Genomic DNA, 1,153,433 nt, shown 5'->3' on the forward strand with positions numbered 1-1,153,433 from the left:
CTTTGGCCCAGGGCGCGATCCTGGAGACCCGGGATCGAGTCCCACGTCGGGCTCCCGGTGCATGGAGCCTGCTTTTCCCTCTGCCTCTGTCTCTGCCTCTCTCTCTCTCTCTCTCTGTGACTATCATAAATAAATAAAAATTTAAAAAAAAAATAAAAGTTGCAGCACTGATGTCCGCATTCATTTGCAGGGACATCTTGCCTTTTACTTTAGTTGCCATTTCAGCATTTTGGTTTGGTTTTGTCTTGTGTTTTCCTTTTATACTTAATTCCTCTCATTTCAAAGACTTCAGAAATGCAATAAAAATTGTTTTATGCAGGAGCTATTATTTTCAGGCAAGAAGACCTTTCAGATATCTAATCTAACACACTGCTAGTAGTGGATGTCTTTTACTCTGGGTTTATAGCTATGCTCCTAAAAGCTCCGCTTGCCAAAAGTTGAGATTCCCAGATAAATGGAGCATGGCCTAAATTATTTTAAACATAAAACATCAGAGTTTGAAGGTTTACCTTAGACTCTCTCGTTCAAAATGGGTCCTATATTAGGACTGATTTGTTTAACAGACTGGCAGCTTATGCTAATGAGATCATATGATTCAGTTCGGTTTGCTCTGCCAACAGGGTGCATATAGATGTTACCCCTGCTGAAAAGGTTACTCAAAATATCACTTATTGAATGATGAATTAGTGACATAATCTCATGAAGAAAGGCTAACAATAATCAGCGTCACAAATACTTAGCAAATATGGCTGAATTACTAAAGTTTTACTATAACTTTATTTATTGTAGAGAGACTCCTCAAGTGGATGTTGCCATTGTTGGCCAGCTATCATAAGCTTGGAATTCTGATATTTATTATTTTATGATTTATCTTTTTGAGGACAAATCTTATCTATCCATATAACTCATTCATTGAATATCACTGCGTTTTTTTCCCACAAAACTGAAAATTATGGTAAACAGCTAATGGGTCAGGTTTTGTGAATAAAAAACAACATAATTTGTAAAGAGAGGACTTTACAAGCCCATATTGGCATTAAGTACAGGAACTATTTAGGAAATATTCTGATGAAAACATTAGTTTGGCAAGATAATGAATTATAGCCTATTTGAAAAATGATCACATAATCCTGAAAATGTGTCAAAATTAGGGTTTTCTGGCCATATTTAAGTAAATTATGTTCTGAAGCTCAGAGCTTATGTGTAACAATGGCGGCTCAGACATGAATAACAGTTACAGTGGAAACTAGGAAAATGCCCTGACCCACCTCCACCTCCTACAGAACTAGGTAATCAATACTTTGAGTAAATAAACTCCATCCAACTATCAGAATGATATTGAATTGTGCTATGCAGTAAGTACTGTATGTACAGGAGCTTTTACTATTATTGCTGAAAGCATGGGTGCTACCCATAGAATACTGGTATAAAGGAATGAGCTGATTCAGGCAAAGATCAATAAAGCACAATTGTGCAAATTTGAAGCTAATATCCACGATGAATCAGTCGGTTTTCACGTCTCTTCTCAGCTCTGCATGAAGCACTCTCTAGAACTTCCTCCCAGCAGTGTTTCCAAGGAAAGAGTAAATTCATTCACCCTAATTTAAACACATACATTATATACCCTGTGCACATTTCAACCAGTTTCAGTTCAAAAGACTGGATATTCACACTAGATAAATCAAAATTAGAACATACTAATTGAAGCATGTTTCAATACTTGCCCATTTTGCATTTAGAAACCAATAGTGAACCAAAGATGTACTTAACTATTATTTATAATTACTGAGTTCTGAATTTGTGTGTGTATCAATATTTCAAAGATTAGCTCCAAAAGTCTAACACAAAGGGATGGTGATTCAACCTTTTAGCAATTTAAATCTATATCCAAGGCTTAATATTCATGCAGAAGTCTAGTAAGTTCTTTGAAATCTTGACATTTCTAAAAATTGTATTTCCATGGACTATATATTTAAACTTCAAATAGATTTGTGATGGGCAATTCATGACATTTACTTGCACTTAAAAATTCATGCTCAATATTTCAATACCAGAAACCAGCATCCATCCTTTTGACAGCAAAATGCAAAATACAAGAAAAACTGATCACCTTAATTTTTTTAAAGCAAAGTAAGGCAAGTTTTATTTAAAAAACCTCGAGACTAGTGAAGAAAAAAGGTGCCTGAAAAGTAAGAAAAGACTGTGAAATTTTTCCTCTCAACTTATACTTGATTCTCTTTGTTGTTTTCTTGGTTTGAAAAATAAGAGAACACATCTAAATATATCTGGAGAATTTAGCTCACTTCTTAAAAGAGAAAGAACTAACACATTATGTGATCAATAAAATATTTTCTTTTTCAAATTCCTTTTGAATCTTTATTCTATCAAAAGCTGGAATGAAAGAAAGAATGATGAAAACCTCATCTTCTTATGATTTGTGACAATAGCCAGTCATCAAAGGATAGTTTTTCAAACAGTATCGTTAAGGACACGATTAATAACAGCATGTAAGAGAATCCATATCATTCACTTACAAAATCCTCAGTCTAAGTCAAGACTACAAACTATTTTAGTTGTCTATGTAGACATTTCCCAGTGAAAAATATACTCTGACAACAAAATTCTACAACGAACTTTGGTAGAAGGCTTTCTGATTCCATTAGGATCAATCAAAAGTCCCTTCCTGTACTTGAACTTTCACTAACTCTGCTGTGTTAGAAGCCACTTTAAGGATGTAAGAATGAAGCTGTAATTAAGGTTTCCTAATAGGCATGCGACAAGAATAGAAAGCAAGAATAAAATGATCCACTTCAAAAAAGGAATATGGTTATAGAGGAAGTAAATGTTTAAAATATTGTGCAAGTGTTTTACAGTGACTGTTACACCCAAGGCCATGTATTTTCATTATTACTATCTTTCTGTATGTTATTCAAAAACATTTAAGTGCATTTGAATAGGTGTTCTTTGTGTATTTGTCAGTAAGTAGCTTTTTGTCACTTGCTTCTTGCATAATAAAACATGCTTATAAAGAGTTTCATTACCTATTCAGTGTAAATCTATATCCCTCAATATGTAAGAACTGCGTGTATTTGGATTTTAAGTAAGAGCAAATTGCACTACATGCTTTGAGGGGAAACAATTTTTAAGTGACTTAAAAGAACATTTCCTTATCTAATAATACCAAAGTCTTCTTTATGTCTCTCTGTCCATCCTATAATGAAGCAACAACCAAGAATATAACTGTAGATTTAAAATAAAATGAAGCAAAAAGAAAGCAAAAAAGATAGGCTGCTAGTGACAAGACCGTCTCCCCTCATGCCAGTAAAGTTCTAGCTGTGAGCATGCTCAGACACATGGGAGGTACCGAAGTTACTATATCAGAACTCCTTCTGAGGTATAAGGAGGATACATCTAATACTTCAATTGCTGTAAACCTATTGTTATTTTTCTGGTATTAAACATCTCTTCAGCCTCAGACTGATTGCAATGTTCCCTCTACTTCATTTCATCGTCCTGATAGATGTCAAAGGTAAGGCTACTACTTTCTCCCTTAAATGACTGCAATTCCAAAGAAGAGAAAACAGAATATTTCTATTTAGTTCCAGCATATTTATAGTAGACTCAATGCAGTTTTTGAGTAACAGACATCCAGTTTACACTGTCATTGTCATGATCATTAATTGCTTATAGTCCCATCCTAGCAATTTCTGGAAAGCAACAGATTTTTCATAGAAACTTGTTTTTATATGTTATTAAAATTATGGATAAAAACATCTTTAAAAATAATGTTGAATATGTCAATTATAATGAAGAAAATATTTTTAGTATTTGTAATGGAAGTATGACAAATTAATAAATTAAAATTTTGCCTTATGAAATTTCAACCTGTTAAAATAGCTTCATAAAATGTATGTAATTGTTAGTAATATGTTTCTTTGTTAACATAGTTAAACTGGGAAATGCAAAAAAAAAAAAATAGGCACGGACGAATCTAAAAATCAGAAGCTCTCCCTAAGGGCACACCTATATAAATTAAAATCATTGAAATGTACAAAAGTATACCTATGTAGATAATTCTCTTTACTGTTCTTAATTTATAAACATCTTTATTTCAGCCAAACTGCTAATTTTCAAGATAGCGGCATTTTTCTTGTAAAGTTAAGGGAAAAAATAGTCTTCGCTCAGTAAAGAAAAATATAGATTTGTACACTTGTATCTATATATCATACCCAAGGCATGTTGGATTTATTATTATTACTCAAAATATATCTGTTTAAGTTCATTGTCTTTCTTAAAGAATTTTTATAAACACCCGAGAATAAAAGAATCTGAAAATATTTTTATTCTCTATGGCACTTGTTTTAGGTTATTTAAGATTCTCAATTTTCATTAAATGAATTCAGCTGAATATTTTAATCTTGAAATAAAAGGCAATATTTGTGAGCAGTTATTTACAAACTTCTAACAAATAAAATATTTTTAAGTATTAAATTTTACTTTGAATTTGAAATACTAAAATTTTGTTTCAAAGTATTATTCTAATATACTTAACTTGATTTTTATTTTGTATTCTAATCCATTTTACATGAAAACGTAAGTTATCATTTAAGTGCAATCTTACGCGTTTCTTAAAAAGAAAGAATATATAAACTCACTTGACATGAAATACAGTTGTAGAAAGCAGTCCATTTCTTTGATTTAAAGTCTTTCTTCAGTTCATATCCTATGCACATTTGTAATATTCAATTTAATATGATTTTTAAGAATAGAAGGTAAGAAAGTAGATTCTCGGATCAAAAACACTTTGTAGAGGTCATCTGTACCCTTAATTCTTAACTGTACAGGATGCAACTATAGTTAACCAATTTTTAGTACTGCTTTTGCTTGTGGTATGTATTTAATTGATTTTGAAAAGCAAAATCTTTAGGAGACAAAAAACATCTATTCACGAAATAACCTTTTTCGACTGACCACAATGTAATGGTATTCTTTGAACTAAAAAAAAAGGAGGAAAGAAATTTTAAACAGAAGATTTTCGTTTTTTATTTCTAAGTAAATGCCGTAGACCCACAGTACTAACCTGATAAATTTTCCAATTGTAATTCCCTGGAAGTTTTAGTTTTCTGATTTTACATTACTTTTGATTGCTAATTTAACCCTTTATATTTAAACTTATTTAGTTTCAAAGTTAGACATATTAATGCTTTGGTATCTTACTCCTATTAATAAAAATAATGATCATTTGCTATGTAATTAGTGAAAACTTTTTTCACAGTTAAATTGATAGAGTTAAAGCAGTTAGGCTATAATAAAGAAAAGTCGTTCAAAATTATGTAAGAGCACAGATTGCTTTTTAAGTTTACATAAATATTTGTGATAGATTCTTAGGTTAGAGCTAAATAAAAGGAAAAGGTAGACATTATGCTATTATCTTTTCTCTTCTGGCTATCATCACCCTTGGGTCCCTAAGGGGTGAATGATATTGACTAATGTAAGCTACAGACATTATCCAATTAGTAAGGATAACATATCTTCGTATAACTTTGTACATGTATTTTATCATCGGTTTATTCACTGGGTATCCTTGTTAACCAGCCTCAAGTCACCTCCTCCCAACAAAAGTTTTGGTGGACTAATCATGGACAATACCACAAACCAAAAATATGGGTTTCTATGGGAAATTAAAAGCACGAAGTGCCCAGAATGCTACTTGGTAACTACCAGTTACTACTTAAATAATTTGGTAACCTTCAAAAAATGGAGTCAATGGAACATTGCCTGAACAATATTTTGAAGTGAGCAGTGTTTGACTGCCCCCTAGTGGACAAGTTTAAAGCTCAGCTTGGATGCTTTTTGTAAGTGATGTCACTTCTAATTGGTTACTGTGACTTGAGAAAAGGTTTTCCAACTCAATTTTAATTTCACACAATGGCATCATGATGCTGGTAGCTGTGAAAATCAATTATACTGCAGGCCAGTCATACCGAGAGGCTAACGCAGCACCACTAATGAAAAAGAAACTCACCTGCTTGAGGGCTGAGAGAAGCCTACTGTGAGGGAAGAGGGAAAATACTAGAAACCCAGAAAGGAAACTTATTTGAGATGTGTTCTCTCTAAAGGTAAAGACACCCTGCGACAGACGTTTATTCATTTGTTCATCTTATTGTAAATAAATATGACCAGATATCTTAAGAGTTTTAAGGACTTTTACTTGAACTAACAAAATTGGCTGTCAACTCACCTGGATTTTAGAGACAAAACTGGTATGCTTTCAAATAAGCTAGTAATGACAAATGGTACACTTTTATCCTAGAAAATTGTGGCCTGAATAAAATTCAGTTAACTAAGAATAGTTTTTATGTACATAATTACATGATGATAAATTCACAGTATATATGTATGTACATATATATATATACACACATACACATGGTTTTTAAGAACCCAAAAGTGGCTTGCTTTACTTGTTTGGTAAATATATAACGTAACATTCATCAGGGAAAAAAAAATAATGTGCTTGTTTTACATGAGAAGTAGTAGTGGAATTATCTGAAAATAAAAAATATCTACCTGTCTTCTATGCTTTATTCACACACAACAGTTTCTCACCAGTCATTGAGTAGGTATGGAAAAAAATGAAATTTGCAGTAATTTCACTGGTGTTAAATACTTCAGAAAAGTGTCTTAGAGTCAAAATAAAATGATTTGATTTAATGTTCCTATGATTAAATAAACTTTTGAACATCGTAAGAGTAGAAAGGAGTTGCAATTGAGGGACTGGCTTTATTAATAAACACTTTTAAAAGAGGTTCACTGTGATTGATAAAATGGTAGACCTCTTTTCTTAAGCTGCTCTTCCTTTCCGCTGTTCTTCTGGCATCTGTTCTTACTTCTGTTCTTCTCCTGGGCATTCCCCCACCCATCCCCATGGGTGCTCCTCTCTTAGATTCTCCCCCTACCACATCTACCCTCTCTTCTCACTTCTGGATGCATCTGTCTCAGATGCCCGCCTGGCCTCTTGTACTGCCCTATGTTCATCTCACCCCCTCACTGTGGGCTCTCTTCCAGGTTTCCTAGCCTCTGAAACATCCTCTCTCTCATCTTTCTGCCTCCACTTTTCAACTCTCTTGCTCTTTGAGCCCTTACCCTCTCCAGCTCAAGCTTCACGCTTTTCACATCTCATGCTCCCTAATTCCCACACCTACTCCACTTTGTTGTTAACATCCTCCCGGTCATTTCCCCTTGGGATCCATCTGCCCTCCTATTTCCTCCTTCCTCAAGCGTGCCTCACCTCTAATCACCTCCTGGTGTTCTGGAGCTTCCTCTCCAGGTCTTCATGTGTCTGCATTGTTGCCCTTTGGGGCCCAGGCCTCCTTTCTGTAATTTGTGGCTAGCCCCGTGGCTCCTGGCCTGGTCAGCAGTCATCATTTCTGTTGTTCAGCTTGCTAGAACACATATCCAAACACAAGCAACCTGGTACTCTATCTCGTTACAGCTTCAACTCCAACTTGGCTAATTTTGTGGATGGGTCCATGGTGATTTCTGGACAATTCTGAAATCCAGAAAGCTCTGAAAACAGAGTTTGAACTCTTTTGCCTACAAAAAATAATTAGGATTGACTAGAAGCCATTTAGAGCCTTCACTTATAAATTTAATGTAAATTTTCACACACTGTGATATAGATAAATTTGATTATGTGATTTTTGTCCCACACCCACTAGACAATGTTATGTCATTTATAGCATACACATCACATTAACTTTCTAGAATAAAACATTTTGAATTCTGAAATACATTTCTTTTAAAGTGTACTAGCCATCACCCTGTTCAGAGTACCAACAGTGTCCTGTGCCATATTATTCTCCCCAGTGCCATATGACTATTTTCTTTGCCTGGGGAAGTTCTGTTTTGCTAGAATAAGTGTTTGATGAGAGAAAGATGGACAGAGAGACAGAGAGAGAGATGATTTTAACCAATTCTCTTTTTTGTAATTCTACTTTATTTTTTACTCAATCTGTTCAGATTCTTTAAAAAAAATGTTGGTGATGATATTTTCCATTCCAGTAATTCCAACTGTATTTAAATCTGTCTGTTCTGGTTTCATAAACTTCCATTCCTACCTCTTGATATTATTCCTTCCATTATTTCTTTGAGAATTTTGATCATACAGATTTAAACTATTTTTTAAAGCACTATTGTCCGATTACCTAGGTACGAATTCTCCCTTTTCTGGAGCCCTGGACATTCTCATAAAGTGGGAGGGACTTTCCTTCTGCACACCTCTTCCTATGAGGGATCCCATAATTGCCTCAACATAGCCCACTGAAGTGTTCAAATCTGAGCTGTAGCTGATGTTCAAATCTTGGGGATTTTACCAGTTCCAAATCTCATGTTCAGTTTGCAAAGCACCACTGCTGCTTTCACTGCTGGCATGGGCTGGGCAATATCCAATTCACAACCTCTGGTGGCTGCGCAGAGCCATTTCATCCCCCACTCACCATCAGGGGCTCAGTCCTAGCACTTGCGTCTTGTAGGTCCATGTACCTGCTGGCCAGCCTTGTTCAATCCCTTTCACAAAGGGCTTGGAGCCCACTCAGCCCAAATGCTCATCCAGTTTCAGCTCCCTGTCCACCTAGGAGGCTAGCTCCTCTCATACCAGTGTGTTTTTCTCTATTCATGTTCTGTGGAGAAGTGTCTCTTTTATAAGCTTAATGTTTTAATGAAGAAACATAGTATCAATTTTTTGTGTGTCTATGGAAAACTGTATTGTGGGGAGCATATCCAGAACTTGCTCACAACAGATCATCTTGATGCAGAGGCTCAGAAAAGAAGGTAATTTTCATTCTTCAGATTTTGTCCTATCAGAAATTGGACCCTGGGGGGCATATACACCAGAGATTTAGAGTAGTAAAGTGACGTGCCATACAAATGTAAGGGGTTTGGGAGGGGAGGAAGCAGGGTGGCAAGGATGCTAGATTTAGGGTTAGCAGAACTGTCTTCAAGTCACTGCCTTGCCCTTTTCTAGCCGTTTGGTCTTCAGCATATTAAATAATTACCTGGGGATCCCTGGGTGGCGCAGCGGTTTAGCGCCTGCCTTTGGCCCAGGGCGCCATCCTGGAGACCCAGGATCGAGTCCCACGTCGGGCTCCCGGTGCATGGAGCCTGCTTCTCTCTCTGCCTCTCTCTCTCTCTCTCTCTGACTATCATAAATAAATAAAAATTAAAAAATAAATAAATAAATAAACAAACAAATAAATAAATAATTGCCTCTTAGCCTCAGTCATAATATTGGTAGAATTGCTGGGTTTCTAAGAACCACTTGTGATGATGTTAAGGGAATAGATTCTAGCACTCCACCCTCAAGTAGATTCCATAGGTCTAGGCTGGGGCACAGGACTCTGCACATTATCGAAGCAAACCAGGTGATCTGATAAGCTGTCCTATGGATGATCACACCTCTGGAAACACTGGTATTACAGTTAGCACATCAAAATATAAGTTGACTTTTTTCCTAGAAGAGATGCTAATTCCTTGCTATATTCTTTGTGCATATGAGGATGCTAATTGGGTTCACTGCATTATTTAACATATTAATTCTACATGAATTTTCTTTAATTTTGAGCACTGTAAGAACAAATTAAATTTAGCAAGGGAATAGCTGAACCTATATTGTCTAATGATCAATATACAGCCTCTTAATAGGTAGTATGATCTAAAAAAGTATAATTACTATGCACATTTAACTGTAAGGTAGTCGCAATGTTAATTACCCCTCCCTTTTTTGGAAAGAAACAAAAAACCTATGACAAAATGGCTAGGGAGGCATCTCTTCTGATGTAGAGTGAGATCCTTTTTTTTTTTTTTAATGGTCACCTGGTTTTCATTACCCACTTTTTTGCTTGATTATGGTCCAGCCAGTGGACACTAGAACTAGTCATTTCCCAGTAGCAGGACAAGAGTGCTAATTCAGACACTGCCTTCATTCCTCTTCCCTCCCTTACCCTCCCCTCCTCTCTTCCTCCTCCTGCCCACCTCTCTGTCTCTTTCTTATTTACACTTTCGTCTGAGATTTTCAGGCTCAACCATACAGGCTAGAAATAGTGTATCTATTATTGTAGGTATTTCTACTTTTAACTTACTTTCATGTAAATTCATGAAATATAAGAAATTCAAAGATAGTGATTTACTTCCATTCTTCGTTTGAGGGCCACTGCAAAAATATTCCCTCAAAAGCCTTAAATTCTGTTTGAAAGTGAGATAAGAGAGTCTTTAGGTAAACTTACTTAGAGTCAGGAAAGGGATAATATTCCATGCTTAGTGTTGGTGAAAAATTCTGTTCCCTTGTTCAGAAACCATTCCTTTCTGGCTGTTTCCTACTTCCTACTTACAAATACCACTCTAACTATAACTAATGCTAAAATTATCTGCTTGGAAAAACAAGTTGCCCTTACTAAGAGCACAGGGTTTTGCAAAGGTGGTGTGATTTTTATCCAATGTATGAATGAATTGCAAGAGTTTTGTAAAGAGCAAAGCATGAGGAAATTACTTGTGCTATAACCTGATTCCCAGACACAGAGCATATACTATAATAAGCCACTGTGGGCCACCTTACCCCATCCTAAATAGAATCTACTTGGAATTAGGAGAGACCTAACCACCTCTCCTCTTCCATGGTGGGTAACTCAAAGCAAAACTGCCAACATAAAAAAACTAAAGCATTGATATTAGAAACATTAAAAAAGAGAAATGCACATAAAGCTCCCATATGCACCTCACCCACGTTGACGTCATATCTGGCACATGATCACTCAAGTTGGGCTTATTCTTCTGACATGGATTATCAGGTAGTACCTGTGTGCTCCCCACTTCCACATACAGGAATTTAGGTATGTATAGTCCCATTATGGAAATAGTATTGCTCTCCCTGAAAATGTTAATTAAGTTTAGATAACAATTTTGAGGCATATAGTATGTGCTAAAAACTTAAAACTTTGCTAGGCATTTGGAGAATCAAAATTGATACAATAGGTTTCCTTCCATCAGTATGGCACAGTACTCTATGGGAAAAAATATCTGTAATAATATGCCATAAATACTACAATAGAGATATGTGTAAGATGTTTTGTTTTGGAAGAAAAAAAGAGAAAGTTCATAGTTTGGAGAGATTTTGGAGGTAATTAGTAAAGTTCTCACAGAAATAACTTTTGAAATGGGTATAAAGAATGATGAAGTGAGGGGCACCTGGGTGGTTCAGTGGTTGAGCATCTGCCATGATCTCGGGTTCCTAGGATTGAGTCCCACATCGGGGTCCTCGTGGGGAGCCTGCTTCTCCCTCTACCTGTGTCTCTGCCTCACTTTGTGTGTCTCTCATGAATGAATAAATAAAATCTTAAAAAAAAAGAATGATGAAGTGAAAAGGGAGAAAAATGACATTTTGGATGTAGAGAACAGCACAAGATGAAGCCTCAAAACCTTATTACCATAGAAGTAGGGCTGCCAGGAGCCTGTTCCTGACAGAGTATGCAACAATTATAAAAAGTAGAGGAGAAGTATCCACTGCCTATGTTTGATTGGAAATGCATTTGAATGACTTAGTTTGTTCATTTCCAATACTTTATTACATGCCATTGATAAACATACCGCAATTTTTATCTATTTTATTTTTCAAAGACATCTGGGTTGTTTCCAGTTTGAGTCTGTAATGAAGAATGCTTCTGTGAATATTCTTGCCTGAGTTTCTTGGTACACAAAGGAACGCATTTCTATGGGCACATGCCTAGAAGTGAAACTGCTGACTCATCAGGTTTTCGAGGCTTGTGTTTAGCGGATGACCAACGGTTTCCCAAAGCAGTTGCTCCAAGAAACACCCCACCAGTGCATGAGAGTCTTCATAATCTCACATCCTTGCCAAATAGTGTAGTATTGGTAGTTTTTAAAATTATAGCCATACTGGTAATCTGTAGTGATATCTCATTGTAGTTCTAATCTGCATTTCCCTGCATACTAACTAGATTTAATACTTTTTCAATGTTTTTGGCCATTTGTGTATCCACTTTTGCGATATGTATCTGTTTAGTTTCTTGCCCATATTCTATTTACTGTTCATCTTTTCCTCATTAATTTGTAGATCCTCCTTCTCCCCTTCTCCCCCCCCCACACACATCCATACACTGACATACACTCACACACCCACACACATAAATTCCAGTTACAAACTTTCTGAAACATCCTCTACTCTGTAGCTTGCCTTTATACTTAATGGTATCTTTTTTCATTTTTTTCAACAGAAGTTGTTAATTTTAATATAGTCTAATTCAGCTCTTTTACTTTATGATAAATGCTTTTGTTTGTTTTCTGCTTTTGGGTTTTTTCCTTAAAATCTCTATCCTAAAGTCATAAAGGCGTTTCTCTTATTATCTTCCAGGAAGTCTCTTGGTTTACCTTTAATATTTAAATATAATCTACCTAGAAGTACCTGCCCCCACAACTGCTCTGCAGTGCCACTTGGTCATAAATCAAATGTTCACATTTGTCTGTCTTCTTCTGAACTTTCTATTCCGTTCAATTTGTCTATTGTTCATCTGTTTCCTCCAGTATTACACTGCATAAATTATTGTACCACTATAATAAGTCTTAGTTTACAGATAAGTTTTCTTGCCTTTTCTCCTTCCAGACTGACCTAGTTCTTCTTACACTTCTAGAAATATATGCCTTTTATTTATTTTTAAGATATTTATTATTTATTTATTTATTCATGAGAGACAAAGAGAGAGAGGCAGAGACATAGGTATAGGGAGAACCAGGGTATCTCCAGGGAGCCCAATGCTGGACTCCATCCCAAGACCCTCGGATCGTGACCTGAGCCAAAGGTAGACACTCAACCACTGAGCCACCCAGGCATTCCAAAATATATGCCTTTTAGAAACAACTTATCCATTTCAATACACACATACATACACACTCCTGGATGTTTATTATAATTTTTTGAAACTGTAGATCAATTGGGGGAAGAATCAGCATCTTTAAAATATTAAGTCTCCATTTATTTAAGTCTTTAATGTCACTAATAACTTTATATACTTTATATAAATGTCTTACAGATTTTTGTTAGACTTCTTCCTAAATATATAACACTGTTGATGCTATAATAAAAAGTATTTTTTAAACATTTCATTATCTAAATGTTTGTTGCTGACATACAGAACTGATATTGATTTTCAGAAACCATCCTAAATTCACTAATACCAATTTTTTTGTTTTTTTATTTTCACAATCATTCATAAATAATGCCAGTTTTATTTATTCTCTTTCAATATTTAAACCACTGATTTACTTGCCTTGTCTCACTACATTTGCTAATCCTCCCAATATCATGTTGAATAGATGTGGTAATAGTGGACATTGCTGTCCTGTTCCCAACCTCAAAAGTAAAGCCTTCAAAAATCCACTATTAAGTATATTATATACTCTCCATTTTTACAGATATATTTTATTAAATCAAGTAAGTTACCTTCTATTTTTAGTTTGCATAGTTGTTTCAAAGCCAGAACTTGATAGATCCATCTCTGGAGCCCTTGTCATAAGCAAAGTTAATGACGAGTGACAGACTGAGCAAAAATATTTGTGAGTTATAGACCAGAGGGCTAAACTCTCTAAAGAATTCTGGTAACATTGCCAGATTTGATTTTCTCACACATAGTTCCAAACACTATGTTCTAGGCCACTGATGTCAGGAATCAAAGTTTTACCAGTCCAAGAGCATAAATAAGTTAGTTTTTTTCCATAAAGCTAAGTGTATTTATTTTAAAGGATTGTCTTTTTTTCCTGTGGATATCTTTCGTGTAATTTTTAATGATACAATGTTATTTTTCTAATAAATCATTATTATAATATTTAGTAATTTAGGGTTTTAAAATTTTATCTTATTGGACAAACTAAAATATTAGTAACTTGCTGCAGGTCCATCTTAATTCTTTATTTGATGGTCTCAGAAATCTTTGACTATATGTCTATCAGTGATCTTTAGAGTACTGACAAAGAAAAAAGGAGCCAATGCATTAAGGCGATATGGGGAAGAGGACCTTTAGGGAATATGGAGGAGGATATAAACCAGGGCAGTGAGACACCACAAAGCCAAAGGAAAAAAAGGTTTCAGCCTGGGGCTGTAGTTGGCTATGTCAAATGATACAGAGAGTTGAGTAGGATGAAGACGATAAAATACCTACTGTGTCTAGTAACAAAGAGGACATTAATGATTCCAATGGGAGACTTTCAGCAGAGCAGCAAGGCCAAGACCAATGCTGTGGGTGGAAGACAGAAAGATTGTTGAGAAGTGGATTCTTCTCCACTTGTATGATTTTTCTGAGAACTTCAATTTTGAAGAGAGACATGGGTCTCAGTTCTACTGTAGATATAGTAGGATTTGGGTTCACAGATGGCTTGGTTTGTTTGTTTGCTTATTTGTTTGTTTGTTTTGAAGATGAGAGTTGGTTGAATAAGATTAACATTAATTTAAAATCTAGCAGAGAGACAGGGATATTAAAATAAGGAGACAAAGATAATAATTAACAGAGAGAGATTCTGAGAACATGAAGGTGAGTGGAATATAGAACATAGATGGACTTCAGCATGGGCAGGGAAAGAGAACTTTGTCTTCTGTGCATCATAAAGGAAGCACTCAGGGCCTCAGCCTAAGACTGTGGGGCTTCTATGTGAAGCTTAACACCAGCTGTCTATGTGAATGGTGCCCCATGCTTGCATTAGGTACACCTGCCCGGGCACATGCAGCAGTCTTGTACATATGTAAATCTGTAAGTCAATGGAACTAGAATTTGGGAGAATCACCATCAAGAGTAAGAATAGTCAGTGAAAGTCCCTTGACACAGAGCAGTCAACAAATTGGGAGTGAATTTGAAGAGCAAGAGAAGGGAAAAGGGAGCCACCTTTTCTCCTTTCCACATTTCCCATGCTAAGTTTCCATCAGGTTTCACTCTTAAAAGCATTCCTTCTATGTTCCTCTTCCCTTGGTCTGCCACAGTGATCATTCTCCAAATTCCTTGCTTAGGCAGCTTTTAAGAAGAAGATAGTCTCTCAAACTCATGCAGAACAAGATAGGTATTTAAATACTAAAGACTATATTTTAACTTAAAAGAATTCATCCCTAAAGGTGAAATTTAAGCAGTTTATTGGTGAGTAGCAGAGATATTTTTAGAAGAGAAGGCATCCTGGTGCTTTTATATCCCTTATAACCCTTCAAGGGCCATGGCATTCAGTTCCATGATCCACACAAATGCACCCAGTCGAGGGAAATGTGGGGCTGAGATCTGTCCCTGCTGATGATGATATTGGCAAATTGAAGTTTCCTTTTTTTCTAAATTAAATCAACATGTATATTGAGCCTATACTGTCTTCCACCTAGTATGTCATCATTACCCCAAATCCATTTGTTCAAACTTTGTACAATTATCTCCAGAAGGAGATGGGGTGATAGTTTCTGCAGAACATCTGTGAATAGGATCCTGAGGGACTTTCACTAGCCTGAGATGACTAGTTTGTCCTAGAAGAGCATGGCAGATGTTGGGTGCTTAGAGAAATTCATTTAAGGTAGCAATCTGTGAAATGAGAAGGAGGCTGGTAAATGTATGAATAAACTCGATCTGAATCCTATACATACTGATCGATACTGTCAGGGAAGGGAGGACCAAACAGAGGTATAAAAGTATAAGATTTCCAGTTTAAAAAATAAACAAGAGACTAATCTCTCTCCACCCACCTTAACACAAAAAATTTTTTAGGAAGATTTTACTAATTAAACAAACAAATCATCCATCCCGCAAAGGTGGGCTTTTATGATGCTCATACTCTTTCTATAGGAGGGTTTCCAGAAGGTGGATTCAGTGAATGAGCTGGATTCACCTTTGCTTTGCATCGTGAATGGAGTTGCATTCAGACATCCTAGCACCTGAGCTTCAGGTGAGACTAGGCATTGTCTAACCTGTTGACCTAGCACATAGAAGGCACTCAGTTAACATTTCTGCATGTTAAATAAATGCTTCTTCTGGTGCTGCTCTTTAGAGTAAAGAGTGGCTGGCTCTTTAGTCAATGACAGAGGCTTCATCTGCATCTGAATTGAACTCCACTAGGAGTGGTGCATTCTGGGAAATGGCCTCATTAGCCAGTGTCCTCTATGTCTCCCTCTGGGACTATAGAGCTGTCATCTCTGGCATTACTGTGGAGAGAATCTCAGCCAGAACACCAGGTTGGGGCGAAAAGGGCTTTCTTCACCTTCATGCAGGACTAGTGGTGGCAAAGAATCAGAGAAAACAAAGAGGGACTCGCACATCTCCATGGATTCTTAAACTGAGGACCTAAAAATGTATTTTCACCTGTTGTTTCCCAGTAACACGAGAAAGGTGTTGGCAGGCAGCAAAAAATGTTCTTGGGCAGCAGTCCAGTTGGCCTCAAAAGGCTATCAAGGAGGCATTTAAAAAGCTCTTTGCACAGACATGTTCAGAATATTGACCAGGAGAGAGAAGAAGCCCTCACTGAGCAATTTTCTCTCACATGTTCAAACCTCCCCTCAGCTGTGTGTTTGGCAGGGATCCCATAGAAATCGCAGCAGAAGCTATCAAGATAGCTTTTATGTAGACATCCTCCATTTTAATAATCCCCAAGTTTCAATAAAAACTATCTCTTTCCACTTCTACAGATGGCAGGAAGACTAGACAGCAGAATATGCTTTCTACAGACAGCTACTGATTCTTTTTCAGTATGTACCAAATACAGAAGGAATTCTTAACTACTTTTAAGTTATATAATGACAGAAAAAATAATAAATGGAGTACTTAGAAAACTAAACAATATTTTGTTATTAAAAATATATAAGCGTGCAAGTTTGGAAAGTTAAAATCTTGAAAAGAGCTCTTTCTTCAGTTCTTTTCATTCCTAAATGACCCATTAGTCAATTCATTCATTAAAAATATTATTGAGCTCCAAATGAGTACCAGGAGCTTGGACAATAGGGATTTAGGATACAGAGAGCAAGGGGTAGGGAATAAATTTCATTTATTTATTTTCCTTCCACATAAAATTTATACCTTGAGGATGTCTTCAGGAAAATGTCATTCTTGAGTGCAAATGGGAAATTATGAGAAATGCAGTTGATAAGTTCTGTTTGCACATGGTCAGTCTTTCCCTTCTCCTTCCCTCACTGTAACTTGCTAGATGTATTCCATTTCTCTTCCAGGGACAAAGAAATAAAGTTGATCCCTCTTGTCTGTGACAATTAATTACTTCTCTTGCTTTGAATCTGCACTTGTGAGATGGGTATTTAATTGGGCCCAGCCTTCAAAGAACTCAAGGTTATCATCATGGTAAACCCCACAAGGGAACACAATATATTACCTTCAAAATATCTTAGACACAGACTTAGCTTTCTATTTTAAAATTGTCTTTACTCAAATGGTTAATCATTTCTTCTAGATCATTAAGAAAATATTATTATTATGAGGTTGTAAGGGCATTTTCATTGCTTTTTTATCATTTACAATCCCGTTAGCTTCGAAAGTGAGTTGAGGCTGCTTAAAATAGAAACGATATATGTCGCATAGCTTTTCAAATAGAAAAACATGAAGAAGTAGGGGAAGCTTTATTATAGTCCCTGTTACTTGTCTCTTAGAAGTCATATAAAAAATCCTGCAATGCTAAGGCACAGCAAGCTTTTGTTCTACATTAGAATTTCCTTCTGAAAGTCCTATTTTCCTGCCCTATGTTGAAATTGCCCTCATACTAACATTAACTGAGGATTTATCATGGGCCAGGCACTATCCAGTACTTCACAAGCATTAGCTTGTCTAGTTCCTGAACATATCATATAGAGTGTATTACCTGAACTTCATTTTAAATACAAGGAAACTAAGTTTGGAGCTTAAGTAGCTTGCTTGAAGTCTAGTGAATTGCAGAGAGAATTCCAATCCAGGCAGGTCTGATGGTCTCCAGAGTACTTCATCACTAGTGAATATTTATAAATAATGGGTCATATGCCATTTGTGGATCATGAGGTCAACTTATTGGCTTGTGATCAAGTGAATAAGATAGAATAATAATGATCAGAGTATGTCCCACAAAGTAAAAGGCAAGTTATATTCCAAGAAATTTTGTTTTCAGTGTATGTCTGTTTTTATGCTGGATTGTGATATAAAATATATGTCTGTGAGTTGCTATCATAAAAAATTTCAAAGCTGCTGCACTAAGATATATTGACTCTCAGTCATTCATGTTCCAAATACAGGAGAACTGCTGGTTTTTTAAATAAATCTGCCCTCTACAGAAATGTTTACAAGAAAGAAGAGAGTTAAAAATCTATGACTCAGTATGACTCTCCCTATGTGAATAGGCTTAACAAACTAACTCCCAGAACTGTGCAGTAGAATTTTCCTAAAATAGTCAGACCTGACTGGTCTTATGTCAAGTTGCTAATAGTAAATCACTCATCTACCACTACAGCAATAACAGAACTAATATTTTGTGCTTTGGTAAGAACAAAAATCTAATGGGTAGAAAAGCATCCAAGGGCCATCTTCTCCATCAAAGGAAGGTATAGCAGATGGAGCAGCAGCAGCTTCTGGAATAGAGTGTGCATTGGTCTGTCCAGCCATCCCCAAGAAAGACCAGCTCTCGAGTGTGTGTGGGTGTTCATTATTTTTTAAAAGGAAGTGAAAATTAGACAAATTGAGTATAAACAATTCAAAATATAATGTGTTTTCTAAGATGTTAAACTATTCTCTACGAACTTCCCGCCTACAAAAGACAATTTAGTTTTCATTATCCTCTTTCCCCATACAAATATTTGAATCATCCCCTGATCTCAGAGGTCCACTGATAACTACTGTGTTATAAAGATATTAATTAAAGCAGGAAGCTGCACTTCAAGGGGTGTCAGTCCTCTGTGAGGACGAATTCAAACTAGTCTTATTCAGGGAACATAGGAGAAGACAAGAGATGAATAGTGGCTAGGTTGAATGAAAAAATGAAGAAAGGATTATAACTAACTTTGATAAAATTACTCTGTGGATAGGATGACCAAAAACATTCCAGAAATTTATATGTAAGAGACATTCTTTGAGTTGTGAAAGCATACTTTCCAGAAAATAAAGAGGTGTTTTCCGCAAATACCCTAGTAAAATTGCGGAAGTCACGTATGTATTTTTAAAGGAATGTAAGGTGAAACTGCACATAAATTGACCAAAAGGGAGCCATGCAACACACTCATGCATGACTATCATTCATTTTCACTAATCGAAGGGAGCGAGGAGTGTTAGCAAGGTGCTCCTAATCATGCCACTGAAGGTTGGCATCATGGCCAGGGGTTCCCTTGGGTTGGTGATAAGATGTTTTTTAACATAGCAGAAGGATAGAGAACAAATCTTCTGTGACTTTCCAAATCAATTAGTTCATTTAACTTCCTTACACCTGAAATACAAAGGACAGTATCACCCATACATAAACTAGTTGAAGGATAACTGAGATAAACCACTTGTGCAAATGGCCTGGGGCACAGTAAGCTCAATGAGTGTTAGATGCTATTACTTACTATTATTTCTCCTTATTCAAATGTGGCTCTAGATTTTTTCTAATTCACACTAAAACTGTCCTTTTGCATATATATTTTTATTATGTCACCTCAAATTCTTCTCATAAAAGAGTAATAAGTAAATAAATCCACCTATTTAATTCTGTTAGCTCATGGCTCTACCTTTGTATTTCCAACAGTGGACAGACAACCCTTTGATTTCACATCAAAGTAAGACAATTACTTTGGTTTTGTTTACTATTGCCTTCCTGAAATTAGTTCAAAATGAACCTTGATCCCATTGTTGGTATAGCTGGTGTTAGGCATGACCATGATTGTTTAGAATGTCATAATTAAGAATATTATTCAAAGAAATTGTGCACTATGAATAATGCCAGACAAACTCAACTCACAGGGTTCCTGTGAAAATTAAAAGGGATGCCATGAAAAGAGTTTGTCCATATTAACACTTTCTATTACATGAGATTTGTGTCCCCTCTTTCACACAGATTTTTCGCTGACCGAGGGTAGTACAATCACTCCTTTGTGCCAAAAAGGATACTTTCCCTGTGGGAATCTTACCAAGTGCTTACCCCGTGCTTTTCACTGTGATGGCGTGGATGACTGCGGGAATGGGGCTGATGAGGACAACTGTGGTGAGTCTCCTGCTCAGTTCCAGATGTGCACCTCCCCTGTGAACAGCCTCAAACTGCGTGGACCAAATAATAATTGTCATGAAAGGGAAGAGAGTAATTGTTATTCTATAAGGAATCCTATTGTAACACGGATAATTGCTCCCCAATTTATTTGTGATGATGACCAGAATTGTCACAGGTAGAGGTTGTGTGAATCAGAAATACAAAACTGATAAAAATAGAAATCATATTTTGAAATCTACTTGGATGTCCATATTCTAGTTTTTAAATGTCTTCCTATGACTACTTTTTTTTTGGCTTGGTAATTTAATTTAGTTCAGCTGCAAGAATACCCATAAAGTGTGAATGGGCTCTGCCTAGAGAATTGATTGGTTGAGCAGACCTCTGCTGAATGCCCACAATGTGCCAGGTGCTATTCAACTCACCTGGACAGAGCAGGCTCAAGGGAGAGAAGGTCCTACCCTCATGAAGTTCACTTGGACCTGTGAACAAGGAAGACAATAAATCTGTACATAAATAAACCAGATGTATTTAAATATTAAGATTTATTTAAATACTAAAGATTTCAGAGTGATAAGTGTCATAAAGAATAGAAAACAAAATAATGAAATAGAAAATGACCTGAAAGGAAGACTATTTTAAAGATGCAACCAGAGAAAACATCTCTGAGATGCTAACATTTGAATTGAGAACCAAACCATGAAAGGTTATGAAGGAACAGAGCTGCAGACAAAACAGCAAGTGCAAAGACCCTGAGGTTCAATGAAACATGAAAATGTGCTTGTGGGTTGGAAAAGCCAGTATGGCTTGAGCAGAGTGAACAAGGGTATAGGGGGTGAAGCATAGGCCAGATCACCAAAAGTCTTACAGGCCATTTCAGACATGTATGTTGGGAAAATATTTTTACTTGAAGAAGTTAATGCCAGGTTAACATGTCTAGTCAATGAGTGAGTAGACACTAGAACCCAGATTTCCTGAATCCGAGAGAATCCTGTGTGTTTTCTACCACACAGAGCTGCCATTTTTTGGTACTGCCCAACTAGCAATCAAAGTGAGACAGCATTGTCCAAGAATGCCAGGCATCTGTCTCTAGAATCTGCTTTCCTGCCCCTGAGTATTCATGCATGGGTCCCCCTCATGGAAACTTCTGCCTTCACATCCTGTGAATCATTCATGCTTATCCTTAGGATGCAGTACAGGTCCCCTTCTCCCCTGAGAAGCTTGGCTTCCCTGGCCCCACTTCCCCACCCTGAACCTCTCCCACCAGTCTAAGATAAACACCTTATCTCTCTGTTGCCATAGCATCCTGCCTGTAGCTGTATGGTCGTACTAAGGACTGCTTTGCCTTCCACTGTACTTCTTTCACTAGACGTGAACTTCTTGAAAAGAGTTCTTCTTTTTGTGTTATTGGTCTTGGTGTCACCAGAGCCTAAGACAGTAGAGTATACAGTAGGTGCTCAATCATGGCTCAGTAATGAGGGCAGCTGTCTGGATGGCAATGGGCAAGTCAATCAAATTCTTGGCATTACCTTCTCACTGCATGGGAATCAGGGACCCTGCATGTTTATCTACCTCATGAGGATGTTCTGAATGCAAATTAAAAATAATTCATGTGAAGGCATCAAATAGAATCATTTTAAAAACCATTGTGGGTATTAATAAGAAATAGAAACAAATTAAAGGTTTCAGGGATCAAAGGGCACCTGTGGGCAACTATTTAAATTTACTTTTCTATTTGTATGAACTTCAGTATCATACATTGTAATACGTATCTTGCCATTTTAATGGCATATATTAATGTAATGATACTTCAAAATCAGACCTCCTTTTCAAAAAGAGTAAAATTTTCTTACAGAAAAAGGAGAAGGAAATTTAGCAAATAAGCACGTTATATCCTCTGACAAATTGAGAAAATATTATTCCAACTATAGGACTAGATAATCTTTATTAAAAGGAACTTTGCTTTTGCTTTATTAAGGGCAGGTGACACATATTTTATTAGTCATTACATCTATCAAGTACGTATCTACATATACATATGCAGCAGTGTGCATATGACAAAACAATTCAGATTGTATTTTCTTCTGAGGACTTCAAAATTAAGATGAAACATTTAAACTGTCAGCCTTAGAAACAAGTAATATTTTTCAAGATGGATATATGTATGTAAAACAATTATCTATTTCCATTATGCATTTTCTGATACATACATTTGAAATATTTATAACCGCAAAAAAGGGAAAAAATCTAGATCTTTGCCTAGCTTTTTCTCCCTTACCATCAATGTTATCATTCAATTACTTAAAGAAATTTTAATTGATTTCATTATCAAATTTTTATACTTTTGTTTTGTAATTTGATATTTGATTTATAGAATAACTGACCCATATTCATCACCATTTCACAGGAGACACTAGTGGATGGGCGACTATATTTGGCACAGTCCATGGAAATGCTAATAATGTGGCATTAACACAGGAGTGCTGTAAGTGGTATTGATTCAAAGACTCAGTATCAGCTTTGCGAGCAACATGATTTGTGGTGCATGGATTTATATGGGTAGGGTGATAAATTCCCTTTAGAATTTCAATTTCAGTTCAATGTATTTCAGTGGTCAATTGATCTGTTGTCTGCCATGGGACTGAAGAGTTGGAAGAAAACAGCATACTCCATTTATGTATTAGCTTGTGATTGCAAGAATATAGAGATATTGAATAATTATGACAAATAATAAAGATCTTTTTCCCTTTCATTAATTTATTCAATAAAGATATTGAGTACCAACTACTTTCCAGCCCCCATGTTAAAGACTGATAATGATAAGCAAAATGTGGCCTCAACTCACAAATACTACACACTGTAGCAGGAAAGACAAATCCTCATGGAAGCAGGGATGGTACAATACAATGCTAAGCTGAAGGATGATGTTTGCTCAAGGGAATGTGGAAGCCCATTGGAAGAAATGAAGGCTGTGCCAGGGGTGGGGAAAGATCCACAGAGAAAATGACTTTGAGATGGACCTAGAAAGTCCTGGGTGAGGGAAGAGGAGAAGATAACAGGATGAGCAGGAGAGTAAGATCTTCAAAACACTGGGATAGGAAGGTGCAGAGCACCTCCCAATTGCCTTTCCCAGTGGCTCTGAGTGCATGAGGCAGAAGAGCTGGAGCTGGACCTAGAAGATGAGGCCCACAAAGGGTTTTGGGGGCACACTTTGGACATTGGCCTCTATGCTGTAGGTAGAATCATGTCTTTATCTATACCTATATTACATACATGTATATAATGTATACGTAGACATAATTAGGTAGGTACATGTGCAATTATATACAAATACTATTATGAACATATATAATGCATATATATTAAACACTATATTAGCATTATATTATGCACTTTATAATACCAGTTTATAATTACCACTTATATGCTTTATATCACATATAAAAATTAGAAATTAAAAAGATTAAAAATAAATATAACTGAAAGTTCTAATATTTTCTTCCTGAACTACAATAGGTCATCTTGTACACATCCCCATTATGGAGATCACTGCTGTACACAGTGGGCAACCACCAAAATTGTGGGCTTGTTTTCTTTTAATGAAGAGGAAGAAGCACATGATAAGAAGTGTTGGTGAGACTGGTTCTTCCACCAGAATTATAGCGAATGGATGAGAATAGTAGTTCTCAACCAATTGTCTGGAGACATTTGAGTTGTCATCACTTGTGGGTTGCTACTGGCATCTAGTGTGCAGAGGACAAGGATGCTGTTGAGCATCCTACCCTGAACAGGACAGCCCACCACAATGGAAAATGAGCTGACCCAAATGTCAACTTGCCAAGTTTGAGGAGAGAGACTGGTGAAAGAGATACTGATCATAATGTTTCCTACAATACTTCAAAATAATACTCAGAATCTGAGCTCAGAAAATATTAATGGGAAAAGTGAGACAGAGAGATGCAGGAAGCATTTCTGAAGAAGAATCCAGAGCTTGAGGGTATGATTGACTTGCAAGAGAGGGATCTATGTTCACATTGTTAGCTTAGGCAATAGGTCCAGCTTGGACTACATGGAATTCTTTATTGGTAAATAAGAATTTCAAACCCCAGGTCTTCAATCTTATAATGTAACCACTATTTTTAATGTCAATAAGCATTGAAGTAAGCATTTTGAACTTATCTTTAAGATCTAAAGTTATCTTTATCTTATCTTTATAAGCATAAACTTATAAACAACATAGAATATTTTCCAGAGCTTTATACACTACAATGCATCTTTTGAATTAAGCAGGTACTCAATTAGCAAAATTCAGTGAAACTGATTTTTTAAAAGTTTGGATAAAAGTGATTTAAAGGAAGCAATTAGAAAGAACATATAAAGACTTAAATAAGTAATAGTAAATACAAAAATTGGAAAACAATTCTCATATTCTTAGCTCCATCAAAACAAATAATTACAGGATCGGGGCAAAATCAAGTGTTTCATAAATATTGCTTCTCTCTCTCTCTCTCTTCTCTCTCTCTCTCACACACACACATACATACATACACACACACACACACACACAGATTGTCCCATGGGTCAACTTGGCCTGGTTTCTCCAAAGATTTCTCACTCCTTTTATATACCATTATCTTAATAATTATGTAAATTTCTTCCCAGTAAATTTTCTGAAGTTTTTTCTTCTTCTGAATATTTCCAACAGATGGATCTTTGGTTTTCCCACCTTTATAGCTTCTCTACAATTTTTATCTTCCACTATAACTTGAGAGTAATGAAAAACAAAGAATCAAAAAGAAGGAATCTGACTTGGTTGATTTCAATCAGGCCAATGGATGCTACAGCAGAACCTTCATCTCTCTCTTCTCCCAGCTCTAGAAGTTTGAAAGATGAAAAGAATGAAATTTCATTTTAATCAACAAGAATTTATTGAGCAACCTCTTTGTGTCATTCAATCCAATTAAATTGACTCAATTTGACCCATTACAGATTTACTCCATCATACTCATGTTTTCATTGAGGGGAACTTAATCTTGCTCCACTAGAGGCTTTTGTGCCATTTATACCTTTCTGTGGTTTCTTTCTAATCACTTATTAAGTGCCTCTGAAATGACCACTGGAAGCTAGAACTGAGATGAAACACATTAGTGTCTATTTGACTAGGTGAGAATTTTTTTTTTTGCTTTTATTATGGGCCTGAATTAGTGCACCAAAGATGTAAATGTTATACATTCAATGAAGAGAGAACAATGTTATTTATTAGAGATAAAGTCACAATGAAAGAAAGGTGTTTTTTCCCCAGTGAAATACTACTCTTGTGCTCCCTAGTTCTAAATCAGTATCCACAACCCTGTGACTGCAAAGGAACTGAATTGGAATGTATAAATGCTGACTTAAGGGCTGTACCAGTGATTTCCAGCAATACGACACTATTGTGAGTAGAATTCACATCTTGATGATATTTGCCTGTACAGTCATATGGAAACCATGTGGTCTAATCTAACCTTCCCTTGTTCTGTTTTATGTTACTTGTATATTAGCAAAATAATAGAAGTTCCCTTTAAACTGCCAGTCATCAGAGAATTCCTCATGCTTCTTCTCCAGGGAAAACAGATTTAAACACTGAGTGTTAGATTAGCCTGGATATCATTTAGCTCACAAAAGTCTGTGATCTGGAGTGTTTATTTCCAGTTACTTTCCGGCTTACTGTTTTTACTAAACTGCCAGTACTGGACAACTAAAATGAAAAAAAAAAAAAAAAAAGGAAGAGCACTAACTTATTCTATCTCATTTTAAATGGTGGTAATTGTCCAAGATTGCAAAGATATAAAAGATCTATGAAGCTGGCTAGCTGTATCATCACTGTGCAAGTTTTCCTGTACTTGGCAAAAGTGTTTTGAGAGCCTCAAGATCTCATTCATTGGAGTATGAATGAGTTGATTAGGATTTTCCATTGGTTTGTGTGGGGTTTTTTTGTTTTGTTTTGTTTGTGGTATTTTGTTAAATTACCCAGACAGGAAAGATGTTAAATCACCACAGACATTCCAGTCTATGATACTAACCACTCAAACTTGTCAAATGTTTGCAAAGTGCTTTAATTTGGCCTCATGGACTTCTCATCTCACATGAGGAAGTTCTCAGTTACTACAGCCATTTTCAAATGTGTATTAAGTAGCATGGAGTAGCATTAAATATCCTGTTTCCAAGTATACACTTTCTAGGGAAAACTTTGGTTGGTCATTAAACCCATAATGAAGTCTGCTTTACCTGTTATTTCAGGTCTCTTAAGAAAAACAAAATTCACAGTCTTCCAGATAAAGTTTTCACCAAATACACACAGCTTAAACAGATGTAAGTAGCTATTAAGTATTTTTATGAAGAAAGCCTTATGAAAACAAAATCCTGTTTTATTTAAGATGCCTTTTATCTTTAAGTAAAATGAAATATAAACTTGATAAACTTTATCATGAAATTTATTTTCCAAATGTAACTAAGATTAGGAAATTGAGCTTTGAAAACTAGTATATTATCTTTCCATTTCATAATTTAAAGTAGCTGAATTGGGGGCACCTGAGTGGCTCAGTCGGTTAAGCATCCACCTTTGGCTCAAATCATGAGCCCTGCTTGGAGTCCCACATCAGGCTCCTGGCTCAGCTTCTCCCTCTCCCCCTTGCTCTTGCTCTCTCTCTCCCTCGCTCTCTCTCTTTCAAATAAATAAATAAAAATTTAAAAAATTATTTAAAGTAGCTGAATTGATTTTATTTAAATTATTTTTAGAGAACTAAATTGAAGTTGAGATCAGGTATCTCAATAAGAAAACACGTAGTTCCATGTTATTTTCCAAGATCATTCTGGAAAATGACCTTGTAGATTCAGAGGCACTAGATGAACTTTTTTTAATTTAAAGAGGAATGTTAGTAAAGAATGATCAGATCATTTAAAACACATAATGATAGAATACAGACTATCTCCCAGGATAATAGGAACAAAATCATAATCTTAGTGAAATCAGTTATATTAGCATATTTGAGGAAAGAAAATATTAATAAATAGGGCATAGTCGGCAGTGAAGATATAGTAGTCAGTGAGAAACAAAGCACCAAGATGCTTCCAGTATCTTCCAAGAAAGAAAACCAGGATCTGGGAAATGTAATCCCCATAGACATCTCTACTGGGGACAACAGGGATGGATTGTTAATTTCCACCATAAATTTGCATGAACTATTTTTTGATGGAGATTACCTTTGCTTTGATTCCCTGCTCACCAAACAACATTATGATGACTTCCTTAACTTACAAAATTATTCATACTGAGGTATTTGGTCAGTTATCTTGGAAAGGGTATAAGAACATTCTTATTGGTGAAATTAGATACCTCTTCTTTAAATAAAGAAATTGAGAATATTCAACCTCTTGTGAATTTGGTTACTGTATGTCAGTTCCTCCGAGCCTAGTCACTCTGGGATATTGAAGAGATCAATTCTCTATACTTGCCAAGACAATCATTAGACTAGATTTAAAAATTAACAAGGTAATGTTGTAAGGCCCCTTGGCAGTACAGTCATATTATTTTATCCTTCAGTCTTCAGCACAGAAAGTTTCTAGAAATGTAAAATATGTTAAAATGTAGAATGTAAACATATTAAAAGGAATAAAAATAACCTAATCTTTTGCTGATCTTGGAGAGACATATTTGGTTTGAAATGCCATCTATAATTCTATGCTGTTTATGAATTTAGGTATAGATTTTCTCATACAAGAAAAGAAGTCACTGAAGGAAGTCCATTAGTGAAGTGGAATCTTATGTGAACATAGATAATCATGCCTTGGTTTGATGATAGCCTTTGTAAATATCATCTTATATCTCTGTGAATACCATCCTGGAGCATGTGATCACGTTGACATCGTCACAAGGGAGTCACTCTGCACTGACTCTGGGTTTCCAGATTCCTCTAGAGAGGAAATCCTAACTATATTGCTGTTAATCTTACTGGAAATTCTTAGAATCACCACATGTTCATTCTATGAATCAATATTGTGCTTGCACTGCCTGAATAATGCTCAAGAGAGGAAAAATAACACCATTGGAAAGGAAAGGAAAGGGGCTCATGTTGTAGAGTACCTGTTTCAATTCTATTATCTAGAATCATTGAAACTTCATGAATTTTTAATTAAATTTTATTATTATTTCTGGGGCAACTAAAGTCTGCAGTGGTTAAATGATTTAACTAAGATCTACAACCAAGAAGTGGAAGAGCCAGAATTAGAGTGCCTATCTTCTGATGCCCAATCTAGTATTTACTTTATAATAATCCGGAACTAAAGATGGAAAGAAATCATTCTAGCATCAGACTAAATAGTGACCTATCCCATGCAGAACTCCCTTTTCTACAATTTGTCCTCTAATTTGGGACAAGTTGACTGGGGAAGGCAGAGAGATCACCGGAAGATCAAGCAAAGAAGAGTTAAATTTCAACTACTCAGACCAAGTCTTTTTGTGGACCATTAATCTATGTCAATATTTATCTCTTGTAGCATCAGCTAGCCCACCTAAGGGAAGAATATGGGATCACTACTTTTGATAATTCAGGCCCCAATATTTCCTAGTGAAATAAAATAGGAACTAACCTTAGTTGCCCAGAGCAGCTGGAAAATTCTTCAAGTAAATGTTCACTTCTACTTCATCTGAGAAAACCTAGATGCCACATCATCACCCAGCAGAGGCTCTCCTGATGCAAGCTGCTCTTTGATGCTTTCTAGGCAGGTTGATTCTCCTAGAGACCCAGAGAAAAGAGATAAAGAGACTCTCCTCAATAAACACTAAGTATCTATTATATGCAAAGTACAGCACAATTCCTTGAACACACTCAATCAGCCCTCCACATAACTTTTGGATATTTAAAGCTGGCTGTTTCACTCTTCATGTTCTGCAAGTCTCTTTGAGCAGAATTCTCCCCCAAAATGACTTCGTTTCATATCTGATCTTCATTCTGGTCACACTAATCTGTGCGTGTTCACCTACATTTGCCTTGCATACAGTATCTAGAATAAATGTAATACTATTACTGTGACATGACCAGAGCAAGGCAGGAGAAAGCTAGCAATATTTCCTTTCTAAATTATATGCTCTAAGCTTATATTTGCTTTTCTGGTGGCTACTTAGTGATCATACCTCTACAATTCCCAATCCCGTGCCATAGGTATGTCTGTTAAGTGATGGCTATTCAATCCTGCATTTGTGCACTTGGCATTTGAGAGCTCATTGTGGGTTGATAAATTTTTCCCTATTCAGTTTCATCCTGTTAGAATAAGCTTTTCTTATCAGACTGTGAAGAACTTTTTGGAAAATTCAGCATATTCACTATTCCTCCCAACAGTCTGTCATCTGAAAATTAGATGAACCGCCTTTACCCAAATTATGAAGTAAAATTTTGAAGAAGACAGTGACAAATACTCTTTCCTAAGCCCTTCATCTCCATCCTTCAAATAATGTGCATTGTTCTTTATTTTGTCCATTAAAACATCATAAAACCATTTGATCAATGCCTGGTAGACGTAAAAGCAATGCCAGCCACAGGTTTGTGTTGGACTGATCAGTTTTTCAAAGAAGAAAATCAAGCTGGTCTGACACACCCTGAGTCTCATGTAGCACCCAGTTCACTTTCTCTTTGAGGTATTAACAGCTGGTATCCTAAATAGCATGTTCTGTGATCTTGCCTTGAACCAACATCAAGCTTATCCTTCTATGCGCTGAGATATAGCCTAAGAGAGCACTGAATCTAACTTTGAGTGAGTCTGTGGTCTACAAAGCTTTAAATATTCAGTGAACTGAGGTCATTTAGGTATCCTGAAAAATGAATTCATAAATCAAAATGAAATTTTAATTGCCAGATAAATAAATATTGTTTTCAACTTATCTGAATGCTTTCACTCTTGACCAGTTTACTCATTTTAATAATCTTTTAAAATGTCAAGACTTTCTAACGTTGGGGGAAGAAATTTAAGATGAACTTTCAGAGAAATAAAATATAATTTAGAACACTGACTAAAATACTTTATCACCACTACAATGAAAATCAACAGCAATTCCCCTCCCCATTGTAACATAAACCTTATATAAATTAGAAATTCCTTCTTAAACATGGCTTTTGTTCAAGGCAATCATTGGCAACAAAATGTAGCTCAAGGAGTTGCCTGGCTCATCAATACAAAATGTTGCATTAAAAAATAGCCTATAAACATGCATATCATTAAAGCATTTATTTGCTTTAGTTTCAGGTACATAAATTCCTGGCGTTTCTGCTTGAAAAGTCCTGACAGCTGAAACAGCAGGAATTCATGAACCAGTAAGTTATTCTTAGAAAAGCCATTCAATATAAAGTATATTAAATGGGCTCATATCTCAGCTCTGTATGAAAAGAGGACACCACTTGCCAAATTGTCATGTTTCCAGATTTCCCCCCAATATTCACCAAGTTTCTATTCTGTAAAGAAGAAAGCAGATACCTCAAGATCAAGCCTAAGCTTGATCTAACTAGCCTAAGTCTGAAACAGAGGACTTGGGACTCCAGTTCTCTGTAGGGTGCCAGGAAGTTGAAGCCAAATCAGAAGACTAGAGGCTCTTCATTATTTAAGGAGTTGGAGTCTTAACTTGTGTCAGGGAAGGCAAATAAGCTATACATGTCCAGTGAGTCATACAGATTGAAAGCACAAAGTCAAATTCACAATCTATGACTGCCTATCTCTTCAAGATTGACAATGTGTAGGTAAAATGTATATTGCATTTTTGAATTCATTATTGTGAATAAAATATAAATAGCACAAGTTAGGTAGTAAATCTTATATTTAAGAGGAACTTCAATATACCTATATTCTTTTCTATTTTCATTTACTATTGTAACATAATTCACTATGTCAGCTTACATTACATCACTCAAGGGCTCTGAAATGCTAAAAGATATATCTATATAGATATTGATCTATATGGATTCATTCTATTCATAGCAGAACTTTAAAACCCGAAGCACAATTTATGCTGCAGTGGGAAGCATCTCCTCACAGACATGGTGCAGGAGGAGAAGGGTTGGAAAGGCATGAGGTCTCAGCGGGTTTCAAGTCTACTTTGTAGGGTTGAAATTGATGCTTTGTGCATCTATGGAGACAATGCATGTGCTCTGTCATACCAACATTTTCCACTTGGTGGTACACAGAGAAAATGACAATATTTGTTTAGCACTTAGGGTAATAGATGGATTAACAGATAACTGGGAGCTGATCTCGGCTTTGCCTAGCTACCTGAATGACTAAGGGCTTCAATATGCTGGCACACCTATAATGCCTTCAGGACTCAAAGCTGGGAAGCTTTGCTAGGGAATAGTTATGGTATAATAAAATTCAGAGTACAGTCAGATGCCAAAGGAGCACATGTTCTAGGAATAGTTTCCCAGTGAAGTATCATAGCATTAAGAAAGTGTTGTGTAAGATTTTAGGAACCACATCAAATAAAAATAAGAGCTAGGGAAGTCATTCAAAAGACTATGTAGTCATTAATTACTATTATTTTAGCAAACATTTCCTGTTCCTAAATACCTTTAGATAATATGAATTCAAGGCTAACCTCCCATTGTATAATAAGCACAGGAAATGGAAATTATTTTCTTAGTTACTCCCAACAGTGCTGTTATTGAATAATACTATATTGCTAAATCGCTTCAGTTAAGTAAATCAAGAGCTGTGTGTTGAAGTTAATGTACTAGCCCAGGTCAACTACTTATGCCATTTGTGACCTTGAGCACCTTGCTAACTCCCTTTGTACTTCTTCACTCTGCATTTCAAAATAGAAAAGAATAAGACTTGCCCTCTCCTTTTTCAATGGGAATAGAATGAAGAGAAATGGGGAATTAAAGCTGGAACTCTGTGCTGAAAGAATAAAGCTCAACAGTGAGAGACTGGCTAGTCTCCCATAGGGAGCATCTCCTGCAAGTCAGAATAAGAAAACTGCAAAACAAGACCACTTCCCTCCTCAAACTCATCACACATGAGCTCAGCGGTGCACACCGGAGATGCCCGAATCTCACTGCATAAGTGCTAGTGGGACAGAAGTACTGGTTAGGTTCACAGCCATCTGTCATGGGCAATGCCTCTACTGCCCAACATAAGAATAAGACTTGGGACTTTACAAGTCAGTTTTACAAACTCTCTTTAGATGAAGAAAGTGGAGACCACATTCAACGACTTGATAAAATACCTAAACCATAATCACATGACTCTTCTATCTTATTCCTACCAGATTTCTTCAGCATAATTGTATTACACACATATCCAGGAAAGCATTTTTTGGATTACATAATCTGCAAATATTGTGAGTAACTTCTTTATGATTATGAGTACAATTTTAAGTACAGATTAAAAGGGTAGAATGGTCCTTTTTGAAGGCTTGACTTGGCTATAGTGAAATGGGAGGAATTGGTTATCATGAAGTACTTAGTTATTATGCTAAAAGAATTATTAAAAGATTTCTAGTTTTACCAGAAGACAGTTATAAAGTTTCTCTTAAACCCTGTCTCCTCAAATTTGGATCACTTCCACAATATTTTAGCTTTTTTTTTTTCTAACCCTTGCTAACTTACCTGTATATTTTCTTAAAATGCTAGTCTCCTAAGGATCTGACCAAAAAAGACAAAAGCAAAACCAAAATAAAACAAGAAGCAAACAAACAAAGAAACAAACAAACCTATTCTTACACTCTTAACAAAATATAACCTTCTAACACATTACTTTGGGCCATTTTACTGGTCCTGGTACTGTTGTTGCACACATTAGGCTTGTGGTTATCTGTATCTTCTGGTTGTTCCTTGACCTCTCCCCATCTTCCTATCCAATTGGGTGCTTTCAGAAACAGATGTCCATACTCCATAATCATCAGCAGCTCATATTCTAATTATATGTGACTAAAATGGAGTATTGAGTTTGCCTAATTGACTTGTTCATGCTATTTATAGATATCTTAGCCACAACTGCATTACAACTCTCAGACCCGGAGTATTCAAAGACTTACATCAGCTAACTTGGCTGTAAGTATTCTAGCTTTTCCTTTCCCCGCAAAAGATCAGTCTTGATGATATACATCAATGCTTATAGTTTCCATCTATTTATGTATCTTGTTTATTATATTAATTTTTCTGACACATAATCTGGAGCATTTTAACCAAGCAATTCAGATAATGGCATGCCAAATGGTAGTTGTGTTCAAAGAAATAGGTGCCATGCTTTCTCAGGTAGTTTTCGGAGTCCATCCAGTGGACTTGCATATTTTGGGATGTTTAGCAGCATCTGTGGTCTCTACCCCACTAGATGCTGGTAGTATTGGTTCTCAGAGTTGTGACAACCAAAAATGTCTTAAAACATTCCCAGATGTTCCCTGGGGAAAGCTGTTCTCCGTTAAAAACCACTGTCCTAGAAAGTAAGTTAAGGATTTTTTTTTTATTTCCAGAATATTCATTAAAAAGTCTGAAAATATGGTAGCTTGTGGTGTTTCATCACTGTCCAGGCTGAGCTACCATCTCCATACTGAGGGGTCTTACATCAGATATTTGTGTTTTCATCAGAAAAATGAACATTGGGCAGTTAGGAGGCTCTATATGTCAGTTTCCCCATTTTCTGCAGATTGGCCTGGCCTCATGGAAAAAGCCAGAACTTTTACTTCATCTAGATCCTGTGTATGCCGTGATCCTATGCTTAATATTTCAGGAAACTTTTTTAATCTTCCTAAGCAGCTTTTTTTCTCATCAGTAAACTACAATCATGGATCCTTTCTAAGAGCATTATTGATAGAATTATATAAACTGCCACATGTAGAGCACCTGGCCTATAATGGGCACTCAATATCACTCCCTTCTTCAAATCTTACCCTCAGGGACCTCTGAGAGTAAGAGGAAATGGCACCTGGCTTCAAAGGCACAAGAAAACAGAAGGCATATTTCCCTTTAGTCTATTTCTTTCTAGGAAAATACCATATATAATTAGAAACATGACTTGAATATATGAATATTTTCATTCTTTCACCTTCAAAGCTTCTAATGAGTTTGTTTGTACAGACCTTATTAAATGCATCATTTAAGCAACATAAGAACAAAGAACCATTTGTGATTTCCTAAGTTTTTCATCACCTACTCTTCATTCAATCAGTAGGTCAAAGCATTCACTGAGCCCTATTCAGCCAACTAATAATTCAGCTTGTGCTGGATCCAAGTACCCAGAGGTGAATGGTGTGACTTGGGTCCTTAAGTCCAGCGGGAGGTGGATTCAGGCAGAGATAACAATGAGGACAGACCTCATAAGGGCTGAGAAAGGGGTTTTGGGAATGTGGAGAAAAGAGCCAGGGTGAAGGAAAGGCTGCCAGGGAAGAGGATGGGGGCCAAGTGTGGATGGGCAGGAAGGAGAATAGCAGGTGTTGGGAGAGACAAGATTGTCATGGGCCTCTTACTGTTTCTTGGTTTTATTTCACAAATGTCTCTAACATTGGAAATGTTTGTGATATGGTTTTTTCAGAATTCTAGATGACAATCCAATAACCAGAATTTCACAGCAGTTGTTTACTGGATTAAAGTCCTTGTTTTTCCTGTAAGTGTTCATCTACCTTTCAATACATCTGTCTATAAATTGCAATGACATCTAACACCAGATTCCAAGAAGAGCTTTAAAAAAACTCCAGCCTGCCAACACATTTATTAGTCAAAATCTTTCCTCTATATCCAGCCACAGTTACTGTTGTGACTTCCTGGCCACAACTCATGGTGTATGTTAAGCCTACTGGTTGATTGCATTTTGATCTCCTTTAATTTCCTTTAATCCTAAGGCATGTTTTACTTTCAGTGGTTAACCAAAGATAGTATTCATTTTTATCTCCTAACTACATTTAAATCTATCAGAAGCTCCCGGGAGTTCAGCTCCAAATACATTTTTAACAGAGGGAAATGTGCCTTTGCCTAGTGAGAGTCACTAAAAATTCTAAAATCTTTGTCCTACCGACAGAGCTGTTCTCATAATTACATTCTTGCTGTTTATTAATACACTGGAATGATTTATCAGCAGGGGATTATTATGTTTCTTTATAGGTGATCGTATAGCATCATTATTTTTCCATTTGTCAAAAGGGACCACAATATCATAAATTAATCGTACAGCTTAACATGCTGATGGGTTGTTTCCTTTCCCCTGGTGCCCCTTGCTATCACTTCTTAGATTTAATGCAGTTTCCAATGCGGCCCTTTAATACTGAAAATGATTAATGTTTCTCTTAAGAAAAAACTTTGGATGTAGGATTCTAGAAATGATTGCAAATTTGAAGTTTACAAGGAAAATTACCATGAACTTCAAAATTATTGCTCAATAAATACTTTTGTTTCATCTCATAAAATTAAACTGTATAATATTTATTCCCAGGTTGTATATCGTACTTTTGTGTTCATAGTTTCCTTGACATCTGCTCCCTTATCTGTGCCATACACATAGCTAGAGACCATTTTGAAGAGGTAGTTATGTCTATATTCTTCACCCTGCTGTGTTGATTTTAGCATGCAAGTTTCCAAATTGTGGAAATAGTAAAAATGCTGTTCTTAAAGTGGCATCTCATTTTGTTTCTAATTAGCATCTTCTTTGTGTAAAGGTCTATGGTTAATAACTACTTAGAAGCTCTTCCCAAACAGATGTGTGCACAAATGCCTCGACTCAACTGGATGTGAGTATGCATTTAGGAGCTCATTTGTTCTTCATCCAGATGGAGGAAGCTAGACCTGAAGTTAATTCATGATTACATATAAAGCCCATTGGCGATCTTCTTTCCAAAGCCCAAATCCAATTATTTTCTTTCCTGGTTGAAAAGAGAATTCCCATGGATTTGCAGTTCAGATTCACACTTGCCCCTTGATCACCCGAGTCCCACCACTTTCTATTTCTTCCTCGATCTAGTCTACTATCCTCCTCCTCCACACATGCCTTCCTTCCACATGCTCTAAACAGCTGTAATCAATTCCCTGGGCACATATTATTCCCTTGATTTGAAAAGTTTCTCTCCCTTATTCTTTTGGTTAGCTCCACCATTTCGTTCAAAAGTCAACCTAAACATCCCCTCTAGAAAGCCATCCCTGACACGCCAGCCTATTTCACTGACAGCCTCTGTGCCTCCTTTACACTAGGGACAGACTTTCACCATGCCACCTGGTCCCTACTCTGCACACCTGTCTTGGTATCACTATCATAGAACTGTGGGCTTATTTATGTGTCCCCTACCATTCTGTAAATTCTATAAGAGCAGAAACCCACCTTGGGATTTATATCTTAGCATTTGTCCAGTGACCAGTACATAACTGCTCAACAAACCCTTGTTAAATGAATGTTCTACACCATTTCCACTCCTTGTTAGCTCTTAACCAACACTTGTTTAAAACACGTAGTTAATTTGTTTCATGGCTTCGCTACCACTACTCACCATCCCCTGCCACCTTTACCTTCATGGTCTCTCGAGACAGAGAGTATTGTCACATGCAGTGAGCTCTTACCCTGTAAAATGCTGATGGTACTGTCCCCCAGAAGCCTTCTCATTGTCATGTTAGGGGACTCAATACTCATAAGATGATAAAATTTTATTACCTCAGCTTTTAATCCTTTCTGAGCTAGTCTTACAATTACTTGCTACAAGTACTAGATGCCCTTGTGTTTGTTTACTGACTATTTATTTATTTATTATTTATATACCTGTTACGAAAAGACTTTTGATGCAGTAATGGTCTCATGTAAATGTGCCACTACTAAAAGGGAAATAAATAATGATCTGAAAAACATGAGAATAAAATTTGTCAAGAACAGGTGAAAAAAAAAACAACTTAGAGAACACATGAGCACATCCTCACAATGGGAAGCAAATAGGAAAGAATGAAGGTAGCAGAAAAAGGGCAGGGCCCCGGTCCTGCCCCCCAAAATGGACATCAGCAGCCAGGAGGAGATCAGGAACCAGCGTCAGAGTCCTGGGTTCTGGCATATTCATGGCCATTTGAGGCTTCCTCAAACAATAGGGAAAAATGTAGACACTCAATGAAAATATATCATTAGTGAGATTGAAAAAGGGTGTTTAAACCAAGAGGACAGAGAACTGAGAGGTCAGACCCCAAAAAACCCTTAAAGGCAGAAAACACTGTGCCCTGGCCAGGCTTCTCCTCCCTCACTTGCCATCAGTAAGGCTATACTCTCAACTCCTTACTGTTATTTTGTGAAACGTAAGAACATTTCTTCCCATTTCATTTAACAATATTTAGGCTTTTAAGAGGGTACAGTGTTTATTATCTTAATCACAATATTTTAAGGCTGAAAAAATATCAAATTCTTACAAGACCACTTGGATGGCTACAAAGTAGATTTAAAAGGAAATGACAAAAGGATTGGTGATTTTAGTGTTAATGTGCAAAATGTTCAGAGGCAGCAAAATAGCTATTGTCTTATATGGGGAAGATTGTAGGAAGCAGACTATAAAAAGAAGTTAGGAGTCTTGGCAGGAATGTCACCTCTTTCTCATTTATTGGAGCTGCTGGAAGTGGTAATATCAGAGGGCTCCTGAGAGGGGTTCCCTGATTGGGTGGGATGCCAGTCTGAATGTCATAATTCCGCCAGTGTTTCTCCGGTGTCAGCACACATCACAAACAACATGAAGACTCTCTAAGACCTCAGTCCCTCTTACCATGATGTGAATGGAGCTAGAGAGTATCACACTAAATGAAATTAATCAGCCAGAGAGGGACAAATACCATATGATCTCACTCATATGTAGAATTTAAGAAACAAAACAAATGAGCAAATGAAAAAAAGAGAGACAGAGAGAGAAGCCAAGAAACAGACTCTTAACTATAGAGAACAAACTGATGGTTACCAGAGGAGAGCTAGGTGGGTGGATGGATGAAATAGATGATGAGGATTAAGGAGGGTGCTTGTGATGAGCACCAGGTGTTGTATGAAAGTGTTGACTCACTATATTGCACACCTGAAACTAATATAACACTGTATGTTAACTATACTAGAATTTTTTTTAAAAAAGACCACAGTCCTAGAGTAGGACTGGGGTGGAACCTGAGAATCTGCATGTCTACGAAGTTCCCAGGTGATGCTGAGGGCTGTCCCAGCCACACTGGAGCAGCGCTACACTCAGCAGCAGCATCTCAGAGGCATGGTAGAAAGATTGGTCATTTCATTTCTGGGTTTCGGCATCAAAACAAACAAACAAACAAACAAACAAACAAACAGCAGTATTTTGCTGTCGCTTTCCATCATGCAGATGGATACATATCCTGACTCTGGCATTCAGTATCTGAAAAATAATTTTGCCTGAGTTTTTCCTTCAGCAAAATAGAGATGAAAATATCTACCTGATGTCAGCGGAACATAAGAATATAAGGATCTATGATGCCATGGTTTAGTGTCTAGGCTTTAGATACAAACAAATCTGGGTTAGAAGGTCCATTCACCATTTACCAGCTGTGTGACCATAAATTAAGTGAATTCCCAAGAGCCTCACATTTCTCATATGTTAAATGGTGGGGTGGGGAGGGGATAATAGCAACTTTGCAGGAGTGCTGTTATGCACTCAGAACAGTACCTGACACCATAAAAGTTTGATAAATGGTAGTTACCGCTATTACGGTGGCAATAGAATCATAATTAGTAGCATGGCATCTAGCACAGAGAGACACTCACGAAATGTTGGTCTGCCCTGTCCCTCAATTTTATTAAGTTCTAACATTAATTGGAAGGAGGAAAGAAGCATAGCATTAATTATATTACTAACTGTGATTATTAGGAAGAAAGCACAAAAATTGAAATGAGGTAAAAACTAAAATTCAGAAATGTTTTATCAACAAAAAGTGACTATAGACATGCGATTTGTGCAGACATTGAAAGTATTTTTCCTCCTGCCTTTTAGGGATTTGGAAGGCAATGGAATAAAATATCTTACGAATTCCTCCTTTCTGTCATGCAATTCACTCACAGTGCTGTAAGTATACAATGGGAATCGGTAAACGAAGGGAAACCAATAGATTTGGAAGTCAAAAGAAAACACTGATAAGGAATTTTAAAGTAGTGTTTCATTTACAGCCTCGATCTGAAACTGCAGTCCTAGGAAATGCACACATGAATTTATTGATTTTGATGGTGGGACCCAGCCTTCAATTTAGCTGCCCAGCATTTAGGTCTCCAGCTCTCTCCTTGCTGAGGGCAATCATTACTTCCATGCATCCTTTCTGCTGAGCTGGTATCTAACCCAGTGATCACCAAGGAAATGAGATAATGTGTGTGAAAATGGTTAGCTATACAACAATTAGTTGTTACTGCCTGACGGTTATCCCTTGATGTCCCTCTCTCTCTCTCTGGAGAAAACAATAATAATTTTATTCATAAGGGAAGGATATCCAATACATTCTGATTTGCCAAAGATTCTGCCTGCTGATTCTGATTGCTGATTATGTTAAGGGAGGTAGGGTATGCACATGGATTGGCTATGGCACATTTGCGCTAGTAAAAACACAAGAATTTTCCTTTGGTTTTAACCATAGTTTTCCACATATAGTAAGCAGTTAGTAATGTTTGATGATTGCACACATGGTTGGAAAAGAAAAATTGGAGTATATTCATTTGTAGTAGCCTAACCACTGTTTTTCAACAATCTAAGAGATAAGGTTATTACCAGGCTACATATTTATCAATCAGATTGCAGACTAGCATATTTAATGAGAAAAGAGGGACTATCCTATTCAGGATATGCAATGAGTTTATTCCTTTTCTCATGGATAATGAGAGAGAATACTGGTAAACTAAACAAATTCCATTGACATCTATTTTTATAGCCCATGTAGCTCTTGAATCACTGTCACACTCATGATTGATTCCATTTAACACCTCAGTAAGACAGTTAGCTGCAAACCCCTCTTCTTACTGTATGTCTTGGAGAATTCCATTTCTAGACAAAGGAAATGTAAAACCACTGTCTTCCTGTCCCACTCTCTGCCACCAAATTTAAAATCCATTTGCAGCCCGGGTACCCTATGGGGTTGCTTCAAACTTTGTTCTTTCTGGCCTTTTCCTAAGGAATGTGCCTTACACATGTATCCTCTCAAAGTCTACTCTAATTAATTAATGGGATCCAAATTTGACATTACATTTGTGTATATTGGGAAATGAACATTTTCTGAAATAATCAGAGTCCAAACAAAATGCAGCTTCATAGATCACACTCAGCACCTCAAATTACCTATAGCAGCATTTCTTGGAGAGAATCCATGGATTTCCTTGGTGAGAAACTCCTGCCTTACATTCCACACCAGAACACGCTTCACTTTGGATTTCAAAGGAGATCTTATGGAATTACCCCCGGATCAGTGGCATCTCCCAATGAGAACTGGTTCTTACAGCAGACACAAACCAACAGTGCTGACTCTCACCATGTCTTACAGGTTTCTGCCTAGAAATCAAATTGATTTTGTTCCAGAGAAGACATTTTCTTCATTAAAAAATTTAGGAGAACTGTAAGTAGCATTGTCTACTAGGAAAATAGGATTACTTCTTCCGAGATTATAAATTTAAGTGACTAGGGAGGCTGCTTTTTCACCAGTGGCAATCAAATTCTGCAGACTCCTGGATATTCCAAATCAATTAAGAAAACCAACATTATCCTAAAGTCAAAAGCAAATTAAAATCAAGCAGTGGGCTTAATATGGATTTAGCCTACTCTAATTTTCTTTGCCTATTTTCTTTGGGTGATTTCATATGTGCATGTGTGTGTTTTGGAGATGAGTTTTCCAGAGCTCCTTAAACTCAAGGATCATTATCTCTAATGGCTGGAGTATAGTTAATTTTCAATAAATGCTTGCTAAATGAATGACTGACTGAAATCATATTAATCATGACTGAACAATGGAACAAAGATGATTATTATCCCTTGAGAAATTATGAACTTCTAGAATCGATGAAGCAAATATAAATGTCTAGAATGATTGGGTTTATTGAATAATATTCAGAGAGCCCATGTAACTTTTTCTGTTCAAATATATGTTTTGTAGAGGTAGAACTTTTAAAAGCATCTATCTTGCTATTAGTTCATTGCTACCCACATAATTTTGTATTACTGGAAATTAAAACTAAATCTGTTATATCACAAATAGTGGTGACTTGGGTACAGAACTCCTCTTTCTCCGAAGGAGCCAAAAAATGGAAATTAATTTTTAATTAATCTCTCCCTCATTTTTTACACCTTGCTTCAAAATCCAGAAAGGACTGGGGAAAATAACTCGGAGTAATTTGACAACTAATTCATTAATATTTAAGATAGTTTGATTGAATTTATAAATATCACAAACCAAATCCACATATATTTACTAAGTGCCTAGTATGTGCAAGATACTGCATTAGAACTAAAAATATTGTCATTCTATGGCAAAAAGTGAAAGGTAGCTCCCTCAGAATTGCTTGCTCATTCCTCATGAGGGCATTCCTAATGAGACTTTAGAGGGTTAATAAGGATTTGGGTTACAGGATAGAGCAGGTGAGCAGTCTAGGACAAACAGGAGCATGTTTTAGGTACAAAGTTAAGGAAACAGTAATACAGAGTCCATATTTTTAAAAATATTCCAATCCTTTTATCCTACACTTAGGCAGAGCCACACACACTCCCACCCCCCAGCTTCTTCCGCTGAACCTACCATCTTAGTGGTATCGGCACCCTTCCTGGCAGCCAGGCTCAAAGCCTCCTCCTTTCCCCTCCAACCCTCATTACACTTCCTGTCTTACCAGACTATGAGCCTAGCCCACGCCCTCCTTAAGCCCTCATCAGCTTTCAGGTGGTCCAGGATCAAAGCCTCCTGCCTGGTCTCCATTGTTTGGCTTTCCAACCTTTCATGTTTTTGACAGAACTATCACCCCCTAACTCAGAGCATAGTATGCCTCTGTTCTGCTTCATATTCTCACTCCTTGTTGTTGGCTTTCAATGCTAATGTTCAAAAGAATCACAAGGGATACTGACTTTAAATGCATGTACCAGGCTCCCTCCCAGATTCTGAAGTGATAGTTCTGGAGCAGACACCAGGAATGTGCTCTTTTTTTAGCATCCTCTTTGGTTCTGATGCCTGGACTATGCTCTGGGAAGTATTGCCTTGGAATGTATTCATGGCCTTCCGTTTTGTATCCATGCTCATTTACAGGATCACTTCCTTTACATCTCCTCCTACTTTCCATCCTCTACCCACACTGGACCGTTTGCAAACTCCAGATGTCATTGAATTTCAAGTTTTTTTTTGTTTCACTGATCCTGCTTAACCCTCACCTGAAAAGCTGTTCTTCTTTTATACCACCTATGAAAATCATAAAGCTTTGTTCAAACAGTTCCTAATCTCCAACTCCTTCCTCTATTTTTTACCAGTGCATCTATAATAGCATTTGCTTCATTCCTTTATTTTATAATCTAGTTGTTTATTCTAACTGTAAGCTTCTTTAGAAAAAGACCTGTCTTAGTTATTTGTAACTCCCACAAATCCATCAGCAGCCTCCAAAGCATCAAAAAATAGAAAAGATCTTTTGTTTGAGTCTTAAGCAATTGCATGTGTTTTACTTTTGAACATTTTTCCCTTCAGAAGGATATTTTGGTTAAAGACTCCTCATTCCTTCTGATCTGAGCAAATCCTTTTCTGCATTCTGTAGAAACACTTCCCTATGATTCTTTGTGGATTGGCCAGGCCTATTATATTTCATTCTAAATTTTTAATTCCTTTTAAAGAATAGTACCATATCAAAATAGACTCAAAATGGTGTGAACTTACCCATTCAAGATTATCTGGGCAGATAATATTTGGCAATACTATCTTAGATGGAATGCAGAATAAGTAGAAGACATAGGTCTTTGCCTCAGAAAGCTTGCATTACAGTTGGATAAACAAGATATCATATACTTCAACCAAGTAGGAATCACAGAAATAATGAATGATCAAAGTGTACAGAGTGTACCTGAAACAGAAGAAATTAATCAAACTAGACATTGAAACTGAGTTAAGAATGTATTGGAGAGGGACTGAGAGGAAATTCCAGACAGGAACTGGATGAGCAAAATGTCACATGTCTGAAAGTGATGGAAAACATACCCATTTGGCTGATTCACACAGCCTTGTTTTGTAACAGGTTATCAGGTTGGTTAAGCTGGATCATATTTTTTGTTACATCAATCAGGATGATGATAATTGTGAAGAGTAATAAACATGTCATTTATTTCCAATGTAATTGCACTGAGTTTTCACTGCCATCAACAGGGACCTGTCTAGCAATATGATAATGGAGCTACCACCCGAAATTTTTAAAGACCTGAAGCTTCTACAAAAACTGTAAGTTTTTCTTCCCACCATCATCAGATTTAAATGGTAGCATCTTGAGCTTCCAAAAATAATAACATCCTGATGCTTCTTTCCTCCCTCTTTCTAATGGTACAAAAGGAATCTGTCGTCCAATCCTCTTTTGTATCTCCACAAGAACCAGTTTGAAAGTCTTAAACAACTTCAGTCTCTGTAAGTCAAACATAACAGTATGTCGATTATCATTTTAGTGGATATACTTTACTAAAAACCACCTTTATTTTTAAATGGGAATTTTATACACAGAGGGCTTTTTATTTAAGCATGTATCATCAGACAGTTGTGAATATCACTGTTATCATCAAGTATATACTGAATGACAACAAAACCATTCAATATGTTGTAAAGACCATTTCTGTGTTTGAAGCTGCATTACTGGTTAACTTGGAAAAATCTCACCTTGCAATCTTTTCAAAGAATTAAATTCTCAGTAGTTTGGTTACTGAACAGGTGGTAAAAAAAAATTGTGCAAGACTTACCTGCTTTTTTATTTTCCCTTTGCTACAACAATCTACTTGATACTGGTTTATAATACATGCTTTTTATATTTCTATCAGTAAAGGAAAAAAATTATCTCATCAATATGAATACTTGGGCACTTAATGTTTTCAGTATTTTAAAATTTCAAATGTATTGAGTTTAAATAGTGTCTAGAACTCTACCAGTTTTTCTTTGAATTTCCTCATTCCTTTCCCAGAAATAGTCATTGTTGTTTCATGTTTGTTGTTTGTTTTTACACAGAGGGCATACACATTCCCAGATCACAGCGTAAAAGTTAATTCCAAAGACTGATCCTTAACATGACCTTTTCCTATTGCTAAATAGTTTTCTTTGGGAAATTAAGGCCAAATTTAGATTCTCTTTCAACAAGTGTTAGTGAGAACCCACTGATGAAAAAGACTTGGTTTCTGTTCTTAAGAAACAAGAATATAAAAACCCAAAAACATATATACATGTATATATGTAACATATATAATAAGACATAATATAACATATATAATAAGATATATAAAATATATCTGTAACATATATAAAGATATTCATCCTTTTTAATGGCTGAGTAATATTCCATTGCATATATAGACCACATCTTCTTTATCCATTCATCTGTCAAAGGACATTGGAACTCCTTCCACAGTTTGACCATTGTGGACATTGCTGCTATGAACATTGGGGTGCAGGTGTCCCGGCACTTCACTACATCTGTATCTTTAGGGTAAATATCTAATAGTGCAGTTGCTCTATTTTTAACTTTTTGAGGAACCTCGGCACTGTTTTCCGGAGTGGCTGCACCAGTTCACATTCCCACCAACAGTGTAAGAGGGTTCCCCCTTCTCCACATCCTCTCCAATATTTGTTGTTTCTTGTCTTGTTAATTTTTGCCATTCTCACTGGTGTGAGATGATATCCTATTGTGGATTTGATTTGTATTTCCCTGATGGCAAATGATGCGGAAAATTTTCTCATGCGCTTGTGTGTCCTGTGTATGTCTTCTTTGGTGAAATTTATGTTCATATGTTCTTCCCATTTCATGATTGGATTGTTTGTTTCTTGGGTGTTGAGGTTCATAAGTTTTTTATAGATCTTGGATACTAGTCCTTTATCTGATACATCATTTGCAAATATCTTCTCCCATTCTGTAGGTTGTCTTTTAGTTTTGTTGACTGTTTCTCTTGCTGTACAGAAGCTTTTTATCCTGATTAAGTCACAATAGTTCATTGTTGCTTTTATTTCCTTTGCCTTTGTAGATGTATCTTGCGAGAACTTACTGTGCCCAAGTTCAAAAAAGTGTTGCCTGTATTCTCCTCTAGGATTTTGATGGATTCTTGTCTTGCATTTAGATCTTTCATCCATTTTGAATTTATCTTTGTGTATGGTGTAAGAGAATGGTCTAGTTTCATTCTTCTGCACGTGGCTGTCCAATTTTCCCAACACCATTTATTGAAGAGACTGTCCTTTTTCCAGTGGATATTCTTTCCTGATTTGTTGAATATTAGTTTACCATAGAGTTGAGCGGACATTTCTGGGTTCTCCATTGATCTATGTGTCTGTTTTTGTGCCAGTACCACACTGTCTTGATGATCACAGCTTTGTATTACAGCTTGAAATCCAGCATTGTGTTGCCGCTTGGCATTGTTTTCCTTTTTCAATATTCCTCTGGCTATTTGGGCTCTTTCTGATTCCATACAAATCTTAAGATTATTTGTTCCAACCCTGTGATGAAAGTCTATGGTATTTTGATAGGGATTGCATTGAATGTGTGAATTGCCCTGGGTAGCAGAGACAATTTCACAATGTTTATTCTTCCAATCCATGAGCATGGAATGTTTTCCCATCTCTTTGTGTCTTCCTCAATTTCTTTCAGAAATGTTCTGTAGTTTTTAGAGTATAGATCCTTTATCTCTTTGGTTAGATTTATTCCTAGGTATCTTATGCTTTTGTGTGCAATTGTAAATGGGATTGATTCCTTAATTTCTATTTCTTCAGTCTCGTTATTGTATAGAAATGCCACTGACTTCTGGGCATTGATTTTGTATCCTGCCACATTGCTGAATTGCTGTATGAGTTCTATCAATCTTGGGATGGAGTATTTGGGGTTTTCTATGCACAATATCATGTCATCTGTGAAGAGGGAGAGTTTGACTTCTTCTTTTTCAATTCGAATGCCTTTTATTTCTTTTTGTTGTCTGATTACTGAGGCGAGGACTTCTAGTACTATGTTGAATAACAGTGGTGAGAGTGGACATCCCTCTCATGTTCCTGATCTTAGGAGAAAGTTTCTCAGTTTCTCCACATTGAGAATATTTGCTGTGGGCTTTTCATAAATGGCTTTTAAGATATTGAGGAATGTTCCTTCTATCTCTACACTTTGAAGGGTTTTAATCGGAATGGATGGTGTATTTTATCAAATGCTTTCTCTGCCTCTATTGAGAGGATCATATGGTTCTTGTTTTTTCTCTTGTTGATATGATCTATCACATTGATTGTTTTATGAGTGTTGAACCAACCTTGCATCCTGGGGATAAATCTCACTTGGTCATGGTGAATAATACTCTTAATATACTGCTGGATCCTATTGGCTAGTATCTTGTTGAGAATTTTTGCATCTTTGTTCATTATGGATATTTGTTTATAATTCTTTTTTGGTGGAGTCTTTGTCTGGTTTTGGAATCAAGATAATGCTGGCCTCATAAAACAAGTTTGGAAGTATTCTGTCCCATTCTATCCTTCAAAACCACTTTAGTAGAATGGGTAGTATTTCTCTTTAAATGTTTGATAGAATTCCCCTGGGAAGCCATCTGGCCATAGACTTTTGTGTCTTGGGAGGTTTTTGATGACTGCTTCAATTTCCTCACTGGTTATTGGCCTGTTCAGGTTTTCTATTTCTTCCTGTTCCAGTTTTGGTAATTTGTGGTTTTCCAGAAATGCATCCATTTTTTCTAGAATGCTTAATATGTTGGCATATAGTTGCTCATAATCCGTTTTTTAAATCATTTGTATTTCCTTGGTATTGGTTGTGATCTCTCCTCTTTCATTTCTTTTTGATAAGGCTGGCTAGGGATTTATCTATCTTATTAATTCTTTCAAAGAACCAGATCCTGGTTTTGTTGATCTGTTCTACAGTTCCCCTGGTCTCTATTTCATTGAGTTCTGATCGAATCTTTATTAACTCTCTTCTTATGCTTGGTGTAAGTTTTATTTATTGTTCTTTCTCCAATTCCTTTAGGTGTGAGTTTAGCTTGTATATTTGAAAGTTTTTTTCCAATTTTTTGAGGGTGGCTTGTATCATGATGTATTTCCCTCTTAGGACTGCTTTTGCTGTATGCCAAAGATTTTGAATGGTTGTATCTTCATTTTCATCAGTTTCCATCAATCTTTTTAATCATTCTCTAATTTCTTGGTTGACACATTGATCTTTTAGTAGGATGCTCTTTAACCTCCACGTGTTTCAGTTTCTTTCAAATTTCTTCTTGTGATTGAGTTCTAGTTTCAAAGCATTGTGGTCTGAAAATATGCAGGGAACAATCTCAATCTTTTGATATCAGTTGAGACCTGATTTGTGACCCAGCATGTGGTCTATTCTGAAGAAAGTTCTATGTACACTTGATAAGAATGTGTTGCATTCTGATGGAAAGTTCTGTATATATCTGTGAAATCCATCTGGTCAAGTGTATTATTTAAGGTCCTTGTTTCTTTGATGATGTTCTGCTTAGAATATCTGTCATTTGCAGAAAGTACCATGTTGAGGTTTCCTCCCATTAATGTCTTATTATCTAAGTATCTCTTTACTTTGGTTATTAATTGATTGATATACTTGGCAGCTCCCTCTTTAGGGGCATACATATTCATGATTGGTAGGTTTTCTTGTTGGATGGACCCTTTAAGTATGATATAGTGTCCCTCTTCATATCTTACTACAGTCTTTGGGATAAACTTAAATTTATCTGATATGAGGATTGCTACCCTAGCTTTCTTTTGAGGACCATTTGAATGGTAAATGGTTCTCCACCCCTTCATTTTCAGGCTGGAGGTGTCCTTAGGTCTAAAATGAGTCTCTTGTAGACAGCAAATAGATGGGTCTTGCTTTTTTTATCCAGTCCGATACCCTGTCTTTTGATGGGATCATTTAGCCCATTCACATTCAGAATAACTATTGAAAGATATGAATTTAGTGTCATCATATTACCTATTCAATCCCTGTTTTGTGGATTGTGTCTTTGGGCTCTCTCTTTCTATAGGGTTCCCCCTTAATATTTCTGGAGAGCTGGTTTGGTGGTCACATATTCTTTCAGTTTCTACACGTCCTGGAAGCTCTTTATCCCTCCTTCTATTCTGAATGACAGCCTTGCTGGATAAGGTATTCTTGGCTGCATGTTCTTCTCATTTAGTACCCTGTATATATCATGCCAGCCCTTTCTGGCCTGCCAGGTCTCTGTGGAGAGATCTGCTGTTAGTCTTATATTTTCCTCCATGTAAGTTAAGAATCTCTTGTCTTGAGCTGCTTTATGAATTTTCTCTTTATCTTTGAAATTTACAAGTTTCACTATTAAATGTCGAGGGGTTGAACAGTTTTTATTGATTTTGGGGGGTCCTGTCTATCTCTTGGATCTGAATGCCTGTTTCCTTCCCCAGATTTGGGAAGTTCTCTCAGCTATGGTTTGTTCAAATATACTTTGTGGTCCTCTCTCTCTCTCAGTCTCTTCCAATCATATTCTTCTTTCTCAAGCTATCATTTATTTCCCTAAGCCTCTCCTCACGGGCTCTTAATTGTTTTTCTCTTTTTTCCTCAGCTTCCTTCCTTACCATCAACTTGTCTTCTTTGTCACTCACTCTCTCTACCACCTCATTAACCCTAGTGGTTAGAGCATCCATTTTGGATTGCATCTGATATAACCTATTTTTATTCTCAGCCTGATTAGATCTCAATTCTGCAGTAGTCTCTAGAGTCCTTTATGCTTTCTTCCAGAGCCACCAGTAGCTTTATAATTGTACTTCTGAATTGAATTGCTGACATTATATTTAAATCCAAATTCTGTAACTCTATGGCAGGTAATACTGTTTCTGGTTCTTTCTTTTGTGGTGAATTCTTCCTTCTAGTCATTTTGTCCAGTGCAGAGTGGCTGTATGAATGGGCTGAGTCAAAAATATCAACCACAACCTAAGTAAAATACACCCTAGATGATTTGAAGAGGTCAGAGACCAGAAAATAAAAGAAAAAAGAACAGAACAAAATAAAATAAAAGGACCATTAAAATGAGAAACAAATTTTAAAACAAAGTAGTAAAAATAAAAAGCCAAAAACCAAAAACAAAGAAGAAAAAAGAGAAAGGGGAAAAAAAGTAAAGAAAAGTGGAAAAAGAAAAAGGGGGGATGGTGGTGGTAAGGAAGCAATGGAGAGAGAATGTAGTCTACTTGAGGGTTTCTGGTTGGTGATTCTCTTGATTCTGAGTATATTTTGTTCTGTATGTTAGAAGATGCTCAATCTCAAATTTATATAAACCAGCAATACTTGTAGAAAGCCCCAACATTGACCCCCAAAACAAACAAGATCAAAGAGGGGACAGAATGAGAAGGAAGAGAGAATATAATCTCACAGAATTAATCAACATGGTGTTCCACTTGGTTCTGGGTGTATGTATGTTGGTAGTATTTCAGAAGGCACTAACTTCCACCATTGTATTTCAGAAGGCACTAACTTCCACCATTGTAAAACAAAATGAGGCAGAAAAAACAAAGAACAAAAACCCATATCTCATATATCTACCAAAATTAAATTGAACACATTGAAGGGAATCCAGAAGTGAAAAATATATCTAAGACAGCTAATTGTAGAAATATGAAAGTCAAAAAGGAAAAAAAAACTTAAAAATGAAGAACTGGTAAAATATTGTAGTTAAGGTGGGAAAAGAGAAAAAAATACTGAAATTTCTTGTCTGATATAAAAATGAGTCATAATGGGAAAAGAAAAAAGAAGAACAAAGGACCCTCTAGTTCTATATACTATTTTCCCTCAGTCCTGGAGCTTTCCAGCACTGCTTGGTCAATGAACTTGCTCTTCCCCTGTTCTTCCAGCAGTTCTTCTGGGGGAGGGGTATGCTGTGCTGATTCTCAGATGTCTGTCCCTGGGCAGAGAAGCCCCACCCCTTACCAGGTGCCAGGCTCAGTGGGAGCTGTTTTTCCTGTGAGGCCTTTGTTTACTAGCAGCCCTGCCTCACCCCCGCACAAAGTGAAACAAGGAGGAAAAAACAATGACAGTGGCCAGATTTCCAACTCTGGAGTCGAGCTCCCAACGAGTAACTAACCGCAGTCTCCCAGTCCACACTGGCCTAGATGCTCCAGGGAGCAGGCCCGGGTGCACTGATCTGCACAGTTTGCTGGGCACCCAGCAGCAGTAGAGTTCTTGCTTTCCCGTGCCCTCCCTGCTTCCACCTGTCCCAGGGGAAATGCAGAATTGCTGGCTTTGTCTGCTTGAGTGCCCTGGGATTCAGGGCCCTGTACCACTGGACCCACGCTCCCAGAGAATGCCTCTCCCAGTGGGAATGGAGCACAGCCACCTCTGTCCGGAACTGGACCACCTAACCAATTGGTTTCTCTCAAATGCCCCGAGGGCTGCAGCACTCCAGTCCTTTACCCATATCGGACCCTGGTTTGCAGTGAGATTCCCCCTTGGTGCCCCTCCTCTTATAATGATTCCAGGAATCTTGAGGCTTCATTGCCCCTCCTATGATTCTGCCCGATTTCCCTGCTAAGCTCTTTTCCACGAGGGAAAAGTCCAACATGGATTTTTAAAGTTCCCACTTCTCCAAGTTGGGCTTTTGTGCCCCGGAGGCTTTCACCGCTCCACTCTAGCCTGGCTACTGGCGGCTCCCCTCTACTAATTTATTCTTTTTTTATTTTTTATTTTTCTCTTTCCTACCTTGTTAGAAGAGAAATCTTTCTCTCTGTAGTGTTTCAGCTGTTATCTCTTTAAATCTCAGGTCAAATTCATAGGTGTTCAGGATGTTTTGAACGTAAGTTTGTGGGACCAGATGAGTTGAGGATCCCTACTCTTTTGGCATCTTTAAGAAACAACTTTATTTGAAAACAAGTTCTCACAAAACCTACTTCAGTCATGTTCTCAGGTTGAAAATATCATTTCCTGTCTGAAACCCCCCAACTCACATGGCATGGTCTATAAAATCAAACTACAGAGCCAATTTTACGATCACACAAATCATTGCTGTCATTTTTAAATCAAAGAAATGCATTAAAATGTTCTGCATATAAAATGACAAAATCAGCTCCAACTTCCAGAAATCTTAAAGAAAAATGGTGATCTTCTAAGGTAGTTTACCATAAGATTTTCATCCTAATTTGAATTGGTAACAAGACTTTGAAGCATGGTATTTAGGATATGACAAAATACCATTACTAAAAAGTTAAGCCCTGAAAAAATGAAACCTATTATGCATATTTTCCAGAGACCTGGAAAGGATAGAGATTCCAAATATAAACACACGGATGTTTCAACCCATGATGAATCTTTCTCACATGTATGTATGTATGTAAGAATGGAGAAGTAAGCATGGTGAAATATTGCCGATGTTCTAGTGTAAACTGTCTAATGTATCACTGCAATGTGTTTTTATGCAAGAAAAGTCTTTTTATTGAGAACTTTTTAATTTTGTCACCTTTGGTCCCTGTTCAAATAGAGTTCAATATTATGATGTGCCGACATGAATGACACTTCTCTCTGGAAACACGCTGTTTATCCAATTGAGGCCCAATAAGAGATCAGGGTACCACACATTACACAAGATGAAGTCACTGGCTAAGTGGTACTCAGGAGACCTGGAAACATTAATTCACCTCACATGAGTGAGCAGTCGGCTGCTCTAAGATTTGAGCCCTTAGGAAGAAAGGTGCTATATAAATTCCAGGTGTTGTTACTGTTACTAAGTGCACTACAAAATGGAGGTAATTAATCTTTATAGTAGTTTTTGATGTCACTTTAATATATTTGGCTAAAGTGCACTGTGTAAGTTGTGTTAATATATGTGTTTATGACATGATCATTTCTTTATCAACTGTGTAATCTATGTGTTCATGATTTCAAAAATTAACCCTTGTTATCCATAACAATAGGGAGGATTCGGTGTAAGATTACAAGTTGGGTGCAGCAAGTGGATGAAATGGTTGGTGTAAAGATGCTTTTTCGGGAGAACATTTTGTTTATGTCTTTGCAGTAGGTGTGATAGTTCCTAAAAGACAAGTATTTGATGCATATCCACATGGTTTTCATAATTTCTCTTTCTGTGGCACCAATAGAAAATATTCCTATTTAATATTTAATGAGGCTAAATATTTAGTGAGGCTATATAATTTCCTTGCTGCAAGTAGAATACGAGGTCCTTTTAGAATAGAGAAATTCAACCTTTTTAGAACCTGATGAAGAAGCTGCCACTTAAAATATGAACCTCGGGCTGAGGTTAAGAAGGACCTAACAATTGATAGAAAATGTGTTACATTAGTTATTTCCCTACTAAGTGACCTGCTTATTCTTTACCTTCCTTGTCCACCATTTATTGAAACCTCTCCACCTCATAACCCCCAGCCCTTCCACCTGCCAACCAGTGCCATGGTCACAGCAGTAGGAGAGGTTGAATGACCAAGAGAGACCCTAGCTTTGTCTATCTGAAGACAGTGGACCTAATGGAAACTTAAAGGAACTAAGAGGTCAGGTCAAGTGTGTGCCAAGGACTCCAGGCAAAGAGAAGATAAAAATGGAATTATACATCAAGTTCCTTTAATAGGATAGATGATTTCAGGAAGCTAGACTGTAAGTTACTTGAGGGCAGGAGCATTTCTCTACTTGACAAATCCAGCACGAAATTATCCATCATTTATTTACTCATTTAGGAAGTATTTTTGAGTACTTCCCATGTGTCAGGCACTGTTCTAGATCTGAGATCACAGGATGAACAGGAGACAGAAGTGTCTACCTCATAGAGCTTCCATTTAGCTTGGGGAAACAGAAAGTGAACAAATAAATAATGAATAAACACTGTGAAGAAAAGTATAGCAATATGAAGGGACAGACAGAGGTCACAGATGGCTCCTAGAAGGGAGAAGTGACATCTGAGCAGGCCTGAATGGAGGGAGGGACCAGGCCTGGCAATATCTGAGGGAAGAATCTTCCAGGCAGAGGGAATAGCAAAAGCACTGCCCTGAGAAGAGAGGTGAGCCTGACTTGTTTGAGAAATGGAATAAAGCCAATATTCCTGAGTGGCATGAACAAGGAAGGGAAGGTGAGGTGGATCTAGGCAGCCAATCAATCCCAGTGGCTTTGAGGTCCCAGCAAAGTAAGACTTGGTTTAACTTGCTAGTCTCAAAACTGAATAGGGAGATGGCAAAAAAGGATTAGACAAAGAGAAATGAGCTAAAAGAGGTAGTACAAGAGAACAAAAATGAAATAAGTTTCACGGGGAGATAAAAACCGTAAATTCACAGGTTTGAGGAATGGCAATAAGCCAAATGATCTCCGAATACAAATACGTCAAGCATCCACACATCTAGATCATAAATAAATACATTGATCACAAGCAAACCTATATTTGCCTGTAGAAATTGTTTAAGCCCTTGTAGGCCCTGGTAAGAAATCTGCTTCTTCTCCTAGCTCCTGGGAGACTGAGTTTTCCTAGTATCAGAGACCCTCCCTTCCTGCCAGGGTCAGGGAAAAGGAGGCTGGCTAAGTGAGTATACTTAAAAAGAAGTCCAAGACAGGGGTGTTTTCAGTGAGCTACCCTATGTCCTTTACATCCCAAACCCAAGCCCCTAAATGTTTGCTGCAGATCAGTATAACAATGACAATTTACTTTTTATAATGCCTTAGAGAATAATCCAATGGGATGAGGAAAAAATGGAGTTCTGGAGACTTCACATTCTCATTTCCTCCCCTGATTCATCTCAGTCAAGCCACAAAATTTCTACATCCGTCAGGTTCTTTATCTTTCCAAGAAGAACATTGTCTAGAGTAATATAATATTTAATGAAGAATTTTATAATTGCAAAATCACTACTAAACAAAAATAAACAGACCTAGTGACATTGCCTACCTGACAGAGCAGCAGCTCTTTTATAGGACGGCAACTGTAGTTTCTCTGTCATTGCTGTAAAGTGACTCTTTTTTTCCCTTTGAATTTAGTTATTTCAAAAACTTTCGATACTGCTCGTATGCTCCCCATGTCCGCATATGTATGCCCTTGACTGACGGCATTTCTTCATTTGAGGACCTCTTGGCTAACAATATCCTCAGAATATTTGTCTGGGTTATAGCTTTCATAACCTGCTTTGGAAATCTTTTTGTCATTGGCATGAGATCTTTCATTAAAGCTGAAAATACAACTCACGCTACATCCATCAAAATCCTTTGTTGTAAGTATGTTTCCTATCTAAATGGGTTTAGGATGTCTTCTGTGACCTGTGCACTAGATTCATACTGGTCTTCAACAATGGCACTTAACATAAATGGTGAGGTGGGCAATTTTTGTTCTAAGTATGAAGTACTGTTCTCTTTGGCTCTCTGTTTTAGATTGAATGAATTTGCAGTAATCCAGAACCCACCGATTGGGGTTTTATATTGGAAATGGGGTAACAGGGGGCCAGCCAGTGAATCAACAGAGAGATTATGGAAGACAGGTTGTGGGTTATAAACTAAGTTCTAACCTTCAGTTACAATAGCACCCATATTCCTCAAGCCCAGGAAATTATTCTTTTTATTGACTATGCAAGTAATACTTGTTTACTGTTTAAAAAATAGATTCCCCATAAATAATAGTGAAAGGGAATAGAGGGGAAGGGAGAAGAAATGGGTAGGAAATATCAGAAAGGGAGACAGAACATGGAAGACTCCTAACTCTGGGAAACGAACTAGGGGTGGTGGAAGGGGAGGAGGGAGGGGGGTGGCGTGCACTGAGGGGGGCACTTGACAGGATGAGCACTGGGTGTTATTCTGTATGTTGGCAAATTGAACACCAATAAAAAATTTATTATTCAAAAAAATAGATTCCCCCACAAAAAATACTCCCCCACACATCACCACTGTTTTTAAATTATAAAACAAAGACCCAGTATGGTACTTTAGAATTAGGACAACTTTCGTGAACTCCATTGGCTTCTAGAGACTGCTGTAGGTGTTTGTATTAGTTCATTTAATACAGGATGGAAGAGGAAGACCTAATTAGAAAACCAAAACAGAGATGTTTGGGAACCACCAACAGACACTGTATTGATTCTTTAACAGGTGCAGACTGCCTGATGGGTGTTTATTTGTTCTTCATTGGCTTTTTTGATATAAAATACCGAGGGCAGTATCAGAAGTATGCGCTGCTGTGGATGGAGAGTTTACAGTGCCGTCTCATTGGGTTCCTGGCCATGTTGTCTACTGAAGTGTCCGTCCTGCTGCTGACATACTTGACTTTGGAGAAATTCCTGGCCATTGTCTTTCCCTTCAGTAACATTCGTCCTGGAAAATGGCAGACCATGGTCATCCTCATTTGCATCTGGATTGTGGGATTTTTAATAGCTGTGATTCCATTTTGGAAGGAGGATTATTTTGGCAATTTTTATGGAAAAAATGGTGTATGTTTTCCACTTTTTTATGACCAAACAGAAGACATTGGAAGCAAAGGGTATTCTCTTGGAATTTTTCTAGGTAATTTATATTTTGTGTTTTCTGGGCCAATATAATCCTGATAGAAATACCATAAATTTCAGCAAAGGTGTATTTGTCCATTTCAAGAAGTAAATGATTATTCTTCAGACTGTGTCCTTTTTTAAAGAAAAGTTCTTACTGAGTATTTATAGTTTTTATTAAACTTTTATTGTAGAGATTCAGTACGGGAAACAAAACCATCCCATCAGAATCCCTGGATGATCTCTTATTATCTGTGAGACCCCTGGATTTTCACATTGTGATTATGAGCTGGAGAAATTCTAGTTTAGGCCATGGCCTGGGACACTATCTGAACTCATTTTTTTTTACAATCTAGATATGAGTTAAGTAAATAAGAATAATACAATTCTGGGAACCCACTAGCAGGAGATTATCAGAATGGAAATAGCAGGAAAGTTGCCTTTGGTAAATGCAACTCTAAAGCCGACAATGTAAGAGTGCTTAATAAAAGTATTTGCTTTTCAATTTTCTTAATCCCCTAATTTTTTAGAACAGAAGATCTACTTTCTCGCTAAAAAAAAAAAAAAAAAAAAGAATGAGAAGTTTAGTTCTCTAAGTTTGAAAAAAAACTTTTGTTATTGTCTAATAGGTATCCTTCCTGCTTAATCTTTAGATGATTTCCATGTCATTTCTTTAACTAGGGCAGCTTTATCTTTTTAATTACCTCCTCTCACCTTTTCCCCCCTCATCTAAGTGGTCAGTAAGCTCTATCATCCTTTCTTTTTCAAAGAATTTTTTTTTCATCAAAAAATGCCCCTGCCTTCTATTTCTTCCAGTCTGTACTTACTATCACCTTCATTTAAAGCCTCCCTATCTCAACCCTTAAGGGCTTATAAATAAGGGTTTAGTACATTGGACCTTACTAGTCTTTTGTCTCAAAGGCTTTCTCTCTCCTATTTATCTGTTCACTACCTGAGTATCGAAAAGACTGTGTTTGCCTCTGCTCCAAGACCTTCAATGACTCCCAGCTACTGCCATTGTCAAGTGTAAATCACTTAAAACACATCACAAAATGGGTCTAACCACCAGTCCCAGCTATCTATCTAATCCTTCTCTTCTGAGAAATATACTTTCTTAGCACCATTTTAATAATACTCTTCACATACTGTCCTGTTCTATAGCTATTTTTTCATGGATATTGTAAGCTGTTTCTAGCATAGATGCACTTTATAGAGATGCTCACACACACACACACACACACACACATACTACATTACATTCACTGATTCATCAAGGATTTATTAAACAGGCATTATTTTGAGCCCTGGAGATATAACAGATCAGCCCTCACAGACCTGCCACTAGAAAGGGAGATAAAGGCAAGTAAACACATTCTTACAACACAGACTCACAAATGCCATAAAGGAGGAGTACTGAATGTTCTAGAGCTCCAATCTGAGCAGGAGGGAAGCCTTTCCAGTAGAAATGAATCCAAATCCTTAGGCCCTAAGATTAAGGAGGTATTAGCTAAGTGAAATCTATTCCAGGAAAAGACATGGAAGTAGAGGCCCACAGCCAAGGAACAGGCCCAGATGCGGGGCCAATGAGTTAGGTGTGTCTGGATCTTAAAGTTAAAGGGGGCAAGGTAGGCTAAAATGGGTTTGGCACCTGTGATGTATTCCAGATAGACAAAAGGATACACATACACACACATATCTCATCATCATCTATATATATGTGAATAACCTATGAGGGAAGGAGTCCTAAATTCCTTTCTTCTCTTTAAAGAGTATAAGAGGGGATCCCTGGGTGGCTCAGCGGTTTAGTGCCTGCCTTCAGTCCAGGGCATAATGCTGGAGTTCCGGGATCAAGTCCCACATCAGGCTCCCTGCATGGAGCCTGCTTCTCCCTCCGCCTGTGTCTCTGCCTCTCTCTCCCTCTCTCTGTGTATCTCATGAATAAATAAATAAAATCTTTTTAAAAAATAAATAAATAAATAAAGAGTATAAGAGTACACTATTTTTAAATGAATTCTTTATTTTAGAATGGAATTAGATTTAAAGAGAAGTTGCAAGAATACTACAGTTTCCATATGCCCCTCTCCCACTATCTCCAATTGCTAACTTCTCATGGTTAATCCCGATGGTGCTTTCAGAACACACACTTTTGATCCATTCAAGCCTGTTTTCATAATTTGCACCAGAGGATCATTTTTAACAATCATTTTCTTTTATTCTGAACTGAAGTTTCTGACAAGAGGCTTAACATAAACCAATTTTATAAAATTCTAATGTACAGCTTTATTATATGAGATTTTGTGGAATGTGAAATGTTTTGGATAAAAACAGCAGAACACTAGGACTTTATAGAATTTTACCCAAGATCTGACCCTTTTTACATATAATCTAGATTCAGAAGAACATTTTTTTAAACAACTTTGAAACTGTATGCATATTTTATGTTCACAATGAAGAATAAAATCATTACTCTTAGGATTTTTATTATAGACATAATATAACAAAGTGACTAAGAACTCAAAATTATAAGATGGTAATGTTAAGTGAGAATCATCTAAACATATTTGACCCTACGAAAATAATTCATATCATTGAATTTTTTATTTTTTCTTATTTCTTTTTTTTCTAAAACAAGGCTAAAGTGTTCTGAATTATAGTTTAAATTCCTGTTAGTTATCTAAAAAATGAATTTTCATTTTATGTATGATTTTTACTTAGGACCAAAAAAAAAGTGAGAAATGTTTCTGAGGCTATTATCTTCTTGATATTCCAAGGATGTCTTGTTCATATTTATAAGATAAAGAAATGAGGTCATGTTTATTTTTTGAGATGTACATATGATTACAGTAATCCCTTAAGATCTGAATTTGCAGAGAGCAAAAAATGAAAAGAGCTTTTTTTCTGGCTTTAAAAAAAGCTAAAATCCACCTCATGATACACCTAGATCTGAATTTCAGAGCTCTGTAACTCTTCATAAAGAGTTTGTGTATTTCAAATATCTTTTTGATCTGACAAACCCAATTCCATTAGCTTATTCCAGCTTCAAGTCTTAGAGTCAGGGTTTTTAGCTGATTACCACCGAGCTTATACAAAAGAATGCTTCTTGGAAGTACAGCATAAGGGGCACCATAGTGAGCATCTATGTAACACAATATTTTTATTGTCGATTTATACACCTGAGATGTTAAGAGCTGTGCTTTTCCCAACAGGTGTGAACTTGCTGGCTTTTCTCATCATTGTGTTTTCCTATACTATTATGTTCTGTTCCATTAAAAAAACTGCCTTGCAGACTTCGGAAGTGAGGAATCCCATTGGAAGAGAGGTGGCCGTTGCAAATCGTTTCTTTTTTATAGTGTTCTCTGATGCCATCTGCTGGATTCCTGTATTTGTAATTAAAATTCTCTCCCTCTTCCGGGTGGAAATACCAGGTCAGTCCCTTCTATTATTCCCAAGTGCACTGTGTCATTCTACACCCCTTGATGAGGTCAGAATACGATGCCTTACATACAGTAAATTCTCTGTCAATACCTATGACTTTGGTACAAACAGCTATTATTTTCCTCAATATTTTATGATCTATTTTTTTAAATATAGCCCATTATTTAATAGCCCTTTATATTTAATAGTCATTTTTAAACAGTTTTTTATGATCTATATTCTAAGACAGAAACTGATCAGTGGTTCAATCCAGATAAGGATGTTCAGAAAACAGGAGCTAGAAATAAATCTAAGATTTAGTGTCTTATTTCTACCTGAGCTAGATAGTGGGTCTTAACCAAGAGTACACATAAAAATAAAAATATACATGCCCAGGTCTCACTCTGGGCTTCTAGATTTAATCTATACGGGCAAAGGGCTACACGCTGCTTTTTGGAAAATTTCCTCATGTGATTCTGAGACACACACCCCTGATTAAGAACCACCAGTCTGTTTCATGGTCCTTGAGCTGTGGTTGTCACACTAGGCTCCACTCTGCAAAATGTCAGATAGTCTGTGGAAGTCCTTCACCCAAAAGGCCAGGTTTCTCACATATACCCTTACTTCAACCAGAGGAAAAAACCTTTCATGAGTTAGGATTTCACTTGAATCTCTTTCTAGGACCTAGGAAGGGAACCCCCAGGGCTTTGGCCCAACTCTCAGTGAAATAGACTTTCTATTTGGGGAGTTCATCCAGGGCAGGAATTGTGTCTTATTCATCTTGGCACCCCATGGTCACGCATGGGCTTGGCACTTCGGAAGCACTTATAAAAGCGTGAATCTTCAAATAACAAACAGCTGTAACAGTTTATGTCCCTCTGGCTTGTGCACAAAGTCATGGAGGGCCTTATCAAATGCCTCACTGCAAAATGACACACAACATCCACAGCTTCCCCTTCACCTGTCAGTTTTGCCTGATAGCAAGGCAGAGATGTTCTCTAGAGCCATGTAAGGTGTGAAAGTACAGATTAAGAGAGAGATCAGGGCTGACTACTTAGGAACTTCTCCTGGGCAGTGAGAACAGAGGCTGTGCACTGAATGTGCATGCCATTGCCCAGGGATCGGGGAGAGCGAAGGTGGACGTGAGGAGCAGAGTTCATGAAGATGGGGAACTTGATTAATTGTCCAGTCTACTAAGCTTCCTGGATAGCTCAAGTTTTACAGCCTTACATTCCAAATTCAACAGGACTGAAATGTCCTTTGGCCACCATTGCTCAGGGAATAAAGTCAAATATTGGGATCAGTATTAGAAATGTTTACCTCCCACCCAGCCCTCATGCATTCTGTGATCCAGGCCCATTAGAATTATTGGGATTTTTTTCTTCTGCACCTTTTTGATGTTTTGCCTTTGTTGAAGTTATTCCTTCCACCCGGATTGTATCTTCAACCTGTAAGACTCTAGCTTACTAAATACCCCTTCTCATCCTTCACAATTCTACCCAAATACTCCTTCTCCCATGGTATCATTCCAGACTTCTCTCCAAACCATTCCCATCCAACCCAGTTGTTCAAATGTCTGTTACATTTTGTTCACACTTCACTTATTAGCCTCATGTGAACTGCCTTCCATCAGTGTTATTTTTGAATACATTCATTTCTCCCTTCAGATGATAAGCTTCAGGATGATAGGGACCATGTCTTATTCATCTTTCCACAGTGCTTTTCACATAATGTTATTTAATAAATGCTTCTTCAATGAAAGATGCTGAGCTGGTCCAAGTGTGGTGGAACAGGGTGAGAAAGGGATGATCCCATCAACTTCCCCAACTTCTCTTTTCATGCCTTTTGATGTCCTTCACCTCCTCAGCACTTGCTTCTTTTGGATGTGGGAGGAGGCAGCCTTGTGTGGTGGAAGAAAAACCAAGTGAGGCAGCAGTCCTGGGTTTCTGTCCTGACCCCCACCCCACCCCCAACTGACCAGTTGAGGAAACATAGGGAGGTCACCTCACCTCACCTCACTGAGATGATTTTCATACGGCCTCTCACATTCCTTCCTGTTTTCATATTCTGTGAGTTTGTCAACTCCTTGAGGCTTTTTCTCTCTGTATTACTCTGCTTGAACTGCCATAACAGAGTAACACAAATTGGGTGACTAAAGCAACAGAAATTTATTTTTCACTGTTCTAAAGGGCTGGAAGTCCAGAATTAAACGTCAAATTTCTGCCGTGGCCTCTCTCCTTGGCCTGCAGATTGTCACTTTATCACTATGTTTTCACATGGTCTTTTCCTCTGTACATGTTCCCATAGTATCTCTCATATATGAAAGTTTCCTTCTTCTTATGAGCACACCCGTTAAATTGGAATAAAGTCCACTCTAATGGCCTTATTTTAATTTAATGACATCTTTAAAGGCTGTCTCCAAATAGTCACATTCTGAGGTCCTTGGGTTTAGGACTTCAATGTATCGATTTGAGGGGATACAATTCAGCCCAGAACACTGTCCGATTTAGATTCAAGAGAGGTCTGGTGATCCAGGGTATCTGAGAGCCACAGCAGTAATCATCAGCCTTGGAAAGCCTTCGACATTTCAGTTCATGGTGAGAGGGAAACTGGAATAGGAAAAAAAAAAGCCTTGTGAAAATATTCTTACATCAATCTCTCTGCACATTTATAGCTCAATACTTTGAGGTTTGTCTTGAATTAGTCAATGGACCAAAGAGAGTAGCTTTGATCATTTTTTGCTAAGCTCCTTCTTATTTGCCCGGCTTCCCGTGTGTTGTAGGAAATGCTGCACTCACTAACCTAAGCCTGTCATGTCCCCACTCTCCAAGAACTCAGGAGTGTGCTCCACCATGGCATGTCATTGATAGTATTTGTGGTCAGCCTGAAAGAGAAGCCAGCATTAGCTTTCCTTTTTCAGAACTCACCTGCTGACCTTAAATTAGTGTGAGTCGCTTTGAGACTAAATGGGAAATCTCATTCCTGGTCACAATTTCCTTTGGGGACATAACAGACAAAAAGCAACTTAATTTGTTCTGTTTTTCTTTGTTTTTTTTTTCAATCATGCACTGTCCATATTGTCTAATTTTTAAAAATTAAATACAAGTAATATAGTAATATGAAACTTTAATAAATCTAAGATATGCTAAATATAGATATTTTTCTTCCATATTCTTTCCAGTTCAAAAAAATAAATAAGGACAAGAAAGAGAAGATGGGATGGGAAAAGAGGAAGGCAAACATAGAAAAAAAGGAGAAGGGAGAGATAACAGGAAAGGAGGAAAGAGAGGAGGAAAGGTCAGAATAAGCAGTTAGGAGAAATGGAAAAGAAAGAGAAGAACAGAAAGGATGGAAGGAACAAAGCAGGGCAAAGAAGAACAAGTAAAGATGTCTAAAGGATAAGAAAACTGTGAGGGTGGGGAGGGGAAAGAAGGTGACAAAGGAGAGTGACAAGGAATATATCCCTGGCCTGACACCATCCAGCTCTTCACCTGAGCTGGGAGTTCTTTGCATTTTTGGAGATGTGGGAAGAGGCAGCATAGTGTGGTGGGGTCGGAAAATCACAAGTATTAGTGCTGAAGAGGGACGTCAGCAGAGCCGCCGACTCTGACCCAGCCCCCTGACTTCGATCAAGTAAGTTATCATCAGCCCCTTTCACAGACAGGGTAGTTGAGGTCCAGGGAGCCTAGGTGATTTGCCTACAGTCACGTAGCTAAGTGTCTGACCCTAAGAGCAGGGTGTGTATAAGGAGGAAAACACACTTCATCCTAGCCAAGTGCATGGTGTATTCGGAAAGGACACTATCATCACAAATTTCTCCTCACAAAGGACTTTTGTGACATCTTTCCCTTAATATTCTAATTAGCATCTGTAAGGCTTCACACAAAAGGGTTGATTAAGTTGGAAGATGTATTCTCATTTGCTCTTTACATCTTCAGCCTCCACTTTGGATATGATGTTTGGATTATGGGGGTGGGGAGCAATAAGGCCTTCAGGAATGGAGTTAAGAACAAAGTCAGATCTGATCCTGGACCAGACATTTCCTGAACCCTGATCTATTAATTAAGAAGTATTTCCTCATTTTCTTACTTAACTTTCAAGAAAAGCAATAAGGACAAAAAAAAAAAAAAAAACAAACATTACATGTCAACTTATATCTATGAAGTGTTTTTTATATATTTCCTCTCATTTGACCTTACAATAACCTACCAAGCAGTTACTGAAATTCAGAAAAGGTAGGGTGTTGGATTCATAGTTCCTATGCTCTTCCCACAGAGAGATTTTCAATAAGGTGAAAGAAAACTTAAGGGAACTAGGTAGCCCTCCCCAAATAGCATTAATTACAAAGTGTTATGTGTTATTTGTGTCTGTTTAAAATTTCTACTTCATGAAATTTTCCACGCTTCATTTCCCCCTCCAGGCACAATCACCTCCTGGATAGTCATTTTTTTCCTTCCAGTAAACAGTGCCTTGAACCCAATCCTCTACACTCTCACAACCAGCTTTTTCAAGGACAAGTTGAAACAGCTGCTGCACAAACATTGGAGGAAATCTATTTTCAAAACTAAAAAAAAGAGTCTCTCCACATCCATTGTGTGGACAGATGACTCCTCTTCACTTAAACTTGGGGCTTTGAACAAAATAACCCTCGGGGACAGTATAGTGAAACCAATTTCCTAGTAATGGTTTTGGAACCCTGGACTTTCAGTGGGCTGCCTCTAGGAAAAGCACAGCATTTGGAAGATGACATCTGCAATGCTTTTCATCTCCACCAACAGCAAACCTTTCTGCACAGATAGCACAGCAGAATGACTTCTGGTATTCCAATGGCAGCTGTACTATTTATCAACTGTGCCAAGAACAGTAACTATGGGTTCTTCTCACACCTTATGTTCCTGAAATGCACTAGTGAATCCACATATAGTCGGCTGATGTGCAGTTGGTCTGTAGCTAGTCAACACTACCAACCTACCAAGAAACCCCCACACATTGGCACTGCATTGTCTGCTTTTAAGTTGAGTTGCACTGTCCACAAATAAAAACATTCATTACGTCTAATCCCAGTGTGGCTATAATAACAGAAGCCTAGCATCTCTTTCCTTGCTCTTTCAATGTCAAATGAAATCATCAGCATCCTGCTGTACTGATGGCGAAGGATTTCTGAGATGTTCACCTGCCTCAAGCCCAGCCTTCCAGAGGCCAGTGGAGTAGAAACTTTAAAAGCAGATCTTCACACAAGGCTATCACATCCAACATGGGAGCAGAGAGTCACACTGACAAAGACTAGCACCATTTGCCTTGTTGGCTGCTGTCTAATTTCAGAAGAGCTGATATCTCAAACAAGATGTTTTTCTTTACATTGCCCAGACCATGAAGAAAAATTGGGCACCCCGCTGCCAAAATGATATTTTAATATCTATTATAATTTCTTTAGAGCAGTATCCCTATTGCCAGAACATTTTAGAGCACACAGGTGAGAGGTATTAAAGAGGTATTAAAGGGGATTTAAGAATAGGGGATGATTTGCTTACTCAGAAAAATTCCCACCATTTTTAATAAAAAGGCCAGTAAGTTTGGATTTGATTTCTGAAAATGAAAAGTACCTGTGAAGGCCTGGACATGTTGTTGTCATGAAAGTTTATATGTGAAAAAAATCAGGTAAATAAAATTGTATTTTGCATTTGTCCATATATTACTTTATGTTTAACAAAGACTACAGAGTGTTTATTGGCTATTACCATGTTTCTCCTGATACTACGAAACACAGCACCTCAGTTAACAAGACACATCTTACATTTTTCTCTTCCCCCATTTTCTAAAGCATGAGGCAGTAACTGTCTTCACTGCTTGCTTCATTCTGAGTTCCTTTCATGAGTAGAATGTAAGAAGCTGACTGAGAACTCCAGATGACCTATTATGTGCTTTTATCCAGTAGCATCCAAGAAAGAATCTTAGAGTCCAGAATGTCATAGCAGTTCTGGTAATTTACCTGTTATTGCTTAATAGTGACCAAAACCATTATGTTTTAAACAGGTGAAATGTTTGTTGTTGTTGTTGTTGTTTGCATCAGTGAAATCTTTCCATCAGGATTCTACAAATAATTTTCCTCCCCATTAGGTGGGCTGCCCTCAGTTTCAAACTTTCTTCCATTTTGTTTCTTCATTGTGATAAGTTACTTCCCAACTTGTTTCCCGGGTTTGCTGACATTTTACTAAATGTCTTTTGCTAGTCTTCGATCATCAGATGATTTATTTCCTAATATATTTCCCAACATCAGGAACGTAAATAAAGAATAGAACACTGAGCCCAAGGTATTTTGATCTGAGCACAAATGCATGTCTCCCATTCTTGAAAAGCATCAAGCATGGCCCACACACCAAGCATCTGGGAACTGTGTTTGTGAATGTCTGCACTTTTGCTGTTATGTAATGGACATGAGAAGCACAGCATCAAGTGTGTTAGGGAAGTTGGCAACATATTTCGTAGAAAAATTAAAACTATGTATTGGTCAGCAGCATGCTAACAGCATGCTATAAAATTGAATTCTAATAGCTTAGTAATCTACACTCTTATTCTGTACTGTTATATAAATAGAAACCTGTAAGAAATATGTGTGATTTAGCAAATAAATCTAAAAGATTTATTTTCTGGATTGAGTAAGGTCTTTTGCATTAGGTTAGACTTGTTTCTAAATCCAAAATTTCTGATTGGTTATAAAAATACCACCTCTGTTCTTGAACCACTTCCCATGACAATATAAATAGCAATTAAGCATGACTTGAGAATGTAAGAAGCTGTAGACTAGGCCATCTCTGAGTAGGAAATAATGAAGGCAAATTACCCGCTCCACATCCCCATCATGTGTCTGTGTATTACTAATGTCCAGTAATGAAATTAAAAAGATATTCTAAAGAATCAATATGGAGCCTCAAATGAGTATACAAAAAGAGGGTACATGATTTATCTGTGTTAGACATAGCTAAGCTTACTTACATCACTGTGTTTTGTTCTTAAGTCTTATTTGTAACCAAAATTAAAATAGTTTATGTCAATTGCATTTGCTGGGATGGCCCTAAAGAGGAGGGGATTTAAGTGGGATTATACATAGCTAAGCTTTAGCTACAGGTAGCATTATTACTGTCACCCATCCCACCATGGACCCCAACTCTGCATCTCCATCTACCTGGTTTCCATAGCATATCATGAAGCCACAAAAGCAGTCCATCACCCCAGTGTTTGTTTCTTTTCTTTTTTTTTTATAAATTAATTTTTATTGGTGTTCAATTTACCAACATACAGAATAACACCCAGTGCTCATCCCGTCAAGTGTCCCCCTCCGTGCCCGTCACCCATTCACCCCCACCCCCCGCCCTCCTCCCTTTCCACCACCCCTAGTTCATTTCCCAGAGTTAGAAGTCTTTATGTTCTGTGTCCCTTTCTGATATCTCCCACACATTTCTTCTCCCTTCCCTTATATTCCCCTTCACTATTATTCATATTCCCCAAATGAGTGAGAACATACACTGTTTGTCCTTCTCCGATTGACTTACTTCACTCAGCATAATACCCTCCAGTTCCATCCACGTTGAAGCAAATGGTGGGTATTTGTCGTTTCTAATGGCTGAGTAATATTCCATTGTATACATAGATGGCGGAAGAGTAGGGTCCCCAAATCACCTGTCCCCAACAAATTACCTAGATAACCTTCAAAGCATCCTGAAAATCTACGAATTCGGCCTGAGATTTAAAGAGAGACCAGCTAGAATGCTACAGTGAGAGGAGTTCGCGCTTCTATCAAGGTAGGAAGACGGGGAAAAAGAAATAAAGAAACAAAAGGCCTCCGAGGGGGAGGGGCCCCGCGAGGAGCCGGACTGAGGCCGGGGCGAGTGTCCCCAGGACAGGAGAGCCCCGTCCCGGAGGAGCAGGAGCTGCACCAACCTTCCTGGGCGGGCGGAAAGGGGCTCGCAGGGAGTTGGAGCAGGATCCAGTGTTTGTTTCTTAAGGGTGACTCTGGTACCAGATCAAGTCAGTATTTGGTAATTTGCTGCATATATACTCATGCTACCTTGTCAAGAATCTATTTCACCCAATGTGATTCTTCACTCTGCTTTACCATCCTCAGATTTGTAAGCAATGCAAAGATTCAGAGAATCTACATGATAAAAATGAAAAATGGTAAAGTGTCACAATCATATGCTCCTTATCATTTTATAAATGATCCAACGGAGGTCTGAAGGAAATGGATCTTCCAAAATTAACAACAAATACATGTAAAACATATTTCTCTTTAATTTTTTTAGTGTAACAGTGTAACATAAATGGGCATATGGTCCTACTTAACAAAGAGCCTAAGGCAATTTTATCAAGAAACAAAGCATTGCAGATAAATATTTGTATTTTCTTATTTCCTGAATAAAGAAAAGAAAGACTGATTGCAAAGTTTCTCCTTATATTTATGTGTCAATTGATATCCTGCTTTTGATAGATAGAAGATACATATTTAATAAAGATAATATTTATTATTGAACCAGTAATATAAAATGTAATTAGAGTATTCTTTTAAATGGCTTTGTAGTAGGAGAGCTCAAAGTCCTTGGGGAATACTTCTTAAAGCCTTGTAAGCTGACTGAAACCTATTAGTCAATGTATTTTATTAGAATAGTCTTCAGAAAAAAATAAAAAATAAAAAATAAAAAAAAAGAATAGTCTTCAGGATATTCTCCACATGACACATATGGAAGAAATTAATTATGAATAAAGAAATTGCAAATAATAAGGCTAAGTGACAAAATTTCAGATATAAGAATGGATACCTTATGCCCTCTAAACAGCCTGGCTCTAGTTCATGATGACACCTCTTATCTCTAGGACCTGAACAAGCATAACTATTTTGAGTTATAAACTCACAACTATTTTGCTATAGGAAGAAATTATTTCTGGATTGCCTGGGAACCAATAGAACTTTCGCCTGTTTACTGATTCTCTGAATTCATAGTGCTAGGGTATTTGATTCAGTAATGATTTTGTAATAGAAAATATATACTTTCCTGCTACAGACAATACACCTTTAGGTGAAAGAAGTACAGAGTCAAAGTCAGGGGACTGGTACCATAATTCCAGGTCAGTCATCAACTACTTATAACATCTCAGACAAGTGCCTTTAAATCTCTTCAATTCTCTATAACTGAGTTTCCTGAGGATCATATCACAAAATGGATGTCCTGTCCCATTTCTGGGAAGATCTACAATGTGGATTAAACCACTTGCCGAAGGTCCATGTGTCTTAAAAATCAAAAAGTTTAGATAAAGTTCAAGAATCATCCAACTTTCAGTTTCCCCGAGATAATACAAGTTCTCAGAAAGCATCGGTCACCAATGTTCAGAAATCCACTTCTTCCAGTGGAGGTTTACAGTGTCCCCATTCTATTTTGGAAAGAATACTGAGGCAAAGCCTCAGACAACGAAGTTTTCCTAAAATGTTAAAGATTATAATAGTACAGCAGTAAGTACAATTGAAAAATTAGGTGACCCCTTGTTAGCAAAATATCGGAATGCAGACAGTGGTGTAATTAACAAGCAACCATTTTAACTAACTACAAGTCATAAACTGGTCTCTTCACATAGATGTTTAAATAGCTCTATTGTCACCTACATTATTCTGGAAAACACAATGCACAAGCATGTCGAACACTTCTGACTCGGTATTTTCCTAGGAAAATTGTTGTTAGGGTAAAGATACAACAACATATATAATTTCCCCACACACACATTATTCTTGACCCAGCATTGATCTCTGCCTCAATCCTTGCTCCATCAGCCGTGAAATCCATCCCCTGTATCATTAATGTCTACTCTCTGCTGGGCCTTTCTGCTCAGCTCACAATGCTCCAATTTCTCATATCTAAGAAGACAGTCCCACACCCTCCTTTAGCATCTGTTTATTCTCTTTATAGCTAAACATTTAGAAAGGATGGCCAACTCCTTGTCATCAGTGCTTTGACCTCTCAGCAACTGAATGCCTCCACCCTCACCACTCCACAGAGGCTCTTCTCCTGGAGATCTTCATAACAACTCAATGGACAGTTTCCTTTCTTTAACTGTTTCATCTCTCTAAAGAATTTGTCATTGACTGCTACTTTCTCCTTCAAATTCCTCTCTTGGAATGAAGGACATCACTCTCCTGTTGTACACTACTTCACTGGCTCTTCCTGCTCATATCTTTATGAGTTTCCTCTTCTTCCATTTTTCCCATAAACTTATAAATAAGTTTATGGACTTTTACTCTTGGCTTCCTGTTTCTTTAACCTCCATAAGTCCCTCCCAAGCTTCAACCCCTCTACGGCTGTCATAGCTAAGTAAATTAATTTTTAAAACTCACTTAAAAATAATTATAAGTAGAAGGAGCTTATTTTGATATCTCTTATTAACTCTTGACATATATTTTTTAGTGTTCTCCACCATACAAACTTGTTGAAATTTCTCTTTTTTAAAGATTTATTTGTTTATTCATGAGAGACACAGAGAGAGAGTCAGAGACATAGACAGAGGGAGAAGCAGGCTCTGGTGCAGGATTCAATCCCTGGACTCCGGGATCATGACCTGAGCCAAAGGCAGATGCTCAACCTCTGAGCTAGCTAGGCATCCCACTTGTTGAAATGTCAAACTTCCCTGCTGAGAATCAGTATTCTCTCAAAATCATCCAAAAGTGATGCATTTTTACATGTTTAACAAATGGATTCAAAACTTACAAAATCATTTGTTTGGAATGTTTTTAATAGAAAATCCCATAAGTTTAAATTACATAAGTGGCCCAGGATGGAGAGAGGAGATGAAGATTCTGGTGACTCTCTATATAAATTTCCTCTCAATTCCTTCATTTTCAATCCAAGACCCAAGCTTACATAAACTTCTTACTTTTTCTTTATTTTTATTAGACCAGGTCAGAATGTGCAGACATGTCCATCAAAAGTATAAGATCCAGAAACGGATCTTGAGGAAAAGTTTTACACACATTACTGAAGAATTACTGGATGGGGTGGGGTAGGAACCCCAGATCACATGATAGCCATTGTAAAGAGTGATTTACCTTTCCTATTTTTATGTAGCTGGCAGTAGCATTAGAGATCAAGGACTGTATCATTCTGCTGCTTAGTAAACAGCAAATCCTTTTGTCTTGGTTTTCCGCTCTTTAGTGGCTTATATTATCCCTTAAAAATGATTGGTTCCTGGGGCACCTGACTGGCTCAGTTGGCAACTTTTGATCCTGGGATCGTAAGTTTGAGCCCCATGTTGGATATAGAAATTACTTGAAGATAAAAGCCTTAAAAAATGCTTGGTTCCTCATTTACTTTGAATTTTTCATTTCTACTATTTTATATTATTGCTCAGAAAAAGAGAAGCCTCAAGGTTTTGTCCTGAATAGGGGCTAACTCTTAGCCCACCAGGTGCTAAGTTTGATTTAAAGACTCACAATTGTGTCTTTCCAGTCATAACCCAATGACCACTGTTGATCATGGCCATCTTTACAGTACTGCCATGTCCTTTGTCAGTCAATAAGAAAACAGTTGGACATAATATAGTATTCTAAAATAATACGGTTTTTAAGGAAGTGAATCACTTCAGGAAGTATACATCTAAATTTCCATTGCCATTCATTTATCCAGTCAGCAAACAGGCCTCGTGCCACTACCTGGAGCTGCCATAGTGCTGTCTAACATGGCCATCTTCAAAGGCAGGTAATTCACACTCCAATAAAACAGGCTCAGCAAGACAACCAGGGACTTCTTTAGAGTTGCCTTCAGAAAGTATGTCCCACATGTGTACTAGTCTTATCACTTTTATCCACAGGCCGTTCCTCTTTATTGCAATATCTTTTTCTTTCTAATTTTCTTCCTTTTTTCCCTCTTTCAAACTTTTCTGCTGACATTTAATGTTATTTTTCTCTTGGTTTCTCACTACAAATACATACACACCCCTCATTATCTTTCTCTAAATCTGCTTCTTTGCCTCCTTGTTTCTCTGTCCTGACTCTTTCTTTGGCTGTCTGTTTGTTTCTCTCTCTCCTCAGTAGGCAGTGTTTGGAGAGAGTATAAGGCCAGAGGGAGGCCAAAAATGAGACAGACTCTTCTGTTGAACACATCAGGAAGTAGACTGATTGATTAGGTCCATTTTTATGTTTTCAGCCAATTGTAAGTGCCCTAAGTCAATGGCAGGGGGTCTAACCATCTGACCACTATCATATAGCAACAAATAATACTAGGAACACCTTGTACTGGAGCAGTGCTTTACTGGCTGCCAAATGCTTTCACACAGTCTTTAATTTGCTGGAGGTCAAGCATTATTTATTCACAAGTATAGGATTTTACAGACATGTATGTACGTACAAACACCTCATAATATTGAAATTAATCTATTTGGCAATCTCACCTACTTGGAACATAACTAAGTTAAAAGAATAAACCCATAAATTTTTTTAAACCCATAAATTTTTAAAGGCCTTTAAAGGAACTCAAGACAAAACAGTTGTTCCAGACTTGTAGATTAAAGCTCAGAAGTAGTGGTGCATAAGTAAAAGCACAGAGCATCTCATTTGAGGTGTTCATTCATTCACAAATATTTATCAGGTGCTATTATGCCAGGCAATATTCTAGGTAACAGAAATCAGCAGTGAACACATGGACCCAAAAGTAGCACCTGTTTTAATGAATCTTACTTTCTTGGGGGTTGGCAGGTAAGGAGAGGAGAAATATTAATAGAGGAAAATCTGTAGCATACTAGAGGGAGAGAAATTCTACAGGAAAAAAAAAAACAAATAAATCAGGAAAGTAAATGAGTTATAGCCAGAGAGGAGAAATGAGTAAATAGCAAATGCCACCATTTCTTTTCAGTTTATTTGTCTTTAAAATGAGGAAGATAATAACTATCTCACAAAATTACTGAAAGATGTAAATTAACGCATACATATTCCTACGCATATCCTGGAATGTGTTACTCAACAAATAATAGATTCATCTTAATCTCATAAATTACTAATCTCGGAGATCTTTATATGTTCAGAATCCATTTTCTTATAATTCACTTATAACTTTAGCAAGATTTATTTTCTTATTTCTAAATTCAGAGAAGATTGTAAGTATATATGTGTGTGTGTATGTATATATGAGTATATGAGTGCGTATGAGTGTGTGACTTGGATATCCATGTGTATTTTCACTACAAATTTAGACTTCCTGTGATCTATGCACCCCAAAGCCAAGATTTTTACCTAAAAAATCATTCTAGGAGGACGATAAGTAACCCTGAGATAAGAGAAGCAAAAACACATTTCTCTAGAACATCTGTCCCCAACTCAATCCTCACAAATTATCTCCGGAATCTTAGATTCTTACACAAGCCTTTATAGAAGTTCTACAGGAAATGTCTCACAAATGATGAGCTCATAATCCAAAACTAATAAACCATGAGGAAACAACCCATCATAAATGGGAGTTGACAAACCAACAAAACTAAACTTAAGGTAATAGATTATCTGACAAAATTTATAAAACAAATTTTTAAAAAATCACTCAAGAAATTAGGAAATTGAAACCATAAAATGTATAAGATCCTATGAAATGTATAGTCAAAAACAGAACTTCTTGAATGAAAAATGTACTCATTACAACTAGAAGCTCCCTGGATAGTATAAAGATCAGATTACGTACAGCTAAGAGAAAACAATTGAACTAGAAGTTAAACATGAGGAAAGCACAGAAAATGGAGACAGAGGGATTTTAAAAATATATAAATTATGATCAAGACTTAGGGGTCACAAAGGATAGTGCAAGAAAGTCCAATGCACATTTAAAAAGGAGTCCCCAGTTCTGGAGATCTAATGTACAACATGGTCATTCTAGTTACTACTGTATTGAATAACTTGAAATCTGCTAAGAGACTAGATCTTAAGTGTTTTCACCAACAAAATAACCTAAAAAAGTAACTATGTGAGGTAATGGACGGTTTAATTAATTTGATTGCCATGATAATTTCACAATGCATACAATATAAAATTGCCATATTGTACATTTTTAAAATATACTATTTTATTTGTCAATTATACATGAGTAAACCTGGAGTAAATTTTTTTTAAATAAAGAAAAGGAGTCTCAGAACAGAACAGAACAGAAAGGATGGAAGAGAAGCACTACTCCAACAAATGATGGCTCAGATGACAAACGACATATGAAAAGGTGCTCCACATCATATATCATCAGGGAAATGAAATTAAAGAAACAATGAAATATCACTACACTGCTAGTAGAATGGCCAAAATCTGAACTACTGACAACACCAAATGCTGACTAGGATGTGGCACAACAAGAACCCTCATTCATTACCGATGGGACTGCAAAATGATATAGCCACTTTGGAAGACAATTTGGCAGTTTCTAACAAAACTAAACAGACTCTTACCACATGATCCAGCAATTGTGCTCCTTGGTATTTTACCCAAAGGAACTGAAAACTTAAGTCCACACAAAAACCTGCACATGGATGTCTATAGTAGATCTATTAATAATTGCCAAACCTTGGAAGCAACTAAAATGTGCTTTTGTAAGTAAAAGGATAAATAAGCCATGGTGCGCCCAGACAATGGAATATTATTTAGCACTAAAGAGAAATAAGCTATAGAGCCATGAAAAGACATGAAGGAAACTTAAGCACATATTTTCAAGTGAAAGAAGCCAGTGTGAGAAAGCTACACACAGTATGATTCCAACTATATGACATTCTCAAAAAGGCAAAACTATGAAGGTAGTGAAAAGATCAGGGTACAGGGGCAAGGAACAAGAAAGATGAATATAGGTGGAGTACAAAGAATTTTTAAGGCAGCACTCTTAATACTATACTGATGAATACATGTCATTATTCATTTGTCTAAACCAATTTAATATACAACACCAAGAGTGAACCATGAAGTATACTATAGACATTGGGTGATCATGATATGCCACTCTAGGTTCATCAACTATAATAAAGGTGCCACTCTGGTGGGGGAGGTGTGAATGGGAGACCATTCATGAATGGAATCAGTGGGTATGTGGGAAATCAATGTACCTTCCTTTCAATTTTGCTATCGACCTTAAATTGCTTTTTAAAAAATGAAATCTTAACCTAAAAAAAAAATTTCCTCAAAAAATGAGTTTATAGACTTGGAAATATCCTTATAACTCATGTAAATTACAAATATATATTATTTGGAAATTGATAGGAATAAGCCAAATAAGCCAAAAAAAAATTTAATGGACCAAAGATTTGAACCAACGATTTATAGAAGAAAACCAAATGGTCAATAAATATAAAACAAAACAAAAACAAAACAAAAAACAAATTTGCACCATTAATCAGATAATATAAATTAGGGATCCCTGGGTGGCGCAGCGGTTTGGCGCTTGCCTTTGGCCCAGGGCGCGATTCTGGAGACCCGGGATCAAATCCCACGTCGGGCTCCCGGTGCATGGAGCCTGCTTCTCCCTCTACCTATGTCTCTGCCTCTCTCTCTCTCTCTCACTGTGTGACTATCATAAATAAAAAAAAAAAAAAAGATAATATAAATTAACACAAAAACGAAATACTGTCTTACACCATTAGATTAGTAAAGGTAAACTGAATTTTCAAAGTTGTAGTAAAGAATAAATCTTTTGCATTTCTGGGTGGGAGTACAAATTATCACAATCATTTTTGAAAACGATTCGACACTAGTACAGTTGAATGTGTCCATAATAGTAATAGGCTTTCCCTATTGGATACATCTCATATACCTCCCCAAATTCTCCTGTACCATCTGTGCCAATTCAGTTGGTATCACTACAACCAGCTCCACATATGTCTATGAAGTCCTACTGCCTGGTACTGGTCAGCCAGACACCAAAGTCCCTGACTCTTCCCATCACTTAGCACTCAGAAAGAAGCATTGGGCTACAGAGGGGTGAGAATTGGGGAGGGGGAAGTAGAATCTGGCTTGTCTGGCAGCTGTTAAAGAGGCCAGGTAATGTAATCTGAAAGGGCAGGGTGCTTTACTTCCCTTGGATGAACTTTCTTCATAGGAGAGAGAAGAGAAATAGGAGCCAACAAATCAATCTCTTTTCCTCCTCTTATGGACTGTTCCTAGGACTAGTATAGCCTATCCAGAGACAGTTCATGTGGCCACGTGGGCCCATCTGCCTGGCCACCAGCTGTATCTCTCTCTCTCTCTCTCTTTTTTTTTTTTTTTTTGTATGGTGAAAAAAATTTATATTTAGATTTATAGCCAGCTGGGCTCCGTTTAGATGATCCCAGTTTTGTTGGCAACATCCAAAGCAGCATAGTCATAGCAGAGTCGAACATATGCTTTCTTCTCTCCAACAGGCCTGATCAAGGTGTTGACCCTTGGCCACATCAATGTCATAGAGCTTCTTCACAGCCTGTTTGATCTGGTGCTTGTTGGCCTTGACATCCACAATGGACACAAGTGTGTTGTTGTCTTCTATTTTCTTCATGGCTGACTCAGTAGTTAAGGGGAACTTGATGATGGCATAGGGATCAAGCTGGTTTCCCCCGGGAGCGCTCTTTCGAGGATATTTGGGCTGCCTTCGGAGACGCAGGGTCTTGGGTCGTCAGAATGTAGGTGACGTGCGGATCTTCTTCTTCTTTTTTTTTTTTTTTTTGTGACTGTGCTGCCTTTCAGCACCGCTTTCTTAGCTTTCAAAGCCTTTGCTTTGGCTTCGGCTTTGGGAGGGGCAGGGGCTTCCTTCTTCTCCTTTGGTGCCATCTTCGTGAAAGGGATTTCCCAGGCTTGTTTCCACGGGCTTATAGAGCGGAGTCTCCACCAGCCCTATCTCTTTTGGCTTCTTGTGAAGCAGCGGCATTCACACAAGCCTTGCACTTAATTCTCATCTTTCTCTGCCTTGATTCTTACTTACCTCAGCTTCACTGCCCTAGGCCCGGCTTCCTAATAATGCATTAGCACCTAAGCCTTGCTTCAGGCACTGATTTTTAAGACATCATACAAACCAACAATCCAACTACTAGATGTTCACCCTAGAGAAATCCTTGCATTTGTGCACAGAGAGATGAATACAAAGATGTTCAATGCCTTACTGTTTGTAACAGCACAAAAGTGGAAACATCCTAAGTTTCATACAATAGAAAGATGGATAAATAAACTATGGTTTATTCAAATAATCAATGATCAATGAGATTAAAATTATCTCATGTGTCAAAATAGAGAAATGTCAAAGACATAATGTTGAATGAAAAAGACAATTATGATAGATTGCACCTACTATATCATCTATACAAAATTTTGAAATGCACAAAACAATATATACTATATATTCAACATGTGGAGATGTCTCTTCTAATTTTAAGAAAGGACTTACCTCTGGGAAAGATGAAAGAAAAAAAATTAATGTGTCTTTAATAGTTTTTCTGAAAAATCTAAAAAGATCTGAAGCAAATATAACTGATGTGATTATTGGTTTATTTTGGCCAGTGTATCCATGATTAACTGTTATACTAATTCATAAACTTTTGTGGTCCCATCACCTTCTGGAATTATAAGTGCAAATGGATTAAGCCCTCATCCTACATATCACAGCATAGAATGTCCAGAAGTCTCTTCAAGGTTTCTTTGAATTTTCAGAAAATTTACAATTGGCTAATTTAGTTCCTATCCTGTATTTTTCCCTTTCCCCTGATGCCCAGGTCTGAGATTCCTCTGATCTTAAACACCTGGGTCACGGGTTTTATTCTGCTCACAATGTGGTGTGCCACCAACATACTAGGGATGCTGTCACAGGGGCTGTATTATCCCATCGCTTCCTACATCATTACCAACACAATACAAATACACTACTACTGTTAATAGATTTGTATTGATAGTTAACAATAACGACTATGGATTACAGTTCAGTAAAATATTTAAAATATGTTCTAAAAACTCATTCAAACATTTTAATCTCTACATCTAGGCCTACATTGTTTCCATTTTCTGGGGCTTTTCTGTTACACACACACACACACACACACACATACACACACACACTTATGTACATTATCCCTACTCTGTCAACCTCCTAACCCCAAAATCCTGTTAATCCTTTCTGTAACATAGTTTTTTTCTTTACACTCTGCCTGAAACTAAGGTTCAAGCCTACCGTTGCTTATCCAGAATACTAATCTACATTGCTAAACACACACACACACAAAACCCTCTATTCAAGGTTTTGACCCTGTAGCTGCACCCAACAGAAGGAAAATCTTTGAAATTATAGGTTTTCCTTCAGCATGACCAAATTTTATGAAAGATAGTTTTACCCTATAAGACCTTCTGAAAACAGAAGGAAACAGTATGAAAATTCACTTTCCTTTGGTCCAGAATAAATCTGCAAGAGTGGTGAACCTCCTCCAGCCCCCTGTTCACAGTTTACCTGGCAGCCTGCACACATAAACAAATGCTAGAAGCCCTATGATCTGAGGCCATTTAGTAAAGGGACACATAATTCCCATATATCTTAGTTGACACTGAGGAAATTTTTGTTTTTGATCCAGTATTAGAATGAATGTCCATAATAACGATGCCTTATATACATACAGCTCTCCATAATTTACAAGGAAATTTTACACAAAAAAACAGCTTAAGAAATACTTGAGATCATACAAATTATTTTCAGCAGAACTGAAATTAAAACCCAGTTCCCTTGACTCCTAATACAATGCCTTTTCACACTGTATCTAGCCCTGACACTAAGAAAGGATTAGATTAATATCAGGGTACTATAAAAAAGATAAAGCAAAAAGAGATATAAAAAATGTTAGAAAGAGTTCACTTCAAAGTTTGGATTTGATGGGTAAATGGTTGTCTAGAATAATGCCTAATACAGAGCTGACGCTTAATAACTGCAGAATGGATAAATGGAATATGTATATCCTTTGTTTCCTGAAATCAGAATCTAGTTATCTAGAATAATCTGTGTTTTAGATGGCTGAAGTGGTGTTATGCAGGACATAAGAAGGTGTAGATTATTAAAAAATAAGAACACATACCCAGATATATAAAAACCCTACCTAAAGGAAAACACTGAGACCCATTTAAGGTCTTTTCACAACTTTATTAGCTACCGAATAGAGTATCTTTTATGTATTCTTATTGTAACCAGACCTCTTAAAAGAGAGAGCCTATCTGACATCCTTCTTCCCAGTGCTAAGAACAAATGAGACAAGGCAAAAAAACATAGATAATAGGAAGCAAAGTAAAATCCTTGACTTTGATTCACGCGATAGATTTTGCTCAGAGATTGGGACACATCAGAGAACAGACCTTGGTTCCAGAATCAGGAGAGACTTCCCAGTAACTGAGCAAACAGCAGAGTTTTGTTTGGCAAAATTTGCTTCAGAGGGTAAGAGGAGAGAGGGGATTCAAAGAGAAAGTTGAGTATCCCACTCCAAATCCCTGATGCAACTACTACAGTCAGATTGAAGCTCCCTGGAAAATTTAGAACACTAACCAAAATATAAGGAGAGAAGTGCCAGAATGTTATGAAGTTCACCTGCAAAGCACATACAGGCATACAGAAGACAAAAGGGACCTCTGAATGGGTTCTCGGTCTATATTCATGAAAAGCTTATACAGTGCCGCCAGATACTGAATTTGTATGGTCTTATTGAGTTTAAAACTTGCAAAGTATTCAAACATCTTGTGATAAAATAACATGAATACAAGAACAAAATTCCATTAACTCAAGGCAATTTTGAGTCAGTAGATATTGAGGATCATTTAAGAATTAACATTTTAGAGTAGCCTCTAGCAGAGTCTTTGTCTGGTTTTGGACAAAGAACCCACTAAAAAGGAGAATATATCAGGCCAATATCCCTGATGAACATGGATGCAAAAATTTTCAGCAAGATATTATCAAATCGAATCCAACAGTACATTTAAAAAATTATTCACGACAATCAAGAGGAATTTATTACTGAGCTGCAGGGGTGGTTCAATATTTGTAAATCAATCAATGTGATATACCACATTAATAGAAGAAAGGATAAGAACCACATGATCCTCTCAACAGCTGCAGAAAAAGCATTTGACAAAATACAACATCCATTCTTGATAAAAATTCTCAAAAAAGTAGGGATAGATGGAACATACCTCAATATCAAAAGACTATATACGAAAGACCCACAATTAATATCCACAATGGGAAAAACTGAGAGCTTTTCCTTTATGGTCAGGAACAAGACAGGAATGTCCACATGTTATTATTTAGCATAGTACTAGAAGTCCTAACTTCAGCAATCAGACAACAAAAAGGAATAAAAGGCATCCAAATCGGCAAAGAAGTCAAACTTTCACTATTCACAGATGACATGATACTCTATGAAGGAAACCTGAAAGACACCACCAAAAAATTACTAGAACTGCTACACAAATTCAGCAAGTTTCAGGATATAAAATCAATGTACAGAAATCTGTTGCATTTCTATACACCAATAATGAAGCAGCAGAAAGAGAAATCAAGGAATTAATCACATTTACAAAAACAATACGATACTTAGAATCAACATAACTAAACAGGTAAAATATCTGTACTCTGAAAACTATAGAACATTTATGAAAGAAATTAAAGATGACACAAGAAATGGAAAAACATCCCATGCTCATGGATTAGAAAATAAATATTGTCAAAATGTCTATACTACCCAAAGTAATCTATGCATTGAATGCAATCCCTATCAAAATACCATGAGCATTATTCACAGAGCTAAAACAAACAATTCCAAAATTTTCAAGGAACCACAGAAGACCCCAAATAGCCAAAGCAATTTTTAAAAAGAAAAATAAAGCTGGAGGTATCGTGATTCTGGACTTCAAGCTATGTTACAAAGCTGTAGTGATCAAGACAATATGGTACTGGCACAAAAACACACACATAGATCAGTGGAACAGAATAGAAAGTCCAGAAATCAACCCACAACTATATGGTCAACTAATCTTTAACAAAGCAGGAAAGAATATCTAATGGAAAAAAAAGTCTCTTCAGCAAATAGTGTTGGGAAAACTGGACAGCAACATGCAGGAGAATGAAACTGGACCACCTTCTCCTACCATACCCCAAAATAAATACAAAATGGATGAAAAATCTAAATGTGAAATAGGAAACCATCTAAATCCTAGAGGAGAACACAGGCAGCAAACTCTTTGACCTCATCTGCAGGAATTTCTTACTAGACACATACCCAAAGGCAAGGAAAACAAAAGCAAACATGAACTATTGGTACTTCATCAAGATAAAAAGCTACTGCACAGCAAAGGAAACAATCAACAAAACTAAAAGGTAGCTGATGAAATGGGAGAAGGTATTTGCAAATGACAACTGATAAAGGGTTAGTATCCAAAGTCTATAAAGTTGTCAAACTCAACACAAAAAAAACAAATAATCAAGTTAAGAAATGAGCAGAAGACATGAACAAATATTTTTCCAAAGAAGACATACAGATAGCTAACAGACACATGAAAAGATGCTCAATATCACTTACCATCAGGAAAATACAAATTGAAATCATTATGAAATACCACCTTACACCTGTCGGAATGGCCAAAGTTAACAAGACAGGAAAAAACATGTCAGTGAGGATATGGAGAAAGCGGAATCCTCTAGCGCCTTTGGTGGTCATGCCAACTGGTGCAGCCACTCTGGAAAACAGTATGGAGGTTCTTCAAAAGTTAAAAATAGAACTGTGCAATGATCCAGTAATTGTACTACTAGATGTTTAGCCAAAGGATACAAAAATACTGATTCAAAGGGGCCTTCAGCCTGATGTTTATAGCAGCATTATCAACAATAGCCAAACTATACAGATGTTCATCACAGATGAATGGATACAGATATGGTACATATATACAATGGAATATTGCTCAACCATCAAAAGGAATGAAATCTTGCCATTTGCAATGAGGTGGATGGAGCTAGAGTGTATTATGTTAAGTGAAATAAGTCAGAGAAAGACATATAGCATATAATTTCATTCATATGCAGAATTTAAGAAACAGATGAACATAAGAGAAGGGAGAAAGAGAGGAAAGCAAAACACACGAGACTCTAAACTATAAAACTATAAAGAACAAACTGAGGGTTGCTGGAGGACAGAGGGTGAGGGATGGGCTCAATGGGTGATGGGTATTAAGAAGGACACTTGCTGTGATGAGCACTGGTTATTTTATTTTATGTAAGTAATGAATCACTAAATTCTACTCCTGAAACCAATACCATACTATATGTTAGCTATCTAGAATTTAAATAAAAAATTGAAGAAAAAAAAAGAATAGCTTCTAGTAGAGGAGGTAATGTCCTTCCTTTGTGAGGGTGGATGAGGGAAGTAATGTATAGCTTTCCTAGACTTCTTTAGTGGCTAACTGGCTTCACCTGGGAGCTCTACTCTCCAGCTCTGTAAGCCCTAACTCAATGCTGGGGCCCAAGGGGCTGGCTGCCAAGTGAACTGTGGTGCTGGGAAAGCCACAAACAGGATGGAACTGGAGGGTATTATGCTGAGTGAAGTAAGTCAATCAGAGAAGGACAAACATTATATGTTCTCATTCATTTGGGGAATATGAATAATAGTGAAAGGGTATAAAAGGGAAGGGAGAAGAAGTGTGTGGGAAATATCAGAAAGGGAAACAGAACATAAAGACTCCTAACCCTGGGAAATGAACTAGGGGTGGTGGAAGGGGAGGAGGGCGGAGGGTGGGGGTGAATGGGTGACGGGCACTGAGGGGGGCACTTGACAGGGTGAGCACTGGGTGTTATTCTGTATGTTGGCAAATTGAGCACCAATGAAAAATAAATTTATTATAAAAAAAAGGAAAGCCACAAACAGGTGATTCATTTTTTTTCTTTGTAACAATGTAATTAGTATCACACAAGCTAAATTACGGCAATATTGAAGGGAATAGAAATTTAAAAAATTAAAATTACTCATAATCTCACTATTTTAATATAATGACTCTCTTCACTTATTCACTCATTTCTTATTCACTTATTACTGTAACTTATTATATAAATAAATATGTTTCTGTCATTGTAAAACCAGCATACAGTACACATGATTATATAATACTATTTTCCTTTTCCTGGATTGCAAAATGTTTTGGTTGCACAATTTTCATACTTGTTATTTTTCTATACAGAGATGCATGATTTTCCACTGATATATTAATCCTAATTGACCTAACTACTTCCCTGCTGTGAAACATTTTGGGTCTTTTCCAACTTTGCCCATTCATTCATAAAGCATGAAACACTTCTATGTGCCAACCATTGTGCAAACTTTAGGGACAAAAAGATAAGAAACAAAGAAATATGAAATAGTCTCTCCCCTTGAGAAGTGCAGGGTGAAAGAGATGTGCTCACTAAAAGGGACTCAAACCCAATGCAAGGAGTGCAATGAAATGGTCAGAAGTCAAAAAGATTTTAGGAGTCTAATCAAGACTGATTAGATTAGCGTTTCCCAAAACGCTTAGGAAGGGACATAAATAATTTTTAAAGGGGGTTTGCACAGTCAAGTAGAGTTTAGGAGAGATAGAATAAAACAAAGTCAAATGTGGGGTTTAAAGTCTGTGTTCCTAAAGAGCTAGTGTGGTCATGAATTTCTGGGAGTGGATGTGGTCTACTATAACATCTCCTACATTCATCTATCTCAGGATCCTTTGCAAGGGAACCGTTAGACAGAGGGCTTACTACTTAGAAACTGAGAAAAGCTGCTCTGGTACATACTCTAAGCAGGTGTCCAAACAGACTAAATTAATAAACACATCACCCCAGAGTCTGAGTCTGCCAATTTCACCCACAGCATTATCCTTGACAATTTTATAAATTAAATCGGTGTCAAATGTACCTCAGTACCGAATTGATTTGCTGCTAATGCTTCCTAAATGTTGAAATTACTTGCTAGATCCCTCCTAGCCATGAATGGATATTGTGATGGTTAATTTTATGTGTCACCTTGACTGGTCATTGGGTGTTCATATTAAACATTATTTCTGGGCATCCCTGGTAGCTCAGTGGTTTAGCATTGCCTTCAGCCCTGGGCAAGATCCTGGAAACCTGGGATCGAGTCCCGGAGTCCCGCGTCGGGCTCCCTGCGTGGAGCCTGCTTCTCCCTCTGCTTGTGTCTCTGTCCCTCTGTGTGTGTGTGTGTGTGTGTGTGTGTGTGTCTCATGAATAAATAAATAAAAATCTTTAAAAAAAAATTTCCAAGTCTTTCTGTGAGGGTGTTCCCAGATGAGATTAGCATTTGAATTAGTGGGTTCAGTAATGTAGATTGCCCTTTTATTGTGGGTGGGCATCAATCAATCCATTGAGGGCCTGAATAGAACATAAGGTGGAGGAAAGAGGAATTCAACCCATTTTTTCTTGCCTTTCTATTTGAGCTGAGACATCTCATTTTATCTTCTAACTTGAGACTGGGATTTACAGCAACTCTTCTTCTGATTCTCAGTCCTTTTGACTCAGACTGAAGTATACCACTAGTTCTCCTGAATCTCCAGCTTGCAGTCAGCAAATCATGAAACTTCTCAGCCTCCATTTTACATAAATATATATATTGGTTCTATTTCTTTGGAGAATCCTGACTAATATAGATACTGTTATGTGTTGAGTTTTGTCCTTCCAAAGATATGTTGAAGCCCTAAACCCTACTACCTGTGAATGTTTTATCTGAAAATAGGGTCTTTGCAGGTGTAAAATCAAGTTAAAATGAGATCATTAGGGTGAATCCTTAATCCAATGATTGGAGTCCGTATAAAGAGAGGGAAATTTGGACACAGACACAAAAGGATGACAACCATGTGAAGAAAAGGCTGAGATTGGAGTTATCCTGCCAAAGCTAAGGAACACCTGTGTTTACTAGAAGTTGAAAGAGACAAGGATCCCAGGGACTTTTGGAGGGAGCATGACCCTACAACATCTTGGTTGCAGACTTATAGCCTCCACAACTGTAGGAAAATAGATTTCTGTTGGTTGAAGCCCTCCTACTTTGTAGTAATTTGATATAGCAGCCACAGGAAACTTATACAGCCCCCACACCACTAATGCTGGGAAATACTGGAGAAAAGGGGAGGCTAACTTTGGTTCCATTAGCCTCTCTAGCCTGTTTTACACCATGGGTCATTAGGCTATGGCTGCCTCCTCTCAAAACCCCACAGGTGCCCACTGTCTCTTCCCCTTCTGCCCTATGAAGACCTCTCAGGAAACTATCTGGAATTTATTCACACTGGTTATAAATTACTACCCATAAAGCTGAAATTATTACTATTGCAAAGGCCATTTATACTGGGTTCTGAGGTGACATAACTGTGGTAACCTTAAAAAAAAAAAAAGGTTCCAGTTATTTTACCAGCCAAAAACTGAACTTATTCAGGAGTAACAGAGAAATACAATTTCTCACAAGCAAGCTACAGCAAACCATAAGCAAGTCCAGAAAACAGAGAAAACACTCTTCTAGAAGAAAGTTGGGAGTTAAGAGGGCTGTTATAAACAAAAAGCTCATTGGAGTAAACAAGGAGGTCAAAATATAGTGGCTTTTCACTGGCTGAGTTGTGGCAGTTTCTCATTGGCTGGACTGTTGCTGGAGGAGGAGGAAAGCCTTACTTTCTCTTGTTGGGATGGTAAAGTACTAATCCACCTACAAGGTCCCTCTCTTTCTATTGGGTCTGCATTTGTTGAGAGGTTGTAGAGCACGAAAAGCTCCCTGCAGGCCTTCCAACTCCATTCTAAATGAGGCTTCCTTTTATTCATTTTCTCAGTTGCAAACTGAAAGTTAAGGGGCTGGAACCGAACTGCCTGGATTGAAATCCTTGGCTCTACCAGTTCTTACTTAGCTCTTTGAGCTCTGCCAAGTCTCTTGAACCTTATTGTGCCTGTTCTCTCACCCCTTCTAGTTTGACAGTTTGAAGTTAAAGGAACTGATATATTTCAACACATAGAATAGTGTCTGGAATATAAAAATGTCTCAAAAAACACATTAGTTGTTGGTTTATTACCAAATAAAGACTGCCTCAGGTTCATTTACCAGAAATGTTTTTTTTGGTTGGGTTTAAGTGGTATGGCCAGAATGAGAACACAACAATCTAAGAAGAATAAATCTTGATTTTCTTTCTGAATCTGACACAGATAGACTATAAAATAAATCAACCTCTCCACCTATGACAAGAATTCCATAGGAATGTGATAGAGGTGTAACATTGTAGGAAGAGGGCTGCTTAAGAGCCAAGAAACCAAAGTTTTGGTTTTTGCCCTACTTTTAAATTGTTGTATGAACATTGTACCTTTTTTGAAAATTAGGATGTTGGGTGGTATGTTATTCAAGTTGCCCTATAGTTCTCCCTGCCTATGTTGTAAGATTGTTACTATAACAGAGGTGTGTTAAGCACTAGAAAAGAAAGGTACTATGTTAATTTATTGCCAAATACACATTTTGGAAAGGACCCCAAATCTTTGGTTAGGGTAGAATTTATACCTCAAGAATATTAAAAAGTAACAACACAGAAGTCAGTTGTCAATTGCGTTCAGAGACAATTATTATCTCTGAAAGTTTCATCTTAAAATGAAACTAAAATAGAGAAAGAAAGCCTCTGTAATTTTGAAAGCGGTGGCTAAGTCACAAAAAGTGAATGTCAGTACAGGTTTTTTTGTCATAACCCCTTTATGTCACACCACACATGAATCATTCCAAGAGGAAAAATCCCGGACAGATTATAATTAGCAAACATGGCAGATGCTAATTGGTGGCATGCAGTCAAATCACTTTCCATCAGTTTATGTAAGGTTGATTTTCCTTTACCCTTAAAGACAGATTTAAAACTTCCAGGTAGGACCTTGCTACTCAGTGTGGTTAGAGGAGCAGCAGCATTAGCAGTAGCTGGGAATCTAATAAAAATGCAGGATCAAAGTCCCACCTCAGACCTACAGAAGCACAACCTGCAGTTTCTGAGCTCCCCAGGTGACTGACAAGTGCACTAGGTCTGAGGAGCAGAAGGGCACACTAATAATGGGATCAGGACTTGTGCTCTTGGCAACGGACTTATGTTGAGCATAAAGCCTTCTCTTCTACCTCTTCTTTTTTTCTTTTAAGATTTTATTCATTTATTCATGAGAGACACAGAGACAAGCAGAGACACAGGCAGAGGGAGAAGCAGGTCCCATGCAGGGACCCCAATGTGGGACTTGATCCTGGGACTCCAAGATGACTCCCTGGGCCGAAGGCAGGCACCAAACCACTGAACCACCCAAGGATCCCTCTACCTCTTCTTTAACACCTGTGTAAGGCTTAGCCCTTTTCTTTTGGAATGTAAACAAGCAAAACTAAGATGAAAATGGTGAGATTTTCTAAATGTGGTCTAGAGTTTTTGTTGATGTATATGGCCACTAGTAGCAAACATTCTTTACAGCTTCTAATGAAGTTAAGGTCACTACAGATTTTTTTTTCCCTGCAGGGGGAAGTTAAGCAGAATGAGTCACAACTGCACCTCCTATTTGTTCTCCGTGGTGGCTGGACAGATGTGCTACCCATCTGCCCACATGACCCTTTTAGGAAGGTCTTGTTGCTCCAGCTGCTGTGAATGAGTCACCAGCCTTCAGCTGTCAGCCCCTTCAAGAACCACTTCATCTCCAGAACCACTGGCCAAAGGCTTGCTTTCCCAAGGGCAGCTGGCATTAAGAATTGATTGAGGTGTACTGGCCATTTCAGCCAAGTACATTTCCATGCATGACAGCTCTGATGAGTTACCTCAGATCCAGTGCTCCCCATGGCATTAGCCAAGGCTGTTGGTCCTGCATCCAGCTCACTTCTCCCTCTGCCTTATCTGCTTCTTCCTAATCCCTTCTACAGGTATGGATCCTGAGGGTACTCCCTAATAAAGACCCTTGAACACTATAATGTCTGAGGGTCTACTTTTTTGAGATACCAATCTGTAACATACCATGAAGGAAATATGAGATTGCAAGAATGTTGGGTAGAAATATAACATAAATCTCACACTGGGCATCAAAAGATCTGGTTCAAGTTCCAGATACGCCACAGAGAATCAGTGTGATCCTGAATAAGATTCGTACTGTCTTTGAACTTCAACTGTTTATAAGACATGAATAATTCCTTCCCACCTTTCTCAAAGGGTAATTATCATGAAAACTTAATGACAAGATAATATATGTCTAGGGAAAGCACTCTGCAGAGTGTAAGACATTAGATAATTGGTTATTATTCAATAGATTCTGGAGGTTTTTGTTTCTTTGTTCGGTAAGTCCATCCTTCTCAACATTAAGCCATTCAGATCACTCTAGAATAATGCTCTTCTGGATTATTCTCACATCTGGCTGGAACTAATTCTTTAAGGCTCATAAGAGATGTCGAAAATCAAAAACTCTGAGTGAATATCAATGTACTCCACAAAATTTATAACAAACATTTCTAATAAAATAATTTATCACCCTGGACCACAAGCTGGAAAAAAAAAAGCCTGTTGTCTTGGGTATAAAGGAAGGACAAGAGGGATTTGAAGATAGATACTTGGGGATGGATATAAAGGAGATATGCTGGCCCTAAGTCCTGTTAATGTATAAGAAGTCATAGTAAAGTGGTTTTATGGGGTGGGGGACATACTGCTAATGTTGCAGCCCATCTTGACCAGAGAACTTTCTTAATAATCCTTGGCTCATTTTTTTTTCTTTTCTCGTAAAATTCCTTCATAATAATTAGGAGATTCATTTAAAAGATAGTAAGCAGCTCAATTGGAAATCAAAAGACATTTCAACTTGTGATGGAAAGAGAAACTGATAATTTGGGATGACAGCTCTTCAGTGAAAAGTATCAATGGGAGCCTGCCTCACTGAGAGGTTATGCCTACTGCCTCTGATCACAATGTCCTGTCCTCAGCTGGTATGACAAAGGTGTCCAATGAACAACATCCACCACTACAGATTGTCTCATTGCAAACATTTCATTTTTCTCTCTCCCATTCTCTCTCTCTTTTTTCAGAGAAAGTCTCAGGTTAAGGTAACAATTCACTTACAAAGGGGTGCTACAAAAGAAAAATTAGGAAATATAATGAAAGCCTTTGCCTCTCTACAACCTTCAGCAATCTTCAGAGATCTTTGAGTTCCTTATTTCGATTCACTGAAAAATACATTATTAATTAAAAATTAAAACACTTTCCCTTTGCTAAGGCAAATATCTTTCTTTTAACTCTTTTCCAGCATAAGAAAAAAGTATATCATATTTAAAACCTAACTGTTGGAAGTGGATCTGCTCCATCAAAGCCAGTGAACAAGAGTGAGTAAATTATTCTGATTTTTCCTCAAAATATTAATAAATGATTAATAGAGAAGGTGAGGGTCAGTTTGATCAAAAGTAGAATAAAGCTTAGGCTAAACTGAAAGAAAAATGAAAAAAAGCAAAGCTGGTTTGAGTGTCTCTTCTTTTCTCCTCTCTGTTTATCTCCGTTTTCTCTCTCCCTTAGAATCCACCAAGCTCTGTGAAGATTTCCACCTGTTGCAATCCTCTGGCCTCCCAAACTCCTTATCTTAACTTGGTCATCCTTCACTCACCATCTTTATGTTGCCTCTATCCGCCAACCGAAAGCATGTCCCCCTTCCCCACTCAGAACTCCAATAATTGGTGGCTTCTCATGCCCTCAGGTTTTAAGGACTAACTAATGAATCCAGAGGCTTCTTGAGTAGTACAGAAGGAGGATGGGTAGGGCTACTCCCACAAACATGTGGCATGTGTATATTAATAATAATCCCCTGGACTAAAATGGGCCGTGAGAACCATTTTGCTACTATGATTCTAATGGCAGAGATTTCTCAATTGACAGTTAAGGAGAACCAGACTCCAGCTGACTGGGGGAGCAGAGATAACTGCCACGAAATGACCACCTTCACCCCAATCCGAGAAGTTCTTCCCAGCTCTAATCTTTTGATGTAGAGGCCCTCTACCTGGTAGTTCATTCCTTTAAAGTTCTGGGAATGTCGATAACATCTAGCCAAAAGCCTTTTTGATTACTTTAATTCCCATTAGTCTGGTAGTATACTTGGCTTTAGAACAGAGAGGATTTCAGTGTCTGTCAATGATGATGTCCTCTGATCTGGCAGTTCTGAAGGATAAATGTGCCAAAGTGAGAAAATTAAAGGAGCAGTGCCCTACACATGAGAACAATTACGTGCTAAAGTACCAAGTACCACCCACAAGATAAGCAGCAAGTGTAAGTACACAAATACATGCACAATATTTTAGCTTTTATGTATTAAAAAATCATAAAGATTTTATTTTATTTTTTTTTCATAAAGATTTTAAATGTCCCCAGTTTATGCAACAGAGTCATTCTGCGTTTCCTGGGGGAATGTAATGTAAAGAGTACATTACCAAAGTATTTGGGAGGCTGATCAGCAGTATCCTGTGAGAAGCATAACTCCTATTTGAAAGAGGTGAGAAAGAGCAGAAACTGAGTGAAGGAGACTCAAGAGATGAGGTAATGGTCTAAGAGTGAAGGGGGACATATGAGGAAGCCACAACCCTAAATGGGAAAGCAGCAGTGAGGAGTTCAACAAATACCACTACTAACAACACGCCCATCATTCACTTCTTGGGTCCATATGCAAACCCAGAGCTCTGGATCTCAGGACACCCAAAGCACAAAGGCCTACATGAGCAAGCCTCTTGTTTTGTTCTTAAGAATTGGCAAATATAAGGCCACATCACTGATGTTCCCCCCAAAGTCTTGACCATAAACAATGACTAAAAGGAACATTCACTCATTCCATGAAATGAATGAGGTGGAAAATGAGAAGATAGAGATTGGGGAGACAGAGTTCACCAACTTCCACATATTCCAGAATGGTCTTTAGGTTTGCCTCCTACTTGGATATAACATATAAATGTGGTTCAAAGAGATATATTTTTCCCTTGCTAACATGCACATAGCTGTTTTCATATGATTAATGTCAGGTATATGTTTTAAATCTGGCCAGTTCTTGTTTGGGGACTTTTGTTGTTGTTATTTTTCTTTAACATTGTATTCTTTTACCACCCTCTCCCTATTTCTCAGCCCCTGGCAACCACTATTCTACACCGTTTCTATGAGTTTGACTTCTTCTTTTTTAAGATTCCATATATAAGTAATATTATACAATACGTTGTCTTTTCTGGCTTATTTTACTTAGCATTATGCCTTCAAGGTCTATCCATGTTCTTGCAAATACAGAATTTCCTTTTTCCTCATGGCTGAATAATATTCCATTGTATACATACACTACATCTTCTTTATCCATTTATCTAATGATGGACACTTATGTTGTTTCCATGTTTTGGCTATTATGAATAATGCTGAAGTGAACATGGAAGTGCAGATATCTCTTTGCTGTCTTGTTTTCATTTTGTTTGGATACATACCTAGAAGTGGAATTGCTGGATTATATGGTAGTTCCATTTTTAATTTTTTGAGGGGGCTCTAAAGTGTTCTCCATAACGACTGCATCAATTTACACTCTCACCAACAGTGTGCAAGTGTTCTCTTTTCTCCACATTCTTGCCAGTACTTACTATCTCTTCTTCTCTTTTTTATGACAGCCATTCTAACAGATGTGAGAGGCAATATCTCATTCTGGTTTTAATTTGCATTTCCCTGATAATTAGTGATGTTGAGCACCTTTTCATATACATAGTGGCCATTCATATATCTTCTTTGGGAAAAAATCTATTCAGTTCCTCTGCCCAATTTTAATTGGATTGTTTGCTTTTTCCCTATTGAGTTGAATGAGTATATATTTTGACTATTAGTCCCTTATCAGATATGTGATTTTTAAATATTTTCCCTGATTCCATAGGTTGCCTTTTAATTTGTTGATGATTTTTCTTTGCTGTGCAGAGCTTCTTTGTTTAACATAGTTCCACTTGTTTCACTTTTCTTACTTCTGCTTTTGGTATCAAATTGAAAAAAAAATTATTGCCAAAACCAATGACGAAAAGCTTATTCCCTATGTTTTCTTCTAGACTAGTTTTTGTCAAATTAGGTCAATTTTATTATCATGGACTTCATTGCTAAAGAACTTGTTCATTGAATTGTCACTCCATAAAGAATGCAACATCAAAAAAATAAGTCAGAGAAAGACAAATACCATATGATCTCACTCACATGTGAAACCAAAAAAAAAAAAAAAGAGCAAAAGGAAAAGAGAGGCTGAGTATTTATCTCTTATCTGAGTATTTATTTTCCAATTAAGAAACAGCATTTTCAGGAAAAATTCAATTCTGTCAATGCGCCCAATGAGTATTATAATATAAAGCTAAATTGTTGATTTATTCTCTTTCCTGATAACTGAGATAGAAAAAATTAATTTCTTAGATGGTAAAGTAGGAATATTTCCATGTATTTATCTATTAGTCAAATAACTTAAATCCAAGTGTATAATGTGATACATATCTGGCATTAAATTGTTTTTAAAATTAAGTACATTATTTCTCCAATCCATCAGCAATTACCGAATGCCACAAAGATGTCTGTCATTGTGTTTGTAAGCATAACTATGTTTCTGAAATATAATTTAAAAATCAATACCTAAAAGTACTTTAAATGCATAGTTGGGCATTATTCATCCTAGAGACCTGCACATCTCATTTGCTAGAAAAATCAAAGGCGTGCTCTGTCAAAATAAAAACTGTATTCTCAATTCTGTCTGTATGATTTGATTGTGCAGGAATAATACTTAGATTTAATCAACTTAGAGGATGAACTAAATGCTGAAAGACTATTAACCCTGAGCAGTTTAGCCATAGATTTTCTTTTTTTTAAATAATTTATTTATTTATTCATGACACAGAGGCTCCCGGTGGGGATCCTGATGCAGAACTCAATTCCAGGACCTTGGGATCATGACCTGAGCCAAACGCAAATGTTCAAACACTGAGCCACCCAGGTGCCCCTAGCCATAGATTTTCTATAGTTAAATTTTGTCTTAGTAACATGTAAGTAACTATGAGCAATATTGACTAACAAAGAAATGAATAAAGTAAAAATTCAGTTTCTTTTATCTTAGTATTTCTTTAAAAATGTGGGAAAAAAGCAGTTATATTATTCATGAGTTCAATATTATTATCCCCTAATTATATAATACTTAATTCATCTTCATAATGTATATAATAAGACAAATGATCTTGTAGGGATTAAACAAGTGAAAAATCACTAAATAACAAAGCAATAAAATTTATAACAAATATAATTTTTGATTGTTTTAAGGCCTTTAGGAATTTTCAGATATTGAAAGAGCAAACAGATATAAATATATTTTGCTTTAGATGAGGTTTGCAACTTTTCTTTCTGTGTCTATTTTTAGGGAAATTAAAACTTTTTTGGAAAAATTACTCTATAATTATATATTACTCTAAGATTTAAAATTTTATGCTCTGATATGTAAATAGATTATAAACAGCTAATATATTAATTTGGTTCATACACATCAGGCTACAGTTGACTTCCTATTCATTACAATTTCATTTTTTTTTAAGATTTTTTTATTTATGAGAGACACAGAAAGAGGAAGAGACACAGACAGAGGGAGAAGCAGGCTCCATGCAGGGAGCCTGGTGCAGGACCGGATCTCGGGCCTCCAGGATCACACCCTGGACCAAAGGCAGGCGTGCTAAACCGCTGAGCCACCAGAAGTCCCTACAATTTCATTTTAAGTTGAGTTTGAAATTGATTTTTTCTTAAGCAAAGGGATCAATTGAGAATTTCATTTTTATTTAGAACAACTAATTGTTTAACATGTCCAAATTCATTAAAGCTATACTCTTTGGCACTTCAAAATCTATAATTTGAGTATATTTTCAACATTTGCCTGAAAATTACACACTTGTAATTTGAGTAGGTATTTAATTGTGACCTCAAATTGGAAGCTGTACTATAAAATACTTAGAGCCCTTGCTAGGTATTGGTTTAAAAAGCAATTACAGAAACATACCTGCTAGAAATACAATATCTAGAGAAAATAGATGATGAAACACAAACATACATCTCTCTCTCACAAGAAATGCACAAAGTTCCATATCTTTTGTGTGCAAGAAAGAAGCTGAGACTAATGCTACCAAAGGGCGCTAAAAAAAACCCTAGACTCACATACCTAGAGACTTTCAACACCTACATCCCAACCCACTTGGGAATTCTCACTCTCCTTGTTCATTTACATCCCTCAAACTGCACTTTACCCTCTGTCTTTAAGGTAGCTGTTGAGTCGAGATTAACCTGATTCACTTCACTGAATAGTTAAGAGAAAAGCATGCTATTCTGGTTCTTTTCACACTGTGCACACATATGGAGATGACACTATGACACTGCCCTGATTTCCCCCTCTCCAGGGCTTAGCTGCTGGTCAATCTCACATGAGTGCCCTAGGCTGTCTAGCCAACAAGTATATATCCTATTTTATCAGCAGAGCTCCAGGGTTTGGTCTACTTATTTTTAACATTCCTGAGGATTAATTTCTGTCAGCTCTTGTAACTCAGTGAGTCCTAGTTCTAAATCATGCTGAAGGCTGTGGGTGCAGAGCACAAGGCCTCAGGAACCTACCTAGAGCTGAAAACACTGCACTTGCTTTTTACAGTATAACATTTGTATGGTTCTTCCAGCAGTCACATATCTTTTGACCTGATAAAAGCAGAACAGTGTTAGCTAGAAATGAGAACTAAATAAAAAAAAAACTAGCTAAGATGATTTAAATCTACCAGAAAATACTTCACTCTGACACCAAACTTGACCTGGGATAATGCTGCATTTATTGCATTTACTGTTAATGTTGGAGTTCTTCTGGTTTTATTTCATCATTAGAATGACATCCTTTGAGAGAAGAAAAGAAATTACTATCATATTAAGTGGTCCAAGATAACCTGGCAAGAGTAGTTCTTTAAGGGACACCTGGGTGGCTCAGTTGGTTGAAGGCTTAAACTCTTGATTTCAGCTCAGGTCATGATCTCAGGGTCTTGAGATCAAGCCACATGCTGTGCTGAGGGTGGAGTGTGCTTAAGATCCTTTCTCTTCCTCTGCCCCTTCCCTCTTCATATGCCCCCTGTCTCCACAGGATTGCCCATGCTCTCTCCCTTTCTCTCTTCTTAAAAAAAAAGTGTACTTCTATCTTTATTTTTTTTTTAACTTTACTTAAAAAAAAAGATTTATTTATTTATGATAGACATAGAGAGAGAGAGGCAGAGACACGGGAGGAGGGAGAATCAGGCTCCATGCCGGGAGCCCGACGTGGGACTCAATCCCAGGACTCCAGGATCTCGCCCTGGGCCAAAGGCAGGCACTAAAGCGCTGAGCCACCCAGGGATCTCCAGTGTACTTCTTTAAAGGCAGAAATATGGCAGGAATTCTAGTCTTTAGCTTGCCTTCCATTTGCTCACCTACATACTTACATTATTTCCAGACCTCTATCCCATTCTCATATTCCTTGTGGCTGACCCTGTATCTGCTTGGCAAATTTACTTACAGGTGTTCTGCAAATTCAAATTCCCACAAAAACAAAATAAATCAGCAATAGAAAAAGGAATCCAATTTATATCTTTTCAAATCACCCTTCTTGTCCATATATCTTATAAAAAGAACATTTTTCATTCATATATTCACATATTGAAAGGAGGAATAAGATATGCTTTTTTCAAATATGTCATAATTTATAAAAATGGTTTTTAAAAAATGGTTTTAAAAATTGGGGTCAGTGAAATATCCTTAGATTTCAGTGAGAACTAGACTCTTCCTAGAAATGTGGACACATTTATATGAAATTTTAAATATAAAATTTTTTGGAGTTGATAACCACCTATAACCCTTCTATAAAACACATGGATGGACTGAATGTTTCTTTCACCTCAAGATTCATATATTCAATCCTTACCCCCCAAAGTGAGGTTATTTGGAGGTGAGGCTTTGGGAGATAATTAGAGTTACATTAGATCATGAAAGTGGGGGCTTTAGTGGCTTTATAAGAAATAGAGGAAAGATATCTCTCTTTCTGTTTCCACTCCCTTCATATGCATACATGTAGAAAAGCCATGTGAGGACAGAACAAGAAGGCGGCCATCTTCAAGGAACCAGGAACCAAACTGGCCAGCACCATGATCTTGGACTCTCCAACCTCTAGAACTATGAGAAATAAATTTCTGTAGTTCAAGAAACACAATGTAAGCTGTTTTGTTATGCCAGTGAGTAGTAGACTGATATAACCCATGTTAAAGATATCCACTAGGTTATTACTTTTCATTGTCAATATTACAGATTCTACCACAGAAGAACCTCAAGATTATTGCTAGATGATGATGGCATTATTGTCATTTATTTTGAAACTTTCTGAAATTCCTAATAAAAACAGATGGAGTGTATGGTTAGCAAAACTGAAAACCCATGGACAACATTTATAATGAAACATCTGTGCAGCAAGAGGCAGAGGGGAGCAATAGGATATCTGACAGGGCCAAGAAAAGAAAATCCCAACATAATCAAAAAGTACTCACCAGAACGTGTGGTAGGCCAACCTGAGAACATTCAGTGAAACTGGGGGGGGGTGGGGGTTCTTCCCACTCCAGTAGCTACTGAGTACAAGGAGTGCACTGTAAAGAAGTCTGAAGGGGCTAGAACAATCTCAAAACTGACCAGCCAGGGCTCCCAAGGAGATACTGCCGAGAGGAAAATCAGATAAGCAGAGTAACAGGAGATATAAAAAGAGAGTCAGTCCAGAGAAGTGGGAGAGAGGAACAGTGCCAGAAAATATTATAAATAAAGTTGTTAATTTATAACACTTCAAGGAAAGAATAAGAGAGGGAGCTTTGTAAAGTTAGAAAGATTTCCTGAACTCTATTTCCTTCTAACAATTCAAGAAAACTAATTTCACATAAAAATGTGCATCAGAGAAATACTGGGGTAAAATTCAATGCAAGGTTACTGTAAAGAAAAAAAGGAAAAAGGAGTAAGTAATATCAGTACAGACAATGAAAGCATGTCAGAAAGATATGGTTCCAGATCAAACCCAAACTATAAACTATTATTTTAGGACAAGCTAAAATACTAGGATAGTAATGCAAGAACAATAAAAATAAAAATTAGAAAAATTCAGAATAAAATGACAGAACTGAGGAAGGAATTAGAAATTACATAAAGGTAATTTCAGAAATAAACACTAAACTAAAAGGAATTCAAGAACAAATAAACATAATAGGTAATGCTTAAAATTTAAGTAACTTGAACTCCAGAATAAAATGAAAGTGATATAAAAAAATAATTGAGAGATAAAGACAAACTTTGAAGTTAGGCAAAGAATATACAACATAGATAATAGGAGTCTCTGGTCAAGGATAAGTTGGGAGGAAGTATAGTGAGGGGACAGAAGAATAGAACAAACTCTAAAGACTGTTATTTATGCAAACTTTCCAGAAATTAATTTTTAAAAAGATTTGAAACTATAAATTAAGAGCATACTTGGTACCTGAGAGTGTAGACCAAGAATGGCCAACTTTGAGACCTATCCTAGTAAAATTACTAGACAAAGGAGACAGAAAAAAATATCCTTGGGCATCTATACAAAAAAGAACAGATGACTCACAAGAGAGTAAAAATTAGGTTGCCATCAAATTTCTCAGAATTTCTGCTGTATGCCAGAAGAAAATAGAGAAACATGTTTAAAGTACTCAAGGAAAAAGATTTGAGCCAAGGATTTTATATCCAGCAAAACTGATTTTCAGGTAGAAACAGCATAGAAAAATGTTACCAACATGCAAGATATCAGGGAACATTATTCTGTGAGCTCTTCCCAAAGAATCTGTGAAAGAATGAGGTTAAGAAAACTAAAATGACTGGAGAGACATTGTCATATGACTGGTTGTGAACATTGAATATTTAGTTTCTTTTGGGGCTAAGACTAAATGATGTCTGCAAGAGAGAAAGTAGAGTATGTGGGGATCATATACTTTATCGATGTAGATATAGGACCTGTAAATAATTTGAAGGAACATTGGGGAAAGCATATGGAAACCTATTCTAACTGCTCTCAGTAATCCTACTGGAGTAATACCATTAGTAGCATTATTCTCGGTATCAGCAGTACTAATAATACTGTTAGTGATACTATCTGTAATATGAGTAGTACTAATAATACTATTAGTAGTATTATTCTTTTGTGTGTGTTTATAAAGAAAACAAATGAATAATTAGGGGAAGTTGTAATTCTAATTTCCTCTCTGTTGGTCCTTGAGAACCAGAATTCTCAGTGTGTAAGAAAGATATATTTTTAATATGGAATAATTTGAGTAAAAGTCCTTTACTATTTTTTCAGTATGATATGCATAAGAAATTGATATTTATAATGTATATATTATTCTATATGTAATATGTACAATATATATCATTCTAACTCTGTGTACTGAAAATCTCTAGAAACAATAATTAACCCAATAACAATGAAAATTTCATTGTTTTCATTGAACAAGAATGACTTGTTCATTCTTGAACAAGACTGTACAAGTCTTCAAATATTTGTTCCAAATACAAACAAATATTGTTTGTACAGTCTTCAAATATTTGTTCCAAAAGAAACTAGATGAGCTTGGAGCATGTTGTAATATTAAAAAAAAAAAAAAGGATCAAGGAACATATCCAAGATCAATACATCTTCTTATAAGGACTCAGAAACCAATTTTAAAGGCTCACCTTGGTCAAAGATGGCATGGTTTGGACTTCAATAATAAAAATTGCAATGAATTGAAACCTATTGTGTAATAAAAAATTAACCCTACCCCAAAAGAGATCTGGTCTTTGCTCTCAGCTCCTGGATGGTGATCTATAGGCCTTTGAAATGCCCTACCTGATACATGTGTCTTTATTTATCTGGGAGCCTTGGTCCACACAAGATAGTCTAATAATGTGATTTATGATTGGGGCTTTGGGCCAGGCAGTATCGGCTCTACCTCCGGAGGGGCTGGATGCTAAGGTCAGCTTTGCAGGTCTATGTGAACAAGCCCCAATAATAAATCCAGACACCAAAGCTCTGGTAAGTTTCTCTGATTGGCTATACTTTGCATATTGTCACATACTGTTGTTGAGAGGAGTTCGCAGTGTCCAGGACTCCAGTAGGAGAGGACATATAGCAGATCTATTCATGGAACTCTCCTGAATTCTGGCCCAGACAATCCCCTATCTGATTTTAATCTAGATCCTTTCATGGTATGAGTTCATACCATAGCTATGAGTTCAATTTAAGTAAGGTTATTCTTCCAGCTACAAATTCAAGTATTTGTCTTATACACATTTCTTCTCTTTGTATAGGAGTATATCATAAGAGACTAAGCAAATATCTTATTGAAGTTCACATTTTTTATTAGGCTATAATCTAAGCTTCTATAATATGGAGACTGAAAACTTCAGTGGCTGAAATAAAATGAATTTATTTCTAATACATGGTGTGGAGAGGACTAAGTGGCTTTTCTTCAGGAAGTCATTGAGGGACCCAGAGACTCTCCGTGGTATTGTTGCACCATCCCCTGCATGTTGTTCTCACTACCTGGATGAAGTGTCCCCACCACTACTGTCTACAGGAAATGGAAGGGAAGCCGTTGGGGGATGGGACACATCACTCTTCCTCATATCCCATTGATCGGGGAGGAGCTAGTCATGTGGCCACATCCAGCCACTCTGGAGTCCCAACGAAGTTGCCATGCTTCCAACTATAACTCGGGGGTTTTTCTAGGGAAAAATAAGATGCGAAAACAGATACTGGGGGATAATTAGTATTAGTCTGATACATTTCTGACCTATTATTGTAACCTGGGGAAATCCAGAGGGTTAATTTGACATGATTTGTTCTTCAATAATCTCTGCTGGATTCTAGTAGTCCTTACTTTCAACTAGGCGCCCATATCTAGACTTTGAAAAACCTGATCTAGACCCTCACTCAGAATCCTGATCAAGCTAATCAGTCTTCCTTTGCACAAAATATCTTCTTCTACTTAGGAAATTGGATTTAAATTCACTCTTTTCCCATCTTCCTGACACACTTTCCCTCCTTGGGATTCTTCAAAAACTAACACCTTGGTAATTTCTTTCTAAGTTACTCCTACTGCCATGAAATATAATTCTTACAAGCCAAGAGACAGAAAAAAAAATAAAGGAAAGAAATGGAACCATTTCAAATAGTATAGTAAGTAAGCAAAAGAGGTAAGAAATAAAAAAGGATTATTAAGATTCATTTCTACAGGAAAGTTTAGCTACATTAAGAAAATTCATCAAGTAGTTATTAAAAAGATAGAAATGATTTCAGTGTCAGTCTCCTTTATACATGCATTCATCGGATTTTCTTTTTTTTCTTTTTTCTTTTGTTTTCTTTTCTTTTTTATCATTTGAAGGCACCTAGAATTATAAACATCAGCTTTTCTGAATAATCACTATGAAGCTTTCCAAAAGAAAAGGAAGGGGTTTACTCCTAAATTTTTGGGTATCTTCCCAGTTAAATGTCAAAACAGTAGCTTCCTTTGGGATAACTATTCTTTATTCTACTGAAGAGCCTTTTTAGTGGTTTGTTCTGAATAATTACATATCATGCTTGACTTTACTTTCACATAATGTGAAAATTTTTATTTTCTTGTTCTCTATGGTAACAGCTAAGTTACTTCAAGCCTGTTTCTTTTCTCTCTCAAATATGTATCTATTTTCCTGGAGGTAGAAGTGGAGAGTCAGTAAATACACAAAGGCAGAGAAACTATATGCAGTTTTGATAAACAGAAACTTCTATCCCCTCCACGCCTCATCCACAAGTCACCTTTCTCTTTTCTGAAACTACATACATATGCACACCCTGAGACTTCCCAGGTGCTGTTCACTTCACACAGAATGCTTCCTCCTCCTCTCATTCTGACTACTGTTCCTCACACATTCCTTATTGTCAATTCAAAATCCACCCTCATCATGATACTTTCCCTAATCAAACAGAATCAAATGTTCTTGTCTGAGCTAGGGAATAGTTTCCCATTATCAACTGTTTAGACTATTCAATTGCAGCATTATGTTTGATTTTTTAAAAAAACCTTCATAATTTTCCCATTTACACTGTCTACAGAATTATTACTTTTGTATCAGGTTGCATCAGGTTGTAATCACTATCTGCTGGTTTCCTTTTTTTTTTTTTTTGCCACTAGTTGATGCTCCTAGAACAGCAAGGAACCCCAGGGCTAGCTGACTAAAAACACCAGGACCAGGCAGACAGCTAAGTAGGGAAGTATTTTGGTTCCTCCCTCCTATCTTTGGTTGGCTTTTCACCCATAAAACAGAACCCATAAATATCCTAAGGGACAGTAGATTGCTGTCCCAATAACTCTGTCATGTGCCCTGGAGAGAAGAAAGGCTGCCTGAAAAGGCAGCAAAGCCATGGTTCTGGGGCAAGGTTGACTACGATGGCCAGCTGGGCCCATAGATTTAACAACAGTTTCTAATTCGCAAGGACTGTCTCCCACACCCTATCATGTGTAGCCCAATTAGGTTGGTCCTTTTGCTCAAATTATTTTTGTCTGAATATATTTAGAAAATTGGCATGTTCATCAGCTTTTACTTTCATCAGTAACGAATACTTATTTAGGGATCTATCTGGCTGGTGCTGATGATATTTGATAACATTCACAAAGTAGCTTGTTTATTGTCATTATCTCATTTCTTCCAACCCATAATAACTCCTTGGGGAGGGACAACATCTGTTCTTGCAAGAGAAATAGCTAAGGGCTTCTTGTTAGTTTTCTCCAGGCTTTAGACTCCTGGGAGATCAGCAACATCTCCACCCCCCCCCCCCCATTCTTTTGGATTCTCTAGATTTTTATACAGCAATTTAACAGAAAATAGTATTTTAATATTGAGCTGTTAATTAGATAACAGAATACTGTGAAAAATTAAAATGGTCCTAAAAGGAGGAATTGAAAAGAAAAAGAAACAAGGAAGATTTAGAAAAGATTTCAAAGACTTTAAAAACTACTAGTAAATTATTTCCTCAGATAAAAAATTTTATAATATTAAAATGATTCTGCTCCTAAGTACTTAGCTTATTTACTGCTAAAATATTAATGTTGTGCTTCCTTATTTTGAAACTAACTTAAATTTCAGGCATTTAGATTTAGAGTTCAATTCACAGCTTCTTAAAACGTGGAATGTGTTAATTCTGTAATGTTCTTGCAACTATGTCTCAAAGCGGTAGAATGTACATGCTATATGGGCCAATTAATATCCAAATTTCATAACGTATGTCAGCACTATAAACAATTAGTGTGAAAAATGTACATACCATATGGGCCAATTAATATCCAAATCTCATAATGAATGGCAGCATTATAAATAATTAGTGTGGAAAAAAATTATTCCCTTTTTACCAATAAAACAACATTGAACATTGAGCAAACATTCATTGAGGGGCTACTGGGTCCCAGGCTCTGAGGCTGGGAAGAGGGTGGAAAAGGAGGTAGAAGAAGATGGATGAGGCCACACACATGGGGAAGGGCAGTAAGGAAATTAACGAAACCCAGTACCTGCTTTACAAAAGGCATTCACAATCCCATGAGAAATGGAAAGAAAGGTAGAGGAAAGGAAAGTGCTGTTGGTATGCTGACAATTGTATACTTGACAATATAAATAGGTGGCCTCCAATTCTCCAGTTACAGAGCCACTCTTTTATAAATCCTGAATCCAGGATTTTCCTGCAACTGAGGAGCTAAGGGGATCAGTTAGCTATGTTGTTTGTTTGTTGTTTCCCCTTAGGACCTATAATATTCCTACTTCCCAATCAAAAAGCAGATCAACTCCAAGTGTAAAAACAGGTTTCATTTGCTGTGGCTTACAAAGTTTTTTTAGCTCAAGAGTTCTTTGCACTTCTGAGGAAGCTTCACAACTCACAAGGCTGATAATGTAAAGAACATGGGACTCATAGCCTGGAAATGGAGTTCCATCCAGCTCCAACATTTAGAAGCCATAAGGACTTGAGCGCATCCGCTCAATTTCCCTAGCTTCAGAGGAAAGAAATGCACAAAGCTCTTTTGTACTATGAAGGTAGAAATGAAGGTTAGTTGATAGATACTCTTGCTCCCTGTGATAAGGTAATGAAACTAGGTTTATATCAAGACCATTCATCAAAATCACACATATACCAGGAATAGGAAGAACAAAGAGGAACTCAATTTTCACTTTTTAATTAGACTGTCCCTCTTCTTTTCTTTTCCTAAAGTATAATCAAACTTTCTTTTATATGTGGTAAGCACAAACATATGATGCCAGAGATTATACTTTGACATTGAACAAATATAATTTGGAAGTAGAAAGAAAGTTTCATAATTCCTTTCTCCTTAGATTTGAAATTCAACACCTGAGGCTGTCCCTCTTCAACTGAGCTCCCATCCACAGTGAAACTGTCCTGTGACAGTCCAGCTTCACTTTCTGTCACACCCAGCACATCAGCCATTGCTAACATACAACATGTATACCCCAGCCCCTCCATGACTGCCTAAAGGTCCTTCCGTTGGTCTTAGTATTCTAAACCTGGCAGTCTGGCTACCTTCTTTGTAGTAACATTTACCTTATTGTACTAAAATGAGTGTCCCCTCAAAAGGCTGGGAGCTCCTTGCACACAGAGATCATGCATTATTAATCTTTGTACTACTCACAGAGTACCTGGTAAAGATAGACGTGGTTTACTGAATGAATGAATGAATGAATGAGTGCATGTATATAAACCGTAATTTTTGCCCACAAAGAACAGAATTGTGACACACTACAACTATGTACTCATGTAGGTTAACCCAGAGCACTATTACTCTCAATATATTTTGTAACGGCCTTATTGAGATACAATTCAGATTTGTATCACAAAGTTCAGTTGGTCGAATTGTACAAATCAGTAGCTTTTAGGACACTCAGAGTCGTGCATCACCGCTATCAAATGGCGTAACATTGTCATTACCCTAAAAAAAAAAAAAAAATCCCCCCCATTAGCAGTCATTCCCTGTTCCCCAACCCCCACCTCCTGGCAGCTACCAATCTACTTTTCCGTCTCCGAGGCCTAAGTAACTTCTTGCTACACAATATACACGCCATCAACTATCAGAATGCATCCCTCGCACCGCCGAAAAGAAAGAAAACCCGAGGCAGCTTTGATTCTCTATAGAGGTACAGCATCAACCTCCTTGCTCTGCGACCTTGGACAAGTTGTCGAACTGGATCTTGTTTCTTCCTAAGATGAAGAAGTTTCGCCGCGTGCGAGGGCACCTTCAGGTTAAAAAATAAACCAGCAACCCCCCGCCCCCCCCCGAAAAAAAGCCAAAAGAAACCCTCAGGCTCTGGTCCCGTCCTCCGCCCTCGGTAGCCTTTCCTGGGCTTTCTTAATAAATGTTTTTCTATCATTAAGACTTCACAGCAGAACTGCTGCAGCCCGCCGCCCCCGCCGCCCCGGGCCCCACAGAAGATGCTTCCTCCGCTTCCTCTAGACCGTCCCGTGGCTTCTGGGCGGCCGCGGAGAGCCGAGCCGCAGAGCCCGGGAGGGAGGCTCGGCGCGCCGGCCCCGCAGGAAGCCTCGCCCAGCCCGGACCCCGCCCTCCCGCTCCGGCTCCCGCTCCCGCTCCCGCGCCCGCGGCGCCCCCGGAGGGAGCCACCGCCGCGCGCGCCCCCGGCGGGGCGGGGCGCGGCGCGCGGGGGCGGAGCCAGCCACGGGCGCAGCCAATCGCGGCGGCGGCGCGTCCCGGGGGTCCGCGGCTCGCCGGGCGCGCGGGGGGCGGGGCTCCGCTTGACAGTGGCGGTCGCCGGGCGGCGGAGCCGGGGCGCCGCGAGCGGAGCGCGGCTCAGGGAGCGCGAGCGGCGCAGGCGGCGGCGGCGGCGGCGGCGCCCGGTCCCCGCCGGCTCGGGCTCTGGGCGCGGCCAAGTAGCTTCCCGCGGCGGCGGCGGCGGGCGATGCTGCGGGTCTCCCCAGGCGCCGGTGTCCTGGCCTCTTCCTAAAGGTACTCAGCCTCGCTCGCCCCTTCGTCCGGGGCACCGCTGCGCCCGGCCAGCGGCTTTGTGAGCTCCAGGCTCCCCGGAGCGGGTGGGTGGGGCTGGGCGGGGCCGCGCCGCCTGGGCTGCTTCCCCCGTGAGGAAGAGGGTGGGGGCAGAGGGAAGCAGGGTGCGGGGGGAGGAGGGCTGTCTCCGGGCAGCAGCTGGCTGCATCCCCGTCCTCCATCCTCCTCCTATCTCCATGTGGTTAGAAAGAGGTTTTGTTGCAGGACAAAGTTTGATGCTAAGACTTGAGGAGCCAGGCTCGGGGGTCCCAGAGGCCCGCCCCTTTAAAGAGAGTCGAGGCAGCCTGTGTTCTGAACATGGGCATGCAGAAACCCAGGCCACTTTCTAACCCAAGCAGCATTCCTGACACAGGCCGTTTCTTGAGGGAATTCCTCTGTGGGAATCCCCCTTAGGGAGGGGCTTCGGATACAGGGCATCCAGACCCCCCCCGGCCCCCCCCCCACATACATTATGGCTTTTGCTTGAAAACAGTGCAGCAGGTGATCGGCCGGCCCCCATGTTCTTCCTTCCCTAGAATGGGTGCAACCAGTATCTATACTCTAAGAGCTTTAAAAATTTAAGTCAGCCTTCTAATTAAAGATCCCCAAGCACCAATGTGTCCAAGGTGCCAATGATTTCTTCTGTCAAATCTTGAATAGTTTCTTACTACCATATGCTACCAATCAGCTTTCTTTGAGTGCTGGGCGGGTGCTGTGGAGCACAGGAAAGGGAGGAGAAGTTGTAGCCCGGCTCTTAGGGTGGGAGGTGGGAGGTGGGAACAAAGAATACAGAACACGTCTACCCACTTGAAGATGGGAGAAAGTTTTAACCTTCAAAATAAGGTAGCTTACCTGGGGATTTTTGCTTTACAAAACTTCCTCCAATGCAGAGAAATCATTAGAGTGAGACTGAGTTTTTCACAAGATTGCGGGAACAGGCCTATTTTAAAGTAGCTCACGTGGCTATCCCTTTGACTTAAAATTTGCAGATTTCAATAAATACATGTAGATTCTGTTTAGGTCTAATAAACATTTCTGATCATACTTGTGGATTATCAAGCTTACTTTATTCATTTCTAACTAAGACATATTCATACTATAAAACAACTACATAATACCAATTTATGGGCCCTGGAGACACCATAGTCAAGGACCCTTGACCAGACATCCTGTTCTGGTCCATAAGATTTACTCGACACCAGGAACATAACTCCTGTAAGAGCATTTATATTATAAAGAGAAAGAAACTTCCTTAGTGGTGACACAGTAGTGTCCAAATACTGAGCACATACTATGTGCCAGATATATCACTAAGTTTTTACATATATTGTTACTTTAAATCTCATAGTCTACCTGTTTCAGGGACTAAGGAGATATATAATTTTCCCAAGATTATGTGTCAAGTCAATGATAGAGGTGGGATTTGAACCTGGATCTATTTGATTCCCTGCCCATGCTCCTTACCACTACTGTATGCTATCTCCCAGCCCCTCCTGAAATAGACTTGCCATATTATAATGTAGTAGGAAATACTGTGTCTACTGGCCTCTTGGATTCAAGTCCTTTATAGACTGTTTCTCCCTCCAGGAACTCAACACTATGCCTGTGCCCAGCAAGTATTCCCTTCACCAAAGGGCAACATGAAGAACTCCCCAGATTCCCCCTTAAGCCTCACTCCCCAGCATGTATATCAGATATCTCCAGACATATAAACTCCTTGTCCTTTCAGAGAAGTGGGTTCTGGAAGACAAGTAGACAAGTGTTTCCCTCACTGCCACTTAACGAGCAATCTCTACCCTCTCAGTCATCCAAGTCTGTTTTAGCTCTGCACATATAAGTACACACCACCAGTTGGCAGCAATACATCCCCTGCAGTGTTCACACTGGCACACTCATCTTCCTGTACCAACTGTCAGAGAATTCCTGACACAGGCCAGCCTATTTAAAAGGAAAAACTGAAACAAGGTTGCTTGCTGGGGACAGTGGTATTAGTCCAGAGAATTCTTGGATTTTCCACTGCTGACCAGAAAGGGAATTAACATAGGGTCCTAGGAGCAGGAAGTAGGCCTTCCCCATAGTGTGAAATGCCATGTACATGGTGTAGCCCATTAGCAACACTATTGAAGATAATGTGTTCACTGTATAGAAACCCATTTACCTGTTACCTTGGTGATGGGTGTGGCCACACACCTGTTTATGATTTGATTACTCACTTTTACACTAACACAGTTGTCACTGGCTGAATGGTATCAAAAACTGATGTCACACTTGTGACACAGTGAGCTTTGAAGCTGTGCCTAAAAAATTGTGTGTGTTATAATCGACAGCCATTGTTTTATCATTTCTCCTCCCTAGGGGTGTGTGTGTGTGTGTTTTCTGTCTCCCTTGGTATAGTTTTCAACTCTCTCTGGTTCCAAAATAATTCGAAGTACCAAGCCTAAAGAGAAATAGATGCATTTTTGAGCTCAGGCCATATGCTGCCTGGAAACATATCCTTGTAGTTGGCATTTTACTCATGTTACTCTAGTGCTAAGAACCTCAAAGTCCCGTATGCACGCTTTGGGATTTCAAATGGACTCTCCTGTCTAATTATTTCACTCCTTACCCTACAGCAGTTGGAAGGTTTGAGTTTAGAATACAGCCCCAGCACCTCCCCTCTAAATTCTCTAAACTGCCAAAAACTGGAGCAGCACTAATTAAAGTTGGGAAAGTAGAACATGAGGTTTGCTCATTGTCACACTCTTGGATGAGAATGGGAAATGTACCAAAAACGCTGGGGATAAGGAGATATGTAGACTTCTTTTTTTTAAGATTTTATTTATTCATGAGAGACAGAGAGAGAGAGAGAGAGAGAGAGAGAGAGAGAGAGAGAGGCAGAGGGAGAAGCAGGCTCCATGCAGGCAGCCTGACGTGGGACCCAATGTGGGACTCGATCCTGATCCCGGGTCTCCAGGATCACCCCCTGGGCTGAAGGCGGAGCTAAACCGCTGAGCCACCCGGGCTGCCCAAGATGTAGACTTCTTTAAAATGACTGGTGATCTACAAAAGTACACCAAATTGATACCACAGAGTGCACCTAAAGTTGGGTTTGTACAGATACTTTATTGACTTAAAACTGTCCATTATCAACAAACTTCTACTTTGTATTCTATTCTATTTATAAAACTTCTCATTAACTAGCTATCTATTTTTGTTTCCATATTTCATCAAAACTAAAATGTCAGTGCTTATAAGATATAGCATTATTTTTATGTTATATAAGAAGAAAGACAAAATACTGCCAATTATATTATAATACACATGCCACCATGACACTGTGTGAATCAGTCACACTACTTTCTCATTGTTTTCAATCTTCCATCTCTTCCATGGGTTTTGATTCTTTTTCCTGTTTGTTGCTTCATTAGTGTTGCTTCCCTAAGCAATGTGTGATAGGTAATGGGTTTGCATATATCTTGGTAACAAACTGTAACAGATTCCTCTTCTGTGTCTTTCTTTTTTCAATCTGGTAAAGTATTTGGATCTTGCTTTGCAAGGTAATATGGAAATGCCAAACAAAGACAAATGTTTCCCTTAGTAATATAACATTTATGTCCCACTGCTCTGTTTCTGTGCTGTGGTGCATACACAATAACATCTTCTTTCAGTGCCAAATCATAGTGGAATCTTTCTAAAAAACCGTTTAAGTGGCAATTAAACAGAACACATGTAGTGCCAACAATGCCCATAATTTAGAAGTGATAACAAAATGAATAGCTGTGACCAAATTTATGCATGTGCAGAGAAATGACGATGGTTCTGTGACTACTGCCAAGTTATCAGCAGTTTTAAGATACCATCAATATTAAGACATCCCATTTCAGAGATGCTAAAATGTGAAAAAAAAAAAACCAAATCAATGAAATATGCTAATCTGTGCCTATCTAATTTTATTGACCCTATTGATTCATTGTGCAAGGACTTTTTCTGTATTGTTCTCTACTATATGCTAGCCACTTAAGGATAGTCCATGACACAGTTAATCTGCTCAATAAATAAATGTCCATAGAATAAGTGAATGAATATCCTCCCATGGAAGGCATGGAGACACATCAAGTAGTTCTATACTCTCCTGCTGGTTAGGAAATGTGTTCTTAAAATTATGACATTGACAGAAATGTCAGACATAGAAAAAAGGTATAGACCAGCATTAAGTCCTTAATTTTATTTACAGATCCCTATTCAAAATATGTTTTGCCATTACAAAAACTAGTCTAGGATGGAAGAAATTCCATTATAGCTTTCATTAATCTTTGATCACTGAAAGAATTTATAACAACATAATACCTTGATTCTTTCATAGAATCCCAAATCATAAATTGCTTGAATTTTATGCTTTGTTCAATTTCTTGTACTTGTCCTACTAGATATTTGCCAGAAACCAGAATTAATAGGTACATGCTTTTCTTTCAGTAGACTCCTCTGAAACAGAAATTCAGTGGTGGTGACCTTGTCCTTGTACATCTCTGAGAGAATATATATGTTTGTATACATGCACACACTTTAAGGCCTTGTCTTACAGTCTACTTTTGTAACCCACCAAAAAGGCCATCTCGACATTTTGACAAAGAAAAAGATGAAAAGAAAGAAGGAAAACCTTGCCAGGCAATACAGCCCTCCTTCTGTCATTGTTTCCGCTTCCTTATTGCTAGACCACTCATGGGCTTCTGATATACATTCAGTCTGCTTGCTTAGGGAAGAATAAATAGTGTGTGTCTTCCCCCATGTACAGGTAAAGCAGTGTGTGCTGTGAAGAGACCTGGCAAATAGATCAGAGCTTTCTCTTTCATATGATAAAAAATAATTATTAATTCAGTCTTTTTGGTTGTACACTAAATGGACTTATGTATAATTACTTTTATTAAGCATTATTAACATGCAGCCAGACCTTAAAAGTTTTATTTGTTTAGAGAGCTTGCACATGCTTTCATGTGAGTGGAGAAGGGGCAGAGGGAGAGAGAGAATCTTAAACGGAGTGTGGAGCTGACCCCAGGTCTTGAACTCCGGACCCTGAGATTATGACATGAGTTGATATCAAGAGTCAGGTGCTTAACTGACTGAGCCACCCACACTCCCCAATGACAAAAATAATTTAAACTTATTTTTACCGAACACACAGGGTGGGATGAAAGAAAAACAGAATAATCTTAGCTGCCAATTCTATGATTATGTGGGATGTTTTAATTAGGTATGGTAAGACATGCAGGCATGGAAATGACTCTCATAAAGGAAGGAATTTATTGTGCTCACAGATCCCTAGAAGCAGGAGGCACATACGTCATGCAGGGCCACATGGAGGTGGAGGGAGTAAGGGGTGAATGTAGGCAAGAGAAGAAACAGGGGAGCCAGGGCCCAGTTTAGGACTGAGTAATTTCAAAGAGCTTGGGGCACAGAGCCTGTCCCTAGTTGTCTGGTACCTGGCCCTGGGGTGATGAGGGCAGGTGGACAGCAGCACTGAGTGTGAGGGTCTGAGTATGGGCTCTAGATTGATTGGTTTGCATATGAAAGGCATATTGGAAGGCAAATTATTTATCCCTAGAAATTAGCTCACCCTGTGAGGGGCAGTGCCTGCTGGGTCATGAAGACCCCAAGAAGTTGAAACATCAGAATACTGAAAATATGTCGTAGTTAATATATAGAAATTTTAAAAATAGTCCATTAATGAATTAGCCCCATATACACATGGAGTATTTAGCCAAATGTGCATGAATGCCTTGCTCGGGATCTGACACATGGTACTCACCCAGTAAACATTAATTACATCTGAGTTGTGGTACCAGATGGTCCAGCCATGCTCACAGTCAGCCTTTGCTGCATATTGCCATCAGGTGCACAGTGTTCATCTTGAGAAAAATAAAAAAATAAGGAACCACACTGCATAAAGGATCCCCAAATGAAAGATGAACCACTCAGGATGAAGAGAAGGCAAAACTGTTAAATTATTAAAAACATAAATCAACTCTTAAGCAAATACATCTTTAAGATCTTAAAATCTATAAGGTAATTATATGTTTGGGGTAATTCCTTATTCACCGTGGATTTGGAATATTAGAAAAAGTCAGGAAACATGAAAATTTCAGGAAACTTATAGAAAGCTTGTTTCTGTGTAAAATTTGGAGTTGCAAAGGGAATTGTGTATTGTAAATGTCATGCTCAGGAGTACACTTGTAAACGTGAGTTACTCAAAGTAGAATCAAACATACTATTAGTGTGGAGACACAGGTCTAGGCATAGAGTATTTAAAATATACCTGTGCTTTACTGATGCTTGATGGAGGATAGCGATGAGTGGGATGGACGTGGGGTTAGACTCAAGACATTACTTTTTTTAAAAAAGTGTTATTGAAGTATAGTTGACACACAGTGTTACATTAGTTTTAGGTGTGCAGGTAGTGATTTGACAAATATATACATTATGCTATGCTTACCACAATGTAGCTACCATCTGTCACCATTTAACACTATTAGATTATATTCCCTCTGCTGTACCTTTCATTCCTGTGACTTATTCTTTTCCACAACTGGAAGCCTTTACCTCCCACTCCCCATCACCCATTTTTGCCCATTTTCCTGCTCCCCTCTCCTCTGGCAACCATTAGTTTGTTCTCTATATTTATGGGTCTGTTTCTGGTTTTTGTTTGTTTTGTTTTTTAGATTTCACAAAGAAGTGAAATCACATGGTATTTGTCTTTCTCTGGCTTATTTCATTTAGCATAATGCCCTCTAGGTCCATCCATGCTGTAGAAGATGGAAAGATCTCATTCCTTCTTATGGCTGAATTGTGTGTATGCGTGTGTATATGTGTGTGTATTTCACATCTTCTTTGTTCATCTCAATGAACACTTGAGTTACTTCAATATTAAAAATATGCTTTTTATGATAAATGGCAAGAATGCAGGAAGGTAGAAGTGTTAGGGCTCACAGTAAGTAGATGAGTTGTTGCAGTGGTCAAACTCGTGATTTCTCTTTCTGTGGTTGATTAATAATCGTAATGTCTTTAAAGTCCAGTGACTTTTCCTTAGAATCTTGACCATGCATGTTAAGAAATAATAATGAATACGTAAGTGGGAGGTCCATGTAATAATAGAAGAGTAATTTCTTCTTATTGCCTTCTGCTTACAATTCTTTCCATTTGGGAGCAGCCCGGGTGGCTCAGTGGTTTAGCGCCACCTTCAGCCCAGGGCCTGGATCCTGGAGACCTGGGATCAAGTCCCATGTCAGGCTTCCTGCATGGAGCCTGCTTCTCCCTCTGCCTGTGTCTCTGCCTCTCTCTCTTTCTGTGTCTCATGAATAAATAAATAAAATCTTTAAAAAAAAAAAACAATTCTTTCCATTTGTAGCTCTTGTACACATCTACTTTGCATTGTGTAAGAGCTTATCTATGTTGATGGAAATTGTAGGGATGTTTTCTCTGGAGCACAGCTGCTACCCCATTGTGTTTCCAAACTGACATCATAACTCTTTTATTAAAGTAACAGTATTAGCCTAAACTGGACAATGAAAGATTTTCTGCCTGGTTTATGTTGCTGACCTAGATTTGATGTTGGCCAGGACAATCCTTGGGTTTATCCACACCAGTGAAGAAATATCTCTTAACCTAATATATGTCTTGAAATCCAGGCTTTTATGTGCTTTTGAACTCTTAATTTCATACACAATTTAGACCCATATGAAAATGGAGTATTCAGTCAAATGAGATAATGTGCAGAAGCATTTGAATTGTCAAAATAAAAAAAACGTGATGAACAATTATATCTACATGAGTGCTGCATGTTGCTTTCAATGTCAGTGATACTCATGAGTCCTTTGCTTTCTGGAGCCCTTTTCTTTGTGTTGATGCATATAAGTGAGACCCTGTAGGGGGAGGGGGAGGTGAGAGGGAGCAGCCTTCCTGGATCTGTTCTAAAGTATTTGCATTCTATTTTAGTTTTAACCTTTATGAATTTGAATTGCATTCTTTTGGTGGTGGAGTGGAAAGAGGCATATCCTTGCTTATCTTTTCAGCCCTAGAGCTTAGAAAAGTACCTATAAATAAATAATAGGAACCTATTAGATATTTGCTGATTTAAAATATATTGTTTGGTTGACATGGGAATTCCTACTCTTCTTTGACACAAAGATTCTTACTAATAATGAAATAAAAGTCTCACATAATATTTGATAATTTGATAGTTAAATTATCAACACTGAAGTATCAAAAACGTCAAAACTGAAATTTTAACAAATAGAAGTCATCAAGATAAACTTGGCTTAACAAATTAAAAAATTTGTTAAAATGGGGGCACCTGGGTAGTTCAGTCAGTTAAGCATCCCACTCTTAATTTTAGCTCAGATCATGATCTCAGGGTATTGAGAGTGAGCCCCATGTTGGACTCCATGCTAGGTGTGGAACCTATTTAAGATTCTCCTTCTCTCTCTCTGATCTTCCCTCCCTAAAAAAAAAATCTATTACAAATGATCATTATTAAAATTCTATGATATGGGACTGAAAAGTAGAGAGACACAAAATGTATAGAAATTCTAGATTTTGATTTAGATTACCTAGGGAACTTAATGTAAGACACACAAATAAGCAATACAACTTTGAAGGAAAGGTCAATTACTTAGTGAAGTTTGCTAGAACAAAAGAATAACAGTTTGAAGAAGAGAAAACAGTAAGAAAAAGAATAACATATTTTGGTTATAATCAAATACAGGTTTCCTCTGCTATCAAAAGTAGAGCGTTCCTGTGAAGCCTTTTGTAAGCCAAGAGGGTGTAAAGTGAAAAAGCAATTACCATTTTGTAAAAGTGAAAATCTTCTTCATATTTCTTTTGGTTAGTGAAAACAAGTACTAACATTGGTCTTTTGTAAAAGGTAAGTGGTGTAAAGCAAACTTTCAGATAGCAGAGGAAACCTGTATTGTAATAAATTTCAGATAAGCCATAGTATTGAATGTTGGAGAAAAAAAAGAAATACCATGTAATAGATATTTGTCCAAACCTATAGAGCATACAACACCAAGAGTGACCCATAACATAAACTGTAGACTTTAGGTGATTATGATGTGTCCATATTGGTCATCAGTTATAACAAATGCCCCACTCTGATGGAGGACGTTGATAATGGGGGAGCCCCATACATGTGTAAGGGGGCAGGGGCATATGAGAAATCTTTGTACCTTTACCTCTGTTTTGCTGTGAATCTAAAACTGCTCTAAAAAATGCAATCTCAATATAAAAGAGAAGAAAAGGAAAGGGAGAAAAGGAAGGAAAGGAGAGAGGGAAGGAGAAAGGAAGGGAGGGAAAATAAGCAAAGTAATGTATTATGCCAGGTGTGAAGGCCATGAAGATTTTTCTAAATGTTCATGTCATCATGACAGATGCAGGGACGCTTGGGTAGCTCAGTGGTTGAGCATCTGCCTTTGGCTCAGGGCAGGATCCTGGATCCTGGGATGGAGTTGTGCATGGGGCTCTCTACAGGGAGCTTGTTTCTCCCTCTGCCTATGTCTCTGTCTCTCTCTCTGTGTCTCTCATGAATAAATACAATCTTAAAAAAATAAAAACAAAACAACAAACAAAAGACAAATGCATTGGGATATAAAAAAGTGAAAAGCATTTAAATAAGGAAATATAATAAAATAATTCTAAAAGGTAAAATGACAGGATGAGAAAGAACATGGGTAATAAAAACTTATCCAAAATATGTAAGACTGGCTCAATTGGAAGAGCATGTACTCTTGTTCTCTGGGTCAAGCCCCATGTTGGGAGTGGAGAGTACATAAATAGAGAAATTAAATAAATAAATAATACATACATAAATACATAAATAAATATAAACTTAAAAAATAAAATATGTAACAAGTTGATGTGAATATGGGATATGTGGTATGACTACTCAGATTCTGGTGCATAAGGTGTTGAGGAAGATGAGCAGACATTTTGGACACTGAAATACAGATGTTAGATCATCACATGATAACATCCAGAGCATAAAACACACAGATTAATTGCTGCCGCTTAAATAGGTGTAGTTTGTCCTTTGACAAAAATCAAAAGTGATTTGGAAAGTTGGAAGTCTGTGTCTGTTGACTTCTTTTTTATTTGTCGAACAACAAAACAAAAATAATGATAATCTTTGAACCACCCTAAAGAAATTAGATCATAGGGACTTTATTCAGAAACCACTTGCGATAGAATTACATATCAGGATTTTCTTTTTTTTTTTTTTAAGATTTTATTTATTCATGAGAGACCCAGAGAGAGAGAGAGAGAGAGAGGCAGAGACACAGGCAGAGGGAGAAGCAGGCTCCATGCAGGGAACCTGACGTGGGACTCGATCCTGGGTCTCCAGGATCACGCCCTGGGCTGAAGGCGGTGCTAAACCACTGAGCCACCCAGGCTGCCCCATATCAGGATTTTCGTCTTTTACTTAGATGTTTTTCCAAGCAATATAAACAAATCCAGCAAAAGGATTTTTTTTTAAAACAAAAGGAGAACTTTAATAAGCTTTTACGGCACTGCAATTACAGGAATATTAACCCATAACATGCAATAGAAATGATGATGCCTTCTGGACATATTTGACAGATAAACCTGACGTTACAGTTAATAGCAACATATTCTACTGAAGAAAACAAATGCAACTTAGTTCAGCTTTCAGGTTAGAAAATGTATGTTTTTACTGTAATCTCGATTAGCATTTAGAAAGTTTAGTTTTCCTTTTCTAACCTCTAAGAGACAGTTATGATTTTTTAATGCAATCATAGTATGCAACCGCTTTCACATTGGACACTCAACAGTATGGACACTCAACAGACTCTAATAGGAGTATCTCCACCATAGTTTTATCTCTTAAAAGCACACTTATCCGAAACAGCATGTAAGATTTTGCAATTTGATCACGCTTATCCCAAACAGTACTTAAAGTTTTTAAATTTGGTCTCAATCCTCATAAAATATTCACTTCATCATTATTTTTCTTAACTCTATAGAAACTGCAGGTGAAAATTCTGCCTCTGTGAGTACTGAGAATGGGGAATAATTTTCTTGACTATGAAATGATCAGAATAAAAGTTGGAAGTCTTTTGAACAGTGGCTACAGTATATTGGATATGTTTTTGGAATAGGAAGAGCTTTGACACAGCCTGACCTGGACTTGCTATCCCCTCTTCCACAGAATGAGAAGTGAATCAACACCTGTTGAAGACTGTGGCTAGTGCCAAGCCGATGGCATTACAGTCTCTCCTTACTTCATTTCACCCCCATAGCAGTCCCCTGTGTAATAGACCCAGTTATCATCTCTATTTTACAGGTTAGGAAACTGAAGATCAAAGAGGTTAGATATTTTTACTTAATGTCACCCTGATAGCAAGTGAAGAAGTTGAGAGAAGAACTCAGTGTTTGACCCCAGAATCATACATTTAAGCACCTCCATAATACTCCCAGCATATAAGCTTGACATTCCTCAGCCTTAGCTTCCTTGTCTATAAAATGAAGCCACTGATTTCTACTGGGCAACTTTGTTGTGAGTTTGCAAGAGAATATATATAAAATATCTAGTGCACTAGTGGCCTGATACAGAGTAGTTGTCTATTGTTATTGCTACTTTTGTTGCTTTTGGAAATGACTGTAATGTGAAGCCAAGTGAAAATCCTATTTTTGTCTCTCAAATTTAGCCCGGTCATGTCTATTGCTATGGCATCCATTCTATCAAGCTGTTCACCATCGTATAGCTATAGAAACTTCCTTGCTGGCATCCATAATCCACTCTAGAACATCCTCTTCTCCAAAACCAATCTTTGCTACCTCACATGGAGTGTCTAGATGACTAGAAAGCAGCAGAAGTGGAAACAAACACTTTAAAGTGGGGGTGCTGACCAGCATTACTCTGCAGGAATTCTCTGCACCCACTCAGCAAAACAGTGGAATTAAATCCATCAAAAGTAGAACATATCCACTCAACACTCTTGATGCCAAGAATTGGGGAATTCTTACCTTCATTTGCTATTTTTTTTTAAGTCCTGGATATTTTATCTTCTCAAGTAAGAAGAAAACCATTGGCAACCCTAAGTTTACTCTTGAAGCAATGACTAGGGTACATTTAATTAAAGATTCCATGAGTTTGTAAGTAGTTAGCAGGTCTTTAACATTCTTGTAAATATACATAAACCACATCTTCTTTATCCATTCATCTTTCGATGGACACCAAGGCTCCTTCCACAGTTTGGCTATTGTGGACATTGCTGCTATAAACATCGGGGTGCAGGTGTCCTGGCGTTTCATTGCATCTGTATCTTTGGGGTAAATCCCCAACAGTGCAATTGCTGGGTCGTAGGGCAGGTCTATTTTTAACTGTTTGAGGAACCTCCACACAGTTTTCCAGAGTGCCATTAGAAATGACAAATACCCACCATTTGCTTCAATGTGGATGGAACTAGAGGGTATTATGCTGAGTGAAATAAGTCAATCAGAGAAGGACAAACATTATATGTTCTCATTTATTTGGGGAATATAAATAATAGTGAAAGGGAATAGAAGGGAAGGGAGAAGAAATGTGTGGGAAATATCAGAAAGGGAGACAGAACATAAAGACTCCTAACTCTGGGAAACGGAACTAGGGGTGGTGGAAGGGGAGGAGGGCGGGGGGTGGGGGTGAATGGGTGACGGGCACTGATGGGGGCACTTGACGGAATGAGCACTGGGTGTTATTCTGTATGTTGGCAAACTGAACACCAATAAAAAATAAATTTATTATTAAAAAAAACATTCTTGTAAATATATTGTAGTAACTGAAATTTACATTGCATTCCTCCTGACTTTCCTTGAAGAGGTCTGGAGCATCCACTTAGGAGTTTTTAGTAATCAATTATGAAATTGCTTGTTTATTCTCATAGGTTCAAGACCTTGACTATGTGACTCCTGATTAATATGTTAAAAATATTGTAATGTATCTAAGATGCATTAAATACATTTTAATATGAATATGTTATGAAAATATTTTTATCACACAAAGAATGTGTTCAGTGTTGGAAAATTTAAAGATTTAGTTAAGCAAACAGAAGAATATAAAAGCCATCCATAATCCTGCCTCCTAAGTGTGATCATTGTCTGCATTTTGCATGTTCTCTCCCACATTTCCATCTTTTCACACATATTGTGCACAAAAAATGGAATCATTTAATAAACTGTTTTATAAGTTGCTTTTGTCAAACACAATTTATCCCAAGTATTTCTACATGATAGTAAATCATTACATAGCTTTTTAGACAAACTACAAGTTATCAGACCTAGGTCCTTGTGTTTTGAGACTCTAGAAAAGCCTCCCCTTAGCCCCAAGGCTGAGGACTACGTCTTTCTCTACAAGACATACCCCTATCTTGAGTTTTAGCGTAGCCCAAGTTCGGTTTCACTTCCAAAGTGAGAGCTCTGCATCTGGACTCCTACCTCTGCCTGGTATTGCTACTCTCGTTATCATGAGCTTCTCACTATTTTCATCATCTAAGAAGGGGTGTCAGAGTCATCCTGGTGATTCTGACATGGAAATACAAATGAGCTTTTTCTGCTTTGCATCCTCTGACAGATGAATGTCAGGAGACACACAACCCTGCCAACTGGCCTCTTAAAACCAAGCCCATCTGCCGATCAAAAGCTGCCATTCAGAACGCTGACACCCTCCCCATCTTACGATTTTAATTTCTATAACTGGCTCTCAATTACTGCTTCTCCTGGGAGCTGAGATGCCAACGATAATAGAACCCCACAGATAATAACCAAACTTTATGATAGTTTAAATCTCCTCCCCATCCATCTTTCAGCCAGATCTGCTCACAAATGGCCTGATTTGAGTTTCTCCTCCTTTTATTTTTTCTGATTAGTTCCTGATCCAGAGCCTAATGAGCAATGAGGTAGACAAAATTTGATTGCCAGAGAGATAAGCAGAACCCAGCCTGTCTTTATGTTCCTATAGTTTGAGGATATCAGTCTTTGAAACTTTCAGTGTCTTCACTGTGAAGAGCACTAAGTAGGGTGTTTTGTACTAGTAGAATCAGGTGCTTACTGTCCCTTCTTGGTTCTTTATCCAAATATTTTGCCCAAAAGCATATAAATTGCTTTTTTCTATCTGGATTCTGCAAAAGCCCCTTAAAACTCTTCAAACAAGTTCCAACTAATTGATGTTCATTTTTTTTTAATACTAACTTAAGCTCTTCTTTCCTCAGTCTGCCCTCTTATCTCCACCCTCCCACAAAATAAATATATATATATATGTGTGTGTTACATATATGTCGAATACATATAGACAAACATTTTGAAAAATGAATCGAGGCACCATTCTGTAACCTCATATATTTGTGTTCTTTTACCTTCTCCACCAAGGGGTCCTGAGCCTTGAAGTTGTCAGTAGCTGAGAGTGTAGCTCCAGGCATGCCAGTACCCTTTCCCCCCTGACCAGTGCGAGGCACCTGCCTTACTTCTTTAGCCCTCTCTCCTCCAATGTGAAGTCTTCTTTCAGCATTTCCATTTCTCTTCTGCCCTTCCTTTCCTTTTGTACAATGTCTTTTTCTATTTCCCTGACATCATTGTGCTCAACAAGGACATGTGATACATCTACAAGAACAAATTTTAAGACTGTGATATTTCCTGTGACCATTATGGCTGTTAAAGTCTCCTGAAACAGCACATTACCTGTTTATAAGATTTTCTTTCTTAAAGGAAGTCATCAGGCATTTGGCTTTCAAGGCATTCTTGGAGCTAGTTGAGTTGGATAACTGGAAGAAAGGGTTATTATTGCCTTCTGGTTACATCATAGATGCTGAGAAGGGCCATTTTGATTTAGACATTGTAGAACACTTACTTCTGAGCACATTCTCCCCATCTTTGCTTTATAAGTGGCTTAGTCCTTAGCACTAGTAGTGATTCAGGCCCTGTGGGACCACTCCAGCCTATTTGAATAAGCTATCAATAATATTAAAAGCCTTCCCAGACACTGATGTTTGCCAGCACTTACAGGCTAGTACAAATTGGATGAGTGCCTTTTGGGTGTTTTCAGCTTCTCCTCAGTGTTTGTTAAACAGTTGAGACATTTGTCAGAAATGTCAATTGGACACAAGCACATTATAGTATGTGCTTTTAATTGTATTTTTACTGCAACTTGATTCAGTAGAATCAAGTAGAACTTGATTTCTTGTTGGACATGTCCTTAGCACCGGAAAGAAATACTGGAAGCGTTGAATAGAAATTGTATGTGAATTATCCCCATTAAGTAGAAGACAGTCATAGCTGGCACAGTCTCTGGACTGGCTGCAAGGACTGTTGATTAGGAGACAGAGAGGAGGAGCCCAGGGTCTGTGCCCTCCTCTCATCTCCTGCTTGACAGTGTCCCAGGCCCGCTGGCCCAGCCAAGGGCCAGCACCAGCTGGAACCTGGATTAGACAAACAATTCAAAGTTAAGGAGGGACCTGAGAAAAATGACGGAGGCACTATTGACTTCATTTGTATTCTGGATGAGATTCAGAACATCAATGATTTCTCCCTTGAAATTTGTGTGAAACATGGGCAACATGTACCCTTTCTTTTTTCTTTCCCTTTTCCCCCTCTTTTTTGGAAGAGAGGCTATAGCTTTGATCAAGTTCTTACAGGAATCTATGGCCAAAACGTGGTTAAGAACGACAGTTCTAGTTTTTCTCCCCTGTTTGTAATAGCCTCTTCTTTGCTGACTTTAAGTTTTATTCAAGTTGTTCTGAAAGAAAAGAAGTTTGAGATGTTCTAAACCTCCCAGATTCATCATCTATGGCTGGGAAAGGGGATGCTTTTAAAGCCAAACCCATATCTTCCTGAGTACCCAGTGAATCCAAGAAATTACAGAATCAGGGGATGGTGCTCTGATGAGGCTGAGCAGTATGGAGGGTGATACCATCCGCTACCAATGTGGCCTGACAGCTGGAGAGATGCTGGATGGCACAGCTAAGTGAGCAAACTGGGCTGCCATCTCAGTAAATGGGTTCTGTGAATAGATCTTTATTATTTGGGCTCAAGTGGGCCTAATTTCCACAGCTTTGTCTATAGCCCTAAACAGCTGAAGGTCCAAATACAGCTTCAGAATCCTAAATTTTAAAATATAGCCTACTAACACAGTACATTTGAAAATGTAAGAGTTTTTGAATCATAAGTGTAGCAAGAATTAATGATACTCCTTTTGTTTTCCATTCAGAATAGGAAAACAATATGTGAATTTTTTTTATTTTTGAAACAAGTTTTCTAGTAATATTTTAATATTGGTATTATCATCAGTATTGTAGAGAATGCTCAATCTTATTTTAAAACGGAGACTCAGACTAACCTTTATTTTGCCCTGATTGACTAAATTCCCCTCTGATAGTTCCCCTTTGAACTATCAGGTCTGCTCGTGAGTTTTATCTGTGAACTTGAGTGCAGTTTCTGGATTTTTGTGGTTGGATTTACTTTTTTGCCAAACTTTTGCGAGGTGGTCTCTGTTTTACTTGAACATCCATTAGGTAAGAGGATATGCTTTACTGAAAGAAGATCTTCACTGAGGATTAACCAGCCAAAGCAGAAGAAAGTGATGACAGACTGATGTTAATCTCATTATCCTATAGTTGATTCTAAAGCATTACTCCTTAAGTGCCAAATAGATACCTCTGTTGACAAATAGAATGCTTCATTTGGCATCAGCAGTAGCTTGGTGTATCTTTTTTGGAGGGTGTATGCAAAGTCTGTCACTTACTACTTCACAGTTACAATAAACCTCATGCATCTATCATTATGGGGGAACATGTTCTAAACATGTTAGTTTTTCAAATAATTCAATATCATTTTGTTGAGAGCCTCTAAACCAAGACTCTCACTTCTGTTTTCTGAGACAGAGAGTACTGAAGTTAACTTCCTCTTTTCTGGATTGCTTGGGCCATCTCTCTGAACATGTCTTTTACCTTCTGGGGCTTAAACCTGTGTATGTGGGATGATTTGTCCATTAAGCTAAGTTACCCCAAATGTTTGTGCTTTCTGACATTTTGCTATGATTTTTATGGACCTTTTCTGTCACGTGTTGTCAAAATAACTTTCCATGCCTGTCAGAGTATTTAATATACAACTATTCCCTACAGTTACAGGAATTGTTCCATTCCTTTCTTATGTTACAAAAAACACTTTAAAAATGTTATTCCTTCAGAAAGAGTAAGAGGGTTGGACGGACAACATTTAATTCAGGACAATGATGTTTATTGGTTTTAATTATTCTCAAAATGGACTTAGGTTAAAGAATAGCTTCTCGTTCATTATAATGGGGCAGGTAAAAATCTAAAATATGCCTTACAATTGTTAGATTTTGAACTCTTCTGAAACTATAAGCACAAAGTCTCTTATCCAGCTTCACCTGAAGTCAGTCTACTAATTACATCTTGACCAAAAATTTTGCCTTAATTTATATTGCATAAAGTGTATTGTAAATAACATGAATGATAAGATAATGCAAATAAAACAACCTAAAAGGGAAATAGAATGGGAGCTTTGGAGAGCTAACATCATTATGCATAGAAATGTAACTTTTCAATAAATATAGAGAGATTTAAATATATTTAGAGTTCTGTGTCTACCAGATTTAAGGTACTGGCTACACAATAAATGGCTTGATGACATTTTTCCTAGTGCAAATATCATCTTTCCTAGTACATGCTTAACAATAAAAACTTGTATTTATTTTCTATTAATTCATTCTTTTGTGGAATGTAGTCAATACCTCCATTATTCATTACACTTCCCAATTCTTACTTATTTCACAATGCTTTCTTCAGCATTATAAATAGATACATTTTAGTCTATAAAAATTAAACTTCTGCAGTTTGCTTGCTTAAGACTTCTATACAGTTTGGAGATATTGGCTGTAAATAGTTTAATTAGATGCTATGTAATAAGATAAAAATATATTTAAGTTATAAAGAAAAGTCTGGTCACTGCACCAACTTCTTGTTTCATTCTAGAGCACCATTAAAGTTCCGTTTTTTTTTTCCTTTTCATTCCACACTAGTATCATTCATAATCCTTTTTGTCCACCTAGAGATATGGTGACTGATCAACAAATCGACAAAACTGATTATTCTGCATGTGTAAACCAGATAATTTAGGCCCTCAAACCGTTCTCCACCAGAAATATTTAGTTGCTTTGCTCTAATAGCGAAATTCATAGCATAGTTATAAATCATCTTATTAGATTTTTTTCATGGAACAAAAGTTTTGTTTTCCTATTAAATGATCAGTCTATTGTATTCCAACAGAAAGAGGTATAATCACCCAATACTGTCTCAGTTCACTTTCCTTGTTTACCAAAATAACACATCTACCCACCTCCCTCACAATGAACCTGCTCTTGGGTTTACTGGGTGAAATCTTTGTCCAATGGGTGAGGAGAAGCAGACCCTCCAGACAATGGTCAACAGCACAAGTATTTGACTTAGGGGCTGGCTTTAAAGCCAGTTGAGCAATATGGATACGGCAGTATGGACAAATCTAGATTTGTTCTTGATTGCCACCTTTCTCTAGAGTGTGACCCTTGGATTTAGAAGGTGTGATGAACAGCAACAAAAAGATAGGAAATCATACTGCTAAACAGAACCCTTCTTCTGGGCAGTAATAACCCAAGTTGAACAACTCCAAGCCATTTCTCCTACGCGTGGTAACTAATCTCAACTCCAGCACCTGGACCAGGACCCAGCACATAGTAGGTGCTTAGTTTTTCATCTTAAAATGAGAATAATAATGCCTATTTCATAGGTTTGCTGTGAGGGAAAATCAGGAGAATATTTAAAGTGCTCAGAACTCTGCCCAACACATAATAAGCTCTTATTATAAAAATGAAACCAGAAACTCAGAACTAATTTAAGTATGTCTTATTGTAGGCAGTTTGGTCTCTCAGCCTGGGATCATGATGGAAGACAGGGAAGCCCTGGTTTAATATTTTTAAACTGTCTCTGAACTCTAATGAATGCCTTTATGTTCCTTAAGGTCTGAGCATTTTTAAAAACAAACGTCATTCAGAAAAAAATTGAAAGCAACAGCAAGATTTCTACATTGCAGATGGCCTGGAGGCAAAACTCCTTCTACATACCACTGCCATATTCAGGAAAGTTCATTCAGACGTCTGGTTGAAATCTCTCTAACATGTCAGAACCTGACTGACCTTGTGGACCTATTGCCAGGCCACAGCTTTTCCTGGGAGGACAACCTGTCTTCCCTCTGGGGCTGAGTGTAAAACCATGAGGCTCTAGGTTTGAAAATTAGAGCCTCATCCCAGTGCTGTTTAGCTGGTCCAGGTGGGAGCCTCAGTGATCTAACTAAGCCATTTAGATGAAATGAAAGATCAGGAAGTCAGAGAAAGAACGTGAGTTATGCGACTCCTCCAGCATGGTTAGCATTGGTCACGGAAGGGAAAATTACCTAAGGAAGATGTAATCAGCCAGATCATGCTGGCTTATCAACATCAGACCATGTTTCTGCATTTCTAATTCAATTATCTGGAAACCTATATAATTAAAATAAAAAGCATCCATGCTTTATGTCTTGATAGGAAAAAAAAAAGAAATATTAATGTTACTTTAGAAAATGACCTAGGGACCTGGGTGGCTCAGTGGTTGAGCGTCTGCCTTTGGCCCAGGGTGTGATCCTGGGGTCTGGGATCGAGTCCCACATCGAGCTCCTTACAAGGAGCCTGCTTCTCCCTCAGCCTAAGTCTCTGTCTCTTTCACTGTCTCTCATGAATTTAAATAAAAATCTTAAAAAAAAAAAAAAGAAAATGATCTGACTCTACGCAGGAAATGATCTCTTCTCACTCGCATTTTGCATTCCAGCCTAAAACAACCCTGTCCATAGCTCTATAATTAGAAATATAATAGTCAAAGCCAGGCTCTAGGAAAAATGTCCGATTCATTTTCTCCACCCCCACATGTACTATATTTGGTTTATTTTCTTCTTGCTCAATGAAGAAATTTTGTTTAAGTATGAGTGTCAGTAAATATAAAACTAGATAAATCACCAAGTTTATCATTTGGTGTATATTCTATTTTTATACCAGTTAATTGTGTTTGGGGACATAAGGCACAGGAAAGGCTTCCCTATACTATGCATATAGTAACTTTTCAGCCCATAGAAGTGTGTTGCATTTTGAATCCATGTGACAAGTAAGTACTTCTACCCTATATATCTGAAAGGAGGACACCCAATGTGTTACCTGTACACAAAAATGTGTCTCAAAAACTGACATAAGGATTAAAAATTGGTTTTCTGTTTAGACCTACATCAAATCCTAAGATATTTGGAAGTTAACTGGTATAAAATAACATCCTATTTCCTAGAAATAATTTAAAAGGCCCAGAGGTGGTGGTGGTTGTTTTTTAAGATTTTATTTATTTATTCATGAGACACACACACATACACAGAGAAAGAGGCAGAGACATAGGCAGAGGGAGACGCAGGCTCCATGCAGGAAGCCTGATGTGGGATTCAATCCTGGAACTCCAGGATCATGCCCTGGGCCGAAGGGAGGCGCTAAACCGCTGAGCCACCCAGGGATCCCCAGGCCCAAAGGTTTATACTCTTTTTCAAATAACTTTTATTAGGCACTTGCCCACAAGCATGCTATGGCCTGGTACGTGAACTTGATATTACAATATTGCAGCCATTTGCTTTCTAAGACTACAGTGGATCAAAGACAACTTTTATGCTGATGTGTAATTCTAGAAGTGTAAGGTTCCCTGGCCGTTTAGGGCCACACTTTCAGAACCTGCTCCTGTCCTAGACTCTACTCAGCTCTCCACTGGCACACACCAGATAAGCTCAGAAGTCAACTCGTCAGACCACAGGTGTTAGGTGCGTACCATTGCCTAATGGAGGCAAGAGATGAAACAAGAAAAATATGAGATAAAACTCCGACATATGAATAACTCAAGGTCTTTGAAGAGAAGAAATAAACATATGAGAAACAATTAATGAACAAACTATATTAAATTAAGTGTGAGGTTCAAAGTTTTTTTCCTATTATTACAGAATCAGTCAGGAGGAAATGAACTTACATAGAGCTGATTTTGTTAGACATAAGGAAGGTCAAGCTTCCCTGTGAGTTAGATACATATTGATTTGACAGCAAGACCTGAACTTGGTGCCTCTTAGTACTGATTGGTGGTTTCAGTAGCTGCAGTGCAGGACTGTAAGGTAGACATCCTTGAACTACCCTAAGTTATGTACTTGATCCTGTGTGAATTTAGACAAGACTGTTTGACATCACAGAGAAGCTGTACTCCATCTGACATAAGGCCAAGTAACCTATATATAATAGGTAACCTTTTTAAAAAAAACAATTACGTGATAAGCAAAAAGTTTGGCCTATAATCCTAGGAGTGGTTTGGGGAAGAGGGAAAGAGAGAAACTAGTTTATTTGCAGGTCATCCTTCTCAGGAAAAAAATTGTGCCGATTGTGGCTTGGTTTATTTGTTTAATTGTGGTAAGAGCACTTAAATGAGATATACCTCTTTTAACAAAAATTTAAGTATACTATACACTATTGTTGACTATAGGTACAATGTTATATCGAAGATCTCTAGAAATTATTTATCTTCCTTAACTGAAACTTTATGCCAGTTGATTAGTTGGTCCCCATTTCCTCCTCTCCCAGCCCCTGGCAACTACTACCCCAGTCTTTGATTCTATGAATTTGACTATTTTATATATGGCGTATAAGTGGAATCATGCAGTATTTGTCATTCTGTGATTGGTTTATTTCTTTTAGCATAATGCCCTCAAGGTTCATCCGTGCTGTCAACATGTTGTAGAATTTCCTTCTTTTTAAAAGGTGAATAATATTCCATTTTATGTATGCATCAGATTTCCTTTATCCATTTATCTGTTAGAGGACACTTAATTTGCTTCCATATTTGGCTTTTGTGAATAGTTCTGTAATGAACGTAGGAGTGCTAATATCCCTTCAAGATCTTGATTTCAGTTCTTTAAGAAAATATCCCAAAATGAGATTGCTGGGTCATATGGTACTTTTAATTTTTTCATAAAATTCCATGCTGTTTTTCATAGCAGTTACATCATTTTGCATTCCCATCAACAAGACACAAGTGTTCCAATTTCTCCACATCCTTGCCAACACTTGTCTCATTTTTTTGATGATAGGTATTTTGACAGGTTGTGGTTCTGATTTGCATTTTCTTGATGATCAGTGACATTGAACATTTTTTCATATACCGGTTTGCCATTTGTATGTCCTTCAAATCCATAGTCCATTTTTAAAGAATTGTAGGAGTTCCTTAGTATTTTAGAGATTAGCCCATAATCAGAACTATGGTTTGCAAATATTTTCTCCCATTTTGTTGTTTCCTTTTTATTCCAATTGCTTCCTTTGCTGTGAAGAAGTTTTTTAGTTTGATGTAGTCCCACTTGTTTTTTTTCTTGTTACCTGTGCTTTTGATGTCCTAGCCATAAAATAATTGCCAAGACCAATGTCATGAAGCTTTTCCTGTGTGTTATTTTAGGATTTTTTATAGTTTTGGGTCTTATATTTAAGTCTGACAGAGTAAGATAAGGGCCCAATTCCTTTTTTTTTTTCCTCAACACTATTGGTTGAGGTAACTATTTTTTGTATATTTTTGTGTATTCTTGACACCCTTATAAAGCATTAGTTGATCATATGCATGGATTTATTTTTGAGCTCTCTATTCTGTGTCCTTGGCCTATACATCTGTCTTTATGTCAGTACCATTCTGTTTTGATTACTGTAGCTTTGTAATATATTTTGGAATCTGAGAAGTGTGATGCCTTCACTTTATTTTTAAGATTGATTTGGCTAGTCCTGTAACTTTGTAGTTCTATAGAATTATAGAACTTTTTTCCCCCATTTCTTCAAAAAATGCCACTGGGATTTTGACAGGGATTGCATGGAATTTATTAGATCACTTTGGATATATATATGGTTTTTATAGGTTGGAGTATCTTCCTTCCATTCCTAGTTTGTTGAGACTTTGCATCATGAAAAGATACTGAATTTTGTCAGATTCTCTTTTTTGCATTTATTGAAATAATCACATGATTTTTATCTTTTATTCAATTAATGTGTTGTATCACATTGACACGTTGATTATCATACATTGAACAATCTTTCTATTATAGGGATAAATGTCATTTGGTTGTGGTGTGATCCTTTCAATGTGCTGTTAGCTTCAGTTTACTAGTATTTTGTTGAAGATTTTTGCATCTATGTTCACCAGAGATATTGGATATAGTTTTCTTTTCTTGTGGTGTCTTTGGCTTTCATATCAGGGTAATATTGGCCTTATGAGTTTGGAAGTGTTCTCTCTTACTCCATTTTTGGAAGAGCTTGAGAAAGATTGGCATTAATTCTTTTTTAAATGTTTGGTGGAATTAACCAGTGAACCATTGAATCCTGGGCTTTTCTTTATTGGGCGATTTTGATTACTGATTCAGTCTCTATACTAATTATAAGTATGTTCAGTCTTTTTATTTCTTTATGATTTAGTCTTGGAAGATCATATATTTCTAGGAATTTATCCATTTCTTCTAGGTTATCCAGTTAATATATAATTGTTCACAGATCTTTTTTACTTCTGTGGCACCAGTTGTAATGACTCCTTCTTCATTCCTGATTTTATTTGGGTTTTCTTTTTATCTTAGACTAACAATGAATTTATCAATTTTGTTCTATCTTTTCTTTTTTCTTTTTCTTTTTTTTATAATAAATTTATTTTTTATTGGTGTTTAATTTGCCAACATACAGAATAATACCCAGTGCTCATCCCGTCCAGTGCCCCCCTCAGTGCCTGTCACCCTGTTCTATCTTTTCAAAAAACTTACTGAAAAACTCACAAATATGTGAAAATTAAATGACACACTTTTCAACAGCCATTGGATCAAAGAAAAAAATCAAAAAAGGACATTAGAAAATACCTCAAGACAAATGTAAAATACAGCAAAAACAGAACTAAGAGAGAAATGTATTGCCATAAATACATATGATAAAAAACAAGAAAGATCTCAAATAGAATAACCTAAATTTAAACCTCAAGGAGCTAGAAAAAGTAGAACAAACTAAGCCCAAAGTCAGCAAAGGAAAAGAAATAATGAAGATTAGGACAGAAATAAATGAAATAGAAAATTAAAAGACAATAGAAAAAAATCAAAACTAAGGTTTTTTGTTTTTTTTTAAAGATTTTATTTATTTATTCATGAGAGACACAGAGAGAGGCAGAGACACAGACAGAGGAGAAGCAGGCTCCATGCAGGGAGCCCAATGTGGGACTCGATCCCAGGACTCCAGGATTATGCCCTGGGCCGAAGGCAGGCACCAAACCGCTGAGCCACCCAGGGATCCCCAAAACTAAGGTTTTTTTTTAAAGATTTTATTCATTTATTTGAGAGAGAGTGAGAGGGAGCACGCACAAGCAGGAAGACCAGCAGAGGGAGAGGGAGGCCAATTCAGGGCTCAATCCCAGGACTCTGGGATCATGACCTGAGCTGAAGGCAGACACTTAACTAAGCCACCCAGGTGCTCCAAGAGTTGTTTTTTTTATTGTAGTTTATCTTAACTTCAAAATTAAGAAAGAAATGTGCCGATAGTCAACTGAATTGAAGCAGGGATCTAGAACCACGTGATTTGGGGGCAGAAATATGTTTATGCAAGGATGAAATGTGTATCAGTGTACTTGCAAGAATGCTTTACCCTACCTCTTAATTTAGGAATATAGAAAATGTTCATCTTGGAACCTCTTTAAGAGATGTTTCAAGTTACCAGTGACTACCAGTGCCTGTCAGCGACTGCCAGGAGAAAGCAGAGCAGACTAATCACACTATATTAAACTTATGGTCTACTTGCTATAGAATTATTTTGTCAGCAGGCTGCTAGATTTCACCTATAGATATTTAGCGTTCACTAATTCTTTGCCAGAGTGTACCCTGTAATGATGCTAGGAATCTGATTTCTTGCTTTGATTCACCTTTTTTCCTTGTCTAAGGTGCTTTTCAGTGAGACAATAACCTAACACACTGAGTTCAGTGTAAACAGGAAATCTGGCAGCAATAACTGGACCAAGACCTAGTTTTGCAAAGCCAAGTTTTAATGAGCAATTTGGAAAGTAATTAATCAAGAGGTCACTATCCTCAGAAAATGGGGTGAGTGTACCCCACAATGACTTGATGCCTTCCTTGGCTGCCTGAGGTGACAGTTTTTATGGACCTTCTCTCCTTATGAACAGTAGCCTCTCTAAGTAACCTGCCATTACTAGGATCTAATGGTGAAAGTTGTGAACTCTTGAGTCCACTATTTTAGCCTTGAAAAACTGCATATCATGAATCATTGATGACCCATCAGTGGTTGAGAAAATCAATTTAGTGATTCAAAACCAGCTAGTTTTTAAAAATTAAATAGGATAGAATAGAAATACCAAAAGGTATCATGTAAGGTTAAGTATTTTGAAAGAGAATTTTCATATACATGTTAAGTATATGTATACCTATGTTGGTTCTAAATTGCAGCATAATATGTATTCTAACTATGGATCTTCATTAGAAATCTCAAGAGTCATTATTTTATATAATATTTTTTGAAATATTTTTTATTACATTTTACATAGAGAGATACATGAGAGTTTATTTCTTTATGTTTAGGAAAAATAACTTCTCTATGGAAATAAATGAATTTCTGTCTGTCTTCAGATAAAAGAAATGAATATGCTTATATGATCCTCTGAAAAAATCACATTAGGTATAAGCTGTTTGATATTTTACACTATGAATTTAAGTATCCTGAAATATTTCAAAGCTATATTTATAACTATAGTTTTGTTGTACATACCATTACAGTGTATGGAGATCAGTGATGATAATGCAAATAATTTAAACATTTTAAACAGCATCTCAAAATTTAGAGTCCTGACAGCACAAAAGTAAAATAAGATCTAATCAAAGCACAAACAAAACAAGTGTACAGATTCTTCCATGCAGTAGAGAACACAACTAGAATATTTCAAGGCTATCACTAGCTAGCATTCCTTTTTCATGAGTTGTCATAGAAATCCTATAAAGCCCTGTTACTTTTAGTATTTGAGTATTTTTCACCCCTAAACATGTAAGCCTTAGACAGTTCAAATTTCCCTAATAAATCACAGAGTGTATTTACTAATAAACTCAATATTACAAAATGGATATTGTCCATTGAGGCCACGCTTTCCAGGGTTGAGAGCAAAGAAGCCCTTTCAAGGAGGTAGCAGTCTCCTTTGTTAATCACTTGGTAAGCCCTAACTATGAGGATCCAAATATAATTCAGGCACTTAAAGAGCTCAGAGTTGGATAGTAAAACAGATGTGGTTGCAAGTATTAGGAGAACACTAATACAACTGCACACAGTTCAGTGGTGACTCAAAGAAGGGAGTTGTCAGTTACACTGGGGTGGGGAGGTGCTCTTACAGGCCCCCTCATTACCACAGTGAGCAGCAGAACATGTTAACAATGGCCTTCTGCATGTGGAACACAGTACTCAGGAGGTGGATTACACATCAAGATGGGCCAGTCGGAAAGCAGACCAGGGAGCTGCCCACATTAAGCCCACATCACCCCAGGCCTGTATACGCATGGCCCTATCTGAGCTGAGGTCACATCTCAGCCATAAGCATACCTATATTCATACCATTTCTGTTCCTATAAGGATGGCTTAGAAGGTCTGTCCCTGGTCTACTGAGATTGAGAATATGTTTATCTTCTATAAAATAGGCAGCAGTTGCTGAAGCAAGCAAGTGAAAGGTAAACTCCTACCCTAATGGTGAACATCACCAGTAAAACAGAAATTGGATCAATCAAATTAACCATGGAAGGGAATAGAGAGAGAATCCTGGGAAGGAGCATGACTTTGGGTCAAATCACAGATGATTCATAAGTGAAGAATAAATGAAAGCTTTGAACTAAAAATGAGAAAGTCAACTTGATGCAAAAGGGGGAACATTATGATAAACAATTCAAGTGAGTGAAATGGAAACTGATTTATTAGAGATGAAGAAACAGCTGGAAGTTCAGCAGTCCCATCTGGGGAAAAGAAGAGGAAGTTAACCTATTCTAAGTGACTCTTCTATTCCCAGTGATAGTAATATCAAAAGGGAAGGAAAGGAAGCAACAAAAGATAAAATATTGACAACAACAACAAAACCCCCTAATCTATGGAGTCTTCAACCCATACGTGGTCTAAAAATAAACTAAAAGGCAACAGATTGCTCTTCCAAGCCATACCAGTATCTCTGTATGCCCAGATAACCTTTTTCATGGGTTAGGAAAAGGTATCAAATCTAAAAACCAACCAATCAACCAAACAAACAAGAAACCCCCCACCCCACCCCAAAATCTAGAGATTCAAAGGCAAGGGCTTGGATTATTCAAACCTAAAATGGAAAGAGAGAACAGAAATGTTGTACTTGAGATAAGAAAAGGGATAGTGATCAGAACATGGACATGTCTGGTAATGGAAGCAGATGGGCCAGTGAGGCAGGATCCTTGAATTCAGGCCTTGCTGCTGCTCCAGTCCAAGCTGTATGGTCCTGAGGAGGGGGCTACCCAGTGTGTTTCTGCTTTCTTACTGTTAAAGTAAGAAGAATGGAATAGATGGGTTCTAAGATCCTTGCCATACTTAAAGAATGTAAAGAATAGAAGAATATAAAGTGAATCCAGTTCTCATAGTAAATTCAAAGTGAATTCACCACTCAGGAAGTAAGAATCAGGTTTCTATTACTTGGTCATTTACTTATTTTCTTTTTTTAGACTATTAACCCACTCTTGATTGATCTAGTTCACACAAAATGGGATCCCTGGGTGGCTCAGCGGTTTGGTACCTGCATTTGACCCAGGGCGTGATCTTGGAGTCCTGGGATCGAGTCCCACTTCGGGCTCCCTGCAGGGAGCATGCTTCTCCCTCTGCCTGTGTCTCTGCCTGTGTGTCTGCCTTTCTCTGTCTCTCATGAATAAATTTTAAAAAATCTTTAAAGAAAAAACACAAACACGAAAAGCGAGAAACCTGTTTGATTCCTTCCTAAACACCTTCCTGGAATGTCATATTGTCTTCATAAAACTTATCTTCCAATTTCAACAAAAATATCCATATTTTGAATCATTACAGGCCATGATGTCCAAAGTGTGTACATATTCTGTCAGTTTTGCTCCTTCTTGCCTAGCTGCTTCTTGAGATGCTAGAGCACTGGGTTTACTGAGCTCTGTGTTGTGCTACCCTCTTTGGAATATACTAGCCAATGGCTTTAAATAGTATCTCTTTAAAGTTGCATTGTGCTGGGTGGGGGAAATGGGCGAAGGTGGCCAAAAGATACAAACTTCCAGTTATAAAATATATAGGTTTTGGTAATGTAGCATACAGCAGAGTGATGATAATTAACAATTCTGTATTATGGATTTGCAAGTTGCTGAGAGAGTAGATCTTAAAAGTTCTCATCACAGGGGAAAAGATGTTTTGGCTATGTGAGGTAATAGATGTTAACTAATTTCCCAGTATATACATATGTCAAATCATTATGTTGTACACCTTCAACTTATACAATGTCATATGTTAATTATATCTCAATAAAAATGGGGAAAAATCTAAATTCTAATGGCATTGTGCAGTAGAATACAGCTAGATAGCTTCAGTTACATTATAAATATCAAATAAAAATCTTGAGGCACAAATTGTCTTGATTCTACTGCAGGGTCAAGTGCCTTTTCCTTTTGTTTAGTGTAATTAGACAGTACCACACATAATAAAAAGAAGAATAGAAAAGTCATTTCAGTATCACTAGGGTGCTAATGCAACCTTAAGGGCTCAGAAAAGTAGGACCCTTTTCTTTTGTATAGATTCTGAAAGAATGACACATTAATTAAGAATGCTGTTGAGCCTTCCATGAAAATACACCTTCAATGAGATTGAACAAGAGCCTCTGTGGTCAGAGGGGCAAATCAATGAGAGTAGAATTAGAAAAAGATGCTAGAAGAGAGTCAGATAACAGGACTGAGCTGCACCACAGAGAACATCCTGCTAAGTTTTAGACAACAATCTTGGTCAAGTTACATTTGAATTGTTGATTAGCCACCACTTAGAAGATGCCGCAGAGATAACAGACAGTTAAGATTCCACAGTATGAAGAGATGGAGGTGGACAGTCGGATCAGGGACCCACATAGACTGGATGATAGAAGTTGAGTACGGGTCATCAATAAAAAGGGAGAGGAGGAGGGTAGTGGTGGAATCTTTTTTTTTTTTTAATTAACACATAGAAGGAAAAAACAAAGTGTTTAGGGCTATGTCTACACTAAACTTGCAAGCTAAGTTGAAGGATCGAGAATATCTAGGGTTCACTGCCATCCAACACCCTGGAAGTCCCCAAGAAGTTTTTGAAGCGGATGCTCCGTCTGCATTCCAGGTAGGATATTTTGTGGTGGGTCCTTTTAATTTGTATCTTGATTCTTTTGTAGGATATCCACCAGGGTGGATTCTGATACTTCTTTGGATCTTGAAACCATTGAATTCTCCAGGGAACTGAAATATGAGTTTTCTAATGCGTTTAACCTTATGCATGATCTATCATGAAACTGCAGTTGGAAAGATTATCAGGAAATCCTGGGAAAGGCAGTGTCTTTGAGAAGATTCCAGGAGGGAGAATCAAGGATGAGAAAAGTCTCAGCTAGAAAAGTCTACCCCAAGTTGGGGATGAGCATAAAGGGAAAATAGAGGCAATTCGCATTGTTCATAAGTAGCCAAATACTGACTTTAATCAAAACAAAAAAAAAAGAGAGAAAATTTTATTTAAAAATTCAGTAGAGCACCAGGGGAAAAATTAATGATTAGCACAGCGTACATCAGAAGTTTCTGTTAAAGGGGAATTTTGAAAAAAGATATTAGGCAAGAGTAGTCATTTGGGTGAAAAGAGGCTTTTATGAAAATTAGCTTAAGAAAGTGACATTCCTAATTGATGACATGGAAGATAGTAAAACATTTCCTGAACTTTGTTGTCATTTTAATTACTCTGTATCCTCTGAGATATGTCAGGGCATCAGTGATTTTGCAACATTCCTTATCTGTCCAGGTAGAAAATTGTAGATGTACACATATATGTGTGTGCATTACACAATAGAGCAGACACATAAATCTGTACTTTTAGTTCAGTTTTGAGATTAGCCTGGATTCCTTCTCATTAACAGAATTTAATGTGTATTAAATGACAGCTAATGGATTATGTCCTAATCCTTGGGATTTGAATGCAAGTGTTTTATTTTCTTCTTTTTTCTCCACAAATAAATTGTTGTGTCAGTTTTAAAAACTTCTGCTGTAATGACATACTTGCAAAATTCGATATGTTGGCAGAGTGAAAACCCAGTTGAAATTTTAACTTTGAAACAGACTCATTTTTCCTTTGCCAGTATAGAGAATCTACAGGGACCTTTTGTTGCCAGACAAATGGAAAATTCCTATTTTGGGGCTCAACCCTGACTATTTTTAAATAGTTTTCAGTCATTACTTCATCTAAGGCATAGCTTTTGATCCACGGCTCAAAGGATTAAACAAAATTCTGGATTTCAAGTGAAAGGTCAACAAATGCCACACACGCCTATGTGGAAAAGGCCAAGTCATGTGGTTCATTAACGCTGGTGCATCTGAGACACATGTGCAGGACTGGCTATTCATTTTAAGTTTCTTGATACATATTTTCTTAAACTCATTTTAACAGTTGTTTGATTTATTAGGATATTATAAGGATTATCCACATTCCATTTGATAACTTATTTGCATTGAGTTCTCCATGCTAAATAAAGCATGGATATGGCTAAGACACAATTTTCAAAGCATAATGTGTCAAATCATGACCATGATTGATGCTTGGACATATTTCCAAATATACCCATACCCTTAGCTTAAGTGTAGTTTAACTGCCTGCAGATTGAATAACAAATGGAATTGAGATGCAGTGGAAACTTGAAGCTCAGTCAGATAAAGAACACTATCATTTCCCTCAAATGTGGATCAGAGTGGAAGAGGAATCTGGAATCCTGATGTGATGATAGCTACCCCTGAAACGTGATCCTCCCGGCCATAAAGAGACCTATTCATGTGTATGCACAATATTTAAATATATCTTTTTAGAAATGATTGTGGTATATATGTGCATATATAAACACACATATAGCATAGATCGTAAGTGTGGGTATATATGCAACAATTATATACATGTATTACATAGCCTTTCCAAATATATGTATGGAATATATAGAGACAAAGCAAGTCTCATGAGTGCATATGTGTGTATGTGTATGTGTATTCCATAGGTGGATGTATGCATGCACATATATGACTTCTCTCTAGACACAGACTTCTCTCTAATAAAAGTATATTTAAAGATATATCCCAGATGGCTAAAAATCCTTCTCAAATTGTTTGCCTGCTTTTCAAGTACATTTCTGAGCAACAGAAGTTGTAAATGCCCCTGGGCTCTTATAGCATATAGATGAGAGTCAGTTCTAGGTAGATAATGAGCTTTATTGATTAAAATAGAGTTTTGCTTTGTCTTTTTCTCTTTTAGAAAAATGAAGTCAATGGGGAGTTTTTCTGGTAGTTTTCTTTTTGTTTGGCTTTTTTTTTTTGTATGTTAATCTAATTGTTGATCTCAGGTCTATGAGCCTTAGGGGGTTAGACACCATCCTAGAACCCCATGACCTGCTCTCCTGAAATTAGGTCTAACTTTGAAATGTAATTTCTGTAGGAGCCCATGGTTCAAGTTGGAGGTGGGTTCTTTTGTTTGTTTGTTTTTTTTCAAAGATTTTATTTATTTATTCATGAGAGAGACAGAGAGAGAGAGAGAGAGAGGCAGAGACACAGGCAGAGGGAGAAGCAAGCCCCATGCAAGGAGCCCAAAGTGGGACTCAATCCTGGGACTCCAAGATCATTCCCTGGGCCAAAGGCAGGCACTAAACCACTGAGCCACCCCGGGATCCCCCAAGTTGGAGGTGTTTTGAACTAAATTTGGAACTTTCAGATTATCATGGAATTTAAATTTATTTGATGAGAAAAACAGCAGCTATGGATATATCTTATTTTAAAAACCAAGAGCAAAGATTCTCTTGTGTTTGTGCTATCAGCCTCATGTTTCAGAAGAGTTGGCTCTTCTCATACAGAAATGCAATGCTTCCTTCTCAATTTCAAATTCAGTGGGTCTTTGGATTCTTAGAGGTGTCTAAAATATTTCTCATTCCCATTTCGTGAGACATAAACATTATTCTTATTTAAGTGCACAGGGAGGCTTAGCATAGTTCCTGCCACGTGCAAGGCACTGTTGCTATTTTTATCAAGATTGTTGTGTTAATTGTGATCCCTTTCAAGCCTTTCTTTAACCTATGAGAGAAACCTGACTGCCCCTGTGAAATGTCAGAGAATAAATAAATAGGCAGGCGATTATGCAGAAACAGAAGCTACCTTGGCATAATTACACTCTAGCATATATGTTTAAAAAACAACTCGAGGGGTACCTGGGTGGCTCAGTCATTTAAGTGTCTGCTTTTGGCTTAGGTCCTGGGATAGAGCCCCTGAGTAGGGCTCTCTGCTCAGTGGGGAGTCTGCTTCTCCCTCTCCCTCTGCCCGCACCCCTGCTTCTGCTCTCTCCCTCTTGAATAAATAAATAAAATATTAAAAACAACAACAACTCAAGAGGTGGAAAGTTGAAGCATTTTTAAAGATGTCTGGGGACTTGTTAGCGTTGTATGCCCTACCACACCATTTTCATTACACACTTCTATCTAGGAAGAATGGTAGAGTTTTATGATTACCAAGATTTCCCCAAACCTGTGAAAGCTGATGAGTTGTATTTTCTCTCCCTCTACTGGATGAGACTTCTGCTAATAGCTAGGCCTCATTGGCTCTGTCCCAGAATTTCATCTATCCTTTTACCCATTTTATAAAGCCTGTCCTTTTGTGTCCCATGACCCAAATAGAAACAACTCCAGTGAGAGCTTCACATATGGTGGAATGAGTCACTGGTGTGTACACTGGGAATTGACTTTTTTGTCATGTGCTTGCTCGATACTCAGACCTGTATAAAGTGTAGAAATTGTTTATGGAAAAGAGGGAGCACAAAAAAGGAGACAAAGAAAGATAAACTTCTATAGTGCTCTATTGAAGTTGGATACTATTCCTGGGAATTTCTCTGCAAGTTACATGTGTAAAAAAGAGTGGGAGATTATGCACTAACCAGATCAATTACATTCATCTAAATATACAGATTGGAAAGTGCATCCCAAAATATAGCCTTGCTTCAGAGTTGTGTTTTCCTTGTTTGGTTGTTCCTAAATTGATCCAAAATTTCCTCAATCCTTCTCTTTCCTTTGAGCGTTAAGTGAATGTCATCAGGAAGCATATGCTTCAGCTTAATATCTATGTATTTTACGCATCTCAAATTAGAATCTCACTTAATTTTAATCCATCTTATTTTCTAAGAAAAGAATAGTAGCTTAAGTGGTTGTCTTTGTCAAAAAAATTAGAATAATTTCCTCGTTCTTAGTTGAGAGTCCTTTGTCCCACACCTGTTGGAAATTAAGCCACTCACTTACTTAATTGTTAGAAGACTTTTAAAAAGTAATTTATCCACTAAGATTCTAGACTATGGCCCCTATGAAATGCTAAGTATGATAGCAGTCTTTAAGCTTTTTGCAAAAAGAGCTGTAGAAAGTGTTTATGTAAATAGATTAGATTTCATTTTAAAGTGCATTGTGACATAAACAAATATGAACAATTTATTTTGTAACTTCCCAAGTACCTTAGGTGAATAAAAATAGTACCTGTGATATCTTAGTACCTTACTTTCCATACAGGCATTGTGCTGTTTCTCTGAAAACAACATACCAGTAAGTTTAAGATGGTGAAATGAAATATGTATGAGAAAAGTATATGCACTACATTAATCTGGGCTGAACTCATTATGCTCTGGGGAATTAATGTATTACTGAGATAGAAACTTCCTGGTAATGTAGCAAATATTTAGGAACCTTGTTGAACTGATGTGCCAACATGATCATTGCCCAGTTCAGTTCAAATGGTAAGTTTGCCTCAGTCAGTGAGCGAAATTTATATTTTGTTGCCTTGGTGATGATGATGGTTTTATTTCAAAGCAGTCCTCTGTTAGCTGAAATGTCCTTGGAGTCAGATTCTTCTCTTGCTGTCACAGTAAAGTGAGGTGGGAAGAGAAGCCTGTGTGCAATAGGATATAGTCTCTCAATGCAGCGCAATGCTTTGCAAGTGACTTTTCCTGGCTCAGGAGCTATGTGAATGTTGTTCAGAGCAGCCTGATTTCAGCAGTTAGAGGAAAAGATGTAAGCATTTTCATATTTTCACTCTTTACAATTTGCTTTATTAGGAAAGCATGCTCTCAGTTTTCCATCACATACTGTATCACATCTCATTTTCCAAGAGGACACTATCCTGAAACTGAAAAACAAATAAGATTTGTGCTAATTCTAAATCATAGATGGCCCAGTTTATCCACCCTTATGTTTGAAAAATGAACAAAGCTAAATGCCTTGCATGTTTTGCTACTCACAGATAGATTCTTCCTATGTCCTGAGAGCTTGCAGTCGCATCTTGCATTGAAATACATGACAAAAAGAGTTGAGTGCAGAAAACAAAACCATAAAACAAGAAAAGAAAGTAGAGATGGAAGTGAATCTTAGTTTGGGAAAAGTCTATTAAGATATAATAATTGCAAAAGAAAAGTTGATAAATTTAACTACAATTTCTACATATCAAAAACATGATAAAATGTAAGTAACACAATATTTTCTTAATGATAGAGGGTCAATATGTAGATAAATGTCTCTAATCAATCATAAAAAAACTTTACCAATACAGTAATTGACAAGGGAAATGATTTTTCTCCACAAAAAAAAAATTAAGTGGCTAATAGGCATAAAAAAAGTTATTCTCTTTAGTAACTAAAGAATTGCATATTAAAAGGAGATAAAGACTGTTTCTACTTATCAGCAATATTTTTATAAGATATTCTTAGTATTGGCGCTCGTATATCAGGGAGAGGAATATAAGTGGATGTATCCTTTCTGGAAAGTTACTTAGCAGTACATCCTATAAGCTTTAAATGTGATCATACACATTGACTCAGAATCTGTCCTAAGGACATAATTAGAAATACCAATAAGGATATATAAGGATATTCACTGCAGCATTGTTAGTAGTGGTGAAAAATTGGAGGTAACCCAAATAAATAACAACAGGGAATTATTTACATAAATTATGGTTCATCAATGATATTAATGCTGACATTAAAAATCAGGAGTCCAAAGAATATTGATTAAAATGTTCAGTGTGTGTTGTGCACAGTTATATAATATGTAATTTTGTAAACGTGTGCAATTGATAGACTATTGCAGGTAGTAATATGGACCATGGCAAATCTATATGTATGCATTGAAAACGGATTAAATGAAAATCAGCAATATGTTAGAAACTGTTATCTCTGGATGGCCAGATTACAAATAATTTCAATGTCAATTTTCTTTATGACTCTTCTTCCTGTTCTAACTTTCCTACAATAAAAATATATCATTTCTGTAAATGGAAAAAAGTTTTTAAAAATAATTGCTAGGGGTGTCTGGGTGACTTAGTCAATTAAGCATCTGCCTTGGGCTCTGGTCATGATCCTGGGATGGAACCCCACATGGGGCTCCCTGCTCAGCAGGGGGGTCTGCTTCTCCCTCTTGCTCTACCACTACCCCAGGCTCCTGCTTGTGCTCTCTCTCTCCCGCTCTCTCTCAAATAAATAAAAATCTTTTCAAAAAATGGAACTGCTACCAAAACAGATTTACTATGAAGAAAATACTTCATCTTTCTTCATAAACTCTTCCCTGGTGCCATTACACCCTTCATAGTTAAAGACTCCAGCTTGTCTCCCATAGCCATCAAATTACCAAATACTGTAAAATTTTAATCCTGCATTCTTCCTAGACCCAGCCCTTCCTTTCCACTACAGTTTGGTTTAGGTCTTCATTATTGTTCCTGGACTCTCTACTGCCCTGGGTTTTAAATCCTGATCCCAGAATGGCATCCACCATACTTAGTGATGTGCCTCTAACCTGATTTTCTCAAGTTAATACTCAGACACACCTAAACAAGTCAAACAGGCTGTTCCCTCATGCAGCTATGCTTTCACATCTCTATGATGTTCCTTCGACTAGCAATAAACTTTCTTCAGTCCTTCATTCGATAGACATTTACCGAGCAATTTTCAAGTGCCAGGTAATTGGGTACACAAAAATGAATTAATCACAGCCTCTGTCTTAAAAGGGCTCTCAGTCAACTTTGGGAAACAGATGAATATACAACTAGTTGTATTTTGTATAATAAGTACTAGTTATGTTAAAAATGTTACCCAGTGATGGAAGTGGAATTTGAACCCAGGTCGACCTGCCTCCAAAGCCATTTTGCTTTAAGGTAAGGAGAAAGAAAAGTGATTGCTGTGGTTTGATATGGCTGGCACCTGGGTGTATGTTGGAGAGGAACAGACATGAGGCTACAGAATGTCTCTGTATGGCATGCTGAGAACCTAAAAGCTAATCCTATTTATAACTGAAATAATAATTAATAACTAATAACTCAGTTCCATGCCCTGTTTTAAGTGCCTTGCACATACTAAATCCTCACAAGGATGTTATGATATAAAACAACTGTATCTTTCTATAGATAAACTGAGGCACAGAAAGATTGAGTGATTTGCACAATGTCATATGATAGCTATCTGGGTTCAGAGTCTGAGATCTACCGTCCTTTAATAATTTATGTGCTTGGTTGTCTTATCTCTGCAAATAGATTGTAAGCCATAAGAGGTCAGAGACTGTCATAGGCACTTCTGTATCCCTGGTATAACTCTATGCATAGACAACAGTAAACACGAATTTAATTAAATTAAACAAAGAGCCTTCAAAATCCCCTGTGAAGTACTCCTACTTGCTTTGAGAACTATCCAGACCCTATGGTTTTGGGTGAAAGTGGAGAAAAAGAATGTTTCTGCTTATTTCACCATCCCACCTCAACATCGTTTTGTCCTTCAGCAGCACATAACACATCCATGTTGGCTGAATTCACACTGTGTAGTCTCTGTCTTGCAGAGCCAGGGCCTCCTCAAGTTGGAAGCTACCACCTTGTTGAACCTCCCACTAGTTTTAAACTGTAACTTGATTGAAAGACACTTAGAACACAATTCCAGAATATGAGAGGCGCTAGCTTTTTAAATTCACTTGTTCTAAGCCTGTAGCTTTTGGGGGGAGAGAATGAGCCCTGCTGGTTCAGATTCCAGCATAATAGAGTCATAATGTGTAAGCTTAAAGGGAATGCTATGCAAATGAACCTTGTTTCCTGTTTGAGCCAAAGACAAGTAGTATGCCTATAGGGAGTCTTCTATTTTACGTTATCGGATTTGGTTGGCTCACCTGTGCAGCCACAAGAGGAATGTCACTGAAGACTCGCATGCCTGTGTAGGCACAAAGGATATAATACGTGAAGCCTTTTCTCTTCCCCCCGCCCCCTCACCCTCACTCACACATGCAGGAGGAGAGCTGCCATGAGGTCATGTAAGGACACACAGTACTTCTCATTCCAGCCATAGCATCGCATTTGCTTTAACGGAGCAGAGCGGGAGGGTGGAGGGGAGAGATGGGAAGAGCGGCATCACATGTTCACCCTCTCATATCTTGGCTTTTTTCATGGTTTTCCCTGTCACAGTCCTACCCCATCCTCAAAAACCAAAATCATCTTTGGCCTTTGAGGCCAGGTGCAACAGGGCCTCTTTTATAACAGTGATGACAACTAATATTAATTGAACACATTTACCAGGTGCCAGACTCTAGTTCTATCATGAATCAGCACCTATAACTTTTCAGCGACACATTCACCTTTCCTATCTGCATTTATCAACTGCAGAAATTGAGGCTTGGAGAAGTTTACTGAGTTGCCCAGGATGGAAGAGCCATGACTCACTCAGATCCACACTGTGTTACTCCAAAGCCCAGGCTTTTAGTCTTTGTTGGCCATAAAACTTTGGCCTCCAAATTCTCCCCGCTTCCACTTCTGGCTAGAAAATTTTTATCCTTATGCTCACAGTACTTTATTCATGTTCCTTTTATGGGATTTACCAGTGTTAACATCCTATGATCATTATTTATGTAAAGTGTCCACTTTTCCCATTAAACTGAGGGCATGGAGGCCAAGTCCATTTCTTATTCCTTAGCATATTTTCCTTGGTACCCAATGTCTTGTGCAGCACCCAGTGGCAAGAAGGAAGGTTATTTCTGATAAGATTTGACCTTTCTGAGTACAGCACCTTGACAGGAATTTGGGAATCTATACAACTATGTGTAGGACTGCTTCAGCTCATATTTCCTAAAGAAAAGTAAAGAGTTAGCTGGGGAAGCTTGAATCATGATTTTCCTCACAAAAATATGGAGACCATGCTTAAGAATCTACTGTGATGGAAAACATTGCATTCTTAAAAAAATTATCTTCTTCCTGTTACTGGTAGCTCTGAACATTAAATTTTTCCCCCATTAGGTGAAAATGTACCTAAGTATATGATTGCAAGTGGAAAAATAGGGTATTGGCAGTTTTTCCATTTTTGTTTGTGTGTGAATTTTTAATAAAAATTCTGGGACATAAAACATTAACGCAAGTCAAAATGTGTCAGTGAACACATTTCAGCAATTCAACTTTATAACAATCATAAATAAATCTGTTAAATTTTTCTGGACAGTGGCAGCATCTGGATTTTTTTTTTATGATAGTCACGGGGGGGGGGTGGCAGAGACATAGGCAGAGGGAGAAGCAGGCTCCATGCACCGGGAGCCCGACGTGGGATTTGATCCTGGGTCTCCAGGATCACGCCCTGGGCCAAAGGCAGGCGCTAAACCGCTGTGCCACCCAGGGATCCCAGCATCTGGATTTTTTAAAAACAAGTGAATTTCTTATTGATGACAAAAAAACAAAAAACAACAATAAAAAAAAAAACAGGCAAATCATAACACCATAGTCCACCTTACAGTGCTTTTCCCATAATATCCCGAGTTCCTTGCTGTGCTGGCACTGTTCAGAAGTTATTAGCATCCCAGTCTGCTCAGAACCTCTTGTATATGGTTCAGATTTGCTGATCCTTTTCTGTGCATTTCATTTGTTTAGTGACAGTTGAAGCATCCTTGTATCCTCAGTGGCAGGCTGCAGAGATACCCCCATCTCACGATGCTTCAAATTTAGACTTTAAATGATCTAGTCATCATTAGCTGTACTTTGAAGTTCTCCTATCATATAAATTTATTCACATAGTTTCAAACATTCTGGGAAATACCTGCTGTAGCTATTTACTATGCCAGGAATGCTCACTTCTCCCTTCCTGCTTGCCTGCCTCTCTGTCTCCTTCTCTGTCATCTTGCTTCTTGGGCTTACAAACAATAAGAGTCTTTAGTTCACACCCTAATCAGTTTTTGGCAGAAGAGACTGGTTTTGAGGGTGAGCCCAACTCTATCATACCTCCCAAGCTCCACCCTTAAACATCTTTCTGGATGCATCATTAAAATTTTTTATGTTTTTCTCTTTAACCTTTTCATAATCATCAGTTTCTAAGCTATACTAGCACAGCATTCCGTTCATAATTATACTTAAATATTTATTGACAAATGAACCAGTGTGGGGAAAGAAAGGGAAGAAAGAAACTAGTGTGTCCAGGTTCACTTGTACAAGCAGTGTCATCCCTTCTCCAAGTACAGCGCTGGACAGGATGTGCAGTCATAGCACCACCACTATTACCCATCTTTGATGATTTGAATAAATCATGAAGGAGCTTACAGTTGTCCTGAGGTCAGTTTTGAAGTCTTTACTGCCTGCTGTGGAGCAAAGTGCACAGCCCAGATGTTGCTGCCACCACCTGACTCCCTCCATCTGCGTAGAGTTCTAGCAAATCCATGATGTTGCACTTGCACCTGTGGCGGAGAGCCCCATACTATTTCTTCAAAAGGAAACAAATATTGTTCTATCTGTGTTATACTTGTTTCAGAAGCTAGAGACAATAAAGTCTCCAAAGCCAGGCTTCTTGTACCTCTTGAATGACAAATTCTTGCTCTTGCTGCCATGATGTAAGGGAACTGAATACCCTGGCATTCCCATGAAGGTGGGTTTGTGGTTTTGGCTGAGCTACTCAACACTGCAGGTTCTGCTGTTCCAGAACAGCAGTATGGTCTTACCATTAGCTGAAGTTCAAAGACACAAAAAAGTGGTGCAGTGGAGCCATTGCTAACTCCCAGTGGCAACTTGTGTTGCCACAAGTCCAAGTCCTGCTGGTTCACCGAAGCTGTAGTGGTTCCTCAGGGGGCAAGAATAGATGCGCCTTCCCTCAGAGTTACACTCTGTCCTGAAAGCTCCAGTGGCACAGCTATCTTGTTTCACTCACACAACCTGAGATCATCACCCTGATGGAACCAACTGCCACCATCTGCCTTGGGTCAGATTCTAGAATAAGTCACTTCATGGATATAGACCAATACCCCATCAGTGTCCAGTGCGTAGTGGAGAGGCAGTTCTACTGGTTCCATCTCTTCCTACCTTCTAGCACTTCTTCTCTCACGCACCTTTGTTCTTTTTTCCATATAGTCTCTGTCAAGGTACTGTCACCAGACAAATGTTAATAACTGAATCTGAAGGGGAAGTAACTTGGGTTCAGCTCCCTTTATTCCCAAAAGACCTCTCAGCTTCCAAGGAAACTAGTGGGTGCCATGAGATACATGGGAGAAAATATCCTCTGGACCTCACTTAGGGAAATGAAGCTCCAGATGTAGGCAGGTATAGGAAGGACTGCAGCTCATCCACCCACCTGCAGCATCTGAACCTGCCTTGGTTTTACCCAGATATGCAGTCATATAAATAATTATCTCATTGCCTGTAAATAGAAGAGGGAATCTTACGGTAATTAGTGCCACAAGTTTCTTCCAGGTAGGTTAACTTTCATTTCTCTTCATCTCTTTTAATTTAGAAATTTGTTATAGATAAAACTTTATAAGTAACTATTTGTAGAAAAGTGTATTTCTCTATGTATATAAAAGTTTTAACATATAAAACTTTTCTGAAGAATGAACATTGCCATGATCGAATATAGGTCTACGTGTATGAGCTTGTGTGTGTGTGTGTGTGTGTGTGTTTGTATACAGATCACTCCTTTACATGCATCCTGTGTTTCCTGGGGCTCCATGTGAAAAGCATGTCTCATCATGGGCTGCAGCCAAGTAAAGGTTGAAAGTTGCTGCTCAGGCAGGCCTCCACCCCCACCCCTGTTGAGCCGCTTCCAACACAGCAGCCTTGGCTCCCTTTGGAAGTGGCTCTTGCCACTTCCATATGCTTTTTTCTTTCCTCAAGGCCAAATCATACATTCCTGGTTGGTTGTGCCGTGTTTGAACCTTGTAGATCTCTGTTTTGTTTTGTTTTGTTTGGGGTGTTTTTTTGCAAGATGGCCAAGGAGGGAAATCAGGAATAGCGATAAGCAGATAGTAGATAAATGGCACTTCATTGCTCCTGCTGGAATGATTCCTATTGCTGTTTAAAAATGTTGTTTGGTCTAATGTAGTATTTCTACTATTCAAAAGGCCTGCCTGTGCCAGTATAATGCATGCCTGTGCTTTGATGCATTAGCCCAGCCTGAGTAAGATTGTAGGGCCAAATCTTTTGCAGATATCCATCTGCCTACGTATTCATTGAGGCAAGTCAACATGGAGAGCCCTTTAAAATGCTTAGGAATGTTGCAGTGTCCATTTTAGCTGCTTAATTCTTCATGTAGGGGCTCAGTGGACACAGCAGTTCAGAGCACAAGTGAACAAGCCATGGAATGTGTGTAAAATGAGCAAACTATTAAGCCCCCACTAAGCACTGGGCACTCAAGCCTCTGACCCTGCCATCAGCTGCTACTGGCATGCACAAATGAAAGGCTACCAGGGCCTCCTGTTAGATGCCAACCCTCATTTCAGTGCCGAGAGCATTTGGAAAACATCACTATCAGATACAGCAATTCATTTCCTTAGCACACAGCTTGGAGTTAAAAGGAGATTAAATGCAAAGAAGCACAACTGTGCAGGTTTCCAGACCTTTCTTTTGTACATAAATATTAATTGGTACTTCATATAAAAACTGTATAGCTCCGTAATGCATTGTGATCATGGTAGGACTTTGGGTGGGGATGAGCATTGTTAATTCTGCATCTGCTCATCTTTGGTTACTCAACATATTTCTAGCCCCAGGATGATAGTGTAAGAAACCAGAGCAGTTCAACAGGTAGAAGCAGGTGAAGACAAATCTCCTTTTGACCTGGATTTCTTGTCAGGTCTCCTGATCCGCTCAAAATATCAAAGGAAAGCACTACATTCTTAAAGACACTTTCCATACCTTTGCTCATGGAATAAAACAAAACTCTACTTAGCTGGGGGTGGGAGGAGGTACAGGCTTTATGTTTTTAATGCATCAAAAGTACTGCTTGTTGATCTAAAGCTAGGAGTTGAGATGAAAACATCTCCAAAGTCAGTCAGTGTAAGAGGGGCTGATTCTATACAGTTGGGTGAGGCAACAGGGGTGAGTCCTGTGCTCAGCCACTAACCTCTGTGACACACCATTTCTGCATATGTAACGTGGCTTCCAAAGCAGCTGGGAGTATACATGAGATACACAGAACTGCTCTGAACACAGAACACTACTTTTTTATTGCCTTTTTATTGCCTAATTAACAGTATCACGTAAGCCACATTAATTAACATAAAATCTACCTACTTCTTCCACCTCTTGTAACATGCTTCTCTGTGATGAGTAGGGAACATGGAACGTTGGCTTGTATGTTGTCAGGCCCATCACTGGCTCGTTGGGAGACTTCACAGTCCCTGTCACAGAGGAACAGCCTGTAAATTAGCTTTTCTAAACTTAGGCACACATCAATTATTCAGCAGCCTGGCTCTTCTTGTGCATTATCTTAAAGAATTCACCATGGCAACATTGCACCTCGTTTCTAAATCTTAATCTGAAACTGATACCGTAATATTAGGTTACTGCAGCTTTACCTTATTCTATATGTCAGGATTCTGAACTTGTCTTTTCTTTTTCTTTCTTCCTTTATTTACGTGAAACTTTCTGTGAAGGTTAAAAAACCAAGGCTGTTACTTCCTACTTTTCAGTATCAATTATGAGATCATTCTTAGGATGTATCAGTCATTTAGCTCTTGAGAGACACTATATAAGCAAGAATTTCTGCTTAGATTTTTTTTATATACTACCTTGTTTGCAGTGTTGAATGAAATAGTTTAAAATGTGTTTACTGCTCTTTTCAGATTAGTGCAATTCAAAATTACCCATATCACTTACTACTGTTCATTGCCTAAGGAGAAAAATGCCTTTATCGTTTCTACTATTTTTATTATGTAAAACATTATCTATAATATTAAGTCCGTGATTGCCAGAAAAAATAATATAGAGGAATTCATCCTCTATAATGCTTTTCTTTTATAATAAAAAAAATTTTCTTTTCTTCTTTTTTTTTTTTTTTACTATGAGTACAAGCAAAGAACACAAAACCATGTCGAGGCAGGAACCACATAATGTCATTAATCGGCTGTCTTGACAGGATAACCAATTATCCTCTTGAGTGCCTCACATAAAAGAACTGATAGTTCCTGGAGAGAGTGTAGCCAGCTCAGAAAAGAAACAGAGATTACAATTATAATGTTAATAGTCTTAATAAGCATGTGTACATTATCTTTGGGATGGAATAGTACCCCTCGGTTCCTGCTGAGCAGTGGGTTTGTACTGAAGGACTTTCACTTTGTAATCATGAAAATTATATTGGAGATGATTTCTCATGAGAAAAATAACATTCTCAGAGAGATGTCAGAACATCACAATCAGACACCCTCTGTATTTATCAGATGGGCCCAGGAGTGCTGCCGATCAGTAAGATTGCTGCAAATCACAGAACAGGAACACATGAACCCGTGCAGCCCCCGCAGGGCACAGGAAATGAGCTATAGTAAGGAGCTTTTGCAGTCTGCATGATCTGGTATCCCAGTTAGTGACATTTTAAAGAACAAATTAAGCTTAAGCAAATCAAGGATCCAGTGAAGGAGATTAATAATACCACCATTAAATACCATAGAACATTTTGCCCATAGTCTGTCATTACAGCAAATATATTCTAAAACATCATCAGTGCCTTATTATGGTATTATAGGACATTTGCACTTTGCCCTTGGAGAGAGAATGTTGTATTAAGCAAAATAGTTGGAAACATTTCCACTTAAATTTTTATTAAGACTATTTTTTTCAAGTTTTATTTCAATGCTAGTTAACAACCAGTATGATATTAGTTTCAGGTGAAGAATTTAGTGATTCATCACTTATATACAACATCTGGTGCTCAACACAAGAGACTTTTTTTTTGGAGTAGTTTTAGGTTCACAGCAAAATTGAGAAGGCTCACAGATTTCCATATACCCCTACCCTCACACTTGCTTAGCCTCCCCCATTATCAAAATCCCCATTTCTACTTATTTTCATGAATGGGTGTTATTTTGCACAATATTTGCCTATCCAAATCTTTCTAATTTTTGTTAGATTTTTCATGTTAAGAAATATCCATAAAAAAAGAAATATCCATATGTTTAATAAGCTTTCTCTTTGGCATCTACTGTAAGTGAGGGCAAGGGATATTGATTCCAGCATAGTGCTCATTACATAGAAGACTCTTAATATTTAGTAAATAATTGGACAGAATATGAAACAAATACATCCTTGAGAAACCTGACAAACTCATAATTTCCTAGCTGGGTCAGAATGGAGGAGAAAGACATATGGATTTAAAAATCACAAAGAAGGGATCCCTGGGTGGCGCAGCGGTTTGGCGCCTGCCTTTGGCCCAGGGCGCGATCCTGGAGACCCAGGATCGAATCCCACGTCGGGCTCCCGGTGCATGGAGCCTGCTTCTCCCTCTGCCTGTGTCTCTGCCTCTCTCTCTCATTCTGTGTGACTATCATAAATAAAAAAAAAAAATAAAAAAAAAATCACAAAGAAGTGGAGTTTACAGTTACAACAGACATCAGAATGTACTTATAAAAGTGAGTGGCAAATGAAAACATCTCCAAAAGTTATTGAAGTCAAGAGATACCATGTTTTCTCGGTATTTACGTCATCAAAAGTTCACTTCCAGGGGCACACAAAGCTATAACAAATTATGTTTGTAGGAAAAACATTAAAATGAGGTATGTTAAATGTGGTTTTCCCAGGAACAACAATAGAACAAGAATTTGCATTTTTATCCAAGGTCTTAATACCCAATATTTTTCAAATAATGGACACAAGCACCGTATCTAATCAATCAGTTAGCCCCTATAGTTTATGTACCTTTTTACTATACAGATGAAGCTTCCTACCATATGAAATTATACTACTATGATATGGTTTTATGTTTGGTTCCCACCTTTATCATCCTTTTTTTTTTCCACCTTTATCATTCTTGGTATATTTACTGCAATTACTTAAAGGGTCAATAATTCATGGGGTGGTAGGATTGAGTTTAAGTAATGATATATGCCTCTGTAAGTGGGGTTTCGGAAATAGGATTTTTTATGACTTGTTTGAGAAATTCATATAGAGTATACTGTATTTTCCCCACTCATTCTCAATTTTAATTGTTCTAGAGCAGACATACAGATTAGAACCCTAGTAAATCTTTCAGTATTTGGAGACAAAGCCTTTCTATTAGTGGGAATGAGGGGACACCTCATCTATAGCAACTGTTCTACTTGAACTCCAGCAAAATGTGTAACCCAATCAATACAACTTCTTATTCCAATTTTATTATTTATGCTTTATTTGCAACAGCATTACTTCCTAGTGTTTTGCTGGTTTTGTTGCAAATACCTAATATAATAATTTAAACAGGTCTGGTTTCAATTGAATCCCAGCTTACTGACTATAACTTTGCACAGTTTACATCTCAAAAACCCAGTGTTCCTGTCTGTAAAATGCAAATAATAAGATTTTGTGGGGAATAAAGGAATGAATTAATCCTCATGATATGCATAGCAGTGTCTGCACATGGTATGTGCTTCATAAATGTTAGCAACAGGCCTTGCTAAAGTCCTGTTGCCACATAGTCTACAGCCTGCATGGCTCTCTGTAGCAGCCCTGGTTGTTTGTTATCATCATATCTGTGGGGAAAAGTGTTCTGAGTTCAAAATACCAGACTCACCTACAGAGTTAGATTGTGACCTTATTTTAAGTTGGAATTTTAATAGAAGGCTAATAAGGATCAGGAATGTTCAGGGGTGAGTGGGGGAGACGTCTCTGAGCTGGAGCCATCAGAAATATATTCTCAAAGATTTAGTGCTTAAAAAACGGGCTGGATGAAGGGATGTTCAAGTTAGGGAGGATGTTTTGTGCTTACTCAAGTAAAAGTTTAAAGGGGGTTCAGTGCCAAGCTTGAAGAGAAAGTGCCTTCATGTAATTTCAATGGAAAGAAAATCAGAAGATAACCAGCCTTTTAGAATTACAAGTGACAGGCTTACTGTGAAGAGAGCCCAAGACCTTTCATTCAGAAAGTCTTTTTCAATCCGAGTGCACACATCTGAAATGACACTGTTAACTGGACGAGGCCTCCCAACAGCCCCTGGTCCTTGACCTCAGACCCCTACGGGCTGTAGAAGCTTCACTCTGGGTCTCTGACAGTTGTGGCAAGAACATTGCTCCTGCCACAGGAGGAGGCAGGGCTGGCTGGGCTCACTCAATAGCTCTGGGAGTAAGAACTTTTTTCCCACCCTCAAAACAGGACTCCACCCTCAGAATAAAGCAGACTTCATAGCTGCATAACTAAGTGGCCCCGTGGGATTTCTGGGAGCTAAAAACCGCAGCAGAGCTTTCTCCTGACTGTGCAAGTCTCTGAAACAAGAAAAAGAGATCAGTTTAGACCACAAGCTTTGACCTTGTGAATTGAAGGAGAATGGTATAAATAAAGAAACATAAAGTAGAAAAAAACTCATAACGAGCAGAAAAATTATAGACTTTATTTAACCCATTGGAGCCTAAGATCAGAAATTACTTTTTAAAAATATCCCAAAAACTAATATAAGAGAGTTTAAATCTCTACTTGGCTGTTGTTACTTTTATTCATTTTCTGTGTAATTCATATGATTAGGAGCTGGTAAGAATTGTATTGCTATTTTGATGTCTATGCCCATTTACAGCTTGCTAGTACAGACAGTACAGAATGCCCTGCATACCCTACTCTGATGTATCAGCTTCCTGAGGCTGATAAAACAAATCACCACAAATTCACTGGCTTATAGCAACACAGCTCTAAAATGGGTCTGCATGGCTGCATTCCTTCTGGAGAATCTAGGATAAAATCCTTTCTTTGCCTTTTCCAGCTGCAAGAGACTGCATTTCTTGGCTGACAGTCCTGGACACTCTGACCTCTACTTCCATGGTCACATCTCCCTCCTACTCTAACCTTCCTGTCTCCTTCTTATAAGGACTCTTGTGATTATATGGCCCACCCAGACGATTCAAGATATTCTCCCTGTCGCAAGAATTTTGACTTAATCCCATCTGCAAAGTCTATTTTGCCAAGCAACATAACATATCCACAGGTTCCTGGGATCAGGATGTGGGAATCTCTGAGGGGCCACCCCTCAGCTTATCACCGTGAAGTTCTGGAGCTTGGACCAACATCCTAGACTAAAGTCAGTCAGTGGAAGGAATGGAAAATGTTGCAAGTGGAGGTGGTTATGCAAGGCCAGTTTGTTCCTGTACAGAATTGTATAGTTTACTGCATTTTATATGTGAAGGATGAGTGTATTCAAGTAGTATACTCAGAAAGAGGGACTTCCCTTAACATCCTGTAAATATTTTAGTGTGTGGTCCAGAGCATCTTTATCATTATTCTGTAGCATTTGCTCTATTAGCCAGGGTAACTGAAAGCTCTCTGCTCGATGGGTGCCACCATAAACTCCAGGCACACCACATTCCAGTCAGCTCATTTCCTCTGGGTGTTACAGTGTGTCTTTGCCTTGTATTTAGCATATAAATTGGTTGTCAACCCTGTACCAGCACAGTGACATGAACCCGCATATTAGCACATCCTTTAAAGTACAGCAGTGTTTCTCTGGCTTCCTTGGTGGCTTGTGGTAGCAACAGGGTGCAGAAAGCCACAGGGAGAAAGTTCATGGGAGATGGCTGCCCAGGACTTGGGGCAGAGTCAGCAGTGGCATCCCTGCTGCAGAGAAGGTCCTCGGGAAGTTGATGGGTGACAGTACCATGTGCTGACTGTGCCTGAAGGAGAGGAGGTTGGAAGTCAGTTACTGAGGCAGAGTTCCTGTGTTGAGGCAGATGGAAGGCTCACTGCCGAAGCTTTGTATCCTGGGGTGTGAAGTCAAGGGCTTAAGGGTGAGGGTACCTGCTAAACTTGAAAGCTGAAAGATTGGGAATTGCTTCATGATACTTAGCACAGATGCCGTCTGCAGCTTCTTGGAGGCCGTAGGGGCTCACGTTCTCCTCCCACTGGAAGCCAGAAGTATGTGTGCCAGGCCAGAACTCCACAACTGACCGCTCACCACCTCTGCCCAACCACATGAGCAGTGGGGAGAACCAAGCTGCTCATGGCCTCCTTTCTCAGTGGGCAGCGAGAAAACAACTCGTGTCATGCCACATGCTAAAATTCATATTTATTCTTTACTAATGTGCCAGACACTACCATTGGCCCTTTACATGACTTACATTATTTAATCCTCAGAATTACTTTCTGAAGGTGCTCCTATTATTTTATAGACAATGAGTCCAGAATGATTCAGTAATTTGCCCAAGGGCAAACAGCTAGTGAGTGGTGAAGTTTCCACAGAACATGGCAGTGAGACACTGAAGCCTTCTCTCTGCCCTCTACTGCTCCCCACCGAGATAGAGTGCTGAATGCTCTGAAGGAAAGATCTTTAAGAAAACTTGAATGATAAAGCAAACAGTTAAGAGGGCTTTCCATATATGAATTCATTTAATCTTTGGAAAACCCCTGAGTTAGGTCCTGTTGTTGTCAGTGAAGAAACACAAGCCTGGGAGGGGTTCAGTAGCTTGCCCACACTCACACAAGTAGCAAGTAGTGCAACTGGGATTCCAAGCCAGGCAGCCTGCCTCTGTTACCTTGAAACAGAAAACAGCTTGCCACTGAGATACAAAGATAACACCCAGTTTATAGATGTTGGAACCAAATGATGGAATTTATTAAGATTATGAAAAAAAAAGATTATGGAAGGTACTGTAATTGGTACCACACAGAAACTTGGGTCCAAGAAAAATGAAATTTCCTTCCTTTCCCCAGGGAGTTTGCAGCCCCAGCTAGATGACTTGGATGCAGCCAATTATAAACTCAGATGACTTTGGGAGCTCAGATGGCAGTATGACAAGAGGGAAAGGGGGTTCTGGGTTCTGGCCTACCTTCTGAAAAGGGGATGCTGCCACATAACACAGTACAGCCTCTCCTCTTCTCATTCCATTACCTGCACATGTTATAGCATGTCTGTGCTCAGGATGTTGGGTTACACCACTTCCTGTAGGAGGATGCTGAAGGCCATGAGGGTGCTGGCTTAAACTGTAAATGAAGCAAATAATGAGGAATGGGAAAAATAATGCAAATATCAGTTCTAGTGGCATTTTAAATTCTTAATATTCTGGACTGGCACATTAGTTAACAGACATGAGGAGGGAAGTGCCCCAGACATAGGGACCCATGAATAACCATGCAGGGAAGCAGACAGGACGGCGACCAGACTGATCAGAGGGACTGAACCAAAGAGGCAGTGAAATGAATGATGGGAAATAAATTTAGATGGACAATAATAGTAAGTTCCTTAGAGGCCTTTAACAAAAGGAATAAGAAATCATTATTAACTAAAGAGAATTAATTTAATATAATAAAGATTCTCTGCGACCCTGACTTTGGGGTTTACCTTTTTGTTTAAGAGAGCCTCAGACTTAATGAAATTCTGTAATAAACAAGTTATGGTTAGCTTTGATTGTATTTTTAATTTATAATAACCAGACACGGGACTTGTGGCCCACAAAGGGATTCATCTCAGAGAAGGGATATATTTTTTTCCTACTGCTGCTAAAATAAAAAACCACACAAACTTTGTGGCTTAAAACAACACAAATTTATTTTTGTACAGTTCTGTAGATCAGAAGTCTGACATGGATCTCATTTAGCTAAGCTCAAGGATATAATTCCTTTCTGGACACTCTAGGGGAGAATCTGTTTTCTCGCCTCTTCTACCTCCTAGATGCTGACAGCTTTCCTTGGCTTCTGGCTCTTTACTTGGACTTCAAAGCCAACCTGAGTCCTTCTTACGCTGCCATCTCTTGTTCTCTCTTTTTTTTTTTCTTGTTCTCTTTTGTAATCACATCTTCTCTTCCTTTCTCTTTCCATATCTGGATGCTGAGTCTTGCAATTATGCCATTCTCTTCCCAAATTATGTTACCAGTGGAGTGGCTGCATTTCACCTAAAGAGCTGTAGGTGAGGGTATAGTGATAAAATGAAGAGGCACAGTTGGCAGCCAGCAGCCTGGAGAGAGAAGCATAGGCAGGTGTGGGCAATATTGAAAGGAAAAGGAGAAACAGGATGGAGCACCAAAAGTATGTCCTGCTGAGTCTGAATTTTTTATGTTAGCAAAGATTGTGCTTATTAAATAAATGAGGTTTAAATGCTTCTAGAAAGTATGCATTGTATTATTTAGAGGAAGTGATTCATGATAAAAATCATAAGGAAGGGGCACCTGGGTGGCTCAGTTAGTTAAGCATCTGCCTTGGGCTCAGGTCATGATCTCTGGGTCCTAGGATGGAGCCCCCAAGACAGGCTCCCTGCCCAGCAGAGAGTCTGCTTCTTCCCTCCCTCTGTCCTTCCCTACCCACTCATGCTCTCTCTCCATCTCTCTCTCTCTCTTTCAAAGAAATAAATAAAATATTAAAAATCATAAAGAGGAACATATATTTGTTAACCTACATGGTGTCAATACAGTAGTTTTGTAAAGACTTCTCAGAAAAATATGAATTCCCTTTGACTTCTAGAAATTATCATTCTCGTATTTATTTCCCATCTATCTCTGGCACTCCACATTACAACTCTGTGAGAATATAAATAATTGACCTGTATCGAACAGAAACATGATTCTGGCAGCAAAACAGATTTCCATAAAAATCAAGTAGACCAAAAAAAAAAAAAGTAAATAAATAAGAGGCAGATTTTATTACATTTATTTTTGTTCATTTCCTTAGTTTGTCCTGATTTATTTTAAAACCCTGGTCGCATGGGGCCAGAATTTATATTTATTGTTAAATAAACATATCCATTAGACTTGAGTCCGTATAAAGAAAATAATGCTAATCTTGTTACCAGTGATATTTTAAAATCTTAATATTCTGGATTGGCTTAGTGGCCTCAGGGTGTTCTTTTTCAGGCTTTGCACTCAAATATAATTGACAGGTCTTCACTTTTTTCACTTTCTGTTTCCCTCAAACCTTGAAAGAGTGCCTTGCCTTGTAGGACATTATTTTCATCCCCTTCTGTTCTTTAACTCCATCATTGTCTTTATGCCTTAGCCATATGTGAGTCTAGTCTTCCTCAAATAAGTAACTCCTGGCTCAATGAATAGAGAAATCAAGCAGAACTTCACCCTTGTGGTAAATCCTTGGCCTAATTTTTATACCAAGTCTCTTTTAAAATTCCATAACTCCTTTAATTAGGCACATAAGTTAAATTCTTTTATTTTAAGATTTTATTTATTTATTAATGAGAAACCTGGAAACATAGGCAGAGGGAGAAGCAAGCTCCCTGTAGGGAGCCTGGTGCAGCACTCGATCCCAGGCCCCCAGGATCACGACCCGAGCCAAAGGCAGACACTCAACCACTGAGCCACCCAGGTGCCTCCAAGTTAAATTCTAAATCTCAGCAAGCAGTATCAAAGGCCCATAGTAATATGCTTTTCAAAGTAAAGTATTGCCATTGCCTTACACATTTTGGTAAAAAAGCATTAATATTTCCTTTGTTTCAGCCTCCACCATCAGGAGCTATAATGCTAAAAAATTACAGGAAGATGACTGGGATTTGGTTAGTAGTTAAAGAAGGCAAATCTGCTCAGAATCTCAAAGATATGAAGCAAACTATTTAAGCTGTAGGTATTATAGACTGGTTTTAACTCATGTGCCTGTCTGACAGTGTTTGAAGTACCTTGAGGAGAATTTCAGGTCTGTGATCAATTAATAATGCCTGCCTGACACAGAATTTGGTAATAAAAATATATATGCCATGTATTTTCCATCCTTGCTGAATCTAGATAAAGTAACACAGTTTTTTTTTTCCCTCCCTCTCTCCCTTCCTTCCTTCCATCCTTCCTGCCTTCCTGCCTTCTGGCAGAATGTCCTAGCAGGATAAACTTGGGCTTTGGAATCAGATCTATCTGGATCCAAATTTCACTGTACCTTTATCTAGTTGTATGACCCTGGGAAAGCTAGTTAACACTTCTGTGATCTATGAAATAAGTATCAAACTACCTGTACAACATGGTTGCTAGAATTATTCATCAGAATAATACATGTAAGCACCTGGGCCCTAATAGAATCTTCATAAATGATAGCTCACATAGCTACTTCCTATTTCCTGTTTTATCTCTGCTCACCCACTATTCTTCCAAGATAGTCTTCATCAGGCCATGGGCAGATAGAGAGAGAGAGAGAGAGATAGGGATCTTAAGCTAAGCCAATCACATTATATTCCTTCCAAGCCACAGTCATTGATTCAGGGAAAAGTTTATGGATCAAATCATATCAAACCAAGGCCTTCCTGGGGAATTTGTGAACTTAAGCTGGGGAAGGAGATTTTTTTTTCCTCTGTTGGCTTGTGCTCCCAGAGCTATAGGTTCTTCACCACATGACAAAGCCTATCTATGCTGGAGAGAATGAAGTCAATGTGCAACATCTGAGTGTCTAGTGCCAGTGACTGGGGCTCCTGGAGCAGCCCAGGATTGTCGCCTCTCAAAGCCTGGGTATTTAGTCATCGTGCCCATTGATTTATTTAGCTCTGTCCCTCCCCCCACACACACATACTCCATACCTGACTACAGACCCTTTAACTTTAAACTAGATCCAGACCCAAAACAGTTCTGGCTAATATGTAATTATTATTATGCCTATTTTTAAAGAAGTTTGATTTCTACAGATCTATCACTTAATTTTTTTAAAGATTTTATTTATTCATGAGAGACACAGAGAGAAAAGCAGAGACATAGCAGAGGGAGAAGCAGGCTCCATGCAGGGAGCCTGATGCGGGACTCGATCCCAGAACTCCAGGATCACACCCTGGGCCGAAGGCAGGCACTCAACTGCTGAGCCACCCAGGCATCCCTATCACTTAATTCTTTACCACTCCTTCTCTCTTGACATTTTTCCTGTTTTCATAGAGCAAAGAAGCCTCAAAATCCAAATGAGGTGGTCTTCAAAGGCTTTGCTTATAAGCATGGAGCTATAAATATTTACTTGATGATTACATATTGGGAAAATTTGTTTTTTACAGGGGCATAAGTAGATAAAATTTATTTCCTAAAATAGGCATTATTGAGTAATCTGTTAGAAAAAGTTGCTAGTACCATCTCGTGCAAATAGCCACAGTCATTACTCTAGAACCTCTTTGGGCAAGTTAGCTTTGCACAATGAAGACTTCCGTCCATCTCATGGGCTGTGCCTACAGTGTGTTGGTCACACACAGAGGGGGTCTGGGAGCCATGAGGGACCTCAGCCAAAGGCATCCTCCCAAAGGAAACTGGGAGCAGAAGGTATGCCATTCTGAGCCCGCAGTAATTGATCTGTCACCTCATCCCTCCCACTCATGGTTAGTCTTCCAGAAATGTTTGCTTGAGGGGTGCCTGGGTAACTCAGTCAGTTAAGCATCTGACTTTGGCTCAAGTCATGGCCCTGGAGTCCTGGGACCGGACTCTGAGTCAGGCTCCCTGCTCAGCGGGGAGACTGCTTCTCCCTCTTCCTATGCTGCACCCCCTACTTGTGCTCTCTTTCAAATAAATAAATAAAATCTTAAAAAAAAAAAAAAGAAATGTTTGCTTAATGGATTGAAGCGCCAAAAAGAGAGAGAGAGAGAGAGAGAGAGAGAGAGAGAGAGAGAGAGAAACAGCCCATTCAGCTAATGTATCTTTTCCCTGAATCTCACCTAACAATTGTCCCTCCCTATCTTTAGGCTTTTTACGTCCAAAAGTATCCTCCTTTCCACACTCAAAATTGTTCTCAGCTCTTTGTAGAAATTTCACTTCACCTTGGTATTCATTGCAAATAAAGGAAGATGATTTTCCCTAAGTTATGTAGAAAAATGAGATTCATTGCTTTCAACTTATTACTCACACACATATAAAAATGACCCTTGCCCTTAAGAAATTCCATGTATTATTTTAGAAACTCATTCCCATGAAATGGTTGGAAAGTCACATATGTACAGAATTTCATAATTAGGAGAACTGAAGAGGTAGCCAAGTAAAGTCCTTTTTATTTTTCATTTTTCCTCCCCACAGTGCTAAGCGTGAGTAGAGCAAACATTTGCTCATTAATGTGCACTTTAACTAAATGTCTATATAATCCTAATAATCTGTTGTACCAATTCGGCTTTTTTTGATTTGTAGCTGTTTCATCTTGGTTGTTTTTTACATCTTATTCTTTTAAATGCTTCATGAACCAAATCTGAATTCTGCTTTTCTAATTCTCTTGGCTCTTACATGTACATTAAACACTTAGTTGATACTTGATCACTGAATAGGGAATAACAGAGAAAGTAATGTCTTTCAGACACTGATAGTCCGGTGGGAAACACGGGATAAACTCAAAGAGGTCTATAATTTTCCAAAGAGCATTCAAATGAATAATTGAACAAGCCTCCACTTTAAAGCTGAACTAGACTGCATTAGGCAGACTGGAATCGCTGTGCCCCCAAATACATGGAGAAATAAAATGTGTAGTATTAGCATAGTAGTCACGTCCACTTCTGGTCAGCCGTATGTCCTGGTTAATACAGAATCTCAGAACTGTGGAGCTGTAAGCCTCTTTAATCCAAGCCCTGCATTTTGCAGATGAGAGAACACTGACGTACAGAGAGAAATGACCTTCCCAGCACCACACAGTTAACTGCTGGAGAGCCTTCTAGCTCCTGTTTGCTATTTTTGCAAACAAGCAGGATAAAATTAATCTATCAAGAATCTTTTTACATAGTTTATTTTCTTGAGGCAGCAGACCTAAGCTATGGTAGAAGAAAACAGAGTCAGAATCAGAGGAAGTCTGAGAATCCAAGCATCCTCTCTTAATGATTATGTGACCTCTTCAGCCTCTGGGCCTTGGTTTTCTCATCTGTGGTAGGGGTGGCAGTCACCTCACCAAGTGAATTTGAGTATCAAATGAAAATACTTTGTGTGTGTGTGGGAAATACTTTGTGAATCATCGAGCTCCACGTAAACGGGAGATGTTATGATTCTTGTTGGGATTTTGTCTTCCTTCAAGTCCTATGTTATAAATACTAGTTATGTGGAATTTTTAGTACTAGAGAATGTCATTAGAGGAAATGCAGGATACTCTTGATTTTATTCCACATTTACTCAGTGATGTGACTTTCAAATAGGATAAAAGGCTGCTTTTAGAGTAAGCTTTCCAAAGAAATGTGAATTTAAAAAATGACTCCTTAACCCTGGCAATAAAGAAAAACTTTGGAAAATATCCTGATTAGTGTCTTAGCCAGGTGTCCCATATTTTAAAAATTATTTCCTACAAGAACAACTCTATGAAATCACTTTTATTTTTCCATCTCCAACAAGTTTTCATCTCTTTCTTAGGTTCATGCTCAAATTTGGCAACTCTGTGCAAATAGCGATTAAGGTAAAGAGAGATCTTGGTTCCTCTTTCTCACCTCTGAAAAATGGAGAATAGACGCATTAGCTGCTGTTTGCAAGAGCTAGATGAGGCCCCTGAGGACATAAGCTGCAGTGGAGAGATTTAAATTGTCACAAAAACAGTTAAGTCATGACTGAGCTATCTCAGAGCAGAGTAGGAAAGTCTGCTTGTCTTCTTTTTTTTGTCCTTGACTAAATACTTTTTTTTAAAACTTGAGGTATAATTGATATATAACTTCATATTAGTTTCAAGTGTACAGGATTCATAGTTACATAATGGCCACAATAAGCCTCGTTAATATCCACCACCACACATAAACACAATGTTTTCTTGTAATGAGAACTTTTCAGGTTTACTGTCTTAGCAACTCCCAAATATATAATACAATATTGCTGACCATAGTCACCATGCTGTACTGACATTCCCCGGGGCTTATTTATTTTATAAATGGAACTTTGTACCTTTTTATCCCCTTCCTTTCATCTATGTCCCCTTGTGTTCAGAGGACAGAAAGTGAGTTACAAGCAGCAACTCAATTCAATGGCTCTACAAGTGGACATTTCCCTGGCTTTGAATGTGGAGATGATCCAATACCTAAAGACAATCTCTAAGTAAAAATAGAAAGAATAACAATTTTGGGGTATGATGCACAAGTCCCTTTGCCATTAGGGCAATTGACTTGCAAGTCTACACAAAGTTGACCCTGTTTTTCTACAGTAAAATGGGGACCATGTATCATTTGAACTATTGAAACCTAGATATAATCACTAAACTTTATTTTAGTCAATGATTTCAAGCTTATTTTCAGAAAAATGTTTTCTACTAAGGGCAGACATTTATTGATTTTAATTTTACCTCTTTTTCTGCATTGAATACCCCTGATTTTGACTGACATGATAAAGTAGGAAAGAATGAGAAAAGTAATGGATATTGCTAAAGCCAGTTTCCAGTATACATGTTACAACATGTGTTTATAGGGTTGGAAATATTTAGGTGCATGTTTAGGGGATTTGGTTATAGAAATAAAATATGAGCTACAAATAGTGAAAAGCTGCTTCATATAACTTGAAGAGGTATGAAGTTTATGAAGCACTGTGGGGTATATTCACTGTGTTTGACTCTAATTTCAGTTGCTCTGTTTTTGTGCAGACATCCTCTTCCATTCAACCTAGTGATGAACCCCCGGTCACCCTTCTATCCATATCTTACTAAGACACCTGGTAGTAGCTAACTACATTGACTGACACATTTTTTTTTTCACTTGTTCTCTGAACACCATACTCTCCTGATTTTCTTGCACTTCACTGGCTGCTTATACTTTTTTGCTGGCTCCTCCTCCTTTGCCCAACCACTGATGTTAGTGTCCCAAGATCCTGGATTCCAAGCCCTTTGTTCTTCATTATCTACCCTCTCTGAGGTCATCCTCAATCCCATATGTTGGTAATAACCAAACTATATCTCTAGTATTCACATCTCCCCAAAATATTTAACTCATATTCTACATGCCTTCCCTGGGTAGTTTGGGAGGCATTTCAGACTCAGTATGATGAAAATAAAGTTTGGTTTTCTATCACATACTTGTTCCTCCCTCTCTTTTCCCATTTCAGTAGAAAACAAACATGATCATCTAACATCAAGACAAATATTCTTGAGCTTGTCTTTGATTATTTTCGTACCTTCACCTTCAGTCCATACTGTCAACCTTGCCTCCAGAGCAGATCCCAATCATCCACTCCTTCTCGTTTTCATTATCGGCATCCTCTCCAGACCACCATTATCTCTGACCCTAACCTCTTAAGCCTGTCTCCCAAATGTCTCTCCACTCCCATTTGTGTCTCCTTTTAGCAGCCATGGTGATCTTTTATAGGCAAGAATAATATTGGGGCACGTGGGTGGCTCAGTCAGTTAAGTGTCCAAATCTTGATTTTGGCTCAGGTCATGAATTTAGAGTTGTGAGATTGAGCCCCGCACTGGGCTTCACACTCAGAGGGAGTCTGCTTGTGATTTTTTCTGTCCTTCTCCCTCTGCCCTTCTTCCCTCTGTCTCCAATATAAATAAGTTTTTTAAAAAATAAAAACGTGAATAATATTTATGTCACCTTCCTCCCCCTATTATAATTCCCAATGGCAACCCATCTCACCTGCCATGAAATCAGGCTGTGCTCTGGTTTACTGAGCCCCCACCCAATCTGGGCACTGCCTAGTTCTCCATCATTTTATAGCTCTCTTTGCTCTTTTATGCCCCAACTTTACTGGCTTACTTTTAATTTCTCTAATGTTCCTGATATGGGCTATGATAGAGCCTTTGCAGATGCTCTTTCTGGGCTGAAGGCTCTTATCCCTTATTTCAGAGTAGCTGGATCCTTCTTTACATTCATATCTCAGCCTAATTCACCTCCTCAGAGATGCTACCCATGACACCAGTCTAAAGTAGTCACTGTCATGCTGCACCCAGGTGGCTCAGTGCTTGATTTTGGCTCAGGTCATGATCTCAGGGTTCTGAGTTTGAGCCCCAAGTCAGGCTCCATGCTCAGCATACAGCTGCTTCAGATTCTCTGTCTCCCTCTCCTCCTGTTCCTCCCTCCACTTGCACTTACACTCCACTTGCACTTCCTCTCTCTCTCAAATAAATACATAAAATCTTTATTTTTTTAAAGATTTTATTTATTCATGACACAGAGAGAGAGAGGCTCAGACATAGGTAGAGGAAGAAGCATGTGAGATTTGATCCCTGGATTCCAGGATCACACCATGAGCCAAAGGCAGATGTTCAACCACTGAGCCACCCAAGTGTCCCTACATAAAATCTTTAAAAGAAAGTCACTGTCATGTCCCTCTGCTTCAGCTTTCTCCTATGTATTCATTACTCTCTGACATCTTTATTAATTTTTGTTCTTTAGTCTTTAGCGAATAAGGCCTTGATAGTCTCATTACACCACAAAAACTTGAGTCCTTGGAACAGTACATATAACAGGTGCTCAGAAAACATATTTTAAAAAAATTAGTGAACAAATTTAACCTTTAGGACAATCTATTAAGTGGAAAATTGGTGACATTTTCTGCTTTATTTCTTGGCGTGGTCTCAGCTGATCTAACTAAATTCCTAAGGACTCGTCAACAAAATAGAATAATAATAATATTATATATAATAATAAATAAAATAAAAACTCACAGTCATTTGGCCAGTTCAGTTCGCTGGAACCTCTTCCTGAGACGAGACCCTTATGACATAACCATGACCTCTAGATTCTCATTCATTTGAGGAGACTGTGGCTATAAATGTCAGGTAGTTTGCAAAAATGGAAAGCTTCGAATACTAAGAACTTCTCTAGGGATATCTCAATTAGTTCCTCATTTTTCCCTCCTTTTTCCTGATCAGGATGAGCTGAAAAGTACAGCAGGCAGAATCCTGGAACATTCTCACTCAGAATTTACCACAGCACATGTTCTCACCTGTGTGGCTAGAGCTCCTATCTGAACCTAAGTTAGTCTGACTCTCAGCTAAGCCACACCCTTTCCCTAAGATTTCCAAGGCAGAGCCCATTGACCCATTTAGCGATCCAAGGGTAAGGAACTTCATATTTGTTTGTCATTAAAGCACTATTTATGACATTCTAATCACATGGCTCTCTTAAGACTGTAATTATAGAGTTTTTGTATGAAAAGAATATAAACACTTCTTGTTTATCATTTTGAGATTTAGTATTGAAAGTACTGAAAATTGTTTCATTTCATATTAAAAATAGTTTTCTCTGGCCCTTAGCCAGTTCCCCATTCTTCCTTTCTCATTTCACAATTGCAGAATGCTACTGGTGTAGTTTCCTTCTGTTTTGAGCCCCACCCTCCTGTTGCTAAGCAGATGAACTGGATGTATTAATTGTCAATTACTCAGCTGTGACAATGAAAAAGACAGGCAGACAGTAGCCTGAAATGAGGACAGCTACTTCTAGCGCTTGGGATTTAGGATTAGGTGAGGAAGAGAGTCAAAAGGCAGTAGGTGAAGTGAGCATAAATTAAAGTTTGATTTATAGTTACCAACAGGGAGAATTTGGAAACAGGACAAAATACCCCTCCCTATGCCCTCATTTTCTTAACATATATTTTCAGAAAGACCTAAGCAAGCACATTCTCCTTTAAGAACTTTTATTAATTGAAGTGAATCTTTTCCCTCCATTATAAAAGTAATTTCCTATCATGACCAGACCAAATGAAAAAAAAAAAAGAGTAATTATAGAAGGAAAAAAAATGACAATTTCACTACTGTAATACAAACCCTGTTAGCACTTGTGTATATTTATTTCAGAGGTTTGTACTCACTGTATTAGATTGATTTGTTTGTGTACTTATGTCTCATTATAACTCACATACTTTACCCTTAGTTTTAGAGTATTTATTGAGTAGCAGTTACTAATTTACCACTTCAGGTTAGGTTGACTCCAAACTCTGAAGTTATTTCTAAATCTGTATGTATTGAAGAAGCATATTTGTATTTCCTCCACACACAAAAAAAGTGTCTGACATCTCTTTTGGTGATAAATCTTCACTCATCTCATTTATGCAACTTCTTTTTAATAAAGCAGTTTTAATATGGCAAGTATCACCAAACATTCAGCTCTCATCAGATCACCTAATGATCTGTGACTTCCTGTGCAAATTTTCCACAAAACAAGCACTGAATAGGATTATGAAGATTTCCTTTGGGGGCCCTACAGACTCTACTCACCTGTATGACTCTTCTAAGTACAATGCCAGCTTTGGCTCCCCAAAGAGAACTAAACCCTATGTATGGGCATAATTAGCATACAGTCAGGTTGTAAGATCCCCTATTTGGTTTTCTTAGATGAGACATTCCCCTGCAGACACATTAGTGGCTTCCCAAAGAGCTCCTTTGCAAATAGCTACAGAAACAGCAAATAATGAACTCAAAAAGGTGTGCATGAATAGGGCACCAGAGGGTGCTAGAGTGATGTTACAATGTGCTTCTGCTTTTCCCTTGGCTCTGCTGTTAAAAAGTAAAATGCAGCTTTTTACATAATGCACTACCTTGTCTCGAACACATATATTGGAAGTTATGCAACATAGCTTTATGATGCGAGTCAGACATTTGTTACTATTTATCATTCTCATCAATGTTTTTTCAGAAGCTTGTCTTTTTTTTCCCATGCCGAATTTAAGAAAAGCATTTTTAAGGCTCTTCTTAGCTATGTTTTTTTAAGGAAGGCACATTCTTATTCTTTCAAGATTGCATCTTTTCTCTCTCCCAGGAAACAGTCCCATGTGTTAAAATGTTCAGTAATTCTCGTGTGCTAGATATTAAAGAAATGAATTATTTCCAAACCTGTTTTTAGAATCACAGGATGTGGCTATTTGATCTGTGTATGCCTCCTGCCTAATTTAAGCTAAAACATGCATGCATGAGATAAAGTAGAAGTGCTGAAAAAATAAAAGAATGGGTAGTGAGAAAGATTATACTGGCATTTATTCATAAACAGACATTATAGTTTAACCAGAAGGTTTTTCTTTTGCAATGTTAAGCTTTTAAAAATCTAAATAAAGTATTTTTGTTCAATATAATTCAATTTAAAAGTACATATTTAGTGCCTAATATTTGTGTCTATGTACCTAGAATTATCTTCTAAATCATCCCTACCCTTAATGACTTGGCAGTTTACTTGAAGAAATGAAGGATTTTCTTGTCAAGGAGTTGTCATATGATGAAAATAATCCAAGAGATAAATAATACATAGCAAACATACAATATTTTGCAAGTGTGTATCAGATGAAATACTGTGTGTTTAAAGGCTGTTGATACTACAGGACTGGAGTGTTAGGGGGAGACATCTGGACTCCTAGACTCGGGGAACTGGTTAGGCTGGAAGATTAGGCAGGATTTAGTTGGGCAGAGTGCAGGCAGAGCTGAGTAACAGCCTGGCCAGAAGGGGGAGCAGGCAAGAACGCAAACACAGCAATATACCAGTCATCTCTTCATTCTTCCCCAGAGAGGTCCCAATCCGAAATTATAAATGTCACTTATTTTTATGTTATTTCTTTGTTTTTAATGTTGTGGGTTGGAGGTTTTTTGTTGTTTTTAGTTTGGGTTTTGTTTTAAAGCTTTTTCTGTTTATTGTTGTGGTGGTTCTTTTACTAGAGGAGGGAAAAAAAAAAAGCCCAGCTGTCATTAAAATGGCAAATCATTCTCCATCACCCCGTACTGGCAATATTTTTCCTGGCCTTCCACAGCTCTGTTGTGGCTAGATCAAGGGGCTTCTGTACTGTCCCACACTACAGCTGTGCTGCCTCAGGAGGATCAGGTGCTGGGGCTGGTGTTCTCATAGCCCTTCAAGCAGGTGGACTCAAGGCTGTGTCCTAAACCACCTGGAATTGTGTCATCTCCCACTAGGGACTGAATTCCTTAAGGTAGAATGAGAGCCTGCCTTCATCTTGGTAGTTCTAATGCTCAATGCATATTAGGAACTCGAAAACTATTTCTTTTATGATAAAAAACATATCATTTTATTAGTATAAGAGCAGTATAAATGCATTATGGAAAACTAGATAATACACAGAGCAAAAATATTTTTTGAAAAACACCATGTTGTCAGTTTCCTGTTAACACCTTAGTATCTATCCTTCCAAGCTTTTTTCTGTACTTAGCTGTATTAATCTATCTGTCCAGCTAGGGATTTTTATGAGATTATGCTATTACATTATTTTGTAATACACACTATTATATAGTCTATGTTTTATTCATTTAATGATCTCCACATTTTCACATAAATAAGTATTGATCTCTGTATGATGGTTCAATGAACTTATGCCATAAAAAGCTTTCTTGGGAATATTTGTTAAAATTCAGATTCCTAGGGCCTAGCTTGGATCTGCAGATTCTAAACCTCTGACTCTGGAATTTATACTTTACCAAATGTCTAAATGCCCATCCCTGTTCTATAGCATCTTTACAGGAGATGGGGAGACAGGACAGATTTCTGCTGTAGAGATACATTGCAATTTATTTAATCAGTCTCAAAGGGTTCATTTTTCATTATGATGAGCCAGGTGATAAACATCATAAACAGCAGTAAGTGATTAGCATGACAAGTTGAGATTATACACATTCTAAATCTCTGTAAATGTCAACAGGTTTAGTTAAGTGCTAGTCTAAACAAATTTTAAATCTGTGCTCAATATTGATAGAGGGGATCTTTAGTATGACTGCAAAACCATAGGACAGATTACCACGAAATGCACTGAACTAAAACTACTGTAATAACCTCCCTTTTCTTTTTTCTTTTCTTTCTTTTCTTTTCACTCTTCTCTTCTCCTCCCCTCCCTCCCCTCCCCTTCCCTGCCCTCCCCTTCCCTCCCCCCTTTCCTTTCCCTTCCCTTCCCCTCCCCTTCCTCTCCACCCCTCCTCTCCCTTCCTCTCTCCCCCTCTCTCCTTCCCTCCCCTTTCCTTCCCTTTCCTCCCTCTCTCTTCTTCCTTCTTTCTCCCTTCTTTCATTCATGGGCCACTAAGCCATAAATCTATGTGGGAGTGGGAAGCCAGATGACTCAGGCCATCATATTTGGGGCTCTTGCCTCTGTGTTATGTGGACATATTGGCCAACTCTGAATCCTTTTGATGTCTGCTGACAGATTCTTTCTTGATACCACTTAACACCACTAAAAGTTGTAATCAGACAACTCTGCCCAACCCTTATTATTTCATCCAAATGTGTGTTGATATACAGTAGTTGGTCCAATTCTCCAAGTTCTTAGCTGCCCCAGGGGAAAAGTCTGCTTGGGATGTTTTTCATATCTATTTTTTTTCCTTTCAGTTATCTTTTGTAGTTCCCCTAGTTCCATGATGTAATGCCAGTGGAATTAAACTTGAGCATGAAGTAATTAATTACATGGAGTTTCAATTATAATTACTAATTAATCCACACCTACCTGAATGACACCTGGTGGCAGTGAGTTTCAGTGCTATGAAGGACAGATGGTAAGGCTCCATTTGGCCTGTCATGTAGGAGATCCAGGTAATTAGGTTAAAAAAATGTTTTTTCTGGGGAGCCTGGGTGGCTCAGTTGGTTAAGTGTCTGACTCTTGATCTCAGCTCAGGCCTTGATATCAGGATAATGAATAAATAAAAATATAAAAATCTTTTTCATAGACCTCAGATAGGCCACAGTTGGCCAAAAGGCTGTGTATGAACCCCTACACACCATTAGGTTGATAATTTTTAATTTCTTAAACATAATATTACTGATTTTGTTTCTTCACAATCTGTTTATTTGTTTATTAAATATTTATTGAGCCCTAAGTGCAGACACCAAGCTAGGCACTGAGATTCAATAGTGAACAGAGAGACACAGTTCCTACCCTCACCCACCCTTGTGGAGTTTATAGTCTAAGGAATTGAAGACAAAAATACAAGCAATTCCTACAAATACAATCAGAGAATTAACCTAGACTTGGTGTGTCAGGAAAGGCTTCGCTTATAAGTGATGTCCAAGCAAATCTAAAGGACAACTAGGAACTGATGATAGAGCATAAGATACCTAGAGTGCAAGGAGATGTGTCCCTGAGACGCCATGCCACATTCAAGGAACCCAAAGAAGTCCACTCTGGCTGGACATGGGGCTTGACTAGGGCTGAAGCTGAATAGGTAAAGCAGGCCTTCTTACCCAGGTCCTTAGAATCCCTGGTAAAGAATATGTACTTATTATAAGACCAAATGGGAAGCCACTGAAGGTTTTTAAGAAGGGTGTTTAATCGGATTTGTGTTTTAAAGAGATAATTCTGGCGGATGTAGAAGGAATGAGTTGAAAAGGAACAACACAAGAAGCGGCAAGGAAATCAGATGATGCCCTCCTGCAGTTGCCCAGCCGACAGATGCTGCTGATTCTTTAAAGGAAGGAGTCCTTGATTGTTTATATTCATCAAGTATGATTATTTAGTTTATTATATTATACTTGGCCTGTAATCTTGGACTTGGCTTATACTATTCCTAGCGGGAGCCAGGTACTGTTCTGTTAAGTAGTCTCTGCCCTTTTGAAGCTCACATCAAGTAAGGAGAGACAGATAATCACCACCTTCTTAGAATTAATACAATAACAGTATTATTCACAATTCTCAGAAGGGGGAAACAACTATAAATGTGTGTTGATAGATGAATTGAGAAACCAAATGTGATGAACACATACAATTAAATATTATTCAGCCTTAAAAAGCTATGCAATCTAGACCCATGCTATACAGCATGGACAAACCTTGAGGTTATGCTGAGGGAAACAAGCCAGACACTAAAGGACCAATACTGTATAATTTCACTTATATGAGGTTTCTACAGTAGTCAGATTCAGAGAGACAGAAAGAATAGAGGTCACCAGGAGCTGAGGGTTGGGGCACATGGAGAATTCATGTTTAACAAGTACAGATGTTTTGTTTGAGAAAATGAGAAAGTTCTTGAAATGGGTGGTAGTGATGGTTGCTCAATACTCTAAATGATTTAATACCCCAGAATTCTACACTTAAACATGGTTAAAATGGTAAATTTTATTATGTATATTTGACCACAACCTAGAAACAAAAACAAAAACAACAAACTCATTCCCCCCCATAGCCAAACATTCTGTGAAGCTATACGGTAAAGAAATGCAAGAAAGAGTGGCTAAAAATTATGTTTCAGGTTGTTTTTTTCTGGGCAAAAATTAATAATAATAATAATAATAATAATAGTACAGATGTTATAAATTATATGAAGTAATGAACCAGATGACACAGTGGAGAGCAACTTTCAGGGCAATGGTTGGGCTCTTTGTTTTGGTGGCCAGAGAGGACATCTGAAGAAGTGACATGTAAGGGGCACCTGGGTAGCTCAGCCAGTTAAGTGTCTGCCTTCGGCTCAGGTCATGGTCCCAGGGTCCTGGGATCAAGCCCCACATAGGGCTCCCTGCTCAGCAGGAGACCTGCTTTTTGTACTCTCTCTCTGTCAAATAAATTATATATATATAAAGTGACATTTAAGCTGATACCTGCAAGAAAGACTTAGCCATGCAGGATGCTGCTGAAGGAACCTACTAGCAGAGAGAATAATAGGGACAAAGGCCCCAAAGTTCTGAGGTCTTGGCAGACAGAATATAGGGCAGTGGGGCTGGAGGAATAGAGAATAAGTGGTAGGAAGTCAAGTCAGAGAATGAGATGGGAACTAGATTCCCCACAAGTCACGGAAGGGAGGTGAGTTCTACTCTACCTGCTGTAGGAGGCACCAGTTCTTAAGCAGAGCAGAGGTATGATCAGGTTCTTATAACAAAAAGAAAAAAAAAAAGAGTGCGAGAGGTGGGGCAGGGGGAGCTGTGGGCAGGTTGTCAGCCTCAGCCAAGGTGAGAGAGGACTGAGAAACAGAGGGGGATAGATTTGTGCAGAGTTAAAACTACAGGATTTAAGGAGCTTCTGGATTGAACATGTGGAGGTTCTGGAGGGTGGTGTGACCAGAGAGGCACAGAACTCTGTGCCCTTCTTCCCCATACCTTGCCCAGAGAATCTCTTCCATCTGGCTGCTCCTGGGTTGTAGTCTATATAATAAACCAGTAATGGTAAGTAAGATGCAAAACTACAACAACAACAACAAAAGAAAAAAGTGAAGAAAAAAACAAAGGCAGAGTCTACAGGACTAGTGACGATGCCATCTCCAGTCTGGGCTTCGAGGAAGTGTGGGCACCAGCTTGGTCTAGTTGTTAAAGGCCTGTGTTCACACTATCGAGGCCTGGGTTCTGTTTCTTTTCAGAGAAGTAATATTTGGAAACAAATGTGTAGCAAAGGGTAAGAGCATTGGTACTGGGGTCAGGGAAACTTAGGTTTCAGTAAGTACCACTTACTAACTGTGGGAAAGATACTTAACCTGCAAGTCTCTGAAAAGGTGGCTTATAATAGAAAACCTGGGTGGAATAGACTCCTAAAAATGACTGATGCTCTTTGCTTCTGGGAACCCCACGTCACCAGCCTTAGCAGAGGAAAATCATGTGCTCAAAAGTCAGCAATACAAGGTTTGCTCTGAAATATCAGACAGATCCTAGAAGATGTCCTAATTCCTCCACTTCCCTTAAAAATTTGAAAAAGAAAAAAAGGATGAACCTGCTCTGCTGCCTGTGGCTAAGTCTAGGGAAGCTAGTGAACCCAGACTGCCAGACAACGTGCAAACGCCAAAGCTTTCTGGCAACAACCAACAGTGTTAAGTCATGGGCGAATGGGGAGGAAGTGAGGAGGAGCTCATTGACAAGAATAACAAAAGCTAAAATACATGTAGGAACAAATCTAAAAGACATCCTTTAAAAAAAAGAAAAAAAGATTTTATTTATTTATTCATGAGAAACACAGAGAGAGAGTCAGAGACACAGGCAGAGGGAGAAGGCCCCTTGAGGGAAGCCCAATGCAGGACTTGATTACAGGACCCCGGGATCATGCCCTGAGCCGAAGGCAGACACTCAACCACTGAGCCACCCAGGTGCCCCTCTAAAAGACATCCTGATGGAGAAAATTACAAAACATTACCAAAGAAAATTAAATAAGATGCAAATCAAAGGAGAGGTGGGTCACATTCTTATATGGTAAGATTTAGTATCAAAGTCAGTTTTTACCAAATTGAGTTTAAAACTCAACAACATTCCAATCAAACTCTCAGTAGGTTTTGTGTGGATGAGTGGGAGTTGGGAATTTTACAAGCTGATCCTAAAATTCATATGGAAAGCACAAAAGAACAAAAATACCTAGGACATATTTGAAGAAGAGCTATCTGGAGAAATTGGCTCTATCAGATGGTAAAACTAATTTTAAAGCCATATTGATTTAGTCAAAGTAGTATTGGTGCAGGGATAGAAACACAGACCAAAGTAGAGACTCCAGAAACAAAGTCATGCATATGTAGAAGACTAGTGCCATAGCACTAGATATTGACATAGCAGATCAACTAGGGGGAATTTTAGATAGATATTTACCTCAGAACACATACAGAAATTAATTCCAGATGAATTAAAAATCTAAATGTGAATTATAACAAAAATAAGAAAAATATAAAAATCTTCTATCATGGAAGGATTTTTCAGTCAGGATACAGAAAACACATCATGGTTGATAAGTCTGACTATATTAAAATTAAGTCTGTCCAACATGAAGTGCTATAAATGAATTAAAATAAGCCATGCAATGGAAAAATATATTTATGTTGGATATAAATGATAATTAGTATCCAGAGTATATTTTTAAATTATAAATCAATAAGATATAGAAATATAACCTAATATAAAACTGGGTAAAGAAAGTGAACATAAAATAGAAGAAATTTAATTGGGTATGAAAGGAAGCTCAGCCTCTCTAGTTATGAGAGTGTAATACATAGGCCTTACAGCAGATACCCGTGCAATTGCTCAAAACGTTGTGACATTTGTGGTAGGTCAGGCTCACAGCCTTTAGGAGTTCACAGGGTAATACTGTGATTTTAAGGTGGGTGCCAAATTGATGCCTAATTCTTTCAACTTTGCCAAAGCTTAGAAGGTCAGCAGCCAGGGTTATGTGGAATTTAGGTCTTAAGCCAAACCACACAGTGTTTGGAAGAAAGAATTCAGATAAAGACTTGTGAGACAGTAAGGCTCAAGGCTACAGGTATGAACAACCCAGGGAGTGTCACAGCTAGTAGACAGGGAGAGACACAAGAAGATATGAGCTGAAATTTATGCCAAGTCAATTCTAATGCCCATTAAGTTTTGGGCAAGTGAAGGCTGAACCAAAGGCAAGCCGAGCCCCACGGCAAAGGCAGTGACTCAGAAAATGATCTAGTACAAACTTCTGGCCACCTGGCCAGTTGGCCACCTCTGTCGTTGTTGCAGAGCTTTCTTAGTTTTAATGAGTCAATGGTGTCTCTTGAGCAAAACTAATCACTCAAAGTCAGAATTGGCAAACTCATCCTCCTAGTGTGTGGGTTTGTGGGTTATGCTGTCTGCTCATTCAACACATAATGATTGACTGCCTCACATGTACCAGACACTGTTTCTGGTCCTTGGGATACATCAGCGAACAAAGTAAACAAAGATCCTGCCCTCCTAGAGTTACATTCTACTGTAGGGGGTTGTTATAAATAATCAAAATAAATTAGCAAATTATTTATCTCAGGCCCCACCCCAGACCAACTGAAAGAAGAATCTGTATTTTAACCAGTTCCGCTAGTGATTTATATGCACATAAACGTTTGACAAGCACCATGAGTCTAGGAATCATTGGCTTTTCCATTTGTAATTCCACATCCCATTGATTGCAGTTCATTTGGCTTTATGCCAAATCGACGCCTTACTGTGTTCTTGGTAACAGACAGTTATGACATTTTTTGGTGGTAGTGATAGGAAATAGTTCTTGTGAGTAGATATTATTGGCAACACTTACCAAGTCATTCTGAATTTGGGACTGCTTTCTTTGCTATACATGTGCCTATTTCTTATACTGAGCAACTAGTAGCTATAATTAAGGCAACTTTAATGGCAGTAAGTGGTTTTGTTGTTTTACACACCTTGCTATTCTGGACCAATTTATTTTAGTTCTGGTATGTTCAGTTATACCAAAAACTATTGTCTCCTCTGCTAAATAAAGACAATCTCACTATTTTCTTCGTTTTAACACAAAGGGGTAGTAGACAGGCAGTGAGAACAGAAGATGAACAGTCAGAATTGCCTGAAGTGCTTTCTGATCCATACTTCAGCTTCCAACATTGCCACTTCCAGAAGGTTCTCTGTATGTCTCTCTGCCAATACAAAAATACCTATTCTCTGATATCCAGCTCCAAGTTGGTATTTCCCATTAATATTTTCCTGCTCATCCCAAATGAAGTAATTAACTTTTACTTTCAATTCGTATAGCATCTGCTGCGATTGTCTCTGTGACTCATTTTGAAACTAATCATATATTGACTTATGACAGCTCTTCCACAGTTGCTTTGAATTGTCCTTCACATCTTATAAACTGTCACTGAAGCCTTGGAATGTTGTTTACATTCTCATACTTTTACACCATATTTTCCAGTATAGACTTTAGATTCCTTAAGGATAGGAACTATGCTGTATGTATTTTAATGCACTTAATGCATTGCCTCAATAAATTCATGTTGATTTTAGTGTGTATTTGTTCTATGGGTAAAGATTTTTCTTTTAGGTCAAGAATTAGTATATAAATTATAAAATTTAGTGCTGACATCACGCAGACATTTCCATTTGCTGTTGGAATGAAGCTTTAAGTAATATATTAAGAGTTGGAGCTGAACCATATTTAGCTTGGAAGGACATTTCCCAGGCTGCTAAGTAGAACTTTTTGATGATACACTGGTTTGCTCCCAGTGTGTAAGACGACAGACACTGGGTTACAGTTTGAAGAGCAAGATAAAGGGCCTTCACCATTAGGAAACAAACAGGAAAGAAATTTCGGATTCAAATTGAACACCTTTAATTTTTAATATTGTGTTCCTTGTGTAATGCTATAACCAAACATTTGAAAGAAAACTATAACCCAAGTCCGAACAGCATTGCCATAAAAGCAGAGAGAATATGAAAAGCATACAGTACAGAGGCTTTTTGTTTCTTTTTTTTCTATAGCAGAGTGAAGAGCAGTTCCATACTGAATGTAACAGTTCTCAAAAAAAAAATGGTACAAATCACTACACTATGTTGAGTCAGTTTATTCCTAACTCTTCAGTTTACCCATGAAGAGGAGATTGAGTAAGAACTCAGAAATTGAGAGATTATACCAAAGCTAAGATAAAGGATTACCATCCTCCTGCTTTCTTTTTTTTCTTCAAAAGATGCACATTCTTACCAAATCCTTTTTACTCTTTCCAAAGATTTCCTCTTTATAGTGATGAAATAAAAAGTGGGGTATTCTATTCTTCAATTTATTTTTAATAGTTCAGCACATCATTCTGTGCTACACTGTGCCAACTGAAATCTTGCTGGACACTGAACAACCAAGCTTCTGAGGTGAGCTGAAGTAGCCTACAGAACTGAATTTTTGGAAGATGGAAAAAGAAAAAAACAAGGCAAATCTAAACACCAAAAGCTTATTTCCAAAAACACAGAGGCTCATTCTATTCCATGACTTTTTCAGGATTGTTTATTAACTGCAAAGTTTCCTATTCTAAAAATATATCCCCAGCTCATCTAAACCAGAGTAAACGGTAACCAATCTTTTTATGAATTTGAACTATAAAAGAGGAACACTCCTACTCAAATTTTCAGAAATCTGGTTGACTCCATTTCCCAAACTCAATCCTATCTAGAGATAGAGAATGCATCTGGAGAGAATGACAAGTGTCCAAGAAGGATATTGTCACACCTAACCCAATCTTTGTGATCCTACAGTTCCTTCTCAGAATGAGTTTGTTTTTCCTTTCATTTACCTGTTGGGTTCTTCAAATCCTAGATGTATTTATCCTCAACTGAGTATAGGTTAAAAGGTGAAAAAGATGACTCTTGGTATGAAAAGCATACAGAGCATTTTGTAAGATGTTTACTATGACCTTAACATCTGTGAGTATAGGGGATCCCTGGGTGGCTCAGCAGTTTAGCACCTGCCTTCGGCCCAGGGCATAATCCTGGAGTCCCATGATCGAGTCCCACATTGGTCTCCCTGCATGGAGCCTACTTCTCCCTCTATTTCTGTCTCTCTCTCTCTCTCTCTCTCTCTCTCTCTGTCTCTCATGAATAAATAAATAAAAAAATCTGTGAGTATAAAAATTAGTGGTCATATTAAAGCTGGCTTCATACTTTTAGCATAAACTCTTATGTGGATCAATTTTTTTTTAAATCTAAGTCACTGATTATTTGACTTCGGTAGCATCAGTTGTCTCTGAAGTATCAAATCATGGCTCACATATTACATTAAGAAATTTTGCAAAAATTGAACTGACTTTAGAGAAGATCGTTATTCAGTTACAAGATACTTAAGCCACTTGTTTATGGCAAAAGGTTTTTAAAAAATGGACAGGTTTTGCAGTCTGTTTAGAAGAGAGAAGAGGTAGGAAGAATGGATTTTAAATACCTTCAGGATTAATATCTTTCTACATTAAATGATCTTTAAATATTTTCATTGCCCTCTATTCTCCTAGAATTTAAAGAATCAAGTAATTTGACTTTCTTAACAATACAAGCAACACTAACTTGGGTGCTTTGAGTCACAGCCATTTGGGTAGTAGGACATCTTTCCGCTGAACATAAGGAAAGTAGGAAAATAGGATTGAAGAAAGTAATTATTCAAAAGACCATTTATTAGAAAACACATTTTCAAGACCAAGAATCAATCTTCTCTCCACTACTGTCTATTATTAAATGCAGGGATCAAAGAAGATAATTTCTTTTCAAAGATTTTATTTTATTTTTTTATTTGAGAGAGAGAAAAAGCATGAGCCTGGGTAGGGGAGGAGGAGCAGAGTGAAGGGGCAGATGGAGAGGGAGAAATAGACTCCCCATTGAGCAGGGAGTCCACCAAAACAAGCAGCAAAGCTGAATCTGAGAACCCCTGAGATCATGACCTTAGCTGAAGGCAGACACTTAACCCACTGAGCCACCCAGGTGCCACCCAAAGAGTTTCAACTCAACCAGCTGGCATGATTATGGTTCGGGTTCTGACATTATTCCAAGTCAGCTCACATTACTGCCTTCATTTACTAAATACTTATTAGGTACTCTTTTAGAGCAAGCACTGTGCTGTACCACAGTGTGTTAAGACAGACACAATCCCTGCCCTCATGCAGCTTAGTTTGGTGGAATGTTCTTTTGGATGCCCTCTTAGTTTTAAGGGCAGGATGCCCAGTGATTCTACAAAGCATTATTTTTGACTCCTTGAAAATCCCCTTTAAAAAGCTCTTCTTCCTTGAATTCCAAGATATTATTGTCTTTAGGTGTTCTCTTATTTTAGTCACTGCTCTTTTACTTTCTTTTTCATTTAAGTGTTACTATTATTGGATTCACACTAGCCTTGCTTACTATTCCAAATGCTCTTTTTTGAGCAATTGTCTATTTTCTTCGGATTGAGCTATTACCGAGATGCCATAGACTGGTGATTCCTAACTGTCCCCAGTGCTGGCCCTCCTGAGCTCCAAACTCCCCATCCGTGGTTCCTGAATATTCCACATCCTGTCTCTCAGGTACCTCAGAATCAACATAACCTAAGCTGGACTCAGCCTGTGTTTTCCCAAATTGTTGGTACCTCCTGTCTTAATAACATTACCATCTCTCAAACGCGAAATCTTGGGGTCATCCCTGACTCCTTCCTTTCCCGTGTGGCTTTCCCCAAGCCTGACATTTATTTTTATTTTTTTTAAGATTTTATTTATTTATTCACAAGAGACACAGAGAGAGGCAGAGACATAGGCAGACGGAGGAGAAGCAGGGTCCATGCATGGAGCCCGATATGGGACTCGATTCTGGGACTCCGGGATCACGCCCTGAGGCGAAGGCTGACGCTCAACCACTGAGCCACTCAGGCGTCCTAAGCCTGCCATTTAGTTCTCTATATCCTAATTGTAAAATCTCTCTCTGTTCAGGTCTCTACATTCATATTGTCCTTGTCCCAATCTCAGCAACATCAGCTACACGCTATCTTGCAGCTGTTCCCCTGCACCCAGCCTTCCTCTAAGGCCTCCCACCATTCTGTGGCACAATACAAAGAGCACAGGTGTGGAAATGGGGGAGCTCTGAATTAGAATCCCACAGGATTGTTGTAAGAATTCTGGCCCATAATAGTTTCTTCCCCTCTTACCACCTATTTCTCCTTGTTTTTATTAAAGTTCTCTTTCTAAAATAGTGATATAGTCATTTCATTCTATTTTTGAAATTTTCTCCATTACCTTATGTCTTATACTTTAATATGTGTTGCATACATATGCACACATATTCACACATCTTTTTTTTTACTAAAGCAGGATCATATAAAATGTAATATTTTATAAACTATTTCATTGAACAGATACTTATTAGATACCTACTGTGAGCTAGGATCCTTGAAAGATATATATATATGTAGGAACCAGTCTCTGTGCCCTGCCTCAACCCCCCAATGGCTGGCCTCTATTCATGGTCTGTGCACACTACACCTTCATACCTGAAGCAGGCACCAAGAAATATTTCCATGTTTCTTCCCTTGACTTTTCTGATACCTCAGAAGCTCACTTTGCTTACACATAAGCACATCCCAGAGGCAGGCCTTATTCAGTGGTGATGTGAGCTAATTGATAAAGTAGACAAATGTCCCAGTCCCCTGTTTTTCATTAGGACAACTGGCAGGCACTCTTACAAGGTTCCTCATTAGGTTCACAGCAGGATCGAGTAGTTGCCCAGACTTAACTGCTCAACAATCATCCTTTATTGGTATTTCTTTCTTCTCTGTCTCACTGTTTCTCACGCATTCTCTCCTGTACCCTTGGACCATCTCCCAAATAAAACTCCTGCACCCAAGTCTTTGTCTCTCATGCCCTGCTTTCAGAGAAACCCAAACTGGGACATCATTAGGCAGCTACAGATATAATTAAATTGTGATGCCTGACAAGGATGAATACAAGATACTGTGAAGGTATCTGATCAGGAAAAGCTTAGGGAAAGTATATGCTGAGAACTAATGAATAATTGTGAGTTGGTCAGGGGAAAGGGAAGTCTGTGGACATCATTCCAGATCAATAAATGTATATATCATTATTAATGTCGGTGTAGTCTTCTATTATATGTGTGCCCATTTGGGGCACCCTTCCCAACAATGGAAAATATCATTTTTATTCTTTTATAACTCAATCAGTAAAAAAAAATCTCACTGTTATCTCATTTGCATTTCTGTGATCATTAGTAAGGTTGAAGTTTTTTCCATATATTTATTGGCTGTTATTCATTCATCTCTGAATTAATTACTTGTTCATGACCTTAGCTTACTTCTCTGTGGAGTTTATACATAACTCTTAAAATATGTACATAGTCAAGTCTACTACCTCTTTTTTTATACTTTCTGTCCTCATTCCATACTTTGAAAATCTTTCTCTACACCATGATTAACTTTCCTTACTAATTTGAGATTTCAACTTTATCATATTCTGAATTCTTACTTGTATCTGCTTCTGCTTTCTATTTTATCTTACTATTCCTCCTGATTACTTATGCTACCACGTTTTTTTTAATTATTGTGGTTTCCAAACGTATTTTCATGTTCAGGAGTATACACCACTCATTATATATATAATTCATATTATACTGAATGTACATATAACATATATGTAGTTGTAACTTTTCATGTTGATATGATTACAAACTTAGAGAAGGGTTGGAAGAACGTTATGAGGAACTCTCCTTTACCTTTTACTCAGAATTACCGATTATTTACCTTTTGTTCTATTTGCTTTATCCTTCATATTATTCTTTCTCTTCCTCCCTATTTTCCTGTATACGTACACCACACACACACACACACACACACACACACTCACACACCTTTTTTTCAAGGTATTTGAGAATTAGTTGCAGATACAACTGCAGTGCAGATACCCTAAATATTTCAATGTATATTTCATAAGGCCAAAGATATTTTTGTATATTTCTACAGTACACTTATCTAATTAGGAAAATTTAACATTATCTCACCACAGTCCATATTCAAGTTTTGTCGATTGCCCTGATAATGTCCTTTATAGGTATTTATACCAATACCAGCACCATCCTCTTCCTTCTCCCACTTACCCGCCACTCTTCTGCCCCCAGAAGTCCAGGATTCGATCCAGAATTACATAGTACATACATAGTTGTTTTGTTAGTGTCTTTTATTGCAGAGCAAGACATCCTCATTCTCTTTTTGATCTCCATGTTTTTTTTTTAGAGACTGCAGGCCAATTGTGGAATGCTCCCAACTGAAGTTTCTCTGATGTTTCTTCATGATTAAATTCAAGTTACTCATTTTTTTTTTTGGCAGGAAATCATAGTAGCAATATTGTGTCCTTCTCATGTCATATCAAACATGTCAGTTTGTGCCAGTACAGGAGAATGTTAGCTCTGATCATTGATTAAGTTAGTGTCATCCAGATTTCTCTGATTAGTTTAGAATCGTTTTGTATGTTCCATAGAAATCTTTTTCTTATTGTAAATTCACCTGATTTATAGATTAATTTGGGAAAAAAATCAGTGTTTTCTTTATTCTTACAGCCTGCTGCTTTTTGGTCCCTCAGCAACATTTTGTAATATTTTTTCTTTTTATGGGTTCCACAAATTTCTTGTTTAGTCTTAGGTTTTTAATATCTCTGACTATAGTGGAAACCAAGTTTCTCTTTTCTTTCTATTTTCTTTTCTTTGCTTTTCTTTCTTTCTTTCTTTCTTTTTTTTTTTTCCTGCTAGGTAGGAAATCAGTTGATCTTTGTATATTTGTGTAACTGCTTTGCCTATCTCTGGTAGCTTTTATAGTTTTTCATGGTTCTTTTATATTTTATAGAAATAATGCAAACAGTGATGTTTGTCTCCTGGGATTGAATTCAGAGTCTATCAGTTTTTAGCTTGTATATTAACACTCTGTGGCCTCAGTTTCTTCATCTGTAAAATGGATATGGAAATACTTTATATCACTACTATGAATGGTATATGCAATAATGCATACAAACCTCTTATTTAGCAAGCTATTTTATGTAAGCTAGTTGTAGAAATTATAATAAGCTAATCTTAGAAGTCATGGCATAAATCCTGTACTTGTCTTTATTTTTATTATGAATTGGGTCTTTGTAGAAAATTTGTATCTCAATGCATTATTGCTAATAATACATGGGAAAACAGTGATTTTTTTCCTATATTATTATGGCAATGAGCTTTCTTACTAAAATTATTAATTCTGAAGATTTTTCAGTAATGGGTTTTACAAGTATAAATTCATATAATCTGCAAAAAATGCAGCTAGTTCTATTTTGTTTTATTACATTAGTCAGAATTCATAGGTAAAATTGTTAGATACTATCAATTTCTGATTTTTTGGAGAATACCTATAAGGGTTTCACCATTTTCTGTAAGATGTTGGCTAGTTTTAGATTATAATTTTATTTTATTAATCTTATAATCTTACCAAAGTATAATTTCTGTGATCATAAAGTGAATTTTATTAAGTGATTGAAATGAGCATGTGTTTTCCACTTGAGATAATGGATTGAAGTAATTAATTATTAACAAATTTTCTAAGCTTGAACTCTTTTTGCATTACTGAAATAAAGTCTATTTGGTTATAATCTTCTTTACACTCCCTTGATTTCCTAATATTTTATTAAGATTCCTGCATCTATATATCCCTAAGTGATATCAGATTTGATTTCTACTTTGCTTACTTGTTTGTTTTGAGCACTGTATTTTTCTGCTATTTTTAAATATGTGAATTTTATTAAACAAATTGTAATTTTTTCCATCTTTTTCTGTTCTCCAGAATGATTTGAGTAAGATAGAAATATACATTCTTTAACATTTGCTTATTAAAAAAAATCGGTGGTAGCGGCTTTGGGGAAATGGGGTTTTATGTTTTAGTCATTGCTACAATTTCTTTCATGATTATCAGCACACTGGGATGTCCAGATTTTTGGGGGGCTGCTTTGGTAATGGCTTCCCATTGAGATTGTCTATTTCTTGCAGATTTTAAAATTTGTTAACACAGAGTGTCTACATTGCCTTTCATCATACATTTCCCTTTTTATTCCTAAAGTAATATATTTATACTTTCTCCCAAGTTTAAGCTTTACCTTTGGCAGAAGTTTGGATCTTTTTTTTTTTTTAATCTCCAGTTCTTAGATTCATCAGTTCTACAGGGTTTTAATGCATAACTTTCTGGTTTTATATATCTTCTAAATCTTTCCATCCCATCTTCTTTAGATTTATGTTATTTCTGTCATCTTAAGTCATATATTTAACTTATTTCTTTTAATTTGTTTCAATTTAGTAATGGCAATCTTAGTTCAAAATTTATTCATTATATGGGGTGCCTGGGTGGTTCAGTCGGCTAAGACCCCAGGGTCCTGGGATCGAGGCCCAAATCAGGCTCTCTGCTCAGTGGGGAGCTGCTTTCTCCCTCACCCTCTGCCTGTGGCTCTGACTACTTGTGTGTGCACTTTCTCTTTCTGTCAAACAAATAAATAAAATCTTTAAAAAAAATTTTTTTTTCATTGTGTCCTATAGAGTCACATATGTTTGGAGCTTGTGGGGATTATCAAAACCATATCATTCAAACTCTGTTTTCCATACTGGGACAGTGAACAGCTTAAAGCCTTGTTTCACAGGTAGCTAGCTAGTTGCTTAAAAGTAAGTATCAAACAATTTTCCTGACCCTTTTTTCCACAGCTCCACTCCACCTGACTTCTTAACCAAAAAGACATGTGAATGAAGTAAAGTAAGATCATTTCTAGGGGGAATGTGCCCTGTCTGCCATTACAACTTGGGAAACTTCTCTCAAATGGCCAGAACTTAAAATAGCCAGCTAAGTGCTTTTGGAGTACCCTTTTTTTCTTTCTCTGGGACAGAGGTTAGTTTGTGTTGACACAAGTTCAATAAATAAACCTTCTATTTATTCAGGCAGAGTGCAGGGCCTGTAGAGGGCAGCTGTGGGTCTAGAGTCTCAAATCTGAGGAGCCAGAGCCGCACCTGTTGGAAAGGAGGAACACATTCCTTCCACTGCCCAGCTCCTAACCAGACCTCCCAGGTTAGAGAATTTCATTCTTCCCACTCATTTTCCCAGTCTGGACCCCGCCCCAGGCACTGCATGTGCCATCGTTCCATTATGACCTGATCACAGTTTTACCCCCAAAGCCACATTGGAAAAGGATTGCCATCACCTTGCCTTATAGTTCTCCTAGCAGAGCCACTGAGGTTAGATGGGGCGGGTGGTGGGGTGGTGGGAGAGGAGGGCAAATGGAATGAAACCAGTTCAGTGAATAAGCAATGCAGCCTGCGTGTGACAGTGCCCTTTCTACCTTTGTCCTCTCGAGTCTCCAACTTGTGTTAGTGAAAGTTGGAGTGGGAGGGGGGCAGGAAAAAGGAACAGTGTAAACATGGATTCAAAACTGAGTTTTTCTTCCTTTTTTACTTACTTAAATATTTGTATGTAACACGTATTGATGACCTCTTGAGATACAAAAAGATGGACTTGTGTCTATGTACATATCTGTAGACAGATGGATATATGCATGCACGTGTGTTTTCTACATGTAGAGTCTGAAACCCAGTGAATCTGGTGGTGAAGTACCTTATGTAAAGTGGCAAATGCCTTTGTCATGGAAATAATTTCCCCCTTCTTCAAAGTGTCTGTTTTGCCTGGGTTTTCTTACATTTTATAAAAATATCATTTTATTACAAAATGATGTTCAGTATGTGTTCTTATTTCTATTTCTTATATTGCATGAAGATAAGGGGAATTTTGCTCTTGTTACCTGGAATTACCTGTAAAATTCAATGCAGCTCACAAGGATTCTGAGACAACCCTGTTTATTATGGGCCAACTCCATCCCAGGTCTTATACCCAGGGGTTTTCATGAGAATTATCTTGTTTACTCTTCTACCACTACCTCCTGTGTAGCTGATGCTATCATTCTTGCTTTAAAGATGAAGACACAGAAGCTCAGAGAGGTTAACTTACCCTGAGTCACACAGTTAATAAATGCTAGAATCTAAAATCAGACCCAGATTTCCCTTTTTTTTAAGGTTTTATTTATTTATTTATTCATTCATGAGAGAGACAGAGCGAGAGAGTCAGAGACATAGGCAGAGGGAGAAGCAGGCTCCATGCAGGGAGCCTGATGTGGGACTCGATCCCAAGGCCCCAAGATCACGACCTGAGCCAAAGGCAGACGCTCAACCGCTGAGCCATCCAGGCTTCCCCAGACGCAGATTTCCTGATTTCAAGTTCAAAATCTTTCACCTGTTTGCCAGGCCAAAGCAATGCCATACTATATGGTAAATTCCTTAGGGTCTAGGAGAATGCCTTACCTTCATACAGTGTGTTTTCAGCTGTCTCCCAGAATATAATATGCTTTGTGGCTTGTAATCCTTCATTGATTTTAATTTTTAGCAAAGCATTATATATGCATTATTTGAGAAGTCAGATAACACTATTAAGACTTTTAAAAGCTAGCCATCCCCTGACCCACCCCATATAATATAGTGAGTTTTTTGGTCTACACTTATTCTATGCAATTTGATTTAGTGTTTGTAAGAGGAAGGAGTAAGAAGTTGACTTTACTTAATAACTACTATGCCCCAGGCAGTGTGAGCTGCACTTTCCATAGAGTGCCTTATTCAGTCCTCAGAAAGACTCTAATGTATCCTGGGACTCTAGCCCTAAACTACTTCCACCTCACTCAGCTGCCTCCTGGTGCTGTGAGAAATGCATTTATTATCAAGTGTCAAGGACATTAAGATGTTTTATAGCCCTCGTGAAAGTTCAGCTGGTTTTTAGAAGTTCATTCCTCTAGTAGTAAGTTGCTTAGTTACTAATAAGTCAAAAATGAGACTAAAGCAATTTCCATCAGCAATTTTTTGAACCAAATCTAGATACTCATTCCTACTCTCTTCCTTCTGAAAGCTGATATATGTTTTGAAACTTTATTTGAATTTTTGTACTTTCTCAGAAGTACACAAGTCAGAAGTCGTATGGAATTTTAAGGAAATGTTCTTAATTTTGCTTCTAAAATATTGCACTGTACTCTGATAATCCTATGAACTCGTGAACAGGCAGTATGGTCTGCTGCATTTGTAAAACTCAGTGCAAACACTGGCTCGTTTGTTAACCCAAATTATGTTTACTATTGTTTTTTTATATTCATTTTTCTATTTCAATTCTTCATTAAATGCATCTGATGGAACTTTCATGTCTTCCTGTCCCCTGCTTTTTCTTATTCAAGGTATATTCTGACTTCTTCATAGGAGCCAGCCAGACAACTAATCTGGCCAGGTAGCCTTATTCTCCTTGGTTCAAACTCTGTGTTCCTTGAGCTCAGGAACTCTGTCCAGTTCTTTAAATCCCATTTCCTACCCCAGACTTAAATTTCTGATAGGTGAAGGAGCTCAATAAATAACTGTTGCACTCCATGTGTGTAGCAGCTGTATGCCCCTGGTGGACATCCTGTTTATACCTCCAGGAACCCCATTGTGTGTTCAGGGGTGAATGTTTCCAGAGGGGACTGAGGTTCACAGGAAGGCACAATCACTGTGGCAGGCAATAGAGCTGTGGGCTACACAATCCAACCTGTCTGCCCCTTCTGCTAGCTACAGAAAGCCTTGCTCTCTTGCCTCATAAAGTCCTGCCCCTGCCCTGGATATGGGGTTGTTGTCATTGCCCAAATGGATTATGTATCATTTAGAATCCAGAAATGTACATTAAGTGGAATTAGCACTGGAATTCCCTCTCTTCTTCCTCTTTTGTTGTATAACTAAAAAATAAAAAGTGGCTTTCTGGTGATTAATTTTGCCCTCACTCATTTTGAAACTTAACCAAAGCAGTTGTTAAGAGTCATGTTTGAGCCATTTGTGAATCAAGAAAACCCACCCTATAAGGTTAGAGTAAGTGTTCAGGCCTTATCCTTCCATAGTAGCCCTTTACCTAAATATTTCAGTTTGTGTGAACTCTTATTATTTTTTCTTTGTATAACCTCCTTTCTTCTGCTAATGTCAACTAGTTAGGTATTTGTGTTTAAGTATATGAATATAACTCCTACAGCCCCAAACTGCTTTTGGAAGTTGCAGGAACTCAGAAGACAGAGTTGTCCTCATATACACATGCTCCCTGCTCAGAGTCCCAGGAGCCCCGCTTTCTGTAGATGTGTACATGCCCGGGGCAAGGCATTGGTGGTTCCACTGGTGGAGTCAAAAGGATGAGCCTCCAGTTCTGCAACCTAGCAAACATTTACTGAGCACTTACTGTATGCCAATCACTGTGCTCGGCACTGGGGATACAGAGATGAGTAAGCAATGAGTTCTATTCCAGCAAGGGGGACTATACATACACAGATCATTATAAAACAGTGTAGGAAAGTCAGTGGTAGATAGTTATACAGAGTGAAGTAGGAGCCCCAAGGCGCAATTAACTCAGCTGGCAAAAGCCAGGAGTGTTTTCTTAATGGAGCCTGGGAACTGGGAGCAGAGGGTGGGGGTGGTTCAGGGCAGGGAGTGAGGGAAAGGAATTAAGGGGTGAGGAGAAAAATAAGATAAGGACTCCAGAAGGAGGTGGCACCATGAATTCAGGTACTTACCTGAGAAATGGCTGGGCATGGGGAGTGTTCAGGGCACTAACTACATTTGAGCATTGCTGAGGCAGCAAGTGCAAAGGAGGTAATTGTTAGGAGAAGCCTGTAAAGAAGCACACTGGCACTGGTCATGGAGGACATGCTTTATCTTCCCAGGGTACTGCAGTGGATCTACCATTGCCTTTCTGCCTGCAGATGTAGGGAGGCATTAAAACAATGTAAGCAGAAGAATGACCTCGCCATTTGCCTTTTAGATGAGGTCATGGACACCAGCATTTAGGGTATGTTTGAGCAGCAGAGTACCAAAGTCAGAGAGAAAGCTATTGGAGAATCTAGGCAAGAGTTAATGGAGATGTGCACCAGGGCAAGCGTGACAGGAATAGAAGACACAATAAATTCAAGGCAGTCAAAATTGGCATCACTTGGTAAACAGTAAACACACAGAGTGGTGGTGAGAGGAGGGCATTTAGAATGAGTCCCAAGTTAGAAACTTAAGTGGTCAAGAAAATGCAGAAGGGGGTAGCAATTTAGGGATCATGCTGATTTCAATTCCAGATGTGTCATGTTTTGAGTGGTCCCAAATATCCACATGGAAATACCCACGAGCCCAAATCTGAGATGCTAGCAGCGATTGGGGAATTACGAATATCTGAAAAGCATACAGCCATTTGTTGAGAATGAGAACACAGAGTTAATTAAATTTTATCCCTCAATTAATAATACCTATCTAAAAATCCCGGCCTGTTAGACTTCTAAAGATACAGATGTATGCACTCATAAATGTATATGCATGCTCACACACTCTTCTCCACCCCCTGCTACAGATTAGAAAACTAATGATTATTCATGAAGCGTTGCATCAGAAGAGACATTTTCAAGGAATGTAGAAAAAATAACATAAACCCCAAACCACGCCCCTACTCCAAAAAAAGAGCAGTGCATGTAGAAAATTACAGCTTTGAATCCATGTCAAGGAAGAGTGTTTGACAGCTGCAGGATATGAGAAGGTTCAAATGACTAACTTGTTTGGTTGGAGGGAAAAGAATGTTCACAAGAAGTCACGAGAGAACCTGTCCTAGCCTCTATCAAATAAAGTCACCATTAATACTTCCCCGTCCCACTCACTCTAACAATATTTGCTTACCGAGCCTTTCTTTTTCCCTCTAGTAAGTATGAAACTACAAAATCCTGCTTATATTAAGATCTGGGCATTCGCTACCTTCATTTGGATGTTTCAAAGTGGAAGTTCCATTGTAGACATTTGCTAGAGAAAAGAAGCTTTATGTATATATCTGTTTAGTATGATATATATTGCTCTCCAGAATGACAACTCTAACAGTTCTGGGAACACTTGTATCAAGTGATCTAAAAAATTGTATATCTTGGGGTTCCTCTCCTGGAATGGCAGAGGAATGAACATTTTTAACTGTTGGTAAATATTTTATTTTCAAGTCTGAATCACACTGAAAATTCCATGCTAGATTTCCTAAACTCTAAAATTTTCCAGAATTCTTAAATATTTTATTTATTTCTCAATGTAGAAAAGGGGACTTAGAAAAACCACAGGTATAGACCTAGCCTTTCAGATCAATAGTAAGTAAAAGGAAAGGCCTGATGAAAAACAAAGACATATAAAAGCTCAGGCTGAGGTAGTGGTTCATCTTTGAGAATTTCAGAGGATTGTGGAAAAATGAGAACCCACAAAATAGCTTTTGTTCAATTACCAGTCAGACTTCTGCATCTGTGTCAAGACCACACTGAAACCACAAGCAATCCTAGGTGGAAAAAAACTGACCTTCCTAATACATAACGTTTTATGAACTTGGTATGATAGCTAATCCTTTGTAGAAGAACTTGTTCAACAACAAGAAAAATACAGAGTAATTACCTATTTAGTGAAAACATTGTTGACTTTTGGTTACTTTCTGGCTACATTGAGGACTGTCTGTAGAAAAATATAAATAATATTTGGACTTTGCTTGCCCCTCTTCAGGTGTTGGCATGTGCAGGAAGAGAAAAAATTCATTTCTTTAGTTGCCTGTATAAATTACAAAGATGATTTATTTGGCTTGTATTGGATTCCTGAGCTGAATACATATTATTTGAAATTAATTTTCTCTGGTCCACCTTCTTTAGCACAGGTAAACGGAGTTGATTTTGTGTTGGTCACAGAGCACTGAGGCCTGTCCTGTTTGCAGGGGAGGAGGTGCCTGGAAGACGTGGAGGAATTTAAGATATGTCATAAAGTTTGTTCCGGGTTTTCCTACCATGACCTGCCACGGTGTCCAAAGTCGCCATTAACAAACAGCTTTTTGCTAAAGCAGCACTTCCCAAACCTTTTTTGTAGGGCATTAGGGCTGAAGGGTAGTAGTTTTCACATAGGAAAAAAAAAAAAGGGAAAGACAGTTTGTATCTGAGTAAGTTCAGAAAATGCCAGTTCACAACAAAATTAAGTTGAATTGGTTCTTTGCAGCAAGATTCAAGAGCCTTCAGCATGGTCCCTTGTGCAGTGAAGCTCCAAGAGAAGGTGATTGCAGAATTTCCTAGACATTTCTCACCTGGGTCCCCCTGCATAAACTAGGATTTCCACAGATCTCTGTTTAAAATGATAGGTTTCAGCATTGACTGGAAAAGTTCTGTGAAAGTAACTATATGTCCCAGAGAAGAGGGTTCAACCAGAAGCCTCAACTGGTATACAGTTTTGTTTCTTTGTCTTTTATAGTGTTTTTTGAAATCCTGAAGCCAACATTGACAACTCAGGATATTTCAACATAAAAATTAGGGTTTCAAAGTTCTCTTTAAAAATCAGAGAATAGGGATCCCTGGGTGGCGCAGCGGTTTGGCGCCTGCCTTTGGCCCAGGGCGCGATCCTGGAGACCCGGGATCGAATCCCACGTCAGGCTCCTGGTGTATGGAGCCTGCTTCTCCCTCTGCCTGTGTCTCTGCCTCTCTCTCTCTCTCTGTATGACTATTGTAAATAAATAAAAAAAAAAAAATTTAAAAAAAAAAAAAAAAAAATCAGAGAATATACAAATCTGAGCCTTTGGTCCTCCACAAACACAATCTACTGTGGCTTGAGTAGCCACTGCCCTTTCAGAGAGATGTCCACCCTGGATTTTCACTGTGTACAGCAGTCCCATTTTCTTACACCAGGAGAGCCTCACTCATTCACCACACTGGTGTGACTCTGGAAATACTTCACTGGCCCCTCCTAGCCACGTGGTAATAGTCACTGAATAGGCTCCTTTGGTTCACTGAGAACAGACTCTGAGGATGAACGAGGTGAGTGGTAGATGGCAGGACAAAGCCTGGAATCTGAAACCAAATGTGCCAAAGTGTTGATAGTGGTTATCTAGACAGATGAGGCTATAACATTTTTTCTGCTTCCTTTTATTTACTTTTATGGTGCTCTCTGCCTGTTAGATTAGTCTTCTTAGTTATGATACCTAAATCTGTATTGTACAGGCTTTTTGCTTAGTATCAGTTTCTGAGAAACTGTTGTTTTACTCTTGTGTATTTAACAAGCAAGATATTAAGATATTTTAAAACTACTCATCATATAAGGCTAAATTGGCATTTAAATGGTTGCAAGTTATAAAGTTTTGCCATTTACTATACCTGAATTTGCACAGAATTGAGCCAGCTCAGTGTATAAAATGGCTAGGATGTTTAGAATGCTTTTCATTATATGTGTGGTATCACCTCAACAATCAGGGCACTGTTAGATCCAGCTTCAAAGCCATTGAAGGTTTCATGCTGCCACTTAGATCTGAAAGGTTCAGATAGGATAGTCTGAAGAAGATCAGCAGCATTGGGAACTACGGAAGAAGCTTCAGACCAGCTCATTTCATCCAGCCCTGTGGTGTCTAGGAAGGCTGTACCTACGCCAGCTAAGATAACTGATGTTTATCCTGAACATGACGTTCTTTGACCTAAAAGATTCCACAGTTTTTCTTGGTAGCTTGTAAGGAAAATTTCTCTTAAGAAATGCCTTCTCTTTTCATTTACTCATTTACTCATTCGTTTGCTCTGTAACATTTATTGTGCACTCTAAAAGTGAATGTTACCTGGGAAAGTCAATGTGGACATTCTTTCAGGCATTCTAGGAGTTTTATCATGTATAAAATAAAAAGCTAAAGACATAATTCAGGATAAAATTTATTTTATTTTATTTATTCATGAGAGAAAAAAGAGAGGGGGGGGCAGAGACACAAGCAGACTCCATGCTGGGAGCCCGACGTGGGACTCGATCCCGGGTCTCCAGGACCACATCCTGGGCTGAAGGCGGTGCTAAACCGCTGAGCCACCTGGGCTGCCAGGATAAAAAAAATTCTCAAGTGAAAAAGACTCCCATAACTCTTGGGTGCATCTGTGTCTTCTACTCACTCCTGATGTTGATGATGGAATCAGAAGAAATGTTGCTTTTATTGACTTTATTACCTGAAGTCCAGAGCATTTCTGAATCCTTGTCAAATGTACTGTTGGAAGGCATAACTTTGCTTTTTTAAAAATAAGTTTTATTGAGTTTTAATTAATATATAAATTGCTCATATTTAAAGTATACAGTTTGATTAGTTTTGATGTATAAATACACCTGTGAATCCACCCCCTGCAACATTTTATTGTGCCCCCTGGTCATCCCTCCTTCCCATCTCTCCACACCTATCACTAGACAACACCAGTCTACTCTGTATCACTATAAATTAGCTTATATTTCCTAGAATTTTGTACAAACGGAATCATATGGTATGCAATGCTCTTTGGTCTGACTTCTTTCACTCAGCATGATTATTTTGAGATTCATCCATGTTGCAACATGCATCCATAATCTTTTTTTTTCTTGATAAATAGTATTATATTGTATAGATATACCATGGTTTATCCATTTGCTTGTTGATGGACATTTGTTTTTAATATTTAGCTATTAGAAGTAAACTACTATGAATATTAGTGTACAAGTCCTTGTATGAACACATGCCTTTATTTCTTTTGGCTAAGTACCTAGGAGTGGAATGGCTAGATCATATGACATGGATATGTTTAGATTTTTAGAAACTGCCAAATTTTTTCTAAAATTATTTTACTATTTTATATTCCTACCAATAGTGTATGCAAATTCTAGTTTCTCCAAATTCTACTGAATGCTGATATGGCCAATCTTTTAAAATTTAGCCATTCTACTAGGTAGGCAATAGAATGTCAGTTCATTCTTTAATTTACATTTTTTAAATGATGATGATGCAGAACACACTTTCATGTACTTATTTGCCATCTATGTTTTGGGGAAGTACCTGTTGATCTATTTTGCCCATTTTTAAATGCGTTGTTTGTTTTCTTTTTTTAAAAAAGAATTATTTATTTAAGAGAGAGAATGTATGTGAGTGCATGAGTGGGGGAGGGGCAGAAAGGGAAGGAGAGAGAGAATCCCAAGGAGACTCCCTGCTGAGCACAGAGCATGATACAGTGCTGGATCTCACAACCCTAAGATCATGATTTGAGCCGAAATCAAGAGCTGGACACTTGACTGACTGAGGCACCCAGGTGCGCCAAGTTATTTTTTTACTTATTAACTTTCCTCACATGTTCTAGATACAGGTTCTTTACCAAATAAATGTCTTCCAAATATTTTCTCCTGTCCTATGACTTATCTTTGCATTCTCTCTACAGTCTCTTTCAAAGAGCAGAGATATTAATTTTGCTGAAGTCTGATTTATTAATTTTTTTAAGGATCAGTGGTTTTCTCCTATGTTTTCTTCTAGCAAATTTATGACATAAGAGTTTATGTTTAGGTCTGTGGTCCATTTTGAGGTAGTTTTTGCATATGGTGTGAGATAGAGATCAAAGTTTTTATTTTAACATATGGGCATCTAATTGTTCTATCACTATTTATTGAAGAACTATCCTTTCTCCCCTGAATTATCTTTGCATCTTTGTCAAAAAGACAGCTGTCCATTTATATGTGGCTCTACATCTAGACTTCCTGTTCTGTTCCACTGATACTTCTATCTTCATGTCATATTCTCTTGACTATTGTAGCTTTATATTGTTTTGAAATTGGTAGTATTAATCCTTTGATTTTTTTTCTTTTTTAAAGTTGTTTTTGACTATTCTTGATTCTTTACATTCTCATATGAATCTTCCTATCAGCTTGTCAATTGCTTTTTTTTTTTTTCAGGTTGTCAATTTCTACCAAAACAAAAGCATGGTAGGATTTTGATTGTGATTGTACTGAATGTATAGATTAATTTGGAAAGAATTGATATCTGAGTAATATTAAGTCTTTCTGACCCATGAATATGATTTATCTCTCCATTTATATAGGTTTTTGTAATTTCTCTTAGCAATATATTTTAATGTATATGTCTGTCACATCTTTTGTCAGATTTTCCCCTAAATAATCAATATTTTATGGTATTATCTATTTAAATTTTATTTTTCACTTTTCATCACTAATATAGAAATACAATTGCTTTTAATACATTTATCTTATATCCTGCAACCTGCTGAACTTACTTATTATTTCTGGTAACTTTTTTGTAGATTCTCTTTTCTACATAGATGCTCATTTATCTGCAAATACAGTTTTACATCTTTCTTTTCAATTTAGATGGCTTTTACTTATTTTTCTTACCCAATTTCACTAGATAGGACCTCCAGTACAATGTTAAATTGAGAATGGATATTCAGTCTTTCCTCATTAAGTAGGTTCTTTATAGATTTTTTAATATATGTCCTTGATTAGGTTGACAAAGTCTCCTTCTGTTTTTACTTTGCTGAATGTCTTCATCAGGAATATCACCCCCTAATCAGATGAATATTATAAAAGTGGTATTATAATGATAATGATACCACTTCATTTTCTAGAATAGTAATGGTATTTATGTGAATACATGTAATTCTTCAACTTGCTGTTATTTATTATCTATTTTGCATAAAACATCTTTCACCTAAGGATATGAATCATTAGTTAATGCATACAAGGCAATACTGAAATAAGCAAAAATTACTTTCTTTAGATCAGATAACCAAGATATCAGGCAGGACATTAAATAGCTTAGTCCTGGTGAACAATGATTTGTTTGTCTGAAACCAAAATTTACAAATTTAGATGTTTAGGTCAAGGAATCTTATTTGAATAAGAAAAAAGTTAAAAGAAATGTTTGAATACTATCCTTTATGCTCTCCCCCAAAGTCTAAACATGTGGGAGAAAGAAAGGCTGGATCTAAGAACCAAAACCAGCAAAAGGAAATCTCATGGAGGCAACATAACAGACCTATGATGCATTTCAGCAAGTCAGTAGACTAGGTCCAGAATTGGTGAGATCTCTTTCATAGCAAGTCATGTGTTGAAATACGGGGATTTGGGTTGGTCAGACCATTAGAGAGTAAGGAAATATGGCTGCTATAAAAGCTAAAATAACCCTGTGTTGCTTTACAAGATGCATGGTGTTTGGATCAACGTTAGAATTAGTCTTATGATTCACCAGACTGGTCGGCACATCAGAGGTTTTCTGTCTAATTCTTAGTGACATTTTTAAGAGGGAAATGGGCTACCCAGAAGTAGCTTGCCAAGCTATAAAAGGTCAAAAGACTTTATCAAAGGTGGAATGCTCGAGGAACTAAGATTAGAAGTGGCCAAGCTGGTTGGGATTCTGAAGCAATGGCTCAGGAAAAAAGATAATGAATCCTACCATTGGGTAGTGACAGCAGAAGTACAGAAGAGAACACAGATGAAAAGATATTTAAGAGATAACATGACATCATATGGGCAGAGTAATTCCAGGGTTTATAGCTTGAGTCCCTGGGTAAATGATGATGCCACTTTAGTAAGATCAGAAACTCAGGAGCTACAGGCTGGAGGGGGGGCAGTTTTGTACATGTTGAGTTCCCGCCAAGAAATGTTTGGCATGCAGTTGAATATACAGATCTAGAACACTATGCCGAAGTTTGGGATGATTGTGGGTTTAAACATCATGGTACAGAGATGAAAGTTGCCTTGAGAGGTGAGAATGGTGGCGCCACTAATCCTCCTGCCATCTCAATTACAACAGTCACTTGCCAACTTTGTTTTAGCAACCACATTTCTGAGATTAAACTACCTAGTATTTGGACAAGAGTGTTCAAAAGCTTTATTCTTTTATGAATACAAATTGCAGTTAAATCTCTTAAACAGAAGAATAAGAATAAGGACCATCCGTCCTTCCTCTCATAGACCATGTGGATGTGTCTGGAAGTAGTATAGAGAGGGAGATTTGTTTATGTGGTGCCTTCTCACCAAAGAGCTCCACAACAAGCCCAGAAAAATGTGTCCTTAAGCCCTACCTTAATTTGAGAAAAAGGCAGGCAGTTACACTGGCATTTTGCTGAGACTTGCAAAATGGAACAAGGAGGAATGCAAGTATAAATGAAGCTAGATTTCAAGCCAGTAAGAACTGATTCTAGAGCTTATTTAAAAAGGTTCAGTTTGTATGACATTAAAAACTTGTGTATGAGTCTGCTTCAGCAAATCCCTGTATCACAGATTCTGGAGTACAAAAAGATGATTAAGGAGAAGGATTACTTACTGGAGCCAGTTTTGTTTTTTTTTTCAAATGTCTTTTCACATTTTGTTAGGAATTACTAAATTGTTTGAAAAGGTTGGACCAGTTTTTCAATACAGGTTTTGTTAAAGCAGGTGTCTTCCATATGTCTAATTGGTGATGGTGTTTAAAAAAATGCATAATAAAAAAAACAAAAACAAAAACAAATGTATAATAATGCTAACTTTTGGGTTTTCCTTCAGTCTCCTATTGTCTAGCATTGCCCTATCTTGTTTTTCTAATGTCTGTGCTTTTGTATGTGTAATGCACTGGTGTGAGTAAGGGACTGCTATATTTGCTGTTTTATGGACATTTGGTTATGGCACATCTTAGTGCCTTTGTACAGGTTTCCCCCAATCTGGTTTGTGACCTCGCTCCTCCTCTGAAAACCCTTCCCTTCCCATCTCCCTCTCCATTGGGAAGAGTCGACAGAGTAGTTTTTTTATGTCACCTATGCACAGAGTGGTCACTCTGTACTGAAATAACTGGTTTGTTATAGTTTTGCTTCCTTCCTAGATTGAGAAATTTTTGAGAGCAGCCATTGGACTTGGCATAGTGCCAGACACATAATAGATGCTCATTAAATGGGCTTGCCAAAGAGAAGGATCGAGAGAAGAAGGGAACAAAATAGACTTTTAAGAAATCCCTGAAGAATCGGAGCAGAAAGGATCTGAGACATAGGAGATAATGCAGTGGAAGCCAAGGGAGCAGTTTTATTTTTATTATTTTATTTTATTATATTATTTTTTTTTTAGAGAGAGGGAGAGAAGGGGGTAAAGAAAGGGAGAGAGGGAGAGAGAGAGTCTCAAGAAGGCTCCACACCTAGAGCAGAGCCCGAAACAGGGCTGGATCCCATGACCCTGAGATCATGACCTGAATTGAAATCAAGAGTCAGATGCACAACTAATTGAACCACCCAGAAGGAGCAAGAAATTTTAAGAGGGAAAGGCTGGTCATTAGTTTTAAGTGTTATCAAGAACCAATGAAATAAGTATTGAATATCTTCAGAGCATTTTTTAGGAACTGAGAAAAGATTTCTTCAGGCATAATCACATCTTAGATAATACTTCAGGTATTGTTATGAACACCACACAAAGATGTGTTGGCAAAAGAGGTGGCCAGTGACTTCTTGGAGAGATGCAGTGAAGTTGCTTGACTTGGTGATATGCATCATTCTTATGTGCTGTACAATTATTTTTTACTGGTGGCAAACCCCCTGGATAATGGGCCCTCTCAGTTTAAAAACTGAATGAAAGTTCAAAAACAAGAAAAATCTGTAGAATATTCAGTACAGCAGAGTCAGATCAAGATCTGGAAACTGATTTGGTGAATCCTAACAGGCCTAAAATCTTCCTGATGGGTCATTTCTTTGGAAGGTGATGATGAGAAAGATGGTTAGTTGTAAGATTACACAATTCTAAACCTGCAGCTTCTTCACCAGAAAGCAAAATAATTCAGTAACACTATTTAAAACCTACCAAACTTCCCAAAGAAACCATGGCTGCAAAGTGAGGAAATGTCTTTCAATGGAATATTTGAACATTCTAAGACAAGGAAGATAATACCTTACCAGAAAGAATAAAAGGTTCTTGAGATGGAAACATCATTTAATATAAAAGATACAACTTCTGGAAGGATAAGATACTAGAATAATTAAAAAAATATTAATATACTGGATTTTTCCAGAGAATGGAGACCTTTAAAACAATGTTATTACAAAGTGTAGGAATAGAGAATATATATTATATATTTTAAATTACTTAATTATGCTATAAATTTTGAGATTCATCTCATCCCAGTGCCCAATATCATCATTTTTTGGCTGCCTTAAAAAAAAAGAAGGAAAAAGAAAAGAAATTCCACCTTTGGCTATTACTATGAAGCGAGAGGAGGGGTGGACTTAACATTACAATCTCTGAATGTTCTCATGTAGACCAAACCAAGCTACATTTTCTGTGGTTGATTATCATGCATGTTGGCAGCCAATTTAAATATTTTGAAAAGAAAGTTTACTTTTTTCATGTTCACAGATTTAATGCTACTTTTAAATAAATATTGTCCTTTGTTTTCACTGCCCTAAAATGTTAATAATAGCAGATTCGAGCTGTTCTCACTTTTCTCTTGAAGGAAATAGAATCATATCTGTTTATATTCCCTATGAGGGGAGAACAAGTTGGGCAGGAAAGGGATTAATTTGAACATGTCAGGAACGCTCCAGCCCCCTCTTATATCATTTGATTTTTAGAGAATCAGGGGATTAGGGATACCTCCATCATAAGGTAGGGGTTTTTTCCCTAATTATAACTTAAATCTCAGGAAAATACAATACTTTAATTAAGTGCATTATAATTTGAAAAGCCGGAACATGCGTACTTTATTATTAAAGCAAAACTCAGAATTCTTCTGCTCCTTCTGACTTTTTATCTCATAAACCTTACAGACCTACTGACAGCCAATTACGAGGGCTAAGCCAGGGTAGGCCAATTGGACCACTCCTCAATCATATAGTTGATGCAAAAGGAATCTGCTTAAAACCAAGAATCATTTTAGGAAGATAGAGAAAAGACTTTCCAATTCCTTTTAGATTTCAGATAACATTTAATAAAGCCGCATGATTTTGCAGTGTAAAGCACGGACTCGAACAGAAGCATTGGAGTCAGATAAAACCTGTGCTTAATGAAGTCTTAGCTTCCCCAATTCCTAGACATTTGATTCAGTGCCTCAGTTCACTCATCATGGGGTGATTAAGAAGAATCAATGAGATAATGTATATCGAAGGCTTAAGCAAAGAACCTCGCTGGTACTAGCATGCAATAAAGGACAGCTATTATTATACTGCATTTCAGATGCGTCTGTACTTAACTCTATGCTTCCAGCCAGCCCCTTAAAGACAAAGGCAAAATTATATGTGCACACCATGCAGCTGTACCTGTTGCGCGCTGTGTGCAATAACACCCTTTCTCAGAGACTCCATTTCGCCTCACATGCACTCTTCGTTAGGCTCATGATAATACCGCAAATTAGGAAAGAGTAGTCACTGAATAGCTAAAAATTTTAATGGCAGGAAGTTAGGAAAGAATAGTCGCTAAAGAGCTCAAACTGCTGCTTGTCTATTGCTGTATTTCTCCCTGTTACTATCCAATATTTGTGCCCTGAGACTCTACCTTGCTGTGTATTTGAAACTGAAATGCTGGTCTTGAGGCTTTGGAAAATGGTTTTTTTGTTTTGTTTTGTTTTTGTTTTTGTTTTTTTATTAAATCATTATCTCAAAGTTTAAAAATACCTTTTACTTCTTCCCTAGGGGGGAAAAAAAGTGTAGTTCCATTAAGCTGAGGGAGATTCAAGCAGTCTCATGGGCTTTTAAACAGTTTTGTACAAACCACTCATTGTTTTGAAGTTAATGATACATTTCAGCCTGATAAAGTAGTTCTAAGTACTGTGAGGCAGGTCGTATAGGTGTTTCTGAGAATTAGTAAAATAACCTAATAATCTAATATGTAAATACAATTGCCAGGTTATAATTATATGTGTAATTGCTGGATTATAATGGCACCCCTGATCTGGACATCACTGTTTAAAAAAAAATGCTTTTCTCTTTAGAAAATCTGTTGTGGTTTGAAGACCTGTTGTCAAAAGGGCATAAGTAGAGAGAGAAACTTCTCTTAGTATGGAGGTGTATCCTTAACTAGGTAAAGACACCCAAAATCCAAATTCTAACAAATAGTAAAACCTACTTGGCATCTAGGAAACCAAAGAAAAAACAACCCTGAAATCCTCTATAATGTTATGAATCTACTGATTCCTAGCCCTGGGAAGTGAAAAGGAAGATCTTATCTTCTTTATCTTTCGACCCCCATGCAGCCAGACAGAACAGAAGAGAGGTGTGTATGTGGGAGGAGGTAGTGAGGGACGACAGGGGAGATAGACGACATAGAGGACACAGTCCTGGAGCATGGCTGGAAAGGATAAATCAGAAAGTTATGATTTCTCCACAGTCAATTAAAGAAAAGAGCGCAGAACATTTCCACATAAATGGAGCAAGGGGGAAGGGAACAAAGGACGCAAAAAAGCAAATTCCAGAAGAGATAGAAAGAAAATATGTAAGAGTTCAAGCTGGAATCTAGCAAATGCTGGTTTTTCTCAGACCACCAAACCAGCTGACCATTTTAGTTGAAAGCAAGGCAGAGACATGCAAGGATAACATTTACTTTTTATTTGATGAGTGGAGGCCATCATCACTTCTACAGTCATAGTTTGTTTGCTAGACCTCTGACTTTGCAGCCAGACTGCAGAACTTTTAAAGAAGCCATCTGCCAGGTAGAGCACAGGATGGAAGGGCGGGTCGGGGAGCAGTGCTGGGTTCCCGGCACTGCTGCTCTGCTCCATACACACCCACAGCGGGTTCCTTCCTGATCATCACCAACCATCTCTCATCTCCTTGTTGCAGCCAACTTCCACTTGGCCGCCTGCCTAACAAGGAATTTCATAAAGACGGATGTTTGTTCTGTGTATGTGGTTCGAAACAAAAGGGTACGAGAGAATGTAAAAATGTTTTCCCAAAACTTAAAAAAAAAAAAAATCTGTAAGAGTTTGAGAAGCAGTAAGAAAAATAAGACTTGTGATCTGCATGGGTAATTATTTTTAAGTAATAAGTCATGTTTACTTTATGGCATTGGACCAACAGAAATTCCACACAGCCACCTTCACACCACTTTTTATGACCATCTACAGGAGCATGCACTGGTGTGCCGACGTCTGCTCAAATTCCCCGCTCTTCTACACCTAATGATTTTTTGGATCTCTCCTCCCCTGTGCTATTAACTGTTGAAAGGAGGGGCTACTTAGTAATTCTACACCTGTTCACATCCACGCCTTCAACTTGCTAAGCTTCCCAAACAAGTGCAGGGTAAAACAAGAGAACATCTGAATCTGGGGCTGAGGCGGCAGGGACTGCTGCAGGCTTGGGGTTTGGCTTTTTGGATTTTTGTTAAGAGTCTTGAATGTATGTCCTACGATGGCAGTTGATGACAGCAATTTATATTCCAGAACGAAGAACAAACTAAATTCGTCTCAAAATGATTATAAATCATCAAGACGGAGTAGTCTGCCACCTGAACTACTCATAGGAAATGACATTAGAGGAAGACTTCAAAGAAACTTGAAAAATTTGGAACCTATTCACCTGAGGCGCCCGAAAAAGAGACCGTCCATATTTCCAGGTAGGAATTGTTGAAGTTTATGCCTGCCAGTAGAAAAAAAGGACTGTATTTCATTTGTTATGATCAGATGTGTTATATTTAAAATTAACTTGGGACGTTTGAGATCTTAAAGTAGCCAGATAAATATGTTTGAATGTAAAAAATAAAAGTGATTTCCTCAGTCTGAAAGCACCCTCATCTTCTTCCTTTTCTTTCCTTTGTTTATTGTAACATCTTCAAGGATCTGTAGGTTGGCAGCTATTTTATTATTTGTCAGTTGCGGCCGGATCAAGGAACTGCTTTGCTTGCAATCTGGAAGAATTCCATGCTGCATTTCATTCTCTGGCGTATTTTCTTTATTTTGCAAGATTATTGGATTGTTGAGTGAGGCTGATGTTTGTGTGCACCAGAAATTAACACCATTAAATACTCAAATGCATGCTTCAAATTCCTGTCTTGCATCAGAGCCTAAAACCATTTGTAGTAAAGGGCTCAATTAAACAATGTAGATGGTGAACTGTAGTACTGCACAGAAGACCCATGGATTTCAGTCTTGATTAAGGGACTCTGATTTCTGCTTCAGGTGTCCATGCCTGGATATTACAGATGTGTAGACCAGATGAGATGCCTATCACAGTGACCCCTGACTGAGGTATCACTGGAGAGTGATCCCTGAGAATCATGTAGTCGACTGGATTTCAGTCCTATTTGCATTGGACTTTCCTGGAGAAACCAGTAGTGGCCTTTTTGTCGTGATTGATTTATTGGAGTCTTTACGGAGGATAGATTAGACCCAACTGCCAAGGACCAAACCTCTGATGATAGAAAACAAAAAAATAATTCAATCAGGTTTTACTTCATAAAAATGGATTTGACTTGCCAATCAGCTGAGTCATGATCCTGCTTGAAGAAATAGCTAGGAGATGATTTAGTATGGGGACTCAAGGCCACCAGTTGAAAATTACATTTCCTAAGGAAGCTCTTGTTTTCATGAATTTCTTCTTGGTTCAGCGATGGGGCTCTTCATCTTTTTTCTCTGCTGCAGAAAAAAGAGAAGCCCAGACTAGAATGGGTCAGAGGTGCAAGTTTGTGAGTGTGTTGTAGTGCAAAGGAAGGGACAATGTGAAAGATGCTGTAAGGAGGAGCACTCAAGTGTCTGATGTGTCTAGAAAAACAGCTACTTTCTGCCTGTTCTCTTTGATCTGAAGGCAACAAAGAACCCAGGCAGGCCTTATTATCCTGAAGCAGCATGGCAGAGAGCACTTTGTGTTGAGTTGGTTTGCTAGCACTTCTTCAGGAACATTCTCCCAGAGCTGTTCTTCACCTTCAGCTTTTTTTCTCTCTTCCTTTATTCTTTGATTTAACATCACCCACATCCATTTACGTTATGATGCATACTGCCTTCCTCTATTACCACCAGCCCAGCCCCATACTTCTTGAAGGCTTCTCCTTCTTTCCCAGGGCACCTTACCTCCTTTTGCCGTGATTCCCATGTGTCTTCTCTTTCTGTAAGGTCATCTCATTCTGGGCTGTCAGTTACAGCTGCAGCTGTGGTAAGATCTCTTACCTTGGACCTCACACAAGTTATCCTTTCTGAGATCTCGAATTGTCATGATTCACAACAGAGTAGCGTTCTGAAAAGGGCACTACACATAGGGGAGCTGAATTCTAGTCTAGTCTGTGTCCCCAGTGGCTGTCTGTTCTCTGAGCCACCCCACTGACCCCGTGGCCTTCAGGTCGGTTCTTAGTTTCTGCCTCCATTTCCCTCCTTGGGGAACGTGGCAGGAGATGGGCTTCTCATCCTTCCAACTGACAGATGAAAGAGCCTCCTAGGCCAAATTTTGGACAATATTGGCTACTTGATTTCTAAATTCCTCTTTAATCAAACCATGACTCCACTGTCATACAGGCTATACTAACTTCTTTTTGCAGTGGATAACTGTACATCCCACCAAAACTCCTAAGCATCTCTTGAAAACAGAAACGTATAAGGATTGTGATAACTACTGCCATCTTCTACTGCTGTGCAGCCATAACGAGCAGATATGATGTATGTTGGGATCTGAGAGTCAGAGAAACTAAGATGCATCTCAGAATTAACCACTGGCAAAACCAGGCCTCAGATCTGGGTATTTTGATTCCAGTGTTGAAGCTGTTTCTGCCCAATTACACTGCACTCTGTTGTCAACTGTTGTTGCCATTTGTCTGATGAGATTCAAGATTGGAATACATGTCAGCATTCCACTATGCATTTACTCTGACCCTTATGAATGCACAGATGTATATACCCTCCATTTCTAGTCCCATGTGTTCAGCCCTGTGCTACAATGGTTGACTGATTAGTTGATCAATTCATCCATTCATTCATGAAATATTTTTATAGTCCTTACACTGTGTTAGGGATTGACCTTCAAGAATCTAACTATATATTACCCTTCTCTTCTGTGGCCCACTTCTCCTCTAAGGGCCATCTCACACTGCAGAGAGTCATCCACCCAAGATGCAAGTCTGGTTGTTTCATTCCCTTCATTAGAATTCTTCAGTGGTTATCACTATTCTTAGGATAAAGTCCAAAGTCCTTAATATGAAGTATAAGAGACTGCATAATCTGGCCACAGCTTATCTCCTCAGTCTCTCTCTTGGCACACCTTCCCTTTGTATTTCAACCAACACAGCCAATTTCCGACCCCTGTGGCCCATCATGTTTCCTCTTCTAGAATACCCTATCTGCATAGTTTCACCTAATTCCCACCCTGGCTTTAGGTGTCAGTTTAACATGCCTTCTAGGAAGTTTTCCTGCTCTCCATCTGGTTGGTCCACTCTGTGTCCTTCTCCTTCTCATAACGCCTGGACTTTTACCTAGCACAGCACTTATCACATCGTATTGTAATTGTCTGTTTACTTGTCTGTATCTTCTACTAGCCAATGAACCATGGGTCATATCAGTCTCAATCACCACTGTATCCTAGTACCTATCACAATGCCTGGCACATACTATGTGCTCAATAAATATTGATTCAGTGGATTCAAAATGCACTGAACTGAATTAGCTCTTGGCATACCTGGCTTTCTCTGTCTTCTTCCAGACTCTCTTCATGCCATTCTTCCTTACCCCCCACCCCCACTTCCCACTCACACAGTCTTACATTCCTATTATGCCCTTTGTTTCATTCTCCACCTGGGCTTCAAGGCCCAGTTAAAATCTTCTATCTTCTGCAATCAGCTGCTTTTCTTCCTCTGACCTCTTTGATTTCTCCTTTATGCTTACCATTTCCTTGCCCTCAGTACTGCATAATGCAGAAAAAAATGAGTTTTTCCTGGCACTGTGTTCAGTTGTCTTAGGTTGGGAATGGATTCAGTGGTCACTTTGTAACTTAGTGGCAGCTGTTAAATTTTTGTTTGTATAAAAACTCTTTGAAAATAGGGACTGGGGGCACCTGGGTGGCTCAGTGGTTGAATGTCTGCCTTTGGGGTCCTGGGATTGAGTCCCGCACCAGGCTACCTACAGGGAGCCTGCTTTTCCCTCTGTCTGTGTCTCTCATGAGTAAATAAATTAAATATTTAAAAAATAAAAATAAAATAGAGACTGTGTCTCCTATGACCTTGCATGATCCACTTGTCCAGGAGAGGGAATTGCACATATTAGGTGGTTATTCAACATCTGGTGGTTAATTAACTACTTCGCTATGAAACGGGGTCTGTCCTGTAGGGCCTAAGTCTAGCTCCAGGAAAGCACTAGTTGGCAGATAGAAACTATCCCAGGGGATGTTCTATATACTGACTTTCATCATTTTAAGAACTCCTGGTGAGGGAAAACTGCAGGTATCCCTTGTCTCAGTGTGTAATTCATTCAGTGAAACATGTATTAGGATTCTACAAAGGAACTATTCTAGATCTTGAGGAGAGAGCAGAAAATCCTGGTTTCTGGTCTAGGCAGATGTGAAAGAATTTTCCCAGCTGGGTGCCTTGCACATCACACCACTCAGTAAGTGCCTCTGGAATAAAGAGACTCAGAGCACTGAATCTTTAAAAGGAAAGCCAATATATTTTAAGATCATATTTACACAAAAACATTCAATACTAACCACTCTTCTTCCCTTAAAGAAGCCTCAACAATAGAATGCTAGCTAGAGCTGAAGTTCTGCAGTTTCACTGGATTCTCACCAGGCCCAGTGTCAGGAGTGAATGTCTCTAACAAGCCCCAGCCTGGGCTCCCCCTCCTCCTAAAAAAACTCCAGCAGCTCCATAGCACAGTGAAAGAAAGGGAAGAGAGAAAAGTGGTCCTAATATATACTATACCTATAAGCATGTCAGATTAAAATAAGCATCTGAGCCTGCTCCTGGAAGCCAGTGCAGCTCAGGTGCCAGGTGTAATGGGCTGTTCACTTAGCACTCTTAAGCAAACAAGTTGGTTCATATAATCAGCTAGTTCTTAAAATATCTTACTGATTTTTACAATCATCTGTTCTGAAAAGCAAGCACTCATCTGCTTAGAGGAAACAGGCAGCTCAGCATACTTCCTTGTTGCTTAGAGGACAAGTGTGCTGAGGACTGCTCTCGGCCAGAGGAGTAGGGAACTCTGGCCAGCACTCACAAGGCAGATACACCAGCTCATCTGGATTCTCGTTTTTAGCTCTACTCCACTGCAAAGGCATGTTTCCTTCAAATATCCACAATCTACAAAAACAAAAACAAAAACAAAAAAACCTCCTCCAAAATCATATTCATTTTATAACTAAGTAGATTTTGAACATTTCTAAAGTAAAACTGCTTGCTGCGCATAGGTTTCTACTGGAAACACAGGTTAGCCATTAGAACAATGGCACCTAGATGTGCTCCAGCTTCACTTAGGGTGGCCAGAAGGAGACTGTGAGGATGGATAGTTTGATTCAGGTTCCCTACTTGTCATAGGCCTAGCAAAAGACCCTGTAATTAAGCATGCTTCCTTGGGCACCTGGGTGGCTCAGTTGGTTAAGCATCTGCCTTTGGCTTAGGTCATGATCCTGGGGTCCTGGGATAGAGCCCATATCCAGCTCCCTGCTCAGCAGGGAGTTTGCTTCTCTCTCTCTCTCTGGCCCTCCCGCCTGCTCATGCTCTCTCTCTCACTCTCTCAAATGAATAAAATCTTTAACAACAACAAAAAGCATGCCTCTTCAAGAATTGTGTTCTCTGTTAGAGGTCTATCACTCTAAAACCCTGCTGAATAGTGCATTTGGTGACATTTCAGCAGGGCCTTCAGGGGAGGGGCCTCCTTAGATATTTGCTATAAAAAATTGCATCCTGGGATCATGTGCCATTGTCATCCGCTGCGAATAGGTTCAGCGGCTCCACTTGGTAATGATGGGAGCTATATTAATACACTCTGGTATTCCCCACAACACCCACCAGCAGGCTTTGCATATGATAAGTGCATAAGAGGTGGTGAAATAGCCAGCTGTGAAAGACGTGCGAGAATAAAATGTGTCACAACCACTCTGTAAGCCACACCCCTTCTCATCTGGTCCTGTAACTTCCTCCAGTAGCTCCTTCCAGAGCTGGTTGTTTTCAGGGGCCAAAGCAAGAGTTTGAACTTCTATGTTAGCCAAAGAATTTCACATAGTAAATATCTGCCTCACTGCTGGGTTCAAGTCCTGATTCTCCCTCTTACTAAATGACTAGTCACTTGATCTCTCAGAACCTATATCCTTCTCTGAAATGAGAATGAAAACACCAGTTTCACAGCTTGCGTGGAACTCCAATGAGATAATGCATTACTATAAAATGATATTCAACTGCAATTGCTGGTGGGCTCTTATTCTTTAGTGGTAGTAAAGGTTTTGTTTTTCATAATTAGTGTTTTCTCCTATTACTAGGTGAATAATAGGTACGATTGTAACACTTTTGCAAATCTTTTTTTTCTTTAAGATTTTATTTATTTATTCATGAGAGACACAGAGAGACAGATGCAGAAACATAGGAAGAGAGAGGAAAAGCAGGCTCCATGCAGGGAGCCCGATGTGGGACTCCATCCCGGGACTCCAGGATCATGCCCTGAGCTGAAGGCAGATGCTCAACCACTGAGCCACCCAGGCATCCCCCACTTTTGCAAATCTTCGTGGTTGGCAAGTTCTTCAAAGTTGTTGTTAATCAGACCCTCTGCTAAAGTAAATCCTAAATAGGTCAATAGGTCTATACTAGTAGTAGAACTATTAATTTTAAATTTCTCATTAAAAGAGCAGGATATGGGAACTCTTCTTTGTGATTTAGTATCCATAGATTTTCTCACCATGAATCATTAAACTTGAGAGTTCTGTCCTGTAAAGCTTCTGAAAATTGTTTGATATTAGAAACATCAATGTCTGTGTTTTATTTTTTTTATTTTTTTTTATTTTTTTTTAACTTTTATTTATTTATGATAGTCACAGAGAGAGAGAGAGAGAGAGAGAGAGAGAGAGAGGGGCAGAGACACAGGCAGAGGGAGGAGCAGGCTCCATGCACCGGGAGCCCGACGTGGGATTCGATCCAGGGTCTCCAGAATCGCGCCCTGGGCCAAAGGCAGGCGCCAAACCGCTGCGCCACCCAGGGATCCCCCAATGTCTGTGTTTTCTACACTTATGTGTAGCTTTGTGGTCTTGTGGTCTTTAATATGTTTTCCTAATTTTGCCTGTGTAAGGCCTTGCTTTTGGAAACTCAGACCCTAAGCTTTTTTTTTTTTTTTTAACTAAAACTTGGAATAAGAAGATAATTGGTTTGCACTTGTGATTTTAAAAAATTGAAATTCCATGTGAGATTGTAAGTGAATTCATGACTTGAAATTAATCTTTTTAAATATTAGTGTTTAGACTTCAAAATCTTTTGAATGTTAGCATTTAATGTTTTGACTTAAAGTATTTAACAATATTTATGGAATTTCTTATTAAAAACTACTGATGCAACAGAAACAGTCTGTTTACTTAAATAATCAAATTTATTTATTGGATAAGTCTATTCAAAGGGATGAAGTTTTGTTCTTGTTTTCTAAAAAGAAACAAACAAAAAGCTCTAATGAGATTATTAGTGGCAAAGTAGTTACTTTTAAGGAAAACAAAAATGCTGAGGCTGTAATGTTTGTATACATGATTAATAAGCAAGGGGAAATATGTTTCACCTTTATGCAGGGACCGATAGTAAGCTCAGCATAAGCAGAAGGCATTAGATTTATACCTCCACTTCAGGCTTTTCTCCCTGTCATAAAAAAGAATTAAAAAAAAATACAGGTTTCTGAATTCAGAACTTACTATATAAATATATGGAAAAGTGGCTTAAACATTTCTTTTCTATCTTTTTTTTTCTTAAGATTTTATTTATTTATTCCTGAGAGACAGAGAGAGAGGCAGAGACATAGGCAGAGGGAGAAGAAGCAGGCTCAATGCAAGGAGCCTGATATGGGACTAGATCCTGGGACTCTGGGATCACGCCCTGAGCCAAAGGCAGATGCTCAACCACTGAGCCATCCAGGTGTCCCAACATTTCTATTCTAAAAGCAATTCCTCTCCATTTGTTGATCTACAGTAAATGTGTGACTACAGATTTAAGAGCCCATACACTTTTCCCTATCTTTAAATAATGCTATAAATATGTATTCACATTAAGACTAATTAAAAGATTACATATTTATATAGTTTCCAGTGGTTATTTTTAAGCATTTTTATCTGTCTGCATAAATAATGTACTTTCAACAATGATTTAGAATGGAAATGGTCTTGCAGGTAGTCAGTTACATGAGAAACCACCATACCCCCCGTTCTTTTGCTCCAAATACTTTGGGACTATCTAACTATCTAAAAGATCTTTCCCTTCAAAGTTTAGTTAAGATACCTCCAAGTTTATTTCAAGATCTAGAAAGATATAAACTTGGGAGAAGAGGGTAACAAAATGAAATAAAACAGGTAGTTATTTTCTTCTGGGATGCATGTACAAACTCATTCAAGACGGTCAGGGTATTTTTCAGTCACAATTTTAAAACCTTTCCATCCCAAGTGGGTTATGAGTTTAAGTTTTTCTGTGCTGAGGAGTTGATGTACCTCCAGATATCCTGGAAACATGAGAGGTACATCTAAATGAACCTCTGAACATCCCAGCATCCAGAGCCCAGAGCCATGAGGATGGTCATTAGATCAGACTCACTGATGATGCTTCTCTGCTATCAAATACCACACTTCTCTCCTCTGACCCTGACACTTGAGAAGACTAAAGTTAGCTTAATGGATAGTTAATGCTAGATGGCATATTTTAGGGTGATTATGGGGAAGAGAGATACCATTTCAAGAAACATTCCTTAGTTTTAAATACTGAAATAGGTACCAAGGGTAACTGGAAGATATACATGAGAAAGACTACAACATCTGTTCAACAAAAATCTAAACTCTCTTGCTAAGTGAATATCTGTTAGGTGCAAAACACTGTCCCAGGAATGGATGATGGTTAAGACATTGATATACAGTAATTTGTTCTCCAACTTAAGTGGAGTGCATTAATTTGGGCACTGAAGCTTCTCTGGCAACCAATATTGAGCCTCTCTGTTGCACCAGCTGATGGCCATACTGACACCATGTCATCTGGCACAGAAGCTACAGGAAAGTCCCAGGGGCACCTTAATTCTTCTTCTCCTCTTCCTCCTCCTCCTCCTTAGAGTTTCTTTGCTTGGGCTTTGTTCCTTTTTGTAATTTATGCCTCTTTTCTGAGCCCTCTAAAAAACAGAGTGGGAAATTTTCCTAAGGTGAATGTCTGTCCCTGGGGCTCAACTCAGCAAGAGGCCCAGTCCTTTGAGATATATTCTGACTCCTATATAACTAAGGGAATATCAACATCAATTTAGGGCAGAGTGCAGTAGTCCAGAGTACCCATCTCCAGGTCCTAACGCCTGCTCAGAATCATAAGATAAAACACTAGGACTCTTTCTGCCACCTCCTGACCATTTATTAAAAGTGATAACAGTGTGTTATGGACTGAAAGTTTGTGCCCATCCCCAAATTCATATATTGAAGCCATAATCCCCAGTTGATGGTATTTGGAGATGAAGCTTTGGGAGGCAGTTAGGCCATGAAGAGTGAAGCCTCTTATGAACATTATTCGTGCCCTTATGAGAAGAGATGCAAGAGAGATGACCACTCAACTATATGAGGACACAGCAAGAAGACAGCCATCTACAAACCAAGAAGAAGGCCCTCACTAGACATCAAATCAGCCAGCACTTTGACCTTAGACTTCCAAGTCTCCAGAACTTTGAGAAATAATGTTTGTTGTCTAAGCTACTTAGTCTATAGTAATTTGTTACAGCAGCCTAAACTGGCCAACCCTCAAAGCTTGCTAGAGGCAGCCAATGGATGAATGAGAAACATTTAAGCCCTTAAAATAAAAAGCTTATTAAAAATACAAGTAATATTATAAAATACACAGAAACATCCAATGAGTTAAAGTTAATATCATACATGATGCTTTTTGCTGCACAGAAATTACATTATTCAGAAAGAGGGTAAACTACACCTACTGTACTTATTTTCTTTCATTATGGAGTCACATGTATCTTCTCAAAAAATATTGCCAAATATAATTATTTTTAACAACAATGTCACACACTACTACATAAGTAGTTAAATAGGAGGCAATGCATTTTTGGAAAATTGTAAACATCCCAGTTATGGCCTTGCATTTTGTCTTAATTTCTGCTAAATTAGGGCTTTTTTGTTTCAGATATACCCATACTGTTCAGTCAGTCCTTCTTTAACCAAAAATAGAAGACTAAAATCTGTATGCTTAACCAAGCTTACCTAATATCTATAATGATAGAAGCCATTTTATTGGCAATAAATCAGCTTCTGATTCTTACACCAAACACCCACACACACAAAAACATGGATGGGCAGGAAGAAAGGAAATGGTCTGGGATGAAATTCTTCATAGACAGTGCAAAATGAAAAACACAAAATCTATATCAAGAGGGTGATGGTAGCAGATGTAGGGGATATAAAAGAAATCCACCAGGAATTTGTCTAACATGTTCAGGAGAGGGCACTTACAAAGAAAAATAAAAAGGCAAAAAGAAAATAATGTGACAACCATGTATACAGTCACCTCCCACAGCTGGGAGTAGGTGAAGTGGTTTTTATTTTGAAACTTTAACTGCTATGGACAGGGCAAGATGACTTACAGGTATAAAAGTGGGTTTGGTGTTGCCTTTGGGTTGTAGGGAAGCTCCCTAAATGTTAGCTAGATGGTTAAAAGGGAGAGTAGCAGGAGTGTCATCATTGTTTATTTGGTAAGTAATGGTTCCCTCTTTAGAAGGTTTTTTTTTAAAGTTTCTAAACACTGAAAATAGTGATGAGTTAACACAGGATTGAATTAGGTGAGCTGAGCTAGGGAGAATGGAAGTTTACTGTTTAGTCCTTTCCCCAAAACAACTACAAAGATTATAAGCCAATGACCCAACCACTGCTTCTGCGGGATTTATGGGATCAGAAGGGGGAGAAGGTGGAGGAGGAAGAGAGAGAAAGAAGCCTCCAAAGAGTTGATTGCCTTCTCCTTTTTGTTACTCTCCTCCTTGAAAGGCTCCCTACCTCAGTCTGTATATTATAGCTTCAAAAACAATATTAGGAACTAACTTAATTGTATTTGGGCAGCAGAGGTACAAATTACTACTATATGAAATTTTGATGTTCAGATAAAGTCCAGCATTGCATGCTGCTTTCATTACATTTGAAAATACAATGTGTACTTCAATAAAAAAAGAAAATACAGTGTGTAGGGATAGGTGAAAAATCTACTCAAAAATCCACCACATTCTTTTAGAAGCTATAGTAGCGTGGCATAGTTTTGGTTTTGCTTCTTTAGAGTGTGGTCATTTAAGATGAACAAACACTATAAAATAGATTAATATGTAAAAGTTGTGCACAAAGTACAGATTAATCAGCTTACTGGAATTCTACCCTTAACCTGGAAGGTCCATAAACCCCTAATTTCTCATACTCTACAATTATCATCTTAAGGTACCATATTGCTAGATGATACTCATTCCTGAATGAGTGATGTGCAACATCTATTTAAATGTGGCATAATAAGCTATTGCATATTTGAGGAATTAAAATAAGTTATAAAATTTCTGGACACCTGGGTGGCATTCAATTCTTGATTTCAGCTCAGGTCATGATTTCAGGGTGGTGAGATGGAGCCCCTTGTCTGTCAGGCTCCATGCTGGGTGTGGAGCTTAAGATTATCTCTCTCCCTCTCCCTCTGCCCACTCCTGTCTACCCCACACCCCAGCTTGTGTGTGTACACACTCTTTAAAAAAAGAAAAACAGTTATAAAATTTGAAAGGCAATGAATCTCATTCAAAGTTACAACACTCCTCCAGTCAACTTTTAAGGTATATAATTCATTGAGAAACATATCTCACTTTAAAAAATTTTTATTTCATTATTGGGAAAATAGGGAGAAGTGCACCCCTTTTTAAGTTAGAGGAGTTCCTCAAGCCTGCATCTTGCCAACTCCAGGCATCAATGAGCTAGTTATCATTCTTATTTTAACCAGTGATAGGACCTCTTAAAAACCTATGATAGGGAATCCCTGGGTGACTCAACAGTTTGGCACCTGCCATTGGCCCAGGGCATGGTCCTGGAGTCCCGGGATCGAGTCCCACATTGGGCTCCCTGCATGGAGCCTGCTTCTCCCTCTGCCTGTGTCTCTGCTCTCTCTCTCCTCTGCGTCTTTCATGAATAAGTAAATAAATTCTTAAAAAAGAAAAAAAACCTGTGATATTTCCTCAAAAGTTTAATTCCCTCCTAATTATTAACCTACTGATACCTTTGAGTCCAGAGGATTTACTATTTTCTCAGAGCTCAGGCCAAAAGTACTTGGTGGTTGTGCTGTTGAAGAATCTAGACAAGAAAGTAGTTCATTTGGTAGTAAAAAAAAAATCAGAGAATCATGGAATTTTGGACCTGAAAGAAATCTTAGAATCTAATTTAATGCACTCATTTTACAGATGAAGAAATAACAGACCTACACAGACAGCTTACACTGAGGGTCTCTTGCTTCCCAGTCTAATCTTCATGATATCACCACAGGAACCTAGATGAAGAACCTCTGGGGTCATTTTTTTATGAATAGAGAGAGTGAGGAGAAAGTGACACTCACAACTTTCCTTTCTGGAGACGAGCAAATCATGCACAAACCTGTTTATTCAACTCCATATGTCCACCATTTTTTACACTGTGATGGCTCCTGGGGTGGGTGGACAGGCAAGGTTGGAAGTTCTAAAAAGTCCATGTCGCTCTCAGTTGGTAAGACTCAACTGGGATGGGGGTGACCCTAATTTCGTGCATGGCATCATGATCTCAGCAGGTTTTATCTTTTATTCTGTCTTCCAGATGTTAAAAAAGTTTCTTTGACAAACACAATCAAGTGAGTGAGGAAATTTCAGTTTAAGGTAACTTTAGTTCAAGGAAGCACATAGGAAATGTGATTCTCCTGGGGCAGGGGGAACCTGGATCCTATATAAACATTTCCTTTTTGGGAGAGAGGATCAAGGAGTGTGTTCCTTTTGAAAGGGAAAGGTCTCCTAAATTTCCATTGCCCTGATGAACTGAGATTTGCTACTATTACTTTATGACACCGAGGAAACTGAGACATATGGAATTTAGATTATTTATTCAGCACAAATGACTTTAATATTAGATGCTCCTGTTATTTTTAAGATTTTTTTATTTGCTCATTTTAGAGAGAGAGAATGAGAGAAAGCACTTGCACATGAGCAGGGGGGAGGGACAGGAGGAGAGGGAGAAGCAGACTCCCCGCTGAGCAGGGAGCCCAGTGTGGGACTCAATCCCAGGACCCTGAGATCATGATCTGAGCCAAAGGCAGATACTTAACCGACTGAGCCACCCATGCACCTGCCCCTTATCTTAAAAAGCTTTTTCAGCCACCCCTGTCACATGAGACTTTTTTTCAATTCCTACTCTATTGGTATTCTTCAACCTCTAGTCATCTTAATGGCTTTTTTCTCCCCTCTATCCTTTCAAATTCCTTTCTACCACCATATCCCCAGAATTTTATTCTCTTTTTCTGTTAAACAAAGCAATTCTGATCTTTCCAGCTCTTACTCCTAAACTCTTCTTCAGGCCTATCTTTACATATCCAAAACCAATCAAGTTCCTCATCAAAATCCAAGGGTCTTTTGAAACTATTTCCTTTAAGCCTGTGGTCTGCCCAGGAGTACATGAGAATGGTCTACAAATCTTATTTAAATTTAGATGCTGGTTCATCAGTTTGGGATTGGCTTAGGGACACTTCTTTTAATAGCCATGAATTGATTCTGATAGACCTTCAGCTCATTCTTTGAGAAAATCTGTAGTCTAATAAGATTCATTTTCTATAGGAGACAGTTGGAGTCTAGATAGCAGGAGTTTTATAGAGAGAACTTTTATTCTGAAAAAAAAAAAAAGTCCTGGAAAGACCCCACTGTGATTAAACATCTCCCCATCATTCTATTGCTCAGCCTATCCTATGGTATAAACCAAAGATCACTCTTGTTAGAAGCTCTGTCAGTTAAAACTTTGGTAGACTCATTAGCGGGGGATAAGACTCATATTTCCTATCTCAAGAGGATTTCTCTTGTCAGAAAAATGTTTGTATTCACTTGAACAGGCTCAGTGACCCATGTGTAGCTAAGTCACATAGAGGACAAAGCTTGCTCTGGGACAACTCAGGGGACTTTGCTGACCATCTTCCAGTGGCATTTTATAGAAGACAATCTTAAAGGATTGGGAAGGAAGACACTTGGAGTTTGAAGTTCCACACTATTTTATATTTTTAATACCCAGAGTAGTTTGCAGTAAGTTCATATTCACTTAGGCAGCATTATTCACGAAGGGTACCTTTGTTTTCAACTCCGTTTACATTATAGTTGTGTCCCTTTTAAAAGACAATTTATTTTATTTTTTTAATAATAAATTTATTTTTTATTGGTGTTCAATTTACCAACATATAGAATAACACCCAGTGCTCATTCCGTCAGGTGTCCCCCTCAGTGCCCGTCACCCATTCACCCCCACCCCTCACCCTCCTCCCCTTCCATCACCCCTAGTTCGTTTCCCAGAGTTAGGAGTCTTTATGTTCTGTCTCCCTTTCTGATATTTCCCACACATTTCTTCTCCCTTCTCTTATATTCCCTTTCACTATTATTTATATTCCCCAAATGAATGAGAACATACAATGTTTGTCCTTCTCCGATTGACTTACTTCACTCAGCATAATACCCTCCAGTTCCATCCACGTTGAAGCAAATGGTGGGTATTTGTAATTTCTAATGGCTGAGGAATATTCCATTGTATACATAAACCACATCTTCTTTATCCATTCATCTTTCGATGGACACCGAGGCTCCTTCCACAGTTTGGCTTTTGTGGACATTGCTGCTATAAACATTGGGGTGCAGGTGTCCCGGCATTTCATTGCATCTGAATCTTTGGGGTAAATCCCCAACAGTGCAATTGCTGGGTCGTAGGGCAGGTCTATTTTTAACTCTTTGAGGAACCTCCACACAGTTTTCCAGAGTGGCTGCACCAGTTCACATTCCCACCAACAGTGCAAGAGGGTTCCCTTTTCTCCGCATCCTCTCCAACATTTGTGGTTTCCTGCCTTGTTAATGTTCCCCATTCTCACTGGTGTGAGGTGGTATCTCATTGTGGTTTTGCTTTGTATTTCCCTGATGGCAAGTGATACAGAACATTTTCTCATGTGCCTGTTGGCCATGTCTATGTCTTCCTCTGTGAGATTTCTCCTCATGTCTTTTGCCCATTTCATGATTGGATTGTTTGTTTCTTTGGTGTTGAGTTTAATAAGTTCTTTATAGATCTTGGAAACTAGCCCTTTATCTGATACGTCATTTGCAAATATCTTCTCCCATTCTGTAGGTTGTCTTTGAGTTTTGTTGACTGTATCCTTTGCTGTGCAAAAGCTTCTTATCTTGATGAAGTCCCAATAGTTCATTTTTGCTTTTGTTTCTAAAAGACAATTTAAATACAAAAATCAGAAACTGAGCCGAGAGTCATGTAAATTGTGTTATGAATTAATAAATTCTCTTATAATGCACTTTAAATAATTTGTTTTACAAAAAAATGTGGTACACACTTCTTAGAAAGATATCAACTCTATTGTGTAAAGAAATATATATGTATCTAATTATTCTAATGAATTTTCTTTTTCCATGCTTCTGTCATTTTTTTAACCTTTATTTTTAGCTCTTTGAATAGAAGAGCTAAATTTTCAATTTTTTTATTGCCCTGAAACATTTACCCAATGATTTTGCCCATAGTAGGTGCTCAGGAAAATGCTTATGTGCCACTCAGAACTGTGCCATACTTTCCCCTCCTCCATTGGCAGTATGTGAACTTAGGTAAGTAATTTAGCCACCTCTGTTCCCTAAAACATTCCCTGTAAAATGGGATAAAAATAGGAGCCACTGTTAAGAATCTCCACTATTTTAGGACCCATAAAATAGGCCATCTCTCGTGAACCCCTTGCTTTCAGGATCGAGTATACACTCTGGAGTGTGGCCCAGGAGCCCTCCTACTCCAGCCTCTGCTCAGATGAAAGGCTTCATGCCTCCCCTGGCCCTTCCACATGCTGCTTCAGCCCCACTGGCTACTGGGTGCTCTTCGGCCCTGCTGGCCTTTCACTGGTGCAGGTCTACACACAGCCCTCCTCCTCTTCTCTCTGTCATATTCTATTTCAGGGCTGAGCTGAAAGGTCACCTTATCACTCAAGCTGTCCTTACAATCCCACCCCCAGATCATTTAGTTGTCTCCCCTCTTGTCCCCTGGATTTTGCACCTTGTGTATTACAGTATTCCATTCTGTACATGTCTGTTCTTATCACCACCCTATCTGCCCAGGCTCCAAGCCTTTTGAAGGTGGAAACTATGTTACCCATGAATGAATGAATGAATGAATGAATGTTTTGCCTGGTTTGTCTATGCTATCAATAACAAGGGCAGAGCTGAATGATTTCCTAAGAAGTAATAGTCTATTTTTGTATTCCTTCCCTCTTGAAAGTGGTTTCCTGTCTCTAAATCTCTTATCACCTGGACTCCTGTTATTTTACTCTTGCCTTGATATATCCCAGTTTGACAAGAATTTTTGCTTATATTATTAGCTACTTTAAATCCTTCATGGATTTAATTAAGTGATGAGTGTAATACAATAACCTCTGAGCAATATCTGAGGTTTTCTTCCAAGGAAATTAATTAATTAATTAAAAAATAGTTTTCCTTCAAGGGCAGCCTAATTTTGCCACTTCTCTTTCCCCACTTAACTGTATCCTGGGTAAAGCCGACATCAGCTCTTCATGTATCCATCCAGTTGCCTAGTGGCTCTGAATCATGGTTCTTTATTAATTTGTTTTGTTTTGGCATACATAATTGGCTACAATTACTTGACAGTTTCCCCTTGACTAATATAGATCTACAAACTCAAAACTGTCATGCCCTTCACTTTGGTATCATTCCTTATGCTGCAATAGCAGGGAATATAATGGTGTTTTGTGCAAACAATACAGAAGAGAGAAGTAGAAAGAAAAGACACTCAGCAAAAGGAGATCATTATAAACTTGTCAGAAAATAAAAGTGAATTTCCTAAAATTATCAGTATAGGAACAAGTATATGCAACTTTTGCCTTAATAATTGGGTATAAAGTCTTATTCCTAGGAAAGCTAGCTGAAATGATGGTTCTTTGATGTATAGAATGAATTGTTTACCTGATGAAGCAACAGAACACACACCTCAGGAATAACCAGCTTTACAACTGACAGTAGACTCCTTAGGGCAAAGACTTTATGTGTTTGGCACAATTACACTTATTGTACACCAGTGCTATATAAATATTTAATAGCAGTTCCTCCCACACCTATTCCTGGCAGGTCCAGCCTTCCTGACTTGTCATGTCCATAATCAAATATGTATTTCCACATTAATCATGTGAGGTGTGGTGCCACTTTTAGGTTGGTTTCTCTGGGATGGTGCCACCATCTCTAGGTTTGGAGTGTGCACTAGATGACTAGGATATACATAATTAACTATGAATATCAAACACTACTCTCTTTTTCTCCTTGCTTTAAAAAAATCTCTTCATTTTTAGAGATTAGTGACTTACAGAGTGAGCTAGATTTTCTCCTAAAGGTAAAGCAGCCACCATTTTTGAGCTTGCATTAAGACCTGGGCTTCATCATCCAGGCTGTATAACTAACTATAACTATAACTTGACTTTGGGCAGCTCACTTTGCCTCTCGGTGGGCGGGGGGGAGGTCAGTCAGCTTGCTTGTCTGAAAGAGATACTCATGGGCTATTCACAAATGTTATTTCTGGTTTCAAATTTCTACAGTACTGCCTATTTCCAGATGTAGTATTTGTGCATGTTTAAAACAAATAGGTTCTCTTGTAAGTTTACCTTTCTACTGAATTTGAAAAAGGTGCTATCCCTTACTTGATCTGTTGTCTGATTTTTTTTTCCTTAAGACAAATTTACCTAATATTAATTACACAGAAGGGAGTCAGATTTAAATAGATTTTAAAAGAGTAACAAAATTTAAAGTAATCAGAAAAAAACAAAATCTACTGGCTCTGGGCAACAAAGGTCTACTAATTGTGTGATGGTGTGAATTCTGTCCCTTGGTTTCTTTATCAGTAAATTTGGAATCTTGTCTTTCTGATTACCAAAAAACAAGAAAGGAGGTGAAGACAATTACGGTCCATTGCAGTTAATAGTACTTTCCATTGGAAGCTTTCCATGTAAAGACTTCCAGTTTCCTGACCACGGGAGAGCCTTCATCTTTGTTCACACTTTCTCTTTCAACTGTTCTCTTGACTTTTGCCCACATTTTCTCATGTCTGGAGCTACTATCATTGTTCATGCAAAATGTTATTTGTTATTGTTGCAACGACCCTAATCAGCCCACAGAACTATTTAATCTATTGTTTCCATTAACAGCTTCTTCCAAAGACCCAAGTTTATCTGCCAAAAGTGTAGTTGTTAAGGCTCCATAAAAATGCTGTGCAAACCCTTTTACTCACCTAGTCTTCCTCTCCTATCTGGGAATTCCCAGTCTGCAGAAGTTTTGTTTGTGTACACTCAGGTTTCCATGGGCGACTCAGGTAAACTGGAAAATTCTTTGGCCCAGGTCAAGATCAAGATCATTTCTACCTGTAGTCACTTTTACTTTCATGAAGTTTAAATAATGGTTCAGGGAAGCGAACCCCAATTAGGTTTTTACCTCAGGAACATGGTGAACTCTGGTTCAACTAAATCTTCACAGTTAGATAACCTTCAACACCTAACTGTAACTTTTGTGCTTTCCATTGCAATGATTTACACCAATGTTAGTTTCACATTTAAATTACTATTATTATATATTATTGTGTGTATACACCCAGAAGCATTGGCACTGTTTTTAAGTTCAATATGTCTTACTTATCTTTCTGAATGCCTTTAAAAATGTATACTTCCCCCAAATACTACTTTTGGTCTTTCTCTCATTGACTAGGATTACCTTGCCTAGTTCGATTTTCATTCATATATTAGTAGATCTCATTATATTTATTGTTATGATTATTTTTCCACATTTATCCTTCCCGCTAATGGCTGTTATTCATAGAAAACTCATACACAGGATCATTCATTCATTCTCTCACTCACTCATTCATTCTGTAAATGCTATTTGAGTTTCTACTACTTGGCAGGCAGTGGACTATTATTACTTGCTCATAAGTATTGAAGTCTCCTGATACTATTATAGAGCCATCTATTCCTCCCTTCAATTCTATCAATATTTGCTTCATATTTTTAGGAGCTCTAATGTTTGGTACATATATTATTCTATCTTTTTGGTGAATTAAGATTCTTAACATTATATAATATCCTTCTTTGTCTCTTATAAAAGTTTTTGACTCAAAATTTATTTTGTCTATTAGTATGTCACCCCTACTCTCTTTTAGTTATTATTGAATGAAATATATTTTTCCATCCTTTCACTTTCACCTAAATTATATCTTTAGACCCTTAGATCCAAAGTCTCTCATAGACAGCATATAGTTGGATCCTGTTTTTTAAATCTGTTACACCAGTCTATGTCTTTTGAGTGAAAAGTTCAATCCATTTACATTTAAAGCAGTTATTTATAGGTAAGGGCTTACTATTGCCTGTTATTTTCTTATTTTTTTTCTGTAGGTCTTATGGATTTTTGTTCTCATTTCCTTCCTTACTGTCTTCATTTGTGTTTAGTTTATTTTTTTTGCAGTGGCCAGTATATATCCTATGGATATTTTCTTTGTAGTCACCATGGAGATTACATAAACTATCCTAATGTTTTAGCAACATATCTGAAACTGATAATAACTTCAGTTGTATATAGAAACTCTACTTATTTACATCTCTGCTCTACCCCTCAGTTTACATTATTAATGTCACAGATTATATTTTTATTTATTGTGTACCCATTAACATGGATTTTTATTCTTTATGCTTTGTCTTTTAAATCCTGTAAAAGAAAGAACAGTGGAGTTACAAACCAAAACTACAGAATTCATATTTTTACATTTGTCCATATATTGATCTTTACCAGAAAATTTACATATTCATATTGTTTCAAGTTACTGTCAAGTGTCCTTTTGTTTCAACTTTAAGGACTCCATTAGTATTTCTCATAGGACAGGGCTAGTGTTAACTCTCTCAACTTTTTTTAAATCCAGGAATATCTTAATTTCTCTATCAATTTTGAAGAATAGTTAGTCAGATTAGCATTCTCAGTTGACAGTTTTTCCTTTCAGTCCTTTAAATATATCATCCCATTGTCTTCTAGCCTGCAAAGTTTCTGTTGACAAATACACTAAGAATCTTATTGAAGATCCCTTGTACATGACAAGTCACTTTTATCTTGCTGCTTTCAAAATTCTCTCTTTGTCTTTGACTTTCTCCAGTTTGATTATAATGTGTCTTAGCGTGTATCTCTTTGTGTTTATCCTGCTTAGAGTTTGTTAAGATTCTTGTATGTGTGTATCTGTGGCCTTCCTCAAAGTTGGGATATTTTTACCATTGTTTCTTCAAATCAATTTTCTGTCCCTTTCTCCTTCTCTTCTGCTTCTGGGACTCTCAAATGCATATATTGATGTGTTTGATAGTATCTCAGAAATCCCTTCACTTTTCTTTATTCTTGTTTCTTTTTGTTTCTCAGATTTAATAATTTCAAATGACCCATCTTAAAGTTTTCTGCTCCTTTTTCTGCCTGTTTAAATCTGTTCTTGAACCCCCTCTAGTGAATTTTTCAATTCAGTTATTATTTTATTCAACTTTATAATTTTAGTTTGGTTCTTTTTTATGATTTTGATCTCTTTGTTGATAACCTCATTTTATTCATGAATTGTTTTCTCGGATTTGTTTAGTTGTCTGGCTGTATTGTCCTTTATTTTATTGAGCATACTTACGAAAAACATTTTAAAATCTTTGTTAGGTACAAAGCTTGTATTTCCTTGGAGTCAGTTTCTGGAGATTTATTTTGTTCCTTTGAATAGGCCATGTTTACCTTTTTCCTTGTGTGTCCTGTGATCTTTTGTTGACAATTAGGCATTTTAAGAACCCATCTTCTCACCAATTGCAGTAAACTGCCTCTGTACAGAGTAAGACACTGGTTAGCCTGACATAAAGGCTCAAGGCCTCTCAGCATTTTTCTGGAGATATATCTTCCCTAGGCCTGTGCATGTACTTTTTCTTATCCAACTCACTTGTAATGTACAACTGCTTTTAAATCTCTTAATTTTTCCTTGAGTTTTATCCCTGCTCCTTCTCAGGACCTTAGATATCCTATTGCATTCCTCCACCTGAAACCTCTTGCCCCCAGGTGTCCAAGGATCTGCAGTCCCTTGAAGCTCTAACAGGGCATTGTGCCACCCCAGCTTCAGCAGCCTCCAACCTGATAATCAAAATATGCCCCCATTCCTATCATTCTCTTAGTTAGACCAGACAGAAACCAGTCCCTCCAACAACCCAGAATGTTGCAAGCAAGTTCCACTGTTTCCTTCTGTCCTGAGGGAGGGACCAGGAATTGGGTGGCATCCTCCTGACCACGTCATGCTGTACCAGGGAGGGCAAGGGCAAGCAAAAATGACACGAAATCTCCTGTTGTTTTGAGTGTGACCTTTTCTTGGCTAGGCATTCACTTGGTTGCTACAGCTTCTTAATTAGTTTCTAGAGTTCCCACAATGCTACTTTGATCCATATATTGTTGTTCATTTGGTACTTTCCGTGGGAGAACACGGCTTGGAGCTTCCTAGTCTGTCATCTTACTGACATCACCCTTGCTCATAAGTAACTCATAATCCAGACACAGAATATGAATGACATACATTTTTGTAGTTTAGAAAAAATAACTCTTAAGATTACATATCCTTGTATAAAAGAAAATAAACTTCAGAACCAGAGAAACCATTAGAAACCTGTGTACTAGACTAGGTGAGAAATGGTAAGAGCCTGAACTAAAACAGGTGTACATTCAAGATCTATCTGGAGATGTGTCTCTAAGACTCAGTAGCCTCCTGGAAGTACTGGCCAAGGATGGAGGAGACATGGAATCAAAAATAGACTAGTAGATTCCAGTAACTGTGATTTTGGCTTAGTTTCTTAGCCATTCTGAATTTCATTTCCTCATCTATAAATAGAGTGGTTCTGAAGTTTAAAAGAGATAACACATGTCAGTGCCTAATATATAGTAGGCAACTACTAAGTATTTCTTTTTTCTCATTCTCCATCTCTACCCAGTATTAGTAGATTATGCAGCTTAATAATAAATGGTGATACTACCAACTGAATAGGAAAAGTGTAAGCCAATCTTTTAAATCTCTGCGTCTTTTGTAGTTGTTGTTTTTAACTCCTACTCTTAAGCAATAATATATATTAGGCAAGTTCTATATAAGGAAGAGTTTACATTTATATTTATCTTTATCAAACAAGCTGTCCTGGGATCCCTGGGTGGCACAGCGGTTTGGCACCTGCCTTTGGCCCGGGGTGTGATCCTGGAGACCCCGGATCGAATCCCACGTCGGGCTCCCAGTGCATGGAGCCTGCTTCTCCCTCTGCCTGTGTCTCTGCCTCTCTCTCTCTCTCTCTCTCTGTGACTATCATAAATTCATAAATAAATAAAAATTAAAAAAAACAAGCTGTCCTAAGTTTCCTAAAATTAATATCTGATTATCAGAATATTCCCCTAAAATGAAGCAGGAAGGAAGATCACTTTAGCACATTGGTTGTTTCCAGATTATTCCATATATTTGGAGCAAAGCAGTAAAAATAATTTGTCTCCTGCATCTTTAGCCAATGCTTTGTTACCAACTCTGAGGCTTTTTAAAAATCCTAATGAGAATTTTCTCCAAATGATTCTAATTTGACAGATTTACAGCCATGCAGATATATGTGTACATTCATGATGACAATTTGAATATTATGTTTAAAGATTATGAAAGGAAAAAAAATCAGCTTACTCTCTCTCTTCCTTAAGGTTCTGACCTTTTTATAAAATTGTTTCTATAAGCCAAGATCCAAATGGCTATCAATACTAGAAAATGTAGGTTTTCATGCAACTACTATTCATATAGACTATATATCTAGCTTAACAAGTCATAATGTAGTGGCTTATAATGGATGTAAAGAATAATTTTAATGCCTATTCTTGAGATATTTTAGAATCAAGTTGATGTGTCTACCCCCTGATACATAACAATGTAGTTATGATTTATGCATCAAATATAAAAGATGGTATTTATGTGTCCAGATATACCATTCTGATGGGAGAAAACTCTATTGGCTTATAAAACATGAAAGCTGAGAAGTTGGGAAAATCCAGGCATCTAGCTAGGGAGTGATGTAAGCAGTTAGTACAATGTACCCCTGGGTTCTTTTCTACAAGTCATAGACTTTCCCATACTACCAAGAAATGGAATTTTCCAGTCCTGGATTTGATTAATTATATTGTATATTTTGAATTATTTTCAAGAAAAACTAAAGCTATAAAAATATTAAATAGCAGCATCTAATTATTTTCTCTTCATCCTGTTGCTGTGGTACATTGCTGCATGTGATCTCTTATCTAGTAAAGTAGCCAAATATGTTAGCAAAATGTTACCTTCACAGAGAAAGAAAGAATCACATTTTTTTTTATATTGAAAATGATGAGGGGTGCCTGGGTGGCTCAGTTGGTTGAGCATTGGACTCTTGATTTTGGCTCAGATCATGATCTCAGGGTTGTGTAGTAGAGCCCCACATTGAGCTCCAAGCTGGGTGCAGAGTCTGCTTGTCCCTCTCCCTCTGCTCCTCCCCCTACTTACAATCACGCTCACGTGTGCACACTTTCTCTCTCAAATGGGTATCTCTCTCACGTGGATAAATAAGTAAAATATTTTTTAAAAAGACAATTATGAAACACTGACAGATTTATTATAATTCATTGTAACACACAGAAATGTGTTTTTGTTTAGCAAAGTCCTGATGGCTGGAAAGATAATTGTTCTGGACATGTCTTTTTATATTTTAACATGTTATACTGTGTTATTCACAGACTTTATTCAAGTACATCGTAGGGCTACATTTCTCAGAGATTACACATGGACATGCACAGACACAGATAGTAGTTTTGTCTCATAAAGCCTTATCACTTGAAACTCATAGCTCAGATGATAAGGTTGCCCCATGGAGTCCTGATGTAATTGAGGCAGGTGCCCATCAAGGTAACTGCTGGCTTCCCAGACTCATTCCTATAAGCCAGGTATACTGAATTCCAAGCAGTTACTGAAACCTGCACACTGTTTTCTTTACCAACTACACCTCCTACGCCACCATTCATGCACCTTCCCTCACCTCCATGCTGTCCCCACTTGCTGAAAGAGACTTCATCCTTCCCTGCTCTATCAATGCCTTGTTTGTCCTATAATTTTCAGCCTCTTTCAAAACTCAGTAAACATTAAACACTTCTGGAAAGCTGCATTCACATTCATGCTGAGTTGGGTCCCTTTCTAAGTACTCTTTAGAGCCCTTTGCAAACCTTGGTTATGATGTTCTAGTCATTTCTCTCACCCATTAGATAGTGAGTTTCTTGAGGATAAAAAAACACCTAATTTATTTATTTTTATTAAAATACCTATAAAAATAAATAAAAATACCTATAATACTCCCTGGCACTAGGCAGGACTCAGCAAATGTGTGTTTAATGAGTGAAGTGGACAAGTAAATGAATGATTTCAACCTGGTCTGTAAATGGAATATTGACATAGGTGATGGGGATTAAAGACTGGGTTTATCATGATGAGCCCTGAATACTGTATAGGATTGTTGGATCACTATTTGTACACCTGAAACTATTATAACACTGTAAGTTAACCATACTGGAATTAAAATTAAAAACTTTAAAAAATTAAAATATTAAAAAAAGAGAAGCCTTGCCCATAAGATTGTAATGGCATGGAGCAATATAGTAATAAAAATACTACTATTAAAAAAAAGTGTGATGTGGGGAATTTGCTAAAGAAACCTATATTCAGCATTACCATTGCTCAAAATATCATCTGCAAGAGAGGTTCTGATGTTAAAGGATGGAACATGGGAAGATTGTGATAGAGTCCATGATTTCTAAAGAAAGGCAAAACTGTTGTGATTATTTAAGGTGGGGAGTGTTTGGGATACCTTTATGAATGACAAATGCAGTATTTTCTTGGAAAACAAATCTCTTCTCTGCCTTATGCTTGTGTGGTATACCTAGAAGGGCAATCTTTAGTTGCCCAGAATAAAAACTAATCATCTTTAAAAAAAATGGAATATTGACACAAGGATCATAGCTAACTCTTACCAAGTTCCTTTCATGTACCAGGTATAGCTTTGGTCTTTTTTGAAGCATTTGCTCATCTAATCATCTTAAAGACTCTGTGATAGAGATATCTTTATTTTCTCCATTCTATATATGAGGAATTAAGACACTGAGAGTTTGAATAATAAGATCATACCATGCACACAGATTCAACCTTAGATTTGTTGAGCCATTTACACTCAGTCTATACTTGAAGTTATATGGCTACTAATCATAAAAATGTATCACAATTGTCCATGCTAAAAGAATAGCTCCAAGCCTTTCTTTTACTATGTTATTTTTACTAATAGAAAAAAGAAAAACAAATCGCCTAAAATCCTCAACACAAATCTGTGAATATTTTCAATTTTTTTCATTAAGAAAATGTTTTTAAGTCCTATATATATATAATTGTTATCTTAACACTATATTATATTTATATTTATGTTACTACCTTGTCTTTATAACCATAATGGTTAATGGTGTGATGATAGTATTCTAGGTGAGTTGATATCCTTAACCAATTACCTACTCTTGGACATTTGTTTCTCTCTAACAATACTGTGGTGAAAGTATCTGTATATATTGGGGATTTCCTTTGACTTTTCCTGAGCTTTTCAGAAAGAGAAATTCAGCACAAAAGCCACAGCAGTTATTTAACAGCAAAATAATCAAGGGGCTCAGGCATTCAGCACTACTTCTGTGGTTTCTAGAGGCCATGGACATCGGAGAAAAGACTAGCTATGATAGGGTTCTTGTCCTGACCCTCATTAACTGGGTAATCTGCCCTATGGGGGAAATGCCCCATATTCAACAACTCAGAGGGCAGTCAGAGGAAGAACCCCTAGTCCATACCACTTTAGAATACAAAATACAATCTGGTGAAATTTGGCATCTCTTATGGCTACACAAGAAGGTCAGGTGGAAATTGTCAAGACAGGGCCATGTACATCATGTGAGGTCTGTGAAAGGAGGAAGTAGCCCTAAACTAAAATTTTCTTGAATTCTTTAATGGTCCTCAGGGAAATTTAATGCTGAAAAATTTTAGGAATTTAAAAAACAAACAAACAAAAAGTGCCAGCTGGTGTCACTGATGTCTGTTTTCTGGCACAGGTAACTACAGAACCATTGAACATCTATCTAGATTCTTGAGACTGGTCAGAGAGGAGACTGTTGCTTATGTGATGATAAGGATCATTTCTATTATTGTAGTTTATGTGCAAGCACTTAGCATATTACTTGACACATAATAGGTGCTGAATTTGTGAAGCCATAGTGGAGTAGAGAGCATATGTGCTTTGAAATCAGAAAGATTTGGGTTTGTGGGGTGCCTGGGCAGCTCACTCAGTTGAGCGTCTGACTCTTGGTTTCGGCTCAGGGCATGATCTCAGGGTCATGAGACTAAGCCCTGCATTAGGCTCCATGCTTAAGAGAGAGTCTTCTTGAGATTCTCTCTCTCCCTCTGCCCCACCTTCCCCTTCTCCAAAATACATAAATCTTTTTTTAAAAAAGAAAGAAAGAAAGATTTGGGTTTGAAACTTGTATCTATCACTTACTGCCTGTCTGGCCTTGGGTAAGTGACTTCACCTCTCAGAGCTTTAGAACCATCATGGAAAACAAGGACAATCTGATTTACCTTGCCTGGTGATTTGTACATTGTTTGGATGTGTAATGATTAGTAGGAGGTCATCACATGGGAAAATCCAAAGATTGCCTATGGCAGAACAACGTCTTGGGTAAGAGAAAGTAAATAGGTAAGAGGAAGGGAGAGAAGTGTTCAGGAATATAACTTTATCCCAAAGTGAGAGAACTGAAGGAAAAATACAATAAAGTATGTCAGGAATTCACCAGAAATATAATAGAAAGTGAAAGAACCAGCATTTCTAATCCTTATAAAACTGACTAGGTATTTCCCACTTGTTGGCATCTTAATCCCTGGTATGGGTAATCTCATTTTTTAAAAATTTGCCTTCTTTTTTACTTCTAGGTATGTTATAACTTAAATAAGAGACAGATTTTATAGCATAGGGACACTGTAGTATTGTCTTTAATAGATCCTGCCCCTTTCTAGAACATCATAAAATTTATTTTGGAACTCTCATTTGGTCTGCAAAGTGCTTCCTAGAAATTTCCTTAGAAGATTAAGTTAACGTAAAATAGAAAGTACAATTTGATAGGAATTTTAGAATCCTATTTATTTTTAGGGATAGTATATTTCATTTAGACGTGATATGTGGGTGTGTGTGTGGGTGGGTGGGTCGGTGGGTGTACTTTGGTCAAATAATGTTACATAGTGCAGATACTGGGTAAGGACTCTTTAAAAGCAAAAACTAAAAGACAGCCATAGAAACAGCACTCTGAGCTCTTCCCATGGGGATCTTCTCAAAGGCTCCTCCTTATTCTCCTGTTGTTTCATACTTGAGGATAGCTGGCAATGCTGGGCCTCCTGTAGAGAATTTTTTTCTGATTTTTAAAGAATTCTTCCATCTATTTAAACAGCACTCCAACCTTATAAAGTGAACATTGGTTAAGAAAAAAAAAAACCTATCAGCTTCTACACAGACTTCCAAGATCTTCATTGTCATCAGATCAGGATACCAACTTCTTTGGCTCTCCCAAGAATGGATGTGCCTTTCTCTTTAACTCGTAACATATATTTTCTTTGATTTATTTGTGGTTTATATAGCATTCAGGTTTTTTTTTCTCTTAAATTAAAAAATAATTATGAAGCACTTTGTCAAAAAAAGAATAAAAAATAATATAGATACCTATGCATCCACTTTCAAAACAAGTAATAATAATTTAAGAAATTAAACCTTTCATATATAAATCTTCCTAGACTTACAATGCAGTTACATCCCGATAAACCTGTTATAAGTTGAAAATATCATAAGTCAAACATGCATTTGATACATTACTGAACATCAAATCCTAACCTAGCTACCTTAAAACATGCTCAGAACACTTTACCTTGGCCTATGGTTGGACAGAATCATCTAACACAACTCTTGTTTTATAAGAATGTTGAATATCTCATATAATTGATTGACTACTGTACTGAGAGTGATAAACAGAATGGTTGTAGTTATATTGGTTATATTTGCAAGTGCCTGGCTGACTGGAAGCTGTGGCTGCTGCCTAGCATCATCAGAGAATATTGCACCTCCTATCCAAATTAGAATTTCAATGCATGGTTTCTATTGAATGCCTGTCACCTTTGCACCATCATAAGGTAAAAAAATTCTTAAGTTGAGTCATCATAAGTTGGGTACCATCTGTGCACTGAGACATCCTTCTCCATCCTTTCCCCATCTGTCCCTCCCAAAAGTTAGCAATGGATTCCTGACGTTGATGTGCTTCATTCCTATGAGGCATTGTAGTAGGTTTGTGACATATGTATGTATCCACAAGAATACATCTTGTCATAAGCCCTTATTTCCTGTCTCCACACTGGTCTTAGAGCTCCTCACACTCCCAGCTTGTCAAGACCACCCGCTGTTCCCCAACAGTATCTTGTGGTTTCACCCTAGTGTTTACTTCGTGGCTTCATTTTCAGAGACCATTTTCTTGCAGTAATCCTTTTATGTCTGTGGGAATGTTCTGATGGGACTCTGCCTAAGACCATGTTTGGTATGAGCACTTATCAGGACCCCTATCTACAGTCATGGATCGCCCAGGTCTCAGTTTGCCCAGGTGTGTCACCTCATAAGTGTAAGATTCTGTGATTGTTAGGAACTGTAATGTGAGATGCCAAGTACTTAGGACCTTGACAAAAGAGTTTTTATAAAAATATTAACTCAGTGTTGCATAACACTGCATAAAAAATTTTTATAGCAATTTTGTTATAAAACAACCTTCATTGCTTCTTTTGTTAAGAATGCTTCCCAAAGTGACCATAGGTATTTTCTAAAAGTCGACACATAGGACCCTAACGTAAAGTATTTGTTTAATAAGGGAAAATGTTGCTTTTAGCAAATAGCCTCAAAACCTTGCATTCTTTTTCTTAATAATGGCTGTTTTGTGTTTCTTTCTTAACAAAGCTTCTTTTGCCCTTATCTATTCCTTGGTCAAGACCACTGCCAAATTTTTGGTTATTTGTAACTTACTTTGTAGGTTACTTTGAGGGAGATGAATCTGACCACTTACTGGAAGGATAAAACTAGAAATCCTAGTTAAGTCAAATTTCACCCGAAACATTCTGTTCTAACAGAGTCATTTTTCCTTTTAGAAAACCTGGCATGGGACTCTGTCCCCAGGGCCAGGTTTCACCTGTGCCTTCCAATGCCTCTAATGCTTTGCTACATCTACTTGTTATCTGCTTAAAGGCCAGGAAACCTAAGGAATATAATGGGCTTTTAGCCAAACTGAGGACTAACACTGAGTAATTTACAATTCTTCCTGATTAAATGTCTTTGTGAAATTGGTGGAGATAACACGTACCTTGAGCTCCCCCGCCCAGAGCCCCATACCAGTGCATAATCATGCTGTCATCAGTGCCAGCTTCCCCTGGGAGTTGCATAATGTGTGATTTACACGTAGGGCACTCTGGACCCTCCCCCCCCCCCGACAATGCCACCAGTGCCACTGCCAACTCCCTATTGCTCACACTAAGGATTGTACTGAGTTCTGAACCATGACTACAGCTTCTTTCATTTAAAAAAATGGAACTGCATATTTGTATTTCCCCATTCTAAAATGCTTTGAAATGCATTATGGGATAAACCTAATCTTAGGAAGGCATTTTGATGGAAAATAAAGAACCTATTGAAAGGGGAGTGTGATGGGATAACCCTGACAAGTGATTCTGGAAGTTTATGGAAACCTTGAGGTAGAAGTCTATCAGTCTTGAGAGGGTGGGGGACAGGTGAACCTTCAAGGTCCTTGCCAAGCAGAAGATGTAATTGAGCTACTTTTTTGGAGTCTGTCCCGGTAAAGTGTTGAACTGACATCCAAACCAAACAACAGGATCCTGGGCTGCCTCAAAATGCCATCATATGACTATGATATAGGTTATGATACAGATGCTGTGGTCCACAGTTTTCTTTATTTGGAGCTTTGTGGAGATTGGGTGTGGTAACCTCATGAATTCTTCATCTCTAAAGAGCCTGTACACAGAAGATACCTTTCCAAATGTAGCGGGTGGTAACTTTGTTTCCATTAGTACAGGTACAAATGCCCACCTGATTTCCATAGACACACTATTTTCACCTTATTAATTTATACTGGGTATTAAGTAACCTGTTCCTCTGTTCCCTGGAAGCCATTTTGTTTCCTTGGGATTAATTTCTTCATGTCTTTACTGATATGAAATTTCATATCAGTAAAATTGAATGTTCAATACCAATATGAATTTTTTAACCTCTCTGATATAATTTAACTATCAGGAGTATCTATCACTGATGTTTTAACCTTTCAATTATGCCACTGACCTATTTCTAGATCCAGCTACATTTATGTATTCATTCAACAAACATTAAGAATCTCTGATGTTCCAAGCCCTATACAAGGCAGAGACTGAAATTGCAAAATAGGGACAAGAAGATAGTCCCTAGTAATAATCACAACTCTATAAGCATTACTCCAGTAGAGGTCAATGTGTCATGGGACCATACAGGAAGCAGCTCTATTAAAACTTTAAAAACTTAAAAATTATGTTCCTAAAATAGAATCTCAAATCTCCTGATCCTTAAATTTACTATTGCATATTCTTTTTTTTAAAAGATTTTATTTATTTATTCATGAGACACACACACACACACGCACACACAGGCAGAGGGAGAAGCAGGGTCCACGCAGGGAGCTGGACATGGGACTCGATCCCTGGTCCCCAGGATCAGGCCCTGGACTGAAGGCAGCGCTAAACCACTGAGCCACCTGGGCTGCCCACTTTTGCATATTTTGATGTAGTTATTTACTTGTTTCTGTGTTATTAAATAATTTCATTCTTCCTTATAATCTAGTTAGTCACTGATATATACTCACTACTTCTCTATCCTCCATCTATTTTCTTCAAAAAATGATACTTTCATTTATTTCTCTTTTCTCAAATGGATATCATAAGGAAAATATCAAGAATTCAGCTACATTTGGAAACAACTCCACAAAGAAAAGTTGCTCTTTTAGACATAGTAGTTTCTAGTAAAGACAGTAACAATCACAGATAAAGATACAATAGTTAACCAATTACATTTTGAGTTGGTTTACTCAAATATATTTATGTTCTTTTTTTTCTAAGATTTCATTTATTTATTCATGAGAGACACAGAGAGAGAGGCAGAGACACAGAGAGAGGGAGAAACAGGCTCCTTGCAGGGAGCCCAATGTGGGACTTGATCCCCGGACCCAGAATCACGCCCTGAGCCAAAGGCAGATGCTCAACCACTGAGCCACCCAGACATCCCTATATTTATGTTCTTAATGACGTACTGTGGAGGTATCTGTATGCATAGTTATTGGGGATATTCTGAAGATGTGAGATGTGTTTAGAGTGTAGCTAGAAGTCAATAGGTTGTGAGTTTTTGAAGAGGAAAACGGATGTATGGTACAGAATGGCAATTCAATGGCATATTTTTGTGGAAAAAAGATAATCTCTGCTTACATAGTAAAAATAGGGAAGTGCTTAAATTCAAACAAACCAATATCTATTGATGAAAAGGAATAATTGAACATTAATGTGTTTATTGATAGTTAAGCATAGTATAGAATTAGTTAGAGTCAAACAGCTTAACCAGGGGCACCTGGGTTGCTCAGTGGTTGAGCATCTGCCTTTGGCTCAGGTCATGATCCCAGGGTCCTGGGATTGAGTCCCACATCCATACTCCCCTCAGGGAACCTGCTTCTCCCTTTACCTATGTCTCTGCCTCTCTCTCCCTGTGTCTTTCATGAGTAAATAAATAAAATCTTAAAAAAAAAAAAACAGCTTAACCAAAGTAAAAGAAGAAATTTTAAGATAGACAACATGGTGCCTGTAATATAAATTATACAGAAAAATGGAATATATAAACTGAAGACAATAATAAAATCATGCATTTGAAGGAATAATGCAATAAAAGCCATGCATTAGAAGGAAGGTGGGTGGTGGCCTCAATTATTTTTTCTTCCAATTCAAGAATACCCTCATAATACCTTCAATACATCTGTTGGATTGTTATGGGATTCTTTTAACTCTTTTGGAGATTTTCAGAGAAAAAGAGTTTCCTACTTTGAGATCAGTCCATTCCATTAGTGAGCAACTCTAATTGCTAGAACCTTTACCTCATACTTTAAACAAATGCAACCACCTATACCATCTACCTCATTCTGTGCTGTGAAGACACATGAAATAAGTCCAGTCTTTCTTCATTGTGACAACACTTTGCTCATACTTAAAGAAAATGCCCATGGTCCTCTAAGTTTCTCTTCTTAACCTAAATATCTCCCAAAATCAAATTATTCTCCATTGGAGCTTATTCTCATACTTTTCAATATTCTGGGCCTCAGTTTATCAAGGTCCCCTTTAAAATATGCAGCAACACCTCCTGATGTGGTCTGAGCCCTGGCAGAATGACAGGTGGGCTCTTTATTCATCCAGCTCAAGATTATATTTCTTTTTGAAAGGTAGTCCTATCATGTTATTGTTTAGAAAAAGAGTTTATTTAGTACTGGGGCACCTGGGTAGCTCAGTTGGTTAAATGTCTGACTCTTTGATTTTGACTCAGGTCATGATCTTGGAGTCCTGGAATCAAGCTTCATATTGGGCTCCATGCTCAGTGGGGAGTCGGCTTGGGATTTTTTCTTCCTGTTATGTACCCTCCCCCTGCAATCTCTCACTCTCAAATAAATAAATAAATCCTTTTAAAAAAAAAAAAAGTTTAGTACTTTCATTCCCGACCTTCTGAGCTTTGGGTATTTCTATTCTGTGTTTGGGTTTGTTTGTTTGTTTTTTAAATTCAGAAACACTAATTGAGCACCATGCTGTTTTAGGCACAATGTTGGGCCCTGAGGACAAAAGATGAGTAAGGCTCTAGCTGAAGGATTTTATGATATTCTAGTGGGAGTGACAAACACATAAAAAATAGAGAATTAACTGCCTGGGGAAACTGGTAACAGCTAATCATTCATTAAACCAATAAATATTTACTGAGAACCTTCTATGTGTATGGCACATAATAGATATTCATTTGTAGATTCAGCAGCCCCTTAAGTATGGTACCAGGCTGGCGTATTTCTAGGTTATCTATGAAAGTTTAATGTACTTTTTTGTGAACTCCATTACTACATTTTCTTAAATTTTTAATCCAGTGATGTGAGAATAGGTCAATGTAGGAAATAACTATTGGTTCCTAAATGATTACTAATTTCTTTTTAAGCACTTAAAAACTACTTGTTTTATAATTTGCTCTGTAATTTGGACATAAAAGAAAGTCCATGTTATAGTCTCACAGCTTCTAAACTATACTTTTCTTCCTCTTTCTTTGGAGTTGACTACTTCTTACCATCGTTGTTCTTTCTCCAAGACTAAAAATCTGTCAGTTGTGATCACACTGACAGATTTTTCAGAAAGCTCATTTATGATTTATCTAAGTCTGAAGATTTGAACTCAGAGTGTCTGAGTGTTCTCTTATTCTCTCTTACTTACACTGGGTTTTTATTCCCTTGAACTCATGTTTGTTATAATTTAAAAATAAGGATCACTGATTGAGAGGACAGACACAAAGTGCTTGTGAAGAATTCAGTACTTTGACCACAGTCCTGAATCCATTCCTCCTTCATTCAGTGGGTATTTATGAGTGCAAGCAGCATTCCAGATGCTGGCCGAGGATATACCTTGGAGCAAACATCCTTAGCTCAACAAATTGTTCCTTTGGGTCCTTAATTGTGGTTCATCCTGGACTTCTAGCCTTCCTGCCCAAATGCACAGATTTGTGCCTCATTAGTGTTATTTCTTCATCAAGCTTTTATATATCTGCTTCTGAAATTCTTGTTCCCTAGAGAGATTGCATGGCTACCACATAAGTACCTTTGTATGTCTCTGTTTTTACTTCTCATGAGGATCATTTGGGACACGGGTTCAGAACATTTTATTTTTTTAAGCTGTATTCCCTTTAAACTCTCTGGGTGAAAATAATACTCATATTTTCTTTGAGATAGTAATAAAGGATAAGAAAAGAATATTGAACAACTTCAGGCAAATATTTGGGGAGAAGCATTACAGGTTTCATGTGGGAAAGAACAGGCCATGGTCTGGTAACAGCAATTGGTTGAAGCTAGTCAATATATGACAAGGTGTCGTAAGTGACCTTACATTTTGATAGCTCCCTATCACAAATATGCTTGATTTTTTGTTTTAGTGCTTATGTTTTCTGTGAGTTATTTAATATAAAACACATCCATTATATAAAACACAGATGTAAAAACTATACAGTGCAAAGCCTCCCTTCCTTCCCTGTATTATCCTATCTATCCAGTCCTTACCCTCTTTACATTACCACAATTACTGATTTCTTTATACATATACAAGTAAATATAAATATAGATTATTGTACCTCTCTTTAACACAAAAGGTAGATTTTGTGAAGCTGGCTTCCTGACTTGCTTTCTAACACTTCATATATCTTGGAAATTTTTTCAAATCAGTATGGGGAGAGGTCTTTGTGGTTGCTTAAAGAATATTCCACTGGTATATGTACTATTATTTGCTTACCTACTACCCCATTGATGGGTATTTATGTTGCTTCCAACACTTTGCTATGATAAATACTGCTCCAGTGAATAAACAAATATAAGCCAGTGTATCTGTAGAACCAATTTCCAAAAGTGGAATTACATGTAATTATAGTTTGGCTAGAAGCTGCCATATTAACCTCCATTGGGATATGTATCAATTTATACTCCTGCTAGTAATGTATGACAGTCCTATTTTGCCATAATCTCACCAACAGAATGTATTGTCTAAATTAATTATTACAGCTTATTATGCATTCATAACTCTCCCAAAATTTTAAAAATTTCTCTGATGCCTTTAGCTATGACGTTTTTCATATCCTAGTGGGGAGCACAGCACTGCTTACCTTATTTTCTCTAATTTCAGAGCATGAAGTGCCCATTCTCATATTCTAGGCCTTGATCTCATCCCCCAAAATCAATCAGGACTTGGTTCCCAAGTCATGCTCTTGCCCTTCTGAATCTTCTGCATGTCACTTTCTATTTCTTCCCCTATGCCCATGAGCATACTCCTACTAACATTATTGAAAATAAATAAATGGGAAAACCCTCTCTGGGCCCCTGTTTTCCTATGGCAGCAGTTTTCCGGGTTTCGTGTATTAGTAAACTTTGAGAGTCCTTCTGGTATGAAGACATCTAGAGAATTGTTTTATGATGTAAAATAATGTACATGAATTCTTACTCTGCTCTTGTAAGTGGTAAGTTGGATCTGATCCTGTCCTATTCTTTGTCACAAAAGAATCCCCAACCTAGAGCCCCAGCATAGATGTCTACACAGTTCTAATCCTGTTTATCCAATTGCCTGAAAGACATGGGTCCTCATAGTCCTATTATCTCAAAGCCAAAGTGCTCAAAAATGAGCCCAGCTTCCCATCCACCCTGGCATATCTCCTTGCCCTCTCTCTCAGTTGGTGGCATCACTATGCACCTAATCATCCAAACTTGAAATGGAGTAGTCCTTGAATCATCTCTCTCCCTCCCCCACCAAATCTAACCAATGGCTTCCCATCACCTCCCAAATATTAACGGACTCTGCACCCCCTACCATCACTAAGCTGGTTTAGATCCTCATCATTTCGTATCTGACCTTTTAACTCATCCCTGCCTGCATTTTTGTCTCCCTTAATTCATCCTTTACCAGCTGTGTTCCCTGGCGTGAAAATCTCAGTCACCCTCTTAACCCTTCACGTATCTACCACCTACAGGATAAAAAACTAAACTCCCTGTTGGCAAAGGTCTGTTTCCTCCATCTCTCCAGTCTCTTCTTTTGCCACTTCTTGCTCCCTAATTTTTTTATTCCAGTTACTTCCAGTTCCTACCATTCTCCATGCCACGTCTCCTCTCAATGTCTGTAAAAGCCTTTAGATATTGAGCACTTCTTATGTGCCACATACTGAGCTATACATGTAATACACACTACCTTAACTGGAATGCCTTCTTTGTCCTCATTGCCCTTCTCTAAGTTACATGTGGCTCCCTGTGGCTACCTCTATCACTACAACTCTTACCATACTACCCAAACCACATATGTAAGTTTAAAATTTTTAATAGCCACAATAAAGAAGAAAAAAAAAAAACCTGGCAAGTTGATTTAATATTTTCTATTTAATCCAACATATCCAATATGTTACCATTTTGACATGTAATCAATGTAAAAATTACTATTGAAGTACTTTATATTCTTTTTTTGTGTGCTAAATCTTTGAAATCTGATGCATCTTTCATACAGCACAACTCAAGGTTCAATACCCACTTGGGACTAGTGGCTATAGTATTGGATTAGTACAGATTTAGGCTGTGACCCAATGAGGACATAAACCATTATTTTGTGTCCCTGTCACAAAGCTCAATGCCTAGCATTTGGTAGATAATAAATGTGGAAGTAGGCAAGTGGAAAGAAGCATTCTGCAAGTCACCATGCATATGTAACAAGGAGCATCTTTATTAAGGTGTTTTTTTTTTCTTTTGCATTTCCTGATGTTTAGCCTATCTCTATTCTGCAAGCATATTTATTTCTAGAAGGTTAGGTTGGTTGCAGTAGAAATACAAAGTAAAAGAAGGAATCAGTATTTGGCTTTCTGATATCCAAAGTCAAGCTCTTTCTTTTATTTCTTTTTTAGAGAAATAAAAGGGATGTTTTAGGATTGTTTTTTTGTTTTGTTTTGTTTTTGGTTTTTTTGTTTGTTTTTTAGCTCTCATTGATTTATCAAAATTTAGATGTTGCAGACTATCAAATAAAATCTGCTTATAATTCAACATGTCCAAGAAAGGTCTTACTGTCTGCCTGTCCTCACTGGAAATAAAAGGAATTTTGTATGTAGTGCATGTAACTATGTATAATCTATTTAGGATACAATAAGAAATTAGCAAAAGAAATATCACTATTCAAGGTGATCAAGTGATTTTAATGAAACTGAGACCTGGCTATGTAGCATTTAGATAAAAGATATTATGCCCCAGGGTAAAGAACAAAAGATAAGAATAATAGAATGCACTAATTTATTCTAAGTTTCTATCCATTTACACAAAAGGTTCTTTAAAATGTGGATTCTTTCTCCACCTTTGACCCCATTCAAAATGTTCTAACACTGAAACAATGTTGCAAGATAACAAACATAAAAGAATGTTAGGGAGGAAGAGTAGAGCTCAGCCTTTACTGAGTGGAGACAAAGGGCTGATTTGTTGCTCTTTTAGTTATTAGAAAAGATCATTAAGGCCAAGTGGGATGCACATGGTTAAAGAGGACACACCTGAACAAACAGGTATTGAATTTAAAGAATGCCTTCAAGTCTCTTCTGGGCTACGTTCCCAAGGCAGACTCAGAAGGTACTTGCTGTGCCAGATACCTACTAATCTTTCCCCTGGGAAGGAAACATTTTCTCCATGACTATATGAGGTGTCTCTTGAAAGTTCCAAGTCTAATTTTTTTTCTGTATGCTTATTGGTACAGTGCTAAGTTTTGAATAATTAAAAGAGTAATGTTTGATGGTGGAATGGAAACTGTCCTAATGGTCCCATATGCAGGAAAGACTTCACAGACATTTCAGTGTCCCTATAACAAGAAATTGATGTCAGCCTCTAGATTCAGGTTGACAGTTCCTGGGACAGAATGTATATTCAGGTGAATTAGAAGATGTAATATGAAATGTCATCTGCAAAATAAAAAAAACTGAACACTTAAATTTTTGTTTTCAGGAGAAAAGCTAAGAAGCTTCCAATCAAAAATACAAAAAAAAAAAAAAAAAGAGAGAGAGAGAGAGATGCTTGGATAGTGTCCTGGAATAAACCACTGAGGCTCCTTTTGTCTTCCCATAGAATTTAATTATTTTGTATTTATGGAATGTATAAAATATGCTGAGTGCTGTGTCCTCCATTATTTTACCCCAGGCATTTAACAGAATGTCAACTTTCCATGTAGGGGACCTGCCAATTGCACACACTCTCTACCTACTCCATGGCACGTTGAGGTCACCATCTTCCCATTATGTGCTCCTTCCTCTAATGAAGCTTCCAGTATCCCTTTCAAACACCTGTGTTCTCTGTATTCTTTCCCTATCAAGTGTCCTCCAGAAATGGTCTGAAGTTTTACATAAAACTAATAGAGCAAAATTTCATCAAAGACCTGAACAACTGAGGCTTGTGTATGTGTGTCTGTTTTTCATATAACAAGGTCTTGCTGTCTGTCTTATTTATGGGGTGAGGAGGATGAATTAACTGAGGAGGAAGAATTAAAATTTATCAAGAACACTACTTGTACTTTCTAAGATTAAAAATAAAATAGGGTGGGTTTTTTGGGGGGGTGGGGATGGAGGCCTAAATGCTGGACCTTCTTCCTAATGAGCTGTCAGAAAGGAATGGAAGTAATCTTTTGGTCTGAGTGGAGGGTGGGGTGGAAATACATGCAGAGCCGTGTGATTGATTCTTTGGGGCAGGAAGGGAACAGAATTGCAGGTTCTGGGAGAGGTAGATGCCCAAGGTGGTGCTTGAATCCATCTCAGTGAGACAGGTCCTCAGAAGAATTGGGCCCCCTATAGCCAAGCACTGGCGCTTCAACCTCAGAGTCTGAGCAAGGGTAATCTGAGATCAAGCAAAGGGGGTGGAGTCCCTGTGGGGAACTTCACTTCCAAATTTCCCACCATTTGAGGCAGAAAGGGGGGCAGGAGAGACTTGACCTCCACATGGAAGAGCAGCATCAGACAGCCAAAGGGGTTCCAACCCCAACAGCAGTGTGTGGGGCAATAGAAGGGTCAGAAGACTTAGTGGGATTTGTTCACTTGAAAATGGTTTGTTTTATGCTTGTGAATTTCATTGCACTTAAAAAAAAGAAAAGGTTTATTGGTGAGGACTTAACTGTTCTCTGAAACTAGAAGTGTGGCAATCCTCTTGTTCGAGTGGTCAAAGCCTCAAGGGATTCTCAAATGATCCAAGGAAAGAGGAAGGAACACTAGAGACCAATAAGAGCAGGAACAGACAGACGCTGGTACTGGCTCTGATTTAGTTGGAGAAAATAAAGAAGTTTGGTATCACTTGACCCTCAAGGGTTGTGGAGCAATGCATATCCATTATGCTCTAAACAATATTGATGGCTTTCCACTGCCTACAGAAATAAAAAAGCTAAAAGAGTTTTAATGGCATTCCAGACTCTATGTGAAGCTCCAAATCCTTCCTAGTCTCCTGTCCTATCATCTTCCAGCTACCCTGGTTCCATAGCTGGTCCCTGATGTCATTTCTGTTTGGATATCTCTGTTAGATGACCGTTTGGGATTTTTAATGGGTTCCACATGAGGGGAAGAGCCTTCGAAGAACAGACCTGTTTATTAATTGTTCATCTGTTACCTTTCTAATCTCCCCATTTCTTCTTTACCCTCAACCCCTCAACCTGTGTCTTCCTACACCATATAAATATTTGATATCTCAGTAAAAAAAAAAATCTCACTTTTCATCTTGTCAATCACTTAGCCATTTCTTGGCCTGGTATATTTATTCATTTACCCAGGAAATATTCAACAAATACACCAGGCACTATGCTTTGTCCTAGGAATCCAAAGAGAAATAGAGCATGGACCCAGAAAAGCCCTGAAATTCTAAGAGAAATGGAGTGGAAGTTTCCCCCCCAAAAAGAAGGTTTGCCTCTAATTGCAGTTATTTGATTTAATTGGTGCTTATTTACATCTCTTTAGAAGGGTTTCAAGAGTACAAATGACTTAAGGATGTTTTGAAGACTTGTATTTATTTCATTGATCCCATCTTTGCTTAAAATATTGAACAATTCAAAAGAATTCTGTCAGCCATTGTGGTACCTTATGCCTTTTTAGTAACTACCATAGCTAAAAGGCCACAGACTCTGAAGCAGGACCACTCAAAATCCCCTTTTCCAGCCCACTGCATCTTTGATTAAGAAACGTGCAAAGCCTAAAACAGCACGTCATGGGAGAGATGATTTGGCCAAAATAAGACATTAAACAGCGTATGGGTAATACCTGAGAAAATCTGGATATAAGCATGTAAACATACTGATTTTTCTCTTCCAACATAGGTGCCAAAGGAGGGAAAACAATGTGTTGGACCGTATCCAATTAGGATAAAAACTATAGGAGGTGGATGAAGCCTACAACTTTGATTTCTGAAAGAGATTAAGTCTGGGTGGGCAAAGGTGATGGCGTCCCAAAGGAAGGAGGTGGTGGGACATCTGGGGAGGTGCTGAGCCATTCTCCAGTCACATATGAGTGGTCTTCTCTTAGCTAAATTATATTTGTTTTGAAAAATAATAATAAAATATGTCACTTTAAATTCTGTGATTTCTATGCTTGATTTCACTTGTTTTTTTTTTTTTTTTCAAGCTATGCTCTTTCCTATAGAGATGTTTAATATGCTTGTCACGGGAAGGAAATATTTTCTTTTAGGTTCATTACCTGGACAATGGTAAATAGATGATGTGGAAACTTACCTAACATGAGAAAGTAAATTCTGGAATGTAAATTACCTTCTGTCTGTAGCATTCTGTTTGTGACTTAATTATTGTCTATTTTTACTGATTTTCCTAGCCCCTAGAGTTTATGGGAAAGAATTTCATCATCTCAGACTTACCTCCAACCAGGAAAAAAAAAAAAAAAACTTTTTTCTGATGCCATGCAGTCTGCTGCTCCATAAGGTATATAGAGCTCTGAGTCTCTGGCTTGGTAGTGTCCAGAACTGAGAGTTGTCCACACTAGAAGGTCAGTCAGTCAGAGGGTAGGGCTGAGTTTGGGAGGGGAGCAGAGTGTCGAGTAGACTCTTTGGAATACAGTGGAGCTTTATTCCAGAGAAATCAGAGAGCAAAGGGCTATGCCTGCCAGCAGACATTCTCCCCAGAAAACATTAAGAAACATAGATCTCGGTTAACTAGGATTCTCTGCAGTTCCCTGAGCTCTTGACAGCATATCCTTTCACCTCAACCCTAGTGCCCCAGTCATGGTTTCCACTCCCTCATGATGCACCTTTATCCACTGAACTCTCTGCTCCTCCTCTGCTCTCCTCCCCTAGGCTGGTATCATTTATCAAGCAGAAAAATCTCTATCTATAAATAGGCATCCAAAGCTCTTTCTGCAGAGCAATTTTCATGGCCTTTTGAGCAAGACAAAGCAAGACCTATTTGGAGCTGTGGGTTACGGCAGTAGTTCCGAGATTTTTAAAAATTTCTTGGACCAGTTAAATGTTTAGAAAATTAAAAGCATTTACAAAGAGTCTATTTACTTTTTAGTTTTCTAAGTAAGAATATATATATTTAAAACTACCTTAAACTAGTTTCTGCTGTTGTATCAGTTTGCTACATAAGAAACACCCCCAAATTCAGGCGCTTATGACAGCATGCATTTATTATTGTCATGCTTTGGGATTCCTCTTATCTGGACCTGCTTGCCTGGGGCTGGATGGGCCACGATGTCTCAATCACAGGTCTGGGCTCTGGGTGTAGCAGCTGAGACAGATAGGGTCTCTCTCCATGTGGTCTTTAATCCCAAGTGGCCAGCCAGGGCACGTTCACGTGGTGGTTGAAGGGTTTTCAGCAGCAAGAGAGAAAACCCCAGTGCACAAGTCCTGTTGCCCACATCAAGTCATTGAGGCAAGTCGGGATTCAAGAGGTGGAGAAATAGATTCCTCCTCTTGGAGGAGCTACTAAGTCCCATCACAAAGGGACAAACAAACAAGAAGAAATTTATGAACATTTAGGCTGGAACCTACTACCATTATAATTATTTCATTTTTAAAAAAAGAGCATCTTACCAAAAAAATAGAATGAAAAGTTTCTCAAATGTAAAATATTTAGCTTTATGAAAAAACTCACTACGTTATCCTATTATTATTACTACTCCTGCCACCATGTACTTCATTCTGTCAGCATTCTTCTAGAGAACAATGTCTAGATATGCAATATTAGGAAACTGAATCTAGCAGCATGAGAAACTGGTGGTGAAACTAGAGGCAGCAAAGCCAGCTAAGAATCCAGAGAGAAGATACTGAGAGTGAAGGAGGTGAGTGGGCACTGCAATAAGGGAGCAGGGAAGTATGATAACTAGCTTAAGGTAGGATTTAGCATCAGGTGAGGATGGTGGTGTGTGTGTGTGTGTGTGTGTGTGTGTGTGTGTGTGTGTGTGTGTATGAGAGAGAGAGAGAGAGAGAACATGGAGTCCTAATTCTGTAGATTCCACTTTGGGATAACCCCAAAATTTTATAATCATCTGTGTTAGTTTCCTATTATTGTATGACAAGTTGCCATCAACTTAGCAATTTATTTTTTATTGATTTTTTAAAGATTTATTTATTTGAGAGAGAGAGAGAGAAAGATTACATGAGAGAACATGGGGGAGGGACAGAGGGAGAGGGAGAATGCCAAACAGACTCTCCCAGAGTGTGGAGCCTACATGGAGCTTGATCTTATGACCCTGAGATCACAACCTGAGCCAAACCAAGAGTACGATGCTCAACCAACTGCACCACACAGGCACCCCACCCCTCCCAATTTGGTAATTGAAAACATCTACTTATTATCTCACAGTTTCCTTGGGAGAGGAGTGAGATATGGGTCAATGCTTGATTTTTACTCAAAGTCTCTCATAGGCCAAAATGAAGGTTTTGGCTGAGCTGGGCTCTTACCTGGACGTACCTGGGACAAATCCACTTTCAGGTTCATTCATGTTGTTGGAAGAATCCAGGTCCTTGCAGTTGTAGAACTGAGATCCCTGAGTCCTTGTGGGCTTTTCCTTTTCAGATGGTCCATTCTATTCTCAAGCTAGCAATGGCTCATTGAAGCACGTTGTGCTTCCAATCTTTTGCTTCCTTCTTCTGCCACCAATCTGAAGAAGCTTTCTACTTCATAGGGCTTGTGCCCACTTGGGTAATCTTCCTATTTTAATGTCATTTCTGCCAGATACCATGACATTACATAGCATGATCCTGGGAGTGATAGCCCAGCATGTTCATGGGTTCTGGGGTTTAGAGACAGATAGCTTTGAGCAGAAATTTTAGAAATTCTGCCTACAACATGTCTTTTGGAAGAAACAAGTGACATAATTAAGGAGTTCTTTTTTCATGAAAACATAATTTTATCATGAAATCACCATCACCTCACAGGATTATTGTTAGATGTATATTATGTAAGCATAAAAATGCATTGCAAATATAAAGACTTGGAATGAGCACATATTCACAGATTTGGACTTTGAAATCTACCTCCACTCCTCACAAGCTGGATGATCTTAAACTGCTCAATGGCATCCAATAACCATCTCTCTCTTCTTGGGGGTTTTATTACTGGCTGCCACTAGGTGTCACTGCAACAGCTGGGAAGAAGAGTAGCTCCCTGTGACTGTTTTCTGTCCTCTGGGATTGATTTGGATTGAAATCTGTGCACCCCCTGTGTTGTGGATTCCAGAATGCGAAGCTCCTCCTCCCTGAGAGATTCAGAAGCATGGAGCGATCTTGAAGAATCAAACTATTCCGAAGGTGTGAACCACATATTTGCTTAGGGGTAGGATCTTATTTTCAGTGCAGTTGGGGGTGGGGTTGTAGAAAGGTGGGGTGCCTCTGTCATGCTTTGCACCTCCTTCACCAAAATTCTTTGGCCCAGTTCATTTTGGTAGGGAAGTGAAGTGTCTTCTTGCTTTACCAGCCTCAGCAGTGTGGCTTGGCACCATTGAGAAAGGAGTGGATGAGATAAGCCTAAATGAAAGTCAAAACCCTAAATAAAAGTGTAGGGTTCAAGCTGCAGGAGTGAGATTCTTTGCTGTGAAGGCCTATGTCAAACTTGGCTCACAGGCCCTGGACCATGTTCCTAGTTGTTCTTCAGTGAGTCAAACAAATGGACTTTAGATACGTGTTGGAGCCCAGGCTACCAGATCAGGAACGTGGCACAAGGGGCTGAGCCAGTGCAGGAGATTTGTGTCCAGGCCTACCTACCAGGTGGCTAATAGAAGACAGCTAACTTTCAAAAGAGAACTCTTGCCAATGAAGAGCTCTCTCCGGTGGGATATAGTGTGAATGCTTAGAAGATGGCATTTCTAAATTTATGCTTATTATATGTTATGGTGACATGAACTACAATGAGAGGAATGCGTGTTCATATATGCTTTATTCGCACTGGACCTTAATTATCAAACTTCTCTAGAAGTAACTGCCTGTATCTATACAAACCAATGCCACTAAGGAAAATATAGACTTCACAAGTTAAAAGGTATATTTTATTAATTCATATAATCTCTGTATGGAGATTACTGATATTTCAGCAACTTAATGGTATGTGGAATGTTTCAGTATTTAAAAAAATACAGAAAAATGTAGAAGATGAATCATACATGATTTTTTTCTTACCAATGTATTATGAGAAAGTCAATCTTGAGACTTATTCCCAGAAGCTGGAGTCTGCAACCTTTTGTGACTTTCTTAAAAGGGCATTACAATAGGAAGAAATAACAGGAAAACAAATGAGTTTTGTTTTGTTAAAAAAAAAATCTACCTGAGCAGATAATGTAATGATTAGATCAGATAGCCAAGGGCTGCAGAAAATGTAAAGACAAGCAAGTGTCCTCCACCAGGAGGGGACCCTCCCTCTGCAAACTTGTTCCCTGGTCAGGAAGCATTTTTTTTTAAGATTTTATTTATTATTCATGAGAGACACGCTGAGACACAGGCAGAGAGAGAAGCAGGCTCCATGCAGGGAGCCCAATGTGGGACTCGATCCCAGGACCCCAGGATCACGCCCTGAGCCAAAGGCAGATGCTCAACCACTGAGGCACCCCGGCATCCCCAGGACCTGTTTCTTGAGTGAGGACCTATCTGTCCTTGCCTGTGAGTTTCAGCTCGCATCTAGAACATAAATGCATGAAGCAGTGTAAAATCCTGTCATCTGTGCAGATGCCCATACCTTTTTAACAATATTTATAATGAGATCCTGTTTCCTGTTTTGGCTCTGCCATTGACAGTCCTGAGTTGGTTTATTTTTTTATATTAGAAGTGTATTTGGTGATGAGAGGGCTTTCTAGTACTTGCAAAGAGGAATAATAGTGATGGATGAGATTTTCAGGTTTTTACTGTGTATTAATAGGATTTTCAGGGACGCCTAGGTGGCTCAGTGGTTGAGTGTCTGCCTTTGGCTCAGGGTATGATCCCAGGATCCTGGGATCAAATCCGCATCAGGCTCCTGCATAGGGCCTGCTTCTCCCTCTGCCTATGTCTCTGCCTCTCTCTGTGTGTGTTTCATGAATAAATAAAATCTTTAAAAGTATGTGTGTGTGTGTGTGTGTGTGTATGTAGTGTAGGTATATTATATATAAAATCCTCGTAGTGACCCTTTTAGATATGCTATTATTGTTACCTCACTTTACAGAAAACTGAGGCACAGGGCGTTTAGTGATTTTTCCCAGTCACATTGCTAGGATGTAACAGAGCATGATTCATAGTCATGCAGGCGTAGGGACCAGACTCTATCCTCTGGGGCATCTCGCCACCACCACCATGCTCCCCAGGAGGCATGTGCTCCCCTGGGTCTGTGCTTGGAGCCCGTCGTATCCCCAGGGACAGTCTGATGGGAGCATGTCACAGGAAAGTCACCAGCCCTTTAAATATGTGAATGCACTTTCACCTTTGTGGCCACCTTTCTAAAGGAGGAACTGGTTTTTCAGAGCTCCGCTTTCCTACTTTGTAAAATGAATATAATTTTTTCTCTGCTTAAAACATTTAAAGGCTGTGAATCTTGAACAAGATAATATATAGTCATGCATGTGTTAAACCACAATACATTATCTCATACCAGGTATTATTGTAAATATCTCTTATGATGTGGCTTTAATAAATAGATGAGGCCATTTTGTGATAAATAATTACTTTCAGATTCTTTTTAAAATATCTAGATTGTATTTCTCTTCCTGACAGGTATTTTGTGAATTTTATGTTTCCTTTGAAAAGGGAGAAGTAGGGGGCTTTCTCAATGGTCTCTTAAGATAGCATTTAATGTGAGAATCTCTACTCCTGAGGCTGTGCTGACATCCTCATTCAACCTAGTATATGAGAGCATTTTAAGATAAATTCTTAATCATGCAAAATAGATTATTTTAAGAGCAGAAGCCAGGGGGAAATATGTTTCCTGGCCTTCACCGATTGCCTTATTTGTGCATGACAAAAGCTCTCCCCTGTAGGTTGCTTTGTTTCCCAGAATATTTTAGAATGTGAGTTACATAGTTATAAGAATGCTGTAAGAACACAGTAAGCCAAATCTTGTGGCCTGAACATCAGCAGGTGTCATGTCAGGGCCAGAACCGAGTGGCCTAGTTGCATAGATTAAGTTTGCTGAGTGACTTCACCTGGCAGCAACAGGAGGCATCAAGTGTCACTTCAGAAATGGACAGTGGACCAGGAGGCTCTCCACTTAAAAGCAGCCCAAATCAATGCAGTAAAAAAAGATTTAAAAATGCCAACCTATTAGGATGGGTCAGCTTTCTTACAGTCAGACGAACCTTTAAAAAAAAGGAAAAGTTAAATCGTCTTTCCAAAAAGACATCATTTTCTACCCCAAAAACCAGTTAGAGTTAGATTTATGTACAAAATGTATGCTTAGCCAGTAACATATTAAAAAAACATTTTTGTGAATTAGCATTTTTCTTTTTTCTCAATAAAATAATTTTTGAGCTATAGCTTTTGTTCAGATCATAATTTGCCAGATTTTATGGCCAAACTAATGTGATTTTATTTAGCCCTATTGAAGTGCCATGAATTTCAGTGTGGCTCAGTTTCCGCTTAAACTTTCCTATGATAACATAAAAAATTGTTTTTGATAACATAAAATATTAATCCAAAAATCCAAAATCATGTACCCTCAAGTAATTAACAGATCATTTGTTAAAACAAAGAGTTTTCTGTTTGGAATGCATAGGATCTCTTCTGTACTTACTGTAAAATTGTTTTAAACATAAAATTGCAGGGGATCCCTGGGTGGCACAGCGGTTTGGCGCCCGCCTTTGGCCCAGGGCGCGATCCTGGAGACCCAGGATCGAATCCCACGTCGGGCTCCCGGTGCATGGAGCCTGCTTCTCCCTCTGCCTATGTCTCTGCCTCTCTCTCTCTCTCTCTATCTCTATCTCTATCTCTATCTCTATCTCTATCTCTCTCTGTGTGTGTGACTATCATAAATAAATTTTAAAAAAATTAAAAATAAACTTAAAATTGCAGAACTGCCCAAAATGAGTCTGTATTAGAGTTACTTCCTGAATATATGTATATACGACTCTAATTCTGATATTCATGTAAAAGCGGTCAGCTCAATTATAGCATTCATGTAAATATTCCCCATGTCACCTTTCCCTCTCAGTGAATCAGTCCCTTTGCTGCTTATGCCTTGTCCTTCCTCTATCTCTGTGTTTCAGGATATATCACTTCTCTAATTGAACCATCTGCCTGGCGGCCCCCAGTGAACATCCCCTGGAAATCACATGAAACACACATAGTTTCTCTATGAAATTCGGCATGTTTAGCATCAGGGTATTCCTAGCGTGCAAGAAACTGCATATAGTGTTTGCATGTTTAGTTTTGTTATAAACACTGAAGGGCAAGGGCCTATTTTATTCCTCTTTGGAGTCCCATTTTTTAATAAATATGTCTTGACAGTATAAATTATTATATTATTATATCTTCTTACTTTTTTTAAAGATTTTTATTTATCTACTAATGAGAGACACACACAGAGAGAGAGGCAGACACAGGCAGAGGGAGAAGCAGGCTCCATGCAGGGAGCCCGATGTAGGACTCGACCCCAGGTCCCCAGGATCATACCCTGGGCTGAAGGCAGCGCTAAACCGCTGAGCCACCAGGGCTGCCCTCTTCTTACTTTTTGACTCCTCTTCTTGATTTTCATTCCTCTCAGTTTAACAGTTTAAAATTTCTCTCTCCTCATACGGGTCTACCTTTCTTCTTCCTTAAATCCACCCCAGTGCCACTCACTGCAGGAAGAACTCAGAGATCAAGTGGGATATGCTAAAAATTCCCATGATGCGGAAGCACAGCTGACTATAGGAATCTCCTTCATGGTATGCAAAGATAAAAGGGAAACAACTCAAAAGAGGAATTTCACCTCCTAATGTTGGGAATTTTGTCTTTAAATTTCCTAAAGAAATTAGAACTAGTGATTTTCAGCCTATTAGATCCAACTCTCCTATTTATTTATTTATTTATTTATTTATTTATTTATTTATTTATTTATAGAATCTTTATTTTTTTGTTAGTTATAGCAGTAGAATCTAATGATTCATCAGTTGCATATAACACTCAGTGCTCATTACATCAAGTGTCCTCCTTAATGCTCATCACCCAATTATCTCATCCCCCCACCCACTACACCTCCAGCAACCCTTAGTTTGTTTCCTAGAATTAAGAGTCTCTTATGGTTTGCCTTCCTCTTTGTTTTCATCTTATTTCATTACTCCAACTCTCCTTTTTATAACAAATATTGTCACATCTCTTTTACTATCCTTAAATGAAACTCAGAGATGATACAACTCATTTATCTGTATAGCTTTTTAAAAAATCTATATTTAAATGCCTATGTCTATATCTTATATCTGTAATGTAAAAGAGAAAGAGGAAGTAATAAGGTGGAGTAAAACAATAAAGACAGCCTATCCCCAAGGTCATCATTGTCCATTTGGAGAGATGGGCTGCATGTCTAGAACCAATAATAGTTTAGGCTAATAATCAAGTAGTAGTCCAACAGCTCATAGGACAGGAGGGCTTGACTACCATCTGAAGTAGTGGATAGAATTGGAAGTGATGAAGAAGACCACAATTTAGGCAAAGGGAGAATGTGGCAAAGGTTTGGAGGTGGCAGGGACCATGACAGGTGTAGGCAGGAGGCATCAGGGGAGTGGCCAGGGTAAAGGCAGGGAGAGGGCAGCGGTATTGGTGATGGTGGGTAGAAAGAGAAATTGCATGTTGGGGAAAAATGTAAAGAAAGTTGGTTGACAGAGTAGAGACGAAACTGAATATTTAGTTTTGACCAGAATTACTTTAAAAGGCTCAATGTTAACTATATATGCATCTTTTTTTTTTTTAAAGTTGTATTATTTGGGAGAGAGAGAGCAGAAGGCAGGGGCAGAGGAAGAAGCAGACTCCTTACAGAACAAGAAGCCTGGCATGGGGCTTGATCCGAGGACCCTAAGATCATGTCCTGAGTTGAAGGCAGACACTTAATCTACTGAGGAACTCAAGCCCCCCTGTATGTTATATCTTGAAAAAACATTCCCCTTAGTGGTCAGATTTTGAAATGAATGCTTAGTAGTCAGTAGAATAAGAAAAGAGAGAATGTTAACTTTTGTTGTTATTTCATTTTATTATAGTTTATTTTTTGAATTGCCTTCATTCAGACAACTTATGTTTAAGGAGATTAGAACACAAAGTTAGAGGAAGGCTGTGTGCTGAGCTATGCCTGGTTTAAAATCAAAAGTCACTTATAGGGTAGCCCAGGTGGCTCTCAGCGGTTTAGCGCCGCCTTCAGCCCAGGGTGTGATCCTGGAGACCTGGGATCAAGTCCCATGTTGGGCTCCCTGCGTGGAGCCTGCTTTTCGCTCTGCCTGTGCTCTGCCTCTCTCTCTCTCTCTCCCTCTCTGTGTGTATGTGTGTGTGTCTCATGAATAAATAAATGAAATCTTAAAAAAAGTCACTTATAGCTCTCCCACCTTAGGCAGTAACTTACCACCTGATGAACCTCAGTTTTCCATCTTTAAAATAGGGGCAATACCTCAGTCATAAACACACACACAGGTCTTTGGATTAAACGTAATAGCATGTAAAATAGCCATTATGTGGTACATAAAAGGTACTTAATAATTATTGGGTCTCTCATTAGATTAAACTAAGATAATCCACCCCTTTAAAGTTAGGTGCAATCTGTGTTCAGTCATGGAACTACTTAAGTTCATAAAAATTCCATCTCATCAGCAAAGCAAATATTTACTATCTGAGTGCCCTTGGATTCTCTAAACTTCAGTTTCTTCGTCTATAAAATAGGGATAATATACCAAACTCATAGAGTTATTACAAGAATTAAGATAATGCATGAAAAGTACCTAGCACATAACAATCTTTAAAAAAATACTATCATTCGCATAGTCTATTAATATCATTATGATGCCCTATTACATGCTATACACATATACTGTCTCTATCTTTGTTACAGTCCTAAGTGGTATTTCAGCTTTATTGAGGTATAATTGACATGCAAAATTGTAAGATAGTTAAAGTGTGCATTGTGGTGATTCGATATACATATTCTTTGTAAAAGGGTTCCTCTATCTAGTTAATTAATACATCCAGTATGTATGTATTTATATATTTATTAATGTTCCTATTTTTATATGAGCTGGAGCCTGAAGAATGGGGAAATCAGATGACTTGCTCAGGGTCACCAATAACATGCCAAGATTACCCTTTCCTTCAAACCCCCACTTAAAAAATGATTCATAGAACAGTTTCCAAACCACTGAAAAGAATAGCAAACATTTACTGAGATCTTAGAGCTTCAAGTAACCTTTTATATGGTAGTCCTGCCCAGGACAAGCCCTGCTTTCCCAATGATGAAGATGGAACAGAGAACCCGATTCTCAGCAGCTCCTTTTTGTCATCAGTGCATTTCTCCCAATACCGTCATGCTGACATAGGGGCTGTGGGAGTGGGCTGGGAAATCTGACTAGTAGAATTTATTCAACACAGTACTAATCACTGCTACCTGGGATTGTAAACATGTTCAACTTACTGCTGTCTATTCACAGTGTTGTTTTTTAACATGGTTGTGAATCAGTGTTAATCCTTTCTTTGGTTCCATTTAGAGTGTTAATATTCCTTATGATAATAAATACTTTGGAGGTACAGCTAGAATATAAACAAACATGAAAGCATAGGTACTACAAACCTAGACATATGTTGGGTGGTAGAAGTTGCCATCTTGGCTGCATATGTAGTATTGCTCTTGGCACTTGGCAGACTTCTAGCAAGTTGGAAATGAAGTTTATGGGAGCAGGCAAATGTTAAACATCTGCCAAAATCAATTATGAAACAAAACTCTTATTGACTGAAAATGTTTGTGCTTTTCAATTACCTGAACATCACGATGCTCACCTCAGTTTTCTGAGCTATGCAAAAGTTTAAAATTTTAAAATCGAGGTTTTAGGACTCAGATTCTTCAATGGAGTGGAAGTAGGAGGATGTCCTGTCCTCCTACTCTTTTGTTTTCAGGGACATGTCTATTTTTCAAAATCTCTGTAAAATTGTCTGATTTTTTTAAAACTTGAATCCTGTCATTGAAAGTATACAGGCTCATCTGTTAGAGCAGTGTCCGTGCCAAAAGAACCTTTGGAACAACAGCAAAATTCATGAGATTCTTGTGAGTTTCACTCTGTTCTTTGAATGCTGGCTTCTTAAAAGATCTATGGGCAGCCACAGGCACAGCCAGAATTAGCACAGCCAGAATTCACCATCTGCCACTGCTCTTGGGAGGAGAAGAAGATGATAATTTTTAATATTATTAATTATTCTTCATTAGACATTTATTAAGATTCCACAGTCTTCTGCTGTTGGAGCTCAGGCTCTAAATTAAACAGATTTAAGAAACAGATATGTCTATCTACCTTTTAAAAAAAAGGGCTGACTTTCAGAAAAATATAGTAAACTATACTTAAAATTTGTGTTTTTATCTTGTATTGGAAGATACAATGGGTGAATAATGCCTTCAGGATGAGGAAATGTAGAACATAAGCTGTCTGGTCCTTATAGTTTGACTAGAATGTATATATGGAGACAGATATTTAAAGGTGGACCTTTATTATAAGGAGTACCAGTATTTCATTCATCAACAGTAGAATCAGATTAATAACATTTCAGCTTTGAAAAACAACAGTGAAGTAGCCTGACCCTGCGTCCTCTGCAAGAAACTTCTCAATAATATCCTTATAGAGGCTGTGTCGGGCTTCTGTTCCAGGAAACTCAGTACCTCCAGTGGAATTCATTCACTTGGCATATTTACTGAGCACCTACTATATGCCTGTCTGATCAGAGCTTACTTTTAGCCAGAGGAGTCAACCAGTCAACAAGAAAGTCAATAAACAAGTAAATTATATATTGGAAGAAAACATACAGGAAAACTTTCTGACCAAAAGGGACATCCCAAACTGGAATGAATTAGTTTTCCTGTATGTTTTCTTCCATGCAATAATTGCTCAGGTATTTGAAGAATGTGTTCACTGCCCTCTTAATTCACCTCACTTTTAAATTATACACTCGCAGTTAGTTAAGCAGTTACTTATATGTGTTAGTTTGCTAGGGCTGCCATAATGAAGGGCCACAGACCAGCAGAAGTTGGCTCAGAGTTCTGAAGGCTAGAAGTCCAAGATCAAGGGGTGGGCAAGGTTGGCTTCTTTAACTCCTCTCACCTTGGCTTGCAGTTGGCTGTCTTCTGTCTTCACATCATCTTTTCTCTCTATGCATCTGTGTCCTAATCAGAACACCAGTCATATATGATTAGGACACCAGTGACCCCATTTTAACTTCATTAGCTCCTTAAAGACCCTACTCCCAATACAGTGCCATTCTGAGGTATTGGGCATGAGGACTTCAACACAGGAATGAGGGGTGCATAATTCAGCCCATAAGATATATCCTCCTAGATTGGAACACTCTGAAGCAGGCAGGTGACCCCACAGAAAGAATCAGGCCAATGGTCACAAGCCATATTCTAGGCATCTATATATTATCTTTCATAGCCTCAGCTTTGCTAACTGGCATGGAGTTTGCCATCAAAGAGAAATGCTAGACCTTTAAGTGACTCATTTTTCAGTCACATTTTCCTCCATCTTTCATTCAATTGTTCATTCAAGAAATGTGTCCTGAGCACCTGCTGGGTTGCAAGTGCTGCCCTCACCCAGGGACCAGCAGACATCCCTACCTTCTCTGAGGTTTGAGTTATACCCATGCAGCCTTTGATAAACAAGTGAACAAACAAATATCTATTTATAAATTGGTACGTGCTATGAAGTAAATGAACATGTAAGAGAAGCACCCTACTTTTGGTCATTCTAGAGGGTGGCCAAATTACAGAGATTTTGCATTAACCTTGAAAGAAAATATTACATGTTAGATTTGGCCCATATTCCTTGCTCTAGTCATTTCCAGGAGAGATCCTAGCCATCGTTTATTATATATGTGCCCCATTCCCAGTTCACTTTATTCTCCCAGTGTGATGGGTATGATACCTCCAGCTTCATCCAAATCATTAATCAAAATGCTTAAAAAATCAGAATGGTACTGCCATGGTCAGAGAACTAGAAATAATATCCTTAGCTACTCATAGCTAAAGATCTAGCCATCATACAGAAAGCGGGACTCTAATTAGAAATACTAACAAGAGTCAAGCTGCCCACTGCCAAGTTTTCTATCACTAGTCTGAGCCTTATACATTCCTCTGCTTGTGCCACATTTATCACAAAAGGCCTTTCGAGTTGTCTGCCTGATGACTTGAAAGGTCAAGTCCACTTAAAGAGTTTCACTTATAACATGGGGAAATGAAATTGTTCTCAATCTAAGCGGAAAGAACACCATTCGCGAAACAAAATGTCTGTGTTTTTCTAGTGCCACAGCTCAAAGGTGATACCCAGCAGCTTCTTCTAAATGGACCTGACCGACCCTGGCAGGCTCACTCCAGAAGCCTGAGATGACATGGGTCCAAGCTCTGGGGTCCTCTCTCTTCTTCCCTTAGGCATCCTTGGCTTTAACTACCAGTTCTGCACTTGCTGCCCAGGTCCCACTTGGTGTCTCCTTCCTCCCCACCCAGTTATAGTTCCCATGTTTGTCCTGAGTCATCACTCCTGGTATTTTGGTAAAAGGCACTCCAGATCTCCTGGCTGTCAGTCTATCAAACTGGCTTTCTTTCTGGTCAGTGTAGGGAGAGTTCAATCAAATTTGGAGCACTGGAGATTGAGCAATGCATCCAGCAGGCACATCAACTGAGCCCATCACAGGACTACCAACCCCAAGGTGATGTCATCTTCACATCTGTGGCAGCACACTGACAATAGTAGAGAAAATGAAATTCTTTCAGAAACAGTCAAACCTGACCTTTAATTTAGCATGGACCATAGCTTGTCAAGATTCACGAGCAGAGAGGTCCTGCTGTGAGCATTTGTTGATGTAGATATATTATTTGACGTGTTGTGTTTGTGTATTGATTTGGCACATTATATTCCACATTATACATAGAGTAAGTTAAATTGTGACAAAATTCATTCATTTACTCATTCAGTCAGTCTTCCATGAGCATCTGTCTTGTTGCACCTAGCATTGTTCTGGGTACTAGGACTGGAGTAGGGAATAAAACGGATATAATCCCTGCCCTCTCAGATCTTATATGCTTGTGGGTTTGGGAGACCCACTATGAGCATGTAAATACATATTATTCAGAAAGTAAAACATGCTTCGAATAAGATAAAGCGAAAAAGGAAGATACAGAGACGGGAATGAAATCTTACTTTGTGTGTAATACTCAGGGCAGATCTTGCTGACAGGCAGAGACCTGTAGAAAGAGAAGCAGTAAACCATGTGGACATCTTGGGAGAAAGAGTTGAGGCAGAAGGAAGAGCAAGTGCAAAGGCCCTGGGTTTGGCCTGTTTGAGGAACAGCAAAGAGGCCTCTGTGGCTGGAGTGGAGCTAGTGCTTCTGCATTGCTGGTGCTTCAAAAAGTATAACAGAATCAGATTGATGCTTCACTAGACTTGCCCTGTGTTGTTATTGCTGCTGTGTTTATCATTAACTGAAAGTACATGAGAAAAGAATAGTTTGATTCTACTAAGTCTGTGTTCTTAAATGGCTGAGAAGTTAGTTCCAGTGTGTGTGTGTATATTATGTATATACGCATATATACATGTTTAATGAAACTAGAAGCGCAGCTGAGACATACATTTTTTAAAATTTTTATTTATTCATTTGAGAGAGAGAGAGAGGGAGAGAGCATGAGCAGGGGGAGGGGCAGAGCTAGAAGCAGACTCCCCGCTGAGCAGGGAACCACACATGGGGCTCTATCCCAGGACCTTGAGATCAGGACCTGAGCCAAAGGCAGCCACTCAACAGACTGAGCCACCAAGGTGCCCCAAAATATACATTTTTATGTTGAAAAGTGAGAGTGTGAAGTTCGCCATCCACTTGATTTAAAAAACCCTTGGTAGTCTACTATGCAGTCTGTTATTAGCAATCAGTCCTACAGATGCTATTCTTTTCATCCTCCAAATAAAACACAGGAATTGAGGAAGGGCCAGAGTAGTTTGAAATTTAAGAACTCTGATGCTTTACAAGTTTCCTCACACCTGTGTTTATCGCAGAAGCAATCCTATTGGTGGCAGACAATTTAATAGGCAAAGCATGGCGTTAGGTTATTTCCTGAGGCCAGTCTTCTTTCTCAGCACAGCGGGCCTTATCTGAGCTCCTGGTAGCCCATCTCTGGGCATTATGCATCCTGAGGAATGTTGGGAATTTTTTCAGTTACAAAGCAAACACTTATGCTTCTAGGTGTTCCCATGTATCAGGTTCTAAGAGGCCACCTGTGTCGGGAGCAGAGTGTGTGAAGGTGATGTTGTGCCGGGCAAGCCTGGCTCAGTTTGTCCAGCTGGAGTGGTTCCAACATCCCAGTGGGGCCATGGCTGTCCGCCAACCTGCCAGTGACCTCAGAGAACACCAGAACACTGGAGGTACAGAAGAGCAGGTGAATAAAGCTATAACCGCTTCATAGTTAGATTCTGAAATGTCACCGGCATAACTACAATTGGTCTTGAGAGGAAAGTTTGCAAATATAAGAACAGCATTTGGACTGATTCTTTGGCCATAAGCATTTTATTTAAATGCTTCAGCTTCTGCAAGTGTGAAATTCATAGACTTGGTGGACCTTCAGGTGATGTGAAAGTGTGTTAACTTGTTGGTCCCTTCATGGAAAAGAAAGTCACGGTGAGTTATGTGGTGCTCTTTTTTGGCTGGAGCTGCTTGTCTGTGAATGATCAGCTAGCCAAGTGTGCTCGAGTAAAATTAAGTCTTGTCATTGACAGGTGTTTGCAGAGCATTCGAAGATTTCATGAATCACATTCTTCATCTGCCCTGTGCTTGCTAAGGGTTGAGCCTGTGACATTTAAGGAAAGTTTGTGGTAATGGCAGAAGATTTCAAAATTAACTCCAGAGTTTAGATCTATCTGTATGATTGGCTGTTAATGAAAACAAACTATCCTATACTGTCATGAGATTTTTTCATCTTTGGTTTGTATCAAATAATAAATTGTTCTTCCTTCTGTTGTTTCTGTAGAGTTCCATAGGCAATCACTTGACAGATGTACAGCAAAAGAATACATTTTATGCATTTAATGTATTGAGGATGATGTTATTATATCCATTACTTGTGGGCTCACCCACAAAAATAAAGCTCAGCTAGCACGTTTTTGAATCTTTTATGTTCCAGGCACCGTGCTAGGTGCTGGTGATTCAGCAATAAGGGGTGCGTCCTTCCATTGCCATCAAGGAGCTCTCAGTTTAGTGGGAGGCAGACAAGTCACCTAATAATTACATGACCATGTAGTGTGTGCTACTGGAGCCAGATGGGGAGCATTTTACTGTCAGAGCCTCTCAGGAGAATGTGTGAGGCTTCCAGTGGGGAAAGTGGGAAGAACAAGCAGGATACATGGTGCAGAGCATAACAGCATGGGGCTGCATGATGTTTGTGGGATTTGCAGATAGTTCCCCATGACTGAAGCAGGTGTTGCATGAAGTTGGAGAAATAGGAAAGGATCTAGGATGACCACCAAAGGTTGAGCTCTGTCCCCAAAGTGATAGGAACTACTGAACAATCCAGCCACAGTATACAGAAGCAAAAGGGCATGAGATTTAGTCCACCCCAGTTCTCTTGCTAGTGGAGACCTTGGGGTGATTCCTTTGGAGCTTAGGCTTGACTTTTCCATCTACATAAGGAGTAAATTTGGCTGGATAGCTTCTAAGACCTACCCACCTTTCCAGGTCCTCTGGACTTGGATTCTGTCTTTAAAGCTTCTTTTTGTTTTCCCTTCCCCATACTTTTCATGCTTTGCCTCTCTTATATGTGCAGCTTCTGCAGTTTCCAGGTCCATAGGCCACTGCTAGAAAAGAGCCCCATCTACACCTGACCTGGTCAGAGATGGTGTTAGGGGAGCAAAAATATCAAACACTGAGAACAGAGAGACTCTCCTACCAGCTTACTTTCCCCTTGACTTTTCACCTCCCTTTGCTGTCAGCTTGCTCTCTCTCTCTCATACTTCTCTTGGCCAAATGACCCGAAGCAGGCAGAGTAAAGTCACTAATGTGTTTAGGCTCCCTGCCATTGGTTAGAATCCTTCATTTATCCAAATAGCTGTGCATTCAGAAATTATGTGCTGAGTGCCTACTGTGTGCTTGCCTTGCCTAGTGTCCTAAGACACAAGGAGCAAAATGGTGAACACGATAAATGTAGACTCTGCCCCAATGGAAATGATAGTCCAAAGAGGGAGAAAAGCATATAAAAAAACATGATTGCATAAATGCATAACTGCATATGATAAGTTAAGACAAGTAAAAGTAGCTGTGAGGAATTTTAACAGTGGGTCTGGAATTAGACCAGGATATTAAGGGAAGGCTTCTCTGAAGATGTGCTATCTGGACTGATGGAAGGACAGCAGGACTTAGCCAAGGCAAAAGAATGGAGAGGAGTCTGTGGCCAGTTGGAGCAGCACCACTCACCTTGACCTGGAGGAGGGCAAGGTAGCGAGAAAATTCGAAGAGGGGAGGCAGGGCTCACCATGCAAGAGAATCAAGAGATTATGAGGTCATGAAAGCAAAGAAAGGAGTTTCAAGAAGAAGCGTGTGGTTTTGCAGTATCCAATATACAGATATGCCATTTTTGTTAAGGACTAAGAAGTGCCCACTGGCTCACTGGGGGCTGTTGGTCACCTTAACAGGAGTGTGGCCACAGGAGACCGACTAGACTGGACTAACAGGGAAATGGGAAGAGGTTGCATGAAGGGCAGGTGGGTTGAAACACTAGGCTGTGATTGAGAATTCAGGAAGCTAAGAAGAAATTGGAAGGAATGAGCAATATAAGGAAGGTTTTGTTTTATTGTTTGCTTTTCAGATGAGAGGTATTAAATGCTTTTATAAAGACTGGAATGATCTCAGAAAGAAAAAGGTTGAGATACAAGAGGCTGAGGGAGTGAGGTCCCAAGGCAAGGAGGAGAGATGGGGTGAGAATAGGCATTTCCTCCAATCTAATGGGGCAGGAAGGTGGTCTTAGGGATTTGGTGGCAGAAAAATGGGAGCGTTCATATAAGGCAAAGTCTCCCCAGAGAATGAGATGGATGGAAGGAAGAGGGAAGGCTGCAGAGCCTGGGAGCACAGCCGCCCTGAGACAGCCTGGGGGCGTGGCCAGGCTCCACATACCTGCTGCCAGGGTTTTCTTTTCTGCTCAACCCCCACCCCATCGATCCCACGGGATTCCTGTAAGTATGTAAGAAGTGTATTTCTTGATTTTATTTCCAATGCCAAATCACACCACCTCCTATAATTTCCTATACATCCTGAATATTTAGACCTGGCAGCAGTATATTTTGCTGGTAATTTTTCCTCACTGTTTTATTTCTAATTAATCCTGTGATCCTTCCCTCCATGTTCTTTCTCTTTTTTATTACCCTTTGAGTTGCTTATACCCTTTGGCTTCCTAATTTGAAAAGCACATGACTCTGTGCCTGTCTTTTCTGATTGGTTTTTTGTAACTACATGCCACACTTCAGTCTACTTTGCATTTCATTTTTACAAAACACGTTATGAAGTTGGAATCTTTCACGTAAGCTGGCTTGCATGCTGGTGGACGGTGTCTGTCTTTCTGTCTGTCTCTCTCCAGTCAGGCAATATTTGTGGCAATAACTGGAATGTCTGCTAGATCTTTCCTTTCTTTCTCTCTTCCCATCCTGTTATGTACCTGGTACTCACCAGTTCCTTGATGCTTTGGCTTCCTGGCTTTGTGTTACGTTGTTCCTGCTGCATGTTCTATGGTTGTACCCTCCAAATCCATGTCTCTTTGCTCCAGACACCCACAGTCTTTATGTTTCTTCCATTGACAGTCTGAAGCAGGGGAGCTCCCTTGGAGATACAAGTCCTCTTGTTTGGGATTCATAAGTCCATACCAAGTATCCTTAGAAATAAAGAAGGATGAGGAAGGAAACTAATATTTGGTGCATTCCTTATGCTATCTTGTATTAATCCTTATGCTGCTGTTGGGGCTGCTAGTCCCAGTTTAAAGACCGATAAATGAATCCCAGAGAGACTTCTTGAGAAATATTTCAGAACTAGGACTGAAACCATCCTTCTTCCCTGCCTAAAAGCTCAAAGTGGTTGCAGGTTATCACTGTGCATCATTTGGACACTCAAGAGGTGGACACCCCAGATTAGGGTGTGGGCCTTGACTTGCTTCAGGTATTGAACTATTTTTCATGTGAGGGTGGCTGTTTTGGCAATCAGGCCTCTCTAGTCCTTGAGTCCAGACGGAAGGCACATTCACCACTAGGTGGGGATGTAGCAGCACCACAAGTAGACACCAGGCAAATGAAAAGTAGACCTAATGAGAAGCCTTCTAGAGCTAGGGCATTCAAACTTTTTTTTTTCTTCTTTCAGTAATTTATTGAAGTGACATCCACATAACATAAAATTAACCATTTAAAGTGACATACAGCACATTTAATATGCTCACAATGTTGTACAACCACCACCTCTGCGGCATTTAATATGCTCACAATGTTGTACAACCACCACCTCTACTTCCAAGCCATTTCTCTCACTCCAAAGTAAAATCCTCAGCCATTAACCAGGTTCATTCCATTCCCTTCTCTCTGTACCCCTGGCAACAGTCAATCTTCATTCTGTTGCTATGGATTTACTATCCTGGCTATTTCTTATACATCGAATCATACTATACTATATGCAGCCTTCTATGTCTGACTCCTTTCACTTAGCATGATGTTTTCAAGGTTTGTCCATGGAGCATGGATCAGTAAGTATTTCATTCCTTCCTCTGGCTGAATATTCCATTGTGGGGCTCCACAATTTGTTTATTCATTCATCCATCAATGGACATTTGGGCTCTTTACACCTTTTGGCCACAATGAATAGTGCTTCTATGAACATGGATGCACATGTATTCATTTGAGACCTTGTTTTCAATTCCTTAGGGTATATGACAAGAGTGGAATCGTGGGATCCTGTGGTAATTCTATGTTTAACTTTTTAAGAAACTGCCAAACTTTTCCATAGCAGCTGAACCATTTTACATCCCCACCACCAAAGTATAAGATTGTGAAACTTTTCTGAGCATGACTCACAATAAGAAGTACACTTTACATCAGAACCCAGCATTCACATATGTGTATATATTCATATAATACATATGTATGTATGAATATATCTTATATAAACAAAGTTATATGAAACCATACTCACCCCTGTTACTATATGATGCACTCTGAGGTGTTCCTTCCTGGTCTATTTTATTAGAAACATATGCTGATTTTTTTTTAATTTTTTTTTAATTTTTATTTATTTAGGATAGTCACAGAGAGAGAGAGAGAGAGAGAGAGAGAGAGAGAGGCAGAGACATAGGCAGAGGGAGAAGCAGGCTCCATGCACCAGGAGCCCGACGTGGGATTCGATCCCGGGTCTCCAGGATTGCGCCCTGGGCCAAAGGCAGGCGCCAAACCACTGCGCCACCCAGGGATCCCCATATGCTGATTTTGATACACCAAATGAGTTCCATACCTCAAAGCAAAGTGAAATCTTAAAAATCAAAGTAGCTGTGAAGATCAGAGTACCATTTTAAGTGTACATAATAATATAACCTATCTCTTTTCCATTTGGATAGTCAAAGAATTTAGGATATCATTCATCAACTTATCAATACATGTAAGTTTTGAGAAGGGGAGATTATTGAAACCATGAGGATGACATTTTACATATTCTCAAACATGGCCAATTTAGATCACACACAAATGCGAGTTGTATTGCATGCACTTGTTGGAGTGTGAGGAATGTAATTAGCTGAGGGTCTATAGTCCAGCAACAAATTATTTGGTGAGTAGCTTCTGGGAAAAACCTTGTGATACACATTATCATTTATTGAACACCCCAACTGAGTAGAGTAAGCTACCAAAGAGCATCATAGTAGAGCAAGGGGTAGAAGAAGAGAAAGAAGTAGAATCAAGAGAAGGGAGGGGGGAAGCATAAGAAGCTTCTACAATGTGTAGCAATTATTTATGACCATCTTCAAGAATCACCTGAAACTGAGCTCTCCTGGAAGGAGTGGTGTGTGGGAGGAATAGAGATCGGTGGTGAGAACACATGCTCTCAAGCAAATCCATGGGTAGGATTCCGGGTATCCAAGGACTAAGATGGGAAAAAATTACATTTTGCTTCTCATTAACCTCTAACTGAAATTTACTCTTTTCTTCAAGTACTAATATAGGCAACAAAAATAGTATTAGCAATCTTTGACTTCACTACCAATTGAAATTACAGGGTTTTTTCATCACATTACAGTTGCTTTAGGTGGATTTCAATATTGTTTGGTTTTTTTTATTGAAAAATTATTATCGTTAGGCTTACCTCTAGGTTATGTTCTTTAATGTGTTATTAAAGAAATATGTCTCTATAATACCACAGTTTTATGGTTTTTAAAATAATTTGATAACTGTATTTCAAAATAACTGGTTTCCATTGTAATCTCATGCATTTATCTCATTCACGTTCTGAGAAGAAGCCTGTTGGATTTGCCAGACAGCCAAGCTCCAAAGTAGTTAAGAACCTCCTAGAGGTTCCCATTAGCCACATGTGCCTATTGAGCCATGGAATGTGGCTGTCCAAATTGAAATGTGCTGTAAAACAATACACTAGATTTCAAATATTTAGTACCAAAAAAGTATTAAGTGTCCCACTAATTTTATACATATTACATATTGAAGTGATCATATTTGGGGTATATTAGGTTAAATAAAATATATTTATTTTTCACCTGCTTTAATTTTCACCTGTTTCACCTGTTTCTAATATGTACATTATAAATGTACATATTAGAAAATTTTAAATTGCATGTGTTGCTTGTGTTTTGTTTCTATTGGACATGCTTGGCCTAGCATCAGATCTGAGTTCCAATCTTGGCTCTCTCATATAACCAGCAATTATCTTCATTATCATTGTTATCATTACTCTGCCATATCCTAGCTGTCAGGTCCCCATAAATTTCAATGTCCTCATCTGTATGAGTAGATACAAAGGAGAGAGTATTACTATGTTCATTCCAGATTTAGCCTTCTTGCTAATACATTTCTTACTATCAGAAATGTCCTGAAATCTTATCCAAAAGTTCAAAAGAAGGTCCACATCCATGTACCCTTTCCTTACTTTTCTGCTGGGTTGAGGGTTTTTAATGAACATAAAATTTAAATTATATTTGTGGAAATAATATATAAAGATGAGGAAATAAGAATTTATAGACAGTAAATCTAAAAAAATATATAAAGGATAGGAAAAAAAACTCTCTTGAAGAGCAAAGAAGATGGAAAATAAATCTTGAGGTAGGGTGGAGTAGTATGCAGGACTACAGTTGCCACCCATCCTGTATTTATCCAGAGACCTAAGTGGCATTTGGATAAGGCACAAGCAAACCACCAGCACATTCCTGGAGTTTACAAATGGCCACGTAAATAGCAGGACAACCCTAGTACGTCCCTATTCCCAAAGCTAAAGTCCAGCAGGCTTCCACAATAGCTGGAAAGTGATGATGTATTTCTTTAACAGGGAAGAGCTGAGAGGGGACCTCTTGTCCTTTTGGGTGATCCTTATACTTCTGGAGCCCCTGAGCAGCCTAATATGGGCACCTTGGGGATACAAAGCCCTTTTATCTGCAGAATCTCCTTTTGAGATCATGAAATAACCTTCCTTTTGAGATCATGAAATAACCTTCTGTAAATAGCAGATCATACAGTATCACCTAGACTCTATAAATGAGAAAGGAATAGCTTGAACTCAGGAGTGGAACACTGAGCCCAATACCTGGTGTAATGAGGGCTGGCATGAGCTTGGGTCTCTCCAAAACTAATCGGAATTATGACCCTCCACCTCTATTTCCCTGGGATGCTCAAAGTGACCTCACCTACCCTGACCATCTGCAAAGATCATTATTCTTTCTCTGGCTCCTTAGCTGAGCCATGCAATTGGAACTGCTCTCCCCACCAGCCTGTTAAACTGTTCCTTCTCATCATTCAGACAGTTTCTAGCAGCCCCACCCTCCTACACAAAGCCCTGCCTGTCTGGTCAAAATAGGGTGGTGATTTCTCCACCCTTTCTAAAAACATGCCTGGCAAGACTTTCTCTATCCTCCAGAATTTACTCGGGCCTTCAGAGTGACATTTTCTACCACATTTTAACTGTGCTTGTGGGTGGAGAAGGTGATGTACGTATTTTTCCACGTCACTGTTGCCGAGCTCCTCTAAAGGCAGGATCAGAGGGTCTGAACCACACAGCTTCATGAATAGATGGTCACTTTGAAGGTTTAATCAGTGATGCTCAGTGAGGTAGACATTTCTTTTTAAAACAGAGGAGGTGAGTGGGGAGATGGGGAACTAGGTAATGGGTATTAAGGAGGGCACGTGATGTGATGACCACTGGGTGTTATACACACCTGATGAATTATAGAAAACTACATCTGAAACAAATGTACTGTTGGCTAATTGAATTTAAATTAAGAAATAATTTAAAAAACAGAGCTTTAGTTTTGAGTGAAGGGCTGTTATATGTATCTTTAATTCCATAGCTCAACTCTTCATCTCAATGACAATGACCTGGTTTTCAACTATGGTTTAGCCCTGGTTTCTAGGTCTTGGCCAGCTGTAGACTGTGCATCAGTTCTCCTCTACACCAAAGCACATTGGTACTGCCTTATTAACTTCACAGAAGACAACTCAATCATTTTCACATTGATTTATCTCTTTCTAATTCCCAATTACTCTTTGATCCCATGTCAGCTGCTCCTCCTAGTCAGCCAGTGTGTGCTTTATATGAGATCCTTTTGATACTAGCTTTATCAAAACAGAATTGAGAAGGTGAATCTCTTGCCAAAAAATTCCAGTAACATATGCCAAGGACTGATATCAAATAATTTATTACGCAGTGTACTTTCCCTGAGCCGGAGTCCCTCCCAATAATATGGAAAATCAAAGGCTGTCCTGCCCTAGGAGATGAGGCCATCTGGTGATTAGAAGCAGCGTTCCTCATTTAGTAGAAAGTATCAGGGTCAGAATAAGGAGCAGGAGAAAGCATTTCTTGACTCCCAGTCCATCAGACTTTGTGGGTTGGTAACTGCAAACATGTGATCATACCTAAAAGAAAGATTTAGTAAAAAATATTTACTATGTATAAAGTTTAAGTAGCAAGTGTATTAAAAAAACTAATCAAAATTTCCAATTTTTCCCAATTTCATTGACCTTAAAGTTCTAGATTTCAAAACTATAAACATTAAATGGTACCTTTGAGGAAAAGTTGATCTGCCTCTTATGACTTAAAACCAAATATTTACTTCTGTGTATGAAATTGGGAACATTGGTGGGAATATTTGTTCTTACCCTAAAATTAGATAGTTCATTTTTTAAAAATATTTATTTATTTATTTATTTATTTATTTATTTATTTATTTATTTATATTTATGAGAGAGAGAGAGAGAGAGAGAGAGAGAGGCAGAGACATAGGCAGAGGGAGAAACAGGCTCCCTGCAAGGAGCCCGATGCAGGACTCGATCCCCAGATCCCAAGATCAAACCCAGAGCCGAAGGTAGACATTCAACCACTGACCCACTCAGGGTCCCTAGGTACTTAATTTTTAATCACTTAATAATGGAATGTCTTGCCATAGCCAAAACATTTAAATGCAACTACAAGAATGTATCTTTTTTTTTGATTGTTAAATTATCATTTTTATAGGGAAAAACTATTTTCTTTTTTTTTAAATATTTTTTTTTTTAATGTATGAGGGACACATAGAGAAAGAGGCAGAGACACAGGCAGAGGGAGAAGCAGGTTCCATGCAGGGAGCCTGATGTGGAACTCGATCCCGGGACTGTAGGATCATGCCCAGAGCCCAAGGCAGACCCCCAACCGCTGAGCCACCCAAGTGTCCCAAAAAACTATTTTTTTAATTAGCAACCAGTGTTTCGGAAGAGTGGTGATTAACAGGATTGTTTTTTATCCTAAGTATTATCAATCTGTGCATTTTTGGTAAATAATTATGTGCAAAGCAAATGCCATATTTTTACTTCTTCAGAAAGGACTTAATATTTTATAATCATGAATTAATTGTTGACTCCTACTGCAGTTCTTGATATTAGGCCTTTTTGTATCCAGTGTGAATAATTTCTCTGGTTGCTGGTGGCATTTGAAAACAGGGTAATAAAGTTTTCAGCACCGTTGTGTGCTTTCACAATAAAAGGCTGTGGAAGAAACCCGTATTCTCTCTTTACATACAGCCTAAATACAGTATTAAATACTACTTGTGCCTTGTGCCAAGATTGAGATCAAATCTTTATATTTGTATGTATGAAATATGTATGAACCACATCTCCTGGTTTGGCTCTAGGTTAATATCCAAATATGCAGGCCCTACCTCGAGAAGTCAATAAGAAATGTAAATCAAGTAAATATAGAGCCTATAGTAAGCTCATCAGAACCTCCTTTCACCTTTACCCTAGGCACCAAAAGTTTAGATACATTAAAACATTAAATAAATGTGCACAAGTTTAGGCTTTCTTTACTTTCACAAATCTTCAGTCTTACCCTGGCAGCCAGCAGGGGGTGCTGGAGATGGGAGCCCTCTGATGAACAGTCTCTGTCCGCCTCTGACTTTGGAGTTAAGGAAGCATTTTGTGCTGGGTATTCTGGGTTCATTGCTAGCTCTGATTTGCCACTCCACAGTTGTCACCTGGCTTTGTGCTCATTTAATCCTCATAACAGAACCCATGAGATAAACATTATTTTACAGATAAAATAAGATTAGATGTTCAGTGGCCAAGCAACATAACTTCTACATGGGAGAGCAGGGCTTTGGTTCTGTCATACTATATTGTGGCCCTTCTAATCAATATCTGTGGAACATTTGCTCTTGAAGTAACAATTCAAGAGCAAATATTGGGAACATTAAAGTGTTGGGAAAGAGGCCCAATTTTCGTTTCACCAGTTATGATAATGCTTGGAGTAGACACCTGAGTTAACAGACACCCTAGTCCCAATTCATTGAAACGATGTATCAGTGCCACTTTTTGAGACATGCCTTGCAGGAGCCAGCAAATGACCCTTTGCTGGTGTTTGTCCATACAGGTCCTCTGAAATACAGCCTAGAAGTATTTCAACATTCAAGTGCTCAATTTATGTTAATTCCCGTACCCTATGATAAACTTGTAACACACCCTAGGTGACTATGGGCTTATGGAGGGGGCCTTCCTTGTGCTGAGAGGCAAGGAGGATGGACTTCAAGCTTGACCCTGCTCCTCACTGCCATATCTCACTGCCATCTAATGCCTTTTACTATTTAAATCCTTCTAGGGCTTCCCATTAGTTAGACTGACATTGGATTCCTTTGTCATGGCTCACAGTTCCTTATAAAACTCCTTTGCAAAGGAGGTGAGGGGGGAAGAAAAATGGATTCTGCTGCTAATTTTTAATGAAAACAATTTTAAGAGATACGATTTTCCTTGTTTGCGTCTGAATCTGTGCAACAACAAGCCATGCTTTAATGAAGTCTGGGGCATTCAGAAAATTTAAATGTATTTCAGTTCCTTTGAAAAAAATTATTTGTACTGAATAGTAATGGACTAAGCGTTTTCAAAATTTGCAGGATCTATTTTTGTGAAGATTTGTGTGTGTGGGTTGGATTTTTTAAGGGAATGATTATTGAGTTTTCTGTTTACGAAATGAACATTATGTGGCATCACTTCGTATTTTTTTCTCTGCTGGTTTTTAGCACAAGATAGATCAACCCAAATGATATATATAAAATATATCAAAAAGGTTTTTGATTCATCTTGATACTTTATCTCTAAAGGACCTCATCCTGCATGAAGAGAAACAAAGCTCTTTCTCCATAATTGTCATCATTGAACTCAGGTGATGCTTAATTTAACTTGGAACCATTCTTATTAAGCAACAATACATAATTATAGGAATAGAATATATTTAATGCTTTTTTTTAGAAATTTAAACTGAGCAAAAATTGATAAAGCAGTTTTTCTTACAAAGTGATTTTCCTTTGTTTCCTCAGGATGCTAGGAAAACATTTCTCTTCTGCCTAATACATTCTATGCATGAATGTACATGTCACTCTGACAATAATTACACATGTGGGCCCACGTGCAGCCATCCACAGGGAAAGGGGGCGGATTCCAACCCTAACCCAATCAACTCAATCAGACTCTTTAAAACCATTATGAGATGGCTCTTGATGTTGGCAAGCATCCAAATTGTTTGCCTAGCTTTGTTGTCACATTTTTTTTTGAATACCACACGTTTTAGTCTCAAAAAAAATTGTCAGATATGCTAGGAAAGAAAAATTAAATATAAATTAAAACCTAAACCGATTGCACTTCTGTTGTACATTTTTCCCCCACAGGCAACAGATAGCACTAGGCATGCATGACACGTCTGTTCATTTAGTGGCTCACTCTGCGGTTTTTTTTTTTTTTTTGCATAAGAACTTAGTGTGTGCTAGGGACTGTGACAGATACACAACTGAGAAACACATGGCTCTTCTGAAGAGAGAGTATAGAGTAGGAATTCATGCAGGATGGCTAAATGCCACAGACTGTGATGTACAATCCATGCACCTTTTACCACCTTCATCCCACTGTACTACTCAGCAAGCTAAGACACAGGTTGGCCTCTGCCTTCTTGGAATACTGTTTTCTTAGTTCCTACTGCACCACCCAGGCTACCACCAGTCCATTCACTATATGGATCACAATTAGGTGCCCTTTCCTGAGTATTGGGCAGATGGTGTAGCACACACCAGGGTGGACACAGCCCATTTTCACCCCTTTACAACTTAGAGAGTAGAGTTCAGGCCAGCTTGCCACTCTCACTCACCCTGGGTCTGGCGTCCTTCTACAGACCACAACCTGTACAACAAATCAAAATAATGTGAAAAATAACAGCCTTCTTCTCTAGATTCCTTTGGGGTGGGGCAAGGCCCCAGGGAACACTTTCTTCTCCAGGCTGGAGCCCAACAGGAAGGCAGTAAGCAGTCCTGGAGAGCCAATGAGGCCCAAAGCACTACTATTATGTAGTGATAACAAGGGTCTTAGCATCTCTTCCTGAATTTTGGATAAGAAGGTTGATAACCCTGATTCTTGCCTTGCTTATGATAATAAATAAATAACTCACTCCAGTTCTAAAATTTACTAGACCTAAATTTTGCCAGCTCTATGACCTTAACCTTATTCTGTACCTCTTTAAGCCTCCATTTTCTCATCTGTGAAATGGGACTCTTAATAATACTTCATAGGTTGGGGGTAAGGTTTAAATATGATAAGATAGGTATTTTCAAACATAGTATTAATGTTGAATAAATGTAGGTGATGTTATTATCATGTCTCAGGTCACTTTCTGACTTTTTTTCCCCACTCTTGGATACCACTTCCTGAGGACCTTTCAGCTTTCCTCTATTACTGCTACTTTTCTCTGAGCCTCCAACAACTATGCCTAATCCCTTGTTTAAAGATTCATTATATGGTTGCCTAAGATTATTAAGGAAAGGCTCCTCGTTCCTCTTAAATGATATCTGAAGTCTCATAACAAGCCAGAAACAAATTCAAATTTTATTTTGTATTTTAGGTCCCTCTGTTCAGGTGCCTGTTCTGACTACATTTTTTTAAATAAGTGTCCCCACCCCTGCCAGAGAGGAGACAAAAAGATAAATGTTTTATCCCAGCTTGCAGCAGGTGTCATTTCTATTTGATTTGTAGGCCTTTCAACAAAACAAAAGGCCTTTTCTGTTCTTTTACAATATATGCTCTCTTTAAAGGTACTCAAATGAGGAGGGAAAAAAAAGCACACATGATCAAGATTTCTGATTCTAACGGTCAGAAACTGGGCTCTTAGTTACTGATTCCCTCTTCACAGGGAAAATGAGATGCCATTAAAAACATTCTTTTCTCAATAGCATTTAAAATTTTATAATCATTTCCTCTTGAAGTATATGTGAGTGGCATTCTTAGACAATTAATATTTTTATAGTAGGATTGAAAACTTTGAAAAGCCAGTTAGGATCTCTTTTATAAGGTGGACCAAGATAATCCTTGTATGCTTGAGTAATGATATATAATAGCATGCTTGCTTATTGCAGCTGTTTGAAATGTCTCCAACTTGCTAGCCCCAAATTGTTTCTATTGGTGTCCAAAAATGATATGGATATGACCTTCCAGGTCATACCAGTGGTACAACCATGTGTATAACTTCCAAAGTTCGATTCTGGTGTCACTAAGGGTTCATCAGAAATATCAATATAGCTAAAGCTTAATTGTTTCCTATATGCAAACCACTATGCCGAGCACTTTATTCATAATGTCATCTAATCTTTCCAACAACTGAAGTCGGCACCATCATTATCCCCCTTTTCCAGGTGAGGGAACTGAGATTTAGTGAGATTAATAGCTTGCCCCAGGTCTCCTAGCTAGTAAGGTCTGGAGCCAGGTAGGAATCTGGGGCCTGTCTAGAGAGACTTTGTGCTCATTAAATCCAGGGCACGATGCAACCTCCCCATTCATTCATTACCATGGGGAGGCCTCAGAAAGTTGGGTATGGATGTTAGTTTTTGTTTTTGGATGTGTTATTGTTTTGAGGTAAAACCTTCAGGTGCTGTTTTACTTGGAATCCATACATTCAAAGTACAGGGGACAAAACATAATTAGCTTATCAACTCTAACGTGTGAAAATGAAAAGGAAGTCCATCTGATAAGAGACTTCGCTGGAATGAAGCACTATTATGAGTAGAGCTGGAAACCTTAGTGGCTGAGGGCTTGGCTTTTGTGTAAGTGTAGGAGCTTGAAAAGCTTATATTGATGGTGCCTTGGGGGCATTTCAGGACATGGTACTAGTTCTCTTCAGTGCTCAATTTTATTTATTTATTTTTTATTTATGATAGTCACACACACACACACAGAGAGAGAGAGAGAGGCAGAGACATAGGCAGAGGGAGAAGCAGGCTCCATGCACCGGGAGCCCGACGTGGGATTCGATCCCGGGTCTCCAGGATCACGCCCTGGGCCAAAGGCAGGCGCCAAACCGATGTGCCACCCAGGGATCCCCAGTGCTCAATTTTAAAAATTCTTCATCTTAAAGTTATATTGTACTCTTCCCATGTCTTAAAAGCACTGTTAGTCTAAAAAGTCCTATTTGTGTGTTGACTGGAACGGAGTTGCCCAACATTTTTTATGTTCAATAATTATTAATATGGCTTTATTCATTGCCTTGGAAAATATTAATCAGAAATGTGCTGGAAAGGGAGAACTATTCTGTGGTGCATGAGACGGCTGGCCAAATCCCATCTACCCAAAGGCAGCCAGTCAGAATTAAAATGCATTTATTTAATCCCCTGGCCAAGCTATACGATAACACAAAATGAAGCTAACCAAAATCAGGACACCTGATAGCAAGATTTCATGAACTAAAAAAGCCATTGTACAGCAAGGAATCTAATGCCTTTGCTTCTTATCCTTCTAATACAAATAAATAAGCTTCACTGGCCTGGACGATTCTTAGAAATGATAGGTTTGAGAAACAGGTCTGTCCTGGAGCCTGACATTCGGTAAACAAGCGGACTGAACATCCATCCCCTTCAGACACCCACGTTACTGGTGGGGTGCCTCGTCGAAACGACAAGCCTTTCTAGGAGGGAGAAGCACAAAGTGCAAGGGAAAGAAAAAGCCTAGCTTTCGTACTGCAACAAGGCTGACAGATGGGGCTTTTAAAAAACGTCACTGCAACCAGATCCAGGGGTGCAGCTTTGCTTGCTGCAGCGCCATGCAGTTGTGTATATTTCAGGGACAGACACAAGGGGAAGTAGCAGGCAGTGCTCACGCGCGGGCTGCTCCCTGGAAGCATTTCTGGAGAGAGAGGAGCCACAGAAGCTGGGAAATTCCTCCTCCTCCGGCTGAGCCCGGGGCTGAGTGGTGGCTCAGGTTGAGACCGTGGGCAGGGGCAGGGGGCGGCGCTCCCAGCCCATCCCTCAGCCCGGCGGAGAGCTGTGTGGGCTGAGCTGTCTGCACCGTGTCAGGGAGGCCAGCCAGGAAACCCGCCCTCCCGAGGGAAAACGGATCACAGTTCAGGTGGGGACTTCCTCGGTAGCGTACCTGGCTGGAGCAGAGCATGTGGGCGGCCGGCGGCAGGCGGCTCTGGTTATGGCAGCCCAGAAATGAAAGCAGCGGCCGCCGCCGCCTCTGAGGGCTGCAGGCAGATCAGCACCCAGCAAATAAGAAGCAAGTCCTGGACCCCGAGGAGGAGGAGGAGGAGGAGAAGGAGGAGGAGGTGGTGGTGGTGGTGGTGGTGGTGGAGGAGGAGGAGGAGCGGCCGAGCATCTCTCTCCTGCTCCTTGGTGTCCTTTAAATGAGGACTCCCTGCCGGAGCCGGAGGTGGATCTGCAGAGCCTTCCTTTCCGCGGCTGACCCCCGCTTACATCACTGACCTGTGACAGGCACATCTCCACGCCCGGTACCTGCTCCGCCAGCGGCTCCCAGTACAGTCCCGGGAGCCTCTTTGTATACCGCCGGCATGGCCAGCCAGCAGGACTCCGGCTTCTTTGAGATCAGTATCAAATATTTACTGAAATCCTGGAGTAATAGTGAGTAATAGAAAATAACCTTTTTTGTTTGTTTGCTGGGTGTTGCGTAAGGTTCGAGAAATAAAATCTCAACTGGAGGCATAAGCTGGTGAGCAGGGAAGTTTTTTTGGTTCGGTCTGCTATGAAAATCAAAATGTCAGAGACTGACCTAGCTTTCCTTAAGTGCAAAGGCTGCAGTGGAATCACAGTAGATTTTGTTTGATTAAATTTTCAAGTGAGATGGCCCTTCAGACTCTGGCAGGGCTCAGGATGGGGCATTCTAGGCTGCACTTTCTGCCTTAATGTTTATTTGGTAAGGGTTTATCTAAGTATTTTGTGAAGTGTCGTTTAATCGAAGGGGTGTGGCAGGGTTTCAGAGTAGTTCATAATTGTTTTATTAGGGTATTGTCTGCAGAAAAAAAGTACTTTATAGTCCAAAACCTGGAGTCATCTCTTTTGTATATAGAGGCATTTGCAGGATTTTTTTTTTAAATCTCTCCCTTGTCCATGTGGATGATGTTCAGAATACTATGTAATATTTGGATTTGTGAAAATCCTGATGTGTTATAGTCCGAACTAACAACAAGCTTTGCTGAAATATAAACAAGGTTCTGACCCAGATCATTTATTAGGATATCAGAATGTTATGGCTTCTGAAGTTCCATTACTGACCTACTTAAAGATTTTAGCAATAACATATTTCAAAAGGACAGCCTCTAAGGCATCATGGAGCTGGAATCAAATTAAAATGAGGCCTTCAGGTGATCAGTGATGTCTGTGTTTTCTGAATAGTTCAAAAACAAAGTCTTCTCTATTTCTCCATCAGCCTTTGTGCTTGCTCTGGATAAAGACCTGCAGGTATTACAGATCCTTAATTGTTTGAAATTTTAAAAAATCTTCCAAGAAAAATTCTGATGCTGTATTACATGCATGCTAATTAACCAACCTGTGCTCAAAGAGCTGACAATTAATTATCCCCTACCCAGATGACCTGTGGCCAAGATTGTTCTTATGTAAACAGAACCTGGGCAGGAGAACCTGTGCCATAATTGCTTTAAGAAAAGAGCCAGAGTGCCTTCAGCCTTAAGGTATTCAGGGATATGTATCTCTAAATGATATCCAAAGAAACCATTTTTTCCCCAGGTAATTTTGCACCACTGTATACATGATGAGGCTTGTCTGAAGCTGTTTTTCTACAAGTGGGAAGCCATTTGGGAGTCATACTGTCACCCAAGTAGCATTCCTTTATTTGTTGTAGTCATAATTCATTTATCTTGGATCCATTATTTGTATAATACTTCACACTCAAGGATGAATCTTCCTTTGTTTATCCATTCTTTGATAAATGAAAGGGATCTGACACCCAGAGTTCTTAATGGAGCAGTTTTCCAATAACTGGAAGGACTCACTGTGAGTTTGACAATAGTATATGGTTTTGAATCCTCATTTTTAGTACACCAAGGCCAGATGATTTCCTATCAATTTTTGTCATTGTCTCATTAGAGAGAAAATTATGTGTGACAATACTGAGGCCAGTGGGATTTCTTTTAACATCTTTCTCCCCTTGTCAATTTTCAAATTACTCTAGACAAAGTGTGCATTCTCTCCACCTTTCCTAACGCACCCCCACCCCTACACACACACACACACACACACACACACACACACAGAGGCACGCTCACTCTCTCACATCAGGAAATGGTTCAAAATGACTGTTCATATCTACTTTGAGAGTATCCGGGACACAATTTTGATTTCTTTCAATTCATTCAGCAGATATTTCTTCAACATCTACTATGTCAGGCTGTGAGGCTACAAAGGGGAATAAGATACCATACCTGCCCTCTCTCTTCATTTCTTCATTACAGGAGAGTGAACTTGGTGATTCTATTTAGCGTTCCTTTGGAAGTCAGAATGCTTTTCAGTCCTTTCTGGAAAGAGGAAGAGGAAATATACTTTATGCTTCATGTTCTTTAAGCTTATTGCAACACTAACTTGTTTATAACCTAGCTTAGCTCTCGGTTTTACATATTGTCAGTAGCAAAGAGAGAAAGGAGTTTGTGTGTAGAAAACAGTAGCCTTGGGGCTTTGACCTACTCAGTGTAACCTGGCTGAGAGGCTGCATCATGGAGCCTGCAGCCCATCGGCCAGCATCATAGGTTTGAGAGGCCAGGATGCCTGCCCACATACCTGAGTAGAGAACTAGGCTCCTAATTATATAGTGGCGCTTATTTATAAAAGTACGACAATTAAAAAGCAGTAAAAAACTGTGTAACTATGGCTGACTGCTTAACAAGGTGGTAGTAAGAAGAGAGAGGATTCCAAGAGCATGCCCGTTAAGATTTCCATTCATTTTTTTAAAACGGCACATTGTGGAGGAAATGTAATTTCGTGTATATCTGTCTCCTCTGAAGAATTAACAAGTCAATTAAATCAGTCATTGCCTGGTGAGATGTGTTAGCTTTTTATGCACTGTTCCTTTTGACAGTCTTCTTCATTGACATGCCCACTCTGTCAGGCTGCCCTTTCATTTTAATGGAGTTGGGAATTAAAATGGCCTTGATGTCTGGAAATAAAATGTCCTTTGTAGACCTAGCTGGGGGAGGCTTTCCTTAGTCCCTGGGACCCCCCCCCCTTAAGTCCTGTGCTCCTTCCCCAGTCATATCTAGACTTTCCCACAGCCATTTAGTGATTCTCACAGCTGCTCCCTTTGGGGGTCACAGCCATAGCTTCCACAGGCCTTTCTCAGATTAACCTGGAGTTAATCTGGTGGTCTCCCTGGAGTGTCAAGGTCCCCCTGATGCAGAGGGGGCTTCTGAAGAGGCTTCTGCCAGCATTTCAAAGTCCATACCACTTCTCCCTCTTGCCCCTGAGTCTGTGACTACCATTCAAGACCCTCTTGGGACTCCTCATTGGGCCTCTCTCTCTGTTCTTCTGCTCCAGCCAGATTTATTTATTATTTATTTATTTATTTTTCCAGCCATATTTAATCGGCTCATCCCTCTTGTGCATTTTACCAACTTGTGCCCTACTCTGTGCCTATACACACGCCAGCCCCCTGATCTGGCATGCCCTCTGCTAGAATACACAAGTTGCAGGACCAGATAGGCTTGGTTCAGGTCTCTATCTCCTGCACTTGCGTTGGCCTTTGACAATTAGTTAACTTCTCTCTGCTTCATTTTTCTCCTCAGTAAAATGGAAGCAAAAATAACAAATGCATCACAGAAGTAAATGGGGTATTTAAGAATTAAAGCACTTAGAATAATATCTAGCACATCATAAACATTCAATAAATGTTAAAATAATATGAATGTATTCCAAGACTCCCCTCATTTCTCAACCCACTTAAAATCAGGGTCAGGCCCCTTTTCTTCCTAGTATTGACATTATTTGTGGATTATTCTATGAGTAGTCAACACTTGATACACCCCTGGAGAAGGGGAACTGTGTGAATATGCCAGAAATTGTTGCTTACTTTGAGCCATTTCTTTTCTAGATTTGTTACCATTATTTCCTTTTCTACTTCAGCTATTATTAGAATATTCCTACCTTCCCTAAGTAAATACCTGGGGCAGCGCAGGAGATGTCCTGGCAATGTCCTCAGTGGCAGGAAGTCCTCTTGGCCTTTCAGATTTGCTACAAAGTTTGGAGCAGATAGTTCCAAGCTACTTCAGAGGAAAGAAAGGTGTGCTTTTTATTGATGTATAGAGCTAGTAGTGTAGGGGCTCTCCCAACCATCTGAAACCTCTCACTGGCATTCCTTGGCCCTGGTGTCCAAACGAACACAGGGCCCTATGAACACAGGTATATTCCAAACATATTCAACATCTTGATCTTTCCAGTGCAGTTTGTCTTTCTTACATTTGTCAATTCTTGCTACTCCAGAGAGGGGAACATTTGAATGCTTGTTAACTCTTTCAGGTAACAAGAATTCCATTGACAAATAAACTGGTCTGGGAAACTGAGTAAGCCCTTTGCCTGTCCTGGAAGGGCTGCTGTGCACTGTGAAATGTCTAATGTTGCTATCAAGAAACATCAGTTGGGAGAATTGGATGTGGCATTTTTCAGATATATCATAGTGGCCTAAGTTATGGTGACGAAGGACAATATTTCTGTCCAATGTAGAAATGCTGGTTAGTGTCAGGTTAGCCCTGGAGCAGAGAAAGATCAAATGCACATGGGGATGGGAAACACCATTGACTGAGTACAGGGCAGCACTTACTGATCCCTGTTAATGTGGTCAGTGTAGCTCAAAGACCCTACAAGAAAAGCTTAAGAGAAACCTAAAAAAAAAAAAAAAAAAGGAAAAAAAAAAGAAAAAGAAACCTCAAAGTGTTAGTTTTAAGTTCTTTGCAGAGCTGATTTGAAGAAGCGGAAAACTGAAGTTAACCAAGTTACCTGAACCAGCAGAGCAGTACTGCTGGAGTGCAAGCATGCTTCCCTTTGAGCTCTGAAATAGTAGGAAGCACCCAGGGCCAAGCAGGCACTCTGGGGAGATTACTCACATTCCTGTCACTCACGTGTCTGACTGTGTGTGCGCTTGCTCAGGTCGTGGTCACTGCTGCTAAAGTAGCTTAAAGTCCTAATGAGAAATAAAACCCCAAATCAACATCTACTCCAAGTAGAAGGAGCCTGTTCCTGGGTTTGTGATGAAGATACATAACAAGCTTGTTTTCTTGTTTGTTTTGTGTGTTGTTTTTTTGTCATTGTTAAAATGCTTGAACAATTTTAGAATAACAGAAACTGTCACATTGAGTGGGGGCCCACTCCCTGTCAAATGCTATGCTTGGTAATTTATATGTAGGGCAACCACATCATTATTTGTGCAACTGGACACTTTGGAGAGTGAAAGTTAATAATTATACTGGGACTGCCACAGGTGAAGGAGGCCATATGACCATTGTGTTTATTATCTTCACTCTTTCCAAAACCCTGCAAGTTTATGTTATTATCCACACTTTACAGATGAAAAAAAAAATGAGTTGAGAAAGTGATTTGCTAAAAGTCAGGATGCTGGTAAACTGCCATAAATCTTTCCCCCAATCCACTTGATAATCACATTTTTAAAAATTATCCATAGGATGATCAAAAGGATCAAGAACATTGAAGATCTTAGTACTTTATAGATAGTTGCTTTCTTCTTGGCCGGTGACACTGCCGACCCTTAGCCCACTTCCTCCCTGTGCACCCCTGAGGCTTGGGTGTGTGTGAGTGTTTCTCTCTCTCTCTCTCCTCCCACCTTCTATTAAAAGTCCTTTTGAAAGGTAAATACCCTGGACTAAAATCATTATATGTTCATTTGAATCTGATCTGAAACCTCACAAAATATACCTACTTGATGCCATCTGGGTATCTCAGACCTCAGAAGCTCAACTTGGGGGGGAATTAAGCCTTATCATCCTAAACCAGGAACACAAAGAGGAAGCTAGTTTATTCATAATCTTCCTCCCTCCACCCACTTCCCCCAAGAACCAGTGCTGAAGAGCACCATCTCCTTAGCACAGGCCTGTTTGAAAAACCTAAATATTGACGTCTTCACCGTTACTATTACAAATAATAAAGTTTGTTCACTATGGTCGTTTGATTGAACATACAACACACACATAAAAGATCATAGTAAAAAGCTACATTTGTTAGGAGTGTTTCATGTTGATTTTTTCCCTCCTTTTATAACTACATATAAATATATAATTTAAATGGATTTGGTAAAAAGGTGCTAATAAGCTTTACCTCTTTTAGAATGGTCATTTACTTACTATGCTGAGGTTTCTCTGATATGTTGTATCTCTGTTTAGGAAACAGTGGCAAATTCCTCATCATCTTTGGCAGTGAGGACACAGAGAATATCTCCAGGACTGATGGAAATCTGTAATTCAGTTATCTCAGTTCACCTGATAGCACCAATTTGGGCCACCACAAAACCTTCTACAAGGCTGGCAGCACAAAATGATTTGATTTCAACTTCTTTGCCTACTGCTGCTTGGTGAAGGTGCCAACAAGAACTGAAATAGGCAGACTTGCAAACAGTGGTAGGCAAGGAGAGATGACCTGGACATTTTTTTTTTAACCTGGATACTTTTACAATCTAGGAACAGCCCAGAATATTTGAAAAAGTTGCCAGCATTCAGATGTTTCAACTAAACATTCAGATGATATAACATGAAATATTCCCTTTATTTAAAAGACCTCTGTTTCAAAACATTTTAATACCTATGACTCTTTAGTTCACTTCTGGATACAGTTCAAGGGATTGAATGGGTTATATATGTCTTGACCATCTTATTAGTAATGTCTATATTTATAAGCTTCATGTGGTAGTCAACATGATAGGGCTTGGATGTGAGTTTGGGCTGAGAAATGACATTTTCCTGAGTTGGGACTATTCTATGGATTGTCAGTCCCATACACAAGCCTCTTGTGCATGTTCTTTGCTGGTACTGAATCTTAAATTTATTTAGTGCCTTGTGGTTTGCCCAGCACCTTTAAAAACATTACCTCATTTGATGAATGAGATGCATTGATTATGAATAAACTACCTTCCTCTTAAATGTCCCTGGTTTGGGATGATAAGGCTTAATTCCCCCCAAATTGAGCTTCTGAGGTCTGAGATACCCAGATGGCATCAAGTAGGTATATTTTGTGAGGTTTCAAATCAGATTCAAGTGAACAAATAATGATTTCAGTTCAGGGTCTTTACCTTTGAATACGACCTTACAAAAAAAAAAGCAATATATATTGGCATCTATTACTTAAAATACACAGAGGGAGTCTGTTTACAAAATATACATATTATGATTTTCTGGATTTACTTGTACCCTACCATTTCTTAGTCATCTTTTTTAAGCACTCAGACAGGCCTAATTTTCTACAGTGTGATACCTTCTGAGAATCAGCCCCTGTTTGCACACAATCCAGTGCAGAAGATTTAGCAAGCAACGATTCCTGGAAAGGTGAATGGCATTTGTGAGTAAGAAAGTGCACAGCTTTATCTCATCTTTTTTCTTACTAATCTCTGTCATTTGATGGATTCCTTTCATCATATTCATTTAAATATCTCTCCACTATAGAACTGTTGGCTACACAAGTAAAAAAAAATGTTCTCTTCTTTGAGTTGAAAAGTATCTCTCAGGCTTGAAGGAGCAATAAAAATAGCTTTTTCCATAAGAACATCTTTACTTTTCGATACTGGGTTATATTAAAAAACTTACTATCTTAGCATCAGCTTTTCTTGGTGGTTGCTTAAATTCCTTGCCACTCAACAGTGTAAGGGAAGCAAGACAGACACTATTCAGGACTTCTTTTTGAGCACTGTACACCAGACACACTGCTTGGGGAGCTTCAGAACTGAATCAGACCTAGACCTGGATCCTTCCATCAGGGATCTCAGAGCTGACCTTCTTTCCTGGTTAGTTTCAGAATTCAGAAGTATTAATGCAAAAGAATTCAGAAATATTAATGTAGAAAAAAGTACCTAATGGTATTTCATAGACAGTATATGCCCTAAAGAATCTTATTTGGGAGAGTATGTTCCATAGATTCTGTTGAGTTTAACTTTATGGATTAATACTTCCATGGCATCAGGCGAGTGTTGGAAACCTGGTGTTTGCAGGCAAATTCCTATAAGAACACTCTTCCTAGCAGGATAGAGAAAGGAGAGAAAAGGAGATGTAAATTATTTAGCCTGAGACACTTGACTAGATGTCAGTTTTGGGAGCAGCAAGTGTTTCAGATAGGCATTCTTTACATTAGAAAACTGTGAAGACAACTTCCATGTTTATCAGAATTTTGATCTGGGACTAATTTAAAGCTAGTCATTCTTCATTTTGAGTCGTCCTCTCACCCTTCAGAACATTGAGAGTGAAGAGAAGGGTGTGTGTGTGACAATTCTGTATTTCTGTAAGGTTCACGATCCTACCTCTGGATCCTATGGTTACATACACTTTTCTTCTTTCTCACAGAACATACAAGCACAGGCATTTAAATATTAGTCACTCCAGCTGCTAAGCAGCGAGAGTCTTTATTCTGCCAGCATATCAGACTCTATAATGAGTCTGATTTTGGTTTAATTCCTTTCTACTGTGTAGTCGTTTGATGAGCTGCAGATGGAAATTTAAGCCAAAGCCATACATTTCAGCTAATACTTTTTATGCTGCTGTAAGAATTTGTTGTCATGTCGATTTAAGGGAGTTGAAATCTTTTTCAAGAAGGCATTCAGATCTATTTTAAGAGCATTTATCAGTTCTAATTTGATATACAACTCTGACTGCCTCTGCTGTTCTTAATCAATTGCAAAGTGCAAAGTAGTTTAGCAGTGGAAGACAGCTTTGAAATTTCCAGAATTTCTCAGCTAATGCCACAAACACAACATCATGGAAATTTAATTTTATATTTGAAAATATAAAATTAAATTTCCATTAAAATTTTTTGCCTGATTTTAAGAGACAGTAGGCCGACTTCTTTGAATTCAGACTTAAACAGGTAAATATGTATTTTGGCAGCCTTGGAAAGGATAGGGTATTAGATTAACTAGGGAGAAACTTTTGTAAAATTCCATTCAAATGCTATATTTATGTAGGAAGGATCTGGCAAATCAAGAAAATTGTTTATTACATCAGAGTCAAATCAATAGCATATTTCAATTCTTTAAACACAAGATTAAGTTTTTCTTCCATTTTTCTGTTATTTTTCTGTGTGTGACCTTGATTTGCCTCCTTTCCCCACTTCCTTATGTGAAAGGAACAAATGTGACACCTTGTCTCTGCCTGTTTAATGTGAAGGGTTTTGAAGGCCTCCACTGAAAAATGAGGTTTGTGTAAACATCATAATATGTGTCCATTATTTCTCCTGTGCCATGAAAGCCAAACTGAAGGAGGTTGAGTTGTACATTAATGAACTTGACTGATAAGTAGAGACTGCATCTTGGGCTTTCTAAGCTTGATCAGTTCCTTGGACTAGTCTACTTTTAAGTACTCTGAATAAGCAATAGGTGTCATACTACACAGCCTGTCAGGTTCTCTCTATTGTTTTTGTTTTGTTTTGTTTTGTCTTGTTTTGTTTTTACATTAAGTGACTGTGTATCTAACTCAGTGGAATTGAATGGAGTTGTCTCCAATCTGAAGTACTGGCATTCTTGATCAAGAGACAAGCATTTTCTTTCGACATGGTGTGATGTGATGCTTATAGAAGTTGCTGGCATTCTAGAAGCTTTTAGCATGTGGTCATACAGTCAAAGGATACTCTCTTAGCTTTGGGTAGATATTATGTTTCAGTTAAGCCATGTTGAAAATAAAGAAAAGGTCATAAGGATGCAAGATAGTATTTAAAAATGTGTCTGAAGCACTGGTTTGTTATACCATCCACCTATACTCTATGCCTGCAACTAGGTAGAAAACTTGTGACAGCTTTAAAGAGTTTTACAGCTAAAAAAGTTGCTCTGACTGAGTAGATCACCTACAACTTTAGCAAATTATAAGCAGTTAGTTTAAAATTTACAAATTTGAACACCAATTAGAAGACAAATTTCAGTCTTTCTCTAAAAAAACAAAACTCAGCTTCTCAATTTTCAGTTTTTGAAAACCACATTTTTAGTGAATCTCCCCTAAAAATGAGGCCTTGCTATCTTGCTATTGAATGACAACATGGTCTTAGCTCTAGTATCACTTGTACTATTTCAACATTCCAAAATTAAACTTCTATCTTTCTAATGGGTATTTTAGCTTCCTTAGGGAGTTTAGAGAGAAGTCTAGCCCTGCATTGGGCCACACTGGGTGCCTTATTTCACTTCTCTGATGGTATGTTGGGTGGCCCTGAGTCCTGTTCTCATCTTTTCTTCCAGAGTGAGAGTTCAGGACAACCTCTTCTCTATTTTATTTGACTGAATACAGTTCCAAGAAAATAGGAAAGTAAGAGAAATTTAGTATTCCCTATTGATTTTTGTGTCCTATTTACTAACAAACCCTCAGTCCTTATCATTATGGGAAAGCTAATCCTACCTTATGCCATTTGAGATATCGATTTTGAAGGTGTTTGAGAACCTGGTCATTTTCAACTGAAAAAAAATTTAACAATGCTAAATACTTGAACTTTAAGAAAGGTCGAAATTACGACTGAGAATTTGTTTTCATTCTCTCTAAAAATTCTCTCTCTAAAATTCTGTCACATTTTAAATACCCAAAAATCTATTTCAACTTTAACTTAGATTCTTTCTTTCTCTTGTTAGCCATTTTGTTGGTCACTTCAGTGCTTATTGTCATTTTCCTAGAGGGACAAAGGAGTTGAAATTTGAATTATTGCCTTTTGAAATTAGCCAACTATTCCACTTAAAAAAAGAAAAGAAACATAAATTAGAAATGATAGAGTAGGACTCTGATCAGTGACTTTCATTCTAAATCCTAAATCCCTCTCATTACTAATCATAGTACAGTAATATTCCTACTATTCACAGATAAAACAGTGTGGTTAATACATGGAACTTTTTCTTGCCGTCTAGTAATTTGAAATGTATGTCATTTTAGGGGGCTTTTGCCATAAATACTACAATAACTTCATAATGGCTGAAAAATAAAGACTTTTAATTTACTTGCCTAACCTACAGTCTGGAGATGGGAGGTTGTAGGTGGATTCAGAAGCTCAAAGACTCAGACCATCCAATCTTTACACTTGTCACTGCATGATCACAGATGGCCACCTCAGTTCCAGACATCTTTGCTTTACTTAAGAGTCAGGAAGGGAGGCAGCCCTGGTGGCTCAGCGGTTTAGCGCCGCCTTCAGCCCAGGGTGTGATCCTGGAGACCCGGGATCAAGTCCCACGTGGGGCTCCCGGCATGGAGCCTGTTTCTCCCTCAGCCTGTGTCTCTGCCTCTCTCCCTCTCTGATGAATAAATAAATAAAACTTAAAAAAAAAAAAAAAGAGTCAGGGAGGGGGGATCCCTGGGTGGCTCAGCAGTTTGGCGCCTGCCTTTGGCCCAGGGCGCGATCCTTGAGTCCCGGGATGGAGGCCTGCATCGGGCTCCTGGCATGGAGCCTGCTTTTCCCTCTGCCTGTGTCTCTGTCTCTCTGTCTCTCTCTGTGTGTGTGTGTGTGTGTGTGTGTGTGTGTGTGTCTATCATAAATAAATAAATAAATCTTTAAAAAAGAAGAGTCAGGAAGGGAGGGAGTCCAGGTTAGGTCTTTCTTCTGGCAAAAAAGGAGAAAATTTTGCCAAAAACCCCAGCAAACTTTCTCTTGCATTCCTGATTGGAGTTGGATGATACACTGGCAAAGTTGAATAAAATTACCACGTTGGCTTAGACAAACTATGATGCATGCCCTTGGACTGGGGCAGGTCCACTTTCTATAGGTCAAGAAACTTCAACCTGCTACTTGAACAAAATAGAGATTCTTACCAAGGAAGAAGGGTAGGCAACAATAGGAACTGCCATAAAATATAAGCCATGCAACGGTAGATGACTATTAATAACTCCCCACCTTTTGTTACAAAACATTACATTAAGCGTAGTAATAATAGCTGATATTTATAAGCCCTTACGAAGTGTCAAGTGCTGTATTAAATGCTTTACTTGCATCATTTCCTCTAATCTTCACCATGACTCTATTTTACACATACCACATGTAAGTGACAGAGCCAGGAATCAGACCTAGAGTCTAGGGTAAACACTAAACTATGCTGCCTCTCATCATTCTTTGCAAGATCAAGAGATTGATTAATAGTAGGTGAAATTGATGAAATTCCAGTAGGAGTAGAAGGATATTGACATATAGTCCCTACTAAGTTACCACAGTAATATAACATCAAAAAGCAATGGCAAAGAGTTTTGAAAGTTCTCAAATAAAAATTCTGTATCTCTCTGCCTCTAGTTTCAGAAAAAAAGGAACATTCCTTGATGTTTTTCTTAAGCCCATTCAATAAGAAATTGAGTCTGTTTTTGTTTTTTTTTTAGGCAAATTACAAAAAAGAACATTACTAGGTCAAAAAGCTGATCCCTTCAAGATTGTACCTAATTGTCTGTTGAAAGAGAAAGAAAACAGGAATATATTAGGTTTATTGAAATCTGTCATTATATTAAACTGAGCAAATACAGTATTAATTTGTCTGAATGCCATCCAATAGCAGTAGAAGAAATATCCTTAACTTTGTCATTACCCCCGTACCCCCAAAAATGACCAAAATGTTTTCCTGTTTTCAGAGATTTAGAAATATCAGTATTTTCCAATGAGGTTTAGATTTCGGTCTCATTGTTCATATTCAGCTATTAATCCAAAAGGGCTTTATTGACTCACTTTACTACCTCCCCATAGTACCCTTCAGGTAAGTCTTAGAATAGTCTAATAAGAGTAGCTAGCATTTATGGAAAACTACTGAGTTTCAGCCACTCTTCTAAGCCCTATCTCATTTAAACTTTATCAGATCCTACTGAGGCAAATACCATTATATAGGTGAGAAACTAATGAATGAGCAGATAAATGAATGACTTTCCTAGGGAAAGTGCATCATTAAGTGTTGGCACCTTCTTTCAAATTGACTGGTGGCTTCAGAGTTTCTATTCTTATTGGCTGCCCAGCAGGAGCCTTTCCCACCTCCCTCCTGAGCTCATCTTCCCCAGCATGTCTGAAAGAGGCAGGTGCTCACTTCTTCTCAGCCTTCAGCACAAGCTTGCAACTGTGATTCAAGTTGCTGGGGGAATTTCTGGAACGTATTTTTCTTCCTGAATACAGTAGAAAGGCATCTTTTGCTATTCTGATTGACCCACTGCTTTCAGCCTTTGGACACAGTTTGTGTAGACAGCAGAAAAAAAAAATTGAGTTCAAATACCCTAAGATGACTTTTAGCTGAACAATGAGCCAAGTTCCTGCTTTTAAGGAAAGATTGTTTAGTGAAGGAGACCGACATAAATCGATAATTACAATAAAATATGACCAGTAATCAACCCCTGAAAGATGAATTGTATGTTATAAGTAAGGTGACTGGTTTATATATAAATATTACTCATTGACCCTTGAGGCCAGATCTTCCCTACTACTTTCCTATATTGCTGATAGTTATCTCCAAAGCTGAATCTTTTCTCACCAGCCTGGTGAAGCTGTGACTTTATCTCTCTCCTCCAGGTCCCTTATTCTGCTCAGCTTCCTCATTGTAAATGCCAGATTTCATGATCAATTAGTCCCAGGCAAGAAACTGGTGTCCTTTTCAGCCCTTCTTTGTTGTTCATTGAAGACATTGTTAAAACTTGTCATGCCTCCTTTCCCAAATGACGCTTCCCACATCTGGATCTCTGTCACCATCACTTCTGCCAACGCCTGGTTTCAGGTGTTCATCACGTGGAGCATCCCATCTGGAGCACCCACAACTCCTCCTTTCTTGCCTCTCTGCTGCCAACCGCCTTTCCAGGACAGTCTGGTCCTTCCCACAGCTTTGAGCACTGATCTTACCTTTGCTTTTGTAATGGTGTGTTGGCATTGAGAGTGAGATTCCCTATCCAGGGATCAGTGATGTTGATAGTTGCAAGCACACTGAATAATTAAATTGTCATTATGAACTGAGAGTGATTATCTGAATTCATTTTATAGACCATCTATATCCAAACCATTTGTTTTTTGTGATCTTGGGAGTTCTATGGAATGAAAAAATGGACCCGGTACCTGACTGACAGTCTGTAATCAGGGTCATGGGCCAGGAGTGGAGTGAGAGTATTGTTGTCATGCTAGAATATATTATTCTGTACACTTTTAAGCTAGTGAGATATGAAGAGCCTGGACTTGATAGGCATGACGCAGAAATTAGGAAAGTTTGCCTAGACTTAAGAAAAAGACCAAAAGTTGGATATAATTATCTGGTAAAGGTTGCTCAGGCAGAGGATCTAACTCGTCATGAAGTGTACACACTCTAGTAAGGGAAGGCCCACTCATCAATTCTCAAGTGTCCCTTATCCACAAAATAACAGCCATCAAACTGGTGCAATGAGCTCATTAAATATCATATTGTTCTGCCAGACAAGGCTGTTGTTTTAGGGAGTGACTAAGAGACTGTCACTTCTTGGGCCAGGAGAATGAAAATGCTCTTTGGGAAAAAGATAGAGATAAATTGTTGATACTGTCCCTCGGACATCCCTCCCCATTTCAGTCTGCATCTTACTGGGCTATTTTAGATTGAAAGAGGACTGCACGCTGATTTATTCAGCTCAGTGTTTTCATAAAGTTTCTGCTATTGACCTATAGAAGGGAAAAAAGGTTAGAATTTTCTTTGCAGGCAGTGTTAAATTAATGTCAAAGATCTATCCATGCCCAGTGGTGCTGGGGCTGGCAGAGTCATGTAAGCTCAGCACTTGAGTGCAAGTGTTTGTCTCCTCCATTTTAACCAAGAAATGGTTGGAAAGTGAACCAACTCTGGAAGAGTCAGGCAGAAGTGTCATCCCATTTGGGTTATTTGCTTTTTATTTTTCCTTGCTGAAAACAGAAGTGAATCACACTCTTCACTGAGCCATGCCGCAGAGGGAAATGATGCAACACTGGTCACGTGGCACAAAGAAAAAAGGCCCATTATGCAAACCTAGCTTTTTATTGTGTTCTGGCCTAAGGAGAGTTTAAATACCCACACTGGGAAGCAACACAGGGCTGTGGTTCTTAAATGTGAAGCCTCTACATGGAGGAGCCATGATTGACTGTTTGTCTCTTCTTTATTCTTCTGCCTTTTTGACCGCAGGATTCACTAATTTTTTATTATAATATAAAACAGGAAAAGAATGTATTTAAGCTTGTTTTATTTCCTTTCTCCATATGATTTGGGATGTTTATAAACATATGATTTGCCTTGACCACTTTCTTACTACGTGACCTTATGGAAATTACTTAATATGATCCCCTAAAAAGGTATTATCTAGCATACAGGTCTTTATAAATAAATAGTATGTATATGTATCTACCCACATAGCCATAACAATTAAATGAGTTTATGTTTATAAAGTGTTTAGTATACAGCCTCACTTGCAGTCACTTAATAAATGGTAGCCATTACTATTATTAATTTACCTATTTCATGCTTGTCTAAATTCCTCTATGAGTGAATGCTTTTATCTCGTCCTCTCGATGCCAAGACAGAATGACCAGGACCTAAAGAGTCCTGAAGTTCTTTCTGACATCTTCTTGGCTTGGCAGTCTGATCTTTACTGCTTCATTTAGTAGACGCTTTGGTAAAGAGGTATGTTTTTGGAACTTCAGGGAATGCACCATCTGAAGACTTTCAAGGTAAAATACCTTTCTTTCAAATCAGAGTTGTGTAGAGTGACTGATAACATAGCAAGGTATTCGTATATGTTACAGTTGCAGCATTTTCTGTATTACATGAATTAAACGTCAAGGATATGTTTTTTTGGACCTGAGCCAAACTCCCCTCCCAAGTATGATGAATTCAAATGTCTCCTTTGGAGTGAGGTTTTCTCTTACTGCCCCACTTCCCCTATGCTTTCCGCACACTTCCATTGTTGCAACAGTAACATTGTTGCATAACGGTGCTTTTTTGGTCTGGGTACCCCCCCCCCAAAACTGGGTAAAAATCAATCATTTTGTCATTGTCAGATTCCCCAGCACATTTCAGGGCACATTAGCTGTTAATAAACTGTTCAATGTTTAACAGACTGGATAAAATGACCTGAAAAAGCATGGGAGGTTTAGAGCCAAACTTAGCTAGCTCTTATCCCACTAGTAGATCAATCTCTAGCAAGCAATACCAAATGTTTTGTATTTCAGAGTCTTTTATTTCAAACAGGAACTTAACATCTATGCTTGGCTGTAAAGTCCTTTTCCTTCGGTGACCCTCACCTATTTTCTTTGAGTAAATTCAACAAGGTCATTTGCACCATTACATTCACAGAACTCTGAGATATGTCCATGAAAATGAAAATGAAGTTAGAGTGAAATAATTTTTTATTTATGTAGTGATCAGCCAACTTGAGAGAATATTTCTGTTAGATTGTTTTTATTTTTGCCTTATTTTTAAAAGAATTTTTGTTGAAGTATAGTTGACACACAATGTCACATTGGTTTCAGGTATACAACATAGTGATTCAAGAACTCTCTACATTATGCTGTGCTCACCATAAGAACATCTCCCATCTGTCACCACACAACGTTATTACAATACCACTGACTGTATTCCCTATGCTGTGCCTTTCATCCTCGTGATTTGTTCATTCCACAGCTGTGTAACTGTATCTCCCACTCTTCACCCATTTTGTGCGTCCCCCTCTTTTTGTTTTTGTTTTAAATCTGTTAATCCTGTCAAAGATTGCTCTCTGTAAAAATAATAACAAATACTAATATTTGCCCAAATGTCATTTAAGGTATAAGAATTTAATCTAACTTTGCTTTTAAACCTACCAGCCACTTTCGCCAAATAAGAAGGAGATCATTCTTTGTGAAATCTACTTAGTTAATGTAATTTTTACTGATCAAGGACTTTTCTTATGACGGAACTGCTGCTGTTTCATATTTATTTGGAGAAACTGATTGCCTTATGAGAAAAAAAAGTCTTGAACCCAAAGATTTTCTCACAATTTTATCATGAGATGGATGTACTCAAAACATCAGCCTAAATTGGACTGGAAGTCTCTGAGAGGGAATGAGCAGTCTTCTCTTTCCTTCTTGTAATTAATTAAAGGCCTCCTTGTGTAGGGCGCCATGGTAGATAGAACGCACTGTATTCGGCAGGTCCCACTCTTTCCTTCCATGAGCTTTATGGTCAAGCACCTCCTGCTTTGATGAAAGAGGAGATATAAGGAAGTTGTAGACAGAACAAAAATGCTGATTAAATAGGTGTTCTACTTGTGCCAGCTGTTGTGCCTGAATTTAGGGAGACTGACATACAGAATCATCAAGAGGAGGAAGTGATTCATCATTTTAAGTGGGAGAGAAGAGACTAGGAATAGTTCCAATAGTCTGTGACATTTGACCTTGAAGCATGCTACAGAGAAGAAGAGGGAAGGGGCAGAGGGAAGAATGTGAGCAAATGCAGGGAGGTGTGGATGTGGCCAGTTCAGGCAGTGACTGCTGGATCCCGGGGTCCCTGACAGATAGTGATAGACATAGGTCAAGTCGTGTCAGCTCATGAGGAACGTTGAAAGACCTACTGAAGGGTCCCGGCTTCATCTGGAAAGTATTGGGCAGTCTCCACTGATTTTCTAGGCAGGGAGCAACATGGTGGGATTGCAGCACATTCTTGGAGCCTTAACTAAAAATGGAGGTGGAGAGAGTCACTTCAGAGATAACCCAGGGAAGAGCTGACAAGGATCTCAAGATGGTGGAAGAGGTGTTGGAGAGGAGAGAGCAGTTTTAAATGATTTGTTGGAGGTGGAATCACCAGGATTTGTTTTCTACCCTCGATCCAGTATGTGCTCTATTAAGCATGTACAAAACACATATGATTAAATAGCTCATGCAAGCTGCTGAAAGAGAAAGAGACAGGAACAATTACCTGAGGAACAGTGTTTTGAAATTATACGTTGAATAGAAACTGTGGTCTTTAAATAGAATATTTGTGTTGAGCATAAAAAGGGATGGTAGAGTTCTCTCTCGACAATACTCGTTTGATTTACTGCACCGAGATAGTACAGAAGGGTTTTGCAGCTGCTGTGTCTAGCCTCTGAGGAATTTGTTTCATAGTTATTCCCAGGTTACAGATTGACAGGTTTTGGTTTGGTTTTGTTTTTTAATAAAATATACAATTTAGATGACCAAATGACCTTGGATCACTTGAATGTATGGAGCAGCATCTAATGAATGCCTCACAGCTCACTGGAATCCCTTGGGATGGCATTGGGGTGTCAGTTCATCTAAGTTGTCTAAGTTTGTACGTACAGAAGTCTCCTAGGAATGTGTACTCTGATTGTCACAGGAAACCAATGAACCATGAAGGGTCCTGACATTGGCACTTCTTAAGAAATGAGGTTCAAGATGATCTCTCTTAGCTGCCTTGTACTGTACTCATAGCCACACGTGGTTTGCTCCCATGTGACAGACAATTATCAATTGTTTCATTTTTCCCTCACTGTCTAGGGAGAGCAGTGAGCTTTCTGGGGCCATGTATACCCACATAAATTCTTCTAGGAGGAAATTTCTTCCAGTCCTAGGCAACTTGATGATGACATATTTTTCTATGTTTTTATGCCAATTCAAACTCCATCCCATTAAGGCTAGTTGAATCAGATTCTGATTCCAATGCCTCCTTCCCTGCCCTTATATGACAGAACTTTTGGAAGTTGCATTGACTTTCATGGGCTGCCAGGGCATGGCAGTAGCTATTGCAGAATGCTACAGAGAACAGTTAATAAGTAATGGTATGTGGATCATCACTTAGGAAAGTAAGGCAGACATGCACCTCTAATGTGATTATAAAAATCTTCTACGGTCTTGTGTGCTCTGAATTCTCTGCATAAATATTGCAAAATAATGAACATAAAATTAATTTTTATAATTATATATCCACCACACAGTATTTCAGATTCTGAAATGAAAGCTGAAGATGGTGAAAATTATGCCATTAAAAAGCAGGCAGAGATACTGCAGGAGTCCCGGATGATGATCCCAGATTGCCATCGCAGGTTGGAAGCTGCATGTCAACAGATTCTAGAGAGGCTGCCTGAGAATGAGAATTATTCAGGTAGAGGAACCGTATAGCAATATAGTTGACATCAGAGATAATCATTCAAGCCAAAAGGTTTTGCAATAATAAAAATCCATTCATATAGTTACATATTTAAATATTTTTACCCCTTTCCAACTTGGGAGCTCAAAGTTATTGTGTCCCAGGATATAACTGAGTAAGGAAAATAACTGTTTCCCTCTTATTTGGTTAAAGGGAGGTTTTGTGACACAAGTGGAATTTTTAAAAGGTCTTTGAAAGAGAAGATGGGTCAGCATGATTGGGAGGAAAAGGAATGTCAAGTAAAGAAGAGTATAGTTCAATGTGGAAGAAGCAAGGCAAAAGAGTGGCTTGATGACTGGCCATAGCAGATGGAAGGGAATTCCAGAACTGCATGTCAGAATGAAAAGGAAACCTACTAAAAATTCATATGCACTTTTGTCAGTTTAGCTTTCTAGCTAAATACTGAGATCATTCTCCTAGCACATGAATTCCTCCTGAGTTTTCAAGTGTATATAAACTCCAAGACCACTACATGACATGCACATGATGAAATTATTCTGTAATTGTAATAGTGGTGTGCCTGTTTGCCTAAAGAGAATCTGTCTTAGGAAGTCAATCTTACACGATTTTATAGGTTTCCTTCCCATAGAAATGTGGTTTAAAAAATTAAAAATATAGGGGTGCCTGAGTGGCTCAGTGGGTCAAATGTCCACCTTTGGCTCAGGTGGTTATCTTAGGGCCTGGGGATCAAACCCCTTGTCAGGCTCCCTGCTCGACAGGGAGCCTGCTTCTCCCTCTGCTGCTCCCTCTGTTTGTGCTCTCTCACGTTCTCTTCTCTCTCAAGTAAATAAATAAAATCTTTAAAAATAAATAAATAAAATTTTAAAATTTAAAAACTTAAAGAAATCAACTAATATTCATTGAGAACCCACTGTGTGCAAAGAAATGTGAGGTACTTAACCCCAAAGAGGCAGGCAAGGTGGAAATCCAGGAGATATTTAGTGAGAATGTTGATGGCAATACAGGAACTCTTACAAATCAGTGTGTCATCTATTATAATGTAGATGATAATAGTGCTAAGGTAGTATTAAGTTGTTTAAAAATCTGCTCTCTAGTTAGTTTTATATTTTGTTGTTATATGGATTTGGGCACCATGTGGAAGCATTGAATATCTTTTATGGTGTTTTTGCTTCTCTACTTCTAGGAAGCAAACTGGTATAGTAGGAAGGGTACAAGCTTCTAAGCCAGAAAAGCTGTATTTGGGTCCTTTTCTCTAGCATTTATTAGTGTGCTATCTTGGATAGATTAATTTAATGTTCTCAGCTGTCAAGTGGGGATAAGGGTAATCATCTCTCAGCCCCACCCAGCCTGATACTTTTTGAAGTGATTGATAGATGTTTGCTTATTAAATCAATAAATCCATATTTTTATCATTTGTGAATATATCTGATTATGGGTGTTTACTAATTCATGAATATGCAACACTGTGGCTTTTCTAAATGGCTTTCCATGTTTATTCACAGAAATTGTTTCCCAGATATCTGTCTTATAAAGTAATAATTGATCTGGAGAACAGCATGTATAATAGGAAGGTAATCCAAGACGCATATGCAATTTTAGGTTTTTTAGTAGCCACATGAAACAGAGCTTTAAAACATCTGAAATTAATTTTGATAAAATATTTTACCTATTTCAATATATCTGAAATATTATCAACATGTAATCAGCATAAAATTATTAGTAGTATTTTACATTTTGAGGGGCGAATACTTTTTCAAAATCCAATGTTTATTTTGCACCACCAGCACATCTAACTGTGGACACCAAATTGGTCAAAATACTTGATTTCTACTTAGATTTCATAAAATTTATAATTAAATATAGTTTCACATATGCAATTCTTCCCAACATACCTAAATTTTTTTCAATAAGTGAATCGAGCACCAGTTTTTAAATTTTAATTTAAGCAAATTAAAATTCAGTAACTCAGTTGCTCTGGTCATGGTTGAAGTGCAATAGTTATATGTGGCTCGTATGAAACAGCACAGACAAGAAATTGTCTTGAATTGTTTTTCAATAAGATCTTGGACGTTTAGGCATTTCACCATCATAATATAAAATAAAGACACTCTATACCTGGATTTCATTTTGGGAGTTGCCTTACACTGACTGTGCTTAGTAGTGCCTTCTGACATTAACCTTGTCATTCTGCCTGCTAGATATATGAGATCTTCTTTGAATGAAAATCTAGATTAGCCTAAGGAATGTTTAGTTAGTTCTAAAATGCTGCAGGATTGCTGTTTTTTCATAATATAAGTCTGAATTTCTCATATTTGCAAATGAATAGTCTGTCTCAGGCTATGTGACTTGCCCAAGGACCCATGGCTAGTTGTATGGCAGAAACAGCCCTTAAACATGGACTTATCAATCCATGCTGCCACAGAATCTATATTTTGCTTCATTTAGGTACAAGTGGGTTCCTCCTGATGCTCTGCTTTGGACACAACATCTTACCTGAAGAAGGACCTTTTGTTGGGCCATATTTTTTGTTTCTCAAAAATATCAATAACCCAAAATACAAGGAGAACATGTTGTAAACTGAGTTGTTTCAAAGAATCCTTTTTGGGCAGTGCAAAATTATGGAAATGAAGGTGGTAGGGAAAGAGGATTCCTTAACAGTAAAAAGCTATGTGCCTTCTCTCTCCCTACTCCTTCACTGTACTTGGAAAGACAAAATTTAACTTGGCAGAAAACCAATTATAGCTCCCAAAATAGTGGTGTTCTTACTCTATACATTCCTGTGTATAAATTTCTCTTTTGGAAATTTCTCTTTGCTTCTAAATAAAACCAGTATAGATGATTCATAAGCATTGAATGGAAATGGATGGGATACTTAGCTGCGTGGGTCCCTAACATTCAGGATAGTTTGTTCTTAGACACTGTTGGATTCTATATGCTTTCTCTTTTTTTAAAGATTTTATTTATTTATTCATGAAAGACACAAAGAGAGACAGAGAGAGTCAGAGACACAGGCAGAGGGAGAAGCAGACCTCATGCAAGGAGCCTGACGCACGACTGGATCCCGGGACTCCAGGATCACGCCTTGGGCAGAAGGCAAACACTAAACTGCTGAGCCATCCAGGGATCCTTCTATATGCTTTCTTAACAAGTAGCATACAAGACTATGGGCTAATTTCCTGAGCTCCTGGCATTAACTATGTGACTAGAGTTTGCATACTTTATAGAGAAAGTTAATGTCTTCAATCAAAACTTCGAATTCAGAAGTCTTGCTTTAAAGGATGCTCTCTTTGATACAAGTAGTTATTTACTCTCATTCTGACTAGACATGCCTGAACTCCAGTCAATCGGAACTGAGCTCCCATGGTCAGGTTTATTTTCCTGGGTATTTAGATATTTTGGATGAAATTCTGAAAATCCTTCAGAAGTTTTCACCCTTTATCCTCCAGTACACATATGCACACACCCTTTTTTTCTATTCTGGGCAACTATTCAGAAATGTATTTAAGGACTATTAATGGATTCCAGGAGATTGACTCTAAACTAAATGGCATTGCCCTGCCTTTGTTGGCATAGTCATTAATTGTGTGAGTGCTTTTAAGACATTTTGCATCCATCAAGTGATCATTTGTTACATCTTGCCTTTTTATTTTCTGTATCCCATTTGCTTGAGTTGAGTGTAAATAAAAGTTAGACTTGGAGTGAGGATTTGTGTTAGTCTGTGTATAATGTACTTAGATTTGGGATTGATATCTATGTGGAGCAGAAAAGAGGAACTTGTGAGGCTAGTTTTTTTTTATTGGAATTCAATTTGCCAATATATATAGCATATCACCCAGTGCTCATCCCGTCAAGTGCCCCGCTCAATGCCCATCACCCAGTCACCCCAACCCCCTCCCTGCCCACCTCCCTTTCCACTACATGAGGCTGTTTTAAGGTAAGACACAAATTAAGGAAAGAATAAGCAAACCTTAAGATTTTTTAGGTTTACATCCTGATGTTTCATTATGTTGGAAGTTGGAAGCTTAAGGTTACCAGCTTGATAGCTCTGTTCAAACAGTTAGCTATTTTAAACTTTCTTCTGTATTCCCCTGTTAGGGAGACAGTAATAGAATACTCAATTATCATTCATTATTACACATTCATTATTACATATTCTCAGAGGCTATCAGTAGCTTCCAAACCTGGCTGTACATCAGAATCACTTATGGAGCTTTTAAAAAAAGATGGATTCTCGTCTCACCAGAGGTTGAGATTCTATTGGTCTCTTTGAGGCTCTGGAATCTGTACTTTTTTTTATAGAACTCCCCAGCTTTGGATCATTTCTGGGCTTTTGTCAGCCCCTTTCCCCTAAAATAAAAGAGTTAAATTCAAGAAACAAGATCAACACAATAGTCCTCCAAAATAGTATAATTTAAAGACTGTAGGCAGGGGAAAGATCCAGTTAGGGATTGTTATTGTAGAACAAGGGAATATTTATAAGCTGATTAATGGAAATCAAGAGAGAAACTTTTTGGAGAAAAAGCATTTAGAGTACATAAGAACATGTAATATGTAAGTTCTTTCACTTCTCATTCACGTAGAATCCCTTCTGCTTCTCCTCCCCAAGGCTGAGTTTAAGTCTACCTGGTAATTTATGCCATGGGTAATACATGGAGGCTTAAAGAGGGCCTCAATGTAGGTTGAGACAATCTGTACCCAATAAGCATAGCACACCTGTTTGGTAGAACACCACCTTAGTGGTGGCTTGCCTCCAGAGGCACCCTGTGCCAGGACATTGGTATTTTCCTAGAGGTCTTCCGGATAAACATTTTAGGCTACATTTGTTTGCAGCATATGTCTTGAGGCAATGACATGCTTGGCAAATACTACCTACTACTAGATGCCTCCTTGATAGCCACTACTTCCAGGCACAATGACACATTGTCTTTTAGAAGTTCTCTGGATCTTATTATGGTTTCTACCAGGAAAAGACTAGGCTGCAGGTGATGTTTGCTTATGGTTACTTAATTCTGGTGTTTTACTTGATTCCTACCTTAAGACAGCCTCAGAGGTTCTTTGTCTCTGAAAGATTTATTAATACAGATGAATGAGTATATTCTGTACTATGTTATCTCATGGAAAAAGAGTGAAATGGTATAATCCTTTTGGCACTGGCATCTATTGTTACCTGCCATTTTTCTGTGATAATACTTTAACACTTGTATACACTATGTTTCCAGAAAGACTAATTATTATACATATAAAATGTAACCACTTTATTACTGAAATGTTTCATTAACTATATCACAAGCTAGTTCTAAAGCCTCAGTAAGAAACACTGGATTTACAAGACCAATAATGAAAAAAAAAAAAAAAAAAAACAAGAATCATCATCAGCTTAAGTTTCTTGTCACTTGAGGGTTTTGAATGATATAGTGTTTAATGTGATCATTTTAAATGCTGGCTTTTTCCTCAGGCTGGAAAACATTTCTTGGTTGATGTCTAAAGGATATTTCTTGCTTCCCATAATAGAATAGTGTGGATTGACTTTGACATTAACGAAAATGAGTAGGCCAGTAGGCTACCTTTAATGAGAGTGGTTATATGATCTAACCTTCGTGCTAGTAAAATAGCTATCAGTCAACCAGTAGCCTAAGAACAGTCTTTCCTGAAGCAGTGAGGTAAACTAAACACACCCAGGAACTTCCTTGTAACTTCTAAGCTTGTGAAGGTAGAAGGATCGGATTTGAACTTTTATTTGCTCTTAAAAATATTTGCAGTCATGCTACCAGGCCACCCAGAAGCATAAAGGAAATTTTTATGAATATTAGATTAACTGTTAAAGTAATAATTTAATTTAGATTTGAGGGTTATTATGGAACTATCAATTAAACATGCCAGTAATCCAGTTGATTTTATTAAATTTAGATTATATTAATATAGTTTAAAATGCATGACATTTATTTAGCATCATCAGGGAACAAATGATCTCTGAGCAAACCTCTCCAAGTCATGAAGCTTAACCCTTGAAGTGCCAAAACATTTTAACTTAATAATTTTGAATAGAATTCTATTACCTTAGTATTTTCTATATTATGTCTGTGACTACAGGATGCTAACATAATTTAACCATATCTAAATGAATTCAGATCATCAGCAAGTATATTAATTATTAAAAATTCTACAGTATATGGCTACCTTTGGAGCTCTTAAAATGTTAAAGGTCAACTCTTTATACGAAATTATCTTTAACTTCCTGTCCTTCAAAAGTTTTATGTCTGCCTTTTGTTGTTCCTGATTTTTAAATTACTATCAGCCATCAGCTGACAGCTGTCACTTAAGACTTTAGGAGCCTTCACCCATCCATGATTGCTTTTAATCTAATATAATTCGAGGAGGAAATTATGATGTTAAAATAATGTCCAGCATAGGAGTAGTAAGCTCTGAGTGGAGATGAATGAGGTGAAGTAGGAACTCTTAGTATCAAAGACTGAACTTTAATAGAAGGACTTTGTGCCATCTGTTTAGACTATAAGGACACCTTTAATTATTCATTAATTCAACTTTTACTAGACTTTAGAGACTCAAAGATGAGAACAATGTGATTCATGCCCTTAGGACACTCCCCAAAGCAGTAAGTGCCTGGCTATCACAGAAGGAAAAATAGACCATGGAGGGCATCAAGTAAGATTGCAATCTCCAGAATTCAGCAGGGTTTGAATAAGTGAAATTTCTAGGTAAAAATTTTTTAAAAAGTAGATTATTTGAGGGCTGCTCTTAAACATATACAAAGACAAATATGCTAAGGTTACCACTGCTTGGAAGTTGCAATTCATTGTGTATATACATATATACATATATGTATATATACATTCCACATCTTCTTTATCTATTCTCCAGTTGATGGACATTTGGGCTCTCTCCATAGTTTGGCTATCTTGCTATTTTATTTGCAGCAATGTGGATGGAACTAGAGTGTATTATGCTTAGTGAAATAAGTCAATCAGACAAAAACAAATACCATATGATCTTATTCATATGTAGATTCTAAGAAGGAAAACAGATGAACATATGGGAAGGGGGACACGAGAAAAAGGAGAGGGAAACCAGCCATAAGAGACTCTTAATGATAGAGAACAAACTGAGGGTTGATGGAGGGAAGTGGGTAGGGGGATGGGCTAGATGGGTGATAGGTATTACAGAGGGCGCTTGTGATGAGCAATGGGTGTTATTTGTAAGTGGCGAGTCACTGAATTCTACTCCTGAAACCAAAACTGTACATTAACTAATGAATTTAAATTTAAAAAGAAAGAGAGAGAAAATAAAAAATAAAAAAAGCAGAAAAAAAGAAGTTCCAATTCATATTAAGAGAAGTACTAGAATAAAAATAAATAAATGCAGTGACCCTGGGAGTCCTACAAACCTCCATCTGAATGACCTTGGGCAATCTTATTTTTATTCCTTTCCATGAACTCTTAAAATGGAGATGTGATGCCTACCTTATAAGGTTACTGTGAGGCCCCTGTGAAATGTGAAAAGTGCCTAGCAGAGTAGCTGAATCTAGTTCAGTGCCCCATTAATACACTCTTTGCTGCCCTTTTTTTCCTCCTTACACTGCCTTCAAATGTGGTTTGGGAAGAGGTATCTGTAAAAAGAGTGAACAATAAAATGACAAATACTTCTTTTCATATTTCTATGAAGCTGCTTTAAGTCATGTACTTTTAATTGAATGACAGTCACATCATTTGGAAGGCTGGTCTAATAATAGCACCAGAGATTGGAAGCTGACAAAGTGCAAATTTTCAGTCAAGTCTTGATTCCAGTTCAGACGTGGAAAGAAGAGTTGGGAAAGAATCCTTGTTAGCAAAACACAGATACCTCCATAGGCACACCCTTGTATTGTAATTATTTGGACCCCTTTTAGTAAAACATAAACCAAATGCTGCATGTGCCCACCAGCCAACTCTTTAAAAAAGGTTACAAACCTCAAATATGTAAGACTCAGCGGTAACATGGGGTATCTTTGCTGACACCTTAGCTTGCCTGAATCACTTGAAGTCTTCATGTGGGTAACTCAGACATGATTCTCTTTCCTGTGAAAGGCTTCAGCTCATCAGGCAGTTCCCCCCACCGCGCCATTTGTAATTCCAACCTATGTTGCTAAAAAAACCTTCAATGACCCTGAGTAAATCAAGAACAGAAAATTACTTGGGTTTCATGCTCTTTGAGGCCATAGTAGTGAAGACATAGATTTTCACTGACCCTCATAGAAGTCTTCTGTCAGAAATAATGGCCACTGAAAGATCAATTAGTTACACTTTTGTTTTTAAGTTAACTTTGCACTTTCTTTCTCCGTCTCTCCACTAGTCTAAATCTGCTTTCTCTTGTAGGTGAGATACCTAATGTTCACTGATCAATACTGGCTCCTTCTTGCTCTTCTCAATTAAGTTTTTAACCAGTTGATTGAGGCTGTGCTTTAAAATAATTGAACTATGGATTTAAACCCGTCACTTTTCTTTACTAGTTGTATCAACAGATGTTCAGTGTTTTATTTCTCCTTAAGGGTGTATGGTTTCTCACTGACTTTTGGCTTCACCTGGGGATTCTCTGCTCTTGGTTTTGCCTGTAAGAATTTAAGCTGTTTAAAGCTGTTTGTACTTGTGGCCAAGAGCTCCTAGTTCCCAAAGCAACGGTTTATCACCCGCCCTGTGTTGTCTGTGCTCTTACATTTATTTCTTCAATCACAGAGCACAACAGCCTTGGCGAGGTAAATCTGTGGGGAGTGTGTGTGTTCGGTATGCATGGACTGTTTATGGTGAGCTGTGTGGGTCGGGCTCATGTTCCTGGAGTGCTTTGAGCAGCTTTACTAATCTGTCAGCATAGTATGTTCTTGTGGATAAATATAGACATACGGGCACTCTGTGAGTTGTAGGTCACTGTCTTACTGTGCAGCTAAAAATTGTCCCATCGGTATGAAGAGTCTGCCCTGGACAGAAGGCCTGTTTTAATTTGTCTTCTACTGTAGGTCTTTAGCACCTGACTAAAAATACACCTTGGGCCAAAAATAAGAGAACCCTACCTTGTGGCTGAGACACTTATGGTTCGAGTGAGCAACGGGATCATGGAATCCGTCATTATGTTTTTTTGCTTTGGAACATAGTCTCCATAGCAGTTCCAGACTGTTCGTTTGGGTTCCTTTCAAGCTCATGGAGATTACAACAGCTTGTTGGAGACGATCCTGTGTGATCAGCTTCATAAAAGGGCTTGGTAGGTATGAAAGGCTGGCAATCAGTATGGCGTGGATCATTGGTTGTTAAATGCTTAATGTAGGGAAGATTCTCCTAAAGGTTTAAATGGATGGGGATGCAGGGTGGGAGGAGAGGTGCCAATAGCATCTGCATGCAGGGATTTACTTAATAATGTCCCTTTTCAGAGGCAGGAATTATTTTTTAAGTTTCTGTTTGGGATTGCAGTATTTCAGAGGTAATTTTTGTATGTAAGTCTATAGAACAACAAGCTGTGGTGTCATGGAATTTTTCTGTGCACTGAAGTTTTCACTAAAAGATTCAGTACAACTATCTGTGCTGCAAAATTGAAATCTGTAAAAATAGCTTAGTGTGTGATTGGAAAATAGATACCACTGCATTTTATATTACAAAAGAGGTAGGATTTATAATTTATTTCTTCTAAATATTAATGCAAATACTCTTTATTTGGTGTAAAGCATTGAAATAAGCCTGAGGTAGTTTTTCCTTTGCTTTTGGCATAGCCTTCTCCAACACGTACAAATAAAATGTTTTCTTTTATCGTTTATGAATTAAAGAACAGGATACCATGGGTTAACCAATATCAAATGGGTCCAAACTGCATGCCTCTGCTTTTCCTTTATCTGAGTAATAGCCTGGTTACATTAGTTCTAGCATAACCTTGTAAGCAATATTGTATAAGAGTTCAGAAAAATTAATGAGAGGAAACTTCCATGACACAGGGTTAATTACATGCACCTTGGATATCGATGGTTTAACTTTCTTTTTAATGAAGGTAGTAAAAGTTAATTTGTAAATGGTAAAGGCACAACATCTTGCTCTAATAGAGAAGAAACATTTTGTTTATTAATGATTTGGGAGAATTCATTACTTGTTAATTATTCTGCACCATCTCTAATGAAACTATTAGATATTTACATATGATACCATTCTATTTCTAGGAAGGAAATCTCTATTAGTCATTAATTTGCTCCTATTTTGTGATTTATAAAAGTTGAGTATGTGTGTTAGGGAACTTTTTTTTCCTCTAAGAGATTTTTTTTATGTATAACAAGTATACAAATTAAATAATAGAACTTATAATTTCATGTATTTGGAAAAAATGTTGCATTATAATAGGACTTCTGTGAACTACGTATTTTTGTTGCTTATTAGCTCTGGGAGACAATACCCACCCTTACTGTGTTTCCACTGAATGGACCACTCCCATGATCCAACAGCCATCTCAATTCCTTCTTTACTCACAGTCTTTCTTGCTCACAGTATATAAACATAACTTTTTTTTAAAGATTTTATTTATTTATTCATGAGAGAGAGAGAGAGAGAGAGAGAGGCAGAGAAATAGGCAGAGGGAGAAGCAGGCTCCATGCAGGGAGCCTGACGTGGGACTCGATCCTGGGACTCCAGGACCACGCCCTGGGCTAAAGACAGGTGCTAAACCTCTGAGCCATCCAGGGATCCCTAAACATAACTTTTATAAGGGATCAGTAACAACAAGTATGTCTCTGTGAGTTCATAGACTATCACAGTCTTAGATCCTAAACTTCTGGTAGGCATGTATTAAGTGAATTTTATGTAGTCACTGTATGCCTCCATAAATATTTAAGAATCTAATGAAACCAAAATCATTTTTTATTAAATGAGCTGACATCTAAATAAACTAGTGCATATGAACCAGGCATTTAATAAGTGTTTTGATGTTGACAAAATAAAAAACTAACTAGACTACAAAGGATTTCACTTATTTGGTGAATGTATTTAACAGATGTTGAGTGAGCTTCTCCTGTATACCTTGCACTGGAAGTTCTTCCTTTAGTATAGATGTTGGAAGTGTATCTTGTATTATCATTTATATTATATAATGCATATACATAACAACTATATCATACATATATGTATATTATTGTATATGTATGTATATATATTTTCTAGTAGAATACATATTGTAATGTATATTGTAACTGTGTATGCATTTTATAATATAATATGTATTAACAAAGACATATGTAGGATTAGACTCTGTGTTAGGTCACTGCCTTCATCGTGTAATCTGAAAGAGGATCCTGCAGAGAAATAGATCCTGAAGAGAAAGGGGATCCTGCAGAGAACTTTGCTTTATGACCTTCCTTTGTCAAAATATGGCAGCTTTTGGCACTGCTCCTGGTGGCCATCCCTGCACATCCAGTCTGCACTGTCTTTACTGTCCCTTTAAGTTGGATCCCCTGTATAATGTTCCCACTAGCATAGTGGCAAAAACTCCTGTAAGGGGCAGCCCCGGTGGTGGAGCGGTTTGGCGCCGCCTGCAACCTGGGGTGTGATCCTGGAGACCCGGGATTGAGTCCCGCATCGGGCTCCCTGCATGGAGCCTCCTTCTCCCACTGTCTGTGTCTCTGCCTCTCTTTCTCTGTGTCTATGAATAAATAAATAAAATCTTTAAAAAAAAACTCCTGTAAGAATCTGTTCTTCTCTTTCCCTTGATGCCCAGCTTCAATATGATTCTAATAAAATGGCTCAGGAAGCTGGACTTGTCATTTGGGGTAGGCCTGAGTCTAATGCCCAGGTAATCGTCTGCAAGTGACTGCTATTCCCACAGCCCCTAGAGTCTTTTTTTTTTTAAGATTTTATTTATTTATCCATGAGAGACACAGAGGCAGAGACATAGGCAGAGGGAAAAGCAAGCTCCCTACCAGGAGCCTGATGTGGGACTGAATCCCGGATCCTGGGATCACACCCTGAGCTGAAGGCAGATGCTCAACCATTGAGCCACTCAGGCGTCCCACCCTAGAGTCTTTTTGACCACGACCCACAGAAAAAAACATATTTTGCATTATGACCCAAGAACACACACTCCGTATCTGTAGACACAGGCAGAGACTGAAAACAAACGTTTAATGAAATAATGCTCACTTACCCTCAGGATGTCAGCATCCTGCTATTTTCTCTTCTGTGGTTTTCTATTCTATCGCATTGAACTCATCCTGGTTAGCACCCAGTACATAGGTTTGATGACCGAGTAACGGGTCATGAGCTGCACTTTGACAAACTGCTTTAAAGATTTCATAAGCCAGGCCTTCTCAACACACCACTAGTCAAGTTCTCTACTGAAATGACATGCTGTCATCCGTGATACTATATTCTACTCCTGGACAGATTGGTGCTTTATTTGTCAGCATCTTGCTTGGTTGCAGAAATAGCTCTTTCAATAGGCTTAATGGGAGTCTTGGGTTGAATGTCAGGCTTCTCAGCTGGAGACAATTCATGACCTTATAGATTTTAATGCTTTCTTACTCCTTAATGCAACAAATATTTATTGAGTATTAAGCTAGAAGGCGAGGATATGAAAGGAATAAAACAAATTCCTTGCCCTTGCTGCACTTAAGTGCAGTGGGGAGACAGGTAGAAAACAAATATATAATGTGTCATCATATATCAACAGGAGGTCAGTGCCCTGCAGGAGGATAAAGTGGGGTAAAGGGATTACAGGGAAGTAACAGAGAGTGGCTGGCCAGAACAGTCTCTAATACAACCAGAAGAGAGTGACCCACAATCAACTGTCCCTTCTTCCCTACTTCTATGAATTCCTACAACGCCAGTGCCCAAATTCTATTCCGCCTTGACGCCTTCTCTGACTGTATCTATCATTGGTTATTTCCAGGTCCCAACTTCAATGTCACCATCCCAGAGAGTCCTGCCCTAACCCGCAGTCACAGATATGTCTCCCCCTTTCCTTCACAGCACTTTCTATTTTGTAATTATATTCTGGGTGTGTTTATTTTCTAATGCCTGCCTCCCCTGCATACTACCAGCTCCCCTAGCAACTCCCCAGCAGCTAGCACAGTGCTTAGAGTAGAGTGGGCCTTTGGTAAATATTTGCCAAAGAATAAATGAAGAAATGAAAATGAATAAGCAAAGCTAATGGATGCTCTCCTAAATTTATGTGCTCTTCCATCCTGACACTGCCTTGTGGCATCTTGAAACTGAAAATACTACACCTTTTAAAGGTCTCAGGTTGTCTTTTTAAATTTATCTGTGAATTCTTCCCAGAACTTTACAGAGTAACATACCTATCAAGGGTGAATGAAAATTTGTTATTTGGTGAAATGATTAACTGATCTCACTCATAAACTTTTGAAACCCAAATATTTCTGAAAGGACCCAAACTATATTGTGATATAGGTATGATAAAGGATGGCTCTGTAAGTGACACCATACATCCTTGCCATGTGTCATAAGTATGAACACTCTGAGACCCCTCCCACTCATCCCACACATTTATGTGGAAGGATGTAGTTGGACCTGAAATCTGAATGAACATTCACACCTCCATGATGAAACCTGGGTTAAAGATGGTGTTTGATTTTTTAATGTGTTTTTAAATTTAGTTTAGTTCCTCAATGAAATATTCCTTCATTATTGCTATTATAGGGCACTTTTTATAACTGAGCCTTATCTTTTAAAAGGTGTCTTATTATGAAATTTTTCAAAGACAAAGGGGGAAGGAATAGTATGACGCTCAACGTATCACCAGCACTCACATTCAACAGTTATCAAGATTTTGCAGGTTTGCTTCATTTATATCTTCTTTCCCTCTGTTAAAGCATTTGAATCAGACAGAGGTATTATTTCATTGAACTCCATACAATCAGTATGCATTCTAGGAAATATGGATATGTTATTACCTACCCACAGTGTTAATTTCAGCCTAACTAAATGGACCATAATTCTGACATAACCAGATCTCCAGTCCATATTCAAGGTGCTTTGATTATCATATTGAAAAATGTCTTTTAACAGTTGAGCTGCTTCAATCAAGATTCACACAAGGTGCACACATTACATTTGGTGGTTTTCTCACCATTAATCATCCTACCCATTTTTAATTCCTCCGTTGACTCGTAGAAATTAGTGCAGTTTTCTTATAAAATGTACCTAACTTTGAATGATCTCTTTGTTTCCTTAGGGTGACACTTAGCTTGTTCCTATATTCCCATTGTTTTCTTGTAAATGGGCACTAGCTACAATGTTTTGAAAACTTGACAGACATGGACATAGGGCAAGTTACAACTCCCTCTCTCAGCCACACTGCCAATGTCATTTCTGTTCCAGTGGTAGGAGCCTGAAAGCCACTCTGTCATGCAGAAATGCATAGCCAACATCACTTTTAATGGTTGGGTGTAGTAATTCAGACCAATATCCTACCACTGGTAGGGATTTTTTTTTTTTTTTTTTTTTTTTTTACTGGCAGGGAATTTTGAGGAAGTTTCTAGAGTTAATACTCTAAACATTCTTCTTAAACAGCTTAATTATTATAATATCTCACCAGGAAACCTATTTTGCATGTTTTCTTTATTGCAAAAGGGTGATATGACTGGACTTTAGGTCCATTTGTGTAAGATGCACTTACTATCTAACTTCCTGTTTCAGTAGACTCCATCCAGATTCCCATCTTCACTCTTTTTCTCATAGTAGATGCAATGATCTTTAATTTGTATTGTCCCTTAAACAGATCTTCTGTAGCCCACCTACACAACAACACCAGGTCAACATTCTTCCCAGAAACCTGCTAGCTCCCAGTTGTCCTCCAAATAGAGTCTAAACTCATTGGTTTGCCATTCAAGACCTTAATTCTAATCATAAGAATGAGAAATCTACATTTTTATAGGATTAAGAGTTTAAGTTTTTCATATATATACTTGCTCAGTGATTTCATTCACACAAGGGCTGTGTTACAGAATCAGATGTGTTCAGTTCAACAAGTATTAACTAATACAATTGTTTAATTAATTATGCCAGGCACTATGCTACATGCATGGAATAAAGACAATATGTAGTCCTGTTCATGATGATTTTACAGTTCCATAGTGAAGAGGAAGTTTGAACATGTGTGCTAAGATAGGGCTGTGTGGTAGGAGGGCGAAATGAGGGAAGGACATGGAGAGACTCTTAGCAGATGCCTCCATGCACCTGTCATGCTATTCCCTCTGCTTGAGTTGTCCCTTTCTCCTCTCTGTCATCAGAATACTACCTGTCCTTTAAGACATGGGTCAAATGCCATCTATTCCATAATATCTGGTATATAATTCTTCTTTAATGTTAACACAAGTCTTGGGTTTACAGTTAGGAATAAATATAGGCTTTCTCACGTGTCCACCTGTAGTGTAGGGAGTTGCCAGGCTCAGTAAGGTGAGTGGAGCCAGAGAAGAATTGGAAGGGTTAGGATCATTTGTAATGCTTTCTTCCATAGAAAGGATAGATGAAAGAATCCCACTAATGCATTAATTCAAGGGAAGGCAAGTGTTAATTTTTTAAATTTTGTGAGTATACTTGACACATCAACATTACACCAGTTTCAGGTATACAACATAGTAATTCAACAAGCTTATATGTTATGCTCCCCAAAAGTGGAACTCCCATCTGTCACCATATAAGCTATTACAGGGCAGCCCAGGGGGCTCAACGGTTTAGCACCGCCTTCGGCCCAGGTCATGGTCCTGGAGACCCGGGATCAAGTCCCACGTCGGGCTCCCTGCATGGAGCCTGCTTCTCCCTCTGCCTATGTCTCTACCTCTTTCTCTCCCTGTGTCTCTCATGAATAAATAAATTAAATTTAAATATATATGCTATTCTAGTTCTAGTGACTCAATTCCCTGTGCTGTGCCTTTCATCCCCATGACCTAATCACTCCAAGGCTGGAAGCTTATACCTCTCTCATTCCCCATCACCCATTTTGCCCATCCTTGTTCCCCTCTGGCAACCATCAGTTTATTCTCTGTATTTATAGGTCTGATACTGCTTTTTGTTTCCTTATTCATTTGTTTGTTTATTTAGATTCCACATGTGAGTGAAACCACATGGAGTTTGTCTTTCTCAGTTTGATTTATTTCACTTAGCAGAATAACCTCTAGGTCCATCCATGTTGTCGCAAATGGCATGATCTCATCCTTTGTGTGGCTGTGTAATATTTCATGATTATATATATATATATATTTATATTTATATAAATATTTATATTTATAAACATTTATATATATAATGTTTCCTTTATCCATTTGTCTGCAGATGGCTAGCTGTTAATTATTGTTTGAATTGTGCAAGTCTTGAATTAGTGATGTTTTATGAATTTTCAGTGGATATTTTTATATAGTCCTAGAAAACTGGTGCAGAAAGGACAAGCTGACCTGGCCTCTTTAAGAATAACAGATAAGGAAACTGAAGCCCAGTTGGTCATATGGAGCCATACTTGGACCTTTGATTCCCCTTTCATTGTTCTTCCTATGTTTTGCCTGCAGACTATTAACTTAGTTAAAGTTAATGAAGCCTATCTATAGGCAAATGGAATTAAAAGCAAGGTTATTAACTGGATTAATTAGTCCTCTTTGTTTTCCCGTTTATTTATATCAGGGGCATCAGACTATAGTCCTGGGACAGCAGCTTTGGCATAACCTGGGCTGGTTAAAAATGCAGTTTATTGAGCCCCAATTCTGATCACCACTGATTCACATTGTAAGAGTATCTTTTTCAAAGTTAACATAAGAACAAATGCAAAGCCTTGTCCAGTTGATCATCAAGTTTGACTTAATGGGTTGCAAATTAATGGGACTTTGCTACACAAAATCAGCTAAAAGAGGAAGAAATGGAAAGGAAAAGAAAATGAAAAAAGGTAAGCTGGCCAGTGAAGGACATACAAATGAGAGTTGTTCATTGGTTCCGTTGAGAAGAAGGAAAGTTGAAATTCAGGATTATCCTGTCTCTAGCAGGCTATTCGATCTCCTTTCTGTGAGAAAGGACCTTGAAAGGTCAATGTACCCTCATCTTCCTTTGCTTACTGATCTTGGCAGACATTCTTGCAGGCTCTGATGACAGTACCTACATTGAAAATTGGGAAAGATCCATGTAATTGCATCTTAGCAGATGACAGACATTTATAAAGGAAATCACTGAAGTGTTACTATCATTTCTCTAAGATAAAATACCGGAAGGCACAGGGAGAGAGGGAAAAACAAAACAAAACAAAACAGAACAGAACAGAGCAGCGACATGATGCTTCTGTTCTCTTTATTGAACTCCTTCCCTCTCTCCCGGGTATCCAGTCCTGAGAGACCAAAGACAGAAACAGAAATAGTTTGGAGAGGTCACAGACTGAACAGAAGTTCACTTGTTCCTTGTTCGAATAACAATCAATTAAGTTCATATCATCAGTATATCTAGGAAGGGGAGGTCTCTAGACCTTTCTAAGGTGTGTCAATAATCAGATTTCATGTATTTTATACGTTTTCCATTCTTAACTCTTTTTGTACTCCTTGCCCTTCCCAAAGCCCTTCTACTGGCCAAAAGATGTATTCAGGTTTGTGACAACTTGACAGGAGGGATCTCCATGGCTGGCAGTTATGTTAGCCTTTCTAGAAAATCACCAACTATATTAATTAATCTATAGGAAGTTTCATTCTCCAAGTCACAACATTTGTGTTTTATTTTTTCATTCCCTAAAGTCCAAAACCTAGGTTGCTTATCCCAGGGTCAAAGTTAGGGAACTAATTTCATTCCATCTTCATCATAAACAACTGGCTTGTTTTTAATTGGGAATCTTGCAGGAAACTCAGAATATATGTTGTCAGAGAAACATGGGATCAGATCCTGGGTCAGCCACTCTGTGACCTTAGGCAAGATACTTAATCTCTCTCAAACTGCATGGTTTTATCTATAAAAGTGAGATTGGCCTTCTAGGAGTATTTTTGAGGATTAAACACATGAATTATCCTAGAGATATCTTGTGACCCTGAAACTTGAAGGAACATAATTTAAGAACTGTAGGATTGAGAGAACAAAGTAGTGGAAGAGAAAAGAAGAATATTTTGTTAACAAAAGTGGGAGGAACTTTATACATTACCAGGATTATATAGAAATTCATTAAGAAGAACTTAACATGTCATTGATTATATTTCTCTTCCAAGGCAAAAGAAATTTCTGAATATTTTTACCTTGTATTGTCTCCTTGACTGATTTTGAAATATATAAAATAGGAATCATCCATCTCTTTCTTATGAAATATTTTTTTCTGTTGCTCAAACTAATTATTTCTTCTTATCCCAACATTTTCCATTTCTTAATAATACTCTTCAGAGGAAAATAATTCTTCCTATCACATTTGGAGGATTTTTTTCTTTTTATCCCAATTTATTTTGCATGACATTTAAAGTTTCTGGTCACTTTGAGTATTTGCAGGACCTTTTAAAATGACATTTCTTAAGCACCCTCATAAATGCATTAGTGGACAATTTATTATAGTTCTATACACAGTGTGACATGTTCTCACAGTAGCTGCGTCATTCTTGGTTTGTTATGTTTTATGAAATGTGCCTGTAATACCAGTAAACAAAATAAGTCTTACGGGAAAAGATTTGGGATTTGGGGGGAACATCAGGTCCTAAAGAGGGATCCCAGCACTTGGGTACTAACAAGGTTTGCCCTCAGAACCTATAAAAAGTATGAATCACTGAGAACTGGCAGAAAGAGTAATATATATGCAGCTATGAACAAAGAAACTAATCAATTTACTCCTGTGTTGAAAGATAGGTTACATTGATCTCTAGGAAATAAAGTTGTTTAAATGAATCTCCATTTCTAAGAGGAGTCATTACTTTGAACAGGTTAGAACCATGTAATCTCAGGGACACTTCAAAAGAAAAGGAAATCTTTTTTTTTTTTTTTTAATTTCAAATGCTCAGAGTCTGACTCTAGTTATGGAAACATCAGAAAAAGCATTGAGTGTTTTGAACAACTGGCTCTGTGCTTGTCCATCTTTATAAGGTGGAGAAAAACAGACAAAAGGTGGCCTTCTTTCCTGAGTCACATACTTTGTGAAGGAAGGCAGAGGAGCTGTTTGTCCGGGGGGCATTTGGTTTGTGCCCTTTGCTGCCTGGTTAAAGTTCTCATTCCCAACCAGAACTGACACAGAAATGGGCAGGACAAAGGGATGGGTTGGAAAAGTAGATTCTGCCCAAGCCAAATGCTTTTTGGATTTTCTTAGGTACCAGTAAGACACACAGCTTTCTTTCTTCTCCACGGTAGTTCCAAACTATATATTTGAACATTCCTCTATCCCCTCACTCTGTTTAATTATTGCTTTTTTTTTTAATATATTGCAATTTGACTACACAAATTCTAACACACAAATTGTGTGGCCCTGCCTTAGCAAACCGTAAACTCCGTGAGGTCAGGAACCATCTATTCTCTTCCCTGCTACCTTCTAGTGCCTAGAACCATGCATGAAACCTAAATACTCATTAAGTAAATATTGGTTGAAATGAAGGAGTACATGAGTAAATGAATGAATGAATGAATGAATGAATGAATGAATAAACAAGAGCCTGTAATGAGTGATGGTACTAACTTCTCTGAAAATCTGAGAAAATCAATTGTTTTCCTCACAAATAGTGCCATTTTCGCCTCTATGAAACATTCATATGAAACATTCATATGAAAAAACTCATTATGACATTAACTTTCCTCTCAGTGACATAGTAAAAATGGAGCTGAGCTTTGAGTTGTGGACATTCATATGAAAAAACTCATTATGACATTAACTTTCCTTTCAGTGACATAGTAAAAATGGAGCTGAGCTTTGAGTTGTGGGGTGTTTGTATTACTCTTGCAGTTAGGAAGTTAGTAATTCCTGGAAATGTTGGTAATTCAGGGAAAGTGTACTGAAGACTTCAGCCAGCTAAAAGTGGCCAGCCTAAAAGGCAAGTTATTAGGCAATAACACTGGGAAAAAAATAGTCATATTCGATATGGCCATTGGTTGCAGTCAGAAATATATCTAATAAAGAGGTAATGAATGGGTCATAAAAGCCAAAAAGAGACTTCGACAGATTAACAAATGGAGCCCGTTCACTATAAGAAATAGAGACTCAGGGAAAGCAGATCCTGAAGCCATCCAGCTAAACCAAAGAGAATTTGGGATAAAATAATAACATCAACAAAACCCTTTTAAGGTACAAGAATGCAATGGAGAAAAAAAAATGTAAATGAGAAAATCTAAAAAGCAAGCAAATTTCTGAAAGATTCAATAAGTAGGGCCCTGGTTAATACCTGAACATGATGCTCTTCTTCTTCAGGCCCTCCTCTCCACTCCCCACCCACAGGAACTCCAGTTTGGGTGCCTCCCTGTCATCTCTGAGCTGATGTGTGCACATGGGAAGGTGAGCTGAAGAAGAAAAGGATAGCAGATAAAAGCAGATGGAGGTGAAGCTTAAAAATGTATCCCATGCAGTAAATATAACTGAGAGAAGTTTTTAATCCAGCAAAATTAAATTGTTCCTTCAACATATATTTTTAGGTGGGGAAGGTACCAGTGACCTGTCAGGACCCTTTCATGAGCAGGGATCCCTATTTCCAGAGGCAGCCCTGCCAGGAGTGGCTGCATAGCCCAGACCCCTCCAGGTCAGGGAGGGAATCCTGTCCTGGATCCTGAAGCTTGTCCCGCTGGATGGAAAGCAGTGGAAACACTGTGATGGGGAAGAATCGATTCAAACATTAAGCCTGCATTGGCAGAGCTAGAAAGGGGCTGGATGTGTGGCTGTTCCTGAATTGGTGGTTTGTCTGTTTCCATCAAAAATAAGTTCTGTTAAAAATCAGACCTATGACCAGGGATGCCTTGGTGGCTCAATCGATTGTCTGCCTTCGGCTAGTCATATTCGTAGGGTCCTGGGATGGAGAGTCTGCTTCTCCCTCTCCCTCTGCTGCTCCCCCTGCTTGTGCTCTCTCTCTCTCTCCCATAAATAAAATACAAAAAATCTTTTTAAAAAAAGATCAGACCTATGATGAAAGAGATTTAACTCTTCAGAGCTAAATTCTTAAGCTTAGTTATAAATTCTTTATACACCAAAACCTTTTTGGTAGGCTTAGCTTTTGGAAATTTACATCACTCTTTTCCCCACCTTCTCAAATACAGAACTAGATCTCAAACTTACTGTAGCCTTTCCATGGGACTGAAGGTCTTCATCATGAATCTCAGTTGTGACAACATGCTGGATGGACATGTCACTTGCCCCCACACCTGTCAGAGTGTCTGATTCTGTGGCCCCGTGCCAATGGCTTTGTGCAACTGCATTTTTAGGTCCAGGAGACTTTATGTAGGCCATTTTTCTCCTTCTTTTGCTCTTAGAGTTTGTACCTATAGGTGTTGCATCTTTCTCTGGTAATTTTCTGTTCCCAGACTCTTGTGAACTTAAAAACTAGATAACTGACATTAATCGCATGTAGATTAAAAGCAAGCAATTGCAGCAGGAAAGTCTAACGATGTTTTTCTCATTGTCATATTCTAATGTTTGGACTAGTATGGATTTTGCGACTCAATTTTGACACCAGGGAACATGTGTTTCCTGGTTCTCAACTATACTGTCACCAAATAACTGAGTTACTGAAAGGTACTATGTCATATGTTTACTTTTGAAAGTCGTTCTGACAAAAGGCTAGAGTTTATTATGAATTAATTATGGTAGGATGAAGAGGAGCTAGTAAAACAGAGTGGATCTTGTTCAAGGACACTTATCCCATTAAATGTTACTGCATCTCCATCTGCCCAGCTGTTATGTTCGAAACAGGAATGATGGGCCCCCTCCCCTTGAATCTCCTTCATCTCTGGCAAGGGGCTCTGCTGGGCTAGAGTAGTTCCAGCTTACTAACGTTATGCAGACTTTTGCACTCACAAAGATGTCTGGCTTTGAAGTACAGGAGACTAAGGGTTTTTTTTCTGACAGCAGTGACTTGGTACTTTGGCCATTTAAATGGAATATTTGTCTGAGAGACATTCTGGTATCTGGATTTCAGCTCTCTGGTTTCAAAATGCAGTGTTGCAGGAGGACTGCCAGAGGTCACTCTTCTGAAAATCCTCTCACTGGTTATGACTTTTAGGTCCCAGAGTCTTATAATTATGGATATGATCTTGCAATTACATATTACATCAACCTGATTCATTCTGTCTTCTAGAAATGGATTAAATCCTGCGGAAAACTAAAGACAATGAAAGATTGCCCTTCACTTAGGCTTTCTCGGTTTATATTCTAATCTCCAGTCCTATGGCACAATACCCTTGATAACGTTAGGAAGATAGCTTGTGGAAACCTAATGTCCTTCTGTAAGTTGGCCTTGGGATGATTCCCACTTCCAAAAGACACCTGCCCTGGGAGACAAGCAGGTAAAGCAGAGGAGTGACCAGCACTTTGTTTTCATCAGCTGATTTTTAATATGTCTGATTGGAGTAAGTCGTGCCTTTTAGTGAACTACTTGTAGAGCCATTTAACTAATGGCTCTTGGTTGCAAATACTGCACCCTCTTCCTTTAAAGACTCTAACTACAGATTACTCTCAGAGAGCTCCCTCTCTATGAATCACTTTAAGATGTACAGAAATAAAGTAACTGTCATGTAGGTAGTTATTTAAAGAGACCTACTGAGTATTATCTGTATGATGAACTCTGTTAGACCAGGAGGTTACAGTCTTGTTGGGGAACTTTCAGGAGATACATTTAGCAGAATAGATGGTTTAGTTACAGGGCCACATCTGGGAAAAACTATGGGATAATTACTTCACTTGTCAGCTATCATCAGTGTCCATCTAAGGTAATGTCAGATGTACAACACCAAAAAGCATGAGCTAAATGTTTAAATTTTGGAATACAAACTGATTGGTGAAGAGTGGCCTGGTATGTCCGTTTTGTGGAGATGAATCTAGACATGGTTCTGAAAGGACAAGAGAATTAGATGAGCAGATAAGAGTGGTAAGGAGCAGCAGGAGAGAAAGGAGGGAGACCCAAGGGAGAACAGTGTGCTCATGGGCCAGCCAGGGAATCAGCATGACGCAGGTGCCAGGTGGAGGCTATCTATGGAAGGTTGTCAAAACCAGGTCATGTTTTTGAGGCTGGATGGTAATTAAGAGCCATTGAAAATCTTGAGCAAAAAATAAATAAATAAATAAATAAATAAATAAATAAATAAATAAATAAATAAATAAATAAAAGTGTTATAATGGAAGCAATGGGCAAGAAAGAATAGTTTGGAATGGAAAATAAATGAAATAAAGTTGGCAGAGGGGCTGCAATAATAATCAAGCCATAAGTTTCCAAGGGTCTGGACTGGGACAGAGCCCATAAGAATGGAGAAGGAATGGAATACTATACATAAGGTATACTTTATATTTATAACTTGAGAGGCCATAAAGTTTAGTGGTACCTGAGATATGGGAAGACCCTTCAGATATAAGAGACGTGCTCAACTGTATGGTAGGTTCGATGCAATAGAGAGGAAGGGGCATAGGGAAAGAGAAGGAAACAGGAGGTAGAGCCTACAACCTAACACAAGGACAGGTTTGTCATTCAATAAAATAAATATAATTTTTGCTTGGCTCCCTCAGAATTTCGCTTAGGATAGAAACAAGGAAAGAGAAGCCTTGAATTTATTTGTCATTTTTGAGAAAAGTGTTCACCTTTCCTGGATCCAGGACTGTTTTCTATTATTAATGACACACCACCATCCTGTTGATATCCAAACCAGTGTCCAAACTGGAAATTCACTTTTTTCTTCACTCTTTTCCTTAATCGCTGTATCTAGTCATCTAGAACTAGATCATCTTCCTTTAAAAAAGTCTACCTTATCATTATCCCATCCTCAGTACTTCTGATGACTCTGTCCTAAGCCGCATTTAACTCTTAATGTTTCTTTCATTGACTGTCATACCTGACCATCTCATAAGTTCTTAGGTGGAAGTAGGTGGTGGTACATGTTAGAGTTTGATATGCTGAAGTGTAGTGTAAACTGGAGATATGGGAAATTTTCATTTATGAATAAAATTCTTTTTCTCTCTCAAATTAAAATAATTGTCTGACTCTATTGCACTCTGAAAGGAGCCACTTACTGGGGACTGTGACAACTGCCTCTATTCAAGATCTAATCCAAATAGGGAATCTGCACATTTCATGAGGGATGAGAAGAGGCATCCCATCTTGAACCAAAGAGTGGCACGAGTGGAGACTTAAACCTATCTTGAATGCCATAGATGGGCCATTGCTCACTGCTTGAGCCTTTATCTTTCAGCAACAAGAGCCAGCTGGGTTTCTGAAACTTCTGGGTTCATGGAAACTTCTGGAAGCCACCACTCCCAGAGTCTTTTCCCTTGTTAGAATAAAGCACAGATAGCTGCCGGCCATTTCTGGAGAACCAGAAAAAGAAATCATTTATTTTCCATATACATTTTCTTAGTTCATTTCTCTGTGACATAAAAAAAAGAAGCAAAAACATCGTAAATGGTGTAGGATTTCTCAGTTATACTGCATGCTTACAAGGAAACTTACCTAAAGCAATGTGGTAACCAGAAGTACTTTGAGATTATCAAATGTGACATAATGCAACTTAATGTGATCAAAATAATTAAATTCTGACACCATTCCTAAGGAATAAGGCCAATTTATAACATTAAGTGCAGCATTCTTGATATAATTCATACCCTTATGTTTATGTTTTAATACGACCGATCTGGATATTTATGATGTTATTTTCAGGCAGTTAAGAACATATGTTATATTTTTCAGCTTCTCCAGTTGGCAACGGTTATATCAAGCCTCCAGTTCCACCTGTTTCTGGCACACAAAGAGAGAAAGGACCGCCAACCATGTTACCCATCAGTGTGGATCCAGACAGCAAACCAGGAGAATATGTCCTCAAGAGTTTATTTGTCAACTTTACCACTCAGGCTGAGCGCAAGATTCGCATCATTATGGCAGAACCTCTGGTGTGTATGCCACAACACCCTTTTAAATTCATCTTTACATTAAATATAGTAGATTTTACAGCTCTAAGAAAAGATGGATTGCTTTTCCCCTGATTTCCAAAGGTGTTTCTGATACTATCGGTAATTTTTTAAAAGATTATAATTAAGTTTACTGATTTAAAAAAAAAGAAATGAGTCAAAGACTTTAGAACAATCCTTGGCAAATACATTTAAGTAGCATGCTTCATTACTACATTTAAGACTAATAAGCATAATTTAACAAGAAGAAGTTTGAATCCTAGAAAAATTGTGTTCAGAGTCTCTGCTATGTATATATACTTTAGGCAAAATCTTTTGTCTGTTTTCCAAGTAAATGAGAAAAAAAATCATTCTTCAAGTGGCTGCCTGGACTTTGAGAACATATGGTCTCAGTGATCTATTGTCTGAGGAAGTTATTTGGTGAGTCATTCAGAAACACCTCTTTGTTTTCTGAAAATTGGAGGACAGGAAATTCTCGGCTCACTTACCTTTAGGTCCCTTATTAGACAGATAATGTCCTTGGACGTCAGTATCTTTCTTTGCAGATGATTCTGCTACAAAATAAGGCATGTGTTTCAACCTTATGTTAATTGCTGTAACAAGGGCTCTACAGAGTCCTGAATCTCAAAAGGACAGGCAGGAAGGAACAAAGTCCAATTGGTAGATTCAGATTACTTGTTTTCTGACCTTTGTGGGACACACACAATAAGAGAAAAGGAAAGAAATTCAGAGTGACACAGCTTTTTTCTATGAAGCTCAGCTTTGTACCTCCTGAGAGGATACTAGAGCATAAGAAGACTATGTGAGGTTGGCTTTATAGCATCAGGGCTTAAAATTATTAAATACAAAATTATTGAACCCACAACATAAGTCTTTAAAAAACACTTAATGTATGATGCTCAACATTAACTGTTAAAAATAACCTTTGTGGGGTGCCTAGGCGGCTCTTGGTTTTGGCTCAGGTCATGATCTCAGGGTTGTGAGACAGAGCCCTGTGTTGGGTTCTGTGCTCAGCATGAAGTCAGCTTGAGATTCTCTCTCTCCTTTTCCCTCCTTTAGCCCCCCTACTCTCCCTCTCTGGAAGAAAAAAAAGAAAGAAAAAGGAAAAATGACCTTTGTAAGAATCACAACTTACAATTTGGGAATCAAAATTCAAGAATATTTATTAAACATGTGGTTGCCTGAAAGTTACAAATTTTACATTTTAAAGTTTTTTAGATCAATGGAGGTCATCATCTTCATAAATTCTAGCTTCCTATTATGGAATGTTTCTTGGTTTTGTAGTTTTAATCCTTTAAATTAAACTTTAGTACAGTACCTTTTCCCCCATTTGCTCTTTTTTTTTTTTTAATTTTTTCTGCTACTCTTACTGCTCATAATAGCTAATATTCCTCAGGTACTTACTATGTGCCAGGCATTGGGCTTAATTTATTGTCTCCTATAATCTTTACTGTGACTTTAGATAGGTAGTATTTATAGCTCCATTTACAGATGGGCAATGTTGGCACAGAGAAGGCAAAGTAATTGCCTAAAGTCACACAGTGTTGATTTGAACTCAGGCTGAATGCCTTCAGAGCTCACCGTGAACCCTTTACATTCTGTTGCTAGTCTTTATGTGGTCATCCTCATGTGGAGATACCTCCTTTAATTTCTTAAAACAAACCAACACAGGGCTCCCCTATAACTTGAATTGGTCAAAAATCAAGTACCCAGATTCTCATTGTCCAAAATTGTGCTGATCCTGGGAATGTTCCTCCAAGCACCTTGAGTGCTGTTGGAGCTGCCCAGACTGCCTCCTCCGGTGGAGGATAGGAAGCCACCTTGCTCCAGAGGTCATGGGGAAATTTAAGGAGAAGAGAGTGGTCATTTCACTTCTTAACAATGACAGATTGGGCCTCTCTGAAATTGTCTGTCATGGTGAATGCCTTAAGGGACTGAGAAGTTGTACAAAAGTTGAAAGAGATGCTAACAAGCTGAGGCCCTGAAACCTTTTGAGCCATCCATCTTACCAAAATAATAGTTTATATGCCATTATTTGAGAATTTACAAAGTAAAATGGTTTGGGTTTAACTTTTTCATCTTTACTAGCCTGGAATTTATCTGTGTGGCATTTTTTTTCTTGGAGTAAACATTATGTCTGAAGAGCTAATATGTGCCACAGCGTTCTTTAATCAGAGGTAGGCATTTTTTCCCCATTTGGTGAGACAACTTAAATGTTCCCAAACAAGAAAAATTGAAAAGAAAAAATGTTAGTCCTGTTCATCAGCAAATCTTCATGGTGCACTGAGGGTGAGAATCTACTAGATGCTAAGGGCCAAGTGTTATGTTTTTAGCTCGAGAAATATATCAGTCAATTTTTAGTATTGTTGCTTTTTATAAAAGGGGACTATTTATTCGCCTTGTATTTTTTGGCAGAGATGCGATCTTCCATGCCATATCCATTTCTGGTCTGCTGGAAAATGCTTAGTATTTTTTGTCCTTGTATTTGCTTACATATGGGACAATAAATGTGAGTAGATTCTGTGGCTTGCCACTGGCTTTCAAGTAAATGTTAATGTGCATTTGGCATTTTGTTCTGTAGCCATAGCAAGAGTGTTATTTTTGATGTATGTATATATGGTTAAAGTGAATTCCAATAAATGTCCCCTACTATTTCTCTTGCTGAGTTAGGTCTATGTGAAAGACATTGAATCCTTTTTATGTAGGTTTGTATCAAATCACAAAATTGTATTCTATTATCTTTAATTAAAACTTATATGGAAATAGAAAGGGTAATTTTCAAAAAGTTGGAAATATAGGTTTATAACTTATGGCAATACTCAGTAATCTATACTTTTCAGCTTACTTTTAAAAGACTAAATTCTTGGGCAGCCCTGGTGGCGCAGCGGTTTGACACCACCTGCGGCCTGGGGTGTGATCCTGGAGACCCGGGATGGAGTCCCACATCGGGCTTCCTGCGTGGAGCCTGCTTCTCCCTCTGTCTGTGTCTCTGCCCCTCTCTCTCTGTGCCTATGGATAAATAAATAAAATCTTAAAAGACTAAATTCTTCAAAATTCCACATCAGTTAGACTGTGTGGAATCAGTTATACACAATATTAAATTAAAGTTGTATTTATGAATTTCCAATATCCAAATAGCTAACTTTGATGAAAAAAAAAAGCGCAGCAAGAGATCCCTGGGTGGCTCAGCGGTTGAGCACCCGCCTTCAACCCAGGCTGTGATCCTGGAGTCCCAGGGTCGAGTCCCACATCGGGCTCCCTGCATGGAGCTTATTTCTCCCTCTGCCTGTGTCTTTGCCTCTCTCTCTCTCTCTCTCTCTCTCTCTCTCTATATATATATATATATATATATATATATATATATATATCTCAAAGAAATAAATAAAATTAAAAAAAAGAGAGAACAAGAATAAAGATGGTCTACCAAAATAAAATTTTAGATTTTTTTTCTTTGTAAGCATCTTTCACAGGGTCAATAGTATTGTTCTTTTTGCTGAAAAGAGGGTCAGGTCATATTTATTAATATTTATGGATTAGTCAATAATTTTATTCTACTTTTATTGTTTTGTGGGGTTAGTTAATAGCATTTGCTCTTTTCTAGTCTTATCATTATTTCACCTTTCCCAAGCAAAGTGTTTTAGACAAGATAAATTGGGTCATCTGTGGCTCTTTTTATATTTTTATTTCAAATCAGAAAAAGTACAAATAGATTTTGCCTCTTGCTCTTTCCCTCTGTTTAAATTTCCTTCTTCCTAAAGTACGTTTTTTGTAGTTCTTTAAGTAAAAGTCCATGGGTGGTAAATCATTTGTTCTTGTTTATCTAAGAGGCCTTTATTTCTCACTCAGCTATCAGTGATATTTCAGCTGGGAATAGAATTCTAGTTTGACATTTATTCTCCCTCTAGACTTTTGGTGATATATTTCACAATGTTCCCACTATCATTGCTGTGGCAGAGTTTTTGGGGATTTGTCATTTCTGGATTATTGACTTTGTTCCCTGTTTGCTTTTATGGTTTTTCTCTTTGTAGTGTTCTCAGTTTCACTACACTCTGTTTGGATGTGGAGTTATTTTTATTTTCTTGTCTGACACTCTCATGCTTCTTGAATTGAGGGTTTATATCTTTCATTAATTCTGTAAAATTAATTACTTGAATATTGCCATTCCACCACTTTCCCTCTTCTTTTTCTGGTATTCCTATTAGATGTATTTTGGACCTTTTACTATATTTCATATCGTTTTTTTTACCCTTCTTTTATTATATCTACCTCTTGTCTCTTGCTACTGTATTCTGAATAATTTTTTAAAGTCCATCTTCAATTAACACTCTTGGGCTGTATCTAATCTGTTTTTTAACTTGCCCATTAAGAATTGTAATTTTGTGGGCACCTGGGTGGCTCAGCGGTTGAGTGTCTTTTGGCTCAGGTTGTGATCCCTGGGTCTTGGGCTCGAGTCCCCTCAGAGAGCCTACCTCTCCCTCTGCCTATGTCTCTGTCTCTGTCTCTCTCTCTCTCTCTCTGTGTCTCCCATGAATAACAACAACAACAAAAAAAAGGATAGATAATAAATCATTTCATAAATTATTTCGGTGGAGTTGTAGGGGGAGATTTTCACCTCTTATTTTGTATAGCTGTGTTTTTTTTTTAAATTTTTATTTATTTATGATAGTCACACACACAGAGAGAGAGAGAGGCAGAGACACAGGGAGAGGGAGAAGCAGGCTCCATGCACCGGGAGCCCGACGTGGGATTCGATCCTGGGTCTCCAGGATCGCGACCTGGGCCAAAGGCAGGCACTAAACCACTACGCCACCCAGGGATCCCTGTATAGCTGTGTTTTAAGTGGTGGGATTATTTTGCTCTGATTTTAAAGGTTAAATAATGCTTTATAAAACTTTGAGTCACATGTATGTATATAAGATCATAATATAAAATACATATTTTTATGGCAGGTGGGTGGGGGATCCAGGTTTTTTAAAGTTGAAGAAACATTATACTAGTCAATAAGTTCCTTTGAGGCAATAACTGTATCTAATTAATCTTTACCACACACACACACACACACACACACACACACACATCATGTTTCCATGTCTAGGACTCTGTTTACATACAATAGACATTAAATAGTTTTTGAATATATGAATGAGTGACTATATGATAAATGAGTGAATGGATAGATAGATGAATAGATGAAACAAACAATATAGTAGCGTAAAAGGAATGTCTTTGTAGGAAACTGTGCTTCTGAGGGTCATCTTGCCAACGTCTAAACCAATAACAATACATTGTGTTTTGTCCTTTGTACTCCTCAGCAGATGATGTCCTCAAATCTGCTGAGTACAAGAAGTACTAATTTTCAGCCTTCTGCTTTGGGGCATCTAAGGATACCTCATTATTCATTGATATGATCACCTGTTCCCTTCTTCACCTTAGCAATATGTGAAGAGGAGAGTCGGGTTGACTCTTAGCAATTGGACACAGTCTCGGAATATGTGTTCTCATTATCTATGAGTCTCTCCATTTGTATAGCATCTGTCACTGTAGTCACAGGCAATTACCTTCTCAATAAACTCTTCCAAAAACAAGACTCCAGCTTTTCAAAATCAAGAGCACCCATAATCTTGACTTTGTAGATTTAATGGACAAGAATGGATAAAGGTAAAGATAAAACAACTTTTCATTCAGTCTTACCTGAATTTAAATCTGGATTCAAACTCTCTAGTGTCATGTGCCCCTGAGCCAGTCAGTCAATCTCCCTTTTTTCTCATTTGCAAAATTGGAGTAGCAGAACCTAGAATAAAGAGTAGTTGAGAGGATTAGAGGTAATGTGTGGAGCTCCTGATGTAATCCTTAGCACCTACTAAGTGCTTAAGTTGTCGTCATCATCATCAGCATCATCATCATCATTGTCATCACTAAAGAGTTGATATCAACTAACCAAATCTGGTTTATTTCTTTGGAAGTCAGCATTTTGCAGCCTTTCTTTGTGTTTGTTCAAAAGGATTGGAAGCTTGAGCAGGGCGGTTGGATGCCTGCCAAGTTGGCCATTCACTGGTACTGTCAGATGGTTGTCCTGAATTCTGCTATGGCTATGAGACAGGCACAGCCAAAGCTGGTTTAAGCAGAGTTGGTCTGGATCCTTTAGGGACTTGTACTCTGGGAGGTGACAGAAGTAAACAAATAAAAGTATACAAGAGAAGACAGCACCTCCACTATTTCACTGTATCTCCAGAAAATACTTGAGTCTTACCCATGTATAAATTGTGAAAACCTAGGAAATGAAATCAAGGATTTGAAGTGAGTCCACACAGAATGGTTTTCAAAAGCTTTCCAAGAAGAAATGTCATGAGTTCTTGAGGTTAGGGGTCTCAAAAACAAGTAGGTACATCTCATGCCAGACCACACTGGGAAGCCAGTGGCCCAAAATGTGAAAGGCTGTATTATTCAACTAAGTAAAGCAAGTTCAGAAAATTTCAAGAATTTTCTTTTTCTCATTCATATGTTTACATTTATTGAAAGCCTCAGAGGGAAAAATATCTCATTTTCTTAAAGTTCAAACTGGTTTTCTTTTTTAGCCCCATTTTACTGAGATATAATTTATACACATATAAATGTATCATACCATATACATACAATATAATGTAACGTATTAGCTTTAGGTGAATTCATCTTAGGTGAATTAGTATTAGTTTTAGGTATATAACATATGACTTGAAATGCATATTGCTAAATGATTACCACAATAAATGTAGTAATATCTATCACCACAGTTATAAATATTTTTTCTTATGATGAGAACTTTTAAGATGTACATTCTTAGCAACTTTCAAATAGGCAATACAGTGTTGTCACTAGAGTTGCCATGCTGTACATTATATCCCCAGGACTTATTTGTGTTATAACTGGAAGATATAACTTCCAAGAATTTTCAGTCATGCTCCTGAGGTTGCCTCTTTTGTCTGCCCTCCTCCCTCTAATATGACAAAAAAAAATTGATTTTTCATTGAAGCCTTGGCACTAGCCTGTGCTTCTAAAAAGGCATTTAAATATGATTTATCATTATTTTCTTTTTGGAAAAATGTTGACAACCAGGTGCAGATTTAATTCTGATGTAATGAATACAAGCATCACTTCTCCACGTCTGGATGTAATAAGTCATGTCTTAGTGAATCCAACCTGATTTAAGCTTCTAGTGTCCTCGCAAGGAATTGCAGGAGAAACTAAATTGGGTATTGGCCTAGGGGTTTCATCTAGATCTACAGTCTATCAGCATAAAATGTCAACGAGAAGAGCAAGAAATTCTAATTTGCCAAAGACTTACCCAGAAAGCAAGTCATTTGTTCTCTACTCTAATTGAAACCTGGAAAAGGAAAAGATGAGCACATAACTTAAAAAGAAAAAAAAAAACCCACTTAGCTTTCATCCTGTCTACTAGCAGAGCCTGTGACTGAGCAAGGGGGCAGTGTTTGCCTTCCTCTCATGTCCTGGTATTTAAAAACCTGTTTGTGATGAACAGTCATGTGAAAATGAGTTTATTATTGGGATTTCTTGAACTTTGATAGCCCCTGCTCACAAAATAGTTAATGGGCTAGATACAGGCAAGAACTTCCAGATGTTATCACTGGGTTGAGCTTGGAGCACAGGTGGGGGGAGATAGACACTTATTCATAATGATGCTAACTGTGTTGTTCTGGAATGAGACTTCATAACATAACATGATCTAGCAGGTTTGCTAACATAAAACAAACAAGGCGGGGATCCCTGGGTGGCGCAGCGGTTTGGCGCCTGCCTTTGGCCCAGGGCGCGATCTTGGAGACCCGGGATCGAATCCCATGTCGGGCTCCCGATGCATGGAGCCTGCTTCTCCCTCTGCCTATGTCTCTGCCTCTCTCTCTCTCTGTGACTATCATAAATAAATAAATAAAAATTAAAAAAAAAAACAAACAAGGCAATTCTGTTTTAATATAAGACTAAAAGTAAACTAGCAGTAGCACAAAATATTTTCTTGTTGTGCAAGTCTTTGAAGAATATAGGGTGCCAGTCTCTGTTGCACCACACACCATTAAACTGTAATGAAATATGTCATGCCTGAAGACCAAACCTGTGTGAACACCAGTCATGGCCAGCTGGCACAAATGTTGAAAGGCCAAGCAATTAGCTAATGACAGCATTACTGCACACTAATGTTGTTCTAGGTTCAGGCAGTAACGTCTGTTGACAAACCTTTGTTTCTTGGCCCTGTGTCTCAGGCTTCCAGCTCCTCCTGGGTGCTGATGTCACAGGGCTGGCATCAGGACAGTTCTCCTGTTAACCCTGAAATTGAGCAGTACGTTGCATTGTAACAGTGAAATTGAGCAGGCCATTGCACTGTAATACAGCCCACCATCAGAAGATTATACATGATGAGTTGTTTTAAAAGTTTTAATGCATTCGATTGTGACTTTAACTAATCAAGGCCTTTGGCAAGTGAAATACACACCCACCCTAGCTTCCTGTCATGATTTTAGACCAGATCCAATGAGTTAACAGACCAAGGTTAGGATACAGTCTATTTGTAGTTATAAAAGAGCTTATTTTTTCACCTGTACCACATACAAAAATTGAACATTCAGCCATAATCCTGTATCTCACCTCTTTAGATGCCTGAGTTATCTGCAGACTGCTCGATATCAGAAAATGTCAGACCTTTTCATCAGGAACCTTTTTAATATTTAAGGAATTTGTGAATTAAGAAATCATGCTGTACTAATTGAAGAATAGAATTACTGCCTTTAGGGATGACTGGGTGGCTTAGTGGTTGAGTGTCGTCTGACTTTGGTTCAGGGTGGGATCCCGGGATCCTGGGATCGAATCCCGCATCAGGCTCCCTGCAGGGAACCTGCTTCTCCTTCTGCCTATGTCTCTGCTTCTGTCTCTGTGTGTGTCTTTCATGAATAAATGAAATAGTTTTTAAAAAAAAAAAAAGGAATTACTGCCTCTAATTAAGTTTGGATCTTTATATGGTAGATCTTCCTAAAACCTATTATTAGTCATGCTCATGGCCCGATAGCTATTCACAAACCTCACCATGTGATATTTCATGATGATAATTCATCGTGCACAAATTTGCAAGTTGGTGGTTTTTTGCACTGTTGTATATGCCTGTCTTCCTATTCTAACCAAATGTTACGTGTCTGTTGACTAAGGATGTGTAAATAGCAGAACACCCCCTTTAGTGCCTCTCTGCATCAAATCCTCCCTGTGGATTTTAGCCAGCTTCCCAGAAGAACAACCAGCTAGTGTTTTTAGCCACACTCCTCTCTAAATAGAGGCCTCTCTTGCTCCAGTAAATCTAATAAGGGAAATAGAAAGAAAATGAAAATAATTTCTAGATTTAATTCCCTATTGAGTGTAGTGATAGAATCAAACTAATGCTGTCCTGAAAGGAGACTAAGAAACCATTCTGGTCAGGTGGGAAATACTTATATTAAACTTGACAAAGTACTGGCTCATTGCCCAAATTACAAATAAATAACTAAAAATAGCGATTTCTTAGCAAAGCACCTCAGCCTGGCACCCCTTAGTTAATCTATGAAGGCATCCACCGGAAATCTGGAAACTCACCCTAACCAGAAACAAAATAGTTTTAGTAGTTAAAGCCAGAGATAACTGTTGAATGGTTTCATTTAGCTGCTGAATGAAGTGATCTTTCAGATGAGCTCACAAACTCACGTTTTTCTGTACACTGTTCAAATTAAAGTTTGCTTTCCTTAATATGACTATTCTTGGAATCATATAGACAAAAAGCATTTCTTTTGTGGTTCTTAAGTAGGAGTTCTCAGTGATAAAATGAAATTTAATGTACCATGATAGTAAAATTTCAGTTGAAACTTAGAACAGACAAACCATATGCAAAGTATCATGAAGTAATTAAAAAAAAATCTTAGGGCCTTTTTCCTTGAATTTCATAGTATCCAATTCAGTTTATCCATGGGTAGGGCCATAATTTTTATGTTCAGTGACTTTATGAGAAGATTATCAAAGTTTCTTCTTCTTGAGAATATAAAACCAGGGGAAGATTGTTTCTCAAGTTATTTTCAGTCTGAATCTTTTAGATTATGTGCTTTTTACTATTTATAGAGACTTCATTTTAACACAAAAGAATTTTTGAAAATATAATATATTTTAAAGTAACAGGAAAAGTTGAATATAAATAAGTTCAATAATATAATGTAGTAATAAACACTGAAGGCCCATCTGGACATTCACTATGATACAATATTTCTATGTATCTGCACAGCATTTTGCATTTTGACATTCCTGAAAGTGATTAATACAGTTTTGGGCAGCAGCAGGCTTTACTGTAGCATTACAGTATTTTTAACCAGAATTAAGTCTGAATTTCCACAGGTCATGCTAAGAATAAACATGTTTATTAAATATTTTTGATTGTTGCTGACATATATCTAGTACTCCCTGGCTTGAATAACTTTATAACATACAGTATTCCATTTGATGGTACTTCCTGATGCCTTTGGGGATTTCTACTCAATTCATAAGTTGTAATCACATAAATTGGGGGGATGGTGGGGCTGGAATGTTTAGTGAGCTTTTCCAAGATGATTCAGTCATTGAGCCTAGGAATCAATGACAACAAGAAAGTCAGATACTAAAATCTTTAAATAATGTTGATTGACCTAGAATGGATGTATTGATTTTTATTGAGATATATTAACATATTATAAAATTTACTCTTTCAAAGAGAGCAATTCAATGAGTATTCACAAGTTGTGCAGTTCTCACCACTATCTAGTTCCAGAGCATTGTCTTTAAATAGCACTTTATTTTTGTTTTAAGATTTTATTTATTTATTTGAGAGAGAGAAAAAGAGAGTTAGCAGCAAGAGAGCACAGGTGCAGGGCAGGGAGAGGGAGAAGCAGGCTCTCCCTCTCTACTTAGTAGAGAGCCTGATGCTGGGATCATGACCTGAACCAAAGGCAAAGGCTTAACCAATTGAACCACCCAGATGCCCCTTTTAATAGCACTTTAAAAGATAAGGTAGGTAAATAGATTTTGAATACTTATTTTTCTATTCTTTACCTCCAGAATTTGCCTTTTATTTTACTAGAAAACCAAACCTTTCTTTTTCTTAGCCAAAGTAATTGAATCATTTAAGTTTTGACTAAGAAGTTTTGTTTTGCTACATGAATTGGGGTGTATAATGAATTTTATATAATGATAATCATGAAGAAGTTGCTGTCTATGAAATTGCCTCTTTTAGCTCATGTAGAAAACAAAAATTCAAGATACTTATGGACTGTAGAACTTCAACAGAAATGAAAATGCTTATCTATGTGTGCCAAAATCTTCTTCCAGAATGGTGACATTTCCCTTCACTCGAGGTTTGCTATAGCTGCTGGTTCAGATGATGGCAGGTGATCAAATTCCCCTCAGAAGGAGACTTGTCTGTAGCACTGAGTGAAATGGTCTCTGCTCACCAAAGTGAGCTTCTGACCTGTCAGTAACACCCTAAGAAAGTGTGTAGCATGCACTCCTTCCTATCTGAACAGTGCTCCATACATACCAAATTGGTTAGTCAGGGTGTTCTAAATAAATCCAAACTTGCAGAGTGACACTGGGATCAATGTCTCACCTCATGAATATCAGCTCTGTGACTTCATCCATACCCACTTGCCTAAGATTTCTTGAGATTCCCAGTGGGCAGAATAACATATTATGAGCTTCTCAAAGGCAAACAGTACCATCCTCATGCTCAGGATAGACTATCTATGGCAATAGAGAGTGGGAACTAGGCAGTGACTCCCATTCCTCAAGCTAAATTATTACTGTCAGAGTTGCCTCCTGTCCTCCCTTTGATCTCCAGGAAAATAAAGTGCCATTCAGACAGATTGAGAATACTTCTTTTCATTCATCCAATGAAGAGTTTTATTTTAAATCAGCATTATAATATAGTTTGTGTACATTAAACTGCAGGGATTTTAAATCTATAGTTTGATGAATTTTGGCAACTCATACACATGTGTCTATACCACTACAACCCAGATGCAGAACATTTCTGTCATCCTGATGAATTCCCCTGTGCCCTGTGCAGATGGACCATACACCACCACCCCTGGCCTCAGGCAACTATTGATCTGTGTATAGATTTCCATTTTCTAGGACTTCATATAAATGAGGCATACAAAATGTATTCTTTTGTGTCTGATTTTCTTCATCAGCATAATGTATTTGAGATCCATTTTTTATTTTTTATTGGTCATTTGTTCATCTTCATTGCTGAGTAGAATTCCATTTAATGTACAAACCACAATGTGTTTATGTGGTCACCCTCTGATGGACATTTGGGTCAACAAATAGTTTTTGAGTACAGTTTTAACCAGCACAAGTTTTGATATCCACAGATTATGCTAACAGTGATAAGAATGTATGTTTTATAAGGTATTTTTGATAATAGCTTAGAGATGGATACATAGATAGTATTTTACAACTTCCAAATACAAGTGACTGATGCTGTGTAGACAAAAAGAAAGACAAAGAATGACTGCCATTTTTTTGCTCATCTGTCCTATTTCAGGCACATTAATCTTCACATTAACACTAGAATGTGGGTAAATATAACAGTCTGTGTTTACATACAGCCTACCGAATGCTAAGCACTGTTCTTAATACTTGAATAGTATTAACTCACCTAATCTTCATGTCAACATCATAAGGTAGTTACTCTTACTACTCTACTTCACATACAAGGAATTTAAGCAACTAGTCCGAAGTCACACTTAACAGGTGGTGGAGCAGACTGTCTCTGGACCATCTATTTCTGGGGGTCTTGCTTTTAACTGCTATATTCATGGCCTCCTTCATTTTTAGTCAGAGGAGACTTGATTTTAGTCAGGTCCAGAGGCTGGACCTGAGAGATTTAATAAGACATAACAAAGGTGATGTAGTTAGGGTTAATACCCCATTTCAAATCCTGGTTTGATTGTCCAAGCTCTGATCTACTTGGGAAATGATATGTACATGAATAATGAGGTTGAGATTGGTTGGGTACACAAGAGCTAGAGAATACCAGAAGAGCTATTGAAGAGTGCGGCTCGGCTGTCACTTCTCATAGGAGTGCTCAGGGAAAGTGTGGTGAAATAAATGAACCTTGAAGGACAAATAAGATATTTTGATGAGAGGTGATTTGGTTGGGTCTAAGAAGGGGGTGTGTGTGTGTGTGTGTGTGTGTGTGTGTGTGATATGTTAGTGGTGACAGAAGAAAATCAGAACATGACTGATTTCAAGTCTCCAAGGACAGCTCTGGGGAATATAAACATTTTAAGAGAAAGACTAGCCTATGAAGGACACAGAGAAGGGATGCCTAAAGAAGTAGGAGGAGAAAAGGTGAAGGAATGGGGTGATTCAAGTGAACAAAAGGGAGTCTCATGGCAGCTGAAAGATCTCAAAGGAAAAATGGCCACCAGATTTGTCATTTAGAAAGTCACTGGGGCTGCTAGGGAGAGTATTTTTAGTGGTGACAAAAGAGTCAGATTGCAGGTGGTTGAAGAAGGAATAGGGGAGGAAGGGGATACAGGACATATAGACCGGTCTTAGAAGAACTAAAGATGAGAATGACATAGAAAGAAAACAGTGGGATCCCTGGGTGGCGCAGCGGTTTGGCGCCTGCCTTTGGCCCAGGGCGCGATCCCGGAGATCCGGGATCAAATCCCACGTCAGGCTCCCGGTGCATGGAGCCTGCTTCTCCGTCTGCCTGTGTCTCTGCCTCTCTCTCTCTCTCTGTGACTATCATAAGTAAATAAAATAAATAAATAAATAAATAATTTTAAAAAAAAAGAAAGAAAGAAAGAAAACTGTGTATGTGGGGAAGGCAGGCACTACAATGAAAAGGTCTAAGCATGTTGATAATTGAGAGAGAGAAAGAGAACCTGCAGAAGGGGGAGGGTGACATTGGGGTGAGTGAGGAGCTGGCTGATGGAACAAGGTCCCAGAGGAGGCAGGGAAAAATCCATTCACATGCACTCAATGCCCACTTAATGGATGTAGCAGGCACCATTAGTGTGGTATATTGGAACCAAAACTATAAAAAATACCAGATGAGTGAAGGTGATATCTTATACTTCCTGGTAGCTGCCTTAGTTTCAAAAAAAAAAAAAAATACCTGTGGGAACAGCTCTTTTGTTCAATTAAAATGAAGATTAACTTTGTAGCTGAGTTTAATTGAAGTTTCCCCTCTACTGTTCAAATAATGGATTTGAACTTGGAACTGTTGGACTTGGCAAGGAAATAAGCTTCACTGAAATTTGCAAAGCCAACCACAAATAGGACAGATTGTCTTGAGAGTTTTTAGAGGTTTTGTTTTTTTTAAGTGTCAAAATAGTCTTCCAGATTTGAATCTATCTTCACATCATGGGGTACTACGCAACATGTTACTTGCTAATATCTTAACTGATTTGAGACATTCCCTGTATCATTCTCCTAATCTGAGGATTTTTTTTCATTACTTTGGGTGAACATCAGCATATATTGTTTAAGGAAATTTATTTTAATTACTGAACAGAATAAAGGGAAATATGGTTGTATCAGTTTCTGTAAACACCTTTTTTCCACAGATGTCCAAGCTGTTCCAAGTCCTGCTTATGAGTCTTATTGGAAGCCCAGTGAGGATGTCAGGGGGTGATGTCTCTTATTACCTATGGACAAACTGGGGCAGATCTCAAGATCACCCAGTCTCCCACTAAAAGTTCAACTATCTCAGCAGGAAATCAAAATGACCAGAGTAGATCTTCAGGGTGATTCAGACCCCATGGTTCCCTGATTGCCCCTCATGTAGGGAGAGTTTTTTGAGGAGAAATGATCCGGAACTCAGAACTGTGAGTTCTCAGTCTCACTCCTTATATCTGTCTCCAAAGCTGACTCAAAGCTGTGCAAATAATATCTGAAGAGAAAAATGTATCAAACATGAAGATATTTTGAATCTCATTTTTGTTTAGTTCAGGCCAAATAGGGTGCCTGCTGCTATGAACTGGTGGCTCTGAATGAAATGCTTTAGTGGCATTTCAACAATAGAGCCCACTGCTCCCTGCTCTGAAGAGCTATGGGGCAGCTGGCTACTCCCCCTCCTCATGTTCTGAAGAGAGACCCAAATTGCAGTGGTTCAGTTCTAAAAATTGTTAACTACTCAGACCAGACATGTGGATTATAAAATTTCACTACTGATAGCATCAAAACCCTGAGCTAACCATGCCAAAACATGTTCTTATAATCAAAAACACCATCATGTCAAGACTTGAGAAGTTTGGTGGGGTTTTTTTTTTTTTTTAAGTAAACCATCCCACCATTAAATTAAAAGTTTTCCTCTAAATTACATATCAAGAATTAAAATCACTGTAATAATCTTAGACTTTTCTTTTTTAAGAGAAGGGAGCAATTATTCCTTATAATGTTTTTTTCCTACTCTCTGTAATACAGGTTTCTAGTCATACTTGGAAATTTCCAGGAAGCTAAAATTAAAGCTTAAATAATGTTAGTGGGGGTGTACGTTACCATACTTGGAAATTTCCAGGAAGCTAAAATTAAAGCTTAAATAATGTTAGTGGGGGTGTACGTTACCCTGAAAAAAATGGGTAGAACTTAGTTTTGGCTCCTAAACATTATGAAAGAGGTTATATGTTTTAATATGATCTCATTCCAGTAATAATGGTGTTAAAAGGAATTTCAATAATGGTGATGGCTATCAATTATTGAGTACTCTATGTATTCATCTTTCCGTTTTGTGAGATTAGGTCTATATAATTTATCTTTATTTTACCTAAAAGTTAACTGAAGGTTACAGAGGTTAAATAAAATTCTTATGTTTGTAAAAAAAAGGGACCTATAGGATTCAAATTTCAGTCTCTGACACCAAAGCCCATGCACATCCAACTGCTAAAAATCATTAAAAGATTAAAAGAGTGTCTTAAGCAAGGTTGGTGACATATTTAACAAATTGAATAGTCTCATATTAACTCTAACGACATTGCTGGCTTACATACTTTACTGAAATATCTTTGAGGGCAAGAGTTTGGATCTTTTTTAGATGAGTGAAGTCCTACTCTATAGGACACATTTGGGATTTTTTTAAGCCATTCAACATTCAGATGTAGAAAATGATTTCTTAAATAAGCCCCTTGATTCCCACAAATAGAGCACCTTTTGATACATAAGACTTTCCTAGACTTGTCTAACTACCCATGTCCTGTCATGTATGGCCGTATTTTCTCCTCTAGATTATAGAGAGGCCAAGTGTGAAAAGACTAGAAGGGAAAATGTAGCTAGCATACACTGAAATTGTTTGGAAATTGAGGGAGAGTCAGTGGCCTTCCTCTGTCCTTTTCAGGTAGATGCAGACACAGGGAGCTTTCAGTTTGTGTTTTCTTAGGGGAAGGGAGGGGAGGTTGGAACTTCCCAAGGTGTGAGAAGCACAAACAGGGACCTTTCTCTTTTCTTATGGAAATACTTGAAGCCCTTACAGGATTCTTCAACAGAAAATCCCTCTTGGATGGGTCAGGACAGCAGTGCTCTTTGATTCAAAGGGAGCAAATTCAAAGCCCACAGTGCACACAGAGTCTTACTTCTCACGCAGCAGGCAAGATATCTGCTACCCAAATCCTATCTGTAAATGAAAAGCAATGGGGAGAGGGTCCCTTCTGCAACTCCATTAGGAAAAGATCAGTTGTTAGATAAGTGCTATTAAAATAAGTTTTAAGAAGTAGCTTAAACTATCTTGAAAGCAAGATATTGTAAAAAAAAAAAAAGTAAGCAATAACAGAAGGGATGTGTCATGTTTTTTTGTCTTTTGTTTATTTTTCTTATTGAGAATTTCAAACATTCCTAAAGTATAAAGACAGTAAAATGAACCCAACATCAACAATTATCAATTCACAGCCGATTTGTCACAAACTCCCTGCATCTCCCCTGAATCTTATTTGAAGCAAATACTAGAAACCATATTATTTCACCTCTGAATGTTTCACCAAGTATCTCTAAAAGATACTCTCTTTTCGACAAAACTGCAGTATCATCACCACACCTAAAAAATTAGCAATAACCCCTAAACTTCATCAAATAGCCAAAAAGTATTCAAATTACCAGTAGTCTCGTGAATGTCATACTTTTTTTAAAACAGATTTTTAAAATCAAGATCCAGGTAACATCCACACATTGCAATCATCTCTTTAAAAAATCAGTAGGCTCCACCCCCCCCCACCACCATTTCTCATTTTCCCCCTCACAATTTATTTATTGGAAAACAAACAAACAAAAACACTTTTCTTTCCTTCAGAGTTTCCCTTCAGTCTGGATTTTGTTAATTGCATCCCTTTGGCATAGTATAACATATTCTTCTAACTTCTGTTTCCTAAAAACTGGACATTGCCTCTAAGGCTTGGTCAGATTTAGGTTTGGTGGAGTTTTGTTTGTTTGTTTTGGTCAAGACTATTTCATAGTGTTTGCTCTCATCAGAGGGGACTTAATGTCTTGTTAGCTCTTTCTGTGCCGTTAGTAGCCACTGATGTTCAATGCCAAGTCTCCCAGTGTTTTCAGTTTGTTTAGCTCTTTGTTCAGTGTTGTCCAGTGAGCAGAGCTTCAGGGCAAGGCTGAGCCAAAAGATAAGGTCTCCTAGCTTTGGACCACTAAGAATTTTCAAAGATCTGTCACCCCAAAGTTAAGTTTTTTCGCAATGATTTAAAAACAAATAAACATCTCATTCAATTCAATTAATGAATTTTCAGTCAATAAGTAAAATTGTTATTAAATGACAAATTTTTAAAAAATTTAAAAGTACACTGTTGTAATTGGATGAACGAGACCATTATTTTTGAGCTACCTTTGTCATAGTCTATTTCTACTTGTTTTTTACCTGTTATTTATTCTGTGTTGATTTCACTTTACTACTTATTTAGTGCTCTTTGAGAACCAGGATGTCTTGAATATGCAGACCTTGGATTCCATGCAGCTTGTCTTCTGCAGAAGAACCTCAAGCAGAACTATGCCTCTGCAGTTTTTCTTAAGTTCAAGAGTCTTCCTGGTCTTCGCTTTGTATTCAGATGGCACTCTTCCGAGCTGGAGCATGTTTGCCTCCCTCCTCTCCTCTTTTCCTACCTTCTTCCCTTTCTTCTGTCTTTACTTTTTTTTTTTTTTTTTTGCTTTTTTTAAAGGTTTTATTTATTTATTCATGAGAAACAGACTGAGGGGGGGGGCAGAGACACAGGCAGAGGGAGAAGCAGGCTCCATGCAGAGAGCCTAACGTGGGACTCTATCCCAGGTCTCCAGGATCACACCCTGGGCTGAAGGCAGCACTAAACCGCTGAGCCACCCAGGCTGCCCTTTTGGCTTTTTTAAAGATTTTATTTATTTATTCATGAGAAACACAGAGAGGGAGAGGCAGAGACATAGGCAGAGGGAGAAGCAGGCTCCCTGCAGGGAACCTGATACTGGTCTCAGTCCCTGGACCCCGGATCATGCCCTGAGCTGAAGGCAGATGCTCAACAGCTGAGCCACCCAGGTGTCCCTGTTTTCTTTTTATTTAGCCAGCATGATGCTTTTTTCCCCAGGTCTACTTTTAAGCTTCCTAACACTGTGTTGATGCAAAGAAATTACTTGGGAATGGTGAAATGTGAACTTGATTCTCTGTGCCCAGAGCTATTTTTCCAAATGCATAGACCTATATTCAGTCATTTAACAAACCCTGGCAATAAGGCCCAACTATGTCCTGGGCGTGTGGGGAGAGAGACAAATTGCAACATAGTGGAAATGCTAACAAGAATAGATGAAAAGTCCCATGTGACAAATAACACGTGGCTCTATGAGGAAGAACTGAAAAAGGGCTTGATCTTGGAAGAAACATTTAAACTAAGTCTTCAAAGAATATGATGATGACAGCATATTTGTGTAAAAATAGTTAACATATCTTTACACTGTTTTCCTTACTTTGTTGAAGCATTGGACCCAACTCTTGGCTAACAAACCTGACTTTTGTGTTTAGTTACAACTTAACCATCAATGTTTCCTTCATATGTATGCAAAATAGATGTAAGCTTAAATATCATCCTCACTTCATTCCCACCTAATTAATAGTGGGAAAAAAATAACTTTTAAGCATGGGAAGTTTCAGGGTGTGGGAGGTTCATGGTCACCTTCTCCCACTGCAGCAGGATCCTGTCTTTCAGGTAGTAGTGAAAGTTCCCAAGAGATGAACTCCTGAGTTACTGCAAAAGTCTACAGATCCACAGGTGTGCCAAGCATTATCTTTTGACTGAGTAAATTACAGTCTCCCATATAGATGTATGCCTTTTTCTTTTTTTTTTAAATTTTTGTTTTTATTTATTTATGATAGTCACACACAGAGAGAGAGAGGCAGAGACACAGGCAGAGGGAGAAGCAGGCTCCATGCACCGGGAGCCCGATGTGGGATTCGATCCCGGGTCTCCAGGATCGCGCCCTGGGTCAAAGGCAGGTGCCAAACCGCTGCGCCACCCAGGGATCCCTCCTTTGTGAGGGTGTGAATGTGTGTTTTATAGTTGGGAATTCCTGAAAAATCTTTGACATTAAAAGGAGTCTTTATAAAATACATAGTGAATATCCTTAATACTACTGAATTCTGAATTGTACACTTAAAAATTGTTACAGTGGCAAATTTTACATCACGTATATTTTGCCACAATAAAAAAGTATACCAGAGATGCCTGGGTGGTTCAGTGGTGGAGCATCTGCCTGGGGCTCAGGGCATGATCCTGGGGTCCTGGGATTGAGTCCTGAATCAGGTTCCCTGTGGCAGCCTGCTCCTCCCACTGCCTGTGTCTCTGTCTCTCTCTGTGTGTCTTTCATAAATAAATAAATAAAATCTTTAAAAAATAATAAAAAAAACAAAATATCTGAAAACATATTTTAACTTATATGCAAACCAGGAGATTTTGTATTTGAAGAAACTGGATGCTGTTGGCCTAGGGCTTTTATTATTTTGGCAGATATTTAGCCATCACCAAGAAAGACTCTACTCTGTTAACTTTCAGTGTCAGAGAAACAGAGCTTCCTGTTTCTGGAGCTTGTAGTCCAGAGGGGATGGCACTTAGCTCATCCTTCATGCATGTGTAATCATATAACATGATCCTACACTGTGATGTGACTTTACACTATGGTGAGTGCTAGGAAGGGAAAAGTATACAGAGCTTTGCAGGGGGTGGTGGGTAGTCCTGGTGTTAAGACTCAGAAAAGACTTCCCCAAGGAAGTAACAGTTTGGCTGATATTTGAATAATGAATGAGTATAGACAACATTCATAAGAGGTTATTGACTACTTTTCCATTTCAGACTCTTTTCCTTAAGACAGGAACCATGTGTTCTTTAGCACCCCACCCACAGGTAGCATTAGGCACATTGAGAGCCGCTGGTTACTGTTGAGTGGAGAATAAATAAAACATTGAGTAGAAATGCTTATGCTGGATTTTTTTCCCAAGGATGTTTGTGGGACCTGGCACCACCTGTTTTCACTTCTTTAATTTTCATATTTTTAATTTAACTGCTTTTACGAAGAACTTTGGATCACATTATAACTTTTGCATATACAAGAAATGCTTCACAATTTTATTGCTAAATTTGTCTTCTTGTAACATCAACTGAATTTGGTGCTTCTTTAATTGTTCTTCTGTGTTCTCGCCTAAATTTTTGTATCCACTCTCTCACCAGTGTGTTCTAGATAGTATACTTCGAAGAGAAAATGTCTATTAGCTCTTAAGAACATAGATTTCTCTTTATTTTAGATGAAAACACATTCCGAAGCTGTGGATTTTGCAAATGAGACAGATTCATATGGCTCACAATAAAACAGTAGACACCAGACTGAGCCCACCACATGCATGCATTTCTTCAGGAACAAAGACTCTATGGAGTGGGGGTGGATTTGCCATCTGCCTTAGGTATATATTATCTTTTCAGATGGAAGAGACCAGAGAAGTGAGGTAGAGAGAGAGGGTCTATGTGATTGGCAACATGTAAATGGAGTCTTAACAGGACTTCTACATTGGCTAAAGTAAAACTTACTATTTTTTTATATATAACTTTTACATTGTTTCTCACCCTGCACCAAATTTTGAATCAGTATTAACTCTCATACCAAAAATAGAAAAGAAAAGGGACAGGTAAGGATAAACTCTTGTCCTTAAAAGGTCCTGCTGGAAAGTAGGTTAAGGCTTCCTAATGTAAACAAAGGTGTAATGATTAGAAAAAATTATTTCTGTAGACTTTTGTCACTACCCAAATTATTTCTGCAGAGATTTGGATGTGGTTTAAGTCAAATAACATGCCCCAAATTCACAAGTTACACAGTAAATGCATTACTGGTGGGGTGTCCCTCAACACCAGTCTAATAATTAGACCTTTGTTTCTAAATCTAGGGACTTGGAATAGTGTATCTCTTTCAACTTTTTATTATATGTCAAGTCCCAGGATAGCTAATAAAATTTTCATATGAATGCCATAGTTTTTTTTCTACTTTTTATTATATGTCAAGTCCAAGGATAGATAGTAACATTTTTCACATGAATTCCATAGTTTTTATTATGTAGTTTCCATTGAGAACTCTGGGCCACTTATAGCATCAGCTTTTTAAGGTTTTAGTTGAAAAGGTATATGTATAATGAATAGTAAGAATAGTGGTGTTAACTATCAAATACTTTATATATTTTTTTTAAGTGTTTTATTTATTCCTGAGAGAGAGGCAGAGATACAGGCAGAGAGAGAAGCAGGCTCTCTATGCAGTGAGCATGACGTGAGACTCGATCCCGGGTCTCCAGGATCAGGCCCTGGGCTGAAGGCGGCACTAAACCGCTGGGTCAACAGGGCTGCCCTCAAATACTTTATATTAAGATCAGAATAGCTAAGGATACTATGGCTAAAACTGGTACCTCTATCCCTCAAGGGAGAAGGAAATTAGAAAAATTGCAAGAATAATGGTATGTTTTTAATACTGTTTAAGAGCATCTAATAATTATTCTTTTTCTTTCTAGGAAAAGCCATTGACAAAATCTCTACAACGTGGAGAAGATCCCCAATTTGACCAAGTATGTAATAATAAGTTATATATATATGTGTGTGTGTATATATATATATTCATATTCTGGTTTTATGTATTATGCACATAAGGTAAGGGCTAGTTGCTCATTATTAGTATATTGATGAACTTCCTCAAAGACGATAGAAGGAAATGATCTTAGAAACTGTGTCCTTCAGCTTTTACAGTTATAGCTTAAACAGACATTCAGTGGATATCTACTGATTTGAACCAGAAAGAATAGGAATATGTTGGAATAATAAGAATAGGCCATCAATTGATTGTTCCCTAAATCTTTGTATACCAGAATTAAAGAAGCTAAGAAAAGATAAAGGAATTTCTACTCCAAAATTTAGTAAGATGCCTCTGAATAAATGATCATTGCTCTGTAATGATCAGAAAGATCTCTGCACTGGAGTTTATCATGGTTTCATCCAGCTTTTTCTGAATGCCTACTATTTGCTTGACACAACACTACAAAATATACAAGTTTTAGCTCTTCAAGATTTCACAGTATTGTGAGAAATAAATCAATAATTATAAGACAGTGTAGTAACTTGGATTCTAATAGAGAATGTGATATATGAACAAAACAATTTAAGGCAGGATAAATACAAAGAAAGTCTTTTGAAGGTGATCTGGATTAGTAAAAGGGCATCCCACTCTCAACAGCAGGTAATAAATATAGGAAATCAGGATCTGATAGATCCTGGTTCGGTAAATATTGAAAGGCCTCATGTACTTTTAAGAATGATGAGTAATAAGGCATCAGAGGAAGTGAGAAATGTTTGTGATGTTTCCTAAACTTTTGCAGTTAATGACAGAGAGGACAATACGTTCTCCAAAAACCTCACTTGGAGCCAGTGGTAGAGACAAAATATTGCTGGATGCACTATAGTCTGATCTAATATTGTGGGGGTTTTATTGTCTTATGAAGAACACAGAGAGTGCACTTTCAGCTGGGCTTTGAAATTGCCTTTCATGTAGGATCAGAAGAAAAGTTCTTGGTCTGTTAAAGTCCAGAGTTGTTCAGTCAAAAATTGTAAGGACTGGGATGCCTGTGCTGCTCAGTAGGTTAAGCCTCTGACTTTGGCTCAGGTCATGGTCACAGGGTCCTGGGATCCCACATCAGCGGACTCTGTGCTCAGCAGAGTCTGTTTCTTCTCCCTCTGCCCCTCCCCCTGCTCGTGCTCTCTCTGTCTCTCTGTCTCTCTCTCAAATAAATTTTAAAAATATTTTAAAACAAAACAAAAAACCCTGTAAGGACTGATTATAGAGATTGAATTTTGCATTTTCTGTTGTATAAGCTCCTCACTGAAGGAAACTCGGCTTGTGCTCACAGTCAGTATCTGAGGGCTGGTGTGGCGCTGGGTTCTCACTCTAGTGCTGGTAGAGCTGGCTCTTTTCTGGATTGCTGGTGAAATGGGGTATGTGCTTTATATCTCTGTGGAACAGAGCTTCTCTCATCATATTGTCCTTAGTTGTCACCTGATAGATACTAGGGCAGCAGAGATCCTGAGAGGACATTAGGAGTCATTATTTTGGAAATGGGGCAAGTTATGGCTTTCTCTTTTCCTCAAGAATGTAAATATTTATCATCTGTCATTCATAAATTTTCACTCTATTTTATATTCTCTGTATTCTATCCTGTTTCTATCCTAGATATACCTGTCCTAATATGTCACTGTTTTTTCCTCAGAAAAAAATTATTTCTCCAGCTTAATGTGTATCTCTCTATATTCTCTAGGAAAATAGTACATCTAATTTTATCGTTGCAGATAATTGCTATCCCAAATGATTTGGCTTAAACACAGTTTCCCACTTGTATTCAGCCCTCTATTTCTGCATTCAGCATTGTGGGAGAGAGATGGCCTTTGGAATTAGACAGACAAGGTTTAAATCCTGATTTTGCCACTTAATTAGCTATAATACCTTTAACCTTGTTGCACAGAATGTTGAAATGCAGAATCTCTGCCCTGCCCTAGATCTTACTGAATCAGATTCTGCAGCTTAACAGGATCCCCAGATGACCCACACACACATTAAAGCTTGAGCAACACTGCTCTGTAACACATCTCTATATATTAAAGACACTTCATGAGTGAATCAGTAGTAAGATGGACACTGAGAACTTTCAAATAAGACACATAAGATTATCCTCTCATCATTAAATCATAAATTTACACATGAACCAGGAGAGAAGGCAACCTACAACGTCTATTTCACTTTAAAGAGATAGCAAGACTCCCAGGAACCTTGACAGAAATTGATCCACCTGTGCTAGTCTACTATTATTTTACTAGCAAAATGTGAGAATTAAGGTTCCATTGGCAATGCCATGGATGTATCAAGGTCTCTTAGTCTTTTGATATTAGACATCCAAATTACATAATTCTCCTTGTTCTAATACCAAGCAGTAGGATTTTAATCTGGATTCACACAGAGGTCTGTCTATGCAAAAAGAACATGCTGGTGATACCACCTTACATGGTGTAGACTCTGTTGCTATGATCATGGGAGCAGTAGTAACAGTAGAAATAGTATTCATGTAGTACTTACCATAGGATAGACACTATGCTAAGTATCCCCTTTGAGCAGTATGCAGCCAGTCCCTGTTTAGAGAATGTTTTTTATCAGTTTCTTCCTTTTAAATATCACTGGCATGTTTGATAGACTATAGAAAGCTGAGCTTCTGCGCTTTCAGTGCCTGATCCTGAGTGGCCCTGTTTACTCCTCCACTTAACAAGCCCATGATTCATTTTTCTCTTGCTAGAAATAGAAGCAAAAAGAAATCATATAATACTTTATAAGTTATGAAGCCCCTTCTCAAGCATGATCTCAGCTGACATCATTCGCTACTTCCAAAAACCCCAAGAAGAAGCCATCATCATCATCATCATCATCATCATCATCATTTCTATATCACATTTCATGAGAATAAGACTCAGAGAGCTTACCCAACACTATATGACTAAAGCCTGAATGAGCCAAGACTGGCATTCACATGTTCGGACCATAAACCAGTGCTTTTTACTCTATAATGCTTGTATATCTAAAATCTAAGGTGGTGAGAATTTAGAGGGGAGTGTTCAACAGGGAAAGAATCTCAGATCCTGTATCAGTTAAGATTAGGTTTAGCTACAAATTACACATAAAATAACAGCAGTTTGAACAAGATAGCTTCTTTCTCTCTCACATTCAAGAAATACAAAGAAAATCAGTCTAGTATCTATATATTATTTTGTTTGCTTGTGTTTTGCTTACATTCCCAAGGTCATCTCATTGTCCAGTTTGGCCTCTAGAGCTCAGCCATTATGTCTACATTCCAGGCAACAGGAAGGAGAAACAGAAAAAGAATTATAGGGAAAAAAAATTAAAAACTAGAATGACTCAACATTGCACACACAACTTCTGCTCATATTCAGATGGCGAGATCTTAATCACATAGCCACCTATAGCTGTAGGAAAGATTGGGAAATTTTACTTTGCACAATTATTTGTCTATGTAAAAATCAGATATTTTATTGGGGTGCCTGAGTGGCTCAGTCAGTTAAGTGTCTGACTCTTGATCTCAGCTCAGGTCTTGATCTCAGGGTCATGAGTTTGAGCCCTGCATTGAGCTCCCTGCTGGGCCTGAAGCCTACTTTAAAAAAAAAAAAAATAGGTATTTTATAACCAAGGAAGAAGAATAGACTAGATATTAGGTATTACCTGTCTTTGCTAGATATCATAGTAGAGTTTTGCCAAATGCACAAAAGAATACTATTTATAGTTCTGTATACCTCTTTTTTTCACTGTGGAATATTCTTAGAATTTGTTAATTTTGCAGTCTGAATTTTAAAATATGTGTATTTAGGGGTTAAAGCTTTATGTTTCCTAATTTTTTAAAAATATTCTTTGTATATAATTAACTATTGGCTTCATATCTCTTAATTTAATCTAATTATCATCTAACCCTATATACTATAAACCTGGGGAAAAAAGTCCCATTGTTTCATAAATTACAAGATGTCTAAACAGAATTGTTTTGGTTTTTTTTTTAAGTTCAGTATTAGTGGGAGAACTAGTGATTGCCTTACACATTGGAAATCTTGGAATTTATACCCTTATTCCCAGAATTTCGTTGTTTACAAATTTCATGAGTATGAACTTAACCCATTCTTATGTATAGCACCTACTTTGTGGCAACGATGTACCAAGCATTATGCCAGCTTGTGGAAATAAAGATGAAAAAACATGGTGCCTGCACTGGGGTGGGGGTGGGACAATCTAATGGGTGAAACAAAGAAGGAGTATGATCAAACAAATTATAACCTCAGGCTGGTAAGTAAGCTCACCAAGGAAGGACCTAGTATCCTGTGAGCCCCGGGAAAGCAAGCTTTTCCCTATACTAGGGAGCCAGCAATGGTTTCAGTTCCTGCTAAGGAGAGAGAGCCATACCAGTAATGGGAATTAATAAAGCTGGAAGAGATTTCCAATAGCATTTTAAAAATGTATACTGCCAGTAATTTCTTTTAAATGCCTAATTAACTGTCAAGACTTCAAGTAAAATGAATGAAAAGTTGTCCTGATATAAAGTTCTCCATTTTAGCTAAATAAATTTAGCAAATTTATTAAAGGAATGTGTGTGTGTGTGTGTGTGTGTGTGAGTGTACATGTATACACACACAAAGCTCTGTATTGGACAAAGAGATACAAGGATGTGGTCTATGCGTTCCAGGAACTTCAGATTTGGAAGAGGATAAGGCAGGGTACAAAGAGCTCTGACGGGCCCACGTGTGTTAGAAATGCCACATGGATGGTGCAGACAGTAAACATTGTGAGATTTCAAGGAACAGAAGACACACACTTCAGGGCCAGATGGCTAGAGAAATCTTTGTAGAAGAGGACATGAATGGGTCTGTCAGCTGAGACAGAAGATGTGTATTTTTAAAAGATAATATTAAAAAAGAGGTGACATCATGACTCTCATAGAAATATAAAATGAGCACAGGTGAGAGATTTTATTTAACTCATTTTTTAAAAAGATTTTATTTATTTATTCATGAGACACACAGAGAAGAGAGGCAGAGATAGAGCCAGAGGGAGAAGCAGGCCCCATGCAGGGAGCCCGATATGGGACTCGATCCCGGGACTCCAGGATTATGACCCGAACTGAAGGCAAACATTCAACCGCTGAGCCACCCAGCTGTCCCTTTAACTCACTTTATAATGAGGAAGTTACAACCAGTTTAGAAAAGAACTCCAGAACAGATACATCTATAAGTCAGGAATGTTGAAATGAATGCATTATCAGGCAAAATGGCTTCTTCCACAGTGAGAGAATGAAGTCAATTGAACCTTCACTGGGGAGAGGGTTTTTTTTTTTTTTTCTGTCTGTAGACAAGAATCTTTGGCATGCTATCAGTAGTCTATCATATGCACAATTTTAAAATAGCTCAAAGGCATTAAAGGATGCAGAGCCCCCACAGACTCAAATTAGCTAACCCCTAGAAAGGCGAGATCTGAGTGATGCATAGTTTTCTACTGAGACACAAAATTTTCCTGCCGACTAGAAGTTTTGAGGAAGAGACCAGGAAAGAAGGGATCAGACTGTGGAAGACTTTAATGGCAGTGGGTGGATTTTAGCTCATACATACCAGGATCGGTTTCATCAAAGTAGCAACTTGATGTTAACCCTGAGGTAGCAGTGTTCATGAATAAAGACATCCTTGAAGTTTGGAGGCATTTGGGGAGTTTGGCCATTGAGAAAGATTTGAGACTAAAAGAGCCCAAACTAAAACAGAGATAATGGAACTAGAAAGAATAATTTTATGTAAAACTGTACAAGAAGAATGAATGGTTGAAAACCATGGTTTGGAACCATTTCTATTCAATCAACAAATATTGAGTGCCCAAGCATACTGGGATCTGTGTAAGGTTCCGGAGTTACAAAAGATAGAGTTCCTGCCCTTAAGGAATTCTTAATACCAGAAAGAAGACAGATATTCAAACAAATAACAGTGCCATGTGAATGCTGTAACAGAGGTCCATTTCAAATGCTATGGGAACTCAGATAAGGGAGCAGTTAAGGATGCTCGGAAGGTGGTCAGGCGCATCCCGGGAAGCAATCAGGGCCCAGTGAGATTTTTAAAGATATGTGTTATCTGCATGAAATGGGTTGGATCATGCCAGGCAGAAGGAGCTGTGTGGATAAAGAAGCTGAGCTGTGAAGAGCAGAGTACTGAGAGTGGCCTGGGCTGAAGCGGGACAGGCATACAGGAACTCATTGCTCCAGGGACATAGGAGTCACAATGTGAAGTCTGGACTCCTTTTGATAGATAAAAAAGTGCTCCAAACAGAGAAATGCTGGACTTGATGAGAGGTTATAAATCATTTTACACATATTGGATTTTTAGGGAGGGTGGAATATCTCGGGAGAAATTACTGGGGCTCATTCACTTATGTGGCTGCTCAACAGATGCTGAAAAATTAGAGACTAGAGCAAATGGGTAAAGAATATCGTAGGGAAACATAGTTTAAGATCAGGAAGTGGGATGCCAGAAGAATGCCCAGATGAAAAAGTGGCCAAAAAAGTGCAAGAAGCTTCAGAAGATGCAGCTTTCCAGGGCAGGGATGGTCCGTGATGGCAGCCATACAGAGATCCTCACAGAAAATGACAGATTAGCAGTTAGTTGCTCACTGGAAACCAGCTTTGAGAAAAACTTTTGCTGCAGTGTTATTCATTGACTCGTAGAGTGCATTTTCATAGTTGATAGATTAATATTAAATGGTTTAAGAGACTTACTTTTGCAGCTGGGTTATGCTGGCTGATTATGACTGGAAACACTTCAATTAAAAAGCAGTGTGCCCAAACAGTCATAGTACTAGTGATGAGCCCCCTAGTGATGGTCTGTGGAGGGTCCTATGAATGAAAGGCAGGGTGAGTTCCTCCTTTAACTTCAAGTGACTTTCTTCTGTTAGCAAATTTGACAGATATCCCTTTTAAATCTAAAGCCAAGGCATTTTATTTTGGATTCTCAGATGCATCAGTAGCTAACCTATGATGAGCACGGACATGGGTAGATGGTGACCAGATGCAGCTGAAATACTGTACTAACCCACTTTAAAAAGTGAAAAACAGTACTCCAAAGTAAGCCTCGCCTAAGAAAGTGTGTAATCCTCACCTGGTGAAGGAGGCACTGATGCTCACTAGATAAATTTCTACACAGAGATGAAAATTGTGGCTGTTGAATAAAGGAGTCACCAGATCTTTATCATTTCATATACCTTCCAGCTTCATGTGCTTCATTATCTATTGTCTGCCCTTGGTTTTTAAACTTTTGCTTATCTCTAATAATGACCTAAACATGCAATAAGTTATATGACACAAACAGTTGTTAGCTGTGTGATGCTTTCTATTGGAATGATTGCTATGACTTTGTTTCTTAAAACAGTCATATACAGTAAATGGAAGTCATTTCCTCTGTGTGTAGTAAAGTATGATTACTCCCCAAAGGAGCTAGGGTCAGAACAATCAGAATTAGAATCCAAATCCTTGGGCAGCCCCGGGGCGGGGGGGGGGGCGGGGGAGGCTTAGCGGTTTAGCGCCAACCTTCAGCCCAGGGTGTGATCCTGGACACCCGGAATTGAGTCCCATGTCAGGCTTCCGGCCTGGAGCCTGTTTCTCCCTCTGCCTGTGTCTCTGCCCCTCTCTCTCTCTCTCTCTCTCTCTCTGTCTCTCATGAATAAATAAATAAAATCTTAAAAAAAAAAAGAATCCAAATCCTTATTTTCACAGGTGAATTGCCTTACTGTGCCTTGGCATTGCATAAATATGTATATGGGAGGTAAGAGAAAGTATAGGGTAAGCCTGGCAATACCGCCGAATCCTGAGGAGGAGAGCAGTTCAAGGAGAACCTGAGAAAGAGTGTCATTTTGTCAGAAGGCTTGAGGGAGAATGACAGCAAAAGGCCATTAGTTGGCCAGTAGATTAGCCCTTTCTGATGTTTTATATAAAAGTTATCCGTAGTGTGGCAAGAGGAGAAATCAGGTTCCAGAGAGGAAGAAGTGAGGCAGGAAGAGGAAGCATCACCAATACTTGGCTGATTGAGAATTTGGCAGAACAATGGCAGGTCATCTGGTGGGGGAGAAGAAAGCAGAATCCAGTGAAGCCAGTGTGTGTTTTATGGAACCCTCTTGTGCTGAACGAAATATAAGAGCTTAACACACTGTGCCTTTCTGCCAATGGTTGGGTCCATTCTTCACTTATATTTGGGCTCAATGTTTTCAGACGGTTAAAGTTCCTGAGAGTCTGATGTGTACATAAGTGGGGCTCACAATAATTGGTTTTATTCCACCAACTGATTCTTGTTCCAGAATAGTAGCCATCCCAGTATCCTTTCCCAGAGTGAGCTGTTTGTTGTCTGCAGCAAACTCGAGGAGTCTGGTGCTCCCTACTTTTCTCTTAGGGAGCTAATATAGGACGGGCACTGCTTGAACACCTCAACAGTAAGCATTTGGAAGACACTGTGTTTGCATCTGCTGGAGCCAGAAAACTGTGGGAACACAAACCATGTTATCAGGGTTCTAATGGAGGCCCTTGTAGTTTGTGCTTGGATAAGAGATAGATGGGTCTTTTTCTTTTCTTTTCTTTCTTTTCTTTTTTCTTTTCTTTTCTTTTCTTTCTTTTTTCTTTTCTTTCTTTTTTTCTTTAACAATATCAACTCTGATCAGTAAAATTCTGTCAATTTCTATCACTTGTTTTGTCATTAGCTTAGCCCACGATCTTCTCAAAGTCAAAATTGTTTATGTCTGGGATTCAGTTTCAATATTTAGAAATGGAAGAGAAAAATAGAAAAAGACATTTTTGAAGGTCTGCTATATCTCTCACATGTTATAGTATCTCATTTACTGTTCATAAAAAAACCAGCAAGGTAAGTACTCTTCAGTCCCATTTCATAGCTGGAAACAGAGAGCTTCAGAGAAGTGGATATGGCCAGGCTGATACAGACAATAAGGGCAGAGCTCTAACTTGAATTCAGGACCATCTGATCTTCCCAATACACGAATGAAATTACAAAAATATGGCTTGTGAAGTATCAGTCATCACATAAGGTGTTCTGAGAACATTATTTAAGTTGCAGCTTATTTGCAATTCAGTCACATATCCTTTACTAGTATCATCTCTATAAATTCCAGATAATTTTCTCAGACATTCTAAGTAACTTTGGTTGGGGTTTTCCTCTAGATGCTAAATGTTTACATACTTTTATAGTGCCTTAGTTTCTTAATATATTAAAAATGCCAACTATAAACAGGAAACACATGATAAAATAAATCCATACATCTATAATAGAGTGAAAATAACTTTTTACCATTTTGAGTAGCAGTAGTTTTTCTGAAAAGGAAGCAGATGAAATTTTAGACCTTCAACACTGATTCTAATGCTACAACTCATCAAAATCTATTATTAATGAAAAATATAAGCAATTAGGGTAAAAAATTAACTGGCATTGCATTCATATTAGTGTCATTTAGTGTTTCTGAAATTATTCTCCAGTGGAGCACTGTGTTCTATCCAATGGACTTAGATATTAAAGTCAAATAATACAGACCTTTTCCTAATTTGCAGGAAAAACACATTTAAAGTATAGATTTATATAATTTTAAATTTTTATAATAAATTATTCTTAAGCCTTTGGTATGTCACCTCTGATTGAATGCTAGATTATCTAGCAATAGTATATGACCAAATTTTAAAAATTACATTTGAATAACTTTTTAAAAATCAGCATTTTATGGTATTACATAGACAGCACCCTGACCCCCAGGTGCTTGGCCATCTGAACTACTTTGAGAGATTAAACTGTCAATGAAGTTAGTTTAAAATTTATTCACAAAATGCATCACTCAGGACAAGTCAGCCTTTTACTGCTGTAACATATGGAATGACTCCACTGAGTAATTGTTCAAATATTTAGGTAAAGTTTCCTTCTTCACATTCAGCAAGTATAATAAAATGCCTATGAAAAATTAATGTCTTACCTACAGCATAATGGACAGTCTCTTTTAGCCTATTTATCCATAAAATGCCAAAATAAACATTAAGAAACATTTGCAAATTACATTTAGTATTCCCCTCTATCCCCCTGCAAAGAAAACACCAGTATGAAATAGTTCTGTGATTCTGGGCACTTCACCTCCTCAAGCTGCACAGTACCTAGCTCATCTATGATGGAAGAATATGATCATTTAAATGCAACAAGAACATCTTTGTAAATGGGCCTGCCCCCTTTCAACAGCAGCACAGAGCTAGAATTCATCTCACCATTGGCTCTGCTTCCTGTAAATGAAGAAGTTGAGTAACCAAGAAGCCAACTAGACCTTCCTCCCTTCCTGAGCTTTGAGGGCCAGGTCTTTGCAAATTCCACCCTTCCTTCCTGAAATCCTGGGCTCAGAAGGGCAGTAACAGAGAGATGGAAAAAACACACACATCCCCTCCTTGCTGACCTTTCATCTCTTCTAAGATGGTCTCACTATATTTGCCATGGAAAGTATGTCCAGTAGATATAATACCAAGAATGGCTTCAAGATGACTTTTTAATGGGTAGAAAAAATTATTATGGCTGAGTTTTAAAGAATGCTATTGATGTTCTCTACGGAGCAGGCGGGTTACATCTAAGTAAGTTTAAGTAGATGAACATTGTGTGCTCTACCCAGGGATAATTAGGGGGCAAACATAGGTTTATATCATCTTTATGGATCTCTTTAAATAAACTTTTTTATTTTTGAGTAGTTACAGAAAAGGTGCAAAGATAGTACAGTTATCATTTTCCCCACATCCAGTTTCCTTTATTAACATCTTACATTACCATGTATATTTGCCACAACTAAGAAACCAACATCAGTACATTATTATTCACTAATTCTATATTTGTATTTTATTTCTTTTTCCCAAATAGTCTTTTTCTGTTCCAGGAAACTGTCTAGGACACCACATTATATTTAGTCATCATGCCTCCGTAAGTCTCATTCAGACTTACACAGGTATTTTTAAACTACTTAAGTATAATAGTAGATGGTTAGGAATTTCATTACATATGCAATGTGCAGAATTAACCTATGGTGAGGAACTCTGAATCCTGATTTTTGTCCCCCTCTCGGAGGAACCCCCTTCATTTCTCAATTCAAAATATGAGATAAGATAGTGATGGTTGGAGAAGTACCCTTTCTTGTGCTGGGGTAGCTTTAGAGAGAACTAGTGAATTGCCCCCCTGACATGCCATAATTTGCTTTCCTCCCCAATTTCCCACATTGTGTGCCCGGGGACAATGGGAAAATATGTTGTGGCTGTGGATATTACAGTGTGTGGGGAGAGGGCTGTTTTTTTTTTAAATAGGTATTTTTCAATTAAAAAAAAAAACTTGGGGATCCCTGGGTTGTGCAGCGGTTTGGCACCTGCCTTTGGCCCAGGGCACGATCCTAGAGACCCGGGATCGAATCCCACGTCGGGTTCCCGGTACATGGAGCCTGCTTCTCCCTCTGCCTGTGTCTCTGCCTCTCTCTCTCTCTCTCTCTCTCTCTCTCTCTCTCTCTCTCTCTGTGACTATCATAAATAATAAATAAAAATTAAAAAAAAACTCATGGTGATTATGTTCACAAAGCAGGAAGAATGAAATAGCCTATTTATTTTTAATATTGACCCATAGCTAAAGATAATGTACAGTTTTGCATATGTCCTTATAATCATGATCATAAGGGACAGCAAGAAATAAGACTTTCAAGGAACAGAACCTGAGGAAGGACATGTTATTGTTCTGTTCAATCTTAGAGCTTCTCTTAAAGCTGACAGTGGAAAGTCCCATTGACGCGAAGCACTTCAGCTTCCATTTCTCTAGTTTCCTTTATAAAAAGAAGTTAAGCCTCTCCTGCTCAACTACAGAAACATTTTAAGTTAGGTAAGGTTTTCCATTTCTTCTGCCACCTCCCTGCTCAAGCTGTGATCATTGTGTGCCTTGAACTGTGGCAATAACCTCATTCTGTGTGTGTGTGTGTGTGTGTGTGTGTGTGTGTACTCCTAACTGATCCTATTGGCAAACCCCTTTGGTCCAGCCTACATATCACTGCTGGTTTAACCCTCCCTGACACTTCAATGGGCTTATTCTCCTTTTTGGAAATCTTTTCCATTTTCTAGAGAAGAAAGCTGAAATTCAGACTAGCATAAAGTACTTTCTATGATTTAGTTCCAACTTAAATTTTTCAACAGTTTTTTTCTTTATTCTGGTATACCAAAGTCCCTACACCAGCCAAATATTTCTTCCCTCTGTTTTCTCAAAAACTTTCATTAAGTTAATCACTATAATTATTATGAACAAATAATTATTTGCACCTTCATTACCATAGGCTTCCTGGCTTGAGTCTGTGCTTAGCTATTTTCTGGACTCTTAGCTCCTTTTTCTACCCTTGCTTTAAAAAAAAAAAAAGGCATAGGTTAAAATCCTACCTTCATTTCTCTTTAACTTCCACTTACCTCTCCCTCTAGTGATCTCCCTGTCCTGTGGACTCCTGGTTTTAAGTGCACTCTTAGTATGGGGGTATATCCCTTCCTGGTTGTGTTTTCTGTATATGCAAACTTATGTAGTGTCCACCTCAAGTTGGAATCTTACCAATTAAATGATTTTTTAAAATTATTCTTCTACTTAACATATTATGAACATTTTCATGTCATTAAATATTTTTGAACTGTGATTTTTAATGGTTTCATAGGTAATTTACATTACATTCCACATTGTATTAAGGCATTTGCACATAGTTGGACATTTAGAGTGTTGTCATTTTTTATATAATATATAATGCCCTGAACATTCTTACTTACCTCTAATTATGTATTTGAGATAAATTTCTAAGAATGGGCTTATTGAGAATGGCTTTTCTCGATTCTTGATCTGCATTTCCAAATTTCTTCCAGATGGGTTATGCCAGTTTTTTTTCACATGTCAGTAGTGTTCGAACATGCCTCTTTTATCACTGTCTCATTGGCATGAAGAGTTGTAATTTGCTTATATGAAATTTTGTGAGGGCAGCCCAGGTGGCTCAGCGGTTTAGCGCTGCCTTCAGCCCAGAATGTGGTCCTGGAGACCCGGGATCAAGTCCCACATCAGGTTCCCTGCATGGAGCCTGCTTCTGCCTCTGCCTGTGTCTCTGCCTCTGTGTGTGTGTGTGTCTCTCATGAATAAATAAATAAAATCTTTAAAAAAAAAAGAAATTTTGTGATTTTGTGTTTGTGAATAGATAGGTAAAACCTATCTCATTGTAGGTTTACATGTTCTATTTATAAGGCCTTTATCAGATGGGTGTTTGCAAGTGTTTTCTCCGGGGCCACAGCCTGTCTTTTCATCACTTTCTTAACAGTGTCTTTCTAAAAGCAGAAGCTCTTAATTTTTTTATTGAAGTATTGTTGACATACAATGTTACATTAGTTTCTAGTGTACAGCATAGTGATTCCACAAATTTAGACATTATGCTCACAAGTGTAGATGCCATCTGTCACTGTACAGCACTATTACAGTATCATAGATTATATTCCCTCTGTTGTACTTTTCATCCCCATGACTTATTCATTCCATAGCTGGAAGTCTGTGGCTCTCACTCCCTTCACCCATTTTGCTCATCCCCCTAGCTCCGCCCCTCTGGCAATCATCAGCTTGTTCTCTGTATTTGTGGGTCTGGTTCTCCTTTTTATTTGTTTTGTTTTGTCTTTCGTATTCCACATACAAGTGAAATCATAGGGTATTTGTCTTTCTCAGTCTGACTTACATTACTTAGCATAATACTCTCTAGGTCCATCCATATTGTTGCAAGTGGCAGTATTTCATTCTCTTTGATGGCTGAGTAATATTCCATTGTATATGTATATACCACATCTTCTATATCCATTCATCTATGGGTGGACACTTATTCAAGCTTCCATATCTTGGTGGCTTCATCGATTTTTTTTCCCCACCAACAGTACATGAGGGTTCCCTTTTGTACACGTCCTCACCAACACTTGTTATTTCTTATCTATTTTATTCTGGTCATTTGACACATTTAAGGTAATATTTTATAGTGGTTTTGATTTGCATTTTCTTGATGATGGTGATATTGAGCATCTTTTCATGTGTCTGTTTGCCATCTGTTTGTTCTCTTCAGAAAAAAAAAGTCTGGATCCTCTGTCCATTTTTAATTGGATTATTTTGGGGTTGAGTTGTGCAAGTTCTTAAAATATATTTTGCATATTAACTCCTTTTAAGTTATGTCACTTGCAAATATCTTCTCCCATTCAGTAGGTTGCCTTTTCATTCTGTGGATGGTTTCCTTCACTCTACAAAAGCTTTTTATTTTGGTTTAGTCTCACTAGTTTATTTTTGCTTTTGTTTCCCTTGCCTGGGGAGACATATTTAGAAAAATGTTGCTATGGCCTATGTAAGAGAAATTACTGCCTGTGTTTTCTTCTAAAAGGTTTATGTCTCATATTTAGGTATCTTTAATCTAATTTGAGTTTATTTTTGTGTGAGAAAGCATAAGAAAGTTGTCCTGTTTCATTCTTTTGCATGTAGCAGTCCAGTTTTCCCACCACCAACATCATTTATTGAAGAGACTGTCTTTTTGCCATTTTGTATTCTTACCTTCCTTGTCCTTGATTAATTGACCATTTATGCATGGTTTATTTCTGGGTTCTCTAGTCTGTTCCATTGATCTATGTATCTATTTTTGTGCCACTACCAAACTGTTTTGACTAGTAGAGATTTGTAGTTTATCTTCAAATCTGAGATTGTGAAAGCTTCAGTTTTATTCTTCTTTTTCAAGAATGCTTTGGCCACTCAGGGTCTTTTGAGGCTCCATACAAATTTTAGTATCTAGTTCTGTGAAAAATGCTGTTGGTATTTGGATAAGAGTTGCATTGAATCTATAGATTACCTTGGGTAATATGGAAGTTGTAACAATATTAATTCTTCCATTCCATGAAGATGAAATATCTTTCCTTTGTATCTTCTGCAATTTCTTTTGTCAATGTCATAATAGTTATCAGAGTTCAGGTCTTTTACTTCTTCGTTAAATTTATTCCTAGGTATTTTATTCTGTTTGGTGCAATTGTAAATGGAATTGTTTTTGTAATTTCTCATTCTGCTACTTTGTTATTAGGGTAAAGAAATGCAACTGATTTCTGTGTATTTTGTATCCTGTAACTTTACTGAATTCATTTATTGTTTCTAATAGTTTTTTGATAGACATGGCACTATATATATATTATGTCATCTGCAAATAGTGACAGCTTTATTTCTTCCCTATCAATTTGGATGCCTTTTATTTCTATTCTATTACCTGTTTGCTGTGACTAGGATTTGCAGTACTGTGTTGAAAAGTGGTAACAGTGGACATCTTTGCCTTGTTCCTGATCTTAAAGGAAAAGCTCTCAGTTTTTCTCCATTGAGTATGATGTTATCTGTATGTTTTTCATGTATGGCCTTTATTATGTTGAGGTTTGTTCCATCTAAACCCACTTTATTGAGCATTTTTATCATAAATGATGTTAATTTTGTCAAATGCTTTTTCTGCATCTATTAAGATGATCACATGACTCTTTCCTTCATTTGGTTAATGTGGTATATCATGTTGATTGATTTGTGAATATTGAACCATCCTTTCATCCCCAGAACATAAACATTTAATCAGATTGTCATGGAGGTTGCTCTTGGTATGTCACCTAAGAAATCCTTGGCTAGCCCAGAGTCACAAAGATTTTCTACTGTTTTCTTCAGAAGTTTTATAGTTTTAAGTAGGATTTTTTTAGTTAATTTTTGCACATGGCATGAGATATCAATTGGGGTTTATTTTCTGATGATAATTAATAAAAGATCACAAATCTTTCCAGCTTAAGGAAATTAAAATAACTCATCTATCAAAGATATATTTATTGTTTAAAAAAGACCAAACCAGGAGTTTGCCTTTAAGGTGATACACAGGAAATTATTGCTACTGGTCTATGTCTTGACTCTAATTTGGGGCATACCTCAGATGAGTAGATAAATTATTACTGGCAGAAAAGCATACATTATATTACCATTTAGGTTATTTGGGAGCTAGATTTATTTGTTTCAGCTAAACAACTAATGTAATTGTGTTAATACATTTATTTATACAACAAACATTTTTGAGACTTAAGGAGTACAAGGCACTGTACTTCTTGGACAGCATGGGAAAAATAATTTCTCTGTGGTCCATGAGTAACCTGTATGCAATTAACATCTGACTTCTAGAATGAAAGGAAGTTGAAGTAATTAACTTTCTTGAACCACAAAATTCTAATGTAAGGACATCGTCAGCATTAAGAGATTTGGGCCCTTAGGAATATACTAATAAAGATTATTAAAGGAAAAGATGTGATAAATAAGAAGACTTTGTGGTGACTATAGCTTGGAGTTATTTGTGAAATGAAAAGTTTCTCACTAATTGGCAGGCCACCAAAGCCTTCTTATCACCTGTTTTTCTCTGTAGGTCATCAGCTCCATGAGCTCCCTTTCTGAGTACTGCCTGCCTTCCATTCTACGTACATTATTTGACTGGTATAAAAGGCAAAATGGCATCGAGGATGAATCACATGAATACAGACCACGAACAAGCAATAAATCAAAAAGGTACATTTCTTTTGTGTAGGAATATGAGATTGGTTCATCCTTCCCCATCTCCTTTTTTTCTTTCTTTCTTTCTTTCTTTCTTTCTTTCTTTCTTTCTTTCTTTCTTTCTTTCTTCTTTCTGGAACATAAGTCAAAATGGGATTTATGCATTATCTACATCTGCCTGTCTGCACATAGATACCTGGCAGGTGCTGTGGGGGGCCCCCTGTCTAGAGTGGGAGTATTAGTCACTGCCAGTTGTCACAGGTTGAAGACATCCTCAGCCTTATTCTGACATTGGGGCATGTGTAAAGTACCCCACGTTGCCCTCCTGCCTGCTTCTTTCCTGAGCCCTGTCTCTTCCAGTGGATACTTAAAAGCAGAAGGGCTGTTGCAGGCCCTGCAGGACGCTGCCCAGTCCTTGTTAGTCACCTTCAGTGCTCAGTGTGCTGTTGTGGGGAAGAGGCTGGGGGGACATCAGTGGTAGGCCTGGGGCCACCAATTAGCGCTGTGACTTTGGACAACTCACCACCTCTGTGTGACTTGTCTTTTCAAGAGCAAAACAGGGAAGTCAGATTACACCATCTTGAACTTCGCCTGAGGCTGAGAGTTTTGTTTATTTATTTTGTGATCCCCTTCTCTTATGGATTTGAAAAGTAGAACTCACTGCTACAGAAACACTTTAGCAACTGTAAAATTTAAGATTCTTACACTGTCAAATGAGTGTGCACCCCCCAAAAGTTTATATAAATAAATATATATATAGTTCATATGTTTGAAATATAAGTAAATAGAAAAAAAAATATTTGCCCATAGTTACTTTTTTTAAAAAAGGCTATTTTAAAAGCAGACTTCTCTATATGAATTGATTATGCATTTTTAAAGGCAGTAAACTAAAATGGATCATTCAGAACATCAGATATTAACTACTTCTTGTGAGTGATTTATCTCATTTTTCTTGATACTTCAATATTATTTTAATATCCACTTTTTACTGTCATGAAATGAGTTATATTTCATCCAAACTTGTAATTTCATTTTATAATATGCTTGAATTTATGCAAGATTTAATCATTTATTTATCATTTGGGAGAGAAATTAATAACCTTTTCATATTGAATCATTTTTTTAGTTGAAGAGAGGGAATTTTTTTATTGAAATATAATTTACACATGGCACAATTCATTCTTTTAAAGTGTTTAATTCTGTAGTTTTAGTATATCCATAAGGTTGTGCAGCCATCACCACTAATTCCAGAACATTTAATCATCAAAGTTAAAATCTCAATTCTGTGTCTAAAAGTGGTTCAGACTGTATGATTAATAAATTCATGGTATCAGGTGTGATACCATTGAGTGGCTCAGTTGGTTAAGCATCTGACTTTGTCTCAGGGTCCTGGGATCCAGCCATGTCTGGCTTCTTGCTCAGTGAGGCGTCTCCTTCTCCTTCCCCTCCTGCCTCCCCCACTGCTTATGCTCTCTCTCTCTCCCTCTCAAATAAACAAATAATATCTTTAAAAAAATAAATTAACTAATTAATTAATGGCATCACTTTATTATTCTTCTAATTACATGTTAGTTTATAAACAGATATTAAACATTTCCTTGGGGAAGTGAGGAGGAATGGGACAGTTTTAGTAAGTTGAATTAAGTGGGTCTTAATTTTGTTTCTCTGTTTTGTCAGAATGTAGTTAATAAAACTAGATTTTTCATGAATTTATTTCTGTATGGATTGAAAATAATATTTTAAAAATCATGTTACTGATCATTTTCAGGAGATAAGAGTAATTGCCAAGATCAAATACAGCATCAGGACAGTGAAATTCAACTCAGCAGCATTTAATTAGCATTTGGAAGTTCAAAATAAGAATGTGTGTTTGGGTGAAAGCCAAAAGAATGAGGGTGTCTAGAACATGATGTAGGTGATAATGCGAGTTTCTGTTACTAGAAAAAAAGAAGAGGAACTTTAGAGAGAAGCATAAGCAACCAAAAACAGTCAAATGTAACATATGTGTACTAGGGTTATGATTTCTAAGATTAGTATAATATCAACATTTTGACTGCCAAATAAATTTGTCAAATACTGCTGACTCCTGGCAGTTAGACCTCAAACCAGCAATAAAGTTGAATTCATTATTGGAAAATTATAGGTCTTACTTTATTGGAAAGCATAAATTGGCTTATTAGATAAAGTAGAATCAGGGATTAAAAGTTGTTTTCCCTGCCAGGAACTATTACTTTTTCAAAGTCTTCTTGAGAGGACCCCTGTTGGCCATCCAACACAATAATTTTCTGTCTCCTGCTGCTGGCCATCTTTGAAAGTTCTCCTTCCTTTCAGTCTTCAAACTTCTTATTGACTTATTCCATAATATAATCTCTAGGTCAGACTAATGAATGTTATCTTTTTTAATTCAATTCCATGTGTTTTCCTCTCCTCTAGCTGGAAGAAGTTCTTTCCAGTTCTAGTGGGTCTTCCAGGACTTAAGATAGATGGTTTGGGCCAGTGCTCTTCCTCCCAACAAGATTGTTCACAATGATCCTGAATGAATTCCTACCCTGTCCATATATTTCTCCTTGAGAGTTACAGCTGCAACCTCCCTTGTTAATCCATTCTTCATTCACCAGCCTTCATTCGACTTGCTCAAGGTTACAGAACTTCTTGACGGGTGAATAAGATGTGACATCACTTTTGGAAGAAGTATATTATTGCTAATAGTCTATTGGGGTACCTGGGTGGCTCAGTGGTTGAGTGTCTGCCTTCGACTCAGGTTATGATCCCGGAATCCTGGGATGGAGTCCCGCATTGGGCTCCCTGCAGGGATCCTTCTTCTCCCTCTGCCTATGTCTCTGCCTTTCTCTCTTTCTCATGAAATAAATAAAATCTTAAAAAAAAAAAAAAAAAAAAAAAAAGAAAAAGGTTACAGAACTTCTCCAGAAGTTCTTTTTTAGATCTTAAATATCACTTTCCTTTCTTCTCATTCCCTTTGACTAAAGGGAAAAACATTCTGTATTTAAAATATTCTTGGGGATCCCTGGGTGGTGCAGCGGTTTGGCGCCTGCCTTTGGCCCAGGGCGCGATCCTGGAGACCCGGGATCGAATCCCACGTCAGGCTCCCGGTGCATGGAGCCTGCTTCTCCCTCTGCCTGTGTCTCTGCCTCTCTCTCTCTCTGTGTGACTATCATAAATAAATAAAATAAAATAAATATAAAAAAAAATAAAATAAAATATTCTTGAATTATTTTGAAAACACTTGCCTGACAAGCCTATATTTGGTCATCCTTTCTCATGGCTTCTCCTTAATATGCAAGTATTTTTTTTAATATGCAAGTATTGAGCAATTACATGTTCAAGACTATGCTAAATATACTATGCACTCTATCTTATTTAATACTCAAGCAGACCTTTCTGTAATTACTATTATTATTCTCATTTTGTAGATGGAGCAATTAGTGGTCAATAGAAAAAGCATCATTTTGACTCAGTACTGTTGCACACCAAAGCCAACCTTCTTAGCCACAGTTCTGTGTTGGGATCTCAGCAATCATGTTATTTGTCTTTCTTGGTTCATTTCCAAATTAGCCCTCAGTATGTTAGAGAAGCAGCAACTGAGGGTTAGGGGTGGGGATGGGAGAGGGAGTAAACTAACATTTCTGTCCTTCTGACAGTGCTAATTCTGCTCCCTACCTTTTGAGTGAGTTCAAATGACTCCACTTTGCCTCTTCTACCTCTTCTTCCACTTGCTTTATAACCATTCTGCCTCCACTGCCCCTTCACTTCTTCATTCATCAATCTCAAGTGGCAGAAGGCCAAGAGGAAAGAGGCATGGAAACAGCAACAAAAATTGTTTCTAACCTTTCTCCACCCTCTGTAGTCCTGCTGTAGCTGATAATTGTATTCTGTCCTTTTTTTTTCCCCCTACATCGTGCAGCTTCTTTTATAAGGACTTTCTTAATATCCACCTCTAGTATGGCAGCCCTGCCCTGGTCTATATCCATTCTATAAATGATAGAATTCCAGAAAGTCATCTTAGAAAAGGACATGGAGGGGCACCTGGGTGGCTCAATCTGTTAAGCATCTGCCTTTGCCTCAGGTCATGATCCTGGAGTCCTGGGATTGAGCCCCACATTGGGATTCTGTTTCGCCCTTTGCCCCTTCCCCTGCTTGTGCACTCTCTCTCTCTCTTTCAAATAAGTAAATAAAATATTTATTAAAAAAAGGAAAGAAAGAAAGAAAGAAAAGTCTATGGAATGAGGTTGTAGATTCTCAAGTAGCCACTCAAGTTGACGTTATGGAAAAGTTGAAATTTGAAGTCAAATATTCTGATCTGATGTGAGTTCCCTACACCTCACTGATTATAAAAAGCGTTAGCATATGTTTACCACTGCAGTCTTGTAATAGCAGAAGTGGTGTGCAGTCCATTGGGAATGAGCCCTCGATGTCTGATGAATTGTATCACTCTGAAAATATCTTCAATGCCACTGAATGTGAATATTTTAAATTTTACAGTGACGAACAACAGCGAGATTATTTAATGGAAAGACGGGACCTCGCCATTGATTTTATTTTTTCCTTAGTATTAATAGAAGTTTTGAAACAGGTAGGTCAGTAATTTAATGTTTCTTTTAGATAAAATTTATCTGAAAACCACTTACATTTTAAAAATCTGTTTTAAGTTGTTCATGAATTCCAAATACTGGGTCATGTGAACTATGTTTATTGATTGCTAAAGGCCATATATAGTTTCTAGAAGTACTGTTACTGATTTGATCTTTAATATTCTCTTCCAAGTTAAGAGCCATCTAATTTTTTTTTCTTTTCAGATTCCACTTCATCCTGTAATAGACAGTCTAATACATGATGTTATTAATTTGGCTTTCAAGCACTTTAAGTACAAAGAAGGGTAAAGTAATTTCTCTCCTTAGAATTTTGAAGTTTGGTACTTGACTCTAAAACAAGTGCTACGGAGGGGGACACTTGACGGGATGAGCACTGGGTGTTATTCTGTATGTTGGTAAATTGAACACCAATAAAAATTAATTTATTAAAAAAAATAAAAATAAAAATAAAAAAAATAATAAAACAAGTGCTATTTTTGGATGACTGGGGATCTCTCACTTGTCTAATCATATCTTATTTAGGTACCTTGGTCCTAACACTGGCAATATGCACATTGTGGCAGACCTGTATGCAGAAGTCATTGGAGTGTTGGCACAAGCTAAGTAAGTGAACATCAGTCCTTTACAGTAAGAACTCAAATGCCTCTTCTATTACAGCCCAGCCCTGCTCTCAGGAAGGGATTTTGTGTGAGCTTGCAGAGAACTAGGGTCCTTTTAGCTTTGGGTGCCATGTCTGTGAAATGGACTAAAAGCTCCCTCGATGCAAGTACTGAGTCTGTTTTCAATTGTTTTCTCCATAATCTTTTTTACATGGCAGTTGAGCCAGGTTCCATCAGGAGTCCATGAGTTTTTCAGACTACGACATCAAAGAAAGAAATGGACTAACCACATTACTTTTCTCTCTGCCCAAATATTCCAAACAAGTTTACCGGTTTTAGAAGTTTTGTTTTCTATATTCCATGAGTGGGCAGTTACAATATAAATCATCTGTGAATGGGAAAATTCCATTCTAGAATGTCCCTTTACTATAGACCTTATTTAATTCAGCTGAGCTAAAAATGTCCCAGACTCTGTCATGGAAACAAGTTGGGGGAAAATTCTCATTGCTAAATTTATCTGGCCCATAACACTACTTAGCAGGCTAGAACAAAGTGGTATTAGACTATTAGCAATAATATACTTCTTCCAAAAGTGATGTCACATCTTATTCACCCATCTTCATCTTATTCCACCCTGAGGCAAATCAGACAAAATCCTCAATGCCTAGGTTAGGAAAAATGAGCCAGAGACAAAATATGAATCCAGGCCAAGAGGTGAACTTAAAGTAACAGTGATGCCCTGATGCTTGTGCAATGCAGTCCTCAGAAAGTCCTCCAAGAGATGAAATTTCCTAACTTAGTAGCATGCATGGAAATATCCAGTTTATCAAAAAAAACCCAAAATTTTGTAAAAAGTACTTACTCAGCAACATCACCTAGCCAAAACAGACAAGAACTCAGGAAAACAGACCCCCAAAACTCTTCCATGTGACTTATTTACCCCAAGCAGGTTTATCTATTCATATCAATTAGGTATTTTTCTTCTAACACATAAAACATCAGTGTTAGATGGGAGAGAGGTAGATACACTGATGCCAGTGAGAAATCTCAAGCTCAAAGACTGGCAGCAACAGAGACGAAAGAGGTAGCCAAAGCATACATAAGAACTAAATAGTAGTGCTATCTGAGCCATTTGCATGAGATTGTATTGCACTTTTATTGCAGCCCATTGTCATAACTGGGGTTCCTGGGTCATCTACCAAAAAAAAACAAAGCCCAATACATCTTTTTCTATTGCAATTGAATGATAAAAGTATTGGCATTTTGAAGGGAGAAGCTCCAGTTACCTAGCAAGCTGATGTGTGTCTTACCCCATTCCTAGAAAAGATAAGAAAAATGAGTTTTGATATGTATTTGGCTGATTTGTGTCAAATCCTGAAAATCTGGACATATTCCAATGTAATTCCTTCTGTAATTTTCCCTTCTGTAATTCTCTTATACTATCATTTGGAAAATTTAATTTGCCAAAAATGGCCTTTTGTGTTTTTTTGTTTTGGTTTGGTTTTAGTTTTTGTGAATTATGCCTAACAATATCGATTACTGTAGAATGACCTTCCTTAGCAATACTGATTTTGAGTTGGCTGTGAATGAATTGAAAAACAATGTCATAACTAAGCAACATTCTAAGGTTATAGGAATCTCTGTATTAGGCTAGATTTATATGATCCACTAAGCTAGTGTTTTCCTGCCAACCATGGCTTATTTTAATTTCCATGATGTCAGTATTTGTCCCAATTCTGCAATAGTCGGGTATATGAAATGTCTCAATTTGGACGATACTCCAGTACTTTCCAGTCATAAGAGAACCCCTTGGTCAGTCCTCTTACAATAACTGCAGTAAAGTATAGTAATCACAATGATATTCTTAACCAGTCAAGTTATAGATAATCTTTACTGATAGATAGTACAATCTTTTTTTTTTTAATTTTTATTTTTTTTATTTACGATAGTCATACAGAGAGAGAGAGAGAGGCAGAGACACAGGTAGAGGGAGAAGCAGGCTCCATGCATCGGGAGCCCGACGTGGGATTCGATCCCGGGTCTCCAGGATCACGCCCTGGGCCAAAGGCAGGCGCCAAACCGCTGCGCCACCCAGGGATCCCTAGATAGTACAATCTTAAACTGGTATCATAATCCAGATTATCACCTTGCTTCCTTTTCATGAATATGCCAGGAACATTACTTTGTCATTGCCTTAGAAAAGTAGTGTTTCCTTTGTTCTCAGGCGGGGAAAGGATGTATGCTTATCTAGTACAGGGTGGTTATCTTTTTTTTTTTTTTAATGAAGAAGTAATGTAACAATTCTAATTTTAGACTTTACATCTAGCTCCCAGTAGTAATGCATATGAAATATTTTCTTCATTATGATTTTAGTTATTAACTCATAGTTTCAGTCTTTAAGTTTCAGCAAAATCACTATTTTTTATTTTACTAGCAATAATGTAATCTCTTCCTCCCATCCTTTATCATCACTGATTAAAGACTCAGCCTTTACCCGAACTCAAATGCCCAGAAATCTCTAATTTTCTAGCTGAAAAGAGCCTTTTAATTCTCCTATGCCCTACAGCCTCTTTAAGTGTATAATTCCCATAAAAGGCAATGTAAAATATGTGAAAGTGATTGGGCCTGACCATTCCACCTCCTGGAAAAATCAGCGAGATCTGAGCAAAGGGTCAGGCACTTGAGAACACAACTCACAAATAATAATAATAATAATTATTATTATTATTATTATTATTTGCATGGTTCATGGTCATTTCTGCATTGTTTTATCTTCCCAAACTGTGCAGTCTTCTTAGGGAAGTGACTTTATTTCATAACTCATGATAAACAATAATAATTATTGTTATTATTAGTTGCATGGTTCATGGTCGATTCTACATTGTTTTATCTTCCCAAACTGTACACTGTTCTTAGGGCAGTGAGTTTATTTCATAGTTCATGACAATGTAAGGAGCTGGAGTATAGTGGAAATTCCAGGTTTGAGTCTTTTTTTTGGGGGGGGGGTGAGTCTTCCTTGTCATGTTGATCTTCCAAATTTGTTTCTTCTTTTGTAAAATGGAAATGCATTCACTGCCTGAATCAGTGCATTTTTGTGAAGGTAAAAATGTAAAAAGAATATAATGTACATAAAATAGAAAACATCTTATAAATATACCTTATTGTTATTCCTAGTCCAGAGCAGGACTTCATAAACTTCAGCACATCTGAATCACCTCTAGGGTGGTTAAACAAGATTACTGGAACTCACCCCCAGAGTTTCTATTTGGTAGGTGTGGTGTAGGCCAATAATGAGAGTTTCTCACAAGTTCTCATGCAACGCTGATGCAGCTAATCTGGAGGCAACAGTTTGAGAAACCACTGGTCCAGACATAACATAGCACAGAGATTAAGCGTAGGGACTCTAGAGCCAGACATTTGACTTGAAATTCTGGCTCCTCCACTTACCAGCTGTGTGACTTTATCACATTAAGAAGTCTCAGCCTCAAGTTCCTTTTCTGTAAAAAGGGTATAATAATAGTACCTTGCTCAAGTTGTAAGGATTAAATGATCATGAAGATGAAATGTAGGGTTCAGTGAACTTTGCTTGGCATATTATAGGTGCTGGATATCTGCTTGTAGCTGTCATCATGACCGTCTTCAGCATCAGATTATTTCCTACTCCATAAGAAGTAGAAAAGAAAGATGACACTGGAATTTGGATTTTATATTTTCTGCCCCAATGCCTTCTTAGAAACCTCTCTTATTGTAAAATATATGTAACAAACATGAAGAAAAATCTGTACATTGGTTTAGAAAAATATGGTTTTGACAAATTATTACCAGATGAGCACCATGTAATCTCCTGCACCTGAGCCAAGAACAAGAAAATGGCCAGCTGTCATCAAGTCTCTGAAACCAACTTGCCAATCATTCTCCTCTTGTACTTCCTTTGCTAAATAATATCTTCATGTTTACTGTCTACGCTATTTGTCCTAAAGTGTCTACCTTGAGCTGTCAAGAGTTGTTATTTCAACCTTCCAGGATTCTGTTAGTTGGCCTTTAATTTTTATAACCATAATAATGCTCTTTAATCATGCCTTGCTTCTAATTGACCTTTTCACATATTTAGAGCCTCAGGGTGATAGTCTCAGGAAGCAAAACACAATGAGTTTTAGAATGCTTTCCTTTTTCTTTTAACCAGCCATTTCAGAAATAGTTGGGATCACTTTTATGTAAATGTTCCTCTGCCTTGGGTACTTTGCAGATTTGCTACTATTTCCATCCTCTTAGGATCTATTTTTTTTAAGATTTTATTTATTTATTCATGATAGAGAGAGAGAGAGAGAGAGAGGCAGAGACACAGGCAGAGGGAGAAGCAGGCTCCATGCCGGGAGCCCGACGCGGGACTCGATCCTGGGACTTCAGGATCGCGCCCTGTGCCAAAGGCAGATGCTAAACCGCTGAACCACCCAGGGATCCCCGGATCTATTCTTTTTTAATAATCTTATATAATAATGTTATGATTAATATTATTAATTAATATTTTACTTTAAACAATATGGATGCCTTAAATTCCTTGTGGACTGTGTCTTTTTAGTTGTAACGTCCCATGCATGTAGAAGAAGCTTATTCATCTTTTAGATTTGATTTTAATTTTTTCTTAGTAGATTTTCCTACACCTAAAAACATTTTTTTCAATGATCATTAACCTAAAACTATAAAAGAAACAACAGAAAACTTTGGAAATGGATTAGGAACATTTCTTGGCAGTATTTGCTGTCATTGTCAGAAATAGCTGGCCTGTGATATTGCTCAGAGGCTTATAATTAGAGATCCTTCAGGCTCTTGGGGTCTACAAGTGTGTTGGAAATTGCTAAGCCTGAGGAAATGGAGAATTTTGTCCTGCTCAATTTAAGAACTGGGGCATTTTGAGAGGATCTGAATAACCCTAGATCTTCTCCCTGCCTGAAGGAAATATTGAACATCTTAGAGAATAAGAGAAGAAAGGAGAAGATGGTATTCTTTACCAAATCCCCAATATCAAATCCTTACAAAATGGCAACCATGTACTTCAACTGATACAAAGGATGCCGGTCACTGTGCCCTGGCACTCCTAGATGCTGGAGGCCTCTGTTATGGTCACTTCCATAGCCATTATTTGATAAACCACTCCTGTTCTCTTCTTAGATTCCCTGCTGTAAAGAAGAAATTTATGGCAGAACTCAAAGAATTACGGTACAAAGAGCAGAGCCCATATGTTGTTCAAAGCATTATCAGCTTGATAATGGGGATGAAATTCTTTCGAATTAAGATGTATCCAGTGGAGGACTTTGAGGCCTCTCTTCAGTTTATGCAGGTAGGTAATACCTTGGGCAGGAGAACCAAGGGGCTATCATTCTGAACACCTCCTGTCATCAGAATAACTGACTTGGAATGTGAAAGCACATTCACTGGTCAGTGTGGGAGAAGTCCTACTTTTTCCTCAGAAATTCATAACGTGCTTTATAAGCAAGTAATAGAGCTGCAGGCAGATAATTTCACTTTTCAGCTTTCATATCACTTTTGAGGTAGGGTATATAGTGAAATGTCTTATTTGTTGACGTTTTTTTCCTCTTTCTACTCATCAGCTGCATATTGATCTATGAATAAAATATAGCTGACTTTCTACTTTTTATAATTGATAGCATCACGGTGGCTATTAACATTCATAGCATCAGAACTTTAAATAATGAAGATTTTTTATTCTCACTATAAAAGAGAATCAGTGTTTAAAAAATCTACCAAACCATACAGGTTTAGGTGTCAGTGATGCAGTGTTCCTCATATTATGTACTAACAAAAGAATTGTTGCTAATGTGGATTTTGCAGAGCACCTGGCTCTGTTAGAATTTATAGAGCTTTCTCTAATGCTTCCATGAACTAGATTAAGTGAGGGTCTTTATCAATGAAGAGCTTAGACATGGGGATTGTGTGCATAGGCTGTACCACTTCATACGCACTAAAACGGCTATAATAAAAAAGATAACAGCAAGTGTGGATGTAGAGAAATTGGAACCCTCGTATACTGCTGATGGGAATAGAAAATGGCATAACAACTTTGGAAAATAGTTTGTCAGTTCCTCAATGGTTAAATCTAGAATTGGTATGTAATCAGCAATTCTACTTCTAGGTATATATCCAAGAGAAATGAAAATATACATTCACACAAAAACTTGAATGCAGATGTTCATAGCAGTATTATTTGTAATAACACAAAAGTGAATACAGCCCAAATGTTGATCAACCAATGAACAAATAAACAAAGTGTGGTATATCCATATAAGGGAATATTATTTGGCCATATAAAGGAATGGAGTACTGATATACACTATAACATGAATGTACCTTGAAAATACTATGCTAAGTAAAAGAAGTCAGACACAAAAGGCCACATATTTTATGATTGCATTTATATTGAATATCTCAAATAGGCAAATCCTTAAAGACAGGAAGTGATTGTGTAGGGCTTGGAGGCAGGGAGAGTGGATAGAGAGGTTGGAAATGACTGCTAAACAGTACAGAGTTTCTTTGGAGGATAATGAAAAGGTTCTAAATTTGATTATGGTGATAAATGTACAATTGTGAATATACTAAAAGCCATTGAATTGTACACTTTGAGTGAATTGCATATATCTCAGTGAAGCTGTTTAAAAAAAAAGATGTATCACACTTTTCGGGTTTAAATTCAAGCTTCAGCACTGGGACCTTGGGAAAGTCACCCTTAACCCCTCCCAGCCTCACTTACCTTTGTGCAAAGTAGTGATAATGGCACTAGCTTTAGAAGGTGGCTCTGAGGATTCTTGGCACATGGTAAGCACTTAGTAACTGTTAATTATTTTTATCCTCTCATATGAATAATTCATGTATCCATGTATTTGAATGATGATTTGAAAGAATATTTACACACATATACAAAATAATGTATGAAAAGGACTGCAATTCTAGGAGCCATGAAGCACCATTTTGTATTAGGGAAGCCATCTCAGTGACTTTCCATGTTGGCAATGCCCTTCTTAGTATAGAATCAGTAGACTAGGAATTTTAGTGACTTTTGTTGGCACAGGTCCCAGGATTGACTGAAAGTAAGTATAATAGCTAATATAGATACTAAGATATTGCCACAAATACATGGAGCCTTGGACCCTTCCATGAAAACAATACCTAAAAAAGAGCACAGTATTTTACTACCAAAAAGGCCAGGAAGGAGAAAGGGGCTGGTGGAATTCTAAACATTAAAATTCTAAATTTACTTACAAATGATTTTCTGGGCCACCAAAAATACCCTTTCATAGATAGTAGTCCCCAGCCAAAGATATCCTTGCTTGAGGAACTGTTCTAAAGGTTTCTTGCTTTAGGTGGGGGAGGAAAACATTCCAGACTTGCTTATGAAACTATCTGAATAATAAACACACCTAAAATGTCAGAGCTAAAAAGTAAACAGCTCTGTGCCTGGGGCTGACACAGGGCCCAAAATAAGTTTAATATCTTCTGCCTCTCTTCCCATGTTTACCTTCTCTGGGGATCTGTGTTTGTGGATTAATCAAGGACCAGGGCTCCACGCACAGTAGGTGGTCAATAGAAATTTGTCAGCAATGAATGTCTGAATGGATCAATCAATAAGTCAGTGGATGAATATCTGCTTGCTAGTTGTAGATGCTTTCTCCTTTTGGCACAATTATTTGAGATAGAACGAGGAGAGTGAGAAAACCAGTTTTGCAAAATGTCATTGAGGCCATTTTGTTTGTTTATTTGTTTGTTTTGAGGCCATTTTGAATTTAAGTATAAATGCTAGAATCCAGTGATTTTCTTTAATGGATTATGGAATATTCTATGTTGGTGTGTATGATTGAATTAATAGCTGCTTCCTTTAATTTGTTTTAGTACATTTTCTGGGCACATTTCAATCTGTTCTCCCTCCTTTATGCTTTTTTCTGCTTCCTAGGAATGTGCACATTATTTCCTCGAGGTCAAAGACAAAGATATCAAGCATGCCTTGGCTGGGCTTTTTGTTGAAATTCTCGTCCCAGTTGCTGCTGTGAGTTATGTTTTTAAGAACTTCTTCAAATTGGATTAGAGAATCACCAATTTCATTAATTTGACATCAACATGTGTCTCTATTTTTTTAGGCTGTTAAAAATGAAGTAAATGTTCCCTGCCTTAGAAACTTTGTTGAAAGCCTATATGACACCACACTGGAACTTTCTTCTCGAAAGAAGCATTCGTTGGTTAGTAACTCTGAGAAAATCCAAAACACAAAACTATAGAGGATAAAATCCTTAGGCTGAAATCTATTTGAGAGTCATAAGGGTCCCTCAAATGGGAGGATTACCTGCAGCTCTCGCCCAAAAAAGGAAGTGTTTCAAAATTTGGAGCTTGCACTTAACGTTGACCATAACTGGATCACGATAATATAAGGGGATTAGACCATGTCATCTCAGATGACCCTTCTCATCCTAAGATTCTGTTCTTTATTTTCAAGACTGGATTAACTTGATTTTTGTTTTGAGTATTTTTTCCAATCTAAAAGTCAAAGTTTATAATAATAGTTTATCTTTTCGATCCCCAGAAGTCTTCACTGGTTCATTCCTATCCTTATGTTCTAAATCAAAATGGAAGCAGGCAGCAAAGGGAGTTGAGAGAGAGACAAGTCTTTTAAACTATCACAACCTTTTGCCCTTAGTGGTAAATAAGGCTCTGGTTTATTAATCGACATGACATATGAGCTATTCTTGTGATAGTATAGAGGAAGCAGGTTACTTAGCTGGCACAGTTTATGCCAGTCTTCAAAATATGAGCATAGCCACCATTATTTGAGCTATTATTGAGAGTTGCTTTGCTGGCAGTGGTGACAGATATGCTTATTTTCTACTTCTATGGTCAGTCATTGTGACTAACCACTAGAATTTTTTTTTTTTTAGATGACTGCCTAGAATTAGAGTTACACTCAATGGTAGCATAGTTCAAAGTCAGTTTAAAACCAAGTGAATAAAAAAAATTAAGTTAGTGGATTGTTAAGCACTGAATCTCATTGTGGCAATAATCTTTTGCTAATTCAGCTTAATGGATGAGCCAGTTTTATTTTTGTTTGAATCTTCACTAGCCCTAATTTTTTAGATACCATAAAGGTATATGCTATCTGGTTCAGTAGAATGGCAATGGGTTCTGCATATATATTTTTTGGGTGGCCACTCATCAGCTTTTCTATCTTCTTCAGCTACTGTGGGAAATCAGCCCAGTTAGGCAGGAAAAGCACAGTAGCACCTCTGTTTATTCACTCGTAAGCAAATTCCTCCTGTGGTTAAATTTGTCTTGGTGGAGTTTACCAATGCAATAACATTCTTTTAGGAATCTTTCTTAATTACAGGAAGATTGCATGCGAAAGAAAATATATACACCTACCTCCAAAACAAGGACAAGCTAGTAGATGTTTATGAGCAAAAACCCCAATAACATCTTTAAAATTAGTATGCCTTCCTACTTTCTTTCTTTCTGAGAGTGATCTTAAGATAATGAGTTTGTTTTTAAAATTCAAAAGTGAAGATTCTAAATCAGTGAATCAGGTTTCCACTTATTATACATGAAACTTATTATACACTTTATAATTCTAGATAATTCCACCCCCATCATCATCAGAAAGCATTTGCAAAATGCCTACCTCTGCATGGCCCCCACTGAGCCTTGTGTTATAAAGCGTCCTGTTTATTTTGGCCTACAGAGGGAGATGGATAGGTAGCAATTCCAGAGAGCATGTGTTACCTGGTTTGTTGAAATATAAATCATCTTGTGACCTCATCTTCTTTCTCCTCAGGCCCTGTACCCACTGGTGACCTGTCTTCTTTGTGTCAGTCAAAAGCAGCTGTTCCTGAACAGGTGGCATATTTTCCTCAACAACTGCTTATCCAACCTTAAAGTTAGTATTTGTCAGTTCAAAAAAGTCTTTTATAAACTAAATATGTGTCCAAGACTGACATATGTGCTTCTGAGAGTGATTCATGATGTTTACAGGGTAATTATCTGATACTCTTGAGATAATGAAAAAAATATTGAGTTCTCCTTATTAAATATAGTCAATTTTATGTTATGTTATTTATTTATTGAGGGAGAGTGAGAGAGTTTGGGGTGAGGGAGGGGCACAGGGAGAGAGGGACAGAGTTTGGGGTGAGAGAGGAGCACAGGGAGAGAGGGAGAGAGAATCTCAAGCAGACTCCCTACTGAGCACAGAGCCCAACGTGGGACTTGATCCTGTGACCCTGAGATCATGAGCTGAGCCGAAATGAAGAGTCAGACACTTAACCAACTGAGCTATCCAAGCACCCCCAAATATAGTCAATCTTAGAAGATGACTAGGGATTGGAGAAATCACTCCAAATTTGGGAAATCTTTCCTAATTAGGATCACTTTAAGGGTAAAATTAAATACCCTTGTATATGTATTAATTGTCACATTGTATCTAAATGATTTTTTTAAAGGTGGGGGGAGACCCACTTCATTGGCAGAACCAAGTGAATTGATTTCAGAAGCTCACCTGTACTTCCTGCATCCTTCCTCTGCCCCCCGCCCCCCATCTAGGAAAATATTTGAGGGAAGAAGTTCCTTTCTGTGGGAGGATTGACCCCAATCACAAAGAATACTTATTTCCTGTCAGTGTTCTTTGTAATTATTTGAAGGTATTCTCTTCAAGCCACGTGACAGTCATCAGCCCTAGGCATCCATTGAACAAGCACTGTGCAGATAGACAGCACAGGTGCTGAGTCGTGAGACAGATGAAGTAATCTTTCCTAAAACTGAGGAACCTACAGTTAAAACTACCATAATGATTAGCTTTAAAATTGGCTTTATAACTTTTAAGTGGTAAACATATTTTAAGTTTTAGTGACCTATTGATAAAAGACAACTAAATAAATCAACCCTAATGTAAGTGCAAGCAGTGTACATTTTCCAGTTGTTTCCAGTTGTGTCTTGATGTTCTTCTATGAGTTTGATATTTACTGCTTTAGAATTTTTGAAATATACATAATTATCCAATCCTGTATGTGCTTATACATGTTGCCTTATCTTTTCTGTTCTAAGACACTTTAATTTAGTGAGTGGTTAAGATTAATTATATTATTTTGGCATTTACCATAATTATATAGTAATCTACATTAGAGCTGTTTTAAGCACTGATTGTGAAATCCAAGATTAGAATCATTGATTTTCTTCAAATTGGCAATGAAATATAATAGCAATGGATATAGAATTAAGCTTTTAAGTGTTCTGAAAAACAAAAAGCTTTTTAGAGTTATCAACGATTATATAATAACCAGTCTCAGAGATTTTACTTAGGGATTTATGCATACATCTCTAACACACAGCTCAATGTCATTTTGTTGTTTGGCCCACTTTTAACTTACTCAGTTCTAGTTGAAAATATATTTGTTCATTTACATTTCACACAGGTAGAAGTGGTCATTTTGCCCAAAACAAAGAAGAGAATTAATTAAGAATGTTTACAGTGCATTGTCCTGTATATATTATGATCAGTATGTTTATGATGAATTTTAGTTAGAATTAAAATAATACTTTGCATGACGATTTATTGTTGTGGCCAAAAAACCAATTTTTTTTGTTTAAAGTATGAGCTTTTGAAACATAGTGGCATAATCTTACTTTGGAATATTATTGCTTCAAAGTTAAAATATTGGTCTTTAATCAAAACCCACCAAAAAAGACTTAATAACAGGGTTATAAATGGCCCAGTGAGAAGTGGGGCTACAAGCTGATAGTATATCACTATGCAAACATTCAGCATTAGGATTTCTATGAGAATGGCCATGGTGAGATCAGAAAGAGTGTATAGAGTTGATAGTAGAGGCTGAACCAAATTCCAGAATTCCACTGAAGTCACCCAGTAGGTATGAAGTGCCCACTGCGTAAGGTGCTAGGGAAGGTGCTGGAAGTGGGACACATAGGGGAAGTTAACTATATTAAAACTAGCTATAGAATAGAGTCTCTGTCCTTGAGGAGTTTAGCATTTCATTGGGGGATATGTAACAAAATTTCAAAATGTATGCTAGAGAGAGTGAGGGATATAAAAGTTGAGAGTAGAGTGATACCTGTGCCATTTATGGAAGTTAGAGACCCCATGAAGCATGAAAGAAATAGTTATGAGGCCAAGTTAAGTCAATGATATTTTACTTTATGGGTAATGAATTGTTGGAATTCACCACCCCAAGGCTAAAAGATATAAAAAGATCCTTGATGAGTTACAAGTGGAATAAAATGGTATTACATATATTTAGAACTAAATCCAGTAGCAGTTAAGTGAGGCCATTTTAGGGGTGTCTGGGTGGCTAAGTCGGTTAAGTTTCCAACTCTTGATTTCTGCTAGGGTTGTGGGATTGAGCCCTGCCTCCTCAGGCTTCATACTCAGCAGGGAGTCTTCTTGCAATTCTCTATTTCCCTCTCCCTCTACCCTGACCCTCCTTGCACTCTCTCTCTTTCTTTCTCTCCAAAATAAGTGAATAAATCTTTTTTTTTAAATGAGATTATTTTAAAATGTCATAAATAAACCTTCCAAACCTCCTTATGAATAGTCTGTGAGGAAAAACTGACATGGCTTCAAAAGTGTACTTTGTCTTGAATAGTGTCAGTATTTTATGGGAGTTAGAGCCAACTGTAATATTTCATAAAGACCAGCAGACCAACTCTTCCCCCTGTTTGCCTTTCCCCTTTTCCCTTCCAGCACCCTTATCCTCCTTGTCTCTCACTCCCCTACACATGCTTAAGTATAATGAACCTAGTGTTTGAACTCTACATGTTGAGCTTGGTAGCCATGTTTGATGTGTTCTACAAAGGTGAGTCATCAAGGCGGCAGCATGACATATAGCAGAATAGAAGTGTGTGTGAAAGTAAAAAATCTGCTGCTTTCAAAGTAAACCTCTCAGGTCAATGCTCATTTAACGTTAGTGCCCTAGTTTATCTTCAGAGTCAGTCTGGGAGGCAGGCTGCTTTGGTAACACAAACTTGCAGTCTTTATTTACACTTAGTTAAGTGATCAACCATATATTAGTAATATAATCTTGTAAAGTGATGGGGGGGAATTTATGGCAACTTCTTACTACAACACTGATATCTTTCAAGAACTCTTGCTTAGTGGTAACCAGTATTTTTTTCTTCTATATATTTTATGTCAGAATCTGAACATATTGAGCAATTAAGAATTGATACATTCCTTTTACATCTGCCATAATATACCTAATTCCAAAAAAAGAAAATGTTTTAAAACTTGATTTAATAGTATTTATTTATTTGTTAATCTCCATTTATTAATAGTTCTATTAATATGTAGTATATATTAAGCATTCATAATAACTATGTGCTAGTTTCTCATCCTTCAAAATGGATATAATTGGAACAATTTTTAACTTTTTAAATTTTATAATAGTGAATATAATATACCAGAAATCCAGATTATAAAAAAACAAAACAAAGCCATAAAAGAAAACTTAAAAGTTAAAAAATGTGTTTACTATGTATTAATAACAACAATAGTTCTCAGTAATTGAAGATCTGTTATGAGCCAAACCAATAGCAGGAGTTTACATATCTTGTCATGGATCATCATGACAATGTCATAAGCTCCATTGAACTCTCTTCATGCTTTCTCATGGATATTATTTATGCTTTGTTAAATATTTTGCCCCAATAGCAATACTTTATCTGAAGGCTAGGCAATACAGAATTAAAAATGATTCTCCTTTTATCTCAGTCACTTCTTGTACTAGGACTCGAATGCATTTATTTATCCAGTCAGTCAGTTGGTCAACAATTTCTTACAGGAAGTGTTTACCAGTAACTCTCCTAGGTGCTGGGAGTACGTGATGAATAAGACAGTAGCACTCTCCAACCTCTTAGACCTTGTAACTTAGTGGGGGAGACAGACAATAAGGAAGTAAGTGAATAGTTAAGAAGAAAAATTCAGATAGTGATAACTGCTGTAAATAAAATGAAGTAGGCTATGTTAACAGAGAATGATACTATTCAGGAGGAGCAAGGAAGAGAGGGTGCAAAGAAGGTCTTTTGATTTCCATTAAGAATATCAAAAATGGTGTGGTTGCCATAAATATATTTGTTGAAGCTTGTCTTTAGCACATAATATATATTTGTATGTAATAATCACAATAAAGTTTAAGTAGTACTTTTTTTAAGACTTTTCATATAATAGTAAGGTAATGATATTTTTATCTCAGTAGAGATTGAGTAATATATTAAGGATTCCACAGTCATTGATTGGTAGAATGCACTAAAATGTATGGCACCATTTATTTTAAAACAACTACTCTTCTCTTTGTAAGTATCAAAATCAAATGACATATTATTGGCTGTTTTAAGTAATTTTCTAGAAGCAATTGTTCTGCTTTACTATTAACCTCATTTCTATAAACTTAAGAAAATCTCTTTTCATCTGTTTCAGATGTGTCCAAGACATATTTCAAAGTGGGATTTATAAATTCTAAAAGCGCACATGAACCAGGTTTAAAAATTAGGAATCAGCTGACAAGGCCCTTACTTTCCATGAGTGCCTTATTTATTCAGACATTGAAGAGAAAATAATATGTATAAATTGTTGGTCTAGTAGCATTAGAAGTTATCCTGAACCTAATGTTCCTTGCACATATGTTCTTTGGGTAATATGGTCTAGTTGATGTGGAAGAGAGACCTAGAAGGTATTTGAGTATAACAAGATGAAAAGATGACTAAAATTGTTTAGCAATCTCTGTCAGTAGAGCTTTACCTTAACAATGTATCAGAATATCCAAAGAAGCCTGTTTCAAATGCAACTTCGCAAAAACTTACCTCCAGAGGTTCTGATTTCAAATGTCCAAGTGCAGTTAAGGAATCTGCATGTTCATAAGAAACCCATGTGACTTAGTGCAAATGGTCAGCTGGTGGACCTTGGGAAACATTGTTTTTTTCAGTGACCATGTCACCAGCCAAGCTGCCAATAAATTCAATTCTCCCTACTTCTTACTGAATTGCTTTAACTAAATCAAAAGCAAAAATTAATTAATTAATTAATTAATTAATTAAATTTAAAGAAGTGGGCATGGTTTTGGCCAGCTGATATGTCACGTGAAAGTGTTGGTGACCAGCACTGAGAAGAGAGGAAGGGGTACAAGGAAGACCCACTCTTTAGCCTACTAATTTCTTGAACACTTTTTTTGGGGTAACCTCACAGCCACAATATATTAATATATTATTGTTAATTAATTAACAGACAAGCAGATTACAACGGGTGAAGAGTCCTTCAATCTTGAAGTAGAGATTTTTGACAAAAATCAATGGTTTGAGACATATGCTAAAGTGTTTACATCCTGAGAATCTGTATCAAACCCTATGGTGTTAGCTGCTATTGGAATACAAAGCCATTGAGGAAGAGATCCTGTTGTCCGGTAGAGTAAAATCTAGTAGGCACCAGTAGCATATTGGAGTGGCATCCATATAATATTAAACTGCAGTAGAAAAACTAATGCTTCAAAGACACTGGAATCAGATTGTCTAGGTTCAAATTATGGCAATGCCACTCGTTAGCATTTCTGTGCCTTGATTTCTTCATCTGCACAGTAAGAACACTGACAGTTATCTACTTCAGAGGTTGTTGTGAGAATTAAAATGAGTTAGTATATGTACATCACTGATAACAATGCCTGATACAGTAAGCACCATGTTATATATGCATTCCAGTTTCTAAGAAATAGGACTTAGTCTAGAAGTCATTTCCTTATCCCCACTGTCATTTACTACCCTAATGGCTTTGAGCAAGTCATTTTGCCCCCCACAATGATGAATTCCCTCAACTGGTGTCATGGAACGTGAAAGCACTTTTGAAAAAATATCAAGACGCCATTACAAGTGTAAGATGTTTAGTAATACCATTATACCATGTAACTTTAGCTACATAACCACAGTTGCCTTTTTTAATTGAAGTATATTTGATGTACAGCATTATGTCAGTTTCAGGTGTACAACATAATGATTCAGCATTTGTATATGTTGCAAAATGATCACCACATTAAATCTAGACATCTGTCACCATACAAATTTACAAAAATTTTTTTTCTTGTGATAAGAACTTTTCTTACTTTTTAGCACCTTTCAAATTTGTAATACAAAGTTACTGACTATAGTCCCCATTACATCCCCATGACATATTTATTTTATAAGGAAGTTTGTACCTCTTGATTCCTTTCAACCATTTTACCCACCCCCACCCCTTGCCCCTCTGGCAACTACAGCCTCTTCTCTATCTATGAGTTCACTTGTTTTATTTTTTAGATTCCAGATATAAGTGAATTCATATGGTGTTTGTCTTTCTCTGTCTCACTGACTTCGCTTAGCTAATGTCCTCAAAGCTCATCCATGTTATTGCAAATGGCAAATATTCTTTCTTTGTATGGCTAAGTAATGCTTCACACCTTAATCCATTTATCTTTATCCATTTGTCCATTGATGGACACTTAGGCCGTTTCCATATATTGACTATTCCAAATAATGCTGCAAAGAACAGAGATGCATATATCTTTTTGAATTAGTGTTTTGTTTTTTTTTTCAGATAAATACCCACAAGGAATTGCTGTATCACATGGTAGTTCTATTTTTAATATCTTGAGGAACTTTCATACTGTTTTCCATAATAACGACATCAGTTTACATTCCAAACAACAGTATACAAAGATTCCTTTCTTCCACATCCTCGTCAACACTTGTTATTTCTTGTCCTTTTGATAATAGCCATTTTGACAGGTGTGAGGTGATATCATAATGTGATTTTGATTTGCAGTTCCCTGATGATGAGTAATGTTGGGCATCTCTTCATGTATCTGTTGACCATCTGTATATCTTCTTTAGAGAAATATCTATTCAGATCTTCTGCCCATTTTTTAATTTGATCATTTGTATTTTGTTATTGAGCTGTGTGAGTTCTTTAGATATTTTGGATATTAACCCCTTATCAGATATATGATTTGGAAATATCTTCTCCCATTCAGCAGGTTACCTTTTCATTTTGTTGAAGGTTTCCTTTGTTGTGCAGATGCTTTTTAGTTTGATGTTGTTCCATTTGTTTATTTATGTTTTTGTTGCCATTGCATTTGGAGTCAGATCCAAAAAAAAAAAAATACCACCAAAAGCAATGTCAAGGGCTTACTGCCTGTATTTTCTTCTAGGAGTTTTATGGTTTCTTATCTTACATTTAAGTTGTTAATTTTTAAAAAGATTTTATTTTTTTTGACACACACAGAGAGAGAGAGAGAGAGAGAGCACATGCACATAAGCAGGGAGGAGCGGGAGAGGGAAAAGCAGGCTCCCCACTGAGTAGGGAGCCTGACAACTGGGCTCATGACCTGAGCCAAAGGCAGATGCTTAACCAACTGAGCCACCCAAGTGCTCAGTTTTAAATCTAAGTCCTTTTTAAATCTATTTTGAGTTAATTTTATGTACAGTGTAAAAAATGGTCCAATTTCATTCTTTTGCATGTGGCTGTCCAGTTTTCCCAGCACCATTTATGGAAAAGACTTTTTTCTTCCATTTTCTGTTTTGTTCTCTTTTGTTGTAAGTTAATTGACCATGTGTGCTTGCATTTATTTCTATTCCCCTCTATTCCCTCTATTCCACTGATCTGTGTGTCAGATTTTATGTCAGTACCATACTGTTTTGATTACTGTGTTTTTTAACATAGTTTGAAGTCAGGGACTGTAATGCCTCCAGCTTTGTTCTTATTCAAAATTGTTTTCACTACTTGGGATTTTTTGTGGTATCATGCAAATTTTAGGATTGTTCTATTTCTGTGAAAGTGCCATTGGAATTTTGATAGAGATTGCACTGAACCTTAGATTACTTTGGGTAATTTGGAAATTTTTACAATAATAATTCTTTTAATTTATGAGCATTGAATATCTTTCCATTTATTTGTGTCTTCTTTAATTTCCTTCATCTATGTCTTATGGTTTTTAATGTACACATCTTTCACCTCCTTATGTAAATTTATTCCTAGGTGTCTTATTCTTTGTGATGAAATTGTGAATAGGATTTTTTCCTTTATTTCTCTTTCTGTTAGTTTGTGGTTAGTATATAAACATGGAACAGGTTTTTGTATATTGATCTTGTACCATGCAATTCTACTGCATTTGTTTATTCTAAGTTTTTTGGTAGAGTCTTTAGGGTTTTCTGTGTATTAATTTATGTTCTTTATAGATAATGGAAGCTTTACATTTTTCTTCCAATTTTGATGACTTGGATTTATTTTTCCTGCCTAATTGTTCTGGGTAGGACTTCAATACTATGTTGAATAAAAGTGGTGAGGGGCTGGGTTGCTCAGTGGTTGAGCGTCTGCCTTTGGCTCAGACTGTGATCCCAGGGTCCTGGGATCAAGTCCTGCATTGGGCTCCCAATAGGGAGCCTTCTTCTCCCTCTGCCTCTGTCTCTGGCTCTCTCTTTATGTCTCTCATGAATAAATTAATAAAATCTTTTTTTAAAAAAAGTGGTGAGAGTGGGCATCCTTGTCCTGTTCCTGATCTTGAGAAAGCTTTCAGTTTTTTACCATTGAGTATCATGTTCAGTGGGCTTGTGATATATGGCCACTTATTATTTTGAGGTGCATTCCCTTTATACTCAATTTGTTGTGAGTTTTTATCGTGAATGGATGTTGAATTTGTCAAATGCTTTTCTCCATCTACTGAGAAGTCATATGAGTTTTATCCCGCATTTTGTTAATGTGGTTTATCATGTCAATTGATTTGTAAATGTTGAACCATCTTTCCATCCCTGGAATAAATCCTACTTGATCATGCTGTATAAACCTTTTAATGTGCTGTTGAATTCGGTTTGCTAATATTTTGTTGAGGATTTTTGCATCTATCTTAATCAGGCATATTGGCATGTAATTTTCTCTTTTGTGTGTGTGTGTCCTTATCTGGTTTTGGTATCAAGGTAATGCTGGCCTCATAAAATGAGTTTGAGAGTATTCCCTTCTTTTCAATTTTTTGGAAGAGTTTGAGAAGGATTGGTATTAAATCTTTGAAAGTTTGGTAGAATTCACTCATGAAGCCATCTGGTCCTGGACTTCTGTTTGTTGGGAGTTTTTGATTACTGATGCAACTTCCTTACTAGTAATTGGTCTATTCAGATTTTTCTACTTATGATTCAGTTTTGGAAGATGGTATGTTTCTAGGAATTAATTTATTTCTTCTATATTTTCTAATTGATTGGCATATAATTGTTCATAATAGTCCTTTAAGATCCTTTGTTTTTTTTTTGTATCAGTTGCAATTTCTCCTATTTCCTAATTCTATTTATTTGAGTCCTCTCTTTTTTTCTTAGTCTAGCCAAAAGCTCATCAATTTTATTTATCTTTTCAAAGAGCCAGCTGTTAGTTTTATTGATCTTCTCTATTGTCTTTTTAGTCTCTATTTCATTATTTCCTTCCTTCTGATAACTTTGGGCTTTACCTGTTCTTTTTCTAGTTACTTTAGATTTAAAGTTAGATTGTTTATTTAATATTTTTCTTGTTACTTGAGATAGGCCTATATCATTATACTCTTTCCTCTTAAAACTGTTTTTGCTGTATATGGTATTTCCAATTTCATTTATCTCAAAGTATTTTTAAAATTTCCCCTTTGATTTCTTCTTTGACCCCATTGGTTATTCAGTAGTATATTGTTTAATCTCCCCCTATTTGTGATTTTTCCAATTTTCTTTTGTAATTAGTTTCTAGTTTCATACTACTATGGTTGATAAAGATGCTTGATATGACTTTAATCATCTTAAATTTATTGAGACTTCTTTTGTGGCCTAATATGTGATCTGTCCTGGCAAATGTTGCATGTGCACTTGAGTAGAATCGTGTTTTCTACTGGAGAGAATGTTCTGTATATATCTATTAAGTTCATCTAGTCTAATGTGCCATTTAAAGTCTAATATGAGATTTAAAGCCAATATTCCCTTATTGATTTTCTGTCTGGATTATCTATCCATTGATATAAGTGAAGCATTAAAGTTCCTTACTGTTACTGTGTTTTTGTCACTTTCTCCCTTTAGGTTTGTCAATATTTGCTTTATATATTTAGATGCTCCTATGCTGGGTGCATAAATATTTACAATTGTTATATTTTCTTGTTGAATTGACCACTTTGTCATTATGTAATGCCCTTCTCTCTCTTTGTTTTCAAATCTGTTTTGTCTGATATAAGTATAGCTACCCCAGCTCCCTTTTGGTTTTCATTTGCATGTATATCTTTTTCTATTCCATCAATTTCAGTCTGCATGTGTCCTATAGCTAAAGTAAATCTTTTGTAGGCAGCATATAGATGAGTCTTGTCTTTTATCCATTCAGCAGCTTTGTGTCTTCTGATGGAGCACTTAGTCCATTAACATCTAAAGTAGTTGTTACATTTATGTACTTATTTTCATTTTGTTAATTTTTTTTGTTTGTTTTTTAGTTTCTCCCTGTTCCCTCTTTTCTTGCTTTCTTGTGATTTGGTCACTTTCTCTGATGTTATGCTTAGATTCCTTTCTCATTATCTTTTGTGTATTTATTATAAGTTTTTGCTTTGTGGTCACCATGAAGCTCACATCTAACAGCCTATACATTTAACAGTCTATTTTAAGTTGATAGCAAGTTAAGCTTAAACACATTCTAAAACTATGCATTTTTATGTTTTTGATATCACATTTTACATGTCTCTGGTTTTTGTATCCCTTAACTAATGAATATATAGTTACTTTTTACTATGTCTTTTAATAATCATACTAACTTTATAATTAGTCTACTTCCTTTACTATATATTTGCCTTTACCAGTGAGATTTTTACTATCATCTGTTTTCTTATTACTAATTAGTGCCCTTTGTTTTTTAACATTCTTTTTAGGGCCAGTTGGTGGTGATGAACTCTTTTAGCTTTTGCTAAAGATAAATCTTTATCACTTTTTAAATTCTAAATGAGAATCTTGTTAAATAGAATGTTCTTGATTGGAAGTTTTTTTCCCTTTCAGCACTTTAAATATATCATGCCGTTCTCTCTTGGCCTGCACAGTTTCTGTTGAGAAATCTGCTGATAACCTTATGTTCATTGTGCATTGACCCAATGTCCCGTGTTCATAACATGTTATTTTTCTCACACAGCTTTTAAGATTCTCTCTTTTTCTTTAACTTGACATTTTAGTTATAACGTGCCTTGGTGTGGGTCTTTTGAGTTCATTTTGTTTAGAACCTTCTGGGTTTCCTGGATTTGGATACCTGTTTCATTCCCCAGATTAGGGAATTTTTTAGCCATTATTTATTTAAATAAGTCTCCTGCCCCTTTCTCTCTCTCTTCCTTCTGGAAGCCCTATAATCAGAGTATTATTCTGCTGGATGTTGTCTCAGAGGTCTCTTAAGCAATGCTTTTTTTTTTTAATTATTTTTTTTTCTTTTTGCTTTTCTGGTTGGGTGAGTTCTATTTCCCTATCTCCCAGATCACTAATTCTTTCTTCTGCTTCATCTAGTCTGCTGTTAAACCTTTCTAGTGTATTTTTCAGTTAAGTTATTATATTCTTCAGCTCTGTAACTTCTCTTTTTGTATGTTCTTATAATTTCTATCTCGTTGCTAAAAACATTCTGTGTACTTCCATTCTTTTCTTGAGTTTAGTGAACTTCTTTATGACCATTACTTTAATTCCTTATCAGACAATTTTTTTATCTTCATTTCATTAAAGTTTTTTTCCTGGGATTTTATCTTACTCTTTTGTTTGGAACATATTCCTGTGTTTCCTCATTTTGCTTGACACTCTATGTTTGTTTCTATGTGTTAGACAAAACAGCTCTCTCTCCCGCTCTTAAAAGGATAGCCTTATATAGGCAATGAATCTTATTGTTTAACATTGCCCAAGCTCTTGATTGTATCTGGAACTGTCTCTCTGGTTGTTTAAGCCTCATTAATCCCAGAAATGCAACTCTCCAGGTTACCAGAGTCTGACATTCAAGGGCATCCTCTGTGTGGGTTCTGTATGCCTGCTGGCTTTGGTAGATCGAGGAGGGCAGGGACAGGGTTATGCAGGCAACACAAGGGATGCAAGGCCACGGCAGTGGCATGGAAGATGGAGGTTATCACTGGTCAGTTAGAGTGAGAGTACAAAAATAGTACTTCCTAGTGCTGGCACCAGCAAGGTAGAAAGTGAATGTAAAAATGTCACCCACTAGTGCCTCCATCCCTGCACAGAGTCCTAACAGGTTTTTGCTCCTCTAGCAGATACCTTAATATTAGCAAATTTATCTTCTTCCCATATGGTCTAGGCTCTTCTCAAACTGCTGCTTTTGTACTGGGTCCCAGGGAGAGTGAATCTGCATACGAGCTTTTAAGGCTGTCTCTCTTTCCCTATAGCCTTATGACTCTCCTGGCTGTAAGTTCTGTTGGTTTTCAAAGTCACACATTTTGGGGGCTCATTTCTATGGTGCAGGCCCTAAGGGATAGAGTGGCTAATGTGGGGCAAAATGTCCATGCTCTTCAAGGAGGAGTTCCAATTTGTGAGTCCCCTCCCCATGGTGGGTCACCACTCTGGGGGTGGGGTTTTTGTCAAGACTGTCTACCTGTCTTCATGTGGCCTTTTTATCCTTTGTTGTAAAGTAGCTGTTCAGCTAGTATTCAAATTCTTTCCAGAGGAAATTATTCCATATATAGCTATGGATTTATTGTGTACTTACTTAGAAGGAGGTGAATTCAGGATCATTCTATGTCACTTTTCTGAACTGCCTCCTTGTATAGAGTTGTTCTATATAAAGACATCTTATGCATCAAGTTGTTCAGCTACTACGCACAGTCTGTTTTCTTTTAATTGATATTTACTAATAACCTGCTGTTTGGCAGTCATTGAGGACACAAAAATGGACAAACCAGAATTCTGGAGTTCACAGTCTGCTAAGAAATATACAAGTAAGGGGATAGAATAGCATTCTGGAAGCAGGAAGCAGAGGCACTTGGCAATCTCTCTGAGATGAAGAAATAGTGATTACAATAGTATAGGATTTAATAGAGGAGATGACACCTAACTGAATCTTGCCAGGGAGTAGAAATTTTCCAATTAAACATTTGAGGCATTTAGGAGATTGCAGAAGGAATATAATGGCATGCGGTGCATCAAGCCCAAAGTGGAGGCAGGAGACAGTAATGGGGGAGCCAGATTGCCAAAGGCCCCTCATGTACCACATCATGGAATTTGGACATTGTCCAGGAGATGATTAGAAGCCACTTAAGGATTTTAAATGTGGGGAAGTAAACAGTTATGTTCGCGATTTAAGAACGGAAGAGAGGCAAGAAAATCATTTGAGGAGGCAATCGTAGCAACCAGCAATATCACCTTGAAATGCTAAAAATCAAGTACTAGAACAGGATCCAAAGGTAAAACAAAGTAAACACATAAGTCAGCCACTTTGCTCATCAATCTCTGTGAAAACAAAAATAGATAATCTCAAGCATATTCTTAAGAGTAAAAGAACATCAGTCACAACAAGATAACCAAAAAGGGAATTGTGGGTAGGGAGACAGGAAAAAATATGTAAAATAAGTTGAAGTTAACCAGAAGACAGCAATATGAATTGTTTAAACTAGAGCTCTCTGTTAATCTCCTTAATAAAACTTAGGTGATATTTGCCTTACCCCGTCATGATTCACAATATGAAATAAGTCACATGAGAGAATTATGAATGATACACTATGCAAATATAAAATACATTTACTAATAAAAGGAAATTAACAAAGGAGTAAACATCTTCACTGGAATGGAAGAGCCCCCAAATCAGAGCATGTTAGCTGCTAGATCCTGGTAACTTGTACATAATAATAGTTACTATGGACAAGAACAGTGCTAAATATCCCATATGTATTAACTCATTTAATTCTCAACATTCTTATGAGGTAGGTAGGATTATCATCTGCAGACAGGGAAAATCAGGCCCAGAGACATTAGTTTTCCTGAGGCTGGCCATACCCCTAATAAATTGTAGCACAAGGATGGATTCAAACCCAGGCAGTGTGTGTCTAGAATCTGCTTTTAACTACCATTTAAGCACATCATAGGCATTTGCTAATTTGGAGTGATTGTGGGGAGGATAATTAGAATTCCCCCAATTTTTTAATGATGGAATATTTTAAATTCCACTTTATCAGTTTAGTAGTTAAAGTTCCTTTATGTAACCAAACATACAAATCATATATCAATGTATGCTTTAAAAAATTGGGGTCTTAGAAAAAAAAGTTTGGGTCTGTTTTTCCCTATAGCTAGAAAAGTAGTTATAACATTTATTCAAAAGAATAAACATGGAAAAAATATCTGTGAAAACCCTTTAAAAAGAAGAAAAGACCAGTGGATGATGGGAGACAGTCCATACCAGATAATAAGATACATTTATTTTATTTTTTAAGTTCTTATTTAAATTCCAGTTCATATACAGTATAATATTAGTTTCAGTATATAGTAATAAAACATATTTTAAAGCCTCAAAACTTAAAATAATGTGGTCTTAGCCCATGAATAGACAGACTAATAAAACAAATTCTAAAAACAGATATGAATGCATATAGAAATTTAGAATTTTATAATGATCACACCAAAAATGTATTCTATTTCTCCTAAATCTTAAAAAATCATTATCACCTTTTCCATAGAATTTATTTACATGAAGTCTAAAAATAAGCTTTATCTGTGGTAATATCTAAACACTTACAATTCTATAAAAATCAGTATCCAGATTATCTGCACTAAAAATAAAGCCACTAAACCAATTATGACAAGATAAATAAATGAATAAAGGAAGAGAAGTCACATAAAAGGAAAAAAAGTATGAGAAAGTTAAGAATGACATTTAAAGACTGTTCAGCAAACATTTTTTGACTTCCTGAAGAATGGCGGGAATTCTAATAGATGTCAAGGTGAACAATGACCCTTTCTTTCAGACATCTAAACAAGCCTGTATACTAGAGGTTGTATAAAGGTCAGAAGATACTCAGGACAGAACAGTTAGCTTTCGTGGGATGGGATTGAGGGCCTGGGGAGGAACCAAGGAGCCTGCACAAAAGAGGGGGACAGTCAAGTAGACTGAAGGAGAAGGGTTCACCTGCTAGAAAAAAATGATGCAGGGGGTGAGGAAACCCACTCCTGACATGTGAGTGGAATGAACACAGCCTAGTTAGACTTTCAGGAGCTTGTGGGAGGGTAGCAGGAAAGGAGGCAGAAAAGGTTAGGTTAGAGCTACATATTGACTGGTCAGTTATATACCATGCCAAGAAATGCTACCTGGATCCCATAGGCATCAGGGTAACCACCCAGTCGATGATTTTTAAATCAAGAGGAATGTAATTTGAGTAAGATGGACAGTAGGAAAAGAATCAGTTCCTTCCTCTCTGGCTTGTTATGGCCCAGAAGCCAGCAGCTCTGCCGTAGCCTCTGGTCCCTGCCTCTACTCCTTTCCCCACACTGTAGGCAGGCTCTTCCCGCAGGGACTTAGTAGCTTTTTGTCACCATCATAAGAACCATGGTCCACTTATTGAGCCTGGCATGCAGCGTCCCACATGTGACCCCTGCCTTCCTCACAGGCCTCATCAGCCACTGCCCCTTCACCTGGCCCTATGCACTGGCATATTAACTGTTCCCAGGTTCTGAGACATGACCCATATTCTTCAGCTCTCTTAGCTTCCATGTGTTCTTCCTTCCCATCCTCTATCTACACTGTTCAAAGTTTTACACTGTGCCAAGCATAGTACCTAGCCTACTGTAGCCACCCAGATGTTTGGTTGAATGAACACATGAGTAAATGAATGGAGTCAAGTTCATCTGAGTGTTCATCTGCCCTTGGAAATTTTTTCTGACCTTCCTTGAGCTTTCCATAGCTTGCCCTTCTTTCTATTCTCTAGCTCCTGTCCCTCTCAGGTTTTTTTTACTGCCTTAAGAGTTGATTGCTTACTATCCATCTCCCATCCCCCAGAGGTTGTGAACAACTTAAGGAGAGGGATTATCTTTTATCTGTATGTCCTGTACTCTAACATACTGCTGAGTACACATTCATCTCAACAAATGTTGGTTGGGTAATGAAATGGGGAGCTGGGGAGCTTGGGGAATCAAAGCAAAAAGCACATAATTAACAATAGAAAGAAGAGATTGATTCTTCTCTTAGTGCTAGAGAATACAGGTTCCCCAGGGCTGGAAGAAGAAGGCAATTTCAGGTATTCACCTTGGCAAAGGAGAGAATGACATGATTTCCTCCTGAACAACTCTGTCCTGTCCTCATGACTATTTAGAGCCCTCCTCATTGATTATTAACTCAGTGGGCACCTGAAGGCAAATAACCCATAAATCCCAGATGATGCAGGTGACTTGTAGGGGTGCTGAATTTCTTTTTTTTTTTTTAAGATTTTATTTATTTATGAGAGACACAAATAGGCAGAGACATAGGCAGAGGGAGAAGCAGGCTCCCTGCAAGGACCCTGATGGAGGACTCTATCCTAGGATTCTAGGATCATACCCTGAGCTGAAGGCAGATGCTCAACCACTAAGCCACCCAGGTGTGGGGATCTGCATTTCTAGGCATTCAGAAAAGAATAACCTCCATATATTACTATTTAACTTTTTTCCCCATTTATGCTTAATTAAATCTTAAATCTAACACTATCTTACATCCTATTTTCTATTGTAGAATAAAGACCCCAAGATGGCTCGAGTTGCACTGGAATCTCTGTACAGATTACTTTGGGTTTACATGATTCGAATTAAATGTGAAAGCAACACAGCTACTCAGAGGTAAGGAGGTGGTTTGGGTTAATGGTAACTACATCACTGAGTTAATGGTAACCATTTCTTAGCCAATGAAGAGGATGTTTTGTTTTATTGATACCTGTACTCACCAAACTAGAAACTATTCAAAGTTGACAGTTTCTAAAAGATCTAAGTGATAAGGACATTTTCAAGCTTTCCTTAGTCATTGGCTCAGCAACCCATTACAGAAATTTCAGCATGTACCAGGACCAGGAGGTTCCATGTCCAAGGCTGCATTCACCATGTTAGCAAAGCAAATGGCTATAATTTTCCAACTGTTCTTAGTTTTCCGGAAAAACTTTTCATAGGGTAATTATGCTAATGAAAAAGGAATGAAGTGGTTTGTTTTCTTTTTCTGAATTCTCTCTGATACTTAGATAAAATGAAACATCTGCCATTTTCCCTTTCAGAACTGGAGCTCAGCCAATCTTGCTTGTCTTCTCTTTTTTTCTCCCTATCTTTCAGCCGTCTTATAACCATCATCACAACACTTTTCCCCAAAGGGTCCCGTGGTGTGGTGCCAAGGGATATGCCTCTGAACATCTTTGTGAAAATCATCCAGTTCATTGCCCAGGTAATGGAGAAGCTTCTGGCAGTGGGAGTGATCTAATTGCCTTCAAGTGGCCAGTCTCCTTCCTAGGAAATACTACCAGATGAAGAGTCTAAAGTAATATCTTATGTACAAAGACTTTTCAGAATGGTTTTGTAAGTGTTTTCACACATAGTTTGGTTTTTTTGTTTTGTTTTGTTTGGGATTTTTTTTTTTTTTTTTTTTTTTTTTTTTGCTTCAAAACAGTGACATGGGTCATGGGTACATCAAGTATTTTCAGCATTTGACAAATGAGCAACTGAAAGAGTTTAAGTGACTCATCTAAGGTCGCAGAGCCTATTAGTAAAAGGGTCTCAACTTCTAGTCTCTGCTCTGGATTCTGCAAGTCAGGAGGAAGCAAAGAGACTGATGTTTCAGGGAGGAAATCAATTTGATTTTTGAAATCAGATATTGAAATTTGAAGAGTAAATAAAAATGCTTTTTTGCCCTATGAGAAAGAAGAATAAAATAGGAATATTAGCATTTGTTAAGCACTTACACTTTGCCAAGAACTTTTCTAAGAATTTTACAGGTACTAGTTTCATTAAAATCTGGGTCCAATAATAATAAACATAGTTTTTAATATTTAGTTTACTGTTTATACCCAAGATTTTTACTTTTTAAAACACTTTATGGGAAACTGTTATACCCCAACTTTGGCTTCCTTGTGATTTACGGAACAATGGGAAAAGATAATTGTTCCAGTTCAACCTCTGCCACAGCCAGCTCTATACCCTTAGCAAGTCAGAGAGCATCTTTCTTTTGTTTCTTTATAAAATGTGGATTAAATGCTTGCCCAGTGTACTTCAGAATCCTGTGTGGATAAAGGAAAATTATAGGCATGAAAATACTGTTAAGTACAATTGATACTGATATAAAGATGAAAGGTTCAGTTGTTACTTCACAGACTATTTAATATTTGATATCTCCCTGTGTGTTTGGTATAATGAGATGCTTCTGTAATATGTGTACTTAGGGAAAAGACATTACTCGCTTTGCAGGTAGATGAATTAATGTGATTTTTCTGCATGTAGTTATCATTTGGCTGAAAATATAGTTTGATTATTCTGAAATATGTTGTATAAAATTAACCTATCATATCATAGTAGCTACTGTCTCAAATTATTAGAACCTGGCATATGCTTTCTTACTTAAATAGCCATAGTATATCTTATTTATTAATTATTCATTTCACTTGCAGAATTGTCCATTATAATATGAGACAAAAGATGTGAAATGTTAGAGAATAGGATAAAATGGTCATTTTGCAGAGGTATTTTTTAAAATACATTTTAAACTGAATTTCAAGAAGTTATTAGCATTTGCAACACAAGCAGGAAGTGTTGAGACCATGAATAAGCCCCAGACATTCCAATTGTTTGGGGTTTTCATTTTTGGGCATTTGGTTTTTGTTTTTTGTTTTGTCATTAACCATTCCATGCTTTACAGGCTAATTCCACATGTTATATAATGAAAGCATCTTTACACACCACATGAAAACAGAACTTTCACCCGAGGTTCCAGGGGACATGATCTTCCTTCAGGGAATCTCTTAATGCATACAATTGAGCAGTATCTTGCTTCTTTTGGCAGCCACCTGTTTAGTGCCTAATGAAAATAGACATTTCATGTTGAATTTGTATTTTAACATCTTTGTTTTGTTTTCTCTTTTTCACTACAGGAACGTTTAGATTTTGCAATGAAAGAAATTATTTTTGATTTTCTTTGTGTGGGAAAACCAGCAAAAGCTTTCAGTCTCAATCCAGAGGTATGAATAATCATTTTATGTACTTCTAACAGGGCATGTATTGACAGAGACATACCTTTGCTTTGCAACTTTGGGGAATAGGGCAAAGGTCATTTCTCTAAAAAGTCTTCTGTTTGTTTTTGTCCATGTTATATGACTAAATAGTATAGATGATGGAATTTCATAAGTCAGATTTTGGATGAGTAGACCGGATGATGGCAGGTTGATATGCTACCATATTCTGTTCTTTTATAATAGAGTAAAGCTTGCCCAGAAAGATAATCTGCCAGTACAAGTCAGGTTGTTTTAGTCAATACATATTTAAATAGTCAGTACTTCTAACTAATTTGATGCAGATTAACAAGTTGAGTATTGGGAAGTGGTGAAACAGAGAATAAATACATGTAATAAAATACTAAAATCTAGTGGAATTGAATCATGTATGAATATATGTTTTTGTGGCAGCATCACAACTCAAGGGCCAGACAGATCATGGAAATGATGGGTATGACACAGTTGGAGTGACCTATCCAAATGAGAAGCACATTCAGTTTTAAACTTTAAAAATACTGTGGGCCAACAGAACTCTGCCTGGCAGGCTACCTTTTTGCAATCCTTTCCCTATGATATTGTAGAAAGAACACTGAACCAGAAGACAGCAGTATTGGATTTGCACTTGGCACAGGCTCTACCACTTTTATTAGCTATATGACATTTATCTCTCTAAACGTCAGCTTTTTTATTAGTAAAATGAACAAAATACTTTTCTCAATCACCTCATGGAAAAATTGTGATATTATGACATTACAGACTCTTAAACAAAAAAACAAAAACATACCATAGAAATTTTTTTTTAAAAAAAAAAGGTTCCTATATCTTCACTGTGATAGTGTCTGACTCCTTCATTCTGTCAGTAATGACAGAAGGTCAAAATCGACAGCTGGTTAGCAGTACAAGGAACCAGGTCTCCTGGTATCCTTATACCTTTTCCCACACACCCTATATTCTCTCCTTGGTGCTAAGGTTGCTATGTATCAAAGGACACCTGAAGGAGCCCCAAAATCAGAGTTTGGGAGTTTTTATCTGGTGTCTAATGATATAGCAGTCCTATGAAATAGCTGCATCCAGGGTCAGTGGGCCAAGGAGAGAAGGACAAATTCTTTGCAAATCCAGAGCATTTGGGCTAAAATGATGCCCAACACCCAATGGTAAAGAGTTTTGTCCTTCTGGGAAATTTCTCAGAATATTTTTCACTTCTCAGGAGTCATGGCTTTAACATCTTTAATAGTCCTCAGAATTTCCAAGTTATTAGTCTAAAAATAATATATTAAAAGCTACCATAATTATCACCATGTATGAAACTTACCCCTTGTTCTTCCCTCAAACCCCGCAGTCCGGGCAGCCCTGGTGGCACAGCAGTTTAACACCACCTGCAGCCCAGGGTGTGATCCTGGAGATGGGAGATCGAGTCCTATGTCGGGCTCCCTGCATGGAGCCTGCTTCTCCCTCTGCCTGTGTCTCTGCCTCTCTCTCTCTCTCTCTGTCGCTCATGAATAAATAAATAAAATCTTAAAATAAAAAAAAAAACTCCTCAGTCAGTGATTAATTAGTTAACCTGTTTGTGCAGAGCAATTGGAATTATAGGGTTTTTAATGTTAAAAATTACAAAAAAAATTACAAAAAGATACTGAATATCTTCTCCCATTTTTCTTGAGCTTATAGGGTTATGGGAGATTTTATCAGCAGTTGGTAATTAGAACTTAAAAGCATATTTATGAACCCACTCAATAGCACACACAAGGATAGTCTATAAAGCAGAAGTCACACACTTGATAAAATATGTTGTACAGCAGTTTCTCAAGGAATATATTCAATTTGTGCCTTAAGTAATATTTTAGCAATAGTATATGGAAAAAGGTCCAGAGATGGAAAGGATTCTCTTACTACAAAATCTATAGTGCACCACCACTCAACAGTTAGATAATTTCCAGTTAAATGTCTCATTTTAGTTCAGACCAAGATGGTTTCCTATAAGGCATTCTTATCATCATAAGAATTTACTCATCTGTGAAAAGTTTCTAGGTCATCCATTTGTCTCATTTTTGCCTTCACCTAAAATAACATGGACCTGGAGCCAGTCCCAGAGGCAAAAAGAAGAAATAAAATTCACATGGATTGGAAATCAAGAAATAAAACTCTTTATTTACAGACAACATGATTGCCTATGTAGAAAATACCAAAAAAATCTACAAAAAACCTATTTAACTAACATGATTTTAGAAAGTTTGGAGGATACAAGATAAATATATAGGGACACCTAGCTGGCTCAGTTAGTAGGCCATGCAACTTGATCTCAGAGTTGTAAATTCAAGCCCTATGTTGGGTGTGGAGCTTACTTAAAAAAAAAAAGATAAATATATAAAATTAATGTATTTTTATATCATGATAATAAAAAATTAGAAATTGAACAATTTGTAATAGCAATGAAAACAAAATATTTATCAATAAAGCTAACAAATTATGTGTAAGATTCATATACTGGAAACCAAAAAGTTTTGAGGAAAATCATAGACGATCAAAATAAATGGAGAGAAATACTGTTTGTGGATCAAAAGATTTAAGATTGCAAAAAGGTCAGCTGTCCCCAAATTAATCTATATATTAATCTATAATCCCAATTAAAATCCCTATTGCATTTTCTGTAGAAATCAATAAACTGATTCTAAAATTTATATGGGGGATCCCTGGGTGGCGCAGCGGTTTGGTGCCTGCCTTTGGCCCAGGGCGCGATCCTGGAGACCCGGGATCGAATCCCACGTTGGGCTCCTGGTGCATGGAGCCTGCTTCTCCCTCTGCCTATGTCTCTGCCTCTCTCTCTCTCTCTCTCACTCTCTCTGTGTGACTATCATAAATAAATAAAAATTTAAAAAAAAAATAATAAAATAAATAAATAAATAAATAAATAAATAAATAAATAAATAAATAAATAAAATTTATATGGAAAATATAAGGAACTGGAATAGCCAACATAATTTTGAAAAAGAAGAGTAAAACTGGAGGACTGGCATATCCTGGTTTCAAAAATACTGTAAAGCTGCAGTAGTATCATACTGTCAGAGGAGTGAATGTAAAGACCAATCAACAGAATAGAGAATCCATAAATAGATCCACACATATATGATCAATTTATTTTCAACAACATTTTCAAGTTATTTCAGTGGATAAAGGGTTGTCTTTTCAATGAATGGTGCTGGACCATTGGACATCCACTTGCAAAATAATGAACTTTGGCCCAGAATTTGCACAGTAAGCAAAAGTTAAGTCAAAATGAATTATAAACCTAAATGTAAAATCCAATGTTATAAACATTCTAGAATAAAATAGAAGATGAAATCTTTGTGATCTTTGGGTGGGCAAAAATTTCTTAGGATGCAAAAATCATAAAATTACAAAAGAAAAAATTGATAAACATCAACATTAAAAATGCCTGCACATTAAGAGATACCATCATTAAGATTTAGAACCACTGGGCAAAAATACTTGCAAATACATATTGAAAAAGCATTTGTATCCAGAATATGAAGAACTCTCACAACCCAACAGTAAGAAAATAAACAACCCAATTTTTTGAGTGGGCAAAATGAAGAGCCTCATCCCCAAAGATGAAATACAAATGACCAATAAACCTATGAAAAGATGTTCAACTTCATTAGTCATTAGAGAGATGCTCATTAAAACCATAGTGAGAGGCACTGAGAAGGATATGGAGCAATTGGAACTTCATACGACTTTGGTGAGAATGCAAAAGGACAATCATTTTAGAAAAGAGTTTGGCAGTTTCTTTTAAGATTAAACGTACACCTGACCGTATGATCCAACATTTCTACCTCAAGGTATTGATCCAAATAAATTAAAACTCCAAAAGCCCAAAAAGGTTTGTGTGAATATTTATAGCAGCTAGTCACTAAAAATAGGAAAGCAGTTCATGTTCAACAGCTGGTGAATGGCTAAACAAGCTGCACATCATCAGTACAGTGGAATACCATTCAGCAATGAACAGGGACAAACTACGAATTTTGCAGCATCTCAAAAACTTAATGCTAAATGAAAGAAGAAAGACACAAAAGGCTATGTACTGTTTGATTCCATTCAGAAAAAAGCAAAACAATAAGGCAGAAATTAGATAATGATTGTCAGATGCTGGGTTGGGTGACATACTGACTGTAAAGAGGCACAAGGGAACTTTTTGGGGATGATGGAAATAATTTTATATCTTGACTGTGATAGCGGTTACCTGACTATATAGATTTCTTGAAATTCAAAGAACTGTACAACTGAAAAGAGTGTGTTTTACTCTGTGTGAATTATGTTTCAATAAACTTGACATTAAAAAATAAAATGGAGGGACGCCTGGGTGGCTCATTGTTGAGCATCTGCCTTTGGCTCATGGGATCCAGGATCAAGTCCCGCATCAGGCTCCCTGTGGGAAGCCTGCTTCTCCCTCTGCCTATGTATCTGCCTCTCTCTCTCTCTGTCTTTCATGAATAAATAAATAAATCTTAAAAAAAATAAAGTGAAGATTCTAACCTACAAATATATAATTACCAACAAGAACTTTTCAGGCACTATTCCTCACCACCCTGTATGATCAGTAGGTATTATTACCCTCCTTTTATAGAAAGGAAGCTGGGACTTGGACTTGGAAAAGTTAAGTAATTTCTTAAGACCAGACAAATAATAAAAAAGAGAGATATTATACAGAACTATATAAAATACCAAAAGAAATTGTTTATAACATTAAGTTGAAAATATGTGTCCCAAACTATCCAATCTTACCTCTGCCCTTAGTGTTATCCAGAGGGAAGGAAAACTGAGAAAACTGGCCGGGGTGGTTCATAAACTGGATATGCCACTTGCAAATAATTAACGCTTGACCGTTTACGTCAATCCAGGGTTGTTCTACTGATACTGCATTTCCTACTTCCTCACCCAAAACATTGCTGTGTCTTGAGAAAAATATACAAGCGTAGAACACAGTTCATGAACTGCTAAAATAAATGAGTAAATGAATGGACTTTCATACATAGTTGAATTTTTTAAAGTTAATATTCTTTCATTCTAGAAACTGGAAAGAGAATATCACTAAAGGCTATAAAACCATAAAGTACACGTTGCATTGGTACAAATTAGCCAGAGAAATATTCACCAAATCCTGGCTGAAATATCATTATTCCTTAAGGCTTAAATAAATAGTTTTAAAATCAATAGAAGTCTATATTACTTTTTGTTATAGAATGTAATCATGTGCCACAAAATAGACAATTTAGACAAATCTGACTTACATGTACAGCTTTCCACCTGCTACTTATATGGCCCTCACCTGAAATATGGAACTAATTATACATTCCTTGCATGGCTGTTTTAAAAGTGAGAGTTAATGAGCCAAGAGAGCAATTCTGGATACATTTTAGGGACTCACTAAATTGTAACTAGATTATCATTGTTGGTAGTGATAAGTATTATTTGCTGCTGTAGGTAGTAGCCTACTTTAGAAACATTAGAAACATTGCAAAATTGCAATTGCACCAAGAAACAGCGACAGAAACTTATTACTTTAAATAATATGTATTCATATATTACTTCATGAAAATAAGGGTATAAATACATGTGATACACGTGGCTGTTAAGGAAGTACAGATGTTTTAGTACCTTCTGACCTTTTAAGACATTGCTGCAAAGCCAATATTATGCCTTACCTGAGCCCGAGGAAGATAACAATCTGGCCCAGAATGGCATTTCTTCTTATAAGCTCACGTGTTTTGATAAGTAACAAGTTCAGTGGCACTGAATTTTTAAAACTCATTATCAAACTTGCCTGTCTTTTTTTTTAAGATTTTATTTATTTAATCATGAGAGACAGAGAGAGAGAGAGAGGCAGAGACACAGGCAGAAGGAGAAGTCAAACTTGCCAGTCTTTTTGAATGGAGTCATCATCCGGCAATTCAGAGCAGGCCATTTTTGTTTTGTGATTCACATTGGAATTCCTATTGTTTTCATCAGGTCTTTGTGAATTAACATGTGTGGCATCTCTCTCTCTCCCTTCAGGGGACATATAAGTCCCTCATTTGCGTAGTTTATTTTAGTTACAGCTGCTTCAGAGGCTGGCTGCTGTGCCCTCTGAGGTGCACCAGGATTTCCCAAACAGCATGAGTATGACCATTTCAAACATCCCCTCCGAGTGGGATGAAAATCTTTCTGGTTGTTTTTTTGTGATGCACCAAGAAACAGTGACAGAAACCACAATTTTACATTCATAGGTTTGGCCTAAAGTCTTGTGCCTTTTATTTATTTTTTAAGATTTTATTTTTTTTATTTATGGGGGGGGTGTGTGCAGAGACAAAGATAGAGGGAGAAGCAGGTTCCATGCAGGGAGCCTCATGTGGGACTGGATCTCGGGTCTCCAGGATCACACCCCAGGCTGAAGGAGGCACTAAACTGCTGAGCCACGGGGGCTGCCCGTCTTGAGCCTTTTAAATTACTTGCTCATACTAATCTGGATAGCAAGCCATGCTAACTTCTCTCAAAGACTAATGGTTTAATTGAACTACAATAATTGGGTTTTTCTTTTTATCATGAGCACATTATCTCTTACAGAGAATGAACATTGGTTTACGGGCATTCTTAGTAATAGCCGATAGCTTGCAGCAGAAAGATGGTGAGCCTCCCATGCCGGTGACAGGAGCTGTTCTCCCATCAGGAAACACACTGAGAGTGAAGAAAACATATTTGAGTAAAACGCTAACTGAAGAAGAAGCCAAAATGATAGGTGGGTTTCAAAGACGTGTTAGAGCCCCTCTAATGACCAATGGATACTTACCCTTAGTGAGATGTACTGCTAAAAAAAAATTTTATAGAAGTAACTGGTGAGGCATTCCAACATTAATTGTTTTGATTGATTCATTCTGTGCTTTGTTTTACTGCCCTTTAAACTTTCTGGAACTTCCTGGTAAACATTTTGCCATTTAAATGTTAGACTTTTATCATGGTCTTTCCAAACTCCTAGTATTGATTATCTACATTTTACAGTAAATTTCTAAGCCAGCTGTATCCTTTGGTAGATTATCCTGTTTATAAAGCGACCATATAAATATTCATTTGTTAGTTCGTTCATCTTTATAGTTCCTTTCTCTTTTTTTCAGTAAAATTAGTTTAATCTATGTTTTAAACATTCCAGATCCCACACATGCCATGTTATATTGTGGGTCTAGCCTACATAGGATTATTTTCTTTTTAGTTTAGCTATCTTAACCCAAAGAGATGATTTCTTTCTTGTCAAAAACTAGAATTTCAAAACCAACCACAACCTTTGTTAAAATAATTTTGATGTCAAAGACCTGAAGGAAACTTAAGGAGACTTTTCATTTTAAAATATTTGTTTTTAAATAGACAATGCTTAAATGAGTTCAGAAAGATTTAATGAAAAAAAAGAAAAAGAAAAGAAGGATATAATCATCTGAAATAATCAATAATTATTTTATTAAAGTACGAATTTTAAATACAAAGCAATTTGCTTTTCATTTGTATTATATACGTAAAGAAATAAAATGCATATACATACATGAAATCCATAGGCTATACATATTTGTTTTCCATAGTGGGACACTGACCCTGTATAAAATGAGAGAAGTAAAAGTTCTATAGCTAAAATATATTTCCTTCATTTTAAAATTTATGATGTGAGTCATTTTTATTTTACTAAAAAAATTCACACATATATTTGAGAATAAAGTTATTACAATCCTAACCCTAAGTGAGAATTTTTATTCACACAATCAGTAATGATGGTGAATTTTCTGTAGTATCCAAAAGCATAAAAATTCAAAAGTAAGACTTTCTTTTTTATTCAACTCTTCTGGAAAATAATTCCTCTTAAGTATTAGAATTCCCATTTATAAAATTTAAATGATTATTTGGTGAGCACCCAACAAGTTCAGAACACTATGCTAACAGTTCTGTGGAAAAGGGATTGAGTTAGGATCTGCTTATTGAAGTCATTGACCCATAGATGGTTAGGATTTTACTCCTTGATGGATTTAGTCAAAGATGTCGCTATAATGCATGTTTTCTAGGCATGTCATTATATTACTCTCAAGTGCGAAAAGCTGTGGACAACATTTTAAGGCATCTTGATAAAGAAGTAGGAAGGTGTATGATGCTAACGAATGTTCAGATGCTAAATAAAGAACCTGAAGACATGATCACGTGAGTACAGTGAGAGCTAAGTTTTTAATGAAGGATTAATTACTCAAAATGTACCATCAAAGATTTTTCTCCTTTGTTCTTCCCACTTATTCTGTATTTTATTCTCCCCTTCCTAGCATCAGAGTTCTAAGAATTATTAAGGATAGTAAAAATGTATTTTGACAGTATTTGACTAACTCTAAAAATAAGGTCAAACCTGAGATTGATCTATTTTGGTTGTATCTCAAGTATCATTATGCCAGTAAGTTGGAAAATGGAGCCCAAGACTCTTTCACTGGTCCACGTTTGTCAGAAGTGGTATCTTGCTACCAAGCTCTGTCACAGCCTGTGTGCTAGAGTGACATCACCTGTTTACAGACAGTTCATCTTTATAAATTTCAAATTCACTTTTTCTAGTGACCATTTCTGAATTGTGAGAGTTAAATGTGCCTAATCATCTCTAGGCAACCATGTCATAGCAATACGGGATCTTAAAAACAAAAACAATTTATAGTTTTGAATGTAGAAATCAAATGTTCTTAGCCAAACTCTAAGATGTAGCTTTGTACGTAGAGTTCTGCAGAAGAAACTCACACAACTTGAGTTTGCTGCTTTTGATTCATTATGGCAGGAACTAGGATTAGGTTACAACTTCACATTTTAAGAAGATTCAGACTTTGTTGTTGGACTATGAATTAAATTCTATTTGGCACCTGTGGCATAATTTTCCAAAAATATAATTGGGAAAGCCTCCTTTGTTCCTCAGCATCTTCAGTTCTAAATACCACAGTTAGTCAGATATGGGAAAATTCATATCGTGGGTGTGTATTTTTATTAGAGTGGCAGCATGTGAAATATGAAGTATGGCGAAACAAAACAATACATAATAAACAATGTAAAACATACAGAATTATTTTAAATGCATTTTTAGCAGTATATAAAGTTAAAATGAAAACCCCTCCTCAGAGCTCCACTTGATATCTATGACCCTTCTTAATCCTGTGTGATCCCTTCCAGAACTTTCCCTATGTCAAAACCAAGATATGCATTTGTTGCACAAAAAATGGGATCATATAACATATATTATCCTGCAGCTTGCCATTCATTTGATTTAAGTGATCACATTGCTTTAGGTTTCACCCTAAATAACCATAAAAATTGAAATTGACCAAGATGAGTAACATTAGATGTATTGTCACCAGCTCCAGTTCTTACCTCACAAGCTGCTAGATAGCAACCTTTACCCTCATTAGTACATACTTTTTGAATATATTAAAGCAATTTTAAATTGATAATGTAGAAGATACAAGAAATGCTTTTAAAACTTCTGCATTGTAGTTGTTTCCCCTAAAAATAGTAAAGAAAGACTTTTAAAGGAAAACTATATTTTTAATCAAGAATCGTAAGATAGGGTTGGAACCAAAACAATATATTCAAAACCAAAAAAAAAAAAAAAGATACAGGTTTAAATAGAAGTGTAAACATTTTGTTTGTATTTTAACCAATACCTTAAAGGTTTTCCAAGATGCTTCATTACTTTTCCCTATTCAGTCATCTTAAGACCCCCATATAGAGCTAGAATACTTTCCTTGCTACATTTTAAGACCGATCCTCCAGTGAGAAATAACTCATTGCTACATTTCCCAAAGACAAAAAGAAACATTAAAGCAACATAAGCATTTGGGAGAAACAAATGCTTATGTACTGAGGTCCACACCATACTATTGGAAACCATCATTGGAGTTGTTACTCAGTCCTCTATTTTCCTGCATCCTTCTTGAGGTATAAACTTGAACATTAGCATTCTATGGTTGCTTCATTTCCATTCTTCATCCCTTCTGTCATACATGACAGCAAATAATAACAATATCTGTTAATAAAATGATGTTATTGGGGGATTCACTTCCTTCCTATAAAAGCCCAGAGAGGGGAGCCTGGATGACTCAGTTGTGTCTGACTCTTGATTTGGGCTCAGGTCATGATCTCAGGATTGTGTCAGACTCTGCACTCAGCAAGGAACCTGCTTGAAGTTTTCTCTCTCCCTCCCCCCGCCTCTCCCCCCACTCCTATCCCTGCTCTCACTCTCTAAAATAAATAAATGAATCTTTAATAGCCCAGAGAGCAAGGACTACAGTAATAAAAGGAAATCATGTACCCATTAGAGTTTCTAATCTAGGCTTCTTTTATCAGCTTGGAAGCCTGGCAGAATTTGCCTTACAAATTCAGGTCAACAGGGTCATCTGTTTTCCAACAAATATGAAAATAATCCCAGCTTTGCAAAACATCTGGTGAGCAAGCTAGGAGAACTATTTAAAGGACTCACCATGTTGCAAATGAAAAACTAGGAGCCATCACTCAGCTATTTGAGGATGTCACCTGAAGACTTCTCTTTCCTTCAGCAGATTAAACACCACTGTGCAATGTCTCCTTCTCCAGTCCTCATACATTCTATGCAGAAAGGACCATGGAAAAGGGAAGAAAATAATCCTACAACTTTCTGCAAAAACAGAGTTAGACAAAGTCAGGCTAAAAAGTAATGTCACAGAGCAGAATTGCTGTCTGATTATAGGGAGGGTGGATTCTGCTTGCTGCATATCTATCCTGACCACAGCTACTATCCCAAGAATATATACTACTTTACATTTTCATCATTGTATTTGTGTCCTACAATAGCACTAATTTCATGACAGTTTTATATTCTCAGAAGATTGAATTATCAGAACTTAATTAAATATGTTGTTATATTTTATCACCTAAGTTCCTTGAAGGATTTGATGGGTATTTTAGTTTTTTCATAACGGTTATTGATAAAATATGTGGTTAAGAATCAGTTACTATTTAAACAACTAAAAATCAAAATAGTTTATCAAAAATTAAGTGTTCCTTCAGATTTTACAACATAATACAGAAGACATTAATTATATTTAAGCATTTATCTTCTCAAGACAATAAAAAGAGGGAAGGAACCTCCATAGAGGTCAGGCTCATCAGTGTAATTTTAAAAATCACAATTGCACAACTATATATACATTTCAGGATTTTACTTGACATTAGAAAGACTTATTTTTGGAAACACTTAATTTTTAAAATAATGGGGACTCTAGAGTAGAAGCATAACTCACTAGGGAGAGAAGCTTCCAGATGTCATGCTTATAAGAGGCACTATTCTTTGTATATGCTAAAAATCCTATTTTTAAATGCTGAATGTAGGAATGAGTGCAATGTATGTGTTACATGCTGATGCATTTAGCATGCTAGTAAAGTCAGTGTTTTAAATGCAGTCCACAGGAACCAAACTCCGTGGAACCCAAATGAATAGCAAACTGTATGATAGAATTCTGTTGACATTGGCATTTCTCAAATCTTTGTGAATACTCTTAGAACTGACCAAGCTATAAAGATCAGAAACATTTGAGAGTAATACACAGTAAACACCACGCAGTGATTCAGAAGGCATAGATTCTAGTCTTTTGTCACATATTTGATTGATTTTTTAAAAACTTTTTATAGCCTTTGACCTGTTTGTTTTCAAATTAAAGGGGTGAGAGAAAGCCAAAAATAGATCTTTTCAGAACCTGTGTTGCTGCTATCCCTCGACTGCTTCCCGATGGGATGTCAAAACTTGAACTTATTGACTTGCTGGCTAGGTAAGTGAGAACTGCCGTGGGTGTATTTGATTAAATTGATCATAATCCTTTGTCATGATTCAAGAAAGAAAGAAAGAAAAGAAAGAAAGAAAGAAAGAAAGAAAGAAAGAAAGAAAGAAAGAAAGAAAGAAAGAAAGAAAGAAAGAAAGAAAGAAAGAAAGAAAGAAAGAAAGAAAGAAAGAAAGAAAATTGAATGATTATTAAAAACTGACAGATATTTACTCAATGAGGCATTATTGTCAGAACTACAGATAGGCAAGGAGGAATAAAAAATTTTTTTTGTTTTTGTTCCCAATGTTTTAGGGGCTTAAAATCCAATATAGAAGCAAATACATAAGCACATAAGGTAACTAACAATGTAAGGTCTGAAATTGTGCAGATTAATGGCACAAAAAGTGTGATACATGTGAGTTCAGTGGATAGGGGAATTACTGGGGACTGAGGAAGTCAGCCAATCAGTGTCTTTGGAGAAGGTGGAAGTTGAAACAGGACTCAGGAAGGAAGAGTGACATGAGCAAAGTCACAGAGGTGGGGCTGGGAAATGAGGACGTAAGTCTGCCTGGAGAAGAGTTCATTTAGGGTCTGATTCCCATTCTGATACCCACAGACCTCCAGGGGGCCAAGAAGGTACATGATGGGGGTCCTTAGCTAATTTTAGTGCTTCAGAAAGCTGCCAAAAGTCATATTTATCACCCTCCCAACATTGTCCGTGAGAATGCACCATTCAACTAGAAGAACCTCAAGTTAATTTGCTTTGAGCAAAATGAGGTCATTTTACTGAAATGTGTTGTTTTTCTCGTGTTGAAGTTCTAGTTGACAGTTACATGTGTCTTTATTTTTTTTAATTTTAATAAATTAATTTTTATTGGTGTTCAATTTACCAACATACAGAATAACACCCAGTGCTCATCCCGTCAAGTGTCCCCCAGTGCCCGTCACCCATTCACCCCCACCCCCCGCCCTCCTCCCCCTCCACCACCCCTAGTTCATTGTCTTTAATTAAAAATCAAAAGTGACATTACTTAAAAGCAATTTAGAATATGAAATCATTAGAAATATGAGGTGCATGAAGGAAATGGAATGAGGAAGAACAAAATCATCCTTAATTATTTGAATTTTTAAAAAAGAAAGAAAGGAAATTTAGAAAGCCAATGATAAGACCTAGAAATAAGACTGGAGAGGTAGATTTTCAGCTAATCTATACTATTAGCTGAGACATTTGGACCGATGGAGTTTTAAGCAAGTGAGTAATGTGATAAAAAAATATTTTAGGCTGGTTAATCTGATAATGGTGGAATAGAAGAGAGCCCAGAGAAGGATAATAAATATTAATGCTGATTGAAAAATACATTACGCATGACTTCGTTTACCCATATTTGCTAGCCCTCGGAGAGGGCTATATCCATCAATATTCAAATGAAATAACCCAAGCCCTCGTCCCACATGACTGCAGACCGCCAAGGCTGCCCCACAGCTTCAGAGTATCTCTGAGGAGCATCATGCTCCTGGTTATTGTGGTCATCATACCTTCTGCTCTGGACGGCCAGTTGAAAGTCCCATTGATCACTCCCTGAGATCAGTTAGTATCATTTGCAGCCTTCTGTCCTCCAAGCATAAACACAGCTGAACATTTCCTTCTGCCAATCATCACTGGCACAGGCTAGTGCTGGATTGTGAGGTTGACCATGACTTTGAAAACCACGGTTTCAAACCCTGTTGCTCTCTGACCAAAACCATCCAGCCTTCTAGCTGGGTTTGGTCACTGCTACCTGGACCCTCTTCTTTCCTGTAATCAGCAACCTACGTTCTGTGGATCCTTCTTTCTGCCATTCCATGTTTGGGATGTATTTTAAGAAGATGATAAAGTTTTTAAAAAATTGCAGCCTAGGCTTTTGCTGCAGCCTAACGACGAGAATGTGAGGGAAGAGAATATTCACTGGAAGTGAGGAAGGAGCAGAAAAAAGGGAAATGTAAGCCTGAGTCACAATGGGGCTTCCAGCTCTGGGTGAGAAGATCTAAAGAGGAACAAGGGGTAGATTCCCAAAGAATAAGAAACATGGTGCTTTGGGAGTGGGGGAAGCTGCAGAATAGGAGGCTAAGATACCATAATATTGAGTCTCCCAAGATGCTGGCTAAGACAGAGTAAGGAAATGTTGAGAGGCAGATGCCAGGTGTGAAGGGTACCCAGAAATGTAAGAGTGAGCAGCCCGTTGATGTGCAGGGATAGCAGTGGAGGGGGTGGGTAAATAGGAGTCAAGTGTGCACAGGGGAGAGGTTGCTGAGTAAAGAGACTAGATGTGGCCATCAGAAATTAAGAGACAGCGGACCTCTCCTCATGACCTGTGAGCCACTAGGTAACGAGAGAAAGAGAGTACCATCTGAGAGATTTGGAGGAAATGCCGAAAAATGAGAATGAAATGGAACTCTTTGGAAATCCTAAATTTTGCATCTCTGCTTTTGCCATTTTGCCAGCCATGTGATCTAGACAAATAATTTAATCAGACTTTTCTCCTTAATAAAATTGGAATAATACTGCCTATCTCCTAAGACTATTCAGAAGGCTACATGTGCACTTTCATAGATGTGCACTTTGGTTAATCCCAGGGAAAATATGTCAGCAGGGAAAAAAGCAGTTATCCATTAAATTGAAGTAGAAAGAAAGTTCCCTGATGTCAGTGAAGTTCTAATTGGTGATGGTGATGTGCACTCGGCCTTTGAAATACTAAGTTTTTTAAATGTCATGCAGTATTCAGGTACAATCTCAGATGCTATTTCTCTGTGACTCTGTGTACAAGACACTTCCTCTGGAATTACTCTGATCACCAAATCCAGTGACGCCTGGATCTGTAGACCATGGTGCCAGGCATGCAGAAGGGATTCTGTTAGACATGGTTGGAATGTCAATGCTATTTATGGTGCATCGTGTTTATTATTATGTACATTCTTACAGAGCTCAAAGCAATGGTTACTGTTTTTATGAGGGGAAAGAGTAATAACATTCTTCAGAGTTCAAGGCTTAAAAATCAAGACTGTACTTATATGGGAAGCCAATGAAGAGGCCTTTTCCATAAAACCCTCCAAAAAAAGCTGGAGGCTGTTCTCCTCAAGAGAAAGATAATGGAGTACTCGACCTACATACTGGGTCCTGTTGACCTCTCAGATCTTGAGAAGGTCAGAGAACAAAATGAAGAAATTCAACAGCAATAAATGTGGTTTTCAAGCCTATAGTTACCTTATTCCCCCATAGTCCATTCACATTTGGACTGAGTTCACTCCTGAGACAATATACAGTCTAGTCTAAGAGATATGAGACACTTTTGTTCAGATGTCTCTTGGTTACATCCATGGTATGTTGTCACTGGAGAAAATTTGCTTTTCTTTCCTTTTTTTTTTTTTTTAGATTTTATTTGAAAGAGAGAAGAGAAAGCGAGCTTGAGCAGGGGCAGAGACAGAGGGAGAGGGAGAAGCAGATTCCCCGGTGATGTGGGGCTCAATCCCAAGACCCTGGCATCATGACCTAATCTGAAGGCAGATGCTTAACTGACTGAGCCACCCAGGTGCCCCACAGTTTTCTTTATAACTGGCAAAATAAGACCAACATTCATGCCAGGTCATGCCCCCACCCCAGCTCAGTTCCTGAATAAGGAGTTTCAAGGATATATCCCACTTGACTGTCCCCAAGGCCCCTTCCTGACATTTCAGGTAACGGCTAAATATCACAGACACTCTAACTTCAGACTTCTGTTAGTATGTTTAGCAAGATAGTGTTATATGGAATGAACTGGCAAACTCCTCTGTCCAAGCTACTACATTTCTGATTTTATGTATATTGCTCAGCCCACTTCTAATGGCCAAGGATGGGGAATCTTTCTACTCAGATTTCATGGAAGTTACACAGGCGATCCTGGTATCATGGCAAGATCCCTGGGGAGGATTTCCTTCCTGCTCTCACAGAGCCCACCCTTTCCCAGTTGTCTGGGTGCTCCCGAGATTCTCCACATAGGAGGGAGCTTACTCGTGTCCTTGGCCATAGGCATCATTTTTCTCTTACTGTCCTCCCAAATGTTTCCTGCTCTGTCTGTTGACCACAGGAAGGACCTTTCCCTCAACAGTCTAGAGGCTCCTGTCCTCTGTCACTTCCCGCAGGGCTACATATGCTGTTCAGCGTCAGGCCTCCCCTTTGAACAATTTGTTGTAAGGTTGTGAGAATCAAATAATGCATATAAATCACTTCACATAGTGCCTAGAACACAGTAAGCTCTCAGCAAATGTTAGTTATTGTTTTTAGGCATCTTTACATTTGAATAACAGATTATGCCATGATGTACAATGCGTTTTCATACACATTATGTTAAGAAAGCTGGGCACATATTTATTCCTATTTCAGAGAAGGTGATTTGAACTTCAGAAAAGTAAAATAAAAAAAAATAAAAAAAAAGTAAAGTCGGTTGCTCAAATGTACAGAATTTTCCTGAAGCCAAATGGCAATGACAAATGTCATTGGTTTGAGGCAGATAAATACTTTTTATGCAGTGTCTCCTTTTAATTTGTGGCAATTTATGAGCTAAGGCATACACAATTCCATGATCTTCTGGGGTACCTGAAAAATATCTGTTGTTTACCATTTACCATTCACTTTTCGGTATATATCTGTATAGTGGAAGGTGGCTGTTTAGTTTGAGTAGCTGAGAACTATAGTCTCAACTGCATATATTACCTCAATAAACCACTTAATTACCTTAATTTTAATTTATTTTATTTTAATTGAAATGCAGTTCAGAACACTGTACATAGATGGAAGTTCATTCTTTCATACCTGCATAGAAGACATTCCAACCACTTCTGGTGAACTGTTCCAAAGGCTAGCCATCCACCTGTCAGTAGATCCCTCCTTTTGAAAACCATTGTCTCCTGGGCTTGACTTTAAAACTGTGTCTGCTGCCCTTGACGATGTTATAGGGCAGTGTGTTCCCATATCTTCCTAATACCCTTTGTTTATTCTGCCATAGTTAGAAGAGGCTGTTTCTCCTAATGGATCTTTTTCTTCTGGATATAGTTTTTGAATTTGAAGTCACTCCCTTCTGATTTGTGTACCTGCCCACAGCAAAAATCACTCAAGAGTACTAAACTGATCCCATGTTAATCCGAAGCTCATCTTTATGAAAGCATTTTCCTCTAAAAGCCATTTGTCTAATCTGACCAACCAAGAAGGTGGCCTTGCTAAATTCTGGTTATTCCCCCTTTTAACGCAAATCCTTACTTATTCAATAAGAATTTGTGGGAATAGCACATGCCCTTGTGATCACACAACTCACCCCCTCTAGATCACTGAAAACAGGGCCTCCAGAACCCTCTGCACTGGCATGTTACCATCATTTAATATTTATTGGGTACCTGTCCTTCCTGTCCTAAAGGAGGTTCATCATCTATAGAAACTTATTCTCTAAAACATTCAGGACCACAGATTGGTATAAATATAATACATAGAAATAATGAACTTAAGATGAGAAGATGACTTCAAGTGTTTTTTTTTATAAACTAGTGTTTTTTTTTTTTTAATAAACTAGTGTTTTTTAAACCTGCAAAATGACTCAATGGTGCTTATAGAGCAATGTCTCCTCCCAAATGGGTGGACTTCAGTCCCTTTCCCCAGTTGCAACTCAGATTTTGTGTGTTATGTAGTAGAGTTATACTTAAAGGTTTGGGGGGGGGGAAATAGAGCTGCCAATTGAAACACAAAGAAAGCTTGTAAATTTCTGCCATAGACAGTCCTTCATTGGAAGCCCAGGGTAAAGATCTCTACATTTTCCTTTCGCAACTGTGACCCCCATAAGAACTCTAGACTTAATGGCTAAAGTCTAACCTTAAAAAATCAGCTTAGATCTTCCTTCTCAGCATCTTTGTTGAACGTCACTTGCTTTTGGAACAGAAAATATATTTTCCCTGACTTGATATATATCTGTTCATTAGAGAGCTTTTTGCCTGGTTTATATTGTCAAATGTGGACCAATTAGTGTGCTTTATGCTTCAGAGAAGAAGAAAGGTATTTGCTTTTCAAGTTTTAAAATCATGTTTATTCAAAAACAGAGGACTATACCAGACTTGTTTAATGCAGCAAACTGGCTTAAGAGTTAGAAGTCTTGGGCTGGAATCCTGCACTTTGAGCAAGTTCCTACACCAATCTGGATCCCAGTGTTTTCTTCCCTTCGTTGAGGATAATACCTGCCCTGTTTGTGGGGGCCCCCAGTGACTCAGCCATTTTCTTCTCTGACATTGAACACCTCCAGGCTGCTGAGTGCTGGAAATTCTATCTCTTCAGTACCTTTGAATTGTCTCCCTTTCTATTTCTCCTCTGCCTTGGGTCAGCCCCCCAACTCCATTTGTTGCCTAAGTCACTGCAGTGACCTCCTAGCTTGTCTCTACCCCAAATCTGGTTGCTTCTCCAAGGCATCCTCCATATTCCTGCCTATTTTTTTTTTCGGATTTGAATCTAATCATGTTATTTCCCTTACAACTTTCAAGATACTGTTCATTTTTTTCCCCACAGAAATAGTTATCAATTACTGAGTGCTACACTCAGTGTGGTGCTACACATTGTATGCGGGTCAACTTCATGAACCTCACAAGTTTATGCAATGCAAGTACACTTATTGTCCTCATTTTCCAAATGAGGCTCTGAGACTTTAGAGCCATTGACTGACTAGCACGAGATCACATAGGTAAGTTAGTGACAGAGGCAAGACACTGATATGGGCATTCTGATTCCAGAGCACATACCCTTAACTACTTCCCCACTGTTTTGCCTCCAGGGTGGCCCACAGACACTTCCCCGAGCTGCCCCTGCTTCCTCTCCAGCACCATCTCACCCCTCATTTCTGCAAGCACCTCGCCCAATAGACATGCCATACTGAACTCCATATCTGAAGGGTTGTGTGTCTGAATTTCAGGAGAGTCTCAAAAATATTTGTTTCTTAAATAAAATGAATCCAAATGAATAAAAGAATCTATAAAACATGACATTAACTGTGATGGCTCATACCAATGTCAAGATTTAATATTACTATAGTATTCTAGGTTATGCTACCAATACCCAGTATTCTTCAGTTGACTTGAGTTTTCTCCACTTTGACACTATCTACACTTTGGTCTAGATAATTTTTTGTTGTAGGGAAGTTGTCCTGTGCATTTTAGGATGTTTAACCACATCAGTAGGTTCTACCTACTAGAGAGATGCCAGTAGCACTGTCTGAGTTGTGGCAATCAATAATGTCTCAAATATCCCTTGGTGGGACAAAACCAATTACAGACCATTGATCTGACCCTTAATTCACTGAACTTCTGGGTGAGTCCCTTAGTTTCTTTGCTTCTCAGTTTTCCTGTCCTTAAAAGTGATAGGGTGTGATACTAATTTATTCTGTAGTCAACATTGTATTAAAAAGTATTCAGATATAGCAGAATGTCAGGTAATATTTTAGATTCAATCCTGAAAGAGATAAAAGGACATTAGTGAAAAACAGGTGAAATCTCAATAAAATCTATAGTTTACTTAATAGCATTGCACCCAGGTTAATTCCTTAGCTCTGATAAAGCCACCGTGGTTGTATAAGGTGTCAACATTAGGGAAGCTGAATGAAGACTAGACCAGAGGGTGATCCATTTTTGAGACCCAAATAAAAACAGAGAGCTGTATGTGTTCCATCACAGATCTAGAAGAAAAGTTAATAAAGGCTTTTATTGTCTTTTACTCATTTCACAGGCTCTCTATTCATATGGACGATGAGCTGCGACATATTGCACAAAATTCCCTTCAGGGTTTACTTGTTGACTTCTCAGACTGGAGGGAAGATGTACTGTTTGGTTTTACCAACTTCCTACTCCGGGAAGTCAATGATATGCATCATACGCTCCTTGATTCATCCCTGAAGTTACTGCTCCAGCTGCTCACCCAATGGAAACTGGTCATACAAACTCATGGAAAAGCCTATGAACAAGCCAACAAGATCAGAAATTCAGAGGTGATTCTCGCACTCTAGACCCACAAATGTATATTCCCTAATATCATGTATGTATAAATAAGTTGCAGCTCGGAGAACCTTTGGAGTTCTTACTTCCAGCCACCTAGGAACTTTCTCCCTGATGGTGGCCCTTAATTTTTCCATCTTGTATAAATTGTGACCAAGAAACTCAGGGTTGCTATGTCATCAGGTTAGATTTGTCATCATTCAAAAGGCCATTCAGGGAATAGAAATTGCTTTTTTCAGAGAGTTATGATTATAAATCCCTAAGAACAGGTGATTATAAACATGGATATAGAGCTGGGTATGGATATGCATATCGAACTGGATGTGGACATGCATATCTAAAAGTTAGTAACCCACCAGTTTTTTTGTTGTTTTCCTAGCCCATTGATTGCATTGTCCAATATCCACAGAACAGAAAATGCAGACTTAGGATTTTTTTATTCCTTCCCACCTCAGTCCTAAATGCTAAAATTTGAAGAGCAGATTATGGAGAAGTGTCAGAGGAGGGCAGTGGTGACTTAACACTGGCAATGAGGAGATGGAGAAAGGGCCTGGCAGAGGAAGAGCACCAGTGAGAGTTTGAGGCACGTGGAGGCTCAGGGAAGTACAACAGCACTGAGGAGATGGCCAGGATCCCAGATTCTAGATCATTCCTCTTTCCTTGGATTGTACACATGCTAAAGGCTAATAGGTGGAAAAACAAGAGTTATGTGAGCTCCTCAAAGGAAAACTGAAATGGATGTGGAATCTGCCATGTTGTCCAGCTTGCTTTTATTTTAGGCTCACTTGGTTGTGGCTTGGGAACTTTCAGAACCCATCTCATAAATGTACACACACCTAGGTTAAAATCGAACTCAAGAAACAAGGAAGCAAGTGTGATTAGAAAGGAAATGTTTGAAAATTCAATTGTATGGTATCCAAAAGTCCATAGGGAATCTGAGTCAAAACAAATTAGGCCACTTCGGCTAAATTTATGGTGTAATCTCAAGTAGTATACGGATGGAAGCAATTTTGTTCTTACCAATATTAATAGCCTTTGCAAGTTAGTTCTTATCAGAGGTAGCAGATGGTTGACGGTATTCCAGAGTAACAATTAATCTAACAAAAAAAGGGTTCTATGGTATGTCATGAATAATTATGAATTTAGAGTTGTGTCTGGTTGTAAGCCATTGCAATTAATTTTAATATCATGAGGTCACACATGCTCAAAGATGCACATATGAGTAGTTTCTTCTTTCACTGTTATTTTTCTAAATATCAAATGTGTTCTTATTGCCCAACAGCTAATTGCAAATGGCTCCAGCCACAGAATCCAGTCAGAACGAGGCCCCCACTGCAGTGTTCTTCACGCTGTAGAAGGCTTTGCTCTGGTTTTACTCTGCAGTTTCCAGGTGGCCACACGCAAACTGTCCGTTTTAATACTCAAGGAAATTCGAGCTTTATTTGTTGCCCTGGGTCAGCCCGAGGTATGGATTATCCTTCTGAATTTTCTAATTCACTTCTTTCTTTGAAGTTGAGACTAAAACATGTAAATAAGGCATTGCTATTTTTATGTACTTTCATATCACACATGATGTCAAAAAATAACTTTTGATTCACCATGAGTTTTTGATTATGAAATAGCACTGTTGATCTTCAAAAGATAATTCATAAATTCTAAGAGCAATAGGAAAGACCATTCTTGATTCTCTAAGAGATGGTCCTTTGTTAAGAAGTGAAGAATTTTAAGATTAAGCTGTAGGTCATTTTCCTGAATAATGTTCAGCATACATCAAATTAAGAAGACATTATTACACTTATATTAAAGAGTGAACGTGAGAAAATAATGACTTTCATTTAAATGATCTAGGTATCAAACAGTCTGGCTAACTGAAATTTGTTTAATTTCAATAATTTTAAAATGGCATCACAAGAAAATATGTCCCCTTGAGACAGGAGAAGTAAGCCAATTATTAGACATGATCGGCCAGCTAACCTCCATGCTTGGTCAAGTGCTGTCTGCCATGTTCAGATGTTAAGGCTCATCACCTGCCAGTACAGGTGGCTGAATCAAAGTGGCCTAAGTTGATGAAAGAAGGACCAGTTCTTTATGTCACATACTTCTTTAGAAAAATGCTACTTTCCATGTTCCTGTTTTAAATCACTGAACTTGGTTTTCTGATCCACAAAATGGTCATCGTCTTTATCAAATATTTTCTAATTCATCACAGTCCTTTTCTGTTCACTTTTCCTCAGGTAGCTTTGTAATATATTTTAGGACATCTGTAGTATCTGGTAAATGGATGTCTAAGACATGCTGTATGTTGACAAACTTCCATTAAGTCTCTATGATAGGAATGATAATAATTACTAAGATTGTGTTAAGAACATTTTTCCTATGTTGCTCTCTTCCACCAACCACAACTTTGTTTTTGTATAATTTTTTTATTGAGGTATCACTTACATACAACATTATATTAGTTTCAGGGCATGACATAATAAGTCTATAGTTGTTTACACTGTGAAATGATCCCCACCATAAGTCTAGTTAACACCCATCACCATACAGAGTTATAGAACTGTTTTCTTGTAATGAAAACTTCTAAGATCTACTCTCTTAGCACCTTTAAAATATGCAGTATGGTATTATCACTGAAAGTCACCAAGCTGCATCCCTGTGGCTTATTTATTCTGTAGATGGAAATTTACTTCTTTTACCAAATAGCTATACACAACAGTATACCACAGAATACACAGGTACCAACTGTCAGTCTCCAGTGCATTTTCTTTGAAACTAAAATTCAATCACAGTCAACAATTTATCACTTATTGTAGCAGACCAGTGACTTAAGTTAGTACCATTTTTTGGTCTGGCAAGCCATATTCTTGTGGTGTTTCCATTCCTTAAAATTGATGATAACATGAACACTCCAATGGATGATGTATGGCACTGGTGTTTAAATCCTGCTATACGTGTGCAACTTTTTGAAATTCAAGTCCATGTTTTTTCAATACAACATGAAATTGGAGCTGTAACCATCTTCCACTGAAAATTGAAAGACTAAACTCAGAATCACAGGGTATTTTATCTACTGCCATTCACCATCTCGGCACTCACTTTTCTGTGAGAAAACCCTTATCACTATCTTGCAAGCTATTCTGCTTCATGTACTGAACAAGGGCAATTGGGTGGGTGGGAAGGATTCATTTCCCCATGGAGAGTAACTGCCCACCCTTTGTACAGGACGATGACAGGCCTATGATTGATGTCATGGATCAGCTAAGTTCTTCCATTCTTGAAAGTTTCATTCATGTAGCAGTTTCAGATTCGGTAAGTACACATTTGATCCTGATTCCCAATTGTTCTTCAGTGTAAGCTCTGAACCTGTCTGAAAAACAGACAAAAAAAACTATGTGGAAGAATTCTCGGGGGTTCACGTCCGATTCATAAACTGACACAACAGTGCTTGTGAAAACAAGACAAGCTTTTCATATACTAGCTTAGAAAACATTCAGATAAAGTTCAAACAAAATTTGAGCCTTAGGAATATAGATAATATTTTGCAAACTACAATTTCAAGAAGAATTGCTCAGGATTCTTTAAGAAAATTAATTATTTATCATGCCTGACATCATTATGTAACTTATACATGGTGCTTTACAGTTTACAGTGTGCTTTCACATTTTTTTTGACCCTCTTAAATACTGAAACTCAAAAATATTAAGGGGCAGGACCATAGTCACACAGACAAGTTTAGGGCCTGGGTTTGACCCTAGTTGGAGTCTGAACCTAGGACATACAAATGTGCCATACAAATACATTCTCCCTTTTTAGAGAGCATCTTGGCAACTTTCAATTTCCTGAACAAACAGAAGAGAAATTGAAACTGATATTAATTATCTGATTTTCTAAAAAATCAGTATAGTGCAGTAAGGGTACCTGGGTTAATTTCAGCTCACTAGCTAAAAAGAGGCAGTGCATGTTCGCAGTACCCACATTGCTGTTGCCCTTTGTATATTCTTGTCAAATAACTATAAATGAATATCAACATATCTGACAAATAGCTATAAAAGAAGACAAAGCTTTTTTGTGGTCTTTCTCGGAGACTGAGCACAGATTCCTACCTTTAGTGGACTTGTTCTTGCTTATGATTGTAGTAATGATGATCATTACTCAAACTGTTAAGCCAAGCAATGCAGACTTTCATAGTGATATTGCCTAGTCCTACTTCTTTTAGAACTTCAGTTTGCTTTCACATGGCATGGAAGTCTAGTTAAATTGTTTAGTATACAGATCTTAGTTGCCTGCAGGTTATATTCATGTGATTTTGGTCTGTTTATCAGAATCAAAATCTTGAGCCCAGGGTAACTAGATCAGCAATGCTGTACTTAAGAATATACAAAGGAAAGGGAGAAGTGGAATATGCCTGCTTTGTGCCAGGTGTTTCTACATTCCTCATCTCACACAATTCATCTAAAGATTAGGTGATATTAGCATTATAATTCCCAAGCCATAAATTAACATCTCCCAGACAGAAACTCTGGGATGGTCTGTGCTCTTCTCAGATCATGAGCTTTGGATGGAGGCTGTGTTGGAATCTCCTCTCTGGTTCTGAAGCTCCAGCTGTGCCCCCTTACACGCATTAACCATTGTGATCACTAGTGATGCACATTTACTCACAGGAATCTGGACACCCAACAGATAAAATGGATGGTTTTAACTGCCTGACTGTCATAAAAGCAATTGTCTCTCCTGGCACAACTGCTAGATTATTTGAAACTTGACCTTCCCTAAACTTTGATATTCTGGACTTAAAAGACAATGACACATACAAACTTATGGGAGATATAGATCAAAAAAGTTTTAGTATATGTATTTTTGTTTTGGCTTGATATCACAGGACAAGAACAAGTAGGTCTCTTACCTCAAAAATCATCAGTGAAATGCCCTTCATGAAAGGGATTGCATTTTGACATCTCCCTAAGTCAAAGGGAATGTATTCTAGTCCAGGTAAAAGTAAACATGATTATGGCTTTAAAAAGCTCAGGATGCTAATTACAGGAATAAAAACACATTTATGAATCTCAGAAGTTAATAGCTTTTAAGAATTTTAAATGGCAAATCCAGGGTCGGGTTTAATTTAACTAAGACCATATATTTTTTGACAACTATTTAATGAGCAGCTTTGGTGTACTAATGCACAGTGCTATGTGTCATTAATGAAATATGATGCATGTCCTTAAACTCTGTACTTCAGCTGCTTGCAGTCTAGCATAGGAAACAACAGTGGCTACAAACCAACGTCCTATGTGGTAGGTGTGGGAGGGGTGTTTCAGATTCAAAGCTTGGCCCATTGCAGAGGTGGTCGGAAAAAGCAGTATGGACAAAGGGGCATTTAGGCTGAGCCATGATGTGGATGTGTAATTTACAGTTCATCATCAATTCATTGCCTACTTCTTGCACCTGCAGGCAACATTACCACTGACCCACAGTGTGGATCTGCAGTGGTTGGTGGAGTGGAACGCAGTCCTGGTCAATAGCCATTACGATGTAAAGAGTCCTTCCCATGTCTGGATCTTCGCTCAGTCTGTCAAAGACCCCTGGGTCCTCTGCCTCTTCAGTTTCCTGCGGCAGGAGAACTTGCCTAAACACTGCCCCACAGCCCTCAGCTACGCCTGGCCATACGCCTTCACTCGGCTCCAGTCTATCATGCCCCTCGTAGACCCCAAGTAAGGGAAACTGTCTTCCTCTGTTTTGTTTATCATTTGCCCTCTTACATTTCCATTTTATCTAAAAGATGGGCATATTATAATCCTCTCTAGTCTTTGTATTTCCTAATACAGAAATCTGAACATTGAGTGAAAACAGGTCAAAAGTTCTTATCTAGAGCTAGTTTGTTTTTTGTTTTTAATTAATAATCCTGGATGCCTGGGTGGCTCAGTGGTTGAGCGTCTGCCTTCAGCTCAGGTCATGATCCCTGGATCCTGGGATCAGGTCCCACATTGGACTCCCCTCAGGGAGCCTGCTTCTCTCTCTGCCTGTGTCTCAGCCCATCTCTCTTTGTCTCTCAGAAATAAATAAAACCTTAAAAATAATTATAATAATAATACAGGTGATTGAGTATAGAATGTCAGACCATTACTGGTGAAAATAGTCTTAAAATTATATTCAACTTCCCATGTAGTAGAGGCATTCCTGTCCAGACGGTTCTTAACAGCATAGGCAACCCTTGGCAGACAATTGTTCAACTCTATCTGAGCACTTCCTAGGATCTTAATTTAATACATGATATTTAAAGTCCAGCACTTACTTCCACTCTTGTTTTCAACTCTGTATTTCTAGTAGCCCAATCAATGCTAAGAAAACCAGCACTGCCAGCAGCGGAGACAATTATGTTACATTATGGAGAAATTACCTTATTCTTTGTTTTGGAGTTGCAAAACCCAGCATTATGAGCCCGGGACACTTAAGAGCTTCCACTCCAGAAATAATGGCGACCACACCTGATGGTACAGTGAGCTACGATAACAAGGTGACGTGACATGCTTCAGAAGAATTATTCTGTAAGGTTTTTTTTTAGCTTGTTTGTCTAGAGTTCACAGTGCACATGGCACTGTGCCTGCCATCTGGAGTATATGGGATCAGATTTTCATCCTACACATTTCTAAATTCCATTGAGTGTTGATGTGCATAATTTATTATTCCTCCCTGACACGTGGAGAACTGAAGATAAAGAGAAGTTAAGAAACTTACTTGAGATGATAGAGGGACTTCTATTTATTAGCACCCTGAGGTTTGATTTCTGCTCTACATACCACATTTCGCTCACTCCTCACCAAGCATTTGCCTTTAAACCCTGCTTTGATTAAATGATCTTGTTAAGAATGGTTTTGTAAAAAAAAAAAAAAAAAAAAGAATGGTTTTGTAGACATAATTGTTTTTGTTTTTAAAGAAAACTGTTATAATAAAAATATTCTTTAGAATTTTTTGGTTCTGGGTAAAAAATTACATTCATTGTGCTGTTTTAAAATTTATGTCAGTCTGTTTTTTTTTTCTTTCTTTCTGAAATGATGGCAGTGCTTTGGGATGTGGTTTGGTACTTTGAAACTGTTATAATGGAATCATCATTTGATTAAAGGAAGCATCAGTTATCATGTTACCTCTTTTTCACTTTTAATCAACTTGTTTCAGGCCATAGGCACCCCATCGGTGGGAGTTCTGTTAAAGCAGTTGGTGCCTTTGATGAGACTAGAGGGCATTGAGATCACAGAGTCCTTAGTTTTAGGATTTGGAAGAACAAATTCCCTTGTTTTCAGGTACAGTAGTCTCAATGAGTTCTTCTAAATTCGTTCTGCTGCTGCTTTCATAGTTCCTATTTTTAACTCAAGTTTGAGTTTGCATGTGGGCATGTGCCTGAGGAGTTAATAGGTTTCATGCCATTTCCTTTGTGACCGCATTGTGTGTGACCTGCATGGAGCAAGCATTCCTCGCAATTGCCTTGGCTTTTCCCCTTTGATTTTATGTCTCAGATTTTATCTCGTGTGCAAGCTTATTTTATTTTAGAGAAGTATCAATGAAGATAATTCAGCATCCATCGCTAGTTAGCCAAACTTTTCAGACACTTCACTGTCAAAACAATGAGGTCTGCTCATCAGCCATTTGTGCAACAGGCTCTCAAAGGCTAAGCATTGAGAGAACTCTTTCAAGAGTCTTCTGTTACACTGGCCAATCTTTTTAGAAGGTGCTTTATCTTCCCTCATAGAACCATCGTATCTCACTTTCTGTATTCCTTACTCATTTCATGCCTTTAATCAAATAACCATTCCATCTGAGGCAGTGTCAAAGCCTTTTGAAAGGGCCATCATAAAGTGTTAGTTTGGACTGCCTCTGATGACTTCAGCTAAGCAATGAAAGCCTATAAGCTAAAGTAAAATCCTGACGTTTTTTATGTAGATAGAAAAGGGAAGGCTCCAAGTATCTGTGAGAAAAGAAAAAGAAAGATTAATGAGACATTTTAGAGGCCATTGAAAAATAATCTGCTGCATTATTCATGTGTAGAGTCAGATTTTATTTTTATTTTTATTTTTTTTTAATTTTTATTTATTTATGATAGTCACAGAGAGAGAGAGAGAGGCAGAGACACAGGCAGAGGGAGAAGCAGGCTCCATGCACCGGGAGCCCGACGTGGGATTCGATCCCGGGTCTCCAGGATCGCGCCCTGGGCGCCAAAGGCAGGCGCTAAACCGCTGCGCCACCCAGGGATCCCAGATTTTATTTTTATAAAAAGTAATTGTGAGTTCTGATACTTGAGTCCCAGTTAACCAGTGTTTTACTACTTATTGCTTAACTAGTTAAGACAACGAATCATATAGATATACTACAGGAAGATAAGAAAAACAATTCCTGGAATTACCTAACATTCTTTCCCAAGGACATAAGCTCTTGTACATCTCATCCTCTCAATATTCCTAGGGGAGGGTAAGATTATATTATTTTCTAGCCATGTGGGTCTGGAAAGCTTAAGGTCTCTGGGTATCAGTTCCTTTGCCTGTAAAATTGTTATAATAAATACAAATAAAGTGTATCTAATCAAAAAATAAAAACTGTTATAATTATAGAATCTCTCTTACAGATTTCCTGAGAGGATTAAATGTAAAAATAGATGTAGTAAATATTCAGTAAATGGTTGTTATTGGAGGAGATCATTAATATTATTTCCATTCCTTTGATGAAGAAACTCTAGTATCTGTGTTAGAGAAATCTGAAATGGAATGCAAGTTTTCTGTCCCAGCACAGGATGCCATGAAATTTACCTTCCTAACTTTGTATTTCCCTGGATGGATGATGTCTAACAGTACAAAGCATCCTGTCAGAATATTGCAAAGGTGTTCAGGCATAAAGTAGGCTGTAGACAGAATACCTAGCAGCAGGCTAGAGTTCATAATTTTGTCTTCTTGACATATTCCTAAAATATTTCCCAAAGAAGGCATATAACTAAATTAGCAGATATAAAGCTGGGAACTAGAGATATTGGGGACAGGTGAAAGATAGATAAATGGATGGATGGATGGATGGACTGATGATCAAACTTTTGTTTTTACTTCACTAGAGAAAAGATTTTGATGAAAACCTTATTATTGTAATACTTGCTATAATTTGCATTTATCACATAGTTTAAATAAAGATTTTATCTTTGAACCTCCAAAAAGACTTCATTGTAAAATCAACTATTAGTTCACGGAGCACAGATCCCAAAAGTAATGCCATGGCAATTGCATGGTCTCTTTTGCTCTAATTAGAGTGAAAATGTCATCTGTGAGGGGCTCCATTTTGTTTATCTCCATCCCCACTGCCTGTAGTAAAGTGTTTTGATTTTAATAATCACTTGCAAAATATTGTTTGTTTAGAGAAGGTTTTTTGCCATAGAGGTCTCCAGAACAGGAAATCAAAATCAAGTCAACAAATATGTATTGAACCAAAATTATGTACGTAACACTGGGATGAGAACCAATAATACAAAGCATAGGCCAATACCTAGTTCCATCTCACCATGTGACTGAGACACAGAAAGGCCAGGGCAGATTTTGAAGTCAAAAGCAAAGGGAGAAAAGCACATGATTTAGGATTGAATGGATGTATTTGGTAACAAACTCGGTGTCAGTAATAAGGATGTATTTGGTAACAAACTTGGTGTCAGTAATAAGGAATTTTAAATGCTGACGTTTTTCCTCCATAGAGAATTGGTAGAAGAACTTCATCCATTAATGAAGGAAGCTCTGGAACGAAGACCAGAGGTAAGATCTTTAATTTAAATACTTAATGCCTCAGTTTATTTGGACAATGGTATAAATTTAGATTACACTTAATGGTTTCCCCTAAAAAAAATATACAAACAGCCAACATGCTTTTAACAGTGAATCTTAATATTTTAACTTCTGTTATTTTTATTATTGTTCAGCATTTATTTAGGGTAATATGGTTCCTTTTTTAAATATTTTGTTCCAAACTCATGAAGGCAAAACAACCTCAATAGTCATATGTATGTAAAAATATTACATTCTTTTTTGCAGGAGGTTTGAGTTGATTGAATTTTGTTTTTTAGCTTATTATTTTTTACAAGGAGTTGGATGGTCACGAATAGTATTTGTTTCATCTAGCATAGGAAGAATTTTCCTCAACATTATCTTCCCTGAAGTGAACTCTGAAAAGGACAAACTTATGATGTAGCAGGATACAAAAATAAAGAATAAGATGGAAAAAGAAGCTTTCCATATAGCAGATAAGCTGCAAGAAGTAGCAGAATTTTAGCAGTGTGACTTGCAAGACCAGAACTGGTGGTATTCTTCATGTCCACTATCCCTTCCTGCTGTTTCAGGGACTTTGTCTTTCAGTAGATGCCAGGAGCACCTAGGAAATGAGGCTGTTTAGTTAGTTCTCCATGTTGCCACCTTGTAAATATTTACTGACCTACTTAGGATCTGTTTCCTTTATAGCCTGTAATAGCAAGCATTTTCTCTAAGGATTTAGAAGAAGGAAAGATGGCTTTTGTCTTTTACATTTAGGGAATTGAAAATAGCTAGATGATGCTTTTCTTTCATACAGTTTCCCAAAACAAAGTTAATATTGTTTTGCCCACATGCATAAGTGGTGTTACCTCTTTCCACACAGAACAAAAAACGCCGAGAACGGCGGGACTTGTTAAGGCTACAACTACTTCGAATTTTTGAGCTTTTGGCTGATGCGGGTGTCATAAGTGACAGGTAGGATGAAAATTCTAATGAGTTCATCTCTTCTCACCAAATTGTCCCTTTTGTCTCTCTTTCTCCCTGTATTTCTTTCTTCCTTGCTTGCTTGCTTGCTTTCTTACTTTTACATCTTTTTCAAGATGTTACCTTTAACTTTACTCAGGAAAGTCAAAAAAGGCTTCTTCTTGGTGTTTTTTTTATATTCTATTTATACTGCCCATGGGTCAAGAACAAAGTTAGCACATGAATTGACAATGAATCTTATTTTCCATGAAGCATGTACTCCTTTGACATAAAGACTAATCATCTAAAAGCTTAATCTCTTTATTATTATTATTATTATTATTATTATTATTATTATTATTATTATTCCAGCACAAATGGAGCCTTAGAACGAGATACTTTAGCTCTTGGAGCTTTGTTCTTAGAATATGTGGACCTGACCCGCATGCTTCTAGAAGCTGAAAATGACAAAGAAGTAGAAATTCTTAAAGATATCCGGGCACATTTTAGTGCAATGGTCGCCAACTTGATTCAGTGCGTTCCAGGTACAGTGATGCGTCATTTCAAAGTACCTTCCTTGCTTGAAAAACCATTTGTGTTCCTCATTGCTGTGCTTTCCTCCTTCATCCTGCTGGCCTCCATACAGGGTGGGGTCTGGGATGGGGTTGTTCATTTATTTTGAAATACTTGGGGATAGACATGAGAACAGATTGTGGTTATTCAGCGCAGAGTTGGAAAGGGAACAATAGGAATTAAATTTGGCTTTGTGCTTATTCCATTATTTTTTTAAGACTTTATTTGAGAGAGAGATAGTGAAAGAAAGAGAACATGAGCAGGGAGGCAGAGGAGAAACAGGCTCCCTGCTGAGCAGGGTGTCTGATACGGGGCTGGATCCCAGGACCTTGAGATCATGACCTGAGCTGACACTCATGACACTTAACCAACTGGGCCACCCAGGTGCCCCTATCCCATTATTTCTATTCTTTGTTTGGGTTCCCATCTGAAAATAAATCTATGCAATTTCTGTAGGAAGGAAGTAATTCAGGGGGAGCATTCACAGAGGCTTCATTTCTTCCTTCTCATTGTGCTCATCTGTGAACATCTGATCCAACCCCACAGTAGTCCTCCTTTTGACTATCCAAAGCAACACATTCTATAGAATTATATTCAGCTCAGTAAATTATATTCTTGAGAGTTGGTTTTTTTTCATAGTGCAAATGGGTATGAAACCCTTTCATCTAATAAAAGCATAAAGAATAAAAATAGCTGACCAGTTTGGTGTAAAAATTAATTACTGTAATTAAAAGTGTTAACACAATTACAAAAGGCCACAATGCAACTGGTGCTACTTTTTCATTATTTCTGTGTTGCAAAACCTTCTTCTTTCCAATCCTCCTCCTCTTGGATGACCCTAAGTTAGGATTTGAGTTGACTTCTTCAGTTAAAGTATGTTTGCTTAGAATAGAAGTCTATACATTATATTTCACAGTACTTCTAAAGACGGATAGCAGCAGTTGAGAGAACGTTTGCTATGTGAGCAGCAGTTGCGTGGGAGGTGTTGCAGTTTTCCTAGACACTGATTAGAAAGCAGTATCTGTGAGTCCACTTTTTCTTTCTGCTTCCCACTCTGGACAAGGTGCCATTGATTGCAGCATGAGGAGAGGACTATACACTTAAAGAGAAAATTAGGCTTGACTTCTTAAATACTTGTTTCATTACCTAAAGAAAACTTGAGTTAGAAATAAAATTACTCCTTTCTTCAAAATGTGTGAATCACATATAATATTGACATAAACTGTATTCACTATACTTTTCAGTCTAGTAGACTCTTAATTCTGTGTTTTTCTCTCTAGTTCACCACCGAAGATTTCTGTTTCCCCAGCAGAGCCTGAGGCATCATCTTTTCATCTTATTTAGCCAGTGGGCAGGCCCTTTCAGCATTATGTTTACTCCTCTGGATCGCTACAGTGATAGAAATCATCAGATTACAAGATACCAGTATTGTGCATTAAAGGTAGGGCATCTTTGTCTCAGGGAATGACTTGTCAGACCGATGGTCTCTCCTTAAATTAACAACCTTTCCTTAAGCTGATAACCTTGCCTTAAATAAAGTTAAAATAACTAATATGATATGATAAAATATACCTGCATATGCAACAAACACTCTCACCTATAAATACATAAGCTGATTTTTTAAATTCTAAAACATACACACAGATGGCTTGTATAAATATGTAAATATTCCAGTTGGGCTCTCTGTTTCAAAATACAAAACTTTTCCAAGCTCTTACTTTTATTGAGTGCATGAGAACACACAATTCTACTTATCTACCCTGTAAGTAACTGCCTTGTCAGTTAACTTACAACCTGAAAGATATGTATGTTACCTCAAGTGCAGAGCCTAGCAAGAGCCACATTCTCTTTTTAGGCTCCTATTTTAGAAGACTCCCAAAAATAAATTTCCACACTACTAGGACTGTTCAAATTTTTCACAAGCATGATTCCTTATAGCCTCATTACCTTGAAAAAACTGTGTATCAGCTCTGTTGTATATACTGGAAGTTTGCTGACTCTCTAGATGACTTTGCCTCAATGGAGATGATTTAAACCATGGCCCTCATAGTCATTTTGACCTACTAATTACAAAGTTAATCAAGATCACCCCTTCTCTTACATTCCCTTCCTCTCTTCCTACAAGTAATAAAAGTCTATATTCTTAATTTTTTTCTTTGACTAAGAATCATAATTATCTATTTCCATATTTTCCGTGGTTTGTCAATTTAGTACATTAGTCAAATATTTATCATCAAAGCAAAATTTGAAAAGCTATATTTACCTGACAAGCAGAACTTAATCACTTGAATTCACTGAAGGTAAATTTTAAGTCCTGTGAAATGGTAATTTTGTCATATCTTACTCTTTCATCACAAAGATTTGTTATAATCATAAAATTTTATGTCCATAGAGTTAAATTTTTATGGTTTTTAATTCTTCTTTAAAAATCCAGAATTGAGAATCGCCCTTCTTCTTGAATCTAATAAGGAATAATTTAAAATCTTGTGAAAAAACTGCTTTAGTAGATCCTCATCATTTATAAATCTGGTACTTGTGTTTCAGGAAGTCAGTTGCATGTTATTAGATCATTACAGGTTTCATTCCTGTGTTTGGTTGTTTTGTTATCAGGCAATGTCAGCAGTATTGTGCTGTGGCCCTGTGTTTGACAACGTGGGCCTTTCTCCAGATGGCTACCTGTATAAGTGGCTTGACAACATTCTGGCTTGTCAAGATTTACGAGTAAGTACTAGCCAAAAATACGTTGTTTTTAAATTTTTTTAATTTATTTATGATAGTCACACAGAGAGAATGAGAGAGGCAGAGACACAGGCAGAGGGAGAAGCAGGCTCCACGCACCGGGAGCCCGACGTGGGATTCAATTCCAGGTCTCCAGGATCGCGCCCTGGGCCAAAGGCAGGCGCTAAACCACTGTGCCACCCAGGGATCCCAAATACATTGTTTTTAAATGTCTAGGGTGTTCTGCCTTGATCAGGTTACTAAGGTGCACAAGCATTGTTCACAACATAATCTTCACACATCAGTCACAGAAGTATAGGTTTTGTGTTGCCCATCTTACACTGGTGCATCAAGATAAAAAACACAACCTATTCACAAAGTTGACCACTAACCAGCCTGAAAGCAAGTCTCCACAAAGGTCATAGGATTGAAATGATACAGACTATTTTCTCTAATCACAAGGACAATAAGCTAATAATCAATAATAAGATAATTAAGAAATGCTCTTCTAGATAACTAGTGAGTCAAAGAACAAGTAGCAATAGAAACTGAAAATTATTTTCACCTGAAGAATAACAAAAATACTATATTCTAACCTGGTGGGCTGTAAATAAAGTCTTAGAATGAAATGTATAGCCTTAAGTATATATACTAGAAAAAAAAAAGGTTGATTTTTTTTTTTTTTGGTATTCACATAATTGGTACATTAATTCAATAAACACTAAGACTTCTTTAGGCCTTCCATTTTAGGACTATTGTAGACAGCCAATTTTGAGATTTCTAGGCAATGAAAATTTAACACATGAAAGGTACTTGCCATTACTGATCATATTTCTAAAAAATGGTATTAAATTCAGGTTAGAAGTGGAGATTGTTCTGTAACTGCCCACATATATGAAGGATTCAATTGAAGCAAATGGGAGAGGATATGAATAGGATTAGACTTGAAAATAAATTTTTATACAAATTGTAGTGATAATTATGAGGAAATATCGGGGAAAAAAAGGTTGATCATTAATGACCTAAGTGTCCATCTCAAGAAGCTATAAAAAGAATAGCATATCAAACTGAAAAAAAAATAATGAAGGGAATTATGGAGATGAAAGAGAAAAAATTAATAAAGATGATCATTTAAGCCAAAAGTTAAATTTGTTAAGACTAATTAAATTAAGTCATGGCAAGTCTGATCAAGAAAGAGAGAAGACATATGTCACCAACATCAGAAATATAAAGGGGACATCCCTACAAATGGTAGATATTAAAAATAAAAGAGAACATATGAACATGTTAGTGTCAATAAACCTGAAAATTTAGATAAATGGACAGATTCCTAGAAAAACACAGCCCAAGAAGAAAAGAAAATCTGAATAGTCATCTAAGTGATAAAGAGATTTTATCTGTAATTAAATCTTCCCACAAGGAAAACTTTAGGACCAGATGTCTTTACTGATGAATTTAGCATTTAAGGAAGAAATTGCATCAATTTTATTATTATTAAAAAGATGAACAATGTCAGTGAGGAAATAGAGCAATAGGAATTCTCACACAAAGCTACAGAGGGTAGAAATCAGAATAATTACCTTGTAAAACTGATTGCATCATACTCAGATATATATTTCATAAAACATATGTCCAGTATGTACAACATCAGACACATACAAAATTGTTCAAAGCAGTGTTATGAAGTCAAAAGCTGGGAACAACCCAGATGTCCTTCAGTATAGAATGAATACATTGTGAAATAATCATTTGTCAGAATGCAACAGAGAAACTGAATGAACATAGATGACTGTCAAACATGAGTTGTATGAAAGATAACAGACACAAAATTATATGCTATATGATGCCGTTGCATAGAGTTTTAAAACAGCCCAAAGTAACCAATGGTGGTGGAAGTCAGGATAATGGTTCCTTTTGAAAAGGAGAGAGAGACAAGTGATAGGACAGTACATAAAGCTGGCTTCAGTGGTACTGGTAATCTGGTGTTCACACTGGTGTGTTCAGTTATAGTAACTCATAAGTTGTGAATTGTATACTATGTATCTTACACTTCAATATAAAGTTTCTAAAGCTAAATAAAAACTTGCTGATTTTCTTTCAAGTCAGAACTAACTTTTTAAGGAAATGTTATTTTTAAGTCCTTTGTAATAGTATCATTAGCTTTTTTATCTGCTGCTAATTACTTAAGCCTATGGGGAACTAGGCTGATGATGTTTGACCATCCAACTAGAATATTGCTTCTATCTTAGCCCATACCCTGTAGCAAAAATTAATTAATTAATTAATTAATTAATTAAGAAAAAAAAAGAGCCAGAATCTTTCCTTCTCCACCTGGTTGCACCTGGCAAAAGAAGGAAAGAGGAGACAGGAAGATGTTAACTCCCTGAAGGGAATATGGCCTCCAGGCACTAGGCTTCTCCTGGACAAATGTGACCATCCAGTATTTGACAGTAGCTTCAGGAAATGTCAGTAAAGGATCCTATTAATTCTATCTAGTATGATGATCATTTCATATGAGAGTCTCTTATCAAGGAGGATTTATTGATACTACATTTCTTTTTAAAACATTGCCAGCTAAGCTTTGTAATCAAGTTGCATAAACATAATCTGATTTTTTTTCCTCAAAGACTTGCATACATAAAGACCATCCTTGTGTATATTTAATTTTTAACAAAATACACATATTGTTCAAAAATATTTTAAATGCAATAAGAAAACACTGCCAACAAAGTCTTTGTTACCTTTTCAGAATTAAAAATCAAGAATAAGCGAACCGTATATGACAGATTTACACAGAGTCCAATTTAGTTTAGGCATACATTTCAATTTTCAGTTGCAACTTTGCATCCTCTTTAAGAAAGACTACATGGAATAAAAATTAAGATGAAGGGACACCTGGCTGACTCAGTCAGTAGAGCATGTAACTTGATCTTGGGGTTTATGAGTTGGAGCCCCACACTGGGTGTAGAGATTACTTAAAAATAAAATCGTTAAAAAATTAAAACTTTCATTTTACCCAGTTTATATTGGCCAAGCATGATTTTGTATCTTTCCCTGGAATGACCTTTCATTAAACATGAATAATTGCTTTCCTCCATGTATTCAGGTTCATCAGCTTGGCTGTGAAGTTGTCGTCTTGCTATTGGAACTTAATCCAGACCAAATTAATCTTTTTAATTGGGCGATTGACCGATGTTACACAGGTTCCTACCAGCTCGCATCTGGCTGCTTCAAAGCCATAGCAACTGTGTGTGGAAGCAGGTATGAATTCTTGCTAAGTGAAAGATATTAGTCAGTGGCAAGTACAATGAAGGTTGTTCTTCAAGATGTGAATATGAGGGCTGACTGTTTTTTGCAATTACCTGAGCAGAGTAAATTCTAAGGAAATACAAAATGGCCAATATTTCTCCAGCAGATAGACCACTCCCTGTAAGTCTGCAGCTACAATGATTTTTCTCATTCTCTGGAAGACTGATTTGTAGTTACAGCATCCATCTTTTTATTTGCCTGGAAATTCACAGAGAAAAAGGAGAACAAGATTTGAAAATGATAAAGAAGGTACATTAAAGGACTTAAAGGAATTTCTAGAAATGTTTGTGACAGGTGTGAACTGTAAATCCTTTAGCCATCCTGAGCCCAGGAAGTGGTCTAAAAATGTTACACCTATCCATTAAAAAAGAGAGAGAGAGAGTAAAAGAGGGCATCTGGGTGGCCCTGTCAGTTAAGCATCTGACTCTTGATTTCAGCTCAGGTCTAGAACTCAGGATTGTGAGTTCAAGCCTCGTGTTGGGCTTTACCTCTAGGCATGAAGCCTACTTAAAAAATGAATGAATGAATGAGTGAATGAATGAATATTATATCTCTCTTGCCCAAAACTTTAGAAAGGAAGAAAAGGAAAGAAAATGTGACCCCCTGAGTTCCATGGATATTTGTAAAACCACCCTTCCTAGTTATGGAAATTAGTCGCTCAGTGAAGTCATTCAGCACTGTAATTTATTAAGTGAAATAACTTACTATTTCACTGAAATAATTTCATAGCTAAGACGAAGGGTTAATGAAGACTGCAAAGTACATACGCTATTCCCAAGAGAGAGCTTATATATTACAAACTGAGAGAAGGCTGCTCAAGTTAATTTTTGAAAAGACTCATATAGACTATCGATTTTCTTTTCTTTTTTAATTAAATGTTACATTTTAAATAGCTATCTTGAGCTACCGGATGAAGGGAATAAAGTGAATTAGCTTTAAATTTGGACCTATTATAACCTATTCTGTTCTAAATTAATAAGAACCAAATATTAAAAGAACTCTACTTTCAATAAACCTAAAATGAACATGCTATTTCAAGAGAGAGGTTTCTCTTTAAAATTTTTATCTTTCATTTTTAAAGATAGTAGATAACATTTCACTTCTAAAGTTTACATTTTCTATAATCCTAATAGTTGAATGTGTATTACATGCTTTAATCTCTGTGAAAGTTACAGCAGATGAATATAATCTAAACTGTCTTGTTTGCCATCATTTTATTGTATGACGTTAACATTATGAAATAATAGTATACCTATAGAATATTACCAATATAGTATTTTTCTTGCAAAAATCCCTCTCTCCAGTGTTTTTATTTTCAGATATTTTGACATTTTAAAAATAAATTCATGTTTACATGACTCTTTGATTTTGAAAATGTATTTAGAATATGATTGGACCATAGATCCCTTTGACAAAAACTAAAATAATAAAATTTTCTTCTCTTCGCTGCCCTTCTCCCAGTGAACTCGACATGAACTATCCTAGTCAAATTTATTTTATTGCATGGCCATCTCATAAAATATTGTACTGCATTCCTCTGAATGAGTCTAAGTATTTTTCCTTAGGGAGCACAAATAAATGTCTATGAATTTAGCTGTATAGTCTCAATTTCAGTAAGATCTCCAGGCACAAAAATATTACATCATAAAACTCCTCACATTTATATTTTTTAAGATATCATTCTAAACAATTCTGCTTTCTTAGACAAATACTTCATATCAACTTACATTCACAACCCTCACCATTGCCTGCAGGCCAGGCAATGACATGGCCACAACCTGTCCACTAAGACAGTAGCCAGCCCTTCTGTCATTTGTTACCACAGGGCATGTTCAGAATTTAAAATTTCAGCTGTGGCTTAAATTTGCTCTCTCTCTCCCCATAAATCCTCAGTCTGAGTAGTCTAGATAAACCTCCAGATTTGTTTGAATAATTTTTGCACTTACGTTTTCAGTACTTCTTTTGAAAGCAATTCTGGTGTTTTTGCCTTTGCTTTGTTTTCCACAAGTTTACTTCTAAAAACACCAAAATACCTTATGTTATGAAATAATATGTTCCTGAAAAGTCATACCTAAACTGGGTCATATTTTAACTTTCTCAAATTATCTTACAGTAACTCCTACAAGGCATACTCTAAAGGAAAGAAACTTTCTTGTAAAGTAAAGAATCACCTCTTCCTTTTCAAATAGAAATAAGCATATGCTGGATTTATTTTTATGGAATATGACAGTTTATAACCAGACTCATTTATTAAGGAACCATTTACAATTGACTATGAAATACATAAAAAATTGAACTTTTTTTAAACGCTCTTGATTAAATTTTCTACCTTTGGTTTTAGAAGAGGAAATTAGCCATTTTTGCATAGTTCATGTATCACTTTTTGTGTTAATCAGACTTGATAATGAGTAAAAATAGTTCTCTCCATACTTTTTTTTTCTTTTATTTCTAGACCTGTGTGAGTGTATGTGTGTGTGTGTTGTGAACTTGCTGGAATCTAGTCAAAACTGAAACTGTAACTATAACTCTGATATATCTAGTGATATTGAGAGATTTGGAAGTCAGCATGGATCTTGAATAGGACCCATAGAAGTGAGGATAAAAAGAGAAAGTGATGATAGATCTGGAAATATTAATTTTAAAGAATGTTCTATAAAATATATTTGTATGTTATTAAAAGCTATTAAATGTAGCTCAATGCTATAATTTAGCACAAAAGGAAATAGCTCACCTGTCAGGCAGCATTAACTGAAATAACAATTTGACTTCTGTGTGTATTCTTATTAACTTCCCCTCAACTCCAAAATAAATAAGTACAGAACAGATAAAGAAATTGAGAAAGAGATTAAGTGAATTTTCAACATTCTAAATTAAGGTAAATAGTATGCTTTATATTAAAAGTGTAGGCCATTTCTAATTACTGGCTTAACATAATTCTCTTCACATTTAATTAAATACTTGAGAGTTCCATTGTTTTTACTCTTACCCTCCAACATACTACTATATTTAATAAGTGTTTTAGAATTATATATAAGATCAGAGTTTTAATTTATAAAGAATTTTGTTGGGTTTATTTTTGGAGGTGATTTTTGTTGCCATTGCTGTTTGTGTGTCTGTTTTGCCTTAAGCTAACTTCTTAATCAATCTTTCCTAATTTAAATCAGGTCCAGCAAACTAATATATTAAAAGTATATGTCCCACTTATTGTAAGGAAATATCGTCTATCTATTACCAAGGAAGACAAGGGAAGCTTATGATTCATGAATCCTGATCACACTCGCTCGCTGGTGATACTGATAACCTCATTTGGTTTTGTCTGTCAGCAGGAGTATTTCAAGAGAGCACAGAGTTTAGGAATCTGGGCTCAGGAAAGGTGCTGTCTTGAGTTTGAATTTAGGTCTTCCTCTAATCAAGCTATGTGCTCCTGAGCAAGTTTCTCTAAACACTTACTCATCTGTAAAATGAGAACGATAGTACAATTACATTAAGGATTAAATTAAACCCATCTTTCCTTTTAATACGGTACAGGCTAACCTCAGGAATTGCAACCATGTACAAAAATGCATGCAAGTTGTTTACTATTGTATTTTAAAACAGTGAAAAACAACCTAAAGTCCATTAATAGGTGAATGAGTAAATAAATTACAGCATTTCTAAACAAACCCTTAAAAATGGATCTGTATATCGAAGCATGAAAGATATCTGTGAAATATAAATCCAATATCTTGACCTAAGGCCTAGCCCATAGTAGGCACTCTGTAACACTCTTATTATTTAATAGCTATTAGAAGCAAGTATGATGTAATCCCCTCTGTCAACTAATGAAATCTGTTTCTCTCCAGAAGACCTCAAAGTTATCCTGAGCTTTGTCATTTCATATTCTACATAAGCCAGAGCTAGTGGTTACTTCCAAATTCTTCAAACTCTCCTCTCTTCTAGGCTAAAAAAACAAACAAACAAAAAAAAAACAAAAACAAACAAAAAAAACAAACAAAAACGTTGTTTTTTTTTTTGCTTGTTTTCTGAATTGTATCTGCCTTTCCTACTTATTTTACAATTTGATTTTTATTCCGAATGATCACAGCTGTCTTTATGTTTTACCCTTCCACTGCCTGCGTTGGATCATCTAATACTAGATGGCATAAGACTTTGTTTCTAAGCCTATTTTAAACATCTAAGTACAGATGTTTATTTGTACTCCTTCACTCATTTGAGATCTTTCTGATTTTTCACTTCTCTGGGTTTCTTTCATTTTCTGTATCTCTGTTGTTATTTCTTTCAGTATTGTTCTCCGTCAAGTTCATAGCTCAGTCCTAAGCAGTTAATTGAATGTCCTAATTACATAGTCAAGTGCATGGTCCTGCATAGGAAGGAGACTTTGTCTTCCTTTTTCCTGCCTTTAAATCCCCAATGATCCAGCATTATTTTCCAATGTTGCTTTTCTTTCTTCATGTTTTTATTTAAATTCCAATCAGTGCTCTTTTAAATAAAAATGTATATGTGTTAAATTCCCATGTTAGAGGGGTGCCTGAGTGGCTCAGTAGGTTAAGCATCTGCCTTCAGCTCAAGTGATGATCTCAGGGTCCTGGGATGGAGCCTTACATAGGGCTCCCTGCTCAGTGGGGAGTCTTCTCCCTCTCCCTTTGATCCTCTGCCTGTTCATGTGTGTGTTCTCTCTCTGTGTGTGTGTCTCTCTCTCTCAAATAAATAAATAAAATATTTCAACAACCACAAAAAAATCTCCATGTTAGAGACAGCAACATAGAGAAGATATCACTGCCACTGTGGGGCTCATGGAGCATCCTTTCTACTTTCCCAGTCCGTTCCAGCTACTTCAGCTTGTTAGAACTCCAAATTAGACTGGCTATGCAATATGCTACTGCGGACTTTCCTGAAGGCTGATAGTACTGTGGATAAGTTAATTCTTTAGAGTCTGACTTACCCAAAATGCAGTCTAGGCTCCATTATTTACATGAACTTGGGCAAGTACTTAACGTCTCTAAGCCTTTAAGCTTGTTGTGAAGATAAAATAACAAATCTGGGTAAAAGCCTTGGCAGAGTAACCAGCACAAAGTAGGCAGGGCATAACATAAATGTTATCCATCATTTCTTCATTATCCTCACCACTAGCATGTAGGAGGCTTTCCCTAATTTCTCATCTGACAAATCAACCTCATGCTTTTTTATTCATTTAAAAATAAAAGTTCTAGGAAAGTAATCATTTTGGAGCACAGTATAGCCATTTTGGAAGGCAATATGGTAAGATCTACCATAATTTTAAATGTGCCCTTTGGCCCTACATGACCTCTTCTAGAAATCCCTTCCAAAGAAGTACTTGCACATTTGGTGTTACGACAGTGAAAAACGAAGTGCCTGGGTGGCTCAGGCAGTTAAGCATCTGCCTTTGGCTCACTTCATGACCCTAGAGTCCGGGGATCAAGCCCTACCCTGGACTCCCTGCTCAGTGAGGAGTCTGCTTCTCCTTCTGCCCCTCACCCCACTCATACTCTCTATCTCTCAAACAAATAATAAAATCTTTTAAAAAACATCAACAGTGAAAGACATTGTAACAGTGAAATGAAAATAACCTTTAAATGTCTGATACTGCAGGTCAAAAGCTGGATTCCTCAGGAAACAGACTCTGGGATGGAGATTTGAGTGCTGGACATTAATTAGGGGTGCCTTTGAGATCAGTATCTGTGGGACAGGGAAGGAAGTAGGACTGGGCAGAGGAAAAGAGACCTCAACCTGTCCCAGGGGCTGCTGCTGGCTATAGGCATGACCTTGACCTAGGCCAGTTTCTTTGGCTGATGGCAATTCCCAGGGAGGGATTCATCCAGAGATCTCAGCCTTCAACACTAGTTGGAGGATTGAGTGCCTCAGTCTTGAAAGAGGGATTCAAATAGCACATCACAGCATCTACAACAAGATTGGTTATTTATGATATGACCATACTATGGAATGCTATGCAGCTGTTAAGAAACACTGGGGGTAAGCCTCATTCACTGAAAAAGCTAATCTCCACATAATACACATAGAGAGTATAATTACCTTTATATTGACAGTCCTGTGTAATGGGGAGGTGTACTTATTTATATACATACTTAGAGAAAGGTGGATGCCTCTAATGGTTGAGGGAGAGAAAGGAAGTAGGCATTTCCATAATTTATACACTTACCTACAGCCAGCACCAACTTGCCAGCACCATCTCTAGAATAGATCTTCTGGTTCTATGTGTTGCTTGGCTCTACTTTTTAAGAAGTTGTATTCATGTATTACTAGTAAGATAAAAAATTAAATTTGATTAATATAAAAAATAAGTGAAAACCATCATTTGTTATATATTTAACCAATGCTAACTATTGTCTCTTATTAAACTTACTGTAAGATGGACATAGATTCATAACAGTATTATGCCTTTCTAAAAGGGTGATTGTTCTAACAAAACAGAACTTGTTAGACAATTGTAATTATATTATAGAATCAAAAAAGGAACCCACAAGAAAACAATTTTTTCTTTTTTTCCTTTTTTTTAAATTTATTTATTCATGAGACACACACACACAGAGAGAGAGAGAGAGAGAGGCAGAGGGAGAAGCAGGCTCCATGCAGGGAGCCCGACGCGGGACTCGATCCCGGGTCGCCAGGATCAGGCCCTGGGCTAAAGGCGGCACTAAACTCCTGAGCCACCCAAGCTGCCCGAAAACAATTTTTTTCCACCTCCAACCCATCTTCTGCTTTCTGAAGTTTGCCTCAAAATAAATAGCAGTCACTCACTACTATGGACCATTCCCTAATTGTTTATCTCACCAAAAGTTTTCTATTTATGACCTTTCTTCCACTGTAAGAAAAAACATACAGTTAAGAAACAGAAATCATCTTTAAGGAGTATTATTAGCAAGAAAAGGAAATGAATTTAAGCTCCACATTCCATTTGATTACTCCTAGTCGCCACATAACCTATTTGCAGTGCTCCATTCTCCCCAGCTTCCATCCCATGCATTCAGTCACTTACCAAACCCTGCCAATTTTATCTCCTTAGTGTTTTTCAGATCTTATCCTCTCCTTTCTGTCTCTACCATTCCTGCCCTAATTCAAACCCTCATCAGCTCCCCTTTGGAGTATTAGAACAGCTCCCAATATTGAACCCCCCACAAATCCCTTCTCCACAGAGCATTCACAGTGCTTCTTCAAAAATGATGTCATTCCCTTACTCCTCTGATCTCCTTAAGTTTTAGGATGAAGTCCTTAAGCTGGTTATCTTCTGAACCCACCTATCACCCTAGTCCCATCTTTTGTTCCTTTACTAATTCTTTCATTCAGTCGGCTACACAGATATAATTTCTTTTACAGAGGAATCTTGCTGTTTCACTCTTGTAATCTTTCAAAAGGCAGTTGTCTCTGCCTAGAACACTCCCCCATGTTACCCTTTGCATGGCCTGGCCAATGTCTCCTGGTTCTGCAAATCTCAGTTTACTTCTGGTTCTGTGAATCTCAGTTTACGTCTTTCGCCCTTGTAAACCTACCCTAACACCAAGGTGGTGTAGGTGTCCCTTATCGGGATTCTGTAGCCTGCTGTAGCTACTCTCATCCTAACTAGACTGCATAGATTACTTTCCTAACTATACAGTAAGTCTCTATCAGGGGAAGACACCAGCCTTACTAACTTAGTGTCATCAGTACTGTGCAACTGTTTCTGGTATGTGTGTGTTTGTGCTTGCTACATTTAGATGGATTGAATGAAAATATTAAATCAGTGAGCTACTGCAAAATGTAGACATATTTTCTTCCGTTATTTCCATTTTTATTTGGTTTTCATTAAAAACTATTTACATTAGATAGATTTTTGTGTGCTTATTTAGCCCAGTGCAACAATATTCAGTGTTAAATGAAAGTAGAGCTATTTCTATTCTTCTCAAAAAAAAAAAAAAAAGAAAAAGAAACAGCAAAAGAATGAGGGGTGCAGTGCAATGACCAAATGGGCATGAAAATGTCATCAGTAAGTGTGACTGAGGTCGTTCACCATCTAGAATTTTGAGAGGTAATGATTTATCAAGACTACTAATCAGGCTGTCTCATAAACTATACTGTTTGTTTTTTGTGTTTTTTTGTTTTTTGTTTTAGGAACTATCCTTTCGACATAGTGACGCTGTTAAACCTTGTTCTGTTCAAGGCCTCTGACACCAACAGAGAAATTTATGAAATCTCCATGCAGCTCATGCAGGCACGTACCATTGACTTACACAGAAACTTCAGAGAAAGGGTGGTCGATACTCGGATTGTTGCTTCTTCCTGTATATCCTTGGGTGGGGAGATAGAGGAGTGAGAAAACCGTTACATAATCTTCTATAAACACAGGAACTAACTGATGCTTTACTTTTAATACTAATTAAAATATGCATTCATTAATTTGGTTACTACGAAACTTGATGAAACATAAATCCTCCTGAGACAGCTAGCTGATGTTTTTTCATATCATTTCTCACTCTCCTACCTCTCTCTAGATCCTTGAAGCAAAGCTTTTCGTATACTCAAAGAAAATAGCTGAACAGAGACCGGGCAGTATTCTCTATGGAACACATGGCCCACTGCCACCGCTCTACAGTGTGTCCCTAGCCCTCCTGTCGTGTGAACTGGCCAGGATGTACCCCGAGCTCACCCTCCCACTCTTCTCAGGTACCATGCAATGTCATGTGTGATCATTTCTGCACTAAGTCGTCTTCCCTTTGTTTTGTTTTATTTTATCTTATTTTATTTTTTTACAAGAGAAGAAATCAACATTTTTACTTATTTACTTTTCAGTAAGCTTAAATCCTTGAGGGGTACAGCATCATGTAGGTTTTGTGTCCAAGGGCCTTCACAGGAAGGTTGCTTCAGAATTTGGCTTGAACCATGCAGCTGTTTGCATGAGCAAGAGTTAGCTTTCCCAAGGTTACTCTGGTTTTGTTCTTTTTGCCTCTAGGAATCATTGTGTTGTTCTTTGTTTTGTACGCATAAGAGTATCTCTTGCCTAAATAAAATTTAGTTTCATCTCAAGCATAAACCTCTTCAATCATAAGAAGAGCTGTGTGTTCCTTCTGGTTCCAGAGACCCCTATTATAGCTAGCAAAAATGGAAAATGGCCTTGGACCACAGCCTTCCAGATATACTTGTTATTTTAGGTCCTGTTACCAGCAGGCTCCCACAGGCTTCAAGAAGGTAGAAAGAGAATGGGGAGACCAGGATCTTCCTTTTCCAAGTCTAGGATCATTTTAGAGTCAAAATTATTAATGCTAAATTTATAGATCACAGTTGCTTTGGACTGATTACATTTATGTGTAAAAGTAAATTCTGGAATATACTTAAATATAAAAAATGTGTCTATTTAAAATAGCATAACTTTATCTAAAATAAACACAGGACAAATGCAAAGATGTTTAGATTAGTCCTAGTCCTTCTACATACCTTATGTGTGTAAAATTTCCCAAATAAATTAAATATGCATGATATAACTTCTAATTCATGAAATTGCTGCAAGTTGTTTTTGGTGGTGATGGTGATGGTGTTTTGTACCTTGTATGTTGCTGCATACATAGGTTGTTGAGAGTTTCCATTTTTAGTACATTTTTAGAAGTAGTCTTTGTGAGTAATTTTTGTGAAAATCCACTTTTAAAGAATCACATTTGTCAACTAACTTCCTGCCTAAGGAACACCTTGCCAAAGGTTGCTTTTTGTCTCCCTACTTGGTCCTCTTTTTCCATCTATGTTACCAGGGCCTTAGTCCAGATCTTCATAAGTCACCTCACACACCCTTGTCCCAACATCCTCTGCCTGCAGTCCTCAATACTGCAATCCACCCACTACACAAAACCAAATATGCACAGCACTTCTCTGCTCAAACTTCTCTGCCCAGCTGTCCTAAAAATAACTGCTGATAATAACAGCTTCCATCCATTGAGTGGTATATACTAGGCATTTTATGTATACTTCATTTATCATTTGATATCTACAACCCCATCTGGTAGTAGATAGAAATGAGGTTCTGGGCTTAACATCCTGGATTCATCCCTGGCCCAGCTATTGGCTGGCTGTTTGACCTTGGACAAGTCATGGAACCTCTTATATTCCATTTCTTAATCTGTAGTAGTAACTACCTCAGAGGGTGCAAGGATTAAAATAAGCTGATAAACGCAAGCAATTACCTTAGTTCTGGCATGGAATTACCACCACCACCACGACCATCATGACTATAATCATCCTTCTTATTTTACAGATGAGATACGAAGGCTTAGTGACATTAAATAATAGGAACTCCTTCACCAATTTAAAAACAAACAAACAAGGAAACAAAAACATACACAAAAACAAAAAACTCCTCTTCCAAACTTGCTTTCTGCTATTTCATCAAAGAACCTCTACTTTCACCTCAATTGATCTTTTTTTTTAATTTTTTTGTATTTATGATAGTCACACAGAGAGAGAGAGAGGCAGAGACATAGGTAGAGGGAGAAGCAGGCTCCATGCACCGGGAGCCCGATGTAGGATTCGATCCCAGGTCTCCAGGATTGCGCCCTGGGCCAAAGGCAGGCGCTAAACCGCTGCGCCACCCAGGGATCCCTCAATTGATCTTTTATAAGCTAGGCCCTTTTGTCAGTCCTTGCTTCTGTGCATGCCCTTCCCTTTGCCAGAAATGGCCCTTCTCTCCTTCCTAACTCCAGTCTTTCTTAACACCTAACTGAAAATCTGGGGCACCAGGGTGGTTCAGTCAGTTAAGCATCTGGCTCTTGATTTCAGTTCAGGTCATGATCCTAGGGTCATGAGATCAAGCCCCACATTGGGCTCTGCACTCAGTGGAGAGTCTGCTTCAGATTCTCTCTTTCTCCCTCTCCCTCTGTGCCTTCCACCATTAAGATAAATCTTTAAAAAAAAAAAAAAAAAAAAAAAGGGCAGCCCGGGTGGCTCAGTGGTTTAGCGCCACCGTCAGCCCAGGGTGTGATCCTGGATACCCGGGATCGAGTCCCACATCAGACTCCCTGCATGGAGCCCGCTTCTCCCTCTGCCTGTGTCTTTGCCTCTCTCTCTCTCTCTCTCTCTCTCTCTCTCTTTCTCTCTGTGTGTGTGTGTGTGTCTTTCATGAATAAGTAATAAAATCTTTAAAAAAAAAAAAAAGACCTTAATCTTAAAAAAAAAAAGACCTAATTGAAAATCTGTTTCTACTATGAACACCTCTCCATCTATCTGGAAAAGAATTAGTCACATCATTGCCTCATGCCTGAAACAGTGGAGGAACTCCAGAAAAGCCTTCTTGATAAACTAGTTCTCTTCTTGGAAAACTAAAATGTATTTTTATTCACATCAACTAAGATTTGAATGCCACCTATATGCCAGTCACTGGGTCCTGGGAGCACAAACATGAATAAAACATCTGTCTCCCATCAATGGGTCATAATCTAGTGATAAAAAAAAGATGTGCAACCATATGGTTATGATACAGAGCAACAAATGCAATAAAAAGCATATTCTGTGTATGGGATAGAAGATGAGGGGATAATCAATTAGTGGGCCAGGAATATCAGGCAAGACTTTCCAGAAAAGTTAGTGCCTGAGCTGCAGTTGGAAAGAGGAGTAGAAATTTGCAAAGCAGACAAGTAATTTACATTACAGTAGGCAAGTAGATAGGTATTACAGACCAAGGAAATAGCTTGTGGGTTGACTTAGAGGTATAAAATAACATGCTGCATTTGAGAGATTATGTACTGGTCAGTTTGACTACTACAACATGCAGGGATAAGGGAAAGTTAGAGATGGTCGGTCATGGGCAGACAAATGGAAGTCAAATCTTGGAAGGCTTAGCATTGTGCCCTAAGTAGTTTGTAGGACGGTGATCTCTAGGTGCTTCTTGAAATCTCCAGAGCTCCGGGAACAGGGAGGGTGTCCAACAAACTGGGTTCTGAAAGCCACTGAATAGTTTCAAACAAGAGAGGGGGGACAAGATTGGAATGCATTTTAGAAAGACTGACTGTATGTGAAGGATGGATAAAAGAACATCCAGTCTAAAGAGGGAAGATCAGAGATGCTTGGCTGGCTCAGTTGGTTAAGCATCTGCCTTTGGCTCAGGTCATGATCCCAAGGTCCTGGGATCAAGCCCCGCATCAGGCTCCCTGCTCAGTGAGGAGCCTGCATCTCCTTCTCCCTCTGCCTACCACTCCCCCTGCTTGTGCTCTCTCTCTCTCTCTCTCTCTCTCTCTCTCTCTGCCAAATAAATGAATAAAATCTTTAAAAAAATAAAAAAAATTTAAAAAGAGAGATCAGTTGAGAAACAATGACAGTGCTCCACGGAGGAAATTATGAGGCTTGTAGGAGTAAAAAGAGGAGACCAGAGTCAAGGGCTACCATGCAGGGTATAGAGAAGGGAGTCCCTGGTATGATATCTGGGAGGTATTAGGTGATAACCCCACCTCAAGAGCCAATCCGGTGAGAAGGGGAGGCTAAGGACAAAGCAGAGATCATGAGCTCAGCTTGGGATATTGAGTGTAGGTGTTATAGAGATTTTCTAGCTCTTGTTTTCACTGGTTTTCCCACTAAAAACCCTGTGATGAGATTTTTTTTTTTTATTGCCTGTAACTTCAGATGAGTTAATTCCTTGTAAATAGCCAGGTGAGTTGCACAGGCCCCTCCCAGAGGAGCCAGAAAATGGACAGAGCAGCCCACTGACATCTTCTCTCTCTCTCTCTCTCTCTTTTTTTTTTTTTAATTTGTTTCTGGAGGAGTGCATGGGGGTTGTTTGCCTGCCTGTGGCATTTTTTTCCTCATTTCCCTTCAGAAAGACTTCTACAATCCTGGCCCTGATCTAGGTGCCTGGGATGCTTCAGACAGATATCCCCCCCACCCACTCTCACACAGCTGGACCTTAGATCTGACAGTCAAGGTGTAATAAACATCATAAATAAGCAAATCATATGATATGTTAGAAAGTAATCATTGCTTCAGAAAAGCACTACAGGGACACCTGGGTGGCTCAGCATTTGAGCGTCTGCCTTCAGCCCAGGGCATGATCCTGGAGTCCCTGAATTGAGGCCCACATCAGGCTCCCTGCATGGAGCCTGCTTCTCCCTCTGCCTGTGTCTCCGCCTCTCTCTCTCTCTCTCTCTGTGTGTCTCTCATGAGTGAATGAATAAAATCTTTTAAAAAAATTAACAACAAAAAAGAACAAAAAGGGACTACAGGTTTTTATGCCACTGCTAAAAGATGTATTTTTAATAGTGGTTGCCCCTCTGATTGGAAGGATTTATTCCCCTCCAAATTCCCGATCCTTGCTAGCAGACTTAAGATAGTTCTTCTGCCATAAAGTGCCCTGAATCCCTATGACCAGAAGTCCTTTTCTTCCACCGAACTTCTACATCACTGTTTGTTCCTTTCTGTCTCCTTTGTCACTTTCTACCTTGCCCCAGGCTTACCTGTCAACATAACTTGCTCAGAGCTTCCTTCTCAGGGATGCGAACTGAACCTTGAGTCCTTACTGGCTCCATAGTGCCTGGCACAATGGCTTGCACCCAGAAAAGTCCCCGTATGTCAAATACATAAATGTCCTATGATCTGATTATGTGTCAGGAAAGTTCATGATAGCAGTTATCACATCCATCAAGTATAGAAATTAAGTGAGTTTTGAGATTTTGAGCTATGGGGAACATCACAGCTTAACACTGATTATTGTAGCACAGCATTAAATATATTCATAGTCTTAAAAAAAATTGTAATTTTAGGAAAAGGGCCAAGTCAATTAAGGCTACTGTTTCAGGGATCTAGTGGATTATCTTGGTGTAATTCCTGGCATCTGTGTTGTTCTATTGTTTAGCAGCCAAGAGCCCTCCAAACGAGATTACATGCCACACTGGATAATAACAAGTGCATCAGACCATGCTTTCAAATTTCCCTTAGGATAAAACCGTTTCTTCTCTAGATGTTAGAAATAAAAGATTACAAGCAGCTTGGAACATATAGGTAATGCTGTGCTTTTATTTCTATAGAAAGCTTATTCAGATCATAAAATTAAATGCTGCTGGCAGTGAAACAATGCAGAAATGCTATCAGAGAGAATAATGGTGACTGAATGTCCCGTTTTACCCTTTTAATTCATTTATTTCATAAAATGAAGTGCAGCATTGAGCATGCACCTCCACATAGTTGACGGTTTTCTTTTTTTTTTTTAATTTTTATTTATTTATGATAGGCACACAGTGAGAGAGAGAGAGAGGCAGAGACACAGGCAGAGGGAGAAGCAGGCTCCATGCACCGGGAGCCCGACGTGGGATTCGATCCCGGGTCTCCAGGATCGCGCCCTGGGCCAAAGGCAGGCACCAAACCACTGCGCCACCCAGGGATCCCTAGTTGACGGTTTTCAAGTAGATACCATGAACATGAGTCCACACACTGGTCTGTTCTTCCTGGAGTTTCACTTCTGTTTTACATCTAAGAGTTTGTGGAGGACATCTGCTAAAACATTGGTATAGCAGAAAGATAATAGTCATTGTTACAATAGTCCTAACCGCTGTTTATGAAGAGCCTACTGGATAACCAGCACTGTGCTGACAATATAATATACCATATAAAGGATGCCTGGGTGGCTCAGTGGTTGAGCGTCTGCCTTTGGGTCAGGTCGTGATCCCAGGGTCTTGGGATTGAGTCCCATATCAGGCTCCTCTCAGGGAGCCTGCTTCTCCCTCTGCCTCTCTCTGGGTGTCTCTCATGAATAAATAAATAAAATCTTTAATAATAATAATAATAATATACCTTGTGATTCTATCTCTTAATCCTCACAGAAGCCCAACTAGTCCCACTCCACAGATGAGAAAACTGAGGAATAAAGAGGTTAGGTAACTAACACAGATTTCATGCAGCTGGTATGTGGAGGACCTGGGATCTAATCCCATATCCTTCTGATTCCCAGCCCCTTGTTCTGGGCCCTGTGCTGCACCTCTCCCATAGCCTTGAACCTCACCCCACTTTTACCAAGCCCCATGCTTTCCCCACTGTGCCCTCTGACGTCCCTCCCCAGGGTGCCAGATGCAAGATGCTTGAGGACAAGCCTCAGTTTTAAGATTTTGAGGCCTTGAGGAGCTGCTGTATATGAAAATGCTTTATAAACTGATGTCACTGTTTGATCTATGTTAATATCTTAGTTTATCTTGATGAGGTAACATAGGGCTCTGTGTTACTGCCATTCGCTTTAGAAGTCAGCCAGCGATTCCCCACCACACATCCGAATGGGCGTCAGATCATGCTCACCTATCTGCTGCCCTGGCTGCACAACATTGAGCTGGTGGACAGCAGGCTCCTCCTCCCAGGGTCAAGCCCCAGCAGCCCAGAGGATGACGTCAAGGATCGGGAAGGAGAAGCCACCACTTCACATGGGCTGCGAGGGAGTGGCTGGGGCTCCCCTGAAGCTACGTCACTGGTCCTGAACAACCTCATGTACATGACAGCCAAGGTAAGCTCAGAGAATACGTGCCTCACTGACATGGATCTGTCAGCCAGGAAAACCTCTGGGTTAACCAAACCCTGTGCTGCCAACTCAGGATGAATAGCACTGACCATTAAAAAATCGCATGACAAGGGCATGGGCCATGGTGATGGTTACACCACAATGTGAATTCACTTAATACCACTGAACTGTATGCTTAAAATGGCAAACTTTATGTTATGTGTACTTTACCATGATTTTTAAAGGTAATAATGAAAAGAAAAATGAGAACCCTAACATATTAAAAATCATGAGAATAAGCACATACGTTACTGATTGGTGCATTATAAATCACTGAAAATTGGCCTCTTTCTGAGGATTGGCCAAGTCTACTCCTTCTTAGGATTTTGAGATAGCAATGACCCTTATAACAAGTTTTAATCAAACATTTTGCATCCTGACATTTTCCCCACATGCTTCCTGGGCCAATGTTTATCTCATTTGTTCTAGTACGGAGATGAAGTTCCTGGCCCCGAAATGGAAAATGCTTGGAATGCGTTAGCCAACAACGAGAAATGGAGCAACAACCTGAGGATCACCTTGCAGTTCCTGATCAGCCTGTGTGGAGTTAGCAGTGACACGCTCCTCTTGCCCTACGTAAGTGTGCCTCAGACTTCAGGAGTCGGTGCTCCTGTCAGTTGTATTTGCAACAAGTCACAATATGCTCTTGGCACTGAGGAAAATGGAGATGTCAAATTTTGTCCATCACCCTAATCTCCTGTGAGCTTACCTAGATATTACATAAAAAGTTTCCTTCTGCCCTCTGGGAAGCAGGCTGCAGTGTCCTGTGACACCTCTGTCATCATCTTTCTAAGCCTTTGGATGCAGAAACTTATTATGAATTAAGGGGTAGATATTTTCCTAACAGTTACTAAAAGCTGCCTTCTGTAAACAGTAGACCCAATATGTAAGGGAAACTCAGCAAAACATTGTATTATGGCTCATAAGAATGTTTCATGGTTACATCTTGATGCTCTTAAAACAAAATAAAAATGGAGAGTATCCAAGTGTTTCTCTTCACATGTAAGTGGTAGGAGAGAAATAAGAGAGAAATCTTCCTGAGATATATGATATTTAGTGTTTGTCTTTAAAGCTAATATGATCAAGGCACCTGGCTGGCTCAGTGTTTGAGCGTCTGCCTTCTGCTCAGGTTTTGATCCTGGGGTCCTGGGATCAAGTCCCACATTAGGCTCCCCTCAAGGAACCTACTTCTCCCTCTGCCTATGTCTCTGCTTCTCTCTGCATGTCTCTCATGAATAAATAAATGAAATCTTTAAAATAAAATAAAGGCGATATGATCAATGAGACAACAGCATTTTTTTAAACCCTAACTCAATTGGCATTTGTGTGCTGTTTGATCTTCCAAGAGACTTTCTGCCTTCCTGCCTCTTTGAACCACCTAAGCCCTACTGCAGATTCCCTGCCTTAGGTTTGACTGTGAGGGCCACAGTAATTCAGAGCTTTAATTCAGAGTTGTTTTTAAAATTTAAAACCATACAAATAGCTAAATTTTTTTTTCTAGGGGAGTAGAGAAGAGCAGGGGACTGGATTCCTTATTTAAACAAAAATAACTAGCAGTTTTTCCCACGGTTTGTACAAATAAAATTCTTTCTAGATAAGGCCTTAGGTGGCAAGTTTGCAGTTTAGAGAAAATTCATGTGCCCCATAAGTTTTGTAAACCTGGCCACTAGAGAAGTTCAGGCCTTCACCAAGTGGCCCTATCAGACATGCATGTGAAGAGAGGCAAATTTTAATCCAAACACTTTGGTTCACACTAGGAAACTGCAAAGCTGAGCCACCAGGATGGCAGCTCTGAGGATGACACATTCATTGAAAGGAATAGGTTACAGTCTAGCATTCTTGTGGGCGAGGCTCTAGAAGACATCCCGTGTGTTCTGTGTTTCTTCTCAGATTAAAAAGGTGGCGATATATTTGTGCCGTAACAACACCATTCAGACCATGGAAGAGCTTCTCTTTGAGCTGCAGCAGACGGAGCCAGTAAACCCCATTGTCCAGCACTGTGACAACCCGCCCTTCTACCGCTTTGCAGCCAGCAGCAAGGCCTCTGCAGCAGCCTCTGGTAGGGGAAGGGCAGCTGGGTGGGCATCTTGTCTTGGATCTCTGGATTTTTCTTAATGGAGAGCACTGAAGGGATAAGTGTGTATGTGTGTGTTACTTTTTCTTCTTCCTGTATAAACTTTCATTTAAGAGATGGCTTTAGGGGCGCCTAGGTGGTTCAGGCAGAAGTGTCTGCCTTCAGTTCAGGTCGTGATATCAGGGTCCCAGGATCAAGTCCTCTATCAGGCTCCCTGTTCAGTGGGGAGTCTGCTTCTCCTTCTCCCTCTGCCCCTCCTCCTGCTCATGCCTGCTCTCATGCTCCCTCTTTCTCTCTCTCTCAATTAAATAAATAAAATAAAATCTTAAAAAAAAAGATAGATTCAAAATAGCTGAGATTCCTCAAGGGCATTGTTGTTTAATAAAATCATTTTAGAAGGGTGACCATCAGTCAGTGACCTGGTACTGGTAAGCCATGGAGCTTTATACTTTAGACTGATCCCTGGCAGGACATAGCAATCACTTAGGAATCTCATTTCTAGACCCTCCTTCTCGTATCTATGGAATTTTCTTGGCTAATAGTCTCCCAGGGTTAACTAAAATGCTCAATGGTATTATCACTTGCAATAAATTGGCTTCTCGGCATCATTTTATGAAATATATAGCATCCTCCTTAAGTTCCTTCCTTTTGATTTTCCTAATATTGTAACCACCTTCAAATCTCCCTCGTCTCCTGGTCTCTTATGCCCTTTGTTTGCCCTGCGCCTGCTGCCAGAACATGTTCTCACAGAGTAACAGTGGCCCAGGGATCAGAAACTCTAGGTACTTGGACTTGCTTCACTAACATTAGTTTAATAACTCCTGGACCCAGAAATACTAAAGCAGTAAGTGGCAGGGTCAGCCACTATAAATAAGCTCATTACCTAAGTGGTCAGGAAGAAGGGGATTCAAGAATGTTGTAGCCTCACTTTATAAGAGAGTTAAGGAATTTGGTTTGAGCATAACACATGTCTGGGATTCTCTCATTTCAGTGCTGTGGGCGTAGAAGTTTGTTTAGAATGTTTGAGATTGTATAGAAGATGTAAGGAATCTTTCAAACATGAGATTTTATGAGAAATCCTTCGCTGTAATTACTGGGGACCTGGGTTTAAACCCTTACCCCTACATTTTTTTCTAATCCTACCTATAGGAACCACTTCCAGCAGCAACACAGTGGTTGCTGGCCAGGACAGTTTCCCAGATGCCGAGGAGAGCAAGATACTGAAAGAATCTGATGAGAGGTTGGTACACAAATTTGGCTTAATATCCAGTATAACTTTTAGCAATATACAAAGGCATCAGTAAGAATTTGTGGTGTTTCATAAATTATACATATACAATTAAATTCTTCTTTGCTTTTAGAAACACAAAGTGACTCTGATTCTGCTCTGTATATCCCTAAAGATAATGATTTCTCCCTGAGAAAAGCCAGAGGAGAGAAAGATTAAGAGGGATGTCATTCTGGTGGCTGGATCCCACTTACTTATGCAGGGCTTACTAAAAACCACTGGTTGTTCTGTTAGAGGGCACAGACCATCTGGAATTAGAGGGAATTTCCATGTGAAATTTTCAAATCTGATTGCAGAATGATTGCTTAGAGATTGGGCAGTTGTCTGGGGGTGAGTTAAATGAAATGTCATAATTTTTATTTAATCTTTACATTGTCAATTTTGGTTAACTAACAGCACTGCCTTTTTCTGCTAAAAGAAGCCTCTATCCCCTTCACATTAGCTCTTTAATGGTATTTCTCTTGCCCCTTTACATTGCCCAGAAGCTACTCATAAGTAAAAATCTGCATCGCTGTTTCCTGTAGTTAATTGTGAAGAGCAGAGAAACAAACAAAAAGAAAGAAATAGGACTCAAATTAAAAAACAAAAAGTAGATGGGGCACCTGGGTGGCTCAGTAGTTAAGCATCTGACTCTTGATTTCGGCTCAGGTCTTGATCTCAGGATCATGAGATGGAGCCCTGCTTCCGACTTCATGCTCAGAGGGGGGTCTGCTTAAGGATGCTCTCCCTCTCCCTCTGCCCCCTCCCCCGACTTGCACAATCAATCAATAACATCTTTTAAAAAATGAAATAAAAATTAGAATGATTCTCCTAGTGTTGAAACTGCTTAGGCTGAGCATTTTCTAGTGAAAACTCCTGAGGAGCCCTTTCACTTAAGAAACTAGTGGCAAGGATGATATACTCACAAATTCATAATGGAGAAAATGCAATAGATCACATAATGAAAATGTTTCTAGATGTTTCATGACCATCCTCAGGCTTTCATCCTGTGCATGGTAATATGGCAGGGGGGCTGCAGGTGGAAGGTATCTGACATAAGAGGGACTGCCTGTGGAGTTCTGAAGGCTCATTTGCAATGCAGGCCCTTCTCAGATTCCTCAGTACATTCATTCCTGGGTTGCTGTACTGCCTTTAGGCAGATGCTCATCCACATGAGCCTTCCTTCAGGCTAAAAGCCCAAACCCAGTGGATCATGATCATAGACCTCGTCCTTTACAGATGTCTAATAAAGGCCTTTCTCTCTGAAGGCCTTTATTAGAATATAAATTTACTCTGAAATGAGTAAAGGTATTCATACTCCATATGTCAGTGACAATACAAGAATATTAACATGTTTTTAATCTGTATTTGTTAGTACCTTCTTTGGAAAACTTCCTCATGGTGAATAATCACATTATATTTCTCTAAAGATATTTCTTCTTTCTAGTTGGTGTGTAACATTCTTTATCATTTATTGTCTAGACTGAATTTTCCATCTTAATTTTATTTAGGGTAGAAAGGTGATACATGTCTATATATTAACATCTTACTACAAAGGCCCCTTTGGGACAAGAGTCCTGAGTGTCCTTCCCAAGTTTTTAGTGGTGGCTCTTGAAATTAAGTCAGTCATTTCTGTAATATCAAGACCAGAGAGCACCTCCAATAGAGGCTTTCTTGTTTAACTCTTGCTTTCCTCCTCTGTCAGTGCTGGCCATTGGAAAGCCAGTATGTACCCACACTTTTTTTATATATATGCTATATATATCTGGTTCTTTCATAATGGCTATATCTATTTACCTATAGCTTTATTGTTCATATTTATATACATATGTCATACATATATGAATATTTTATCCCAAAGGATACCATTATTCTATTGATCCTATACCCCACCTGCACTATTTCTCTAATACATTCTCTCTTTTCTATGAAAGTAGACTGCTCCTTCAGTGTAAAATACCATATGTCTCTTGAACTACTCATTACTGTTCCTTCCTTGTAGACCCTGTCAGGTTGATTTATAGGTACTTGTACACATGCTTTTCTCAACCACTAGATTTTCATTCTTGGAAAATAGAGACCATACATCTTGTATACATATTGCTATCCTTAATGATTAGCCTACTATGCTGCACATAGTCGGAATTCTTTGATGTTTATTCAGTATGTGAATGAAAATGGGAGAAATTTCACAGCCCCAGAGACAAGCTGTCCAAACACCATCTTGCCCCTCTTGCTAACCCCATTACAGAAGACAGTTACTTACTCTGTTCTTTACAGTCCTTGTAGGCAAAGAGTCTACAGATACAATTGGTTAGAAATACTGACCAGGCTTCTGTGTTACCCAACTCCTGGGGGTACTGGTCACCAAAATACATTATTGGACTCCAGAGGGCGCCATATAATTGTGCAAAAAAGCAGTCCTGATGCCATGTTTTTTGGTTAGGTTAATGGTCCTTTGATGTATTTCACTATTTAATACTATCATATCTACTAACAAAATGTTTGGATAGGTCTGGTACCATTAAAACAATGATAAAAGAATAAGAGCCAAGCTAAGGGGAGAGGAAGATAGTTGTGTCAAAAGTCTTCAAGTTCTCATTAAGGAAAACTAGTAAAAGTTAATATTAACCTAACCTTGAGTTCTTCAATAACCAAAGTAACAAAGAAGAATACAGTGAATTTCATAACTTTCAATATGTAAAAATAAATGAAAATGATTCATTGGAAGCTACTAATGGAAACTACCCTAAATTCAAAGAAGGATTTATTGTGTAGGATTTTTTATTAAACAACAAGTGAACACATTTTTTATTAAAATAGCTGTTTATAGCAGTTGGTAAAATATGCAGACCCAAACTCCGTAAGTATTTTCAGTACATCAACCCTTAATAAGTGCTTATTTGTTAAAAAAAAAAAAAATAAGTGCTTATTTGATAAATTTATAGTTCCATGAAAGGATTTTTCCTAGGGAGCAAAGCAATAAGCTTCACATGTATAAATTTCTGGTAATCTCTGTTGACACAGGGGTAGAGATTAATAATCTACAAAAAGTTGCCTAAGTATTAATTTGAGCTAAATCAGCAAGAGAAAATTTAGAGAAACATTTTGTCCTTCAAATTCCTCTGAACCCTAAACCAAAAATTATTTTCTTCAAGTCAGGAAAGCAAAGCAAAATATCAGATTTTACTCTTAAGAGGAAGTTTTTACTCCCTCAACCCCACCCAAGCTTACACTTTATTACATTATAGTTTTGATCTTCCCAGAGTAAAGAGAATAGTCTGGAAGGGGCATGCTGCTCTTGTTCATCTTGGCTTCATAACCTCTGCCTCACACCCCTTTAGATGCATCTCAAAGGAAAAGGGAATGATTGTCATCCATTCTACAATTCTTTCCTGCCTGGTCCTTCCAGAACGTGATTATAAGGCCAGCATAGACTATATGGTTCATGAGCCCTCTGTCCCATAGTAATCTCCAGATGTGGAATTCTTTCATTTCCCTGATTTTGTTCCTTGCTAAATGAGGTCTGGTCTCAAGCATACATTGTTTTTTACTTGGCATTTAATCAGCACAAGTATGATTAAAGGACATCTTCAAAAAGTGGTTAAGTTGGAATGCCTGGGTGGTTCAGCCGTTGAGTGTCCACCTTCGGCTTAGGGTGTGATCCTGGAGTCTTGGGATCGAGTCCCACATCAGGCTTCTTGTGGGGAACCTGCTTCTCCCTCTGCGTATGTCTCTGCCCCTCTCTCTGTGTGTCTCTCATAAATAAATAAAATCTTTTTAAAAAGTGATAAGTTTGTCACTTTCCTAATTTCATAAGTTCAGTCTGATATAGACAGACTGAGCAGATGTCCTAGCTGTTCTGTTTTATGGATTCACAAAGCAATAGCCCAAAAGATATGACAATAAAGCTTGAAATACAGAGTTATTAGGGAAAATAGTCTCTGTCACGGGAAAGAAAAAGTTGCTATAAACATCTAAGAGGTGAATAAAACTAAAGTTATTATAGTCTTACATTTCCATGTTCATCAAATCTAAGTCACTGATGACTCAGTGATGAACCTCAATATTCTGAGGTTATACAAGGTAGGAATCTTAATGACACATCCAGTGCTTTTTCCTAAAGCATATATTTTTCTCCATACTAGAGGACAGTTATAGCCCTGCATTCCCCAGTGTTCTAGAGGGAAATAAGTGTTGATCTGTTGTCAATTAAGGCAGAACACTTGTCAGTAATGAAGGGGAGCATACCTGCTATGGTTTGAATTTCCCAGATTTTTCTATAGAGCCTTAATTCTTTGCTTTGACTACATATATATAATGGAAGGGGCTTGCTGTTCTCATTCATCTTGGCTTCATAACCTCTGCCTCACACTGCTTTAGATGTATCTCAAGGGAAAAGAGAAGGAGTGTCATCCATTCTACAATTCTTAATTGTAGAATATATATATATATTCTATATATATATATGATGAAACCTGTTTGTATCATTTTATATAAAATAAACATAGACAACGTTTTATCATCACTTCCCCTCAACCACATCCTTGCCCTACATTGTAGGCCTTTAGATGACAAAAATACTATTGATTTGAAAGCCTTTGGTGCCCTGAAGAGGGAAGGCAAGACAACCTAGAAATTCAAGGTAGAAATATAATAACTAGTATCTTATAGTTGGATGTTTCAGTTTGGGAAAATCTTCAGATCATTTTTAAGGGAAACTGTAAAGCTGATAAAGTCCAAGATTTGTTATGAAATCATTTTTGTATATCTCCAATTGTATTTAATTTGACTTAATCAATCAGCAACTATTTATTGACCTATTGCCAGGCTACCATGTGAATCAGGGATTCAAATTGTTCAGTGAATAAAGGACTCAAATTATTCAGTGTCATTCCCATTTTCTTTCCAAACAAATGTTATTTTCTGGCTCCATTCAAGTACTACCCTTAAAATAGTTATCTTGGCAAGGCTTGAACTTGTGCTTCTGAGCAAGGGTGAGCACTGGCCCTCTCAAGGAGAACAAAATGCTTCAGGTACAATTCTTACAGTATTCCTTTAAGAAAAGCATCATTGGAACATATTGCCAGAAACTCAGCCACTAAATAGTGGTATGTGTTCATGAGCAACAGCACACATACACACATCAGTATTTCCAATGGTTGTTCTTGTATTTGAAGGTTTAGTAACGTCATCAGAGCCCACACCCGCCTAGAGTCAAGATACAGCAATAGCTCTGGAGGATCATATGATGAAGATAAAAGTAAGTACCAGCAGGTTGTTCAGATGGAATACAGGTGGTTGGGGAGTGGAAAAATGAGCATTTTGATTATTCCTGTTCTAATTACTCAGAAAAGACCTAAAGATATTAAGTAACCATGTAATCCAACTATGCAGGTGAGCATAGTTAGCACCTTAAAAATAAAAAGCCACATGGTGACAAATAAAAATTAGAAGACTTCAAACTACTGCCCAAATCTGTATGTTTATATTCTTGGCATTTTTCCTTGGTGATACAGGTGGGAAAACACTATTAAGAATTGCCCTGTTTAAAAAAAAAAAAAAAAAAAAAAGAATTGCCCTGTTAGAGGGATCCCTGGGTGGCGCAGCGGTTTGGCGCCTGCCTTTGGCCCAGGGCGCGATCCTGGAGACCCGGGATCGAATCCCACCCACATCGGGCTCCCGGTGCATGGAGCCTGCTTCTCCCTCTGCCTGTGTCTCTGCCTCTCTCTCTCTCTCTGTGACTATCATAAATAAAAATTAAAAAAAATAAAAAATAAAAAAAAGAATTGCCCTGTTAGAGAACAAATGTTGCTGTTCATTTTTTCAAACTATCTTAGGAATGGATTTGACCTTTAAGCCCTGTGAGTCAGCTTGCCCAGGGTAGGATCTGTTTTCACATTGAATCTTTCAATGGCATAGTCCTAGTAGCCGAGTGAAAACCTCACTGAACTAGGAGATAGAATTGTCACAGGAATTTCTTCATACCCTGGGAAGGTGGGAACACCAAAGAGGTCAATGCATTCATTCATTTTGTGTAAGCCTGAACAGCTTCTGTGGATACTGGGCAGGTAAAGGACATCACTTGGTCACAAGTTGCAGAAATTCTGGAACCAAAGAACACTCCCTGTGACATTTCAGTATGCTGAGGAAATCAGATAAACTATTTATCTGTCTTTTTTTTGTGGAAATTGTAAATATGATGGTATTTCATGAGTTAGGTTCATTTGTCAATGCATAGGACCTTTGTAGCTATAGCTGTTGTTCTGATTTGTTCTGTTTTATGGAAAATGTACAAAGTGGGTAAGACCTACATAGTTGTAATCACACCATATTTCAGCTGCCCTGACTCTGCTTCTTAATGGCCCTTCTTCAGCATTGAAAATACCAATTGGAAGGATGTCTAAAATCCACAAATAATTGCCATACTTTAACTTAGGTTGAGTTTCAACTATGTCCTTAAATAGCTTCTTACTAGGACCATACGTCTGAGGGATAATAAAGCTGTATTTTCTTTTCTTTCTTTGCCCCATCAGAGGACCATACCATCCAAACACTGAATGTCTGAAATCTCAGGGGTACTGACCATCAGTTTTAGATGGGACTAGATTTTACAGATGAGGAGAGTAGTCATTGAGAAATTGAGAGTTGTGGTTCAAGAAAAGCCTGGTTACAATGCAATAGTTAGTAACTCAGAATGAAGGGGGGAAAAAAGCATCATGAAAAGGTGAAGCCATCAAATCCTGACCCTCCCTCCACCCTAGAATGTGACAAACATAATAACAAAACATAATACTCTATGACTGTGGATTTTGCATCAAGAATATTGCTGTCTTTGCCAGTTGGTTCTTTTAAAGTGTGTCTCTTTGCTCTAGGTCCAGGACATAGACTTTGATAGAAATGGTATAATAAAGTAATTTTAATCATTTTGAAAATACATAAATAGTGAATTTCAGAGGATAATTATAATAAAACAAGATAATTATGTCATTATACAAACTCATATCACTGGCTTAAAGGGACAAAAAGAAAAAGTAATAGAAATATTTGTGAAGAGGAAAAAACCTATAGTGAATAGTTATGAAAGTCATAAAAAGAAGTCTAATGTTATCATCATGGCCTCTATTTCACCTAGAAATGTTGTGTGATAAATTTATTGTGCCAGCATAAACAGCATTTTAATGGCAAAAGTTTGGTACAGGATTCGAATTCACATTAAGGAGGCCACATGATGTGCTGAGCACTGGGTGTCATACACAACTGATGAATTACTGAACACTACATCTGAAACTAATGATGCACTATATGTTGGCTAATTGAATTTAAATTAAAAAAAAGAATTTGCTTTCAGTTGAGTCGTGTGTCAGTAATATCCTTTACAGGATACAGTTGTTGACCAGAGAAATTTGAGTTCATAGCATGTCTTTTGGAAACTGAGAGCTTATATTTTAAATTATTCATTATAAGAGAAAATGCAATTGAGTTACTCAAAACATATTCTCATCACTGAAAAACCCAGAGAATATATACTAAGATCATTTTTCAGGTGTTTAAGTAAGGGAATTTAACTCTGGTTGTCTGGAGGAAGTAGCACATTTAATAGGGCACAAATCCCCTTATGACTTTGGTAACTGGGTCCTCCCTGATGTATTTTTGGTTCTATCTACACAGTGGGGGAAATGGCGTATGCCATAAGAAAAGCAAAGATTGGTAGGCTCAATTCCAAAACCTTATGGCCAAGCATCTGGTGTATGTTAAGGGCAATTGTTTTCTCCCTGAATTCCTGGGAAGATCAGTAAAGATAGGAAGAATAAGAAGGAATCAGGAGAGACCTAGTGCCCCAGGGCTTCATAATCTGTGTTTACCCAGATGAAAGGACTGTGTACAGCCTCTTGAGAGTATTTTCTATTATTAAAAAAAAAAAAAAACACCTGTACTATCTTGAGTAAAATGGACAAAAAAAAAAAAAAAAAACAACCAACCAAACAAACAGGATTTAGGCCTAGATCTATAAAGATCTTCCTACCAATATTATGTAAGCCTTTTTAGAACTTATAATATCTGGATTATTCTCCAAGGCCGTATGCTGGTGTATTTAACCCTATAATAAGGATAAAACTAGTTGAGCTAGATAGCAGCTGAGTCCTAACTGTAGAAAAGCAGTTTCAGGCCAACTTATTCCTAATCCAATCACTAAAAATCCAGCACATTTTTGCTGATCAGATGTGTATCTGAGAACATCACTGAAACGAAGGTATATCCTTTCCTAACAGAAATCTCACAAGTTTATTTTTTTCTTAATTCTTTGATATTCTTCCCACTTTTGCTCTCCTTTTAAGTTTATTATAGAGCAGCTGAATACTTACAAGTGAATTTTGCAATTAGCTTATCCTAGATGGTTACTCAAAACATTAATTTGCTGAAAGTGAAACATTCCCTAGGTAATTTAATGGGAGGTCTGAGATGAAGAGCTGTCACATATACTTTACATTTTTTTCTGGGCTAAACCTGTTGTGGCCAAGGTCAATGGCCAAGAATTTATAGGGTTCCAGCTGCTCAATTTTTGGTGTGTTAGTAAGAACCAACAATTACTTTCTGAGGCAAATCCTGACCTTACCCCTGGAAACTCCCTTCTCTGACATCCTAGAAATGGGCTGTGTCCTCATGCCTGCCCTTGCTCCAAGCCCCAATCTTCACAATGGGAAGACACCCCCTCCACTGGCTCTGCTAACCATGAAGACCAGCATTCTACATAGGACCAGCAGCCTCCAATCTGTTACCTCTCACTGCCTTTTAAAAGTGCTGCCAAGAAAAACTTCATATGGTAGAAATTGCCTGAAGATGATCTAATACATCCTTCTTCTTAATACACTACAAGCTATCCCAGTATTGAGCCAGCTTGTCTGAAGCCATCTACTGGACTCATGTGGCCCCCAGTGGAACTGCTTGTCTTTGAATGCCCCTGGACTCTACTGAGAGCATTATAAGAAAGAGCTCCATGATGAGTCTGGCTAAAGGTTTATCAATTCTCTTCATCTTTTCTGAGAACCAGCTCCTGGTCTCATTGATCTGTTCTTTTTTTTTTTTTTAAGTTTCTATATTCTTTATTTCTTCTCTAACTTTATGATTTCATCTTCCTTCTCCCGGATTGGGGTTTGATCTTTTTCTAGCTCCTTCAGGCTTAAGGTTCGTTGTTTTGAAATTCGCTGCTGTGTTTACTTTAAAGATATGTTGAGGAGGTCATCCATTCAAAAAATATTTTATTCCCTGCTGCATGTCAGATACTGTTCTAGGTACTAGGGAAACCATGAACAAAATAAAGTTTCTGGGGTGGTGGAGTTTATATGAGAGTTGGAGGAGGCACTCAGAGTCAGTGAATGGGTGATCCGTGCCAGGAAGGAAAACTAAACCCTGATGAGAGGTTAGAAAATGACAGCGGGGCGGGAGGTGGGGGGGAGGCATAGGGGGAGGACTTTAAATAGAGTGGTCCCGGAAATCCTCTGAGATAAACTGATACTTGAGTAGAGACCTGTGTGAGGTGAAAGAGCCACAGGCTCTCCAGGGAAGAGCACTGCAGCCAAAGGGAATGCTAGACATGGAGGCCTTGAAGCTGGACAGTACCTCCAGTGATCACACTTGTTGTTACAAGAAAGCCAGAATGACCAGGGTGGTACAAGCAAGGAGGATGGTTGTAGGAGACAAGCCAAGATAGTAACAGCAAGAAGACCTTGAAAGGCCTTAAACGGCAGGGTGTAGAGTTTGGACTTTCATTTTGAATAGAAAAGGGAGCCAGTGGAGGGTGTCAAGCAGAGAAAAAGACATAAATAAACTTCTGTTTTTAAAGGATTGCTGTGGCTGCTCTGGAAAACAGGCTGTAGAAGGGCAAGGATGGAAGGAGGGCATAGTACGGAGGCCATTGCAGTCACCACGTGAAAGAACGTGGTGGCTTACATTGGCAGTGCTGGAGATGGTGAAAAGTGGTCTTATTCTGGATTTGTTTTGAAGGTAGCGCTCACTATTCAGTTAGTTGCCGAGTAACCTAACCTCTGTTTCCCCTCTGTAAAGTAGCAATAAGAGGCACTTATTTTTGGGCTATGAATATGTGCAATGCAGGGGCACCTGGGTGGCTCAGATGGTTGAGCATCTGACTTGATTTCAACTTAGGTTGTGATTTCAGGGTCTTGAGATCAAGCTCCATGTCAGGCTCTGAGTTCAACAGGGAGTCTGCTTGAGACTCAGTGTCTCTCTCTCTCTTCTCTCTCTTCCCCTCCTCCTTCTATCCCTCTCCCCCTCTTTGCCCCTCCCTCCTCAAATTAATCTTTAAAAAAATGATGTGCAATACATAGAGCAGTACCTGGTATAAAGGAAGTACTCTGTGTTTACTCTTTATGTTATTATTTTTATTATTACTTTTATCCTCATCATTATGATGATGATAAGTTGGATGTGAGATGTGACAGAGAAGTCAGGGATAGCTCTAAGGCTCCTGTCCTGAGCAAAATGGAAATATGGAATTACATTTTATTGCAATGGGGAAGATTGGAGTAAGACCAAGTTCTCACAGTGGTGGGGATTTACATGATTTAGTGTTTTCTTTGTGCGTCTGTATTTTCCATTGCTCTATAATGCATAATTATATATTAGATTATCAAAAAATAAAGGAACTAAAAAATCTTATCAAGTAATTCTAACCCATTGATCCTATAATTTATATTCACCCAATGGGATGGTTAGAAAGTTATTTTTATTAGCCTAAATTTTGTAAGACTCTACAAACACCAAATAGGGAAAACAATTATCATCTCTTCCTAAAAATAACACACGCTTGTCTTTCTCACCCTATAGATGACCCAATTTCTCCCTATACGGGCTGGCTGTTGACTATTACAGAGACCAAACAGCCACAGCCCCTTCCCATGCCTTGTACTGGAGGATGCTGGGCCCCTCTGGTTGACTATCTTCCAGAAACCATCACTCCCCGGGGTCCCCTCCACAGGTAAGTGGCATGTGTGGGTAGAGGAAAATGACTGCTAAACTTTGGCTGGACTTTTACTCCTATGAGAAGAGAGAAATCATTCCAGGTCCCACCAAATGAAATGAACTTTAAATCAGAGGGACCATGCACGACTTGAATTGCAGCTCTCAGCATATTTGTAGAGTTTGGTTGAATATTAACCAATGTGCAAAGCTGCCCTTGCTACATAAAATTTTTCCTTGATGCAATCTGGATATGAATATGCATTCTGTGATGATTTTTAGGCTGTAACTCTTCCTCCCTCAGCTCTTATTACCAAATGACTAGTAAGACTCCTTGTGGTATGATCAGCTCAGCCAACATTTCTTCATTTTGTGGAGTTCTGTGCTATGTCAGAAACTAAACTCCATTTCCCTGGAACAAGGGTCTTACATAATTCTTCAGCAGGGCTTACAGGTTGTATTTAACTATGACTTAATAACTTATCAATGTATTTCCATCTTTTCAGAAGTTACATTAATTTCATCATGTCATTGATTAGGTGCAATATTGCTGTTATTTTTATGACTGAGATGGTGGTGGATCACAGTGTGAGAGAAGATTGGGCTCTTCATCTACCATTATTACTTCATGCTGTCTTCTTAGGTAAGATTGGCTCTAAGAGGAATTCTAGCCAATAGGGTCAAAAACCTATAGATGTAATCCAGAGAGCTTTTCTTTTACATTTACATCCTGCTTTCCTCATTTCTGAAATATTTAGTCTCTTCCATTTTTCATTGCTTCTATGTGACATCTGCTCTGCAATTTTAGTTGATCAGCCATTGTTTAAAATTGTCCTATTACTGCACTATAGAGTGGTACCTCTCTAATGTTATAAACATACCCAAAACAGGTTGGGGCTCTTTGAGGGTCTTTGGCTAGCTGTGATTAGTTTCAAGCCATGAGACACTGTTGGTGCACAGAGAGAAACAATATAGTGCACAGCCAGCCATCACTGAGATTTTAAAGTAGCCAAATTGTAGAGAAAAAAAAAAAAAAGGGAAGGAGGAACAAGCCAGGAAGACTCAGAAGTTTAGTTACAGAAAGATGAACAAAGTTAGAATCCTTCAGTTAGCAGAGACATCCAGGGAAGACAACATCCCAGGAAGAAGGAATGCTAACCATGTCAAATGCTACTGAGAGGTCAAGAAAAGTCCATCTATCAGCATTTAATGAGAACATTTGATTTAAGGAATAAAGCATTCTATTTTTCCTAAGCCCAACTTCTTTATGTTGGTAACACAAACAATAACAAAGAAAACCGAACATTCTTTTAACATGTTCCTCCTGAGTGACTTGGAATCTTTACTATCCCTGGAATCTAAACAAGCTTAAAACTTGTTTGTACTAAGCGATTTCACTGTTTTGTTCCAGGTTTGGACCACTACCGGCCTGAAGTCTTTGAACACAGCAAAAAATTGCTTCTTCACCTCTTGATTGCCCTCTCTTGCAACAGCAATTTTCATACCATTGCTTCTGTGCTCCTACAGACTCGAGAGATGGGCGAAGCTAAGACTCTAACAGTTCAGCCAGCTTATCAACCAGAGTATCTCTACACAGGTAACAAAAGGAGTGGCAGAGAGCCTGAGACAGAATCACAAATGCAAAGATGGGGTGTTGGCAGAGCCCAAATTAACTCCCCTAGTGTGATCACCTCCCAACTTTCCAAGCAAGCAAGTAGCAGCATGATAAATATGCACCATCTCACCTGATGGTTAACTTGGTTCTCAAAATCCTTCTTCATTATTGAATACTTTCAAATGTCTTTTTCCTTATTATTATTGTTGCTACTCTCATTAAATATGTTCCTACTGATACACTGAAAATTAAGATGTCCTTTGGCCAAGAGCATCAGTCTCAAACACTGAAGGATGAGAATCCACAAAACAGTGACCTTTTCCATCACCTTGAGAGCAGGTCATTGCCAGGGTGCCAGATGTATCATTTGTGTACTTTCCAGCTTCCCTGGGGGAGTTTTCACTTTATTAAGTTACTGACTTTTCTGGAAGGCACCATGACTGGAAGTCTACTAAGAATCATTGCTATTTTGAAACCAAAATTTTCTTAGAAATGGGAACAGGAAGCATTAGCTGAATCATGTTTGAGTCAAATTCTGCTGTGTCCAGGTATTTATGAAAACTTTCCCCAAAGGGTTGACCAGTGGTTTTCATTTAGAATCGAAACATTTAATATATCCTAAAATGATAATGAATTAGCATTCCTGAATATTTTGTACATAATTTTGGCACTGGATATGGTGTGGTACTTCCTGTGTAACCATGTATTTTATTCATAATCTTGAAAAGGATGTGCCTTACACTCAGTGCTTTCTTGTCCTTTGACAGACATGAAAATATTTCTTTGGGGAAAAAAAAGATATTTCTTTGGAAAACAAATAGGAAGTCACTAAGTCTGAGACATAGGGACTACCGACCTTCATTTAAGCCCTTTATTTTAAAACAAGCTGCACGTTATTGAAAATAACCCATCAGGGCACCTGAGTGGCACAGTGGTTGAACATCTGACTCCAGCTCAGGGCATCCTTTCTACAGGGAGCCTGCTTCTCCCTCTGTCTGTGTCTCTGCCTCTCTCTCAGTGTCTCTCATGAATGAATAAATAAAATCTTAAAAAAAAAAAAAAGAAAAGAACCCATTAATAGCCAGAGACACAAAACTCTCTTTACTATAGGTGTTTAATTAAAAGAATCTGAAGACCTCTGGCTGTCCTAACTCCCCAGTATAAGGATGTATTCCATTAAGCACATGGTCTTAGACTGAGAATAGTATAATGTCCATTAAATTGTATACCTCTGAGTGCATCAGTTTTGTATTCACTATACTAACCGATGTGGCATAAAGTAAGGATTTACAAAACAAAACATACCATAGTCAAGACAGCAGATAGCTAAAATGATTGAATCTGTAGCATACATGGAATAGGCATACAAAGAGTTTAGAAAATGTCTCTTCTTCATAAACATTTATTAATAGTTATTGAACACCTGGCTTCAACTATGGTTGCTTTCAAATCCAAACTAAAAACTTGTGTGATAGAAATTATTGTCTTAATCTTATTATAATAGGAAATCAAGGTACAGAGAAGTTATATAAACTTCCTGAGGAATATGAATAATAGTGAAAGGGAATATAAGGGAAGGGAGAAGAAATGTGTGGGAAATATCAGAAAGGGAGACAGAACATAAAGACTTCTAACTCTGGGAAATGAACTAGGGGTGGTGGAGGGGGAGGAGGGCGGGGGGTGGGGGTGAATGGGTGACGGGCACTGAGGGGGACACTTGACGGGATGAGCACTGGGTGTTATTCTGTATGTTGGTAAATCGAACACCAATAAAAATTAATTTATTAAAAAAAATAAAATAAACTCCCTGAGATTGCATAGTAAATGGCAAAGATGATATTCAGGCCTAGGGCTCCTCACTCCTATTTCAGGGTATCTATCAGATACACCAGAACTATGGACTTTTTATGATTATTAAGTAGGATAAAAGAGATGGTTATGTATATACATTTTCAAACCAACAACATACCCAGAGATATAAAATGATAACTAAATATGAGGTGGGGAAAAAAACATAGTATTTGTTTATACCATATTTCTTTGATGAGATATAATTTATTAAAACATTAATATGCACATAATAGTCACAGTTTTAAACTCATTTACTCAAAATATTATGTAGAGCTCATCAATTATTAGGTGCTGGTATCCTCAAAAATGGTATCATTTTACCGATTTAAGTAGTCTAATACCCAGGAATAATTTATGAACAGTACAGTAGAATCCAGATGTATAGTGGAAATGTTTGTGGGCCTATCCACACGTGTGTGCAGGTGCACACAGATGCATGTACACATATGCACATCCACACATATGCACACATACCACTTCTTTTGTGGAAAGCATCAACTCAAACTTCAGAGTAGAAAACAGCAAATCACACTCCTATTACCAAAAACACTCTGGTTTACATGGCAGTGCAACTATTCCATAAGCAAGGAAAGAATATCAGCCTCATTTCATCATAACCACAGCCAAAATCAAATGTTTTCTCCAAAACATTTAAATAACTACACACTTCTGTTTGCTCACCTCCTAACCTCATTAAGCACCCTGCCTAGCACATTCTACCATGACTTTCTTGTCCTACCAGGTGGCTTTGACTTCCTGAGAGAGGACCAGTCATCCCCAGTGCCAGACTCGGGGCTGAGCTCCAGTTCCACGTCGTCCAGCATCAGCCTGGGGGGTAGCAGTGGGAACCTCCCTCAGATGACCCAGGAGGTAGAGGATGCAGACACAACTGCTGAAGCAGATGAGAAAGCAAACAAGCTGATTGAGTTTCTGACAACCAGGTAGTGAGGGGTCAGAACACAGGGGCCTGTTTCTGGGTTGGTCTTTTGGGGAAATGTCATCACATTTAAACCACACAGGTGGAAAAGCAAGCCCATGGTTTTAGATAAATTGTATCTGCTATAGTCTGTGTACCAGGCAGATCCTGGCAGAAGTTGTCTAAGATCCCACTGTTGGCACAGTTGATGGGCAGGAATTTTCACGTACAAAGACAACACAGCAGATGGAGGCAGGACACAGTAGTGCCCCACGGTGAGGGATGACTTTAATTGTCTGTTAGAGCTGCCAGGATCTGGGAGTTCTGAGACTTGGCAGAGAACATCACTCTGGAAACCAAATATATTAGCCACAGTCGACCCAGGAGCAGCTGCAGAGGGGATCATTGTCTGCTCATTTAATCCAGAGTCATTTATAAATGGAAGTCAGAAACAATAGGAAGCATGATAGGAAAGGAAGCCAACTGATGATCAAAATCAAGAAAGACTGAAAGCAATCCTGTTTTTTCAAGTCTTCTGGTTCTTCTGATGAACAATTTAGTTTGTAAAGCTTCAGAATTTCTAGCACCCCAAGGTCCAGTATTTGTATTAAGAAAACTATGCTTATCTTTGTATGGGGGGAGGAGTGCTATCTTTTCTCAGTGCATTAAATCCCAAAGTGTAGTCTGCATAGATGTTATCTGATACCGACATAATTTTTCTGTCTTCCACAAATGCACCAATTAGTGCAAAAAAGGAAAAAAGCATTTTCTTTCCTCAATTAATGATTCAGAGTATTCTTTGCAGTTCTCAGTTCAATATAGGATTTAATGAACAGGAAGCTTCAAAAGGGGTTGATAGTGCCTACAACCAGGGTATCTCAAAGACCTGAATGGTTTGTGGAGAATGAAAGTATGCTTACCACTCAACACTGTCAGTACCATGTGTTGAGAAGAGTGTTCTCTGAAATTCTCACATCTGACTGCATCCTGTTCTTCTTGTTGAAAACCAAGTAGCTATCAGAGGCTGTATCTTTAATTTGTTTCTACAATATTTGGCAGCCTAATGATATGCTTCTGATAAAAGCATCATCTCTGCAAATCTAAAATGTACAAATAGATTGTACAAATGTACAAATCTAAATGTACAAATAAAATTAACATTTTATTTTGACAAACATGTAGTATCTATTATGTGGAAACACTGTTCTGGTGAATTGAGAGATTTTAATTCTGTGAGTGAATTTTGTGAGGTTTTCATTTTGTGAGTAAAACATAAGAGTATGCTCTTAAGCTTTATAAGACTAAAATTTACCCCCACATTAATCAGTAAAATTTAAAAATCCATACTGCGCCTTTGGAGTTACAACTGCATACATGGTTTTAAAAATGCAAAATTATTATATTCATATAGTTATATTTTTTAACATTTTGTATGTTTTGTTTAAGGGCATTTGGTCCACTTTGGTGCCATGAAGACATCACACCCAAAAATCAAAATTCAAAGAGTGCTGAACAGCTCACTAATTTTCTACGTCATGTTGTATCAGTATTTAAAGACTCCAAATCAGGTACTTTATCCTATTTCCCCAAATGTCACTTACAACATTTTCTGTAATGGAACATATTCTTCCCATTATAACCACACATTTCATATATGTGTATGTGTCTGTCTGTGTGTGTGTGTGTGGTTCTGCATTTAGCATTGATAGCAGAAGAATATTCATAGGGGAACTTTGAGGCTTAGTTCAGATGTGCCTAACTGAATGATTGTTAATGTCACATATTCTTGCATTATATTCTATCAAATAATTCCCAAAGGTCACTGTTCTCCTTGCTTCATATACCTCATTAGAATTAAACTATGCCTTATAATATTAATTTTATTTAGAGAAGGCCATGACACAACACACATATGAAAAGATGCTCAAGGGGATCCCTGGGTGGCCCAGCGGTTTAGCGCCTACCTTTGGCCCAGGGCGCGATCCTGGAGTCCCGGGATCGAGTCCCACGTCAGGCTCATGCCATGGAACCTGCTTCTCCCTCCTCCTGTGTCTCTGCCTCTGTCTCTCTCTCTGTCTCTCTCTGTCTCTCTCTGTCTATCACGAATAAATAAATAAATCTTTAAAAAAAAAAGATGCTCAACATCACTAACCATCAGGGAAATGCAAATCAAAACCATAATGAGATATCACCTCACACCTGTCAGAATGGCTAGAATCAAAAAGACAAGAAATAACAAATGTGGGCAAGAATGTGGAGGAAAAGGTACCCTCATGTATTGTTGGTGGGAAGGTAAACTGTTGCAGCTACTGTGGAAAACAGTATGGAATTTCCTCAAAACATTAAAAATAGAAATATCAAATGATTCAGTAATTGTGCTACTGAGCATTTATCCAAAAAGAAATTGAAGAAAATGAAAACACCAATTTGAAAAGATACATGCCCTCCTGTTTATTGTAGCATTATTTGCAATAGCCAAGATATGGAAGTAATCCAAGTGTCCATCCATAGATGAATAGATAAGGAAGATGTGGTATGTATGTATGTATATAAATGTAGATATATATTCATTCCATATATATTCCATTATATATAATATACATAATAAACTTACTATATAATGGAATATTATATAGCTATAAAAAGGATGAGTGGTTTTTTTTTTTTCACCATTTATGGCAACATGAATGTACCCAGAGGATATTATGCTAAGTGAAGTTAGTCAGATTGAGGGAAAAAATCCAATATGATTTCATTCATATGTGGAATGTTAAAAAACAAAACCTGAATAAACAAACAAAAGCAAAATCAGACCTATAAATAAAGAAAACAAACTGAAGACTATGAGAGAGAAGGGAATACGGATATGGGCAAGATGGGTAAAGGGGAGCAGGAGATACAGGTTTCCAGTTATAGAAGGAATAAGTTACAGGGATAGAAGGCACAGCATAGGGAATATAGTCAATGATACTGTAATAGTGACAGATGGAAGCTCCCCTTATGGTGAGCATCACATATAGAGAAGCTGAATCACTGTGTTGTACACCTGAAACTAATGTGACTGTATGTCAAGTATACTCAAATTTAAAATTTTGCTAAAAAAAAGAACATGAGTAATAATTATTGACTGTATCAAGACTCAACTGAGAAAAAGTGAGACTTGAAAACTAGTTAAAAAACAGTATCTTGTGATCAAATGTTTTTAACTCTGAAAGTATTTGCTAATAATTCCTGTACCAATGATCATTCAGTATTCTGAACACAGTGTGATTCTTATTTACACTATCATAGCATCATGATGTTTAAGCCCTCAGCTGTATACCATTCAGATTCAGCTTGGCCTGGGCTGATTTGTGTGTGAAATCTAAATTTGATTCCCCAGCATGATGCAACAACTGTCCCTACCTTTTTCCCCCACATCAAGCTGGCCATATGAAAGATAGCTCACTGGCTTTCCCCATTGCTCTGATAATTAGCACATCTCACAATTGAAAACATTCCAGATTAGCCACATCTCTTCTCAGTATCAGAGGGTGCTTTTGAAAAAACAAAAAATACTGCTAAACTAACATGAAAAACTCATTTCAGAAAGAGGATTGACATTTCTTGTTTTGAGTTTCTCCTTTGGAATGTTTTTGGAATATTAAGACCTTTTCTATCGGTATTTCCCTCACTTAAAGTCATTTAATAATTGAAAGGAACCCAAAGGAAGAAATGTATATTGTTTGTGTGTAAGACATTAATTTGTCTAAAACTTCTGATTATATGAAGATAAGAAAAATGAGAAAACACACGAATCCCTTTACTGTGTCCTTAGAGGGTGCTGGTTTCCCCGTACAGCCCTGCTTTCTGCCATTTCCACTGTAGCACAATACATGTGTTTATGGAAACGCTGTATTAGTCAGGGTAGCATAGCTGGTATAAAACACAACCCCCAAAATTCAGAGGCTTAACACAGGAAAAGGTTACTTCTGAATCACATAATGAATCAGTGTAGTTGTTTTTCCAGTGGCCTTCCATATGGCGCTTCAAAGACTCTCCAACCTGTGGGTCTGTCACCCGCATCACCCCTGTCACTCCCGTTGCTCAGCGGCCTCTCCTCAACCCTCCTCATCTAGCCAGCCAGTGGAGGAAGAGCATGAGTGGAGAATGACTCCGGAGGAATTTCCAGCATGCCAGGCTCAAACATGGCATCCAATGCTTCTTCCCACATTCCACTGGCCAGAACTCAGACGTGAGGTCACACCTAACCTCAGGAAAGCCTGGGAAATGCAGGGTGCTGTGTGACACATCAAATAGCCTTTCTTTAAGGACATTGTCAGAGTTGTACTGGTGCTCTAGAGTCCTGCAAGGATAGTTCTAGCCCTTCAGGCCTATTGTGATTTAATTAAGTTTTTGTTAATCAACAGAGGTCCTGACCCCACACGTAATAAAATTAAGTAGGAAAATAAAATAAAGGTAACAAATTCTGTTTTAAAATATCCATTCAAAAATTGTGAACTGCCTGTATGGGTTTAATCCTGTATTTACTACCCTGAATATACACACCTAAGTCCATTTTTCAGGACTCTGTTTGCTCTGCAGGAACATTTTCTTATATAGTCTATAGGTCCCTAGGGTCAAACAGCCAGGCAGCAGCTAAGAACAATGACATTAAATTATCCCTCCTGATTCATTTTTATGTGATGATCAAATATACCACAGAGCCCTCTAGATCACAGAGATAGTCAAAATCACTATTTTCATCATGTCCTCTGACTTTGTAGTCAGATTTCCTCCTGCAGAGAGACATAGCAGAGAGTACAGATCGTGGCCCAGAACTCAATCATGCACTTTGCCTTACATTTTTATTTCCATCTGATTCAAGTGGTTTTCTGATGACTAAGATGACCTTCATGCTATTGGAAGAACCTATATTCAGACTAGAGTTTAAACGATGGCTGCCTACTTGGCAACACTTACATTTCAATATCTGCATGTTTATAGACTACTCTGAAGAGCGATGACTTTGATATGGGCTTTGGTTGTGTTTTGAGTTGACTAGATCCACTAACAGCTTTCTTCTACGTACACAAGTACTCTGAAAACTTGGTCATAACAAATTCTCTCATGAAAACTGGACTGAAAGTATTCCCTGCAAAAAGTAGTTCAGAAGAACAATGTAGAAAAAATAGCAGTGCAATAAACAAAAAGACATTTGTAAGTCGATATTATGTATCAGACACCATACTAAGCATGTTTTAAATTGTTGAATTTCCACAACTCTAGGAGATAGATACTATGATTCTCCAGTTAAAAATAAGAAAACAGGCTCATAGAGAATACGTTTCTTTCCCAGAGTCCCAAAACCCCTTGTTCAAAACCAGGACCATCTTGCTCTAAAACTTTGGATTCTTTCTACTACACTATGCCTCTTTAAGATCTATCCAAATTTGGTGGGGTTTTATTTTGTTTTATTTTAAAATGGACAATATCACCAGGAGGCAGCTCTGTGCAGGTGGCCTGATTTGCATTGATGCCCCAGGTTTGCAGAGTACCGGTTGACCTACCTGTGGCCTCTTGGTGCTTAGGTTTCCATCTGGAGCAACACCTGAGTGAAGTTGCTTTGCAGACAGCCCTTGCAAGCTCCTCGAGGCACTATGCTGGACGGTCTTTCCAGATATTCCGGGCACTCAAGCAACCTCTGTCAGCACACGCCTTGTCTGATCTTCTCTCCAGACTAGTGGAGGTGATTGGAGAACATGGAGATGAGATTCAGGTATGGAAGGAAAGACCACTGAAGTCATTCTCATTCTTGCATGTCAAAGATGAGGCCTAACAGCTTCCTTTGAGCCTTCTTTCTCTTGCCAATTATCCCAACCATTTGGGAATATACAATTTATTTTTAAAAATTTTTAGAGGTTAGCTTTTTTATATTTACAAAAAATACTTCAAGGAGCATTGTTCTAGAAATCCAGTGGATATTGTTTTCTTGAGCCAACCACTGAAAAGCCCTTGGAGACTCCTTCTTGGTGGTTTTGTTGTTGGTTTGATTTGACAGAGAACTGAGGAATTATTTGTATTGTTTTGTCTTTTTGCCACCAACCTAGGATGCACTGATGCAGTCTCCCCACCTTGAGAAGGGATCTCTGTTGTATCTCTGCAAAGCATTACCCTTCTCTGTATAGCCAGCCTTCAGTACACTGAGAAGAGCTGAAGGAAGTAATGAAGAGTTAGGTACCACAAGAAGACTCTGTAGGTAGAGCCCAAGGCCTGGGGAGCAGATTGAAAGCAAAGAACATTGCTGGCTCTGTAGCTTGGGCCAAGCCCTTCTTTCCTTTGTTTTCCATTAGAAAAGTTAATTTATCCCAAGGGACCTGAACACCTCTTAACTCTAGCCTCTTTTCCTCTTTCTGGCCGTTGGATGTGCTTTTTTCAAAATGCCACTAAGGCCCAGCCTTTCTCATATCTAAATCTCTGGTCAGACATTGCCATTCTGCATTTCAAATGCCTACCATCCCCCTCAGCAAGGAGCCATGATTGTCCCTTTAACCTTGCCCTCCCCCTGTTGGATTTCAAATGAGATTAATCTGTTCAGGACCTCATATCTAAGAAAATAAATCTTTGTGATTACCTACTTACTATTAAGCTATCTGAATTTCCTAAATGGCCCTTAAAATTTGTTTTTAGACTCAGTAAGTTCAAGTAGCAATGACTGTCTAGCACTCAATGGTATTAACATTAGACTTGAATAAAGTTTGCTTTAATTAAATTTATCTTCAGGATGTGAACAGGAGTTTTGAGCAGTACAAAATGTTATCTTTGCATGTCTGACAGGGTTATGTAATGGAAGCACTCCTTACGTTGGAAGCTGCCGTGGATAACTTGTCTGACTGCTTGAAGAACAGTGATCTCTTAACGGTATTATCTCGGTGAGAAGCAGCTTAATGACTTTTGAAATCAAATATGCTGGACTGAATATTTGAGAGATACCTGGATTTGGGCAAAGTCCAAAGGAAAAATCTAGTTTTTGATGTTTGAAAAGTTTGGTACTTTTTCTTTAGTTAAAAAAAAAGTTATGGCACACTCATATATACACGTATAAGTATTTTTAAACATCGGGAAGATAGAGGAGAAATGCTATTTCTAAAAAATAGAAATATTTTGTTTTTTCACTTTTTGTTCTATATCTCTGAGTACTTTTTCAAATTTTATATAATAGCTATCCTACTTTTTGCATTGTAGATAGAAACCAAAACTAAATATTATTTTTTGAATGAATATCTACAAAACTCATCTGAACCTGCACTATAAAAACAGCTGGAATTAATGTTGATTTTACTTGAATAAATTCCTATCTTAGATCTTTCTTTTTTATTTTTGTTCCTTTGCTCCTGCCAATGTTTAATTACCCATTTCAAATCATTCACAATTTTGTATTCTGCTTATATAATTGAGCTCATTTTGCTTGAAATTGAGTCAGTAATGTTATCATAAATCACACTGAGCCTTGTTTCATTTTTAAGTTGAGCATTTTTTATGGATAGGTAATTTTAGTATGATTCCTAACATCATTCATATTTTTCTATATAAACCTACAGATTTATCTAAGTCAGTAAGAATTTAGCAAGAATGTTGATAAAGAGTTTTATCTATTCAGCCTGAAATGGGCTTAGAGATCATTCCTTGTAGATTTTTTATAAGCATAAAAAATTTCCTTTGATGCAGTTACTAACTTTTTTCTTTCTAGATAATATCCTTTTCATTTCTGTTCTTATCGGTCAGTTAATAGAATATTAAGCTTTGTGCCTATCAGGAATATTTTATTTCTAAATTACTCCTGCCCAAAGTCAAACAAAAAAATAAATGAATGATCAGTAAACTTTACCACCAACTGCTTGCTCTCCTTTAGCTTTTCAGTAAGTGTAAGTCACTATTAGGTTTGATTGTTGCTTTGTTGGTGAAGGTTCTCATTGTTTTGTTTTTTATAACTTTAAGTTTAGGAATAGAAAATTTATTCCTGTAGGTTTAAGGGTATGGGGAAAAAATAATAGATAGGATTGTTCCAAAGAATGATTTCTCTCCCTTACTGTTTGTCAGTGAATCTTAAAAGGACTGGCACTTTACTGAAGCATGTTGGCTTTCTGTTGAAATTTTTTTTATTTTTTATGTTTATACCCAGCTCTTCATCACCAGATTTAAGCTCTAGCACTAAACTAACAGCAAGCAGAAAGAGCACAGGACAACTAAATGTAAACCCTGGGACAGCCAGTGGCAACACCACAACCACAGAACGGAGCCGGCATCAAAGAAGCTTTTCTGTGCCCAAGAAGTTTGGAGTTGTTGACCGATCCTCAGACCCACCTAGAAGTGCCACCCTGGATAGAATTCAGGCTTGTACCCAGCAAGGCCTCTCCTCAAAAACCAGAAGTTCATCTTCCTTGAAGGACAGCCTCTCGGATCCGTCACACATAAATCATCCAACGAACTTATTAGCCACCATCTTTTGGGTCACAGTGGCCTTGATGGAATCAGATTTTGAGTTTGAATACCTAATGGCCTTAAGGCTGTTGAACAGACTACTGGCTCATATGCCGCTTGATAAAGTTGAGAACCGAGAAAAACTTGAGAAACTCCAGGCACAGCTGAAGTGGTCAGACTTCTCAGGGTTGCAGCAGCTGCTGCTCAAAGGATTCACCTCCCTCACCACCACTGACCTGACCCTGCAGCTTTTCAGTTTGCTCACACCAGTATCCAAAGTATCCATGGTGGATTCATCCCAGGCCATTGGTAAGGCCAACATCACTCATTCTCCTGAAGTTCTGGAAGTGGTTGTGTTTACATTTAGTGTAATAAGATAATGGGCTTCGTACTTTCAACAATTCTGTTTAGAAATGGTTCTTTGGGAATAGTGTCATTTCTTTCAAAACTATACATAATATAAATCTTAAAATTATTTAAATTGTAGAAGACATTTTTAAAGCAATAGCGTAAAAGGGGCAGAAGCAATATATTAGTTATTTCTTTGTGCTTTACAGATGAAATTGCAGACACTGTCAATTTATTCCATTATTCTTGTACAAATAAAACATTTTTGCTCTTTTTTTCTTAATTCCTAAATCTTTTTTGTTTTCTTACCTTTTTATCACCTCTTGAAAATTCTCTTGATTTCATCATTTTGAATGAAGCCAAATCACCAGCCATATTTTTAATACCATGGCATGGGGCCCAGACTTCTTTTCATGAAGGTAGAACTTAACATGATGGTACTAAGCCATTACTTAGCATTTTAAAAAGCCTGTTTGATACATTACATGAGTGAGACTTAAATTGGTTGGCCTATGTCTTCTCATACAAGCTTTTCTTAAAATATGGTTTTTGAGAGCTTGTTTGGAGGTTCTAGCAGGGGAGCGCAGCTACTCGTATACCCTTGACCGAAGAATGGTCCTCCTCTATCAGGGATGGTCGTCCTCTTTGACCGAGCACGCAGCTTCGGGAGGGACGCACATGGAGCGGTGAGGGAGGAAGGGGACACCCGCCTAGCCAGCCAGATCAGCCGAATCAACCCTGGCGATCAATGGGGTGACAGATGTCGCAGCCAGATCGCCCTCACATCCTAAAATATGGTTTTTTATAAAAGTTTTAAACCAGAGCTTCAGTTCCTTTTAATCTGCTTTTTAAAATCTGTGCCAGTCATCCTTTTCACAGTCCATAACAATACAGTCACTGTCTCAGAATTACAGATCTACTTCAGTGCCTCCTCTGTAACTGGTGTCATTGTGGTTGTACATTTTTTTCCTGGATTTTGTGTTAGACATAGTAAAACTGTTCAAAAGACTGCTTTTGCATCACCTTAGCATAAAATCTGCAATATCCTTCCTACTGTTAACAGTTAAAATGCACCATATTCAGTATGTCCACTGCATCTTCTCTGATCCAGGATTTCCACTGAACGTGTTGTGTCTCCTGCCCCAGCTGATCCAGCATTTTGAAAATCCCAATCAGTTTTGCAAGGATATAGCTGAAAGGATTGCTCAGGTATGATTTCTGGCTCCATACTCAGGCGGATCCATACAGGCCTTCAGGAAGGTCCAATGCTAAACAGAGATTGCCCCAAAAGGGAAATGAGTTTCACAAAACCTGAAAATCATAACTGATATGGCTGGTAATTTATATCTCTGAGTAGCTAATGCACATTGTCTTGTGGCTTCATTATTGATAAGACAAGTGGAAAGAATCTGTGAAAATCTTATTAGCTAATTATTAAGATAAGCACTTCTGCAGCTTGCAAAAAAAAAAAAAAAAGTATCAATATGTTTTCCAGATTCCAGAGCAAAATTGCAGGCATATCTTATAGCAAAATTGCTAACACATCTTCCTATTCATAAGGCTATTTTATCCCTAATTTATTATCTTCTCTTAAAAGGTGTGTTTGGAAGAGAAGAACCCCAAACTTTCCAATCTTGCACACGTCATGACCCTTTATAAAACACACAGCTACACGAGGGACTGTGCCACATGGGTCAATGTGGTCTGCCGATACCTTCATGAAGCATTTGCCGACATTACCTTGAATATGGTGACCTACCTGGCCGAGGTAAGCTCTTCAATTAAGGATAAGCCTATTATAGTTTTCATGGATAAAATATTTATATGGAATGGATAATCTCTTATCTTCATTTATTGTCTATTATATATTATCATAGATGCTGTATGGAATCATCTTAAATCCTCACAACAATTCAGTGATTCAAATACTATCATAACAAAGAATCTGAGGCCAAACCAGATGAAATAATCTGCCATATATGTTTAAAGTGGCAAAGCCAGTCTTTATACCTGTCTCAAAAACTTAAATTCCTTCTTTTTCCTATGCTAATGCTTGCCAGTACATTCCAGAAATGGGGAAATTTTATCCTAATTACTCCAGGTGTTCAAATCTTACTTAAAAAATTATTATGTGTGGGCACCCCCGGTGGCGCAGCGGTTTAGCGCCGCCTGCAGCTCGGGGTCTGATCCTGGACACCTAGGATTGAGTCCCGCGTCAGGCTCCCTGCATGGAGCCTGCTTCTCCCTCTGCCTGTGTCTCTGCCTCTCAGTCTCTCTCTCTCTCTGAATAAATAAATTTTTTAAAAAAATGCTTATTAAAAAAAAGTTATTATGTGGATTGATATGTTTAATGGTTGTTTGCTCTGAACTACTTAACAAAGCATATATTTAGAAGTAAACCTTTTATCTTCATCTTTAAGTTTGTTTTTAAAAATGGAAAGGGATTTTCATCCTTATACAAGTGTGTTTCTAGTACATTCATTCCAAGGCCCTGTGTCCATTGATGCTGGAAATACACAGCATATTGGACAAGTGATGAAATGTATTCTGTGTAGCACCTCGGGCCACTCACTACCTTAATACACAAGGTCATGAAATCTATGAGAGAAATGGTCTCAAACAGCCACCTTGGTTTAGCGTGTTCACCATTGCTTTTCCTTGGGGGACATGCATGCATACCTCTCGCTAGGGCCTTTTCAGAAGTGATGAGGACAGTACATTCTAACTTTTCTTATAGTTATGTCATGAGTACAGGGTGCGGATAGGTTAGAGAATCAATTATTCTCTGCAAGGCTCCGCAAGACTGCACCCTTGTACCTGGTAGAGAGGGTCCTTGCCCCATTTATCAACACTGATAGTTGATCTTGCAGGATTTTGATTTGCAATCTGGGTCAGCAAAACATAGCTGCATTCAGACTGTCAACAGCCAAGGGTTTTTCCACACCCCATCTTTGGCACTTTAAGGAGCCCCTCTTAAATGCCACCCTGTGGCTTTGGATAATCACCTTGGTCCCATCTGTCCCCACAAGAATTACTAAGAAACCACACACATACCTCAGCTCGTAAGAAGTACCAGATAACTGACACCAGTGCCCTTGCTTACAAAGGCAGATGATGACAATTTTAAAAGTGAAGCGTAAGCTAGCAAGAAGATAAGACTTGTTCGGATCACTAGACAAAAGTTTCAAAACTACAAATGGTATGTGGCAGATACACACATACATGTTATCCAGACAAAAAAGGAAGGAAGCACCGACACACACCACAACCTGGATGAACCTTGAAAACATTATGCCAAGTGGAAGAAGCCAGATGCAAAAGGACAAATATAATAGGATTCCATTTGTACGGGATACCTAGAATAGGCAAATCTGTAGAGATAGAAAGTGGAATAGTGATCCCTAGGGGTTGGGGACAGGGAGTAATGGGAACTTAACATTTTACAGTTAACAGTCTTTGTTTGGAATGATGAACAAATCCTGAAAATAAATAGTGGTGATGGTTACACAACAGTCCGAATGCACTTCATGCCACTGAACTGTACACTTAGCAGTGGTCAGAATGGCAAATTTATGTTATATACATCTTACCACAATGAAAATAAATAAATGAGAATGGATTACCTAATTTGTCCTCTTCAGGCTTTGTCACAAACTGTCACTGAAAATCTTATTATGAACCTAACTTCCCACCAAGCATAGTACATATTAACTCCTACTTCAGGTACTCATGTATTCTTTCAGGTGTTGGCCAGGCACATACGTATAATCTTAGGTAGCTATGATCAGTATTGCCTGTCAACCTGCTCTGTTCATGTGACATTAATTCTGTGTGTGTATTTTCATATGTTGGCATAGCTCATATAGTGTCACTTTCAACAACTGTGATTCTAACAGGTTATTGTAACCCAGTGTGCTTAAACATCTCCCCTGTTGCTTATATTCATAATTTTTTTTTCTATCACAAAGGGACCTTTTATGTAGACTTCTTATCAGATAATATCCAGGTTATTTCTTCTGGTGGTGTTTTCAAAAGTAACTTATCCAGGTTGAGGGCATGGGTACATGAATGTGTTTTATGGTTCTCTACACATTTGGGTAATTGGCCTTGACAGAGATTTCCCCTATTTACAATACTGCCAGCAGTGTATAAACCTGGTTTCCCACATCCTCGCTATATTTTATTATCCTTTTTATGCCTCTTTTCAGTTTTATATTCTTATTGTTTAAAACTTTAAAATTATTCCCTTTATGTATTTCCTTTCTAAGAATAGTGTTCATTTTCCCACACAATAGATTTGCATAATTGTTCATTTCCTTGTGTTTTAACTGCTCAGTTGTTTCCTTTGGCCTCTTTTGATGTGGAATTTGAACATTTATTTGAATTATCTCTATATTTCTTTGTTTGGAACAGTAACCTTTGATCATGATGTGTGTCACATAAATGTTCTCATTAGTTTGCTTTCTTCTTTGAAAATACTGTTGATACCATAGTATATGTCCATAAAAGAAAATTTGGTAGGTACAGAGAAGTGGGGGGAAAAAACAGGAGGGGGAGATAAGAAAAATCACCCAAAATAGTTATCTAGAGAGAAATACTGGTAGCATTTTGTTCAATTTCTTTCCATTGTTATTTCCATGTAACACCCACCCATTCACTTAGACTTTGACATCATCTATTATACAGAAATTGTATATCCTTCTTCCTTCACTATTTAGTATTATCTGATATCCTTTACTGTCTTTAAAAATGTCATTCTCTTGATTATGTGGTATTTCATCAGACAATTTAGCATAATTTTTTATCCATTTCCCTAGTGTTGAACATTTATACTGCTTATAGAGCTTTCTTGTTTAGTTTTTTTTGTGGGTGTCTTACCATTAAAAATAATGCTTTGGTGAAATCTCACATATAAATCTTAGTGTCTATCTCTAGGTTTGGAAAAGTTCCTAGAAGTATAATCACTATTTCAAAAGACATAAACTGTTTTTAGTACTCTTGATGTCAATTGCCGAATTATCCAAGTTACTCCCCACCAATACTGACTGTTATCACTTGGGAAACCTTGCCAGCTTGATAACTAATAACTTGTGCCTTTTGTCTTAATTTGTAATTTTCAATAATTAGTGGTATTTGGTGCTTTCCTTTTGAGATTTATTTTGTGTGTATTCCATTTATGAATATTGTATCTATATATTCAGGTGTACTTACATTGCATTTGGTTTTTTTTAATTTTTTGAGATTTTATTTATTTATTAGAGAGAGAGTACAAGCGAGCATGAGTAGGGGACAAGGGGAGGGGCAGAGGGAGAGGGAGAGACAGGCTCCCTGCTGAGTGCTCAATCCCAGGACCCTGGGGATCATGACCCAAGCCGGAGGCAGATGCTTAACCAATTGAGCCATCCAGGTACCCTACATTACCCTTAATGATATCTTCATTTCTTTAGTGGTTAGGATTTTCCATTCCTTTCTAAGGAAAAATGCAATCATAAAGGTGTTGGGAGACACTGGTCCTTCTGTATGAAAAGGCGGGTGTCACACACCAACTGACACTGTACCTTGTCTCCCACAGCTGCTGGAGAAGGGTCTCCCCAGTATGCAGCAGCCCCTCCTCCAGGTGATCTACAGTCTCCTCAGCTACATGGACTTGTCAGTCGTCCCTGTAAAGCAGTTTAATGTGGAAGTTCTGAAGACCATTGAAAAATATGTGCAAGTGAGTATCTGGATGACTTCACTTATGAACAAGGATGTTTCCAGAGAGTCATTCTAGAAAGACTGGAGATTTGTAGCTTGTACTTGGCTGCAAAGTTATCAGGGTGCCAGGCTGCACATTCATTTATTGGCATCCTTAACCCACTGAGAGCAGTCATTTGTGGTGGTTGACCACACCCCAAGTGGTACAGTAAGAAGAAAGACAGGACAAGCTCTGGTGCATTTCTGAGCCCTCAACGGATGTGTTTCTGCCTCTTGGGGCCTACAGACTGGGTATTAAAAGCAAACACCTGGCTGGGAGGGGCCAGCAGGGTTGAATCTGTAGTGTCCTATTTCAAAGAAGGAGAAGAGAGAAGGAACTTAGGTGTGCTAGGTTGTAGGCCAGGTGTTTCCACATGCAAAGTGTTAATTCAGGGGTTAAAATGATCCCTTTAGAGTTGAGAGAAGTCAGGTTAAACAACTTGCATAAATGTGTTGAAAATACTACAAAAAAACAAATGCAGGGGTGTACTCTGTGAGTTGCAGACTTCAAGAGCAGATGCTAGATTCTATCTGGTTAAAATCATCCACAAAGCCATACAGTGTAAATTAGATATTTTTTCCCTGTTGTCACTTCAACATCACATTGCTTGCAGAAATTATTTACTGCTAAATATGATTCCAAGCCTTTTTTAGTTTCTATTTTGTGAATTGCATTTCTCCAAAAATCATTTATGCAGGTAGTAAGCATTCAGTAACACTTTCTCACTTCACGGAAGTCCTGGGAGCCAGGGGTTCGGTTCACATTTTTCTACAAATCATGTGCCCTTGATCAAAAGAAAAAAATTGTTTTACTAGGCTGCCTATTCTCACTCAGGCCTGTGGGCTATCTCTGTTATTCGATATCTTATCTTGAATGATGGCTAATTCCACATTCAAATCATGACCTCCCTTGTACAGAATTTAACAGTGAAGGAAATATGGTTTATTTCATGTGCTCTTATTCCAAAGGCTGGGTAAATAATAATAATAACTTTTATCAAGTTAACTTATCTATGCTCAGTATTTTTGTGGGAGAAGCCCAGTTGGCCTGGGATTTGTCAGGGAGACAAAGATTCCAAAACAAAGTGAGTCTTTTAGGAAAAGTAGGCCTGTAATAAGCCAATAAGGAGAGGAAGGGCATTCCAGGACAGGGAATAGCATAAGTAAAGACACAATGGCAAAGAGAGCTTGCCTAGTGTGAAGATCTCCAGGGGCAGCCTGGGGTGGGGGATATTACTCCTGTAGGCTGTGCTTAAAGAGTGTGGACTCCACCATGCCCACCAGAGGGAGCCCTTGAAGAAATTTAGGCAGGGAAGGGGCATGGTCTGAAGAGTTCTAGAAAGATCACTGTAGTTGGGGTGGGTATGCTGGACTTCAGTAGAGGCCGCAAGCCAGGAGACCAGTTGAGAGGACATTGAAATAGTCCAGGCAGAGGCCAGAGAGGATTCAGCTGATCCAGTGCCAGCAGGAATACAGAAGATGAAAAGATGGGAGCTAACCATGCCTCCCAGAGTCCTGGGTTAGATCATGAGGAAGGTATGAAGTGAGAAGAGGAGCCCAGGGAGCAAAGGAAGCAGAGGAGTCAGAAAAGTAGGAGCAAAACTAAGGAAGACTGGAAGCTGGAATCAGGGAGAGTTTTGAGAAAGAGTGAGTGGTCAATAGCATAAATGCATTGGGGATTGTTTTTGTTCAAATGGAGGAGGCACCTTATTGGCAAAAATGGTACCTTGTCATTTTAAACTTCTGTTTATTTGAATATGGACAGAATTTGCTATTTTTTTATTTGCTTATTTCCTAAATGTATCCCCTCTTACATATAAATTGTATTTTTGTGTCATTCGCCTTTTACGTAAGATAGAATTTGCAGCACTGTTTTCCATCAGGGAATTCTGACTAGTCGTGAGAAGTTTCAGGAGCTGGGTCTTACACACAACTGATGAATCACTGAACTCTACCTCTGAAACGAATAAAACACTGTATGATAATTAATTGAATTTAAATGTTTTTTTAAAAAGGTTCAGTTGCTAGCAGTAGACTCGTTTTTTGTTTTTTGTTTTTTTAATGAAATTTTTTCTGATCATTGAATGTTTTATTCCCTTCAGAGTGTTCACTGGAGAGAAGCTTTGAATATCCTGAAGCTGGTAGTGTCACGATCTGCCAGCCTCGTTTTACCTTCCTATCAGCACAGTGACCTCTCAAAGATAGAAATACATCGAGTGTGGACCAGTGCCTCTAAGGAATTACCTGGAAAAACCCTAGACTTTCACTTCGATATTTCAGAGGTATGTTATCTGTTTCTGTCAACCTTAGTAGGGAGAATTAATAGCAAAGATCACAACTAGTTGCCTGGGAAAGAGACACTTATTTTATGTTTATTTCAAACTAAGTTTTCTAAGGCCTAAATTAGGTTGTTTTTTTAAGAACACATTAAGTGTCATATTCATTAGGGCTCTCAGTTGACAGCCTCTAAAAACAGAAGTGAGCACCCGTTATTTTTTAAAGGATTTTTTTAAAAGATAACTTTAAAACAGAATGATCTTAAGCATGTTTAAAGCATGACCTTCACTCCTTCTTTACCCAACAGTGTCATGTCCTATCTTTATATCCACAACTTTGCTGTCCAAACTCCCAGCCAGACCAGCAAATGACTGAGATTGACAGGAATACAGAATCTGCCTTTACAGTTGCTTCCCCAAACCATGCTGCTTTTTAAACCAGTACAATTATCTAAGGTCTTGCCTCGAGGGAGAAGGGAGGGAGGAGGGAAGGAACCAGTGAACCAAACTAAAGAGTCAGGGAGAGAAGAGGGGGCAGAAAGTAGCCAGGTCTACCCGCTGCTGCGTGAATGGACATTTGGGAGGCCTGTACTTAGTCTAAGATGTGCAAATACTTTACTTTCCTGTCTCGTGTACCCCATACCCCATAACCTCACCAAAGCAGAAACTACTTTCTGTCCATTTTGTAACCATGGTCTGGTACAGTGTCTGGTACAAGAACGGTACTTAACAAATATTCTTCAGAACTGCTGAATGAATAAATTCACTGAAATAATAAACCAGATCTGGTTATGTGAAACTTATTTGCTCTATTAAGTAGGTTGTAGCCAGGTTGGGTTACTTCACACAACGGTCTCATTGCCCCTTCAGTACCAAGGTTGAGATACTCTTTTGCTGCCCTCGTGATTCCTGCATCTGTATTTAGTATGTATATGATATTAAGGTATCCAATCAATTATTTTTTAAATTTTTAACATTTTTTTACATTGCTGAAGGGAAAAGCTACTTTTATTCCTTGACTGAAGTCAGTTCTGTTCGAAAGGGGCACAGAAAAGAAGCAGCCAGTCGGCTGCACACCCCAGGAACCAAGCTGCTCCAGAATAAAAAGCTGGAGAACCAGATGAAGAATTTCCAACTGGTGTCTGCCACCTGGGGATAGAGGAGCAGGCCCACAAACAGGGTTCTGCAGCAAGGCTGACTACCCAGCCACCACACACCAGCATGAGAAAGGAATTCTCGGGAAATAAACTTCTAAAGTGTTGCCCAAGTACCTGGCCATGAATTCACTCATTTAAATAACTGAAAAGGGGCAGCCCCGGTGGCCCAGCGGTTTAGCGTCACCTTCGGCCCACGGGTGTGATCCTGGAGACCCAGGAGATTGAGTCCCACGTTGGGCTTCCTGCATGGAGCCTGCTTCTCTCTCTGCCTGTATCTCTGCCTCTCTCTCTCTCTCTCTCTCTCTCTCTCTCTCTCTCTCTCTGTCTCTCATGAATAAATAAATAAAATCTATAAATAAATAAATAAATAAATAAATAAATAAATAAATAAATACTGAAAAGATATAACCAATTTAAATGAGTTTTTAAATAACTGAGATTTAAAGGTTGGGAAGAAGGAAGGAACTCTGGTCTCTGGTTATAACGATAAGGAATTCTTTTAAGCTCAAATATCTGAAAACTATTTGCTTTCCTGAATGTTTTGCTTCTAATCTTTATCAGTGGTTTCTAGAGTATGTTTAAGAACAAGCAATTTGATTTGTTTTCAGCTGCTATCGAGGGTAGGAAAATGTTGAAGATGTAAAATGATTTAGAATGTGTTTGAACGTCAGGAAAATGAGCCTACTTATGACACTGAACTTGTCTAAGTTTTAATCAAATAAGCAGGGCTTGGCTGCTGCTGGGTAGAGTGCTCCCATAGTACACAGAACTATCAAACAGATAGAACATGAACTTTTGTATTCCTTTTTTTGTCAAGACACCAATCATCGGGAGGCGATACGATGAGCTACAGAACTCTTCTGGACGGGATGGGAAGCCCAGGGCCATGGCCGTTACCAGGAGCACATCCTCTACTTCATCAGGCTCCAATTCCAATGTTCTTGTTCCTGTAAGCTGGAAAAGGCCTCAGTATTCTCAGGTATAGAATTCTAGACTTCCAGGATTGGAAAGGAGTTCAGGGGGACCTATCGAGCCCAAATGCCCACGTGATAAGGGTTTCCTCCAGCACCATCCTGACGTTGCCCATATTCTGGGCATCAACACTTCAGTGATGAGGATCTCATGGCATTCCAAAGGAACCTAGTTTATCTTGGAACAGCTCATTACATTGAGTTGAAGTCTGACATTTGCTGCCTCAGCCTATTGGTCCTAGTTCTCTTAAGACTTAGATGAAATGAGACCTCTCTTACACATGGCAGCCCTTCAAATGGATAAAGAAACCCCACCCTCTCTGCCACTCATCCAAATGAGTTCTCTTTTCTCCAAACAATGCATCCTTAGTTCTCCCAACCAGTTCTACATGATAGGGCTGCACAAGAATACAGAATCTGCCTTTACAGTTGCTTCCTCAAGCCACACTGCTTTTTCAACTAGTAAAATTGTCTAAATTCTTACATTGATGGAGAGGGAAGGAAGGAGGGAAGAGATTTGCAAATGTGCTAAGGAGTCAGGAAGAAAAAAGAGGGTAGAAAGTAGTCAGATCTACCTGCTGCTCCATGAATGGACATCTGGGAGGCCTGCGCTTAGTCTAAGATGTACAAATGCTTTGCTTTCCAGTAGCCCTTCTGACTGCTGTCTCCTAGGCACACACTCCATTCATGGTGTCCATGGACAGTCTGAGGAAAATAGATTTGTGTTAGAACATAGTAGATTTAATGTAGGTATGAGGAAAGCATTTCTAATGCTGAAAGTTGTAACAGACAAGAAAAGATTATCAAGGGGAGTCATGAGTATCTGCTGAAGAACCCAGGGGCTGATTTTCACCCCCTTCCCTGGGAAAGCTTAGATCAACACTGTCCAGTAGAAACACAAAGTGTGCCTCATTTTAAACTTTCTAATGGTCACTTTAAAAAAAATTAAAAAGAAACAGGTAAAAATCATTTTAATAACATTTTATTTAACTAATATATTTCATATTATTTCCATGTGCAGCCAATATCTTGCAATTATTAATGAGATATTTTGCATTCCTTTTTCATACCAAGTCTCTGTGTATTTTACATCTCAGTTCTCACTGGCCACATTCCAGGGACCATAGTCTTATGTGGCTAATGGCTTACAGTATTGGAGCAGATTTGATCACAGGACCCCGTGATTAAAATGTGTTTGTGTGTCTCTTTTCCAGAAGAGAACAAAAGAGAAGTTGGTGCACGTCCTTTCTCTGTGTGGCCAAGAAGTAGGATTAAGCAAAAATCCATCAGTAAGTTCTGTCATGTATCATGTTTATGTTGGTACCATATCTTTTTTTACCTTTGATCTCTTTTAGCTTTAAAGAAGTCTGCTGTGAATTATAGGTATGATATCCACCATCTAGATCAAACCCATACATTATTTCTCTCCACCCTATGCTTTTTAACGTCCTTTAGTTCAGAAACAATGAATGATTTTGTTGCTCTAGTTTCTGCAAATATTTTCCTTGTTTAATATTTCTTGAATTTTTTATAAATATGCCCAGACATCCTTAAAATATGTATACATCATTCTCTCCTGCACTACCATATTTAATATACATTCCTTTGCAGTGTAATTTTGCTCTGTGTATGCATACCTCTTCCTGTGATGTCATTGTTTTACTTATGCACAATAGGGATGGAAATAATGATATATCATTATGGGGTTTTTCTCTTTTAAACATCCACTGGTGTTACAGTTAAAACAACAACATGCCATTGGGCTTTAGAATAAATGAATAATCACAGTATTAGAATTTAGCTTCTGAAGCTTTTAAATAATTTAGAAAATTCAAGTTGTCTGGGAGTCTGTTGTAGCAAAAGGAAAAAAAATCTCAGGGTCTAGTTTCACGGGGTATTTTTATTTTGTCTATATCTCAGCATCTTTGTGTCTTTGTTACCAACAAAAAAACTAAATAGCAAACTAAATAATTTCCCAAATCGATTAAGAATTAGCAAAGAGTTGTTCTGGGAAGCTGTCTTTCCAATCTCAAAATGAATCTACTAGTGTAATTCATGAGCAGGTGAAATGTTAGAGGCTCATATATATTCACTCAAGTGCAGATTAGTGTTTCATATCGTTGGGGAAATGTGCCCCAGCCAGCCAGCAGCTGAGCTCGGCTTCCACCGAAGTCACCTTTTTCATGTTATTGATCAGTTAAGGTTTGTTACTGCTCCCATGACATTACATAGCGGGGAGGGAACAAGGCAATAGTAGCAGGGGCAGAGGGAGGAAGGGGAACAAGGGCACTTTGCCTCTGCAGGGCAGCTTTCCAGAGAGGGCCATCTCCTACTGCCATTCTGGCTGGTACTTCCTGCTCAGATCCAAACTGCCTGCTTTCTGTGCTGAGGCTCTTGTAGCTACAAATGTTTATCTGGAGCATGCTACAGATAGGAGACACACCACTGACTGGGAAAAGGAGCCTCCAACTGAGGAAATCTGAATTCTAGCCCCATCTCTTATGAACTAGCTGCCTGGCTCTCGGTGCTGTTCCCCTCATAGAGCCATTTGCAATCCCTGTTCAAACTGTGTGTCATGGACCATTTTATGAGAATGTAATGCAAATCACAGGACTATTCTCAAACACTGGTAGAAAAAAAGTATACTTAAAACCTATTCGGAAAAAAAAAAAAAACCTATTCGGGATGCCTGGGGGCACAGTGGTTGAGCATCTGCCTTCAGCTCAGGTCATGGTCCCCATGTCCTGGAATCAAGTCCTGCATTGGGCTCCCCACTGGGAGCCTGCTTCTCCCTCTGCCTATGTCTGTCCCTCTCTCTCTGTGTCTCTCATGAATGAATGAATGGATGAATGAATGAATGAATGAATAAATAAATAAATAAATAAATAAAATCTTTTAAAAAATAAAAATAAAACCTATTCATTCTTTTTTACTTTTGAGAGATACTTGTTATACTAAATGCATATAAATGATTTGCTTACTTTTCAAGGAAGACCAGACAATATAATGGTTAAGAAAATCATATTGGTCACTTTATTTAATATCAGTCTGTGTGGAGTAGACCACATACTGGGTCACAAATCGGGTCTGAACCAATACCAAAAGATTGGGATCATCCCCTGCATATTCTCAGACCATAATGCCTTGAAATTAGAACTAAATCACAACAAGAAGTTTGGAGGTTCTCAAACACATGGAGGTTAAGGACCATCCTGCTAAAAGATGAAAGGGTCAACCAGGAAATTAAGGAAGAATGAAAAAGATTCATGGAAAATAGTGAGAATGAAGATACAAGCGTTCAAAATCTTTGGGATGCAGCAAAAGCAGTCCTAAGGGGGAAATACATCGCAATACAAGCATCCATTCAAAAACTGGAAGGAACTCAAATACAAAAGCTAACCTCACACATAAAGGAGCTAGAGAAAAAACAGCAAATAGATCCTACACCCAGAAGAAGAAGTTAATAAAGATTCGAGCAAACTCAACGAAATCGAGACCAGAAGAACTGTGGAACAGATCAACAGAACCAGGAGTTGGTTCTTTGAAAGAATTAATAAGATAGATAAACCATTAGCCAGCCTTATTAAAAAGAAGAGAGAGAAGACTCAAATTAATAAAATCATGAATGAGAAAGGAGAGATCACTACCAACACCAAGGAAATACAAACGATTTTAAAAACATATTATGAACAGCTCTACGCCAATAAATTAGGCAATCTAGAAGAAATGGACGCATTCCTAGAAAGCCACAAACTACCAAAACTGGAACAGGAAAAAAATAGAAAACCTGAACAGGCCAATAACCAGGGAGGAAATTGAAGCAGTCATCAAAAACCTCCCAAGACACAAAAGTCCAGGGCCAGATGGCTTCCCAGGGGAATTCTATCAAACGTTTAAAGAAGAAATCATACCTATTCTACTAAAGCTGTTTGGAAAGATAGAAAGAGATGGAGTACTTCCAAATTCGTTCTATGAGGCCAGCATCACCTTAATTCCAAAACCAGACAAAGACCCCACCAAAAAGGAGAATTACAGACCAATATCCCTGATGAACATGGATGCAAAAATTCTCAACAAGATACTAGCCAATAGGATCCAACAGTACATTAAGAAAATTATTCACCATGACCAAGTAGGATTTATCCCCGGGACACAAGGCTGGTTCAACACTTGTAAAACAATCAACGTGATTCATCATATCAGCAAGAGAAAAACCAAGAACCATATGATCCTCTCATTAGATGCTGAGAAAGCATGTGACAAAATACAGCATCCATTCCTGATCAAAACTTCAGAGTGTAGGGACAGAGGGAACATTCCTCAACATCTTAAAAGCCATCTACAAAAAGCCCACAGCAAATACCATTCTCAATGGGGAAGCACTGGGAGCCTTTCCCCTAAGATCAGGAACAAGACAGGGATGTCCACTCTCACCACTGCTATTCAACATAGTACTGGAAGTCCCAGCCTCAGCAATCAGGCAACAAAAAGACATTAAAGGCATTCAAATTGGCAAAGAAGAAGTCAAACTCTCCCTCTTTGCCGATGACATGATACTCTACATAGAAAACCCAAAAGCCTCCACCCCAAGATTGCTAGAACTCATACAGCAGTTTGGTAGCATGGCAGGATACAAAATCAATGCCCAGAAATCAGTGGCATTTCTATACACTAACAATGAGACTGAAGAAAGAGAAATTAAGGAGTCAATCCCATTTACAATTGCACCCAAAAGCATAAGATACCTAGGAATAAATCTAACCAAAGAGGTAAAGGATCTATACCCTAAAAACTATAGAACACTTCTGAAAGAAATTGAGGAAGACACAAAGAGATGGGAAAATATTCCATGCTCATGGATTGGCAGAATTAATATTGTGAAAATGTCAATGTTACCCAGGGCAATTTACACGTTCAATGCAATCCCTATCAAAATACCATGGACTTTCTTCAGAGACTTAGAACAAATTATTTTAAGATTTGTGTGGAATCAGAAAAGACCCCGAATAGCCAGGGGAATTTTAAAAAAGAAAACCATATCTGGGGGCATCACAATGCCAGATTTCAGGTTGTACTACAAAGCTGTGGTCATCAAGACAGTGTGGTACTGGCACAAAAACAGACACATAGACCAATGGAACAGAATAGAGAACCCAGAAGTGGACCCTGAACTTTATGGTCAACTAATATTCGACAAAGGAGGAAAGACGATCCACTGGAAGAAAGACAGTCTCTTCAATAAATGGTGCTGGGAAAATTGGACATCCACATGCAGAAGAATGAAACTAGACCACTCTCTTGCACCATACACAAAAATAAACTCAAAATGGATGAAAGATCTAAATGTGAGACAAGATTCCATCAAAATCCTAGAGGAGAACACAGGCAACACCCTTTTTGAACTCAGCCACAGTAACTTCTTGCAAGATACATCCACAAAGGCAAAAGAAACAAAAGCAAAAATGAACTATTGGGACTTCATCAAGATAAGAAGCTTTTGCACAGCAAAGGATACAGTCAACAAAACTAAAAGACAACCTACAGAATGGGAGATGATATTTGCAAATGACGTATCAGATAAAGGGCTAGTTTCCAAGATCTATAAAGAACTTATTAAACTCAACAGCAAAGAAACAAACAATCCAATCATGAAATGGGCAAAAGACATGAAGAGAAATCTCACAGAGGAAGACACAGACATGGCCAATATGCACATGAGAAAATGCTCTGCATCACTTGCCATCAGGCAAATACAAATCAAAACCACAATGAGATACCACCTCACACCAGTGAGAATGGGGACAATTAACAAGGCAGGAAACCACAAATGTTGGAGAGGATGTGGAGACAGGGGAACCCTCTTGCACTGTTGGTGGGAATGTGAACTGGTGCAGCCACTCTGGAAAACTGTGTGGAGGTTCCTCAAAGAGTTAAAAATAGACCTGCCCTACGACCCAGCAATTGCACTGTTGGGGATTTACCCCAAAGATACAGATGCAATGAAATGCCGGGACACTTGCACCCCGATGTTTCTAGCAGCCATGTCCACAATAGCCAAACTGTGGAAGGAGCCTCGGTGTCCATCGAAAGATGAATGGATAAAGAAGATGTGGTTTATGTATACAATGGAATATTACTCAGCCATTAGAAAAGACAAATACCCACCATTTGCTTCAGCATGGATGGAACTGGAGGGTATTATGCTGAGTGAAGAAAGTCAATCGGAGAAGGACAAACAGTGTATGTTCTCATTCATTTGGGGAATATGAATAATAGTGAAAGGGAATATAAGGGAAGGGAGAAGAAATGTGTGGGAAATATCAGAAAGGGAGACAGAACATAAAGACTCCTAACTCTGGGAAACGAACTAGGGGTGGTGGAAGGGGAGGAGGGCGGGGGATGGGGGTGAGTGGGTGACGGGCACTGAGGGGGACACTTGACGGGATGAGCACTGGGTGTTATTCTGTATGTTGGTAAATTGAACACCAATAAAAAATAAATTTATTAAAAAAATATATCAGTCTGTGTGCAGGAGAGCCTGGATAGCAAAACATTTAGGTTCATTTGAAGTTCATTTCTAGAAAGTTCTGCTAAAATGTCCCAGTGGAAAGAACCTAAATACAGAAGAGAGGTTGAAAAGATTAACATGCAAAAGATCTCAATAGGAAAAAAATGTTTTGTTCTGTTTATATCAACAGGAAAGGAATTTAAATATAAATTACAAGCACGGCTGCTCAGACACTCGTCTAATTCAAATGAGCAAGGACTATACTTTTTGGCTTCTGTTTCTTATTCTTCAGCATTTCCTGGATTATCTCTGAAATGATTAAATCCTTTACCCTCACAAGTCATTCTACAATAACATATCTTGGTATTGGTAGCCTTTAAAATATTATGTGACAGTATGTTTGTGAAATATATGTGCATGTGTACAATTTCTAACCTCAGTTCGGAAACAGTGGAAAATTTCTTGGCTGCCCTAGTTGGTCTGTGAACACAACTCAGTTGTCACACTCACACAAACACACACCCAGGTGGGATCCAGTATTCATCCATTAAGCAGCAGCAATGTGACTCGACTCCTGTGTGAACTTGCATCTTTGCAATGAGTTTAATTTGAAGGCACCTGTCCAACATAAATAATAAAAGAACATTCTAAAAATACCCACTTAAGGAATTAGGTGTGTACTGGAAATAGAGGTCCATGAAGAGCCAATTACAGTTTTTGTTGCACAAACAACCAGAGGGAGACTGGTCTCTCAGGAGAGGACTCTTGTGATTTGTAGGTGATTTTTTCATCGTGTGGGGACTTGGATCTACTTGAGCACCAGACGAGCTTGGTGTCTTCTGAGGACGGCGCCCGAGAGCAGGAGAACATGGATGACACAAACAGCGAGCAGCAGTTTAGAGTCTTTAGAGACTTCGATTTCCTAGATGTGGAGCTGGAGGATGGAGAGGTACAGTCTATTCTCTGTAAAAATAACCCACTCAGCCTTTCCTTGACTAACGAAAATGGTTTCTTTTTACCCACTAAATAATGAGGTTTTTTAAGTCTTTAATTGGAAAGCTGTAAACTTTATTTTGAATCAACTTATTCAAAGTACAGCAGCTTAACTTGGGCAAAAGTTACCACACCCTTCCTGTCTGAGTCCACAGCATAAGCTGCCAAGTTATTTCCAAATGGCAAAGATCTGACATTTAATGACCACACAAAGACTGTGTGTATGTGTGTGTGTTATGTGCAGTCCAAAGGTGAACTTAAAAAAAAATCACAAAAACAGTCATGTTCTGAGCCTGTTCTCAGGTATCTGGGTAAAATATGCTAAGCATCTAATTATTTTAAAAGCAAAATTACTCTAATTTGATTACTTCAGAGCTTGCCTGCTCCAACATGAGACAGGAGCCTAAGGGCTTCAGCATTTTTGTGATGTTTAATGAAATCATTACAACTTGAAAACAAGACATAAGACCCAGGAGAGCTCCGTGCTCTGCTCTGGGTTGGTAGCTAGGGTTCCTAGACACCTGGAGCAGCTGAATTCATGTCTCAACTGGCAAATGCAGATTCATGGATTTGAATGATAATTATGGTAAATAGGATGCTTTCAGTTATTAATCATGCTTCTGAAAACTGGAATTAGAAGGAGGGGCATCATTCTGACCCTCTCATTTCAGTAGCTCAGGGGCATGTTCCAGCTGGGGCCAAGAAGTAGGATAGTAGATAGTCTCCCCATGGAGGAAAACAAAATTGACCACTGGGAGACTGCCATATGTCAAAATGCCTGGTACTGAGCTGGCTCTGGTGTTGCTTCACATTTAACTAAACGCACTGATTTTCCCAAAGAAAAGGCTTTCTATCGGTCTTACAGTTAAAATGGAGGCCCATATTCAAAGTTTATAGGATCCCGTGATGGGTAGGCGCCTCCTGACTAACTATAAACTTGTGAGAAATGGTGCTTCCACTGCTTACCTTCCCTAAAAGGATATGATTGCAGACCAATCCTCTTATGTTGAGATAAGGCCAAGAAGTGATCTGCTTTTGTTCCTCTCAGCCATGGCCTACCCTGGATATCTGGGGAGAATTATGTCCTCAGAATGAAGAATGTTTTCTTTACCTGTTCTTTCTGTAGAAAACAAGTTTAGCAGACCCAGTCCTGAAAGAGTATAAAGGCACTGACTGTAAAGCATCTTTAAAATAAATGTCAGCTTTTCACCTTGAATTATTCTAGAACCTGTAAAAAAGTATGGCAGACTTTTCTGTTAACTTTAATAAGTGATAACAAAATTAATCACTGAATATGGTGAGGATTGTTTTTAAAAGTCTAAATCAAAATTCAACCATTTAGAATACTTTCAAAATGTCTCTGAGCCAGAGCTAAATGGAATGTCAGAAGATTACCTCCCTGATTTGGGCCGCCAATTTAATCTTTGTTTCTAGGCTAGAATTCAAACTTACCTCTTTACTCTAGAAGTTAAAGTAATGAAGGAAAAACTTGATGAAAAAAAGAGGGGCATCATTTTCCAGTCTCAGCCAAAAGGAAAAAAAAATATATTATGGGATGTGACCTAGCAGAAGTGATATAAACTAAAGAAATCAGACACAATTTCAGAACTAACAAATTTGATTTCTGTTAAAATAAAGGAAGGAAAATCTGAGGTGCTTCTCATTTGAAAATAAATATTATACTAATGTTTTTCAGAGACAATAAATAAGGAATACTTCATCTTCCTTCTAGTGTTCTATTATTATCCTAGCAGGCATGAATTACAAAAGCATAGTGATTATTTTATCTTACAGGATCAAGATTTTATAAGAAACTTAAGAGTGTGAAAATATATATTTCACCCAGATAAAATAAACTATATGAGAATGTTTTGCTTCTTCCCAGTAAGATTATAATAAGGGCTTCTAGCAAGTTTACAGAGTGGTGGAATAAAAATGCTAGAGCTTTAGGTTTAGGCAGGTCCAAGTTGGAATTTCAACTCTGCCACTGACCTCACTTCATACCCTTAAACGTGAGTGCAATTTCTCTTGGCTCCCTCATCTATTAAATGGGTAGGATAGCTGCCTATGAAGTTGATGGGGGGATTAAAGCTTCTAACATAGTGTCAGGCACATAGCAGGTGTTCCTTTGTACCGTCATTGGTGAATAATTTCAGCATGTTCTCATTCTAAGAAAGCCAAGCATATCTGGCGTCTAGAGTAAAACAATTATCAGAAAAGATGAGTTTTTTTATGTCTATTTCTTTTCATTAAATAGTCTCATAATTTGTTGACTCATATCTGTAAATGGTTTGTCTTAGAACTTTTCAGAATCTTTAAAAGATGCCATGTCCTTGCTATTAATTGCACATCAGCAGTGAACACATCATGACCACAAACACTTTAGCCTTGTGAGATGAATCAGGTGATGCCACCTTTTTTTTTCCCAGTTGATGACCATCATTCGTTTTCTCACAAATAAAAATGTAAGCATCCACCTCAAAAAAAAGTGTTGAGCACAAGTTGCCAGTCACTGAAGTGGCAAGCTATTTCAGAAATTGTATTTATGATTTCTTACCCCAGCTACACTATCCACCCCTAAGAGGATTGGAATTTCTGGTGTTTGGTACTGATTTCTCTCTTTGGGGGTTTGTGTAGATCTTTACCTTTTTCTTTTTTAATTGCATCTACTGGAGGCTATATTGTCAGCCCTGTTTATTGCTATTGTGTTAAAACTAAGATAAATGCACTTGAGTGTCTTTAATATAATCATTTTAAATAGACCTCTTATTTGTTTTTCTGTCCATTCATTCTGCTTCCAAGGAACTTCAGGTAAGATGATGCTATCTTTAACTCAGATACGCTAAGTAGATGTTTTGCATCATTGCAGATTTATAACAACATAATTGCTTTTTTCCTCCCTTCTAGCATTATGTATGCCTATTTGCGTGCATATTTACATTGAGGTGTGTGTGATACAAGAAGTATTTTTCTTTGTTATGCCAGTATGGAAAATAATTTCTAAACTATAAATACAAGATAGTTTTAAAATCTTGATACACCTAGGCTAAAAGTTGCATAAGTCTATCTCTTGAGAGAAAGTGAAGTTTTAAATATGATCTGTGGAAACACTACAATTTCTGGGAAGGCAGCTATACAACTGGTTTGGCTGTGTTGTATTAAAGGGGAAGTCAACAAGATGCATCTAACAATATACCACAAACACTTGCAATCAGATCCTTTCCAGGCATTAGGAGCTATCTCTGGCGACTATATAAAGTTTCATCCAAATGAGACCATTTCTCAAGTAAAAGGGGGTGCTGATAATAATTGCATCCAGACAACAGGCACAAACCAGGACCATCATGGGCAAACTAAGATCACCCTACTATACTTCTGTCATGTCAGACTTACTCTGAGAAAGTGTATATTTGAGAAAATATATTTTGTCACGGTATACCTATGTTCTTTCAACAGTACTTACTTGACAGAATTCTAGTATGGAAAAAATTATTTCAAATATTATTTCCAACATCTCTAGAATGTTCAATCACTAATATTTTCTCATCTCAATATAAATCCTGAGTAGTTATTTAAGTTTGATAACTGACAGATGCAGACTGTCTTGAATAATTAGCCATCTCCTAAATTTCTCACACATAGAAAATCCGACATAATCAATAAAACACTGTTTTGGCTTTTAACCTTATAGGTTGACTTTTAATAACCGCACATGTGAACTTGAGCTAGACCGTAGCACTATTGACTTTTAATAACCAAACACTTGAACTTGAGCTAGACTATAGCACTACTGCATCTAAATTCTTCAGCCACCACCAGGAAAACAGTTTCAACACCTTGCCTCTGATGGAGCTACTGAATCCTCTAGAAAGACATCCAGATATTTTTCCTGTAGGAGCAGCCTTCCCTTGCCCCTAGTTCTCATGCCTGGTTCATTCAGGTCTTCATCAGAGTGTAGTTGTATCAGTAGGAGCAGCTGTCTGTGCCCAGTGTAGCATTCCCTGACCCTAGACACCTATATTTCTCTGTAAGCTCATGGTTCTGTCTCGGGTTCAGCGTGCGAGACTTCCAGAATTTTTGCCTAAGATAATTAATCCAACCCATTCACTGATTTGGTGCAAGAGAATCAGCTTTAGGATTTATGCTTTAAATCTTTATTGATATATTTCTTCCAGCAATGTGCACATTTTTCTTCTTCTCTGTGTTCTTATTCTTTGGATCTTTTTCACTTTACACATTGCATTTTCTTTTTCTTTCCAGAACTCTTGCCTCTTCCACACTTTTTTTTTCACTGAAATAGCTATTTTAAAATGCCAACACAACAATTAACCTTTCCTACTAGGAAATAAAATATTTGATGACAATTTATCATAGTAGATGCAGATAAAAGTATAGATACAGATAAAACGGCAGATACAGTTACTCTTTATAATCAAATAGTCCAAAGAACAATTATAAACATCATACATGGGGATAAATAATGACATTAACCTTTGTATCAGATCCAGAATGTGTTTAGGTTCTTACCTATTGCCTTCTACCATGAGTAGCCAAAAAAGACTTCAGAAAAGCTAAGCATCCATTATATGAGAGATCTACTTACTGAGTTCTCACCAGAATAAGGTTTTTGTTTGTTTGTTTGTTTGTTTGTTTCAGCAAACAAACCTTCAGACAGTGTTTCAAGTGACTTCTAAATGAAAGGATCTGGGCTAGATTTTGTTCAAATTACCTATTTATATAGGTTAAAACTTGCTTATCAAGAAGCTGGATATTATTTCTCTTCCTTATTCCTGTTTTAACAGAGAGTAAAATAAAACCCAAATTACTTTCTAGGAAAGGTTTTTGTGCTGGAAAAATACACTTAATGTGAGATGGTCTATAGAGAAAGTCTGAGATACAACTTAACACTTGCATTGCCACTTAGCACAGTTCTCTGTAAATTAAAAGTTCAAGTCAGTGATAGGGTTTGGTACCAAGTCAATCATTGCTGGTCCAGGAAAGCAACTATTTTCTATGTTGGAACAATTATTTAAAGATGAGTCTAAAGCAAAAGTTAAGCCATGCTGCTCTGGCCTCTGCATAGTGCATGATCTATCAGACTTTGCCCAGCTGCTATCAAATATTCTTTTAACTCTGCATTTGATCTGCGAAAACCGCTGTAGCAGGAACAGGCTGGAATGTTTACCTAATGCTCTTCTACTTAATACCCAAAGGATGTGGAATGTGCTACAGCATAGCTCCTACTTTTCTCCTTCCAAAAACAGTACTAAACGGGCCGGGGAGGGCACACCTCTTTTGAGATTGTTTTAATATTAATGGTCTCTTTCTTACAGATTTTTAGATACTTATAGAGTGTACCAAAGTCACCTTTTAAGAAACATGATATCACCCACCAGACCCAAGAAAAGTGTGTAATCACTTCTACCTACGATTTAATATGCATTTAGGTGAAAATAGTACGCTTTACTACCTGTCACGTCATGTAAACAAAATGTTTGGAACCAAAGTAGATGAGAGCTTGAGAGTTCATAATGAAAGCATTTATTTCTAAGCTATGACTAATTGAATGTGTGAAGGTGTGAGCGCAGGAAGATTCTGGCATAAAAACCAGCTGATGGTGTGATTTCAGGGTGAGAGTATGGACAATTTCAACTGGGGAGTGCGCAGGCGTTCTCTGGATAGTTTGGACAAGTGTGACATGCAGCTTCTGGAGGAGCGCCAACTTTCAGGAAGGTCTCCCAGCCTCAATAAAATGAACCATGAGGATTCTGATGAATCCTCTGAAGAGGAGGACCTCACAACCAGCCAGATCCTGGAGCACTCCGACCTAGTAAGTAGGAACCTTCCCACCATGAGAAACAGGAGATTTATTTTTGTAATTGAAGCAGTAGCATGGTTTCCAGTTGCTGCTAGAGAAACTTTGCATAGCTGCTAACCTAAAATCTGAAATGTTAGGTGGTGTCTAACTGATTGTAACAAGCCTCTTGTCTATAGGTTGCAAATGAACCCAAATACTGGGGTTTTTTTTTTAGAAGCCTTGAACACCATCAAATCTGTTAAGGACTGGACTTTCCTCAAATAACTTTTACTAGGCTAGAATCTTTAAAAAAAAAATTCCTGAGACATCTGAAGTTTTAGGAAATATAATGAACATCTGGATGTGGTTATCTGCAAATATGAGTGTTCGTGTTTTACTAGTGTTCTGCACCCTAATGCCCTATGCCAGCTGCTGTGTTTAAGTTCTAACCAGAGTGAAATACGCACGTTAAATAATATCCATCAACCAACAACAAACTCAGACAATGGTTTGTACTCTTACGTAAAGAATAATGTGAGCCTTTTAAGAAACTCTACAGTGTCATTTGCTTTGCTTTCTCTCCAGATCATGACTCGTTCCCCTTCCGAGGAGACTAATCCCATGGAATCGCTCACCACAGCCTGTGACATGACCCCTGCTGACCCTCATTCATTCAACACCAGAATGGCTAGTTTTGATGCATCTTTGTCTGATATGAATAATCTGCAGATTTCTGAGGGCTCAAAGGTGAAGAGATTTGGGCAATTGTGGTTTTAGTTTTCTTAAAGAAAATAGTACTTCCAATTTTCTAAGAAATCTTAGGGGGCTGTAAGTGGAGGGACTATCTTTATCTTTTTCCTTTCTTAATTTTTTGAAATCATTGAATTTGTGCACCTGAGCCTATGTCCTGAAAGTTGTTTTACCCTTACAAATGAGCAGCCATCTTCTTGTTGGTTGAAAGAGATTTGATTTCAGGTCTCAGTCAAATGAGACATTTTGTGTTTTCCATAGAGCAGGAACACTGCTGATTAATGGCAAAACAAATCGGTGTAGGTCTGAGATCGCTGTGACTTGGTAACTGCTGTTCTTTGTCATGACTTTTATAAAACAATATGCTAAGTGAGGTGTGGGTGTCTGCATGTATTTGGGGAAATTTTTTCCTATGTAGGAACCAGTTATACAATTTGTACATTGATTCCATTCTGGCCTTTTGGGATACTATTGGAATTTTCAGTGTTAATCACAATATTATGCCAGATTTAAACAAAACTGTTCTAGCCAGACTGAGGAGAAAAGTAAGTAATGGATATAATTTTCTTATTTAAAAGATTAGGTATTTAAAAAGCTAACAATGTATATTTTATTTAAAGTCAATCTTATCAAAATTTCCCTAAACTATCCTAACCATAAAACTATCCACTTTCACACTGTGTTCAAATAAGTGCCCACATATATGCCATTAATATAGAATTTTATTTTCTTATATTACAAATACCAAAATAACCTACTGCTGTTGGTAGTAGGTGTCCTTTATCCTGAGTTTGCTTATGGTAGTACAAGTTTGAAAGAGAAAGTTATAATTCTTTACATGTATAAAAGTATATTCTTTCTGATATTTCTAATGAGAAAAATATATACTGGCTGTTGTGTATTCTTTTACAGTGCACTTAAAACAGATCTGAGGTCCAGGGAAATCTATGTCACTTTAAACAAAGGACAGCCAACCGAATCACAATCACTTAAAAATTTTGATGCTTGAGGAATTATTTCTAAGAGAACTTCAGTGCAAAAGGAATACAGTCAGGATTCTGAGAGTCAGCACAGTCCTTTTTTTTTAGCCAAAAAAGGTCCAGAGAGAAAACTTGTCTGAGATTAAAATGCCAGAATCCTAAGATTAAGAAATTAAATTTCATGGAAAGGACATAAATGTGCAGTTATTAGCATTTGATATTTTGATATTTCTCAGCCTTAGAATAGCCATTTTCTCAATTTTTCTATTTTGGTTGCTAAACTACATAGATTTCCAATAGAAAGCACTGCCTGAGTGGTAATATATTTATAAACTCACACAGAAATCATCTAACTTGATCAAGGAAAAGTCAAGTCTTATTTCTGAAAGGCTCTCTCTGTTTTCCACATGAGCTGGGTTTCTGCAATGTGTGATATAGCTGTGATGTTAGAGAGGGAAAATAAAGGACATTTTTTGTGAGAACTCAGCCCTCCCCTAATAGATGAAGTTTATGTACACTAATAAGTCAGACCAGTCACCGGCGGCCAGTCTCGATGGCACCACTGTAGTTTTAAAAAGCTGGAAAAAGCAGATACAGATAAGCTCTGAAACTCAGCTATTTATGAGCAATTCCTTCAAAGACATGAGATATCTTGTTTCCCTAACATATCTTTAAACACCCCTCTTAATTTCTCTATTAATCCTAGATTCAAAATACTAACTGGGTGGCCAGACAGCAACCTGTGATAATGCTCAAATTCATACATATTCCCTTTTTGCCTTGCCTTGGTTTTAAGAAAATGACTCACTGAAACGTGTCTTCCTCTCCTCTTCTGGTCTGTAACCCAGTTGACTTCCTTCCTCTCCTACAGAACAGTCAGTTCTTGAACTGATTACTCCTGGCCTACATTCAAACCCAGCCTCTTTTTCCATTGCTCTCACTGTGTCTGTCTCCTGCCCCTCACTGATCCCAGCTCTGCCTGACCTAGAGCTCTTGCATTTCACCACTCATTCTACATCTTCAGCAGTGTAAGAGCAGACTCTCTTATCCGTTATCTCCAGGGGAGGGAGGGTTCCAAGAGCAAAGCATGTATGTAAATGGGCCTTAGAGGATTTCCAGTATGGAAAGGCCTGTCAACATGGTAGGTACAGTGAACAACCATGGACCACTCATTCACCCTGCAGGTTATCTTGAGCATTTACATACCAATCACTGATGATTCTAAATTCCAGTTTCCATAGGTAAAGGAATTCTGTATCAGAAAGTTCCCTCTGGATAGGCTCACGTTAGAAGTAGGGGTCATATGGTAGAAAGAGCTCTGAATCCAGAGGCCCTCATTTATCTACTCAATGTTGGCTAAGTCCCTTTCCCACACATGAGTTTCCTATAAATGTGAGGGCTGGACCGAGGGTCTCTGTGGTTGTTTCCAAGATTAGCATTTATACTCCCATAATCCTGGGTCAGATATGGCAATTTCCTGAGAACCTCTTTGGAAACTATTGTGGACAAGATGGAAAAGAAGGTAAAGAATGAACAGTATTTTGGAGAAATCCCAAGTCCAGTTATAGAAACTGACTGGATTATAGCTGGAAAATCAATGTCCCTGATTTCTCTCACTATCAGAATTTATCTCTTTTATTTTTCCTTTAGTTTAATAGGTTTTCCCAAATCTATTCTTACATGCTGGGGGATTCTTTCCCTTTTTTCTTCCTCCAGGCTGAAGCTGTTCAGGAGGAAGAGGACACGGCCGTACATGAGGACGATCTTTCTAGTTCTGTCAATGAACTCCCAGCAACTTTCGAATGCAGTGGTAGCTTTAGCCTGGATATGACTGAGGCAGAAGAAAAAGGCAATAGAGCACTGGACCAGTTTACTCTTGCAAGGTAGAGAAGCCCCTGGTGGAAATGAGTGGTGACAGCGTACTGGGCACATTATATTGCATTCACTATTGTATCCCAAGTGCAAGGTCACATGGGCATTGCTGGGACTTCCTAATGAAGAGTCCAAATTGACTTCTGACTCCGAAGGCTCTCAGCTGGTCAGAGTCCCCCAACCTAGGCACAGGACCTTAGGTGAAACTGAAAGGGGTACTCATGTGCCTTCTAAAGCCGGAGAGTAACACAGAACAACATAAATCCTAGTAGAGTAACTCAAAAGCCAAAGAAGGGCCTGGGGACTTGGTCCAAGCCTTGCAAGCTTTGAAGATAAGCAAGACTGGCAGACTTTGCAAATGAGGAGTTCTTTATACTCTGAGTTAAAAGACAAGAACAGGAGGCTCTTTATAAGTTACATACCTACTTTTTTTTAAGTGGGTGGCTTTTCAGCTCAGTGGCTGGTATTCCTGAGACTAGTGAGATATAGCCAGAGAACACGAATAAACAAGAATAGAGAGGAATAGATAAAAACACTAATGCAGGGGCGCCAGGGTGGCTCAGTCCATTGAGTGTCTGGCTCAGATCATAGCTCAGCTCTTCATCTCAGGCTCATGAGTTCAAACCCTGCATTGGGCTCCACACTGGGCATTGAGCCCACTTAAAACAAAACAAAACACCGCTATTGCAGTGTCTAGAATAAATCACAAGTGATAAAGCTACAGATTTACTTCTGGAGAAGAAAGTCAGAATCCTAGTATCTCTCTTCTGAATGTGTAATAGAACTAGTAGCTTTTGATATGGCTAGACAAAGACCTTCTGTTATGGTGAGCAGTATCTGCCCTTGGAAGGGAAAGCTGAAAGTAATAGTGCATAGAGAAGAACCTGACCTTTCACCCATGTTCCTTATCTTTCCTTGCTTCATTCCTCAATATGTCCCTCACCTTGCTCTTCTGTCCTTTCATTTCCTTTTTTCCCTCCACCCTCCCCTCCTGGGCATTCATGCATGTGCAGTCATTAATACTCACCCCCACAAGGGGCAAGTTAAAAGATTCCAAATTTTTGTCCTAATGGTTCATAATGAAAAGTGAAAAGGAGCCAAAGTGCCAAAAGTAATGTTTATGTGTCTGGGGAATGGCCACTGGGAAAGCGAGAAGGCAGGTCCCGACTCACTATAAAGGAAGTCAGAAGGGGAGGGGTCCCAGAAATTCTAGAGGTGAAAATTCTCTCTACTAGATTCAGACAAGAATGTGGAAGATGAGGAAGAGAGATGAGTCCCCAGAGCCACCCCTGAGAGCAGAGTGGGCGGGACAGCCGGCAGGCCTAGAGCTGAGATGACCAAGTACAGAAGGGAAATGGCACCTCCTGACAGGGTTGTTTTCATCTTTCCTAGCTTCGGAGAAGGGGACAGGGGGGTTTCCCCCCCTCCCTCGCCCTTCTTCTCGGCCATCCTTGCTGCATTTCAGCCGGCAGCCTGTGATGATGCAGAGGAAGCTTGGCGCAGCCACATCAACCAGCTTATGTGCGACTCGGATGGCTCCTGTGCTGTGTATACATTTCATGTGTTCTCCTCCTTGTTTAAGGTATGGGGCTCGGGCTGAGAGGACTGCATCTCATAGGGGGGCAGCCGATTCTGGTTTCCAGAGGGGTGGTGGTTTCATTCCAGGTTTGCCCTGTTTTCTACTCCAGTTCTCCCTCAATTGCCTCTAATTTCAGTCTTTATTCCATTTAACTGTAATCTGCTCAACCTTCTCACACTCATCTTGCGAAGGCCAAGGCCCCACATGATGTAGTCTTCATTGCCGTACTGTTCACTTAGGCCATTCTGGCTTTGGTTGATGTCATGAGTCCCAGGCAAGCGTGAAACTAGACCATTGAGCCGTGTCTTCTGCCAAGCCTATCCCACATCCCATCTTTCCTCTGACACTTCCCATATCTCTTGTTTTTCTTCATTATTCTTGTTTATCCTTTCATTGTCTTTCTTCTCTCCCTACCCCCAACCCCCCGCAATGAATTCCTTAAACGTGTCAGCCATAGCTATGTGCTTCTCCTCGTAGATGCTTCTGAACACATGACAGGTCATACTTGGCTTCTCCTGGGTGAACCACAGACTGGCTAGTTAGTCTGTCCCACCTCTGTACAAATGGGAACCAGGTGCCCCTTCCTCCAGAGTGCTGCAGTACTGAGTTTGGCCAGCAGAGGGCAGGCTGGCTCTCCATCCCTCTGCCAGGCACTAGTGGCATCTTGCCCACAACTCAATGTAGCAGTTGCTGTGTGGACGCCTTCAGATTTCACTTGTTATCCCCAAACACACAACAATTACTGAACCAAAGAGAAGCAGGGGACTCAACTTCTGATGGGTGAAAAGGTTTATTCTTATGCCTGCCTGTCTGTTGGTGTGCAAATTCCTTTCAGATTCTCTATGTATCTTGCTCTGAACTTTCTCCAAATGTCATTAAATGATTGGCAGAGGTGGGAGGCAGCAAAAGAAGAGAAACACAGCTTGTTATTAAGAAACCCAAAGGTCTTCCATCAGCATTGGAGTTAACTGGCCCTGTGTACTGTATTTGAAGCAGATCCCAGCTAGAAAGTGGCAGTGCTGGGATTAATACTCAGCCAGAAAGAGAGAGGTTTTAGTAAAGTTTTACTGGCATGGAAGCATGGTTACCATAGAGTTTAAGAGAAAGTTAGCTTTAAAGAACCAGTAGGTATAGTATTCTTTTTTTTAATATCTATAAAATAGTGAAGATTTTACACTAGCCATTCACTGTAGTTTACTCTGGGTGATGAGATTATGGGTGCCTTCTCCACACACGCGCACACCCACACACACACTTCTTTTTCCTTTCTTTCAAGTTCCTATATTCCTATAATGAAAATGCCTTCCTTCCAGCATTTTTTCTAAACTTGTATTTGATAACTTCCAACACAGAATTGCCACTAATAATACAAGGGAAACATAGAAAGGGACCATGTTGTTCCCGTCTTCAGTAGACGTGAGTGATGAGCGAATGAATGGATGGACGAGGATTTTATAGGCTGAGTTCTGTTGAGTATATCATAAGGGAGGGATAGTAACTTGGCGGTATCAAGGGATGGGCCCACTCACGGGTCCATTACCATCAAGAAGAGCCATGGCAGAGGGGGAAAGGCAGGAAAGTAAAGAATTCTATTGAAAGGAGGATCGTCTGCCTTAAAAAGTTTGATTCAGGAAGCTGCAGTGTAGTTACTGTAAAAAGTCAAGTCTGCTTTTGAGCCCCATGGCCCTTTTTATGACCCATTTTTGGAGAACTATATACCAAGAGTACTAATAGCTACGGTTTCTCACATTGACTTTTACTGTGCTGTTCTCTCTCAAGTTTCCAGTTTAGTTTCAGTGAAATCTTTTAGAAAGTTGACTGAACAAACTAAGGTTGTGTCTGGAATTAACTGGGAGTGGGAGGGGTTGTGAGGCCTAAGACAGAAAGCAATTGTTTGCTGAGAGATAAGAACTCCAGAACCACTAATGTTAGGCCACACTGAAATGTTAAAACAAACCATGAGAAAGTTACCACATGAGGTAGATTTACTTGTTAAGGATTTAGGAACAAAGTAATTTATTTTTTATATTGTTCTTAAATCGATTTTAAAATAATGGTGAATGGTTAATATTTTAAGTTTGGCTATTGTAGTATTTTTTTTTCTTATTACAGCCACTATACTCTTCATGCTCAATTTTCTAGTCTTGAGCAATACTTTCCCTCTACCTAACATGGCTAACTCCCCTTTGCCCTCAGCTGTACTCCCAGTGATGTGCAAACCCTTGATTAGAGCTCACTTAAGCAAATGAAGCCTTCCTTTCTCTCTCCCTGTCACCTGTATTCTCAAGCACATTGCGGTTACATCACATGCCTGTCACATTCTATTAAAAATTACTATTGTCTCTTTCCCCCAGAGAAGCAAGTAACGGTGTCTTACTTTGATTCCCCTGCAGCTGGCACAGTTGCTAACATACAATAGGTGCTTAATAAACATAGGAAGAATGAATGGGAATCTTTTTTAGTGGAAAATCTTAAACAGACCTCTGACTTCATGCCAGTAGATCAGCAAATTGTCACATGAGCTGGGCAGTGGGGCTGGGCCCTTGCATAGGGGGCACTTTTGGGTTTGGACTTTATTTTTCCATTCATATATTTGATGAATCCCTGTGGAGCTTATCTGCAATAATAACCATACGAATGTGTACCTTTTATATCAGTTTTTAATATTACATTTAGTCTTGGGGTGCCTGAGTGGCTCAGTCAGTTAAGTGTCTGACTTTAGCTCAGGTCATGATCCCACAGTCCTGGGATCAAGCCCCACATTGGGCTGCTTGTCCCTCTGCCCCTCCTCCCACTCATGCACACTCTTTCTCTCAAATAAATCTTAAAAATATATATATAACACATGTAGCCTTAAGAACTTTCTCAATTGTTATCCAATGCTATGTGATTGAGAGCAATATTAGTCACAAAATAGGTATTAATAAAATATGCTGGAAATGAAATACATTTCAGGTATGCAGTCTATTAAGCTGTTCTTATGTCCACACCATGTCTGTTCAGTTTTCCAACATTTTCCCGTGAGTCTGAAGGCCACATTTCCCTTGTATTTAGTTGGGTTTTGGAGAGGATAGAGAAGAAGTATTTGCCAGAATAATTTGGTTCTAAAAGCGAGGAACTGATTTCTGATGGTCCAGTGTGGACATCTTTCCCAGTGTCTCAGTCATCTTATGTCCTTACTGCTGCTTCTCTGTTAGAATGTTGTCATTGTATCATACCGTGCCACCAATTACAGGATGTGTTTATATGGAAGGACAGAACTGAGTGTATATCCCCTAAATATCACCTGCCTTTATAAGAGCCTCTAAAGTTCCCTGACAGAGAGCTTCCCAGACCTCACCTTATCCTTAGATAAAATGGAAAGAATCCCAAACTCTTAGCAGACCTGAATCCTCCTCCCAGCTCTGCTGCTCAACTAGGTGTACAATGCTAAACATGGCCCTGCTAATTCCTTTCTGCTCTAACATTCAGTCAGGTTTTTTTCTTTTTCCTAACTGCACGTAAAACTAATTTAACACCACAAAGACATGTGTATGCTATGCGTTATGCCAAATTTTTCACATTTATTAAGTAAAAAATCATTAATACGCAACATAGTTGGCATTTTTCTAATATGAAGTATAAAGAACCAGCCTTCTGTTGTTTGGAGACACGCTGCTTTCCTCCCAATGGGGCAGAGAGGATTTCTCCTGGATTAGATTCCACAACTCAAAAAGATATGACATCTCTTTGAGGAAAGCCAATGCCTAGGACTGGAATTATTTTTTGGTTAAATATTGTGTTCTTTTTGTTAAAGATACTATGTGTTAGCATGATGTAATGAGCACTGGGTGTTATCCTATGTGTTGGCAAATTGAATTTAAATAAATTTTTTTAAAAAGATACTGTTTGTTGGAAGCTTAAGGGCTTAAAAATGTTCCCATTTTGGCACTGACACAGACACAATGACTCAGATTCTTCCTAATTCTGGTTTTGTCCTCAGGCAGTATAGGAGAAACTAGCTCCTAGGAAGATTTGTAGATGTGTGGAAGGAATGTGAGCTCTGGGGTCAGGCTCACCCTTCCACTGTGACTTACTAGCTGCATGACCTTAGGTAAGTCATGTCTGAACCTTGATTTCTTTACCCTGTTGTGAGGATTAAGGAGTCAACATATGCAACACTATGGGACAGAGTACAGACACCAGAGCAGACTTGCTCTCAGAGGGAGAGATTATTCCAGACCCACGTAGCATTTACTTCCACTTCTCAGAGGCTTGAATAGCACTATTTTGGTGCTCCTTCTCAAGAAGCTGTGATCTTGGGGAACAGAAGAGGGTTACATCCCATGACTTTTCCTAACTCGCATGCACTGACGTATTCTAAGTAATTTCTCACAGATGAGTGAGGAGGACTCAAGCTGCTGACCAGCTCTGAGCATCAGCAAAAAGAAAAGCACCATTTACTTAAAGATTATAGAAGCATCTACATTCTGGAAAATGACACTTTAAGAAGAAATTTTTTCCACACTAGGTGATGATTTACTTAAGACCAACACTCACTCTACTCCCTATCTCCTCCGCCTCTCCCTGAGGACCTATGCTCATTTGATATTTTTATAAAGATTACAAAATAGGTTTTTCTAGTGCCTAAGTTAAAACTTGCCCTTTAAAAATGATAATTATTCTGCCTTTCAGAATATTCAGAAAAGGTTCTGCTTCCTAACCTGTGATGCCGCCAGTTACCTTGGAGACAATCTCCGGGGAATTGGGTCCAAGTTTGTCAGCTCTTCTCAGATGCTCACCTCCTGCTCCGAATGCCCTACACTCTTTGTGGATGCTGAAACTGTGAGTACCCCCAATCCTGCTCTGGTGGCAAATGACCAGCCCAGCTTACTAAGGTGTGGAACCTCCAGGAAGCATCCTTGTGTTGTGGTTTGTCTGAAAGATACTGTTGGTATTTGCGAGCAGTGCCATGTTGTGACATGACCCCCAAAGGCCTGAGTCTGCATAGAAATGACTGTATGTTACTAGCCAAGGCCAAGTCATTTCAGAGAATCAGGAGAAAAATCCACCTTAGTACTCCCTCTGTGTCCTTGGCACCTCTCTCCAATAGCTCTGGTTTTGACAGCCATGAATAGGTGAGTAAACCTCTAGAGCTCACCTAGACTGTCCCCACAATGCCGGGTTGGCCAGACAGCTGGGTCTTCAGAGGTGATATGTACTCATTTTCCTCACTCCCAAGTCTCAAATAGAGACTGATCACCCCCTGGAGGGATTCATCCAGCCCAAACTGCAAGTAATGAGTTTGAGGGTTGATTAGAACATCCTCTGGCTGACTAAATCATGACTTTATGAATATAAAACTCTAAGCCTGCCTGATGGCTGAGCTCTTTGAGGGCTTATGCCCCCATGCATATCACAGAACCGCCTCATATGCTGAGTAATTACTGAGTTCAGAACCAATGCAGATGTGCTTTGATTTCAAAAGTCTCTGAAGAATTGGTCTTTCCAAGAACTTGGTAGTTAGCTACCTTGCAGCAAGGAATACAATAAGAGAAATCATTCTATCATAAATGATTAAAGTTCAAATTAACTATAAAATCAGTTTGAAAATCTGCTTGGAGTTCTGTTTTCACACTACTTGGAGTTTTACTATATGAAGATACTGCAGTTCATGCATAAAATGGATGTATTTAATGTGGGCTCCTACAGAACACTTGTTAAGATTTGAGTGTCTGTACCGATACAGAGAAAACTGGGTATTTTCATAGGAGATTTGGATTAGAGAGCTAGTATTCAATTGCCATTGCAGTTTATAGTAGAGCAAAATTATACATTGTACAACTCACTATAAATGAGGCACTGGTCCCCATTTTACATTATTTCTAAATATACTTCTCATTTCTAGCTCTGTAGCCATGCCTGTGTCTGGTTATGTTTCTATTTGCTTATATACAAATGATTTTCCTGTCTTTAGCTCCTTTCTTGTGGACTTCTGGACAAGCTCAAGTTCAGTGTTTTAGAACTGCAGGAATATTTGGATACCTACAACAATAGAAAAGAAGCCACTCTCTCAGTAAGTTTTTGTGTTTCTGTGCACATACATTCAGTTAAAATCAAATGAACCCCACCAGTGCGAGTCCTGGGGAGGTGTTGTGGTTAATCTATGAAGGATCTTTAGAAGAAGACAGATTTCATCTATTCCTCTGTTAGGGACTACAATTCCAATTTAATAGTGGTAGAACTGTCAACAGTATGGATTATACAGAAATTATGCCTACAAAAGAGGCTTTCAGCTTTCATTTTTTTAAAAGATTTTATTTATTCATAAGAGAGAGAGAGAGAGATTGAGAGGCAGAGACACAGGCAGAGGGAAAAGCAGGCTCCATGCAGGGAGCCTGATGTGGGACTGGATCCCGGGTCTCCAGGATCATGCCCTGGGCCAAAGGCAGGCGCTAAACTGCTGAGCCACCCAGGGATCCCCGCAGCTTTCATTTTTAACCCCATTAATTCCCCTACCCAGAACCTGGGAAACATAGGTATCTGCTTGATATATCTCCTTGTCAATGTCATTAACTTATCTGAGATCATTGTAATTAACAATTAGCAATTGTTAATTACTTCCTCCCACTGTTTGCCTCACCTGGAACTAGATGGGGTGGATCTCAGCTCTTTCTTCCTTTTAACTACTGTCAGTAGCTGCCTCTCCCTGACCCCATTGCTTCTCTTCGTCTCAACTCCTGCTCTTTACTCTCTTCTTTTTCCTTCATAGCTCTAGACTGTAAAATGTTAGAGACGGAAATGATCCAGAAACCAGACACGCAGAACCCCCCTGATTTCTGACAAGTAATTGTGTGTAATATCTGTGGGACACTTCTTATAATATGCCAAACACTATAGAAAAGGCATGAATTTTGAAATCAGATGGACGTGGGTTCAGATCACAGCTCAGCTACTTAAGGGTTAGTGACCTTGGATAAGTTACTTACCTCCTCATCTCAGATTCATCTATAAGACAGTGATAATAACTAACTTGTGGAATTGTTATAAGGATATAACAATTATAATAGTCATAGCATGTATCATTTTCTGTGTCCTATCTAGGTGTCCAACAACCTGATAAGAGCTATATTTCTTAAATTAAATCATGCAATGCTCACAACTACCTTGGAGTTGCTATTATTGTCCTTAATAGCTAGGAGGTGGAAAGTTGATATTGAACCCCAGGTCTATGAGGTTCAAAAGTCCATGCTTTTAAACACAACACAGTATTGCCTTTAAAATAGAAAGAACCTATATAACTGCCCAGTGCCTCACACACAGAAGACATTCATTATAAAATCACTTGCTTTTTGTTTGTTGTTATTGTTGCTGTTGATCTTTTTATGATCCTATCCAAGGGTGAGAGTTCTGTCTGACATGCTACTATAACAATTCCCATTGTCTTCTCTTTCTGGGGCTCTTTATTGGTCGTGGCTTTCCAGCTTTTCCATCATCAGTTAATAATAATCTTTCCTTTATACTTGGTGAACAAACCAATCTTTTGATGTCAGATATGAATTTCAGTTCTTCAGTGCTTACTGTTTTGTGCTCAGAGGTTCCTTTCCACATTTGTATTAGTTATTATCCCAGATACTTTAAGGATGGCGGAACCTCTAAATAGCTGAGCTGTTATTTTAACAGCCTTTCTTACATTAAGGTAGACCTGCCCTCATAGAAGCCACCCAATATAACAGAGAGGTAGGTGGGCCATGAGTCAGGTTGCATGGTCCATGGAATCACCCAGCCTGTGAGGAAGTATTGGTTTTCTCTCCAAATTTCAATCGTATGAAAAGTTTCTAAGTATATATGATTTTTCAAGTTTATACATAAATTAGGAATGAATGGTCTGGTGAAACCATCCTCCAGGAATGAATGAAATGCTGAAATTATATATTTAAGTGAGCATCACTGAACCCATATGAATAGATTGTTTAATCTCAAATAGTTCATCTTTAACCAGAAAAAAATACTTTCAAAAAGTTATTACAGCAAAATTTTATAGTACTGTGATTAGAAGCTTAATCAATTTTCTCTGACAGGATTGATGATAAAAATGTTCTCAGGACATCACTGATTTTACCTATGTCTGCATCTTTCTGACATTAGTGGCTTGCAAACTGTAAGGCAACATTTGCAGGAGGATCAAGAGATGGAGTAATTACCTGTCAACCAGGGGACTCGGAAGAAAAGGTAATAAAAATCTGTTAGAATGTATCTTTTTTTGTGCTCTGACACCGTGTGTTGATTTTGATCCACCCAAGAAGCACAAAGCATGAGAAAGGAAGACACACAATGGGTCACCCCATACATCCCCAAGAAGCCAATAGAGTAAGACCGATGTTCAAGCCAAGCATGACTGTGTGTTGATGGGATTTGTGGAAGGGGAGTCGTCTTTTTTGGAAAACCAGAGGTATAAAAATGATCTTTTTTGCTGGACATCATTTAACTATACTAATCATTTTCTAATAAATCTGCTCTTCATTTAGAATATAAAACCAAATTTCATTCATTCTTCACCAAATCACTGTTTTCAGTGAAAGAAATCTTTGGTAATCTTTCAGCAATTACTCTAAAACAGATTTTTTTTTCCTTCTCATTTAGAATTGCTTTAAGTACACACCTCAGACCAGCTAGCTTGTAAATGTGTGCTGTATTGTCAAGGCAATGGGGAAGACTATGAATGGATTAAAATCATTCATTCTACAGTCACGTACGAAGTGTCTCCTATGTGGTCCACGTGGTGGATATGATAATGAACAATAGATAAGCCTGCACCTTTGTGGAGGTTCCAATCTTGTCAGGGAGACAGACATTAATCAAAAATCATATAGGTGCAAATGGCACTAAGTGCTATTAAGGAAAGAACCATAAGCTACGCAAGATGGTAGCAAGGGAACCTGATCAAATGGGGAGGGCAGTTCTGAGAAGACTTCTCCATGGAAGTGCCATCTAAGTGGAGATCTCAAATATGAGCCAAGTGAAGGGAGAGTGAGGTAGCCAGTGAAGCGGAGTGAGTAGGGAGCCTGTTCAAAGGCCCTGAGGCAGTAAGGGGACATGGCCCTTTGCAAGAACTGAAGAGAGCCTGTGTGGCTGCTAGTGCAGAAAGCAACTTGGAGAAAAGTTTAAGAGTCTGGAGAAGCTAGCAGAAGCCAGACTGTATGGGGCTTGGGTGTTTATCTTCACAGCAATGGTACGCAATTGAAGTGTTTTAATGGGTGGGGATCATCAGATTTAGGCTCCCGCATTCTACTGTAAAAAAAGGCTGAAGTGTGCCAGAGTGGATTAGGGAAGTCAGGTGAGGAAGCTGCTGCCCTGTCAGGTGGAGGTGCTACCTTGGAATTACATCACCACTGCCAAAAAAAAGCATTCTGGATTCTGTACCCTTCAGAAGATGAGAAACCATCTTCCTGTGTTAGAAACAGTGCTTCACTAAGGTATAAAAACAAAACAAAAAAAAAGAGGGATTAAAATTTTCAACAGAGTACTCGTGGTTCAATTCAATCTAGTGATTATTTTGAACAAGTTCATAGTCCCAAGAGTAACTGTCCTTACTGTGGGTGAGTCCCTAGGTGAGAGCCCCTTGGTAAGTGTTAGTGAAGAAGTACAAGATTTAACAAGCAAACTACAAGGCTGACAAATATCTAGGTAGGGTTTTAACATGTGGGTAGCATTTCCACATCACTGCCCTTCTTGAGGACACATTTATATTTCACACTGTGTCTTACAGAAAACTTGCATATCCCTAAGTCATTGATCTTCCTGGGTGTGGGAAGCAAGGCAGGCAACGGCAGCCCCATTCTAGATAAGGAAACCAAGCTTGACTTCTTCAAAGCTTCATGGTTGATAGGTGACAGGCAAAAACATGGACTGGCCACAACTTCTGGAAACAAATGTACATACCAAATGGTTTATCTACATTACATTTTTTAAATATGGGTTTTATGACATCACATGAGCTGTATCCCATAAGCGTAGCAGAATGTGCCATTCAAACTACAACAGACTCTAGCCTTTCCATCAGTCCCTGTGTATGCATCTGTGATGTGCTGCCTCAGATGACTTGTGACTGATTTTCACTGAATAACCTGTCCCATGAGCATACCCCAGAAGCAATATGGCAAATATAGTATGCATTATATACGTATATATAATTTATATGTGTGTATACACACACACACGCACATACACACACACACACCAGCTATGTTACAGATTTTTTTTTGCTACCCAGTAGGACCCATGCCTTCTGATTCCAGGCCTAATCTTCCCTCCACCATTCTCCGCTATTAAAATAAATTCATTCCAGAGAAAAGTTACCAAGTTATGACTTACAATTAGCAAAAACCTAGTCCAGCTCATGGTATTATTTGTCTCATGGAATATAAAAATAGTTACCTAAACATTTACCCTCAATCATCTAATTCTTTTATATTCTCAATAATCAAGTCTCAGTCAGGAAAATGCATTAATACATTGCAGATTTTTAGGACAAGGGTTTAAAAAAATCTTATTTATTTGTTCATTTGTGTATAGCTTCCTGGTGAAATCTACACACTCAGGACTTCCAGTTAAATTATCCTATTTCCCAAACATTCCAGTTTTCAAGTATGTGTCTCTGTTGTGCTTATAGTTTATTTTTGCGGGTTTCTTTTGTTCAGTTGCTCCTCCCCGCCCCACCTGTTCCTTCTCCATGTCCCTCCACGAAAGATTCTGTTGTTTTTGCTTAACCTTTTCATTTCTTGCTGGTTTTTTCTTTTTCATTTCCTCCTCATCCCACCCTTTCTGTGCATCTATGTTGTAGTCTTGTTTCTTCTCATCCCTTTTCTTGTTTTTAGACTTCATTTCTTCACTCAAGTATCTCTACGTGGCAACTCTGTTAGCATTATAATAAAGCCTTGAGAATACAAACATGGAAAGAAGAAACTAATAGTTTTCAAGCACTGTACATATATAATCTCATTTGATCTTTTACAGCAGTCCTTGGAATGGTTTTCCCAGATAAGAAAGTTGAAGCTAAGAGGCTATCTCTCCAGGCCAGGTTCTCCCCTCTCCCAGAGGGCAAACTTACTCTAACTTAGTTTAAAGGTAAAAACATACACATAGAAAACAGCTAGAGGAGAATATCCAGCATCCGTCTAAATGTCTGTATGGTTTTAGGAACCTGCATAAAACACCCAGCAGGGCGGAGAGTGGGCTTGTTAGGAAAAGGTCAACAGAAGGCCAAATTTTGAGTCTGATGTGTCCAGCATTTTTGCAAAACCAACCTTGCTCTCTTCCCATTACTGGCATTAGCTCAGTGCATTACAATTCCCCTGCATGGCTCATGGAGACACTGATGACCAGAGAACTCAGACAATGAACAGATGTCCTGAAGAAGATGCTTTTGGCCCTTTGTATATGACAATTCTGAGGTTGAAGATGGCTTGGAAAGCAAATTGTATACCATCTTTCAGAGAGGGTGAATCAGGCAAGGCTGGGTGATTTCTTTAAATCACTGGGATACCCCGTTAAATTCTGTTAGTAGACTTTGGAAGTAATTTGGCCACTGGGCATGCAGCTTAAACCTCACATTCTCTAATTCCACCCACCTTACCTAAACCACTGCTAAATGTGAGGTCTGGCTGGGCACAGGGGGGACTGTAGAGACAAAGACAACTGTGTTCCCATCACAAATAACATTCAAGGCTAAAAATGGGCTATGAGGGCAAATGAGGGGGAAATCTTTACACAATACTAAAGATGGGCCTTGACCATGGATGATGATGTCACTCCAATGAAACAATGATCTTATGTCCAGAGTTGGCAGGTATTATTTTGCCAATTAGAGCTACCTATTTTTTTTCTCTCCCAAAGTAAAACCCAACAAGTCTTTGACCTCAGAGCACAGTTTATCCTCAAGTGATTCTCTCCAACTCTTTTGTTTAGTCAGGTTCCCTGTTTTCTGGAACACTTTGAAGTTGTCAGTTACTCTGAGCATCCTTTGCATGGAGACAAATGGAATGGGGATGAAAAGTGACCTTATGATTCACAGAATCATTGTCTGAATGTAGATTGCAGAATAACCATGCCAATGATTGTTAAACAAGTGTTTCTGTTTCAGAGAAATGTGTACTTTAGGAAAGGATTAGTACTTGGTTTACTGAACTTAGCAAAGTAAATTCCTGAGATCTTAGGTCAGTCTGCCAGAATGGAGAGAGTGTACACATAGGTGTATGGAGTCTTCCCATTCTCAAGCCCTACCTAGCGCCATCTGGTCCTTGCCACAAGCTGATTTCTGGTCATTCCAAACAGGTGGCATAAGTGAGAAGTCACTGTGGAATGGTTTGTAGAAGACAGTATAACTCCTTGCTAGGTGTGGAATATTTGTTGTCCAGTTTCTCTTTTATTCTTAACGTGAAGTTGCAGACATCAAAATAATGTAGAAAGGTTACACAGGTGATCTGGACACTTGTAACCCCATTCACAGACATGTTTTATTATGCTTGTATGATATTTTCTTAATTGGCTTGATATTTAAAAATTAAAATCACTAGCAATGGGTTTCCTGCCAAAACACAGTTGTTGTGAAAACCACCATTAAACCTGAACCAAAATGGGAAAGGAGAAGATTCCCATCAACATCATTGTCACTGGACATGTAGATTCGGAAAAGTCTATCACTACTGGTCGTGTGATCTACAAATGTGATGGGATCAACAAAAGAACTATCGAAAAATTTGAGAAGGAGGCAGCTGAGATGGGAAAGGGCTCCTTCAAGTATGCCTGTGTCTTGGATAAACTGAAGCTGAACATGAACATGGTATCACCACTGATATCTCCCTGTGGAAATTCAAGACCAGCAAGTATTGTGTGACCATCACTGATGCCCCAGGACACAAAGACTTTATCAAAAACATGATTACAGGAACATCTCAGGCTGACTGGCTGTCCTGATCATTGCTGCTGGTGTTAGTGAATTTGAAGCAGGTTTCCCCAAGAATGGGCAGACCTGTGGCATGCCCTTCTGGCTTACACACTAGGTGAAAAACAACTAATTGTTGGTGTTAACAAATTGGATTCCACTGAGCCACCCTACAGCCAGAAGAGATACAAGGAAATCGTTAAGGAATATAGCACCTACATTAAGAAAATTGGCCACAATCCCAACACAGCAGCATATGTGCCAATTTCTGGTTGGAATGGTGACAACATGCTGGAGCCAAGTGCTAACATGCCTTGATTCAAAGGATGGAAAGTCACCCATAAAAATGGGATTGCCAGTGGAACCACACTGCTTGAAGCTCCGGATTGCATTCTGCCACCAACTTGTCCACCAACTGACAAGTCCTTGCATCTGCATCTCTAGGACGTCTACAAAATTGGTGGTTATTGGTACTGTCCCTGTGGGTCACGTGGAGACTGGTGTTCTTAAACCTGGCATGGTGGTCACCTTTGCTCCAGTCAGTGTTAAAATTGAAGTGAAGTTTGTTGAAATGCACCATGAAGCTTTGAGTGAGGCTCTTCCTGGGGACAGTGTAGGCTCTACTGTCAAGAACATATGTCAAAGATGTTCATCGTGGCAATGTGACTGGTGACAGCAAAAATGACCCACCAATGGCAGCAGCCAGTTTCATGGCTCATGTCATTATCCTGAACCATCCAGGCCAAATCAATGCTGGATATGCACCTGTGCTGGATTGTCACACAGCTCACATAGCTTGCACGTTTGCTGAGCTAAGGAAGAAGATAGAGCTTCCTTCTGGAAAAAAGCTGGAAGATGGGCCCAGGTTCTTGAAATCTGGTGATGCTGCCATTGTTGATATGGTTCTCGGCAAGCCTGTGTTTGTTGAGAGTTTGACTATCCTCCTCTGGTCTGTTTTGCTGTTGGTGACATGAGACAGATGGTTGCTGTGGGTGTCATCAAAGCAGTGGACAAGAAGGCAGCTGGAGCTGGCAAGGCCAAGCAGAAGGCTAAATGAATATTATCCCCAATACCTGCCACCCCAATCTTAATCAGTGGTGGAAGAATGGTCTCAGAACTTTTTGTGTCAATTGGCAATTTAAATTTAATAGCTGGTTAATGATAACAATGCATCGTAAAACCTTCAGAAGGAAAGGAGAATGTTTTGTGGACCATTTGTCTTTGTGTGTGTGTATGGCTGTGTGTGTATAGCAGTTTTATTAGTTTTTTAAATCGGTACTTTTTAATGGAAACAACTTGACCAAAAAATCTGTCATACAATTCTGAGACACATTAAAAGTTAAATGAGAAAAAAACTTAACAAAAGTTAAAATTAAAATCGCTCACACAATACCCTCACAACAGTATGCCATTTCTGAAAAAGAAGAGCCAGCGACGTGGGGCCTGCCTTCGTACAGGGCAGCTGCGAGCTTGCCCCTCTGGTCTGCTGTCCACCATTTCCCGCTGCACATTGAATTCCTAACCCTGAAGGCAAGAGCTGGGTGCCAATCATCATGATTGGACTGCTGTTTTCCTTATAATAGAAAAATGTATCTCTGTACTTAAGGCCTCTAAATGGGGAAGCCAGATAGACAGGGCTGTATGTTTCAAGAAAAATGGCCCACCCATTAGCATCTGCTTGAGAGTGTTATTCCTTTGCCTGTGTGAGAAACATCTCCATGTATACAAGACGCAAGCAAGTGCCTGTCTGCTCAACCTGCTTACTCGGGTGTACTTTCAAGAATTCTCAGTGTATGTACAAAACAGTTTCTTAAAAACAGTGTTTCTAATACTTGGGAAGAATTTTTGAGGGAAGGCTTGTTTTAAAAGACAGGCATGATTAGTAAATGATTTAGGCTTCTGGGTGATTATAATAGCCATTCTCCTAGAATAACACACAGCATACACTGACTAGAACATAAGACAAGGAGTATGATCTGCAGAAACTGCTTTACCCATATTTTCTCAGCCTGCACAAGCGCAGGAACAAAACTATTCATGACCTAAAACAGCACTTCTGATTAAGAATTTGGGTTTCCACTTCCTGTGGAATTCATCTAGAGTGGCTACCTCTAGGTAGTTTAAGTTAACAGAAATATGGGTTGGGGAGAACCCCAGCTCCAGGTGCTTAGGATGGCACCATGAGTCTCAGCCCTGTAACTAATGAATATGGCCTACCTCCTGGGTCCTGCAGAGCTGGCCCTGGCAAAGCTGGAGCTGTTTCCATTTCACTCATTATGTTATTTTAGTTGGCACACTCCTAATTCAGCAGGTATTTCTGAGGACAGCTTGAACATTTGACTCTTCAGATTCAAGTGTAATAATTTCCATTTAGCCCTACTACATTTCATCTTATATTCAAATCATCATTCCAATTACTAGGTCTTTTTGGACACTATCCCTCTCAGTTAGGTCCTTCCCATCCCTGCATAATCAATGAACAAGAAGCCTGCAACCTCTGTTCTTATACAAATTGAACAAGACAAGTTGCAGTTTCTGCAGTTGAACTATAACCCATTAAACATCATCCTCTGAGCACTGGGTGTTATTCTGTATGTTGGTAAATTGAACACCAATAAAAATTAATTAAAAAAATAATAAATAAATAAACATCATCCTCCAAATAGAGTCAATTACTCTTGTGTAAGGAATCCTCTTCCCTGCGCTGATTAAAAGAAAGTATCTGATTAATTTAAAGTTTTCTTAAAAATAGTAAATACCTCAGGCTGTGTAATCTGTATCATAGGCTTAAAGGTATTTGTCTTTCAAAGCTTTGAAAGATATCCATGGCCAAAGTCCAAAAAAACTACTCAGCAAACATAATATAATAGTCATCAGTGTGCCAGACTCAAGTGATACTAGCAACAGGCAAGCACATACTGTTTATACCTACTTAAGAGATTAGACACATCTATGTATTATTGGGTAAGGAAGCTGCAGCATTAGGCTAGATTGTCTAAATTTGATCCCATTTAAACCAGTGGCTTTCAGAGATTAAATATGATGAAAATAATAGCTATTACAGTACATTATAGCTTCTGTCATGGTAAAAATTTCTCCGATTTTTTACCTGTCTACATCATAAGCATAGAACTCATTTCAAAGCAGCATACAGAAAAACAAGAATGGCTATGATACTGTTAATGAACAAAAATTAGATTATTCTGGGCTTTTAAGCTACCCTCTATTATCATTTCTTAATGTCTTTGTTTCTTGATATTTTTTTCTCATTCTGAGAAAACATGCCTCTAAACCCAATTTATAAATAAAGTTATATTAGCAGTACAGGAACAAGGCTTGAAGAAAATCCTTCTGACCAAATAAATTGATGACATTACCATGACATTTTCAAAAGAATCTTAAGTCACCAAAACATAAATACATTCATAAAGACTTATGAAGGGGGCAGCCCGGGTGGCTCAGCAGTTTAGCGCCGCCTTCAGCCCAGGGTGTGATCCTGGAGACCTGCCATCAAGTCCCGTGTCAGGCTCCCTGAGTGGAGCCTGCTTCTCCCTCTCCCTGTGACTCTCATGAGTGAATAAATAAAATCTTTTTAAATTTTTTAAAAAAGACTTATGAAGGGATTATTCTTAAAACTTGGATACAGAAAACAGTACAGGAGGGATAAAAGGTTTTAACATATTCCATAATACGCCCCCCACAAAGGGCATTTTTCACTATCTTTTTGGAAGTTCTAAATGCAGACAAGACCCCAGCTTGTGGCCTAGGAAGGATTCTGAGATAATAAAGATCAAGGCGGCTTGCACCAACCTACCTAAAAAGGAGCGTTTAAGAATACAGAAAACTGGTGTGCGTCAAGTTGGCCATCACCCAAGAAATACAGTTTTGTGCCTTGAGAACTGAGTGGGAGGAATTCATTGACAATGAAATTCCTCAGCACCAAGCTGAAGTCAAAAAGTCTCATTTGCCTTTACTGAACAGAGGACATTCTGCTTTAACTGATCTGATGAACTTCTTGGATTACAGCCATGTTTTGGAAAACAGAAAAATAGCAGTTTTTTCAGTACTTAAAGGTTTGGTTATAAAAACATCAAAGCATAAAGTTTCTTTTTAAGATTTTATTTATTTATTTATTCATAAGAGGCACGGGGGTGGAGGCAGAGGGAGAAGCAGGCACCATGCAGGGAGCCCGATGTGGGACTTGATCCCAGGTCTCCAGGATCACAACCTGGGCCAAAGGCAGGCGCTAAACCGCTGATCCACCGGGGCTGCCCCAGCATAAAGTTTTCTTGAAAATAGTAAATACTTCGGACTGTGTCATCTACATCACAGGCTTTCACATATTTAGCTTTGAAACCTATGAAAGATTTTTATGGCCAAGGTCCAAAAAACTACTCAAAAAGCAGAATAGTCATCAGTGTGCCCAACTCATGTGATATTAGTAACAGGTGAGGCCAGAAAGAGACCCTTGGAGGACAGGGGGAGGGATTGGGGAGGTCACTAGTGGTGAGGCTTCATGCTTGAAAATACTAATGATTTAAGAGTATGTGTGTGTACTGTACCTTATATTAAGTGTAATACATTAAACTGATAATAACCCAGATTTTTTTTTAGAAAGAGCTTTAAAAAAAAAAAAAGAAAAGAAAGAGCTTTAAAATAAGTGTTTTTTCCTATCAAGGATTAGAAACTGAATTGGAGATGTCTTTAAATATTTTGCAAATCCAGAACCAGATATATTGACCCATAATTAGGAAGGGCCAAGTTGATTTTTTTTTTAATATTCTGTCAGATTCTGATCATCTTCCCACACACCCACACTTTCCTTAAAGCCAAGTCTATGGTTCTGATACGATGACTCCAATAAATGGAAGCCATAATCGAACATCGCTCAGTTACAGCTTTATGTTATTCTAAACTACCCTCTAGTTCTAGATTATTTTTAGAAATTGAGGAAATTATTAAAAATGAAATACAAGAAAATTACTTCTCTTATCTCACACTTGAGACAAGATCCTTTGAAATGACTATATCTCACAGCCCTATGAAATATTCTTAAGGGGAAAGGCAATGTGACTCTGAAGAAAATGCCACATAGATTGTTAATTATATATGTTAATTTGGATAGTCATAGTTTAGCAGATATGAAGCCAAAGAGATTAAAGACTCCGCCTTAACTAACAGGTAGCAATAGTAATAGTTAGTTTGAGCTACAGTTCTTTCAGATTACTCAGCTGGTCTCCTCACAGTTTTACTCCTTTCACATATTATTCACAGTTAAACACTAATATCTTCAAGCAATTAAAGTTTTGACTTCTGGTCTCCCATACTGACAAAATGTAAACCAACTAATCAGAGAATCTAAATGATTACAAATTATATTTTTCAGTGACATGTTTCCCATTCAAGCTTCTTTTTAACTGGACCGCTGTGCATGTTGAATGGGTACAAGACGTGCAAACATTTATCAAGTTTGGGCAAGCAATGCTAATACTGCTGACGGTTCTGTTCTTGGAAGAGGGCCATGCTTTTCGTTGCATGCATTACACTGACCCTGTACTTTCTTTCCTTTCCTTTGTTTCCTGTGCCATGCTTGCTGTGTAGCAAATGGAATCTCTTGCAGTAAGTTAACTTTCTTTCATACTCTTTGTCCATTTTAGGCATGGACCCATAACAAATCTTATTTTTATGGTTACTGTTATATCTCTTAGCATGTTCTCCCCTTTGCATTTCATTTTATTTTATTTGGTAGACTGAGATGTGCAGGGAATTAGTAGCATTGGGGGCTGCTTTTGTCCCAATGTAAGAAACTTAAGTTACTATGAACTCTCATACTGTCTGGGATATTTTCAACAATAACCAGCCTTATCAGACACTTAACAAAGGTCACATTTTTCATAGCTACGTTTCCCCCTAAGTTGTGGAGGTAACATTATGTTTTTAAACAATACTTTATTTATCTTCAAGTCTCTGGCAGCTATCTTTTATACCAGATTTTAAAAGATTTCTATAAAGTTTTAAATGATCAAAAGAACAAAATGCTTTGCAAAAACAACCAAAGATCTAGTTTGGGTTAACTAATGAGTAGCTACTTCTTTAAACTTATGTTCAGTATCAGTATTAAGAGATCAAATAAATCTAAATCTAAATCTAGAATGGTTATTTTTCCTCCAGGGCCAGAGAAAGGACAAGAGAAAGAAAACTTCATTCTTCAGCATAGCCTTAGCATGGACTTTGGTGATTTTTAACAATAAGGATCAAAATTCTAATAAGATTCTTCTAATAAGATTATAATAATAGGATATTCTTCCTAATGCCTAACCTAAGTTCTTGTAATTTCTCTCCCTAAACTGATTTGGCAGAACAATTTTAAGTGACCTCAGTAGCTCTTAATATTGAGCTGAGTTCTTTATAGCCCATTAGCAAAAGAAAGGCCCTATTTATCCTTACTTAACCATGTTTGAAAACAGAACAGTGACATGTTTAGTTGAAGCCACATATTTAACCCACTTTCAATGGTGACTGCTGAGCCAGGATATTCTACTTGTGAAGGCTGCTCTTTTCTATCTACCACCTAGGAGCTAACTCATTCTTGGAGTAAAACAGGCAACATATAGAGGCCACTACAAGCAGATAACAGCTCAAAGAGTAGTATGATCATTGGTGTTGGAGTTAAGATTTACTTTTCCCTCCATATACACAAGCCATATAATGAAAACATTTTAAATTCAAGAGGTATCTATAGGGCTCAAGGACATTTTGTATGACTCCTTTATGTTCTTTCCATAGAAAATTTTGAATGTTCCCTTAATTTCTCCTTTTTGTAGGTATATGTGGCCCCTTTTTATCTCTGTAATTCAACAAATATTTGAGCACTGAGTAGAAGCATCGTCACTAAAACTGATACAACAACTTAGAGGATCATAGGACTGTTGTGTTTACAGATTTTGCGATGAGTGTCTGCCCTCTAAATGGCAGCCAAAATTATCACATGGAGTAACCTTCCAAATTGCTGAATTATTATATTTGACACCTAGAATTACTTAAGGTTTTGCCTTTCAAGTATACTTTTAATATTTTTTTTGCTTTTTAAAACAATGCTATCTTATAAAAAACTAAGATAACCGCAATTAAGATGACCACAGCTATAACTTGTAGATATGTTAATTGGCAAGTATAATGGAAATTTGGTAATTCACTGGGTCCCTTTACAGCTACTACTCCTAATTAGTCATCTTCCAGGAACTATTCTCTATTATACTGTGAATTTCTCACTGGTATTTATTGACTGGGTTTTGTTGTTCTGTTTCATCTGGAATATAACAGCTAGTTATGTTTCCTTGATTTAAAAAAATGTTTTTCTCCATCAAGGTTTCACTTGTTATACAAGAATGATCCTTAATAACGGTTTCTTCCCATGCACACTCTCTCTTTAGCAATTGGAACTGTGTCAGAGATTATATAAACTGCACTTCCAGCTGCTGCTGCTTTTTCAATCCTACTGTAAGCTCATCGGCCAGGTGCACGAAGTCAGCTCCATGCCAGAGGTGAGCCACACACCTCCTGACCCCAAGTCCTACCATGGAAATCATTCCTTTCCTTTTGTTCTCTCTCCCCCCATCCCATTTATAACTGTCCAAGTCATTTTATTTCCATATAATTGATGTGCTCAAACACAAGACTTATATATGTATTGTCTTTCCTTCTATCCTCATCTGGCAGTGCTAGGACTAGGTAGGGTAAAGCAAGTGACTAGCCTAGGCACAAAATTTGGAGGACCATTCTGAAAATGCCTCATTTGGCCCACTCTGATCCTGGCCTGGATTCCAGACATCCTTATTTGAAAGAGTTCCTTGTGTTATGGTTTTTCTTCTTTATATTTATTTACCTTTTCATACTTGCCCTTACATTCAGATAAGAAGGAAATATCTATATGGCATTTGATTCTCTTCAGTTCTCCTATCCTGCTTAGCATTAGGATGCTTTAATATTTTTAAAAGTAAAGTAACAGGGGTGCCTGGGTGGCTCAATTGGTTAAGTGTCTGCGTTTGGCTCAGGTCATAATCCCAGGGTCTTGGGATCCAGCCTTGGATCAGGCTCTCTGCTCAGTGGGGAGTCTGCTTCTCCCTCTGCCCCTCCCCCACCCCTGCTGGTTCTCTTTCTCTCTAAATTAAAAAAAGTAACAAACATACTACTTCCAAGTAAGCCAAAATTTTCCTAGAAGTGAAGAACTACTGTTGCAACACAGTAAGTGAAATAATGGTGGTGTACACTGGATATTATGGGAGCACAGATGTCAAGCATGTAATTCACTGGAAGTGAAGAGGATGAAATAAGAATGCTCTCTGGAGAAAATCACACCTGAGCAGATTCTTAAAGAATGAGCGTGATGAACACTGGGTGTTATACACAATTGATGAATTATTGAAAACTACATCTTAAACTAATGATGTACTTACTATATGTTATGTAATTGAATTTAAATTAAAAAAAAGGATGAGTTGAAGTTAGATGAAGTGAGGCTAGGAAGAATGTTCAATTAAGCAGCTGCAGCATGAGCATAACGTGGTAAAGAGGAGTATAAGCAGTTTATTTTTTTAATTATTTATTTTAGAAAGGGAGAGTGCACGCACAAGCAGGTCGAGGGGTAGAGGGAAAGAGAAGCAGACTACCCATGCAGCACAGAACTGCCCAGGTTCAATCTCATGACCCTGAGATCATGCCCTGAGCTGAAACCAAGAGGAGGATGCTTAACTGAGCAGTCCAGTGGTTCCCAAAAGAAGCAATACAGTATTGCTAGAATATGAAATGGAAACCAAAAAGGAGTACCAGAATCAGACACAAGAGATAGGTAAGGATTATATGATGGAAGATACTGTGCTTGGGAATGTTTTAGTTAGATTTTTAGCAGGGATGTGGAGGGTGGATTTGATGACAAGTAGGCTGGAGACAGGAGACTAGTCACGATGCTGCTGAAATAGCTCAGACAAGGATGAGGGTTTCAACCAGGACAGAAGTGCTAGGTGTGGAGAGGGGACAGAAAATGTGAGAGATTATTTAGCACAAAAGGTCAATGAAACTGAGGAATGAAGTAGGAGGAAGAGTCGAAGGCGATGTTCAGGTTGTATCTCAGATGGACCAGGTGGCATGTGGTACCACAGCTGACATGGTGATAAAGGACGACTGAGGCCATTGCATATCCATGCATGTTGCTCAGGGACTGAATCTGCCTACTAGACATGCCCAGGTTTTAATGTCATCTTGCAGGCAGTTAAATGTGAGGAGCTGAGATCAGAAGAGAAATGTGCCAGTCATCCATGACCAGCCAGGAGTCCGTGACACCATCCTAGCAAGAGTGCTAGGGTGAGGTTGGAGCCCCAGAAACCTTATGTCAGAGGAGGGGAGAGGAGGAAACACAAATGACAGCCTTACCATATTCTTCACTCGGTTTGATAAAAAGGAAATGACTGTAGTTTCTAAGTATACTTTTAAATGCCAATTTCAAGGGAGGGGTATGAAGACCTCTTCACAAGCCAGGCTTCCTCCACAGACTTACAAATTATTAGATAAAAGAACACAGTTGATACAAGTGATAGGACATGTTGTCAAGATAAAGTTTGCTATTCTAGCAAATGTTAATATGAACCTTCTAGTCCATCTCTGCTCAAAAAATAACACACATGCAAATGTAACTCCTGTCATTTCCCATATTTAAAAAGCAATACACATTTCACTTTAGAGTAATAAATTGGGATCCCTGGGTGGTGCAGCGGTTTGGCGCCTGCCTTTGGCCCAGGGCGCGATCCTGGAGATCCGGGATCGAATCCCATATCGGGCTCCCGGTGCATGGAGCCTGCTTCTCCCTCTGCCTATGTCTCTGCCTCTCTCTCTGTGACTATCTTAAATAAATAAATTTAAAAAAAATATTTTTTAAAAAAAAATTTAGAGTAATAAATTATATATCCATACCATGTGTATATACATTATGTATAATTATTTAAATCTAGTAAATTTAAAGTGAATTTTTCCTTGTTTTAAATCTAGGTAAGTTTTAAATGCTACACACACATACACACAATATATAAAACATCCCTAGCTTAAAAGCAATTAAGATATTGACTTTCAAACTTAAAAATGATATAAAATTCTCTAATCTTTTTTAATGAATCTTTTTTAATATTAAATTTAATATTATACTTGACATACAATATTTGGTTTAGGCCTATAATGTAGTGATTCAACATTTCTATACATTAGGGAATGCTACCCCAGTAACTGTAGCTACCGTATGTCATCAAAGCTATTATAGTATTATTTACTCTATATGCTGTACTTTTCATCCTATGACTTTATAACTGGAACTTTGTACCTCTTAACCCCCTTCACATCTTTCACCCATACCCCAACTTTCCTCCACTTTGGCAACTGCAAATTTATTCCCTATATTTGAATCTGATTTTCCGTTTATTACTTTTGTTTTTTAGATTCCACATATAGGTGATATTATATAATATTTGTCTTTTTCCTCCTGACATACTTCACTTAGCATTATACCCTCTAGGTCCACCCAAGTTGTCACAAAGGCAAATCTCATTCTTCTTATGGCTGTGTAATTATCCAGAGCGTGCATGTGTGTACACCACATCTTCTTTATCCATTCACCTATTAACGGATTCTTGGGTTGCTTCCATATCTTGGCTATTGTAAATAATCTTGCAATATATCTCCTCAAATTAGTGTCTTTGTTTCCTTTGGGTAAATGCCCAGTAGTGGAATAAGTGATTTCACATAGTAGTTCTATTTTTAATTTTTTGAGGGACCTCCATACTGTTGGTACATCCCCACCAACAGTGCACAAGGGCTTCCTTTCTCTACATCCTTGCCAGCCTTGTTATTTCTTGTCTTTTTTATATTAGCCATTCTGACTGGTGTGAGGTATCTCATTTCAATTTGGATTTTCCCTAACAGTGATGTTGAGCATCTTTTCATTGAACTATTGGCCATCTGTATATCTTCTTTGACAACTTGATTATAAGGTCCTCTGCCCACTTTTTTTTTATCAGATTGTATGAGTCTTTACATATTTTGGAGATTAACCCTTTATCAGATACATCATTTACAAATCTCTTCTCCCATTTAATACGTTACTTTTTCATTTTTTGATGGTTTCCTTTGCAAAAACTGAGTTTACTGCCCATGTTTTCTTTTAGGGTTTTTATGATTTCAGGTCTTACATGTAAATCTTTAATCCATTTATTTTTTTACATGGTATAAGACAGTAGTCCAATTTTTCCAACACCATTTAGTTAAATGATTTTTACTTCTCCATTATATACTTGTGCCTTGTCAATTAATTGACTATGGAAGTATGGGTTTATTTCTAGGCCCTCTCTTCTGTTCCAAGCATCTATGCATCTTTTTGTTTCTTTACCATACTGTTTTTGGTTACTATTTTAGCTTTTTAGTATAGTTTGAACTCTGGGGTTGGGATGCCTCCAGCTTTGTTGTTCTCTCTCACAATTGCTTTGGCTATTGGGGCTCTTCTGTGGCTCCACACAAATCTTGGGATTATTTGTTCCAGTTTTACGAAAAATGCCAGTGGTATTTTGACAGGAATTGCACTGAAGCTGTAGATTGCTTTGAGTAGTACTGACATTTTTTAAATATTAATCCTTCCAGTTCATTAGCATGGTATATCTTTCCATTTGTGTCATCTTCAGGGTTTTTTTGTTTGGTTGGTTTTTTTTTTTTTCATCTTCAGTTTCTTTCATCACTGTCTTATAGCTATCAGAGTGCAGATCTTTTAAGTCCTCAAGTTTATTCCTACGTATTCTATTCTTTTTTATGGAATTGTAAATAGGATTGTTTTTCTTAATTTCTCTGATAGTTCGCTATTAGTAGGGTACAGAAATGTAACAGATTTCTGTATATTGATTTTGTATCCTGAAACTTTACTGAATTCATTTATTAGCTCTAACAGTTTTTTGGTGGAGTCTTTAGAGTTTTCTATGTATAGTATCATGTCATCTGCAAATAGTAATGGTTTAATGTCCTCCTTACCAATATGGATGACTTTTCTTTTTCTTGTCTGACTGCTGGAGCTAGGACTTCCAGTTCTGTGTTGAATAAGAGTGGCAAGAGTGCCCATGCTTGGCTTGTTCCTGATCTTAGAGGAAAAGCTGAAAGCTCTTTTTTTCCTGTTGAGTGTGATATTAGCCTCAAGTATGTCACAAATGACCTCTATTATGTTGATATATATTCCTTCTATACCCAATTTATTGAGCTCTTTTGTATGAATGGATGCTGAATTTCACCAAATGCTTTAAACCTATTGAGATGATAATTTTTATCTTTCATCTTGTTAATATGGCTTATCACATTATTTTGTAGCTATTGAACCATCTCTATATCTCTAAATAAATCCCCTTGATCATGGTAAATGATCCTTTTAATATATTAATGAACTATGTTTGCTAATGTTTTGTTGACAATTTTATATTTATATTAATTAAGAATATTGGCCTTTAATCTTTTTCTGTACTGTGCTTGTCTGATTTTGATATCAGGGTAATACTAGCCTTATACAGTAGTTTGGAATCATTCCTTCCTCTTCAATTTTTGGAACACTTTGAGAAGGCTAGGTATTAAACTTTTTTTTTTTTTTTTTGCATGTTTGGTAGAAGTCACCTAAGAAGCCATCTGGTCATGAATTTTTTTATTTTGGGGAGTTTTTGGATTATTCAATTTCATGACTAGTAATTGGTCTATTCAAATTATCTATTCCTGATTCAGTCTTGAAGATTGCTTCTAGGTATTTATCCATTTCTTCTAGGTTTAGTTTGTTGGTGTATAATTTTTCATAATAGTCTATTATTGTCCTTTGTAATGTGTGCTGTCAGTTGTAAATTCTTTTACTTCTGATTTTATTCATTCAAGTCCTCTCTTTCATGATGAGTCTGGCTAAAGGTTAGTCTTTTTTTTCTTCTTTATTGTGTACTTTTTGTTTCAAGTTTTTATTTAAATTATAGATAGTGTAATACTGGTTTCAGGAGTAGAATTTAGTGATTCATCACAACAAATGCCTTCCTTAGTACCTGTCACCTATTTAGTCCATCCCCTGCCTCCCCTTCATTAACCCTCAGGTTGTTCTCTATAGTTAAGAGTCCATTATGGTTTGCCTCTCTCTTTTTTGCTTCTCTTTTCCCTATGTTCATCTGTTTCTTAAATTCCACGTGAGTGAAATCATATGGTATTTGTCTTTCTCAGACTTATTTTGTTTAAAATAATACACATGAAAAGATGATCAACATCACTCATCATCACAGAAATACAAATCAAAACCAAAACTATGATGAGAGGGATACCCGGTGGCTCAGTCAGTTGAGTATCTGACTCTTGGTTTTGGCTCAAGTCATGATCTCAGTGTTGTGGATCAAGCCTCATGTCAGGCTCCACATTCAGCGGGGAGTCTGCTGGAGATTCTCTCCTTCTCCCCATGCCCACCCCCTCATTCTTTCTTTCTCTCAAATAAATCTTAAAACACACACACACACACACACACACACACACAAAATGATGAGATACCACTTCACACTAATCAGAATGGCTAAAATTAACAACACAAGAAACGACAGGTATTGGTAAGGATGCTGAGAAAGGGAAACCCTCTTAAACTGTTGGTAGGAAAGCAAACTGGTGCAGCCACTCTGGAAAACATTGTAGAGGTTTCTCAAAAAGTTACAGGTAGAATTACTCTTTGACCCAGCAATTACACTACTAGGTCTTTACCCAAAGGATGCAAAAATACCGACGTGAAGGGACACATGCACCCCAATATAGCAGCATTACCAATAATAGCTAAATTGTGAAAGAGGCCAGATGTCCATCAACAGATGAATGGATAAAGAAGATCTGTAGTTTTTTTTTTCCTTTCAGCATTGTGCAGGCCAAAAGGAAGTGGCATGATATATTCTAAGTTTCTGCTAAGAAATCAGCTTGCAGCTTTATGAGGCTTGCCTCCAGTGTAACTAATTGCCTTCCTAATGCTGCTTTTAAGATTCTCTCTTTAATTTTTGACATTTTAAATATTATGTGAATTTCTTGGGTTCATCTTATTAGAGTCTCTCTGTACTTCCAGAACCTGGATGTCTGTCTCATTCTCCAGGTTAAGGAAGTTACTTTCTCTTTCTTTCTTTCTCTCTTCTCCTTCTGACCCCTATAATGTAAATGTTAGTAAAACTGATATTGTCTAGAGGCCCTTTAACTTATCCTCATTTTTTAAAATTCAGTTTTCTTTTTGCTGTTCAACTTGGGGGCTCTTCATTACTCTGTCTTCCAGATCACTGACCCATTCTTCTACATCTCTAATTCCCTCTGTATTTCATTTTAGTTACTGTATTCTCCAACTCTAACTGGTTCTTGTTTGTATTTTCTCTTAGTAGTTCAGGACTAATATTTCAACAAAAAGATAAAACTACTAAACTTTAGTTTCTTTATGACCATGACTTCAAAGTCTTATCTGTTTTGTTTAGTAATTTTTCTGATTTTTTATCTTGTTCTTTCATTTGGAACATACTCCCCTCTTCCCTCATTTTGTATAATTCTGTTTCTATATATTAGGTATTGAAAGTAGTAGCCTGATACAGAAGGTGTCCTGTGGAGCCTTGTAGTACATTCCCTGGTCACCAGAACCAGGCACTCCCAGGGTGTCCTTTTTGTGGGCTTTATGTGCCTTTTTTTTTTATAAACGTTTTATTGGTGTTCAATTTGTCAACATAGAGAATAACACCCAGTGCTCATCCCGTCAAGTGCCCCCCTCAGTGCCCGCCACCCAGTCACCCCCACCCCCCGCCCTCCTCCCATTCCACCACCTCTAGTTCGTTTCCCAGAGTTAGGAGTCTTTATGTTCTGTCTCCCTTTCTGATATTTCCTACCCACTTCTTCTCCCTTCCCTTCTACTCCCTTTCACTATTATTCATATTCCCCAAATGAATGAGAACGTATAATGTTTGTCCTTCTCTGATTGACTTACTTCACTCAGCATAATACCCTCCAGTTCCATCCACGTCGAAGCAAATGGTGGGTATCTGTCGTTTCTAATGGCTGAGTAATATTCCATTGTATACATAAACCACATCTTCTTTATCCAGTCATTTTTTTGATGGACACCGAGACTCCTTCCACAGTTTGGCTGTTGTGGACATTGCTGCTATAAACATGGGGGTGCAGGTGTCCCAGTGTTTCATTGCATCTGTATCTTTGGGGTAAATCCCCAGAAGTGCAATTGCTAGGTCATAGGGCAGATCTATTTTTAACTCTTTGAGGAACCTCCACACAGTTTTCTAGAGTGGCTGCACCAGTTCACATTCCCACCAACAGTGCAAGAGGGTTCCCCTTTCTCCACATCCTCTCCAACATTTGTGGTTTCCTGTCTTGTTAATTTTCCCCATTCTCACTGGTGTGAGGTGGGATCTCATTGTGGTTTTGATTTGTATTTCCCTGATGGGAGGTGATGCAGAGCATTTTCTCATGTGCATGTTGGCCATGTCTATGTCTTCCTCTCTGAGATTTCTCTTCATGTCTTTTGCCCATTTCATGATTGGATTGTTTGTTTCTTTGGTGTTGAGTTTAATAAGTTCTTTATAGATCTTGGAAACTAGCTCTTTATCTGATACGTCATTTGCAAATATCTTCTCCCATTCTGTAGGTTGTCTTTTAGTTCTGTTGACTGTATCCTTTGCTTTGCAAAAGCTTCTTATCTTGATGAAGTCTCAATAGTTCATTTTTGCTTTTGTTTCTTTTGCCTTTGTGGATGTATCTTGCAAGAAGTTACTGTGGCCAAGTTCAAAAAGGGTGTTGCCTGTGTTCTCCTCTAGGAGTTTGATGGAATCTTGTCTCACATTTAGATCTTTCATTCATTTTGAGTTTATCTTTGTGTATGGTGCAAAAGAGTGGTCTAGTTTCATTCTTCTGCATGTGGATGTCCAATCTTCCCAGCACCATTTATTGAAGAGACTGGTTTTTTTTTTCCAGTGGATAGTCCTTCCTCTTTTGTCGAATATTAGCTCACCATAAAGTTGAGGGTCCACTTCTGGATTCTCTATTCTGTTCCATTGATCTATGTGTCTGTTTTTGTGCCAGTACCACACTGTCTTGATGACCACAGCTTTGTAGTACAACCTGAAATCTGGCATTGTGATGCCCCCAGATATGGTTTTCTTTTTTAAAATTCCCCTGGCTATTCGGGGTCTTTTCTGATTCCACACAATCTTAAAATAATTTGTTCCAACTCTCTGAAGAAAGTCCATGGTATTTTGATAGGGATTGCATTAAACGTGTAAACTGCCCTGGGTAACATTGACATGTGCCTTCCTTTTGTGACTGGGCTAGGATTGTTTCAGACAGGGTGGTAAGCAAGGCTGACCCCAGCTAGGCTGGCTGAGTCACCTGGCTGCAGCTACTGCAGACCTGCTGGTGGATGGGATTAGCCCCTAGTATTCTGGCTGAGAAGCCTGCCCATCCTGGCTGGGGCTGCCTGCCACATGTGGCAGAAGGAGTATCTGCTAGGACAGGGCGAACACTGCTAGCAAACTAGTTAGAGATTGTCAGGGTTGGCTACCACCAGCATCAGGCCAGCTAGACTTAAGGAGAGGAAGGAAAATGTTGGCTGCCAAAACTTCTATTCCCAGAGAAAGCTCCTACAGACCCCTGCCTGTCTGACACATGCCCTAAAAGTCCATAAATCCTCATATATAACTCAGGTGCTTTTCATACTACTGCCTGTCTAATGAGTCTCAGAGTGATTGATATAACATGCTGGCCTTTTTTAAAAAAATTTTTTTTAATTTTTATTTATTTTATGATAGTCACACACACACAGAGAGAGAAAGAGGCAGAGACATAGGCAGAGGGAGAAGCAGGCTCCATGCACCAGGAGCCCGACGTGGGATTCGATCCGGGGTCTCCAGAATCGCGCCCTGGGTCAAAGGCAGGCGCCAAACCACTGCTCCACCCAGGGATCCATGCTGGCCTTTAAAAGCAGTCTCAGTTTACTATCAACCTCCCACTCTTCTGGAGCCTCACCGATTTTCAAAGCCAGATGTTATAGGGGCTCATCTTCCCCCCAAGGCTGATCCCCAAGACAGGGGGTGCCTGATGTGGGGCTTAATCCCCTCACTCCTCAGGAAGGACCCTCTATACCCGTGATGTCCCTTCTTCTTATGAATCGCCACACCTGGGGTTTGGTTCTTGACAATGTCTCTGCCCCTTCTGCCTCTCCTACCCTTATCAATGAGGCTTTTTTTAGGTCTTTAGCTGGGGAAGAACTGTTATGCTAGTCCTAAGGTTGTTTTCAGAGGGAGTGGCATTAGATGTAGTTGTAGCTTCGGTGCGTTCATGGGAGGAAGTGAGCTCAGGATCCTCTTACTCTGCCATTTTCCCAAGCTCTTCCTTTGATAAAGGATTACCTCAGTAAATTTTAAACCTAGTATTGGAGTAGGTACTGTATTTAATAGACATCTGTGTGAAGACAATTCTGGAGGGCTTTGGTTCTATACATGGTCCAGTGAGCTAGCTGGGAATGAGTAAAGATGAAGATGTTGGTAAATCAGCTTTCCAAAGAAAACAGACATCACCAACTTATATTACAAAGGAAAACAAACTTTTGGGCAGCCTTGGTGGCTCAGCAGTTTAGCGCCGCCTTCAGCCCAGGGCCTGATCCTGGAGACCCAGGATCAAGTCCCACATCAGGCTCCCTGCATGGAGCCTGCTTCTCCCTCTGCCTGTGTCTCTGCCTCACTCTCTCTGTCTCTCATGAATAAATAAAATCTTAAAAAAAAAAAAAAAAAACAAAGGAAAACAAACTTTTAAAAAAAATTTTTTTTAATTTTTATTTATTTATGATAGTCACACACACACACAGAGAGAGAGAGAGGCAGAGACACAGGCAGAGGGATAAGCAGGCTCCATGCACCGGGAGCCCGACGTGGGATTCGATCCCGGGTCTCCAGGATCGCGCCCTGGGCCAAAGGCAGGCGCTAAACCACTGCGCCACCCAGGGATCCCCGAAAACAAACTTTTAAATGCACATCAACTTTTTAAAACTGCTCTTGAGATCAAATTACAAAATAGTTGACTTCCATAGTATATTTTGGGGGCACTAAGAAGTGACATAGGTTCTCTTTTTAGGATTTAGCTTTGGGTATGAGTAATTTTGAGGTAAAATCTCTTACCTCAGTAACATGAATACTAACATTACCTTGATATTTTTCCTCTTCCTTAAATTATCTTTCATCTTTTCCCATGGCATACAAATGATTAGAAAAGGTTATTTTTCAAACAAGATCCATGTTCAGAATTACACTGATTAAGTATTTATGTGCCAAACTGTACTAAGCATTTTATATACGTCATCTCATCTTTAGAATTACATGTGAGGTGGGTAATGTCTTCTGTCTCACATGTGAGAAAACTGAAGCCCATCAAAGTCCATTTACTTGATTGTGGTCCCACAATGCAGTGCAGAATTGGCATTTGAACCCAGCTCTACCCAAGTCTTATGCATTTTTAACTCCAGATATGCCCTTCTACTTAAATAGAAAACATTTGAAAGGAAATGTTAACCTCTCATGTAAGGAGGGCATCCCAGCAGTTGATACAGAAAGTTACACAATGTTTTTAACCCCCTGCACATACCAATATAGTTTTATTTGTTTGATTTTAGTTTACTAGGATATTAAGCTTGTGCTTAACCAGACCTTATATAAGAAAAATTTTCTCTCCTGGGGATGCAAAATCTAGCCTACAACTAATACAGTAAAAATGATTTTCTCAACAGCTGCTAAACATGTCCAGGGAACTGAGTGACTTAAAGAAAAATCTGAAGGAGGCCACTGCAGCCATTGCAGCTGACCCTCTTTATATAGAAGGTGCATGGTCTGAGCCAACCTTCACATCCACCGAAGCAGCCATCCAGTCCATGCTAGAGTGCCTGAAGAACAATGAACTTGGAAAGGCTTTACGGCAAATCAGGGAATGCAGGTAACTGTATTTCTTTTAGAAATGGTTAAAGGAAATATATGCCTGATAGTTACTTTGTCATGGTTGGGAACTGAATCACTACAGAAGGAACATCTAGATATTTTATACACATCCTTCTCAGATCTTTACCATACCATGCCACAAATATCCCATTTCAGAACTTAGATGTTTAAAGTATAGGTGTTATTTCTGGTGTTTTGTCATCCCTAAAATGTTGAAACACTTTAAAATAAGTTGGGGTATGCTTTGAAAACTATCATTTGAATGTATCCTTTTCTCCCTACAGTTTGATAGTATATTCACATTCATTGGAACCAGAATGCTATAGCAAATAAAATTTTTATGATTATCAAGTTCTAGTCTGATATTTAGAAGCTTTAGATATTTTCATCAAAACCAATAACATTCTACTATTGGTTATGATGATATTTGCGAACCTCTGAATATACTAAAAGCCGCTGAGTTGTAGGCTTCAGATGAATTAACATATATGTGAGTTATATCTCAAAGCTAGTTTTTTTAAGTAATATTCTTATACTACAGAGGCTCATAACCTTTCAACCATGTGACCAATAATGCCTCTATAATCTATGCTATTTTTTGATTGCAGAAGCTTGTGGCCCAATGACATCTTTGGAAGCAGTTCTGATGATGAGGTCCAGACACTACTGAATATTTATTTCCGCCATCAAACTCTGGGACAAACGGGTACTTACGCGTTGGTGGGGTCCAACCAGAGCCTGACCGAAATCTGCACTAAGCTGATGGAGCTGAACATGGAGATCCGGGACATGATTCGCAGGGCCCAGAGTTACCGGGTCCTCACAGCTTTTCTTCCAGACTCCAGTGTTTCTGGCACTAGTCTCTGACAGGAGCCTCCCAGCCCCCGTGGGTTCCAAACTGGGGGTGCTGTCATGCTGGAGTGACGTCATTCTGTGTCTTTTCAGCCTTCAGAAGGCTTGGTCAGACTGTTCTCCCTCTTGTTACCTGTAGGTTTTCTAAACAGGATGACAGAACTTCCAACATGTAGCAATACTCTAAAAACCAAGGTAGCATAGAACATTCTGGGACAGACTCCATCCGTTATGCTGTGTGGCACAAAGGTGTTACCATTTTACTGAGCAGATGCAACTCACTACTGAAGAAAGTGACTTCCATTGCATACCAAAGCCGACTACACTGAATACCTTCCTTTCTAGAAACAATTTTAGATTGGCAAAAGTGCAATGTTTTCTTCACACACAAAAAAAAATTTATATCCTAAAACTTGTACATTCTTTTATTTTTCCTTTTTTTTTTCCTTTTTCCTTTTTTTGGTGGGCTGAGGAAGGGGCAGGCAGAATGAAGCTGGCCACTGAAAACTGTAAGACGGTCAAAAGCTGACAGCCTGTTTATGTGAAAAGGGAGTTGTAAGTGGACAATATACACTGTAATTTGAATACAATTACTGTATCTAAAAGGAGCTGCTATGAAGTACCTTTCTTATGTTGCTAGGCTACTGTTTCCAAAAGCCCTGAATCTCTTTGCAGGAGTCTGTGATTAGGACCCTAGCACCAAATATGGTCCAGATAGACCTTTTTGTAAGGGTCTTGGCTGCTTTTTACTAGAAGGTTGCTTATATGAGCATATTTATACTACAAAGGATGAGTGTTAATTTTAATCAACTTTGCCATTTTGTAGAAAAAAGTTAAAGAAATTCACATTATAAAATCCAAGTCTTTTCACCTGTCACGCATGCATATTTTAATATCCATTTGGATAGCCAGAAGTAGAATCATAAAGATAAACTATGAGTTGTTACTTTGTTACTCAAGAAATATCATATTTTATTTGTAACATATATGAAAAGGGCCATTCTTAGGTTTGCTCCTTAAAACTAATGCTGTCAAGTGTTAGCTGTGTGCATGTAAACCAGTTGCACATCAGAAACATATTCAAAGTTGATCTATGTAACTTATTCACTCTGTAAATACATTTAAAGTTTTTGTGATGTAATCTTGATTGATATTCTATTCAGAACTTCCTTTAGACTAAAAAAAAGACAAAATACATATCGACTATGGATTTTATTTCTGGCTTAGAAGATCTTTGCCTTGGACAGTTACAGTTTTGCATGTGCGTTGCCACAGTGATTACCCCAAGGGGCACCATTCATATAAATTCTATAATTGGCACTTGCTGGGGATGAGCAGTAAGCACAGGGACTCTGTGAAGCAGGAACTAGCTGTTACCTCTTTGGAAGTGGACACTAAGCTAAGACTGTGACCTTCAGCGAGCTCGCTCTGTAATCAACCAAAGAGAGAAATCTTAAGAGTGAAAACTCTAATTGTCAACACCTATCATTAGATTATCATCTTTAAAATTATGAAATAGACATTATAAGGAAAAATAGGAGTTTTAATTCTGTCACCAATGCTCCATCTATCTTCACCCCACATGAAAAACAGGACACAAACATGACAATCTATTACTGTCTTCCTACTCATATTTACCTAGACTAACAAATATAACTTGCTTTTCTAACATACAAAAACTAAATCTTAAGTAGTAATTTTCTTAAGTAGTAATAGCCTGTAAAATGGAGTATGAACCAGGATTTTTTATGTTACCAAAGACAAATATTAACTAATTGTAATAACTTTGCTGGGGGGGCATAATTCAAGATAGTAGCATAGGAAGATGCTGAGCTCACCTCCTCCAACGGACACAAAAATCTACAATTACATTCAGAGTAATTCCCACAGAAGGGAACATAGAAACTGGATGAACAGAGCCTTCACAAAAGGAAAAAGCACTGAGATAGGTAGAAGAGGCAGAGATATGGCCTCACTAAAGAAAACACACCTGGCACAGTGTTCCATGGTCAGGAGAGTTCTCAAAGGTATTAACTTTTCCCTGAGAAGCAAGGTATTTGAGATCAGTTTCAGGAACCCTAACCCGCACATCCTGCACAGTAGAGGTAAGTCCCCAAAACACATGACTATGAAATCCAAAAGGGAGCATATCCAAAAAAAATTATAGAACTGCAGGGAAAGGAAAGCCCATTATTAAAAAAGGCTCACGTACTCAACCCAGAAACCACTGTACAAATATCAGATTGAAAAGTACACACACCACAGGAAAAGGAGACCCACGTAATAATTTTGGAGTACCTGCCAGAGTCAGGAGACAGCTGGGGCTCTCCAAAGAGACAGAAACACTGGCAACAGCCATTTTTATTCACTCATTCTGCAACACTGATCCCAGCACTGGCAAGTACTATTCTGGAATCCTCCTTCTAGATTCCTAATACCAGGGAACATGTCCCACTGAGATCCCTGAACAACCCTGCACCTCAGCAAGTCCTTACACCCAGCCATGCTAGGCACAGCCTAATCCCATTAGTATACCTACATCAGTTGCTGCCAGATGCACAGCCAGCTGGGACGGGGGCCACTCTTGTATAGCACTACACCCACAGCAGTCTAGCATCACTGCAATAGGGGGATGTACCAGCCAACAGAGTGAACAGCCCTGGAGCACCTGAGTCAAGTGGGCAGGTGATTGCATTTCCAGGCCCCATAGGATCTCCTACATAAGGCCAGTCCTTCAAGACTAGTATACCTAGATGAACCACCTAATATATAGAAGCAGAGTTAGGCAAAATGAAGAGACAGAGAAATGTGGTTCCAAATGAAATAAAAATTAAAAAGGAAAAAGACCAAAAAAAAAAAAGGCATTCAGGAAAAGAACTGAATGAGGATAAGCAGTCTACCTGAGAGTTCAAAGTAATGGTCAATAAATATGCTTACTGAATTTAGGAGAAGAATGGATAAACACAGAACTTAAAGGGAAAATATAAGAAGGTACTAATCAGATCTGAAGACTACAATAACAAATGAAAAATACACTGAGGGAACAGATTAGATGATAGAGAAGAATGGCAATCTGGAAGACATGGTAGTGGAAATGACTCAAACTAATCAGCAAACAAAAGATTTTTTTTTGGAAATAGGGATAGTTTCACATACCTCTGGGATAATATCAAGCATACTAAGATTCATACTATAAAGGTCTCATGAGGAGAAGAGAAAAAGGAGCAGAAAACTTATTTGAAGCTATGATAGCTGAAAAATACCATAAAAAGGAAACAGACGTGCAGACCCAAGAAGCATACAGTGTCCCAAACAAGTCCAAAGACAATAATACAAATGTTAAAAATTAAACATAAGAAAATTTTGAAAGCAAGAAAAATAAGTTAGTTACATATAAAGGAACCACCATAAGACTATCAGCTTATTTTTCAGAAGAAACAAACCTTGAAGGCCAGAAGTAACAGATATGAATTATTCAAAGTGCTAAGAGGAAAAATAAGCTTAGAAAAAATGATACTCTAACCAACAAGGTTATTATTCGTAATTGAAAGGGAGATCAAGAGTTGACCATACAAATAGAGGGACCTCACAAAGAACAACAGGAAAGACATATACATGGTACTGATGGAAATCCCACACCTGATGGGATTCCTAGAAAATGCAATAGGAAGGGATAGCATTAACCCCCAACCTGAGATACAACAAAACAAAACAAAAAAGCATCAGTTTAAAGGGTAACTGGACTATAAGTGAAGGAAACTCATTTATAACCCCTAGAGTTTCTGCCTGACAGTGGGAAAACTACTGCAACTCCCTCTATGGTCCTGGGTGCTGGTGAGAATCACTATTTATGTTCCCCCTCCACCTGATAGCAAGGACAGAAGCAGGGCCCAAATGCTCTAGCCAGTTGGCCACCTCCACAAGCCTCAGACTCTTAGCCCACAACAGTTCCAGCCATCATCCCAAGGTGACCACCTGCCATAACATACTCAAGTTTTACCCATCCCACCACAGCTGCCTTTGGGTGGCACACACCCTAGTACCCCTGACCTATGCCTACTACAGCTCCAGCCATCTCACCAAGATAGTCTGGGCATGGAGCACCTCAAGGACATGCTGGTTTCTGCTCCACCAATCCCACCAGGATGCCCCTGCATACAAAGCCTCAGTGCATGCATGCCTCAGCTCTAGCCATCCTACCAGAGGATCTCTGGTGCAAAGTGCTCCAAAACCCTGACCTGCGCTTCATGAAGCTCCAGCCAGCTGGTCAAAGCCACCAGATACATGCTATTGACACAGGGGATGTTCCTACACAAGGCTACTCCTTTAATATTGAGAGCAGTGGATGTTTTGCCTAATTCAAAGAAACAAAATGAGAAGAGGAATATACTCCAAATAAAGGAACAATACGAAACTTAAAAAGAACTAAACAAAATAGAGATTAGCTACCTGACAATTCAAAGTAATGGTCATAAAAATGTTCATCAGACTTAGAGAAGAGTGGGTAAATTCAGTGAGAACTTCAACAAAGAGATAGAAAATATAACAAGATACAGAGCTGAAGAACAAAATGAAAAGAAAAACACACTAGAGAGAATCAACAGTAGATTAAATGACCTAGAAGAACAGAGCAGTAAAAAAAAAAAAGAACAGAGCAGTGATCTGGAAGAATACAGGAATACAACCAACCTGTGGAAAAAATTTTAAATGATAAGATAGGGAAGTTGGGAAGGTACCAGAGTAGGAGGATCCTGAGCTCACTTCATCTCACAGCATACCAAGGCAACAACTAAATCTATGCAATTAACTCAGATAATGACCTGAAAACTGGCATAAAAGATCTTCCACAGCTAAGTCATACAGAGAAGACCACATCAAAAAGGATAGGAGGGGCAGTCACCTGGTTAAGAATCAAAATGCCAGAGTGACTAACCATGAATGGGAAGGGCATCATAATCACTGAGAAGCAAGGGGACCAGACCCCACACTGTGCACTCCCAGCCTGGGATCCACACAAGAAAGATGAGTCCTCTGATGTCTGGGTTTGAAAATCAGCAGGGCTTAACTCCAGGACCTATAAAAGTCATTGGGGTTTAACTCCAAAAGAGCCTGAGGGTGAAAGGATACTGAGTCCCTGCCCTGGAAAAATCATCACTCTAAATAATTTGCCCTCGACACAGCACAGAAGCAATAGCTTGAAAAATGCCTGGAGTATACATGTAGATATACTAATTTAGAAAGGGTGCATGAAAAGCAGGGATCTGCAGATATCTCTGGGAACAAAAGTACTGATGGGCACCATTTTTCTTGCCTTACCCCAGCCTAGAGAGCTGAACACTTGGTGGGAGCCAGTTCTAATCATCTTTATCTACCTTGCCAACACCACATGCCCTGCACCAACACATCACTGCAAACCTGAGTCACCCAAGCCACTGAGGTTGGAAGGTGCCGCTACAAAGTGGGTCCTGTCCCTCTGCTCCTAGTAGCAGCCAGGGCCAGACCAGATCAGCACCATGTCAAACTAACTCCTGCTCTAAGGAGATAAGGAAATAACTGCACAGTAGTGTGCCTGCAGTTCCTACAGCTGGGCCTCTTAGCTGGCTGTGCAGGGAGCAAGCCCTGCCCTTCAGTATACCTAGCTATGACTGAAGCTACTTGCAGACAGCTAGTATGAGTGCTGGCCCCACCTACCAGTGAATCCAGATGGCTAAAGCCAGGCCTCTAAACAGGACAGGGAATAAAGCCTTCCCAGGGTCCCCACAGAAAGCAAAGTGAGTCATTAGAATTAGCTGAACTGAAGAGCAGCCCTACCACTAGTGTGCCCACAGCATTTTTAGCCACAAAAGGAGGGCACATGTAGACCACACAGTGGATGGACAGCTCTGGAATGCCTAGTTCTGGTGATCAGGGGATATTATGCTATAGAGCATCACAAGATCTCTCCTATTCAAGTCCACTACATTCTAGATCAGAAATAATAGCTTACCTACCTAAGAGTTAGAAAAAAGTAAGGAAACAGAGGGATACCTCTCCAGCAAAAGAACACCACAAACATCACAGCAAAAGAGCTAAATGAAATGGATATAAGCAATATGCTTGCAAGAATTCAAAGTAAAGGTCATAAAGATACTACTCACTTGAAAGATGAGCAGATGAATCAGTGAGAATTCCAACAAAGATCTAGAAAATATTAAAAAGAACCAATCAGAAGAATACAGTAACTAAAATGAAAAATACAGAAAAGGGAATCAACAGCAGATAAAAGGATACAAAAGAATGAATCAACAGCAATCTGGAAGGCAGGGTAATGGCAAACAACCAACCTGAACAGAAAAAGGAAGACTGATAATAAAAAATGATAATAGGTTAAGGCAACTCTGCATCATCATCAAGGGTAATAACATTCATATTATAGGGATCTGAGAGAGAGAAGCAGAAAAGCCTTGAAGAAATAGCTGAAAACTTCCCTAATCTGGAAGAAGAAAACAAATATCCAAGTCCAGGAAGCAGAGAAACTCTAACAATTATGATAAACCCAAGAAGGTCCAAACCAATACACAATAATTAAAATGGCAAAAAGTTATGATAGAGAATCTTAGAAGTAGGAAGAGGGAAAAAAAAACAGTTACCTACAAGGGAAACCCCACAAGGCTCACAGCTCATTTTTTACCAGATACTTGGCAAGCCAGAAGGTAGTGGCATGATATATTCAAAGTACTGAAAGGAAAAGACCTACAACAATGAATACCCTACTAGGCAAGCTTATCATTCAGAATTGAGGAGAGATGGAGTTTCCCAGATAAAAGTTAAAGTAGTTCACCACCACTCAACAAGCCCTTCAATATTGCAAATAATATCGAAGGGAATTCTTTAAGTAGAAAGAAAAGTCCATTTCTAGGGTAAGAAATTTATAAAAAAAAGTCCTAGGTAAAAGCAAGTAATTTTTAAAGATAGATTAATTACTAATTGCTTATTAATAACATAAATAGATATTTTAAAAGTAGTAAAATTATATATATAAAATTAATTAAGGATACACAAAATAAAAATATGTAAAATATGACATTATATACATAAAAACTGGAGGGAAGACTAAAAATTTAGTGCTTTCAGAATGTATTCAAACTTAGCAACAAACTTAACATAGGCTGTTATACACATGCAATGTTATATATGAATCCAATGGTAACCCCAGATAAAAAACCTATAATACCTACACAAAAAATAAAGAAAAAGGATTCAAGAGTAACACTAAAAAGGGTCATCAAAATACAAAGGAAGTCAACAAGACAGGAAAAGAGAGGAACTATGAAAAACACCAGAAAACAACAAAATGACAAAAAGTATACTTACCCATAGCTACTTTAATTGTAAATGGACTAAATGCTTCAATCAAAAGACATAGAATGAATGAATGGATAAAAAGAAAACAAGACCTATTTACATGCTGTCTGTAAGAGATTCTCTACAGACCTGAAGACACATTCAGAGCAAAAATAAAGGGATGGAAAAGATATCCCATGCAAATGGAAGCAAGAACCAAAAGCCAAAGTAGTAACTTACACCAGACAAAATAAAGCTTAAAAACAAAGACTGTAGCATTAGCCAGGGAAGGGCATTACATAATGATAAAGGGATCAATCCAACAAGATTCTATAACAATTTTAAATATCTATGTACCCAGCAAAGGAGTACCTAAATACATAAACTAAATATTAAAAAGTGTAAAGGCAGAAATTGACAGTAATACAAAAACAGTGGGAGACTTTAATAACATATTTACATCACTGGACAAATCATCCAGACAAAGTCAACAAGGAAATAGTGGCTTTGAACAACACATTAGACCAGATGAACCTAACAGATATATATAGAATGTTCCTTCCAAACAGAAGAATATGCATTTTTTTCCCAAGTGGATGTGGAATATTTTCAAGGATAGATTACATGCTAAGCCACAGAAAAAGTCTCAATAAACTTAAGAAATTTCAGGATGCCTGGGTGGCTCAGTGGTTGAGTGTCTACCTTTGGCTCAGGGTGTGATCCTGGAGTCCCAGGATCGAGTCTCACATCTGGCTCCGTGCATGGAGCCTGCTTCTCCCTCTGCCTATGCCTTTCTCTCATGAATAAATAAATAAAATCTAAAAAAAAAATTAAGAAATTTCAAATTTATATCAAGCATCTTTTCTGACTACAATATATGGGACTAGAAATGAATTACAAGGGGAAAAACTGAAAAAAAAACACTTGGAGGCTAAACAACGTGCCAATTTAAAAAATGGATCAATGAATAAATCAAAGAGGGAAAAAAAATACATGGAGACAAATGTGAATACAATTGTCCAAAATCTTTGGAATATAGCAAAAGCAGTTCTAAGAGGGAAGTTTATAGTGAAGAGGCCTACCTCAAGAAACAAGAAAGTCTCAAGTAAATCTAACCTTACGCTAAAGGAAACAAAAAAGAACAAATACAGCACCAAATACATACCAACAAATACATACATTTTTTTAAAAAGAGAGAGAGAGAATGAATGAATTATAGTAGAAATAAATAAAGCCTAGAAAAAATAGAAAAGATCAATGAAACCAAGACCTGAGTCTTTATAAAAAAAAATAAACAAAATTGATAAATCTTAGCTAGATGCATCAAGAAAGTAAGAGAACTGAAATAAATAAAATCAGAAATGAAGGAAGAGAAATAACACCACCACAAAAATACAAAAAAATAGAAGACAAACTATGAAAAATTATATGGAAACAAATTGAGCAACCTATAAAACATATTGATAAATTCCTAAAAAATATAACTTTCCAAAACAGAATCAGGAAGAAATAGCAAATTTGAACAGACCACTTACTAGTAACAAAATTGAACTGGTAGTCAAAAAACTCCTAACAAACATAAGTCCAGGACTGGATAGCTTCACAGGTGAATTCTACCAAACATTTAAAGAAAAGTGAATACCTATTCTTCTCAAACTATTCCAGAAAAAATAAAAGACAAAGGAAAACTTCCAAAGTCATTCCATGAGGATAGCATTACCCTGATACCAAAAAAGACACTATAGGCCAATATCCCTGATGAACATAGATGTAAAACTCCTAAATATATATATATAATTAAATATATATAAGTATACACATATATACATTATATAATTATATAATTAACCTATATAATTATATAGAAAACTCCAAAGAGTCCACTAAATACTACTAGAATAAATGAATTCAGCAAAGTTGCAGAATACAAAGTTAATATGCAACTATCTGTTACATTTATATACTAATAATGGAATAGCCTAAAGATAAATTAAGAAAACAATCCCATTTACAATCACACCAAAGAGAATAAATACCTAGGGTTAACTGAACCAAGGAGATAAAATACCTGTAGTCTAAAAACTATAAGACACTGATGAAAAAAACTGAAGATGACCCAAACAAATGGAAAAATAGATCATGCTCATTAACTGAAAGAATATTGTTAAAATATGCATACTACCCAAAACATTCTATAAATACAATAATCCCTATCAAAATACCAATAGCATTTTTCACAAAACTGAACAAATAATACTAAAATTGATCTGGAACCACAAAAGACCTCAAATAGTCAAAGCTATCATGGTAAAGAACAAAGCTGTAGATAGAAAAATCCCAGATTCCAAAATATAAAGTTATAGTAACAAAACCAGTATGTTACTGACCCTCCCCAAAAAAAGGCACACAGATCAATAAAACAGAGAATACACCCCAGATGTAAATCCACACTTAAATGATCAATAAATCTATGCCCAGGAGGCAAGAATATACAATGAGAAAAAGATACCCTCTTCAACAAATGATTTTGGGCAAACTGGACAGCTACATGTAAAAGAATGAAATTGAACCACTTTCTTACACAAAAATATACTCAAAATTAAGATCTAAATGTGAGACCTGAAGTCATAAAACTCCCAGAAGAAAACATAAGCAGTAAACACTTTGACATCAGCCTTAGCAACATTTTTCTAAATCGGTCTCCTCGGGCAAGGGAAACAAAAGCAAAAATAAACTAGTGAGACTAAACGAAAATAAAAAGCTCTTTCACAGTGAAGGAAATCATCAATAAAACAAAAAGACAGCCTAACTAAATGGGAGAAGATATTTGTAAATGATACATCCAAAAAAGGGTTAATATCCAAAATACATAAAGAAATTATACAACTCATACCAAAAGAGAAAAAAAAACCCAACACGTAATCCAATTTGAAAATGGGCAGAGAACATGCATATACTGTTTTTCAAAGAAATACAGATGATCAACAGTCCAATGAAAAGATGCTAAACATCACTAATCATCAGGGAAATGCAAATCAAAAACCATAATGAGACATCATCTCACACCAGTCAGAATAGCAAATGGACTTAAGTACAAAGGATAAACTGATGATTGCCAGAGGAGAGGTGGGGGCAGAGATAGGTCAAATAGACAAAGGGGATTAAGAGGTACATACTTGTATTATAAAATAAATAAACCCTGGAGGTAAAAAAGTACAATGTAGGAAATAATATCATAATAGTCAATAACATGATAATAACATTGTAGAGTGGCAGATGGTGACCTATTTATCATGATCAGCACAGAGAAATTATAGAAATGTTGAATCATTATAGTGTACACCTGAAATCAATGTAACATGATATGTCAACTATACTTTACTAATAGAAATGTTGATGATATTGTTAATGTTCTATATCTCAATAGGAATTTGGATTACATGGGTTATTTATGTAGGCCTTTCCTAAAATACAGTGAACATACACTAAAAATATGTGTGTGCATATGTACAGTACATCACATCTAAACTGTATGTCAATAGAAAAATAACTGTAAACAAACTATTGACCTAATGATTTGCATACTGAAGTATTTAGGATGAATTGTTATTGTCTGCAATTTACTTTGAAATGTTTCAAAAAACTAAAATGGAATGAAGGATGGACAGGAGAATGGATACATGACTAGACTGAAAAATCTAGTAAAATGCTAAAGATAGAGTGTATATGGTGGATATATGAGTGTTTACTGTAAAGTACTGTCAATGTTTGAATATGTTCATTAAAAAACAGTTTTAAAAAATGAGGATAGGCCTGTTATACAATATCAAGCTTATGAACTCTTGTTCTAGAGGGTCTTATTAGGAGAAGAAAGAAAGGGATAGAAAATTTATTTGAAGAAATAATAATTCAAAACCTCCCTAACCTGGGAAATCCAGGTGCAGGAAGCAGAGAGAGCCCAAACAAGATTAACCCAAGGAGATCTACCCAAGACACATAATAACTAAAATGTTCAAAAAGTAAACAAAATGAGACTCATGAAAGCAGAAAAAAACAAACTAGTTACATACAAGGGAAACCCTATATGGCTATACACTGATTTTTCAACAGAATCTTTGCAGGCCAGAAACTAGCAGCATAATATATTCAAAGTGCTGGAAGGAAAAAACCTACAATCAATAATACTCTACCTGGTGAGTTTATCATTCAGAACTGAAGGAGAGATAAAGACAAACAAAAGTTAAAAGAAGTTCATTACCTTGCAAGAAATGTTAAAGGGACATCTTTAAGTAGAAAAGAAAAAGCCATGACTAAAAGCAAGAAAATTGTGAAAGGAAAAATCTTCACTAAGAAAAGCAATTATATGGTAAGAGTTGTATGTTAATCACTTTTAAAGCTGATATGGAGATTATAAGACAGAAGAAGTGAAATCAGGGTTCTGGCCCAAGATAGTGATACAGAACACCCTGAGTTCATTTCCCTCCATAAACACATCAAATCTACACCTATATGTAAAGCAATTCTTCCTGAAGAAGACCTGAGGGCTGACTGAACAACTTCTGCACAACAAAAGATAGAGAGACCACATATAAAATGAGCAGCAAGAGAAATGGAGACATAGTAATGAAAAGAAACCCCACACAATACTGTGAATTGCAGTAGGGAGGGATAATAATGAGGGACCATGAGCAGATTCATCTAACCTGAGACACAGAAAAAAAGCCATGGTTTAAATGTATAACTCAAATATAGAAGAACCAGTTCTAGAACCCTCCTAAATGTCATGGAGAGCTGCTGGTCATCTGTCTTGGTCAGAGGGGCTGGCAAGTACCATGGTTTAATCTCCCCCTACATTGTGCTAAATTGATAGGACAAATGGGAGAAGGGTCTGGGCAACATATCTGGTCTGCCTCCTCAGGGATTCCTAGGCCCCTAGCCCTCACCAGACCCAGTCATTCCACCAAGATGGCCCCAGCACAGCACACACCAGGAAACCTCTGGTCAATATTCCCTATAGCTCCAATCATCCTGCCAAAGTGGCATAGGCACAAAGCACCCTGGAACATTCCAAGACTGCATCACTTGGGCTCCAGATGACTTGGTACCCCCAGTGCACAGTACTCCCAAATCTCCCAGCCTGTGTTGGCTCCAGACAACTCACCAGGGTAACCCATGCACAGGGAAGCCAAGGACCACTATCCAGACCCTACTTTGGCTCCAGCCACCCCACCAGTTTACCCCAGCATAGAGAGCCCCAGGACACTCTGTCCATCCCTTCAGCTCTAGATGCCCTACCAGAGCACCCTCTGTATGGAGTGCCTTAGGACCCTCAGCATGAACTCTGCCTTGACATTAGCCATCTGTTGTGTGGAATGTCCAAGACACTCTGGCTTGAACCCACCTCAGCTTCAGCTGTCCTGCCAGGGCACTCTGTGCAAAGAGCCCCAGGACTGCCTAGTCTGCCCCAACTTCAGCTTAGCCCATCCCCACAGGGCAGCCCCAGCACAGAGTGTCCCAGGAACTCCAGGCAACACCAGTAACAACCCCAGCCAGCCAACCAAAATCACCATCTCAGTCTACACAGGAGACAACCATATTACAAGACCACAGTTTTAGAGAAGTACCTGTTCCACCTAATTCATAGAAACAAAGAAAATCAAGCAAAATGAGACAGAAGAACATGCTCAAATCAAAGAACAAGACAAAACTTCAAAAAAAGAACTAAATGAGAAGGAGAAATTACTCTAGCTGATAAGAGTTATGGTCATGGTCACAAAGATGCTCACAAAACTAGGGAGAAGAGTGAAATAACTCAGAACCTCAAAGAGAAAATATAAACAAGAATCAATCAAAGTTGAAGACTACAATAACTGATGAAAATTACACTAGAGGGAATCAACAGATTTAAGAATGCAGGAAAATCAGTAACCTGAAAGACAGGGTAATGGGGAGCACCTGGGCTAAATAGCAAAAAGAAAAAAATATTTTAAAAAATGAGGATAGGCTAAAAAACTTCCTGAACAACCTCAAATGAACATTCACCATTATAGGAGTCCCAGAAGAAGGGAAGGAGGAATAGATAGAAAACATGTTTGAAGGAATAATAGCTGAAAAATTCCCAAACTTGGGGATAGAAACAGATATTCAGGCTCAGGAAGCATAGAGAGCTTGAAACAAGGTGAACCTAAGTAAATCCAAAACATCACACATACTAATTAAAATGCCAACAATTAAACTGAGACAGAGAATCTTAAAGGCAGCAAAAGCAACTAGTTACACAGGAGGAAAGTCCCATAAAGCTATGAGCTAATTTTTCAGCAGAAACTGGCAGGCCAGAAGAAAGTGACATGATAGATCAAAGAGCTCAAAGGGAAAAACCTGCAACCAAGAATACACTACCCAGCAAAATTATCATTCAGAAGTAAAAAAGAAATTAATTTCTCAGACAAATTTAAAGGAGTTCTTCATCACCACTAAATTGGCCTTCCAAGAATTCTTTAATTGGAAAAGGCCATAATCAGAAATAATAAAATTATGAAAGGACAAATTTCATAAGTAAAAGCAAACATACAATAAAGGTAGTAGAGCAATCACTTATAAAGGCAGTTATAAAAGTAGTAAAATCAGTTATATCTACAAAATTAGTTAAGGAAATCCACAAAATAAAAAAGTAACAAACAATAATATTTACATAAAACATGGAGGGTGAGGGAGTAAAAATAAAGTTCTTTTATATGAATTATAACTTAACTGACCATCAACCTAATACAGACTACTAAATACTTAGAAGTGTTTTCTGTCCAGTTTTCCCAACACTAATTTTTGAAGAAACTGTCTTTTTCCCAATGGATATTTTTTCCTCCAACTCCTAGATGGTGTTATATGTGAATCTTGTGGTAACCACAAACCAGAACCTACAACTGATACACAAAAAATAAAGGAAAACCAAGCATAACACTAAAAGTGATGAATCACAAAGAAAGGAAAAGAGAAGAACTATAAAACAACCAGAAAACATTTAATCAAATGGTAATAAGGACAGACCTATCAATAATTACTTTAAATGTAAATGATCTGAATGTTACAATTGTAAGACATAAAATTATGGAATGGATGAAAAACCAAGATCAATGTATATGCTGCCTACAAGACACTCACTTAAGACCTAAAGACAAATACAAGCTGAATATGAAGAGGTGGAAAAAGATATTGAATGCAAAAAGAAGCAGGAAAAAAGCAGTCTGGGTAGCTGTACTTGTATCAGACAAAATAGAGTTTAAAACAAAGACTGAATAGCCAAAGCAACCTTGAAAAAGAAAATCAAAGCCAGAGGCATTACCATTACAAACTTTTAAGTTATTAAAACTCTGCAGTGAGCAAACATTACAGTACTGGCATAAAAAACAGAGACATATAGTCAATGAAATTGAATAGAAAACCCCAAAATGAGTCCACAACTATATGGTCAATTAATCATCAACAAAGGAGGAAAGAGTATCCATTGGGAAAAAGACAATTTCTTCAAAAATTAATGTTAGGAAAACTGGACAGCAACATGCAAAACAATGAAACTGGACCACTGTCTTACACCAAACACAAAAATATACTCAAAATGGATTAAAGAACTAAATGTGAGACATGAAACCATCAAAATCCTAAAGGAGAACACAAGAAGTAACCTCTTTTACATTGGCCATAGCAACTTCTTTCTAGATATGTCTCCTGAGGCAAGGGAAACAAAAGCAAAAAAAACTATGGGGACTACATCAAAATAAAAAGCTTTTACACACACACACACACACACACACACACACACACAAAAGCTTTTACACAGTGAAAGAAACAATCAACAAAACTAAAAGGTGGGGATCCCTGGGTGGTGCAGCGGTTTGGCGCCTGCCTTTGGCTCAGGGCGTGATCCTGGAGACCCGGGATCGAATCCCACGTCAGGCTCCTGGTGCATGGAGCCTGCTTCTCCCTCTGCCTGTGTCTCTGCCTCTCTCTGTGTGTGTGTGTGTGTGTGTGTGTGTGTGTGTGACTATCATAAATAAATAAAAATAAAGAGAAAAAAAAACTAAAAGGTAACCTACTGAATGGGAGAACGTATTTACAAACAACATATCCAATAAAAGGTTAGTATCCAAAATGTATAAAGAAGTGATACAACTCAACACCCCCAAAAATAAATACTCCAATTAAAAAATGAGCAGAGGACATGAATAGACATTTTTTAAAAGAAGACACACAGTCAGCAGACACACAAAAAGATGCTCAACATCACTAATCGTCAGGCAAATACAACTAAAACTACAATGAGATATTATATCAACAATATTTTTAAAAAGATATATTACATCACATCTGCTAGAATAGCTAAGATCTAAAATACAAGAAACAGCAAGTGTTGGTGAGAACGTGGAGAAAAAGGAACCCTCTTGCACTGTTGATAGGAATGCAAACTGGAGCAGCCACTCTAGAAAATAGTATGGAAGTTCCTCAAAAAGTTAAAAATAGGACTACCCTATGATCTAGCAGTTACACCACTGGGTATCTACCAAAAAAAAAAAAAATACTAATTCAAAGGGTCACACATACCCAACTGTTTATAGCAGCATTATCCACAATACCCAAACTATGGAAGCAGTCCAAGTGTCCATAGACTGATGAATGAATAAAGATATAGTATATATATATAATGGAATATTATTCAGCCATAAAAAAGGATGAAATCTTGCCATTCACAATGACGTGGATAGATCTAGAGAGTACAATGCTAAGCAAAATAAGTCACTCAGAGCAAGACAAACACCATATAATTTCATGCATATGTGTAATTTAAGAAACAAATGAACAAAGGAAAAAATAGGCAAACCAAAAAACAGACTCTTACCTATAGAGAACAAACCAGAGGAGGGGGGATGGGTGAAGTGGATTAAGAGTACAGTTATTTTGATGATCACTAACATATAGAATTGTTGAATCACTATATTGTGTACCTTAAATGAACATAACACTGTATGTTTACACTGGAATTAAAATTTAAATAAAGAGGGGATTTCAATAGTACATTGTAATCTATAGTCATAAAACGTAGTGGTAGTGTTTTTTCTTAATTTTATAAAACAATAGAAATTTGCTAAAATGTGGAAATTTTCGTACTTTTCCTCTATTTCTTCACCTCCTCTTCTCTGACTGTAGGTGAGGAAAACTGTTAGGAGAAAGGTGGCTTAAAGCTACAGCCCCACCCCAGCTGAGCCTAGTAAAAATGACAGACTTATAGTCAAATCTCCCTGGGTAATGTGTTGTGCCTCTATTACTAGAGCATTTTCACCTCCCCAGGGACAGAGAGAAATGGGGAGGAGATGAGGAGTTGAGATAGCCACCCAAAAGAGAGGGTAGATATTTAACAGATTCTTTTGTAATAAAAGAAATGCCTCCTCATATCTCAGTGCTTTCTGGCACCAAAATATACACATTTTATCCACTGGCTTAAAAAAAAGCAATTTATATAGGTGCACTGTAACTTGGACTTAAACTGATTAAAATTATGGTCTCCAAATAGAGTTTTAGAAAGAGCATGTTTTAGAGACACATGCACATCTTATTCCCATTCATAGGTGAGGGCACTAAGAAAATGTGTTAGTGCAGCTGTGAATAAAGATGCTTGTAACCATTGGCCAACACACACACACACATGCATGCATGCATACATAAACATTCACAGAAGCCAGTCTTAAGTGCTTCTGGTTCCAAATCCTAACACTGATCTTTTCACTGAATTGTAGAATCATAGAAACAGGAGTACCTCCAGCTGCTTGCATCAATAGCTTAGCTTCCAAATACCTGCCTGAACATAGTGTCCACAAGTGAATTTATGCTATGTTAATTATATCTCCATAAAGCTGGTGTTTTGGGGACCTGGGTGGCTCAGTGGTTGAGTGTCTGCCTTTGATTCAGGAGGTAACCCCGGGGTTCCAGGATTGAGTTCCACATCAGGCTCCTTGCAGGGAGCCTGCTTCTCCCTCTGCCTATGTCTCTGCCTCTCTCTGTATGTATGTCTCTCATGAACAAATAACTAAAAAAAAAAAAAAAAAGGCTGAGTGTTTTAAGTTTTTGATACATTTACTTAGGATTATTAACATTTGACTACTCATGAGCTGAGTTTTTTTCCTACGTTTACTATTTATTGTGTCCACTGTGAGCTAGGCACTGTTTCAGGGGAAACTAGTTATCTTTCTATTCAAGGAAGATGTACTTGTATGTCTGTGTCAGGTGATGCTGCATGCCACAAATGAAACAAGGACAGAGAGTAACTGGGGTTTGATGCTACTTCAGAAGGGAGTCAGAGAAGCTCTTCAAATAAGGGGAGACTTGAGCAGAGGTCTCAATGAACTGAGGACACAATAAGAGTTGCCAGGAGAAAGAGCATTCCAACAAAGGGAAAAAAAATGCAAAGATCCTGAAGCAGGACCATGATCCTTTTGTTTAAGGGATGGCAAGGAAGCCGGTGACAGGAGTGAAATGAATGAAGAGGAGAGTGGTCAGAGAGGACAGCAGAAAGGGTTAGGTGAGTCAGGAAGGACTTGGTCCTTTGCTAACTGAAGCAGAAAGTCACTGGATGTTTGGGGGCAGAGCAGTGACATGCATCTGTCATAAAAGGATCATTCTGTTTGATGAAAAAGCTCTGGAAATAGACAGTGGTGATCGTTGTACAACATTGTGAATGTACTTAATGCTGCTGAATTTAGCATTTAGAAATGATCAATTTCATGTTGCATATGTTTCACCACAATAAAAGCAAATTTTTAAAAAATGATCACTGGCTGCTGTGTGCAGAAAATACACAGAAGGGCAGGAGCAGAAAGACCAGTGACAAGCACCTGGATGATATAGTCAGTTAACCATTGGACTCTAGGTTTCGGCTCAGGTGCTGATCTCAGGGTTGTGAGTTTGAGTCCTATACTGGGCTCCACACTCAGTGGGAAGTCAGCTTGAGATTCTCTTTCCCTCTTCCCCCACAAATAAATTAATCTTTAAAAAAAAACATTTTGATTCATGTTTTTATATTTATATAAGAATCATGATTTTGGGATCCCTGGGTGGTGCAACGGTTTGGCACCTGCCTTTGGCCCAGGGCGCGATCCTGGAGACCCAGGATCGAATCCCACATCGGGCTCCCGGTGCATGGAGTCTGCTTCTCCCTCTGCCTGTGTCTCTGCCTCTCTCTCTTTCTCTCTTTGTGACTATCATAAATAAATAAAAATTAAAAAAATTTAAAAAAAAGAATTATGATTTTATCATTTTGGAAATTATGCTTTAGAATTTTTATCTACTTATATAACGCAGATAGAGGTTTTTTTTTTTTTTAATATAAGGGGAGAGAAGCCCTAAGAACAACTAGTTACTAGGTTTCTAAGATGAGCAACTTGGGGGATGGTGATTCCTTTTTCTAACATGGGAGTGCCAATTGTTAAGTTATTTTCTCTTTGCTCCGAACCTGGGACTATCTGTCTCTATTCTGCTTTGTGAAGCTGATGCTTGTATTTTGCAAACCACATACCGGTTTTGACAATGGCTATATGTGAGGCTCTGACATTGCTGCTGTTGGGGAGACTGCAAAGCTGGAGGAAAAAGAAAGAAATGCCCCTTACTGTCTGCTTCCTGTTAGCATCTCTCCCCCAATGATTCTTTTTTTCATTTCCTTATTAATTAATGAGGAAATCAGAAAGAAGTGAAAACCAATTCATAATAGAATTTGACTTACAAAGATTTAGATTTTCTCCTGGACAAAATCCATTTGTATTGCTGAGAATAACATTTGCAGTGTTATAGGTAAAAAACGTTTGCAATGTTCTCAGTTTTCTACAATTTAACTTTTATCCCTACAGAGTTGTAAAATAGCCTTGTCAATCAAAGATGATCCAAACTGTACACTCATTTAGAACCAGATAAACCTTTCAGAGTCCCTAGACATTCAGCATTCCCTTGAAGGAAACCCATTAATCACTTTCATCCATGCCCAAGTCTGACAAATTTTCCAGATATATTTCATGAATTAGTAAACTGAATTAAAACTGTTACAATTAAAATATAAATACTTTGAAGGCAGAAAAACAATGTCTCTTTCCTACCTATGCCCTAGAAATGTTTAGTCAAGTGTTCTAAATATATATATAATCAAGGTATATCACAAAGTATTTGAGGTAGTACAAACTTTAGAAACTTCAAACTAGGGGCACCTGGGTGGCTCAGTAGGTTGAGCATCTGCCTTGGCTCGGTCATGATCCCAGGGTCCTGGGATGGAGTCCCGCACTGAGCTCCTTGATCAGCAGGAAGCTTGCCTACTCTCCTGCTCCCCCTGCTTATGCGCTCACTTTCTTTCTCTTTGTGTGTGTCAAATGAATAAATAAAATCTTATTCTTATTTATTTGTTTTAAAGATTTTATTTATTTATTCATGAGAGACAAAGAGAGGCAAAGAAATAGGCAGAGGGAGAAGGAGGTTCCCTGCAGGAGCCTGATGTGGGACTCGATCCTGGGAACCCAGGATCATGACCTGAGCCAAAGACAGGTGCTCGGCCACTGAGCCACCCAGGTGCCTCTGAATAAATAAAATCTTTAAAACAAAATAAAACAAAACAAAAACTTCAGACCAGCTTAAATGCACATTAGTAAATTATAAAAAAATCATGAAATACTACTACAAAATAGGAAAACCTGTGCAAGAAATTATGAGTAATTTATAGGTAAAGAATATAAAATCAGAATTGCAACCATAAATGTCCATTAAAAAAAAGCTGTCAAAAGAAAGCATGATCAACTCTGAGCTTTTCTATCAGTAACTTCCAAAGTTGAGAAAATCTCAAGGGAAAAAATATCTTAAAACAGAAAATTCCATCTACTAAACTAAATTTCCCTCTCAGAGAACTAAGAAATGATTGTCATCATCTGAATTTTATAATTGAACTAAACCCAAATCATAGAAGCATAGTTTGATGAAGAAACTGAGTCCAAAGAATTTCAGTGACTCTCCATCTTCACACAATTACTTATTCAACAACACTTGTTAACATAAAAATTATAGTTCACAATAGTCCTTATGTTACATAAAACTGAATCATAAACACAAAAGTACTTTGAGAATTACTGGACACAGTAATGAATGACTGAATTAGTAGACACAAGCACATTGAGGAAGTCCTTGATTTTTTTTAGATTGCTTCTCCCTTTGCCTATGTCTCTGCCTCCCTCTCCTTTCTCTCATGAATAAATAAAATCTTAAAAAAAAAGAAAATAATTCTTTCTTGGAACTAAGCATCTCCAATTTGCAAGAAATGTATTATTGTCAAGTTTTCACTCAATAAAGATTATTTAAAGATGTTTTAAAAACAGCTAGAAGGATGTTATAATAGTGCAGTCAATATGTAATGAACACTTGGGCTGGGGTAGTTGCAATAGAGATGATTACAAGTTGGTATATTCTGGAATATACCAGAGGGAGAGCTAATAGGACTTGATAATATGTGAAATGTGAGACTCCAAAGTTTGGCCTAGACCAATGGGAGAATAGAATTGCCATTCACTGAGATAAAGTACATGTTTGAGAGATGGAAATCGAGATTTAATTTTCAGACATATTATCTATGAGATACCTTAATTACACATCCAAGACCAGATGGTGAGCAAATGGGTGGATATGTGAGTATGTTGTTGAGAAGTCTGGACCAAAGTCACATAGATGGTATTTTAAACCCCTGAGGAAAAATTTAGAATACGCACCTGTCTTCCTTGTAAGAATCAGTGTGTAAGGAAAATGAATTTGAAACCTTAGTTGCACATTACATCGTGTAGGGAAATTTGAAAAGCCAGTTCTCAGGCTCCACTGCTCTGGAGATTGATTTAATTGGACTGAAGTGTGCTCAAATTCCAGGGCTGTTTAAGGGTTGAAATCTGTTACCGAGGTTGAAACACTGCCTTAATGATTCTCAAACCTAAGAATCACCAGGGGTGTATGACAAAAATGAAGATCCCCTCAGTGAAATCCAGAGCAGGGTCTACCAAATCAGTAATTTAACAACTATCCCATCTTGAGAAACATAATTCAAATTCATTCATTCTACAGTACATAACCAATTGTTGTTTGATGTAGGCTGTTTGTGTAATGATTCAACCTCAAATCTGTCATTATTTGGTGATTTTGTATTTGAGGTTACCGGAAGTGAGTGGCTAAAATTCACTGCAGTCTACTTACAGTTTCCCAGCAGATGCTTCCTTCTCTGTCACCACCGCTTCCAGCCCAGACCCTGATTTTAACAGTAATCTCTTGCTCTAACACTGTACACGGATTCAGGTTCCAAGAACTTTAGCCACCGACAGGAACTTCTAGAAGTTCCTGAGCCATGAGGCTGAGAATACTCCCCTTTGCTTACCTCTATTTCCAATATTTTTCTCATTTCTATTTCAAAAAGCCCAGTGACAGAAATTCATGCCACCCAAATGTTCTAGTCAGTCCTCCTCAAGCCCATCACCATCACTCACAGGAGTGGTTGTGAACCTTACCTGTACATTAGGACCATTAAGAAAACTTAAAACATTCAGAGGCACAGGCCCCACCCCAGATCCCTTAAATGAAATGCTGAGTGGAGAGATCTGCCTTAGAATTTATAAAGCTTGCCCTATGACTTTAAGTGGCAGCTGTGGTTGAGAACTGATCTAAAACGCTCCTTTTAACACCCTCACTTCACTGAATAGACTACAGCTTATTGCTAATTGCCTTCTTCTTTACCCCAACCTCTGATGCTGTTCTCAGGGACCACAAACATCCTCATGCATGACCCACACAAAAGCTTTTCCTCTTGGTTTTAGCGTTTGTACATCCAGGGGTCTTCACCCCTCTACTCTACCTTGACCACCTGATTTCACGGCTGTATCAAAACCCTACCAGCAGCTGCAAGTGTACCAGCTGCAACTCACCTTCAGCATCCTACTCAGGAATGCTTCCAGTTCCCTTTCACTCTAGCTCCCACCTGCTCTTATAATTCTTCTCCTATCACAAGTAACAATCTGTAAATCTCACTACGTTTCCCACTACCCATCCCCTGCCTTCACTCCTCTGCTGAACCAGTTTAAATTCCAAGGACTATAATCACTCCCTTGCTGACATTCTCAAACATCTTACATCTGTCTTACACAACTGGTTAAAACTAAGATCTCCACATCCCACACCTACAACAGAATCCCTTATGTGGGACATTACTAGAACACAATGGCAACCAAGCATAATTCAAACAGCACTAAGTCTCAGAATGAGCTCCCAATGCTATCTGAGAACCCTATAGTACAATTACACTTCCATGATAATGTCAAATTCCCAGGACTTTACTTCATACCTTGCTTTTCCTTTTCAGCTTCCCACCCCTCTCCCTTTCTATCTGTGTCAGCTAATGCCTTTGCTTCATAATGCATTGAGTACATAACAGAGGGTCTCATCTCTGCCCCCAATATAAACCTATCTTTAGCTCCATGTTCTAGGTGTTCCATCTTTTTACAATAAATATGGTTTCCATTCAGGCCTAATGTTCCAGATTTCAGCTCTTCTCCCTTTCCAAGGGCTTTGCTCCTGTGGGCATGTCCTCTACCAACTGTACCATCAAGTTCTCTCCATTTTTTTCCCACTAATATACAAACTTACTCAATCTCTCACCTTTCCCCCAAATGCAATTCTGGCTACCACTAATTTCTCTACTTTTTAATGGCAAAACTTCTAGCAAGTACTATCTCTATTCACTGTCTTGACTTTCTCTACTGCAGCTTCTATCCCCACCATTCCATGGAAAACTTCATTCAAGATCATCAGTAACCTTCCTGTCACCATTCCAGCAGACGTGTCTATCTGCATCGTTTTCACTTACTACAGGAATTGACTCAGTTGACCTTGAAATACTGTTTTAGCTTTACTTTTGTGACCCTCTTGACCTCCTATTTTACCTGATCTCTAATCTCTTTCTACTCAAAGTGTGATCCAGAAGACCAGCAGCATTGATAGCACATGGGAGTTTGATTGGCAGACTCAGACCCCAAACCTACTGGATCATAATCTGCAATTCATATGATCACCAGATAACTCCAGGGACATGAAAGTTTTAGAATCATTGCTCTAAATGTTGGTGTGCCCCAGAGCCAGTGCTGTGCTTTCCTTCCAGGTGGTCCCATCCAGACCCAAGGCTTTAAAAACTATGTACTTTTTTAATCTCCAAATCTCTCTCACACACACAGCTCTGATAGCCCTCCTAAATTCCAAATTCATATACTCAATAGCCTACATGACATGTCCATTTGGATGTCTCAAATATTTCAAATCTAGTATGTTGAAACCCTCTGCCACCTACATACATCTACTATAAAGCTCCACCAAAGTAAGAACAGCTCAGTTTACTGAGTCCTCACAATGCTAGTTATGATCTTCAATGCATAACATATCAGCTCATTTGGTCCTCGCCACCAACAACAGGTACATTGGCCCATACCAATGGGAGAATGGAACTACCATAACTGAGATGTGGAAAGTTAAGTAGAAGCATATCTTGTTTTGCTATGCTTCATTTTATTGCACTTTGAAGGTTTGTGGCAACTCTATGTCAAGCAAGTCTATCATCACCATTTTTCCCTAGTAGCATTTACTCACTTTGTGTCTGTGTCACATTTTAGTGATTCTCACAATATTTCTACCTTTTTAATCATTGTATTTGTTATGATCTGTGATCAGCGATCTTTCATGTTACTATCATAATTGTTTTGGGGTGCCTCAGACTGAGCTCATATAAAATGAAAAACTTAATCAGCAAATGTTGTATGTATTCTGACTGTACCACCAACCAGCCATTCCCCCATCTCTCTCCCTCTCCTCAGGCCTCCCATTGCTTGAGACATAACAATTTTGAAGTTAAGCCAGTGAATAAACCTACAATGGCCTCTCAATGTTCAAGTGAAGAGTTGTACATCTTTAAGTTCAGTGAGGAAGGCATGTCAAAAGCTGAAACAGGCCAAAAGCTAGGTCTCTTATGTCAAACAGGTAGCCAAGTTGTGAGTCCAAAGGAAGGGTTCTTGAAAGCAATGGAAAGTGCTGCTCCAGTGAACACATAAATGATAAAGTAAAATAGCCTGTTGCTGATATGGAGAAAGGTTGAGTGGTCTGGATAGAGGAAGATCAAACCAGCCACAACATTCCCTTAATCCAAAGCCTACTCCAGAGCAAGGCTCTAACTCTCTGTAATTCTATGAAAGCAGAGAGAAGGGAGGAAGCTACACAAGTTTAAAAGGAGCAGAGGTGGGTTCACAAGGTTTGAGGGAAGAAGCCATCTCCATAACACAGAAGTGCAAGGTGAAGCTATAAGCACTGGTGCAGAAGCTGCAGCAACTTATCCAGAAGATCTGCCTAAAATAATTCATGAAGGTGGCTACACTAAACAACTGATTTTCAATGTAGACAAAACAGCCTTCTTTTGGAAGGTGATGTCTTTGTGGACCTTCATGGCTAGAGAGAAGTCAATGCCTGGCTTCAAAGCTTCAAAGTTTCCTTTGTTAGAACCTAATGCAACTGGTGACTAAATTGAAAGCAATGTTCATTTATCATTCTGAAAATTCTAGGATCCTTAATTATGCTAAATCTACTCTGCCTATGCTCTATAAATGGAACAACAAAGCCTGGATAACAGCATGTTTTCATAACACGTTTCATTGAATATTTCAAACCCACTATTGAGACCTACTGCTCACAAAAAAAGACGCCTTTCAAAACATTACTGACTGACCATGTACCTGGTCACCCGAGAGCTCTAATGGACACATACAATGAGATTAATGTTCTTTTCATTCCTGTAAATATATAATTCATTCTATAGTCCATAGCTCAAGGAATATGATTTTGATATTCAAGTATTATTTAAGAAATACACTTCAAACTGCTATAGCTTTCATAGACTATGACTCTTCTGATTGGTCTGGGGAAACAAAAACTTCTGAAAAAGATTCACCATTCTAGATGCCATTAAGAACATTTGTGATTCAAGGAGTGCCTGGGTGGTTCAGTGGGTTAAGCATTCAACTCTTAATTTTGGCTCAGGTGATGATCTCAGGGTCATAGGATTAAGCCCTGTATCAGGCTCCATGCTCAGCATGGAATCTGCCCCACTCCCGCTGCTCCTTCCCCAGCCCTCGCAGACGCTCACACTCTCACTTTCTCAAATAAAATCTTTTAAAACAAACAAGAAGAACATTTGGAGCACTTGGGTGGTTCAGTCAGTTAAGCATCTGCCTTCGGCTCAGGTCAGAATTCCAGGTTCCTAAGATTGAGCCCCACATCAGACTCCCTGCTCGGCAGAGAGCCTGCTTTTCTCCTTCTCTCTTGGCTGCTCCCCCTGCTTATTATGCTCTCTCCCTTTCTCCTTCTCTGTCAAATAAATAAAAGTCTTTAGAAAAATTAAAAAAAAATTTTAAAAAGGGACATTCGTAATTCATGAGAAGATACCAAAATTACTAGGAGTTTAGAAGAAGTTGGTTCCAACCCTCATGGATGACTTAGGGAGAGTTCGAGACTTCAATGGAGGAAGAAACTGCAGATGTGGTAGAAATAATAAGAGAACTAGAATTCAAAGTGGCGTCTGAGGATGTGACTGAATTGTTATAATCTCATGATAAAACTTGGACAGATAAAGAGTTGCTTGCCATGGATGAGCAATGAAAGTGGTTTCTTGCAATGGAATCTACTCTTGGTGAAGATGTTATGAAGATGGGTGAAATGACAACAAAGAATTTAGAATATTTCACCAACTTGATAAAACAGCTGTATAGTTTGAAAAGACAGACCCCAATTTTGAAAGAATTTCCACTGTGGGTAAAAGACTATCAAACAGCATCACACATTACAGAGAAATCATTCATGAAAGGAAGAGTTAATGAGGCAAACTTCTTGTGGCCTTGAAGTAAGAATAAGTAATTGCCACAGCCACCCCAGTCAGTAGGCAAACACCACCCTGATCAGTCAGCAACCATCAACATCAAGCCAAGACCTTCCACTAGCAAAACTTACAACTTGCTGGAAGCTCAGATTATGTTTAGTATTTTTTAGTAATAGAATATTTTTGAATTAAGCATGTATATTTTTAGTAATATTGCTATTGCACACTTATTAGACCACAAAATATATAGAAAATATATAACTCTATATACAATATATAATATATAGTATACATAAATATAACTTTTATGTGTATTGAAGACCAAAAATTCACTTGACTCACTTTATTGATATACTTGCTTTATTGTAGTGGTCTGAAATTGAACCTGCAATGGCTTTAAGGTATGCCTGTAATTTGCCCACAGACATCTACCACACCCAATTTGAAGTTAGGTAGTCTGACTCCAGAATATGTTCCTAAATGTTATACCTCTCAATTTCATCTGCCCCACAGCTCAAAGTAGAAATCTAAAAGTCATTTATTTCTGCATCATCCACTTCCAATCCTGTATAATTCCAACATTACCTTGAATTGATGTACCTCTCTCCATTTCCACAGCCATCACCCTGTCGGAGCCATCATTTTGCTTGTCCATTCTCATCTCCCACCTTCCACTTTGCCTGGTCTTCCCCTGACCGAGTGAGTTTTTTAAAAGTAAGAATCTAATGTCATTGTCTTGTTGAAACTCCTTCATGGGCTGCCATATGCTTGATCATGGTCAAAGAACTTTCTGTGACCTGAGCCCTGTCCTCTCTAATTTCTGTCCCACATTAGCCTCAGGGGCCCCTATTTCTGGAACATACCAAGTATGTCACCTACCTGCTCACAGCCTTTGCTCTTGCTGTTCCCTTGAATCAAAACCATCTTTTCTCCAAGCTCTCTCCATCCTGCAGGTCTCAATCTTCATGGTCCCTCATCCCAACCACCCTACCTAAAAGCTCACTCTATGGTAGCATAGCACACTGTTTCCTTCACAGCACTTACCACATCTGGATCTGAGAAAAAAAAAATGTAGTTCAAGCCATGGAGCAAGTCCAAGTTCACATGGATTCAGATCCTGGCACTACATTATGATCTCTCTGTGGCTCCCTCTCATCTGTTAAGAAAGGGTATAGCAGTTTCTACTTAATATGGCAGCTATGATGAGTTACAATCCCTGGCACATAAGTGCTGTTGAAGCATTTGCTGTAATTATTATGTATATTTGAAGGCAAGGACCTTTTCCCCTGATCATCTCTATGTTCCCAGTGCTTAGAACACCCAGCTAATGAAAGTTTGTCAAATGACTATTGTTCCTCTTCATTTTTCCTTTCCTGTAAGTGACAGTATCTACCATTTCCCGATGCCACATGGATGTTTTTACCTTGGGATCACAATTAATGTACCTTCACAGTCTATTTTACATGCATTTATTTTATTCTATTCACATTGTACAATTGTTATACAACCTACAAAAAGTACAAAAACCTAATCCATTTTCCAATGCCAAGTCAGAGCTAAGTTACAAGGAGAATTTGGATGTCCTGTACAATTCATACTGCCTGTCACATGATGTATTTAAAGCTGTAAGTATTGCCACAGGAGAATCTCTTGTCTTTGCAGCGACCGCACAGATCCTGTCGATGAGGCCTCCTTAGATCAATATGTCTTTTCTTTTGAGGACAGGAACAACAAGACTTTGAACAGGTCTTTAGAAAACAAGGAACAGTTTGGACACTAAATAATCCAGTCAGTGCTTTAAATGGAATCCTCAAATCAAAATACTTCTCCCCACCACCATTATTCCTCATATCTTCATCCTCCTTTGAATCCTATGAGAAGTCCAGGACAAAGTTGTATAAAACCACTCATTCTGTTAAATGGCATGCATTTTTCCAGATGAAAAAGAAAAGATAGATTTATCTTAGCAGAATACTGCTAAGCCAACCAAGACTTAATGTAAGAGAAAGGTTTTAAAAGAGTTTATATATAGGGCATGCAGGTGGCTCAGTCAGTTAAGTGTCTGCCTTCAGCTCAGGTCATGATCCCAGCATCCTGTGATCAAGTCCTGCATTGGTACCCTACAGCAGGGAGCCCACTTCTCCCTCCTCCCCGCTGCTCATGCTCATGTGCTGGCTCACTCGCTCGCTTTGTCAAATAAATAGTTTATAGAGTGTCTTCACTAATGGGTTTTTACATTTGTGAGCCAGGTGGGGCTCAGGGGCACTGAATACTAAGTGATTTGATTATCTAGGCTGGAGTATTGAATATTTGAATATCACTAAAGCAGTGATTCTCAACCAATTGATTTCACAGACTAGCAGATATCTGGCAATGTCCAGAGAGGCTTCTGGTTGTCACAACTAGACAGAACGGGAATTCTAGAGAAAGCTAATGCTCTTTTCTCTCCAGACATGCCTAATCTTTACTATAAAACAATCATTATCCCATTCTGTCTTCTGGTAAATAAAAAAATCACACTCTATGGGGATCAGTATACTACCTTTGTCCACTCTCGCAACCTGCTAATCTTTAAAATCGATCATCGTTGCTCTATTTTCTGCATATGACAACTAAAAATAAGTTTCATATTTTATATTGTGGAAGCAGACATTTTAATTTTGCAAATGGAAGTCCTAATTATCATTTATGAAATGGTGTACTACGTTTATATCTTCCACTCTTTTAGTGGCCAATATGCACCCTTATAAGAAAATTCTAATACCTAATACATGGTGTTTTCTGTATGTGCTGTTCTAAGTACTTTATATAAATTCATTTAATCCTCACAAATAGGGACGCCTGGGTGGCTCAGTGGTTAAGCATCTGCCTTTGGCTCAGGGTGTGATCCTGGGGTCCTAGGATCAAGTCCCACATCAGGCTCCCTGCATGGAGCCTGCTTCTCCTTCTGCCTGTGTCTCTGCCTCTCTCTGTGTGTCTCTCATGAATAAATGAATAAAGATCTTTAAAAAAAATCCTCGCAAATACTCTTATTATGGGGTGGAGGGGAAGGATCAATTAAAAAAATTAAAAAATCAAGATTTACTCTAAAGGTAGGTTTCTGTTTCTGGCAATGGTGGACCAGGTAGTTTTTTTTTTTTTTTTATGATAGTCACACAGAGAGAGAGAGAGAGAGGCAGAGACACAGGCAGAGGGAGAAGCAGGCTCCACGCACCGAGAGCCCGACATGGGATTCGATCCCGGGTCTCCAGGATCGCGCCCTGGGCCAAAGGCAGGCGCTAAACCGCTGCGCCACCCAGGGATCCCCTGGACCAGGTAGTTTTGATCAAGCCTCCTACTTAGGATAACTAGAAAACCTGAGTTAAAAAAATAACTTTTTAAAAGAACTATTTGAAGGCACTGAAGAAATATCAAAGCATTAGAGAAAGAAACCCATAAATGGAGGTGAGCCACACATTTGGGACTATTTCCTCTCTAAAGGTCTGCCAATTCTAAAAGAGGTGAAAGAGAGTGGGAAGGAAAGTAAGTCCGAGAAGTTGATGAAGCTGAGGGATAATCTTAAACATGCCCAAAAGAGACCTGGTAAAGTTGAGGTTTTGTATTGGGACCCTGAAAGGCTACAGTTTAAGAATAAAGATGAACCAAGAATTGGCCCAGCTTTCACAGATTCTGAAGCCCAGCTTCAAAATAGCTCAATCTGATTAGAAAACAAATCTAAAATTGGGGACACCTGGGTGGCTCAGCGGTTGAGCGTCTGTCTTCGGCTCAGGGCATGATCCCGGATTCTCGAGATCAAGTCCCACATCTGGCTCTTTGCATGGAGCCTGCTTCTCCTCCTTCTGCCCGTGTCTCTGCCTCTCTTTCTGTGTCTCTCATGAATAAATAAATAAAATCTTCAAAAAAAAATCTTAAATTGTTAGTGCCCCTATCTTCCCACCAGAAGCAAACAAATCTCTCATGGAGCAAGATACTATCCTATGCCTCAAATTATCACTATAATTCTTCATATTAGATAGATAGCACTCAGTCAAAAATAACTGAGTATACGAGGAGACAGAACCACAGAAAATGAAGAGGACAGCAACAGAACCGTAGGACTTTAAGTCAATGGAGTTACCTAATACAGACTTTAATTATGCTTAATACAAAGAAACAAGACTGATATTTTTAGCAGAAAACTGGTAGTCATTTTTTGAACACACAAAAATTGTAGAATAACTGAAATCAATTCAATAGATGGGTTTAATAGTAGATTGAAAATAGCAGAGGAAAGAATTAGAGAAATGGAAGACAGTTTAGTATATGATATCCAAAGTAAAGCAAGGAGACACAAAAGCATGGGAAATCTAGAAAAGGGCATATAAGTCATAAGGGAGATGGTGAAAGGTCTAATATGAGTAACTGAAAGAAAGAGAATGGAGGAAGAATATTTTAAAAGATAATGGCTCATAATTTTCCAAAGGAGTTAAAAACCTCCAAGCTACAGATCCAAGAAACGCTATGAATCCCAAGCAAGATAAATAGAAACCACAACTAGGCAGAAAATTGAAAAACTATTGAAAACCAAAAAAGAGAGAACAATCTCAAAAGTGAGTAGATTTAAGGAGACAACGAGCGAGAGATACTACTTTGACAGAGCTGCAAAAATACTAAGAGCCAACTTTGCAAAAAACAATGAAGGTCAGACCCTTAAAGGGCAGAAAATTACTGCCAACCTAAAAAATCTATACCCAGAAAAATTATCCTTTAAAATCCAAGAGGATGTGTTACCTTCAGACCTGCACTATGGTAAATATTAAAACATGGGACACCTGGGTGGCTCAGTCAGCTAAGTGTCTGACTCTTGGTTTTGGTTCAGGTCATGATCTCAGGGTCTTGAGATCAAGACCTGTGTTGGGCTCTGTGCTTAGCAAGGAGTCTACTTGAAGATTCTCTCCCTCTGCCCTTCCCACTACTCACTCTCTCTCTCAAATAAAATAAAATATTTTAAAAATATATTAAAATGTATTCTTCAGATAAAAGGAAAGTGGCTCCAGATACAAAAAGGACCTAAAAACAGCAGAAAGGAAATATATATAGTTAAAGCTACATGAATGACTATATAAAATAATGTCTTGTGAAGTTTAAAATTAAAATATACAACAGCAGGATATAAATTAGGATGAGGTGATAAGGAGTTAGAATGTTCTAACTTCGCTGCATTGTCAAGAGAGATAATATTCACAATTTATGTAGACTTTGGTAGTCCAAGAGCCATGTTATGAGGTCTAAGGCAGACCTCATAACCAAAAGAACAATAAACAATGAATAACTACCAAAATAAAGAGATATGGAGAATTTTTACTTAAAAAAGTCAATTCAACTGGACACAAGAAAATAAAAATATATTTAAACCCAACTTATATTAAACATAAGCTAGGGCAGCCTTGGTGGCTCAGTGGTTTAGCGCCACATTCAGCCCAGGGTGTGATCCTGGAGACTCGGGATTGAGTCCCACGTCAAGCTCCCTGCATGGAGCCTGCTTCTCCCTCTGCCTGTATCTCTCTCTCTCTCTCTCTCTCTCTCATGAATAAATAAATAAAAATTTTAAAAAGATTTTTATTTATTCATAAGAGACAGAAAGAGAGAGAGAGAGAGGTAGAGACACAGGCAGAGGGAGAAGCAGGCTCCATGCAGGGAGCCCGACGTGGGACTCGATCCTGCGACCCCAGGATCACACCCTGGGCTGAAGGCAGCGCTAAACCGCTGAGCCACCCGGGCTGCCCTAAATAAATAAAATCTTTAAAAAAAATAAGCTAAATGAGAATGTCAGACTAGAAAATCTAAAGGTAAATTATTTATAAACCATTAGACTGGCTTTTTTTAGTATTTCCAAGTAGTACACAAAATATTTTTAACTAAATGATTTAGAATTTTAAAAACTCCTGACTACCAAAACCAACTATGTCACACTTCCCTGAAAAGTTTTATTTTTTTAAAGATTTTATTTATTTATTTATTCATTCATTCATTTCATGAGAGACACAGAGAGAGAGGCAGAGATATAGGCAGAGGGAGAAGCAGGCTCTATGCAGGAAGCCTGATGTGGGACTCGATTCTGGGACTCCGGGATCATGCCCTGAGCCAAAAGCAAATGCTCAACCACCGAGCCACTCAGGTGTCCCTCCCTGAAAAGTTTTAAAAGATTTCCTACAAACTGTTTTGGAGAAGATCTCATCTAATTCTGTGATTTCCTAGACACTGGAAACACCATAAAATCTGATCATAGTTTTAATGTTTACTATTTGTCTAAACTTGAGCAAGTTATTTTCTTATTGAACTTTAGCTTTCTGGTCTGTAACATGGGGATAACACATACCTCGAAGTTTAGATTACAGGAGATAATGTAAAACACTTACCCCAAAGTTTGGTATAAAGTAAAAGTTTAATATAGGCTACCTATTAAGTTACTACATCCATATGGAATTGTTGAAACACTGAAACTAATTGTACACCCAAAACCAATTTAACACTGTATGTTAAGTGGAATGAAAATAAAAACTTTAAAAAGTTGCTACATCCAAACTACAGAGTGTTTGAGAAACATATAGCCCATATATAAACATACCATATAAAACTTAAAAGAGCCCATCTTTCTCCCTTCCCTACATCTGCCAAAAATCTAGAATTTATTTTTCTAAATTATTTTAAAAATTCAAGGAATAGAAAACTTAATACTCCCATGCAAATAATAAATTCTATGAAATCCCAACATTTTGCCACAGAAGCTTCATATTTAAGAATGGCAACATTACCGACACAACAAAAGCAGTCCATATGCTTACCTGACATTGGATTGCTTCTACTCGATAAGGGTTAAAACTCTTTTGGCATTTGCAACATAGTTGTTTGAAATAAACCTAAGGAGAAATAAGTCTTTTTTTTCATACAAGATTATATGTACCTTAGACTCTTAGTTCTTAAGTAATCCATTCCCTTACTTTGTGCCTTGTTTTTGCCCAACCTCTACCCTGAGGTCTTAAACTCTTCTAATGCTATCACTTTTTCCTCATTCTTTGAACCTCATTTTCCTTACCTGTAAAAATCGAGATACTACCACTTATTTTCTATAATTCTGACAACTACTCAATAATGTAGTTTTTTACTACAGTAAAACTCTCAAATAGGAAGTAGCTATTATAATTTTACTCATTGTGTGGGCCAAACCTTTGACCTTCACCTTCTGTCCTAGTCTATGAATCTCTACTTTTTCATTTTATCATTTTCCTGTTTGAACTTTGATATATTTGTAGTTACCCATACATATTGTTTCTTAACTCTGCATTTTCTTGTGTGCATTTTCTCCATGCTTTATTTGATGAATCCTATTTATCCTCTAAAATTCTTGTGTGCATTTTCCCCCTGCTTTGCTTGATGAAATCCTATTTATCCTCTAAAATCATGATGCCTTCCCTCCAACAGGGTAATCATCCCCATCCTGTGTTATTTTTGCACCACTTCTATGGCACTGGTGCCACTATGTCTATCACCAAAATTTCATATGTGTCATTCTTATGAGAATAAATTTCTTAAGAATAAGTTCTAGATTTTGTTCTTTGCAGCCTACCATCTTGTAGTATTTTAATTAAACCCACTGTTTTTCTTCTGGCAAGAGAGGAGAGTAATTTTAGCATAGTTTTAAAATTTATTTGCCTCCAGAGCCTAGTAAATGGCTAGTATGAAAAGTCAAGTTCTCACTCAGGTCTTAGCACGCCTCCTTGCCCTCTCCTTCTATAGACCATTAGCCAGAAACGAGAAAGCAAAGGGAACTCAAACTCAACTGCTTGTTGAAGTTAATGAAATAGATCAGATGTAGACTATTGCAAAATCAAGCGTGCATGCCCAGTGAAAGGAGCTAGAAGCTGCTAAGTCCCAGCCTACTGTTTTCACATTGAAATGAATCTATAGGGACCAGAGTCTAATCAGGGAAATCTGGAAATGTCAATCGTGAAGTCTTTGCCAATCTTAATATGTTGACAACTAATTCAAATTAAGAGGGGAAAACTGCTTAACCTAAAGAAGTCTCTCCAAGGCTAACCTTTACGATAAATTTACAAAAATCTCTTATTGCTCCACCTTGTGGACAGACTATGGAAATTTCCAGAAGCTAATGCCCAAACAGGTATATTCAAAATATACCAACTAAAAAATTATACAGTTCCACTATACACAAGAACGAGAGTTCACCTAAATCATCTGAGATTTTGTTCAACAGAATTACCAAACCAAATATAACACCAGATTTAAGAGCCTCAGGAGTTCATGTGGACAGTCCAATTCAGTTCAAACATTAAGTACCTATTAAGTGCCTGGCACTAAGGATGCCAAATCAATGAGATACCGTTATAGTCATGCTCCATCAGGAAATACTCTCCTTCTATTTAACATCTGTGTCTGCCCCACTCTCCTCCCACATCCGGCTCACTTTTACTTACCTTATTAGTTCCAGAAATGCACCACACATAAGCACTCTCCCATCTGGTCTTACAATCTTTACAATGAAAATAGCCATATTTTGCTTCCAAAAACTGCAAATAAAGGGGTAAAGTCTTTTACAATCGGGGGGGGGGGAGTGAAGCCAGATGGTCTTTCCTCCTGGCTTCAGATAAAGAAACAAAAAGTATCCCTTAACCCCATTCATAGTTATTATCAAGGCAACCATGATAATTTAGCAGCTCATTTCTCGGAAACAAGAAGAATCCCAGAATAATCCTTGTCTCTCGTACTTTTCTCATGTTCTTTCAACTGCCACCAGCACAATCTCCCCGAACAAAAATCTGATCACATACTTGACTTGAAACCCCACCTATCTCATTTCCAATAGTAATGGCCACCAGACTTTCTGTTTTCACATGTTTAAAGTTGTCCCCCTATTTGACCAAAAAGTTACAAAACCTATAGGCCACGTAAAACACATTTTCAGAACTACCTCTCCATCAAGTAAAAGGAGAAAGTGAAAGACGATTTTGCTCTGTTGGCCTAGAAATGGAAAAGAGAAAGGCGGGATGAGGCTGAGACCTGAGGATAGGTAGGAGAAAGTTCACCTGGAAAGTGGGTTTCCTGAGCAGATCTGCTCCACCAACTCCCTGTGCCTGCTTACTCTTCTCTCTCCGAGGACTTGAGGCATCTTCCTCCTCCAACTCATTGTGCTGGTGAGGCTCCTCCTGCTTGTCTTCTTCTGACCTTGGCATCGGTGGTGGCTGCTGCTGCTGCTGCTGCTCACTGGCCTCAGTGGGACACAAAAGAGCCTTCCTCTCTTGGTCTTCCCCTTCCCTCTGCAGCTGAATCAGGCTCCTGCGGCCCGTGACTGGTGAATAGACTCCCCAGGCTGTCAGGGGTGCCTTGTGGCCTGCACTGCCCCAAGGGGAGCGGCTGCACAGGGTGCGAGGCCCCAGCGAGCACTGCACGGACTTGTCCACCCGTGGGCTCACTTGCACACCCACTTCCCTGGTGTTGGCCCTATAAAGCTGCAAGCTCAGACTGGGGTTCATCTGAGAGAGAATGGCCTTAAGCTGTGCCCTCTTGTAAGGGTCCATGCAGTAGTGAGAGGCATTTGCAGGCACCAGCAACCCAGGCCTGGCCAGGAAATTGGGGGGACCAGTATTTCGCCTCCAGTCAGGCTGTTCGTGTTCAGAGAGTCCAGGATGACCCAAAGGCACTGTATTCCCGTAGCCCTGGTACAAGCCATAGGGAACACGGACAAGACGCTCCATCTGCTCGCCTGGTGCCCAGGCGCAGCACAATATTCCTGGGTGGTTTCTGTCTCCTAGTTTTGCCTTCCACCTTCATCCACCCCTTCTTTTTCCTGATCAAGTTAGTACAGGTTCATTCCAAGCTTCTCCCTTTATTTCAGATTCCAGTGGGAGCTGCTGCCTATTACCCTAATTAAAGGAGGACAGGAGATCTACCTATCTAGAGGTCTAATTTCCACCTGATTCCTAATTGCTCTTCCCTATCTCTCCAATACACTCTTCCTGAATCTTTTTCAAAGCTGTTTTTTATTTCTGACTTCTTATTCACACACATGCTTTCATCAGCAAGTCCCCCGTGTATCCTATAATAACTATTTTAGAGATCTTGTTTTAAAGCATATAGTAAATCAAATACAAGTAGTAAGTTATTGAAGCAGCAAAGTAGAAGAGTATATTACGGCAGAGCTAATGAATACAAAGACCCTAGAACCACAGAAGCAAGGAGAATAGTGTTATGGGGGGGGGGGTAGGGGTGTATATAGTGTGAGAATATGTATTTCAGAGGGTCTTACTGCATGCCAACAGTTCTCATTAACTCACTCCTAGTGAGGACCCATTTCCAAAAAGGTGAAAAAAGCGAGTTGTTTTAATTTACAGGGTAAATGGAAACTGAAACACGGGCTACGTATCTGAAATCAAAGGGAACTGAATGGAAACCTGAGCCTTGTCACTAGGCGAGTTACTTAACCAGATGATTTGGTTTCCCCATCTGACAATACTAACCAATTTGCAGGATTTTTTAAATAAGATTTAATGTGATACTACTACATAGCACAAAACAGAGTAAGTCATGGACGTTCAGTAAGTGGTAACTACCACAGGCTTCAGTATCTGTGTTGGTAAGGCTCCCTGCTGCAGCTAAAGACTATGATCCAACTAACGTGACGCCTATGTAGCCACCTAGAGGCCACCCTTTTTCTAATCCAAGGCTGTTTCGCTGTTGACTGCTCCAGAGCTTCCCGGAAGCACCAAGGAAGGCCCAGGAGTAGCTCTCAGTCCACACCAGTTGAAAGTTTTCTAGGTTACACAACAAACCTGAATCAAGCTTCGTGCTAATGCCACAGACCCTTCTCCCAGGGCGACTTGGAGAGAAGACAGGCAGAGAGCCAGGTGACTGGCACCCCGAGAACGTAAAGGACGCGACGGGAGCCTGCGGAAGGTGTAGTGCCTAACACTGCAGGAGCGGGTTAAAGCGGTTCCACAGTTTTTCAAGGGGGCAAACCGGCTTCGAGGGCTCGGAAACCCGCCACCCAAGAGCAGCCCACGGACTAGAACTAACGCCCGCTGGTTCAGGTCGCATCCTGGTCCAGCCACCGAGGCAGTCGGCCGCTCTACGGGCAGAAGAAAGGTCTTTCAAAGACCCCAGGTCAGGCCGCCCGCGGCCACCCAAACGCCAGGTGGAGTAGAGAGAAGGGGGAGGAGGCGGGGAGTATACACGGTGCGCGGTGACCCCCAACAGCGCCGCGTCGAGCTGCGAAGGGCTCAGGGAGAGGAGAGCGAGCACCCCGACTCCCTCTTCACACGGTTCCAGGCCGACCGCCCAGCAGCAGAACGAGGACTCGGCTTTCGCCACACGGACGCGCCCGCCGCCCGCCTGCCCGCCCAGAACCCGACTTCCGGGAGGCGCGCACGCTGCGTGTCGCGTCATGCGTCACTGCGTGAAGCGTCGGCAGAGCGGGTTTTTGGCGCGAGGATCTGAAAGAAGGTCGGCGGAGGCGGAGGCGGAGCTGCTGGGGCTTGGCGCTCTGGGAGTCGTCCCAGCCGTGGGTCGCCGAGGAGAGGAGCCTGCGGGTCAGCTTTCCGGCCGAAGTGGCGGCGCGATTTTTGTTAGCCTTCTCCGGCCAAAAAGAGCTGCACCTCGGAAGGCGGTTAGTGTTGGCTGGGTGGAGACGCACGGGCCTGTCTTCCGCGGTGTGAGGCGGCGGGGGGCGGGGGGCGCCTCTTCTTCACAGGGTGAGGGCCGGGGCCTCCTGCCCCCACGGTCTCTGCAGCCTCTCACCCACCGGGAGAAAAGGGCCCACGGTTGGGCTCCTCAGCGAGGCAAACGCGAGCCCCGCCCCTTCCCTGGACTCCGCTTCCCCACTTCGCGCCCCGCCAGCTGCCCGGGTTTGCCCTGAGCTGCCCTAGATGTTCCCCCCCCCCCCAGCCTGAAATTTCCTTAACCGGAAATACGATGGATTACTTTAACGGACTGTTAATTTTAGAAAATGTTTCACAGCTCCTGGCACACTGTCTGCCTTGCTTAACCCCCAGGCAGTTGCTGCATTACGAAGATTTACTGATTTCGACGTCGTCAGAAGATACCTCTAATAGGAACCTGTTGCTGACCTGCGCACCCCCTAGCCACACTATTTAAATAACATTTACAGTGCTGTCCGTGAGTCACGCCTGCCGCGTTTCGAATGCTTAATGTGGCTAGTGCCACCGTACTGGACAGCGTATATATAGAATGCTCCCATGGTCGCAGTGAGTTGGATTATTGTCCCAAAACATAGGACCGAGGTACATAAACAGTGTTTATCAGCTTCTGATTTTACCTCAGTCGGTTAACCAAGACTGCGTCCCTGTAAAGTGTTATTTTGGTGTCTTTTGCAGAGTTATTTACCAAGCACTGGAGTAATATTGTAGATAAAAATGCCTATTGGATGCAAAGAGAGGCCGACACTTTTTGAAATTTTTAAGACGCGGTGCAATCAAGCAGGTATTGACAAATTTTATAGACATCGATCATTTACACTGAGAAAATGTCCTCAGAAAAATACGTAACTGTGCATGCTTGCTGAAAAGAAGCCAACATTTCACGTTTTCACTATGAACTGTTCCGTCAATGCGGTCCTAAGTCAGTTAAGAAAATGACCATTTACCATTATCCAAATGATAAGTATAGAACCTTAGGGATAATGAGGAGATTCACCTCTTGATGAGCAGTAGGAAGAACTGTTTTTAAAGCGCAGAGCTTTTAGCAAACCTTAAGCGTTGGTACTGTCACTTTATATCAGAAGTTTGACTTTTTAGTCTCCGTACTCCTTACACTCTTGAAAATGATTGAGGACTTCAAGGAGCATTTGTTTTTAAAAATGTTTATTCACTTAAAAATAACAAATCCATTCCATATTAACACAAACATTTTTTTTAACACAAACATTTTTATGAAAAATACTGTTCCCCCCCCCCCACCTTTTCCCCCGCAAAAAGAAGAGTGGCACTGTTACAATTTTGCAGTTCTCTTTAATATCCGGCTTAGTAGAAGATAGCTAGATTCTCATACCTGTTTCTGCATTTTTTTTAAGATTTTATTTCTATTTATTCATGAGAGACACAGAAAAAGGCAGAGACACAGGCAAAGGGAGAAGCAGGCTCCCTTCGAGGACGCCAGGATCATGCCTTGAGCCAAAGACAGATCCTCAATCACTGAGCCACCCAGGTGCCTCTGTTTCTGCATTTAATTTGTTCCAGTATATTGTTTTGGTAGAAGTATATAAAGAAAAGCCATCTTCACACAACAATGTAACTGAAAAAAGGAGTATTTCAGTAGTCTTCAGTTAATTGTGGGTATCTTTCTTTGATAATACACCAAAACTTGACAAGTAGTAGTTTTAAGAGTTACAGTATGGAATGGATACCATATTATGAACTTTCATTCTCTTTGTTACATTTAATTCTATTAGTCTTTCTTGCACTTTGAATAAATCTTTTATCTGTGTTGTAACATCAGGCACTGATCATTTGGAAAATGTCAGTGTTCTGAATTACACAGATATACCATATATTGACACATTGTCTTAAACTGTAAAAATTAAATTCATTAATTCACTGACCTCATCAGAAAAGTCTTAAGATTAGGAAGATGTCAAGCTTACAGAGGCAAATAAAGTTTAACAAAATTCTTTTTTTTTTTTTTTTTAAGATTTTATTTATTTCTTCATGAGAGAGTGAGAGAGGCAGAGACATAGGCAGAGGGAAAAGCAGGCTCCCTTCAGGGAACCTGATGTGATGCGGGACTTGATCCGGGAACTCCGGGATCATGTCCTAAGCCAAAGTCACACACTCAACAGCTGAGCCACCCAGGCATCTCAAAGTTTAACAAAATTCTAATTACCATTTAAAAGATCCCATTTTGGGGTGCCCAAAGGGTGGCTCAGATGGTTAAGCATCCTACTCTTGATCTCAGCTTAGGCCTTCATCTGAGTCATGAGTTCGAGCCCCACATTGGATGCTGCACTGGGTATGGAGCCTACTTTTAAATGTTTTTAAATAAAAAAGAGTCCTCATTTTATCATTGGCAACAAACTTTTTTTCTGCAGTGACAGGCTCACTTCATTTTCAAGGAAGTGCCTACCAAATTACCCAACTCAAAATGATTTGTTATTCCTTCTACTAAAAATGGCTTTTCATGAAAAAAGTGCTAATTCAGCTCCTAACTCCTCATGAGTGCTTTTTTAGACAACTGTTGTACTTAGTATACAAAAATGCTTTATGCATACTTTCCATTTTGTCACAGAGAATATTAAAAAGATGTGTTCAAGGGTTGGGCTTTATAAAACTAATTTTTCCTGCTTCATTAATGGTTTTTTAATTTAGACTGGCTTTTTAGTTTTGTTTTTGACAAGTGCATGATGTGTATACAATTATTAGCACAGTTTATTGCCACTGCCTTGACTCATGCCAAGATGTCATCAGTTTTATCCACCAGAGGTGCAAATGTCAACATTATGAAAAAGAGAAACGGTGTTTTAGTATTATGAAAATAGCTTTTACTTTATGGTCTCCTGAAATTCTCTTGGGGACCTTCCCCCTGCCCAGCCGCCGCCATAGTCCACAGACCACGCGATGAAAATCAGTACTTTAAGGGTGGATACATCAGAGTAGAGACTTTGTCTTTTTTTTTTTTTTTAACAGAGTCTTTTTATTCTATTTTATTTCTGAGTCTGCATGTTCCTGTACTTATAGATTTTTCACATCCATTTATATATAGTCTTTGTAATTAAATTGTATCTGTGGAATGCATTCTTACTATGACTTTCATCTCTGAATCATGAATATGAGAAAACTTTAGTAAAGCTAGCTAATATAGCTTGGAGCAATTACCTTGTAACTTTTGTAAACTGTTATACCTTGCTACAGATTGAAAGGAGAATAGGTTAATAATCTTGTTTAATTAATATGCTTTAACAAAAGTAATCTACAGTCAAAATGTCAAGCGTCCTTTTCTGTAGTATGATTTTTACAGACTCATGACCTTACCTGTCACTGATTAAAACCAAGGTGGGATTTTTATTTTTCTTACAGATTTAGGACCAATAAGCCTTAATTGGTTTGAAGAACTTTCTTTAGAAGCTCCACCCTATAATTCTGAACCCACAGAAGAATCTGGATATAAAATCAGCTATGAACCAAACCTATTTAAAACACCACAAAGGAAACCTTATAATCAGTTGGCTTCAACTCCAATAGTATTCAGAGAGCCAATATACCAACAATCTCCTTTAAAAGAATTAGATAAATACAGATTAGATTCAGGTAAGTAATGTGGTGCAGTAAACTAGGGAGAAACATATACCAGGAATTCAGACCAACCTATGTTAAAACTCCCAGATCTATTGTTAATTGCGTCATGTTGGTCAAATCAACTTCTTCCGCTCACTTTCCCCATTTGGAAAATGGAGATAGTGAAATATGATGAATTTGGATTAAATAAAATAGAATGGGTACTTAGTTGCGCTCCTTTTCCTCCCTCCTTTGATTAATATATTCTGCCTAGTGAGATTTGTTAAATTATGTCTTTCCTGTACCAAAAAAAGGACTTGTTTTGATGTTAATTAAATAAACTCTGTTCCTGCAGGTTATCACAGAGGACAGAAAAGGTTATTTTTAACAGTTTTCTTTAAATGTCTTTTGACTTGGTAGTAGTTTACCTGGCATATGCACCAGATAATCCAATCAATCATGTGATGAGATTATATGTTCAGTTATTCAAGTGTTTATTAGCTATTTAAGTGACATATTGTCCCTTTTTTTGGAGTATGACTCTCAAGGAGAATTGACAGTAGAAGGGGAACAGTCTTAAGATTGAATGTGGTATGTGTGAAAAGCAAAGTACAAAAAGTACAAAGGAAGTTGAGAAGAAAGAACATGAATAGGTTTGGGAGGAATTAGGGGGTGATTCATTTGAATTAAACTTTGAAGGATAGGTGAGATTCAGAAATAGAGTAATAATGTACTAGGCTGAGGGGAAAACGAGGAGGATGATGTAGTTTAAGAGAATGTTAAGTAATTCAGATTGCTTGGAATATTGCATATCTAAAAGGGACCAATAAGTTTAACCTAAGGCTAAAAAAAGCACTTAGAGCTGGGAATTGAATGCCAGACTTAAAATGAATTTATTTAATAGGTTGTTGAGCAGAAAAATCAAATGTAAATTTTATCATGCTACTACCTGCTTCAAACTTTTGATTATGTTCCTTTGCCTTCTTGATAATATCTTAACTCCTTAATATGATTTACAAGGTTCTTTATAATCTGGTCTCTTACTAACTTTCCTCATGCTGCCATAATCCCCCTCTCACCCATCTTCAATTTGCCATTCATTCATACTGAATTTCTTTTTGGAACCACCTTGCTCTGTGGCTCTTTATACATTGTTACCTCTGCCCATAAGTTAGTTACTTTTTTCCTACCTTTTTATCTACCTAACTTAGGCTCATCTTTCAGGTCTTGACTTAACTGTCTGCCTCCTAGAAGTTTTCCCTATCGCACTCCTGTTAGCTTCTAGTGGAGGAGACTTACATAAGCAATTATAGTGGAATAAATGCTATGAAAGAAGAAATTCATGGTACTAAAAAATGCACATACAAAGAGGATATAGGTAAGGGACAAAAATTTCTTGTATGTTATTGGATACCAAGTGGCATACAAAGTTTCAGTAAATTTAGAATAAATGAGTATTTGTTTTGCTTTAGGAAACCTAATAACTGGTGCACCTGGGTAGCTCAGTCAGTTAAATATCCGACTCTTGATTTCAGCTCAGGTCATGATCTCAGGGTCCTGGAATCAATCCCTGCATCAGTCTCCATGCTCAGCAGGGATTTTGCTTGAGGATTTTCTCCCTCTGCCCCTCCCCCTGCTTGCAGGTGCTTGTGTGTGTGTGCGCTCGCTCGCTCTCTCTCTCTCTCTCTGTCATAAATAAATGAATTAAAAAAAAAAAAGCAAAGCTCAACTGGCAGCAGTCTTTGGAGATGGGTTTTTCAAAATGTGATGCCTAGATCATGAGAATCTCCTAAAATGCTGAATGAAAGAGAAGGTTTCACGCCTTACTCTGAATCTACTAAATTAGAATCTCTAGAAATAGAGCCCATAAGTGCACATTTTAAACTAAACTGGTGGTTCTCATGGAAACGAAGACTGAAGACAGGGAGACCAGTTATGAGACGTGTAATGGTCCAGGTGGTAGGGGGCCAAGTGCCTGAATTAGAGTAATGGTAGTGGAGGTGGATGTGGAAGATAGGAACTGTAAGACCCCATAGTAGCCTAGACCTGGAGATTTCAAAGAATGGATCAAATCACAGGTTTAGAGCATAACTATCAATAGAGTGGTGATGTTCATAGACACTGTAAGCACTGGAGGTGAAACAGGTTTAAGAAGGGGAAAAAGCTTGAAAGAATGATAAATTGAGTTTTGGACTGCAATTTGGGACAGTAATAGGGTGTTAAGGTGATGTCCGGAAGGCTTTGGGGAGTACAAGACTGAAAGGAAGAATATAAACAGAGAAAGCTATAGGAACCAACTACCTAATTGGAAAGTGATGCAGTCATCCCATGTAGTGAGGAAATTGATTATGATGAGGCCTAGGATAGAGCCTTGAGGAATATTTAGCAGATAAAATGCAGAGCACAGAAAAGGGCATCTTTCATTCAATATTCCATGCTTATTTTGTGCCTGGCAACTTAGTAGGCATTAAGGATACGAACATGAATAGATGGCTTGACTTCTAGGAACTTAGTCTTGTATAGGCCAAAATATATAAATAAATACACTGGTATAGTATATGCTATAGTAGGAACATATACAAAGTGCTATGTTGTGGACATAGTAAAGGGAGCAGCTATCTTAATGTGCTTGGGAAAATATCCGTAAACCAGTTTAGGCTGAAACTTGAAAGACATACCTAGAATCACTGGTTTATTCTCTAATTTAACCTTTTGGAATTGGTCTATCTATAATTAGGGAAGGTTAGGAAAGAATTAATAAGGCTACTCTGGGCTTGCTGCAAAGAAATTAAATTTTTTTAAGATTATAGTACATAAATAATTCTGATTGTGCTTTCCTGAAACCTTTGGTTTTGTGTAGCTTAAATTTAGTATTAAAATCTAAGACTTAAGCTGTTTTTTAACCTACTTATTTAGTTCTAACATCTAATGTTTTAAAAAGAATTATCCCTAAAGTTTCATAGGGAAATGTGCTATTTCAGCTTCTCAGCAGTCCTTCCTTTTGCATAAAATCAACTGAATTTAATCTCACCATTATTCAGCCTATTTATGCAGTTCACAGGTTACTTGGGAAATGTTTATTTGGGTATGAACTTATTTTTGCCTGGTTCATTTTTTTACTTTTTATTTTTTACATTTAGATTTTTCGTTTGCTAAGCCGGAACTGATACTTTATTATTAACTGATGTCATATGTTTACATTAGGTTCATTCTTTATATCAGTCTGTGGATTTTGACAATTACGTAATGACATGTATCCACCATTATGGTGTCTTACAGAATAGTTTCACTGACTGAAAAATCCTTAGTGTTCCATCCGTTCACATCCTCCCCTCCCCCCCGCCCCTGACAACCACTGATCTTTTTATTGTCTATAGTCTTCTTTTCCAAAATGTCATTCAGTTGGAATCATACAGTATGTAGCTTTTTCAGACTAGCCTCTTTCATTTAGCAAGTTTCCTCTACATCATTTTGTGGTTTGATAGCTCATTTTTTTGTCTTCACTTAGCAATGTAAGTTTCCTCTACATTTTCTTGTTTGTATAGTTTTAAACATTTTGTTTATTTATCTGAGAGAAAGAGAGCATGAGTGGGTGATGGAGGGAGAGAGAAGCAGACTCCTTGCTGAGCACAGAGCTGGACAGGGGGCTTGATCCCTTCCAGGACCTCAGAAATCATGACCTGAGCCAAAGTCCCGACGCTCTACCAACTAACTCACCCAGGCACGCTATAGCTCATTTCTTTTTATCACTGAATAATGCTGTATATGGATATACCAGTTTGCTTATTCATTCACCTATTGAAGAACATCTTGGTTGCTTCTAAGTTTTAGCAGTTATGAATAAAGCTGCTATATAATATAATGTGCAGGTCTTTGTGTAGACCTAAGTTTTCAGACTCATCTGGAGAATACCAAGGATTACAACTGCTGGATTTTATGATAGAAGTAGGTTTAGTTTGGTAAGAAACTGCAAACTAAATTCCAAAGTGGCCACATCATTTTGCATTTCCTTTAGCAGTGAATGAGAGTTTTTCCTTCTCCAGGTCCTCATCAGCATTTGGTGGTGTCTTCGTTTTGGACTTTAACCATTCTATTCTAAGTGTATAGGAGTATCTCATTTTTTGGTTTACTTAACTGCAGTGTTTTTCCTAATTAAGATATTTGTTAAAGTGAATGGGAAAGAGGTGAATATTTTAAAAATACATTTAGGTACTTTTTAGTATCTTTAACTAAAAGTCCCATTATAGAAGGAGGTTGGAAAAAAAAAAAAAGAGGAGGAGGTTGGATATTTTGTAAAAGTAGGGTCTTTAATTCACATGTATATTTGGCTTATTAGTGATTATGGCCATTTCCTGTTACTTGAGAAATGAAAATATAATAGTGTTTTGTCTGTGCTGCTACAAACAGTTCTCAGTTTGGTCTTTGCCTTATTTTATTAACACAGACATGATTTATTTTTCCCAAAACTTTTCTAAGCTGGAGATCATAGGACCAATTAAACAAACTGTTGTTGTTTTTAAAGATTTTATTTATTTATTCATGAGAGACACATGGAGAGAGACACACAGGCAGAGGGAGAAGCAGGCTCCATGGAGGAAGCCTGATGAGGGACTTAATCCAGGACTCCAGGATCACGCCCTGGGCTGAAAGCAGGTGCTCAACCACTGAGCCACCCAGGCGTCCCCAAACTATTGTTTTAGAGCAATTTTTAGGATTAATAAGTGCCTTGAATGCCATATTTGTGATACAGGAAATAGCAATATTGAAAAAACTGTAAATGGCATTTGACGGAGCCACATACAGCTTTAGAAACCCTTTCTGAGCACTATTGCTTGAAGGTAAATGTGTTCAACAACAACAGATTTATTTTCTAATCATGGCTAATTCATTCAACCAGAAATTGTGGTGTGACTGTAACGTCAGGCATTGATTGCAGTTCATAAGGATACAGTGATAAATAAGACAAGATCTCTACCTCAAGGAGCTCACATTCTATTAGGGGAAGTAGGAATGGTGCATAATAAACTCTGGGAACATATGGCAGCAGCAATCACTTTATTTCATGTTAGGAACCACTAAATTTTTCCAGGGGAGGGAGTTTCAAAATGGAGGCCTGGAAGAGGATATTCCAGAACAAGAAAAATAAAGAGAAGCAGTTTGTAAAGAACTATAGTGAAAGCAGTCTTGCAGGATATGCAAGTGGTTGAAAAGTAGAGTGTTAAAGAATGTCATAGAAATTAAGTTAAATCATGAAAGTCCTTGTTACCCTGGGAGTTTTGTTTTGGTCTTTGAGCCTGATCTTGAGAATAAGATCTTGAAAGGTTTTCAGCAGAAGAGTGATATGATCAGATTTGGTACTTTAAGTAGGTTTTTAGTAAATGTCCTTTTCTTTATTCTTAATCTCCATGATACCATAGTACATGTGACTTAATTCTGTTTTGCATTTCACTTGTATGGAATTTCAGAAAATTTCTCCTGCTATATTATGAACCCTCTAAAGTTAAAGCTGTCATGAATTAAATTTCCCAAAGTGTCATACATATATTCTTAATACTTGTTAAATGGGGGCAGGGGATATCTATCCCTTGAGACATACCCTTTTGGGAGGAATCAGTAAACTGAGAAACCAGTTCAAACTGAACTTTCCATACATTCTCCTTCCCAGAATAGATGAGACTTTTTGTTTTTATGTGCTTCCAGAGATGGGGCACCTGGATGGTTCAGTCAGTTAAGTGTCTGCCTTCGGCTCAGGTCATGATCTCAGGTTCTTGAGATTAAGCTCCAAATCAGGCTCCATACTCAGCAGGGAGTCTCCTTGTCCCTCTCTCTCTCTCCCCCCTCCCCCTGCTCGTGCTCACATGCTGGCATACTCTCTCTCAAATAATAAAAATCTTAAAAAATAAAAATAAGAATAAGAATAAAAACTTCCAGAGAATGAAAATTCACAATCCAGAGCATATACATTCTCACTGTATTACTGTACTGTTTCAGGAAAGGATATTACCGATAGTAAACATAAAAGTTGTTGCACAATGAAGTCTAAAATGGATCGAGGAAATGTTACCAGCCCACCTCTAAATTCTTATCTTAGTGAAAGGTATGATGTGTGATATTAAAATATTTAAATGAAAAATTTTCCAATTTTCCTGCACGTGCTATTTGTTTTATAGAAATGCATCTAATTTTCATGCTAATATTTTGACTTAAGAACATGAAGAAGATCTTGTATTTTTAAGTAATTTTTAGGTTGAGACCTTTATTACGATAATTTTTACATTAAAAACATTTACTTTGTTTTTTTTATAATGTTGAATTTATTGGTTTTTGTTGATATAAAGTTTTTAAGTTACAAAAATGATGAAAAACAATGCCCTTGAAATAGTAGCTTAAAATAAATTATTTGTGTATTTTGAATCATTTGAGAGAATATGGTGCTTTTATAGATTCACTTTACATTATTTTTAAATTCAAAACATACAATTCCTAGAAGCTGAAATTTGTGAGTAATCTATACATTACTTTTAGTGGACATTTTAAACATAATTTAGTAGTTAATTCTTCATGAGATTTCTTTTTAAAAAGTAACAAAATATTACAAAGTAGTGTAAGTCCAATAATGTGACTGAGAGTCCTTTTTTTTTAAATAAGAAATATGTTTCTTCTTGCCATTTTTGTTATCTTTGAATAATCTGAAGGATTTGTGTCTTTTTTTTTTTTTTTCATTTTAGTCCTATTCTACGATGTACACATGTAACACCACAGAGAGAAAAGTCGGGTATGATTAGAAACAAGGCTTTTAATTTCTAGAATACTCTTAAATTTAAAAAATATATAAAACGTAGTAATTTTCTCCTCATTTTACCCACAGTGGTATGTGGAAACTTATTTCATACACCGAAGCTTATGAAGGTAAATATTTTTATTGTGTAGTAATTGAAAATTTGACAATGTCCTACCTTTGCCCATATTTATAGAAATATGTATGTACAATCTTATGTATCAGAAAATGATAAATGAAAAAATGCTCTTAATCATCAGTACATTTCTGTGAAATATTTTCTTTATTTTCAGGGTCAGACACCAAAACGCATTTCTGAAAGTCTAGGAGCTGAGGTGGATTCTGATATGTCTTGGTCAAGTTCTTTAGCCACACCACCAACCCTTAGTTCTACTGTGCTAATAGGTAATACTATCAAATGTGTATTATGTAAGATGGTAGATGATGCCGATACAGTGTCATCTGTAATGCTTCTGACAAAAAGAATATATGAAAAGATAATTATTAGATAATACTATCTTTGATAAGTGTGTTACTAGTTCAGAATAATTCTATTTAGTGTAGATTGGAACAAATCATAAGTACATTAAGTGGTGGTCTAGGAGTGGTATTTTGTAAGAGTCCATTTACATGCAAACTAGGATTTTTTAAATTATTTTTCTAGCAAAAATACATTCCAAATTTTTCTCTCTTTAGAGCTGGGAATTTTGTGTTTTTTGTTGTTGCTCAGATGAAATAACAGATAAAAGCATGTTAAAAAGTAAGAAGTATTTAACATAAAATATACCTTTAGACAGTATTTTTATCGAAATAAATGCTAAAGTCTACAAGCTTTATCTTTTAAGTCATGACCCCATAGCTCCATCTGATTTCCTAAGTCTTTATGGATAGTATCCCCTTAAAGTCCGGCTCATTGAACCACAATTTCTTAGACGTATCTATGAATGGTACTAAGGAATTGAATGTAGCTTATGCTGATTTACCTTTCTAATTACCATTCTTGAGTCCATTCATTTTGTTTCAACTGCATCATTTACTCTAGTAGTATATGTGACTTTTGATGTCTGACCAAGAAATATTTAAGTTTTTCACATTAACTTTAGTATATGGTATATAATACAGTACAGATAAATTGAAATTTTTTTTTACAGTCAGAGATGAAGTATCTGCAGCTGTATTTCCTAATGACACTACTGCTGTAAGTAAATATCATAACTTGATTATGCTGTTGTAGTTGCTTACATTTTTAGAATGCTTTGAAAAATTATTTATCGTACATTAATCATTTCTTCAATTTATGATTTATCTAAGTCTTTGAGAAAGTCTCAAAGCCTGATCTGATATGTGATTTTCTTTACTTCATATGGAGTAATGCTGTCTCTAAGTTGAATACATATGCATAGTGAGAGTTTTTATACTAGTAACTTTAAAATAAAACTTTTGCAGATTTTTAAAAGCTGTTTTTCTAACCATGATGAAAGTCTGAAGAAAAATGATCAGTTTATCCCTTGTGGTCCAGACAAAGAAAACAAAAATCAAAGGGAAGCTAAAAGTCAAAGTAAGTCCTTCTGTTTAATTGAGCTACTGCTTTTAACTGACATCATCGAAGTATTGCTTTCTTTTTTTCTTAAAGAGAAAATACATTGCTTTTCCTTTTTAATAACTGAACATACTGTATGTAGAAGCTAACTTTATTTAAGATTTTATCTATTTATTTGAGAGAGAGCACAAGCGAGAGAGCCAGAGCAGGGAGAGGGCAGAGGGAGAGGAACAAGCAGACTCCCTGCTGAGCAAGAAGCCCAAAGCAGGGCTTGATCCCAGGATTCTGATATCATGACCTGAGCCGAAGTCAGATGTTCAACTGACTAAAGCACCCAGGTGCCCTGAAGCTAACTTGATTTAAAGGAACATGTTTAATTATGGTAAGATAATACCATTCAAGATGTTATTATAGGGGCATCTGGGTGGCTTAGTCAGTTAAGCATCCAAATCTTGGTATCAGCTCAGATCATGATCTCAGGGTCCTGGGATCCAGCCCTGTGTTTGGCTCAGCCCTGTGTTTGGCTCAGAGTCTGCTACTCTCTCTCTCTCTCCTCTGCCCCTTACCCCAGCTTGTGTGTGCTCTCTCTCTCAAATAAATAAATCTTAAAAAAAAAAACTAATATGACAAAAACAAAACCTACAACTCACAACAGAGATAAGAATAATAACAAAATGTAAAGGCCTTTTTTCATTAGAAAGTAATTAGTACCAAAAGTTACCTAAATCGGATCATTGGGATATTGCATTTTTCTTAGTATGTGTGTATGTATAAATGTGTATGATTGGATAACTGTGTATGTATGTGTGTGTTTGTATGTAAAATCATATTTTACTCTGTTATTTTAGGGCCACAGATTTTTTTTTTTTTTAGATTTGTTTGTCTTAGAGAGCATTGAGGGGGTAAGGAAGAGTAGAGAGGAAGAGAGAACCCCAAGCTGACTCCCAACATGGCGCTCCATCTCAGGACCCTGAGATCATGACGAGCTGAAACTGAGAACTGGACGTTTAACTGACTGAGCCACCCAGGTGCCCTGGGCCCCAAATTTATTTGGAACATCTAATTTGATAAATCTTAGAATGTTGAATTGCGTATATATCCTAAGATTGAGTTTTAATTGTGCAGAGCTGATAAAGGTTATTAGGACCTGGAATATGAATAAAAGGCTTTGGGGACATTAGAATCAGTCTTTACCAGAAGAACAGTAGAAGGGTGGCACTCTGGCACTAAGCTAGCACTCAGGATAACCCTTTAAATACTGCCTTATGTGCTATTTAGTATATACTATTTCTATGAGAAAGGTCGTAAGAATAGTGTAAATTATAGGACTGTATTATGAAATGTTATTAATATACTTCTGTTTTAAATTTTAACAGGTTCGGGGAATTCATTTGGTAAAGTAAATAGCACCAAAGACCATTTTGTAAAGTCTACACCAAATGTCCTAGAGGATGAAGTACATGAAAAAGTTGTAGATGCTTCTGAAGAAGATAGTTTTTCATTATGTGTTCCTAAATATAAAACAAATCTACAAAAAATAAAAACTAGCAAAACTAGGAAAAATATTTTTAATGAGACAAAAACCAGTGAATGTGAAGAAGCTAAAAAGCAAATGAAAGAAAATAAACATTCATTGGTATCTGAAATGGAACCAAATGACAGTCATCCATTAGATTGGAATGTAACACATGAGAAGCCGTTTGGGAATGGAACTGACCAAATCTCCAAGGAAGTTGTACTGTCTTCAGCCTCTGGATGGTCTGACCTAACCCTCTCAAGTCTAAATGAAGCTCAGATGGAGAAAACACCTCTATTGCATACTTCTTATGACCAAAATAATTCAGAAAAAGACCTCATAATCACAGATAAAGAATGCACCAACGTCATTACTGTGGAAAATTCTTGGCCACAGATTTCAAATGTACCAAAGTATTCAGAGAAGACGTTAAATGAGGAAACAGCAGTAAATAAGATAAATGAAGGGCAGTGTCTTGAATCTCATGAAGATCCCGTTGTTTCGGTAAAGCAAGCAATATATGAAACTACTTTAATAGCTTCTCCACTTCAGGGTATCAGAAAGTCTATATTCAGGATAAGAGAATCACCTGAAGGGATGTCCAATGCAATGTTCTCAAATAATATGACTAATCCAAACTTTAAAGAACCTGAAGCCTCTGAAAGTGGATTGGAAAAACATACTATTTGCTCTCAGAAAGAGGATTCTTTATGTACAAGTTCAATTGATGATGGAAGCTGGCCAGCAACTATCAAACATACTTCTGTAGCTTTGAAGAATTTAGGTTTAATATCTAGTTTGAAAAAGAAAACAAAAAAGTTTATTTACGTTATAAATGATGAAACATCTAATCAAGGCCTGAAAACACAGAAAGACCAGGAGTCAAGACTAATTAACCTTTCGGCCCAATTTGAAGCAAATGCTTTTGAAGGACCACTGACATTTACAAATGCTGATTCAGGTACCTCTGTGTGGGGATGTGTATCTGTGTGTGTCTGTGTGAGTGAGAATAGTGCATGTAGTATTAGGGATGGTGACAAGTTCTCCTATTTGAATATGTGTGTCTCTCATCTTTCTAGTAAATATACTGCCTGCTTACCGAAAGTTTTCCTTCTGTAGCTTTTTGGTTTTTTAAGATCTCTTTTATCTTCCTTTGAGAAGATTTTAGTGGGTGGAATATCTCAGTGAATAATAGGTTTGGGGGAACTGGAGTACAGAGGAACTGTTTGAGATTTGGGTATATTTCCAGAGAAAAAATGTTTGATACTGTGTATGTCAGAATTAAAATCAATTAAACAGCTAATATGTTGTGGTGGCCCCTGATTAAATAAAATGAGATTAATAATTTTGACTGGCTAATAGGGAATTTAGAGCATTGAAAAAGTAACTCAGAGCAGTTTAATTCATTTGCCTTTATAATTGTGATTAGGTCATCTTTGAGGCCTTTCATCTGTAGAACCTGTTTTTAAAAGCTGATGCGGGGGCGGCACCTGGGTAGCTCAGTTGGTTAAGCATCTAACTTTGGCTCATGTAATGATCTCAGAGCCCTGGGATTGAGCTCTACATCAGGCTCCTCATTCAGTGGGGAATCTGATTCTCCCTCTCCCTCTGCCTCAACACTCTACTCATGATAATGTGCTCTTGCTCTCTCTCAAATAAATACATAAAATCTTTAGAAAATAAATAAAAGTTGATTTTTTTCAATATCAAAAACTGAATTAACTAAAGGAAGTGATTACTTTTCTAATTCATTTGCCTTTTTTATCTCCTATTATACCAATAGTAGCAGTGAATTTTTTCCAGTAAAACTACTTTGAATTTTACTTATGGTAGCTAGTGCTTTCTTGAACTACATACAAATTTTGATTAAATTGATACATGTTAGAAAAAAAATACTAAGTCCTATTTATTCTTTAGTTGGAAAATCTAATAACTTGAAATAGAGAATATTTAGAATTTTTTCTGTTTTAAGCCTGACCTCATTCATTTCTTACTTTTCATGTAATTCTTGCTTCAGATACTACTTTTTTTTTTTTTTTTACTTAGTGAAAAATAGTGAATGTGATTGATGGCACTTTAATTTTGTCACTTTGTGTCTTCATGCTTAGGTTTATTGCATTCTTCTTCCATCAAAAAAAACTGTTTACAGAATGATTCAGAAAAACCAGCTTTGTCTTTAACCAGCTCTTTTGGGACAATTCTGAGAAAAGTTTCCAGTAATGGAACCAGTTCTCCTAATAATAAAATAATATCTCAGGATCCTGATTATAAAGAAGCAAAAATTAATAAGAAAAAACTGGAGTCATTTATAACCACAGAAACTGATTGTCTGTCATCCCTGCAGGAAAAACACTGGGAAGATGATGCAAAAAACCAAAGAGTTTCAGATATAAAAGAAAAAGTCTTGCCTACAGTAAGTCACCCTCCTATGCCACATTCAGAAGTGGAAGGTAGTGATATTCACTTTCAGTCTCCAGAAAGCTTTTCATTTGACTGTGATAATACCAGTCTGTTAACTCCTAGCTCTAGGGATTCTCCATCAAGCCTAGTTGTGATGTCTAGAGGAAAAGAATCATATAAAATATCAGAGAAACTAAAATGTAAAAATCATGAAGCTGGTTTTGAATTAACCAAAAATATTCCCATGGAAAAGAATCAAGACATACATGTTTTAAATGCAAATTCTAAAAATGCTAAACTGTTGTCAACTGAAAAACATAGAACAGTAGCATCATCTTCAGTAAAGGTACAATTCAACCAAAATGCAAATCTCACCACAGTCCAAAAAGACCAAAAAGAAACTACTTTAATTTCAAAAATAACTGTTAATCCAAACTCTGAAGAACTTTTCCCAGATGATGAAAATAATTTTGTCTTAAAGATAACTAATGAAAGTAATACTCCTGTTTTAGGAAATACTAAGGAACTTCATGATTCAGACCTCTGTTGTGTAAGAGATTCTGTTCCTAAGAACTCTACCATGGTAGTATGTACAGACCTGGATGACAAACAAGCAGCCAAAGTGTCGATTATGAAAGATTGTGATTCATCAAGCATAGATGATCTTACAGAAAGGAACAGAAGTACCATAAAGCAACAACTAAAAATGACTCTAGATCAAGATTCAAAATCAGACATTACCTCAGATATAGTTAGGAAATCAAATGGAAACAGTGATTATATGGATAATTGGGCAAGACTGTCTGATCCAATTTCAAATCACAGTTTTGAAAATGGCTTCAAAACAGCTTCTAATAAAGAGATAAAACTCTCTGAAAACAACATTAGGAAAAGTAAAATGCTTTTCAAAGATATTGAGGAACATTATCCTACTAACTTAGCATGTCTTGAAATTGTAAATACTTCATCATTAGAAAGTCAAGAGAAACCAAGCAAATCTCATGCACTTGATCCACAGTCCATTAATATCATATCTGGGTTTGTGCAGAATAGCACATATGTTTCTGATAGTGAAAGTGGTCACACAGCTCCTCCAACTTTATCTTTAAAGCAAGATTTTGATTCAAATCATAATTTAACACCTAGTCAAAAGGCAGAAATTACAGAACTTTCTACTATTTTGGAAGAATCAGGAAGCCAGTTTGAATTTACACAGTTTAGAAAACCAAGCCACATAATACAGAAAAATCCATTTGAAATGCCTGAAAACCAGCTGACTATCTTGAATAGCACTTCTAAGGAAAGGAAAGATGATGATCTTCATCTCACAATTAATGCTCCATCTATCAGTCAGGTAGATAGCAAGAAATCTGAAGGTATAATTGGAGGTAAGCAGAAGTTTGCTTGCTTGTCAAGAACCAGCTGTAACAGAAGTGCTTCTGGCTATTCAACAGATAAAAATGAAGTGGAGTTTAGAGGCTTTTATTCTGCTCGTGGCACAAAATTGAATGTTGGTAGTGAAGCATTGCAAAAAGCTAAGAAACTGTTCAGTGACCTTGAGAATATCAATGAGGAAACTTCTGTAGAAGTAGATAGAAGTTTCTCCTCAAGCAAATATAATGATTCTGTCTCAATGATTCAGATAGAAGATTGTAATGATAAAAATTTAAATGAGAAAAATAATAAATGCCGGCTAATACTACAAAATAATATTGAAATGACTACTGACATTTTTGTTGAAGAATATACTGAAAGTTACAGGAGAAATACAGAAAATGAAGGTAACCAATGTACTGACGCCAGTAGAAATACTTGTAACTCAGAATCTGATGGCAGTGATTCAAGTAAAAATGATACAGTTTATATTCATGAAGAAGAAAATGGCTTGCACTGTATTGATCAGCACAACATAGATCTGAAATTATCTAGCCAGTTTATGAAGGAGGGGAACACTCAAATTAAAGAAGGTTTGTCAGATTTAACCTGTTTAGAAGTTATGAAAGCTGAAGAAACATTTCATATTACTATGTCAAATAAACAGCAGTTAACAGCTAATATGGGGCAAAACATAAAAGATTTTGACACTTTTTATTTATCCTTTCAGACTGCAAGCGGGAAAAATATAAGGGTCTCCAAAGAGTCATTAAATAAAGCTATAAGTCTCCTTAATCAAAAATGGACAGAAGAAGAATTAAATAACTTTTCAGATTCCTTGAATTCTGAATTACTTCCTGGCATAGATATCAAGAAAACAGACATCTCAAATCATGAGGTAATAGAAAATACTGAAAGAAAAGACAAAATAACGAAAGAAAGTGACCTAATTGGTACTGAAAATATATTACTGATCCTCCAGCAAAGACCAGAAAGTAAAATAAAAAAGATCAAAGGATCTGCTGTGTTGGCTTTTCATACAGCTAGTGGGAAAAAAATAGAAATTACAAAGGAATCTTTGGACAAAGTAAAAAATCTTTTTGAAGAAAAAGAGCAAGATAATAGTGAAATCACTAATTTTAGCCATCGAGGGGCAAAGATGTCCAAGGACAGAGAAGAATGTAAAGATGGGCGTGAATTAGCTTGTGGGACAACTGAAATAACAACTACCCCAGAGTATGAAGAAACTCACAGTTCTCTAGAGAGGAAAAAACTTGTTTCTAAAGAGATTGCAGCCTTAAGACCCAGGCTCTTAAGTGAGAATTTAGACAAACAAACTGAAAATCTTAAAATATCAGATCATGCCTCTCTGAAAGTTGAAGTACATGAAAATACAGAAAAAGAAACAGCAAAAAAGCCTACAATGTATACAAATCAATCCACTTATTCAGCCATTGAAAACTCACCTTTAACATTTTACACAGGACACGGAAGAAAAATTTCTGTGAGTGAGGCTTCACTATTTGAAGCAAAAAAATGGCTTAGAGAAGGAGAATGGGATGATCAATCAGAAAGAATAAATGCTGCCAAGGTTAACTGCTTAAAAGAATATCCTGATGATTATGTAGAAAATCCTTCATGTGGAAATAGTTCAAATAGTGCCATAACTGAAAATGACAAAAATCATCTCTCTGAAAAACAAGGCTCAACTTATTTAAGTAATAGTACCATGTCTAACAGCTATTCATACCATCCTGGCTTTTGTCATTCTAGTGAAGTGTACAATAAATCAGAATATCTTTCAAGAAGTAAAATTGGTAATTCTGGTATTGAACCAGTAATAAAGAATATTAGAGAGAGAAAAAACATTGGTTTCTCTGAAATAATGTCCCCTGGAAGAGAAGCAGACACAGACCCACAAAGTGTAAATGAAGATATTTGTGTTGAGAAACTTGCGACTAACTCTTCATGCAAAAATAAAAATACAGCCATTAAAGTGGCCATATCTGACTCAAATAATTTTAATTCAATTCAAAAATTGAATTCTGATTCAAATAATGCTGTACCTGCATACAGTACAGTAAATAGTAAAAGTGTCTTTGTTGCGCACCAGACAAAAGTGACAGAGGGGTTTACAGACAACTGCAGCATGGTAACTAAACAAAACACCAAGAGTAAATCAGACACTTGCCATGCAGAAATTGTGGCAGATTATCCTAAGGCACTGGATGATTCAGAGGATATTTTTCCTAACTCTCTGGGTGCTACAGAATGTTCACCTTCACATAAGGTTTTTGCTGACATTCAAAGTGAGCAAACTTCACAACTTAACCAAAGTATGTCTGGATTGGAGAAAGTTTCTGAAACACCACCTTGTCAGATTAATTCAAAAACTTCTGATAGATGTGAACTTCCTAGGGGGAAGCTTCCCAAGTCAGTCTCTTATACAAATGCGTGTGGGATTTTTAGCACAGCAAGTGGAAAATCTGTACAAGTATCAGATGCTGCAATACAAAAGGCAAGAGAGGTGTTTTCTAAGCTAGAAGATAGTGCTAAGCAACTCTTTCCTGAAGTATCATTTAAAGATAATGAAGAACATTCAGAAAAGTTCACAAATGAAGAAAATACTGTGATATATACCTCCCAAAATTTACTATCATCTGCTTTCTCTGGATTTAGGACAGCAAGTGGGAAACAAGTTCCAGTTTCTGAAAGTGCCTTATGCAAAGTTAAGGGAATGTTAGAAGAATTCAATCTGATCAGAACTGAAGGTTGTCTTCAGCATTCATCTACTTCTAGACAAGATGTATCAAAAATGCCTCCTCCCTCTTGTATTGGTAAGAGAACCCCAGAACACTCTAGAAACTCCAAATTGGATAAAGCCTGCAATAAAGAATTTAGATTATCAAGTAACTGTAACAATCAGAGTGGTTCTTCAGAAAATCATCACTCTATTAAAGTTTCTCCATGTCCCTCTCAATTGAAGCAAGACAAACGACAGTTGCTAGTCGGAAGCAAAGTATCACTTGTTGAGAACATTCATCCTTTGGGAAAAGAACAAGCTTTACCTAAAAATATAAAAACAGAGATTGGGAAAGCTGAAACTTTTCCTAATCTTCCTGTGAAAACAAATATAGAATTTTGTTCTACTTACTCCAAGGATCCAGAAGACTATTTTGAAACAGAAACCGTAGAGATTGCCAAAGCTTTTATGGAAGATGGTGAGCTGACAGATTCCGAACTGCTAAGTCATGCCAAACACTTTGTTTTTACATGCCAAAACACTAAGGAAATGGTTTTGTTAAATTCAAGAATTGGAAAAAGAAGAGGAGATGCACTTGTCTCAGTTGGTAAGTGTCTATTTTTTCCTTTCAGTTTGCCAGTCACTTAAATTAAGTCTTTAAAAATGTTGGAATGCTAGCTTAAAGCAATTCAGGTATTATAAGCTATATTTTGATAAACTTTTATGTATAGTTTAGGGGAATGTGATTTCACTTGATATCTCTGAATCTATACCAAGAAGCATGTTTTGAGGTTTTTTAATGTATTTTTAGAGATTATTAATGTAGTTATAATTGAGAAATTACTGTTAAAAGTTTCCCTAGAAAGCGTGAAATCTCTATCCTTATAACAGCCTGCATAATATAACTTAGTAACTGTTTTCAAATAAATATGAATATGTATATAGAGAGAACACAGAACAAAGGTTCCAACTCTGGCTCTTAAGAACTTAAAAAATAGTTTCAGTTATAGGTGCTGATTTGCCTCCTTTTTTTCATCTCTGAAGTATTCTAAAAATCAGTTATTTTTAGCAGATAGTGTTCTGGTTTTAATGCCACTTGGACTATATTCTAACTTCTCTTTTAAATGTTTATGTAACAACTTAGTTCTATTAGGTTAAATGGTGTGATTTTTTTTTTTCTGTTAGTATCTGACTGGGAGTAATCTTAAATAATTGAATCTGTTGATCAAACACAATTAAATTATATGCCATAACTAACTCTTGCTTTTAAGTGGATGATGTTAAATAACTAGCTATTTTTAAAAAACTATAGACCCATAGAATTGACTTATCACAGGTCTTGTCCAGTCTCTTATTACAGAGAAGACACTGAAGCCAGTCAGTTCACTCTTCCATTTGGTACCTTCAGTGACCCTGATGGATACAGATTTGCTTAAGTGTTATCCAGGTCACATTCCATACTAAGTTTATGTTATGGGAATAGTAGTAAATTTATGATACTTACCTTAAACTATTGCTGTGCTCTTGTGAAAATTCTCAAGTGCAGATGCTTTAAGAGATTCACAATTCTTTTATGGAAAATAATGGCTTTATTTATAGGAACCCATTTTGTTCATGTGTATTCCCAAGTGGGTTGGCCTGCTTAGGAGAAAAAAAAACCCAACTCAGACTTCTAATAAATGTTCTCAATGGCATCACTTTAATTTCTCTCACCTCTATTATATATAAGTATATAGCTTAATCAACTTCTGGTTACTTACTTGAATAGTACAGGTCCTTATTAAACAATGAAATCACTTCATAATCTAACACTTGATAAGGCCTTACATGGTCATTTTTACTTATTCTACAAATTCATTCCATTTAATAAAGCATCAAAAAGCAAAGTACCTATTATCACATATTATCTCAGTATGAGTTGAACATGCATAACTTGAATTATGATTTAATTTTACTCTTAGCTTTTGTAGAGTTTTTAAATAAGTATAACTTCTAATGTTTTAAAGTAATTTTGGTAATTTTAAAAAGTCTTTTCTTCTACTTTAATTCAAGGACCTCCATAATAAATTCCTTCTCAAGTTCAATGCAGAAAGAGTTTTACTTGAAGGAATTTTGTTTGTCCTTATTTATGGTAAACCTACAGTTACATTCAGTACCAGTTTATTTTATTAAAAAGTAGTATCTCTTTGGTAACTGGTAGCATGTTTTTATTCCCAGCCCCTATTAGATAGTGGTATTTTGAATGGCTAAAAAAAATTGATATTGAGAAATGAATCATCTTTCAAAATAGGATGGTTGCTTTTTAAATTGTAATTATTATGTATTTTTTTGCCTAATAAATTTTAAGAGTCAGTTCTTTAGTTTTAAAAAATAGGCTATAAAGCCTTTTGAAAAACAAAATTGATGTTATTTGCTTTAAAAAATGTATGAAAATTTCTTTTTAGGAGAACCCCCAATTAAAAGAAACTTGTTAAATGAATTCGACAGGATAATAAAAAATCAAGAAACATCTTTAAAAGCTTCAAAAAGCACTCCAGACGGTAAAATGTGCTTTGTATTCATATCTTTTCCCCTCTCTGTAGGTACTAGATACAGTATTTTTTAAGTTCTTTTTCTAAGCTTTTTCGGGTATGTAGATACTTGGACAAGACTTTATAGTGTGGTTTGCTAAAGATACATCTTGCTTTGTTATGCAAGCTCTTCCTTCTTAACACCTAGTATGATGTGGAGGTTCTTTGTAATTGGGAAGCATGAAATGATTATAAAATAATGACTTTTTAAAATAAAAACTATAAAAATTTAGTAAGATCTTAGTATAATAAATTAAAGCTTAGGTTCTGGAATCCAGTCACAGTTTTGACTAACCTTCATTCACCATTCCACCAAAATCACTCTTTCCTAAGTTACATGGTGATCTCCATGTTCGTAAATCCAACAGTCATTTCTGTGTTATTTGGCTCTATCCTTCAGCCACATTAGACAGTTGTTCACTCTCCTGAGACCACCACATCCTCTTGGTTCTCCTCCTGCATAGCCACTTCTCTGTTGCCTTTGCTGGCTTTTCCTTATTCATTCCTTTCTCTAAACATAGGAGTGCCCCAGGGCTCTGTCCTTAGGGCTCTTCTCTGCCTAAACTTCAGTGACTACCAAAATTATGTATGCAGGTTTAACCTGTCCTGGAACTCCAGACTTATTTATTCATTTGCTCTTGATACTTTTCTACTTACATCGCTAATGGGCATTTCCAAGTAACCACAACCAGTGCTGAACTCTTGATTCCATTCCTCTCCCAAACCCGCTCTTTCTGTTCTTTCTTTTCTTGCTGCCACTCTGCCAGTTGATACATCAAAACCTTGATGTCCTCATTTACTCTTTTGTTTCTTCATACTCCACACAAAGCCCATCAGCAGTCCTATAGGTTCTACCTTTGAAATATAACAATCTGATCATTTCTTCTCACCTTTGCCCCTACCATCTTGATCCAAGTCATGGTCATTGCTTTAACTCATCTCTCTGTTTCTGCCTCTGCCCCTCCTCCAGGCTGCCTCAACACAGCAGCTAGAATCATCCTGGTCAGATCATGCCTCTTGATTGCTTAAAATGCTCCGTGGTTTCCTATCTCATTACCATGGAATACTTAAATAAAACATGTAACTATTACTTGCTATATACTTGGTTCCTGGATTTGGAAAGGAAAAATTCAGATAGTGAGGGATAAATGTGTTAGACTGTAGAGACTTAGTTCAGAAACACATGGGATAAATCCCACAATTAAACCTTTAATAACTATATAGAGATTTCTCATCCTTTTTCATAGTTGCATAGTACTTGATCATGTGGTTGCATCAATGTATTCTAGTTTATTCAACCAATCCCATACTAATGAACTAGTTGAAGGTTTAAGAAGGCACCTGGGTGGCTCAGTTGGTTAAGTGTCCAACCCATGATTTCTGCTCAGGTAATGATTTCATGGATCATGAGGTTAAGTCCCACAACAGGCTCTGTGCACAGTGCAGTCTGCTTGAGGTTCTCTCTCTCCCTTTCCTCTGCCCCTCCCCCCACTTGTGCTCACGCTCTTTCTCACTTGCTTTCTCTCTGAAACAAATGAATCTTTAAAAAAAAAAAGTAAAAGTTGCATACTGAGAATAAAGCTAAAGTTTGGCTTGTAAACCTTCATAAGATTACATTTTAAATTTTATATTTGCATGGCAGGTAGCACATTTGAGTTCTGATTAACATCAGCTGATTAAATTTATACTGATTTCCTTTATATGTTTACACTGAGTTATTTAGAATATAGTCATCAATTTATGAGTCAAAATTTCAAGTCTATAATAACAAAGTTTTTATGTAAATGTTTATAATAATGTGTAATAAACAGGCATAAAGAATAAAATCCCCCATTAGATTGTCATTAATACATAATATAAACTATTTTTCTAGGCATCCTAAAAGACAGAAGCTTATTTATGCATCATATTTCTTTAGAGCCAATTTCCTGTGGACCCTTTCGGTAAGACATACTTAGTTTTGTTGTTGTTGCTGTTGTTTAATTCTACTAATATAGTGTAGGGAAGGTACAGTTTTTAAAAAAATAGTGGCACTAATATGCAGTATAGAAGTTAACACTTCTGTTTTAGAAAGCCTGCAAGATTAAATGTACTTTGGTAGTACTTTATAGTGCTGTTCATATTATTATCTCATTTTTCAGTTTCATAATATCTGTGGATAGTAGACAAAGATTTTATTCTAATTTTATGGATAAGAGAGCTTAAGAAAGAATAAGGAAATCACTGAAAACCAATTTCAAATATATCAAAAATATGGCATATATTAAAAATATTCTTTTATCTCTCCCCCTCTCAAAGCCCTACTCAAATTACTAAGACAATTTGTTTAACTTCTAAATCCACAAAGATAATGATCAGAGAAAAAAATAACAATTGTGAAAGCCAAAAAGCATGAAAGACTTAGAAAGTCCATAGAAAACTAAAACCTCATAGAGGAGACAATGTACCCAATTTGCCCTAAAGAATCCAAGACAGGCAAATTGGCAGCAGCATGTTCTTCTGGAGGTGAGGTAGAAAATAGAAATTAGTTGAAAATCTATTTAGGAAACATTTATATCCCTTCCCCCACTGCAGACAGTTAGCTTATCCTTTTTGTGCCAGAAGATCAGAAGGTTATTGTCTAGAAAAGGTGAAATGGAGGGATTCTGAATTGGGAAGGTGGAGATATTGAAAACAGAGATTAAGTAAAAAAATCTGTCTATCAAGTAATGAGACTCACCAGCCTCCTTCCCACATTTGTCTCCTAAATACTGGCAGCCAGACCTCTAGGCAGAAGACTGGAAGATTTTTTTTTCCTGGGAAACATGACTAGCTCAATAGAAAAGACTGCAAATACTGACAGTCACAGGTACTTGAATGAAACCTCATAGCCGGAGCACCAGGCAATGATGCCAACAATTGACAAGCCTCACCAGCACACACTTCACTCTTAAATAGGAACAGAGAATCAAGGATCACTAGTTATTGGAAGAAAGCCTCTGTGAAAGATAATACCCATAGTACAAAAACAAACAAAGGAAGTTAGAGGAAATAGACCATGCAAGGAAGTGAATGAAATTTCAAAAAAACTTACTAGTATTCTCAGGATATAGAACATATTGCATCCTTAAAATAAGAACAAGTTACTATAAAAAGAGTTCTTATAAATTAAAAAACTGTGATGACATAGATTAACTCCATAGAAGTAATAGAAGATAAAACTTATGAAACCTACAAAAATATAGAACAAAAAGAAAAGATGAACGAAGAAAGGATAATTAGAAAAGTCAGTCCTATGAGCCTAACATCTGAAAATTTGGAGTGTGAGAAAGAAGGAACAAAGGAGAAATGAGAAATTTTCAAAGAAATAATTTAAGATACTTTATCAGTACTGGAAGACAAGTTTTTTTTTATTAAAAGGGTTTTCTGAGTGACCATATGAATAAAAATGACTCATCTTAAGACGCATCCTTGGGAAATTTTAGAATGCTAAGGGCAAAGGGAAATCTTAAATTTTCCAGGGAGCAAAAAAATTAAATTTTTTGTTTCAAACAAAGTCAAGAGTCATAATGGTATAAATTCTCTCACCATTTACAATGGAAGCTAGAAGATTATGGATTCTATAATGTATACTACAGAGCAGCGCCTTTAAAATTCTGAGAGAAAATGATTTCTAGCGCAGAATCCTATCCTATGTATTTTCCAGCAAGCTACTAATGTACATGTTTTGAACTTAGAAACCCAGGTGATTTTGTTTGTTAACATTTTAAGAAACAGGTTGTAATCTTATATATAAGGTAAATGCTTATTTATCTGCATATTGCCTTAATTTACACATATGAGAAAATAAGTTTGTGCATTTAATAAGCATGCATAAATTCCTAAGTATCTAATTTATATTGTGCAGGTAGATATAAAGATAAATGTCTACCTTAGATTGTTAGTCTTGGAACCAGGCATAAAAAGAATTACTGTAATAAAAGTATTAAACTAGGTATAACAAAGTGATGCGACAGCATAGAAAAATGGCAGCTAATTATGCAGCAGAAACTTAACAGCTCTTCATACTGAATGTAAGGAATGCTTGGGCAAGGGCACTCCATACTCTGGGAAGAGTAAGAAGCTGTGTAGCTTTTCTCATAGGAGTCAGCAGGCCAGGGTGCCATTGGGACTGGAAGGAAACAAAAAAGAAATAGGGATGTTATAGACCTTTTAGTAGGAAGCTTCCTGTGTCATTTCTGATAAGTTGAAACTTGGATGGTGACTGTGGAAGTTTCTAAGAGGAGCAGCATAACAAGATTTGTGTTTTAGAAATAGACCAAAGTGAAACTGTTGCAAGGAGATTAGTAAGGAAGTAAAGGTTTCAGTTTAACACAGGTGCTAGAGCAGAGTATAATGTGTGAAAGATGATTCGAGAAGATTTGGCTAGATAGTGATTAATTGGGAGTGGTAGAGTATCTCCATTTACATTCAGTAGACATCTTGGTCATAACCTACAAAGTAAACTCTTCACAGGATTCTTAATATTTCAGAACTAGGTAGTACAAGATCAATGAAAGTAAGTTTTGGGGCAGAAGGTTTATTCATTCTTATGTACTAGATCTCCTTTCGATCATCTCTTCAGGGAAATCAGTCCAATAATTACTCCTGTCTCCTGCCTTGCTACTATCTTCTTCTTTACTGGATCAGTCCCATTAGTCAGGTATACTCTAGGTCTCCATCTAAACAAGAAATACCTTTCTTGATTCCTCTAATCTCACCAATCCATTCCCTTATCCACTTAAGGTACAACTCCTTAGAATGATCTCCATTCATATTCTCTACTTCATCTCTTCCCCTTCTCTCCTGAACTCACCTCACTCTTTGATCACTGCACACTACCCCTTGTCAAGATTACTAGTTACCCCCATATTGCTGAATCCTGTCAGCTCTCCATCCTCATTGTTAACCTAGCATTCACATAGTTAATCACTCCTGCCTTTTTAGCACTTTCTTTATTCTGGCTTCTGGGACCTGACTCTTCTCCTTCCCACTGGCTGTTCTTTCTCTTGCTGGTTCTTCCCCTAACCACTAAATGTTCAGCTCCAGATGGCTTCTTTCCCTGACCTTCCTCCTTAGTAAATATCTCATCCACTTTTGTAACTTTATATACCATCTGCTTACTGAAGGCTCCAAAATTAATATCATTAGCCTGAATTCCTTCCCTGAACAACATATGCATTCATCAAATTATCTACCTGAGGCTTTTATTTGGGTGACTAATAGACATCTCAAACTTAACAGCTTTAAAGCTGATAACCTTCCCCTAATCTGTTTTCCTGTAAAAGTCTTATCAACTCTGCTTTCAAAAAACACTCATACCATAAGATAGAATGTGTCATTTCTATTCTCAAAAACTAATCCATGACTCTCATCTCAGAGTACAAGTGGGGTGTGCTTCCCAGAGTGTACAGGTTCTCCATGACCTGGTCTTTTTGCTATCTTGCCAGTCTTACCTGCTGACTTTCCCTGCTCACTCTGTTCTACTATACTTCTGCCTAGCCTACTACTACCTAGCCCACCACATGATGTTCACTCTACCTTGCAGCACTCTTATCCCAAATACTTGCATGGCTTTATCTCCTTTCTTTAGGGCTCTGTGCAAATGTCACCTTATCAATAATGTCTTCCTCACCAACTTGTATAAAATATTATTTATTTAATTCTGCTGGATACTCCCTGTCTCCCTTACCATGCTTTTAACTTACTCTATAGCATTTCATACCAATTGACATATTTGTCTGTTTCCTTCCACTAGAATATAATCTCTGTGTTTTCATTTTGTTCCCATTATATCCTCCAGCCAAAGCAGTGTCTAGCACGCATAGTAGCGACTCATTAATTATTTGATGGCTAGGGGCTCCTGGGTGGCTCAGTTGGTTAAGCATCTAACTCTTGATCTCAGCTCAGGTCTTAAACTCACGGTCATGAGTTCAAGCCCTATGTTGGACTCCACAGTCAGTGGCTCTACATGCAGTGGAGTATGGAGCCCACTTTAAAAAAATATAAAAAATAAAAATATTTGATGGCCAGATGACTGAATAAATCCGTTCTAGAGCAATTTCAAATTCCAGGGGTTCAGGTTTGGTAAAAGAAAGTATGGGGTTTTCAACAAAATATCAAATATATGGAAAAACATGTATGTTAGGAAAGGTGATAAATTTTAGACATGTTGAGTTTGAGATGAATGTGAATCATCAAGGTAGAGGTATATGGTACTATATGAACTTCTAAGTGTAAAAATAACCTAGGGGAAAGTCAGGCATGAAGATACAGATTAATATTTTTATTGTTAGATAGATGATAATTTAAGCAATGGAAGTGACTCATATCACCCAGGAAAAAACATCTAAGGAAGAAGTCCAAGTTTAGAGATGGGAATTTTTTTAAGAGAAAGAGGAAAAACCAGCAAAAAAGAAACAGAGGGACAATAATGGTGTAGGTATTAATGGTGAGAATTTTAAGGAAAGAAGTCAACTGCCAGAGGTCAGGTGGAATGAGTTTACACATGAAGCTGTGTGTGTAGGCATTTGGGAGGTCATTAGCAACTTTGTTGAGAACAATTTCTGTAGAACCGTGGTAGAAATGAGAGTTCAATAAGCAGAAACTGAGGAAGTGAAAATAGCTAGTTTAGATTACCTGTTTGGGAAGATTGGCCATGAAGGATAGATCACAATGAGTATTGGCTTGAAGAAGAGATAAGGCTAAGAAAAAAGTGTTTCACGGATGGGCATGGCTTTCTGGCTTAATGAAAGGAGCACTAAAAAAGGTATAAATAGGAGGTAGAAAGAGAAAGGAGGGACGTGGAATAATAATTCAGAGAGTGGGACTCCTGAGGAGCCAGTTATTATGTGGGTTCAAGAATACAGGTGAGGGTGTTAGCCTGAGAAGACGACAGATATTTCTCTGGTTAGGGAGTACTGTGATAGATAGAACTAGAAGAGACAAACAGAGGATCCAGGTTTGACAGACTTCTGTTACATGAAGTAAGTGGTAAAGGCTGGAAGTCAGTGTGTGAGAAATAGTTACAGACTTGAAAAGTGTGGTATTGTTTTGGATGGCAAACATAATGAAATGCAAAACAGTTGCCAGAGGGATCCCTGGGTGGCGCAGTGGTTTGGCGCCTGCCTTTGGCCCAGGGCGCGATCCTGGAGACCCGGGATCGAATCCCACATCGGGCTCCCGGTGCATGGAGCCTGCTTCTCCCTCTGCCTGTGTCTCTGCCTCTCTCTCTCTCTCTCTGTGACTATCATAAATAAATAAAAATTAAAAAAAAATTCTAAAAAAAAAAAAAAAACAGTTGCCAGAGTAGGATTGCCATATGGCAGCTGAGATTTACAAAATATATATATATATAATATATATATATATATATATATATTCCAAAGCATTTACATATGTGTACATTTATTGGTAAATAACCAAACTTAAATATTTTCTCCTCATTGTAGCACAACTGAGGAACGGCAAGAAATACAGAATCCAAATTTCACTGCACCTGGTCAAGAATTTTTGCCTAAATCTCATTTTTATGAGCACCTGGCTTCAGAAAAATCTTCAAGTAATTTATCAGTTTCACGGCAACCATTTTGTATGGTTCCTGCCACAGGAAATGAAAAAAGGAGACACTTGATTGCTCCAGGCAAACCAGTGAAAGTCTTTGTCCCACCTTTTAAAACTAAATCACATTTTCACAGAGATGAGCAGTGCATTAGCAAGAATACTAAATTGGAAGAAAGCAAACAAAACTCCAAAGACATAGATGAACTTGGCTCTGGTGATACTGAAAAAAATATTAATGACAGTGGAATCCATCAGCTTAAGAAAAATAACTCCAATCAAGCAGCAACTATAATATTCACAAAGTATGAAAAAGAACCTTTAGGTATTGTGTAAAAATTTGTGTTGACACATTTTTGCCCTCCAGTTAGATGTTTCTCGTATTTAAATAATGCTTTGAGGATTTGACCCCTTTTATGATGATTAATAATTTCAGAACCTTTTCTAATGGCCTTTCTATTTTTCCTAAGTCCAAAGATTAGATTTAAAGTATTCTAATGTTTTTCAAAGGTAACTACTTGTGGACTTTCTTATTTAAAAAAAAAAAAAAGGAATTAGACAAACAATCTAAGACTGTTATTACTGGAATATATATTTAAAAAGCTATTTTTTTTTCAAATTTGAAATAAAAATAATATATCTATTGTATATAAGTTGAAACTATGCTTTTTCCTGAAGATTTGGAGCAAATTATCCCTGAAAATTAGAACAAATTAATATATATGGCTTTATAAAACAAAAGTTGTGCTTTTTAAGTGTTACATGGAGGTTTAATTTTTGCTAACTTATTCTTTAATAGATTTAATTACAAATCTTCAGAACGCCAGAGATATACAGGATATGCGGATTAAAAAGAAACAAAGGCAGCATATTTTTCTGCAGCCAGGTAGTCTGTATCTTGCAAAAACCTCCACTTTGCCTAGAATCTCTCTGAGAGAAGCAGTAGAAGGCCGAGTCCCCTCTGCATGTTCTCATAAACAGGTACGCTTTTGTCCACAATGCTACTAACTTTTACAGTCGAGTATAATTTCATTTTATTTTTTTAATTTTTTTTTTTTATGATAGTCACAGAGAGAGAGAGGGGCGCAGAGACATAGGCAGAGGGAGAAGCAGGTTCCATGCACTGGGAGCCCGATGTGGGATTCGATCCTGGGTCTCCAGGATCGCGCCCTGGGCCAAAGGCAGGCGCCAAACCGCTGCGCCACCCAGGGATCCCTAATTTCATTTTATTAACTAGTATCTCCAAAATGTTTTGTTCAAAGAAAGAATAGACTGGGATCCCTTTGGCCCAGGGCATAATCCTGGAGTCCTGAGATTGAGTCCCATATCGGGCTCCTTGCATGGAGCCTGATTCTCTCTCTGCCTGTGTCTCTGCCTCTCTCTGTCTCTCATGAGTAAATGAATAAAATCTTAAAAAAGAAAGAATAGACAAATATGGGAATGGATGAATGAAATCATTTTGTTTCCTAATCAACCCATAGTGATAGCCTTCCTCTCTGCTATCTTATCCTACCAAAGTGGTATGTGCTCCAAAATTGCTATTCCTCTTCCCCCTTCAAAACATACTCATTTTATTACTATAGTGCTCTCAGGTGCTAAAAGAAAATAGTTTACTTGAATTTAAAGTGTGAATAACTTATAGTCCTGAATCCATTAAGACCTAATGACATTTTTTAAAAAGGATTCTTAGGACTGCTATCTAGTTAGAACTTTAGGCAATGGAGAGGTGAACATAATATTGATAAAATTAACAGATAACATTTATTGAGTAGTTTTTATGCACTTGTCACTCTTCTAAGCCCTGTGCCTACACTGGTTGGATCTCACTTAATCTTCACAAGCATCTAAAGGAAAGGCATCATCATTTTGTCCACTGTTTGCAGATGAAAGAACAGAAGCACAGTGAGGGTTAAGTAACTATCCAATGGCACTTAACTAGTAAGTTTTCCTCTACTGGCCACAGTTCCAGAGCAAGGAATATGAGTCCAGAATCACATCTGAACAAAGGAAAAGATACTTTGGGGTGAGGCATACTGGGGTAGAAGTAGGCCAGGCTTGTGTACAAATCTGACTTCCTGAAGTCAGATCCTCTAAAATACTGATGCTTTTTACTGTTTTTCCCCTTCTGAATTTTTTAGCTTAAGAGATTTTATAAAATAGTACTTTTTTGTCCCCAGGATGACTTCCTATGGCAGCTGTAGCAGGAGGCATATGTACAAGGGGAATAAAAAGGGTGCAGCAAACTCTTGAATGTAGTAGGAGTCATTTATATTACATTAAAATGTTTAGCTTCTAGTAAGTTAAATATTTTGATGGTGAATATTTTAATATTTAAATGAAAAATTTTGGTAAATTCAATTTTGATTTATTATACTTGTGTTTATTCTGTGAAACATATGCTTTTTGTTTTTCATTTATTATTAAATTTTTCTATCATTTACTTTGTGCAGCTCTATATGTATGGTGTTTCCAAACATTGTGTAAAAATAAACAGCAAAAATGCAGAGTCTTTTCAGTTTCATGCTCAGGATTATTTTGGTAAGGAAGGCCTATGGTCTGGAGAAGGAATACAATTGGCTGATGGTGGATGGCTCATACCCTCCAATGATGGAAAGATTGGAAAAGAAGAATTTTATAGGTACTCTCTGCCAAAAGTGATTGTGTTAACTTTTCTGTATTCTACAATCTCTCTTTTTTTTTTACTTACCTCTCTAAAACTTATTAAGTTGGCTCAAAATCAAATTCTCATACAGTGAATTATTTTAAGCACATCACGGTTCACCTGACATTCTATTGTAATCATTTGAGAAGTGAATTATGGTTTGTCCATAATGTTCTTAAATTGAGACACTTTTCATATGTGTTTATAAAATAAAGTTTGATAAGAAAAGTTTAAGTGGACCTACTGTAGATACACACAAACACACATGTTATATTCTTGTATAGTTCAGTAAATATGAAATACAAATACTAGAAGCTAAGCAGAAGTATTCAAGTGTCAAATCATAATAATACCAAATAACTAATAAATTTTAATAAATTTTACTGTCCTAAAATGTCAATAACTTAGAAACTGTGAATAACCTCTTATAGTTATAATGCTTTTACAAAGATGATTTAAAATTTTTGCTAACAGAGATGAAATTACCATGCCAAGTGCTAGACATAAGAAACCTATTTTTAATGCTCTTATTTTTTTTAATTTCTATATATCTTTCCAAAATTTATAGTTTGGAGAAAGTGGGAAGACACTTTTCTTGAGACTCTTTTTAAAGATTTTATTTATTTATTAATGAAAGACACAGAGAGAGAAAGGCAGAGACATAAGCAGAGGGGGAAGCAGGCTCCAGGCAAGGAGCCTGATGTGGGACTCAGTCCTGAGATTGTAGGATCACGCCCTGAGCCAGGGGGAGGTGCTCGACCACTGAGCCACCCACGCGTCCCGAGACTTTTGTTATGTTTTTGGAATATTTTAAGACAGGAATGTTATTTACACCTGTACTTGTCTCCCATAAATATCTGCTATCAATTCTAGTTGGAAAAGTACACTAAACAGTTGTATTAAGTATGTATTATACTTGCATAGTATAGAAGTTAAGGGTAATTATCCTGTTATCAGGTGAGCATGGTTTATAATATTTATTTTTGAAGCTTAAGTTGTTTTTTGAATATTCAACATATTTATTGAGGACCTACTATGTGCCAGATAACTCTTCTAGGTACTCGGAATAACAAAAGAAAACAAAATCTCTGCCCTGATAAGTCAAACTAATGTTTTTAGAGGAGTCTGAGGTGGAGAAGGAAAGTTTTTAAAAGAAATAATTAAATTGTATAATATATTAGAAGATGATGAATACTATAAAGATAAATATGGAAAGGGCATAGGGAGAATTGGGTGAAGAAAGGTGCAGTTTTAAAATAGGCTAAGTAGTCAGGAGTCTTCCCTGAAGCCCTGACATTTGGTCAGTGTCCTGAAGGAGGGCAAGGGAATGAGTATAGAACTATGCAAGGAAAGCATCATTGACTATAAGCAGGAAGCATGCTTATTTGGGAAACAGGAAGAAAGTGAGTGTAGCGGGAGCAGAATGAGCAGAAGAGTAGAGAAATGAGCAGAATGAGCAGAGAAAGTAGAGAGATGAGATCTTACAGACCTTTGTAAGAAGCTTGGCTTTAACTCTGATTAACCATTTTTGCCCTGAGTAAGAATGTTTAAAGTAGAGGAATGACATGATCTGCCTTGTTTTTGAAAGAATAACTCTGGCTGCTGCTGAGATTAAACTGTTTGGAGGAACGATGATGGAAGCAGAGAGACCAGTTAGGAAACTGCTGAGGTTAAGTTTGTGAGATGTGGCTGCTTGGGCAAAGGAGGTAGTAGTGGAGTTGATGAAAAGCAGTTGGATTCTGGGTATAATTTGAAGGTGGCACCATCAGGATTTGCTCAAGGATTGGATGAGGAATGTAAGAGAAAAGTAGAGTAAGAATATCTCCAAAGATTGTGGTATTAGTGGCTAGAAGGGTACATTTACCATGTATGGAGAATTGAGAAGATCAAAGATAGAAGAGAAAGGGAGTGTCCAGTTGGGTTTTTGTTGTTTTTTTTTTTTTTTTTTAAGTACACAGGGCTTGAACTCACAACCCTGAGATCAAGACCTAAGCCAAGATCAAGAATTGGACACTTAACCGACTGAGCCACCCAGGTACCCCCACATGGGATATTTGAAGCTTGAGATACTAGTAGACATCCAAGGGGAGATGTTGAGTAGGCAATTGGATATGCAAGTCTGGAATTTATATGTGAAGTATATGCCAAAGAAATCATTTTCATAGTTTTCAGCATGTAGATGGAAATTAAAGTTATGAAAGAGAGACTAAGAAAGAGCAACCTGGAAGTTAGAAATAAATGTCCAAGAATGTGGTATGTTGCAAGCCAAGTGAGGACAGAGCTCAGGGAATAATGACCAGGTGTCAGTTGCTGCTGGTAAGTAAGAGGAAGACTGAGAATTAACCATGGATTTAGTGATGTAGAGGTCAATATTAGTCTTAATGAAAATAAGTCAGTAAATTAGTGGGGTGAGAAAGGCAGTATCTGAAGAAGGAAGTAGGAATAAAGGGTGTTAGTTTTGTTGTGTTTATTTAAGGAAGAAAAAAACCCTATTTTTTATACTGATGGAAATTGTTCAGTAGAAAAGAAAGAAATTGATAATGGGGAGAGAGAGGAGGCATTTCCTAGATTGAGGTTTCTGACTAGACAAGAAAGAGTGGGAACTAGTATACAAATGGCAATAGGGGGCAAAGATGAAAGGTTCAGATGCTGGTGGTGGGTTGATGGATATGAGGGTAGAAGCTTCTGGAAATTTTCTTGATTATTTGTTTCCCTAGTACTCAAAGTGGGAATGGGAAAGGAAGAAGAGATAGGGATTTGAGCAGAGAGAGGAAGATCTTTAAAAATCACTAGGACTAGAGAAGGATGTTCTTAGGTGATTTTTAAAAACAATCTCTTTTAAGAAAAATAATCTAGGGCAACCTTGGTGGCGCAGCAGTTTAGCGCCGCCTGCAGCCTGGGGCATGATCCTGGAGACCCAGGATCGAGTCCCGCGTTGGGCTCCCTGCATGGAGCCTGCTTCTCCCTCTGCCTGTGTCTCTGATCTCTCTCTCTGTCTCTAATAAATAAATAAATAAATAAAATCTTTAAAAAAAAAAGAGGAAGGAAGGAAGGAAGGAAGGAAGGAAGGAAGGAAGGAAGGAAGGAAGGAAGATAGGAAGATAATCTAGGGGTGCCTGGATCGCTCAGTCAGTTAAGCATCTGCCTTTGGCTCAGGTCATGATCCCAGGATCCTGAGATTGAGCCACACATTGGGCCCCCTGCTTAGTGAGGAATCTGCTTTCCCTTCTCCCTCTGCCCCTCCCCCAACTTGTGCTTGTACCCTCTCTTTCTCTCTCTCAAATAAATAAATAAAAGTCTTTTTTTTTTTTTTTTTAATGTTTAAAAAGAAAAATAGGGCAGCTGGGGTGGATCAGCGTTTAGCGCCGCCTTTAGCCCAGGGCCTGATCCTGGAGACCTGGGATCGAGTTCCACATCAGGCTCCCTGCATGGAGCCTGCTTCTCCCTCTGCCTGTGTCTCTGCCTCTCTCTCTCTCCCTATGTCTCTTATGAATAAATAAAATCTTTAAAAAAGAAAAAGAAAAATAATATATGATTATTTCAAATTAAAGATCTCCTTTTCCAGGTGAAGTCAGTGTTTTGACTTATATGTTAATTTTGTTAGTATATTTGATGCGTATCAAATCGTTTTCTAAATTATATTACTTATATGCTAACTCAAAAACTTACTGAATGGTCTTGTACAGTGTAGTATTTGTGCAAAGAATAGTCATGGTTATTGAATTCAGTATCATCTTATGTGGTTTTTTTATATCATTCTACCTTTATTTGTTCAGGGCTCTGTGTGACACCCCAGGTGTGGATCCAAATCGTATTTCTAGAGTTTGGGTATTTAATCACTATAGATGGATTATATGGAAATTGGCAGCCATGGAATTTGCCTTTCCTAAGGAATTTGCTAATAGGTGTCTAAGTCCAGAAAGAGTGCTTCTTCAACTAAAATACAGGCAAGTTTTATGTATTACAGTACATAATCACATACTGTAATAAGGTTTAGACTTTTGCGCTGTCTGTGGCTTCTACATCATAGAAGGTAGGTACACGAGCCAGTTGTCAGTGACCGTCGCCATCCCTCACTGCCCTCACATCCCTCACTGGTACACAGTAGTTCTTTTGTCATCCTCCAGCCTCTTTAAGAGAATTCACACATTCCTACACCTCTTACCTCACCCTCCCTTAACCTCTCAGCATGCAAGAAGAATATGGTTTACTAATTTGATCCATTATTCAGGGATTGCTAATAAACCATTTTTGTATCTGGGGAGTTTTAATATTTAATTCATATTTTAACAGTATAAAACTTACTATATTGCTAGCTACCAAATTTTAAATTCTCTAGTCTCAGTTGTTCTTCACTAGAAGTATTTAATTTTTATTCTCCATTATTCAGTGACCTTTTTACAATGAAATTCTAGACTCACAATGCCTAAAATTTGCCTTTTTCTTTTTAGATATGATGTGGAAATTGATAGAAGCAGAAGATCAGCTATAAAGAAGATAATGGAAAGGGATGACACAGCTGCAAAAACACTTGTTCTCTGTATTTCTGAAATCATTTCGTCAAGTGCAGATATATCTGAAATTTCTAGTAGTAAAACTAGTAGTGCGGGTACCAAAAAAGTGGGCACTGTTGAGCTCACAGATGGGTGGTATGCTATTAAGGCCCAGTTAGACCCTCCCCTCTTAGCTCTCATAAAGAACGGGAGATTGACTGTGGGTCAGAAGATCACTATTCATGGAGCAGAATTGGTAGGCTCTCCTGATGCCTGCACACCACTTGAAGCCCCAGAATCTCTTATGTTAAAGGTAAATTAAATTAATGCACACTTGGTAAAAATCAATCACTGATAAAGTTAAATTCTAGGGAGGTTTTATATTTTAAATTTTAAACTTACACCTATCAAAGATGCTCCATTGCTTAAAAACATACTGTTAGTCTATGTGGCAAATTTTTTAGACTGTTAAATTTTTTTTGTGCCATTTCTGGGAAACCCAGAGATATTTATTGAGCTAAAATAATCCAGGAGCAAATTTGCACTGGCTTTGATTTGGGTACCTATAGCTTTTGGTGCCGCCTTGTTCCATAGTATTGCTCTGCTTCCACTCTGATTACTCGATTAGATCTCTATTCCAGTGTAATTGGAAAATTAGGTTTAAGTGATTTTTAAATACATAATAATAAAATGTACCTTTCTATGTGGATTTAAACCTATATACAGTAGGACTTTGTCATATTGAATAGTCTATAATATTTCTATGAGAAATTAGTAATATTGCACAGTCAGAATCACCTGTGAGGTGAAACAATATACTTCTGTCATATTCTGGATCACTCTACTTCAGGAAGGCATTTAAAAAATATTTTTAAAGCAGACATGCTTTTTTCGTTAACTCTATATTGTGTTGCTTTTAGTCAAGCTGAAACAGGCTTTTATGTTGCTTAGAATATCAAAGTTGCAGTATCTTTCAATTTTTTGTTTTGTTTTTATCAAATCAGTACATGTGAATAATTTCAAAACTCATAGGCTTATGACACCTGCCTCTGCCCCTCCCCCCAAAAGCAGTCACTGTAGCCATCCTGCTTAACCTCTCTGTTCATGCTCCCCAAAGGCAACCACTTCTAATCTCTTTGGCAGTTTCTTTTGCTTCTATCACTATGTCATCTTTTCTCCTTCAGTTTTAGATGTTAACTGTTAGCTTCCTGCTATGAAAGTTGAGGAGTGAAGTCTGTATTCACTGTTCACATTATAATGATTGAAAAACATTTTTCACCACTCGGCATATAATCTACTAATTACATTTTCTTTACAACTTACTGTTTTCCCAGGAGTTAACAACTGTCTTGCTTTTTTTGTCGTTTTTTCTTTTTTAATTTTCTATATCCTTATCACCAACTCATTCCTACACAAGAGATATATAAAAATATATGTTAAAATACCTTTACTGATTTCATTTGTTTTTCTTGGAGATCACTTGGACCTCTCCCTACTCCTGCCACATTCTGAAGTGGTTACTTTCTATGTATGCTGCACAGTTACGTTTCTAGAAATCATTTTTACCTCTTTCTGTGTTGGAAGCCCTATTTTCTGGAGTTCGTATCTATATGGATTTATTCCCTAGCTCTAAGCACATACAAGCAACCTCTAGAGGCTTTTTGAGAGAGGGAGCTTGTAGCTTTTTCTTTTATCTTATTCTAAGATGGCTGAATATAGAATGTAAGATGGAAATAATTTCTTCAGAATTTTAAAGACATTTTGTCTCTTATCTTTTTGCTTCTTGTATAGTTTCTGCTAAATTCAGTGCTGCTTATTCCCAGTCCTTCACTATAATCTGTTTGTAAAAAATTTTGGAGATCGTTTGTCTGCAGTATTCTGAAATTTTACAGTACAGTACTTTGGGGTTGGCCTTTTAAAATCACTGTCTTGGGTACACAGTGGTAATCAGTCTATAAACATATGTCTTTCATTGGGTTCTAGGAAATTTTCTTTAAATAGTTCTTTGATAATTTTGCCCCCCTCCACATTTTCCTTTTCAATTTTCTTGAACTGATATTTGGGCAGTAGGCCTCTTTGATTGGTCTTCTGATTTTCTCATCTTTTCTCCTATTTTCTATTTTGTTGTCTTTTCTCCCTCTACTTTCTAGTTCTAATTTTCTAATCCCTAAAGTGAACTTGTGCCTATTAGTATAATCTTTCATTCTCTGAGGCCTTTAATACTCCCTAAATGTTTTTTTTTAATTACATCCTGTTCTTGTTTCATAGCTGCAACATCTTCTCATCTTTCTGAAGCTATCAATTAATATTTTATTTTAGTTTTTTCTGCTTGCTGCTTTTTTTTTTTCCTATAATAATCTCCTTTTTGTTTGTTTGGGTCTCTCAGGTTAGAGACTTCCTTCAACTGGTAATTGTTAGCTGTTCTTTCTTCTTCAAGAATGGGGCACTAATGAGCTAATCAGAAGCTCTATGATAGGTAGGCTTTGTCAACTTGTAGAGTGGTAAGACAGGGACTTGATTTTGTTAGGAAACCTTCAAAAACAGTGACTGTCTGAGAACTGAACAGAGTAAGAAAACTAATTGGGAGACTCATGTCTAGCATAAAGATTTTCGTTGCATTTTTGTTTTCAGTATATAGCATCTCACCCTCACTCCAGTTACTCGGGGTGCAGGATATGTGTGTTTAAGCATCTCCAGAAAGTAAATTGTCCAGGTTCTTCTTCATGTGAGAGAAGAAGGATGGTCACCTGACTACTTGGGATGGGAAATGAAATTTGAGGTCTTAATTGTCTTTCCTTTTAGTATTAGCTGCACCTCATGCTCCTTCAGAGATACCTGTTGTTTCCAAATTGTTTCCTATTGGCTCCATACAAATTTGCCAGTTGAGTCATATTATGCAGGTTATATTGGACTTTTATCATTTATAAAATGGGAATATGCCTTGGGATTGTTGTAAAGATTAAATGTTAATAGATATAAAGCACTTAACACTATCCAGGCACCAGAATAAGTGCTTTAGGAATGTCTGTTACTTTTATTAACTGTAATCATTCTCAGGCTTCTTTGTTATTTACCAGTTGTCCAATAAATTTTCAGCTTCCAAAATTTTGTTAATGCCTCATCCACTACCCTTCTCTCTTCAGTCCTTTTTGTCCCTGTAGGTCTTTTGAGGAAACCTAAGTAAATAAGTACATTTTCATCCATCATGTTTAAATTGAAGTCTCTTTTATTAATTTTCTATTAGTAATATTTACATTAAGACTATAACAGCATAAACAATTTTTGAGACTATATTTTGAAAGTGTTTTCACTTTTGTACAGTTTTTCTACTTTTTTATTTTCATGAGGCTTTTGAATGAATGAAAATGTTATGACATCTGAAGTAAAATTGAATATAAACTTACAAGTTGACTTGTTCATTATTTGTCCAGATTTCTGCTAACAGTACTCGTCCTGCTTGCTGGTATGCCAAACTTGGATTCTCTCCTGATCCTAGACCTTTCCCTCTCCCCTTGTCATCACTTTTCAGTGATGGAGGAAATGTTGGTTGTGTTGATGTAGTTGTTCAAAGAGCATACCCAATACAGGTATGATATACTCTTGAAGCTTCCTGTGTATTTCTTCCTTTTGGGACAATTAACTTGAATGATCCCTCTCTACCATGTATCTTTGTTTGACACATCATTACAGTGGATGGAGAGGACCCCATCTGGATTATGCATATTTCGCAATGAAAGAGAGGAAGAAAAGGAGGCAACAAAATATGCAGAAACCCAACAAAAGAAACTAGAAGTTTTATTCAATAAAATTCAAGCAGAATTTGAAAAGAATGATGGTAAAATGAATTGTATATTACAAGTTCTTTTTAATCTGAGAACAAGTTTCTTTGTTTTTGCTTTTGTTTTTTTAAGAGGCTTCTGATTTAACCTCTGTAATTGGGTGAATTGTCTTTATTTTGAATAATAGACTTCTCTTTCCCACTTCTGTATCTGAGTTTTTAAAATTTTTTTAAAATATTATTACATAGATATACAGATAAGCATTGAAGTGACCCCAAACTATCCCTTCTTTATTCAACACAAGAGAGCTTTTAGATATTTTCAGTTGTCTTAGACAATAAAACATTATATAAACAGCATTTTCAAAAGTCTTAAGTAAACTTCCTCTGAAGCTTCAGTACTAAAATATTTATAGTATCCTTTTTTGGTATTAGAAAAAGAATAGCAAGGGAAAAAACTGCCAAATTATTTTCCCCTAGACAAGTGCTATATGATGTCACTTATATGTGGACTACAACTAAATCAAACTCCTAAAAAAAAAAAAGTAAAATGCTGGTTACCAGTGGATGGGAGGTGGGAGGATAAAATTGATGGTGTTTAAAGGTTAAAAAAAAAAAAAAAGAAACAGTAAATAAGCTATGGTGATCCAATGCATCGTATAATGAATATAGACAATAATATTGTACTAATCTGATATAATAAATATCAGTGCAGTAGCAGTCATATTACATATATAAGTGTATCAAAGTAACACATTGTATACCTTAAATATATACAATGTTATATGTCAGATATATTCAATAAAAAGGAAAGATAAACGCTCAAAAAAATTATTTTCCCTAAGCCATTTTTCATTTTCTTTCTTCAATATCCTATATATAACTTGTGCATTTTTGGTTGTTGTAGTTAGTTTTTATGTTATTACACCTGGTACTAGATCTTGTTTTCCCTGTGGCAGCAATTTTAATAATAAAAAAAATCATAGTATTTTTTGCATAAAGGACATTAAATGTATGGGTTTTTATCTTTTTTTGCTGAAAATGTTATGTTCTGCATTTCTTCATGATTTTCAACTTCCTATTCTATATAAATCTGCAGGAAAATTGGACTCTTGATATTTGATTCACCAGCTCATGCTGTTTTCATGAGCTTCTTTGGGTACATTTTGCTTGTTTCTCTAATTTTCAGTGTTTTTAAATTTGTGTTTTAGCTAATTAGTGATGCATTTTTTCTAGAAAATATAACAAAGCAGTGTATACCATCATGTGCATTAACAAGACAGCAGATCTGTGCTCTGCAAGATGGTGCAGAGCTTTATGAAGCAGTGACAAATGCACCAGACCCAAGTGACCTGGAGGTGAGAGAGTAAGAGAACATACAGTGAGTCTTAACCATCATCCTTTATGGTGGGAAGCTGTAGTCGGTCTTCTGGCCTCCCTGGCAAATTATTTATTCTGTCTGTACCTCAGTTTCATCTTCTATAACATGCAGACAATACTAGTGCCTACCTCATTGGGTTATTGTAAGGACTAGGTGAATTCGTATATTTATCACATACAAAAATACACGTACACATACAAATTCCACTCCTCAGATACAGGGAGCATTCAAATGTCAGCCATTTATAGCATTGATGGTGGTTATGATTATTAGAGTACATTTATAAGTACGGAGTTGTCTTGACCCTAAGGAAATTTGTCACCTAAGATAAGTGAACAGCTTAAGGCACCTGAAAATATTTATGTGATGAGCTGAGTACATTAATCTCAATTTTTATATTGTCACATTGTTAAAGTGAACTCGAATTCTGTTGTATTTTATCTCTTTTTAAATGGATTCATTTACAGTGGATGAGGTTTTTTGTTTTGTTTGCTTTTTTATTCTAATGTCATTTGCCTTCATATATTAAATGATCATAGGGTTATTTTAGTGAAGAGCAGTTAAGAGCCTTGAATAATCACAGACAGATGTTGAATGATAAGAAGCAAGCACAGATCCAGTTAGAATTCAAGAAGGCTATGGAATCTGCTGAGCAAGGAGAACAAATTCTACCAAGGGATGTTACAACTGTGTGGAAGTTACGTATCATAAGCTACAGGAAAAAAGAAAAAGATTCAGGTCAGTATGTAAATTTTTTAAGTTAAAGTACTATTTATTAATAAAAATGACTTCAAATGCTAGATAAAGTTTTTTTTTTAATTTTTTAAAGTTAACATGTACAGAGGGGCAAAAATGCACTACCACTGCCCACAAAATAGTGGTATAATCCTTGAATCTCTGTTGTTAAGGTATTTATTTTATAAGAATTTTAATGCTCGTCAGTTCTTCCATTATGTCTTTCTCCTCTTTATCTAGTTACACTGAGTATCTGGCGTCCATCACCAGATTTATATTCCCTGTTAATAGAAGGAAAGAGATACAGAATCTATCATCTTGCAACATCACAATCTAAAAGTAAATCTGGAAAAGCCAACATACAGCTAACAGCAACAAAGAAAACTCAGTACCAGCAACTACCAGTACAAACTTTTCATTATAGTTTTTTAATTTTGATGAATGCTTGTTAGATCATATATTCTACATACACTGATCTTTTTTCCTTGTAGGCATCAGATGAAATCCTATCCCAAGTTTATCAGCCAAGGGAACCCCTTTACTTCAACAAACTGTTGGATCCAGACTTCCAACCACCTTGTTCTGAGGTGGACCTAATAGGATTTGTAGTTTCTGTTGTGAAAAAAATAGGTAATGTACAGTGTGTTTTTAATTGTCACTTCTTATGGATACTGTCGAAAAATATCTTTTAAAATGTCTTGGATGGTGTCTGATTGCTGAGCCAGTGAGGTGAGGGTTAGGAAGGGACTGTTGGCTTCAGCACTAGGGAGGACGTGGAACAGAAGGAGGGACACACACACAGTGAATGCCAGCATTTTAAGATCATGCTTTAAGCAAAGAAGGGAAGGGGAGCGCTCACAAGGAGAGTTGGGATCAAGAGAACGTTTTTTTTCCAATGAGAAAACTAATAGCATGCTGGTAAGAGGGTATACTGATGAAAAAGGTCCAATAACAAGGAAGAATGTTTTTAGAGGGCTAGGAGCAGGAGCAGGGGAGACCCCTACCCCAGTTTGGTTGCTGGGTGCACAAGAGGTCTGCGGGGGCAGCTGTGGCATCAGAGGAGAGCCTGGTTTCAGTGACAGGAAGCCAGGAAAGACAGCAGTTCTAGGAGCAGCTGAGGGTAGTGGAAATTTGACCAGGGAAGGTGTTCCAGAAGATAGGGAAAGGTAGGAGATGGTGTGAAAGGAGGCAGTGTACAGAGCTTTCTGGAGACAGCCCAGGGAATGCTTCCGGTCCTAGGAGCCTGGCTGCTTGTGGAGACTGATCTGAGATCACTTGTGACAGCCTTGGGGCAGATAGTGGTGAGGAGGGGAGGTACGTGTGGAGGGCCCTGTGGTTCTTGACCATATCCAAGATCGTTGTTTTCCCCTTGGTTACCAGATGGTGGCTGTACATTAGTTTCTTTCCACTATATACTGTGTGTCCCTGGAAGATACTGTCTCTGTTCTACCTTGTTTTCCCTAGCTGAGTGAGCCACCCTGTGTATTAATTTGCAATGCTGCCATAACAGAGCGCCACACACTAGGGCAACTTACACAACCAAAATGTATTGGCTTATGGTTCTGGAGAGCAGAAGCCCAAAATCAAGGCGTTGGCAGAGTTCGTTCTTTCTGAGACTGTGTGGGAGGATCTGTTCAGTGCCTTGCTCCTAGCTTCCGATGGTTTCTGGCATTCTTTGGTGTTCCTTGGCTTTAGATGTGTCACCCTAATCTCTGCTTCATCTTCATGTGGCATTCTCCCCATGTACGTGTCTGTGTCCAAATTTACCCTTTTTATAAGGACATTAAGTCAGACCCACCAAAATGACTCCATCTTGATTACATCTGCAAAAACCTTGTTTCAAAATAAGGCCACATTCACAGGTAATAGGGTTTAGGACTTGAGTTTCTGGGAAGACATAGTTGAACCCATTAACCCTGGAATGTTCACTTCCGTCGGTCAGTCCTGGTCACCTGTTTCCCCTGCGGCCATTTTCATTATTTCTGATCAGAAGAGGAAGAAGGCAAGGAAATATGGACCATTTGCTTTCCTTTAGATTTCAGGGTAATAGAATTCTCAAGTTTCCTATCATTTCACCAGTTTGGGGAAAGGGACTAAAAGCTGACCTTTTCTGTGCCTGGCCTTATACACAATCTTGTTTCTTTTCTTCATCACCAATTTTTAAATTTTACATCAGGGTATCCCTCATTTCTATTTTTTTGTGAAAATTTCTGTTTTTATTTAGTTTGATATTAAATGTTAGAGGAAGAAAATTCTGTTATAGAAAGCTTCAAAGTGCCACCTTAAGCCTAAATGAAGTACTAGTTATCTTACACCCAAATCCAATCATGATGTTTCCTGGCCTAGAATCTTCAGTGGCTCCTGTCCCTTAGAAAATGAAACCCACACTCCTTCATATGCCTGAAAAACTCTTCAGCTGCCTGCCTTAAACCACCTCCCCACACACCTCAGCTAAGCTGTGCAGCGTCATGTTCCTGATGGCCTATATATAACATTTAGCACTTCCTACCTTTAAATATGTGTTCACTTTGCTTCCAAAATGGCCTTTGTCCTCCCATCGTGAAGAATTCAAGAATGATTCTCATGTGTTAGTCAACTTCCATGCCCCCCTCCAGCCAGGTGCCTCTGCCAGGGTTAGAGCTTCTCTGCCTGGCTGCTGCAGCTTCTCATGGGTTCATCCATTTTGTCACCCATCACATCATCACATGACCCATGGTCCTGTCCCCACAGTCCTGAACCTCCTCCCCACCAATGATACTGTGATCTCTTCAAGGACAGGGACTGTGTTTTAGTTTCTTTACATCCCTACTTCTAACAAAATGGGGTGGGGTAGAAAGGAGCAGGTGAGCAGGTAATTATTGAAAACTTCAGGTCTATACAATTTCATAAAGTCCTCATAGTAACACTGTTCATTTGCTATCATCATCCCACTTTACAGATGGGGAGACTGGAGCTCAGAGAAGTTAAATAACCTGCCCCAGGTCACAGTTATGTAAAGGATCAGAACCCATACTATTAGGCTCTAATGCTTATGTGTTCTTTCTTATACTTCCTGCTGACAAAACCAAACCAAACCCATTTGAGAATTGGGCTTAACGTAGGGACTTCTAGTGTTCAGTCTGTTTTGTTACTAAATTACAAAAACTGGTATAAAGCGAATTCATTAAATGAGACCACTTCTTAGGTCAGTTTGCATGGGAAACAGACTCCAGTTTATTCGAAGATGCCATCAGAATCAGCACCTGTGAGGGAGCAGTGGCTTGCCGGGCCGTGCAGAGGGCAAGGTACCGTGCAGATGCAGCAAAGGTCCTGTGGGGACTCTGCTGATGCCACCGCCCTTCAGAGCCATGCCAGCTTGAAGTAAGGGGCCGGCCAGTCATTAGATACTTGCTTCCTCCAGACGCAGGCCCCTCACTGAGGGTGAGCCAGGAAGGAACTCAGGTGGGAGCTGTCAATAACCAGTGTGCCCTGAAAATACAGACTGGAGGACCACCCCCTGGGTCCTGAAGATGGAGGCGCCTGCACCCACATCATAACAGCACTGGAGGGGAAATTTGTGAATGTAGGTTAATAAGCTATGTGCTTTATCCTTTCAGTGAAAGTTTCTAAAAAGAATTTAAAAGGTACAGTGAATTCTTGTAAATTAAAAGCAGTCCCAGGCTATAAAGCTGCAAAATAATTCTCTTCTTTTATTTTCATGATTTTTTTCAGTGCCAACATTCTAAAAGTGTTACTTTAAAAACCTTGTCAAGTTGTTACCATTTGTACAAGATGCATGGTAATTAGAGAAATAAGTAGTTTTGGGGCAGGGGGATTGTATACAATTTGATCTAGGTATGAAACCTCTACTTAGGAAAAAATGAAGTGAGGAAACTATACTGGAAGCTTATTTTTATATTTTGCATTTTCTAAGTGTTTTTCGGTAAACATGTATTACTTTGGTAGGTGGAGGGGAAACAGGTTTTTGGGTTGGTTTGTTTTTTTTTAGAGCAAGTAGTGGGGGACACAGAGATAGAGGGAATGAGAATCTTAAGCAGAGTCCATGCTCAGCGTGGAGCCCAACTTGGGGCCTAATCTCACAACACTGAGATCATAACCTGAGCTGAAATCAAGATTCAGACACTTCTCTGACTGCCACTCGGGTGCCCCTAAAAACATAAAGAAGGGCACTTGACAGAAGGGTTGTAATCAAGTTTTGAATATATTTAGAGGTAAATTCCAAAATCAGAAAATTGAACATGCTTGGGAAACATAGTTCTCTAAAAGAATATTTAATTAAAGATTAAGATCCATTAAATAAATCTACTTACAAAATTGAAAAAACTGAACAGCCATCATTTGCAACAGGATAAACAAATAATTATCTGAGAATGGAATCCATTCCTATCATTTATAAGAGAAACATAATTCTTACAGTAATAGAGATCAGGAATTCTAAATAGTAGGACTGAATAGTTAGTGCCTCAGTCCTGTCCTGGCTTATCCAGTGGTCCCTTCCCATTTTTGGCATTGAAATTTTTTCACTTTTTATTTTGAATAATCTCAGACCTTTGGAAAAGTTGTAAAAGTAATAGACTTTCCAAATATCCCTCACCCGCTTCTCCTAATGTCAGCATCCTGCATGGCCATGGTACCATAATCAGAATCAGGCAGTTCACACTGGCATTATATTATTACCTACACTAAAGATGTAATTGAATTGGAAGTTTGTCATGCTATTTTCCTTTTTCTATTCCAGGATCCCACTTTCATTCCATCATCATTTCTCCTTACTCTCCTCTAGTCTTAACCAAGAAAAGACTGAGGAATTGTTATTCATGATCTTGACTCTCTTGAATAGACTGATCAATTATTTTGCAGCATTTCCCACATTTTGGATTTGTCTGATGTTTTCTCATGATTGGAATAAAGTTACACATTTTTGGCAAAATTACCACAGAAACAGTATTGTGCCTGTCCTACCAAGGGGCTGTTGGTGTGATTTTGCTTATTACTGGGAGTGGCAACCTCAGTTATTTGGGTAAGGTGGTATCTGCAATCTTAACCTTGGAGCAGATTCTTTCAGACTGTGCAAGTCCTATTTCACTGTAGACTTTCACCAATTAATTTTAGCATCCATCAGCTGATTTTGTTTGCAACAGTTTTTATTGTAGTATTTGCCTAATGATTTCCTTTTTTCTTTCCACATGTATTGAAAGTCATTGGAATTCTACTGTAAGAAAGAGCTGCCTCTTTTCCCCAGATTTACTTCCTTATTGATTTATATCAGTATGGACTAATGAATACGTATTTTATTCTGTAGGTTAAAATTCAATACTTGCATTATTTGGTTGCTCAGATTGTTTCAATTTTGGCCATCAGGAATTTTTTCAGGTTGACTCCTATAATTTTTTGCACACCTGTATACTTTTTGGCATCACAAGATGTTCCAGGTTCATGCTGTACATTCCTTGCCCCAGTCAAGTCAAGTCAGCTACTTCTCCGAAGAATCCTGGGTTGTTTGTTTGTTTGTTTGTTTGTTTTTGGAGAAAATGGTGCTTATAGCCAAGATCTGCTTGCTAGACTACTGATTACTACAGAGGTGCCATTGCTTTTGGCCCATTCAGATAGATAAAGCGAGCAAGTATATTTACGATTTTATTTATTCACAAGAGACACAGAGAGAGTCAGAGAGACATAGGCGGAGGGAGAAGCAGGCTCCTCACAGAGAGCCCAATGTGGGATTCAGTTCCTAGACTCTGGGATCATGCCCTGAGCCAAAGGGAGACACTCAACTATTAAGCCACCCAGGCGCCCCTCATTTCTTTTTAATTCTTATTCTCTTCTTTTTGGTGCAATCTTAAATGAGATTTTCTTAATTTTTCTTTCTGCCAGTTGGTCATTAGTGCATAGAAACACAACAGATTTCTGTGTATTAATTTTGTATCCTGCAACTTAACTGAATTCATTTATCAGTTCACATAATTTTTTGGTGGAGTCTAAGTTTTCTTTATGGTATCATATCATCTGCAAATAGTGCAGGTTTTACTTCTTCACTTTTTTTTTTTCTTCTTCTTCTTTTTTTTCCCCTCCGTCTGCTGTAGCTTGAATAAAAATTGTGAGCTAGGACTTCTAGTATTGAATAAAAGTGGTGAGAATGGGCATCCTTGACTTGTTCCTGACCTTAGGAGCAAAGCTCTCAGTTTTTCACTATTGAATATGATGTTAGATATGCATTTTTCATATATGGCCTGTATTATGTTGAGGTATATTCCCTCTTACCCTACTTCGCTGAGGATTTTTATCATGAATGGATATTGTACTTTTTCAGATCCTTTTTCTGCATCTATTGAAATGATCATATGGTTTATCCCTTTTCTTATGGATGTGATGTATCATGGTGATTGATCTGTGAATATTGAACCAATTCTGCACCCGAGAATAAATCCCACTTGATTGTGGTGAATGATTTTTTTAAATGTATTGTTAGATGCAGTTTCACAATATTTTGTTGAGTATTTTTGCATCTGTGTTCATCAGGGTAATGATGTACTCACCAAATGAATTTGGAAGTTCTCCTTTCTTTTCTATGTTTTTGGATCATTTGAGAAGAGTTATCCACTCTTATGTAAATGTTTGGTAGAACTCACCTGTGAAGCCATCTAGTCCTGGACTTTTGTTTATCATGAATTTTTTAATTACTGATTCCACTTCATTGCTGGTAATTGGTCTGTTCAAATTTTCTGTTTCTTCCTGATTCGGTTTTGGAGGGTTACATGCATTACTTCTAGGTTGTCCAGTTTGTTAGCATATAATTTTTCATAATCTTCTCATAATCCTTTGTATTTTTGTGGTGTCAGTTATTACTTGTCCTCCTTCATTTGTGATTTTGAGTCCTTTCTCTTTTTTACTTGATGAGTCTGGCTTTACTCTGGTTTATCAATTTTGTTTATCTTTTTAAAGATCTAGCTTCTGGTTTCATTGTGTTGTTTTGTTTTTATTCTCATTTATTTCTGTTCTAATCTTTATAATTTCCTTCCTTCTACTGGCTTTGGGTTTTGGTTATTCTTTTTCTATTTCCTTATGTGTAAAATTAGATTATTTATTAGGGATTTTTCTTGTTTCTTGAAGTAGGCCTGTATTGTTATAAACTTCCCTGTTAGAACAGCTTTTGCTTCATCCCAAAGATTTTGGACTGTTGTGTTTTCAGAGCTCTTCCTCATTCTTTTGTACAGCTGCATAGTATAGCATTGTATGAATGTGCCATGGTTCATCCTACTACTGTCCTATAATCTGCTTTAAACTATTTATAATTACCTACAAACAGTGCTTCAGCAAATAACCTTGTATACAATGTTTCCATGAGTCTCATTCATATGTATCTATTATTGGAAGTACATCTTCAGAATAGAGTATTAGAAGTGAAGTTGCTGGGTAGAAAGGTAAATATGTCTCACTTTGCTAGGTTCAACCAATTTTTTTCCCCAAGGATTATACAAATTTGTATTCTCACAGCAATATATGAGCATACCTGCTTCCCCATGGCCTCAGTAATAGAATATATTGTCATCATATCAGCACTAAAATTCTAGCACAATAAGCAACAGCTTATTTTGGAAATCCTGAACTGTCTCTAAATTTAGTTATTTTTATCTGTTTTTACCAGTAGCATACCAAAATAAATGAGCATATTAGAAGTTCCTTGCATTTTTTAAAATTTATCCAACATAGGTCTCTGGGGAGCAGATAGCATATTCCAATAATGACCCATGCTTATCTGCTCTGATCTGAGACCGTCTACTCAGCAGGAATAAGTGTGGTAGTATTCAGTCTTATTTAGAGAGGTCCTATCAGGAAGACCACTACCCATCAATAACTGAGGAGTTGTTAACAAATATTGGGCAGAAGGGGTCTCTCTGACAGCAAAGTAGAGATAAAGTAATTGGCCTAGTTTCATCTCCTTTATTCTTCAGGGAATGGCAAACTGAAGATTTACTTTTGTAGGACTTTAATTCCTTCTTCAGAACCAAGTTAATAAAAGACCAAGAAACTCCTGATTAAACTGGATATGGAGTATTTTGTAAGCAGGGCTGCACATTTTGGCTTTGTTGTAATTTCTGCTTTCTTGATTAACATCTCAGAGCTGAAACATTCCACATTCCCCAACAGTGGGCCAACTCAAGTTTACAATTCTGACAAAATTACCCTGCTTCTAGCTTATCCAAATCCTTTACCCCTCACTCCTATTTATTAAGCATCACACTACCCAGAAGGTACACTAGCAAATTGTGCAATTGAATAAAACCCACACTCTTCATTTAGATTCATTAGATGCAACTGTATCATATATAATAGTATCACTTTTTCTACATCTTGGTCAAATATATTTTTACATAAACTATGAAAATAAAATATATATATATAATATATATATATTATATATATATAGACGTTTGGTGTTTCATTTTGTTTTGTTTCCTTAGGTCTTGCTCCTGTAGTCTATTTGTCAGATGAATGCCATAATTTATTGGCAATAAAGTTCTGGACCGATTTTAATGAAGACATTATTAAACCTTACACATTAATTGCTGCAAGCAACCTCCAGTGGCGACCAGAAGCCAAATCAGGAATTCCTACTTTATTTGCTGGAGATTTTTCCAGGTTTTCTGCCAGTCCAAAGGAGGAGCATTTTCAAGAGACATTCCACAAAATGAAAAATACTGTTGAGGTAAAATTAATTTGTGCATTACCATGCATTTTGGCATTTTCCTATTTTGATGGTCAAATATTAAGGAAGTGGTGGCTTCTGTGAAAATTGGGTAGTTGAGATACAGCATAAGGTGAGGTTTCATCATGTGTAAAATGCTCACGAGCCTAAAGAGATGAGAGGACAACAGCTGGAGTGAGGGGAAATTGTGAGGAGGGTATTCAGGACTACAGACCATGTGAACAACAAGAATAATATGAGCCACCGATGGTTCATAGCAGTTGGTAATGTAGTTAGTTAATAACACACAGATTACAAATTTATGGGTTGTTGTTTTTCCTTAAAGATTTGTTTATTTTTCATGAGAGAGCGAGAGAGAAAGACGCAGAGACACAGGCAGAGGGAGAAGCAGGCTCCATGCAGGGAGCCAACGTGGGACTCCATCCGGGTCTCCAGGATCACACCCTGGGGCTGAAGGCAGGCACTCAACCGCTGAACCACTTAGGTGTCCCTAGATAAGTCTAAAACATAAATTTGGGGCAGCCTGGGTGGCTCAGCGGTTTAGTGCCGCCTTCAGCCCCAGGGTGTGATCCTGGAGACTGAGGATCGAGTCCCACATCAGGCTCCCTGCATGGAGCCTGCTTCTCCCTCTGCCTATGTCTCTGCCTCTCTCTTTCTCTCTCTCTCTCTCTCTGTCTCTCATGAATAAATAAATAAAATCTTTAAAAAATAAATAAACTTCATATCTAGTATTTTATAGTTTATAACTTTGATTTGAAATACTGCCAGATAGAACACTGAAACTATTTCTCTGGATAATGTACGTTTTTTATGCTTAAGTCTATATATACAGCAAGTAATGATATTAGCTACAGTTTAGAGTGCTTATTGCATGTCGGCTTTCTTCAAAGCCTGTCGCATTTAATTCTTCCACTAACCCTATGAGGTAGAAGCTTTTTTCCCATTTTTATCAATGACCAATAGAGAGGTTAAGTCATACAGCCAAGCTATTAAAAGCAGGATTCATACTTAAGCCATCTGAATATACAGCCCAAATTATTAACTACTATACAATGCTGCCTTCCAATAAAACTTTGAATTTTATAAATTACTAACTAGAAAAGAATCTTCAAGGTAAGCCTCTTTGTTTAATATTGGAAATATGCATTATTCAAGATATATAAAAATAAAATTATATTTTAAAAGCATTAGAATAGCCAGTTACTTGAAGGCAGTTTGTGTAATATTTTACCTAAAGACTCAATATACATAGTGAAGAATAACACTCTGATTTATCTGATTTCTACATTGGGAGTAAAGTTGGGGTTATATTCATTATTTGGCTCCCATGCAGAGTACATCCAGGTTTTCTCTGAGACTGTTCAAGAGCAGTTCTGAGACAACTGACTGTCATTTACATAGCATTTTTTAAGTTTTACAAAACACTCTCATGAATTAGGTTAAATCCTCTAAAATTGCTGGTATTCGACCAACTGTAATTTCTGAAACAACAGTTTTATATGGTTTAACCTACACATTGTTTCAGTGAATTCTTGGAACAGACATGAGGCGATCTCTCATTTGACTACTAACTGAAGGCTTCCATAGATGTTAGATGATTTACAGTTGTCAGGTAGGAAATGGAGCTAGAACTTGAGCCTATCTTACAGCTCCGAAACCATTGTCATGTGAAACCTTGCTTACTAAAGTAGATGATTGGAAAGATCTCTCCCATCTCTTTCCTTCCCTGACATACACACACTCCTCTCCCTCCAACAACTGTGTTGGCTTTGCATTTTTATACTGGCCATTTTTTTTTTTTGACAGTTGCTATCAAGCTTGGGGTGTGCCATTCTTTTTTTTTCTGGTCTGAACCTTTTATTTCTTTTTTAAAAAGTATTATTTTCTGAAAACATGAATATGTGTGTTTTCATTTTACAAAACAGCTTTTTCCATTTATTTTCATAGAATATTGGTATGTTTTACAATGATGCAGAAAACAAACTTGTGCGTATACTTAATGCAAATGATCCCAAGTTGTCCACCCCGGCTAAAGACTATGCTTCAGAGCCGCACACAGCTCAAATAGTCCTTGGCATAGGAAATAAATTTCTGGTAAGTTAATGTAAATTTAAGGGATTTTTATAAATATTACATAAGAAGGCAGTAATATAGTCTGCTGTATACCTAGTAAACATGATAAAATGTAATTAAACTTGACTAGAAAATGTGGTTAATTGTATGTGGCTCCTGTTAAGTATTAGCTATCTGGAAATTGTATCTTGTTCATCAAAGCCAGAACATAACATTCTTTGGGGGCAAATTTTACAAACCGGTGCTTTCATTTTTAGCATTGCAAGTACATGTGATGGGAAATACTTTGCATCTTTTTCCTCAGAGGACTATCCTATACAACCAAGGTTGTTTCGAAGCTCAGTTTGATTTAACTCTTTAGGTCACAATATATGCAGATCAAGCCATAAGGTCTGTAATACTGGCTGATGACTAATTCTAAGTAGCTAACAGCTGCTAAGTGTATCTGTAAGAACTCAATTTTCACAATGATCCAGGGGATGAAAATTATCTCCATTTTACAGAGGAGGAAACTATGGCCTAGACAGGTTGAACAATGCTTAAAGTCACAAAACCAGAAAAGTATACCTACTAGAATCTAGGTAGTCTATGCTCTTAGAGTGGTTTAAAAATGCTTTTCCTTTTTAAACTGTTAATAGAAAAGATTAATGCATAAGTTATATCCCCCTACCTCCTTTTTTATCTTTTAGTACAGTTAGTCTTCATTCTTTCTTTTCCTGTCATTTCTATATCCTTTTATGCAAAACTATTTCTTTACAAAATAAGCACAATCATATAAATGTCTCTTGCAATCATCTGACCTATGAGTCATGAGGGGAGTGAGATTGTATGTGGTATTTGTGTGCTTTAAATATTTCAAATGAGGGGTGCCTGGGTAGCTCAGTTAAGCATCTGACGCTTGGTTTTAACTCAGGTCATGATCTCAGGGTCCTGAGATTGAGCCCCATGTCAGGTTCTACACTTTGCTTGAGATTCTCTCACCCTCTCCCCTTCCCTCCCCCCTCCCCATTCTCCTCTCTCTCTAAAATAAAGAAATGAATCTTTAAAAAAATTCTAGGGGATCCCTGGGTGGCGCAGCGGTTTGGCGCCTGCCTTTGGCCCAGGGCACGATCCTGGAGACCCGGGATCGAATCCCACGTCGGGCTCCCGGTGCGTGGAGCCTGCTTCTCCCTCTGCCTGTGTCTCTGCCTCTCTCTCTCTCTCTGTGACTATCATAAAATAAAAAAATAAAAAAAAAAATTCTAACGAAAAACTAAATTGCTGATGTTTTCTACATTAATGCATAGTTATCTTGGCTGCTTTTTGTCTTTTTATTAGATGTCTTCTCCCAATAATGAGATGAATTACCAGAGTCCTTTATCACTTTGTAAGCCAAAAGAGAAGTCTGTCCCCACACCTGGAACAACCCAAATGACTTCAAAGTCTTATTATAAAGGGGAGAAAGAGATGGATGACCCAAAAAACTGCAAAAAGAGAAGAGCCTTGGACTTTTTGAGTAGAGTGCCTTTACCTCCATCTGTCAGTCCCATTTGTACATTTGTTTCTCCAGCTGCACAGAAGGCATTTCAGCCACCACGGAGTTGCGGCACCAAATATGAAACACTGATAAAGAAGAAAGAGTTGAATTCTCCACAGATGACTCCACTTAAATTTAATGACCTTTCCCTTTTGGAAAGTGATTCAATAGCAGACGAAGAACTGGCAATGATAAACACCCAAGCCCTTTTGTTGGGTTCACCAGGAGAACATCAACTTGTGTCTGTGAGTGACTCTACCAGGACTGCTCCCACGAGTTCAAAAGATTATCTTGGACTGAAAAGGCATTCTACTGCATCCGGGGTCAGAGGACCCGAGAGCCCCCAGGCCTGCACCAGGAAGCGGGAGCCCCGTGTACAGAACACAAGTGATCTGAAAAGGACATCTCTGAGACTGCAGAGGCAACAAACACAAAAATGACAATGAATTGGTGACTGACTCAGCCTTTCCAATGTGTAGAAAACACAGCCTCAACCTGTATGTCAAGATGTGCATAATGAGACAAGAAAGGCCACATCCCAAATCTCCTGTGTGCTTGTCTATCTTAGGAAACCTGGCCTATCTCTGTACTGGTCGGTGTACTTTATTTCAGTTATGTGTCTGAAAATTGTGTATTTATTAGCTAATCAAGAAAAAAAATCTCCTTTAAACTCTGATTGGATTTGATCAAGTATATTTTACAAAGTAAACACACTTTTTCTTTAAATTGTGTCCCTAATTAAATGAAAGTAGGTTTCAAAGTACTGTTATTTTGACTCCTGTAGTTCTTTTTAGGTGGCTTGGTTTTGTTTTGTTTTTCGGAGGTAACCTACTATGAACCAGTTTTCCTTAATGAACGTGTTGGTTCTCTTATAGCTGTATCCTGATCAAAAGTCAGGAGGAGTAAGGAACAAACAGCAGTGCTCTCTCTGGACCAGTTCTTTAACCTTACGTCAGCATAAGTGCAAGAAAAATAGAATCCTCAATGTGATTCCTTTTTATGATTCTAGTGTGATTGCTGAATTATTTCAATTAAAAATTCGAATGCTTTTAAATCAGATTTCATAGTTTTTTTTTAACAAAATGATCATCTGCAGCTTAAGAAAAAATCTTTCTTTCAACTTGAAGTGATGCTACCTGCTTTATTTTTTAGCCTTATTAGAGGACTCAGCAGGTACTTCCTTTAAAACTGGTTTTCTCTGACCACCATGGCAGACACTGATAGTTCAATATAAGAGGACATCCTCATTTGTTACCTTCTTATGTTTAATAGAAAAAGAGAATGCAGTTCTAACTAGAAGTTCATAACATGGAGAAGTTCTTCAATCAGATCTTTTAATATGTCTTAAATTTATATAAAATAACATGTTTTCAAATCTAATCATAAACACATTTCAAAGCCAAGAATAAATCTATTAAGAAGCAATGTCTTTCTCTCATAACTATGATCCTTGATTTTTCTCTCCTCTAAAAAGTAGCAACATAGCAGCCCATTCTGTAGCTGTTTAACTCAAATGTTGTACCAGTCTTATTACTGTGTGATTTAAGTCTTATTCATAAAACAATTTAGTCCTCACACCCCAGCCATTTTCCAAGTGACCCACTCTAGAATCTCAGGTGAACAAAAAGAATTTAAGAATTTTACCTTTTTTTTACATTCCTAGAAAACCTGCATTGCTAGTACCTCCTCCATTCTTCATTGCCATTTAGATCATGTAGAGATATCATGCACACTTCTTTTTTCTGTACATTATAAATAATATAGCAAAGCTATGTAAGCAAACTATGAAGCTTAAGTCTATGTGGACACTATCTCCTAAAAAGTGACAATGATTACAGAGTCAAGAATGTACACTGCATGATAAGGGATAAAAGGTAAAAACAATTTGTGATACTCAACTATGACTTAATGAGAGTCTATCTTGAACATAAAGCCCTATACCAGCTAAATGAACGATGCAAACGTTAACAATGCAAAACACTAAAGGTTCAAAAGATCATATATGAATCAGGAAACTTGGGAATTGAGAGAAAAAAATAGATCACTTCTAGCCGGGATAAAGCTGGCAGCATTTAATCGATTGTTTTTATGCTTCCAAACTATTTCAGGAATCATATAGGGGGAAAAAGAAGACAAATACACAGGGAAACTACTCTTTTGAGCTCTTTAAAAGCTCAAGATCTAAACCTCGGGCCACTTCATAGCAGTTACTCAGACGAGGCAAACGAAAAGCAGTAGATTTCAATAGTGTCAGGTAATGAAATGTTAAAGCAATAGTGTGTCTGTTGTGCACAGATCAAATAATTTAAGCATGTAAAATACAAAAGGTTACTTTTGTCTTCACCTTTATATTTCCTGTTTATTAAAGGAGACTGATGAATACGTTTATGGTATAGAAAACTGGTTCTTAATATGGTAGACTTCTATGGGATTTAGGTAATTTTTTTACATCGTTGAACCAAAAATGTTGAGATTCAATGACAAATCCATAGAAAGCAATACCATATATAATTTTTAATAACCATAAAAGCACCATTATATAGAACACTTAAAATAATATTTCACAGAACATTAGAAAGAAGCTGTTGGCCAACAAGAAATAAAGCATACATCCTACATGGTCTTATCATGGTCTCGCACCAAATTATTCTGATTCTAACCTGTTGAGATTTAGTTTGGAATCCTAAATTCAGTACTGGTATAAGCAGGATATTCCACAGTTGTGTAGAACTTTGTCTTAAATAATGCCATATAAAACACCAACACTGCTCATCTTACAATGAGCATGACTTTTACATACCCCTATGACTTCTATCTTGGGATGCTTAATTCCTTGCACTCCCAAACATTTGGGCAGCCAACTGATTACACACATGTCTATTTATATGCATAATTTTAAAAACTGCTCAACTCTTTGTCTTAAAAATTGGTACTTTATAAAGTCAGGCTTCTTTTATTTACACTATTAGCACAACAGCCAAAGTTAATCAGGTTAAATCCTATTCATTAAAGTTGATAGTTAAAAACCAAGATGTGATTTTAAATAATGATACTGATTTTCCTCAGTAGCTTATGTAGCTGTTAAGAAAGATCCAACAGGGACACCTGGGTGGCTCAGTGGGTTGAGTGCCTGACTCTTGATTTCAGCTCAAGTCCTATCTCAGGGTCCTGAGGTGGAGCCCCACATCAGGCTCCATGCTGAGCAAGGGGCATGCTTAGGATTCTCTCTCCCATTCCTTCTACTCCTCCCCCGCACTCTCTCTCACTGTCTCTAAAAGAAATTTTTGAAAAGAAGGATCCAACAGACATTTTTAACGACACAACACCAGAATAAAGGCATAATCTCCCAAAGTGTCTGCTTTGAAGGACAATATTCCCTTAGATGTATGCTCTCCAGCATATGCATTTTAAAGGAAAATCTATCATGACAGCCACACATCTCACATTTCTGGATACACAGATTATCAAAATAGCAAAAGCACTAACATTTTTCCTGCCTTCACTTCTCCCCCACCTATCCAACTTTCCTGATGGAGATGAATTTCCTGGAAAAATAGATTACCTCAAAGAAAGTGGTACTGAAGCTTCTATATATTGAACTTAGGTGACTGCTTATGCACTTGGGTACACTCTCAGGTTTCAGTTTCCAATTTCTGGTTTCCCTAGAGAATTCCCAGCATCAGACCATGCATATAGGATCACTTTAACAAAAGCTTGTTGAAGAGGAGTATGACTTCTCAAAAACTTTCAGGTCCAACTATTTACACTGGAATTAGAGCTCTGACAAAACCTGAACAAATAAATACCAAAATTTGCAGTAAAAACTGATTTAGGAAAATTTTGAATGCCTGTTAAGATAGGCCTCTAATATCCATGGTGACAACCGCCTCTTCTGTTAAAGGATCCCTCGTTTGTGAAGCCACCAGGAGCCCTCCGGTTGGGAAACTCTGCATAGGGATTCCAGTATCGTGTGCTGTTGGAAGGTGATGCGTTATTCCTGTCCTGGTTTCTGTTCATTCTGCTTGGTTTTTCTGCATGAAGCACACTGTGAAAGGTAACATCGTGTTCATACCGCTCTTTCATTCGGTGTATTTTTTCTCTTGGGACTCCATGAATGTTTCTTCTACAGGGGAACAGATGCAAACATTTACTTAAGGCATCATATCAAAAGGAGTCACTTGTATTTTACAAGTCCTGTGTTACTACATTGAGACGCACTCCCTCGTCTCAGAATTTAACTCATACAGAAGCATAAGGTCTTAAGGAGCTTTCAGGCTCCACTCCTGTTTTTCATGGTGCCCTGAGGCTAGCAGTTTAGCGCTTCAGAAATGCTTTGTTTCTGGAAATCTCAATTTTGTGCTTCAAGATGTAAAAGAATACCATGAGATCTTTTTATTATATATATGCCTGTTAATCATGCATATATTTATAATCAATTTGTCAGTCCTAGATACTTCTAGATGCTAATTAAGATAATCTTAAATTCAAGTGGGCATGAGAATCCACTGGGGATATAGTTTGAAATGCAATTACCAGAGATTCCCACTGTGAAATGGGGCCTGTGAAATGGGATTTCAACAACCACCTCAGGCAGTCCTGATGGGGGTTGGCCACAGACCCTCTTCAGAAACACTATCTGCTTGTAACCATAGGATGAACTAGCCTTGTTCCTAAAAAATAAATTCTGATCTCACTGGTTACTTTAAATCACTGACGTTATCAAGTAACAAAGATAGTGAAAATCAGAACTCATGCACTCAATCCACAAGTTAGTATTACTTGGACATTTATTGCTTTGTAAATTAGAAGCAGCATTTAGGCCATAAATGAACCACAGACTGTTCAACATCTAAAGATCTTTAGCCTAAATGCAAAAACACCACGGACATGTGCAATCCCATGCAGAGAAAAGTGCTTTCAAATATTCATTAATGAAGAAGCATTTTAGCAGAAAGTTTAAAGGATCAACTCCAAGCCAAGGTTTAGCACTTAGCATTATATTAGAAAACTGGCCCAAAACTAACATCTTCACATTAATAATTCCAAAGTTATCAATTTCCAAGAATTACCATTTCTGGCCTGAACACTACCATGTCCATTTCCAGCCTGAAAAGATTCTTTTGTTCGGTCTGAAATACCTGAAAATAGCAGGATACATAATGAGGAGCTAGAAAAACAAAGAAGTACCTTGCTAACTCTTGAACGTTGAATTTCCAGCGAGTGTCAGGTTCTCGGAATATAACTTCATAGTTATTTTCAAGTGCCTGATTTTTCAAAAGTACATAAAACATTGAAGACATGGTATGTATGTTTGGGAATGTTTATGCTGCCATTTAACATTTACTACAAATCTTTTCTAAAATTCCTTTGTTTCACCAGTAATCAAAGGCTTTAGTTTATCTTAGCAAGTACATTTGGTTCATTTCCATACTTAACCACTCTCAGGTTATATTATAGTTCCCAATGATAAATTTTGGTCAATTTTATCTACTATGTAGGAAAATTATAAAGGTTCTTTGGGGACCTTTTTAAAAATAGATAGCTGAACTAGTTTTAAATATCTTGTTCACAAGTATGCGAAATGAATTCAATGGCTTCTCAAAGTCCCTTATAGGATTATCATAGAGTTTCTCTGTCAAATGCCCTGTCTCATTCCTCATGCCTTGGTTAGAAAGTGAGAGTGCCACAGGAACAGAATTATGAAATAAAAGTGATTTTCTCATACTCTTTACAAACTCTTCCTGCCAAAAGGAGCTTTCCCCTCTATGCAACAGTTTGACCCAATGCACTATGCTCCATTTTCCTCAAGTTTAGAAAATGATTAGTTTCCATATAAACATCCAAATATTCTTTGCATTCATAAGTTGGCTACTACTTTTTCACCTAGAATCTGAACTCTAATCATTTATTGTGTTATAAAATACAGAATGAAAAGAGCAAAGTAAAAAGATGTCCTCTCCATTCTTGAGATGAAACCTTCTACTTAGAGAAGCATTCAAATATCATAAATGGAGAATATCTAATATCTGGGTCTTATTAATAGCTGTGGATAGCTAAAAAAGACTGTACATTCCAGATAATAAAAAAAAAGTAAAACGTCCTTCCTTAAGCCACTCTCCCACTAACTCTTGAGTTGTGCCTTAGACTATTCTTGTCCCTGTTCATTTCTCTCCCAAGTGGACTCTTGGTCCATGAGCTGAAATAACCACAGTGTTGATGTTCATTCCTTCCTACATTCATCCAAAGTCCCACAGACTAGGCCTAAGTAAACCCGATAGATGCACAGTTAAAGAAAAGCACACTGGTATATAAGCTATTTTGCCCCCAAATTAAAAGGAAGGAAGCCAGAAATAGACTGCCACAAGCCCAGTTTCAGAGATATTCACTTTACAGCTAGCCAAGTGGAGATTACGTGTGACAAAATTAGACTACTCAGCTGTCTTTTTCCTGCCCCGTGTGTCTCAGAATCTTTTCTCCTGTCTATAAACCCAATAGGAAGTAAAAACGTATTACCATAAGAGATGAAATATGTCTGAAAAAAGATCAGACAAATTTCAAAATTTAAAATATGCACATTGTTTTATTCATTTTGCTGTTCTTTCCTGTTCTAAGAGAGCTGAGTTATTATCTTTGTGTGTATATTTATATTTATATTCTAGTACCCTAATAGAGTTAGTGTTAATCCTTAATCTGGTTTTAACACCACCCCACCCCCAGAAAAAAGATTGCCCCAAAACTCTCCCCCAGCAACACTCCAGTACTGAAATCCCTGGCTTGCCAAAGACAAAACTGTCCTACTATCATCTACAATTCAGCTAGTATCATCGTCCAGCCCAGCATTTCTCTGCATGTTTCAGATCGTGCTCCTGTGCACGTATGGCTCCCCTTGGGAAAACAATCAAGACAGGAGAACTATCAAGAATTTGGACCAAGGACTATTGAAAAATGTACCCTTAGGTGATATGATGAGCATCTCAGCAAATTTCAGCCATTGAACAACAGAGAAACACTAAAATAAAACCTCTTTACCTGCTCCCTGAGAGAACTAGGATTTAATAAAGATGAGATCATGGCAGATCAGAAGAAGAGGAAAAAACAAAGGTTTCAACTTTCTCACAAAATGTCCATAACTGAAAATTCAGAATGATGCTTCTTCCTACCATGACTGCATAGGGCTTCATTTCCCAGGCGTGGAGGTTGGTATTATCAATAATAATGGGGGATATGCCATTCCTCATTGCTTTTCTGGCTGCAACACAATGTTATATAACAGTGAACAACATGCAACAATCAGAAGGGTGAGCATCCTCCGTATTTATTTTCTATTACAAAATGTCCTCATTATATAACTCAAGTGCCACATATTTCAGAACCCATTATCAATAATTTTCTTTTTCCTGAAATCTAAGGAGGTTATGCTCTGACATTCTGTTTCGGGGAGAAATGGCAGAACTTTCTATTACACTCCTAGAAAATGTATTCATTCTGCAGCAGCTACGATCTATGTGCACAATAGATTTCCCGGGAATTTTGAAAGGAATTTGTCACCTCTTTTCTGGTTCCATTCATGTGCTTCCTCCAGGAAGTCAGGATTGAACTCATAGGCACCGTCTTCCCTGAAGAAAAAATCATCCGTGCTGAAAATCAGGGCCCTGGGAAAGTCGTGTTGCAATTGTCTAGAAAGTGGGGAAATAAGAGATTGCTTTATGACTATGCACAGCCATTATAGAAATTATTTCCTACCGTCTCTAACATTTAGTGGTTTATAATAGGATAGCACGTGTTGTTGAAATTCAATTTAAGGAGAGCAATTCTTATCATCTCTAGAAGGTCCTTTGTAGGAGGCAGGAGAGAACTGAGAGGAGCTGCATGTGTGGCCCAACTCCTAAAACTCAAAAGTGTGGTCACCACATTGACTTCTGCAGCACCAAGACTGACTCCAGACGAAATTCTGGAGGCTGAGGAGGTGTGGTGACAGCCTCCTCCTAGGCACCGGGGCCTCACTGCTGTTACACAGTGGAGCACCAGTGCCTCCCCAGACTTGCCCATAGTGCCGTGCCCCCCCCCCCACGTTGTAGCCCTTCCCTTCCCCCCACTGCCTTTCACCTATCCTGGTCCCATCTCTGGAGCTCTGGGTTCTGTAGAACCCATCTGAGAAACTAGTTCTTGCTGAGGTATGAAATGTGGATAAAAGTGCTGTGTGTGTGTGTGTGTGTGTGTGTGTGTGTGTGTGTGCCACCCTATCCAGGTAACATATTTACATGTTAAATGTAACCTAAACCAAATGAAAAAAGCACACCAGGAGAAAGAAAGAGGTAGAGCCAACATTCCCCATGCCTTTGTAAACCTCTATCACACTCTTAAAACAGGAAATGTCACAGAAAAAAGGAAAACCGTCACGGAGTGCCCCCTTTAAAACAAAACAAAACAAAAAGCATATTAAACTCTGCACAAAATAACTTCAAAGGGAAGATGTTTCCACTTGAAATCCTTATTCAGACAATTTGTGGGGAGAAGATGGATATTACGGTAGGTACCTAGTTAGGGTAAATCTCTGAGCCTCCTCTCCTCATCTGTAAAAATAAAGGATGATTTCACCTATCTTGCTAGGTTATGACACTGATCTAATAACATAGGGGAACCCGGAATGCAGCACCAAAACATTCAATAGGCAAGCAGAATATATGACCAAATGGATATGCTCAGAATAAAAGGGGGGGGGGAGAAAAAAAGGAAAAAGGTTGGAGAATGACAGGAAATGTAAAGAGAAAAGCAGAGCTGTTCAACTGTTTTTGTTTGTCCTTCTCCGTGCGAAAAGCTGTCTTTAATCAGGAAAGAGCAGAATGAGCATAAGGCACCAGAGCCCAGATCATAAAAAAGCTCCCAGATTGCTCTGAAAGGTTTGGGTTTAATTCTTGACTCTTCTCTACCCAGTCATGTGACCTATCTCCCTAAGCTGTTTCCCTGACTGAAAAACACAGATAATCATCACTATCTATGAAACAGAGCTTCTAGTAAGGCTCGGATGAGATAAGATCTGGGAAAACATTTTGCAAATGGTGAGGCACTTTTATGAGTGTAAAGTACTATTATTGTATTAATAAATATAGCACATGATATCAAATTTGCCAAACTGTTTCTATGCCATAGTAGTAAAATACACTGGAGTGTGTATGTAATCTTGAAATTACTGCAAGTGGTTTAGTATGGCAGCGAATGAAAGATGAAGAAACAAAATAAAGCAGATGCCTCGATTTTCAAGAATGAGTGAGCACATTCCAGAAACAGTAAACAAACATCTCTGTCAAAATTCCTCAGAAGGCTTGATAGCATTTAAAAACAAAGCAGCATAATAGCTGATGGGCTGAGCTGTTAAACAGGGAAATTCAATGGACATAATCTTACATCTTGACTTAAACAGGAATCTGATGGCCTCTCTTGCTTGATAGCCTCATGGAAAAATGTAGATGAGAAGATAATGCATTTTAATGCCCAGAGAATATTAGATAATTATCCAATTCATTACACATTTACTGAGCATTTAATATATTGCCAAGCACTGGGTGAAGTGTTAAGGTACAAAAATAAAATAGCTGCTTTCACGGAATTTGCAGCTTAGCCAAAGAACCAGACACAGCTGACATAGCACCCACTCAAAAGAGCTGTGCAGGGGGATCCCTGGGTGGCTCAGCAGTTTAGCGCCTGCCTTCGGCCCAGGGCGTGATCCTGGGGACCCGGAATCCAGTCCCACATCGGGCTCCTTGCAGGGAGCCTGCTTCTCCCTCTGCCTGTGTCTCTGCCTCTCTCTGTGTGTCTCTCATGAATAAATGAATAAAATCTTTAAAACAAATACAGAACTGTGCAGATGAAGTTTGAAAAAACTTGGGGTCGAGAGCAAACTCTGACAAGGAAGCAGTATAAAGACAACATTTGACTCCAATCCTGAGACCGGAGAGAATTCTGCCACTGAGGGAGGGGGTTCAAAGCCCCAGAGGTAAAGCTAACACGTTAGGACTTGTTAAAGAGGAAGGAGCTCTAGGGGAAAACAAGAACAGGTTAAAAGTGGCAGATCACATTTGATGTGGTTTTCCATTCTGAGTGCTGCACAACTGGAAGAGAGATTTAGCAAGCTGGACTATGTCCAGAGAAGAGTGACCAGGTCAATGTAAGGTCTGAAAACCATGGAAACCAAGTCCAATGAGAAGAGGTCATCAAAGGGATGCGGTGTGTTTAAAGTGGGAACAGATGACAGAAGACATTGATGGTCGCTCTCCCATACCAGGAAGTCCACTGCACGGAAAGATAATGAACTGATTTCACGGAGCAGCAGTTTGGGTTGGGCTCATCGGGGCAGTGCTGCCCATCTTGCCCGGGACCGTTCCTGCAGCCACAGTCATCTGACGAGTGAGGGGCTGAATGGTCTCCGCAGGCCTCATTCATTCCCGCGGCTGCGGGCGCGGTTGGCTGGCTCTTAGTCCACATGGTCTCGCATCCTCAGGGAGGCTAACCCATGCAGTGCCTGGGTGGCTAAACTGGGAGGCTAACCTGCAGTGCCTCAGAGGGCAAGAGTACAAACTGCTAGGCCTCTACCACATTCTACTGGTCAAAGCAAGTGGCTGTGCCAGCCCCCAGTGTAAGGATAGGAAAATAAACACAGGAGAGGTGGCAAGGAAATGTGGCCACTTAGCACTCTACCACGGATACAGGAAGTGACACAAAAGAATAAAGGAGATTTGATGAAATAAATCTGCCTAGTTTCCATATATATGTCTTTGATCTAACTTTAAAGATACTCAAACCTGAAAGCCCAAATCATCGGTCCAAACTTTAACCTCGAAGGTAAACAACTATTATGATGACGCCTTAGAAAAAAATCTAAAGGCAGCACTAAAGGGTGCCTGGAGGGTGCATTGGGTTAAGTGACCGACTCTTGATTTCAGCTCAAGTCAGGATCTCAGGGTCGAGGGATCAGGCTCAGCAGGGAATCAGCTTGAGATTCTCCCTCCCTCTCCCTCCACACGCCCCCAGCTCTCTGTCTCCAATAAATAGTAGTGCTGCTCAAAGGCAGCACTAAATGTGTATTTTATATTTGTGAATATTTTACAGTGTTTAAATCACTTTTATCAATGTTATCTAGTCTAGATAATGAAAGTTGCATTCAGAGGTTAAATAATAGTGTATAACTTATTTTCCTTATATATTATTTCCACATTTCTAAGTTATACACTACATATATATATACATACACACACACACACACACACACATACTTATAATTTCCTTTGTATGCACTAAGTTAAGCAAAGTTATAGATATTGGTTCTAAGACTTTCTTCTTTTTGGTCCCAGATTTGATGTCTCTTCTAAATCTGATTTCATTTGTTTTCCTATTAAGCCTACCATTCATGGGTTTTGTTGTGGTCTTTTACCATTTTCAGAGTTGAATTTTTCTTCTCATAAACATAGCCTTCTCTGCTCTTGTTTTCCTCTTTATGGTTTATATTATCTATTGGAAGTTAATATTCCTACTCTCTAACGTTTCCTTTATTTTTAAGATGTTATTTGAGAGACAGAAAGAGAGAGTACAAGCGGGGGGGAGGAAGAAGCAGGCTCCCCACTAAGCAGGGAGCCCACCATGGGGCTTGATCTCAGTACCCTGGGGATCGTGACCAGAGCTGAAGGCAGATGCTTAACTGACTGAGCTACCTGGGGAGGCCCTTAATGTTTCCTTTTAAAAAGCTTTACAAAAAATAATAATAATAATAATAATAATATATAATCTTTACGACATGAGTATCCAAAATACGTTTTATTTCAATTCTATTTCCTTTTAGAAAACAAAGCACACATATACCCCCCCCCAAAGAAAGTACTGCCCTCCTTGATAGTAAAAATTTGCCTTAGAATAAAAGTTAAATTGTTCAGGACCACCATGGGGCTAGACCACCTGCTTATCGTTTCCTAAGAGATACCTGACTATAGCCTAACTGGTCCTCCTAACACGCAGACAAAAATGTGAGTGTTTTTGTCTTTACAGCTCTCATGGAAATTAGGGAGGCTAGGGAGAGTCAGAGGTTTGTCTGTATGATCTTCCTGAATCATCCCTTTTAAAAACTTGTTTTATCTTCAGTTGAATGTTAAATTATCACTAGCAGGTACAGTAGCATCTGGAATCTGCAGCACAATAAAAGCTCTCCTAGCTACACAGAGAACCGATTAAACAAACAAATCTTGAGATTCTCAAACAGGTGGAAGTAATAAATACCATTCCATCAGCTTCAGAAGTGATGAGGACAATGCATCAGCTCTGGCTTTCTTTATGGTGGTTAAGAGCCTCATGCATTGGGGAAATTGAGAGGATGAAAATAAGAGAAAAGAAAAAAATAGACAATTATTTCCACGTAACCATCACTTCCACAGCTCCCCCCCCCCCAATTCATTTAAAATCACTGCTGTGAGAGAAATTCAGGTACTAATCTTGATTTCACAATTTACCACTCTTCTGTGTAGTTCTTTATTTAATAACAAATACCCATGGAAACATATTTAGAGGGGCACCTGGGTGGCTCAGTGGTTGAGCATCTGCCTTTGGCTCAGGTTGTGATCCCGGGGTCCTGGGATCAAGTTCCGCGTGAGGCTCCCACAAGGAGCCTGCTTCTCCCTCTGCCTGTGTCTCTACCTCTCTGTGTCTCTTGTGAATAAATAAAATCTTTTTTTAAAAAAAGAAACATATTTAGATATCTATTAATCACTCACTCTCTGACAAAGTCCAATGTTACTACGTAATTTTGAGTTGTACCCCCAACTTTTCTATGGAAATTCCCCAACATGTAAAACAGAATAATACAATCACTCTCTATGGACTCATGACCCAGGTTCAACAATGATCACAGCCAGGGTACTTGGGCGGCCCAGTCAGTAAAGCAGCTGACTCTTGATTTCAGCTCAGGTCATGATCTCAGGGTTGTGAGAGCGAGGTCTGCATAGGGCTCCTCGCTGGGGATGGAGCCTGCTTAAGATTCTCTCTCTCCTAACTGCCCCTCCCACCTGTACACATGCTCTCTCTCTAAAAAAACAATTATCATAGCTAATTTCGTTTCATCTGTTCCATATTTCATTTTGCCAAGTGTCCTGTCAGTGTTCAGATTTCCCTGATTGTACCTGGATGCCATATCCCTTAGGTCTCATGTATTCCACTTTTCTCTCTCCTTTTTATTTTCACCTAAACTCCCCCCCCCCATAATCTTTCATATTTAGATGTTCAAACCCTTAGAAATGAGTTGAAAGAATAAATCGATCAATGTTGCTTACCCTTCATCTCCAGTCACCAGTCAACATTTGGCCTCATTTATTTTCTCTCTCCCATAGGAATTTTTGACGAATCATTCAAAAATTAACTTGCAGACATCATGACACTTTGCTCCTAAATTCCTTGTCAAGTATCTCCTATGGACAAGAACATGCTCCTACATAACTACAGTAACATGATCCCATCAAGAAAATGAACACTTATTTATAATAACTGTTAACAGAATTTTTAAATTTAACATTTTTAAATTTCCCTCATGGTCCCAATAATGTCTTTCATAAAGGTTCAAATACTGCATTTGATTTTCTGTCTCTTTGGTGTCTTTTAATCTAGAACTGTCCTCGGGCCCTCTTTGGTTTCTGTTTTTTTAAGAGTCCAGGTCAGTTGGCTTAAGAAGGCCCCACATTCTGAGTTTTTCTGATGATTTCCTCATGATTAGGTCCAGGTTACACATTTTTGGAAGGAAAGTACAGAGGTAATGTTTGTGTACTTCTGTTTGTACATAATGACAGCTTGTACTATCATGTTCAGTTTGGTCACTTGGCTGAGAGGTGGTGTCAGGCAGATCTCTCTCCATAAAGGAACACTGCTTCCCTTGTAATGTTATACAAGGTCAGTGCAGGAGGGCAGGGATGGGAAGTGGGCTGTGACATTGTGAGACCCCATATAATGATCCTGTTACTCACCGACCTTTCCCCCAATGATCTTTACATTCATTGCTGACCCTGAATCAAGTATTACATTAGTAATTGCAGAATGTTGATTCTTCTCATTATATAATTTCTTCTTTATTTACTTTGTGCATTGTCTTGTAAAGAGGAGCTTTCTTTCCCCTTCCCTTTTAATAATCTTTAACATCATTATTCTTTATGATGCCCAAATTGTCCCATATTTGGCCAGTAGATAGCCCTTCGAGTTGGCACCTATGTCTTTATCTACACAAACCTTAAAAATATTGTTTTTATTTTCTAATTAGCAAAGAAATACTTCACTGTGGAATATTTTTACACAGAAAACTTCAAAAAGGGGAGGTTTCCATATTTCCATATCTAAAAATAATTATTAACATCTTGATCTTCTTTCCAGGAGATAGAAAGATAGATAGATAGGTGAGTATATAGGTAGGTAAATAGAATTTTTTAAATCTGATGTTTTGTTACATAAAAACAAAAACATAATATGGAGCAAACCAAGTTTTCACCAAACTTATTTCCAAAGCAATTATTTCCCACTTCATGAAATATCTTGCTATGACATTATTTTTACAGATTATTACATAAATATTCACCTGGATGTATCATAATTTACTTCACCAATGCGCTATAGTTAAGCATTTACTTTGTACCAACTTCTTTGTCAGCAAGATTTTACATGTGATCATTTATTACTTTTAAAGATTTTATTTATTTATTCATGAGAGACACAGAGAGAAAGAGAGGCAGAGACACAGGCAGAGGGAGAAGCAGGCTCCCCGCCGGGAGCCCGATGGGGGACTCGATCCCAGGACTCCAGGATCATGTCCTGGGCCATAGGCAGGCGCTAAACCACTGAGCCACCCAGAGATCCCCCAGCATGTGCTGATTATTTAGAGATACTTTTTTATGAATTATATTTTTGTATCCTTGTTAATATTATCTCCTTACTGAGCATGTAAATTTCTTTTTAATTTTATGACAAAGTCTAACACAAAAGCCTAAAAAATTTTTAGAAATTTTTCTAGTCACATGTCCATCTTTTACTTTCTACTTTCTGCCTCTGATGATACATTTACAATAGTCTCTCCCATCCCAAGTTTATGTAAATATTCATCTTTGTCCTTTTAGCTTGTACTTCTCAATCATCTAATATTTTTTTATTTTGGTATTCTTGTATTGGTTAAGGATCTAACTGGATTTTTTTCCACATAAAAACCTGGTTATCCCAATCACATTAACTGAATACTTTGTCAATTCCCCATTGTTTTAAAACATTTTTCATTACATACTAAATGATAACAAATAATTAGGCCTGTTATTGGACTTTGTTTTGTTGTACTAATCTTGATGTGTAAATTCCTCATTATCTTTTTTCCAGTATTTTCTTATTTTTTAAATTATATTCAATAGTTGTGAATCTTCCCTTTATACAATTTATACCTTATTTTCTTATTTGTTTGAGGAGACATTTCTGAACAACACCACATAAAAGGATTTTTTTTTAAGTAGGCTCCACCTCCAACATGAGGCTTGAACTGATGACACCGACACCAAGAGTCACATGCTCTATGGACTGAGCCAGGCAGGTGCCCCAAGGATATTCTTTCCTAGATGTCTTTCATTCTTCCCCTGGTGGGCTAAAATTGGTTGTTCCAATAAATTTTCTTTTCAGGAGTGCAAAGCACTAAACAATGGGGTTGGCATATATTATCTCTCCTTAACCTTTATAACAATCTTATGAAGTAAATATTTTCTCTAGTTCTTAAAGAAAAACCTTCAAGAAATTAAATAATTGGTCCAAATTTACACAGCTTGGATGCTGTGCTGCCCAAATTTTACCTCGGATCTACACAGAGTCATGCTACATAGGTGTTACATACTTTGCAAGCTCTTGTGTATCTGAGAAAGACCTTCTATTGTCTTCATACATTAGCAGTTTGGCTGGTTGAGAATTACTGGATTACAGTCCCTTCCTCCAGATGTGTATAATTCAAATATGTTTCAGTTATAAATGGGCTTAATTACACTTAGCAGAAAACTCCAGTAACAGTGTCTTTTAAAAATTTATATATTACATATAAAAATACAGAGGTATGATGGACCCAGGTCAACAACAGATCCAGGTAGCTACCACCTTTCTTAGTAAGAGGCTTCCATTCCTTTATTCCTCCATTCTGTGCCTCCTGGTGGGCACAGAATGCCACTGCAGTTCCAGCTTCTACATGGTGGAAGAAGCAAGAGAGCTTTGAAAATGTAGTTTTATGGTTGGCACATTGCCGCACCCGACAAAAAGGAACTCAGGAAATTGGAGTAATTAACAGTTTTTGTACCAGTCTTACCAGTATATGTCTAAGTACTGAGTTTATCTTTTTATCACTTTCATTTAGTCTTCAATTCAGAAATATGTGCTATTGTATCTGTAATCACTTCTTCAGTTATATTTACTATGGTTTTATTTGGTTATATTTATTATCACATTTGTCTTCTAGATTACTCTTTGATTTTCTGTATTGTGATTCTATTCATCTCTATCTCTAATGGACTTTTAAAGTCCAACATTTTTTTATATTCTTTTTTAAAATAGATCTCATTTAGCTCCTTTTAAAATTCTTTTCTGCTTCTTAGTCAATCCCCTTCATATTTGACTCACTATTTTTTTTACCTCATCACATGGAGAGGAATTTTCAAGAAAAACAGTTAAATATATAGAAAAAGAAAAATAATAACAAATATCTGTATATCTACCACCTGGATGGAGCTATAGTTGTTGACATTTTTTCATATTTGTTTTGTTGGCTTAAAATTCAACCTTTCCTTAACTCTGGCATTCCCAATACCTTTACTATACCGCTCTTTTCTCTTTTCCAGAACCCTTACCACCTTCTAATATAATATACAATTTCCTTATACTTTACATCTGTTTCCCTACCTCTGGCATGAGGTATACTTTACATCTGTTTCATGAAGTCAGGATCTTTATTTTGTTCACTAATTTTTCTCAAGTACCTAGAAGACTCCCTTAAATATAGTAGGCACTCAATATTTATTGAAAGAATAAATGAAGGAAAAGTATATTTTTATATCTATTCATGCTTATATATAGAATTAGTCCATTTCTTTTAACCACTTTATGTACTCCATTATCAGCAAATATAGCTAACATTTATAAAGTGCTTACTGTGTTCCAACACTATTCAAATGGCTTTACATTTCTCATATAATGCTCAGATAGACTTGTGAGATAAGACTGTTAGTAACCCCTGTGCTAAAGATGAAGAAATTAATACCAGTGACTGTATACAAAATCAACAAACAGGACTTGGTTGCATTTCTATGTACTAACAACAAAACATCTAAAGAATAAATAAAGAAAACAATCCTGTTCAAAGTAGTACCAAAAATAATAAAGTATTTGGGAATAAATTTAACCAAGTTGGTGAAAGATATGTATATTGAAAATTATAAGATTTTGATGAAAGAAATTGACGACACAAGTGGGAAGATATTCCTTGTTCATAAATTGAATGAATTAATATTGTTAAAATGGCCATACTATCCAAAGTTATCTATAGGTTCAATACAATCTCTATCAAAATTCCAGTGACATTTTTCACAGAAATAGAAAAAACAATCCTAAATCTTCTGTGGAACCACAAAAGACCCCACCCCCAAAAGCCAAAACAGTCCTGAGAAAGAAGAAGAAAGCTGGAAGGGCACCTGGGTAGATCAGTTGGTGAAGTGTCTGCCTTCAGCTCAGGTCATAATCCCAGGGCCCTGGGATGGAGTCTTGCATCAGCCTCCCTGCTCAGGGAAGAGTCTGCTTCTTCCTCTCCCTCTGCCCCTTCCCCCACTTGTGTGCATGCTCTCTTGCTCTCTCTCTCTCTGTCAAATAAATACATAAAATCTTAAGAAAAAAAAAAGAACAAAGATGGAGGCATCATACTTCCTGATTCCAAACTATAGTACATAGTGATCAAAGTAGTATGGTACTTGCACAAAAACAGGCAGAGACTGATGGAACAGAATTGATAGCCCTGAAATAAGCCCATACATATATAGTATTCTTAGACTAGGGAACTAAGAATACTTGACAAAGAAAGGACAGTCTCTCTGATAAGTGGAGCCAGGACAAGTGGATAAGCCCATGAGAAGGATGAAACTAGACACCATCTTACACCACTCACGAAAATTAGTTCAGAATGGACTAAAGACTGACATGTAAAAACTGAAACCATAAAACCCCTAGAAGAAAACACAGGGGAAAAGCTCCTTGACATTGATCTTGGCAACAATTGTTTGGTATAGGCCACCTAAAGCACAAGCAACCAAAGCAAAAATTAATAAGGGAGACTACATCAAACTACAAAGCTCTGTTAGAGGGCCACTCAAGAGGGTTACATTGGAAGAACGTGAACTCACCTCTTCCCATAGACACCAAACCTACACTTACAGAGAGAGCAATTCCTCCTGAAGAACGGCGGGCTGACTAAACAGCTTCTGCACCACAAATGATGAGAGACCACACCGGAAGGAGAAGAGAGGTAGACACATGGTGACAATACAGAAGAGAGGTATCACTAAGGGTCCTGCATGCAGACTTGCCTGCCCTCAGCACAGTGAAAAACACGGCAGTTTAAAGGGCAACTATACTATATGTAGAGGAAGTCCATTTAGTAATGCAAGTATCTGAGACACAAGTGGGGAAATGCTGTAACTCTCTCCAATCAGAGGTACCAGTGAATGCCATTTTTTAAATTTTCCTTTTCACCATGATAGTGTGCAGTCAAGAGTCCACAAGCTCTAGCCAGACTGCTAGGGGGGCCCTTGTACACCCCAGGCCCCTGACCATAGCAGCCCCAGCTGTCCCATGAAGGCAGCCTCATCACAGCATGTTCTGGGTATCCCCCCACCCCCACCCAGCCTCTGCCCAACCCAGCTGTCCTGCCAAGGAGGTCCAGGTGCTGCATACCCCCAGCCCCCACTGGACTATGCCTCCTTTAGCTCCAGCCATCCCACCAGGGTGGCCCACACCTGCTCCAGCTTTACCTGTCCCACAAGGCAGCCCTGGCACAGCACTACACAGGACCCCTCATATGGACCACAGCCAATATAGCCACCCCACTAAGACAGCCCCACATTGATGTTCCCCAGGACACTCTGGCTCATGTCCCCGCAGGCCCTAGCCACCCTGCCATGACAGTCCTGGTGCAATGTGCCCCTCAAGTCCCTCCAGCCTACAACTGATCTAGCCAACCTGCCAGGGTGGCCACGCTCACTTGCTCCAGCTCCACACATCCTGTTAAGGCATCCCTGTGAGGTGTACCCTAGGGCCCACCAGCCTCCACCTACTTCAGCTCCAACCATCCCATCAAGGCAACACCAGTGCAGCACCCCCAGGACTTCCCAGCCCATGCTGCTTCTGCCTGCCCTACCAAGCAGCCAGGCACACATAATCTACACAGAGGACTCTCCTTCACAAAGCCATTTCTTCACGACTGTGAGAAGTAGGTGTTCACCTAATTCATAGGAACAAACACAGAAAGTCAAACAAAATGAGGAGACAGAAAAATATGTTCCAAACCAAAGAACAAGAAAAGCTCTAATGAAATGGAGATAATAGCTCACCTGACAAAAAGTTCAGAGTCATGATCACATAAGGATACTCAAAAATCAGAAGAGAAATGGAGGAACACAGTGAGAACTTTAAGAGGGTTAGAAAATATAAGAAAGAGCAGAACAGAGCTGAAGAATAAAATAACTGAAAAACACACTAAAGAGCTTCAATAGCATTTTGGATCATTGATCTGGAAGAACAGTGGAAAGCACTCAATCAGAACAGCAAAAGGAAAATGAAATTTTAGAATAAGGATAGCTTAAGGGACATCTGGGACAACATCAGGTGTACTAACATTCACATTCTAAGGGTTCCAGAAAGAGAACAGAGAGACAAAGGGGCAGAAAACTGATTTGAAGAAATAACGGCTGAAAACTTCCCTAGCCTGGGGAAGAAAACAGACATCCAGATTCAGGAAGCAAAGACCCCCAAAAAGATGAAACCAAAGAGATACACACTATGACATGACATAATGAAAATGGCAAAAGCTAAAGAGATCATCTTAAAAGCAGCAAGAGAAAAAATAGTCACATACAAGGGAGCTGCCATAAGACTACCAGCTGATTTCTCAGTACAAATTTTGCAGACCAGAAGAGAGTTGCAGGAAACAGTGTTGAAGAGGAAAAACGTATAAACAAGAATACTCTACCTGGCAAGGTGACCATTCAGAATTGAAACAGAAATAGTTCCCACAGCAGCAAAAACTAAAGGTGTTTATCACCACTAAACTGGCCTTACAAGAAATTGCATAGGCTCTTCCTTAAGTCAAAAAGAAAAGGTAATAACTAGAGGTATGGGGGGGGGGGAAACCCTCTCACTGGTAAAGGCAAATATATGGTAAAGGCCGCTTTTAAAAGCTAAAGGTTAAAAGGAAAAAATAGTATAGATTAAAAGCCAAAAATAGTAAAACCAATTATGACTATAATAAGGGAGTTAAGAGATTCATAAAATAAAAAGATGAAAACATGACATCAAAAACATAAAATGTGTGTGGGGGGACCAAAAATGTAGTGCTTTTAGATTGTGTCAGAACTTAAGTGATTAAGGACACCTGGGTGGCTCAGTGGTTGAGTGTCTGCCTTCACCTCAGGGTGTGATCCCGGGGTCCCAGGATCAAGTCCCACATCAGGCCCCCCCCTTAGGGAGCCTGCTTCTCCCTCTATGTCTCTGCCTCTCCCTCTCTCTGTCTCTCATGAATAAACAAATAAAATCTTTTTTAAAAAGTAGATTGCTATATATACAGGCCAATATATTTGAACCTCTTGATAACTAAACAAAAAACCCACAATAGAAACATAAAAAATAAAGAGAAAGGCCCCCAAACATAACACTAAAGAAAACAATCAGCAACAAGAGACCAAAAAGAAATAGAGAACACAAAAACAACCAGAAAACAAATTTTTAAATGGCAGTAAGTCCATACCTATCAATAATTACTTTAAAGGTAAATGGATTAAATGCTCTAATAAAAAGAAACAGCGTGGCTGAATGGATTAAAAAAATCTGTATGCTGCCGACAAGAGACTCACTTCAGATCCAATCACACACAGACTGAAAGTGAAGAGATGGAAAAAGGTATTCCATGCCAATGGAAAAGAAAAGAAAGTTGGAATAGCAATACTCATACCACACAAAACTAGTTTGACTGGAGGTACTTGGATGGCTCAGTTGGTTGACCATCTGACTCTTGATCTCAATTCAGGTCATGATCTCAGTGTCCTGGGATCAAGCCTCACATCAAGACCTACCTGTTATTTTTTATCTTTTTGATAATGGCCAAAGTGCCTAGTGTGAGCTGATGTCTCATTGTGGTTTTGATTTGCCTTTCCCTGATGATTAGTGCTGTTGAGCTCCTTTCCATATGACTGTTGGTCATCTGTATGTCTTCTTTAGAGAAATGTCTGTTCCTATCTTCTGCCCATTTTTAAATCGGATATTTTGAGCAGCCTGGGTGGCTCAGCGGTTTAGTACCACCTTCAGCCCAGGGCTTGATCCTGGAGACCCGGGTTCAAGTTCCACGTCGGGCTCCCTGCATGGAGCCTGCTTCTCCCTCTGCCTGTGTCTCTGCCTCTCTCTCTCTCTGTGTCTCTCATGAATAAATAAATTATTTAATTAATTAATAATAAATAAAATCTTAAAAAAAGAAAAAGATTGTAAGAAAAGACAAAGAAAAGACAATACATAATAATAAGGGAGTCAATCCAAGAAGGGGATAGAATATTTGTAGATATTTATGCACCCAACAGAGAATAAGACTTAAGTCATATCAAGCATCTTTTCTGATAACAATGGTATGAAACTAGAAATCAGTTAAGAGAAGTAGAAAAAACACAAACTCTTGGAGACTAAATAACTGCTACTAAACAACCAATGTGTCAATGGACACACCAATAAGAAAATCAAAAAGTACCTTGAGACAAAGTAAAACGGAAACACAATTTTCCAAATTTATGGGATATAGCAATAGCTGTTCTAAGAGGGATGTTCATAGTGATACAGACCTACTTCAAGAAATAAGAAAAATCCCAAATAAACAATCTAACTTTACACCTAAAGGGACTAGAAAAAAAGAAAAAACAAGGCCTAAAGTTAGTAGATGGAAGGAAATAATAAAGATCAGAGAAGAAATACAGACTTAAAAAGGACCATAGAAAAGATCAATGAAATAGCTGGTTTTTTGAAAAGACAGACAAAATCAATAATCTTTATAAAGAAAAAAGACTCATCAAGAAAAAAAAAGACCCAAATAAATAAAACAAGAAACTAAGAGAAGTTACAACTGACATCACAGAAATACAAATTATAAGAGACTACCACAAACAATTATATGCCAACAAATTGAAAAAACAGTTTTCCACTGGACAAAGAAATGGACAAAATCCTAGAAACACACAAGAAGAAAACAAATTCCTAGAAACACACAACCTTCCAAGACTGAAACATGAAAAAATAGGAAATCTTGAATAGATCAATTACAAGTAATGAAATTGATTCAGTAATTTTAGAACTCCCAAAAAACAAAAGTCCAGGACTAGAGAGCTTTACAGGTGAATTTTACTAGACATTTAAAGAAGAATTAATCCCTACCTTTCTCAAATTATTCCCCCCCCCCAAAAAAAAAAAAACTGAAGGGGAAAAAAAAGAGAAAAAAAACTGAAGGGGAAGTAACAATTCCAAACTCAATTTATGAGGCCAGCATTACCTTCATACTAAAATCAGATAAAGATACCACAAAAGAAATAAAATTTCAGGCCAATATCCTTGATGGACATAGATGCAAAGATCCTCAACAAAATATTAGCAAACCAAATTCAACATAAAGGATCAAATTGCATGATCATGTGGGATTTATTCCAGGGATGCAACGATGGCACACCACCTGCAGATCAGTCAATGTGATATATCACATTAACAAAACAAAGGATACGGGATCCCTGGGTGGCGCAGCGGTTTGGCGCCTGCCTTTGGCCCAGGGCGCGATCCTGGAGACCCGGGATCGAATCCCACGTCAGGCTCCCGGTGCATGGAACCTGCTTCTCCCTCTGTCTATGTCTCTGCCTCTCTCCCTCTCTCTCTCTCTGTGTGTGTGTGACTATCATAAATAAATAAAAAATTAAAAAAAAAACAAAGGATAAAAATCATATGAACATCTAAATAGTTGCAGAAAAAGCACTTGACAAAAATCAATGTCCATTTTTACCCTCCTGGCCACTAGGCACCATGACAGCTAGCCTGTGTAGCCCAAGGAAGGTCCTTCAGGCATTTGTCTAGATAACCCTCCTTGGGGTCCTAGCCATGAGGCCAAGAACTCAGCTGGAAGTGGAGGCCTGTATGTAGGTCCTGGAGGGAGATCATGCTGTGGGATTGTCCGGGCCCATGGAAGGAAGGGGGGTTCAGGGGAGCGGCAGGGGGAGCTTATAGCAGGAGAACCAAAATGTAGGTGGCCCTTGTCTCACTCCAGCACTTGCCCTGGGTGGTACAACACCCACTTATTAAAAACTCCCAACAAAGTGGGTATAGAAGGAATGTACCTCAAAAAAAAAAAAAAAAAAGGATGTACCTCAATCAACCTAACAGAGGCTATATATGACAAATCCACAGCTAACATCATGCTAAATGGCGAAAAGCTAAAAGCCTTTCCTCTAAGATCAGGAACAAGGTAAGGATCCCCACTCTTGCCATTTTTATTCAACACAGTACTGAAACCCCTAGCTACAGCAATCAGACAAGAAAAAGAAAAGGCTTGATTCAAATTGGTAAGGAAGAAGTAAAACTGTCATTATTTGCAGATGACATGACACTATATACAGAAAACCCTAAAGACTCCACCAAAAACCTATTAGAACTAATAAATGAATTCAGTAAAGTTCCAGAATACAAAATTAATATATATAGAACTTGGTTTGCATTTCTATATACTAATGAGCTATCAGAAAGAGAAAGGAAGAAAAAAAACTTATTTAATTAAACTGCATCCTCCCCTCCCCCCCCCCAAAAAAAAAACTGGAGATAAATTTAACGTAGTAGGTTAAAGTAGGTTTCAGTACTCTGAAAACTGTAAGAATATTTATTAGGGCGGGGCACCGGGGTGGCTAAGTTGGTTAAGCATCTGCCTTCGGCTCAGGTCACAATCCCAGGGTCCTGGGATCAAGCCCTACATCAGGCTCCTTGCTCAATGGGGTGCCCCCTTCTCCCTCTCCCTCTGCTGTTCCCCGTTTGTGCTCTCTCACTCTCTGCCAAATAAATAAACATTTTTTTAAAATATTTTATTTATTTATTCATAGAGACAGAGGGGGGGAGGGGGGCAGAGACACAGGCAGAGGGAGAAGCAGGCATCATACAGAGAGCCTGAGGTGGGACTGGATCCAGGGTCTCCAGGATCACGCCCTGGGCTGCAGGTGGCGCTAAACCGCTGCACCACCGGGGCTGCCCCAAATAAACATTTTTTAAAAAGGATATTTTTGATGAAAGAAATTGAAGATAACACAAATAAATGGAAACATATACTCACATATTGGAAGAATCAATATTGTCAAAATGTCCATACTACCCAGATTCAATGCATTCCCCATCAAAATACCAATAACATTTTTCACAGAATTAGAACAAATAATACTAAAATTTCTATGGAACAACAAAAGACCCCAAATAACCAAAGCAATCTTGAGAAAGAAAAACAATGTGGAGGTAATACGCTCCCTGATTTCAAACTGCAAGCTATAGTTATCAGGACAGTATAGTACTGGCACAAAATAGACACATAGGTCTATTTTGAAAATAGAAAGAGAGCCCAGAAATAAACCCACATTTATATGGTCCATTAACCTATAACAAAGGAGGCTAGATATACAATGGAGAAAAGACAGCCTCTTCAATAAATGGTGCTGGAAAAACTGGACAGCCATATGCAAAAGAATGAAACTGGGTCACTTTCTTACACCATACACAAAATAAACTCAAAATATCAAAATAACTCAAATACAGTTTAAAACTTGAATGTAATACCTGAAACCATAAAACTGCTAAAAGAAAATATAGGTAGTAAGCTCTTTGACATTGCTCCTAGTAATATTTTTTTGGACTAGTCTCCCAAGGCAAGGGCAACAAAAGCTAGAACAAACAAATATAATTACACCAAACTAAAAAGGTTTTGCACAGTGAAGGAAACAAAATAAGAAGGCAACCTACTGAATGGGAGAAGTTATTTTCAAGTCATACATCCAGTAAAGGGTTAATATCCAAAGTATATTAAGAACTTACACGTGGAACTCGATCCCGGGTCTCCAGGATCAGGCCCTAGGCTGAAGGTGGTGCTAAACCGCTGAGCCATCCAGGCTGCCCAAAATGTCCGATTTAAAAATGGGCAGAAGATAGGAACAGACATTTCTCTAAAGAAGACATACAGATGGCCAACAGTCATATCTAATCATCAAGGAAATGCAAATCAAAACCACAATGAGACATCAGCTCACACTAGGCAGACTGGCGATTATCAAAAAGATAAAAAAATAACAAGAGTTGATAAGGATGTGGATAAAAGGGTCCCTCATACACTGCTGGTGGGCATGTAAATTGGTGCAGCCACTATGGAAAAAAAGTATGGAGGTTCCTCAAAAAATTAAAAATAGAAGTACCATATGATCCAGCCATTCCACTTCTGGGTATTTATCTCAAGAAAACAAATACCAATTTGAAGAGATATCTGCACCCCTGTGTTCACTGCAGCATTATTTACAATACCCCAGATATGAAAGCAATCTAAGTGTGCATCAATAGATGGATAACAAAGATGTGTTGTATATATGAAATATGACTTAGCCATAAAAAGAATAAAATCTTGCCATTTTGACAACGTGGGTGGACCAGAGGGCATTATGCTAAGTGAGATAAGTCAAACAGAGAAAGACAAACACAACATGACTTCACTTATATGTGGAATCTAAAAAACAAAACACATGTTATGTGTCAATGACATTTCATTAAAGCTGGAAAAAACAAAGACTCATGAGTTGCACAGCTGGATTAAGTCCTAGACTTCCGGTCTCAGAGCTGACTATAAAATAAACAAACTACATTTATTTGTCCTTTTCTCTAGTGACATTTAGTTTGTTTGCAATTTCCCTACCATGAACAGGTTTCGGGGACCATCAGTGTGTCTATCTCCCTTTGCATTTATACAACAGTGCCTGAGGGTATATACATCAAGTAGAATAGTGATGGACTTCTTTTTTGTTTTTTGAAAGCAGAGCCGATGTTATTTAAAGTTTTTCTTCTTCCCTGCAGAAAATTCTTTTGATAGAATATATGTTCCATGAAGGCAGGAATTTTTGTTTTGTTTATTGCTCTATTTATTGCTCTATTCTGAGCAAACAGAAGAATATCAAGCACATGAGAGATATTCAATAAATATCTGCTGGATATATATATGAATGATTCTTGAATATTAGACTCCGTTGCCTTAATTATGCAAACGCCTTTTATACAGCCCCAAACTGTGTGAGGAGAATTTCTAGTTACTCATCTTTGTACATTGAGAATTTTACCCAAACCTTGGATTTACCTCCCAAAGGATTCTTCTTGGATTCCAGCACTTTCTCTGATGTTATTGGTATTCTCCTCAAGGACTTTAAACTGGGGTGGGGGGCAGGGGTGGGGGTGGGTAAGGAACAAGTTCTATGACTCAACAGCCTGAAGAGAATGGGGTGGGAGCCACAGCAGTAAATGACCTGGGACATTCTCCCCCAAGTCTGGTGTGGCTTGACCTTCTTGGCGCTGCCAAACACCGTGCCAAGGTTCAGCCTTGCCCTTGCAGAGATGGAGCTCAACCTCTGCCAGCCCCATGGACACTATCAAGCCCCAGCGGCTAAGAAGACTCCAGCGAAGAGTTCCCAGACTGTCCTACCACTCCCTCTTGCCCTTCCCCTTGCTGCCTCTGAAGTAGGGCATGTTCATCAGATCCAAAACCAGACTCAGCCCTCGAGTGCCAGTGTGGTCCCATTCCACGTTATCTGGAAGAACTTCCTTCCTCTTGCATGTGAATAGCTCCCTTCTGTAGAATCTAGCCACAGTACTGGTTTCCTCTGTTTCTATTGTTGGTCAATTCTGTGGTGCTCAGAATGGGAAAAAGAACCAGAAGCACACCTACCTCTGTGCTAACTTGTCTTCAGCTGTGTTTTCCAACATGTCATAAGTCAGTTACAGACAACAGAACAGTGGTTGAATAGGAAAACTGTCACTTTAGGCTCTTTTTTGACTGCTGCTTCTATGTGAAAGCAACTGCATCTTTGATTCTAATTTTTAAACCTCTTTTTAGTGTAACTACTGGGTGGTGGAAATGGCACATCCCATGTCTTCACGTGTAAAACACAGGAATGGTTTTCTTGTGCTCTGATGGAAGAGGACTTTGGAGGGGGTGGCTGTACCCCTTTTTTTCTCTTGTCTATTTTCTACAGCCCATTCATTGTTTTACAACTAACTCTCTTTAGGTGAATAATCTTCTGTTTGCTTTTGTGCTTACTCAAGACCCATGCCAACAACTGAGAGGACAACTGAGCAGACATCTTGTAGAAAGCTCCTGGAATTAATAAATCCAGCAAATATTTAGTGATGTAGGACTACAAGGTGCCAGAACTTCTCTCAGAAGCTGAAGAGAAAACATTTTCCCATTTCAGAACTTAAAACACATCTCATCTCACAGAGCTTACCTCCTACTAAAAGAAATAGATAATAGATAAGCATCTGTCAGGTGGTGCTAATGTAAGGGAGAAAAAAAGCCAGAGTACAGAGCAAAGAATGTTGGAAAGGCATAAGGTTAGGAAGTAGAGAAACCCCCTCTCAGACCTGCTGCTTCATCATACCCTTAAGAAGTGTGGAAAAAGAACACTGAAACCTCCTAGCTATATAATCATACCTCAACAAGATTCCCTAGTTAACTGTGAAAAGTGGATGTAGGTGTGTTTGTTCATGAACATGCCTAGTAAGGTAAGACCACTTTGTGTATTATGAAATCTGGACTCTTTGAAGCAAATGTGTAATCCTCTGATCCTAACGTCCTCACTTATAAAATGAAATTAACTGTATCGTAGAGTTATTGTAAAGATCCAATGAGCCAGCATATAAGAAGTGCCAGGCATACAGTCAGCACTTAATAAATGTGGGCTTTCTTTCCTTTCTCTCTCCCCCTTTCCCAGGCTCTTACCTTGATAAAAACAGCCTTCTCCCCCAGCCATAATGATGCAACAGAGATCCTTACAAAAGAACAATTAGAAATTAGATCAGTTTTTCCTTATTGTACTATTTCCTCAATTCATAGAGCCTTTAATCTCTTTAAACAACTTGGAGTGAAGACAATTTCTTATTGGGTTCTTCTAGAGTCTGAATGGGCCTAGAATGGTGCCATAATATAGAAAAGAGTTCACTGAAATGCCATGAGGGAGGGAAGGAACTAGATTGAATTACAAATGTCCTATCATGAGAGCCGGTGAAGAAGGGGCTTTAGACCCTCCAGAGTTGGGTGTTGATGACATCTCTCTCCAACACATCATAATCAGGATAAATATGAATACTTACTAAAAAATCTAATTGAGCACCTGGGTGGCTCAGTCAGTTAAGTGTATGCCTTTGGCTCAGGTCATGATCTCAGGGTCCTGGGATTGAGTCCCACACCGGGCTCCCTGCTCTGTGGGAGCCTGCTCCTCCCTCCTGCTTGTGGTCTCCCTCACTCTCTGTCTCAAATAAATAAATAAAATCTTCAATCAATAAATAAAATAAAAAAATCTAAGTCATCCCCTCCTATTGTCCCCAGTGGTACCACATTAATAAAGAAAATAAATTCCCTCGTGGTGTGTGTGTGTGTGTGTGTGTGTGTATATATATATATATATATATATATCAAAAGAAACATATCATCATGACAAATAATAAAATGTGGCTTGAAATCAAGGTAAACTCAGCCCCTTTAATAAAGGCCATGTACGTGTTTTGGGTTTTTTTTTTTTTTTTCATCAAATAGATCAAAACCAACCTTCCTCTTTCAGAGTCATTCCCACTAGCCTCTTCATTCCATGTAGAAGTAAAGGCTCTGGAATAGAAATAAGTCATCCCTGTGACCTTGATCAAGATGTCTAACTTCTCAGAGCTTGGTTTCTCGGGCTTGGACTACGGGAACTTCTTGTGCATGTCCTGAGATTCTTCTATGAAAACATTCTTTCCCTTTCACTTCTTCCTCTATTTCTATTGCTTCTCTAATCATAAACCACACCTGCAATACTATACCGCTCCAATTCAGCAGGGTGTTCTTCCACTATCCCAATGGCTCTGGGACCATGGTGATGGTGAATCTCCTGGATAGTTGGACAGCCTTTCTAGCAAGTAATTATAAACACACACTGCATTGTATATTCTTACTCTCTGTGAAACATTTATAAGTCCTTATTCATCCTAACCTCCAGAGAGAGGTATCGTTAAGGACTCTCCACAATGAAGAGAGGAGATTTAAAACCCACCTGAGGAAAATCATTAAAAATATAAAAGGCTAGTAGTTTCTCCAAGTAGGCCTAAGTGAATAAAGATCTGATATGTCACCTACCTGATACTTTATTTTCATATACAGAGACTTGGAATACTACAAACTTTATATTTTAACTTTACTTTGATTTACGAGAGTCCTGCTGACCAGGGGCGCTGTGGAGCACAGGATGACTTGGGATCTTAACTACTCACCATTTAGCTAACCTAACTGATCCCCTCTTCTCAACTGCTTGCCATATTTCACTGTATTCGCTTGTAAAGTATACCTTCATCCTCATCTCTGTCTTATCATTGCATTACATCAGGAAAGCATCCCCTCACTTCCTTGGAAAGCTCTAGTGCCAAAAAACGGAAAGCTGTTTCTCTTGATGGAAAATTTCATGTTATGTGGAGACATGAATAAAAGACAAGACAGCTGTCAGCAAGCACCCTTTGAGCCTAACTGAATCCATATAACAATGGTGCCAAGAGGAACTGGAATATTGCAAAGGATGCAACATGTACTAGAGTGTGGTTCTCAGACTTTGGTTGATGTGCAAAGAGTCAAAGAAATTCCAGGGTACTGACATAAAGTTGACAACATTTTTCATACATGGCCTTAAAAACAAAAGGAAAAACTACCCTCTTCTATTGTCATTTCATTTCAAATGGACAATCTATGTAGTGGAATATTATTCGGACATAAAAAGTAATGAGGTTCTAATATAGGCTACGACATAGATGAACTTTGAAAACATTAGGCCAAGTGAAATAAGCCAGACACAAAAAGACAAATACTGTATGATTCCACTTACATGAGGTATCTAGAGTAGTCAAATACGTAATGATGGAAAGTAGATCAGAGGTTACCAGGGGATGAGGAGTTATCGCTTCATGGGTAGTTTCTTGAAATAGATACTGGTGATGGTTGCACAACATCATGTAATTAATGCCACTAAATTGTACACCTAAAAAATGGTTATAATGGTTCAAAAGGGGGACATTTTCACACACACACACACACACACACACACACACACACACACACACAAACACACGGTGCAAAGCACAGAGGTAAACAGATCATCCACAGTAGCTTTCATTGATGTAAGAGGAAAGGACAGATGCAGATCCAGGTGAGTTTGTCAGTTCAGCTGTGGAAACAGATATTCCTGGATCATCTGCTGAGAGTGAAAGGGTCTTGGGGTTGGCATCCTATTTCTTCTACCAACTTGGTACTTCTTTGTGCAGGTTTTGGTGTTCCCCGTGATCTGGCCCTGAGTTTATCTAACCAACACATTCACTAATTCAAACCATCCACTTCAGCCAAGCCATTCTCCTCACCAGCTGAGTAGACCACCCAGCTGTCTCTCATCTCTATCTTCTTATTCATGTTGCTAATGCTTTCCATTGTTCAGCCACATCCTTCCCATTTTCAAGGCCAGTTCAAGAACCATTTCCACATGGAAGACATTATCTCTTCCATAGTTTTCCTACCCCCCTAATCATTCTCAGTGACTTCGCTGGCCTTGAATACCAACAGCATATAAAATGTTCTTCCTTGTTAGAACTTACCCATAGCAGTGTATTAATTATTGTTTTCCACTTACTAGTCATTTGTAGGCTCCTTCTCTTAATCTTATTTACTAAGCAAGTACTAATAGTTTTCAAGTACCCAGCAAATACTATTATTGTTGATTAGTGAATAATAATTAACAATTGTTGGTAGTTAAGTAGCCCACGCGTTCCACAGTACTTTCACACATATAATTATGGGATCATTGTTTACCACAGCCTCTTAAATCCCCACAACAAACTTATTAATGAAATATTAGCTCCATTTCAGTGAAAAAGAACCTGAGGTTTTGAAGAATCAAGTGGCTCACGCTAGTTCACATGCTAATTAACAAGTTAATAATTAATATTATATTTAATAACAATTAGAATCAATCTTGTGTATTAAGAAATTTCCTAATATATGTCCAACTGAGAATAAACATAGGAAAAAAGACTTTTTATATAGAAAATGATACATTTATTTTGTTATTTAATAAATGTTTTGTCACACAACCTGAGTCCATTTAGCCATCTTATTTCACAAAACTATTTTCAACTTTAAAAAGTTATTTTCACCTTTAAAAAGTTAACAAGTAATACATATTTGTCATGGAAAAATGAGAAAATAAGTCAGGGGGAGAAAGTCCATAATCCCACTATCTAAAGTCAACAACTACCAACAGATAGCTTTCCACACATTTGTCTCTAAGTCTATGTAGACCCCCTTTCTTTGAATAGAAAATGGAATTTTTGTGTAGAGAGATAGATAGCTTTGCTAATAGGCTTTTTAACTTAATGATGGGAATTAATATATTTGTATGTCAAATACATCTATGGTCCCATTAATGACAGCATGACTTGTAAGCTACTCCTCTATTTTTATATGTTTAAGTTGGCTCACATTTCTTCTATCATATAAAAAAGCTCTGTGATGAACATGTACTTGTCCAATTATTGCCTAAGGATGAATTCCTAAAAGTAGGACTTACAGGTCAATGATAAACTATTTTTGAATTTTTTTTTTCATGAAATAGAGGTGATAAGACAGATTTAGGGGGCATGCTAAGTTTTTAGTATTCTGTTGTACTCAAAACTTTCTTAAACCTGATAAAACTGTTTTTTAAATATTTCCAAAGAATTTAAATAGGTGGTTTCAACATCCCAGCCCCTTCAAACTATAAAAACATACAGGTAAAAAGCACAGAAATCTAACATTGATTTGGAAGACACAACATATCCTAATTTCAATAACATTTTTATTATATCTTTAATAAAATGAGAAAAGCAGGAAGAAAGATGAACCCACATTTGTAAAAACGATCTCCTCCAATTTTTAAAAACTTTTTTTTTATTTTTCTGATTCAAAAAATACATATTCGTTATAGAAAATTTGGAAAATACAGAGAATAAGGAAAATAGAATTTCCCAGAATCCAACAATACTTCAGATAGCCTTACAGTTTTACTACTTTCTCCACGTGTACTTTTTAACAATTAGCCAGTTTTCTTCTCACCTCACCCGACCCCCCAGGAAAAAGGGGAAGACAGGTCCTTGAGGGTCACGGCGGGTGACGTTCGCCGCACCACTTGATCCTGGCTGAAGGCTTCCCTTCTTGCTGAGCTGTGCCCTGTTTCCCTTCTTACTTCCCAGATTGCTACACAAGTGCACAAGCCACCATCCCCACCACCACCACCAAAGCAGGGCCAAGGCTCCTCTGCCTCCAGAACTCCCAACAGGAGAACTCACAAAGTCAACCTCCAGCTGCCTGCTTCATTTCAGAGCCAGGCTTCTCCCCAGTAACACCTTGAAGATTTATCTCCGCTGATCAACATCTGAAGCAGCAACGAATACCTCGTAAAATATATACAACATTTAAAGTTTAGCAAGTTCTCTCACACACATTTAACCTCTGCGAGAGTCTTCTGAAGTGGACAGAGCAGACATCCCCATGTAACAGAAAAGGAAACTTAGGTGCAGAGGAGCTGAGCAAAAGGCCAAAGGAAGTGAGTGGCAGAGCTTGGATTTGAAGCCATAAATTGACTCCAACGTCAGAGAGCTCTTGACCTAGCCATTACTAACAAACCATTCTTAAGACTGACAAGTAGAAATTAAGAGCCAGAGGGATCTTCAATAAATCACCTAATCTAATCCCTTCTTAGTAGCCATAGATAAGGAAAATAAGTCCCAGAGAAGCTAGGTGATTGCTGAAAGTCACCAGCTTTCGTGATGAAGAGGATCTAAAGGCACAATCTTCAGACTCCCAGGCCAGTGCTCACTCCAGTCGTCCCTAGAGAGATGTTCTTTAATAAGCTGGTCTCTCATCCGGTGTCTTCCCGTTAGCCAAATGTCAACCAGGAATTAAAATCCTAAAAGTGTAGAATGTTAGAGCCAGAAGGGACCTTAAAGACCGCCCAGGCCAACCCACTCGCTTTACAGATGAGGAATCTAAGGTTCAACATCCCACGGATTTGATGTTCAATTCTATGCACTTTTCCTTCCACTTGTCATATCACTTCCCTTTTAAGTAGTTAAAAACAAAATCTGGCCAAAGATTTTACTTCCTTCTTTGACACTCAGCGTGCCACAGGCCATGGATCAGCAAAATCAAAGTGAAACTAAATGGGACTTGAATTCAGAAGATACTCAGTTTGTAACAGATGTACCCACCAGGACTGTGTCACAAAATACCCAAGTTCTGCTGATTTCTAATCAGGCTCCCCCACTCCCCACCCTCCCTCCCTAATCAGAGAGGCCTGTTGAAATCCATGTGTTTTAGGAAAGGGTGCCAATGACCCTTTGGAAGTCACCACCCCTTTAATCTGTAAAAATGTAGCAATACTGTTTTTGCTAAAGGCTTGACTCCAACCAATCAGCCAGGAATCCTAATTAAACTGGCAGCACATCACCGGGGCTGTCACAGTTCCCTGACCCCAATGGATTCAGACCCTGCTCCCACCGTCTTTGTGTATCACCCGGATCAGCTCCTGAATGTACGCCTCCTTGATTGTTCTGTAGCAGTTCCATGGTTCTATGGCTAGCCTCACTTCTCTAATGAGATGGAAAGCTCTCTGAGGGCAAGAGGCTCCTTCTACCGCCCCTAGCTTCAAGGACCTTGAAGAAGGATACACAAAGCCATGTGCAAAACCCAGCGCAGTCACAGAGGTGTAAACAGGAAGCCAAGGAGCCCAGAGGGCGAGCACCTACCGGTGGGGAGGGGTAGCTGCTGGGCAAAGTGACAGATCCGAGTCTTAAAGGGCTAGTGGAATCAGTCGGGCAAAGGTAGGCGGGCGGCAAGCCAGGCAGGCGGGCCAGCGTCAGCAAAAGCAAGGAGAGAAACAGTTCAACGTAGCATCTAGTGCAAAGCGGGGGCTGTGGGCATCAGGCTGCAGCGGTGGGCCACAGGGAGGCGGCAGGCGACGGGCAGGCGACCAGCCCGCGTATCTCCCGCTGACCCGTGCCGGGAGCGCGGCTTACGCAACTCGCGAATTTGGGCGCCCGAGCCGAGGCTCTGCCAACGGCCTCCCGCCGCGGCCGCGCCGGCCCCTCCCCGAGCACCTGTGCACCTTCGCAGCTGCCAAAGCAAACGCGGGGCTGCTTGATTCCGCTAGATTCTCCGCGCGGGCCGCGCCCCCCGCCCCCGCCCCCTGGCCCCGCCCCCTGCCCCCGGCCCCCGCCCCCGGCCCCTGCCCCCGCCCCCGGCCCCGGCCCCGGCCCCGGCCCCCTCGGGTCTCCGCTCTGGTTTAAACGCCTGTGGACGCTCCGTGGCGGGCGCCTGCGCTAGCGAGCGGCCCGCGGTTCTCTCCGCAGTCGCCGCCGGGGCTCCTGAAGAAGACTCCCTGCGGGCCTGCGGGCCCCGGCGGGGAGGCTGGGGGGCTGCGGGCTGGGGGCTGCGGGCTGGGGGCGGCGGGCTGGGGGCGGCGACGGCTCCCTCCGCGGCTGGCCCGGGGCCCGGCTCGGCGGCCGGGCAGGGGCCGGTGCCCTCCGGGGCTCGCGCAGCGTGGAGACCGGCAGGACGGGCCGCGGCCGCGCGGGCACCGGGGGCGGCGCAGGCTCCCCCGCAGCCAGGCTCGGGCCGGGGCCGGGGCCGGGGCCGGGGCCGGGGCCGGGGCCGGGGCAGGAGCCGGGCGGACGCGGTGGCGGGGCGCGGGCCGGGGCGGCTCGGGGCCGGGGCTCGCTCGGCCGCGGTCCGCGGTTCCCGGTCCGCGCCGGCCCCAGGCCGTTGCCATTACCTGGCCAGCGTAGTTTTCCCCGAGCCCGGGAGGCCTCGCAGGAGGTAGAGGTGTTTCCTAAAGCTGTGGCGGCGCGGAGGTGTCCCACGCGGGGGCGGCGGGGCTGGCGGCCGAGGCTGCTGCTGCTGCTGCTGCTGCTGGAGGCTCAGCCTCCCAAAGGATTCAAGGAAACTCTCCTCCATGGGGTGGGGGCTGGCTGCGAGAGCCCCGGGTTCCCTTTCCTGAAGTCACGGTCTTGGCCAAAGCTGTTGTTTTTGTGGCTCTCCGGCCATGTGATAGATGGAGGGGCGGGCGCTCGGAGCCCAGCCCCTCCCTCCCTCCCGCCCGAACCGCGCTGCGTGGGAGGGGGCGTCCCCACCTGGAGAGCCCGGGGCGCCGGGAGGCCGCAGCGCGGAGAACCCGGGCGCGCCCCGCACCCCCGCCCCCCGCCCCCCTGCCCCGCTCCGCGACCCCGCTCCCCCGCCCTGCCCGGTGGGACCCTAGGACGCTTCCCTGGGCCTCCGGCCTCGGAAGTCAGGCCCTCTGCCACAGCCCTTCTCCACCCCACCCCGACTGGCCCAGACCTTGAAAGTGAAAACATTTCGGTCGACGATTAAACAACTGTGAACCGCATTCTGAATAGTAACAGTAAAGTCCATTGTCTCCCCCGGTTTATGAGCACCAATATCTGGCTAGTGTCCCGGCGGCTAACACGCTGTCCCAGGGCCTGTAACGTTTCTTTCCCTTTTTTTTTTTTTAATCCTTCTTTAGCCTGCCAAAAATATTCTTAGAAAGCTTTGTTGCCTCTACGTAACTTTAAATCTCATCATCAGAAAAATGCACCCCTTAAAACTCAGACTGATCTGGCCACAGCTGCAAAAACTAGGTCTCCTGAGAAGAACTATACTGCCCAGGTACTTGCTCTGCTGCCACCTGAAAAGATACGGCCTCTCTGGAACTCTTTCAGCTCCCCAGGGAAAGAAGCAGTCTACTGAAATCATTTATAGAGAAGTATCCAGAATGAAGTTCTAAGTTCCAGGAACTGATGAGCTCCAGTTGGTTGATCACCATAGCACTCTCCAATATTTCACACTCAAGGGTGTGATAGAGCGATCCTATTTTCTGAACCAAAATTCAAGATGCATGGACAGAAAGAGACAATATTGAAAATACCATGCTGGAAAAATCCAGCGTATATGGTGGCTTTGGCTGTAATAATTAACTGTAAAGTAAATACGTTTTGTTTCTGGCAGCTAAGGTATGAACATTTTGAAAAGGAATTGTGAAGAGAAGCAATTTCCTTCTGAAACAAAATCCAGAGATTTCACAATAAACTTTGGAAAGAAGGGCTCAAGTAGGGAGGGAGGGGTCTGTGCTGAGAATTGTACCTTCCCCCCTGGGATTCCCCTGGAGAGGTGGGGCAGGGAGATGACCTGCTCTCCCTTGAAAATCCCTTCCCAGAATCAGAGGAAGGATCTTGGCACTGCTGAGAAAACAAGAATTTCAAAGGCTTCTCTATATATTAGGGGAAAACCATAAGGAACAGATAACAGGCATGACTCATAAAAATAGTGATGCTTTAATATAGGTATCCTCTACTTCTATGTATTCTATATACTTCTTATAAGAGTTTTTGCCCACCCTCAAATTACTACCTTTTTCATTCTAGACTTGCACTGTACGATACAGGCTTTTGAATGCTTGAAATGTGGCTAGTGCAAATCGAGATTAAAATACACACACATGAAAAAAATGTAAAATATCTTAGTAATTTGTATATTGACTGTGTTGAAATAGTAGTATGTTGGTGTGTTAATACAGAATTAAAGTTAATTTCACTTGTTTCTTTTAGCTTTTCTTAATGCAGCTACTAGAAAAGTTTAAATTACATATGTGGCTGGTTTATTTCTATTAGTGCTGCATGAGACCTCCATCTATTTCTATTTCCTTCTACAGAGAAGGCCCCAGGCAATGTGGGAAACGGCATGGGGGGGTGCTAGAGATTTGGGGGTCTAGAGGTTTTGGCATATGGAGTCTGCAGTGTCTGTGGCAGATGGAACACCCTAGTAGAGGCTGAGAAATAGGAGTGTTGCTCAGAAGAGAGGTCTGAGCTAGAGACAGCTTTGGGAATCCTTTCCAGGTGAGAAGATAGATGATAGAGCAGACAGCTGAAGACGGGGCACTGGACACACCAGTATTTAAGTACTGTGTCTTTGAAGTGGAGTTGCCAAAGGAGAGTATAAGAGAATGATCAGCAAAGCAGACATAACTCTGAAACAGAGAGAGATGTATGGAGGCCCAGGGAAAAAGAGCTTCAAGGAGGAGAAGATGGTCAGTAACACCTGGAAGTGACCCTACACACTTTTCTTTCAAGCCCCGCATTTAACTAGTCGACAAACTCTGGCTGTTTTTCTGATTTAGTCCTCTAAACCACACTGTTTAAAGTTATCTGTGTTTCTGTATCCCCCCACTAGACTGTATAAGTAGGAACAGTCACCCCAAGATCTAACAACACCACCTGGGATTCAGGAGGTGCTCAGTAAGTGTATGTGGACCTGAGCCACTTTCTCAATAGATAAGTGTGAGCTTGGGATTTACTAAATATTAAGAATAAACAAAGATCGTGGTAATGTCAGCCAAAGAGTAAACTGTAAGTAAACACGTTGACGGATCAGAGATCCAGCTTGCTATTAGCTGCATTCAGATCTTTACTGTTTCTCTCTGGGTGGCAGCTTCCAGAGAGCTGGGCTACACCCAAGTCAGAGGATCCCTGCGATAACACTCCTTAGTGCCCTCATTTCATCCAACCAACTTTTCAGCTTGAGGGTTCCATTCCATGTCTCGCTCATGTGATGACCAGCACAATCTGACTTTGCTGCACTAGAAACTATTAGCATGACAGGTGTAAGGAAAATTATATAAGTAACTTTTGGCAAATGCAACCTTCAAATATTCCTCTAATCACTACTGCTTTAAAAACATGGGAAAATAAGGAGGTACACAACAAGAACTAGTGGAAACCAGGAATGTAACCCTCAAACCTACAGTTCCAAATAACTCAGGATTTAGAACGCTTATTCGTAAATCAGCCCCCGGTTTCTACCCCAGCGATACCAAGATGGCAGGAAGTCTGAAACCAAGATGGAGCTTCCAAAGCAGTTTAACCAAACGCCCTTTTAACATAGTAGAACCATTTAAAATATGTAGGCAGGACCTATCCCAATCCTCTCTAATCCTATGTCTTTTCTTTCCCTACCAAAAATTTTCTGATGTTTTTACTCAAAAATATAAATTAGTCTTATCCACATATATGCTCCTCCTGGTATATATAACTGGTATAAATGGAAAGGACTGGAAAGAAGTTTAGCTTTGCCTGCTTAGCTGTTTCTGTGGTGGACTCCGGATTGCTCTAGCACCTCCACTTGCACCTGCTGCCACAGATTCTGCACAATCTGACCAGTCAGAGATAGGACTTTGTCCCTCTCTACTAACACTGCTCCCTCCTGGCTCTTCCCTCATCCTCCCTTAGAAGCCAGATGGAAGCTGCAGGAAGCTAGAAGTTAGGGAAAGGGGGACAAGGGAAGAGAAACAATGTAGCAGGTATATGTCTACTTGGTTGAATTAACAGGACATGCACAGGACTCTGGTGGCCTGGGAGAAGTCTGCCATGTGGAACGTTCTCTGGACAAGCCTGATTTTGCTCACTGTACCCCACCTGCCTCTACCTCCCACAATCCATTCCTTATTTTTTTAGTGCCATACCCCTTCCCCAAGGTGAGGACCATATCTTCTTTTCCACAGCACCTATTTCACTAGCCACAAGGGCACTTGAGGACTATAAGCTTTAAGGAGGAAGCCTGGGAGCAGGAGAAAGTGGCCCCAGCCCATTTTTCTAAAGTTCCATCTTGGAAATTAGGGCAAGATAATAAAGATAGGGGCTGGAGTAAGCTGGAGACATTCTGGATCCCAAGTACAAGCCTGGATAGATGGTCACCTGCTTTGCATCAGTACAGCATAGAGGTGTTTCAGAACTGGTCACTACGCATACCTTACTAATTGTTAAATATTCACAATATTACCCTTGGGGAAGGCATGGCAGTGTGAATTCTATGTATTCATTAGACATCCATAAATACCGTCAGTGAAGGCCCCCTAAGAAAACAAGGATTTGCCAGATGCCAGAGTCCCCTCCACAGCTGTCTGTGCTTAGATGCTAATACTGTTGTTCTTCCCTGGAATCATCGCATCCTGGACCAAAAACAAGGCCAGTTTTACAATGGCTCTAGGAGCCTGAAGAGAAAGCAAGACTCTTGAGGAGTTCAAGCAAACACTGACGACCCTGGTCTCCATCTGGAACAGACTCACCATCTAGGAGAAAGATAGCTTTCTTCTAAAGCTATATGAAATGAGAATAAGGAAAAATATAGATCTATTTTAAATAAAGCCCTCAATTTCCAATAAAGATGGAAGATGGAACACAAATATTTAATTTCTACTCCCTCTTTGAAACCTCACTAATTTTTTTTGGGGGGGGCAGTTGTTTTGTTAATCTTTTTAAGCATAAACCATAATAAAAAAGAGAGATTCATAGCACCAAAATTTTGAAAACTGGAAAGACCAAGTGTTAATTAATTTGGCAAAAACAAACAAAAAGCCCAAACCCAAAACCCCAACCCTCTCCCCTAAAAAACCCTGAATTATAGAAAGCCATGAGTTAATATAATTTACCCTGCATAACCCCTAAATTTCAGGAACTAGAAGATCCGGGGCTGGAACTGGGGCTCTAAACAGGAAGGTCAGTTGGAAGTCTGTTTAAGAAACAAATATCCAGAGTCAGGCAGTTGCCCATCTCCTAGAGAAGCCAGGAAGGTTTATTCCCTGGAGATCAGACAGGATAGGGAGGAGTAGGAGTAAGATCAGACAGTCAGGGCTCCCTTTCTGAAAAATGGAAGGATTAAGTAAACTCCTACATGTTGGTGATAGTGAGTAATCACCCCTAATTTCTGTTTTTCAAAGATGAATTTTCACATCAGAAGTTTGTTAAATACAACTAAACTAAAACAATTTAAAAAGATGGTTACCTGTCATATGGTGGAAGTCCCACAATTGCTAATCCATATCCTTGAAGCCAGATAGATTTCAGAATTCAGAAAGAGTGTGTGTGTGTGTGTGTGTGTGTGTGTGTGTATGTGTATATATAACACCTTACATTCTGAGTGGGGGCTGGGTAGCCCGTGGTAATTAAACACATTAATATTTCTGCAATGAAATGTTATGACTGAACAGTCACACTAGGTAGGATAAAGAGTAAAACTAAGTTTTGCTGTTTGTGTCAAGTTTTGCTCACACCTTAGTTTTAATGCCAAACATTTAAGAAACAAAACAAAACAAAAACTTTTTGATTTTCAGAGCTTTTTTGGATTTTAGAATTTTAGAAATGGAATCACAGACCCATACTTGAATATAAGGCCTACCCTTCCAACCTGATGTGATTTTTAAAATAAATTACTCAAGTTTTCTGTGCCTTATTTTCTTCCATAAAACAAATTAAAGTAGGGCAAACATCTTCACAATTAGATAATAAAAAGTTCAAGTTGTTACCTCTTTTGTTGAGTTTTTTATTATTCAAATAACTAATCAAGAACAGTTGAACAGATTATCCAAACCAGTTTTGGTATCCTGTGAGTATATGGCTGACAATAATCCTTTGGGTGGGCACTGAGCACTCTTTCTTGATGGTGAGGATCTTCAACAGCACCAAGAAGACTGAAGAATTCAACTACAAACAAAACACAGGCCAAACAAGTCCACACAAAACAGTGACTTACATGGAGTCAGCTGTCAGTGTCTCAGGCTATTTCCCTATTTATGCCACTCCCCTGCATGTAGACCTTCACTCTCCCCCACAATCCCCACATCCTGCCTGGTCCCACCTCATGTGACAGACAGAGGCAGTCTCCCTGACAGTGCCTGACCTCCTGTCTTTAAATCCACACCTGGGGATCCCTGGGTGGCGCAGCGGTTTAGCGCCTGCCTTTGGCCCAGGGCGCGATCCTGGAGACCCGGGATCGAATCCCACGTCGGGCTCCCGGTGCATGGAGCCTGCTTCTCCATCTGCCTGTGTCTCTGCCTCTCTCTCTCTCTGTCTCTCTGTGACTATCGTAAATAAATTTTAAAAAAAAATTAAAAAATAAATAAATAAATAAATCCACACCTGTACTCTGTCCCATTCCCTGAGGATCCAGCTATTTACACTAGAAAGTTCATAATAAATACACTAATTCATGCAAATGTGTTACCAAGTTTGTGGAGTCAATGTGTTGCTCTCCTAGATAACACAATTTCTGTTCTGCCTGGGACATTTCAAAGACAATGCTGGCACCCAAGGGGTATTTAGAGAAGGGGAATTAACCCTTCTAAGAGCCTATTATTTTTCAGGCACTATGTTAAGTACTTTGCACAAGTTATGTCGCTAATCCTCATTTAATATTCTCTTGACAGGTTGCTATCATAAATCTTTTTTGCAGGTGAAGAAATTGAGGCTCTGAGAGGGTGTCTTGTTTAAGATCACACAGCCAGACAGCAAGAGCTACAAGATGGGAACACATCCTCATTCCAGCACTCTGCCCCACCTCTTTACCCAAGCAACAATAAAACACCCTAGCAACCAGCAGCAGGAAGAGGATCTTGAAATAGGCAGGGACTTGGGGCTCCTAGAGCCAACCACATTCTCCTATTTCCCCCCTTATACATTTCTTTTTTTTTTTTTTTTTTATTTACGATAGTCACAGAGAGAGCGAGAGGCAGAGACACAGGCAGAAGGAGAAGCAGGCTCCATGCACCGGGAGCCCGACGTGGGACTCGATCCCGGGTCTCCAGGATCGCGCCCTGGGCCAAAGGCAGGTGCCAAACCGCTGCGCCACCCAGGGATCCCCCCCTTATACATTTCTATCTACCCCTTGAGGCCCACTAATTAGTACATTATGCCAAACACAAAACAGGGAGGCATGTTCTCATCATAATTGTTAAAAAAAAAAAAAAAAACCTGTACATAGCTACAACACTCATAAAGTTCCTCCATAAGAACAGATTAATAATTAGTGGTGACTGGTCTGTAGGAGAAGGCCAAAAAGCAGTGTAGCATGAATGTGAAAGATGAATATAATAATCAAAAGTATATTCCAGAAAGTGTCCTTGACACAATATATCCAAATTTAGCAGATGGAAATGACTCGTGAATTGGCCACAGCCAAATATGTCCATGCTGGCTGCGTGCAGCTTGTATTGTACTGGTGTCACGTTGGGGCTGCCTCATGAAGGAGGGAGGGAAAACACTTCTTCCTAACTTCAGTCCTAACATAAACTCCATGAGGGCAGGACTGTTTTCACTGCTATAGCCCCCAGGTATCAAACAATGTCTGGATTGAGGCTACTCAATAAATAGTTGTTAAATGAATAAATGAATTTCTTCACCTGCTTTCTCTGGAATTCCTCTTAGCCTTTTATCCCTTCTCAGACTACATTAATCCCACATTTTCTAGTAGTCCCCCAAATCTCAAACTCTTCTCCTGTTCCTTTAGTCCTTCTCACAGCAGAACCAGGTTTAAAAGAAACAAAAACACGTTTATTGGGTATATGTATATTTCTAGCTGAAAAATGGAAACACAGAAAACTCTTAGAAATAAAATTAAAAGGAAGAAAGAAAACATATGGTAAATGCAGAGTGCATTCAATTCTTCTTATCAAAACCATGCACATATATACCAAAATCATAGCAGCTGTGTTTATTTCCTAATTTAGGCATTTGAAAAAAAAAGTGCAATGTGTTTATTTTAATGTCAGCTTGATGTCAAGTTTAAAATAGAATGTAAATCTGTCTACATGTTTTACCTCCTTTCTAAAGAATTTTTTAATATTTAAATATAACCTCTATCCCTAACTCCCAGTTTTTATCACACAACAATCTGGGGTGGAGGGGCGGGGGTGGTAATCCCTCATAAACTGTGTGTTGACAGAATGCTCTAAAATATGTTCTAACCAATAAAGTTGAGAAATAAATTTGGCAACAACAATCTAAGCTTTGTTGTTTTTCACAAAAAGATCTACATTTAAAGGAAATAGAAAATCACATGTGCAATAGCACACAGGGTTGCTATGGTAATAGACTACATTTTTTATATTTACTCTTCAATTTTGGTACATGGAGCTATTACAACCAAATAATGTCAACATCCACTTCCTTCTGATCATACAGAAGTCTCTGGAATAAGTTGTACTTACAGTTCTAGAAATTCTCATTTTTAACCAATCTTCTTCTGTCTTTTCTAGAAATTATAATTAAAATATATAAAATAATGATTAATATTTGGCATTGGGGTTAAGTTTATCATTTATCATCATTAAACTCATGTAGGAACATTCTCAAAATGGCAAAATAAACCTTATAACCACAAATGTCCACTTAAACATTTAAAATATTGGGGTTGTGGGGGCATCTGGGTGGCTCAGTTAGTTAAGCATCAGCCTTCAGCTCAGGTCATCAGGTCATGATTCTGAGGTCCTGGAATCAAGCCCCTAGTTAGACTTCCTGCTTCTCCCTCTGCCCCTCCCCACCAGCTTATGCTCATTCTCTAATGAATAAATAAAATCTTAAAAAATAAAATATTGGGGTTGGTGTATGAGTGTGTAAGTGTATGTGTGAATGTGTATGAGTGTGTGTGTGTGTGTGTGTGTGTGTGTGTGTGTTTAGGCAGCAATAAATTCTCCATGGAGATTGAAAAGAAATAAGAAGTTTAGAAAAATGTTACTTAGTTTTACTAACTGGGCACATAAAACAAATCTACTTTTCCCACAGCTGTGCTTATATGAACCATTAAGAAATACCTACTATCCTGCACTATATAATTTTATGTTACACTAAACCTTGCTTTTACCATTTATCTCACAATGTACCCCTAGCATTGCCTCTGGGAATATTCAAATAACTATCAACTAATGTCAACTCTCTCCCCATTACATTATACGGTGTGCTGCCTTCTCCAGAATTTCTATTACCTTTCTAATCTTCCCCACCAGTGTTCCTCCACCTACCTGGAAAATTAACAGCCTGTCAGAATGGTCATGTCTCTCACTATGGACCAACAGAAAATACCAATAATGAGGTGCTCCCAAGTCAAGTAAATATGAATCTAATTTGTAGCTATTACTCTATCATAGCAGGATAAGTTTGAGGGCTGGACAGAAGATGTAATGAAGAAAGGGCTCTCCTAAAATGGGCACCTGAGTAATCCACAGTAGGCCCTTATACCAGCCTACATTACAGCAAAGTTAGGGAATTAAACACAGTTTTCTCTTTGGAACTAACTGAAAGAGCATATATTAGCCACCCATCAACATACAGTCTTTCTCTAATTTAATATAAGAGATGTAGCCCTTCATACTACATTTGATGATCAGGTTTTGTCCAATTGTTTGTTGTGTTTTTGTTTTTGTTTTAAGAAATCAGTTAGAGAAGTTCTTCTTTGAAAGCCATAAAAATATACCTCTAGTGAAGTCTTCCATTGCAAATAGATCATCTTCAGTGTCTTCCAGTCAAGGGAAACCACACAGTCATCAGGCATCAAAGATTCTGTGAAAATAAAAGTGAACAAATTTCATCTCCAATGTCATACAGATTTTTTACCCTAAATGTGAAGATATGCAAACATGATATTTAGACTGACATAATGGTAAGAACCTGGTTTGGAAGATATTTCACTGATGGCTAGAGCAGGAGTTAGTTTATCTCAGGCCTTTATTAGTAAACACTATCCTGACACAATGGAAATGCTTATTTATACATGTAAAGCGATATGTATCATAGTTCAAATTTTCATTAAGTAAAAATATATATCAATAATAAATATATTATAACACACATTATATATTTGCTTCAAGTGGCATTGTCACAGGGCATAGAAATTCAGGTAGTTATCCCTTCCCGTGACAGGTAGAAACAGCACAACTATAGCAAGTTCAGTCTTACTGTAAACTATTCCTTCCACATAAGAGTGTCTGGGGAAAAATCCTCACAGATAATTAAGATGTTCACAAATAAGTCCAAACACTGATATATACATATCAGCCATATCAAATCACACAAAATATTTTTCCTATACACACATGTCCCTGGCAATAAGAGTAGTTTGGTTTCTTCAGACCTGTGTGTGGCTTTATATATAATTATAATACCTCCTAATACTAGGATTCATTTGAGCTCCCTGCTTCATTTACAAGGCCACTAGCCCTACATGCATCAAAGCTTTGCTTCTCCAACTTGGCCAAACAAATCAGTTGACAGTTTCCACTTAAGTTTTTCCTCTCCTTTTTTAAGCACCCACAATATCCAAATGTGAAATTCTTTCCCTATATATTTTTTAAGCTACATTTGTATAAGCACTGCTTATAATTCATTTTCACATTAAAGCCATCCCCCAAAAAACCATAACCCCATATTCTCTTCAACAATCCCTTAAGCACTGCTAACCTTGCTCATAGAATATTCATAAGTTTGTCATTTATATTTTCTGTGTGCAATAATTTTGTTTTGTGTTAGTCTTGCTCCCCATTTAGAAGGTAAGCTATTTGATGAATGAGGTCTATTTCCTCTGGAAAGCTTTCCAAAGCTTAATTAATGGATGCTTGATCATTACTGTTGATTATGATGGTGCATTCAAGGGAGGAGGAGGTTTAGAATCTTTTCTCACCAGTGCCTTCATGTTTTCTGATGTTAATTTAATACAGTGATTGTTAATCTTTTCAAGTCATGCACTGACACCCCCTCCCCTGCCCCAGAAAGTGATAAAATCTATTAACTTTCTCAGAAAAATGTTCAAAATGACACAAAAATTTTTGCATACATTTAGAATATGGACCTAGGACTAAGACCCCTGACCTAAAATGACTTCACTTATCTTTCAAAATTCCCTAAAGCAAATGCATTTTAATTTTTTTAATTGGTATATTTCTCCAGTGTGTCTAGGATAGCATACTGCAGCAAACAGTTTAAGAAGTGATTATTCACAGTTTACAAAAATGATAAACATAATGCTAGACCCTCAAGAGCAGGTTAATAACTGCTTGATGCCTCACCCTGAGACTTAGCCAGTCTTGGGTCTGGGATCTGGGCCCCAATTTTGCCCAGAACAGCAGAAATTTAGGAGCAATGTAAAAACCTCTGAAAGATAAGCTCTGAGAGAAGAGCAGGACCCAGAGACCCTGGTATGGGTCCTCTACTCCTGGTATGTTTAGAAAAGAAAGAATATCAAGAAGATACAGGAGAACTGTGGGGAATGGAGCTTTGACTTCTTGGCTCTTACAGTTTCTGTCCCCAAGGAAGAGGACACATTCAACTCAATTAAATCACTAACACTGCAACTGATTTACAGGTAAGGAAAAATTGGAATATGTGTTCAATTTCCTAAGACTTTTGGCATCTTAAATATATGTATTATTTAGAAGTTTACTTAGAATTTTACTCAGGATACTACAAAAACATTTTAATGTGTTTTAATAATAGGTGGATTTTTCATTTCCAAAAACAAGAGCCAGAAGGAATCTTTGTATCTTTTTCAGATAGTTTTAAAAATTCAACTTATTTCAGATATTTTTTCATCATTTAACCTTCACATTTCCACCCTCTTTACTATTCTGTTATCTATGAGCCATACTACACATGAGAAAGGAAAGGGCCATTTGCCAAACAAGGGAAATGTATAAAATAGGAAGATTAAAAAAAAAAAGGGTAACCCATCTTTATTTGTTTCATTACTGTTCGCCTGCCTCATCCTTTGTTCTTCTCAGTGTCTATTTATATAGAGAGTCCAAGGATTCTAAGTGCTCAAAGACATTTAAGACTGCTGGTCCTTGAGGTGGAGGCCGGCACATGACTGAAGATCAAGCACCATTTGCTATGGGTCCTCTACGTCTACTGCTGAAAAGTGAAGGGAGATCAATTAACTGCATGAAATCACTAATACAGGGTAGAAAAACTTCAAAAAACTACTCATATATGTTAAGATGAACTTTTTTTTTTGGAGGGAATAAACATAATTTACCCATTGGAACTCCGGGGGATCCAAAAAGCTTTACTAGTTGAAAGGCAAACACTTGTGATAATTGCAGCTCAAGGGAATCAAAGCCAGTGCTTGTTAAATCTTGGTCATCCTCAGTTTGCAAGAACTGTAAGGGCTTAGGTTCTTCCCATGTCTTCAGCCTTTTGTCGAAACTTTCACTTAAAAAGTGAAGATCAGAAGTGACCCTAAAAGAGTGGAAAGGATCAGGTTGGCTACTTAAAATTTCTGAAGAACTAAATCCTCGGTCACTTAGTTGGTTATCTACTCTTGTCTGAGACTTGAAAGTCAAAAATGATTTCTTGCTTGTAAAAGATACCATCTGAAAGCTAGCTGTATATTGTAGCACAAGAGAAGGAATAGGGTTTTTGTAAAAATATACAGAGTGGCTTAGTCTATTAAATGGCAGGTAATAAGAATAAGATTGTCTACCAACATTTAGAGGAAGATCTTTGATAATATCAAAGTAAAACCACGATGGATGATGATGATGATTCAAGGTCATAAGTTTTCGTGTATTCTCCTTTTTATGATTTATTTCTGAAATTCTATCTTTTTCTTCTTCCAAAATAATTTCTAGTCCTTTGCTTTCTGTTGACAAGCCACATGACCCTCTTTCTTTTACATTGATATATCTCTGTTCCAGTAAGTTAAAATTTGGTGCCAAATTGAAAATCCTTTTCTCTCTCCTTTTCTTATTCTTTGTTGAGTGTAAGTCACTCTTTGGGATATCCAGTTTAGGCAAGCAGATTCTAATGATACTTGTTTCACTTTCTATGAATGAATCTGTATTCTCAGTTGGAGGTGACAAATCTTCATTTTCTATCAATAGTTTCTCCTCTATCAATGTTTCTGGACAGCTCCTTGATACTGAAGTTTCTTCACAAGCAGAGATCAATGTAATCAATTGTCCCCTGCTGTCCGGAGAGACCAGCTTTTGCCATCTATCTTTCTTTGGTCTTTGTTCACATATAAACTTATGAGGTCCCTCAGGCCAGCTCCCTAAACAGGGTTGTCTCTCAGAGCCCATCCATAATTCTTCATCAGTTAGATTGTCTGGAAAAAGAGCCCAATAGTTGTTTTTAGTTGCATTTATTCCTTGTTTCTTTCTTAAATCTTTCTCTGAAGTTCTGGACCCATACTGATGGCAAAGAATTGTTTCATTTGTGAGTCTTTTATCTACTTTCTCTCTCTTCTGCATAGATAAGCAGGAGATGTCAGTGGATCCACCCTGGATGTCTGATGCCATGGGTTGCCTATTTCCAGTATGCTTTCCTATCTTCATGTAGTCATCACTTGCTACGCAGGAAAGATCCTGAGTCATTGTCAGGCAAGTAACAGAGTTTTCATTTGACATCAGTGACATATTTAGAAACAAATCATTGTTTTCTTTAGAGAGGTAATTTTTTGGTGCATTTTCCCGCTCAATTTCAGATGTAACATTTGGAAAACTCTCTTCAGGATTTATGCTTTTCCACACCTCATCTTTGTGGCCATTTACTAAATCTCTTAGTTCATCTCCCAGCCCACCAGTGAAGTCATGCACTGATTCTCTTTTGGTGTCTTCCAGGTCTTCCTCTTCACTCTGGGATGGGTCCTGATCCCCTGGTATATGGTAACTTAAGATTTCAAATGAGTTTTCTCCCATGATTTTACTATGACTGTTCTGCTTTTTATTTCTTTTTCTGTTTCTCTTCTGTTTGGTTTTGCTGAGCCTGTGCCCAGTTTTCTTCAAATCTCTTTCTCTGAAATATAAAAGAGTTAAGAACATTTATCACTTAATTATTTGTATAACACTAGCAACTAAAACATACTCTTAATGTGCAAATCACTAGTACAAGAGATTTTAAAGCATTGTGTACTTTGTAGTATAGTTTTAAAATTTTAAAAAGAGAAAAACTTTAATTCTCTCAACTAAAAATGAGTACACTTTGAGGAAGTTACAAGACATTTTCACATACTTGTTTCATAAATCAGTAACTTACAAATTACAAAGCACATTTGATGACAAACAGCAAAGTCCAGGGTTTGCAGATGCTTCTAATTGCCTACCTCGCAGTGGTTCTAAAGCAGAGGTTCTATCACTACTTAATGAGGTTTGTAAGTCTGTAGAGGCATTGTAGGTGGTCACAATGACTGGAGATGTGTTACTGGCACTTGGTACTGAGGCCAGGGGTGTTTACCTTCCTGCAATGCCAGGGACAATACCACAGTAAAAAATTATCCCACCTAAAAGAATATAGTGTTCTTTATTCCTACTATAATAGTATTTCCATTGACCACACTAAAAGTTCACAGTTCTCCTTAATTGAAGATAATCTTTTGATTCCAAAAGAAAAGAAGGGGGATTTAGAACATTATCTAATTTAGAACATAAAGATCTAGTTATCTTCTATAAGGTACAGATAGAGACATAGTAAAATGCAGTGGGGGGAAAGACAATAGACACAGCTGAGAAAAAAAAAATCCAGGATAGAGAACAGAAACAAAACAACAAACAACAAACAATTAAACAAGCAAACAAACATGGAAGCCAAAAGAAATAATGAAGGAAAAATTCAGTTGACTGGCTGGGTGTTGGACAAAGGAACTTGTTGAATCTACCCCTGTCTTCTGGTCTGGTTTATTTCATCCCATGCTGTCAGGCAATTTTCAATAGACAGGAGCCCTGAACACCTTGTTCTTTGTCACCTAATTGCTACTGCCCTTGTTTCCACATTCCTGGATGTTAGCATAGAAAGAACATTAAGGAATGCTAAATTACTGAGGAGAAGTTGTGATAGGACTTCTGTAAAAAAGATATCAAGTAAAGAATGCCAACATTGGCAGTAACTCATCATGGTCAGGAAAAGCTGATTCAGTGAAAGCTTTAGCAGAAGCCTAAGGTGCAATAAATTAATGGAACTCATACTATAGACTAGGATGTTACTCTAAAAACAAATTCCATTCTCTTTGCCCAAACATGAACCATCCTGTTGCAGGTAAAGGAGGAAAAGAATGGGTAGAGTTTATTGTTGCCTTATTTACTAAAATAAATGGTAATAGACTGAGGACTTTAAACTCATGTCAGGACTAGTGATTCTATGGAGATAAATGCACTTACTTACACTTTTAAACAGCTTTCCATGGCACAAGGAAAAGGGAGCCCTAATCCATGTAAATGGAGTTTTTTTTCTCAGCATAAGGATTATATTTATTTTTTTTATCACTACATTAGAAGTGAAAATAAACTGCAAGTTGCAAATGCATGCCACTTAATGAATATTGAACAACATATACATCCACTGTAGAACAACAGATACATCCACTGTAGAATATTGAACAACAGATACATCCACTGTAGCTTAACTTCTGGAGATGCAAGGACTACATAAACAAAGGTCATCAATGGTAAGATGACTGACAGCATCTGACAGCTAGAATGTATGTATCAATAGAAAATTTTAAAAATCGAACTACTCCTGACCTCTGAGCCAGTGAATAGGGGTGGGAAGACATCAGAAGATGCCTAAAATCTCTACACACACATAGGTTTATAAACAAACAAAAAAAAAGCCCCAAACTAAGACACTAAGCAATGCTGATATGTACGGTTCATGACAAAAATGTTAATAACTTTCTATGATATCAGGAATCATAATGCCCACAATGTGACTTTGAAAACTGACTCAAAAAAACAAACTACTGCATATTTGCTATGTATTAAAACTAGTTGCTTTACACATATTAACTCATATAATTTTCATAGCAATGATACTTGCCTTACTTCACAACAGTAAGGCAAATGCTAGTTTTATCCCCATCTCAAAAAGACAATTGAAAAAAAGAATTTAAAGAGTTTGCTCAGCTACAGCGACTGTGGAAAACAGTATGGAGTTTCCTCAAAAAATTAAGGACAGAACTATCAAATGATCCAGTAATTCCACTGCTGAGAATATTGAGAATGTATCTGAAGGATACAAAAACACTAACTCAGAAAGATATCTGCACCTCTATGTTTATAGCAGCATTATTTACAATAGCCAAAACAGAAACAACCTGAGTATCCATTGAGAGATGAATAGATAAAGAAGTGGTATATAGGGGATCCCTGGGTGGCTCAGTGGTTTAGCGCTGCTTTGGCCCAGGGAGAGATCCTGGAGTCCTGGGATTGAGTCCCTTGTCGGGCTCCCAGCATGGAGCCTGCTTCTCCTTCTGTCTGTGTCTCTGTCTCTGTCTCTGTCTCGTGTGTGTGTGTCTATCATGAATAAATAAATAAAATCTTTAAAAAAAAAGAAGTGGTATATATATATATATATATATACATCACACATCTACACATACACACACACACACACACACGGAATATTATTTCCTCACTAAAAATGAGGAAATCCTATCATTTGCAACAACATGGTTGGAACTTGAAGGCATTATGCCAAATGAAATAAGTGAGACAGAGAAAGGCAAATACTATATGATCTTACTTATATGTGACATTTAAAAAACAAAACAAAACAGGAACACCTAGGTGGCTCTGTGGTTGAGCATCTGCCTTCTGCTCTCCTTGTGATCCCAGAATCCTGGGATCAAGTCCCACATCAGGCTCACCACAGGAAGCCTGCTTTTCCTTTTGCCTATGTCTCTGCTTCTCTCTGTGTATCTCTCATGAATAAATAAAATCTTAAAAAAAAAAAAACCAACCAAACCAAACCAACAAACCAAAACCCCCAGTCACAGATAAGGAGATCAGAGTTGTAGTTACCAGATGTTGGGGCCTGGTGGAGGAAGAATTAAAGGAAGGTGGTCAAAAGGCACAAACTTCCAGTTATAAGATAAATAAGTCCTAGGGATGTAATGTACAACATGATGACTATTACTAACACTGCTGTGTGGCATACAGAGAAGTTGTGAAGACAGCAGATCCCAAGAGTTCTCATTACAAACAGGATTTTCTTTTTTTTTTAATTGCATCTATATAACATGATAAAATGCTAACTAAACCTTATTGTGGTAACCATTTAACAACATATATAAATCAAACTATACATGCTATATACCTTAAGTTTATATGATGATAGATGCCAATTATTTCTCAATAGAACTGGAAAAAGAAAAAAATTTGCCCAGTGTCACATGGCTACCGGCAGGATTCAGACTAAAGCTGTCTCTGAGAGGCCACACTCTGACCATCATGCAAAACTGCCTCTTGATTTTAAAAAAAGAGAATTTTATAAAATCACTTCCCTTCTCTTTCTTCTCTCCTTCCTTTCATCTTTGAATTGTCACATATACATAAACACAGAGATATTCAGTTGATAAGGGCTGAATCCTTCCAATGGAAATAGCAATTGGGCCTTGACTCCTATTACCACCTAGTAGTGACTATAGACTTTTCTCTTGTCCTCTCTCCTTCTGAATCAAAGCAAATAATAAACAGCAACAGAAATTGAGAGGAAATGGTGTGGAGCAGAACAATTCCCATCTCCCTAATCAGCCTTTATGTCAAGGGTCCCTATGAGTTTTAGGTAGATGGCCTAAAACTCAGATAGGCATAATGGACATAAGGGTCTTCTTCTGGAGTTAATTCATTTGTCACAGGGTAGAAGTAGTGAGAAATGATCACATTCTGGATATATTTTAAAGGAAAAGCAAGCAAGTCTTGAAAATAAATTGGATATAGAGTATTAGAAAAAGGTCAAGTATGAGCAAAAGGATTTGGGCCTATTGAAGGGACAAAATGACCATTTATTGAGACATAGAAAGAAGCCTATGAAGGGTATAGGTTTAGAGACAGGGTTGCCAAATCAGTTGGCTCAAAATTCAGTTCAGAGTTTGAACCAATAAGTTAATCTGTCCTTATAGCAGCGGTTAGAAAGTGGAGAAGATGAGGGCTTTGCCAATATACCTCAAGTGTTCTTTTGTTTGTTGAATGGATTACAATCCGATAGCTACTTAGAGAAAGAATAGTAGAAACCTGCTAATGATAAAAATTCATGTTTGTAGAGAAGTTAACATAGATCATGAAAGAATGAGATAGCTTAAAAAATAAACTATCAAAGTCTGAGAGATCAGGCCATTTATTAATGTAGTTTGCTAAAAGAGTCAGCCAAAGGAGACCCTAAGGATAGGAATTTCAACTGAAAATACAGCACAATGCCAAGAAGTATGAAAATCAAAAGGCTGACTCCACAGAGAAGTGTGCCTGCAACTTGTACTGGTTCTGTACCATGAAGCTCTCTACAGCTACCATACTTGTTCTGGTACTTGGACCAGTCCTTCTAGAAAGGAAACACAAACCAATAACTGACTTGTGAAGCACTTGGGAGAGAGGAAAAGGGATGATGATGATAATTTGACTTAGAATGTGTAGGCATGGAAGGTGGCTAATCAATAGTAGATGTATTTATAAAGTGTGGGAGGCTCATCAAACCTGTGCCAAGGCTCATTAAGCTTGATCTCATTTGTGCTGATTCATTTAGGGATGAATGGCACCATTAAAAGAAAAGAAACATGACTACATAGAAGTTAGCCATGGAGAAGAAATCAGGAGAGTTGGAGGCACAGGCTGTATCTTAGAAAAGAAAAGAGTAAGAAATGAATAGTAACACATCTCTGATTAATAATATTTTGTTTTCTAGATGATGGCTGAGAATCCAAGCTCCTGGGTAGGAATGAGTGTACCTCTTAAGAATGAGAAAAGGAGTGTTTGTTCAGAAACAAGCTAACCTGACCCAGTAAGCTGTGACTTGAAGACAGAGGTGAGAAAAATATCCAGATAAAGCCAAAACTAACTACTAGGGAAAAAAAAAAAAGTATCCTAAGTGCCTAAATTTCATGAAAATAATGAGTAAGGGGCTAAAACCGGTATTTTCCATTGCAGAGGCCAACATACTAATTCATGAAGCATGAGCAATAAAGGAAGTAAAATTCAATTAAAACACACAGATTATAAAAAAGAGCTCTCACAGCTTTTTGGAATGACTGTAGTTGAACTAATCCCAGCCTAGATCCTAGTCCTGGTTCAGTAATAACTAGTATTGGGATCTGGGCAAACCAGATCTCCCTTCTAAAATGGAGATAACATTACCTCCTTGCAGAGCTGTAAAATTTACTCATATAGATGCTCCTAAATGACCTCTACTTAACTGATATGGCAGATTTAATAATTCTCTCCATTGCCTCTGTACAATATAATGGCTGATACCAATGGTACAAAAAAATGTTCCCAACTAAATGGCTGCCTTCTAGTAAAACTACACCCTCCTACTACCATTGTTTAGGGCTATATATTTACAAGGAGACAGATGAGTTTGTTCCCAAGTCTGTTTATACTAATTGTAATTGTTACTCTAACTATGTGATTTGATTAAATACCCTGTAACATTACATCAACCAGTGGACTAAGAATACTAGAAAGTTTCTATAAAAAATAAAATTGAAGTAAGTGACTCAATAAGGAGGAGGCATTAAATAGTTGTTATCAAATGAGGTGTGAGCAGGATAACTATGAAGTTTGGCTCAAAATCATTAAAACCTATAAGTTTGTACTCAGTATGAAGATTTGAAGATTTCTTTGGGTTCTCCCTCCAAATTACATCAGTAAAAACTAGAAATTCTTGACAATACGTTGCAAGCATGGTTTATACATAAAAAATAAGCATAATCATACACTAAACAGAATTGTACATAAATATTAATGAATGGCTGTGTATATAAGCATGCATTTTAAGTTCAAATAAAATGTTTAATGTATGTATCATTTCTTAATGATTCCTTACTTCAACCAATTTTCAATGAACTAACTGCTTCTTCCAATTATCTTAAATAAAAAGACTTTTATTGTAAATAAAGCACCTAGCACAATCTCTGGCACCTGGTGAATATTTTGTAAATGACAGCTCTTATTTTTATCACAAATCAACAACAAAATCATCTTATACATTTCACTGAGGCCCTCAGTATACTATTCAAGATTAGAATGTGACAATCAGATTATCATGATTTATGCAAAAAAGAAAAGTTGAGATAGAAGAGCTGGAAAGTTCTCAAAATGTGATTTATTTAATATAATTGTACATTATTAGAAGTAGAGAAAAAATTTTAAAGTGTCCAAATATAGACAAACTGACAAACCCACCATCTATATCAGAGACTAAAACACCTTTCTCAGTAGTTGATAGAACAAGCAAACCAAAAAAAAAAAAGGATATAAGTTATAAATAGCACAATTAATAATGCCCAATAAAATACTACATTCAAAAATTAAACACATTCTTCTCAAACCATATGGAATATTTACAGAAATTAACCAGGCCATCAGGATAGCCTCTACAAATTTCAAGGCATTATTAATGTACAGTCCATATTCTTTGACAATAATACAATTAATTTTGAAATTAGTAATAAAATTTTTTTGAAATTTTAAAATGTTGAAAAATTCATAGATAGAAAAATTTGTAATGGAAATCTATAGAAATGAATAACAGTAAAAAATAACTACATATAAAAATGGCATTTGAAGGGATATTTCCCATTAAATGTTCACTGTAAAAAAAAAAAAGCTAAAATGCAAAGTTAAAAAGTTAACCAGATAATTGAAAGTTAGAAAAAGAAGAGCAGAACAAAAATCCAAAAACTAAAAGGGAAGGAATCATAAAGAATCAAAAAGATAACAAAGAAACATAAACACACCATATTCAGGACCAACAAAGTTAGAAGTTGGTTATTTGAGAAGATTAATAAAATTCATAAACCCCTGGTAAGATTAATCAAAGGGAGAAAAAAGCAATTTAGTCTTAAGGATGAAAAAGGAGGCACAAGGGATGCCTGGGTGGCTCAGTTAAAGCAACTGACTCTTGTTTTCACCTTAGTCATTGTCTCAGGGTTCTCAGGGTCATGAGATTGAGCCCTGCATTGGGCTCCATGCTGGGTGTTGAACCTGTTTGGAATTATCTCTCCCCCTTCTCTGCACCCCTGCTTACCCTCTCTTTCTCTCTCTCTCACTCAATAAAATAAAAAGAAATAAAATAAAATAAATTAGAAAAGGGAAGTGCAAATGCAGTTCCAGGAGAGAGCTTAAAAGATAAAAGGACTGTGGCATTATTTATAATAACCAAGAAATGGAAGCAGTCTACATGTTCATCAATGAATGAATGGATAAAGAAAACTGGTGTGTATGTATGTATGTGTGTGTGTGTGTGTGTGTGTGTATAATGGAATTTTACTCAGCCATAAAAAGAAGAAAATCTTGACATTTGTGACAACATGGATGGACCTTAACAGCATTATATTAAGTGAAATAAGTCAGACAGAGAAAGACATATACTGCATAATCTCCCTCATATGTGAAATCTAAAAAAAAAAAAAAAAAAAAAAAAAAAAAAAAAAAGAAAAAAAAAAGCCCATAGATAGAAGGACGTATTGATGGTTAGCAGAAGGATAAGGTGGAGGATGGATAAAATGGGCGAAGGTGGACAAAAAGTTCCATGGCAGGCAGCTGTCCCTATACTGGAGTATAGGACAATGGAAATTATCAAGTCTGAGGAATAGAAAGAAAAAAGATCAAAGAAAAATGACAGAGCCTAAGGGACTTGTTGGATACTATCAACTGGGTAAATACACACATTGTAGAAGTCCCATAGAAAGAGGGGGGGAAAGGAAGAGAGAATATTTGAAGAAATAATGGCAGAAAACTTCCCAACTTTGATGAAAGACCTGAATATTAAGATCCAAGAAGCTTGATAAACTCCAAAATGAGCTCAAAGAGGACCACAAAAAGACACACAAACTTTCAAAAGACAAAGACCAAGAAAGAATCTTAAAGGGAACAACAGGGAAGCAACTTGTCATATGCAGGGACCCTCAATAAGAATATAAGCAGATTTCTCATCAGAAACTTAACAGACCAGAATGCAGTGGGCTAATAGGTTCAAAGGGCTAATAGAAAAATATGGTTGACTCAGAATCCTATATTGGCTAAATTAGACTTCAAAAATGAGGGCAAGGGGAGCCTGGGTGGCTCAGTGAGTTAAGCATCTGCCTTTATTTTAGCTCAGGTCATTATCCCAGGGACCTGGGATTGAGCCATGCATTCAGCTCTCTACTGAGTGGGGTGTCTGCTTCTCCCTCTTCCTCTCCCCTCTCATCCATGCTCTCTCGCTTGCTTGCTTTCTCTCTCAAATAAATAGAATCTTTTTTAAAAAATGAGGGAGAAATTAAGGCATTCCCAGAAAAACAAAAGCTGAGGATTTTGTTGCCACTATACTTGCCTTGTAAGAAATGGTCAAGGGAGTTCTGCAAAGTAAAATGAAAGGACACTAGACAAAGCTTGAGGCCAGATGAAGAAAATAAAGATCTCAACAAAGGTAAATACATGGGTAATTATAAAAACTAGTATTATTGTAGTAACAAGTTGTAACTCAACTTTTTGTTTTCTATATGATTCACTAGATTAATACATTAAAAAACAATTTATTTAGAAGCTAGTATTATTACAACCATTATAAACTATGGTTTGTAACTGCACATTTTGTTTTCTACATGAGACTAATGCATTTAAAAGAATTGTTACTCTATGTCCTGGGGCACACCATGTATAAAGATGTAATTTTGATACATCAACAACCAAAAGGATTGGGGATGGAAATATAAAGGAGCAGAGTTCTTGCATGTTATTGAAGGTAGGCTGACATAAATTCAAATTAGAGTTTTATAACTTTTGAGGTTAAAATACACATAATAACCACAAAGAAATATCTATAGAATATACATGAAAGGAAATGAAAAAGGAACTTAAACATTTCACTGCAAAAAATCAACACAAAAGAAGGCAGTAAGGCAGAAAAAGATGGACAAAAATCAATTAAGGCATACAGAAAACAAATAGCAAAATGACAGAAGTCCCTCCTCATCAGTAATTATTTTAAATGTAAATGGCTTAAACTTTCCAATCAAATGATCGTGATAGAATAGAAAAAAACATATGATCCAAATACATATTGTTTACAAGAGACTCACTTTAGCTACAAAGATACAAATAGATTGAAAATGAAAAGATGGAAAAATAATCCACACAAATAGTAACCAAAAGAGAAAAAGGTATCTATACTAATATCAGACAAAATAGACTTTAAATAAAAAAAAAGATTATAAGAGAAAAAGAACATTATATATCAATAAAAGGTTCACGACAACAAGAACATATGACAATTATAAACATGCACATAATATCAGACCATCAAAATACATGAAGCAAAAATTCACAACACTGAAAGGAAAGAAACAGTTCTACAAATTTTGGGAGATTTCAACACCCTATTTTCAGTAATGAGTAGAACAACCAGATAGAAGATAAGTAAGGAAATAGAGGATTTAATATAGTAAATAAACCAACTGGACCTAACATTTATAGAACACTGTATCTAACAACAAAAGCACAAACATTCTTCTCAAGCACACATGGGGCATTTTCCAGAACAGATTATAAATTAGGCTACAAATTAGGTTTCAATATATTTTAACAGATAGATATCATACAAAATATATTCTCCTACCTCAAAGGGATAAAGTTAGAAATCAATAAAAAAAAGTAAAAATGGAAAACTGACAAATTTGTGGAAATTAAACAACACACTCTTAACTCGTAAATCAAAGAAAAATCACAAGGAAAATTAGAAAATACTTTGAATAAATGAAAATAAAATCACAATACACTAAAATGTATGGGACACAGTGAAAGCAGTAAGGGGAAAATTTTAAGTTATAAACACATTTTTTTAAAGAAAACAAAGATTCCAAATCAACAACTTAACTTTAAGACTTAAGGAACTAGAAAAAAACAAACTAAATCCAAAGCTAGCAGGAGGACAGAAACAATAAAGATCAGAATACAGACAAGTGAAATAGAGAGACAATAGAAAAAAAATTAATGAAATCACAAGTTCTTCAAAAAGATTAACAAATTGGCATATCATTAGCCTGAGGGACTAAGAGAAAAAAAGGATTCAAATTACAGAATCAGAAATGAAAATGGGGACATTACAACCAATTCTACAGAAATAAAAAGGATAATAAAAGAGTACTATGAAAAACTGTATGCCAACAGATTGGATAACCTAGATGAAATGGAAACATTCCTAGAAACACAAAACCTACCAAGACTGAATCACTAAGAAATAGAAAATCTGAATAGAACTACAACTGGTAAGGAGATTGAACCAATAATCAAAAATTCATGGGGCACCTGGGTGGCTCAGTGAGTGAAGTGTCTGCCTCCGGCTCACTCAGCTCATGATCCTGAGTTTGTGCTATTGAGCTCCGCATCGTGCTCCCTGCTCAGCAGGGAGTCGGTTTCTCCCTCTGCCTCCCTCTCCCATTTCCTGCTTTGTGCTGTCTGCTCTCTTTCAAATAAATAAAATCTTAAAGAAAAAAATCTCTGGACAAAGAAAAAATCCTGGGTCTGATGGCTTCACTGATGAATTTTATCACAAAATTTTAAAACACAAATCCCTTCTCAAAGTGTTCCCAAAAACTGAAGAGAAGACACTCTGTAATTAATCTGTGATGCCAGTATTATCCTGACACCAAAGCAAGACAAAGACACAAAAAAAGAAAACTGCAAATCAATAGGTCATATGAACATGAAAAGCAAAAACCTTTGACCAAACTCAACAGCATATTAAAAGAATTATAGAGCTGCCTGGCTGGCTCAGTCAGTAGAGTATGTACCACTTGATCTTGGGGTTGTAAATTTGAGCCCTTATGATGGGTGTAGAGATGACTTAAAAACAAAATCTTTTTAAAAAATAAATTAAATAACTAGATAGATAGACAGACAGATAGATAGATAGATTATAAACTATGACCAAGTGGAGTGATTCTTGGAATGCCAGGATGGTTCACATATGAAAATTTATCAATGTCATATACCATCAAGGAAAAAGAAACTCAGTTGATCATCTCAATAGATGCAGAAAAAGCATTTGACAAAATTTAACATTCTTTCATAATAAAAAAAAAACAAACAAGAATAGAAGGAAACTAACTCCACATAATAAAAGCCATATAAAACCCACATGAACATCATAGTCATTGTTGAAAGACTGAAAGCTTTTCCTCTATGATTAGAAACAAGGGTACTCACTTTTATCACTTCTATTCAAGACAGTATTACAAGTTATAGCCTGAGCAATTAAGCAAGAAATAAAAGGCATCTAAACTGGAAAGGAAAAAGCAAAATTATCTGTTCACTGATCATATAATCTTACATGTAGAAATTCTAAAGATTACACAAAAAATTGTTAGAGCTAATACATTCAAAAAAGTAGCAGGATAAACAAATCAATACACAATAATCAGTTGCCTTTCTATACACTAACAATGGAAAATCTGAAAAGGAAATTATAAAAAATTCCATTTACAATATCAAAGAGAGTAATATATTTAGGAACTAACCAAAGAAGTGAAAGGCTTGTCCAATGAAAACTATAAGGCATTGTTGAAAAAAAAATTAAAGAAGTCATGAATAAATGGAAACATCCCATGTTTATGAATTGAAACACTTAATATTGTTCATGTCAATACTACCCAAGTGTCCAACAGATTCACTGCAATCTTTCTCTAAATCCCAGTTACGTTTTTATAAAAATAGAAACAACTATAGTTCATATAGTCAAAAAAAACATAAGCTGAATTAAAAAACCCACAGAACAGTAGGAAATATTTGTAAATCATGTATCTGATAAGGGATTAATATACAGAACATACAGAGAACTTCCAAAACTCAACTATGACAAAACAAACAACTTGATTCAAAAATGAACAAAGGACACGAAGAGACATTTCTCCACAGAAGATATACAAGTGGCCAATAAATACATGAAAAATATTATCAATATCACTAATCATTAGGGAAATTAAAATCAAGGCTACAATGAAATACTACCTCACAGCCATTAGGATGATTATTAATAAAAACAGAAAAAACAAATGTTGGTGAGGATGTGGAGAAATTGGAACCTCTATGCATTACTGTTGGTGGGAATGTAAAACTGTGCAATCTCTATGGAAAATAGTATGGTCATTCCTCAAAATCTAAAAGTCAAATTACCATAAGGTCCAACAATTCAACTTCTGGGTATATGCCCAAAATAATTGAAAGCAGTGTCTTAAAAGATACATGAATATTTTTATAAGGAGTAGAACCCATCTATTAATATTTTTAAAAGAATCCAAATAAACAAGTAAAAGTAGAGAAAGCTCATTTGATTGAAGACTGTGGCCAAAAACCCCAGTTTCCCAGATTTCTACTACCTAATTGTAGCAGTAACTAAACTCTCGCCCCCACCGCCTTTTATTCAGGTATGACTGAAAATAAAAGTATTCTGTGGGATATCTGAAGCCTATTGCTTTTTGAGGCCATTTTCTCTCATTTTATGAAGCCTCCAACCCATTTATATTCTGACCCAAATCACTTTCTCTAATCCATTTTGTATTTTCTACCCCAAACTTATGCCAATATTCATTTATAGGTATCCAAGACTTCAGAGGATCTATAAATTCCCTGAAATTGGAGTAAAGTGTAAATATGTACATGTATGTAATTTTTATAGGAAGAGAATAGTTTCTCTAGTTTCAATGAGCTTTCATTGAATTCTTAAAGTGGTCTCTTACTCAAAAAAGGTTGATACCCTGTTTCTAGATCATTATATCATGGTTTTAATTCACACCTCAACTCATACTCATGACCACTTTTCCTGTTTTTTTTCTTTTGCATTCCTCCTTGACCATTATTCAATTTCTTCTGTAAATACATCACTCAGAGGGTGGCTGGGTGGCTCAGTCAGTTAAGCATCTGATTCTTGATTTCAGCTCAGGTCATGATCTCAGGGTCATGAGATCAAGCCCCACATCTGGCTCTGTGCTCAGCAGGGAGTCTGCTTCCTCCTTCTCCCTCTCCTTCTCCCATCCCTTTCTCTAATAAATAAATCTTTTAAAAAAAAATACATCACTCAGTCTAGCCCAGTTTCTGTAAATTTATATCCCAATGACACAGTGACCTGTATTACTGCAGCCTCTGGAGCTAAACCCAAATGTGGCCCATACTGTATTTGTTTTGTGTAATGAACTTCATAGTATAACACAGTTCAAAACTTAAATGTGGGGCAGCCCGGGTGGCCCAGCAGTTTAGCACTGCCTTCAGCCCAGGGTGTGATCCTGGAGACCTAGGATTGAGTCCCACATCAGGTTCCCTGCATGGAGCCTGCTTCTCCTTCTGCCTGTGTCTCTGCCTCTCTCTCTGTGTCTCTCATGAATAAATAAATTTAAAAAATAAAAAACTTAAAAAAAACTTAAATGTGTATGTGTGTATATATGTCAACGCAAATACATATAATTTAAACCCTCATTGGCTCTGTTGCTTGTATCTTCCAGGGTAAAGGGTATGTATACCTTTGCTGTATACCTTCAGCAATATTTACAATATTTATGGCTGGCCAAAGATACTTTGGCTTACTTTCATCTTTTTAAATTTCTTAAATATTGCATTAAAATGTCAATGAAAGTTATACAAAACTTAACCAAATGATACTCTCCAATATCCTAGAATACTGGAATCAGCCATTACCTGATTCATAATGGGTGGTGAGAAGTAATTTAGTGAATAAATGAACTCTTATGCATAGTGGGTTTAGTTGTTAAATCAGATTGTCATTAAAGTTAGATGACAAAAAAAATGCATTTATCTTTGGTATATCTGAATATATACAAAGAACTGATCGATCAGTAGGCTTTTTATATCTAGTGTGATTATAAATAGATTGCCTATAATTAGACTCTTTACTCTCATCATATTTCATATAGGTTTCCTCTTGGTAGGTAGATGAAAAAAAGACTGCTTCTACCCTGAATCCTAGAGAACAAAAGTAAAGATTATAAAACTAAACATAGTTTACATATATTTTCATGTTATTTTGTCCTCTTAAGAGCAGTTAATGTTTCATTTTGTTTTGAATACAAAATTTAAATTTCTCTTATACTAATTGCATGTCACCATATTACCTTTTATGTTGAATTTTGGTATTTGATTTTATATACTACTAGTTTGTTTGGCAAACACACACATATTTGGACTTTTATGTTTATACTGGTGTATTCTACATTCAATTACTTTTTCAAGTTCCATGAATTTTTTCTAGTTATTTCACTAAGGTGATAAACCCAAACATTGATGTTGAATGCACTAGCCATTATTTTAGCTTTACTAGATCACTTATAGCCTAGCACTAATGTTTATAAGCCAAATCAAGTTTCAAGTTGGTATACTCTCCTTCTACCCACTTCTACCCAAGGCTATATACACATATTTCATTACCAGCATTTTTACAAATGTGTTTATCTGAAGATGAGTCCTGTGAGAGCATGGAATGAGCAAAGCAAAACCATTAAAGTACTAGAAAAATAAGTCAAGTTCATATGCTATTGATGGGAAGAAGTGCCATCTTGTTTTTGAAAGAATAAACTCAAAGGAAGAACAAAGATGGCATTTGATGACTAGATTGTTTCTCTTCAGTTTATTTTAACCTAGATACTCTATAATGTCTTATTAAAATTTCATTAAAACTATGTTTCTCGCTTATAACTACTTATTAGTAGGACTCATTAGTGCATAATAATACAACTGATTTGTGGAGGATGCCCATGATTAAATTTCAGACACATCTGGTATCTAGATTGACAATACAGTGAAAGACCAGAACATACCGGGTACCCTTTATTATACTTACCTATAATGAGTGTAAAGCAGGAATGGGTAATGGTATTGCATGATAAATGTTTATTTTTGTTACTTTTATTTTGTTTATATTATTACTTTTTAAAACTTAATTTATAAAATAATAATCGCATAATTTTATGCCACAGCCTTTCTTACTAACATCCCTTAGCATTTACAGAACACATTTACAAGGTGGGATTTTTCTGTCAGGCTCAATACCAGAAGTTGTGTAAGTTGGTCTAAGTTAAATCAGTCTGAAGTATTATAAATTGCATTTAACTTCACACATATCATTTTAAAACATTTAGCCAAAAGTTTTCCATTCTTAGTAATTTTTAAAAAAGATTTTAATTTATTTATTCATGAGAGACATAGAGAGAGAAGAGAGAGAAGCAGAGACACAAACAGAGGGAAAACAGGCTCCATGCAGGAAAGCTGACGTGGGACTGGATCCTGGGTCTCTAGGATCCCGCCCTGGGCTGAAGGCGGCGCTAAACCGCTGAGCCATGGGGGCTGCCCAGTAATTTTTTCTTAAATGTTACTTTTGATTATGATCCAAAGTTGTAATTATTAAAATATACCTAGAAAATCTAGTATTACTTTAAAGTATATGAAATACTATTAAACTATGTTGGATCATTTTTACATAGATAACCTTATAATAAATTATTACCATAATGTGGCTCAGACTTTAGCTATAAAATTAAAACATAAGAAACAGAATATAGGGATGCCTGGGTGGCTCAGCTTTTGAGCATCTGCCTTTGGCTCAGGTTGTGATCCCAGGGTCTGGGTATTGAGTCCTGCATCAGGCTCCCTGCAGTGAGCCTGCTTCTCTCTCTGCCTATGTCTCTGTCTCTTTCTGTGTCTTTCATGAACAAATAAAATCTTAAAGAGAGAGAGAGAGAGAGAGAGAGAGAGAGAAACAGAATATAACAAGAATTGAGAATACTTAAAATGCAGAGACTACTTTCCTAAATGGCTGATTTTTTTTTTTTAACTGTGAAGCAAAAACTGATACAATGCTATAAAATGACATTATCCACAGGCCAATCACAAAAACATTTCATTGAAAATGTGTGGTTTGTTTTAATTCCTTTGTTCCCACTCTCCTTTGTTTCTTTTTATTTTGTTTTTGTTTTGTTTGGTTTGAAAGTGGCATAATATAATTATTATTCTTGTCAAATAAGATTAGGGTCATACTTTTTTACCCATTCAAGAAGAAATGAAAATGAGTTCCTGAAGTAAGTTAAAAAGTTGGAAAGGAAACCAACTTACACTTTAAAAGATGTTCAGAACTTCCCACAGGCCCAGCAGGCACCATCACAGTTGAATTCTATCAAGTATTTAAAAAAGAATAATATACCCACTTTTCATAACTATTTCAAAAAAATAAAACAAGAAGAAAAACACTTCTATTTATTCTATGAAGGCAGTATCATTCTAATACCAAAATCAAACACAACATCCCAAGGAAACTACAGACCAATACCTTTTATGGATATGTCTGCAAAAACCTAAAAAAGAAACATCAAAAAAATAAAAACTAGCAAACTGAATCCAGCAACATATAAAAAGAATTATAAGAAGAAAAAAAGAAGAATTATACACTACGATCAAGTGAGATGTGTCCTAGGAAGGAAGGCTGATTTAACATCCAAAAGTCGATTCTAATCATATACCATATCAATAAAGTACAAAAACCCCATGATTATTTCAATAGATGCAGATAAAACTCTACAAAATCCAAGATTCTTTAAAGACAGAAACACTTTAAAAACTAGGAACAGATGGAAACATCCTGAACTTGATATTAGACTTCTATGAATTTCTATGAAAAACCATGGCTAACATCATAGTTAATGATGAAACACTAAATGTTTTCCCCCTAAAACAAAAACAAAAACAAAAGACAAGGATGGGTGCCTGGCCAGTTCAGTCAGTAGAGCAAGTGACTCTTGATCTCAGGGTTGTGAGTTCAAGCCCCACCTTTTTAATTTAAAAAAAAGGAAGGAAAAAAATTAAAAAAAAAAGGAAGGAAGGAAGGAAGGAAGGAGGGAGGGAGGGAGGGAGGGAAGGAAGGAAGGAAGGAAGGAAGGAAGGAAGGAAGGAAGGAAGGAAGGAAAAGACAAAGATGTCTGTTCTCATCATTTTTATTCAATATAATACTAGAGGTTCTAGTCAGGGCAAATAGGAAATAAAAAGAAATTAAAAATCATCCAGATTGGAAAGAAAGAAGTAAAACTATCTCTGGTCACAGATGACATGATCTTTCTTATATAGAAAAAATCTTAAGGAATATACTAAAAACTATTAAAACTAATAAACTAGGGCAGCCCGAGTAGCTCAGCAGTTTAGCACCACTTTCAGTCCAGGGCGTGATCCCAGAGATTCAGGATTGAGTCCCACGTCAGGCTCCCTGCATGGAGCCTGCTTCTCCCTCTGCCTGTGTCTCTGCCTCTCTCTCTCTCTCTCTCTCTCTCTCTCTCTCTCTCTGTGTGTGTATCTCTATGAATAAATAAAATCTTAAAAAATAATAATAAATAAATAAAACTAATAAACTAGCTCAGCAAAAGTTTCAGGGTATGAGATCAATATGGAAAAATCAATAGTATTTCTATACATTAGCAATGTACAACCTGAAAATCAACAAAATTTTATAATATCGTCAAAAAGTAAAATATTTAGGAATAGATTTAATAAAACTATAAAATATTGTTGAAAGAAATTAAAAGAAGATGTAAGTATATGGAAAGGGATCTCATATTCATGAACCAGAAGATACAACATTGTTCAGATGGCAATGCTCCACAAATTGATCTAGGGATAGGGATTCAATGCAATCCCTATCAAAAATCCCACCTGCCTTTTTTGCAGAAATTGGCAAACTGATTCTAAAATTCATACAAAAATTCAAGGCCCCCAGAATTGCCATAGCAATCTCAAAAAAGAATAAAACTGGAGGATTCAGACTTCCTAATTTCAAAACTTGCCCCATAAAGCAATATAAATTAAAGCTGGGTGGTACTGGTAGAAGGATAAACAAACAGAGCAATGGAAGAAAATTAAAGGTTCACATATAAACTCGTGTATTTATGGCCAACTGACTTTTGTCAAGTATTTCAATGGAGAAAGACCAGCCTTTTACATAAATGTTGGAGAACTGGATATCTATATGCAAAAGAATCAAGTTGAACCCTACCTCATACCATATGCAAAATTTAACTCAAAATAAAGACCTAAATTTAAGAGCTAAAACCACAAAACCCCTATTAGAAAAGGTAGATGTAGATTTCCATCCTCTTGAATTAGACAATGGTTTTTGAGATAACAACAAAAATACACACAACCAAATAAAAAAATAAATTGGATTTCATCGAAATTTAAAGTCTGTTCTTCAAAGGATCTCAAGATGATGAAGACAATCCACAGAATGTGAGAAAATACTTATAAATTATGTATCAGATAAGAAATTTGTACCCAGAGTATAAAAAGAACTCTTAGAATGCAATAATAAAAAGACAAACCCAATTTAAAAGTGGACAAAGAACAGATCTTTCTCCAAAAAAGATATACAAATGGCCAATAAGCACTTGAAAAGATGCTCAACCTCATTAGCTATCAAAGAAATGCAAATAAGCCACACTGAAATACCATTTCATATCCACTAGAATGGCTATAATAAGAAAAGATCAACAATAACAAGAATGGGTGTGGAGAAATTGGAATTCAGAAAATTATGTACTCCTTGCTGAATTATATACTTTGTTGGCAGTAACAAAATATGAACATAAACCTTTTTTATAGTTACAACTAAAGTTATATGTCATTATTTTAATTAAAATTTTAAAAGAAAAAATATTCATATAATAAATTTGTTAATACAGTAGGAAAAAAAAGGAGGAAATACCCTTCAGAAAAATAAAGATTGGGCTTATCAAACTGCTTACAACATATTGAAGTAAAAAAAATTACTATAAAACAGCAATAATGCATCGTATCTACTATATACCCATGGGGCAGAAATTTGTTATATACATAGAATTTCATTTAATCCTACCTACAAACAACGTGTGAGGAAAGTACTATCATCTTCCTCACTTAACACATAAAGAAACTGAGACTAAGAAACTTGCCCAGGACACATAATTAATAAAAATGGGGAGTTAGACTTAAACTCAAGTCTAATTCCAAGGTCTGTGTTTTCAATCATTAGGCTACATAGCTGTCAAAATTATATATCCCAGGGACGCCTGGGTGGGTCAGTGGTTGAGCATCTGCTTTTGGCTCAGGGCATGATTCCAGGGTCCTGAGATTGAGTCCCACATCAGGCTCCCCACAGGGAGACTGCTTCTCCCTCTGCCTATGTCTCTGCCTCTCTGAATAAATAAATAAAATCTTAAAAAATATTATATACCCCCCAACTACAATAAAGATATATACTTACATATTTTAAAACATGTACATATATTCTGAAACATGGGAATGAATACACAAAATGTCAGTGGTGGTAAATTATAGGGTTTATTTTTGTGATTTTCTGTGTTCAGAACTTCCTATGTTGAGCATGTCCTGCTTTTGTAATATAAAAAATACATAAATGCATCCCTGGGATCTTCTTCAGTAAATAAATTAGGGAAAGAAAAAATATAAATATGTTAAACTTTTCTCAACATTTAAGCTTTGCCCTAGAATAATAAATATACTTGTGCAGGGGATCCCTGGGTGGCGCAGCGGTTTGGCGCTTGCCTTTGGCCCAGGGCGCGATCCTGGGACCCGGGATCGAATCCCACGTCAGGCTCCCAGTGCATGGAGCCTGCTTCTCCCTCTGCCTGTGTCTCTGCCTCTCTCTCTCTCTCTCTGTGACTATCATAAATAAATAAAAAATTTAAAAAAAATTTAAAAAAATATATACTTGTGCATTGATTGAATATAAACTTATCCCACACACAAAAATAGCCTGTGTGCAAATTAAGTTCTAGCTAATAATACCCCAAAATTATTAACACCCATCTTCTAAAAAAGCTCTTTATTACTTGATGACCTCTCTATATCCTCATCAGTTATGAATAAGACTAACTCCAATTAGAACTCTAACACAGAGTTTTGAATCAGGTTTTCCTGTTTCTATCATGGGAGCTCTTAAGATTTCACTTTGCTTTAAATGTTATTATTGCCAGTAATGATGACAAACTGCAGGTCCTCAAAGATAACATCTAACTTATTCTTAAATGTATTGACTTCATTATATCCATCCTCAAATTATTTAAAAATGTACGAAAAGACAAAGTAGCATATATTTTAAAATATATTGGATAAAAGTCACCATTTTTCTGGAAGTTAAATTCCCCAGGGGAATTAGTTAATTTCCCAATCTTCTAACACCTCTTCAAATAAATTCTCATTACTGCAGTGGGATTGCTTCAAATAGAAAAATCTTTTTACTTTCCTTTGACAAGATCACACTGCTGCATGCATAAAATTCATGATTAAAAAGGTAAATGAGTTCAATATTCTAACATATTAACTCCAGTTTTATCAATTACATTTCCTATCTTCTATTACAAATCTAGTTTAATTGCCAAGATTTGGACAGTTCTAATTCTTTTTAAATGATACTTGCAGTTCATTTTCACTGCTAAGAAATAATTTACACTGACCGTATTGCTTCACAGATACCTACTATTCACTAAGAAAAATATACAGCTAATTATAATTTATTTTGTTAAATGATCACAAAATAAATACTAAAAAACTTGGCTTGGACATTGTTGTTCAAAAATTCCCTTAATAACTTTAAACCAAGATTAGGAGAACTAAGTACTTAAATGTCACTTTCTCAGGTAAAGCCTATCCTGTCCACTGACTTTAGGCCTGCTTCTCCCTCAGCCTGTATCTCTGCCCCTCTCTCTCTCTGTGTCTCTCATGGATAAATAAATAAAATCTTTAAAATAATAAAATAAAATTGCAATCACTCCCTCGCACCCCCAACACACATCCTCTTACCCTGGGCCAGGCACTCTTTATCCTCTTTCTCCTGCTTTATTTTTCTCCTTAGCACTTATCACCTCCTAACATACGACATGATTAATTTGTCTTCTTTGAGTACTTGTGAAGTTTTGTCTGTTTTGCTCCCAGCTGACCCCCAGTACCTAGGATAGTGCCTGTGACATCAAAAGGTGCTGGTAAATGAATGCGATTTTACTACTAGGTTAACCACGGGAGCAGCTATTGCATTTATCTAAGCTTATTTGGTGACTTTTCCAAATATATGGGACATGCAATATTTAATTTTCTAATTAGAGCAAATCCTCATTTTTCACCCTGTTTACAGCAGGAAAACAATTTCTCCAGGAGCCTCAACTGAGACATACCAATGCATTCACAGTTGAAGAGAGGCTTATATCCCTAGGACAGTGGCCCAGAACCTGAAAATACAAAACAAACCCATGCAGAGAAAATTCATAGGTATAGGATTTTGTAGGGAAAGGGGGTAAGGGGCCACTTTTCTTTTTTATATTCTTTGGGTCTCACATGACTCTTCTTAGTTATTAATCATATCAGTATTCTTCCTCATTGTACTTACTATATATACTTTACACATATTATCATATTTAATCTACACAACAACCCTATGAAGTAGACACTTAAAAAACCCACCTTACAAATAGAAGACATTGAAATTTAAGTAATTTTCCCAAACGTTAGGTGGTAGAGGTCTTTGGCATTTAAAGTTTGCATTCTTAAACACTATGCAATTCTGCTCCCCAATTCAACATGACAAATTTACATGGTCATGATGAATTCATGTAAATTTCATAGATTCCAATATCCCTAATATCACCTAACTACTCATGTTACACTAAGCAGAGACCAAATACCAAGACAGAGAATTTCTGTATATTTTTCTAGTAAAAAGTTCTAGTAATTTGAAACTATTAACAATATCTTTTGATGGACTAGTCATACCAAAGAAACTTTAGACCACAAAGTAGTGAAGCCAAGAATCAAAAGGGAAACAAAACAAGCAAAAAACCCCAGAAGTTCACAACAATTTATCAGCAAAGAATTTTACTTACCAGAAGTTCTTCCTAGTTGAAATGCTCATTTATTATGGAATTTGCATATATGGAAAAAATAAATATTACATTGTGAAAAAATCTTTTTTTACAGACTCCCCCCAAAAGGCCTAATTCAGACAATTTGAAAAAGCAACAAATTAAACACTAAAGCTAAATGACTTTCTGAAAACCATGGAAGAAAAATACATGACGAAGCTTATTTATTTCTTATCCTAAGCCTGAAATGAGATATGTGATACCCATGCATGATCTCATATGCACATCACCCCTATTGCCCTAGGATTTAGCACTTTCAAATGATGCTTATTTTAAACATCCCAAACACCAAAATAAAATTTTTAAAATCATTTTTCCTACATGCATCCTGAAAGTATTTTTAGGCTCAACATGTTTTCATATCAGAAATTAGTATGACTGGGCAGCCCTAGTGGCTCAGAGGTTTAGCGCCGCCTTCAGCCCAGGGCATGGTCCTGGGGACCCGGAATCGAGTTCCACGTCGGACTTCCTGCATGGAGCCTGTTTCTCCCTCTGCCTGTGTCTCTGCCTCTCTCTCTCTCGAATAAATAAATAAATAAAATCTTTAAAAAAATTAATATGACTTAAGTGAGAATTTATTAACTTACTATGTTTGAAAAGAATATTAATATACTTTCAAATTGCAAACTTACTCTTGCTTGATAAATCCCATTAGTAGCAAGCAGTCTTAAGATGATAGCCCTGATTTGCTACAACTCCTCAAGTTCTTAACATGTTTGACACATTTGAAAGTCACAGCTGGTGTTTTAAAATAAATATAGCAACTACACATCTAAATCTTTCCAAACATGAAATTAAGAAGAAAATATCATCCCCTCTAAGAATAAACTATTTCCAAAACTGGATGGCTCATAAGAACCAAAAATTGGGGGGTTACTTTTAAGCCCATCATTTATGCAAGTAGAATTGATGGAGAGCAATAAAATGTGTGCATTTTTGAAGTTCTTATTTTCTAACACATGCAAAAAAATCATATACGACTTGGTCAACTGACATCAATAATTCTATTCACTGGAAAATGGTTGATGCCCCCAGATATTTTAAAAGTTTATCTCAATTACTGCCTTCCATGCATTGTCCCTGCAAATAAGTTACTGCACTGAGCTGTAGTTTTACCTTAAGTGACTTCAAATGTATTGGAAACTGACTTACTGGCTTTTTCAAACAGCCATAGTTCAGCTTTTTTGACTTCTATCTGTATTTGATGTGTTTTGTATCATCAAATGTTTTCAGGCTATCAAATCTAAATTTATTTTTTTTAAGATTTTATTTATTTATGAGACAGAGAGAGAGAGAGAGAGAGAGAGAGAGAGAGAGGCAGAGACACAGGCAGAGGGAGAAGCAGGCTCCATGCAGGGAGCCCGACGCAGGACTCGATCCTGGGACTCCAGGATCACGCCTTGGGCCGAAGGCAGGCGCCAAACCACTGAGCCACCCAGGGATCCCCTCAAATCTAAATTTCTTATTCTTCTCTCAGGGACTGCTCCAACTTTACCACCACCTGCTACTGCTAGATTTGTGGTAACGAAACCATTTAAATAACCTTATTAGATTTTTGTATAGAAAATGTAAATTGCCTCATAGAGATAGCTTTTAAAATAGGGATGTGGCTATACAGAGCATGTGCCATCTACTTTAGCAAATCAGAACTCTTTTCTTACTTTTGAGATTTGAGTCATGTTCCAAAGTTCCTAAGGAAATGACTACTGAATGAGTAAGCTGTTCTTGTATTTGTGATTTGTGTTTGGAGTGAAAAAACAAGATCTAGAACAAGATCAGGAACATAATAGGTCGTCAATTAATGTCTATACCTATTGCCTGCACACACGCATGTGCACTTGTGTATTTCATTTTTCTTAACACAGACACAAAAAAAAGGCCTGAAGGATGCAAGCCAAACTGTTAACTCTGTTTAGGAAGTAGAATGTGAAGGGAATTAGGAATAAAAAGGACTGTTACTTTTGCTTCATCTCTTTCTGTGTAAACTTTTTTGGTCATGCCTGAATTATCTATACGTATAATTTATATCCCGGATTGTGTATCCAAAGACAATTCAAGCACAACATATCATTTCCACACTATGTCCTTTGGATGACTGTCTTCACTGTGTACATGCCAGTCATACTTGGGAGTTCTCTCTTCTTGCCCCAAGAAATGCTCACAGGGAGCAGCTCCTGCTTGTGAAAGCTGCATAGCATGCTAACCAAAGTTTTTTCCCCTCCCTCATGTGACAGTTAAAGAGCATGGTTTTAAATCATGCTTCAGAGTACACTGGTAGATTTTTTGCTTTCCTGCTTGCAGCTCTTCCCTTTTTGATTCATGACCTATTACTTAAGTGGATCCTAAGACATAGATTACCAGTGTACTTATGACCCAGACTACATAATCTTTGTAATGGGCTGGCTGCTTTCCTGGACCTCAGCAATGACTTTACTTTTCCCTTCATGTTCCAAAGGAGAAACTGTCTAAAAAGCTCAATCTGAGGTTGTTTAAGTCTATGGCCATAAAAGCCAGACCTCTAAAAAGAAATACTTTTTCTAAGAGATAGGGCACAGCACATTTTCTGGCTCTCATCCAAGCAGCAAACAGCTTGACTTCTTGGATTCAGTTTTCACTTCTCTATACCATACATTTTTGTGTTGCACACATAGAATTGTGATTTTTGTGACATGTAGAGCTAATTTTAAGTTGTGTAAAAGTAAATGAAAACCTTACCTATATATAGTACCTTCTTGCTTTAAGTTGGCACATGACCTTGGTCTTCCTTAGGCTTTTCTCACTAGCCATTAGCCCCACAATCATTCAACAAAATAGTTTACAAAGTGTCACATAACTTCTGGTTTCCTTATGACTATCTGAAGAACCCCAGATGCTGAGCATTGCTGAATTGGGTAAGTGTCCCCAACCTACACCTAAATTATAGCAAAGTCTCTTGTGAGTGTTTCCTATTAAAATGTTAAATGTAGTTTAAAACGTGACTAAAACTGGGTTTATTTTCAATCATGCTCTTTGCCATTTTTATTACATAAATGAATAAGGAAATCAAATTTCATATAAGTGCTTAAAAATTTTCATGAATTTCTCTGGGTATCCAACTTGGCAACTGCCATGGATTCAGACTTACTGAAGAGCTATTAAGATATTACAAGCTAATATTACTCAGCATAAATACCAAAATGACTGAAAGCTAGGAATCCTAGAGGTTAGTCCTAGCACCTCCACTGAATTTAAGTGGTAAGTTATTTTACCTCTTTGGGCCTCAATTTCTTCATCTAAGAATATGAGTTTTTAGCTAGATGTCCTAAAAATCCCTTTCAGCCCAAACATCCCATTTTTTAACATATTAAAATACTCTGCCAAGTAAAACCACCAATATGTTCAGTATTTTTTTTTTAGAATCTAGAGTAAACCATAAATAGCACCTCATTAATATTTGTAGTATTTGTAAGAAAACAAAAAGGTATCTTTTCTTAAAAAAGATTTATTTTTGAGAGAGAGAGAGCATAAGTGGAAGGGGCAGAGGGAGATGGAGAGAGAAGCTCATTGAGAACTCTGCACTGAGCTGGGAGCCTGATGCAGGGCTCAATCTCACAACTGAGATTACCACTTAAGCCGAAACCAAGAGTTGTATGCTCAAAAGATTATGCCACCCAGGTGCCCCAAAAAGGTTATTTTATATTTATATGCAACATTTTCAGTTATGAACTGGGACAATAATTTATAAAAGGTCACAAAACTATAATATAATGAGAACAATGATTCTAATTTCTTGATTGTAGTATTCTATTCACTATACAATCTTTGTTGCTGTTTTGTTAGATTTACAAAGTATTATATTTTAACCCTTCTCACCCTCAATCAACCAATCTGCTCTCTAATGTACTCAAAACTACCCTGCTCAATTCCTACTTGAAGTCTCTGTTTCATTCTCTTTCTCCCTTAACTTTCATTGGAATAATTACCAGTGATACTTTATCACCTGCTTCCTAGAGACATGCCTTAGACTTCTGAATATAGTATTTGTCTCATTTTCTACATAATTTCTATTAATTTTCTAATAAATTTCAACCACACACACAGAAATATCTGTCACTACCATCTCTACATTCACCAGTATCTGCTTGGAGTTTGTACCTTTAAACAGACCCAGAACATCATAAATATCAAATGACTGAAAAGGACATCAGAGATTTTTTATACTATTTGCTTCAACAGTTTGGGACCTTCCTCTTTTGGTGGCCTTTCTCACTCACATTCCCTTCTAGGACTCCCAAGTTCTTGATCCTGGAAATCAATTTATGAAATGAGTTTTCCAGAGATTTGGCTTGAATGTCCCTTCTGCTTAGGGGCTTCCCTAAAAATATCCTTGCCTATCTGAGGTCTCCAAGACATAATAAGCTCTCTGGCCCACATGTCTGACCAGAACTTCAACCAAGTCCATTTGCTCCTATCTTCCTTCGCAAGTTTTCAGACTTGTCCTAAAACTAGCAAGCATAGAGACACTGTTAATTCAACATGTACAAGTGAGAGGCATACTCTGCTCCATGGATTCAGAAAAGAGAGGGGAGGAGGCAAATTCTAACTTCCAATCAATTCCAGCCAATAGCAGAGGTGAAGGAGGTATTATTCACCTAATTTCAGACACTCTCATCTCAAGTCTTTCTGGGAGACACCACCTATTCCAGGAAAGAATTAGAAAAAAACTGGAGAAAGTACAGTTTTCTTTACATGTAAAAACTGCCATGGATACCCAAGAGTCCATGACTCTCAGACCTCAAAGGGCTAAAATAATGTGGCCAACATGACTTGTTAAAATACTTAAATTCTTCTGTACCACTTAGCATACAGTTATCCTGGGCCCTTTCTAGTGTGCAGCCCAGCCCTTTCTGTAGGACCCCCATGGACCCACCAACAGGTTTGTGACTGGCACCACAAAGGGCCCATAGGTTTCCTCTCTAGCACAATGACCAGAATCATTATGACCATTATTGCCTGTGCAATCAATCCTCAAAAATCTTGCCTCCGAACATTGCTACTGCCTCCCTTCAGGGATGGACCACCCACATCCCCCAAAGGCAAGCCTGTTTTACATGCTTTTCCCACGCATTCTTAGGGAAACTCAAGTGGGTCTTGACAAGGAACAGATCTGGAACCAGCAATCAGCCAGCCAGATCCTGATCCTCATCCCTCTGCCAAAGCTGGCCTGGAAGACAGTGGGACATGAGATACCAGTTGCAGTACCACTGGCCTCAGCAGGCCCTTTTGGCCCCCTGACCAAAAGGCTGTTCACCATTGATTCTCTTCAGAGTTGCCTTCATGTGGTTACTTAGGGGAACTGCAACTTCCCCAGAATTTTGACTGACAGAGCCAGAAAGAGAGCAGATGCACAAGCTGGTCAACTGACCACACCATTAAATAATTTAAACATTACCTCTGCAAAAACACATATGCAATTAAGCTACCTCTGGGTAGCTTTTGACATACCTGAGACTCACTTCTGGTGAGGGAAAACAAAGACACTCATTGACGGTACCAAGGAATGGGTCATTTAGTTAACATGCCACCAGATTTCAAAAATCTGACTACATACTCAAGAGCCATCTTGTAATGACCCCCTCACTGAGAGCATATTTCCATCAATAAAGAACACTCAAATCTATCAGCTACCCTAAGAATATGTTTTTTTTTAAGATTTTATTTGTTTATTCATGAGAGACACAGAGAGAGCGGCAAAGACACAGGAAGAGGGAGAAGTGAGCTTCATGCAGGAAGCCTGCTGCGGGACTTGATCCTGGGAGTCTGGAATCATGCCCTGAACCAAAGGCAAACGACTCAACCACTGAGCCACCCAGGTGTCCCAAGTATATGGGTTCTAACCTGACAGCACCTTCTCACTATTCTTGCCCAAGACTTGACTGCCATCAGCCCAAGTTAGGGTGAGTAGGGCTAAGTAGGGGTGTGGTGAGGAGTCCATACAAATGGAAGTAGATCTGTGCTTACCACAGACAAACAAGGCCTTTTTCAAATAACTAAAAAAAAGTTCAATTGAATAACATACTTGGTGATCCCACATCTCTGGCAGATGGTTATTATATTCACTTCCAGGGTGCAGCTCAGGTCCTCCAGAATACAGAGAGAGAAACATAATACGAATTCAGGAGAATCTCATCTTCTTCTATTAAATGCTGGTGCTTTTAGTAGGAGAAGAGAAACGGAACAAGTAACACTGGCTCTACCAAGACAAGGTTAGCCTTCATGCGCAAACTATACAAAAAGGCTAATCATTCCACCATCTTTTAGTCAATTCAGAGAGACCCTCTTGCTCCAAAGCTTTTTGTTTTTTATAACCTATATATCGGACAGCTAAAATAATCCAGGTGATTTTCTGTCACATGATCTGGAAAACCAGGCAACAACAGAGGTCACTCTACTGTGTTCCACCCAAATCCTTTGTAACCCTCTGGTCACCACTGGAACTAAAACAAATAATGAGATTTTACCAACCAAAAGACTGACCAAGTTCCGGGTCACCCCGGAGTGGCTCCCCAACAGCAGAATGCTGAAGAAGAAATGGCAGAGACCACATTATCAGAATAGCCACTTGTACTTACCAATTGAGTGAGCCCCACCGCAAGTTTTATGCCTCTGTCAAACCACTGCCTTAAGAGGCTGCCTTAGGTCGTTCCACATAATCAACAAACATGACAAAATGTTTGGTGGCTTTCCAACTAACTGGTAAAATGTCCACATTTGTTTCCTTCTATTACTACTCTCACTGTGAAGTATAATCATTCCAGTGTTACTCAAAAGGATTATCCATACTGATGCCAGTCCATAAACAGTGTGCTACTAGTCCACAACTATAGAAACTGAGAGTAAGGTTTTAAAAACTTTTACAGCAATCTGGATTTTTATATCTGTTGAATTAATAAAATATTTTATTTATATTTAATTTTTTTTCTAGTAACTCACTTTACTGAGCTATCAGACTGTGATAGATTAGAAATTTTTAAAAACGAATCTTTCACCAGTTTGAAAGGTACCTATCTAAAACAAATGCAACTATATAATATTTCTCTCATGCCCATTATTTTGTCTATTCAGCAAATCCTGCCAACTCTGCTTCAACAACTCTCACCTACACCTTTACCCCATGGTTGAAGTCATGGTCATCTCTCACTTGGATTATGACAAGAGCCCTGCTTCCCTTCTTGCCTAAAACTGATTCTCAAGGCAGCAGCCAGAACTGACTTGTGTAACTCAAAACACAAGTTGTGAGTTATACTCAGAACTCTCAAATAGCTTCCCATCTCAAGGGGAGTAAAGACCTATGTTCCTCCAATAATTTATAAGGCTGATGTTATATTGTTGCTTCTTCTTTGAGTCTCTTCTACTATTTTGCCCTATGATCACTTGGCTCCAGGCAAATGGATCTCCTGCTAGTTCTTAACCACACTAAGCCCAGTCTCACCTCATCTGGGCCCTCACTTTGCAGGATCCACTGTCTGGAATGTTCTTCCCTCACTGCTGTCTTGGCTAATTCACTCTACCCAAATGTCACCTCTTCAGTTAGGCCTTATACAGGTTAAGTGGCCGCATTCCCCTATGCCCCACTCTCCCTATCCCATTTATACTGTTTCTCATTTTTCCCATAGCACTTATCTAAACCTGACCTATTGGATACTTGTTTATTGGTATAGGGTCTGCTTCTCTACACTGACTCCAGGGGGGCACAGGATTTGTCTGTTTTGTTCACTGCTGTATCTTTGTCACCTAGAACAATGCCTCCTGGCACACAGTAGGCACGCATGAAATACAGCTGAATAGATACATGCATGAATAAATGCATTACTGTTTCCTGCCTGAGCCCTTGACCACTCAGGTGGTATTGCCTACAAGCCCTTGCCAAAATCCCACTTTTAAATTAGGCTTAGGCCTCAGCTCCTCCAGGAAGACTTCCCCAAGTCTAAGTCTTCACATTTCACTGACTACCAACTCATTAACTGAGCAGTGGAAAAGCAGAAAATATTTTATTGCCTCATTACTGATTTGTATTTCCCAAACACATTCCTCCAATCAGAAAACACCATTCCATTCTCAGTAGCTACTGCTTCCACCTATTACCCTACTGCACGGAGTACTTCTGCTGCATATCTGCATAGATTGTTCCAAGAGTCATATGTCTGATGTACTTAGGAGAAACATGAAGCATTCTGATATGCACTAGGCAAGGCAATTCAAGGAAACCTTGTTTTCCTAGTTCAATTCTGTAACCTAAAATTAATCCATTTCCCACCAAGAATGATGCAGCTAACAATCAATAAAGCATGCCTCCAGCATTTCAACACCACTCATGATATCCTTGTATGCAGCCTATCTTAGTTACTAAGTTCTATTTCAGTTTCTGGTTTTGTCTTTCAGTTTACCTCATCTTTGCTTCATATTTATCTACTGAACTTATGTTTCCTCAGCATAATCTTAGTGTTTTCTCAGACTTATAGTTAAGACCCATTATGGCTCTTTTTCCTGCTGTGGGCAAGATGCTCCCACTGAGCTTCAGTTCTGGAGACCTACTATTGGCTCTGTGTGCTCAGCAAACCCAATTAACGTAGCTCCTATAAAGGGAGGAATCATATAACCAAACACATGTCTTGAACATTCCACATTATTTCCATACCACAGAATTTACTGACATCCTACTTGGGAAGTCTCAAGATTAATTAATTAAAAACTGCTTTTTCTTCTAATTTCCCTTCTCCATTCAATGCTATTTGTCCTGCTTATGAATAATGTCATTTTTCTATAAGCAAATTGTTTCTAAATACAGTAATTTTTTTTACTTCATTGTAAGAGTACAAAATAATCTGAGTCCAGAAGAATGGCAGTTTATAAATAATTTAGAATGCTATCATTTATAAAAATACAATCAGGGGCGCCTGGGTGGTGCAGTTAAGCATCCAACTCTTGATTTCAGCTCAGGTCACGATCTCAGGGTCGTGAAATGAATCCTGTGTATGGTTCCATGCTCAGCAGGGAGTCTGCTTGAGATTCTTTCCCTCACCCCACCCCCACCCACTTGTGTGTGCTCTCTCAAATAAATCTTTAAAAATAAATGAGGTACTAATTACATCTTAAAATATTACAACCTGCCTCTTACCTTCCAACTTATATCTTCTTCCTCTTTGTCTAATAAATCTTGTGACTCTTATCACTTCTCTGATTGATTGTATTATACAAATGGAAAATGAACACTCAAACTGACGTTCCCATCTTGAATAACTCATTTCATAGAAGCTCAGACTACAATTAACTGTACAGGTAAGCTGATACCATACCACGACAGGAACATTACCTGAAAGGTCATGTATGAAAAACAAGGGGAAAATTGTCTCCATGAAGACAAGGAGGAGGTTGAAAAGGCTCACTACCTTTCTAATGCTTTTTTTTTTTTTCTTCCTAATGCTTGACATTAAAACAAAACAAAATCCTTCTTCTTTTAAAGAAATATGTTTGTGTGGTCTTGCCAAGACACTACTCTGTGAAACTAGTCATACCAAATTTATCAGTAAAAATGGGAATATTAAATTGATTGGATCATACCAACAATCCATACAACACAGATGAATTGATAGTGCTGATATACATAATAGAAAGGCACATGTATCTTCAAAATTTGTTTTCAGCTGTTTTACAGCTTAACTCAAGTGCCTATACTGATGAGAAATATGAAGATCTTTGACAAATAACCTTCTTCCAGATATCTCTCAACATTTCTAACTAGTATAAAAATCAATTGGTTTTTTTTCTTCTCTGCCTATTCCTAGTATATATCAAAAGGAGGTAAAATCATCAAGAGGTAAAATAAAATCACACAATTTCAAGGCTAACAAAGAGCTATTTCAGCTGAAACTCTAACACACCCATCTCGTTTTTTCCACCCAATAACCCTATATTATAGTGAGAAAGTATTATCCTTAATTATGGGGGCAAGTTTCAGAAAGTTAAGTGGCTCGCCTAAGCTGTAGTCAGAACTGCTACTGTTATGTTCTAACTGTGCAATTTCAAAATCTGTGCTCTATACAAGTGGAGGTTTCTGTTCTTCACAACAATCCCTAGGGTTCTTGAACAATCCCTAGGTTCTTGTTCTTGAAGGAACAGTCTGAAACACAGAACTCTATCATACTGTGAACATCTCCAGTGTCAGGCAATTCATATTTCTGAATGAAATACATGCCATTTTCAGAAAGCTTTGAATTAAAAATTAAGAACCACTGATCCAAATATCCTTATTTTATACACATGAAGGAATTGCAGAAGAGAGAAGGAAATGTCTCACAAATGCTCAACTAGCTAAATGTAATAGCTGTGCATTAGTTTGGTAAGGCTATGACAAAGTACTACAGACCGGGTGGCTTAATCAACAGAAATTTATTTTCTTAGAATTCTGGAGGTTTCAAGTCTGAGACTGAAGTGTCACCAGTGTTGGTTTCTTCTAAGGCCTCCTCTCTCCTTGGCTGACAGATGGCTGTTTTCCTCCAATGTCTTCAACATGGTCTTCCTTTTGTGTCTGTGTCCTAATATCCTCTTTTTCTAAGGATACCAGTCATATTAAATTAGAACCCATCCACATGACTTTATCTTAATTACCTCTTTGAAGGCCCTATCTTCCAATAGCTACATTCTAAGGTACTGGGAGTTAGGACTTTAGCATATATATTTAGTCCTGTAACATTTTGCTTTCCGGTCCCCACAGTTCACACACAGTTCATGGCCTTCTCATACGTGAAACATATTCACTGCATTCCAACAGTTCCTAAAGTCTTAACTCATTCCAACATCAACTCTAAGTCCAATACCTCAACTAAATATCATTTAAATCAGATATGGGTGGACTTGAGTTAGGATTCATCCTGAGGCAAAATCCCTCTTTTACTGTGAATCTAGGTAAGTTATCTGCTTTCAAAATACAATGGTGGGACAGGCATAGGATAGACACTCTCATTCCAAAAGGCAAAAATCAGAAAGAGGAAAGGGGTAATGGGTCACAAACCAGTTCCAACCTAACAAGGCAAGTTGCATTAGATTTTAAGGCTAAAGAATCCCTCTTTGGCTCCATGCTTTGTCTTCCAGGTGAAGGCCCTGCCTTCTGGGCCTACAGCACTCTGATCCCACAATAACAGTGGCAGCCCTGTCATTTTCTGAACTGCCTCCAGGGCTATCCTTCTATGTTCTTGAAAAACATACATGATCACAGCCAGTTGGCTCTACCAATTGGTCTCAAGGAATCCCAGAAATCTGAGGGCCTCCCTTCATTTCAGCCTGTTTTATCCCTTTTAGTCCAAGCTGTTAAAGTTTCTGCTAGCATAATCCCATCTCTATTTCGGCTGAGGTGACTTAATGGATGGATGCCTATGTCACATGCCCGTAATCTCTTCAGCAAATGGTTGTCTAGTAGCAACTTATATATCATCTCCAGAACACATACTTTCTAACTTTGCACAATAACCATAGGCTGAGAATTTTCCACATCTTCAAGTTTGGTTCCTTTGTGCTCAACAATTCCTTCCTCAATTTCTCTCTCCTCTTGCATTTTTCTATCAACAAGGAGAAACGAGGCTGTGGATATTAACACTTTGCTTAGAATTCTCAGCTAAAGATTCGAGTTCATTATACAAGCTCTATTTCCCACAAAACACTGGAATACAATAAGGAGGAGCAAGATGGCAGAAGGAGTAGGGTTCCCAAATCACCTGTCCCCACCAAATTACCTAGATAGCCTTCAAATCATCCTGAAACTACGAATTCAGCCGGAGATTTAAAGAGAGAACAGCTGGAATGCTACAGTGAGAAGAGTTTGCGCTTCTATCAAGGTAGGAAGACGGGGGGGGGGGGGGGGGGGGCGCGAGGGGGGGAATAAAGAAACAAAAGGCATCTAAGGTGGAGGGGCCCCGCGAGGAGCCGGGCTAAGGCCGGGGCGAGTGTCCCCCAGGACAGAAAAGCTCCGTCCCAGAGAAGCAGGAGCTTCACCAATCTTCCCAGGCAGAAAGGCCAGGGCAGGGAGTTGGAGCAGGACCCCAGGAGGGCAGGGATGTTCTCAGGCTCCCAGGGGCACTAACAGACACCTGCGCCCCGGGGAGAGTGCGCCGAGCTCCCTAAAGGGCTGCAAAGCGCGCTCGGCTGGACCCGGGAGCAGCTTGAAGGGGCTCGGGCGGCATCTCTGAGGAGAGGGGGCTGCGTGGCCGGGAGCGCGAATCCAACAGCGCAGGCTCCGGAACACTGGGCGCCGGGACACAGCCCAGGATCCGGCCTCCCCCCGGGACAGGCAGAGGCCAGGAGGGCCCAGGACAGCAAGGACACTCCTGCCCAAGCTGAGCATCCAGACCCTGCAGACAGAGAGCTCTGTAGTTACTGCGGGAGCTGACTCCAGGGCTCCAGAGCTGGCCGCCGCCACTGCGGTTGTTCCTCCTGGGGCTTCACGGGGTAAACACAACCCACTGAGCCCTGCACCAGGCAGGGGGCAGAACAGCTCCCCCAAGTGCTAACACCTGAAAATCAGCACAGCAGGCCCCTCCCCCAGAAGACCAGCTAGACGGACAAGTTCCAGGGGAAGTCAAGGGACTTAAAGTATACAGAATCAGAAGAAGATACTCCCCCGTGTTCATTGTTTTGTTTTTGCTTTGTTTGCTTCCCCCACCCTTTTTTTTCCTTTCTTTCCTTTTCCTTCTCTATTTTTTCTTTTTTCTTTTTTTCCTTTTTCTTTTTCTCTTTTCTTTCCTTCTTTCTCTCCTCTCTTTTTCTCCTTTTCCCAATACAACTTGCTTTTGGCCACTCTACACTGAGCAAAATGACTAGAAGGAAAACCTCACCTCAAAAGAAAGAATCAGAAACAGTCCTCTCTCCCACAGAGTTACAAAATCTGGATTACAATTCAATGTCAGAAAGCCAATTCAGAAGCACTATTATACAGCTACTGGTGGCTCTAGAAAAAAGCATAAAGGACTCAAGAGACTTCATGACTGCAGAATTTAAATCTAATCAGGCAGAAATTAAAAATCAATTGAATGAGATGCAATCCAAACTAGAAGTCCTAACGACGAGGGTTAACGAGGTGGAATGAGTGAGTGACATGAAGACAAGTTGATGGCAAAGAGGGAAACTGAGGAAAAATGAGACACACAATTAAAAGACCATGAAGATAGATTAAGGGAAATAAATGACAGCCTGAGGAAGAAAAACCTACGTTTAATTGGGGTTCCCGAGGGGGCCGAAAGGGACAGAGGGCCAGAATATGTATTTGAACAAATCATAGCTGAAAACTTTTTCTTTTTTCTTTTTTTTTTTTGCTGAAAACTTTCCTAATCTGGAAAGGGAAACAGGCATTCAGATCCAGGAAATAGAGATCCCCCCCCCCTAAAATCAATAAAAACCATTCAACACCTTGACATTTAATAGTGAAGCTTGCAAATTCCAAAGATAAAGAGAAGATCCTTAAAGCAGCAAGAGACAAGAAATCCCTGACTTTTATGGGGAGGAGTATTAGGGTAACAGCAGACCTCTCCACAGAGACCTGGCAGGCCAGAAAGGGCTGGCAGGATATACTCAGGGTCCTAAATGAGAAGAACATGCAACCAAGAATACTTTATCCAGCAAGGCTCTCATTCAAAATGGAAGGAGAGATAAAGAGCTTCCAAGACAGGCAGGAACTGAAAGAATATGTGACCTCCAAACCAGCTCTGCAAGAAATTTTAAGGAAGACTCTTAAAATTCTCCTTTAAGAAGTTCAGTGGAACAATCCACAAAAACAAGGACTGAATAGATATCATGATGACACTAAACTCATATCTTTCAAGAGTAACTCTGAACGTGAATGGGCTTAATGACCCCATCAAAAGGCACAGGGTGTCAGACTGGATAAAAAAGCAGGACCCACCTATTTGCTGTCTACAAGAGACTCATTTTAGACAGAAGGACACCTACAGCCTGAAAATAAAACGTTGGAGAACCATTTACCATTCAAATGGTCCTCAAAAGAAAGCAGGGGTAGCCATCCTTATATCAGATAAACTAAAATTTACCCCGAAGACTGTAGTGAGAGATGAAGAGGGACACTATCTCATACTTAAAGGATCTATCCAACAAGAGGACTTAACAATCCTCAATATATATGCCCCGAATGTGGGAGCTGCCAAGTATTTAAATCAATTAATAACCAAAGTGAAGAAATACTTAGATAATAATACACTTACACTTGGTGACTTCAATCTAGCTCTTTCTACCCTCGATAGATCTTCTAAGCACAACATATCCAAAGAAACGAGAGCTTTAAATGATACACTGGACCAGATGGATTTCACAGATATCTACAGAACTTTACATCCAAACTCAACTGAATACACATTCTTCTCAAGTGCACATGGAACTTTCTCCAGAATAGACCACATACTGGGTCACAAATCGGGTCTGAACAGATACCAAAAGATTGGGATCGTCCCCTGCATATTCTCAGACCATAATGCCTTGAAATTAGAACTAAATCACAACAAGAAGTTTGGAAGGACCTCAAACACGTGGAGGTTAAGGACCATCCTGCTAAAAGATGAAAGGGTCTACCAGGAAATTAAGGAAGAATTAAAAAGATTCATGGAAACTAATGAGAATGAAGATACAACTGTTCAAAATCTTTGGGATGCAGCAAAAGCAGTCCTGAGGGGGAAATACATCGCAATACAAGCATCCATTCAAAAACTGGAAAGAACTCAAATACAAAAGCTAACCTTACACATAAAGGAGCTAGAGAAAAAACAGCAAATAGATCTTACATCCAGCAGAAGAAGAGAGTTAATCAAGATTTGAGCAGAACTCAATGAAATCAAGACCAGAAGAACTGTGGAACAGATCAACAAAACCAGGAGTTGGTTCTTCGAAAGAATTAATAAGATAGATAAACCATTAGCCAGCCTTATTAAAAAGAAGAGAGAGAAGACTCAAATTAATAAAATCATGAATGAGAAAGGAGAGATCACTACCAACACCAAGGAAATACAAACAATTTTAAAAACATATTATGAACAGCTCTACGCCAATAAATTAGGCAATCTAGAAGAAATGGACGCATTCCTGGAAAGCCACAAACTACCAAAACTGGAACAGGAAGAAATAGAAAACCTGACCAGGCCAATAACCAGGGAGGAAACTGAAGCAGTCATCAAAAACCTCCCAAGACACAAAAGTCCAGGGCCAGATGGCTTCCCAGGAGAATTCTATCAAACGTTTAAAGAAGAAACCATACCTATTCTACTAAAGCTGTTTGGAAAGATAGAAAGAGATGCAGTACTTCCAAATTCGTTCTATGAGGCCAGCATCACCTTAATTCCAAAACCAGACAAAGACCCCACCAAAAAGGAGAATTACAGACCAATATCCCTGATGAACATGGATGCAAAAATTCTCAACAAGATACTAGCCAATAGGATCCAACAGTACATTAAGAAAATTATTCACCATGACCAAGTAGGATTTATCCCTGGGACACAAGGCTGGTTCAACACTAGTAAAACAATCAATGTGATTCATCATATCAGCAAGAGAAAAACCAAGACCCATATGATCCTCTCATTAGATGCTGAGAAAGCATGTGACAAAATACAGCATCCATTCCTGATCAAAACTTCAGAGTGTAGGGACAGAGGGAACATTCCTCAACATCTTAAAAGCCATCTATGAAAAGCCCACAGCAAATATCATTCTCAATGGGGAAGCACTGGGAGCCTTTCCCCTAAGATCAGGAACAAGACAGGGATGTCCACTCTCACCACTGCTATTCAACATAGTACTGGAAGTCCTAGCCTCAGCAATCAGGCAACAAAAAGACATTAAAGGCATTCAAATTGGCAAAGAAGAAGTCAAACTCTCCCTCTTCGCCGATGACATGATACTCTACATAGAAAACCGAAAAGCGGAAAAAAAAAAAAAAAAAAAGAAGGGATCCCTGGGTGGCGCAGCGGTTTGGCGCCTGCCTTTGGCCCAGGGCGCGATCCTGGAGACCCGGGATCGAATCCCACATCGGGCTCCTGGTACATGGAGCCTGCTTCTCCCTCTGCCTATGTCTCTGCCTCTCTCTCTCTCTCTCTGTGACTATCATAAATAAATAAAAATTTAAAAAAAAAAAAAAAAAAAAAGAAAACCCAAAAGCGGGATCCCTGGGTGGCGCAGCGGTTTGGCGCCTGCCTTTGGCCCAGGGCACGATCCTGGAGACCCGGGATCGAATCCCACATCGGGCTCCCGGTGCATGGAGCCTGCTTCTCCCTCTGCCTGTGTCTCTGCCTCTCTGTCTCTGTGTGACTATCATGAATAAAAAAATTAAAAAAAAAAAAAGAAAACCCAAAAGCCTCCACCCCAAGATTGCTAGAACCCATACAGCAATTTGGTAGCATGGCAGGATACAAAATCAATGCCCAGAGATCAGTGGCATTTCTATACACTAACAATGAGACTAAAGAAAGAGAAATTAAGGAGTCAATCCCATTTACAATTGCACCCAAAAGCATAAGATACCTAGGAATAAACCTAACCTAAGAGGTAAAGGATATATACCCTAAAAACTATAGAACACTTCTGAAAGAAATTGAGGAAGACACAAAGAGATGGAAAAATATTCCATGCTCACGGATTGGCAGAATTAATATTGTGAAAATGTCAATGTTACCTAGGGCAATTTACACGTTTAATGCAATCCCTATCAAAATACCATGGACTTTCTTCAGAGTTAGAACAAATTATTTTAAGATTTGTGTGGAATCAGAAAAGACCCCGAATAGCCAGGGGATTTTAAAAAAGAAAACCATATCTGGGGGCATCACAATGCCAGATTTCAGATTGTACTACAAAGCTGTGGTCATCAAGACAGTGTGGTACTGGCACAAAAACAGACACATAGACCAATGGAACAGAATAGAGAACCCAGAAGTGGACCCTGAACTTTATGGTCAACTAATATTCGATAAAGGAGGAAAGACTATCCATTGGAAGAAAGACAAGTCTCGTCAATAAATGGTGCTGGGAAAATTGGACATCCACATGCAGAAGAATGAAACTAGACCACTCTCTTTCATCATACACAAAGATAAACTCAAAATGGATGAAAGATCTAAATGTGAGACAAGATTCCATCAAAATCCTACAGGCAACACCCTTTTTGAACTCAGCCACAGTAACTTCTTGCAAGATACATCCACGAAGGCAAAAGAAACAAAAGCAAAAATGAACTATTGGGACTTCATCAAGATAAGAAGCTTTTGCACAGCAAAGGATACAGTCAACAAAACTCAAAGACAACTTACCGAATGGGAGAAGATATTTGCAAATGATGTATCAGATAAAGGGCTAGTTTCCAAGATCTATAAAGAACTTATTAAACTCAACACCAAAGAAACAATCCAATCATGAAATGGGCAAAAGACATGAAGAGAAACCTCACAGAGGAAGACACAGACATGGCCAACACGAACATGAGAAAATGCTCTGCATCACTTGCCATCAGGGAAATACAAATTAAAACCACAATGAGATACCACCTCACACCAGTGAGAATGGGGACAATTAACAAGGCAGGAAACCACAAATGTTGGAGAGGATGTGGAGACAAGGGAACCCTCTTGCACTGTTGGTGGGAATGTGAATTGGTGCAGCCACTCTGGAAAACTGTGTGGAGGTTCCTCAAAGAGTTAAAAATAGACCTGCCCTACGACCCAGCAATTGCACTGTTGGGGATTGACCCCAAGATTCAGATGCAATGAAACACCGGGACACCTGCACCTCGATGTTTATAGCAACAATGTCCACAATAGCCAAACTGTGGAAGGAGCCTCGGTGTCCATCGAAAGATGAATGGATAAAGAAGATGTCATTTATGTATACAATGGAATATTACTCAGCCAGTAGAAACAACAAATACCCACTATTTTCCTCAACGTGGATGGAACTGGAGGGTATTATGCTGAGTGAAGTAAGTCAATCGGAGAAGGACAAACCTTGTATGTTCTCATTCATTTGGGAAATATAAATAATAGTGAAAGGGAATATAAGGGAAGGGAGAAGAAATGTGTGGGAAATATCAGAAAGGGAGACAGAACATAACTCTGGGAAACGAACTAGGGGTGGTGGAAGGGGAGGAGGGCGGGGGGTGGGGGTGAATGGGTGACAGGCACTGAGGGAGGCACTTGACGGGATGAGCACTGGGTGTTATTCTGTATGTTGGCAAATTGAACACCAATAAAAAATAAATTTATTATAAAAAAAAACACACTGGAATACAATTTAGCCAATTCTTTGCCACATTCTAACAAGATTGCTTTTCACGCATTCTCCAATAAGATTTCCGAGGCTTCACTAAAGCATCTTTCTCATTTCTACCAAGACTTTGTTCATTATCCAAAACAACAGAAACCATCTTTCTTTCACAGCCCTTACTTAGCACATTTCTGCATTCACATTTCTACCTACAATCTCCTAAGGCAACCTTGGCTTTTTCTAATATGCACCTCAAAATTCTTCAATCCTCTACCATAACCCAGCACCAAAGTCACTTCAATATTTCTAGGTAGTTATTAGAGCAGCATCCCACCTCCCAGTACCAAAATCTATGTTAGTTTGCCAGATCTACAAAGTACCACAGATTGGGTGGCTTAAACAACAGTAACTAATTTTCTCACAATTCTGGAGGTTCAAAGTCCAAAATGATGGTGTCAGCAGGGTTGATTTCTTGAAAGGTCTCTCTCCTTGGCTTTTAGATAGCGGTCTTTCTCCAGTGTCTTCACAAGGTCTCCCATTTGTGTGTGACTATCTTAATCTCTTCTTATAAGGTCACCAGTCACATTTGATTCAGGCCCAGCCACATGTAATTACTGTTAAAGGCCCTATATCCCAAAATATTCACACTCTACGTACTGGACTTCAAAAACATGAATTTTAAGCAACACAATTCAGCCCACAACAAGCTGAAGCTACTCATATTCACTTATTGTATAAATATGGAATATCACTCTTTCCTAACCACTGTCTAGCTGATGACCACGTATGTAAAGGTGAGGAAAACAGATACAATGTCTGACTCAAAATATGACTTAAAAATACGGAGGGGAAACAATCATATATAAATTAATAAAGAAAAAGTACATGAGAACATATACCATGTACTTTGGACCCCACCAACCTATGTCCAAAACTTCTCTGAAGAGCTCAAATATGAAGGATGAGTATGGAAGGGGTGTGTGCACACTGAACTTTCCAGGAAGGGAAACTGAACAGAACAGTCAAGAAAGTGAGAAGTGGCCAGTAGGGCTGTAGTACAAAAAGTAAGAATAATAGTAAAACATGAGGTTGGACAGGAAGGTAGGGATCACATCAACCAGAGTCTTAATATCACTGCACAGTTCTTGGTCTTTAGCCTAACAGCAATGGGAAGCACCTAAAAAGTTTTATACATTATATTTTTATTTTAAAGGTTCTACTTCAGCTAGGAGGGTGCTGGTAATTTCCATTTCTTGAGTAGAGTTCTGTTTACATGGATATGATCACTTTGTGAAAATACGAGCTATAATTTAAGCACCTTTCCATATGTCCATTATACTTTTAGTCTGCTTAGAATGTGCAAAGAAAGGGTTAGAACAAAGCAAGAATTGTTGTGGGGAATGTGGATACTCAATTCTCAGTAAGAGATAATTCAAAGTAGATGATAATTCAAACTAGAAAGATGGCAGTCAAAAATGGATAGATTCAAGAGACATTTAAGTAGCAAAATCCACAGACGCTGGTTGATGGATTAAATATGAAGGGGGAAAGGAAGCATCAAAGAAGACTCCCAAGTATCTGGTTTGCAGAAATGGATGGTAGACCTATTTATTATATAAGGAAATCCTAGAAATCCAGAAATAGGAGAGGTCCCTGTCCAATCTTCCAGACTTAAAAGTAGAAATATTAGGTAGGGGATCCCTGGGTGGCGCAGCGGTTTAGCGCCTGCCTTTGGCCCAGGGCGCGATCCTGGAGACCCGGGATCGAATCCCACGTCGGGCTCCCGGTGCATGGAGCCTGCTTCTCCCTCGGCCTGTGTCTCTGCCTCTCTCTCTCTCTCTCTCTCTGTGTGTGTGTGTGTGTGACTATCATAAATAAATAAAAAATTTTAAAAATAAAAAAAAAAAAAAGAAATATTAGGTAGATAAACAGGCTGAAGCTCAAACCAGGTTTTTTTTTTTTTTTTTTAAGATTTTATTTATTCATTCCTGAGAGAGAGAGAGAGAGGCAGACATAGGCAGAGGGAGAAGCAGGCTCCATGCAGGGAGCCTGAGGTGGGACTCGATCCCGGGTCTCTAGGATCACGCCCTGGGCTGAAGGCAGGCACTAAACCGCTGAGCCACCCGAGCTGCCTAGCTCAAACCAGGTCTAAGTAGAAAATACATTTATGGATCAATACTATTAATAACAAAAGCTGTGAGCACAAAATCCTTCAGCCAATATTTAATGAGCTCCTATAGGCACTGGTCTAGATTCTGTGGATACAGCTGTGAATAAAATAGTTCTCATGGGACTTACATTCTTTTCCAGGAAAACCCCAAACAAATCAGTACCAAATAAGGTAACTTCAACTACTAGTAAGTACTATGATGAAAACAAAATGTGACAACATAGTAAGAGTGACAGGTCTATTTTACTTAAGATTGAAATAATCAGGGAAGGCATCTTGGCAAAGGTGACATTTAAGGTGAGACCTGAATGTTGAAAACAATGCTAGGTAGAAAAGAGTAGGATAGCATTCTAGGAAAAGAGCTAATGCTTAAAGCAAAATCAAGCTTAGCATGTCTGAAGAACAGACAAAAAAGACCAGTATAGATGGAAGGGGAGAGTTGTGTAAGTCAGGATCAGGGAAGAAGTGGAAGGGAAGTGATGTAATTTACATTAAAAAATTTTTTTTAAATTATAGATTAGTTGCTCTGTGGATAAAATTATAGGGTGACAAAGAAAAAAGTAGGAGACTACCATGTGTGAGAAATGATGTAATCTTATGGAGAAAGCTAAGAGTAAGAAGAGAAGATGGTCTAGAACTAAAACTTAAGTAATTCTAAAAAGCAAAAACCAAGAGGAAGAGAAGGCAGCAAATGAGACTGAGAAATACTCCTAGAGATATGAACAAAAACCTTATACAGGAAAAATATACTAAGGAAAAAAGTGGTCAAGAGTCCAATGCTGAGTAGTTATAGGAGGACTGAAAAAAGCTCATCAATACAAGATCTACTTAAGATCTACTTAGAATGATAGAGGAACAAACTAAAATGGAGTGGGTTGATAGTATCAAACAGTTGAGGGGAGAATGACAATAGTCACAGTTCTTTAGAGGAGTTTGGTTGTAAAGGAGAGGTGTCAAGAAAGGCAGGCTTTAAGAGATGAGACTTGATCATGTCTGAATGTGGACAAAGATGGCAAGACTTAAGTTACAAAGAGAAGAAATAACTGACAACATATAAAAATTCCTAAGATAGTAGTATGAGGTGCAATCCAGAACACAGGAGTTTACCTTAGATTGGAGGAGGGCTACCTTCTCTACTGAAATAGAAAAGAATGGATACAAATGGAAGAGGAACTCAAGGGCAGCCCGGGTGGCTCAGTGGTTTAGCCCCGCCTTCAGCCAAGAGTGTGATCCTGGAGACCTGGGATCGAGTCCCATGTCGGGCTCCCTGCATGGAGCCTGCTTCTCCCTCTGCCTGTGTCTCTGCCTCTCTCTCTCTGTGTGTCTCTCATGAATGAATAAAATAAAAAATAAAAAAATAAAAAATAAAATAAATAAAATAAAATAAAGGGAAGAAGAACTCATATTGTCTGACTCTTACAATAATGTGTTCTTTTCACTAAAATTATGCCATGAATATGCTGGAAAGTGTTCTAAGTAGGACAACAAACTAAAGAAAAGCTAAACTGAGATTACTTAAGCTAAAGAAGGCAAACAATAACTCAATATATATTATTTTTCAAATAAAAAACAATTATATGAAGATATATATCAGTACCAGCTATTCTTTATGCTGAACAAAGATAAATGTATTCAAAATGAAAAGCGATCAAGCACTTGATTTTTTTTTTAATTAGGATCACAGTTCTTTGAAGAAGGGTTCTGAAAAATGACCACTTTAGGATAAATACTTGAAGTATTTTTCTCAGTTTTTTGGGAATTCTGCAAAATCTTAGAGCAGAAAGCAGGGAGAATAATCTTTAATTAATTGTAAAAGAAATGGATAGTCAAAAGCCTGAAGGTTGCTTTAGTTGTCCATATTCTAAGATTTAATTTCTTGATCATAAATCATGAAATAAAAGGTTCTGATGGTATTAGATATGTCAAGTTAAATGGATGAGCATTTAACTGTATACTCACCTCTAGCAAGTATCAAACCCAACTAATTCACAATCCATCTCCATGTTTCCTAATTACAAACTACCCTATAAAGTTTTAGATCAATTGTGTCCTTAATATAAAAAGGTTATTAACTGTTTTAGGGAGAAGACTGTCTACTATTCAACAAATATTTTATTGACTCTTTTTGAAGAACAAAGATCCAAAGACCCAGTAGTGACCAAGAATGACAAGAAACACCCTGTTTTGTGGCACTTAGATAATCTTTTTAAATAACTTAGGCTACTGGATTTTGAAAAGCAAAGAGAAAACAAGCAGGGAGAAATACTACTTTTGACCAGGATCATTCCAGCTTAAACAATTTCTTTCCTATCATTCCCTGGAATATTTTTAAAAATAGGGTCTTTACCTCACTAATCTTAAATTAATTCAAAATGTCTAGCCCAGACCCTATCATATTTCCTGTATATACTTCAATGTACTTATATTTGAATTAAAATGTTTTAGCCACATCTTTGCCAGTGTTACACATTGTACTAGATTCCAATAACCTCAATTCCATAATGTGCTGCTTTCTAGGTCCTGAACTATTTTAATCGATTGATGAAACTAATGCTATTTTTTTAAGAAGCCTTCTTTATTCTAATAAAAATTCTACCTCTGATTTCACATTTACAATTTTTAAAAATCATAATCTACTCTAGGGATTAAGAAAAACCAAACAAGATCCAGTCCTTCTATTTTTTAGGTTAACTAAAACAAAATAAGGCAAATATTCAACAGCAAGAATTCTTCACTCTGTACTTAAAGGTTTTCCTTGTAGAAGCTAATTAACTCAATATATTATTTATATAGTAAACTTAGTAACTGGCTCTTTTATTCTTTAATTTTGGAAAATTAAACAATGCAGAAGAAAAAGATGCTATTACAAAAGAAAGAAATGCTTAATTCTTCAGAAATTCAGAAAACTGAGGTAATATCCATAATATCTACTATTATAGCACACTTACAAAATATGTGAACATTAAAAGAAAAAAATTAAGACTACTTACACACAGTGCTGATCTATTCTGGGAAGTATTGCCTCAAAATCAGCAAAACAAACAGCTTATATAATTTAACAATCCATTTATTGAATACTACACATTTCAAAAATGAATTAAATTTAAAAATTAAAATAAATTTAAACATTAAAGCACAACAGCATATATAAAAATTCAATTGAAAAGATGTTGCTGAAATATGATTATCAATTATATCAATATATACTTTGTAGAAAACATTTAATACGAAACAGTATCTCTACTTTGTCTTGACTTTTAAAAACAGGACTCTAAATGGCCACTTACAGGTTTCTTCACTCAACGTCGTTGATAAATCAACATCCCTTCAACCCTACAAATTCAAAAGTACCATTAAAGATGCACTCAACTCTTCACTGGAAATTCTTTCCTACCTTAAGAAAAAAAAGGCTATATTGAAGATAATGTTTAAAAAGATAACTATGTTTAAAAGATAAAATGGGCTATAGTGAGAAATATGTCTGAACTAGATTTGGAATCCAGTTACATCTCTCCCCAGAGAAATTATGCTGGAGAACTTGTTTAACCTAAGTTTTTGTTTCCTCTTCTTAAAACCCTTGTAGGGCTGTTATGAAAACATGGAGCCTATTAACAGTCACAGTTACAACAGAACCTGGCATTGACAGGCATTAAATATATGGCAGCTATTAAATGAACATTATTATATTAAGGCTCGTTGCTATTAAATTCCTGCTGCTCACTGTAGCAGCATTGGACAATATGAAGCACTTGTAGAGGTTGAAGTCAAAACAAGCTATTAGCTTCCCTTCAAAACTACTCAGTTCTTTATTAAGGGTGGATTGGAGAATCATGACATAATAGTGAATTCTACACTACTGAATTCCCAACTACTACTTACCAACAAGTCTATCATGATGCTTAAGTATTATAAAATAAATTTTTCTCGAATTCATACATTCAAACACTATTTCATGTTTATGGGATTCTTAACCAATGAGTTAACACATTGTTAGAATTTTATAAATCTTTCCAAGTATTTTCATATCTAAGTTCTTACTAAACTGCAGTCAGGAAACCAACTGCAAAGCTACTAATCTATAAATGTAACGCAGTTAACTAAATAAGGTTCATAAGGAACGAGTTCAGTGAAACAGGAGGGAAAAATTTACCTCCATTTTGGTCAGCCACTTACCATCCCATCATCTTCATTAAAAATGTTATGCAGTTACAGAAGGATGGCTGAGCAGAAAATGGACACAAGAAAAAGAAAATGTGTACAGGAAAAGAAAGAAACAAGAAACATGATTTCTAATACTATTAAAGACAAAAAATAGAAAGAGAAAATAATAAATGCAGAGGAAGAACCCACAATCCCTTCCCAAAATCAAATTCCACTTTGTTATGCTAAAAAAAAAACTGAAGAATTCAGGATTATAATTAAAGAGACACTACAGAGTTGTACAACTGTAATAAGAGCTGTAAATGAACTAACCCCAAGGGTAAAACTGATTTTATATGTCCTCTGAAAATGCAAGACAAGAAAATCCAAATAAAGCATATTTCAATGGACTCAACTTCATAATTTTAAATATAAATGAACAGATTATTCTTATTTTTCTTAGTTACTAATAAATTAAAGGCAAAAGCACCTAGGTCATCTTAAAAATCTCTCAGTCTTCCCACTAATTTACAAAAAGCTCAATTAAAAATAATTGAAATATTTTTACAGGGATCCCTGGGTGGCGCAGCGGTTTGGCGCCTGCCTTTGGCCCAGGGCGCATCCTGGAGACCTGGGATCGAATCCCACGTCAGGCTCCCGGTGCATGGAGCCTGCTTCTCCCTCTGCCTATGTCTCTGCCTCTCTCTCTCTCTCTCTGTATGACTATCATAAATAATAATAATAAAAAGAAATATTTTTACAACTGGAATACATTCCCAGATAAAGTCTTCAGTTACTCACCAAAGTAGGGATAATGATTAATGCGATAGTGTCTTGCTCTAAGATTAGCAGACAAACTATTAACTATAAAATAATCCATTTTATTCGTACTTAAATTTAAGACAGCTTTGAAGTTAATAGAGCCTATACTGGGAAGTGTATTATAATATGTGGTTACTACAATTATCACACCTGGAACCCAACAGGGTTATCATCCAGAGAACAAAATCTGTTAGGAAAAAGGAGAAAGAAGAGGCTATTTCTAATCTAAATTATTATAATAAACTTCTATTAAATGCACCCAAAAGTCAAAATTTTCCAACAGACACCTTTTCCAGCTTTGGTTGAGGCTCTTTTTTCAAAAAGTTACTTATGCTTTTTCCCTTTGTTTCTATACATAATTTTACAGTGATAATGTATTAAAAATTTCCACAGGAGATATATTAAAAACTAAGCTTACAGGACACCTGGGTGGCAAGTGGTTGAGCGTCTGCCTTTGGCTCAGGGCATGATCCCAGAGTCCCGGGATCAAGTCCCACATCGGGCTTCCTGCATGCATGGAGGATGCTTTTCCTTCTGCCTATCTCTGCCTCTCTTTCTGTGTCTCTCATGAATAAATAAATAAATCTTTAAAAAAATAAAAATAAAAAATAAGCTTACAAATATATATTCTATTACAAAAATTATGCCTTTTAGTGTTGTCTAAATAAAGATATTGAATGTAAATGATAACCACTCTATTACAAGTTTTCTGAACCAAGTTGCTAACATCATCATTATAAACTTTTCAGGGTTTGCTCTGCAATGTACAACCATGCAAAAAGTGAAAATTTTTAGGCTTAAAATACTTAGCAATTTAAATCAATTGAATTAATTTTAAATGTGAAAAAAGGGATCAAAAAGACACAGGAGAAAACCACTAATTACTCCTCTTTCAGAACCTATTTCATTCAACAAACTTAATAGTACCTTTTACCTCCTATTTTAAGAAGAAATCTGATATACATATAGGGAGATCAATTATTTGAACAATATTTTAATCTTAAAAATAAAAATTGGTATGCCAATCTTAATTTTGTGAAGAGAAAGAAAACCATCACCAAAGATATTCATTAACCTCTTAATATACTCCCTCCTTCCTCTGTAAATTCACAAGAATTACAGCTAACAATTTTAATGGAAAAAATGTTTTATTTATAAATTTAAACCTATAAAATTTAACTTTATTTTTTTTTATTAAAGATTTTATTTATTCATTCACAAGAGACACAGAGAGAGGCAGAGACACAGGCAGAGGGAGAAGCAGGCTCTATGCAGGGAGCCCGATGCGGGACTTGATTCCGGGACTCCAGGATCATGCGCTGGAGGCCGAAAGCAGGCTCTAAAACGCTGAGCCACCCAGGGATCCTAAAATTTAACTTTAAAACCACTAACTCAAGCTTCTTTTTCGGCTACCACCAAATATTTATTCTGAATGTCCATTATAACAAAAACTAAACAATACTTTGTCATGATTTTGACTAGTGTTACTCTACCTAATGGGTTCCAAATGTTAAAACACACATACACACACACTCTCTCTCTCTCTCTCTTCAGCCCTAATAACAAATTCTCAGTTACTACATTCATATTAGAATATTACATAAAATTTCAAAAAAGACTAGCAAACCTATCCAATCAAGGCACTAATATATAAATAACCACATTTTTTCAACATTTCCCAAAGAGAACACTACCAATTTTCTTTATAAATACTTAAAAAAACAAGCTCAGAAAATCAGACATTTTCCCAAAACAAAAACTCAAATGTGGTCAAAATAAATATTTCATATCCTCTGAAATAATGCCCTCTTTCAAAACTTACCAATACATAAAACTAGAAAATTCTACAATCTATATTAATTAGGTAAAAAATAAACTTCAAGTACTTAAATCCACCTATTGTTCCAACAAAAGGTAACCCAATCTTTTGTAAACAATTTTACATTAAAATAGACATAAAATATTAAAAAGTTAACATTTTCTTCTGAAAAGGTGAATACTAAAAATAAAGATTATCTATCTAAAAATCAAGTTCAACTTAATAACATTAAGTTATTTTTGCTAGCAGGATTATGACATATAGAAAACTATAAATTTGCTTATCAAAAAGGAAGTGATTTTTATACCAAGCCTATGAAAAAACAACTTACATTAAGCTGTATTCTGCTTAACTAAATGCATTTTATCTTATTAAATATGACTAATGCTTCATTTATTCTTTGGGATGGAGACCAATTCAGAATGGGGCAGAGCAACAGGAAGCTATTCCACTAGGAATATAACTGGAAAAAAAAATAAATTAAAATAAAATAAACCAAACTCAAGAATATGAGAAGAAAAATTTTGATGAAATACCTCTCTAATCAGTAAATTTCTCTGATTTTTTTAAGACCTTTAAAGTCAAAGCAATGAAAAAAATAAAGTCAAAGCAATGACTTGTAACAGTGATTTTGGTATCTTTGTGTATTCATGCCTAATTGTTATTATTCAAAGAATTAAAATAAGCTAAATGGAGGAGGTATTAATTTAATATGCTTAGAGGAACTATTAATTTTTCTGTCTTTAAAAAAACAACTTTTGGGATGCCTGGGTGGCTCAGTGGTTGAGCGTCTGTCTGCCTTTGATTTAGGACATGATCCTGGGGTCCAGGATCGAGCACCACATCAGGCTCCTTGTGGGGAGCCTGCTTCTCCCTCTGCCTATGTCTCTGCCTCTCTCTGTGTGTCTCTCATGAATAAATAAATAAAACCTATTAAAAAAAAAAACTCAAAATCTTTCAGAATGTTAATTCCCTTGTCTCATTATGGATTTATACAAAAAAAAAACATCAGGAATTAGTAATGATCTCTGCATGATTAAGTACTCAGAAGTACTAAAAAATGAAATTGATCTATAATAAAATCTGGAAATTTATTTCAGACTTACTGTCTAACATGACATATTTCTTTATAATTTGTATCTTTCAAAGACATTTCTTTACCTCCTTAAAATAAATTTGGCTAATGAAGCATTAATAAAAAACTATAGATCCATAGCACTAGTACTCCCAACAGTTTTATAAAGACAAAGGAACACACAGTATATATCTAACAGTGGTTTCATCTGTCCCCAAATTGAATCCTTCTGTACTACTTTCAAAATGTGCTAATGTACATAATAAAACACTGAAAAATATAGCCCAAATACCAAGAAGTATTACTCTGAAGCAAAAGAATACATGAAAATAATGGATGAAGAAAATGTGTATATGTATAAATATATATACATTTACACACAAAACATGAGTTAGCATTTTCTTACTATATCATATTTAGTTAAGATGAACAAATACATACAAACATACGTGTTAAACAAAACAAAGTAGTATCCATCCAAATGTAAACAGCACTGAAAAGTACAAATAAATAGAAATTATACTCTTATTTCACTAAAGGCAATGTAATACAGACCTGTTGAGAGTACTGTATTTAGTTTTGAGCCTTGCACTTAGTATTACTTAAAAAGTAATATATAGATGTAGGAGAACATTTTAAAGTAAAGTTGAAAATAACAGCAAACGGTTTAAACAACATGAAGAAAGATTACTAGATTTAGGATGGGCTGGGTTGGGAGAAAGTTAACGGGCCATGAAATATTATCATGTAAAACTTTTGAAGGTAACATTTTTTAATAGCATGTAATTAGCGGAGATTTTTTTCCTTAAAAAGAGCAAATCAAAGATGAGGATGAATTACAAAATCTCTGAAATGAATTCTGTTTTTAAATTTTAAGTGACAAAACACAATCTAACAAAGAAAAGTATCCAATGAGACATATAGTTGATCTACAAAAAAACTAAAACCAGGAGAAATAAAATATACTACAACAAATCTTCTGACAATCAATACTAAGGACATGTCCAAATTATTTTTTATATTAGAATTATACAGTGTTAAATAGAGAAAAGTGATATATTATCAGAATAACCTGGAAAGCTTTTTCTAAATATGCAGTGATTTCCTTATTTATTCATTCTAGAACTGGGGAGAGTGGAGGGACAGGAGATGGTTTGAGAAGGGTGATGAATATGTACTTATTACATATTATGGATATGTATATTATGGAGAAAACCACCCAGGTGATTGATATACCTACTGCTGTATAGCATTTGATGGAGAATTTGTTTTAACTGATATGTTAATTATAGCTTAGAAATATTTTTGTCATACAGATGAATTTGCAGAAACCTAATTTTACCTATATTATAGAAAAATCAACTGAGGTGCCTATATCAAGTCAGTATTTCTTATATTTTTAAGGTAGTTAAAAAAATACTAATGTTTTATGAAAAATTAGATTTAGGTATGAGCTACAAAACTATTCAACATTACCTATGAAATAGATACAATTAGTTTAAAATTCAGTTGCAGAAAAGCTATTCTAGGTTCTACCCACTCTCTAAGGTGTTTTCAGAATAACCCAAGGGAATTACAACAAAAAATTATAAGAACATTTTAAAAACAATTTTATATAATTTTTATTTACACTTTAGGATTTAAACAACTTGCTGGTAACATCCTTTGTGAGGCAACATAAGTCTTTTTTAAAATTTGAAACTATTTAAACTTCAAGATAGGCTCACTAATTCTTTTCAAGGGCAAGCAACAAACGTGTTAGCTGAAAAGAGCCAATTTAATGATTATTTGTAACAGAGACTTGATTATGTGAGCCTAGAGAGCCTCCCCACCTCTGTCTCCCCTGTGAAGGAGGAGGTCTTTGTGTGCTTTTGTGTGGCGGTTCCACCGAATTCATTACAATAGAGATGGACATTTCGTATTCGTAACGATCCAACATCTGAGCAATCTTCTTTCGAGATACACCATGTTTATTCCTCCTACCAAAAAAAAAAAAAATAAAAGGATTTTAATTCTTTAGAATGTGCAGGCCTAGAGATTAAACTGTTTCAGAGTAACAGAGTACAGATTCTAAATTATATTTTGCAAATAAATACTAAAAGATACATCCCATTTACCTACATTTTAGATAAAAAAAAGTTATACTGGCTCTCAAAAAGTTTAATAATATTTTTAAAAGGTTTAAAGACACCATAAATCATAGCAAAATGTTAACTGATAATATCCCTCTTCCTCACATAAAACTAACTACCAATTCACTGAACCATGGAGCTAACTAACCCCTTCCCCTTAAAATAAAATTGAAGATTATGAGACAGTGTTTTGGGAATTACAGAGGAACTGAGTGGACTTCTACAATTATAAAAAACAATATAAAATATTTATCACTTTTCAAAGTTATTTTAGGACACTTCCTATTGCATTTTTAAAATTTATTATCAATTCCAAATTACTGTTAGAGACAACAACTTGGACATATTTCACAAACATAATGTTGAGTGACAGAAACTAGACACAATGAACACATTCTGTATTTATATAAAGTTTGAAAAAAATTAAACTATGGTTAGACAAAATATGTTTTAGAAAAATAAAAAACAAAAATAAAGTAAAAAGAAAAAAAAGACACATTAAAGAAAAAAAAAGACACATTAAAGAAAATAATTCCCACAAAGGAATTATTACTGGGAAAGGAATTCAAAGAACTTCTGAGGTGTTGATAATGTTCTTGTAACATGGGTACTGGTTAAATGAGTATTTGCCTTACAAGAAATTTGTTACGCTGTAAATTTATATTATATGTAATTTTCTCTGAATTTGATTATGACAACAAAAAGTGATTTTAAAATTATACTTGACCCTCAAAAAACATTTTACAATTTATTTTACCTTTGTAGTTTTCTATAACTTGACTTGGACATGGCAAAACACATAGGAACATACTTTATATTTACTGTTACAGTTCTAGATTTACTAATGCTAATTCATTTTTCCCAGAAAAGGGACACAAAGGAAATGTTTACTTTTTAAAATTACTGAGGTTTATGTTAAAGATTAGAAAAGCAAAAGGACTAGAAGACAAAAAAAAGAGGAACCTGAGGTTGAAACTGACAAAATATGACTAAATGCTCAAGTTGTTAAATTGACTTTACTTTGTAAAGTCAAATATTAAGAATACTAATACATTTCAACGGTCCGTCAAATGTTAATGAAGCCTAACTATTTCATCAATTCATTTATTCTGCATTAATCCAAACAGCTTTAGTTTTTAAATTTGTCTCTTCTACCTGAGGTGTAATAAACACACACAGAAGCAGATAATACGAGTTATTAATTTATCCATTTTACTCATGTATGAACACATAGTGTGCAAATCAGAAAGGGAAAAAGGGTAACCAAATGAATAAAAGGCAAGGGAAAAAGAAATTAGTTGAACACCATACACAGAATAACAGCTTTAAGTTGGAAGAGGGCAAGCTGAGGTGGGAGAAAAAAATGTTTTTTTTAAAAAAGGAAGTGATGGTTGCACATTTCTGTGAATATACAGTTGACCCTTGAATACAAGTTCAAACTGTGCCAGGTCCACTTACATGTGGCTTTTTCAATAAATACAGTACAGTAAAAAAGCCACATGTAAGTGGACCTAATACAGTACTGTAAATGTATTTTTTCTTCCTTGATTTTCCTAGTAACATCTTTTCTCTAGCTTACTTGATTATAAGAATACAGTACATAATACATGTAACTAAAAATAGGTGTTAATCAACTGTTTATGTTATCAGTAAGGTTTTTGGTCAACAGCAGGCTATTAGTAGTTAGGATTGGGGGGGGATCAAAAGTCATCATCAAAAATTGACTCAAAAATCCATTATTAATGGATTTTTAACTGTCCCAGGGGGTCAGCACCCCTAACTCCTGCATTAAGAGTCAACTGTACTGAAAACCATGAATTGTACACTTTTAATGCATAAATTGTATGGTACGTGAATTATTTTTCAAAGTTGTTACCAAAAGCAGAGAAGGAGAATAAAAACAAAGAAAGAAAAAGAGTCAGGAAAACCAGTGACATGAGGGGAAAGGGATAAAAGTAAACACAAATGGAAGGCCAGGGATGAAAGGAATAAAAGTCCACAATCCCTCACCACAAATTTTGAAATTAAAATAGCCTAAGAACTCAGTTTTCTGTTGATTCATATGGCAGCAAAATCTAACCAAACCTATACTCATTTGGCAGCACAATCTACTCAGAACGAAATTACATTATGCAGAATCTTTCTTATCTACTTAGAGGACTAGTAGTGATATGTCACAGGAAAAAAACAGAATATGTGATGATGACACGCTACCCCAAACTCTGCTAGGGGCATTATGATCATGTATATGCATTATATTACCTTTGTATTAAAAAACAAACAAAAACAGACCCTGAATTCTAAAACACAGATTACAAGGATCTCGGTTTATGAATCTATAGAGTATGAATCTATAGTAGTAAAGATGGTAAAGAGAGAGAAGATGACCCAGGTAAAAAGATGATGTGACCTAAAATGGGAAGAAAAGTTTGAAAGGTGATGCAGGTAAGTAGCCTACCTCAAAAACTTAGAACTTTTCCCTCAAAGTGTTCTAGATCTCTGCTAGCATTCAATAACTATGAAGCAATGTAGGAATTTACATAAGAGAAAGTAATGCACACACTTAACAAGGAAAACTTAATAAAATTGATCAAGGCAAGGTACCCCAAGAAACGTTGAATTTAAGTCAACGTTCCTCTTGACAGAAAGTGAAAACAGTCCCTATTCACAAATAGCAAACATATGACAAGCAAAAGCTAGTAAAGAAACTGTGAAAAGGAGAAGAGAAAGGAAAAAAGATAAAGATTCAAAAAATTTTTTCAAAGATAAGGATTCAAAAAAAATTTGAGTGCCTTACTTTTCTAATTCTTCAGGATCAAATTTCCACCAAGTTTCAGGTTCATGAAACTCTACTCTGTATCCTTTTCCTATGGCCTACACAAAGGAAAGGAAGAAAACAAAAACCCAGAGAATACTTCTTAAAGTAAAAAAAAGAAGTCAGATAAATAGAAGCTTCATTTAGACAGTATTTCTAAATTTGTTTGATCAGGGAAATTTTACTTTTAAATAATATGGTTTATAAAAATGTTAAGACCACATAACTGGACAATTTTGAATTACTGTCTTCAAGTCCAGGCAAAACTAACAAGATGAGCATATTTTTTAGTAAGTACCATTCCCAGTTTTTTAAAAACCAAGTTAACAAACACACCTCTTTAGAAAACAGGGACAAATGTTTATGTAATGAAGATCAAAGTAACCAAAATTTCAGAGTATGAAAAAATGGTAAGAATAAAATATTAAAACTTTCCCATATCACATATTTACCATTTCCACATATGGTTTCATTTCCCAAGCTTGTGTATTAGTGTTGTCTATTATAACTGGAGATCTCCCCTGATTGATAGCTTGTTTTGCTGAAATAAAAAATAAATTTAAAAAACAAAAACAGAAACCAGAGAACTATTAGAATAAAATATACGAAATAAAACTTATTCATTATTAAGAAATTTTCTGTATCTCTGTATTTATAACCAAAACTATGCAATCTCTTGAGTTAGTGCCATGAACAAAAAAGAGGACTCCACTAGATTACTAGATTAAAAGAGAATTAAGAGACCTAACCACAGGTAATGTGTATTTGGGGAAACAATGACATTTGGGGAAAAATATTTTGTTGAGCTACAGGTAAGGAAGCCTTGAGTCTAGAGCTAACTTTGATTTACAGGAAATACAAGAGCAAGTTACACTGAATACAGTCTGAGTATGAAAAGAGGTAAACATTTATTGACATGGAAAGATGGAAGACTGTTAACTGAAAATTGCAAATTATAACACAATATGTAAGTATACCCTTATTATGGTCAAAATATAGAGATCTGGGAAGAGAAACTAATTATTGTAAGTGGTCATCTGAGGGTAATGGTAGTATCAGCAATATATGCTTATCTATATTCTCCAATGTTCTACAATTACAAATAATGTTTCTGAAATAAGAACTTACATACCAAGTAGCTAAGGACCACAGTTCAACTGACTTTGTAAGTATTTCTTAGGACTAGCAATTCTCAAATTGGAGCCGGGATCACATAGAAATTTTCTAAACTACATCTTCCTATCCCTTTGCCCTCTCTTTCCCCACGAGGTAATAAGAATCACTGCCACAGTGAGCCACTGTTAACGACAGAGGTGTGTGTAGCCCTAAATGTAAATAGACAAGAAACATAATCAAGAACCTACAATAAAATTTAAAAGGCTGAGGCAAAAGGCAATGATATAGGAGTTTTGTTGGGACTTAAAATCAAAACACTAAGTTCTATATAATGAAAACACATATGGATGTCTAAGGGCGGGAGAGAATTCTAAGGGTTAGTTAAATTATAATGACTATGGTGGAATATATATTTGGGAGAATATGTCTTGAAATACCAAAAGCACTTTAGAATTTGGGTCATAAATAGGATATCAAGATGCTATCATCTTACAATGTTCTATCCTCAATCATAAATACTCTAAGAGACAGAATGACACCCTGGAGAGGTTTTTAATTTATAGGTGATCTAACATGAATTTAGATTCTTCTAATAACACACATGAAGCAGAGATTGCCAGAATGGTAACTGGCATTTAAAAATATTCAATAAACATCTGTTGAAAAGAAAAATTTAGTTCTAAGTATCATACTTAATAACTTGCAAAATGTCTAACAATTGTTAGTTATCATTACTATCATTACCTTGGAAAAATCTGTTATAATAAAACTAGTAGTTTATCGAAACACCATTTTTTGTTTAGCAAGTATTAACTCACATGGCATGAAATTTCAATGTAATATTCTAGACTGGTATTGCAAAGAGAAAAAAAAACACATTTCACAGTCCTCCAACAGTATAGTGACTCTATCCACTGCTTATTCATTCCACTCATCACCTACTACTATTGTCCTTAACTTTAGTCCAATAACTCCAAATATTTTTCAGAAGTGCAATACCATTATTACTTGATTTATGCAGTAATGTTCTGTGGCATAATGCTCTGTGGAGAATCCTAGAGTGTCAGAGAACCAACACTAGGAAATAATCTCAAAATCAAACTTATTTCACATTAAACATTTTACTCAAAGATACCCTGAAATTCCTTACTGTGAAAATTGACAATTAAAAAGAAAAGCATTCATCCTGTTCTTCCTGTATATACTGTACTTTAGGACAACCCTAAAGCTATTTCTTTTTTTTTTTTCCTAAAGCTATTTCTAGGTGAAATGTTCTTCATTATATAAGAATTCTAACATGGAAGGAATCTTAAACCTAGAAAATCACCATTTTGCAATGTTTAATGAAACGTCTCATTCGGGAAACAGTTCACTGTTGGATAAAACTATTACATGTAAGTTTGATAGGGAACTTGATAATGGAGAGAGTAGGCTGTCTCTTTGAAACTATTAATCAACCTTAGTATTATTAAAACTAGGACAACTAGACATATGCTTATGAAAAAAATAACTTGAAACTAACAAATCCTCCTGTCTAGAAATAAGTTCTATTTAAGGAAATAAAGGAGAAAGAAGAACAGGTTAAACAGCTACCACAAGGAAGCAAACAGACAACTAAAAAATATGGGACATTCTATAGGACAACCAACCAATTTCTACAACAAATTAATGTTATAAAGGCAAAAAGAAGGGATTAAAAAAAGGATAGATATTACTGTACTTAAAACCAAATGTACTGCCAGGATCTGTCTTGTACCCTGATTCAAAGAGAACAAGTGTAAAGACAACAGGAAATTTCATTACAAGCTGGATATTTTATGATGTCAAGGAATTGTCTTTTTTTTTTTTCTTTTTTAGGTGTGATGATGGCACTGCAGTTAAATAAGATGCTGTTAAATAAGAAAAAGGTTATTTTGAAACACATGATATGCAGTCAATGTTCAAATCACTATTCCAGAATGAGAAAATATTGACTGATGTGCTTCTAAAAAAGTATTAAGTACATTTTTTGTAGAGTAATGTCAATAGGGAAAACTTTAATATTCACAGACCTTTTATTAAGCCTTAGAAAACATCAGCATTTATTACTCTTAGGGAAATAGCTTTTGGGAATATATAACAGTATGAAGAGTTCTTTGAATTTATTCATGAGGTATAAAATAAAGGCTATCAAAATATCCTACACCTCTATTTTATCAGCTTATATTGGTACACTATTTACAGTTTAAAATATATACCTATTTAAATTCTCTAATTTGTCAATAACCTAATAAAGTAAAGCAAGTGTAACTTCTGATGAAAAAAAATTGGGTCTCAAAGCTATTTCAATGGCCTGCCAAAGTCATTCAGCTGGTAAAAGTTAAGTCAAGAATAATAACTCAAGTCCTCTGACTCCTAGTCAAATACACCATCCCAGAGACTTGGCCCAAAACAAACCTCTGTTCTGGTTCCAGTCATGGGCATCACCAAGTTGATTAACATTATACCTGTACCCATCTTGGTGGTGAAAATAGTCATCAGTGCTGAACACAATGCCATCACGACTCTGACCAAGCAGAATTCTGTTAATAAAAGAAATCACAAAGTGCCATTTATAACTATCAAAAAAATAAGCCACATAGGAAATGCTATTAAATGAATATCTGGTACTTACCTGTAAATATACTGCAAACAGAATAGTACAGGAGCTAAACCTTAAAAGTTTTCAGATTTCAAATATCACTTCACACTTAAATCTACACAATTACAACCAGGTACTTTTTTAGGTGGCATTTGTATTAAGCAGAAAATGGTGGAAGGGATTAAGAATATAAGAGTATAGTCTTGGGGGATCCCTGGGTGGCGCAGCGGTTTGGCGCCTGCCTTTGGCCCAGGGCGCGATCCTGGAGACCCGGGATTGAATCCCACATTGGGCTCCCGGTGCATGGAGCCTGCTTCTCCCTCTGCCTATGTCTCTGCCTCTCTCTCTCTCTCTCTGTGACTATCATAAATAAATAAAAAAATTAAAAAAAAAAAAGTATAGTCTTGGGATGATTCAAGAATACATACCTCCTAATACAAAGGAATAAGAAGGACTTCGACTATTAAAATAAACATCTCTCTCCTTTCCTCAGCTTATTATAAAATTGTATACAGGCATACCTCAGAGAGATTGCAGGTTCAGTTTCACACCACAAAAAACTGAGTACCACAATAAAGAGAGTCAAAATTAATTTTTGGTTTCCCAGTACATAAAAGTTATTATTAAAAAAACAATGTATACACCTTAATTCAAAAATATTTTATTGCTAAGAAATGCTAACCATCATCTAAGCTTTTAGCAAGTTGTAATCTTTTTGCTGGCAGAGGGTCTTGCCTCGATGTTGATGGATGCTGACTGATCAGGGTGGTAGTTGCTGAAGGCTGGGGTGGCTGTGGCAATTTCCTAAAATAGGACAATGAAGTTTACCCCATCCATTGGCTCTTCCTTTCGTGAACAATTTCTCTGTAACATGTGATGGTGTTTGATAACATTTTACTCACAAGAGAACTTCTTTGAAAATCAGAGTTAATCTTCTCAAACTCTGCCACGGCTTTAGCAACTAAGTTATGGAGTATTCTAAATCTTTTGTTGTCAATAATTTTTATAGTATCTTCACTAGTGGACTTCATCTCAAGAAACCACTTTCCTTGCTATCCATGAGATTGCAGCAATGCAGTCCCATCTTTGGGCCCCATTTCTAATTCTAGCTCTCTTGCTGTTTCCACCACATCCACAGATGTCTCCTCCACTGAAGACCTGAAACCTTCAAAGTCATCCATGAGTTTGGCATCAACTTCTAAACTCCTCTTCATATTAATATTGCCCTCACCCTATGAATCATAAATATTCTTAAGGGCAACTGGAATGGTGAATCCTTTCCAGAAGGTTTTCAATTTGCTTTCCCCAGATCCTTCAGAGAATCAATGTGTATGGCAGCTACAGCCTTAAATAATGTATTTCTTAAAATAAGACTTGAAAGTCAAAATTACTCCTTGATTCATGGGCTGAAAAATGAATGTTGTGGAAGCAGGCATGAAATCAACATTAATCTTGTTCAACATCTCCACCAGAGCTCTTAAAACCAGGTGCATTGTTAATGAACAGTAATATTTTGAAAGGAATCTTTTTCTCTGAGCTAAAGGTCTCAACAACGGGCTTCCAATATTCAGTAAACTGCAGTGTAAACAAATATGCTGTCATTTAGGCCTTGTTGTTCCATCTATAGAGCAAAGACCGAGTACCTTTAGCATAATTTTTAAAGGCCCTAGGATTTTCAGAATGGTAAACGAACACTACCTTCAACTGAGTCATAAACTGCCTTAGCCCAAGAAGAGTCAGCCTCTTTTGAAGCTAAAGCACTGACTTCTCTAGCTATAAAAATCCTACACAGCAACTTATTCCAGTAGAAGGCCATTTGTCTACATTGAAAATCTGTCACTTTTGTAGCTACTTTTATATATCTTAACTAGATCTTCATTAATTATCTAAGCTATATCTTGCTACAGCTTCTACTTGCTGCTTTACCTTGTACTTTTATGTTATGGAGACAGCTTCTTTTTTCCTTAAACCTCATGAACCAGCCTCTGCCAGCTTCTAACTTTTCTTTTGTAGCTTCCTCAGCTCTCTCAGCCTTCACAGAATTACACTTAGGACTCTGGATTAGGCTTTGGTTTAAGAGAATGTTGTGGCTGGTTTGATCTATTATCCAGACTATTTCAACTTTCTCCATACTAGCAAGGCAGTTTCGCTTTCTTTTCATTTGTGTGTTCACTGGAGTAGCACTTTTGATTTCCTTCAAGACCCTTTTCTTGTACTCACAACTTGGCTATCTGGCTCAAGAAGCCTATTTGGACTTCTGACATGCTTAATCCTAACTAAGCTTAATCACTTCCAGCCTGTGATTTTAAAGTGAGAGATGTGCAACTCCCCCTTTCACTTGAACACTTTGAGGCCATTGTAATTTATTGGCCTAATTTCAATATTGTTGTGTCTCAGGGAATAGAAAGGCCTGAAAACAGGAGAGAGATGGGAAAAGAGCAGGTTGGTGGAGCAGTCAGAATATACACAATGCTTATCAATTAAGCTTGCCATCTTATATGGGTGCAGCTCATGACACCCCAAAACAACAATAGTAACATCAAAGATGACTGATCACAGATCACCATAACAAATATATTAACAAAAAAGTCTGAAATATTGTAAGACTATCCAAGTGACATAAGGACACTAAGTGAGCAAATGCTGTTGGAAGAATGGAGCCAAAAGCTTGCTTGACACAGGGTTATCACAAACCTTCAATTTGTAAAAAGTGCAGTATCTATGATGTGCAATTAAACAAGTTATGTTTGTATATTTTATAGAAACTGCATATACAAAAATTTTAAAAATTTAAACATGCATTTCCACTTACAGAATTATAGTTCAAATTATTTCAAGCAAAGCAAGTGAAATTAAATGGTTGGTTGTTTGTGAAGCTAGAGTTGGATATCTTATTTAAGCCAGCATGATTTTCTCAAAATATGCCATCTAACATATTTGGCATCTTACTTGTTTATACAGATAACCTAGAATATAAAAATGCTACTATGGGCTGCCTGGATGGTTCAGTCAGTTAAGCATTCAACTCTTGATCTCAGCTCAGGTCTTGATCTCAAGGTTCTGAGTTCAAGCTTCTCATTGGAAAAAAAAAAGCTACAATATTAGCACTCCAAACCAAAGCTCAATTACCTAAAATGATTTTGATCATAATCAACCTTATGATGCCTAGTTACATTTAACAGTACCATAAAACTGTTACCATCTTTCTTAAATACCCTGTTTCATTTTTTCCATTCTATTACATTATTACCAGTGATTTTTCAAATATTAATAATACTACAAGAGTATATAGTAGCTTTTCTGTCCAAAAAATGTTTTAACCTCAAAAAAGGTGGGGGTGGGGGAGGCATGGAGACAGAGGGTAGGAACTAGCAAATCAATTTACATCATTAAACCGAGTAAACATCAGACATGAATAAATCTCTATGAAGAATATCTTAAGTATATAAATCATAGTTATAGCAAACAATTTTAGGTTAGAGACTTTTTCCTTTCAGACTGTTCATGAAGCTTTTTAAAATTCCCTGAATTATCTAAAACTATGAAGCTTTATTTTGGGGACTTACATTAAAAAAAATACTTATAATCAATTTGGATATATCTGATGCCATATTAATCACTTGAATCAAAAATAAATTACTTGGGAATATTAGTATTTTCACAATTCTTATAGTCCAATTCTATTAAAACTCTCACAAGTTAAATTAGGTATTAAAATGAACTCTCCAAACATCAAAACTTAGAACTCTGAAAAATCAAGTGTCTAATAAAAAAAAAAAAAGAGATATGGGCTCACTGGCTACTTGATTTACATTTTTTCATGTCTGTCTTTTTGAAACTTTACTGTATGACAAGCATTTTATCTACATCCCATTTAATATTCATAACACCCTTGCTTATTTGACATTTACAAATCCAGAAAAAGAAAATTATTTCAGAAATCAGGCCACCAGAGTAGAGTTACATAGATGCATGGGGGAGCCAAAACCAATGGCTTGCAATGATCCCTGCCTCCTGGTATTCACATACTTATATATAATCCCTTCCCCGAAACTGTGGGTGGGAGTCAGTGACTAGTTTCCAACTAATAGAATATGGCAGTTAATGAAATGTCACTTCTGAGACTAGATTACAGAAAAAAAAGTGGCTTGTCTTGGGCTCAGAGCTGGCTCACTTTGTTTCATCACGCTGTGAGTGGTGAGCAGTACAAGGAGCACAAAACCAAGGGAGGTCTCCAGCCTATACACAACCAGAAACGAACTGAAGCCCCCTCACCCCACTGCTCACAAGAACTAAGTCTTCACAACAACCTCAAGAGAGATCTTCCAAGCAGATCCACCCCAAAATAAACCTTCAGATCAGAACACAGCCCTAGCCAACATCTTAATCACAGCATTGTTAAAGACTCTGACCCAGAGGTCACAGCATTGTTAAAGACTTTGACCCAGAGGCACCCAGATAATTGCTTGCAGACTCCTGTCCTTCAGAAACTGTGAAATGTTTGTTGCTTTAACTCAGTTTTTAATAAGGTAATTTGTTTCACAGCCATAGATAACTAACGCAGTTCATGCTTATAAAATTCACTTAAGTAAAGAACAAGTGAATCTTGTTCTTTTTTAAAAAAAAATTTTTTTTTAAGATTTTATTTATTTATTTATGAGACACACAGAGAGAGAGGCAGAGACACAGGCAGAGGGAGAAGCAGGCTCCATGCACCGGGAGCCCGATATGGGATTCGATCCCAGGTCTCCAGGATCGCGCCCTGAGCCAAAGGCAGGCGCCAAACCGCTGTGCCACCCAGGGATCCCATCCTTCAGAGTTTAAACTGAGATCTTCTCCAAAAGCGGGGAGAAGATCTCTTTTTAAAAGAGATTTCTTTTTAAACTGTAATTGCTTATGATTGCTCCAACAAATTACCACAAATTTGGTGGTTTAAGACAATGTGCATAGTTCTGAAGGTCAGAAGTCTGAAATTAATTCCACTGGGCTAAAAATCAAGGTGTAGGTAGGCTGGCATTCCTCCTGGAAGCTCCAAAGGAGAACCTGTTTCCTTGCCAAATTTTCCAGCTTCTAAAAGTTATCTGCATATCTGGGCTTATAGTCCCTTCTTCCATCTTCAAAACCAGCAGTGTGACATCTTCTCTCCACTCTGAAAATACTTGTGTTTATCTCTGATCAACATCAACTCCCAATATTTTCCTAATATAGTAATTAAATTAGTCTGTTTCTGAAAATACATTCTCTCATTGGTGAAATCAGTATAGTAGAAGAAATGCATATTGGCCAAAATATTTTAGGTTCACCCTTTCTCCTTATATGAACAGGGTATAGCAAAATGTATAGCCCACACCCTGAGGAATGACACCCAAGGCTTGATCCCTAAATGGTCCTATGTCCAATCACTGACTTAGAGGATTCTGTTTAGCTGATACAATTACAATGGTAACAAAATTCCACATTTAGAATTTGTTGAATTCTGCCTGGGATGAACCTTTCATCAAAGTGCTGTCGATTTGTATAAAAGGACAAAGAGGGATCCCTGGGTGGCGCAGCGGTTTGGCGCCTGCCTTTGGCTCAGGGCGCGATCCTGGAGACCCGGGATCGAATCCCATGTCGGGCTCCCGGTGCATGGAGCCTGCTTCTCCCTCTGCCTACGTCTCTGCCTCTCTCTCTCTCTCTCTGTGACTATCATAAATAAATAAATTTAAAAAAAAAAAAAAAAGGACAAAGAGCTAGCACTTTCACATACCTACAAAGATGGATAAACTGTTTTGCACTAGCTTACTCATAAATACTCATAAATATTTAAAGTCTGTACTTGTGTTAGAATTTAACCTAAAACTGATTAAAATCTGTTAGCAAAGTTGTGGGTAAGCAACTTAGTAAAAACTTGGTAATGACAAATACTATATGAGTTCAGAAGGATTACAGAGGACTGAGAGGATAAACCAAAACCTCAAAAAGCAGAGGCATTTGAGAGAACCTCTGAATAAGTGAGGTCCTAAAACAATGAACGAACAAGTAAGTCTCTGCAGTGGAGGGTAGGTGCTAGTCCAAGTGCAGAAAGAAATGAAGATGGAGAGGTGGGTAAAAACTAAGGAAGAAGAGGACTTGAATACTACCCCCCAAAGAATTTGAACATTAACCTCCTGTGCTCATTACCACACAATACTAAATAATGGTACCTTTAATTTAGTGCCCCAAATGAGCCCAACTCCGATCTACCAAATCTTACTCCTTTTTTTCTTCAAAGCTCATTTTGAAAGCTAACTCCTATATAAAGCCATTCCCCACCATAGAATAAATGGCTTTCTATCCAATCCCAACCAACCAATCTTAAGTCATACAAAATGTGATGAACCTAAACAGGTACTCCTGCTTCTTTAAACAAGCTCCTGAAAGTCAGGAGTCAGGTATAGGGTCATGGATGCAACAGATATTAAAGTGAAGGCGCAGGGAATCATTACACCTCTTACATTATCATTTACACCTCTAGTCTGACCTCCTACCAGTTCTTAGAACTTCTCCCAAGTCCTTTAACCCGAACTTATCCTCTTAAGCCTCTGCTCCTTCTATGAAATGAAAATAACACAACCCACCTTATAAGATTTTTATATATGAAAGTACTCTAGACTGTAAATCATGATACAAATGGTAGTTACTACTATAGCTTGCATTCTTATACATTTGATTCCTCAAATAGGCATATTATATATCATCGAATCGCATCTATCACCTTCCACTTGTTATGTCTCCTTGAAATTCTATTTTACTACCACTACTTTATTCATCTTCAGTTTCAACATACCCCAATGTCATTTCAAATCTAATCTTTCCTTCTTAAATTTATTTTACACCCACACCTAGTCAGGTGACCCTAGCTAGGAGATTCCTATAATTTCCAAATTTCAACTATTTCTTTCCTCTGTCATTATATTCTAAATCTAGGAGACTACCCATGTTTGTGAGACTTCATTCGATTTCTATCCTTTCTAAAGAGTTGGAAGTTTCATCTTCTCTACGAAATCTTCGTTAAAATAAGAAGAATCAAGGCGCCTGGGCAGCTCAGTCAGTTTCGCATCTGCCTTGTCTCAGTTTAAGATCTCAGGGTCCCAGGATAGAGTCCCTAGAAGTCTGGCTCTCTGCTCAGCAGGGAGTCTGCTTCTTCCCTCTATGTGTGCCACCCCACAATGCTCTCTTGCTATCTCAAATAAATTTTTAAAAATATTTTAAAAATAAGAATCAAAATGCAAAGACCTAAATTTAAATTCATTTACAAAAATCACAGCTTACAATTTAGCTTGAAATGTATCCTAAGTGTAATCTTTAATTTATTGCTTCTGGAGAAACTTCTGTTTAGATTGTTTTTGCAAGTAAATATAAATTCATAAAACGGTTCTTTGGACTTTTTTTTATCCTTCCTGGAAGACACCAAACAATTTTCCTTTTCTCCTGATCTGGCATAAATCTTGAGTCATCCTACAAAAACTGTGAACAATTTGTCTTGCTTTTCTTTGTACTATTTTTCACAACTGCACAAATGAATTCAAGTGCATCAATATTCTTTTTAAAAAATGCAAACCAAAACAGGAATTTGAAACATTTTGTTATACAATAAAACATAACCAGTTCTAACTCGATTTATAACTCCGGTACTACTTACTTCACACTCCTTAAATTTAAAGAACAAAGAGAGTTCCCTCTACCAATCAAAGGTATAAACACAGCACAGTGCTAAAAACAAACTCACACCTCCTTTCCTTGGTTTATCTCATTTGCTTCTCACAATTATTCCAGAAAAATAACAATTCTCATTCTATTATCAGATAGCAAAACTTGTCCAAGGCCATAAAGTTTGAAATAAGTGGATCAAAAACCCAAATCTTCCAACCCCAAGTCCAGTTCTTCTTGGAGAGCTGACCTAAAAAGGGAAGGCCAGTACAGTTCTCAAATAGCATTTACTTAACATCACTGTCATAATTATACATGGTATATCTATTTTTAAAACTCTCAGCAGAATCTTTATATGCCAGTGCTCCTTTCCTCCGTCAGAAAACATATTTTTAAATATTCACACTGTCAGATGTCATTATCAAATGTAAACAAAGATTTTCTACTAGAAACATGGATGTATTTGTCATTGATTACTATTATCTACGATTTTTAAGTGAATTACCAAGCATTCACTTGGTATCCTTTACTCACCGAGACAACGTTGTTTTCCCAGAACCAGGCAAACCTCTTAAAAGAATAAGTAACTTCTGCAATTTATTTAACTTTTCCTCTTGAAAATGCTGGTTCATAAGCCTGCCTGTTCCATTATGCTTGTCCATAGGATTTTCCCAGCATCCTTCCCTGGTTTCATAGAAACCATTACTCACATATTCATCTTGCTCACTGTAGTCATTTGTAGAGGAATGATCTCTACCGGTATTCTCACTACAGTCAATATAGTCATTGTTCGGATCAAAAGTCAAACAATTCCAATTAATGTGACAACTATTTACATAATACTCATTTTGATGCTGAGAGCCATCTTGGACATGGAAAATATTTGATGGTGGATTTGGTGGAGCACTGAATCTTTGAAAACTTAAATGATAGTTAAAACTGGGAGGAGGAGGACCGTGGGGTACTAAAAAAGAATGCACTGATTGCCATTCAGGCCTGAAGGAAGTAAATGAATCATCACAAAATGGAGGTATTACTTGTCCATTATAAGGATATTTGCCTGGCTCGTTCCCCACGTGCTGCTGGTAACCGCAATGTGACTGAAGAACGTTACTATTATCTCTTTCCTTTCCTTCTTCAGATTTTAACAGATCATTATTATGATCCTGACAATATGTAACAAGTTTTTCCTCAGAGAGTTCAGGTTCATTATAACTGCCTTCCAAATCATCTTTTTCATTTTCAAGCTCTTCAATTTCTTTGTAAAATTGGAATAATTCATTGTCAAGTTCTGATACTTTGGAGTTGAATTTCTGTTTCTGTTCTCGTCTCCCTTTGCCATCTATACCACTGCTTGTGACTGAGTGATTTCCCCTTTCGTTACATTTCTTCTTCTCAGGAGGTTTGTAAATGGGTCCTATAAATGCTTTACTTGTGCTATATATCTCATCATCTGTGGATACCAATGCAGGACCTGGATCAATGGATTCAATAACATCTGATCTACTATTACTACACATCTCTTCATGCACAGGTTTCAGTGAGTCTGTAGCTTTGGTTTTGTCCTCCTGAGCATAACTATGTCCTCTGACATCAAGAGTGGTCACAGGGACCCAATCACTCCCAGTTTTTTCTTGGATTCTGTGAAAATTAGCACTACCATGATGGGAAAAAACATAAGCCTCTTCAGTTGACTTCAATTTTTTATAGCATGGTTCACCTGTTAGTTCTTCACCATGACCCAAGGATTTCGCTTCAATTTCACCATAAGGCATCTAAGGAGCAAATAAATCATATAACTAATAGCTAATATTTTAAATATCTAAACAAAAGTTTTTCAGAAACAAAACAGAAAAGACATTTAAATGGTAATATTTTCCCAAAATACAAAAATTACAAAGTTGTAATTTTATAACCACTATTTAAATATTGTTATAACATAATGACTTATTTAGGGGAGGGGCCTCACTGAAGGTAAGTACAAATGTTTTTTTAAAAAAAAAAAAGATCTCGGGGGGATCCCTGGGTGGCGCAGCGGTTTGGCGCCTGCCTTTGGCCCAGGGCGCGATCCTGGAGACCCGGGATCGAGTCCCACGTTGGGCTCCCGGTGCATGGGGCCTGCTTCTTCCTCTGCCTGCGTCTCTGCCTCTCTCTCTCTCTCTCGTTCTCTCTGTGTGACTATCATAAATAAATAAAATAAAAATAAAAAAATAAAAAGATCTCGGGGATCCCTGGGTGGCTCAGCGGATTAGCACCTGCCTTTGGCCCGGGGCGTTATCCTGGTGTCCCGGGATCAAGTCCTGCGTCGGGCTTCGGGTGTGGAGTCAGCTTCTCCCTTTGCCTGTGTCTCTGCCTCTCTCTGTCTATCATGAATAAATAAATAAAATCTTACAAAAAAATAAAAATAAAGACAGATCTCACCTTTAATCTAAATGATGCATTTCTGAACTCAAAGAACTTGAAGAAGTTTGGAAAACTGAATCAATAATATATATTTTGATGATATAGGTACACAACTGTGTACTAAAATGGAAAGTAAATCTTAAATCTGCCAGCCAAAGTGCCACATAACCTAACCAGTTGTGACAAATGTTTCCATAAACTGTTTAAAACCACTATATGCTTCGGAGTAAATGGATCCAGCTCCCAAACCTCAGCATCTCCTTAGTAACCAAATTTGACAGACCCTATTCCTATGAGTAGTGTACACGTGGTTTCCAAATGGGTATAGTCCATTAATTTAAAAGAAAAAAAAATAACTTCAGTTGCACTAAGTATGACTCAAATATGTCATGTTATGTTTAGAAATCCGGCAGTTCCAAATCAAAGCGTTCATGTTTTCCACATGCTTGGTCTATCTCGAAGATAAATTCTGCCTCCCTCGAAATTTCTTAAGGGCCTTCAAAATTGCAATCCCAAAGGCTGTTTCACTCAATATTTCTTCATTCTGCCCACCCTCTGGTATTCTCCAACAGGAGATAACAAGAAAGGGGCAAAAAAGACAAACTAGACAGCGATACAGGTAGGCCCACAGAAACTGAAAAAAAAAAAAAAAATACAAGTGTAAAGAACGCCATCCTATCGGAACCCCCTCCCCCACCTCCCTGCCTCCAACCACCTCTCAGGTTCTCATTTCCTCATTCGAAATATCAAAAAGAGTCTCCAGGAACAGTGAGACAGCAGCATGGCCTATACACAACCTGAGTCCGCGGGCCTCCCGACCTCCAAGGCAGGCGGCCCGGGCAAAAGTGCGTCACCCAGTTTCTTTCTCCCACGGAAACATGCTCAGGTTCTGTATAGGAATTCAACAGATCTCCTAGACTCATAGGTTCACTCTGGGTTTCCACGTTTACAAAGCTTATCAAAGGGGTGCTCTTAGCCAAGAGCAGACGAGATGCCAAAAAACCAGAAAAACGTCACCACCACTACCCCACCCTTAAGATGGGGTATTTACTCACCTTACACTACATTGACTGTAACTTCCCAATAAAATCGCAGTCTAGAAAGACACGAACATCTGAAAAGACGAAAGCAACGCGCAAACACCACCCCAAAGCAGAGAGGAACTAACCCCCAAGCCCTCAGCATCTGGGGACCTGCACCGCCGTACGCAAGATGGCTGCCACCTCGCGGTTACCCCGGCAGGAATTACAGGTTTGCGCTCGGCATTGTGGGAACTGAAGTCCAACGTTCGCCCTGGGCCTGGTAAACCTCCGCGCTCGGAGACTTGGTCTCCCAGAATCCATTGCGTGATAGACGCAGTCGCGATAACCAAGGTAAACCCTCACTAGTTCCCAGGTTTGGAGCTGGGAAGTTATTTAGAACTGTCAACTTTAGCTGGAAAAGGCAGCGACCTACTCTGCGATTCATCCGTAAAAGAAAAGAGAGTCCCTGGCACCCCAAACAGATACATAAGCCGCTCTCGGTGCATGCTTTTAAGACTTTCTAGGATACAAGGAGTCAGGCTTTTTCAAAGGGCTCTCGACATTTGGCATCACCCCAGGGATGATCATCCAAGTAGGATTTGCTGGCGTTTCTACGAAAAACCACTCAGTAATTTCAGGCTCGTGTTCTTCTGTCCCTGGAAACAATCACTACAGCAGAGCCTTAAGTACTTATGAGAAAGTTATTTCGCAGCATCACCGTGTTGTGCTTTTCGTTGAGAAACAAAGACCAATTACTGAGCTTTCCCGTTTAAAAAGTTAATTTGTGACAAGCACTTAGAATCGCAGCTGGTAAATAAAGAAGTGCTGCGTGTCTTTTAAAATAGAATTTTTTTTTAAAATAACCGAACAACTTGGCAATCCTCAGCTTAGAGCCCCTTCTCTTCCCACCTCTCCACCTCCACACCCTCTAAATCCGCTCCTTCCCCTGCAGTTTTTCCTGCCACTGCAAGTGAAACTGCTAACGTCTTCGATTTTAAATAAATCTTTCTGTTGTGTTAGTTTTTAGTTTATCAATATAACAGTTAAAATCACAGTCTGGAATATTTGCGTTTGATTATTTAATAACAGCTTTATGACCGAGAAGGCTTAGGCTTATGACCAAAGCAGACCATCCCCTTAGAAAGAAAGAATCTTCCTCAAATACAAACTCCCCCATCAACCTTTGATGTTTCCTCGTCGTTAGATCCAAGTTATGTATCCTCAGTGGAAACAACCATGTAAGGGAAGTTGTGTCTTTTTTGGAGGTTCAGGATGTCTGTTCATTATAAGGCGATATTAATCTTTACCACCTTATCAAGATGTTTTCCAGGTTCTCCACTGTTTATTTTATCCCTTGCAACTAAAAAGCAATCTTTGAAGAGGTATTTTGAGAGCACGCAAATATCTTGCGGCCAATCAAGCTCTGTATTATGGTTCAACCTCCACTGATGATCCTTGCTGCAGCCAATCTTTCAATGATGGTTACAAACTAGCTTTCCCCCACCCTAATTCCTTCAAGCCCTCCACATTTAATAGTGATGATACTACTATAAAGAAGAGTTCTCCTTATTTACTATCAGCATGAATTTAGATTTTCCTTTTTGTTCAAAAAGTCCATAAAAAAAATCCATTACTGTCTTTTGTTATTCAGGTAGTTAGTTATATTAGACTGTTTTGAAGACAGTTTTAGATTCACAGAAAAATTGGGTAGAGTACATGGTTCCCAGGGACTACGCCTTCCCAACCACACAGGTTTCCTCTATTATAAACCTCTTATTATGATGATACATTGTTACAATTAGTGAACCAAATATTGATAGTCACCTGAATTCCAGTCCATAGTTATTTAGATTTAATTTTTACCTAATCCCCTTTCTGTTCCAATATTCCTTCCAAGATACCATATTACATGTAGTTGTCATTTCTCTTTAGGCTGTTCGTGGCTATGATAGTTCTCAGACTCTGCTTGTTTTTGATGACCTTGATAATTTTGAGGAAAACTGGTCAGATATCTTGCAGCATGCTCTTCTACTGGAATTTATCTCATGATTTCCCATGATTATATTAAGGTTATAGGTTTTTGAGGAGAAGACCACAGCAATAAAGTGTAACTTTCATCACATCTTAGCAGGGGTACATACTACCAACATAATTTATGATTGTTTATGTTAAACTTGATCACCTGGTTAAAGCAGTGTTTGTCAAATTTCTCCATTGTAAAGTTACTCTTTTTCCCCCTTTCCAGGGGTCACTGTGCACAGTGCACATTTCTGGTTATTAATCTCCTCCATTAGAGTACTTATATAATTTATTTAGAATTCTTCCACATGGGATATTGTTCTCTTCTTCCCTATCCTTATTTATTTTGATGCTCAAATTATCAGATTTGATTGGCTTTCAGGGTGGCTCCCTTTGGCCTCCATGTTGAACATTTTCTTACTTTTGTGACACAATAATTTTCCAAGTTTATCTAGTACATTTGTTACTCCTATCCTGGAGTCCACAGTTTCTTCTTCTTTTTTTTTTAATTGGAGAATGGTATTTAGAAGCTAAGACCTTAGAACTAAATGTGCTTCTTGATACTGGGGTATTACTGCTTTTAGGCCCTCTCAGGAGACAGAGGTGAGGGAGAAAGGAATAGATATATATTTCCATTTAAGAAATCATCAATATTGATACTTACAATCCAATCCAATTCCTCACCATTCTGTAGTCGCCTCTATTTCATATTTATTTTTCTATTTCATATTTATATCTGCCTTCATTAACAGTGACAACCTTGTTTCCTAACAGCAATGTCTACTTATTTACCTAGTCCTGCATTGCACATAAAATAGTTTCAGAATTGTTACATTCCTATAATTACAAAAGCAAACTACTAGAAGGAGCTCATGCCTTGTTTGTAGTTCTTACCCCTAGACTGAAGGTTGAAAGTCAAAGTGCTATGTGCAAAAAATAACTTGAATTAGTTCTCTCACCCTACACTATCTATCCTACTTTGGTGGGTTTCTGTTATTTGAAATACACATCAATTCACTTGTTTATATTTCTAGTTTTAGTTTATTTTTCCTTCCATTATTGGTAATTTCATTTTACTTTTAGAATATATAAGATAAAATGCTTCCAAAAATCTAAAGCATCCAAAAAAGTATGATCAGAGAAATATCACACTCTTCTGTATTTCCTGAACCACTCCATTGTGTAGATGTAGATATACTATCGTTATTCATTTAAAATCCGATGCTGATTTAGGTAGTATCCAGCATCTTGCTACCACCCTTTTTATGTATACAATTTAATTGTATCCTTCCTGTGTTTCTTCTTGTAAAAATAAGCAGATAAATGTATGTTTCCTTCTTTCTTGTTTTTTACTCCAAAGTGAACATATCACATATACTGTTTTGCATTTTGCTTTTTTCAGTTAACCATATCTTCTGGAGAGCATTTTGCATCCATTTGCAGAGATGGTTTTCATTATTTTTTTTCTTTTTCTTTTTTTTTTTTTTTTACAGCTGTATAACACTCCATTGTGTAGATGTAGATATACATCTTAAAATCCGATGCTGATTTAGGTAGTATCCAACGTTTTGCAATTATAAATAATGCTGCAATAAGGTACCCTGTGTGTTTATATTTTAAGAGAATTATCTTTGGAGTAAGCCCCCAAAAGTGGGATTGCTAAATCAAAAGGTAAATTAATAGGTACTACATGTGGTCAAACTCTCTTCCATAGAGATCGTATCATTTTGCATACCCACCACCAATTTATGAAAGTGCCAGTTTACCTGAGCTTTTGCCAACATAATGAGTGAGAAATGGTATGTCAGTGTAGTTTTAATTTACGTTTTTCTTATTCTAAGTTAGGGAGCTTTTTGTATCTTTTCGCAGATTGTTGGCTTTGGTTCATGTTGTATTTGATTTTTTTAGTCTTTTTTTACTCAATTTAAAAATATATTTACATATTAGGGATGTTAGCCCTTTACCTGGTATATTTCTCACATAGTTTCTCCTAATTTATGTGTCTGTTCACATGTGCTTGGTTCCCCCCACCATGTAAAAAATTTTATTTTTTTGGAAAAACTCATCATGGTTTTATTACATCTGTACTTTAAGTCATAGCCAGAAAGCCTTTACAGACATGCAGGTTAAGAGGAATTTATTTTATGCTTTTTGCTAGATCTCCAATCCATTTGGAGTTTATAGTTATATATGGTATAGGAAATGAATTTCTAATTTTCGCTAACATAATTTAGGCAAGTAATCTTTACTTCAGTGTTTTGTGATACCATTCTTATCATATATTAAATGTCCACATAAGCCTGAATTGTCTATTTTATTCTATTAGGCTATCTATCCATGTACCAATACTATACTTCTAATAGTATTTTGTAGGCCTTATCCACTCCCAATAGCTCTTTTTAGTAATTTCCTAGCTATTCTTAAGTGTGTATTTTTCCATGTAAACTTTGAATTTCCCTAGCTCTAAGAAAAAGCCTTTTGGTAATTTTTAAGTTGGGATTGCACTCTATTCATAAATTAGCTTAAAGAAGAATGATATATGGATAATAATGACACATCCTAAGATTGGACATCTCTCTAAATCAATTTTTGCATCAGGAATACTTATAGTTCCTTCACATAGGTTTTGAACATTTATTAAGTTTATTCCCAAGTATTTTATCTTTTTACTTACTATTGTAAATGATACATTCTTTTTTTCTTTCTTGAGATCTTCTAACTGATTATTATTTGTGTAAGTTAAGGCTGTTATTTTTCTTTTTCTTTTTTTTAAGGCTGTTATTTTTCATATTAATTTCATATCCTGCTACTTTACTGAATTATTTTGTTGTTTGAGTTGGTTTAGTATTGACTCTTAGAGTTTAACAGGTATGATATGTCATCTGTAACAGAAGTCGTTTTTCCTCTTCTTTTTTGATTCTTATATCTCTAATTGATTTCTCTTGTCTAATTACATTGTCTAATACTTCCAGCACAATATAGAAATGAAGATAATGATCATCTTTGCCCGATTCCTAGCTTTAGTGGAAATATTTTTAATTTTTCTCCATCAGGTAAGATATGCATAAATATTTATAGTCATGTTAGAAAGTATCCATCCATTTCTATTTTCTCAAGAGTTTTAAATTAGGAATGGGTGTTGAATTTTGTTAGTGTTTTTCAGCAACTAGATGTATTAATATGACAAATTACATTAATATTGCCTAATATTAAAGCATTCTTTCATACTTGATAAAAGTCCCACTTGGTCATAATACATTATTTTCTTAGTGTAATACTGGCAGTTATTCACTGTATTTTATCTAGGATTTTTGTATTGATATTTATAAATGATGTTGGTTTGTAAATTTTTTGGTCATATTATAATTAGGTTTAGGTATCAAAGACTAGTCACTGATGGAGAAATTAAAAACAAAATAAAATAGTTGAGAGTTCTACTTTCCCAGTCTCCTTTGATCTTTCTCCAAGCATTCTTTAATAAGCCACATTTTGCTGTCCTCACATTTGATTCTTGTGGGCCTTCAACTTTTATATTAATATTTTTATGAATAAGGACTACCCGTGGAGTGCACCATCTTTGAACTTTTGTATGTAGCCACATTGTTTATGCTTAATTATTTAAAAATAAACTAAAGACAACTTACAACAGGACATAAACCAAGTCCCAGTTCCTTTGTCCTGCCTCTCCCACTTGTATTGCCCTGCTCCCAAAATGACCATAGGAGGCATTTTGTAAATAAGAATATAACACATTTGGGATCCCTGGGTGGCGCAGCGGTTTGGCGCCTGCCTTTGGCCCGGGGCGCGATCCTGGAGACCCGGGATCGAATCCCACGTCGGGCTCCCGGTGCATGGAGCCTGCTTCTCCCTCTGCCTGTGTCTCTGCCTCTCTCTCTCTCTCTCTCTCTCTCTATCATAAATAAATAAAAGTTAAAAAAAAACATTAAAAAAAAAAAAAAAAAAAAAAAGAATATAACACATTTATTTACTTATTGTGCTCAGTGCACTGTCTCTAAAAGTGACAGTGTGAGTAAATCCTAAACAGAGAAGCTATGGAGAGTGTTTTTCATTAGCAGTGATGACAGCAAGGAAGGTGGTAACAGCACTGGTATAATGAGGCCAAGGCAAGGGCCAGCTAGCTTCTCAAGTTGGCCCAGGTCTTACAATGCCCATCATTCTATCTTCTAACAAGTATGTTCTCTGGTGATAGGCATTATTTACACCCACTCATTTCTCAGTCTATCTTCACGAAAAAGCCAAACTTTACAAAGGGTATGGTGTACCAGACTTCACACAAATAAAATGATACAAAGAAATGGAAGAAGAAATAAACTATTCTTTTCAAATGAAGTCTAAGGAAGCTTTTCTTAAAACTATCTTGCCACATAAATTTTTATCCTAGTCATAAAGAAAATCTGCATTTGATACTTTTTATATCTATAATAGGAAATTTCGGGGGGCTGGGTAAAAAAAAGTTAATTTATGCAATAAAATATTTTATACTTCATGGAATATAATTAATTCCCGCAAATTTTTTTGGATTTGGACACGAAACCATTTATGTTTCTAATCAGTTGCAGAAATAACATCTTTCTTGGCTGTTTAGTGCCAAGGTCATTGGAAAGTATACCTTGTAGGCAATTTTTCAGAGCAGCTAGTCAATATATTTGCTTTTTAAAAAACTATGGAGCTTCAATAAAACCTCATATATGAATTGCAGGGTTCAGTAATTTTCCATCAGTAATGTGATTTATTGATTTTTCTCTTAAAATATTTGTAGTTATGCACTAAAATTTAGTTTTTAAAAATAATTACATTTCACTATATAAAAATGATAGTTATTGTTTTTAGAACCTACAAATTCAGAAGCTGAATTTATTTTTTAACTCAATGATTGGTAAAGACTACTGAGAGGAGAGTGATTGAAGGATGATTTAGTGGGTTTTCCTGTTTAGGATTTTGTCCTCTATTTTATTTAATAGATGCATTGTTATCACAGAAAATGTGGAAATACAGAAATGATAAAGAAGTTATATTATTTGGTGCTAGCCATAGGTACCAACTCTGACTAGATTAAGCAGAAGGAAGTTTAGGGGAAAGCTATCAGAGGATAAAGAACCCAGGATCAGCTGGGCACCCAGCATGGAAATGAATGAATAGCTGCAAGGTTTTTCAGGAGTGACTCTCTAGAAAAATTATGGCAGCAGTAATTATATCTGCAGAAAAGTTTTGTCAGCACTACAGTGAACATTGCTTGCCATCAATCTTTGACTATCTCCATATTCCTTTTAAAAAAAGATTTATTTCTTTATTTGAAAGAGAGTGAGCATGAGCAAGGGGAGGGGAGAAGGGAGAGGGAAATAATCTCAAGCAGACTCCCCGCTGGGCACAGATTTTCCCCCCACACACACCCCACTAACATAACGCTCAGTCTCAGGACCCTGAGATCATGACCTGAGCCAAAATTAAGAGGCGCTTAACAGACTGAGCCATCCAGGTGCCCCTCCATACTTTTTAAACATTAATTTAAGATTCAGAATCCTAGGAGAAACTTTTGATTATCCAAATCCTAGGTCATGTGCCTACATAGTGACTATGCCAGAATAGGGGAAATGGTAAGCCTGGCCCCTTCAACTCTCCTTGCAGCTCTACCTACCACCAAGACTATGTAGAATGTGGTATTCTCTGCCAGGTAGCTGGCTATTCCATTGGAAAGGTTGGAATTAGATATTACACAGTCAAAAAATGACCAAAATCCCTTAGGGAAATATTAAAAGTATTACACATAAGTTTACAATCCAAAGAAAAGTTAACATTTCGGTACCTCTCCCTTCAGGCTTTTTAAATGCATTTTTCTGCTCTTTACATAATTTGAATCACAGAATCAGAATACAATTTTTAAAAGTCCTATTTCTGGGATCCCTGGGTGGCGCAGTGGTTTGGCGCCTGCCTTTGGCCCGGGGCGCGATCCTGGAGATCCGGGATCGAATCCCGCGTCGGGCTTCCGGTGCATGGAGCCTGCTTCTCCCTCTGCCTGTGTCTCTGCCTCTCTCTCTCTGTGTGTGACTATCATAAATAAATAAAAATTTAAAAAAAAAATTTAAAAAAAAAAATAAATAAAAGTCCTATTTCTTTTAATTACCAACATAGCATAAGCACTTTTTTACATGATTAAAATGTTTACAGTCATTGCCAATGGTCAAATAATTACCCACAACATATGTGTAGTAATGTACTTAAATATTTCCCCTTGGCAGCCCAGGTGAGTCAGTGGTTTAGCACCACCTTCAGCCCAGGGCCTGATCCTGGGGACTCGGGATCGAGTCCCACGTCAGGCTCCCTGCAGGGAGCCTGCTTCTCCCTCTGCCTGTGTCTCTGCCTCTCTCTCTCTCTCTGTCTCTCTCTCTGTGTGTGTGTGTGTCTCATTAATAAATAAATAAAATGTCTAAAAATAAATAAATAAATAAATATTTCCTTACTGTTGGAAATTGAGATTTCTAAGGGTAAAATAATTCTATAAAACAAGAATTGCAGGGATCCCTGGGTGGCGCAGCGGTTTGGCGCCTGCCTTTGGCCCAGGGCGTGATCCTGGAGACTCGGGATCGAATCCCACGTCGGGCTCCCAGTGCATGGAGCCTGCTTCTCCCTCTGCCTATGTCTCTGCCTCTCTCTCTCTCTGTGACTATCATAAATAAATAAAAATTAAAAAAAAAAAAACAAGAATTGCAGACCAAATATTTTGATCTTATTATCCATTGACAGATGAACCAGATTCAGGGACAATTTCATAAGAATGTGTCTTAGTCCATCCAGGATACTCTAACAAATTACTAGAGGTTGGGTTGTTTAAACAATATTTGTTTCTCATGGTTCTGGAGGCTGAGAAGTCCAAGATTAGGGCGCTGGCAGATCCAGTGTCTGGTGAGGGCCTGCTTCCTGATTTGCTGACCACTGTCTTCTCATTGTATGTTCACATGGCAGATAGAGAAATCTCTCTGGTGTTCCTTCCATAAAGGCATTAATTTCATTCCTGAGGGTTCCATACTCATGACTTTAATTATCTCCCAAAGGCTCCACCTCTTAATACCATCGCATTGGAAGTTAAAATTTCCACATATGAACTATAGGAGGACACAGACATTTAGTGCATAAGTGTGCAACCAATGTGATTGCACTGGGCCCGTGATCAGAATGGCATCCTACGAAGGATTTAGTACTCTGTGATTGCCATCTTGAAATTCTTAAACATTAAATTTTTGAATTTGTGTTTTGTAAGGCAAATGGGATCTGGTACACATTTCAGAAGCTTCCTGACAGCTCCCTACCTCCAAAGGTTGGGTTCTTGGTTGGTTCTTGGGTTCCATCTCAGGACCCTTCTGCACCTGTTGAAAACTCTGTCTCCCTATTCCACAAATACTGTCTACCTGGGGTAGTGACCTGGTCACACTGAAGGGGGAAGGCCTGCATTCCACTAAAACCCTCTGACTTCAGAGGGATCTTAGGTGAGGGTGTAGAAAAAAATGAGGCTTGGTGACCCTCCAGTGTCATTTCTGGGTGAAGCAGGGTGGTAGCTGTCTCCATCCTGGGTTGGCAGCACCACAGCATGTTTGGCAGGCAGCCCAACAGGGATGAGCCTCTTGCCTATCCCTAATCTAGCTACCAAGTATGAACCAGCAAGGAAACGGAATCCTTTGCAGTTTCCTATCTGTGGCAGGATAGGGAGATGGGCCCTTGGGAAGGGGAGATTAACTTCCCTCATCCTGAGCTGGGATACAGAGCTTCATTCTGACACTGGCAGAAGAAGGAATCCAGCATGATCTTCAAGGCAAAGGGGCAGTGCACCTGGCACCTGTAAGGGCCTACACTTGCCCCATGAGTATTCCCACATCAAATGGAGCATGACATTAAATGGCAAATAAAAATCACCAGGACAGGAAAAAGTTTTATATCTTTGTACCTTTAATGATACTTTTCTGCTGCATTTTGAACATGGGATCTGCATTTTCATTTTACGTGGGGACTTGAAATTATTAGCCAGTCCTGACCAAATTCAAAATACTTTGACTCAAATTGGAGCCAGATATTCCAGATTTCTCTGATTCCTCCCACATCCCCAAATATGTGATTTATTCATCTGTGTTCATCCTCCAGTCTATGCTGAAATTGTTGCCTCCTCATACTTTCCTGACGTTTTTATTTATACTATATTTCTTTGTTATTCTCTATCACAGCATGTCCTTTAGGTTTTTTTATTGCACAAATTACAATATGTAATTATTTATTCACTTACTTATTCATTGTCTGTCTCCCCCAATGAAATGTAGTCCCCATGAGGAAAATGTCTTGGTCTGTCTTGTTTACTGCTTCATCTCTAGCAACTGGCACATTTTCTGGAACATAACAGGTATTTAATACATTTTTATTGAATGAATGAAACATAGAATTTTATTTCATCACTTACCAAGTAAGTTGACTGGAAGTGAAAAAAAAAATGACTGGAGAAGTCACAAAAAACACTAAACCTTAAAAAAAACCAGGTGACCAGAGGATTGAAAGAAGATAGACCTGGTTATGTAATTATGCCAGTCAAACCAGCAAACGTTTATGAAAGGTCTGTTCTGTTCAAATCTTGAAGTCCTGTGGTATTTCACTCTAGAGTCTTCTAATCTGGTCAGAAAGAAGGAAAATTAGCATTAAAATAGGAAATAAAAACACAATGCAGGAAGCAACACTTCTTTTTTTAAGTAAACTCTCCCCATTGTGTGGCTTGAACTCATGACCCTGAGATTAGGACTCTCTTGCTTTACATACTGAGCCAGCCAGGCACCCCATGAAGCAACATCTTTAAATTAATTTTTAAAAGGTCAATTTAGAATTCTATACCCAGTGAAATTATATTTCAAAAACAAAATCTCAGTTATAGAAGTACTGAACAAATGTATCACTGATGGTGGTGAAACAATTGGAAATCCATAATTTTTAAAAAGAAAAAACTAAGATCCATGATTTATATCATATCTAAAAATAGCACAAACTCTATTATAGGCCTTCAAAAATGCTCCAAAACACAAAACCTCTCAAAGAAAACATAGGAGAAATTATTTTTTGCCTTGGTTTGAGCAGAATTCTTAGATTCAACATCAAAAGCATAATCCATAAAAGAAAACAAGTGGTTGACAAATTATGATTGTCATGAAAGTTAAGAACTTGTGTTCTTTGAAAGGTCTATTAACAGAATAAAAAAACAAGCCATAGACTGGCACAAGATATTTGCAAATCACATATCTGCTAAGGGATATGTAGCCAGAATATAAATAATTTTCGAAATCCAAAAGTAATAAAACCCAATTTTTTTAATTGGGCAAAAGTTTGAATAGACACTTTAAGGAAGATAAATGGATGGCAAATAAGCATATGAAAAGATGCTCAACATTATCAGTCAAGAGAAAAAATAAAAAATTATTATTAACAAATAAAAATATAATAAATTAATAGTGGCAAGGATATATAGCCTCTGGAATTCTCATACATTGCTGGTGGTATAAAATGCTACCAACACTCGGAAAACAGTTTGGTAGTTCCTTCAAAGTTAAAGATCCATCACTATATGATCCGGCCATTCCAATTTAGGCATTGCCCAGAAGAAATGAAAACATATATCCAAATGAATACTTGTAGACAAATGAAAAAATGTTTATCACAACTCTATCTGGTCCAAAATTGGAAATAATGGATATTGGATATTGGAAAATACCCATTGCTAGGTCAATGGATAAATAAATTGACATGCCATACAATAGAAGACTACTCAGCAAAAAAAGGACTATTGCAAAACAAGGATGACTCTTAAAATAATAATATATAATGTTGATAAGATTAATTAATAGAATTAATATTATTTTTTGCTTGGAGTGAAAAAAGCCAGGCAAAACAGAGTACAGACAGTAAAATATGATTCCCTTCATCCAAAGTTCTAGAAATTGTAAACTAACCTATAGTGGCAAAAAGCAAAATAACATAGGGAATCAGGGGAGGGTGAGATGGGTTTGGAGTTGAAGGAGGAATAGGGGGATCGTTGGGTGGCGCAGCGGTTTAGTGCCTGCCTTTGGCCCAGGGCACAATCCTGGAGACCCGGAATCGAATCCCACATCAGGCTCCCGGTGCATGGCCTGGTTCTCCCTCTGCCTATGTCTCTGCCTCTCTCTCTGTGTGTGACTATCATAAATAAATAAAAATTAAAAAAAAAGACATCTGAAAATGTAGTGCCCCTTATTAAAAAAAAAAAGAAGAAAGAATAGGAGGAAAGGATTGCAAGGGGGCACAATACTTGGGAGTAGTGGCTATGTTTTTAAATTTGATTGTGTTTTTGCTTTCACAGGTGAATATTTCAAAACACCAAAATTGCACTCATATTTGTGCATTTTATTGTATAGCTTTTTTGATTCTGTATTAATCTTATCAACATTATATCTTCCAAAAAATTCCTTAAAATGTCCTGTTTATTTGTGGTATTCTTCCTGGTTTATATTTAGACTGGAAACATTTTAAATGAACTAGACTCTTTTTTTATTATTATTATTATTCAGCTAAGCCATCGATATTCCAACACAGGATTCCCTTCAGAAACTAAAATCTTCACCAAATGATGAAAAGAGAAGAGATAGAAAATTCTAAATATAAGCATGTCTGTAATTTAAAAACTTAAAAAGCATTAGGCTCCCAGTACTCTCTCCTATCCCACACCTTGCTGCTCTCCTGTGACTCCCTCACCAAAGTTTACCTGCCCTGTTCCATCTGGGAAGTGATTCTGTGCTGCTCTGTTTTTTCTCCTTGGTAAGATGTTACTTCACAGGTGTCATGCCTTAGACCTAAACACAAGGAGTTTTCTTCCTGTTGTTCTCACAAGGCAGTTCCTACCTTACATTAGAAAACTCTTTCAGGGGATCCCTGGGTGGCACAGCGGTTTAGCGCCTGACTTCAGCCCAGAGTGCAATCCTGGAGTCCCAGGATCAAATCCCACGTCCAGCTCCCGGTGCATGGAGCCTGCTTCTCCCTCTGCCTCTCTCTCTGTGACTATCATAAATAAATTTAAAAAAAAGCTCTTTCAGTTTCAGGAACTCCATCTTTGTTACCAGTTGATTTTGATTCCCCTCAAATTGGCTAAACGTCTCTAAAATTGAAAGAGATAAAAGACAAACTGATTGAAATGAGACTTAAAAGAACACTTTCTAAAGGTTCTCAATGATGAGATTGGGGGTATAGCTCAAATGTCATTTCAAGATCACGTACTCACACCTTCAATCTGATGGTCTCTTAGATATCTCCATCCAGCTATGCAACTGCACAACTCTGGTTTTTCTGTTTCTGTAATAGTAGTTGGTTGTGCATTGAATAATAGAACACCACAAACATGGCAACAGCAGCATGGATCTGTGGGGATAAGTGAGTGGAATTGTGAATAAATGCCATGCATCTCAGATAAAATTAACACAGCAGGATGGGTGGGAGGGGGAGATTATTCTTTATTTTAGATATGCTTAGTTTGAGGGAGTGGATTCTTCTAAAGGAGATTCCTAGTAGGCAGGTGAGAGTGTGTGGCTTAATTTCACTAAAAAATATCCAAAAAACAAAAACCCAAAATCAGAGCAGGAAATAATGTGGTTGTCAGCTGCCTAGTGCCTAATAATCAGTAAAGCCATAATTGAACAAGTTGCTTCAAGGGAAAAAATATAGAATAAGAAAAACAAGAAACTCAGAACTGGATCTTTACATTAAGAAGACTGGAAACAGCTTTATGTTCATCAATAGAAGACTAGTTAAACAATTATGGTACATTCACACAATGGAACGCTGTGTAGTAAAAAAAAAAGAAATTTTTTTCTGTACTGGAAAAGAAAAGGATAATCTTCTGTGTGCCTCTGTTTAGAGACTTAAGATCCAAAGATCTACTGCACTGTGTAAGGTAGAGAGGTACAAGTGTAGTGAAGTGCCTCAGAACCGAGCATTAGAGAGGGGACGATGGAAATTGACCCAGTTGTTGGGAGTGATGAATTCCATAGAAATGTCAAGCATGGGGCAAATGGAGAGAAGGTCATGGTGAAGAGGCAAGGATGAAGGACATTATCTAAAAGGGAGAAGACATTCACTTATGGAGGGAAGACAATCTACAGGCAGTGTCTTTTGCCTGGTGTGCTCAGAGACTGTCTCCACCCTTCCTGCTGTGAAGAATCTGGTGAACTGTCCTACAAGGTAGCACCAAGCCTGCTTAGTACTGCTTCCTCAGTATATCCACCTCTTTGCACTCACCGGGATCTTCCCACAGCCCAGCCCACAGCGCTGGGCCATTTTTCAATCCTTAGGCACCCATTAATGTTTTCTCATAATAGATTGGATTTTCATGTGAAAGTGTTCTAGCTGCCTCCTCTACTCTATGCTCATTATTCATGTAGTTTAACCTGAGAAAGTTCTTTAATATAATTTAAACTTCCTAGTAAATAGAAGATTTTAGTGTACTTGTTATAGATAGCATATTACCTAAAATTCATTGTACGTGGCAGTTTTATTTATATTTGCACAAATATTTACTAATACAGTAGCAATAAAAAATACTTTATTTCAAAAGCCTCAGCTGCCATAATCTACATTCATAAATGATGTGTTCTCAACCCAGAGAGCTTTTTAAAGTAACTAACAAATAGTGCCAAACACTCTTCTACATGCATTACATACTTCAATCATTGAATCTTCTGAACAGTCCTATGAAGTAGATGCTATTATGATCCCTATTTTACAAACCAAGAAACTGAGGCTCAGAAGGATTTTATAGCTGTAATTTGCTTAAGGTTAATGATACTAGTAAGAGGCAGAACCAGAATTTAAAACTTTGTAATCCTCCTCTGGGCCCATACTCCTAACCCTAAACTTAAAGCAGAAATGTCTTGTAGGAAATATGTAAATATATTCAACTTTAGGAGAATTTGAATGTGTTCATGTCAAGATTATTATAAAAAGTTTGTTTGACCTATTCAAGGGTGTTATAAAATGTAATTGAACTTGTAAAAAATGTACATAATATACTCATTATAGTAAGTCAAAAACACATGTATGTTAAGGAAAAGATAATCATCTCCCCACCAGCCCGCACTCCACCCAACTCCTCGGAGGTAACCAATGTTAACATGAGGGCATATCTCCCTCCACTTCATTCTCCATTTTTAAAAAAAGATTTTGTTTATTCATGAGAGACACAGAGAGGCAGAGACATAGGGAGAGGGAAAAGTAGGCTCCCCGAAGGGAGGTGGTTGAAAGACTCAATCCGGTGATGCCAGGATCATGCCCTGAGTCGAAGGCAGTTGCTTAACCACTGAGCCACCCAGGTGCCCCTCATTCTCAATGTTTATACAAATACATACACACATATGGGGGCACCTGGGTGATTCAGTCAGTTAAGTGTCTGCCTTCAGCTCAGGTCATGATCCCAGGATCCTGGGATCCAGCCCCGAGTTGGGATCCCTGTTCAGAGCCTGCTTCTCCCTCTCCATCTGCCCCTCCCTCTGCGCATGCTCTCTCTCTCTCTTTCTCTCTCTCTCTCTCTCTCTCTCCCTCCCAAATGGATAAATAAAATCTTTATAATCTTTATATGTATCAGGTTTCCTCCTTCCTTCCTTCTTTCTGCTCCTCCTTTTCACAAAATGGGATCATTCCCTTCACATGTTCTTGCACTTGCTTTTTTTTCCAGTCCTTTGCTGGGAAATATTTCACTTTGGTATTGCATTGTGCTGCTCTCTGGAAATTCCCTCTTCCAATAAGTGTTGGGCAGAAGGGACTTTGGAGAAAAATGAGTCCTAACTAATAGTCTGGGTCTGTGAGTGGGTATCTGACATGGCTAAGATGATCCTGTGGCCATTGTAGAAAGGACACTGTAACTGTTCGCAACAAAGGACACCACTGACACTGTGTTGCTGAGAAGTCTTTGGAATTGTTCCTTTGGCAATTGCATTATCCTTATAATTGTTAATAGGCAAATCCATAAAACAAAAGGCATTTCTTTTTTTAAAATTTTTATTTATTTATGATAGTCACAGAGAGAGAGAGAGAGAGAGAGAGAGAGAGAGAGGCAGAGACATAGGCAGAGGGAGAAGCAGTCTCCATGCACCGGGAGCCCGATGTGGGATTCGATTCCGGGTCTCCAGGATCGTGCCCTGGGCCAAAGGCAGGCGCCAAACCGCTGCACTACCCAGGGATCCCACAAAAGGCATTTCTGTATTTGTCTGGGAGAAATGGGTAGCTGAGGTGTCTCCCATTCTGATGCCAAGACCAGATCAGTTGTTACTGGCCAACATTACTCAGTCCTTGGCAGGGCCCAAATGAAGCCTGGGATAGCCAAAGGACAACCAAGTGGTCAGAGGTTTAATTTGTAGAAAGCTCATGGGCAAGACCAGTGACATGCATCATGGGGCCTCTTGTTAAAGAATTATTAAGAATTTCAGGATAGGATGGAACTGGAGGGTATTATGCTGAGTGAAGTAAGTCAATCGGAGAAGGACAAACAGTGTATGTTCTCACTTATTTGGGGAATATGAATAATAGTGAAGGGGAATATAAGGGAAGGGAGAAGAAATGTGTGGGAGATATCAGAAAGGGACACAGAACATAAAGACTTCTAACTCTGGGAAATGAACTAGGGGTGGTGGAAGGGGAGGAGGGCGGGGGGTGGGGGTGAATGGGTGACGGGCACGGAGGGGGACACTTGACGGGATGAGCACTGGGTGTTATTCTGTATGTTGGTAAATTGAACACCAATAAAAATTAATTTAAAAAAAAAAAAAAGAATTTCAGGATAGTGACAGCAGAGCATTAAATCAAATGCTGGCCCTTCTGAGTGTTGTCCCTAGTTCTGCTGCCCAGGTACCATGTACCTAAGCCAGTACCCTGCTTAGGGTATCCAATAGTGGGGTGGAAGGAAACTTTCATTACCTTGCCTTTTGGTCAAGTGATAAACATTTTCCATTAGATTTTTTACTTAAGGCTGATTTGTAAAATTTTTATTCTAATAACATTTAAGGAAAAGTGTGACATTTTTATTCTTCAGTGTAATTTATTATGCATCAAGGCAAAGCCCCCTCTCAAAGCATTATGTTTTATTCATTGCTAGAGATTAGAAGGGATTACATCCTGTGAGCATCAAGTGCAGTTAAACATCAGAAAGGAAACCATACCATATCCTCAAAAAAAGTGGAATCCCAAGATTTGCCAGATCTGGCAGCTACATTCCCTTATTTGGAAAAGTTAATGGAGGAACAGGACAAATTTCAAGCAAGAAATATGTTTATCATCTCTGCAGCAATATTTTTCTGGTATTTTACATAATAATATTTTAATGCCATTTTTTCCACTTAGTTTCTTTCAAAGAATCTTCTTTCTATCCAAGTGCCTAAAAATCTCTATTTGTTCTCCTACTAGGTATCTCTGTCACTATCATGATTTTCATTATGGCAAAATAAAATGATAATATTGATTGTTTAAACCATTTGTAGGTAAAAAATGCAGCTATCACTCTCATTTTTTAACTTTTGGGATCTCTTCCTTGGAGGAATAAGTCACAGAATTTTTATTAAGTCTGCCATCTAAGGGATCCCTGGGTGGCGCAGCGGTTTGGCGCCTGCCTTTGGCCCAGGGCGCGATCCTGGAGACCCAGGATCGAGTCCCACGTCGGGCTCCTGGTGCATGGAGCCTGCTTCTCCCTCTGCCTATGTCTCTGCCTCTCTCTCTCTCTCTGTGTGACTATCATAAATAAATAAAAATTTAAAAAAAAGTCTGCCATCTAAGCAATGATATATCATCTATCTCATGTAGAACAGGTCACGCATTTGAGAATGGTGAGGTCATTGCAGGCTTGGTTTTTCTGTTTTTGTTTTTTGCTTTTTTTTTTATCTTTAGAGAGAGAAAGCATGCATGTATGATGAGGGTTGTGGGGTGCAGAGGGCAGAGGGCAGAGGGGAATGGAGAAAGAGAGAACCAGATCCCCCACTGAGCCTGGAACCTATAGGGCTCACTCTCATGATCCTGAGATCATGATCCTGAGATCGTGACCTGAGCTGAAATCGAGTTGGATGCCCAACTGACTGAACCCCAGATGCACCAAGGCCATGTCAGTTTTGATGAGGCAAAACAGCTGGTACCATAGAGAATATTCTCAAAGTCCTCCATCCCTCCTTTGGAGGCCCTCATCTTTCTTTTTTATTTCTATTTTGAGCTGACATCAGCACATTTAGTAATACCCAACTTTACCTTATTATTATTTTTTTTTAGATTTTATTTATTTATTCATGAAAGACACACAGAGAGAGGCAGAGACACAGGCAGAGGGAGAAGCAGGCTGCATGCAGGGAGCCTGATGAGGAACTCAATCCCGGGACTTCAGGATCATGCCCTGGGCCGAAGGCAGGCACTAAACCGCTGAGCCACCCAGGTGTCTTTAGCTTCTTTTTTTTGATAGATAATTGCCTTCATCAGTTAGCATTGAGCACGGGTTACTTTCCCCACCCTTGCCCCATCACCTTGAAAGCAAATTTGTTTCACTTACAGATATGTACTAACAGTCACATTTAGACGTGAACACAAAAGAGTTCACAGAATCTTTTCTGTAAGCTTGTTCTTTGTTTCTTTAGTGCTCTGATCACCACCTTGCATGAAAGTTTCTTTTGAAACAGAAAGACAAATTCTGTTACTCTTCATAGTTGGCATTAGAGAACCAGAAACCCTCACTTGTGGTTGAATGCCATCCCGAAGGGAACAGACCACAGGTCTCTCTCTATGCTTATCATTTGTTCATGTACAAGTGAGCAGCATCCCCAGAATATTTTAGTCTGAATACTTTTCATCTCACCAATGAAAATCCATTTCTAACATCCTTCACGATATTTACAAGTCTATTAATTGTGAAAACTCATTTCTGACCTTAGATTGCAAAGTGGTGTTGATGGAGATATGAATAGCCAAAGCAGTGGTGGTAATACCCTCTGGAACATGGCCTTTCTGATATAAGGCTAGCTGACTCACTTCCCTTACCACATGAATGACTGATGAGAATGCTAGCTGCACCTAGAATGTAGCTTGAACACACATTTCTATCACATTGTCTATGGAAAATACTGTAAAGTATCTCATGGGCATCATAACAATCTCATAGCTATGCTTTAAAAAGAGAGTAGTCTCACTGCTTTTTCACAGTTAAACCCTGCCACAACCTTTCATCCCTCACTGTGCCATGAAAACTGCCTGCCTTAATATCTCCTGTGAGATCCTAATATCCAAATCCATGGATTCCCTTTTGTTCTTCTCCCCCTGTGGCATTTGACATTGTTGACTGTGACTCTCTTTTTGATACTTTGTCCTCCTATTTCTGTGTTCCTCTCTTTTAGTCTCCTCTTCTTTCTTCTTGTCCAATATCAAGTCTTGAAGATCTTGACCTCAGCCTTTTACTTTAATATTTGTCTCCATATTCTCTTTACATGAATTAATCCAAGTCCTAATGCTTCGACCAGTTCTTCCTTACTGAAAACTCCCTGTATCTTTATCTCTAACCTTGCTCCTGAATCCAGCCAAATATATCTTCAACATCACTATTTAGAGATCTTCCAGGCAAATCAAAAGTGCTATATTTGAATTCATCGTTACCTGTTCCCCATTACAAGGCCCATTCTTGCAAGTTTTTTTTATTCCAATTTCATGATACCACTGTCCAACTAATTCCCTAAGCCTCAAATCTGAATGTCTTGACTTTTTCCATTTGCTTACTCTCTCCATCTAATCTGTCACCTTTTAAATAGCTCTTAATTCTGTTCCCTCTTCTTTGTTACTGTGGCCACACACCTTCATCATTTCTCCCCTGAATTATTGAAATAGCTTCCTAAACAGACCATCTGCTGCTATCTATTCTTTTTTTCTATAGCCCATTCTCGACAAGGTGACAAATTATTTTCTAAAAAGTAAATCAGACCATAAAAATGGACGCCTATACAAGGGACACCTAACTCAGACTTGAAGGGTCAGAGAAAGAAACATCTCAACCCAGGTTGGTGAGAAGATTTCATCTCAAGGCAACCATTGGAATTAGTTGATAGTGGCTGTCAAGTGCCCTGGCCTTTCAAAGGACTCAAAGCCCCTCTGGGCTTAGGGAGAAATAGGAGGCTATGCCACTTAGCAGGAGCTAGATGGTTGAGGATCTTGTACTAATTCTAAGTGAGACTCCATTCTCAGGGTAGTGAGATGCCATTACATCCAGGAAGTCACTTGGTCAGATTTCCATTTTAGAATATACTCAGTGTATAGAGAAATGATAGAGGTCTGTAATGGAGGGTCATAAAACATTTTATAAGTGAGAAAATAGGGGCACCTGAGTGGCTCAGTGGTTGAGTGTCTGCCTTTGGCTCAGGGTATGATCCCAGGGTCCTGGGATTGAGTCTTTTAAAAAAAGATTTTATTTATTTATTCATGAGAGACACAGAAAGAGAGGCAGAGACACAGGCAATGGGAGAAGCAGGCTCCATGCAGGGAACCTGACATGAGACTTGGTCCCGGGTCTCCAGGAGCACATCCTGGACTGAAGACAGCACTAAACCACTGAGCCACCCGGGCTGCCCAATAAAGTCTTTTTAAAAATGACTTTTATGAATGAGAAAATATGAGGTTCAAAAAGGTTAAGTATATCTTCCAAGATCACATAGCTAGCTACTAAGTCTGAGTCCGATTGCTAGCTCAGTTTTGTTTAGCTTATGCTGTTCTGCCTATAATTATTCCTCCAGTACACAAATATCACCATGGTCATCTTTCATATTCTATAGCCATTTACATTTATTCATGCAACATATAGGAAGCCCTCTCTAGCCTAACAAACAGTTCAGAAAACAAACATAAATTATGGTTATCTTCAAGGAACTCATGGTGTAGTGGGGGATTTAGACATAAACAAATAACAAAAATACAAGGTAGAGTGAGAATAAAGTTATACTAGGCAAGGGTCATGGGGAAGATGGTTAAAGGACTGTCCAAGTCTACCCAGGCATTATGATGGGCTTCTCTGGATGGACAAAGTTGAGTCTTAAAGAGTGTCTAGGGATTTTTCTGGAGAAGAAAGGCATAAAACATTTAAAATATTTAAAGTCAAGGAGGCAAGACAGAGAACATTCCAAATAATTTGTGTACTGCCGGAGCATACATTGTGTATATTTTATTAGAAAGATAAGTTGGGGTAAGTGTCACCAAAAGCTCTGTAAAGCATACAAAGATTTTGAGGCTATGACTCGTAGGCAAGGGAAGTAGGGCAATGGCAAGATTAGCATTGCTTTATAGAGCTCTGTGAGGGTTTGGTTATAAAGAGGACAGAGCTAGAAAGAGGAGGCTCTTGCATTGATGAGGGTTGGAGGTAAATCCATAGCAGTGGGGGTCTTGGGTAAAGCAAATTGTGTATTTGAGCTTCCCCCTCATGCCTAGCCTCTGGCTCACTTATTTCTCCTTTCTACTGGCAGCAGCTGACAATTAAGCTATTTGCTGACTTAAACGTGGCCTCCTCATCACCAGCATCCCCTCTACTGCAAACTTTGCCTTTTTTAAGGAAATGCTTTTGAAATGGTATCAGTGCCTTCAGCAACCTGGTGATGCTTCCAAGTCATAAAAAGAATTGCAGTGTCCCTGCCAAGGAATCGAATGGTGAAGATTTGCCACACCATCTATGGAAGGTTACCAATTCTTGTTCTTTACCGTGTTTATAAAATACATAAAAAATACATTAAAAATTATAGCAACATGCCAACCTTAGTTTAAGAGGTTTCTTATAGAACATAAAATTACTTACCTAGAGAGTTTAATAATAATTTCCACTTATTAAGTGAATATAATATCCCAAGAATTGTATTTGGGGCTTCATATACAACACTTTGAATTATCACAACATCTCTGAAAGGTGACTGATATTATTATTTAGATTTTACAAATCACCAATTTGAGTACTTGAAAGGTTAAATAACTTGCCCAAGATTGACATTGTGGAGTTAGGATTGAAATCCACTCTCTTTACACAAACTTACAATGCCTTTCTGTGCAGACGTGTTGTGTGTGTACTTAAATACTTTAGGTAGGTTTCACCTTGAAGACTTAACTCATTTTTAATTAAGCTTCTTTATAATTTATTTCAGTCTGTCTCTAGACATTAGACTTTTCAGTAACTATTCTTTAATGAAAACAAATTATATGTTCATATGAGATATTTATTATACTTTATAATACTGTACCAAGCAAAATCTCAAACTAATTGGTGTATAAACTAAAATATCCAGTGATGTCATTACCTCTAATTTTGTTTCTATAAAACTGCATGAATTCTGGTATGCATGGGTATTCACTTGCACTGCTGGTAGAGTAAAAATTAGAACAATGTTATAGAGAGTAATTTGATAATATGTACCAAAACTTTAAAATCTGTCCACTTAAAAAAACCCTCATCATTCTGGAATATTTCAAATATATACAAAAGTGGACAGAAGAATATAATATACTGCCATGTGTCCATCACCTAACTTCAATAACTATCAACTAGGAGTCAGTCTTGATTCATATATAATCCACGTTTTTCCTCTGTCTGTATTATGTTGAATTCTAGATATCTTATCATTTTTTTCTAAAAAAATCATTTTATGTCATTGTTTTTAATTTACATTTACATTTTAACTTTACATTGAAGTGTAATATATACATAGAAATGTGCTGTTCCAGGGGCACCTGGCTGGCTCAGCCAGTAGAGTATGTGACTCTTGGGGTTGTAAGTTTGGGCCCCATGTTGGGTGTAGAGATTACTTAAAATAAAATCTTTAGAGAAAAATAAAAGAAATATGCTGATCCATTATTTACAATAGCCAAATTATGGGAGTATCCCAAGTATCCATCAATAGATGAATAGACAAGACATGATTATATATATATATATATAAATATATATAATGGAGGGGCAGCCCAGGTAGCTCAGCCATATATATAATGGACTATTATTCAGCCATAAAAAAGAATGAGCTCTAGTCATTTGCAACAACATGGATGGATCTAGCGAGAATAATGCTAAACAAAATATGTCAGAAAAAGACAAATACTATGATGATTTTACTCACATGTGGAATTTAAGAAACAAAACAAATGAACAAAGGAAAAATAAGATGACCAGCCAAGAAACAGACCCTTAACTACAGAGAACAAACAGATAGTTGCCAGAGAGAAGGTGGGTGAGGGACTGGAGGAAGGGGTGAAGGAGATTAAGAGTACACTTATCTTGACAGGCACTGAGTAATGTATAGAATTGTTGAATCACTATATTGTTTACCTGAAACCAATATAACAGTGTATGTTAACTATACTGGAATTTTAAAAAAAGAGAAATGTGCTGCTAACCAAATTTTTAAAAATAAAGATTGGGGGACACCTGGGTGGCTCAGTGGTTGAGTGCCTGCCTTTGGCTCAGGTCATGATCCCGGGGTCCTGGGATTGAGTCCCACATTAGGCTTCCTGCAGGGAGCCTGCATCTCCCTCTGCCTATGTCTCTGCTTCTCTCTCTCTGTGACTCTCATAAATAAATAAACAAAATCTTTAAAATAAAATAAAGATTGTATTTTTAAGGGAAGTTTTAGGTTCACAGCAAAATTGAGAAGCAATTACAGAGATTTCCCATATACCCTCTGCCCCTACACATGGAGAACTTCTCTCCTTATTACCATCCTCTACCAGAGTGGGACATTGGTTAAAATTATGAACCGTCATTGACACATTAAAATTACCCAAAGTCTATAGCTTTCATCAGGATTCACACTTGGTGTTGTACATTCTATGGATTTGGAAAAATGCATAATGACATATACCATTCTTAGAGTATCATAGAATATTTTCAGTATCCTAAAAATCATCTGCACCCCGACTGTTCCTCCCCAACCCTAACCACTGACATCCATTATTTTTTTTTATTGTCTCCGTAGTTTTACCCTTCACAGAGTGTTGGAATCATACAGTATAGAGCCTTTTCTGATTGGCTTCTTTCACTCACTAGTATGTTTAAGTTTCCTTCATGTCTTTTCATGACTTGATAGATGATTTCTTTTTAGTCCTGAATAATATTCCATTGTCTGGATGTACCATAGTTTCTGTATCCATTAACCTAGTGAAGGATATCTTGGTTGCTTTCAGGTTAGGGAAATTATGAATGAAGCTGCTATAAATATCTGTGTTGTTTTTTATATGTGCATAAATTTTCAACTTCTTTTGGTAAATACTAAGGAGTGTGATTGCTAGATCATACGGTAAGAATATATTCAGTTTTGTAAGAAACTGCCAAAGTGTCTTCCAAAGTAGCTATACCTATTCCATTTTTCATTCTCCCCTGCAATGTGTGTTGCTTCACTTCCTTCTTAGCATTTGGTCTTGTCAGTGTTCTGATCTTTGGCCATGCTAATAGGTGCAAATCTCATTGTTGTTTTAATTTGTGTCTCTCTGTGTTGTTTCACAAAACTAGCCCCCATACATGCAGGGCAAAGAGAGACAGAAGAGGCAGACCATTTTAGGTTTGTATGAGGCAGTTTTAATAAGCAAGTCTTGTCCTGTGTGTCCAAAAGGCAGGTAGATCTCCACATCCATCTTAAAAGTATATGTAGAGGTCATATACTGTTTAGATGGTCTCAACACCACACACCACATAACTTTCTTAAGGCTATGTCCTTGGGGTAGGTTCTAGCATGGGGAAGTCAAGTAAAATGCACATTCCAAGGACAAGGAAGGGGGTGAGGAGTCTCTGATTGTCCAGGTCCAGCCAAAAAGTCAATAGGCCATCACATTCTCTTAATGACCTCCTCAAACACCCTGATGACATATGATGTGGAGCATTTATTCATATGCTTATTTTCCATCTGTATATCTTCTGTGGTGGGGTGTCTTTGGTCTATTTTTAAGTCCAATGCTACACACCAAATTTTCACAAACTGAACACACTGGGCAACTAGTACCTAGATCAAGAAACAGAATCCTGGGACGCCTGGGTGGCTCAGGGGCTGGGCATCTGCCTTTGACTCAGGGGGTGATTCCAGAGTCTCAGGATAGAGTCCCACATTAGGCTTCCTGCATGGAGCCTGCTTCTCCCTCTGCCTATGTCTCTCTCTCTCTCTCTGTCTCTCATGAATAAATAAATAAAATCTTAAAAAAACAAACAAACAGAATCCTTCATACCAGTTAAATTTTTTTACCATTACTATTATTATTTATTAAGCCTTTACTTTTTATACTATTATTTTATTACACCTAAAAACTAAGCAATAATTCTTTACTATCATTAAATATCCAGTGTTCTAATTTCCAATGGTCTCATAAATATCATAATTATTTTTTCACATTTTGTTTTCTCGAATCAGAATCCAAGTAGGTACATGCTTGCATTTAATCAGTTAAACTCTTTTAATGCTCAAAATGTTTCCATGGCTCATTTATTTCCCCCTTGGAATTTACTTTTTTAATTTTTTTTTATAAATTAATTTTTATTGGTGTTCAATTTACCAACATACAGAATAACACCCAGTGCTCATCCCGTCAAGTGTCCCCCTCAGTGCCCGTCACCCATTCACCCCCACCCCCCGCCCTCCTCCCCCTCCACCACCCCTAGTTCATTTCCCAGAGTTAGAAGTCTTTATGTTCTGTCTCCCTTTCTGATATTTCTCACACATTTCTTCTCCCTTCCCTTATATTCCCTTTCACTATTATTCATATTCCCCAAATGAATGAGAACATACACTGTTTGTCCTTCTCCGGTTACTGTGGCCAAGTTCAAAAAGGGTGTTGCCTGAGTTCTCCTCTAGGATTTTGATGGAATCTTGTCTCACATTTAGATCTTTCATCCATTTTGAGTTTATCTTTGTGTATGGTGAAAGAGAGTGGTCCAGTTTCATTCTTCTGCATGTGGATGTCCAATTTTCCCAGCACCATTTATTGAAGAGACTGTCTTTCTTCCAGTGGATCGTCTTTCCTCCTTTATCGAATATTAGTTTACCATAAAGTTCAGGGTCCACTTCTGGGTTCTCTATTTTGTTCCATTGATCTATGTGTCTGTTTTTGTGCCAGTACCACACTGTCTTGATGACCACAGCTTTGTAGTACAACCTGAAATCTGGCATTGTGATGCCCCCAGATATGGTTTTCTTTTTTAAAATTCCCCTGGCTGTTCGGGGTCTTTTCTGATTCCACACAAATCTTAAAATAATTTGTTCTAAGTCTCTGAAGAAAGTCCATGGTATTTTGATAGGGATTGCATTATACGTGTAAATTGCCCTGGGTAACATTGACATTTTCACAATATTAATTCTGCCAATCCATGAGCATGGAATATTTTTCCATCTCTTTGTGTCTTCCTCAATTTCTTTCAGAAGTGTTCTGTAGTTTTTAGGGTATATTTTGAGAACCATTTGAATGGTAAATGGTTCTCCAACCTTTTATTTTCAGGTTGTAGGTGTCCTTCTGTCTAAAATGAGTCTCTTGTAGACAGCAAATAGATGGGTCCTGCTTTTTTATCCAGTCTGAAACCCTGCACCTTTTGATGGGGTCATTAAGCCTGTTCAGTTTAGAGTTACTACTGAAAGATATGAGTTTAGTGTCATCATGATATCTATTTAGTCCTTGTTTTTGTGGATTGTTCCACTGAACTTCTTCTTAAAGGGGAATTTTAAGAGTCCCCCTTAAAATTTCTTGCAGAGCTGGTTTGGAGGTCACATATTCTTTCAGTTCCTGCCTGTCTTGGAAGCTCTTTATCTCTCCTTCCATCTTGAATGAGAGCCTTGCTGGATAAAGTATTCTTGGTTGCATGTTCTTCTCATTTAGGACCCTGAATATATCCTGCCAGCCCTTTCTGGCCTGCCAGGTCTCTGTGGAGAGGTCTGCTGTTACCCTAATATTCCTCCCCATGAAAGTCAGGGACTTCTTGTCTCTTGCTGCTTTAAGGATTTTCTCTTTATCTTTGGAATTTGCAAGCTTCACTATTAGATGTCGAGGTGTTGAACGGTTTTTATTGATTTTAGGGGGGGATCTCTCTATTTCCTGGATCTGAATGCCTGTTTCCCTTCCCAGATTGGGAAAGTTTTCAGCTAGGATTTGTTCAAATACATATTCTGGCCCTCTGTCCCTTTCGGCGTCCTCGGGAACCCCAATTAAATGTAGGTTTTTCTTCCTTAGACTGTCATTTATTTCCCTTAATCTGTCTTCATGGTCTTTTAATTGTCTGTCTCTTTTTTCCTCAGTTTCCCTCTTTGCCATTAACTTGTCTTCTATGTCACTCACTCGTTCTTCCACCTCGTTAACCCTCGTCGTTAGGACTTCTAGTTTGGATTGCATCTCATTCAATTGATTTTTAATTTCTGCCTGATTGGATCTAAATTCTGCAGTCATGAAGTCTCGTGAGTCCTTGATGCTTTTTTCTAGAGCCACCAGTAGCTGTAGAATAGTGCTTCTGAATTGGCTTTCTGACATTGAAGTGTAATCCAGATTTTGTAACTCTGTGGGAGAGAGGGCTGTTTCTGATTCTTTCTTTTGAGGTGAGGTTTTCCTTCTAGTCATTTTTGCTCAGTGCAGAGTGGCCAAAAACAAGTTGTATTGGAACACGGGGGAGTATCACTGGTCCGTCCAGCTGGTCTTCTGGGGGAGGGGCCTGCTTGCTGATTTTCAGGTGTTAGCACTTGGGGGAGCTGCTCTGCCCCTGCCTGCTGCGGGGCTCAGCGGGGGTTGTTTACCCCGTGAGGCCCCAGGAGGAACAACCCCAGTGGCTGCGGCAGCTCTGGAAGCCTGGATTCAGCCCCCGCAGGAACTCCGGATCTCTCCGTCTGCAGGGCCTGGAGGCTCCGGGGCGGGGCCGCTGATCTGCTCAGCTCGGGGCAGGAGCGTCCTCGCTGTCCTGGGCCCTCCCGGCCTCTGCCTGTCCCGGGGGAGGCCGGATCCTGGGCTGTGTCCCGGCGCCCTGTGCTCCGGGGCCTGCGCTGTTGGATTCGCGCTCCCGCCCCGCAGCCCCCTCCGCGGAGCCGCCGCCCGAGCCCCTCCGAGCTGCTCTGGTCCCGCCGTGCGCGCTGCAGCCCTTAGGGAGCTCGGCGCACTCTCCCGGGGCGCAGGTGTCTGTTAGTGTCCCCGGGAGCCCGAGGGCATCCCCGCTCTCCTGGGTCCTGCTCCAACTCCCTGCGAGCCCCTTTCCGCCCGCCCGGGAAGGTTGGTGCAGCTCCTGCTCCTCCGGGACGGGGCTCTCCTGTCCTGGGGACACTCGCCCCGGCCTCAGCCCGGCTCCTCGCGGGGCCCCTCCCCCTCGGAGGCCTTTTGTTTCTTTATTTCTTTTTCCCCGTCTTCCTACCTGGATAGAAGCGCGGACTCTTCTCACTGTAGCGTTCCAGCTGGTCTCTCTTTACATCTCAGGCCGAATTCGTAGATTTTCAGGATGATTTGAAGGTTATCTAGGTAATTTGGTGGGGACAGGTGATTTGGGGACCCTGCTCTTCCGCCATCGTGCCCCTCCTTACTTTTTTAATTTTAATTTTTATTGAGCTATAACTGACATACAGCATTATGTTAATTTCAGATGTACAACATAATTATTTGATATTTGTTTATATTGTGAAATGATCACCACAAAAAGCCCAGTTAACATCTGTCATCATAGTGATGCCATTTTTTTCTTATAATGAGAACTTCTAAGATCTATTTTCTTAACAAATTCCAAATTTGCAATGGAGAATTATTAACTATAGTTGCAATACTATACATTATATCCCCATGATTTTTTTGTAATCAGTGGAGGTTTGCCCCATTTCACCCATCTCTCAACCGATGCCTCTGGCAATTGCCAACCTGTTCTCTGCATCTGTGAGCCTTTTTAAAAAATGATATTTGTTTTTCTCTGTCTGACTTATTATTTCACTTAGCATAATCCGACCATGTTGTAAATGGCACTATTTCCTTCTTTTTCGTGGCTGAATAATATTCCAGTGTATATATATATATGTATGTGTTTGTGTATACCAAATTATTTTTTATCCATTCATCTGTCATTAAATACTTAAGTTGTTTCCATATCTTGGCTACTGTTAATAATGCTGCAATGAAATGGGGAAGAAGATATCATTTTGAGTCAGCATTTCCATTTTTTTAGGATAAATACCCAGAAGTGGAATCAATATATAATATAATAGTTCTATTTTGAGTTTTTGAGAAAACTTCATACTATTTTTCATGGTGGTTATACTAATTTATATTTCCATCAGCAATGCACAAAGATTTCCTTTCCTCCACATCTCACCAACACTTGTTACTTCTTGTATTTGTTACTATCCACTCTAACCATGTCATCATGATTTTGATTAGAATTTCCCCGATGATTAGGGTTGTTGAACACCTTCTCATGTACTGATGGCCATCTGCATGTCTTCTTTGGAAAAATATCTATTCCGCTCCTCTGCCCATTTTTGAAAAAGATTTATTTACTTATTTTGAAAGAGAGACAGAGCACAGTGATTGAGGGAAAGAATCTCAAGCAGACTCTCACTAAGCACCAAGCCTGTCGCAGGACTCAATTTCAAGACCCTGAGATTACAACCTGAGCCAAAATCAAGAGTCAGTTGCTTAATCAATTGAGTGACCCAGGCACCCCTCCTTTGCCTATTTTTAAAATCAAATTGTTTATTTGTTTGCTATTGGGTTGTATAGATTGTTTTAGATATTAACTCCTTATCAGAGATATGATTTGCCTTTTTCTTCATTTAGTGTGTTGCCTTTTCATTTTGTTGATGGTTTCCTTTGCTGTGCAGAAATTTTTTAGTCTGATATAGTCCCACTTATTTTTGCTTTTGTTTCCTTTGCTTTTGGTGTCAACCTTCAACTTAAGTTAGAAACCCGAATATGTTTCTCTATATTTTTTTGTGAATTGGTACTTGCATCTAGAGGCTTGATCAGATTTAGGCTAGATTATTATGGCAATATTACTGCATTGGTGCTGCCATGTTCTTCCTTCAGAGAGCATCCAATGATTTGGTTGTTTTTCTGTGTGATGTTAGCAGGTGTTTATGCTCAGTGTCTGCATCTGTTATTTTCATCCAAGTTTTAAAAAATGATATTCTAATTCTATCATTCCTTCTTTATTAGCTAGATATCTTCTGCTCAAAGAAAACTATATGATTATCCACTGGCATAGTTTGTATAGACAGGTAAGATAAATGATGGATTCTTTTCCTTTATTTGCCAGATTTCAAAATAATAAGTTGGTTTGTTAGCAATCTCCTACAGTGACTAAGTGCTTTTATTTTAAAAATATATCATGAACTCATGAATTCAAATATATTTAAAATATTTATTTTATAATTCATTACTGAACTATTAAACAAATGAAGGTTTGTCAGATAAATTATGATATATAGCCATGATAGATTGGTAGTATACAGTCACTAAAAATAACAATCTAAGTATAGATTATATATAAGTATAATCTAAGTACATTTTTTAATAAAATGTAAATGTAATTATATGGATAAAATGTATTCTGGACTGACATACAACAAAATATTAAAAGTAACTTTCTATAGTGGCATGATAATGACAGATTTTTTTTTCCTTAAAGATTTATGTATTTATCTGAGAGAGACTATGTGTGTGTACATGCACACACAGGAAGAGGGGCAGAGAGAGAGAAAATTTTCAAGTGGACTCTCCGCTGAGATCAGATCCCAATTTGGTCCTGGATCCCAGGACCCATGATATCATGACCTGAGCTGAAACCAAGAGTGGGACCCTCATCCTACGGAGCCATTCAGTCTCCTCTTTCCCTTTCTTTCATTCAGATTTTATTTATTTATTCATGAGAGACAAAGAGTGAGAGACAGAGACATAGACGAGAAGCAGGCTCCAATGCAGGGAGCCCTATGTGGGACTCAATCCCCTGGAGTCAGGATCACGCCCTGGGCGGAAGGCAGTTGCTTAAATCGCTGAGCCACTCAGGTGTCCCGCCCCTTTCCCTTTTATTCTTAACTGAATTTCCAGATTTCCCCTCAATAAAGAAATTATTTACATATCAAAAAGAGACTATACCTGACCTGGTTTTATTTCAGCTGAGTTAAAAAAAAAAAAAAAATTAAAGTAACAACATTTTTCAACAGCTCCATCTGCTGGTCGTTGAGTAAAGTTAATTTTCAAATATTACCGTATTTATATTTACTATAGTCTGTAGAAGATATAGAATGGGATGCTTCTTACATATCTTAGAAGAGTGAGTATTAGAAGTCAAATTAATTTACTTGCAACAAAAAGTGATACAAACTTGGGTAGCTATAGAGTGGGCTCTTACCCAGACAAAAAGGTAGACTTGTTTGCCTAGAACAGAAACTTGACATTGAAAAATTGGTTTGTTTTTTGGGCTATCTTATACTGGAATGCTAAATGATAATTGAGTAAAATAAAAACATTGATTAGAGATTGAATATGTATTTATATGAAATATATCATATTGTATTATTTCATTCGCCTTTGCCCAAATATTCAGAGCTGCAGTCTAAACTCTCCTATGTCATTCTCAGTACTTTTCAAATGAAATTGCTCTTGGTTCCATATCTCTTTACTATCTCCTGAAATTGAATTGATGATAAATGTTTTCCTAACACAAATCTCTCTTTAGATGGTAGTGAGAGATATGATGTTTTGTATCAAACATCTCTCAATTATCTCTTTGAAACTCTTAAAAAATAAGATTTATCATTATGCTATGTAAAATCAGCTAGTCATGAAAAGATGAATACTATATGACTTCACTTGTATGAGGTAGCTAGAGTAGTCCAATTCATAGGAACAGAAAATAGAATGGGGCAAAGAGGAAAAGGGGAGTTGTTATTTAATGGGTGTACACAGTCCTAGTTCTGAAAAATGAAAAATTTCTGGAAATCTGTTTCACAACAATGTAAATAATACTTAACTCTACTGAACAGTGCACTTTAAAATAGGTAAGAGGTAAATTTTATGGTATTCTGTTTACCATAATAAAAAGGTTTATTTTGTATATAATATTACTGTTACACATTATATAATACATAATATATACATATATAATAAATTCAAAAGAACATATTGAAGCAGCCATGTACTACACTTATTCCGTTTTTTTATATTCTTATAAGTCAATCGGTATATCCATAAATTCATAGCATTTGCTGTGACTTACATTTTAAAAAGATATTTAAACATGTTTTTGAAATGGAGTGAATCGCATTGAATTACTTTGTAAATTAATTGGAAGATGATGAGATTCACTAAAAATTTCCCCCTATCTATGTATCCTTGGACAAGTCATTTAGCTATTTGGGTCTCAGCTTCTTTATGTAAAATGAATTGAAAGACGTGATCATTTCTATGCTTTATGAACTCTAAAATTCTCAAAAAATTTTCATGACATTTTCTGACACCCTTCCCTAACCAGCTCTAAAGCAATTATATCTGTAAGCAAACTGGTATATCTGTAAGCAAAATGTTAAAAAGGCATCATCAAGTAATTAAAGGTCTATTAGGTGCCTTTTATACAAGAAATTACACCTAGTTTAAGCTTATAAAAATAGAGGTCTCCTCTCTACAATGGGTGGAAGTGACATAAGCTTATAAAGAACACACTTGTTAAATATACATACGTATGTAGAATTCATATAGTATCCACACTTTGTTTGGGGAAATGATGGAGATCCTGGACAAGATTAGGGAATGTTTTATCTTAAAAAGTGAGGGGAAAATTTTCTAAGTTGTAAACAGCATAGACAGTAGACTATGGAGAGGAAAAGAAAATTAACAGGAACGATAAACCTACAGGCAAAAAAAACCATAGGGCCAAGCAGCATGGGGGTGGAAAGTGGGACAAAAGTAAAAGTATAATAAATAATAGATAATAAACAATAATAAAAGTGACTAAGTAAAGGAATCTGGTTGAAGTAAGGGTAGGCCCCCATATAGCTTCAGACTTCTCAACACTACCAGGAGCTGCCCTGGATGCCAGACAATTAATTAAAATCAAAATATAAATAAGAGGTGTGTGAGAGAGTCCTCGTTTTTATTCCATTTGGTTATCTGGCCAGATTATTCTATTACTCATTATGTCTAACAGTATGTAAAGAAGTTTATTTTGAACAAAAATATGTTTAAAGAAGCTCATGTGTTACTAGAAGTATGCTTCTGATATTAACCTCTTACAGTGAATATGGTTAGTTCTAGTGGCTAATAATATTTCTTTTTTTTTTTTAAGATTTTATTTATTTATTCATGAGAGACACAGAGAGAGGGGCAGAGACACAGGTAGAGGGAGAAGCAGGCTCCATGCAGGAAGTCCGATGCGGGACTTGATCCCAGAACTCCGGGATCACACCCTGAGCCAAAGGCAGACACTCAACCACTGAACCACCTAGGCGTCCCGCTAATAATATTTCTTAAATCTCATTTGCTTTCTTACAGAACTAAACCAATGATAGACTTGATATAAACATGAAATTTAGAGTAAGTCATTATTCTATATTAAAAACATGAACATAAAATAGCCATGAACATATATACTATATATGTGTAATACCAGGTAACTATATATATGTTTGTATATACCATAAATATACATGCACTTCAACAGATATTAACATAATTTATAACAAGCTTCAATAGTTGCAATGAACTATAGTGAAACAATGTTTGCTCTGTATTACAAGTTGTTAAAAGTAGCATTTTTGATTCCAGGGTCTATTGGCTGTGCTGTCAACAAAGGAAGCTACTTGCCACATGTGCTTACAAAGCACTTGAAATATCACTAGCAGGAACAGAGATGTTTTCTTTCTTTCTTTCTTTCTTTCTTTCTTTCTTTCTTTCTTTCTTTCTTCTTTCTTTTTTTCTTTCTATTTATTTATTCATTCATTCATTCAAGACACAGAGAGAGGTAGAGACACAGGCAGAGGGAGGAGAAGCAGGCTCCATACTGGAGCCCAATACGGGACCTGATCCCAGAACTCCAGGATTTATGTCCTGAGCCCAAGGCAGACACTCAACCACTGAGCCACCAGGTGCCCCCGGAGATGTGCTTTAAATGTAAAATTCACAATGTGAACAAAAGAATGTAAGATATCCCGTAAAATATTTTTGTATTGACTGCATGTAGAAATGACAGTATGTTGGATATGTTACATAAAATATTATTAAAATTAATACCACTGGTTTCTTTTTACTTTTTAAAATTGGAAGGTTTTGAATTGCATACATGGTCACATTGTATTTCAGTTGGACAGCATGGATTTAGAGTGTAAATAAATGCAATTTCCTCCCATTAATCAAGTGCAGGCCCGTGGATTGCACACACTGTGGAGTGCTGACTATGGGTAAGAGTGAATGGTCTTTGCTTAGGCTGTTCTGCCTTATACATTCAGAAATAGTCAGCAGCTCAGACCTCAATCACAATGGTGACCTACGCTATTCAACTCCCAGGAAACCAAGATGACTCTACCAAGTGTGTTTATTTACCCAAATGATATTTGATAACACACACATACACACATTTCTCCAAAGATCCCAGAGAGTTTTTCCAGAAAAAAAGAATTTTAGCATGATTCCTGTATAGGAGATCAGGAGCACCATTACTTATTAGGTAGCTAAAAGATGGTCTAGAATTCTTTAAGGAACAAAATGTACTTAACAACCTCTAAGACAATTGATCTCCAAGACAATGTTCAAAAGAAAACATTTTCTTCAAGAAGAAAGAAAGAAGAGAGCTGCCTTAGCTTATGTTTGCTAGCTCTAGTGTTACGAGGTAGGCAAAGGTCACCTTCCCCTAAATTTCCTTTGTGGCATCCTTAATCTTCTAGTTCTTCTTCCTGCTTGGAAATCCCAGCATCTTTCTCAGCTCTGTCTCTTTTACCTATCTCTCTCCATAGAAAAGAAAATAATCTGTTAATGTAAGGTGGCAGAAGGGTGGGCTCAGAGGTTTGCAGAAATTTCCCAGGTGATTTTGGGGTTCTTCCACTCCACTTCAGTTGAGAACCACTGCCCTGAGACCAGATCAATGTGGCATTCTTTCAGGAATATTTGTATTTTAAAAAGGGTCACAGAAGGGGCACCTGGCTGGCTTAGTTTGTAGAGCATACCACACTCATAATCTCAGGGTCTTCAGTTCACGCCCCACATTGGGGATACAGCTTACGTTTAAAAAAAAAATAAGCAAAGAAAAATTTAAAAAATGAATGGGCAAAAATAGAACAAAGTTTAAGGGGTGTCTGGCTGGCTTAGTTGGTAGAACATGTGACTCTCAATCTCAGGGTTGTGAGTTTGAGCCCCACACTGGGGGGTAGAATTTACTTAAAACAAATAAAGAGGGTCACAGAATGGGCACGATGCTTAATACAGGGAATTAATCATGAAGGGAGGAATTCTAGGCACCAGAAGCTGAGTTTTGGATGAGGGGAGAGGAGAAGAGCCCCTATGCTATCTTTCCATGATGGCCACATCATGAACAAGAGTCTGACCTCAGAGATTTGGAGATTACTTCATTTGCCTGATTGACTAATGCCTAAATATCACAAAGTTGATTTCGACCTGGCTTAGTCTCTGCTAATTGATAACTACTAGGCTAGCAGGTTACCTTTTTCAAGTAATATAACCAGGTTTCAACATGTTTTCTGGAGATCCAATGCCTTAACTCAAAGAATTAGTCTAGTGGAATTTCAGCACTGTTGTACAAGGCAGGCGGGGGTCATGTTTTCAGCTTGACTGGACTTTGCGATGTATTTCAAATTACACAGAATAAATAACAGCCTATATCTAAGTAGGGCCCAGTCTCCTCATTGTCTAATTAGCTAACACGCTTGATTATGTATGATAAATATTTTATTGCTTTTGGAATGAAATGATATATGTGAAAGTAAAACAATATTCTGATCAGACATGGCCTTTCAGAAATTGTTCTTTTTTCTTTTGACATACCCACACAGTTTCTCATAGTTCAGCATACTTCCAGTGCATTTTGAAAGTGATTCTGACTTACATTATTTTTGCAATTCACATATTTCAATAAATATAATTGCCAACACTAAGTACTATGTTTCTAGAGGAGAGTACATTCATATAGCATTCTATTTTCTTTTTTTAAACATTTACATTTTTTTTCTTTAAGAATTTATTTATTTATTCATAGACAAAGAGAGAGAGAGAGGCAGAGACACAGGCAGAGAGAGAAGCAGGCTCCATGCAGGGAGCCTGATGTGGGACTCGATCCAAGGTCTCCAGGATCACACCCCAGGCTGCAGGCGGCGCCAAACCGCTGCGCCACCGGGGCTGCCCAGCATTCTATTTTCTTTTTAACCTGGAAATTATTTTCTATCAAATCGCATTCATTGAAATTCTAGATTCTCAAGAGACAATTTTTCAGCACACATCTGCTGGCATACTTCCTGCCACATCCTGCAAGGTTTAAGTGTCCCCCAGATAGGGTAGGGTAGATAGTCAAGACTATATGATTTCTGGCTTCAGGTGTAGAGTAACACCTGAAGATTTCAGAAACCATCATCTAGTGTAGCGTTGTGAGGTTGGTCTAGAGGTGTAGCAGAGTGTAGTAGAGGAGTATTCAAAACACACTAAGGGCAATGTAGGTGTTTTTAGGGTTGTTCACATTAACCATGTGTATTCGTGCTGTCTTCCAACTTCCTAATTCCCTTAACTTCAGCTTTATAACCTACCAAAAGAAAACAAAAGGTCCAGATAACCCAAATACGAGTAATGTGATAGGCAGAATAATAGTCCCCAAAGACGTTCCTGTCACATTCCTTGGAACCTGTGAATATGTTTACATGGCAGAGGGGAATTAAGGTTGCAGATCAAATTGAGGCTGCTGATCATATGACCTTAAATGAGGTGGGTTTTCCTGGATTACTCAGGTGGGCCCAATATAATCACCAGGGGTCTTAAAAGTGAATAAGGAGGCAGAAGGCAGTCAGAGAAAGAGATGTAGCAATGGAAACAAGATCAGAGGGATGCTGCTGTTCTGACTGTATAGATGAAGGAAGTGGGACAAGAGCTAAGGAATGTGATCAACCTCTAGTAGACGGAGAGGCAAGAAAATGGATTCTTCCCTAGACTCTCCAGAGAGGGACACAGCTACGCCAACACCTTGATGCCAGTCCTCAGAACTACAGAACTGTAAGGCACTTTGTGATAATCTATTACAGCAGTAGTGGAAAACTAGTACAGCTGGTGACTGGATTTGTGGTTCTTTATAATCAAAGATAATTCTCCTAATCAAGTCTGTGTAAAATCAGCATTTTTTTTTTTTACATCATTCCCACATAATTCCTCTTTCTTGGAAGTAGGCAGCAGTCACAGCTAATTTTTGAATGGTTTATGTTCTTAACCATCTTAAATTATGCCACATCCAATTACTTTTCCCTTGATGAATTGCAGCTTTTTGTTTTAATACCAGTTTTAGATTCCAGGTTTTCTAAATAGTGGTGCTTTAAGTGAAGGTTTACATTACAAATTTCTGTAGATCTATTTGCTGTTGTATAAAACACGGTTTCTTTTGTTAGAATCTAAGCCTCTTTGAGGTGTTTTCCTGTGTGTCCTAATAGCAATTGTCAAACCAACTCTTAATACACTCCCCCAAAGCTGCAGGAGGGGTGAAGGGGGTTAGAAACCTAACTCCCGGGATCCCTGGGTGGCGCAGCGGTTTGGCGCCTGCCTTTGGCCCAGGGCGCGATCCTGGAGACCCCGGATCGAATCCCACGTCGGGCTCCCGGTGCATGGAGCCTGCTTCTCCCTCTGCCTGTGTCTCTGCCTCTCTCTCTATCTCTCTCTCTGTGACTATCATAAATAAATAAAAATTAAAAAAAAAAAAAAGAAACCTATCTCCCTCCTGCAGGGCGTCTGGTGGTGCTCAGAGGATTCCTCCCTCCAGTAAGGACAACTGTGATAACAAACGAGAGGAATGCTTTGTTCCAGGTTGAATCCCTGTGCTCCTCTTCCCACCTGCCGCTTAACCAGCTCCTCAAAATGGGAAAGCTGTGGATTAAGTAGAGACGTAATACGGCGCAGAAAAAGCCTATTCTGCGCTATTTTGAGACGACTGGGTAAGAGTCACCAAATAAAGAGCAAAGTAGTTAGTTAATTCTGATTTCATTTGCATGGCACGGCATCAGTATTCAACTTCGGTGTCTTAAAAAATACCGAAGTTTCATCCCCAAAGTTGGGGATATGTCACAATTTACACGGTTTTCCGCGAAAAGCAGAGGCAGAGAAGCACTGACAGCTGCGCGCCCCGCGGCCCCCGCGGCCCCCGCGGCCTCCGCGGCCTCAGCGGCGGCGCCCGGGCGGCTGCGCGTGCGCGCGCGGGGGCGGGGCGGAGCCGGGCGCGCGCGGGGGCGGGGCCGGCCGGGAGCCCAGCGGGCCGGCGGGCGCGCGCCCGGGGCCGTCTGGTCGGCAGGGGGCGCTGCGCCCCCACGCCGCGCACCGCCTGCCCCTGGGTGCTGTCCGCGGCGGTTCGATTGGAGCAGCCGCCGAAGAGCGCTTGGCGCCATTTTGAAGCGGAGAGGAGGAGGAACGGCCGGGCTGGCTGCGGAAGGGGAGGGGGGGAGGAGGCGATTGGATGCGGCGGCGGCGGCGGCGGAGCCCGGAGAGCAGCGGAGTGAGAGGAGTCGCGAGTCGGGAGCCCGGAGGTAGGAAACCATTCAGTTAACGGAAAGAAAAGGTCTCTCTCCTCTGCCCGCCGCGCTCCATTTTTCGGCGCCCGCCGCCGCGGCGGTGTCTGTGGCGGGGCTCAAGCGCCGCCCGTCTGCCAGCCGAGACTCGCCTCCCGGCATCGGAGGCTGCGGCGGCTGCTGCCTGGCGGCGGCCCGGGCCGGGGACAGCGGGGCGCGGGCGGGGGGCGGGGGCCGCGCTGGGGGTGGGGGTGGGGGTGGGGAGGGCCCGCGGCCGGCGCGCTCCGTCCACGCCGCGGGCTCCGTCACAGCCTCGGGAAATTAAACTTGCCGCCCTGGCCCCGGTCGGGGCGCCCGCGGCGGCGGCGGCGGCGGCGGCGGCGGGGCGCGGGCGGTGACCTTGCGCGCGGGCGGGAGGGCGGGCGGGGGTCCGCGCCCCGCAGCCCGGCCGCCGCCGCCGCCGCCGCCGCCGCCGCCGCCGCCGCCCCTGCCCCTCCCCTCCCCCCTCCCCCCGCGTCCCGGCCGGCCGGCGGCTGTTTCCCGGGCGGCAGGCGGGCGGCGCGGCGCTCCTGTTGAATCCTCCCGCTGGCGGGTTTTCCCCCTTCCGGGCGAGGGGTGGGGAGCGCGGGTCGGGGCTGAGCCCGCGGCGGCGTGGGGCCTCGGGCGCCCCCGCCGCCCCGCGGGTCCCCGCGCGCCCCGCCCCGCCCCGCCGCGCCGCGCCGCGCCGCCCGCCCGCCCGCCCGGCCTCTGCTCCGCGCCAGCGGACCCGCTGCCGGAGTGTGACATTTTTACACTGTTACTCGCCTGTCGCCGGAGATAAAGCGCGCTCACCGCGCTCTCGGAGCTGGTGCTGGGGGAACCTGAGGACCTGGCGGAGCAGCAGCTCGGCCCTGGCTGCGGGGACTCCTCCCGGGCGGCTCCTGGGCTCCGGCTCTGCTCCAGGAAGCCTCGGAGTCGGAATGACAATGGAAGAGGCGTGCAGCTGTGAATAGGGGACATATTTGCACTCTGTGTTCTTCCTGACGCTTGAAAAGTTTTTGGTCAGAAGGAAGATCTTGTATGTTGTCTGGTGCATGCGTTGAGGCTGCGCCGGGCAGAGGCACAGTTATTTGAAGGAATGAATCTGAGCCCTGAAATGCGGCGCCTCGCCCTGGGACTTGCCAGGTTGCTGCCTGCCTTCCCGGGGACGGTGGGAACTCGGGGAAGGGCTCGAAAGGGCAGTTCCCGACTCTCTGAACACACGTTTTAAGAATCCTGACCAACCCAATAAAAGGGAGCCCTTTATTTTGCTTTGAAGAATGTACTGTGAACGCTCTTTGCACACTTTGATTATGAAACGATGGACGGGCAGTGCTGTCCTGAACGACCCTACCCTTCTTAAATAGTTTCCTAGACTTTGGGATACAGCCTTTATTTCGAAGGCAGGTCAGCGGTCTTGAGTGAGTTGGGAGTCTTTCTTTCCACAGTCTTCCTGGTAAACTTTAAAAACTCAAGTGTGCCAGGACACGAGGTGAGCTGTAAATAAAGGACAATTATTTAAAACTTGAATGGATAGACATAATCATTGTTCCCAACTAACACATGTACATAAAGTTCCAAGTTAGAGCATTTTAAAAATATTAACTCACGAGGTGCTTAAGTAAGAATAGTTAAAATTACGGAAGTGTGGTATTAAGCAAAATAAAGGCTAGAAAGGACACTTCTTATCTATGCACCACATTTGTCAGATGCTAGCACTTTTAGGGACAGTAAGAGGAGCATTCCTGTAGTGTATGCAGGTCGGGTTGTGGAACAATTAATCTTGTATCACCTGGTGACAGCAGAAAACCTAATTAAAATTTATAGTGGTGAATATGTAGGTGAAAGTTTCAACGTGGGACGTCTTATGTTAAGATAGATTTATTCTCAAAAACTTAACTGTAAACGCATATTCAGTAACTTTCTTTGGAAACAGATTTACAAATTTACATATAGAAAAGATGCACTTTAGACATTCTTTGATTACTGCAGTGGCTGAAGTAGTGAATTTTTGTTGTTTAGAAAATGGCCATTTTTGCTGGTGGGTGTTACTTTAAGGTGTGAATATTTTAAACGACAGGGTACTGTTTGGATTGGCTTTTTTTTTTTTTTTTTTAAGGACTTTTGCACCCTTTCTTATTTTCTCATTTTTTTGAGATTCTTGTATTAGCTTTGTTTTCACAGCAGCTTTTGTATTTTTAATGTTGCGTTTATTCCTGTCTAGGTACGTCTGTTTTTCCCCTCACCTTTCCCAGGAATTACAGGAGAAAATGTGATGATAGTGATTCTTGTCATGAGATGTCATGAAATGTTGCTTATTTGACAGGTAGTCTGAGTTGGCTGTTGAATGAAAGTTGCTTTAATTTTTTAATTTAAAAATTGTTCTGCAGTTTTAACAGACCATAAGAGTAACATTTTGAGGACATGGCTTTATCAATAATTTGTTAAGCCTAAAATAATGTGATACCCTTGCCAGACAAGACTTGCCCTGATGAAGAATGAAATGGTAAAATACACCTAGAAATTTGTGGGTGGGCGGGGTGGGGGAAGGGGATATTTTGGGAATTTCTGTGTTTTTCTGCTTCTCCCTCTTGAATTAGGATTATCCTTTGGCTTCCTCATTGCTACTTTTTTTTTTTTGATCGTGTGTGCCGACAACAGAACTCAACAGTGATTTGGCTTGGATGACAAGTACTGTGTATAATTTAAGTTAGAAAAGAATACATTTGTGTTTCCTTTGTCAGTGTTAGCTATTAGGAAACTTAAAGCTGGTCATCAACTCACCATGTGCATGAGAAATTAGGTTCAGATTGTTATTTAATTGATTTATCCAAAGTCACAGTCCTATTTATGTGGTGGAATTGGGGTAACTCTTAGTTTCTTGTGGAAGCTTAGAATCTCTTCTTTGTGGTCTGTATTGTTTAATTCAGTACTTAAGTAATATTTAAAATTACTGCCAGGTAGTATATTATTCTTCATTACCTTCTCCTCTCTTTAAATTCATTCAGTCAATAAATAAAGTTTCAAGGTTAACCATCTGTTTCAGAGTTGGTTTTAATAATTTTATTCAGAATTCAATCTACTTAAGTTGTTTTTTTTTTTTTTTTAACGATAGTCAGAGAGAGAGGCAGAGACACAGGCAGAGGGAGAAGCAGGCTCCATGCACTGGGAGCCTGACGTGGGATTCGATCCTGGGTTTCCAGGATCGCGCCCTGGGCCAAAGGCAGGCGCTAAACCGCTGCGCCACCCAGGGATCCCTCAATCTGCTTAAGTTGTCTTAGAAGATAACCTTTTGTGTGTCTTTCTCTTGTGGAGTTGCTTGATCTCCCATTGAGCAATGTTACTTGACATGGCATTTATTTATTTTCCCGAAACTTGTAAACCAGAGTAATTTTGAGGTTAGTATTGGACTTTGTTATGTATGTATGTGTGATGAGTGTGTACTTTTTTTTTAGACTTTTAAACTCAGTTTGCTATACAAACCATTTGTCACTTCCAATTCAAATAGATATTTACAGAAAATTGTGTTTAGTTTGAGTATTCCTCAAAAACTAATTCCAAAAATTAGTATTCCCCAAATACTTAGAATGTATTTACTTTTTAAGTGTATTTAAGAAGCTGCCAAATGGTTTGCAGTTCTGACTCCTCCTTATGTGGAAGTCAGTTCTGCCTCACATTATAATGTTATGAACGTGATTATAACCATTTCCCCCATTATGTGGAAAAGATTTTTAATCCTTTCTCAGTAATTCAAAAATAGGGTAAGTTTGCTGCTTTGAGACTGTAATTGTTTTTAGTTGATGGGGGGGGTGGTGATCATGCACAGTGAGAGAATTCTGAAGACTGAACTCAGGTGAGCAAAATTTAAAGTAAATCTTAAGCCATTAATATCCATAATAGTTATTGTGTTCTAATAATTAGACATGAATAAGCAGTAATTAGAAGTACTTGGTTTAGTTGTAAAACTTATAAGTGGCTAAGGAGAGTGGAGGAAGACTGATTAAAGCAGGAAGCATCTTTAAAGGGCCATAACCTGGAAGTACTCTTCTAACCTCCCTCCCCCGTTGACAAAGAATGCTCTAACCTGATTCAGGTGAAATGAACAAATATTAAGTTTCCATATACATAGAGTACCAGAGATGATCTTGTAAAAGGACTGAGATCTTGCCCTATAGAAGTTTAGAGTAGTGATTGGCCATCTGCATCAAGGTGGTGAGAGCTGAGAAAACCAGATGGTAAGATCCTTGCCGTCTTGTTAAGTAATTCTGCAAGGGGCAAGCCTTCCTCCTCTTCAGTAACAATTGAGATTGCTCTTTTTTTATGTGGGAGAGTGAAATTAGCCAAGACTACATATACAACTGTTAGAAGAAGGGGAGGATATTATAACCATAAGCATTACCTCTCTCTAGGAGAGGAGGGTTAGGGGCCCGATAGGAAATGAGAGTTTATGGTTTTCGGGGCAGTGTAGGAAATCTTTTTCTCTTTTTTTTTTTTTTTCCAGCTAAGAGGTGTTTTAGAGTGAAGAGATTTTTTAAAGAAAAACCTCAAATATATGTCCAAAATATATTTCCAAAATATATTCTCTAGTAGCTGAAATTCCTGTCAGGCAAGTTTAATTTTAGCCAACTTTTAGATACTGAGATGAAGGAGGGGGGAATGTGTGGACAGTTGATGGTAAGAATAGTGGTTAAGGTTGTGGGAATGAGAGGACTTTAAGTAATTGTATGTTTTAAGTTAGAAGTTAATGCATGTATATGATAAAAACATTCTGATGGTACAGAAAATTAAAAGCTATTTTTCCTTTTCCACCAAAAGGCAATCCACTGTTAACAGTTTGCAGAAAGTTTACTTTTCAAAAAATTTATACGAACAGTATTGTACTGTTTATCTTTTCTAAAACTGCAGTTTACATTTTGCCTAGTTATTGTCAGAGGTGTTTTCATATTGGCACATTTAGAGTAACATAATTAAAAATGATTAGAGGGGATCCCTGGGTGGCTCAGCAGTTTAGCGCCAGCCTTCAGCGCAGGGCGTGATCCTGGAGACCCGGGATTGAGTCCCGCATCGGGCTCCCTGCACGGAGCCTGCTTCTCCCTCTGCCTGTGTCTCTGCCTCTGTCTCTCTCTCTCTCTCTCTTTCTCTTTCATGAATAAATAAATAAATAATTAAAAATGATTAGAATATTTTGTTCATCTTTTATAAGATTTTGTTGGAAGGTGCGCTTGTACACGCACAAACGGGGCTGGAAGGATCAGAGGGAGAGGAAGGAGAAGGAGGCTCCCTGCTTAGCAGGGACATGGGGCTCCATCCCAGCACATGGGGCTCCATCCCAGGACCCTGGGATCATGACTTGAGCTGAAGGCAGACACTTAATAGAGCCACCCAGGTGCCCCTAGAATATTTTGTTATATAGATATTTAATATTTTTTTCTGACTTCTTTTGAGCGATAATTAGGTTGTAATAGTTCACACTCACCTGTGGTATATGAGTATGCATGTTACATGTTCACCAACATTGGACTTTATTGTATGCTTTTTGCCAATTTGATGTGAAATTTTTATCTTGTTTTGGGTTTGCATTTCTGTGATTACAAGTGAGGGTAAACTTTTTTTCCTCGATATGCTTACTGGGCAAAGGTTACTTGTGGAACATACTTTAGATTAAGTAGCTTAATTTGCTTGCCCCCCCCCCCCCGCCCCCCCCAATCTAAAATGACCTGAGAGAGGTGCAGCTTTTAAAGAGGGATGATATCTTAGAGCCTGTGGCACCTTGAGGGGTGCATTGCTTTGACCAGAGAGACTACAGTGCTAGACTTTTAACTACCAAGTGCAACACTGGGGAATTGAAAGCCCTTAACTTGGTGTTAGCAAGATACATAAAGGCAGAAAGGGAGATTTGAGAGTCATTTATTTAGACAAATAAATTTTGTATAGGGTCGTCTCTGTCTTCTGTATGTTTCTCTTGTCTCCCTATTCCCCCCTTCGCCCCTCAACTGTCATTTCATTTTTATTTATACTGTCATTTGGTTTGCTCCTCTTCCCTGGCAGGGATGGTAGCCTTGACCTTGTTATTTCGATAGTTCCTCCAGAGATGAGGGACGCTTAGTTTTAATTATAAGGGAAACTGAATTTGCCTCAAACAAATTAAAGGGAGCACTTCTCATTTCTAACATCCTCTACATCTATTATCTGATGTTTAGTAGTACCTCTCCATAGTTCATATTTCTACTGTAGTGTCAGAGACTGAACTGTATAGAAATCTGGGGATTTTGACATGACTACATAGGTTACCTATTTAATCTCTACATATTACCCTCATCCTCAGCTTCATATTTTTGTTTTGTTTTTAACTGAAGTGAAATTTTTTCTTGTAGTCTTGGGAGGGGATTGTTTTAAAGGGCTCTTGTCTGTCCCCTTCCTCTGGCTCCTTCCCTATGTAGAGGTGATGTTGATTAACTTGATTGTGGCTATTTCTTCACAATGCATATGTATAGTATCAAAATATCAGGTTGTATACCTTAAATATATACAACTTTTGTAGGTCAGAGTGTCTCAATAAAACTGTTTTTAAAAAAAAGTTCTTGTCTGTCTCCAGTTATCATTTCACTAGTTAACATCAGATAGCTGTCCCTTTTGCATCATTACCTTCAGTCTTGACCAGTGGTTCTCAAATGTAGGGTTTAGGACACTGTCTCTCTCCCCAGTGCCGCTCACCAGAACATTGAGCAACATCTGGAGACATTTTGGCTATCATAACTGAGGGGAGAGGGGGCAGTGGTGCTACTGGCATCTAGTGGGGAGAGGTCAGGAATGATGCTAAGCATCCTACTGTGTAGGGCAGCCCTCCACAATAGTTGTTGTGCCAATATGTCAAAATAGTGCCAAGGTTGAGAAGCCCGGTCTATGTAAAACCGGTCCAGGAAGCCTGTAATTCACCGCAGCTCAGCCAAATTAGTCCTGCCCACCAACTTTGATAGAAGCCATCAAGCTATTTCATGTGTTTCATGTCTTTTGCTCAGAATGGCAAGCTTTGAAATATAAGTCTTGAGTACCTTTTTGTTTTCTTGATCTCTTTGGTAGCTTTCTTTTCAGCTTTTGACTTTCCTTTTCCTGTACCTTTATGATGTAATCTAACTGGGTAAAGTCTTTGCAGTTCTAGTTGGAGTTTGGAAGATCTCTAGCATTTTTTTATTTCAGCAGCAGTAGGAGCATATGTAGGCATTAGAGGTAATGCTTGATGAATGAAGCCCTTTCTAAGGAAGGCAGAAGAGCTTGGTTAAAAATACAGACTTAGAGTGAAGACTGCTTAGGTTTTTATTCTTTCTCCATCACTAGCTAGCTATGTCACCATGGGCAAATTACCTGATTTTATTAAGTCTTTGTTTCTTATTCTGTAAGATGAGGATAATAGCACATACCTTACATTTAAACAGCTTAATTCAGCTATAATTCACATGCACTACAATTCATTCATTGAAGGTGTACAACAATTATTTCTTCTCTAGTACATTTACAGGTTTATGCAACCATCATCACACTGATTTTAGAACACTTTTATTTGCCATGAAAGAGATAGCTGTCACTCCCTATTACTACTTGTCTCCTTGTTTTTTTTTTTTTTTTTTTTTTTTTTTTTTGCGGGGGGGATAAGCCAGACCAAATGTTTACCTGGATGCTTAAGTTGTTAAGTACGCAACAAAACACTATTTTAAGTTGGTTCAGGGATACTGTATTTGTGGCAAAAAAGCCCATTCACATCACTTTAGAAAAGGCAAAGATGGTTAATTGTTAAATGGATATTTGCATACTATACTGTGCAAGAAATTTGTGCTCAGAAATAGGTGAAATAATTTGTCAATTATGAGATGTATATTCAGGTAGGAAGAAGAAGACTGATAGTATAAAAACCAGCTATAATTACAAAATAATTTAAAATGGCAGAATACAGAGTTTTCAGAAAGGTGTAAACAAAATGTCTGAAATTGGTAATTTGATAAAAGAAAATCGATTAATCCTGTTAGGCTGAGAGTAAGGGAAGCATGAAAAACTTCTTGAAAGGGGGATTATTTTGGCCAAGTCTTAGATGTTAAAACATGAGACTTTTGACTCCTATGAAGAGCACTTTAAGAATGCTGTACTTTTTGGCATATTGGTGGTAGTATCATTATTTTTTTGCTGCTTCATGCTGCTGCCAAATAATTGCCTCTGGTAGTTAACACCTATGGTCTTTTTTGAATTTTCTAATCTGTTGTGAATTTGGGAAATTAAACGTATTAAATAAGATTTTAGTGAGAACTTTGTGAGAAAAGAATATGTTTATGTGGCCTTATTCTGTCTCTTTGAATTCATTTCACTTTTAGTTTATTTTCTGGTTTGAGTTTATAGGACAAATAATTTGTAGATAAGTTAGACTGATATAAATGTTTTCTTCTTCAAGGCTTCTACTAACTATATCCCTGACCCCCTCTTAAATTTCCTGCGATCTTTTTTTAGTGTAGTACTGTATAGGACACAATATCTCCAGTAAAATGTGTTAAAAACTGAGCAACCCTCCTCTACCCTTTAACATCCTATCTTGGTTAATAACACAGATCTCTCTCTCTCTCTTTCTCTCTCTCTGTTTTTCAATAAATTGTAAGGGATGACTAGATTTGTTATCAAGTCAGAGATGAGAGACGACTTGATCCCTCCTTCTTTACTTTTCCTGTCAAATGAGTTATCAAATCCTGTTGATTCTGATACTGCATTTTCAAAGTATTTTTCTTGAATACTGTATATGTACATTAGTACTTCAAAAGTGAAGCAGCAAAAAGAGGAAAAAAGATACGCAATCAGAAATTTCTCATCCTTCTCATCTCTTCCCATCTGTGGAGTTCTCAAATTCTTACAATAGTTTACTAATGTACTGATTTCTTCTATATCCTTTTGGGGATTTAAAAAATACAGCCATTACAAATATGTTTATCTTTAATAGCTTATGCTTTTTTAGTCGTAAGAAGCCTTTGCCTCTCCAAAAGTCATGAAAATAACTTCCTGTGTTTTCTGTTAGAAGTTTCATAGTCTTAACTTTTACATATAGGGCTATGATCCATCTTGAATCATTACGTATGATGAAATAGGGGGTTGAGGTTCATTTTTAAAAATACATTTATCAGGCAGCCCTGGTGGCTCAGCAGTTTAGCTCCGCCTTCAGCCCAGGGCCTGATCCTGGAGTCCCAGGATCAAGTCCCACATCAGGCTCCCTCCCTGCATGGAGCCTGCTTCTCCCTCTGCCTGTGTCTCTGCCTTTCTCTCTCTCTCTCTCTCTGTGTGTGTGTCTCATGAATAAATAAATAAAATATTTAAAAAAATACATTTATCCAATTCCAAATCATTGCTTGAAAAAACCCTTTCCTGCAGTGAATGGCTTTTGTGGTTTTGTTCAGAGTCCTCTGAACTTACTTGTATAGATCTATAACTGGACTCAGTTCTGTTTTATTTATCTGTTTCTTTTATGCCAGTTTCATATTGTCTCTATTACCATAAGATTTGGAGTCAAATAGTGTGAATCTTCCAATATTGTTTGCCCAACCTAGTTTCTTTGTGTTTCCATATAAATTTTAAAATCAGCCTGTTTCTGTTAAAAAAAAAGCCTTTTGGGATGTTGATTGGGATTTTGTTGCTCTAGAGATACATATAGTGGAAAAATGACCTAGAGTAATATTTCTAACATGGTTCCCCTTTATCCCTGTCTCCTGATATTTTTACCCTTTTCATAGCTACCCTTCCACATTTTACTAGGGTTGATATGTGTGACCAATAGAATATGGTAAAAATGATGGTATATCACTTCTAAAATTAGGTTTAGAAAGATACAGTGGCTTGTTACTGGTCTCTTTTTTTCTCTTTCATCGCTCATTGTAGAAGAAACCAGAAATCATATTGTGGAGAGATTCACTGTCAAGACTGTGAAAAGTCTGAGATTTTACCCAACTTGAAAGCTAACAAGTTAGCTTACTTCAGTTTCATGGATGTTAATAGAAGTGGACATGGGGCCCTTGGGTCAGAGTCGAAAGACTGTTCACTGTCACTAATGTGGTATGTAGTAGTAGCTAGGGTATCAGTGTTTTTGCACCAGTTCCTTTTTTTTTTTTTTTTAAAGATTTTATTTATTTATTCATGAGAGACAGAGAGGGAGAGAAGCAAAGACACAGGCAGAAGGAGAAGCAGGCTCCATGCAGGGAGCCCGATGTGGGATTCGATCCCGGGACTCCAGGGTCATACCCTGGGCCGAAGGCAGGCGCTAAACCGCTGAGCCACCCAGGGATCCCTTTGCACCAATTCCTTGAGCTCTATTTCCTACCTGGTAACATGAAGAGGGCCAGTTGACACCCACTTACGCAGCAGATTGTATTTCAGGAGAGGAACCCTGAACACAGGAAACCTGGATACTTTTTAATGTGTGGTAAGCATACCTGCTTTTTGTGGATGGGCTTTGTCTTCTAAGTCTGTTCTCTTTATAGATATCTCCAAAAGATAGTATAGAACAAAGGGCACTCGATTCTCAGTTGCAAGATTTGCAGAAACCCAAGACTCCCATGGGGTATTGTCTCCTAACATCTCCATGACAGAGAACTGAGGCCTTGTGCGAGTAGCCTTGAGTGTGAGCTTAGAAGATCCTCTAGTCTTCAGTTGACTGTGTACCTAGCTATTTGACTGCAGCCTCATGAGAGACCCTCAAACCAAACCCACCAGCTAAGCTGCTCCTGGATTCCTGACCTTGAGAGACTGAGATAATAAATGTTGTTTTCAGCTGCTAAGTTTTGGGGTAGTTTTTTACACAGCAATTACTAATACAGTTATATAACTTTTCTCTTATTTAGGTCATCTTTTACATATACTGTAAAGATATGTATTTATATACATACATATATCTGTATATATTGAAGATCTTTATAACAACCTTCTGAAATGGATTTTTATGTATTAATATATTAACATATCAATTATAATGTGGTAATGTTATGTTAGTGTGCCTATATGCGTACATTAAATAATATTTTAGTGTTCTTTATAGAGATTTTGCATGTTAAATTTACTCCTAAAGACTGAATGCTATTATAAATGAAAATTTTGTAAATGTCCTTTTCAGCTTTTTCCTTTATATAGAAATGTAATAGTTACCTCAAATTTGTTTAATTTAAATTCATTTAGTTCTAATAGTCTTCTTGTATATTTTTTAAGGATTTTCTTTAGAAAGACAGCCATATCATTTGTGAATAAGGCAGTTTTATTCCCTCCTTTGCTCATCTTACAAGCTTTTTCTTTGTCTTATCTTATTGCACTGTCTCACATCTTCAGTCTATTGTTAAAGAGCAAGAGAGAATGGACATCCTTGTCTTGTTCTTGATCTTAAGGGAAAAACATTGTCTTGTATCATAAAATATGTCAGCAGTAGGTTTTTTGTAGGTTAAAAAAAGTCAGATGGACAATATTTCCTTTTTTATTGAGATTTTTGTTTTTAAATTACGAAAGGGTATTGAATTTTGTCAAATGTTCGCTTTTGTTGTATTTATTGAGATTGGATTTTATTTTTTTATTGTGTCATTCTAGTGAAACATTCTTACTGAATTTTTTTTTTTTTTTTTAAGTGAAACCAATCTGGCAACCCTGGGATAACCTTGTTTGATCATGATGAATTATAGTCCATTTATCTGTTTCTGGATTTGTGTTTTGTTTTTTAGGGATTTTAGTGTCTATGTTTATGAGAAATGTGGTTTGTAATGCTTTTTGGAAGCATGGATGTGCCAGCTTTTAAAATTCTTGGAGGATTTCCTCTACTGTATTCAGAAATAGTTTTTATAAGATTGATACGTCTTTAATGTTAACTAAGCATGGAAGGGTTTTTTGGTGTGTGTGTAGAGGGAAGTTTTTGATAATATTTTGATTCTTTAGTTAATATACGGTTATACAGATTTTCTATTTTATGTTTTTCAGTTTAAGTCACCAAATCTCTTGGCATAAAGTTTATAATTTTCCATTGTGATCGTTCTGATCCTTGTAATGCCCATAGGATCTGTAGTGATCATCTTTTATTCCTAATGTTGGTAGTTTTTATTTTACTTCGTTTCTTGGTCATTCTTGCTAGGTCTTAGCAATTTTCTTTTCTTTTTTTCATTCAGTTTTTGGCTTCAGTGGTTTATATTGATTGGCTTCTGGTTTTATCTTGATAATTCCTTTACTCTTTTTTCTGTCAGCTTAATTTTTTTTCTAGCTTCTTAATGTGGGAATTCAGAAATTTAAATTTAAAATTTTCTTTTTAAATACAAGCACTTAAAGCTATAATTTCTTCTTTTTTTTATAATTTCTTCTTTAAGCATTGCTTAACTACGTATCATATGTTTATGTATTAGATTTTAGTTATCAGTTAAAAATTTCTAATTTCCTTGACTCATGGATTATTTAGGAGTGTGTTGCTCAATTTCCAGATATTTTGAGTTTTCATAAATAGCTTATAGTTGATTGCTAATATAATTCTGTTGTGGCCAGAGAACATACTCTTAAGATTTCTGTCCTGAAATTTGAGACTTAATTTATGGTGCAGCATATGGTCTCATTACAATTGAGTCAAATTGGATAATAGTGTTCATCTATATTAGGATCAGAAAATCATTTTCTGTTGGGCTTTATAGGAAGTATTTTAGGTTTTGAGAATTATAGCCTTTCTGGTAGTTATTCCCTCATTCCCTCATTATTCCCTCATTCCCTCATTATTCCCTCATTATAATGCAAAAGCGGCATGGCAATATGTAAATGAAAGGGCATGGCAATATTCTAATAAAACTTTATTTATAAAGGCAGGCAGAAGGCTATGGATCTGCTCTCATCTATATGTCTACAGATTATTTTTTATCCATTTTAACTGTTGAGAGAGGGGTACTAAAACTTCCAACTATAACTAGCTTTGTTCATTTCTTCTTGTAATTTATTCAGCTTTTGCTTCATATATTTTCTTAATGCAGTTTTTGCCTCACGCTCTCTGATATTTGGTACATTCTTATTTAGTATTGGTGTGTCTTCTGGATGAGTTGGTATTCTTAACTTTTGATAATTTTCCTTTACTGAAGTTATTTTTTGATATTGTAACCACGCCACTTTTATGTTTACTACTTACATTCATGATGTATAATTTTTTATTATACTTTTAATCTGATTTGTGTTTTTGTTTTGAAAGTGCATGTTTTATATACAGCATGTATTTAATGGGTTTTCTTTTCTTTTCTTCTTCTTTTTTTTTTTTTTTTTAAAAGACTTCATTCATTTACTCAGACACAGAGAGAGAGAGAGAAGCAGAGACACGGGAGAGGGAGGAGCAGGTTCCATGCAAGGAGCCCAATGTGGGACTTACTTGATCCTGGGAGTCTAGGATCATGCCCTGGGCAGAAGGCAGGGGCTAAACTGCTGAGCCACTCAGGGATCCCTTCTTTTCCTTTTTTAAAAGTTTTTCTTTATTGTTGTAATTTACACACAATGTTACATTAGTTTCAAATGTACAACATAGTTGTCTGGCAAGTCTACTTATGCTATACTCACTATGAGTATAGTTACCTGTCACCATATAACACTGTTACAGTACCAAAAATTACATTTTCTATGCTGTGCCTTTTATCTCTGTAATTTATTTGATCCATAACTGGAAGCCTGTATCTTCCAGTCTCCTTTACCCTTTTTGCCATATTCCCTCACCTGCCACCCCTTTGGCAACCATCAGTTCTCTGTATTTATGGATCTGTTACTGCTTTTTGTTTACTTGTTTGTTTACTTTGTGTTTTAGGTGCCACATATAAGTGAAACCGTTTGGCATTTGTCTTTCTCTGACTTATTTTACTTGGCGCCCATTTTTTTTTTTTCCATGTTTTAACAAATGGGAAGATCTCATTCTTTCATTTTTTAAACTTAACAATAGCTTTGAGTGGAGAGTTTTTGGTAATGTTATGTTTGATATTTATATAGTTGGATTTAAGTCTGTAATTTGCCATGTGTGTTATATTTTATCTGTTTTTCTTTTGTTCTTTACTGCTACTTTTTATGTTATTTATTTATTTTTTTTTTTGAAGATTTTGTTTGTGAGAGAGAGGAAGAGAGCCTGTGGGTGCATGTAGGCGGAGGAAGGGATAAAGGGAGAGGGGCAAGCAGACTTCCCAGTGAGTGGGGAGCCTGACACAGGGCGATGCCAGGACTCTGGGATCATGACCAAGCCACAGTCAGATGCTTAACTGACTGAGTCACCCAGGTGCCGCAAGTTAAATGTTTTTTAGTAGTCTATTTTAAATAGTCTATTGGGTTTTAAAGCTAAACTGCATTGTAGTTTTTTAGTAGTTGCAGTAGGGATTACAGCATTCACAATTACCTTTTACGTCTTATTTAGTATTAATATTATGCTATTTCATGTAGAATGAAAGAACCATATAAAGTGTAATTACATTTAACCTTTGTGCCATTGGTGTGTTATTTTTTTGCTTTAGCACAATGCTATTTTTGTTTTAGTCAGCCACCTTTAAAGAAATTTAGAGAAATGTAAGTTTTTTCTGTGTATCTATATTATTTCAGATTTTCCTTTTTTTTTATGTGTGCAGATCTGAGTTTCAAATCTGTTATTCTCTTCAGTTTGAAGAACTTTAACACTGCGTAATGCATAGGTTTAGCTTTCTTTTTTTTATTTTAGGTTTAGCTTTCATTTAGTTGGATGTCTTAGCTTCAAGAATATTTTTGCTTGGTATAGACTCTGTGTTTATAGTCTTTTTTAATCACTTTAAAGATGTATATTGTTTTTTTGGTTTCCAGTGTGTCTTTGATTTTCAGTAATTTGGTTTATATTTTTTCTTTTCCTTTTTTTTTTGTATTCTTAGAATATGCTGAGCTTTATTTGATTTGTCAGTTGATATTTTTCACCAGACATAAGGCATTTTAACCATTATTTAAAAATGTTTTCTATCTCATTCTCTCTTCTTGAGATTCTCATTCCTCTGTTTAATATTGTACTACAGATTTTTGAATCTGTTAACTTTTTAAAAATCTTTTTCTCTCAGTTCTTTAGATTGAATAATTTTTACTGATCTGTCTTCAAGGTCACTAACCCTTTTTACGTTGTTTCTAATATGTTTTGAAGCCTACCTGCCCCCCCGTTATTTATTTATTTATACATATATTTATTTATTAGCTCTATTGAGTTATAATTGACAAATAACATTGTGTAAGCTTAAGGTGTTGTGTAGTGTGCCATTTTGGTATTTGTATATATTGTGAAATGGTCACAATAAGGTTAGTTAACACATCTATCACCTCACATAGCTAACACTGTGTGTGTTGTGAAAATATTTGAGATTTACTCCCAGCAACTTTAAAGTACATAATACAGTATTGTTAATTGTAGTCACCATGCTGTACATTAGATTCTTAGAACTTTTTCATCTTATAACTGGAAGTTTTTACTCTAACAAAGTCTTCCCGTTTTTCCCCACACCTTAGCCCCTGTCAGCCACCAACTTACTCTCTATGGGATATATTTCACATTTCACTTATAAGTGAGACCATACAGTATCTATTTTTGATTCATTTCACTCAGCACAATGCCCTCAAGTTGCATCTGTGTTGTTGCAAATGGCAAGATATCCTTTCTCTTGACTGAATGTGTTTTCTCACATATATATAATATAGCCTTATCAATTCACCAGTTGGTAGGCACTTGGATTGTTGCTCTGTCTTGGTTAGTGTGAACAATGCTGCAGTGATTATGGGGGTGTTGGTGTTTTTACACCCATTTTAAAATAATATATCCTTCAGTTTTAGTATCTTGGTTCTTTTTTTTTTTTTTAAGTATTTCCATTTATCTGTGGAGATCTCTCATTGTGACCCTGTCCTCCATTAAGTCTTTCAACATATTTGTAGTAGCTCTAACATCCTTGTTTGTTAGTTCACTCATCTGAATTATTTTGTGGTCTTCTGTTAGCTGCTTTTTTCTACCTTTCATAATATGTCAGATTTTCCTTTTTTTCTGAATTTATGTTTTTATTCATGAGAGACAGAGATAGAGACATAGAGGGAGAAGCAGGCTCCCAATGGGGAGCCCGATGTGGGACTCGATCCCAGGACCCCAGGATCATGCCCTAAGCCGAAGGCAGACACTCAACCACTAAGCCACCCAGGTGTCCCTTTCCTGCTTATTTTTATGTCTAGAAAGTTGTAATTATAGAGTGAACAATGTGGATAATATATCATTTCTAAATTCTCCATTTTTCTTTGGTGAGTATGATTATAAATTGCTGGCTGATCATCTTGAACTTGTGGTGGCTTGGTCTTACGCTTTAAGATGGGTCTCTTGAAAGCCTGAGGTGTTTTCTAATGCCGTGTCACTTGGCTGGATTCAAACTCCAGGCTTATGTCTCTGCAGTGGGAAACAGCTGATATTGCTGCTGAATTATTTGAACTTCCCAGTCATTTTTTACTGGGTTCCTTGGAATCTTTCTTGAGCATACACAGTTCAAGGGTCCTTGAAGAATTTGAAGGAGTTTATATTAGTTTTTGAGGCTTCCCCTGTTGTGGCTCACTCTTTTACTGAATTTCCTCTGAGTTTCCAGCCACTCTGTGGCCATGAACTTGAGTAAAACTACAGCTATCTGCTTATGGTCTACTGGACTTGTGTTACTACAGACTAGTGGTGGAAAAGCTGGGAAAGGGGGAGAAGCCATATAAATTTGAACCTGGTGTACTTCTGTTCTTTCAGTGGTCAAATCTCCCAGTTTCTACCAGTTCTTAGTTGCCTTTTTTTTTTTTTTTGGCCTTCAAATCATTTTTAAAAGTATTCTATCCAGAATTAATTAATTAGTTAATTCACTCATTCATTCACTCATTCATTCTATCCAGAATTTATAATTGACATCTGTGGAAGGGTTAGTGTCACAAGTAGACAAAAGCTATCCCACTGTTATTAGAACTCTTCATAGACTAATTTTCATTCATTTCAAACTAGGCCTTAAATCCCTTGGGAAGCTCTTCGGAAGCCTGGGTGGTTCATTGGTTGAGCATCTGCCTTTGGCTCAGGATGTGATCCCAGAGTGCCAGGATTGAGTCTCACATCGGGCTCCCTGCTGGGAGCCTACTTCTCCCTCTGTCTGTCTCTGCTTCTCTTTCTGTCTCTCTCATGAATAAATAAGTAAAATCTTAAAAAATATATATATTGTTGCTCTTAACACACACCTTGTTTTATTTAGAGTTACACATTTTTAGAGTAAAGTAGAAGCTTACTATTTGTTTCAGTTACATACAGTTAGTCTGAGTAGGTAATCATGTAGTGAAGAGCCAGGAGCTAACAAATGTTTGTGAAGGCTGGTAAAAGGGACAACTATGTTTTTGCTGCTATTCCTTCACCCCATTTTTGGCAGGAACTTTTAACAGACAGCAGTTTGGGACATATGGGACCAGATAGTATTGGGGGGGGGGAGTGTCATTTTTCAACTGTCTTCCACCTTAGTATTTCTGCTATGTGGCAGAAGTACTAAAATCCAAGGGTTTCAACTGCTTCACTCTCAATTTATGTCCATGGTAGGGGTGTTAGACATGTGTTTTTCTTTAAGTGGTTAGCTAGGGACCAGCTCAGGTCCACAGGACCCTTCAGGATCATTCTATAAAAACTTGAGTTTGTGGTTCTCCCTTTTATACAGATATAAAAAAAGAAAAAAGTGTATTAAAGGGGGAACTAGGTGAGTTGGTTTAGACATGGCACTTTTTTTTTTTAAAGCTTGTATTTATTTATTCATGAGAGACACCGAGAGAGAGAGAGAGAGGCAGAGACACAGGCAGAGCGAGAAGCAGGCTCCAATGCAGGAAGCCTGATGTGGGACTTGATCCCGGGATTCTGGAATCACGCCCTGAGCCAAGGGTAGACATTCAACCACTGAGCCACCCAGGCGTCCCTACAAGGCACATCTTTTTTTTTTTTTTTTTTTACATGGCACACCTTTTAAGAGATTTGTTGCTTTATATTTTCAACATGCATCTAAGGTCAACATTAATATAGCCTAAAAACACTAATACAATAAGGTGTGCTAATTTTTAATTTTCTTGAATTTGGACAGTCTATTTTGTTTTAATGTTACTATAACTTTATAAGAATGTAGTTTTTAAAATTTGAACTTGTCCCTTTAGAAAGTAAATGCACTTCACACTTACTGTTCTTCAGGTAAATCCTAAAATGTTTTTGTTGATGGAAAGAAAGCGAGTTTCATGATAGTCTTAATATATGATATTTTACTTTTTCTTTTCAGTTGGGTGGGTGTAACATGAGTTGGAGAAAAGAAAGATGGGCACGTTCAGGCCTTAGCACAGTATTCTAATCCTAATTAACATTTTCATTTCTATCATTTAGGGTTTGGTTAGAGAAGTAAAATTACTGTAGTGGTTGGTTTTTACCAATTGCGAGAACTGGATATATACTCCTGAGAGTGGTGCTACGCTTGAAGTCAGGCGTGTTGACGTGTGTGAAGGGAAGATAGACATTAATGGAGAAGGTTAAACTGAAATGTGGAGGGGCACCTGAGTGGCTCAGTGGTTAAGCGTCTGCCTTTGGCTCAGGGCATGATCCCCGGGTCCTGGGATTGAGTCCTGCATCAGGCTCCATGTACGGAGCTTGTTTCCCTCTCTGCCTATGTCTCTGCCTTTGTCTCTCATGAATAAATAAAATCTTTAAGAAAAAAGACCCCTGAAACATGGAAAGAACGTTTGGAACTTAGAAGTAGCTAGAACCTACAACCTTGAAGTTCTGCCTTCATTGCTCTCACAACTGCTTCCAAATCTGCAACTTTGATGATGTAGATAATCTATAGTAGGGGTGGCATACCTGACCATGGAACTGCACACAACCTGCCCCAGTATAACTTGGAAAAACAAAGGAGGAGTTCCAGTAGGAGGTAGGGGAACTATGGGCGGAGTTGCTATCTCATACCAACAAAGGTGGACCCAAAGATCCATAACAGTGTGGGAAGTGCAACCTTTTGATGAAGTTCTGAATATGACTGTTGTTTAACTTTTATCTTCTGAATTTCATGGGAATGTCTTCTGAGGCCGATCTTAACTAACTGCAACCATGCAGGGAGTGAAATTTGCAACCTAGCTGAAATGTAGTTGCAACCTAGCTGAAAATGAAAAACCATCACAGTCCATTCTTTGACCCCATGGCACCTGTATACACCTCTTTTCATCATATTTAACTTGGTCATTTGTAAAACTATATGCTTTTTTAAAGTTTGTTTGTTTGTTTGTTTATTTATTTATTTGAGACGCAGAGGCAGAGACAGAAAGAGACCCAGGCCCCACGCAGGGAGCCTGATGTGGAACTCGATTCCGGGACTCCAGGATCATGCCTTGGGTTGAAGGCAGACGCCTAACCACGGAGCCACTCAGGCATCCCTCAAAACTATATTTTGGATGAACATAATGCAACTATCCTTTTCCAACTGTTAACATACAAATATTCTTAAGAGAGGAAAGAAAATGCTTTTATCTATAGTCGGGTTCATTTTTTTTCCTGCTTAAGTCACATTTTCTAGTTAATATCCTGTAACTTAAGTACTGATTCGAGATTAGCTACTATTAGATGGTTGTAAAAAGGGAGATAAAAAGTAAGTTGGCTAATATATATGCTAATTTCTTATATCAAAATAGGAAGAAATAGTAGAATGTTCATTTCTGTAACTAATTATGTGGTTGAAGTTGCGATCTATAATTGCCTTTTCTTGCTGTCATTCCACATTCTCTCTATTCTTGGCAAGTACCTCAGCTGGTTGTGGTTGCTTGCCTGGTAGGATGACTCAAGGCTTTATTCCTTGAGGGTCTGGGTCATTAGCAGTCCTGGCTGGCTAAGTGGTGTCCCAGAGGAACTCCTGCATTTGAGACATGTTTTTTTTTTTTTTTTTTAAGCTCCTCTGTGTAGTGGCAACCTAGCTTCCTCTTGATAGTAAGATCCCTCGACCCCAGTTAGTTCTGTAATCTCCTTTGTTGATTCATCGGCACGAAAAGCAATAAGTGGCTCAGTGGTGATCTCAACTTCCAGTTTAATGGAATCATTGCTGTATCTCTTGGTGGAAACAAAGATCTACCAAGGGAACTATATGGGCATAGTTGCATATAGGTGGGTAGATGATGTGATGTGTTGCAGATCAGTGAATTGGGAAGCAAAGTAAATGATTTAAGAGTAAGAATGAGTTAATAAAAGTCAGTATAGGTACATTTCAGGAAACAGTTTATCAGGATACTCTGTACCCATTATAAAAAAATACATGTAGTTTTTTTTATTAACTAACTTATGTTAGTGGAAAGGTGGTTATAGCAATGTAGTTCTAATTCTAGGTCCAATAAGCTTTTTGGATTTTTTTTTTTAACCTAAAGGAGAAAATAAGAATTATATTTAGTATTTAGAGCCTTTATAAATTTTTAATAACATGAAATAGCATAAATGACATCTCTTTTTCACAAAGGAAAATGCCATGGTAGTATTGCATGTCGTGTCTGCTCTGAAGCTGGAAGTTATATAATGTAGGTAGCAGTAAGTGGGAGGGTGAACTTGGATCCAGACGGCCTGGCTTTAAATTCCAGGTGTTCTCCTTACCATGAATTTCAATAGATTATTGCTCTGTAACCACCATATCCCCTCGCAAAAAAAAAAAAAAAAAAAAAAAATCGTTGGCTTAAAATGAGTGTATTTTATTCATGAATCTGTGGATCAGATGGATGGTTCTGATCATCTGGGCTAGATTTGGCTCATTTCATCTGGATCACTTATATATCTTTGGTCACCTGGAAGGTTGGTGGTGCTCTAGGGTGCCTTCTCACATTTCTGGTGGGTTACTGGCTCTTATGGGGTGACTGAGGTACATGTCTTTCATTATTCATCAGGCTAGTCTGGGGTTGTTCACATGGCAGGATTCTTGGAAAGGTAGTGGAAACCTGTGAGATTTCTTGAGATCTACCCTTGGAACTGGCATGTTTCTTTTGTTCTGTTTATTGGCTACGACAAATGAAGAGATCGGGTAAGATTGAAAGTGAGAAATCAACTGCCTTCTTATGGTAAGAGCCACAGGGAGTATGGATACTAGAGAGTTGGGGCCATTTTATAATCATCCTGCCATACAATGTGATCTTGCACAAATTTCTTCATCTCTCTAAATCTGTTTCCTAACCTATAAAAATGGTTAGGTGAAAAATACTTTCTGGGATGATTTTGAGGATTAGATAATTTATGTAAATTGCTTATGGTATGTCTTGATATACCAAGGATTTTTTGTTTTGTTGCTGTTGTTTTTCTTAATCTTAAAATACTTGCCTTTAAGAGCCAGTGCAACTTGTTTAAAAATGTGGACTCTGGAACTTGTCCCACTCCTTCCTAGCTCTTCAGCCTTGGGCAGATTACTTAGCTTTTTTATGCCTCACTCTTAGGAAAAGAGGTTATTTTGCAAGGTTGGTAAGGATTAAATGAACTAATACATATTAAGTGTTTAGGAACTGTGAGCACTGTTTGGATACTTGAAACGTTGCTTTTCCTTCTTCTCTTAGTACTACACTGTTGTGCCTTTAATCCAAACCTTTTAAAACGTTATTGAAAAGTTTAGTTGTGGCTGAAATTCCATTCTTTCTTTTTTAGAGCCATCTGATTTTTTAATGAAGCAGTGTTAATCTTTATGGTTAGTTTGCCAATATATTTATGGATTTTACTGATGTAAATTCATTACACAGAGACCTCTCAAGTTGGAGAAAAACTATCCCGTATCTTGTTATTTTACCTTTGTAAGCTTTTCTTGCATAATGTCATTTATTTCTACGTCTTCCGTTCTTTGTTCCCCCCACACCAACATCTGAAGTTTCCTCACACTCTTCTCTTTGATGCTTGTTACTTTTCATTTAGTCCAGGCCCCCTTCCCTTTATGCTTGTGGCTTCTGGTTTTGTGGAAGTCCTCATTTTTACTTAAATAAGTAGCCTCTTAACCAGTTTCTTAACTCCATTCTTCCATTCCATCCTCCAGGAACTGTCAAGATAATTTACGTAACAGATGTTTGATAATTTTACTTCCTTGGTTAAAATTTTTTTAAACTTCCATTGCTTTCAAGAAAAAAAATAAATGTGAGAATTCAAGGTTCTTGATGAATCTGCTTGTGCTGCCCTTTCCAATAGAATCTTTAGTTTGTAATAGAATTTCTGCATCCTAACATATATGAAGTTATTGAGGACTTTCATATATTCTCTTGTACTTTGCATGTGCTTTTAATTTCATCTGAAACCCTGTACCTTGGTTTGTTTTGTTGGCAAACTTTCAGACTGCATTTTTCAAAAGATTTAGCTCAAGTGTGATTTTTTTTCAGATGTTTCCTTATCCTTACTACACAATTCAGACTTCTTTGCTGGTCTGGTGTATGCTTTTATGATAGCATTTATCACATAGCTGTTTTTAAACATCTTTGTTTAGGTATGACTCACATTGACTTCACTGAAATGTGCAGTTCAGTGGTTTAGTATATTTACAGCGTTGTACATTCATTCCCAGTCACTTTTAGAATATTTTCATTGTTCTGAAAGGAAACCCACATCTCTTCACCAGCACTGCCTTAACATACCTATCTCCCTACAACCACTAGTCTTTTTTGTTTCTATAAATCTGTGTATTTTGTATATTTCATATTAATGGAATCATTTCATATTTGGTTCTCTGTAATTGGTGGCTTTCATGTAACAAAATGTTTTCAAAATTAATCCATGTTGTATATAACAGTATCTTAGTTTTTTTAAATTGCCAAATATTGTATGCTATATTATTCATTAGTTGGGCATTTGGGTTGTTTCCCCTTTTTAGCTATTATGAGCAGTATTATGAACATTTGGGCACAAGTTTACGTGTAGACATGTTATTATTTCTCTTGGGTATGTACTGAGGATGGAATTGCTGATCATGTAGTAACTCTGTTCTACTGTTTGGGGAAATGCTAGACTATTTTCCAAAGATGTTGCACCATTTTACATTCCCACCATCACTGTGTGAGGGTTTCAGTTTTTCTACATCCTTGCCTATATTTGTCTATCTTTTGAGTATAGCTATGCTATAGATGTGATCTGGTATCCCACTGTGTTTTTGGTTTTTTATTTTCTGATAGTTAGTGATGTTGAGCATTTTTTTATGTGTGTATTAACTATTTGTATATCTTATTTGAAAAAATATTCATATCATCTTGTCCATTTTAAAATTGGGTTGTCTTTTTATTACTAGTCTAATAGCTTTTTGTATGTATTTTGAGTACAAGTCTTGTACCAATATGTGAGTTGTTTTATTTTATTTTTTTTACATTTTCTCTCATTCTTTTGGTTGTGTCTTCACTCTTGATGTTAACCTTTTAAATACAAACTTTTTGTTTTTTGATATAAATCCCCACTTGTCCTTACTATATTTGAAATTAAGCTCAACCTCCCTCTCCTCTGTTTTGTTAGTCTTGGTACTTGAAGGGCTCCAGCATAGGCTACTGTGGCATAAAAATTATTTCAAGAAGGTATTTGAGTTCCTGAAATCTCTTAAACTGCCAAAAAGCAGAGCCTCCTCAAAGAACTCAGTCGTCATAAATTTCCTTCCCAGTAGCAGCCAGGGAAGATTGACTTTTATCCCTGGAGATGAGAAGTCTCCATACCACACCCGAAACAGACGTCAGAAAACTACCATATATTTCCCATCTCTTTTCCTAAGGGCCCATATATCCAAAAAATTTTTTTTTGTGTGTTTTCCTGTAAATACTCTTCCTCCTTTCACCTATTAAGATGGTATATAAGCCCCATATTCTAAACACCTCCTTGAGTTACATTTTTCTGTGAACTGCAGTATATACACATGTGAATAAAAATCTATTTTCTTTCTAGCTAATTTGCTGTAGCATCGTAGAAAAATCATTTTTTCTACCTATTCTAGGTTTATTAGCTGGGGTCATGCAACTTAATTAATGAAAGACAATAGTAAGAGAAAAACAAGTTCATTAACTTGTGCATTTGACATACAAATGAATATTCATTGATGAGTAACTCAAAAGGTTCATTGGAACTTGGGCTTATACAGTTTCTTAACAAAAGAGCAATACATTTTTTAGAGAGAGACAAAACAAAGGTAAAAGACTTGGAGCTTCTCTAAGGGTAGCACATTGTGGGAAATTATAAATAGGGGGACTGATGGAACCAAAGTGCTGGATAGTAAAGTTAAAACATGTTTTTAATGGAGATATAATTGACATACATTTGAAACTAATGCGATGTTATATAACATGACTTGACATTTGTATCTGTTGCAAAATGACTGCCACAGTAAATCTAATATCTGTTACCACATATAGTTATAATTTTTTTCTGAGAACTTTTAAGACTTACTCTCTTAGTTATTCAAACATATCTTGCATTATTAACTGTAACCACCATGCTGTAGACATTACGTTCCCAGGACTTAGTTATCTTATACCTGGAAGTTTGTACTTTTGACTACCTTTACCCATTTCACCCATTTACCACTATCTGCCTTTGGCAACCACCAGTCTGTTTCCTTTGTCTATGAATTGAGGTTTTTTGAGGGGTTTTTTTGGTTAAAGATTTTACCTCTCAGTGAGATGGTACAATATTTGTCTTTCTCTGACTTACTAAGCGTAATACGTTCAAGGTCCATCTATGTTGCAAATGATGAGATTTCCTTTTTATGGCTGAATGATATTCCTGTGTGTGTGTGTGTGTGTGTATACACACACACTTTATCCGTTAATAGGCATGTTACTTCCATTTCTTGGCTGTTGAAAATAATGCTGCATTGACCATGGAGATGTATATGTCTTTTGAGTTGTGTTCATTTCCTTTGGATAAATGCCAAGAAGTGGAGGGTATTGTGTGGAGGCATAAGAATTTTAAATTTTACTCATGCCCAGTTTATTTTTGTTACCATTTGAGTTTTTGGTACGTCTAAGAAACCATTGCCTGATCCACAATTGCAAAGATTTAAATATGTGGTTTCTTCTAAAGATTTTACAGTTTTAAGTCTTATATTTAGGTTTTTGGTCAATTTTGAGTTAACTTTTTGTATATTATTTGAGATACATGTGCAAATTCATTCTTTTACATATGGATAACCTACTGGTACCGTATGTTGAAAAGACTGTTCTTTCCCCATTTCATTGCTTTGGCTTTCTTGTCAAGTCATTTGATTGTAAATGTAAGGGTTTATTTGTGGACTCCCAGTTCTTTTCCACTCTGCGTATACTCATGCTAATATTACACTTAGTTACTGTAGCTTTGTATTAACTTATGAAATAGAGAAATGCCAGTTTTCCAAAAAGCTTTGCTACTCTTTAAGATTAGTTTTTGTCTATTTTGGGTTCATTGAATTTCTGTATAAATGATAGGATGAGCTTGTAAGTTTCAGGAACCTAATGTTAGCTGGCATTCACAGTGAATTTTAATACTCAATATGGCTTTTAAATAGTTATTTAATGATTTCTTATAATATATTAGGATGCCAAGTAGAAATTATATTTACTTCTCCATAGTTAGAAACATTCAGAATGGTTAAGTGAGTTGTTTATGGTCACAATTAGTGGGTCAAGCCAAAACATTTTGATTATTGACTCCAAATGTTAGCTTTTCACTCCACCTTCCAGATGATTCATCTTTTTTTCTCTTAAGGGTTTTGTTAGAGGTTTAGTGTTTAAGACTATTGTGGTTGAACATTAGTAGAGATTGATTTGGCTGAATGAGTTTGTCCCTTTTATTGACTTTTATTCTTGTATGTATAAAGTAAACGTACAAGGTCTAAGTGAATAGATTCATGAGTTTTTACAAATGAAATGTTCCCTTGTAACCAACATTCAGATCAAGAAACAGACATTAGCAACACCCCAGAACACCTTCTTTGTGCCACCTTTTGGTACTCCTCCAGGGGGCTGTTACCCAAACTTGTAACATCATACATTGGTTTTCCCTATTTTTGAATTTTAGATAAATTGACTTATACTGTGTGTAGTTTTTTGTGTGTAACTTACTTTAGTCGACATAATTTTGAGATTCATCTGTATTATGTATGAACATAGTATGTCGCGTGTTGTAGAATAAGCAGAGGTGTATGCCAGGCACTTTTATTATTGAATTGCTTCATGTGATTTTCATTGACTTATCAGTTAATCACATAATTGTTTTGTCCAAAGCTGAACTGAGATTCTTGGGATTAGAATTTTGGTACCATGATTAGAGAGATACCTGACGTATAGAGGTGAAGTAGGCTACCATGATGATTTTTTTATATGAAGCTTGTGTATTGAATCATGAGTAGGCAGCTGCTAGTGAGACTGACTGCAGTTTATTACTTTGGATCTTTTCTGTAATTTTTATCTCTTTGTAACACTTTTGTAAAGAGTGTGATAAGAAAGTATGTACCTTTAGACATTTATAGACCTGGTTACCATGGTTTAATGAAGAGAGCATGGGCTATGGGATTAAATCTAGAATTGAATTCCACCATTATCAATTACAAGTGTTACAACTTTGTGGGCTGTTGACATGTTCCTCCTGTTAATATCTAGTTATGAACGTTACATATCTCAGGATTGCTAGAAAGATGAGTAATGCAGAATTCTTTTTTTTTTTTTTTAAGATTTTATTTATTCATGAGAGACTGGCAGAGACACAGAGGGAGAAGCAGGCTCCATGCAGGGAGCCCTCTGTGAGACTGTATCTGGGGACTCTGGGACCATACCCTGAGCCAAAGGCAGATGCTCATCCACTGAGCCACCCAGGCATCCCGTAATGCAGAGTTCTTAAAAATAACATATAGTTCTTGGAAAATAGGTGCTCAGCAAGTATTAATTTTATTCTTTGATTTATGATGTGGTAGATACAATAATTTGCCAGTCAAGAAGTAGACTTGTTTTCAAAAATATTAGAGTATTTTTATAACTTCCTACATGCAAAGAATTGCTTCATTCTGTGAAATATACTGCATCTTGGGTTCTAGAAGTTTCTCAAGATCCTAAGCTAGCAATGGCAATTACTTTTTCTCCTCCTCAAAAATGTTTATATTTTAAAAACATCGTTTTGCCTTTTCAGTGTAATTTTGGCCCCTGACCTGGGTCAGCCTATAAATTAATCTCATCAATTTTAGTTTTGCATGTTTATACGAAAAATTACTTAATTTTTTATTGCAGAACATGTAGGTAATTCTTGATATTTTGTTATTATACCTGCCTTTGCATTATAAGCCCAGAATGCAATTTCCTGGTATCATGGCATGTGAAGAAAGGAAGAGTCAAGTGATTGGGATAAAAACAGAGCCAAGAGCAGAAATGGAACTATGCCGAAAACCTTCTCTACTTTGGGGTTATTTCCCAAGACAATAAACCCTTTTTGTTTTTGAAGGTAATTTTGGGGGAATTTTGTTCCTTGACAGTTCAAGAATCCAAATGGTAATTGTGACTACCCTTATCTTGTGTTTATCTAGGTGGTAATGTTCTAGTGTTTTGTAATTAAGTTTAATTATTTGCTCTTTACTCTGAAAAGCAGTTTATCATATTTAAGAACTTCTCTTCATGATTTGCTCTGAGTGGTTTAAATAAATCAGGACTAGTGAACAGTTTAATTTACATAATTTTGTGCTTTTTTCCCCCCCCTTTTATCTATTAATATAACTTACTCATTAATAGAACTTCTGATATTGCTAGTCCTTTGCAGAAAGAACTCCTTTCCAGGAAGAGAGATCTTACCCTGGTGTGACAATGAAAATCATGTGCACTTTCTCTCCTCTAAAACAAATTCCTGAACTGCGGTTGGCTAAAAGTACTGTATCCCCATCAGCTTAAATTGGTTTTATCCTAAACCATTTATTTACTCTCCTGAGGGATGGAATTATCCTTATCATTTTGGCCGGTTAGATGTTATTTAATGAAGTTACATGTTACTACCACCTCAAATTTGTTGTGGCTGCATCAGAGAGGATGTGGTAATTGTAGAGGAGGCAGCAGCGTATCCACATTGTTTTGGATATCTTGGTATTTAGGAATATGAGATAAAAAAGAGTCCGAAAATTGGAAAGGAAGAGACCAGTGTGACATACACTGCTACTGCTGTTGGTTTCTTTATGGCAGATAGAACTCATTTGTTACATGTGCTTGGGAGGGGGCTGCTGGTCCCTATTGGATACCAAGGTTTAATAAGAGTAGTTATTAAACGAACCATGACAACTTGATTTCTCTTATTAGCATCTGGTTTAATATTGCCTTTATTACCTGTTTCATTTTTTTGCTAGTTCAGTGGGTATAAAATCTTTCCTCACTGTGGTCTTAATTTGTATTTTTTCTCATTATTAAGGAGATTGGAGGCAACTTGTCAAATGTCTTTTGGGTATTCTTGTTCTTTTGTGATGCACCTGATAGTGCCTTTTTTTTTCCCCTGTTCTTTTTGTTTTTCTTCACTATTAATAAGTGTTCTTTGAAAAATTGAGTAGCAAATATTTTTGCCCACATTGAGATTGTTTTTCACAAAATACTAAAAAAGAAAAACCTTAATTTTGATGTAATATTTATCAATTTTTTCAATAGTTTATGTATTAAGGGTTTATTTATATTTATTTTGGTTTAATCTTTCTAGATTTGGGTACTAAAAAAAGTGTTCTTTTAAGCTTTTTGTCTTTAATTTCAGTTCACTGGGGATGCTTTTCTTTTCTTCCCCACCAGTAGTGGGGTAGTGATTGTCCAGGGAAAAATGAATTTCAATCCATTTTCTGAGCTTCATTTATTAAAGAGTCCATCTTTTCTGCGGCAAAACTGATTGTTATAGTCAAGTTTCCACATAAGTATGGGTTTGTTTCTAGACTTAGGTCTGTAGTATATGATTTGGTGGTTTCTCCTCACTGTAATAATAAAACATTGGCTTAATGACGATAGCCTCATATACGTTTGCTATCTGATAGGGCAAATGCCCCCACTTTATTTTTCAGGGATATTTCAGCGTTTTGTATGTCCATGTAACTTTAAAATCCATTGCTAAGATCTTTGGGTAGCTCTGTTTAATTTCTGTGTCTGTCAAATCCTTTCAGGGAAATTGACATATTTATAATACATAGTGTATTTTTATAATCATTTAGGTTTTGTATGACTAGTAAGATGTTATAATTTTTTTTACATATGTCTTAGATATATGGTTAGATTCTAAAAAGCCTCCTTATAATCTGCTTCTTGATTTTTAAATTACATTTTTACCGACTTTGGTATATGGAAATCATATTTTTTAAACTAATCTGTCTACCTTGCTAAGCTTTTACTTTCCTAATATTTTGTTCTTGAATTTCAGTATAGCCAACAATATCACCTGCAAATAATGAGACTAATTTTTTTTTAAAATCCTTATACCATTGATTTCTTTTTCTTAGTGCATTGGCTAGAATCTTCTGGTAAATATTAAAAAGTGGAAGTGATAGTGGGATCCTGTTTGTTTTTGGTTTTAGAGGGATCTATGCTTGATGTTTTTTACCATTACGAATGTTTGTTGTTGGTTTTTCGTAGATGATCTTTATCAGGTAAGCACATTTTCTTTGTGTTGTTTTTAGCACCTGGGTACTGATTTCTGCATCTATTGAGATAGTTTTCTTCTTTCAATTTGTCAATGTGGTGAATGATACTGATAGATTTTTCTGGTTATAAACGAACTTTGGCATTAAGATAACCCAGACTTGGTCATGATATAGCTGTACTGTCCGATTAGTAGTAGTTGCTAGCTACATGTGGTGCTTTAAATTAATGAAAGTTTTTTTTTTTTAAGATTTTATTTATTCATGAGAGAGACAGGCAGAGACATAGGCAGAGGGAGAAGCAGGCTCCCTGCAGGGAGGCTGATGTAGGACTCGATCCCAGGACCATGGGATCATGCCCTGAGTCGAAGGCAGGTCTCAACCACTGAGCCATCCAGGCATCCCTAAATTAATGAAAGGTAAATAAAATCCAGTTTCCCAGATAAATCAGCATTTCAAATGTTAATTGTAGTCAGTGGCTATTGAACAGTACCAAATATACATTTCCAGTTATTGTGGAAGGTTTTTTGGGCAGTGCTGTGATATAGTTGCCTTTTTAAATACATTGCTGGAGGTATTTGGCTAATCCATGTATGTATGTTTGCGTGTAAGTCTGTAATATTGGTATGCCTGGGTGGCTCAGTAGTTGAGCCTCTGCCTTCAGCTGAGGATGTGATTCCGGAACTCCTGGATCAAGTCCCGCACTGGGACTTGAGCAGGGAGTCTGCTTCTCCCTCTCTGTCTCTGCCTCTTTCTGTATGTCGCTCATGAATAAATTAATAAAATCTTTAAAAAAAATTTTAATATTGTGTGGTTTTATGTCAAAATTAAATTAGCCTTAGAAAGAGATGGAAAGTATTATCTTTATTTCTGCACTCTGGAAGAGTTTGTATAAGGTGAGAAACCTCTTAGAAAATTTGAAAGAGGGGTGCCTGGACTCAGTCGGTTAAGTGTGTCTGCCTTTGGCTTAGGTCATGATCTCAGGGTCCTGGGATCTAGCCCTGCATTGGGCTCTCTGCTCAGCGGGGAGTCAGCTTTTCCTTCTCACTCTCCCTCTGTGTTCCCTCTCAAGCTCCTCTATCTCAAATTTTCTTTTTTTAAAAGAAAATTTGAAGCCTCTCATGCCTGATGTTTCTTTGTGGAAGATTTTAGTCAGTTTCATCAATGATTGCTTATCTTTTTAGATTTCATTATTTCTTGTAGAATAAGTTTTTGTTATTCATACTTGTTTAGGAAATTATATTCTCTGAGTTTAGATTTATTGCCATAAAGCAAGAGTCTGCAAACTATTGCTTTCAGGCTGCCCTTTCCTTTTTATAAATAAGTTTTATTATAATGGAGCCATGTCCATTCATGTTGTCTGTAGTTGCTGTAGTGTAATAAATGCAGAGTTGAGTAATTAGGGAAGGCATGAGCAAAAACATTTATTGTCTAGTTCTTTAAGAAAGTTTGCCTATTTTTGGCTTTAAAGTATTCTTTATCACCTTTGCAGTACTTCCTATAATCTCAGTAGTTAAATCTCTTTTGTTATTCCTAGTGTTACTAATTTTTGTATTTTTGGTCAGTCTTGCTGGATTTACCGTATTTTGGCTGTTTTAATGTATTCTTCTAATTTCTGCTCTTTTTTCTTCTTTGCCTATTATTGGGTACATTGTTACTCTTTTCCTAGCTTTTTTAGTTTTGTACTTATTTATTTTAAGCCTTTCTTTTTTCAATATAAACATTAAAGGTTCTGTTTTCCTTTCTGTACTATTGTCCTATATTCTATCAAGTTTTATGTTGTTTTTTTGTGTCACTCAGTTATGTGTCATTTATGTACTTTTTCTAAGATGGAGATATTTATCTTTTTGTTTTCTACTAATTATTTTTAAAGATTTTATTCGTCATAAGAAACAGAGAGAGGCACGGACATAGGCAGAGGAAGAAGCAGGCTCCCTGTGGGGAGCCCTATGCAGGACTCCATCCCAGGACCCCGGGATCCTGACCTGAGCCAAAGGCAGGCACTCAACCATTGAGCCACCCAGGTGCCCCTGTTTTCTACTAATTTAATTACATTTTAGGTAGGTGTAGTGGGTAAGATTTAGATTCTTTGGAATTTTTTGAGAGACTCATTATATATCAGATTGTCCTTAGTTTTATAAATATATGTGTTTTTGATAAGATTATGTGAGGGTGCAAGGTTCAGTGATTTCACTTATCAAGCTTATTAGTTTTCTTATTTAAGCCTTCCATATCTTTATTAATTTTTGTACTGTATAATCTACCAGTAGTGGAAAAAGTATGTTAAAACTCCTGTATTGTGTTGGTGGAAAGTAATTTTATTTCTATAGTTTTATCAACTTTTACCATATTTTTATTTTATTCAATAGTTTATGTAAACTTAAAGTACTTTCCTGGTGATTTGAATCTTTTAATCATTTTGTGATGACTTTTCTTTCTTATAATTCTTTGTTTTATATATTTTTAAAGTTTTTTAAAGATTGTTTGTTTATTTATTTATTTATTTATGAATGAATGAATGAATGAATGATAGGCAGAGACACAGGAGGAGGGAGAAGCAGACTCCATGCTGGGAGCCCGACGTGGGACTCGATCCTGGGACTCCAGGACCATGCCCTGGGCCAAAGGCAGGTGCTAAACTGCTAAGCCACCCAGGGATCCCCTATATTTTTAAAGATTTTTTAAAGTTTATTCCTGAGAGGCAGAGACATAGGCAGAGGGAGAAGCAGGCCTTTTGAGGGGAGCCTGATGTTGGACTTGATCCTGGGACTCGGGGACAATGCCCTGAGCCAAAGGCCGATGCTCAACCACTGAGCCACCCAGGCGTCCCAATTCTTTGTGTTTTAAAATATGTTTAGTCTGATATGGATATAGGCATCCACTTTTTCATACTGTGCAGAAGCTTTTGAATTTGATGTAATTCCACTTGTTGATTTTTGCTTTTGTTTGTGCTTATGGTTTCATGGCCAAAAATTCATTGCCAAGACCAGTATCTGTAAGCTTTTTCTCTGCATTTTCTTCTAGGAGTTTTATGGTGTCAGGCTTTTTGTTTAAGTCTTTGATTCATTTTGGGTTAATTTTTGTGAGTGGTATGAGATAAGGGTCCATTTTATTGTTTTGCATGCATTTCTCTAATTTCCCCAGCATCATGTGTTGAAGGGACTATCCTTTCCTCAATTGGATATTCTTGGCTCCCTTATTGACTGTGTATGCCAGGTTATAATTCTGGGCTCTTCATTCTGTTTCATTGGTTGATGTGCCTGTTTTTGTGTCAGTACTATATTGTTTATTATTACTTTGTCTTTATACTATAGTTTGAAACCCTGAAGCATGATATTTTGGCTATTTGGGGTCTTCAGTGGTTTCATATAAATTTTAGATTGTTTCTTCTATTTCTGTGAAATTTGCCTTTGGTATTTTAATGGGGATTGTGTTCAATATGTAGATGGCTTTGGGGAGTATGGCAATTTTAACAGTATTAATTCTTCTAATCTATGAATACAGGGTATCTTCCTATTGTTAGGTATCTTCCTATTGTTTTCCTGTCTTGTTCAGTGTCTTTTAGTAGAGTCTTGTAATTATCATTGTATGAGTCTTTGATTTCCTTGGTTAAAAGGAGTATTTTTTTATGTTATTGTAAAGCTGATGATTTTGTTTCTTTAGTAGATGTTTCATCTTGGTATATAAGGGAGTGCACCTGAATTCTGTGTATTGATTTTGTATGGTACCATTTTATTGAAATCATAGCTTAACTTTCTCCTCTCCCTCTCCCTCTCCCTCTCCCTCTCCCTCTCCCTCTCCCTCTCCCTCTCCCTTTTTCTCTTTCTTTCTTTTTCTCTTTCTTTCTTTTTCTCTTTCTTTTTCTCTTTCCTTTCTTTTTTTTCTTTTCTTTCTTTTTTTCTTTTCTTTCTTTTTTTCTTTTCTTTCTTTTTTTTTTCTTTTCTTTCTTTCTTTCTTTCTTTCTTTGAGAGTGTGTGAGCTGGGGGATGGGCAGAGGGTGAGTGGAAGCAGACTCCCCACTGAACGTGGGAGCTGGATGCAGTACTTGATCCCATAGGACCGAGATGATGACCTGAGCTGAAACCAAGAGTTGGACACTTAACTGAGCCACCAAGGTGCCCCCATTGCTTAATTCTAAGAGTCTTTTTGGTGGATTCTTTGGGATTTTTCCATGTGTAATTGCTCTTTGAACAGTATAGGGTTTAGGGACACTAACCCCCTGTGTAATCAAAATTTTGTGTGTAATTTTGACTCCCCCAAAACTTTACTAATAGCCTGTTGTTGAGTGGAAGCCTTAATAACATAACCAGTCAATTAACACAGTTTGTATGTTTACATGTGTAATATACTGTTACTACAGTAAGGTTAGGTGTAGAAAAAAATTAATAAAACCACAAGCAATAGAAAACACATTTATAGCACTGATCTATGTTGATAAAAAGCCACAAATAAGTGGATGTGGGCAAACCTGTGTCGTTTAAGGGTCTGCAGTATAAGATCATATCATCAGCAGATAGATTGTTTTACTTCTTTCAGATTTGATTGCCTTCAAATATTTGTCTTGCACAGATGCTTTGGATAGGATTTTCAGTGTCCTATTGAGTAGGAACAGTGAGAGAGGAACATTCTTGTCTTGTTCTTGATCTTAGAGAAAAAGGAAAACACTTCAAATTTTTCTCCATTGGCTATGTTAGCTGTGGATTTGGCTTGTATGGCTGTCATTATGTTGAGTATGTCCTTTCTATACCCAGTCTGTTAAGGGGTTTTATTATGGAAGGATGTTGTGTTTTGTCAAATGCTTTTTCTGTATCTATTCAGATGATCATGGGATTTTTGTCTTTTATTTTATTGACTTGTGATACATTTATTGATATGTGTATGTTGAACTATCTTGTATCCCAGGGATACTTTACATTTGGTCATGTTTTTTTGTCTGATGTGTTCTTTTTTTTTTTTTTTTATAATTTTTTTTAATTTTTTTATTTTATTTATGATAGTCACAGAGAGAGAGAGAGAGAGAGAGAGAGAGAGAGAGGCAGAGACACAGGCAGAGGGAGAAGCAGGCTCCATGCACCGGGAGCCCGACGTGGGATTCGATCCCGGGTCTCCAGGATCGCGCCCTGGGCCAAAGGCAGGCGCCAAACCGCTGCGCCACCCAGGGATCCCCTGATGTGTTCTTGAATTCAGTTTGCTGATATCTTGTTGAGAATTTTTGTATCTATATTCAGAAGCTGTAAAGTTTTCTTGGAGTAACCTTATCTGGCTTTGGTGTCAGGGTAGTGCTGCCTTCATAGAATGAGTTTGGAAGTGTTCCCTCCTCCCTGATATATTGGAAGAGCTGGTGTTAATTCTTCTTTAAATGATAGGATTCTTTAGTGAAGCCTTCTGGTCCTCGAGTTTCCTGTTTAGGGAGTTTTTTTGATTACTTATTCAATTTTGTTACTTGGTCAGTTCAGATTTTCTTTTTCTTCCTGATTGAGTAGATTGTGTATTTCTAGAAATGTATCCATTTCTTCTGGGTTATGTAATTTGTTGGCATATAATTGTTCACAGTAATCTTTTGCAGTTTGGTTTTTATAGTATCAGCTATGATGTATTGTTTTTCATTCCTAGTTTTATTTGTAGTCTTTTTTCTTAGTCTGGCTAAAGGTTTGTCAATTTTATTTTCTTGAAGAATCAGCTCTTCGATTTTGTTGATCCTTTCCGTTGGTTTTCTTGGTCTCTATTTCATTTACTTCTGCTCTGATCATTATTTTCTTTTTTTCTACTAACTTTGGGCCTAATTTGTTCTTTTTATGATTACTTGAGGTGAAAAGCGAGGTCATTTACTTGAAGTCTAATTTCTTAATACATGCATTTATGGCTGTAAATTTTCCTCACAGCTGCTTTTATCTCATTGTACAATTTGATTAGCTGTTTTTCCATTTTCACTTGTGTCTAATTCTCTTTTGATGTCTTTGGTCCAGTGTTTGTTTAGAAGTATGTTATTCAGTTTCAACAATACTTCTAGATCTTCCTACTTTCCTCTTGTTGATTTCTAGCTTCATACCTTTGTGGTCAGAAAAGATAGTATGATTTCAGTCTTCTTAAATTTGCTTAGGGGTGCCTAGGTGACTCAGCTAAACGTCCAATTCTTGATTTCAGCTGAGGTTATGATCTCAGGATCTTGAGATTGAGCCCTACTTTGGGCTCTGTGCTCAGTGTGGAGTCTGCTTCTCCCTCTACCTCTCCTTCCCCCATCCCCCATCCCCCACCCTTGTACACATGTTTGCACTCTCTCAAATAAGGTCTTTTAAAAAAATTTTGCTCAGATTTGTTTTGTGGTCTATCGTATGTTCTGCTCTGGAGAATATTCCATGTGCACTTGAGAAGAATGTGTATTCTGCTGTTGAATGTATGTCTGTTAAGTCCATTTGTTCTTAAGGTGTTCACTTTCAGTGTTTTCTTGTTTTATTTTCTGTCTGGAAAAATCTGTCCATTGCTGATAGTAAGGTGTTGAAGTCCCTTACTCTTACTGTATTGTGTATTTGTTTCTTTTTTTTTTTTAAATTTTTATTTATTTATGATAGTCACACACAGAGAGAGAGAGAGGCAGAGACACAGGCAGAGGGAGAAGCAGGCTCCATGCACCGGGAGCCTGATGTGGGACTCGAACCCGGTCTCCAGGATCGCGCCCTGGGCCAAAGGCAGGCGCTAAACCACTGCGCCACCCAGGGATCCCTGTGTATTTGTTTCTTAAGATTTTTTTAGTATTTGCCTAATGTGTTTTGGTGGGGATGTATATTCATATTATATATTCTTGATATATTGGCCTTTTTATTGTTATATAATGACTTTGTCTCTTTTTGGCTTGAAATCTATTTTGTCTGATATAAATATGGTTATTCCTGCTTTCTTTTAGTTTCTGTTTGGAATATCATTTTCCATTCTTTCTGTTTGATGCTGTCTGTGTTAGAGCTGAGATGAATCTCTTATAAGCAGGATATAGTGGGGTCTTGTTTTTTTTTTTTTTTTTTTTAGTCCATCCAGTCACTTTGTGCCTTTTGATTCAGTTCAATCCATTTATATTTAGGCTGATTATTGATATGTAAGGATTTACAACTGCCATTTCATCTTTTGTCTTCTGGTTATTTTGCCTGTCTGCTGTTTCTTTTTTCTGCTGTTTCTACCTTTGTATGTTGGTGGTTTTCCATGATTTTTTTTCCCATGATTGTTTAGTCTTTCCCTTTTTTATTTTTGTGTCTCTGCTCTAGAAAAATCTAGTGGTAACCTTGAGATTTACATAAAATGTCTCATAGATAAAATAGGTTTTTTTTGCTGTCGATAGCATTTTGTCTTCATTTACCTATAAAGGTGTTCCATCTTTCTTTTTTTAGATTTCTGATGTCATACAGCTTTTCTTTTTATGTTGATTTTTTTTTAAAGTTGTGGAAGCTGTAGTTATTTTTAATGATCTTTTCCTTTAACCATCATGCTATAATTGTTTAATATTGTACATTAGAGTTACAATTTTCTGTTTATCATGTTAATCTCTTTTGTGTATTTACGTCTTTGTGTTTTACTTTGTAGAGCTCCTTTCAGCATTTCTCACAAGGCAGGTCCAATGGTGATGAACTCTCAGCTTTTATTTGTTGGGGAAAGCCTTTATATCGCCTTCATTTCTGAAGAATAATTTTGATGGTTAGATGTTCTTGGTTAGCAGCTTCTCTTTCAGTATTTTTTTTTTTTTTAAGATTTTATTTACTTATTAGAGGAACAGAAAGAAGGCAGAGACATAAGCAGAGGGAGAAGCAGGCTCCTCATAGGGAGCCCAATGGAACTCTCCAGGATCACGCCCTGGGCTGAAGGCAGACACTCAACTGCTGAGCCACCCAGGTGTCCTCTCTTTCGGTATTTTGAATATGTTCCACTCTCTCCCAGTCTGTAGCATGTCTGTTGAGAAATCTGCTGGTAGCCTTATAGGGGTTCTTTCATAAGTTACTGCCTTCCCCCCCCTCGGGTGACTTTAAAATTATTTTTTGTTAACTTTGATAGTTCTAATATAATGTGTCTTGGAAAAGGTGTTTTGTCTTGAGGTAAGGTCTCAGCAATTATTTCTTTAAATAGACTGCTTCCTTCTCTCTCTTTTCTCCTTTTTGGTATACCCAGAAGGAGAAATCTATGTTAACTGTCTTAATGGTGTTTGATAATTTTCATAGAGTTTTTTTTACATTTTAAGAATCTCTTCAAAAGATCCCTGGGTGAATCAGTTGGTTAAGCGTCTGCCCTTTGGCTCAGGTCATGATCCCAGGGTCTTGGGCTCGAGCCCTACATCAGGCTCCCTGCTCCTTGGGGAGCCTGCTTCTCCTTGCCCCTCTGCCTGCCACTCCCCCTGCTTGTGTGTGTACATAGTCTCTCTCTCTCTCTGTCAAAAAATAAAATCTTAAAAAAAAGAGAATGTTTTCCACCTGAGTTATTTCTGTATTGCTATTCTTGAGCTTATTTTCTCTTCCATCTGATGTGCTTTAATTTCAGTGAATTCTAATGTAATCCTTATCTCATTTATTGAATTACCTCTGGAATTCTGCTTAGTTCTTTTTTATAATTTCTTTGGTAAGATACTCCCTGTGTTCATAAACGTTTTTCCTGATACCATTGTATTGCCTGAGGTTTCTTTGAGTTCATTGAATTTCTTCATGATAGCCATTTTGAGTTCTTTATCAGTTCAATGGCAGTATTTTGTGTCTTTTTATTTTATTGCTGGAAAATTGTCTTTTTTGTGTGTGTGATATTGTACTACCATGATTTTTATAGTGTTTGATGAAAAGTGCCTCTGTTTCTTGCATTTAAGTAGTAAACATCTTATTTATGTAAAGCTTTATTTCCTTTCTTTCCAAAAGTTCAACAGGTTATAACTAGGAGCCTTCTTTTTGTTTTCCAGAAGGTAGTGCTGAAGCCAGATTTTTGGTTTCTCTTACTAGGGCTGACTTGCCATTATTTTTGGGAATATTGACATTAAACAAAAAACTGCCAGAGAATGAAAGGGTGGTGGCAGATTTAAGGGAGGTGTGTGTTTAACACTTAGGGCTTTGCTACAGTCCAGTAGGGGGCCTCCTGTGGTGGTTGGGGTCCTTAGGGGCCCATGGTGGGTCCTTTTGCCAGAATCCTGTGGTAGACAGTAGGAAATGCTTTTCTTCGGTTCTCACTGCCTTCTTCCTTTACCCTTCCTGCCCCTGAGTCACTGTGGTCTCTTCTCAAGAGAAAGCAATGGGTTTTTCCAGCTGCTGCTTGCATGGTTGAGCAGACTCCCATTGATTGCCTTCACTCTCCACCTCCTCTGCCAGAAAGGCCATGCTGGCTCATTATTGGATCAGCCACTTCCTCTGCTGCTACTCCCCTCTGCAGCCTCTTGTCCGTCTACTCTTGGGTGCCTAGATAGGTGGAGCGTTTGGGTGTCTGTTGTGCTATGCAGAGGTGCTTTTTATTGGGTTATGGATGTGTAATTAATTATAAGTTGAGGGAGAGAGAAAAAAGGAACTAGTAGTCACTACGTGATGGTGTTGAGGTCCTTCTACATTTCTTTTTTCTTTTAGGTGTGGTGGTTATAGTTTGTGTTTTCTCTTTAAAAACCAGCTGATAAAAACAAAACAGCTGATACCCTTGAAATTCTCTATTGTAATTGTTAATTTTAAGGTTTAAAAACTTGGCCCTTTTCAAAATTGACAAAAAAATCCCTTTTACTCTGATCAGTGCTTTCCTCACAATTTTCATGATTATGTTGTCCAGCATTTTACTTGTCTTTCTTATCCCAAGCAAGAGACTTGTTATTATGTACGGTACTTTGTTTGTATTTTGTTTCCAGGTTTATAATTATTTCTTAAAAAATTTCTTTTAGGACTTTGAAGCTTGGTATCATCTGATATATCTTAATTCTCCTTTAAATTTTTTGCCTCGGTTCTGTATCTTACAATTTTTTCAATTACTGATTTTTATGACTACCTGTATTTATTTATTTATTTTAATTTTGAGGATATTTGTTCTTGAGAGACACAGAGAGGCATAGATATAGGCAGAGAGAGAAATAGGCTCCCTGTGGGGAGCCCAGTGTGGGACTCAAACCCAGGACCCTAGGATCATACCTGATCTGAAGGTGGACGCTTAACCTCTGAGCCACCCAGGCATCCCTGTCTACCCATTTGTAATCCATTTTACCAGCTCGTTGAGATTTTGAAATCAGCCATTACTATCTTTGTTTTTTCTAGTTTTTCTGGTGATATTCAGAAGCTTCTTTTTGCGAGTGTATCTTGTGTTTTAGTTTTTAAAAATCTCTGATCTTGCGCAGCCTTGGTGGCTCAGCGGTTTAGCACCGCCTTCAGCCCAGGGCGTGATATTGAAGACCCAGGATCAAGTCCCGCATCAGGCTCCCGGCATGGAGCCTGCTTCTCCCTCTGCCTGTGCCTCTGCCTCTGTCTCTCTCTCTCTCTGTGTTTCTCATGATTAAATAAATTAAATCTTAAAAAAAATCTTTTATGTTTCATTCATCTTTTATAATGTTACAATTAAATTATAGTATCTGAATACAGTGGTGAATAATAACATGTTCACACATGGTGTTTGTGTCCTTAGGTGTGTGTGATCCTTCAGGATTTATATTTTGTGGAACTTAATACGTGGAAAATTTGAGAGCTCACATTGAGTTTTTTTTTTTTTTTTTTTTAACTCCAGAGAGGATTTGCTTTTGTATCTGCTAAGAAATAGGACTTGTTTATATTTTGGGAACTTTCTAGGGTCTTATATGTTTAAAGGATAACTCTTAGGTTCAGCTTGCCTCCTTGTAGCTGGCACAGAGCTGATATGGACATTTGTGTGGAAGTGAAGGCAGAGTGTAGAAATCTTACATATTTTCCTTTTTATGAACTCAACAACGTGACAGTACTTTTCTGCTGAATTTTTGGGGCTCTGTATGATATATAGTCTCTGTAGTATTGAATATGAGCGCAGCTTTTTTTTTTAAGCTTTTTATGATACATAGTCTGTATACTAATGAATAGTCTCAGTTTTTAAAGTTGTGTTAGGCTCTTCTCTACTTCTGTTGCTAATTACCTCTTCCCTCACCCTTTCCTGAAGTTGGGACTGTGGTACTTTTAAGTCCCCAGAATTTTGTTTTACTGTTGCTACTTTTCAAGTAGTGTACTTTTATTATGTATGTGAGTTTCCCCACATTTCATTCAGAGTACTAACTTAAAAATTCTTTCAAGTTTCTTTTGTACCTTTCTGTATTTTTTTATTTTACTTGGCCTATTTGCTCTGATTTTCAATTTGTGCACCTCTTTTAGACCTGAGTCTCCTGATGTGCCTTTTGATTTATTTTTATGCAGTTATAAGTGGGATTCTGAATTAGTTGTTATTGATAGTGCATGTGGGCTGCTTTAGTCGTTGTACCAATTAGGATTACTTTCTGTAGATGCGTCCTCCTGAGGGATGGGTGGCTCTAATCCTCTCTCTGTGTGGGTTATCCCTGGTATGGTAAATGAACTGAGACAGGCTTTTAAAAAGTAGGATTATTTTTAGGGTATGTGGGCTGGCAGCATACTGGTAAGGCTTGTGTCTCCCTGGAACAAGATAAATGGCTGAGAGAGCATTTGGGTCACAAAATCCCAAATGATTTATTTTGTGGTCTATGCCAACTCAAGAAAACTCCTATGAAAACTCTTTGCCCATCTTAGTTCTGTTTTGATTTCTGGCGGAGTTTCAAAATCGTAATTGCAGTGTTCTCTGAGCTGAGATTATGAATAGGAATTAGGAAATAAGTTGCTGTAGAGGTAAGAGCATGTTATTGGAAGATTCTGTTTGCTTGTTTGTTAATTATGGTGGGCCAGAGTTAGGGAACTTTCTATTTGTTTTATTCGGTCCATTTCACCCCTTTCTGTATTTGGGTGGCTTCTGGAGTTTTGGTTTTCCTTTTGACTATCAGCTTTGTCAGTGACTTTCTGATTTCTAACAGGGTTTCTTTTTCTGTGGCCATTTAATGGATTTGGGTAAGAGGAGAGATAAATATTATAATGTGGTTGACTGCTATAAAATTAGTTGTGTTGAAAAAAGATTCAAAGATGTATCCTCCTGTTTTCAGGTAGAAAAGTTCTGTCTTACCTAGAGGAAAGATTTTGTTTTTTACATTGAGCTCTAACATGCATATTCACTTTTTACTTACTGTTTTCCTTCTTTTTCCCCCACCCCTTTTTTAAAATTGTTTTTTTTTTTTAATTTTTATTTATTTATGATAGTCACAGAGGGAGAGAGAGAGAGAGGCGCAGAGACATAGGCAGAGGGAGAAGCAGGCTCCATGCACCGGAAGCCCGATGTGGGATTCGATCCTGAGTCTCCAGGATCGCGCCCTGGGCCAAAGGCAGGCGCCAAACCGCTGCGCCACCCAGGGATCCCTTAAAATTGTTTTTATTTGGTTTTTGGTATACATAATAGAGTGGAAATCTTTAGGTTTTTCTTTTCTCTTTTGTTCCTTTATTATCAAATAAGAACTTTGTTTTCTTCTTTCTCCACCTGTTTGCAGTCATTGAAAAAGGTTTTTTTTTTTTGTTTGTTTTTTTGTTTTTTTGGTTTTTTTGGATAGCTTGAAAAGTCATTGAGGTAATTTCTTAGGTTAGAGGTTTTTTTTTTTTTTTTAATCAAGTTTCAATTAGAATAGAAGATCTCATGAATTACACAAAAAAAGAATGTTATTTAGTAAGACTTTTTTTTCCCCCTTAACGCGTTTATGGATTGGGTTGTATTTCAATTCAAAATAAAGTTTGAAAGTCATTGTCCTGGCCTTAGGCTATGGATTGTAACCTGTGCCTCTCCAAAGAATCAGTTTTTCAAAGGACATCTGTGGAAGCTGAGCTGCTTAAATTGAAAGGCTGAGGCACTTTTGCCCCTTTCCCTGCAGCAGCCCTAGCTATTTGTTGAAACCTCTGGGTTCCAGTGAATGATGTTACCGGTGTGGAGGGGGTAGTCCAGACTGGTCCTAGGCTCCTCCTCCGCTACAGAGACTTCTGCTTCTTAGATATTTTGTAACTTAGAATTTGGTGGGAGATTTTGCTTGAAAGAAGGGCTTAACTGCTAAAGAGTGTTTGAAAAAGATTGTTAGATAACTAAGGCTTTGAGACTGAAATAGCCCTTGTCTTTAAATAAACATAATACACCATTTGAGTATTTTTTTGTTTAATTATTGTATTCAACCTTTAGTTTTGTTTCCTGCTTTTCTAGAATGAAATGTGATGGTCAACACCCTATCATTCTACTCATTTTTTTTTTTAATGTTTTCAGTCTTTGCAGTTTTTTAAATTTTCTTTGAACAGTTACCAGTGAAGATCTGGGAGAGATGATGTCCCCTAGTGCAACATACAAATATCTATGAAAGTATCTTGTAAATATACAGTGAGAGGTTCTCAAAAGTGTTTGGTTTGTAGTGCCCTTAGTGTTTCATCACTTCTTTTCATAGAGCTAAAAAATAATACTTAAGAGTCCTATTTCAATTTGTGAAGTATTTATGGCCCAGTAATTACACATACGCTAGAAGAAAAAAATATTTTTCATTCTTAAAAAAAGGATAGTTATTAATGGGGTGTGTTTGCCTGTTATTCATGTACAAGTCCTCAAGTCTTAGAATCATATTGGGTACTGACACTTCATTTCCTATTTCTCATTGATTTTTCATGCAGTACTTTTTAGCACATCAGCTGCACTCAAGCCAAGTTTCTCAAAGATGTGATATCTTTAGAGGGAATACAGAATGATCTAATGTTGAAATGGAATGACCTTGAGCTACTAGTTCACTTGTGTCTGACAGATCTTGAGAATTGTCATGTTTTCCTTGATAATTAAAAAAAAAAACTTAATGCCTGTGAGTTTGTTGTGGTGTTCTCAGTATTTTCATATGTCTTGGAGCACTGTTTGGTAACTGCAGTTATCGGGCTTTACAGTTTCTACAGCAATTAAGCAAACATTTTATAGAAGAGAACATGCAGCCATTTCTATAGGATAAGCTATAGGTATTTGTATTAAGGTGATCCACTGAGCTGTCTAGTTGCATCTTAAAAGACAGTCTGTTCTAAAGTTTACTTCCCATAGCCTTTTTTTTTTTTTTAAAGAACTTCATTTTCTGTGAGTTTCTTCCCTTTTTTGGAGAAGGAAACTTAGGTTTGGCAGGGATTGAAAAGAAATACCTTCTTTCAAAGTGAAAGGTAGCAAAACCATTTTTTATATTGACATTCTTAGTGTTACTTTGTTTTTCTGGAAAAATATATAAAAGAGATAAAAAATTAATTTTCGAGTAATTGAATAATTGCATCGATGGATTTGTGAATAACAGATCATACTCACCCAATGAGAGCTGAATACTAAGAATTGCTGATAACTGTTAAGTATATGATACATATACTTAAGTATATTTCAGATCTGGAAGAGATCTAAGATGGGATGAAGATGGAGGTGACGGTTGGGTCCTCTAATGGAACTCACTGGGTCATATAATTGAATTCTTCTGTATCTTTTAGGATCTTCCAGTGGGAGGTGATGGATGGATGGATGGATGGATGGATGGAAGGAAGGAAGGAAGGAAGGGGACTGATGAGAGAGATACTGTTATTTTATTCTTATTAAAGGCAGAGATGCCTTTGACAGTTCAGAATATTTGCACTCTTGGGTCCTGCCATGGTATACAATCTTGAATAAATTTTGCCTAGTCTTCATTTTAAAATTCAGTTTTGAGGCACCTGGGTGGCTTAGTGATTGAGCATCTGCCTTTGCCTCAGGTCGTGATTCCAGGGTCCTGGCATTGAGTCCTACATTGGGCTCCCTTCAGGGAGCCTGCTTCTCCCTCTGCTTATGTCTCTGTTTCTCTCTGTGTCTCTCAAGAATAAATAAATAAAATCTTTAAAAAAAAATAAAGATTCAGTTTTAAGGAAAAAACATTAATGATGGAAAGCAAAAGCTCAGAGGACAGCAGTCCATAGTAATTTGTAGGTTGTTGGCTTGTTTTTGTTCTTTAAGGATTGCTTTTAAAAATAGCTTGTTATAAGTACTTTGAAATAACACATCTATAAGAAAACTGTGTTTTATTCCAGGTTCAAATCAGTTGTATTCCATTTTTACATACTTAACAGTGGAAGTAATTTTGAGTTTTGCATTTCTCATTAATTTAGTTCTGTACATATTTTTCCATCTCTCTAGAAGGGCTTTTATTTCTGGTACATGTTGGTGGTGGTATTTATTACATTGTCATTATACCTGTATATGTGTGTGCCCACACACTTGAGGAGAATGCTTTTCTCTTCAACATTAGCGTAGATGAGGTGATGGAAGTTGCTCATTGTAATGGCTGCATAATATTCCACAGGAAGATTTACCACACTTCATTTAGCTATTTCATTGTCATTGTCAGGTTTTTTCTGTTTTGTCCTCCCCCCCCACTATAAATGGTGCTAAGATAAATATTCTTGTGCAGTTTATATTGGTGTTTTTATTCCTGTGAAATAGAATGGGAAGAAAAGGATTACAAGGTTGAAGGGAATATGTCATTAAAACTTCATAGATATTATGATATATTCCTTTTTAGAATGTCAGTAATAATTCATGTTTCCCAAAACACTGACAGATCACTGGTTTTCACGTTGTTCCTTGGGGATTTCCTTGGCAAGAAGAGTTGGGGTACGGATCACCCAGTTCACCAAGAGCAGCTCCTTTAATCTGTTTTACTATACATTGTTATAAGATTCGGGTTAGAAGAATGAGTTTCATTATTAAAATAAGTTTGAAGAATCATTGCTTTGTGTATTTAGATTTATTTCTTTTAGATTAACACCGACATTGAGATCACTTTTTGGATGCTTGTGTTTGCTCCCCATTTCTTTTTTTTCTCCCCATTTCTTAGAATTGTCTCTCCCCATTCCTGTAGAATTGAAGCATATTTTAAATAGTTTGAGTTGTACTTTGGATTGCATTGAGGGATTAAAAAAAGTAAATAAAACCCATTTCTGTTTATTCTAGGTATGTTGTAGGGTTATCCTTTATATCACTCACCAACCTACTGAGAGTTCAGTGAGGATTCAGGTGTCAGAAAAAGATTCACTTCCCCTGACCACGTTTTAAGTTTTTGGTCTTAGTCAACATTAATCTTATTAATGTAAGATTGATATTTCTGTGTGATACTCATCTTACGTTCTTTGAGGATAGTTTGTTAGGCATTTATTGGTTATGTACCATAATTACAGTGTTCCTTATTTTGCTTTTCAAATAAAAACACAAAGTTAGGTTTGCTCTTGTGGCTGTTTCTTGTCATATAACCATTTAGCTAGGGTGTACTTCCAGTTCTGTCATTCAAGAGCTTTCTGATCCTGGGTAAATCCGTCAACTTATCTTGGCCTTGGTTTCTTCATTTGTTAAATAGGGATGGTAATGATAGTTGGTTATGATTTTTCAAAAACATCTTTCAGTAAATTCAGTGGCAGGTTTTATAGGCTTTTAATGGGTTTTGTGATGAAGGGGGGGAGAAATCAAAGTGCAGCCTATTGAAATCAAATATGTAGGTGCTAGGACAGATGTGACTCAGACCTAGAGCTTTCACATATTATTTAAGCCATTTAAAAAATATGTGTGTGTATATGTGTGTGTGTGTGTGTGTGTGTGTGTGTGTATCTTTATATATAGATATATATTCATATTTTTTTGATTAAAAATTTTTTTTAAAGATTTTATTTATGAGAGACACAGAGAGGCAGAGATACAGGCAGAGGGAGAAGCAGGCTCCTGTGGGGAGGCTGATGTGGGACTCGAGCCTAGGTCCCCTGGATCACGACCTGAGCCGAAGGCAGATGCTCAACTACTGATCCACACAGGCGTCCCAGATTTTGTATTTTTTGTTGATTCAGTCTTGGAAGTGGGTATGTTTCTAGGAATTTGTGCATTGATACAATCTTACTAGTTAGTAACCCAATTAAAACATTAAAACATTCTTTAACTTTTTTGAGGCATTAGCTTTTATTATTTATTTACTTATTTACTTATTTATTTAGATTTATTTATTTATTTATTTATTCATGAGAGACACAGAGAGAGAGAGGCAGAGACATAGGCAGAGGGAGAAGCAGGCTCCATGCAGGGAACCGGATGTGGGACTCTATCCCAGGTCTCCAGGATCAGGCCCTGGGTTGAAGATGGGCCTAAACCGCTGAGCCAGCTGGGCTGCCCCAGAATCATTAGCCTTTTAGATATTCTAATTTCTGCATAATTAGCCTTTTAGATATTCTAATTTCTGCACCTTATCTCTAGAAACACATTTTTCACACTTGTAGACTTTATGTACTCATTCAGATGACTGCGTGGTTCATAGGCTTTTTAAAGCCCATTTTTATGGTTTTTCTACGTGGCACTTCTGGAGCAGTGTTCTCATTCTAGAGTGTATTTTGCTTTGTGAGGGAATTTGGCAATACCTGGAGACATTTTAGGTTTTGTGTAAAACTGGTGTTCGTGTGTGTGTTACTGGTGTCAGGTGGGCCAAGTCCAGGGATGCTGCTATCTTAGAATGCAAAGGAACACTCAGATGCCCACCCACATTAAGGAATTCTGAGCAAAAACATCAACCAATGATGTTTGGATTGAGAAGCCCTGATCTGGAAGAAGAGATGAATTGGATTTCTCTTTTAAAATTTTAAAAATTCTTCATAACCCTTGAATTCTAACTGGGCTTCATTGCTGACAGTTGGGTAGTATATTATTGTTCATCTTTGGGCCTCACTCTGGCTTGAATATTCTGCTGTTGGTTTTTGTCTGATTTATTCTCTTACTCTGTTCCAGGTTTCTGCTCAAATGTCACTTCATCCAAATGTCTCTTTGCAATCTAAAACAGCTTCTTTTGCCACTTACCCTTAATTTTCTTAACATTTTACATTACCTAACAAAAACACATATACTTGTCTTCTCACACCAACTTTTAAGTCCCAAGAAAGCAAGAATCTTTGTCTTAACTGCCGTATCCCCTATAGCTCAAACAGTGCTGGGGTATAATAGATGCTCAAATTTAATTAACTAAAAACGTGAATGGCATGAATTTACATCGTGGCAAGTTGGTGTTCCTTATTTTGGTAAAGCCTATATTTTAGAGATCAGATGTGCAGATGGTAAGGTTGAAACCTTTTGTGAAAATTAAGGGCTCTTATCTAAGTCCTCACCTGGATGTAGCATAAGCTGAGTGTATCTGAGGGCTAAGCAAGGATCAAAAAGAAATAGTTCTTTGAGTGCTTTAGAATATGAATCAAGTATTTGAGGTTGTATTCTTTACTGTTCTTCAAACTTGTTTGACCATGGGAAATATCTGAGACAGTCCTTAAAAATGGGGAATCTGAAGTCTCTCCCCATACCTGCTGAATCAGAATTTATAGAGGAGAACCCAGGACATCTTTATTAAAAATAAACAGGAAAAGGATAGTTTTTAACAGATGACACTGGAAGAACTGTATTTCTACATGCAAAAGAGTGAAGGTTGGATCCATATCTCAAACAATATACATAAATTAGTTCAAAGTGGATCAAGAGCCTAAAGAGCTAATGCCATAAGCTTTTAGAATAACACACAGCGGTAAAATTTCATGACCGTGGATTTGGCAATAAATTCTTAGCTATGATACCATCAGCAAGAGCCATAAAAGAAAAGGAATAAATTTGCCCCCATAGAAATTAAAAACTTGTGCGTTAAAAGACATTAAGAAAGGGAAAAGACATCCTTCAGAATGGGAGAAAATATTTGTAAATGATATATCAGATAAGGATTTAATGTTTAGACTGTATAAAGAATGCCTGTAACTCAGCAGCACAAAGACCATTTAAAAATTGGCAAAGGACTCAAATAAACATTTTTCCGCAAAGAATTCATAAAATCCTAAGTATATACTGAAAAAAATTGAAAGTGGGATGTTGCAGAGATACTTGTACACCTCGTTTTACAGCAGTATTGATAAAAGCTGTAAGTCGAAACAACCTAAATGGAAACAATCCATCAACAGATGAATGAATAAATTGGTATATATGTTGAGCTCTTGCTTTTTTGTCCATCATTGTATTATGCACTTAGGTATACAGCAGTGAACAGAATTGGATTCTTGTTCCATATAGTTCATAAAAGTTCAAAAGGAGATACAGACATTAAAGGATGAACACCTATAATTATGATAAATTCTTTGAAGGAAAAGTACAGGAGTGATGTTGAGAGCATGTAATAGAGATTTAATTTAGTTTGGGTAGACTCAGGAAAGCATACCTGAGGTTTGACATGTGAGACTGAAAAATCAGTGTTAGCCAGGCATGAGGAGAAGGGATGATAGGAGGAAAAAGTTTTTGAAGAGAAAGAATATTACAGACTGAGACAGATGGATCTTGATTTGGAGCCTTTAAAAAATAGAGGTGTGACAGGAGTATAGTGATTAAAGTAGTCAGGATAGTATATTTAGAACTTAACTCTAAGGACACTAGAAACCTCTTTTAAGAATTTTAAGTAAGGCAGTGATATGAAGACGTTAGTGTACCTTAGATCATTCTGGCTGCTATATGAAGAATGAATGGAGGTGGCTTAGATAAAGTTGTGGTGAAATGATGGCCAAATGAAAGTAGGTTTAATTTATATTTAGCAGGTAGCATTTACAGGACTTGGTTACTTTTAAATGTTGAAGGGGCCACTCCCCCAGTTTTCTGGGAGGAACAATTTGGATACCCTATTGCACCATATACAGAGAGAAGATAGGAGAAAGTAGGTTATTTTGGAGGGGGAAGAAGTTGGGAGATAGTTTGTTGTTTAGTTTTGGGGATTTTAAGTTCAGCATGCCTTTCTCAGTAAACCAAGTGGAAATGTTAACTAGTTGTGTAGATGGACTAGTGTTCATAAGAGATCTATTGGTAGGGTATGTGTTACTTTAAAGTCTTTAAAGTGTAGGTGTGTGTGTGTGTGTGTGTGTGTGTGTGTGTGTGTGTGTAGGTTTTAAAAAAACTTAAGGCAAAACTCTGGAGAAAAAAATATAGATTAAAAAGTGAATAAAGGTGGCTGGGTTGCTCAGTTGGTTAAGTACCCGATTGTTGATCTCAGCTCAGGTCTTGATTTCAGGGTTGTCAGTTCAAGCCCTGCGTTGAGCTCATGCTGGGCATGGAGCCTACTTAATAAAAATGAATAAAAGGGTTGGAATTGAGTTTTCATGAATTACTAATATTTAGAGACTGGGTAGAGAAGGAAACAACAAAGACCAGAGTGACCAGTAAGGTGGGAGGAAAATCAGGAAGAGGTAAAGTGGAATAGAAACCAGAGGAAAACAATGTTTCAAGGGAGGAGGATTCCATCAACTGGGTTTCATACTGCTGAGTAATTAAGTAAGGATTAGAAAAGTGTTCATTTGATTCAACAACGGGGAAGTCAGTGATGACTTTTGGTTAGCTTTCATTGCATGATGACTCACCCCAAAACATAACAGCTTAAAACAACCACCATTTATGTGGCTCCTGATTCTGCAGGTTGATAATTGAGTTTGGTTTAGCTGGGCAGTAGCTGGACAGTTCTACTCATCTGGGTCAGCTTTAGTGACCTCTTACCTGGGCTTCCTCATGAATCTACATGGTGATCACCTGCTAGTTTGCCTGGGGCTGACTTGCTCATGATGATCATGACAAGAAAAATGGGGACTCTGATTTTCCAGTAGGATAATTTCTGGGCTTGTGCACATGTTCAGTAGAGTTCCAAGAGCAGCAAGTCAGTAACCTCAAAGGCAGAAACACTAAGCTTGCCAGATGCCCTGTTGGATCAAGTCATAAGATCATTTCAGATTCAAGGATGGGAAAAACACTCCTTTTGATTGGAGGAGCAACAAAGTCACATCGCAAGGGTGTAGATAATAGAGAAGGGAAAAATCTGTTACTGTTTTTGAAGTCCACTACAATAATTATGGCAAAAGCATTATTGGCAGGTGATGGAAAAAGGATTGTTATAGTGTGAAAAGTAAATGGAAACTGAAGATGTGAAGGTAGAAAATACACTTTTTGAGAAGGTTGGCTGTGAGGATAATTTGAGAGAAGACTAGTCTAAGCAAGTGTGCTATAGTATTCCTTCCATTCAAGAACAGTATATTGGGTGCTAGAGAAGGGATCTACTAGACACTGAAGATGCTGATGCAGAGGGAAGGGGAGACAACTAGTGAAGTGAGTATTTGATACATCTGTAGATGAGATTTTGTGTACCTGTGAAGGGATTAGTTTTTTATATAAGACTAACATATTTTATAATAACAGGAGGGAATGAGAGTTGCTATAAATGTACTAGGTGGACCAGTAGATTAGTGATGGGAGACTGAGGGAAATTCCTGTTTGTTAGAGCTTCTATTTTCTCAATTGCAATTGAGGCAAATTTATTAAGAATGGGGGGTTGTGCAAGAATGTGTGCATGAGGTTTGATATGCATAGAGGAATACATAATTTTATCCCCCCACTGAATGGGACATTGATCTGATAACTGACTAGAGAAGTACCAGTCATTCAATAAATGAGAGATACTATCATTATAAATGTAAAAAATACTGTTTAAAGAGATTTAACAGTACTTTCTGTACTGTTAGTTAGAAACTGGTGCTAGTTGAGATGTTCTACGGCCTGGGGCTCTTTCTCTGTTTGAACCAGTTAAGTTTAACTTTACTCCCTTCTGTAAGATTGATGGTCTTTAAAAAGGACCTAGGCAAGAAATACATTTAACCTTTTATAAATAGACATTGCCAAAAATATGAACAGAATGAATTTGCTTTCTAAAAGGACTTCCTAAACCATTGGAAATTATTTTGTTTTACCAGAACTCAGAAAGGTAACTATTAAATACACTTAATTCAAATTAAAACAGATGAATTCAAATTGCATGGTGGCTTAGTGGTGACACTGTATATGGAAAACAGCTTTTTGTTGAATAGATGGAAAATATGTAAACGTGGCCTTAAGGTTATATACTTAGGTAAAATTAACATAATTTATTTAGTCTTTTATTCTCTTAGGAAATACTTAAAACAGCTTTTTAATTGTCTCTGGCCTAAGATAAGCCTGACTTATTCTCCCTAATGACTGTGTACTGGAAGGGTTGTCTTTATGGAGGGCACCATCTGCTGGTTATAAGAGGTACGTGTTGTGGGAAGACTGCCTTTTGCAGTTAACCAGGCTCTTCACAAATCTTTTTTCATTCGAATTCCATCTTTATCTGTGTCAAATCCCAGGAGGAAAAATATTTTTTAATAAACATGGCCAAGTAGAGATTCTAGTAGTAGTTTGATTTGATAGGTGACCCTGAGCGTGTTACATACGGGATTTTTAAGAAAAATCATGAAAATGACAGATGCCTGTCTTTATCTCTTCTTGGATCGATTAAAAAATGATTACTCCTATTGCTCTTACCCTTGCTCTTCTTTTCCATTCACTGAAAGGATCTTAAATATTTTTACTTCAGTCTTATTTCAACTTAACATTTATTTACATCTGATAATATCAGAATGAAGAATGCTGATTTCATTTTTTTTCTTCCTAGCACATCAGTATGATTTTTAAAAAATACTGATACATTTCCTTTAATTAAAGATCATTTTTATTTGAATTTATTCAGAGATTGTACAAGCTATTTACTATTAGAAAATTTTCTTGTATTTTACTTATTGATCATACTGGACATAAAAATGTAAATATAATACATAGTGCATACAGTAAAATTAACTGCTATCTGAAAGTATTTGTTTCACACTACCCTTTGAAAGGGAAATTCTGGATTATGGTTTTAGTATAAATTGGTGAAACTAAAAATGAATATATTTTAATTTTTTTTATTTTTTTTTAATTTTTTTGAATATATTTTAGAGACTAGAATTAGTACTTTGTTCTATAGTGTATGTAGTATATAAAATGGATTCTGACATTAGTTTTATATAAATTATTTTTTAAAGTATATTTTCTCACTTTTAGTGTATCTACCCTACCTTAAATGTGAATAATTGAAATTCCACAGAGATGCAATAAATTATGTCAGATAATTTCTTTGATAGTCTGTTAAACCTAAGAAGAGCAGCTATATATCACTCTTATTTTTCATTTCTGATAGCATTGAAGATCCTATTTATTTCCTAGACCCTTCCCTTCTTCCTTAGCATTGCTCTTTTTCTCTTTTTCTCCTTTATACCTTTTTTTTTTCTCTCTTATGTTGCAGTTTGGTGTTTATTCCTATTATTCTCTAGAAACTTCCTTCTTAAAAGTCACCTTGCCAAGTCCAAGGGAGTATTCTCTGAGGTCATTTTGTATGTTTCAGCAGTGCATATTTCTGAAATAATGAGCACAGTATGCCTGCCACCCCTTCACCTTCGAACATTTTTTTCTAGGTTTTTTTAAACATTTTTCTACCTTTCTGACTCTCTTCCGTTTTTCTTCCTATCCCCCTCCATGTATCAGTATAGATATTTCCTGCAAATTCAGTCTTGGTGTCTCAGCTAATCCTATACATTTTCTTAATTGATTTTGTAAACCCATAAAGCATGAGCTGTGCAGGGTCCTAAAATATTTCTGGCCTTGATTTTTTTTTTTCTGAAACTTCAGATCTACATTTTTAGTTGCCTTCTAGATGAGATTTTTTTCCCCCAAGACTTGATCTCTTTCTCTTTTTTTTTTTCTGATTTTTTCCTTAAAAATCATTCATAAATCTTTAAATCTATTTTCTTGTTTTCCCATGATTGCCTGCAGTTGGCTCCTTCTTCTCATCTGGGATGTTTGTAGGTTTCCTGCCTGGTTTTACTATACTTGATTTCTCCTCTATCTGGTTTGTAATGCCTGTTGTAGCCACCATTTCAGAATAGTTCTGGTCATTCATTCAGCAAGGATTTCCAGAATAGGCTCTGGAATGGATGCTAGCATAAAAATGATATACTATCCTTGGCTTATAGAGCTTACAGCCTAGTAAGAGAAACAGACAGAATAAGACGTTTACTAAATATATGATAAATGCTAATTATGATGTATTCAGAGTTTTTCTAGCTGTAGGGAAGGAACCTTGCTCTACTTGGAGAAGTGAGGGTGAGTTTAAACATAGACTTATAGACTTGAGACTTTAAGGTACATGGAGTTTGCTTGGTAGACAAGGGACAGTAAATATGTCCTATTCTGAAGACAGCTTGTATATATTCACAGAGGTATTTCATATCTACTTCTAGTACTTTTATTTATAAAAATTGAAGTGCATACTGAGTAAACCTGCCCCTTTGTTGGCTCTTATCTTTTCCTCCTTAACTCCCTTTACTTCCTTCCACCTTTTCCTTCAATCACACTTCTAGATCCTAAGTAACAAATTCTGAATTTTCTTCTCCTGATTTGTAACATATTTTGAACTGTTTTCTCTGTCCTTTTTTGTTCTATATATTATTGCTTCACTCCCATTCACTTATAGAAGTGGGGTTTCTTTCAGCTTATATTTTCCAAGCTTGTTATTTCTGTTAGGATAATTTTAGAATTTATTGTGATTTAATTATTTAGGGGGATTTTTAAAAATAGATTTGAGATCCATCTTAATTTTGCCCTATAGTCACTGCTAAAGAGTTATGCAAGTAACAGACACTTGACAATTTTTTTTTTTTTTTTTTTTTTTACACTATGTGGATGAGTTTATTCTACAAAGGCACCCATGTCCACATTATTTAGTTGCAGTCTGTGGTCACAATTGTGTATCATTAGGAATGATAAGCATCAGCTTTTACTTCTGTTTGGGCAAGGCAGACTTTCTTGCATTCCAGATTCTGTGGAAAACTGGGAATTTATTTACCATTTATTTACCTTCTTCTGAAATGATTTGTTCTGGGCCCTTGCTAAATATTAAATATCTTCTTTGGTCGAAGGAACACAGCTATGGACCTTGGTTCTTGCTTTTCCTAACCTGAGGTCATGTAATTGTTCTGTGTCATATTCTAAAAGTTTTTATATTTTAGGTCACTAATTTACCTGGAATTCATTTTGTGTAAGGTATGAGATAAAGGTATGATGTCATTTTTCTTCTATAGAGGTATTAAAGTGTCTCAGAACTTGAAATAATTAAAAAAAATTTTTTAACTTTATTGAACTTTACATATAACATTATTAAAAGTTAACTATTTCAGGTGTACCAAATCAGTGTTTTTTTAGGCAAATTTACTGAGATGTGTACTCATCACTGTAGTTCAGATTTAGAACATTTTCATCAGTAAGATCCCTTAGACTAGTTTACAGTTAATCTCTGAATGGATTCTCTTTAGTTTTTTTCCTCTTGACCTCTTTGCAGAGTCTAGTACTGTTGACCACTCCCTGTCTTGAAAATTGGTGTACCCCCTACTTTCTGATCCAGATAACCTGGATCTTCTACATACCTCTTTGATCATTTTCAAATTTCTTTGCAACATCTTTTTTGCCTGCCTGTTCCTTAAAAAATGGGTCTTCTTTTACCTCCCCTCACTTTACGAGATTTTACTGAATGCTCTCATCTATGCCCCTGGTTTTAACTATTACCGAGGATTCCCAAATCTGTCCCGAGCTCAGATACCTTTTGGAAATCTAAGTGCCCAACTGGCCACTGCCATCATTGTCGTCATTTTTCCTCTTCCCGCCTTGCCCTCCTCTTTTTTTCCAGCAGGTGGGGCAAAGCATTTTCCTTCCCAAAGGGTGTTTGAAAATCTTTTTTTTAAAATAGATTTATTGAACTGTAACTGATACAGAGAAAAAAACTGCATACATATTATATACAACACCTGTGATGCTATAACATACAGGCATCATTTCCAGGAAGCATAGCTTTATTTCCAAAAGTTTCCTTCTGTCCTTTTGCTTTTTTTTTTCTTTTTGTAAGAACACTTAACATGAAATCTACCCTCTTATATTCTTAAATGCACAATACTGTATTAACTGTAGGTGCTTTGTCGTATAGAAAACATTTCCAGAACTTAATCATATTGTATAACTATAACTTTATGCCCATTGAATAACAACTCTCCATTTTCTACTCTCATCTTCTGGCAGCCACTGTTCTGCTTCTATAAGCTTGACTATTTTAGATAACTCCTATAAATGGAATCATGCAAATCATGTATTTGCCCTTCTGTGACTGACATTTCACTCAGCATAATGTCTTCCAGGTCCATCCAAGTTACTGCAAATGGTAGGATATTCTTTTTTAACCCGGAATAATGTTCTATTGTATGTATAAGCCACTTTTTCTTTATCCATTCATCTATTGATGATGTGGGTTCTTTCCACATCTTGGTATTGTGAATAATACTGCAGTGAAAATGAGTGTGCAAGTACCTCTTACAGTTACGGATTTCCTTTTTTTTGTTGTTTGTTTGTTTTTTTGGATATATACCCAGGATCAGGATTACTGGATTATATGATAGTTCTATATTTATTTTTTTGAGGAACCTCCATACTGCTTCCCATAGTGGCTGTATCATTTTACATTCCCACCAACAGTGTACAAGAATTCTTTATTCTTCACATCTTTGTCAACATTTGTTTGCTTTTGTTTTTTTGATAATGGCCATTCTAATAGGAGTGAAGTGATACCTTGTTCTGATTTGCATTTCTCAATGGTGAACATGGAAAGTTGCCTTCTAAGATCAAGAACAAGACAAGGATGCCCACTCTTGCCACTTTATTGACCATGGTACTGGAAGTTAGACAATTAGAGCAATTAGACAATAAAGGCAAGAAATAAAAGGAATCCAAAATGGAAAGGAAGTATAATTTCCTGTTCATAGATCACATGATCTATATGTAGAAAACACTCTTAAAGACTCTACAAAAATTTTTTTAGACTACTCTATTAAAGTTGCAGGATACACCATCAGCATGCCAAAATCAGTTACATATTTAAATACACCAATGAACTATCTGAAAAGGAGATTACTAAAAGGATTCCATCATAATAGTATCAAAAAGAAAAAAGTTACTTACCAAGTATTGACAATACTTTGCCAAGGCCTGTATACTGAAAACTGCAATACCTTGATGAAAGAAATAAGACACAAATAGATGGAAAGATATCCAATGTTCATGGATTGGAAGACTTAATATTGTTAAAATATTAGACAGTATTTGGAACTTTTTATTTTGTTCTCTCTGATCTTTTTTTACTGATGTGCCCTGCCACTGTTTTCACATATTAAATTTTACATATAACACTCATGAAGGGTATGTTTCTAGGCTAATATTTCCCATTTATTTTTTTTTCTTTTTTTGTGTCAGTACTACATGTCTAAATTACTTTAGCTTTATAATGGGTTTTAATATTTGAGAACAAACCCATTTACAGTTTTTTTCTTCAAGTATCTTGTTATTTTTGCCCTTTTACACTTAATATAAAGTTTTAGAAAAATTTGCCATGTTTCTTTTAAAAATCAAAACCTGGGCTTAATTGAGATTTATTCACTGGGAAGGTCTGCTATCTTTGTAGTATTTGAAACAGTACACGATATGTCTTGATTTATTTAAATTTTAATTTTTATTAAATTGAGATTTATATTTATTTATATAATTTTAATTTTTATTAAATTGAGATTTATTCACTGGGAAGGTCTGCTATCTTTGTAGTATTTGAAACAGTCCACGATATGTCTTGATTTATTTAAATTTTAATTTTTATCTGTAAAGCTTTATGATTTTTTCTGTAAAAGTACATCTTTTGTTTAACTTGTAGATACTTTATTATCTTCTATGTAAATTATATTTTTAAATTTATTTGCTATCCATAGGAGTACATTGATTGGTTTCCTATTAAACCTTTTTATTTTGAAATAATTGTAGACATAAAGTTGTAAAATTAGTACATAGAATTCTGTGAACTCTTCACTCATTTTTTGCCAGTAGTGTCATATTATGTAACTTTTAGTACAATAACAAAGTTGACATTGGTATAATATTGTTAATTAGATTACTGATTTTACTCTGTTTTCTCAAGTTTCTGCACAATATTCTGTCTTTATGTAGTCTGTCTTCTGTATAGTTTGATCCTGAGTATAGATTCATATCATTACTATCATAGTCAAGACACAGAATTATAAAGGAATTCTGTAATGCTACTGGTTAGTCTCATCTCTGTACCCTGGTAACTACTCATCTGTTCTCCATATCTGTAGTTTTGTATTTTGAGAATGTTAAATTAATGAAACCATATACACATAATCTTTTGAGACTGGCTCTTTCAATAAGTGTAATGACAATAAGTTATTGCATGTATCAATCAGTCCTTTTTACTGCTGAGTAGTAGTGCATTGTGTGGATCTATCAGAGTTTGTTTAACCATTCATTCATTGAAGGGCTTTGGATTGCTTCCAGTTTTGGCCTATATGAATAAAGCTCTTACAAATATTCTTGTACAGATTTGCATGAACACAAACTAATTTCTTGGGAAAAATTCCCAGGGGTGCAATGGCTGGTTTGTATGGTAAGTACATATTCAGTATTATGACAAACTGCCAGATGATTTTCAAATATGATTGTACTATTTTACATTTCTACCACCAGTGTCTAGATTGTTTCTTCACATCCTTGCCTACAGTTGAAATTATTTCTGTTGTCTGTTTTAGCCAGTCTAATAGTATATAATGATATCTAATTGTGGCTTTATCTTTCCCTAAAGATTAATGGTGTTGAATATTTTTTCGTATGCTTATTTGCCATTTGAATTTCCTTCATATGTCTTTTTGCCCATTTTGTAATTGGATTTAGTGTGTGCATAGTATTTTTTCCCATCCTTTTGCTTTCAGTGTCTCATATCCATACTTTTTAAAAAAAATTTTAAGCTCTTTATATTGAAATTTTAAGATCTTTTTTTTTAACCCCATCATGTATATCATATATGTATAGCGTAAAGTATGTAGTATGTGCTAAGTGGTGTTGTAAGTGCTATATATGTTTACCTATAGTTTCCAATTTTTGCTTGGCTAATTTGTATTTTCATCCTGTTCTTGAAAATTATATTCATTGGATGTAAACTTTAGCTTTGCAGTTATGTTTTTCCCCTCATTGGGGATGACATTTTCCTGTCTTTTGGCTTATATTGTGCTGTTGAGAAGCCACTTATTAGTTTAAATACTGTTCCTTCCAAGGTAATACAATTACTTTAAGGTTTTGTTTGTTTTCTACAGTTCTTCTTATTTTGAGTTTAATTCTGTTTGGCTTCTTGAATTTATGGATTGATATTTTATGCTGTTCTACTCAGAAGCCTTTGCTTTCATTTTTCTTTTGATACTCCCATGAGTCATAAGGTAAACTTTTCTTCTCTGTATTCTTCTAATTTCTCTTGCACTTAACTAATTCTAATAGCTTTTTCTATTTTGCTAATAAGCTTGTCCATTGAGTTTTTAATTTCAGTTTTTGTATTTTTCATTTTTAGAAGTTCTGCTCTTTGTTCCGGTTTATTTATTCCTTGGGTTAGACTTTTATTTCTTAAAAGCATTAAATATAGTAGTTTTGTAATATGTTTGAGAATTGTAATATCTAAAGTCTTTGTGTGTCCTGTCTTGGTGCCTGGTATTTCTGCTGATTCTTGCTCATGGTATCATGTTTCCTTAGGTGTTTGATTATTTTTGACTTGGTAAAATTCATTGTCCTAGAAACCTCATGATTAGTATTCTTTGAGGGTAGAATTTTGCTTACTTTAGGTTCTTGGTGGTACTGCCAGCCAAGGGTCACTGCATTCAGGTGTTGAGGTTCTCTGGACAACTTAGGTAATGTGAATCACAGCAAATGTGCAGGACCATGGCAAAAACTAATTAGCTGTATCTATTATTATGTTGCTCTGCTTAGTTCCAAAGCAGCTTTCTCTGCTTTCCCCTGTGGCTGTTGATGGGATCATGGGCACACGTTGATTTCTGACTAATCTCTCGGTGTTACCTTTTTGGAGATGGGGTGATATTGCACATTGATGTCAGGAGGGTCTCTTATTTGATGTTCCATCTTGGTTGACAGGTTGAGATTCTGTCCCCTTTGCTTCATAAGACACCAAAACTGAACTCCAGATTTGTCAGGGTTTGCCAATGCCCTCAGGGCATAAATGAATATAATGCTCCAGTGCTCCATTTATGTCACTGGATTCCTCTATTCTCTTTTATTTGGGACAAGTAATTTGTGGTGCTTTAAAAAATGTTTATTTTGGATTTTTTTTTCTGTTATTTATACTTGTTGTAGTTGGAGAGTTAGTGCAGATAACCCAGTTTGCTACTAGTAAAAATGGAAGTGAAAATACAATAAATATAATTGAAAAAAATTGAGGAAATGCTTAATCAAATGTTTTTCATTAATAAGTGAACTACTATATATTAGGAATTAGTTATAAATTATTTGGTGATGGGACAGGTTACTTTTTATGTTTAGTATTAATTTTGTTTTTGCCTGTTTTTTGGTTTGCATCTAATAGTTTTCTTGTTTTAGGGGTAAAAATATTTCCATCATGGCTCATTCAAAGACAAGAACCAATGATGGAAAAATTACTTATCCTCCTGGTGTCAAGGAAATCTCAGATAAAATATCTAAAGAGGAGATGGTGAGACGGTTAAAGGTGAGTAAAATTTGTGTTATGTTTTATAGGACATCTGTTTAGAGTGGAGGGGCTACCTGGGGAAATCATGTAGGGCTGTATTTTGTTAGGACACCTTAAAAAAGCAAATGGAAGCTAAAAATGGCAGGGAAAGGATCAAGGAGAGTGGAAGTAGGTAAAGAAATGTAGGGTTTCCTTAGCTACTGTTAAGGGAAGAGCAACTGGAAGGGTGAAGGTTAGATTTTTCTAGGGCCTCCTAAACTTGGATATAAAGAATAAATCTGTAGTACTCTTATTAAATTCATTGTTGTCTGTATAAAGTTGTCCTTTGCCCTATATGTCATCATTTTACAAAAAATAATTTCTTTAATTAAGAAAGGAAGTTTTAAGTCTCTGTACTGAGCATTAGGCTGTATTTAACTTACCTGTAAGTTATTTTGGCTGTAGGTTAAAGAGTTTTACTTTCGGCTTCTCTCTGCTTCTGACATGCAGCAGTGAATCAAGATTGAAGGTGAATTTCCATAGATGAGGTGGTCACTGTATAGCTAGTCTCCTTATATGTGTTTGAACAATATTTTACCTTTTTTCAGAGCAGTGATGGTGCATGTGATTGTAAAATGGTTAAAAGAACAGAATGGCCAAGAAGAATGCTAAGCTGATTTATCAGCTAGTTGTTATTTTTGAGCATTTTTTTCCCTTCTGGATTGTATCTACCTAGACATTTATGTTGCTTGATATGTTATTATTTGTCTATATTTCAAGACTGGAAAATTTGCCTTATTTAATCATTGAAGACCCAGGAGCTTTGAAGCAAAGTACTGTTTTATAGCTCTTACTACATGGTTTATTTTTATTAGAAGAAGAGGACCTGAATACTCATCAATTTCACGTAAAGCATTAGTCTTACAACTTTGTGTTATAAAGTATTAGAATGTCAGATATCAGATTTTATTTTTTTTATTATTCAAAGGAAAAGATGTCTTTGAGCAGATTAAAATTAACAGTATGTGCTAGTTAGGAACTTACATATATTTTGTTAAAAATAGTGAAGCTACAAATCCTTTATATGTGACACTTTCCTTTTTCTCTGTATCTACATTCTTTTCACCTATTGATTTTTTAAGAGAAGTGAATACATTTCTTCGGATTAGTTTATATTTCAGCAGTGATAGGTAAATATCTCTGACGTTTGCTAAGAAACTAATGTTAGAAACTGTACCTATAAGTTGATTAACATTTACTGTCTTTTAGAGGTATTTTCTCAGTTATCTTCCTTAATAGATGACATATGCATGTGAAATTAATTGGGGTTTTTTGGGGGTTTTTGTTTTTTAAGAAATTAATAACACCATTTGAATTGCAGACAGTTTTGAGAGATTTTCATTTTCTAGCCCTTGAGTAAACTTTGTTGTTAGTTTTGGTGGAATGGTTTCCAGTGTTCACATTTAGTGTTTGTAGTATGTTTTCATTATTTTTGGACATTTATGCTCAGCAGTGATCTAGTTAATATACTTTTTCTTCATTTATTTTCCTAATTTATACTTACCCACTATTTTTAGCAACCTTCTTAGAGAAATATAAAAAGATTTTAATGTAAGCTAACAGTAATTTTTGATATGTACAAGTATAGGTCTGAATTTTATAAATTAAAACAATTTGCTAATATGTAAAGTGTTATTGTTTATATAATTTGTAGAGTTTCCTATAACATTCTATTCAAAATGTACTGAACCTTTTGTGATTTCTTTTTCTTTGCCTTTTTTCATGATAGGCATATGCCATCAAAGGATATATTTTAAAGTAATAAAAAAGTTAGTAGACTTGAACTTTGTATCCTTATACTAATTATAGTGCCAGACTGGAAGGATTAGTCTACTGTTGGTTCTGGCATCTGGCATAGTAGAACTGAGGATCTGCCCTGTGAGGAACACTGATTCCCAGGAAGACACTGGAGAATTTATTACTCAGAAATCTAGCTCTATAGCAGAGTAGAAATCTTTGTATTTTTCAAGGACCAAGTCATAAATATTGATGATGGCCAGCCCTACTTGTTGATTAGTATTTGCAGCACCATCTAGTGGATGCCAAATGGTCACCTTTCCATTGGTGTTTCATTTAAATGTGTGTTCCAGTCAAGTTAGGCAGTTTAAAGTTCATTTGGGGCAAGAATAATATGGGCTGAGGGTTCATAATAATACTGAAATTAGAAAAAGCTCTTTATAGAATTCAGATGGTATTGTTCCTCGGCATTTTTATTTCTGTCCTACTACTTTTATGTCAATGTTTTTGAAAAAAACCATTTCCTATAGGTTCTTTCTGTTTACTCCATACATACTATTGAGTCCTAATAAATTATCCATGTCATGTTCTCTTTTACCATAGCACAAGAAATATTTTGTTGGATGCTATTGTAGTTATTTGGGGGTAGCTTTTTAACCTTCAGGAATATATTTTCATCATCCTTTCTTAAACCTTTATTCTTTTTTATTTAACTGAATATACAAATCATGTATCTGGAGTGGTTTATGGCTTAGATGGAAAAATAAACTTTTTCTTTCCTAGTTTTTTTCTTTAGAAGTATAATAAAAGGAGTAGGTATATTATAAAAAAGGGGGTGCTCTTTTTAAGAAGGAGTAAAAGTGAGACCAGAAACGCCATTCAAGGCTAGTTCTAAACTTTTATCATGTTAGCAGGTATGATGGGTACATGATAAGTATTTCAGTCTTTAAAGAAAAATTATTATTATTTTAAAGATTTTATTTACTTATTTATTTATTTATTTATTTATTTATTTATTTATTTATTTATTTATTTATTTATTTATTTATTTATTTATTTTTGAGAGACAGAGGGGCGCAGAGACACCGGCAGAGAGAGAAGCAGGCTCTGTGTAGGTGTAGGGAGCCCGATGTGGGACTCAATCCCAGATCTCCATGATCACATCCCGGGCTGCAGGTGACTCTAAACCGCTGTGCCACCGGGGCTGCCCAGAAAAATTATTTTTAATGTAGTTTCAGAAAGATCTCGTTCTCTCAGAGACTTTCAGAGGAAAAAGGAAACTAGTGTATATTATGTATATGGAAGTTAATCTTTGCAATTAATAGTTATTTCAGATGACTGTTTATTTGGATGAAGTATTTCATTATTTCATTATTTTGTTTTTGTATAGATGGTTGTGAAAACTTTCATGGATATGGACCAGGACTCTGAAGAAGAAAAGGAGCTTTATTTAAACCTAGCTTTACATCTTGCTTCAGATTTTTTTCTCAAGCATCCTGACAAAGATGTTCGCTTACTGGTAGCCTGCTGCCTTGCTGATATTTTCAGGATTTACGCTCCTGAAGCTCCTTATACATCCCCTGATAAACTAAAGGCAAGTACTGATTTAAAGAACTTCCAAGATTGACTGATACTCTCATTTATCTTTCTAACTAAAATGGGAGTTAAAGTATTTAGATAATTTTTTTGGATTGTTAAACACAACTTCTTCTTTCTTCTTCCTTTTTTAAAGAACTCCCTCACCCCCCCATTTAGTACGTACTTTTGTAAAACAATTTTGAATCTTTAGGATAAGAAGGAGATTAGTACAGTGTATTCTATACTTTCTTTGTTATTTTTAGTTTTCTTTCAGTAACACTTGGGGATACACTTCGTTTTCCCTTTTGAACGCCCATACTAAAGACCATGTTCATTATTTAAAACATAGTAGGTAGTATAAGTCTGAATTTATACTATATGAATTCTAATTAGTTTAATGGAAGGTGTGATGTGAATTATTTGAAAGAAAATACAGTGAACAAAATTTTAATAAAAAGGTAGAAAAGACACCTACTGGGTTGAAGTAGTTCTTTTTTTTTTTTTTAATTTTTATTTATTTATGATAGTCACATAGAATGAGAGAGAGAGAGGCAGAGACACAGGCAGAGGGAGAAGCAGGCTCCATGCACCGGGAGCCCGACGTGGGATTCGATCCCGGGTCTCCAGGATCGCGCCCTGGGCCAAAGGCAGGCGCCAAACCGCTGCGCCACCCAGGGATCCCGGGTTGAAGTAGTTCTAAGTAAAGTTATATAAATGGAAAATCTTTAAAAAAAAATGAAAAAAAGAGAATAGCTTGATTAATCCAACTGTTAAGAACATGTAAAATAACTAGAGCTGTGTAAAAAGATACTGAATAAAAGCAGGTTAGAAGCCTAGAAAAACCAATAGTAATAAAAGATAATTGTGGAAATTGAGTTAGAGAAGGAGATATTAATCTCCTTAATATTAATACCAGTGTGGAGAAAATTATGGGTAATTTAGTTTTATTTTATTTAACAAGTATTGATGTTAATTATGTGTCAGGAACTGGATTTACAGTGGTGAAAAAGGGTCATATCAGGATATGATCCCTAATAATTGGGAGTGAGAAACCTCATTTGAGCAAGTCTGCCAAAATTCTAGTGTGGAATACCCAAACTGGTTTGGGCATGATTATTTTATATTTTGATTGGTAAAGAATCTCAGGATAGAGACAATATTTGTTATTTAAAGGTGGGCTTGAACTGTTAAATTTGAGAATGGTCAGAGGTTTAAGTAGGTAACATGAGGTGGTATATGCAACTGTGTACCAGGGTGTATATTGTGCTTTTTAATTATAAACCTCTAATTTGGAGATGGGCTGTGGGCTCTTCCTTACCAGTGTCTTCTTATTGACATTCTTATGAAGAGGAAGGTCTAACTGAAGAGTGCCACTACAGGTTTCTTCTACCTCTTGTGGATTTCTCAGTTTTCATAATCAGTGACCTATCTCAGGGCTTTGGAGTAGTGAAAAGCCCTCCCAAAAGAATAGTTACACATCTGTTCTATTTATAATAGGACAATTTATAAGAAGAATATTGAGGAACTGAGATTAAATTGGAGTCTTTTTGGATTATTCCATAGCTGAAAAATTTAAAGTATCTTACTTTGGTCAAAATTTTTTGGTCTTTAAATGCCTCTTTTCTTTTATTGGGGTAGTACTTAAAAATTATTCATTTCCAGGGTATTCTCTAAATATTTGTGGAGTAGTTTTCATTATTGATTAGTATAAAGTTTGTGTTTTTCTTTGTCTGCAGTAGCAGTCATAGAAAACTGACACTTTTGATCCTCATTTTCCAGTGTCAAATTATTGTTTTCATCAGAAAACCCTTTGTATATTCCTGTCTTCATATGTAGATCAGTGATCATTGGAGATGTTATAAATGGGTGACTGTTATTTGTCTCTGAGTAGTTATTATGGCACATGGTGTGTTTGGGTTTGTTTGTTTTTTTTTGTCACATTTGGAGGATTTATTCACAGAAGATGTATTTTGTACAGTACTACTATCAAAGTAACCATTTTTGAAGGATGTACTTTTCATTGTATTTTCTTTTTTTTTTTAAAGCTCAGCAATTAACTGTATGTTTTCTCTTTTAAAAATATTCTTGTTGGGGCATCTGGGTGGATTGGTTGGTTAAGCTCGTATGCCTTTGGTTCATGTGATGATCTCAGCGTCTTGGGATGGAGCTCTGCATTGGACTTCCTGCTCAGCAAGGAGTCCACTTCTTCCTCTGCACCCCACCCCTTCACTCGTGTGCTCTCTCTCTCTCTCTCTATAAATACAACCCTTATTATTTTATTGATTGATTAGCATGATTCCTTTGCACAATTAGCTTTTATAATTTTACCCTTTTCCAAAATTTTTAAAACATCATCTCCATAAAAATCCCCCTAAATGGACATTGAATCTTTCTCTGTACAGGTACAAAAGGAAGACATAGTAAAAAATCAAAAGCCAAGAGATGGAGATAGATTGAGAAATGGTGGGGAAAAAATAAGTAATTATAATGATTAGGTAGGAAGCTTGACAAGTTAATGTCTACAAGTCTTTTTAAAATTTCTTATTCTCTGTGATCCATTGTCTTTTCACCTGGTGATTTATTTTGTAATTTTAAGCTTCCTAAACTGTGTCTTTGATGGATAATTACCTTTATAGTGCTGTTCCAGCAAACCCTAATTAGCATTCATCACATTATTAGTATAACCTTTGTTAATACTGTGTAATACTAATGACATTATTAATGTAACTTTTATACTAATAATAAGATAAATTTTGATTTACTAGTTTTGGGGTCTAGTTTTTTAACCTGCTTTAAGGTAAAGTTTTTCATTTGCTAAAATCATGGTAAGTTTTTTACTGTTTTTCTGTGAAGGGTGATAAGGTATTTAGTGTTTTCGAATAAGGTTTTATATGATTAGGTGCTTTTATTTTTTATTTATTTACTTATTTTTCAAAAAAATTTATTTATTTATTTATTTATTTATTTATTTATTTATTTATTTAGTTATTTGAGAGAGAGAGAGAGAGAGGGAGGCAGAGACACAGGCAGAGGGAGAAGCAGGCTCCATGCATGGAGCCCCACATGAGACTCGATCCCAGGTCTCTAGGATCAGGCCTTGGACCGAAGGTGGCGCTAAACCACTGAACCCCCCGGGCTGCCCCTGATTAGGTGCCTTTAAAAAGTTCCAGCCAAATACAGTTTTTCCTCCCGGTTCTTTACAATTTATCATGGTAGACACATGAGTGCTGAATTAGCTTTTGGAGGTTAGTGAATATTTTCATTTAGCATTCATAATCTAAATAATACTTTGTTTCTCTTTTTTGAAGGATATATTTATGTTTATAACAAGGCAGTTGAAGGGGCTAGAAGATACAAAGAGCCCACAATTCAATAGGTATTTTTACTTACTTGAGGTAAGCAGTATATCATGAAATGACTGACATTTTAAATTGGTTTTTATGTATGTATATTTTCACTAATTAAAGTGTTTACTTTTTTCTTTTTTTGCTTATTTTTAGAACATTGCTTGGGTCAAGTCATATAACATTTGCTTTGAGTTGGAAGATAGCAATGAAATTTTTACGCAATTATACAGAACATTATTTTCAGTTATAAAGTAAGTTTATTTTACAAGGCATGTCATTTTTTTTAAATATAAAGAATTTAGAATTTATAGGTGAATATGCATAAACTGTTATGAATATTTGGAAGGCTAAGAGTTGTAACTTAACTCATTAACATTATTTTAAGAGACTTTTAAAAATGAGTATCAGTTTTGTAAGTTATACAAAAGTGTGGCCTAAGGCAATCTATAGCCAATATAAAAATATTTTTGTATTTTATATTTTTATCTTTTTATTAAATATTACTCCTTAGTTCATGTAAATAGTTTTTGTATATTTAATTTTATCTATTAGAATACAAAGCAATTTGATTTTTGAATTTAAGGTAAAACTAAAGATGATACTTGATTTAGAAACTAAAATTAGGGAATAGTAATCCAGGAAATGTAGTTTAAAAATATATTTTGGATACTATAAGATTTGGGAGAGAAGGAAGCTTTAAATAAATACATGAATTCGATTTAATTAATATTCTAGTATCATGTTTTAGGAAGTGTAGTGTTTATCAGTACCATGTTATGATTAAATCCTGTACACTGTAAATAAAATACCTGTTTTAAATTTTAGCAATGGCCACAATCAGAAAGTTCATATGCACATGGTAGACCTCATGAGTTCTATTATTTGTGAAGGTGATACAGTATCTCAGGAGCTTTTGGATACAGTTTTGGTAAATCTGGTACCTGCCCATAAGGTAAGTAGCAGTATATACTGAAATATGTCTAAAGTCGTTTAATATTAAGGTTAAGAGTTTGTGCTTATGTTCTAAATATACTTTTTCCTGCTTTAACCTTAGTTTTTGAGAATCTGTTTTATTAATATTAGTTATGTTGAATGTTAAGTTAAATATGGTGCACTTACAATTACTAATTAAATAGGTGTAGTTGATATGATAAAATATCTGTAATAACTCAGTTTTGTATAGGATATGTTTTGGGAGTGATAGCTACTTAGATGCTGTCGTATAACTTTATGTCAGGAGATGCTAAAACCAATTAGAGCCTTAAGTGAAAGACAGCAATAGTGTAGATGGAGAGGTGGGATGAAATTAAAAGAGAAGTCTCTCCTAATTTGTAGTCAAAGAATATGTTGATGATAGTATTTCTTCCCTGGGTGATATTACTCAAGATGTGTGTTTGTGTGTCTCTTTCTTTCTAACTCTCCAGGAAACAGTTGGAAACGAGTGTTTCTGTCAAAGAGAGAAAAGAGAGAGGTTAGAGAGAGGGGCCACACAGCAGTATAAAGATCTGTGCAAATTGAACACCTTTCTGGCAGGATACGATCTAAGTTTACAGATACATGACATTCACAGAAATAATGCTTCAATGAAGATGACCTCATAGTATTTCCAAACTCTTAAAGGAAATAGTTCATTAGTGCTGAAAGCCAGATACTGCAAGTAGCTTTAAAAATTCAGTTAATATGGATCCCTGGGTGGCGCAGCGGTTTGGCGCCTGCCTTTGGCCCAGGGCGTGATCCTGGAGTCCCGGGATCGAATCCCACGTCGGGCTCCCGGTGCATGGAGCCTGCTTCTCCCTCTGCCTGTGTCTCTGCTTCTCTCTCTATCTGTGTGACTATCATAAATAAATAAAAATAAAAAAAATTAAGTTAATATGTTTATTAGGTAAAAATAATGCTCTTAAAGGAATGAAAGATCACCTATGCTTAAAGAGATCAAACCCATAAAAACAAGAGTTAAAAACATGATAGCTAGATACATGAAAGGAGAAGTTTAGGGAAAAAGTAGAAATGAGAAATGGCCATTGAAATTAAGATCTCTATTGATTGTAAAAGATATTTAGAGATCTGAGAGACATAGCAGAGGAAAGTATACAGATAAAGTGAGATAAAGAACATAAAATATACTGAGACATGAAAAATAGAATGAAAAGGACCAGTATATTTAGTAGTGATTTCAGAACAGAAAATGGAGAAGAAATGTTTAAATAGAAATTTGCTTAAAATGTCCCAGAACTGATGAAAAGCCTGAATTTATGAGTTAGGTAGCAAAAGTGTCATGAAAGGAATAAATAAAAATAAATCCCAGTCCAGGAACATTCTGGAGAATTTATAGATTGCCAAACCAGAAATATCTAAAAGCACCCAGCAGGAAAAGGTGTAGACCCCTTTCACCAAGGAATAGTGATTAAACTGACTGTTCACTTCTCAGTAGCAAGGATAGATGCCAGAAGATAATGGAACTGTATTTCTGAAGTGCTATGATAAAATTATTGTGCATTTGTGTGTATATGTGTGTGTAGTTACATATTCAATTTGAGTGAAATTGACTTTAAATATTCACTTGTCAGTAGATTCCTACTGGAATGGAAATTGAATGAAAGAAGAAGAAATAATGGTTAAGAAATGCTTTAAATAACTGATGTATAAGAAAATAGTAACAATAATAATTATAACAATTATTTAAAGAGATGTTAACAAAATGATCATGAACTACTGGTTAAAAATAACATATAGGATTAAATGGCTTAATGGAGGGATGCCTGGGTGGCTTAGTGGTTGAGCGTCTGCCTTTGGCTGGGGTTGTGATCCCGGGGTCTTGGGATTGAGTCCTGCATTAGGCTCTCCATGGGGAGCCTGCTTCTCACACTGCCTTTGTCTCTGACTCTCTGTGTCTCTCATGAATAAATAAATAAGATCTAAAAAAAAAAAAAGTGGCTTAATGGAGTTAATGAGTGATCTAATCTTGGTGGTGAGCAGGATTATAGAGCTACTGATTAACTTCTAACTTGAAATATTTGTATTACATTTTTCAGAATTACAATAAAGGAAGAATTACAATAAATGTAAATGGTTTAAGTTTACTACTTAAAACAGATTGTCAGATTTGATTGAAAATAATCCAGCTGTTCAATAAGAGATAAGAACAAAATACTGTCACAAAAGATTCAGAGCTTTTAAAAGGACGGAAAAAAGATTGCCAGGAATGTTCTAACAGAAAGAAAACAGAAGCAGCTTGTACTGATATTAGATGTAATATTCTTTACTGGGTAAAGAAGGTATTTGTAGAAGGATAAAGGGTTTAATCTCAGGAAGATATTCAAACTTGCATGTACATAGGCTCAAATATATAATGTATATATATTGAAAGAATATTAAGGAGAAAGAAACTCACAATTTGGGCCATTTTAACACTTTTTCCAGTGATTGTAAATTAAGTAGATGAGCATTTTGTAAGAATATTGAAGATTTTAAAAACAGACTTACAGCAATCACAATTAATCTATCAAAAGAATAAATCATATTTACAATTATAAGATATTTAGAAGTGATAATTGATACATATTAAAACGTGGGATATGACATAAAATATTTTTTAAATCTAATTTTATTGTGTCTAATTCAAGAAGTTATAAAAATACCTGAATATACAGAATATGTAAGGAAGAAAAGAATGAAGTACAGAATTCAATGAAACAAAATATAATGACATTTCATAAAAACTCAAACCTTGCAATTTGAAAAATATTAAGCAAATCCTTGGCAAGTTGAATCAGAAAAAGGAGATGGTATCATTATACACTTTAAGAATGAAATGGGAATGGCAGACATTAAAAAGATAAAAAGATAATTCCATGAAGAATATTTTATGGTAACATTCTTGGAATTAGGTAAAAGAAATTTCTAGAAAATATAACTTCAAATTTGTCTCCAGAGAAAATCTTGAGTAACCTTTAACCAGCAAAAGAATTCTAATTGGTTTTAAATACTCTATCCATACAATGGATAAAATCTCTTCCTCCCAAACAACAATAGCAGCCATGATAAGAGCAACTACAGTAGAACACAAACCTACTACAGAAGAACTTAACCTGAATATCAGGAGATATCTACTAATCGTTTAAATAGCATCACAATCCTAATAACAAGCAAACTTTTTCAGATTATAGAAAAGGAAAAAATGTCCCACAATTCACTGTATGAGTGGAATATAATCTTCATAGGGAAACTAGACAAAACCAAGCAAGTAAGAAAAACAGACTAACTTAAAGTTATAATTACATAAATTGAACATAATAATGTTTGGAATAGTGTAAGCTAATGTTAGGAATAAGCAAATTGGCTTTATTTTAGGAATATAAGGGTGGGTTAACATGAGAAAATGTTAACAAACTAAGATATTTATGTAAATTAACAGATCAAAGAAAAAATATATAGAAAAAGATTGATAAATTTCAGTGTAATTTATGATAAAACTTCTTAGCAGATTTGAAATAGAAAGAAACTTCCTTAAAGTGATTAGGTTATGTGAGATACTAAATGGTGAAATGTTGAAGTGTTTTCTTTGAAGTTTAGGAATGCTTTTACTCAGGAAAAAGGCAACACTGTCATTTTTTTTTTAAACACTGTCATTTCTAATCAGCATTAATTAAAGGTCTTAAGTTAGTGGAATAAAGTGAGATAAATAAAAGATATAAGGACTAGAAAGAAGAAATAAACAACTTATTTGCATATAACTGCAGAAAACACAAAGCCACATACAGTTAAATTTCTAGAACAAATAAAAGTCTGCAAGATTGCTAGATGTAAGTTCAATATATGAAAAGCTGTTGGTATACTTTAATTTGTAGCTTTAACAAAGACTTGAGCTGTTTAGAATTTCACAAAAATATGCAGCTTTATGGTGAAAATCATTATAATTGACTAAAAAGTATAACGACTTAAATATACTGCATGATTTATTATATTTATGGGATGGAAGACTCAGTATCATGATGTCAGATTTCTGCATACTAATAGATAATCCAGTGAAAATAGAAGATTTGAATGTTTGTGGTTGATTTGCCAAACTGATTTTAAAATTCATATTGAAAGAGCGCCTGGTGCCTCAGTGTTTTGAGGGTCTGCCTTAGGCTCAGGGTGTGATCCCTGGGTCCTGGGATTGAGTCCCCTGTCAGTCTCCCAATGGGGAGCCAGTTTTTCCCTCTGTGTCTCTGCCTCTCTCTCTGTATCTCTCATGAGTAAATAAATAAACCTAAAAAGAAAAAAATTACACTGAAGAGCAAATGCCCAATAATAGCTAACCATTTTTGAAGAGGAATAGAAAGTGGGGACTTATTCTACCACCTGGTGTTAAGACACTGCTTCTATAAATCTTTGTAATGAGGCAGTTAATAGACAAAGGGATATATGGAAGTAATGGAGAATTTACAAATGGATGCAGAGTTATATAGAAACTTGAGAGTATGGATATTATAGGTCACTCGAGGGAATAATGTACTATTTAATGACTGGTTTTAAGACGGTTAATAACCATATGGAAGGGCAGCCCGGGTGGGCATTGGTTTAGCACTGCCTTCAGCCCAGAGTGTGGTCCTGGAGACCCGGGTCGGCCTCCCTGCATGGAGCCTGCTTATCCCTCTGCCTGTCTCTCTCTCTCTCTTTCTCTCATGGATACATAAATAAAATCTTAAAAAAAAAATAACCATATGGAAAATAATATAATTATTTTACACAATACATAAAAATAAATTACAGATGGAATAAAGATCTAAATCTGAAAAACAAATATTTAAATTTTTATTTGAAATTATAAAGCGACATCGAAATCTCATTGTGGAGGAGAATTTTTCTTTTTTTTTTTTTAAACGTTTACTTATTTATTCAAGAGAGACACACAGAGAGAGGCAGAGACATAGGCAGAGGGAGAAGCAGGCTCCATACAGGGGGCCTGATATGGGACTTGATCCCGGGACTCCAGGATCACACCCTGAGCCAAAGGCAGACACTCAACTGCTGAGCCACCCAGGTGTCTTGAAGAGAATTTCTTTAAAAAAAAAAAAAAAAAAAAAAGTAGCACAAGTCAAATAGGAAAATATTGATGTATTTGATTACATTAGTTTTTCGTCTAAAAACTTCTCTCAGGTACAGTAAACATTGTGAGAAAACAAGTACAGACCTAAGAGACGTTATACCTACAAGGAACAAAGGTTTAGTTTGTAGAATTTATAGAGAAACTCTGCAAATAGGAACAAAACAGCCCATGTGAAAAATGGCAGAGGTAGAATATAAGAAAATTATTTTTTATATGCACAGGGAAGCATGTACAAGACATACAATTTTTAATGGTCATAGTTAGGAGAATGAGTAAATAGGCTGTATTATATTATGCAGTAAAATACTAAAGAGCAGATAGAAATGAAATAATTTCATAGAAGCATCAATGTAGGTAAATCTAAGAATATGCTGAATGTGAGTTTCAAGGTATCTAACAGCGTACCTGTTTTCTGTAATGTATTTAAATCGGAATAGCAGTTCTCTTTTAGATCTTTGGCGTTGTTTCTGTCATCAGAATTTTTTTTTAAAGATTTTATTTATTTATTCATGAAAGACAGGCAGAGACATAAGCAGAGGGAGAAACAGGGAGCTGGATGTGGGACTCGATCCGGGATTCCAGGATCATGACCTGAGCCGAAGGCAGATGCTTAACCGCTGTGTCACCCAGGCATCCCATCAGAATTTCTTTCTTGTACCTTTGTATTTTCATATTTTATTGTTTGATGTTTCTTGTTTTATCTTTGACCTTATATGTGCTCTGAGATGTGCTTGAGTAAATCTGCTGTCCCAAACTCTTGTCTTTCCCCACATGTGGGCCCCCATTCCTGTTCACATTAGAACTCCATTCACTCTCTCATGATGTTTTGGTGGTTCTGGACCTGGAGTAATACAGCTTGTATTTGTACTCAGCTGAACTGATTTGACTTGGGGACTAGGTTTCCAATGACTATTTCCTTACTCCTCTTCTAATAAACATTTATTGGTCTTTTTTTTTTAATTTTTATTTATTTATGATAGACACACAGTGAGAGAGAGAGAGGCAGAGACACAGGCAGAGGGAGAAGCAGGCTTCATGCACCGGGAGCCCGACGTGGGACTCGATCCCGGGTCTCCAGGATCGCGCCCTGGGCCAAAGGCAGGCGCCAAACCACTGTGCCACCCAGGGATCCCCTTATTGGTCTTTTCTATGTGATTTACCCTATGCTATGAATGAGATAGAGAATGTAATTATCCTTTCTTGGAAGGGATGTATGATCTAAGTAGACCAGTTAGTCTTAAAAGAAGAAAAATGACTTTGCTTTTTCTTTTATTGTAATTGAGTCTTAGTTTTCTCATTTATTTACTCAGGAGTAGATTTTTGAATACAGGTAATATTTTGTTTTTCATGGTTAGAGATATATACAGATATTGTTTAATGTTTTTCAGAATTTAAACAAGCAAGCATATGATTTGGCAAAGGCTTTACTGAAGAGGACAGCTCAAGCTATTGAACCATATATTACCAATGTAAGTTTTTCTTGTAATTGGTTGTCAGAAGGATTAGCCATAATTTTAAAGATCGCTAGAAGCAAAATTTCAGCAAGTAGTACATACTTTTAAATTTTGTTCTGTTTTCATCATTAAGTAACATATTTTCTTTCTCCTTACTTAAAATTATTCTTGTTTAATATTTTATGGAAGGCTAGCACTCAGTTTGTTCATTCGTTTGCTGCTTTCACTTTGCCTGGGAACTAAAATAGCTTTTATTTTTATTAGCAAGATATCTTTGTTTCCAATGTTACAAATAGAGCTAAATGTAATTAGATAAAATATATGGAACTTTTCATTATTCAGGGAATGTACAGCTTTTTGGAGATTAAGTTGATTTGTACAAGAAATATATAAGAACTAATACCAGGGCTTTGTAAAGTTGAAGGCAAGTATGAATGGCAGCAATTTGGTGACAGTTGTCTATCTTGTTGTCCCTGGGGATAGATTTCATGTACATCAACCTTTTCTGAGAAAGAGGAAGAATTGAGATGAAATGAGCCCTTTCAGTATCATCCCAAATCTGCTTATTTATGATCGACCCATTTTATAGCTGTTTTTCAAAAGAAATTATTTTAGCCGATAGATTCACTGATAAAATGCCTATTTTGGGTTTTATTTTCTCTCAATAGTTCTGTTGAGTTGCACAACTCAAGAGGGCACCACTCCTGTGAATACATGCCATGTGAATAAATATGGAACATGGTGTTAATGTTGGCCTCTGGAATTTTTTTTAGCAGTTCTCTCTACTTACTTTCCACTTTCACCCAACTTCAAATATGTAAAGGATGTAAATCTGTCCCTTGAAAAGAAGTGAGAAACTCATTTATAATCACGTATTTAATTTTCCTGAGGTTTATTGAAGAAACATATTTCCTGTAGTATATAAAAAAATGAAGTCAATATATGAAATACATCATGAAATGATATGCTTTGAAAAAGTAACAAACTTTATAGAACACGATCTTGGTAAATCCCAGGTTTTGTTTCTGACTTATGGCCTTAAATAATTCTAAACACAAGATGACTTGGTGTCAAAGTGTATTTGATTTGTAAGGAAATTGTTTTGGAAGGTGAACTTCCAGAAGCTGGGCAATCAAATTATGTAATCTATCTTAATAGCTCCAAACTGGCAGGGAATTCTAAATAATGATTTCTGTAAGTTCTGTAAGTCTTGGGTATTAGCCAGAGTCAAATTAGTTGGATTGAGTGGGTTGAGGTTTTTTCATTATTGACCTAATAGCATTTGAAGTGAGTAGACCCAGACTTAAGCAGTCTGTGTGTGATTAATGAGCCTTCCCTTTTCTTTTGCTTCAAGTGCATCTGAATGACCATCTTCATGGCCCATTAGACATACTAGGTGAGCTCCTCCTGGTGGTCATTTATTTAAATTGGCATTACCAAGCCACATGTTTTTTTAGGGGAACACTTTTTTGATGCCTTTTTTCTGGCCAAAAAAAAGCAACTATCACTGTTTGCTTAGTATCTTTTTTGAATTGGGGAAATAAATATTTGACCGGATAATAAAAATAAAAAGTCCCAAAATAGAATTATGGTATTTATTGGAGCTAGGTGATGGTTTATTTTACTATTCTATTCTCTCAACATATGGTTATGTTTGAAAATAATTATTAATAAGAGCTAAAAAAAAAAAAGGACAAGAGAAATACTTTTAGCAATCTCAGGTGTTTACATTCCCTATCACTAGTACCTTATATTAATTGCCTGTTCTTAGTTCTTGCTTGCAGAAGTGGAGCTGCTCTCTCCATACTTTCTTGTGGTATCTTTATCAGAAGCTGGGGGATGAGAGGCACAAGATTAGGAGAATGGTCTGAGCACACTTTCAATTGTATGTTTATTCCTAGTACTTTTTCCATTGTTTTATCTCGTTTTCTTGTTCATTTGATGATTAGCTAAGAAATCATTAAGAATTGCTTTTTTCCCTCTTTTGATCCTTTATACATCTTACTTCTCTACCTCAAACTTCTATAACCACATGTAAAATTACTTTCTAGTAAACTTAATTGTCTTGTAGGATAAAAATGAATACAATATTAAAATCTCAGCTTTTTGAGACTTGTACATGTAGTAGCCATTATTCATTTGTCTTTCTAATAGAGAATTAGCAAGCAAAAATACTTTGCAGTAGGATACTGAGGTAATACCACATTTCTGTCTCTTTTGTACTTATGTCTTTTTCACTATTAGGGATATGATATAGACACATTCAAGTTTGTTTTTTATAGATAGTAATTATTACATATTTAGGACTTAAATTATTGTGGTGTTATAGGTTATTCTTTCAAAATAAAATTTGACAGTTGACAAGTTAAAAATGTGTATGTCTTTTTTAAAAAGGTCAAACTATCAGAAACAAAAAATATTTAGTAATATTTTAAGAAATTATCTGCATGGATCACTTATTGATAATTTTTTCATCGGAACTTTTTTTTTTTGAGAAAGAGACAAAGAGTGTGCACACGTGCAAGCAAGCAGGTGGGGAGGGGCAGGGAGAGAATCTTAGGCAGGCTCCACAGTGTGGGGCTCCATCTCACGAGCCTGAGATCATGGCCTGAGCCAAAATTAGAGGAGTCAGACCCTTAACCACCTAGCCACCCGGTGCCCCCTAAGAGAATGTTTTAATCACAAGTTTTAAATTGCTTAATCTTGCTAGCCTCAGCTTTTGCATCTGTAAGTTGGGGTTAATAATGCTTGGAGTGATTGTAGCAAATGTGTTTTTTAATGTGAAAACAATTTTTAAATAAAGTTGACCATTTAAACCTACGGTAGAATTTCTTGCTGACCTTTAAGTTACCCATACTGCTTTCATTAGGAGGCAATTGTTATAAAAGAATTAAATTTGTAGTGTGAAAATCGGTACCCCGTTTGTAAATAAAAGACTAGTGGTTTTTGGAAGATATACTTTAATCAACTCTCTGCCTCTTCTGCTAGGTTATAAACCGTTATGGAGAGCATAGATTGTTTTACTTATAGTATCAGTTGCATATATATTTTGGGCACCTACCCTATGTCAGAAACTATGCTAGACTCTTACTATACAGTGGAGAAGACTGACTTGGTCCTTGCCTTTTTAGAAGTGTTAAATAACTGTTATTTATGGAATTTGTAAGAAGTTAGCCCAGGGAATTTTTTTTTTTTAATTTTTTTAATTTTCAAATGTGGTTTCTCCAGACTGGTAAAGAGGATGGCATCCTCTTTACATCACATGGCAGGGAGGCCAGATTGGAAAGGATTATTGTGGTCTTGTTAAGGAAAGGTTAGATTTACTGTTTTTAAAGAGAAAATTTGTGAATGGAAACAAAGCCATTTTATTTTCAGCCTGAATGAGAATTTAACCTTTGATGTCATGAAATTAAGGTATGTACACAAGTATAACTGTATTACAGGATAAAATATAGTAAGTACCATAATGGGAAAAAAGTGTATTTGGTAGGCAGAGTGTTGATTGATAAGCTAATTGATAATATAGGTACAAATTATCTATTATTATGTATAAGGTCAATTTCATGTACAGGGTGAACTAGCCTGTAGTTTTCCACCTACTGTTAGAAAATGTTTTGATAACCTTAGTTTAACTGTGTATAAAATAATAATTTAATCGAATGATAATTAAGATTTTAGAAAATTTATTTTAGAAAATTTATTTTATCTATGGTGTTTCTATTAATGATAAGTTTATCTATGGTGTTTCTATTAATGATAAGTTTTCTTTCTCAAAAGTTTTTTAATCAGGTTCTGATGCTTGGGAAAACATCTATCAGCGATTTGTCAGAACATGTCTTTGACTTAATTTTGGAGCTCTATAATATTGATAGTCATTTGCTGCTCTCAGTTTTACCCCAACTTGAATTTAAACTAAAGGTAACTATTCTAAAAGCATTATGGTTCTGTCAGCCAGATTAGCAAAGAGCATTATTTGTGACTCTAATTTTTCTGGTAGTTTTAGCTGAATGTTATGGATGTGGTGGTGTATTATTTTTAATTATTTACATGTTTGTACCTTACTTATTTGTCAGCAGTACCAGGTATGGTACTGATAGTAGCTACTTAATTAATGATAGTAGTAGTAACTGATAGTAGCTACTTAATTAATGACAATATTTTCCTTCAGATAATTTCCAGATAATTTCCTTCAGATAATTAAATTGTAGATTGTGACTAACTTCTGAGGTCTAGTGGTACATCAAGCTTCTTTTCAAGGTACAGTTTATAATGGTTCCCAAGACTCCTTGATTAAGTCATAAAAATAGTTTAGGGTCTATTATCCACATATTGTGAAATATTTTCCCTATGTGCATATTATCTTATGCCTGTGTTGAAAGCTCCATTGCTTTTTTACATGGTTCTCTGGAATGTTTTGGTAGTGTGTTCCTATTGCTTTGACATTAAATTATACCATAAGATTAAGTTTCATTTGTAGATTTGGGTGGGGAATATTCTTTGCTCTTTCAGATTATTACAGGAAGATTAAATAAAGCTGGTTATAATTAATAATCTTTGATGAAACTTGATGTACCACCCAGATAAATTCTTAAATGATTTCTGTTGTATTTCTTATTTGTAAAAATTTTGATTTCTCCCTTTCAAAACAAGAAAATAAACCATCCATATTTGTAGTATGGATACCCAACAAAACTAGCAAATGCTTACTCTCCTTTTATTCTGAGGTGAATTTTTGGTGTATTTCTCAAATGAATCACTTGATTCACTGGCCTGCCTGCCCCATGTTTTCCCATGTAGTTAGCAATTTTGATGAGGCAGAAGGCAGTCATACTTTTATTTTTTTTTTTTGTTGGTCTGATACTCTTTAATACAAATATTGAATACCATAAGAAATATAAAAATAAGGAATAATCATCTCTGTTTCCAGCAAATTTAACATCTAGTATAGAAGAGGAAAATAATTCAGATTTAATAAGAGACCAGATATTGTAAGTATCCTAAAAGATAAACAGCGTACAATGAAACAAAGGAAACAGCTATAGAAGCATATAGAGATAGAAAGGTGCTGGGTGAATTTATGGAATACAAATAATTTTAGTTGGGAAGTGACATGAAGTAAGTTTAAATCATACCTGGCTGTACATTAGAATCTTTACCTACGGAGCCGGAGTAAACAAACAGATGTCCAGGCATTAAACCAGAGGAGTTGTTTCGATCAGAATTTTTGGCAGTAGAGTCCAGGTGGTCAGGTTTGGGGTGTTTTTTTTTTTTTTTAATTGTTATTTATTTTTTCTCCAAATTTTTATTTAAATTCTCGTTAGTTAACATAATAGTGTAATACTGATTTCAGGAGTAGAATTTAGTGATTCATCACCTACATATAATACCCAGCACTCATCCTAACAGGTGCCCTCTTTAATACTCACCACCTGTCTAGCCTATCCCTCCATTAACCCTCAGCTTGTTCTTATCATTAAGAGTTTTCTAATGGTTGTTTCTCTCTTCCCAAATGTTCATCTGTTTTATTTCCTAAATTCCATTTATGAGTGAAATCATATAGTATTTGCCTTTATCTGACTGACTTATTTCACTTAGCATTCATTACACACTCTAGCGCCATTCACATTATTACAAATGGCAAAATTTCATTCTTTTTGACGGCTGAGTAATATTCCTCTCTCTGTGTGTGTGTGTGTGTGTGTGCACGCGCACATTTAGAGGTCATTCTGATGTACCTCCAGGTTGAAAAGTATTATTTAGAGGAATAGTGTGAGAAAAGAGAAATTATGATAGAGATGAGTTAGGTCATATATATATATATTTTTTTTTAGTTAAGTCATATTATGGGAGCTCTTAATGCTAGGCTGAGGCATTGGTTTAAAATTTAAAAATTAAAAGTGTACAGTGTCATTTGAGTGTCAGTGTTTTTTTGATACAGTCACATTTTATGGTCAGGTGTAGTATTGTGGCTGGCTCAATCATTTAACGATTGTGTCATTTGTTGGAGGTACCAAAATCAGTAATAAAATTGACTTGTCTCCATGCTACCCAGAATAGAGTAAATTAAACAGAAATTAGTTTTTATGTGTGCAAGGTTTCATCATGTTGAATTCCATTATGAATCTGGTATGTGTAGGTGAGTGGATTCTCCTTTTGGGCAACATCACATATTTATTTCTATATAACCAATACAAAAATACAGAATTTTCTCTTTACTGTAGGCTTGACCTCTTCATGTCTATCTTTAAAAACCACAGTTTTTCAAGGGTCTGCATAGGTTTGATGTAGTTAGTTTTTGAATTTGACTGTGAATGAAAATAAGCTTCAATTGTAAGAGGGGCCTCTAACGTTTAATTGAACTTTGGGATGTATTATCATGTCTGAAGTACTGCTTAATGAGATGATTAGCACACTTAAGGGAGCATTTAATTTTTGCATAGTATATTGAACATTTTTATGCATACTTTTTCATCTGGAGTTCATGAAAATTTTTCTGTGGAATTGGGAGATGAGGAAAATCATGGGGAAATTATTACGAATATATCTACCTGATGGTTTTAAAGCTATTTGGTTTTGTTTTAGAGCAATGATAATGAGGAACGCCTACAAGTTGTTAAACTACTGGCAAAAATGTTTGGAGCAAAGGATTCAGAATTGGCTTCTCAAAACAAACCACTTTGGCAATGTTACTTGGGCAGGTATATGATTTTGGTGTCCTGTTTAAAAGTAATAAATGTTTATATCATTTAAAAATGCCACCTATAATATTTTCCTGAAATTATAAAAATGAAGTGTTTTATATTTTGAAGTTTTTGAGTGTTGGTACTGATTGACCATATTTAGAATTTCCCTTTTTCTAATCTTATTTTGCTCTTAGTAATTTTTGAAAAATGATATGTTTAAAAAGCTATCTCAAAGTATAATCATGAAATTAAAATGTGTTATTACATAGCAGTAATTCGACCCAACTGAAAGTAAATCATTGTGAGATGTTGTAAGGACAGGGGTATCCACAGAATGAATAAAATAAATGATATATATGTTCTTCCTCCTAATCTCTTTTGTATGTTTCTCTTTTAAAGGAAGTGATAACCTGGATTCTTTTTTTTTTTTTTAACCTGGATTCTTTATATGCTTTTAATGTCCACAAACCTGAATTTGTTTGCAAGTGTTGTTTGAGTGTTTGTATATTTCTCTTTTCTATGAGAATAGTTCATTTCATTTCATCTCTAAAGGTATCCCTGACTTTGAATATATTAAAACCACTTAAAGTGCCCTTGCTGAAACCTACCTTGACCCAGAAGATAAGGAATTTTTTTCCTCTGCTTAAATTTTTCTCAAAACAAATAATGCAGTTAGTCATACATAAATAGGATTTTAAAAACTCTTAACTCTTCTTTTTATATTGAAATATTTGTATGTTATAACCTCTTTCCATCTTAATACTAGAAATGTCAATGTTTATTTCAATTCAATCTCTTTTGGTCTTATTTTTCTAATTTGTTAAGTGGTGTATAAGCTTTTATAAATGCTAATTGTTAAATTCTTAATCTGATTTTTTTTTTAATTTATTTTTTTTTTATTTACTTATGATAGTCACAGAGAGAGAGAGAGAGAGGCAGAGACACAGGCAGAGGGAGAAGCAGGCTCCATGCACCGGGAGCCCGATGTGGGATTCGATCCCGGGTCTCCAGGATCGCGCCCCGAGCCAAAGGCAGGCGCCAAACCGCTGTGCCACCCAGGGATCCCCTTAATCTGATTTCTTATCTCTTACGTAGCTCAATAATATTTGACGAGGTGCATTAAACAAATAAGCAGATTTTAGCCCCTTGTGATTTTGAGTTTGACTTCTAGATTTTTTTCATTTAAATACAATGGAAAGTTCTTGGGTAGTAGAACAGAATACTTTATATGTTTTATATACTCTCAATTTAAAGTCCACTTTACTTTGATAAAACAAAAATATAGTAAATGTCTGTAAGTAAAAACTATACCTTTAATCAGGACTGGGATTACCTAGACCCAATTTGTAGGTTAAAATTTATGTCACATTTCCAGTACATAGTAATTTTTCCTTTCCTTTTAAAATTAACCTAAAACTGAAATTCAGATTATTATCAAATTTAAGGAGCTTTAGAATATTTTTAAAGAGGTCTTATTAAATTTATTTATAATGGTTAAATGGCTCATGTTTAGTTGAAAAATGGAAAAGTACATAGGGATGGAATACTTAGATTCAAAGCACTCTGGAAACTTTATATGAGATAATAGCCTAGATGTCACAACTTTTTTTTGAGTATACCTCATAGAGCATTTTTTCCCCTAATTCTGTGAATAATTTGGTGCTCACTTTGAAGACCTCTTTTTCCCCCCCCTCCTTTATAGTACTAATTTTCTTATAGTATTGGGTGATAGAAGATTTCGGAAGCCTTTTGATATTGCAGAATTAGACATATGAAAATATTGAGTGGCAAACTCTCACTTCACTTTGATGTTCTTGTTACTTAATAAGATTTTTTTAAAAAAATCACTGTTTTGTAGTCCTGGATGAACTAATATATATATGGGCTTTCAACATCAATGGTTTAGAGATAACTATACTTATACATCATGTGCTTTAAATGATGGAGGAACAGGTTTCCATCTATGAAATAGTTTTGCTAATAAAACAGTGAATCTGGATATGATTAAGTGTCTAGAACTGACTATCAATTTGTAAGATTTAGGAGAGAAGGGATCCTATTAATTGAAATCAGGATAATACAGATTAGCAAAATCTAAACTGGAAAAACACTACATACACAAACACAGAACAATTGCTTTACTAAATAAATTATAAGGAAAAAAAGATGGAGGAGGAATAGAAGATTAAAAGATACTTAAATGACCTATCTTTCAAAGAGTTTTAAGTATTTTAGAGGTATATACTAAGGTATTTACTTCTTCATGTAAAAATTGGCTTTGGTATTAGTGGAAATGTAATCTGATAGTTAACTGCATAGGACTTAATTTGGCATCAGTTTTAGATTCATGTGCAAGATTAAAGCATACTTTTGTGAATGCCCTACATTTAAGAAAGAATACTTTGAGGAAAGGTTTTCTTTTCAGGTACAGCTTGGGATTTATATAATGTATCTATCATCTATGTACACACATATGCTTATATAAGTAGATATATTTGAAATAATATTTATAGGAAAAATCTTGTCATTCTAATTTTTGTGCTTAAGCCAAATGTGTATTGTTTTTACATGCTCCTTAAAAGTACATAGTTCTTGCAAGAGGTTGTCCTAATTTAATAGACATTCCAAAGCATTCATAAATAAATATCAGAAGTTTGTTGAAATAATCTAGCTTCACTTTGAATTCTACATAAATTGTTTTTTTTTCTTTTAACTAGAGAAATATAAATTCAGTGTAGGTTAAACACATACCTGTTTCTCTAATTTTAAAGATCATTCTGTGCCTTTATATTTTATCAGGTTTAACGACATCCATGTACCAATCCGTCTGGAGTGTGTGAAGTTTGCTAGTCATTGTCTCATGAACCATCCTGATTTAGCAAAGGACTTAACAGGTATTATATACCCATACTAGCAAATAGATGTTCTTTGATGAAAAAAATCAGTTTTATGTATATGGGGAAAAAATCCACTCTTTTGGTTATTGTGGTGGATAAAGTCATCTTTCAATTCATCATTGGAAGTTACTTTGTGAAGCTAGAATTTTTACTCCTATGCCTTTTAGTCTAGAAGCACCTATAAAAAGCTTACCAGAAATAATAATAGTTTTTTAGTTTTAGAACATCTCTAAAGATATTTCAGGCAATTTGGATTTGAACGGGTCTTGACTTTGATGTTCTTTACTATTCTTTAATGTTTTGAGAACTTAGGTAAGAGTCATTAATTTGTAAACTAACTATGTTAAATAGGAAGTAACTTTTCTGAAATCTTTAAGTTATAAGGCATTTCAGAATTTTTTAATATTTGTAGAAATAAAGATATTCTGTATCTGAATATTGCTCCTCTATTAATTTTTTTAATTAGGAAATCATTCGGAAAAAACAGATGACTATAATAGCCACTATGTCTTCTTCAGAAATGTTAGCATTTTGCTATAATTGCTTAAGAGATTAAAAAAAAATAAATTGTAGATGTAGTTGAAATGCCTCTCATAAAGTATTCTTATTTCTGCACAGGGTAGCCACTCCACTAAATTTGGTCTGCATCCAAATTTGTTTTTCTTTCTACATCACGTGTCTTTGTCCATAAATTATATATGATATTGTTATGTGTTTTAAAAATTTTATTGAAATGGTATCATTTGAATTTGATAGAGTGGAACTTATTCCTACTATCTTATGTTTTTTATTTTCCATGCTTCTTGCTCCCTCCCCCCCCCCCATTTGCTCTTTTCTGCGTAATTGATTAATTTTCTTCTCATTTTTCCTTTTTCCCCTGTGGGTTTGGAAGTTAACATTCTCTTTCGCACTTTAACTGCAAAATTGATTAATGAAATCTATAAAATTAATCAGAATTCTAGCTTCTTTCTGAGCAATCAAGGAACATTGAAAGTTTTAACTCTGCATGTTCTCTTCCCTTTTTTTATGTTATTTGTTATTAGTTATTTGCTCTTTATAAAACTTTACCAACTTGTAAATTTTTATTTTTTATTTATTTTTTATTTTATTTTTTTAAATAGATCTAGAATTTTTTTTTTAATTTTTATTTATTTATGATAGTCACACAGAGAAAGAGAGAGAGGCAGAGACACAGGCAGAGGGAGAAGGAGGCTCCATGCACCGGGAGCCTGACATGGGATTCGATCCCAGGTCTCCAGGATCATGCCCTGGGCCAAAGGCAGGCGCCAAACCACTGCACCACCCAGGGATCCCTTAAGTGATTTTTTTAGCGGTCTTTGCTTATGATTGCTTCTTAAATCTTAATACTTCCGAGTTTCTTTGGATAAAATAATAAAGTTCTATTCTTTCATAATATTTTTGACAATAGATTGTCATAGTAATGCTTTTCAGGTTTTGTTAAGTTTCTACCAGTCAGGTTTAAACAGGTATTTCTCATTTTCATCCTTTTGGTGGGTAAGATATCCTGCCTGGAACCTTCTACCTGCCCACTCACATCTGAATTTGAACTGCATGCTCTTTGAGCTTCTGCTGTATACCATTGATCTTTAGAGGATCTGTTCTTCCCTCTTTTTCCTTCCCTCCCTCTCCTTTCCTTCTCTGTGTGTGTTTCTCCTTTCTCTTCCTTCTCTTCTTTTCCCCTGGATGTTCCTTTTACTTAACATTCTATTCCTGTGTTAATTGATGCACTAGTCTCTGAGAAAATGAGTGTTAGTATCTTAGAGAGTTTTTTTCCCTACTAAATGTTTATTTTAGCTACTTAGTTTTCTTACCTTTTACTTGTTTTTGTTTGTATTTTCCATGTTAGAGGCTTTCCTCAAATGCTTGACAATCCATAGCTCTCTGCTCATAATTAAGAGTGGGGGACTAAATAAAGAGCTGTTTAGAAAGCCCTGAATGTATAGATGGGATTGTTGACTCTGAACTTCACTTTAGGGTCATCAGGGTAGGTTGTTTGTTAGAAAACCTTTAGCTTAAATACTTTTCTTCAACTAGTCAGATTCCCCACTGAGGAGTATCCTATCAGGAGTTTAGAAGTCTAGTTGCTGGTATCTTTGGGACTCCAGTATTATTATTATTACTTTATTCTTTTTTATTATTGAGTGGTATTCTGTTGTATGAATACACAATAATTTGTTTATCCACTTTTTTGTTTGATGGGTATACGGGTTTTTGATTTGGGGCGTTTAAGATTACTGTGAATATTGTTATAAGTGTTTCTATGGATTTATGCTTTTATTTCTCTTTCTAACTACTTAAGAGTAAAATTGCTGGTCATAGGGTAGATACATGTTTAATTTTATAAGAAATGACTTAAGTTCTCCATATTAGCTATACTATTTTCCACTTGTACTAGAAATGTTGGAGAGTTCAGTTCTTCAGCATTGTCAACATTTTGTATCATAAATCTTTTTGATTACAGTCCTTCTCATAGGTCTTGCTGTTTTGTTGTGGTTTTACCTTGCATTCTCCTGATGACTAATGAGATTGAGCATTTTTTATGTGCATATTGATATTTTCTTTTGTGTAGTGTGTGTTTAAATTTAAATCCATTTTTAAAAATTGGCTTGTTTTACTTGTTGATTTGTATTAGTTCCATACATTCTGAATCTTTTTTAAAGTATTAAAAGCTTAAGTAATTTTCCCATAGTCAGAAGAACTTTAATGCAAAATTTACTGTTAGCTAAATAGATGTTTTGATTTTTTATAGCTATCTAAAATATATTTTAGATGTGAATACTTTCATCAATAACTTTTTTAGTCCTTACCATTGTTTGGAATGTTTGAATGTTTACCAAAAGATAGTATCTAGTTTCTCCTTTTTTATGAAACATTTATGTTGTTATGTTGTATGATCTCCTACTTTTCAACTTCTTGGCACATTTTAATTTTTTTTTTTCTTTAATTCCCATCACTTATTTCACCCAGCCCCTCACTCACCTCCCTTTGGTAACCATCAGTTTGTTCCCTGTATTTGAGTCTGTGTCTTGGTTTGTCTTTCTCTCTCTCTCTCTCTCTTTTTTTCCTTTGCTCATTTGTTTTCTTAAATTCCACACATGATTTCACGTAGCATTATATTCTCTGGCTTTATCCATGTTGTTGCAAATGACAAGATTTCATTTTTTTTTGTGGCTGAATAATTATATATATATATCATATATATATATATCAGCTCTTCTTTATCCATCTATTGATGGACACTTAGACTTTTTCCTTAGTTTGGCTAGTGTATATAAATAATATTAAAATAGACAGAGGTGCATGCATCCCTTTGAATTGGTGTTTTTCTGTTCTTTGGGTAAAGTACCCAGTAGTGCAATTACTGGCTTAAAGAGTAGTTCTATTTTTAATTCTCTGAGGAAACTCCGTAATGTTTTCCAGAGTGGCCGCACCAGTTTGCATTCCCACTAACAGTGCGAGAGGTTTTCCCTTTCTCCATATCCTCGTCAACACTTGTGGTTTCTTAAGTTGTTGATTTTAGCCATTCTGACAGGTGTGAGATTGATACCTCATTATAATTTTGACTTGCATTTCCCTGATGATGTGTGATGTTGAGCATCTTTTCATGTTCATTTGACTATCCATTTCTCTTCTTTGGAGAAATGTCTGTTCATGTCTCCTGTCCATTATTTAATTTGATTCTTTGAGGAGTTTTTGGTTTAGAGTTGTATCAGTTCTTTATATTTTTGGGTACTAACTCTTTATCAGATATGTCGTTTACCATTATCTTCTTCCCTTTTCTAGGTTGACTTTTAGTTTGTTGGTTCTTTTCTTTGCTGTGGAGAAGCTTTTAATTTTGACGTAATCTCAGTAGTTTATTTTTACCTTTGTTTCCCTTACGTTGAGACATATCTAGAAAAATGTTGTCATGACCAATGTTAGAGAAATTACTAACTGTACTCTCTTCAGGGATTTATGTGGTTTCAGGTCTCACATTTAAGTCTTTAATCCATTTTGAGTTTTTGTGTTTGGTGAAAGAAAGTGGTCTAGCTTCCTTCTTTTGCAACGTAGCTGTCCAGTTTTTCCAACTCGATTTGTTGAAGAAACTATCTTTTTTTCCATTGGATATTCATTTCTCCTTTGTCAAAGATCAGTCATGTAAATGTGGGTTTATTTCTGAGTTTTATGTTCCATTGATCTCTGTTTATTTTTAGGCCAAACCATACTGTTTTAATTACTGCCATTTTGGTTTTGTGGGTTTTTTCAAAATTTTTTTATTGGAGTTCAATTTTGCTAACATATAGCATAATACCCGGTGCTCATCTCGTCAAGTGCCCCACCAGTGCCCATCACCCAGTCACTCCAAACCCCTGCCCACCTCCCTTTCCACCACCCCTTGTTCATTTCCCAGAGTTAGGAGTCTCTCATGTTCTGTCACCCTCACTGATATTTCCCACTCATTTTCTCTCCTTTCCCCTGTATCCCCTTTCACTATTTTTTGCATTCCCCAAATGAATGAGACCATATAATGTTTGTCCTTCTCTGATTGATGTACTTTACTCAGCATAATACTCTCCAGTTCCATCCACGTTGAAGCAAATGGTGGTATTACTGCCATTTTGTAATATAACTTGAAGTCCAGAATTGCAATACCTCCTGTTTTTTTTTTTTTTTCTTTTTCAAGATAGCTTTGGCTAGTTGAGGTCTTTTCTGACTCATACAAATTTTAGGATTGTTTGTTTTAGTTTTGTGAAAAATGCTGTTGGTATTTTGAAAGGAATTGCTTTAAATCTGTAGATGCGGGGATCCCTGGGTAGCTCAGCGGTTTAGCACCTGCCTTTGACCCAGGGCACGATCCTGGGGTCCCGGGATCGAGTCCTGCGTCGGGCTCCCGGCATGGAGCCTGCTTCTCCCTCCTCCTGTGTCTCTGCCTCTCTCTCTCTCTCTCTCAAAAATAAATAAATAAATCTTTAAAAAAATCTGTAGATGCTTTGGATGGTATAAACATCTTAACAATATTTGTTCTAAGCACGGAATGTCTTTCCATTTCTTTGTGTCCTCTTGAATTCATCAGTGTTTTTAGTTTTCAGAGTATAGGTCTTTTACCTCTTTAAGTTTATTCTTAGATATTTTATTGCTTTTGGTGCAGTTTTAAATGGGATTGTTTCCTTAATTTCACTTTCTACTGCTTTATTATTAGTGTATAGGAATGCAACAGATTTCTATACATTGATTTTTGTTCCTATGACTTTACTGACTACATTTATCAGTTCTGTAGGTTTTTGGTGGAGTCATTAGAGTTTTCTATGTGTAGTATCATTTCATCAGATAGTGAAAGTTTTGCTTCTTCCTTATCCACTTGGATGCCTATTATTTTTGTATGTTGTCTGATTGCTGTGGCTAGGACTTCTAGTACTATTTTGAATAAAAGCTGTGGAAGTGGATATCCTTGTCTTGTACCTGATCTTGGGAGGAAAGCTCTCAGTTTTTCATCACCAGTATAATGTTGGCTGCGGGTTTTTCATATAAGGCCTTTATCTGAGGTATGTTCCTCTAGACCTACTTTGCAGAGGATTTTTATCATGAATGGATCTTGTACTTTGTCACATGATTTTTCTGCATCTGTTGAGATACGATTATTTTTAAAGATTTTTATTAATTTGAGAGAGAGAGAGAGTGGGGGGAGAGGGAAGTAGACTCCTTATGAATAGGGAGCCCACCATGGGGCTCAGTCTCAGGACCCTGGAATCATGACAGGAGCCAAAGGTAGACACTTAACCAACTGAGACCCCAGGCACCCCCGATGGTGTGATTTTTACCCTTTCTTTTATTGATATGATTTATCATGTTGTTTTGTGAATATTGAACCACCCTTCTTTCTATCCCAGAAATACTCACACTTCATTGTGATGTATGATTTTTTAAATATATTGTTGGATTCAGTTAGTACTTTGTTCAGGATTTTTGCATCTATGCTCATGAGATATACTGACCTGTAGTATTCTTTTTTTGTGATGTCTTTATCTAGTTGGTATCAGGGTAATACTGGCCTCATAGAATGAATTTGGAAGCTTTCCTTCATCTTCTATTTTTTGGGATAGTTTAAGAAGAATAGGTATTACCTCTTCTTTAAATCTTCGGTAGAATTTGCCTGTGAAGCTGTCTGGTCGTGGACTTTTATTTTTTGGGGAGCTTTTTGATTACTGATTCAATTTTATTGCTGTTAATCGATCAGTTCAAATTTTCTATTTCTTCATGCTTCAGTTTTGGTAGGTTATATGTTTCCAGGAATTTATCCATTTCTTCTAAGTTGTCCAAATTGTTGGCATATGGGTTTTCATAATATTCTGTTATAATTGTTTGTATTTCTGTGGTGTTGGTTGTTATTTCTCCTCTTTCATTAATGATTTTATTTGGGTCCTCTCTTTTTTTTCTTCTTCTTCTTCTTCTTCTTCTTTTTTTTTAATGGCTAGAGGATTATCAATTTTGTTGATTGTTTCAGAGAACCACCAACTCTTGTTTTCATTGATCTGTTCTATTGTTTTTTAGTTTCTATATCATTTATTTCTGTTCCAATCTTTATTATTTCCTTCCTTTTGCTGGGTTTGGAATTTTTCTAATTCTCTAAGGTTAGGTTGTTTATTTGAGATTTTTCTTCTTGGGGTAGGCCTGTATTGCTATAAACTGCATATTTTTTGTAGTTAGCTAAAAGATAGCTCTGGAAAATCTAGGGGTTTAATTACTTTATATGTATTTTGAACCATTCCTCATATTTCCAGCTGCATTCTTCATCTGTGCCTTTCTAATTGCTTGGTGCCTTGAATTGCTTTTCTACCTTGGAAATTGAATTTCTAAATGTTTTCCTGGCTCTTCTACCTTGGAAATTGGAAATTCTATCTTGGAATGTCATACATCTGCCACAATTCTGTTGAGAAATCTCTTTTGTATGATCTCTTCTCTTGTACTTGTCCCTTGTATTTTTTTTTTTAAGATTTTATTTATTAATTCATTAGAGATACAGAGAGAGGCAGAAACACAGGCAGAGGGAAAAGCAGGCTCCATGCAGGGAGCCCTATGTGGGTCTTGATCCCGGGACTCCAGGATCATGCCCTGGGCCGAAGGCAGGCACTAAACTACTGAGCCCCCCAGGGATCCCCAATACTTGTCCCTTTTAAAAGACATTTTCTTAGGGTTTCAGGAGTTACCTGATATTAATATATGCTAGACACACACTTTTGTCTTACGTTTCTTGACAGAGAAAACTTGTGAGATTCATCCTTGTGCCTTCAGCCACATTTTAAGGCACACAACCATATTGTGAAGAGTATTATTAGCTGCTCTGTCATGCTAACTATCGAGAATTTCTTCTTTCTCCTTTGTTTTCCTCTGCACGGTTAGGATCTGTAAGTTAATAGCTTTTGTATATACCTGTTTAATATGAATGATTTGTTTTAGGGAAATTGGGATGCATCTTAAAATCGATGATGTTGACATTGGTTTTGTCTTAGTGGCACCTAAAATAATATCTCTTGCACTTGAAATAAGTAGTAAAGTGAAAGATAAAACTCTTATGCTTATCTTGGTGGGGAAATGAACCTCAGATATATTTAACATATTCCATTTGAAATCAGTACTTAAAGTAACTTTCCTTACTGAGTTAGATAAAATAGCGTTTCAGGTTTTTTCGGCAGTACATGGTCCTTCTCGTTTTTGGAAATAGTTCCTGTGAGAGAATGCTCATGTTGAAAATACTTAATACCTGGGCAGTAGTTTTATGGGTGCTTCGTTAAACTGTCAATTAAAAAAAAACTCAATTTATTGGGTGGTAAATCCATTTACAATCATAAGCACTCTTTGGTGTGTATAGACACGGCTATACCTATTACTCTAGATCAAAACAATGAAATTTTACCATATTGGTCTTATAATACAAAGCTGAAAAATATTTTATTTATGTTTATGTTTAATTGTGTTATGTCTTCCTTAAGCCTAATATATCATTACTGAAAAGTATTAGTATTTTCTTTCTACTATCTCAGTGCCAAATCTAAACTGCCATGTTTTCTACTTTAAAGTCTTCCCCCAGCCACTCCTAATTATTAAATCTTTAATTTCTTCTATGTTCCCTTTGGCCTTAGTTCAGTTACATGGACTTGCTTTGTGGTCTTTCTTGTAATCTTATTTCTTGGTGGCTGATATATTTATTTTACTCTTTCAGAAACTTTACTCACGGTTTCCCTAGTTAAAGTCATATACTACTTAGTTCACTTATATGGTTTAGTTAATGAGGTTAAGAACTCCTTAATAACTATTACTCAGCTCTCCAATAGGGAGGGGTTTTACTACTCAGTTGCATTTAAACTACTGTATTTGACTAAAGGACTGACCTTCATTTCTATTCCTTCTCTGCTCTTAATTTTCTTGAAACCTTGAAGAACCTTCTATTTAGGTTTGTTTTATTGTGGTTTACTTTCAAAGGACTTATGCAATCTTTTAAAACATTTTAATTGTTAACGTTCCATTTTAATCGAATAAAATTTTGTCTTTCAGAGTATCTTAAAGTGAGGTCACACGATCCTGAGGAAGCTATTAGACATGATGTTATTGTGTCTATAGTTACAGCTGCTAAAAAGGATATTCTTCTGGTCAATGATCACTTACTTAATTTTGTGAGAGAGAGAACGTTAGACAAACGGGTAAGTAGGAATAATAATTAGTAGGCATTCACTTTGAATACTTGAAGCTTAACAGTATTTCATTTGAAAATACTGAGATGAAGATGTAATTAGCCCTTTTTTAGGGGGCCATTTTAATATTTAAAATAATGTTAATGAGAAGGTTTTATTTTTTTGGTTACATAAAATTTTGTTAGTATTTAAAAGTCAGATTATTTATTCTCTTCTTAAAAATGAGATGGCTCTAAATGATAGATGTTTTGCCTGGGCACTAATAAGTTACTTGTAAAGGCCTCTGACACAGCTTCTTATGTTGTTGGGTTGTTTTTTTTTTTCCCCCATATGGGTATCAGTTGATAGTCCTTTAGCTGGTTGTATTATAATTTCTGTGGAGTAGAAAATAACATGTTTTCAACTTGGAAAAGCTAAGCCTATCAGAGCAGCATGCTTTTAGGCTATTGTCTGTGACCCTAAACCTTTCTTCTTGAGTGAGCACCCACTAGCTGCACTCAGTAATCATTGGCTTCTTAAGAAAGGTACTGTGTTGTCTTATTCTTGTATTCATATTGCCTGAAGTATATTAAACAGTCAGTAAAGTGTAGAAGTAAATGTTCCCTCTCTCCTTATCCCCATCGCCTTTCCTTTGTGATAAGAGTTTTACTGGACTTACTAAGCTTGAGTAATTTTTTTAAAGAATGAAAATCATTGATGTATTTGAGGGTTAATTAGCAAAGAAGGTGAGAGGTCTGTTGGTAGTTATGGATAGCTTTGACTAGGTAAATACATTATGACATTTTAATAGTTGCTTATAAGGTTGATTGTGCTGTCTTCATTTAATGCTCTCTTTGATAATGCTGGTTGTGAGTGAAGAATAGATGGGCAGGAATTGTATAGTTTTCCCTCCAAATCTATTGAGTATTCAGAACAACTTATTTTAACTAATAAATTTAGACTTGTCCTTATTGAATATTTCATAGGGTATTAATGAAAAGGCCAAAAGGCATAGAGAAGGAAGAGGAGATTGGCCTCGTAGTAGGATAACAGCCTTCTAAGTGTTCAAGTAGTCTTTTTCTTTGTTACACTTAGAATTTGAGCCTAGTGTCTGTGTATTATTGGGGTTTCAAAAATTCACATAATTTTTGATAATCATGTTGTATTCATCATAGGGCTGCTTGGTTCATTCATATAAATATTAATTGTGTATCAAAAATAATTGAACATATTTATGTTGTTGGCAGTATTAGAATATGCTCTATCTTTAAATTCTCCTTAAAGCAGAAGTTTGGGGAATTAGAGATAAGATAGAGAATTAGAAAGTTTCTGCAAACAAATTGAATTCTTATTTTATGAGTAAGGCTTTTAAAGTATTTTATTTCAGTATGTATCAGTCAGTGGATGGATGAGGTAAGGACTGTTCTTAATCTGCTGTAAGTAATTGAAAGAAAAACCAAGGGAAGAATATCACTATGAAAGACAGACTGCAAATGAAAAAAAAAAATCTGTGCACCTTCATGAAGTTCTAAACATTACTAACATCCTTCTGATTGTGGTGCTGTTTGTGTAAAATTAAAGAATAAACCCATCCCAAGATAATTAAGCAGTATTAGATATACTATAGCAAATAGATGTTTTATGAGACTGACGCACTGCGCTGAGGCACCTGCAAAATAGGTATTTTAAAAAATAGTTTAATACATTTCTCTTCCACTTGAGCTTGATTCTCAAATACACAAAATGAACCGAGTGTCTTTACTGAGCATTTGATAAAACCAATATCATGTATCTTTAATTGAAGTATGTTTAATATACACCATCAATTAGAAGAAGCATATAAGGGATAGGTCACAATTAACTCATTCTTTGCCTTTTAAAATTTGGTAGCATACTTTCACTCACCAATTCTAAGTGACTTTATGTGATTTTGATTAACTTTTGTTTTTTAGGGGAAGGTGAAGGGTGTAAGATATTAAAACATTAAAGTTCTGTATTCATGTTGCTGTGTCTGTACCTTACATAGTAGATCTATTAAAGTGATAGTTGTGTTTTTTTCATAGTCATTATAAATTGATATCCTATAACTGAGGATTGATGAAGATATATTGTGTAAAGTAACTTAAAAACAAGAAAACAGACTTTCCTGCAATATAATGTGAGCATTTTTAAATTATAAGAAAGCACTTTTGTTTTTACTTTAAGTGGAGAGTTCGTAAGGAAGCCATGATGGGACTTGCCCAAATTTATAAGAAGTATGCTTTACAATCAGCAGCTGGAAAAGATGCTGCAAAACAGATTTCATGGATCAAAGACAAATTGCTACATATATACTACCAAAATAGTATTGATGATCGGTAAGTAGAGGACACCATATGTAAAATATATGGTGCTTTTGGTGTATTTAACTATTGTTGATCTGTTGTTTTAGGCAAGCTATTTTCTTTGTTACTTTAAAGGCTCTCGGTTTTTACTGCAAGTCAAAGGTAGTGACTAGTTTTCTTCCCACCAAAGCCATAAACGAAGCAGTAATGTATGTATAACTTTAGGGAGGGATAACAGCTTTTATGTTCCTTTTTGTATACTATTTTTAGACAGCAGTACTTAAAAGTAGAAATGTGTGTAAAAATTTAAATTTTATTTCAGAGATTATTTTTCAAATAAAATATTTTCAAATAAATGAAAATATATCCCTTGTATTATAGACATTTTAAATAAATAGTTTCTACTAAAGGATAAAAAGCCAGTTTATAATTTTATTTGAAATACACTATCTGAATATAGTCTTTGTGTTTTTCTATTGCAGTATAAGGTTAGATCTTGTATGGATCCTAACCATTTAGTAGTTAATAGATCTGTGAATCCTGCTTGTAGTCTGAATTGATTTCACTTGATTGAATTTGTTTTAAATTGTTAGATCCAAATGATCTTGCCTATTATATATCAGAATGAGAAAATTAAGAACCTTACAATTTTAAGAGTTAGAGAAACTAGAAACTCAATGTCTTAGGTTAACATTATCTAAGAAAGTTCATAGTTACTATCTTTATAAAATTGACATTTTTAGACTTTTTGAGTGTACAGCGTCATTGCATGGAGATTTGCATTATTATTATGACTAACCAAGTCTTTGTTCATGATGCTTATACAAAAACCCAGAAGAATCTTAAAAATGTCAAATGTGAATTTGTCACTTGGAAGGACCTGGTGTAGTTTCAGATAAGGAAATTGAGTTCCTCATATACACTCAAGGTCATGCAGAGGTAGTTATCTTAGCTGGATATGACTGTTGCCAGTGCATCCAATTAAATCTTTTTTCAGCCCCCCTTCTTACAGAAGGAAATTATTGATTTGGAAATCTCATCTCCACTCAGAAAGCAGAAACTTCTTTTTATATGTATTTTTTGTGTGTTTTGGAATTTTTTATACAAATTTAATACATTAAAAAAATAATTACAGTACCTTCTCTGTTTTTGTAGGTTGCTTGTTGAACGGATCTTTGCCCAATATATGGTTCCTCACAATTTGGAAACTACAGAACGGATGAAGTGCTTATATTACTTGTATGCCACACTGGATTTAAATGCTGTGAAGTATGTTTCAAATGTCCAGTTTTGTTCTTTCATCTTTTTCAGTGTACTGGATTTTATGGGGGAATAAAACACAACTATATTTTTAAATGTTAACAATTTACATAATGTAAACTTTGTTTAAATTGTCAGATACAATAAAATACTTGGCTGTTTTTTCAGAAGGTAGATTAACCAGGATTCAGAGATTAACAGGGATTTTTTTTAAGCAATTAAAAAAATATAACTGCTTGACATGGAGTCTTTCAGGATTTGATTTTTTTTTTTTCCCCTGGACATTCATATTACTGTTTCAAGAAGTATTGATGTACCCTTTTGATTGTCTTTTCCTTAAGGTGTTAAGAAGGTACATATTGAGAAAATCCTACCACCTTATTTTGACCTGATACCGATTTGAAATTTGCTGTAGGGCAGTAGGGTACATATTTTTATGCTACATAGCATCAACATAGTGTTACAGTTTGGCATTCGGGTAAGCACAGATATATTTGTATGACCATTTTTAATTCAGAAAATACTTGTGAGTGCCTGTATCTTAAGGAATTGGAATTTGGACATGGGAGAGACATTGCTAATTGAATCATACTGAGGGTTAGGAAATTGAGGCCTAGAGATTGATTTCCTCTAGGTTTTAGAAAATGTAGAATCTTTGCATTCCAGTAAATGTAGTTACAAGTGTTGGGGATTAAATGTTCAGAAATTGGAAGTCTATGGAGCTGTATATAATTTTCATTCCTACATCTGCTTAATGGGACTTTTGACTTTCCTCCCTCCATGGAAATAATTATATGTGCTATTTATATCTTTCATAGAAACATTGAAGTAAAGGTTATAGAAGGAGAAATGTAAATTCCTTATTACCTGCTGTATTTCAGGCAGAAGAGTATGTATTATCAATGGCTGCTTTTGTGCTTTAACAGCAGAATTGAGTAGTTTCAACAGAGACTGTATTGTATGGTCCACAAAGCTTAAAATATTTATTATCTGGCCTTTTATAGAAAAGCTTGCCAACCCTTCATGTAAGTGATATTTTTCTTGTCTTTCACATGAGAAACTGAATCCCAGAGGTCAGTTAATTTGCACAAAATCACACAAATTAGTAAGAGACAAAGTCAGGATTTGAATTCTATTCTGCCTGGTTCCAAAATTCATTCTTTTTCTACTGCATACAGTAAAATATGTTGCTACCATATTTAGTTGATTTTAAAACATAAGATTGTCATATACTAACACCTCTAGAATTAGAATATATCCTCATCTTCTTAGTGCAGTTGATGGCTTCTTAGAATGAATGAGATAGATGTCGTATTTGAAACAGCTTATGTGAAATCATATCTAGCCTTCTTGACTCGGCTCATCCGTCATTCATGGATAAAATAGAAGATACTCTCAAGCAAAAAATGAGAGTTCACTCATATATCCTACTTGAAATTACTAAAGAATAATAATTTCTTTTGGCAAAAAGGAAGTTAAATCCAGAAGGAAGGAATACAATGCAAAAAGTGAAAAAATTTTCAAAGACTTTTGTACCTCTAAATAATCAGTGCAATAAATCAATAACAAAATTTTCTTTACAAGGAAAGGAAGTATAGATTAAAAAGTAGGTTAGCATCTAGGCTGATACTTAGCCAGCACTTACTTCCTGGAACCGTATGTATGTTCTCTTGAGAGTCCTTGATTTCTTACACCAACCCACTCTCCCCTGTCCCTGGGCACAGTGAAATGACCTTCTGGCCCTTGTTCTTCTGCCAGCAGTTCTGATTGATTGGTGCTGTGCCTTTGTGAAAAATTTTGAATACTAGGTAGACCCTATCAGATAACAGCATGTAAGATGGTAGCTGTAATGTTCTGTGGTTCTTTTATCATAGAAGAGTGAGTGACCCTCTTCTATCATAAAGAGAAGAGTGATTGATTAATTAGGCTGTAAATTAAGTATGCAAATTAAAATTTTGAGTTGCTCTAAGAGAATAGAATTGGGATGTATAACTTCCAAACCCATAGGAACAAAAAAGAATTAATGAAAGCTTTAATATGAGAAATGGAAAATAAAATTAAAAGATAATTGTAAATGGAAAATACTAAATAGCAGTTATAAAGCTATATATATCAGGGCCGCCTTGGTGGCTCAGTCATGATCTCAGGGCTGTGAGATGGATCCCTACGACTTCCCACCCTTCTTCTGACTCTCACTGATCGTATGCTCTCTTTTCCTGTCTCTCTCTCTCAAATAAGTCTTTAAACAAAACTATAACATATGATTCATCAGTTAAATAACAAGTATGTTTGATTGAATTAAAAAGTAAAAATGCTAATCGCAAGAAATACACTGAAAAATACTGACATAGAAAAGTCTAAAGTAAATCCCAATCTGTGGACCAGTTGATTTTGCAAAAATGGTTGGTGAGTCAATAGATTTTTAACTGTTTTAAGTTAAAACACTTAAAATATTTTAATATTTTAAGCGATTTTTAAAATTTTAATCAATATTTTGGAATTGACCAACTGTAAATCTAATACTTAACAGTTTATTACTTTAGTACTTTAAATTTACATTTGTGAATTATTTCTCCAAAAGTCTTTACATTTATTGTTATGAAATATTTAATGCATACAAAGAAATCACATGAGTTTCAAACTATAGTAATTAAATAAATATTTTGTGAATCTACACCCATCTTGTGAACTCCTGTCCTTTTCATCCTCCTGTCCTCCACACAGAGGAAACTATTATCCTTAATTATGTATTTTTTATTTCCTTTTAAAAAATAGTTTTATCATGGTGGCTCAGTAAGATAAGTGGTTGAGTCCTGATTTCAGCTTAGGTCATGATCTCCGGGTCCTGGGATCGAGCCCTGTGTCGAGCTCTGAGCTCAGTGTGGAGTCTATGTACCCCTCTCCCTTTGCCCCTCCCCCTGCTCTGTTTTTTCTCTCAAATAAATAAATTCTGTAAAAAATGGTTTTATCTTAGGTATTATCCCTCAATAATATTTATTTTTGCTTATTTTTGAGCTTTATGAGAGTGGAGTAATTGTGGGTATAGTCTTTTGTGACCTCCTCCCCCGCCCCGTTTTGTTATGTTCCTCAGATTCATCCATAACATACATAGCTTGTTGGTCATTCATTTTCACTATGGTATAGAAATACATTATGTCACAATTATATCCTGTTATCTTGTCATTGGAAATTGGAGTCAGTGGAAAGAATTGGTATCCCCCCCCCCTTTTTTAACTAATACAAAAGTAGTGCCACTATGAGCAGTTTTCAATTTAGAGTACACATGCAATGGTCTCTCTAAGGTATGATTATGAATGGTTCACAAATTTGGCTGTATAATTACTTAGAGAGGTTTAAACAATACTGACAACCTGAATCTCACCTTCACAGATTCTCATTTAATTAGTCTGAAGTGTTGCTTTGGCATGGGGTTTTTAGAAAAGTTTCTATAGATTCTAATGGGCAACCAAGGTTTGGAATCACTGATACATAGCTCGGAGTAGAATTGCTGAGTGTGTACATTGTCAGCATTATAAACTAGTATCAAAATATTTTCCAATGATTATGTTCATTTGTTTTCCCACCAGTGGTTTGCAGTTTTCTGTGTTTTTATAAACATTATCAGACATCTTACTTTTTGTGAATCTTTTGGGTCTTAAATTTTGTCTCCTCTTTTTTTTTTTTTCATTTTTGTGAATAGTAGTAAGCTTGATGTTTTCCATAATGTTTCTAATATTGTCACAGTCCTCACAACTCTGTATTATAACATCTGACCTACTTTCTTTATTTACATTACCATTCTAGTCCAGAAGCCGTTTGAATTTGTAATCTCGAATTAGTTTGAAAGACACTTAAAAATGGCTGCTTGGCAGGCAGGTTCATGGTGAGAACTTGTTTGATAAGATCGATCTATCTTTCTTTCTTTCTTTCTTTCTTTCTTTCTTTCTTTCTTTCTTTCTTTCTTTCAGATCTTATTCTGTGGCCATGTTTTTTTGGGGAATACTTCCTTTATTTAAAAATTTTTGATGTGTTAGCAGTTTCGTAAGCCCCTCAGTTAACTAAATATCTTTTTTAAGATTTATTTGAAAGAGAGGAAAATGCACACATGCATGCACAAGAGAGAATTTTCAAGCAGATTCCCTGCAGATTGGGGAGGCCTACGCATAGATCTTGATCCTACAACCCTGAGATCATGACCAAACCTAAACCAAGAGTTTAATGGACTGAGCTTAACGGACTGAGCCACCTAGGTGCCCCACTAAATATCTTGATTAATGAAAAGGAGAACATAGGCAGGTTTGAGTACTCTCCGATCCTGGTATGTGTTGACACTTCCCTCAAGTTGCCTAAAACAACTGTTAGTGAGTGACAAGAGTTAGTGGTAGTTTCATGTGTTCTGGTTATAATGTCCTTCATCAGGCAGACCCTCATCTAGACCGTTTTTGTACTGCTGAGTCAGGTGGGTAGTTTGCCAGCTGGGAGTGGAATGTTAGAGGGGAGGTTCTTTTCAACTTTTGTATGGGTTTCTGATGCTACCCAAGGGTAACTTTTTTCTTTGAATTAGTGAGAAGAGTAGACAGATAGCAACTGTAAGAGTATCTGTGCTCTCACCAAATTTTTTACATTTATTTTAGTGACAGAGACCTGGAGTTTCGACTCATACCAAATTGTATTTGTCTTCCTGTTGTGGTGATATTATTTCTACTATTTTTTTTTCTTTTTAAAGGACTATTTGGGAAGACAAACACAAGGACAAATTGTCTTTGATGCTTAAGATAATTTTATTAAAGGATTTGAAGATGGTTTCCCTAAAAATATAATACAAAATCTTAGTGTTGGTCACTTTTTGACTTACACTATAGCCATAAGAGTTTATAATGAGCTTTAGAATTGCTTCAGATTTCATCTTTAAACTAATAAATAGCTGTTAGAAGTATAATAATTTCTGCTTTATTTTAAGTGAAGGCAAGTTTCAAAATCCAGGTCTGTCAGAGTTGTAATTAATGATGAAGTGTTAGGAAGCAAGAGACAATTCATTGACTTTAGAGTTCAGGAGTAATTTCACAGATGACTACTTACTCTGTTTCTTTGAAAATTATTTTAATTACATAACTCTTACTTAGCTATTAGATTTTTACAGTCCTCTGTATTCTGATCATTTTTCTTTTAATGTCTACATTCTTAAAGTGTACCAATTAAATTTTTAATGGAAATTTAATAACTTGAAAACAGTATAATTATTTTTAAATTTAACTTCTAAGATAAAATGCTTTTGCTTTGCTAGTACCATTTTGAGATGACCACTGTAAAGGAATTTAAGTGTCCAAATTTAAACTAATTTCTATAAAAATATCCAAAGGTATTCTTAAAATACAGTATTAAGGAGGAAAATGAAAAATTTTAACAATGAATTCTCTATCAAAAAAAAGGTGGTTTTATATGCTTTTGTGTACTCTATTACTGTTTTATGGCAGTGCTTCATATCTGTGATAGTGGAGGTTCAAAGTGTAGGTAATTGAAAACAATAATGAAAAGTATTTGGGTTTGCAAAATTTCCTTCTGAAATACTAAAATATGTATGATTTTGAATTCTGTAACAATATTTCAGTAACATTAACTGTTCTCATGATTTATGTATTTTTTCTTGAGTATGTATATAATCTTTTTAGATTTAAATTTCTGTTAGAAAACAAAGTATTTAAGAGTATTAAGAGGACATCAAAAATTCTGCCATATAAAAATAATCACTTATATATAATATGTAAATACACATATTTGTATAACCCAATATATATAGCATGTAAATGTCTAACTTAGATTGTATATATATGTTTATATATAATATATGGAACATATAGAATATGTTATAGTTAAATATTACATGTAATGTTTTACTTAATTTGTATAATATATATAATTTATATAATATGTGTTATTTAGTTAACTATGTGATATCTATACTTCAGACTGTAGACCTCAGTGAGTCCTTAAAAATCTAAACACATAGGGTACCTGGATGGCTCAGTTGGTTGGGCTTTCTACTCTTGGTTTTGACTCAGGTCATGATATCAGGGTCATGAATTTTTTTTTTTTTTAAGATTTATTTATTTATTCATGAGAAACACAGAAAGAGAGAGGCAGAGACATAGGCAAAGGAAGAAGCAGGTTCTTCACAGGAGCCTGATGCAGGACTCCATCCTGGATTCCAGGATCATGACCTGAGCTGAAGGCAGCTGCCCAACTGCTGAGCCACCCAGGCATCCCAGGGTCATGAAATCTTAAAAAAAAAAAAAAAAAAAAAAAAAAATCTAAACACAAACTCTACCTTTAAATAGTAAGATTTTGAAGATTAAATAAAACAAGTGAGAGATTGTTATATTTAACTTATATTAGTTTGATTTATACATATTTTAATCTTATAATGACTATATATCTGTAAGTATATAAATATGCATTTTACATAACATACATAAATGTAATATATATTATATAAAATTACATTATAAATATTTGTTTTAGGAAAAAGTATCCTCTATGAGCACTAACTCTTCTGTTTGTGGCTTTGATTCCTTTTCATCCTGTCTACTGTAGGTCCTTACCCCATCAAATATTCCTTTATTTCTCAAGTTTACAATCTCTGTAGGTAATTCCTATCCCCTAGCTTACACACATGTTGCAGTTAATGATAATTCTTCCCTATTTTTATACAAAACACAAAACTTTTTTTTTTTTGATACAGATATCCCTTCACATGTGCATACCTCTTATATTTGTCTCTTCCCTTTCTCTCCATACATCATCAGTTGCTTCCTTCTGTGAAGTTTTACCTCATCTCTGTCCTCTCTTTTGTTAATTTGAACTTAAAAGAAAAAACAATATAGGTGGAATATTCTGGAAGGATTTGTATTCTGTTTTATTATTTGAATTTATATGTTTGTGTTTGGCAGAGCATTGAATGAAATGTGGAAATGTCAAAATCTGCTCCGACATCAAGTGAAGGATTTGCTTGACTTAATTAAGCAACCCAAAGTAAGTTAAATTTAATGGAAGTTTTCCTTTGATGGTAAGTTTTGTAAAAACGTATACGTTTTAGTTACTCTTTACCATTGCTACAGTGTAGTTGAACAACTATTTCTGCGTGGAATTGTTCCATGTGAGAAGCTATGGTCTCTAATTTAGAACAAGGAAAATTTTAAGAAACTTACTGCATAGAAAAATATAAAGTTTAACTTCACTATATCAGTAAAAGATAATACCCAGTAGGAAAGAGAATATGCTTCTTTGTACTCAGAATTAAAGTTGTCCTGTAGCTTTAAAAAAACCCAAATAATAACTCAGTATCAATGAAAGCACAGAAAATAGAGTAAATTGCACTCCATCTTGCCACATCATCTATGTATAGTCTTGTGGTTTTAGGAAAATTTAATATCATGTAATTTTAATTAAGCATCTTTATATTTTTACTTATAATTAATATTACTGTAATTTTAATGTACCACTTGATTTTCATTATTACAAGTTAATGGTGGTATTCATCCAGTTGGTATATCATATGTATCATAATCATATCAATGATTCTAGGTGTTTTTCCCCCTGGAATGTTGTTTGAAATGTTGTATATAGGCCTGTAAAAGTTATAATTCATCAAAAAAGCAGTATGTGTGGTCATTTTAAATTGCATCCAAGGAAATATATAACCCACAAAAATAATAATACACTTTTTTATTTCTTTTCAATCCTTAGTGGGACCCCCCCCCCAAGAAAAAACCCCACAAAACAAAACATACACTGCATCTTCATAGAACAGAGATCAATAGAGAGGAATTGTTTCATGTAAAGGGAGGCTAACAGTAACCTCTTTGTTTATTGAGCATGATAATTTAACTTGTGATTATTGAGTATATTGAATCTGCTAGAATAGGTTTTTTTCTTATAATGGCTTAAACCTAATTTTGGTGATTTTGTTGTTTTAATATTTTCTCTGCCAAGGAGCAAAATTGGAAAACCCCATTTAAGTTAGTGTGCTTCAGCCAGTAAATATATATTTCAGTCAGTGTTTTAATTCAATAAGTGTGTTTCAGTTAATAAGCTCTGGATAAAGTGTTCCTGTTTGCTGTCTAGAGATGTATTAATTTACTTCCTTTTGGTCAAAGGTGCAGAGGTTAATTAAAAATATGAGGTGTCTTTATATGCATGTATATAAAATTATTGGAAGTCTCATAATAGCTAAGTAGTATGTTAAGTATGCAGATCATATGTTGAACAGAATGATGCGTGAGACTAAGAAAAAAGAATGTTGGTTTTTGACTCTCACTGTCCCTTTAAAATTTATTTAGTGGGAACTTCTGTTGCCTGTTGGTAATGACTTGAGAGGGTCTCATGACTTCATTCTCATGTGAAAAAACAAACTACAGTCTCAATTCAACTAAAATGTTTTCTACTTTGTGGATTTTCCTTTAAAATATCTTAAGATAATTACTGAGTTAGCCAAGTTAAGAGGGAATTCTCATTAATGTGACTTGAGGTTGAATTCTTATTGATGTGATTTTGGTTGAAGAAACCAAATGGGAGAAGATGGTACCCCAAAGTGGAGTTTTAGTGAGAGGAGAATTAATAGTCTATTATTACTCAATATTCACTTTATACCAAGAATTACAGTAGACATTATAGAGTTAAAGGTAGAAAAAATGCAAAGCTTTGTTTAACTTTTGGGTATTCATGTTTCTTACCATTTTACTAGGAAAACTCTTACTTACCAATCAGTATATGTTTTTTTTTTTTGCCTTTTTCGTTATTCAGTCTGATAAGGCTAGTTTTTATTCTTAATTAGTTCAGCATTGTAGCCCTTCTACTTTAAATAAATTGGTTTGCTTGGTGTCACTGAAAGTGACATAATTTCCAGTATTGTACTTTTGTTGATACTTTTTCTTTTTCATGAGGAGCAGCTTCTTGACAGCCCAGCAGTACCTTTTACCCTTTGAATTAAACAAAAGTCTTATAAACAGATTCTTAATCAGAAATATTATATGACTGTAAACTGATCTGTTCAAATTCTTTGAATTCCAAATATTTGGGAATTAACTCTTTTTTTTTTTTTTTTGTCTCTCACTTAGTCTTAGCAGGCTCCTGAATAGGGATGGTTTATTTGTTGCCTTCACTCCAGTGTTTTTCTAGTTAAATATATTATACAGAGTTGCTCATTGACATCGTTTTTAAAGAAATAACACTAACTTGATGCTTTGACTAAGTGGCACTCTTAGGAACATCTTTTATACCTGTGACTTTACAGACTGTTACATGGGGTACAATGTAGTGAACACATTCATTCCCTGAAATACTGTGTTGATACAGCAAGTAAGTAGCACTCTTGGAAAACTCTTTTGTACCTGTCAGCTGCATCTTTTTAAATTTTCTTTATCCAGGAAAGCCCATTACTTCATGACTATGCCTTATAATCCTCAGGCTTAAAAATTTTAGGTACACCTTAAATAAGAATTATATACTTCCCAACTTTTTGTTTGAGGTAAGCTTAAAACTTGGAAACCAGGTTATTTTGTCCCTTTTTAAAACTTGGTTGCCCTGTTCTTTCATTGCTGGAGGAAACAAAATATCTCCCTATTTCAGAAAGTTGGTATAGCAGTCTCCTTTTTTGTTTGGAGGATGACAAACGGTGAGGGGGAAGAGATGACAGCAGTGGAGCATTCACCTTTCATTCACTTTGCGGAGCTGACAGTTGTGGTCAGGGTGCGGGCCTGGGGCATTAGTAGGTTATGCTTATTTAATTTTCTGAAGGGTATAATGATTATTGTTAGGAAATTTTAATTTTGCATTTTTGTGTGTGTGTGATTTACAGACAGATGCCAGTGTCAAGGCCATATTTTCAAAAGTGATGGTTATTACAAGTAAGTCATTTCAAATATTACATTTAAAATTTAAAGTTTAATTGAAATATTTCTTTTCGATAACTTAAATGGGTTTCATGGAGTTTCATTTTAGGCTTTGATAATAAAGGAAAAGAGTAAAAGTGTTTTTGATTGATTTTATTTTTTCAATAGACAACTCAGCTTCTGCTTTTTTTTTTTTTTTCTGATTTTCATTTACTTTGCTACCCAGAATTTTTCTTTTTCTTTTTTGTGCTGGATGAGCAAGAACTAGAGAAAGGATATATTGTATAAATTTACTTGTAGGAATTCATTCGAATTATTGCATAAGCTTACTGTGAAAACTGAATCTGTACTTTGGTGTTGCTTGCTCTAATGAATCTATTTGAAGCTAATTTCGTTCTGAGCCAAAATTTAGAGTAAAGTGTATACCTAATAATTACAAAAGAGCTTCTTTGGAAAAAAAATACCAATTTGCTTTTTTGCTTTCAGTGATTTCAAATGAAATGTTATTTAATTACATTCAGCAGTAAATACAAAAGGATTATGTAGCACATCTCTCTGTTCAGCACAGAGATTGGGCAAAAGTAGCTGTTTTTGTAGGGCATTTGCTTTTCCTCCTGTCCAGAGATTACTGTGTATAGCATAGCATGTGGACAGAGGGGGGAATATCAGGAACACCTGGAGAAGCACTTCTGCTGACTTCCGTTTGGGAATAGTGAAGAGATCTGTTTTAGATGGATCTGAGATGTTAACAAATATTCCAAGGTGTGGTTGGAAGTAATGCTTAGCTACTGAAGAGAACAGTAAGCTAATTAACTGAGTTTTAGACTGATAGGAGTTTGGCATGAATAAGGCTTTAAGACTAAAATATCTTTTAGTCTTGGGCAATTAAACATAAATTAGTTTTCAGTTTCTTCAGATGACTTCAAGCAAGTGATTTTCTGCTGTTGTTTAATAACTGTCTCCTTGTTATTTAGCTGTGGATACTGTCTCTTAAAGGAGATCATCTCACATATTTTCTACTTTTTTTACCCCTGTTTTCCGAAATTCTGTTCTGAGGATGCTGGTATCCTGTAGGTGTTAATAATGTTGTTAGAAAAAAGGATTTCATGTTCAAGAATGTTTGTAGAATGCTGAGTTAAACTTTTTGTTTCCTCCCTCCCTTTTCCCTCTCCTGTCTTCTGCCATTTCATCCCCCCCCCCACCCAATCTGTTTGTTTCTTGAATGGTAGACCTTATTGGTATGATGTCTATACATTATGGAGGGACTATAAAGTGACATCTTCCAAAATTGTTTGAAGACAGTACAGTAGACTTTTTTATATCATAGACACATGAAAAGATGCAGTCAAGTATTTATAATAAGGACAATTTGTTCTTATTATCCTCAATGATTTGGCCAGGACTTAAAGTGGAATTTCAAAGTTGTATTTGAACTTGAAGACTGCACTTAGTGCACTCGTATTTTAAGATTTAGTTGAATTTCTATAACTTTTATTATAGTCTATAGATTTATAATTTCTGGTATTAGAAGTATCCTAGTCTGGTCCTCTATAACAGTTGTGAGTAGTCAAAAAAATAGATCAACATGTTACTAGCTTTCAGAAGTGTTTTGATACATGGATATATTAGGAGAGGGGTATAAAAATCATCTTTGGTTCTTTGAGGACTCCTCTTTTCTCATGCAATAATGACACATCCTATAGTAACACCTGAAGCATGTTGCTTAGCATATGTTATTGACTGATAGCATCTGTATATGAATTATCCTTGGATAGTTTAACAATTTAATGCAATACAGGAAGATAATTTCTTAAAGGTAAAACTTACTGATCTCTTGTTGTGAATTACAAGAGAACAATGTACACAATAAGCTCAAGCAGATGGTAGTAACTGGTATTATTCAGGTTGACATTAAGTGCCCTTAAATATTATAAGGGGTTATTTAGAAATAGTTCACTCTTTTCCTACAAAGATGTTCCTTCACACTGCTCTTATTTCATATTTCTAGAAGGCAGAATTATGTGAAAATTGACTATTGAAGTTGCTCTACAATTTCTAATTAAACTGAATTTGTAAATTAGGATTGGTAAAGTAATAAAAAGAATGAAAAATGTTGATCTTTTATTATTTTGGAAATTGTCTAAAGTGGTATTTTAATTGAATTTTAATTTATTTAAGGAAATTTGCCAGATCCTGGTAAGGCTCAAGATTTCATGAAGAAGTTCACACAGGTGTTAGAGGATGATGAGAAAATAAGAAAACAGTTAGAAGTACTTGTTAGTCCAACATGTTCCTGCAAACAGGCTGAAGGTTGTGTGGTAAGGACAGACATTTAGAAGAGCTCATGTTTGGGGCACCTGGGTGGCTCATTTGGTTATTATGTGTCTGACTCTTGATTTTTGGCACATGTCATGATCTCAGGGTTGTGAGATTGAGCCCCTTGTTGGGCTTCATGCGACGTGTGGAGCCTGCTTAAGATTCTCTCTCCCCCTCTCCCTCTGTCCCTCCCTATCACCCCCCCTCCCTACTTGTGCTCATTCTCTTTACTTAAAAAACCAAAAAGAGCTAATATTTGGAGAATCCCCCAAACCTTTTTTGATCCCTTTTATAAAATAATTTATATTTGTTATGCCAAATTTATAATCATTATGTAGAATGTTATTTTATATAATTTTCATTATGTCAAAATTTGACCCCTTTTATAAAATAATTTATATTCATTTATGTAAAATTTATATTCATTATGTGAAATGTCAAAAAAAAAACAATAAACTACAATCCTTTAGAGATAATTGCTTTTAATATTATGGTGTATATCTTTCAAGATAAGATCATCATATACATACAGCATTGTGTAGTTTACTTATTTTTATTAGCCTTTTATAGTATTAATAACAATGTAGCATACTACTATTTAATATATGTACCATAATTATTGAATAGTCCATTTGTGTTACACATACAGATTTTTTCTCAGCTTTTGTTTAAAGAACACTTTAGTATCTTTATAGCCAAGTAAGTTTTCACAGTCTTGATTATTTCTTGATAGATTCAATATTGGCTCCTATCATTGTTGGAAAGAAGCAAAACAAAGAAAAATATAATTATTTTGGTAGGATTTATATTCTGGGTTGCTAGTCATCTGACCATCTTTTCTTCTTGGGCAAATTAGCCATTTAAAATTTTTTTTTGTTGTAAATTGTGTGTTTTTAATCTTCTGGAATGACATTTGTCTTTATTGATTTGTTAGACATGTATGTTACTTAAGCTGCAAATAATTTCCTGTCATTTGTAGTTTGCCCTTTTATTTTGTTTGTGATGTCCTTTACATACCATAGTTTTATTTTTATCTAGCTGAGTCTATCACCAGGCTCTTGAGGTTTTGCATTTTATGTCCTTCTTACAAAACCCTATTCTATTGCAAGTCAATGAAAATATTTATGAATGTCAGTATTTCTCAATCTGTTGCCTGTGGTTTTATTCTTTTGTATTTGCTTTTATCTTTTTGCAATGTTTTTGGCATAATGTACGGTATAGGGATCTGTTTTTAGTCTGTAAAACAAGATGTTTGTTTAGTTATTTCAGCACAATATATTGAAGAATTCATCTTTTTTCCTATTGGTTGAAATGTTACCTTTCTCATATGCAAAATTTTAATTTAGTTTGCTTTTTGGATTTACTGATTTGTTTATGCCAATACCAGTATTACATGGTTTTAATTATTTTAGATTCTTAACATTTTAATGTGATATAACTTTTTAAACATATTTTTGTAATATTTTTTAAAAATCTGCCTTACAGCGTGAAATAACTAAGAAGTTGGGCAACCCCAAGCAGCCTACAAATCCTTTCCTGGAAATGATCAAATTTCTTTTGGAGAGGATAGCACCTGTGCACATAGATACTGAATCTATCAGGTATTTGTATATAAAAATATTAAAGTTTCATTACTACTCACTTATGCTTCAGTCAGTCGTTTTTAAATACCTGACATACACAAGACACTTATCTGTATAGATATTTGTATATGTATAATGGCTACACATTCGTCTATATATGTTCACATATATGTAATGTATGTAAATATATGTGTACTTGTCTGTATATATCTGTGTATACTTAATTTTTCTTGTTCATTTGGGTGAGAAAAATTTCAATTTAAGCCTAGTTTCTATCTGTTAGCAGTGTACCAGGAATTCCTCTTTTTAGTTAGCTTGCGTAATGTAAGTAAGACAAACAATTTGTAATTATACCTTCAGGGGAAGAAAATTAGGTGAATATATTGTAAAGCAGCATATGGTGCATTTTCACAGGTATTTGAAAACAAAAATGTTATTTTTAAAACAATCATCATTTCAGCTTTGATATCACCTGACTTTGACATCTTGGAAAATACTTTTCCTTTTATGACTATATTCCCTTATGTAAAATGTTCTTTTTTTTTTTTTTTTTTAACAATTTTCCAAACTATTTCAACTGGTCAAAAAAAATAAAGTGCTTACTGAATATATATATATATGTTATATATATTTATAACATTCTGATTTATTGGTTATCAGTATCTTTTAGAGATATATTAGATTCTAAATTAAATAATATCCTGTACCCAGTGAACCCTTTTTGGGGATTTCTTTTGTTTGGTAAGATGGAGGGTGTAAGCTTTTGGCCTTTGTTCCCCTGCAGCATAGGGGGACCCTGGTTTGGATACCCAGTAGTCACTTTGGATTCCTATTGCATCAGTTTTCATTTGAAGAAAGGGTTCTCTGGTTTGAAATATAAATATAAAACAAAAATCAGAACCCTCTGTATTAGTACAAGGAAGACAATCAGATGGAAACTCATTTATTAAATAAATAATCCCATGCTTTTTCTATTTAAGACAATGTAGTTAGCTATTGGCAAAGCATACTTTTTTTGCTTTTCTTTAATAACCCTCTGTCTGGTAATGGAATAAAGAGTTTTAATCAGGAGATCATATTATAGTTTCATACAGTTAATGCAAATAGTATTCAGAGGGCTGAAAGGATTTCTCTAAAGGAGTAGTATTTGACCTAAGAGGAAGAATGTTTTTACAGATTGGGAGAATGAATATTGTAGGCATGAGAGTGATATAAACCAGGTAAACTGGGTAGGAAAGGACAGGATATTTAGAAAATGATTGCCATCTATTTAAACTGTAGTACAGACAGGTGTAAAAGTGTTATGAGATAATGCTAAAAAAAAAGTAGTTGGGATCAAATTGTAAAGTATTTAAGGTCGAACTTTAGAGCTTTTACTGTATTCTTTAGTCTGTAGAGAACCGTGGATGATTAATGATGGACAGGAAGAGGGAAGTAGAATGGATAGATTGTAAAGGTGTTACATGTTTTCTGTGGATCCTGGTAGTGGGATAGAAAGGAAAGATTATATTTGAGGAAGGTTTTACTAGAATGGGTCATCTTACTGGAAATGGGGAATAAAGTTGATGAGAAGCCAGAAGTATAAGAGCTCAGATCCAAATGATGAAGCACACAGTAATATTTTGAAAAGAATAAAGGTAGCTAATGTGCTTCTTATTTGGACATGACAAACAATTTAAAAATCAAGGCAAATTGAGCTTAATGTGAAACTGAGAATTGATTTGTTCCCTGAGCATGAGATTGTCTAGAAGAAAAAAGATGAAAAGATCAGGGACAGACCTTGGAATCTTGTTTTTCAACAATAGAAAAATTATAAGAGTATAAGAACACCAGTTTACTGTAGTGTTTTGAAAGTTAAGATGGAGAAAGTTTTCACAAATAAAATATAGTATGGATAGTCAAACTGAGGACCAAAACAGGTCTTTGTCTTTATCAGTCAGTAGTTTGTATAACAATAACAAGTAGCAGCAGTTAGTCCATGTAAAGTGCCTGGGATGATTCTATATGTTTTACTTATTGATTTCTTAACCATGTGAAACAAATACTATTATTCCCCCTTTACCAGTAAGAAACAGTGACTTAAACAGATGCTGAGTATCCTCTCCATTGCTAGGAAGAGGTGAATGGCATTAAAACCCAAGAAGTCTGGCTCCAGAGCACTCTTCGTTAACCACCACACTATCTAATAGGTCTCTAGAAGGATTCCACATTTCGTTCCTACCAGCAGGCCGTGAGGGTCCAGTGCACCTAATTCTTCCTGATAGTGGCCATTAACCTTTGCAGTCCTTGACATTTCCTAAGTAAATGGTGATACTCTGTTTTTTAAAAACAATGTGTCACTAATAAAGTTGAACATTTTTTTTTGCATGTATTTCTTAGTTACTTTTTTAAAAAACTTCTAAGAGGGGTTTGGAGAATTGTTTTTTTCTTATTGATTGTAAGAATGCTCTATAAAATGAAGCTATTAACCTAGTTTGCCTTTTAAATTTGTGTAATTTACAATAAATACATAATTAAATCTGTTTCCTTTATGATTTTTGTTTTTTCCACTTAAATCTTTAGGTGGTCTGGAATTCATTTTAGTGTAAAGTAGAAGTAGATATCCATCATTTTTTTAAAAAAATAATAGCTAGTTGTATCAACTCCATTTATTGAAAAATTCTTTCCTTCCCAGTTGATTTGTTATGTTTTCATATTTTCATATTATAGCATAAATTCTTGTATGCTTTGGACTCATTGAATTTTCACTTGATTCCTTTGTCTTTTGAGGTGTTAATGAAACATTTTTATCTTGTTGAGAAAGTTCTTTCATTTTCCCCCGCCTACCTAAAATTAGTTGGCTGTTCCCAGATGGTTTTTTTTTTTTTTTTTTTTTTTTCAGTTGCTCCATAGAATGCATCTACTGAATCTTGTCCCATGCCAAGTTGTGGTCCCCTGGTACAATTAGAGATTTAGTGAAAAATGCCATTATTTGTCTGGCATATTCTACATTATTTGTCTGGCATGTTCATATCTCTATGCTCCCCTTCAAATAATCTTAGAGTTTATGCACAGATTCTGTGCATGTAAAACTTACTTTATATGTTTTAACTTATCAGTGTGAGTAGATTTTTCTCCTCTCTGTTTTTTTTTTTTTAGGTGACTTTGGCTGATATAGAAAAGCCCTACTGATTTTTTTGTGTGCTTTGTTAGTTTCACCTCACTGAACTCCTAATATTTTTTTAATAGTTTTTCAGTTGATTCTCTTTGGTTTTTCCAGGTTGATACTTTTTCTCACAGATTTTTATATGACTGACTCTTGTTTTTTTGTTACTCAGTTGTCTCTCTTTAGACATGCCCTTCCTGACTACCCTGGCTCAAGAACTTCACTTCTTTTCTTTGCTTTCTTTCTAGTCATTGTTGTTCCCTGATTATATTTTCTGTGTGTTTGTTTACTTATTTTTGGCCTTCCCTTAGTAGACTGAGAGCTTCATTCATGCTTTTTGTCATGGAAGAAAATAGTAAGTTTAATTTTGGATATGTGGTATTTTTCATTCTGTGGGACATCTGAGTTAAAAACCTTGGAGCTGCTAAAAACACAAGAGAATTGAAGTTGAAGGTTTTTATTTGGGATAGTTGGAGCTATGAGAATAGATTAATCAAGAAAAATGAGCAGAAAAGGAGAGAAAACATTCTCAAAGATGTCAGCTGCTAAGGATGATAAATTTAATAGGAACTTGCAAGAGAGACAGATACATTTTATTCTTAGCTTGATCTGACATTTGAATTCATGAAATTTTTGTAGAAACATGGAGCTGCTAAACATTTTAAGGAACATTGAATAGTTGAATTTTCCTGCATTTTAATATATATACTATGTCTCTAACCTTAATGTGTGCTACTTGTTTTTTTATAAAAAGGATACCTAAAAGTGTGAATGATTATTTTAGATAATTGGTATTGTATTTTAAATGTTTATTTTAAAATAATATAAGCTTGTTTTAAGAAGAAACTTTCAAAGTCTTTTGTTTCCTTTTTCATCTATTCTAATTTCTAGTGAAGTTCTATTATATGTCTGTTATCCAGGTATTTTTACACCTTTCAGGAATAGGCCTGTATGTTTCTACCTCTTTTAATAGTGCCTGGCACATAGTAGTATTTGGCAAATATTTTGAAAGTGCTTGATGTTGCCATTTATCCTTTATTTCACTATTTGTTCTATGTACTTGAGCAGCATTAATTTTCAGATAATTAAAAAAAATCTATTCATGTTTTGGGGCATAGATTTTCCATGGAAAATTCAGGAATGAAAGTAGTGGTAGGATTAATAAATAGCAAATCAAATACCATTTGGACTTCATTTGAATGGACAAGGGAAAATACTGTTTTTGAAAAGAAGTACCTTAAAATACCTGTTATAATTTCTTGTTTTGCAGTAATGTTTGGGAAATAGCTTTGTTAAATTTTTATGTGTTTGGATATGGTCTATATAGAAAATATAAAGGATTATTTTTATTAGACATTACTACTAAAGAATAGTTGAAAATATGACAATTTTTTTTGTCATGCTTTAGTGCTCTTATTAAGCAAGTGAATAAATCAATAGATGGAACAGCAGATGATGAAGATGAGGGTGTTCCAACTGATCAAGCCATCAGGGCAGGTCTTGAACTGCTTAAGGTAAATATGCTTGTGGTGAAATTAAGTGCCTAATTAGATAACTATTTAACATATATAGTATATATTTTTTTTATTCTTGAGATTTGCTTCTTAAATTATAGAACCTAAAGTAAAATTTTCTCAATCATTTTAGGTAATGTAGAAAATGTACATTGCTGGGGCTCCTGGGTGGCTCAGTTGGTTAAGCATGATTGATCCCCGAGTTGGGCTCTCTGCTCAGTGGGGAGACCGCTCTTTGCTCTCTCTCTGCCCCTTCTGCCTGGTTGTGCTCACTCTTGTGCTCTCTCTCTCAAATAAAATCTTAAAAAAAGAAAATGTACATTTCTTCTAACACATAAGCTAAATATTTTCAGATTTAAAGTGTATAATAGGGCCTAGTATTATTATATTAAAATAGCAGATTATAATTTGAAGTTTTTATTAGTGAGCAAAGAAGGTGTTAGCCCTACCAAACATGGAGCCAAATTCTTCCTAAAACTCCGTTTTATCTTTTATTTTGTTAGCTAAAATATACTATCACCTTTTACTTATTACAAAAATATCAGTTAATTGTTGACAACTTAGTATAAAATACAAATTAGAAAAAAGAAAATATTCATAAGTCTATTTTGTTATCCTCTAATTTTGAAAAAAAAATCACACTTTACATAGTTGAGATCAGACTGAATATATATAATTTTGTATCTTGACTATTTTCCCTTATTAAATTATAAGCATTTTTATTAGTGTTCTTTAAGACCATATGTTTAAAAGTGTCAAAAAATAGATCTGATTGATGTTTTTGGGCAAGTTTATTGCTTCCACTTCCTCATCTGTAATGGAGATAATAGCACTTACCTAACAGAGGACTAAATTAAGTCATGTACATAAGTTTCCTAGCACAGTGTCTGACTCATAGTAAAAATATAAAAAACATTACTTTTTGAAATGGTGATTAGTCTACTTTTGTGATACCTTGGTGTTCTATTTCCCTGGAGAGTTAGATTTTTCTAATTTTGTTCGTGTAATCACTACAACAATAAGTGTATCTAAGATCTCTTGCTAATGGTAATGTCTTTTTAAAAAAATACTGGAATGTAAAGAGGATGATCATTTTCAAAATTTTTGGATATTTAGTCAAATTCCTTTACAGAAAAACTATACCTGTATATAATTCTGTCAGTAGTGAGTGAAGGTGCCTATCCTATCTTCACAAATATGGAATATTGTAAATTTTAAAGAGATTTGTGATCTCTAACCTGATAAGTAAAAATAATGTTTTAATTTTTATAATTACTGCAGTGAGGTATAAATTCCATATGTTAATCATTAGCATTTTCCCTTTGGTGAACTCATTATTTTTATTCTGTGTTCATTTTCTAATGACATCTCAATTTTTTGTCTTTTTTCTGTACTTTTTAACTGAGTTTAAGTGAGTTTATTTTCTTTGCTTTTTTATAAGACATACTTGATATATAAAAAATAAAGTGTATTCTGTTATATAGAAGTTATAGAGTATAGTAAGGGAATACAGTGAAAAGTAAATAGGATGCTAACTCAAAGTATTAACAATACTGTGAAGTTCCCTGAGTAGTTTTTTCCTTGATTCACATCCCCTAGGTATAATTGTTCTGAATTTGGAGTTTATTTATCCTCTTACTGTTCTTTTAGTTTTATCATCTGTGTCTATCTATGTATTTCTAAATAACATCACTTTATTTTTGAATCTTACAAATACGGCATTATGCTTAATGTATTTTTCTATGCTTGTCTTTACATTGGATGTTTGATTCTAGCTGTTTATTTTAAGCTTAAAAATACTGTCTTGTTCAGAAGATTTTTGTTTTTGTGTTTTAACTGAAATATAACCCATCTGAAATGTATTTTGAAAGTATATACTGTGGGAGGATATATATAGGAGGATCTAATTGTATTTTCTCTAAATAGCTACATATTTTTATCAGGAGTATTTATTAAAAATGCCATCCATTTTCATTTTCTGTTTCTTCTTTATAATCTATTATACTCTATATAGTCTAAATTCTTATATGTGCTAGGACTAAAAAACTTTACTTTCTCTGTTTTGTTTCTTCTGATGTTAGTACCAGGTTGATTTGATAATTGTCACATTATGGTAGCTTTTTGATCTGTTGTTTTACCCTCTCCTCTAGATAACTTTTTAAAAAATGTTATTAGCTAGTCTCTTCTAATGACCTTTATTTAGGAGAATAGAGCTAATTTATTAAATTCTGTCTTCTTGTTGCTTTTCTCCTATTCTCATCCTCCTCCCAAAAAAAACCCAAACATTAACCAAATTAAATTAATTTTGGGTAACATTATTTTTACATGTAATTTACGTTTGAAAGAAATGACTTCATCAGATCATGTGGTCTTCCAACACTAACTAGAACCTATCTGTTACATATTTGAGTAAGTTTAGAACTTTATTTATAGTGCTCTCGTGTACTTGTTAGCATAATTATTTTTGTATTTACTTTGATTTGAATATTTCCAGTATGTAATATTTTAGATTTATATTATAAAGATGGAAAGGGTTTACAGATCATTTTTATGACTTTTTTTTTTAAGGTACTCTCATTTACACATCCCATCTCGTTTCATTCTGCTGAAACATTTGAATCTCTTCTGGCTTGTCTGAAAATGGATGATGAAAAAGTAGCAGAAGCTGCACTCCAAATTTTTAAAAACACAGGAAGCAAAATTGAAGAGGATTTCCCACACATCAGATCGTAAGTTTATTCTGATAAATATTCTGGAAAATAGAAAAATAATTTACTGCTTCTTGATTTATGTAATAGTTGGAATCTTTTAAGTTTTGAGGAAATCATGTCTAGGTTATCTTAAATTTATACCATTCAATTTAGATTCTTATTTCCTGGGGGATAGCACAGATTGGCATTTTAGAAGATGCACAAAACTGTGGAGCAAACATGGCATTTCTTTTTAATTGCCTAAATATTCTAATGAAAACAATTTTATAGTGAAACATTCTCTTGATATATCATGCATAGAATAAACAGTTCACATGAATTTAAGGTGTAGTGGGAAATTTCAAAGGAATTTCAACTGGGCTCTGCAGAGGACTCTTCACTATTCTCTGTCATTAGAGGTATTGAATTGAAGATTTTAAGAAACTGTGCTTTGTCTCAGGGAAGCTTGGAATAAACCTCCTAACAGCAGTGTATTTGTGTGTGTGTTTCAGTATTTCCAAGAATTGGAAATTGTGCTGTTACCCTTGGGATCTCTAATGCTGATTGATTATTCAAGATTCTAGATAGAATAGCTCAAAACAAGAAGTCTTTTCTATGGATCCCTGCTTTACTTCTCTATATTCACCTCCCCTCCCTATTCCTGTAGAATGTATCTGATAGTTGGTCCTCATCTTGCTATGGTCATTGGTGATTAGTTTTACTTGTATCTCATTATTTCTGGCTTAGCCACTGGTCTAGTTAGTTGTGATTAGGGAGCATGCTTCATGTTGAAGAATTGCCTATGGTCCTTTTCCTCAGAGAGAGACTGGACAAAGATAGCTCTTAAAATCTCAGGTATACTTTTTGTTACTCCTTTTGTTCAGATGAACTTAATTCTAGTAACTATTAATAAACAGGACAAAGGCATTATTTAAATGATCGTTGAAACATACCAGAAGTTCTTAATCATATTCTCTTTGACAAGAGTAAGAAACTTGATTAGAACTGAACTGACTTCTTGGAGCAGTTGTGTGGCTCCGTTGGTTAAGTGCCTGCCTTTGGCTCAGGTCATGATCCCAGGGTCCTAGATTGAGCCCCGTGTCTGGCTCCCTGTCAGTGGGGAGCTTGCTTCTCTCTCTCCCTTTGCTCTTCCCCTGCTCATGTTCTCTTTCTATCAAATAAATTTATAAAAATCTTCAAAAGGAAAAAAAAATGACTCCTTAATTTTTAAGTGGATGCAGAGCATGAATTTTCTTTTGAATGTACTGTGATTCTTCAGATCAGAGATCAAAGTTTGGAGATCAACACAAACAAAGCAGAACTATATTACTGATTGAATGCCCACTTCCTGTACTATCTCCTTTAAACCTTGTAACAGTTTAGTAAAGTGTAGAAATTATCCAAATCTTCCAAATGAGAAATGTGATACTCACTTGAGGTAAATGGGTTTGGATCATATAACTAGCAAGTAGCAAAGTGAAGATTTGAATTTAGGCCTGTTTGTCTGAATGCCTGTGGTACCGTATCTATAATGGCACAATTCCTTTCATATTTCAGGGTTTGGGGCAAGTTTTAATTTGATTTATTCACTGGAGGTTTTTATTTTTATTCTAGACTGTCTTTCCTAGTATCTTTTATATCTTAAGGAAATATTGTTAGATATATTTATAGGAGAATTACAAGAGCAAGGTTAAAAGGTGGACATTTTAGAACATGAGGGCATTTTAAAACATGCTGCTTTAATATAGAATTGAAGTACTTAAAATTATTTGATTTATACAGTGAGTATATTTCACATGTTTCTTATGAGGAAAATTAACTGATAATGAATACCTGCTGTGTGCACGCACTATTCTTGATGAAGTGGCTCATAGTTTATGTCTTCCAGGAGATAAAATATGTATGCAGATTATTTTTTAAGTTATTAAAATGGGTGAGTCGATTTTGAGGAAAAATGATAGAGTGTTTATTGTGTTTCCTTGAATTCACCAAAATAATTTTGAAGAACCAAAAGAAAAATGTATCTAAGTAGAAGCTGCCACAAACTGGACAGAATTGGTGCTAAATAAGTCATCTAGACTGAATTGAATGTGAGAACATTGACACTTAATACACATCTTCCTGACTCGGGTATAACAGAATGGATAGTAAGTGTTCTGTTATTTAGAGGAGATTGAGGTATGGGCAGGCTTTCAGAGATATAAGGAAAGCCTAATTTCTGCTGTCATAGAACTAAAGGAGAGACTTCGTGGTCACACCATTTTTCTTTGGGCTGACCTATTTTCCTTAGGAGAGGAGCAAAGCTTAGAGTTGACGTAAGGCTTAAAGTAGAATTGTGAAGCAAATGTCTTACCAACTTTATAGGTACAGAAAAAAAATTGTGTGCTTAAACCTACTAAAAAAAAAATGATCGGTATGCTGTGGTTTCTATTCTGACTCTTGTCTTTCAGGAGTCTGGATCACCCCTAGACTTAGTTTGAATGTGCCAAAACTAAGAATCCTCTTATAGCATAGGATATAGCCGTAGTCCAGGCAGAGTTAATTCTCATCACTGGTAGGGTTTCAGTAGATTTGGAGAGAAATTACACAGAGATAAAGGACTTGCTGCCGTTAGTCCCAGCTCCTTCCTCTATGCTACTTTTACTTAGCCAACTGATTGAGTTGAGAGCTGTGATGTTAATTTTTTAAGAGAGGCATCCAGGATTCAGTCATCAGGGAAATGCTATCTGTCTTTTTGTTTAAATGGCAAAGCCAGAGAATTTCTCCTATTCAAAAATGAGTTAACAGAGTACAAATAAATTAAAATGTGAAACTAAGTAGGTGTTTTAGTATTCCAATGAAAGCTGATAATCTTTATTTGGAAGAATTGAATTTTTCTAGTAAAAAAAATGTTTAAATATTCTAAACTGCCAAGGAAGTTAAGCAGAAATGATACCTGGAAAAATAAGAGAACAACAAGAAAAAACAACAAAAAATACAAAAAAGGAAGTGGAAGGAGTAAGGATAAAGAAGAACGAACATGTTTGTATTATAAAGTATAGTTTATTATAAGCAGAGTAAGGAGCAGAGTAAACAATATTGAAAATGTAGCTGTAATAGAGCATGACGAAATTGCATAGAATGTAGAAATAGTGGGCATAGAAATGAAGGCAATGAAAGAAAATCATTTGCAGATAGTGAAAAGCCCTAATTGGCTTCTGTGGAGAAAACAACAGAATAATGGAGAATGGAAAATAGTGTTTAAAAAAAATGATAATAGTAAAGTTGTTTTAGAATGAATAAAAATGTCAATCTGGAGATTAAGAGGACCCATTTTAGGAAAATATTCTGGAGGAATTTACTGAATTTTCAGGGATTACAGAAGTGATTTCACAAACATCAGTAGCAAAAGGAAATGTATTATGTGCAATGGAAAAAAGAGGTTCACTTCTTTCAACAACGTAAGATTTCTGAAGTTAATGATTCAACAGCTGGAGAGTTTTCATGGGAAAAAAGAATATAACTGAAGAATTTCCCGAGTAGCCAAATTGTGCTTAAGGACAAATGAACATTCTTTAGGACGTAAAGACTCGGGAAAGTATTAGTTACCCCTTTTATATTGTGAACTCTGTCTACCAAGTTATGTACTTTATCCCTTTACATTCAGTTTTTCTTAGGCCCCTAAATCCAACTTTTGTTTTCTTTTTGTTTGCTTATCTGAGTTGTCTTTTCTCATCATTTTACTTCAAGTATTTAAATTTTAGGTGTGTCTATATTTTAAATATTTGAAAACTTGGATTTTTTTTAAAAAGGGTGATGTAAATAAAATTGACTCAAGAAGAATGGGAGAAAACCTAATTAGGCTGTAATTATAAAAAATTGAAACAGGTATCAACTAATAAAAAGTGCCAGTAAAAGTGTGTGTTATATTATAGGAAATATTTCACATCTACAAGAAGCCAAGGATTTTGATTCTTTTTAGATGTTTAAAGCATAGACGGAAGAAAAAGCATTCAGATTACTTCTTTCATAAAGCCAGGATAGCAGGAGTGTTAAAAGTGGATAACAGATATTCCCTCAAAAGAAAAGACAGATCTTACTAATATTGCTGTAAAAATTGTAAGTAAAACTAAAGTAAGAAAAGAGTTTTACTATAGTAAAACAAAAATATAATATGGTTGAGGTACCTGGGTGGCTCAGTTGGTTGAGTCTGATTTAGGTCTTAGGTCCCTGGGATTGAGCCCTGTGTCCAGCCTCATGTAGGGCTCCACATTCAGCTGGGAATCTGCTTCTTCCTCCCCCTCTGCCCTTCCTTCCCCCTTACCAATGCTCTCTCTCACAAATACATAAATCATTTTTTTTTAATCTTAAAAAGTAGGGCACCTGGATGGCTGGCTCATTTGGGTAAGTGGCTGCCTTCAGCTTAGGTTATGATCCAGTGAGTCCCACACTGAACTCCTTCCTCAGTGGGGTGTTTGCTCTCCCTCTGCCCCTCCCACTGGCTTGTGTTTGTTTCTCTCTTCTCTCTCTAAAATAAATGAATAAAATCTTTAAAAAAATGTTACATGTTATGGTCAAATGTGGTTATTTCAGAAAAACAAGGAGGGTTGGTATTAGTAAGCCTAATCCTGTTAGTTTACTATATAGTTGAGTAAAGGGAAAAGGACACACATTGTGATAGATGCTAAAAAGGGCTTCTGATAAAAAAAAGTCTATTTATAATTAAACCTGTTAAATTGGGATAAATGCCTTTATAACATAATTTGTCTCAAACCAATAGGCATCATCATAGAGTAAACACTAGAAGTATTCCCAGTTAAAGTAGGAACAAAATGTGGAAAATACACTATCTCTGCTATGGTTTAACATTGCTTTAGAAGCATTAGCCAATATAATTATGTAAGAAAATAAAACGAGATACAAGTTTTGGAAAGGAGGAAGCAAAATTACCGTATGTAATGGAAAATCCAAGAGAATCTACTGAAAAATTACCAAAACCAAGATAGCCAAACTATGTAAAAATCCAGAGCTTTCCTTATATGTTACTAATAACCATTCTGAAAATATTGTAGTAGTGAAAACCAGAAGACCTAGTAAAATATTCAAGAAGTTTGCAACTTTATAATAGTGAGTGGAGGAGTGATAATATTTAACAAAAAAATAAGGAAAAATTAGATTACCCAGTAAATAACTGATAAAATATTTTGAAGGCAAGAATCAATGTAGATTTATCTTGATTTTTCATATATTTGAGATGAGTCCAAGATTATCAAAGATTTTAAATATATAAATAATAAAAGTATTAATAACCAGCACATTTCTGTAATTTTTTTTGGTGGGTGAAAGGATGCTAGTACCAAATCATGAAATATTGATGGATTGTATTATTAAATATCCATTTGTTGAAATACATTCCTAGAGCTTCTACTGTATATAAGTTACTAGAGTATAAAAGGTTCTTTTGAAATGAACAGACTGTGCCCTTATATTTTAGTGAGGGAAAATACCGTTTAGACGAAAGCAAATTTCATGAAATAAGTTAGAAATGCAAATGGCATGCTGGGGAAGTATTTTCAATATGTGTAACTTAGAAAAGGTTAATATCTCTAATGTATAAAGTCTCTTTACAGAAATATAATCGATTTAAGAATAGAATACTAGCAAAAGGAATGAACGGGAAATCCTCTGGTCCCTCAAATCAAGAAAAGACATTTATGCCTACTAATACTAATCAAGGCAAGTAGAAATAAAAACACTTAAGTGCTGTAACCAATGTTAGCTAGCGTTCTAATGATGCTCTCTTGACTGGATTTTAAATTGATTCAGCTTTTCTGGGTTGGTAATGTGGTAATATATACCAACTTGAAATGAATGCAGTCTTCACCCCTGCAGTTTCATTTTCAGGAACTTATCCTAGAGATAGAGAAGATACCTACCTAATGATTATGCGGGTCAGGATGCAGTCAGAAAAACAGAAACCATACCAGGTATTTTAAACATAAATAAATAAATTAGTACATAAGTTTGAAGAATGAAAGACCACAAGGTGCTTTGGTAACCCAGAGATGATGAATTGCTGGAAGCAGCTACCACCTTTGGGGCTGGAGCAACAACTGAAAAGTGATGTTAAGGACTATCCAGTGGATGGAAGAGCCCTGTCAGTATTGCCCAACCAGCTGACACAGTAGAAGTGTCCTAGCTGTTGCTGGAGGGGTGGTGTAAGTACTGCACAGAATACCTAAGGAAGCTCTGGTGTCTCTTATTGGAAGAACCTAACGGGAAACCAGCTCTTGAGGGAGTCTAGGAAATATAATTTCAGATTTACAGTGCCAGGATCTCAGACCAAATTATAGGAGGCTTAAAGCCCAGAAACACTATGTAAATAACTAGCATTAGGATGTTCATGGTTTTGTTAAGATTAAACAAAAAATCCAAAACATTTAAATGCTCATTAGTAGGAAATTGATTAGACTAGTTGTGATGTAGCTATCCACTAAAGAGCCATATGACCTTTAAAATTAGCATTTAGCAATACTTGACATAGGAGGTTCCCTCCAGCATTGTTGGTGAAAAAATATTTCCAAATACTATGTATTTTGTATCCTCATTTACTTAATATATGTATGTATGATGAGAGAAATTTTAGACCTATAGTCACCAAAATGTTAGCAGTAATTATTTCAGGGTAGTGGAATTTTGAGTTTTCCTTAGTGTTTTTTTAAATGTGTTTTTCAGTTTTGTTTGCATTTTCTGCATGTGTATCATTATTGGACAAAAACAACCTTGAATTGAAAAATCACTTTAATGGGGGAAATAAGGTATTTTTTATAATAGGAACTTATTAATAGAAAAAGCAATCAGAGGATAGTTGTTTCATTGACATTTCATTAACATCTCAGACTCTGCCTAGTACTTCAGAATCCTTGAAAGTGTTTTTTCTTTATTGTTTTGGTTTGTTTCTGTTTTTTTATTTAAATGGGTATGCAAAACATTGGATAAGCTTAAAATTTCTCATTCTGTCTTTAAAAATTCCAACCAGAATTGCTTTTTACATGTGTGTTACCTGTAATTTTCTCTTGATGACTAAGAAAAGGGATTATGGATGTTTGTATTGGCAAGTCTGATCTAGGAGAAGATATGTCTTATCCAGGGAGTTTCTGAAGTTACCAAAAGATAATATTTTTTCATTTCATAAAGAAGCTTATAAACCACAGACTATAAGGATAGTTTGGTGAGACTCTTATTTTTTATACATTTTATTATTGGAATTTTCAAACATATATAGAAGTAACTAGAATATTATAATGTACTCCCATGTATCCAACAACTAGCTTATATATGAATAACTTAAACAGTTGCTTTTAATTTATAATTCTCCTTACTCCCTATTCCACTTACATTTGAAAGCAAATGCTAGATTGTATATTTCATCTGTACATCTAAGTATCTCTAAAAGATAAGAACTCTTAAAAAATAAACATAATGCCTATATCACATAGTTAACATTAATTGCTTAATATTAATAATATCCAGTTTTCCCAAAAATGTAATTTAAAAAAATCAGATCACATTGTTATTTGTTGCTAAATCTCTTAAAGTGCCTTATTTCTTGTAGGCTCCCCTTCCAATTCTCTTTGTCACTTTGTATTTGATAAACTCTCTTGCAGAGTTTCACATACATTGATTTTTGCTATGTATGCCTTTGGCATATTTTAATGGATTCCTTATATTTACTGTAAAGCGAGATAGTTGAATGCAGAGGCCTGGTTGGATTCTAGCTCAACTTTTTTGTTATTATAGGACCACTTTATAGATGGTGGTATGCTCTTCTATCAGGAGACACATGATATCTGGTTATTTCTCTTTTTATGATGTTGGAACTGATGGATACTTAGTAATTGTGATATTCTGTCATTCTTTCTTCATTTATTAGCTGAATACTTTTATAAACAGGAATATCTTATCTATTCTCTGGTTCCCCAGCATTACATCTGTTTAGGAAAAGCACATTAAATGCTTTGGGGGTTTTTTTTGTGTGTGTTCTTGAACAGTGTTCAAAATAGTAGTTACTAGCATCTTCCAAATGTGACTAATTAACTGTTTTCCTTTAAAATATTATGCTCCGATTTATTTGTATACACACATTTACCATTTTTGTCAGTCTCCATTTTTTAGATAGACATATTTTCAACTGGTATCTTTTTCTTCTTGAATAACTTTAATATTTATTGTATACTTCTGCTTGCTGCTTGTTTTTTGTTTTTGTTTTTGTTTTAGATTTTATTTATTCATGAGAGACACAGAGAAGCAGAGACATAGGCAGAGAGAAAAGCAGGTTCCCTGCAGGGGGAGCCTGTTGCAGGACTCCATCCCAGGACCCCAGGATCATGACCTGAGCCAAAGGCAGATGCTCAACCACTGAGCCACCTAGGCATCCCCGTATAGTTTTGCTTGTAATTGATTATCTCAGGTTTTCTTTGAAAAAAAAAAAAAAAGTCTTTATTTTGCCTTCATTCTTGAAAGGTATTTTTTCTCAGAATGGAATTCTAGATTGATATTTTCACTTAGTACCGATGTCACTCCATTATTTTCTGGATTGCATAGTTTATGATGAGAAGTGTTCCTCTCTATGTTCTGTGTTTCTGTATGTAAAGTGTATTTTTTTTTTTTTGGATAGTTTTATTTATTTTTTTTGGATAGTTTTAAAACTTTTTTTCTTTATTGCTGTTTTTACCAAATTGATAATGACATGTCTTGGAATGGTTTACTTTATGTTTCTTCTGCTTGAGGCTTATTGAGATTTTGAGGACTATGGATCTATTTCCATCATATGTGGAAAAATAGTGGCTACTATGTCTTCAAATACTTTTTCTGTTCTGCTCTCCTCACTTTATTTTCTGGGACTCTGGTTGCATGTATTTTTGACTACTTGATACTGTCTTACAGGTCACTGATGCTCTGTTCTTTTTTTTTTTTTTTCTTGTTTTATTTTGCATAGTTTCTATTGCTATGTCTTCAAGTTCACTGGTGTTTTCTTCTGTAACATATAATCTACTTTTGATCCTATTGGTATATTTTTCATTGCGGGTTTTCTGTTTTTCATATTTAATAGTTCAGTTTAGGTCTTTTTTATGTATTTCATTTTTGCCCTCATCATGTTCATGTTTTCTTCTTGAACATATGGAACATGTTTATAATAGCTGTTTTAATGTCTTTTCTAAGTTTTTCACCTGTGCCATTTCTGGGCCTATTTCTGTTGATGAATTTTTTTCCTGATTATGTATTACAAGGTCTTTCTACCCTGGCTGGTGGAAACATGAATCACTAGCAGTCTTATGTGTGTTAGGGAACTTTTTGGCTTACTACTTTCCAGTGTTCTTTTCCTGGGCTCCAGTAGTTTGTTTGGTTGGGTTTTTTTCTCATGCCATGGCACACTGATCATTATTCAGTCAATCCCCTCTGAGGATCTCCAGAATTCAAGCTCTCTTGCTGTCTTTGCAGCTCTCTTCCCTGTGGTACTCTGCCCTAGAAATTAGAGCTGCCTCAAGTTCCATCTCGGTCTCCCTTAACTCCATGTGTCCACCAGGCTCTAAGTATAAGGTTACTTCTGGCTTACATGGCATTCTGGAGCCTTGCATGCAGTAAGTGAGGATAGGTGTAGGAAGAGAAGAGTCCTACACTCTTCTAGTTTGTTTCCCATCTTTTAGGGATTACAGTCATGTACTGCTTGTTGTCCAGTGTCTACAACCTTTAACATGTTTGTTTTCTGCCTGCTTAAGGTAGGAGAATGTCCCATCTCAGATACACTGTTATCATGTGAAGCAGAAGTCTTCTTAGTATAGTTTCAATTTATATCTTTTTTTGTGAAGGTAAGCGTCTTTTCATACATCACAGGTTACTTTGTATATTTACTTTTGAGGAACTTTCTGTTTTTTTATGTCCAACCCATTTGTCCATGATAATTGCTGGTCATTCTATACTTGTAGAAAGTCTTTACGTTAGGGATATTAACCCTTTCTCTGTGAAATGAAATGGAGAATTTCCCCTCAATTTGTCACTTGTCTTTTTACTATACTTTGCTGCTGGCATCTTTTGTGACACTCAGTTATTATTGTGATGAATTTCTGTATATATGATTTCTTAATACTGGAATACTGGGTTTGTATTGGGCAAGAAGGTAGATTCAGAAGTTGGTTTCACTGTGAGATAAATGTTTAAATAAATAGTTAAGCCAAGAGATCCTGCTATATTCAGTACTCATTCTAAATTTTTGTGTAGTGTAATGATACCATATCTGAATGTTCCTCCAGGTAGCTACATGACTCACTCCTTACTTCCCTTATAACTACTCAAATGTTAGTTACTTTACTTGAAAGGTTTTCTGTAACTACCCTCTTTAAAATTGTAGTACTCACACACCCCTCTCCACTCTCTATCCTGTCCTTTTTTTTCCTTATTTTCCTCCATAGCTCTTATCATAATTTGACATAACACATATTTTACTAATTTGTGTATTGTCATTTGTCTTGTTCATAATATGCTGATAGCATGAAGGCAAGCATTTGGGACTTCTAATAATGCCTGAAACAAGGTAAACAATTTGTATAGGTTTTATAATCAGATTTCCCTTTATGTAGATTGTGCTGGTATGAAGTGAAAGATGAATCAGAGCAGGAAGAGACTAAAAAACAAATAGTATAGGTCCCATTATATTGGTCGTATATATAAGGTGGCAGCAGCTTAGCTGGAGTGATAGCAGTGAGAATAAAAGAGAAAAGGCTAAAGGGAATGACATTAAGAAATGGGTTACCTTCCGTGTTTTTATTCAGAATTGTTAAGTAAAAAGGAGGAAAAAAACTTGTGTTTGGATTACATTTTTAATGTAGATGTTTATAAAACAGAATTAGAGACAGTTGAAAATGAGTTCAGGTAGATGTTTTTTTGGTCTTACGAAACATTACCTAAAAGAATACAAACTGTAAAGTATTTAGTGGAGTCTTGCTGATATTTCTGGTTTATTGTTTTTGTTTAATTTTTTTTTTATTTTTTAGAGCTTTGCTTCCTGTTTTACATCACAAATCTAAAAAAGGACCCCCCCGCCAAGCCAAATATGCCATTCATTGTATCCATGCGATATTTTCTAGTAAAGAGACCCAGTTTGCACAGATATTTGAGGTAAAAAGAAAAAAAATTGTTTGTTTCATATGTTATAGTTAAAAAACACATAATAATGATTTTATAGAATGTTCACATTTGGAGATGGATCATTTTATAATATGTTTTCAGAATTTGAATCAGTATAATCTATATTGGTGAATGGTTAAAATATGAAAATATCTGATTATTCAGATGTTTAGCACTAACTTAAATTCAGAAATCAAACAATTTATATTTTTTGAAATTATACATGTCAAATTATATATTTAGTATTAGGAAACTTTTGTTAAGTAATTATATATAAAATCATACTTATTGATAATAGGTAATAGATGTTTCTGTCAGTTTACGGGTTGAAAATTAGAGTTCTGTTTATGATACTGCTGAAGTATATGGAATTTTGTCAATACTAATCGGTACAGTATAGCCAATATGTAAAGCACAAATTTATAGTTCATATATAATCACTGACCTAATTTTATATCAAATTAAATTGTTTTTAAAATATATATTTCATATTTTTTCTACCTTTTAAATTACTATTACCCTTTCTAAGCATTGCATTCTATTTTTATTTTAATCTCTTGTAATCTGGGCTTTGTATATATTTAGCATTTTTACATAAATCCAAATTTGTAATTTTAGTTCCGGTGCCTTGAATGAAATCAGAGTGATTTGGAAATCATGCCGAAGCTAAATTACCCTAAAAACTTTGACTTGTTATCTCTGTTTTAGAAACATTTATGCTAACTTTTTCATATTTCATGTTATATGCTAAAGACCTGAACAAGGAAGAAAATTATTTGTCTTTATCAAACATCATCTTTTCTGTATATAGCAAATAATTTATTTTAAAATTTTGTGCATTTTGAGGTGGGGCTTTTTTTTTCGTCTGTTTTCGTATATCAGAATAACTTTAATGAATTCATGTTGATACAGAAATCTTTTGTTTTTCTTGATTAATCTTTCAGTTCCTTTCATTGGTGATAAGGATCGGGATAATGCTGATAATAACTTGAATTAGTAGTATGCTTTTAATTTCATTTTGATATTATATATCTGATATTTTATCTTTACCATAAGTTGTAATCCTTCTGCTATAATGTTGTATAGGTTGGTTAGCTTTCTGAGAAAAGGTTTTGTAGAGCTATCTGGCCTTCATGTGATTACTGTTAATTTACGGTCTATTAATTTTGCTTTTCCAGAAATGACCGTATTGATGACCGAAATGACCGTATTATCTTATTGTGTAAAAATATCACACTCATTATTGAAAAAAACTACATGATCATATTTTTATAACAAACAAGCTGGCATTTAGATGATTGAGGGAAGTTGTCAAGATTAGCACAAAGTAAACTCATTTAAATATATTTTTGACTAAATGAAGCCTCATATTGCCCATTGCCCTAATATGTTGGAGAAGAGCTTAATACTGTTTTTCAGGCCTAGACTCTTTGGTGTTCAGTATGGGAGGACAGCATCAACTCTATTAAAATAAAATGTCACTAAAATTTTTAATAATGTATTTACTTGCTTCCAAATCAAAAGGTACAAAACAAATAGTAAAATAGTAAATTTTCTCCTCCACCTCAGCCCTGTATCCCCAGGCACTCAGTTCTCATTCCCAGAGGTAACCAGTGTTACCAGTTTCTAATATACTTTTCTGTCACATACAAGTAACATAATACACACAGTCACATACATTTTGTCCCCTTCCCCTTCCACCAGTGATAGTATACTATAGTCACTCTTCTAATTTCTCTATTTTAAAAATTTAACATTACATTTTATGTATTCTGTATAGGTATATGAGGAGTCTCATTCTTCTGTCAGGGAAAAATGTGTATTAATGGTTGGGTTTTCTATAAGAATAATAAAAATAATTTCATTAGTTATGGTACTTAATATTTGATGCTACAGAAATCCACAAAAATGCATGTGACTCTATATGATAAAAGCTTATTTCTGGTTCCTGAGAAAAAGTCCAGTTGTGTGTTTGGATTGCATTCTAATCAGTGGTTTAGACACATAGACCTTTTTTTGACAAGTGGCTTCTCTTTAAATCCCACTGGATCCTTGGTATTAAGCCTGCCACTGAGTAAAGAGCAAGAATATGGAGAAGATACGATTCTCATACTTGCCTTAGTGGGAGCATGATGTACACTTTTCCCCCCAGTCTGTTAACCAGGACTTATTCACATATTCTCATCTAACTGCAGAGGAAGCTGCATATGTATAGCCATCTTTTTATCCAGGAAGTAGAACGGAAGTGGATATTGGTGAGCCTAGCAGTCTCTAAAATACTCATATATTGGTCATAAAATACGTTTAATATGATTCTCCATGCTGAATTTTTTTTTACCTGCTTCTAAGATATGACTTTAGCAAAACTGACAGTATTTAAACATGATGCCTTTTAGACATAATCTATAGGAATTTAAATGTAAGCTTAAGCTGCTACTTACACCATGTATATGTCTTGAAACTTTTGTAGTTTTCTTTTTTATTTGTACATGAAATATGTGAATAGTTTATTTGCATATTTATAGAGTTGAATGTATTTTCTTCTCTTCATTTTCAGCCTCTGCATAAGAGCCTAGATCCAAGCAACCTGGAACATCTCATAACACCGTTGGTTACTATTGGACATATTGCTCTCCTTGCACCTGATCAATTTGCTGCTCCTTTGAAGTCCTTGGTAGCTACTTTCATTGTGAAAGATCTTCTCATGAATGATCGGGTAATTGATATTTTTTTACACCTGTGTTCATCACATTATCTTTTGAAATTTTATGCAGCAAAGAGAGAAGTGAAATGATGGAAAGAACACTTGCATTTGGCTGCCTTCTTTTAGGTTTTTTTATCTTCTTAGCATGCTGTTATATCCATTAGAACTAAAAAAACATTGAAACATCTCTTTAGTTGAGCAGAGGCATGTAACCTGCAATGCATTCCTTGATAAATACAAAACATCACTTGGTTCTCATTCATCTTTACAGTGGGTTAATTTTTATAATGGCATCTATTTTTAAAAAATGTGAAGACTGACAAGCTACTTCACAGTATGGTTGTCATGACAATAGTTGTTTCTTTGCCTGCATACAGTAGAGAATTAAAAAGCACTGGGAGAAAACATGAGGAAAGAAATAATGATTTTGTCTCTCTCTTCAGTGTATCTTTGGGGCAGTGCTTTTGGGTTTGGGAGAACTGACCCCTTATAGTCACGTGAAGTTTTATGCGTGTGTGTATATTTATACACACACACACACACACACAACATGCATGTGCAGACACATAATGTAACCATCAGTTTTATGTCTATCATGTGTTCAGTAACTGTACTAGGCTCTTTGGAGAGTTAAAAGAAGTATAGATAAAGTTTCTCCTCTTAAAATACAGTTATAGTTCTTGTAGTATATAGCTATGTTGCTATATGTCCATCATTCTTATATTAATATACTTTAATACTATTAATACTTTTAAACTAATTTATTATAGAAAAATAGTTTGTGGGGATAATAAGGTAGTTGTATATATTAGCTCTCTAATGATTCATGGCCGTTTAACTTTAGTTGACTAAAGCTCTGTAATTTGGAGATACGTGGCTCCTGTGTTAATTACCATTGTCTTTGGTTGTGTTCTTTAGCTGTGTCCCTCACTTTTCTTCCCCTAAGTATAGTATTTCATCTGTTCTTTAGGTCATATATGCTAATCATATGTTTTAAGTTTTCTATATCCTTACTGTGTTTTGTTTTCTCTAATGAAAAAATTTTGTTGAGATTAAACAAAGTGCACACTATTTAAAGGTATGGTTCATTGAGTTACCACAAAGTTAACATTCTGAACCATCCAACAATCCAGGTAAAGAAATAGAATGTTACTAGCCCCCAAAAGCCTCTGCATCTTTTTCTTATTATTATCCCCTCCATTCTCCCTGAAGATAACCATTATCCTGTCTTCTAACACCAAAGGTTAGTTTTACCCGTTTTTGAACTTTTATAAATGGAATCATACAGAGTAAATTTTTTATATCTGGCTTCCTTTACTCAGTATTACATTTGTGAGGTAAATTCATCCTGTTGTATATAGCAGTGGTTCATTTTCACTGATGTATAGTACTCCATTGTTTGTATATACCATGTATCTGTTCTTTTGCTAGACATTTGGGTTATTTCTAGTGCTAAATGAGTATTGCTATTAATACTCTTTTACATATCCTTTTGTGCACTTATGTATGCATTTCTGTTGTGTAATTGTTTTATCTTAGTGTATGTAGAAGTTTTATTTTTTTTTTAAAGATTTATGTATTTTAGAGAGAGTGTTTCCCTGTGTACAAGTCAGGGGAGGGGGAGTCGGAGAAGGAGAGAATCTAAAGCATACTTCCTCCTGAGCAAGGAGCCCCATACAGGGCTTGATCTCACAACCCTGAGATCATGACCTGAGCTGAAAAAAAGAACCCAGACACTCAATGGACTGAGCCAACCAAGCACCCCTATATAGGTTGTTTTAGTACATCTTGCCGAATTGTTTTTCTTTCCTTAACTTTCCGTTTTTTTTTTTTTTGGCCAATTTGTTTTTCAAAATGCTTATACTAATTAACATTATTATATGTGCTGAGAGTTCTAGTTGTACCATTTCCTTGACTGTATTAAATATGCCATTTTAGCCATTATGTGAATGTGTAATGAATGAATGATATGCACTTAGACACTTTTTCATGCATGTATTGGCTGTTCTCTCTTTTTTTTTTTTAAGATTTTATTTATTTATTCATGAGAGACAGAGAGAGAGAGGCAGAGACACAGGCAGAGGGAGAAGCAGACCCCCCCTGTGGGGAGCTCTATGTGGGACTTGATCCCAGGACCTGGGGATCAGACTTTTGCCGAAGGCAGACGCTCAACCACTGAGCCACCGAGGTGACCCTTGGCTGTCCTCTTTTGTTAGTACCTGCTCAAGCCTCTTTCACATGTTGCCATTAAATTGTCAATCTTTCTTTTATTTACTCCTAAGATTTCCTTATGTATCCTGTTGGCAGTCTGTTTAGCAGATACCTTTGCCCATTTTGTAACTGTCTCTCACTCTCTTAATGGAGTTTTTAGGTAGTACTTAATTACCTTGTCTTTTTGCCTACCCCAAGGTTGTGAAAATAGTCCCTATATCATTTTCTAGAAATGTGGTAATATACAAGCCTCTAACCACATGTAGCTATTTAAATTTAAACCAAATAAAATTGTAAATGTATTCACACATTCCAAGTGCTCACTAGCCACATATTGCTAGTATTGGATAGCACAGAACATTTCTACCATCTCAGAGTTCTGTTAGACAGTGTTGCTCTAGAGGCTTTATTTAACTTTCACATTAAGCTATATAATCTACTTGGGATTGATTTTTGTATGTGGTATGAGATAAATGTCAAGATTCATTGTTTTATTTCCACCTAACTCCACACCATTTATTGAAAAGACTGTCTTCTCTGGTACTTTTTTTTAAATTGAAGTGAAATTCACATAACATAAAATTAATCATTTTAAAGTATACAATTCAGTCACATTTTAGTACATTCACAAGTTTTTGTGACCACCACCTCTATCTATTCCAGGTCATTTTCATTAAGCAGTCATACCTCATTTCCCCCTCCCCTGGGCAAGCACCAACCTCCTGTCTGTCTTAATGGATTTAACTATTCTGAATATTGTCTATAAATGGAATCATACAATATGTGACTTTTTGCATCTTTCTTCTGTCACTTAGTATAATGTTTTTGAAGTTCATCCACGTTGTATGATGTGTCAGTACTTCATTCCATTTTATGGCTGAATAATACTCTGTTGTATGTATCAATTTTTGCTTATCCATTCATTCATTGATGGACATTTGAGTTGTTTCCACCTTTTGAATATTGTGAAAAGTGCTGCTCTAATTCTATGTCTGAGTATTTGAGTACCTGTGTTCAGTTCTTTAGGTATATTCCTAGGTATATACCTTTACTGGATTATATGGTAATTCTGTGTTTAACTTTTTTTTTTTTTAAGATTTTATTTATTCATGAGAGACAGAGAGAGAGAGAGAGAGAGAGAGAAGCAGAGACACAGGCAGAGGCAGAAAGCAGGCTCCATGCAGGGAGCCTGATGTGGGACTCGATCCCGGGACTCCAGGATCACACCCTGGGCCAAAGGTGTGCTAAACCGCTGAGCCACCTAGGGATCCCCTGTGTTTAACTTTTTAAGGGACTGACAAACTGTTCCACAGAGGCTTACACCATTTTGTCATCCTACCATGTGTTATAAAAGTTCCAATTTCTCCACTTGCCAACTTACTAATTTCTGTTAATTTGATTTTAGCCAGCCCAGTGAGTGAAGTGGTATCTCATTGTTTTTGATTTGCAGTTCTCTAATGATGTTGAGCATCTTTTGATATACTTATTAGCCATTTGTATATCTTTTCTTGGAGTTAAGACTTTACAAATCCTTTGCTCTTTTTTTTAGGGTTGTGTTTTTGTTGAGTGGTAATATTTCTTTATATATTTTAAATACAAGTCTCTTGTCAGATATGTGGTTTGCAAATATTTTCTCCCATTCTTTAGGTTGTCTTAATTTTTTTATTGAGATATGATTGATGTATAACATATTATTTTGATGTGTACGACATAAAGATTCAATATATATTGTGAAATGATCCCCACAATAAGCCTAGTTCATATCCATCCCCACACAGTCACAATTTTTTTTTTCCTGTGAAAAATGTAAGATCTACTCTTTTGGCAACTTATCAAATACGCAATACAATATTACTAACTGTAGCCACCATGCTGTACTTTACATTCCATGATGTATTTATTGTAGAACTGGAAGTTTGTACGTTTTCCCAGCTACCTCTTTCCCTGGCAACTACCAGTCTATTCTCTGTATCTTTACTATTAGCCAGTCTGATAGATGTGAAGTTTAGCTCATTATGGTTTTAATTGCATTTCATTGATGATTAGTTATGTAGAACATCTTATGTGCCTGTAGGCCCTCTGTATGTCTTTGGAAAAATTGTCTATTCAAGCCCTCTGCCTGTTATTTAATCAAGTTGTGTTTTTTGCAGTTGTTATGTAAGTTCTTAATACATATTGGATATTCACTCCTTATCTGATGTATGATTTGTAAATACCTTCTCCCATTCAGTAGATTACCTTTTCTTTTTGTTGATGCTTTGCTTTGCTAAAGATTATTTGACATAGTCCATGTGTTTATTTTAGTGTTTGTTGCCCTTGTCTTGGGAGACTGTTCCAAAAAAATATTGCTAAGACTGACATCAAAGAGCTTATTGCTACCTGTAATTTTTCTAGAAGTTTTATGATTTCAGGTCTTATATGCAATCTTTTTCCCTTTTGAATTTGTTTTTGTATGTGGTGTAAGATAGTGGTCCAGTTTCATTCTTTTGCATGTAACTGTCCAGCTTTCCCAACACTTTATTAAAGAGACTGTCCTTTCCACTTTGTATATACTTGCCTCCATGCCATAGATTAATTGATTATATACATTGGTTTATATCTGGGCTCTCTATTCTGTTGAAATCTCTATCTGTTTTCATGCCAGTACCATACTGTTTTGACTACTGTGACTTTGTAGTATAGTTTGAAATCAGAGAACATGATACATCCAGCCTTGTTGTTCTTTAAGAGTGCTTCCACAGGTTTTGATACCTAGTAGCTGAAGCTCTCCAGATGCCTTTAATAATGGCTGCTGCTACTACTGCTGCTTCATCATCGTCATCATCATCTTTTTTGAAATTGTTTTGGCTATCAGCCTTTCATACTTCTATCTAAATTGTTTCATTTTGTTTTGTTTCTGTCTAAATTTTAGAATCAGCTAGTCAGTTCTCCCTAACCACTCCATCCCAACATATATACATACCTGGTGTGAATTTTGATAGGGGTGGCATTGAATTATAAATTTTAATCATCATTATTATAATATCACCTTTCACTCTAAGAGCATAGTATTATAATCCTGAGCATTCTGTTTCATGAAGATGGTATATGTCTTGGTTTTTAATTTTCTTTAATAATATTTAAATTTTTGTGTAGATGTCTTAGCTTTCTTAAGTATGTTCCTAGGCATTTTATGTTGTTTGATGCTATTATAGATAACATGATTTTTAATATTTATTTTCTAACTATTTTGTTGGCATATGGTTATGAAGTGACTTCATTTTTATATTAACTTTTATTCTAGGATCTTGTTAAAGGCAGTTTCTCATTTACTAAGAAACCTTAGTTTCTACATTTTGGGGGTTTTCTCTTTTCAGGTCATGTCATTTGTTCATAAAGACAGCTTTTTTGTTTGTAATGCTTTTTATTTCTTTTTTCTTCCTTGTCCCTGGCCAGGACCTTCAAAACAATAGAGGTGGTGATAGGGGACTTTTTTATCTTCTTCTAGTCTCAGAAGGGAAGATGGACTAATAGTACCCAATAGAGGACTTGAAAACTTCATCTAAATATGCCACTGCACTGAACCTAGTTCTGGCATACATTCTTTTCAACTTTGTCTATTATTTATAACAGTTGGTTTACATTTAATGTAAATAGTGATTTTGGCTAATTTGCCATCCGATTTTTATTTTTAGTTCTATCAGTTCTGTATTCATTGTACTTCTTTCCTTGTTTTTGATTAATTTTTTTATTTTATTTTCCCCTTTACTGACTTGTTTTTTACATTTTCCTATTCTTTTAGTAATTGTCCTAGAGGATACAACATTCTCCCTTGGCTTCTGAAGGCCAGTATCAATTGGTCTTTTTTAAACTTTTAGGACAGCAGGTTCAGTATTCTTAGGAACCTTAGTATACTTTAATTCCCTTTATTTCCTGATGATTTTGTGCTCTTGTTCACACAGGACCGTAACTTTTCTACAGTTAATGTTTATTTAGATTTACCAACATCTTTCCGCCCTTCTTTTATTTTTCGTTCCTTTTGTGTATGTGATGATGTTCTTTATACTGTAAGAATTAAAGAAGTATTTCTTTTAGTGTGGATTACTGCTAATGCAGCCTCTTGATTTTTATTTGCCTGAAAATGTCTTTATTTTGCCTACATTTTTTAAAGGATATTTTCTCCCAGCTTAGAATTCTAGACTGGTATGTTTCCTCCCCTCAGTAATTTGAAAATCTTATACCATTATCTTCCATTTTCTTACCTATTCTCTTGAAATTGGCTGGCAGTCTTGCTCCTTTGAAGGTTTTCTTTTTGTTTTGAATGCTTTTAATGTTTTCTATTTTGCATTAGTCTCCAGTTTCATGATCATGTGTCTGGGTGTGCTTTTCTTTATATTTATTCTACTTGGGACTTGTAGCTCTTCTTGAATAGTATAACTTTGATATACTGCATAAATTCTGAATAATGTTTGTTTCATAGTCTCTCTTCCTCTCAACTACGGTTCAAGTTATATACTCAAAACATAGTTTCTTTGGCTGTGATCCAGCTGTTTCACACCGTGTATTTTTCTGTTTATCATTTTTTTGTTCTGATATGCATTTGAGTTCATAATTCACCCTTCAGATTTGTATAATCCTATGGTAGGCCCATGCATTGAATTCTTAATTGCACTTACTTTATCTTACAATTTTATAATTTCCTTGTAGTTTTTAATACACCTTTTAGTTCCCTGCCAGAATTCTCTATCTTGTCATCTAATTGTTAAACTTCTATAGTTATGTTAAAGTTTGTATCAGCCTATTTCTAGACTTCCTGTGGCTTTTTTGTCTTCTGTTTCTTTTCTTTTCTTTTTTTTTTTTTGGTCAAATCTTGTCTTACATGTTATTTTTGATTGCATGGTAGACTTTGTGTATTAAAAATGTTACAGATGATTTGAGGCACTGAATGATTTTGTATTTCTTCTGGGGAGGCCTTACTTCTTCCTGACAGGGAGTTGAGCTATTGTCAGATCAATTTGGTCCAGTCAAGAATGCACTAATTCGAAGCTGAGCTTCAGGTGTTTGACAGGCTGATTCTTTTTCTGGTCACCTTTATTTGTATGTTATATCTGTTAAAGAGCCACCCAGAAGTCTAGAGTGTTTAACAGGGACTCTATTCTTTATTGGGCCCAGAATTCCAATTTTTTTCCTTCCAGCTTTGTTACAGTGATTGAGATATTGCTTAACCTGTAAGTCTCTTTCACTTTCAGAATCAGTTATCGTTTGTATGAGAAAAGCAGCCTAGGGCCAGACTCAAATCTTCATTTCTCTCCTCTTTTGAAACTTTCCCCTACAAATTCTCACTGCTCTGGTAGCTCTTTTATCACCTTCATAGTGATTTTTTTAAAAGATCTTTTATCCAGCCTTTTCATTTGTTCCAGTGGAAGATAGGTTCAAAAAAAAAAACCTAGTTAGCTCTTGTCAGGAACAGAACTTTTACCTCTTTTAACCCATTAACTTGTCGCATTTTAATGTTACATTTGATATATATGAAGGAATATTTATTTAACATTTGTGTGATTTATTTTATAATAACAGAATGAGCACTTGTGAACTGTTAGCTCATGGTTTATTACTCTCCAAACTTTTGTTTTTGTTTCTTGTCTACCTCAGGTAGCTACTATGTTGAATTAGGGTCTATTATTCTCTAACTAAAACAAAAGACTTTACTGCATATATGTCTCTGAATAACATAATACTTAGTTTTGCTTATTCTTGAGGTTTATGAGTTACACCGTATATATTCTTGGCTGACTTTTATCATTACACATTTGTTTCTTAAAATAACTCCCTTGTTTTACATCTAGCTGTACTTGATTCATTAGAATCAAGTATTCTAATACTTGATACTTGATATAATACTTGATATAATACTGTATTATATCACTGTGTGAAATTTCTTACATTTATTCTGTTAGTGGACATTTGGAATATTTCCATTTCTTTCCTCGTTGGAACAGTGCTCCTGTTCTTAGAAAGGCTTCATGATACATATGAATAAAAATATCCCCAGGTTATATTTATACAAGTGAAATTGATGAATCACAGTGTGTACACACATTTAACTTTTCATTTTATTCCCAAATTATTTGTCAAAAGCATTAAGACTTATTTTTTATTAGCAGTATATAGTACCCATTAGTGTCAGATCTTTCCATTTTTGCCCATCTAAATGTTAGAAAATAGTGCCTCATAGCTTTAATTTGCATTTCTCTGGTTACTAATCTAAGTTTTTAATGTCTAGTAACCATTCATGTTGCCTCTTTCTGAAATTCCTTTTGGGATCTTTTGCCTTTTATTCCTGAGCTTTTTGTCTTTTTCTCATAATCTTTATACACATTAATACTTTTTCAGGTATATATTGCAGTATCTTCATAAAAATGCAAAGAATTTTATTTTTGGTGTGCCTTTTGACTTTCTTTACGGTGTCCTTTCAACAAAAGTTATTAATTTTAAAGTAGCTAAATTTATCGTTCCTTTCTTTTGTAGTTAGTGCTTTTTACATCTTTAAGAAATCCTTCCCTGGGCAGCCCCTGTGGCTCAGCGGTTTGGTGCCTGCCTTCAGCTCAGGACCTGGGGGGGGATCGAGTCCCACGTTGGGCTCCCTGCATGGAGCCTGCTTCTCCCTCAGCCTGTGTCTCTGCCTCTCTCTCTCTATCTCTCATTAATAAATGAATTTTTAAAAAAAGAAAAAAATCCTTCCCTACTCTAGTGTCATAAAAAGTCTCCCATATGTTCTAAAAGTCTTGAGATTTTTTCACACTTGAAAAATTTAATCCGCTCTGCCACTCTCGCTCCGGGATCCCCGCGCCAGAGCCGCAGCAGCGCTCCCGCACCCTCCCTCGCCGGTCCTACCCGAGCCAGTCCGTGTTGCCGCAGCTGCGCAGCCCACCGCCACCCTCAGCTGCCATGTCCACCAGGTCTGTGTCCTTGTCCTCCTACCGCAGGATGTTCGGCGGCCCGGGCCCTGGGAGCCGGCCGAGCTCCACGCGGAGCTACGTGACCACGTCCGCCCGCACCTACAGCCTGGGCAGCGCGCTGCGCCCCAGCACCAGCCGCAGCCTCTACGCCTCGTCCTCGGGCGGCGCGTACGCCACGCGCTCCTCCGCGGTGCGCCTGCGGAGCAGTGTGCCCGGCACGCATCTGCTACAGGACTCGGTGGACTTCTCGCTGGCCGACGCCATCAACACCGAGTTCAAGAACACGCGCACCAACGAGAAGGTGGAGCTGCAGGAGCTGAACGACCTCTTCACCAACTACATTGACAGGGTGCGCTTCCTGGAGCAGCAGAACAAGATCCTGCTGGCCGAGCTCGAGCAGCTCAAGGGCCAGGGCACGTCGCGCCTGGGGGACCTCTACGAGTTGGAGATGCGGGAGCTGCGCTGGCAGGTGGACCAGCTCACCAATGACAAGGCCCGCGTTGAGATGGAGCGCAACAACCTGGCCAAGGACATCATGCGGCTCCTGGAGAAGTTGCAAGAGGAGATGCTTCAGAGAGAGGAAGCCGAGAGCACCCTGCTGGAGCAGTCTTTCCGTCAGGATGTTGACAGTGCTTCTTTGGCGCATCTTGACCTTGAGCGGAAAGTGGAATCCTTGCAAAAAGAGATTGCCTTTTGAAGAAACTATATGATGAGGAAATCCAGGAGCTGCAGGCCCAGATTCAGGACCAGCATGTCCAAATCGATATGGATGTTTCCAAGCCTGACCTCACAGCTGCCCTGCGTGATGTACGCCAGCAATATGAAAGCTTAGCTGCCAAGAACCTTCAGGAGGCCAAGGAATGGTACAAGTCCAAGTTAGACGACCTCTCTGAGGAACAATGATGCCCTGCGCCAGGCGAAGCAGGAGTCAAATGAGTACCGGAGACAGGTGCAGTCCCTCAACTGCGAAGTGGATGCACTCAAAGGGACTAATGAGTCTCTGGAACGCCAGATGCGTGAAATGGAAGAGAACTTTGCCGTCAAAGCTGCTAACTACCATGACACTATTGGCCGCCTGCAGGATGAGATTCAGAACATGAAGGAAGAAATGGCTCGTCACCTTCGGGAGTACCAGGACCTGCTGAATGTTAAGATGGCTCTCTACATTGAGATTGCCACCTACAGGAAGCTGCTGGAAGGCAAGGAAAGCAGGATTGCTCTGCCTCTTCCAAACTTTTCTTCCCTGTACCTGAGGGAAACCATCCTGGATTCACTCCCTCTGGTTGACACTCACTCAAAAAGAACACTTCTGATTAAGACGGTTGAAACTAGGGATGGACAGGTTATCAACGAAACGTCTCAGCATCATGATGACCTTGAGTGAAGCTTGCCCAGATGTGGTGCAGCAGTTATTACCAGCAAGAATAAAAAAAAGAAATCCGTATTTTAAAGAAACAGCTTTCAAGTGCCTTTCTGCAGTTTTTCAGGAGCGCAAGATAGATTTGGAATTAGGAGTAATCTCTAGTTCTCAATAACCAACACTCTTAAAAGATTTAGGAGAAAGTTTACAACATAATCTAGTTTATGAAGAAAACTTGTGCTAGGATACTTTTTAAAAAGTATTTTTGAATACCATTAAAACTGCTTTTTTCCAACAAGTATCTGACCAACTTGTTTCTGCTTCAATAAATCTTTGAAAAACTAAAAAGAAAAAAAAACAGAAAAATTTAATCCATCTGGAATTGATTTGATTTGTTTGGTTGTATGATGTGACTTAAGGATTTCATTTCTTCCTACTATTAGGACAAATTTCATATCAAAAGTTATTGAGTAATCTTTCATTCTTTCAGTCCTCTGCATTGTAACCACTCCTAGTGTTTATAGCCTCTGTTCTTTACCATTGCTTTGCTCTTCTACAAGATGTTTTCATTAAAGTTTTGTGATTTTCTTTGTAAAGAAAATTTAAAATTTTTTCTTGTTTAACTTTGTTAGGTACTTTGATTTTTTTTAAATTACATTTTATGTTTGTGGTTGATTTGGAGAATTATTTTATAGTTTTGATCTTATATCATCCATGTTTCTTGCTAAACATTTTCTTGTTTTTATTTCTGAAGAATGCCAGTTTTGGGGACGCCTGGGTAATGCAGTTGGTTGAGCTCCAGACTTTTGGTTTCAGCTTAGTTCATAATCTCAGTTTGTTGTGGGATCAAGTCCCTGTCAGGCTCTGCACTAGGCTGGGAGTCTGCTGGAGACTCTGTCTCCCTCTGCCCCCCGACATATGAATGCACTCGTTGTCTGTCTGTCTCTCTCTCTGCTGGAGACTCTGTCTCCCTCTGCCCCCTAACATATGAATGCACTCGTTGTCTGTCTGTCTGTCTCTCTCTCTCTTCTCAAAATAAATAAAATTTTTTAAAAGGGTGCTAGTTTTTATTTTCTAATCCTCGAATATTTTCTCTCTATATTAATTTCCTTATGTTTCTATATGTGCTTCTTACTATTTTTCATCTCAACTTTATCAGGTTTTTTTGGGAAGTGATATATTCAAGTCTTTTGTGATGGTGAAGTTTTCTATTTTACCTTTTTTTTTTAAATCACTTTTGTTTTCTTTTGATACTACTCTGCTGGTTGTCCACATGTTTATAAATTTTATATCTTATTGTGGTATAAGATTCTAAAAATACTTCAATATCCTGTGTATGCCAGTACTCCAACTAAATCCTTATTCCATTTCATGTTTTTTATCTTGACTGGTATTTTTCATCCTCTTATTTTTAGATTTTCTCTGTCATTGGTTTTGTTGCATTTGGTTTAGTTTATTATTTTTGAACCATCTGTCAGTTTTATTTATAATAACTTTTTCTATTTTTTGATAAAATGTTGATTGACTTTTCTTACGAATTAAATATTTAGAGTATCTTTGAATAATTCTTTCAAAATGGCTCATAATTTGGAAACTTTCTTTCTGTCCTAGCTTGCTAAAAATATTTTTTCTCTTGAGTACTAAAATCCTATCTTTCAGGGTACTTGGCTGCAGAAAATTCAGAACATTGTTTTTTGGCATCTAGTTTTGCAGCTGAGAAATCTGACATGAATCTGATTCTTCTTTTTTGGAAGCTTTCCCCATGGAATCTTTTGGGATCTTCTTAAATTTTTAGTTCAGAAATTTCATCAGACTGTTTCTAATGTAATTGCTTTTTCATTATTTCTACTTTTTACTTGAAGGTGTTTCTCAATTAAAGTGCTTCATAAGCTGTATATGTTTGATGAGTTTGCCTTCCAGATGCTGGGGCTACCTCTCTTGTTGCCAGAGGGTTGCCTGAGCTGCTATTTGATTTCTGTTTCCTAGGCTGCCTCTGGAAATCATTCCTGTCAGCTGGTTGTATACTGGGATCTCCAGTGTTCTAGATTGGGTGCAGCTCTTTTGTCACCTTACTTTAATTTCCTGGCTGCCACTGTAAATGCACATCTTGAAATACCTGTACTTTATCATCTCAGAATTATTCTGTGATTGTGCTGAAAAAAACTATCTTTTTTGGAGGATGTTTCCTTCTGTGCTTTTATGGAGATAAAAACCTTCTAACTCTGCTGATATTTTTACTGCATATTTTGTGTTTTTAAAAATATTCTAAAGATTCTTGCCTTCTTTTGGCCCTTTTTGCTTTCCAGCTATGCTGTTAATGTGTGCCATTTTAGTGGGATTTAGGTAGGAAGATTATTAATGCATGGTCTTTCTTACAGTCAACAGCAAGCCTTTCTAATTTATCTTCTGCTCAAGACTTTTTATATATACTTTTTTCCTTAGGAACTATGCTCTTTGGCTGTATTTTTTTTTTTAATCTTACCCCTTGCCAGCTGTCTTGAGTAATAGTAAGGAAGTATATAAAAGAGGTTAAGGCAGTTCTACCTCATACGCAGAAGGAACCAACTGCTGATGGTTGTGTAAGTGCTTTATGTGGTTGCTAGTGAAGATAATTCTTCTAACCTTTTTGAGAAATAGGTATTTTAGTCATCTGTAATGACTGTCACTGAAGGAGGTAAATATTCACTAAATTTAATTAAACATGAAAATTCTTATTTATGTTTTAAAGTCCTTCATCTTTGTTTAGCTCCCAGGAAAAAAGACAACTAAGCTTTGGGTTCCAGATGAAGAAGTTTCTCCTGAGACAATGGTCAAAGTGAGTGATATACACAGATCTATGTATTTTATTACCTTCACTAGATTGTATTATCATTAAAGTTGTGTTAAAATTTCTATTCTTGTTGTAAAGATATAGCTATTAAAATCATCTAATTTTTAATATTGTATGATATTATCTCCTGTGCTCTGAGAGTATAGGGCAATAATGAGAAACCTGAGGCCTTGTGGGCACTGCACATAATCTAATGTGAAAACAAAGACGTTTGAAACTGTCTCCATGTTTCTGCTTCTTGGTTATCAACCTTTTTATGGCAAAAGACATTGCTGGTTTTCTCATGTACATTCTTCTATTCAGTAAAGATAGTCATACAGGTTTTAATACTGTTCATCTTTTCCATGATATTTAATAAAACTTTTTATTTTGATTTAAAAGAAAGTTCAACCAATTATTCCTTGAGTTAGGAGTAATACATAAAAGATTGCTCATCACTAGTGTAGAGAGGATTGATTTACTAAAATGATTTATAGTCTCTTAATGTAGGCTTCATCTCAATTCACTATACATGGTGTGAAGGCCAGGAACAAATATATTAAATATTGTTTTTCTAGTTGTAGTTTCATATAAATCCATTTATATTGTGTATGTATGTGTGTACTGGTTTATATTTTATATTAGGAACTTTGTTATGTTATTCCAGCTTCAGATTCTAATACTGTTTCTGCAGACCTATAGTGTAGTTCGTGGAATGATGCTTGGTGCTTTTGCAGTATAAATCTGTTTTCTTAGCACTAGTGTCAAGTAGCAGTTTTATGTAGTCTGGTAACACTAGACTAGAAGGCAGGCTGCCTGTAGTTAAGCTCATGCTTAACAAATGGCCCAGGAAAAGGATCTGAAGAGTGTCTGCCACATGCCACTGTTCTTGACTCAGTCCTGAGCCATAGAACTATAAAAAAGCTAAGATATGTGAAAGAGAGGTAATATGCACGCCTTCAGAAAGGGTTGTTGGAAACACTAGAGGCAATAACAGGTTTTAAAGTGCATAAGCACTTCATAACTATAAAACATAGCACAAAAGAAAGAATATAATTTGCAGTTGGGAACTTAAGCTTTCTGACTAGGGAAGTTACCATGATTTTACTCTGGATTCTGAAGAATAGAATTTATGGTGGGGAAACATTAAAAAAAAAACAAACACCTAATCTTTAGTTAAATCATTCATTTGTCAGTTGCCTGGATAAGAGAGTAAAACATCTTTAAGACATTTAGTTGTCTTCATATATGCAAAAAAGAATGATTCTTCTTTTTTTTTTTAACTTAAAAAGCATCCATTAAAACCATTTCAGTTTTTTAAGGTTGATACAAAATTTCTTTAAAAAGTAGCAATATTGTATTTGTCCATTTGTCTTTTAAATAGATCCAGGCTATTAAAATGATGGTTCGATGGCTCCTTGGAATGAAAAATAATCACAGTAAATCAGGAACATCTACCTTAAGATTACTAACTACTATATTGCATAGTGATGGAGACTTGACAGAACAGGGAAAAATTAGGTACGTATTTATTATTTCAAAATTCTTGCATAGTATTTCAGTATCTAGTGTAATTGTTTAATGGTGCAGTTTCTTTCTAAGAAAATAATTAGTATTCCTATGTATGTGTGCATATACTTTTATTATATGCTTTTGTACACTGGTTATTTCAAAATGACAGTCATTAAAAAAATGACAGTCCTATGTCAGGGACAGGGTATTACTATTTTGTAAATATTTTAAACAATAGATGCTTGTAAATATCTCAATAGATATTTTTGAATATCTAATGTGAGAATGGTTAGTATACTAATTAATCAGTAACTGATATTTTCCATTCTTGATAATATATAAAAGAACACACTGGGTAGAAGAGAATTTACTAAATCTGTTTCCAGAAGTATAAATATATGTAAACTTTGTACTTAAATGACATAAACACATGCACTTTATTTTGTCTGGAAGATGTAATTTAGTGTGGTGATTGAAAAAAAAAATGGACTAGGACCTGGATTCAAATCCTGACACCACTTACCAGCAAGGTGACATTTAGCAAAGTACTTTAACCACCTTGTGTCTCAGTTTCTTCATTTATAAAATAGAGATAAAGATTATACTTACTTTGTCTAACTACTATGATAATTAGTCATTATTTATGTGCCTATTTAGATCTCATCTCACCTGTTTTTCTTGTTATTCTTTAATGAAATCAAATGTGTATTTGAATTCTGGAAATATATGTGAATTTGTTTGCTTTTAAAATCTTTATATAGAAATTTGGTCTTCAAAAACTTAGTTGTAAAATATTTAATTATCTTTATTTCTCCTAAATAAACTCCAATAAGAAACACAGGCATCCCTTTAGTGGTGGTTGAATGACCTCATAATAGGCACTTGGAGTATTGCTGTTGATGAACTGAAAAACAACTCTGGGACATGTAACTTCAGAACCTTATAAATGTTGTCATGCATTCAGTCAGTGTCTATATGATCCTTAGAAAGATCATTGTGGGGAGGGTCTTAAACCAATTAGATCATTGATTTTAGAAGACCAAAAATGTATCTTTTATGTCACTCTCAGTGCTATATATAACAGTAGACATATATTTGTTTTATGAATAAATTGAATAATCATCTTTTACTGTGGAAGTACATAAGGGATCCTAGTTAGGACAGTTAGGAAGTTACTAACTTTCCCTCCTTAACATCAATCCCAAATTCCTGTAATTCATCTAATAGATCACTGTCTTAGGAAGGATTGTTTTGATGTATTTATTAAGAATATACTAATCTTTGAAGTGTGTCTCATTAAGCAGAAATTTTCTTAAATTTAAAAGGAGCCTCTTGGTTTGAAAAGTTGAATTCTAACTAAAAAATATGATATTTTCCACTACACTTGCTTTCATTCTGCTTTTGTATTTAGACATTAGTTGACTGATTAACAAGTTAGGATATTTTTGTACTTAATCTGTAAGCAAACACATATCCAAAAAAAATCCGTAATGGAGGACTTTAGACCCAGTAACTAGACATACAAATAGGTTTGTTCTAAGCTTGGCTAAAAGCTGTTTTGTGTAGGATGCAAGAATTAAATGATTTTAGTATAGACTACACTCAAAAGAAGAATTTTGTAGTATTAAACAGCATCTTCCAAAGTTAAGTAAATTTCAATAGGATGTTCAGTATCACTAAATTGTCTTCCATCCTTTTTTGGGCCACAGGAATTTTTACAAAATTAGGTAAAGCAAATAAAGATGTTTTTGTGTAGACATTTAGAAATCTAATTTACATTCTTTCTTGCTTATTTTTTTAGTAAACCAGATATGTCACGTCTGAGACTTGCTGCTGGGAGTGCTATTGTGAAGCTGGCCCAAGAACCTTGTTATCATGAAATCATCACATTAGAACAGTATCAGCTCTGCGCATTAGCTATCAATGTAAGGAAGATGGCCATAACAGAATATGACTTTATATGGTCTTTGACTTTTAGGAAGAAAAAAGTCTACCATGATGTAGAGATAAAAAAAAAAAAAAAATCTTGTATTGTCTCCTTTTGGAAAGTATATGCATGAGAAATATTTCAGAGTTCTAAAATTCTGAATTGTAGGTTGCTAACACAATACATTTGATTTTTTTGTTTTATTTTTTTTTAATTTTATTTATTTATTCATGAGAGACACACAGAGAGGCAGAGAAGCAGGCAGAGGAAGAAGCAGGCTCCATGCAGGGAGCCCGACGTGGGACTCGATCCCGGGTCTCCAGGATCACGCCCTGGGCCCAAGGCAGACACTCAACCCCTGAGCCACCCGGGCGTCCCAATACATTTGATTTTTGTTATTTGTAGTAGTTCTGTTTCTACCATCACCCCTATCACTAAATTAGTGAATACTGAACCATTGCTTGAAAGGAAAATACAGGGGTGGTTTCTCCAAGCCTCTGGTCACAGCATTTTTGTCAGTCTATCAGTACATAATGTAGAGACACATTATTTAATATATAGTTGTCATTAACATTGAACTCATGACCAACAGAGCTGTAATTCGTACCTGAATGAAGCTTCACTAACAGATTTTCTCCCTAAAGCACATCATAACCTTCTTGCTTTTAAGAATGCTAAAGAGCAGTATGCTTGAGAATTATTTTAAACAAGATCACCAACAAATGCACAAAAACACAAAAATGGCATTAAATAGACTGTCAAAAAGACACTTGTTTCTAATATGAGAGCTGACACAACAGGCAAAGCATTGCTGTGTTCATCTTCAGCTCAGACGTGTCAAACAATTCAGGTTGTTGCTTTGCTCATTTACTCAACAGTAACCATGAAAGGCTTGAAGGCATTGATTTTGGGGTTACAAATAAATTTTAGTGAGTAGGTGAATTCACAAATTTGGGATGTGTAAATAATGAGGATTGAATGTATTTAGTTCTTAAATGGAAGATAAAATATACAGAAATTTATTACAAAGATATGATATAGATTAATTTCAGATTAGAAGCATTTCTTATTATTTAGGCCAGTTAAAGTTTCAAATTATTAGCAGTGATACTAATGGATTTGTACTCCGGTCTTACAGAATTCATATTGGAGTAACAGTATTTTAATTATATCACTTTGTATGATTTTTTAATTCATTATTTGGTCATTTTACACTTAATTTTCCCATTAATCTTATGTATAAGAATTTGGCATTCATTTCAGAGATTATTGTGATTTTTTTTTCTCCACCCTTCTGCTTATTTAAAAATTAGTGCTTATGTGTAACCCGTAGATAAACAATCATCTTTCTTTAATTGTAATCATTTTGTCAGTTTTTGTGTTTAAAATAGCTATTCCCTATCTTGTTTATGATTTTTTTTAGTCTTAGGCGTGTAATTCAGCTATTACACTAATCCATTTGAAAATGAGAATTTGAGGAGTCTATAATTTCCATATTTAGTTTTCCTCACTTAATTTTAGAGGTAATCGTATTTTGCAAGAAAGTGAAAGTTGTTTAAAAGGTATATACTGAATTTCTTAGAAGAAAACAACCTTTGTAATTACTTTTTTAAATTGGTAGTACTTGCAGTCTGTTATCATTTTCTTGGTCTGCTATTTCTAAGGGTATTGGTGCTACCAGTATTGAAGTGGAAATTTTTACATAAGTCAGGAAATATGTGAAAGAAATGGGCTGTGTTTGAAACTTACTGTGTATAAGGAGTATGTACAAATTGTGAAATGTCCTTTGTATGGAAAAGTATCCACACTTAAGAACTTCTAGAGATTTTCTAGCACAGTATGTGTTATATGTCACTATCTCAATCACCAAATTCCCAAGGTGGAAGCTCAAATTGCCCAAGTTTTAAAATTGCTTTGGAATTATGTGGACTGTGGAACATGTGTTCATGTTAAAAGTTAGTTACTAGCGTATTCTCACAACTTACATACACTCAGTTGCCCTCTTATGAACAAAACCTTTCCCCCTAATCCTGTTGTACTTGTAAAACCACATGACTCTTCTTTTTAAACCTCTAAACCTCAAAGAGTTATCCACATCTTTGTCTCTCTTACCCTCTTGTCTCTCATCCTCACTACTCATATTTTGGCTTCGTTTTCCTAAAAATGCTTTGTTAAAGGCCTCAAATCCAATGATCTTAGTCTTCATTATACATGTCCTTTCTGCATTATTTGACACACTCATTGCACCTTTATTTTTGAAATTCTCCTTGGTTTCTATCTCCTGATTTTTGTCATACTTCTCTGACTACATTTTTGGTTGTTCTCTTTTCCTTTAAATGTGTGTTTTCTATGTGGATATGCCCATGACCTAATTTTCCACTAACACATTCTTTTTTGGCCATTTCATGTTCTATGTAGGTAACTCTCACACTAGCAACATTAACTTTTTTCAAGGCAGAGTCTGGTCCCACTTCTAAGGTTAAACAGAAATTTCAGTGTGAAGACTAAATTCATAATCTTTCCCAAATCTATTCTTTATTAACATGTAGCACCTCAGTAAGTGTTAAATAAATCCAAATGGCATTCTTAGATTGAAAAGCATGATTTATATTTGACTATTTGCTTGACCTTGCACCTTGTTGCAAAAGTGCAGATAATCTGTCTATATTTATTATGTTTTTTCATTCATATCTTCTTAGCTGTTCTTAACACTGTAATTAATCATCATTATCTCTGACCTGGACTATTGTGAGATTTTTTTTCCTCCACTGTGGGTTAAATTTCCCTATCACAGTTGGCAGTCATATTATTCCCCCAGTCAAAAATACTTTAGGGCCTTATATTCGTAAAAGAGAAAAAATTGCATACATTTTACAACTTGGCCATTCAAGCCCTTCTAATTTGTGGATCCAAATATATACTTAAAAATCTTGTTTAACCCACTACCTTTACCCTCATGCCAATGAAGCTGAATAACTTTTTTATGTGCCTATAGTTTGCTGCCTCTGACTTTCTTCTCACCTCCCATTTCTGCATGCCCAAATCTGACCCTTTTTGCAAATCAAGGTATAAACACAACCTTCTCTACAAGACTTGCTCAGATTCTTACAGCTGGTTTCATTTTTATTCCCCATAGATTTTATCTGCAGTCCTTTGATACATACATGCCTTGTGCTTTATTTATTTATGAACTGTGGCTTATTTTTCTGATTTGAGTTGAACTCTTTAGAGGTAGTATTGTATCTCAAAGGCCTTTGTTGTATATTTGAATAGAAAATAAATCTGGAGAAATAGAAATTCGATAATACAAATCTTAGTACTATTTAATAATCACCTACATATTTTAGAATTTTTTTTTTAATTTTTTTTTTTTATTTATTTATGATAGTCACAGAGAGAGAAAGAGAGAGAGGCAGAGGCATAGGGAGAAGCAGGCTCCATGCACCCGGAGCCCGATGTGGGATTCGATCCCGGGTCTCCAGGATCGCGCCCTGGGCCAAAGGCAGGCGCCAAACCGCTGCGCCACCCAGGGATCCCATATTTTAGAATTTGAATGCAATTCATGGAAAATTTGTACTGCTGTGTGCTTGACGTTGTTCTAGGATCTGTAAATACAGAGATGACTAAGTCATAGCTACTGCTCTCAAGAACATAACCTCTTAGAGAACAGAAAATATAAATAAGTGTTGATAATACAGTGAGATACACAAAGTAATTGAATTATTTGCAAGATACTGTCAGTAGTTCTTTAGATAATTTGTACAAGAAAAGACCTCTAAAAGTGAATTTACATAAGATGCAGACTAAAATTAAATTCACATTTAGTAGTGAAAAAAAGCTTTTAATTGGAACTTTATCTTGGAGGAAACGTTTTGTAGTATTAGACACCATCTTCTTTTTCTTTATATTGAACAAAATATTAGTTACAACCGTAACCATGAGAATACTGTTTGCTTTTTTGAGAGTATATTTTTCTGTGATAAAAATCACATTACTCCATTCTGCACTTCACATTTAACTTTTATAACATAATTAAAAGGATGATCATCTTTGCAAAAAAACAAAACAAACATTTTGAAGACTTCCTCAGTTCTTAGGAACACATCTTTTAACTCTTTATGCAGATGATTCTATTTGATGTACCTGGTTGTCATCATTTTTGTCAATTTTCTCATCTTTTATTAAATTGTATCAGTTGCCCTGCACATGATTTAACAGTTCTTCTCTAACTTCACTTTAATGACTCTTTGGAATCCTACTACTTTAGTCATGATTCAGTAATTGATTTGCATTGTTAGATCCTGAATCTTGAGAAAGTTACAAAAACATGGTCTTGGTTGGGAATGTATCTGAGTAAGGGGGGAAGGATATTTGAGTGGAGATTAGTTTTTTTAATGAATGGTTTATTTGTGAATATATTTGTGATATGTTGACTTATACAATATGTAATTAATACTCTCAGATAATGAAGATTCCTCTCCTGCAAGGGAATTTTAATGCTGAGGAAGGAATGAGTTAACATTAATTTTATTTTGTTGAGTGTGAGGATAGATAATAGATAATATTTCTATGAAAGCTAGAAAACTTTTTAAAAGTGGGTATTTGGTATAATAAACTGAAGTTTATAATTTTTATATGAATTTTTAGAAAGATTTTATTTATTTTTTTGAGAGAGAGAAAGCACCAGCATGATGGAGAGGGAGAAGTGAGCTCCTCATTGAGCTGGGAGCCCAACTCGGGGCTGGATCTCAGAACCCTGAGATCATGACCTGAGCTGAAGGCAGACACTTAACCAACTGAGCGACCCAGGCGCCCCTGATCCCATTGAGCTTTGCTCTATAGTTTATTCCACAGAAGATCTGTATACCAGATATTGCGCTAGGTTTAGAGGCACCAAGGTGAATAAAGATATAGTTCTTGTCTTTAAGGAATGAGCAGTGATGGGTAAGACATATAAACCAATCATTTTAATACTGTGTAATAAATGTTGTGCTGGAGATATACAGAGTGCTAAGAGGGCATAAAGCTGGATGCCTCCTGATAAAGGCTACACAGTGATTTCTGGAAGATTTAGGAGCTGTTGTTAGAGATGAGAAGGAATTGGTTAGGAGAGTGGAGGTGGGTGGTTTAGGAAGAGGGAGTATAAGGAAACCAGGCACAGCAGGAATGAGCAGTTGATTCATTTATAGAACTAAAAGTAATTTGGTAATTCTGAAATTGATTAGTAACTCTTCCCTTCAGAGTTGTGCATTTTATTTATTTTTTTTAATTTTTATTTATTTATGGTAGTCACAGAGAGAGAGAGAGAGGCAGAGACATAGGCAGAGGGAGAAGCAGGCTCCATGCACCGGGAGCCCGACGTGGGATTCGATCCCGGGTCTCCAGGATCGCGCCCTGGGCCAAAGGCAGGCGCCAAACCGCTGCGCCACCCAGGGATCCCAGAGTTGTGCATTTTAATCTGAATAGATTTTTCAGTGTTAAAACTAAAATATATAAATTGAGCAGAGTTTTATCTTAGTGAGGAAGCTAAATAGGAGATACTAATACTATTTAATCTATTTTTAATACCTTAAATTAGGATGGATTTATATGTGTTAGTTTTATCTGTTTATATTCAGTATTTTCTAACACATGTAACTGGTAGTTATTAATTAGGGTCTAGGGTGAACACTCCAGCCTTGAAATTAACATGTCACAATATCTCAGTCTTATGAACAAAAGCAATGGTTGTGAATACATTTACTCTCCTTTACCCTTCAAATTTTGTATTTGGGGTTATTACTTTTTGCTGCCATGTGAATAATCTGTGGAATAATTATGTCTTTATAGGATGAATGCTATCAAGTAAGACAAGTGTTTGCTCAGAAACTTCACAAAGGCCTTTCCCGATTACGGCTTCCACTTGAGTATATGGCAATCTGTGCACTTTGTGCAAAAGATCCTGTAAAAGAGAGAAGAGCTCATGCTAGGCAGTGTCTGGTAAAAAATATAAATGTGAGACGAGAGTATCTGAAGCAGCATGCAGCTGTTAGTGGTAAGCATCTTATGAAAATGAAAAGTATACTTTCTAGCTATTTTCAGCTTTATAGAATATAAAATGATGTTACTGTTATTTTTATAGTCTAATTGGCAGTCAATAAAATCAAGGTTGTTACTATTTTTCAGTAACTTTTCCTTTAAAAAGGTCATTTTTAAAATATGAATACATAGGTATTTAAATATGAACCCATATCTCTATATAACTGACTAAATGGTCAAGGAAAATAAGCAATGACACTGGAAGTACTTTAAATAAAATAGTTAAACACCGATGTATGTTTATAGATTGTCTAAGTGTACTGTCTTTTTAGGTTTAAAAAAAGTATAGGTCTTTTGTCTTTCATTGTTCTCACCTAGAGCTGACATTAATATCAAATGCTTGTGTGCCTGTTTTTAATCTGCTCACTTTATCCTATCTATGTTATCAGTTTTTGTGTCTCTCTGACTTCTTTGATTTATTTTACTTTATTTTTTTAAAGATTTTATTTATCAGGATCCCTGGGTGGCGCAGCGATTTAGCGCCTGCCTTTGGCCCAGGGCGCGATCCTGGAGATCCGGGATCGAATCCCACGTGGGCTCCCGGTGCATGGAGCCTGCTTCTCCCTCTGCCTGTGTCTCTGCCTCTCTCACTCTCTCTCTCTCTCTGTGACTATCATAAGTAAATAAAAATTTTAAAAAAATAAAGATTTTATTTATTTATTCATGAGAGACACAGAGAGAGAGGCAGAGACACAGGCAAAGGGAGAAGCAGGCTCCATGCAGGGAGCCTGATGTGGGACTCATTTCCGGGTCCCCAGAATCATGCCCTGGGTCGAAGGCGGCACTAAACTGCTGAGCCACTCAGGCTGCCCCGATTTATTTAATATCATTAAAATCCATCTAGTTATCCAAGCCAGAAGTCAGGCCCTTTTTGTACCTTCATTTTTCCTCTTATTAATCACCAAGTCCTCTTAGTTCTTCTTCTAGATGTCTTGAACATCCTCCTTAACTCTCCTACCCTACTGTATTTCCCTTGGATAATTGTATATATTCCAAACACCTCTCTTTTGTATTTCTCTGCCTCAGACTTACCTCCAACTATACCACACATCACTATCAAAAATACCATTCTAAAACAACAGATTGGATCATGGCACTTCCTTGCTTGAAATCCCTGTTGGTTTTTCATTGTTCAATGAATCTAGTTGAAACTCATTAACATGGCCCTTTATAATTTATTCTAAGCCTGAATTTCAAGCTTTCACTCTATGTATAAATTTTGTGCACCTTGGGCTGTGGATTATTTGAAATTTGTGTATTCATCTTTTTCCTTAGTTGTCAACACTATTTGGAAATTACCTGTCCCTTCTAGACAAACATAAAACCAAGGAGCATGGTTTGCACCTTTTGAATCCTCTAAAATATAGTTTTGGTGTTACTGTATCAGTCCTTTCTTTCTCTCCCTTTCTCACCTTGCAGAATAAATCCTCTGGAGTCATATCCCACTTCTGCTTTTTACTGCTTGTGTTTTTGCAGGTTGCTTTAGCAATCTGAGCTTTTGTTTCCTTATTTGTAAAGTTGGTGTAATTGTGCTCATTTCTTGTGGTTATTTGGAGGATTAAAGTGTTAAATATATGTAAAGCACCTGGCATAATGCACGGTTCAGAGAAGTACTGGGTAGTTGTTAGCTATACTTACTTTAGGGCACCTTTCATATAGAACTATAGCTTCTGTCTCTACTTAACACTTTACTGTGAGGTCTTTAGTCTTACTCATCTTTGTATTTAAAATAGTATGTCCCCATAAAAATAGTAAGCCTGGAAAATAGCATTCAATAAATATTTGATACACTTTAATTTGAAATCACTGAATTTTGAAACTTGTTACTTTTTTTTCTTCTATACCTGCTTTTAAGTAAATGATATTACACAATTTTTTTTGAGCTCAGCAGTAAAGACATAAATAAAACTTTGTGCCTTATTGACACATAGTATTATATGTCAAGTTGAGCATCTGATTTAACCTTTTATTTTGGAAGTAGGAATACAAATGAAATTGTTCAGTATATGAATCCTGGTCTTTTTGACTAATCTTTATTAAAACTAAGTAGGTTTATCATTCTGACCTCTAAGGGAATATGCTGATCACAGTCAAAATAAAAAATATTTGAATTTAAACTAAAAGGTGTTTGTTTTATTACTTCATCTGTCCTAGAAATTCTGAAGTCCATTACTTTAGATCTGTTCTGTTACAGGTATCAAAGAGTATCAGTCATCCTATTTTGGCACCATATTGATAAAAAGATGTATCTTTTTCTTCTTAGCAGCTTAACAAGAAACTGTTAAATACAGGGGTGCTCATAATAACAAGAAAAATAGATCTTTCTGAGTCTTGTTTAATACATTCAAGTCACTTTTTACCACATGCATTTGAAAATGAAAATGTTTGTCTTTATAGCCTTAGCATATGGTGCATTTAGTAGACATTTCAATATTGGACATGGTGGATGAATAACGAATAAACTTGTTTATGATGTTCCTCAATACTGGATATTTCAGTATAGTTTCCGTCTAGCCATGTTGTGGTAAACTATTGGGGTGCAGGAAATATGACATCAGACAGAGTAAGATTTGGTTTTCTAACCTGGATGTTTTATTTTGTTTTATCTTTTTCAGAAAAATTATTGTCTCTTCTACCAGAATATGTTGTTCCATATACAATTCACCTATTGGCACATGACCCAGATTATGTTAAAGTACAGGATATTGAACAACTTAAAGATGTTAAAGAGTAAGACTTTTTTCATCCCATTTTAATGTTTTCTGAAAGTTTTTTCTCTTTGCTGCTGATAACGGAATCTTTATTATAATTAGTTTATTAGACTTCCTAAATTCTTAGGAGTTTAAGGTTCTTTCCTGTATTTTCTTATTTTTCTTTTTTCATACCATCTCTTCATATTTCATTTCCTATGTGATTTCCAAAACTTAATTTAGCATAATTAATTGTACTACTGTTCTATTTCTATTATTTCCTAAATTCTTAGGAGTTTAAGGTTCTTTCCTGTATTCTCTTATTTTTCTTTTTTCATACCATCTCTTCATATTTCATTTCCTATGTGATTTCCAAAACTTAATTTAGCATAATTATTGTACTACTGTTCTATTTCTCTACCTTTCTGGCATTTCTTTTCTGTTGATGCAGTCCATTAAAAGCTTCTGTTCCAGTTCTTGTCTTTTCCTACTTTCTTCTGCAATTCTAGATTTTCATGTGGGTGAATTAATTTTATTCACATAGCACTTTTTCCTTGCAGTAACTATCTTCCTCCGGAGGAAGAGAGAATGGTCTAATCTAATGATGGACCAAGCTGGTCATCAGGAACTACCTCACTTCCTACTTTACTAGCGATTTTCTAGTGCAAGTTTATGACACTTGTAATTCTTTCAAAGATTGTTGTTGAGAGGCCAAAAAACCATCTATGCCTGGGTGTGGAACAGGGAAATATAATGGTATTTAGAAAAGTCTTTGTAACACTAGAATAGTTCTTTAAGTTTGAGACCCTTAGCCCCCTTTGTACTATATAATAAAGGATGACCTTTGTGGTTTTGAATAAATGAATTTATTATACCTTAAGCTTCCTATTAAAGGAAAATAATGGTTTCTTAGTTCATTGAAATATTTTATAGTTTAAATATTTGAGGTGCCTCAAGAGAATAAAATCAAATTACTGATAACTTTCTCATGGCAAGGGAAAAGCTGTTACTCTCTTAGCACAGTTTCTGGTTTTGTTGTTTTTTAATTTTTTTAATTTTTTATTTTTTTAAAGATTTTATTTATTTATTCTTGAGAGACAGAGAGAGAGAGAGAGAGGCAGAGACACAGGCAGAGGGAGAAGCAGGCTCCATGCAGGGAGCCTGATGTGGGACTTGATCCCAGGTCTCCAGGATCAGGCCCTGGGCCAAAAGCAGGCATTAAACCACTGAGCCACCTAGGGATACCCCTGTTTTTGTTTTTTTAATAAGCAGTTCTCCCAAAATGAGTTCTGCATTAGTGATTACAACTAATGAAAACTTCTAACAACCCCTCTTTCTCAGAGAACTTTGGCTTTTGAAATACATTTATTTTTCTTCAGAATTTACTAAACATTTTTGGCTTATTTTTAAATTGCCCCAGTATAGCCATGAGTAATCTCCCCATTCTGCTAGAGAGCCACTTCAGGAGAACTTATCCTATACCTGAGATCCTTAAGGTTATTTTTCCCTTTCTAGAATGATACCTTGCTCCACATTACTCTTGTCTCCCTTGTGCCTAACTCTGTCCTGTTCTGTCCATATAGTAAAGAGACAAAGTACTTTTGGTTTTCTGTTGAATAGAGTTTTATGTAACTTAACTAATGAATGAAACATCCTTTTAATTTTTCCCTCTTTAAGCAAAGACAGTATGTATAGTTGTTAGCCATAACTTTTTCCTCTTTATTCATGAAGATTCTTAACTATTTTTTTTTTCATTTATTTACGATAGTCATACAGAGAGAGAGAGAGAGGCAGAGACACAGGCAGAGGGAGAAGCAGGCTCCATGCACCAGGAGCCTGACGTGGGATTCGATCCCGGGTCTCCAGGATCGCGCCCTGGGCCAAAGGCAGGCGCCAAACCGCTGCGCCACCCAGGGATCCCAAGATTCTTAACTATTGAGTGAGATAGTCACTTGAAAACCTTCAATCAGGACTGCATTCAGTCCTTTTTTTTTAATATTTATTTATTTATTTATGATAGCCACAGAGAGAGAGAGAGAGAGGCAGAGACACAGGCAGAGGGAGAAGCAGGCTCCATGCACCAGGAGCCCGACGTGGGATTCAATCCCGGGTCTCCAGGATCGCGCCCTGGGCCAAAGGCAGGCGCCAAACCGCTGTGCCACCCAGGGATCCCTGCATTCAGTCTTAAATTAAGTATTTGAAGCTTCACTTATCCATGGCCCAGTTATTACTTTAGACGATCTTCTCTCCCTGTCATTGCTAGGAGTTAGGATCATTTCATTCTCTTCACCATTTAAGTGTTTAACCTGCCTTTTTGGAAACATTAGTGAGATTTTGTGAAGGGATCTTATAAATTCACACCTATGTTGCTGATAAGTTGTGATATGTATGCACGACATACTTTTTTCCTCTTGATTTATAGTTGGTTTTTCCTTTTTAATAATTTCCATTTGTGGAGTTTATTATATTTAGATTATTGTATCTATATTAAACACCCAGTTTTTTCCACTTCATTTCTTTTTCTCCCTTTCCTCTTTTTAGATGTCTTTGGTTCGTTCTTGAAATATTAATGGCTAAAAATGAAAATAACAGTCATGCATTTATCAGGAAGATGGTAGAAAATATTAAACAAACAAAAGATGCCCAAGGACCAGATGATGCAAAAATGAATGAAGTATGTAATTCTTTTTAAATAATTATGATTCCATGTTGATTTAAGTATTCAAGTGTGGATATGCTACTTCCGTAGTATGTATAGACATTATCAGTCTTTTGTATTAGTACTTAATAATTACTATTAGTAATTAGAATTATTGATGTAGAATTACTAATAAGGAATTAGTAGTAATGCTGTTACTAGGAAATAAAACATTAGTTTAACTTACACTATTGTACTGAAAACTACATACAGTCGTACCTTGTCGTAATGTTCTATGCAGATAATTGCATTTTTCTTAAGTTGATTTATGGCAACCCTGCACTGAGCAAGTCTAATGGCACCATTTTCCAAAAGCATTTGCTAATTTCGTGTCTCTGTATCACATTTTGGTAATTCCTGCAATATTTCAAACTTTTTCATTGTATGTTATGGTGATCTGTGATCAGTGATCTTTGATGTTACTATGATCTTTGATGTAATTGTTTTGGGGTGCCACGAACTGCACCCATACAAGACAATAAACTTAATTGACAGATGTGTGTCCTCTGACTGCTCTACCCACCAGCTGTTTCTCCACCTCTCTACCTCTTCGCAGGCTTCCCTATTCCCTGAGACAATATTGAAATTAGGCCAATTAATAACTCTGTAGTTACCTCTTAAGTGTTCAAGTGAAAGGAAGAGTCGTATATCTTTCACTTTTAATCAAAAGCTAGTAATGAAGAAGGTTGGTAAGGAAGGCATGTGGAAGCTGAGAGAGGCTGAAAGCTAGATCTCTTGTGCCAAATTGTAAGCCAAGTTGTGCATGCGAAGGAAAAGTTTTTAAGGAAATTAAAAGTGCTGCTCCAATGGGAAGCACAAATGATAAGAAAGCGAAATAGCCTTATTTCTGATACAGATTAAGTTTGAGTGGCCTGGATAGGAGATCAAACCAATGATATCATTCCCTTAAGCCAAAGCCTACTCCAGGGCAAGGCCCTGACTCTGTAATTCTGTGAGGGCTGAGAGAAGTGAAGAAGCATAGAAGAAAGCAGAAGCTGGCAGAAGGTTGGTTCACGAGGTTTAAGGAAAGAAGCCAGTTCCATAATATAAAGTACAAGATGAAGCAGCAAGTGTGGATAAAGAAGCTTCAACAAGTTACCCAGAAGATCTAGCTGAGGTAATTAATGAAGATGGTTACTCTAAACAGCAGTTTTTCAATGTAGATAAAGCAGCCTTCTATTGGAAGAAGATGCCATTGAGTTCAATAGCTAGAGAGGATAAGTCTGTGCATTGCTTCAGATTTTCAAAGGATGGACTGACTCTTTTGTTAGGGGCTCATGCAGTTGATGACTTGAAGCTGAAGCCAGTGCTCTTATACCATTCTGAAAATCCTAGGGCCCTTATTAATTATGCTTAATTTACATTGTGTGCTCTATTAATAGAAAAACAAAGCCTGGATAACAGCACATCTGTTTAAAGCATGGTTTACTGAATTTTTAAAGCCTGTGGTTGAGATCTGCTCAGAAAGATTCCTTTCAAAATGTTACTCCTCATTGATAATGCACCTGTTTATCCAAAAGCTCTGACAGAGATATACAATGAGATTAATGCTGTTTTCAGGCCTCCTAACACAACATCCATTCTATAATCCATGGGTCAAGGAATAATTTTGATTTTCAAGTCTTAATTTTTTAAGAAATACATTTTATATAGATCATGGTTCTTCTGATAAATCTGGGTAAAGTCATTAAAAACCTGGAAAGGATTCTTCATTCTACATCCATTAAGATCAGTTGTGATTCGTGGGAAGGAGTCAAATTGTCAACATGGACTGGAATTTGAGAGAAGTTGATTCCAACCCTTCTTGTGAGTGACTTTGAGGGGTTCAAGACTTCCATGGCTGCAGTAACTACAGATGTGGTAGAAATAGGAAGAGAACTGTTCTTAAAAGATGTGACCAAATTGCTGCAATTTCATGATGAAACTTTAATGAATTAGGAGTTGCTTGTGATAGATGAGCAAAGAAAGTGGTTTCCTGAGATGGGAACTACTCCTTGTAAAGATGCTATGAAGATTGTTAAAATGACAACAAGGGGTTTAGTATATTACACAAACTTAGTTGATAAAACAGCAAATTTTGAAAGGATTGACTCCAATTTTGAAAATTCTTCTCTGGGTAAAATGCTATCAAGTGGCATCACATGCTACAGAGAAATTGTTCATGTAAGGAAGAGTCATTCAGTGCAGCAAACTTCATTATTGTCTTATTTGTTGATAAGCTATCAACAAATATCATATTTGTTGATGAGCCATCAACACTGAGGCAAGACTCTGGACCAGCAAAAAGATCGCAAGTCACTGAAAGCTCAGACGGTGTTTAGCATTTTCAGCAATGAAATTTTCTTTAATGAATGAATGAATGAATTAAAGTAGGCTCCATGCCCAGCATGTAGCCCAGTGCACTACTTGAATTCATGACCCTGAGATTAAGACTTGAGATAAAGAGTTGGATGCTCAGCCACCCAGGCACCCCTGCAATAAAATATTCTTAAATTACTTATACTATAATTACATTGTATGTTGGTTTTTAGACATAAGCAGTTGCACACTCAGTAGATTATAGCATGGTGTAAACATAACTTTTGTGTGCACTGGGAAACCAAAAAGTTCATTTGACTCACTTGGTTACAACATGGTTTTATTGTGGTAATTTAGAGCTGAATCTGCAGTATTTCTGAGGTATGCCTGTACAAAATGCATGTTCTAGAATTACTTCTAATTCACAGAGTCGAGGATGCCAACTTAAGTACCTAATTTTTTTAATACTATTGCAGAAACTGTACACTGTGTGTGATGTTGCCATGAATATCATCATGTCAAAGAGCACCACATACAGTTTGGAATCTCCTAAAGACCCAGTACTACCAGCTCGTTTTTTCACCCAACCTGACAAGGTAGTTATTTTAGATTTTGTATATATTGAAATAAAATGTATTCTCAGCACTAGGTTGTGGAAAGATTAGGAAGGATCAATATCAAAAGCTAATGTACGACTAATGTTATGGAAAACTCACCATGCATCATACTAATGTGGTTCAAGAGTAGCATATGGGCCAAACCAGAGGACACAAATAAGGGTCAGAGATTAGTTAAGGTGGTCGAGAGTTTGTGATCAGAGTTTTATGCTAGTGTGTGAGTTGAGGCAAAAATGTGGTCAAAGCATATAGATCTGTCATTATTGGCCATTGATCCAAAATGGGAAAGAGAATGCTGATAGACACAGTCTGAAGTTATAAACCTTTGATTGAGATTCATAACTGGTATTAAGAAACAAGCAGACAACAAGCACTGAAACAGGTTCAAGACCCAGGGAACGTTATAAGAATGTTCTCAAACCACTTTTACAAAACTCAAGTATTCTATGAGATACAATAGGTGTTTTCTGGAATCACTCTTAGAGGTTCATAATGCACCTAAGTCTGTTGGCTGAGAGTATGGAAACTACACTACTGTTTTTGCTTTTGTGTTTGTTTTTAAGCAAAATACCAATTAAAGTCTTACCAACGTGGAGAGATTTATAACACCCTTGTATGTAGGCTCACTCAGCTAAAAGGGACTGTTTGCTTTTAAGCATTCACCTTGTTGTGATTAAGATGATAGGAATATGTGATTGGTCTCTTCTCTGGAGGTATTGTTACAGATGTGCTTTTAGAGCTTTAACACGTTAGAGTGTGAATATGTTTTTAATACTGGAGTTGGTATAAAATTAGTTTAAGCTTATTATAGTATTTATTTTGGGGGGCGGGGAGGGACAGAGGGAGACGGAAAGAGAATCTTAAGCAGGCTCCATTCCCAGTGCAGAGCCCAATGCAGGGCTCAATGACCTGAGCTGAAATCAAGAGTCATATGTGTAACCGACTGAGCCACCCAGGTGCCCTTTGTTACAATATTTGAAATCAATGGCCAAAATTTTGTGTTTGAACTGATTATTTAAATATATATTTAAATATATATTTTATTATGTACTATAAAACAAAAGCTGATGTATGCTTTGTTGGCTTCAAACCACCTCATGTATAGTGTTTCAGTGTTCACTGACTGCAACTTTTTCCCTTGCTTGTAGAATTTCAGTAACACCAAAAATTATCTGCCTCCAGAAATGAAATCGTTTTTCACACCTGGAAAAGTACGTTTTGAATGTCATTCTAATTTTTATGTGATAGTTTATTTTAGTATGGTTATTGACATAATTATGTTATTTCTGTATTTCTTTAAAAATTGATGTATCTTAAGATAGAAAACACAATTATTAGATGTCTTCGACTTACTAGTTAGAAATAATTTTGCTTACTATATAGATGCAAGCTGAGATACATAAATTGTAGCTTATAATAAAGCCAAGCCCTACAGAGCTTGATCCTTAAGTATCTTATCCGGTTATATCAAGGTAAAAATCTTAAAGTTAAAAACATCTTCTTAATCTAATTATGTCTTTCCAAAGCAAGAGTCTGGTTATCTGTTTTTATTATTGACTACACATTTTATTCTCACTTTTTATGTAAGCTTCTTCCTTCAGATAGCTAAGAAACTTAATTGTTATGCCATCTATTTGGTTTTTCACTCTTTCAAGTAATAGTCTGTTCAAGATCCTTACTTTATTTAAGGATGGGCATATTTGTGTGTGTGATTTGTACATAAACACTTTGACAGATATTTATGGTTTTTTACATGTAAATTTCTTTTGGCTTTAATAGAAAGATATGCATTTTTCATTTCAGCCTAAAACAACCAATGTTCTAGGAGCTGTTAATAAGCCACTTTCATCGGCAGGAAAGCAATCTCAGACAAAATCATCACGAATGGAAACTGTAAGCAATGCAAGCAGCAGCTCAAATCCAAGCTCTCCTGGAAGAATAAAAGGGAGGTAAGTACCTAAGAAATGTCGTACTTTGCACTTAAGGATTCCAACAAAGCAGTGAGATCTAAAATGTGTAACCCAAAACATTTAATGTCAGTGAATGGAAATCAGTGCATACCTGAACATTCCCATTTAACATTTGTAGCCATTTACAAGTTCCTATTTATTTGCTCTCTTATTTTAGATAGGCTCTCCATCTTAGCCTTTTATATTTTAGCTTGTTGGTATAACCTGTGTTAGTAGACATAAGCTAAATGTTTAGCACTTGTAAAACTGTAAACTGTTATATTATGATATATCCATACAATGGAATACATAATTGTTAAAGTGATGAGGTATGAGCCAATATGAATTGTTTTCACAACCAATTATTGAATAAAAAAGACAATTAATAGAATAATATTATAGTATTTTCAAGTTTTTAGAAAGGATTTGTATTCACATTGGCTTTCATATGCGTAGAAAGTTTGGGGAAGAATATACAACATCTTATGGTACTCTAGAATAGGAGGGAGCTCATTTTATACTCTGGGTTGAAATTTTTTTCCCGTGTACATGCATAAACTTTAAAAAAATTGTTTTAAAATTATACTTTCAAATCATGCTCTACAGGTTTTTCTTTTTAAGAAAGAAAGGGAAAATAATTCACACTTTCACTAATTTTAACATAGGGCTTAGTACACCGTTTGTTAGCAAAACCCTGTACAGGGCTTAACTGTACTATCTTTTGTATTGTTCATAACCAATCAATAAAGAAAGGAAATATTCTAAAATGTCTTATCAATTTTCTTGTAATGAATAAATTGTCAAGTGATAAATAATATAGTAGAAATTGAACAAAAATTGCATTTATAGGTCTTGTTTTAGACTCCTGTATTAATACATATTAGTGGTTAGTGCTTAAGTGGCCCTTCACCTATATCATTTGGATATTTTCTAGTGGACGACCTCATATTCAACATGACCAGAATATTTCCAGCAACTCATTTCCTCCTAAATAACTGGTTTTTCTTGTCAAATTCCGGGTTATAATAAAAAATGATCTAATTCACCCAGTCATTTAGGCTTAATGTCTCAAAATTGGCTTTGACTTTCCCCCTTTGCTAAGATATTGCTGCGGAGCATAGTGATCTAATTTGTACTTTTATTAGATTGCCCTGATTGTTGGTGCAGAATAGAGGAACTAGAATTGAGGTTAAAAAAACAAAAACAAAAACAATTAGGAGTCAGCTAATAGTAATTCAGGGAAGGGATAAAGAGAGAGGAAGATGGTTGATAGTCAAAATTTAGGATTTACTTTGATGGTAGATCCAGATTGGCTTGCTTGATAGATTAGATGTGAATGGTTATGGAAAGGAAATAGTTAAGGATGCATCCTAGGTTTTCTGCCGGAATATTTCTATAGGTGGTGATGCCATTTACTGAGATGTAGAAGTGTCCAAATGACTGTTTTGGCTGTGTTAAAGTTAAGATGCCTATTAGAAATTCAAGTGAGGTGGGCAATTGAGTATGTGAGCCTAGAGCTCAGGGTAGCTTCTGAGCCAGAGATTGAGATTTAGGACTTAACAATGTTTAAATGGTTTTTAAAGCCAGATTAAGGATGTGATCTAGGACAGAAGACATCCTTTATACCAATAAATGAGAGCATGTGCTATTAATTCATTTATTAAGTATTTATTGAATGCTTACTTTATGACTGGCACTGGTGTAAGTGCTTCATATAAATTGCTAAGTACAATTGACAAAAGATACATGCTTACATTCTAGCAGGGGAAGTTAGTAGAGAATAAACATAATAACTTTACTATATGTGAAGGTGTTAAGAGTACAGAGAAGAAAAAGTAGAACGGGTATATGGGAGAGATAGGGGAAAGTGCAAATTAAAGTAATATAGGCCAATCCAACTTGATAACAAGAGAAGCTATAATTTACTTTATGTGCCCACTCCAAAATATAATTTTTTTAAGAAGATTTAGAAAGAAACTAAGTTTGTGATTTTAAAGTTTCCCTATTATGTTAAATTAAATATGATTCATTGCTTGTTGGTTAGGTGCTAAATGTGATAGAATAAAATGGATACTTTTTTTTGAAAGAATGAAACTTTTCCTCATAAAACTGTAAAGCTACACTAGGGAACAGAAAAAACTTTTAAGGTTATTTCATTGTAATAATAATTACAAATGTCTATATTAAAAGGCTTGATAGCTCTGAAATGGATCACAGTGAAAATGAAGATTATACAATGTCTTCACCTTTGCCAGGAAAAAAAAGTGACAAGAGAGACGACTCTGATCTTGTAAGGGTGAGATATTTGGTTTGATTTTATAATAATTATAATAATAATGACAAAAATAATTTTTACACTGAAACCAGTTAATATTACTCCCAAATTCGACATTTGATTTTCTTTTAATGGTTTTAATCACAAATTTGAGTTTATAATTCTCCTCTACCAAGAAATTTAAGCATACTGAATCTCTTGTATTTCTTATCATTCTAATAAGTGATCTCTGTAGATCTTTTAAATCAAACATGCCAGTCCCATACTCAGAACTGCTTGGGGTCTGTTGTTGTTGTTGTTGTTGTTGTTGTTGTTTTTAAAACACAGTAAGTTTAGACTTAGCATTAGAGAGGGGAAGTAGAATGAGGGGTCCTTAAAGGTTCCTCCATTTTGGATGACTTCTTGAGCCTTTCATTAACTAAACAAACTTCTAGTAAGAAAATGCAAATAGTAGGAAATGTTACAGTTTTACCTTCTTTAGTTCTTAAATTTTAATAACAATGATAACTTCTATGATAGAAACAGTTTATAAGTGTCATTTAAAGACAAAACAACCTGATAGCCTTAATAATTGAACGCATTTTGACTTCTAGTTTAGTTTTAAACACTTCTTGAATAATCACTAAGGTTCTCTGAATCAAGTTTCTTATCTGTAAAATTTGGCTACTGGCTGGTAAGGTTTATCAGAATAAATGAATTAGCCTAAGTTAATTGGTGTTGCTGCCATTTTATTATAAAGATCAATATTTTTGTTTAATAATTACTATAAAGTAAAAGTTAATGCATTTGAATCTACTCAGTAGGGGTGGAATGTTATTAATAAAAAACTTTGGTTTCGCTGAAATTTTATTGCCCTTCTTATTTTCCACTGTCCCAACATTACCTATCCCAAAAAGTTGAAATTATTTTCAGTTGTTTTCAAGTTTCTCCAGTAATTTGTTTTGCCAGATTGTTTTTCTTTCCACTTAAAATATTATAATTCTAAAATTCTTACTAAATCCTAACTATACTGTAAATTCTGATTTTTATTGGCTGTTTAAAAATTTTGCCCAGGGATCCCTGGGTGGCGCAGCGGTTTAGCGCCTGCCTTTGGCCCAGGGCGCGATCCTGGAGACCCGGGATCGAATCCCATGTCAGGCTCCCGGTGCATGGAGCCTGCTTCTCCCTCTGCCTATGTCTCTGCCTCTCTCTTTCTGTGTGACTATAATAAATAAATTTAAAAAAAAAATTAAAAAAAAAAAAGAAAAGTAAAAATTTTGCCCAAGCAGAGTTAAAAATTGATCGCTTAGCCAGAAAGGAATCCTGTTATTTGGATTTATAGAAGAGAACCTTGAATTGGAAAAGGTATTTATGTCTTCTAGTCCTACTTCTCACTTAATGCAGAAATTCCTTCATTAGTATTTATGAGAGTTGGTTACCATATGCTTGAAAATGCCATAGGTGGAGAGGTTGTAATTTTTCTCATTTTTTGGAAACATCAGCTAGGCCACCCATACCTACATACTGTCCTGCTCCCTTAATCCCACGCACATCCCCCCAAGTTTGGAAAACATGATTGTGATGAACTCTTAATGTTTTTTATCCTATAAATTCTATATCTAGTTCTACCTTTTAGAGCAATGAAGAAGAAAGTCTGTATTTCATAGAAAAGTTTTAAAATTCTGAACTTCTGAGATTGATATGTATAATTATAGTGGAGGCCTTTGGCTGGCTGCCTTTTGTATAATATTGCATCCATTTTCAGAAATACTATACTGCATTACTAAATATCAACTGAAATAGCCTCAAGGAGTTAGCATTATGAGACAAAAGTTCAATTTAAAAACTAGTAGATTAGGGACACCTGGGTAGCTCAGCGGTCAAGCGTCTGCCTTTGGCTCAGGGCGTAATCCCCGTCCCTGGATCGAATCCCACATCAGGCTCCCTGTGAGGAGCCAACTTCTCCCTCTGCCTGTGTCTTTGCCTCTCTCTCTCTGTCTCTCATAAATAAGTAAAATATTTAAAAAAAAAAAAAAACAATAAAGACCAGTAGATTATAGTGAAAAAGTACTGTCTTTGCATATGCTACCACCTTGACATGAAAATTTCACCACAAAGGAATTATTCTTCATCTATATTTATATTAATATTTTTAGTTTTATAAATAATATATTTTCCCTATTCCTTCTTCTAACCTCAGTTTTATATGTACTCTCTCTGTTCTTAAGACAATGCAGTGCAAAATAAAAAACTAGAGAATACAGTGCTTTAGTAATAAACTAAATTATTTTATAGTATTCTCAAGAAGGCAGACATTAAATTTCCTGTTTACCACCAACCTTTTCCAGGTCATAAAGGAATTGAACCACCTTATCACATTTTTGGACATCAAAGTGAATTGTAACATTTAACATTGGAGGTGATAATTTTAAATTTAGTTTTAATTGAATATTTCCCTTATCTTTGGATCTCTGAGTAATGACAATTATTAATTTATGTGCAGAACTCTAAATAAGTTAAAAACCAATCACCTATAGGTCTGTTTTTCCTGGAACGTAGGATAATTTAATGCCAAGATATCTTTTAATATGATATAGCAGATCAATATACCAAATAAGAATACTAACAAGATAATCTCAAGTCTTGTAAGGAAGACATAAATACAACTTAAAATCCATTCTTGATACATAGGAACTCTTAAGCTAATACCGGCAGGATATTTCTTTAACATGCTTAAAGTTTTATCTGTTTAAGTCAATAATCATTGATTCAGTTACTCCTCTTAAGTTATTCTTCTTAAGGCAAAATACTTGAAGCATTTTTATTAAAAATCAGCAAAACAAGCAACCTCTCATCATCACTGTTATTTAAGATTATTCTAGAATGTTTGACAAATTCAAGAATACATGAAATAGTCAAAAATACAACAATGGAAAAGAAGAGACAAATTTGTTTTTATTTTTTGTTCTCTTAGAAAAATAAGAAGCAATTGAAAAACTAAGAATTTAGCATGGTAGCCATATATGTGGATGTTTTTATGTGTATAACCAGCTTTCCTCTGGTTCTTTTTTCTTATCTCAATTATACACTTGGGGGAAAGGAGATTTGCTTCACCACAATAACGACTACAACAACAAAAATAGATAGATCTATCAATCTAAATATAACCTTAAAAAAGAAGTAGGGGGATCCTATAATGGAGAAAATATCCAAATTGAGAAATATACAAGACTTGAAGAGAAAGAAGACATGCCATGTTCTTTAATGGGAAAAACGAATAAGAAAAGATGACTGTTCTTTCTAAATGAGTCTGTATGTATTTATAAAATTCCAGTGGGATTTTAAGTCCATGTAGAAAAACAAATGAATATAAAAAAGAGGAGTAATAATATCAGCCCAGGCAGACACAAATGTATTTATGTATAATTAGTAAAATATTATGCTGCTGTTTCAATAGCCCAAAAACATTTTTTAGTTTTAAAACATAATACAAAATAAGTGATGTATTACAAGTGAGTGATTTTTTTGAAATGATTGGAATACTCTTTGGGGAGATGGAGAGGAAAAACAGTTTAGACCTTCATCTCAAATCCTGTTAAGATACGATAATGTCTAAGTCTACTTAGGCTGCTGTAACAAAATACCAGAAACCGGTGGCTTAAAAAACAGAATTTTCTCACCATTCTGAAGGTTGGGAATTCCAAGACCGAAGTTGGCTGATTGCTTCCTGGTTTGCAATGACCACCTTTTCACTGTGTCTTCACATGGTGGAGAGAGAGACAGAGAGCTGTCTCTGGTGTCTTTCCCATAAGGGACTAATTCTGTTATGAGAGCCCCACCCACCCTCCTGATCTCATCTCAACTGAAGTATCTCTCAAAGACCTCATCTTCAAGTAGCATCACATTGGTGGTGATGTGGAAACACAAATACAGAACATATGAATTTTGTGGGGACACAATTCAGTCCATAACAAATAGGAAGTAAAATTTATGTATATGCAAAGATATAGAAGAATGTAGATTAAAATATTAAGACTCCAGTATGTAAGTAGACAAAGAATATAATACCAATGACATTATTAGGAAGTTTGCAGACAGGAAACAAAATGACTAATTAAATCAGATAATTTTTGTTGTTTTCTTTACACTGATTTTTAAAAATATAAATTGGCACAAACTTTTGGAAATAAAATTTACATGTACTTAATAATGGGTTTTATACTTGTATGTGTATGGAGAGCTATAAGGGTTCATACTGTTAATTGATTTGAGAAGAATAAATTCTCTGAACGTGAATAGGCTTTTATTTTAAACTTGAATTACTGATTAAATCATTTAAATTGTTTTTGTGTTTTCTTGGTTGTACATGGGAAGAAGTATCTGATTCAGAAGTGTTTTCAAAATTTTTAATAATGAATATGTTTAACTTTTGTATCTTGCAACCTCCATTTATAAAAGTAGTTCTATTACGATGTCTGAGCATGATACATAGCATAGTTATTTTATGTCTTATATACTGTGTAGTAAAATTAGAATTACTTAAATTGACTATCAAAGCAGATCCATTATACTTTAGTAAAGTTAGCCATTGTTCTTGCATGGAACTTAATAAATAACTCTTCATTAAAATTTATAATTTAATAAAATACTAATCTTAGAATGTTTCCATTTAAGGCCCTCTAGCTTAATTAAGTAATGATAAAAATTTATTCCCTTACCCTAGATAGTTTTTTTAGTTAAAATACAAGTAAGTAGTTATGGTTCTCATATGCTTAAGAACTCTACATTTTATTTAGGCACATTTTTATGACATAAGTGGGTAACATAGTTTTTGTTTTATTTTTCAAAATGCATACTAACAATTTTAAGTTTGAAATTGTGGTTTTTATTCCTAGTCTGAATTGGACAAACCTAGAAGCCGGAAAAAAACACCTGTCACAGATTCAGAAGAGAAATTAGGTATGGATGACCTCACTAAGTTGGTACAGGAACAGAAACCTAAAGGCAGTCAGCGCGGACGGAAGAGAGGCCATACGGCTTCAGAATCAGATGAACAACAGTGGCCTGAGGAAAAGAGGCTCAAAGAAGATATATTAGAAAATGAGGATGAACAGAATAGTCCACCAAAAAAAGGTAAAAGAGGCCGACCACCTAAACCTCTTGGTGGAGGTACACCAAAGGAAGAGCCAACAATGAAAACTTCTAAAAAAGCCAAAAAAAAATCTGGACCTTCAGCACCAGAAGAAGAGGAAGAAGAAGAAAGACAAAGTGGAAACACAGAACAGAAGTCAAAGAGCAAACAGCACCGAACATCAAGGAGAGCACAACAGAGGTGAGTGCATGTAACTCTAATCTGCATATATTTAGTAACTATGTTATAAATCATAATTTGATGCTATCCACATTTGGGTCTTCCCCAAAGCAGAGCAGAATCTCCTGAAACTAGTGCAGTTGAATCCACACAATCCACACCACAGAAAGGACGAGGAAGACCATCAAAAACGCCATCACCATCACAACCAAAAAAAAATGTGTAAGTTGTAAATAATATTAAATTTCAAACCAGTTTCCAATTATTTTGCAAAAGTTCATAAATTTTCAAATATACATAGGGCTGTATTTAAAATCCCATATATTTATTCCTGTTATACTAGGTAAGATAAAATTTTTATAAACTTACCTAGGTTATTGATATCCCAACTAACTCTCTGACAATATTTGTACATTTTTACAGGTTTTAGGCAAATCTTTTTAAATGAATACCAAATAGCTTATTATTATTCCAATAGAGAGTTTATAGTACTTAAAGAAATGAGAAGATATTTTTAAATAATCACATCATACTGACCAGATTGCCTTGTCATTCCATACTATGGTTTTTCCTTAGTGTTCCTCGTCAGCAACTTAAAAAAAAAAAAGTTTTTACATTTTTGTTTTTATTCTTTGCTGTAGGAAAATAACAGGCATTATTTTCTTTTAAATTACATCCACAGAAATGATATGTAGATCTGAAGTTTTTGGTGCTTTGATTTTCTTTTCTAATCAAATTGACACATCCATATCTACATATAAATAGTTTCAGAAAGTTCACACAAACATGTTTATAAGAAGTTACAGCCTAAGATTGTTAAAGTAGCCGGAGCATCAGTCCCTAATTTGTATACTTTTTTTTTCTCAGTTACTTAAGTAGAACTAGAATAGCATGTCTTCCATTAGTCAGAAATTCTTCAGTTTTTCTGAGAGTAATCCCATTACATAATTACATCAGTGCCTTGGATTTTCAGACTTGCCAGAACACCTTTGCTCAATACTTAAGTTACCTTGGAAGTATTTCCTATTCCTGTGTATTCCACAGGAAGAGGAAAAGTGCCTGAGTGTCTAGCTACTTCATGCTCTCTTCCATTTAATTTTTTCCTCAGTAAAAAGTAAAGGTAAGTATATTTTTGTGGTAGCTTTGTGAATGTGTTTGGATTCAGTTACAGAAAATAACTGTTTTTAAACAAATACTTAAGGAATATTAAATTCTCACAATTTTATAATGAGGAAATAACAAATATCTTTTAGGCTTATAACTTTGTTTATATTTGGACATCAAAATCAAGGGCTTAAATGATTATCATATCATCTCCTAAAATGACACAAGTCCTCATACAAATATTCTAAACCACACAAGTATGTCTTTTAAAAATCAGTTCAATAGGGGATCCCTGGGTGGCACAGCGTTTTGGCGCCTGCCTTTGGCCCAGGGCGCGATCCTGGAGACCCGGGATCGAATCCCACGTCGGGCTCCCAGTGCATGGAGCCTGCTTCTCCTCTGCCTGTGTCTCTGCCTCTCTCTCTGTGTGTGACTATCATAAATAAATTTAAGAAATTTAAAAAAAAACAGTGCAATAAAAGACTCTGTATTCTGTCTTAAAAGTATCTTCCCTTCATGGGGAACCTCTTTTTTTAGAACTGGTAGAATAGCATATGTTATGATCTGCCTCTCTTGTTTTGACATTAGTGGATTTGAGAAAGATTGTATTTTCCATGTAACTCCTGTGTTTTCTTCTGCTAACTCTGAAAAATTGAATTGAATAAGAAAAATTACTTGGTTTGAGCATGGATTTAAACAGTACATACTTTAGATTATCTAAGAGAAGTGATAAGCTGTATTCTTAATTAAAAAAAAAAAAAGTTAACCTACAGAGAGTAAGGTGAAACTTGCCAGAGAGATATGGTTGTGGGAGTGTGGGCAAAATGGTTGAAGGGGAGTGGGAGATATGGGCTTCCAATGTGGGTGTGAAATAAGTCACAGGAGTAAAGAAAGGCAGACCATAGAGCATATGGTCAATGATATTGTAGTAGCATTGTACAGTGACAGATGGGAACTACACTTGTGTGGAGCATAACAATGTATAAACAAGTCAAATCACTATGTTATACAGCTGCAACTAATGTAACATTGTGTGTTAGCTGTACTCAAATAAAAAAAAAGTTTTTAATTAAAGAATATATTCAGGAGCCCCTTGGTGGCTCAGTCAATTAAGCATATGTCTGACTCAAGTCATGATGCCAGAATCCTGGGATCAAGCCCCTCACTGGGCTCTCGATTCAGCGGGGAATCTGTTTGTCCTTCTGCCCTTCCATCTCCGCTTGTGCTTGTCTTTTGCTTTCCCTCTCTCAAATAAATCTAAAAAAAGAAAGAAAAAAATATACATGCAAGTAAAAAAATATAGAGAGGGATACATTTGATTAAATGGTATCTATTACATATAATTGATTGCTTCCTGTGTTTCGGAGAGTACTAGGTGCTGGGGGATATAGTTGCACAGAATAGACATGATTCTTGTCCTCGTGGAATTTATCATCTAAATGGGCATGTAGTCATTACTTAATCACACATAAATTGGAATCCTAAATTGTGACATGTGCCCTAAGGAAAAAAATATAGGGTACTGTAAGAGAACGTAATGGGAGGGCTAGGGAATTGGGAAATTTTCTCTTTGAAAATGACAGTAGATTTCTTGAGGATAGTAGAAGTTAGGCTGATGGGGAACAGGAAGAAGAACACAATTGGAGGGAACATTGGATTTGAAAGTTCCAAAGTAGGAAAAATCTTGGCCAATTCAGAGTGTTGAAGGTAGGTAAGAATTTGCCAAATTGTTGTTGTGAGGAATTGGGGAATGGAAAGAGGAATGGACGGGTAGCCAAGGACTGTGTGCAGGGCCTTATATACTATGTTAAGGAGGTTTATGGGATTTATTTCTGTATATAGGGAGTTGTCAAGGGGTAGTGAGTGACATCAGCTGTTTTTACATTTTTAGAGAAGAGGTAAAGAGATGAGAATGGTTTGGATGTGTAGTAGCAGTAGAGGTGAAGAGAAGTGAATAGGATTTGAGATTTCATTGTAAGAATTATGGGGCCAGATAAAGAATGGTACGCTATTAAGAAGGACTCTAAATTTTCTGTTTTGGGCAGCTCACTGGATGCAGATGCCTTTTATTGAGTTGGGAAAAATAAAAGGAAGAGCAAACTTTAGTTTATATTTTAAAATCCTTTTTGGTATTGCTCTCAGTTACACGTTTTTGTTACTTGGTCAATGTTTTTAGGTGAAACTCTAGGAATAAACACTAGGATTTAGAAGAAGAAAAATATTTGTTTTATAAGGTAATAGAGGATACAAATGATAATGAGCATTTATGAAGTATTTAAAGCATTTTCTCTGAGGTAATCTATGTAAAGATCGGAATGTTCATTTTATTTTACATCTGTTTTACTCTAGCCGTGTAGGACGCTCCAAACAAGCAGCGACTAAAGAAAATGATTCAAGTGAAGAAGTAGATGTGTTTCAGGGTAGCTCTCCTGTCGATGATATTCCACAGGAAGAAACAGAGGAAGAGGAAGTTTCTACAGTAAATGTATGTGTTTATTATTAAAGTACTATGTGTGATAGTATAGAATATAGAAATAGAGTTGGTAAATATTTGGTAAGAGATATGTAGCACTTGCTGTTACTTCTAAGTATTTGTTTGCTTTTCTCCATTAATTTGTGGTGGTGTTTCATCTATCAGCTTGGATAATTAGGGAACATCCTTTATGGAATCCTGAGACTCTGAGAACAACAGATATAGCCTAGTGAAAGGGTAAATATCAAGCTGAAAGCTGAATCTAGAGAAGAACAAGTAGCTGTGTGATATTGATACTTCAGGAATTTAAATTATACCTTGATTTTTAGAGCTCTGTTTTATGTTAGACAGACTGTGGTTTATGTTTCTTAACTTTTGTCATTGAGTTTCACAGTAGAAAGTAGAAGTTAACCATATAGGATAAAACTCACACCTTTGAAATGTATAAAATGGATAACAAACATTCCTTTTTTCCTAAGATAATTTTTGTTTTTTGTTTTTTTTTTAAGTAAAGAATGGCTTTGTCTGTTAACACAAGAAATACAGTTAACACATTTAAGTAGGGACTATTGATGCTACACTAATGGTGAGTCTTTGGATCAGCAGAGTTAGCCATCTTTGTTTGAGAAACCTCTGTTCTGAGATCTAGTCCCAGAGTTGATTCCTGCCCCTCTGTGCTATTTAACATAATCACTTCTGTCTGCATCAGGATTCATTTATGTAAAAGGGTTAAGACCACAGAAAAATATGTCAACTGTGTAGTCTCCAATTTGTTGTTGGGTTTGTTTCTTAAAGCGTTTTTTTTTTTTTTAATTGTTTTAAATGTAGAAATAAGACTAAAGAGTTCAGGGATCCCTGGGTGGCGCAGCGGTTTGGCGCCTGCCTTTGGCCCAGGGCGCGATCCTGGAAACCCGGGATCGAATCCCACATCGGGCTCCCAGTGCATGGAGCCTGCTTCTCCCTCTGCCTGTATCTCTGCCCCTCTCTCTCTCTCTCTCTCTCTCTCTCTGACTATCATAAATAAATAAAAATTAAAAAAAAATTTAAAAAAAAGACTAAAGAGTTCATAGTGATTAATGTCTTCATCCAAAAAACTGCACCATAAATTAATTGAATTAATAAAATCCTATTTTGTTTCTATTCCTCTTAATAGAGGTCTTTTTTGAACTGAAGTTTTATGCTTTTATTAGTACTTGCCAGTAAATTGTAATATGTCTGAATTTAAAGATTATTTCCATGTATTTGATAATTGCTAGGATCCACATTCAATTACTGTTTTCCCAGAATGATAACTGTAAGCCTAAGTTCATAAGGATCAAATGTTTTCTTTCATCACAGAAACATTAAGTGAAAAGATACTTGGAATTGTTTTTTTTTTTTTTCTTGCTGTTGACGTTGATTTCCGTTCGTTCTTGTTTAAAATTATAAAATAGAAAAGTAAAAGTTTTCTGTTTTGCTATTGTGGGAAGGCCTGTCTGTGGACATTCAGATAGTATATAAGGTCTAAATATGTGATGGTGAGGCAGAAAGGTTTCCAGTGAAGAAAAGCAAAGAAAATCAGGAACAACTAAGAATAATGATTGGTTAAAAAATAATCACTGCTATGTCTAATATTTTAATTAAGCATCTGGTAATTTTTCTTTCAAGGTACGGCGGCGAAGTTCTAAAAGGGAAAGGCGATGAACAAATGTAATTAATAACTTTTTGTGTGAAAGCTTTGAGAAGAAGCATTTTTTGTCAAGCTTGAGGCTAAGGAAAGCCTTTGATGCACAAAGCGGGACTGCCAGAAAGTGGACAGTTGGAACTTCCTGTGATGACCTCATGTACTTGTGGTCACAGCGCTTTAGCCATACGCTTGGTGATAACATTGACTATGGAGTCTTGTGGAAGTGTGATGTGCGATGGCTATGTAGACATAAACTAAAGAAGAAACCTGTAAATATATCTTTTCTTTTTCTTTTTCTTTTTTTTATTTTTTAATGTTTCTGACTTCTAAAGTGCTTGTATAGCTTTTATCTGCGGCTTTAAACTGACAGTACCCAACTGTTTATTGGATCTATTGATTTGGAAAGAGTTTGTTAGGATAGATCTTAAGCAGTAATCTGTCAGTGTTTGTATTTGTATTCTCTGCAATTTTACTGTGAAAAAAATTTTTTCAACAAATGGTGTCATTTTCTTGATGTCATTGTTTGTTGGAGAGTTAAATGGTCTCTTTCCCTTGTGTATTTTACCTAGTGTTTACTCCTAGGCACCCTTAATCTTCAGAGGTGCTAACTTGTCTGCCATTACACCTGAATGATGCCTCCGATGGGAGGGCACCATGCGAATTGTGAAATAGTCCTGAAGTTTGATTATTTTACACCTCAGTATTGGTCTCAGAATTTTCTGGCCTTTCATGGCAATGAAAATTTTAAGAAAAGAGAGATTTAAAATATTTTAATTTTAAAGAGTGTGTTATAAAATAATGTACTGAATTCTTTATCCCATTTTATCATCATCCCTTTTCAGTTTTTATTAATCTACTGTATCAATAAAATTCTGTAATTTGAATTAGTTTTAATAGTCTAGAATGTTATTGTGTATAGATATTTCCTCTTGAACATTATGTTCAGAAAATGCAAATTATTACACTATAATATAAAATCTGATATATACACATAGAAAAGTTCCAGTTCTCCATAACAGTGTAAAGTTAATCAGAAAGAAAAAATTTTATTGGTGCAGTGTGTCTTTATAAAGCTGTTCTTGAAAGCAAGTGTTTTGTATTTTATAGTGAGTTGCATGTTTATGAAAAAGTGCTGAAAATGGGATGTGCTCTTTTCTGTAAATTCATATTTAGCATAGTATATGATAGATTGCCCCATAACATAGTTTTTCATCAAGAGTTTATTATTGTACTTTATTTTGGAGCCAAAAACTTGGTTTTTTTGGTGTGGGGGGGAGGCAGGGTGGGAGTGATATATCCAACTATCTGAGCTACTGTAGGTATCACAATCTTATAAATTTTGAATGAAATTCTACTTCGTCGAGATTTGGGGGAAGTGGAAATTTATTTGGATTTAGACCAGTTCTTTTTCTTTCCTTCATCATAATCTGCAAATTCGAGAAACAAATTGCTTAAGTCAGTATCATTTATACAGTTTTATAAACTGTATTTTGAACCAAACATAAAAGTTACTACTTAATGCTTGCCTAAATTCATTTTAGTATTTCAGGTGCTGTTCTTTTGTTTTTTCACAGTTAACATCAGAAAAGAAAATCATACCTTAACTTATTAAATTTATCACATTGACTAATGGAGCATTTTCATATAATACACCCTTATGTTTAAGGTATATTTCCAAAATTGGTTATAATAGATAGGGGATATAATAAAGAAACTACTATTTTGGAAAATGACATTTTACTATTTTCCAACGTATATCACAATTGATGTGATTATTTTTCTTTTAAAGATTTCTTCATGTTTATGAAATGGCCTTTTTTTAAAAAAATGTTTTTGAATTGTGTCTTAATCTCTCAATATTTAACTATTCTTCATTTCCAACAGTACTGACACCAGTGATTATGGGAGGCTGCTGTATACAAGGCAGCTAATGTTGGACCAAGATACATTGGTTTTTAACCGTTTCATGAGCTCAGTTCTCCCAAACACGCTGTTTGTATCTCAGCAGTACAAAGGCATGTTTTTAAATCTATAAAATAAAGAATAAGGGATAGCTTTGTATTTTTGTCATTGACTAAATTGCACCGGAAATGTTTATGGAAGTATATCTTTAAGACCATTTTATAAAACATAATGAAAAAATGATTGTGGAGGATTTTTATTTGCATGATCATAGTTAACCAAATTTCATTGCACATTAATTCTGTACATCAGTTCACAAAAAATGTTCATTGTAGATTTTGTTTAATGCCAATAAGTCTGTGGTTTTTTACAACTTGTCTGTTCACTTTTTGGGAGGATTCTGATGTAAAGTTTCCATTTTTCTGTAGAAAAATAGGTGCAATAATGATCAAAGTTTTGATGTCCTGAATCTTCATTTTAGGGGATTATTTTATTATTATGTTTAAACTTAACACTTCATGTGCTAACATTTGGAGAGCCACATACTATAACTAAAGTAAAATTAAGTATGTATACAACAGTAATTGCTAACAATGGTTAGCAAACTCTTCAGTGATAATGGTCATTTTGAAAATATGTGCTGTATAAAATTAAGAAAATATTTAACTCACTGTAACAAGTTCCATTATGAAAATCTTATGATTCTTCAGTGAGGTTATCTTGCTGCACTCTGTAGCAAGTTCATTTAATCTACATTATAATAAGATTTCTTGCTGCAGTGCAACAGGAAGCTTTTTTTCAGTGATCTCCACTGTATATGTAAATTACAAATGTGGCTGTAAAACTTGTTCCAGGTATTAAAGGTTAAATTACTTTGTGTATCTTCTTACAACTTGTAAGTTTGATTTTTAAGATTTCCTTTTGCCCACTTGAAGAATGGTCAGGAATTTAAGAATTTGTTTAACTTAGGCGTATCTCCCCTACCACATAGTATTATGTCACCATAATGAACAATTGGTATTTAGATAGATAGCCAATTTCAGACACACTTTTGGATTTTCTGTGAAGTTGAATAAACATGAAAGCTAATATGTAATTGTATTATTTTATTTATGTGACCATATATATATATATTTTTTAAATATGTTTAAATGAAGAAAGGCACGTTTAGATCTTTTATTTTGGAGCCTTTGTTGCATGAAAAAAATATTTCCCAGTAACATTCTTAGAATCTTTTTGTTTAAACTTCTCATGTAAAATTTGACTAACGGAGATTCCTAAGTATTATTTAAGTTAAAGGATTACATAACTGAGGAAAATACATGTATCCTATAAACTTTAAAAGTAAGCACTGAGAATATAAGTTGCTAGTGGTACTTTTATTCATTTGTTCAGCAAATATTTCTTGAGTGCTTACTATGTGTTACGCTAGTTACAGAGGATAAAATGTCATCTGGATAGAATAAGTCCCTTCCCTTGTGGATCTTACATCTCCACAAGGCGGGTAGGGAAATAAGGAAACAATAATTAAATATATAATGTCAGATTGTGAAAAGTGGTGAATAGGAAAGGAAAAGCAAGATAGAAATGATGGAGGAGAAGCAATTTTGTATACTTTGGAGCTATGTCTCAGCACATAAATTGTAGGGCTATTATGCCTTTATGATGAAGTTATACTTTTATAATTATAGAATGTCACTTCATATCTGTATAAATAATTCATGCCTACTTTGATATTAATACAGCCATACCAGTTTTGTTTGCATGACAAAACATTTCCTGTCCTTTTATTTTTTATATTTACCTATTTATATATATCCTTATGTTTAGAGTGTGTGTTAACATTTTGTACTTTGCACTTGTTCTTTTTATCTAGTCTTAGAATCTTTATACTTTAGCATGTTTAGACTGTTTACTTTTGGTGTAATTACTAGTATAGTAGGTTTTAAGTTTATCATCTTGCTATCTTTTTTGCCAAGTTTTTCTTTATTCCTTTACTTTCTCCTTTTCCTACCTTCTTTTGCCTCAGTAAAGTACTGTTGACCTTTGAGCAACATGGGGATTTAAAGTGCCAACCCCCACACAGTCGAAAATCCAGACAGAACTTTGGAGTTCCCTAAAACTTAATTACTGATAGTCTACTGTTGACCAGGAGCCCTACCAATAACATAGTTGATTAACACATTTTGTTTGTTGTATGTTGTATATATTAGCTGTATTCATAAATAAAGTAAGCTAGAGAAGAGAAATTGTTATTCAAGAAAATCATAAAATACTTTTACAGTACTGTACTATATCAAAAAAAGATTCCAGATCAAACTCTTGTTGTTCAAGGGTCAACTGTACTTACTACTATTTGATCTCTTCTATTGACTTTTTAGTTATACTTGATTATATGATTTTTCTGTGGTTACCCTACAGATTATAGCATCTATGTTTGGCTTATTAGTGCTTTTATGAACAATTCAAGAACTTTAAAATGATTCAGCTCTATTTGCTGCCTCCCTCTGTGCTATAGTTTTCATATATTTTGTGGTTATAAATCCCACAGTATCATTACTTTAAATAGTATTCTTTCGTATTTACATACACATTTTCTCATCTCCTTGCTGTTTTTTTTTTTTGATAGTTTTGTAGTATCATTTTAATTCCTTTCCATCAGCCCGAGGAACTTCTTTTAATATTGCTTATAGTACAGGTCTTGTGGCAGTTTTTCAAACAAATGTGGCAGCATTTGTTTGAAAGGTCTTTATCACACCTTTATTTTTGAAGAGTATTTTCTTTGGATTCAGAATTCAGGTTGGCGGTTTTGTTTATTAGGCAGTTTGAAACTTTGCTTTCCATTTTCTTCTAGTTTTCATATTTTCTGTTGCAAAGCCAATAAAAAACCTTTTTGCTCCTTGTAGGTCCTATGTTTTGGTTTTTTTTTTCCTGGCTTTTAGGATTTCCTTTTTATCTTTGTTTTCAGCAGTTTGACTATGGTAGGCCTACTTAGAATATTCATTTTATTTATCTTGCTTGAGGTTTACTGAACTCTGGAATCTGTGGATTGATGTATCAGTTTTTTTAAAATTCTTGGTCATTATCCCTTCACATATTACTTCTACTCTATTATTGCTTCTCTCTGAAATTCCAATTATAAATATGTTGTACTGTTTGTGTCTGCTCTTGTTTTCTCTCTGTGCTTCAGTTTGGATGTTTTCTATTGATGCATCTTCAGATTTGTACAGTCTTTCATTTAGCCCATCCAAATAATTAATTTCAAATGGTGGATATTTTTACTTTTAGAGTGTTCAGTTATTTATATTTAATAGATTTCATTTCTTTATTGAAAATCTCTTTACTCTTTTCCTTTTTTTCTTCTTCTTCTTCTTAATCTTGCTGGCACTCCAACATCTGAATCATCATGGATCTTAATCTATTACCTGATTTTTCTTTCTTGATTAGTCACATTCTTGATCATATTTCTTTCTCCCTGTATCTAGGACTTGTAATTTTTTTCTTTTATGCAGGACAGTGTGTCTAAAAGAACTGATAGATTGAAGTTGATGTGCTTCCCCCACCCTACCCCCACCTGCCCAGGAAAGGATTTACCTTATTTTCTGTTAGGCATTAAAGGGATTGATCACCTCAGTCCACGGAGTTGATCTTGGGGAACAGCTTTAATTAGATTCAGTCCACTTGTTTCTAAAATCTTGAGAGTTAAGACTTGTATTATGTATGACAGGCCTTTTTCTTTAGTACACCAAAACTACAGGAGATTACATTCTGCTATTCCATCCCAACCTCTCAGCAGGAAGGCCGTTTTATATAGGATAGTCAAAGAAGATTCTTTGAAAAGATGACATCTGAGCATGGACTTCCATTAAGTGAGGGATGAAGCACTATGAACACCTGGGGAGAAAAGTATGACAAGCTGAAGGAAGAGTAAGTGCAAAAGTTCTTAGGGAAGAATGAATGTTGAGTGTATCAGTAATTTCAAGAAGGCCATGTTTTTTTTAGTGAAAGTGGCCATGGGATAATGGTGTAGGAGGGGAAAGTCAAGAGGTTGCTAAGAGCCAGATCATAACTGTATGTCTCTCAGGATTTGTGTTTAGAATTTGATGGGAATCCATTATAGGACTTTGAGTAAAAGGGTGGCAAGATGTGTGCTTTATGTTGCTGTTATTGTTAATTTAAAAAAAAATGCAGTTGATCCATGAACAATGCGAGGTTAGAGGCACTGATGACACCTCCCCCCATGAAAGTTGAAAACTTGCATATGACTTTTTAGTTCCCCCAAATTTAACTATTGGCAGCCTATTGTTGACTGAAAGCCTTACTGATTATAGTCAACACTGTATTCTTACAATATAGTAAACAGAAAAAAAATATTATTAAGCAAGTCATAAAGAAGAAGAAATACATTTATTGTACTGAATGTATAGGGGAAAAATCCATGTATAAGTGGACCTACACAGTTGAAACCTGTGTTGTTCAAGGGTCAACTGTTCTTTCAACCTAACGTGCAAAAAACTGAATACATAACCTTTCCTTCCCAAATCTGGTCATCTTTGTATACCTGAAAATAGAACTAGCATTCAACTAATAATACAAATCAGAAATCTAAAAATTGCCCCTGACTTTTCTTCTCCTTACTCTTCATCTAGTCCTATTGAATTTTTCTCCTGATTGTCCCTAGAATTTTTCTGGGTTTCTTTTTGAGAGAGGGAGAGAGGCAGGGAGAGGCAGAAGGCTAGAGAGAGAATCTTAAGCAGGCTCCATGCCCAATGCGGTAGTGCCCAATGTGGGGCTCCATCTCAGAACCCTGATATCATGACCTGAGCCAAAATCAAGACTCAGCATTCAGATGACTGAGCCACTGAGATGCCCTGCATTTTTTTTAACCACTATAATCTCTTTTAAGTTCTTAATCATTTCTTTGCCTTCAAACTGATATACTTACTCTTGCCTGACCTCAAAATTCATTTTCACAGTGCAGCCAGATTAGTGAAGTACAATGATCCCATCTACCCTGTAACAAGAGCAACAACAATAATAATATAAACCCTACAACCCTTTAACAATTTGCCATTGCCTTTAGGATAATATACCCCACATCTGCATCTTTGGTCACTCCTCTCTAGCCACTCTTTATCATCTATGCCAGCTACACTATTCGTTCAGTCTCTTGCACTTAGTTGCCAGAGGTACAAGCTATTGGTGCATATAAAGCTCTATAAACATTCAACAAAAGATTAAGCATATTGTAGTATCTCTGCCCAGAGTACTCTTCCTTCTGCTATGTTTCCTACTCACACTACAAGTGAGAATTTTCCCTAAGGCAACTTTTCTCGATTTCCATGATCAGGGCAAACCTCACTGTTATGTGTCCCCCTTAGCTTACCTCTCCATAGCACTTACACAGTTGGCATTTGTATTATTTGGTTAATACCTGTTCTACTGCCTCCAGAATGCTCAACTGTTTGGAGACAGTGATGATGTATGTTTTTGTTAACTAGTTAGTGTCTAGTACTCAGCACAGTTCCTAGTGCACAGAGTAAGTCTCAAAAAATGTTTGCTGAATATTAACTTTACATTAGTAAAATTCAGATAAATTACAACAAAATTTAAGATCAAAGAACCTGATAATTTATTGTGCCAGATACCTTATTAAAATCTTTTCACAGATTATCATCTCACATAGTCCTCACTATAGTTCTATGTGTTAGTTGATGGTATGTATTCCTTTAACATGTGAGGAAAATCAGAGATTATAGTTGACCCGAGATTTCTCCTCTCCAAAGCAGTGACTAAAGATTGTATCACATCTGTTTGACTCTAAAGCCATGCTCTTTCTATACTACCTCAAATATTAATCATCAAATCAACATTGAATAAATATTAATAAATTTTAAAGTAGTGATAACACAATTCTTCAATTCGATTGGGGTTTCCTAGTCAAGAAGATGAATGTAATATTGGCCATGTTTTACTGGATATTCTGCTACCTGTTTGCCTACATTGTCTCCCATTAGGAGAAACATGTATTATCAACATTTTACAAGTAAAGAAACCTAGACTTGTCCATAGGTCACAGAGTAGAACTATTCAGAGTTGATGGTCTTAACTCTTAAACACTATTTATTTGGAGTAGAATTCAAATAACTTATTTAAACCAAAATGGCTATTTATTGAAAGCATATAAAATGCTTCAGACTGAGATCTTAGAAAGTGATGGATCAAAATGAAAATTTTATTTATTGTACATAATTTACATTCTTTTTTATTTGAGAGTGAATGTGAGTAGAGGTGGAGGGAGGAGCAGAGAATCTTAAGCAGGCTCCATGCCCAGCACAGAGCCCAACGTGGGGCTCAATCTCACAACCCTGAGATCATGACCTGAGCCAAAATCAAGAGGCTTAACCAACTGAGCCACCCAGGTACCCCCACAATTTACATTCACATTACAGCTAATGTGTTTAACTGGGTTCAGTATATAATCTGCATTATAGCTCGTGAATGCCTATAGTTTTGTATAAAATCTTGGGTGAAAAATTCCTGGAGAGCTAGTCATATTTCTAACACCTTACAGATGATGTGTGAATGGGGGTTGGGTGCATAGTAGATCTGTTCATTTGGGAACACAGAGACCCATTTGGCTGAGATGGAGAACTTTGAGTTGTGGTTGGGTAGTGAGGAGATACTTTGCACAAGTAGTATGAGAAACATTGGGTAGGGCTTTGAATTCTAAAGCCAACGGAGGGAGCTACTGATGACTTTAGAGCTACTGATGACTTTTATTCTAAAAGAATAAAAATATGAAACTATGAAGACATTTAACATGACAGCTTTCAAAGAGTATATAATACATACAGTTAAGGGACTATAAACAGGGTCCAGTTCATTGTAATATAAGAAGGTAAGCTTACTAGTTTGCTCTAAAGAGGCAATTACCTTGTCTGCAAGACTCAAACCATTCATAATGGGAAATTGTTAGAACTGAGTTCCATAGTTCCATTATTCAAATAGGCAGAGAACATTCACGTTAATTAACAGTTAAATGTCTTTATCCATTTAAAAATGTACACAGGGACTTCCTAAATACTTTCCTATAGAAAGGAGGTAGAAACAACACAGACATTGAGAGCAAAATATGGAAATCACTCTTTAGTTCACTAAATTAAGATTTCAGTCTGTTGCACTTTCTGACTCATATATACCTATTATCTTTTTATGTAAGTGGGATCATACTATACCTTTCTACAACCTTTTTTTTTCCTACAACTTTCTATTTAACATTCTCATAAGGCTATCCACACGTAAGGGTTTATCCCACCCTTTTGACAACTGCATAATACCCATTATATGGGTGTGCCATGATTTAATTAGTATTCTGTTGAGCATTTCGGTTATTTGCATTTTTCACTGTTAGAAACAATGCAGTAAATGATCATCTCTGTATATGTCTTTGTGCTAAGGTTCCAAGTTTCCTGTAATAAATAAGTTCCTATGTAGAGAATTGTGATGCTTCTTTAAATGATTAATTCTGCCCAATTGCTTTCTGAAAAGTGTGCTTTTCAGCAATTAATGTGTGCAATTAATGCTTTTTAAGTTTTGTCAGTCCAGTGGTTACATAATTATTTTGTTTTCATTTTCGTTTCTCCAATTACAAATGAAACCATTGTTGCATAGGTTTTCATTTTGATTATTTCTGTTCTATGAATTGTTCACATTCTTTACCCATTTTCCTATTTAGCTTTTTTTTTTTTCCATCGTTATCTCTAGGTAAAAGGGAGATAGGGATGGGTTATGGACAAAAAGGTACCGTTGTTTTGGGTTCACAGACAATAGTCCCCTCTTATCTGGGTTTCACTTTCTGCAGTTTCAGCTACCCACGGTCAACTGCAGTCTAGGAACAGGTGATCTTCATACTGTCAGACACTCAGTAGTAGCCTTGTGTTGTCACAGTGTCTGCCTCATTCACATCACTTCATCTCATCAAATAGGCATTTTTATCATCTCACATCATCCTAACAAGAAGAGTGAATCCAGTTCAATATTTTGAGAGAGACCACATTCACATAATTTTTATTACAATACATTGTTACAATTGTTCATTAGTAGTTGTTAATCTCTTAAAATGCTTAATCTGTAAATTAAATTATGCTATAGGTATGTATGCATTAGGGGGAAAGCATAGTGTATATCTAGGGTTCCGTCCTATCCACATCAGGCATCCTCTGGGGGTCTTAGATGTACCCCATTGTGGATACACAGGGACTGCTGTATGTGCTAAAAGTGGGCTTACCATCTTATTCTCACATTATTCTCTTATTAAATATGTGGAGGATACCTTTAGTGGGTCACTTTAAGCTTTTTAAAAAGGTATTTTCTGTCCTTTAATAGAAGTGTTTCCCCTTTGTAAGCTCAAATCTGTGGGTATTTTTCATTATGGGTTTTGTGCTTACTACAAGATTTTGAAAATACTTCCCTGTTTTCTTCTAATACATAGTTGTTGGGTTTTTTTCCATCATTTAATCCATCTGGGGACTATTTTTGTATAATATGTATGATTATGGTGTGACTTAATTTTTTCTTCAGTGCATAGTTTTTTTTTTTTAAGATTTTATTTATTTATTCATGAGAGACACAGAGAGAGAGAGAGAGGCAGAGACAGAGACACAGGCAGAGGGAGAAGCAGGCTCCATGCAGGGAGCCTGATGTGGGACTCGATCCCTGGGACTCCAGGATCACACCCTGGGCCAAAGGCAGGCGCTAAACCGCTGAGCCACCCAGGGATCCCCCATAGTTACTTTTCTTAATTTATTGTATAGTTTCTCCTCTCTCCTCGTTTGGGATGCCACAAGTAGCATGAACCAAGTCTCTTTATCTACCTGGGTCTCTTTGTCCATGCCTTTAGCTAACATCTATGTAATTACTTTACCTGTGTAACATGTTTTTATATTTGGTCTGAAAATTTCCCGTTTTCTTTCTAACATACCTTATTATTCCTGGCTGTTCTTGTTTTCTCTTATTCAAAATACCAACATCTTTACAATAATACTGAGGCTGCCCACTGAGATAGGTTTTAAACAGCCATCCCTTCAATACAATTTTATTATTTTCTTCATAAGAATCCGCTTTGCATCTTTTAAAAAATTCAAACTTTAATATCATTCAAACATTGTTGTTCTTTTATTTTCTAACTGGTTATGCTTGCTGTGTTGCTTTCAGCCACTTTGCTGAAGTTCTATTGGCTTTAACAGTTTGCAGTTAATTCTCTTGGATTTAGTAGATAACACTCGCTCCAAGTAGTTTTGTCAATATTATTTCAAATCGTTCTAATACTTACATATCATGTTTTTCTGGTCTAATTGTATTGATTGGCACCTCTAGAGCATTGTTAAATAGAAAGCATCCTGCCTTTTTCCAGTTTAAGACAGTTTCTATTTCTGTTTAATCGGGGTTATTAAATAAAATTTGGAGTGTGTGTTCAATTCCATGTTTGCATAACAGTTTGTTTTTAAAAAATATAATTATTAATGTAATAAATTATGTATACAATCATCCTTGCTTTGGTAGGATTAACCAGCTTGGCTTGGTCGTGCTACAAGTGTGCTAACATTTTACTTAATATCCTTATGTACATGTTGAGCAGCAAGGTTGGTGTATAATTTCCTTTGCTATGTTATCCTTATTTGAGTATTGGATAAGGGGTTTTGTTAGCCTTCTAGAATTAGAAAAGCTGACTGTATTTTTCTATGAAACAATTTATATAATGTAGAGTTATTTTTGATAGAGCTTACATTTAAATTGTACATGGTGCCTTTTTAAACTTTATTTTTAAAAGTTTCCAAGTTAAAAATATTTCAGACATCCAGAAAATAATACAGTAGACCCTCATGATCTCATTCTCCAAGTTTAAAAGATGTGAACACTTTATTTTTTTCAGTTTGAACTCTCCTTCCTCCCCCAATACATACACATGTTCTCTCTCTCCTCTCCCTGTGAGTGAGCAGCAAAATCTCTCAGGGATGTTTACCAATTGATGTTGCAATGTTTCTTTATTGTATTTTAAGAATAAACATTCCATAATTATGTCACAGATGCTGTGAAGTGATTGAATTTACATATGTCCCTTCATGGGAGGATATGCTCACTTTCGGTATATGTGCTATGCAAAAGCTGCATCCTTCTTTTGCTTTTATTTAATAAGAAATAAGATATTAAAAGGTATGGCTAAAGCTTATAACCTTCTTTTTTATGAAGAGGTAACTATCCTGATATTAGTGTGTATCTTTCCCATCATTGTTTTCATCATTTTATGCATATATATATATTTTAAAAATACACAAGACTATTTCATGTATTTTTAAATATTCGACGAAAAAAGTCCATCATATCTATAATTTTGAAACCTGCTATTTTTCACCCAGTATATAGCCACATCGATACCTGTTGATCTTTCCATTTTTTTCACAATATAATCTCTGAAATTGTATGCTTCTTAAATCAGTAATGTCTTAAAATTGGCAGCATTTCTTAATGACAAAATAATGATGTACCTTAAAATTGATGTCATCTAAGATTTGATTAAGTCCTGTAGTTAATTCCTCTTAATTGCTTTTGTAAAGCATTCTATTATTTGAATATACCACAGTTAATCCATTATTAAAAAAATCATTATAAAACAGTTATTTATCTTGTTGATAATCAAATATTTTGCACCTTCACTATTACAAACCAGTGCCAAAGTGAACAAACATCTTCCCTGTCTCATAAAAACAACCATTCTGAATGGAAATGCTGAATTCAATGAATACAGATATGCTATTTTTAGATATTGTCAAATTATGTTCCAAAGTAGCTGTATTACTTTATATTCCCAGCAGAGATGCATAAGAGCTTTTGCTTTCCATTTTTAGACTTGTATCCACTTGAAATTAACTTTGTGTATGCTGTGAGGGGTCTTATTTTTTACAAATGCATAGCCATTCACCTCAGCACTATTACTAAAGAGTTGATTCTTTCTCCTTTTACTTAAATGCCCTGTCACATACCAAGTGCCTTTATATAGTGACAGTGTATTAAAAACTGTATTTATCTTTAAAATATTTATGTTTTTAGGCTACCTTTTTTGTCCCATTAGTTTATGAATGTACTCCAATAACCATTATATTTCCATATTACTAAGGCATCTCTCATTAATACTCTTTAAAATTCTCTTGGCTTTTGCTTCTCACATGTCCACATGAATTTTAAAATCAGGTTGGTAAATTCTGGGAAAAGTCATTAGGATTTTTATTCAAGTTGCATTGAATTACAAAAATGTTTTTGGAGAGAATGACCATCATTTTGGTACTGAATCTTCCCATCCATAAATACAGTCAGGTGATTGATGTCTATCTATCTTTTCTATCTGTCAGTAAAGTTGTACTTAATAGTCACACAAATTATATCTTTCCTTAAAATTGCTTTTTCTAACAGTTTGTTGCTGGTAGATAAGAACACTAGTTTAATCTACCTTTACTCCTTTACCCTGAGCCCTTTGGGGCCTAGTCCAAAACAAACCTCTTTTAGGAGATGAAACTCTTACTATCTTTTTAGCCTCTTTATGGTTATTTATTTTTTTTTAATTTTTTATGGTTATTTAATACAATATTTAATACAAGTTTTTCACTTGTTCCTGAAGTGAAGTTGTAGTAACATATTTTCTTTGGAAATTGTGAATGTCTGGATTTTAAAATTTATTGGTAGAAGTTTTACACAGGCTACTTTATTTTATAAATCTTGGCAGCAGCTCTATGTATTTGTTTTATTGACTCAATAATCTTTGGCATCTCTTATTTTTCCTCTGTCACTGGATTTCTTTGAAATTTTCTAAGAACCAGCTTTCAGTTTTGCCGATGGAGCATTTTTTGTTGTTGCTTGTTACCTTTGTAATTTCTACAATGATCTTCATTTCTTCTTTCAACTATACTTGAATTTATTCTTTTCATCTCTTGGTTTTTATACTTTCTTCGTTTACCTTTAGTCTTTCTGTTTTCTAATGTAGACATTTCTAAGTACTGCTTGATTATATTCCAAGGGATTTTTTTTTGTAGTGCTCCCCTATCATTCCATTCTAAACAGCTTATAATTTTAGTTGTGATGCTTAAGCTAGGTGTTTTTTTAATTTTCTCCCAGAGGACTTTTAAAAACTTCTGAACAGGTTTGAAGGTGGGGAGGGGTGTTTTTATTTTGCTGTTTGTGATTAATTTTCATTTTAAATGTGGGCTAGGAACGTCATTTGTGTGCTTTTACTTCTTGGTCTATGTTGAGAAATTTTTCTCTGTGTGTTTTAAGTGTCTGAAAAGGTTTGTCCACAGTATTTTAGGTACCAAATTCTGTATATGAATGTGTGTTTTAGATTGAGCTTGTTTATTGGATTATTTAAACCTTGATATCTTTTTTTTTTCCCCACTGGCAAAAATAGGTTTATTTGGGAATAACACAATTGCAATTCAGGACATGCATGCTATGGCAAAACCGTAAGCAAGCCCAGTAAACTAAGGAAAGGAATTTTATTTCGTGAATAAAGTCGGGAGGGATTTTTCTGAGCGAGAGTTGAGGGTGAGGGCGGCTTCTCACGGGCGGAGTTGCCCGAGGAAGTCGCAGATCCTTACCCGTCGGGTCGGTAACTGAGGTTGAACCGCGGGGCTCCTCTTGGAGGCCGCCCGCCTTCACCTTCGCACCTGCGGTGGCTCGGTGGCCCCGCCCAAGTCCCCTCAAGCCCAAAGGTACCTCACCTGCTACTGTGGAAGCTGTGCGGTGTGGGACCTGGGCCGGCCGACCCGCGGGAACCCGTCTGGCGGAGCTGGGGGGCGCGGCAGGAGGCCGTGCGGACGGCTCCAGGCAGGGGAGGGCCAGCCGCGCGCACCCACCCGCGCCCACTCAGGCCAACTGCCCCAGGGGGCGTGCGGGGCAGAGGCCCCTCCCGCCACGGGCTCGGGAGTCCGAGGTTAGGGATCAGGGGCCAGAGCACCTGCGGCCTGGGCGGCGGGGCGCTGTCGGGGCGGGTTTCACCTCCCCACACGCACCAGGGGGCGGTGAGCTGAGGCCCCGGGGGCTCTGGGCGCCACGGGCAGGGCCGCAGGTGATTTTCAACCAACGCTGATAAACTTTTATATTTATTGTCTGGCAAACCTATTGATTTTAGAGAGAGTTTTGTTGATGTCTCCCATAAATATTTTGAATATGTCCATTTTTCTTTGTATTGGTTTTTACTTAATATATGTCAAAGTTGTGATGTTCTATGACTGATACATAGTCTTGAAGGATTGTACCATTAGAACAGTATAAAATGTTTCCCCTTCAATACTTTGCTTGAATTCTGTTTGATCTTAATTTTGCTACCTTTTTTTTTTTTGCTACCCTTTTTATTAGTACTTGATACTCCTTTTTTTCAACTTTCCTGCATCTTGTTTTACATCTGATTTTGAAATAACGCATAGCTGTCTTTATTATTTCTTTTTTTCCTCCATTTTCTCTGGAGGAATGGAATTTCTGGAATTCTTTTTCAATCTCTTGAACTTTACAAATTGTCTTCCACATCTCAGCTTTTTCCTTGCAGTATTTATCTCTAGCATGTGTCTTGGGCTATGGTTCTCCCTAAAGATTTGTTTTTACTTTCTACAACTTGTCAAAATTTCTACATTTCTTCTTCTTGCCTTATTGTGGATTGATCTGCAGTGTGTGTGTATGTGTGTGTTCTTATACTATCTGCTTTCATAAAATAGTTTCATAAAGTACTCAGTTTTCTGTCTGGATCCAGTGCAATCCCTTGATTTCAGCACTTATGTTGCATTCCTACTCGTTTATCTTTCTGTTTGGGAGACTGAAGTTTCATAAACTTGTGGTTAATCCATCATTTTTGAGCCTTCCTGAACTGCTTAAAATACAAAAAACCTTATCCTTAGCATGTCTGCGCTACAGTTACTTATCCATGAAAGTTGACAACACTTCAGTTTTTCAGAATTTCCACCCAGCCAAATTCAGAGCAACTCATTTTATGGAATTGTTATTGGAGGTCACCAGTGGCACATCCAACCCTTTCTTTTCAGTTCCCTTTTTCATGATTTCTATACATCACTTGCTTTTCAACAGTATTAGAGTAGGGGTTTTCTTCCTGTCTTTCTGAATGTCATTTTTACTGACAGTTTTTCTTCCTTCACCCGCTCCTGAATTGGCATTGTACTTTAATGGGAGAACTATCAACATTTTGCCTTCTTTCTTAAGACAAGGTTTTACTGACTTACGCACAGTAGAAATGGTACTTTTAGTATTCACTGATGGAGAAAGTTTATACATATACATGGTCATAGCAGTTAAGTAGAGCCATATCATAAATATATTTAACTTGTACTGATTTTAGAATTTATTCCCTTGGGATCATGACCTGAGCCAAAAGCAGATGCTCAACTGAGCCACCCAGGTGCCCCCACCAATGTTTTCATAGTTACCTTAAAGGCAGCATTGTTTTAATACCCTGACATGTAAATATACATCCTTTTGTGTCTTTCATAGGTTTAAGACATTGATTCTCAAATTTTAGTGTGCACTACTTTGGGTTATATATGTAAAACTATGGGAGACATGAGGATTTTCAAGGGTACTTTTGAAAATATACCTAAATTTATATGGCAGTTTTAGATTTGCCACACTCAATAAATTTTTATTCTTCTCCACATGCATTTGAATATTGCTACCTATGTGGAAAAGACAGTTCTTGAAACTTTGTGTAAATGTTGATCCATTCATTCCTTGTTTTAACTCCAGATGTAAAGGAAAGTGTAGGGAAATAGCTAATAGAGCATCATGCTCCTGGCTCTGTAGATAAAACAGATGTGTGATCTTAGGCAAGTCATTTTACAGACTATGCTTCAGTTCTTACTTCTGGAAAATGGGGCTAACCAGCATCTGAAAAAGCCTCAAAGTGTAGTCAAATAAAATAGTGTTTAAAAAAAAATCTGTAAATGATAAAGCCCTTGGTTATCAAGATTTCAGTTATCAGGATAATTACTCACTTTTGGACAAAAGAGTAATAGTTGGTTCTTAAGATACTTGTAACTGAAATAGCAAAATACATGGGGAACTGAGAGTTAATATATGTATTAGGGTATATATTTTATGTTTACTGCTTTAGGGCAGAGGTAGGAGTATCCAAACTATGTTGCCATCCTCTTACAGTATCCGCCTTTAGAAGTTTCTTAAATCCCTGAACTCTGCTTCATTGCCCAAATCGTAGTTCATCTTGCCCACTGAACCTGTTGTGGCTTTTTCCAGGGTTTTGTTTTTGTTTTTGTTTTTTGTGCTAAAAGACACATCATAAAACTTGTCATCTTAACCATTTTTAACTGCACAGTTCAGTGGTATTAAATACATTTATAGTGCACAACCATCACCACCATCAATCTCCATAACTCTTCTTGCAAAAGTGAAACTATCCCCATGAAACAATAATTCCCCATTCCTCTCTCTCCCAGCACTAGGAACTGCCATTCTCCTTTGTATGATGTAACTCCTCTAAGTACCTCATATAAGTGGAGTCATACAATATTTGTCTTTTGTGACTAACTTACTCTTAGTATAATGTCTTCAATATTTGTCCATGTTGTAGCATGTGTCAGACTTTCCTTTTTTTCCCTTAAGGCTGAATGACGCTCCACTGTATGTATGTGTGTATGTTCCACATTTTACTTGTCCATCTGTCAGTGGACACTTGAGTTGCCTTTACGTTTTACTATTGTGACTAATGCTTCTGAACATGGATGTTGTAAATATTTATTTGAGGCTCTGCTTTCCATTATTTTGGGTATATACCCAGAAGTGAAATTGCTGGATCAGGAGGTAATGCTATTTTAAAATTTTTGAGGGACCTTCATATTGTTTTCCACAGTGGCTGTGCCATTCCACATTCCTACCAACAGAACAAAAGAGTTCCAATTTCTCCACGCTACCATCCTGTTTTGATTCTTACTTATTGTATCTTGGTCTGTAATCCTATCCAAACCTGAATCTAAGACTAAGCCCTATCCCTTCTTGCTTCACCTTCTGCTTATGGCCTGTTAAACTTTAGCTTACCCTTTTAAGTGGTCCAACTTGATTAACACTGTAGAAATGCCATTGTTTTTCTGAGTACCTAAGATATGACCTTGATGGATTCTTACCCCACCTTTTAAAACCAGGAGACTCTTCTTTCTATGCCACTGCAACTGTTGAAAACAAAAGGATTGAAATAAATAGAAAATTTCATATTCAGTCAGGTAAAGAAATAGCCATAAATGTATACCACAGATTATGAAGAGTATCTGTCAAATATTTTTGGACTAAAGGTGAATTCCAAGAGCATCACGAAAGAAGGGCTCAAGAAAGAATGCTCTAAAATAGTTACCTCTCTGCAGAGTCCATTTTAAAAAACCTGTGGCAGGAGAGGCAAGATGATCATGAGGCTTGGTTAGACCCATGACAAGTACTGGAAATGAGAAATTTCATGGAATCACTACCCTTTCTGCATTTCAGCCTCCAGATGGAGAGAGAATTGATCTGAAAGTGAGAAATGGCCAAGGGGAAGCACAGCTGCACAACCCCTTGCAGTTGGTGACTCAATTCAGCCTAGAGAAACACCAGCTGGATCTCCAGAAAATCCATGACAAAGGCTTTACTGTGAGCCATTCTGATCTCTTGCTCTGCAGGAGATGATGCAAAAACTGAGTGTGGATGTACTCCCCTCCTACACCCACCCCTTGGTAAGAGTGTATTCTGAAATCCAAATTAAAGCTGTCAGCTGCTCAGATAGCCAATTTCCCTTACCATGTCCTGTATATTGTAAATAGAGGGCCTGGATAGAATTGCCATCACCGGAAGGTGACTAATGGGTAAAAAGGAACCAGCAAAACTGGATAGTCCCCACAACCCAACTGCACCCTTCCTACCCCCATATCCACCCCCTCCAAAGGAACAGAATAAGCAAAAGCCAGTCAAGAATATGTCAAAAGAATATTCAAGGAAAGCAGATGTCAGACATTCTTCATACTCAACGAAATGAAAGAACTCCGAAAAAGAGCCCAAAGAAGTGATGAGATTGTGGACATAAAAACCAGCCTGCAAATAGTTATTGATAAAAGTATGTCAGGGATCAAATATGGCAAATCTAATAGATACATGTTAAATCCTCTGTCCTTGAAATAGAATATACCTTTTCAAGCAACCCTGGATCTGTACATTCTGTAAATGTACAGAAATTAGCTATCATGCCACAAAGAATCTCAAATTCCAAAATTAAAAGTTAATTAAAACCAAAGAAATATCTAATAACTTGGAGGGTTTTTTGTTTTTTGATAGGTCAAGGGGAAAAAAAGAGGTAAATATCTAGAAAGTAACTATAATAAAAATACCACAAATCAGAGGCCATTTATGTATACCTTATGGTTGAGAATATGAACTTCACAGCCAGAACCTGATCGGTTTTTGTTTCCACTTTTATTATTAGATGTGCTTTCATCACTGCATTCTATTTGCCTGTGACCTGTGTCCCTTCTAGTCTAAGTGTGGCCTCACTGCAGCACAGATGGGACATCACAACAGGCCCCGCTCCAGACCTCTTGCTGCAACCCAACAACCCGGGGCAATTGGAATCCATGTTAACGTTTGAGAAGCATTGGTCTATGCTCTCTCTTTGTAAATCTCCCTCCTGTTTAGGTTCCAGCCTTGGGGCTATCTGCCCTACTCAGTCTTTGCTGAGCCTACAGTGATTGTTCACCTCACCCTGAATACCTGTAGCATGGTCTCAAACCAACATTAACTTTCTGGAGTGCCTGATGTGACCTGGTCACTAGAGGAAGCACTTGTACATATGTGCCACCTAATTTATTCCTCAGAACAATTCTATGAGGTATTGTTACCCCCATCTCGTAGATAAACGAACCAAGACGGAGAGTAACTCACTATGGTCAAAGAGCTGGTGTCAGCAACAGCATTTGAACTGCGATCTTTACGCTCCATATATCTTTATAGTAATAAGACTGACTAACCAGACACACTAGGTTATTTAAATCCAAGTGAATACTTCAGTGTATTAACTGTGGTGACATATCATTATTGTTTCGTATAGTACTGTAGAGGAAATTAACAATTTCAGTTATGCTGATTATAGATAAACCGCACATAGCCTGTGCCGCTTCTCTGATACTTGATGTTTTCACTTTTTAAAGATTGGACACCTTATCTATGTAATGTTTATAAAGCTTCTATAAAACAAACTTTTTAAGTTTTAAAATACCTACTAAAAAATGCCTCGGTGCTTTATACACACTAAACACACAATAAATATGTATTGAACTCTTGATTCTCACATTCCTTATGTAAAAGTAATTGTGTCCTTGTTATCCCTAACTGGATCCCTAGTAGCATACCCCAAGCTGAATTCCTGATCTTTCCACCACATCCTTCTCTAAGCCTGCTCCAGGTTGAGCTCTCCCTTTGTCAGTCCCAATTTTATGCTTCTAGTTATTCAGGCCCAATCCCTAGTCACCTTTGACTCTCTGATGCTCTCTCACATCCCTTCCAATCTGCCAGGAAACCCTGTTGACTTATAATATATACAGAATTTAAATACTTCCACTGCTGTCCTGTCTAAGCCCCATGTATTAAGTGTGCCAGAACTGCTATGACAAAGCTGATTAAACACAACTTAGCAGGACTGTTTCCTTCTGAGGGTTATGAAGGAAGGTTTTGTCTCAGGCCTTGCTCTCTTGCTTATGGATGGCTGTGTTCTCCATGTGTCTCTGTACATCGTCTTCCCTGCATGTATGTCTCCTCCATGCCTACTAATTTCCCTTTTATTAAAGTGCCAGTCATATTGGATCAAGGCCCACCCTACTAACTTCACCATAATTTAAGTACTTGGAAAGACCCTATTCTGAGATCTGGGGATTGTGACTACAATGTATTGGAGTGGGGCACACAATTCAACGCATAACACCTGGATTCTTGTGGAAGGTCCTTCCCTGGTTCTCTACTTCTCCTCTTGTCCCCTAGAGTCCATTCTCCACACAGTAGCCAGAATTATCTTTTTTAAATGAAAATGAGATCATATTTCTCCTTTTGCTTAAGATCCTTAATGCATCATCATTGGAGTGAAAGCCAAGGTCCTTACCATGGCCTATGTGCAAGGCCCTGTGATGTGCCTCCCACTGCATCTCTGCTTTCATCTCCCTCTGCTCTCTCTGTTCTCACACACTCTGCTTCAAGCCCCAGGGGCTTCCTCACAGTTCTTGCCATGCCAGACAAATTTCCATATTATACTGTTTGTACATGGTATTTCCTCTGCCTAGAATATTCTTCTTCCAGATATTGGCAAGTCTTGTCCTCATCTCCTTTAAGTATTTAAATATTTCTGACTCAATGAGGCCTTCCTTGAATTCCTTATGTAAAATTGCATCTCCCACCCCAGCATTCCTTATGGCCCTTTTACACTTTTTCTCCACCACAGTCATCACTTTCTGGTATACTAGCTTATATAGTACAGTTTTATATTTTGTTTATTGTCTGTCCTCCTCCATTTGGATATGGCTCGGTGAGATTTGTCCTCTGTTGCAATATCTACTTTCTGGTAGTCAATACATATGTACACTATGATTGAAAGACTTCCCATTTTATAAGTGTTGAAACCAAAGAACAGAGAAGTTATGGACTTTTCAAGGTTGCACGGTGAGTTGGTAGAGCTTGGATTAGAACCCAAGCAGCCTCCTGGTTCGAAGCTCTTTATACCATAACCAGACCATAAATATTTTTTTTGTCATAATGATATCACTATATATGCTAATTAAAGCTTAAAATACAGGTTTAATTTTCATCTTAAAGGCTGTCTTCTCAGCAAAGTTATTTCTATCTTAATAGCCAAGTTAGATCATTGCATTGTCAGTCTAATTGGTCCAACCCTAACCTGTAGAGCAAGTACCATTAGCTCAGTCGCCAAACACAAACTCTCTCAACTGCCTCGGTGGCTGCATCCAGACTATTGATGATACCAGTATTTATATTAAGGTAATTTTAATTTTTATCAGGTGATATATAGATATGGTTGGAAAAGTCAAATACTGTGGAAAGGCTTATGACAAAATATCCCAAACTCTCAGGATAATATATCTTTTTTTTTTTTTTTTAAGATTTATTTATTTATTTATTAGAGAGAGAGACAAGCAGAGGGAGAAGCAGACTCCATGCAGGGAGCCCGACATGGGACTCAATCCCCGGTCTCCAGGATCATGCCCTGGGCTGAAGGCGGCGCCACACTGCTAAGCCATGGGGGCTGCCCTGGATAATACATCTCCTGAATACCACCTACTTTCACTCCCCTGTACTCTCTCCAAGGCTTGTGTCTTTCTGTGTGGTGCTCATTCTGCGACTTTTCCTTCTCTTGGGTGAGATCTATTTCCTAGCTCTCGGGTCTTCTTTTTGGATTATTTCCTTATTTTGCCACAACTCATCTGTCAGTAAATTCTTTTATTTATTTATTTATTTGTTTGTTTGTTTGTTTATTTATTTATTTATTTATTTATTTATTTATTTATTATAGTCACAGAGAGAGAGAGAGAGAGGCAGAGACACAGGCAGAGGGAGAAGCAGGCTCCATGCACCGGGAGCCGGACGTGGGATTCAATCCTGGGTTTCCAGGATCGCGCCCTGGGCCAAAGGCAGGCGCCAAACCGCTGCGCCACCCAGGGATCCCATGTCAGTAAATTCTTAAGAAGGGGTTATGGAAAGTAAATTTGGTGAATACTTGCATTTCTGAAAATATATTTGTTCTTCGTTCACACTTGATTGTTACTTGTCCACAATGCCAAACCCCATGGCAATTTTCAGCGAAGCAGACAGAGGAAAAGGATACATAACTGGTGTCTATCTGCCGTAATGAGGGAGTTAGAAACTGGTGTATTTGCCTCTTTTGGTTTCTGGCTCCTCCTTCCTTGCCTGATCCCTGATCCCTAGCTTCATTTTTCCTGTGAGCTCCTCTACAGCCTTTGGAAATGTTGACCTTCCTGACCCCTGACCCTAGGCTCCATTCCCAAGCAAGCGACAGCTTTCTTCCCCTTGGCTTTCTGTTTTGTCCCTCACTGCTCCCCTCAGCTCACATGTCATCGATACTTTGATTAATTTGTCCACAGACCTTATGAAGGAGAAATCATGCTTGCAATTACAGTAATCTAATCCACAAGACAAGTACAACATAGGCCATTAATCCCTCTTTGCTTGTAAAGCTTTGTATTTCTCCTTCCCCCTACTCCAGCCTACATTTCTGCAAACAAAAAAACCCTAAAGCAAGAATATTCAAACACAGAAAGCAAATAATTTAAAAGAAAATAGTTCGCATTTGAAGAGGTTTGTTTTTTGGCAGAGGATTATTTCAAATATGGAGCTTCCTTTGCTGATTGACATGTTTAGAGACCAGTGAATAAGAGGCAGTGCTATTTAAAGTTTAGGGATATGAAGTCTGAATGAAAGACCTCCCAAACATGGTATTCCAGGGAGTGGGAACATGCGGTTTGGGCATGGATTAGAAAAGGTATCAGGGATGTTATATACAAGAGAAGACACAAAATAGCTGAATGTGAGAGGGAAAGAGGATTTCTTGGGAGAAAAGCTGTGTTGTGACCACCCATCCCTCCCTCCCCTCTTCCCCCAAACACACCAGTAGTACAGGGCTTGCTAGGCCACTGGAGCTGGTGTTGGCCTGGGGCCCAAGGCAGTGGGAGGGAGGCTGCACCTAGCATGCCTGAGAAGTGATGCCCTCCTTGCTGTGGGCCTGTCTGCTCCACAGCACGCAATCCTGGACACCAGATATGGAACCTAGTTAAGGGAATAACTTGAGGGTCACTTAAAAGAGCTCTTGTCTGAGAAAGTGGCCTGCTGGAGTCAGGATCGCTCAGCAGTAAGATTTGTGGGGGTCTCCAAGTGTTGAGGAGGGGAGGCACCCTGAAGTAGGGAAGTTCAGCAGGGGTCTGACAAACCCACTCAAGTTCCCAGGAAGGAATGAGTCTGTTAGAAGCATCTGCCCAGCCTAGAGACCTTGCCTACCATGTGTCACAAGTAAGAGCCTTCTTTCCCCAGTCTCTGTGTGCTCCTTATCCACAGCTTCAGGATTCACCATAGAGCCGTCAGTCTTCAGGCAGTGGAAGCAGTGGGAAGGAAATAAAACAATACATGCCCTTCTTAAACCCAGGCCCCCATCTATGACCAGCCCTAGCTTAGTGGGGAAGGCATGGGAGGTGACTGAAGTGTTAATTGATATATTGGGCCAAGCATTCCAGGTTGGAGTATGAGATGTATGACTTAAAGTCACCACAGCATTTCATCTATTTAGCAGTGATCACAAAGGCCATTGACTTGCCCTCATTTTCATCCAGAGGCAAGGGCAGTACCCATTGTCAAAGTCATAAGGTAGAGTAGGAGACAAAACAATAACATAAAATTGCATTTTGAATGCACCTCACTAATGATAGATTAATGTGTCAGTAATAAGCACTTTGGGAAGATTATTCTATGCCTATACCCAGAGTACTCGATTTTTTCCTCCACTGTGGTTCTTAGTAAAAACAAAGCAGGAAAGAAGCAGAGAGAAGGGCCAATCCAATGGTCTGTGTAGTGGCAGGCTGGCCAGAGAGGGAAGGGGGAATCAGAGATGGCAGGCAAGTCAGAGGTTACATGGGTTACAAAGAAAAGGTTCTTTAGTGTTTGTGGAAAGGTTTATGATACATAAACTATTATTGCAGTAGTTTGTTTTAAATTTAATTAATAGATTTTAAATGGCTTATATTCCAGTTAGAAACCAAGAGAAAATAATGTAGAATTTTAAACAGCCTACATAGAACAAGGAGAAGAACTGAGTAAGTCAGAATTTATTCATATGATAGAATAATATGCAGTCATTAAAAATCACATTTTCAAAGAATATCTGATAATGTGAAAAAAGTCCCTGATACAGACCTGCCTTGGTGGCTCAGTCGGTTAAGCATCTGACTCTTAGTTTCAGCTCCGGTTGATTTCGGAGTCATGAGTTGTGAGATCAAGCCCCAAGTTGTGCTCTGCACTGTGCATGGAGCCTGCTTGAGATTCTCTCTCTGCCTCTCCCTCTGCCCACCACCCCCGACATATACACTCTAAGAAAAAAAAAGTCCCTGATACATTATATTGAAATACTTAAAATTGCTGTTTCTGTGCTCCAAAAAATGGTTGGATATTATTTTAATATGGTTTAATCTAGAAACAAATGGGAAAAATTGTAGAATACAAACTGTTTATACGGTGTGATCCCAATTTGAAGGGAAAGGAGCTGAACAGAAACACTGAAAGCATTCTGGTTGCCTAGTACTTTATTATAGTGTCATAGACCCTCCTAGAAACCCTACAGGATCGCTATTGTTATTGTCTGCATTTTACAGTCTCAGGGGTTCTGTGTAAAAAATATGACAGATTTACAGCTTGGTTCTGACAAACCCTGGCGTCGGCACCCTGGAATGTGGGGGGCCCAGCCACAGAAGAAGGTAAGCTGACATCCTAGATTCCAGCCTTCACTCCTTGCCCTCAAGGGCCCTTTGGGTGGTGACCAAGCAGAGAGTCCTCACCTCTAGAACCCAGTCCCTGGGCGCCTCCAACTTCAGGACACTGCCAAGTTAAATCGTGACCCCTGATTCCCCTCTCCTCTCTCTCTGCTTGGCTTGCAGAGCAGTGTGGAAGGCAGTGTCCCCTTTCTGACTGGCAGGAGTGGGCACAGGAATGCAGGTTTCATGGTCTCTGTGCATCTTGAGAGGGTGCTTTTTGCTATTGCTTAGCACAGGTACCATGGAATATTATATCCTGCCACAGAGCCTTAGACAGAACTCCAGGGCACATGCATTTAGTGACCCATTAATCTTGAAAGGGCCATGAAAAAATGACAAGCCTGGATCTAAATCCAGGTCTGCTTGGTTCCCTAATCAAAACCACAAGGAGATGCCAGTTCACACTCAGTAGGATGGCTGCAATCATAAAGAGAGACGGTAATAAGTATTGATGAGGATGTGGAAAAATTGGAACCCTCAGACATTGCTGGTGGGGATGTAAAATGGTACAGCCACTTTGAAAATAGCCTGGCAGTTTCTCAAGTGGTTAAACATAGAGTTACCATATGATCCAGCAATTCCAACTTTTAGGTATATACTCAAGGGAAATAAAAACATATGTCCACACAGAAACTTGCACATGAATGATCAAAGCAGCATTTGTAATATCCCAAAAGTAGAAACAAGCCAAATATCCATCAACCGATGAATGGATAAATAAAATATGTTGTATCCATACAATGGAATATTAATTGGCAAATAAAAAAGAACTGACACATGCTACAACATGGATGAACCTTGAAAACGATTATGCTAAATAGAAAAAGACAGTCACAAAGGAACCACATGAGTCCATTTATATGAGATGTCCCATGTAGACAAATTCAGAGACATTTATAAGCTATGTAAGAAATGTGCCATATTAATGGGTAGAAAGAATCAACACAATAAAAATGTGACTTGTCACAAAATTCAAAACAACTATGATCCTAATCTCATTTGTTTTTTAAGGGAACTTAACAAATCAATTCTAAGACTTAAGCAGAAGAACACTCTTGAAGAAGATGGAAAACTTTGCTTTTGGTAGCTAGACTTATGAAGCTATGGTAATATAAGTCCCTCATGCTAAGGGCTTTAAAACTAGTAGAAAACAATATAGGACATTATCTTTATGACCTTGGAAGAGATAAGGGTTTCTTAATCAAAACATGGTATGCTGTACTCATAAAGGAAAAGATTGTTTGATCACATTAATGTTAAGAACTTCGATTCATTAAAGGACACCAAGAAGAAAGTGTGGAGTCAAGCCATGATCTGGGATATGGTAACTGCATACATATAACTGGCAAAAGATTAACATCTGGAATATAGAAAAAACTTCTGTTTATCAGTAAGAAAAAGACAACCCAATAGAAGCATGTGCAAAAACTTGAACAGGCATTTCACATAAGAGGAAACAAATGGTGAGTAAACATGTTTCACTCCTCAGTAATAAAGGCTATGCAAATCAGGACCTCAGCTAGAAATCATTTCACACCCACTAGATTGAAAACCTTAATGTTGCTAATACCAAGTTTTGGAAAGGATGTGGGACATTAACATATTGCCATTAAGAATGTAAATGAAATGTTTTGCATATCCTATGACAAAGCAATTCCACTAATATATACCCTGAAGAAATTCTTGCATGTGGTCATCATGAAATGTAACAGAATGTTCAATACAGCCATGCTCACAAAACAATGAAAATGAGTGAGCATGGATTAATCTCAGTACCAGAATGTTGAGTGAGAAAGCTGGTTTCAGAAGACTATACAGCTGATGAGACATTTTTGTGAAATTCAACAAGCAAAACTGAGCCCTATAGTGTTAGTGATACAAGATAAAACTGTATGTATGTGTAAAAACAGGGAAATGATAAATCTGACATATGAGAAACGGGTTACACCTACTGAGGCACAAGGTTGGAATAGGAAAGGAACACAGATATGATTGTGTTTCTGTTCTATTTCTTAAGCTGGCTGGTTTAATAACGGGCATTTTATTTATTATTAGTTGCATAACACATTACATAATTCTTGTTTATGTTTTAAGTGCATTAAAATAAGACATAGAGAAGAAAGTCATGGCAAATGCTTGTCCTAATTCTGAATTCAGATGTATCTCTGTGTATTTGTTGGCTTTGTGTGGTGTGTTGTGGGGGCAGCATACAAGAGTCCAGAGCTCTAGGACTACACAGCCCATCAACTCAAGAAAGAGGCAGCCAGCACATCCACCAGAGCCCTGGTTTTCAGAAGAGGGAGGCATTCTGAGTAAGGCTTTAGTTTCTCTCACTTGACTGGCTCTTGACCCAAGTCTGTGTGCTAAAGTCTGTGTTTCCTCCTGAGAGGACACAGCAACAGCTCTGTTACCTAAAACCCTACAAGTCACTGAGAGAAAAAACTGCTGTGGTTTGGAACACCTGTAACTGGATATCCCCTAAGAAGTAAAGGGAGCCATTTCCCCTTGCTTTCAGGCCTCTGAGTGCACCGTGAAGGTTCTAAGGAGGGGAAGAGATGGAAGACAGGAGGGCGCACATCCTGGGAGGTGGCCCTCATGCCTCTTCTATGAGGTCATGATTCTTGGACATGTCAGGTGCCAGCAGAACTTTCCAGTAGAGGCTCGATGCCTAGAGAACACTGTGTGAGAGTAGATCTACGTGTCCACAAGAACAAGTCAGAGTTCTTGGTGACCTTGGTGACCTCATCTGTATCCACAACCCAAAGGATATTTCTATTCAAGAGAATGGGATTTCTAAAATACTATTTCTGTTTGTTTCTTTATTGAAACATACTACAGTTATATCTCTCTGTCTCCCTCCTTCTCCTGTCTTTGCTTTCCTTCTTTCCTGTCTCCACCGATCCTGATAGGAATATTCCTAGTTGTTATTATTTGCTCTTACTGGGGCTCCTAAATATTTTCCCAGAAATAAAGGTCACAGTTTCCCAGGAAAAGTGCTACTGTGCATGGCCTTGGTTTGAATGTGACCTCCATCCCCTGGGGCTCCCTCACCTCCTCTTTGGTCTATGGAGCATGATTCACTTCTGCGCCTCATGTTCTTTTGTTTCCAGAGCTGTGATAAGAATAAGGCAATGTTAGTGTTTTAATTGTGCCCTTTCTCTGGCATTGTGCTTCTGAACTCCAAACCTTCTAAACAAATCTCTTAAGAATCTTTACATAATTATCAATGTTTTATATGTAAATGCCAAGGTTGACAAACTGCTCTGAGAAATTTAATTAAAAACCAAGTAAGCTTATTTGGAAATTGAGAAGTGACATTTTATTTCCTCCTAAATATATTTACACATAAAAGGAATATAATATAATGCCACAACCCAAGAGATACAAGCATATATCAAGTGATTTTGTGGCAAAATTTTAAGTATATCATTCCATTCAAATTATGCCAATCTCATCTCATTCAACAGTGCAAATCTCTTCATAACTAATGGTTGTCAAGCCCTAAGAGCAGTTGCTTCTGTCAAGCAATAGTCTAAATACGAAGCTTTTAAAACAGTTCTGAGATTGTTGCAACTGGGTTGTCTTATACTGTAAGGATTTACTATCTCCAATAGGCAACATAGCTTTTCGGTTAATTTTTCTTAGATCAACTTGAAATGAGAGTGCCAGATCAATTTATTAAAATTTTGAAATGGCAGTGTCACCGTTCAAACAATTATAGCAGGGTGTATAAACCTTGCATTTTGTAAGGTCAGATTTTTTTTCCATTGGAAGTCTGTAGACATCCTTAGATTTTAGCAGAAAGCAACAGCTTCATTAATTACATGAGCTCTTTGGGTCTACTTAGAATATGATTAGGTTTATGTCTACATTATATGAACATTGATTGCTGTCTAATCTCTGTGGATCTAGAGAACTAATGCTCTGACCATAAATAATACATGTGTGGTAAGAACAACTCTGATGTCAATAAGCATAATTGCTGTGAATATTTCTAATATTGAAACTTTTTGAACCTTCTAAAATCTGTTTCAATGATGCTGGTACTATGAGAGGATAGCAAGGAAAATATACCTTTCATTATAGTTCTGCCTTTTTTGGGGGATAGCTTTTTTGTGTGGTTATTTGTCAGGGTTTTTAGTCTTTGCTCCACTACTGAGTAAAGCAAACAAACAAATAAACAAACAAACAAAAAGAATCTGGAAGAAACCAAGTCAGTTCCCAGTGGGTGTGAAGCAGAATTGTAACCATCTTAGAATATAAAGTTCAAATTCAAAATAATATTGACAAGATAAATTGTTGGCAGAATAAGTACAATTATGTTTATTGGGAACAAGAGCATATTTTGGGTGAGTGAAAAGATCTTAGTTCTGGTGTCGACTTGAGATCCTGAAAAAGTTATGAAACCATTCTCAGCCTCAGTTTCCTTATGTGAGAAGTTGCTGATTAGACCTGATAGTAATGTATCTTTCCATAAAACATTATTTCTCTGAAACAAAAATGAGAAAAGGTTTATAATATTCAAACACAGAAGAATTGCTCTTCCTGATAGTACATGAAGTACCACATCCTATAAAACAAGATTGTGTGAAGAGACGTAAGCTCCAGGGCAGCTCTCTTAACCGGATGCCCACTCTTGTCCTTCATCACTCAGTGCACTTGAATCTAATGCATGAAAAATGTGTGTGAATGTCTCCAAGCATTGCTATACACTTCTAGAATTTGCATTCTTGCCATTGAGCATCCAAAGGGCAGTCAGCCATCTTGAGGAGTACAACTATTTTTATACTTTGTAGGAACCTCAAAGGACTACTTTATGATGGTAGATTACAGAGTTGCATTTTCATGTTGCTCATGATCTTGGCACAGGTTAAAGCACTATATATATTTCTGAAAATGCCTCTGTGTATCATGACTTTTCTTAAGCAGAAGAACTTTTCCTCCAACCATAACTCTTGGAATTATTTATTTGTTCACCTCACTTCTGCTACCTGGGGATGTTGGAATCTTTTCTGTCTAGATCCAGCAGCTATCTCTTGGCCCCCACTATATATAAATCCATATGTGTGTCCTGCAATGCTCCTTCTGTTTATATACATACCCCCTATGTAAAATCTCCACAAGCAAGTATAATGTTCTGGACACTTTATATTGTTGGTACTATTTATCTGGTTTGACACCACCATCTTGATGGTAATAGGAGAGTTAACTGGAGTCTTTTAATCATAAGTCTGGTTTGGGCTGCAAGAAAAAGAAAATACCCAATTCAACTGACTTAAACAAAAAAGAAAATGTATCACATAGAACAAGAAGTCTGGCTCAAGCACACAAATCAGTGTAAAGAATGGACTCGTTTATATCGCTTAACATCCTGGCTTGTCCTTATGGTTGCAAAATGGTTGCAGCAATTCTAGTCATCACATCTAGCTACGATGATGTCAGCAGAAGAAAAGGGATTTTCTGTGAGTCTCTTTTTGTTACTGAAGGTATCTTTTCCATACTGTCTCCCCCCTACCTCCTAGATTTTTGCTAGTATGACATTGACCAGAATGTATCAATGAATGCCCATGCCCTCACCAAGTACTTGGTAAGAGGAATAAAACTATCATGACTCTTACTTAATTTGTATCTTGTTTTATTTGACTAGTTGATTTATATAGATACAACAAGAGATGTTGAATAGTACATAGAAACCTTCCTTTGGTATGTAACAGAGTTAGAGCCACATGATATTAAAGTTTTGGAATTAAGTTCTGTCTGCAGGCTTTGTAAAGCCTCTAGAGTTATAAATTACTTTTATGAGTGAGAGGATTTTTACCATTGCTATCAGCATTATTTTCTTTAAGATTAATTCTTTACTATCAGTGAGGCTGGAATGTTGTAACTCATACAACAAAGTTTTTCCTAGGAGAAAACTCCAGTTTTCTCCAGTTTTTCCTAGGAGAACTTTGTTATTTCCACATGTAAAGTGTACTTGTTTCCATGATAGGCTTATCACATCTAACTGAATAGGAATTCTTGGCATAGGCAATATCCAGTTATATTCTGGTAAAAAACAGACATGTCCTCAGTAGGTAGACAAACTATATCAAGTTGTTTGATTAAATTTAAAACTTTAGGGATCCCTGGGTGGCACAGCGGTTTGGCGCCTGCCTTTGGCTCAGGGCGCGATCCTGGAGACCCGGGATCGAATCCCACATCGGGCTCCCGGTGCATGGAGCCTGCTTCTCCCTCTGCCTGTGTCTCTGCCTGCCTCTCTCTCTCTCTCTCTCTGTGACTATCATAAATAAATTAAAAAAAAAAACTTAAAAAAAAGAAAATTTAAAAATTTATAAAGTAGGAAATTTGGTCACAAAAATAAGGAACTTAATAAAATTACTTTCCATATTATTTAATCTTTGTTATCATTGTGTTGTTGACAAGACCAATCCATACGTTGCCGTAATCCAAAAAAATGTTATTTTAAAATTGTTTTGATATATTAGCTTATAGTTTTTATCTTACGAGGCAAGATTTTTCAGAAGATATTTTTCTCTTGAATTTTGACAGTTCATATGTGACAAAACACCACATTAGGAGTTCTTCGTTCCAATGTATTAGATATAACTCATTTAAAAAAAAGGTATAACTCAGTAAATTAAGGGGGAGATACTAAATTAAACATTTTTTTCTAATGTGGATCTTAAAAAAACATTAATTGTAATGGATTAGTACCGATAAGATTTTCAGGAACACATATCCACCTTCATTATAACTCACCTTTCTATTTATTGAAAATATTGAATTAGTTAATCTATTTATTAAATAAAGGTAAAAGTTGTTTGCAGTGTGTGTTTGTGTGACCGTGTGTGCACACTGAGGGAGGTGGCAATGTACTTAATGGTATCTTCTGCATCCAGAGTGGACGACAACATTTTCTGCTGCTGGTCTGATTTTCTTTTACACTCCTAGATATGTTCCCAGCAGGACCTTAATGTAGTTAAATGAGTTTCTAATGGCTAAAGGGAGAAAATGGCCTCCTGGATATCACATTATGATGCCCCTTCTGAGAAAGGAATTACAGCAAAACTTGGACCTAATTGTAAAAACATTAAACTTATAAAAGCATGAAATTGCTTCTTAGGGTGTACATGAATTAATATTCTCATCATACTGGAGATTTTTCCATATGTATAGACTCAGCAACACACAGGCTTTTGCATCACTGAGAACTGCATTGCAAAGCTGTATTGTCTGCTGAAAAAAAAAAAAGGAAAAGAAATGGAATACCCAGAATAGTTGGGCTAGTCCATGAGTGAAGGATGCTTTAAAGATTGCCTTTCTGTGGGATTCCACTCTTGTGTTCTGCCCCAAGTGGTAGCAGAACCATTTCTTGTGGACTGAGGAAACACCACCATCAACATCACCCCCCACCCTCACCCTCCCTGATGAAGTTCCACAAACTTGTGGAGCTTACCTATTTTGGTCCCCTGGTCCTGTGTGAAACCCACACTACTCCATCCAGAGGATTAGGACTATGCCAGATGGCCCAACATCATGCACACAACCATGTCCATTGCCACCTGTACCCAGCTGCAGTGTCCATTAGTTTGCACATGGACTATCTGGTGCTGCCTGCCAATATTGCTCCGTGAAGCAGCGTAAACCATCTCTAAACCCAAGACACTTCTGAGACCTGCGGTTTCTCAGCAAGTTTCACTAATGATGTGAAAAGGTGGAGGAAAAGAAGAACAAGCTCCTGCATATGTAGCAATTTTTTTACTCTTTTGATTTTAATAGGAGCAATATTTATTTTGGCCAGTAGTTTGAAAATTGCCATTAGTAGAAATGGTTCTCTAACATATGTCTACATGGATGGTAACATATTTGCTAGGAGCTCCATCTTCTTAAATATTTTAAAAAGATTTTATGTATGTATGTATTTATTTATTTGAGAAAGAGAGCTAGAGCACAAACGGGGAGCTGCAGAGGGAGAGGGAGAAGCGGGCTCCATCCCAGGGAGCCCACATGGGGCTCCATCCCAGGACTCTGGGATCAGGACCTGAGCCCAAGGCAGACAATTAACCGAATGAGCCACCCAGGCGCCCCTTGGAGCTTCATCTTCCAAAGCAGATGGAAAGTTTCTAATTTCAGGTTTCTAATTTCAGCTCTGTGATCTTGAGCATTTTTCATGGCAGTTCTATGTTATAAAATCCCATCCTTCACTCATAGACTAGCCCAAACTATTCTGGGTATTTCATTTCTTTTCCTTTTTTTTTTTTTTTCCAGCAGGGAATACTGAAAATGCAAGGTTAGGTGAGCATTTTCATCAGCTGATCAATACATACCCTTGTTTTATGTGTGTTTCTGTAAAGTGCTAAATAAAAGCACTTTATTTAATACATATCGTTGATTCATTAACATCGAAATCCTAGCAAATAGTACTATAAATCAGAGCTTATCTAACACACATGTTTCTCTGTAAAGCGAGTTCTAGGTTTCTGGTGTGTAGGAGCACTAGATAATACCGTAGCACTACATTTGGAGGCTTTTCTAAACAGTGAGATCATGGATGCAGAGAAAGGGGAACCCTCTTACACTGTTGGGAATGCAAGCTGGTGCAGCCACTCTGGAAAACAGTATGGAGGTTCCTCAAAAAGTTGAAAATAGGGGTGCCTGGATGGCTCAGTCAGTTAAATGTCTGCCTTTGGCTCAGGTCGTGATCCCAGGGTCCTGGGATTGAGCCTCGCAATATGTTCCCTGCTCAGCAGGGAGTCTGCTTCTCCTCTCTCTCTTTCTCAATCCTCTGTCTCTCATGAATGAATAAAATGTTTTTTAAAAGAGTTGAAAATGGAGCTACCCTATGACTCAGCGATTGCATTACTAAGTATTTACCCCAAAGATACAAATGTAGTGATTAGAAGGCGGACCTGCACCCAATGTTTATAGCAGCAATGTCCACAATAGCCAAACTATGGAAAGAGCCCAGATGTCCATCGACAGTTGAATGAATAAAGATGTAGAATATATATACTACTCAATGATCAAAAATAAAATAAAATAAAATCTTGCCATTTGCAATGACATGGATAGAACTAGAAGGTATTATGCTAAGTGAAATAAGTCAATCAGAGAAAGACAATTATCATATGGTCTTACTCATATGTAGAATTTAAGAAACAAAACAGAGGATCATAGGGGAAGAAAGGAAAAAATAAAATGACACAAAATCAGAGAGCGAGACAAACCGTGAGAGACTCAATCATAGGAAACAAACTGAGGGTTGCTGGAGGGCAGGGGGGTGGAGAGAGGAGGTAACTGGGTGATTAGCATTAAGGAGGGCATGTGATGTGATGGACGCTGGGTGTTACATACAACTGATGAATCACCTCTACGTCTGAAACCAATAATATATGTTAATTAATTTAATTAAATAAAACTTTTTTAAAAAAGCAATGGGAAACCTAAAAAAAATTTAAAAAGTAGTGAAGTCACCAACAAAAAGTACAAAAATGCAACAAATGTGGCACTAAATAGATAGCAGAAAGGATTTTGAACCATTAAGCTGAAATTATAAGGCAGAGCATTGTCTTGTTGGACCTCGGATGGAAGAAGCATGCCAGGCAACTCAACTTTTTCATTTCTCTGCACCTGTCCACAAGTGACCATGCAAAGTACTACAGGTTCTGATTTGGGGGCACAAATAAATATTAGCCAGTAGGTGAATTCCCCATACAAAATCCATAAAGAATGAGGACCAGCTAATTAACCTCCATGCACTTTAGTTTTCTCATCCACATATTAGAGATTACACAGGTTATTCTAGAAGATTGCTGGGAAGGTTATATGAGATGGGGAGGTTTTCATAGCACCTGGCACATTGAGGCCCTACTGTGCCTGGGTTCCTTCCCCTGTCTCTCACCCTGTGTTAGGGCACAGACTGCTCTCACTACCCTAATCCTTCCTTCCATCCATCAACACCTCCAGATTCCAGGGGTCTCTCGCTTGCGTCCTGCTAATCCAGGGCTGTCTCCTCCTTTGAGGCTCAACTTGGCCAAGAAGGTTTTCAGATAACCTGACTCCCATGCAGTTTGTACCACACCTGTTAGGTGGTAATGCTTTGCTTGAATCTGAGTTTTTGGGTCTTGTCTCCTTCTCCCTCATATACTTCTGTGTGCAGGGAACACCACTCTTGCTCTGCTGCTTTTGGCATAGGCACCAAAGCTGGGGGCTTTGAGGGTACTCCATAATTAACATATTTGAGTATATAAATGAGTAAAGAGAAGGGAAAAGAAGGGAAGAAACCCAGGGTTTTCATACTACATCATGCACTTGGCTGTTCTGTGTAGTCCAGGCTGTGAGGTCCTAGTCACTGACCTAGGTATTCAATCTGCAGCAGTGTCATGTGGTTTATGGGCCATGCATTGTGGCTCTTCACAGGGTCAGCTCCTCAGGGTGCAGACTCACCTTCTCTGGGAAACTGGCAAGGAGGAGGAGCAGCCACATGGAGGATTCAAGCTGCCATTCCTCTCACCACCACCGCACGCATGATGGAAGGTGTTTAGGATTGAAGCTTACACATATTCTATTCTCTGATCCAGGACTCCATCTGGCTAATTTCCCTTCTCTCTACTTCTCGTACCTGTGTAAACAGCTTGTTTGACATGACCCTAATAGTCTTTGATGGCTTTCTGGCTACCAGACCTAGAATCAGTCATTTCCTCAAGAAGCTCTAGCTTCTTGCAGAGAGAAAGTGTAATTTCAGGACCACAGAACGGATGGTCATTTTGTGTCGAGGCCTTTTATGTTAACAAAGGCTAAAGGAAAGGCTAAAGGAAAAAAAAATTATACATATATAATAAAATACCTCATGATTTCGTATTGATAATTCTAATTCAAATTTGAGACCATAAAATTTTTACTTTGCTGATTCTCAAAGACATAAGGAATAAGAAAATTCGTAAACACCATAATTAATTATTATTTTTTAATCCCATAATCACACATCACAGTGTCAGGATAAAAATACTAAAACCAATGTGCCTGCTGAAAAAAACTTTTGCACATGCTTCCTCCATTCTTCCCCCATTAAAAAAAAAACTAGTCATGCTATGTCTGTACTGTCAGTGCATATAGCCATCATGGACTGTAGATACTCTCTCGTTCTGAACCTTCACTGCGTCTCAACTCTACAGTTACTATATTTATTGCTCACCATCCATCTTCGGTCCCTCTGGTCATTTTGGTAATCTGAAACTCATTTTCTAGTGGATTTCCCAGGGAGGGCTCAGGGAAACAGCATTCCCCAACTTCTCAAATATTGATACCAGTGTGTCTGTGTCTTTTATACTTGAAAGCCAGTTTTGCTAGATACAAAACCAATAACTTACACTTTCTCTCCTTAAGGATCTTAAATATGCCATTCCATTTTCTTTTGAAATAAGTATTCTCTTTAAGTAGTTGATGATAATTTAATTTTCTTTTCTTATGAGTTATGTGTTCTTTTTTCTAGATGCCAAAACATCTTTCCTTCCTTCCCTCCCTCCCTCCTTCCTTCCCTCCTTCCTTTCCTCCTTCCTTCCCTCCTTCCTTCCTCTTTCCATTTCTCTCTCGTTCTTTCCTTCTTTCCCTCCAGTAATTGTATTAGGCTGTCTTTTAATCACTCTACATTGATATTCTCATGAACAGTATTGTGATCTTTCAATAGTGGTTTCAACTCTTGATTTTAGGAAAGTTTTCCTGAATTATATAGTTCTTACTATTCTGTTCTCTTGCTTTTGCTTTTTTCTTCGGAGATTTACATTATCTTCATTTTAAATCTTCAGTATTTGTTACTTGCTCTCAAACCCTTTTTACCTCTTCATTTTTTTTGTTGATTTTTTTCAGTTTTCCTCTTTTTGTCTTTTATGTCTCTTAAAGGCATTATTTCTTGTGTCTGTTCATTCTTGTGTTTCTTCTGATTCGGTCTTAATTCTGAAATTATTTTTTTAATGATACTTTCCTGAGTTCTGCAGCCTCATTTCTGAGCTTTTCTAATTTTGGTTTATGTTTCTTTCATGTGTTATATACTTTTAAAAAACATCTATCATATTGAAATCATAAACGATAGTTTTGATCTACTTTGTGGGCATGTCTTTCTACCATGCTCTAATTGTAGGGATATTATTCTGCTCTTTATTTCTTTTTTCCTTATGATAAGTTCGTATAGGATTTGACCTTGAGAATTTTCTGGTTGTCAGCTTTTATGTGGACTTGGTTTTCCTGAAACCCTAGAATGAGATAGAGTTTAAAAATGTTTTCTAACTCAGAGTGCCCACTTCTGTCATTTTTGCATAGCCTTCAAAATTTGGTGTCCTGCTTTCTGAGATGTCCTGGATCAGTTTTCTCCCTGCTTTGACCTGGACCTTTTCTTTAGAAGTATGAAATGATTTACAAATTTGCCTATCACTTTTGGACAGAGGCCATGATAATCTCTGTATTGTTCCAGTTTTAGTTTATGTGCTGCCAGAGCAAGCATAACCAGAGCCCTTTAACAGGTTTTGCTGCTCTAATAATTATTTCCACAGAAACTAATATTCAAAAAAAATTGTAGATCTGATTATATCACTTCCATCCCCACCTTAATGCCTCAGTGGCTTCCCACTGCACTTGGAATAAAACCCAAACTCCTGCCATAGCCCCACTGCTCTATGTGACCTGGCCCTCCTTTCTGCCCACATCTCATTTTCTACCTCTCTGCCCCTGCCCTAACAACCAAGCTTGTTCTGCCTCAGAGCCTTTTTACCTGCCATTCTCTTTTCTTGGAGCTCTCCCCCACCCTACCCTCCTGCTACTCCTGAGGACCTCTGCTCTCATGCACCTGACTCTTTCCCAGCCTTCAAATATCAGCTCAGATGTAACCTTGACCGAGGTGATTCTTGTCATCCGGTTTAAAGTGGCCCTGCACCCCCAGTCCAGTCACTGTTTATCACATCATTCTTTAATTTCCACCTTAGCTCTTGTCACAGTCAGAAATTATCTTAGCTTTTTCTTTACCTCTTTACAGTATGCTCCACAAGGCCAAGAATTTCATCTTCTCCTATGTGTTCACTGCTTTGCCCAGTCCTGACACACAGCTGGGGCTCAACAAATATTTACTGAAAGAATAGATAAGTCCAGCTCAGCTATCATCTATATTCTTTTAAAAATCTTCATTGACTCGCTGCCCCATCTACACATTTGCACAGCCAGTCACTTCCTGGCACATGATGACACCTTGCTTATGGCTTGTATCCATTCACTCTGATATTCATCCATCCCTTCATGGTTGTATCTGCTTCATTCTCTACTGTGAGCTGCTTGTGGAACAGACAGTGAAGGCCATTTGTCTTGTGTTCGCAGCATATAGTGAGGATGCAATACATCTTTTTTGTTTGTTTGTTTGTTTATGAGAGACACAGAGAGAGGCAGAGACATAGGCAGAGAGAGAAGCAGGCTCCCTGTAGGGAGCCCGATGCAGAACTCGAATCCAGGACCCTACGATCAAGCCCTGAGCCAAAGGCAGACACACAACCACTGAGCCACCCAGGTGCCCCTCAATAAATCTTTCTTGAATGACTGAATAGATGTTTCCTCTGGAGGGTAGAGGTGAGAGGACAGTTGGGAAGATACCCAGTGAGTAAATTGGGGGATTAGGAGAGAAAAATTTTCAAAACCTACTATCCGGGGATCCCTGGGTGGCGCAGCAGTTTGGCACCTGCCTTTGGCCCAGGGTGTGATCCTGGAGACCCGGGATCGAATCCCACGTCAGGCTCCCGGTGCATGGAGCCTGCTTCTCCCTCCGCCTGTGTCTCTGCCTCTCTCTCTCTCTCTGTGACTATCATAAGTAAAAAAAAAAATAAAAAAAAGAAACAAACAAACAAAAAAAAAACCCAAAACCTACTATCCTAGGTTAAACGTACTTTCTTCTGTAGTCCTTTATTTGATCCTCACAAAACTCTACAAACTGGGGCAGGTATTACTATTCCCATTCAGAAATGAAGACAGAAGTCTTGTGAGTTTAAGTCTGAACTTACAAAGTCAAGGGGGAGGGAACTGAAGACAAAAAAACATTTGATTCCAAACCCAATCCTTTTTGCATTAAACCAGGGTGAGTATGCCTCTAATACAGCATGGTGAGACAAGTGTTCTTCTGTGGATGATAAATGATTGAAGGTTAATCCATAGAGGAGAGCTGGCGTTGCATTAGGCCAATGCTAGAAGCATTGGAACAAGGGTATAATCTCGAAAGGGTTGTGATGGATAGGACCCATCTGGGTGTACAAAGGCTGGTGTGGATTTTTTAAAAAACAAGAGTCTGATTATCATTCTTGTCTAGAACAGAAGCTGAGAAATGAATAAAGGTGAGCATATGATGGGTCAAGGTAAGGTGGGAGGCAGGAAGGGGTTGGAAAAGAAGGCTGTGCCAAGCCAAGTGAAAGCACCTGTGGTGTGGGGACTGGGGGTTTATGGATGGCAGCAAGCTGTGTGGGATCTAAAGGGGTAATGGACAGTTGGTGGCAGAGGGTGGCTGGGAATGCCTCTGCCAAAGTGGAGAACGAAGTGACTGCCCCGAGCCAATGCTCGTCAAAGTCCATTTGGTGTCCTGACCAGGGGAACCCTCTGAAATGAGCCTTCAATGCATGCTTGTCTCTATTTCCTCTGGACTCCTTTAGTCTTTCTCTGACTTCAAACTTTCTCTTTGAACAAGCTGAAATATGGTCTAAATTGGATTCCGGGAGAAAAATACCATGAAGTTGCCACCTTCATTCTTCACTTGTTCATTCTTTCACTTGGGGCTCCTGCTGTTTTCTCTGCTGGTCCTCCTGGATGGCAGATTCAGGCCACTGAGAACCTGATGCAGAGTGTCTCTGGGGACCCCGAGAGTGTCCCAAACAGAGGCAGGCTGTCCGCTCCCATTCTTAAACAGCAGCCTCCCTGCCCCACACCCCCAGCCACCATATGGGTTAGAGATGCTTGGCCTTTGAGGCATTTTCTGCTATCCTGGATGGAAAAGGCATTTGGAAGTTGGTATGAGACCCTCTAGTCTCATCCGTCCCTGCCCAGCATCTCTGTTGCTCCCTTGTCCCACCTGTCTGCTTGGTTTCTCCATCTCTGATCACAGATGCTTAGACCTCTGCCTCCGTACCGGGTTGGTCGGGGCAAGGCATGGATGTGCTCTGGTAAAGGAGCTTGCTTTGGGAGATCACCTCACTCCAAATCCTTGCCCCATTTGCTTGCTAAAATTTCACTCATTTCCTCCAGCAAACCCTCAAAGGTACCTGTTTCATAGTTCCAGAGTCAGTCCTAACTCCTCCCCCTTCCCTCCCCCTGCCTCACTGAATGCTGGCGTGGGAATCACACCAGTAATACCCATTACCACACCTGAAAGCTATGGTCCTCAAGCCTGTCTGGAAAATGATGGCATTTCACTTATTTAATTTATAAGCTCTAAATACCAAATTTTGGGTGAAAGCAGACACTATCTCATGCTAGTCTCTAGAGTATGGACTAGAGGTAGAGAGATTGTAGCAATATAGGAAAAGTATATTGGGGGAAATGATGGATTGAGAAAATTTCATCCATGAACATGGTTCCCCTCCTCCAAATAAAGACCTGGGAATTATGAGGTTCCGGTGGCAGAGCCCCTCAGTGTGCTATGGAATGAGGCAGCATTTGAAGGAGAAGAGTGACAGGGGAGGGGATCACACGCATTGCACATGAGCTATGGATGAATGCTAGGAGCTTTACATGTCATTGCAGGTGGGCCCAGAGGACTGGAGAGGGATAAAAATAGCCACGGGGTCCTTAGGAAGCTCCATGATAGCATTTTTACCCTGGAGAAAAGCTGTAATTTGGAATGATAATAATAGCCAACATTTATGATAATGCCCACACCACGCCCAGAACTTTTTTTTTTAAATGACACTTTTGAGATAAAATTGATGTACAAAAAGCTGTATGTAATTAACATATACAACTTCAGTTTGGAGATGAGTATACACCCATGAAACAATGACTATAATCAATGCCATAAACATATCCATCACCTCCAAAAGTTTCCTCTTGCCTTCTTTGTTCATTAATTCATTCATTAATGAATGTTTTAAGTGCCTTATGTATATTAATTTATCCTTATGAGGATAGGCGTGCTTTGATCATCCCCATTTTACAGATAGGAAAACTAAGGCACAGAGAGTTAGGAGTTAATTGCCCAAGGTTAAATAGTAGAGGTGGGCTTTGCAGAGTCTGTGAGGTTTTTTTTTTTTTTTTTTTTTTTTTGAGAGAGAGAGAGAGAGAGAGAGCAGAGTGAGTGAGCACATGAGTGGGGGGCATGGGCAAAGAGAGATGGGAGCCCGACATGGGCTGGGACCATGAACTGACTGAGCCACTCAGGCACCCCAGAGTCTATGTTTTTAACTACTGCCTTACCCAGTCTTGTTGAGAACCTGCCCTACAGCATTTGCTGCTCCCCACCAGCATATAGCCTCACTCAATGTGTGTGTGTGTGTGTGTGTGTGTGTGTGTGTGAGAGAGAGAGAGAGAGAGAGAGAGAGAGAGAGAGAGAGGGATGTAAAGGGAGAGAGGGAGGGAGACAGAGGAGGAGGAAAAGAGGGAGAAAGCCAGCACGCCCACGAGCCCAGGGGTTAGTGTTCAGCTCCAGCAGCATGGAGACTCTTCCTCAATACTGTGTCCTTTCCACCCACACAGCACTCAGGAAATGTTTGTTGTCAATGAAGGAATAAACTTAGATGTATCTGAGCACAGGGCTCATGTAGCTCTTTTGTTAGCAGTTATTTTGTGGCCTTCATTATGACCCAGTTTTCTTTTTTCATTTGGGTGAAAAATGATTTTGGCATTTTAATAGCATGACTTCATTATTGATTTTTAAAATCTACCCCATCAACAAATTCCCCTTTTGGTATTTTGTCTCTCTTGATATATTTAGAAACATCTATCTTTGTAGTCTTTTTCTTCATCCTTTTGAATCTATGATGCATTTCTACAGGGGATAGTCTATGTATGCAAAGTAGCTGTATTTTTTAGTTTATTTCCTTCACACCATAATAGAGGTTAAGAATATAGCCTTTTGATAATAAAGAACTTTCTTACTATCTTTTCAATTGACGGACTAGGCAAAGAAAACACCATAATTGTGTGAAATGGTCTGATTTAGAAACCAATTATAAGGAACATAATTATCTACTAATAAAATATGCATGTAAGTCCTTGGTTTGCTGCTTCTAATGTCACTGTAGACAAATGTGTAGCTAGTAGAAACTTGCATAAAGTAAATTGAAAGCCAGCCATTTCTACATTATGTCTGAAAATCTTGTGACAACCAATATCTCAGGATCAGAAATAATATCTATTTTTTTATTTCTGCAAGTATCTCAGCATCTCTCCACATGAGTGTGTGTGTACATGTGGAGTATGTATGTGTGAGCATGTGAGTGTGTGCCCATGTCGGAGGGACGCGTGGCTCGGGAGGGATGTTTTATCATCGGAAATTAAAGTTCACAGCTCCCCCTTTATTATCAAATATCTCTGAGCTTCAAAGCCAGAACTCTAAGATTCTTATTTTTTATCATAAGGATGAAAGTGAATAAAAAGCTCTCCTGGTTCCCTTAGGAAGCACATCATTAAAAAACATCTTTGCCTACTTCAATTTCCAGAATTGTGGACAGTGGAAGAGGGGAGCTGAACACTCTGTGCTTTCTCTCAGTGTATCAACAGGGCCAGCTGTGTGCTGGGCCAGAAAACAGTAGGTTGTGCTTCTCCTTCTCCTCCTCCTCTGCAGGGCCAGGCTGGGGCAGGGTGGCCAGGTGGGGTCAGGTGGACAGCCATTCTGCTTGAGGCACTCAGAGACCCACTCCAGCTCCAGCTCAGCAAATTCTTGTCCTGAGGTAGTCAAGCTTGTGCCATTGAGAGAATGCTTTGTGCTTCCTGCCTCCTATTGCTCTGCTTCAATCTCCTCACTCCCTACTCTATTCTATCAATTCTAAAGACATGTTTTTGGGGGAATGTGTTTCCGCATCTTTGAAATCAGGTTGTGTCTCATAGTCAGGAGTTGTCATGATCTAATTGGCAGCACAGGGACATAGAGCGGTGGTGTACTTTGCCATCTCTGCTGCCTTAGGTCTGATGCGTTATCTGTCATAGCAAGTTGATGGGCTGTGCCAAGCCATCTCCCTTTCCAGCCTTGTCATCGCCAGCATTTCATGCCAGCTCTGTCCTGGAGGGTATGCTGGGAGCAGCCCGTGGTCCCCAAACATGCTGCGCATTCTTGACAGGACATCCTTACTCCTGGTCTGTCTCCGGCCTTCCATGCTTTGTCCAGCTCTGCTTGTGGAAATTGGTCTGGCTCAAAGACTCAGGCGTGATGTGGAGACTTCCCTGATGAGTCTCCCCCAGAAAATATCCCTTTCTTCCCTAAAGTCTCCATAGAGATCTGTTTGTGCTTCCTCGTGGGCATTTAGGGCCTTTCTGAAAACTGCTAGGCAAATTATCTTTCTTTCTTAATAAATTCTTATTCTTATTTTGCTTGGTATATGTAAGTAAAACATATATTTAAATCCTCAAACAGTTGCTTTCCCATGGGCAATTTGGTAAGGGATGTTTGGTGAAACTCTAATTCAGATATAGTATCTGTTATTGATTCTATGTGAAAATGTTCTTTTTCATTATTTTTTTTAGATTTTATTTATTTTTTCAAGAGAGACAGAGAGAGAGAGAGGCAGAGGCACAGGCAGAGGGAGAAGCAGGCTCCCTGTGAGACCCCAATACAGGACTCCATCCCAGGACCCCAGGATCACACCCTGAGCCAAAGGCAGACGCTCAACCACTGAGCCACCCAGGGATCCCTCTGTGAATTTTTTCTATGTAAGAATCAAAGAAATAACATGAAAATATGGGTAGTTAAGAATACTTTATTTAAAAAAATACTCTAAATGTTTTATTATTTATTTTAGAAATTTCGTATATTTTTCACATTTAAAAAAATGCAAGGAAAATAGAAATCTTTCTGAATTTTTCATCTCCCGTCTCCCATCCCTAAGCCTTTAACCTTTATAATCCTTGAGGAAGAAAGCAGGATAGGTAATGAGCCCAAATTAGGGCAGTTGGGGGGAGGTGCCCGGGTAAAAACATGGATTTGATTCTACTTAGCTAGGAGGAGTTCTTTCAGAGAGTTTTGAAATGAAGGATGCGGTAAACAATGCTTCCTGTCACAACTTAACAGAGGACCAGGACATTGCGGTTACTCAATGTAGGAAGAAGGGCACGGCCCTGAGGGCCCTCAGCATCCCCCAGCTCACACTCACAGAGCTGCTGCTGTGTGCTGGGCAGAGGACGAACACCAATGGCTTATGGCAGATGGATGCCTGGCACTGGACCTTCCATAATGTGTACCCAAAGGAGCCAGGCATTTTCCATCCTAGGTTAAAGCAATGAGAAGCAACAAAAGTTTGAATCTGAAGGAGTGGAAGGAAAGGACTACAATAAAAGTCGATAAATCAGCCATCTGGTGGCTCAGTCGGTTATGCATCTGCCTAAAGCTCCAGTCATGATCTGAGGGTGCTGGGATCAGGATTGGGCCCTGAGTCAGGCTCCCTGCTCAGTGGGGAGCCTGCTTCTCCCTCTCCCTGCCCTCCCTGCTCATGCTCTCTGTTGCGATCTTTCTCTCTCAAAAAAATTAATAAAATCTTTTTTTTTTAGTAGATAAATAAGAGTTTCAGAGAGTAAATGATTAAGTTAGGCCCCTAAAGAAATCTGCACTGACATACCATACATTGAAGAAACCCTCTAAACTATTACCAATATGTGCACCTTAGTGTGAATGAGTCTGGGATCATTTCCATCGAGCAGGTTTTAGAACAGTGGGTGTAGGGAAGGGTGCTGCTGGGGGAGGAAAGAGTGGCAGGGCAGGGAGGCTCTGGCCCCCCACCTTCCTAAGGCTGCTGCAGAAGAAGAGGCAGAGACACAGGTCTGCTCTGGTTTTCCTGTTAGCAAGGACTATCTTGGGGGCCCAGGAGGAGCTGGGATCCACCTCCAGCACCTGCTCTCTGGGGGTTCCTAGGTGTGTGAGCCACTGCCAGCCTCTGCTTGTGATCTGAACACTCCACTCACTACATGGCCTTCACAGCCACACAACTTGCAAATGCTGGGTTTGGCCTGGTCACTATTATTGCCATATTTCCACAAGCTCCACAAAGACTGATTTATGCCCTGCTAACAATACAATACACAAAGAAAGGTGGTGAATCACTGGGACGTCTGAGGAAAACTGGCTTTCTATCACTTCTCCCGAAGGCTCCGAGAGTTTTAATATCGCATGTAAGGCAAGGGAGCCTTTGTTACTTGGCAAATAGGTATTGCAGTGTGTTCTCACTCGCAGCCACTCAAGATACATCTCTGCGGGAAACTTTCAGCCCAACAAAAGCGTCGCTGGCTTACTCCGTGAGGTTTTAGCAGTGTGGAATCATTGCATTGATCTGTCTTTTCATGGTTTGTTTTGTGTCTTTTAAGTGAGAATGGGATCTACAGCTTAACTGCAAATCTTTCTCTCTCTGAAAAAAATTAATAAAATCTTTTTTTTAGTAGATAAATAAGAGTTTCAGAGAGTAAATGATTAAGTTAGGCCCCTAAAGAAATCTGTTTTTCAGAGCACAGCATGGAAACTGTCTGCAAAAGGCCTTGAGGTCCTCCATGGAAAGGTTGATTGACAATATAATTAATTTCTATTCAACTCCAAGGCCATTAAACATTTATTGAGCATTTATTATGGACCAAGAGTCACGCCTGGCAGACGAGATGCAAAGATACAAAGTGAGAAAGTATCCTTGCCCTTGAGTTTCATTCACTCATTTATTCAACAAAACCTTGTTCTGGGGGATCCCTGGGTGGCGCAGCGGTTTGGCGCCTGCCTTTGGCCCAGGGCGCGATCCTGGAGACCCGGGATCGAATCCCACATCGGGCTCCCGGTGCATGGAGCCTGCTTCTCCCTCTGCCTATGTCTGTCTCTCTCTCTCTCTCTCTGTGACTATCATAAATAAATAAAAATTAAAAAAAAAACCTTGTTCTGGGCACTGATGATACTATGATGAATTAAAACTCAAAAGGTTCCTGCCCTCATGGAGGTCACATTACAGCAGGGGCGGGAACCAAATAATATATAACAACAGCCTTAGGAAGAAAGAGAAAGCAAGTAACCACAGAGACTACATGTATCTGTCTATTTTAGATGAGTGGTCAGAAAGACTTCTCTGAAGAGATGGCTTTGGGTAGAATTCTGAATAAGTCAGGGAATGTGTGTTCTCTTGTGGAAAGAAGATACCAGATGGAGAGGAGCTGGTGCAGAGGCCCTGAAGTGGGAGCTTGTCCGGTGTGTCTGAGCAGCAGATAGAAGGCAGTGGCTGGGCTTGGTGAGCAGGGGGGAGCTGCAGGAAGTGAGGGAGGGCCAGGTCAGACCGTGCAAAAGCTTGGAGGACACTTTTGGACCTAAATTTTATGCTGTTTCATTTTTATTTTTGCAGTTTGATTTTTTTTTTTTAGCATATGGGATTGTAAAAAAGACAGACTTCTGGGGTGCCTGGGTGGCTCAGTCAGTTAAGCGTCTGCCTTTGGCTCAGGTCAGTCCTGGGGTCCTGGGATCCAGCCTCACATTGGGCTCCCTGCTCAGCAGGGAGTCTGCTTCTCCCTCTCCCTCTGCTCTTCCCCTGCTCGTGCTCTCTCTCTCTCTCAAATAAATAAATAAATAAATAAATAAATAAACACATAAATAAATACATAAAATCTTTGGAAAAAAAAAGACTTCCAACTGAAGTATAACAAAAACACAGAAACATACACAAAATCCCAAGTGTACAGACTGAATATACCTACAGAACCAGCACTCAAAATTGAGAAACAGATTTTTACCAGCATCCTACCCTCATCCCATCTCCCAGCCACCCTTTCTTCTCCACAGAGAATCATAGACTGAGTTTTGAGCTTCATAGAAGTAAAATCACACAGTATGTGCTCTTTTTTCTTTTTTTTAAAAAAGATTTTATTTATTTGATGGGATCCCTGGGTGGCACAGTGGTTTAGCGCCGGTCTTTGGCCCAGGGCGCGATCCTGGAGACCCGGGATCGAATCTCACGTCAGGCTCCCAGTGCATGGAGCCTGCTTCTCCCTCTGCCTATGTCTCTGCCTCTCTCTTTCTTTCTGTGACTGTCATAAATAAAAAAAAAAAAAAGATTTTATTTATTTGAGAGAGAGAGAGAAAGAGAGAGAGTGTGTGCACTCAAGAGACAGAGCTCAAACAGGAGGGAGCAGCAGAGACAGGGGGGAAGCAGACTCCTCATTGAGCAGGGAGCTCAACTGGGGATCCCAGGTCCCCAAGATCATGACCTGAGCTGAAGGCAGATGCTTAACAACTGAGCAACCCAGGTGCTCCAGTATGTACTCTTAATGTCTGGTTTCAGCCCTTCAATGTTGTGTTTGTGGGAGTCTTCCATGCTGTATGTGGTAATTGTTCATTCTCGTTGCTATATCATATTCCACTGTATAACTGTTCCATAGCTTATTAATCTATCCATTTGGGTTGTTTCCAGTTTGGGCTATTTCAAATCCAGCTGTCATGAGCATTCACTTATGGTGTCTTTTGGTGTAAATGTCTTGTATTTCTGTTGGAATAAGTCTAAGGATGGAATTGCTGGCTCATGGGATAAATATATGTTCACTTTCAGTAAGTAGTGTGAATTTTCCAAAGTGTTTGGATCATATTTTACTTCCACCAGCTTTTTTGAGTTCCAGTTGCTTCATATTCTTGCCAATGCTTGGAAAAGCTTGTCTTCTTGCTTGTTTGTTTCAGCTGTTTAGTTGTGTATATAGTGCTGTGCCATTGTAATTTTAATTTGCATTTTCCTGATAACTCCTGAACTTAAGCACATTTTCATTTTCATATGTTTGTGGGACATTAAGATATTTTATTTTGAGAGGTAACTATTCAAATCTTTTGCCCATTTCTTTTCCTGTTAATTGACTCTTTTTAAAAAGTTTGTAGTTCTTTATATATTCTGGACACAAATCTTTGGTCAGATATTTATATTGCGAATATCTTCTCTCGCTCTGCGTTTTGCCTTTTTATTCTCTTAATGGTGTCTTTTAGGGGGGAAAATTTTTTTAATTTAAATGTAGCTCTTCTATTGTTGTGTTTTTTTGTGTTTTAAGGAATCTTTTCCTATTCAAAGCTAATGAAGATCTTCTGTTATGTTTTTGTTTTGTATTTTCATTGTTTTATCTGTCACATTTAGATCTACAGTCCATTTGGACTTCATTTCCTTATATGATGTGAGGTAGGGATCAAGCTTCAATTTTAAACATATGGCTAGCCATTTGACTGAGCACCATTTATTGAAAAGATCATCTTTTCTTCACTAAATTTAATTTTGAGTTCAGTGAGAAGCTTCTTGAAGCCTGTTCCACAAAGGATTAGCACGATCATATCTGTTTTAAGAGTATCTGTCTGGCTGTGCTGTCAAAAAATAGATGGTGGGAGGTAGGAATGAAAGCAGGGAGCTCAGGAAAGAGGCTGTTGTAATAGGCCAGATGAGGGATGGTGGGTGCATGAAGTAGAGGGGTAGCAGTGAGGATGAAGAGATATATTTTTAAGATCTTGCTTTACAGGGCCAGCTCATGAACTGGATGTAGGGTGTGACTAAAAAGACAGAAATTAAATATGGCTCTAAAGTTTTTGGCCTGAACAATTAAGGGAATAGTAGAGAACCACTGAAGGGTATCTGAATTCTCCTATAGCCATGAAAATAATTCTTGCTGTCAGACCTGTTTCAAATCTGATTTAAAGTTTTATTTGTAAATGTGTGGAAGAAAAGTAGGTTAATTAATTCAACATTAATTTGAGCTCTTGTCTCCTTTGTCTTTCACCTACCATGAAAGAAGCTGGAAAATGAAAATACTTCCCAGCTAGCAATGGCCACATAACATAGTCCTTGTCAACAACCACTAGCAGAGATCTCCTGGAGCCCAGAGGAGAGCCTGGCACATGGTAGGTGCTGTAATATTTGTTGAGTGAAAAAATGAAAAGTATGAATGATATGATTAAAGATACAAGACCTGGAGGAGATATTTCTGGAATGACACCAATAAAAAAGAAAAAAAGAAAATGATTAAGAGCAAAAGGTGAGCAGCTGGCTTTGGCAAAATAGAAGGACAAGGTTTCTTTGAAAGCAGGTCATCAATTATCCTGATAATCACCAAGTCCAAGGAACTCTTTTGTTGTTGCTGTTGTTTTGTATACTTTTTATTGGAGTTCGATTTGCCAACATATAGCATAATACCCAGTGCTCATCCCCTTAAGTGCCCCCCTCAGTGCCTGTCACCCAGTCACCCCAACCCCTCACCCACCTCCCTCTCCACCACCCCTTGTTTGTTTCCCAGAGTTTGGTGTCTCTCATGTTCTATCACCCTCACCAATATTTCCCACTCATTTTCTCTCCTTTCCCCTTTATTCCCTTTCACTATTATTTATATTCCCCAAATGAATGAGAACATATAATGTTTGTCCTTCTCCGATTGACTTACTTCACTCAGCATAATACCCTCCAGTTCCATCCAGGTTGAAGCAAATGGTGGGTATTTGTCGTTTCTAATAGCTGAGTAATATTCCATTGTGTACATAAACCACATCTTCTTTATCCATTCATCTTTCGATGGACACCGAGGCTCCTTCCACAGTTTGCCTATTGTGGACATTGCTACTATAAACATTGGGGTGCAGGTGTCCTGCCATTTCACTGCATCTGTATCTTTGGGGTAAATCCCCAGCAGTGCAATTGCTGGGTCATAGGGCAGTTCCATTTTTAACTGAGGAACCTCCACACAGTTTTCCAGAGTGGCTGCACCAGTTCACATTCCCACCAACAGTGCAAGAGGGTTCCCCTTTCTCCACATCCTCTCCAACATTTGTGGTTTCCTGTCTTTTTAATTTTCCCCATTCTCACTGGTGTGAGGTGGGATCTCATTGTGGTTTTGATTTGTATTTCCCTGATGGCAAGTGATGCAGAGCATTTTCTCATGTGCATGTTGGCCATGTGTATGTCTTCTTTGGTGAAATTTCTGTTCATGTCTTTTGCCCATTTCATGATTGGATTGTTTGTTTCTTTGCTGTTGAGTTTAATAAGTTCTTTATAGATATTGGATACTAGCCCTTTTTCTGATAGGACATTTGCAAATATCTTCTCCAATTCTGTCTGTTGTCTTTTAGTTTTGTTGACTGTTTCTTTTGCTGTGCAGGAGCTTTTTGTCTTAAGTCCCAATAGTTCATTTTTGCTTTTGTCTCCCTTGTCTTCATAGATGTATCTTGCAAGAAGTTGCTGTGGCCAAGTTCAAAAAAGGGTGTTGCCTGTGTTCTCTTCTAGGATTTTGATGGATTCTTGCCTCACATTTAGATCTTTCATCCATTTTGGGTGTATCTTTGTGTCTGGTGTAAGAGAGTGGTCTAGTTTCATTCTTCTGCACGTGGCTGTCCAATCTTCCCAGCACCATTTATTGAAGAGACTGTCTTTTTTCCAGTGGATAGTCTTTCCTGCTTTGTCGAATATTAGTTGACCATAGAGTTCTCTTTATCTTTGGAATTTGCGAGTTTCACTATTAAATGTCAAGGTGTTGAATGGTTTTTATTGATTTTAGGGGGGGACCTCTCTATCTCCTGGATCTGAATGCCTGTCCCCCTCCCCAAATTAGGGAAGTTCTCAGCTATGATTTGTTCAAATATGCTTTCTGGTCCTCTGTCCCTCTCAGCACCCTCTGGAACCCCAATTAAATGCAGATTTTTCCTTCTGAGGCTGTCATTTATTTCCCTTGACCTTTCCTCATGGTCTTTTAATTGTTTTTATTTTCTCCTCAGCTTCCTTCCTTGCCATCAACTTGTCTTCTATGTCACTCACTCTTTCTTCTACCTCATAAACCCTAGTTGTTAGGACCTCCAGTTTGGACTGCATCTCATTTAATTGATTTTTAATTTCGGCCTGATTAGATCTAAATTCTGCAGTCATGAAGTCTCTTGAATCCTTTATGCTTTTTTCCAGAGCCACCAGTAGCTTTATAATTGTGCTTCTGAATTGGCTTTCTGACATCAAATTGTAACCCAAATTCTGTAACTCTGTGGCAGAGAGTACTGTTTCTGATTTTTTTCTTTTGTGGTGAGTTCTTCTTTCTAGTCATTTTGCTCAGTGCATAGTGGCTACAACCGATTCGTACTGGAAAACAGAAGGAAAAAAAAAAAGGAGGGTACTCTTTGGTTCTATACACTGTAAATTCCTTGACTTCCTGTGGCGCTTTCCAGCGCTGCTTGGTCCAGAATTGCTCTTCCCCTGTCCTTCCAGCTGGTCTTCTTCTTCTTCTTTTAAAGATTTTATGTATTTATTCGTGATAGACACAGAGAGAGGGAGGCAGAGACACAAGCAGAGGGAGAAGCAGGCTCCATGCAGGGAGCTGACCTGGGACTCCATCCAGAGACTCCAAGATCATGCCCTGGGCTGAAGGCCGGTGTTTAAACCGCTGAGCCACCCAGGCTGCCCTCCAGCTGGTCTTCTGTGGGAGGGACCTGCTGTGCTGAGTCTCAGGTGTGTGTACCTGGGGGAGCTGCCCTGCCCCCTGCCAGGTGCACGGCTTAGCGGGAGCTGTTTACCCGGTGCGGTCCCTGTCCCCTGGCAGCCCCGACCCTCCCAGGCACAGGGTGACACCAGGAGGAACATCACTGGCGGCAGCCAGCTCTCCAGCCCTGGAGTCAGCTCCCACAGTAACTACCGCAGCTCCCAGTCCGCACTGGCCTGGATGCTCCTGGGGGCGGGGTGGGGGGTGGCGCTGACCTGCACAGCTCAGGGTGCCCAGTGGCCGGAGCATCCTCGCTGTCCTGTGCCCTCCCCGCCTCCGCCTGTCCCAAGGGAGTGCAGGATGCTGGGCTGTGTCCCTTGGCGCCCTGGGCTCCGGGGCCTGCCGCTGGAATCGTGCTCCTGGGGCCGCGCAGCCCCCTCCAAGCGGAGCCGCCACCCGAGCTGCTCCCCAGGCTCCGCAGGCGGCGCTCCAGCCCTTTCCCACGCTCGGCCCGCGGGGTGTGGTGACCCTCTGTGACCCTGGGAGATTGGAGGATCCACTGCCCCCCTCCTGGGATCCTGCCCGAGTTCCCTGCGAGAGCCTTTCCATCTGGGAAGACTTTTAAAGCTCCTGTTGCTCTGGGACTGGGCTCTCCTGTCCTGGAAGCTCTTGCCGTCGGGTCTTAGCTCGGCTCCTCGCAGGGGCCCTTCCCCCACTGGATTCTTTTTTATTTATTTTTTTCTGCCTTCCTACCTTGTTAGAGTGCAAACTCTTCTCTCTGTAGCGTACCAGCAGTTCTCTCTTTAAATCTCAGGTCGAATTCATAGGTTTTCAGGATGATTTGAAAGTTATCTAGGTAAGTTGGGGACAGGTGACTTGGGGACCTTACTCCTCTGCCTCCTTTGTTCTTGACTTTGGCAAGTAATGTTGATTGCCTTCTCTGAATTTTCTGCTTTTATCCTCTCTTCTAGTTCTTATTTCTCTGGTCATTATTTTTTTGGAATAGCTTTATTGAGATATATTTCACATACCATACAATCTACCCATTTGATGTGCACAATACAATGATGTTTAGCCTATTCACAGATACGTGCAAACTTCAGAAAGAAACCTGTACCTCTTAGCTGTCACCTTTTTACTCCTTCTTGGAGCCCTAAGTAACTACTCAGTAAGTGCTTTTATTTTTCCTTTCCAATCTGAACCTTCTTTTTTTTCTTTCTTGCCTAAGTTACCTGGCCAGAATCACCCATGTAATGTTGAATAGAAGTGATGAAAGACAAAAATGAAATGTCTATGTCTTATTCTTGATCTTGGGTGGAAATTACCCAGTATTTCACCATTAAACACGATGCTAGCTGTAAGGTTTTTGTAGATGCTTTTTAATTGGGTTGAGGAAGTTCTTAATTCTTCCTATTCCTAATGTGTTGCCTATTTTTATCATGAAAGTATGTTGGATTTTGTCAAAAAGCATTTATTGAGGTGATCATATAGCATTTGTTTTTTATTCTACTAATATGGTCTATTATCTTAATTTATTTTTTAAGTTATTAAATCAGGGGCAGCCCAGATGGCTCAGTGGTTTAGTGCTGCCTTCAGCTCAGGGCCTGATCCTGGAGTCCCAGGATCAAGTCCCACATCAGGCTCCCTGCATGGAGCCTGCTTCTACGTCTGCCTGTGTCTCTGCCTTTCTCTCCCTCTCTCTCTCCCCCTGTGTGTGTCACATGAATAAATAAAAATCTTTAAAAAAATTAAAATAAAAATAAGATATTAAATCAATCTTCATTCCTGGGACAAATCCCATCTGGTTAATGGTGTATAAATAAATTTATATGCTGCTAGATTTGGTTTGCTGATATTTCATTGAGGATTTTGTGTCTATATTCATAAGAGATATTAGTCTATACAGTTTTCTTGTGCTGTCTTTGGTTTTGGTATGAAGGTAATACTGGCTACATATGTGAGTTTGGAAGTATTCTCTCCCCTTCTATTTTCTGGAAGAGTTATAAAAAACTGGTATAAATTCTTCAAATGTTTGGTGGAATTCAATGGTGATGCCATCAAGGCCTGTTGTAGGTAGTTTATTGATTACTAATTCAACCTCTTCACTTATTATAGGTCTACTTAGAATTTCTATTATTTTTTATGATTTTATTTATTTGTTTGTTCATGACAGACACATACAGAGAGGCAGAGACACAGGCAAAGGGAGAAGCAAGCTCCCTGCAGGGCCCTGGGATCACGACCTGAGCCAAAGGCAGACGCTCAACCACTGAGCCATTCAGGCATCCCTCTGTTGTTTTTTGTCAATTTCAGTAGCTTGTGTCTTTCTAGGAATTTGTTCATTCCATCTAAGTTATCTAACTTACTGGCACACAACTGTTCATAGTATTCTTTTATATTCTTTCTTTATTTCTATAAGGTCGGCAGTAATACCCCTTTTTATACTTCAGACTCACAATATTTTCTTGGTCAGAAATCTTATTTAAAGATTTGTTGATCTTTCCAAACAACCAGTTTTGGTTCCATTGATTTTGCTTATTATTTTTCTATTCTCTAGTTCACTGATTTCTGCTCTGATTTTTATTATTTCTTTCCTTTTGCTTGCTTTTGGTTTTGTGTGGTCCTTTTTTCCAGTTTTTAAGGTGGAAGCTCAGGTTATTGATCTGAGATTTTTCTTCTTGCTTAATATAGTTGTACATATACAGTATGAAATATAACTGTAATACCTTAGAGAAGCTAATAGGGAAGGGAGCTGCCTGAGAATCTGATCCTATTAAAAGACTGTAAATTGTGCTGCCAAAACCTGGAGTCCTCTCCTGGATGGCTCTTGGTTAGCAGTCAGCTGAATGAGCTTTCAGATTTATAAGGAAAGATCTGTAGAGAGATAAAGGCAGGGAAAGGACTCCTGGTGATAAAGTGCGAGAATCAACTTTTTCTGCCAGACACAGATGGGAAACCAGGTAGAGGGACTCTGGGGACTGACAGAGGCAAGGTGGTGCCCAGAGTGAGGCACAGGATGCAGACAAAGGCCAGCTCATAGAGGTGACAGGACCAGGGTGGAGCAGTGGGAAAGAATTCAGCAGGTGCTGAAATCCAGAGCCAAAGAAGAGTACTCATCAAAACAGAAGTTTGGAGAAGGGAGGGGACCAAGGTGATTTTTATTTAAATATTAAAACATAAATGTGACTTAGTAACACTGGTGACATCATGGGCACTTAGGCAGTTTGGCTTTGTCCACGTCTCTTTCTTCCCAGATAAGAAGTGAATCCCTTGGCTCACCTGAGGACATCACATCCAACACAATATGGGGCTTGGTTGTTGATTTAATCAACGGGTGGGATGCGAATAAGGATGGAAGAGACTGTGGAGAGAATCAAGGGGCTGGGAGTGCTGCCGCAGGCCAGACAGAGTTGAGTGATCCAGGGAGAGGATTAGATTAAGACCCAACAAAAAGAAATTCAGCTGGACTTGGATTTCCAGCAGCGATCTTCCCTGAGAGGAGAAGCGGTGCGAGCGCTGCAGATCCAGCCAGCTGGGCTGGGGGTGGCTGTGATGCAGACAAGGGGCTGGGGCCTGTACCGTCAGGGGTTTCTCTAAAGGCGGTCGCTGACAGTTCACAAGAAGTGTTGCTTGCGGGACTGTGCTGTGCTTGGATAATAGTAGGTAAAGCCGTGATGACGGGCAGCGGTCGGGAGGACCCGCGGGGCCCAGCCCTGGAGCGGCGGGCGACCCTGCTGTATTCTGGGGAAGGGCCCCCTCTGCAGAGTTTATTGCCTTCTCACGGCTGTAGCCGAATAAAGTTATGTTTGCTTACGGGAGCTGTCTTCCTTTTAAGAAAAAAAAAAAAAAAAAAAAAAAGCAACCCGGCTACGGACACGTAAGTCCGCTGAGGCTGAGCGCTGCGGAGAGGAGGCGGCCGCGGCGCTGGAGGGGGCGCAGGGCCCGGGACGCGCGCCGGCGGGTCTGCAGCCAAGTCCTGGGCGGGGATCTCGATTCCTTTCGCCCGCAGTTCCGAGGGCCCCAGTGGCCCACACGCTTCCGTGTTTGCTTACTCGTTTAGCAAAGGGACATGTCCCCAGTTTAGCGGGCTTCGCCAACTCTTTGGCTGGAGGGACTCCCAGTGGCGAGCCAACCCCGAGGGCAGGGCCAGGCTCTAAGAGCAGGCCTGTGTTTGCAGAGGGCACGTCTACGGCGGCTGCGTGTCCCGTAACACAAGCACCCCTCGGGCTTCCCTGTATTGTCACTCCTCTTTCCTCGGTGTCGCACAGCAGGCGCCGGGGAAGGGCCGCCGTGGAAGCTCGGTTTGCTCCCAGGGTCAGTCTCCGTAAGCACTGCGGCAGTGAACACGGGGGCCTGCCAGCTCTGTGTGCCTCTCATCATTTCCTCAGGACTAAGTCTTAGCTTAGAGGAGTGCTTCTCAAGGTGCAATCAAATCATCTGGGGCGGGCGGCGGCACCCCCCCCCCCGGGTGCTCCTTAAAATGCAGATTCTGATGCTCCATGTCTGGGGTGGGACCTGACGGTCTGCATATTTAGTAAGCCTCAGGTGGTGCTGATCCGCTGGTCCAGGGGCCACACTCGGAGACTTGAGGCCCTAGTGACACTCGGGGGGCCAGCCAGAGACAGGTGGGAAGTGCGGGGCGGGGGGGGGCAGAATTTCCGTGGCAGATTTACAAATGGACTTAGAACCCCTGCTTGTGATGTGGTTGACCTCCAGGGGTAGTTGTGCAAAGCTGCCACGGTTTTATCAGTTCTTATTAATGGTTTCATTTGGAGAGATTTGCCCTTCAGGTGATTCTGTGAGATGCAATCTGAAACCGAAATAAAGAAATGATTCACCAAAAGCATCATTTAGCCTGCTAAGGGAAAGAAATCATTGCTTCCATAAAGGCCTTTGTCTGCTAAGAACTAATCGATGGGAAAATCGTGAAAACATATTGCAAATATCGCCGTTATCCTCAGGCAACCTGCCATGCCTCGTGTTTCTGCTAGTTCGATGACATGGGGGAAAATTTGGTTTTCAGTAGACAGTTCCAGAGAACCGGCCAGTGCAGGGCACCATTTGGGTCCCCATGCAAACGGGACACCTGCTTTCACTCAGCAACAGGACCCAGCATGGGAGACAAACCAGAGGTGCACCAAATGTTCTGGGCCCCAAACCTGAAGAAGTGCCTTAAAACGAGACCCAGCAGACACAGACTAGCCTGATACCTGCTGGAGTCCAGTTTCCCAGGGGGAGCAGCCTCTCTCACCTTGAGGTTCCAGGGTTCTTGCCTCTCCTATGGACCACTCTAGTGCCTCTGTTGCTTAGGATCTTACAAAAAAGTTATTTGTGCATTTGCCTTAACTCCCCAGCCTGGAAGCTTCTTGGAGAATGTTAGATCTGCTTGAACTGGTAGCCTTTGTGCACGATAGACTCACAGTCTCTTCTGAGCGAATAGCCAGTGGAGGATCAAGTAGTGACCAGTCAAGGGATGAGGGCTTCCTGGAGGAGATTCACATTTCTCTTAGCTTTTGAAGAAAGTGACGATTTTGGCTTTGGTGAAATTATCCCCTTGATTTTCCTTTCCTCTGTTTTGTAGGTTGCTTATATTCCTGTTCTTATTTTATTTTACTTATTTATCTGGTTTTTATTTTCAGTGTGACTAATCTCCAGGCCCTGCTTTGCGTGTCTTATGTATCAGTATAGATACCTGTATCGACACTGTATCTACCTATATCTACACTATATCTAGCTATAGCTGTACTCTCTATGCAATATCTATCTACAGTTATATTCTTTTTTCTGATCACTTCACCCTCATCTACATTTAGATGATGCCTCCCCTCCTCCCAAGCTCCCATCAGACCTGGTGTAGCAGGGTTATTCCAGTTCACATAACTGCTTGTTGACCAACACACCTGCTAATTCCTCCCATTCTCCTTTGTCACTTTGAGTTTCAGGATGCGATTTTATTGGCAACCGGACTCTTTTTGTAATTCCTTTGTTGAACTATTGATTCATAGTATCCTTGCAGCCTTTTGCTGGATAGAACTCAGATCGTCTGTGACTTTGACCCAGTGACAGGAGGCTCACAGCTCAGGGGTTTATGTGCCATGGCATCAGAGTGGGCAGACCACATCTTTGTCCCCTCATTTGTGAGAACATTTCAGATCCAAATGCAAGTGCTGTCACCTTTGCCTGGGTCTGACTCATGAACTAATTAGTCATATCTGTGGCTAATGAAAGGCTATGGAAACAACTTGATTCATCTTCTCTCTCAAGAATCTTTTGGACCTGACTGTGTATGGAGCAAGAGGTCTGCTCTTCTACCAGCAGCTTGATGGAAATAATTATTGAGCACTTACCACAGGCTCTGAGGGCTAAAAACTGCAAGGAAGGGAAGAGGGCCAGGGACTTTCAGCTTACTTCCCTGACCTCACAGGCAGTCCCTGGGGAGCAGGAGATACCTGTTAACTTCTGACCCCAGGATGGGGCGAGGTCAGCCCTGCTTTCTTCTGTGCTTCTGGCTGTTTATGGGCAAACTAGAGCTCAACGAGGTCTCTGGGAGCAGGGCCGGAGGCAGGAGCAGAAGTCAAAGCCTTCTAGGGGCACCTGGGTGGTTCAGTTGTTCAAGCATCTGCCTTTGGCTCAGGTCATGGTCCCAGGACACTGAGATCGAGCCCTGCATTGGGCTCCCTGCTCAACGGGAGTCTGCTTTTACCTCCCCTTACTTGTGCTCTCTCACTCTCTCTCTCAAATAAATAAAAATAAAATTTTTCTTAAATTTTAAAATTTAAAATTTAAATTTTTCTTAAAAAAGAAAAAAAATCAAAGCCCTCTAAATAATCCTAAATAATGGAACAGGCAGGGAAACAGAAGAATGTCAGATTATATGGCTGTATTTATTTTTCTTAAAATTTTGATCATTTTTAATGGTTGCATTTACTGCACATTTTATCACACAAATAAGAGTGTGACTATTAGGTGAGGGCAGTGGTCAAGGATCAGCGTGGTACTTAGCACTGCCAAGTAGTACTCAGAGAGGAATAGCAGGCACTAAGCAAAAAGCACTCAGGAACCCACAATCCCAATTCAGTAGCCAGATGAAGCTTCAACTAAAGACTGTTCCTTCTAGTAAGGGAACAACCTGCTTCCTTCTTTCCCCTCTCCCTCTTCTCTTCCCCACCAAGCCTTTCTCAATTTCGGAGCTCTCCGCCCCGGGGGCAGCAGCACGGGATGTGTCCTTAGGCAATGTGTGCACGGTGTAATCGTTGCCTAACTTAGAGGGAGGGCTCCCTTGACAAATGATTTGCTTCTCAACAGTGCCTCTTATACCTCCTTTAAAAAAAGTTTCTGGAAATATAAATAAGAGCAGAGACCTTGGGAAGATCCCTTGTCATAACTCTCTTCCAGTTAAGAGACTAGTCCGTGTGTGTGTGTGTGTGTGTGTGTGTGTGTGTGTGAGAGAGAGAGAGAGAGAGAGAGAGAGAGAGAGAGAGAGAGAGAGAGAGAGGGAGAGGACACATGAGGGGGAAATGAACATTGAGTTGGTCCTTTGGGATGTTTACAACTTTATTATCACTAATACTAATGGTCAGGTTAAGCACCACAAAAGTGGCCTCTTTCTTTGCAAACCAAAAGTAGAGCAAAGATCTATCATGTTTCCTCCCCCTCTCCACCTCCCACCTGCTGCCCCACCATCTCTGTCTGTCTGTCTCTTAGCGGTGCCCAACAGCAACAGAGAATGAGAGGATGCTGACGAAGGAGGCACATACCCTGGCAAGCTTAGAACACAACTGAAATGGCTGTACCAGCTTCTCTTCCCATCTGTGAGCATCTCTTCAACAACGAGTTCCTAATTCACTGTGATCTTTAAAAACTGCCACATGACTTCAGGATTTTGCTGTGAGCAGAATCCTGGAGCCTCTAACTAGGAGGATCTAAAGAGTAAGTTAGCGGTGGAACGGGGGGGCGCAGGGAGGTGGGTTTTCAGATGCCCTTGGAGGTTGGCTGGGCTGGGACAGCATCTGTGCAGGGCTGAGCACCCCACACCTGTCCTGAGCTGCCTGCTCTCGGGGTTCAGGAGGAACTGACAGGAAAGTGGAAAAGCTACGTCTATAGTGTTATTCTTCAAATCAATCCAGATATTAACATTTGTAGGTAGGTGGAGCAGAAAAACAGTAGCGATTCCTCCCTGGACACTCTTCTGATCAATAAAACAGCAGATAAATCTAAGTCCTGGAAATATGCACTTTGCACCAAGGGAGAGAAAAATACAGCCCTTAAGTATTTTAGTTTTCCTTGAGTTAACCCTTATGCAAAGCAGTTGCTGACCTCTGCAGTGAGAGCCCACTCACCACAGAGTTCACTTTCTAATGAACCTTCCAGAGACCCTAGATTTGAATTTCAAAGAGCTTTCTGAAGAGTCCAGAGTCATATCTTTAGGTGTAGAAACTCAGAACAGAATAGGGCCTGAGGAGAATAGTTTTTCTCATCACCTGAACAAATAATTCCTTTTCGAGTTTTACTGAGACATAATTGACAAATAAACATCGTATATCTTTAAGTGTGCCATGTGATGTTTTGATATTCACATACTTGTGACACGTGTACCGCAATCAAACAGACACATCCCTCACCTCACAAAGTTACCTTTTTTTTTCTTTTTTTGGTGAGAGCAATTAAGATCTACTCGCTTAGTAAATATCAAGCACATAATAGAGTATTGTTAATTGTTTGTGCATATAATTTCTAAAATCTCCTGTGGGTCAGGGTCACAGCCAAGGTTGGACAGGGAATGAGTAGGAACAAGGGCTTGGATTACCTCATAGGAGCACGGCACTCATTAAGCTCCTGTTTTCAGAGTTTAAGGGGGGAAGGTGTGGGGATAGGGAGGCAGCCTGGGACTCAGGAGAAACAGAGAGGGAGAGACAGTGACTCATGGGTTCATCTATACCTTCATGGTCAGACCTCATGATTGAACAGGTTGAATGCGCGGGTGATGTGCTAGCCTCCGTGAGGTTTAAAGGTGCCACTGACTCAGTCCTTCCCACCTGGATTTCAGAGTCTGGCTGGGGAGCGGAGTGAGGACACCAAATCTTGGAACACACGGAATGCTGTGCTGTGATGGAAGTTTCCTAAAGTGCTCCGGGAGACCAGAAGAAGGGTAAAAAGTAACAGTATCTGGAACCAGGAGGAAGGTTTCGTGGAGGAAGAGAAACAGCAGCAAAAGCAAGAGGCACAGGAGGTGGGGAGGCAAGTTCTTGCAGAAGATGGTCACCCAAGCCTGCTCCCTCCTCTGAGCATGAAGTCAGGGGAGGCCAAGAGGAGCAGAACTCTTTTGGAATGCACCAGGGGCCCGAAATAAACTCAGGATACTATTGGTATTTGGAGATTGCCATGAACTATAAATAGAGAGTAGAAAAGATATTTAGAATATTTTCTGAATGAGGATGAAATTCATAAATGTTCCCAGCATGGAGACATGTTCCATTAGAGCTGGGGCAGGGTAGGATCCATCAAATGATGGCTTTCCTTTCACAGGGAGGCTAATAAGAGAGCCCACGCGGGCTTGCTCAGAGCTTAGTGCTCTGCAGTCACACGGCCGCATGTGAGCAGAGACTACACTGAGGACAGAAGCTGCTCTGCAATATCAGTCACTCCGTGGAGTTCACTGGCTTCTCAACAGCCTAAAAATATTTGACAACGCTTCATTAGGACTTCTACTCTTTGTATAAGAAAATCCGAAGAAAACAATTTTGGGGGTTTTCTGCATTTTCCAGAAAAAGAAATCTTTGGGTGAAAGAAGCAGATGAGGTTTCTGATTGTACTTTTTCTATGGCCTCAGTTTCTTGATCCATGCGAGGGGGAGGTGGGGCCAGTGGAGCACAGTGTTCCTTCCTGCTGAGACATTTTCTTAGTCGGAGCCTTATGCAGACCAGCAGCTGTTTGCAATTACTCAGCCAGGCAGTCAGAGGATGTTCTCTCCCCACCATGTTTCTGCATCTGCCAAGCTGAATTCTTTTTTGGGCAACATCTGTTCTTATTTCCCATGTGATGTTGTCTCAGTTGACCACAAAAATAATTACATACTTATTCTGAAGTAATCAGTTCGTTGAAATCCTTTTCAACAAGATAGCAGATTTCACTGGGAAAAGTGTCATCTCAGGAACAGAGTTCCTCTAAGGGACCACGGATTGCAGAACATACCAGTGCCCTTGTCTTCAGGAGTGGCGGGGAGAGGCAGAGATGACTGCCATTTCGGAGTCGTGTTAGACCTAAAATATCAGCCTCTTTCCCCTCCCTTGGAGCTGAACTGTGGGAGGGCTGCTCACAGACTGTGAGCCAACTCTTACATAAAGTTCATGGTAATGCAGGCAAAGGAGCAGAGGACTTTATTACAGCCAAGAGTAACACAATTACATCCATTCTATTTCCTTTGGTATCTACCTAAAAGGCATAAATGAAGCCAGTAGTTAAAAAAAAAAAAAAGAGGCAGAGTACCTGAAACAAACTCATCTCTTTTTGAGCCCTCGGACATAGCATGACTAGGGGGCTTGGATCAAGGGGTGATAATATGATAATAAGAAATTCATAATCATTTAGGGAAATGAGTGAAGTTTTGTAGGGCAGAAAATAACACAGGAAAGGCAGACCGGGTGTCAGATCTTCAATGACCTTGAATGACAGGTTGAGCCTTTGTACTACATTTTATGGCAAGTCATTGGAAGGATCTGAACATTCGGTATAATTGAATTTCACATCTTTCTTATCTCAGGCTGACCCCTCTGAAGAGAGGGACCACAGTGTACCATTTAGCCCTGGTGTACATTGTTCTGAGCTCTGCCTACTTTTCTTTTCTTCCTCAAATGATAGTCTTGCAAAAATGTTTTCCAGGAAACTGGAACTTTTTGGGTTTTGGGAGGGGGAATTGTTAAACCTTTTAAAGGCAATAATTATGGAACTTGTCTGTGTTCATGTATTCAGTTAACTAATATATTAATCCCAGCTATGTGTCAGATGCTATGCTAGGGGCTGGGGATGCAATGAATGAATCACAATCCCAGACCTCAAGGATCTTAATTGGTGAGGGAGATGCTAACATGTATGTTTATTATAATATAGTGAGACAGAAATAAGCACCCAGATCTGTGGGACTACAGAGGTTCAAAGGAAAGTCTTCTCAGAGAAGATGAAACAGGCCCTGCAGGTTAATGGATAGCTTAAGAGTTAAGTAAACAGATTAGGGCGGTGTACAGGGGCATTTCAGGTAGAGGGATCAGCTTGCCGTGCACAGTTTGGTGTTATTAGAACAGAACGCTCCAGAGAGATGGGAGCAAAAGCCAAACTGTTCAACCTGGGAACTAAGGAACCAGATGAAGTGGAAGCGGGGAGGGAACAAGCTTGATTTAATAACCACACTGGTTTCTAGAAATATGTAAAACAGGCTAATCTCCAATCCTTCAGCAAGTACCCAGAAATTCTGGACAAATTGTAGCAAAGATTCTTCTCAGTGACTGAGTAGCTGTGAGAAAAAGAAAGGACATCCTCTGGTTCTAGGAATAGAAGGAACTGAAAACAAGAACGATAAGCTCCTGTGTAGTCCTTGGGTTAGGGGAGAGCACAGAACAGGCGGTCAGCCCCTGTCACCCCAGAACTTGGATTTTAATGCCCACATGGCAACAAGACATGCTACCATAAGCTGATTAAAAGGACAGAATTGGAACCGAACCAAATCCCTCCTCCATCCACATGCTCAAGTGGCTCTACCCCCAGTGAAAGGGGACTGGGAAAACTTATGCACTGGCATAGAAAGATAGCAGAAAGCTCGTCTTTGGTTGAAAAAAGGAGACCCCCCCCCCTTTTCTCCAAATTCATAATTGCAGGGCTGTGCTTTATCTGAGTTTTGGGCAGTAAATTTATACTACCCATATGGTCCAGCAGCAGCCAAACCAAACATTTTTCATAAAAATTGTTCCCAGATTAGGGAATACAGCTAGGTCTCTTTGGAGGAATGAATGTAAACGTGTTCTGAAGGGGAGATGTACTCCCACACAGATGTAAAAGTTTGTACAGCAGAGATAACAAAAATCGGGTTGGACCCTTAAAAACCTTAGATAATTGAATGACAATATCTTAAGGATAATATAGAATGAATACATTTAAGTGATTAAATGCAAAAGGAAGGATTTAAAGTCATAAAACCAAGACCATAGGAGAACATAATTGACAGATTTGAAAGACTCCAATAGAACTTTTAGAAAAAAAATCACTGGAAAAATTTAGTGAGTGTTTTAAACAATAGAGTAGACACCACTGTATAGAGGAACAGTCAAGTGGAAAATATACCTGAAGAGCTTTCCAAGAATACAGCACAGTGAGAGATAAAGAGAAAGATATGTAAGTGATGTTAAGAAACTTGGTAGATAGAATGAGAACATACAAACTATATCTATCAAGAGTTGTCACAGGAGGGGCACCTGGGTGGCTCAATTGGTTAAGCATCTGCCTTCAGCTCATGTCATGATCCTAAGGTCCAGGGATTGAGCCCCAGGCCAGGCTCCCCGCTCAGTGGGGAGTCTGCTTCTCCCTCTGCCCCTACTCCTGTCACAGTAGAAATAGAGTAAAAAGATAAGCAATATTAGAAGAGCTGATGACTGTGAAGTTCCTTGAAATGACAAAAGTTATGAATCCTCAGTTTTAAGAAGCACAATCATTCCTAAGGGAAAATACAAATAATGCCACTTTGGGACAGATCTTTTTGAAGATTCAGGATTTTAAAGACAAGAAAAGATGTTCAAAGAAGCCAGAGGAAAAAAGATATAATACCTAAAAAGAAATAAAAATTAGAATTCTCATAGACTTCACAATACACATCAGAAGATAATGGAATTATATCTTCAAATACTGAGAATATCAACCTAGAATTCTATTTCTAATTAAATTCTCATCTAAGCATGAAGGTGAAATAGGGACATTTTTAAGTTCAAAAGTTTGAGGATTGGGGCGCCTGGATGACTCAGTGGTTGAGTGTCTGCCTTCAGCTCAGGGTGTGATCCTGGAGTCCCGGAATCGAGTTCCACATTAGGCTCCTTGCAGGGAGCCTGTTTCTCCCTCTGCCTATGTCTCTGCCTTTCTCTCTGTGTCTCTCATGAATAAATAAATAAAATCTAAAAAAAAAAAAGTTGGAGGATTTACTAGTTTTAGAGAATGAAATGCAAAAGGATGTACTTCAAGAAGGCAATGCAACCAGGAAGAAAGCAGTGAAATCATGAAGTAATAGTAAGCACAGAACCTGGTAACATGTAGGTAAGTTTAAATAAGTATTAATTGGGCAGCCCCAGTAGTGCAGTGGTTTAGCACCGCCTGCAACCTGGAATGTGATCCTGGAGACCTGGGATGGAGTCCCACATCGGGCTCCCTGCATGGAGCCTGCTTCTCCCTCCTCCTGTGTCTCTGCCTCTCTCTCTGTGTGTGTGTGTGTCTATCATAAATAAATAAATAAATAAATAAATAAATAAATAAATAAATAAATCTTTAAAAAAATTAAAAAAAATAAAAAAGAGAAAACAATATATGGCCATATAAAAGATGAAACCAAGCTAATGGCAAAAACCTCATGGTTTATAACAAATGTGTCACAATATAATGCTAAAGGAACAGTTCAGTGGGAAGATGTAAAAATTCTGAAGTTGGTACAAAAAGATGGTGTCAGAAGGTACCATTTATACCAGCATTTAATAATATGGCCTCAAAATATAGAAAGCAAAAATTGACAGAATTACAAGGAGATATCCATAACTATGGTGAAATATATCATAATAAACTTTTCCTGGCAGCTTATCAAATAGACCCCAGATTTAAAAATGATGCAATATTTTGGGGCACCTGGGTGGCTCAGTTAGTTTGAATGTCTGATTTTTGGTTTTGGCTTAGGTCATGATCTTGGGTTGTGAGATTGAGCCCTGCATGGGGCTCTGTGCTCAGCGCAGAGTCTGCTTAAGATTCTTTACCTTTCCTTCTCCTTTTGCCCCTACCCCTGGGCTCAGGCTCTCTTTCTCTAAAATAAATAAATAAAATCTTAAAAATAGGTGATGCAATATTTTAACAATGTAATTAACAAGAGTGATATAACATACATGTATAGAACTCTGTGTGCCTAGCATTAAAGAGCCTATGAGAACTCAGCTTCACCCATCCTGAAGAAAACAAAGCCTCAGTGGATGATGGTGTGTGCAGTGGAGGGATCTAGGGAGCTGAGTGAATGTGTGGAGGACAGCCCTTCAGTCAGTCTGCCCCATACCTCAGGACTGCCGTGTGAGAGAAGACTGCTTTATTCTTTAAGCGACTGTATTCTTTGGACTGTCTGCTACAACATTTTAGCATTCTACCCTAATAAACCAAAGTTCTATCAACTGTTCTTTTTAAATCTTAAAATGATTTTAGATTTCCAGAGAAAGGTAAATAATAGCACCAAGTTTCACACGCCCTTCACTCAGGTTCCCCTAATATTATCAAGTTTACAGATCTGTAATACAATGATAGAAACTAGGAAATTAACACTGATACAATACTGTTAACTAATCTGTGGACCTTATAAGAAATTCTCCCATTTTCCCATTAATATCTTTTTTTTTTTGGCCTTATAGTCAATTCCAGATTGCATTTAGCTGTGTTTTCCTATTTAAAAATTTTTTAATTCGAGTACTGTTAGCATCCAGTGTTGTACTAGTTTCAGGGGTACAATAAATATAGTGTTTCAACACTATACGTTACTGGGCACTCATTGTGAAAAGTGTATTCTTAATTCCCTTCACATTTCACCCATCCTGAATAGGTGGTGAATCCCATTCACCCACATTCCCAACCCATTTTTTACTTTTACTTCTCTCTCCCTCATGTTTTAGTGTCATACTTGACATTCTTTTATTTGGTGAATTTCTTCATTGAGTTTTGATTTTGCTGCTTTTTAAAAAAAGATTTTATTTATTTATTTGAGAGAGAGAGGGTGAGAGAGAGAGAGCATGAACAAGGGAGAGGGTCAGAAGGAGAAGCAGACCCCAGCTGAGTAGGGAGCCCCATGTGGAGCTCCATTCCAGGACCTTGGGATCATGACCTGAGCTGAAGGTAGATGCTTAACCGACTGAGCCACCCAGGCACCCAATTTTACTGTTTTTGTGCTTCTTACTTTTCTTACTCCTACTTATGGTCTGTCCTTTCTACTCAGAGTACCCTTAAACATTTCTTGAAGGGCTGGTTTAGTGGTCATTAATTCCTTAATTTTTGTTTGGGAAACTCTTTATCTCTCCTTTTCTGTCCCCTTTTCTGTCCTTTCTCTTTCTGAGATCCCTATAATGTGAATGTTATTATGCTTGATGGTGTCACTGAGTTCCCTAAGTCTATTCTCTTTTTTTTCTCTCTCCTGTTCAGCTTGACTACTTTCTCTACTCTGTCCTATAGGTTACTGATTCATTCTTTTGCTTCCTCTAGTCCACTACTTATTCCATCTTGTGTAATTCTTCATCTCTGATTGGTTCTTTTTTATGTATTTATCTCTTTGTTGAGGGTCTCGCTGAGGTCCCCCACTCTTTTCTAAAGTCCAGTGAATATCTTTATGACCATTACTTTAAATTCTCTATCATTACTTTAAGCTCTTGTCTCCATTTTGTTTAGCTCTCCTGATGTGATTTTGTCCTGTTCTTTCACTGGGGGCATGATCATCTGTCTCCTCATTTTGTCTAACTCTCTGTGACTGTTTCTATGTATTAGGAAAGTCAGCTATGTCTCCTGTGTAATGGCCTTATGAAGAAGAGATCCTGAGGGGCCTGCAATATCCCCTGTTCACCAGAACCTGGTGATTCAGGGGTGTCTCCTATGTGTGTTTTGTGTGCTCTTTTCTACAGTGGCTGAGCTGCTTTTGCTTTCAGTCCAGTCATCTACAATGGGTCTCTTTGCTGTTGGGGTAGGATTTGGTCCCTGTGTTGTTAGAGGGCGAGTCTGAGACCACCTTGGGCTTGAGCTGAGTCAGACCACATATTTGCCAGAGATGCAGTAGCATCAAACCACAAGGTACTCTCCCTGTGTTGTCCCCTGAGAAGCTTTTGTTGGTGAGCAGAGCCTACATCAGACTAGATGTCTGCACCTAACCCACAGCTTGGGTGGTTATCTTGCCTTTTCCCTGGGGAGTCACTTTGAAGTGGTGCTGGCCTCTCTTGGGGCTTCTTACACATGTCAGGACTGTTTGAGGCTATCTATTTAAGACTGGGGACTCAGTTTACTCTTGCCCTTTAACTCTCCCAGAGATGAGCCAACTGGTTTTTAAAAGTTGCAGGTGTTAAGTCCTGCTGATGAGGTTAGGCTCATTTGGTTTTCAAAGCCAGATGTTATGAGGATTCGTTTTCCTGGTGTTGGTTCCCCATACCTAAGGTGATGACTCGCCTCCCCTCTCCACACCTGCCAAGGTCTTTCCCTCCCATGGGCAGGACTGTGAGTCCAATTAGCTCTGAACCATGACTCCACCCCTCTTACTCTCCTTGATGGGGCCTTCTCATTTCTGGGTTATTTACACTGATGTGAGTGTTATCTAGTTGTATTTGTGGAATGAGTGGAGTTTAGGGTCCTCCTACTCTTCCATCTTCCCCAGAAATCTCTTGTCTTCTATTTTTGACAATTTCTCAGCCTTCCTTTGTCTTCTATGAACTTGACTCTTTTGGGTTTTTTTGCTTGTTTTAAAGATTTTATTTATTTATTCATGAGAGACACAGAGAGAGGCAGAGAGACAGGCAGAGGGAGAAGAAGGCTCCTCACAGGGATCCTGATGTGGGACTCGATCCCCTAACCCCAGAATCACACCCTGAGCCAAAGACAGATGCTAAACCACTGAACCACCCAGGCATCCCAAGTTGACTCTTTTGAAGAGTACTGGTCAATTATTTTTTAGAATATCCTTGAATTTGAAATTGTCATGATTTTCTCATGATTTAGTCATGATTAGATGGTGGTTATGAGTTTTTGAGAAGACTACAGAAATTATATTATGACCTTCTTAATGCATGATATCAGGAGGTTCATGTTGTTGACATGTCCTTTTACTGGTGATGTTAACTTGGTCACTTGGCTTAAGGTGGTATCTGCGAGTTTCCCCACTATCAGGTTACTTTTTTCCCCTTGTGATTAATAAATATCTAATAGGGAGATACATTTAGACTATGTAAATATACTGTTTCTCATCATACTTTAGCCAGAAATTTTAGCGACTATAAATAGTTTTGTTTTTTTGGGAGGAGGTCTTCCTTTTGCCTGACATCTACATGGGGTGTCCCCACTCTCCCCAGCCAAAGGGTGAGGAAACTAGCTGCTCCTCCTGGTGGGCTGGGTAAGTGGCGAGTGCAGGCAGCCCAGACCCACAGGACCTAACAGTGGATAAGAGGCTATGGTCGGGCAGACTGCATGGTCTGGGTAGGCAAAACATAAGGGGAGATCTGACCAGTGAGGAGTTATAAGCTGCTTGAGAACCAACTTTGTCCCCTTCATGGTCATAACCCAGGCTTAGCCCAATGTCTGGACATGGTAATGTTTCTTATGGGCTGAACTGTCTCTTCCCTCCAAATAGAGATGTTGAACCCTTAATCTCCAGCACCTCAGATTGCAACTGTATTTGGTGATAGGAACTTTAAAGAGGTAATTAGGTTAAAATGAGGCTGTTAGGGCAGGCCCTAATCCAATATGACTGATACCCTTATGCGAAGAGAGAATTAGGACACAGGGAGAGACACCAGGGCCTACAGGCAGAGAGGAAGACCACATGAGCACACAGCAAGAAGATGGCCAACTGGAAGTCGAGGAGAAACCAAAGCTGTTGACACCTTGATCTTGGATGTCTGGCCTCCAGAACTGTGAGGAAATAGCTTTTTGTTGTTTAAGTCACCTAGTCTGTGGTATTTTGTTATGGCAGCTCTGACAAACTAATACAGTGCTGCGTAAGTATCTTCTGGGTAGGTAACAGAATGCAAAGGCTATTGACCAGAGATGGAGAGCAAGTTTGCTAAAGTGGTGCTTCTCTGATACTTGGAACATGTGCATGTCACCTGGGCCTCTTGTTAGAATGCAGATTCTGACTCTCAGGTTCTGTGATGGGGCCTGGCAGTCTGCACATCTGACAAGCTCCCAAGAGAAGCAGCAGGTCCAAGGACCACTCTAAGTAGAAAAGCTTTGGACCGCCTTAGTGTCCTGGAGTCCTGAGGCTTGCCTTTGAATGGAATGATCTTTGGTGACTTTAGAGGAAGATGGGGAAACTTAGAGTTCACTTCAGCAATGACTGAGCACTTTCTGGATGCAAACCCCATGCTAGCCTGTGGAGTAACCCCAGGTGAGCCGATCTGCCACAGCTCCTCCAGGTGGAAGGGAAGACAGGCAAGACAGCCTGTCTAAACTGCCAGGCCCTCAATAGTCTGGGGAGAGCCAATTTTATTCCACTGCAGGTATAAAGGATGAGGCTTGCCCATCAGTCATGCAGGGCCGCTAGGAAGACAACTTTTTCATCAAAGCTTAAGAAAAACGAGATTAGTTTTTGAAAAGAGTGGGAGGCAGCTGAAAGATATTTGTTGATGTCAGTGGCCTTGGAAATTCTAAATGAGATTCTCTTTCATTTTGCTGCCCTTGCCTCCTTCTGTGGAGGCATCGTTCTTCTCCTGCACCTCTCTGTGAAGACACCTGGCTCAGGTTCACTAGGGGTGGTCAAAGTCAACTGTGCCTCCTCAGCCCCCCAACCCCGTGTGATTTTAATATACCTTTTCCTCTGCCAGCAATCAAGACTCCTTCAGGAGCTGCAGTAAGGAACACTTTCTAGTGCTCACATAAATAAGTAACCTATTCTTCACATGGCTCATTGTCCAAAGCTCTAGGAAAACAGTTTGTGATGGAAATTTGGGCACAAGCCATGGCTGAGAATTACAAAATGATGGGATTATTATTATTTATTAATCAACCTATAAATAGCCTCAAATAAAAAAAATCCAGGCGACTTGCCTGAAAGGGATGAAATTGAGGTCCATTTGATTTCTTTAGTGAAACCCACCCCTAGATCAGGAGGGGCCTGGGAGAGGGGCCCACTGGACATCCTGTGGGACAGAAGGCTTTGTGGGAGCTGGTATGGGTGGAGGCTAGAATTTCTGTAAGGAATTATTTACACAGGGGTATTGGGCTCAGGAGTTTTTTTCTTTGCTTCTTTTGTTAGAAAGGACACACACACCTGTGACTTTCACCTTTCTCCTGTTTTTTTTTTCCCCCCCGATGGCAGGAGGCCATTTTCATGGAAGCAGAGTAAGTGGGAGGCTGCTTTCTCCTCTCACTCATGCCAGAAGCCCCCACCCAGGGGTTCTAACACTGGAAATCTGAGTGTTTGCCATCCTCCCCAGCCCCGTGGCTCTTTACAGGAGCAGTGTGGGAGCAGAGTCAGCTGCCCCTGGGCATGGGCCAGGCTGTTCTCCCTGGAACCTGAGGGCCTCTCAGAGAGTCCCTCTGGCACCACAGGGAATGGAGCAGAAAAGCCTTTGTTGCTTCTGCTCTGTTTTGTTTTCCAGCTTTATTAGGTTATAACTGGCATGGAACATTATGTAAGCTTAAGGTGCACAATATGTTGATTTGATACACTTATATATTATTGCAAAATGATTAATCACCACCCTAGCATTAGCTAACACCTCCACTTCACATAACTACTATTTCTGTTTTTGCGGTGAGAATATTTATTTATTTATTTAAAAGATTTTATTTATTTATTCATGAGAAACACAGAGAGAGGGGCAGAGACACAGGCAGAAGGAGAAGCAGGCTCCAAGTAGGGAACCTGACATGGGACTCGATCCCATGGGTCTCCAGGATCACGCCCTGGGCTGAAGGCAGTGCTAAACTGCTGAGCCACCTGGGCTGCCCTGGTGAGAACATTTAAAATCTACTCTTAGCAAGTTTGAGTATATAGTATGGTATTATTAGCTATAATCCTCATATTGTACTTTAGATCTGCAGAACTTGTTAATTTAGTAACTGAAGGTCTGTACCCTTTGACTAATATCTCCTTATTTCCTCCACCCTCCAACCCTGGCGACCACCATTCCACTCTGTTTCTCTGGGTTTGGCTTTTATAGATTCCATATATGGTGATATCACATAGTATTTGTCATTCTCTGTCTGACTTGCTTCATTAAGGATAATGTCCTCTGGTGCATCCAAGTTGTCACAAATGGCAAGGTTCCCTTCTTTCTCATGGCTAATATTACTCTCTACACATTTTGAAATATTAGTCAGCCATGGGATAGAAGGCAACCCTTCCATTTGTGACGCTTGGATGCACTGAAGGGCATTGTATATATTGTATATATGGAGAGAATTTTCTTTATCCACTTATTTAATGGGGATTAATGGTTGTTTCCATACCTTGGCTGTTGTGAATAATGCTGCAATGAACATGAAAGTGCAGATATTTCTTTGAGATCCTCTGTTCATTTCCTTTGGGTGTATACCCAAAAGAGGGATTGCTGGACCATACAGTAGTTCTATTTTTAACTTTTTGAGGAAGCTTCATGTTGTGTTCCATAGTGGCTGCACCAGTTTACATCCCCATTACAGTGCACAAGGATTCCCTTTTCTCTACATCCTCCTCAACACTTGTCAACTCTCGTCTTTGTGATAGTAGCCATTCTAAAAGGAGTGAGATGATATCTCATTGTGGTTTTGATATGTAATTTCCTCATGATTAGTGATATAGAACATTTTTTCAGTGTCTGTTGGCCATCTGTGAGTATTCTTTGGAAAAATGTCTGTTCAGGTCCTCTGCCCAGGTTTTAATTGGACTATTTACTTTTTGGTGTTAAGTTATAGGAGCTCTTTATATAGTTTGGATATTAACCTTTATCAGATATATAATTTGCAAAACCTTCTCCCTTGCTGTGCAAAAGCTTTTTGGTTTGATGTGGCCCCAATTCAAATTACAATGTATATATGCTTTCAAATCTAGTTTTTGGAAAATTACAGATCTTTTCTTTTTACACAAATACACCAAACAATTCAACAAGCCAAACTGATAATGATGAAGGAAGACTAACTGTAATTTATAGTTATAAATCAAGAATAGTAGCAACTGGAAAGTCTAACCAACTGAAGACAATACCTACCATGGACCAATGGGAGAAAGTTCTTTCAGAAAATTGTGGAAATTACAAATCCTTACCCATGTACTTTTGTTGCCAAACATTGTGTGGCTGCCAGACTTCTGAAGAGAATGTCCAATGAGTGGCCTCAGTAAATTCCTGTCACATGTTAATTTTGTTTTTTAATTCTGTCTTTTGGTTTCTATATATAACTAATTTAGTAGATTACTACTGAGTAGCCATAATTTGTGGTTGAGCGACAGTGTGAGCCTACAAGTATGGAGGATAGGATTTTCATGTTTGAATCCCTTTAAGACTCATCAGATGGTCCATAGGGGACTTATTAGAAAAAAATATTGCTCTGGGGAAAGCTATAGGATGGGGTGGGAAAGATGCCATATAGTTTGGAAACAAAAGTGTGTTTTGTCTCATTGCTTTGATTTACTTTCAGTCATGATATTCAATTTGTTTTGACTGTAAAATAATATAGTAAAGTAGGGCATGAGATTATGTTTATCCAAATGGGAAAAATATTAAAAAGCTATCAAAGCACTGAGCATGTAAAATCAGTGTATGTGGACTGGTAAATGCTTCCCAAAATTTATTTATTAATAGAATCTGGTTGAATGGCAATGGATGCCCTTACTCAAGTCTCTTGCCTCAGGTCTATTGCCAGAGACTACCAGCCCCCATCCTCCCCTGCCATCCAATGACCCCTCTGAGCCTCTCTCCTACTACTCTGTTTGTAAATTACCTCTTCCCTCTGGCCATACTGGGATTCTTATTGCTCTTCAATCACCAAGACATTTTCCTGCCACAGTGCTTTTGCAATGGCTGCTCTCTCAGCCTGGAATTCTCTTCCCTCAGATACCATCATTGCTCTCTCTCTGACTTAACCAGTAGTCCTCTTTCCAAACTCATTTTCACAATAAGGTCTATCATCACCATCCTATTTAATCTGCAAACTACCCTGTATTCCCTTTTCTCTAACTCCTGAATGATTCTTTTTGTTTTTTCTTTTTAATAGGACTTATTTTCTTCTAACACATTATGTAATTTATGTAATTATTGGTTTATGATATTTATTGAGACATGAATCTATTGAGTGAGATTTTGAAGCCCTGGTCTCTAATAATATTTGTAAGATCTAGTTCCTTTTTTTTTTTTTTTTTTTGTGATGCAAGGAAGACAATTTTGAACATTGTAGACCTTTCTGATTTGGCACAAGTAACAGGCCCTCATATTGAATTTGAACTGCTTAAAAAAACACAAGTTAAATAAAACTTTTCAAGACTTCTTCCATTAACATTGTTTATCATCAGTTTTTATCCAGTTGGCTTTTAGGCGTGTACACTTGCTTACTTTTATTCCTTATCCTGGTCTGTAGAGGATGCCCCCTTCAGGGTCAAGACACCCATTCCACCAGCTGCTGGGAGTGTCAGCTGCTGAAGGCTCTCTGGACTTTCTTTCAGTTTAAAGGAAGCATCTCACCCAAAGTTATACCTCTCTCTGGGCATCCCACATCCACTGACTAGTTGAGGTGGGGTACAAAGGCCTACCCTTTGTGACTCATTTAAAGACAGCTCTGAAGGGCCAGAGCTGAGGCTTTCATTCTAGCTAGTGCTTAACCCAACTTTCCTTATCATCTAACTTGCCCTTTCAGTTGTTCTTACCACATTCCCCACTAAACTTCCTGCACAAAAATCTTCATCTCAGAGTCTATTTACCAAAAAACTCAACCCAAGACAATTAGAACTGGAAGTGGGACTTTAGAACTGGATTACAAATCAGATAGGTGGCAGTGAGGAGTCCATCTCTGGCAGATAAAGGGTTTGGAGAATTCCTGGTAAGGCTGTAGCAGGACAATTTCTGAAACTTTCACTTGTGGTGAACTAGGATGGGATACTGGTATGCTGATAGAAGGCAATGCACTGGCAGGAGCAAAATGTCATGCATTCAAGAGGTCCTGGGAAAGTAGTGACTCTAAGGACAATGGAATTGGATAACTTATTGGATGCTATCAATTAAAGAGAGACAATCAAAGGCTAGGTGGTAACTAATCACTAATTTAAAGTGATGTGGTAAAGCTAGAAGGCTTTTTTACAACATGTAAAATTTTTCTTATCTGCTTCTTTTTTATCTCCTATCACTCCATCAGCAAGAATCTATTTTAGTTTCATTGACTGTGAGAACCTGCGGGGTCTCATCCCTCCTGAGCAGCTGGAAGGAATCGAGTTGTTATGGACACACTTGGCGGGAGTTGGGTGGCAGGTGTCTTAGAAAACCAGCAAGCAAGAGAACTCGAAGCCCTCCAAACCTGGAGAGGAGGAGGCCACCACGTGCTTTCCAACATGTCACAGGGAATCCAGGCAATACTTCAAGGGAAAGGTTTAAAGGATTTTTTAAGAGAAAGTCACCTTTGATAGAGTTTGCACAAAATGTGTTGTAATGGCTGCATTCATGGAAGACCCAGCTGCATCTTAAAAAAAAAAAAAAGAAGAAGAAGAAGAAGATAAGTAGCTGGAAGGTAGAAAAAACTGAGGGTCAGGCCCAGGTATTAATTATAGGGGTTTTGGAATCTCATATAAAGTTAAACTTGGAATCTAGCAGTTCTGGTACAGCAAGGTCAAGGTCCAGGTCAGGAATTGCTGGGACCCTCAAATTTGGAATCAGGACATCTGAGTTGATGCATCTGAGGTTCTTCGGTCCCTAGATATCTCTGAACCTACTGGGCCTATAGAAGTAGCCCACTCCTCCCTGTTAAGGACTATCAACCCACCCCCAGTTTTACTTAAATATAATGAAAGGGCCTCTGCCTTAGAATACAACATGTACCTCCCTCAGGATCTGTTGCTACCCCACTCTCACCCCTCACCCCTGGGGCCAAATAATCAGTTCACAAGTGGAAGCCAAGGGAGTCCATCTGGGACTAGATCCTGATGGCAATGGATCAAGGGTGGCAGAGCAAAACTTGGAAATGGAAAATTTATTGATTAGTAGCAGTCTGATTTTCTGAGAATTTATACAGGATTTAGTATACTATCATGCTGTTCTTAGAAGCTTGAAAAAAGTGATGGCTCACACAAAGTGAAGTAGAAATGCCAGAATTCCACTGCAGACTGGGAACTTCTTCTACTCCCTAAGACCAAAAGGCTTAGAATAGCAGGCATGATAAAGTTGAGACACCATGCAAGGGTGGAAAGCCCACCAGCCCACCGTAGTCCACAGAAGGGGTATGCTTTACCAAAGAGGTAAGGAACACACTGGTGAGGGCTGCCAGCCAGACTGATGGGTGAGTCTGTTAAAATTAAAAACAAAACAAAACAAAACAGATCTTTGATAGCAATGGGGGTGATAAAATCCTGAATAATAGACTCCAGGTGGTGCAATGTTCTTTATGAGCAATAGAGTGGAATAGCTGCCTTTGGGGCATGGTGTGTAGAGAGCCACAGGAATGAGTAATGATGGAACATGGTGTCCTGCAGCAAGATAGATGGGTTTCCAGCAAGAGTATTGTTCAGTTGAAGCAAGTGGAAGAAATCAAGGATAGATTATCAGGAGACTGAAGGTACCTGCCTCAATAAAAAGTCAATTCCTTGTTCCATTTTCTCATCTGAACCAGTTTTCAGGACCAGAACCCATTGACTGAAGATCCTCAGGAGGAACAATTTTGTAACACTACAGCAAATGTATGTGGTAATGAGTTTCCCAGTCTTTCCCCAAAGGAACCTCTGTCCATTTTCTTCAGTAATTGTACCCTGGGGAAGGGGGAATAAAAGGCATTTCAAGGACTGTTGGACACAGGATCCCAGTAATTGTAATCCTGTAATCTAGTGACTGAAATATCATGCCACCCAGTTGGAGAAGGGACATATGGAGCCCAGTAGTATAAATAGAGTCCTGGCTAGGCTTTGTTTCACAGTGGTTCTACTAGGCCCAGGGACCTACCTTGTAGTCACTTTCCCATTCTTGAATGCATATTTGAACTGGACATACTTGGTAGTTGGAACAATTCCCATATCTGAGCCTAGGAGTACGTGGTAGGAGCTAATATAGTGGGAAGGTTCAGTGGAAACCTCTGAATCTGCATCCTTGCCTACAAAACAAAAATCATATTGTATCCTAGGGATCAGTGACACTTTTAAAGATTTAGGGGATGCATAGGTGGTTGTCCCCCTCATTTACATTTAGTTCACTAGTTTGCCTCCTATAAAACCAGATGGATCCTAGGAGTGGATTACTACCAATTCAGCTAAGGAGGAAGTCTAATTGCAGCTGCCCTGCTGACATCATTACTAGAATAGATTAATATGACCTCTGGTTCATGGTATATGGCCATGCATCTGGCAAGTGTGTGGTCTTCTATTCCTATTAGAAAAGAGTGCTAGAAGAAGTTTTTATTCATGTGGGACAAACAACCATATACATTTACAATCTTTCTTTAGCTTTTATGTTAACTCATTGCCCTCTGTCATATGAAAGTCTGAAGGGTCCCCGACCATCTGGAAAATCTGTAAAACTTTATATTGGTCTACTATGCTGATGGCATCATGCTAATCGAACTGATGAGCAAGAAGTGGCAAGTATGTTGGAGGCTTTGGTAAGATACCTGCACTCCAGCTGATGAAAGATAAATCTAGTTGGAGGACTACCTTCTCAATATAGCTTTAGAGGCCCCATGGTCTGAGGCAAGTTGGGATCTCTTTCCAAAATAAAGAAAAAATGATTTCTTCTTATTCCCTCCCCTAGTAAGAACATACCACAATGCTGGCTTTGCCTTTTGGGTTTATGTAGACAACATATTCCATGTTTGGACATAATGGTCAGGCTCATTTGCTGAAGAACAAGGAAAGCTACAAGTTTTGAGTGGGGGTCCAGAACAGAGAGGGCTCTATAGCAGGTCCAAGCTGGGCTATAAACTTGGCAGACCTTGCTCAATTTTGATAGAAAATGAAAAAAGGCAATTGCCATTGCCTGAGAAGGCTTGGTGACCAGAGACTCAGACAGGTTTTGATTCACTCCATCAGGTAAGTCACTAGGACAGCAGATGTGCTAATCTACAGTGAGGGAAATGTAGTATGGTTGGTAGAGGAAGGAAATGATGGATATCAGTTGAGGCCTGAAATCAGCTGCAGCCCCTGGGGCTACACTTTGTCCTATTACATTCAGACTCCTGAAGGAGCTATTCCTGGAGGGGTAAACTTACTACAAATCAAATGGATCCAAGCAGTGCAAGAGTTGGACTAGAGTGGATGCTGTAGTGTGTGTCCCAGAACCTCCTTTGGGACTGGAGAAGGATCATCTTCTCAGCTGCTAGGTGTGTTGGCTGCTGATGGCTTATAGCTGAGCCCCTCCTTGGTGGAAACCCACGTTTAATGACCAGCCAAAGTGCTGGGTGAAAGGCTAGGCCACTGGCCTTAATATGTTACATCTCTGAAAGGCTAGCCCAGCTTCAGAGCCCTCCACAGCATCAGATCGGGTCCCTTGCAACTGCATTGCCATTCAACTTCTTTCTCTGCCCAAGTCTGTGTCCTCATTCCCTCACAGGTGTTGTCCCCAAAGTCAGTCCCTGATACGCTTCCTATACATATGTATCTTTCTCAGATTCTGTTTTCTAGGTAATAAGACTGACAACACCAGGAGATCCAATATGTCATTTTATTAGATGGTAGATTTGAGGCATTTGGAGATCTGGTGATAAGTAGAGTCCTGGTCCAAGTCCATGTCCCAGTTGGTCTAGAGACTACTGCCCCAACTGTGGTCATTCTCTGGTCTCTGGGTCCCCTAAAATGGTTATATTACCAAACAGAACCTTCAGAATGATTCCCTTTCCTGTAGTTCTCTGACCCATAGGAAAGACCAAGTGTAGGCCTCTGAGATTGCCACTCCTTCCCAATTCCCCCATCTCCAGCCCAGATAATCACTCAAAAGCAAAATCTCATCCTGGTGGCTTGGCAGAAATTAGTGCCATCCTCAGAGATGTGCAGGGATGGTTGTCCAGACCATTTCTTTATGTAATTTCTTTCTCTCTGACACAGTACTGCAGTAAATTTAATCAAGTGGTAACTCCAATTATAGCTATTGTGTATAGGTTGTATCTCTACTTGAAAACACCAGTGCAGCCTCTGACACTTTGTATGTGGCTAGTGATATGGAAAATGCATGTTTTTCAATTCATTTCAAGAAGAGAGGTGCCTGGGTGGCTCAGCTGGTTAAGCGACCGACTCTTGATTTCAGCCCAGGTCATGATCTCAGGGTCCTGGGATGGAGCCCTGCATTGGGCTCCATGCTGAGTGGGAAGTTTGCATGAAGATTTCCTATCTCCCTCTCCTTAGCCCCTCTCCTTGCTCATCTATGTGCTCTCTCTCTCTCTCTCTCTCTCAAATAAATAAATAAATCTTTAAAAGAAAAGGAGATGCTGAAGCAGTTTGCATTTACCTGGAATTTACAGTCATGCCTCAGACCTGTGTTGTCTCTTATATTCTTTATTATAACATAATACAAAGGTGCCTTGATTACCTAAACATTCTTTGGAACATCAGATCTGTCCACCATGTCAGTCCATACTGTGTTGTCAATACTTTGTTGATTTAGATCTGGAAGGGCAGATGGCAAATACTTTAGATGCTCTGTTAGGACATAAATGCATCAGAAGATGGGAAATAAACCTCAAAAAATCCAAGATCCTGGAACACTGGTAAAACTTGTGAACTCCAGTTGTCTGGAGATATAGAAGATGCTTTATAGTGTTGCTATGGTAGACCAGAATGTTCTACAGTATTTCTGGCAAGCTCTGATAGGAGAATTGAAGAACAGAATCCTCAGGTTCTAAAGTGAGGCCATGCCATCTGCAGCAGAGAGCTATTCACTATTTGAGAAGCAGCCCTTGATATGCTACTGAGCCTTGGTAGACACCGAGCATTTGACATGAGACAGCAAGTGATTGGAGATTTCCATCATGTCCTGGGTATTTTCAGACTCGCCAAATCACACAGATGCGTCAGCAATCCATCATACCACAGGAATATTACATTTAGGGCATGAGTACATCTGGAAAACACAAATAAGTTATAAGAATAGATGGTCTGAAATCTTGTGCACTTATCTCTCTTATACCGGTGCCTCCCCTATGGCCTCATTGGTGCTTTCCTATGACCAGCTGATCAACAGAGAAAAAACTTGAGTCTTGTTCATAAATGGGTCAGCTAGAGATGTTGATACATTTGATATGCCGCTGCATTACAGCTCTACTCAGAGATGCCTCTGAAAGACAGTCGTAGGGGAATGGGGGACGTCTTCCCCATGAGCAGAGCTTAGAACAGCACACCTGGCATTCAACTTTGTGTAGGGAGGTGAAGTAGTCTGAGGCAAGGACATACTTGGATTAATGGGCAGTGGTGAATGACTTAGCTATTTGGTCAGTGGCTTAGGAGGAGAAAGATTGGAAGCTCAGAGACTATGAGGTCTAGAAAAGAATTATGGGTACATCTAGGGGAATATGAGGATCTTTGTGTTTACCTCAATGACCAGTTCAAGAGGCATCCTCCACACTGGCTGCCCAGAACAACCAGGTGCATAGAGTGATTCGTGCAGTGGAAATGATCCAGCCCCTCTCCTTGGTCACCCTTGTTCTCACATGATGAGGCTATGAACAAGGTAGTCATGGAGGTGGAGACTGAGGCTGTGCATAGGCCCAAGGACATGGACATCATCACAAGGTTGATCCACCTGCTGTCACTGCTGAATGTCAGAACTGTCAAGCAGCTGAGACTGATATGGAATCACCTACAAGGAGACCAACCAGCCAACATCCTGGAAGGAATACTGAGTCATACCTGCTGGAATTATTACTTATTCCAGGTATGTGTTTTCCTTTCCTGCCTTTAGTGCTTTTGCCAGCACCACTCTCTGGTTATTGTTGTGGGATATTTGTTACATCACTTCAGACCAACAGGCCCACTTTACAGGGAAGGAAAATGAAAATGGGTATAAGACCTCAAGATCCACTGGCTCTATTGTGCTGTGCATCATTCAGAAGTGACTGGCCTAATAGAACACTGGGTTGGTCTCTTAAAAGGTGCAGGGCAATTGCTAGCTTAGAGATGACACAAAGAGGTTGATACACTGTCCTGCAAGGTAGAGTAAAAACATTAAGCCAGTGACTATTACACAGTGACATTTTGCTCAGAAGTAGACAACATGGGTCTAGGAACCAAGTGGTTGTAGTAGAAATGGCTCTTTTTACCATTTTTTTCAGTAACCTACTTGGGGGAATTTGTGCTTCTAGCCCCTGTAACTGTAGGCTCAGCTGGATTTGAGTTCCTGGTCCAAGGTGAGGGACGTTCTGTCAGGGGATGCAGTAAGAGCTCTACTAAATCTAAGGTTATGGCTGCTACATGTTCACTTTGAGTTCCTCAAGTAAGCAGACCAGTAGGCAAAGTAGGAAATTCCCATACCGACAGGGGTAATTGACCTGGGTTATCTTGAGGACATTTGCTGCTCCATATCCATAACAGAGGCAAGAAAGATATGTCTGGAATTTACCGGAATGTTCCTTGGCACTTTCATCACCAAAAAATAACTATAAATGGACAATTGAAAAAGCCATAGTCTGACAAGAGCATGATGGCCAGGGACTTAGACACACTAGAGAAGAAGGTCTGAGTTTTACCTTGTTAGGGAAACAATGTAACTGGGCACACTGGCTGGGCAAGCAACTTAGATCAGTGCGTTGCCTGAAGGTGAGGAGAATCTAGAATGGATTCTAGACACAGAGATGATAAGTATCAGTTGTAGCCTTGGAACCAACTGTAGCAGAAGGGGCTATTGCTTCCTACTGCACGCTGTTTCCTTAGGAAGCTGTGAACAGTTACCACCTTGAAGAAACAGTGACCAGAGTGAACTTAAAACACAGTACAAGTGGATCTCAGTGGTGCAAGGCCAAGTGACACAGCAGATTGTGTGTACCCGGGACCCTATCATTTCAGTGTGTTCTGGGTGACTTTGAGCTCTCAGTGTCTCTGCTCTGCACTAGGGAATTTTCTTTCTTTCTTTCTTTCTTTCTTTCTTTCTTTCTTTCTTTCTTTCTTTCTTTCTTTCTTTCTTCTTTCTTTCTTTTTCTTTCTTTCTTTCTTTCTTTCTTTCTTTCTTTCTTTCTTTCTTTCTTTCTCCTTCCTTCCTTCCTTCCTTCCTTCCTTCCTTCCTTCCTTCCTTCCTTCCTTCCTTCCTTCCTTTTTTTGTTTTTTTTTCAAATGCAGGCTGCCTGCTTGCCCTGAAAACCAGAAGAGACCTGGAGAATTAACAGCCCCCTGGGGAGTTACCCTCAGCAATGACAGACAGACATTGGTCTACAAATACTCCAGCTCCCTCATCTGGTGGGTAGAACAGTTTGGACATGTGTATCTTGCACAGCTTCTTAGCATTTTCATGCGGGATTGACTGGCTGCCCACTGTTTGAGGTGGTTTAACGTGCACACTTCATTAGCTGCTTTCTCTGTCTCATTCCCCTACCTCTCTGACTGCTGCTTGTGACTTCTACATAAACTACTTCTACTCAAGTCCTGTGGCAGGTTCTGTTTCTGGCAGAATTCAAAGTAAGGTGGCTTCATTTACCGTTTCTACCTTTATTTTTCTTTCGCATGGATCTCTTACTTAGACTTCTCACCCATTTGGAAGATGTTTCTAGGGGCAGCCCATCTGCAGTTCCTCCTTCATGGAAGTCAGTGCAGTCCGTGTCACCTTCAGGCTTCAGGACAAATGGGCAAACATCATCTGGGGTTAACTAAGAGAATAAACCTCAAGGAACTAAGTCCGCTTAACCAAAGCCATGTGGTATCAGTAGTAGAACTGGGAATAGAATGATTTGCTAAATAAATTGTGTCTTATCACAGACAAGAGGGTTGGTGTAAGTCTCACCAGCCTGGGAGCACATATGTTAATCTTAGGCCTAGATCTTGCCAAGCAGGAACTTAACATCCCTTCGAGAGTGTGCCAATTATTTCTGAGTGCTTCAAGCTGGCATTCCAGAACTCACTCAGAAATCATCTCTTGGGTTCTTTTTCTCCCTCTTGGGCTCCCTGAGGTCAATGTCCACAGCCCTGGAAATGGCCAGTGAGTTCCTGTTGAGAATACCATCATCTTTGCCTAGGGGCTTGTCTCCCAGTGCTCTGGCTTCCCTGGTTGATGAGTACAGCACAGGAATCTTCCATGACTCTCGGCCAGCCATTGTGATGATGTCCCCAGTGAGAATATCCATGTCCTCCCCTAGGGGCTATCTCTGAGGCTCTCAGAGCTGCCATGCCCAGGACACAGGAATGGTCACCCCGAAATACTGAGCACGGAGCCTCTTCTAGGTCTCTGGGACTACGTTGTTGGTACCTGGGCTTTCATCTTCCTCTCTCTTGAGAGGTTCTCCTCCATCTTCTGCCCCTTGTGCCCAAATTCCCCAGTAGTCCTAAGCCAATGAAAGCATCCACCACCTCCCAAGAATAAACAGCAGTTTTCTTGCACCAAGAAGCCTCCATCCATTCTTAAAAGGTGAAATGAAATAAAATCTCTTCAAAGGCAACTAAATACAGAGAGTAGAAGTGTACTTTACCTATGGACAATATTTTTCATGATCACACAGAGTATTTCAGCCCCAAGACCCACAGCACTTCCTCAAAAGCCTCTTTCTTCTCTAATTATGGGCTCAGCTTCCTATTTCCATCCTCAAATGGCCCCTAGAGTGGCTCCCCTGGAACAAAGTTTCTTCTGAAGGTATATTCAAGTCTTCCTCTTGTTGTACCCCAAATTCCTTTGAAATGACAGCACTTCTTCTACAGCACCTGCCCTACCCCACCTGGACTTTCTTTGTTCCTGCCATATTTTCAGAGATCTTCAGACCAAGTTTCAAGGCATCAGTGGTATCTGCAAGCAGCCCGAGAATGGAATGTCTCGTCTCTCCTTTAGTGGTGACAGTGGGAAGTCCTGTGGCCTTTCCTGGACATACATGAGTAATGAATGCTTACTGAGCAGAGCCACGGGGTTGGGACCTTTTTCATCACACTCATCCCAGCTCATAGTCAGTTTTTAAGCTCAGTTTCAGGTTAGCCTCTGGGCCTAGGCTAATAACAAATGGCCTTTCTGTCTGCAAGTGTGGGACTGTTGCCCAGTGCCCCTTAGAAAGATGGGTGAGAGTGTGAGGATGCCACTCCTCGGAGGGCACCCCCCCCCCCGCCAGAGGCTGGCTCTGGATAGCTCTCACCAACCACCCCAGGGGAAAGTGACCACACCAGGGGAGATGTGCTGCTCACTAGGAGGTGGCTAGACCACATGAGGACAACTAGGTGAAAGTCTTCACTTTTCATGAGAGTTTGAAAGCCTTCCTGGAATCCCTCTCCCAATCCAGACCTAGCTAATAGAAGGGAGTCTTGGGAAAGCTGACTCATCCTGCTTTGCTCAACTTTGCTCTGCCTCCTACTCAGTCATAAATTGCTGCACAGACCGTGCTGGATAAATTGACATTAAGAGTTATTAAAGGAACGAGTTGACAGTTTAGCAAATGTGCATTCACGGCAGGCGTTGGCGGGCTCTGGAAGAGGCAGAGCAGGGCAGAGTGACTTGGTGAGTCACTGAGCTATGGCCTTGCAGCTCTAAGAGTGGGAAGCAATCTCAGTGCTCGTGGAGGCCCAGTGTGGCCCCTCACAGAAGCAGCCATAAAGGAACCCAATGGTGAATCAATGTAGCCTTGTCTGTGATACTGGGTATTATGGTCTGTGGGTTTATGTAATGATTTGGGTTTTACATGGGGATTTGTGTTTTTAAGCCTGCCTTTAAAAATCATTGTTTTTATTTTTGGCAGCCTAGGGATAATGAATCGTGGTGTGGGTAAGGTCCCTCCTATCCATATGTGAACAGCCGTCTGTACCTTCCTGTCTGTAGTTCTGTAGTGTTCTCCTGGATCTCCTCCACACCAGAAGGAGCTGGTTAAATTGGATCTCACCCAGCCTGGTGCTTCTCTTGCACACACTTCTCAAACTCTTGTGTTTACCCCTGAAGTGTTTGTGTATGGCTCGTTTTCCCTACCATATGATGACTTCCTGGTGTGGGTAGCTACCTGGCCTTCCCATTATGCTATGGAGACAGTAGGTGCTCCATAAAAATTGTTTGCACCAGTGACTGTGGAGCTGCTTCAAGGGCTGGCAGCTGGCATCGAGAGGAAGACACGTACCTGTGATTTGCGACTTCCTGTACAAGGAAGAAGATATATTTGTTAGGATTTAGTGTAAAATAAGCAGACTTATGTGACTTAAGTGGCCAGGCTGTAGTGCCCAGGTTTTGTAGAAGGCTTACTTGGGTATTTTTCCAAATAACTGTGGTTGCCAGATGAGTGACCTCTGGATAGTAACAGTTAATGTTTAATTACATGTTTGCTGTATGCCAGAGAATGTTCTACAGGCTGTATATACATTAACTCATTTAATCCTCACAGAGACTATTTGAGCTAAGTTTTCATATTATGCCTATAAAATAGATGAGGAAACTGAGGCACATAATAGGCTTTAAGTACCTGGCCGAGGATCACACAGCTAGCAGGTTGTGGGGCCAGGATTTAAACTCAGACACTCTGACTCCAGAGACTGAGCTCTTAGGCAGGATACCACAGCGCTGTTTAGCAAATTTAAACACACACCCCCACACCCCGCAACCCCCATACCCTCCCAGCCCTCCACACACTCCCCTCAACACACACCTACACAACCACTCACCCATCCATCAAAAATTTAAGTCTCTTTTGGAATAAACAGCTTATATATAATGACTATGTTTTTAAGAAATCTGTTCAATCTACTTTGTCCCTTTTCCCAAGCCCCTTCTTGGCTGTCAGACTCAATAGAGGACACCCACAGTGAATAGAACCTCTGTCTAGGATTTTGAAAGCAATAATGAACCCTGGAAATGATGACAGTAATTTGGAGTCCACTGAGTTTATTCTGGAGAAATCAAGATAGGGACCAACTGGAAATTATGTGATTTGCGATATGTATGAAAATTCTCAGAGTTACTTTTTACGTGGCATTCATATTGGGTAATGTTCAAGGTGAAACTTCCATGTTTTCATTATGTTTGGATAGTTGATTCATATCTTTATATTCTATTCCTGAAAGCTCTGAAAGATGTATATTGCCCATTAGGGTTTAAGAGGGTATCTGACTCTCCTACTGAGAAGCTGACTGAGTGGCTTGAATACGTGCTTTGTTCTAACCGTATCATCACTGGCTGACCTCATGGAAAGAGGGATGGCCTGGGTCTGTCTGGTACATCTGGTAAAACTGGGTAACTGCTGACCTCTTTGGGACTGTTTCCTCATCTGTAGAGTGAAGGGAATGAACGAGAGAACCTCCATGGTCTGTCTCAGGTCTTAGTCCATGATTTTGAGTATTTTTAGCCACACTTCTGGAAGGCTAACCTTTCTACACATTTTTCTTACATGTGTAACAAAACTTTTCGTTCTTGGCACTGGGTTTTTTGGCATAACAGCATCTTCAGACAAGCCTTCTTATCTTGGAAAATAACATTCAGGAAAAGGGGCAATTTAATTTATTTTTTACTTTAGACAAGTTAAAAAAATGCTTTTTTCTAGTCTTCCAAATTATTTTCTCTTTATATGACTCCCAACTACTGAGTGGGCAGGGTGTCTGGTAGTCAAATAACCTTTAAATGTAGAGGACCAACCTATGACTGCTTCCAGAGACTGCTCACAGCAATCACTTTGTAGATTAGCAGGTCTTTTAATAGGGATGAAATGCTAGTGCTGCCTGCTGGTCTGTTGGCACATGTCCTGGAATTCACTAATGTTGCATTCATATTCTGGATTTGGGTCTTTTGTCCCCTATTACCTCAACACCTCTTTGCTATTAAAAAAAGAATCAATGTCAGTGAAAGACAAAAACAACTAGATGTCAAAACAGTAAGAGATTAGTGACCTCAGTAACAATATAGGCATGCGTCGGAAATGCTGCAGGTTTTATTTCAGACTACTGCATTGCCATAAATATCACAATAAAGGGAGTCAAATGAATTTTTTAGTTTTCCAGTGCATATAAAGGTTATGTTTACACTATGCTGTAGTCTCTTATGTGTGCAATAGTATTATGCCTAAAAAAAACAATATGCAGGGTGCTTGGGTAGCTTAGGCAGTGAAGCATCTACCTTCAGCTCAGGTCATGATCCTAGGTCCTGGGGTCGAGTCCCACATTAGGCTCCCTGCTCCGAGGGGATCTGTTTCTCCCTTTCCCTCTACCCTTCCCCCCTGCTCCTGTTCTCTCTCTTACTCTCTCAAATAAATACATAAAATCTTTTTAATCTTTTTTAAAGATTTTATGCATTTATTAATGAGAGGCACAGAGAGAGAAAGAGAGGCAGAGACACAGGCAGAGGGAGAAGCAGGTTCCATGCAGGGAGCCTGACGTGGGAATTGATCCCGGGTCTCCAGGATCAGGCCCTGAGCTGAAGGCGGCGCTAAACCACTGAGCCACCCGGGCTGCCAAAAACCTTAAAAAAAAAAACAAAAAAAACAAAAAACTTATACATACCTTAATCAAAACATACTTTATTGCTAAGGTAAATGCCATCCATCACCTGAGCTTTCAATGAGTCAATCTTTTTGCTGGGGAAGGGTCTTGCCTCGACGTTGATCTGCTTATTGATCAGGGTTGCTGAAGGCTGGGGTGGCCCTGGCAGTTTTCTAAAATAAGACAGTACTGAAGTTTGCCCCATCAATCAACCCTTCCTTTCACCTGAACACTTAGAGGCCATTGTAGGGTTAATAATTGGCCTTGTTTCAATATTGTGTTTAGGGGATAAAGAGGCTTCAGGAGAGGAAGATGGGAGGATGGCTTTTGGTGGAGCAGTCAGCATATACACTACATTTGCCAAGTAAGTTTGCCCTCTTAGATGGCCTTAGGTCATGGCAAGCCGAAACAATTACAGTAGTAACATTGAAGGTCATTGATCACAGGTCACCATAACAAATGTAATAATCATGCACCAGTTTGAAATATTGCAAGAATTACCAAACGAGACACAGAAACACAAAGTGAGCAAATGCTGTTGGAAAAATGACATCGGTAGACTTTCTCAAGGCAAGGTTGTCACAAACCTTCGATTTGTAAATAACTTTTATCTGAGGCACTAGAAAAACCAGGTATGCGGGCAGCCCTGGTGGCTCAGCGGTTTAGCACCACCTTCAGCCCAGGGCCTGATCCTGGAGACCCAGGATCCAGTCCCAGGTCAGGCTCCCTGCATGGAGCCTGCTTCTCCCTCTGCCTGTGTCTCTGCCTCTCTCTATGTGTGTCTCTCATGAATAAATAAATAAAATCTTTAAAAAATATATTAAAAAAAACAAGGTATGCCTGTAATATGTGCCAACATCTATTGAATACTTAGTTTTGAGATGCGGTGGTGAATCAGTGGTTGAGCGTCTACCTTTGGCTCAGGGTGTGATCCCAGAGTCCCGGGATTGAGTCCCACATCAGGCTCCTCAGAGGGAGCCTGCTTCTCCCTCTGCCTGTGTCTCTGCCTCTCTCTCTATGTCTCTCATGAATAAATACATAAAATCTTTTTTTTTTTTTGAAGAAAGAAGACTTATTGTTTGTCAGGCACTGTTCTAAATGCTTTATACATGTTGATTCATCCGATTTTCTTTGAGGTAGGTATTATTTTATAGTTCCTCAACTGAGGCACAGAGAAGTTAAGTAACTTGACCAAGATCACACATCTAGTAGTTGTTTTCAGAACTTTGGCTTTTCATACTGGGTGTGGGGTAGGGTGTGAGAAGGATCCTGCTAAAGGATAAAGTACATTTCAACAGATTGGGAAGACTCTATTTGGAGGGAGATTTGCCAACTGGATTCTAATAATTATACATTAAGATTTACTGTGGAGAAATGCATGGCAACTATTTCTAATCCTGGATGTTGCAGAATGAAAGGCATATATGACAGTTTCATTTGTTCATTTGCTATAAAAATATTCATGCAGTATTACTATGTTCTAGGAGGCTGCTGGGAGCTTTAGAAGAAAGAAGCCTTGAAGACAGAGATGTCTGCACTTCCAGATATAGAAAAAAAAAAGAGCCAAATAATTAGGAAACATTTCTGTCCTCACTTGATTAGATACCAATGTACAGAATATGAAAAATAATAAGACTTTTAAGATTTGGAAATAACTAGAAAACTATAGTCCTTTCTATGTAACCACAATGGGGTGGGCTATTAGGACTTGGCAAGTAGAATCGTGGGTTCCAAAGAAACAGATCTTGTAGGAGGCAAGTCATATTATCAGAATACCAAGAGAGGTGACCATGCTGGTCATGGCACTTATGGTAGTTCGCCATCAGGAAACCATCTTTTACACACCTGGAAAAAAAAATCACAGAACACATAATGGGATCTCATGGCCTAGAGACGACAAGGGAAAGAACTGAAGATGTAGGGACTTCTCCAACCAGCAGGCAATTAGACTCTGCCAATCCGTGAAGAAGAGTTTGGTAGGCAGGTAGAGAAGCTGTGGAGTCATACAGGGAGATCGGTTTATCTCCAATGATCTCGGCGAGGTTTTATAATGGACAAGGTGGGTGATATAAACTAATCTGAATAATCAAAAAAGCTAAAGTCCAGAACAATCTCAGTGGAAATGTATAGCAAAACATATATTTTAACTATAATTGTAGTAAGAAGAAAATGAAGGACCCATGGTCTCAATAGCTCTCCATAGGTGATAAAATAGAAGCAACATTGATCAATTAGGTGGAATTCTACCTCCTTGGTTAACCACATTCAGGCAGCATGGATTAACAGATTGAAAAGTAGACCAAGGGCTTAAAACAGGGACACCTGGGTGGGTCAGTGGTTGAGCATCTTCCTTCAGCTCAGGTCGTGATCCCAGGGTCCGGGATCGAGTCCCACATCAGGCTCCTTGCAGGGAGCCTGCCTCTGCCTATGTCTCTGACTCTCTCTGTGTCTCTCATGAATAAATAAATGCAATCTTTTAAAAAGGGGAAAGGGGCTTAAAACATATCCCTCTCCTCATGGCCCCATTCTTGGCCCTGCCTTGTTGAACATTTTAAATTGAAAATTTAAATATAGAATGTAAAAAATATATAAAATAGGAAATAATAGTATAACAAGCCTCCATTTATCCAACACCCAGATTCTAGACTTAGCATGACTGTGCTCCACTGGCTTCATCTACCTTTAATTTTCTCTGCTGAAGTATTTTACAGCAAATTTCAGAAAGCACATTACTTTATCCTTACATAAATTCAGTGGGAATTTCTAAAGATTGAACATTTTCTTTCATAACATAATAACGTTATCACAGCGAAAGTAACAATCATTATTCCTTGGTACCTTCTAATATCTCGATTGTCTCAATGTGGTTCTTTATTGCTGGTTTTTTCAAATAGGGATCTAAACAAGGCCCTAACATTGCATTTGGCTATTATGTCTCTTATGTCTTTTTTACTCAAGAGCAGCTCCCCCTGCCACACCTATCCTCTTTTTTGGTCTAATTGCTTGTTGATGAAACCAGGTTAGTTGTCCTGTGGAATGCCCAGATTCTAGATTTGTCTGTTTTCCTTCTTGTGGTGTCATTTAGCTCATTCATCACATTTCCTGGAACTTTCAGTTAGTTTGATTAGACTCAGGTTTTTTATTTTTGGCAACAATACTTCATAGGTGGGATGGTGTACTTCATATAGTAGCACACAGACATGGCTGCATGCCTCACTTTTTGGGTTCCTAATGTTGGTATACAGGCTCAGATCGTGATAACCAATCCTTTCAATATAAAGTTCCCCATTGATAGGATGATGATAGCAGTTTTCCTGGATTAGTCCCAGATAATGACTGTTCTGCTGGTGTCCTGACCAGTTTATTATTTGTTCTTGATTTTTCATTTTTAAACAAGCCCTTGTTGTCAATACTTCTATTAAAATAAGCCAAGATGGATTTGGTAGACCTCTACTTTGTAGTTCTAGTTCCTGCCGTACTTTATTTAGAAGTTCATGATATGTGCATGCAGTGAACACAATTTTCACTTTAACAAGTGGTCAGTCCGAGAGGTGACTAGCAATAACCATTTCCTGATGCAATCTAACTAGCAGCTCTCTTTCAAGGACAGCACACAGGGTGTTGATCAAACAAAGTTTGCTCGGATACAATTGGCCAGGGACAGCTAACTCTGTCCTTTTAGAAGAAAGAAGCCTGAAGACAGAGGAGATGTCTGTGCTTCCAGGTACAGAAAAGGACATTGGAGGTGGGACATTTATTCACTGTTGCTGCCCTCAAGGGGCACTTGGTATACCGGACATTGTACGGTTTGATGGCCTGCAAGATGCATGAAGCCACCACACTGTCAGTCAGTGTGGTCATTGGGAAACATAAGAAATTATGGGATAGGTATACAAAAATGTAGGTGGGAAGAAGAGGTTGAGGTCTCCTTCCAGGGGGCACTCAGGAAGTAGGCTGAATGCTCTTGTATCATCATTTACTCTATGGTTATGTGGCTACAACTACTTATTTGTTTTTGATAAACATTCCTGCTAGCAAAAATCTAAAAAAGGTGGCAGTCTACGTTTAATGGAAAATTAAGCAATAAAATTCTGCTTCTTAAGTAAGTTGATGGTGAATGTATAACTTGCCCTAACACATTTGTCAGTATTCACAGCCCACTCCAGGGCTCATAGTGATATTACTGGCTACGTGAGAACCAGAAGATACAAACCTCATGAAGAAGCATCAGCATCTGCTTCACAAATTAGTAGTTATTTTAAGAAGCCCAGGCCTCAGGGAGGTGATTTAATATGTGCAGCAGCAGAAGTCACTCCTACACATCACTCAGTCAATCATGGCTTTTTGTTTAGATCAAAACACGATTGTTCTAGGTTAATTTTGCTCATTTTTCAATCCCCAATTTTTTGTTTATCTATGGAAAGTGAAGTAATAGCTACTAAGGTCTTCATGCCATTACCAGAAGAATGGTATTTATGGTATTTATTCATATATAAATAGTAAAGACTGATTCATAATAATATTGTAAGAGCCTTCAAATAGAAGTTAATTCCAATAATGTTTGTCTTACCATCTGCTTCATAGAATAAAAATGAAGCTTTTAAGAAGTCATTCTGTTGAAGGGAACATTATTGTAAATGCTATTATAAATTCAAATATAAGGCTAGCATTAGAGATAAAATTATTTTTATAATGATAATGACAATTATAAATTTTGATGGGGCCAAGTACTTTAAAAACCATGTTTTTACAAAATAAAGAAACCTAAAGAACACAGATATACTTGTGATTGATTGTGATGCACATGTAATTTATAATTCCATCCAACCAAGCTGCAATAGTTTACTAATCAAAACAGAAGCTGTAATTGTCAATATTTACAAATATTTGCATATTATCATAGTTGTTATAATTGAGTGACAAAATTTTTGTGATGAAGTATTTATTTATCAAAACATAATGAATTTGATGAATACAAAAAAATATTGTAGGTGGTAGAGCATGCTTCCTCTTTTTGCTGCCAACTTATAGTTTAGGTATGCACATGCCTTTGAGGAATGATTTTGTAAATCGATGTATGGCATTGAACTTTCTATAAATATTCTGATGGATTTTGGTTATATTTTGTTCAAAATCAGTCGGGCTTTTTAAAATTAGTATATTGAAAGGATGAAACCCCCAAAACTTCAGATTTGAAGCTTTTGGTGAATTTTAATGATTGAGAAAAGAGCTTGTGAAGATCAAGGCATTAAAAATTATCTCTATAAAAAGCAAGAGAAAAGCAGAACAAATTAAACAATATTAGAACAAACTATATTTAAATTTTAATTTTGAATTATTATAATTGCACCTTGGAATACATTAAATTGTGGGAAAGAATTTCTTGATGAAACTTTAATTAAAAACTTCTATTCTGTATTGGAATGAAATAAATTCAGAAGGTCTCTGATGTTGCAGCACCTTCATTTGGTGAAGCCTTGAAAACAATAATAGAGACAATGCATTTAGTGAGTTTTGTCTTATAGAAATATTTATTTAATTTTTTAAATTTATTTATGATAGTCAATGAGAGAGAGAGAGAGAGAGAGGCAGAGACACAGGCAGAGGGAGAAGCAGGCTCCATGCACCGGGAGCCCGACGTGGGATTCGATCCCGGGTCTCCAGGATCGCGCCCTGGGCCAAAGGCAGGGACCAAACCGCTGCGCCACCCAGGGATCCCCTAGAAATATTTATTTAAAAATAGAGGTAAAAGCCAATTCTTTCATTTTTATTTTTAATTTTTTTTTAGATTTTAAATTCAAGTTAGTTAATATATGGTGTATTACTAGTTTCAGGGGTAGAATTTAATGATTCATCAGTTGCATAAAAGGCAATCTTTTAAAAAATATTTGGGCTAGGGATGCCTGGGTGGCCCAGCGGTTTGGCGCCTCTTTCAGCCCAGGGCCTGATCCTGGGGACCTGGGCTCGAGTCCGACATCAGGCTCCCTGCATGGAGCCTGCTTCTCCCTCTGCCTGTGTCTCTGCCTGTGTGTGTGTGTGTGTGTGTGTGTGTGTGTGTGTGTGTCTCATGAATAAATAAATAAAATCTTTTAGAAACAAATCTTTGTCTTTTCATGTGAGGACACATGTTATCCCTCCATGGCACTGACTGGTTACTCCAGCAATGATGCCATATTGGTGGCTCAGTGTTGGCCTCTGTTTTGGGCAGGTTGGGCACTTGGGGGTTGTGGTAGCCAGGTAAGACTTGTTGAAAGGAACACTGTGGTATGTAGCCTCTATGTAGCAAGCCCTGGGCTGCTGACTGACATGCAGAGAACGGGCTATCCTTTCCACCTGATTAATGAGATCCTCCTCTGCCATGGATGTCTCTGGCAGACATGTGCATGGGCCATAAACATCTTTATGCTTTATAATAGCTCTGAAAGATCCACCCACACATCTCTACCCCAGACTTGTCACCAATTTTTCAGGTCTCTGAGCAAGCAGCCAAACCATTAGCCATTGCTTATGAATCATTATAGATTTGTTTCCCAGGCCATTTCTCCTTTTGTGGGAAGTGGATGACCAGATGTACCACTTGAAGTTCTGCCCCCCAGGATAATTTCTTTCATCCCAGCCTTTCAGGATCATCCCTGAGTGTATGTATCCACTTCTGCCTGGTTCCAGCCTTATCATGCTGATTCATCTGCAGGCAAGGTCTGTATTTACCTTGTCTTCTTCCAATAACTGGACATAAAAAACTCAGAGGCCATGGGACTAGGTTAAGGGGGAGGTGGTAAAGCAATAGGAACAGGAGCCGTGGGAACCAGAGCCAGCTATTGGTAGAGTTTGCCTGAACTTTCCAGACCTGCTTGGTCTTGCCCTCATATATACTGCTTCCAATTTATAATAGAATGTTGGTGTGCATGTCCAATATGGTAGTTTGGTAGATTTAATTCATGATGGATACTCAATACATGATGGACAGTTGTGTTGCACAGTCAACTTGGTATCCCTTGGTGAGGTATAAAGTCTCTACCAGGGGCCATGAACCAACTTTTGAGAATGGAGAATAGTTGTCAGCAGAGGAGGGCTTTGGAGTTTGCCAGTCATGCTGACAGGCCCCACTAACAGTTTCATACCTTTGGATCTGGGGATAATGAGAGTTAAGTGGCAGAGCAGCTTGCACAGCAGTCTGAACATGCTGAAGGACTCTGTTTTGTTTTCTGCCTAACTCAAAACTTGCAGCCTCTGGGTTCCTTGGTAAATACCGTATAGCAGCACATACTGTATAATAATAACCGTATCTATTGCTTCCAAACCAAGAGGGCCACCAAATTTTGTTTCTTTCTTTGTGGTACATGGTGCAAGGGGCAGTGACTTGGTTCTTACTTGAGAGGGAAATCCCCACACACTCCATTCTACTTCATTGAACTGCTGGAAACTTCAATAATGCAGGCCTGCATAATCTTACATGAGGACTGTCTCCAACCCCTGACATGTGGATATCTTACTTAGACATGGAAGGTGCTTGATATGACCTGCTCACAAGACCAATTCATAAATTTTCATCAGTGTAAAGGACCAGTATGATGTTTTATGAGTCACTGAGATGATCATAAGCTCTCTAAACTACACACACACACGATAGATGATAGATAGATAGATAGATAGATAGATAGATAGATAGATAGATAATAAATAGATAGATGATATATAGATAGATTCCTGTAAGGGGTGGGGTAAAGGTAAGTATTGGCCCTGCCAACAAAGTTATAAAATAGAACTATAGCTGTGCTTGTCTTTACCTCATCCGATTAAGTTTGCCATATTGTATAGTAATTCTTCATGACCCATCTGACCTTCACTGTAGCCAGAAGTGTGAGTACTTAGGGATGTAACAGGAATCACCACTCCTTTGTCTCTCATATCTTTGCTGGTAGCACTAGGTCTTTACTGTTCTCTGGAGATGTTTTGCATCTGCTTTACTCTCTTGACTAAGAGTGAGTTTTGGGGAGGAGAGGATAGTTCCTGGGGTTTCCACTTGGCTCTTCCTACCAAAACAGTCTTCACTTCACCGATTAGGAAGATGGTGGACAACTTTTGCTAGTTGCTCTGTGTGCCGATTTCCACTATACAATACATCTGCAACTAGGGATGGAGCTACCAAATGGGCCTACAGTTCTATTGGCCCTACTATTGGGTAGACACAACCCCTTCTAACTCTGACCTCCATAAGACCTTACTCTAACTGGTGGCCCACAGTGGAATTTTGGGTTCTGTGCAGTCAGTGGATGCATGACTGGGAAATCTGAATGAGGCTTATGGATTGTACCAGTACCAGTGTCTTGACTTTGTTATTGTGCTGAAGTTGTATAAGATGTTAACAATGGGCAAAGGTGTGTGGGGGGGCCTGTTTGGAACTTCCCTGTATATTTCCCTGTAACTCCTATGAATCTACAATTATTTCAAAACAACAACAACAACAAAAAAAACCTTTTTCAAAACAAAAATCTTAAAATATAGTTGTAAAACTGCTTCTTTTAGTAAGCTGTTGAGACGATCAGAGAAAAAATTCATCTAGTACAATGTAGGTTTCTTTTAAAAGATTTTATTTATTTATTCATGAGAGACACACAGAGAGAGGCAGAGACATAGGCAGAAGGAGAGGCAGGCTCCCTGCAGAGAGCCTGATGTGGGACTTGATCCCAGGACTCTGGGATCATGATCTGAGCCAAAGGCAGACACTCAACCACTGAGCCACCCTGACATCCCTGTACAGGGTATGTTTTTAATCCATTATATCCACACAAAGGCAAACATATATACACATGCATTTATGACATTCCTAGTCTCTTGCCCATGAGACAGGGACTTAGATCAATTAAAGTTGATCTTTTTGCCATTTCGTTATTCATTATAGTGATTTTCTGGTTGGTTTTATGGATCATTGTAAAACCAGTTTTTTTTTTTAACCAGTTTTGAGTGAAATATGTATCCTTACTTTTTCCATCTTAATTTTTAAGAATGTGTATATCCTTCAGTTGCTAAGTAACATGCCTATAATGTGTTATCACAGTGGTTCCATCTGAATAATTTCTGTAATCACTTAGGAGATTGCTTTAATAGTATATCATCCTAAATGGTAAGAAATGACTAATTCTAGGCTGTTTGAAGAAAACTGACTGAAGTATTTCCTCAAAGGCAGGAGGTTCATCAGCCAAGGAACAGGAGACGGAGCACATGATATATACCTCACTCACAGCAGTTCTCCTTCACAAGTTTATCACTGCCTCTAGTGCCTCCAGATGGAACACACACTCACCAGGAACTTTTTAAAGTCCCCAAAAGCCAAAGGATCCAGAAGGGGAGATTTTTAAAAAGGAGTATTTTGCTCTAGTGAATTGAAAAATTGCATTTATTACAGCCATAAATGAAGCATGAGACAGAAGTAAGGCTGCATTGCTCTAGTTCTATCAGTGCAGAAACACAAGCAGAGCAGGAATATGGAAATACCACGACTATCCTAGTTGAAGGGAACACCTGACCAGACATGGAGCAGTGTGGCTGCAGGAGACCCTCTGTGATGTCATCTTCTGCTTTTTTTTACACGAGGGTCTTGGGACAGGGGGCCAGGGCTCAGAAATATGCTCATTTGAGCTGGGGACCAACAGGACGGAGTCTGTGCCTCTGAACCCCAAAACATGGGCCAGGCTTGTGTAGTTCCCATGGGCAGACTCTACCCTAGTCCTGACTATCATATAGAAGCCATTGTCCAGGGTGGTGTGTATAAGCAGCACAGCACACATCCACGTCTCTTGTACCCTGAAGAAACTGTGTCCCTTAACCTTTCCTTCCTTTCTGTTGACTGATTTCCTTCCTCTATCACCAGACTTTTAGAAGGGTTGGCACTGCTTCCACTGTCTACACTTTCTGGCCCTGCATTTTCTCTTCATCTCACTGCAGTCTGGATCCTCACTCTCCTCCCCAAGTAATCACTAAACTGTTCTCCTAAGGTCAATTGTGACATCCTGAATGCCTGATCCCTGTCCAATTTTCAGCCCTCCACCTGAAGGACATTCCTGCTATGTTCCACATGGGACACTGTCCCCTCCTTGCAGCTTGTTTCTCCAAAGGTCTTGGCTCCCTGGGTGTGTCTCTCAGTCCCACCTCCTAATTCTCCTGTTCTTCCCCCGTTTCTTCTTGATCCGCTTGGCTGACCCTCTTCTTTCCATCCTGTAATTGTTGGTGACGTAGAGGATTATTATTTTAGCTCTTCCTTCTTTTACCTCTGTCCTGCTATCCTTCCTCCTTTCCCCAAATCTAGAACCATCTTACCCACCCTACTTGGTGCTGGGCACTGTTTGTGCTGGAAATTCAGATATGAATAAGATCCAATCCCTGACTTCATTGCACACACTAGAGTCTAGAGTGAATGTTAGTGTACCATGGCATACATTTGGACAAGGAGTGGTGGGGGGAAATCAATTCTACTTGATGGGAAGGAAGTACAACACACTGGAAGTGTATGTGTGTGTATGTGTGTGTGATGTTACATGCATGTGTGCCCAGAAGACTTGTGCAGTTGAGGAGCTGTTCCACTCTAAGAAGGGGAACTTATCTTATTCAGGCAGTGCTACAAATGTAAGTTACCAGAAGACTAACTAGTTGGGGGAAACTGGCTTTGCCCAGATTTGCAGATGAGTCACTAATTCTTCATATTCCCCCTTTGAACTCTATACTCAGGATATCAAATTATTTTTGTGTCTCCGAGGGTGATTTTAAAAAATATTTAACAAAGTCATCAACACAGATCAATAAGAATGAGTGATTGAACATGATTCTAGAGATGCCCTTCTATGCTATAAGGTGAATCCATTAGGTCCTTGGGATCATAGGGAAGTGGGTGTATGTATGTGCGCACATGTGTGTGTGTATGTGGGCACGTGTACGGCGTCCTGAAGGAGAGGCTAGGCAGCTAAGGCAGAAAGGAAGGGATTTTGGGGGTCTTAGGACAGAGCAATTTCCCATCTATATGAAGGTATTTCAATATATCAGCATCCTATATGGCCATACAGAGGCAATCTTGCCTTCCTCCTGTGACTGCAGATTCTCTGAGAACAGATTACACAATCTTATTTTCAAGGTCAGCCCATTAGCATTTCCCCTTTGCCATGTAAGCCACATATTCACAAGTTCTGGGATAAGATGTGGACATTTGGGGGGCATGCATTATTTTGCCTACTATGATGCACCTATGAGACAAAAGAGAAAACAAAACCCACCAGTCTCCTGACATCGTGTGAATGCTGGTTAAAGCCTGGGATACATTTCCTGTGAAATACGGTAAAGTGTCGTATACAAGCAACATACATCAGCAGTAAATATTATCTACTTGGAAAGTTCCCTTACATGACTCAGAATGAATCTGGTAGACGCTAACCCTGATGATCAAAACATGAAAAAGTTTGAATAAAGTTGTTCTATAAATAAAAGATTAGAAAGAGCAGTTTTTTTTAAAGTATGTATTTAAGTAATGCATTAAATATTTTAAACAGCCATTTGACTATTTCTGCTATATCCTTAAGGGTTATGTGTTTGAATTGGCCTGAACACTTTTTAAAGATATTTTTGTTGGAAAATAGGATCCTCTAATATTGTGGTCACCTTATATTTGGGAGTATATGATAAACATTTCTTTTTTTTTTAAGATTTTATTTATTCATTCATGAGAGACAGAGAGAGAGGCAGAGACACAGGCAGAGCGAGAGGCAAGCTCCCCATGGGGAGCCTTATGTGGGACTCAATCCAAGCACCCCAGGATCACTCCCTGAGAGAAGGCAGACGCTCAACCACTGAGCCACCCAGGTGTACCAGACATTTCTTTATTAAAGATTTAATATATAGTCAAAATAAAAATTCAAATGGTTAGGAGAGTAGATGATAAAAAAATAAGTGTGTGTGTGTGTGTGTGTGTGTGGGTGTGTATGTCCTGATCCACCCCAGTACTACCCTCCAAAACTACTATTAATAGTTTCTTGTGTATCTTTCCAGAAATGTTCTGTCTATAGGCCTATAGAATCTAGCTCCTGTTTACTTTTTGTAATAGTCTTCCCTTGCTTTCTGCTCTAGCCACTCTGCCTGCTTTTTGTTTTTCCAAAACATCTAGATCATTCCTGAAGCCCCAGGATCTTGGAACTTTTCACTTCTCTTCTTGGAATGTCTTCTTTCAGACTCTGCATGACTAGATCTATCTCATCTTCCAAGGACCAGCTCAAAATTCCTTCCTCAGTGAAGCTTTTCCTGCCCCCATAGACCCTACTATCATATAATCCTGCTGGTGTTAGTCAGCTTGGGCGACCATAACAAAATTACTACAGACTGGGTGACTTAAACAGCAGGATTTATTTGTCACAGTTCTGGAGCTGGAAGCCCAAGATCAAAGTGCCGGCCAATTCCGTTCCCCAGTGAAGACTCTTTCCTGTCTTGTAGACCTCACTGTATCCTCGCCTGGCCTGGGGCGGGAGTGAGGTGGTGGTGGAGGTGGTTGGGTGGGGAAGGAGGCAAAGTAAAGCAAGCACTCTAGGGTCTCTTCCTATAAGAGCACTATCCCCTCATGAGGGTTCCACCCTCATGACCTCATTTAAACCTATACTTTTTCAAAGTCCCCGCTTCCAGATACCATCCACTGGGGGTGAGGGCTTCAAAATAAAAATTGGGGGGGGGGTAGGTACTCAGTTCAGATCATAGCACTATACTAGTCTTCAGAGAACACAGAATATTACCAGCTAAAATTAGCATCTGGTGTTTTGCTGTTCATGTATGAGCCCATCTAAAGAACACAGACCTCACCAGGAGGACCTCATCAGTCTTTGAGTCTCCTCCTTGAGCCTCCATGAGATGTCCCAGAATAGTGCCAGCCCTTAGAAGAAGCTAGTGACAGATTTTACTGATGTATTTTCCAACAAGATTATCTCAGAATCACCTGACAACTTTGCACTTTGTCTTGCTTTCTCCACAAAAGAGTAAAAGGAATTATAATAAGTACAATTAGGTATTGTGCACTCCTGGTGCTAGAAGCACTCAGGTGCAGCATTGCTTTTCAGAGCTGTGTCAAATGTCATACAGTGAAGTCATTGGCATGGTTGACACTCTGCTCACCTGGCTGACCACATGAGAAATAAGTGTTGAGGATTTTTTCCTTGGTTGCAAATTCACATGATGATGAAAACGCAGAGGCTCAGAAAGGGTAAGTGACAAACTCACTCAAGGTCTCACAGTGTGTTACAGAAGGAGCTGGGCTTAGAATCCAGGTCTTATCCTGATGGAGAGTTTCTTCAGGATTCATTACCTCTTCTCCTTTCGGTCAAATAGCTGTCAAATAGCCAGCCAGCCTTCACTCAGATACAGTTCCAGGCAACTGGCATCAGAGGCCACCCCTTGCCACCAAAAGGAAGTGGTACAGGAAAAAAGTTCCAGATGGATCCCTGGGGTATATGTCCACTCATTGTTGAATTGCTGCTGGGTGGAGGCAGGCCTGAGTTTTGGGCTTGTGATCGGAGCCCAGAGGATCTTATTCCTTTGGGTAGCTGTGAACATGAGGTTCTGGGAAGAAAACCTGAACATAATGAAGAGGAAAGGACTGAATGGAACAGGAATCATCTACCCAGCTGATTGGTTGGGCCCCCCAGGAATTCAGGAGCTTTCAACTTGAGATGCCAAGTGACCCATGAGGCCCTCTCTCAGGGTCTGCCTCAGTGAATTTTCACCAGCTCTGTTGAAAACACAGACACACACAACTCACGTATTCATTAGAGAATAAGCTTTTTAAAATTTGCAAGTAGGCAAATGGAGAGCAGGTTGCATTCTGTATTGGTTTGTTTTCAGGAGAGTAAAACCTACAAACCAAGCGTTCTCAGCTGAAATGCACAGTGAGCAAGGAATGAAGTGTGAATTTAATCCAAAGCTATGGGAAGACCTCTCAGCCTTGGGATAGCAGCCTGAGTGCCTTAAGACAAACAAGGACCCAGTTTGGAAAAGCCTCCTGAGGCCCTTTGCAGTCAGGTACAGTCACACAAAATTCCTGAGGCCTCTGTCAGGTTCTATTGTGTGGACACCAGAAAAACTGCGGCAGGTTCCAAACCTGGAGTGAACTGAGCACTGAGGTGACCCTTGTCGTCCTCACGTTTCCCTGCACGTCTGAGGTGGCTGAGCCCCACTGCTGGGCCATAGTAAAGCTCCTGGCTGCTGGGGCCTCTGATGTGAGTCTGATATGACGCCCTGCTTACTACCGATTATGTCCCACACCCACCAAGGTGCTTTCACAGACTGGGAGGCCTATGCGCAACATTTACTTCTCACTGTTCTGGAGGCTGGGAAGTCCAAATTCACAGAGATGGCAGATTTAGTGCCTGATGAAAGAGCTCACTTCCTGTGTCTGTCTTCTGGCTCTGTCCTCCCATGGTGAAAGGGGTGAGAGAACTCTGTGGGGTCTTTTTATAAAGGCCCTAATCCTATTTCTGAGGGCTTTACCCTCATGACTTCCCAAAGGTCCCACCTTCAAATACTATCACACTGGGGGTTGGGTTTCAACATAGGAACTTGAGAGGGGACAGACATTGAATCTACTGCAGAAGAGGGTACAGAAGGAAGTGTAAGGGAAGTGAGCGGGTTTAGGGGAGGAGAGCGAATGAGAAGGGGTTTGGCACACAGTGTGGGTTGTTTGATGAGTTGGGTTGCATAATTGGCCCATTCTTCCCTCTCCTTTGGACCCTCACTCTGTGCCAGGTGACTTTGTAGCTACTCCCACTAGTATATTTCATCATCTCTGATTTGGCTGTATGACTAGCTTTGTATAATAGAATGGGACAGAAGTAACAGTGTTCCTGTCCCAAACCTAGACCTTTGGAGGCTCTGCATGACTCTGCTAGTATTCTTGTGCCTCATCCTTTGTCATGAGAAGAACATTCCTCAATGGTCTGCTGGTCCTAAGGAGGAGAGGCATATGGAGCACGGCCTAAATCAGTCCTGACATCCCAGTGATCCAAAGTTATGTGAGCAAATTCAGCTGAGATCATCAGAACCATTCAGCTGAGCCCGGCTGGGTCAACTGACTTCCAAACACATGAGAAATAATGAGAGATTGCTGTTTTAAGCCACAGAGTTTTAGAGATTTTTTACACATTAATAGTTAACTGGTATAACTACCTACCAGCCACAATCCCCTTCTGCCTTGTTGTAGAATTCTGATTTTGTTAATGATGACAATGAACCATGATTGGCATAAGCAAACCCTGTCCCTTCTGTTACTGTCTGCTAGATACTTTCCTTCTCAGACTTCTTTGCAGCTTCTGGTGACCATGTGACCTAGTTCTGGCCAAAGAGACATAAAGGGATATTTTACTTCTGGGAAAGATTTTCCTCTTGATAAAAACAAAGTCCTTTTCTGTGGATCCCTTTTATTCCTCTTTGAGCCCTGGTCTGACTTTATGATGCCTGGAACTGTGGAAGCCATCTTGTCACCATGAGGCCACCTGTTTGAGGATCAGAGGTCCACATACTACAGAGGTCCAAACAGAATGAGAAAACCCTGGGTTTTTTGTTGTTGTTGTTTGTTTGTTTTTTGTTTTTTTACTGCATCGTTAAGCTTCAGAACAAATGCTGAGACTGCCTACCTCTGGCCTCTCACCGAGAAAAACAGTGATCATCTTTATAGTTCAAACCACTGTTAGTCAGGTTTTCTATTGTAGGAGCCCAATGCATCATTGAGTGGCAAGGGATACGGTTAGGGTGGAGGAGAGGATTGTGGGTGACCAATGAGGAAGGTGTGGGCCATAGTGCTGTGAGAAGAACATTGAAAATTGAAGACCTTTTCCTAATTAGCTGTGTAAACTTGAGTAAGTCACTCACCTCTCCGGGCTGCAATTTCCTCTCCCAAGAGAAGGCATTTAACTACATGATCTCTAAGGTTGTCACAGCTCGAACACAGACTCTGAACATGCAGTCAAGTCTCTGGGTACCACAGCTGGGCAAATACTCACAGTGGATTTTGGAGAATTATTAATTACACCCCAAGAAAAGACTGAGAATAGTTGTTCTATAGCAAATGGTTAGCTCTGGGCTTGTAAATAGTTTCTTCTTCATTTCTGAGTTTGTGTCTAACGTAAGTCTTACCTGCTCTAAGGGACTTTCATCAAATGCTCATTAGATGCCTTGTTTATAAAAAATGATTTGCATGCAAGGAGCAAATGCTTCCTTTTCAGGAGCAGGTGTTGTGGGATGAAGAGAAACATGCTGGCTAATGCCTTGTCATCCAAATTCACAGAAATTTTTGGTATCCTGGGCAGGTTTGACACCATTCTGGGGAGACAGCTAAGGGGCACATGTTCTGAATAAATTAGTCTATTTATTTAGTTTCTGGTTCTGCAGAATAGAGCCTTGGCAGGATTCCAGAGAAGCATCAGCTGGGGAAAAAAAAATCACTTTATTTTCTGCTTTAGCCAACAGCATTTTCCTGCCCAGACTCTGCAAAAAAGGACTTGCTTAGCTTTGCAGTCTCCTCCAGCTGCCACTGTTTCTCTGTGGCCTTCTGCTTACATATGCCCCCAGCTCAGTCAGGTTTCTTCAGCTCTTATATTTTTCCCCCAGATGATTTTTCTGTAATTCCTCCTTGCTCTTCACCACAGTGATGTACCAAAGCCTTCCTTTTTTCTCCCCCTTGTTTTCTTCCACCTTCTAATATCTTCCTTGCTTACCCTCTCCATTTGCTGTTACATCCTGAAAGGCTTTGAATTTTGTGTAGAGATGTCCCTAAAATCTATTAAGAACTCTGGGGGTCATGATTATCTGATATAATCATGTACAAGTATTTTACCAGCTACTATTTGCTGTTCACAGAGAATTTTACAGTTATAGTCTTGCTCTATTTTCCTTAGAGTATTCTGTAGCATGATTTATAGCTCTGGAAACAAAATGCTAGACAAACGTGGAATTTGGGAAGAAGGGTGAATCTGGGGTAAAACTGGGGCAGAGCAGGGAAGATTACCTGGGCGTGTGAATGTTACTCATTTATATACACATTTTACAAACCTTCATTGAAGATGACTGAAATTTTAAAGCATGATGCTAAGGACTATAAGTGGAGACAAATCACCTTATGCATGAATGTGTCCTATATGGAGCTTCCTTACAGGAGAAGCAGGTGGGAATTTTAAAAGAAAACATTTCCCCTTCTGGCAACACATACCTTAGGAGATATCAAGATTAAATGTGTTTTATCATAACTGATTCTACTCAGCTGAAGTGAATCCCAAACCAACCCTCTACTGGACTCAACTAAAGACTCTTTCTTGAACAATGAACAATTAGATCTGTTTCAACCAACCAGGTGTAGATCTGTAGATTAATTTCCAGAGTGCTGTTTTTCAAACTTTAACCCCTCTTTCTGAATTAAACAATCTGATCCCCTGCCTCCTCACCACCACCACCGCCAGCCTTCAACTAACTAGTCAGTAAATTTCTTCACTCGTGTGTGTGTGTGTGTGTGTGTGTGTGTGTGTGTTTCCTTGGCTGGCAAGTCAACAAACTTGGCTTTGTGAATTTTATTTATTTTATAGCTCTGGTAATCTTCATTTTATTTGTTTTCAGAATATAGGCTGTAGGGGAGCCAACTATGTTTAACATCTGGCAGCAGCACATAAGAAATTCTGAACATTAAAAACAACTAAAAGAAAAACAACCAAATCAAACCAAACCAAACAACCAGTAACAGCAGCCGTAACATAATAACAGCAAATCTTACTCGGGAGACGGGGCCCTGCTAAGAAATGAGATCCACACTAACTTCCCAGTTCAGGTCATTTCTCAGTAGGAGCTAGTTTCAACTGGATGAAGCCAATTTCAACAGTGGTCTGATCCAGATCTGAATATTGCTTTCCACATTTCTGTGGCTTCACTGTTCATTTAACATTGCAAGTTGAGCAAGCTGATAAGGAACGAAGGCCATAATTTTAACAAAAACTACCTGCCTTTTTTACTTTTTAATGATTTACCAGGTACTGCTGTAGAATTTTGTTAGTTTAAGCAGGAATTGTGCATCTTTGACTTTTGTACTGTGATAATCTGGATTTTCTCAGAAGAATCCTTCCAGAACTCGAGTTCATTTTGTTTTGTGATTTTTTTTAAAGGAAGTCAGGAGAGTTTGACTTCCTAGCAGTGCTTTTTCAGCACACCTTCCAAACTCTGGGAATTACTGGAGCCCTGCACATCATTCCTCATGGAATGAAACATCCAGCACTTTCCCCATATGTGTACTTTCCTCCCACATCAAGATGCTGTTATGATTTGTTTTTTCCCTTATGGCAGATTATTAATATGCCACATATTAGGAAAAAAATAGAAGAATCTTTTGAATGTACTCCTTGTTGTAGCTTTCAAGTATTACAGCTCAATCATGTTTCTGCCTCTGGCTGTCCCAGTATTTTAGGGATTTTTAGTCTGCCCTGTGAAGTCCTAAATTATATGGGACTCAATGTCTTTCTTGCTTATTGGCATCTTTAAGTAAATGTTTATTCAGTGCCCACCACCTAGGACTTCACCTTGGGCATATGCAAAATGGTGTCTGAATATACTCCCTTGGCCTCCAAGAGCTCAAGTTAAGCCATCTTCCTCCCTCCCTCCCACATTTGTTAATGGGCAGAAGAATGAAGATAAGGAGAATCCTTTGATAATTTAAGAGGTAAGCCAGAGCAAAGGCCGCAATTAAGAGTGAATGTTTAATGGCTTGTTTCCAGAATGTAGAGAGTAGGACAGTGTAAGCCAATAGTGGGAGTCTATCAAAGGAAGGAAGGAAAATATTTCTCTTCCTTCTGTGGAAATATTCCCATAAGACATGGTTTCTTGAAATTATCAGCTATCAATTGCTGTGTAATGAATGACCCCAAAACTCAGTGACTTTATTAAAGCAGCAATGATTTATTTTCTCCTGTGATTGTTAGGGTTGGAAATCTGCACAACTCTGTTGCCTGTCTTGCAATAGAGTTGCAAGAATTTGGGGGTAGAGTGTATAAGACGGCCTCACTCATTGTCAGCAGTCAATGCTGGCTGTAGGCTGGGGCACATCTATTCTCTTTCACATGACCTCTTATCCTCCAATACACTAGAATGAGCTTTTTCACAGTACGGTGGTCTCAGGGTCTTAAAGCCTAAGGTCTAGAACTTGTACAGTGCTACTTCTGCCACATTCTACTGGTCCAAGTAGGTCCCAAGGACATTCAAATTGGAGGGGTGGAGAAATAGAGTCCACCTTTTAATGGGATGACCAAAGGGACATAGATCCCAGCAGATGTGATTCATTGGGAGCCATTATTCTGACAATCTATCACAGAAGAAGTGGGGTCAGAAGAATGGGGATGGGGGCAGGGCTGAGAGGTAGGAGGAAGACAATTTAAGAACTGAAGATGAAGGCTTCCTTCAGAATCTTTGTTCTTGTATTCAATTATGGAATTCTATGTGTCAGAAAATAATTGTCTCTAGTTATTTGTTTCTGGGGATACAGACTTAAGGGGATGTATTAGTGAAAGAAAAATAATGGATACCTACAATTTTATTAAAGTTTGGCATTTAGAGAATACTATAAAAAATGGAAAAGCAGAAAATATTTCATTGCCAAAGAGATGAGGGGAAACAAGATTTTATCAGGAAATTATATACACATTCCAGATTATACATGCACATTTGAGCATACATATGAGATGCTTTCTGCTGTGAGACAACTTTAATTTTATGGTTGAAGATTTAAAGAGGGTTTTCCATTCCTTAGCCCTGCAATTCAGGCAGTCTGTTACTAAGTGATGGACATATGGCTTTAATTGAGAGCCAAGTGGGTCCTTTTGTTCAAGTCTCTTAGAGTCATAATCTCAAATTTTCTTTAAGTAATAAAAAAATGATAGTCTGTATTAAAGGAATTGAATCTTAAAGAATAACTGATTCTTTTAAAGTTGAGTTTTAGAAATGATACTCATAGCTTGATTTTGTACATTTCTCATCAATCTTTAACTTTCTCTTTATCTAGATCCTGAATCTAAAGCCAATACTCTTTCCCAGGAGTTCCTGTCTTAGTAGTTACTATTGGATTTCTGTTAGAATTTCTGGAATACTGAAGAGGTTGTTGGACCTAACTGAAGAGATGGCTTTAGTTTGTCTTTCCATCGTGCCATGACTCTTTTATCTGTGTGCACATGGGAAAAAAATGTAAAATAAAGCATGGGGGAAGGTGCCACAGAGATCATAATTGTGTTTTTATTCACCAGTAATTTACTCCTGAGTTTTATTTTTGCAGGACTAGTATGGCCTGACTAAAACATAGGTAGTTTACATTCTCTCCTTCCATTGTAACCAATAACCACCTCCTTACACACTGCCATAACCTCAGGATTCTATAGAAACGTCCCTGGTAGATTTACAATTTTGAACAGTTTGAAAACGAATCTTCAAAGATTTGGAATAGTAACTTAAACCATCCTTATTATGGAAGCGCCATCTTTATTTTGTGAGCCAGGGCAGCTCAGGTTAAAGAAGAAAATAAAAAAAGCAAGAAAAATCTCTCAGAGATGATCACTCTTAATTATATTCCAAGCCGAGTCATCTTTTTGAGAAGTGAAGCTACCTAAGTCTCTTCCCCAGACAATCTGTTCAGAGTACACAAACCACTGTCCTCTTCACCTATCAACCAATGGCAACAGTGCATATGAATCTTGAGTTGCCCCGTGGCGGTTCCCCTTGTAGGGTCTTGTCTCTAGCACTCCGTGAGGGTGTTGAAGATCCTTCTTACTTCCCAGTTCTCTCTGGGGAATTTTAGGGGTAATCGGCCTCAGCTGAATCTCAATATGAACAAGATCAAAACCAAACACGTGCTCAATCTTGAGTTACTGTAGTTGGATGACAGTGAAGTCCTTACCAGGTGCAACAGCAGGCCTTCCAGCCCCAAGGCCACAAGCAGAATGTTACAGTCTCCAAAGCTTAACAATTGCAGCATTTATGTAGCCACTTCAGTTTCCCCAGCCTGCATTCAACCAATTTCCACAGCTCACTCTGGAGGTGAAGATGGAAATACCACCAACTTCTGCAATGGATGCAATATCCTGTCATTGGTCAATGATTCACAGCAATACCAACACTAAGGCTGCAATTCTGGGGGATGCGGGGACCTCCTGAAGTATCTCTGCTCTGCAGATCAGGTGCTCAGGTTCCCTCCTTTAGACTATCAGTTGTTTCTGCGGGATATTTAGAGGACTCTGAAGGGCAAACCATGCATAGCTGAGGCCAATGGCATGTGCCTATTCAGCAGATAAAAAACAGCTCTAAAGAGTAAGCATGTGGCTGACACCCCCTGGTGTTGGTGAGGATGGAGCAACAGGCACACACTTGACCACTGCTGGGGCTGTCAGCAAGCACAAATCCCTGGGACAGTCAGCAAATACCATAACAGCATGGTTGTGTGTCATTATTTTAACTGGCTGTGTAGGATATATCATAATTTATGTAACCAATATTTAAGTTGTTTACAAATTTTCACAGTTATCAACAGTGTGTAAATGAAGAACCTTATACATACTTCTCTGTGAATTTGACCCATTAGATCCTTGGCAAAAATTCTCATGACTGGAAATGCTAGATCAAAACCTATTATGCCAATATATAGTGTTAGGTGACCACCTAGAAAGTTGCATACTAAGATTACCAATTGATTACCTATGTTTTGTCTCAGTATTTTGACTAAAATATATATTTTTTACATTTAGATATTTGCTCCAGCTGGAAATTATTTTGGTGGTAGCGATGCCTATTTTTCCAAATGACTAGGTCAGTTTTCCCCACTCACTTTTACCCTGTATCAAATTCTCATTCATTTATGAGTCTGTTTCTGCATTTTGTACTGCTGAGCTTTGTATTAATTGTATAATACCTTAGTTTCCATACTTGTATCATATTTTTTAATGTCTAGTAGGACAAATATTCACTCATTATTCTGCTTGGCTATTTATTCATGCTTATTCTTTCAGAAGAACTTTGATATCATTTTTTTTTTCTGTATTAAAGGAAAAAAACCCTGTAAATTTTTTTTTTTTTTTTTTTTTTTGCTTGGAATTTACATTGAATTTGCAGTTTGATTTCAGGAGAGTTACTTTCTTACAATATAGAGGATGTGTTCAAAAATCAAATATATTGTTCTATTTATTCAAATATCACGTGTTCTTCAGTAGATTTTTATTGTTTTCTTCACAAAGGCCCTGAACATCTCTTGTTAAATTTATTCCTAGGAATTTTATACTTTTTTGATTGCCATTATTAAAGGGATATTCCCCCTTATAGCTATCTAGCCCATTTTATCAAGTAGACTAATCCACTTAGCTCCTAATGCACAATTGTCTGGAAGCTCCTACAACCTACAAGGAGCAGCAGAGTGCAGACTGGGCCAGGCCCCTCACCTTCTCTCCTTCACCTTCTGGGCCCTTCTTCCTTGGCCCCAAGATATGCCTGTGGACCCAGTTGTCATAGTAAATAAGGGAGAATCAATCCACATGGTGAAATTCCCCACAAGTGGCCAGCAGTGAAAATATGAGCTTATTTCTACATGCCCAGTACCTGGGGTTCCTCAGGCTGGGCCAGATGCCTTGTGGCTGAGGGGTCAGGCATTAGGGCCAGGAGTGGGTAGCATCACCGATCTCTTATCCTAGCTATGGCCTTGTGACCCAGAGCCTGGGTCTCCCTGAGGGTACTCTCTTATCCAGGGCATGCCACTGGAAATTTACTGAGAAGGAAGGCAGCCCTAGCTTTTCAGAGGAGCTAGGCCATCTCCCCAGGGCTCTGGCCTGCAGGAAGAACAAGCTCTAGAAAACAAGGCGGTTCAATGTTGTTTTTAGTTCTGATTTCTATCTCAGTCGATTAAAAATCAAGCTTTAAATATAAGACCTCATCCATTATGTTTTAATAATCATCACTGGGGCTTAAAGTGATTAATAATGGAAAGTTTTTGTTTAAATATTAAACATTAATGGATTTATTCTGCTCTTGAGAACTGGAGACAGAGTTGGAAATGGGCTCACAACATGCTTTACCCCTGGGGTCTGGGTTGATTGCAAAGGTGACCTTTGAGAGATGGTGCCTGTAATCAGAGGATACTCCTCTCCGCTCCTTGATCCACGATCCTGGGCTGCACCCTCTCCCCAGCAGCATGAAGTCTCACAAAAGCCTTTTACATTTTTGTTTTCCCAAATGACCTATGGATCTGCTAGAGGGGAATTTATTATCAATTGCTTCATTCCTTTGATGCCACATGATGACTTCGGGGCTGAGAAAGCCAAATCCCTTAATAATAATAGCTATTATCTGGCACTGAGCCGACACTTTATATGCATTATTCTATTTAAAGTTTACAAGTACCCTGAGGGACATGTAATATTATTCCTATTTTAAATATGAGGATATGGAGACTTAGAAATGTTAAGTAACTTTTCAAGTATCCCCAGCTTGGAAGTGGTAGAAGTAAGATTTGGAATCAATTCTTATCTGATTCTGAATAACATGCTTTTTCCATTGTCCTGTCTCACCTAACTAAATAATAATTAAATGTCTGATGCAACTGTCTTGGGATACTACTGTCTCCTAGACCCTAGACCAGTTCCTGTTCTTTTTCGAGTAAGTGATGTGTCAGTATGATTTCAGAGGGTGGGCAACTGGGAGCAGTGGCATAAATATAAAACAATTACACCAGGCTTTACCCTGTGCCAGACACTGTGCTAAGTACTTTGTAGGTAATAAATAATTGAATCCATAAAAACCCCCAGATGTAGGTTCCATTATTGTCTCTCCATTCTATAGTTAAATCACAGAGACACTAAGCAACTTGTCTAAGATCAGATAACCAGCAGGTAGCCAAGCCAGGACCCACCCAGATAGGCTGGCTCCAGAGTCCTGTGCTCTTACTATACATTTGGAGTCTCTCAAACTAAGATAGAGAAGGCTGGGAGAGGAGCTTTCAGGGATAAGGGCTGGTGTTATCAAGAATTCTGTTTGAGTGTACTATATCTGAAGTAGATTATTGGGTATCCCAATGGAACTATCAAGAATGTATGTGAATATCATCTTGGCATCGTCAGCCTATAGGTGGTAGGTAAAGCCCAAGATAAGATGAAATTACCTCTAGAAAATATATAGGTAGAGAAGAGGAGAGGTCCATGGCCCCTTCCACATCCTGAGAGTGGAAGGGGGAGGGTTGGCAAAGGACCCAAGCGACTCTTTCCTTTCTCTCACACTCCACATCCCAACCATCAGCAGGACCTGTGGATTTCTACCACTCCTTACCACTGCCCAGCCTCCACTGCCTTAGAACAAGCTATCAACATGGCTCACTCCTACAATCTAGAGACCCATCTGACAGACCACTCTAGTCACCCCACCTTCCTCACTAAACTCCTGCCACATCAGCCTTCTTGCTCTGAATGTGTGGGCATGCTCCTCTCTGGGCTACTGTACTTGCTATTCCCTTTATCTGCAAATACTCTTTCCTAGATAATCCCAGAACTCCATCTACTGCTTTGTTCAGATTCCTACTCTACTCAAATGCTACCTCCTTGCAAGGACCTTTCTTGATCATTCTATCCAAAGAGCACCCCCAATTCTCTTTCCCAAGATCTGCTTCAGTTCCCTTCATAGCCCTTATTACTTTCTATTGTTCTACATTGTATGACATGTTCAACGGCCATCTCTTCCCTATGATAGTAAACTCTGAGAAAGTGGGGACTCTATGTTTATTCACCACTATATGCTTAGTGCCCTGAAGAGTGCCTAGCTTGGTGGGAGGCACGTGACAAATATTTGTGAATGAATAATTGATGAAAAAGAAACTGAGAAGTAGTGGCTGGGTAGGAGGAAAATAAGGAGGAGTGTGTCATCACAGAAGCCAAGAGAAGAATTTGTCTTAAGAAGGCAGATGTCTGCCTATACCTAATGCTGATGATGGTCAAAGTAATCAGGATGGAATCTGAATGCAGATGTTCTTCCCCTTTCACTTTATTATTATTGGTGTGATAGAGACTCATTTGCTGCATTGTAGGTAACCACAAAACCTTGAAACAACTGAATAAATAGGCATGGTTAACTTAATGGTTGAATACCTTAATATAGCTGTTCTATGGAATACTACGCAGTCATCCAGAATAAGAGGAAGATATACAACATTTTCTAAAATATTGTCCAGATATATTAAATGAGAAAGTAAACTGGAGTCCAATTTATACTATGATTCTTTTTTTTTGTCTGTTAGAAAAGATATATATCTGTGAAGGAAAAATTAGGATAAATAAGGGATGCCTGGATGGCTCAGTGGTACAGTGTCTGCCTTTGGCTCAGGGCATGATCCTGGAGCCCTGGGATCGAGTCCCACATCAGCCTTCTTGCATGGAGCCTGCTTCTCCCTCTGCCTATGTCTCTGCCTCTCTCTCTCTCTCTGTGTCTCTCATGAGTAATTAAAAAATAAAAGCATAGATAAATAATAAATAAATAATAGATCATTTAGTAAATTATCTTAGTGGAGTTGTGAGGGGAGTTTTCACTTTTTGTTCTGTATAGTTGTGTTTTAAGTGGTAGGATTATTTTTGCTTTGCAGTTGCCATTTCAAGTAATTGAGAAAGGAAAATAAATAAATAGGATGTGTGTGTATATACATAAATATACGAAAAAAATTGAGGGTAGGGGCTGGAAGCTCTGGACCAAAGATGAGCCAGAGAACACAGAAGAAAAGCTTCAGGCAAGAATGGAAGACTTTCTACTCATTTGCCCCTGCTCTGGGTATATTAGAGGCCCTATGCACCTGGGGTGATGGGTGGCAATTGTTATGACATCATACTGGTTTTGAGCTAGTTACTCTGTCTCTCCCTCAGGGAGAAATTTCCAGTATGTTCCAGCAGCTGAATTAGTCCAATGGCCTGTGGAGAGCTCCTGTAAATTATGGGAAAATTTAGCTGCTGACATCATCATTCACCATTTTTTTTTTTCTCCTCAAGACACCAGTCTGTGAAGTATATTCTGATGAAAATATGGCATGCTGGCCCAGTTCTTCTCTCTTCCAGATGCATCATTTGCCCAGATTCCTTTGACAACAATGAGCTGTGGGACATACTTGGCTTACCTCCTAGAGTAAGAGTCAAGGTCATCCTCTGAAATGGATTTTCTTGCAAAATGGAAATTGGTAATTTACTCCACGAATTGCACTTCTAAAATTAAGTTCTATTTCAATAGTAAGAGATGATAAAGGATGTTTTTACTTTGTTATCAGGATTGAGCTACATGTGTGTTAGTAAGATCTCCAACCCCATTTCCCAGTCAAACTTCTTGAGAGAGTAGTCTATATTTGATGTCTTTTTCTCACTTCTAGATCTTTTCCCAGCCCTCTGCATTATGATTATCTTCCCTCTTTCTCTTTCATTCTCACTCCTTTGTCTGTCACTCACATGCTAGGAGACTGTCTTGTGTCCCCAGAGCCCCTCCTGGCCTCTGAGTGGCTCTCCCTGCACAACATGCCTGCCTCAAATGCTCACATTGCCTTTGCTTAGTGTGCAAAGGCATGCCTTTTCTACCCAATTAACTTACCTTTCATGATTAGTTCAGTTGTCACTTCTTTGGAGGATCTTCACTGGCCTTTCCCACCTATCCCCAAGGAAGAACTGAGTCTCTTCCAGTCTGTGTTTTCATAGCTGTGAACACACTACAGGTACAGAGCTTACCTGAGAATCACTGTGGCTTTGTCCTCACGTGTCTCCCATCTGTCTCTTACATTAGACTGTCTTTCTCTTCCATTAGACTTACATCCTCAACCCTAACACAGCAGTGGGAGCAGAGGAGGCACCCAGCTTGTGTTGGTTGAATGAAAGGATGCGTTTATTGATTCCCAGGGGGAAATATGAGAGGCAAAACCACAGTTTTGCTGGGGACTCAGTGATGATAGGAATACTGAAGAGCCACATGCACATAGACCCCTACCCAGTTACCACTCTGACTCACTTCATTCTCAATCTGTGCTGGGGCTGGCCCAAGAGTTTTAAATCCCCATTCCCAATTCTGTTTCTGACTCACTAGCTCTTTCTGTTACTCACTTCCTGTCTACAGTGGCACTTGCTGGCTTATAAAGCAAGGTGACCCTTGAGGGATGACAACAACCCAGAGCTTAAAAACAGTTCCAGAGTCCCAGGGACTGTGTAAAGCCTAAATGTTGTTATGAATCAGTGAAGTGTGTTGCATGGAAACTGCTAAGCTCTCCCCTGGATTGCTAACGATTTTATTTGTCAAGTTTGAAAAGTACTAAAACCACCCCAAGGGGGAGTTTTGATATTCACTCTTCCTCTTGAGCAATTTCTTACGGAGAAGAACAAATAAGGCAGGAAGCCAGGGTTTCAGCCGACAAAGAAGTGGGGTGAGGTGAGGTGGCCTCTCCTGCTCTAATTCCCAGTCTCAGTGTATTTAAGTAAGTGTCTGCAAAGACAACAATGCATAAATTATGAGTACTCGAAGGCAGTTCCTGCGAAAGGAAGAGAATTTATAAATGTTGCAGCACTGTTTCCTTCTGAGGGGTACCCAGCGAGTCAAAGGTCACTGTGATGTTTACCTCTCTCTGTCTCCTGCTGGGGGAAGGAAGGGGTGACTCCTGTGTCATTTCTCAGCATCTCAGCAACACCAGAGGGGATATGAGGTCCTTCACTCTCCTCCAGTCAAGCCAGGGTAAGTGGTATGGGCTGGGGATCCCTGGCCTCACCGATAACGCGTACCTTCCAGATCAGAAATAATTAGCTGAGTCATCCCATGGCCAGAAGAGTGAGAACATGCCAAATGCCAATTAGCTTGGCATAGAAACACAGAGCTTCCCAGCAGTCGGGTCTAAGGTTAATATAAGGACTAATGGGAGTAAGAATTCTTTTTCAGAACATGGTTGGCTTCAGGCCTCACAGCGAGGACCTGGATACCCCAACTCATCTCCTGGGCTTTCATAAGAACCTAGTGCACACTACCTAGTATTATGGGTTTTAGTGAAGCTTTTTGTCTTTCTAGTTGTGGGGGTGGGGAATGGCAGGGTGGTAGGGGAACACTCTTGTCCCTGTCAGCTTTAAGGATGTGGATAGTGGACTCTTTCCCATCCCCCTGTTAGGTGTTGTGAGGTCCCCTTTGCACTTCCAAGTGTCCTGAGGGCCATGCGGGGTGGAGTCTCTGCAGGCAGCTAGGAAGGAAGAATCAATGGCTTATCCCGTGGGCTTTGCTGGGAGAGAGAGGGATGGTCCCACCACAGGAAGACTAGATGGTCAGCATCTGCAGATTTGGGAGTGGTTCTTATTCAGGGAGAGGTTTTCCTTCTCTCCTTGAAGGGCCAACCGGACCCTCAAGTTGGGTCAAATGCCTCTTTCCAATGTTAAAAATAACGCCAAAAGGCTGTATTCAGACATTTCTAAAAATCTCAAATATTCACAGAGTCCCTTATGTAAAATATGCATACATAGTGTTATAACTGTTTAATATGTGTATGGGTGTGTTGGTATATATAAACATATATGTAATGTGTGTGTATGTGTGTGCACTCTCATAATCTCAACAGAATAACATATCTTGGGAAACTCCCTCCCTATCCACATTTATCCTGGCCAACATGGTAATCATCCCCTCAGTGCAAGCTTTCAAAGACAAGTAGTTCTTTCCAGGTTAGAGCAGCACACAAGAACTTAAAACTGGAATAGGTCACCTGAGATTTGTATTCAATTTATATTTCATCTTATTATTATTTTTAAAAGATTTTATTTATTTAGTCATGAGGGACACACACAGAGAGGCAGAGACACAGGCAGAGGGAGAAGCAGGCTCCCTACAGGAAGCCTGGTGCGGAACTCAATCCCAGGGCCCCAGGATCACAACCTGAGCCAAAGGCAGATGCTCAATCACTGAACCACCCAGGTGTCCCTATATTTCATTTTAAAACATGAAAAATATCTTGAAAAAAGATGTATCTACTGCCATGAAGTAGGTTGGGGGCTGGGGACAGTCATATGCTAATTAACTCCAAGAAACTCCCCAACACCCTATATCCAATCCAGGGCTAGATGCCTGTAGGTTAGTAGAGTCCATCTTTATAAGAGATCCCAGGACACATGAGTTAGACCACCCCTCCCCTGACAAATGTTGAATACTTAAAAATGCAACAACAAGGGAGTGAAGCTCAATGAAGCCCAATAGAAACATTTCATATCTTCAGGATGTTTAGGGACTTCTGATTGATGGCCTCACAACATTGGTCATTTATTGACATTTTACACTCTATGGGCATGATCCCAGAAAGCCAGTCCCCAAATGAAATCTGTCCCCATATTTTAAACGACAATTCTTTGCTTTGACAAAATTATGGGACTCTCAGCTTCTTGGATATTGCATCCAAAATTATAATGGTTTCCTTATTGATAAACTTCGATTCTGAGCTTCTCAGGTTAATATTTTACATGGCAAGTAAGATGTTTGGACATGGTTATTATATGCATAAGCACATTATACTTTGAATGATCTTGTTAACAAATATGTTAGGGATTGTGTAAATTGTGGCAGTTTTGGACTCTAACTGAGAGTCAGTGGACAGGAATGGGCTGGGAATTGGCCCAACACAAGGGTAAGACTGGCCTTTCCCCGGAGAGAAGGAAACTCTCCCTAAAATGAGAACCGTCTATGGACTGGGTTGCAGAGCTCAGTAGAAGCCACTGGAGATTGAAAATTCTGAATATATACTGAATGTATTTCCATAAACCTGTCCCTGAGGACTATGGGGTTAGCAGGGCTCTCTTTTCATAGGTCAGGAAACAATTCTTATTGATGTGAGACAGATGTATTCTCATCCTCTTTAAATTTATAGTTTAATGACTTGGAAACACACACACACACACACACACACACGTATGTCAGGGATGGCAAGTAGGTGTCATTCTTCATGGAAATGTCAATTGCTTGGTGGAGATTGCCCTGAGCAATGAGAGCTGTGGAGCAGTGGAGAGAAAAACCCCTGGTGGCAGCTGGAGACAGCTGCTAAAGGCATGGAGAGCGTGGAGGGCTGAGGGCTCTTGTAGGGGGAAGCTCAAGCAGCATGAAAGGATCAAATATCACATCAGCTTAGGTTTCATACCTGTCAAGAGCCATTCTATTTGATTCAAGCTTGTTAAATAACTGCAGCAGGCATTCAGCACATAGTAATAGTCACCTCCAAACACCAAAAGTTCAACTAGAATTTGTGTCTTGAGTGGAAAACAAGTGACTCAATTTAAAGCAAGAAATGGAAAAGAAAATTGGTGAGTTCATTTTAAGCTAGTTCTATTGGAAATAATCAACATTACGTTAAGTTCATACATTATCCCCAAACCTACGTTAGCCATGCTTCATGACTTCCACTATTAAACATATTTCACAAACCTAATCCTTCATAAACACAGAAAGTATACATTTTAATTGGGTAAAGATAGGCTTTATAGTAGAATAATTTTATAAGAGGGCCGTTATCTCTTTGCGTTAGCTAGCACAGAAGAAATCTGTGACTTGTGAAGGAAAACAGGGATGAGACCAATTTATATTCCTTCAGACCTTTGCCTCAATCTGATTAGTTAGCAAACAGTTTTTTTTTAATTGTTTAGTTCACTAGGCCATAAATTCAGCTTCCTTATCAGCACAGAGCAAGGCATTTTATAGCGCAGCGTCCAGAATAAACAAAAGCCCTTTAAGCCCTAGTGATTTGCTTCATAGGTTCCCTTTAATTAAAGCTCTCCTCTTAAATAGAAGCTCGTGTTTCTGATTTCATATTTGCCTTTATTAGAGGACTTGTATCATTTTATTTGTCCACAGGAAAAAAAAAAAGGATGCTTTCAGACAGTGATTGTATCATTTCGAAATTTGCATTTGGCTGGCAGTCACAGAGACCTGACAGTAGCAACTTAAGCAGATTGGGTTATTTTCCTGTGTCGTAGGAGGATGATGAACATTGACACATGCACAGCAGCTCTGTGAATCATCAAGAACCCAGGATCCTTGTGACTTTGTGCTCTTTCACATTTGGTATGTGGCTTTCATCCTCAACCTTGCCTCATGGTGCAAGGTGGAAGGAGCTTCAATAGCCATTGTGTCTCCATTCCAGGGAGGAGGCGGGAAGAAGAGGGTCTGGGAATCTTTCAAGAAACTTTTCCAGAAGTTAACACCCAGAACTGACCACATTCCAGGAGACTCCTGGTCTCACCTGTCTCCATGGTCCTCAGCTACTGGATCAACTTGTCCCAGTGTGACCTTGCCGCCTGCCTACGCTCTGTAGCTTTCCTTGCAAGGCTTCCCCATCTCCACCTAGGAGTGGGGTTCCATCTGACCTGGGGCAAAGGAATAGGCCTCATGAAATTGAGCGATCAGTAGTGTTTGATGCCCAGCAATGCCCAGCTTCATAACACGTCTTCATATCGGCTCTCTCTCCTTCCCTACCTCATGTCCCTTACCTCTCCTTCCCTAGGAGTGCATTTCCTAAAAAATTAGCGACACATCCACTTTATCTCAGGCTCTGCTTTCTTGGGAACCCAGGCTATAATAGGGCAGAACAGGGTGACACGAACGTATTAGCTAGGGCACCCCAGCAATGTAGTCTTTTAGCTGGGAATCTTGACTTGTCAAATCAGATCAGATTTCTGTTGCTTAGGAAGTATGAGAGAAGTCTCTGCCACAGTGACCTGCAGTTAAAGGAAATCAAGCAGAGGCATGGTAGAGAGTGACTAGGGGCAGGGTCACTTCTAGGTGGTGGGTTTTTTTTTTTTTTTAAGATTTTATTTATTTATTCATGAGAGACACACAGAGAGAGGCAGAGACACAGGCAGAGGGAGAAGCAGGCTCCTTGTGCGGAGCCCGATGTGGGACTTGATCCCAAGACCCCGGGATCACGCACCAAGCCAAAGGCAGACACTCAACCAATGAGCCACCTAGGCATCCCCACTTCTAGGGTTCTGTATGCACCTAAATTGGTCTCTTCAACAGTAGGCAAAGCAGCATTGAAAAATTCCATCAGCTACATTTAGCTAAACTAGAATTCCTGGTGCCTTTGGGGCTGTGCCGTGGGAACAAAATCCAAATGAGGCAAATTGCACGAGCCGAGATCTTTTTCTTTGAGGCTAATAGAGCCTGGTTGTCTAGAGGCAGCTTGCAGCTACAGTACCAGTTTTGCTTGAATTAGAGAAGGAGGTCTTAGGAGATTTGGGTCAATATTATTAGGACGTTACCCTAGAGGCTACCTTCAAAGGTCTATTATTTTTTATCAGGACTGTGAAAGGCAGGAGATAGTGGGTGCTGGCAGAAGTAAAGTAAGGTGGGAGTCTGGATGAAAGTGGAAGTCAAGGTTTAGTGTGATGCAAAACTGAAAAAGATGCTACTCTCAGGGGGCAGGGCTGTCAGCACCAAGAAAGTAGCTGAGTAAGAAGAAAGCAAAATAAGGTGGAGTAACAGAATGGGGTTATCCAGAGGCCTTTAGAAGTGGAAGATGAGGGGGAGGCATAGGGAGTTGGACCTGTGTGGAAGTTTTCCTTGGTTGTGCCTTAGAGAGCCTGAGGGCACTCCCCCAATTAGAATGGCTTGATTCTTTTGGATTCAGACCTCTCCCCCCGACCCCCAATGTTGAATATTACTTTTTAAAAAGATTTTATTTTTAAATAATCTCTATACCCAATGTGGGACTTGAACTAACAACCCCAAGATAAAGAATAGTGTGCTCTTCCTACTGAGCCAGCCAGGAGACCTGGATATTACTTTTAAAATAAAATTTAAAAAAAATCTCTGGGATCTCTAACATCTGATACTACTCATCAGTTAACACTCAAACAGTGATTAGTTGATAATTGTTGAGAGCAATAGGACAGTGGACTGGGGTGTGTGGAGATGGGCATGTGGAGAGAACACCCCAAAACTTGAAGTGCAGAGAAGGAAGAAAATTACTAGCAAAAAGCTGCCTTGGCTCACAGTGTTGGATTCCTTTCCCTAAGCAGTTTGGCAAAACTCCAGAATGTTAGAGAGACCAGGAAAAGTACCAACTGGGTCAGTTATACTACAAACCATTAGTCCAGAATCCTGTGCAGTCCAAGTGGGTTCAACAAAACAGAGCCAGGCCAGACTGTCTGAAGCATATTTTTATTAGGTGCTTCTCAAAATACAGAAATAAAAGACAGAAACAGATACAGTGCTTTTGGCTGCAAGTAGCAGAAAAATGTAGATTCATTGCTCTTAAATTATATGACTAGTATTAGGCTTATTATTCAGATACTCAAAAGCATCTTCAGGATCCCACTATTCTCATTCCATCCTTCTGTACTGCTCTGCCATCCTCAGTTTGCCAAGATGGCTGCCATGGATCCAGATGTGGAATGGAGACATGACAATGTCTGGTGGAAGAAAAAATGTTTCAAGTTCTGATTGCATCACTTTTCTGAGGACATCCAGATGGCTAACAGACACATGAAAGGATGGTCAATATCATGCCTCATCAGGGAAATGCAAATCAAAACCACGATGAGATACCACCTCACATCTGTCAGAATGGCTAAAATTAGTAACACAGAAAACAACAGGTGTTGGTGGGGATGTGGAGAAAGGGGAACCCTCTTGTACTGTTGGTAGGAATGCAAAATGGACTGGTGCAGCCACTCTAGAAAACAGTATGGAGGTTTCTCAAAAAGGTAAAAATAGAACTACCCTCTCTTAAAAAAAAAAAAAACTTATGAAATGGAGCCCCATGTCAGATTCAGCCCTGGGCATGGATCCTGCTTAAGATTTTCTCTCTCCCTCTCCTTCTGCCCCTCTCCTATATCCCACCACTCCTGCTCATACACACACTCTCTCTCTCTCTAAAAAAAAAAAGTAGAACTGCCCTATAATCCAGCAACTGCACTACTAGGTATTTACCAAAGGATACAAAAATACAGATTCAAAGGACATGCACCCTGATGTTTATAGCAGCATTATCAACAATAGCCAAACTATGGAGAAAGTCCAAATATCCATTGACTGATGAATGGATAAGGAATATATGGCATTTATATACAATGGAATATTACTTAGCCATCAAAAAGGAGAGAAATCTTAGGGCACCTGGGTGGTTCAGTCAATTAAGTATACAACTCTTGATTTTGGCTCAGACCATGATCTCAGGGTTTTGGGCTCCACACTGGGCATGGAGCCTGCTTAAGATTCTCTTTCTCTTTCTCCCTTTGCCCCTCCTCCTCCCAGGTCACACAAGCATGCACTCTCTCTCAAAAAAAAAAAATCTTGCCATTTGCAGTGACATGGATAGAGCTAGAGGGTATAATGCTAAATGAAATAAGTCAGTCAGAGAAAGACAAATATATCTCACTCGTATATGGAATTTAAGAAAGAAAACAGATGAACATATGGGAAGGGGCAAAAGGGAAAAAAAAACCCTAAGAGACTATTAAAAATAGAAAACCTGAGGATTCATAGAGGGAGGTGGGTAGGGGATAGGTTAGATGGATGATGGGTTTTAAGGAGGGCACTTACTGTGATGAGCACTGGATGTGGTATGTAAGTGATGAATCATTGAATTCTATTCCAGAAATCAACATTGTATGTTTACTAACTAATATTTACTAATTAATACTAATAACTAATATTTACTAATATTGTATGTTTACTAACTAAAGTTTAAATTTTAAAAAAGATATATATATAAAGAAAAATTCTGATTGTGTCAGCAAGAAGACCTTTTTCTAGAAGACCTTCAGCTGACTTCCTCTCATGTCCCATTGACAGAACTGCCTCTGCCCAAGCCACATATTGGGAGAGGAAAGGAGCTGCCAGCATTGCCTTACACTAATCACGATGACACTCTGTAGGGCTATACCTGGAGCCGATTTCCCATAAAGCATTTGGCCATGTGGAAGAGCCTGGGAACCTGAGGAAATGTATTCTTTTGAGCCTCTGTTCATCCATAAAATTTCGAAGACTGTTTGTGATGAACAAATGAGATAATGGACGTGAAGTGTGACCCACACAGCAAACACTCCCTAAGTGGTCGCTATGATTATGGGCATTTTCTATTCCCTAACTTCAGTTCCAGAACGTGAATCCCTCTTGCCAGCACACACAAAAGATTATATACTAGGTCAGGAATCACAGTGAGAGCCATAGAGCCCCGGCTCGCAGGGAAGATGTTCTTTCTGTGTCCGATGCCGAAGCTCTAGTCCTGGCTCCTGTGTCAAAGCTGTAGTCTACTCTCTCCCTTCAAGAATTCAGGGATGTTTCAGGAGCCCGGCATTATAATTCTCCTCTTGTCAACTTCTCCACGACAGGTGATACATCGGCTGCAGAATGCGGACAGTAAAGTAAGGAAGGGTGAAGCACATAGTGGTCTGACTAGTGGAACAGGGGCTTTAGAATCAGACAGAACAATCTGCATGTGAATACTGGCTCAGCTACTATGTGACCATGTAGAAGTCACTGAACTTGTCTCCTGCTCAGTTTATTTTTCCATCTACTGGAAAGTAGATGCTATGGATTGAATGTTTTATTCCACCACCACCCTCCCACCGCCCATCAAATTTGTATGTTGCAACTCTACTCCTCAATGGGATAATATTTGGAGATGGGGCCCTTAAAACATAGTCCCTCATGAATGGTATTTCTGCCTTTATAAAAGAGACTACAGAAAACTCCCATCCCCCCTCCCCTCCCCTCCCCAATCTGAGGACATGGAGGGAAGGCTGCTATCTGTGGACCGGGAAGCTGATCCTCAACGGGTACCACATCTGCTGTGCCTTGATTTTGGACCTCTCAGCCTCCAGAACTATGAAAAATAAATGTTTGTTGTTTAAGCCATCCAATCAATGGTGTTTTGATAGGGCAGCCTGAACAAGGACAGTAAGTTTAATATCTACCTTGGAAGGTTGTAAGGTTACAGACAACACATATAATGTATCTATCACAGAACATACATTTAATGAATGATAACCACTATTATTAGTAAACCGGGTTTGTCTTTATGTTCATACATGTATATACACACACACATATATATAATGTGTATATGTGTGTATTATATATATATATATATAAAGTAGGTTTATTGAGGTTTAATTTATATACAATAAAATTCATTCATTTTAAGTGTATGGTTTGGGGAGTCCTGGCAACTGTATATTCATGTAATCATCACCACAATCAAGATCTAGAACATTTCTATTGCCATTCGCCAAACTTTCTTTGTGCTTCTTTGGAGTCAGTCCCTGACTCCTCCATTGCTGGACTCAGGCTATCACTGATTTACTTCCTATCATTAACATTTTTGCCTTTTCTAGAATTACATAAAAATAGAATCATGTACTATATATAATCTTTTGTGCCTTGCTTATTTCTCTTTGCATAATGTTTTTGAGATTTATCCATTTTGTGTGTATATTAGTTTTTTTCTTTTGCTGAATAGAATTCCATGTACCAATTGATGGACATTTGGAGTATTTCCTTTTTTTTTTTTTTTTAATTGGAGTGCAATTTGCCAACATACAGCATAACACTCAGTGCTCATCCCATCAAGTGCCTCCCTCAGTGCCCGGTCATCCAGTCACCCCCACCCCCCAACCACCTCCCTTTCCACCACCCCTTGTTCATTTCCATTTGTAGAGTGCTGCTATGAACATTCATATCCGATGTGTATACATATGGTTTAATTTCTCTTGGGTAAATATTTAGGACTGGAATCGATAGGTGATAATGGCATATTTAATTTGATAAGAAAGTACCATCTTCCAAAATAGCTATACCATTTTGTATTTCCACTAATAATGCATGAGATTTATAGTTGCTTTTACTCCTCACCAGTACCTGATATTGTCATTTCTTTTTCATTTTAGCTGTTTTAGTGTGTGGATGGGGACATCTCATTGTGGTTTTAATTTTTCATTTCTTTGATAACTCATGTACCAAGCATCTTTTCGTATACTCATTGGTCATTAGTATATTTCCTTTTGTGAAGTGTCCAATCTTTTGTCCATTTTAAAACTAACTGGTTTGTCTTATTATCATGCTGTAGAGTTTTTGAGATGTTCTGGGTTCAGGTCCTTGGTCAGATATATGTTTTACAAAAGTTCTCTCCCATTTTGTGACTTGCATATTCATTTTCTTAAGGGTATCTTTCCAGAAGCCTAAGTTTTTGACGAAGTCCACCGTATCAAATTTTTCTTTTATGGTTTGTATTTTTGCGTGTATGTCCTATCTAAGTACTCTTGGCTTATCTCAAGCTAACAAAGGATCCTCTCCTATTTTAGTTTTCACATTTAGGTTTATGATCCAGTTCAAATTAATTTTTATGTATGATGTGAAGTAAAGGGTCTTTTTCTCCATAGGGATATCAAACTGCTCCAGTACCATATGTTATAAAGATGATCCTGGGGCACCTGGGTGGCTCAGTGGTTGAGCGGCTGCCTTCAGCTCAGGGCATGATCCGCAGGTCCTGGGATCCAGTCTCACATCAGAGTCCCCGCAGGCAGCCTGCTTCTCCCTCTACCTGTGTCTCTGTCTCTCTCTCTCTCTCTGTGTGTCTCATGAATAAATAAATAAAATCTTTAAAACAAATAAAGAAATTGGGACACCTGGTGGTTCAGCAGTTGAGCATCTGCCTTTGGCTCAGGTTGTGATCCTGGAGACCTGGGATCAAGTCCCACATCGGGCTCCCTGATGGAGCTTGCTTCTCTCTTTGCTTATATCTTTGCCTCTTTCTTTCTGTGTCTCTTATGAATAAATAAATAAAATCTATAAATAAATAAATAAATAAATAAATAAATAATCCCTTCCGTATTCAGTTATCATGACATCTGTGTAAAAAAAAAACAAACAAAAAACCCCAACAGACCATATAAGTATGGGTCTATTTCTGGATTCTCTATCCACTTCTATTGTTCCTTATACATATCCAATGCCAATACCATGTTGTATTGGGTAATACAGCTTTACAGTAAGTTTGAAATCACATAGTGTTAAGTCTTCTAATTTTTCTTCTAGCTGGGTAATACAGCTTTACAGTAAGTTTGAAATCACATAGTGATAAGTCTTCTAATTTTTCAAGAATATTTTGGTTATTCTAGGTCCTTTGCACCTCCAAATAGGTTTGCCAATCAGCTTGGAAATTTCTATAAGAAGTCTGCTGGGATTTTGATTGGGATTGCAATGAATCTGTAGAATAACTTGAGGAGATCCAGCATCTTCAACAAGATTGAATCTTCTGATGCACAAACATGGTGTATTTACCCATTTATTTAGGTCTTCTTTAATTTCTCTCTGTAATGTTTTGTAGTTTCCAATATAAAGATATTGCATACATTTAATCAAATTTATTCCGAAGTGTTTTTATTTTTAATGTTATAAACAGAACTGGTTTTTTTTCTCAATTTCATTTTCTGAAATGAAATTTTGTTGTTAGCATATAGCGATGGAATTGATTTTTGTATGCTGACCTTGATGCCTGCGGCCTTACTAAATTCGCCTACTAGTTCTAGGAGCATTTATGTGGATTCTTTGAGGTATTAAAGATTCATGGTTTGGTTATCCAAAAATATAGATGGTTGATTTCCTCCTTTCCAAACTGCATGTCTTTGCTTACTTTTCTTGCCTATTGCATTAGGATCTCTAGTAAATGATAGAAGTAGAGGTGCCGACTAAGGTGTAGACTAAGACTAAGGCCTATCTCGAAATAGGCAGACAATTGCTTTATTTGCTGTCCTACTGAGGAGACAATATATCAGATGGCTCTGATAGAACTGCTTCCGAAGCTTATCAGTTTACCAGTGATTATATGAAAATAGGGAAAGGAGTGTACGTGCTTGCAAGCAGTTCTCCAGGATGTCATTGCACATCACAAGGTATAATTTATTTGGTTGTAAAAATTAAGGCTTACTGATTTCCATGTAGACATGTGAAATACCCGTAGGTCACCTAAATACATTGTTTGTTTCATATCTGATTATTTAAAAATATTTCCTGCATGCCTCCACTCAACTGGTTTTCTGGTTCGTTTTTTGGTTTCTCCTTGAGGTCATTTGAGAGGGTCACAGGAGGCTAACATCAGCCACCTAATGTAGTGTGTGGGTGAGAGTAGTGGTGGGGAGGTTGGGGGGTAGGGTGGGGGAGGGTGGAGGGCAGACATCTCTGCTTTGTGATTGGTCTTTCGGTCTTTCACCTATAAGAATGATTTCAGTTGTAGCAGTTTCACAAGTCCTTTTTATCAGGTTATGAAAATTTCTTTCAATTTCTGGTGTGCTCAGAGTTTTTGTCATGAATGGGTGTTTAATTTTGTCAGATACACTTTCTGTGTCTATGGAGATGATCATAGGAGTTTCCCACTTTACTGTATTAATATAGTGAATTATTTTTAAATAATTTTGTTTTAAACCAATCTCACATTCCTGAATTTAAAGTATTATTCTTTGTATATATTGCAGAATTAGACTTGCAAATATATTTTAAGCATATGTATCTTTTGTATCTGTATTCATGGTGAAGTGATATTGTTTTCTTTTGATATTTTCAAATGTTTTTGGTATCAGTAATTCAGGCTAATAAAAACGTGGAAAATGTGGTGTGGTGGAAAATAAGCTAAACAATGCCCTCCAAAATACATCCATGTCCTAATCCCCAGAATCTCTGAATGTCACTTTATATAGAAAAAGAATTTTGTCAAAATTATTAAGTTTCTTGACATGGGGAAAGAATCTTGGGTTATCAAAATTGTTTGTATTAAAGAACAAAAATTCAGCTGAATAAATTTGAAGATCTAATTGGCTTTATTCAAAGACTCACAAATCAGAGCAGCATCTCTTCTGGTAAATAGACGAGAGCTGGAAGAATGGTATAAAATAGATGGGGCCGGGGTCGGGTTGGGAGATTAGTCAAAGACTAGAAAGTTATTAGCAAAAGAAAAGACAGGATTATTTCAGGCTAGGTTACCCTCCCTTAGGGGAAGGCAGGGGGTTTTATCAAGCAGATTACCTCACTAGTGCTGACCAGAAAATTCCAGATTGATTGGTTTAAAATTCCATCCTGGGAGAGGTTGAAACTGCAATTAAGACTTCGTTTGCTATCCTGGAAGCAAGTCATTCTACCTTGGGCCTGTATTTTTCTTTTCTTTTAAATATCTGTAAATGCAATCATAAAGGTCCTTACATGTGAAAGATAGACAGAGATTTCACATAGTCAGAAAAGGAAAAGGTACACAGAAAAGTCACACACACACAGGAGTCAGTGTGTCCATGGAGGTATAGATTTACATGTATTTGGGTATATTCCAGATATATTTTTGTTACTGAGCTGTAATTCTACTCTGCTACGGGCCGAAAACACATGCTGTATGAGTTCAATCCTTTTACATTTATTGAGAATATTTTTTAACCTGGCATATAAGGTCTATACAAGTGAATGTCCCATGTGCCCTTGAAAGTCCTGCTATTGTTGGGTGGAGCATCAGTAAATCTCAATTTGATCAAGGTGGTTGGTGATTTTGTTCAAGTTTTCTATATTGTTACTGACTTTCTGTCTACCTGTTCTATCAATTTGTTGAGAAATATGAAAGCCTTGGTTCTAATTGTTATCTATTTCAGTCTAGAGTTTTTGCTTTATGTATTATGGAGCCCTTTTATTAGGTGCTATACATTTATGACTGTTCTATCTTAACTTTTTCCTGTCTCTGGAAGTTTCCTTGTCTTAAAGTCTATCTTGTCTCATATTAATGGTGTCTCTCCATCTTTCTTATGCTCACTGCACGTGATGTCTTTTCCATTGTTTTATTTTCAACCTATTTTGTCTTTGTATTTTAAATGCTTATATGATAGCATATTGCTAGGTGTTGCTTTTTAGGTAATCTCAAAAGCTCTACCTTTTGACCAGTGATAAGTCAATTACATTCAATGTAATTAATTATACAATTGGATTTAGGTCTTTCATTCTGTTATTTAATTTTAACTTGCCTTTTTTTTTTTGGTTCCTCCATTCTTCCTTTTCTGTTTTCTTTTCTGTCAATGAAATGTTTTAGTGCCTTTGGCTTTTTAGGTATTTCTTTTCATTAATTTTGGTGCTGGGTCCAGGGATTACATACAGCATTCATCTTTTACTTATCACAATTTACTTCAAGTTACTATAGGAACCTTGCATCCGTATATGGATCCACATTTGTATTTCAATACTACTTTTGGTTTTTATTTGGTGCAATGCTATTGATTTTTTATATATATGTTGGTTGCAGAAGAGAATGGTTGACCTCTGCTAAAGTGAACTTAGTGAGTCATTTGTCATAGGAAAGTCTGAGGAGGTAGAAAATCTGAGGAGGTAATTGGAATGATGGGGAGGGGCAGGGGTATGACATCATATGGGTAGATTACAAAAGGTAGAGGAGCTTCTGAGAGGTTGTGGCTGTTGGAGAACAGGAGAGAGGAATGTTGTTCCCGAAGGTAGGACAAATCTGAAGTACAAATGTATGTGAGCTGTGGCTTTCAAATGACAAAGAAAATTGGAGAATGGGTGAGTAAAATTTGGAAACTCAATTGAGGCACTTTTTAGTAGTAGATAAAATTAAGAAAAATTTGTGTTAGTATGGAAAAGTATATTTTCATGGGACTTTGACTATTGTACACCTGTAATAGTCCCTGTAAGCTGAGTTAGGGAAAATCTATCCATGGAAATGTTTTGAGACATTTATGGAAAGGAATAGAATAAAATGAAATAAATAAGCAAAAAAAAAAAAAAAAAAAGACTGGATGTCACATTGCCATGACTAGCAAATCTAGGTATTAGCCTCACTTTGCAGATGAGAAAAGCAACTTTTTGTTTTTGCATAATATGGAAATTTGGGATGAATTAACAAAATCTTGCCTTGTTATAAAATTTTTACAAACACTAGCAAGTCAATTCTGCTATGCTTATTTTTTTTAATGTTTGTTCTTGAGAAAAGTCTTAACTATATTGCACTTGTTCTTGTATTCAAAAAAGCATTTTAATCACCAGCAGAGGTGCCAGTGGCAAAAGAAAATATGAAGTCCTAAGCGTCTCATTAGACAAACTCTAGGATAGGATCAGTTACATTTAATTCCCAAGGCCCTCTCATTATATTTCTCTTTAAAGGGCTTGTTGCAATATAGTTCTCATGAACTGGGAGGTTGTCTTACCTCGGGAAATTTTAATATTTCATCCGGTCCTTTAATGAGCCTGCCAATATATTTAAAAGACGAATAAAAATTACATATATTGAGATGATAAAAAATATTTTAAAACATAACCATAAACTTTAACGCATTTAAATCATTTACCATCGGAGGTAAATTCAAGAAGATAACATTAATTAAAGAAGCTGAGGTATGCTGCCACATAGTATTGTCATAGTTGAAACTGGACATGGTGATTTCCCAGAATCCAGTGGTTGACAACTGAGTGTAATTAGCTACCTTGTGTAACCCAAGACTCCTCAGTCAGTGGCACTATCAGGGTCACGCCAACATTTTATTGTCTCTTGCCCTCATGTGCTGACAGAGTCCCTCCCACCCTTGCAAAGTCTTCCCAAGGTGTGTTTGAATGTTTCTGGGGGTTTCTTATACACATTCCTGAATGAACCTTCTCATAAATTGGCCACATCTGCCTTCTCTATGTCAAAGGCTCATGTAGATGCATATGTGTTGAGGGGGAGAATGTTCCCTTCCAGTCCACATTGTACTCTTGGTGGAATGCAGGACTACTTGTGCTCTCTCCTGTTTTATAGAGGCTGTAGGGAAACTGCTCTTTCATGTTTCCTGCAGCCCCTGTCTCTCTGGAATGTGACCTTGGAAGACAGACATGGGGTCATCCGTAGGATAAGTAATGCTGTAGCCTAAGTAGCTGCTCTCTTCTGCTTCTATGGTTTGACACATGGCACGTGGGATGTTTCTGGCTTCTTTGCCCCTTAAGGGAAACTTTCTACAGGGTTAGGCTTTCTGCTCTGGGAAAGCAGATCCATACTCTATGGTTCATCTCTGCATCATCAGAGTATGCACACGCTAAAAACTTGTCATCTCTCTGCCTGGGGTTCTTAAGTTTTTCCACTAAATAAAATTCTTGTGGGGCTGGCCACACAAGCTTGCCAGTTGCCTGCATCTTATCTTCGGGATGAGTTAAAACTCTCATTACATTTAAGATGCCTCATAAAATATCATAGTTACTTTAGGCTAAGTTGCTTTATTCCTAAAGAGGTTGGAAATTGTGACAAAATTTCATTGCCCTTATTGTTACCATTTCAACTTAGGCATCTCCTGATTTCTATCATTTTGTGTTTGGTTTAAATATAGACTAATGTTGGCATTTCAATGATTCAATCATGATGAGATCATCGGCTCTTGCCACTAACACACCATATTGGGCTAGTGTTGCCAGAGAAAACACAAGATGCTTAGTCAAATTTGAATTTCTAGTAAATATAATGAATAATCTTTTAGTATTAAGTCTTTGCATTTTGGCAATGGGGCAGAGTCCCAAATTTATACTGAAAATTATTTTGTTCATCTGAAATTCAGATTTATTAGTTGTCCTGTTTTCATTTTTCTGGAAAAATCATTTCTCTGTATTTCTGTTTCTTCATCTATAAAGTAGAATACCAACCTTGTGTATCTCATTAATCTAAAGCTCAGATGACATCAAGTACATTAATGTTTTTTGATAAGTAAAAATGCGCTGTACATATGTGAGACACTACTAGCCATTCAACAAAGGTTTATTGAATATATACTATTTGCTTCGGCTGATGTTAGCATACATTTGCATAGTGAACTCAAAATAAGCAGAAGACATTTGCTTCTAAGGAGCTTTTCAGATTGCTAGGAAGACAAGCTCTGTGGTCTTTTAAACACTACAGAAAATGAACAAGTGTAATACAAGGTAGTAAGAACAGTGTGTGCCATCTGGAGGGTGCTGAGAATGGAGTCCTGAGTTGGACCAAAGGACCTCATGGATTCTGGATTCCTTGCTGGGAACCCTCGGGAATCCTGTGAGCACCCCTGTGGAATGCCAGAAATGTAGGAAACATAATAAAATCCAGAGACAAGGCATTGGAACAAAGAGGAAATTGTCCTTGTAGCATAATATCAGATCCAGTTTCCAAGTTCCAATGTTATGCATTCTCATTTTTAATCTTAATTTCAGCTTGAATAATAGCTTCAAAAACCAAATTAACATGTTTTCAAATGAGAAAAGCCTCTACAATCCCATAAAATCCAAACAAAATATAATATAATGGGAGATTATGTTGTTTTTTCATTCATTTGTTCATCTGTTATGTACTCAATAAATAGTATTGACCACCTCTGCTATGTGCCAAACAATGTGCTCGGTATACAGTATATTTAGAGATAAAAAAGAGACAATCTAATTGAGATGCTAGCTTTACATGTTTCTATAAATAGATTCTGAGATCTTGCTTAGAGATTCTAGGCCAGATAAGGTTTGAGAGTGTGCCCTTGATCTAGGAACCCTCTTTATTCCTGTGGGAGGAATGTCTCTCTTTAATGAACCTTATAGTTGGGTAAGATCACGTGATCCAGATTAGCTGACTAACTGGTCTCCCAGAAAGTGACTGATGTTATAAACAGATAACCCTTATTTCTTAAAGTCTAGAAGTCAGACATGTAATGCATATTGTTAATACTGTATGATGAGGGGCTTGTGGAAGGTGCTATAGAAACCAAGGAAAAAGTGTCAGAGAGGGATTTCTGGGCAGCTTTTTAGAGGAGGCAACCCTGGGATCTCACCAGGGTGTGAACGTGGGAGACTATTGCTGGTGCAATGAACATTGTGTGCTTCTAAATAGCATTTGTCGTACTCTGCCTTATGGCTTTCTGCTGTCCTGCCTCAGACTATAGGCTCCTCCAGGCCTGAGAGGTTTGTGTCTTGTCTTTGCATCCCATCATCTAGCAGTCTTTCAAATTGCTATTTTAGCTCAATGTGCTGAAGTTGCACTAATAACTTTTTTGAACAGACTTCATAATAATGAGATAGTATACATTAATAGGCAGCGTGAAGTCAAAGACTGGTTCAAATCTTGGTTCACCACTCACTGGGCCATATAGTTTTGAGTATGACTCCCTCCCTGAAACTTTTCTTTATGAGAAAAAATAAGATATACTTCATATGTTGTTTTGAAGACTATATAATTAGATGTTCAGTACTACTGGTTTAATCAGAGACCTCTTATTCTGTATTAATTCCCCATCTCCACCTATAATATGCTTCTTACACTGACTTGGAATTTAGTTGCTACATTTGTTGGAAGAAAAATTTAGGAACCTGGAATACAACCACCTAAACAATAAAAATTCTGCTAGTGTGAAAAATAATTATGTTTACAGCTTTATACACATTCATATACATTGTGATATATCCACACATTGCCAGGAGATCATGTGTAGATAATTCTCTTGGGAGGGTACGTTTTTTGGCTGATGGTCATGCATGATTCCCAGATGTATTCTGGTGATGCAGCATCTGGGAATCAGGAAGCTATTTGCAGTATACCATGAACATTTGAAGTGTTAAATTAAAAAAAATATACCGAATATGCATTTTGCCGTGGAATCATTGTAGATAAAGAGTAACCCATGAAGGCTCAGGGTGTGATCCCAGGGTCCTGGGATTAAGTCCCTCCTCGGGCTCCCCATAGGGAGCCTGCTTCTCCCTCTGCCTGTCTGTCTGTGTCTCTGCCTCTCTGTCTGTGTCTCTCATGAATAAATAAATAAACTCTTGAGAAAAAAAAAGAATAACCTATGAGAAGTGGTTTTAAAAATAATTTTTGGAAAAAGCTAAGTATTCTCTCCATGAGTCCCTATGGATCAGTAAGAGCTGGCTGTTGAATGAGGGACGTGGTAGGATACCTATATTCCTTGGAGGCAGAATTTGATTAACCCATTTCAGTGAAAATCCGTTCTAAATCATTTAAAGAATTCCTTAAACTGGTATCTTTCTAATAAGACACAGCCCTGAGAGAGGTGGGTCATTTTGGGGAATAGCTAATTTGTGGAATAACAGAAGACTTAGTTTAAGCACTCAGGACATTATTAAAAGATATAAAAGGCTTCATTCCTCTTACTGTCCCACCCAAATCAACACCATTTTTAAAAAAGATTTAAGGGCAGCCCGGGGTGTGATCCTGGAGACCTGGGATCAAGTCCTGCTTCAGGCTCCCTGTGTGGAGCCACCTTCTCCCTCTGCCTGTGTCTCTGCCTCTTCTCTCTGTGTGTCTCTATGAATAAATAAGTAAAACATCTTTTAAAAAGATTTAAAAAATTTATAGATTGATGAGAGACACACAGAGAGAAGCAGGGACGTAGGCAGAGGCAGGCTCTCCATGGGGAGCCTGATGTGGGACTCAATCCCAGGACCCCGGGATCACAACCTGAACCGAAGGCAGAGGCTCCACCACTGAGCTACCCAGGCGTCCCTCAACATCATATTTGAAGAGGGAAATAATTCTGTATCAAGGCTCCTTATCTTATGAACCCTCCAACTGCCTGTTCCTACCAGGGACCAAAGAGAAGAAGCTGAGACTCAAGCATTGTCTTTGATGGAGAGTGTTTCCCACTTTCTATCCTGGTTCAGCATCCAAGAGTCAACTTCAGACTTGGTCAATGGATGGAAGTTTTTACGTCTCCTCCTCTCCTTATGTCATCTCTCTTGATTAAAACACCAAGGACAGAGGGCTTCAGTGGCTTGATCTGTGAGTTAACATACCTGGGAAAGACTAATTAAGTAAGACAGTGTGAGAGGGTCCTGTGGGACTAAAGAAAGCCTGGTTCCTCTGTAGAATGTTGCAGCATAACTCCCTGCTGTATTCTCCTTTCTGGCCACATTTCCTGGTATACCCTCTCTCTCCCAAACATCCTGTGCTCCGGCCATGTTGAGCTGTTAATGATGATACTATGACCTTGAGGGGAATTCACAGAGCTGCAAAACAGAAATATATTCCAAGCACATTTTTAAAAAGATTTTATTTATATATTGAAAAGAGTTAGCATAAGTAAGAGGAGTGGCAGGCAGCGGGAGAGGGAGAAGGAGAGGCAGACTCTCTGATGAGCAGGGAGCCCTATGTGAGGCTTTATCCAAGGACCCTGGAATCATGACCTGAGCTGAAGGCAGACACTTAACCAACAGAGTCACTCAGGAGCCCCCAAACAGATCTTGTATTTGCATATGCTATTTCTTTGGCTTAGATTATCCTTCACCCCAGTATCTGTAGGAAAGCTCCTATTCATCCTTCAAAACCCTCCCCCAGTATCACCTCTTCTATAAAGCTTTCATCAACATTCCAAGGCAGTTACTCAGTTCTTTTCCTGGGCTCCAACAGCAGATTTAATATCTCATAGTACTTATCACACCATTTTATAATTTACCTGCTTATCTGTCTGCTCCCTGGGGCACCCATCATTAGTTGCCTACCGAAAACCTTTCTTCACCTCTTCTTACTGGTAGAAATTTGATATTTTTCAGGTATCCAGCCTCAAAAAAGATTGGACTTCTTTCTCTACCCCTAGGGGTGAATTTTGGTTGCCTTATGCCAACAATGGCAATTCTAGTCTGCCTTCTAGTAACTGGTTTCAGCTGGAGTGTGAGATGCAATGCTGGCCAGTGGAGTCAGCTGTGGAGGTGTTTCCCCAGCTTGTTTGTGCATGTGCATGACCTGGGATTCTGCAGATTCTGATTCTGACGGCCTGGGGTGGGGCCTGTGGGTCCCACACGCAGTCCATATGAGACCACCTTTTGAGTTGTAAGCCAAGGAGCTTCTATGTTAAGCTTCTTTATTTTAGAAAGAGACCAGAGAGGATAATGGGTCCTTTCATGTCTCCAAAAGTGGGTCACCCGAAGCTGCTGTGTGAAGTGTGTCACCTAAAGCTGCTGCTGGCATCCCGTGAATGCCAAGGAAGTAGCGAATGTGCTGGCAATGCAGAATGGGAAGATGGAGAAAAGCCGAGGCCCAGAGTTCATGCTGTTAAAATGTTGAATTAAGCAACCCTGGAGCAGTCCATCCTTTGTACATTTTATTGTTTATGTTCCAGGAGGTATTGCTTTATATAATTATATATTTTATGATTCAATTATTTATATATATATATATATATATGTGTGTGTGTGTGTATGGATATCTACAGGGCCATGATGGGTTGTGGTCATCAATGTTTGAAAGCACTAGCCTGGCCAAAGGCCAGTTGTTCCTTGGGGGTACTATGCACCTGCACTGCACTCACAGGAAGCAAAGCTGGTTCCTCGAGCCCTGTTATCCCTGCTCCCATTATTTCTCTCTCCAGTCCCCAAGCCCTATGCTCACCAATCCAGCCTATGAGCTGTTTCTGACTTGGAGGAAACAGCACTTTGTGCTCTCTTCATTCAACTATTTCTTTTTATTTTTATTTTTATTTTTTTTATTTATCTACTATAGTCACACAGAGAAAGAGAGAGAGGCAGAGACACAGGCAGAGGGAGAAGCAGGCTCCATGCACTGGGAGCCCGACGTGGGATTCGATCCTGGGTCTCCAGGATCACGCCCTGGGCCAAAGGCAGGCGCTAAACCGCTGCGCCACCCAGGGATCCCCATTCAACTATTTCTTATACTTGGTGCTGATACTTTGAGTCACATGAGTGGACTGTCCTCTTGTGGGCTGACTCTCAGACCACACAGATCCCAGCCAGGGGCAATTTGACTCCTGGGTCCTGCTCTCTGTGCTCGCCCCAGTGGGACATGGACCAGAGTCAGCATTTGTGGCTCAAGGGGCCTTAATCAGTTAGCAGCCTGGAGTTTTGAACCAGATCTGGCATCATCTGCTTCTTGGAGTGCTGCTGAAGGAGCACATTTAATGACAGGACTTCAGTTCTGAGCCTGAGACATCACTCTGGAAACTGTTGGGAGGAACGCCCTATAAAACCACTCTTGGGATGGTGTATAGAAACCCAGTTCCTCATCTCTTTCCTCTTTCCATATTCTAAGCCCTATTTTTCATCCCTGACCCTTGCGGCTCTGCCAATTTGGGCAGTTGTTTGAGGTGCTGATGGAAAAGACATCAGTAACTTATATTCTTCCCATGCAATCTCTCTCCACATTCAACCTGTGTTCCAGCCAAAGTGAAGCCTCTGTAATTTCTCACCTCTGGGCATTCCCCTACGATGCACCTTTCATCTGAAATTGCTTCCCCCACCCAGCTTCTGCATGAGGAGATCCTATCCATATGTTAAGGTGGAGCTCTCACACTGTCCACACCATGAAAACTTGCTCAGTCTCCACTGCCAGAATTAATTGTGCTTTCCTCTGGACCCCTCAGGGTTTTGTTTGTGCCTCTTTTTGAGCACATGTCATATGCTACCTCATTGTAGTTGTTTTCAGGGTTAAAAATGGTCAATGACCCATATAATCAATTGGTTTTCACCAGGGGTGCCAACACCACTCACTGAGGGAAAGGACGGTCTTATGAACAAAAGGTGTTGCGAAAATGCATGTCCATATGCAGAAAGATGAAGCTGGACCCTTTATGCTATATACAAATTTAACTCTGATGGATCGGAGACCCAAATGTAGAGCTAAAGCTATAAAACTCTTTGAAGAAAACATAGGGGAAAAGTTTCATGACATTGGATTTGGTGATAACTTCTTGTTAATGATACCAAAGATAGCCAAAATAGAATGGATAAATCAGATTTTATCAAAATTAAAATTTTGTGTATCAAAGGACACTGTAAATAAAGTGAAAAGATGATCCACAAAATGGAAAAAGAAATTGGAAAACATGTATCGGGTAAGGAATTAATATGTAGGATATATAAGAAACTCCTAGAACTCAACAACAAAAATACAGACAATCCAATGCAAAAATGGGCAAAGAACTTGAATAGACAGATGTCCCAAGAAGACATACAAATAGCCAACAATTGCATGAGAAGATGCTCAACATCACTAATCATTAGGGAAATGCACATCAAAACTACAATGAGATACTACTTCACAGTATTAGGCTGGCTATTATCAAAAAACCAGAAAATAACGAGTATTAACAAGGATGTGGAGAAACCAGAACCCTTGTGCCCTGTTGGTGAGACTTTAAAATGGTGCTGCTGCTAAGGAAAATAGCATGGGTATTGCTGAAAATTAAAGTAGAATTATCATATGATCCAGCAATTTCACTTCTGGGTATATACTCAAATGAATTGAAACTGGGGACTTGAACATATTTGTATACGAATGTTCAATGCAGCGTTATTCACACAGACAAAAGGTGGAAACAACTCAAATGTCCATCAGCTGAGGAATGGATAAACAAAATGTGGCACATACATGCAATGGACTATTTTTCAGCCTTAGAAAGGAAAGTAAATATGATGTGTGCTACAGCAAAAATAAACCTTGAAAACATTATGCTAAGTGAAATAAGCCAGACACAGAAGGATAAATATTGTATGATCCTACTCCAGGAGGCACTTAGAGTAGTCAAATTCACAAAGATAGAAAGTAGAATAGATGTTACCAGGGCCTGGAAAAGGGGGCAATGGGGAGTTATTGTTTAATAGGTTCAGTTTGGGATGATGGAAAAGTTCTGGGGATGGAAGGTATTGATGGTTGCACAACAGTATGAATGTATGTAGTGCTATTGAACTGCATGCCTAAAAATGGTTAAAATGGTAAATTTACCTTACACGCATTTACCACAATAAAGCAAAATACATAAAATGGTCAGTGAGTTGCTAGATTAGTAGGGATAAGATGGATTCCATCTTACTGAATGGGGAGAGAGGATGGAGGCATTTTCAAGAGCACAAGATCAGGGGCCTGTGGTGTGCTTAAAACACAGCCCACTTCTCTGTCTGCCCTCAGTGTCTCCTGCATCTACACAGAGATACAGGAAGTTGCTAAGCCTATGGTTCAAGAGAACCCGGGACACTGGAATTCCTAAGAATCACAGTCTGAGGAAGGGACAGAGTTCCGTACTGTGTGTTTGGGTTTTGAAATTCTGCTGTGGAAGGAGGCTGAGACCGTTGCTCCACATCCTGTGTTAGCCAGAGCACAAGCCCCTAGCATCGAGGCTGTGCAGGGCCATGTGTCGGGCATGCAGGGTAACAGTATTTGTCTAGGCATCTCCCAGAACGAGAGCTTCAGGTGGGGTGGTGGTTTCTTGCTGAGGCCTGTGGGCCAGGAAGATCCACCTGCTGAGGGGATGCCCTATGTAGAATGCGGACATGTCCCGCTCACCACGAGAGTCACCCAGAATTCGTGACCTCTTTCTGAGTGAAGACCCAGCTTTGACTCTTGGGCCTTGAGGCAGCTGAAAGAGTCAGAGTCTTGAAAAAACACCTATTTTCCCTTTGAAAGAAAAAAAATATCAATTTAGCAGAAATGAAAATTATTCTCATTGTTTTTAATCCATGCTCTTTTGGTAGAACAATGGTGTCTGTGTTGTCTTCACCCTGCTCTGTGACTCTGAACTCGGAGCCTCCTCCCTTCCCTGAGCAGGATGCAACCTCCCCCTTAATTTTTGTCTTCTGAAGATCCTTCGATTGCACCCAATGCGATGGTGGTCACACACCATAGGTGAGACTGCGTGGGACTTGTTAAAATCAGAGACTTCACCTTTAATCCTGATTCAGTGGGTCCAGGACAGAGATGTATACTTTAAAAACAATCTTGTGGGACACCTGGGTGGCTCAGTGGTTGAGAGTCTGCCTTTGGCTCAGGGCGTGATCCTGGTCCCAGGATCGAGTCCCACATCAGGCTTCCTGCATGGAGCCTGCTTCTCTGTCTGCCTATGTCTCTGCCTCTCTCTGTGTCTCTCATGAATGAATAAATAAAATTTAAAAAAAAATAAGAACAATCCTGTTGATGTGTAATTCACATGGCCAGTGTATTTCAAGCAGCACCTCTGGTGATTCTGATGAGCAGCAAAGTTTGGGGACCATTGGCCTGAGGTGGAAGTCAGGCAGACCTGGCATTGCTCTGAGAGATGCAGAGGGGAAAGTCCAGTAAAACAATGCCCATCTCATGAACTTGCATTCTAGTCAGGTAATGATAGTCTAGTTCAGTAGGTGAAGTCAGTAGGTAAGGATAGACCTTCAGTAGGTAAATTTCAGATGCTGAAAAGTGCTATGGATAAAACAAGGATGAAATAGAGTGACTCCGGAGGATGCTTCAGCTGGAATCTGGGAAAATGTTCTGAGTGAGGAGAAACCTGAATGGTGAAAAGAGCAGCCATATGAGGAGAAGGGGGTGACTCTGGTTCCAGCCAGAGATAGGAAATGCTAAGGTCTTGGGGAAGGGTGAGCCTGGCAGGTGCAGGGGCTGAAAGGAGTCCAGGTGGCTGGAGTGTGACAGGTTGTTGGGAGAGTAGGGGAAGGTGAAATTACTGAGGCAGGCATGCAGGTCACGGTCAGAGAGTTTGAGTTTTATGATAACCATCATGGGAAACCCCTAGAAGGTTTTCAGCAGAGGAGTGACATGATCTTGTTTATAAAGAGCATACGGCTACTGTGTGAAGGACAGACTCAGAGCCCATGGAGACGGGGCACTGTTGTGGAAATCTAGGTGAGAAGGAATGGGGGTTGGGTTAGCGTTGTGCCAGTGGAGATGTGGAGAAGTGATCGGATTTGGGATTGATTTTACAGGTACAACTGAAGAACTTACTAAGGGATTAGATAATGGGTATGAGGAAAAGTGAGGATTCAAGTTTTGGGCTGATCAAATTGACAGTAGGCTCAAGGGGGTGAGATGGCAGGTTTGGTCATGTTAATTTTGAGATGCCTACAGGACATAGAAGTCACGAGGTTAATAGGCAGTTGGAAGTATATTTGCATCTGATGGAAGGGTTCTGGGCTGGAAACACACGTGAGAGTCAATACTATAGATGGTCTTCCTGGCTGGGGAACTGGATTAGATAGTGTGGGGGAGAGTGTAGACCCAGAAGAAGACCACAGATCTGGGTTCACGCCGACATTAGAGGTTTGGTGTAGGAGGCCAAGAAAGGGAGATGGACAAGGGTGAGCCACGAAGTGGGAGAGAACCAGGGGGATGTGTCCTGGGAGCAGAGACAAGGCAGTGTTCAGGCAGGGAGTGGTCAGCCTTGATGCTGCTGAGAGAAAATGTAAAAATGCACGGAGAATTAACCAATGCTTTGGGTAACATGAAGGTAGTAAGTGGCCTCCATAAGAGTTGTGTTAGTGATGTGACAGAAGCATAACTTTGGCATGGTGAAAAGAAAGTCCCTTGTCCTAGTTTTTTTTTTTTTAAGATTATTTATTTATTCATGAGAGACAGAGAGAGTGGGGCAGAAGGAGAAGCTGTCTCCTCACAGAGAGCCCAATTTGGAACTCAGTCCCAGAACCCCGGCATCACACCCTGAGCCCAAGGCAGATGCTCAACCACTGAGCCACCCAGGCGTCCCGCCTTATCCTAGTTCTATGAGAATAGTTGCTTCTGCAGACTGGGGAAACCTAAGCCATCAAAGAGATAGCTCAAGATTGGTGGGGGTGAGGCACAGCGGGGGCAGTCAGGAAGAATAGCAGTCCTGGGGGTAGGAAAGGAAAGATGGTTCTCTCTGGATCAGAAGGGATGGACAGAGACCAGATGGCGGAGCAGTGGCTCCCCTCAGAGGCAAGGGCTGGTGCAGGCTCCTTGCCTCTGGGCTCCAGGACTTGACAAAGATTTTGGGAATGGAAGGCAAGAACTTTAAGGGACCACATGAACTTGGGTCTGAGAGTACCATAGCAACTACCATAGACTGGAGGTAAGGGCCTTCACTCCATTTTCCAGGCGGTTCTTAAGCTTCGGGGATTCTACAGCAATAATTCTGATATTGATGGGACACCTGGGTGGTTCAGTGGTTGAGCAGCTGCCTTCGGCTCAGGTCATGATCCTGGGATCCTGGGATCAAGTCCCACATCAAGCTTCCCACGGGGAGCCTTCTCCCTCTGCCCATGTCTCTGCCTGTCTTCTCATGAATAAATAAATAAAGTCTTTTAAAAAAATAATTCGAATATTGAATATCTACCAGTCCATTGGGATAGACCTTGATTCAGACTTCAGTTGACCTAAATAGACTGGTATTTCCTTTACACCTGAATTTGTGGACTGAAATTCATTTCCACTATGCTCTACAGTTTTCTTCAGCCTCTTTCTCTCCTAAATGAAAAGCATCATAATTAACTTACATGCACCAGAGCATAGGAGTTTATAGAACAGTGCAATTAAAAAAAATGGATATGCTCTGAAAAGTCATAAACACTGAAGAAATGGAAAGGAGGAAATAGGAATGCCCCGCTTGGAAAGAAAACCACCATCTCATCATTCCAGAAAGCTCTAATAAACCCGAGACCAGGAAAAACTAGAGTGAGTAACTCTTCACTGGTGTATGATTAACAATGTTAGCTTGAAAATGTTCATATCTTATCATAAGAAGTCTCCGGAGAGCAGGAGCTAGTATAGAGCCCTGCTAAATAAGTTACTACTTCTCTGCTACTGTTTTTTGTTAAACAGAAAGGAAGGGAGGGAAGAAAGGAGGACAAAAGATTGCTTTTTCCTATTTCCTTTGTGAAATTCTACCCTGCATCCGAATAATGTAAATACTCCTGGGGAGAGTAGGGAGTAAGCAGTTTATCAATCATTTATATTTATACTCGGCTCTGTCATAGGACTGGAGGAGATTTGCCAAAAAGTGTAAACACTGTGAGCAGTTCGAAGAAGCTCCCTGCTAGGAAAAATCGCCCCCTCTTGCCCCAAATAATTCAGTGACGAGAATAAACTCGGGTGTCTTTGTAACTTGGCTCAGGGCATTTTAATCAGTACCAGACCAATGTGCCTTGGATGCAGATGGTCATTTGATAGTTTCTACAAGAGATCGTTCTGATTCTCATCCTACAGTCCAGGGTTCAGGCTTCAATCTCCACACAGTTTTGTTTTGACAGGGTCATTTGTTCTTTGCCCCGGGGCACTCTTTAGCTTGGTGGCCAGGCTCACTTGAGCACGGGCAATCCTGCACGTCGCTGTGGCCCTGTCCAAGCAGAAACAAGTCCAGAGGAAACATTAATCAGGTGTGACTCTTACAGATGAGAAAATTGTGAGGGGCGGCATGGCAGCGGAGGAGCAGCATCTGCCTGCTGTTTGCTGGATCACCAAGCCCAGGAGGCTGGGTTGCCTAGCAGCTCCCAGTCACTTCAGGCCAGTGCTAGGCAACGAGATGTAATCTGTCAGCTGCAGGCCATCCATGTCTTCTCCTGGTTTTTAGAAGACATGTAGGTATTTCAGGAGCATCTAATTATCTTTGATCTCCTTCGCTTCGCTGTGTGCATCAGGTACCCCATGTCGGCACTCCCCCATCCCCGATGTTCAGATGCTTTTCTCACATAGCAGAGGACCTACACCTTGCAGGAAATTTTCACGCATTTCAGAGAACAGGAAGATGAGAATCTGTTGCTGTGGATACATTAAGCCTGCTCTCCGTGGTTATTTTCAAGGCTTCCTGCTGACGTACAAATTGTTAGATGTACAAAGAACAATTCACTGACGGATGCTGGGGAAACCAGGAGACATGTTTTACTGTGTGAGCAGCCATTCTACTACCTTCTTGTTCCCCCAGTAAAAGGAGAGAAATGGACATGGTGGTGCTCAGGTCTCATCTCATTTCCACAGCCAAGTGATCAGTAGTCTTTCTCGTGCACTTTCTATGTGTTAATCCTTTTTTACTTTTTAGTTCTCATGATAACCCTATGATTATTTTCATTTTATAGTTGAGAAAACAGGCTTAGGAAGTCTGTGTCTCCAAGTCATATAGTTGCTTCGTGGCTCTAAGTGTCGCTCTGGTGCCTCCCCAAAGTTGTGTGAGACCTGATCTCTGCTGATTAAGAAAGCTCTAATCTAGTTGAGTAACTTGTGATGATTTTGAAGTACTATTTTTTTTAAGAACACTAAGACAATATGTAATTTAGAGGGATTCGGTAACATGGGAGTCTATGGTTGGTCATCTCACAGGGGATGAGCCTAGATCAAAAGATTGAGGAGGAAAGTTTCATGTCTCCTAAATCTTCTACTGAAAGAAGTTCCACCAAAGAACGGTGGCATCTGCAGGCCAATCTTTAATTTTCAGAAAGTAGTATGAGAACTGGAAGCAAAGATAAACCTAGACTGTACTCAGCTCCCTGGTTTTGGTTGAATTTCAGACTCATCCACACCCACCTCTACATATAAGTCCTGGCTGCTGAATAATCACCTCTTCAGGCACTGGGTTGAAATGTATATACACATATGTGTATGTGTATAAATCCTTCCTGGCATTGTGGTGCCCAATTCCTAAGTAGGAAGCAGGAAACAAACAGGAGATCAAGTGCCCCAGAGAACAGGAAGAAGGGAGGGAAAAGAATCAAGAGATTTGGTTCTAGGTCAAAGTGAGTGAGAATTCACAAATGTACAAGCTATATCTTCATTTTTAAAATAGCCCCCTTAAAAGTTCATTACTTTTACTTTTGGAAAGGAGTTTTATAACATTTGGATGCTCTAAGACCTGGGCATCATCCCCTACACACGCATGCATGCATATACACTGTGGCTTTGTTCAGTTATTGATTCTTAGTCCACCTATGAAGGGTATTATATAAGGCAGTGACTCTTAAACTTTAATATGGATATAAGTCATCTTGTCAAGATTCAGATTCTTCGATGGGATGGGTATAGATGGAGGGTGGGGCCTAAAACTCTGCATTTCTAACAAGCTACTAGGTGATATTGACGCTGTTGGTCCAAGAACCATACTTTGGGTAGGAAGGCTGTTGGAATTTCCTAATTGGAGGATGAATTTGGGAAGAAGACCTCACAGATCCTGTAGCTCTTCTCTGGGACCAGAGTGTGGTTTAAACACAAGCTATCAAAGATAAAAATAATTGATAGATTCATCAAATTTTGTTCTTTTTGTTGTCTGAAAAACTGCTTGACAATATAACTTAAGTTTTATCCCAGCAGCAGTGAGATTTGAAGCAAAACCTGACATCTTGGTATGGAATCTCTGTGAATCTTCCACAGAGCTCTTTGAGGTACTGATTGTTATTTTTGTGTTCACAGTGAGGAAATCGGTGGTGAGCGTTGAAGTCAGGGCTAGAACCCGGATCATTTGCCTTCAAGTCATGAATTGTGCCTCCAAACCACACAGAAACACTTCACAGACCCCAAAGGAAGTGATGAGTAGCAGGTGTTTATAAACTCAGAACTGATCATGAATCTCCTAAGACTAGGACAGATATTTTGGGCTGGGGGCGAGGTTAGAGGGGCTTCAGGGAAAGCATAGTTCCATCAGTCAACTCTGCAGAAAAAGCCAAGGAGGTGAGATTGCATTCAGTGTGATGCTCTCCTCCTGGTGCCTCCCTTTTCTTGCCTTACTTCCTCTCCATACACAGTCCACAAACACGGGTATGCTGTTCTCAGCTTGACTACGGTGGTCTGGCCTAGTGGGCCCAGAAGGAAAGGATTGGAATTCATTCAAAATGAGGTATATTTTATTTGTTAATTTCCTTGTTCCAGAAGTAATTTGAAGACATCGATAATAATATACATTTACTTGGTTGCCTGGGTGGCTTAGTGATTGAGCATCTGCCTTCAGCTCAGGTCGTGATCCCGGGGTCCTGGGATCGAGTCCTGCATAGGGGCTCCCTGTGAGGAGCCCGCTTCTCCCTCTGCCTATGTCTCTGCCTCTCTCTCTGTGTCTCTCATGAATAAATAAATAAAATCTTTTTAAAAAAAAAAAGAGAGGCAATATGCACTTACTGTCTCACCCTTTCCAGGGTAGCTGGGGGGATATTTAAAAGGAGATTGTTCAGCTTCAAGGATAGAATTTCTAAGAGTATAATATGAGAGATTTTCCTCTGTGTGTGTGGAAGCGGGTTAGGGATGGGTGAGAGTATCAGATGTGAACAGCGCTGCCCCCAGATGCTCAAGCCCATCCCTAGGAGTGCCAGCCCAGGTACGGGAGAGGGCAGGGTCCCACCGTGGCAGCAGGCAGCACCATGTATAGTGGCTTTTGAAAGGTGCTTAACACCATTTAGAAAAACAAAGTCATATTAGGTGGGTTTATACAAATGGGTTGGGACATGTCCATGAAGTATGAACACAGGCTGTGGAGAAGTAAACAATGATTAATAGCAATGTCTCCTGAGCTGCTCAAGGGATCTTTATTACATTTTATCTAACAGTCTCATTAATGGTCTAGAAAAGGTAGACGCTAACAGAATTTTAATTAAATTCATGGTGGATATTAAATTGGGAATGATTGGGAATCTCAGGGAAGGCAGGAAGGCAACCTAAGAGTACGTGAGAAGATAAAATAAAATTCATTATTAACTGGTGAGAAGAAATGCCTTCGAAAAGACTTGTGTGGAAGTAAGGGTTTCGGAGATTGGCTTATTGTGTGCCAGACACTGTCCTGGGTGCTGTGGAAGTGTAGCTCATTTGTTCATTCCAAAAACACGACGGGATATGTGCAGAGAAGAAGGCTGAGGCAGGAAGAGGTGAAGGGGCTTGCATAGGGCATGCAGGTGACAGGTGATCTAGAGATTTTTTTTAAAAAATCCCATTGGGTCTTTCTATTTTATATTTCTTTTCCTCTAGAGTTACAAGGCTGTAGTAAAACCATGCTTTTAAAATGTTTCTGGCCACTTGGTTTTAATAGAAATGTGTGTTTTGTGTATTAGCCTAAGGATAATCTTTTTAAAGACATGTTTTTCAGAAAGAGATGTTCATAGTATCCATTTTGTGACTGCTGTGAATTTGGGCCTCCTGTGAGTTGGCTCTGAAAGGGCAGGCAGCAGGGGCTCCACCTACAGAAAACAGTGTGTTTGGGGGCCTGGTTTGCTTTGGCCACTGCTGTGGTCACCCAACTCCAAGAAGAGTGCTCAGCACATGGGAGACATTCAAGAAATAATTAATAAATGCATTTCTATTAGTCCACGTTGATTTCCTGTCAGCTTCAATTTGGAATTCAGAAAGTGTAAAGTAGTTGTTTTAATGGCAGAGAGGAGGGCTGTGGAGGCCAGGTAATGACGCACCTGCACTCCAGGGGCTTATATGTTTGAGCTGTGTCACAATTACCATTCGTAATGTGCACCCCAAGCAGGAAATTCACCACAGTGTCCTTGCCCATATGGGAGATAGTGGCTATGCCCTCTCTCCTGCCTCTGCAGAGTCGGGGAAATCAAATGAGAGGTGGGCTGGGAAGTCATCTGTCAGCCGGGATGCACATCACCAGTGTTAGTTACCACACAGTTAGAACCTTACGTTGTGTTTATCAAATTTGCTATCATCCCCAGGGTACTTTTTGGAAAACATTTAAACTAGTTTAACCACTCAAATAAATTTACTGTGATACAGAGATAATCCAAGGTAGGGTGGCTCATCACTTAGGAAGAGATGGCAACAGACTCGGCTTTCTTTCCAGGTGAACTTCAGAGTCTTTGGGCATGAGGCCCAGGAATGTTGTTCTTAAAAAGGGTACATGTGCTTGTGATGTTCCATCATGTTTGAGAACAATGACAAGTTCAAGAGAAAAGCTGCTTCCTGAGAGGATAGTTGAAAGGGGTAAGGCTGGGGAACAAATGTCCAGAAGGCAAGGAAGTGGCCAAAGGATGTGGAATACTGGGAACCTTGATTTTTTAGCAGGGAAGAGGTCATAGGAAATGATGTCAAAGTCAAGGCCAGGGACTATGCCTCGCAAGGTGAATGCAGGGCCTTCCATTGCCCAGCTGAAGGCCTTTTGTGGGGGGTGGTGGGGTGGACACTGTCTCTCAGGACAGGAAGCAGAGTCAGTAGTTGCTAGTTCTGGTAATTGAATATCTTCTTGCAAAGAGGTGAGTTGTTTCTAGGGTCAGCTTTCATGCCTTTGACTGAGCTCCTATACCTAGAAATCTTAATTCATCCCCCCTGACCTGGCCATTTCTCTGAGACCGGCAGTGAGTGGAAACTGTGGAAACTGTGGTCTTTCATTGAGTACCTACTATGTGAGGCCCTGGCAATACAACAGAGAGCAAAACAGACATGTCGCTGCCCTCTTAGAGCTCATGATGAAGTTGGGGAGATGGACACGAATGAAATAATCAAGGTGGCTCAGCAGTTGAACATCTGCCTTTGGTTCAGGTCGTGATCCCACAGGGCTCATGTGGGAGTGTCCTGCATCAGACTCCCCACAGGGAGCTTGCTTCTTCCTCTGCTTATGTGTCTGCCTTTCTGTGTCTCTCGTGAATAAATACATATTTTTAAAAAATAAGAAATGATCAAGTAAATGCATATATAATTTAAAAACCTCTGTACATGCTATGAAGAAAATGTCTAGGGTCCATGAGAGTTTGTAGCTGGGTCTGCTGTAGTGACAGTGTCTGTGATGAGAGAGAGAAAGAAGGGGATGAAAGGGAGAGGGAGGGAGGGAGAGGGAGAGATAGAGGAGGAGTAGGGAGAGAGGGAGAGAGAGAAGCCATGTTAGTTTGCTCAGGCTGCCATAATAAAATACCACAGAGTGAGGTGCTTAAACAACAGAAATTAATTTTCTTACAGTTATGGAGGCTACAGGAAATTAAGGTGTCAGCAGGGTTGGTTTCAGCTGTGGCCTCTCTCCTTCACTTGAAGATGGCTGGCTTCTTAGGTCCTCACCTGGCCTTTCCTCTGTGTATGTCTCTGTCCTCATGTCTTCTTCTTCTTCTTCTTCTTCTTCTTCTTCTTCTTCTTCTTCTTCTTCTTCTTTTTTGCAGGTTTTATGTATTTATTAATGAGAGATCCACAGAGAGAGAGAGGCAGAGACACAGGCAGAAGGAGAAGCAGGCTCCATGCAGGGAGCCCCATGTAGAACTCGATCCCGGGACTCCAGGATCAGGCCCTGGGCTGAAGGCAGCGCTAAACCACCTGGGCTGCCCTCTCATGTCTTCTTCTCATGAGGACACCAGCCATTCGGGATCAGAGTCCCGTCCCCCACCCCCACAAACCCTCTCTTTTTAAAGAGAATCACCTTTTTAAAGACACTATTTCCATAAATGGTCACGTTCTGAGGTCCTGGGGATTAGGACTTCAACACAGGAGTTTGAGGTAGGTGGACACAATTCAGCCTAGAACAGAGGTGTAAGCAGACTTATGTTTGGAGAGGCTTCTCTGGCTCCTGGGTACTGGGTGAACGAGGGAGGGGACTGATGGCAAGAGGCCCTGCCCAAGCATGAGGGGTAGAGCCTATTCAGGCAGGCTTTCAACCTCCTTTCTGTTTCCTGTTCTGACTTCATTGCATTTTCATGCAGAATATTCAAATGCTATGGAAATCTAAACACTGCTGTATAAGCTATACTTTTTAAAGTAGTCAAATGGGACACTAGAAAATCTTACATTTGAAGCAGTACTTCCAAGTTTGAGTTTAAAAAAGAAAAACCCAAACAAAAACAATTCCCTAGTCACCTAAAGGCAAAAGGGAATTTTTTTTTTTTTTTGTAGGGGAAAGGAGAGAATGATTTTTGTGACTTAATTATGAAAACACCAGATTAAAAAATGATTTTATTTTTATTTTATTTATTTTTAAAGATTTTATTTATTTATGAGAGACACACAGAGAGAGGCAGAGACATAAGCAGAGGGAGAAACAGGCTCCCCATGGGAAGCCTGATGTGGGACTTGATCCCAGGACTCTGGGATCATGCCCTGAGCCAAAGACAGATGCTCAACCCCTGAACGACCCAGGTGCCTCAAAAAGGATTTTGTGTTATTGAATTTTTTGCTGAAACGTCACTTGAAATATAAAATAACAGATATTAGCTGTCCCTTAAAATATGCTTCTTGGATTTGTCGGTGTTTTGGAGAATGAAAGATGAAATAAAATGACATTATTAGCTATTGAACATTCATTTTCTTTTTCTAGTACTTGATAATATCAAAATTCAGAACAGCAAATCAGAATTGTCTCCCAATCGCAATAATAATAATCCTCACCACATATTCATCATAAGGAGATGCTTTCTAAATTTCCAAAGTGTATTAATAGGAAGAAGCACCTCCACAAAATAAGCTGTGGCCTACACTGGAAAAGATGATAGACACCAGAATCACCAGTCACTCAATCATACCTGCTTTGTAGGCTTTGCGTACAAGAGCAGATCTTGGATATGGCAGATAGGCCACCTGCATTGGAATCACTTGGGAAACTTGTCACAGATGCAAATTTTGAGGGCTCATCTCAGCTCAAATCCAGATATTTGGACAAAAGACTGAAGCATCAACAAAACTCTCAGCCACCAGAAAGCTTTACAGGTGATTGTTAAACCCAGTACGATTTGAGGACCACGGTATATGCTGTGCCGTGGGAGTAGGAGAAAGAGGATCAGCATTTTGTGTCTGCTCTGAGGACTTACTGTTGGGTGTGGAGCCTGCATGGAAACATGAAGTCATAAGGCAACACGCCATTGCATACAATTTCTTTACTTCAGGAGACCACTACGGTCATTTAAGCCAAATCTTTTCACTTTTCAAAGAGCAACCAACACAGAGAAGGCTTACTGACCAGGTCACATGCTTAGGGGGTGTGCTGGAATTTGCTCTTGCTCAGCATTTGGTCCACTGATTGCTATCCTTGTGTTGCTTCAAACGCATTCAAATGAATTCATAGCACATGGTCCTTACAAAGATGGGAGGGTGAACATCCTACTTAAGATGTTTGGTTTGTTTTTTAATGGGACATATAATCCTTACTCTTTTCCAAGTTTGAAATAATAAAATCACTCACACAGTCTGCAAAGGGTGGCCCTGGGAAAAGCTTACCCTCTGTGCTGCATGTTGATCAGAACATTGGGGGAAAAAAAAACGGTCACCCAGGCAGTACAAGTGGCCTGTTGAGCCTCACTGATTCCTGGAAGGCTTCAGTGGCCCTCCTGGAATTAATTTTTAACTTATCTAGGTATGTTTCTTAAAATAACATTTTAATCTTACTGAGCTAAAAATAAAGGGACTGGAGATTAGTTTATCCTAAAAGATTGAGGAGGAGTTAATATCGTCAAGAATGCAAAGTGCCTTATATAAGTTAGAACCAGAGAAGAAATCATTATCTGATATCATGCAGGATTTAGGTGCTAAAGAAGGGGATTACTGCCAGGAAGAATGTGATACCATCCCTTTTGCAAAGGACTTTGAGGACAAATGGACCTTGCCTATAGCTTTCTTGGGTTTTCTCATCCAAGCTCATGGCTTCAATCACTCTCTACATTCTAAAGTCCTCCAAAACCCCTACTGCACTGAGGATGCAATAGGGATCCTCCTCCTGCTTGCCTTGGCATACGTGTCCGAAGTGCCCTAGTGGCAGATGTAGCTGAAAGTTCTGTGGGATTCTTGGTGTATCCACTGGTAGGTGTATCCCATTTTGAGAGCCAGAACCTGTTCACTTACAGAGCTCAGAGACGCAGGGATGAGAAGGCAAACCTTCCTACCTGGTGATAAGTGGGGCCCCTCTTGTTCCAGGACCTGTGTATTTTTCCTACTTGGGACAAAGAACTATACTGGTCAGTGGTTTAGTGTATTTACTGTGTTCAGTAGGATGTACCCCATCCGTGCAGGGTATTATGCCCTAACAGGCTCCTCCGTTGTACCTTCAGCAGATAATTGTCTTTCCTTTAGACCAGCAGCTTCCCTGTGATGTGTTATGTGAGAGAGCAGTGGGTCCCATGGTCATGTGGGCACTGACACATCTTGTGCTGTAAAGTGGGATCTTGATGTTACGTGGGCTACAATGTCATGTGGGTTGTAAGAGTGTGGATCAGACACTCTAGAGCCTTCAGATAGCAGTGCTGGTGGAGCCACTGTGAGAAAAGCAATCCCGTATCAGAATATTGTCAATTCTATCAAGAGGAGTCACACTGTTTCTAGGATAGAAGAGGTACCATATAGTCATTTCTCCACCAAGAGGCTGGCTGGTTGGTCTCCTTGAGGGAAGGTGACATCTTGGGGTCCAGCACTGTTTTGTTTTCTAGGATTTTGCTCAGCAGTGGCAGTAGCTAGATCAGCCTTGACCAGAAAGAGGCCATACTGTTGGGCCCATGCGTGACCTCTATCCCTGCCCTATGGCTACTTTGTGCATGTGGCTATTGGGGCAGTACAATAAAAACAAATATTTAAAAATTCCCCTAATTTAAATGTCAAATGTGGTAAATATTTACAAATATAGCTCAAATACTCCAAAGCTTTTGGGGTCTTCCATAATTTTTAAGAGTTTAAGTGGTCTTGAGAACAAAATGTTTGGGTTTTTGTTTGTTTGTTTGCTTTTTTTAAAGATTTTATTTATTAATTCATGAGACAGAGAAAGAGAGGCAGAGACATAGGCAGAGGGAGAAGCAGGCTCCATGCAGGGAGCCCGATGTGGGACTCGATCCCAGGTATCCAGGATCATGCCCTGGGCTGAAGGTGGCACTAAACTGCTAAGCCATCAGGGCTGCCTGAGACCAAAATGTTTGAGTAGCACTGCTCTGAATCAATTGAAGTGTCTCTGATTGGCCAGGGCTACTGGGTCATGGGCCTGTCCCACCAATGGGCTGGAGTTGGGGCTGTCATCAGCCCCCCATGAAACACTGTAGACAGTAAATGAGGGGCCAGTGGCTCACCAAAAGGAAAGCTAGGAGCTATTGTCAGCAAAAGAGGGAGTACGTACTGTTCTCTGATCCAAATAAACAAACACAAAACCAGACAATGGGCTTCTACCACATTAAAGGTCTTGGTTTCACTGTTTTTGAATTCTCAGGGCCTAAACCCATGTTGACTAAATACTGTTTACTCAATGACTAAATGAACAAGTGAGTGAAGGAATGAATAAACAAGTGGCTGAATAAATGAGTGAGGGAATGAATGAATGAATGAATGAGGGAATCAACAAAGGCTGGCGAATGATCCAGATAACCTCTTGCGGTCCTTCTAACAGCTTGATTTTACATATCTCCCATGGAATAACACCAAGAAGTGTGTGTGTGGTCTGTGTATGCTGTGTGTGTGTGTGTGTGTGTGATGTGTGTATGGTGTGTGTGGTGTGTATGTGTGTACGTTAAGCAGGTAGGAGGATGGTGATGATGACCTGAGAGGGGGCCCTCCTGCAGTGCTCTTAGCCCAAGGGGCACCGAGAAGATCAGACCAGGGTTTAGCTGGGAACCTAACACAGGCTAGAAGGTGGGACTGTGGCCGCAGTGGCTGGTTCACGGCCACCTGCTCCCTGTGCCCCATCAGGCACAAGCACAATCCATCCGAAAGCCAGAGGCTTGGAGGAGGAAGCTGGGCAACCTGATGCAACTGTGCAGCAGAGGCCCGTGAGCTCACAGGAAAAAGACAGGGTTGAATAGGATACAGGAAAATCACACGGCGGGAAGGCAAGTCTGTGGGTCAATGAGCTACAGCTATGCCTTTACGAGAAATTGCCTTCTGGTGGAGCTTGGGTATGCCGTTCCTGTATCTGGATACAAAAAAAAAAAAAAGTCATATTTAGGGATGAATTTACAGGGACTCAGAGAAAAGTACAACTAATAGAGTCCTGCGGGACTGGGTAGATGCCAAGCAGTTATGGGAGGGAAGTAACAGAAATGCTTTTAATGAATAATTGCACTGTGGGTGCCCAGGGCTGGGCAACTGCTGTAGTGAGTTGAAGCATCATGCTGGGCCAGGAAGGTTTAGCTGGGATCGCTGATCACATCCGCAACGCCAAGCCCTGTGCTCCTTGTCTTACTGGTGCCACTGCTGGGACTCTGAGCGCCAGGTGAGCTTTTGCATACTTCTCTTCCCTCTTGGAGAGAAGCACTCCAGTAGTTTTCCAGGTTTCCAGATGCCTCCGATTAAAATGTGTGAAATCGGATATTGCTAGCAAACTAACTGAAGCCCAGCAAAGTATTTGGGAATTCTAGTAGGGACTTTGTCACCCAAAAGAGATAAGGCAACTCCTCTTGATTGTCGGGGGATGGCTCACCTTGCAGCCCACCCGAGAGGAGGGGCAGAGGTTTCAGCGGCCATGCAGATGAAATATGATGTCTGAACCCAACACGGCCTCACAATCCGAGGAGGACGGGAGATTGGTAACTGGAATGTGCAGTGAGATGAGGATGACACTTTCCACCTCAATCTGTCCTCAAAGAACAAGCATTCAAGAATCAGGCTACATCAGAACTCAGGGAGAGATTATTAAAACTGAGCTTGTCCTTGGCAGCCATATGAACTTTATGCTTTCCAATCCTGTCCTTTGGATTTTTATCATTTTATGAATCTGATGGGGCCCCACTTATATGAGTAGGGAAAGTTTAAAATAAAAATATAAAGAAGAAAAATGTCACTGGTAAGTCTGTCTTTCACAAAGAGCCACTAATGCCATTTTGACACTTTTTTTTGACATTTAACTATATACATTTTAAAAATAAAATGGTAATTGTATTTTCAACAAGCAAACAAGCTAGCGAAAGGATAGTGAGGAAATCTATACAAGTGCGCAGATTCTTAAAGTGAAGGCATGCAGGTCACTGTAACTGAAAATCTAGTCAGTGTGCTCCCTGAGGAGGAATTTCAGAGAGAAGAGTGGCTAAGGAGAGCATTTCAGGGCCATGTCTACAATCAGGCTGCAAAAAAGGCAGAAGCATCGGTGAACAAAGGCAGAGAAGGTGCCTGAACAGCATGAGCCAGAGGACCAGGATGGTATCTTACAGAGCATTTGCTTTATTTCATTACTTTTAAAAATAAACTTTATTTTTTAGAGCATTGTTAGGTTCACAGCAAAATTGAGCACAAAGTACAGAGATTTCCCATGCACTCCCTCCCCTCAACATGCACAGCAGCCCCACTATTAACATCCCCCACCAAACTGGCATATTTGTTACAATCGATGAAGCCACATTGACACATCATTATCACCAGAAGTTCATAGTTTAAATAAGATTCACTCTTGGTGTTGTATATTTTATAAGTTTTTAACAAATGTAAAATGACATGTATTCACCACTATAGTATGACACAGAGTAGTCATATTGCTCTAAAAATCCTGTGTCTCACCTTTTCATTTGCTCATTTGTCCCTTATCCTTAGCAACCACTGATTCTTTCTTTCTTTCTTTTTTGTTTTTTTATTGCCCCCATAGTCTATAGATTTTTTTCAGAATGTCATATACCTGGAATCACAGACCTTTTCAAATTGGCTTTTTCACTTATTATTCATTGAAGTTTCTTCCATGTCTTTTCATGGCTTGATGGCTCATTTCTTTTTAATGCTAAATAATATTCCATTGTCTGGATGTGCCACAGTTTATCCATTTACCTACTGAAAGAAATCTTTGTTGTTTACTGGTTTTGGTAATTTTGAATACAACTGATATAAATGTGTGTACAAGATTTATTTGTGTATATATATGTATATATACAAGTTTTATTTATTTATGTATGTACAAGACTTCTATATTTATTTACTTATATTGTGGCAAAATCCACATAACATAAAATTTACCATCTTAACCATTCTTAAATGCACAGTTCAGTGGTATTAAGTACATGCATAATGTTGTGCACCACAATATTATGGATGTCACCACCATCCATCTTTAAAGCTATTTTCACCTTGAAAAGCTGAAACTCTATACCCATCAAATAATAAATCCCATTCCTCTTCCCCAAGACCCTGATAACGCCAGTCTACTTTCTATCTCTACAAGTTTGTCTAGTCTAAGTAACTCTTATAAGTGGAATCATACAGTATTTGTTCCTTTGTGTCTGGCATATTTTCCTTAGCATATGTCCTTACGGTCCATCCATGTAGTAGCATATGTCAGAATTTCCTTCCTTTTTAAGGCTAAATAAAGTTCCATTGTATGCATATACTATATGCATATACTACATTTTTAAAATTCAGGTATAATTAACATACAGTATTATATTGATTTCAGGTGTACAATATAATGATTCAACAATTCTATATACACATTTCTCAGTGCTTATCAAGATAAGTGTACTCTTAATTCCTTTTATCTATTTCACCCATACCCCTCACTCACCTCCCCTCTACCAGCCACCATTCTGTTTTCTCTGTATTTAAGAATTTGTTTTTTGTCTCTTTTTCTTCCTTTCTTTCTTTGCTTTGTATCTTAAATTCCACATATGAATGAAATCATGCAGTATTTTGTCTTTCTTTAACTTATTTTTTTAGTAAAATTTTATTTTATTTGTAAATTTATTTTTTATTGGTGTTCAATTTGCCAACATATAGAAAAACACCCATTGCTCATTCCATCCTCAGTGCCTGTCACCCAGTGGACCCCACCCCTGCCTACCTCCCCTTCCCCTACCCCTAGTTCGTTTCCCAGAGTTAGGAGTCTCATGTTCTGTCTCCCTTTCTGATATTTCCCACTCATTTTTTCTCCTTTCCCCTTTATTCCCTTTCACTATTATTCATATTCCCCAAATGAATGAGACCATATAATGTTTGTCCTTCTCCGATTGACTTATTCCACTCAGCATAATACCCTCTAGTTCCATCCACATCGAAGCAAATGGTGGGTATTTGTCGTTTCTAATGGCTGAGGAATATTCCATTGTATACATAAACCTTATCTTTTTTATCCATTCATCTTTTGATGGACACCGAGGCTCCTTCCACAGGACTAACTTATTTCACTTAATATTATATCCTCTAAGTCCAACCATATTGTTGTAAATAGCAATATTTCATTCTTTTTATGGCTGAGTAAATGTGCCACATCTTGGATATTCATCTATCAATGGATACTTGGGTTGCTTCCATTTATTTACAATAGCCAAGATGTGGAAGCAACCTAAGAGCCTATTGATAGATGAATGGATATGGAAGATACAGATATATACCACATTTTGTTAATCCATTGATCCACTGATGGATACTTGGATTTATTCCACATTTTAGCTCTTGTGAATAATGCTGCTATGAACCTGGGCACACATATATGTCTTCAAGATTGTACTTTCGATTTTGGGGGATACATACCCAGAAGTGGAATTGTTGAATCATATGTGCATGTGTACAGGTTTTTGTATGTGCATGTTTTCATTAATTTGAGTAAATACGAAGGAGCATGACTGCTTTATCACACAGTTGGAGTGTGGTTTATTTTATAGGAAACTGCTGAACTGTCTTCCAAAGTGACATTTTGCATTCCTCCCAGCAATGAATAAAAATTCCTGTTGCTCTACATCCTCACCAGTATTTGTGGTTGTCAGTGTTTTAGATTTTTGCTGCTCTAATAGGTGTGTAGTGGTATTGTATTGTTGTTTTAATTTGCAACTTTCTAATAGCATATTATATTGAATGTCCTTGCTACCTGTACATCTTCTTTGGTGAGAAGTCTGTTCAGATCTTTTGTCTATTTTTTAATTAGGTTTTTTATGTTCCTATTATTGAATTTTAAGTGTTTTTTAAAAAATACTTTGCATAACAGTCTGTTATTAGATATATCTTTTACAAATATTTGCTCCTAGTCTGTAGCTTCAAATATTTCGGAATTTTCCAGTTATATTTCTATTTTTGATTTTTAGTTTAATTGTCTTGTGGTCTGAGGGCAGACATTGTATGTTTTCTATTTTTTAAATTTGTTCAAGTGAGTCTTATGGTCCAGAATGTGGTCTGTCTTGGTGAATGTTCTTTGAGCTTGAGAAGATTGTATATTCTGTTGTTGCATGAAGTAGTGTATAGTTGTCAATTATATCCAGTTGCTTGGTGGTGGTGTTGAGTTCAACTATGTCCTTACTGATTTTCTGCCCTCTGGATCTGTGCATTTCTGAGAGAGGTGTTGAAGTCTCCAACTATGAAAGTGTATTCATCTATTTCTTCTTGCAGTTCTATCAGTTTTTATCTCATGTAGTTTGACACTGTTATTAGCAACATACACACTAAGGATTGCTGCATTTCTTGGAGTGTTGACCCTTTTAGCATTCAGTAAAGTCCCTCATTAATCCTCATCACTTTCCATCCTCTGAAGTCTGCTTTGTCTAAGATTAATATAGCAGCACCAGGTTTCTTTTGCTTAGTATTAGCATGCTGTTTTTCTCCAATATTTACTTTTAATTTGTATGTGTTTTCAATATTTAAAGTTAATTTCATGTAGACAACGTACAGTTGGGTCTTATTTTTTGGCCCATTCTGACAATCTCTGTTTTGTGTATTTACATCACCCATGTTTAAATGATTACTGACATTGTTGGATCAATATCTACCGTTTTCTATTTGTTGTCCTTGTCCCTTGTTACTAATCTTGTTTTCCACTCTTTGTATATCTTTTGTGGTTTTAATTATTTTATATGATTTCATATTCTTAGCACATCAATTATGCCTCTTTTTGTACTTTTATGGTGGTTTCCCTAGAGATTGCAATATACATTTGCAACTAATCTGAGTCCACTTTTAAATAATACTATACTGCTTCTAAGGTAGTGCAAGTACCTTACAATAAAAAGGTATTCCTAATTCTTTCCTTTCGTCCCATGTATCATTGCTGACATACATTTCACTTATATATGTTATAATAATCAGATATATTGTGGCTATTATTATTTTGAACAAATGGTTATTTGTTGGGTAAATTAAGGATAAAAAAATAAAAGTTTTTATTTTACCTTTTACTTATTTCTTCTCTAAAATTCTTCCTTTCTTTATGTAGATCTGAGTTTCTGACCTATATCATTTGCCTTCTTGCTGAAGAACTTTGAGTATCTCTTGTAAGGCAGGTCTACTGGTATCAAATTCTCTCAATTTTGTTTGTCAATATTTTGTTTCTGCATCATTTTCAAAGGATAATTTCACAAGGTATAGAATTTTAGGTTGATGAGTTTTTCCCTTTTCAACACTTTAAAATATTTATTCTATTCTCTATTTTCTTGCATGGTTTCTAGGAGAAATCAGATGTAATTCTAACCTTTGCTCTCTATAGGTAGTGTTTTCCCCTCTGGCTTCTTTAAAGATATTTTCTTTATCTTTGATTTTTGCAGTTTTAATATGATATGCTTATTATATGCATATGAATCTGATATGCTTAGGTGTAGTTTTGGGACATTTATTCTGCTTGTGTTGTTCTCTGAGCTTCCTGGATCTGTGGTTTGGTGTCTGACATTAGTTTGGAGAAATTCTGAACCATCATTGTTTCAAATATCCCTTCTTCTCCTTTCTTTATTTCTTTTCCTTCTGGTATTCCCATTATATGTATGTTATAGTTTTCCCATAGTCCTTGGATATCCTGTTCCTTTATTTTTACTCTTTTTTCTCTTTCTAGTCTTTTCCTCTTTTTTGCTTTTCAATTTTGGAAATTTTTACAAATATACCTTCAGCCCCAGGGATTTGTTCCTCAGCCACATCCAGCCTATTAATGAACCCCTCAAAGGCATTCTTCATTTCTGTTACAGTGTTTTTGATCTCTAGCATTTCTTTTTTAGTCTTTCCTAGAATTTACATCTCTATGCTTACATTACCCATCTGTTCTTGCACATTATCTACCTTTTCCATTACAGTCCTTAGCATATTAATCATAGTTGTTTTAAATTCCTCGTCTGATTATTCCAGTATTTCTACCATATCTGAGTCTGGTTCTGATGCTTGCCTTGTCCCTTCAAGCTGTTGCCTGCTGTTTAGTATGCCCTGTAATTTTTTGTTGTTGTTGAAAGCCAGACATGATGTGCTGGGTACAAGAGACTTCTGTAAATAGGATCTTAGTAATGCAGTGGTGAAGTATGGGGGAAGGGAAACATTCTGTAGTCATATGATTGGATCTCAGCCTTTTAGTGAGACTCTGCCACTGGACTGTAAACTTAAGAAGTACCTTTCAGTACCTGATCTCTTATCCCCACCTCTGCTCCATCTTAATGGGACAGGAGGGCTAGAGGGTGCTAGAGTTGGGTATCTCCTATCCCCCCAAGTCAGTTAGATTTTGATAAAAACCCAGTAAGTTGGGCTCTGGTAAAATAGTTTCTTCTGAGGGTAGGGCTTGTTAAGCAGAGAATACTCTGGTGTATTTCAAAATGGTTATCTTTTTCCTGTCTAATGGGAAGCTGGAAGGGGTTTTTCTCCAATATTCACTGTGAGAACCTAGTAGAACTCCTGAAGGCAAAACCCACAGAAATATGGGCACCATCCCCTAAAAGTGAGCCCTCCCTGAAGTTTTTATCTTCAGATTTGTCCACTATGTGCCGCCAGCAATTTGTCAATGATAATTCAAGATTTCCTATGCTGCTACTGGTTCCCATGGGGATTTCTACTAGTAGGTCTCTGCTCCAACAGACTCTCTGTATCTACCTGTCTCTTTCTAAATTGGGGGATAATAGTTTGTCCCATAGATCTAAGAAGAGTTACTGATTGTCAGTTTGTTCAGCTTTTTACTTGTTAGCATACAACGATGACTTGCAGGTCTTTTCCCTGTCATACTAGAGATTGGAACTGCAGAATTCTCTTCATTACTTTGTAACACTCAGAAAAATATCAATTAATAGTACTTGGTCTTCAGCCAGCACAAATAACAAAGAAATACTTAAGGTAATAACTTTGAGATAGGGGGCCATATAGAAATCATTATGCTCTGGGAGGGGACTGTGGATGTTCTGTCCACTTACTTGGGTGGTATTCCCTGCCGGAAGCCATAGGGGGCAGGCACAACAGAAAGAAAGGAAAAGTGGAAGGAAGAGAAAGCAAAGTCTTAAGAAATGCTGACAATAAAACCTAGTCATTTACCAGATGGCCTGTTCACAGTAAGATAGGACTAGTGAGAGAAGCATTTTTTCCTTCTGGACTGTGAAGGACTTTACCAGTTTTTTTTCTTTATTGTAGCAGAATGAGTCATATTAGAACACTTAAAAGATACTTCTCTGATATAGTAAACTTCGGATAATAACTACTGGTGCTCAAAGTAAGGCATTATACTTTTAAAACGGAAACATATGATATTTGTCTACATGTTGCAAATATGGACAATGTACAGATTTTGACATATTTTGGCACATGGGCAATAATTTAATCTTTGAGTTATGTAATACCTATGAGTCAATGAAAATGGAGAAATGTTATCACACAGAGCAGTTTTGCTCAAATGGGAGGCAGAATCATCTGGAAAAGAGATCAGAGCATTTGCTCTATAGAGTTGGTAAGAGCCCCATGGAGAAATTTCTACCCTAGACCCTTTTCAATGCCTTCCTTGGGGGGTCTGATCTTTTTTGCACTGTATTTAGCACCATCACTTGCCTTTTATTATAGCTGGTCTTTGGTCCATTCTTCCAGATGGCTTAGAGCAAGGGGGAATGATAGAGAGAAAGATAGATGCTGGCCCTTAAGCTACTGCTTAATTAGCCATTCCCTCTTTGTTCTTTCTTTGTGTTTTGTAATCTTATTTACAATGCTTTTTAACTGTACCTTCCTATTTCATTAGGTAGTGAGGCTCAGGACACAAAACTCTAATTTCCCGTCTCATCTTCTACAGGGCTCAGCACATGCCTATTACATATTGGGTGCACCACAGCATTTGGTGGAAAAGAATTGAAATGAAATAAATTGAACTGTATTATGCTAAAAAAGAAATGGTTATCCAAGGTCTGTAGCAGTACAACATAATGATTAAGGGCATAAGCTTTCCGGTCAGGCCAGTGAAGTCTCCAGAACTTCCATACTGGATGGGTTTAGGGGTAGCTGGTTGGGAGAGAGGACAAGGAGATATGGCCTAAAGTTACATTTGTACCTTGTTGTGACTCGATTGAGTTTTTCAACTCAATTCTTTTTTTTTTAAGACTTTATTTATTCATGAAAGACACAGAGAGAGGCAGAGACATAGGAAGAGGGAGAAGCAGGCTCCCTATGGGGAGCCCTATGGAGGACTCGATCCCAGGACCCCGGGATCATGACCTGAGCCAAAGGCAGATGCTCAACGACTAAGCCACCCAGGCATCCCTCAACCCGATTCTTAATAGCACCCCTGCCTCAGATAAATGTGGGTTAAAATAATTTCTCCAATTCTCAATTTATACATACATAGATATGGAAATAATGATAATTATAACACTGACCCCAACAGAATGTTGTGAGGATTACTGAGATAATACATTTTATTTTTTTTATTTTTTATTTTTTAAATTATTTATTTATTTATGATAGTCACACACAGAGAGAGAGAGAGGCGCAGAGACATAGGCAGAGGGAGAAGCAGGCTCCATGCACCGGGAGCCCGACGTGGGATTCAATCCTGGGTCTCCAGGATCGCGCCCTGGGCCAAAGGCAGGCGCCAAACCGCTGCGCCACCCAGGGATCCCTGAGATAATACATTTTAAATATTTAACTCAGTCCTAGCATATAAGCTTTCAACAAAAAGCTATCATTATTATTACACTCATGTCAAAAGTTGGTTATATTAATAAAATGTCAGAATGTTGGAGCTAGAAGAGGGCTCAGGCACAGCAAAGATACAGACTGTAGTCTCTATACACATGAGTGGGAATCCTGCCTCTGCTGTCTCCCTCCCAGCAATGACCTTGGGCAAGTGACCCACCCAATAAAACCTCAGTATGTGAGAATAACCTGGGCTAGTTAAAGTCAGACTCCAAGGCTCCTTGGTAGATATTTTGATTAAGAAGTTTTTTTGTGGGATCCAGGGATCTGCATTGTAGAAGTTTCAGGGGGATTCTGATCTATGAATCCCATGGGTCATATTTTGTGGAATGTTGACTCAGTTTCTTAAACTGTCAGGCCTTTCCCTATACAGGGGAATAGTGACACCTGCTTCTTGGTTTGTGTATGGAGAATACCTGGCCACGAACCTGGCATATTGCAGTGCTTAGAAGAGTTGGCTCCCTTTCCTCCAGGTATTATCTCTTCAACTATTCTATCCAACCATGTGAATCCAGTGCCAAAGAAGAGACCAATTCTCCAGAATGTGCTAGAAGTTGACAGAGATGAGTTAACCTATTAGGGAGCATCACACTATAAAGTGTGCAGAGTCTGTGAAGTACATTAGGCATATTTTGAAGAATATAAGCCAGTAATAGAATGGATTTCCACTCCCACCCCACCAATCGGCATGTATGGAAATAAAAAATTCCACTCTGATGAACACATTTCCCTGCTTTCAAATGCCAGAAACCATGTCAGAAGTGAGCACAACATGCACCATTACTGTTGGCAGCAAACGGTTTTCTAATGAGTTTTAGAAATTTGACTACTTGCCGGACTCTGATTCATTAAGGTAATATTAGAAGAAAATTAACAGGGTATGATGACCTCAGAGGACATTTGGGTGGAGAGCCAAGTCCATGCTGAACTGAGTCAGCTACAAAGAAATGAAACTTCAGTTTGCCCACAAGCACTGGAGATTTTAAGGTAAGGTTCTTGTTTGCTATGTGTGCATCCTATTATCTTAGCTGATGGTGGCTCCTGCTGTTGCTATAGAATGGGAACTTTGCAGCCCTGGTGTCTATAATAAGCCAGATGAGCTCACTTGTCAGTGCTTTTCCTTCCTGTTATATTTTTCAGGATGGTAAGCTGCTATTTAACTTTGAATTGTCACAATCTGTGGCATTATATACTGATATAATTTCTTTGCTGTGTAATTGGTAAAGAACTTAGTGATACTCGTGATTGCAGGGGGATAAAACTATAGAGAAACATAAGACTGTTTGTAGAAAATTAAACAAAATCAATTCCATCAACTCTCCCAAAAACAGGTTGGGCAAAAACATTAAGACGTCTTTATTTTTTTTTTCTTTCATGCAAAGAATATACTTTCAAATGAATTTTTCCCCCTTTCATCCTCTGTTTGTGGACACAGGATATATAGCAGCAGGGGAGGAGATGAGAAAAATCTCCCAAAAGCTGGTTCTGTTTAACAGATTAAATTCAAATTTGCTTTTAAAAAGAAAGAGCTTGCAATGTTTTATTCAGGTTTAGCAATGGCAGCATCATCAGAGTAGAAGCCTGCCTTAAGGAAAGAGTTTTGAATTTTGTAATTAGAAACTCCTAAATAAAGCTTTGAAACAGAGTCTGACTTGTCTATGGGGAGCTTTTTTGTTTGTTTTAATTTATTCAGATATTGGTCAATTCATTCAGCAATCACTGGCAGCTGCCATCTGTGCTAGACAGAGAAAAAGGAAAGAGAGAGGATGATGCCCTCAAGGACACTGTGATCTCTGGAATCTGCCTCGGTGGTGTCCTGTGCTCCATCATAGCCCGGGTAACATTTTATTGAAACTACTGATTCAACAAACACCTGTTGAGTATTTCCTTTGTGGCAAGCACAGGGCTTTCTAGTCCTTGTCTACTGCCTGGGGCTGTTGTGAGGAATATTCGGGTTATTGATGGCATATGCTGCAAGTCTGGGGGTGTAGGAGGTCTTTCACAGATATGTGAGGCCTGGCTGGCTTAATGTCCACTGGGAAGAGGCTGAGAAATGAGACTATGGTGGTGGGCTTCAGTAGATGAGATGTGAAGGATGAAGCTTTTTTTTTTTTTTTTTTTAAGATTTTATTTAGGGATCCCTGGGTGGCGCAGCGGTTTGGCGCCTGCCTTTGGCCCAGGGCGCGATCCTGGAGACCCAGGATCGAATCCCACGTCGGGCTCCCAGTGCATGGAGCCTGCTTCTCCCTCTGCCTGTGTCTCTGCCTCTCTCTCTCTCTCTGTGACTATCATAAATAAAAAAAAATTAAAAAAAAAGATTTTATTTATTTGAGAGAGACAGAAAGAGAGAGCATGAGCAAGGTGGAGAGGTAGAGGGAGAGGGAGAAGCAGAGCAGACTCCCCGCTGAGCAAGGAGCCAGAGGTGGGGCTCAATCCCAGGACCATGACATCATGGCCCGAGCTGAAGGCAAACGTTTAACCAGTCAACAGAGCCACACAGGCACCCTGAGGATGAAGCTTTTACCATCTTCTGGCAGCAGTAATCCAATGGCTCTTCTGCAGTCATGCTTTTTGACCTTGTGGTATCCACAACCTTTCTCAGGTTTCCCTTTGGCTTCTGCCACTTTGTGGTTTCCTCCCTCCCTCCCTCCTCCCTCCCTCCCTCCCTCCCTCCCTCCCTCCCGTTGTCTCTCATAGTCATTCTATACATACTGCTGCCATGAAATTCTAGCAATATTTTACTCCACCAACTTTATTCAAGGAAATATGAATGGCTGTTAGGGGACAGGCTGCCCAGGAGGACCCAGAGGGGCCCTGAGTCATTGGCCTGTAGGAGTTAGGGCAGATGACCAGCCTATAAAGGCTTTGTTTGATGTTATAACAAAGCAAACCCTAACTTCAGCTTACCAAAAATAAATTTCTAGTTTTTGGGGTTTTTTAAAAGATTTTATTTATTTACTTATTCATGAGAGACACACGAGAGAGGCAAAGACATAGGCAGAGGGAGAAGCAGGATCCCTGCGGAGAGTCTGATGTGGGACTTGATCCCAGGATCCTGGGATCACACTCTGAGCCAAAGGCAGACGCTTAAATGCTTTCCCACCCAGGTGCCCCTAATTTTCTAGTTTTAGCAGCAGCAAGTTAAACAACCATACCCAAGCCATTTGAGTAACCCCTGGATATATATAGCCCCATAGGTGAGCTCAGCAGGTTTGGTTCACTGACTAACTTGAATCACTATGTAGTCTGCATTAATCAATGGCATTTGGCTTTTTTTTTTTTTTTTTTTTTGGCATTTGGCTTTAAATCAGATCAAAATACGCATGAAGGGCAAAGAATTTGATTCAGTGGCTTACCCAAGACATACGTTCTAGGAAGGAGAAAGAAATTTGATTAAGCCCAAAAGAAATCCAGATATGTCAAAATAATTTTTTTAAAGATATAAGTGGAAAATAAACTCTCAGAATTGTGTCTGCCAATGAATTACTGGATCACATTGACAAACTATTGGTAAGGGCTGACAAGTATTTTGTTTTTGGATGAATTTCCTTCCCACCGACTAGAAAACATTTTCCATGATATTCTGTTACTAATAAAGGATTCCAAACTATAACTAACCAATAGTTGCTTCCTGTGTTAAAGATAGAGACTTCATATAGCAGAAAAGTTTGTTTTAGGGAACTAACAGAGTGTGTCTGTAAACAGGCAGCTGAATTGGACACAAATGGAAGATTTGGTTCTCAAATTTGCTATGGCTCATTAAGATAATATTTGGAGCAGAGGGACAATTACTTCTTGGATTTTGGTGCTTGCATAGTTGCTTAAACAGGCCACAGAGAAATGGAACGACCAAATTTTTTCCTTGCATCTATTTAACAGTGCATATATGCATATGGCTATGATGTTTGGTGCCAGTGAACTGGAACACAAAAATGTTATTTCTAAATATTGCCAATATCCTTAATGGAACTACCTACAAAATTATACTATATGAGGTAGTTTGCTATTATATTGTTTTAACTTTTTTTTGTTCAATCTCCAGCAGTTTCCTTTTTTTAAAAAAAATGTTATTTATTCATGAGAGACACACAGAGGGAGGCAGAGACACAGGCAGAAGGAGAAGGAGGCTCCCCTTGGGGAGCACAATGCAGGACTCAATCCTGGGACTATGGGATCATGACCCCAGTCAAAAACAGATGCTCAACCACTGAGCCACCCAGTTGGTCCTCTTTTTTTTTTTTCCCCTCTCCTAATCATTGTTGAAATGCGTCGTACTCACAGACAGAAGGAAATGGATCTAGGGCATCTTTGTGTAAGGGTACAACTCTGGACTGCCAACCCTGGGCACAGAATCTTGAGTGAAATAGCCATGACCTTGTCCCAATCTCTTCTCTTTATGAAACCGGGAAGTTCTTCACTTACAATTTTCTGAGAATATCAGTAGAACCAGCTAAGGATGACTAAAATCGTACTATAGATTAGAACAAAAACTCTACATTGTTTACAGATGACTCAAGTTTACTTTACAGATAACTCACATTTGATCAGTTAAACACTAAATCTCAATCCCCATCCCCCCCCCCCCCGCCCCAGCCCCTGGCAACCACCCTTTTACTTTCTGTCCCTATGAACTTGGCCACCCTATGTAGTTCATGTGTGTAGGATCATGCAGTATTCGTCCTTCTGTGCCTGGCTTATTTTACTCAACATAATGTCCTCAAAGTTCATCCATGTTGTAGCCTGTGTTGGAATTTTCTTCCTTCTTAAGGCTGAATAATAATCCACAGTATGGATAGACTACTTCAGTAAACCATTCATCTGTCAATGGACATTTGTGTTGATTCTACCTTTTATCTATCGAGAATCATGCTGCTGTGAACACAGGTGTACAAATATCTCTTCCAGACCCTGCTTTCAATTATTTTCGATATATACTCAGAAGTGGAATTAATGGGTCAGAGGGTAGTTGTAATTTTATTTTTTTGAGGAACCTCCATACTGTTTTTCACAGTGGCTGTACTGTTTTACATTTGGAATACATTTTTTTCTTTTCTTTTTTCTTAGATTTTTAAAAATTTATTTGAGAGAGAGAGTACATGAGCTGAGGGAGAGGCAGAGAGAGAGAGAGGGAGAAGCAGGCTCCCTTGCTGAGTAGGGAGCCTGATGCAGGGTTCAACTCCAGGATCCCAGGATCATGACCTGAGCCAAAGGCAGACACTCAACCATCTAAGCTGCCCAGGTGCCCTGGAGTACATCTTTCTTGACACAACCTCTTTTTGATATAAATATGTGAGGCAAGAAAGTCCTCTGCTCTGGGGAGAAGGAGTTCCTGGACTTTTTTGTTGAACATAGCAGTATCTCTTCCACCCATGTTCAGGGCAAGGGGAAAGAGGTGGACTAATGGTGCAAGGAGCCCCGGGGCCATATTGATACCAAAGGATCTATATCTTTACTGTTGGTGTTAGTCGGTGTGTTTTCCCAAATGGATTCCATACTGGAGAGAAAGGGGAATATCATGGCATTTCTTGTGCTCTGTGCTGTTAAAACTCTCAGGTTATAGGACCTAAGGGAGTTAAGGCAAAATTTCTTGCCCACTCTCTTGTGGGCTCTGGTTTAAAAGAGCTATCAGGACACACAATTAACATATTTTCTTGATAAAAAAATATTATGACAACATTAAGTTCCTTATTAATGGAAGAAATGCTTTGCTACTCAGTGGAGCAGTGCTTTGTGTGTGAAAAATGACACAAGGAATTGAGCTGCATTCTGAGTCCTATTAAAAAAAAGATGATTCTACCATTTCATTTGTCTGAATGAGATCTAATGCTGTGAAAAAAGCATTGAGGAAGAGATTTCTGTTCATATTTAGGCCCTTTTAATATTGAACCATTTTTTTCTTTTAAATGAAGATTCTCATTCCCCAATCCTTCCCTCCCACCAACAGACACCAGAGTCTCATAAAATAGCTTTTCTGCATGAGTGATTCATTTCTTTGTATAAATTTTTTGGGAATTGTCATTTTGTGCCTATGAAACAAAAGAAAATTTGATACAGAAGATTAAAAATACATTCTTGCCCTTTAATTGCAATGATTAAAAGGATTGAGGCTTATCTCAACAATGAATTTAGAGAATTAAATGTATGTTTGTCCAGATGTGTGGCAAGCTTGCAAAGCACATTTTACTGTCCCCAAACCTCATGGGATAGAGCCTTCCATGCCCTGGGTCCCAATGCCGCCATGTTTTATCCATGAGCTGTCTCGGGTGTGTGGGAGGGTAATGACACATGACTCTGGAACCAGGGCCCAGGGAATGTTCAAGAGGCACTAGGCTTGAGCTATTTAAGCGGCACAAATAAAAAACATTAGATGTGTTCTTTGTGTTTATATTTATGTCTCATTGTATTCGGTTGAATAAGAAAATGTAACATTTCCACATGTCTGAGTAAACAAAATGATCAAGAAAAAACGTGCCCCACATGTGCTTAAAAGCAGAGGAAGCTGCTAGTTAAATTTAGGATGCTGTACATAGGAATAACACTAAAAATAGTTTTTAATTAATCTAATTACTTCTTGATCATTGAGGATTCCTATATAGTTTTTCAATTTTCTAGGTTCCTGCAATAGTTATTTTAATGTGTTACTTGGAGAGTGTTTTGGGATTAGATTAACATTTAAATCGGTGAACTTTGAGTACAGCAGATTGTCCTCCAATTTGTGGGTGGGCCTCATCCAATCAGTTGAAGGCCTGAGTAGAACAAAAAGGCTAATTTCCTGAGCAAGGGGGATTCTCCAGCAGACTGCCTTTCAACTTTATTTGCAACATTAGCTATCTTGGGTCTTCAATCTGTGGGCCCACACTGCAGATATTGAACTTGCCAGCCTCCATAATTTTATGATCCAATGCCTTACAATAAATTTCTATTTCCTTTGTTTCTTTCTTTTTATTTCTCTCTTGTCCATATACTTATTCCCTATTGGTTCTGCCTTTATAGAGAATTAATAGATTCTTTATTATGTTTACATTTCCTTTCTCCCTGAATTCTACATTTCATAAGATGAACTCATACTAGTGTTTTATGCTTTTTTTCTTTTAGTGGGAAATTAAGATAATTTATTCTATCAAACTATAAAAGATAGATGTAAGAGTATATAGGCATAAAGAGATAGGAATATGTCAGTCAGGGTCCTACCAAGAAATAGAATTCCACTCAAAAGTATTTAACCAAAAAGTGCCTACTTACTGATCTGTAGCCAGAGTTAAGGAAACAAAGGGGCATGGTGAGCCCCTCAGAGAACTAGTGTTGGCAGGAAGTGGTTACCACCCAACAGCCTGAAGGTGCAAAGAGGAGAAATCGTTTTCCAGAGCCCAGGAGTCCTGGAAGGGTAACTGGCAGGGGCTGTAATAAAAGAAGGAGGGAGCCACAGTCAGACTATGACTGGAGGAAGGAACAGTGGGAGAAGTATCCTGATCTTTCTCTCATCCACCCCTCTGATCTCTCAGTGCCTCTTGTCAAACCCATGCAGATGTCAAGGGCCAAGAGCTGGGAGATGCAATCCAGAGAGGTCAGCCTCCTGGGGGCATACAGCAGAGTAGAAACCATGGATCTGGGGAAGCAAACAGAATAGCTAGCATACCTTGAAAAAATCCAAAAGGTTTTGCTAAGGACTGCAGAATAGTCACCTTCACCTCCAGTGGACCTTCCAGCTATGATGACTGCATGGATACAGAGCCAGGAACACACACTGCACTGCCCACTGAGATTGGACCTGACTTTAACTGGCTCCACTGCCACCTCCAAGCATCACTAACCCCAAAGAGAGTGGACAGATGTCCACCACCCTTGCTCAGGTTGATTGTGGCCTCCCTTCTGTCCCTGTGGGCTGCTCTGGGCAGCAGAGGCACTGTTCTCTATCTCCTCTGCATATCCTAGGCTGGCTCCCACCAGCTCCCAACAGCCTGGAGAGCTGAGTGGTACCTCTTGTGACCATCACAGAGGATGTGGCCACTTGGAATCTTTTAATCTGTCATTTTACTTCAAGGCGGAGCCATATAGAGCTATGTGGGAATAAGACTGAAATGATTTTGAAGGACACAAAAATGGATAAAAATTAACCAAGTTTTTCTAAAGTTTTTAGAAAGAACGCATATATGTAAAATTCCAAGCCTTCCAGTTCAAACAATAAACCTTGGTTTATTGTTGCATTGGCAAAGGAACCTATCGGTGCAGACATAGAGTGTTTTAAAATGATTTATATCAAAATTACCCAGTAGGTCTGCAACTAAATCATCTGGAAACCTAATTATAAGAGAATAGAACAGTTGAAAGGGCCAAGGAGAAGAATTGGTGTTACCCGAGGCTAAAAGAGCTAGGGTCACCTGGATAAGGTGCCTAGGATGAGAAACATCTTACGAGTGCAGAGTCAGCAGAGGGCACAGCAGGTGCCTCCTTGCTTTTTGCACCCTAGGTGCCTGCTCCACCTCACCCTAGTCCTGCTCTGCTGGGTTGTCCGCTTTTCTGAAGAAAGCCCCACCCAGAACTGCCCACTAGCTTATTCTTCTGGAAAGTAGTTGTTTTATAGAGATTTCAACATGATCTTACTCACTGGATGTGATAAGAAAATTCGTAAACCATGGAAAGAACTTTCTGGAATAGCCATGGGTGATAAGACTGGATGGAACAGGCATGGGGCCTGTTGGCAGAGATGGTAGAGGCATTTGAGCAATAGTGAACAGTGAACCAACAGTGAACCCAATCCTGAGGCTCCAGGCATTTAACTGCAAACAAAGCAAGCAGTCAGTGAGCACAAGAGAAGGAAAAATTAAGGAGATACTGATCACTTGCAAAGATGTCCCAGTGTTCTGAATTCTATCATCCATTCATTCTTCCAGGTAAAAGCATCTTATTGGAAAAAGTGGACGCTCTTGTTGAAGTTGTAAGAGGGTGGTTCATACACTTAGGTTGCCAACGCTGTCTTACGAATTAATAGTTGAGATCATTTTCCATGGAAGGAGGAGGTTGGAAATGATGGAGATACATTTCCTATTCTTCACAATAGTATTTCCTAAGGTCAGTGCAATATTCCAGAGGCTCCAATCATTTGGGCAGAATCTTTTGGCTTTGTTTTCTCCTCAGTGCAGGACTCCATATGCAGAGCAGAGGGAAAGTAGTCCAGGAAATCTTGAACAAAACCTTACATTTAAGAAGTGCTGAATGTATCTATCTGTTCAGTCCCCATGGTTATTACCAATCACATGGGTCTGCGAAAACAGGATACAATATGCAGGGTGGATAAAACAACAGACATGTATTTCCCACAGTTCTGGAGGCTGGAAAGCTCCAAATCAAGGTGCCCACAGATTTTGTTCCTGGTGAGAGCCTGTTTCCTGGCTTGCAAGTGGCAGACCTCTTGGTGGGTCCTCAGTGGCAGAGGGAGAGAGAGCTCTGGTATCTCTTCCTCTTCTTCTAAGGGCACTCATCCCACCATGGGGCCCAACCCTCATGACCTCATCTAATTACCACCCAAAAGCTCCATGCTCAAATACCATCACATTGGGAGTTAGAGCTTCAACATGTAAATTTTAGGGTGTCACACACATTTGATCCATAGTGGCATGGTACCAATAAAAGACTGAAGATGTTTGCAGAAATACTGTTAAGAAAATTGCTGAAATGTTAGCTTTTTGACTCCAGCTTGACTCTGATCTGTCGTTCTGGTTTTGTAGATAGTTGGTCTTACACATATGGTGGTTAAATGTATTGCATCCTTCCTCACTTGCAAAGGAAATATGTGGTCCTCACAGCTCAGCAACAGATGGCCAAAGTTTACAAAACCACTAAGAAAACATACCCAATGTATTAAAACAAAGTTCACTGCTAACGCTGAACCATCTCTTTCATGTTTTGATTCATAAGGTAACAGTGCTCTAATCTGGAAAAAGAAAACACTGGACATCATTTAAAAAGCAACAACACCCCATTTAGCTATTCCAAGCAATTTATTTTTTTGGATTAAAAGGTACAAAGTACAAAACTTCTGAGGGGATGGTTACATGTGGCAACCTTAAGGAGAACACTGCTGATGTGAGTGGCACCCCACTGCATTGACTGTGATGGAAACGCAATCATCTTCCTCCTTTTGTGGCTAAAACTTTGCTAGGCAATATGATATTGTTGAAAAATATGGAAAAGAATTAAGAAATAAGTATTATTTACATGAAAACTATTTAACTACTTATGCAAGAAAATCTCTCACTTCAATATGACCTCATTCTCCAAATACAAAGGGAATGGATACACTCAAATGTCTTCTGACTATATAAGTATAATTATAAATTATTACTCTCATAGTTAATCAGAATATCTCAGGAAATTGTAAAAAAAAAATCTAGGTAGAAAATACCTTTCCTGGCATCACAATCAGTTCATTTGCCTAATTGTATTTAATTGATTGAAGTACATTTTTGAAAAGAAATATTTAGAAAACCACTTTATTCAGTGCTCAAAATCATCCAAGTCTGCAGTAGGATCCTCTGAGCAGAAACTCAGAACCCTGCCGTGTTACACAGATGTACATGGATGTGTTTGTGATTCGCTCCGTTCACTGTCAACACGCAGCCATGATAGCAGGTGTTCTGATCATGATGGGGAGCGTGAGGGGCAAGGGTGCTGAGACAGGTCAGAGTCATGACCAGGAGGGTAAGCCGTGTTTCTAGGAATTGAAATGTGATCTTTATCAGGAGAATTTAAAATGAATAAAGAGTTCTATTACTTGTGAGCTTTTTTTTTTTTTAAACATGAAAATGACTCAGAATACCTGAAATAAGGAAGTAAGGGGTCATAGGTGACCTGAAAATAGAGAATCAGAAAGAGTAATGCAGTGGGACAGAAAGGCTGAAATTACGCACAGGGTATACATTCTTTCTCAGAAGGTTAAAGATGCTATGATTTCTGTGCCATATCTAACCCTCACATCTTCAAAGACCGTAAATGAGTTTAAAAAAAAAACGGACTGTGTGCATCTCTCTTATTTTTTCTTGTCTTCTAACAATTTTACTAAATAATGGAATCATCTTTCCTGATAAAGAATTCACAGTGACCTCAAATTCCAATTTTCAATACATTTGAATGTATCCTAAAGCAGTTATGCTAGGTAGGTCATATGAGATGATTTCATTTGAGAAACATAAATTTGAATTAAATACAGTGATGATAACAATAGCACTCATTGAATGCTGAACATATGCCAGATTGTTCTAAATATGTTACTTATAGGAATTAATTTAACTAAAGAGACAGAAAAAGCAACACAGAACATATAATTTTTATTGTTGGCAAAGTATTTCACTTTTAAAATTTGGAATTACTAAATATAATAAGGTGAAAATAAAACATTTGTGGATGCCCTGGATCAGGGTGACACAAGAAGGTGAGATATCTGTAATGTTTAAATCTGACAAGGGACTAATATTGAGAATATACAAAAAGCTTGTGCATATCAACAACTACAAAATACTTCAGTAGAAAAAAATGGGCAACATACAGAAGGGACAGTTTACAGAAAAGGAAACTCTTTGAGCTAACAAACACATGGAGAGATGTTCAAATATTATTAATAAGAGAAATGCAAATAGATAATGCAACATCACTTTGTGCCCATTAACCAGGAATTAATCAGGGAGCTGCATGATGCCCACTGTTGGCAAGAGTGTGAGGTTAGGTGTCCCTCTGCCCTGCTGGTTGGAAGAACAGACTGGGGCAGCCATCCAGCAAGTGGTACACTATTCAGTGCATCGAAGTGTGTGTATGCTCTAGAGTCCAGCCATTCCCCTTTGCATTGCCCCAGGAAATCCTCATTACAGGCCCTTTAGGGACACATCTAAGGGTATTGGTGGCTGGTTGTAGGGGCATCTGATGTCCTTCACAGAGAGTGGACAGTAAAAGGCAAGGGTAAACACTCTTGGAGGATTGTGCCACAGTTAGAAGCAACAGATTCAATTTTCATGTAGGAGCATGGATAAACCTTAAAAATAAAACACTGAGAGAAAAGTAAGAAATAGAATGGGATATATAACATAATTCTATTTATACAAATTAAAATATACCTTAAAACTACCAAATTCTTAGAAGAAAACCTAAGGGAAAAAACATAGGGAAAAAGCATCATGACATTAGCTTTGGAAATAACTTCTGGGGTATGACATCAAAAGCACAGGCAATGAAATAAAAAAATAAATTGGTCTTCACCTAAATTAAGAATTTTTGTTCATAGAGGCAGAAAATAGAATGGTGGTTGCCAGGGTTTGGAGGGAGACAGTGTCTAATGGGGACAGAGTTTCAATTTGAGATGAAAAGGTTCTAGAAATGGATGGTGGTCACAACCACAGGTCAATGTGATTGTACTTACAACCCTTTAACTGTACACTTAAAAGTGATGGACATAAAGGGAGGGCACGTGATGTAATGAGCACTGGGTATTATGTAAGACTGCTGAACCACTGACCACTACCTCTGAAACCCACAATACATTATATATTAATTAATTGAATTTAAATAAAATTTAAAAATGAATAAAAATAAAAAATCTTCATAACAAAATAATAGTACATTGTACCAGTATTAATTTCTGAGTTTTGATCATTGAACCAGAGTTATGGAAACTTAACATTAGGAGAAGCTGAATGAGGCTAGACTGGAACTTTCTGTTACTTTCTTTGCAACTCTTCTGTATCTCTAAAATTATTTCAAAATGAAATGTTTAAAACACTTTGCAACTCTTTTGTAAATCTAAAATTGTTTTCAAAATAAGATGTTAAAACAGAAAGAGTGGTTGAAATGGTAAGTTTTATGTTATGTATGTTTAACCACAATTACAAAAATAAGAAATAAATTTCTTATTTATTTATAAATAAATAAAAAGAAGAAAAAATATGTGATTCTGATAGTTTTAGAGTAGGAGTGCAATTCTTTTTTCTAAAAAGGGGAAGTGAGATAGTACTTATGTTTTTATTTATGTGAAACAATGCAACATGTAATATTAATTCAGTGGTCAATAGTATGCAAATTTTAAAATTCATTAATTTGTTCAAAATATTTTTAAGAGAAAAGATATATCTCTACAAAACAACAAATACACATTTTAAGATATTTGTAAAACACATTAGAATGTTTGATGAGGGGAGGAGGGACAGATTAGCTACAGGATAAAAGAGAATAAACAAGTAAGTGGAACAGGAAAAGGAAAATACTTGTGATTTTTCAACTCAATTCAGTTTAACAAACATTTGTTAAGGCTTTGCTTTTTCCAGATGCTGTGTTTGTATTTGCTCTTTCTGATGGTGTCTAAGCCTAAATATGATTGATGTACATGAGATAATAAGACTTTATTAATTTTTGTTAGAGAACTGCATGTGCCACAAGAACAGAGAAAAAAGTAAAAATTTATTACTAGAGAAAAATGTCTTCTAAGATATTTTATCTTGCTTACATGGTATGATAAACTGGCATATAATAAACAACATGCTATCTTCAATGTAGCTTTTGTCTTGAGTGATGCCATTAAGCCATTAAAGGCCAAGAAATATAATTAAAAATAAGCCATAACATAAAATAATGTCATGGACTTGGAGAAGATTAAATGTTATTTATATTATTTGTATATTAGTGTCTTATGAAAAATAGAAGCTTAGAGGTATATTTAGATATTTCTAAGTCTCGAGTTACTACGAACTCAAAATGTCTTAAAATGAATCCTTAGTAATCCCCATTCATTCATTAATTCAACAAATATTTATGAAACTCCTATCATGTGCCAGGTTCTGGGCTTCAATTACCATTTTACACCATTACTTTCAAATTTATATCATCACCCCAGGCTTCTCTGAATTCCAAACCCACAGCACAGCCTTTACATTTCTGCTTGAGTATCTCAAGAATACCTCAAACCCAGCATGTCCAAACACCTGTGAGTCACCCCGCAACTGTCATTATTCTTCCAGTTTTTTCCTCTCAGAAAATGGCTCCACTTAATTGGCAGAGGCCGGACACTAAGTGGTTGTCCTTGATGTCTCTCCTTCTGTCCCTTGTCTTATCCAGTGACCTCACCTGTTGATTTTAACATTTAAATATTTCTCATATCCATTCCCTTTATCCATCTTCATTCACCATCAGTCCAAACTACTATTACTACCTCATTTCTTGACAGGACTCCTAGCCTCAAACACATATGCTCAGCCCTCCACCTCACTCTACACCAAAGCCAAATCTGGTCAAGTCATTTCCTATCCCATCTCCACCCTTAAAAATCTGTGTTTCTTCAGTTAAAGAATAAAATCTCCAGAGTAGCCAGTGATGATTTTGCTTCTTCCTGTCTCTATTCTCATCTCATCCCATGCTCTCCCTCATTTTCTCTGCTCTTCCACACTGGCCTTTAAGTCCCTTGAGTGTGCCATGTTCCCTCTACCACAGGATCATTGCACATGCTAGTTTCATAGAGTCAGAATGCTTTTTGTCTCCTCTTTCCTCCTTTCTCTCTCCTCTTTGCATAGTTCATCCATTCACTCACAAATATTTATTAAGGACCTATTTCATGCCAGGTGCTGAATTAGGGTGCTGGAGACCTAGTGATGAAATAAATGCCCCGCCCTCTTGAAGATTTCATTTTCATGAGTTGGACTCTGGTGGACTACTCTGACTTAGCTCATTGTTCCTTCTTCAGAGAAGTCTGATCAAAGTAGATCAGGCCTCCCTGTTATAAGTTCTCAAAACCTTGTGTACTCCTTCCTAGAACTTATTGCAGCTTGTAATTATGCATTTATTTGAGGGTTTACCTGAATAATGTCTGACTCACCCATTAGTCTGTAAGATTTCTTTCTTCCTTTCTTTTTTGTAAAGATTTATTTATCTATCTATCTATTATTTCTTTATTTATTTATTTATGAGAAAGAGAGAGAGGCAGAGACACAGGCAGAGGGAGAAGCAGGCTCCATGCCGGGAGACCGCCGCGGGACTCGATCCCGGGACTCCAGGGATCCTGGGCCAAAGGTAGGCGCCAAACCACTGAGCCACGCAGGGATCCCCAGTCTGTAAGATTTCTTTAGGGTTGGGACATGCCTGTTTTTTCTCATACAGTATGCTTGGGGGCCTTATCACAGTGCTGTGTGCATAGAAAATCTTTGAACTAGTAAATATTTATTGATTGAATAAAATGTGGTAGAAGATGATCACTGCCCTGAGGTTCATCCAGTGAGAAGGCAGATGAATGAACAAATAACACAACAGAAGAATAATACTATCTCAGAAGTACATACAAAAGCTGGAGGGACACATACAGTTCCTCATTTTATTATTTGTCTTTTAAATTGGGGAGACAAGCACATTTATATGCTGAAGGTTAATAACCAATGGAGAGAGAAAAAAAGATGCAGGAAGGAAAGGGCCTGATGCAGGGGCCACTTCCCTGGAGAGAGTGGGGATACAGTCCAGAGCTCCACAGAGGGACAGACATGGGTCTTGGTAATGCTTGGGGAACTCTGTCTGATGGTTTCTTTTTTCTTTTTATTTTTTTTTTAAGATTTATTTATTTAATTTGTGAAAAACACAGAGAGAGAGAGGCAGAGATATAGGCAGAGGGAGAAGCAGGCTCACTGTGGGGAGCCTGATGCAGAACTTGATCCTGGGACCCTGGAGTCATGACCTGAGCCAAAGGCAGATGCTCAACCACTGAGCCACCCAGGTGCCCCAAGTCTGATGGTTTCAATTTCTTCGTGGAGTCATAGGCTAGATCTCTCTGGCTAGTACATAGCCACTTGCCACATGTGTCCACTAAGCCCTTTAAACATGACAAATTTAAGGAGACATGCTGTAGCTGCAAAAGACATATCAAATTTTGGACTCAGTACAAAAAATAATGCAATATATCTCAGTAATCATATTAACTATTTATTGAAATGATAATATAGTCAATTCTCATTATACATAGTAGTTATGTTCTGCAGAGTTGCCATGAATGCTAAATTAGCCAATAGTGAGAGCCATCAGTCTGGGGAAATAAAGTATTGGGAGCCCCTGGTCACATTTTTACCCTTAGATCAATACATATCCTTGTTTTATGTGATCTTGCTGGATTCACACATCACTTTGTGTATTTCTATTTAATGATACCCTTATTTAATATATATTGCCCCATTAACATTGAACTCACAGCTGATAGCTCTGTAACTCATACCTGAAGGAAATTTATCCAATCTTAGATGAGCAAGAGCATGATACTTGGGAGCTGTTTTTATTTTATTTTATTTTATTTTAAAGATTTTATTTATTTATTCACGAGAGACACACAGAGAGAGAGAGAGAGGCAGAGACGCAGGCAGAGGGAGAAGCAGGCTCCATGCCGGGAGCCTGATGTGGGTCTCGATCCCGGGACTCCAGGACCACGCCCTGGGCCAAAGGCGGCGCTAAACAGCTGAGCCATCCAGATATCCCCTTGGGAGCTGTTTTAAACAACAAAATCACAAAAAAAAAAAAAAAAAAAAAAAAAAAACAGAAAAGAGCAAAAAATATGTAGCACTAACTTGTCCACAAAAAGGATACTTGTTTACTTATGACAGCTGAAACAGGAAGGCAGAGACTGCCTTGTTTGACCTCAGCTGGGAATGTGGGTGAATATTTTTTCATGAATTCTATTATTCTAAAAACCAAATTGCCCCCTTATGCCTTTGATGCTTCAGTTAGTTTCTGCTCATTATGCACACAACACTATTAATTTTTCCATAGCAATGCTCTATATTCTCTTCGTAACTTGATCTGGTGTCTTATTAAATTTCTGGCCAGCTGTCTGTTCAGCAGATGTCTTCATTAGGCTGCCTGGGACAACTCTAGGAGCTTTCCCTATGAGGTTCTGGCCAAGTCCAAAGCTATTGGTGCCCTTGAATGGCTTACACATTTTTTCCCCCCTAAAATGAACTTCCTTGAGTCTCATCAGGCAAACATGCCAAACAGCAGTCCGTTTTGCTGCATGCTCTTTACGCTTTGTGAACTAAATCAGTGGGATCCCAGCAGATGCCAGTACCTCCCAGGACAGGTCTAAGATGTCTGGCAGGGTTTAATGCTGATGGACCCTGCAATTCTAACACCAATGCATTCACCCCATGTTTTTTTCTTGCTGTTTTCTGATTTCTTCTGGGGTTATTCACAACAACCACCCTCCAGCTATCTTGCAGACTTGATGCAGATGTTTTTAATCAACATTTTTTTCTGATTATAAAACTAATAATCTAGAAAATTTGGAAAATATAAAAAGAACAGAGAAAAATAATTAAGTAATTTTAATACTTATATCCTTGCCACACAGAGGGAACAAGTCTTAATATTTTCCTGGCAGCCATTAGTAGCCTTTCATGTGGCTTCACCAGCAATGGATAATGTCTAGGGCATAGGGGCAGGAGAACATGCTGGTGCCAATTAGTGTCTGCACCTGAGGGTCAAATATGAGCCCATGTGAAGGTCCCTTCTGGAGGAACTTTTAAAGGGGAGTCCCACATTCTGCATGTGCAGATGGAGGCAAGAACAGACATTCTGGCATATAAATACTAGTGTGACAGCATTTGTGTTTGTAGGCTGGTGACGTCTTGGATGTTCCAATTCTGTTTCTTCTTCCAACTTCTCTAATAAAATTGGGATATAGTCTATGTATACTATCTTGTATTCTGCTCTTTTTCACTTAACAGTGTAATTTTCTCATGCTCTTAAGTACCTATTTTGAAAAAGCAAGCATGGGGAAAAAAGGGAGATCATCCCTGCCAGCAACCTCTCCAGACATAAATACTCTGCATCACCAATATTTAGTATCTGGGAAAGGTAAAATAGGAAGAAGAGAGAACATGGATATCTGTTTATCTGAAAATAATTGATGTTCATAATCAATGAATCTGTAGTTATTGAGTTCTGACTTTTGCTAGGAAAGCAAAAAAGGTAAGAACAGACTTTGTCTCAAGAAACTTCAAATCTGGGATACAAGATTTGAACTAATAAAAAATTAAATAATACAGAAGTTTAAAAAATAATAATAATAATGCAGAAGTTAAGTAACATCTAATAATAGCATAAATATTTCATAGAAAGCTGATGCTAATAAGTGGTACAAATAATAATCAGTCATAAAATAATCATTGCTGGGAAGAACGTTTGGAATCACGTCACCCAAACTTTCTCATTTATACCACTGAGTAGGCACACCACACACTGGATAGTTTGTCTCCTCTACCCATGACCCACCCCTGCTTCTCAGCCCCTTGGGGATAATGGGCCATTGCCATAAGTCAGGGCTTCTCCAGACAGAAGGAGAACTGATTTTAAGCACTCAATAAAATTTGTGGAAATAAAATGGAATTGAATGTGTCAGGCACACCTCTGTATCCCCCAGTGCTTTATAATATATGAGATCAATGAATGAAGACAGAACAAACAGACAATGACAGGTGCTTGGGAAGAGGGAAGAATACAAGCTCTCATGTTCAAAACATGATCCATCACGTATTGATTGCACTGTCTTGGGAAAATTAGTGAATGATGCTGGGTCTTTCTAGTCAGTGTATAAATCTAGCTGGGGAATATTTCTGGCCTTATTATACAGCCTTTTTCTAAACCTATTTTAAAATCTACCATTTCTGAGATCGCTGATCCCTGTGCATAGTCGCTGCGGCCCATTGCCCCTGCTGGGAGTCCCACCTGGAAGCTGCTGGTGGACCTGACTTCCAAGGGAGCCAGCTGGAACCAGAGGCCAAGGTGAGCCGAGGTGGCAGGAGTCGAGGCCAGAGTCTGTCTCTGATCACCGACAAAGGCGACAGGAAGTTCATCATGGGTGGCTTTTTATCAAATATTCTTTCTAGTTTTGTTTGGAACCCCAAGAAATGAGGATTTTAATTTTGAGATTGTATGGAGCAGGAAAAATGTAATTTTGTACAGATTGCAGGTTGGAGAAGTGGTTACTACTATTCCTACCATCGGATTTAATGTTGGGACAGTAATATATGAGAACCTTAAGTCCCAAGTCTGGGATTGAGGAGGACAGACAAGGCTCAGGCCATACTGGAGATGTCATTATTCAAACACGGATACAGTCGTGTCTATAGTAGACAGTTGTGACCGAACCGAACTGGCATTCCCACGTCAGAGTTAGTGGCTATGCTGGAGGAAGAAGAGCTGAGAAAAGCCATTTTGGTGGTGTTTACAAATAAGCAGGGCATGCAGCAGGCCGTGACTCCATTAGAGATACAAATTCTCTTGAGCTACCAGCACTGAAGGACCCACAGTGACAAATATGCAAACCTTCAGCAACCCAAGTCACTGGCTTCAATGAGGCAATGAGATGGTTAGCTGGAACAGTAAAGAACACATAATAGGGACGCCTGGGTGGCTCAGTGGTTGAGTGTCTGTCTTCAGCTCAGGTAGTGATCCTGGGGTCCTGGGATCGAGTCCCACATCTGGATCCCCGCAGGGAGCCTGCTTCTCCCTCTGCCTGTGTCTCTGCCTCTCTCTGTGTGTCTCTCATGAATAAATAAATAAAATCTTAAAAAAAAAAACACAACACATAATAGCTCAGTCCCTGCTGGCATTCTGAAATGAAGACCACATCACATATCCCTTGGGAAATGTGTGCTTCATGCTACTAAATATTAAAAGTGTGATTGTTGGCATATACTGAGCTGATTGCCATATGTGTAATAAATATAAAATATAACTATTCGGTTAGAAGGGTAACTCACCATTATTGAACCAACTGAATGTTCTGTGTAATGTAAAATCCTTCCTTGCTTTCTTGTGTTAAGTATATGTTCTATTTGTATGGAATTCTTAATTCCAATAGAGTCCTGTTAAAGACTCTATTCTTACCGAGGAAAAAACCCTCCTATTTTTTAATTAGTAGGTGCAGCTTGTTTGTATAAACACTAATAAATATGTTAACTCAAAAAAACCCCACTACCTTTTCTTTTATCTTTTGGTTTTATCTTTTGGTTCATTATTTCATTATTCATCTAATGTGTATCATCAGTACAGTTCTCTGATATTTTGACAATGGTTTGAACTTGGGTAACCATGAGAATAGAGATCACAATGATGCCAGAAGAATAAACTGGTTTTGAAGGAATGTCATGACTTGCACCTGTAGTAGTTAGGCAGGGCTGCCATAACAATGGACTGGCTTCTAACAAGAACAGTGTCCTGAACAAACCCATCCCTTCCTTTATCATCCCTTAGTTTTCCTTCCTCTTTCCTCTCTCAAAGTGCGTATTATGTTAATCTATACTTGCTTGTATTTTCTAAATGTCTTGGTAATGGCTAATCTTGCTTCCTTAATCAGATAGTAAGTTATCTGTGCTTTTTCTTATTTTTGAGGACAAGCTGGAGCACTGTAAGGGACCCCTTGTTGGATGAGTATGGGAGATTGTCCCCGGCTTGGCCCTCCCAGGGTTAGGTAAACGGAAGGAGGAGAAACCCAACATGGTTCATCGATCAAGATTTCTGAGGGAGGCTTTTACAGCTGAAATGGGAGGTCAGCTGATAGAGGAGGTTCTACTCCCTAACCCTGGACAGTATGACGAAAGGCTATATCTGACAATGCGACCAAGAACAATGTGACCTAGTAACTGCTCTAGGCAAAGGGCAGGAAGGGTCTGCTCAGGGCAATAGCCTGTCTACTCATACTACCCCTCTGCGACCACCTCAAGTGTTCCATTTGGAGGAGGAATACTACATTAAGTTTCTTGAGGAATCTTTCATTTTTTAGAAGGTTCTGGAAAATAAACCTAAGAAGCTACTGGAATCTCTCCCACTGCCACTTTATACTCTGAACAGAATTTTCAAGAAAGAAAGGGCTTAGAATGCCCTACTCTCCAGGATCTTCTCAGATCTATGGATTGACCTGAACCTGGGGCAGACCACATGGTCAGTCCTGAAGCTGCTCTAAAGAGGGGCTGTTCAAGGACACCCAGCAATTTAATAGGCCACACAATAACCCCTGGCCCTAGCACGAACAGTGGCATTCAGCTGGCCTGAACTAGGATGATGCTTAATGATTCACTCAATGCCTTAAAAGTTTCCAGTTGTTGCCCTGACTTCTCATAAGAAAATCCTGAAGCCCTAGACAAACAAAACCCAGGTGCAGAACAAAATTAAGTACATGGTTCTATCAGTAGTTCACACTACTGCACCTCTAGCTTATTATGTGCCATCCTTTTAATTCCATCAGGACTTTCTTCTACCTAATAATTTCATACTGTTCAGTGATTAATTATCTACATGTTGTAGGGACTGCTTTAAAAGCTGGTATATTCATAAGTAGTGACTGTCCACTTGCAGTGATACTTTCGGAGTAATGGACCAGGGATCTTTGAGTTAGCTGACATAGACATTTGTTTTGGTTTCCGACCTCATTCGTGCCACAAATATTTAGGTGCCTACTATATGCAGGGCACCAGATGGAGACACGGCATCAGCCATGAGCATCTCAAAGTCCTCGCTCTCCTGGAACCTATATTCTAGCAAGATGAGATAGTATACAAAGAAACAAATGCAAAATGCATATGTGCTGTGATGTCAGGTATGACGCATTATAAAGAAAATCTAGAAGTGGTGTGATGAGGGTTGCTACTTGAGGTTACATTGTCAGTATGTGGGGGGGATACTTTTTAAATTTTTTTTTTTTTATTCATGAGAGACACACACACACAGAGAGAGAGGCAGAGACACAGGCAGAGGGAGAAGCAGGCTCCATGCAGGGGGCCTGACTTGGGACTCGGTCCTGGGTCTCCAGGATCACGCCCTGGGCCAAAGGCAGGCGCTAAACCGCTGAGCCACCTGGGCTGCCTGGGGATACTTTTTCTGATGGCAGTTAAGTAAAGAGAGTGTAGTGAGGAAATAATTTGTGCAGATACATAGGGATAAGCATTCTGAGCAGGGGGATCAGCAAATGCAAATGACTGACCAGAGTCAAGGATATGCCTGGTCTGTTTAAGGCAGAGTTGGGAGGTCTGTATGGAATGAGGGAAGAATAGCAGGAGTTGAGGGTGATAGGGTCTAGATCCCACTGGGCCTTATAAGTCACATCAAAGATTCAGAATTTCTCTGGGTATAATGGGATGCCACTGGGGGATACTGAACATGAAAGTATTAACTTGGCATTTTAAAAGCATCAGCCTGGCTGCTACTTGAGGAAGCAAGACTGGAAGCAGAGAGAAGGTGATGGCAGTGATTCATGATGTAGATAAAGTCAGCTGGGATGAGGGTACACTAGTCTGATTTGGGATAATTTGTGAACCTAGAGTTCATCGGGGTTTGCTGACAGATTGGATTAGGGTTGCCAGAGAGAGAAAATCAAGAGGTATTGATATAAATTGAAGTCATTGGTAGTCTTCCAATTCTTGAGTTGGATGATAGGTTTGTGGATTCATTAGATTAGTCTGTGTTACATTTTACACATATAGTTTATATTATTTTTTCTATGAGTCAAATGTTACATTTAAAAACATTTCAAATTTAATAAAGAGAATGGAAAGAAAGGAACTGGAGATAGCGAATGCAGATCTTTCTTTCAAGGAGAACTGCTGCTAGGAGAATGGTCTTGGGGAGGCATGAAGGGTAATGTGGTGTCACTCCGATACAGCAGCCTGAGTTTCTGATAGAAATAATCTCCCAGTAAAAAGAGGGGGAAATGATAATGGAGGGGAGAGAAGGGGAACTTCAAGAACAGAGTTCCTTCTTATCAGGAGGGGATGGGATGAGAATCCAGGGATGAGACACAGTTGACTCTGGATGGCGCAGGGCTTTTCTACACTGTGATAAGATGGAAAGCAGAGTATAAGCACAGATGCATGTGGGATGGTAGATTTGTTGAGAGGTTGTGAAATTTATTTTCCAATCTTTTCTGTCTTCTCAGTGAAAAAAGAAGCAAGGTCAGCATCTGAGAGTGGGAATGAGGGAGGGGGTGTTAGAGTTTGAAGAAAGAGGAGAAGCTATGAATTAGGAAATGGGAGAGAAATGACATGGAAATGAGCAGGGTGGCTGGGCTGGGCTGAAGGCCCATATGTGGTAATAAATTTTGAGATAACCCGCCTGGTGGATTTTTTTTTTTCAACCTTGTCCAGCTGTTCAGAGATGGAAAAGGAGTAGAGAGTTGAGTTTCACCAGGATTTTTTGGGTTTTTGTTTTTGTTTTTGTTTTTTGCAGACTACTCCTTTGAAGGGAGAAGGGTAGGGTCTTGAGAAAGAATGCAAGGGTGTGATTATAATGGTGGACAAAGGAATCTCAGCTCTAGAAGGAAGGGAGTGAGATCATGGGCAGGGTTGGGATATGGCAGTGGCAAGGTGTAGGGTCAGAGGATTCCTAGTCCTAGTGGAGCTGTAGAATTGTTGCCAGGCAAGTTCTGGTAGGAGTAAGACAGAAAGTTGGCAGAGGGGGGTTAGAGAGTAGGGCATCTAAAGCTGAGACGTCATGGGGCACTGGGTGGCTCAGTGGTTGAGCATCTGCCTTTGGCTCAGGTTGTGATCCTGGGGTCCTGGGATCAAGTTCCGCATGAGGCTCCCCACAGGGAACCTGCTTATCCCTCTACCTATGTCTCTGCTTCTCTCTGTCTCTCCTGAATAAATGAATAAAATCTTTTAAAAAATTGAGATGTTAGAGGTGGTGAAGTTATTGACAACAATGAAGTCAAGAGTACGACATGGATGTCTGTGGAAAAAGCAGGTTGGAGACCAGGAGCATTGGAGATCTGTGAATCTTGAGGCCAGAGTGTTGAAGAGAAAGAGTCCGTGGGCAAATTAAGTCACCTTAAGGGTGATAAAAGTAGTAGTAGAGAGAAGGACTGAGTTGGATGTTGAGGTCTTCAGTGAATGAGGAGGAGCTCACGTGGTTGCAGAGGAACAGCTCACACGGTTGTGAAGGAGGACCTGCAGATGTTGCAGTCTGATGGGTTGCCTTTGAAAGCCCCGGGGGTTGCCAGGAAGCGTAAGGACCAAGGAGACCCCTGCCTGACTCTGCTTTCCCATAGTTATTGGTTTTCTTTCCATTGCTCTGCTCAAGTGCCTGCTTACACATTAAGATCTGAGGTATGTTCATTCTTTAAAACTCAATTGCCTTTTGGAGAAGTGACTAAATGAGTCATTTTTTGAGTATAGGTGTCCATGACCAAGACAGGGTGTAGGGAGGGGCATTAGGCTGCTCAGGAGAACGTCCCAGTGGAGTCAGGAGTGTGGCTGGCTGAGAAACTGCTTCTCTCTCTCTCTCTCTCTCTCTCTCTCTCTCTCTCTCTAGGTCTTATTTATTTATATGAGAGACACAGACATAGGTAGAGGATGCAGAACTCAATCCCAGGACCCCAGGATCATGCCCTGAGCTAAAGGCAGATGCACAACCACTGAGCTGCCAAGACGTCCCAAGAAGGTGCTTCTCTCATCACACTTGGAGCAGTAGATTGGGCCAAATGGAGCCAGGGCCTCAAGGCCAAGGTAAAGAGATGAGATGCTGACCTCTTTGCAAGGAAGGTCCTTAAAGGCTTTCTAAGCAGTTTCAAAATAAGGCTTTGTAAGAATAACTAGCAGAGAATGGAGTGGGAGAGACTGAGGACAGGAGAGCCAGCTGAGAGGCTTTAGCAGCAATGGTTATGGAGTGAATGGGAGGGGAAAGGTGTGGAAGGAAGGAAGGAAGGAAGGAAGGAAGGAAGGAAGGAAGGAAGGAAGGAGGAGAGGGCAAATATAGGCGATATTTTGAGGAAAGAACTGGCATCATCCATCTGATTATTGCATATTGGAGATGAGGGAAAAGAAGAATGAGAGATGACTCCAAGGTGGTAAGCCCGGTGATGGGAAAATATTGTCATTACCTGAAGAAACAGAGCAATGAGCAGGGAGGCTAGATTTGAAAGCAGAGTTGTTTCATTTTTGAAAAAAAAATTTTTTTTTTACTTCCTAAAGGAACACACCGTTACTGTGTCCTTGTATCATAAAATATAAGGAAATAAAAAGAAAATTATTAGAGGTAAAATCTTAGTATATAATTTTGGTATACATGTTGGTATACCTTGGACATTTTGTGGAAAAATAATTAGAAGTAAAATTTTGGTATACATTTTGGTATGGATATATTTGTGAGAATCTTAAAGCATATGTTAAATCATATTTTACCTGAAATTGCACAATCTGCTTTTTTTTTTAAGATTTATTTATTTGAGAGAGAGAGGTGGGGGGAGAGGCAGAGGAAGAGAGAGAATCTCAAGCAGACTCCCTGCTTAGCACGGAGCCCATCATGGGGCTTAGTTTCACAACCCTGAGATCATGACCTGAGCTGAAATCAAAAGTCAGACACTTGACTGACTGAGCCCCGCAGGGACCCTGCAAAACCTGCTTTTTAAATGGTTAATCTGTTGGAAACCTATATCATTGCATGTCTACTACAATGCCATTTTGAATAACCATATAGTAGTCCACTGTACAGGTAATTTATTATACCAACTCTATCTTGTTGGATATTTAGGGTGTTCCAATTCTTTTGCTATATTCAATTCTTTTCAGTAGCTATGCTTAGAGCTAAATATTTGTTCATGGTCACGATTCTTTTTTTTTCTTTCATTCCTTTATTCTCCAAATACACATTGAGCACAAAGCCCTCGGGATCAAAAGCAGATGTGATCCAGTCCTGAACTTTAAGGTTCATGTGGTTCAGGGCAGGGAAACAGGGAAGCAGACCTAAATTTACAAGGCGGGCTCTACAATCTAATTCTCTAATTTCCAAGAACATTATATTGTTTCAAATTTAATTTAAAATTCCTATCTTCAACACTTTATAAAATATTGTGATAATTTCTTTAGTTTAATTTTTTTTAAAAAGATTTTATTTATTCATGAGAGACACAGAAAGAGGCAGAGACACAGGCAGAGGGAGAAGCAGGCTCCCTGAGGGGAGCCCAATGTGGGACTCCATCTCTGGACCTGGGATCATGACCTGAGCCAAAGGCAGATGCTCAACCTCTGAACCATCCAGGTGTCCTGGGTTAATTTTTAGAGATGAAATTGTGATTTAACATTTTAAGATTTCAATCTGTGTTTCCCATTTGCTCTTCAGAGAGGCTGCATCCCAGGAATGGTGCGGCAGAGCCTGAAGACCCTCCCCTGCACCCATTCTTGGTCCTTTCTAGGAGCAACAGATACCCTCAAAGCATAGCTGGGCACTCAGCTTTCCAGCTTTAGAGTAATGTCCCATGTCCCTTTGCAACTCAGTATGGCCGTATAACCTTATTTTGCCATGTGGGATGTGTAAGAAAGGATGAGTAAAACTTCTGGTTCCTTCCTGTAGAGATGCTTACTTGGGACAGTCTCTTGTCAATTCCTTTGTTAATGGCTGAGAAATGCTGACAACAAGGGCCGTCTTGGAAACGTGGGCTGGGGATGGCTAAACCAGCACAATCCCTGGATTGTCTCCCCCTGGATTGTCCTGTAAGGGAGAATTAAATTTCTATATTGTTTAAGCTCCTGGCCTGTTGTTCTTAGACCAGCTTAGCTGGCCCCAAACTCATATACACAGCATCTAAGACTATCTCATAGCCTGTTGACACTTTGCCCAAGAATATATTCGTTTTTAATTTAAAGTTTCTTTTGCAGACAAAGAATTGTACCTTTTTTTATTTACATGGTTAATGGTTATGGAATTATGTTGAACTAATTAATTATGATTTTAACAAGCAGTTCAACAGTTCGCTTCCTGGTTGAACCCTATGCCCCCAATTTAACCTGGGATTAACCTTTACTCCTCTTTCTCAACCTCATATCTAATCTGTCGGAAAATTCTTGGCTCCACTTTCCAAATATATCTAGAATCTGACTATTTCTTGCCACTTCTACTGCTACTACCCTGCTCCCAGTCCCCTTACCTACCATCTTTTCCCAAATGAGCAGGCAAAGTAATGCTTGAGAAGCCACTGAGTTCATGTCACTCCCCTGCTCGAACCCTCCAGCAGCTTGCCGTGGTACTCAGTGTAAGAGCCAACGTTCTCTGTTCCTGCCCTGATGGCTTCCTTGCTGGTCCTGAATGGGCTGAGCCCACCCTGAGCTGCAGCCATTTGCATTGGCTGTTCCCTGTGTCATTTATTCTTTGTCTAGATATAGCCATGGCTCACTTCCTCACCTCCTTTGGGTCTCTGTTGAAATGCTACCCTTCAGCAAAGCTCATTTTGACCCTGTTAACTACTGCAGCCAGTCCATATCAGCTGCACAGTCCTGTTTTCTCTTCCTTGACTACAAATTTATCTCCCTATAGCACATGTCACCTCCTGAGGTGCTATGTACTAAACAGTTTACTTAATATGCTTATTGTTTATTCTCCATCTTCACTAGAATGTAAATGGTGCAAGGGTAAGGGTTTTGTTTATTTTCTTCACTGCTCCATGCCAAATGCATAGTACAATACCTGGCACATAGTAAATGTATTTGTTTCCTACTGCTGATGTAACAAATTGTCAAAATGTAGTGGCTTATAACAACACACATTTATTAACTTACAGTTCAAAATCAAAGTGTTGGCAGGGTCATGCTCCCTCTGCAGGTTTTAGGGAATAATATACCCCCTTGCTTTTTTTCACCTCTAAAGGCTGTGCCTATTCCCTGGCTCATGTTCCTATCTCACGACCAGCTCTGCTGGCATCACCTCATTGCCTTCCCTGAATCTGGCTTTCCTGCCCATCTAGTTCCCCTATAAGGGTCCTTGGGATTACACTGGGCCGACTGGAGCATTAGTCAACTTGGGCTGCCCAACAGCCAAACACCATAGAATAGGTGGCTCACACAACAGAACTGAACTTTCTCATAGTTCCAGAGGCTAGAAATCTGAGGTTAGGGTGCCAGCATGATGGGGTTCAGGAGAGAGCTATCTTTGTGGCTTGCAGATAGCTCACTTCTTGCTGTGTTCTCACTGGTAGAAAGAGAGGAAGAAGGGGAGCTAGAGAGAGAGAGAGAAAAAGCTCTCTGGTGTCTTTTATTGAAGGCACTAATCCCTTCCTGAGATCCCCTCTCTCATGACCTCATCTAAACCTAATTATCACCCAAAGACCTCATCTCCAAATACTATCACGTTAAGGGTTACGGCTTCCTTGTATGAATTTTGAGGGGACACCATTCAGTTCACAGCAACTAGATAATCCAAGACAATCTCTCTCTCTCTCTCTCTCTCTCTCTCAATCCTTAGTGACATCTGCTGTATGAATCCTTTTCATATTCATAGGTTCCAGGAATTAGAACGTGGGACATCTTTATATAACTGCCTATCACAGTAAGTGATCAGTAAGTATTTGTTAAATGAGTGAATAAAGTCTTTGTAATATTAAATACATTTCTGGTTTAGGTCTGGTTGCTGTACATTTAGTCCTAGTATAGGCCAGACTGTCCTCACCTCTGGTGTTCTAGTGGCTAATTATTCCTTGGGGACCTTGGTGTGACAGTGCCCTCCTCCTCCCTTGGTCTAGTGACACAGCCTCAGGTCAGCTCCCGTAAACTATTCCTTGTCAGATCTCCATCCACGGAGCTTCAGTCAGCTAGCTGTAAAATATGAACTGATAATGGCTCTCATCTCATGCCCTACTTCTGCTTTTTAGGCCTCTCGATGCTCTAAATATCTTGTAGCCTGTACCACAATCTTGTTTCTCAGTGCTCATCGGTCTCCTCTAACACCACCTATGTATGGGTCATGCTTCAAGGGCCCCTGGGCAGCCTCTCCCCCTCCTCTACGGGAAGCCGGGCTGAGTGTTGGCACTTCAGTGACCATAATTTGGAGGAGTAGGTTTTTTGAGAGCGAGTGGTCACAAGCTCAATCATTGTGGTCACTGCAGCACCCAAGCAGAGATGTAAACTGCCATCCATTTGTTTATTTGTGTCACCAGAGTTTAGGGCACGTTCCATGGGGCATGAGGGCACTAAGCTCTGCCCTTGAGAAGTTCACTGTGGATCAGATGTCACAGGAGCACAGATGAGAATGGGAGGTTGGTGTGTGCTTCCTCCAAACCACAGGGAATGCTGCTCTAAGCCAGAGGCTCTGCCTGGTTCCTGGGGGCAGAACCAAGACCCTCTGGTAGAAGGTACAATGAGGCAGACTCTTAGGAATGAGCAATATTTGGTTTTGTTGTAAGTGTCCAACAATGCTGTGGAGTCTTCACCAGGTGGTGACTTCCCCATCATAGGACATGTTCAGGCAGGGGGCATGAGGGAGCCAGAGGAAACTCCACGCATACCTGGTGGGAGATGAGGTCCTATGACCTCAAGCTTCTTTCCAAGTCTAAGATTCTGGTTTTGATGAGGTTGAGGTGCCAGGCTGATAAAGCCACAGGATTGGTTCTCTGTCAGCTGCAAACAACGAAACCCATTTTGGCTTATTTCAGCAGAGAAGGGATTTGTTTATTAAAAGACATTAAGTTATTCACACAATGGGATACTTTTCAAAGCCCGGTGGAGGCCTAGCTTCCAGAAAAGGGAAACCACTCCCACCCACTCCTGTTGCCACCAAGTGCTGGGGGTGGGGGTGGGGGTGCACCTGGGTGGCTCAGTGGTTGAACATCTATCTGCCTTTGGCTCAAGTCATGATCCTGGGGTCCTGGGATCCAGTCCTGCATCAGAGCCTGGCTGCTTCTCCCTCTACCTATGTCTCTGCTTCTCTCTGTATCGCTCATGAATAAATAAATAAAATCTTTAAAAAAAAAAGTGTTGGGTGCTGGGTCACCAAGAAGAAGTAGGAAATGATTGCTGAGACCTGGCTCTCCTGTCCCCTCCCTCCCTTCCCTTTCTGTGTTGCTTGCATCCATTCCTCAACCCTCTGTTCTTTCTCTTTCTTTCTTCTTTCTTCTTTCTTCTTTCTTTCTTTCTTTCTTTCTTCTTCTTTCTTTTTTTTCTTCTTTCTTTCTTTCTTTCTTCTTTCTTTCTTTCTTTCTTCTTTCTTTCTTCTTTGATATTGCTTTCATTGGAACATGAGTTCCACATTTGGAATTTCTCTTTATATTCCCTATCTCTTCTCTGGGACATTAATAGAATTGAAAAGAAGAGGTAGGGAAATTAGTGATTCCATTCATACAGCATCACTCTGCCCACTGGTACTACACAACTGAGATAATCCTTATAGGATTATTTAACCCACCTTTTTTTTTTTGTTTGCTCTCTTTTTTTCCCTCCCTCCTCAGAGTTAAGAGATGGGCAGAAAGTATTTATAAAGTAAAAAATAAAAGGAAAAAAAAACCCTCTCCTCTAATTCCATGCCTCAGAGGTACACATTTGGCATATCTTCAACCAGGAGCTTAAAAAAAGAAATCTAAATTTGTAACATAACGTATGTAAATTTCCAGCGTTGAGGGCATTGGGGACTTTTTTTTTTAATTTTTTGTTTTATTGGAGTTCAATTTGCCAACACATAGCATATCATCCAGTGCTCATCCCATCAAGTGCCCCCCTCAGTGCCTGTCACCCAATCACCCCAGCCCCCAACCCACCTCCCATTCCACTACCCCTTGTTTGTTTTGCAGAGTTAGTGGTCTCTCATGTTCTGTCTCCCTCTCTGATATTTCCCACTCATTTTCTCTCCTTTCCCCTTTATTCCCTTTCACTATCTTTTTATATTCCCCAAATGAATGAGACCATATGATGTTTGTCCTTCTCCGACTGACTTATTTCACTCAGCATTGGGGACTTTTCTATTGTCTTCTATCACAAAGCAGCACCATGTGGCATTTGTTCACATATAACTTGATGTATTTGTTGCTGTTATTGCTCTAGGATAGAATCCTTGAAGTGGCATTTCTAAATTATAAGGGGTGGGAATGTGTAGCTTTTTAAGATAATGACAAATTATCCTCCTCCAAAGTTGTAAGATTTACATGTTTATCAGTAGTATATGAATGTGCATTTTCCTGCACTCTAACACTAAATGTTATTTTATTTTTCTGTTTTCAGGTGGAAAATGGTATGTCTTTTAACAATGTTCTTTTGCTCTCCATTAGTTTGGTAGTTCTTATTTGCTTATGTTTATTTGACATTTTAATTTTTTCCTTTGTGACATGCCTATTCATAGTTTTAAAAAGATGTATTTATTTACTTATTTTAGAGAGAGAGGGGTGTAAAGGGGCAGATAAAGAGGGAGGAGAGAAGCACACTCCCTGCTGAGGAGAGCCTGATGTGGGGCTCGATCACACAACCCTGAAATCATGATCTGAGCCAAAACCAAGAGTTCAACACTTAACTGACTGAGCCTCCTAGGAGTCCCGCCTAGTCATATTTTTATGATTTTTGCACTAAGTTATTTATTTATTTATTTATTTATTTATTTATTTATTTATTTATCAGAACTCTATAGCTAACAGCTATTAACTCTGTAAATATTTTCTTCCAGGTCTGTCATTTTCCTTAATTCTAAGTAGTATCTT

General features: G+C 37.9%; 8 protein-coding genes, 1 long non-coding RNA gene, 2 other non-coding genes and 2 pseudogenes across 46 annotated transcripts; 6 read left to right on the forward strand and 7 right to left on the reverse strand.

The window, feature by feature from the left end:
* Window positions 1-3,447: 3,447 nt before the first annotated feature.
* RXFP2 (relaxin family peptide receptor 2) lies at window positions 3,448-63,929 on the forward strand (the record flags this gene model as incomplete). Its single annotated transcript, XM_055317234.1, has 18 exons — window positions 3,448-3,529; window positions 20,080-20,226; window positions 22,634-22,711; window positions 25,555-25,660; window positions 26,506-26,577; window positions 32,516-32,587; window positions 33,228-33,299; window positions 34,777-34,848; window positions 35,894-35,965; window positions 39,194-39,265; window positions 40,722-40,793; window positions 43,563-43,634; window positions 43,743-43,814; window positions 51,623-51,694; window positions 54,346-54,575; window positions 55,444-55,854; window positions 59,042-59,260; window positions 63,670-63,929. Coding segments are annotated over 18 exons (2,253 nt in total), but the record flags the coding sequence as incomplete, so codon positions are not given.
* Window positions 63,930-104,185: 40,256 nt separating this feature from the next.
* FRY (FRY microtubule binding protein) lies at window positions 104,186-532,211 on the forward strand. 8 transcript variants are annotated; one of them, XM_055317436.1, is made up of 63 exons: window positions 104,186-104,312; window positions 200,307-200,479; window positions 315,975-316,174; window positions 338,232-338,285; window positions 354,794-354,933; window positions 359,419-359,509; window positions 359,733-359,812; window positions 360,051-360,131; window positions 365,297-365,465; window positions 368,091-368,183; window positions 368,275-368,373; window positions 369,957-370,058; window positions 386,850-386,953; window positions 387,434-387,542; window positions 389,239-389,325; window positions 395,959-396,130; window positions 397,434-397,566; window positions 401,085-401,192; window positions 408,949-409,207; window positions 410,497-410,679; window positions 412,437-412,523; window positions 414,663-414,922; window positions 415,536-415,725; window positions 416,385-416,509; window positions 418,930-418,987; window positions 419,862-419,953; window positions 420,314-420,486; window positions 421,795-421,955; window positions 423,125-423,235; window positions 426,339-426,493; window positions 434,666-434,765; window positions 435,046-435,217; window positions 441,751-442,007; window positions 442,491-442,637; window positions 443,952-444,120; window positions 445,285-445,375; window positions 450,583-450,665; window positions 456,248-456,398; window positions 456,919-457,022; window positions 457,791-457,976; window positions 460,588-460,786; window positions 462,208-462,329; window positions 466,332-466,519; window positions 467,578-467,672; window positions 468,923-469,530; window positions 470,681-470,778; window positions 471,167-471,337; window positions 475,142-475,282; window positions 477,405-477,584; window positions 479,553-479,714; window positions 480,921-480,995; window positions 486,993-487,163; window positions 492,837-493,037; window positions 493,590-493,751; window positions 496,451-496,617; window positions 497,999-498,188; window positions 502,860-503,009; window positions 504,142-504,240; window positions 506,313-506,396; window positions 516,709-516,726; window positions 518,541-518,651; window positions 529,940-530,142; window positions 530,753-532,211. In XM_055317436.1, the coding sequence occupies exons 3-63, from the start codon at window positions 316,055-316,057 to the stop codon at window positions 531,009-531,011; spliced, it is 8,910 nt and encodes a 2,969-aa protein (XP_055173411.1). In that variant the 5' UTR covers window positions 104,186-104,312; window positions 200,307-200,479; window positions 315,975-316,054; the 3' UTR covers window positions 531,012-532,211. The 8 variants fall into 8 exon arrangements, with proteins under 8 accessions (XP_055173411.1, XP_055173413.1, XP_055173406.1 ...); XM_055317431.1 differs by lacking the exon at window positions 104,186-104,312 and having other exon boundaries at window positions 200,152-200,479; XM_055317433.1 differs by lacking the exons at window positions 104,186-104,312; window positions 200,307-200,479 and adding an exon at window positions 272,213-272,511.
* LOC129504636 (uncharacterized) lies at window positions 151,540-163,868 on the reverse strand. Its single transcript, XR_008663391.1, has 3 exons — window positions 163,612-163,868; window positions 153,948-154,101; window positions 151,540-152,795 (listed from the first exon to the last, which is right to left on the reverse strand). It is a non-coding gene; the product is annotated as an uncharacterized LOC129504636 (long non-coding RNA).
* Window positions 432,752-567,072, reverse strand: ZAR1L (zygote arrest 1 like). 6 transcript variants are annotated; one of them, XM_055317444.1, is made up of 4 exons: window positions 566,358-567,072; window positions 565,749-565,841; window positions 434,774-434,842; window positions 432,752-432,819 (listed from the first exon to the last, which is right to left on the reverse strand). In XM_055317444.1, the coding sequence occupies exons 1-4, from the start codon at window positions 567,024-567,026 to the stop codon at window positions 432,817-432,819; spliced, it is 834 nt and encodes a 277-aa protein (XP_055173419.1). In that variant the 5' UTR covers window positions 567,027-567,072; the 3' UTR covers window positions 432,752-432,816. The 6 variants fall into 6 exon arrangements, with proteins under 6 accessions (XP_055173419.1, XP_055173420.1, XP_055173418.1 ...); XM_055317445.1 differs by lacking the exons at window positions 432,752-432,819; window positions 434,774-434,842 and adding exons at window positions 532,278-532,424; window positions 537,134-537,176; XM_055317443.1 differs by lacking the exons at window positions 432,752-432,819; window positions 434,774-434,842 and adding exons at window positions 558,387-558,430; window positions 564,099-564,173.
* A 1,784-nt stretch (window positions 567,073-568,856) lies between these two features.
* Window positions 568,857-625,455, forward strand: BRCA2 (BRCA2 DNA repair associated). Of its 9 annotated transcripts, XM_055317427.1 has the most exons (29): window positions 568,857-568,933; window positions 569,319-569,567; window positions 569,661-569,766; window positions 572,355-572,585; window positions 578,544-578,649; window positions 579,281-579,327; window positions 579,421-579,461; window positions 579,624-579,735; window positions 580,482-580,528; window positions 580,777-580,888; window positions 582,247-583,347; window positions 584,495-584,799; window positions 586,891-589,510; window positions 591,348-591,443; window positions 593,347-593,416; window positions 598,943-599,376; window positions 599,851-600,032; window positions 601,502-601,689; window positions 605,490-605,660; window positions 606,165-606,519; window positions 609,638-609,793; window positions 609,897-610,041; window positions 611,221-611,342; window positions 611,905-612,103; window positions 612,341-612,504; window positions 612,592-612,730; window positions 620,563-620,807; window positions 622,755-622,901; window positions 624,198-625,455. In XM_055317427.1, exons 3-29 carry the CDS (start codon window positions 569,700-569,702, stop codon window positions 624,834-624,836), a joined length of 8,241 nt encoding a protein of 2,746 aa, XP_055173402.1. In that variant the 5' UTR covers window positions 568,857-568,933; window positions 569,319-569,567; window positions 569,661-569,699; the 3' UTR covers window positions 624,837-625,455. The 9 variants fall into 9 exon arrangements, with proteins under 9 accessions (XP_055173402.1, XP_055173396.1, XP_055173400.1 ...); XM_055317421.1 differs by having other exon boundaries at window positions 584,495-589,510; XM_055317422.1 differs by lacking the exon at window positions 569,319-569,567 and having other exon boundaries at window positions 568,867-568,933; window positions 584,495-589,510.
* A 1,650-nt stretch (window positions 625,456-627,105) lies between these two features.
* On the reverse strand, window positions 627,106-660,085 carry N4BP2L1 (NEDD4 binding protein 2 like 1). Of its 4 annotated transcripts, none has more exons than XM_055317446.1 (5): window positions 659,808-660,082; window positions 631,945-632,072; window positions 631,557-631,645; window positions 629,584-629,660; window positions 627,106-628,519 (listed from the first exon to the last, which is right to left on the reverse strand). In XM_055317446.1, the coding sequence occupies exons 1-5, from the start codon at window positions 659,987-659,989 to the stop codon at window positions 628,261-628,263; spliced, it is 735 nt and encodes a 244-aa protein (XP_055173421.1). In that variant the 5' UTR covers window positions 659,990-660,082; the 3' UTR covers window positions 627,106-628,260. The 4 variants fall into 4 exon arrangements, with proteins under 4 accessions (XP_055173421.1, XP_055173422.1, XP_055173424.1 ...); XM_055317447.1 differs by lacking the exon at window positions 629,584-629,660 and adding an exon at window positions 629,466-629,534 and having other exon boundaries at window positions 628,330-628,519; window positions 659,808-660,084; XM_055317449.1 differs by lacking the exons at window positions 629,584-629,660; window positions 631,557-631,645 and adding an exon at window positions 629,466-629,534 and having other exon boundaries at window positions 628,330-628,519; window positions 659,808-660,085.
* On the reverse strand, window positions 651,679-651,808 carry LOC129504677 (small nucleolar RNA SNORA16B/SNORA16A family). Its single transcript, XR_008663405.1, has one exon. It is a non-coding gene; the product is annotated as a small nucleolar RNA SNORA16B/SNORA16A family (small nucleolar RNA).
* Window positions 660,086-665,312: 5,227 nt separating the features above from the next.
* LOC129504460 (NEDD4-binding protein 2-like 2) lies at window positions 665,313-744,051 on the reverse strand. Of its 8 annotated transcripts, none has more exons than XM_055317151.1 (10): window positions 743,894-744,051; window positions 742,695-742,798; window positions 740,970-742,210; window positions 732,581-732,705; window positions 729,481-729,569; window positions 729,011-729,087; window positions 725,914-726,060; window positions 671,882-673,641; window positions 669,329-669,414; window positions 665,313-665,565 (listed from the first exon to the last, which is right to left on the reverse strand). In XM_055317151.1, the coding sequence occupies exons 3-10, from the start codon at window positions 742,208-742,210 to the stop codon at window positions 665,443-665,445; spliced, it is 3,648 nt and encodes a 1,215-aa protein (XP_055173126.1). In that variant the 5' UTR covers window positions 742,695-742,798; window positions 743,894-744,051; the 3' UTR covers window positions 665,313-665,442. The 8 variants fall into 8 exon arrangements, 7 of the variants coding, with proteins under 7 accessions (XP_055173126.1, XP_055173125.1, XP_055173124.1 ...); XM_055317150.1 differs by lacking the exon at window positions 742,695-742,798 and adding an exon at window positions 742,857-743,472; XM_055317154.1 differs by lacking the exon at window positions 742,695-742,798 and adding an exon at window positions 668,067-668,110 and having other exon boundaries at window positions 665,428-665,565; window positions 732,631-732,705; window positions 742,156-742,210.
* Window positions 744,052-782,542: 38,491 nt separating this feature from the next.
* Window positions 782,543-962,757, forward strand: PDS5B (PDS5 cohesin associated factor B). Of its 6 annotated transcripts, none has more exons than XM_055317387.1 (35): window positions 782,543-782,625; window positions 842,685-842,811; window positions 845,960-846,163; window positions 849,456-849,542; window positions 849,648-849,745; window positions 850,320-850,446; window positions 856,974-857,054; window positions 860,817-860,957; window positions 863,622-863,737; window positions 866,522-866,616; window positions 875,170-875,315; window positions 877,491-877,642; window positions 878,765-878,878; window positions 885,817-885,898; window positions 888,723-888,771; window positions 890,935-891,074; window positions 892,558-892,673; window positions 897,209-897,314; window positions 899,883-900,043; window positions 911,035-911,158; window positions 913,725-913,883; window positions 927,127-927,195; window positions 928,574-928,710; window positions 930,503-930,626; window positions 936,458-936,662; window positions 939,322-939,436; window positions 941,938-942,070; window positions 944,869-944,988; window positions 946,158-946,220; window positions 946,813-946,958; window positions 949,149-949,254; window positions 954,108-954,544; window positions 954,635-954,745; window positions 957,977-958,112; window positions 959,748-962,757. In XM_055317387.1, exons 2-35 carry the CDS (start codon window positions 842,704-842,706, stop codon window positions 959,781-959,783), a joined length of 4,344 nt encoding a protein of 1,447 aa, XP_055173362.1. In that variant the 5' UTR covers window positions 782,543-782,625; window positions 842,685-842,703; the 3' UTR covers window positions 959,784-962,757. The 6 variants fall into 6 exon arrangements, with proteins under 6 accessions (XP_055173362.1, XP_055173363.1, XP_055173364.1 ...); XM_055317388.1 differs by having other exon boundaries at window positions 954,638-954,745; XM_055317389.1 differs by having other exon boundaries at window positions 949,149-949,248.
* LOC129504611 (vimentin-like) lies at window positions 922,995-924,678 on the forward strand. Its single transcript, XM_055317393.1, is given in 3 exon segments — window positions 922,995-923,712; window positions 923,715-923,910; window positions 923,912-924,678. Coding segments are annotated over 3 exon segments (1,392 nt in total). The 5' UTR covers window positions 922,995-923,009; the 3' UTR covers window positions 924,405-924,678.
* Window positions 962,758-974,694: 11,937 nt separating the features above from the next.
* Window positions 974,695-974,801, reverse strand: LOC129504682 (small nucleolar RNA ACA64). The gene has a single exon (XR_008663410.1). It is a non-coding gene; the product is annotated as a small nucleolar RNA ACA64 (small nucleolar RNA).
* A 22,880-nt stretch (window positions 974,802-997,681) lies between these two features.
* On the reverse strand, window positions 997,682-997,781 carry LOC129504673 (U6 spliceosomal RNA; annotated as a pseudogene).
* A 143,066-nt stretch (window positions 997,782-1,140,847) lies between these two features.
* Window positions 1,140,848-1,141,875, forward strand: LOC129504643 (ADP-ribosylation factor-like protein 1; annotated as a pseudogene).
* The last annotated feature ends 11,558 nt before the right edge of the window (window positions 1,141,876-1,153,433 follow it).

This window comes from Nyctereutes procyonoides, unplaced genomic scaffold (assembly GCF_905146905.1).
Source record: "Nyctereutes procyonoides isolate TBG_1078 unplaced genomic scaffold, NYPRO_anot_genome, whole genome shotgun sequence".
In the NCBI taxonomy this organism is placed as follows: Eukaryota; Metazoa; Chordata; class Mammalia; order Carnivora; family Canidae; genus Nyctereutes; species Nyctereutes procyonoides.

Excerpts from the sequence above, each read along its gene's own strand:
- PDS5B (XM_055317387.1), top strand. The coding sequence starts at position 842,704 with ATGGCTCATTCAAAGACAAGAACCAATGATGGAAAAATTACTTATCCT. Across the intron at positions 860,958-863,621 it reads AACTTGAATTTAAACTAAAG|AGCAATGATAATGAGGAACG; the intron begins GTAACTATTCTA and ends GTTTTGTTTTAG. Across the intron at positions 866,617-875,169 it reads TTTAGCAAAGGACTTAACAG|AGTATCTTAAAGTGAGGTCA; the intron begins GTATTATATACC and ends TTTGTCTTTCAG.
- BRCA2 (XM_055317421.1), top strand. The coding sequence starts at position 569,700 with ATGCCTATTGGATGCAAAGAGAGGCCGACACTTTTTGAAATTTTTAAG. Across the intron at positions 579,462-579,623 it reads ATACACCGAAGCTTATGAAG|GGTCAGACACCAAAACGCAT; the intron begins GTAAATATTTTT and ends CTTTATTTTCAG. Across the intron at positions 606,520-609,637 it reads CAGAATCTCTTATGTTAAAG|ATTTCTGCTAACAGTACTCG; the intron begins GTAAATTAAATT and ends TTATTTGTCCAG.
- LOC129504460 (XM_055317151.1), bottom strand. The coding sequence starts at position 742,210 with ATGCCTTATGGTGAAATTGAAGCGAAATCCTTGGGTCATGGTGAAGAA. Across the intron at positions 673,642-725,913 it reads CCTTCACAGGGGAGACAGAG|AGAAAGAGATTTGAAGAAAA; the intron begins GTGGGGAGGCTC and ends TTTATATTTCAG. Across the intron at positions 669,415-671,881 it reads ATCCCCCGGAGTTCCAATGG|AATCTTTGATGCCTGATGAC; the intron begins GTAAATTATGTT and ends TTATTTTCACAG.
- N4BP2L1 (XM_055317446.1), bottom strand. The coding sequence starts at position 659,989 with ATGGAGGAGAGTTTCCTTGAATCCTTTGGGAGGCTGAGCCTCCAGCAG. Across the intron at positions 631,646-631,944 it reads TGAATGGAACCAGAAAAGAG|CCAGAAAAGCAATGAGGAAT; the intron begins GTGACAAATTCC and ends ATTGTGTTGCAG. Across the intron at positions 629,661-631,556 it reads TGAAGCCCTATGCAGTCATG|GCACTTGAAAATAACTATGA; the intron begins GTAGGAAGAAGC and ends TTGAAAAATCAG.
- ZAR1L (XM_055317440.1), bottom strand. The coding sequence starts at position 567,026 with ATGGAGCGTCTTGTCCGTGTTCCCTATGGCTTGTACCAGGGCTACGGG. Across the intron at positions 565,842-566,357 it reads TCAGGAAACCCACTTTCCAG|TTTTTGGAAGCAAAATATGG; the intron begins GTGAACTTTCTC and ends CTTTATTTGCAG. Across the intron at positions 564,174-565,748 it reads GCATTTCTGGAACTAATAAG|GTTTATTTCAAACAACTATG; the intron begins GTAAGTAAAAGT and ends ATTTCTCCTTAG.
- FRY (XM_055317431.1), top strand. The coding sequence starts at position 200,275 with ATGGCAGTTGATGACAGCAATTTATATTCCAGAACGAAGAACAAACTA. Across the intron at positions 410,680-412,436 it reads TTGCCCTGGGTCAGCCCGAG|GACGATGACAGGCCTATGAT; the intron begins GTATGGATTATC and ends CCCTTTGTACAG. Across the intron at positions 456,399-456,918 it reads CCCCGGGGTCCCCTCCACAG|GTGCAATATTGCTGTTATTT; the intron begins GTAAGTGGCATG and ends GTCATTGATTAG.